This window comes from Mesoplodon bidens (genome assembly GCF_964165515.1).
Source record: "Mesoplodon bidens genome assembly, chromosome: 3".
Taxonomy (NCBI): Eukaryota; Metazoa; Chordata; class Mammalia; order Artiodactyla; family Ziphiidae; genus Mesoplodon; species Mesoplodon bidens.
Genome location: NC_138178.1, coordinates 61,331,824 through 62,428,043, shown reverse-complemented (window position 1 = coordinate 62,428,043; position 1,096,220 = coordinate 61,331,824). Strand labels below are relative to the sequence as shown.

The 1,096,220-nt window shown below is 42.2% G+C and overlaps 13 protein-coding genes, 1 long non-coding RNA gene and 2 pseudogenes across 32 annotated transcripts; 11 read left to right on the top strand and 5 right to left on the bottom strand.

The window, feature by feature from the left end:
* Positions 1-59,463: 59,463 nt before the first annotated feature.
* Positions 59,464-100,187, top strand: HCN4 (hyperpolarization activated cyclic nucleotide gated potassium channel 4; the record flags this gene model as incomplete). The annotated part of the gene is made up of 8 exons (XM_081228331.1): positions 59,464-60,248; positions 84,389-84,812; positions 93,156-93,317; positions 95,388-95,606; positions 97,629-97,775; positions 97,880-98,120; positions 98,463-98,627; positions 98,734-100,187. 8 exons carry the CDS (start codon positions 59,464-59,466, stop codon positions 100,185-100,187), a joined length of 3,597 nt encoding a protein of 1,198 aa, XP_081084457.1.
* Positions 100,188-101,904: 1,717 nt separating this feature from the next.
* Positions 101,905-115,110, top strand: LOC308614025 (sorting nexin-4-like; annotated as a pseudogene). The gene is made up of 5 exons: positions 101,905-101,968; positions 112,144-112,212; positions 112,355-112,466; positions 112,606-112,742; positions 113,749-115,110. The product of its transcript is annotated as a sorting nexin-4-like (transcript).
* Positions 115,111-119,252: 4,142 nt separating this feature from the next.
* NEO1 (neogenin 1) lies at positions 119,253-365,427 on the bottom strand. Of its 5 annotated transcripts, none has more exons than XM_081229240.1 (28): positions 365,203-365,427; positions 296,778-297,095; positions 291,077-291,352; positions 288,012-288,165; positions 275,686-275,822; positions 232,873-233,027; positions 231,384-231,504; positions 185,636-185,855; positions 178,363-178,517; positions 173,666-173,814; positions 173,152-173,290; positions 166,309-166,358; positions 165,196-165,343; positions 161,970-162,080; positions 160,700-160,894; positions 154,057-154,152; positions 151,305-151,480; positions 151,086-151,224; positions 149,108-149,215; positions 146,896-147,090; positions 143,108-143,176; positions 138,627-138,774; positions 133,905-134,143; positions 133,236-133,328; positions 129,435-129,593; positions 124,812-125,075; positions 122,650-122,786; positions 119,253-121,854 (listed from the first exon to the last, which is right to left on the bottom strand). In XM_081229240.1, the coding sequence occupies exons 1-28, from the start codon at positions 365,330-365,332 to the stop codon at positions 121,771-121,773; spliced, it is 4,365 nt and encodes a 1,454-aa protein (XP_081085366.1). In that variant the 5' UTR covers positions 365,333-365,427; the 3' UTR covers positions 119,253-121,770. The 5 variants fall into 5 exon arrangements, with proteins under 5 accessions (XP_081085366.1, XP_081085367.1, XP_081085368.1 ...); XM_081229241.1 differs by having other exon boundaries at positions 138,627-138,735; XM_081229242.1 differs by having other exon boundaries at positions 185,636-185,795.
* A 137,072-nt stretch (positions 365,428-502,499) lies between these two features.
* Positions 502,500-503,177, bottom strand: LOC308614145 (ADP-ribosylation factor 4-like). Its single transcript, XM_081228330.1, is given in 3 exon segments — positions 502,500-502,814; positions 502,818-502,843; positions 502,846-503,177. Coding segments are annotated over 3 exon segments (537 nt in total). The 5' UTR covers positions 503,165-503,177; the 3' UTR covers positions 502,500-502,622.
* A 108,286-nt stretch (positions 503,178-611,463) lies between these two features.
* On the top strand, positions 611,464-639,550 carry ADPGK (ADP dependent glucokinase). 3 transcript variants are annotated; one of them, XM_081229380.1, is made up of 7 exons: positions 611,464-611,763; positions 618,584-618,809; positions 622,989-623,051; positions 629,889-630,009; positions 634,383-634,579; positions 635,202-635,300; positions 637,952-639,550. In XM_081229380.1, exons 1-7 carry the CDS (start codon positions 611,531-611,533, stop codon positions 638,498-638,500), a joined length of 1,488 nt encoding a protein of 495 aa, XP_081085506.1. In that variant the 5' UTR covers positions 611,464-611,530; the 3' UTR covers positions 638,501-639,550. The 3 variants fall into 3 exon arrangements, with proteins under 3 accessions (XP_081085506.1, XP_081085505.1, XP_081085507.1); XM_081229379.1 differs by having other exon boundaries at positions 637,949-639,550; XM_081229381.1 differs by lacking the exons at positions 629,889-630,009; positions 634,383-634,579 and having other exon boundaries at positions 637,949-639,550.
* Positions 639,551-640,268: 718 nt separating this feature from the next.
* Positions 640,269-647,447, top strand: LOC308613913. Its single transcript, XR_014015345.1, has 4 exons — positions 640,269-640,490; positions 641,405-641,449; positions 641,773-641,848; positions 647,380-647,447. It is a non-coding gene; the product is annotated as an uncharacterized lncRNA (long non-coding RNA).
* BBS4 (Bardet-Biedl syndrome 4) lies at positions 646,630-1,073,477 on the bottom strand. Of its 3 annotated transcripts, XM_081228019.1 has the most exons (16): positions 702,195-702,225; positions 690,401-690,452; positions 670,237-670,316; positions 667,960-668,023; positions 666,173-666,284; positions 665,119-665,191; positions 659,898-659,951; positions 658,028-658,155; positions 655,450-655,504; positions 654,412-654,480; positions 653,307-653,459; positions 653,039-653,210; positions 651,340-651,409; positions 650,590-650,731; positions 649,832-650,033; positions 646,630-647,969 (listed from the first exon to the last, which is right to left on the bottom strand). In XM_081228019.1, the coding sequence occupies exons 1-16, from the start codon at positions 702,216-702,218 to the stop codon at positions 647,860-647,862; spliced, it is 1,560 nt and encodes a 519-aa protein (XP_081084145.1). In that variant the 5' UTR covers positions 702,219-702,225; the 3' UTR covers positions 646,630-647,859. The 3 variants fall into 3 exon arrangements, with proteins under 3 accessions (XP_081084145.1, XP_081084146.1, XP_081084147.1); XM_081228020.1 differs by lacking the exon at positions 649,832-650,033; XM_081228021.1 differs by lacking the exons at positions 658,028-658,155; positions 659,898-659,951; positions 665,119-665,191; ... (3 more) ...; positions 690,401-690,452; positions 702,195-702,225 and adding an exon at positions 1,073,471-1,073,477.
* On the bottom strand, positions 714,784-836,559 carry ARIH1 (ariadne RBR E3 ubiquitin protein ligase 1). Its single transcript, XM_081228016.1, has 14 exons — positions 835,893-836,559; positions 791,392-791,459; positions 767,915-768,059; positions 757,048-757,140; positions 756,494-756,549; positions 736,659-736,725; positions 735,226-735,332; positions 732,887-732,929; positions 732,291-732,362; positions 729,246-729,376; positions 725,828-725,885; positions 720,817-721,077; positions 719,284-719,396; positions 714,784-718,143 (listed from the first exon to the last, which is right to left on the bottom strand). The coding sequence occupies exons 1-14, from the start codon at positions 836,259-836,261 to the stop codon at positions 718,059-718,061; spliced, it is 1,668 nt and encodes a 555-aa protein (XP_081084142.1). The 5' UTR covers positions 836,262-836,559; the 3' UTR covers positions 714,784-718,058.
* On the top strand, positions 801,653-802,248 carry LOC308614313 (large ribosomal subunit protein uL1-like). Its single transcript, XM_081228633.1, has one exon. It carries the CDS (start codon positions 801,732-801,734, stop codon positions 802,131-802,133), a length of 402 nt encoding a protein of 133 aa, XP_081084759.1. The 5' UTR covers positions 801,653-801,731; the 3' UTR covers positions 802,134-802,248.
* TMEM202 (transmembrane protein 202) lies at positions 872,039-892,343 on the bottom strand (the record flags this gene model as incomplete). Of its 2 annotated transcripts, XM_081228027.1 has the most annotated exons (5): positions 872,039-872,637; positions 873,265-873,396; positions 873,730-873,879; positions 879,228-879,483; positions 879,734-879,814. In XM_081228027.1, the coding sequence occupies 5 exons, from the start codon at positions 879,812-879,814 to the stop codon at positions 872,441-872,443; spliced, it is 816 nt and encodes a 271-aa protein (XP_081084153.1). In that variant the 3' UTR covers positions 872,039-872,440. The 2 variants fall into 2 exon arrangements, 1 of the variants encoding a protein (XP_081084153.1); XR_014015344.1 differs by lacking the exons at positions 872,039-872,637; positions 873,265-873,396; positions 879,228-879,483; positions 879,734-879,814 and adding exons at positions 890,032-890,102; positions 892,249-892,343 and having other exon boundaries at positions 873,822-873,879.
* LOC308613911 (NADH dehydrogenase (ubiquinone) complex I, assembly factor 6-like) lies at positions 882,396-883,233 on the top strand (annotated as a pseudogene). Its single transcript has 3 exons — positions 882,396-882,535; positions 882,642-883,070; positions 883,120-883,233. The product of its transcript is annotated as an NADH dehydrogenase (ubiquinone) complex I, assembly factor 6-like (transcript).
* HEXA (hexosaminidase subunit alpha) lies at positions 892,460-931,789 on the top strand. Its single transcript, XM_081228015.1, has 14 exons — positions 892,460-892,904; positions 920,163-920,255; positions 921,956-922,021; positions 923,864-923,910; positions 924,424-924,534; positions 925,406-925,507; positions 925,996-926,128; positions 927,049-927,229; positions 928,167-928,253; positions 928,519-928,591; positions 929,243-929,426; positions 929,594-929,684; positions 930,376-930,480; positions 931,562-931,789. Exons 1-14 carry the CDS (start codon positions 892,541-892,543, stop codon positions 931,623-931,625), a joined length of 1,701 nt encoding a protein of 566 aa, XP_081084141.1. The 5' UTR covers positions 892,460-892,540; the 3' UTR covers positions 931,626-931,789.
* Positions 951,793-982,088, top strand: CELF6 (CUGBP Elav-like family member 6). Its single transcript, XM_081228022.1, has 13 exons — positions 951,793-952,138; positions 955,883-955,965; positions 964,999-965,047; positions 978,396-978,524; positions 978,626-978,705; positions 978,863-979,006; positions 979,124-979,256; positions 979,344-979,490; positions 979,712-979,774; positions 980,027-980,107; positions 980,194-980,337; positions 980,956-981,111; positions 981,978-982,088. The coding sequence occupies exons 1-12, from the start codon at positions 951,877-951,879 to the stop codon at positions 981,081-981,083; spliced, it is 1,443 nt and encodes a 480-aa protein (XP_081084148.1). The 5' UTR covers positions 951,793-951,876; the 3' UTR covers positions 981,084-981,111; positions 981,978-982,088.
* On the top strand, positions 993,402-1,021,609 carry PARP6 (poly(ADP-ribose) polymerase family member 6). 4 transcript variants are annotated; one of them, XM_081228018.1, is made up of 23 exons: positions 993,827-995,006; positions 996,918-997,119; positions 997,771-997,848; positions 998,827-998,921; positions 999,372-999,432; positions 999,664-999,754; positions 1,000,211-1,000,277; positions 1,002,835-1,002,984; positions 1,004,334-1,004,544; positions 1,005,074-1,005,127; positions 1,006,923-1,007,018; positions 1,007,321-1,007,413; positions 1,008,645-1,008,770; positions 1,010,032-1,010,097; positions 1,011,041-1,011,108; positions 1,012,393-1,012,441; positions 1,012,672-1,012,784; positions 1,013,548-1,013,620; positions 1,014,330-1,014,399; positions 1,020,105-1,020,184; positions 1,020,577-1,020,640; positions 1,020,812-1,020,896; positions 1,021,240-1,021,609. In XM_081228018.1, the coding sequence occupies exons 2-23, from the start codon at positions 997,117-997,119 to the stop codon at positions 1,021,340-1,021,342; spliced, it is 1,896 nt and encodes a 631-aa protein (XP_081084144.1). In that variant the 5' UTR covers positions 993,827-995,006; positions 996,918-997,116; the 3' UTR covers positions 1,021,343-1,021,609. The 4 variants fall into 4 exon arrangements, 1 of the variants encoding a protein (XP_081084144.1); XR_014015341.1 differs by lacking the exons at positions 1,014,330-1,014,399; positions 1,021,240-1,021,609 and having other exon boundaries at positions 993,402-993,926; positions 994,804-995,006; positions 1,020,812-1,020,881; XR_014015342.1 differs by lacking the exons at positions 1,014,330-1,014,399; positions 1,021,240-1,021,609 and having other exon boundaries at positions 993,402-993,926; positions 994,750-995,006; positions 1,012,675-1,012,784; positions 1,020,812-1,020,881.
* On the top strand, positions 1,028,813-1,054,419 carry PKM (pyruvate kinase M1/2). Of its 2 annotated transcripts, none has more exons than XM_081227438.1 (11): positions 1,028,813-1,028,940; positions 1,039,553-1,039,734; positions 1,040,306-1,040,397; positions 1,043,194-1,043,325; positions 1,043,793-1,043,979; positions 1,044,719-1,044,989; positions 1,046,321-1,046,471; positions 1,047,079-1,047,231; positions 1,050,869-1,051,035; positions 1,052,774-1,052,955; positions 1,053,669-1,054,419. In XM_081227438.1, the coding sequence occupies exons 2-11, from the start codon at positions 1,039,581-1,039,583 to the stop codon at positions 1,053,773-1,053,775; spliced, it is 1,596 nt and encodes a 531-aa protein (XP_081083564.1). In that variant the 5' UTR covers positions 1,028,813-1,028,940; positions 1,039,553-1,039,580; the 3' UTR covers positions 1,053,776-1,054,419. The 2 variants fall into 2 exon arrangements, with proteins under 2 accessions (XP_081083564.1, XP_081083565.1); XM_081227439.1 differs by lacking the exon at positions 1,050,869-1,051,035 and adding an exon at positions 1,050,320-1,050,486.
* On the top strand, positions 1,055,563-1,091,297 carry GRAMD2A (GRAM domain containing 2A). Of its 4 annotated transcripts, XM_081228025.1 has the most exons (14): positions 1,065,514-1,065,600; positions 1,071,047-1,071,204; positions 1,082,537-1,082,617; positions 1,083,416-1,083,473; positions 1,083,832-1,083,907; positions 1,084,532-1,084,635; positions 1,085,239-1,085,337; positions 1,085,470-1,085,541; positions 1,086,025-1,086,087; positions 1,086,809-1,086,895; positions 1,087,063-1,087,207; positions 1,087,443-1,087,542; positions 1,088,391-1,088,495; positions 1,088,747-1,091,297. In XM_081228025.1, the coding sequence occupies exons 3-14, from the start codon at positions 1,082,547-1,082,549 to the stop codon at positions 1,088,748-1,088,750; spliced, it is 984 nt and encodes a 327-aa protein (XP_081084151.1). In that variant the 5' UTR covers positions 1,065,514-1,065,600; positions 1,071,047-1,071,204; positions 1,082,537-1,082,546; the 3' UTR covers positions 1,088,751-1,091,297. The 4 variants fall into 4 exon arrangements, with proteins under 4 accessions (XP_081084150.1, XP_081084149.1, XP_081084152.1 ...); XM_081228024.1 differs by lacking the exons at positions 1,065,514-1,065,600; positions 1,071,047-1,071,204 and adding an exon at positions 1,055,563-1,055,623; XM_081228023.1 differs by lacking the exon at positions 1,071,047-1,071,204 and having other exon boundaries at positions 1,065,462-1,065,600.
* Positions 1,091,298-1,096,220: the final 4,923 nt, after the last annotated feature.

Here is a 1,096,220-nt window from a genome sequence, read left to right as displayed (position 1 = left end):
AAGCACCATTAAATATCTACAGTATATAACTATGTTAGTCACCACAGGGGTTATGGAAATGGGTAAGGCAGCATCTATCCTTCTAGGACCTCAGGATCTAATAAAAAAGACAAAGAGAGGTACCTATGATACCCGACAGTTAATGCCAAGGGAAAGGTGCTCTAAGGATCCAGATAGGGTAAAAGTCCACAAACAGGAATGGCAGTGACATTTCAGTCCTAACATGAAAGGTGAGAAAAAGCATCCCAAGGGAAGATGGAAGAAATTGGTATTCCAAATGGAGGGCAAGTTGAGGAGGAGAGTTGCAGAGATGAGGATAGTGACATAACCAGCCAGAATGCAAGGGATTTTAAGGAAGATGAGGCTACAAAGGTGAGTTAGGCAGAAGAGCACTGAACAGCAGCTAAGGAGAGTGAATTTTACTTGGTAGATGGTGGGGAGCATGGAAAATTGGCATAGGGGAGTGACACTATCATAATGGTGGTCCAGGCAGACTAATCTTTGAGGGGCATGTAGAATAAATTGCATTCGAGACAAGGGATATATTTTAGTTATCTTTCCATTAGTCCAGTAGAGCTTGAAGGGGTCAGATTTTAGAAATGACTTCTGAAAGTCCTTAAATGACACAGTAGTACTGTATTTAATATAGTAGTAAATGGTTAGAAACTTGGTTTGAATCCCAATTCCAGCACTTGCCAGCTGTGTGACCTTGGGATGTCACTTAACTTCTCTGTGAAACAGGGTTAGCAAATACCCACCTTACAGGGTCCTAGGGAGGATAAAATAAGATCATATGTGGGAAAATTCTTGGTAAATTACAAAGCGGTACACTGTGGGTACTTCCTATTTGCAGGGTTAAAGTGACTTTCCGTGGGCTCCCTATCGGCAGGAGGATGGAAATGGGAGCCTGACATTCGGTCTCAGAGGCGCTCACCTTCCAGGTCCAGGGCTGCGGATGCTGTCAGAACCCTTCACAGGAGCAGATGGTGCTCACAGTTGGGACCCTGTCAGTGCCCAAGGACACCCAGGGTCCTGCTGGGCTCCCACCTGCAAGCTCCCTTCCTAGACAGTGCTCAAGCTTCTGGGGCCACCAACGTCTGCCAAGAACAGATCATGTCTGCAAAGGGAGATTAAAGCCACAGCTCAGTGCACAGAGGCTCTTAAAAACCTATGATATTAACAAATGTGACTTGAGCATTCAAGAGGTCCCAGACACTGTACGAGGTGCCGGGGATATAGTAGATGACAAAACAGATGTGGCTACTGCCCTCCTGAAGCATATGATCTAGTGTCTGGGGGCGAGATGGGGAGGTAGACAGAACATTGAGCAAATTACTCCATGTTTTTAATGGCCATTGTGTTTTCTTTGTTAAAGAGAAATCTGTAATATTAAGGTGTAGTTTTATACAATAAAAAGCACAGATCTTATATGTTCAATTAGACAAGTTTTGACCCTGTATACATTCATGTAACCACCATCCAAACAAGATACAGAACATTTCCAAAAGCCCCAAGTTCCCTTAGGATTGCCTCCTTCCAGTCAGTCTCCAACTCCCAAGGGCAACCATTTGTCTGATTTTAACCAAGGTAGATTAGCTTTCCTGTTTCTGGACTTAGTATATATATATATAAAACCATACAGAATATGCTCTTTTATATCTGCTTCTTTTTGTTCAGTGTTATTTTGTCTTTTAGCTTCATCCATGTTGTTGTATGTACCAGTAGTTCATTCCTTTTTAGTGATGAATAAGCATTCTATTGTGTGATTATATCACGATTTGTTCCTCACCTGTTGATGGGCATTTGAGTTGTTTTCTGTTTGTTTGGCTTTTTAAGCTGTTATGAACATTTTTCTGTACCAGTCTTTTTTGTAGAGATGTGCTGTCATTTATCTTCAATAAATATTGAGTGAAATTGCTAGTTTCTAGAGCTAGATATGTTTAACCCTATAAAAACTGCCAGAGAGTTCTCCATAGTGGTTGTACCATTTTGTACCAGCAAAATATGAGAGTTCCAGCTATCCTTGCTGACATTTGTATTGTCCAGTCCTTTCAGTTTTAGCAACTCTAGTGGATATATAGTGGTATCTCATTGTGGTTTTAATTTGCATTTCCCTGATAATAATGTTGAGCCCCATTTCAAATGGCTTACTGGCCATTTGTGTATTTTATTTCATGAAGCTTCTGTTCAAAACTTTTGCCATTACTGATTTGTAAGGGTTCTTTACATATTCTAAATACAAGTTTTTTGTCAGATATATGTATTGAAAATATTCTTCCCATTCTATTGCCTTTTCATTTCTTTAATAATGTTTTCCAAAGAGCATAAGTATTTAATTCTGAATGAAGTCCAATTTATTAATTTTTCAGGGTTTCTTTTAGTGCTTTTTTTTTGTCCTACCTAAGAAATCCCTGCATACTCTAAGGTTGTACACATATTCTACTATGCTTTCTTCTAGAAACTTTATAGTTCTATCTTTTACATATGATCCTCCTTGCATTAAATTGTTTGTATAAAGTGAAGTAAGAATTAAGGTTCATTTTCTTATATGGATATAAAATTAATATTACACAGGAACAGCCCTCAACCAATGGCTGATGGAAATTGGCATACACATACCCCAATTTCCTCAGTCCTCAAGTGGACAACTCTGAGATTTGTGTAATACCCCATTCCCCAGAGTTCACCCGTGGGATCAGGCTCTAGTTACCCATGATGTAACTTGCTTGGTGATGATTCTTTTTTGGCTAACTTCTCTTCCCTGTCTCCCTCCCCTACCAGTGTTGCCTGAGATCACTTCTCAAATAAATTACGTGCACTTGAATTTTTGTCTCAGGGTCTGCTTCTGGGGGAACCCAAACTAAGACAGGGACAAACAAGGCAGACAGTTCCCTGCCTTCATATATTTAGCTATAATATAGTCACTTGCAAGAAGATGGTACAAAAGGCAGTAAGAGGAGGGAAAAGTCACTCTCACATCCAAAGCAGACCCTCCAATGCCTTGCTGACCAGCAGCAGTAGGACAACAGCATTTGTGATCAGGACTAATGAATAACAGGTGACTATGAGCTACTCCATCCCCCTCTTAGGAGACTGTTACCAGCTTTTTAAAACCTAGCCCCAAAGTATAAAAAAATGGTCATTTATTTCACTGCACATTTTTTGATCCCAAATCCTTTTACTGTTTAACTCTATTTTGCAGGTGGCACAAATGACAGAGAGATGCTGGTTTCATGAGTAGTCAGCATAATTGTTGGAGGCAGGTTGCAGGGCTGGTTTTGGAATCCTCACACGTCTCTTTCAAAGCAGGCCAGGGACCCCATCCAACCCCTCTCCGTAGGATGTTGAGTCAGCAAAGGAAATGATCGCTTCAGTCTCCTTGGGTCTCCTAGATGATAGAGAAATATGCACCCTTACTTCGCCTGCCATGTCCCTCAGCAACAGCTCTGGGGACCACACAGTGATTGGAAACTGCAGGGCACTGCTGGCGGCTGTGGGGTTTCCCAGAAAAGCCCTGTTTGCATAAGTCAAGCCAGGTGAGGTGTCTCCATGATGTCAGACCTGGGGATGCTGTGTAAGAAAGGGATGTTTCCATGGAACTCTACACTCACTTCTAGAAAGCAATTATTTTCAAGTTTCTGCTCTGTTTCTTTCGCAGGCAAAAACTAACTGCTCCATTTCAGGTAATTGAAGGGATTTCCATGTGACTGAGCACAGACAATTCCAACCTGTCCACAGGCTGCTGGTCACTGGCACAACATGAAGAGAGATTAATACAGACTTTTTCCACTTGTTAAACACACAGAGAATACTAATCAGCTAGTAAAATGTTTGCCTTCTGGTAGATTTGGGGGCACATTTTACCAAGGTGGATTAGAGTCAGAAATAGGAACTTTAAGCAAACGCTAAAGAAAGACCATGAACTCATACCTTCAAGGGAGGGGTTATATTTTACTTATGTTGGAATCCAGAGTTCCTGGCACATGGTAGGTCCTCGATTATTTTTTTAAAAAAGATTGCAAATTTTAATATGGAAGAGTGAAATGGATAACTTAAAAATCATTTTGAGGGTATAAATGGCTGACACGGGGAGGTGGTTAATAACCCTTTCTTATCTTTATCTCCACACAAGTTAGAACAAGAAGAAACATCTTCAGCCATATCATGAAGAACTGAAGCTAAAGCTGAGGAAGAAATTTTTGTATCTCAAAATCTTAATCTCAGAGCTGTATATTCAGGAAATTTACAACCCTGAAGCCTACAAATATATAGTCAAATACCAGAGCATAGACAGGAAGACCCCCTTGAAGTCTCTTCCAATTTGATGCATCACTTATTCCATCATTTGTTGCCTGACCCAGGAGGAGTCATTTAACCCACCTCTGTAGAGTGAGGCTGCGATATTTACAATTTACCCCTCAGAGGACAGATGAGAGCATCGTAAAGAAAACGCTTTGTGCCTGAGGGTGACTCAGCAGAAGCATTTTTGAGCTTAGTTGTTGAGAATATTTTGAATATATGAGCCTGCAGCCATTGCAACTGCACCTCCAGCAGATGGTAGGTTAGGACTGGCAGAAGCTGGGAGGTCAAAATTTTAGGGGGACCCCAGGGAATGGTCAGGGCTGCTTGCACTGTTTTCTCATGCCAAAGACTGCAGCCCTGAGTGCATCACAATATGTTTCCAAATGAAAATCCTTTCCCCAGGGGATCATTCTAACAATAAATTGAGAGACCAGGAGAAAGAGTGATTTTTTTTTTTTAGTGGCCATGTGAGTTCAGCAAATTTGTTCATTCCTTTATTCAGCAAGCATTTGTTGGGCTTACTCTGTGCCAGACACTAAGCAAGGTAACAGAGAAACAAATCTGAATAGGACACAGCTCTTCTCTTGAAAATGCTTATAGTCTGGTAGAGGGACAGACCCAAAAACAACTAATTTGCAGTGTAATGTGGACGATGCTCACTAAAGGTACAGGCCAGGTATTTTGTTGGTGCAAAGTAGGAGTGATACATTCAAAAAGGAGCAGTAGGGAAGGTGTGCAGAAGGGTGGAGACTCTTTTTTGTCTTGTGGTAAAATTCACATAACATAAAATTCATGATTTTAACCATTTTAGTGTACAATCAGTGGCGTTTAGGACATTTACAATGTTGTGAAACCATCACCACTATCTAGTTCTGGAACATTTTCATCACTCCAAATGGAAACAGCATACCCAGGAGCAGTCATTCCCCATTTTCTCCTCCCCCAGTTCCTGGAAGCCATTAGTCTGCTTTCCATCTCTATGGATTTGCCTGTTCTGGATATTTCATATAAATGGAATCATACAATAGACAGCCTTTCATGTTTGGCTTCTTTTGCTTAGCATAATGTTTACAAGATTCATCCATGTAAATAGCTTGTATTGTCGGTACTTCATTCTTTTTAATGGTTGACATACTCCATTATATAGATATACCACATTTTGTTAACCATTCATCATTTGATGGACATTTGGTTTGTTTCCACCTGGGTGGGGACTCTTGAACAGTGCTTTATTTATCTGAATAAAAATGGCTTTGCATGGGACTTCCCTGGTGGTGCAGTGGATAAGAATCCGCCTGCCAATGCAGAGGACATGGGTTCGAGCCCTGATCCAGGAAGATCCCACATGCCACGGAGCAACTAACCCATGCACCACAACTACTGAGCCTCTGCTCTAGAGCCCACGAGCCACAACTACTGAGCCTATGCACCTAGAGCCTGTGCTCCGCAACAAGAGAAGCCACCACAATGAGAAGCCCGTGCACCGCAACAAAGAGTAGCCCCTGCTCGCCACAACTAGAGAAAGCCTGCACACAGCAAAGAAGACCCAATGCAGCCAAAAATAAATAATTAATTTTTAAAAATGGCTTTGCTATCCTTGTAAAACAAGGCAATACAGACTTCCAGGCACCATAGTATATAGTTAAGTTTACTACTCCACAGCTTCTTGCATCTCCAGACACATAGCAATGACAGGTCAGATGTAAGAAGAAATAACCAAAAAGAGATAACTGGGATCAAAGACAAGGTAAGCATCTCTGGGGCCAGAAATTTGCAACAGTGAGTAAGGATGAAGCCAGGGTCATGCTGGGCTCCAAGTCTGGACCCAGACAGTCCAGGAGACTCGTTCCAACAGAGAAACAGGAGCCAAACAGCACCACACAAGACATAGAATAGAGTCAGGTTCCCTGCACGAAGCCAGGAGTGGGAGTCAGTGCCCCTCCTTTGAAGGGGGCCTAACATGGCTGCCACCCTGATGCTTGGTATAATTGTTTCCAGGTTAATAGAAACCTAAGGAGGCAGCTGAACAGACACAACCTCACAAGCAGGAACTGAGCCAAGTCTCCTGCAGCCTTTGTGACGGGATAACCCCAACGTTGCAGCAGAAGAGGGGCACTGAAACACCCCTATAAGACTTGGTTCTGGACTGGGGCCTGGGAGGTTAGAGGAAGGCAGCAACACATCCCTTCCACTACTAGAAAGTAAAGGAAAGAGTGGATATATGTATATGTATAACTGATTCACTTTGCTGTGCAGCAGAAAGTAACACAACATTGGAAATCAACTATACTCCAAAAAAATTGTTGTAATTAAAAAATAAGAAAAGAAAGTGAAGGAAAGATGAAGAAGCAGAGAACTTTCCACTTAAAATGACTTTTAAAAATCGAAAGTCTAAAACACATGAGGAAATACAATTCTAGGAAAGACAACAAAAGCAACAATAGCAATACAAACTCACTTCTGAAAAAATGAATTGAATAAAATAGACTAACAAAAATGTTTTAAAATGATCAGTACTGTTATGACCTACAACAACATGGGTGAATATAATTCATGGAGTATATTATATATCATATATAACAATACAGATAATATAATATTGAAAAAAGAAGCTGGACACAAGAATACCTAACAAATGTTTACATTGACATAATGTGAGAAAAAAAACCCAGACAAACTAATCTACAATGTTAGAAGTCAGGACAGTAGTTACCCTTGGAAGAGGGCCCAAATGGATGCTAGAAATATTTTATTTATTTATTTGGGTGCTTGTTACATGGATGCCTTCATTTTGTGAAAAGTCATTGTGTTACATATATAGTCAATCCTCTTTATTTGCAGATTCCATGTTTGCAAATTTGCCTACTCACTAAAATTTATTTGTAACCCCTCCCCCCTGCCCCAATCAATACATGCTACACCTTTGTGGTCCTTCATAGACATATGCGTTGAGGGGAAAATTCTGAGTCATCAGACACCTGTGGTCCCACCTAAGGTGGAACAAGGCAACACTCAACCCTCTTGTTTCAGTTCTCATATCATAAACTAGGGTCCTTTTTGTAGTCTACCTACTGCCATGTTTTTCACATTTTTATCTTTTTTATTGGTGATTTCACTGTTTAAAATGGCTCCCAAGCATAATGCTGAAGTGCTGGCTGGTGTTCCTAAGCTCAAGCTGTGACATGCCTTATGGAGAAAATATGTGTGTTAGATAAGCATCCTTCAGACATGAGTTATAGTGCTGTTGGCTTTGAGTTCTATGTTAATGAATCAACAATGTATATTAAATAAGGTATCATTAAACAGAAACACACATAAAACAAGGTTATGTATTGATCAGTTGATGAAATGTGGTGACCAGAGGCTCTCAGGAACCTAACCCTGCATTTCCCCTAGGAGCAATGGTTCAATATTCGTGAATTCAGTGTTCAATTTAAGCAATAAATACATTTTCAATGTAATAGAAACTAAGAAAGTTTATACTTCCAGACACTCATTAAAATAACTATTAAAGGATTTATTTAATGATAACACAGAAATTTGTTTAAAATGCAGAGAAATTGACTGGTAAAAAATAGTTTTTGTGTAAAAAGGAAATTCTAAAGAAGTGCAACAAGATGGAGGACGAGATGTTCAAAAACTAGTTAAATTATGGCAATGTCTGAAAGTAGGATTAAAATATTTAATAACATCAATTTTGTTAGAAAAGTTAGTTTAGTGTGTATATGTTCAACAAATTAGAGAAACTACTGAAATAATAGAAGTGTAATCTTTGTTCCAAAGGAGTAGACTAAAACAAGAGGGTTGGGATAAAGAAAAACCTATCAACAAAAAGGAAAAATAAAGAAAAATGGTAAAGAGAAATCATGCGTAAGCTGGTACTGAAAATTCAAACATATAGATACTCACAAAAATGTAATAGATTATACTCTTATTAAAAACATACATTTTCAAATCATACTTTTCAAGTTTAGCTATATGATAAAATTAAATACATTATATAAAGTTAGAATTATAAGATTATCAACTAGAAGAACATTAGACTATAAAATGTTCAAATTATCAGATGAAAACACTACACACACAGGTACACACATAGAAAACTAATCACAGATTATAAAGTGAAATATCAGTATAGCAAAATATCAAAAAAGAAGTATTGAAAACAGAAATATAAAAGACCAAATGTATTTTCATATTAATAAATGTAGATATCAACTCACCTGAGAGAAAAAGACTATGATCTCAAAGTAAAGTAGAGGAGAACTTTATGAACTTTGTTCACATTTCAACAAGTTTCTGAAGAGAAAAAAATTACATGAGGAAGGGTAACTGATAGAGTAGATCAAAGGAAACTGCAGCCCGGAGAATCTTAGAAGGATGATATAGCCTAGAAGAAAGACAACATGCCTGGCAGAGATGGCATGTATCCCCAGAAGGCAGAGTAAAATGTGGGGCAGAAAACAGATGGATTAATGGAATGTCTATGAATGGAACACCTTCTCACTACTTGAATGTAAAATACCTAGCCACAGGGTGTCTCCTCAAGCAGAAGTTTCTTTCATGGAGAAATTAAATAACTCCTATTTATCTGTCATTTGGGGGCTACTCAGAGTAAAAGTGAACTTCCTATCTGATAACATAAAGCAAAGTTCACCAATTCTACAGCCCAACCCATTTTATAGCTGCAATCAGTTTTTTAGTGCCTCACTCTTAAATAAAAACCCACAATATTATCAGATATTTGAGAAAAATCTCCACCACAAAAAAGAGACTACAAGAAAGGATAAATGACCACAGAGAAAAGAGATAACATAGAGAAGAAAAGAAAAATAATAATTCAAATCTTCAGAGGGACATGAAAATCGATTGCATCTGTAAAACAAGAAGAGGTTGCTATGAAAAAAGAAGCAATTAGAGAAAAGAGTGCTTTCAGAAAATAAAAGGTATGTTGAACAGATATAAAAGAAAGTAGAGAAGTTGGAAAATAAAGTTGAGGAACTCTCTCAGAAAGTAGGACAAAAAGACAAAGAGGTAGAGCATGCGAAAGAAAAGATAAGAACAATCTGGGAGTTCCAGTAGATCCTACTCAGCCATTCTGACAAGCATACAACCTGGAAAAGTAAGAGACATGTGGACAATCCTGGACCAATGGAAGCTGGAAGACCATGGATAAATGTGCTCATCTTCTATCCCTGGGGAATACATTTTCATGGTGCTTTCTCTGTGGTTCCCAAAGAAATCTATAGTGGAATGGAGCCCCACTAGAGCTGCTTACAATGGTGACCAGTTAGATACCTATTCTTGGACTGGCTTTCTCTCCTTCCCTCTTTCATTCTTCCCAGTTCCCCCACCTCTATTTCCAGGAATCACTTCCCAAAATAAACATGCAAGACTTTGTCTTGGTCTCTGTTTTGGGGGTGAATCTACACTATGACATAAAATGTTCCCAAATTTATCATGATTACAAAAAAAATCCAGCTTTATTCTTTTATGTGTTTCCAAGTAACCATGTATAATTTATTCTCTAGGGTGTAAACCTAAAAATAGAATTGCTCATTCACATGTATGCATTTTCCCAATTTTATTAGCAATTGCCAAGTTTCTTTCTCATGTGGTTGTACTAATTTACATTGTTGTCCATGCTGTTGAAAATTCACATTTTCCCACATCTTCTTCAATACTGGTGTTGTCTGATTTTAATTCTTGCAAATAACAGTCATTATTGTTTTGATATCCATTTCCTTGATCACTAGTGAAATTAAGCATCTCTTCATATGCTCACTGTCCATTTTGTTTTCTTCTTATATGAATTCCTTGTTCATATCCTTTTGAAACTCAATTTTCTATTGAGTTTGTCTTTTTGTTATTGATTTATAGCAGTTCTTCATATATTCTAGATACCCATCCTTTATCTGCTAGATACGTTGTGAATATTTTCTCCCAGTGTTTTACTTGTGTTCTAACTTACCCTATGATAATTAGCTTTTTATTTTTAATGGACTTAAATCTATTTTTTCCTTTATGTTTGTAATTTTTATGTTTTATTTAAGAAATCCTTCTTTTCTTGGAAGCTCATAATGATATTTACTTATTTTCCCTTCTTACAGTTTTACAGTTTGGTTTCACATTTAGGTCTTTAATACATCTGAAATTTATTTTCATGCATGGTGTGAGGAATCAGTGTTTTTGAGCTAATAAGCATTGAGAAGAAGCTTTTTTTTTTTTTGCCTTAAATAATGCTTCTTGCAGAAACATCTTGGCATTTTGCACAATGCATGTTTGTCAGACCTAGAAATGGCAGAAAGTTAGCAAAGGAGGGAAGAAGCATGAAGAAACTAGGGATAGTAGAGGAATTTCACATATCGTCCAAATGTGAGTGCTGAGACCTTGTTTAGGCAAAGCAATCATACAAAAACTACTTTGAAAATGTTTACAGTGGGTCTCAGTAGAACATTAGTGAATATTTTTCCATCCCCTTACACCCTCTAGTCAGTTGAAATATGTTCAGGGAGATTGTGAAAACTATGAGAAGAGAAAATAAGTAGTTTCACTCTGAACCAAACACAATGAAAAAAGGAGGTCTGCAGCAAGATCACTTTTCAAAGACTAAGCTAAAGGGTTTAGGAATGTTCTGCTATTTTGGAATAGCTACACACCCTATATTCATTCATTCATTCAACCCACATGTTTGTTTGTTTGGTTTTTTTGTTTGTTTGTTTGTTTTTTTTTTTTTTTGCGATACGCGGACCTCTCACTGTTGTGGCCTCTCCCGTTGCGGAGCACAGGCTCTGGACACGCAGGCCCAGCAGCCATGGCTCACGGGCCCAGCCGCTCCGCGGCATGTGGGATCTTCCTGGACCGGGGCACGAACGCGTGTCCCCTGCATCGGCAGGCGGACTCTCAACCACTGCGCCACCAGGGAAGCCCTGTTTGTTTTTTTTAACACACATGTATTGAGCACCTACTTCATTCCAGGGACTATCCTGGGTGCATGTGAGCTATAGAGATGAATAAATCCCTCTCCTTGCCCTCAGTGAGCTCCTTTCTAGGCAAAAAATACAAATACGTAAGGAAATAAATCTCCATCCTATGTGATAAATGTAACAAAAGCAACTACAGGGCACCACACAAACAGCACAGAGCACAGAGGAATGATGTATCTAGGTCCGGAAGGGGAGGAGGTCAAAGCCATGTTCCTAGAGAAGCTAACACATGAGGGATTATTCAGAGGTAAACAGTTGTGCACTAGGTCGACAGGGGATGAACATGAGGAGCCTTTGGAAGACGTTCTAATTTGAGGGAGCAGAGAAAGCAGATATGAGAGGCAATTGTGCCTCCAGCTAGTGGGGGAGGGTTTGAAAATGTCACAGAAACAACATCTATTTCTCCCAATTTTCTATCTTTTCCTCTCTGATTTGAACTTGTCTTAGTTCTGAAGAAAAGATACAGTGTCAGCAAAGAGAACAAACATGGGCTGAAATTTACCTTCTTTTGAATAAATATCTAGATTTCTTTCATTCACTAATAAAATTTACAGTTAAGCACCTATTGTGTGCCAGGTGCTAGAGACACAAGAGAAATTCTTGTGAAAAGATGGTCATGTTGTACACCTAAAACTAATACAATGTTATATATGAATTGTATTTTTAAAAATAGATAGGCAGGCAGGAATACAGACATTGATAAGATAGATCCTCCAGTGAAGAGTTGTACCCAGGTCCAGCACGTGTAAAGACAGCACCCAATTCTCTTTGGGAGAATCAGGGAAGAGAAACCAGGGAAGCATGTGATCCATGAGTTCAAACTTGATAGGTAAATAGAAAGTTTGCCAGGTAGAGAGGTAGGAAGGAGGTCATTCCAGTGGAGGTTGCAAGATGTTATGTGAGAAGACTGATCATAACCTCCCTTCTAGCTGTACTACCTCATCCACAGCACATAACTCAAAGAAAAGCAAAGCGTCCTCTGAAGTACAGAGGCCACTGATTGGACAAGAGGTGGCCTCCTGACAGGAAGACAGTGTCTTATGAAGTAACTGGGCACAAAGTGCTTTAACCAATTAAGAGGCACGGGAAACTGAATTTAGCCAATCAGACTGAAACCCTTAAGAATTTAGAGAATGCAGAGTGGGCTGTCCAGTCAGAGTAGAAGGATGATGAAGCCTGTGCTCAGAGAGAAGAGGGGACCTGGCTAGAGCCCCTGGTGCCTGGAGTCCCCTTGAGTACTGGATAGCTTCTTTTTTTTCTTTTTCTTTTTTTTTTTTTTTGCGGTATGCGGGCCTCTCACTGTTGTGGCCTCTCCCATTGCGGAGCACAGGCTCCAGACGCGCAGGCTCAGCGGCCATGGCTCACGGGCCTAGCCGCTCTGCGGGATGTGGGATCTTCCCGGACCGGGGCACGAACCCGTGTCCCCTGCATCGGCAGGCGGACTCTCAACCACTGCGCCACCAGGGAAGCCCCCCTGGATAGCTTCTTGATGCTAGATCCTGTCCACATGTGTCCTTACAATAAAGTCCCTTCCTTTCTCAAGTAGCCTCATAACTCCAGGTCTTGCAGCCAAGCCCTGCACAACTACCCACACACATATACAGTGTGCAAAGTAATGGAGTGGGTAGCAAAACATTTCAGGGAACCTGTAGTTTAGGGCAACTCCAGGAAAGATATAAGAAAGGTCCTAAGAGTTAACATTTACTGAGTGTTTACTATATGCCAGGATGGTTTTAAGTGCTTCACCATATAAACTAACCTAATTCTTAAAAGAATGCCATGAAGTGCTATTAGTCCATTTTACCAGTAAGGAAACCCGGCGATAGAGATGTAAAACAATATCCCCAAGTTTGCACAGATAGTAAGTGCACAGATAGCAAAGAATTTGAATGCAGGCAGTTTGGTTCTAGAGTCCTTGGTGGTTTAGCCACCAAGCCACACCCATTCTGTAGCATTAAGAGATGTTGCTGGAGAGGTAGGCAGGGGACAGATCATGAAAGACCTTGTATGCCTTGCTAAGGAGTCTACATAATTCAACAGAGCAGTCCTGCATTTAGCTGCTTTACATATTGCACTTCTGTTTGAAGATTTCATTTAGATATAGGGTCTGCTTCTAAAACTGTGATGGCAATGGCAGTGACAGAGGAATTTTGAGCTAGAGAGTGATGTGGTCTTTTGATTTACCTTTTAGAAGGATCAAGCTGGCATTGGTGTGGAGAATGAATTGTTGGTATCTGCAACCATAGGCAGGGCCATTGCAGTGGTCCAGATGAGAGGTGAACAGGTCTGATGTACAGCAGGGTAGCAGGAATGGGTGTGAGATGTATTTAGGAGGGGGACTCAACAGGACAGAAGAGACTGATGGAAGGTGAAGGAAGGAAGTAGGGGGCCTGGGAGGCTGGGACTTGATACTCCATACTCAAGGGCACACCTCATACATGTGCACATTGGTTTGCATGCCCACACTATGCATAGAGGAGCATTATTAACTCCAGGTAGGAAGACACACACTCAGATTCACAAATGCATTTCCACACTAGGTGTGGAAATCTGCAAAGCTCCCTTCCTCCTCTTACTCTCTGTCAGGATCCTGTTCTGAAATTGCTGTTCTATCTATTACAGATAGATTCGTCATAGATCTATCTATCTGCATGGTTCTCAGCCTGGGGCATCCCACCCCTCCATGAGGGGAGGTTTGAAAATGTGTGGAGGCAATTTTAGTTGCTGCAATGACCTGAACATCCTATTGACCTTTAATACCCAGGGACCAGAGCTGCTAAACGTTGTGCCATAAAAAACTGTCTCACCCCAAATACCCACAGCACCACCTCTGAGAAATACTGGAAGAACTTTGTAGTCCAAGATCCCTAGGTTTGAAACTCATTGCCTCCCTTTACTGGATGGGGCAAATTATCATTTTTGAGCCTCAGTTTCTCTACCTGTAAGATAGGAATCTATTACCCACCTCCCAGGATTCTTACATGGATTCTGCAAGGTAACATAATGCTTCACATGTATGGAGTTCTTGGTAAGACTAGTCTCCTTTCCTTGTTTAGCATTGCAGTCCTTTTCTCAACTTCCTTTTTTGGGTCACTAACTAGTGTTCTAATTTCCAAGAAGCAAATGTTGCTCCCGCCCCTCTCATGATCCTGGGTGCAGAGCAGGCTGTGCAGTCCACTTCAGGGGTAAGTGATTGACAGCAAAATGTCCCTTGAAATAACTCATGAACAGCTTGTGGAAGTTAGCTGTCAGAAATTCCAGTTCAGGAAGAGCTGTTTCCAGCACTAGTGGCTGTCAGCCCATTATATTTATAGAGACAAGGGCAGCGTGGATGAATGGATGGTTCAAGCCCAAAATGGGGGTGAAATGATGGAGAGGTCTGTGGCTGAGTTTCCTTACTTCAGAAATCAGAGAGCTAATCTTTCTACAAGGATGTTTGTAAGCCCCTGGGTTGTCTGAAGTTTTTCAACCAGTGTCTTCAAGATGGTAATAACAGATACTTATGTTCGATTAACTCAGTGATTAACTAAGGTGTCTAGCACTGAGCTAAACACTTTATTTACATTACCTCTAAATGTTCATAACCAATTTTCAGGGCAATTCTTGTATTACTTGTTTTATAGATGTGAACACTGAAGCTTGGCCAAGTGGAGTAGCTTGCCCAGCATTGCACAGCTACAAACGATCAAGCTCAGTTTGACACTGGCTTGTCTTGACTCCGATGCTGTCTCTCTTCACTAATTGCAACAGATGACCAGGAAGGCTTTTGCTGAGTTTTATTTTTGTTCTCTTTAGTCCATGGTTCCCTTGGTGTTTGACAGTGACAGTCCTGACCTCCCTTGAAGCTGTGTGTCTGGTGGTGGGAATCCCCCTGTCCATGTACAGTGATGGGCTGGGTGTCAGTGAGGATCCTTGGGCTATGAGGTGCCCAGCACTGGTGACTGAAGGTAGACCAGACTGTTGTATGTGATGGTGTCTGTTAAACGATAATAACTATAATTGTGGCTGAGGTCACTGCTGCAGTGTAAGAGCCACTGACCACCTGATTGATTGGGTGACCACCCTGATTGATTAATAATTGTGCCATACTGCTCATTATGTATTTTAAAAATTTATTTATTTTACTTTTGGCTGCACTGGGTCTTCGTTGCTGCTCACGGGCTTTCTCTAGTTGTGGTGAGGAGGGGTTACTTTTCTTTGCAGTGTGTGGGCTTCTCATTGCAGTGGCTTCTCTTGTTGTGGAGCACGGGTTCTAGGTTCATGGGCTTCAGTAGTTGTGGTGCGTGGACTCAATAGTTGTGGCGCACGGGCTTAGTTGCTCCGCGGCACGTTGGATTTTCTCGGACCAGGGCTCAAACCCGTGTCCCCTGCATTGGCAGGCGGATTCTTAACCACTGTGCCACAAGGGAAGCCCTCATTAAATATTTTGAATATCACCCCTAATTGTATTATTAAATTAAGGCTGATTTCAGAATGCTGGCCTCATTCTATACATGACTATGAAAAAGTCTAGTGAAAGGAGTTTGCTACTTTTTGTTGCATTTAGAACACTATTATTATAAATATCAAAGAGCATTTTTACATTTATGGTTTCTAAATTCCCAAAGAAATACTAGTTCATTGTAAGTAAAAATTTGGAATACACTTAAATACATTTATCTGTTAGCTGCCTAGCCAGGACTCTAGCAATACCCAAGATTTTTTTCAGGTATCTATCCCTCCCCATGGTAGCCCATCTGCTTTGGGTGGGCCTTGCTTGTCCCGAGATAATCAGGATAATGATTCACAAATGGAGATGTGACACAATATGACCAAGGAGACTCAAGTGTCAGTTGTCTGGGCCATATAAGAAAAAATTTTCCTCTTCTTTTGAAAGAGCTACCAGGAAAGAGGTCCTCTCCCTGGGACAACATGGTAAGTATCAGCAAAGCTTGGAACTTCTGTAGCCACTTTGGCACCATGAAGGGAGCCAGCCTTGGGGTAAAGTTGGAGCCTTGGAAGGCAGAGCAGAAAGAGGGAAGGAAACCAGTCTCTGAAGGGGAACAGCATCGCTGAACCTTTGAACCAAATCGGCCCTGAAGCTCTCCTCACCTCTGTCCTTTTCAGTTATGTGAGCCCATAAATCCCCTGTATTTTTCAATCCAGTTCAAGTTGGGTTTTCTATTCCTTGCAACTCAAAGCATAGTTGTTGGTTAACTGCCATAGAAATCTAAAAGGAAAAAAAAAAAAAGCAAGCTCAAAGCAGCCTACTATCAAATCAAGACACATTGTGAAGGCCGTTGGGCCTGCATGGCATTGTTTAAAGTGACCCTCATTTCCTTCAGCTAGAGAACAGATTGTGCTAAAAATCAGGCCAAGATTTGATTGTGAAGGAAGATGCATTCATAGCTCTAACAAATCTATGCTAAACTCAGGGCCCTGGTAAGGTGAGATCAGGACCCTGACGCATGGGATAGGGATATTTGGGTAGATGCCTTTGAGAACCTGGAATCCTCTGGGCCAGCAGGGGTGCCCCCCACCAACTTCTAGGAGAGCAGCCTTCCATTGCCACCCCTAGATTGATAACTAGGGTCAGGTCTCAGCATGGCTCAGGGGGAAAATATTGTCCTTCCTATGGAATAAAAGAGATTATTCCCCCAAAGAGCTGCAGAACATAGCAAATATGTGAAAAAAACATATATGGGGATGGACCTCAAGATTACTGGACAAAAAGATTTGAATATAAGGCTGGTATGGAAGATTTAATGATATGGAGACACTTCCATTACTTTGTCTTTAATATCATGGCAAGGGTGCCTGGACCTGGCACTAATAAGCTGTTGGAATGGCTCCTTGAAGATTGGAACCAATCATGGTCTATAGGAAATAAGGTGGAGGTGCCTTAGCAGAGTGTTAAGGAGGAGGTCAAAACCCTCCAAGAGGTAAGTATTAGAATGGGCTTATTATGTAATACCAGAGAGCACTCCAGTTGACTGTGTTCCCTGGGAAGGCCCAGAAGACACTTCCTTCATTAAGGCAATGAGGAATATACTAGTGAGGGGGTTCAGTGTTGTCTGCCTTCTGTAGGCCAGGGTTGATGGTAGGAGATGCTGCTGCAGATCTGGCAGCCCTAGCATCAACGAGATGATAGAATTCTGGAATAGAGAGGTCAGGAGGCAGCACATAACTTCAGAGACAATGTGGGTGTAAATACCATAATGAACATCAACACTTGTTATTTTGTGTTTGTTTTTTTAATAGTCACCCTAGTGGGTGGGAAATGGTATCTCATTGTGGTTTTAATTTGAATTTCCCTGATGGCTAATGAAAGACTCAGTTTCTTGCTTGTAAGCTTGACCACACATTAAAAAAATAATAATGGTTGTTATACTTTATGTCTAAGTCTTTGTAGTGGACATCCCCAGAATACTTTTCCCACCACAACACAGAGTCTTTCTCTGCAGTCAAGGATTATTAGGGTTAAGGAAAAAAAAAAAGATTAGAGTTAAGTATAGAGATGCACGGCTAGAGGGAGCAGTATGTTTTAGATTAGCCAGAATTTGTATCAGGAGAGGATTTCACATAAAAGTTTTTGACATATGGAGTAACTGGCATAGAAAAGAGATGGCTATTAGCAAGGCAAGAGTTTGTTGAGGAGATGGGCTCTCCAATTCCAAAAGAATGCTCATTAGGGGAGCATATATTTGGAGAGACATGGAAACTGTTCAAACCTAGCTTCTGCTATGTCCAGAACCTTCTCAAGCTCTAGATCCTAAAACCATATTTTGAAATTTGGGATTTAAACTGTATCCAAGCAACCATCCAGATTACCCACTGGGTTGTCAGTATGACAACACAGCTGTAAATCATTCATTCATTGATTCACTCATTCATTCAAGAACTAGTTTTCCAGCACCAAGGACCAGCATTGAGAACAGTGGCAGACACAGGATATATGGGACTCAACAAAACAGAGCAGGTCCCTGCTCTCCTGAGTCTTATGTTATAGCAACACCGAATACACAGCACTAGATGGCCTCTGAGCGTTCCTGGACCTGCCCCTCTCCCTCTTGCACAGAGTTTCTACCCTCACACAAGACAGTCACTTCTTTAAAGCTCCCATGGCATGCTCTAAGAATGCAGTTAGAATGATCCAGATAGAGACTATCAAGTGTGCCCTTTCACAAAGAGACAATCTCGATTTAATTAGAGCGAAGATGCCATTAACCCATTATTCAATCAACTGAAAGGCCCTCTAACCTAAAAATTTGGAAATGCAAATGAAGGCAGACACAGTTGGAGAGATTTTTAATATCTAAGTGTCCAAGGGCCAGATAACAGCTCACTCCACATGCACAGTTCATAGTCTCCAAGACTTTTCCCAGTAGTTACTATAAAAAGCTTTGAGATACCTTGAGCATAATCACAGTTCCAGGAAAACAAATTAGACAGCACATTAATTACACTGGTCGCTGAAAATATGGGGGGGCCAGGGGGACCAAATGAAGAAGGATTGGGGCCTTTGGGATAGACAGGATGGAATAGTGTACTTCAACTTGTAAAAAATGCAAACCAGGACATCTGGGAGAGCCGTCATCTGGAACCCAGATGGTCACAGGGAAGAACACTGCTGACAGAGAGCCCAGTGATTAAGGGGGGATTCATCAAAGCCACCGAGTGCAGATCTCTGGGCTGGGCCCCATAGAGGAAGCATGACCTTACCGTGCAGAAGCCCTGGCCATGATGAGCCATGGGGTAAAGCTCTCCTGAATGCCAAGTCAGAAAGGGCAGAGAGACACACTGACTGAATTGATACACTCCAACCTGAATGATTCTCTGAGAACAAACCCATCATTTTCCCCCAAATTGGCTGGAGTTTACCCACACCACTGCCATTGCCCATGCTGTAACATCTTCCATTCTTTTTCCATTTATCAATTTCTGTTTATCCTTCAAGACTCAGTTCCAGTGTGATTTCTTGGACCAGATAGCCCACAATTGCTCTCTCCCTTCCCCAAGCATTGGTGGCTTACAGAGTCCATATACTGATCATGGACTGCCTTGGGTAAGGAATGGGACCTTTATTCAGCTCCACCCATCCCCATCTCACTCCCAGCTCCTTCTCTCCCAACAGCCCTCCTAGGCTGGCCATTCAATTAATGACCACCCAACCCTCATTTAACAAATGACCAGTCAGTATTGCTTGAGCTCTTTCTTTGTGCCAGGCCCTGTGCTGGACACTGAGAATATAGTGCCTAGCGGACAAGACTTACATGGTTCTTGCCCTCTCAGAGCTTATACTCTATGTCTCTTAGGTCATTCTCTTCTTGACTGAGAGGAAATAAAACGTACAATCACAGGAGCTGGTCACACCAGCCAGGACTTTTAGGTCCAAAAGGGCCATTCAGGTAATGTGGAGCAGAGCAGGGCAATAAGAGGAGATCAATCCTAAAGAAATCAGGGTCAAGTCTCCAGTCTCAGTTCCTAATACTCCCTGGATCATCAGCATGGGGCTGGAACCCTAGGAGAAGGAGAAGGCTTTGTTTACCTGCCCTAGTGATGACCGAGGTCACCCAGAAATGGTCTTCTCTCAGCTGTGCTGCTAATCCTTTCTGATTCGAACTATCTATGCGTGGGTTGAGACAAATGTAAAGTAGATTGAGAAGAGTCTTTACCCTGGAAGTAGGAGGTCTGGATTCTATTCCTGGTGCTGATGATTGAGCCTTGGATGAATCATTTAAAGCTCTCAGACTCAGTTGCCTCATCTGAAAATGGGGATGGGCCTAAATCAGAAGGTCTCTTAAAGTCCTTTCCGAGTATAATTCTGAAATATAATACCCAGGGAAGTACATAAAACATAAATGTAGATTTTAATCATTCTCATGTAGTGAACACCAGATAATCAACAAGTCAAGAAAGAATATTTCTAGCACCATTGATGCACCTCTATGTGTCCCTTTCTAATCACAACCCCCTTTCTCCCCAAGAGGTGTATGCTATCCTGATATGTACAGTAATCACATCCTACCTAAGTATGCAAGCCTAGATGAGGTAGTTTAGTTTTGCTGGTTTTTACACATCATATGGATGGAATCATGTAGTGTTTATTCCTTTGTTTCTGGGTTCTTTTGGTCAAAGTTGTGTTTGTGAGATTCATCTATGTTGTTGAATATAGCTGGGTTCATTTTTGTTGCTGTATAATATTCCATTGTATGTATATACCACAGTTTATCCATTCTACTGTTGATGAACATGGGGTTTCCAGTTTGATGCTTTTGCTGGCAATGCTGCTATGAACTTTCGTGCCCATGTACGTTCTTATTCGGGAACTTCTGAGTTAGCAAATCTTCGACTTTATTTGAAAATGCCAGTTTTCCAAAGAGGTTGTACCACATTACACTCTCATTAACAGTGTAAGAAAGTTCCCCTTGCCCTACACCCTAGCCAATGCCTAGTGCTGCCAGACTTTAGAATTTTATTTAACCCATCCGATGGATGTGTAATAGAATCTCTTTGTGGTTTTAATTTGCATTTCCTTGATGACTAATAAGATTGAATCCCTTTCCTTAAGTATATTCAACATTTCGACCTCCTTTTTTTACAATGCATCTGTTCGAGTACTTTTTACCATTTTTAAAATTATGTTGTCTTTTTCTTACTGATTTGTAGGTGTTCTTTATATAATGTCAGTGTGGAAAATATCTCCCTCCTCTCTGTGTCTTGTTTACTCACTCTCTTAATAGTGTTTTTGTTGTTGTTTGTTTGTTTGTTTGTGATTCGCGGGCCTCTCACTGCCGTGGCCTCTCCCGCTGCGGAGCACAGGCTCCAGACGCACAGGCTCAGCGGCCATGACTCACGGGCCCAGCCGCTCCGCGGCATGTGGGATCCTCCCGGACCAGGGCATGAACCCGTGTCCCCTGCATCAGCAGGCGGACTCTCAACCACTGTGCCACCAGGGAAGGCCCCTGTTGCTGTTTTAACAGACTAGAAACTTCCCGAAGACAAGGCCCAAGAAAAGGGACTGGGCACACAGTGGATGTAAATACAGACTGAACTGAACTGAACTAAAATGAACTCTCTCGGGCAAAATGTTACATACAGATATACCTGTTTTGGGCTTTGCTTTATTGTATTTTTTACAGATTGAAGGTTTGTGGCAACCCTGCATCAAGTAAGTCTATTGGGACCATTTTTCCAAGAGCATTTGCTCATTTCATGTCTTCTGTGTCACATTTTTGTAATTCTCGCAATATTTCAAACTTTTTCATTATTATTATATTTGTGATGTGATCAGTGATCTTTGATGTTATTTTGCAAAAAGATTGCTACTTGCTGAAGGCTCAAGTGATGGTTAGCATTTTTAGCAATAAAGTATGTTTCATTAAGGTATGTACATTGTTTTTTTAAACACAATGCTATTGCACACTTAGTAGACTACAGTATAGTGTCAACATAACTTTTATGTGCACTGGGGAACCAAAAACTCGTGTGACTCACTTTATTGCGATATTTGCTTTATTGAAGTGGTCTGGAACCAAACCCACAGAATCTCTGAGGTCTGCCTGTATTTAGGGGATCTAGCAGAGGGTGGATGCATCAAGCAGTTCAATGCAACAACATAAATCATTCTAAGTATTTTGTGCAGAAGGAGATTTAACACAAGGAATTAGGTATGTTTTGGGGAGAGATTTGTGGTGTGGAAGTCGGGGTTCTGCCACCAGGCTGCTGAATAAGTGAACACACCACTGAAGCTATCAGGAATGCACTACTGCTGCCAATTCTACAGACACCACTGGACTTTAATCTCACAAAGCTGGGCACTGGACAGTGGAAGCCTGAGTCTAGCTGCTGCCATAGCCTTTAAACCCTATCAACCCTGTTTACCACCGGCAGCAGTAAGATGGGCTCCCCCTCACTTCTTATTTCCAAGTATAATTTGAGAGCATTTATTGGCGACAGCTACTTTGAATCCAGGAGCATAGCTGCAAAGGAGTCTAAGAAACATAGCTTTTATCTTTTTCATCAATCTAACTAGACGGTAGAATGGAAGTTGAGAGGCCAATCTTCCCCAGCAGGGACATGGCGAGGAGAGGAGAGGAGAGGGCTAATAGGAGGGGAGGGAGGGAAAGATGCGATCTGTGCTTTTCCTGCAGTTCTGTTGGAGGCACCAAGGAAAGGGGACCAACCATGGTATTTTCTAATCACTGATGGTTTTGCAAGAATAACTTCTGACAGGCCAGCTGACAGCTCCTGGGAAAGGAGTAAAGCAGACCACATGCTCATATGTGTCTCATTCTCTTAGTGAAACAGAAACAAATAAGCATGAGCTGGGGGAATTCATACCAAGGAGAGCAGCCTCTGTGAATTGACATGCTCCTGTCACTTTTCTTTTGTCTGGCTCCACTGCCCTTTAGAGGGTTTGCAAAGGGAAGCCAGGGGAGGGGAGAGAGGCTGGAGCTGCCCTTTTACCATGCTCTCTTATCCTGGACTTGGTCAGGGAGACACTGCCTGTCTGAGACTTCTCTGGAAATTCTGTAAGGGCCTCTACTCACCTAGCATCTCTCCAACCAGCGCCCAGAGTTGCCATTATGGCTTCTGCAACAATGTGTGCCAGGCCCTGTGCTGACTGCTTTGTGTATGGGTTTCATTCAATTGTCAACAAACATTCATTTAACAAATATTGGAAAGGTGGAATGCCTTTCGTATAGTAGGCTCTGGTCTAGATGAACAAAGGAAACAAGAATATCTGCCCTTATGATAGATGTAAATGAGAGTCAGTCATGGTATAAATGAGAGTCCTCAGATGCGGGAATTCTCCCATTTCTTTATTTTCACAGGCCAGAATAAATCAGTCTCTGAAGCACCTCAACCCTTTAACATATAAAGAACTGCTCACCATGTCTACCCCAATGCTTTGGTTCCTTTTCCCTCACTATTGGGCCGTACTTGGATCTTGGAGCCCGCTCCTCAGCCCCATGTGGTTAACATGGCTCTTCCTGCATCTTTTCCTGTCCCCTATCTCCTGCACTGCTATTCTTTTATTATTATTATTATTTATTTTTATTTATTTTTGGCTGTGTTAGGTCTTCGTTGCTGCACGGGCTTTCTGTAGTTGTGGCGGGCGGGGACTACCCCTCGTTGCGGTGCGCAGGCTTCTCATTGCAGTGGCCTCTCTTGTTGCAGAGCACAAGCTCTAGGCACATGGGCTTCAGTAGTTATGGCGCACGGGCTTCAGTAGTTGTGGCTCTTGGGCTCTAGAGCGCAGGCTCAGTAGTCGTGGCGCACGGGCTTAGCTGCTCCGTGGCATGTGGGATCTTCCCGGGCCAGGGCTCGAACCCGTGTCCCCTGCATTGGCAAGCGGATTCTTAACCACTGTGCCACCAGGGAAGTCCCTGCACTGCTCTTCTTGATGGAGTATTGACTCACCCATTATAGCCATCTACCTACTGACCACCACTCTTGTGCCATTCCAGCCTTCCTCCAAATCAGTTTGACCTACTGTCTCGAAGGTACATGCCACCCATGACACAGTGGGCCTTCACTTGCAGAAGGACCCCCGGATGTGGGTCTTCTGCTTGTGTGAGCGTTCCTCAGAGAAATTCTCCCATTTTCTGAGTGAGAGGAAAAATAGCTTGTCAGAGAGGCAGCTGTAAAGCCTGAGGACACTGCCTCAGTGGGGCCTGATCTATATCATCGTGAATTCTAACTGCAGCTGGATAAAGAGGAAATGCACCCTGTTCTAATAGTGGTGGCCACCATCCTCCTGCATCCTCTCTAGATGAATCTAGCCTGCGTACACGCCCATGCTGAAACTACGAAACTCAGAACCATCAACACATTAAAGGAGAAAATTCATACGACTTGCTTAAGAGATGCAGAGAAAGCAGTTGATTCAATACCCATTCACGATTAAAAACAAAAAACCTCTTAGTGCAATAAGACTAGGAGGGAGCATCCTCAACCTGATAAAGGATACTAATCAAAAAGTTACAGCAAATGTGTTAGAAGCATTCCTTTGAAAGTTAGGAATAAGACAAGAATGGCCACCAATACAACTTCTTTTCAATAAGGTACTGTGAGTTCCTAGCCAGTGCAGAAGAAAAAAAAAGATCTTGGAAAGAAAAAAACATACCTCTAATAAAGCATAAGGCAATGAGTACAGAGCTGTCAAAATGTATTAAAAATAAAGAAGCAAAACCATCATTATTTACTGAGAAATTTGCGTTAGAAAATTATTTGCATAGAAAAATCCAAGACAATCCACAGTAAAATTATTAGAACTAAGAATAGAAGATGAAAATGCTCAAATATCAATTTCAGTCATATACAGTAGCATTAATACATATAAAATATAATTTAAAAATACAAGTAAAACAGCAAAACAAAAACAAAACTAATAATTAAGAATAAACCTAACCAAAACATTCAGGGCATTTAATGGAGAAAATCACAAAACACTATTGAAAGATTTTAAAACAGACCTAAGTGTGTGTGTGTGTGTGTGTGTGTGTGTGTGTGTGTGTACGTGAGTATGTTATGTTACATGTTTTATATATATGTTTATATGTATATAATATTTATATTTGAGTAAACCCAAAATTGTAAAGATGGCAGTTATCTCCAAATAAATATCTACGATCAATATATTTTCAGGCAAAATCTCAATAAGATTTTTAGTGAAACAAAACAATTTGATCCTAACATTTACCTGGAATAGTGAAGGATAAAAAAAAGCTAAGAAAGATTTGAAGGAGAGACTCCCCTGACCAGATATCAAGATTTAGTCTAAAGCTATGGTAGCTAAGAGAGTGTGTTATTGGAATAAACATTGACAAATTGAAAACCCTACATAATAGAGAGCCCACCAACATGTCTGTGCCTATACGGATGTTTCATGTATTATATGATAGAGTAGAATTTTGAATCAGAAGTAAGTGGTGCTGAAAACATTGGTTATACTCATGTAAAAAATTAGAACTGTAGCTCATACCATACACAAAAATAAATTCCAGATGGATTAAAAGATCTAATTGTGAAAGGCAAAACTGTAGAACTTTCAGAGGAAAATATAAAAGAGTATCTATGTGACCTTGGAGTAGAAAAGGATGTCTTAAGTTAGGGAAGAAAGGCATCGGCAATAATAAAAATCAGATAAATTCAACTACATTAAGAATAAAAACTTTTGCACAAAAAAGATAACTATTGAGAAATCAAGTTTTTGACTGGGGGAAGAGCTATGCAATACATAAAACCAACAAAGGGTCAGTATATAGAATATACAAAGAACTTCTACAAATCAATGAGAAAAGGACCAATAATGCAAAGGTGAAAAGGAAGCTTCAGTGGCCAATACAAGGGAAAAGATGCACGGCCTCACAAATAATCAGCAAAATGCAAAATTAAAACAATATGGCGTATCAGTTCATACTCAACAGATGGGTAAAAATTAAGAAGTCTGATGTATACAGCAGAAACTAACACAACATTGTAAAGCAGTTATACTCTAATAAAGATGTATAAAAAAAAGAAGTCTGATGCAACACAGACTCTTATACAACTGCTTTGAAGAGGAGCTACTAAATATAAGATGTGTACACCCTAGAAATCAACAATTATTTTACTACCAGCTATATAGAAATCCAGCTATATACATGTGCATGAGAAAACATAAAATATTTTCATTTTAGCATAGTTTGTGTTAGAGAAATGTTGGAATCGACATAAATGTCCATCAACAGAAGAATAAATGAATAAATGTGATATAATCAGGATCAACATAGATAAATCCTGCAAAAATGTGAGTGAAAGAAAGCAAATTGCCAAAGGATACTTAGGTGTGATACCATTTATATAAAGTTAAAAAATATGCAATCCACAGGGAGATCAGCTCAGTGCTTTGTGACCACCTAGAGAGGTGGGATAGGGAGGGCGGGAAGGAGGCGCAAGAGGGAGGGGATATGGGGATATACACATATAGCTGATTCACTTTGTTATACAGCAGAAACTAACACAACATTGTAAAGCAATTATGCTCCAACAAAGATGTTAAAAAATAAATAAATAAAGTAAACTAAAATAAAAATATGCAATCCAGTACTAATTATCATTTACAGATAACGTACCTATGTAGTTTAGATATTAAAACGTTCATAAGAATGATGAACACCAAATTGAAGCTAGTGGTTACCTCTGAGGAGAAAGGGAATTGCAGACCATTCATGAAGGCTTCAGCTGTATCCATAATATTTTATTTTAATTTATTAAAAAGGTCTGAAGCAAAGATGGCAAAATGTTAATATTTGCCAAGCTGAGTGGTAGGTACATGGATGTTTGTTCAACTATATTATATACTTTTTTTGGTTCCTGAACTTATCTCCTAATTTTTAAAATTATATGGAAAAGAGCTACCATGCAGGTCAAGCCATAAATTCTCAGTAACTCTTCTGTCATCTGTCATCCCAGTCACGCTTGATCATCTAATCCCCAGTCTTCCTGGTGTAACCTGACCTTAAATAGAACACTCTTTGTGGAAGGGAGGGTTGGAACAGTCCACATCAAAGTAGCCATACCATGTGTTGCCTGCACAGTTGGAATCCTGGAAAGGATTAATTAGTCCTTTACTTCAGGTTCAAGTGCTATTATCCAACTTTTATGGAGCTGGTTAGGAAAGTTACTTGCGTCTGGGGCCCTTCATGGGTGTTCTTGCTGCCTTCCTCCTGCACTCTCCGGGAGAAGCGTGTGGCCACCCTCCCAGGAGGCAGGCATATCTCTGCCTCGCCCGCATCTTCCTGTCCTTTTTCATTTCACTTTATTATTTTTAACTTTGTATTAGGAAAGATTTCAAACATAAAAAGTAGAGTGACTGGTGAAATGAACCCTCATATCATCACCCAGCTTCAACAACTATTAATACTTTGTCAATCTTATTTCATCTATCTCCATGATTTTTTTTTTGCTGCAGTGTTATAAAGCAGATCCTAGACATCATTTCATCCATAAATACTTGTTTTAGCAGATGATTTTTTTAAATTACCATAATACCCTTACCACACCTAACCAAATTAATAATAATACCTCAATCTTCTAATAGAATAATATAGTATTACTTTCAGATCTGAACAAGTCCCTGTTCTTTAGAGGTTCCCACATATTTCAAACACACAGAACATAAATTTATTAAGGATCACAAGGGCACCTCTACTACTCTGGATACAGCACTGAGGTCTGGCACAAGTGGCCCAGAGCCCTAACATCCACTCTTGTAACTAACCAATTCAGGCCCCAGAGAATGGCTTATCCACCCTTCTTGCCCCAGGGCCTCTAGGTTAAAGGTCTGCATTCAAACACTCAGTAGGCGTCTGAACTATGCTGCTCTTAAAGTTGGAGATGTGTCCACTGCCTGCAGGATTTTAGCAGCAGAAGCACTTAAGTAGAGAAAAGACAAATTAACTTGTCAAATCCTTCCTCTTAGAGAGCATGAATACAGTAGATTTTGTGTAATGAAGTATCCTTCCTAGTAGTGCCAAGAGACCATTTTCTTGCTTCTCTTCATATTCTAGTTCATGGTTCTGGAGTCACTCATGAATTACAGTATTTGCAATAGTTGTATATCGTGACCGAGGAATATTTTGCAAAATTAAAGAATTCATGTTAGTCTTAAATTTGTATGTTAGATCTAGATGTGATATCCCTGAAGTATGATGCTGATTCTTAACTCTGGCAACTAGAAAGACAATGCATGCTAAAATTGTTAATTTTTTTTTTTTTTTTTTTTTTTTGGCTGTGCCACAAGGATTGCGGGATCTTAATTCCCCGACCAGGGATCGAAGCTGGGCCCCGGCATTGAGAGCGCCAAGTCCTAACCACTGGACCACCAGGGAATTCCCATGAATATATATTTTTTAATTTTATTGAAGTATAGTTGATTTACAATGTTGTGTTTAATTTCTGCTGTATAAAATTCTGAATATTTGTAATAAAAATACTTAAGATATAATAAAAAAATTAAAATGAAATTTCACCTTTAGCTAAATAATTTGGATTTAAACTCCTGATATATGATTTGTATTTTTTCCTTTTAGTTCAGTAGATAATTTAGAATATTTCAGACCAAGGATTGCAAACATTTTCTGTAAAGATCCAGATACTAAATAGGCTACATATAGCATACAGTCTCTGTCCCATATTCTTTGTTTTTGTTTGTTTGTTTATTTGCTTTTACAAACCTTTAAAAATGTAAAAGCCAACCACAATGAGATACCACTTCATAGCCACTAGGATAGCTAAAATAATACATACAGACAATAATAAGTGTCAACAAGGATGTGGGGAAATTGGAATCATCACACATTGCTGGTGGGAATATAAAATGTACCTCTATGGAAAACAATTTGGTAGTTCCTCAAAAAGTGAAACATGACCCAGCAATTCTACTCCTTGATGTAGACCTAAGAAAATTGAAAACGTATGTTCACACAAAAACTTGTGCATGAATATTCACAACAGTATCATTCATGACAGCCAGAAAGTGGAAACAATCCAAATGTTCATCTACTGATGAATGGATAAACAAAATGTGGTATGCCATGGTATGATAAAAAATACATTTGGTCTTTGTCCCCTGTTCCTGGCACAGAGCTCCTAAAATTCTTGGAATATCCTGAGTGATAGAAATGTCTTCTGTTGTTCTTTAGAGCCCTTTTAGACCACACCTGATTTTATGCTAATGACATGACTCAAGGTGGGGGTCTCTAGGTGGTTTCAGGATGGGAGCTGGTCACCTAAAAGACCAAACACATGATTAGAGGGTGAAAACTTTCAGCCCCATCCCCTGACCTCCAGGGAGGGTGTGAAAACTCTTGAACAAGGAGATTCAGAGAGCTTCTGGGTTGGTGAATACATTGACATACTGGGAAGATGGCACCCCCTAGAGGGGGCATGAAAGCGCCATGCCTCACTCCGGACCCCCTATACCTTGCCCTATGCCCTATGCCTATCTTTTCCAATTGGCTGTTCATTTGTATCCTTTATAATAAGCCAGTCATTATAAGTAAAGCATTTTCCTGACTTCCATGAGTTGTTCTGGTGGATTACTGAAACTGAAGGGTATCAGCTCCTGAATTTGTAGTCAGACAGGCAGAAGTGTTAGTACCCTGGGCACTCTGTTTGTGGCTGGCATCTGAAATGGGGGCAGTCTTCTGGGACTGAGTCCCTAAATTCTGAGGTCTGTGCTAACTCAGATAGTTAGTGTCAGAATTGAACTGAACTGTTGACATGCAGTTAGTATCTGAGAATTGTTTGTTGTTGGTGTGGGAAAATGACAAGTACTTGGTGTCAGAGAAAAACTCCACACATCTGGTATCAGAAGTGATATCAGAAAACACCACATCTGTAGCCATACAATAGAATATTATTCATACACACTACATATATGGCACATGCTACAGCATGGATGAACCTTAAAAACATTATTCTAGGTAAGAGAATTCAGGTAGAACAGCTCACATATTGTGCAATTCCATTTATATGAAATGTCAAGAATAAGTAAATTCATAGAGACAGAAAGTAGATTACTGGTTGTCAGGGATTGTGGGGATGGGCGATGGGAAGTGACTGCTAAAGGGTACAGATTTCTTCTGGGGATGATGAAATGGTCTGGAATTAAATAGTGGTAATGGTTGTATAATTCTGTTAATATAATGAAAACCACTGAATTGTACACTCTAAGAAGGTGAACTTTATGGTATGTGAATATCTCAACAGAGCTGTTATTTAAAAATGTAAAAACCATTTTTAGCTCAACAGCCATACAAAAACAGGCCAAGAGCTGAATTTGACCTGCAGACTGGAATCTGCTGACTCCTTTTTAGATGACAAAACGTTTTTTTGAAGCATGAGAAAAATAATTTAAATTTCTGCTCTTAACCCAAGCTGTGTAAATGTAAGGGATGTTCCTGATCCAATATCTAATCTCAAATTTTCTTGATTTTTTTCAAAATGTCTTTAACACATTCATTCTCTCCTCCCAAGGTTCTGTCCTGTCTTGTGTCTCCCTCCAGAGCCGGTAGTTGGTCCTTCCCTATCCATTGTTTCATCTGATTCCATACCAATGGAGGAAGAAGAGATGTGGGGAGAGGTCCTGGATCAAATATCTAAAACACAAGCAGACCTATCACACTGTGGAGATTCAAGAACATAAATCCTCCATATTTTATGGAATGATGTAATTAAGGGGATGATGGGAACAGAGTAAGTGTGGTCAGGGGTGGTGACAGTGGGGAGGATGTGTTGGTGGTGCCGGTGGTAGTGGAGGACAGAGTTCTGATGCAGATAACAGCAGTCCATAATGGGATGATAACCAAAAGGGAGATTTTGAGAAGAGTCCCTTTTGCCCTAGCAAATTTGCTATTTTCTCTCATTTTTGAGTTGGCCTGGAAAATGAGTCTTTGCCAGGGTCTGGGCAAGTAGGAGTCTGCAGTAATATTTAGAGTTCTATTTTGTGATTTTATGGAACTGCTGAAAAGGTCAAGAACATTTCTTTAAATGCCAATGGCCTGAGGGTCCAATTACCCAGGGGAGGACATTCTTGGAAGAGATGCTTTGTGAGTCTAGCAGAATGGTGTGGGAGGAGCTCAGCAGTAGGGATCCAAGGAGTGGCCCCAGGCTTCCCAGGGAGAGGGTCCTGGACAGGGAAGCAGAGGGAGGATGGGCTCTTGCAGAAGCTGTGGCTGCATCCCCCCATGGACAGAAAAGCCCAGTAGAGCTTCCCTCTCTGAGTAGAGCACACTGCCCTCTCCGGCCTCCCTCTAATGCTGGGTCCACAGAGCCTACCGGAGCCTAAGGAGCACCCTTCACCCAAACGTCAGACTATGGAGTCCCCAGGGTCCTTTGTGCAGATCCCTGGGACTGACCTAAGGAAGGCCACGTGTTCAAACCCCTGAGCAAGTGTTTTCAAACTTCAGTGAACATAGGTCTCTCCTGGAGAATGTATTAAAAATGCAGAGTCCTGAGCCCCACATGGATTCAGAGATCTTACAATGAGCAGTATTATTATTTTGTAATGGGAAAGGAAGTTATTTTCATGGGAGTTAGGCAGCTTCCTAATATGCATATTCCCAGGCCCCCAACCCCATTAAATCAATACCTGGAGGAAGGGATGCATGGAGGGAGGTGATGGGACCCAAGAACTTGCATTTTCAGCAACTTCCCCGGAGGATTTTGAGGCTGGTCTTCTCCAGGCTTCCCTCTAAGAACCAGTGTATTTGACTGGAGAATGCTTCGACCCCCTTGGATCTCTCCTGCAGAAAACTATGTCTGTTGAAGTACCAGGTGGGCAGCAGGATAACAGGGATTTGAAATCAGACATATCTGGGATTGAATGCTGGCTCTGTCACGTTCTGTATGACCTTGGGCAAGTTACTTAACCCTTGAGCTTCCATTCCCTCAGCTGTAAAACAGGGATACTAACGTCCAGATCTGGAGGTCATGGAAAGTATTCACTGAAATCGTGAAGGCAAAGAGGTTAGCCCAGAGCCTGGCACATGCTAAGTGCTCTGTAAGTGCAGCTCAGCTACTATTATTAAGGCATCTGGGAGGCTTCAGGTAGAGCTTCTGGTCCTGGCCATCTGTTTCCCTCTGCACACAGGGCTGGCAGTGTGTGGGTGCGTGTGTGTGCCCATGTCTTTGATCCTCCTTGTTGCACCTCCCCCCTGACCCATCACTACTATGCCAACCAGCTGGGATGCTGGCCCAAACAAGGCACTGGGGTGTGTTTTGCCAATATCCCATACCTGGTCATGGCCAGCTCCTCAAAAGGGGCACTCTGTGCTTATACACAAGGCTGATTTGAACACAGATGCAGACCGTGGCCCCATGCGACCCTGCGTTCAGGGCTTTCCCCGTGGCCTGAAACATTTGGAAGCTGGAGCTTACTCTGGACAGATGTGGCCAGGGTCCCATGCAGGGTCCTTCTCCCCTGATCCACTCTGCTCTCAGGACAGACTCTAGGGAATCAGTCCTTTCGCTGAGGCCAGTGGCAGGCCTGAGGGCTTTCACCATGTCTTTGGCATTCTCCCAGCAAACAGGGAGCTCCCCAGAGTTGGCCTGAAGGGACATGTGTGGACTTAGCTGGGGAGGGGCATTGAGGTTCCCTCCCTCAGCCTGCATTTGGGAGCCTGGGACTGGAAGACAATCCCCACCAACTGTTCCACCTGCCACAAATAGCTCCTGCTCAGATACAGTGGTCTCGCTGTTTGAAAAAGGAGCTGAGAACACTCTACACCTTGGCATGGCTTTTTTTTTCAGGCTACCACTTATTGAGTGCTTACTAGGTGCCCAGAGCTTACATTTCCTACCTCTTATAACCTGTACCATAACCCCGTTGATTAGGTACTATTATCATCTTCATTTTACAGGTGAGGAGTCAGGACCTCACAGAAACTGTTTAAGATCCAATAAGTAGGGAATTCCCTGGCAGTCCAGTGGTTAGGACTCTGTGCTTCCACTGCAGGGGGCCTGGATTTGATCCCTGGTTGGGGAGCAAGGATTCCACAAGCCGCGCGGTGCAGCCAAAAAAAAAAAAGATCCAATAGGTCGTAAAGGTTGACACTTAATTCAAACTTCAAATCCCAGGCTTCTGTCTTTGGACTTTATTCCAGCTGCTAAGTAAAGCTGACCAAGATGAGAGAAGGCCAGGGCAAGATGGTGGGTGTGGGTTACCAGGGCCAACATCTAGGGTGACAGGTAAGAGCAGTCCATGAGTCAGGATGACACGTTAGGAGGTATGAAGGAGGGAAGGAAATACATCCAGCTTGTCTGTGGCCCTAGCAAACCAGAGCTGGTGAGAGTAGTAGTCACAAAACTTCTGTAATAGGACCTGCAAATATATCCCATAGTCCTCCTGGTGAGAGAGCAGGTGAAGTAGATACCTACTCTCCATCCCTCCTCTCAGTTTCTGGGGAGGGCCCCCCTTCTCCTAGTAAATTGCTCCTTCCCCCTGTCCACTGTAGGGCTCCCATGGGAGCTGCCATTTCGTTATTTGGTCCACTGGCCATAGTTGAGAGCGCCAGGGACAGGAGCACCCAAGCTGAGCCAATCAGACATCTTTGCTGGGATTTTTTGAACTGGTACTGAGATAAAGAGCCCATCTCTCTCCAGGACCTACAGTTGCTAGGGGTAAAGCTCAGGAGGTGTAGGAAGCTGACCTGTAGTCAGATCGAAGCAGAGACAGGGATAGAGGTGTAATGTGGAAGACAGATTCCTAGCCGCATTCGAGACTTGAGTTCAAATGTTCCTGAGGCCCAATGGTATTCCTGCTCCCCCTAGTCTGACCGTTCAACACTTCTTTTGGTTGAGATGTGTTTGCCAATGTCCCATACCTGACCCCAGCCAGCTTCTCATAAGGGACAACCTGGCAACACCACATATACCAACAAAGTCCCTTTTTGTGCACAAGTTAGTATGAACTGGGTTCTGTCCCTTGCCACCAAGAGACCTGATCAAGCTATCCCCTCATCCATCACCACTGCTTGAGGAAGACACGGCCAGCATGTTCCAGAAAGCTGGGGCAATGAAGCCAACCAGAGGGGCCCAGGTGCTTGATGGTGAGATGTGGCCAAGTGCAGGAGAATCTCAGGCCTGGAACAGCTGGCCCCAGTTCTGGGCTGCAGAGCCCTGGTCAGAAGCCAATCTTCTGGGCCAGGCTGGCTCCTGGTACCCAAAATGGAAGCCAAAGGGGCTGGGCTTAGAGGTGGCCTCTTTAAATTTGTCATCACTCAGATGCCTGAGCCAGAAGTGATGCTTTTCCTCTGACCTGGGCAGCAGGGCTGAGTTTCAGGGAATCACTGTGAAATGTACTGGGCTTTCCCTGGGAGTCCAGGGCCTAGACAGATCCTTCAAGAACTCCTCAGCCAGATGTCCCTCAGAGCCAACATGGTTGGGAAGCAAAGAAAGGATGGGAGGGAGAGAGGCAGGGAGGAGAGGAAGAGGGGAACGAGTTACTCTGAGTAGGGAGAAGAGAGACAAGGAAGAGGAATCTGCAGAAAAATCCATCTTTATTTATTTTATCAGCAGTTCCCAAGAGGGGCTTCCCCCTTTCCTTCCTCCAGCAGACACCGTGGACTTTATTTGCCTTTTAAGAAAGAGCTTTTCTGCTCAGCTAGAAGGAGTGGTCAGGAGGGTAGGGCTGAACAGCAAGGCTCAGCAAGGCTCCTGAGTACCCCTCTGGGTCTCAGCTACCCCCAGGGGCTTTAGGTCCTAGGGGAAGGTCCTAGAGGACGCCCATTTTAGGATGGAGAGAGCTGGACCCTGAGACTCTGCAGCTGGCCCTCCTGTCCATACTGGAGACAGAGCTGAATATTTTGGCCTCAGTTTGCTGCCTGTGAAATGGGGATGGTGTGAATAGGGTCCAACTGCTGTTGTCCTAGTGGTTCTCCTGTTGAGGGTTTAGGGCAGTAAAGAAGTGCCTTGCCATCTCCCGCATACTCACGACCCTACCCCAGTCTCCTTTTGGCTTACACTAAACTTTCTGTTGTGTTTTCTCACAGGAGGGTCACAAAAGTCCCCAGAGGAAGGCCAAGCAATAGCCAGCAGCTCTACATCTCTACATTTCTGGAAGGATAAGTAGCCAAAATGGGAGGCTCCCTTGTTCAGAGCTGCTCGGCACATCCCCAGAGAACAGAGTTCTGCCCTCTGCACCATTCTGTTCTCTCCTGCAGCCCTGTCCCCACCTCTCTGCGGCCCCGCAACTTGGCATTCCCGACCTGGTCACGCATCTTTCACCGAGCATTTCTAGCTTTTGTCATGGGCTAACTTTTTACGCGTTATGCTCAGTCTCTTTGACTAGAGTGCGCTGGCAGAGGTTCGTCGAGGCTGTGTTTCACCGTCTCTCTGTTCCACTGTCTCTCTGTGCTCCCACCCCTCGCCCCTTCCCCTCCAAGAGCAGCCCCTGCCTGAGGACACAGTGGAACTCTGAAATATTAGGGGAAATGCAGGCTGACTGGTGGAGCATGCTGTGCTGTGAAAAGCTATTTGGACCCCATCCTGGCCCCTCTCCCCTTCCTCTCTAGACTTTCCAGACACCCCTGAGGTCTCTTCAAGGCACACCAAAAGCTGGTTAAGCCCCAGGGTGCTTGGGAGGTAGGGAGGGGAGAGGAGACTGTTCATTAAAATTCACATCAAGAGAAATAACTAATCAGAAGCCATTTGTTGCTTAATTGGTTTTAAACTTCAGGAAGATTTCTCATTAACCTAGGGGTGACCTCTGAAGAGCAGCCCATTTGGGAATGGGAGAACAACAGGTGGCAGGGAAGGGGGGAATGAGAGCAGAAGCCCCTTCCCCTGCCCTCTTCTCCCCAGTTGGGCCATCAGAGATGGTTCTGCACTTCCTGCCACAAGCTCCCAGGGCCAGGCTCGGCTTTGCAATCTTTCTTCCTTCAAGGCCCCCTCTTCCAGGAAGCCTCCCATGACTAGCCAGGGGCATAGCTACCCAAACTTGAGCTCCTTCTGCACTTACAGTCTGTGCCATATAAGCTGGGTGCCTTTTACAGCAGTTGATTGTGTTTCCCAGCCTGAGAGCTTCCAGAGAGCCGAAGCTTCCTCCCCATTCTCCTCCTCGTCTCCTTTCCTTCTACTTCCTCTGCTGCCCTTCCTCCTCCCACTCTTCCTCCTCCCCTCCTTCCTCCTCTTCACCCTCCTCCCTCTGCTCACCCACATTCTCCCCCCTCCTTGTCCTTCCTCCCCAGTCAACTCCCCTTGTGTGGCTAAGGGAAACATCAAGTTAGTGACCAGCACAAAGGGATACTAAAGCCCCTGTTATTTTCATCAGCATTCCAAAAGCTACTTCTCAAGTGTGGCCCCTATTCCAACCTCTACCAGATTGCTGCCTTCTGCCCAGGAGGAGGAGGGGGGTTGGAAATCCACTGTACTCAGAGAGATGGAGGAGCTAGAACAACTTTGCTTGGAGAAAAGAAGATTGGGGAGGCCATAATGACCCTACATATCTGTGAGGGGCTGGCTCAGCAGAGTGAACAGCCTTGTCTTGTGCAGGCCAGAAGGTCAGAGCTAAGGCTGGCACTGGACTCAGGGCTATCAGAGGGACAAAGAATCAGGCCCAATGTAAGGAAGAAGAGTAGTGAACATCCACTGGTTTTCCACAGGCTTCTAGAAACAGCATTCCTCCCTTTGCAGATCCTACCCTCCCACACTCCGCATGGTTCCAACATGGCTACCTTCAAAGTACACTGTCGCCCATCCTCTGGTCATGTGACAAAGCCTGGCCAATCATGATTGTCCATGGCCCTGCCCCCAGTGATTGGCTCAGGATGGGCATGTGACCCAAGGCTGGCTTGTCTTAATCCTCTCCTGGGAATTTATATGTTGTCACTGGGAGAAAGAAGCTCTCTTCTGGTTCACTAAGATGTGATGATATTTGCTGAGAGGTGTTGATTGCCCTCTCCCCAGTCACATGGAAAAACAGAGCCAAGAGCTACAGAAGGAGAGAAGGATGGTCCTGATAACATTGTTTGGATCTCTAGAGCCCTTGAGGTAAAGTCCTGATAACATTGTTTGGATCTCTAGAGCCCTTGAGGTCACCTCCATTCCTGCCCTTCCCAGTCTCTTGGGCCAATAATTCCCTTTTTTGGTGAGCCATTTGAGTTGAATTTGTGTCACTTCAACTCAAAGAGTTCCTCACTGATGTAAGGATTTTCTCACAGTCAGACCTGTGCAAATGGGGGCTGGGCTGCCTCAGGACATGGCAGCTCTCCAGGCAGAGCAGGACAACCTCCTGCCAGGGACACTGTAGAGAAAATTTCTGGATCCAGTTGTGCCAGATAACAGCTAACATTTATCGAGTGCCTGGCGCTTTATAACCATTACCTCAGCTAATCCTCACAACACCCCTATAGGGAGGCATTATTCCCCCCATTTTATAGATGAGGAAACAGAGATTCAGGGAGGTTCATCACCTTGTCAAGGCGGCAAAGATCCAGGGTGAAGAGCAAGTCTTTCTTGACTTTAGGACTCATGCTTCTTTCTGCAAGCCCAGAGATTCAGAGGACTATTGTCCACACCCCAACTCAAAGCCCGGCCAACTCTGGAGGGGGCGGATGCAGACCCGGTTTCTGCAGTCAGTTCAGCAGCTCCTAAATAGGACAGTCGATAGAGGCACAGTGCTGTGTCCAGGTGAGCAGAGAGGCACATGGCCCCAGCTGCCTCTGGGGACAGGCTGCTGGCAGAACCACGGGAGCGGAAGAAACCCAGAGGTGGGGGGGAGGGCCTCAAGAGAGGGGGCAGGCCAGCAGGAGGCAATTCTTCCTCCAAAGACCTGGATGAGGGGCTCTGCACCTTTTTATGTATCACAGATGCAGGGAACAAAGATACATGTGCAAGTATGTGATGTTTTGCACACAATTTCAGGGGCTTTGGAGACTCCCCTGGAGCAATGCATGGAACCCCAGTAACCCAGTTAAGAACTCCTGATCAAGAAGCATGAAAAGTGCTCAGGGGCCTGCCCCAGGCTAAGTGGCAGGTAGCAATAAAATCTCAGAGTAAGGGACCTACCACAGATGATCATTTTAGCCAGCAAGTCTAACTAGGGAAGGTGACTAAATGTCTTTGTCCCATTTCCCTTAGGACCCTGCCCCCCAGTATCTTACTGACCCACAGTTCTCCTACCTCCAAGACTGTTCCTGCCCAGGGGAGGTGGAGGGATGTATCTGATGAGCTTCCTCAGCCTGAGATGGGGGAGGGCAGCTGAACACCCCCCCCCATGTTTTCTCAGTCCATGTCTACCCCAACCTGCAGTGCCGTGACTTTGGCAATCAATCCATTCTCCCCAAGGTTTTGCGAGCGGCAGAGTAACATGGGCAGCATTTCTTCCCTCCAGAATCCAGCAGCCAAAGATCCACAGACTAAGGTCTAGACCTGGTCCAACAGGGTAGCCACATGTGGCCATTTAAATTAAAATGAATTAAAGTTAAATGAAATTTAAAACTCAGGTTCTCACTCAGTCACACAGGCCACATCTCACATGCTCAATAGCCATGTATGGCTAGTGGCTACTGTACTGGGTAGTATGGATATAGAGTATTCCCATCACTGCAGAAAATTCTATCAGACAGCACTGGTTTAGACAAAGAGATTCTGAACAAAGACATAGACGGAACCACAATCCAGGAGTCAGGCTGCCTTGGTTCAAATCTGTACTCTACCATTTACTAGCTGAGGATCCGGGTAAGTTCCTTAACTTCTTTGATCTTCAGATTCCTTCTCTCTAAAATGGGGATAATAATAATGCCTGCCTCATAGGGTTGTCATGGTCATTAAATGAGATGGCCCACATGACAGTTTAGCACGGTGCCCCGCACATAGTCAGGTGAAGTGGATAGCTTCAGTGTGCCCCTCCAGACCCACTCTCTGCACTTTTCCACCCTACTGCGGAATGCCTGAGAAGCTGACCTTTTGGACTGCATCAGTGGATTTCCTTGCCCTCTGGCCTCTGGTTGGATTTGGTCATTGGAAGACACCATAGAAGACCAGAGGGCAGGTTGGGGTATTTGTTCCATGGCACCCTCCCTGCCAGGCCACTGTGGGTGGGCTCTGTCCCTCTATGAGAGGCCACAGCTTCTGTCAGGTGGCCCTCTTTGGAGAGGTCCTCACTCCAGGTTCCAGTAACTGCTCCTTCCATTTGTCCCTTCAGGCCCAGGGTAGAAGCCACTTCCCGCTGTTTCTCAGTGGGCTGCTGCACTGTCCCTTGTTGGTTTCCCTTTATAAATACTCTTCTTAAATTTTAATTTAATTTAATTTTTTAATTTATTATTTTTTAGCTGCATCGGGTCTTAGTTGTGGCATGTGGAATCTTCATCGAGGCATGTAGGATCTTTCCTTGTGGCACATGGGCTTCCCTCTAGTTGTGGAGTGCGGGTTTTTTCTCTTCTCTAGTTGTGGCAGACAGGCTCCAGGGCACGTGAGCTCTGTAGTTGTGGCGTGCAGGCTCCAGGGCATGTGGGCTCAGTAGTCTGTGACATGCGGGCTCTCTAGTTGAGGCGCGCAAGCTCAGTAGTTGTGGCGTGTGGGCTTAGCTGCCCCATGGCATGTGGGAACCTAGTTTCCTGACCAGGGATAGAACCCACTTCCCCTGCATTATTAACCTGTCCTCCATGACCTAGTGTGAATATGTCTTCTCTGTCCTGCGGGGTCCCTGACTGACACAGAGGCCTCTGTCTTGGTTAGCCCTCCTGCTAGGAAGGGGAGGAGGAGGAGGATCATGGATGTTCCTCTTTCTCCATCTCTGCCTCTGCCTCCAAACTTTCGTTTCCCAGAAGAGACTGAGTCTCAGGAGCTACCCAAATGAAGTGTGGAAGGAACAGCTCAGGGTGAGCTGATGAGGCAGGAGGGGTGAGCTGTTAGTGAGACGGAGAGGCAGCAATGGGAGGATGGAGGTGAAAAAGGAGAGAAGGGAGATGAGGAGACATCTAGGACCTCCTAGAGAAGCTTTGGCTTCAAAACAAGACAGATTCGAGGCTAAAGAGCAGAACGCAGTTTGACTGCCTGGGGGTGGGAGGGCCTGCTGAGAGGGTCTTGGAGCTCAGGCCTCTGCTGTGGAGTCCACACCTCCCCCACCACATCCCCTCAAACAGGACAGTGGGTCCTTTCCTTCCCAGGGCCTCCCTCTGGAGCCTGACACCCCTGCCCGAGCCCCCTCTATCTGAGCAGCCTGCCCTGCTTATCTGTCCCCTTAGACTCTGAGCTGTGACTCTTATCTGGATGCCTGGGCCCCTGGAGCTGGGCATTCTCAGAAAAGCAGGAGACAGAGAAGCACAGGAATGCTGGGGGTATGCCCCTAAAGAGACTCTATCTAACAGGGTGTCTGCTCCCCACCCTAAGCTCCCCCTACCCAACCCATCACCCCAAATCTGTGCTTCCCTAGCCAGGTGCACCTTTCTCATCATAATTGCCCGTCTCTTCTCTTGTCATGGCACTATCTAATTACCATTATATCACCAGCATCTAGCAACTTGCTTGACACATAATAGGTATGCAGCATCTAGTACATGCGCAACCAATATTTATTTATAAGAGAAGCTGCCTTTCCCCTCCCTGCCCAGAGCAGAAGACCCCAATCACACAGGCATGGAGGGTGGGAAGAGCCCTGCAGGGTGGGAGCCAAGAGACCTGAATCATGCTTTCATTCCATCAGCCTGGTGGCTTTGGACACTCCCTTCTCTTTCTGGACCTCAGTTTTCTTATCTGAGACTTGGACTTGATTGGACTTGAAAATCTACGGTTCTTGTGCCAAAGAATGATTTTGTAAAGTATCATGATTAATACATAAAGGTGATTAATACATGAAAGTTTTGAATCACAGTCATAAACCTTGGCATGTTAGTCTTTCTTTTTACTCATGGCCAAGAACCATAGGTATTTTTATCTACCCTCCCCCTTCTAAAAAGAGTCCATCTCCTCAACCGTCCATGTAAGGCCTCTGTGCCCACAAAATTAGGTAATTGATTAATTCACTCCCACTCTCATTTCATTCAACAAATATTTATGGAATGCCTGTCAGGGATGAATCGTGTATTTCCTTCACTGTCTTTGTGGGAAGCTCAGAGAGAGCTAGTAGGTACCAAAGATGGCATAGAATTTCACATGGGCATGGAGGTGGGTCAGGGGAGGGCCCTCCCTCATCACCTGCCCATTTCACTCCTTCTGTTGTTGAGCAAAGGTGCTCTTCTTGGGACAGATGGCCCTGTTGCACTGAGCAGAGGTCTGGCTGCCTCACAGGCTTCCCATGGGGCAGGTGGCGACATCTGATTCAGGGATTAAAAGCTCAGAAGTCTGGAAAGAGCAGAGGGCCAGGTAACCTCCAGACCTTTCCACATGGCCCACTGGAGAACCACTCATATCCATCAACTACACATACCAGCCAGATGTAGGTAGGAAGCATCATTAGGTTCCTCTCCAATGGGGCTGACCTGGAGCAAAGCCTCTGAGCCCAGGAACTGCCCAAAGGATTTTCCTGAGTCAGACTCACTGATGCGTGGAGGATGGACCAACAACCTAAGGCAGGATAAGCATGTTCACCATCCAACTCAAGGTTGAATGCTAAATAGGACTCACCAAGGACTCTGGCTAGAACTAAAAGGGCCTTCCCTCTGAGTGCTGGGTTCTGGTCTGGCAGTGTGTCTTTCCCCCACATAGCCATGGAAACTATCTGACAGTGTCCTCGCTCTCCTGTCCACAGTCTGTTGGTACAACCATAGCTTCATACAATGTGGCAAACACAGCATTCACATAACCAGAGTCACAGCCACAGCAAACAGCAGTCTATTCTTTCCAAGAATCCCTTGGATATTTCAGCCTTCCTATAACCTCCTCTCTCTCTTTGGTCTTAGGTACAAATGGGCTCAGAATAGTTTGTCTGCAGGGTGAAGAGGAGGGGAAACTTTCATTTATGTCATCTGGATTGAAGATGCCGGCTCAAGGGTGGTGGGCTGTCTGTGGAGCCCCAGATGGGGAATGTAGGGCAGCTCCTCCTGACGTGTCCCATGGGCGACACCTAGCAGCACTGGGCTAGGTGCATTGTTAAATTTGGCCAGGTTGTTTCCCCTTTGGAAAGAGAAGCTGCTGAGGGCAGCTGGAGAGAGTACACCCAACTGCGTCCACTAGCCCCTCAACAGATTCCTCCCTCAGGCTCAGGCTGGGGTCCTATGGCTGCTTGGCAATCCTTTTACAAAACAAGTGTTATTCAACTTACAAAAAAAAAAAACCAATACAGACACATCATAGAAAATTTAGAAAATAAAGGTAAGTAAAAAGAAAAATCACCCTTGATTCCACATTGCACCACCCAGAAACAGCCACTGCTAACTAGTATATATTCCTACAATCTTATATCTGTCCTTATATAGACATATTACATACTCTTTTCAAAAATCAGATTGTTGGGTTTATACTAGTTTTTCAATTAATGCATCCCAAATACTTTTTCATTTCATGAAATTAATTTTATTTTCCAATATCATTTTGAATGGCTGTATACCATTCTATTACATGAACCTGCTTTATCAAGTTGGGGTATAAATTAGATAAATATTTCATAAGTATTTTTTTTCTTTTAGCTGCACCATGGGGCTTGCAGGATCTTAGTTCCCCAACCAGGGATCGAACCTGTGGCCCCTGCAGTGGAAGTGCAGAGCCCTTTCCCCATCATAAGTATTTTTTTTTCTTTTTTTTTGCGATACGCGGGCCTCTCACTGTTGTGGCCTCTCCCGTTGCGGAGCACAGGCTCTGGACGTGCAGGCTCAGCGGCCATGGCTCACGGGCCTAGCCGCTCCGTGGCATGTGGGATCTTCCCGGACCGGGGCAGGAACCCGTGTCCCCTGCATCGGCAGGCGGACTCTTAACCACTGCACCACCAGGGAAGCCCCATCATAAGTATTTTTAATTAACCACTTAAGACCATCTGAAGTAACAAGAAATACAGTATCTCTCTCTTGGGTTCGTCCTCCACACTGAATTGCTCAAGCACATCAAGGACTTCCTCAAAAGGGCAGTTCATCCAAGGCCAGGTGACAAGAGCGCTGGAGCCTCTAATTAGCTGTGGCTTCTCTTGCTACCCACAACATGTCCCTGTAGAATCTGGTCCTGTATAGTCTCAGTGTCTTTGTCCACCAACGCAGTGATGTTCTCACTGGTTCAGATTTCTAAGAGTTTTCTAAGGTAATTCTCGAATGGAGGAAGACCCCCAATGTTCCAAAGTGCCTAGGATGGAAGAAGCTTCCAGCCCCATATACACACCAGCCAGAAATCTGCCAACTTAGCACCTGGCGCTGAGCTTGGACAATCTGTCAGTTCCTGCCACCAGTGGACCTCATTCAGAACCATCCTTATATATCAGAGAGGGTCTGACCATGTTGATCCCCAAAGGAAGGAGTAAAGTGTTTCCAATCCTTTCCTTTTGGAGCCTTTTTGCCCTATATGGATTTGCCCACCTCCTTCTCAGCAACCATTCTTGAGAAGTTAAATGAGTTTCCTCAAGTTTCCTCTCTGCACCTCAACTTTTTGCCGGTTTGTCATGCATTCGTTTATTTGCCTCTCATAACAGAACTATCCTTCCTTCTCTTCCAAGCTAAACTCATGTCTTGCGTAGGCTGTTGATACTGCTTCCTTCCCCTCCTATATGTCCCCTCTTTATTATTTATCCTGTCTGTATCATACATCTTCAACCTCTCCCTCTTTACTAAGTTCTTTTCCTCCCCAAACAGACAAATTCCTCAAGACTGCAAAACCAACAAGCAAATAAACCCTTCTCCAACCTTAATTTCCCTACAGCTATGACCCAACTCTCTCCTTACTTTTCTGGCCAAATTATTTTATTTTATTTTATTGGAGTATCATTGATTTACAATGTTGTGTTAGTCTCAGGTGTATAGCAAAGTGATTCAGTTATAGGTATACATATATTCATTCTTTTTCAGATTCTTTTCCCACATAGGTTATTACCCAAACTTCTAAAGAGAAGAAGTGAGAATCTACTGTTACTGTCTTGACTCTTCAAACCCACACAACCTGGGCACCTCAGCCATCATCCACTGAGATCACTTTCTCAGGGGTCAACACTAATCAGGGTCACCATGTATCCCAGTTTACCAGGAATAATCCTGGTTTATCCCTGCTGTCCCAGAGTCTTCTCCAAGTGTCCCAGTTTAAACACTAAATGATATGGTCACCTTACCAGTAACCAGCTACAACCAACACAGCCCACAGCTCCATCACAGCCATTCTCCACAAACTGCCAGCAACACTGGCCTCTATTGACTATGTCATTCTTGAACTTTCCTCCTCCTCTGGCTTACTTGACACCTCTCCACTGGTTTCTCACCCCTCCTTTCTGTTGTGCTTGCCCTCATCCACATCCACTGCATTCACTTTCCCCATAAATGCTGGAGCTTTGCAAGCTTCTGTTCCTCTCATTTAGCATTTACTCTCTGTCCGAATTTCACCCACACCCACAGCTTTAGCTCATCATCTCTGCCTTAGCCCCCAATTCAGTGCAAATCTAAAGACTTCTGGGAATCATGGTGGCTTAAATGCAGGTTTACAAAGCTAGCCTCTCCGAACTTGACAGAAATGAACAAAAAGAAACAAAAATGAGGGCTGAAACCGTGGCAAGATTCTCCTCAGACACAAAAGAAGATTTAAATAGAGACAGACCTTCCTCTTGCCCTGATATAAAGATATATATTCCCTCTAAATTAATTTATTAATTCAGCACAATCCTAATCAAAATACCAGCATGATTTTTAACATGATCAAATAATTTTATAGTTAATCTGGTAAAAGAAATAGCTAAGAGAATTCTAAAAGAGATGAGCAGTAGAGGAGAGAGACTCCTTTATCTGTTTTTAAAAAAGATAACAGAAAAAAAAAAAGATAGTACATTGCAGTAATTTGGGGGCATGGGGCAAGGAGTGATACTGGAATGGCAAAAGGAAAGGAAATCATGGAAGAGATATAGAATTCAGAAATGTATATAGAAATGTAGTAAATGAGAAAAGAGACATTGCTAATTAATGAGGGAAGATGGATTATATATGTATATGAAAATGTATTTATGGACAAGAAAATGTAAGTGAATATTTCTTGAGGTGGGGAAGAGCTCTTTAAGTATGTTATCTAGGTCAGAGATCATAAAAGCAAAGTCTGATATGCTTCAATATATAAAACTGAAAATTTCTGCATGGAAAACACTCCATAACAGAAGTTAAATAACAAATGAGGTGGGCTTCCCTGGTGGCACAGTGGTTGAGAGTCCGCCTGCCAATGCAGGGGACACGGGTTCGTGCCCCGGTCCGGGAGGATCCCACATGCCGTGGAGCGGCTGGGTCCGTGAGCCATGGTCGCTGAGCCTGCGCGTCCGGAGCCTGTGCTCCGCAACGGGAGAGACCACAACAGTGAGAGGCCCACGTACCGTAAAAAAAAAAAAAAAAAAAAAACAAATGAGGTGAGGGGGAATAAATATTTGTAGCAATAAATGATAGAAAAGGGAATATTCTCCCCAATATAGAAAGTGCTCCTTCAACTCTATAAAGAAAAGATGAAAACTGGGCTTCCCTGGTGGTGCAGTGGTTGGGAGTCCGCTTGCCAATGCAGGGGACACAGGTTCAAGCCCTGGTCCGGAAAGATCCCACATGCCGTGGGGCGGCTAAGCCTGTGCACCACAACTGCTGAAGCCCGCGAGTCACAACTACTGAAGACTGTGCGCCTGGAGCCCGTGCTCCGCAGCGGGAGAGGTCACCACAGTGAGAAGCCTGCTCACCGCAACTAGAGAAAGCCCGCACACAGCAACAAAGACCCAATGCAGCCAAAAATAAAAAAATAATTAATTAAGAAAGAAAAAAAGATGAAAACTAAATGGAAAGGGGGAAAGGGTATGAAAAGGGTTTGTAAGTCATTATTTGCTTAATCAGCCACCTTGTATAAAGGCAGGGAGGGTGTAATCAGCTGGAAGAGCGACAGAGCACAAATGTTATCAAACCCTCCCAGTCTGGGACTATAAATAAAGTTCCATTAACATCCATCACCCAAAGTTCCTGCTGTTTCTCTTCCAGCACCTACAGGACCTCTGCCCTCTTCCTCCTCTGCCACAAGTATTTCTGGGAGTTCCAAATAGGGAGCCCACATATGCTGAGGCATCACCCCATCAGCCACAATCCCCATATGGCTTCACTGGAATTCTTCCTCTCCTGTCCTAGTTCAGTGCCGGCTGCCAGCAAAGCCATTCCAACAGCGACCTGCGTGTGACTACTGCTCTGAGGTGGCACCTCCCTTCTAATGTTCCCAAAGCCACCATTCCCTGGAACCAGAGGGCACTGAGCCCCAGGTAGAGGTGAGGAGGATACCTCCTCTACCACCCTCTATCGGGCCTCCCTGCTAACACCAAGGGGATTAATCCAACTCAAGAGGAAGGGGAGTGGGGAAGGGGGGGCGGGGACAGTGAGGGAAGAGGAAAAAGGACAGCATGAGTTTCCTATTGCTGCTGTAACAAATGACCACAAACCTGCTGGCTTAAAACAATACACTTTTATTCTCTCACAGCTCTGGTGGCCAGAAGTCTGAAATCAGTTTCACTGGGCTGAAATCAAAATGCTGGCAGGCTGCACTCCCTCCAGAGGCTCTAGGGGAGAATCCTTGCCTTTTCCACCTTCTAGTGTTGCACTGTGTTTCTTGGCTCTTGGCCCCTTTCTCCATCTTCAAAGCCAGCAGCATAGCATCATGCTTCAGGGGTCACGCTGTCTTTTTGTTCTGTGTCAGATTCCCCTCTGCCTCCCTCTTATAAGGACACTAATGATTGCCTTGAGGGCCTACGCAGACAATCCAAAACAATCACATCTGCCAAGTGTCTTTTGTCACATAAGGTAACATTCACGGGTTCCAGGGATTAGGACGTGATTATCTTTGGGGACTATTACTCAGACCGCCACAGGGGCAGATGCCTTTTCATCATCCTCCAGACTGCTCACCTCTTTTCTTCCTAGCCCCCAACCACCTCCCCCATTTTAGGAAAATAGCCTCCATGCATATTTATAGATGCAAATAAATGCTAATATTGGGGGGGTGTTGTCCATACAAGGAGTATCAGATCCCCAGCCTGGCAAACCAAGTAAGTGCCCCATGATGGGGGTCAGTCCTGGACGTACATGGACAGTGGGTGGCAGGTCAGTGCTACAGAGTGAAGCCTCTGAGAAGGACAAAGCACCCCACCGGCTGATCACAGACAGAGTCACAGCAAAGAGAGGGCTTGGGGCACCAACTGACTGGAGCCCCTTTTCTACAGTCCCGTGGCTGACCTTGTCTGTCTCCCCACCAACTGCTGATGGTAGCAGCATCTTTACGTTTATCCCCTTGTTCCTCTACCTTCGTTGCCATTGTTTGCTCCTTCACCAACATGCTGGGCCCAACTCAAGGCTAGAAAAAGATGGACATTGGATGTAGGTTCAGGCTGATATCCAAGAGTCAACATAGGATGATAGCCTGGGCCTGACCAGAGAGTCCTAAAACAACCCTAAGGGAGATGGTTCTGAGATGGGCACACATAAACAAACAGGAGACAGGAGTAAGGGAGCACTGTGGGGTGGGGTCTGCCTCCAAGGACTGCCTTTGAAATGTGGTGGGCAGTGTTTTAAAGTCATCACCATAATTGTCAACATGGACATCTCCACAATCACCAGCGCAAGAGTGTCCCCATCACCATAAGCAGAAAGCCTACGAAAGTACAGGGGTGTAGAGTGACAGGGTAAGGAGGGTACTGATGGGAGGGAAGGCTGGGGAATTACTGTCAGCCAGGCTGAAAAGCAGCTTACTTGCCAGGTTAGAGAGTTTGGGTTTTATTCTAAGTCCAGTGGAAGTCATTGAAGAGTCTTCAGCAGACATGGCCAGTTTTACATTTTGGAAAACCCCTCTGGTAACATCATGGATAATGGATTCTAGCTACACAAGGCTCGAGGCAGGTAGGTCAGTTAGGAGGCTGCTGCCATAGCCTAGGCAAGAAATAATTTAGAGCTGTGTCAGTGGGCATGGTAAGAAGTAGACTTTTTTTTTTTTTCCGGTATGCGGGCCTCTCCCGCTGTGGAGCACAGGCTCCGGATGTGCAGGCTCAGCGGCCATGGCTCACGGGCCCAGCCGCTCCGCGGCATGTGGGATCTTCCCGGACCGGGGCACGAACCCGTGTCCCCTGCATCGGCAGACGGACTCTCAACCACTGCGCCACCAGGGAAGCCCAGAAGTAGACATATATGAGAGATATTTATGAAGGAGAAATAGCAAGACTTTTGAATTGATTGGATGTGGGAGGTGAGGGGGTGGAAGAACGATGCCCAGGTTTCTGGCTTTAGCCACCAGAGGGATGTTGGTATCATTCACTGAGTGGGAAGAACAGGGGGTCTTTGGAGAAGAGCATGCGGAGGGGGAGGTGCTTGTAAGACATCCAAGAGGCCATCGATCAAACAGGTCTGGAGTCCAGGGGAGCGGTCTGGGCTGAAGGCAAGGATGGGAAGTGAAGCCAAGGGCCTTGGTGAGGGTGTCCAGGGAGAGACATCACATGAGAAAAGAAAGGGCTTGCAACAGAGTCAGGAATAATGCCAACAGGTGAAGAGCCAGCAGAGGAAACCTTCCTCCTCACATAGGGAAACTGAGGACTGGCCAGGGATATAGAAAGAAAATCAGAAGAGTATGTATTCCTGAAGTCAAGGGAGGAGAATGGGGGGAGGGGAGGTGGTCAGTAGCATCACATGATGCTCAGGGGCCACGTAGGGACAGGAATGCAAGATGGATTTGGTCTTGCTGAAGACACAATGGGTAGCAAAGCCTGGTTTCTGTGGGCTAAAGAATGAGTGGCAGTTGAGAAAGGAAGGCATGTGAAGCCCACCCTTTTAAGAAGATTAGATGTGATGGGAAGGACAGAAAGGGACAGTGGGGTTCAAGGAGGATCTTTTTTGGAGAGAAAAGATTTGATCAGGTTGAAATGTGGATGGGAAGGATCCTGCAGGAAGAGGTTGGACACTGGGGAGAAGTGGTAACTGATGGACAGGATGAAGACAAGGCAGATAGGAAAATACAATGGGGTTGCCGGGCAGGCAGCACCGAGGCACACTAGATGATGAACTTGAGGAAGAGCAAATCTGGGTGGCTCTGTGATTTTTCCCTGATTGCCTCAGCAGGGCTGCTATAGCCCATGAACCTCAGAGAGGGTTGGTGGTTGCATTGATCCAGGGCTGGAGTTTCCAGATTGATAAACAAAAAGGATCGTGGGGCTGGAACAAGGGAGCAGAGGGCACTGGAGGTGAAGGTTGAGGTGATGGATCTTGGAGTCTAAGCTGGGGAAGGAAGGGGCCGAGGCAGGAGGTTGGTGGACAGAGCTTGCTCCACCCTCAAAGAGCAGGTGGAAAGGGGAGCCCCAGAGAGGGTGGAAGGAGACAAGGCTGAGGTTGGACTGGGGAGCCTGAATTTCAGACTGTAGAAGGTGGAGCAGCTCTAGGTGTTGGCCATGGAGTGGGTAGCTGAAATTGAGAGGAAGGGCTCTGAAAACCCAGAGTCAGGGCCAAGGTCCCAGCGCAGTCCTCTCCAGGACTTAGGTGGGGAGGAAGCCAGGTGGCAATGATCCCTGGATGACAGCCCTGAGGGTGCTGGGTGTGGGAGCCTCAGAGGAGCAGGTGGGTGGAGGAGTTTTATGGGTGGTAGAGGTCCCAGTGGTCTGGGAGAAGCCATAGGGAGTAACCACGTCACTTCCTGACCACGGGGCAGGGGTGGTCTGGGAGAATGAGGAGCCATCCTTCAAGGACAGCAGAGGAGGGGGTCTCTGTGGAGCGGCTGAGGGGCCCGTACTCTCAAGGGCCCTGGCAGAGAATTTCCTTTCTGAACATGACTCAAGAAGGGTGTGAGACAAGGGTCCATCAGAATAGCCTGCAGAGTTAGCACAGCAAGAGAGGACAATGACTCCTTGGCCAGAACTGTTTATGACCCATGTTGGTCAGTGAGAGCCTGACCGAAAGCTGCAATGACAACCATAGCCCTTGGAATCGTTATGGCTCTTCTGTGCTCTCCTTAGGCAGAAAACGATGTCCTGCTCATCCCCAATTCCTAGTGCCTTGGGGGTTGGGGTGCAGAGAGGAGATGAGTTCCCCAAATGCCCATGGACTGAAGGAATTCTTCCCAGTAAGTCCCAGGCAACTGGAGTCCAGGGACCTCTTTTTCACTAAAAAAAAAACACTTGACTTTGAAACTTCAAAATACATCTGACATGGGAGCAGTTGTGATTGAGAACATTGCTAGTGGTGGATGAGGGTAAGAGACTGGGTCAGACACAACTGCCTGCAAACCCTGGCTCTTCCTCTAACCGTGGAAGTCTGGACAAGTTGGTCAACCCCTTTAGCCTCAATTTAATCATCTGTAAAATGGGGATAATACCACTTACCTGACAGGCCTCTAGCAAGGATTACATGAGCTAATCCATACTAAGTACTTGGCATGGCGTCTGGCACAGAGCTCGCTCTCCTTAAATGTTAGTTATCATGACTATGAATTCAATTATGCTTTAAAACAAATGTGTATTTTTACTCATCACACTAGCACCCACACATGGGGTAAATGGTTGCTCATATACATGGAAGGCGCATTTCTTAGTCAGCGGGCTGTGCTTGGGGAGACTGCGGAGATTCAGGGACCCCTTGCAATAACTTGGAGCCTCACAGGGCCCCTCGGTCAGTCCATGTTAGCCCCTATCTCACTCTGCGATCTGATCTCTCCCCAAGGCAGGCATTATCGAGGAAACTGAGGCCTAGAAACTTGACCCTGGACAGACGGGCAGGAGTGCACAGCAGAGCTGGGCGGGAGCCGGCCTCACTCACCTCTCTTGTTTTCTTCCTGTGGCAGCTTCAGCCTGTTGGCGTTTCCACAAACGCTGGGCCTGGCTGGGCCTATGTGTTTGCAGTGTTGCTGTTATCACCGCCAACTGCGCTGCTGGCCGTGGGAGTGTGGGCCTGGGCTCCAGGAACTGTTGTCCCAACTCTGCCTGTGGTACCAGACTTAGTCACATTTCCTTCTCAGTCCCTACCCAGTCCCTGTCACAACATCTGTCACAGTGTGTCACAGCCTTTGTCACAGTCTCTATCACAGCATCTGCCATAATCCCCATCACAGCCCCTGTCACAGCCCCCGTCACAGTCTCTGTCACAGTCTCTGTCACAGCCCCATCACATTCTCTGCCACAGTCCTTGTCACAGTCTCTGTCAAAGCCTCTGTCATAGCCCCATGACATTCTCTGCCACAGTCCCTGTGACAGTCTCTGTCACAGCCCCTGTCACAGCCCCTGTCATAGCCCCATCACAGCCCCGTCACATTCTCTGCCACAGTCTCTGCCATAGTCTCTGTCACAGCTCCTATCCCAGCCCCGTCACATTCTCTGCCACAGTCCTTGTCACAGTCTCTGTCAAAGCCTCTGTCATAGCCCCATGACATTCTCTGCCACAGTCTCTGTCACAGTCTCTGTCACAGCCCCTATCACAGCCCCGTCACATTCTCTGCCACAGTCTGTCACAGTCCCTGTACAGCCCCCATCACAGCCCCGTCACATTCTCTGCCACAGTCTCTGTTACAGTCTCTGTCACAGCCCCTGTCACAGCCCCGTCACATTCCCTGCCACAGTCTCTGTCACAGTCTCTGTCACAGCCCCCATCACAGCCCCGTCACATTCTCTGCCAGTCTCTGTCACAGTCTCTGTCACAGCCCCTATCACAGCCCCGTCACATTCTCTGCCACAGTCCCTGTCACAGTCTCTGTCACACTCTCTGTCACAGCCCCTATCACAGCCCCTGTCAGTCTCTGTCACAGCCTCTATTGCCCTCTCCCTGACTCTGACTCTGCTCTGGAACCTGCAGGGTGGCCTGTGGGGCTCAGCCTCCGTTACACAGCGGAACTGTCTCTCCCTGGAAGGCGTCCAGCAGAAGCCTCATGTAAGAGCAGGTTATCCTGATGTGCAGGGTTTGCGGGAGGGAGGCTGGGCCATGGGGCTCATACAAAAGATGCGCTATGCAGGGAGCTGGAGAGCAGATCTCCCCAGCAGCCGCCTGGCCCTGGCTGTGGCTCACTCCCTGACCCCCGGGGTCAGGGGTCCAGGTCTCTGTCCCTGGGGGAATGACTAAATGGTTTTGTGTGACCCCACTGTGAGCCTCCAAGAGCAAGGACTGCGTCTTATTCTTTTCTCACTCCCTCACTGCCGAGCTGAGCATAGGGCTGGGCTCCCAGGGCACAACCCGATGGTCATGCCCAAAGTCCTGTCTTGTCTTCAGTTGGTTCCAGTCACTTCCCTTTGCCTCCAGAACGAAGCCACCGAGGGTCCTTGTGCTCACTGCTCTGGACCACCAGGGCTGCGGTCTCCCAGACCATCCAGTACACGGGGTCCCCAGTGCCTGGCGCTCCCACCTCTCTGCCTCCACTCTTCCAAACCACATGTGCCTTCTTCAGAGACCAATTCAAACATGACCGTCTCCCCTGCTCCCCTCCTCTATGCCCTTCCCCCTCCATCCTCTGCTCTCCAGCCACTTGTCCACATCACAGCACCCTCATCTCTGCTTCCAGATGGGAGTTTCTGTATCTGTGTTATTCCAGCCACAGCCTGAGGTGCCTGGAACTTAGGGGCTGGACCTTATAGCATCTTATAGAAGGTACTCCACAAGTGGGCTACATAAATAAACGGGTGAATGATTGAATAAATAAAAGGAGTAATGTGAAATTGGCGGAAGGAGAAAATGTAGAGGAGTGGGGAAGAGAACAGAGGGCGTGTCAGGGAGGACAGCATGGGCAGGGCTTGGCGGGGGGGAGGAGCCCAGTGCTCGTGGGGGGCTGTGAGCCCACTCCCTGGGCCACCTCAGGGTTCCCGAGTGAGCCCCATCTCCCCAGGTCTCCTCACTCCCCCTCCTTCCACCCTCCATCTTGCCCCATTTGCCAAGCCTCTTCCCTCTTCCTCCACTCCCAGGCCATCCTGTCTCTTCCTTCCCTCCCTAACACCTCCAGCCAAGGCTGTTGAAACCACCCCCGGGGCCTCTGTCTAAACTCACTTCAGCCCTGATAGATGCTGAATTCCAGACATGGGGCAGAGGAGAGTCTGGTCCTTACTTCTTGGCAGCTCGGCTCAGCCAGCACCTCGGGGGCCTCCTCCTACCCCAAGTGCCTCACTCTCCAACCTGGCTCTGAGTCCAGGTGGCCCAGATGTCCTGGAGCCCCAGCAGGACACAGAGACACAGTCCAGGACTGGCTGAGCCATCAGCACGTCTTTCTTCTGCCTCCCTGGGAGGAGAGGGGCATGGTGTCCCAGCCAGGGTCCTGGCAGAGCACTGGGGGAACAGCTGGGAGTGCAGGATGGGGAGACTGGAGAGATCAAGGGCAGTGGAGCCATGGCTGGCCTGGAGATGAAAGCCCTTTGGGCTCTGTTGGGCTCCGGGCACTCCCAGGTGGGGTCCTGCACAGAGGCAGGGGGTGGAGAATAGAACAATATAATAGTTCACACTCGCAGATCCTAAAGAAACCAGGCAGAGCTGAGAAGAAAGCAGGAAGTAAGCCCAACAGGAAATTGAACCTGGGGGGCTTTCTTTCACTAGTGCCTTAATGTCACTGGGGAAGGGTGGGCATGTGGACTCCCAGGGCATTTTTGCAGCCAGAGTCTGGTGGGGAGGATGTTGGGAAGGAGGGGATCAGAAGGACCCAATACCCTCCTTCTATGGGGACACAGCTTAGTGGTCCCTTAAGGTGGACCTTTACTCTCGCCCTGCCCTCTGGTGATGTCTCACTTACCCCACTGAGAGAATACAGCAGGCCTCACCCCTACCAGGCTGTTCCACTCACGGTTTCCCCCGTAACACACACACACACACACACACACACACACACACACCAACACACACACACACACACACACCCCAGTAGAAAACCCTACTAGAAAACCCAGTCCACTTTCCACCTCCTCCAGGAAGCCCACCTTGACCATACATACTCAGGAGGACAATTGCTCTGAGCTTCTGAACCACTTACTCTGACCCTTGATTACAGACCTCTGAGATAGCCTTTTGCTGCTTCGACCAGACTGGGAACTGCCCATGTTCTGCCTTCTCGGCCTCCATCCATGTGTGGCTGTGCTCAGGGACGGAGGCCGAGACTGGGTGATTGACTCGTTCTTTTCATACATCTACATCCAACTGGGCCAGCTCCCTGTTTGCCCTGTCCCCCTTCCAGTTTCTTCATCAGGAAGCCTCAAGACAGGAAACCTGAGGGAATGTAGTGAATTCTCGGGGGCCTAGTCCCCAGGTCAGGACTCCCAGCAGGAAGTTGATATATCCCTGATCCAGCCCACAGAGCAGACCTGCCTCAGAGCAGAGCAGAAGGTGCACTGGGAGGATGATATCTACGCTAAACAGAAAGATGAAGTTGCACCTGTGTCTGGTGGGGGTCTTGAGCACAGGGTCAAGGGTGTGACCTCTGAGTCAGTTCCCTCTGATCCCACTTAGGCAAATGCCCATCCCAGAGAGAAGAAAGTCTCCCTTCTGGACACCTGGCCAGGGCATATAGAGGATGGAGAATTCAAAAAAAGCAATCCTGTACAGCAAGACAACCCTTTCATCCCAACAGCCATTTAGATGAATATGACCTAAAATCAGATTCCAAAGGCCAAGTGTCTCCCCCTCTGTTGGCTAACAGTGGTTTCATTCAATATTCCGTTGTTCAGGGTTTATGGAGAACCGACCACACATGAGAAGCCATGCTCGCCACATTCGTTTTCTCATGTAGTCTTTACAATAACTTAGGAGATATATGTCATCAAACCCATCTTACACACGAGGAAGATTGAGGCATACACAGGCCGTAAATGACAGACATATTTCATTCTAGAGCTTTTGTTTTCCAGTTTCATGCTGTATCATTTATAGCAGGGGATCCCAGACTTTTGGAATACACAGACCAATAACATTTCAAAAATGACTTTTGGGAACAAACACAGGGCCCTATGCCAACTTTTTATTTAGCCAAGGACATAAAAAATACCCTCTCCCAGCACTATGATTTCATAAAAGGGCATTTTAACACAGAAAATGCGACAAGGATATGATGGTAGAATAAAGACAGTCTTCTAAGAAAGGACAGTTGGCAATCTTACCCTAAAATATCCTACATTGTTCTCTCTTTTTTGGTTAAATTTCAAGCAGAACTGGCCAAAACCTTGTCATTACACTGTGTGGGAGCCACTGCCCTATCCCAGAGCTGCCTCTTCTGCCCTATCCCAGAGCTGCCTCTTTAAGCAAGAAAAATGCCCTCAGACCACGAGCAAATAAACTTCCAGAATTTCCCATCCCCATCTGCCCATCCAGGTTGCCACCAAGTAAGATCTGAGGATGATATATAATAATCAGCTATATCCCCACCCCACCCCCAGCAGGTCGTCTGAATCTCACTGACATTCAGCATCCCTTCCAGGGAAGGAAGCCCATCTTTCCCAGCCCCTTCTCTCTTAGACCCAGCTCTTTTCTGGGTTTGCATTCCAGGAATACCCAGGCCCCCTGCAGCCCAGCAGGAAGCACATCTGTCTCCCAGAGGTACTCTGTTCCCCATTGCAGCTGATAGCCACAGATCTTCTCCCTATCTCAGTCTAAAGGTAGGGCCTTTCCCTTGCTAGGGTCTCCAGGTCCTGTGTATTGTGTTACAAGACCAACCACAGCAGACCTCAGGCTTTCTAGGCAGTGCTGGAAAGGAGAAGGTGTGAGACCTGAGTGGAACAATGGGGAGAGCACGGAATGGGGGGGCTCCATTCTTTACCTCCTCTCTGCTTTAGCCATGCCAGACTCAGAACTGCCTCTCCCTCTGGTACGTGGGCCTGTTCCCACTTCATCTGTGTGAGTCACCTGGGCAGCAGAGAAGAGCCTGACCTGTGGAGCTCTTGGATGGAGTTCCAGCTCCACCATTTTCTTGCTGTGGGACATTTAGGAAGTCACTTAACCTCTCTGTGCTTTAGTTCTCCTGCTTGCAAACAGTAGTAAGAATGTTAGGTTTAGGGACTTCCCTGGTGGTGCAGTGGTTAAGAATCCTCATGCCAATGCAAGGGACACAGGTTCGAGCCCTGGTCTGGGAAGATCCCACATGCCGCGGAGCAACTAAGCCTGTGTGCCACAACTACTGAGCTTGTGCTCTAGAGCCCGTGAGCCACAACTACTGAAGCCCACACACCTAGAGCCCGTGCTCCGCAACAAGAGAAGCCACCGCAATGAGAAGCCCGCGCACGTCAACAAAGAGCAGCCCTCGCTTGCCACAACTAGAAAAAGCCCGTGCGCAGCAACCAAGACCCAACGCAGCCAAAAATAAATAAATAAATAAATTTATTAAAAAAAAAAAAAGAATGTTAGGTTGAGCTATGCGAAACTGGAAAAATTTGACCATATTTGGCCCACAAAAATTTCACGTAGTTTAACAAATCAAGTGTGAACTGTAAAGTGCTAGATACATGTCTCTCATCAAATCCGACCCCTCCTCCAGGAAGTCCTCCCTAGCTATCAAGCTTCAGTGAGTTCCCCCTCCTCAAATCTCATTGGTTGAGGCATGATTTAGTACACACTTCTTTTCTGTCTTGAGTTTTCTCCTCTTGAGTTTTCTCCTCTTTCCTGAACATGAGTGTAGATTCCCCACAACTTGGATCCCATCAAGGGCAAGATCTGGGTCTCCCCCTCCTCTTTCTCCCAGATTGCTGGCATGCCACAGCTATCCTCCATTATGGTTTTCACAGAGAGGAGACAGGAGAGACCAGGCCTCACGAGGGGTTCCCATGTGCCAGCTTTATCAAACGGTCATTTCTTCACCCAAGGGTGGTCCTAGATGGTCCTGAATGGCTGGTGTTAATTAAATTGAGAGGAAGTGAGGTGCTAGAGGGGGAGAAATTAAGGGACCCTGACCCCTGGCCAGCCTGTGGTACCAGTGTCCCAGGAAGCTGAACCCTGGTTGTATCCACCATCTACTTCAAGGAGCCCCTTCAGTGGCATTAACTAACTCCTGGGGTCCCTCATTCGTGTGTTGAGTTGACATTTATGGATTTTCTCTCTGTCCCCCCTGAGTTGGTGTGGAGATCCCTGAGATGAACCAGACCTATCCTCCCCTCAGGGAGCTCAGTCCTGAAGGGGACACAGACTGCACTGTGTAATCAGTGCTCAGGTTGATGGGATATCCTGGGCCATGGGACCCCACATGGGGGACATGTCCAAGATTTGGGTGGCCAGGAAGAGGTTTCTAGAGGAGGAGATGTCCCTACCATGGGTCACTGGGAAGCCTGTCTGGGTTGACTTCCTGAAGCTGGGGTAGGGCAGCCTAGCTTCCGGCTGACACAGAAGCCCAAAGAAGTGAGTTAAATGGAGGTCTTCCTCCTGTGGCTGGCACACCAGGGCAGGCAGGGCTCACCGCTGGTTAAGAACACTCTTTCTCAAGGAGGCCCAAGGACGTTCAGGGATTAGGCCTCCCAGCATCTGTGCAGAGAACTGTTAGCTCAGAGATGCTCAGAAGTAGAAAGGCCAGCAAGCAGTGATGTCATCACCCTAGTCATTCCCTCTCCGCATGGGAGGTCCTGTGGTCCAGTGGGTAGAGAGCAGAAAAGCTCCTGCCAGGCTGCCCCCAACCCCCAGTCTTGCTTCCAAAATTTCTGCTCTGAATGGGGTGAGAGAGATGGTCACAAGTGGGCTAAGAATGAGAATAAAAAATTCTTTGAAGAAAAACTTCATGTTATTCCTCAGAGACATGGCAGGGCTAGGGGACCTTTTTGCCTCCCTTCTGTCAGAGTTTGCTGAAAATCCACCTCAACATTAACCCAGACTCCAACCTTCCCCAGCCAACCCCTTTCCTCTAATGCCCCATCCCCACTTCTGAGCTAATCTGGCATGTTGGCCCTGACAGGATCTGAGTAACCCCTGCGCCATCTTGGCAGCCCCCAGGCCAGGGAGAGGGGGTCTGGCAGCCCAGCCTGTGTGGATGGGGGATGGGCTGTCAGGCTGTCCTAGAGCGCTGGAGAGGAGCAGTCCTGGTGGGATTTGTCCATAAACCCGAGACTGCACACAGAGAGAGGACCACAGCCGGGATCGCCGGCTGGCTTGGGGGGTGGGGGTGAGGAGCGGACTCAAAGGGAGTGGGAGCTGTGCAGCTGCTTGGGGGTAGGGGGCCTGGGTGGAGCAGGAACTCCCCTAGCGTTGGGTGTCACAATTTGGATGAGAACCCAGGGAGAATGAGGTCCACAAGCTAGCCCCAGAGTGCCAGGTCGCCCGGAAGAGCCCGCCTGCTGGCTCCTGCTGCAGCCGGCTAGTCTCCGAAACCCGCATCGGAACCACCCCGGGAGAGGTGCGTGCGGGATCGGACCCCGCATCCGTGGTTGCTGCAGGCTCATTTCCTCGAAGTCTTACCTCGAACAGCTTGGTTCTCACCCGCGCGCCCTGTGCCTCCCGGAGTTCCCCCACGCCCTCCTGGCCGGGTCGCTGCGAGGCTCCGCAGGGGAAAGACCAGCGGGGGATTTGCCCCCTCCTGTGTCACAGGAAAACCCCGGGAGCAGCCCCGTCGCAGTGCCTTTCCCGGAAACCCCCCTCTCCAGGCGCGCTGCGGGAAGGCCCGGGGCTCCGCATGCAGACGACCCGCCTCCCCGGAGGAGGGTCGGAGACCCAGCTGAAAAGCATAACCGCCAGGGAGAGGCGGGCCCCGAGCTCGGAGAAGGAGAGATCGGGAAACCCCGCCCCACACCCCTGTCGGAACCCTAGGCTTGGGATGCACTCCCAGCCTTTGGCCAAGGAAAGACACTCGAGGGTTGAGGATTAAGGACGCCTCTCACCTCAACCCCTAGTTCCGGCGACGGTCCACCCTGCGCCCCACGCCGGGCCCGCCTCCACCCCCCCCTCCCGGCCCCCGGTCCCCGGCCCGCGCGCCACTGCCCCTTTAAGAAGCCCAGGTAGGCCGGCCCGGCTGCGGGAGCCGCTCCTATGGCAACCCGCGAGCTGCGGCGGCTTCATGAATATTCCGGGGCGCGGGAGCCGGGCGCTGCCGGAGGGCGCTCCGGGGGAGGCGGCCGCTGATGTAAGCCCGGCGGGCCGCTGGGCTCCGCTCGGCTGCAGCGGGAGCCCCGGGACGGGCCGGCCGGGCTTGGCCAGAGGAAGCGAGGCGAGCTCGCGAGTGACTGGCCACAAAGCCTGGGCGGCGGGACAGACGAACAGCCCGCCTGCCCGCGGGACACACGCCCCAGAGGAGTGCTGGTCTTGCGCTCTGCGCTCCGGAGCGGTTTTCCGAGCGCCGCGGCCGCAGCGCCGCTTCAACCCGCGCCCATTGTTCCCCGCGGGGGCGGGGCGCCTGGAGCCGGGCCGCGCGCCGCGCCCCTGACCGCGGGAGGGAGGGAGGGAGCGAGAGAGAGCGGGGTCCCCGCGCCCAGCCCGGCCCGGGAGGAGGCGCAGCGCGGCGAGCCCCGGGACCCGGAGCCGGACTGGGAGCCTCCCCGCTGCAAGCAACCTGCCCAGCATGGGCGCCTGAGGCGGCTCGGCGCCGGCGGCGAAGGACACGTCCCCGCGGGCGGACTGACCGGCGGGCGGACCTGCAGCCGGTCCGCGGCGCCGCACCCGCGCCCCTGCCCCCGGCCCCTGGAGCCATGGACAAGCTGCCGCCGTCCATGCGCAAGAGACTCTACAGCCTTCCGCAGCAGGTGGGGGCTAAGGCGTGGATCATGGACGAAGAAGAGGACGCCGAGGAGGAGGGGGCTGGGGGCCGCCAGGACCCCAGCCGCAGGAGCATCCGGCTGCGGCCGCTGCCTTCGCCCTCGCCCTCGGCGGCCGCGGGCGGCACGGAGCCCCGGGGTGCGGCCCTCGGGGCGGCAGACAGCGAGGGGTCGACCCGCGGCGCGGGCAAGTCTAGCACTAACGGCGACTGCAGGCGCTTCCGCGGGAGCCTGGCATCGCTGGGCAGCCGGGGCGGCGGCGGCGCCGGAGCGGGGGGCGGCAGCAGTCACGGGCACCTGCATGACTCCGCGGAGGAGCGGCGGCTCATCGCCGAGGGCGACGCGTCCCCCGGTGAGGACAGGACGCCCCCGGGCCTGGCGGCCGAGACCGAGCGCTCTGGCGCCTCGGCACAGCCCGCAGCCTCGCCGCCGCCGCCCCAGCAGCCGCCGCAGCCGGTCCCCGCCTCCTGCGAGCAGCCCTCGGTGGACACCGCGATCAAAGTGGAGGGAGGTGCGGCCGCCGGCGACCAGATCCTCCCTGAGGCCGAGGTGCGCCTGGGCCAGGCCGGCTTCATGCAGCGCCAGTTCGGGGCCATGCTCCAGCCCGGGGTCAACAAATTCTCCCTGAGGATGTTCGGCAGCCAGAAGGCGGTGGAGCGCGAGCAGGAGAGGGTTAAGTCGGCCGGGTTTTGGATTATCCACCCCTACAGCGACTTCAGGTAAGGGGGCCCGGCGATGATACTGTGGATTGCCTGAGCGGTCGCAGGCATGCTTCCTCTCTCTCGGCCCTGCCTCTCAGCCGGAGTTAACTTTCCTTCCTCGCGCTGGGAGCTTGGGGCGCCTCTAGGCTCTGAGACACCCCCAGACTTCCTCTTGCACCGCTCTGAGAACTTTCCTCTGTGCTCAGGCCTCCCAACCTCGTCCTCTCCGGGTCTGGGCCGCATTAGAGGCAAGATGAAAAGGTGTTCTGAGCCTGGCCTAGCCCTGCCCGAAGCCAAGATGATGCTTTACCACCTTAAGCCCCACATTCCACCTCCCTCTTCTGGGCTGCAGAGTCGGGGGGACATTCTAAAAGCTGCTCCAGGTCTTTAAGCCTGCAGAGCAGGGCGCCGAAGAGAGACAGACCTTTTGGCAGCTGGGCCAGCTCCTTGGGCGCTGACCCCAGGCATTAATATCTGCCTTCGGGTGTCCTGGGAAGCTGCAGCTGGGGAGGGAGAGCTGAGCTCCTGGAGGACTGAAGTCCAGGATAAAAGCCTTCTGCACCCACCTTAACCCTGGGCCCAGCCCCTCATGCCAAGTAGTGGACCAGGAGCAGGCACCCTGGTCAGCTGGCATCCAGACTAGCAGGAGAGCATGACCTTGCTTGTAGTGGCCAGTGAAGATGCCTGGTGTCCTGACTGATGAGCAGTTGCCCTGTGACCCTAAGCCCGTCCTGTGCCCCATCCTCACCCCAGCAGCCCAAGCTCCAGCAGCTGCTAGGTCTTTCATGGGTCAGTGGTGGGTCCCCAAACAAATGGTGTGACTGCCAGTCAGGGAGAGGGACCCCACCCCCTCCTCATCACCTGAGTCAGATGCCACTGAAGAGCAGATGCCACTCGGGGCCTGTGGGGCTATCTGTGCAAAAAGAGATATTGGTGATTGCTTCTGAAGTTGGGATCAGGGATGCCTCTACCCTAATCGAGATCTTGGGGTTCCTCAATGCCTCTCTGGGCTTTCCTGATACACAGGATTGAAGTGAGGGTCTGAAAAATGTTTATGCTTTTGAGCTGGGTTTGATTGATCCTCTCTCTCTCTGGGCCCTGCCCCCTATTTAGCTCTCTTCCCTGCCTACCCTGCTTGTCTGCCAATATAAATGAGCATTTTGCCAACCCAGAGCCCTCTTTGCAAACTTCAGGGAAGCTAGGTTTGTAATGAGAGCAAAGCCGTTTTCCATCCAATGAGAGAGATTTCTGGTGCTGGGAATGACCAGTCAGGCAACACTCAAGGGCTTAAAATAGGTGGTGAACGGAGGGCCCCTACCTTTTCCTTTTTTGACGGATTGCTCTGCCTAACCCTAATATCCAGGGTTCCCATTCCCAGAGGGCATAGGGGGACCAGAGGACAGACTAAACAGACAGCCACAGTCCTCAAGTTGTGTGAGCCGATGTGAGACCCTCTCATGAGGAACTGTGGCTGGTTCCCAGTGCCAGGTTCCTAAAGTGTGACCTCCCCTCTGGTCAGTACTAGGACCTGAGGATCCCAGCCTGAGCTAGGGAGGAGTGGGCAGGTGCTGTTGTCTCCTGCACCCCCTGGGGGTGCCCTGGGCTCCTCCTCTCTCTGAACTCCCTGGTTGTGATGGCAGGTAGGCCATGTCAATATCAACCTCCCTTCCTTCACTCAGCTCCCCTCTGGCTTTGTTATCTGAAAGCCTCTGTTCAGGGTTCTCACCACCAACCTCGTTGCCTGGGGTGGGAGGCTGCAAGAGGCCAATCCCAGGCATGCCTAGCTTCCATCGACAACAGGCATTGATCAAGCACCTTCTGGGTACTGGCCCTTGCCCTCCCAGTTGCCCCTTACCCTGGATGGTGAAGGGCTGGGGCCCGGCTGATTGCATCTATGGGAACCTCTCCCACCTTCTTGATCTTACTCTGCCTATTTTGGCATGTCTATCTGCAGTCCCCTTGCTGCAGAATCTCCTACTAACTGCAGGCCACCCGGGACATGGCAGAGGGGAGAGTGGTAGGGATAGGGAGGTGTGGCTGCAGCAGGATTGATAAACGGGCAACAGAAAAAGGGTCAAGCTGGGCTTTGAATATGGATTTGTGCAACAAGCAACAGGAACTGGTAGCTGGAAGCATACACCTTCTGTGTGCAGCCTGATGCTGGGTGAGGTGTAAGAGAAGAAATCCAAGAAAGACTGTCTGTGTGTGTGTGGAGGGGTTGTGGTCATGCCTCTAGGCCAAAACAGCTGGTCTCATCTTCACAGGGTCAAAGAGGCAAGGACTTGGCCAAGTCTTCTAAGCTTAGAAAACCCACCAACTCAACCCAGCCTCACCTCCCCGCCTTCCCCTCCCCCCAGCCAACCCAGCACCCTAAGGCTTAGTCCCTCAAGTTTCAGCCACTAGCCTTTGGCCTCTATGTGGAGCCAATCCCCACCGTCCAGCTCGGGCTTCACAAAAGCTTCTGCAAGCATTGCTCAGGCCAGTTGAGGATTTCTTCATCATTTTCATGGGCAGGAAGCATTGATCCAACAGAACTGGTTTAATAAAGAATCGCCAGTGGGCTTCCCTGGTGGCGCAGTAGTTGAGAGTCCGCCTGCCGATGCAGGGGACGCGGGTTCGTGCCCTGGTCCGGGAGGATCCCACATGCCGCGGAGCGGCTAGGCCCGTGAGCCATGGCCACTGAGCCTGCGCGTCCGGAGCCTGTGCTCCGCAACGGGAGAGGCCCGCGTACCACAAAAAAAAAAAAAAAAAAAAAAAAAAAGAATCACCAGCGAACTATGATAGATTGAGTTTGTGGTTTGGAGTTCAGGGCTTGCTGTCATGGATTGCTTCTGGCATCTCCTGTTCTTGGGGAGGGGAAGGTTGGGTGCCTTTTCCAAGTGCTGGACTGGGCTACACTCTGAGGGACCCACATAACTTGGACCACGTATATAATAGACTTTTCTTGGCTGCCTCTGCTTCTCCTCACCACCCCCGTGACGCACACACGCCATGCCCTGGCTACCCCCATGGCTCCTCCAGGCTCACGAGCTTGTCTGGCCTCCCCTCCCCTTCCACTCCACATTTGCCTTTTGAACCTGTATCTAGGGCTTGGTAAGGGAAGAGACCAGAATGTGCAGCCCGTCAGGATATTGGTCCCCAGGCTCCTGCCCAAGGCTGGTTGGGCTCTTTGGTCCAGGGTGGGTCCTTCCTTCCACATGAGGCATGTCCTAGAAGCCGAGCTTGGTGATGGGAACCTGGAACAAATAAAAAATAGTATCTGTGTGATCTTGATTTTCTAAGAGGAGAGAAAAGGAGTGGGGACCCCCAGTGAAGATGTATCAGGTTTTGTTCCCAGAAGCTGGTCAGGCTTTCAAGCATCAGGCTCAGGGGTTTGTCCGGGGTATGTGACATCTAGGTGTCTGAGCAGGTATCTTGGGGCTGTGGGGTGGACATAGGGGCTGGCAGGAAAGTCCCTCTGTGGGATGTCAGCTCTAGGGCTACACCTGTGCCCCAAACTCTAGCTTGGCCTTGAGAGTGGAAGCAGGCCGAAGCTTGACCCTGCTTATCCCTCTCCCCCTTCCCTTTCCTAGCCTGAGCCTTCGGAAGCTGTGAGAAAGGGAAGGAAACAGAGGGCCCTAGAGGGTCCTTTACTTGGGGACAGAAACAGCTGGGCTCCGAAATCATGGAAACTGGGCCAGTGGCTCGGTTGGTCCCAGGGTTGGCCTAAAACCAACTTCCTGTGCTGGCCCGTGACCCCAGGCACTGACATTGCCCACCTCACATCACTCCCCAGCTCTGTCTGCTATGGGGCCCTGCTTGGGTTATGAGCCTTCTCTGAGCCTCAGTTTTACCATCTAGAAAAATGGGAATCCTGTTGCCTATGGCCACGTCAGACAACTGTGGTCATCTGGTGGAGGTGAGGTGCACTGTCAGAGACCAGTGATGCAGTCATGAACCACACCGCCCTGCCCTCACTGCTCCCTTCCCTTAGTTCTGAGCAGCCCAGACGGGCTTCTGACCTTGGCGCAGACTAGTGGTTCTGAATCTGCATCAGAAAACTAACTGAGAACCTGCTGGAAACTATAGAGTCTCTATCCAGAAAGATACACGTATCCAGACACACTCAATATGCACTCAATTTCTGGCGTCTGTGGAACCCCTAAGTTGAAAGCCATCTAGGTTGTGAACCCCACTCTGGGCTATCCCAGAAGAGAGTCCTGGCCGGGGAGGGGCAGGTGCTAGCCTCCCAGAGCCTTCCCTGGGCCCCTGTAGTCTGAGGCTTGGGCTTCCCATTGCCTGCAAGAAGGAAATGAAAACGGGGGCAGAGTTAGATGCCTGGAGAAGGAAAGGTGCTCTGCTGGGGGACTAGTCACTTTTCTGTTTCCTCGGTGCCATGCCCATCTCTTTCCCTTTCAACCATGGGAGGGGCTGTTCAGGTAGGTGGTGAGGAGGAAGAAGGCAGCAGCCGGCTCTGGGTCTGGGGGGTTCTGGGGCCTTCCTGGAGGCATTGCCCGGGAATGTGCTTCTGCTATCAGTGTGAAAAGCCAGGCCAAAAAGGTGCTGCAGGCCCCTGTGGTGCTAGTGGAGGGGGAAGGGCGCCTTGGTGCAGAGGGGAATTCCAAGGTGAGCTGCCTGGGCGGTGCTGTCAGCTGGCACAGTGGGCAGCGGGATTCTCCAGGGATGAGGATGTGCTCAACCTGCTAAGACTGGAGCAGGTGAAGGATGTGCTGCGAAGGCCGGCATCCGGCTCGGGGCCGAGGTGCTCCTGGGATGCCAGGTGCACAGAAACCCGATGGGGCCAGCGGGCCAGGACCCTTACATTGCCTGGGTGGAAAGCCCTGGGCTCCACGTTCTCCCCGTTGCAAGGCTTCAGTTCCTGGTCTGGACACTGCCTGATGAGGCTGGGGGGCCTCTCCCCTGCCCAGCCCTGCTCCATTTGTTCCCCTAGCTGCTGTGAGCCATGAGGCTTTGGGCTGTCAAGTGGCCTGTCTTACACAGTGCTGGGCTGTCTGCCTTCCATGTGTCCTCCTCTCCCATGCTTTAGGGCCCCCGGGTCTTCTGGGATGCCCTCTCAGGCCACTGCAGCCACCATTGTCCATCTCTCCATCCCTGCCCATTGCCTGGCATTAGGATGGAGCTCTGTGTTTGTTACAATGCAGTGTTTCTCACAGTGTCATGTCATCCAGCTCACCTGGGGATCTGTTAAAATACAGATTCTGACTCATTAGGTCAGGGGTGGGGTCTGAGATTCTGCATTCCTATAAGCGCCCAGGTGATGCTGCTGGTGCCCAGCCCAGAACCATGCTTGGAGTACTGAAGTTCAGACTATGTGTTCCACGCTTAGCCTGGGCTCCCTGACTGAGTTCCTGGAGGCCAGAGACTCTGCCTTCTCCTCTCGGCCTCTAGCAAAATCACGGCAGGGTGAGTGCTGTGAACTGGGGTGAGCGGCTCTCAGCCACAGAGGTCAGTGCAAACTTGGGGGAGTCGGCCTTCCTCCCTTCCTGCTATGTTGCTTGGACCCTGCCGGTCCTGGATGCTGGCTGTTGCGGTGGGGTGAGCAGGAAGAGGCCAGGGGGCCAGAGGGCCCTCAATGCATCCTGTCCCACTGCTTTCGCAGCTTCTCTCCCATTCAAAGGGCCAGAGGGGCGGCCGGCTGGAGAAGTGGCAGGGAGTGCAGTGACTGCTGTGCTGCACTGAGATTTCTGGGAAGGAACAGATGTTGTCAGTGAGAGAGTCCAGAGGGGCTGGGCAGGAGAGCTGGTGTGAGGGGGCTCTGACAGTGGCTGGCTGGGAGGAGGACAGAGGCATCCAGCGGGAGCAGCCACCTTAGCACCTTGAGGTTGTGGTGGGGAGGGGGAGGTGTGTGAATCTTAATGCCCCCTCCCCCAGCCCAGACTATGCCTAGCAGCCCCCCTGTGGGCTGGGCTTGCCTTGCACTTCTCTCTGCCCCTGCCCAGCCTGGAAGGCACCAGTCTACATATAGATGACAGGGCTGACAAGTGTCATAGCAGCCTGAGTGGCCCTTGTGCCTGCCACAACACTGGCCACCGCGGGGGAGTTCACCCAGAGCAGAAGGTCCAGCCCCAGTCCCTGGGGGGACTTGTCATGTAACTGAGGAGGCAGCCAGCTCCAGCACACACACACCTCTTGGCTCAAGGGCTCTCACAAAGCTGCTGTTTCCAGTCGCTAATTAATAGAAGGGCTACGGAGGCCAGCCAGGCAGTCCTGCTTGGGCCCAGGGGATGTTGAAGAATCCACATTTCCCAGCCAGAGCGGGCTGTGGGGAGGGCAGGGGCACTGCCTTGGCTTCACAGAGGATGTTCTCTGCCAGCCAGGCTTTACTGAGAAAGCATTGCCAGGGCCCTGGAAATCTGCGATCCCAGAGCCTAAGAGGCCACTCAGAGACACTCTCTATCATCAGCACCTGCCCAGAGCAGGGGTGGGAGGCGGCACAGAGAGGTGGTGAGCTCCCCGTCACCGAGGGCACTCAAGATGGGACAGCAGTGCTTACACCAGAGGTTGCTAAGCAGCATCCTGTGGACCAAATACAGTGCCCAGATGTGTTCTGTTTGGCCAGCATAGTGTGTCATGACAAGTCTGAGGCAATGGTTAAAATGGAAAGATGTAAGACAAAAATTTGGCTTTCTAGCTTCTCTTGAAAAATTGGAAACTCTGGCAGCTCTGGCCCCACAGTGCCACCCGCAGCAGGGAGCTGGAGCACACTAGAGGCTTTAAACTGGCTTTTGCTCTCCAGTTGCCCACAGTCCCCACCTGTCCCTGTGGTCTCTGGCCATGCCACACCTGCACATTTAGCTGCCTGACCCCTTAGGCTTCTAAGTGATGAAACCAAACAGTGGCTCAAACCAATAGAGACTAAAGCCAGGTGGATTCACAGATCAATAACCACCATTTATGAACCATTACCATGTGCCAGACTGTTCTAGGAGCTTCTTTTCTTATGTTTTATTTATTCTTCATTGTGGCTCAAAAAATAGGTTCTATTATCCCCAGTTTACAGATAAGGAAACTGAGGCTCTGATGGGAAAAAACAAACAAGAAAAGATTTGCCCGAAATCACACAGCTATGAAGCACCAGAACTGGAATTTGAACCTCTTCTCTAGGACTCAAAACTCATACTTGTCCTTGCTCTCTGTTCCTTCTTTCTTTTTTTTTTTTTTTTTTTTTTTTTGCGGTAGGCGGGCCTCTCACTGTTGTGGCCTCTCCCCTTGCAGAGCACAGGCTCCGGATGCGCAGGCTCAGCAGCCATGGCTCACGGGCCTAGCCGCTCTGCGGCATGTGGGATCTTCCCAGACCGGGGCACGAACCCGTGTCCCCTGCATCGGCAGGCGGACTCTCAACCACTGCGCCACCAGGGAAGCCCCCCTTCTTTCTTTTCTTTCTTTCTTTCTTATGTGTGTGTGTGTGTGTGTGTGTTAGCTTTTAAAAGCGAAATTACCAAAGTAGTCCAAGAAAACATTCTCCTGAGAGTGAAAACATTGCAGATAATGCTGGACACATATTATCTGTGTGGAGGGGCTCAGCGGGCACGGGAAATTTAACAGGTCTCAGAATACCAGATCTGGACAGGGCTTGGCAAAGCTCCTGGCCTAAAGCCTTTATTTTATACACGGGGAGGGGAGCACCGGAGAGGGAAGGCGACTGGCCTAAGGTCAGAGAGTAAGTCCAAGTCAGAGGTGAAACCAGATCCCAAGCGGGTTATGTAACATATGGCTCAAAGGTCTTCAGGCTCCACAGTCTACTCCACCCCCAGCCAGAGGGGTCCAGAGAAGGCTTCTCCTGAATGGTCTCATCCCTGGAGCTTTTTCTTGTCGCCCCAGCCCCATGCCTGAATTTTGAAGTGTTAGGTATTTTCAGGGTCCCGTCTTAATTTAAGCTCATCAATGAGAAGGGAGTCTTTCCATTCCTGAAAATGCGGCATCTGGAGGCTGAGACATGCCTGTCCTAACCCCCAACTCTGGGGCTGCTGCTCCTGGGGATCCGGATCAGGATGCTTGTCCACCTGCTCCTCTGACACCGTGGCATGTCCTGGCTGGCATGGAGAGCTTTGGGATTTTGGAGCCACATCCAGATGCCATTGACACACCTGTTCCTCGATAGGAGTGTTTGGGGTTTAAAGGGGAAGGGAACAAATAGTCAGAGGTATCTGTGTTCTCTCCACCAGAGGAGTAGGTGGTCATGTGGTCTGTTCATTACATGTATCAGAGAAGTAAGGAAGTGGAGTCAGTCTCTGGTTTAGGGCTCAGTGTGTGTCCAGGGCCGAGACTCAGTCTATGCTCAGGATCAGGGTTCAGCCTGGGTCCAAGATAAGGCCTTGGTCTGAGGTCAGGAACTGGAGCCCTTGAACAAAAGCTTTGAGCCAAGCCCAGTGCCTCCCTGAGGCACCAGGGCTGGGGGCAGGGTGGGCATGTTGCCCACTCCATCCTATGCCCCCCACCCAGGAAGCCCTCCCTTCCTTTAAGCTCCCTGAGTTCCTATACCTCTTAGCATCCCAGCCAGCTGCCTTTGGTCTTCTCGGGGAGGTAAAGTACAAATTGTAAATATGCAGCGGTGCCACCGCTACCAACGCCAGAGCCACCAAATCTCACACATGACCACTCCTGCCCCGCTCTGGTCTCTTATTGTTTGGGGCTGTGTCTGTCTTTCCAGCCAGGCAGCCAGCTCGTGGCTCCTGCAGAGTGGCACTCAGGGCTGGGCAGAGAGGTGTGCTGGCTTGGTAGAGGGACTCTCTACTCCCCATTGCTCCCCCAGCTCTGGGCTCCCACAAATTGCAGAGCAAGCAGTGGGGCCTCCAGTCTGCTCACCGCAGCTGTGGGGGCCTGATAATTGGCTGCTGCTGATTTTGTGTCTGTCTAAGCATTTACCCGTGTGGGTGGATGTGTTATGTCTGCACGAACGAGGCTTTCAGAAATTAATACATAATACGGGGCTGGCTAATACATTATCTTCTGGGCTTGGGGAGGGGCAAGCTAAGGGAGGTCATGACCTCTGGGAGACCAGACACTGCATTCCAAGACTGTTTTCACCCATTATGATGGGGGTCACTCCCCACCTGGCAAAGAGGAGAGTAGGACTTCAGCTCCTCTTAGGGTCCCCCAGTCTGATTAGGGGGAGGGCCGACAAGAGGTAGACCAGTTTGGACTGATGGTCAGGGAAGGCTTCTGGAGGAAGCAGAGCTGAGCTGGATCTGAAGGAGAGAGAGAATCATTCTGCACACTTTCTTAGAGGCGAGTGTCTGGGAGCTTGAGCTGCCTGGCTTGGGTGGGTGTTGGCAGACAGTGAGGATTACTCAGATTGCTCAGAACCTGCCATTTTGGACCTGCACTCCTTAAGCTTTGCCCTTGAGGACTCTGACCCCATGGCCCCCGGTCTTGCCCCTGATGCTGCCTGAGTACGTATGTGTGTGTGTGTGTGTGTGTGTGTGTGTGTGTGTGTTTGCATGTGTTTGTATGCGTCTCTGGCCTCTCACTCTGGGTCCTTGAAGCCCAGGGGAGCTCTCTCCCAAGCCCTGGCTCCAACTGTAAAACCTCTGAGAAGACTTCCTTCTTCTGCCATCCTAGGCCCAGAAGGCAGGTGTTACCACTGCAATAATGTCACTGAGTGTGTGGCCTGGAGCCCAGAAGTAATTACCCTGTGGTTCCCCATCGCAGGCTGGAGCAGCCCCTGTGAACGATTAACCCGAGTCCCTGACCACTTGACGCCAAACCCAGCCATGGGCTTCTCCCACCTACAAACTGTCAGATATGATACGGGGCACTTATCCCCTTCCCCAGGGACAGGAAAGACCCTCACCCTCAGGTCTCATCAATGCCACTGGCAACTTTTAGGAGAAACTTGGTCCAGCAGGGGAGACTCTGCAGCTGTGGCCTGTCCTCATGCAACATCGGGGCTGGCCCAGCCTGGAGCCCTGGGCCTCTCATCCCAGCGTTCCCAGCTTGTAACTGACTACCCCTCCCACGCTGAGTTTACCCTCCTGACCCTCATCCTCTTCGGCAGTGTGACCTCAGCAAAGTCCTTTCCTTTCTCAGTGTCCAGAGTCAGGGCTCAGTCTGAGGCTGAGAAGGGAGCAAAGCTAACTGGCCAAATAGGTATTGAACCCGTAATCCTGACCCCATTAGTACACATTGAGCCAGCACGGCAGGGACAGCGCCGCTGACAAGTAGAGCTGATGGGAATCTCCCTCCCTCATTCCTGAGACTCTGCCGAGGCCCATCCAGCCGTGATCTTGGATTTACGGGGCCCTCGTGCTCCCAGAGTGGGTGGGGGATTCCTTAACTCCTGGCCTCTTTCTGCAGAGTTTCTGCCAGCCCCTATCCTGGGGCTCAGGGTGGGGGGCTCCCTAGCATGTTGTGTGCTTATGCTGTAACCCATTAACCCCTGTGGGAGTGGAGATCAGGCTTTCTTTTCTTTGTTCCCCGGGCAAAGGCCCCAACCCACTCCCTCCTCCCAGCCACCTCTTGTAGGGGGCCACTGTCCCCTCCTGGAAGCTCCAACCTGGCCTTGGAAGAGTTCAGATGTGAGGATCCATGGAGACCACAGGTCACACTGGACAACTATGGTTGGAAGAGTCCAAGGGGAAGACCAGCAGGACCATCACCTTCGGAATTGGCAGGGGAAGGAAATGTGGCAAGCTGTCCATCCTGTCCCAGAGGCTCTGGGGAGTCGTCCTCCTGCCATGTTGTGCTGAAGCTTCTGCTGACAGAGCTGAGGGGGCTGGCTGGGAGTAAGAGGCCAGTTGAAGACTTGGTTCTGCCTCATCCAGCTCTGTGGGCTGAGCTGAGCCCTCACCACCCTGGCCTTGCTCTCCTCATCTGAAAATGGGACCAGAGGTTGGGTTTTTGCAGGACCCCAAATCCAAAATTGGTGGCTGTAGAGTCACCTGGGAGCTTTATGCAATTATGGATGCCTGGGTCTCCGTGGGTGAGGCCCCGGGTGGATATAAGCTTGGGGAGCACCCAGGTGATTCTGCTTCTGTCACTTTAGGAGCCAATGAGCTGGCACCTGTAGGGCCCCTTCTGTGCTAAAAGTCTGCAGTTCTCTGACTGCACTGCATTCACCATAGCCCTTCAGTGCTCCCCAGAGCCTGGGAGTGAAATACATCCAAGCCATTCATGATGGGCCTCCCCAGGGAGTCATTCCCTTTTCTTCCTTAAAGGTTGTTAGCAAAGAGAACCATAAAACTCTGGGGCTGGAGGGACCCCAGGGAACATGCCCCTTGCTTAATGTCCTTGTCAGACTGTGTTTTCTTGGAGGGAAGGCGGAGTCCTGTCCAGCTCATGTCCCCAGAGACCAGGCACTCCCAGGAGACCCACAGCCTAACAAGAGGGCCACGTAGAGACCCTCCCAGAGTCAATATTTAGCCACCTTCTATGGGACAGCCCTCCCCTGGTGTCCTCATTAGCCCTGTGCAGCACCAGTGCTGCTTGGCCTTAGGGAGTTCTGCCCCAAATGCATCCTGTTTCCTCCTTCACAGGAGCGCGCCCTTCCCGCAGGAGCAGGTGAGCTCTCCTACCTAATTTCCCCTGAGCTTGTGCTCACCTGCTACTCCACAGCAATATTCCATTTTTGCTTCATTCTCCTAAGTTGGGAGAGCTGTGTTTGAGCCTTTTTTGTTTCTTATAAGCCCAGGTGGAGAAGTTCTCCAATTGCTGGTCCCCTCCACAATTTTCCCCAATAGTCTTGTCAGCTGAGTGAAGCTCAGAGAGGTTAGGCCACTAGCCTGAGGGAACACAGCATCCTGGCAGTTCCGGGCAGCTGTAGAGCAGGTGACCTCTTCTGTATAGTTTGATTGTGTGTGTGCACACTTACGCTAGTGTGTCTCTGTGAGTGCACAGATTTAGGGTCTCCAGAGAAAGTCTAAGACCATGGGAGAAGCAATGGGTTGACGTCTTGGTGTTCCTTATGGCCAGGCCTGTGCTCAGCTGTGCCATTGAGAAGGTGCAGTTAACGATCCTTTCCCTGAGGAGCTCTTCCTCCACAGCCTTCATGGATCCCCACGTCCCCAGAAGAGTCCTGACTACTCAGTCTGGCATTCAAGATGGCCCCATCTTTTCTTCAGATCAGCACTGGGTTGGGGGAGGGGGTGTCTTGGTTTTCTGAGATGTGCACTCTTCTCTCAGCAAGCTTTCCATCTGGCCAGCTGCCCTTGGCTGGCCTCTTTAGCCTCTGCACTGCAGAGATCCATGGAAGCGGCGTGTCTTTAGAGATTATCTGGCTCCATCCTCTCACTGTACCAATGGAGACACTGAGGCAGGGATTGTGAGAGGCAGGGCATTGTTCAAGGGCACAGCAAGTTAAGAGACTGAGATGGGTAGAACCCAAGACACTCGGGTCCCTGGCCTAGCTTCCTTTTGCTGTGTAGCAGGGACCTCCTTCCTGCAACCACAACGCCAACCTTCCTGACCAGTGGGCACTCTCAGGCCCCTTCCTCTTTGGGGCTTTTGTGCCCAACAAGCCATGCTGCCCCCCACCCCCCAAGACTGAGGGCTCCTTGACGTGGGACCAGTCCACACACTTCTGGATCCCCATAGTCCTCAGACCAGGACCTGCGTCTTAGTGGTTACAAGAATAATGATGATGATAACAGCCAGTATGTACTGAGTATTTGCATTGTGTAGCATATTATTATCTCACTGAATTCTCTCAGAACCCTGTGGGGTGGGATTAATGTACTCATTTTGTACATGAGAAAACAGATTGAAGGCTCCCATCCCCGCGCCCCACTGGATTGCACTTTGAACCATGGGGGTGGGGAGCTGGCAATTTGGAGAGAAGGGATTTGGAGATTCTGCCATATGGGATTGTAGAAATCACATGCTCCCCAGGCAGGGAACCCCAAACTGAGGATGTGGGAGCCCTTCCCTCGGGATTGGGCGTGACTAGAGGAAAAGAAGTGCGTAGATTCTGTCAACATCCCCGGGTGGTTGGGCACAATCCCCACGGCCTCCCTTTGATCCCCAATTAGAGTCCCCAGGTGCCCCTCCTTACCTTGAAGGGCGGTGGCTCTGCAGACCAAAGAGAAGGGGGGACTAGCCTGTGAGCTCGGGAGCGGGAAGGGGCATCATGGCCCAGTGACAAAATCATTGGACTTGGATGCCGCTGTCTCTACCGAACTCGGTTTTCCCTTGTCAGTGCCCCTCCCCCATCTGCTGCCTTCATATTGAAGGTTTTTGAGTTTTATTTTTGATCTTATTTTTCCTTCCCTTTCTTTGTTTTTGTTTTTCCTGCCATCCCTGTCATAACATTTTGTGTTAGAGGGTTTCAATATCGCCTCCTTTGCCCAAGTTGAAACAGGGACCCATCATTGTGTCTGTTTCCAGAACAGTGCCTTGGTCATGTCACAACCCCCAGACATTTTCCTGCCCCTCCAAGTACCCCCAAGCTGTGTCCATGAGCGGGTGTGTGGGGGGAAGTGGTGGTGGAAACCAGAGACAGACACTGCTGCTTGGAGGGGTTTTTAAATTATATTTAAAACAATTGTTTTGTATAAATAAAAGAAAATGGGAAGTGAAAGAAAAGAAAACAAATTTCAGAGAGGTTAAGTGATTTGTCCAAGGCCACACAGCCAGGTGTTCAAACACTACAGTGCTTAACCACTGTACTGTCTGCTACAGCTTAGCTACTCCAAGTGTGGCCCCTGGACCAGCAGCCTCAACATCACCTGGGAGCCTGTTAGCAATACAGGTGTCAGCCCTCACCCCACACCCAGAGAATCCGAGTCTGCATCTTGGTTAAGATCCCCCGGTGATTTGTGTGCAGATTACAGTTTGAAGAAGCACTGTGCTACGTGACCGAAAGATCACAGAAGGGGAAGGGAAGATTCTGGCAGTTCCAGCTCTCACCCAGCTCACCTTTTCCTTGGGGAATGAGGGACCAGGGCCTCAGCCCAGGACGGTGACTGACCAGGGAAGAGGCAGGGGTAAAGGGTCATTTTGTTTGGGTCTTCAAAAACAGAAACAAAACCAAATTTTGTTGTTCCGGTAATAGGTCATCCTTATAGAAAAGTGAGAACCTAAAGATACGCCAAAATCCCAACCACCCACCCATAAACCCAGCGCTAACTAGATGCCCTTGGCTCTGAATCTGTTTGGGAGGCCGCTTTAGGCGGCCGAGGGAGCAGCTACCTGGGAGCACTGTGATTCTGAGTCAGAGATTTTTGAGGTGGGTTAAAAATAGAGCCCTACTGGCCAGGCGGGGGTGGGAGGCAGACAGCCATTCATCCGCTGTAGCGGGGAGAGCCCAGGGTCGGGGAGGAGCAGTGAGGGGAGGGCGGGCGTTTATTCCCCTCAGAGGTGCGAGCGGAGGGCGGTGGAAGACAGCGCTTTCCAGCGTGAGGGGGCGAGGAGGCTAAAATGCCAGACTCCTGCGCCCCGCCCCCTCGGGTGGGTGGAGCGTGGGGAGGGGGCGGGGCCGCAGCGCTGCCTCCGAGAAAGATGAAGGAGACCCTGGACGCGCAGGGACGGGGAGGGGCTCGTTGACGCTTCCCAGCAGCTTTATTGATTGTGAGGGAGGGAAGGCAAGGAAGGTGGCCCACGTGTGTGCGTTCCCACGTGGGTTTTGTGGGCAGGCACGTGGTCTCCTTTGCCTATTACACCTGCCCTTCAAATGGCCTCCCTCTGTCTCCTCCTCCTTAAGCGCCTCCGGGAAATCTGCTCTTCCTGGCCTCGCGTCGGACAGCACCTTTGTCTGCATGGGCCGCCTGGGAGTTCCCCGGGGACCCGTGTGTCTCTCCCCTGACACATGTTAGAAGACTCTTTACAGCATGGGACACTGGTCGGTGGTTACTGGTGGCTTTATTTTTCTGATTAAAAGGTAATATTTGCCCACTATGGGGAATTTAGAATATAAAGGTGTAATGGAGAAAACACTACTTAGAAATATCAATGTTAACATCTTAGTGTATTCCTTTTTATTTATTTTTGCCAGTTTCCACCACCCCTCCCCCCAGCAGCCTTTAATCCACCTGTTTATTTAACAATAAGACAATTTTGCTGAGGAGCCCCACTCCTACCCCTACGGGCCCAGCTCTGCGTTTACATCTTGGAAAAGGAAGAGAAGTCATTTCTGCTCTTGGGGAGCACACAGCAGGTTTGGGGAGATGAGACTCATCCTGGGTCGACCAGGTGGGGACGATGTCGGGAGATTCTAGGGGAGAAGTGGAGCTGCCTCCTGCCCTCCCCCCCCCACCTCCTGGATCTCTGGGCCAAGCCTATTGGAGAGAAGGGAGAATCCTCAAAGTCCCCAGAGAGGGGGCATGACTGTAACAGAGGGGGCTTAGTGTGTTGTGTCACCGTCGGCCTGTGCTGGTCAGGCTGGAAATACAGTCATGGCCTCTGTTGACGTCTGTAGCCTCAGTGTCCCCCCACCAGCCCCCTGTCACCCCACTGTGTCAGAACCCCAACCCCATGTTTCTCCTGGCCTGTCTCTTGTTCATTTACCTCCCCCGCCCCGCCCCCTTCCAACTCCTCCCTCCTTCTCTGTGGCTTTCCCACCATCATCTTCACCAGGTGGGGGCCATTTGCTAGTGGATGTTGCTGGGAGTCTTCGTGCCTTGGGTGTTCGGATGGGATAAATTCCTCCCTGATCATCGGAGGCCTGTGAAAGCCTCGTGGGAAGGGGTGTCAGAGGGCTGTCCATTTTGTGTAGCTTCTCCTGGGTCACCTGCCACTCAGCCTTTGGCTCCCAAGGGATTCATTCAATCATTCATTTATTCACTCTTCCACCCATTCCCATATTTCCACCCATTCCTTTGTTTTTTGGACCTTTTTTGGACCTACCTCATAAAAAGCACTGTGCCAAGTTCAGAGAGTCAAGTGGCCACAGGATAGACAAACATGCAATTCCATCATAGTGTGACAAACACTATGCTAGGGCAGCACAAACAAGGGGCACCTAGCCAGATTTCCTAGGAGACAAAGATGGCCTCCCGGGCTTCCCTGGTGGCGCAGTGGTTGAGAGTCCGCCTGCCGATGCAGGGGACACGGGTTCGTGCCCCTGTCCAGGAAGATTCCACATGCCGCGGAGCGGCTGGGCCCGTGAGCCATGGCCGCTGAGCCTGCGCGTCCGGAGCCTGTGCTCCGCAACGGGAGAGGCCACAATAGTAAGAGGCCCGCGTACCGCAAAAAAAAAAAAAAAAGATGGCCTCCCAGGAGAAGTGACGGCTCCTCTGAACCAGGTGGCCTGGGGTGAGCAGGGGTGGGGAGGAGAGCTCCAGGCAGATGACAGTATGTAGGAAAGCCCAGAGGGGAAGGGAAGTGCGGTGTGTCTGGGGCACTGAAAGCTGCTGAGTGTGTCGGGGGCAGAGCATCTCACACGGGGGACGCGTGGCGAGAATCGAGGCAAGAGAGGAGGCGGAGTCCAGATCAGGAAGTGCCCAGGAATGACAGCGAGGAACTTGGAGTTTAGCTGGGAGTGTGGAAGGACTTTGGGCTTGGCAAAGCGTGGAGAGGTTGTGGACCCTACCCTGGACCCTGAGGTCTGTGGGGTCCTGGGAGAGGCAGAAGCCCAGTTAGGAAGCTGCTGAAGTAAGCCAGGTGGTGAGCTGATGAGCCGTGCCGAATCCCACATGACTGAGTGTTGGAAGGTAAGCGAGATGGGAGAGTCAAGGATAATCCCCAGGTTTCTAGGCTAAGCATTTGGATGGCTGGCGGTATCACATGCTGGAAGCACAAGTCTATGGGGGAAGCTGCTAAGTTATATCTGGCTATGTCAAGAGTGAAGTTCCCATGGGACATCGAGGTGTAGATGTGTAGTCAGCAAGTGAACACATGGCTATGGGGCTCAAGGGAGAGGTCTGGTCTGGAAGCCAGTGGAATAATGAAGCCTTGGGAGTTGGTGAGGTCACCCAGGGAGAGAGTAAGGAGGGAGAGGAGGTGGGGGCCCAAAGGAACAAAATTTAAAGGTCATGCAGGGGAAGAGGAGCTCCTGCAATGGGAGGGAAAGGAGAGGCAGAACAAAGAGCCAGCAGAGCGGGGTGTCTCAGCAGATATGGCACACAGCGTCAGATGATGCAGAGGGTCAAGACGGAAACAGACCAGAAAGTGTCCGTGGGATTTTGCAGCAGGACGTGTGCATCGGCAGTGTTGCTGGAGGGTTGAGAGGCGTGTTGGGGACGGACGTGGAAGTGAGAGAGTGGGGATGGCGACACGTCTTTCAGGAAGCTTGGTTCTGAGGGGAGAAGAGATAAGACAGTAGGGATTCAGGAGAGATTTGATTTTTTTAAGTGTAGAGAGCTTAAAAGCTGATGGAAAAGGATACCTAGAGAGGGAGATTGAAGATATGGGCGAGAGAGAGGATAACCTGTAGATTAAGCTTCCTGGGGAGGAAAAAGGGAACAGTGTCAAGAGGGCAGGTGGAAGAGTCACTGATTCCCTTGTGACTGGGGAAGAGAAAAGTGGTGAGGAAGAGACAAGCAAGGGAGTAGTCTGGTGGCAGGAAGAGGACGGGGACATTCTGGGGGCTTCTGTTTTCTCTGTGAAGTAGAAGTGGTGTTATCTGCTGGGAGGGAGAGGGGAAGTGGTAGTTTCAGAGCTTTGAGGAGAGGAGATAATTTGGAAAAGCTGCTGTGGGAAATGGGTGGGAAAGGTCATTAGGGTCTCCTGGAGGATGGGCTGGTAGAGGTGAGGGCCCAGCTGAGCATGGAAACCTTGATGAGGAAATAGAGGCACAAGGAACTAAGGCGCTTGGTATTTAGTAGGACTGGTCTGAGGTCTGAGGTTTTCTGCACAGCCCCCCATGTAAACAGGAAAAGAGCTGATGATGGTTCTGAGCTAGGATTGTGATCTGATGAAGTGGGTGCCAGAAGGATGGGGCAAGAGAGGTTGATGAGCAGGACCATTATGCCTGGGGGTGACGGGAGGAGGCAGGAGGGTTCTCATGGGAGAATTAGAGGGTCAGCCAACTTCAGGCTCCTGGGACACTAAAGAATAGACTTAGCATGATTGGATAAAAGAGCTGGAAGGAAAGGAGGTTAGGGTGAGAGAGAGCATTGAGATTAGAGATGGACCAACTGGAGACAGTGACCCGATCCAGGGTGTGCTCTTGGAATGGACTGGAGTGAAGACACTAGAGGCAGGACTTCAAGCCACTGGGAGGCTGAGTGTTTATTGTTGGGCTGCTGAGAAGGAGTAGAAGTCACCCAGGATGATGGCAGGATTCGGAGTGGAACAGAAGGTTGTGAACCAGGTGCCAGCATCACCAGGGTCCCCAAGGGTGGCAGATGGATGCTGGAAAGATGGGCAGCAAATGACAGGATGCTCAAAGGATCTCGTAGACATTCCTACCACAGACAGGAAGGGGCATCGGTGTGGAGGGGGGAGGGTGCTCACTCCACCCTCTGGGGTTTGGGAGAGTGACACAACTAAGGTTCGCTTAAGGGAAAAAGCAGACGGATTAGGGAGTGAAGAAGTTGGGGATGAAGATGCCGTGGAAGAGAGCACAGGAGACAGGTTTGGGAGGGAGGGGTGCAGTAGGAGTTGGCACAGGGTTTGGGAGAGAGAAAATACTACCAACCAGGTTTATATTTGTATAGAGTGCTTAGAAGTGGGACTCTGGAGTCAGGCTGTTTGGGTTTGAATTCCTGATCCACCATATACAGCAAATTTCTCAACTTCTTGTGCCTCAGTCTCCTCAACTGCAAAATGGGCATAATCATAGTATTTACTTCATAGGGTTTTTATGAGAATTAAATGAGATAGTCTATATAAGGGACTCAGGTGAGTGCCTGGCAAATAGTAAGTGCCCAGGAGATGTTGATGGCTGTCCTCCTCCGTTCTCATCGTCTTCATGAGCAGCTTGGGCAGTTATCTATGCTGGGCCTGGAATGGAGGGTGAAGCTCCCAGCTCCCATCCATTTCTCAGACACAAAAGACTCCTGGCTTCTTTGTTGAGGGGCTAGAAGGAGAGTTCGGTGGTACCTGATGAAAGGGGCAGGATGTGACGACTGCTAACATAGACACACTGCACAGTTAGGCGAAGCTCATGGAGAAGGAGGCAATTGAACTGGGCTTTGGATGAGAGAAGGGATTTCAAAAGATGGGGGTTCAAGAGGTAGGGGTGGTTCTCAGGAGGAGGAACCAGGAGGTGGATGGAGATGGGGCCTAAAGTTGGGTGTCCAGTTGACTCCTGTGAAGGAAGTGGAAGGGAGAAGAGGGAAGAGGGGTCAGGGGGTGCCAGACCAAGGAACTCGAACCTTCTTCTGTAGTCAGTGGGAGTCTACCAAAGGGGGGTTCAAACATGGAGTGACATAATCATAATGCTATTTGGCCAGACAACCCAGAGAGCATGTGGCTTGGAGGGAAAGAGGGAGGAGGCCGAGACCAGGTGGGCGGCAGGGGCAAGGGTCCAGGTGAGGAGTAGTGAGGAACTGATCTAGGACAGAGCAGTTGGGGACCGACTCAGAAGCTGTCATTGAAGAGGCCAGACAAGACTTGGCCACTGCTTGGGGGGCCTGCAGGGGTGGGTGGGAGGAAAGAGAAAGCAGCTGAGGATGGCTGTGAGGTTTCCAGCCCAGGTGATTGAAATGCTGACTGTGCCATTCAGCTTTGAGGAGAAAGATGCTGAGCTCAGCCTTGGACTTGTTGGGTGGAGGGGCCAGCAGGCCCTCCAGGTGCCAGGTGGGAATGCAGTCTGGTGCTAGGAGCGGTCTGAGTGGGAGCTGTCTACACAGAGGGAAAGGTACAAGATGGGGCCGTGGGTGTGCTGCTCACCCAGGAGAAAGCACGGGGGACCCCCCTCCCCCCGCATCCTGCCGCCAGCACTGCAGGGACACAGGCGTGTCTGGGACAAGCCTCCTGCCCTCAAGGAATCCACAGTTTTCTAGGAGATCCAGAGCCAGGGCTCAGGCTAGGCTGTGGCTCCATCAGTGAGAGGTTGGGGAGGCCCAGAAGAGGTAGCACTTCAGGTGAATGTTGAAGGATGGAAAAGATCTTAATGGGCGAAACCCAGACATTCTCTTTCTTACAGCTGACAGGATTCCCAGTGGATATCATTTGTGTCAAAATGTATGCAAGTGGGTGTGCAAGAAAGTATGCCTGTGTGAAAATGGATGCGTGTACGAAGACAAAATTTAACAGAGGTGCGTAGATGAGAGTGTGTGTACAAAAATGTGTTCATGTGTGTGTGAGAGAGAGAGAGTATATGTGCTCAGAGGCAAGCATGGGCAGGTGTGGACAAGAGGAAACCACTCACTGTTGTGGTCTCTCCCGTTGCGGAGCACAGGCTCCGGACGTGTAGGCTCAGCGGCCATGGCTCACGGGCCCAGCTGCTCCGCAGCATGCAGGATCCTCCTGGACCGGGGCACGAACCCGTGTCCCCTGCATCGGCAGGCAGACTCTCAACCACTGCGCCACCAGGGAAGCCCCTTGGGGTCTTTTTGAATAGAGCTTTTTCAGTCACCAAGGAGTCCCCCATTGAAAATGTGCAGGGACATTAAGGAATCACTTGAGATGCTTCTGATCACTAGGACTGAGGGAGAAGAGGGGTCAGAGAGCTGCGGATGCAGTGGGGAGGCTGTTGCGACTTCCCCTGGCTGGGCCAGGACCCTAGGGCTGGCAGGCACACCAGGAGCTGTCCGTGGTGCTGAACATTTTTTGCTCTCTGCCGGCCCAGCTTTCAGAAATCTGTGCAACCGTCTGGCAAAGAGTAAGGAAGCGTAGTGTACAAGGCCAAGGTCAGCTCCCAAAGCCCAACTTCTGTTACCTTCTCCAGGAACACTTTATGACCTCATCCTTCTAGGCCACCAGGAGCCCACCTTTTCAAATGCCGGGGCTGCTGCCTGGGATGGTTTCTTAACATCATTGCCCAACTTGTCTTCTGTCTTCTGGCTAAGCCTTGGACCATGAGCTCCCTGAGATCAGGGCATCTCTATGCTGAGGTAAATAGGTTCTGCCATCCAATTATCCAGGGAATATTGTGGGCCCTGACTTCCACCACTGGCTGTTCTGGAACCATTATTAAGTTCCCATCCACCCACCCCCTGTAGATGCTTTGCTTTGGCTCTTTCCTGGAAGATTTCATCTACCTCCCTCACCTCTTTCCTGTGAATTTTTTGACATGAATTACTTATTTACTCATTTAAAAATATGGGCTAGGCATAGGTCAGAGCATTTTACAAATATCAATTCATTTCGTTCTTATAACAGTTCCACTAGTTAGGTAATTTTATCCTCATTGAGCAGATGAGGAAACTGAGGCTTGGAGAGATTAAGCAACTTGCTAGCAAATGATGGAACCAGGACTCAAATTCAGGTGGGTTGGCCTGAGAGCCTGTGCTGCTTTCTTCCCACCATATTATGCTGCCTTTTGAGTGTCTCTTTGATGCTCCAGGACAGTGGTGTGTGGGATGAAGTGCTCCAGAGTTCCAACCCCAGCCCAGATCAGGCACCAGAAAATATTCCTTAGCATCTGGAAACTCATGATTGAAACAGTTAATCAGAATGCAAGGAAATGGGTGTTTTTGCCTCATGTAATTTGGTTTTATGAAGACCACTAAATGAAAACATTCTCCTGTTAATTACTGTCTCAAATTTGGTCTGTAATTGAGGGAACTAGAGCTTGGGAGAGTGTAGAAACCCACTGGAGTAGCAGGCCTGCCCGAGTCAGCATTCCAAGCTGCCTTGCACCCGCTCTGTTAATTTTAGAAACTCTCCCAGTCTGGGTGTATTATTAGCTTTATGTACAGAGGCCACAAGCCTCTCAGTGGCCTCTCTATGTCACAATTTTTTTGTTTTGTTTTTCCCAAGAGATTAAATAAAAGGTACAATGGCCATGTGTACATAGGGGTGTTTGCACACTGTGTGTGTGAATGAGGATACCTGTGTATGGCATCTAATGAGTGTCTGCAGCTGTCTTTGAATGGTGTGCATGAGGCTGAGTGGAGAGTATACACAGCTTGAGAGCAGCATAGAAGCTGAAACCATTCTCCCAGGGCCCACAAGTCATTAGCAGGATGTGCTGTGTTCTGTGTAGTGGGTATGAAGGCTGGGGTGGGTCCTCCCAGGTGGCACAGGGGGAGTAGGGCTGACGAAGGGGTGGCGGGCTCTGGGGCAGGGAAGGAGCTAAAGTTGACCTCTTGGCACCAGACTTAAGAGTGAAAAGCCTTAGCCCAGTGAGGCTCTGACTTGAAGTCCCGTCTTGATGCCCTGAAGAACTTGGCTTTCAGAGGAGCTGCCGGAAGCTGCCTTTCCAGAAGCCACACTTCCCTGAGCTGTGTGATGTGGGACAGCTCTCTCGCCCACCTTCAATGAAGCAGGCCCTGCCCTCTCCTTGACTCAGAGCGCCATTCTGAGTCTGTCAAAGAAAGCAATTTGCTGTGAAGTAATTTTTTTCAAACTTGGAACTCTTCAGGCCGGGGCACTTTGGTTTTGCGGTGGGACCCACTGAAGACTCGAGGAAAGCTTATCTTTTTGTCTCCCACTCCCTTCCCTCTGGCTTCCCTGCAGTAGAGAATTAAAGATGGCTGAAAGGTTATTTCTCTTGGGAGAAGACAGGCTTATTTCTTCCCAACATAATACCTTTATCTGTCATTGTGTAACTGTCTAAATTACTAGCAGAGAGAAACAGCTCTGCAGTGCAAGTTTTCAGTTTTAGGGCCAGCCCTGGGGTGGCTGGTTCTTGGGCAGGGTCCCTGGTCATGCCTTCTGCCTACCTGTGCTACCTGCATACTCCAGAGGGGCCCCTGCTGGGCCAGGTAGGAGACCTGTGAGTTGGCTTTTACCTCCTCATTCTGCTTAACCTGTCAGAGGCTTCACCCTGAGGGTCCCTCCCCACCTCCCCAGGAAATATTAGCAGTTGCTTTGAGGCCTTAGAAGAAGTGATGTTGGAAGCCCCCACTGGTCTCATTCTGTTGCATTGAGTGGTACCTCACTGGTGCCTGAAATCCTCCCGTTAACACTGCCTGTCACTTTGCTGTACACCTGAAACTAACACAACACTGTAAATGAACTATACTCCGATAAAAAATTTATTTTTTTTCAGTACACGGACCTCTCACTGCCGTGGCCTCTCCCGTCGCGGAGCACAGGCTCGGGATGCACAGGCCTAGCGGCCACGGCTCACAGGCCCAGCCACTCCGCGGCATGTGGGATCTTCCCGGACAGGGGCATGAACCCGCGTCCCCTGCATCAGCAGGCGGACTCTCAACCACTGTGCCACCAGGAAAGCCCCGATAAAAATTTTTTTAAAATTTTATCACAGAAACTTTGGTAACTGAAATAATTATTCTACCAAATAATGGTTAAAGGAAACTTTTTAAGAAAAAATGAGAAAATATTTGCAATATTTTATTGTGATTAATATATTGATTATTCAATCAGTATTTATTTAAATGTGTACTTGAACATCAAAAATATCTACTTTGCTAAATATAAATTATTTGCTGGAAAAAATAAAATAAAATTGTTGAAATATATTTAAAAAAAAAGAAAAACACTGCCTGCATTTGAAGATATCACTGACCTTCCCTACCGCTGTGTTAAAAGTAATCCTCTGGGGGAGAGAGATGGTCAGACATTTTCTGACTATAGGGGATAGACTAAAGGGAGGCCCCCCGAGAGCCAGTGTGGGAGAAGGCCAGATCAGAATTACAGGACCGAGTGGGGAGGCCCCGCCCCTCATTGCACAGTGGGGAAACTGAGGCCCAGAGTGGGGAGGGCACCTGCCTGTCAGTGACAGAGCTAGGACTGGATACCACGCCTCCAGCATCCCAGGCTCCTGCTGTGTGTCTGGACCTCACCTGTTCTCTGGTCACAGTCTGTGGCATGTCTGCCTGCCATCCTGTCTCAGGCCACATTTGACCCTCAGGGAGGATGGTGCGGGGGTGAATTACTTCTGCCGCTAAAACAGCCTCTCGCCTCTCTCTGGATGTTATTATTTAGTTTGCTTTTCAGCCTCTCACTGGGGCATGGGGATTGGAGTAGGAGGCTTGTCATCGGGGATCTCACGGAGGGGCAGGCAGAAGGCATCCCTAAGGATGACTAAGGAAGAGCCTGTTTCTATGCCAGTCATGACATCTTGCCCTGGTACCCATGCACCTATCTCCTGCAGGGTCTCAGAACCTCTGAAGACTTCTCTCTCCCACCTTTGCTGTCTCTGAGCTTTCTTTTAGTCTGTAATTCATTCTCTCTCTCCTCCTATGACTGACCTATGTGTCTCTGGGCAGATTTTACTGGGACCTGACCATGTTGCTGCTGATGGTAGGAAACCTGATCATCATTCCTGTGGGCATCACCTTCTTCAAGGATGAGAACACCACACCATGGATTGTCTTCAATGTGGTGTCGGACACGTTCTTCCTCATCGACTTGGTCCTCAACTTCCGCACAGGGATTGTGGTGGAGGACAACACAGAGATCATCCTGGACCCACAGCGGATTAAGATGAAGTACCTCAAAAGCTGGTTTGTGGTGGATTTCATCTCCTCCATCCCCGTGGACTACATCTTCCTCATTGTGGAGACACGCATCGATTCAGAGGTCTACAAGACTGCCCGGGCCCTGCGCATCGTCCGTTTCACCAAGATCCTCAGCCTCCTGCGCCTCTTGCGTCTCTCCCGCCTCATTCGATATATTCACCAGTGGGAAGAGGTGAGTGTTCAGACCCAAACCTCTTCAGGGAAGAGGTATCTTCCCTCTAGGGGAGTGAGGGACCAGCAGGTAACCTCAGATAGTTGGATGTGGGCTGTCGGATTGTAGCAGGCACATCTCTTCCAACAGGACAAATATTAGTAACTTCTTGACTTCTTATCATGCGCTAGATACTACACGAATCACTTCACAGGCAATATCCCATTTAAGTCTCTAACAACCATAGAGGGTACCATATAGGTAGGTATAAGTACTCATTTTTTACATGAGGACATAGAGAAATATGAAGAGATTTATATAGTGTCACAGAATTATTAATTGGTGGACCTGGACTCCAGAGCCTGCATTGTTAATCACTGCACTGTACTGTGGAGGTTGCAAACTCAGAAGCTTGTGGGGGCCAGGCAGGGAATATGAATGGGTGAAAAGGGCCATTTAGAGGACAATAGGGAATGTCGTGGACTGGGGAAAACTGGAGAACATATCTTCCATCTGTATCAGGCAGCCTCTACTCAACTCTAGCCACTGTGGCCAAGTGAGAATGGGCTCAGGGTTGCTAGATCTACAGATTTATCATGAGAAGCAGAAATCTGGATTTTTTTGCAAATTTTGTTGGCAACAGTCTTAGGTTGGGTTCTTCTGGTGCAGACCCTGAGATGAGGATTTGTATGAAAGTGATTTTTTTTTTTGATGGGGAGCAAAGTGTTTCCAGGAAAATCTGGTAAGGGACTGGGGAAGAGGGGCAGGGAAAGGAAGAAAAGGAATAGGAAGAAAAGGAATTAGGAAGGAAAGGAATAGGAAGGAAAGGAAGGAAGGAAGCCAAATAAGGGTGACACCAAGCAAATCTTGTGGGGAGCTCCAGGATGGTGTACACCACACCTGGGAGTTGCCCCAATCAGGGCAAAGGAGTTGGACTTTTTATATCTGCTCACCTGTCAGTCACTGGCTCAGGACCCTTCCAGCCCTTGGTGTTAGCAGGCAAAGCAGTTTCCTGCAGCCAGGCCTCTGATAAAGAGCCACAGGTGCTAGCTGTAGGGAGTGCAAGCCTGGTGCTTTCCTGGAGTTGTGTGAGCACAAACTGTAAAGGGATCCTAGTGGCTCTGGGCAGAGCACTGACTATAGAAACTGAATAAAAAATTGTAAAAGAACTAGGTGGCCAACACCATTCTGAACAAACCTAACTCATCTGTGGGCTGAATGCAACCATCTATGGGAGAAAGAGAGGACTGCAGGCTGGGGTTTGAAAAAAGCAGGTGACCTTGTGAGACTTCCCGCTACCACCAAGTACCACCTTTTGGAGGCAGCCACAGGCAGGCCAGCCTGAATGTACCAGGGTTGGGGGAGATGTGTTCTGTGAGACTGTCCGCCTTGGGGTCTGGAGCAGGCTGTGGCCTGGGGAAGCTTCCACAGAGGTGCATTTCTTGCCTTGGCTCACTGCTAGTCTCCTGGTCTCTGCACGATTGGATGGAAATTCCCACACACTCAGGACACGAAGCCCCCACCCCACTCCCAGCAACAGCACCCGTGGCTGAGAGTCGGGGCACTGGCAGATCGAGGTCAGAGGTGTCACGAACACCTGTGCTGCAGAAGTCCCTACACCAGCCTGGCAGAATCACTTCATGGCAGAAATTCTCTCTGGTTTGGAATTTGCATTATTTCTGCGGATAGGAGGAGCAGTGACTTGTCCAAAGTCATGCAGCAGACCTCTGGCAGAGCCAGATAGGACCCCAGTTAGCACTCTTGACTCCCGGCAGGGACCGGGTGTAGTGGAACGCGTGTGGGCTTTAGGGCTAGGATGACACGTGAGACCTGAATTAAAATCCGGCTCCACACTGCCAGCTGACTGACCTTGGGGCCACCTTACCCCCTGAGCCTCAGTCTCTTATCGGCAAAGTGGGTAGAAGTCGTACATTCCTCAGTGGATTGTTGTGAGGATTAAAAGAGATGATGTTTGTAAAACCCTTAGTGTGAAACTGGGTGCAGAGAACTGTTTAATAAATGCCCCTCCCCACTCAGTTGCCTTAGTAACCCCCTATGCTTCTACAGGGTGTTTACTTTCCTCAAATACTTTCTACCCATGATTTCATTGGTTGCTCAAGCCTGGCTGACAAAGTCAACAGGGCAGGATTTATTACCTGTATTTGTCAGGTGAGGAAACCGAGGGTGGAAGGGTCAGCTGCCCCAGTGGTAGGATCTTGACCCAGGCCGCCTGACTCCCAGTTCCCCGCCCTTCCCACTTTCTCAGGTGGCCTGAAAGGAGGCTGACTGGTCCTGTTACTGCTCCCTCTGTTGGGGACGACTCCCCGCTGAGACTGGGGAGGCAGGCAGTGGAGGGTCAAGCGGTGGGGTGAGTTCTGTGGGACAGATTGGGTTTGAGGAACCTGGGGGACATGTAGGTGCAGAGAGGTTGGATGTGGGTCTGAGCTCAGGGCTGAGAGGGGACAGTGCCTGTGGGGGTGAGGGTGGTGGTAGCCAGGGCCCCTCTGAGTGGCTGCAGAGGGAAGATGGAGGCGTATTTCCTGGAATGCCCTGAGGGGCTTGTCTCTTGGTTTCTGTCCCAAGTGGAAATTCAGAACCTCGTTGGCTCCCTCCATCCCCGAGAAACTCCGAACCTTCTGTGTGTCTTGGACTTAACAGCTGGACTGCCGTTAAAAGCAGAGTAGTCGCTCTTTCCCTTCTCTAGCATCGGTTCGTGTCTCCAGGCCCCAGCCCGCTGGGGGCCAGCCTTGCTCCCCACTTACACCTGGGCCCTGGGGGCCATGGTATTTTGGGGAGATTTGGCAGAGTTGCCAGTGGGCGGGCAGGGTGGGCCCCGGGACAGGAGCTAAGCTCTTCTTTTACTGCCCCCACTGCCCCTCTGGCCTGGCCACCCTCTGGGCTATCCAAAATGGCCAGGCAGGCTCTGACCCTGGACAGAGGCCCCAGGTCAGGACCCTGAACTGGACATCGCTCCCCTGTCTTGTGGGCAGGAAGGGAGATCTCAGGAGGCCAGATGGATGACTCCCCGCCCCCTCCACACAGACACCCTTATCTTGCCTAGCAGCTGGGAAGGAAGTTGCTTTGAGCTGCTGTCTGCCGGTCACACTGCCCAGCTAGGGGCTCCCGCCGGACTCCTGGGGTTGGATTGGGGTTTCCCAGCTGGCCCCAGGAACCCTGTCTCCAGACCCTCAGTAGCCTGCCCCACCCTTGGGGCTTCTCCCAGCCTCCCCTTGGCCTGGAGGCAGCCGCAGGGAGACCCTCTGAGGCCTCAGGTCTGCACGAGACCTGGGGAGGGAGGCGTTTCGTAGAGAAGAGCCTGCTCTATCTCCTCGTCCAACTCCAGTTCATGTGAATCTCTCCCCTTCTTTAGGCCTCAGTTTCCCTGACTGTCAGATGTATTCTGATGTCCTCAGAGGCTGGGGATCAGTCCCCACTCCAACCTCCCTCGGCGAGGATCATGTTAGCTGGTCATTCTGAGGACACGGTGGTGGTGCTGGGTGAGGGCTGGAGAGTCGGCCTCCCATGGGGAGGGAGAAGCTTGCCCAAGATCCCCTGGTGAAGCTGCAGAGATGCTGGATTCCTGACCCTCAGCCTTCAGCTGCCTCCCCCAGCCCAGCTCAGCCCAGCCCAGCCTCCCAGCCGAGAGTTCCCGAACGTTAGTAGCAGCTCTTGGGAGTCAGGGTAGGTGGAGGGTCTCAGCAGGCGTAGACGACTGTCTCAGAGGACGCCAGCCTCTGCCTGCATCCTGGGCGATCTAGGTCAGCATTCTCCCTCCCAAGCCTCTTCCCTCCCTCTGAGGTGCGAGCTTGTTATAGGCATGGAGGCTATTGTTAGAAACCGTGGTTGCCCCCCTTTGGATGTCCCCCTGCAGGGCCCAGCACCCCAGTGACCCATCCCAGAAGCCTCTTCTTTCCCTCGGCAGCATCTTGGCATAATGGGAGGGGCTGGAGGCAGGAAGTCAGGCCAGGGGGGCTGTGCAGCCCCCAGTGAGGCTCCTCTCCCTGTGGGCCTCAATTTTTCCACCTCTCTCAGAATCGGGAGTTTGGGATGACACAGAGGCATGGTCCTGGGGGGCAGGAGCTGGTCCTCTCTACGGGCCCTAGGAAGGGACCTAGCGTGACCCTCTAGTTTGTACCCAGGATACGCATGCACCAGCCACTGTTTCAGGACCTGGATTGCTGTTCTCAATGTGGCCGCTTGTTCCTGAGACAAAGGGAGGAGTTTGTTCTTCTTCCCCGAGGAGAAAACAAATCCCAGGAGGGAACTCAACAAGGCCCCAAGAAGAGACCTTGGCAGAAACTCCGGTTTCTGGTCTCTCCCCAGGACTGAGAAATCAGCTCTTTATTTTGAGGGCTGGGAAAGAGACAGAAGGAGAGGGACCAACATGTGCTGAGTACCTCCTGTGTGCCAGCTGTGGACATCCTCTCCTGATCCCCAAGACAGCCCTGGGAGCTGGCAGTTATTGACCCATTACACAGATGAGGAAACTGAGGCTCAGGGCAGAGAAGGCACTTGTCCAAGATGGGAGACGGTGAGAGACATGTCGCCCTGCCGTTACCCTGTGGTCCAGAAACTACAGAAGGGAATAGGAGTAGGAGCTTCCCCCAAGTGCCATGCTGGGCACAGAGAGTGAGCTGTCCAGGCCACCTGCCTGGCAAGCCTTGTGGGGCCCTTGAAATGAAGACAGTCAACCCCGAAAGTCAGAACCAACATCATAAGAGGGGGTTTTAATGAAGTATAAAGAGCAAGACAAATATTTGCGCAGTGCAGCTGACTTGCGGGTGGCCTATGGCCCCAGCCCACAGTGGGGACAAACGGGTGTTTAGCAACCTCTCCCAGCAACGTCCAGCCTTGCTCTCAGCAACCCCTGGGTGCTGTAGAGTGTTGGGGGTGGGGTGAGTGTCCACCGTCTGGGGTACCCTTCTAGCCTGAATGGATGTATCCCCCACCAACTCTTTGCAGAAAGCTCAGACTTTGCCATGCTGGTGCCCCTAGCTTTGTGTGTCTGAGAGCCATCTGCAGTACCCCTCACCACCACCAGAACTACCATCACCCCTCCCCTTCAGGACACTCCCAGCATCTGCATCCTTCAACCAATATCAGGCACGCCACCACCACCACCACACTCTCTGAGGATACATGAGTCTGTGCCACCTGCAGGAAAAAGCACCTTTTTTTCTTCCTGCAAAAGCACGTTCCCTGTGGGCTGTGCCTGCCCAGACTGGGGCCTTTTTCGAATGCCACTGTGTATACTCGTGGCAGCCCTGATCACCATCATCCCCACCACTGTCTTCATCACCTTCACCTTTGTCACTTAAGCACTTCTCAGTTCCTGAGACCCTACCATGTGCTCTGCATACTCGTTGCTGAGGTCAGTATAAAGGCAAAATTATACAAGGACCTGACCTTGGAAGAAAATTAGTTACAAAGAAAAGAAAAACAAGGATGATAGAAAAAGGAAAGAACACGTTGCATTCAAATGTGCCAACCTTGATCTGGTCTTTAAGACCCAGAGTAATACAAAGAAAGGAGCAGTTATTGCAGGCTATGGAGTCTGGGATGCTTTCTAAAAGTGGTCCAAGTCTTCCTTCAGTGTGGTATCTGGTTTTGGCTGTTAGAACAAGATACCACAGGCTGGGGGGCTTAGATGACAAATATTTATTTCTCACAGTTCTGGAGGCTGGAAGGATGAGATCAGGATGCTGTCATGGTCAGGTTCTGGTGAGGGCCCGCTTCCTGGTTTGTAGATGGCTGTCCTCCTGTGTCCTCACGTGGCCACATATCAACTCTCGTGTGTCTCTTCTTATAAGGGCACTAATTCCATCCATGGGGGCCCCACTCTCATGACCTAATCATCTTCCAAAGGCTCCGCCTCCTAATACCATCACATTGAGAGTTAGGGCTTCAAGATAGGATTTTGGGGAGATTTCAGTTCATACGAGTTGGGAAATGAAGGAACTTAATAATAATGATTCTCTCCCTCCACCACCCATGTATGTGTTCAGGGCCCAGAGCACTTTCTTAGCCAGTTTAATTTCTTGAACAACCCTGAGAAGTAGGGGCAGATGTCTAGCTTTGTTTTAGTTGAGGAGACGCTGAGATGTAGAGGGAGGTGAGGACAGGTGTTAGCCATCTCTGAGACTAGGTGGTCCCATGTCTCTCACCCTCCCCATCCCCCCAGAGTTGGGGAGCTGGTGGCATTCTGGTCAACCAAGACTTTGCAAGGTTAGTGGGGCCAAGGTCATAGAGCTGTTGTGTTCACCTAAGCAGCTGCTTTACAGGCAGAAGTGGGATCTTCCCTTGGAGCCACAGCTGGGGCGCTGGTACTCAGGGAGCTGCCTGCCCTGCCTGGTCTCTAGTGCCCACCCCTCCTTATACAGAGATGTGTCCGCTAAGCTGGGCAATGGCATGCTGACAGCCCTGGGGCTGGTTTCTGGGCCCCAGTGGGGCTAGGCTGCCAGGCACACAGCTCTATCTACAGTATTACGCTGTGCACCAGGCTTACAGAGGTGAGATGCCGGAGAGTCCTGCCTGGTCCTGGGTCCAGCTTGCTGTGTGGATCTGGCCACATCACTTGGCCACTTTGGGTTTGAGTTGTTTTATTTACAAAACGGAGCTACTGAAAACCACCCTTCCTGCCCTGGGCCAATCTAATAATTTGCAGGCAGCCCTGGGTTCAAATTTGCCCCTTCTGCTGCCACCGTGACCAAGGGCAAGTCCGTTTACTTCTCTGAGCCTGGGTGTAAAAGGGTTAACAACATTTTCAGCAAAGGGTTGTTGTGAGTTTGAATGAGATGATGACTGTGGGACCGTGTACCCGCCCCCCCAGGTTCGATGTTACTGTCTCTCTGTTGCAGGGGACACAGGGGTGATGGGACAGCTAGAGCTGCCATCCTCCAGGAAACTTTCCAAGCTCTGTTTCATCTTATCAGCTGGTACATCCAGAGTCATGATACTAAGGGGGCCACAGGTGGGCGCAACCCAGGGGTGATAGTAGTATTCATCTGTGGTTTCTCCAGACCAAGACCCAGGCTAAGCCTATGTTTCAGAAGGGGAAACTGAGGTCTCAAGTATCAGAATATCCTGCCACCAGCTACGGGGCTGTTGCTCAAAGACCACTAGACAGGGGTTGAAATATCTAGGGTCTGTTTCTTTGGCTCTCAGTTTCCCCCATCTGAAATGGGCTTAAACTAGGTCTCTGTGGCATTTGACAAGTCTTCAGGTTTGGCCCAAAGCCCCTCTCCAGGAAGGCTCTCTACCTGGGAATAATATGGAGGGACCAGAACTAGGGGTGGGAGACACCTCCAGAGTCTCCCAGGCCAGAGGCAAGGCCAGAACTTCCAGAGACCTCCCTGTAGACTTCTCTCCATCTCTGTCCCCTCCCCATCCTGTCACCATGGTGACCCCTGCTGAAACCGGACCAAGAGGCAGCTTGAGGAGGAGGGAGGTGGGGCAGGGATGCTGGGATGTATGCATCCTTGGCCCTGCCCAGCCACACCTCAGCCTCTTGCTTGGAGCCACAGGAGTGGAGATACACGGGTGGCCATGGTTGCTGTACCTTATTAAACTGTACAGGAGAGCATTACTACTCATACATGTTAACTAATCATAAGGATTAATTATTAATAACTTATCAATTAATAATGGTTTGCAATTTATTGAATACTTCCATACCCAGTACTAAGCACTTTATATGTATAATTTAATCCTTTGACAACCCACTCAAGGTAAGAAATTTTATCGCCATTTTCCAGATGAGGAAACATGATCAGAGAGGTTCAGGAACTTTCTCAAGGTCACACAACTGGGAATTGGGTAGGAGTTGGGCCTGGGATCAAGGTCTTTGTGAACTTGGAGCCTAGGTGTCTGTACTGCTCCCCCTGCAGTTCCGTGGCTGCCTTTGGCAGAACCCGCTGCCCCTGGGGGGTCCTGAGAGTCTAGTGACAGATTTAGGGAAACACCATGTCCCTGGTGTGACCACAGACCATAGTACCCCGAGGAGCCTCTGGTGGGCTGGCTCTTCTTCGTGTTGTCCTCACAGCCCAGGTGAGCTGCCTGTTTCCAGGCTGTATGGGGCTCTACATGCCCTCCCTTCACGTGTCCGGCCTGGGTGGCTGGACTCCCCATGGGAGCCCACCCCCATATCTGCACGGATCCCAGGTGGAGTCCCTCTGGAGCCCCACAGCCTGCAGGCTGCTTCTCCCAGGGCCAGCCTGATGCCTTCCCACCCTCGCCACGGGCGGGACCTGCACCGAGCTGGGTGCGCTGCCCAGTATGTGCAGAGCATCAGGGCCTGCAAGCAGCTGCGGGGTCTGCCCGGGAGCGGGCTGGCCCCCAGCTAATTGGGCCAATATCTGCCCGCAGATCTTCCACATGACCTACGACCTGGCCAGCGCCGTGGTGCGCATCGTGAACCTCATTGGCATGATGCTCCTGCTCTGCCACTGGGATGGCTGCCTGCAGTTCCTGGTGCCCATGCTGCAGGACTTCCCTGACGACTGCTGGGTGTCCATCAACAACATGGTGGTGAGTGCCCAGCCCTTGGCCCTCCCTCTAGGTGCGGGGGGAGGGGACCGACGAGATGCAAGTGGACAGAGCAGGGCACGTAGGGCCCTCTACTGAGTCTGGGGCCTCGGCGGAGCCCTTGGCTCTGTGCTGCTACCTCTGCCGCCTTACAGCCTCCACTGCAGTCGGGAGCCTCGCTATTTGGCCCTGATTGCACCCAGGGAGACTAAGACCTGGGCTTCCTCAGATTGTATCAGGTGTGGGAATACCGGGCTGGTGGCTCCTGCCCTCCTACCTCTGCTCCCCGAGGCTGACCAACCATTAAAAGCCAGCAGAGTCCTAGGAAGGAGAAACCAGTGAGGGGCACTGTGGCAGCCCACATGGACTCCCAGATCACACGTGGCTGCCACTTTCTGCTCCAGCAGCAGAGATGGGCTGTCCTTCCGCACCCTCCTCCTGCCCCACCCCACAGACACACAGCCGGGTCCTAGGTGGGGTCCTGAGCAGGGAAGGCAGGTTCGAAGAAGCCTGATCCCCTCCCTCTCCATCCACTCTGTGGGTGGGTGAGAGGAGCATGGGGCAGGGTTCCCCAGCCTCCTGTGAACAGGGCACGCTCCTGGCAGGGTGGCGGGTCCCCTGGGCCTATGGGCCTTTCTCTGGCTCTGCGAATCCCTGCGTCCCCCTCTCACTGCCAGTCAGTTTGGTTTGGTCTCTAGGCAAACCCTCCGGGCCCCAGGGGAGGAAAAACTGGCTTTGAAAGAGGTGAAAGAGACCCTGAGGCATCTTTCAGCATCAAACAGGCCTTTGCAAAACAGCCTTTTGATGAGCTAAGTGTAAATGAATCGGCCACATGGATTGAATTTCCTGGTCCCCAGAGGCTCAGCAGTAAAGCCAGAGCCCTGGCTGGAGGCAGCTGGGGACTGCCTGGGGGACGGGGAGCCCAGGCCCCCTCTATCCCTGGAGATCAATCCCACAGACCTCCCACCCTCTGGAATGAGAGTCCCTAGACTAGCTCAGCTGTGTCCAGGATGGTCTGAGTGAGCTTGAACTTGGCACGCAGCTCCTGTGCCCTCCTCCAGGTGCTGGGAACAACCTGGTGATTGCGGAAGTGCTTAGGGCTCTGGGCAGGGGTTCTGGGCGTCACGCAGTAGGGTGGCTTTCCACATTCATGCTAACGCATTTGCCTCTTGAGCAGAGAGCACTGGGGAGGTGGGTTTATCCGGTGGCCCCTTCATTTGGGGCAGTTTCCTCTGTGGGAGGGTGACAGACCCACACATGCATTAAGTTCAGGAGATGGCCCTTCTGAGCGCAGTGTTCCCACACTGAGCCTTCCTTGAGACACCGACTGGCTTTGGAGACAAAAATAGCCAGGAGCCTCGCTCCCTTTCTCCCTTCTCCGCCTCCAGCACTGTGTGTGTTTCAGGCCATCCACCTTTGGGGTGGGGGAGGGTAACTAGTGGCCGCAGCCCTGGATGGATGCAGGCCGGGTTCACACAGGAGGCGACTTAGCTCGGCAGCTCTTTAACTTTGCTCACCCAAAACGAGGACAGCGTTTTCGGCTCAGTCTGCCCGAGCTTGTCCCCCCAGGGGAAGCATATCTGGTTTTATAATTGAGGTCAGTGGGGAAATGGGCTTCACTTGGCAGTAGTTCGGTGCGGGGGATGGAGCTGCTTTGGCGAGCTCAGGACAGCAGGGTGGCCCAGCCTGGGGCCCTGGCTGCTGGGGAGGCTCCAGGCTGCCCCCGGGGCTGAGAGATCCGGGGGTGTGGAGATGGTGGGGTGTTAGGCTGGCACCCATCCCATCGCTGGGGCTTCTGGTCTGAGCCCTGCCCCTCCACTGCCAGAGAAAGGCCTAAGTGAGGGATTCACTTGGTCACCATGGGCAGCCAGTGTGGGCCTCCCTGCCCCTCACCCAAGGCTTTCAGCCAACAGCAAGGTTGTAAGCCCAGGCCTCAGCCACTGGGAAAGTTAGGCTGAGGGGTGGGAGGTGGCAGGGACTTTTCTAGCTCCTCGTGAGAAGGGCCTGCCCTCTCCTTGGCCCAGGTCCCTCCCACCCCTCCCCCAATCCGTCCACCTTTGCGTATGTCCACAGAACAACTCATGGGGAAAGCAGTACTCCTACGCCCTCTTCAAGGCCATGAGCCACATGCTGTGCATTGGGTATGGCCGGCAGGCCCCGGTAGGCATGTCGGACGTCTGGCTTACCATGCTCAGCATGATCGTGGGTGCCACCTGCTACGCCATGTTCATCGGCCACGCCACCGCCCTCATCCAGTCTCTGGACTCCTCCCGGCGCCAGTACCAGGAGAAGGTAGGCTGGAACGCTGGGGTCCACCCTGGGTTCTCTCAGGGGAACCTGCCCATTGCTCCTTCCCACAGGGAGCACAGGCTGCCAGCCACCGGGCCCCCGAGGGTCCAGCCCCCTGTGATGGGGGCTCCTGTATGGGTGACAGATTGGGGGGAACCCCTCCTAGGTGAGAACTACTTCAGCTCCCCAGCCTTAAACCTGTAAATGTCTTTTTATTTGTACCCCGCTTTCCTCCTGCTGACACTGGGGGCTTGTCTTTCCTGACTGAGGGCCCCTTTCCCTCCTGACCTCCCCACCCCCTGCCCACTATCCCCTCCAGCCTCCTCCTCTCTGAGGGCCTTCCCATCAGCATTGAAACTTGCTCCATCTCTCCCTTCTTAAAAACGTCTGTCCCTCCACCATCATCGGGCTTTGCCTGCTATCTTTTCTGCTGTCTGCCTCTTTTTCATGGACAAATTCCTAAAACCAACCGACCAACCAAAAAACTCGCATTGTTTATGGCTGCTGAACCCACTTTCTTCTCTCAGCCCACTGAGTCTGAGGTTACCTCTACCCTCCGTGTTGCTGAAGCCAGTGGGTTCTTTGGGGTCCTTGTCTTGCTTGGCCTCTGACAGTTATGACTCCCTGCTTGGCTTCGCACTTGTTTCCATGACCACGCACTCTCCATTCTCTTCCCTGCTCTCCTTGGCTGGCTCGTCTTCTCAGTCATCCCACATTGGGCCCCTGGTGGCGTGGGCCCAGCTCTCTGCTTCTCTCTCCCCCATCTTCCTAGGGGCTGCTCTTTTCCCACCTCACGCTCTGTGTCCATCTCAGTGCAGTGGGACCCAAACGGTATAATCAGCCCCCACCTCTTTCCTCAGCCCCGGACTACCTGATGCCTCCCTGGACCTCAGCCTCACCATGTCCAAAATGAGAACAGTCTCCTGCCTTCTCCACTGCAAACCTCCACTCTGTTCTGTCTTGTTAGTGGATACAGTGGCGCAGACGCCCAGGCCAGAAACCAGGAGCCATTTTTGATGCTTGTTAATGGCTGCCCCCGTTGTCATCTCCCTCCCCTTTATCCTGGCCAGCCCCTGCCTGGGTCACGGTAGCTGGAAGAATGTTAGGGAACTTCAGCTCCCAGCTCTCAATTCCTTTTTGTCATCTCTCTGCAGCCGTGTCCCCACCTCTTTGGAGCGCTAGTATGTGAAAATAGACTCCCCTGTTTCTGATTGTTCCTGGGGTACAGGGACTTCCCTTACCTCTCAGTGTGGGGAAGATCTGTTCTTGCCTAATTTTGCCTCCTGTCCCAGCCATGCTTCTGAAGATCCCCGCTCTCCACCCACAATCCAGGGATGGCTGGAGCAGCACCCACCCATCACCCCTGGGGTGAGCAGGAGCATTTCTTATTTGGTTAAGCCCTGGGCATTTAGGTTCACAAATCTCTTGTCCCCAAACCTCTTTTTAAGGCCCCTGCTCTACCCAGCCCCTCTCCTGGGCTGGAGTTGCTCTTCAACAAAAGATAGCCTCAGCCGAGGCCATGTTTGGATACATGCCCCACCTGATGGGTCAGGCATCCTGGCTTCAGCCTCCAATCCCTCTAACCCACTGCAGCCCATTCTACTGCCTCTGCCAGTTTGTTACAACGGATGGGAAACAGCTCCTTCTAGAGTCTGTGGGTGAGTCCTCTCTGGTCCACAGTGTAACACAGAAGAGACCAACATTTAGAGGAAACTCTATCGACCTCCTGGTCAGTGGGCCTCCTGTAACTGGGAGTTGGACAGTCCCTATTGTCGGCCGGCCGTCTTTCACAGTATTGAACATGGTGAGGAGTGGACGCTCTGATGGCGCCCCTCCTCCAATCCAAGCAGCTGGGAGTCAGGGCCACACCCACACCGAGGACCTCAATCTCACAGGTCGGCCATAAAGGCCCACAGGGTCTGTGCCAGCTCTGCTCACCAGCAGCCGAGACAGGGTGGTGCGAGCTGGGGCAGTGGGGCCGGCTGGCTAGGAGGTAACGCCCTCTCCCTCTCTCCTGGGACTCAGTACAAGCAGGTGGAGCAGTACATGTCCTTCCACAAGCTCCCGCCCGATACCCGGCAGCGCATCCACGACTACTATGAGCACCGCTACCAGGGCAAGATGTTCGACGAGGAGAGCATCCTGGGCGAGCTGAGCGAGCCGCTGCGGGAGGTGAGCTTTGTGGCTGCCGGCCCGGGAGGGGGTCCAGGCCTTCCTGCTGGGCGGCTCCCCTCACCTCCACCTCCCTTTCTCAATCCACCCTGTGTGGGGAGCAGGAGATCATCAACTTTAACTGCCGAAAGCTGGTGGCCTCCATGCCGCTGTTTGCCAACGCGGACCCCAACTTTGTGACCTCCATGCTGACCAAGCTGCGCTTCGAGGTCTTCCAGCCGGGGGACTACATCATCCGCGAAGGCACCATCGGCAAAAAGATGTACTTCATCCAGCACGGGGTGGTCAGTGTGCTCACCAAGGGCAACAAGGAGACCAAGCTGGCGGATGGCTCCTATTTTGGAGGTGAGACAGCCAAGGGGCCCTGGGGGGACAGGGTAATGGGCTGGAGAGACACCGAGGATGACATCGCAGACCCTCACGTCACTGCCTGGATGCGGGTGTCCGTGAGCCCAGGACAAGGGTGGTCCCAGAGACGAGAAAGACAGTCTGGTACCCATTTGGTTGGGGGCTGGCATCCCCGATGCGGTCACGGCCTAGGGGTGGGGCCTTGTGAGCCTGTCCAGCTTCTGTCCCAGACAGCGGGGCCCCAGGTCAGGGTGGGGTGGGGGATACTTTGGAGTCTGCCGGGGACCCCCCCCACCACTGCAACCCCCTCCCACCCCGTGACTCCTGCCGTCCCGGCAGAGATCTGCCTGCTGACGCGGGGCCGGCGCACAGCCAGCGTGAGGGCTGACACCTACTGCCGCCTCTACTCGCTGAGCGTGGACAACTTCAACGAGGTCCTGGAGGAGTACCCCATGATGCGGCGGGCCTTCGAGACGGTGGCGCTGGACCGCCTGGACCGCATTGGTGAGGCGGCCCGGTGGGAGGGTGGATTTCCCCCGCTGAACAGGCCGGGCGGGCTCCCCTCTCCTTCCACCCTATCCTGAGCTCCTGCTCTTGTTCTGTGGCCCAGGCAAGAAGAACTCCATCCTCCTCCACAAAGTCCAGCACGACCTCAACTCAGGCGTCTTCAACTACCAGGAGAACGAGATCATCCAGCAGATCGTGCAGCACGACCGGGAGATGGCGCACTGCGCCCACCGCGTCCAGGCCGCCGCCTCTGCCACGCCGACCCCCACGCCCGTCATCTGGACCCCGCTGATCCAGGCGCCGCTGCAGGCCGCCGCCGCCACCACTTCCGTGGCCATCGCGCTCACCCACCACCCGCGCCTGCCCGCCGCCATCTTCCGGCCTCCCCCGGGGCCCGGGCTGGGCGGCCTCGGGGCCGGGCAGACGCCCCGGCACCTGAAGCGGCTGCAGTCCCTGATTCCGTCGGCGCTGGGCTCCGCCTCGCCAGCCAGCAGCCCGTCGCAGGTGGACACGCCGTCTTCCTCCTCCTTCCACATCCAACAGCTGGCTGGATTCTCTGCACCCGCCGGACTGAGCCCGCTCCTGCCCTCGTCCAGCTCTTCCCCGCCGCCTGGGGTCGGCAGCTCCTCCTCGGCACCCACGCCATCTGCCGCGGCCGCCGCCGCCGCCGCCACAGCCGGCTTCGGCCACTTCCACAAGGCGCTGGGAGGCTCCCTGTCCTCCTCGGACTCTCCGCTGCTCACCCCGCTGCAGCCGGGCGCCCGCTCTCCACAGGCCAACCAGCCGGCGCCCCCGCTGCCCGGGGCCCGGGGCGGCCTGGGACTGGCGGAGCACTTCCTGCCTCCTCCAGCCTCGGCCAGGTCCCCGTCGTCCAGCCCCGGGCAGCTGGGCCAGCCTCCCGGGGAGCTGTCCCCGGGTCTGGCCGCCGGCCCACCAAGTACGCCAGAGACACCCCCGCGGCAGCCTGAGCGGCTGTCCTTTGCGGCAGGGGCCTCAGGGGGGGCCTCTCCTGTAGCCTTTACCCCCAGAGGAGGTCTCAGCCCCCCTGGCCACAGCCCAGGCCCTCCAAGAACTTTCCCAAGTGCCCCTCCCCGGGCGTCCGGCTCCCACGGTTCCTTGCTCCTGCCTCCGGCATCCAGCCCCCCGCCACCCCAAGTCCCCCAGCGCCGGGGCACCCCGCCCCTCACCCCGGGCCGCCTCACCCAGGACCTCAAGCTCATCTCAGCCTCTCAGCCGGCCCTACCCCAGGACGGGGCACAGACTCTCCGCAGAGCCTCCCCGCACTCCTCTGGGGAGTCCGTGGCTGCCTTCCCGCTCTTTCCCAGAGGCGGGGGCAGCAGCGGGGGCCTCGGTCTCCCCGGGAGGCCCTATGGTGCCGTCCCTGGCCAGCACGTCACTCTGCCTCGGAAGACATCCTCAGGTTCTTTGCCACCCCCTCTTTCTTTATTTGGGGCAAGAGCCACCTCTTCTGGGGGGCCCCCTCTGACTGCTGCTCCCCAGAGGGAACCTGGGGCCAGGTCTGAGCCAGTGCGCTCCAAACTGCCCTCCAATCTATGAGCTGCGCTCCCTCCCTCCCTCCTTCCTCTTTTTTTCTCCTTTCTTCCTTCAGGTTTAACTGTGATTAGGAGATATACCAATAACAATAATAATTATCATAAAAAAACCCACACCAGAAAAACAAGACAGCAGAAAACAACCAGGTATTCTTAGAGCTATAGAATTTTGGTCACTTGCTTTTATAGACTATTTTAATACTCAGCACTAGAGGGAGGGGGGAGGGGAGCAGGCAGGGCCCAAATGCAAAAGTGAGAGGAAGGCAGGTGGGTTCTCTGGGGCTTGGCAAGGGTGGGGGTGACCCACGTTTGGGGTACCTAGAGCAGACTTGTCATTGTATTCATTTTAGGGCAGTAGCCACCACCAGGCCCTTAGCTGTGAACCTGGAGCCCCACTCTGCTGGGGGTCATCTCATTCCTCCAGAAGGGCTGCCCTTGGGTTTGTTGCTGGGGAGCCTCAGTCGCCTGAGTCCTTGGGACAAACGGGCCAGGGCCCTGAGAGTCTTGCATTTTTTCTACTGCAAACTTAGCAAGATATGTATATGAATATGTATATGTATATATATGTAAGATGTGTATATGTATAGTTATGTAGTGCTCTGTAGAGCCATGTAAGATAGCCACTCACACGTGTGCACATGTGTGTGCAATCTAGTTTAACCCCATGTTGCCAGGACACCCAGGTCACCTTACATCCAGCAACCTGCCTTGGCCCGCAGGTTGGGCACCACAGGGCCTGGGGGAAGTATTCTCTCCAGTCCTCAGGGAAGAGGACCCCTGGGCTTCTCAGCAGGCCCCCTCTCTCCCCGTCTCTGGTCTCCAATCCAGTCCCAGCCCGACCTCTCACGTGGAAGCAGAAGACTCCAGGCTGTGCCTCTCCTTTCCTGTAGGGCCTCAAGCACATTCCCATCACCTCTGTGGCCCTCAGTTTTCCCATCTGTACAGGGGGAGGTGAGGGAAGCTTCTATTTATTGAGTCTGCTCTGTGCCAAGCACTGGTTTAGCACTTTAGACATGTTAACTTCTTCAATTTTACAAAGGCCAGGAGGTGTAGTTACCTTGATTCTTCCCATTTCACAGATAAGGAAACCAAGTTTTGGTAATTATTCCAAAATCGCATAACTACAAGTGGCAGAGCTGGGACTGATCTGAGATTGTAATCCAGGCCTACCTGAGGCCAAAGCCGATGCTCCTTTCATTAGAAAATTGTGTTGAGAGGGGCTGAATTCAACAGACCGGATTTTAGAGGTAATCAGACCTGAGTTCAAATCCCAGACCTGCCACTTCGTAGCTGTGTGACTTTGGGCAAGTTATCTGAGCTTTCTGAGTCTGTTACCCCATTTGTAAAATGGGAATACTTATGGTACCACCTCACAAGGACCTATGAGGACCAGATAAGAAAAGTTGTACGTGTGAAATGCCCAGCCCAGCGCCTTGCACGTACCATAGTAGGTGCTCAGTAAATCATGTTTCTTCTGCCCCCTCCTCATGTGCCCAGCGCATTGCCCCAGCAAGCTGTGGTGAGAGCCTGGGGAGCTTTGGCTGCGGGCTCCAGGGCTTATGATCTCAGGACACAGGAGGTGGCTGCAACTTTCTAAGGGTCTAAGGAAGGTGTGTGGCCAGTGGTGGGCTTGAGCCAGGCCTCCAGGTGTGAGAAGAGTTGGAGGGAGGGAAGGAGGGAGGGAGGGAGGCGGGGGGTCGGATGGAGTGCACAGTGGGGACATGACTGAGGTGGATGTGGAGTTGTGGAGTCAGGGGCTTTGGGAAGAGATCCAGAGGCTGGATGGTCAGAGGGAAGGCCTTAGATGACAGGCTAAGGGGACTGACCTTGATTCCGAAGGCAACTAGGAGCCAGAAGCAGGTCCAGAGCGGGGGCCGTTGTGAAAGCAGCTCAGACACCTGCCAGAGACAAGGCCAGTGGTCTGCCCACTGTCTAAAGGGCGGGAGGAGGTTAGGCTGCCAAGACCTGATTAATGAGGAGGGCTGGTACTGCCTTGGCCATCTAGAACCCTCCTCCATATCTTAAGCCAGAATGTTGACAAGATCAGGTTTTGTCCTGGGATGTGGACAAAATTTCTCCATAGATGGGTCACAGGGAGTGTGAGGCAATAATCCAGGGAAGAAGAGAGTGAAGGATTCTGGGATCTTAGGGAGAGACAAGGAGCCACCTGGCCTTGGTCTCTACTGGGCAGGAGAAGCCCCCTTGGGCCCAGGGAGTTCTCAGAGCTGGAAGTAGCAGCACACTCAACTTGAGTTCTGCATCCAAACTGTCTAGCCCTGAGTGTGTGTACACACACACACACACACACACACACACACACACACACACACACACACTTTATAGCAGCACACTCAACTTGAGTTCTGCATCCAAACTCAGTCTAGCCCTGAGTACGTGTACACACACACACACACACACACACACACACACTCACTCACTCTTACTTACTTTATAAAAAGCTCTGACTCAGCCCAGCCACTCCAGAGACTGGGAAAGCCAGGTCCGGTCAGTGGGCCCTCCCATCCCCAATCCCCACAAGCAATTTTCAAATCTTCCATTTTTAAAACAGAAAATGGTAAATGCGCCGAGTTGTATATTTTATTTCAATAAAAAAATTCCAGTAGGTGCTGCCTTCTTCTAGGGGCCAGGGATTGGGATGGGGGGAATTCAGGAGCCTCAGGAGCCAGGCCGTGGAGGGCAGTGGGACATAGTCCCTAGAGCACGGGGCGCTTGTGTGCACAAGCCTGTGCCCCCACAAGCAGGCAGACAAAGCTGCAGGGAAGCGCGAGGTCTGGCTATGGACAGAAGTGCGCACTGTGGGCGGGGCTGATGAGAGTCATTAAGGAGGAGGGTGAGAAAGAGAGTATGTGTCCTTTGTCTGCTAGTGTAGGTGCAAGACCCTGACTCAGGTCCCTCCCACCCCGGCTGTGGGGCTGCAGAGTCCCTGGGACTCCTTAGGAGGGTAGTCCTAAGGAGGAGGGTAGTCAGTGTGCACGTGAACTGCAGTTGGATACTGAAGAGGGAGATGCCCTCTTAGCTTGATTAAATGGGCCCTCAGAAGATGGAGGGTGGCTGGGGGACAAAAATTGACCAGGCTGGGGGGCGGATGTCATGGCCAGGACAAAAGGTTGCTTTTCAGAGTGGCCATGGAAGGGCCACAGCCCGTGGGCTCCTGCTGAGGTTGGGGAATCTGAGAGGCCTCACTGTTAGGAGGTGTGGCACCTACTCCCCACTGTGGTAGGAGGGGTAAGCCTGACCCCCAGACCCTCTGCAAAGCCTTCAGATGGCCGCGTCCCCCACCCCTGGCCACAGAGGGTCCCCGAGGGCCCTTGGAGCTGGACCTCGCCATGTAGGAGAGAGGCAGTGATCCACTGCTGGAAAAGCGAAGTCCCAGGGGCTCCCAGCTTGGCGCAAAGATTGCTGTGTAGCCCGCCCTCCGGAGGGGAAAGTCCTCAGAAAAGGGCAGGGAACCCGTCCCCATCCCCATCCCCATCCCCATCACTGATTGCTTAGTCGATGCTGTTGCCATGGTAACCGGCCTGGGAGTCCCGTTGCTAAGGAGGGAGCTCAGCAGGCCCTGCGTCCCCATGACAACTGCCCCCTGCAGCCCAGGCAGCGGTGGGTCCTGGGGGACGTGCAGGGGGGAGGGCACGGTGGGATGCAGGCCTGGCCTCTGGGTCTATGGGGAGGACTTTGTGGACAGACAGCAACTGGGGGGTGGGAGGGATTAGCTGCGGGCCCAGCCAAACCGAAAGGGGTAGATCCAGGAGACTCACCCCCACCCACCCTATGCTGGATCCACCCCAGGTCCACACAGGGCCTTGTTCCTCCACTGGGGCCTGGAGCAACTCCAGTCACTATCTTCTCTGTTCCCTGACTTCAAAAGGTCAGCAGTCTGCTTAGTAAGCACCTACTGTGTGCTAGGCACTTGGTGCTTTCCTGTTCTCTCATCCCATCCTCACAACAACCCTAAGGGGATAAGGATTAGCCTCAATTACAGTGAGCCAAAGGGCACCGACTCAAACCTTGTCCTTCCCATTGGTGGTACGTACCAAGGGCTGGATGGTAGGAGCAGTCTGTCTGTGCAGGTAAGAAAGGGTGCATAGTCTGTAGAGAATTTAAAAACAAGAATAAAAATGACTAAAAGTGGTTTGCTTCCTCTTATCTTTCACCATCACCAGCTACCAGCGATTCTGAACAGTCAGTGATAAAATACTCCTCCCCACCATGGCAGACAGCCAGCACCCCCTAGAAATGCCACCGAACCCCCTGCTTTGACTCCAGCGAAAACCTGCCATGCTTACAGTTGCCAGCACCAGGGTAAGGTCTGAAGGCACCCTCTCTGCCCTAGTAGGGCTAAACCAGATTGGGGTTTTTAAAAGAACATTTTAAAAGTTTAATAAAATCCCTCCCTTGACTCCATGTCTCTTCCCAGCTGCCGCTCCCATCTTCTCAGCCAAACTTCTTGAGATTTGTCTGGACTCCCCACCCTCATTTCCCTTCCTCTGAGTCACATCTTCTACACAGAACAACTGGGTCCTCCATGGCCCTCATTGTGAAATCCAGGGCGGATTCCTCGGCTTTGTCCTGCTGCCCTCCCAGCAGTGTGTGTGGCCTGCTGACCAGCCATCCCCAGCTTTCAGGACCTGCTCTCCTCTCGCTGCTCTGCCTTTCTGTTCAGCCTCAGCCTCAGAAGTAAGGGTTCTTTCTCCTGAGGCTCAGTGCTTCTGGGCCCCTGGCTGTGACCCCCATCTTCTCACTCCACATGTGCTTCCTGGAAGCCTCACCTGTGCCAAGGGCTTCCCCAGATTTCCCCCTCTGTTCAGGCCCCCACATCCCCTGAGCTTCAGCCTGGGTGTCTGCTGCTGCTGCCCCCATGCGGTTCCTCATCCTTTTCTGGTCAACCATGGTCCTTTTATTCTTTCTTGAGTTTGCAGCTTCCAGTGCATTACAGAGGGAGTTCTCTCCAACCTGGCCCTCCCCCTGCTGATTTTGCATTTTCAGTCTTCTCTTGAGGGTGGAATATTTCATACACACAGAAGAAGATATAAACATAATAAATACTTAATATTAAAAATGTGATAAACAGCCATGCACCAATCACTTGGTTTAAAAAACAACGTAAGGCATACCTTTGAAGGCATCTGCTGGTCCCCATCTGTATCCCTCTCTCACTCTCCAAGAGAAACCACTCAGCTGAACTTTAATTTTAGCACCCTGTTACTTCTCATGATACTTTTTACTACAGAAATAAAATGTCTCCAAACAACGTGTTCAGTTGTGTACCAAGGTGGAAGGGTGGGGATTGGAAGTAGTTGTCTTTGTGGGGAGGAGAGTTTTGTCTACAGTATTGTTCAGAATTGCTGATGCATGGGGATGAGCAGCAGCAGATTTAGTCCGTCTTATTATTGTTTTAAATTTCTTTACAAATAATGCACCTTTTCATTGCCTGCACCAGGGTGGGCCATACCTCTTCCACTTTCATATACCACTGAATGTACTGTAAATTTTTGAATTTTACGTAAGTGGCATCCTGCTGTATGTATTCTTTAGTAATCTGCTTTTTTTTCATTCAATCCTGTAATTTTGAGAGCTTGTTGATGCATGGAGCATAGTTTACTCATCTTTACTGCTGTATAGCATTCCGGTATCTGAATATGCCACCACTGACATATGTGTTCTTCGGGAGACAGATATTTCAGTCATTTCCAGTTCTCACTATTCCAGACACTGTTGCTACAGACATTCTTGTTTGTGGCTCCTGTTACAGATGTGTCAGAGCATCTCTAAGCTCTGCATCTAGGAGTGGAAGAACTGAGTCATAGGGTGACTTAATCTTCACTTAACAAGATAATGCGAAGCCGTTTTAACTAGTTCTAACAATTTACACTCCCACCTGCAGGGCAAGAGAGTTACTCTTAATCCACATTCTTGCCAATGATTACAATCATCAGATTTTCTTATTTTTCCCAGTCTAGTGATATCTAATTGTGTTTTAATGTGCAAATCCCTAATTACTAGTAAGGCTAAATTTTTTTGCATATTCATTTGCCATTTATGTTTCCTCTTCTGAGCAATATTTTTTCATGTATTTTGCCTGATTTCCTGTTGTTGTCTTTTTGTCGATTCATAAGAGTTTTGTACACATACATCTATTTGTTCATTGTATGTGTTGTAAATATCTTCTTCCAGTGTATGGCTTATATTTTCTTTCTTATTTTTGGTGTTCTTTGATGAATAGAAGTTTTACATTTTAATGAGATCAAGATAAGTGGTTTTTTTTTTTTTTTTTTTTTTGCAGTATGCGGGCCTCTCACTATTGTGGTCTCTCCCGTTGCAGAGCACAGGCTCTGGACGCACAGGCTCAGCGGCCATGGCTCACAGGCCCAGCCGCTCCGCAGCATGTGGGATCTTCCCGGACTGGGGCACGAACCCGTGTCCCCTGCATCGGCAGGCGGACTCTCAACCACTGCACCACCAGGGAAGCCCAAGATTAGTGATTAAAAAAAAAAAAAGTCTAGTACTTCCTTAGTGCCTTTTTTGCTGGTTTAAGAAAGCTATCTTCCTTTGTTGTTATAAAGATATTCTTCTATATTAATTTTTAAACCTGTGAAGCACTGCTTTTCACATTTACTTAACCTACTTGACCTAGACTTTGGGTATGATGTCAGAACATGGTTCAATTTCATTTTTGCCCCATGTGGACAACCAATTATTCCTACCAATTTACAACGTTACTTATATATCACATCTGGGTCTATGTCAAAGCTCTATTCAGTACCGTTAGCTTGTCTATCCTTGTTCAAACTGTCTTAGTTACTGTGGCTTTATAAAGTGTGTAGATCTTAGTAGAGCCACCTTTTTCTTCTTCTTAAGGCATATCCTGGCTACTCTAGTCTCTGTGCTACCATATACTTTGTACAATCAGTTTGTTAAGATGCATGAAGAACTCAGTGGACTTCTGCTTTGAAATTACATGAACGTTATTATTAAAATTTGTATTCCTATGGATGAATGGGGTACAACTCTCCCCATGTTTGGGTCTCCTTTAATGTTTCTTTTGTATTAGGGCAATTAGCACTAGTGACCCCAACAGAAAAAGCCCAAAATTTCAACGGTTTCACACAATGAAGATTTATTCCAGCCTCAGGTAAATTCCCCTGCAGGCCAGGCAACCACTATCCTTACTGATACCAACTTGATCCTGTGGTCTCCAAGATCACGTGGAAGGAGAAGAGAGAACCGGAAGAGATGACAGATTCTGAACTACTTCTCTCCGGCCATGACACACCTCACTTCCTCTCATGCTCGGTCATCGCTTGGCCACAACGTAACTGCAAAGGAGGCTGCCCTATGTGGGGAGAGCACATGGAATATTTGCTGGGCATTAACTGTATCTGCCAAATCTTTCACATGGCTTTATAGTTTTCTTCATGAAGATTTATGCATTTTGTTAGATTTATTCCTAGTACCTTTTATTTTTGTTGCTACTGCTAATGTATCTATTTATATTTAACAAAAGTCACCACTTTTCAGTGTACAGGTCATTGGGTTTTGACAAATTTACTCAGTCCTTAGAACCACTTCAACAATGAAGATAATGAACATTTCCGTCACTCCTCCAAATTCTCTCCCATCCCTTTGCAGTCTCCTACTCCTGACTCCTGGCAATCTGCTTTCTGTCACTAAAGTTTTGCCTTTTTTAGAATTTCATATAAATGGAATCATAAAGTATGTCATCTCTTGTGTCTGATTTCTTTCATTCAGTCTAAAGCCTTTAAGCCCTGTCCCTGTGGTTGTGTGTATTGTGGAGCAACCTTCCCTGGCACGAATATGCCAGGATTTGTTTATTCCTTTACCCACTGGCGAACAGTTGGGTTGTTTCCAGTTGGGCTATTAAGAATAAAGCTCCTATGAACATTCATGTTCAAGTCTTCACGTGGACGTGGATTTTCATTTTTCCCTAGTGGCACTGTTGGGTCATTTGGTAAGTATACATTTAAACTTTGTAAGATACCACCAGATTATCTTCCAGTGCTGGAATACTGCTTTGCACTCCCACCTGCAAACTGCATGAGAGTTCCAGTTACTGCAGATCTTTGCAATACTTGATCTTGTCTTTTATTTTTACCATTCAAGATGGTGTGTTATGTTAACTCCTGGTTTTAATTTCCATTTCCATAATGACTAAAGATGCTGAGCATCTTTTCTGAGTGTTTATTTGCTATCTATATGTGTTCTTTGGTAAAGTAACTGTTCAAATCTTTACCCATTTGTTTTCACTGGGGCATTTGTTTCTTATTATCAAATTATAAATAATATATTCAGGATACAAGTCCTTTATAAGATATATGTTTTGCAAATATTTTCTCCCAGTTTATGGCTTGCCTTTTCATTTTCTTAACCATGTCTTTCAAAGAGTAAATATTTTTAATTTTGATGATGTTCACCTTATCAAACTTTTCTTTTATAATTAGTGTCTTTTGACAAGTGAATTAAAAGGGTACACTAAAAAATGTTTACTTAACACAAAAGAAGGCAAATTAATAGAGGGACAAAAAATAAATACCTATATAAAACAAATAACAAAAGGCCAAGTGTAAATCCTACCTTATCAGTAATTAACCTAAAATGTAAACAGATTAAGCACTCAAAAGGCAGAAATTGGCAGCATGGATTTAAAAAACGATATAAGTTTGAGATATCTCTCTCAAAATTATATTACATAGTTTTAATATATAAATACATAATTATAAATACATTAACATTAGTCATTAATATATTAAGAATAGAGAATGCTATTTGTTGATATATTAATATACATTATATATTTTATATGTATTATATATATAATCCAGTTATGTACTGTTTATAAGAGACACACTTGATATTCAAAGACACAATAGGTTGAAAGAATGTGATAAGATATATAAACATGAGCCAGAAGACAGCTGGAGTGGCTATACTAATATCAGACAAAGTAGACTTTAAGACAAAATTGTTGCTAAAGACAAAGGCTATTTTAAGATGATAAAAGGATCAATCTGTCAAGAAGAATTAACAATTATAAACATATATACACCTAACAGCAGAGCCCCAAAATTCATGAAGCAAACCTGACAAAATGGAAGGGAGAAATAAATAGTTCAGCAGTAATAACTGTAGACTTCAATACACCATTTTCAATAATGGATAGAAGAACTGGATAGAAAACCAGCAAGGAAATAGAAAATTTGAACAACAATATAAACTAACAGGCATCTAGAACCCTCCACCTAACGACAGCAAAACTCATACTCTTCTCAAGTGCACATGAAATATTTTCCAGGGTAGATTATGTGTTAAGCTACAAAACAAGACTCAGTAAATTTAAAAGGATTGAAATCATACAACATGTGTTCTCTGACCATCATACAATGGTATTAGAAACCAACAACAGAGGGAAATTTGGAAAATTCACAAATATATGGAAATTAACACACTTCTACAGAACAAGCAGGTCAAAGAAGAAAGCACAAAAAATATTAGAAAGTAAATTCAGATGAATAGAAACAAAAACACAAATACAAAAACTTATGGGGTGCAGCAAAAGCAGTGCTCAGAGAGAAGCTTATAGCGGGAAGCTCCTATATTTAAAAAAAGACCTTAAATCAATAACCTAAACAATTCACCTTAAGAAACTAGGAAAAGAAGAGCAAACTAAGCAAAGCAGAAGGAAGGACTTCATAAAGATTAAAGCAGAAATAAATTAAATAGGTAATAGAAAGACAACGCAGAAAATCAGCAAAATCAAAAGTTGGTTCTTTGAAAAGATGAACAAAATTGAAAAATTTTGACAATTTGACCATTGACCCTCTTGGAGACAGTAAGGCAACTGAGTACATTTCCAAAAATGATGTAATAGAAATATGTACTCTCTTTGCAAAACACACATGCTTTTGTATAAGGTGAATGGACACAGTATTAAAGTGTTGTCAAAACTCTTAGCTAGAGAACATTCTTCCCCCTGGTAATTATGACTCTGGGATAGAATTGCTGTTACCGAACCAAAATTTGGGTCTGCTCACCCACAGCATGCAGTAAAGCCAATCTACAGGCACTAGGTTGTGGTGAAGGAAAGTGTAGCATTTATTATAAGGTGCCATACAAGGAGTCCAGGACAGTTAGTGCTCAAAAAGCCCGAACCCCCTGATGACTTTCAGCAAAGCATTTAGCATCCCAGCGTATGTGATCAGCTCATGTACAATCCTCTGACTGGTTGATCGTGAGGTAACAGGGTGGTGTCACAGGGGTTAACATCAGTCCTTAGGTGCCAGTAGGTCTGAGGTCTACCATGCTCCTGGTCATCAAGTAGTTAATTTCTTCCATTTGGTGGGAGTTTTAGCATCTGTGAAACAACTCAGGAAGTGTGCATCAGATACTGTCATCTAGGTACTTCAGAGAGGAGTTAAAGCAGAGGATATGGGGTAAGGGTCTGCCCCATAGGGAAGGCCCCATAGGGTCCCACTCGGTTACATTGCCATTTTCAAACTTCCCAAGTAACAAATTTTTTGATTTCTGTGAACAAACTTGAAATTGCAGTTTCTTTGATCTGACAGTCCATAAAAAAGATCTGAATAAGTGTTTCAAGGAAAGTTTTCCTTGAATATTTATGCAAATGTTGCAATGTTACCTCATTTGGGGGACATCGAATTAACTCTGTTAATTCTTTTTCTTTTTTTATATATTTATATATATATATATATATATATATATATATATTTATTGTCTGCATTGGGTCTTCGTTGCTGCGTGCGGGCTTCCTCTAGTTGCGGCAAGCAGGGGCTACTCTTCATTGCAGTACGTGGGCTTCTTATTGCAGTGGCTTCTCGTTGCAGAGCATGGGCTCTAGGTGCATGGGCTTCCGTAGTTGTGGCTCGCAGGCTCTAGAGCGCAGGTTCAGTAGTTGTGGTGCATGGGCTTCGTTGCTCTGCGACATGTGGGATCGTCCTGGACCAGGGCTCGAACCCGTGTCCCCTGCATTGGCAGGTGGATTCTTAACCGCTGCACCACCAGGGAAGTCCAACTCTGTTAATTCTTTATCAAAGAAAATAAACTTGCTACTTGCCACCCCCCCACCACACACACATAAAGAGAGAGCTTGACTGCCAAAAACCAAAGGACAGAGATAGAGAAGACTCAAAGTACCAGCAGGAATGAAAGATGGAATATTACTATTAACCTTTAAGAAGCGAAAAGGGACATAAGGGAACTCTATGAACAATAGTACACCAACAAATCAGATAACCTAGATAAAATGGACAAATTCTTAGAAACACACAAACTGCCAAAACTGAATCAAGGAGAAACAGAGAATCTGAATAGACCTATAACAGGTGGAGAGATTCAATTCGGAATAAACTTCCCATAAAGAAAAGCCCAGGACCAGATGGCCTCACTGGTGAATTCCATCAAATATTTAGAACCATGAACACCAATCCTTCACAAACTCTCCCAAAACGTAGAAAAGGAGGGAAAACTTTCCTTACTCGATAAAGCCAGTATTACACGGATATCAAAACCAGCTAAAAAAGTACAAAAGAAGAAAACTACAGACCGATATCCCTTATGAATATAGACACAAAAATCTTCAACAAATTCTCAAGGGAGGTGAGGAGTTTTACCTATTTTTAAAATACAGTGGTGCCAGTCAGGCTTCCTTGGTTTCGTTTCCTGACAGGTAGATTTCTCCTGGGCCACCTTCTCACAAGTTTCCCTTCCAGGTCCCAGGGCTCCTCTCCCTGCTTCCAGGTTCCTGGTATTAGGCTTTTCCCCAGGGAAGCACTAGCTTCCCTTTTTGTTTGCCACTTGGGTTGTTTCTTGTCCTCTGTTGGGGAAATCCCTTACTTTCTTTTGAGCAAATAATTTACAAGTCGTTCTGTTGTAATTTAGCCAGTATCTGAATCTTTCCTGCTTTTCAGATCTAGTGCAAGCAGTGCTGGAAGAAACTCTGTTTCCTTTCTCTAGTGAATTCCCCACCATTCTCACAGGTACTTACTCTGTGACTGGCAGATGCTGCAGTCACGGTTGGAAGTTCCTTCCTCACTTTGCCAGATCACTTGGTCAGGTCTCTTAGCACTTTTCATGCTGGATGGTGGTTTCTGTCTGTTAAATGTCTGTGTCCTCCTCTAGACTGTGAACACATCAATAGAGACGGTCGTACTCATTCCGCATCCTCAGCACCTGGCATGCAGTCAGCCTTCGGGAACCTTTGTGAAACCATGAATGATTTCCAGCTTCTAGGGTGAGGAAGAGAGAAGGAATATTATGGGCCAGTTTTCTGACTGGCCCATAATATTCCTTCTCTCACACCACCCACCCACCCACATGGAGATCTCTTTGGCTTTAGTTCCAGCCAGGTTCCCTCCTGTGTATTGGTCTAGAATGTTCATCAGCTGGTTCTTTTGCCATTTCCTAGGCAACTTTGTCTATGGGAGCCTGATCCATCATTCTGCCTTTGAGAATAGATCCCAGCTCTTCCTGTCCGCTTACAGAAAGCTGCCCAGAATTCTCAGCTGGGGTTGGAGTTTATGGAGAAAACTCATCTTATTCTGAACTCACTAGGACTGACCCCCACCTGTGGCACCTGGCCAACCAAATGCAGCTCGACCGGGCCTAGCATTACCTTTGCAGTGTTCCAGGGATATGGGGGAGCATAGCAGCAGCTCTGTGCATCCTCCATATCCTGGGGCCCCGGCACTTAATCCAGTGACAGGAGGCCTAGCACAGTCCTAGAAGCCCCAGCGCCACGCAGGATGGCTGGGATCTGTTCTCAAGGTATCTGATGCCCATGTGAAGAGGGTTAGCTTCCTACCTCTGCACTGGCCTCCTCCTCCCTCCAGATGGAAAGTCTCATTAATTCCTAGACTCAGCTCAGCCTTACCTCTGCTGCAAAACCTTTCCGAGTACATGCTCTCAGGAAGGATTAGGATTTTGTCAAATTCCCCCAGCACTGGGCCACAGTGACTGCAAGTCCATCTTCCTCACCTGTCAAGTTCATTGAGTCAACACCTCTAATGTGCTAGGTACTGGGATGGAGAATACAAAAACAAGCATGATTGTTTTCCTTAAGGAGTTCACAGTGTATTAGAAGAGACAGAGGACAGGAACAGGAACCATCAGGTTTAGCAGACTGAATGGTTAGGCTGGGTGTTTAAAGATAAATAGAAATTTACAAGGCAGAGAAAGCCAGTAGTGAGGGTAGGGGGTAGGGAGACAATTTGAGGCAAAGGGAATAGTACAGAGGTCAGACTTCATGGCTTATTCTCTAAGTGCAAATTGGTCTGTATTGCTAGGGCCAAATTTGGGTCAAAGGGCAGATTAAGTGGCAAATAAAAGTCAAGAGGTAGACAGGGCCACATTGGATTCTATTTTGCAGGGCAGGTGACAGGGGAGCCATTGCATGATGTTGAGCAGGGGAGAGAGGCCAGATTTGAGTTAGAAAAATCAAATCAGGCTGCGCAGAACTGCAGCCACAGAGCACGCACCTCCCTATCCCTAGCGGCTTTTGCAGCCTGAGCCCCTAGAGCTGGGCCACCCCGACACTGGGCTGGAGTCTGTGGCCAGTGAGGAAGCAGAGGGGGCCCGGGACAAGGGCCCCGGGGACGGCACAATGACAGCAAATAATTTTTGGTTGAAGAAGATAGAAGTTAATGTTTCAGAGGCAGAAAAGCAAACTGGAAGAAATGCCATGAATATGCAAGAAACATATATTGCTTACCTCATTGAAACAAGGTCAGCTGAACATATTGATGGTCAGAGTGTCCTAACAGACTCACTATGGAGGCAGCAGAGAGAATTTGAGTTGTTGAGAAACTACCTTTTAGTTTACTATCCACATATTGTTGTGCCACCTCTACCAGAAGAGCGAGGAGAATTTGTTTGGCATAAACTCTCTGCTGACAACACGGACTAGGATTTCATGGAAAGACAATGAATTGGTTTAGAAAACTTCCTCTTGAGAGTTGCTTCATATCCCGTCCTCTGTAGAGGCAAGATCTTCTATTTGTTTTTAACACAGGCAGGCAACTGGAAGGAGGCTGTGAATGAAACAGGATTTCAGCTGAAGGCAGACTGCAGGTTAAAAGCGCTTAATGCAACATTCAGAGTGAAAAACCCAGACAAGAGATTTACCGAACTAAAACACTACAGTGATGAACTACAGTCTGTCATCGCATATCTTCTTCGAGTCAGAGCGAGAGTAGCAGATGGACTGTATGGTGTATATAAAGTATATGGGAATTTTGGGCGAGTTTTCAGTGAGTGGAGTGCCATAGAAAAAAGAAATGGGTGATGGACTGCAGAGTGCTGCTCATCATAGGGATGTGTATGCACCTTCTACTGATGATATTTTGCAAGGTGAAGAACATTATGCAGATCAGTTAAAGGAGTATCTTTTTTATGCAGAAGCCATGAATAAAATGCGGGCTGTGTGCAGGAAACATGAACTTATGCAGTATGACTTGGAGATGGCTGCTCAGGACTTAGCATCCAAGAAGCAGCAGTGTGAGGAACTGGCAACTGGGACCCTGAGAACATTTTCTTTGAAGGGAATGACTACCAAGCTCTTTGGTCAAGAAACTCCAGAGCAGAGAGACGCCAGAATAAAGGTGCTAGAAGAACAAATAAATGAAGGAGAACAACAACTGAACTCTAAAAATCTGGAAGGCAGAGAATTTGTCAGAAATGCTTGGGCTGATATTGAACACTTCAAAGAACAAAAGAACTGTGATTTAAAGGAGGCCCTCATAAGCTATGCCGTCATGCAGATCAGTATATGCAAAAAGGGAATTCAAGTTTGGACCAATGCTAAGGAATGCTTTAGCAAGATGTAATCCTGTGAAATGAGTTTCTCTTCAGTCAAAGTGCCCCAAAACAGAAACACAAATAAAAAACTTTAAGTTCCTACCAGTATACACAAAAATATATAATAAGTTGAGTAAATTCAGCTTTAATTTGATTGTAGTGTTAATACAGCACAAAAGGATGTATTTTAATGAAGATTAAATATTACAATTTGAGGTTTGGGGGACTGGTGCTGATTCTAAAACATTAATTAGATAAAATATACCAAAAAATTGTCAGGCTTCTGAACCAATGACTGAATATCAAGATGTCAGGCAATTTTTAGATGTTCATTTTAGTGCCCACTGTTTCAGATCTGCTTATGTAGGGAGTTTTTTCCTAAGGTTGAATTCTTATCTTTATTTGGTAAGACCCACTAATCTGTTATAGGGGGGTTAATTTTTCTTGCCTTATAGTTGAGCTGTTTGGTTTGACAAAGCTCGGCAGAAACTTGGTGTGAAATCTAATAATTTCTCCCACATTCTTTAATGCCCCCAAACATTGCATACACTAGAAAATGCCTTCAATGTGTGTTTTACCAGAACTTTGATACTGGTCAAAAATTTTACACTGCCAACAAAGAAGACTCAACTTCTCAGATATATAGTGAAATGCGTTGTTGTGATCTAGGAATTGGTATATAGCAAGTTTTAATTGAGTATGTTACATACAAGCATTAAATTCTCAGATAATTCTTAACCTCAGTGATGAGCCTAAATTTACTCTGCCTGGCTCTCTACACATGGCATTTCAGGGTACACGGTGTAGCATTTCAATGTATAAGATATATGTAGTGAACAAATGTGTTAGTATCTTCATTATTAACATCCTTTTTTATTGCTTGGCTGTAATTTTTGTAAAGATAAATTATATTGCTTTTGTGTGTGTTTTTGTGGTATATGTTCAGAAGCTAAGCCATCCTTGGTATTTTGCTAGCTTTGCAGAACCCTACCTGTGTACTCATTATTACTAATTATGTAAAAACAGATTTCCAGTACTGTTCAGCGTTTGACTTTTTTTACGTTTAAAATGTTGCTGAAGTTTTGTGCTGTTTGCCAAACTCATGCAATAAATAAATGAAGTACTGTGTTATTTAAAAAAAAAAAAGAAAAATCAAATGGTGTGGAGGCTGGATTGCCAGTGAGGCTGAGGTGGGGGGATGGGTCGACGAGGAGTTTGCCCAATAGATGACCAACAGGAGCCAGTTTGGAGACATTTGAGAGACAGAGCTGCAGGGTTTGCTGAGCCATGTACTGTGGTGTTGAGGGAAGAGTTTACAATGGCTCCCAGAATTCTCCTTGGGGAGACCAGCTCCACAGAGGTAGAGCCACTAATGAGGGGCAGGCACCTGTGTGCACACTTATGATGGAGTGTTGGGGCTTTGCTCCAGGACACTGAGGTGGAGGGTGTGGAAATGTAAGATGACTGCAACCCAGACACGAGCTGAGGTCAGTCTGCCTAGTTAAACCTGGATAAGGCGGATTGGGATTCTCATACCTTGATGTGGGAAAGGTCTTGTGCCCTCCTGTGCCTCCTGATTTCTACGAACTCTCAGGTTTAAACTCTTTTGGTCACTTCTGGCTCTGAGCCAACCCCATTTTTGGTCACCCTCAATCACCATGCCAGACTTGTGGTCTATCCATCACCACATCGACCCAGATGCCCCTTTCTTTGAAGGGAGAAAGCCAGTAATTTGTGCAAGGCCTTGTGCACATGGCAGACGTTATACAAGACTTGGGGAGTTGGATGGGTTTACGTCATGGAGGTGCAAAGAGCAAACTGCACTAAATTACCTCTCAGATCCTCTCATTTCAAACATTCTTTGGGGCACCTTAAGGGCAGCCTCTTCCCACTGTGGGCATTCTCCCACCTGCCCCTCATTCTCTCATCTTCTTGTTGATATACCCGCTGCCTCCCCACCCCCAATTATTTCAGGAAATTCCAAATTCTTCTCACTATAGCACAGTAAGAGCTCCCTCTCACCCCTTCTGAGCTTAGCTCTAGGCCCATGTTTTCATTTCACAAACCCATCAAATCCACAGTTGAGTAAAAGAGCATCTTGGGATGAACATCATCCGCTGTGCTCAGAGAGTAGTAATTATAGTCACAGATAACATTTTTTCAACATTACATACTTTTAAAAGGTTATGGAAAATGTAAAGTACTATTTCCTTGAATTACTCTCTCCCACCTCGTCCCCTCTCCCCCTCCCTGGTGAACTCTCTCCTTTGGTAGCTGGGGACCCAAGGTGAAGAGTCATGCACCTCCTGTCTGAGGCCCCTTGTCTATGGGTAGGGCTGGCCCTGCTTTTCCACCCCCTGCCCCATGCCCCCTCCCCATCAGTTTGACAGCTGGTTCAGTGCTGTTCTCCAGTCTCTCCTGATGACACAACACTCCTGGCAGGAAGGTGTCTAAATTCAGGAGGGGCTGATAGACTGGGGAAAGAGGGCATTTCTTCTTCATATAGAGCCTTGTTCATAGTGTTTGTCTTAGAACCAACTGGAGGACATCCTTGCACCCAGTTCATCATTGTGGTATCAGCCTCATTTCTTATAACTGTGCCAGGCAGACAGGTCTTTGTTATCTTTCAAGTTCACCCCAGGACACCAAAGGGCCATGGCTGCTGGAATGGGAGGGTCCTGGCATCAGTAACACTAGGGACCTACAAGGATCCCTCTAAGGGAGCTGGAGGGGATGTGTGTATACGGGAAGCCTTCCCACACACTCCAGGCCATGAGTCCTCTAGCCTGTCTATCCATCCTTCTGGGAGGCAAGCATCTGCTATTATCAGAATCTGCCCTTGGCATTAGGCCTTCAGAGAGAGTGAGAAATTGTGTCTCCACTGAGTCCACAGTCCAGTGGAAAAAGACTCAAAACATAAATCACTGTAAAATGTGCCAAGTGCTCCATGTAGGGATGCAGAGGAGGGTCCCCACCGGTTCTCTGGCTGTTAGAACACGGGGGTAGTGGTGTTCCAGATGCAAAGACTGAAAAGCATGTCCCAGGTTGCCTTCCTCTGCTAGACACTGGGTGCACAAGGTGACAGCGTCTGGTCTGGGGCTGCGGCAGACTGGCACAGGCTCTGGCACTGGGAGCTCTGACTCCACCCTGAGGCCAATGGGGCATGGCTAATGGGAATGATGGGATGTGGGTTTCATAAAGTACACTTGGCCGCAGAGCAGATGAAGTCCTGGGGCCGAGGGAGCAGTTAGTAAGGAGGCTGGGCTCTGTATCCAGCCCTCACGCTACTCCACATTCATGGAGGGCAGGCCTATGGCTGCTGTGCTCCCCACTCACTATTCTGAGCCCAGACTCTCATACACCTTGAGAAAGCTTACAGTGTTATGGACCGAATGTTTGTCTCTCTCCAAATTCGCATGTTGAAATCCTAATCCCCAGTATGATGGTATTTGAAGGTGATTATTAGGCGATGAGGGTGGAACCCACAATGGGATTAGTGCCCTGGTAAAAAAGACCGCAGAGAACTCTACCACCCATCTGCCACATGAGACACAGTGAGAAGACAGCATCTGTGAACCAGGAGGTGGGTCCTCACCTGACACCACATCTGCTCTTTCCCTGATTTTGGACTTCCAAGCCTCCAGAACTGTGAGAAAATAAGAGTTTGCTGTTTAAGCCCCCTAGTCTATGGTATTTTTGTCATAGCAGCCCAAGCTGAGACACAGTGAACGCAGTCAGAAGTTGAAATAGCCTGGGAAAGGCGGGGCTCCTTGCAGACACCCGCTCTAGGCATCACACACCTGTGCGAGGCGGGGTGGGGGAGGCCCGGGCCTAGCGTGGGTCCCAGGCTGTGCGCCAACAGGACGAGCTGCTGCGCAGGATGCTGCCACAGCTGGGACGCGGCCTGCACACCATTCAGAAACGGCTGCGCTGGTTTGCCTGGGGGGGTGGGCACCTGGCTCTTTCTGACAGGTGTCATCTTTGATCCTTCGGGCTCTCAGTCCCTGCAGGGGAGCAATGGTCATGGGGGTGGGGACAGGGACAGGGCTGGAGGACACCCAGATCACCACCCGGCTCACCCGCTACACCGCCCTGGGTGCCCCTCCGAACTCCTGCCTTTACAGTGATGAGGGCAATGGTGAAGTCCACTTGAGGATGGGAAACGGGACCCCGAAGTTCTGTTTTCCTAGGGAAAAAGGAAAATAACACTTTGTCCAGACCAGAGTTTGATTGGATTAAAAAAAGTGTATTGGATTTCCAATACTAAATAAAAACATGAAATTGTTTTTCAAAAAGCCATAGAGTTTACAGCATCAACTACAGAAAAGGCCAAACAAGTGTGTACAGAAACTAGTCCCCAGCAGCCCTCCAGGTCCCCTTCCAGCAGGTGACAAGGCAACAGACACATTTGCTCCAAATCCTCCTGAAGGAAGCTGCTGGTCAGCAGCTCAACTAGGACATTACAAGACACACAATGGTTTAATTTCAAAAATCACAGGAAAATGTAAGAAAATGTATTAAACTGTGAAAAGGTGCAATACAGAATAACTTTCCTTTTTCTTAATTTAAAAAAATCCCCCAACTTTGAACAGTTATTTAAAAATAGGCCCCTCCCCCCCACCCCACTTCTGTGGCAGTATCCAGGTACCAAGGCCCTGAGGTAACCGAAGTATCAGGGTTCATGGGAGGCAATGCCCCGAATACCGAGCATGTTTCTTTGGGCAAGAGGTAAGACAGTTTCTAGGGAATCTAGCCCTCCTGGTGTCCAGAGTGTTCGGAGTGCTCTTTTCAGGATCAGTTTAAGTGCACTGGGTTTCCAGAATCTGGCCTGGCACTATCCTCCGTGACCAGCTAGCAGGGCAACAGGAGTTCCAGCACTGCATTTTTCATTGCCCCCAATTAAGAAACAGAGTTCATCTTCTAGAAAAGCAAATGTGTGATAAGACCTAAATAGGGGAAAAAACCAAGGTACAAAGGCAAGTGGGGCGCCTGTGTGGCCAGGGCAGAGCACAGGCCCCAGGACAGGCGGGTCCGAGTGCCCACTGGTGTTCTCAGCAGCTGACCTCTTCCTGGCTACAGAACCAAAGCTCGATCCGCCTTCTGCACCGCCTTCCACACTCTCTTCTGGGGATTTGTTGGGGAGTAGGGGGAGATGCCTGAGGGTCAGTCCTGTATTCTTAATAGATTATATTAAACAAAAAGAAAAATCTCAGCTCCTTACATTTTTAAGAAAAAGCATACAAGAACCTCCTGCAAAGGCAAAGGCTTCTTGTGTGGCCAGCCTCTCAGCACACCTCAGAGACCTCCTGCTGCCCTGTTCAAATCAGGGGCTTAGCTGAGCTGCTGGGATGGTGTGCGGGAGTTGGGGAGGCCGCTGTCCCCGTCCCCTGCTATGTACAGAACAATGTTCAGAAAGAAGTGGGGAGCCTCACTGGTGCTGCAGCCCCTGCCTGCTTCATTCTTGCTAACGCCTTCCCCACGGGGCTCTGAGGCGTGGAAGTGAGAGCTGGACTGGCTGAGGACAGGAACTAGGGAGAAGCAAGGAGTCCTACATGGGAACAAAGCTCCCTCCTTAACCTCCGACTTCCCCGAAGAGAACACATGGTAACAGCAGGAAAGGGTCTCTAACCTCTTCTCCGATTTCCCAGGAACTCAGCCAGGCTCGTGCCCTGTCCTGCATCACTCCTGCAATACAGCACCTGACTCCTCAGCGTGGACATTCTTATCAGGATATGACCAAGACACCAGGGCAGCTACATCCTCGAACCCACCTATTGCACAGAAGAAATTTTTAACTAGATCCAAATGAAACTCCAGTTGCAACTTAGTGACAATAGAGATGAACATGCCAGGACAATAAAGAAGATGCTTCCATTCTCTGCAGGCTTCTGGAAGGAAGTACAATGATTGAAACATTCACAGGACCTCAGCAGCCCCTCAATTTCCAGTTCCCAACCCCCCCCACCCCAATACTGCAACTGCACAGAAAGCAACAAACAAGTCTTTTCAATGTTACATTTCATTCAGATAGATCTGTAATCTCACAGTGATGAGAGGAGAAAGTCAGGCCTTTAATAATTATAATAAAAAAAATTAAAAAGCTTACAAACAGCAATGCAACATTTCCTCCCCCCCTCAAAGTGATGGATTAACAGCTGGTAGAGGATGCAATGACTCAGAATCAAAAATAAAAATAAAAACACAAAACAAGCCAACCCCTGGAACAACCCACACTGTCAATGACTTTCCATACGTAATTCAAACAAGTAGTCAAATGTCAACCACTTGTGGAGAACACCACAGACTTCCTTGGTTTTTGATAGTGTTTTTCTTTTGAAGGTAAAATAAAATAGGACACAAATAAAATTGTACATAAATGCCAACGTCTACACTCCATAAAGGCGATGCCGTCGTAGCATGAAGACACAGCCTGACCACAAAGTGAGACAGAGGTTGTACTTCTTGCCTCTTCCCTGGACACAACATTTTGGCCCATGGTGCCCAGTCCTGCAGAATATTGGCAGGCAAAGGGAAGCTGCCTTGACACGGCATCTTCCAGGCCGACCAGGAGAAGGCAGGCGGCCGGGCCTGGAGCTGGCCCCACGCGGGGGTGCTGGCCGGGCAGCCTGCTCACTCTGTGTTTTCAAGTGCTGTCCTCTCGTGCTCTGTACAACTCCTTGTTTTCAAGGCTAAGTCTCAAGACTTCTAGACTCAGGTCCGGAGTCACGTCCCGGTCAAGGTCGTCATGCTGTCGTGATGGCGTTTAGGTCCTTCATCAGTCCTTCCAGGTGGGCCATCTCTTTGGTCAGCTCATCTGGTTCATAGCTCTACAGAAAAGAGAACACTGTTACCAGGCACAGTCCAAGCAGCCGTCCAGAAGGAGGGCCCACAGAGAGACGTCAAAGTGTCAAGTGGTCAGTGACAAAACTGCCTGAGAGACTGGACCACCCAAGCCCCTGCTGGCCCGGCAGCATCAGAGGTTGCAGGATGTGCCCAAGCCAGCAACCACTCATTTCTTTCCACTGCAGAATGCCTTTCCTCCAACCCACACTGCCAGGGTCATGAGGACCTCACAGGCCAGAGGCCCTGCCACTCATCCCTTCTAGTCTCTGTTGGACCCAACACAGTTGGTATGTCCCCTGTATCTCTGGGCCCCAACCTCTCCTCCTAAGAGAGTCCTGTACCTGGAAATGCAGAGGCAGAACATATTTATTGGAATGTGGGAATGAAAGATCAAGGAGAGACCCTGTTGATCTTTGTTTTGAGAGCAACCATACAGGCACCTTCCTCTCCAGCATCCTGCTCAGGAAAGGTCATTAAGGGGGACTAAGGGGAAAAAGAACACGTGGATGGTTCAAACCAAGACAAGAGGACCAGAGAGACAGGACACAGTTAAAAGGCAGGCAGGTGGGTGGGCTGGTGTGACAAGCTAATCCAAGCAGATCAAACCCTCAGCACGGCCCCAGCTCACAGGAGCTGCTCAGTGCTCGCCTGATGAGTGAGTGAGCGACTCTGCCTCACACTTCTGGGCCAGCACAGGGTATCAGTGTGCCCGGTGCACTCTCAGGCCTTGGGACATGCACCTAGTCATCCTGGCGGGGCTGGTGGCCCTGCGAACTCACACTCTCGGAGTCTTCCAGCATCCTTGTGGTCTCCTGCACTTCAGGGGCACTGGGAACCACCACTGGCATAGGAGGCCGGCTCCTTCCTAAAGTCCCGATGGAGGCCGTCTTCACCGAGTGAATGTGATGATTTAGAGCTGAGGGGGAAAGGGCACCATCAGGTGTGTGGCTGAGCTTGCTCCTCCAGACCTCACAAAGGTACCCAAGGTCCAAATGCTGCTAAGGGTGAGGGATGCACCCAGACCCAGGGCAGAGATCCTGCTCTGAAAAGGCACTGGAACAAGATGGCAGGAGGGAGAAAGCAGGGCATCCAAGAGGCCAAATGTTCCATTTGGCTTTAGAAAGCTCATCTCCTAGTCCAGTTGCTCTCAAAGTGTGGTGGCCCAAGGGCCCCTGGCAGGATATCTGGGAGGTCAAAACTCTTTTCATAATAATGCCAAGACAGTTTTTGCCCTTCCACCAATGGTACAAAAGCAACAGTGGGTAAAACTGCTGGAGCCTTAGCACAAATTAAGGCAGTGGCACCAAACTGTAAAGTCATTCATGGACATGCATACTTGCAAGTTTAAAAAGAGCCAGTTTAAGATCATCGTTAATGAGGTAGCAAAAATTATGTTATGAAATCTCAACCTTGATTACACATCTTTTAAATATTCTAAAATGGAAATGTGGGTAAAATACTTCTGCTGTACACCAAAGCATAATAGCTGTCTTCAATAAAGGCACTTGTAATTGAGTTGTGAGCTGAACTGCTGCTTTCATCACGAAACATCAATGTTAGTACAGAGAAAGACTGACACACAAACCGGTTATTCAGACTTGAGCATTTGGCAGATACTTTCTAGAAAGTGAATGAAGTAAAGTCAGTCACTTCAGGGAAAACAATGGACAGTATTTATTTTCAATGATAAAATTTAAGTTTAAAGTGAAAAATCAGAATTTTAAAAAACTTGTATCTGCCACCATGAGCTTGAGAGCTTCCCAATACTTCCAGACATTGGTGATATTAATGAATGTATTTTTAGATACCGTTTAACAGAATGTATCAAAATTCGGAGGATCTGTATAACTTAGTGAACCATTACTTTCCAAAGACCAACATGTGATGTTCAGTACCGTGCATTCAAAGTACAAGATACGTGGATTTATTGGAACAGAGTACAAATAATTATATGATTTCTGATTCCACATTACAAACAAACCTATAAGAAACTACAACTTGTTGAGTTTTGCTGTAGTATCAAAAAAGAATATCCACAGTTGTCTGAAAAGGTTATAAAAATAATCTTCCCTTTTCCAACTACATATCTGTGAGGCCAGATTTTCTTCAACCAAAACAACATATTGCAACAGATTAAATGCGGAAGCAGGTGTAAGAATCCAGTTGTCTTCTATTAAGCCAGACATTAAAGAGATCTGCAAAAATATAAGACAATGCTACTCTTTTATTTTGAAATAGTTATTTTTCATGAAAAATATGCTATTTATCTTAACATGATAGATTAATTGCTATTTTTAAATGAATAAAATAGTTTTAAAATCTGTTCTGATTTCTAATATAGTAAATAATGATAGGTACAACCCATGTGAAGAAAAGCTCTTGTGTAGCTTCAACAGCTTGTAAGAGTTATAAAGCGTCCTGAGACCAGAAAGCTTGAAAACCAGTGATTTATTCTGAAACAAACCATCATAATAGAGAAAAATGTGAAAGAGTAGGAGGCAGAAAGCACGCCTTTGAGGTGAGAGGGCTTTTGTTGAGCTGGGTGAACTCGAGGAGTTAACTTTCCTTCTGCAGGGTTATTCCTCCACCCTAAGGTTCTTCCTTGTTTCCAAGTCTGGGCCTCCCTGACCCTTCTCCAGCTGGCAGGAACCCTATGGAGTGAGGCAGCTCTGGGAGGAGGCTGGGCAGACCACATCTGTTGTTCATACCCATGCCACTGGCTTTTACCACCAAGGACTCTGCACCCAAAACACAATTCAGAAAGTCAGCCCCTGCTCCCCGCCAAATTATTCTCTGGTTTACATATGTTCCCAAAGGAGGAGCCCTTAGACTCCCTGAGAGGGGCAATGCACCCTGCGACACTAAATTGCAGGGATAAGCTTGGAGGACATTTGCTTTGTTACTCAAGGGCCCCTCCAGTGGTGCTGCTGTCCCCACTCACCTTGCTGGGATAGTAATGGTGTGCTTGGCAACGCTGGATCATAGGTGGGAGGACCCGGGGGAGGGACTGCTGGCACAGCAAAGCTCTTCAGTGGGTGGGAAGGGCGAACGTGGGCTGTAGGAAGACTCTGGCCTGAATCTTCCTCTTGGGAGCTGGCCAAGTAAGAGGAGCTGGTAGCACCTTCAGGATCCTGGTGATCAGCACAGCATGGCTGAGACGAGGAGGCTGGCACGGTGTCAGTGCTGGGGGTGTTTCGAACAGATTCTACAGCGGGAAAGTCCAAATGTTAGCATTTCTTTTACCGCTGAACAGATGCACATTCCAGGGTTCTGGCTACCTCTAAGGGCTCCTGAAACCAGCTCAATCGGCACTTAGGATCAATGCTAGTCCAAGGGGACATGGATTAGCACCACTGTCAAAGCTAAGTAAGAACAGTCTAATCTAAGAGTCCTGAGCAATTTTGTCAACCAGATGCTGGATTTGTTTCACCTACACAACCAAGTGGTCACAATTTTACAGATTTAAAGTTCTTCTCAGTACTCACTATGGAGCACATATCAAGGTTCCTGAGATGTTATCTATTAAGATGTAAATAAGAAGAAAGAAGGGACTTCCCTGGTGGCACAGTGGTTAAGAATCCGCCTGCCAGGGCAGGGGACACGGGTTCGAGCCCTGGTCTGGGAAGATCCCACATGCCACGGAGCAACTAAGCCCGTGCACTACAACTACTGAGCCTGTGCTCTAGAGTCCGCGAGCCACAACTACTGAGCCCATGTGCCTAGAGCCCGTGCTCTGCAACAAGGGAAGCCACCGCAATGAGAAGCCTGTGCACCTCAGTGAAGAGTAGCTCCCACTCGCCGCAACTAGAGAAAGCCCACATGTAGCAACAAAGACCCAACACAACCGTAAATAAATAAATAAATAAATAAATAAATAAATAAATATAAATAAATAAATAAATAAATAAATAAATAAATAAATAAATGGAAGAAGGAAAGAAAACTGAAAATTTCACTCACTGATTGACAGTCTCAGAGACTAGCCTTTCACAGACAACATGTCTTACCACCAAGACTGGCTGGGTACCTGACAAGGACCAGCTCTGCCTGCGAGGCCTGGTGGTCACTGCAGGAGAGGCAGTGCCATAGGCCCTGCATGCTCTCTGGCTACTGTGCACACCCTCCCCAGAGCAACAGCCCCACAGCTCAAGTGAGACCTGGACAACCAAACAGTCCAGAGGTCTGTAAATGGTTTTAAGATCATGCCATGAGGTATTTGGGGGTCCAGAGAAAGAAAAAGCCTGGAGAAGGGGAAAACTCAAGAAGAACATGACAAAAATCTCAAGATACGTGAAGAGGGGTCAGAGTTGTTCTGGAAGGCAGCATGGGGGGTAGTAAAAGCACTGGCTTTGGAGTCAGATAGATCTGAACCCTAATCTCTACATACGAGCTGAGCGAACTTGGCAGTCACCAAATCTCTGAATCTGTTTCTTCACCTATAAAAATAGGGAGAATAACACATAATTCACCACGGATTTAATTAAGAAAATGTATGTAAAGTGGTAAACACAGGGTTTGAGTAATTGATAAGGTTCTTTTCTTCGTAAATAACCCGAGTGCTTACTCTGAGCCAGGCACCATGCTAAGTGCTTTATACTCATTAGCTCATTCAATCCTCCTAGTAACTTATTAGACACTGGGAGGTTAAGCACGGCCCAAGGACACAGAACCGATGGGGCAGGATTCCGAATCCCTGCCCGAGTCCCAAGTCCATGCTCCATCCACTACACAACACACTGCTCTTCCATGCCCAATACCACCCGTCCCCCGACTCTGCAGAAGCAGCACCAAGTCCCAGGGAGACCATATGAGGAAGACCTTTCAAATAGTGTGAGCTGGTGCAGATCACCAACCCCACCCTGAGGGGGGGTCTGGAGGATACCAGCTCAGGGCCATAGGCTGCACCAGGCAGCCTGAAGGAGGGCCTCCCTTGATTCCTAGAGTCCTCAAACTTATCAAGGAAAATAAACCCTTTTAAGCAGTAATGCATGAGCAACCTGCAGAAATCCAACCTTTCCCTGCCTTTGTTGCTGAGATAGCAATGAATCTGTTCTCTTCGGCTCTCAGGAGATGGGCCATGGCAGTCATGAGTGCTACTCCCTTAACTTAAAGGCCTTGGGTCCCAGCAATGAGCGACTCATACACCCTCCCCAAGTGTTGAGAGCCTGGCTATGATAACCCTCCCAGGCCTAGGTCACTTCTCATCCTTTCCAGGGGTACGCTGAGGATCTCACTTCTTATGCTTGCTCAGGTCAGCTATCACCACACCTGGGGAGCTGCTGGTCCCACCCTGTGTGATCCTGGGCCGGGTGGAAGCTGGTTATCGAGGGTAACAAGGATGAGGAGAGAGAAAGCAGGCTCTAGCCTGGACCATGTCACATTGTACTGGCAGATATGTTAGGTCAGCTCTGGGCACACAGGCCTACCTTGGATGCCTCAACTGCCTTAATTTGATGCATATGCTTCTGAGGGCCAGAAATGGTGGGAAACGTGAAAAAGGAAAAGAGGGCTACCTACGTGAATCCGAGTGTGGAGTAACTCCAGAAGGCACCAGCACACTGTATTCTCTGTGAAGGGTGTGCCCTGAAATTGTGCAACACCTCTGGCCCAGGAGGGAAACTATGTTGTAACTAAAATTTCTGCTTTGGTGAGGGACCTACTTCCCGACTGACCTCTCAGAGTTGTCTAAGACACACAAAGTGAACAGTGGCTGAGCGCTTGGGCAAGTGGAAAGCACGCTTTCTGCATCAGGTGGTAGTGACATAGTAAATGTTCAAGGAAAAGACACAGCCAATGCCCTCTAGAGCAAAGACGGCCCTGGACAAGGTCTAGTCATGCCAAGCCCACATCTACAGGTCTGTGGTAATACTGGACTCTAGAAACACAGGAAAACACAACAGGAGGAGAACTTTGATCACTTCTAGATACCTGCTCTACATTTCAAATCCATCTTCAGTGGCTCCATTACAAGTTTTACCTTCTTTTATCTCCTCTGGTCATTAAAACGGGGAACCCTTTAGTGGTACAAATAGTTACTTTTCCTCTTTTTGCTTTCCGCCTGAATCCATACAGAACCAAGCTTTTATCAACACTGGACCACTTGGACGAGGGGTGGGCGAGAGCCCTATGCTTCTTGCCAACCTTCAACCCCCTCCTTGTCCAAGAGGGAGGAGGAGGGGGCTGATCCGACTGGGAAGACCCTGCCATGCACTTAGGTAGGCTCATATCCCAGTGGGTGAGGCCTTTCTGCCTTAAAAATGGAGAAACAGAGTCAGGACACAAAAACCACTTTCTAAGAGCAGGTTTGGAGGGCTGCTTTCTTGTCTGTTCTGTCTGAGATTATGTCTGTGAGGCAGCCTTTGGTTCTCCATAGCCTCCTGTAGACTGTCTTTCCCTAAAGGCAGGGCCCCACACTTGGATTTGGAGGGAGGGAGAGGCCAATTTTAGACATGAGTTCAAGCAGCATTCTCCAAACCAAGTAAAGGTTTGGGAGTAGATAACTTTCGGAGTTATCAGGCATCTCTTAATAAGCTTTGACCTCCATTTGATGCCTGGGGTATGTTTATAATTGATCAAAACGTAAAGGAGGAAGGGATGTTATTGGCAACCCAAGCTTCTAGCATGAAGTTTTGAGGTTCTTTTAAAATGGAATTCACTTGAAATTCCCTTATTTTCCAGAACTACCAAAACTCAGTTCTACTAGTAACATACGTAACTATTAAAAGACAAATTTCAAATGATGGAAAAAGAGTACACTGTATAGATGAGAAGTGTTTTTTTTTTTGCACCTTAAAACTGAGAAGATGGAAATTAATTTTCAGTTAATGAGGAACAATATTTATTCCATTTGCTGTCCTCTCACCTTCACTTTTTCTTCCTTAAATCTGTTTCGATAGAGCTGTTTCTTAAGATTTCCTAACTGGGACATGTTAGTCTGGCAATGTATATCTTTAAATACACTGCAGATTGTTAGGCTAATTTCCTATCTATTTTTAGAGATGATCTATGCCTGTGAGCCCTTTCTAATTTCAGTAATCCACTAGGCAACCTGAGGTTTACAATATGCACAAGCTCAACATGGCCACTGGCCCTGCTGTCCCCAGGTGTTGCTCTTACTGTGGTACATGGCAGAAGTAAGTAATTAAGACCTAACATCAGAACTACCTTATGGCTGCCCTAAGAACCTTCCCAACATTAGGCAAAGGCAACATCTAGTGTCTGAAAATCACCCAGAATACATTTTCCTTTCAAACTGGAGGATTAAAAAAATAGACTGAAAATATGACAGAATTAAGATGCAAGGTGATGGAACAAGACATGGTTATGTGATTAGAGTTACGTTTTTACTAAAACAACACCTTGCCCTAAGCACTTAAAACTTAGGGGAAAAAATGGAGTGAATTTTATAGAAACAAATTTGAGTCAGTAACAGAAACGTTATGATAAACAAATAACACTGAAAAAAAAATTCCAAATCGTTCTAAGCAGGGCAAGTCCTCCCCATTGCAGCCTGCCGATGCTTTTCGGAATGCTTTCCACCTGGGGCTCCATCCTCATCTCTCACCTGTGGAATTGGCCCTGTCTGAAAGGGACATGGATGTGCCAATGGGCCATGAGCTGCCCGGGTGGTAGAGATGACTGCGAGCTGGAGAAGCGAGGCTGCTGGAGTGGAAATGATGGTGAGGGTTATCGAGGGAATGGATGGGATGGGCACTAATCACAGCTGTGAATGAACACAAGACAGAGAAATGCTTAACATGCTTGCACAGACACACACATATCACAGTTCAAGAGCAGTTACCCCGCGCCCCCCTCCCATACTGTACGACCACTTTCTTGGCTTTTTGGTGGCATATGGCTGAATTTGGACAATTAGCCATGGGTTTTATACTTGCTTTAAAAAATCAACACACTCCTATGCATATGTCTCTAGATATACACAGAAATAAAAAACGCTGAGGATTTTTACTAAAATGTTAACAGTGATTATCTTGTGGGGAAGAGGGGTGAAGAATTTAAAAAGAAATTTCTTTTGGTTTATCTTTATTTTCCAATTCTTCTACAATAAATATGGATTATATGAGTTATTAAAAATATCTCCTTGAATATGTCATAAAATATAAATCCATAAGCAAACAAATGGTGGTTTGGGTATCTATTATTTTTTTCTCTTGCTTAAAAAGATAGAAGTCCCTTTTCCTTTGAGTATATTCCTAATTCATTCTGTCTTTTCTTACTTGCTGAATGAAGCATGAAATAGGTATTTAGGCTGAATGAATAAGTAGCTGTTTAATCAGTTTTCATCTTAAAAGGAATGCAAGTGGAACTGAACTCTTATGTTCCAATCTAGTACTAAAAGCATGAAACACAGGCCTAGGGCACCATCTCTTCCTGCTTCCAGTCTGGGAGCTCAGCCACATCCATTCACATATTAAAAGATGAACGGATTTTTCCTAAAATGCCTCTTTCCTTCCCACACTGGCTAAGGAATTCAATTTGCTGCATTTAGCAAACAAATCCAAATTTTCACACAGATGTTCCACATACAACTTTCTATGAAGATAAAGTGCTTCTTTAATGAGGCTTAATTATCGATCCCAGAGATGCAAACAAACAAAATCAGAAGCCCAGTTGGGGTATAAACTTTTCTTAGGTACTCCCATAGAGTAGCTGGAGAAGCAGAATGTTTAACATCAAGATAACCAGCTCTAAATCCCCCAAACAGGTAAACAGGCAGGGTTGGCTAGGAACACATAGGATCTTTTTATTCTTCCCTTTAGGCAAGGACTTCACAAACTTTGTGATAAAACTTAATTTGCCTTTGGAGTCTATTAAAATATCTTGTCACCAAGAATTTCCCTAGATCTTTGGGGTGAAGAAAATCCCAGTCAATAAAGTAGAGGCCTTGGGCTTCCCTGGTGGCACAGTGGTTGAGAGTCTGCCTGCTGATGCAGGGGACGCGGGTTTGTGCCCCGGTCCGGGAGGATCCCACATGCCGCGGAGCGGCTGGGCCTGTGAGCCATGGCCGCTGAGCCCGCACGTCCGGAGCCTGTGCTCCGCAACGTGAGAGGCCACAACAGTGAGAGGCCCGCGTACCGCTAAAAAAAAAAAAAAAAGAGGCCTTTATTCTGCAGCTTTCTCTTTGCCATGTGCAAACAAGCAGGTGGCACAACCAGCCAGGGACCCTGGAGCAGTGCTGCCCCTCCCCGCTCAAGGCCTGGGAAACTAATCAGGGGCTTTCCCTGCCCTCAGGGATCAGAAGCTGCAGGTGGTCCCTTGGACTAAAATACAACTTGGAAAACCTGGCTGAGGAGAGGTCTTAGGGCAGCTTGGCAGTCAGCATCTCCTCCAGGGGAAGACAGGTAGTTTTCAGAAGTAGGATGTTTCAGAATCAATGTTTTCCAGAATTAAGGCTAGGGTGAGGGAAAAAGCCTCCTGATTTTTATCTAGGAAGTGCAACTTGAAAGTGTTTTAGGTACAGAGAGCTCTCACAAAAGAAAAACAAAGTTGACTTCAAGGCATTGCCAGTTTTTCCAAATTAAGTAAATTAAAAATGTGAAAGTGCCTGTCTAGAATACAGTTGGCAATCATTAGCTATTAGCTGAATCAGAATCCAATGCTTCTGGTGCAAGGCCTTTGATGGAACCTCATCCTGACACCACCAGGCCTTTCTCAACAGTGCTCAGACATTTATAGCCATGGTAGGTGGATGGGGGATGCAGACTCCAGGGAATCCCAGCTTGTGAAAAAGGACTGAAGCCACGTGGGGAAAAGCATATCTCTAAACCTGAAGATCACAAGTATATTTGGGAACCTGATTTCAGATTCTTGAATTAAAGAATCCACTCACCCACCCAACTGTTGAGGCATAAATTAAGTAATACTGTACATTTATGCATACTCCTTCCCACCACCAAAAAAAGAAAAAAAACAGGAATGCTGTCAACTAGTACAGCACATCTTTTCTGTGTAACATATTTAAAAGTAACAAATCTAGGAATAGGGTTAGTCAAATTTTACAAGTTTTAAAAATAAGCCAGTTCAGGCAAGAACTAAAGTCTTATATAAAACAAACAAGTAAGTGGTCAAGCTACCATCTTCTTATAAATCAAAAGCAACTGGAATGGAATAATTTACTCTTTTTTGGACACTTCTAAACCTGGGGACCCCGTCCAGGGCACCTCTGATGAGAGGGAAACCGGTTTTCCTTGCACACTTCCAAGTACAGGCCCCTCTTTTTTTTTATCATGGACCCTAAGCAAAAACTACTTTGTGCAGAAATGACCTATTAGCAAATCGGCCCTTTCCCTTTCAAAGCTGACTTTTAGAATCTCGTGCAAGTGACAGCGTGTGTGCAGACATTTACACTCTCAGGGATTCCACTAGTTTCCAAGTATATGGTGCCATCTTCTGTGTGTAGGATATCTGTGATTATTTAAAATCTCTGTCACTTGTTAACAGGTATGGCTAACAGTTCTGAAATGGGACATCTTTTAAGAAATGAATAAAAATCCAAAAGCTCATTTAGGTTAAATTAAAAAGTGATCTTTCAGGATTCGAATCCAGGCACCTGACAGTGTTAATGTTTACTAACCTACTGTTCAGTCCAGAGCAAATAACTTCAAGATCAAATAGTTTTTTAAACTTGATATTGGTAGGCAGGTGGCTTCTTATCTCTCTAGAATGGCACAGAGGACCCTCAACTGGAAGTCCCATTGTGCCAGCTAATCTGAAAGGCTTCCCCACCTTGAAAACAGTAACAAGGGAGAAGAAACATTAGTTAAAAAATATGATTGCTTTTTGGTTTTTTAATCATGACAGTTAACTTATTTTGAGTTTCAAATATTATTAAAGGAGGCTGGACAATTTTCATGCTTATCAAAGTGAAGCATGGGTCAGATAAGGTTGAAAAATATTGCTTTAAAAACTCCACGCTGTCCATCTAAAACTCCTCTAAAATATAACGTCTATTAACTAAAAAAAAATTCCGCAGGTGCCTATCAACACTGATTATGTATCGGGAAGCCCAAGGAATACTGTGACATATAGCCATCTTCAGCCCCATCTCTCCTGCAGAGACTCGATGTACTTTTAAAAAGACTGGTCACTTCCCTAATGCCTGGGAGACTTGTGGAAATTGGCTTCTTAGCTTATTTGCACTGAAATTAAAGAAGCTACTTGGAAGAATAAATATTAATTGCAAAATATGGCAAATGCTTGATACTTATTCCCTCATGGTGCCAAAGCTTTGGTAGATTATTTTTTGTGTTAGGATCAAGTGAAGTCAAAGAGATCATTGATAGTTGTTCCCCAACATGACTGGATAGATTGGCAGCCCTCAGGAAAAGAGAAGCTTTTAACTTACGCTGGGGTGGCTGGGAGTCAAAGGGCATCATCATTTTTGGTCTCATTCCCCGCCTTCCAGCCAGTGTAGACATGCTGTCCTCTGATTCATGCCCTAGACACCAAATATGGAGGCTGGTTACAAACATGTGCCCTAGGCCAATAAGCAGCCTCAGCAGTAAAACATTTCAAGTGGGGGATTCAGGACTCACAAACAACAGTGGGACAAGGTGTTTCTGCAGGAAGTGAAATAAAGAGGAAAATGACCATTAGCGCATTACAGGAGTCCCTGTTGAGGCAACTCAGTTGACACAACGCTGCTTACCCTGCTTCACTGCAGGTCTGTGAGGGAGAGCAGCCAGACCAAGAACATGCTGAACACCACAGTGAGAGTTGGGGTCCAACTGAAGGGACGGAATGAAATGCACAGACATAGGCTATGTTGACTCAAATGCTTGAGTGTCAAGTTGGTGAAGCACGATGAGAGACCTAACAGAGCTAGAAGACTGTCTCATCTGGGTATAGAACCTCTCCCCCCAACAAGCTAGCTATTCTTCATCAGAGGTTGATCCTGTAACACACATTTCTTTAAACCTAACCTCGTATAGGAATCACCAAATTAAGGCAACCTTACAAAACGGAAAATGGTTTAAATGAAAATAGTCTCCAAACATTTGGGAAAAACCTGCACCTCTATATGAATTCCGCCTTTGATGGATGTTGCTGTCCATGGAATTGTCAACCGGTGTGATATCTTGAGAGTTACGAGGAATTGGAGTATCAGTCATGATGGGGTTTGGGTCTGGAGACTTATCAATGGGTTTCAGCTCCAGTCTCTCATGATGGATCCAGAGGTCTGGGGGTTTGACATCTTTGGAGTTCCCTTTGTACTTGTGGGAGCCATTCACTGATTTGCAAGCAGCTCGTTTCCTAGGTACAAAAGTAAGAGGATTTTTTAAAGAAACTCTTGAATATTATTAGTCAAAAGGTTTGGATGATTAAAACTTCCCTTCTGAGAGATGCTTCAGGCAAAATCAGAAACAAACAAACAAGAAAAACAGAGTCAGGAAGTTTTCTTCTGGGAACAGTAAGTGTATCTCTTTGTCCACATATATTTAGAGGTATGTACGTGGGCATATTTGAATATTGCCTTGTGACTTTTTGAGTATAAACAGATTAGACAGCATTTTTTGATCAAATAATCTCTAAAGCAAAAGGTTGCTCCCCAAGTTTCCAATCAATAGAGAAAGGACACCGTTAACTAGAAATATAACAATGGAGTAGACATAGAGTCTGCTTATAAAGGAGGAAGGGAACTCCATTTTACGTAACTCAAACTAGGACCACCACTGGGTAAAGTCAAGAACGGGGATGACAGTGTCGACTTTTCTGTGCCTTAGTTTCTCCATTAAGTCACTCACCCAACTCAATAAGCATTTATTAGGTACCTACTGTATGTCAGGTCCTATGCTGGACTGCTGTGCCCTCAGCACTTCTGGCCAAGTGAGGAAGACAAACACTGAACTATTTTTTTCTTTTTTTTTTTTTTTGCAGTACACGGGCCTCTCACTGCTGTGGTCTCTCCCGTTGCAGAGCACAGGCTCTGGACGTGCAGCCTCAGCGGCCACGGCCAACTGGCCCAGCCGCTCCGCGGCACGTGGGATCCTCCCGGACCAGGGCATGAACCCGCGTCCCCTGCATCGGCAGGCGGACTCTCAACCACTGCGCCACCAGGGAAGCCCTGAACTATTATTTTAAAATGTTCTGAGCTTAATGAAATGCCAAGTGTTATAGTAACCTCTTAATAGCTGGACATACAGTGGACAGGAAAAATGTGAAGGAAAAAGTGACATTTAAGCTAAGACCTAAATGGGACAGGGCAGAAGGTGCATTCCAGGTGGTAAAATCAGATTATGTCAGAGCCCTGAAGCACAGAGCAACAGCCTGGTGTGTTAGAGGGACTGTAAAAAGTCCTGAGTGGTGGCAGTGTATGAACCATGGGGAGAATGATATGAAATGATGCTGGCAAGATGGGCAGGGATTAGATCATAAAGGGCTTTTAGAGCCACGCCAAGAGTCTGAAGTTCCCTCTATGAGTAAAGAGAAACCCCTAAATGGTTTTAAGCAGGAGAGTAAGGAGATGAACTCTGAGTTAAAAATTTAAACCAACTGGGATGTGAAGAATGGATGTGAGGGGTAGGGGACAAAACAGGAGGGCAGTTAGGATGCAACTGCAATAATCTCAGCCATGACTGATGGTGGCCTGGGACAGTGAGAATGGAGGAAAGAGAGAGATTTGGCAGTTATTTAGGAGCCCAAAATGACAAGACTTGGTGAAAAAATGAATGTGGGAAAGGATAGGAATAAAGAAACAAGAGGAATAAAGGATTATGCCGAGGTCTCTGGCTTAAGCCATTTACTAACACTGGGGAGAAGCAGGTTTGACAGAAAAGATTATAAATTGTTTCGAACATGCTAAGTGGCTCTGAGACACTAAAGATGAAACATAAAACAGGTAATTGGTTCTGAGACTGAGTCCAGCCTGAGACTCAGAAGAGAGAGGCCTTGGCTAGAGAGAGAAATATGGGAGTAGCTGAAATTCAGAAGTCAATGAAGCCAAAGAAGCAGGTATCACTAGGAGACAGCGCAGAAGGAGAAGAGAGTAATTCTAGGACCAGGCCCTGAGGAATGTCTGTATTTGATGGCTGAGTAGATTGGAGAGGCTGTGAAAAAGAACACACAATCACAGAATACAAGAGAATGTATTCAAGAGAATGTTTCAAGAAGGAAGGAGTAGTTGACTGTGTTAAGTGTTGAGAGATTAAGATAAGGACTGAAAAATTTCCTTTGGCTTTAGCAATATGGAAGTCACTGGTGACCTCAGCAAAAGCAGTTCTGCTGAAGCAGTAGGGGCAAAATTTGGATTAGAAAGGACGGAAGCATGAATGGGCAAGTGAAAAAATGGACAAGTGAGCGTAGACAAGTATTCGAGAAATTTGTGGTGAAGGGAAAGATAGAGATTTGTAAGTGGTTGGTGGTAAGGACCATGCAACAGAGGAAGGGTTCTAATTATTTCTTAAGATAGAAGAAGCTTGAGCACACTTACATGCTGAAGGGGCAGAGACAACAGAGAGTGAGAGGTTAGCTGTGCCGGAGGAAGGGACAACCGCAAGTACAAGCTCTTAGAAAGCAGGAGACGCGGGGATCCAGACGGGAAGTGGAGAACCGGTCTCCGACAGGAGGCAGGGGGAGAAAATGATTATTCCCAACATGGAAAGGTTTTTAGATTTGATGGTGGCACACTGAGGTAGTTCTCATCTTTTGAGAGTGAGGGGGCTATAGAAGGATGTGTTGAGAAACTACAAGGGGCTAGACTCTAAATACTCTGTCAGCTTTGAGGTTGTAAGAGTCTATAAACAGCTACAATTGAAATGGGAGGTGCCTCAGGTATTAAAGAGGAAGAGAAGTACTGAGAAAAGCTCACATATTTTCGATGGTCAATGGAACACTTGGAAAGCAGGTCACTGGGGGAGGAGGAGGGGAAAGCTCTATGAAGACTTGATACAATTCTTTTAACCAAAGGGACGCAAATTATAGGACCTGCAGATGCAAATACAGAGTACAGAGCCTATTACAAACTCATTTTCCTACCTCTCAATCTGAAGACTAAGTACTTTATTTTTTATTTACTTTGAATTTTAAATCCCCCCAAACATTAAGGAATTCTGTCATTTTGTTTTTTCAGATTCTTTTAAATAAAGATCTCAAGATGTCTAAAACTAGATGTAAAATCAAGTTCATAAAGATAAATGGGAAATGCTGAAAAAGAAGCTTATAGAAAAGTTGTAGCATAGAAAAATGTTATCTCTGAGGTTTTAAAGAGAAACAGTTTTCTACAATCGAAGGTAGGTAGGGAAAAGCTGTAAGAGGCAGCAACCAAGAGGCTTATAAAGGGAGCCCCCATTCTCTTGGAAAAATGATGAAGGTAAGCTATAGAAAGCTATTTTATTTGGGCAAAAGAAAGACTAAAAACATCACATCACCTACAGAAAATGACATAAAGCCATTACTAGTAGCAGTTAGATGGTAGCTTGTACTTGCCCTCTATTTTGAAAACAGATTTATTGTTATTAAATACACGCATCCTTGCCTTGGGCAGACCAGGTCTGATGATAATCACACAGATGTGAATTTCTCTTTTCTCTTTATGGAGCAATACCTCCATCTTACGATCCTTTAGGATACTGCAACTAAAGTTGTTCTATTACCCATACTGTGTTTTTGCTATTAGGGGTAACTCAAGAATCTCCTTTTTTATGGCATCTGTCTTGCTGGCCAGAGATAGGAGTAGAATATGACCTAGGGTCAAGGATTCTCTCAGGTTCAGGAGTGCAGGCTGTTATCAAGCACCATATTATGGAATCACCTTGCTATCTCCTCTAGACAATGAGCCGCAAGCCTCAAAATCCCAGAGGAGTTCAGAGCTAGCAGCCACCTGACCTCTCTGCTAATGTGATATGCTGATTATAAGTAGTCCTTTCTCGTTCATTTAATCAATACATCTCTCCACCGCATTCCCCCCACCCCACCTCCTGCAGTCCCAACCTCAACTTCTACACTTGGTAGCACCTCTTTAAAAATACTCTTAAGCTTAGATTTAGAGTCTATGGTCTATGGTCTCCGTCCATCTCGGCTGACATTTGTGCCATGAAATTCCACAAACTCCTGTGCATCTGGTTCACTGTGTGCACAGAGACAGTCTTCCAAAGGGGCCCCCAACAAGGCTGGACATTGTCCACTTTCCTCTCCAGATCGATTGTCTACTTGGCTCTGTGACTTGAGAGGCTGAGTTAAATGAACTATATCTACATGGTAACTCTGTCCCTGGCTTCCAGTTGGTTTGGCAGGTAGAATGCACAGGCAAGACACTGGAAGGTAGGAGGTATTTTCTCTCCTGCCCCCTCACTGCTGGGCTAGAGGTTGGCAGTAGTTACAGTCCTACCACCCCACATGGTTCCTGTCGCAAGCCCTCTCCTGCTGCTTCAGATCCCTGAAAACAGCTCTCTCTTCATCAGAAAAACCCCTCGCCCTTTTAAGGGTGACAGTGGCCTATCACTGCTGCTGGCCCTTGAACACTGCTGCCTAACGCTAACCCCACCTAGGACGTTGTAAATGGTCCCTTCATTAAAGCCTCCTTCACCCCCTTTCAGTGTGCCACCCCTTTCCTGCCAGGACCCTGAATGACACACACTTAATAAGAGGAACCATTCTGCATTTCCTTTAAAAATATTTAAAACATCGCTTTTCACGTATTTTATGTTTTAACTCTGTGTACAACTCCAGATACAGAAGTCACATAGAAGCAAAAGAATACATACAAAAAAATGTATGGGCTACAACTGGGGCTCCTTACTTTTTCTGGTGAGAAGTGGTACGCCTGGTGCAAAAGACAGCGATGATCACGACCACCACGATGGTGATGACGCCAACGGAAACGATGATGACCAGCAGCATGTTACTGTCTAGAGGAGAGGTGGGGCTTCCATGAGGGCTGTTACTGCCTGGAAAGGGAAAACCGTACGCTTGCTAGTGTTAGAGAATTCTAGCATAAAATCAGGCTACAGAACCGTCATGTGAGTATAGATACTTCTGTGAGCTTCTTGATAACAGTCATCACCGTGCCTTGTATAAAAGTGCCTCATGAACATGGCCATCTCCACTAGATTATGACATCTAGAGAGCGGAGTTTCTGCCCTATGCACAGTACCTTGCACAAAGCTGGTGTTCAATAAAAGTTTCTCAAGTTATACTGAACACTATGCTTGGACAAATAAGGGGGTCTGTCTCCTGGTGTCTTATGTAAATTCATTTTATAAAGCATCTTTTGTGAATCATTTTAGTTTTCTGACTTGGAAAGCTATTTAAAAAATGTACATTCATAGAAAACAAAAGGTTTTCTCCAACATATAGATGTCCGCCATCACAAAAAAATTACTTGAAAAATAACGTCTCTCTTTTTATAAATACACAGTCTATGCAGAGTTAATTTTCTTATTCAGCTTCAGGAAAAAGTCTGTACATATGCATTAATTTGACAAATATTTATTGAGTGGTTACTATGAGCCAGGCATTGTTCTAGGTACTAAGGATGCAACAGTGAACAACAAAGATAGGTAGGGGGGCAGACAATAAATAAATAAGAAATTATTAGTTTGTAATAAGTGCTATGAAAAAATAAAATGAAGGTATATGATACAGAGTGACTGGGTGGCTATTTTAGATTGAATGGATGGGAAAAGCTTCTCTGAGGAGATGGCATTTGGGCTGAGATTTGAATGACATGAATGATCCCACCATACAAAGACCTGGAGGAAGAACATTCCATAGAGAGGGAATAGCTAGTGGAAGGATCCTACGGCAGGAATGAGCTTGGCATGTTCAAGGAAGAGAAAGGCAGCCAGTATTGCTGAAGCAAAGAGAGATATGCAAAGTTAGAGAGAAGGAAGTGAGCAGAAAAAAGATGAAGGTGAGGCTGGAGAGGTGTGCAGAGGCCACATCATTTAGGACCTTGAAGAAACAGATTTTCTTCTTCTTCTTCCTATTATTGTTCCCTCATTGCTCACAGGATGAGGCTCAGCTTTTTATCAAGGCATTTTGTAGTCTTGCTCTTCCATTTTCTGAAACATAGTTCTTTGCTTCCCACCTCGTTATAAAAGTTATGCATGTTCATATTATAAAATATGGGAAATCCCTCTACACAGATCTAACCACTATAGATATATGGTTACTCTCTCTAGTTACTTCTAGTTACTCTCTCTTATTGCCTTAACAATCAAAGCTGTACAATAATAGGATGAGCTGTTTTGCTTAACTATTGCTAGTGACTAAATATTTAGTCACTAGAAGAAGTACTTAAGAAGAGTCATCCTACCCGTCTGAGATGTTGTGGAAGAAATTCCTACCATGAAGGTATGGCCTAGGAACCTGTGTTCTTAGAAAAGCTCCTAAAGTGATTCTCATACGCAGCCTGGCTTATAAACTTATGATCTAATCCAAACTATATTTATTGTGGGAATCCCTTCCATAACACTGGATTAGCGGACCTTTCACTTTTGATTCTATGATTTTATAGGCTACTAAGCACAGTCCTAAATGTGGGATAATTTTGACAGCTTAAGAGCTTATTCTTCTACATTTGCTTTAATCACTTTTATCCTTCATTTCTGGGAAAAAAGTCAGCAGATAGACAACTTGAATTGTACACACTGACCTTCAATAAAATAACATTTTTATATTTGGGAAAGACTATGGAACTGGGAGCCAATACAATTAAGCCATACTAGGGCTTTACATAAAACTTTTATTAACAGCAGTGCTGAGTTACTGGGTGGGGCAGTGGTGGGGCAGGCACTGCAATCAGAGGCTGGGGAGCTGGGGTGTGGGAGGCAAGCAGAGGTGGTGGTGGCAGTTCTTTCCTGCATTCAACAGAGACAAATTCTCATTTAATTGCAGTTGACCTCTAACTTCTGAGCTGGCCAAAAGCTCCCTTTTAAAATAGAGTAAGAATGAGCTGCCAATGGGAGCATCATCCCCCCTACCAGGGACATTAAGGCTCACCTGGACTATTGCAACAGCTTCCAAACCACTCTTTTCTGACTTCATACTCGTGACACCCAACTCATTCTCCGCTGTCATCAGGGTAATAATAGTAGATACTCAATAAATGGAAGTCATAGTTTACCAGTAGTATCAGACATCTTACATATGTTACTTACATGAGGAAGCTCACATTTCTTAGCATCAGCGCTTGAGCTTTTGACAGGCTGGTTCTAACCTACCTTCTCTAACACGAGACTCTCTATCCTGTCTCTAGGCAGTGTGATCCCTGGAGAAAGCAGCTATTTAAAATTTTTTTTAACATCTTTATTGGAGTGTACTTGCTTTACAGTGTTGTGTTAGTTTCTGCTATGTAACAAAGTGAATCAGCTATACATATACATATATCCCCATATCCCTTCCCTCTTGCGTCTCCCTCCCACGCTTCCTATCCCACCCCTCTAGGTGGTCACAAAGCACCGAGCTGATCTCCCTGTGCTATGCAGCTGCTTCCCATTAACTAGCTATTTTACATTTGATAGTGTATATATGTCAATGCTACTCCCTCACTTTGTCCCAGCTTATCCATCCCCCTCCCCGTGTCCTCAAGTCCATACTCTACGTCTGCGTCTTTATTCCTGTCCTGCCCTTAGGTTTGTTAGAACCATTTCTTTTAAGATTCCATATATATATATGTGTTAGCACACGGTATTTGCTTTTCTCTTTCTGACTTACTTCACTCTGTATGACAGACTCTAGGTCCATCCACCTTACTACAAATAACTCAGTTTAGTTCCTTTTTATGGCTGAGTAATATTCCATTGCACATATGCGCCACACCCTCTCTATCCATTCACCTGTCAACAGACACCTAGGTTGCCTCCATGTCCAAGCAGGCTGTTTTAAACTGCCGTGCCTCCACACGAGCTTTTATTGCATCCTAGGATGTTCAATCCCCTCCTCAACATTTAGCAATCTTCTCTGTGCCTTTTAAAATCTGGGTCAGAGATCATCTCTTCTACAAAGCTTTCTCTTTTCTCTATCAGGTAGTTTGCTACTCAATCCTCCTGCTCCTACAGCCTGTTACATAGAACCTGAACCTTTAGAAATATGTGTGAATAAATGAATGAATGCATAAATGAAAGATAGGACAAAGAAATAACTGCTTTTCTCACGGTCTTGAATATTATACTGTGGACAGCACATAAATGTAACATATGCATCCCAGGAGGAGAAACTCATAAAGTTCTAGAAATCAGAGCCTAAAAATTTCTTGAAGTAAGCAAATTTGTCTGGCTCTCCTAAGAACTGGCTGATTTCACAGAAGTCTGGGCAATATCACTTTTTATTTAAATAGATACTGGAGACTGAGATAATTTTATTTCCACAATTAGATCAGGAGTTTCCAGAGGACTAGAAACTCTTTTCCTTTCTCTTCCGTATGTTTCTTTTTTTTTTTTATTGGAGTAAAATTACTCTACAAGTGAGGAGACAGTAAGGGTCATTTCTAGTAACTACTTTTGTGGACATTTTGCCATCCTGGATTCCCACATCTGGTATAGAACCCCATGGCTTTCAGGCTGCGTGTGACAGTGGAAAAGGCACAATCTGAAGTCAGAAGACCTGGGTTTTGGTTCTAGGAGTTCCAGAATATGTGGGTGGATCCAGGCACAATACCTCTCCGCTGAGTCTCTTAATGTATGAAATGGGAAAAATGATACTTGTTCTCCCTGCCTCCCCACAGTGTTATGAGGATCAAATGTGATTTCATGTGTGAAAGTAACTTACAAATGGAGACGTTCAGTAGAGAAGTAGGTGTCATCATTTAAGTAATTAGAAGGCATCAGCTCTTAGGATGGCTTGGAGACTGGTAATAATTTTTTAGAATTCCCAAACTAAAAACACTGCAGTAAGTAGTGTGGGGAGAAATTAATGATTCCAAAGCACTTCTCTGCCTTGTTCTAGATGATAGCTAATCCCACTAAAGGGTTTATTTTTGAAAGCAAGATTCTAATTATTTTCTAGAGGCAGTGGGCAAAAGGAAGACTTGTTTGTTTAGAATTATTTTAAGCTGGATATGTGGGGAAACAATTTTATTTCTGGATCCTATAATGAATGAGTTTATAGTAATTCAGCAAACATTTGCCAGAAAATGCCTAAAGCCAGCTCTATTAAATAAAAAGAAATTAGTAACATGCTACAATCCACCACACAGGAGCTACAAAAAACATTTCAAGATTTCAAGCAGAACTGCATCATGCCCATAGGAGGCCAAAAAAGCCACAGGAAGGGCTTTACCGCTCATCGGAGGTTTGTAGTCGGATCCTAGGTCTGGCAGACGGCTTCCTTTCCCTGCAGACCCTGAGGCTGAAGAAGAAGAACTCATGTCAATAACAACCCAGTCCATTGGTGTGACAAGTCTACTTCATAGCTAGTGAATGTTTTCTACAAAAAAAAAATTTTCAGTCTACTCTGTCCATGAGAAAAGGAAGTAGCACGCACACAACAGGGGAAAATATAGCCTATTTGTGCAAAACAAACTAAGGTATAGCTTTCTATGCAATGAGGCATCTGAAAGGCTGACACCCTTGTTCCATGGCTGTATCTAGGGTGTAACAAAGCTGCCCCTTGCTGTTAAGGTTTCTCTAGCCCAGGAAACATTTGCTGAAATACTACCCAGAGCACTTATGGCTAAAGTAGCTTCTCGTGGAAAAGGGACTAAGGGGACCAGTTAGGTTAACTTCTGCATTAAAGAAATGGACTCTTCCAAGGGACCAGCTATGTTGATCTGGCCTAGTGGGTGTCAGTAGTGTTTGGATTCTTTTCTCAAAATATAAAGCTGCCTTTCCAAATATAAAGTTACCCTAATGGGAGCAGGAAGGCAACTGGACGTTCAAACTGGGTTCTCAGTTCTTGCTCAGTCAACCTAAATATCCAAAGATAAAAAAACCAAAGTCTTCCCTCTAGTTGCTCACAAAGGACATTGTCTCCTAATCCATCATCATGGAACATAACAAGTGAGGCTGCTGACCTTGGGCTTGGGACCACCTCATAAGCAGATCTCAGAAAACACAAAGATCAGTTTTTTAGAAATTTATACTCTTGGTCTTGAATTTTATTCTTCACATTTATAGAAAAAGCTGCCTTGTAAGGCAAATATAAGGAGTCCGTCCCCAGTAAAGCAAAGGTATTCCTCAATCCAAAGTCTGGGGCCAGAAGGCAGTCTCATACTTCTTTTGAAGAAGTTTGCAAGAACTGCAAAGTAGAGCTGTTCCACATAGTTAATAGAGCACAGTGCGTAACTGACTGCCTGCACCGCAACACTGGCTCCATCATGCACTAACTGTTTGACTTTTGGCAAGTTATTTAGCTATTATTTTTGGGTCTTAGTTCCCTCATTGTAAAACAGTGATAATAATGGTACCTACTTCATGAAATCGTTGTGAGGATTAAATGGAAATTTAATCCTATAAAGTATTTTGAATACTGCCTGACACACAGTAAATGTTCAATAAATATTAATTACTAAATAAATCCTTAGGGAAGAATATTATCTTATCCTTTGCAGAGGTAAAGAGCATGAAGCTTCAGAAAACACTTATAAATGAGAGTTATTTCTACAAGATAAAGCTTGACTGGAAATGCATAAACCAGATGTGTTGCTGTAAAACATTACAGCTAATATCAAGTACTGCTATAAATGATCAGACTTGGAGGAAATGGAAGAAATTAAAATCTGAAGGTTTCTGTATGAGTTCATTTAATGAATAAATCTAGAAATGAAAACAGTATTTTCTATGTTTCCAGAAGCTCAAAACCCCCAAATAAGGTCTCAGGTATCCAAAAGGGTATATTCTGGAATTTAACTCAGTCCTTGACACTTTCCCATTGTCCATACTCATTACTTTATCCCTTTACTTCTGACGCCATCATTCCTCCCAAATGGCACACACCATATTTCAAGATTCCAGTTTTTCTTTTCACTGTGATAAGCTGGCAGAGATGAAACAGTCCTTGTGAGGCTCTTCATATTTAAGTGTACTTATTTGTCAGGTAGCCCACATTTAAGCCAAACTATCCAGAGTAACATATTATGTAAATAATTGCCAATGAACACACTTTGCCAAGAAACCGAGTGGCTTAATTCCTATATTTCTTAACATTTTTCCTTTATATTTAACCTATGAACAAGAAATTCCAGGGATTAGCCAAACACCAAAAATAAATATGGGCAAAGAATTTTAAATACCAAAGGTGCGGTGTAGCTGAGAATTGCACCCTGGCTTATGGGGTGAAGTGAGGGAAGAACAGTGAGCACATTTATATTCTGTGCATATTCAGTCTAGTTACTTTTCTATTCTCAGGCTTAAGTCAAAGGTTCTACCATGATTAGGGTGCCTTACACACAGACACACACACACAGACACAGAGATATGTTTGCAGTTTCTCTAACATACAACAAAAGGCTCATTGAATGCAAACACATTTCTAAAGCACTAAAACTTGAAACTTCAAATTTTGAATCTTCCTTGCCATTAACCAAGATCCAAAGACTCCGTATTTCTAGTAACTACTCCTAAAGAATAAAAGCAACCATCAAATTTACTTTTACTGCTCTTAGTATAGAAAACAGATACCAACTTTAGCTGACTTCCCAGAGATGAAAATCACAAAGTATAGTTACCTCTCCACCATAGCAATTGCAGTGAAGAGACTACACTGACAATTTCAAGAATGGTGACACTGAGGCCCAAGCTTCCTAAACTTCCACTGTAAACTGTCTCTATCCTCTTTTAAAATAAGCAGATATATTTAAGAAAAGAAATGGAAAAACAGCTCTGAATTAAGCTTACAACAAGAGAATAGAGACCACTAATTTTGTCACAGATAATCACACAATTCAGTAGGGTACACTTGTAGATTTTCTGTTGGGGGGAGGAAAAGAGGGTATTCACTGAATTTGATTCAATTTTTCACTTAGAGATGTTAATAAAATTCTAGATGCTACAAATATGACAAATTGGTATGCTTGTTCTCATCATGGCCCAAATCCCTATCTGTGTTACAGAATTTCAGTATCTTAGAGCAAATGATAATCTGGCCCACATATAAGGCCAATCTCCTACAGCAGAAGTTCGACTCAGTTTTTTTCCTGCCAGTCTATTTAGCTTCTAAGTATCAATAGATTCCCCAGCTTTTCAGATACTCCAAGTGCCACAAACATGGACTCAACTCTACTGTGGCCAATAAATATTTGATTTTTAACACATGGTACTGGTACTGATTTTCAGGAAAAAAACCCCCAAAAAACCCAAAAAGCTAATAGTAGGTCACAAAAGAGAGGAAAGGAAAGAGAGGCCATCTACTCATTTACCTTGATCATTAGCCATTTTATCAGAGGAGTCCGCTAACAGGCCAAGCACAGGGGAAGAAAAAAACAAGAGCAAGGATCACAAGCTTTGAAGATGGGACAGGCAGAATTTTTAAAGGAAAAAGTAAAAACCCACAAACTTCCGAACACGTTGAGTCTTGTTTTTCATACTAACAGAAAAGAAATCCATGTATGGTTTCCATACTTCCAGACTCAGTTCCTGACTTTTATTCCTAAGCTTACTTGGTTCAATATTTTACCTTCACGTTCTTACCTAGAGTTTTCTCTAAAGGGCCCCTTTTAGTCTCTTTCTCTCTACAAAGGTCCATGAATAAGCCTTTCAGGTTAAGAGCCTGCATGTGTTGAAAGAGAATCATCCATCACAATAAACATGCTACTTCGCTGTATGGGAACCAAGAGAATCCCATCTGATCTGACTGGTAAGAACTTTTAGATCACTGTGATTCATCTGCCTCAAACAGCCCGAAGTCAAGAGTTCCCCTGTAAATTATATGTTTAGGTCAGTAACCTAGGGAACATTGATTTGGTAGTCAGTGGGTGGGATCATTTTGAGATAAATGCTCACACTGTGGCTCATAAGCGCATCATCAGGACTTCCTGTATCATCCACAGTCTCTACATGCTACAGTGACATGTGCACGCATAGCCCCACTCAAGAGACACACAATGAAACACTCTGTTTGGGAGGCTTTACCTTTGGGTGTTCTGAACTGGACAGCTTCAGACATGGGCCCCATGCCCTTTGAGTTCCGAGCTTGGATTTTGAAGTAGTATGGTGTGTCAAGTGTTAATTCTTGTATCTGGTGAGTCAGCCTGTTTCCCACAACAGGCTCAATAACCCAGTCGTGTATCTCTGCATTCACGTCCGTACTGTAATATATGATGTAACCTATCCAAAGGAATTAATGGGAAAAGAAATCTTATTCCTGCTTTTTCTTTTGCAATCAGTTAAGTCAATAAAGATATATGTTACAGCATATACAAATAGAGAACTAGTTACAGATTAAATTAGCAATGGTAAAATGCATTTTAAATGCTACACTAAACATAATATAGAGAAAACCACAATTTCAACAGTGCCAGACTGTAAGTTACCATCTATATCTGCAGCTGAAGTAATAAAAGTAAAGATAAAAATATAGGGTTAAATATTCTCATAAGCTAGGAAATTATATAAGGAAAATAACCTAATCATCATTCCAACATCCTATACTTCAAGGGTCTACAATTAACTCAATGCAGTTTTGAAAACTAGTAACTAGTAACGGCCTGACAATGCTATATATATATATATATATTTCTTAATTAATTAATTTAATTTATTTATTTTTGGCTGCATTGGGTCTTCGTTGCTGCATGTGGGCTTTCTCTACTTGTGGCAAGCAGAGGCTACTCTTTGTTGTGGTGTGTGGGCTTCTCATTGTGGTGGCTTCTCTTGTTGCGGAGCACGGGCTCTAGGCGCGTGGGCTTCAGTAGTTGTGGCTCACAGGCTCAGTAGTTGTGGCTCACGGCTCTAGAGCACAGGCTCAGTAGTTGTGGAGCACGGGCTTAGCTGCTCTGCGGCATGTGGGATCTTCCCGGAGCAGGGCTTGAACCTGTGTCCCCTGCATTGGCAGGTGGATTCTTAACCACTGCGCCACCAGGGAAGCCCAACAATGCTGTTTTAACTCTCACCAATGTGATTTCCGAGGAGAAAAACTCCTAGGAGATGCGCAGCCACCTCTGCTAAATTCTCCCAAACTTGGGGTGAAGTCACAGTGAAACGTCACCTGATACATCCACCAGAGGGCACTCAATCTCCATGGCTGAGGCAGGAAGAACCACAACCACAAGCCTACCTGACCTGTGCACTGCATCATTACTGGTTTTAAAGACAAAACAAAATGTAATCCATGTCAAGTCATGCTTAATTCCTTTATGGAAGAGGCACATTCTAAAACCTAAATTAAAAATTTCATAAAGACTTGGGATTTATGGAAAGGGATTCCTATTGAAAGCCAAGGCAGGACAATGCTAAGAAAGGCCTTCAGTTTCCTTAGGCTGCCTTATTCATACAAAGAAACTTCAGGAGGCATACACCTACCTGGAGCAGAGGCAGGTTTTCCTCCCTGATAAGGGCAAGGAAGGCATAGTGCCCTCTACTCTGAAAAAATTCAAGGTCCCTTCAAAGGCCTAAGCCAACTCGGCCTTTTAACTCTAGTTGTAAGAGCACAGGAAGCTGAAGTAGCAGCTCTGGGTGAAAGAAGAAACTAAAAGCCTAATGGCTTTTTTTGGCTTCTGGGTAAAAGAACTGAGTTTATATTTATTGGGTATTATCCTGTAGAATTAGGCAGGGTCTTTAATCTCAAAGCTGGTCATCTAGTCAAGAGATAGAGAAGAACAGCTTTCCTGAGGAAAATAAGTATGTCCATTAGTTCCACTATGACCAAAGGCTGTCTAGTGCAACCCATGACCTTCAGGCTTTCATGCAACATGGGTCAGAACAACCAGCTAGTGAATCATTTTTATGTCACTAAACAGCACGTCCTTGCTCCACCTTCCAGGACCATCATGACTCACACCTCATAAAATGGCCACGGCAGGGCTTCCCTGGTGGCGCAGTGGTTGAGAGTCCGCCTGCCGATGCAGGGGACGCGGGTTCGTGCCCCGGTCCGGGAAGATCCCACGTGCCGCGGAGCGGCTGGGCCCGTGAGCCATGGCCGCTGAGCCTGCGTGTCCGGAGCCTGTGCTCTGCAACGGGAGAGGCCACAGCAGTGAGAGGCCCGCGTAGAGCAAAAAAAAAAAAAAAAGGCCAAGGCAGCTTTAAGACCCCCACTTCTCCTAACAAGGAGGCACTCTCCTGGAATGCTTCTGCCAGGCAGGAACAGGGAACAGTCACACGCTCAAAGGCATCTTAGGCCTCTTACCTGTAATTTTGCCATTGGCTTCAGAGGGAGGCTGCCAATTTACAATGATGGTCCTAGGTTTTCCCTCTTTACTCACAACTGTCACATCCTTGGGTGGAGAAGTAGGAACTACAAAATAATAATACTTTCAATAACTCCCATCCATTTCAATTTAATTCACCCTTTCCTCAACCCTTTCCATTTACAAGGCACAATGAAGGGCAGAGGCAAAAAAGATAAAGCCTCCTGGCTTCAAAGAATTCACTGTCTATCTATAAATGGCTCCAATGAAAAGAAGAATATGCAAAGTACCAAAGAGGAAATACCGCACCATGAGGATACAGAATAGGCACCCAGATGGGGAGGTCAGGGATATGCCTGCTGGTTAGGGAAATCAAAAGGCATTTGTAGGCCCTGCTTGATAGATCGGGAGACTGAAAATGAGAAATGTTATATAATGTGCCCAAGATGACATTTTCCCCCCAATTTGGATTGCTTTGTTAGAATAGTTTTAAGTATAAAGTAACTTTCTCTCTACCTATAGTACGTAAACCAAATAGAGTGTTTGAAAACCACCATTCCCCCAAAGAATAAATGATTTACAAATTGATGGGGGTTTTTTTATGTTAAATTTACGCTGAAAAGATACTGTCAACTATTGAAGGTTATTGCTCTGAAATGTAAAGCTGTTTATGGAACAGAGAAAACAAAAAAATAAAAATGACAGTGCATCTGTATTTCCATGTTACGACTGAAAACTTTTAATGTACTAGTTGGAAAATAAGCAAAGTAAGGATATCCTTAAATTTACTCTTCTCTTCCTAAAATACTGGAATTCTCCTAGTATAAAACGAAGTGAGCCCAGTGAAATGCAAACTCCTGATGGAGTATCATTTATTATCTAATGGGCTGGAATGAAAGCATGAAGATATTCTTAAAACTGGCAAAGAAAGCAAACTCAAGGTCTATTTAAGCTTTTGTGCATTATATTTCTTTCTCTCCAAATCTATCCCCTTTTCTCTGCAGGAAATTCAACCAACTGTGAAGATAAAAAGACATCAGGGCCAAACCCAGTCTACGGAGACTTCATAGCTCCATTTTTTTCATTATTCATTTAAAAGGGAGAAAGAAATAGGAGGGTGGAATAGACAGAGCTTCCCAACGGTTACACACCTCGCCATGCTAGGGAAGTACAAGGGGCAGAAGGGTAGGTCTACCAGTGAGCAAAAAGCAAGCAAAATCTTAAAACTGGATGGCTTGCTTTCCCCTTGGTTTATGTAGCTGTCTTTTTTCTTTCATGTTTACTTACAGAGAAAAACCCTAAGAATACTCCAGTGGAATATTTTATAAGACACTAACCAGTTTGCAAGAAAGCTCCTAGGGCAGGCTTGGGAGGTTCTGGTAAAGGGCTGAGGCTCTAGCAAGCACAGCATTGGTGAAAGGCAGGCCACTTCATCTTTTCTATCTCAATTTCCCAGTAAGGCAAGGTTAATAACCGTAATTCCTTAGATCTACACAGTGCTTTACAGTTTACCATGTACTTTGTTTATAGGGTACTTTATTTTACCCTATAAAGTAGGAAAGGCAGAGATCACCTCTCTTTTATAGATGGAAGAGACAGATTCAGAGAGGCTGGATGACTTGCTTATGATCACAGTCAATAGATGGTTGACCTTGGAGTTGAACTCAAGTCTCATGACTCCTAAAATCTAGTACACTTTGCATTATATTGTCCTGCTATTTGCTAATGTTCTTGTACAACGATGAAAAAACATAATTCATCAGCTGAAAAAGCAAACACTGAACTCCAGCTGTAGCTGCTCACTGTGTTCTGTAAATATGTCAATTCATGCACTCAATTCTTTCCTTGGGTAGTAAAAACAGGTGATGAGATGTCTTATGACTTGAGATATGGCACAACATTAGCACGGACTTTCACTGGCTTTCACATCTTGCAAAGAGAAGACATGCCATGTGACAAAGTTCTGACAACACATACCTAATTCAAAAGTGGTCCCATGTGCTGTCATACTCCACGTGCTTGATCTTCGACCTTTGGTCACCATCACAGAGAATTCATAGAGTGTATTTGGTTTTAAACCAGTCACCAAATAACTCAAAGTCGTTGCATTAGCATTCTGGAAATATATGAATCAAGAGCTTCAGAGTCAGAAAGTATCAAGAATTAGGTTTTCAACCAGAACAAATGCGCCAGTACCTTATACTTGGTGTTTGCTGGGATGTTGGTTTTCCATCGGACTGTGTAGTATCGGGAGTCTGTAATCTTCTGGTGTTTGGGCAGTGAGTTGTCTGCCCATGTAATCCTTATGGTGTCATGACTCAGAATGGAAGCCTGAACTCCCACTGGTGGCATCATGGGAGTAGGATCTGGCACTGGAGTGTATGGAGCATTAATAACAAATAAATCAACTTCAGAAGTGTCTGGGTAAAAAGTAATTAAAAAATGGAAGTGCCATTTTAACATAAACAAAAATAAAAGAAAAGGGAAATGCAGGGTAATATAATGGAATGAAAGGTGAGAAATGGAGAAAGAGAAAGAGAATCCAGAGTTAACAGATAACCACCATTCATTTAAAAGAATATTTCCACTTGTGTTCTTTCAGGAAAAAATTGCAGGAAAGCATCTAGAGAAACAGTAATTAACTATTTTCTTCTCCTGTATTCTGTATGTATATTGAATAGGTATATAAAATTTGGTAATCCAGTGATTATATTAATGTATTCAAACTTGAATTTTCTTTTTCCTAAAAAATTTCCTTTAAATTACTTGAAAATTCTACCTCCTGTCCAAAAAGGATCATTAAAAGATGAAAACTGCTTTTAACATCAAGGGTATTCTTTCTAAACAAATAACACAAAGCTCATGACCTGTTTTAATATTTCAGTGACTATGGTTGAATTTTTGGGACATGGCTTATCAATGGGTATCACTGGACATGTAGGGGTCCCTACTCTAAAACATCAGTCCTGAATATCAGCCAACAGCAACTTAGCCTGGCCTTGGTATTGGACGTATCTGATACCCATGCAGGGTCCAGTTCAGATCTGCTGATGTCCTGGGTCTAAAAGAAGTGCAGCAATATGGCTCACATGCAAATAAAGCAAAGGGAACTCAAGGGCATTACTCTTCGTAGAGGAAAGGTAAGCTGACGCCACGCAGGAATATTTCCACCCTTTCTCCAGTAGACTTAGAACAACCCACTGATGAATCCCAACCAGTTATGGGAAATGCCATAGTTATTAAGGGTCTAAGTGACACAGCCTTTATGAACTCTAGAAATCAGAGCACTTATTTGATAGAAAGGAAAGTCTATACTCATGTGCTGTCCCGCACCATATGCAACAGACACATTCTCTAAGCATCATTGTCAAAACAAAGGCCAGAATGAGCACAAAGGCACCATGAGCCCACGGCAATACAGCAGCATCCATCTGGGCTTTCCCAACTCTTGGCCAGTTTTCTAAGTATATACACACTGATTTATTTTAAGTGAAGGTTTTAAAGTGGGTTTCCCACATAGTTACGGTGACTAGTCTTTTCTATACCCTAAAATCTGAAATGGCATGGGCCTTGTTTATGAATAATTGCCAAGCTAAAGAAATAGTCTCCATTTGTGTATTTCCTACACAATGAATACTAAAAATAACACAGGAACAGCATACGTTGTAATCAAGGGCTTTGTTCAAAGATCAGGACACATATCAGTTAGTTACAGAAAATGCACCTTCAGGTGCAAACATCGCCAAGACTTCTTTGAGAACTTTTTTCTTAATTGTAACAACTCTTGGAAAAGATAACTAGGTTACATGACTTATGAACATTTCCCCCTTGTATATTTCTAGCCATGTTATATTTTTAAGTCACATAAAAGAAAATAATTCTGAATTTTTTTTTATTATAGACTGATTTAAGAAAGTAGCAAACCACTTAAATATTCTTTTTCATCTTACTTTTTTTCCTTTCTGAAATACCAAAGCTATTTTTAAGAGAACTTATAAACTGTAAGCACACAGGAGCAGAAGACAGGACAGAACTATCAAATATGTAGCAATGGTGCTGGTGTTTTTAAGTAAAAGCATAAAAAAAGAGGACAGAGATTATCTTTTTAAAACAAATAATGCCAAATCCAGACTATTAAGCAAAGTATCCAGAATACATAGCAGGCAATACAGATTCACAATTTTGAGAGTCAAATAGAAAAGAGCATTTCTGAAAGTGATAAATTCTTTGGTTTTCAGTACCCTTTAGAAAACTTTGCAATTCTAATATATTCACTTCAATGAACTTTCTCATTCAAATCTAAATCACGTTTTACATAATCTACAGAAATTCTACATTATTCTTTTAAAGATATTTTAAATAGATTAAATTACAAAGAAAAATAATAAATATTTGATCTCTTTTGTAATAAATGTACAGTTGATCAAATGGATAGTACATATGACTTCATACTTTCTATAAATAAAGGGTATAAGAAACACATAGAAAAATACCTTCCCAACTAACTCAGGTGACTAATAAAAAAAATGTTGGATTCACCAATCATATACATTTATTCTATCAGTAACCTATATATTCCCTCAGAGATATGGAGATCCTTTCATTTTTTTTCTCATTTTAGTTATAACTCACATGACCAAAAGATGAAAAATCGTTTTTAATTCTCTCACGACTATGCTTTCTAGATCCCAACATATTAAAAACATGTGTTACACATTTACATAGATTTGTTTACATGACAGGACTGTTAACATTTTCTGAAAAGCAAAACAGGGATTCATAGAACTTTCCATGTTTAAAGCCCATTTATCTTCCTATTTGAAGCCTGTACCCTAAATTGCCATATACTTTTCCTTTCACTGATACATATGGGGCAGGCCTCATGCCAACATTCTACTTAAGCTGCTGGAAAAAATGCTGAAGACCAGAGATAGACAGGGTACCTTACCTGTGTGAGGTCTGGTCACAGCACTCTCATAGAGGGGGATACCTTCACCCACATTGTTAAACGCTTTCAGGGTAATCACATAGTGAGAGCTGGGATCTGAAGGAAAGAAACAAGTGGAAACACTTAAAAAAATTCTCACTACAGAATTAAAAAAATCACGGGTGATGATGCATAATCTTAACTGCAAAAAAAGCCAGGAAAGATTTTTAAATTTTTTATGTGGGATTATTCTGGGGGTGGGGAGGTATGGAGATGGCAGCATACAGAGTATATAGAAAAACTGGCTGGGATAAACTTCCTGGAATCAGTCCCAGAGTCAGGCTGACTGTTCCTGAATCCTCTCTTGGCTTCAACTAATCAATGGTTTAGTGATGTTATTGTATAGTGAAGAGCTTGGATTAAAATGAATAAATAAGATTTTCATGTGCTGGAAGCCCATAGGTGGAGCTTGGAATTAAACAAACCCCTTTCCTTCTCAGGAGGACAGCAACTGGAACAGCCAAGCTAGACAAGTAGGAGACAAATTGTTAACTCAGTTAACTGCTGAAGATCCTTAACTCTCTGGGGTGCCTCCAAATCCAGGAATGCCAACTTAATCCAGCCTTCATGCAGACTTCTTGGTTGGAAAAGACATGGCCCAGAATTTCAACCAGCTAGGAGGTGATGCTGCAGGAAATGTAAGACTGAAAGAAACACTCTTCCAGGTGATCATATAAAATGCTGCTAGTCAGACTTAGTGAAAAAGAGAGGTATTAAATAGTTGGAATAGTATTCATTCTCCTACTGGCTAAGGGAAATCAGGAAGAGTCTACTTTATCACATTCCTGATCCAGGCAAGGTTTAGTATGGGTACTTCAAAAGTCTAGCTTCAGAAATGAAGACCTGGGCTCCACTGAAGTGTTGCAGGGGGAGAAGCTGACCCATAACACTCACTTCTGGCAAAGTTGGGTTGATTTCCAAAGTGGCCACACCTCAAGTGGCCTGCATTACTTTAAAAGCTGCTTGGTGGTCCATCCTCTAGATACCAGTGAGCAATATATAAAGGCACCTGGTCTTCCAATGTGAGAAAGAATTGACAACAAATGGAATCAACGAGACTTAGTACTTGACTGGCAGGAAAGGGTGCTGATATGGGCAACATGGTGGAAGGTGATGGCATTCACCGAGATTGGGGACAGAGGCAGAGCAACTACGATACACATTTTCCAGACTTGATTCTAGGCCCCCTTCTCTTCCTACTCTTCACTCTCTCCCGATGTGCTTTCATTTATTTCCTTGGTTGGATTAGCACGTATGTGCCATCAAGTGCAAACTAGTCCTGACTTTTCTTCTGAGCACCAGACCTCTATGTTCAACTATCTGAATTTCCACTTGGATGTCTCAAATCTCTCTCTCTCTCTCCTTTCTCTGCTCCTTCAGCTGCTCCAGTTTTCCCTAGAGTTCATAAATGGCATGACTACGCAACCTGCTGCTCAAGTCAGAAACCTGGGAGTCATTAAGACCTCTCCCTCCTCCCCTACACAAATGATCAAGCCTTGTTGATTATACCTACTTGCTTCTCACCACTCTGCCTTGCTCCCTGGGCTCCATCTTTATTGGCCATCCCTCAGTTCACTGAGCACTATGTGCTCTCTTACTACTGGGCTGCAACATGTGCAGCTGTCCCTTATGCTGGGGACACATGCCACCCTTCTTTACTTAGACAATGCCTATTCATCTGAAAGGGCTCTTCCCAGACTAGGATTAGCCTCTCTAGTTACATAGCCTGTGGCACCTCATTTCTCTTCCTCAGCACTCTAAACAATTTCAATTATTTAGAAATTGTATTATTTCTAATAATAGAGATCATGTCTGTTTGATTCTTTGTCTCTAGCACAGGGTCTGGGGTATTTGCTGATTGATTGAAAGTTTTCAGGAGAAGATATTAATTTTTTTTTTTTTTTTTTGCGGTACGCGGGCCTCTCACTGCTGTGGCCTCTCCCGCTGCAGAGCACAGGCTCCGGACACGCAGGCTCAGCGGCCATGGCTCATGGGCCCAGCTGCTCCGCGGCATGTAGGATCTTCCCGGACCGGGGCACGAACCCGTGCCCCCTGCATTGGCAGGCGGATCTCAACCACTGCGCCACCAGGGAAGCCCGATACTAACTTTAATTTTGATTAAATTATGATAGAATATGGGACATATCCCAGTGCAAATACCCATCAAGCAGCTCTTATGTGAATAAATGAATTCCTAAAAGTATTTCTCAACTGCTGACTTTTGTTCAATACTATATGCATCTTATATGCATCTTAGCTCTATCTGTGATGATAAATATAGCAAGCTTATTTTACTTTATGCAAAATTAATTTTTTGCTACTTCTCAATGTACACTCTCTTAACTAATAAAATCTGTTCACTGTTTTCAGCACATACAGTGCTCCTTCTCATCTCTTCTTTTCAACCACTGTTCTGACTCAGTCTTTCAAGTACAGGTCAAGCTTCTTCCCTGACTGCTCTACTGTGCCAAACCACCTTTTCCTTCTCTGAACATACTTCACTTCAACTCATCTCATTGTTTCCTGTGTTTTACATTTCTTCTCCGATTAGACTGAAAGCACCTGAAAGTCAAAGACCATGTACTGCCTGCACTGCAGAGGATTTTCGTTTCAGTAGTTTCATAAAGGAAACAGTAGGAGTGGGTCACCACAGAGATATTTTTATCCTATCTTATTCTTTTGCTCTCCTACAATTGCCTTATAAGACCGTTCGTGTGGGGAACACTTCCTAGGTTAACTGTGCTGTTTCTTCTTGAAAGGAAAAAGAGAAAGGCTACTCTGTTTTTGAATAAAGCATTAGATTGCTGCTTATTTTCTACCAGAAAAGATGAAGGTAAGTAATTTGTTGGACACCTAAAATTGTCCTTAGGAAAGATATTTACAAAGAAATGATGTGAACAAAAAAGTTGGCCAGGGAAGATTCTGAATTAAAAGGCAAGTCTTTCAAAGAAAGATCTCAATAATGATATAATCCAATTTGGAAAAGTAATTATATCTACCCAAGTCAATTCATTTTCTATTATAAAATATTAACTATATCTCAAAATTTTGGCTTTGTAATTCAACTTTGAGGCATAATTAGTATGAACTAAAATGTACCCATTTAAATGTACACTTTTAATTTTGACAAATATATACACCTGTGTAATCATGACCACAGTCAAGATAGAGAATATTTCCAACACTCCAAATAATTCCCCTATGCCCCTTGCAGTAAATTTCCACCACCCCAATTTCCAGGCAACCACTCATCTTGCTGTGTCACTATAAGTAAGTGCTGTCCCTTCTGTAATTTCATAAAAATATAGTAACACAGTATGTATTCTCGTGTTTGGCTTCTTTTGCTCAGCATAATGTTTGTGAGATTTGTTTTGTTGCGTGTATCCATAGCCTATTTCTTCGAATTGCTGAGTAGTATTCTACTGTATGGATATAGTATAATTTACCATTTACTTGTTTACCCCCTTTAGATTATTATAAATAAATATATTATGAACATCTGTGTAGAAGTCTATGTGTAGATATGTGTCTTTATTTCTTTTGGTTAACTATTTATGAGTGGGAATGTTGGGTTGTATGGTCAACGTTTTAAGAAACCTCCAAACTGTTTTCTAAAGTGGTTGTACCATCTGATATTCCCACTAGCAACCGTGAATTCCAGTTCTGCATCCTTGCTGATATCTGGTATTTTCAGTCTATTAAATTTTAGCAATTCTAGAGGTTGTGTAGTGATATTGCATCGTGGCTTTATTTGCATTTCTCTGATGATTAATGAAGATGAGCATCTTTTCATATGCTTATTGTCCACTCATATATCATCTTCCTTGGTGTACTGTCCATCCAAATCTTTTGCCTACTTTTTTATTGGATTGTTATCTTCTTATTGAGTTGTTAGAGGTGCTTTTTTTTGTTTGCTTGTTTGTTTTTACATCTTCTAGACAGAAATTCTTTGTCAGGTACTTGAATGATGAGTACTTTCTTCTAGTCTCTGGCTCACCTTGTCATCTAATTGGTGTCTTTCCAAGGAGAAGTTTTAAATCTTGAGGAAGCCTGATTTATTAATTTTTTATTTTTAATTTGTGCTTTTTTGCATCCTAAGAGATCCTTGCTACCCCAAAGTCATGAAGATTTTTTTTCTGTTTTCTACTAGAAGTTTTATAGTTTTAACTGTTGTATTTAGATCTGTTTTTGTGTATGGTATGAGATAAGGGTCAATGAAGGTTCTTTTTTCTTTCTCATACAGATATGCAATTATTCCCACACTTTTTGTTGAAAAGACTATCCTCTTCCCACTGAATTATCTCAGTATTTTTGTCAAAAATCAACTGACCATATACGAATGGATCTATTTGTGGACTCTATCCTGTTTCACCTACCTTTTACATAAACACTATCACAATGTCTCCGTTACTGTAGCTTTATAATAAGTCCTGAAATCACGTCGTGTGGGTCTTCTAAACTTTATTCTTCTTTTTCAAAAATGTTTGGCTATTCTAGCTCTTTTGATTTTTCATGTAAATTTTAGAATAAGTTTATCAACGTCTAGAAAAAAGTCTACTGGGATTTTACTTGGGATTGCATTGGAGAGGACTGTCATTGTAATATACTGTTTTCCAATCCATGAACATGATATCTCCATTTATTTAAGTCTTCTTTAATTTCTCTCAGCCATCATTTTCCACTCTTCAGTGCACAGATCTTCTATATATATATATATTTAAAGTTTATTCCTAAGTACTTCATATTTTTGATGCTATTAAGTGGTATTGTTATTGTTTAAAATTTTTACTGGAGTATAGTTGATTTACAATGTTGTGTTAGTTTCAGGTGTACAGCAAAGTGAATCTGTTATACATATATATCCATTCTTTTTTTGATTCTTTTCCCATATAGGCCATTACAGAGTATTGAGTAGAGTCCCTTTGTGCTGCACAGTAGGTCCTTATTAGTTATCTATTTTATATATAGTAGTATGTATATGTCTATCCCACTCTACCAATTTATCTCTCCTCCCCCTTACCCCCTGGTAACCATAAGTTTATTTTCTACATCTGTAACTCTATTTCTGTTTTGTAGATAAGTTCATTTGTACCCCTCTTTTTTAGATTCCACATATAAGCAATATCATATGATATCTGTCTTTCTCTGTCTGACTTTACTCACTATGACAATCTCTAAGTCCATCCATGTTGCTGCAAATGGCATTACTTTGTTCTTTTTTATGGCTAATATTCCATTGTATATATGTACATCTTTTTTATCCATTCCTCTGTTGATGGTGGTATTGTTATTTTAATTCCAATTTCCAATTGCTTATTGTTAGTATGTGGAAATACAACTGTTTCTATATGTTGACTTTGTATCTTGTGACCTTTTAAACCCAGTTATAGTTTTAGTAGACTTTTTAATAGATTCCTCAGGATTTCTACCCCGGTAACAATGAGCATGTATAGTGCTCAGATATTGGTTTCTAAATTTCATTTATAAAAAATCAGGAGCAATAGCTGATTCAAGGGCAAAGGCTAGGAAAATACCAGATAAGCCTGTAACATCTTACTGTGTCAAAAAGAAAGAAAGTGTTCAAAGAAAGATGGGAGATGTCAAACAGAGAAAGAAACTAGTCATAAAGAGACTCCCATTGGCCACTCTTTCACTATGGAAGAGAAGGAAAGCTCTTTCTTATCAAAGAATGCTAATAAATGTAGAAGAAATAATGGAATTAGGAAATCACCACTTGGGAAACACCACAGTAATAACTGTTAACTAAAGATTCTAAAACTAGTGAGTAAAAGTTCAACAAGAAACAAGATATTTACAAAGATTCAAGGTACCTCCCCTACAAGGTATTTTGTAATTATGAAGGAAAAAAATAATTTTATAGTGGAGAAATGTGGAAGATACCAAGTGGTTAAAATTAACATCACTAGCATTAGACTCTCATGTGCCTCCTGATATGATGTACTGACAAGAACACATGCATCTATGTCACTCCTTCCAAAAATGCATAAGCTGAATGTAATGAGGAAATATTACACAAGTCTAAACTGAGGAACATTCTATAAAATATAAATGGTCTCTATGTATTTTACAAAAATGTCATAGTCATGGAAGTCAAGAAAAAAACAAGGAACTGTTTCATATAAAAGAAAACTAATGAGAAACAATAAATACAACATGTGACACTGCAACAGAAAATAACGTTTTTCTTTTGTTATAAAGGACATCAATGAGACAACTAGTAAAATATGAAGTCTATAGATAGTTTCACAGTTAATTTGCTCATTTTGATAACTGCACTGTGGTTATATTAGAAAATGCCCTTATTTTTAGGAAATGCAAATTAAAAGTAAACATGAGTGGATATAGAGGGGCATCATGTCTGCAACTTACTTTCAAACGGTTCTGAGAAAAAAAAAACAGGTACATATAGCAGATAAAGCATATGTGGTAAAACGTTAACCTTTGGGGAATATGGGTGAAGGATATATAAAAATTCTTTGTACTATTTTTGAAAGTTTTCTGTAAAAATAAAATTATTACACAATAAAAAGTTAGAAAGATAGAAATCACATGTGCGATTACTTCCTCTACTTAGCACACATACCCAGATTTTCGATGGTGTAATAGCGCTGTTTATAGTCCACTTTTATGGTCTGGGCATGAGGGCTGCCAATGCCATAACCAATGGCATAACCTCTGACCACAATGTTCTGATTCTCCGGAGGTGTCCAGCTTACTACGATGCTAGTGACAAGTGGGCGGACGTGAAGAGAACTAGGCACTTCGGGGACACGAGTTTCTGGGAAGGAAAACAGAAAAGCAGGATGATATCCAGAGCCACTTTCCTTTAGAATATTTCATCATGCTTGAGAAATGGTGTTCAGCCTTCTGCTTTGGGGCTAAGTCTTTTCCATTTTGCCCAAGAATTCAAAGAGGATCTGTATGTACAGTAAAGTATGGCCCATGGTTTTACTGCAGTCTAAGAAAACAAACTCAAACAGCCTGAAATACAAAACACTGCAGTATTAATTTGGAAGGGAAGAGAAAGAGATCCAAGAACGTCTTCCCAATGGAGAAAAACAAATAAATTGTCTTTCAATTGTTACCCATTCCTCTTGGTCCTACATCTGATTCCCAAACTCTACCAGGTGGAATGAGAAAGGCACAACATCAACTAATTAGAAGCCTGCTGTCAACAGGTGATCAAGTATCATATTACAGCAATGATATCAATTATTTACTTCCCAAAGTAATATGGTAAGTCAGAAAATATGAAACTTTAGAACCACAAATTGATTTAAATGGTGGGAGACTAAGAGGCTTTAAAAGGTGGCAATTTACAGTAACTTTCACATACATTATTTTAAGGCATAAATTTCTACCACTATTTAAAAATTAGTAAACAAAGAATTAGAGTAAATACCCAGGTCTTTTGTCTTTTAAGTGCAGTACCTGTCTCTGATAAAGGTACATACACACACCCACATGGAGTTACTGAATAAACAGGTGAGAAAAAGGGAAAGATTTCCAGGACTAAGGGAAGATGGAAACTGTAACTGAAATAAAGGCACAATTTATGTGGTTCAGCCTTAAATTTTAGATCATTTATCTATTTGATGGCCTTGGTAAAAAAACAGACTTAAAGCACTTGTACATTTTTACTTGTGCTGGTTCTGCTTAAAGGGACGGTTCTCTCTAAAAAAAAAAGAAACATTCCAGGAGACTTGCTGTATTACAGGAACGACAGCAGTATAAATCCACTAAAGTTCACAGATTTAAGCCATATACACCCAAAATCTGTGCCTTTCCAGTCTGACTCATTTGACTTCAGTTAGTACCTAGCCTGTGCCAATCATGCCAATTGTTGTTCTTACCATCTAAGTCACTTTCAAAAGTTTCAGCAGACAGCCAGTCAGTAGCAGGGCCTGTACCATTGATTGTTAGAGCAGCCACTCGGAAATTATATTCAGTCCCCCGATCAAGACCTGCAACCCAAACGACAGAAAAAAAAAAGGGGCTGAAACAAGAGCTTCGGAAAAACAAAAGATCAGCAATCTCTCATTAAAGCAAATATCTCATCCACCAACTTAATAAAAAGTTACTGTCTAGATAACATTTCAGTTAAAGTTAATACAGAACAAGCAATACATAAATACAGCACAGAGGAGCTCCTACCTCTGAAGTAGAGGCTAAAGCCCACAAAATCCAAGAGGAAAACAAAATGAGTAAAGCTCCCAGGAGACTTCAGATCTTTTAAAAGAGCTTAAAGGCATCTTAGAGATCACTTAATGCAATCCCTTCATTTTGTTACTAAGGAGGCCAAGGCCAAAAAGAGGTCAAAGGAATGAAAGAGTTACAACAAAGGAACAAAGTCAGTTGGTCTCAAAAGACACCAAAGACCAGAAAATAACGCAGAGGTATAACACCTACCAGTTTACCTCTGTTCTCTGGGCCACCCCATAACCACAGTGGAAAAAATTTTAAACATCAAATATGGCCTAGAAATCTATTTCTCAACAGCCTATTGCCCATAAGTATATACTATAAGTAAAGAGAAATAAAGCCTTTCTACTATGCAATCTTTCATATTTACTATCAGCTAACAAAGTACCTGATATACCAATGTACCAAAGGCAACAAAGATCTACATGTAAAAGTCTACCCTACAAACTGGGGTAACAGTCAATAATATGGTCAGCTATTCATATATTCATGCTTCCATTTTTTTCTCTCTCTCTTTTTTTTTTTCGGTACGCAGGCCTCTCACTGCTGTGGCCTCTCCCGTTGCGGAGCACAGGCTCCGGACGTGCAGGCTCAGCGGCCATGGCTCACGGGCCCAGCCGCTCCGCGGCATGTGGGATCTTCCCGGACCGGGGCACGAACCCGTGTCCCCTGCATCGGCAGGCGGACTCTCAACCACTGTGCCACCAGGGAAGCCCTTTTTCTCCTTTTATTGTGTTAAAATACATATAACATAAAATTTATCATCTTAGTCATGTTTAAGTGTACGGTTCACATGTATACATTTTTAGAGCACTTAGATTCTAGATATTGTGATAGGTCTTGTAAGGGTTATGAAAAATTATCCTACCTCCCCATATTCAAATAACAGCATCTTTGGCCAGCAACATAGTACAGAAACTCCAAAGAGAGAGCTACTGAGAGAGAAGTTGTCTAGGATGCAGGATGAGCCCTTGCTCAGTTAATCAATCCTGTCACGTGGTGTGAGAGGAGAGATGGCAGGGGTTCTGTCCTCTGCAGGCCCATCCTGATTCTGTTTGTCCACAAGAAAGCAAGAAGCAAGACAGGAGGAGAAGCAGAACGGCTGGGGCCAAGTCAGTTTACCCTCTCTGTCTCCTCCCTGCACACACTGAACAGGACGTGCCAGAGTGGGCTACACAAGCATTTGTAACTTTAACAGACAACACACATGGTTCAACTGAGGACCTGGAAGAATTCAACCAATCAGATTATCATTCCCTCTCCTCTGGGGAGTTGGAATGTAAGAGAGGGAGAGAGCAAGTGAGAGAGAGAGTGCACATAAGCAGGTGCAAGTGAGAGAGACGTGTGAGTATAGAGGCTGAGCTCCTCTCCCTCAATATAACCTAGAGAGCTCATCGACTAAAACCAAGGCACTCGATTCATATTATAAAGATATGGCAGAATGTGTTTAGTGCTGTAAGTGGTACAAAAAGAAGACACAACAATTACTTCTGGCTAAAACTTAAAATCCTATAATTTGTTGTTCAGTACAGGATCTTGGGAACCCACACTGTTCTCTAATACTTATCAGCTTCAAGTTAATGCTTCAAGAGAACAATGATCTCCACTTTTGCTCATCATTGTATACTCAGTGACAGTACCTGCTAATAAAAGTTCAATAAAGTCTATTAAACAAATGAATGAATCTAAATATGATTTTAAAATGCAAGAATTTTCTTGATAAAGAAAAGGCTATTTTTATGATGAAAGTGGTACTCTGCTTATACATCAAATGTTCCACTGAGAAAACGAATAGTATCCTCATGGGCAAGGACTGTATCTACTTTTATTTATTAGAAAGAAGAAGAGTGCCTGGTATACAATAAATATCTACTATTAAACATTCAAAATAAAAGCCTTATCTTTGGGAAATGTTATTTATCTGTGTCTGGAGTAAAATTAGACTGACTTTTAAGAACATCTGTGACCAATTTTGCTGTAATGCTCCTTTGGTGAGACTTCTTAGCAACACCCCTACAGCCATATTTACCTGCTGCAGCTTAGAGCTATGGGGTTATGAGAGGAAACTAGAAGACTGAAAGATACCCTTGAAGACAAGCATTCACCTTCTCCTATTTTGAAAGAAGTCAATCTCATCCATGAGGTGAGGAATACAGAGAAAAGCTTGCTGGTTTACTGGAGTACAGTTTTTCACTGTCACTGGCTCTCCAATTTTTAGAAACCTATACCTATACAGATTATATGGATTAGGGTTCATTTTTATCAGGTGTGCCACTTGCTCTGTTGCACACAAAGGGAGAACTATACAAAAGGGCTATCCTTGACAGAATTTTCTAGAACTTTATTATGTCTGTAGAAGCAAGAATGATTATTGCATGGCTGTGGCTATTCACAAATGTTGTTTCAGGCCACCTATACCTGAGTGGTGTCAGCGTTATAGAAGTCATTTTGTAGGTCTCTGCTACCAACTAGACTGAGTGGATTCTTTGCTTATATAGCTTTGTTTTACCTTTCAGATTACAAAAGAGTTATAATGTGTGTGTGTGTGTGTGTGTGTGTGTGTATGTATATATATATATATATATATATATATATATATATATATATATATATTCAAAAAAGAAAACATGGAGAACAAAGAAAAACACAAGTAAGGCAATGAAACTCAAACGCAATTTCACCAGAGATGGCAGAACCTGTAAGAGTGTTTTCCACTAATTTTTATCAAGTCAGAAGTAGAATGAACTCTTACAAATTGTTTTAAACCATTTTTGCTTTGTATAAGTCAAGGGCCCAGAGCAGTCATTAGACTAGCACAATTCAATGTTTGAGAGAGACACCATCTCCTAGCTTTCGCCTATGTGCAAAGCAGCTTACCTTCAATCAGCTGTGACAGCTGTGTCCCAGTCACCAAGGTCTCAGTGACATCGCTCTTTCGGGAGGCCTTTCGGTAGCGAACCTTGTAGCCAGTGATCTGCCCATTTTGTGTGGCCGGAGGAGGTGGCTGCCAGTGAATCACAATACTCTGGGAAAGACAAGATTACAGGGAGAAGACCAAATATATCAAATCTTGGTCCTGTTTTATGTATTATTACTCTGAATTCAGTGTGTAAGAGAAGGAACCATAAAAGCAACAGAGTGTTCAGACAGTTTTACTAAGTTATTTAATAATCACTCAAAAATAGTGTTTAATTTTAAAACCATCAAAGATCAAATGGGGAGACTGTATTTGTGGGCAGTATATGCTGGGCACTTGATTTATTTTGCCAGAATGAAGACATAGGGCAAGAGTCTCAGGAAAGTTTTTGAAGGAAAACGTAAGGTCAGAGGCATGTGGATTAGGAAGTAAACTACTGTTAGGTGTAAGGTTCTCTTCTACTTCCACTGTAGCAACAGCTAAATTAGACAATTTCTGTCTAAAACTTTTCAAAGAGGGGACTGTTAATTACCAGCTGGTTGTTTCTTAAAGGAAAAGGAGTCCCATAGTCCTTTTTGAAAGAACTGACCGTCTCAGTTGTCTATGCAGCCCAGTAGGGGTTTTGGGCGTCTGAGAGGCACACATGGCCTTCAGTGCACAGTGAACTTGACCAGGAGGGACAGCTTCAGCAATGCAACCATCTGACAGACGTCTACCTTTGATTCACACTGGGCTCACCTCACCGTACTAAACAGGCTATGGTATCATAAACAACAACTTACTTCTTTCTACCTGTCACCAAGGTTCCGGATGGTTAACATCTAGGATGTCATGATTTACATAATAATAGCAATGTACTTGAAGAAAGGCTAAAGTAATTTTTGCACAACAGAAAGGCAGTAAAGTTGAACAGAATCAACCAGAGTTGGCTTCTAAGCCCAGCTTTAAACTGGCAAGTGTAATATCTATGTTACTTTATTTCTTTGCTTGATTATGATTGTTTTGATACAGAATCTCTCTATTTGCCCTTCTGAGGCAAATAGAAAATGAACAACAGCAATATAAAGTTTTACCTTTGAATTTCTTACTTCTAAAGACAGATTCTGAGGAGCAGCACTGGGAACTGCACAGGCGAAAAAAAAGAAAAGAAAAGAAAAAAAAATTTCAATCACTCAGGCATCACCCATCATGTGACTGTTCTTGGCTGGACTTTATACAAATGCATATCTCAAACACTGATATACAACCTGAAGGTCTAACCCAGCAGCCAGTGCCCTCATGTTGAAAGTATCTGGACAAGGTGTGGGGCCATATCTGATTCATTTAAAATAATGAGACCCGTTCACATATGCACCCATACCCAAGTCAGGCTGTACCTTTGGGAAATCAGGTACTTATTTCAAGGATACGATAGTGACTGTAAACTTTTCTAGACCGCAAATACATTCTGAATCTTTAATGTATTCTTTTGAATATTCTTGGGAGTAGCATATCTTTATCTTGGGATACATTTTCTGGAAACAAGTCTAATGACTATGGCAAGTGAATCAACTGGGTAATATCACTATGAGTCCAAAATGTGATGTACACAAATCAATGAGCTTGGCTTTCTTGTGGGGTCCTAAACTGGTTTTAAAGGCAGCTTCCAGGTAAAGCAAAGAGATGTTTAAGCAATGACAGTCCAGTTAAGAAACCATCTGGCTTCCCAAGGGAACTATGTAGCAGGGAACACTCATTCAGATGTGAGAAGTTTGGGACCGTTGGTTAAAAAACAGCTGTATAACTTTAGCTTCTCACATATTAGAAGATAAGACAAGGGTATCTCAAAGTTTATGGTCCACACACCCTCCAGTGTCTCCTTTTGTAGTAATTATAGGAAGCAAAGAAAATTTAAGTAAACCTGATTAGTTTCTTCTCCATCACAAAATGCTAACCATGGCTCTTCTCTCCTAATCCATCCATGGAAATTTCTCCCTCCCGTTCTCTGACATTTGGTGACCAGGTATATAACTAAGTGCCCACTGCGCTATAGGCTTCTGGAGGACAGAGACGATTTCTTGTTTGCTGTTGAATCGTGTGCTAACAACAAAGTACATCAGGCCTCAATCAAGAGATCCAGGCACAGAGGGTCTGGAGAAGGACTTGGGAACCTGTGTTTTGAAAAAAGTCCATAGATGGTTTTGATCATCTCCCTGTTAAGAACCTCTGACTTAGCTGAAAAGGCACCAACATAATTGTTGTTGCTGTCTTCTTCTTCATCATCATCACCACTGCCACCATCATAGCTAAGATCTGCTGCATGCTCCTACATGACAGGTACTTAATCCTTAAAACAATCCTACAAAGGAGTTTCTATTATTATTCCCATTTTATAGATGAGAAAACTATAGATGCAGCTCAGGAGAGTTAACTTGCTCAAGGTATTTGTTTCAGCTGGTGTAGGAACTAAGATTTATCTTACTCCAAACTGCTGCCCTTAACCACCATGCTGAGACACATTCAGTTCCCATGACAGGCACTGTAGTCAGCATGCCAAGCCACTTAATACAGCTGAAAGTGGTTCATGGGTAGATTTAAGAGTCTACCTCAAAAAACAGGGTAATGTAGTTGGCTAACCAAACTACAGTTTGCATTTATTTTTCCCAACTTTTTATCCTGAGAAATTGCAAACACAAAGAATGACAAGAAGAATACAATGAACACCATGCATTCTTTTCCTGGATTCACCAATTGTTAATATTCTGCCACATCTGCTTTATTTCTCTCATTATATTTATACAAACATGTTTATCTATCTACATATTGTTTCTGGATGGCTGAGAGACAGTTACAGTCATCATGATACTTCACTCCTAGATACTACAGTATGTATCTCCTAAGAACAAAAACATTCTCCAACAAAATGATAATACAATGATCACATTAAAAATCTAATCAACACAAAAATATTACCTAATAACATATCTAATATGTAATACTGACTGATACTATACCAACCTAACATTAAGTAATTGTACCAAGAGTGTCCTTTTTAGCTGTTTTAACTCCCAGAATCAAAGACCACACATGTTTTATTTTATTTCATCTGTCTTTACTTTCCTTTAATCTAGATTCTAGAATGACTCCCCTACCTTTTTTGTTTTTTTCAAGAGACTACTATTTTCTAAGAATTCAGGACAGTTTATTTAATTATTTGCAGAATGTCCATCAATTTCAATATGTCTAGTTATTTCATCATGATCATATTTAAATTAAACATTTTTGGCAGGGATACAACATAGAGGTGAAGTTATATCTTTCTCGATGCAACATACCACATGATGTCAGTCTGCTCCTTTGTTGGTGATGTGATGTCTGACTACCTGCTTAAAGGAGTCAAACTATAGCTTCTAAGGCATGCTTGTTTATATATAAGGGCTATACACATATACACACATTTTTAAGAAAAAGACATTTTTGTTAACACTTGGATTTAGCTGAGTTTCAGGACGTAATACATACACTAAGTGCAATAAACTGCTATTTTCTGTTCTACTTTTAAGACATTTTTTAACAATGCTGATCTTGACCAACTCAATCTTGTTGGCAGGCTGTACTTTGAAAACGACTGCTTTAGGGTCATGGGTATAAGCAAATATTCAGTCACAGGTGAGAAATAAACTGTCACAAAATCCTGAGGAATGTAAAAGACCTATTTGTATGCACCCAACATAAGAGCACCTCAATACATAAGGCAAATGCTAACAGCCAAAAAAGGGAAATCGACAGTAACACAGTAATAGTAGGGGACGTTAACACCCCACTTTCACCAATGGACAGATCATCCAAAATGAAAAAAAATGAGGAAACACAACCTTTAAATGATCCATTAAACAAGAAGGACTTGATATTTATAGGACATTCCATTCCAAAACAACAGAATACACTTTCTTCTCAAGTGCTCATGGAACATTCTCCAGGATAGATCATATCTTGGGTCACAAATCTAGCCTTGGTAAATTTAAGAAAACTGAAATTGTATCAAGTATCTTTTCCGACCACAATGTTATGAGACTAGGTATCAATTATAGGAAAAAAAATCTGTAAAAAAATACAAACACATGGAGGCTAAACAATACACTACTAAATATCCAAGAGATCACTGAAAAAAATCAAAGAGGAAATAAAAAAATACCTAGAAACAAATGACAATGAAAACACAACAACCCAAAACCTATGGGATGCAGCAAAAGCAGGTCTAAGAGGGAAGTTTATAGCAATACAACCCTACCTCAAGAAACAAGAAACATCTCAAATAAACAACCTAACCTTACACCTAAAGCAATTAGAGAAAGAACAAAAAAACCCCAAAGTTAGCAGAAGGAAAGAAAACATAAGATCAGATCCAAAATAACTGAAAAAGAAATGAAGGAAACAATAGCAAAGATCAATAAAACTAAAAGCTGGTTCTTTGAGAAGATAAACAAAATTGATAAACCATTAGCGAGACTCATCAAGAAAAAAAGGGAGAAGACTCAAACCAATAGAATTAGAAATGAAAAAGGAGAAGTAACAACTGACTTTGTACTTCTGACACTGCAGAAATACAAAGGATCATGAGAGATTACTACAAGCAACTATATGCCAATAAAATGGACAACCTGGAAGAGATGGACAAATTCTTAGAAAAGCACAACCTTCCGAGACTCAACCAGGAAGAAATAGAAAATATAAACAGACCAGTCACAAGCACTGAAATTAAGACTGTGATTTAAAATCTTCCAACAAACAAAAGCCCAGGACCAGATGGCTTCACAGGCAAATTCTATCAAACATTTAGAGAAGAGCTAACACCTATCCTTCTCAAACTCCTCCAAAATATAGCAGGGGGAGGAACACTCTCAAACTCATTCTATGAGGCCACCATCACCCTGATACCAAAACCAGACAAAGATGTCACAAAAAAAGAAAATTACAGGCCAATATCACTGATGAACATAGATGCAAAAATCCTCAACAAAATACTAGCAAACAGAATCCAACAGCACATTAAAAGGATCATACACCATGATCACGTGGGGTTTGTCCCAGAAAAGCAAGGATTCTTTAATATACTCAAATCAATCAGTGTGATAAACCACATTAACAAATTGAAGGAGAAAAACCATATGATCATCTCAATAGATGCAGAAAAACTTTTCAACAAAATTCAACACCCATTTATGATAAAAACCCTCCAGAAAGTAGACAGAGATGGAACTTACCTCAACATAATAAAGGCCATATATGACAAACCCATAGCCAATGGTGTTCTCAATGGTGAAAAACTGAAACCATGTCCACTAAGATCAGGAAAAAGATAAGGCTTGCTAAAAAGACAAGGCTTCTCTTTAGCCACAGCAATCAGAGAAGAAAAAGAAATAGAAGGAATCCAAATCGGAAAAGAAGAAGTAAAGCTGTCACTGTTTGCAGATGACATGATAGTATATAGTGGATCCTAAAGTTGCTACCAGAAAACTACTCGAGCTAATCAACGAATTTGGTAAAGTAGCGGGATACAAAATTAATGCACAGAAATCTCTGGCATTCCTATACACTAATGATGAAAAATCTGAAACAGAAACTAAGGAAACACTCCCATTTACCACTGCAACAACAAAAACAAAATACCTAGGAATAACCCTACCTAAGGAGACAAAAGACCTGTATGCAGAAAACTCTAAGACACTGATGAAAGAAATTAAAGATGATACAAATAGATGGAGAGATATACCATGTTCTTGGATTGGAAGAATCAACATTGTGAAAATGACTATAATACCCAAAGCAATCTACAGATTCAGTGCAATCCCTATCAAACTACCACTGGCATCTTTCACAGAACTAGAACAAAAAATTTCACAATTTGCATGGAAACACAAAAGACCCCGAATAGTCAAAGCAATCTTGAGAAAGAAAAACAGAGCTGGAGGAATCAGCTTCCCTGACTTCAGACTATACTACAGAGCTACAGTAATCAAGACAGTATGGTGTTGGCACAAAAACAGAAATGTAGATCAGTGGAACAGGATAGAAAGCTCAGAGATAAACCCACTCACATATCGTCACCTTATCTTTGACAAAGGAGGCAAGAATATACAGTGGAGAAAAGACAGCCTCTTCAATAAGTGGTGCTGGGAAAACTGGACAGCTACATGTAAAAGAATGAAATTAGAACACTCCCTAACCCCATACATAAAAATAAACTCAAAATGGATTAAAGACCTAAATGTAAGGCCAGACACTATCAAACTCTTAGAGGAAAACATAGGCAGAACACTCTATGACATAAATCACAGAAAGATCCTTTTTGACTCATCTTCTAGAGAAATGGAAATAAAAACAAAAATAAACAAATGGGACCTAATGAAACTTAACAGCTGTCGCACAGCAAAGGAAACCATAAAAAGATGAAAAGACAACCCTCAGAATGGGAGAAAATATTTGCAAATGAAGCAACTGACAAAGGATTAATTTCCAAAACTGACAGGCAGCTCATGCAGCTCAATATCAAAAAAACAAACAACCCAATCCAAAAATGGGCAGAAGACCTAAACAGACATTTCTCCAAAGAAGACATACAGATCCAAGAAACACATGAAATGATGCTCAACATCACTAATCATCAGAGAAATGCAAATCAAAACTACAATGAGATATCATCTCACACCAGTCAGAATGGCCATCATCAAAAAATCTACGAACAATAAATGCTGGAGATGGTATAGAGAAAAGGGAATCCTCTTGCACTGTTGGTGGGAATGTAAATTGATACAGCCACTATGGAGAACAGTATGGAGGTTCCTTAAAAAACTAAAAATAGAAATACCATATGACCCAGCAATCCCACTACTGGGCATATACCCTGAGAAAACCATAATTCAAAAAGAGTCATGCACCACAATGTTCACTGCAGCTCTATTTACAATAGCCAAGACATGGAACCAACCTAAGTGTCCATCGACTGATCAATGGATAAAGAAGATGTGGCACATATATACAATGGAATATTACTCAGCCATAAAAAGAAACGAAATTGAGTTATTTGTAGTGAGGTGGATGGACCTAGAGACTGTCATACAGAGTGAAGTAAGTCAGAAAGAGGAAAACAAATACAGTATGCTAACACATATATATTGAATCTTAAAAAAAAAGGTTCTGAAGAACCTAGGGGCAGGACTGGAATAAAGACGCAGACATAGAGAATGCACTTGAGGACATGGGGAGGGGGAAGCATAAGCTGGGATGAAGTGAGAGAGTGGCAGGGACATATACACACTACCAAATGCAAAACAGGTAGTTAGTGGGAAGCAGCCGCATAGCACAGGGAGATCAGCTCTGTGCTCTGTGTCCACCTAGAGGGTTGGGATAGGGAGGGTGGGAGGGAGACGCAAGAGGGAGGAGATATGGGGATATATGTATATGTATAGCTGATTCACTTTGTTATATAGCAGAAACTAACACACCATTGTAAAGCAATTATACTCCAATAAAGATGTTAAAAAAAAAAAGACCTATTTGGCAGGCAAATATGATTACTAAGTAGAGCAAGCCCAGCCTTCCAACAGCCCTGTGATGGTCTGTGCTATGAACAAGCAATAATATTTACTTATACAAAAGCATCTAGTAAAAATAAAAATACAGAGAAACTATTTAGTACCAGGCACTACATGTTCTATGCTCTCTCACTGGATCTTTACAGCAACCCAATAAAGCTGGTATTATAAATTTCACATATAAGGAAACATGCTCAGACATGTGAAGTGACTTGACCGAAGTCACACTACTAGAACTGGTATCTGAACCAAATCTCCTTGACATCAAAGCTCATGATCTTGCTACTACGCCACCAGTGCCCCCCAAGCATGGTATTTTGTTCCAGAGGAAGAAAGACTCACCATCTGAAAATGTTCGAACAGCTACATCTTGTGTGGAGACTCCAGGACCATGTTTATTGTAGGCCACCACTCGGAAACTATACTCTGTATGTTTTTTCAACCCATTAATGGTGTGGGAGTGAGTTGAAACATCAACATCCTTGAATAAAATAAAACAATTTATATATACACAACTCAAGCCAAAAGATATGCTGCAAAATAAAGAATTAACTATACAAATTCTATATTTGACATAATGCAGATTTTTGTCCCTTTTATAGAATATTATTTAACAGTTAAAGCAAATTAATCATAAGCACTGCAGTTTGCTGAGAAATACTCCTTGATGTTTAGGAACGCTTGCTGGTAAAAACTACAGAATAAACCTTTGTACCAAGAAATAGAATCTATCAACTTTTCATTTCTTATACATATTTTTTTCCTCAGATTTCTAGACAAGCAGGTATTGAGTTTTGGAAATATATTTCAACTCTACTATTCCAATCAATGCATTAAAAATGGCTTCCTATTATACCTGTTCTTTATCAGTTCCTTTTTCCATGTAGTACAGTTTGTAATTCTGAATTTCCCCATTTCCAGACAATGGTGTTTCCCAGGTGACAGTAATGGAAGTAGGTGAAGTTGCATACGCTCGGATGTTAGGTGCTGGGCCAGGGAGCTGAACTAGAAAGAAAATTAAGACAGTAAGACATAAATAAAATTTACTGCATCCCTCAAGACCATTCTCAGCAATAATGGCACACTATGTTTTTTTTTTTAATTTTTATTTATTTATTTATTTATTTTTGGCTGCGTTGGGTCTTCGTTGCTGCACGCAGGTCTTCTCTAGTTGCAGCGAGCGGGGACTACTCTTCATTGCGGTGCGCGGGCTTCTCACCAAGGTGGCTTCTCTTGTTGAAAAGCAGGGCTCTAGGCACGTGGGCTTCAGTAGCTGTGGCATGTGGGCTCAGTAGTTGTGGCTTGCAGGCTCTAGAGTGCAGGCTCAGTAGTTCTGGCACACGGGCTTAGTTGCTCCGCGGGGCATGTGGGATCTTCCCAGACCAGGGCTCGAACCTGTGTCCCCTGCGTTGGCAGGCGGATTCTTAACCATTGTGCCACCAGGAAAGCCCTGGCTATGTTTTTAAAACAATAAAAACTATGAAAACAAGTGATCTGACTGAAGTGGTTTCAGGATAATATATAATTAAATGATTTCCCTCTTTATGACTGAAAAACCAAAAATCATCTGTGAAGTATCTCAAATTTATTCAAAGGAAAAAGTGAACAGTGCAGAATTTTTCTTGTGGTTTATAAAATCCTAGTTTTGCAGTGGGACTGCAGCACATAAAAGCAAACATCACAAAAAGAGAGTCTTCTTTTACCAGGCTCTGGGGATACAATGAATGATGGACAGAGTCCCTGCCCACAAAGAACTCCCAGTCTAGAGGGAAGTCAGACATATAGTTACAAAGAAGATCCTAAGTGCTGACAGATTAGGTAACGTCTGTAATGAAAACTGAAAGAAGAGAGTACACAATTCTGCTTTGGGCGGGGGTGGTTAGGAAAGGGAAGGATTGGTGAGGACTTCCGGGGAGCAGGAAGAATGAGTAGTTTTCTCAGACACCAAGAGGGAAATTGATCCAATCAATTTGGACATAACAGGTGAGAAGACAGTGTCATGTGGTTCAGGTTGAAACAAAGAATGGATATGGGAGAGAGAATGCTGCAAAGGATGACAAGAGCCAGATAAAGGAGAACCTCTAAGGCCCTGCTATGAGTTTGGATTATTTCTTGTAGGTGTTAGGTAATTACTGAAAAATTATGAGCAGGAACATGACATGATCAGATCTGCATTTAAAAAGAACATGTGAACACATGCATGGAAGAAAAACAATAATGGCACAAGACTAGATAAATAATAATTTAAAAAATAGCCACCATTTATTGAATGCTTGCCATCAGTCCAGCATTAAGTGCTTTACATTTATTTAAATTACATCTTATTTAATCTGTGCACTAACCCAAATGAGACGGATACTGTTATCATCCCTACTTATGGATGAGGCTGAGAGGTTAAGAACCATTCCCAAATGATGGAAAAGTTGGCAAGTAGTGGAGCTAGGAGCTGAGCACTTCCTCGTTCTAAAACGTGGACTCAGGAAAACCAGTTAGGGGATTATGACAACACCCTCTGTGGGATGGTGTGACTGGAAGATCCCATGATTGGTTGACTGATTATCTGCCCAGCTCTAAATCCTACAACAGGTCACATCCTTTTTTACTATATTCTTTTTGTCTGACTGACAGGTTTGAGTCCCAATTTATACACAAATCCTGGCAGGTGCCTATATCTACACTTTGGTGGATGCTCTATATCTGAAAACCAGTTCTCTGGTGCCAGTGCTTCTGTAACAGACATCCGTTAGATTTAAGGAAAGGGGAAAAAACTAACAAAATGTAAAACAAACTGGCTTGCTTAAATAACAGCATGACAGCTTAAGATTAGTTTTCCTACCAAAGCAGAGAAACCTGAATATGGTTTTTTGGCAGTTGTTTGCTTTATTTAGGCATGAATCATGTTATTCACTTAAGAGCATATTTTGTGCAGCCTGACAGGTGGGAATTGTCACACTTCTGCTGCTATGGAAAACTTTCCTCTAACTTTTTAAAAGGGAAGGAGAACAGAACAAATTCCCTTGAAATCACTTTCAGTATATTCATTGGCTAAATGTAGGCAAAGATGATCCTAAAATAGGAGCTAGTAAATTATTTCATTTCATCTGTACAGTGGCATTAAAAAATGGAAAAAAATTTAAGTTGGTTTGAAAAGCTAAAAATGTAGTCTATTTTCCCAGGGCTGACTCCAACACTTACGGCCCCTCCCACCTGCCCCCAAGCTGAATACCTCCAGATAAAATGCAAATCTCTCTCCACTAACTCCTCTTTTGCCAAAACATGTTATAGTCACTCTCTACCCCTAAAATACTCTCACCAGAATCTGTTACCCCTTCCATCTATATTCTTATTTAGCTACTTTCTTTTAATCGAATTCCTTGAATAACTGATTGTGCTGCCTACTTTCCTTGTGATGACTGTACATCACATTATTGCCCGTTTACTTGTCTGGCGCTGGTACCAAACTGTAAGCTCCTTGTGAACAGAAGTCAAGTCTTACTCGTCTTTACATCTTGCTGCCTAGCGTGGTGCCTGGCACATGACAGGCACTCAATAAATCTCTTCTTTCATCTCTAACTTGACAATGCCCCTTCTAGTCCAGTGGTTCTCAATAGTCTGACTTATAAGTTCTGAAATGATAATGAAAACCACAGGCTCTTTCCCAAGGAAAATGTGAACATGTACAGACACACAAATATTTTCATGTATCTTCAGAAGGTTCATGGCCCCAGGATTGAACCCTGAACTGAATCAAATTCAGTGGTCTTTTCCTTTATTTTCATCATGACTCACCTTGCATGTGCACTGTTTGTCCTATTTTGGGGTGGGGTCAAGCAGTGTCCTTCCCCAAGAATGCTTGCTCTAAGCCAAATGCTTTAAGGCCAACCTCAGGTCTCATCTTTTTCTAGGAACCTGATTTGATATACCTAACTTTTACAGTAACTCTTCCTTGTTCTGTATCCCATTATCTCTCATGAATGATGCCTGTATGTGAGAGTTAATGAAGGAAAATTGAGTTTTGCTTCGTGGCTTGAGTTTGATATCTAATAGATTGTTCCTGCTCTCATCTGAACACAGTAACCCTGAAATTCAACATCCTTTCCCTGCAGCGAGAACACATTCTTTCCTTAAATCAACCCCCCGGCTCTCTGTTGGCCCTCTTGTTGTTGCTTGGGTTTGATTCCTGATCTTTAAGCTCTATTACTGAAATGATCAATGGCCTCCTATCTTGACTGCTCATTCTTTTTTTTTTTTTTTTTGCGTTACGCGGGCCTCCCACTGTTGTGGCCTCTCCCATTGTGGAGCACAGGTTCCGGACGCGCAGGCTCAGCGGCCATGGCTCACGGGCCCAGCCTCTCCGCGGCATGTGGGATCCTCCCGGACCAGGGCACGAACCCGTGTCCCCTGCATTGGCAGGCGGACTCTCAACCACTGCGCCAGCAGGGAAGCCCTTGACTGTTCATTCTTTAAGGGGAGAATTCCTATCTTGTCTATCCCCTGCATCTCTAATAGTTTGTGCAGTGCCTGGTAGAGGAGGTCCTCAATAACTGTTTGATGGGTAAATGATTTGCTGCAGCATTAGAAAGTGAAGTTCCACAGCTTCTCGACTTTACTTATTCTACCCATCAGGCAGAGTCCTTGAATTATTTCCACAGTTTCAGTGGTAAATTCATTTAATATGTTTAGTTCCCTGGTCAGTAGCTTTCATGAATTTATCTCCCATGCTCCCTAGCTGAAGTAAAATTTTGTTACTGCAAGTATGTTAATACAGAAACACTAGTGCAGTTAACAGTAAAAGAAATCTGGAAGAGGCTCCAAGGAAAAACAGTGCCTCAGGTTAAAAGTAAAAGTGTAGAAGAAAGCCTCATGAGATAAGCATTAATTCTGATTTGACTGCTTCTTGTCATTTCTGGCCTATAGTTTAAAACCAAAATTTAAGACATAGAAGACATTTATAAGATAAATCAACTTGACACTCATTTCAGTTGGAGAAAATCTTAAGAAATGTAACTGGAAGTAACATTATTTAGCACAAAAGACAGCAGGTCCAAAGTAAAGCCCTGAAGAGATTCCAAAGAGTGTGGTATGTATAAAGATCAGGGCAATCCCGTTGAACAATTATTAAATACCTACTTCCTATGTGAGGCACTGCATTAGATATGGTGTGAAATAAAAGGATAACAAAGACTCTGTCTTTGCCATAAAATTAATGAGATATATTCATAACCATAATTCAAGGAAGAAAATGATAATGTATCTTAGGACTGTCGAGATAAAATATTAGATAAGATCAGAGGGAAGATTCTAAGAAGGCATCTGAGCTAGGTCTTAAAGGATCAGTAAAATTTGGGTGTCTATCAGCAGAATTATATTGTCTTACACTATTTGCTACTGCTTGATGTGAATTAATTTGATCTCCCGTAACTATTTTGTAAGGACCTTGAAGGTGAGGAACTGTTATCTTCTGCACTCCTATGGTATGCCAGGCTATATATAAGGTAGCCCTTCATACAGGTCTCCCTACAGGTGGGGCTGACAGAGAGGTGGGAGACTTACCCTCAGGCTGTGTTTCTACTCGTAGTGGAGCTGAACTCTCTCCGGAGCCATGTTTATTTTGAGCCATAACTCTAAAGATGTACACAGTCGCTGGCATTAGGTTTTGGATGGTTACCTGCATTTCCCCGGGGCGACTGGTATTTTCAACACGTTCCCTTTGGAGAAAGAGGGATTGATTAGGAAAATTTCCAGAATGTGCAGTTTCATTTTCATTGTAATGCCTATAGATAGCATATGACATAAAATCTTAATAAATCCAAGCCAAATTAACTCAAAAAAGGAAAATTTGGGGGCGGAACAGTGCACAGAATATGGACGCTGGCAAAGAGCAATGTCATACATGTCTGATAAGTCGCTGATGTTCTTGCTTAAACATTACTGATATTGCTGGCCATAATCACAACTTCCTTTCAGAAAAGACACAAAGAGTCTTCTTGGTGCCATCTCAAATGGGGCAGCTGGTCACCAATTCTGTACACTTTAGGAATCACTGAATTTTAAGGGGTTATCCTCAGGGAGACATATAGAAGGTGATTATAGGTATGACCCAATTTTCACAGACAGTATCAAAGAATGCTGTGTATCTTATGGATAACAGACTCTCAATAAGAAGAAAATTAGAGATTATCACTTTCAAAACTGAGAACAAAACATTAAAAATTTAAATGAATCCAGTCTATAAAATAAGCTAATCATGACTGATTTTTATAATTTATTTCTTAAAACAAAAAATCTTCTTGAATGATTTTCAAACTGATTTGAAATGTTTAACAAATCTTATCACTAACAGTACAAATGGCCAGTGGTCTAGTGTTATGAGATGAAAACATAAAAACAGTTATCAGTTAGGTTCTTTAAAAAGGTGGCCTCCAGGCTCTATTTTGGGGGTCTCTGTGTCCACACTTGGGCCCATAATTATGCTCAGTATACTGTACTCACTATAACAAAACCCAGATTATATTTGCTTTCAACAAATATTGTAAAGAAAAATAATTGCTTTAGACAAATAGCTGGTCTTTAAGAATTACTGATCGTGTGAGAAAAGATCTGTGTCTATCTTGAGAGAGCAATAAAAGGGCCCAAAACTACTCTGTGGAAGAAATTATTTTAAATTACCTAATAATGTGTTGAATTAAATTCTTACTTTAAAATATTGATAATTTTCCCTGAAGCTACTGATTAAAATTTGTTTAGTTCTACATGGTCATATGCCAATTTGTCTGACTGTGTGTGAACATTTGCATTTCAGAGATGTGAGCGTTTTTCAATAGTTTTCTATAGTTCTTTAAACTATGTTACTTTAATTAAAACAAACAAACAGTACCCACCCACAATGTATTTATAAAGGCTGTCTGTCTATAGTCAGGTCCATTGGAAAAGAATATCATGGTAACAAAAGTTATTGCTCAGAGACACTTGAGATATCTATAGATATTATTTTCTCTTCAGCTAAACCTCTAAATCACAAGATTTAGAAGGAGAGTATCAACTGATTTCTTATGCTGTGAGGTTTCTGACACTTGATCCAATCACAAATGCTAGCTAAAAGGAAGTATGGTATTTGACATTTCATTAAACTAACAGCTCCATGCCAGAGCACAGAATAGTCTGTTTCGCTCACTGTACATGAAAGTTTAAACAAGTTCTCTCTCAGAAAGACAGCGGGGTGGGGGGGGGGGCACTATCTTACTTTAAATCAAAGTGAAAGAGTGTCTCATTCATGTTCACATACCACAGAAGCACTAGCAGAAGGCTCACACACAGAAGTAGCATCGCAAATGTGTGCTGAATGAATGAATGGAAATTTGCCTTTTGATGTGTAAATGATATAGTAATGATATCACGTTTATCTTTTTGTTTGTTCCTATGTAAAAGGAGAAAATATCTAGAACAAATTTCTACAGAAACATTACAATAAGAAAAAATCAGTAGTAGGTATGATTCCCTAAGATGAAACATCTAGCACCTGAAAAGGCTTCTAACAGTAGACTGGTCTGAGGTCCCAGAACCAAGTGTCTGTCTAGAAAAAAACTTTTGACTTCAGGAAAGATCCAGGGTGAGTTATGAAGGACAATTCTCATAAATGTGTGAGGTTACGATGGGTCTTAGGTTAGAATGTCTTAGCTAAGAGTCAAAAGAGAAAGGAAAAGATACACTTTATACTAAGACAGCGCTGGGCCAGAAGTTAGGAGCTCCAATTCTAGTTCTGGCAACACTACTAGCTTGCTAGGGGATTGTGGGAAAGTCATCAATTCCTTCTGGGCTTCAGTTTCTTCATGTATTAAATGTAAGAATGAGCCCAGGGTGGTGAACTTTTTCTTAAAGGGCTTGATAGTAAATATCTACGGGCCAAGATGCCAATGAAAAATATTACCAACCATCTCCACAGTTAAAAATCCAAGTATAACTTTGGTTGGTCCTCCCTATCCACAGTTCTGAATCTGGGGATTCAACCAATTGTGGATCGTGTAGTACTGTACTATGGATTTACTGAGAAAAATCCACATATAAGTGGATGTGTGCAGTTCAAACCCATGTTGTTCAAGGGTCAACTGTAGTTACTTGTATAACCTATTAAAATGTAACCGTTTGAAAAAATAAAAAAAACAAAAAAAAAAAGAAAAAAAATGTAACCGTTTGAAAATGTAAAAACTATTCTTAGTTCTTGGGCCATAAAAATAACAAGTTTGGGCTTCCCTGGTGGTGCAGTGGTTGAGAGTCCACCTGTCGATGCAGGGGACACGGGTTCGTGCCCCGGTCCAGGAAGATCCCACATGCCGCGGAGCGGCTGGGCCCGTGAGCTATGGCCGCTGAGCCTGCACGTCCGGAGCCTGTGCTCCGCAACGGGAGAGGCCGCAACGGGAGAGGCCACAACAGTGAGAGGCCCGCGTACCCCAAAAAACAACAACAACAACAACAACAGCAGCAACAACAAAACAAGTTTGATTTGGCCCAGGGTCTATAGTTCGCCAGCTCCCGGACTAGACTAACAGATACGTAAGGCTTTGTCCAACTCTGGAATAACTTACTCTGTACTTTCCATTTGGTGGCTAACAGAAAATACTGCTGTTTACATTAAAGGCATTGAAAAAAAAAGTGAACATTTCACAGGTGAAATGGCAGAGGAAGAACCCTTTGGAATTTCAGGAAACTCAGGTACCCAACAGAGTTATATAGCTCATGACCAAGGCACATAATGCCCCCTGGTGGTTGAATTATCAAATGCAGGAAGTAGGGGAATTTGTAAATGCAGGCAGCAGCATATATCCTCACATCAAAATGTTTTAAGTCTATGAAGATAATGTCTATGAAGACCTTCGTTTTTTAGATGAGAAAATTTAACTTATAAAGGTTAAATAAATTTTGTTTATAAAACACATAACAGGGATCTAGTCTTTGACTTAGTGTTATTTCTATTCTTTCATTGCTTCTATTCAGAAATCATAATCTTAAAGTAATGAAGTGACAAAAATTATTATTACAATCTCCAAGAATATTCCTTTGAAATATTCCCCAGATTTATTGTCTGTTCCAAGTCACTGCTGTCATCTTCATCTGGGCCTACTGCATGCCTAGATCAACCTAACTACTACTGATCTGTCTCCCTGACTCCACTGCTTTTCCTCTCTAATCTTATGCAGTGCCCTCCAAGTACTGCTAATAAAAGCTGTTTAACAGTGTACACTTGCTCAGGAGTCTAAAATGGTCCCTTCTTAACTGATTATGTCAAAATTCTTACTGGCATTCCAACACTTGGCTCCAAACTTCCACTTTATTGTAATCTCTTACTAATTCTGACCAAAAACTCTAGGCCAGAGCTTTCTTACTTTCCCATCCTTCCAACAACAGACAACACAAACTAAATTGGATCTTCCTTGCATCTCCTCTTTCTTCACATATACTTGCCCTGTCCTCCTGCCCCTGCCAATTTATCTTCTACATTTTTTCAATTCCAACTTCATTTATTAATCATCCCTGCTTATTTCAACACGATTCACTAATAAGTGATAGATTTTCATTAAAAACAAAAGTATATATAATTAAAAATATTAAAAGTCCTAGTTTTTCTCCCTCCTTAAAATCTGTTCCACCCTGAGACCTAAAGGTGGCATTTAGACCTGTATCTTGACATTTTGGGCAGGATAATTCTTTGTTTTGGTGGGTGGGGGGGAGCTGTCCTATACATTGTAGGATGTTTATCAGCATCTCTGGCTTCTACTCACTAGACAGCAGTAAGCATCATCCCCTCCCATCTCAGCTGCAATAACCAAAAATGTCAGCAGACATTGCCAAATGCCCACTGGGAGATGGCGGGCAAAACTGTCCCTGGTTGAGAATCACTGACCTAGGCATTTATGTACACATCAAAATACATAGATATAAGTCATTAAAAAAATTCCTGCATCATACTTCATATGGTTATACATATATTAACTATATGCCCATTCCTCTACCAGTGGACATGTACTTTGTTTCCTTTTTTAATCCTTACAAATAATGCTACAATAAGCATTTTTTATGAGTGCCCTATGTGTATGTATATTGGCGTATCTATAGGACAGACACCTAGAAGTGTAATTGTTGGGTTGAAAGGAATGTGCATTAAAATTTTTTTTTTTAATTCTGCCAAATCACCTTCTCCAAAGGCTCCTCTAACTTATACTGCCACCAAGAGCCTAGATTGGATTTAATCCCAACATTCAGCTCACTTAACACTGGATATTATCAATTTAAAATTTCTGCCAGCCTTACAGGTGAAAAATGGTAACTCATCATTTTGTATTTCCAAGATTGTTAGTAATCGTGAAAACTTTTTTTTTTAACTTTAATGGGCTTTCCACTAACTTCTTTGAGGCACCTACTTATACCATCTGCCTCGAGATATGTGTCTTTTACTTGTGATTTGTAGAAAGTTCTTTATATAGACTGGGTATCAATACAATCTTCTACAAATGTTAAATTTTTTCTCAGCTTATCAGTTGATAATTTGATTTTGTTTATTATGTTTATCACATGGAATTTTGCAGTTATATAATAAACTCTGTCTATCTCTCCTATATGGTTCCTGAATTTTCTGTCTTCCTTCAAAAGATACGTTAAGTGATGAAAATAGTTTCTATATTTTCTTCTAATACACTGTTTTAAAAATACGTCTTGATACATCTATAATTTGTTGTTATACATAAGACAGAGATACGACTTTTATTCCTTCTATTAAATGGAGGTTAATTATCTCAATATTATTTCCTGAATAATTATTTCTCCATTCATTAGAATTACTCACTTAACAAGTATTTATTTACACTTGTAGTGCTACTTATAAGCCAGGCTCTGTTCCAGGTGATGGTGATACTCCACTGAACAAGACAAACACCATGAATGCGTTAACATGAAGAGAAAATTTCTGAGTATTAAGTGTTCTGAAGAAACACAACACAAAAGCTAAAAAACAAAATACAGTGGTATGTTACAATGATGTTCTGGTAAATGTTTAACAACTGGCTCTGGTTTGTAGCACTTCTCACTGTAAATACTCCCTCTATGCTCAATTTTGAGCTACTGAGCCATGTCATCGGGTTTGCAAAATTTCCTGAAAATTTAACAACTGGCTTGGGAACAAGCCACCAAGCGCCCCGCTGTGCGACAGTGACCAAGGGGTTAAGCTGGATGGGTAGTCACGGAAGACCTGAGAAGGGATCATCTGAGGATGACGGACAAGAAGCCAGACAGTTATTTGTGAGGGAAATGCAGTTCTGCTAGAAGGAACAACAAGGGCAAAGGCCCTGTAATGCACATAAGCTTGCTTCTGAGGAATTACTAAAAGCTTTTTTCCTTCTGTGAAATCCCATGACGTTTGCAATGTGATCTAAAAGCCTACTGGAAATATTTTAAGACAGGTTCTGTTTGGTAGTAATATCTTGCCTTTCTGGGACTAGCTCTATGTTTCCTTATCTTTGTAACTCCCCAAACATCCAGTGCAGTGTTCGGATGAACATTCTATTACCCTGGGAGCAGCTCCACCTACCTGACTCAAATTATGTCACTCAGATGTCTCAAGAGTATTAAACCAAGGGGTACTGACTTGACGAAGGCGCCTATACTTGCTGAACTTGCCAGTCTGGTATTAAATACAATATATATCAAATGTAAGCACCCTTGTAGAAATACAAGCTTTATTTCATGGGTTAGGGCCATAACCAAAACAGATTATTTTAGTTTTCTGATTTTGGTGTGAAGTAACAGCACAATGAAGGAATCTACTTAGCAATATTCAGAGTACACAGTCAGCATGTGGCATGGCACCTATGGTACCTCCCAAAGAGTTTATAACCTGGTTGGGAAAACAACACAAATACACATAAAATAACAGAAGAGTAACAACTATGGTAGTATTAGATCATGTGTTATCATAATTAAGTGCCAATACCAGTGGCACAGACATACATACAAGAGAAAAGCTGTATGTGCTGAAAAAGGTAGAGAAAGATTTATGAGGGCTTCATGGGGCTTAGTCTGGGCCAAGAAAGATTAACTGAATTTTAGTTTTAGTTGAAAAACCTTTTTTTCAAGGGGGAAGTGACTGAAGAGAACAGACTGGGAAAAAAGGTTGCATAGTGACAGGAATTAGACTGGTTTCATTAGAAAGTGAGCTAAACTGGGGTTAGAGGAAAATAAGGTTGGATAGACAAAACAAAGGTAGACAGTGGAGTAAAGCAGCCTGGTGATTCTGGAGAATCTCCAAAAGCAATGGAGAGGCAATGTGAGTTCCTGAAAGAGGTGGAGATGGAGAGGAATTTAATGAAATGCTGTTTTAGGAAAATGAGTCACTAAATACTCTTGTGTCATCAAGGAGACGCCCCCACCCCACCTCAGAGCTCAGCAGCCCACATCCGTGTACGGGTGCAGACAGATATTCATTAAGATTACTTTAATAACTACCTTAATTTCTAGAATCTGAAAGTTCTAAGAAAGACATAGCCTATGGGTTGTGCTTGACTGACTTTTATGAAAAAACGGTAGCCCTGGTTACATTTTAATACTTCTAACTTAAATAACTCTCTCCCCAAGTCATCCCAGAGAGGCAGCAAAGAATACCAGGACTTCACTCTGTTTAGGAATTTACTTTTAATGACCTAAAACTAGGTCATCTCAGTGATCATATTTCTGGACTGAAAGTTGGTACAGATTCTACACAGTAGAGAGTCAGGGTGGGGACGGCTGGTCTTGGGTGGACAAGATGCAACCAACCGGCTCCAGACGTACAGGCACTTACCTAGCAATCCCCTCCTTGGTGTAGAAGACAGAGTAGGTAAGGTTGTCCCCATGAGGATCTGATGCAGGTGTCCGCCATGTCAATTTGATGAAGCGGGTAGAGACCAAGGAGGCCACGACATCTCGAGGAGCTGAAGGCAGTGGTCCAGTTGTGGCTGGTGCTAGATGGTCAGTAGTGGCACTGGTCAGTGAAGTGGGAGGTAATGTTGGGATGGCAACATCTTGTCATGTGCAAATATTGGGGAATATGAAGGGCAAACCACGACGGTTTTAAAAAAGAGAACAGAAAAACAAAAAACAAAAAAGAAATAAACAAAACCACGATGGGAAATAAAATAAAATGAATGAACATAAAAAAGGCCATTAAACTGAAGGCTAACATGCAGGCCAGGGGTAACTACTGAAAACTAATGGGCACTAGTCAAGACAAATCACTGCAGAGCAAGCAGACTTTCTGGTCACTATAATGGTTGTCGGCAAGGGACAGGGAGTGTGACAGCTAAGAATAAAACATTTCATGGAAGGACACATCAGTGCCCAAGTAATTTTCTTTAATTCTGAAAGCAGCATGCAACATCTGTCGAACTTTGCACATAAAAGTCTTATACATGATAAAACCTCAATATTTTTTCCCACTTTATCAAAATATGGAATAATGTGTGTAGTATGGATGGGCCTAATTACACTCAACATAGGCCCGAGACTATCATGATCTCACTGCAGAGCTGTGTGTGCCTTTAGCTCTGCAGGAGATTCAAGAGCCAGATCTTCAACTGGAGTCTAATATTAAAGTTTGCTCTCTGTATTTGGCAATACTCAGGGAAGTCTGATAACCTTTCTCAATTCACTAAGTTATAGTTCATTTCCTCTCATCAATTCATTTGACTACAACAGTATAAAATCGTGCATCACAAATTCCAAAGTCACACAAATATAATACTTATTAGGTAGCATATCTGTTTGGTACAGTCCTCACTGCAGTGTAATAGATTACGACACCTTGCAGACCTCAGGGACTTGATGGGACAGATGAAGCAGTGGCAAATCAGAGCTCTGCAAGTCGAAAGCCTCTGTCTGTATGCCCAGAGTCAGCCCATTCTGTTGCTGGACACTTCTGACTTTAGAAGTCCATTCCTAATATTAACCTAAAATCTCCTTCACCTTGGAGTATACATTTAATCTCACAATTTTCAACTGATGGAATTCATTAGAATTCTGTCATAACCTTAATGGGGAAATTAGAAGAGAGGCAGAGAAGAAAGCATGACAATTCTGGACCTCGTTTTCAATGAAATGGTAGGGCAGCAACCTCCTAAAAATGTCTATGAATTACAGGAGAATCTTTTAAAAGTGCGGCAGTCTAAATAAATATGCCAGAGAGAATAAATTCTCCAAGGGAAAGGCCAACGTAAAGTCTCTAGACAGCTACCATTTATTGAGCACTTTCTACATGGCACTCTCGCTCTTTACGTGGACTCATTCAATCCTTACAGTTCTGTGAAATAGGTACTATCACTGTATCTCTATATTATATGGAGACTGACATTTAAAAAGGCTAAATCACCCTTCCTAGGAATAGGAAGTGGTGGAGTGTTAAAACTAGCCATGGTTTTTAGCTTAAGAGGCTTCTGGATTTAGCCAATAGAAGTTTTTAGTCCTTGTTGTGCCACTCAGGGTTATGGGAGCAGTCAGGGACTCTTGTTTGTTTTTGTCAATTCCCCTTGCTCCCAAGTCTCGTGAAGGCAATGCAAAGGGCCCAGGATGAAGGCCTGCACATGCAGTAGGTGTTACAGGAGAAAAACCCTGAGCTTGTGGGATTTACCACTTTCATAGCAAGGGAAAGCAAGCTCCAGACAAAGAATGGACCTGCTGTGGATATCTTTTTTTTTTTTTAACATCTTGATTGGAGTATAATTGCTTTACAATGGTGTATTAGTTTCTGCTTTATAACAAAGTGAATCAGCTATACATATACATATATCCCCATATCTCCTCCCTCTTGCGTCTCCCTCCCACCTTCCCTATCCCACCTCTCTAGGTGGTCACAAAGCACCAAGCTGATGTCCCTGTGCTGTGCGGCTGCTTCCCACTAGCTATCTATTTTACATTTGGTAGTGTATATATGTCCATGCCACTCTATATGTAATTCTGTTGTGGTTGGAGACATACTTTGTATGGTTTCAGCCTTTTAAAAGGTACTTTTGTGTCCCAGTATATAGTCTATCCTGGCAATTGTTCCATATGTGCTTGGAAAGAATCTGTATCTGTACTTGCTAGGTGGAGAGTCTATGATGTCAGCTAGGTCAAGTTGACTGACAGGACTGCTTACATCCTCTATACTCTTTCTAACTGTTTTATCAGTTTTTGAGAGTAGGATATTGAAATCTCCAAGTGTTATCATTTATTTATGTATTCCTTCTTTGAATATACCAATTATAAATGCATATACATCTAACAAAAGGGCCCCAAAATATATGAATCCAAAGAAATCTGGGAAAACCTCAAATATTTGGAAATCAAAAAATGCACTCCTAAATAACCTGAGTCAATGAAGAAATAGCAAGAAAAAAATTTTAAAAATATTTTTAACTGAATGAAATGAAAATACAACATATTAAAAATGAAGAGATGTAGTTAAAGCAGTGCTTAGAGGGAAATTAAAATACCTTTACCAGAAGATAAGTCTCACATGAATTACCTAAGGTTCTACCTTACTGAAGAGTATAGACCTTAAGCTTTTTTTCTTTTCTTAATACAGCAGGTTAAGTTTTTTCACACACACACAAAAAGTAACCATGTGAGGTGATGGATGTGTTAACTAACTTAAATGTTGGAATCCTTTCACAATGTATATGTATCAAATCATTATGTTGTACACTTTAAATATATTACCATTTATTTGTCAATTATACCTCAATAAAGCTGGAAAAAAATTAAATTTTAACCACATTCTTAAAATACAAGGGTAAGAAATTAAGAGAAGATGTAAGCTACCAAAATAAAAAATAAAAGAGGGGACAATGCTATGAATCCCACAGATATTAAAAATTAATATTATGAACAAATTTATGCCAATAAATCAGACAACTTAAAGGAAATAAAAACATTCCCAGGAAGACAAAAATTACCAAAGTTACTCAAGAAGAAACACAAAATCTAGACAGAACTATAATAGATAGAAAAATTTAAATAAAAATCTTCCCACAGTGAAAAGTCCAAGCCCAGACTGTTTCACTGGTGAATGCTATCAAATATTTAAAAGAAGAATTAATACTAATCCTTCACAACTCTTTCAGAAAAAGAGTAGAAACACTTCCAACTCACTTTGTGAGGCTAGTATTACTCTGATATAAAAGCCAAAGATACCACATGAAAAGAAAACTACAGAACAACCCTCATGATCAAAGATACAAAAATCTTTAACAAAATATTAGCAAACCATATTTGGTAACATATTAAGAGGATTATAAACCATGATCAAGTAGAATTTATCACAGGAATTCAAGACTAGTTTAACATCCAAAAACCCATGTAATATATTATATTAACAGAAAAAAACCTGATCATCTCAATAGATGCAGAAAAAGCATTTGACAAAATCAAACACCTATTCATAATAAAAACTCTCAACAAATTAGGAAAAGAAGTAAACTTCCTAGACCTAAAAAACCTATGGTGAACATTATACTTAAATGGTGAAGGAATAAATGCTTTTTCCCCAACGTTGGAAACAAGGATGTTAGCTCCTGCTTCTCATATTAAGCATTGTACTGGTCCAAGCCAGTGCAAGAAGGCAAGAAAAACTGAATAAAGTTTAAAAAGGAAAAAGTAATACTGTTTTTATTTGTAATTAATAATTAACTGAGTAGAAAACCCTAATGAATCTAGGAAAAAAAAAAAGCTACCAAAACGAATAAATATGTTTAGCAAGGTCATAGGATACAAGGTCAATATATAAAAACCAACTCTATTTCTATACACTAGGAATGAACAATCCAAAAGTAAAATTAAGAGCACAACTCCATTTACAACAGCATCAAAAAAGAATAAAGTATTTAAGAATAAATTTAATGGAAGAAGCGTAAGATTTGTACCCTGAAAACTACAACTCATTGCTGAGAGAAATTTTTAAAATTCTAAATAAATAAAGATCTAAAGAAATAAATGTTCATGGATTAGAAGACTTAATGTTGTTAAGATGATAAGCTGCCCCTAAAATTTAATATGAAGATCTGCAAAAGATCTAGAATAGCCAAAATAATTCTGAAAAAGAAGCAAATGGTTGGAGGACTTGGATTACCCGATTTCAAAACTTACTATAAAACTCTAGTAATTGAGACAGTCCAGCATATGAATAGGCACATAGATCAGTGAAAGAGAACTGAGAGTCCAGAAGTATGCCCCTATATTTGTGGTCAACTGGTTTTCAGCTAAGGTGTCCAGAAGTTTCAATGTGGTAAGAACAGTCTTTTCAACAACTGGTGCTGGTACAACTACATATCTCCATGCAAAGCAATGAACTTAGATCCTTACTTAACACCACAGACAAAGATTAACTCAAAACAGCTCCTAGACTTAATAGAAGAACTAGAACTTCTGAAAAAATATCTAGGAGAAAGTCTTTGTGCCTTGGGTTAGAAAAGTATTCTTAGACATGATAACAAAAGCCCAAGATACAGAAGAAAAAAACAGATAAATTGTATTTTATTAAAAAAAAAACTTCAGCACATTAAGGAAAACACAACTAAGTAAATGATAAGCCAGAGACTGGCAGAAAATATTTCCAAAGCATGTATCTGATGAAAGACTTGAACATATAATTCAGAATATATATTCAGGATCAGAATATATAATGAACTTTTATAAATTAGTAAGAAAACAAGCCAATTTAAAAACGGGCAAAAGACTTCAAAAGTCATTTCACCAAAAAGAACATACAAATGGCTAACACACATGTGAAAATGTGCTTAACATCAATGTCATTAGGAAAATGTGAATTAAAATCACAATAAGATACTACTACAGGGACTTCCCTGATGGCGCAGTGGTTAAGAATCCACCTTCCAAGGCAGGGGACATGGATTCGATCCCTGGTCCAGGAAGATCCCACATGCTGTGGAGCAACGAAGGCTTTGTGCCATAACTACTGAGCCTGTGCTCTAGAGTCCATGAGCCACAACTACTGAGCCCGCAAGTCACAACTACTGAAGACTGTGTGCCTAGAGCCTGTGCTCCGCGACAAGAGAAGCATCCACAATAAGAAGCCCACGCACTGCAACGAAGACCCAAGGCAGCCAAAAATTAATAACTTAATTTAAAAAAAGATACTACTACACACCCACTACAATGGTTACAAACAAAAAAGGTACATAATACTTAGTGTTGGAAAAACTGGAATCCTCATACACTGTTGGGAATGTACTAATTCTTTAAATCGATGAACATGAATTGTCTCCATTTATTATTCACATCTTTAATTTCTTTAAAAAATGTTTTATAGTTTTCTGAGCATAAGTTTTAAACTTCCTTGGTTAAATTTATTAAGTATTTTATTCTTTTTGATGCTATTATACATGAAATTGTTTTCTTAATTTCAATCCCAGATTGTTCCTGCAAGTATATATAAATACAAATGATTTATGTATACTGATACTGACTTGCTAAGCTTATTTATTAGTTCTAATAGTTTACTCATGGATTCTTCATGATTTTCTATATACAAAATGATGTTATCTGTAGAGAGTTTTACATATCATACTTCAATAACACTGTTGAAAAGAATGAAATGGTTTAGACTGACTAGTTGCAACAATTAAACAATATTTTTTTTCTAGTGTAAAATAGCAATAGTTACTGAGTCCTAGGACTTCTCTGTTGCTCAAAACACCTGAGCTTAAAATCAACCTATCTGAAGTCATCACAAAATTAAAATGTCCAGAAACTACTCAAAGGCTTCACAGGTATGCCAACTGATTATCAAGGATCCTAAGGCATAAGTGAACTATATAGATATCTAGGCCAAATGTAGTAAAAATCTGGTACTTAAAAAAAAAAAAAAGGTCTGATTATATTAAGAATTAGGCTGGTTGCTTTTCCTTCTGCCACCAGAGTTCATTTGTGAAAATAAAAGATCTGATGATGTGCTCACTTCAGCAGCACATATACTAAAATTGGAACGATACAGAGAAGATTAGCATGGTCCCTGTGCAAGGATGACATGCAAATTCATGAATCGTTCCATATATTTAAAAATTCTCCAGAAGGGATCAATAGCAGAATAACTGAGGCAGAAGAACAGATAAGTGACCTGAAAGATAAAATACTGGAAATAACTACTGCACAGCAGAATAAAGAAAAAAGAATGAAAAGAATTGAGGACGGTCTCAGAGACCTCAGGGACAACATTAAACGCACCAAGATTCGACTTATAGGGGTCCCAGAAGAAGAAGAGAAAAAGAAAGGGACTGAGAAAATATTTGAAGAAATTATAGTTGAAAACTTCCCAAATATGGGAAAGGAAATAGTTAATCATGTCCAGGAAGCACAGAGAGTCCCATACAGGATAAACCCAAGGAGAAACATGCCAAGATACATATTAATCAAACTATCAAAAATTAAATACAGGGCTTCCCTGGTGGTGCAGTGGTTGAGAGTCTGCCTGCCGATGCAGAGGACACGGGTTCCTGCCCTGGTCTGGGAAGATCCCACATGCTGCGGAGCGGCTAGGCCCGTGAGCCATGGCTGCTGAGCCTGCACATCTGGAGCTTGTTCTCCGTAATGGGAGAGGCCACAACAGTGAGAGGCCTGCATACCGTAAAAAAATAAATAAATAAATAAAAACAAAGAAAAAAATTAAAAGCAGCAAGGGAAAAACAACAAAAAAACATACAAGGGAATCCCCATAAGGTTAACAGCTGATCTTTCAGCAGAAACTCTGCAAGCCAGAAGGGACTGAAATCCCAGGAATGCAAGGATTCTTCAATGTATGCAAATCAATCAATGTGATATACCATATTAACAAACTGAAGGAGGATAACCATATGATCATCTCAACAGATGCAGAAAAAGGTTTCGACAAAATTCAACACCCATTTATGATAAAAACCCTCCAGAAAGTAGGCATAGAGGGAACTTACCTCAACATAATAAAGGCCATATGTGACAAACCCACAGCCAACATCATTCTCAATGGTGAAAAACTGAGACCATTTCCACTAAGATCAGCAACAAGACAAGGTTGCCCACTCTCAGCACTATTATTCAACATAGTTTTGGAAGTTTTAGCCACAGCAATCAGAGAAGAAAAAGAAATAAAAGGAATCCAAATTGGAAAAGAAGTAAAGCTGTCACTGGTTGCAGATGACATGATACTATACACAGAGAATCCTAAAGATGCTACCAGAAAACTACTAGAGCTAATCAACGAATTTGGAAAAGTAGCAGGATACAAAATTAATGCACAGAAATCTCTTGCATTCCTATACACTAATGATGAAAAATCTGAAAGTGAAGTAAGAAAACACTCCTATTTACCACTGCAACAAAAAGAATAAAATATCTAGGAATAAACCTACCTAAGGAGACAAAAGACCTGTATGCAGAAAATTATAAGACACTGATGAAAGAAATTAAAGATGATACAAATAGATGGAGAGATATACCATGTTCTTGGATTGGAAGAATCAACATTGGGAAAATGACTATACTACCCAAAGCAATCCACAGATTCAATGCAATCCCTATCAAAGTACCCCTGGCATTTTTCACAGAACTAGAACAAAAAATGTCACAATCTGTATGGAAACACAAAAGACCCCGAATAGTCAAAGCAATCTTGACAAAGAAAAACGTAACTGGAGGAATCAGCCTCCCTGACTTCAGACTATACTACAAAGCTACAGTAATCAAGACAGTATGGTACTGGCACAAAAACAGAAATATAGATCAATGGAACAGGATAGAAAGCCCAGAGATAAACCCACTCACATATGGTCACCTTATCTCTGACAAAGGAGGCAAGAATATACAGTGGAGAAAAGACAGCCTCTTCAATAAGTGGTGCTGGGAAAACTGGACAGCTACATGTAAAAGAATGAAATTAGGACACTCCCTAACACCATACACAAAAATAAACTCAAAATGGATTAAAGACCTAAATGTAAGGCCAGACACTATCAAACTCTTAGAGGAAAACACAGGGAGAACACTTTATGACATAAATCACAGAAAGATCCTTTTTGACCCATCTCCTAGAGAAAGGGAAATAAAAACAAAAATAAACAAATGGGACCTAATGAAACTTAACAGCTGTTGCACAGCAAAGGAAACCATAAACAAGATGAAAAGACAACCCTCAGAATGGGAGAAAATATTTGCAAATGAAGCAACTGACAAAGGATTAATTTCCAAAATTGACAAGCAGCTCATGCAGCTCAATATCAAAAAAACAAACAACCCAATGCAAAAATGGGCAGAAGACCTAAACAGACATTTCTCCAAAGAAGATATACAGATTGCCAACAAACACATGAAACAATGCTCAACATCATTAACCATTAGAGAAATGCAAATGAAAACTACAATGAGATATCATCTCACACCGATCTGAATGGCCATCATCAAAAAATCTACAATCAATAAATCCTGGAGAGGGTGTGGAGAAAAGGGAACCCTCTTGCACTGTTGGTGGGAATGTAAGTTGATACAGCCACTATGGAGAACAGTATGGAGGTTCCTTAAAAAACTAAAAATAGAACTACCATACAACCCAGCAATCCCACTACTGGGTATATACCCTGAGAAATCCATAATTCAAATAGAGTCATGCACCAAAATGTTCACTGCAGCTCTATTTACAATAGCCAGGACATGGAAGTAACCTAAGTGTCCACTGACAGATGAATGGATAAAGAAGATGTGGCAAATATATACAATGGAATATTACTCAGTCATAAAAAGAAACGGAACTGAGTTATTTGTAGTGAGGTGGATGGACCTAGAGTCTGTCATACAGAGTGAAGTCAGAAAGAGAAAAACAAACACCGTATGCTAACACATATATATGGAATCTAAAAAACAAACAAAAAAATGTTCATGAAGAACCTAGGGGCAAGGCAGGAATAAAGACGCAGACCTACTAGAGAATGGACTTGAGGATACGGGGAGGGGGAAGGGTGTGATGGGACAAAGTGAGAGAGTGGCATGGACATATGTACACTACCAAATGTTAAACAGATAGCTAGTGGGCTTCCCTGGTGGCGCAGTGGTTCAGAGTCCGCCTGCCAATGCAGGGGACACGGGTTCGTGCCCGGTCCGGGAAGATCCCACATGCCGCGGAGCAGCTGGGCCCGTGAGCCATGGCCACTGAGCCTGCACGTCCGGAGCCTGTGCTCCGCAACGGGAGAGGCCACAACAGTGAGAGGCTCGCGTATCGCAAAAACAACAACAACAACAACAAAAAACAGATAGCTAGTGGGAAGCAGGCGCATAGCACAGGGAGATCAGCTCAGTGCTTTGTGACCACCTAGAGGGGTGGGATAGAGAGGGTGGGAGGGAGGGAGACACAAGAGGGAAGAGATTGGGGATATACGTATATATATAACTGATTCACTCTGTTGTAAAGCAGAAACTAACACACCATTGTAAAGCAGTTATACTCCAATAAAGATGTTAAAAAAAAAGAAAATAAATACACTTCAATTATAAATGAGATTTTGTTTAAGGCCTTTTACAGATACTGAGATACCTGTTCTTTTTGGTTTGTTTTCTGTGATGTAATATTTTATGTTACATCAATTTGTGTTAATGTTGAAATGTATTCATATTCACCTCCTTGGTAATGTATTGTTGTTATTATTTTATTTTGCCACTGTATGTGTTTTGCTAAGATTTTATTTGGGATGCTTGTATCTATGTTCATTCAAAAGGCTAAACTATTATTGTATTCAATTTTGGTCAGGTGTTTTTATTATGATTAAGCTGGCTTTCTAAAAGGACACAAGAAATTCTATATTTTTTCCGTGCTTTGCAAGAGTATAAATAATTTATATGAGACTAATATAAAAATTATCCATAAAGCAATTCAGATCTGGAGCCCTAATGGGGAAGGATATTCTTCAACAATTTAAAAAAATCGTGGTTGTCATATTCAGATTTTCTACCATTTCTTGAGTCAGTAATTGTTCCTTAAAATCATTCATGAGAATTTAGATCAATATAGTAAAGTGAGCATGCTCATTACCTTATGGGGAGGAAAATAAAGGATAAAGTGTAACAAGTGTAACAAGTAGATCAGAAATGTTACAGAATGCATGAAAGCAAGACAGAAGAATAGATACAGGGAGCCAAGTGTTACCCAACATGCTATAGGGCAGCGGTCCCCAACCTTTTTGGCACCAAGGACCGGTTTTGTGGAAGACAATTTTTCCACGGAAGGGGGGCTGGGAGGAGATGGTTCAGGCGGTAGTGTGAGCAATGGGGAGCGGCAGATGAAGCTTCCCTTGCACGGCCCAGGGGTTGGGGACCCCTGTTGTAGGAGACACTGTCGCAGAGATGAGCGTGGTCCCGTGTAGTCCCAGTGCCACAGTCAACAGGTGGGTGTAGAAAGTGGAGGAGTAGTTCCTCAGGGTGATGAAATGGGAAGCAGTGCTCAACCTCCTCCCTCTGCCCCTCCCCCCCACACTGCTTGCGGCCCAGCAGTGGGAAGCCCTCAGAGGTTCTGGTTCACAGTGGGCCAGCCCACCCCACCCGGTAACCCTATCGGTGACCGAACTACACAGAAAAACATAGGCAGAGAAACAGAGGGTCTTACAAGCCTTGCAAAATATGAATTCGCTGTTTTTGTAGGTTAGAAAATAGTCAAACATCAGTAATAACATTTGGTTAACCTGCTTTGAACCACCAGGAAAGGTCGATACTTAATTGCATTAAAATAAGGAACAATATCCACAGGTAAAATTGCAAAAAGAAACAAAACCAGCAAAAAACACTTTTCAGTAAGTAAAATTAATATTGTCAGTGATGATCAAGAAGACCACTGCATTCACAGAAGAGAATCAACACTTCTGCCTTAAGATTGAAATTTCTTCACAGAAAACCTCTTTGCCAATACCTAAAGAAATGAGTAAAAATTAAGAAACAAGCTACCTCTCTCCCATTACAAAATATATCAGGAAAGAAGGAAGGGAGGGAGGGAGGGAGACAGGAAAGAAAAAGAGAGGAGACCTAATTCAATTTGAGCAGACCTTGGGATAAACTTGACTGCTCCTATGTCTGTTTCAATCCCTAGAAACCATTCTGGTGAAGAGACATAAACCTGAGAAATTTTACTAATATTCCCAAGTCTGGAGAGATGAAAACTGAGGAGGCAGCTTTATCTTTTGACTTTTCTGATCAATAAGTAATAGAAATTACTGGGGAGCAGTGAAAGCATGAGATATATTGCTGGGTGGCCTCATCCAATTGGCAGAGTAAAAAAACTGATGATAGAAAAGATTTTCAAGAATGAGCAAAAACAAAAAATCTAAAAGAGTAATGTGAAAAGTATATTGGTGTTGACTTTTAGGAAGGTGAGTTGCCACCCTCTATCAAACTAGAAATGATAAATCCTTCCAGGAATTTATGCTAAAGAAATACTGGCACTTGTGCCCAAAGATGCAGAGATGCTCAATTTCCATGTTGTTGATAACAGCAAAGTTGCTAACATCCTAAATGTCCATCAACAGAGACATGGTTAAGTAATTTAAAAGGCTACCTTCCCAAGGAACACGGTGAAGCTGTAAAATTGGATGAGGTAGATCCACATGTCAACACTAGATTTACCATCAACTCATTTGCTTAAGTGAAAAAGGAAGTTCCAGAGCAGCATGGATAATATTATCTCACAGGTAGATTTTCCCACACGGAAGACATAAATACACACATATGTAAATGCCTCAGTGGGGGAAAACAATGAACACTCAACTCTTGGCGGTGGTTATCTTTAAGAAGAAGAGTTAAAGAGATATGGAAAAGGGGATTTCTTGGTTTTGCTGTACTTAATTGTTTGATTTCTTTCTATGACAATATACTCATGTTTCACTTGTATAATATTTGCTTAATAAACATAAAACATGCTAAAAAAAAGAAAAAGATCTGATGATCACATCACTTCCCCGAACTACCTACAGAATAAAGTCCAAATGCCTCAGCACAGTGTTCAAGGTCCTCTACAGATTGGTCCTATCCAGCTTTCCAGTCTCATTTCCAGGACATGCTGTGTTCTAGGTGTGCCTGGTTACTGAACAAGAATGGACTTTCCAGGTCTGTACCTATGTTCACACCACTACTAGGTTTAGAGAGATGAACAACATGTAAATCAGACTCGAGTCAAAGACAACTGGGAAATTTGAGAAAAGGTATTATACCTTGAAAATTTGAACATCAAAAATGCTGTTAGCTTTGACCTGCTGCTCAAATTCTGGGCAGTAGCTTCACGCTGGCACTTTGACTGATACCTAATGAATGATCTCAATCAGCTCTTAAGTGGAACTAACTGAAGTGATCTATGTGAGATCCTGAAGGATTATGTTTCTCCTGATCTAGCTTTTTGTTACTTGAATTAATCATCAGAGCTACTCTTCATTTTTCATTTGAAAATAAAAGGATTTGTCACTTTTCATTTGAAAGTGAGAAATCACTTTCAAAATCCAGCTACACTGTGGTTGATGGCTCCAGTTTAATGATACATTAGATTTGTGACAACGTGTCACTTCTAGTAGATTATAATTATGAGCTTAATCAATAGATCTATGCACTTAAAACAGTTTCTAGGTAGAGATCATTAAATTCTGTGCTGGGCACGTTGCTCTCGGTTAAGTGGATCCAGTTATCCTAATTTGACACCCACTCATACCAGCCAAGTGAGCTGTGAGCAGGCACATTTAAGTTTTCTTTTGAAACTCCGTTTTGAAATTTTCAAGACTTGTTTTAAAAATTTGTTTCTTTTTCATAATATTTCTTTAAAGACAGATTAGTTTTAGAACTTCTTTCAAAATCTTCTGAACTCCTTCAGAAGTTAAGAAAGTATCTTGGGGAAAATGTCTCTTTTGCTGCCTCCACACTTCCTTGTGTAAAGGAATTACTTTGTATTCCCCAAGAACATTCACAGCAGCATTATTCAGAATTCAGTGTTCAGAACTGAGTCAGATTTACATGGTGCTTGTTGCTCTAAACATAACAGCAATGTGATCACAAGTACAGTTCCACAGAGCATTTCTTTGCGGAAACAATCATATTTGGAAGATTGTGGAGACTGGCCATGCTTATCAGCATGTTGAAGACTCACAGCAATTTTGTAGGAGAAAAACCAGTTCAGTTTGTTAACCTAGCATTTCTCATTCTTATTCGATCATGAAATCCCTTTTCCCTCAAACAGTAATCCAGTTTGGGCAATCCTGAACTAAATGATATGTGAGCTAGTACCTAGCAGAGAGATCCTTTACAAGAGCCCCTGCCTGAAAACCTCCAGTCATTGTTCAAATGCTTCGGTAGATAATCTATTTCATATTTTTTTACTTAAAAATCAAAATGCGATAATAAGCTTGTTATAAAAGTTATTTAATACATTACATAAATATACAAAGTATAAGAATCAAAGTTTCACTTTTATCATCTCCAAAATACCACTGTTAAAAGTCTGGTGCATGTTCTTCCAAATATTTTCCTTTTCATGATACACTTACACATACACATAAGTATGAGAATGAAATTATACCAAACATGTTGCTTTCCAAACTGCTGTATGATATAATGTGTCTTTAAGAGCTTCCCATCAGTATATATAAACAGACCTGAATATTCTCAATTGCTGCATATTATTCTAAAATAAAAATACATCACAATTTTATTCATCATTTCTTTATGTTGCTTACATTTATGCTGTTTAATTAATCAATTAAGGCTCCTATGGGCAATGTTTCTGTAAACTTTCTTATACATGTATCTTTGTGTACAGGTATAGACATTTCTGTAAGACAAATTCCTAAAAGAGAAAATGTCAAGCCAAAGGTTTGTAAATGTGAAAGCTGAGAGATGAAGGTTATTTTGGCTTCAGTTTTAGGACAAAGGGCCAAATACATTTCTGGGTCCACCACTTTATTAAAATACCCCAGACAACAAATAGGACAAGAAGGAGGAACACAAACTCCATTTTGGACAAAACTGAGTGATATCTGTAATCCCAACCCAAAATATATGAAAAAAGAAGGGAGAGAGAAGAGAAGTAAATTAATTAATGGAGCAAAGTCAATCTAAGTGCCTCCAGAGGGACACACTGATGAGACTCAAACCAACCGACCTTGAGGAACGGGCAGCACTTCAGGAGACAGGGATGATGTGGGGGTAGAGGACTGAAGAGCTTTTAAATCTCCAACTCACCCCTGAAGATGGGAGGTTTACACTCAGGAGAAACTAAATTGGAGAGGCTGTGGGCTCAGAGGTGACCATCAGAGGGATTAAGACCACATACTAAAAACATGGAACTGCCTATCTCCCTCCTCAACAGGTTCCAGTAGGTTGGCAACCAGGTAGGCTTACTATCACTAGGTAGAAGACTGAAGCATCCCTCTCTGGAAAAACTGAGCAGAGCAGAGAAGACTCAGAAATACTGCTATCTGGTGAGGTCCCAGCAACAGTTACAAAAAAATTGGCTACCCAATTATTCTATAATAAAGCTCAGCAGTTAAAAAGCTTTACCCCCAAAATGGAAAACAGGATATTTACACAATCTCAAGGTGTAACACCTAAAATACTTATTAATTATAAAGAGAAAAATAACAACTTCCCAATGGAGAAATCTGGCAGAAACCACCATAACCACATGATCAAGTTGACATTACCAAATAACAAGACATATTGATATCATGTACTCCTGATTTGGATGTATTGAAAAGGGCACAGCAATTCTGTAGTATTTGTCCCCCCAAAAGTCCATACCTTAATGTAATCATGAGAAAACACCAGACAAATGCAAACTGAGAACATTACACAAAATACCTGACCAATACTTTTTGAAACTGTCAAGGGTAGGACAGACGAGGAAAGACTGAAGACCATCTGCAGATTGAAGGAGACTAAGGAGATGTGACAACTAAATGCAATATGCAATCCAAAAGTGGATTTGGAACAGAAAAAGAGCATTAGTGGAAAAACTGGTGAAATCAGAACAAACTTTGTAGTTTGGTTAATAGTTAACCAATGTCAATTTCTTAGTTTTGTTTACAGTATCAAAGTTATACAAGATGTTACAGTATCACAGTTATATAAGATGTTAACATTAGATGAAGTTGGTGAAGACTATATTATAAGAACTCTGCACAATCTCTGTAACATTTTTGTAATTCTAAAGTTACTTCAAAATAAAGTTTTTTAAAAGGCCCATTTATATAAACAGAGCTTTCAACACTTTTTAAAATACCATACTTTCAAATATGAATGAATTTCCAAAGACTACTTTGGCAAGTATTTGGGGGTAGTTCTCTTATTTGATCAAATTTTCCCAGTTTTTTCTTCGGCTCCCTTTATAATATGGTTCCAGAACCTTTTTATAAACTCTCAAAATGAAGTTGCCAAAATATACACAAAGATACTATATATTTTTGTTATTGTAATAAAAATTAAGAAAGCTTCCTGGCATCCATATCACACTGATGAAATCTACAGAGCCAGCAGTAACCTAAAAGCCATATGATTTCTCACATGTGGTACTAAGAAGAGTTTATTTCACTATCCTATACTGCAATTATGTAATTATTTAAAATTAATTATATACTGCTTGTACAGAGCTATACGAAAAGAGTGTTCTGTGTACAGCTGTGTTAATAGTGATTATATTAGCATTAACTTACGTGAACCTTTAGGCACAGTTCAACAAGATAGTTGAAAAGAGAAATTTATATTTGTTAGCATCATTGCTTTTTCTTAATTCTGGCAAACTTCTGCTCCTCCAAGGGTTATTTCAGATATCATATTTTTCCATACTAGAATTTCCATTTAGTTCTTTTTTACATTTCCATTTCTTTACTGAACTACCATTTGTTCCCTCACTATGTTCATCTTTTCCTTTATATCTTTGAACACATTTATAATAGCTGCTTTAAAATTCTTTGTCCGCTAATTTCATCATGTCTTCCATTTCTGGGTTTGTTTTCTACTGATTGACTTTTCTCCAGATTCTGGTTCACATTTCCTTTTCCTTTTTTTTGGCCAGTCCACTAATTTTGATTATATTTTAGACATTGTGTATGCTACCTGTTGGTTGTTTGAATTTTGTCATTTTCTTAAGTAGAGTGTTGAACTTTGTTCTGGCAGGCAGTTAACCCAACTTGTTCCTTTCAAGGTGTGTTTTAAGCTGTTAGGATGGTTCTACAGTAGCCTTGAACCTAGAGCTGTATTAGCCCTATTCTTAAAATACAGCCTTTCTATAGTATCTGCTGAATACCTGGTGTGTTTTATGAGATCTCTCTCTACTCTAGTTAAACAGAATGTGAATATTTCTCACCTCTGTGTATGCTCCAGTAATTCTGAAGCTTTCCAGTAGCTGTTCTTTCCTTAGTAGGTGTTCTTTGGACTGTGGAGAGTTTTGCTCTGTTTATGTGCAGCTTAGTATTTAGTAAAAGACTCAAGGGGAACCCTATACAGTTTTCTTGAGCTTCTTTGCACACCTTTCTTCTCTCCAGCAGCCTGCCCCACAAATTCCACCACCTTTCTAGCCCTAAACTCTGTTCTCTGTGTCCTCAGGTCACTGAGACTGCTAAGCTGCCTGCTCCCCTCTCCCAACCCTGTACTCCAGTCTGGAAAGTGCTTCCAGGAAGAAAGCTGGGGGTCATCTCTTAAGGATTATGGTCCTGCATATTTTCAAATGTCTAGAAACATTTATTTCATTTAATTTGTCCAATTTTCTAGTTGTTTACATGAGGAGGGCCAGTCCAATACTGGTTACTCTGGAATGCATACTCAGAAAAGTATAACTTCCAAGTACTTTTAAAATATTACAATAATACCATTATATCAATACCCTTTCAAAGAATTGTAATTATAAAAACCCACTGTATTAAAAGCATTTCTAAGCTCTGATCATTATAGGAAACATTTATGTATTTTTACATTAATTGTTGTATTCATTTGTTTCCTTTGCAGGAACTAATATCTACTACACATTCAATAAATATTTGCTCAGTGACTGAATAAATAAAAACTAAGGAAACACTTAAGAACAAAAATATATAATTGTGGGAATATGAAGGACTTTAAAATATACATTTACATCATAAAGAAAACTTTTGAAGCTGAATTTCTAAAGAGGACTTATTTAATTTACGTGAAAATAAAAACTTTTAACTACACAAAGCTAGGCAGTTTCCCCTAACATTCTAATCTAAGTAATTCTATTAGCCAAAAAAAGCCAAAATGATGTTTGTGTGTATATAAGTAAACATACGCTATTCAACTTTCAAATTAATCTCAAATTATTCTTCTCTAATTGGTAAAAGTTTCACCCAACCTCTTTGCTTTATCAAATAAAAGTTACATGTATTCAACACTCAATTTCACAAGATAGGTCTTCAAGCTTTCTTATTAGTAAGTAGCTTTGAATTCATATAACGTTCCACAATTCCAACTCCATTACACCATGAGCACAGTAGTTGGCCCAGGATAGCGTTAATGAAGTACTCAATGGTTGTGCTAATGAAGCCCAACCTGCACTCTGGATTCCTGAACAAAAGCAAAATTGTTCTATGGCTACAGGAAATACTTCCCATCCCAGTCAGGTTCCTGGGAGTGGATGAAGGAGTGACCAGGATGAAAAGTATCACCACCTCAAGAGCAAAACCAACAAACAGCTGTCCTAATGATGCATGAGGCACTGGATTCTTGTAAAAATGTAGTTCATAATTTCTCAATTTTTCAATAATTCTTTTTCTTCTGCCTCTTGTCTTACCTTATACATTAAGTCTGGTCTCCAAAAAAAATTTTTTTAAAAATGACAGTGAAAGCATCCTGGCATTTCAGATAGTAACTATAAGGTAATGTCACCATAGTACCATTGGGCCAAAGAGATAAGCTATTTTTATAATTGCCATTGGAAAGTCAATCAAAATTGCCATAAGTGCTTGTCCCATTCTGAAATTATCATAAAAATATATGTATGAATGTTCAAGTATCTCAGTGTTCATCCTTAAAATTTCTCTACTGGGTCCTACTCCACAATTCTAACAGAGAAGTTCATTTCCCCCCACTGTAGATACCTCAAAAAGCGCAATAAAAAAAATCTTGAAAGCATAGAAAAACAACGAGAGTCCAATAAAAAAAAACCTGTTCCTTCAGATTAAAAACATTCAAATGAAGCATTTACACTCAATGGGGAAATGACAATTATACAAGACTATTAATCACAACACTTTATTAAAAATAAAAACACTAACACAATGTGAAAGGAGTTGCAAATTATTTGCTCCTGAGAGTAATCTGTCACATAAAGGAGCCACTGAAAAATATGTGGCAGTTATAATGAGTTCAAGGCTGTATACTGGTTGTTCCCAATAGTATCTCTCAACAGATTAGGCATATTTCATGAAAGCTCATTAGTGAGAAGCATAAGAAAAAGATTTCTCCCCCCTTTCTCAAACTAATACAATTCATTGTTATTTTCAAATTTTAAATATAATAATATTGAATTAAAGAAAGCTAAAGCAAAGAAGTAATGCTACACAATGGTGGTGATTTAGGCTCAGCATCCTCTTGTACTGTCACAATCTGATTTATAAACATCTGCTCTAACATCTGCTTTCAGGAGACTCATATAAAGAAATAGCTGTAGCTCTGCTACCTATTGCCCTATCCCATTCTGCTGGATGCCCCCACGTGGGAGTTAGTGTTAAGAATCTTAAGAGTTTTATAGATTCTAAAGGTTCAAAGTACAGCTTTAGAAAATAGAGGCAGATTTTAGTTGAAAGTAAGGAATAATTTTTTAAACATAAAATTCTATTCAACAGTAGAATGGGATGGATGTCTTGTGAGAAAGAATTCCCTATCACTGGAAAACAGTTAAGGGTGACTGTAAAAACAATCACTGTATAGGTAAAATTTGTAACTCTAAAATTCTATGAATTTCTGAAACAGTAAAAATGGTCTTCCCAATAAATCTCAAGGATTCTATGCTTAACATATCACTTGTTTGAAATGGCACAAATCTGATTGTTATGTACTATTAAAAAGATACTTTATAATCAAATTGCTTTGTGAAATTGTGACATGAATTTATGAATTGACAAATACATGCTATTCTCCTTCTGGGTTTATTGTGACAGAAACAATGATTTATTTGATGCCTACTTTTGATCTATGAATCATGTTCCATATTATGATTCATATTATTTAACTTCTAGAAGCAGAAATCAAAAGGTTTATTTCACATGCAAACAACTCCCAAATATCTTGAATCTCCTTGATAGATTTATGCAAATTCAGATACCTTTATCCATACCGGTATAATGAGGAGCCTCTAATTAATTCTAAAACTATTTGTCATTTCCCAAATATTCATAAATATTAATCCCAACAGCAGAATTAAAGCAGATATGCTCACGATCCCTACTCATATTAAATAAAATCCACACAAATACTTATAAGTCAACAACCCTGATGTAGAAATTGATTTAAAAGGATCCATGTATAAATAAAGGCTCAAACTGAACTGAATAAATACACATTATTTATTAATTAATAATATTTACCTAAATGGTACATATCAGGCAATGCTGGGAATCATAAAGATAAATGACACAAATGATAGAAGACACAAATCCTTTTCCCAGTGATCTTACAGTTTAGTAGAGAAGAAATTGTAGGCATCAAATGACTATATTATATATAAAGTAGGAAGTAGACAGTGCTAGGAAGGAGATCAAACAAATGTAAAATGAGGTAAAAAGTAAGATCTATTTTTGCTGGAATATTGCCAAGAGCTCTGCAGCTGAGGTGGCATTTAAAACTGGATCTTAAAAAATATACAGGATTTGGTCCTGGTAGAGGGAATTTTATCTTATGAACAAAGCAACTTAAGTAATAAAGTATAAGGTAAGTAAGGAACTGAACTTAATTGAGCTTGGTGGGGTAGAAGCTATATGTCCACGCAATTACCAGTGTTTAAATGGATCTGTGAGTTAGAAAGGCTAGGTTCATATCCTGCTTCTCACACATATATTAAATGTGTTATCCTGGGCAGGTTATTCTGTGGTTTTTAAACTTCATTTTTCTTAAGTATACATACAAATAATAACAAAGTCCACTTTACTGTGTTGATGTAAGGATTAAAAGAGATAATATATTAACAGCATTTAGCATGTTCCCTGGCACAGAGTAAGTGTTCAATTAATATTAACTTACTATTATCAGTAGTAATAATTGATCTATTTTGTTAATTGAAAGTGAATGATATTGGAACAAGTTGAGCTGAACACACATATCTACCTTCTCTTCCAACCAAACTCCCTTGAAATTACAGAAAAAACTACTTTAATAAGAAAATATGCCATCCTGAAAATTGAAATGTTGAGGAATTCTTAAACGATAGAAAGTGGTTTGGTGAAAACAAAAGAATAGAGAAAATCTACAGCCAAACCTGGCAGAGGAGAAAATAATTTTCAAACGAGCATGAAAGAGCAAGACCAGACATGTTCCAAAGATTAAAGACATGAGAAAACACGTGGGTAATTAAGTAAAAAACTATCTTGGAAATACCTTGGCCAGATATGTTTTCTCTTCTGCTCACACCAAGCCACATATTGCCCTGGTTTTACCCTTGATCTAAAATGTTAAAACCCCTTCCCCAAGGAAGAAACTTTTATGAATAGACTCTACATAGGTCAACAACAGGCAGACAAGGATAAAGATAAATATGTATAGAAAGCTAAAGCATCTGGAAATAACACAATAAAAGAAGTTTACAAAACTCAAGAAGTAATAATCAAGGGAAAAGAATAAATCAGCAAACAGGAGAAAACTTTAAAAGATGTTAAAGATTTGAATACCATAAAACAAGAATAAGTCATTATTTTAAGAACTTTTAGATATCTTAGAAAATAAAAATAAATGCAGGAGAGATGCCTGGTTTTGGTTCTGGCATGTAAAGAGCCTGAAAGTCACCATTCCCGTCCTTACAACAAGAAAAAGCTGGGGAAACTTACAATGCATGACTTTTCTTGGATTTTCCGATATTACAAGGCAAACTGCTGCCCCCAAATCTGGTGAGACAGGTGCATCCAATGACATACAGCAACCAAGATCTGCTTACAAGAATCAGAAGCCACTGGAGCCATAAACTGGTAGGAACACTTAAACGGTAATTCTGATGAACTGCTGGAGGTTGAGAGGAGACTAGTGTCAGAATAAGAAATTCCTAAGGGTCACAGTCTTAGTATTTTTATGGGCTTTCCCTATAGGAACTCTACCAGGTTCTCACTAGGAGGATGCAAAAAAGATCCCCTCCTGTCTCAGGCAGGGGCTATGAAGGAGTAACCAACCATTGTGAAACATGCTGAGAGCCTTTTCCATAACAAAAGCCTACTTTCCAGAGGAAAACATTTTGCTGGAGAACAATTCTGAAAACTTTATTCCAGTTGGAGGAAAGGAAGTCCGACCCCCTCCAATTTCTTCTAGCTTTCCTGTTTCACCTAAGGGGAGAGGGGGGAAATACAACAACTGACAGTCAACATGGGACAGAGCTTCCGTGTAGACTGGGAACACTATAGGCAGGGAAGGAAGCAAGGAGGAAAAAGCTATACCACTAGAGAAACACCTGTGAAGGTCACAGCCATGAGACGTAGGCCCACTTAAAATCTGAGACTTAATCAAAAGATTATAAAATAATGGTCCTCCTTCTCCACAGCGTAACATCACACAAATGAGGCTCAGGTATAACAGTGGATTATAGGTGAAAAAATTGCAAGAAATGCTCTCTCTGAGGAACAGAAAATAGGAAAGTTTCAAAGTCAGGAGTAGAAGCCAAAAAAAAACCAAGTACGCCTTGGAATTTGAAGCGTGTTACCTGTAGCTACAACAAACATTAAACACAACTCAACTCCTAACTAGATTAACATAAATTCTCACACTAAAGGCCTATTCACCTTAGTTCCCATTACCTGATACAAAATGCCCAACTTTCAGCAAGAAATTACAAGACACGCCAAAAGACAAGGAAAAAACCCACAGTCTGAAGAAACAAAACAACCCTCAGAACAACAGACACAGATGTTGGAACTACTGGGTAGGGAATTTGAAGTAACGATGACTAATACACTAAGGGCTCTAATGCATAAAGCAGATAACATAAAAGAACAGATACATAGGCAAACAGACAGAACTCTAGGCAGATAGACAGAACTCTAAGAATCAAAAGGAAACGCTACAAACAAAAAACAGTAACAGAAAAGAATGCCTTCAACGGGCTCATCAGTAGACTTGATATGGTTGAGGAAAGAACCAGTCAACTTGAAGATAGGTCAAAGAAAACTTCCCAAACTGAAATGAAAAGTGGAAAAAACAAAACAAACAAACAAAAAATCCAGAAACTGTAAGATAGTATCAAAAGGTATAACACATGGCTAACTGAAATGCCAGAGGAGAAGAAAGAGAGAATGGAGCAGAAGAAATATTTAAATAATGCCCAAGAACTTTCCAAAAACTAATGACAAGCACCAAACCACAGATCCAGGAGGCTCAGAGAAACCAAATAAGAAAAATATTTTAAAAATTCATACCTAAAACATATATTCAAACTGCTGAAAACCATGGAGAAAGAGAAATTCTTGAAAGAAGTCAGAGGGGGAAAAAAAAAAATCACCTACCTGCAGAGAAACAATGAAAATTACAATGAACTTCTTGTCAGAAACCACATAAGAGAGTACAATGAAATATTTAGTGTTGAAAGAAAAAAAAATAACCACCAACCTTGAATTCTATATCCAGCAAAACTACCCTTCAAAAGTAAAGGAGAAAGAAACACTTTGTCAGCAAACAAAAACAGAGAATTCATTGCCATCTGACCTGCCCTGAAAGAGATGTTAAAAGAAAGTCTTCAGGAGGAAGAAAAATGAAATAGGCCAGAAACTTGGGTCTACATAAAGGAAAAGTGTGAGAAAAGGAATAAATGGAGGTAAGATAAAAATCTTTTATTTTTCTTGATTGAGTTAAAAGCTAACTATTTGCTTAGAGCAATAATATGGATAAGTGAAATGAATGACTACAATACACAAGGGATGGGAAGGAGGAATTGGGAATACTGTTATAAAATACTTGTAGTACAAGTGAAGTGTTAATAGTGTTATTTGAAGATGGACTTAAATTAGTTTAAAATGTTTATTGTAAAATCTAGGGCAACTACTAAAAAAATATTAAAAGAAGTAAAACTGACACACAAATAAAGGAGATGAAATAGAATCATATAAAATACTCAAAACCATAAAAGGCAGAAAAAAGAGAGGGGAAAGAAACAAAAATGCAATGCATAGTAAGAAAACAGAAACACAGAAGATATTAATCTGACCACAGTAATAATCATATTAAATGTAAATAGTCTAAATACATCTGTTAAATGACAGGCTGTCAGAATGGATTAAAAAAAAACAAGACACACAACTACACATTGTCTATAAGAAACTCACTTTAAACAAACAAATTCAGATAGATTAAAAGTAAAGAGATAATTACCTCACACCCATCAGAATGGCTACTATAAAATAACAACAACAACAAAACAGAAAGTAACAAAGTATTGGTAAGGATGTAGAGAAAATGGAACCCTTGTTTACTGCTGATGAGAATGTAAAATAGTAGAATGGTATAGCTACTGTGGAAAACAGTACAGAGGTTCCTCAAAAAAATTAAAAATAGAATTCAGGGCTTCCCTGGTGGCGCAGTGGTTGAGAGTCCGCCTGCCGATGCAGGGGACACGGGTTCGAGCCCTGCTCTGGGAGGATCCCACATGCCGCGGAGCAACTAGGCCCGTGAGCCACAACTACTGAGCCTGCGCGTCTGGAGCCTGTGCTCCGCAACAAGAGAGGCCGTGATAGTGAGAGGCCCGCGCACCGCGATGAAGAGTGGCCCCCACTTGCTGCAACTAGAGAAAGCCCTTGCACAGAAACGAAGACCCAACACAGCAAAAATAAATTAATTAATCAACTCCTACCCCCAACATCTAAAAAAAAAAAAAAATAGAATTCATATGATCCAGCAACTCCACTTCTGGGTATATACCCAAAAGAACTGAAAGCAGGGTCTCAAAGAGATATTTGTACACCCATGTTCACAGCAGCATTATCCATAATAATGAAAATGTGGAAGCAGCCCAAGTGTCCGTTGGTGGATGAACAGATAAGCAAAAATGTGGTAAACATGTACCATGGAATATTGCTCAGTTTTAAAAGGCAGGAAATTCTGACATATGCTACAACATGGATGAAGCTTGAGGACATTATGCTAAGTGAAATAAGGCAGTCACAAAAAGACAAAGATTATGTAAAATTTCTGTTTGCCAAGGTGAAAAGAGTTCTGGAGATGGACGGTGGTGATGGTTGCACGGCAGTATGAATGCCAACAAACTGTGCACTTTAAAATGGTTAAGACAGTAAACTTTATATGTATTTTACCACAATAAAAAATTGGGAAAAAACACTTGCAGAAGATAAGATAGAGACAAGGAAGAAGAGGACAAGAATAGCTAGAACAAAAAACCAAATTCTAGTTTAGGATAATATTCAAGGGATGAAGCAGCCATGAACAGGAAGCAGATTACAAATTCTCTTCTTAAGCACTGTCAAAGGAGGCTGAGTTACAAACATCTTTTTGTTATGGATTAGAACAATGACTTCAAAATTTTGAGTAGGAGGATCCCTTTTTACATAAACATTTTTTTTTTTTTTTGCGGTACGCGGGCCTCTCACTGTTGTGGCCTCTCCCGTTGCAGAGCACAGGCTCCGGACGCACAGACTCAGCGGCCATGGCTCACGGGCCTAGCTGCTCCGCAGCATGTGGGATCTTCCCGGACCGGGGCACGAACCCATGTCTCCTGCATCGGCAGGCGGACTCTCAACCACTGTGCCACCAGGGAAGCCCCATAAACATATTTTTGAAGAACTTCATGTGTTAGTGGTTATTGTTTAAATATCTTTTCTTTATAAGACCACATAATTAAAGGTTACAATGAATTCAGTGGAAAAAAAAGTAAAGAGATGGAAAATGATATACAATGATAACACTAATCAAAAGAAAGCTGGAACAGCTAGCTGTATTAATTTTAGACAAAGCGGACTTCAGAAAAAGGAAGATTGCCAGGGATAAAAAGGGATATTACACAATAATAAGGTTTTCAATTCTCCAAGATGACATAACAATCCTAAATGCATATGCATCCAACAAAAGAGTGCCAAAATATATGAGGCAAAAATTGATAGAACTGCAAGGAGAAATAGGTAAATTCACTATTAAAGTTGGAGAGCTTAAACACCCTTCTGTCAGTAAATTACAGATCAAGCAGGAAGAAAATAAGTAAGGATATACATGATCTGAAGAGCATCATCAATCAACTTGATCTAATTGACATTTATAAAACATTCCAACCAACAATAGCAGAATGCACATTGTTCTTAAACTTAGATAAAAATTTACCAAGAGAGACAACATGTGGGCCATGAAACACATTTTAACAAATTTAAGAGAATAGAAATCACACAAAGTATGTTCTCTGACCACAATGGGGTTCAACTAGAAATAAGTAACAGAAATAAATGTAAACCCCCCAAATATTTGGAAATAAACACACATCTAAATAATCCATGGATGAAAGAGTCACAGGGAAAATGAAAAGATACTTTGAGTTGAATGAAAAATACAACTTATACAAATTTCTGGGATGCAACAAAAGTACTGAGGGAAATTGATAGCATTAATGCACATATTAGAAAAAGAAAAAACATCTACAATCTATAACCTAAGTTTCCACCTCAGGAAACTAGAGAAAGAAGAGTAAATTAAACCTAAAACAAGCAGAAGAAAGGAAATAATACAAATTAGAGCAGCAAGTAATGAAAATGAAAACAGGAAAACAACAGAAAAAGTAAGACTAAAAGCTGCATATTTGAAAATATCAGCAAATCAAGGAATCTCTCTAGCCAGGTGACAAGAAAACAAAGCTGCAAATCACTGATAATGGATATGAAAGAGGGGCCATCACTACTGATCTCATAGGCATTAAAAGTATAATAAAGGAATACAGATCTTCCTCGACTTACAATGGGGTTAGGTCCTGATAAACCCATTCTAAGTTGAAACTACTGTAGGTCAAAAATACATTTAATATGCCTAACCTACCGGACATCATAGCTAAGCCTAGCCTACCTTAAACGTGCTCAGAACTTTTACCTCAGCCTAAGTTGGACAAATTCATCTAACACAAAGACTAGTTTATAATAAAGTGTAGAATATCTCATGTCATTTGCTAGATACTGTAATAAAAGTGAAAACCTGAGTGGCTATATGGGTAACAGAATGATTGTAAACGTACTGGTTGTTTACCCTTGTGACTGCATGGCTGACTGGGAGCTGTGGCTTGCTGCTGCTGCCCAGCATCATAAGAGAGTATCGTGTGGCACACTGCTAGCCTGGGAAGAGATCAAAATTCAAAATTCGACATACAGTTTCTACTGAATGTGTATTACTTTTGCACCACTGTAAAGTCGAAAAATCTTAAGTTGGGGACTGTCTGTACTTCAAACTCCATGCCCATAGAATTAAGAAAACAGACCAATTCCTTGAAATATATAAATTATGAAGACTCACACAATTAGAAATAGATAACCTCAGTAGCCCTATATCTATTAAAGAAACTGAGTCAATAATTAAAAGCCTTCCGTAAAGAAAGAACCGGCCCCAGATGGTTTCACTGGTGAATTCTACCAAACACTCAAAGGATAAACAATATGAATTCTCCAGAATCTCTCGGAGAAAACAGAAACAGAATACTTCCTAAGTCATTCTATAGAGAAAGCATTATCCTAATATCAACACCACATAGATACTGCCGGAAAACTACAGGCCAATATATCTCATGAACACAGATGCAAAAATCCTTGAGAAAATATTAGCAAGCAAGCAAACAAATAAGTAAATAAATGGGGGGAGAACAGACAAATCTCCTGTGCAGAAAACCTGCAAATAGTTTATGTACTCTGCTATAAGAAGGTGGAGCATAGCTCCCTACTCCTTAAGTGTGGGCTGTGTACCATGACTTGCTTCCAAAATGTATAGTATGGAAAAGGGAAAAAGGAGTCACTTCACAGTGGACATACCTGTCAAACACTACCTCAGCCAGGTGATCAGGGTCAACACACACAGTGATCAGTCATGTTGATAGTACATACCTTGATATGATGTGATGAGAATGGAAATTTACCTCTTTGGTCCTCCTCCCCAAAACCCATATTCCTAGTATAATCATGAGAAAAATATCAGGCAAATCTTAACTGAAGGACATTCTACAAAATACTTGACCAGTGCTCCTTGAAACTTATCAAAAACAAGGAAAGTCTGAGAAACTACCACCGCCAAGAAGGGTCTAATGAGATGTGATGACTAAATGTAATGTGGTAGTCTGGATAGGATCCTGAAACAGAAAAAGGGTATTAGATAAATACTAAGGAGCTCTGAATAAAGTATGATCTTTAGTTAATAAGAAAAAGTATCAGTGTTGTTTAATTGTGCCAACTATATCTTACTAATGTAAGACATTAACAGTAGGGGAAATGGCATGGAATGTAGGGGAACTCCTTATACTATTTTCATAACTTTGCTATAAATCTAAAACTAAAATCTAAAATAAAAAGCTTATTAAAAATATAAGCAGATAAGCATACTGGACTCAAAGATAAAATTAGTGGACTAGAAAGTAATTCTAGGGATTTTGCCAGAAAAAAAACACTTAAGAAGTGGCATGTAAAGGGAAAGTTTAAGAGGAGTTAACAGAATAAGCAGCAAGAGCAACAAATGTCAAATACATACCATCATAAAAATTTTCCGGACCTAAACAGATGTCTGTTTTAAAGGGACCACTCAACACTGGACAATATGAATTGGGAGTGGAGGAAGAAAGAAATCAGCATCATGAAACTGCAGAATTCAAAGGGTAAAAATTCTAAAAGCTTACAGAGAGTAAAGCTTTAGACTATTATTTAAAGATGAACAAGAAAGAGTCCCAACAGTATGCCAAAATACAATGAAAGCTTAAAAGAGAGCAAATAATACATTTTCAAATATGCAGTCTTGAAAATTTACTTCTCACACATCCTTTCTGAAAAATTTACTGTAACATATACTTTAGAAAAATAAATTAAAAACAACAATTCCAAGAAAGTATAAATTGTAATCCAAAGAATATAACTGGGGGGAAGGTACAATATATGAGCAAGAAGGCAGTGAAAGCAGCGTGATAAAGTTTTTTAATTATCTGGTGAGGGGAAAGATATCATGGTTAACCCTAAGTGCTGCTAGGGAAAAATATGGGTAAATATCAATATGTATGCCAAATTTCAAGGATAACTATTTGAAAAATAGAAACAAATTAAGGTGGGTTGGCAGGACTCATACAGATGATAAGTGTAAACCTGTCTATAGTCAATAACCATAAAATAAAAGGAGAACAGAAGTTTGAAAATGAAAGACTAGAAAATATACATCAGGCAATGCTATTAAAAAGAAAGCAGGTATAGTAGTGTCAGTATCAGACGAAACACAGTTGAAGGCAACAAGAATTAGGGCTTTCAATGAGTGTTCCCTGTTGATAAAATAAATACCATGTTGTTTTGATTCTAAGATGCACTTTTTCCACATTTTAACATGTCTGAAATCAGGATGCATCTTATAATCCATGGTGTCTTAGATTTGATGAAACACAGTAATCCACCAGGAAGATTATGATTCCTAATGCATTGACAATATAGTTTCTGAATATATAAAGCAATAATAGTTAGAAACATAAGAGCTGAATAAATCTACAATCATACCTTTCTCAGAAATATATTTTCTTAGAAATTGGCAGATTCAGTAGACAAAAATTAGGTGAAGCTCTAAAGGATTTTACAACCATACTTAATAATGATCTAATATTTACGAACCATAATATCCAGCAAACATAACACCCATAGAACTGTCACCAAAAAACTGACCGTGCATTTTATCACAAAAAGAATCTCAAATTCCAATGAACTGAGAAATGCAGCCATCTGCTAACAGTAAGGGAACAGTGGATTTAAAATAACTGCTACACAGGGAAGGAGGAGGGAGTAGACTAGAAAAATTTAAAAGGATTTCCCAGCAGTCTGAGGCCCAAATGAAGCTGGTACTTATGAATTCAGTACTGGTCTTCCTGGTTGTGAGAGAATAACATACTCCAAAATAAAATAATTCAAAACTATCCAAATACCTGAAATGTCCATTAGCACCGTTGCTGAATAGCTAAGAAACTGGTTAGGGGCACAATGCAGTGTTAACACATACTCACAAAAATAGTTGGTTACGGGCTACTTATTTTGAGTATTCAGTTTCAAAGAAAGGGAATAGAGTTGCATGTGAATGTTCCCACAGACTTTAAAGCTCCCCCTCTGAGGAACTAAGTCCCAAAGGTAAAGCAGAACTAATCTGATACCAGAGGAAGGCACTCTATTGGACAGTTTTCATAGGCATATGTTCTGAAAAGCAGCCCTGGCAGTGAACTGCTGCTTTAAACAAATGACTTATATAAACAATTGAAGGAAGTTATAAAACAAAATGAACACAAAACATTCCTCCCATTCTTGTGTGCAGGAGAGATGTTTCAATTTTAAGGAAGTCATCTGACATTTTCCTGACATCAAAAGCACTCATTAAAAAAGGTGTGCCAGTTGCTGATGACGCACCTATCACAGCAGTGAGCCCAGAAAAAAGACAGCCTTCTCTCCTTTCATCCTAAATCAAAACGCTATCTTCTTAACAAGATTCCAAAACCCAAGAGGAAAGGAAAGACAAAATGTGTAAAGGTATTTCTGCTCATTACCCACTTAGACTAACAAAAAGGGAAAACTGACTTTGTTCCAGTGTGCTTAATGATTAACATTAACTCTAATCATAACCAATTTTCCAAGACATTTGAGTATTAGCATTTTCTAAAATTCAGATTCAGAAGTCAAAAGTCTAACAGTTTTTATTTCCTCTGATTGTGTAAAAAGTAATAGAATACAAGTAGTACCTAATCCAAATCTTTAACAAAACTACTTGACAAGAAACTACATCTACTCAAATTTGTAAAGGGGTGTAAACTGAAGAGGAGCTCTAAAAATTAGGAGACAATTGTCATCAGACTAGAATCCAGCTAAAAAGTCAGGAAACGGTCAGGAAGAAACTGTGTAAGAGGAAACTCAGAGAGTAATTCTGCTGGTGAACAAAGGCTGTTTCTTAAAATATGCACACAGCTAAAATATTAGGACGTTATAGTAGTTACGAGGCAGTAGTAGCATTTAAGATGCTAATACTATAGACACAATTTCTCAAAATGTGTATCAAATTATACTATACATTTTATGTCTGGTGATCTCTTAAGCATGCATCAATCAGGAGGTATTCTCAACATCAACAACACTAAAATCTAACATGAAAAACACTCTGATCCAGTACTGAAACTATATGAAATCAAGGCTATAAGCAGCCAGATGGTCAGTGATGTCTTTTAGACCCAAATGATATTCTGCCAACTCTGACATTACTGTGTAATTTAGCATCTTTTAAACATAGCTACCAATTAAAAGATATTCAGACATACTATCTTCCTTCTGGTGTTTTAGCACTGCATAATGAATTCTTTCTTTATAACAAAATAATAGGGACAATTCAAATTCAAGCCTGCTCTTTGATAATCTCTAAATCCATTTTGTGTCCAGAAAGGTCATCTGCAAAACTTCTACTTAACTGCTAAACACCAAAAATTGTAATTAAGGCACTAAATTATTACCTGGACCTCACAAGTCCTGGTCTTAAATTCGTGACTTTTGATATAGATGAAATGTTAAACATTAAACAAACTAATCATACTTTAATTTCTATTTCTACCTCCCCAGAACTATCTAAAAACAGAGCAGCAATTATAGCACAACTCAACAGTAATGGGGACAAACTTTCCTAACCTAAGTAGGCTAAGATCATAACCTTGATTTATACAGAGAATCTCTCTACTTGTATTTAGTGTAAAACTTCAATTTTTTCCTCTCCCTTATCTTAAATATCCAAAAAAATCACAAACCTTGTTCTACCTTCTTTGTAGAAACATCCAGCTGACATTTAACAAATATTTACCATGTATGAGCCATTGAGGGATAAAAAGAATTTCTCTTTCCACTGTCACCACCTAGTTGAGGGTCTCAAACATCACATCTGATTTGGTAGAAAATTCTCCTAACCAGTATCACAGATACCATTATTTTTCTCTCTAAACGCATTCAAACACATTTCAAATACACTAATCCTCCTAAAGTGCTACTGTTTCTTCATGTACCTGAAAATTGCTAGGGTCTTCCAGCTACTCAAAAAATTCCAACCTTTTGACTTGGTATTAAATAATCTGGTTTAGACACATCTTCCAGGATGTACAATCTTGTATTTATACTTTTCTGAGAACGCTGAACTGTACTGCTTTCTATTGTTCAAATGCAGTTTGAGTCTTCTTACTTTTACACCTGAAATGTCATTCTTTTTTCCCCTTTGTGTAACATGACCAATCTAAAATCCCATTCATCCTTCTATGCTCAGTTTAAATGCCATATTCTTCAAGAAGCCTTCCTTGTTTTTCATATCTAGCAGAAAGCATTTCTTCCCATTCAGAATTACAGTACCTCTTTGGCATTTAGCACAGCTTGTACTGCAGTTCTTTAGATTCATAATCCAAAACCTCTACCCTATTAACTATTTAGAACCTTTTAGATTCAATAAATTAGCAATAATTGGAGTGACTTTAGAACATATTGTCCACACCCAGATAACTTCGAGAGTGAAAAAAGGCACTTTTGGTAATTATGTTGGGACAACAGACATAAACTAGGACTGTCTCTGGCACACTAGATGCATGGTCATCCTTGCAAAATGATATACCTGACCAACGTTATCAATAAGTGTAATCACAGTAGACTGTAGATTTAAAAGACTAAACTTGAAATTAAAAGAACGTAAATGATCTCTGTCTTAAAAACATTAAACTAGGGACTTCCCTGGTGGCGCAGTGGTTAATAATCCGCCTGCCAATGCAGGGGACATGGGTTCGATCCCTGGTCCGGGAAGATCCCATATGTCATGGAGCAACTAAGCCCGTGTGCCACAACTACTGAGCCTGCACTCTAGAGCCCACGAGCTGCAACTACTGAGCTCGTGTGTCACAACCATTGAAGCCCGCATGCCTAGAGCCCGTGCTTGGCAACAAGAGAAGCCACCACAATGAGAAGCCCGCACATCACAACGAAGTGCGGCCCTTGCTTGTCGCTACTAGAGAAAGCCCGCGCGATGCAACGAAGACCCAATGCAGCCAAAAATAAATAAATAAAACATAAATAAATTTATTAAAGAAAAAATTAAACTTGCTTAAGTGACAGAAGTGAATTTTGAAACTAAAAACCTAATTATCAGTCCTAACTTTGATGCCAACTAGCTATGTGATATAAGGCAAGTCACTTAACTGAGTCTCCAGCTCAGCTAGACTAGATACTCAGGTCTCTAAGGTCCATCCCAGCTAGACTCTCCATGATTTTACATTACTTCTCCTGATGGCCTATATAGTAGGGTTAGTAACTATAAATCTCAATTTATTTACACAGTATGTATACTCAATAAAATACTTGTTGGTTTAACAAAACAAATTTGCTTTCAATATTTTAACAAATTATAGCTAACTGTCTTAGTATTTATATGACATGATTCATCTTCCAGGGAAAAAATGCTGTAATAGAAGATATTATATTTGGAGATAAGAAGATAAGCTATTTGGAGATAGTTACCAAATATTCTTAACAACCTATTTTTTTTCTCCCACAGCATTTTCTTTCAAGAAATAAAAACTCAGAAAGTTTTAAACTACCCTGAACAAAGTGAAAATCACTATGTATAGACCTGATTGCAATATTCCAAGTTTAATTTCCAATAGTTTTTATTTGGCTTTTCAAAATTTTACAGTAGTACATTGTTCTATACTCCTCATCTTCAGACTTTTCCAATTCTGCTCCTCAGATACAAGCACAATTAACAGATTGTTGTGTAGATCTTTAAAACTTTCTTACACATATAAGCATACATAAATCTTTATCCTACTCTCCTACCTGTTCCACCCAAGAAATCTTTTCTGCAACTTGCTTTATTAATAATAAAACTTAAGTATTTTTCCATCTCTACCTTATACAGATCTACATTATTAACAGGTACCTAGTATTCCATTGTATTCATGTATTTAATCAGCCCCTTATTGGTTGCATTGATTGGATTGCTTTCAGATTTATGCTAGTCTAACACAAGTATCTTTAAATATTTGGTAACTATACCTGCAAGATAAATTACTATAAAGAGAGTTATGTGATAAGAGGGTATGTGAATTCTAAATTACTAAACTGCATTTCAAAAAAATTTATATTGTCATCAAGAATGCAAAACACCAGTCTCCTCATCCGCAAGTCTGATGAGAATAAAGAAGTTAAAAAAAAAGGTAAACCTCTAAGTACCGACAAGTGCATAAAATACTGTTTGGTAAAATCACACAAAAATGATTTCACACCTTCAAATAAAAAGTTTATACATGAATGTGTGTATGTGTATATATAAGCATAAAACACACACACAGAGACTTCTCTAATGCTCAGGTCCCAACTAGCATATCCCATCAGAAAGGCCTCTCTATCCTATTTAAAGTAACTCCCAATATACCCTCAATAATTCTTTGTCAGAGCATTCTTTTTATTTCCTTTAAGTAGACACAAAAGCTGAATTATTCTGTTTATTTACTTGCTTAATGTCTGTCTCTGTTAATACAACAGAAGCACTATGAGGGCAGAGAATCATGTCTGCTTGTTAGCTATTTAATCCCTACCACTTAGGGCAATGGATATAGAATTTTATATCACATACAGAACTTTGTTCAACAAATATTTACTGAACAAATAAATACATATACAATGTTAACAAGGGCTATCTCTAGAAAGTGAGATTGGGGAAGGGTTAAAAGAAAGGTACAGTTACTTTTATTTCAGTCAATTATTCATTCTTATTTTTGACAATGAACATGTATTATGTTCATCTATTTCAGTGCCACGTTTAGTTTTATTTCAAATACCTTGCAATCTGGTCACATAGATCTTTTTTTTGTTTGTTTTACAAATTTAAATGATATAATTGAATATTAAATGGATTTCTGTTGTCTACTTTAAAAAAATCCTCAAACCTTGCTTCATGAAGTTAACCTTTTATATGCACTTTGATTTGGTTTAATGCCAACTACTGAATTCCCATTCAGTAGTTTGCCTTTGTATATTCTTTCAAATTACTATTACCTTAGGACTTCCCTGGTGGCGCAGTGGTTAAGAATCTGCCTGCCAATGCAGGAGACACGGGTGCGATCCCTGGTCCAGAAAGATCCCACATGCCGTGGAGCAACTAAGCCCGAGTGCCACAACTATTGAGCCTGTGCTCTAGAGCTTGCAAGCCGCAACTACTGAACCCACCCGCTGCAACTACTGAAGCCCGTGCACCTAAGAGTCCGTGCTCTGCAACAAGAGAAGCCACCGCAATGAGAAGCCTGCGCACCACAACGAAGAGTAGCCCCCACTAGCCGCAACTAGAGAAAGACCGTGCACAGCAACAAAGACCCAAAGCAGCCAAAAATAAATTTAAAAATTTAAAAAAATACTATTACCTTAAAGTTAGAGTACTTACAATTTACAAAATACTTCACAGATATTATTCTATTTGCCCCTCAGGTGTGTGCTATGCAGAGATTATTGTTTATACGTATAGACAAGAAAACCGATGCTCATAGAGATTACCTCATCTTAGTAGGGTTGGGACATAAAGCCAATACTTCAGATTTTGAGCACCAGGTTTGTTCTGTTACACACAGTGGCAGGTAACATAAAATTATTAGCTGGCAATGCCTTAATCTTTTTGCAAACAATGTATCTATTTATTTCAATACCTAGATAGAGTGTTCTGAAAAGCACCTTATATTTAATGCACCTATTTCTAAAACAACTGCATTTAACAGATTATTTGAGTGATGTGAGGCCTCAGAGATCATTTAATTCCTTAATTTTAAATAAAATTTAAAAATCACAGAATTTCAGTGCCCGATCCAATCACTCAGCAAGTTAATGGTAGATAAGAACCAGAACCCAGGCATTGACATTAGATGCATTTTCAGTATTAGAAAGTTCCTAGACATGGAATTCATGCTAAGAAGTCAAATTTCATCACAGTTGCCTTGAGTTAAAAGTTTTATTAAAGTTATAATTACTGCTACAAAAAAGAAAAATAACTGATTAAAATTTATCCTTTGATTAAAATCAACACCAACTCTCACACATTCTAGTGCTTCAGATTTAAAATATTCCACTAATGACTAACAATTTCCTGCTATCTAGCCAACTTTTAATCATGCCAGTTCATTAGTCACTTATTCCAGAACTTCTACTATTCAATATTTACCTCAGATACTATACGGAATTTTTTACAAATGTTTCTGGCAAAAAAAAAAAGTAAAGTTCAGTAACCTTATCTACCACAGCCATAATATCCTAGAAGTCATTTAATTAGTCGGTAAAATATGAATTTCCTTTACTAAAAACAAGTTCATATTACTCCCTTTTCACCAACCCATTTTCCCTTACTGGAACTAAAAAACTGCCAATTATCAGACTTGACATGAATGAATATACAAAGAAAAATCGTATTTGTGTTTTTATATCTCAGTCTTACATGATAGTTTTGGAATCTATTTTTAAATTCCAACTGACACAAAGAAAGGATAATAAAAAGTTAACAGACAAAAACACATTTTACCTTAATTCTTATTACTCATACTTGCAGTACTTAAATGCCAATACTTAAAAAAATCATTCAACAGATGATTATAAGACATAAAGTATATTAGCATAAAATGACATAATTTGAACTAGCAGCAAATAAAAATAATACTGTTATGTTGAGTTAAAATATTTTAAAAGCCACAATCTTCTAAAATCAAGAGCTGCTGTTCCTAAAAATGAATGAGTAAAGTTAAATACTAAAAAATGCATTTTAAATGTTTTAGTTAAGGAAGTATGTTTGACATCCAACTCAGAGAAACAGAGAATAGAATGGTGGTTGCCACGGGGTTGATGGATGGGGGAAAAGGGGAGATGCTGGTCAAAGGGTACAAACTTCTAGTTTAAGAGTTATAAGTTCTAGGGATGTAATGTACAGCATGGTGGCTATAGTTAACAATTCTGTAGTGTATACTTGGAAGTTGCTATGAGAACAGAACTTTAATGTTCTCACCGTAACAACAACAAAATGGTAATTACGTGAGGTAAAGGATGTGTTAACTAACTTTATTGTGGTAAACACTTTGCAATATATACATTCATCAAATCATCACATTGTACACCCATTGTTCATCTTAAACTTATACAATGTTTTATATGTCAGTTATACCTCAATAAAGCTGGGGGGGGAGGAAGTATGTTTGAGACATACTAATTCTCAAATTCTATTTCCCAATTTGATTAGAAATACTGTTTCCTAGTGTTGTTGCACAGATGTTTTATATATTTTAACTATAATTATGACATTTCATTTAATGTTCATAGGTGATAATTAACTTAAAAGCCATGCTGTCCAATTATATCACAGGCCAATTATGGCTGCTTGAAAGTACCTTCTTGCAGCCAAGCACTAGCCAAAGGCTGATGACACTTCCAAGAAGAACAAGAAAATTCCCTCTACAGGGCTTCCCTGGTGGCGCAGTGGTTGAGAGTCCGCCTGCCGATGCAGGGGACACGGGTTCGTGCCCTGGTCTGGGAAGATCCCACATGCCGTGGAGCGGCTGGGCCCATGAGCCATGGCCGCTGAGGCTGCGCGTCCGGAGCCTGTGCTCCGCAACGGGAGAGGCCACAATGGTGAGAGGCCCGCGTACCACAAAAAAAAAAAAGAAAAGAAAGAAAATTCCCTCTACAGAAATAATACTGTGTCAAAGATGCTCAAATACTTTCAGATTATTACTAAACAAGGTACGGGAAGATAAGCACCATCACAACAGGTTTTTTTCCACTTTCCATAATTTACTCCATGGTGCTTCTAGTGCCTAAGTGTCGCAGAGGTAGCCATGAAGACGTGCTAGCAAACTCTCTAGTTCGTAATTCTTCACTCACAGCTCCTCCTTGGAGTCAGTCGCCTTTGCGCATCTCCTAGTTATCCACATACTGTGTTTGACTTTCTTCTCGTGTCCTTTTATCTTCACCCTCCTGCCTTCTTCTGCCTTTTTCCACCTACCCACACTTATTTATAACATTTTTAAAAAAAAATAAATTTATGTATTTATTTTGGGGGCTGTGTTGGGTCTTCGTTGCTGTGCACGGGCTTTCTCTAGTTGTGGCGAGTGGGGGCTACTCTTCGTTGCCGAGCGCGGGCTTCTCACTGCGGAGGCTTCTCTTGTTGCGAAGCATGGGCTCTAGGCGTGTGGGCTTCAGTAGTTGTGGCTCACGGGCTCAGTAGTTGTGGCTCGCAGGCTCTAGAGTGCAGGCTCAGTAGTGGTGGCGCACAGGCTTAGTTGCTCTGTGGCATGTGGGATCTTCACAGATCAGGACTTGAACCCATATCCCCTGCATTGGCAGGTGGGTTCTTAACCACTGCGCCACCAGGGAAGACACTACCCACTTATTTAAATTTAGAAAGTTTTAAGTGAAACAGACTTTCACTGACCAGAAATAACTCAGAATCACAAACTATCAGGACTGAAAGATACGTATCATACAGTCCAGTGTTTGGCAAACTTTTTTCTATAAAGGGCCAGAGAGTTAATGTTTTAGGCTTTGTGGGGCATATGGTCTCTGTCTAAACTACTCACTTCTGCCATTATAGAGTGAAAATGACTACAGACCGAACATAGACAATCTGTGAACAAATGTGTGTGGCTGTGTCCAATAAAATTTATGCACAAAACCAGGAGGTTGGCTGGATATGGCCTGTGGGGCACCGTTTGCCAACCTTACTCTTGTCCATCCTCTGGTGAATAGCCCTACATCAACAATTCCCTAATTGCACCCTTTAAGATGTTAATGAGTCTATTAAAAAAAAAAAAAACAAACTCCATGGTCAAATAGATTTGAGAAATGCTATATATACTCTTGGAGATTCACAATGCTATGAACACAAAGGAAAAAAGGCTACAAGTGGGCCAGTCTCCATCCTGCTCCTGCAGGCTGCTTGTCCCTCTAGTCCTTGTCTCACTAAATCAAAGGTATCAGTGAGGTCTACCAAAATTTGCTCTGTTTACTTCCTACCACACAGCCCAACTCTCTTGTGAAGGGAGTTATTTGTAACTCTTTCTTAACTTCTATCCATGATGTTTTTGGCAGAAAGTTCTCAAAATTATGTGTTTGGTGTCTTTTCTAAATTGCAGCACTGACTGAAAGATGGCTTTACTATTAAGTTAAAAAAGAAAAACCTTTACTGATTATAAAAGTAATACAGGGCTATTTTAGAAAACTGAGAAAATATCACTACCCAAAGATAACCATTGTTATCTTTCCCACCATTTTGGTGTGGGAATGTCTAAATGTGTACATACAATTTTTTCAACTAAATTTGGATTGTTATATATAATTTTGTATTTTACTTTACTACTTGACATTATATCCTGAGATTTTCCTGATATCATTAAAGAGTGTTCAAAGACATGGTTTTTAACGGTCAAACAGCTTTTCCATCATAAGGCTGTACTATACTTATTTTAACTACTTCCTCTATTTTGGTACATGTAAGTCATCTCCTACTCTTTCTCTCTTTATCCCTATCTTTTTCTTTTTTAATTGATAATGCTGATATTAATAGTCTTTGTCCAAATCTCTGATTCCTTCCTTAGGGAAAAATCCGAAAAGAACAATTAATGGGTTAAGTCAGTAATTTTTAAGATATAATTGTCAAAATGATTTTAGTAAATGATATAACAATTTACATTTTCACTAAGAGTAAAAGACACAAACATAATTATACCCTAACCAGTCATTAAAAATGAACATTATATTTCATTAAAATATATAAAATCTTTATTAGGTAAAAATGACATCTCACTAAAATGATTTAATTTTATATTTTTAAGTGAGGTGGAACATATGTCCTGTGTAGAAACTATCTTTATCTTTGCTCTATTGTGAATTATATGCTTATGTTAGTCACTTTATCACACCCATTTGTGTGCATTCTTGTTACATTCAGAACACTAAATTTCTGTAATTCTTATGATATTCTTCCCTAGCTTGTCTTCCTTTAAAGTATTTCTCATACTTTACATACAAAACGTTTAAACTTTTATATCTTAAGATACCAACATTTTCATCTGTATTCTCTTTTATTTCTTTTATAAGTAAAAGTAAATGGTGATAGATTGGAAATAACCCAAATGCCTATTAACTGGTGAATGAATTAACAAATTGTGGTCTATTATAAATGGCGACACTCTTCTATCATCTTTTCAACCTTTTATGGATTTAATTTAAATTTTAACTCTATTTTATTTTGATATAAGGTAAATATATAATTTAATTCTTTCCAAATCACCAACAAATTGTCCATGTTCCATATAATGTATGATCCTTTCAATCTGCACTGATTTGTGATTTCACTTTTTCATACATTCAAAAATTGTGAAGTGTTATTTCTTCTACATAAGCTTCCTCTCCCACATTCTTTTAGGCCATCATTTTTTTTTTTTTTTTTTTTTTGTGGTATGCGGGCCTCTCACTGTTGTGGCCTCTCCTGTTGCGGAGCACAGGCTCCAGACACGCAGGCTCAGCAGCCATGGCTCACGGGCCCAGCCCCTCTGCGGCACGTGGATCTTCCTGGACCGGGGCACGAACCCGTGTCCCCTGCATCGGCAGGCGGACCCTCAACCACTGAGCCACCAGGGAAGCCCCTAGGCCATCGTATTTTTTAAATGATATACATAAGACTGAGAGTAAAGAGAAGATTTTTAAAAATCAGCAGGATAGATACAGGTTCTATTAGAAATAATTTAAATAACTGGAATTGATAAGGAAAAACCAGTAAGGGAATAAATTCTATCTTTAAGTAGATAAAATAAGACGTTGAGGTGTAAGTCCACATAAAATAGTGGTTGTTTACGGCAGAAACAAGAATGAACTCCTAACCGTTAAAAATTATATATAACATGGCAAAAAAATTATCAAAAGATAATAGTGATGGATCTACGGGGATCTTCAAGAGAATGTTCAGGGGTGAACTTCAGATGACTAAGACACTCCTCTGAAGGCAGAGAAATAAGACTTACAACGCCATTTACTGAAGAGAAAGTTAAGGAGTTTTAATTTTCAATAGTGTGAATGGCTACCACATGACAACTGGGGACACAGTAATCTCTACATACAAGAAAATAAAATATAGTTAGCTGCCTTCATTTATAGCAAGAGAAGAGTTCAGTTAAAAATCTTGAAATCTACCAAAACCAAAACTTGTTATTTTCTTCCTCAATCTCTTTTCTGAGCTTCTGACTTCCCTCTGACTCTAGACATTTTTTTTCTGGTTTTCTATTATAACTCAAACTCAACACATCTTAAATTGATGCTTTACCTCCCTAAACAAACCAGCTCTACTACCTTCCTTTTCAAAATTTTTGGCATAAAGTTGTTTCTAATATTCCCTTAAATCCTCTTAAAATCTACAGAATTTGTAATGATGTCCTCCCTTTCATCCCTGATTTGGTAATTTGTGTTTTTCTCGACCAGTCTGGTTAAATGTATTCCATTTAACATACTTTAATAATTAAAGTTCCTGTCTCATAGTTCCAATATCTGGGTCCCCTGAATTTGATTATATTTGATTGCTTTATCTTTCTACAATGAGTTGGAGTTCCCTTGCTTCTTATGTTCCTGTCCAATAATTTTTGACTGAATGCTGAGCATGATGTACAGAAAAGCAGAGGCTGATAATTATTACTTACACTTGGAAACTGGCATGTCTATTCTTCTGTCAAGCCATTAGTGTGGAAGAGTTTAGTCAATTTAGACAGGAATTAAACTTGGCACAGATTTTATTGTTCTTATAGCTACCTTCAGCACATCACAGGTTTCAAATTCTTCTACTGGTAGACTACCATTGTCTTGTGCTTAAGGTGAGAGATGAGGAGCCAGACAGTTTTTCTCAATTTTCCTATTTTCCTCGCAGCTTTCAACCATTCCTGTATACTTCTGCCACAGAGGGATCTCTATGTTCTTGACCTTCCCTGATCAGCAGAACGCTTTCGTATGGTGGTAGCCTCATGGCTGCGGCAGGTGGGATTTTCAGTTGTCTTGGTCCAGCCTCAGTATTAGATAGGCCCAGTGGCTCTCCTTCCTATGGCAGCCAAAATCTGCTTTGTACTTGTGTTGGTCTCTAGTAGTAGTTCCCTATTCTTCCTCCCGTGGTAAAAGACCTCTCCTAGGTATTGGTATAGGATTCTAGGGCCCCAAAGTTTTATGTACTTCTTTCAGAGGTAAAGGGTTTTTCTCTTCTACTCTTCCCCCAGCAGCAGTGGGTCTTTGCTTGTGTCCTGGGGAACAGAGGGTTCCTCCCCCAAGTAGTAGTTTTGCTTCTAATTCCCTCCAGGAATTTACGAAATAAGGTTTTCTGCCCCCTCTCCAATTGGTTTGAGGCTTAAGGGACTCTGAGTAAACAGGAGGGGCTTTGCACTTATGTTGCAGCAGCCGCAGATCACCTCCTTCACCTCTACTCCACCGAGGTAACTTTTCTCGAGTCCCTACCTTGCCCCCAGCCTTAATAGTGAGTATCCTTTGGAGCTCCAGGGAAATATATTTGCAAGCAAGTATGAACTCTCCTTTCATCTGAGGCCCCCAGAGATTCCAAGGTAGTCCATACTTAGTCTTTAATATTCAGTTAAAATTTTAGCTGATTTCTTATCCATTTTTATGACAGCCATCTCTTTCTCCTGTGTTCTACTAAAGGTGAAACAATTCATGATCCATTCTTTGGGAGAGGAGGGTTGTCCAATCCTTTCGAATTTAGGTTACTTGGTTGTTTTGCAAGCTCAGCTCTCTGATAAGCTCATAGAAATTATGGTTTTGTAGATCATCCAGCTTTTTATTGTAGGTTGAGTGGGGGATGTTCTGTGAACACTCTTTACAGCTTGAGTAGAACTTCCCTTCCACTTCAATTCAGCTTCCTTTTCTATTCTTGTAAAGGCATCACCATTCTTTCAGTCACCCAGATAAAACCTTATAAGTATATTTGATTTCTCTACAATATTGTTTAATATCCAATCAGTTGATAAAGTCTGAATTAGATAAATCACTACCATCTCTTAATTAGGATCCTTTCTATTTCTCTAGTACAGTACTACTTATTATTTCATCATTGTCTCTTACAGCAATATTCCTTCAACCACTCTGTCTTCTAATTAAACCTGACTTTGTCATCAGACTGCCCTACTACAGTATTGCTTTGACTGTTTATAACCAAGGCCATGATCAATCTGATCCTGTTCTGACTTTACAGGCCACCTTCCTACAGGAACAGATACTCTATTCTGTTTCCATACTGAGCCAGGTCCTCTTATTAACATCTGGAAATCTTATAATTTGAGGTCTATTACAAAGGAAGCACTTTCCATGAAAAAACTTCCCTGTTGACACAGAATTCCTCTCTTCTGAATTGTATGCTGCCTTATTTATACTATAAAAATAACACTTATTATGGACTAGTATTAATGTCATACACATCTCTTACAACATCATAAACCTCAGAAAGGCAGAGATCAGATCTTATAAACCGTTACAGTCTCTCTTTTAGTTTTCCCACATAAGTATTTATCTTACAAATTAAAATAGCAAAATTAATAATATGACATTTACTCTCCTTCCTAGAATCTGTGCATCCTTAATGCATCCTGACAAGGTCACTAAAAATTTTCACCAGCTCACAAAACATTGTCTGTTTTTGAAAGCTTGTTTCAAAAAAAATAAAACACACACTATGACTATAATTATTATGCCATCCAAGCATTTTCAGAGGAAAGTCCAGTTAGGATTAGTTTAGCATCCTCCTAGCAAAGCCACCATTTATACTGTTAGCATTAAATCTATAATGGTAATCACAAACACAAATATACTGAAGTCCGTTTATTTAGTTCCATGGAAATAACCCTAGGAGAGCCATGACATTTACTAAGGAAAAACACTGCCACTAATAAAAAGAAATAAGCCTATCTACCTCACTTATTCTGTTAATGCCTTATTTGGGAATCATACTCAGGCATTTTGCCAAAATGGAAAAGTGACATACTTCTACTATATCGTTTTCAATGTAAAGGGAAAGGTAAAACGACAGACAAACATAGGAAGAAAAAGAGCAGTTCTACTATTTTATGCCTTTTTATAACAGTACTCTGAAATACATTCTCAAGAAATAGCATATAAAAATCCTACATGCTATTTTAGTGAAAAGCCAGAGTAGCTTTGCCCATTAGTTTCCCTGATCACAATGCAACCGGAACTTAAATTTGAATGACACCCAATGAGATGTCTAAAGCAGCCTCTTTTTCATGCATTCTTGAGAAACACACAAAATGAAAAATGCTTTCCCTGCTAAAACAAATAGTACACCCAACAGTTATCCTTATCAATTTCATACAAAACTGTCATCCAACAGTTCAACTTCTAGTAATTTAGTATGAGAAAATAATCATATAAAGAAGTTCAGCATAGCCTCATTCATCATAGTAAAAAAACAGGAGACAGTTTAAATGCTAACCAATGGGGAATCATTTATATAAAACAAAGTGTATATTTACTATTCAACAATGAAAAATGTTGACACAGATCTATACTCACTGACATGGAAAGATGTTCACAGCATGCTGTTGCAAGAAAATAGGTTATAAAACCATATACACATCTGTGTGTGCTCATACGCAGTACTCCTAGATGGCAGGGTTTGAAGCATGTGCTTGTAATCAATTTATTGTCTTTCAGCTCCAAATTCATACTTTCCTGCCTGCTCTGCAAAAATGAAACCAGGCCCTTTACATATTTTTCCTTTGCTGACATGTGTTAAAACTTTATCAGTACAGGGTGCTGGTGAGTAGCTTCCCTCAATACCCCAACCCCACTGGTGGTTTTTTAGCAGAATACCTTCACTGAGACACCTCCTTGTGAACAGCTTTTGCCCAGCACAACAGACAGGAGGTTTTGAACAAGATTCTATGGGATGGCAGCACAGCAACTTCTCCATCATCCATTAAACCATGGCCACACCCTCTCTAACATGGTTTGGATCAGCCCTGAGAGGGGACTTTTCCTGAACATTCTCAGACTACGGGACGGGGCTGATCCTTATGTCTGCCATTCTTTTATATTCATTAGAATTCTCTTTACTCCTTACTAGCCAACCCCTTGCCACTCCAATCCCCGGTTACAGTTAATAATTTTTAATAAAGAATATTTAATTCTTTAGTTTTTGCTCAAACTACTGTGTGGTTTCCCCAGAATTGACCCTGACTGATGTGAGTTTTTTTTTCCCTTTTTACTTTTCAATGTTGTCTGAATTTATAATAAGCTTTTTTTTTTTCTTTTGCGGTACGCGGGCCTCTCACTGTCGTGGCCTCTTCCGTTGCAGAGCACAGGCTCCGGATGCGCAGGCTCAGCGGCCATGGCTCACGGGCCCAGCCGCTCTGCGGCATGTGGGATCTTCCTGGACCGGGGCACGAACCCGTGTCCCCTACATCGGCAGGCGGACTCTCAACCACTGTGCCACCAGGGAAGCTCTCTAAGCATTTTTTTGTGTGTGAAAATCAGAAAAGGCAAGTTTATTTTGGAAAAATTGAAGAAAAATTCACTAAACAAACATTAAAGTTTTTCTACTTTAATAGATCAGAAATATATTTGTAAGATTAAAATGACTGAAATCTGAAGAACATTCATTTGTGTACGACTATAAATGTTCAGTTTTTCTTTTCTTATACCAATTTCTTTTCAACATTATGCAAAATTGTGTTTCTAGGTCATTTAAAAAAACAGAAATGGGGCTTCCCTGGTGGCGCAGTGGTTGAGAGTCCGCCTGCCGATGCAGGGGACACGGGTTCATGCCCTGGTCCAGGAGGATCCCACATGCCGCGGAGCGGCTGGGCCCATGAGCCACGGCCGCTGAGCCTGTCCGTTCGGAGCCTGTGCTCCGCAACGGGAGAGGCCACAACAGTGAGAGGCCCGCGTACCACAAAAAAAAAAAAAACAAAACAGAAATGATTTAGACTGCTATTTTTTTCTCTCTTAGTTATGCCATATATTAGCCTTTACAAACAGGTTATTAATCATTAGATATCCTGGAATGACAGCTCCTGTGATAGGTCCTAGTTCCTCAAACACAGTCAGCCTCTTTCATCTTACTATTTCAGCCCCTCTTACCATGTTCAAGGATTATCAGTTGGGCTCCAGCTTGTGCATTTCCAACATCATTTTCAGCAATGCACTGATAGAACCCTTCATCTGATTTCACCAGACCCAAAACTTGAAGATTATGTTCCTTCTGAGGAAGAAAAACATAAATAAAATTTTATGATTTAACTGATAAACACTAGTTCAAAATCTCAAGGATATGCTCTTTCTGGAGAGGAAAAACAAGTAAAATTGTATGATTCAGTTACTGAATATTATCTACCTATGAATCTGTTAACTCAATTTTATTGACAAGATACTGACTCAAGTGACTAGAAAAGGAAACACTGTCATTAACAATTACGAACTCAATCCTTATAGAAAGTCTTATCTGCAATATATGCAAACTTACACCTTTGCTTGGAAAAATATCTGGCATGAAATACCATGTGACCATAGTGAGAGTCTGAATTTGTGAATTCAAGGCATTTTCTTAAGATTATCTCTAATATCAATAGTTCTAACAGATAAGTTAAATGAGGCCACATATATAAAAGCTTTTCTTAAACTACAAAGTACTAAATGAATGTCAACTATAGTTATTGTTATTGATATTTTTAAAAATAGTATGAAAATAATGATAAAAGAGTAAAAATGCTAATTTAACCATAACACGCTGCTTTTTAATTAGGGTTAAATACTTGTGAATTACTTTTTGTAACATATGAGATTACATACTTTAAAAATAGAAAATGTATTCCTATGAAGAATGAATTAGTTATATGAGAAATTTGTAATGAGACATTAAGTCTTGAACAACCATAATTACTTCTGATTATGTCTATGAATGTCAGGTATGCATCCTAATATATGTCATTAATCTTTATTACTAAAACCTAGATAATTCTGTTAACAGGATGTTAGATAATGATAATAATGACAGTGGATAATATTTACTAAGCATTTCCTATATACATATGAAGTAAAAAGAAATAATGACTGAGTCTTCCTAAGTAGATTTAAGGCTACTTATTTACTTTTGCTTTACTTTTTAAAAGAACCTTTATGTTTATTTTCACAACTGTCCAACACTGGGTCACCCTTATTTTGAAGGGTCTGGGCATCAGTATAAGAAAGACGGACTTCTGCTCCTTGAATAGAGAGCTATGAAGACAATTGGTACATGTGAATACACACATAGGATAATCATTACCCAGAAAGTGGTGGCGGCTGTGTTAAAGAGTGCTAGTACGTCCGAGTAGGACTAGACTGTTGGTTAGGAGATGTGGACTTCAGGCTGAGTTCCAACACTGACTTGCTCTGTGACCTTACATGAGCTACCAAAACATTTCTGGGCTCAGCTTTCTCATCAGTCAATGAAGAGATTATATTCTAAGCAAATTTTTCTATCTTCATCTTATATACACCATTTCATGTACTACAGATAACAGATCTCTTGGTGATTACATTTAAAGATATTTAAAGGTTTCAGAGATAAGTTTCTTTGAAAAATACTTACTACAATCTTAAAGTAATCACTTGGGATAACCATATCCCCATTCTTGACCCACTTCACAGTTGGAGTTGGCTTCCCAGTCACTTCACATTCAAATACAATATCCATAGATTCATGAGCATATATATTAGTAGGCTGCTTCAGGAATTCAGGTTGAGCTTTAAAACAGAAAGAAAATTAAGATATTAATAAAAATAAAAATAGGTAGCTATTTATATTTCAAGCAAATTTTAAAAATCATAGAATTCATAGGATTTTTAATTATTTGAGGCTTTCATACATTTTTAGAAAAACATAAGAAATACATACTTAAAATATGTTAGGAACATATCTTTAAAAATTAATATTCTGTCATAATTAACTGGCAGAATAATTATAACAATAATTTCTGAGTTTCTCTGTTGAGAAATATTTACTAAGTTGACTGTTTTGAAGAAAATGAAAATAGGAAAGTTCTAAGCTGTCCAAAAATTGAATATTGAAGTCTATTTCCCTAAGATTTAAATCACTTTAGAAAAGCCATGATTACAATTCAAAAAGAGCTGAGAAGACTGACATTATCTTCCTTTTCAGTCAGCTTGATGAGTAACAGAAAAACCCCAAAAATAATACAAATGTCACATCAGAGGCCTTAAATGGTTTACTTACAGAAACACACACACACTTCCATTAGTAACACCTTTCATTACATGCAATGGTTTTTAAGGGTGGGAGGCAGAGTGACAGAATCTTTGGGAAATAGTTAAATGTATTTGAAAAAGCTTGATTATCCCATTGTCTCCCTTTCCCCTTAACCCAAAGTTGTAAATCACTGACTCAAATAGATTCAGTAAGATTTTGAATTTAAAGGGTAAAAGTAGATCATCTAGTCCAACTTCCTACCTAATGCCATAATTTCCTATTCCTGCTACATCCATGACAAGTGGTCTTACAAATCCCTGTTTGAAGTTCCAAATGACAAGGAACTCCCTATATCACAATGATGACAACAACAGTTTTTTTTTTCTTTAACAGTTGAGTTAAAATGTGCTCAGCCTGCTGGAATTTTGATTGGGACTGGGCTGAATCTGTGGCAATTTGACACCTTAACAATACCGAGTCTTCCTTTCCATGCACATGGTTTATCTCTCCATTTAGATCTTTGGTTTCTCTCATCACTGTTTTATATATTTCAATATACAAATTTTGTTCATATTTTATTAGCTGTATCCCTAAGTATTTTAAATTTCTTGGTGCTACTGTAAGTGGTACTTTTTTTTTTTTTAGTTTCTAATTGTTCACTGCTAGTATCTAGAGATGAAATTGATTTATGCATATTGACCTTTTATCCTGTGGTCATGTTAAACTCATTCATTAGTTCTAGCAGCTTTTTATAGACAATTCTGGGATTATTTATGTAGACAACTATGTTGCCTGTGAATAGAGAGAGTTTTATTTCTTCCTTTCCAATCTTCTTTCTTTTTTCATTTTTTTAATCTATTGTACTGGCTAGAGGGGGCAGGTCCTGGGAAGAAGTCCTGACTAGCTTTATAATTTGGGTAAATGAAGAGTAAGAGTATAGAGAGCAGGTAGAACCCCAGGTAAGCAGTAGAAACCAGAGATGGTAAGAATGTAACACAGTGATGCAAGATCAAGAAAACGTAAGTGTACAACTAGATGAAGTAAGGGAAATCTATTAGCAGTGAATTTAACTCTCTTTTCAAACATTGGTTAGTCATCTGTATTTATTCTTTTGTGAATTATCTATACACATACTCTGTTATTTTTTCAATTAGAGTGTTCACAATTTTCTTATCTATATATAAGAGCTTTTCACATAATGCCAGTTATTAATTTATGGCCTCTCAGCTCCAAATCCACTCTTCTTTGTAATGATGGATGTGGACCTTTGTCAGCTGATGCAATGTTAGACTTTGTGAACAGAGGGCACTGGAGGGACATTGTAAGGCATGGCAGAAGAAAAGGCTTATCTTTCAGGTTGGGGTGTGCTGTTCTTCTCGTCCCTACAGTGTGGCAGCTAGAAGGTATGTGGGAGACCCATTGGTGATCACCCTCCTGCAAGTTTCTCTGCTCAGTCTCTAGTAAGTTTCTCCAGTTTACTCTAGCAGGTAGCTTTCTGTGCACGAGCTCTGACCGCTAGCATTCCATTAAACAGCATCCAATATATCAGCTCTGACTCAAGGCACCCCGCTGAGGAACTTCCTGCTCATCATCAGTCTGGCCCATGGCATCCCAGCAGGAGGCTTTCCAACACCAGCTCAGGCCTGTGGCATCCAACAGGCAATCTCCTGTGGACCAGTCTGGCCCATGGGCTGTGTTCTCTGGCAGTGACTACACTCTCTCCAAGGTCTGAATTGCAACCTTGAGTAAGGGTGCCCTCTTCCAAGTTTGTTCCTTTTTTTGGATTCTCTCCCTCGGCTCTTGAGGTAGTAGCTAATTCTTATATTTACTCTTTCTTTATTCTTTAGAATCCTACTTTATCCTATTTAGTAGTTAAAACAATTTTTATTAGTTAATAATTCTTTATGTTAAATTCTCCTTGTTCAAATTCCTGGTGCAATTTCTGGCTCCTGACTGGACCCTGACTAATATAGTAAGATATTAATCCTTTCTCTTACATGCCAATATTTCTTCTCAGCTGTTTCTTTTGTCTTTTTAAATTTAGGATGCTTATTGTACCAAAGTTTTAAATCTGTATGTGGTAAAATTTATTAGTCCTCTCTTTTTTTGGCATCTGTATTTTATTATTCTTACTCCAAAGGGTTTTCCTTGCTTCCATACTATAAAAATATTCACTTACTTTTTCTTCTAGTATGTCTATGAAACAATCTTGACTTCACTGAGTTAAGCATACAGCTTTATATTTTTCTAAACAGCAACTCCAGTAGTCCCAATCAAAGTAACCCATTTGAAATAGTTTTAATATCTAAATCCTATATACTCTTAGGGGTTTATTTTGTATATTAAGTGGTTTCATTGACCTCTTTATTCCTGGGCCAGAACCACAAACTTAATGATTGTTACTATATAGTATTTTAAAATATTTGGCAGAACAAGTACTTTCCTAATTTATTCCTTTATTTCCTCAAAAAATTCCTAACATGTTCATTAAGATGTTTTTTCCCAGATGAATTTAGACTCATCTTTGTTTATGTTTCTCTGTTCCTTCTCAAAGAAAACAAACAAACAAAAGCAACCTGGAGTTTTCATTTGAACTGCAATAAATTTTAGATGCTGGAAAAATAAACATATTTGCAATCCTGAGTGGTCCTATTTAAGACTAGGTATTTAAGTTTATTTGGATATTATTAATGATTTATTGTAAAGACATTGTAATGACTGAAGTCAAAAGACCTACAGTTGAGTGCTGGTTCTACCACTAGACATTGTGCTGACCATCGGCTTCAAAACATCCATGGGTTTTAGTTTGTTCCTACACTAAATAAGGGACTCAAGCAGACTATTCCTAAGTACACTAAGATCTCAAACCAACTGTGATTTTATGATTTTAGTTTATACCTCTGTTGTATAGTAATTAGTAGCTAACATTCATGAGTGCTATCCACTTATTATCATTATCAATCCATGGCCAATACTGTTTCATCTATACCCCAAACCATCCCATGGCCTTCTCAGATTACTGTGAAAGCAAACTCCAGGTTTTATATTATTTCACATATGAATATTTAATTAAGTACCTCTACAAAACAAAAACTCCTATTTCTAAGCAAAATCATCATCAGGTTGGTATCTATAATAATTTCTTACTATCATCAATTATCCAGTTAGTATTCACATTTTACTAACTGGCCTATTTTTTTAAAAGGTGATTTATTTTATTTTAATTGTGCAAACAAGGTACATTCATTGGCATTGTTTCTTATGTTTCTTTTAATCTACAGGTTCCTCCTTTATCTCTTATCTTTGTTTGCAATGTGTTTGTCGAAGAAGTCATTCGTCCTGCAGAATTTCCTACAGTCTGTCTTTTGCTGACTGCATTGCCATGGGGTTATTAACATATTCATCCTATATACAGGCAATTAAATGTAGAAGCTTGATTGGAGTCAGGCTCTTTTTTTCCCCCCAAGACTACTTCATAGGCAGTGCCTTGTCCTTCCATCATTAGGGTTCATAATGTGTGACTGTGTCTCTTGTGATGTTAACAGTCTTTGATAATCATTGCCTACACAAAAGGAGTTGCAAAATAGTAATATTCTTATTCTATCATTCCTTCTATAAAGAGAAAAATCCCCTCATCAATTATTTGGTTACCCTTAAGTATATTTCTCACAGAAAGAACAGAATAATGCTCGATTCTCTCCCTTTGCTTACCAATTCCCAAAACAATTATCTGGTTCTCTAATATCATCTCCCAAATGTGATCAATGAAGGCTTTTTAAAAGTATCATTATGAGTTCACAGATTAAAATATATTTAGTTTGTTTCAATCCACTGAAGTTATCCTTCTTTTCATTTTCAAAGTATCCCATCTTTGACCAATGGAAGCGTGAGTCCACTGGAAGTTCCTGAGTCGTTTTTGACATGATCCAAGTGGTCTTTAGTATATTCCGGTCACTGTTTTTAGGTCCTATTTGTGGACAAAGCCAGGAAATCTGTACTATTTAAATATAAAATTATGATTTCATTCTGGTATCTCCAGTTAAGTTTGAGACTATAGGTTTTAATGGGATCCTATTCATTTTACATCTCTATTTCCTTTTTCTCATGCCAAAAAGCTCTGTTCTCAATGATGCCACCTTAATTATTTATATGCTTTATCTTACACTCAGTAGTCTCAGAATAACAATACCAACGTTTCCACCAAGAGATAAAAGTTGAAGATTTCTTTTTGTCCTTGAGAATATTCTACTAGGTATATACAGTTTAATTATTATTTTAAATTTATTTGGAACAGTAACTTTCACTTGGAATTTTAACTTTCTGTGTGGCTATACTACCAACTAGTTACACATATAGAGTCATTTGTTTCATTTTACTTCCCCTTTTCAGCAATTTAAAATCTGCAAAAAACGGTATATTCCAACAAGTCTTGCTTCTAACCCTGTTTTCTCTACCCTTTTCCCTCCCCTCTCCTATAGGTAACCATTAATTTTTTTTGAATGATGTACCTTTCATTTTAAAAATTATAAGCAAACAAACACAGTTTGTACCCACCCCTCTTCTTCAGATTAGTTATGTACTAAACAATTTTTTCTACCTTCAAAGCCTTCAATCTTAACCACTATGGTACCATATTTCTGAGGAATTGACATACGCCTTAAGTCTAAGGGACTGAGGCGCCCCCTAAAGCAGAGTATGTAATTCTGGAAAACAGCAAAATTCTCTTCAAAAGAAAATCCAATTAATATAATTTTAGTATGCATTTTCAGTAAACAGACTTTCAAAGACTATTAGAAAAAAATCATCACAAACAATGTTCAATTCATCATTTACTTTTCCCTTTCATGAATTATAAAATAATGCCTTTAAAATGTTCTCCGGATTTTAACTTCTCTGTAGATAGTATTCACACCAATTAAACACAATGTAAGAGCAGATGTTTGTGGTTGGGAAGTTAAATTGATAACCAGAGAGCAAATGAGTCAATTACCATAAGAAAATAAGCATCGTAATGGAAGATTATGCATTTTGTTACCAAAGAGATAATTAAGCTTCAAATTCTCTTTGACAGCTCCCTATCCCTTCTAATGCCATCATCATTACAAGAACAATTTTAGTTGCTAAATGCACAAGTAGAACTTAATACTAAAACATATTACACTTGCAAAATTCCCTACTGGAAACATCACTTAATTCCATAACTGTTATATAATGATGGAAATTGCCACTCAATTCAAACAGAAAACAATATAGGGCCAACACCAAAGTTTCAAGGTTACTTTATTATGCTGTTATTTAGAAGATTATAACCAGTTTCGTTTACATTAGTTCTGAAATGTTGGAGTTTCTACTGTTTGATTTTAAAGGTTTAGGCATTGAAATTCTTAAAAAGCACTTTAAGCAGAGAAATAAAGCAACTTTGTTCATTTTATGTTAAACTGCACACTGCACACTTGCTGTTCTTAAGCTTCTTTTCAATAATTCACAAAATTACATGTAAGTCCTTAAAAAAAATCCCAACAAATAAAACCCAAGCATTTTTAAGTCTGAAATCCCCTCAGGGATGTTGTCTGACAGTCTAATCACAAGTCTGCTGTAAGTACTGGCTCAACTAACAAAAATACATTAGAACCCTCCAATACTTCTTGAGAAAGCTTCTTGTTCCAATGAAGATGAATGTTGTCCTTAATCTCCAGGTAACAGGTGAAATCAATTATGTAGCAACATTATGACGGAGTTGCCACACGACCTCGAAATTACATTTCTATCCTATCCCTGTACCTCCACGTCCAGTTGCACTGCATTTCCTTACCCCTACCTCTCAACTTAGCTAACAGGTACTCATCCTTCAGATCTCTAAAAACAATCCCTTAAAGAAGCTTTTCCTGATCCATAGCCCCCCCCCCTTTTCCTCCCCAGTCCTAGGCCATCACTGCCCTATTTACCATTGAAACCCCAGTGGCCTAAACCATAATAGGTGTTCAATGCATATTTGTTAAAATCAATGGTTACTTGAATTCTAAAAATTCCATTAATCGGCACTATCAGAAAATTAGATGTTGAGAATAAGAATTTTTTCAAGGGGTTTCCCTGGTAGCGCAGTGGTTGACAATCTGCCTGCTAATGCAGGGGACACGGGTTCGAGCCCTGTTCTGGGAAGATCCCACATGCCGTGGAGCAACTGGGCCCATGAGCCACAACTACTGAGCCTGCGCGTCTGGAGCCTGTGCTCCACAACAAGAGAGGCCGTGATAGTGAGAGGCCCAGGCACCGCGATGAAGAGTGGCCCCCGCTTGCCACAACTAGAGAAAGCCCTCGCAAAGAAACGAAGACCTAACAAAGCCAAAAATAAAAAGAAAGAAAGAAAGAAAGAAAGAAATTTTTTCAAGGACTCTCAAGCTTCTCAAGGATTTAATGTTTTATACCACTGCTTCTCCAACAGGAATTCATAAATCTAATCTTTGCTGTGAATTTTCTGCATAAGTTTTAAAACGTGCTTTTAAATGTTTATAATATAAAATCTTAATAATCATATAACTTCAGCACTCACATTTATCTTTTTAAGTTGGCTTTTGTGACTGTAGAATTTAATCCTAGTGCAATGTTTCTCAAACTTGGGGTCTTAGGGTTCTTAAAGCTCTTAAATTTGACAACAGCTCTACACATGGTTTTTTGCTGAAGAATTCACAAAAATCTTTATTAAATATAGGTTCCCCTTCCCTGACAAGCCTGAACATACTTATTCTTTGTATGATATCCCACTATTATCATGATGAACATTAATTGTGTGCCACATTTACACAGAGAAGGTATGAAGGCCTCATGGTTGATTATTTTCACTTAGTATTATACATACATTAGATATGCTCCCTAGATAGCTAAACTCAATTTGTAAGCCCTCTGCTTTTCAGCATTGTAGGAGCATACAAATGAGTTAAAGAGATTCATAGACTATTTGCAGAGATATGCAAAGATACTTAGAAAAATGTTGGTTGTTGGGTTTCACCACACATGCTTGAGAATTCCAGAAGATAAGGCCATATAATCATCATCTTAACAAGTTTTCCCAGATTATTCTATCATGCTAAGGTGTGAGAACCATGCATTAGGGGGTCATTAAAGGAGACTACTGTATACATCATCACCTTTTTATATACACAGAGAACTCCCCAATTCTTGTGCCTTCCAGGACCACAGAATTCACTTGTTTGCTCAATTATTAAACAAATATGTAATAAGCAACTACTAAGCTACAAAGACGTTTTACTGGATGCTGTGAGGGAGAGAGATAATAAAGACATGTATTTAATAAACTGTAAAGTAAGATAGAAAGGTATGATATTTTAAGAGAAGATGACAGTGTTACATAGATGTGAATTCAAAAGGAAGAGATATAATTAGCTATTGATGCATAGAGGGATCTACAGAAAACTGGTTTAGTGGTTATCTCACAGGAGGGTAACTGGGAAACTGGCAAATAAGGAGAGTGACTTGTTACCATATACTATTTCCCTCAACTTTAAAAACTGTGGTAAAATAAACATAAGATAAAATTTAGTATCTTAACAATTTTTAAGTGCACAACTCAGTGGTATTAAGTACATTCATATTTTGGGGCAACCATCACCACAATCCATCTTCAGAACTCTTTTCATCTTGTAAAACTGAAACTCTATACCTATTAAACAGTAACACCCCACTCACCGGCCTCCCTCTAATCCCTGGCAACTGCCATTCTACCTCCTGTCTCTATGATTTGACTACTGTAAGTACCTCATATAAGTGGACTCATATGGTATTTGTCTTTTTGTGACAGGCTTATTTCACTTAGCATAATGTCCTCAAGGTTCATCTATGTCATAGCATGGGTCAGAATTTCCTTCCTTTATAAGGCTAACTATCTTCCACTGTATGTACATACCATGTTTTGCTTGTTCATTCCTCTGTCAATGAACACTTGGATTTTTTCTAATGTTTTAGCTATTGTGGATAATGCTGCTGTGAACATGAGTGTACGATTACCTCCTAGAGATACTGCTTTCAATTCTTTTGAGTATACCAGAGGTAGAACTGCTGGATCATATGGTAATTCTATTTTTAATTTATTGAGGAAGTACCATACTGTTTTCCAAAGTGGCTACACATTCCCACCAACAGTGCACAGGCATTTCAATTTCTCCATATCCTCACCAACACTTGTTATTTTCTGGTTCTTTGTTAGCAGCCATCCTAATGGGTGTGAGGTGGTATTTCATCGTACCATTATGCTTTTGTACCATTTGACCTTTTGCATGTTCATGGATTGTCTATTTAGAAATTTTTACTGACTACTGGATGATTTAGATTTGGCTGCTCCTGGCTACTCCTTAGTATTCTTTCACTTGTTTTTTTCTGTTAGCTTTTGCTTTCTTTTCTCCATCTTCCTTTTTATCATTTTGAATAAGTATTTAGTACAAAAGGTATAAAGAATACAGGAAACATAAAATCCTCCCCTTTATCAAGCCCAATACCACTACCCTCCTCAGAGATAAACACTACTAATATTTTTGGTGTGTGTCTTGCAAATTTTTTCTATGTATTTCAAACACACTACACACATACACACATTTTAAAGATACAGAATGGATCAGCCAATAAATACTCTTCTGCAACTTGTGTTTCTCTCTTAGTAATCTTACATATCAGTATATATGGCCACCTCTATTTTGATAGCAGCATAGTGATCCAGAGTCTGACTATATCACAGTTTATTGAATCACTCTCCTGCTAATGGACATTTAAGGTTGATTTTAATTTTTCTATTACAGGTAATGCTGTAATATGCATCTTTGCATATAGTTCTTTGTACACATGTGTAAGAGTTTCAGAAGAATAGAATTTTAGAGGGAATAGCTAGTCAAGGTGATTTCATATTTAAAAATTTTGTAAATATTACCAAAGGCTATACAAGTTTTATGTTCCCATCAAAGAATCAGTATCAATAACCATTCTACTGGAGGTCCTAGCTAGTGCAATTAAGAAAAATAAAAATACAAATACAGGGGTGGAGTTGGAGAAATCTCCTGTTCCCTCACACAAGCACACCATGGCAATGACTGTCTACTAGAATACTCAAGAAATCTTTCATGGAAAAATTCCAGTGTGCATTGTCATACTATTTGTAGTCAAGGGGAAACTTCAATGATTTAATCAATTGGCTAATAATTAAACTATGGTACACCAGCTGAAGGATATGTTATAGTCTTCCCATTCAAAGTGTAGGAATAACAGCACTGGCATCATCTGGGAGCTTGTTAGAAACACAGTCTCTATCCCCCACCCTAAACCCTCTGATTCAGTATCAGCATTTTTACGAGATCTCTAGTTGACTCACTGCATGTTAAAAGTTTAATAAATGAGCACTGCTTTGAGCATTTAAATACTGATGTAGTCTACATGTACAAACATGGAACAATCTAAAGATTAAAAAGTCAAAAAGCAACTTGCAACACAGATGGGATGATCCTAATTTGTTAACAAAAATATATTTCTAGATGTACACATAGGTAAATGCTTTTTAAAGACATCTAGAAGTATATACACTAAAATGATGACAGTGGTTACTTCTGAGGAAAGGGGTAGGGATGAGGAAGGGGCAATGAAGGAGATTTACTTTGCTAACATGGTTTGATTATTTAATAATAGTATTGTATTACTTATAAAGTTTAAAAAGGAAAAATAAAAGCCAAAACAATGAACTGAAAAGCTATTAGAACTGAATATAAATTTTTTAACTAGCAGTATAAATGATTAACATACTTTTCTCTGTCATTCATATTCTCATACAATACATATGTACAAATTTTAAAATATAATTCACAATAACAAAAAAAACAATTAAATAGATATGCACCTAACTAGGAAAGTATAAAACCTTTAAGACTAAAACTATAAAACTTTACTAAAGGACATAAAAGAAAGTATAAAAGAATGGAGCCACAAATATAGACCCAGGCATGTAAGAAATTCTCATGACAGAAGTGACACATTAAATCAGGGGGAAAAGATGCCTAACTCAGTAAATAATCCTAGAAATGATGAAGCTATTTGGAAAAGAATAATGCTGGGTTCATGCCTTACTCCTTATACCAAAATAAAGCTCATATCTATCAAAGAGTTAATGGTTAAAAACAGACCCATAAAAGCACTAGAAGAAAACATGAGATTTTAGAAAATAATCTTGGAAGGAGGCCTAAATATGACACAAACCAAGAAGCCGTAAAAGATAAACATACTGTGCTAAATAAAAAGTTTAAATTGTGCATGATTAAAAACTAACATTAAGTAAAAAGACAGGGGGGAAAGGGTACACAGAGGTCTAACTTCTTTAAAATATAAAAGTTCTAATAAAGAAAAAACCTCACAATCCAGTTAAAAAATGAGAAAAAGATATGAATGTACAGTGCGTAATAAATACACTTCGAAATATGTGAAAGGATACTAAACATCACTCGTGTAAAAATATGCAAATAAAAATGTCAAGATACTATTTTTTACCTCTTAGGTTGACAAGAGTAGGAGAAATGGACATTCTCATATATCTTGGTATTAATACAAACTGATACAATCTTTCTTGGGTAATCAGTATCTATAAAGTATAGATATATGGGCTTCCCTGGTGGCGCAGTGGTTGAGAGTCCGCCTGCCGATGCAGGGGACATGGGTTCGTGCCCCGGTCCGGGAAGATCCCACATGCCGCGGAGCGGCTGGGCCCGTGAGCCATGGTGGCTGAGCCTGCGCATCCAGAGCTTGTGCTCCGCAACGGGAGAGGACACAACAGTGAGAGGCCCGCATACCGCAAAAAAAAAAAAAAAAAAAAAGTATAGATATATGAAGTATAGTAAAGCAAAATCTAAGTTGCACATACTCTTTATAATCCAGCATTTCACTTTGAGAGATTCATCTAACAGAAAGACTCACACATTTACATAAACATGAGGGTATTCCCTGCTCGCTGTTTGAAGTAGCAAAAGACTGGAACCACTAAAGAATAAGCTATTTTAACCACAATCCATTAAGACATCACTGTTTTTTCCATTTTTACTCCTCTTCATGTTGGGTAACAGTGGAGTGGCTGAAGGCGTCTTTGAACTCAAGGCAAGCCATGAGGAAACTGAACTACATATACCTTTAGTTGGTTTAGTGGGATGATGTATTTATGTGATTTGTCGAAGCATCCATGTATACTTAAGCTGTCTCAGTATAGAATGGATTCTGAAATACTCCTTCTGCCCACTGTACCAACATGACCCGACACAGAGACACAAAGGTGCAGAGTCATATTCATGTCACCACAGCCTAAACACTGGAGCAAAAAGACCAAATTAACTTTCTATTCTCATAGAAAATGACCTTAAAAATCATTGTCATATGAGGAGACAATCAAATAAAATGCAGCCAAAACAAATATTACATAAGTGTCAAAAGTCAAAAAGAAATGTGATTTTTCTGGAATTTTGTGTTGTATGTAGTGATTATTAGTTTTTTAAAAAACTTAATTTGTTGTGGTTAATTTTCTCATTGTAAATAACTACTCTATTCATTTCCTTACACAAGGCTTCCAAAATAATTTTCACTCCAGGCCCCAGAAAAGCTGCATCTGCTCCTGATGACAATAATCTCTGACCGCTTGTTATACCTAATGTCATTTCTGCACAGATTTTTGCTTGACTAGGAACAGAATATCTCTAGAGGGATATAAAAGAAATTAATGGTAGTGGTTGCTTCTGTGGAGGGGGGGGATAGGACATAGGGTTATATTTCATTATATATATATTTTTTATCCTCTGCATATATTACCTATTAAAAATCTTTAGCTAAAAATAATGAAAGTGGAGAGACATACATACACCTGGCTGGGCAGATTTTATTTTGTAAAAAGGTCAATTATAATTCTTTTGAAGTTAATCTATAAATTCAATGAAATGCCATTTTATATCCCAAGAAAAATTTTAAGAAAACTTGACAAGCTGATTTCACAGTCTATTTAAAAAATGTGAGACTCTATATGTATAAAACAGAAACAGACTCACAGACATAAAAAACAAACTTAACAAAGGGGAAGGGGGGGAGGGATAAATTAGCAGTTTGAGATTAACAGATACAAACTACTATATGTAAAATAGATAAACAACAAGGATTTACTGGATAACACAGGGAACTATATTCAATATTTTCTAATAACCTATAATGGAAAATAATCTGAAAAAAATATATATAACCAAATCACTTTGCTGTATACCTGAAACTAACACATCATAAATCAACTATATTTCAGTCAAAAATTTTGCAAGAACATTTTCATAAAGAACAATGAGGGACTCTTAACAAAATATCAAAACTAACTCAAATGGTACAGTCTTGATGTAGGAACAGACAAACTGATCGACAAAATAGAGTCTAGCAATAAGACCCATATAATTTTGGAAACTGGGATTATATAGAGGTGATATTTCAAATAACTGTACGGCAAGAATAGTGTTGGGGTAACAATCCATTTGGGAAAATACAGAGTTTGATCTCCACTTATTACCATATATTTTAAAAACTCCAGATGGACCAAAGATCAAAAAGTAAAAATAAACTATAAAAGTATTAGAAGAAAATGGGAAAGAATATTTTTAATTAGGGGGAGGGGGAATTGTGCAGCCTAAACAAGATCCAATTCCAAAAGGAAAAATCCCAACATAATTGACTACATAGAAATGAAAATTTTCTGTATGATAAAATACACCTTAAAATTAAATGTAAATTATAAGAATGTTCATAGCAGCTTTATTTTAAGTAGCCCAAATCTGGAAACAACCCAAATGTCCATCAAAGGTGAATGAACAACTGTGATATATTTATACAACAGAATACTACTCAGCAAAAAAAAAGGAACTAGTGATACGTGCAATAGTGTGGCTGAATCTCAAGTATGTTGAATGAAACAAGATTAAAAAAGAGCACATACTTGTGTAATTCCATGTATATAAGACTTCAGAAAATGCAAACTCATCTACAGTGACTGAATGCAGATTTGTGGCTACTTGGAGATAGGAGTGTGAAGGGCAGGTGAGAGGGATTACCAAGAAGCATTAGACAACCTTTGGGAATGATGAATATGTTAATTATCTTGACTGTGGTGATATTTTCATGTGTGTAAACATATAAAATTTATCAAACTGTACACTTTAAATATATTAAGTGCACTGTATTGTATCAACTAATTACCTCAATAAAGCTGTTAAAAAACATGTGAAATATCTGAATAAGTTATTTGCAATTCATCTGTCAAAGAATATTTAGAATACATAAACAATTCTACAAGTCAATAGAAGACAACTCAAAAATTGTCCAGTAAGAACAAAGAAAATAAAAGTCAACAAAAATCTGAAAAGATGTCCATCCCCCCTGTGAATTAAAAAGCAAAATAAGATCTGTTTTTTCCCATCCCATTTGCACAGACTAAAAAACTTGATAACACCAACACAGGGGAAATTATGGGGAAACCAGTATTTCCACACTACTGGTAAGTAAATAAAGTGATACCACCTATTGGAAGGGCAACCTAGCAAGATATATCAATATTTAAAACATTAATACCTTTGACTTTAGCAACAGTAGTCCTAGAAATTATCATATAAAGATAAACAAGTGTACAAATGTATACGTATAAGGATGTTCATAAAAGTGTTATTTATAGTAGTAAAACACTAGAAACCACCTACATTATTTATTAGGGGTCTGGATAAAGAAATGAAAACACTGGAATACTATATAGCAGGGGTCAGCAAATTAAGGGCCATTTTCACAAATAAAGTTTTTTTGGAATACAGTCATGCTCATTTGTTTCGGTACAGTCTACAGCTGCTTTTCTGCTGCAATGACAGAATTGAGTAGTTGTGACAGAGGCCATAAGGCCCACAAGACTAAAAATCTGGTCCTTAAAAAAAGTCTGCTGACTCTGCTATAATTCCACTATATATAATATAGATTTGTATGTCCTGACACCGAGATGTGACCATGATACCCAACAGAAAAGACACAGAAAAAAACCAGAATGAATGGTATTACTTCATTTTTTAAGAAACCATGAATTTGTTCATGAAATAGTTTGAAATATATAAACTAAAAGGTTAACAGCAATGCTATTTGTGGGTGATGAGATTATAGGTGACTTTAATTTTTCTTCTTTCCAGATTTCTTTTGCTTTTGTAGAGGGAATATAAAATATCAATTATTCTTATAATCTAAAAAAGCAATACAATTATTTTTGTAGCATCAATTTACAGTCTGGAGAAATAATTTTGTAATCTTATTATGAAAACCTTGAACGAATGTAGTTACCTGAATAATAATTCAATCAAAACCAGTAAATGATCGTTAAGCTTCTTCTGAACTAATTCCTCACTTCCAAAGATGAAAAGCTTGTTCTTAAACATGTTCTTTATTTATCAAACTGTTACTGACATATTTATTTTTCACTCCTTACCACTCATGAAAATTCTCCAAATTGGCCTAGCAGAGAAAGATCTCTGTATACTATTTCCAAATGCAAATTAAAGTATATATGCTTGAAAATTCCGCAGAGCAGCTGAAAATGAGCATTTTAACTCTTAGGAGAAGTTCAATAAATCTCTGAATTTGCTGCTCAATACAAGCTCCAGCAGTTCAATACAAAGCAGAGTATTTATTTTTCAAACTGTTCACCCACTGGTAAGTCAAGGGCAGTCCAATAGTCATAGTCAATTTGGGTGCAGGCATTGAAGAAGTACATTGTCCATACAAGGTAAAAACAATAACTTCAATATTTAAAACATGAATACTTTCGACTTTAACAATAGTAGTCCTAGAAATTAACATAAAAGGTAACTAAGGAAGTTATACACTAGCACATACTGATGTTTTTCCATCAGTAATGTGCCAGCAATTCTCAACAATGTCAGTGATTAGATACTCCTCCCAATCAGAGTGGACTACTCCCACCCCTTTGTCAGCTGACTTATCATGTTTCATGTTTCATGAAACTTATCAATGTTTCATGAAATCAATTTTTTAAAATATGTAACAGGAAAAGGCAGGATGGAGTGGATTAAGAAATAGTGCACCTCACATAGTATGGGCAAATATTGCTCTGTAAAACTTATTTCAGAGACAGACATATATATGTATATTAGATTGTAGCATAAAATTATTTCTTTCTATTTATAGTAGTTAAAAATGTTTTAAAACCACTGGGAGAGAATAAAGACCCTAATGAACTGGTAAACACTGATTAAAGTGTTCAGATTAAAGAGGACTAGACCAGGAATCAGAAGTTGTGGGCTTTGCCTTCAAATGTGTTTTGTGATTTTAGGGAAATTACTTTTCCTTAAAAGGATATAAGAAATATGTATGTAAAAACACCTTGTTTGTTAGTACAAAAGATATTTAAAGAATATTCCAGGTAGATCCATGTAACATAAATGTGATAAAGTATACAGACTATACTTTGTAAATAAAAGTTGCTTGATATTTCTACTATAATAAAATTTCTTGGCAAATCAAAATGGCTCATAATTCCACTGCTGTCACTGTTCCATTTTTTTTTAAATGCATGAGCCAACTATTTTCAGCATGCCAAGGAAAAAATTTAAGAGGAAAATATAATTTGGGGACTTTAGAAGCTTTATCAATCAGTAAATTAGTAACAATACCTCTAAAGGGTTTTAGAAGAGAAAAGGGAACTAAAATCTGTTGAGTATCAGCTATGAGTCAGGTATTGTAACGTACTTTATTAAATCTCTTTAAAGTCTCAAAATGTAAAGCATATATACGTAAAGTATAATTCTGTTACACAATCACTGAAAATCAACCATTATGTTGCTACTAAAAAGGGCTGAAGATAACAACTCTGGCCAATGTGACAGTTTGCTTACATATTATTTTCTCACTTTAACACACTAGTGTGATATGGTCTAGATTTTATAGTTTTCTTTGACTGGACCTCAGGGCCAATGAATCACAAGTAATTTACCTACAAGCATGAAAAGCCAAAATTCCCCAGGGTTTTGGCAAAAAGGTGTTTTACCACTGCCAATGCAATGACTAGATTTTGTAATTAGATTTTTTAAAAAACCTTGTAATTAGATGAAGGCTAATATACTAAGCGAATTTAATTATTTACTCTAGGTACAGATATTATCAAAGAGCAATATATGAAAGCAAACATATTTGGGATCAATTTGTAAATTACTGACATTTCATAGCACATTTGACATTATTCCTTTGTTACTTCAAGAGAAATTCAAATAGCTATCCTGAGAAAAATTACAAATCCAAAAATAATAAAAGTAGAAGTGATGGAGAGCTAAGATTCAACTATTTCTAAAGACATGTAAACCAAAGGCCTGAAATTATATGTGTTTTAATTTTCCTATTGGCCATTTCTTTCAGGTACCAATAAATGGACAATTCTCTAACACAACACTTTAAGAATTCTCTTTAAGATGACTGACAAACCCATGTACCATCTACAGAGAAAATCTATATTTAGAAAATCCAGAAAATAACCTCACAAAGGAAGATACAGGAATGACCAATAAGCAGATGGTAAAGTATTCAACATCATTAATCACCAGGGTAATGCAAATTAAAACTATAGAGAGATACCACTACATAGTCACCAGGATGACTGCAATTAAAGAGACTGACAACACCAAATGCTGGCCAGGATGTGGAGCAAAAAGAACTCACATACATTGTTTGTAGGAATAAACAACCACTTGGGAAAAGGTCTGGTATAATACTCAGAAATACTACTCAGCAATAAAAAGGAATAGACTGCTAATTATGCAACACCATGGATGAATTTAAAATACATTATGCTTTGTGAAAGAATCCTTACATAAACAAGTATAGATGACATGACCACATTTATATGAAGCTTTAGAATAGGCAAAACTAATACACAGTGGGAAAACATCAGAAGAGTAGATGGCTCTGGGGTAGTAAGGACAGGATTTGCTGGGGAGGGAACTTTCTGCAGTGATGGTACTAGTCTGTATCTTGATAGGTGTTTTGGTGTATAGTAATGCATATTGTTGAAACACTATGGTCAGGCCACCTAAGATGGCTGCTCTCTTGCTCTCTATACATCCCGTCACTACCAGTGCCTGCTTCACCTACAGCCTACTCACATGACTGACCTTCCTACATACTTGCCCTAGGCCCCAGCTACTGATGTTCTAGCTTTAGAACAGAACTCTCTACTCTGGGGCCAGTGAGGGGCGTGCCCCTCTGCTGGTTTCCCTGGTAACTGATGAGCCAATCTGACGTCAATTCCCCCTAAAACTGGTAGTCTCCCTATCCCTCACCCCACACCCTCTGCCCTGGAAGCGAAGACTGCCACCATGTCCCACCCTGCCTTCTGCTGCACATGATGGGGTGCTGCTCCAGGACCTTGCTTCAGACATGTGAGAGCTCCCATCCATTAAACCACTCATGTCTTTGTTGCTGACTTTGGGCTCTTTCTTCAGTCTTGAAGGGGGGCAAGTGCAGCCCAACAAACACATTAACAGTACACTTAAGATGTGTGCATTTCACTGTATATAAATCTTACCTCAAAAGAAAAAAAACCCACAAACAAAATATTATGCCTAGCTAATATGAACTGAAGTATTTGGGGGTGTCTACCATTTACTCTGAAATGTATCAAAAAATTCAGATGGATAGATCGAGTGATAGACATGTGATCCAGCAATTACAATAAATGTCAATTGTAGACTCTAGGTAGTGGGTATTTTCTGTAAAATTCTTTCAACGTTTTATCATGAAATTTTCCCAATACAGAGAAATGTTGAAAAAAATGGAAAAGATTTTTTCTTTTAAGAAAAAAATATTCTTCACCACCCCGTCATTCTTACTACTAGAAAATTACTATGATTAAGGGTTTAAAAATAAAAGTGCTACCATTTGAAAAATAGTTGAGAAAAAAGAATAATACCATATAAGACAGAAGGAGAAATGCATGGCAAAGATCAGCATCTTGCCAAATGATTTGGTTTTGACAATGACACAGAACACCCAACTGACCCCAGTCATTTCTCAGTATTCCAAAGTTCACAAACCAAATTCTGTCCATTCTGTTTCTTCAAAACTATAGAAGAAAATAATTTAGGCCTGTGATCATTACTGAATTTTATCTTCCACATAAATATTCCTTTCTTAAACTTTTACTGAGAAATAATTCACATATAACATTATACTACTTTCAGGTATACAATGTAATGATTCAATACATGTAATATTGCAAAATGATCACCAAAACAAGTCTAGTTAACATCAAAAAAAAAGTCATTACAAATATTTTTCTTGTGATGAGAACCTTTAAGATTCACTGTCTTAGCAACTTTCAAATATACAATCCAGTATTGTTAACTATAGTCACCATGCTATACATTATATCCCCAGGACTTATTTATCTTATAACTGGAAGTTTGTACCTTTTGATCTCCTTCATCCATTTCACCCATCCTCCACCCCCAACGACCACCAATCTGTTTTCTGTATCTATAAGTTTGTTTGTTGTTGTTTTTAAGATTCCATCTATCAGGGCTTCCCTGGTGGCGCAGCGGTTAAGAATCTGCCTGCCGGGCTTCCCTAGTGGCGCAGTGGTTGAGAGTCTGCCTGCCGATGCAGGGGACAAAGGTTCGTGCCCCGGTCCGGGAAGATCCCACATGCCACGGAGCGGCTGGGCCCGTGAGCCATGGCCGCTGAGCCTGCGCATCCGGAGCCTGTGCTCCGCAACGGGAGAGGCCACAACAGTGAGAGGCCCGCGTGCCGCAAAAAAAAAAAAAAAAAAAAAGACACGGCTGACACATAATAATGCAGCTTTTGTCATTCTGGGCTAGAAATGCTTAATTACTTTTCTGCGTTGCCTACTGTATCCTTGAGGATAAGAACTGCATCCTATTTGATTTTATCTCCAGTGAAACTAGATTCTGCCTTCTGCCCAATTTACAGTAGATACTGAATAAATATTGCTTGGAAAATATCTTTGATATTACTTTTAAGATAGTCATTGAAATTCTGTTTTTGTAATCACAGACCAGAAAAAAATCTAAATAAGCAATGAAGGGGATGGTGTGAGGAAACTCTACGCCCACCCTGCGCAGCCTCCAGTAGAGTAATGCCATGTTTATCTATCAATATTTTAAATTTCTGGCTTTCAAAATGAGATTTTACTTTTTAGTTCCTTGCCTCCCAGATGACCCCCCCCAATAAAAAAGTTTGAAAATCTCTGACATGATCTCAATCTAAGAAATCTTTCTGGACAAAAAGACCAGTAAAATGTTGGTTATCATTACAGTGGGGATTGGGAAAAAGCAGAATAGATTTAGATTCACATAGCTTTGTGGCAGTTATTCTGGAATGTAGATTACGATTCAAAGCAGTTACATTTCCGATAAATTAAGGGTAACTGTGTTGTATTGAGATAAGATACTCCTGCTGGGGCAAGATCCCATCCCTGTGTATAAACTGGGTTTATCTGAAAGTGTCATCAATAAACAATGGTAGAGGGTGGGACTGTGTAAAGGTGGAAGAATCTGCAATGAAGAAGAAATATGTTCTAGATATTCTTCTCACCAGGAGATTATCTTTCTACTTCCCATTTTGGAGCTTCTGAGTTCAATTTTTAGTAAGAAGTTCATAAAACTTCTGCTGCTCCCAATTCTGGCTATCGTCTCTTTAATGAAGAAAGAGGAATCTAACTAAAATTAAAGAAGAGAATGGGAGTTTAAGAGATGTAATATATTTGAGAAACTTACTGACAATATGACTAAAATTACTGGCATTCTTCCTAGCAAGGATCTCTGCAACAAATTTGGTAAATTTGATAGCACCCCTTAAAGTAAAAGAAATATTGTTCAATAAAAGTAAGACAGTAAATACCATACAGAACATATTCCCTCAGAAATACTGAATATATCTAAAAATCAATGAATAAGAGACCCGGAGTGGGCTAAGCTTAAAATTCTGAGGTCAAGACACGTAATTTAGGAAGTAGAGTAGTAATGCCAAAGATGACAGTCAAACTTCCTCACTTATTTCTGGGCTAGAAGGGGATGACTTTGCCCTAATATCACAATTCTTATGTTCTTTAAATAAAGACTGAAGAATGCTTACTGATATTTTGTCCAATCTGCTCATCTAGACAAGCAAAAGTCCAGCATGCACTAGACTGGGCACAAGAGTGAAGTGTGACCGGCCTGGCTCACGGACTGCAAAATATGGTGCAAAGGTCATGTGATGGTTACTGGCATGTGACAAAACCAAAACAGAAAGTCTTCTGAGATGTCAATCTGAATGATCCAAGGAAGAAGCAGAATCTAGGTAAACAGGCAAAAAAGAACCAAAGAAAGTAGGATCAAGTGAAGAGGGCTTAGATAGAAAGAAAGATTCTTTGAACCCCGGGGGAAATTAGCTGAGGCACATTTACTAAATGCCTACAATGCGTCAGGGGCTATATTAGGCATCTTCTTTACATCATCACTACAAAGAAGGTGTTCTCATCTTCATTTTACAAATAAGAAAAATGAAGCTGAAGTAAACTGATTAATTTGTCAAGATCACATGGCCAGAGACTGGAAAACAGTGACATGCCACCAAAAACATCTCTCTTTTCATCATACCCTACTCCTTCTATGAGGTTCAGTGCTGATCTCTTAGTGGTTTTATAGAAACCAGGGATCCATTTCTATACCACAATTCCTGTTTATTTGCCCCACAAAGCTTCCCCCTGATTAGGGTCACTTGTTAACAGAAAATCACAATAGAGAGTTGAGTTCTTCTCATGCTGTATTTTGACTAATGCACAAACAACAAGCAGGTAGAATCTTCAGGCATCTCAATGGCTCTTCTATTCTGTAACATTTTCATGGTCAAAAACCATGCATCTGTATTCCACATAAATCTAGGTTCTAACCTTACATCACATTTCATTTTATTTCATGTGGATATTCCTTGTCTTTTCTGGAATACCTGCAGGTTCTCCCCTGAAGGTGGTTAGTTGCCATGGAAATGAGGCTACTGTAGTTCAGAATAAATTTACATAACTATTAGAAAATTATTTCAAGCTTGTAAAATATGGGATTTATCTGAAAGCTAACATGACCACTGATGCGATAAAAATCTAAGAATTGCGAAACCAATCCAAAATGATTCAGGTTCCAACACAGTATTATAAAACAACTGTAAATCATTCTTAATTTACAGCAAGGACTTCAAAAATGTAAAGTTTATAAAGTGAAATTGTGAAATAGTCTGGATAAAGACAGCAAACTATAAAAATGTCCCAACATCTCATCCACTAGTTGTCAAATATGCAGTGTCATGCACTACATTAGGTATGAAGGATCTAGAAGTTGACAAGACCTAGTCCTGTCTTCAAGGAACTCAGAATGGTAGGAGAGAAAGATACACAAAATGAAAAGAAATTTAAGTGTAACAGGTAAAGCAAGGAAGGTGTGTATAAGGTATATGTGCAAAACTAAAAAGTACCTAATGGAAAGAGGTGGGAAGAGGATGGGTACAAGAGATGGGAGTGAGCAGGGCCAGAGTTTCAGAGATTTCTGAAGAAAGCCAGGCAAGAGGGTGGGAAGAGAAAGATTCTAGGCAGAAGGGATGGTACAACAAAACAACTATATGGGGTTTCTCAGCAGCTAGCTGTTGCCCTTGAAATTAAAATACTTTGAGAAGCAGTGGCAATATTGCTCAGACTCAGACTCTCGTTCTCGCTCTGCTTGGCATTTGGAAGAAAAATGACCCCTTCAAGACAAGTAAGTATCCAGTATTCTGAAAATTACAGGGAGGAGACCTCAAGAGGAAGATATTTAAGGCTTCTTGCTATTTGGTTTGAGGTGATTTTAAGAAGAAAGTCAAAGAATATGACCCAATTTACACCATAACTTTATGACACAAATCATATCGCTCACATGGTACTTTGGCACCTTACTTTTCCTCATTTAATATATTCAAAGCATTTTAACTTGTCATTTAATAGTCTTCTAAAATATGATTTTTGCTGGATGCATAGTATTCTGGTATATGAAGAGACCATTATTTATTTAACCAATCAGCTATTGTTGGCCATTTAAAAGGTTTACAATTTTTCTCCATTAAATATCTATCACTCCAATAAATACATATCACTGCAATTTCTATGCAAAAATCTTTATACACATCCAGGATCATTTCATTAACGCGAATTATTAGACGTAGAACTGCTGGTCAAAGTAGGTGCAAATTTTAAGCCTTTTAAATTATATCATCAAACTGCTCTCCAAAAAGATTAAATTTGCACTACTACTACCAGCAATGTAGGAGACTCCCCATTTTACCGTAATTTTGCCAAAAGGAGGTTATTATTTTATTTTATTATTATTATTTTTTTTTGCAGTACGCGGGCCTCTCACTGCCGTGGCCTCTCCCGCTGCAGAGCACAGGCTCCAGGTGCGCAGGCTCAGCGGCCATGGCTCACGGGCCCAGCTGCTCCGCGGCATGTGGGATCTTCCCGGACCAGGGCACGAACCCGTGTGTCCCCTGCATCGGCAGGCGGACTCCCAACCACTGCGCCACCAGGGAAGCCCCAGGTTATTATTTTAAAACCCTCTATATAGGCCAAAAAAGGGGGCTACATTAACCTGCATTTATTCCACTATTAGCAAGGCTGAACTCTTTTCAGGTCAACTGTTCAGTTTCATAAACAGACTGTTTTATCTTTCCCTTTCCTTCAACTGAGGCTTTCTTTCATTCTTGTTAATTTATAAGTGCCACTTATATCTGCTGCAATTATTTTTCCAAGTTTTTAATTAAAGGATTTTGATCACTTTAGCCACTCTGAAGAATGGATTTCATAAGGGACCAGGTTAGAACAAGAGAGACCAGTTAGGATACTACTGCCACTGTCTTAGAAAAAAGATTAACTGAACTTGAACTAGGGGAGTAAAAGCAAGGAGAAAGAAAGACTAAAGAACTGGATGTGGGAAGAAATTTAGAAGATCAGAATGATCAAGAATGATTCCCAGATTTCTAGCAAAAGTGAATAGGTGGGCAGTGATACCACTGAGATACAGAAAAATGAGAGGAGAAAGATATTTAGGGAAAAATGTTAAGTTCAGTTTTGGGCAGGTGAAGTTTGAGATACCTAGGGGCATCCAATTAGAAATGTCTGAAGCTCAGCAGAGGGTCTGGTCTAGGAATCTCGGAGTTACTGTTATGTAAGTTATATCTGAAACTGTGAGCGTGAAGAATAATAGGTTGAAGACAGAACTTTGTGGAACACTAATATTTTAATGAGAAAGTTGAAGAAAAGATGCTCATGAAAACAAAAGTAATGGACAGGAAAATAAGAGGAGAAACAAGATAAATACAGTGTTATCAAGCCAAAGTAGTGGAGCATTTCATGGGTTGTAAGTAAAGATGAAGGGATTCAATGCACACCAAGAAAGCAAACATGGATTTTAAGGGTTTTAAAGCAGCCATTTGGAAGAAAGCTCATCTTTAATGACTTCAGTATTTTTTTTTAAGTTTCATGGTGACTATGGAAGACCTCAAAAGGTCAAGAATGGGAATTAATAAAGATGATAAAGTACTATTTGTGAACATATGTGTATATGAAGGTGACAATTATGACCTCAATAATATAAATGAGGGTAATGGTTCATCTTCCTCCAGAATAATCTTTTAGTGGCTTAAAAAAAAATCGCAGTTGCTTTTCACTTCCTCACACCATACACAAAAATGAACTCAAAATGGTTTAAAGACTTAAATATAAGACATGACACAATAAAACTCCTAGAATAGAACACAGGCAAAACATTCTCTGACATAAATCATAGCAATGTTTTCTTAAGTCAGTCCCCCAAGGCAACAGAAATAAAAGCAAAAATAAACTAATGGGACCTAATCAAACGTAAAAGCTTTTGTACAGCAAATGAAACCATAAACAAAACAGAAAGACAGCCCACGGAATGAGAGAAAATATTTGCAAATGATGTGACCGACAAGAATTAATTTCCAAAATATACAAACAGCTCAATATCAAAAAAAACAACCCAATCAAAGAATGGGCAGAAGACCTAAATAAACATTTCTCCAAAGAAGACATACAGATGACCAACAGGCACATGAAAAGATGCTCAACTCCACTAATCATTAGAGAAATGCAAATCAAAACTACCAGTCCGTATGGCCATCATCAAAAAGTCTACCAATAATGAATGCTGGAGAGGGAGTAAAGAAAAGGGAACCCTCTTACACTGTTGGTGGGAATGTAAATTGGTGCAACTACTATGGAAAACAGTATGGAGGTTCCTCAAAAAATTAAAAATAGAGCTACCACATGATCCAGCCATCCCACTCCTGGGCATATATCTGGAGAGAACTATAATTCAAAGAGATACATGCACTCCAATGTTCATAGAGGCACTATTTACAATAGCCAAGACATAGAAGCAACCTAAATGTCCATCTAGAGATGAATGGATAAAGAAGATGTGGTATATACATACAATGGAATACTACTCAAGTAAGTCAGGCAGAGAAAGACAAATATCATATGATATCACTTATATATGGAATCTTAAAAAATGATGCAAATGAACTTATTTACAAAACAGAAACAGACTCAAAGACATAGAAAACAAACTTATGGTTAACCAAAGGGGAAAGGGGGGAGAGGGATAAATTAGGAGTCTGGGATTAGCATGCAAACTATTATATATAGAATGGATAAACACCAAGGTCCTACTTTTCACCGCAGGGAACTATATTTAATATCCTGTAATAAACCATAATGGAAAAGAATATGAAAAAGAATATATCTATGTATAACTGAATCACTTTGCTGTACACCAGAAATTAACACAACATTGTAAATCAACTATACTTCAATAAAATAAAATTTAAAAAAAGATGATGTGGTGTGTACACACACACACACACACACACACACACACACAAATGGAATACTACTCAGCCATAAAAAAGAATGAAATAATGCCATTTGCAGCAACATGGATGGACCTAGAGATTACCATACTAAGTGAAGTGAGTCAGAAAGAGAAAGACAAATATCATATGATATCACTTATATGTGGAACCTAAAATATGATACAAATCAACTTATTTACAAAACAGAAACAGACTGACATAGAAAACAAACGTATGGTTAACAAAGGGGAAAGGTGGGGGTAGGGATAAATTAGAAGTTTGGGATTAGCAGATACAAACTACTATATATAAAATAGATAAACAACAAGGTCCTACTGTATACCATAGGGAACTATATTCAATACCTTGTAATAAACTACAATGGACAAGAATATGAAAAGTATATATATATATGTATGTATAACTGAATCACTTTGCTGTACACCAGAAACTAAGGCAACTTGTAAATCAACTGTAGTTCAATTTTTTAAAGTAAATAAATAAATAAATACATCTCAGTTGCTTTTAAAATACTAAAAGTCTATGAAAAGCAAGGTACAAAGGAAAACATGAATAATAAAGTAACCACAAACATGAAATCGTTCTAGTTGTCATATTTCACGATTTCAACACAAAGTTTCATTCATATATTCAATAATTATTTGCTGATAATCTACAATGATAAAAAATTATTAAGACCAGTCCCTGTTGATAAGGACCTCAGTCTAGCAGCAGTGGGGAAAGGCACATAAACAAATCAGTGAGAAAAACTACTGGTAAAAAGAGAGCTATTTTAAGAGACATAATAATTACCTGAGGGTAAGAGAATGGTTAAGAAAAGCTTCAAAGAGGAGTGAGGTGAACTATTCTTTAAGAACTATCTAGAAATTTTAGCTGTGGGTGAAAGGATACAGGGAACAGAGCCATCAAATTGCATAGTATGTTCAGATCCTAAATGCTGTCTGATAAAGATGAATCCATTTCCATGCAAGGTTCAGGTGGAAGAGTGCCAGAAGTTTATTTAATTAACCCTTATAATAACTCATTTAACTGATAAAAGAAATGAAGAAACAGGTAAGTAAGTTAAATAACTTGGCCAAGTTCACATAGCTACGTGACAGATGTAAGACTGGAACCCAGGCATTCTGGGTCCAGAGACTGCTGTTAACTGAGAGGTACCACACAGAAGTAGTTAACACATGAAGGGTCTGGGTGTGTTCTGTACATATGCCATAAGGAGTTTGCGTTTATGCTAAGCCAAGAGAACTGAGAGTTCTAATAAATGAGAGCAGAACACTGTAATTAATCATGAAGTAAAGGAAAGTTAGATCACGAAGAAGACTGGGAGAAAAGGGGAGATCAATGTCTTAATGTGGACAGAGATCAGAGTGAGCAGAATAGAAAGGCAGGAGCAGTATAGGGTTGGCCAAAATGTTCGTTCGGTGTTTTTCCGTAAAATGTCTCTAGTAGCGCTTAGTGATCTTTAACTTCATTCAAAACAATTTCGTTAGATTGTATTGCGACAGCTGTCATATCAGCATGCATTTTTAAAAAAACTTATCAAAATTGGTGAATTTTTGTAGAGCCATCTTAATATTGAAGACAGAAGAAAAAAGCAACTTTTCTGGCATATTACGCTTTATTACTTCAAGAAAGGTAAAAACGCAACTGAAACACAAAAAAAGATTTGTGCAGTGCATGGAGAAGGTGCTGTAACTGATCAAACATGTCAAAAGTGGTTTGCCAAGTTTCATGCTGGAGATTTCTCGCTGGATGATGCTCCATCGTCGGGTAGACCAGTTGAAGTTGATAGCAGTCAAATCAAAACAATAACTGAGAACAATCAACCACACGGGAGATAGCTAACATACTCAAAATATCCAAATCAAGCTTTGAAAACCATTTGCACCAGCTTGGTTATGTGAATTGCTTTGATGATAGGGTTCCACATAAGTTAAGCGAAAAAAACCTTCTTGACTGTATTTCCGCATGCGATTCTCTACTTAAATATAATGAAAATGTTCCGTTTTTAAAACAAATTGTGACTGGCGATGAAAAGTAGACACTGTACAACAGTGTGGAATGGAAGAGATCATGGGACAAGCGAAATGCACCACCACCAACCACACCGAAGGCCGGTCTTCATCCAAAGAAGGTGATGTTGTGTATATGGTGGGATTGGAAGGGAGTCCTCTTACTATGAGCTCCTTCTGGAAAACCAAATGATTAATTCCAACAAGTACTGCTCCCAATTAGACCAACTGAAAGCAGCACTCGCTGAAAAGCATCCGGAATTAGTCAACAGAAAGTGCGTAATCTTCCATCAAGATAACGCAGCAAGACTGCATGTTTCTTTGATGACCAGGCAGAAACTGTTATAGCTTGGCTGGGAAGTTCTGATTCATCCGTCGTATTCACCAGACATTGCACCTTCGGATTTCCATTTATTTTGGTCTTTACAATATTCTCTTAATGGAAAAAATTTCAATTCCCTGTAAGACTGTAAAAGGCGGGCTTCCCTAGTGGCGCAGTGGTTGAGAGTCCGCCTGCCGATGCAGGAGACACGGGTTCGTGCCCTGGTCTGGGAAGATCCCACATGCCGCGGAGCGGCTGGGCCCGTGAGCCATGGCCGCTGAGCCTGCGCGTCCGGAGCCTGTGCTCCGCAATGGGAGAGGCCACAACAGTGAGAGGCCCTCGTACCACAAAAAAAAAAAAAAAAAAAAAAAAAGACTGTAAAAGGCACCCGGAACAGTTCTTTGCTCAAAAAGATAAAAAGTTTTGGGAAGATGGAATTATGAAGTTGCCTGAAAAATCGCAGAAGGCAGTGGAACAAAAGGATGAATATGCTGTTCAATAAAGTTCTTGGTGAAAATCAAAAATGTATCTTTTATTTTTAATTAAAAACCAAAGGAACTTTTGGCCAACCCAATAGGGTGACATTAGGGTATGATTTCAGAGAAAGATGGTGTAATTTAAAACTTCAGTGATAGATTTGTTATGAGTATTAACAAAGTCAATTTAGAATTTATCAATTTGTCTCACAAAAATACAAATGGAAAAATTTATTCTTTTGGGGGGGAGGGAGGATGTGTATCATAGGCAATTATGAATGTTTTAAGAGAAAAGGAAAAACCCCTGTTTAAAAAAAAAACTCATGACCCATTTTAAGTGTTATCGACAATCTGAGATGACAGGAAATACACGATGAGCTAATTCACGTCACAGCATGTGTAGAAATCCCAGGAGTTAACGATAAAACAATAAATTTGAAATATTTAACAGATGAGGACTGAACTTATAACCCTTTCTGCATTAACACTCACTAAGGCATTTCCTGTAGCTGTAACTTTTTAAAAAATAACAGAAATCAGACAGCTATGACTATAAATATAACTATATAAATAAATACACATATATAACCTCCAACCATTTCTCATAAACTGCTTTCCCCATCAGAAAAAGAAACAAATACTTTCAGTTATGGGACAAGATTCAATATAAAATTTTCCAAAAATTTTTTGTACATAGTGACTTCCTATCTATAAACGAAAAGAGAAGGCCTCATGTGACACACATTAACATTACAGCTTGAATTACTGTAAATACCACCTAGATTTTGAAATAGAACATTAACACACCAGAGACCCCATTGTGCAATAGTCACTACCCTGCTCTTGTCCAAAAGTGATCACTATCGTGATGAATTGGGAGACTGGGATTGACATATATATACTAATATGTATAAAATGGATAACTAATAAGAACCTGATGTATAAAAAAATAAATAAGATTTAAAAAAATAAAACCATAGGTTAGTTTTGCCTATTTTTAAACTTTATAAAAATGGAATCATACAGTATGTATAATTTCGTGCCTGGCTTTTTTGATTCAATGGTATTATCCATGTTGTTGAGCGGTGGTCTGTCAATTTTCATTGTTGATAATATGCCACTGTATGATTAGAACACTATTCTATGGCTGATTGTTTCTGGTTTTGATTTACTGTGAATAAAGCTGGTGAGAACATTATCATGCATGTTTTTTGATGCATATAGTTATATACTTCTGATGAGTATACTCCTAGGAATACAACCATTGTAAAAGATAACGTTTGTATGCAGTTTTAGTAGAGTCTGCCAAACAGTGATTAAATCAATGTATAGTCCTAACAGCAGTATATTAGAGTCCCCATTATTGTTCCTCATCTTAGCCAACACCTGGTATTGTCAGTCTCTTGAGTTTTAACCACTCTGGTGGAGTACAGTGGTACCTCATTGTGGCTTTATATTTCTCTAAGAACTAATAAGAACCTCTTTTTCAAATGTTTAGTAGTCACCTGGAGACCTATGAGGTAGCTGTTCAAGTCTTGCCCATTTTCTACTGGATTATCTGTCTTTGTTTACTTACTGATCTATAGTTCTTTATAGAGTCTATATCAGAGGTTGAAACTTTTTCTGAAAAGGGCCAGATAGTACATATTTTAGGCTTTGTGGGCCATGTGGTCTCCGCCACAACTACTCAACTCCTTTGCTGTAGCATGAAAGCAGCCACAGTCAATACATAAATGAGTGTGACTGTGTGCCAATAAAACTTCATTTATGGACAATAAAATCTGATTTCATAAAATGTTATATATCACTAAATATTATTCTTCTGATATTGTTCAACCATTTAAAACTATATAAACTATTTTTAGTTCACAGGCTGAATAAAACGAAGGGGTTGGCAGACTTGGTCCATGAGCTGTATTTTGCTGACTCTTGGTCTAAATAAAGACCTTTGTCAAGTTATATATAAGTCTTGTCTTGTTATTCTTTACAAGAATCAACTTCTGGCTTTGCTGAAACTCTTTATTTTGACTGTTTGTTTTCTATTTCATTAATTTTTGCTCTTATGATTACTTGTTTACTTTGGGTTAAATTTGTTATTCTTTTTATAGCTTTTTTGAGATGGATATTTATTTGTTTATTTATTTTATTGAAGTACAGTTGATTTACAATATTGTGTTAGTTTCTGGTGTACAACAAAGTGCTTCAGTCATATAATATATATATATATTCTTTTTCAGATTCTTTTCCATTATAGGTTATTACGAGATATTGAATATAGTTCCCTGTGCTATACAGTACAGTACCACCTTGTTGTTTATCTACTTTATATAGAGAAGTTTGTATCTGCTAATCCCAAACTCCAATTTTTCCCTCCCCCTACCCTTCCCTTTTGGTAACCATAAGTTTGTTTTCTTATGTTTGTTTTTGTTTTGTAAATAATTTCATTTGTATCATACTCCAACTAGTATGATAATCCTTAGCTCCATCCATGTTGCTATAAATGGAATTATTTCATTCCTTTTTATGGCTGAGTAGTATTCCAGTGTGTGTGTGTGTGTGTGTGTGTGTGTGTGTGTGTGTGTGTGTGTGTGTGTGTGTGTGTGTGTGTGTGTGTGTGTGTGTGTGTGTGTGTGTGTGTGTGTGTGTGTGTGTGTGTGTGTGTGTGTGTGTGTGTGTGTGTGTGTGTGTGTGTGTGTGTACCACATCCTCTTTACCCATTCGTTGAGATATATATTTAAATCGCTAAATTTTCAGCATTTTCCCCCTTCTAATATATGTACTTAAGGCTATAAATTTCCTCTAAGCGTCCCCTAAGTTTTGAAAGGTTAAGTTAACAAAGATATGACCTATTTTTAAATTTTCATCATTTCATTTCTGACCCACAGATTATTTCAAAGTGAGTCACTTAAGTTTCAAACACTAGGAGATCTTGAACTTATCTTTTTTTTTTTAAGTCACTTTTCTGTAATTAGTTCCAACCTTAATTCCAGTGGTCAAACCTATAGAATTTCTATTCTCTCAAATTTAAGATTTGTCCTGTAGTCAGTATATGGTATATTTTATTGGGTGGGCCAAAAAGTGCCTTTGGTTTTTTAAGTAAAAATAAAAGATACATTTTTCATTTTCACCAAGAACTTTATTGAACGATGTATTTCACCCTTTTGTTCCACTACTTTCTGCCATTTTCCAGGCAACTTCATAATTCAATCTTCCCAAAACTTTTTATCTTTTTGAGCAAAGAACTGTTCCAGGTACCTTGTATAGTCTTCCAGGGAATTGAAATTTTTTCCATCATTCACTTTGTAATAAAGTAGAAACTAACACACCATTGTAAAGCAATTATACTCCAATAAAGATGTTTAAAAAAAAGAGAGAGACTATTGTAAAGACCAAAATAAATGGAAATCCAAAGGTGCAATGTCTGGTGAATACGACGGATGAATCAGAACTTCCCAGCTAAGCTGTAACAGTTTCTGCCTGGTCATCAAAGAAACATGCAGTCTTGCTGCATTATCTTGATGGAAGATTATGCGTTTTCTGTTGACTAATTCCGGATGCTTTTCAACAAGTGCTGCTTTCAGTTGGTCTAACTGGGAGCAGTACTTGTTGGAATTAATCATTTGGTTTTCCAGAAGGAGCTCATAATAAGAGGACTCCCTTCCAATCCCACCATATACACAACATCACTTTCTTTGTTTTTTTTTGTTTTTTTTATGCGGTATGCAGGCCAATCACTGTTGTGGCCTCTCCCGTTGCGGAGCACAGGCTCGGGATGCGCAGGCTCAGCGGCCATGGCTCACGGGCCTAGCCGCTCCGCGGCATGTGGGATCTTCCCGGACTGGGGCACAAACCCGTGTCCCCTGCATCGGCAGGCAGATTCCCAACCACTGCGCCACCAGGGAAGCCCAACATCACTTTCTTTGGATGAAGACCGGCCTTCAGTGTCGTTGATGGTGGTTCATTTCGTTTGTCCCATGATCTCTTCCATTCCACACTGTTGTACAGTGTCCACTTTCATCACTCGTCACAATTTGTTTTAAAAACGGAACATTTTCATTATATTTAAGTAGAGAATCACATGGGGAAATACAGTCAAGAAGGTTTTCTTCACTTAACTTATGTGGAACCCTATCATCAAAGCGATTCACATAAAGAAGCTGGCGCAAATGATTTTCAACACTTGATTTGGATGTTTTGAGTATGTTGGCTATCTCCCGTGTGGTATAACGTTGATTGTTCTCAGTTATTGTTTTGATTTGATCGCTATCAACTTCAGCTGGTCTACCCGACCGTGGAGCATTGTCCAGCGAGAAATCTCCAGCATGAAACTTGGCAAACCACTTTTGACAAGTTTGATCAGTCACAGCACCTTCTCCATGCACTGCACAATCTTCTTTTGTGTTTCAGTTGCGTTTTTACCTTTCTTGAAATAATAAAGCATAATATGCCAAAAATTTTGCTTTTTTCTTCCATCTTCAATATTAAAATGGCTCTACAAAAATTCACCAATTTTGGGCCTCCCTGGTGGCGCAGTGGTTGAGAGTCCGCCTGCCGATGCAGGGGATGCGGGTTCGTGCCCCGGTCTGGGAGGATCCCATATGCCGCGGAGCGGCTGGGCCCGTGAGCCATGGCCGCTGGGCCTGCGCGTCCGGAGCCTGTGCTCCGCAACGGGAGAGGCCACAGCAGTGAGAGGCCCACATACCGCAAAAAGAAAAAAAAAAAAAAAAAAAAAAATTCACCAATTTTGATAAGTCTTGCTTTAAATGCATGCTGATGTGACAACTATCACATACAATCCAACAAAATTGTTTAAATGAAGTTGAAGACATCTAAGTGCTACTAGAGTCATCTTACGGAAAAAACTGAAGGAATCTTTTGGCCCACCCAATAGTAACGGTTCACAGGCACTTATAAAACATAGAGTTTATTTGTTTGGTGCAATATTTTATAAATGTCAATAAGGTCAAGTTTGTTAATTGTGCTGTTCAGTTCTGTAATATAACTTTGTGGTTTTTATTTTGTATGTACTTATTTGCCTGTGCTACATATCCTATCAGCTACTGAAGTGTGTTAAAATTTATCACTAGGACTGTGGGTTTGTCTCGTCTACTTCTCCTTGTAGTTCTATCAGTTTCTGCCTTTCACATTTTGAAATTATGTTATGAGGTAATACATACTTAGAATCGTTTTATTTTCCTGGTATATTAACTCTTAATAATATGAAATGTCCCACTTTATCTCTAATAATGCATCTTGCTTTTTTGCTTGGTATCTACAACAGCTTTTTTCCAGTTAGTTTAGGCATGGTTTACCTTTTTCCATCCTTGTAATTTTCAAATTTTCTGTATCCTTATATTTAGTGTGTCTCCCATATAAGTAATACATTGTTAGGTTTTAATTTCTTTCCAATCTGACTTTTAATTAGAGTAGTTAGTCCATTTACAATTACTGATATATTTGTATTTAAACCTACCATCCCACTATTTGCTTTCTATTAGTCCATCTTATTCTATATTCCTTTTCCTTTCCTTTCTTACCTTCTTTTGGAGAATTTTTAATTTTATTTTTATTTTCTTCTTCTATTATCTTGTTAGTTATAGATTCTTCTATTATTCTTTCAAGGCTTCTCACAGAGATTACAGTACACATCCCTGCCTTATTAATCTCTAATATAAAGTAGTACTTCACCACTTGCTGGAAATTTTAAGAACCTTAGAAGACTAACTCCATATCCTTACTCCTGACTTATACGTTTGTGTACTGTATTTTAAATCTCATATAACATTATTATTTTACATATTCAATATTCACTTAGATTTACCCAAATATTTAACTTTTCCTTTGCTCATTTTTCTTTCATCACCTAACTTTCATGAAAAATATCATCAATTTGTGATGCGATCAAAGCCATCAATGTTTTATGTCATGATTTCTGCATCTAAAGTTTTACCTAAAGTAATCTGTTCCTGCTCCTAGGTGACAAAGTTATTCTCCTACAATTTCTTCTATTAACTTTACAGTTTTGCCCTTCAAATTTCAGTCACTATTAAACCAAATGCAAGTCATTTGCATGATCATTGTAACATAGAAATTCAATTTTTTTTCTCTCCATTTTAGGAAGCCATTTCCCCCCAAACCATTTACTGAACAATTAGCCCATTCCTCATTCCTTCCACTGGTCTATTTCTCAGTTCTTGTGACATACAATACTTTCTTTAAAAAAAAAAAAATCACTGTGACTTTTTAATACGTTTAAATATCTTGTACAGCAAGCTCTCACTCTTTTTACTTTCCATAGCAAACCCAGTAGTTCACAAACCTTTATTCTTCTCTGTACATTTTAGAAGAAAACTTCCAGGTTCATCAAAAAATCCATTAAGAATCTTGATTCATGTACGACAAATTTATACATTAATTTGGGAGGATAAATGACATTTTAAATATTATATCAACCCATCCAAGAGCATGAAATATCTATTTTGCTACTTATTTATCATCTATGTTCTCTACTAGAGTTTTAAATTTTTCTTGACAAAGCTCTTGTATATTCTTGGTGAGTTATCTTTCTAGATATTTTATAGTTTTTTCTACTGAAAATGTATCTATTTTAAAATAATTTTTCTTTTTAAATATTAAATATTTTCTATTGATTATTGCTGGTATAGAGAAATAATTTTGATTTTGATAAATTTATCCTGTATGGCAAACCTGCCCAATGTTGTTTTCTATTATATACTAGTTTGCTGATTCTGTAGGTGATTTCAGGTAGACAATCAAATCATCTGTCAATAGAACAATCTTATCTCTTCTTCCCATTTCAACACTATTATTTCTTTTTCTTCTCTTATGGTACTGGTAGAACTATGTTATTAAATAGTAGAGGTAACTCTGGCCAACCTAAACTTTTCTGTCTCTTCTGTCATTTTCTGAGAGGAGCATCGTAAACTCTCTAACAATTATTGATTTATCTATTTCCCTCAGCTGTTATTTAGTTTTTGTTTGATATATTTTGAGGCTGCATATATATTTATATTGACTATACTGTTTTTTTAGCTTTCTTTTATTTTTAATTACTTTTTATTGGAATATAGTTGCTTTACAATGTTGTGTTAGTTTCTTGCTGTACAGCAAAGTGAATCAGTCATACATATATCCCATGTTTTTTAGATTTCCTTTCCATTTAGGTCACCATAGAGCACTGAGTAGAGTTCCCTGTGCTATACAGTAGGTCCTCATTAGTTATCTATTTTATACATAGTAGTGTATACATGTCATTACCAATCTCCCAATTCATCCCACCCCCCCTTCCCCCCTGGTAATCATAAATTACCATACATCTTGATTCTATTTCTGCTTTGCAAATAAGTCCATCTCTACCATTTTTCTAGATTCCACATATAAGCGATATCATACAATATTTATTTTTCTCTTTGACTTTACTTCAATCTGTATGACAATCCCTAGATCCATCCAAGTCTCTGCAAATGGCACTATTTCATCCCTTTTTATGGCTGAGTAATATTCCAGATTATACATATGTAACATATCTTCTTTATCCATTCCTCTGTTGATGGACATTCAGGTTGCTTCCATATCCTGACTATTGTAAATAGTACGGCAATGAACATCAGGGTGCATGCATGCATCCTTTTTTTTTTGCGGTACACAGGCCTCTCACTGTTGTGGCCTCTCCCGTTGCGGAGCACAGGCTCCGGGGCCATGGCTCACGGGCCCAGCCGCTCCACAGCATGTGGGATCTTCCCAGACTGGGGCACGAACCCGTGTCCCCTGCATCGGCAGGCAGACTCTCAACCACTGCGCCACCAGGGAAGCCCACATGCATCCTTTTGAATTATGGTTTTTTCTGGATATATGCCTAGGAGTGGGATTGCTGGGTCATATGGTAGCTCTATTTTTAGTTTTTTAAGGAACCTCCATACTGTTCTCCATAGTGGGTGTACCAATTTACATTCCCACCAACAGTGTAGGAGGGTTCCCTTTTCTCCACACTCTCTCCAGCATTTACTGTTTGCAGACTTTTTGATGATGGCTACTCTGACTGGGGTGAGGTGATACCTCATTGTAGTTCTGATTTGCATTTCTCTAATGATTAGTGATACTGAGCATCCTTTCATGTGTTTGTTGGCAATCTGTATATCTTCTTTGGAGAAATGTCAATTTAGGTCTTCTGTTCATTTTTGGATTAGGTTGTTTGTTCTTTTGATATTGAGGTGCATGAGCTGTCTGTATATTTTGGAGATTAATTCCTTGTCAGCTGCTTCGTTTGCAAATATCTTCTCCCATTCTGAGGGTTGTCTTTCAGGTTGGTTTATGGTTTCTTTGCTATGCAAAAGCTTCTAAGTTTAATTACGTCCCATTTGTTTATTTGTATTTTCATTTCCATTACTCTAGGCGGTTGATCAAAAAAGATCTTGCTGTGATTTGTTGACTGTATGTTTTGTGTTATATCTTCTTGATCTATGATTCCTCTTACGAATAAATGTTCCTTCTGCTATTTTCGTCTTTTAGCTGGCTATCTCAACTTTCTTTTGTTTTGCCTATTATGTCTTTTCCATCCTTTTCTTTTAAATCTCACTGTCTTATTAGTTTTATGTGTATCTTTGCAAACAAAATATTGGGGTGTTTTTGTAATCTAATCTGCTTTTAATTGATGAGCTTGACCTATTTACATTATTAAAATTACCATTATATTGGGAGTTATTTCTACATTTTATTCATACTTTGTCTTTATACTATACAATGTTTATTTTTTCCCCCTTTTGTGCTTTCAGTTGGATAAACCTTTCTTCTGCTGTTTAAAAGCTATATGTATATTCTATTTCATTCTGTGGTAATTGCCCTTAAGTTCCAAACTCATATTTTACTTCTTAATATTTATATCTATAGGTGTACAGATATTAGTATTTCTAGCTTTCTCCTAACAACACACATACACCTGTCTACACCCACTACTTTGTATTGTCAAAAATTTTAGTAGTTGGCTATCATTAACATACTTTTTCTTTACTTTGATTCTCTCCTTTTTAAAAAACAACAATAATGAATGTTCCCAAGTTACTAATGCTGCACAGCAAACCCCAAAACATAAAACAACCATTATTGGCATAAAACAACCATTATTTTCTTATGCTCACAGATCCTGTAGGTCAGAAATTATGACAGAGCACAGCAGGGATAGCAGGGATGGCTTATCTCTGCTCCACAATGTCTAAGAAGACTTGAATGTCTGGGGGTGACACAGAAAGCTGAGGGCTGAAATCAACTGAAGACTTTTTCATTCACAAGTCTGGTTCCTTGGTTAGATGACCTGAAAGTTGGTCTCAGGTGGAGCTGTCTATTAGAGCACCTACAATGTAGGCTTTCCTCGTGGTCTGGGCTTCACACAGCATGGTAGCTAGGTTCTGAGATGGAGATCCCAAGAGGAAGTGTCTGGAAAGCACTAACTTCAAGAGAACCAAGAGGACTCTACATGGCTTTTTATAAGCCTCAGAAGTCTTGTGATAACTCTATTGATTCAAATAGCTCTAGGCCTACTCAGATTCAAGGACAAGGGGTGTAATAAACTCCAGCACTCACTAGGAGGACTTCAAAGAATTTGGGGGCTACATTTTAAAACTCCCATATCTCTTACAGCCTTTCCTGAATGTGTCTCTTCTTATTTGAGTATTCATTCCAAAAGTGCTTTCAGTGTGTATTTTTGTGTAGCAAACCTTCTTAGGTCTTGTATGATGAGAATTTTTACTATGCCTCACATTTCGGGTACATATAAATGCTATGTGAATTCAATGTTCTTTTCCTTTAAACCTTTAAAAAATTACTCCACTGTCCTCTTGAAATCACATCTCTCAAAATCAACACTAGGTGCAATCTAATTCTTGTCTCTTTATAGGTGATCTGCTCTTTGTCACTGGGAGCTTTTAGAAGCTCTTTTTGACTTTGATGTTATCAGCCACTGTAAATGAGTCTAATGGTGAGTGTTTTCTCCTCCCCAATATTTAGCAGTCATTAAAAGCCCTCTCAATCTAAGGTCTTCCATTAATCTTTAATTCTGAGAAATTTATCTTAATTATTTCTTCAAATATTTCTTTCTCTCTTTTTATTTCAGATCTCCTCTAGGATTCCTATTTATCTGGATACAAGCCCTTCTACATCTAACTTTCACACCCCTTGGTTTTTATTCTATGCATTCTCTCATTTAATGCTATGTTCTTAGAGAGTTTCTCAATGTAATCTTCCAACTCAGGAGTTTGTTCATCAGCTGTATACCTTAGACTATTACTCAGTCTACCGTGTTCTTTATCTTCACTACATTTTTCATACCTAATATTTCTACTTGGTTCTGTTTTCACATTTTCTAGTTCTTGCATTATATTGCTAATATCTTTCTTATCTCCTTAAATGTATTTATCATGCTTATTTTAAATTCTTGGTCAATTCTTCCACTAATTCTCCATCAGATGGTATATGTTATTCACTTGGTTGTCTTTCTCTGAGAGCAGCTGTACAATTCAGGGGAGTAGTTTGGCTATAAACTAATGTTCTTCTGGTGTACCAGCCTCTCTATCTGAGAACATGTATGGTCACCAGGCCCTAACTGCAGGAGGATGAGCCTTGGAGCAAAGAGCCCTAAGGACCTCAGAACTACTGTTTTTTATTCCAATTTGCTGGGCATTCCACAGGTAACTCCTCTGGTCAAGGTTTCATATTTAAATTCTTAGGTAGAAATAGCACGGGCCTCAGAGTCTTCCTAGGTTAAAACCTACCAATTTGGGAGTTTGGAGGCAGTGTGGGGGAAAAAGTTGAAAAGTGATCCCCTAAGGGCAGTCAGGCCATACCAGTTTCATTAATGCCATCAGAGCCCCAGTAGACCTTTTGAATGGACATGGAAGCCTGGGCCATTCCTGTTCATTTCTGCTGTGAAAAGACAGGCAAAGATAGTCTCAAGGCAACACCAGCGAGTAAGATAAAATTTAATAGCTTCCTTCCAATCTACTTTCTCACTGTTACCGCTGGCAGTCCTTCATCCCAGGCTGCAGCCACCACCCCCACAAACCATCTTTCACTCATCCATAAACACATACAGGTTCATAGCGCCTCAGTCTCCCCATAATTCCCTCTCACTCCTTTAGTTTCTTCAGAGTTCATTTTGGGTGAGGGAGTCAACAGCTAGAATTAGTTTGACAGAAAATGGAAACCAGCCTAGAAACTACTTTCTTCATCAAAGGTGTAAAGTCTTGCTCAATTTCAACCACTCCCAACCCAGTTCAAAGATTTCAGGCAAGCAGATGAATGAAAAGTTAATATTTAATAGAACATCTTACCACCGAAAAAGCTACCTGGGGCATCTAGTTTAGAGAGTAATTCTTTCATGGATAGAAATCTTATGCCATCTCTAGCTTCATACCTTTGAAAACACCTTTTACCTATTTTTTCTAACTTTTCATCAACCATAGACTTATAAAGCATTCGGTGTAAACTTCTGGGTGAAATAAAAAACAACCAAAACTCTTCTATTGGTCTGCTCACTAAGATTTTTGACCTTGAGATATTTTTAAGCACCAGAGTTCCCCAGTCATCTTCTGAAAATCAAAATCATGGCAGGCACTCTCAAACACATATGTACAACTATTAGCCTCAAGCCAATCTGAAACTATGTTAGATATAGAGAAGTTAGCAGTTAGGCTGCTATTTCAATAGTAGGCAAAAATGGAAGGACCTAACATAGAACCTTAGACATTCTCCCCAATTGAAGTTGGGGAGGAAAAGAAAGAGTTGGTGAACTGTTGAGAAGACTTGGTAAGTAAATGAATTTGGTTGCTCCCTAAAATAAGGGTATCAAAAAAGCTAGTTCAACCTTAAACTGTACTGTGGAATACAATATCTAGTACCAAGGAGGTGATGTTTTTGCTCTATTCTGTACTGGTAAGATGGTATCAGTAATACTTTTCAGTTCTGAGCACCACACCACATTCTCTGAAGGTCAAAATCTTTTTAATTTTTGCCAATATGATGGTGGGGAAAATGGTATCTTTTAAATTTGTCTTTTTCTGACTGCTAGTAAAACTGACTATCTACTGATGAAGAAATGCAAATAGCTAATAAACTCCTGTGAATTGCCTGTTGGCAGTCTTTATCAGCTTTCTTTAGGTTCTTTTTAAAAAAATCTCTTTCTGAAAGGTCTCTTTATTTTAATGATTCTGACTGACCCTTTCTCAGTTATGCGTTACAAATATTTTCTCCCAGTCTATCATCTGCACAGGGATTTTCTATAACTTTTTTTTTTTTTTTTTTTTTGCGGTACGCGGGCCTCTCACTGTTGTGGCCTCTCAACCACTGCGCCACCAGGGAAGCCCCTATAACTTTTAAAAAATGTGTATGTTGTCAGAATGTGTTGGTTTTTGCTTGACATGCCATTTTCTCTTTTTCCTAAGATAGTCTCTCCCATCAGAGATAATACAAATGCTATCCCAAATATTCTTCACCTTTTCACATTTAGACATTTGAACTGAAGTAGAGATCCAACTTTATTTCCTTCCACTTAAAAGTCTTTTGTACCAATACCCTTTAATAAATAAAACACTTTTCCCCTCTGAATTGAAGTACCAATTTGATAATATTTTAAAGTCCCATAATTACTTGTAACAGCTGGATTTTATTCCTTTCTATTGTCTAGTCTATTCTTGGGCCAATGCCATGCTGTTTTGATTGGAGAAGGTTATTTAATTTTAATATCTGCGTTTCTTCACTCTTATTCTTTTCTCAGTTTTCTAGAATGTATTCACTTAAAGGGCATTTTCTTTAGGCACAGATGATAAGATGGAACAGGATACAAAGTACCAGATGTATGTGTTATCCTGTAACTAAAAACTGCAGTTAATTAAGCTAATAGAATCTTAATTAGATTCCATACAATGAATAAAAACAAAGAGTAGAAATTAATTGCATGGACAAATGTAACTAATACATATGGCAGACACTACGCCTCCCATTTGAGGCTAATAACAAGGTATTTTACTTTGGAGGAAACTGAGGCACAGGTAGAAAAATGGAGAGAGTACCAAGCCAAGAACCTGACCAACGAAAAAAAAACAAAAAGAGAAAACATCCACCAAGGGAGGCACGGAAGTTCACTAATATTTTACTTGTCCAGTTCCAATTACCTAGAGGTAAAGAAATCAGTCATTCTACCACTGGTCTAATCCTACTTACTATCTAGCCAGAGCAATGGTTGAGCTCAAGTGAGGTAACAGTTATATGAATTCTAAGGCCTGCTCTTTTGATTTGCAGAGATTATGAATCCACCCACAAATAGCAATACAGAATATAAACATTCTATGCCTCTGCCAGCACAGTACCCCAATGTGCTCCCCAATTCCTATCAAACAGAGTAGGAATGTGACTACTTTCCACTCTGAAACCCACAAAATGTACCAAGAGAAAGAAACCTTCATATAAAATACGAGATCACCCCAAACCATGTATCAGGAAGTATTCTATCAAATACAATACACTTTGAGACAACTTGATAATGAATATAGTAAGTTAATATATACCTCTACATATCCAAGCAGTGCTGGATTTCCCTAAAAGTAAGAGAGAAGATCTTAAAGATTTTTATCTGAAACAAAGACAGATTTGCAGACAATTCATAGGAGAGAGAGCAAATGTTCCTCTGAGGGTACATTTCCATATGGAGGAAGAACAAGGGAGATGGGGAGGTTATGTGTACATGCCATGGTCATTTTCTTTGACTTCCAAATCAGAGAACCTACAAGGGAGATGCTGTGATGGTCAGCATTAGTTGAAAAGAAAGAAATCATCACATCAAACAGGTGTTATGTTGAGAGCCACACTGCGCTCCTTCCTAGGTGATCTATTCACCCTAAAGGAGGGAACACCAATGTTTAGGATATGTGGTTCTGTGTCAGAGAAAGAGACAGCATTTTTGAGAGAAGAAAAGTGAACTGAACCTTCCAGATGCCATAGATCACACCCTTCCCTACCCTACACTACAGATAATAACAACAATAACTAACTTTGAGCTTTTCCCATATTCTAGTCACTATTCTGGGAGTTTTACAAGCATTACTCTTCTAGTCCTGAAAACAACGCCAGTGAGGTAAGTACTCTTATTATCTCCACTTTACAGATGAGAAAAATGAAGGTCAGAGAAGTAAATTTCCTATGGTTATATAGCTAGGAAGTATAAGACCCAGCATTTGAACTCAAGTAGCCCATTTACTTTTAACTATTATGGTGTATTGCCTCTTCCACATTAACGTTTAATAATTACAAACCCATAAATTACATAGGATTTTTAAAATTTATAAAGGAAATATTTGCATACCTTGTACTGTAAGCTCTGCTTGAGCTTCAATTGTCTCATTTCCATTATCAGCTATACAAAAATAAGTGCCAGCATCATCCTCGGTGACATCACTGATCTCCAGACTACCACCTGCCAGCAATACCAATCTTTCAGAGCTGCATTAAAAAATATTGATACATTTCAGAACCAGGAAAATAATACCTGAAAAACATTCCACATAAAACAGATAAAACACTTAGGAGACAGTATTATTTATACAGCTATAGATGGACTGAGACCAACATAAAATATGAGAATTTAATTTAGTCCAATTTGCTTTGCTCATATTTCACATGCATAAATATCACAAATACAAATCAAAATGTTACAATGAATTATCTCCAACACTTTAATTATTCCCAAAGGGATATCATTTTTGTGACCAATTCTACTTCCCACAATCCATCTCTGCTTCTTTACTCTGCCCAGTTTTTTTTTGCAAATTATGTAATTTTCAAGTCTGGTATCAATCAGAGTCACACAACCACACCTATGCCATACTCAAATGACTAACAGACAGGGCAAATGTCAGATCAGAAACAGTAAGTCATGGGGTCACAGTGCCTACTGAAAGTTTCTGACGGTGGCTTCGCTAGGAAAGGGAGGAAAAGAGGAAGGGAAGGGAGAGAGAACAGTTGTCAGAGAGCAGCTTCCTGGGTGTGGTAGCTGGGCATGAACCAGCCACCGTCACGCCATTATCAACAAGGATGCTGATCATTACTAACCCAACTCTACAGAGTGACTTAAGTCTATTTAAAGAAAATATATATTTTTTATTTTTGTACAGGCGAAGTATTTTTATAAAGGAATTTTGCTATATGTAACATTGAGATGTATTATATATTATTTGAAGTTATCCTTGGAAAGGAAAATAACTACCAGAAGAAAATTTCATTTCTTCTCCCTACTCCCTCCTTCCCTTTTTCTCTCCCTCAAAGAGAATATTTAAAAAGAAAGCCAAATGATCCTATAACATCAAGGAAGAAATCACAAACCAACATTCTGATGAAATTTTTATAAAGTGAATAAGCTTAGTTAAATTTGGAGATTTTAGAGAGTTACAATTTTATTTTTACTTTGAGGTTCTACATCTAACTGATTTTCATAGGCAGATTTCTCTCTCAAATCTTAATATTGTTATATTTCCTATCTGTATCTATGCTCAACAAAAAAGTTTTGATTACAATTTGGCTTTTCATATGGAATTCTTGACAGGGAAAAAAGTCAGAGGAAATGACGACTATTCAGTCTGCGCCACACTTAGTAATTCTCATTGTAAGTAAAGTGCTATCTTGGCCTAAGTTTCAGTACACTGCGGGTTTGGGTAGTCTTCCTGAATCTGATAGGCAAGATTAAGTTTCTGGACAAAGAAAGGAAAACCAGAATCAGATTTGGTGACTTCTCTAAGAAATACCCTGCAAGATCATGACTAAACTTTATCAAGTGGCCTTCCAATGTGAACTATCTTAATTATTTCCTCAAATTACAACTTTATGTGATAGAGAAGCAAGACAACATATAATGGAAGAAAGTAAGAATGACTGGGATAAAAGAAACAGAGATAAGACAGGGTTTGGGTGCCTCAGAAAATAAATTTATGAAAATTAATATCCTATATATTACTCTTGGACAAAATCACAACTAAGTTTCATAAATGGAAAACAATGTTCACAAAAGGGAAACCAGCACTACACACATATGATACCCAGCTGAGAGGAACACAATTTGAAACACTAGCTGGTATGGTACCTTTGAAATTGAGGTATAGCAATTTATATCTAACACTTACACTAAAAAATATTCCTTATACTGCTATGCCTCATATTTGCCATAACTGAGTACGAGTACAGGAGAAGTCAATCTTTCTTAATGGAGCTTATTTTACTTCCCTTAAAAGAAGGCTGGGAGGAAGAACGTCCAGTAGCTTATCAGAATTCACTTAACTTGTTCACCTAACATATGGTGGCTTATAGTAAAATGGCAATCAAGCTTTTAAAGCTCCAAAATTCAAAAATGCAGGCAACAGAAACAATAAGTGAAAAAGCATTCGTGGTCAACGGACCCAAATTGAGTGTTGCTGGACACAGGAGTGTATGTATATATGTGTCTCTGAGTAGCCGGGGGTCAGCTGAGGAGAGCTTGGTGTGCTAAGGCTCAGGTCCCCAACCCCAGGCCGCAGACCAGGACCGGGACTGGTACCGGTCCACCGCCTGTTAGGAACCGGGCCGCACAGCAGGAGGTGAGGGGCGGGTGAGCAAGCGAAGCTTCATCTGCTGCTCCGCGTCGCTGGCATTACCCCTGAACCATCCCCCCGCCCCACCCTCCCTGGTCCGTGGAAAAACTTTCTTCCACGAAACCGGTCCCCTGGTGCCAAAAAGGCTGGGGACCGCTGTGCTAAGGAGACATTTCTTTAGCAAAAGGGAAAGGCTTTTGAGCAGATCAATAACAAGATCAGATTTAGTGAGGAAACAAGAGGAGTGGGGAAAAGATTACAAGTTGTAAAGTTAGTGTAATGGTTCAGAGTTAAAGAGGATGAATTATGGCAGCAACAAGAGGGGTAAAGAGAAGGCATAAAGTAATGACCAAGAGATTCTTAAAAAGCTGGATGATGAAGTTAAGGAGAGGGATTTATCATTCATTTAACAATTATTTATTGGTGTGCCTATATATGTCAGGTAGCAGCTGGGATACTGCAGTGAACAAAAACAAAATCAGTACTGTCATGCAACTGAGTGGGAAAGACATAAAAAATGGTAGTTCTACAAAATGGTATACCAAAAGAACTTGCCAGGAAATTAGAAATAGACATTTCGCTGGAGAGAATGGAAAATAATAATATCGAGAGCACAAAAGGACTTCTTACACACCCTCTTCCTCTAAAACAGCAGGAAAGGAAGGGTGGGTGAAAGCTAATCTTACATGCTCTCGTTTTTTTTTTCTTTAAACTTTTTATTTTGAAGTAACTGTAGATTCACATGCAGTACTAAGAAATAATACAAAGAGATCTCATGTACCCTTTACCTAGTTTCCCTCAACAGTAATATCTAGTAAAACTACAACCAAGAGACTGACATTTCCACCACCACAAGGATTCCTCATATTGTCCTTTTACATATAGCCACACCCACTTCCCTCCGTCTACCACCTCCTCATTAACCCCTGGCAATCACTAATCTGTTCTCCATTTCAATAATTTTGTCATTTCAAGAAGAATGTTATGTAAATAGTCATACAATATGTAACCTCTGGGGATTGGCTTTTTTCACTCAGTATAATTATCTGGAGATTCATCCAGATTGTTGCAATTATCATTCCTTTTATTGCTTAAGAGTAATTCCATAGTACGGATAGACATTGTTTGTTTAACCATTCACTCAATGAAGGACACCTGGGTTGTTTCTAGTTTGGGGCTACTATGAATAAAGCTGCTATAAATATACATGTACAGGTTTCTGTGTGAACATAAGTTCATTTCTATGGGATAAATGCCCAAGAATGTAAAATGTTAGGTCATATGGCAGTTGCAACATATTTTTTCAGAAACTGCCAAACAGTTTTTCAGAGTGACTGTATCATTTCACATTCCTACCAGCAATGTCAGAGTGACCCCATTTCTCCACATATTTGACAGCATTTGGTATTGTCACTTAAAAAATTTCAGGTATTCTGATAGGTATGTAGTGATATCTTGTAGTCTTAATTTGCAGTTCCTTAATGGCTAATGATGTTAAACAACTTTTCTTGTGCTTATTTGCCATCTGTACATCTTTTTTGGTGAACCACCTATCCATACCTTCTGCCCATGTTCTAATTCAATTATATGCTTTTTTTAATACTGAGTTTTGAGATATCTTTACACATTTTAGATAATACTCCTTTGTTAGAGATGTGGTTTGCAAATATCTTCTCCACTCTGTAGCTTATCTTTTCATCCTCTTAACAGGGTCTTTCACAGAGCAAAAGGTTTTAATTTTGATGAAATCCAGTTTCAACTTTTCCTTTTATAGACTGTGCCTTTGGTGTAAAATCTAAAAACTCTTTGCCTAGGCCTTGATCCTGATTTTCTCTTATGTTTCTTTTCTAAAATTTCATGTTGCATATTTTACATTTAGGTCCATGATCTATTCTGAGTTAATTTTTTACATAACGTATGAGACTCAGCTTGAGGTTCAAGTTTTTGTCTATGGATGGGTGTCCAGTTATTCCAGTAGCATTTGTTGAAAAGGCTACTTTTCCTCCACTGAATGGCTTTTGAATCTTTGTCAAAAATTAGTTGGGAATTTTTGTATGGATCTGTATCTGGATTCTTTATGTTATCCCACTGATGTATCGGTCTATCTTTACATCAACACCATATAGTCTTGATTACTGTAGATACACAGTAAATCTTAAAATCAAATAGACTGATTCTTCCCACTTAAAAAAAAACTGTTTTAACTACTCTAGTTCCTTTGCTATTCCATATAAATTTTAGAATAATTTTATCTATATTTACAAAAAGTCTTATTGGGATTTTGACAAGAATTGAGTTAACCTGTATATAAATTTGGAGAGAACTGACGTTTTTACTATGCTGAGTCTTCTAATCCATGGACATGGTATGTCTCTCCATTTATTTAGCTCTTCTTTGATTTCTTTCATTAGCATTTTATAGTTTTTAGTATACAAATTTAACAAGTTTTGTTAATTCACACTTAAGATGTGAGCATCTGCAAATGCTACTGTATTTGCAATTTGTGTTCACATGTTCATTGCTAGAATACAGAAATACAATTGATTTTTATGTTTATCTTGTATCTTGTGACATTATTGAACTCATTTCTTAGTTGTAAGTTTTGTGGATTCCTTAGGATGTCTACATAAACATATCTGCAAATAGGGATTGTTATATGTCTTCCTTTCTGATCTATATGCCTTTTTTTTTATCTTATTGAACTGGCTAGAACTTCCAGCACTGTGATGGTGAACTTCCTTAACTGGTTCCTAATCTTGATGGGGAAGTACTGTCGTTTGCCATTAAGTATAATGTTAGTTGTAGGTTTCTGTAGATGCTCTGAAGTTATTTTTCTAAGGTTTATTTTTTTTTAACATAATGAATGGGTGTTGAATTTTGTCAGCAGCTTTTTCTCCACTGATTAATCTGATCAGGTTTAGTTTTTTCTTTTTTTTCTTTAATTCTGGTGGATTGTACTGATTAATTCAGGGATACTAAGTCAGCCTTGCATCCCTGGAACAAACCACACTTATAGAACATATAACTTTTTATTTATTGCTGAATTCTATTTGCTAATATTTTGTTAAGAATTTTTATGTTCATATTCATGGGGGATACTAGCCTGTTGTGTTCCCTTTTTGTACTTTCTCTGGTTTTGTTAACAGGGTAATAATAGCTTCAATTCCTTCTCTTCTATTTTCTGGAAAGATTGTGTAGAATTGGTTTTAATTCCTTAAACACTGGTAGAATTCTCCAATAAAACTATCTGGACTTGCAGACTTTTGAGGGGGTTTTAAAATTACAAATTTAGTCTACTTAAGAGTAAGAGGGTTACTCAATTTATCTATTTCACATTGGGTTAGATGTGGTAGTTTGTGTTTTAGAGGAAACGGTTTGTCTAAGTCATCAAACCTACATGATGTATAGTTGTGTATAGTATTCCCTTATTATCCTTTTGATGTCTGCAGGGTCTGTAGGGGCATTCCTGGTTCAGTCCTAATACTGATCATTTGTGTCTTCTCCCTTTTTTTTCCAATTCACTGATTATTTCCTCTGTCTCATCAGTCTCTTGCTGAGCTCATCTATTGAGTTTTTCTTTATTTTGGTTATTGTCTTTGTTCAAAATTTTCCATTTAGTTCTCCTTTAAGTCTTCTTTTTTTTGTTTGTTTGTTTGTTTGTTTTGCGTTACACGGACCTCTCACTGCTGTGGTGTCTCCCGTTGTGGAGCACAGACTCCGGACGCGCAGCCTCAGTGGCCATGGCTCACGGGCCTAGCTGCTCCGCGGCATGTGGGATCTTCTCAGACCGGGGCACGAACCCATGTCCCCTGCATCGGCAGGCAGACTCTTGACCACTGAGCCACCAGGGAAGCCCCTTCTCTTTCTTTTTGAAGAGACTTTCTATTTATCTGCTGAGATACTCTATTTTTCCATTTGTTTCATGTGTGTTCATAATTCCTTGTTGAAGCATTTTAATGATGACTGTGTTAAAAATCTTTTTTTAATATATCTTTATTGGAGTATAATTGCTTTACAATGTTGTGGTAGCTTCTGCTGTACAACAAAGTGAATCAGCTGTATGTATACATATATCCCCATATCCCCCTCTCTTGAGCCTCCCTCCCACCCTCCCTATCCCACCCCTCTAGATCATCACAAAGTATCAAGCTGATCTCCCTGTGCTATGCAGCAGCTTCCCACTAGCCATCCGTTTCACTTTGATAGTGTATATATGTCAATGCTACTCTCTCAGTTCATCCCAGCTTCCCCTCTGCACCCCCATCCCAGGTCCTCAAGTCCGTTTCTACATCTGCATCTTTATTCCTGCCCTGCGACTAGGTTCATCAGTACCGGTTTTTTAGATTCCATATATGTGTGTTAGCATACAGTATTTGGTTTTACCTTTCTGACTTACTTCACTCTGTATGACAGACTCTAGGTTGATCCACCTCATTAAAAATAATTCAATTTCGTTCCTTTTTGTGGCTGAGTAATATTCCATTGTATATATGTGCCACATCTTCTTTATCCATTCATCTGTCGATGGACATTTAGGTTGCTTCCATGTCCTGGCTATTGTAAATAGAGCTGCAATGAACATTATGGTACATGACTCTTTTTGAATTATGGTTTTCTCAGGGTATATGCCCAGTAGTGGGATTGCTGGTTCGTATGGTAGTTCTATTTTTAGTTTTTTAAGGAACCTCCATACTGTTCTCCATAGTGGCTGTATCAATTTACATTCCCACCAACAGTGCAAGAGGGTTCCCTTTCCTCTGCACCCTATCCAGCATTTATTGTTTGCAGATTTTTTGATGATGGCCATTCTGACCGGTGTGAGGTTATACCTCATTGTAGTTTTGATTTGCATTTCTCTAATGATTACTGATGTTTAGCATCTTTTCATGTGTTTGTTGGCAACCTGTATGTCTACTTTGGAGAAATGTTTATTTAGATCTTCTGCCCATTTTTGGATTGGGTTGTTTTTGCAATACTGAGCTGCATGAGCTGCTTGTATGTTTTGGAGATTAATCCTTTATTGTTTCATTTGCAATATCTTCTCCCATTCGGAGGGTTGTCTTTTTGTCTTGTTTATGGTTTCCTTGGCTGTGCAAAAGCTTTTAAATTTTATTAAGTCCCATTTGTTTTTGTTTTTATTTCCGTTACTCTAGGAAGTGGGTCAAAAAAGATCTTGCTGTGGTTTATGTCAAAGAGTGTTCTGCCTACGTTTTCCTCTAAAAGTTTGATAGTGTCTGGCTGTACATTTAGGTCTTTAATCCATTTTGAGTTTATTTTTGTGTATGGTGTTAGGAAGTGCTCTAATTTCATTCTCTTACATGTAGCTGTCCAGTTTTCCCAGCACCACTTATTGAAGAGGCTGTCATTTCTCTATTGTATATTCTTGCCTCCTTTGTCAAAGATAAGGTGACCATATGTGTGTAGGTTTGTCTCCAGGTTTTCGATCTTCTTCCACTGATCTATATTTCTGTTTTTGTGCCAGTACCATACTGTCTTGATTACTGTAGCTTTGTAGTACACTCTGAAGTCAGGGAGCCCAATTCCTCCAGCTCCATTTTTCTTTCTCAACATTGCTTTGGCTATCCGTGGTCTTTTGTGTTTCCATATGAATTGTAAAATTTTTTGTTCTAGTTCTGTGAAAAATGCCATCAGTAATTTGATAGGGATTGCAATGAATCTGTAGATTGCTTTGGGGAGAAGAGTCATTTTCACAATGTTGATTCTTCCAATACAAGAACATGGTATATCTTTCCATCTGTTTGTATCGTCTTTGATTTCTTTCATCAGTGTCTTATAGTTTTCTGCATACAGGTCTTTTGCCTCCTCTAAGATCAGGAACAATACAAGGGTGCCCACTCTCACCACTATTATTCAACATAGTTTTGGAAGTTTTAGCCACAGCAATCAGAGAAGAAAAAGAGATAAAAGGAATCCAAATTGGAAAAGAAGTAAGACTGTCACTGTTTGCAGATGACATGATACTATACATAGAAAATCCTAAAGATGCCACTAGAAAACTACTAGAGCTAATCAATGAATGTAGCAGGATACAAAATTAATGCACAGAAATCTCTTGCATTCCTATACACTAACAATGAAAAATCAGAAAGAGAAATTAAGGAAACACTCCCACTTATCACTGCAACAAAAAGAATAATATACCTAGGAATAAACCTACCTAAGGGTGCTTTAAAAATCTGTCAGGTAATTCAAAGACCTGTCATCTCAGTGTTGGCATCAATTGATTGTCTTTTCTCTTTTGAGATTTTCCTCATTCTTGGTATGAATGAGTGATTTTCAACTGAAATCTGGATATTTGGGGCATCATATTATGAGACTCTGGATCTTACTAAACCTTTTGTTTTCAGCTGGCTTCTTCTGACACCCAGAGGAAAAGGGAGTTGTCACCTCATTATGTCAGGTGGAGGTAGAAGTCCAGGTTCTACACTCAGTCTCCACTGATACCTGAGGGGGAAGGGGGGACTCCTCTTTACCCCTTAGCAGGGTTGGGAGTTCTGGCTCCTCACCAGGCTTCCACTGATACTGCACCCCTGGCTGGGTGCAGTAACAGTAACTCATTACTGTTCCCCACATGGCACCCAATGACACCATGAAGAGAGGGTGTCAATGCTACATGTTGCTGAAAGTCCTGACTCTCCACAGGCCTCCTCTGATACCACTACAGTGGAAAAGGGAAGTTGGGAAGGAGTGTCTCTTATTGCCAGGTGAGATAAAAGTCCAGGCTCCCCGTGTGTCTCCACTGATACAGCAGGGGTGGGGGCCTCAATACTTCCCAGTTGGGATGAAAATCTTGGCTCTCTACTTAGCCTCTGACACCATATAGCAGGGAGGATGGGAGACCTCATTACAACCTGGTGAGGGTGGAAGTCTAGGCCTCCCACTTGGCTTTTGCTGGCATGGGAGAGGATGGGGCCACAGTTTCTTATGTGGTGTTTGGCTGGAGTACGAGTGATTATAGTCTAACAGTTTTTATCTTGCCAGGCTGCCTCTTTCCTGGTCTTTTGGCTAGAGAGAGCACACTTTTGGTAGAGCTTTTCTGTTTATGCCTAGTGGTGTTTCCAAGTTATCAGCTTCTTCAGCTCAAGCTGGGACATATGAGGCAAAAACAAAAACCAGGGAACATACCATCATGGTGTTCCTTTGGTCTAAAGGCCCCTAGCCAGTCAATCTTCCTCTCTCCACCTTTCAGAGTCTTATGTTTGTTTTACATATAATGGCTAGAGCTTTTAGTTGTATTTAGCAGGAAGAATACAGAAAAATACTACTCAATCTTCCCAGAAATGGAAGTCCTCTATTTGTTTTTTATATACTCTAATTTTTCTACTATTGTCAACTGTAATAACATTAAGCATCTTTATAACTATAACCTGTTCTTTTGCAGCTGGGTTCTAATCTATCATTCCACTAAAACATAACATTATTTAATTACTAAATTACATTTTGCTGTCAGTCACCTTGCACTTTGGCATCTGTATTTTCTAAAGTCTCCCCCTTTCAAATAAAACTACTCAATGAATGGGATACATTTCCACCACCGCCCCCACTTCAATACCTATGTTTGGTTTGGATCTGAACAAATTCGATCAAAAGATTAAGTAAATATATCAATTCTTAAGACATTTATAAAAGCCATGGAAATGTTTTAAAATATTCATTTTCAAAGAGGTCTTAAAATTAACGATAGAGAAGGATGTCTAATAATTTAAGATTTTTTTTTACTAGAGCCAGCCCAGTTACTACCTGGATTTCTAGCCACTTTTTTCTTTCAATTTCTAAATTTCTTTCTAATTTGAAGTCTAAACAATTTATTAACTAAGGTCCATCTACATATCTCATAAGGCTCTGGGAGAAACAGAGATATTTTGAGCAATTACCTGCATCTAACCTGAAGCACTCTTGTGTTCCATTCACCTACTTACATTTTCCTATACTACATTCAGATATTCAACCAAAATATATTGGTCACCATTATCCCTACTCAATTATATGCCAAGCACTATGCCTGGGTCTGGAAACATCAATGTGAACAACACCAACACTGTCCTGCTCTTATATTCTTCTGAAGCTTCCTGAGACAGTGATATATCAAAGCAATGCTTCTCAGACTTTTCTACCATATAACCCAAGTATTCAGAAGCCTACAGAACTCAAGGTTGGAAACAGTCTACTCAATCTTATATCTCCTATTTATCCTTAAAATTCAGAGTAATATTACTAGGAAATTACTAAATTTGTCTTAATTTTCTTCATAGCACTTATCATAAACTAAAATTTCATATGTTCATATGATTATTGCCTGACTTTTCAGCACTGGAATACGAGTTCCGTGAGAGCAAAAACCTCTATTTGGTTCACCACTCTATTCCCTGCTAGAATAGGGCCTAACATAATCAGCATTCAACAAATATTTGTTGAATACTGAATAAACAAATGAGAATCACAGAAATTCTCACTTTTATTTCTGACCTAAGAAATCAAACTCTTATATCATTATTTATCTTCAGAATGTACTTCTATGGTTATGAAATATAAAACTTTTAAAAATAACCTATCTCAGCTTTCCCATTCCTGATACTTTGTTCTAACAGGCAGCCAATTAAAATTTCTACTCTAAGAGCTTGAAATTTTTACCCCCTATTTTAAGGTTCCTTATGTTTCAGGTAGCGTAAGTTTAAAATAATTCCCTTGAAGTCTTAGAAATTCTTTGCTTAACATTTAGCTGGGAAAAAGAGTGGGGAAAAAAGGAAGTAAAATACAGCCAGAAGTTGGTGACTGCATAGGTATTCAGCAAGAAATCAGATGATACTTAAGATGATACTATCAGTTTTGCTAATGGAACATATGAGGAACAATCTGATTGTATTCTAGCATCCCCACTGATCAGTAAAGGTTGATCACCAAGCTGACTAGTCAGATATCCCTTTCCATGTCTTGTTTACTGAATGACACAAATTAAGATTATCTGTTTACTTTGAATTACTCAACTGGGAAGCTCTATACTTGCTCTGTCCAAATCAATAGCCACTAGCCACATGTGGCTACTGACACTTGAAATGTGGCCAGACTGACTCAGGAACAGAATTTTAATTTTATTTAATTTTTATTTAGATGTAAAAGTTGAAGTAGCATTAAACACAAACTTCACTGTTTTGGTAGAACTAAATTTCCCTTTCACCTGTACACTGTATAAATTAGTATATTTAGTAGTGCGTGTATACTAGAAATTTTAAAATTATATATGTGGCTTACATCACATTTCTATTGGAAAGCACTGCTCTAGGACAATGGTTCTCAACTGGGGACAATTTTGTTCCCCAGGAGACATCTGGCAATACCTAGAAACATTTTTGGTTGTCACAGCTTGGGAGTGCTATTGCATCTCATGGGCAAAGGCCAGGGATGTTACTAAACATTCTACAATGCACAAAATGACTTTGCTTGGTAAACAAAACATACCTAACTACCACCACCACCACCACCTCAGTCCTCTTACCAGAATACAACTGAGAAAAGTATCCATTACCTAAGGAAGTAATGAGGGGGGTTGGGAGAGATGACAGGTGGTTCATGTCAACAGAAAAGGCTGGTGTGTAAGATGAAAAATTTGTGATCATACAAGGAAGCTGGTATGATTTTAAAAGGCAAAAACAAAAGAATGAGGAATACATTTTCTTTTACTGTTTAAGTAAAGAAAAAAAGTACTATCGACAAAATGCATATGAGAGTAAGTGAGACGTCTCAGGTAGTCAGGATCAGAAACTCTTGCAACAATTTAGGGAAGGAGGTCCTAAGGCCTGAATTTAAGTGTACTGCAGCTCAGAAAAAAACCAATGGAATAATTAGCCCTTAATATCTTAAAAGCATTTTTTTCTTTAAAAATCCTAATCATATACGGCAATATAAACATATTTCAAGAATGATAAATGGGCATCATGATATAGTTAAATAAAAATGAAAGATATAATCATTTTAAAATTAATCAAGAGTCCCAAATAAGATCAGACCAAGCCTCACACTAAGGCTGAAAAGGCTTTTAGGCAGACATTTTTACCTTTCTGTGTCAAGTGCTTCCTCATTTTTCATCCATCTAATGGTTGGAGTAGGAAGTCCCGAAGCAACACATGGTAACACTGCACTCTGACCAATAACTCTGACTAAGGAAGAAGGTTGTTTCAAAAATACCAAGTCTGATGTAACCTCAGGATCTAAAAAAAAAAAAAAATTTAAACAAAAGACAATAATTAAGAAAGCACTTTACCACTTTAATGATAAAGAATGGCAAATTCCTATTCAGTCTGTGTGGCTTTATACAACAAAATAGTTTAAGCAAAAGTGACAAGAAAATTCCATTTAAATTAGCAAACATTTCTTAATAATTTCCATGTTTAAAACTTTGTGCTAGGCTCTCTGGGGGCCTTAAAGATGTACAAGTTATAGCTCCTGCTTTCAATGTGCTTACTGGTCATCCGAGTGAGATCTGACATGAATCCCCTTCATTTTAAAAGATAACATAAAGTAAATGCTTCATGAGTGGTACAAATAGAAAAAAAGATTGGGCAAGCTCAGGACCCTTAGCAGTATCCTCCCCACTCACAAGGATACCACAAGTGGTTTCTTTTCCTTCCCTACACCTGTGTGTTACTTCTGAAAATCTTTGATCTTCATGCTTTGACTTTCTCACTTAGACTGTCAAACCTTTGATTTTATAATGGTGCAACTAACAGGCTACCACTGTATGTGTATTCACTTCATACAGCTGCCCTCTTATGAGCATATGAAAAGGCCATACTCATAGGGTAGAAGATAGGGTTCTCTACTAGATGGGGGTGATATTTCTAATGTTCAGTTTTGAGAAAAAAGACTGTTCTCAGGCAGAGATGTGACTTTTATCCCCATACTCTTAGAAAAAGATGTTCTATAGCCATGGTAACCACCACCAGAGCTGGCTTTAAACTTATGTAACCAGTCGATGACAGTTCTGCAGCTATGGTAACAAGTAAACACCGTCTAATAGTTCAGTACAACTCACTTCAGTGAACATGCCTTTGAAAGCCAACCAATGAGTTTAACCAATGTCTTTAAAAGTCAGCCATTCAGTGGTGGAATCCCTTGCTTCTAAGGCTGACACTGCTCTCATCTCTGTAACCAACCATAAAACATGCTTCTATTACTGACATCAACCCATCCCAGCCTCCTAACCAACACACCAAGAACAATGTCTTCCCAAAAATTTTACAGGAGATTAGCAGTTTGCATTATTCAAGGTGACTATGCTTCACAAGCATAGCTCTCCCTTAAGTAAACAAAACATTCCGTACTTTTTGTTTCAGATATTTCATGGTGGCTCATCCTTTTGACACCAAGAATCTTATTTACTTGAATCTGGTTTTAGGATTTGCTTGACTGTTACCACAGATTTAGAGAAAAAATATGACCTCTGTCTGCTATCAAATATGCCCTCTGTCACATAAAAGCAAGTCAGGAAGTAGGCAGGAAGACATCGCTATATAGCAATAGTGCTTTTTCACCTTGAACTATTTACCTAGAATTAATCAAATTTTGATCAAAACAAACAAATCTGAACACATATTTATTGGCTTCTATGTGCCAGTTACCATTCTCAGCAGCAGAAAAAATTCCCCGCCCTAGTTGAGCTTACATACTAATAAGGGGAGAAAGACAATAAATAAAAGACATAGTATGTGAGCTGGTGATATGTTCTCAAGTAAAATGAAGGGGGAAGGAGAAAGCACTGGGGCACAAATGAAGACTGTTGTTTTAAACAGTGGTCAAAGAAAGCTTCACTGATAAAGTGATATTTGAGCAGAGAGGTAAGACCATGAGTCAGGCAGAGATATCTGAGGGAAGAGGATTCCAGGCAGAGAAAATGGCAAGTAGAAAGACCCTAAAGCAAGAGCATGTTTGGAGTGTTCTAAAAACATAAGGTGGCAATAATCAGAGTGAGGGAGAGAAGGGTATGAGATGTAAGAAGAGAGATGGGGGAGGGAGGTGGAATTAAGGTTATACAAAACCTTACAGGCCAAGGACTTTTAACATTTGCTCTGAGATGGGAAACCATTAGGAGGTCTTGCGCAAAGATGTGACATGATCTAATAAACATCTTAAAAGATAACTGTGGCTGCTGAGCTGAGAATACACTGGGATAGGAATGATAAGGGCAAGAACGATGATGACAAAGAAAGAAACTGCATTTTAAAAAACCAGTTCAAGGCCCATTAGGAATACTCTCAAGAGTGGCTGCTCATAACATTGGATAACATTGGCCTCCCTTTGCAAGCCAATCCATAGACTAAAAACATGCCTACAAAATGGTTATATATATAAAAACGGTCCAAACAATGTAGGGATGGTCCAACTCAGATTTGAAATGAGAAATATGGAAAGAATCAGGCATGTAGCAGTGGGAACAGAAGCTGAAAGGTCATGAAACACCAAGAGGGTAGAGGGACTATGAGGAGCCACAAGTGAGAGGACGTGATGAGAAAGCAGAAGTTACAGAGCTGAGAAAAGACGCACAAAACATATTATGAGGAAAGCCAGTAAGGGCAGAAAGAATGAGAACCCACAAAGAGAAGGAAAGACAGAAAGAGAGTGTTCATTAAAATGGGGGAGCATCGCAAAGATCCAAGAACTCTTGCTCACCAGTGTCTCTAGAGATGCTGTACTAACAGTTACTACTCTGCCCATCCCTTATATGAACCAGCCTGAGTGAGTCCCTGATTCTTATAAGTAAAAAGACTTAACTATAAAAACAACCCTATTACAGGGAGGTAAGAGAACTACAAAAAGTATGCTACTGGGGGACAGAGCAGAAGATAGAGGTTTGACAAAAGACACAGAGCTAATGTTTCTTTGGCCACAAAGAATGCCACAGATACTTTATTGCTTGGTAAATTTTTACTGACCAACACATTTGCTAAAAATCTGTCTGGTATGTTTTCTTCTTTTCTCTCCCTGTAAGAAACCGAAACTCTTTACGCTGACATTAATACCTCACCCCACACCTATAACAGTGTTTATTAAAAAAAATTCTAACTGAACAATTTTTATCCATTAATAAACATAAAGCCATCAGTGCTGATAATAAACTAATACCTGGAAGAACTTTTAATTCAACTTCATCACTATACTTTGGTGGCCCACCACTTTCAACTATGCAGCGATAGAGTCCCCCATCTCCTTCAGTTGCGTTGCTGATAACTAGTGTTCCACTTGGAAGTTTGGTAAGTCTATCATCCAGAAGAAGAGGCTGTCTGTTCTGTTCCCACCTCACAAATGGGACCAAATCTGCATTAACTTCACAATTCAGAATTGCACTGTTCCCAACATAAACCGAAGAAGGTTCTGGTTGGCTGGAAAATCTTGGAAGACCTAGGCAATAAAGAAAATGAGAAAATAAGAAGTAGTTAAATATTACTTTAAAATGTAGTCATAGGAACCAGGAGCAAGTCAGCCTGTGTGGCCACATGTGTAGTGGAGCCAGGGTCAAGAAGGTCCACGGGTCAGGATATTGGCTACATACAGGGATACAGATCAAGTAAATAAATGTACTAGGAATCACTGGAGTGAGATTCCTCACAGTTGAAGCAAGGTACAAATATTAAAAGCAGAAGGGTAGAATAAATCCCATGGTATTGCACTAGAACAGAGGTATCAGTGTAAACTTAACAGTTTTATCAAACTATAGATGTATATAGAGAGATGTATATCTGGATATAAATGTATATGCGTAAAATATATATACATTTCATATACAGTTATTACAGATACACACACACACACATACTAACTCTGTCCAGAGAGCCCAGAATCAATGTCACTTCAGCAGCAATGTGTACATATGGTGACCTAATCATGATTTCTAAATACCATTCTCCACTAATGCAGCTTGGAGAAATTGCTGATTCTAGGACTGGAGTAGGGAAAGAACAATATGAGTCTGGAAAATCTTGTGAGAGAAAGTAAGGAAGTATCTAAAGAATAACAGGGACATATCAAAAGGACACAGAAGTCAGATCAAAAGGAGTTTCCTCTGGCTAAATGTGGGATAATGATCATTAATGCAGGAAGAATCAAGAATGGATGCTAAAACTAGAAAGTGAAAGTTGGATGAAGAATAGGATATTTACAGAGTATCGAATTACTTCTTCTCAAAATACTTATTACTAATTAATAAAAGTACAAAATATTTATTAACTTTAGAGTAGAGAAACATAGTAGAGACAATCTTAACCAAGTAATAAAAGTTAACTTCTCCAGTAATGGAACAAAACACCACATGCTTCCTGATATGATGCACTAATAATACAGCATCACTTCTGTGATATTTCTCCCCAAAATGCAAAATCTGAATCTATTCATGGAGGAAAATTAGAAAATCTGAAATGAAACAAGGATAAACTGAAGAATGGTTTGAGATCGTAAGAATCTAAGGAGAGAACTACTAAGTAAAACTTGTAACCCTGGACCAGAAAGGAAGGGGGATGATGGGGCAAAGTTTCTGCTTTTGTTTTTTCTGCTACTAAGAACATTATTGAGACAACCAGTGAAATATGAATTGTATCTATGGATTAAATGATAGTATTTTATTAAGGTTAATTTCCTAATATTGATGGATGTTTACTTAGGAAGAGGTCCTTGTTTTTAGGAAATGCACACAGAAGTATTTAGTTTGGGGTAACATCTGCAACTTACTCTTAATGGTTTAAGAAAAAATTTTATGTGGGTACATGCATACTAGATGATAAGCAGATGTGGTAAAATGTTAACAATTGCGTAATCTGATTGAAGAATATATGAGATTTCTTAGTTTCATTCTTAAGACAATTCCACAAATTTATAATTATTTCAAAATAGAATATTAACCAAAAAAATGTAGTCATAAATACTTTGTAGATGCCACAGAATGTAATGGTTAAGAGCAGATATACAAGGATCAACTGCTCCACATCCTCATTTGGTACTGGCATACTTTTTGACTTTTAGCCACTCTAACAGGTGTGAAATGTGGTTTTAATTTGCATTTTCCTAATGATTAATGATTTTGAGCATCTTTACATGTGATATCAGCTACATCTACATTTTCTCTTATTAAATGTCTGTTCAAGTCTTTTGCCCATTAAAAAATAGGGTTGTTTTTCTTTTTATTGTTGGTTTGTAGTAGTTATTAAAAATATATTGTAGCCATGAGTTCTTTTTTAAGCATATACTGTGAATATTTTCCCCAATCTGTGGGCTGACTATTCATTTCTAAAGGTGCCTTTGATGAGCAGAACTTCTTCTTATAATAAAATCTAAATTATCTTTTTTTCTTAAAAAAAAAAAGAGCAGATATACAGAAAAACCTAGTGGTTACGGGGGGAGAAGTGGGGTGGGGACACAGGGGAGGGGGAGTGGAAGGTACAAACTATTGGGTATAAGATAGGCTCAATGATGTATTGCACAACATGAAGAATATAGCCAATAATTTTATAATAACTGTAAATGGCAAGTAACCTTTAAAAATTATATAAAAATTAAAAACAAATTTTAAGTGACTCTGATACACTCAGAACACAACAAAATGTTTCTTCAAAGACTAGCAAACATTAAATAATGAGAAACATAATTCCAGGTTTTCTAGTTCTATGATAGTCAATTAGTCTATATGGAAATGACACACAGGTTGTCTAGCTCTGCTACAAATTTTTTCTTATTTTTTATTTCAAGGGGATTTTTGAAGGAAAGAAATAAAGATAAAATTAACCAAATATCTACTTTTCAGAAATTGGAAAATTAGAAGAATTAACAAAGATAAACAGAAACTAATAAAGTAGAGGAAAAAAGGAATCAAATAAAACCAAGAACTAGTTCTATTTTTAAAAAGTCAAAATATTCTCCCTCCTGTGCTCTCATGAAAATGAGTAATTTTTTAAAATATAAACCCACAACAACATATGGGAAGTTGGCAGACAAGAGATTTCAAAAAGTTTCTGGATAGGGAAAGCAGATGGAGGAACTAGTAACTGACATATTGAGGCAGAAAACGCTGCAGCTTCTTTTGCTCACAAGTAGGAGGCCAGTTTGTCCTGCTGTCTTTGGAGAATTTCAGGAGAAAAGAGAGAGTGGGAGTGAGGCATGGGATTGACAAAAAGGGATTAACAGTGTTTGTATTTAGACTACCCAGTTACCTCACCTTTGGGCACAAAACACCCATAGCCAGGGGACTGTCCAGGCAGTAAAAGAAAAATTTCTGCTGTGGAGATATGAGACAGCCCAGAGAAAAAGACCTCTCATATTTAATTCTATGAACTATCTACTTAGTGTGCTTTCAAAAATTCCCCTCTTGCTTGACTTAGCCGGAGTCAGTTTCTATTGCTTGCAAACAAAGAACACTAACCAATAGTTTTTCAGAACGGCAATTTAGCAGGAGCATATTTTTGGGGGGCAGCATTTTTTTAAAAATAGTTTTACTGAGGTACAATTTATATATGATAAAGGCTACCATTTAAAGTGCACAACTCAGTGGTCTTTAGTATATGCAGAGTTGTGCAACCATCACTATCATCTAATTTTAGAACATTTTCACCATCCCCCAAAGAAACTTTGTATTCACTTGCAGTCATTCCCATTCCTTGTACCCACCCCTTTCCCACCCCCTTCATGCCCTCATTCCCCCCATCTCCAGTCCTATTCTATTCTATAGAAATAAAGATTTGCAAAAGTTTGTTCACTATACTACTGTCTACAACATCAAACAATCTTTATCCATCAAAAAGGGAATTTTTAGATAAATCACAATATATACAAATACAATGGATACTATGCAACTATTAAAAAGAACTTCTATTTATGTCTTAGCTTAGATATTATTTCCTCCTGATACCCAGGCCAAGAGCAGGTTAAACAAATCTCCTACAGAATGTTGTTTGCAGCAAAAGAACTTGGGTTTTGTATTAAAATTGCCTATTTACTTAGATATTAGGTCAAAAATGTTTCCTAAAGGATATGAAAGCTAAAAGGAATGATGAACAAACCTAGAAGAGGAGAAGAAAGAGAAGAAAAGGTGGAGGACAGGATTAATAGGCAGTGAGGAAGCCGTGAACAAAGGCCAGAGGCAGAGGATGAAAGGGAAGTGAAAACATTCAGTACTGCCAGAGCCTAAAATGAGGTGAGGGTGGTGATGGTGGTAGGGGGCAGGGACAGAAGCAGAACGGAGTGTTAGGAACGAAGCTGGAGAACTGGAGGTCAGCTCACGAAAGGACTCAACAGGCCTGTTAAAGAGTTTAGACATTAACTTGACGTTGTTTACTGGAGAGCCACTGAAGGGTGAGAAAGAGTGCTCTGACCACAGAGTGGAGACTGGGCTGGAGGAGGGAAAAAATGAGGTGGAAGACAGTTACAAGGTTGTGATGAGGGATGACCAGGAGCAGCCTCAGGAAGGAGCATGTGGATCAAGTACAGAGGAATTAGGAAGCAGAATTCACTGGATTTGGTAATTGGACGTGGGGGACAGCGGAGAGGAAGGAGTCAAGATTAAAAGCCCAGCTTAAGAACGTGAATGATAAACAAAAGCTGACCTAAGTGACATTACAGGGGCAGTCAGTCATAATGCTAACTTATTTATCAACATTTTGGAGAAAGTATGGCAAAAAGATTTTTGAAAGAAAGAGAAGAAAGAAAAAAGAGAAAAGGCAAACTGTCAAAAAGCCTGATTCTTTTCTCCTTTTATTTTTCTATCCTCAATCTGTGATTATGAAATAATTACAGTGGCTGTACATCACACTCAAATTCAACTTTGAGTACTTGGCTGCAAAGAGAAAAAGAGCCATCACACTCTGAATGAACAAGCAAATACAGCCTGTAGTGAGCAGGAGGTGGGGAGCCATGATTCTAGAGTGGGAACAAGATGGGAAACTACTGTCTCCGTCATATTCTTTGTTCACATGTTAGCATTTCACCAAGGTGATAATAAATATAAGACTTAAAACAACTTTTGTACAATCTGACCCTTAACAGAAACTTACTTCATCTGGTTCTCAAGTGTAGAAGCACTGATCTGAGGACTATAATATCTACTGCAAACAGTATGACCTCTTTAGGAACCACAGCTTATCTTTCTAGATCTTTAATTGTTCTTACACTTTCTAACATTTTTCAAACAGGAATGCGCTAAAAGAGAGTGAACTTTTCTCTTTACAACTTTCTGCTCTTTATATATATACATATATATCCTACGGATTTTTTTTAATTTTTAATTTTTAATTTTTGGTGGGCCTTCTCTAGTTGCAGTGAGTGTGGGCCACTCTTCACTGCGGTCAGCAGGCTCCCCACTACGGTGGCCTCTCCTGTTTCAGAGCACGGTATCCTACAGATTTTTAAATAATCCAATTAAATGTCATTTCCTTGGTTAAGGCATAAAGAACCAAGACTGACTATACTACAAGTTTTACAAAATCATGCCAAATAGTTATGCAGGTAGAGTAAAAGTTCACAATCAAAGTGACAATTTTCCTGCACAACTTCTTTTGCCATTTCCAAGTTAAAAAGGTAAAAAGACCTGGCTCAGTACTTCTGATAGCAACTTTAAGCCATCTAAACCATTAGAAAGTGGAGAAGTGCTGTAGTTTACTCCCTATAGCACTGATCAAGTCCTAGCATAATCCTATACACCTGGTATATGCTCAACAGATACTTGTTAAATGAGTGCATTTGCTGTAACCAGTTTAATGAAAACTCTAAGATAATACTGCTTTTATCAAGATTTACCCTTTATAAAAATTTTGAAAATACAAATAAATTACTCAACAAAACTTACCTGCTACTGTGAGCTTGGCTGTTCTGCTGACAATAGTTCCAAGACTCTCAACAGTGGCCACACACTGATAATAACCTTCATCAGGTTTATTGTGTTTGGAATGCACCACATTGCTAATAAATAAAGACCCATCTGGGAGAAGCTGGCGCCGATCGTCTGACACTAAGTTTAAAAAAGTTCCATCTTTTTTCCATTCAATTTTTGGAGAAGGTTCAGAATATGCTGAACAGTTTAGTATACCAGAAGAGCCTCTAATTGAGAGGGTATCCACTGGTTCCACCAAAAAATAAAATGGAGTGAATGTCCGAATGCTGGATCCTGCAAAAATAATAAAGAAAAAGAACAAAGTTAAGCAAAACTTTCCTCTACTACTGCTGTAAGAAAATATAACATGTCCGAAGATTATTTTTAAGTGGTTTCCCCCTTAGGTATGATACACAAATACAGTCATTTCACTATGAATATCTAATAAATAAAATCTACTTTTTATTAGGAAATCAAAATTTGACCCATTTAGAAGAACATTAGGAAAAAAGACCCTGCTAGCGGAGATAATCCAACCTTGTTAGATGATATGAGTATCTAGTAAAAGTTTTATTTCAAACCCTACAATGGGATTTAGAAATATTTAAAATTACAGTATTCAAAGTGAAATTTTCTACAGAATGTAAAGGAGGTAGAAAATTGAAATGATTCTTTGTTAATACGGTATCTCGTCTATGTTTACCAGCTATATTTCTTTCATAAATTCACTATACATACCCTTTGTCCATTTTTCTAGTGGATTATTCATCCTATTGACTAAAAGCAATTTTTGGACATAGCTATCAAGTTTTGTAAATGTTCTTTTTTCTACTTTGATATTATGATTTTTGTTATAAGAAAATACATTTTAACTACATAAAAGTAAATGTTACATTTAAAAAGGTTTTCTTTATCGCAAGAATATTTTTTAAAATTCAGCTTTGTTTTGTGCTAGTACTTTTGTGGTTTCATGTTCTATATTTAATCTTCATCTAGAATTCATTTTGATGTAAAGACCACTGGAGGGATCAGGTTAATTTTTCTAAGTCTTCAGCCAGTTCTTTGAACATGGAAAAAACATAATTTAAAGAAAACATTTGCTATAAACCCGATATTCTCAGCCAGAGAAAGCTTTCCAACTTAGTTTTACCTCTTTTTTTCACGAGAACTACTGATCAACTCCTTTGTGAACAACTCGAGTTGGAACCAGATTTCTTCATATGAACAAATGAAACCAAGACTTTTTCAAATATATATCTACACAGCCCTTTATTTATAGGTTATTTACATTATGAATTTAAGTATGACACTAATTCTTTATTACATAATAAAAGAATAGTTATAAATAAATATGAAACACACTGGCAGAGGAAAGGAAATAATATTCACTTGGTTTAACATTTTCCAACACTTACAATGATAAACAAATTCCAAATAGACTAAGCACCCTTTCCCAAACACCATGAGGGGTTTCAATCCCCATTTGATGAATATGAAACTGATTCTTCAAGTCCTAAAACTCTTGAAAGTGAGCTTTAGGAATTTTTCAGAAGTAACCTACAGTAATTTGCTTCTGATTACTATAAAAATTTTTATATTGCATTAATTTACTGGAACTATAGTAAAATAAATCAAAATATAAACTTCAAGGCAGTAAAAAATGGTTAGATAAGAAAATAGTTATACAGAAAAGGTATAAAGGTAATTTAAGTCTTCATTATACCACCCAAATTTAAACAACTCAGAGATGTATTAGATTGGCAGTTAAATTATGCAAATTAACAATTTAAAATAGTCATTACCTATATTAATAAAAAAAATTAATTAAAAAATTTGGACAAAGTCTTTGCCATTTGACAAAAAATACAAAAAAAAATTACACCAATGTAAATCTTTTACAGTTTAATGTTCTATCTTGATTTTGATTTTATTTCATTTAAGAAGCCTATGCCATATCAACCAAGTTGAACAAAAGAGTATATGTGTTCAAAAAATTAAGAAAGGGCTTCCCTGGTGGCGCAGTGGTTGAGAGCCCGCCTGCCGATGCAGGGGACACGGGTTCGTGCCCCAGTCCGGGAAGATCCCACATGCCGCGGAGCAGCTGGGCCCGTGAGCCATGGCCGTTGAGCCTGCGCGTCCAGAGCCTGTGCTCTGCAACGGGAGAGGCCACAACAGCGTGAGGCCAACATACCACAAAAAAAAAAAAAAAAAAAAAAAAAAAATTAAGAAAAAATTATACTCATGAAAGTTTACAAATGCCTTTGAAAAATCAAGGCACTTCAAAATTTTACCAAAAATATCCATCCATTCAGTATACTTAGAATATAGCATTGCTTAAATATTTACATTTATCATCTTTTATGTTATTCCCTCAGCAGGGGGTGACCTAGTATATTCTTCCTTCACTTAAAATCTCTCAAAGGCTTGCCACTACTTTTTATTTTTAAAAAAATCTAAATAAACTCCTAAACTGGCTTGCCGCATCACTCTGTGATTGGCCTCTGCCTACTCTCCAGGCCCCTCCCCTTGAATCATTCTTCCTTCACCCGGTAAAGCATGCTGCACTCCTGTCATACAACATCTGCCCTCTTCACACAAGCTATTCCCACCAGCACCCCTCTCCAATTAACTACTAGTCTTCCCTCAAGCTCAGCTTAAATATCACTTTCTCAGAAAAGCTATCTGTCCCTAAAGCCCAGGCAAGATTAGTTTGCCCTGTTACAAGCAGGCATGGCATAAAGTAATCTACCCACATAGCATTTCAAATGTATGCATCTTTAAATGTTTGTAATAACTTATTAAGGCAGAGAGAGTCGCCAATTTTCTTGGTTCCTGGTACCCTTATTTGTTCAGTAATTTTTTTCATGAATTCCTTAGGCTAAAAGAAATACCTAAGAGTTCTGGTTGTTAGGTTCAAATGAATGAATAAATACTTGTGTCTTAACAAGTTAGTACCCTTTTGAAAAAATAATACACATAAATTGAAAGATATTTTAACTTCATCTTTCAGTAACCACAATTACTTATTATGGGATGTGTGCACCTACTGGGCTTTGCACAACTTCTCAAACCTTGAAATCCCATTGGACATTGCCATCCTCATTTCCTGTTCCACACATTTCTGCATGATACTTGCTTTTTATCACAGTGACCACCAAAAACTCAACTTCACAAAGATATCGCAGCATCAAGATGAAAGCAGCACAATCAAATGTTGAACTGTGAACTACCTTGACCTAGAAGTTTACATGGTGTCTAACAGATATGTTTCCCTAAAAAAATCTGAAATATTCCTGTAAGTTCACTGAGGCGCTGTGGGGTATCTCAGGGTACAGTTTGGGAACTGCTGGTTTACAATCTATCTTTCTCCAGTGTTTTTATTCACCATATTCCCAGTGCCCACCTAGCACAGTGGATGGTATCAATCTTTAGATTATACAACCAGATAACTTCTAAAAACTTCCACTGCTTAAAGTATTAATGAGACCACAGGTTCCATTCCAATATAGGCAATTAGTATCACTCTCTTGCATAATATAACTTACTAACAAGCAGGGTTTTCATTAATTTTGATGAGTTTTTTTTAAAAAATTATATAGAAGAGCAAAGAAAACCAAGAAGAGCCAAAATAATTTAGAAGAACAAAGTAAAGTAACTGCACTCATCAGTTACCAGTATTTATAAAGCTACAGTAATTAAGCCACTATGTTCTGAAACAGGGAAAAACAGAGTCACATAACAAGCTACAGAGCCCCAAAACAAAGCTATATATATTTGGAAACTTAATATGCAGTAGAGATGGCATTTTGGGAAAAGGATGAATTACTCAACAAATGCTACTAGGGCAACTAGTTATCCATAGAGGAGAAAACTGGGACATCTACTCACAACATATAATAGACACGTGTTTCTGTGTATCAGGCACTGTTCTAAACATTATTTACATACTAACCATACAATCTTCACTACTATCTTATGAGATAGGTACTATTATTATTCCCATTTTAAAGGAGGAAACTGAAGCACAGAAATGTTAATTAACTTGTCCAAGGTCACACAGGTACAGTAAATGACAGAACCAGAGTCTGTGATCTTAACCACACTGCACCACCACTCATATACATATAGAAAAATACATTCCAGACTTATAAAAAAATTAAGTCATAAAAATTTTAGGAAAATACAGGGAGAGAGTACCCTGGAGTTAGGCAACCTTTTAAATCAAAATAGGAAACCTCAAAGCTAGAAAAGATAGATTTGCTTTACTTCACTGTGTTTAAATTAAAAAACAAAACAAAACAAAAAAACTCTTGTATGGCAAAATATCATAACAAAGCAAAAGAGACCAGACTGGAGGAAAATATATCACATATAACAGGTAAAAAATTTAAAAGGTCACACCACTCAACAGAGGGTGAAACTGTGTTCCAATAAAACTTTATTTACAAAAACAGTCAGCAGGATGGATTTGATCCATTGGCTGTAGTTTACTGATTCCTGCCTTAGAATATTTAGCAAGCAAAAAACGAGTAAGCTATGTTTCAACTGATCTGAAATGAGTTCTGTGAAAAATGGACAATGCAGACATATGCGTATGATTGTAGGAGCACTGAGAAACATAGGAAAGTACACTTCAGGTTGTTACGACCTGTCACTGGGAGGGGAAAGATGGGAGGGGACTGGTGGGGGATGGGGGGACAGGGAGGGAGGATAAAAATCCCCAAGCACAAGTAAAACAATTCTGTGATAAAAATCAGCTTGTATGTAATCCACTGATAAATATTATAAACATGTATGTGGTAGATATGGGTGTATGTTTACACTTGTGTGAATACCTAAAGGGATAGACTTAACTAGTCACCAAAACGGGGATCATCTCAGTGTGGTGAGATTTCAGTTGCTTTTTAACTATTTCTTTCATCTTTGGTATTGTCTGAATATTTTACATTAAAAATAGTATTGTTTCTTTAAGCAGAAATAAAGCTATTTTCATCTTTATATTTAGTGTACATAGGAGGGGACAATATGAAAAGTCTGGGGTATATTCATATACTTAGATTGAATGACTGTCAAAATACATATATTTGTTAAATAAAAAACATTCAAGTTTTAAAATGTGTATAACATGACCCCACTTATATTAAAATATATGTACACAGGTATATATATATGTGTGTGTGTGTATGCATATAATTAAATGTAAATATAGAGGGGAAAGTCTGGAAGAAAAGTCAACAGAGTTTTCTCCTGGGGAGAGCAGCAGGATTGAGCTGCTGATGGAGAGCGTATAGGGAGAAGGCTTTTTACTCCATGGATTTCTGTATTATTCACTTTTAAAAATATGAACAATTGCTTATACATTCTTCTTGTCATCTTTTTATTTTATGATAAAAATTTTTTTGTTGGTGGTGGTGATTAATCCTTTGCTGAGGACAGAGGTTTATTTTTCAAAAGATCCATCACCACTGTCTTTAACCACTTTTCCTTTGTCACAGTAGAAGAGTTATCAGACACTCACTCCCTGGCTGACTTCGTATAAAAACTGTCCTGTACTTCTCACCAGGGTCCTGATTCCCTATCCACTTAAGTTTGCTTAATTTTAGTTTACTACAACTAGAGTCACTGTACAAATTATTCTGAAATAGGCTTAATGATTCTATCTGATCTCTTCTACGTTCCCAGGTCTCTGAAAATTTCTCACTTCTTAATGGAATAGCTCTCACTTCTTGATAGACTATTCCTCACTTTTTGATAGAATATTTCACACTTCTCGACAGAATTCCATCTTATGAAAGGAAAATATCCACAGGGAACTCATTTCAGTTGGAATCCCCCCACCCCCAAATATCAACAAACCATAACACTCACTGCACACTTTAATTATGTGGCCAATAATTATTCTAAATTTTACTGTACCCAGAGTAAAAAAAAAAACCCAACAAAACACCACGTAGTATATAAATACTAGCAGAAATAAAATGATATCTAACTGTCTTATTGCTCAAAGAGGTTCAAAGTTATTGACAGTAGCAGAAATACAGAACAGAAGGGTAAGCAAACATTTTTATACACCTACAAATATAAGCATTCTGTAGAATGTTATTCATCCTAGGAAAATTATCTCTTCACTATAAGCTAAGAGACTAATGTTGAAGGACTTCATATTTCTTTTACTCCTTAACATTACTTTTGATCATCCCAACCCATCCAGTCAGTCTCTAAATCCTATATTTCATCCTTCCTGAGCTCTTGGTGTCCACGATCTCCATATAGCTCAGGCTCTCTTGCTTCTAGTTCTCAATTTATAATTAAAACATTTAAAAATTAGAAAGTTCAAATAATTCAACATTCTAAGGGCTCAACCAAATACATTCATGTTATCTACTAAGAAGAACAAACAACACTTAAGAGTTAAATGTTTTCTACCCCGTTTTGCTATACAGCAGTGCTCCCCTCTCTGCCTCACACAGCTAATTCCTCCTCACACAGCTAATTCCGCTAAACTGAATCTACTGAGCATGCAAAACTCCTTTCCTGGGGATTTCAAGTAAGATAAGTGGTTAGTAGTTAATATTATATGGATGATTTTAACTGTGTGATAAACACATATGGTTTTTTTTGTTTTTGTTTTTTTTGCGGTACGCGGGCCTCTCACTGTTGTGGCCTCTCCCGTTGCGGAGCACAGGCTCCGCACGCGCAGGCTCAGCGGCCATGGCTCACGGGCCCAGCCGCTCCGCGGCATGTGGGATCTTCCCGGACCGGGGCACAAACCCGTGTCCCCTGCATGGGCAGTTGGACTCTCAACCACTGCGCCACCAGGGAAGCCCAACACATATGTTTTGAAAAACTTTTATGGCACAGATATACCATAAAAACAGCAAATGTGAACTTCTAATCAAAGCAGGATCAGAAATTCTTTTTCAAGATCATAATATCCTAATAGGTAACATCTGATTGTTCTACTTTACAGCATCTACCTTCCCAACCACTCCTCAAAATGAAATATATGTGAATTTATTCAATAAACATTTATTATAGTAAGAGTGCTTTCCTTTTCTTCAATTTTCAGCCTTCCTCCTCTTGCCCTCCTCCCGCAAAAACAGCCATAGTGGAAAAAAACTTTGGTAAAATGCAGTCAGGCAGGCATGGTTTCGAATCCTAGCTCTGCTATACTAGTTAATTTCTCTCTGTATCCAAAATTTTCTCCCCTATAAAATAGGAAAAATAATGGCTTCCTTTTAAGGCAATTTCTGTGAAGACATGTGTAAAAGCACCCACCTCATTACTTGGTCCTCAATAAATAGTAACTATTCATAGTTCAAAAGCTTAAAATATTTCCCCCCAAATTGCTAAGATCTAGGACCTCGGCGTTCACCAGTCACATTTTAGAAACTGTTATGCATAAAATATGGACCTTATTTTTCTACTTTTAGTCACATTTTGACAATTACGTATAAAATAATGTGAAGTGATCTTAAAACTCAAGTTTGGTCATCTTTCTTCTCTGCCTAATCTTTCAACAGCTCCCTATTACAGCTAATATAAAATCCCAATTCATTACCACAGCATTCAGAAGGGCTACAGGATCTGGTTCCTGCCTCTCTACAGCCTAATCTTACATCACACTCCTTCAAAGTCAATAAACTCTGGCCACATAATTCAATTTCTTGAACAAGCAGTTTTCTTTCCCGTGCTGAAGTCTTTGCATTTGCTCTCCCTCTGCCTGAGCACTAGCTCCACACCACTCTTCTGTCACAGGGCTAGCCTTTTCTCATCCTTCACGTTTCAACCCAACTGTCACTTCTACAGAGGCCTTCCCTGACAACTCTCTCTGAAAAAGTCTTTTATCCTGCCCTTCATGTGCCCTTCTCAGCAATTAAGTTTGTTTTTGAGGCCTATCTTCCCAACTAGAAGGCGAGACTACAAGGGAGTATTAAAGTGACCCCTGGTTTGTCACTGCTACTTGCTATATGTACCTTGGCTTGTTTTTGTGTTTTGTTTGTTTGTATCCTTTTCAGAATCCTACAGGTTTGAAGGGTGGGTGGGCCAAGATGGAATTCAGTATTAGTGATTCTGAGTGACTTTGCATAACATCAAATCTCCACTGTTTTTTAAGATCAGCCTCATTCTCAAAAATTTTATATTCAGATGATTTCAAATCTGTCCTTTGTAAAAATGTTTTAGTATCACTTTTTAAAGTGTCATAAATAAATAATATTAATACCTTATAACTTCCACGTGATCAGCAAGAAGACTAGGTACAATCTGATAACCTACGAACAATACCACTAATGTTATGAACAGTTACCTGAAAATTCTCTAATTCTTAGAAAAAGTATGTTATTAATAGTTAACATGCCAACAATATTAGCAATACTTATATTACACATCAAAATAGAGGGAAAATCTCAATTGGTCAGTTTTCATTCTGCTAGATGAGAAAAATATAAGAATTTTTATATTAACTATATAGAACTGCTATTAACTATATAAACCTTCATGTTTAGATAGTTATCTAAACATTTTATAAGCAATTTTTTGTTATTTGTGGCCAGAAGACTGTCCTAAGAGTAATACATCTCACTCAGTACTTGATGGGTCTTCTGAATTTCTGAAACAAGTTTTTTTCAGTTCCACTTTTGCATATTATACTGAAGAAAATGTAAGCTCAATGATAATATAATGCAAATATTAACTTGGAGGTGAATCCAAAGATCTGAATGGTGACAGTTTTACACTGTAATTCAATACTTCTTTGATTGTTATGGTTCACACTTTTCTACCATGAGCAGTATGTTACTAGTGTTCTGACTACAAAATGTTTTATCACAATAAATTGTCAAGTTTTTTTTAAATAGGATATCTCCTTTGTAAAACTTCATTAAATACTTCCTTTCCAATCATCTACAGTTATTCTGACCTAATACAAAAATGGAGAGTAATCTAATTTGAAACACATTCTAAATAACTCTGAACTGGATACAACTATACTCATGAATATTCAATATCACTTCTACTCCATATGCTAACGCTTTATCTCACTGCTACAATTATATAGGCTTTTGTAATAGGGAGGTATTTGTGGGTTTTACAAAGAGAAAGGCAACAACAACCCAGTTTACTGTAGCTGTCAATATTTTGTGGGTTTTTAAGAAAGTCATAACAATAAATTTTTTATTAACTCATTGTCATTTGCAGAGTTTTGGGGTTTTCCCATTCATTTCACCAAATTATAGTAACCAGAGGAGTGAACACTTGAAACCAAAACTGTCCTGGAAAATCTAGTTCATCTTATTGGTTCATAAAGTCACCACAGAAGAGGTAAAGCAGGAGACTGAGGGCAAGAAACAGCCTGATACAAAACAGAAGTCAAAGGATCCAAGATCTAGTCCTAACTCTAACAAAATACAAGGATACTTCTAAGACAAAATAGTAATTATGGGACCAAGTCTAAAGGTACTATAATAATACTTAATATTTACTGCACAGTTACCATGTGCCAGGCATTATTCTAGCGCTTTACCTATATTAATTCTTTAAATCCTCCAAAACTAGTGGTAGTAATTATTATTATCCCCATTTACAATGAGAAAACTAAGCCACAAAGAGAATAAATAATGTCTAAAGTCATGAAGCTACCTATGAAGAAGGCGAGATTCGAACCAAGTTAGTCTGGCTTCCCTGTGCCCAAGATCATAACCACTAAACCAATATCCAACTGGATATTGGAACTATCCTATAGAGTAGCCACTTCGTGACGTGGCTATTGAGAATTTGAAATGTGACTATCTAAATTAAGATTTCATAAAATACAAAGCAAACTTAGAAGATTTAGTGTGCACACACACGAAGAATACAAAATATCTCATTAATAATTTTTATACTGATTACATGTTTAAATATTTTGGATATATTTAAATAGAATATTTAAAAATTAATTCCACTTGTTTCTTTTTAATTTTCTAATGTGGTACATAGAAAAATTTTAATTATGTGGCTTACACTATATTTCTATTGGTCAACACTGCAATGGACTATGCTACTCTTCATTAATATGCTTTAAAGCAAACAAGCAAGTTCTTTCTTAAAAAAAAAAGCTGCATTGTTTCTGCAAAGGGTAAAAGACTATGAATCATGACAGTAGATATGAAGGGATCAAAGCAAAGCTCTTTCTGGCTGTCAAATATAAATAACCGGTCTACCATATCTAAATAGTAAAAATTAAAGAATTTTAAGCAACTATCAGCACCCTCTCTTTGACACTTACTCAGAAATGCCTATTTAGAAATGAAACGTTTTAGAAACTTTTAATTAAAAATTGTAGTAATAATCAATTCATTATTGATGAATGCTCAAACTATTGGATGAAGGTTTCTGAAAAAAGGATAGTCACACAATTTCTGAGTGTCATCCACAAATTACTGATTATCTATAAAGAGGAAATGTACCTTCATAATGAACAGATCTGGTGGTCATCACCTTAACTAAGGGATCAAATTCAGTATTACCAGTAGTGAGACAGCCTGACATCATATACTCCCTGATGGCATGCAGTAAGAAGCACTGTAACATTCATGCTAGAAGTGTTGAACCTAAATCTAAGCATGAAGGAATAATACACAAATTCAGAATGTGAGACATTCTACAGAACAAATTCCCTGGACTCTTCCAAAAGGAGTCAATGTCATGAAAAACAAAGGCAAGAGAATTATTCTAGATGAAAAGTGACTGAAGAGACAAAAACAAATGCAATGAGTGGACTTTTATTGAGCCCTGGGCTTCAAAAAGCATGTAGGGAATATTTGGGTGAATTAAAATTTTTAGTATATTAGATAATACTCAGTTTAATTTTCTTAGATGTGATTAACGGTACTGTTATGTAGGAAAATGTCCTTACTCCTAGATGCTTTTGCAATATAAAAACATTAAGAGCAAAACACCCCACTGGATTGCTGATTGTCTAGGCAATTACAATATATCAGAAACTATGCAATATGAAGCATATACTCTTAGGCATAAGGTCTCAAGAAAATTCAAACAGGTAGAATTAATTATATAACCCAGAAGTTATAATTTATAGAAAAATAATCTCTTTGACCTAAATGATACGGTACACACTTGTTTGGTTCTTTAGTTTTTCCACTGATCCTTTAAGCTACCCCACATCATTCTAATAAATTTCTTTTTTGCTGAAGTTAGTTAAAATTTGTAATGCTTGGAATAAAAAATCTTAATTGATACTCTGGGTATATAAGATTTTAAAATAAATTGAATATCACTTTTTCATATAATTAAAGAGTTAGAAATTAATAAAGTGACAGCATTTTAAGAAAAGTGTTCCAAATATTATGTCAATTCAGTTTAACTTAACCTACTATCAAATCTATATTTTGACTATTTAAGGAGAAATTTTTCTAATTTTAGGATCTAGATCTTGACCTTTATAAAAAACAATGCACATAAAATATCCTCTCTTAATAATAACATAATTTATTATTTTTCTATTTTTGAAGTTTACTTCTCACTGCTATTTCTAAAGTGAGCTCTAATAACCTTTGATACCGCAGCCTTGTTCAGGGAAATTAGATAAAATAAGACTAAGATTAGGTAGAGTAAAAGTCCCTGAACAATATGCTAATTACCACAGATCACTAGGTCCAAAAGGGTTATTACGTTTTTAGAGAGCAGAGTTTCAAGAGCTTAAATTAATAACAATGACATCAAAGATTTCTGGACTTCAAGGGCTCTTTAAAATAATAATTTATACAAATTCTTTCAAACGTATTACTAAGGATCTACTATGAATAAGAATAAAAAATTCTTCTCTTGTTGTTTATTGTTTCTCACTCCACCCTTAAGCTATTCCCAATCCCACAATCCAACGTAAGCTTGATGAGAGCAGAAACCTTGCCAGGCATTTACAGTAGGTACTCAATGAATGTTTGCTGAATGAATGAAAGATGATAAGCACCTAAGTTACAATATTAGACACTAGTACCCACCCTCAGACTGCTTACAGTGAAGACACACAATGATATAATCACAACTCACACAAATACAACCACAGAACAACATGGTAGGAGCCACGACAGGGTATGTATAAGCTGCACAGAGAGAGGCAAACTCGCCTAGAGAGTCAGGGAAGACATACATGCAAAATGTGATTATAAATGTGATATCTGAGAGGAGGAGCCAGCCAGTGAAGAGCAGAATGTGCCCAGTCAAAGGAACAGCAGGTACAAAAGCCTAGAAACAAGGTGGTAGTGGAAGAGGCAAAGCACTCAAAGAAATTCAGAACTGGGTGGGCAGGGACCAGGTCATGAGGATTTTTATATGCTAAGTTAAGAAGTCTGGCAAGGGCTTTAAGATAAGAAGTGAAGATCACATTTACTTATTAAAAGAGTCATTTTTGCTGCAAAATGAAGATTAATTTAAAGAGAACAAGACTGGAGATAAGGAAAACAGTTAGGAAACCACTGCAGTGATCTCAGTTAAAACCTGATGAAGTCCTATTTAGACAAGTAGCTAGAGTGACTAAGAGAAATGGGCAGACTTAATGAATTTTTAGAGTCAAAGCAATAAGCTTTGGAGTCTGATTAAATGTGGAAGTGAGGTAAGTATGGAGTTACGGGTGATGGAGGAGTCCAAGATGACTGACAAGTTTCTGGCCGGAACAATGGCTAAACTGAAGTGCCAGTCACTGAGGAAAAGGACACAGTAGGGGGATCATGGTGTCTATCACAGAGATGGAGAGTTTAAGGACATACAAGCTTGGAACTCAGTAGAGATTCAGGATGGAAATACATGTTGAAACTGAAGTTACAAGAGAAAATTAGATAGACTAAGAAATGTAAAATGTGAAGAAAGCAGAGGGCCAGTTTCTGCAGAATACCAACATTTAAGGCAGAGAAAAAGCCTGCAAAAGTCACAGAGGTCAGAGGGCAAGAGAACATGCCATCCCAGGAGCCAAAGGAATATTTCAAGGAGGAGGACGAACTGCTGAGAGTAAAATACAGATGGACACTCATTCACTGGATACATTTTGAGAAGGTCATCGATGACCCAGGCAAGAACAGATTTAGTATAGTTAGCAAAGACAGATGCCAGACTACAATGCACTCAGGAACAAGATGGAAAAATGAAGAAACAGAGCCTGTAAAATGTAGAACAGCACTTGTCAAATGTTAGTGTATAGACCAATCACCTTGTTATATTCTGTTAAAATTCAAATTATCATTCAGTAGTTCTAGGGTGGGGATTTCTATATAACAAGTGTCCAGGTGCTGCAGATTCTGCCATTTCACCAAACAACACTTTTGACAAACAAGGGTATCAAGATCACTTTCAAAATGTTTGGTTATAAAAGGTAGAGGAGAGACAGGGTGGTAAATAAAGAAAATCTGAGCTTGGTCTTCTTTTATATTCTTTGTTACAGAGGAGAGACTTGGGCATGTTGAAAGACAGAAAGAACCAGTAGAGGGTAAAGTAGAATATTCAGACAAGAAGAGGGTAAGATTAGGATCCAAAGTAACAGGGACTAGACTTACCCTCCTGCCTTAGACAACCAGCACACTAGACAAAAATCAATGAAATAATGCTTTTCAGACAATGGACAACAGGCAGCACAGGACTATGACCCCTGAGAGAAAGTAAACAAACAAGATGATTTCTAAAATTACCCCCACCTTACAGCCTACAGATATCCCATCTTTCCAAGCCTTAGCTTGAGGAAGAGGAAAGCAGAGGGAGTTCCAAAATCACACAGAATTGAAAAGACAGAGGTCAGAGTTGGGGAGGCCAAAGTGACTACAATTTGCAGGGCAGAGTATGAAAGAGGAGGAAGCTGCAGAGAGAGGGAGCAAGGGAAGGAGGGAAAGAGGAACTCCTGAGTTTGGCATAAGAGTCCCCTTAAATCTTTGGATGACTACTAATGTGCACATGAGGGAACTGAAATTGTACAAAGTATGTTTTCCAACCATAATGGAATTAAACTATAAATCAATAACAAATATCTGGAAAATCCTAAAATATTTGGAAATTAAGCACCATGCTTCTAAATAACCCATAGATCAAAGAAGAAATCACATGAGAAATTACAAAATATTTTGAAGTTAATGAAGATAAAAATATAGCATGTCAGATTTGCACAATGTAACTAAAGCAATGCTTAAAGGGAAATTGTATCAATAGCATTAATATCTATAGTATAAAAAGTATATAGTGTAAAAAGACATGTAGGAGGGTTAATTTTGGATCAGACAAAGGACACTTCCTTTGTTATAACAATAAGTTAGGATAAGATTATGAGTAGGCTTGGTGGTAGTTAGTTAAGGGAGTCATTGTTAATTGCTTGTATAGTCTCTTAAGCATAAGGTGAGTACAACTGTTGATGGTGTGGGTAGGCTGCAGGGGTGTGTGTGGAAGGTGTCTGCTGGTAGTGATAAACACCTGAAGCAGCTTCAGTGAGAAAGGAAGAGAGCACAGAAAAAGGGAAAATAGGATTACTCAGCTACACTGAAAGCTCAGTTAAGGTTGGTAACTGTATTTAAAGAGGTTCAAACAAGAGAACATGATCTTGTAGAGTATAAAGGGAAGAGAAAGTTCAGACATTTAAAACTGAATTTTTTTAGGCAGATGAGTAAAAAGTGACAGTGAAATAGAGCTGAAGATATCAGAAAGTGGTTGTCAATGGAATCTAAAACAGATAGGAAAGGAAATAAACAGGAGTGAACTGTGATAGGTAAAAATGGTGCCAGTACAACGTGAGAAACCTGGAAGGAAAGGAGACTGTGCTGAGACTGTGATATTATTTCAGTATTTCAGCACTGCTGAGTGATGACAAGGGGCAGGGTGCCATTGTGGAAGCTGATGCTTGAAGTAACATAAAAGAGAAGTCACTGGAGATGAGGAAGTTAAAGTACTGAAAGTAATGAAGCTGGTATTAGAAAGATAAGCCAAGCAGACACACAAATTATCCAGAACAAAGACAGACTTGGAATGAAGGGGAAGATGGTAAAACAAGATGTAAAGTTTTCAATGAACCAAAGAGAATAGTAAGTACACAAATGATAGTGAACAAGAAAAACAGAGATAAAATTCAGTGGCCCACATCTTTAAAGAGGAGAAATTTCTCTGAGTAATTATTTCACATTTCAGAAAGCTATTTTCCATTATACTTCAGAGATCAGCTATGTTCTAGAGAGCTGATGTTGCTCTAAATATCACAGAGTACTTTTCTCATATGGAAAACAAGCATTACAGATTTTATTCAAGTACACCATATGTCTACAAATTGTTACCAAGTTCAGCTTAAAAAAATCCTGCATAAAGATGCATTAATTCTTGAACACAGAAAACAAACAGCATATGAATAATTTATTGAAAGCTTTTGCTGTCAGCAGCTTTATTAACAAAAGCAATATTTATGAAATCCCACAGGACAATCTAACAACTTAAATATATACAAAAGAGAATAACACAACACTACAAATCCTTAATAATGAATCTTATAGTATCAAAGCTATTTTCTGCAAAGAATGTTGTGCATGTACAAGCTCTCATTGCAAAATATACAGATGTCTCAGAAAAACCATGTCATAGTCTCACAAGGTCTGTAGACTAGGTTCTAGAATTCTTCTATTCAACTGTATATTTACTGGTGAAAATAAACTGAATTCAAAGGCTTGTTAACTCAAGCCTGCATTAGTAAGCTGTCATGTTGTCACAGACAAATTCAAATCTCATTCACTGACCTCTTAATCTCTTGGTAACACACTCCTGATGTGAAATAATCTTGGGGGGAGGAAAGAGAGGTGAAAACCTCTAAAACCTAATAAAGATGTTAACAGTATCAGAAGGATAAGACACGAGCCCCAAAATTCTCACAATGAAGCCACATATGTGCATATAAATAATAACCAAACAGTTGTAAATACATTTGTGAGAGTAAAATAAGACTTTTCTATGCTACTATAATTGTATACCACTTTCACACAGATGTAGAATTAGACTAAAATGAAATGCAGATGGTCCTCAATCATTTTAAAAGATGCTCAACCTCATTCATAATAAGAAAAATGCAAATTAAAACTGTGCTGAGACACGATTTCTCACCTATCATAATGGCAAAAACCCAAATGTTTTGAACATACTCTCCAGGCAATGGATAGGGAAACAGGCTGATGGGAATGCAAAATGGCATACCCACTACAGAGGGAAGTTTGCAACACCTAGCACAATTATATATGTATTTACCCTTTGATTTAGCAATCCCATGTCTCTGAATCTATCCCAACAATAGACTGGCCAAAATATGAAAAGCAAGACTAAGGTACAAGCTAGTCTATTCATTACAGCACTACTTGCAGTAACAGCCTGGAAACAATCCTGATATCTATCAATAAGGGCCACAATGAACAAACTATGGTACACTGACACAATGAGGTACTATGCAGTGGTAAATAGGATAATAGAATAACTTTATATGTAGTCTACTACAAAGTGATCTTTAGAATAAATTAAGTGAAAAAGCAAGACTGGAGAAAGTGGGTATATTTATCTAAGGAAGGTAAAATATGAATATATTTTAATTTTTAATAATTTTTAATCCATTTAATTTTTTAATCCATTTAAAGAGAAAAAATAATTTTTAATCCATTTAAAGAGAAAAAATATGACTACAGGAGACTAGAACTGAAGCTGGATGTCTCTGAATGGATCTTGTTCATCGATTTGACTTTAGGATCATGTAAATACTTTACATAGTTAAAAAACAAAAAATTAAAATTTCAAAGCTCCTAAAAATTAAAAGCAGAAATGAAACAAACCCAAATCTCCAGCTGTCCTTTTAACCACACAGAAAGAAATTAGTCTAAGAGAATTTAGGAACACAATAGCCTAACTGTACACAGTGGAATATACCCTAAGGACCAAAAGAACTACAAAAGTTTTAAACTGTTTTAATAACCATTTTGTTGCAGTTGCTATTGATATTGAGACTGTGCATGCATGTGTGTGTGTTGGAATAAAGGAAATGAGTAAATTCACTGAGGTCACAGAGAACAAGATTCTCAGTGTGGAAGAAAAGCAATACAGATGTAAAATCAGTAAGATTAGGTAAAAGCCATGTATCATCCCTCAGTTTTACCTGTATGTAGCAACACGAATTTGTATTTTATTTATTTTAAAAACATGTATTTCCTAGTGCACTTCACTGAAAAGGACTAGTGACAATGAGCAACCCAGTATCAATAAATACTTTCCATACCCAGATTTGGCCTCTAAATTCCATTTTTCCACACAAAATAACATTCAAATAAACTAGCTAATTCTAGGTTTGCAATTGGAACATGAGATGAATCTGCAGCATCTTGTCACACCAGAAAACACAAAGCTATCGATGACTACTAGCGTCATCCCAAAAAACCCAAGAGGCTCTTACTGGCCAAATATGGGACATTTAAGCATCAATCACCATAATAACATAATAAACTGAAATACTCAAGTATGCTGAATACCATTACTTTATAATGACCTAAAAACAAACACTAATCAGTCAGCTTTGGAGAATGTTACAGAATCAAATCATTATTTTGAAAAGTGTCATGTAATTAAGTGTTTTTCCTAATCCAACTGTTCCTTATGGCAATAAAATTGTTGATCAAGTAAGCTTCTGTTTATAGAAGTAGCCCACCTAATAATGAAGGAATGACACAGTATCACAATTTTGCAACCCCTAATGAATTAACAGCTCTGGGAAATAAACATCAATGGCTCAGGAGTCAGCAACTTTTTCTGAAAAGGACCAGATAGTAGTATGTTAAGGATTTGCAGGCTACATACAGTTTCTGTCACATATTCTTCTTTGTTTCAAAAAATTTTTAAAGACCCTTTAAAAATATAAAACCCAACTTTAGCTCATAGAATGTACAAAAACAGGCCACAAACCAGATGTGACCCATGGCCATAGTATGCTGAACTCTGGTGGCTAATAGCAACAGGGAAACAGACCCAATCACACATTATATGCCTCTTGATGAAAGCATACACCATCACTATCTATGTGGTAGCCTCAACAAAACAAAAACAAAATCCTGAATCAAGTCTCTAGATCCAACTACAAATTAAGAAAAAATAAATAAAAAGGACAGAGTAATATGGTGATAGACACCATGGGGATGCAATCAACATCATACCAACTGAGAGAAAATTCTTTGAGACAAATGACACAGTTACTTCAACAAATAAATTACAAGGAATAAAGGGAGGTAGGGGGGATAACTGTTAACTTAAAAGAAACTTGAAACACATACCAAACAACTGTGTAGATCTTGATTCAGATTCAAACAAACAAACAAAACCTTAAAAAATATATTGTATACAAACATACATAGCATTATTCATAATAGCCCCAAAGTAGAAACAAAAAAACAACCCAGGGCTTCCCTGGTGGCGCACTGGTTGAGAGTCCGCCTGCCGATGCAGGGGACACGGGTTCGTGCCCCAGTCCGGGAAGATCCCACATGCCGTGGAGCGGCTAGGCCCGTGAGCCATGGTCGCTGAGCCTGCACGTCCGGAGCCTGTGCTCCGCAATGGGAGAGGCCACAACAGTGAGAGGCCTGCGTACCGCAAAAAAATAATAATAATAAATATAATAAATAAAAATTAAAAAAACAACCCACTATCCATCAAATGATGACTGGATAAACACAATGTGATATATCCGTACAATGGATTATTATTCAGCCATAAAAGGGAATGAAATACTGATACAAGCTACAACATGCATGACCCTTGAAAACATTATGCTAAGTAAAAGAAGCAATGTGCAAAAAGCTACACATTGTATGATTTCATTTATATGAAATGACCAAAACAGGTAAATCCAGAAACAGAAAGCATTACCTTGGGGGTGGGAGGGCGTGGATAGGGTATGGGAAGTGACTGCTAATGGGGTACAGGGTTTCTTTTTGCGAGGATAAAAATGTTCTGAAATTGATTGTGGTGTAACTACACAGTTCTGTGAATATACTAAAAACCAGTGAACTTACATTTTAAACAGGTGAATATATGATATGTAAATTATACCTCAATAAAGCTGTTATTAAAAAACAAGTATTGTGAAAGCAACCAGGGCTCCGTGGAAAAATGGCTAATTCTAGGATTGGGGCAGGAAAGTCTGGAGCATCTTGTAGTGACAGAAAGTAAGAAGTACTTAAAAATACAAAAACAAAACAAAACAAAAGAAACCAAGATGGAGCTACACGAAAGGGACAAATGAACAAATAAACATTTCCAATGCCCAAAGATGGAACAATCTGAGCAACAAAATGAAGTGGTATTATAGTATAACCCAAAGTATAAAACAAATATCCATTAGTCATACTGATATAAATAAAAGGTTGAATAAATATAACAGTAGAGAAGAAAAGACAAATCTCCCATACACAAGAACTCCAAATAATTTACACAGATCCTCTACCCTCAAGGAGGAGGAGCAGAATCACCACTGTTTAAGTATAGGCTGTGCATAGACCTCCTTCCCAAAAGAGTATGGTATTGGGGTGGGGGGAGGAGGTGGTGCTAGTTTTACAGTGGAGAAACTTAACATTAACTATCTTAGCCAGGTGATTAAGGTAGACGTCAATAGTGAAAAGTTGGTTGATATTATACACCCTGGAAATGATATGATGACAACAGTTAGCACTTTACTTCTATGGTCTTCCTATTAAAACCATAAACCTAGTCAACTCATGAGAAAAACATCAGAAAAATCCTAACAGAGGGACACTATAAAATACCTGACTAGTACATCTCAAAACTGCCAATGTCATCAAAAACAAAAAAAGTCTGAGAAATTCTCACAGCCAAGAGGGACTAAGGAGACACGACAACTAAATGTAGCATAGTATGCTGGATGAGATTCTGGAACAGAAAAAAAAAACACTGGGTGAAAACTAAGAAAATCTGAACAAAGTATGGGCTTTAGTTAACAATAATACATCAATATAGGTTCACTAATTGTAACAAATGTACCATTCAAATATAAGATGTTAATAATTGGGGGAACCAGGGCCTCCCTGGTGGCGCAGTGGTTGAGAGTCCGCCTGCCGATGCAGGGGATACGGGTTCGTGCCCCGGTTCGGGAGGATCCCATATGCCGCGGAGCGGCTGGGCCCGTGAGCCATGGCCGCTGAGCCTGTGCATCCGGAGCCTGTGCTCCGCAACGGGAGAGGCCACAACAGTGAGAGGCCCGCATACCGCAAAAAAAAAATAAAAATAAAATAATAATAATAATTGGGGGAACTGTGTAGAGTATGAGAACTGTCTGTACTACCTTTGCAATAATTCTGTAAGTCTAAAACTAATAGTAAAAATAAATTTATTAAAAAGTAATTATTATGACATTTATAAAACAATTAGAAATGTAAACAGTAAGTGGGTATTATATGACAAAGTAATTATTTTCACTTTTGTTTTATATGTGAAAATCTTTATGACTGACATAAAATATAAACCCAAGAAAATAAGATAACTGAAAAAGAACAGGTACAGAAGTTACATGGTATAACCAAATACCAACTATTATACATTCAAGATCAATGGACTAATGAACATTTCCAATGAAAGTGTTATCAACTAAATGCTATAATAAATGCAAAATTTTTGTTTCAAGATTAGAAGTGCCATCAAAAATAAATGATATAATTTAGCAAAGAGGATCCTAAGATATTTGTTAGATAAAATAAGAACAAAACATATTGTTAACAAGTACCTAGAAATCCAGAAGGTGAGCTTTAAAATAAAGCTCTTAATTATCTCCCTCAGACCAAGACAGCAGCTGACACTTGTCTAGTACCCAGATTTCTCTATTACAATGATACTCTATATCACCCAAAGATAAAAGAGCAGTAACTAACCTAAATCCAAGGAACAGAAGTCAGAAAGCCATCTAACCCCTCCTACATTACAAATGTGACTTCTCTGTAAGAACCCTGTAATTTTACCCTATTTCAACATAAGCATAAAGGCATATTCTAAAGGCAAACAAAAGATTTGGGAATTATCCACATAATCTCTCCATCTGAACAGATAATTCAACTTCATGCACCTCCACTGAGTAATCACAAATCATTTTAAGTGTTTATTTAAATACTTTTTCTTGCAGGTGTCATATGAAAGAATATAATAGAGCACAAAAGAAGAATCAGTAAAGGCACCAAACACAGGGCTGAGTTCACTGCTGATTTTTATTAAATATCAATACTTTTATTATTTAAGAGAAAAATATTGTTTTCCATAGGACTAAGTCTTTAAAACAGTGAAACTAATTGGAAAAAACACGGTTATATAAACAAATTTTTGCCTCGTATACTCCACTTTTCAGGAATGTAATGCATAATGCAAGGTCAAATAATACTAAACCATAACTGCATGTACGTAAACCAATGCCCATACAGGTTCCTGCAGAGGAGGCACCAGTTTGTTTAACTAAAAACTTCTGGGGTTCAAATTTTAAAGTCTATAAACTAGCTATATAACTAGAATGGCTAAGTAAATTACAGCACACTGATATTATAAAGTCACCGAAAAATTGTGAAGGGAGGCAACAAGAGTAGTGCATAACAGCATGCGTTCAAGAGTCAAGCCACATGAATTCAAATCCCATTTCTATCACGTGCTAATTATGTGGCCTTAGGCAAATTATCTAGTCTCAGTTTACTCACCTATAAAATGGAAGTAAGAGTCACTGCCTCATAATGCAGATAGGAGGGTTAAATCATATAATACATGGAGAACATTTAGAACAGTACCTAGCACATAGTAGGCATTCATAAATGCCAAGCACTAGATTGTAGCAAAAAACTATGCTACAGAGTGTGACTTTAAAAAAATGTGAAATTATATCTGTGCTCTGATTATAACTATGTAAAACTATGTATATACAGATATAAGGAATAGGAAAGAGGTAATATGAAAACCTTATTTATTTGTAATGTTGGAATTATAGTGATAACTTTTAAAATTTCCATCAGTACATTTACAAATATATAATAAAATTATTTATACAAGACAATAAAACAGTTATAATTTTTATGTTAATAGTTATTTTATTAATGATTTCTAGTTAAAAATTATAGAATCTGCTGGTAATCAACAGTTCCATTTTGTTGTTTCTATTTAAAAAAAAAAATCAATCAACATATGCCCATTCATGGGGTTACCACCTCTCTCCAGAGGTTACCTTATTACCAAATTAGTGTGAATCCTTCCACATCTTTTTTAACAATCCTCTCTGTCTCTTTCTTTCATTCACACACACACACAGTTTAGGGGTTTTACCTTAAAAAATGAAAAGGACAGTATATGTAATTCTGCAACTCACTTAACGATGTGTCTTGAATATAGTTCCATGTCAATGCATATAGTTCATTCTTTTTAACAGATGCATAGTAATCCATGCTATTAATGTGTACTTATAACATCTAAATTACCATCCAAACCAGGACACTACTGAGAGTGAAAGAGAGTGCTCTTAAAATTATGCTGGTAGCACAGGTATAAATCAGACCCATCCCAAGCTCACTGGGACATATGACCACCCTACACAGGAGAGCTATACCTACTGGTTAGCATTTAAGTCATCTCAAATTTTTTGCTACTATGAACAATGCCTCAATGAGCATCCCTGTACCTATAACTCTTTGCACATATAAGAGATATCTGTAGGGTAGGTTTCTAGAAACAGAATTACTGAGTCAAAAATAATATCTATCTTAAATTTTGATAAATACCATCACCTACAAGAAGGATGTATCAGTTTATAATACCTGTCAATAGTATGTAAGATAACTTTTTCCTTTTTCTTTTATCAAAATTGGGTAGCTTTTTAAAAATTTGTTTGAACTTGCACCTCCCTCAATATGGGTAAAGCCAAGCATCTTTTTAACACATCTTCCATGCATTATATAGTTTTATTTGACTGCTTACCAAAGTCTTTATTCTTTTTTTCTCAATGTACTTTAAAAGTCAAAATTACAGAATTAAACATTGTTTTAATTTAAGACAGGAAAGAACCTTAACTACACCCTCATTCTATGCAAGGTGACATAGATGTCTAAAAAGTCAAGTGACTGTCCACTAGTTGGTCCTATATAATATTTCAAAACATTTTACTTATAACCAGAAAAAACTATCTTGCTTATCAGACATTTTTTCTCTAAGATATCAAGAACAATAATGATACTTTATCAGGTTATTTACAAATTACTGAGAAAATTAATTCTAATCTGTACTCCCACTCCCTTTACTACATATTAATATGCCCTGTCTTGAAAAAGCAAAATTTCCTACTTCTGAAAAGGGGACGAGGGGACAAAAGAAATTTGCCTTTAATGAAACAAAATTTAGTTTCATAATTATAATCAAGAAACAACAACACTACAACAACCTGGATGGACCTGGAGAGTATTATACTCAGTAAAGTAAGTTAGAGATAGACAAATACTGTCTGTTACCACTTATATGTGAAATCTAAAAAATAAAACAAAAGATGTATAACAAAACAGAAACAGACTAACGGATATAGAGAACTAGTGGTTACCAGTGAGGAGAAGGAAGGGAGGAGGAGCAAGATAGGGGTTAAGAAGTATGCACTACTATATATAAAATAAGCTACAAGGATATATAGTATAGCACAGGGAATATGACCAATATTTTATAATAACTTTAAATGAAGTATAATTTATAAAAATTCTGAATCGCTCTTGCACACCTGAAACTGATATAATATCATAAATCAACTATACCTCAATAAAAAAATATTTTAATACATACGAAGAGGGTGGCAAAGTCAACATGATGGTGTGGAAAGATGCCGAATTAGTGTCTTCCAACAACTAGGGCACCTGCCGGCCGCTGGTGGAGGACCCTGATGCCCAAGGAGACAGGAGGAACTGCCAAGTGAACCAGCTGGATGTGGGGGGACTGAGGGGGGAGGAGAAGTGGAGGCCAGACAGGATCGGAGCCCCTCTAGGCCGCATGGGTCCTTGGGGTCATAGGAGGGAGGCCGGGGAGAACAGGAGAGGCAGGTGGGAGGAGCCATCCAGGAGGAGAGGGAAAGGAGCAGAGGGCATTTGCCCCACCCACTCAGGCAGGGGAGACTGTTGAGCTCCCAGACTGGTCCACTACCCTCCAAGGCCCACCCTCCCTCCAGCTGCACTGATCCTTGGGGCATAGGAAGGAGGCGAGGGGAGAACAGGAGAGGCAGGAAGGAGGGGCGGGAGAGGACCAGAGGGCATTTGCCCCGCCCACTCAGGCATGGGGAGCTGCTGAGCTCCCAGGCCCGTCCCCTGCCCTCCAAGGCCCCCTCCAGGCCGAGTGGGTCCTTAGGGGCATAGAAGAGAGGCCAGGGAGATCAGTAGAAGCAGGTGGGAGGGGCCCTCCGGGACCAGAGGAGGAGGAGAGAAGAGGAGGGCATTTGCCCTGCCCACTCCAGCCCAGGAAGCCAGCTGGGCTCCCAGGTGAGGTCCCCCACCCGCTGAGACCAGGGGTGGGGGGCATGCCTGGGCCCCTTCTGTTCCTTGAGCCTAAGCCCCAGCCCCCCACAGCATCCAGGGCCTTTTCCAGCCCTGTGGGTCCTAAGCATAGGCCCCACCCACCACCCAAGCCTCACCCTTGCTTAGGCCCCGCCCTCCACAGCCAAGGCCTTCCCACCCCCTATTTTTTCCTTTTTTTTTTTTTTCTTTTCCCTCCTCCTCTTTTTTTTTTTTTTTTTACTATTGTGGTACTGATGTACCTCCCAGTTTTTGATTCAACTATATTTTTATTTTTATATTCTTTCTAACATATCTGTTAATTTTCCAGTCTAACTTTATGTTTTACTTTGTTATTGTTCTCTCTTTTTTTTTTTTGTCACCCCACGCAGCTTGGGGGATCTTGGTTCAAGAGCTGGGGGTCAGGCGAAACTCCTGCAGTGGGCACTCTGAGTCCAAACCACTGGACTAACAGAGAACCTCAGACCCCAGGGAATATTCATCACAGTGAGGTCTCACAGAGGTCTTCATCTCAGCACCAAGACCAAGATCTACCCAACAGCCTACAAACTCCAGTGTTGGAAGCCTCAGGCCAAACAACCATTAAGAAAGGAACACAGGGGCTTCCCTGGTGGCACAGTGGTTGAGAGTCCGCCTGCCGATGCAGCGGACATGGGTTCGTGCCCTGGTCCGGGAAGATTCCACATGCCACGGAGTGGCTAGGCCTGTGAGCTATGGCCGCTGAGCCTGTGCGTCTGGAGCCTGTGCTCCGCAATGGGAGAGGCCACAACAGTGAGAGGCCCACGTACCGCCAAAAAAAAAAAGAAAAGAAAGAAAAAAAGAATGGTAAAAGGGCTTCCCTGGTGGCGCAGTGGTTGAGAGTCTGCCTGCCAATGCAGGGGACATGGGTTTGTACCCCGGTCTGGGAAGATCCCACATGCCACGGAGTGGCTAGGCCTGTGAGCCATGGCTGCTGAGCCTGCGCGTCCAGAGCCTGTGCTCTGCAATGGGAGAGGCCACAACAGTGAGAGGCCTGCGTACCGCAAAAAAAAAAAAGGAACACAATCTCACTCAGAAAAAAAATTTAAAAATGAGAGGGCGGGCTTCCCTGGTGGCCCAGTGGTTGAGAGTCTGCCTGCTGATGCAGGGGACACGGGTTCGTGCCCCGGTCCAGGAAGATCCCACGTGCCACGGTGCGGCTGGGCCCGTGAACTATGGCCGCTGAGTCTGCGCGTCCAGAGCCTGTGCTCCACAACAGAAGAGGCCACAGCAGTGAGAGGCCCGCTTACCACAAAAAAAAAAAAAAAAAAAAAAAGAGAGGGCAAAAAATTATGTCACAGATGAAGGAGCAAGGTACAAACCTACAAGACCAAATAAATGAAGAGGAAAAAGGCAATCTACCTGAAAACGAATTCAGAGTAATGATTGTAAAGATGATCCAGAATCTCGGAAATAGAATGGAGGCACAGATTGAGGAAATACAAGAAATGTTTAAGGAAGACCTAGAAGAACTAAAGAACAAACACACAGATGTGAACAACACAATAACTAAAATGAAAAATACACTAGAAGGAATCAGTAACAGAATAACTGAGGCAGAAGAACGATTAAGTGAGTTGGAAGACAAAATGGTGGAAATAACTGCCGAGGAGTAGAATAAAGAAAAAAGAATGAAAAGAATTGAAGACAATCTCAGAGACCTCCAGGACAATGCTAAACGCACCAACATTCGAATTACAGGGGTCCCAGAAGAAGAAGAGAAAAAGAAAGGGTCTGAGAAAATATCTGAAGAGATTGTAGTCGAAAACTACCCTAACGTGGGAAAGTAAATAGTCACCTAAGTCCAGGAAGCAGAGAGAGTCCCAAACAGGATAAACCCTAGGAAAAATGCACCAAGACACATATAAATCAAACTAACAAAAATTAAATTCAAAGAAAATATATTAAAAGCAGCAGGAGAAAAACAAAAAATAACATATAAAGGAATCCCCATAAGATTATCAGCTGATTTTTCAGCAGAAACTCTGCAGGCCAGAATGAAGTGGCAGGATATACTTAAAGTGATGAAAGAGAAAAACCTGTAGGTTTTTCTGTAGGTTGTAACCAAGATTACTCTACCCAGCAAGGAGCTCATTCAGATTCGATGGAAAAATCAAAACCTTTTCAGACAAGCAAGAGCTAAGAAAATTCAGCACCACCAAACCAGCTTTACAACAAATGCTAAAGAAACTTCTCCAGGTGGGAAACACAAGAGAAGAAAAAGACCCACAAAAAACAAACCCAAAACAATTTAAAAAATGGTAATAGGAACATACATAATAACCTTGAATGTAAATGGATTAAATGCCCCAACCAAAAGACACAGACTGGCTGAATGGATACACAAACAAGACCCATATATATGCTGCTACAAGAGACCCATTTCAGACCTAGGGACACATACAGACTGAAAGTGAAGGGATAGAAAAAGATATTCCATGCAAATGGAAATCAAAAGAAAGCTGGAGTAGCAATATTTGTATCAGATAATACAGACTTTAAAATAAAGACTGTCACAAGAAATAAGGAGGGACACTACATAATGATCAAAGGATCAATCCAAAACAAGATATAACCATTATAAATGTTTATGCACCCAACATAGGAGCACCTCAACACATAAGGCAAATGCTAACAACCATGAAAGGAGAAATTGACAGTAACACAATAATAGTAGGAGACTTTAACACCTCACTTATACCAATGGAGAGATCATCCAAACAGAAAATAAATAAGGAAACACAACTTTTTTTTTTTTTTTTTTTTTTTGGCGGTACGCAGGTCTCTCCCTGCTGTGGCCTCTCCCGTTGTGGAGCACAGGCTCCGGACGCGCAGGCCCAGTGGCCATGGCTCACAGGCCCAGCCGCTCCGCGGCATGTGGGATCCTCCCAGACCGGGGCACGAACCCGCGTCCCCTGCATCGGCAGGCGGACTCTCAACCACTGCGCCACCAGGGAAGACCGGAAACACAACTTTTAAATGACGCAACAAACCAGATAAATTTAACTGATATTTATAGAACATTCCACCCAAAAGTGGCAGAATACACTTTCTTCTCAGTGCACATGGAACATTCTACAGGATAGATCACATCTTGAGTCACAAATCAAGCCTCAGAAAATTTAAGAAAACTGAAATCGTATCAAGCATCTTTTCTGACCACACGCTAGCAGAAAGGAAATCAATTACAGGAAAAAAAAAAACTACAGAAAACACAAATACATGCAGGCTAAACAGTACACTACTAAATAACCAAGAGATCACTAAAGAAATTAAAGAAGAAATAAAAAAATACATAGAAACAAATGACAATGAAAACACAATGACCCAAAACCTATGGGACGCAGTAAACGCAGTTCTAAGAGGGAAGTTTATAGCAATTCAGTCTCATCTCAAGAAACAAGAAAAATCTCAAATAAACAATCTAACCCACCACTTAAAACAACTAGAGAAAGAAGAACAAATAAAATCCACAGTCAGTAGAAAGAAAGAAATCATAAATATCAGAGCAGAAATAAATGAAATAGAAACGAAGAGAGCAATAGCAAAGATCAATAAAACTAAAAGCTGGTTCTTTGAGAAGATAAATAAAATTGATAAACCTTTAGCCAGACTCATCAAGAAAAAAAGGGAGAGGACGCAAATCAATAAAATTACAAATGAAAAAGGAGAGATTACAACTGACACTGCAGAAATACAAAGGATTATAAGAGACTGCTACAAACAACTATATGCCAATAAAATGGACAACCATGAAGAAATGGACAAGTTCTTAGAAAAGTACAACCTTCCAAGACTGAACCAGGAAGAATGAGAAAATATAAACAGACCAATCACAAGTAATGAAATTGAAACCATTATTAAAAATCTTCTAACAAACAAAAGTCCAGGACCAGATGGCTTCACAGGCGAATTCTATCAAACATTTACAGAAGAGTTAACACCTTTTCTTCTCAAACTCGTCCAAAAAATTGCAGAGGGAGGAACACTCCCAAGCTCTTTCTACGAGGCCCCCATCACCCTGATACCAAAACCAGACGAAGATATCACAAAAAAAGAAAATTATAGACCAATATCACTAATGAACATAGATGCAAAACTCCTGAACAAAATACTAGCCAAAAGAATGCAACAACACATTAAAAGGATCATACACCATGATCAGGTGGGATTTATCCCAGGGATGCAAGGATTCTTCAATATACACAAAACAATCAATGTGATACACCATCTTAACAAATTAAAGAATAAAAACCACATGATCATCTCAATAGATGCAGAAAAAGCTTCTGACAAAATTCAACACCCATTTATGATTAAAAACTCTACAGAAAGTGGGCATAGATGGAACCTACCTCAACAGAGTAAAAGCCATATACGACAAATCCACAGCAAACATCACTCTCAATGGTGAAAAACTGAAACCATTTCCTCTAAGATCAGGAAAAAGACAATGATGTCCACTCTCAACATAGTTTTGGAAGTCCTACCCACAGCAATCAGAGAAGAAAAAGAAATAAAAGGAATCCAAACTGGAAAAGAAGAAGTAAAACTGTCACTGTTTGCAGATGACATGATACTATACATAGAAAATCCTAAATATGCCACCAGGGCTTCCCTGGTGGCGCAGTGGTTGAGAGTCCGCCTGCTGATGCAGGGGACACGGGTTCATGCCCCGGTCTGGGAAGATTTCACATGCCGCGGAGCGGCTGGGCCTGTGAGCCATGGCTGCTGAGCCTGCACATCCAGAGCCTGTGCTCCGCAACGGGAGAGGCCACAACAGTGAGAGGCCCACGTACCTCAAAATAAATAAATAAATAAATAAATAAAAAATAATAAATAAATAAATAAATAAATATGCCACCAGAAAACTACTAGAACTAATCAATGAATTTGGTAAGGCTGCAGGATACAACATCAATGCACAGAAAACTCTTGCATTCCTATACACTAAAAACAAAAGGTCAGAAAGAAAGGAAACAATCCCATTTACCATCACAACCAAAAGAATAAAATACCTAGGAATAAACCTGCCTAAGGAGGCAAAAGACCTGTACTCAGAAAACTATAAAACAGTAATGAAAGAAATCAAAGATGACATAAATAGATGGAGAAAAATACCATGTTCTTGGATTGGAAGAATCAATATTGTGAAACGACTCTACTACTCAAAGCAGTCTACAGATTCAGTGCAATCCGTAACAAACTACCAATGGCATTCTTCACAGAACTAGAAGAAAGTATTTTACAGTTTGTATGGAAACACAAAAGACCCCGAATAGCCAAAGAAGTCTTGAGAAAGAAAAACAGAGTTGGCGGAATCAGGCTCCCCGACTTCAAACTATACCACAAAGCTACAGTAATCAAGACAGTATGGTACTGGCACAAAAACAGAAATACAGATCAATGGTATAGGATAGAATGCCCAGAGATAAACCCACACACATATGGGCACTTAATTTACAACAAAGGAGGCAAGAACATACAATGGAGAAAAGACAGCCTCTTCAATAAGTGGTGCTGGGAAAACTGGACAGCTACATGTAAAAGAATGAAATTAGAACACTCCCTAACACCATACACAAAAATAAAATCAAAATGGGTTAAAGACTTAAATGTAAGACCAGACACTATAAAACTCTTAGAGGAAAACATAGGAAGAACACTCTTTGACATAAACCACAGCAAGATCTTTTTTGACCCACCTCCTAGAGTAACGGAAATGAAAACAAAAATAAACAGATGGGCCTTAATTAAATTTAAAAGCTTTTGCACAGCAGAGGAAACCATAAACAAGACAAAAAGACAACCCTTAGAATGGGAGAAAATATTGCAAATGAAACAACAAAGGATATATCTCCAAAATATACAAACAGCTCATAGAGTTCAATATCAAAAAAACAAACAATCCAGTTAAAAGATGGGCAGAAGACCTAAATAGACATTTCTCCAAAGAAGACATACAGATGGCCAAAAACTACATGAAAAGATGCTCAACATCACTAATCATTAAAGAAATGCAAATCAAAACCACAATAAGGCATCACCTCACCCTGGTGAGAATGGCCATCATCAAAAAATCTACAAACAATAAATGCTGGAGAGGGCGTGGAGAAAAGGGAACCCTCCCACACTGTTGGTGGGAATGTAAATTGATATAGCCACTATGGAGGTTCCTTAAAAAACTAAAAATAGAATTACCATGTGACCCAGCGATCCCACTACTGGGCATATATCCTGAGAAAACCATAATTCAAAAAGACACATGCACCCCAATGTTCACTGCAGCACTATTTACAATAGCCAGGTCATGAAAGCAACCTAAATACCCATCGACGGACAAATGGAAAGAGAAGAAGTGGTACATATATACAATGGAATATTACTCATCCATTAAAAGGAATGAAATTGGGTCATTTGTAGAGATGTGGATGGATCTAGAGACTGTCATACAGAGTGAAGTACGTCAGAAAGAGAAAAACAAATATCGTGTCTTAATGCATATATGTGGAACCTAGAAACATGGTACAGATGAACCGGTTTGCAGGGCAGAAATAGAGACACAGATGTAGAGAAACATATGGACACCAAAGGGGGAAAGTGGTGGGGCGGGGGGTGGTGGGATGAATTGGGAGATTGGGATTGACAGATATACACTAATATGTATAAAATAGATAACTAATAAGAACCTGCTGTATAAAAAATAAATAAAATAAAATTTGAGAAAAAAAAAAGATACATGTACCACAATGTTCACTGCAGTATTATTTACGATAGCCAGGACATGGAAGCAACCTAAATGTCCATCAACACATGAATGGATAAAGATGTGGCACATATATACAATGGAATATTACTCGGCTATAAAAAGGAATGAAATTGAGTTATTTGTAGTGAGGTGGATGGACCTCAAATCTGTCATACAGAGTGAAGTCAGAAAGAGAAAAACAAATACTGCATGCTAATGCATATATATGGAATTTTAAAAAGCGGTACTGATGAACCTAGTGGCAGGGCATGAATAAAGACAAAGACACAGACACAGAGAATGGACTTGAGGGCCCGGTGGGGAAGGGGAATCTGGGATGAAGTGAGAGAGTAGCACTGACATACATACACTATTAAGTGTAAAATGGATGGCTAGTGGGAAGCTGCTGCATAGCACATGGAGATCAGTTCTGTACTTTGAGATAACCTAGAGGGAGGGGATGGGGGGGGTGGGAGGGGAAATGGGGATATATGTATACATATAGTTGATTCACTTTGTTGTACAGTAGAAATTAACACAACATTGTAAAGCATTTATACTCCAATAAAGATGTGGAAAAAAAGTTGTTACTATAATACTGAGATTTTGATTAAATGTAAGCCTACATAAGAACTCACATAAAATGTGTAAGCAAGAACAACTGAAAAAATGCACCTAGGTTGATTAAATTCCAAGCAAGACTTGCACACATCTATTCCGTGTGGTTTGTGTAAATTATACAGTAAAGTGTGGAATCCTATCACATCACACCAGGATATTGCAGTTTTAGTACTTACTTTAAGCTTAGGGTACTTAATGCCTAATTTTAATAGAGTGGACGTTCTGTCTTTCCCACTAGACTATATGCTCCATAAGGACAAGAACTATGTTTATCTTATTCTGTGCTCAACCCCAGAACCTAGAATAGTACCTAGAACACAGTACACATAAAATAATTTGTTAAACATCCCATAGTTTTGTGTTTTGCAGATTGTATTTGTTTTCTAGCTGTCCTGAAATAGAGTGTTCTTTGTATCTGGGTTCCTTTTTCATTTTGTGAATCTTGGCAAAACACCTGTCACAAATTAAGCATGGCTTAACTTTATTTTTTGAGTCTAGACTTTTATCTATACATACTAAGACATGGAAATAAAATTCCTGCTTTTTGTACTACCTCAAAGACCTGAAAATATAGTCTACAGTGGGAGGAAGCATGTTGTCCTGTTACTTTGTTAAAGGGAACTGAATGAAACTGAACATACATTGAGAAAGCAAATTTTAAAATGTTGGTACACAAATACAAAATCAGATTTTTTCAAAACTGTCACTGGAAAACCATGTTTCTTTCACAAGGGAGTGCCAGATGTCAAAAAACGCCATTTTTCTTGAGCACACATAATTTCCTAAACACCAATCTGAAAGTTCCTTAGCTGGTTAAACTTGGTTCAAAGCTTTTGACAACTTTATATTCTGAAAAGGCCCAATTTATTATAAATACAAGGTGATTATATAATTTATTATCCAAACCAGGACATTTCTTGAGAGAGGGAACACTAAAAATAATTATACCAGCAACAACAGGTAAAAACTGCCCTAAGCAAACCATGACTTATGTTAACTACATATATGTAACCTTGCTAAAATACACCTAAAATCAGATTACTGACTACTATTTTGGGAGTCTTCTCTACTTTTACACCAAAGGAATCTGTTTCACTAACCTTGTAGATCAAGATGTCTATCTGACACAAATGACATAAGTATTTCCTACGAAAAATTTAAAGCACATATTTTCAAGAACAATTTCATTAAAGGTAGATCGTGTAAATTACTCAATAAAATCAGTAGAGAATAATATTATGGAAATTGTGAATCACAGGTCACACCATTAGCATGATCAGAATTTCTTCCTGATATTTTTTCACAGTCGGAATTTAAAAGTTTTAATTTCTATATCAAAACTATCTCCGTAAGTGTGTACACTTATAAAATATACTCACAGTCATTTGAAAAACTAAACTTTTAAGAATGGTACAGTCCAGTCCTTAAAATTTCTTAAACTATGTGTATACATATTCATATATTAACATGTATTTATATATAAAATATAAATATATATATGCACAAACATTTTTCAAGTATCCATTAGGGAGAAAAAATTATACATTCTTTCTAGAAAGCAATTTGGCAATGTCTATGAAGAGTCAATATGTCAAACTTTAGTTCCAGAAATAAACCTTAAGTAAACTGTCAGGAAAAAAATTATAAAAAAGGCATTTATCACACTTAAATGTTCAACATTACAATACTGTTTATGTAAAATTATAGCATACAATGAAATTAGGAAGCCATACTGGGTCCAGGTATAAAATGACATTTGTAATATTATCCCAAACTTTGTTTTAAATACACACACGCACTTATATGCATTTAAAACATACACAAGCATATATGCAAAAGAAGAAAACTAGAAAAAAAATTCCAAAATGTTAACCATAATCATCTGAATTGTGAGATAAGTGATTTGGGTTCTCTTAATCAATTTCTATAGTTTCTAATAATATTTTCTTAGCTTTCTCCAATAAATGCACTACTATGCTGATTATGAAAGTTTTTAAATTTTACACTTAGTTTCAGAATTGAATTTTACCAAATACTTAAAGAAGAAATAACATACTATACAATCTCTTCTAAAAAACAGAAAAGGAAGGAACATGGCACAACTAATTTTATGAGGCCAGCACTACCCTGATATTAAAACCAGACAAAGACAGAACAAGAAAACTACAGATCAAAATTCCTCTTTAATATAGATAAAATAATTTAAGAAAATATTAGCAAATAAAATCCATCAATATATTAAAAGAATACTAAGTCATGACCAAGTAGGAGTTTATCCCAGGAATGTAAGATTACTTTTATAATCAGAAATTAATCAATGTAATCTACCAGAGTAACAGACTAAAAAGGAGAACTGCATGATCTTACCAAAAGATGCAGAAAAGTCCTTGACAAAATTCAACTTCTATTCATGATAAAAACTGTCAGCAAACTAGGAATAGAAACTTCTTAACTTGATAAATGGCATCCACAAAAACTCTAAAGCTAACATCATATTTAATGGTGAAAGACTGAATTGCTCTCCTCCTAAGATCAGGAACAAGTCAAAGATGTCGACACTTACCATTACTATATCACACTTTACTGGAAATCCTAGCTGGTATAATATGGCAAGAAAAATTAATAAAAGGCATACAGATCAGAAATAAAGAAATAAGCGTGTCACTAGTTGCAGACCATATTCGAAAATCACAAGGGATCTACAAAAAAGCTTCTAGAACTATTAAGTGAGTTAAGTAAGGTCAAAGGACACAAGGATATTTCTATATACTGGCAATCAACAATTAGAAATCAAAATTAGAAAACAAAACCATTCACAATAGCTCTAAAAACACGAAATATTTAAGTATCTGAAAACTATAAAATACGGATGAAAGAAATCAAAGGTGACCTTAATAAATGAAGACATTTTGTTCATGGACTGAAAGACTCACACAGTTAAAATGTCAATTCTTCCCAAATTGTTCTATTGATTTAATACAATTCCAATCATAATCCAAACCAGAATTTTTGTAGATAAAGACAAGATGACTAAAATGTATGTGCAAAGGCAAACAAAGTAGAATAGATAAAGAATTTCAAAAATTAGGAACAAAGTTGGAGAATTCAAACTACCCTATTTTAAGACTCACTACAAAGCTACAATAATAATGAGGTATTAGCAGAAGGTGAGACATATAGATCACTGGAACCAAAGACAGAATCGAGAGATGGACTCACACAATTATGGTAACTGATTTCTGACATAGATGCAAATACAGTTCAATGGAGAAACGACAGTCTTTTCAACAAATAGGGCTGGAAAAATAGAACATCCATATGCCACAAAAAGAAAAGAGGACAGAGAAACTTTACATAAAAAATAACTCAAGGGCTTCCCTGGCAGCGCAGTGGTTGAGAGTCCGCCTGCCGATGCAGGGGACACAGGTTCGTGCCCCAGTCCGGGAAGATCCCATATGCCGCAGAGCAGCTAGGCCCGTGAGCCATGGCCGCTGAGCCTGCGCGTCCAGAGCCTGTGCTCCGCAACGGGAGAGGCCACAACAGTGAGAGGCCCGCGTACCCCCCCCCAAAAAAAAAACTCAAAATGAAACATAAATCTAAATATCAAATGTAAGCTATAAAATTCTAAAAGAAATCAGAGAAGAAAAAATTTTCTAAACCTGAATTAGACAAAGTGTTCTTATACATAACACTACAAACATAATTCATAAAGGAAAATAAAATGATAATTCAAACCTCATCAAAGTTTAAATCTTTTGCTCTGTGAAAGACTGAGGGTATGAAAAGATAAAAGACTGGGAGAAAATATTTGCAAACCATTAACAAAGAAAATTGTAAACAGGCTATATAAAAACTAAAAACTGAAAACTCAACCATCAGAAAACAAACTAATTTTTTTAACGGGCAAAAGATTTAAATGGATATTTCACCAACAATGGCAAGTAAGCACAGGAAAAGACATTCAACAACATTAGTCACTAGAGAAATGCACTTTTTTTTTTTAAAGAATCAATTTTATTTATTTATTTGTATTTGGCTGTGTTGGGTCTTCATTGCTGCGCACTGGCTTTCTCTAGTTGTGGCGAGCGGGGGCTACTCCTCGTTGCGGTGCACGGGCTTCTCAGGCTCAGTAGTTGTGGTGCATGGACCTAGCTGCTCTGCGGCATGCGGGATCCTCCTGGACAGGGCTCAAACCCATGTCCCCTGCATTGGCAGGCGGACTCCTAACCACTGCGCCACCAGGGAAGCCCGAGAAATGCAAATTTAAAATACAAGATACCCCTACATACCTATTAGAATGGCAAATAAACAAAACAAAACAAACAAAAACTGACAATAGCAAGTACTGGTAAGGATACCAAGCAATTAGAACTCTCATATACTGTTGGAGGGAATATAAAGAAGTACAGCCACTCTGGAGAACAGGTTGGCAGTTTCTTATAAAGTTAAACACCTACTACATGGCCCAGCAATCTCACTCAGGGATATTTACCCTAGAGAAATGAAAAAATGTTGACACAAAACCTGTACATAAATGTTAATAACAGTTTTATTCATAATCCCCACATACTGAAGACAATCCAGTCATCCTTCACCAAGTGAATGGTTAAAGAAATCCACCATACACTGATAAAACTCACAGAACTGTACATGCATGCAAAATTAATTTTATAATATATTAATTTAAATTTTTAACAGAATTAATTATCTTTACCCAACCCCCACTCTTGCCACAAACTTTCTCATCACCTATGTTTCCTACATCAGTAAATAATACCACTATCCATCCAGTTGCTCTGATGCTCTATGAAAGAGCATCTTTCACAGAGCTTATGAAAAGCTCTATGGGTCAGCTAAGTACTCATTATATCTAGCTGACAATTCTGTACCCAATGCCTAGAATATAGCAGGTACTCGATAGATATTTGTTATCTAAATGTGAAATCTGAAACTATTAAGGAAGAAGAGAATGTAGGAGACAAAGGGTCACTAACACAAAAATGCCCAAAGAGTAAAGTGAAATTTTAAAAAAACAATGGATTTAACCACATGAAAATTAATTATTTCTGTTCAAAGGACACCACAGGCAAAGTAAACAAACAGATGACAGAGAAAAATGATCTGCAACGTCTAGAATCAACAAAAATGATATCAGGAATGTACAAAGAACTGCAAATTAAAGAAAAACTAGAAACCTGACACAAAAATGAATATAAAATGTAAATTTAAAAGTCACAGAAGCAGAGAGCTGAATGGTTGCAATCACTACAAGACTCATTAGTTATCAGGAATATAAAAAGAACTGCAAATCAACAAGACAGACCAGAAATCTGACATAAAAATTCATACAGGATGTAAATAGGAAAGTTAAGGAAGCAGACAGCTAAATGGCTGCAATCATCGCAAGACCCATTAGTAATCAGAAAAATGCAAATTCAACCAACACTGAAATAACACTCTACCTGTGTCAAAACGGCAGGTTAGAAAGATTAAGTCCTATCAAATACTGGCGAGGAGAGAGGAGATGGCAATTCACATGTATGGCTGGTGGGAGTATAAATGAATACAAACATTCTGGAAAACAATCAGGACATATTTAGTGAAATTAAATTATAAGTATGCTGTATGCATGTCCCCTTGCTAGTTTATAAACTCCACAAGGACAGAAGACATTTGGGTTGTTATTCACGCCTTTCTCTTCTATACCTAATACAGTGCCCAGTATATAATAAATATTTATTTGTGTTAATAAGCTCATTTAGGGCCATTAAGTACTGTTAATGTATTTGCTTAAAAAAAACTTTAAAATGCCTCTGGCTGTTTTTCAAAGTGAATAAACAGAATGCTTTATTTCTCTCTCCAAAAAATTGTCTTTGTCCTGATATCTTTTTTTCTGAGTCAATGATTATTCATATTAAAAGTTTTAGAATAATTAATGACAAACTTTTCTTCTCAAAAAGCTCATCTCTTTCGAATTCAAGGGGAGTACGTTCTCATAGTGACTGGAGTAACTATTTCAACTCAGTTAATAAACAAATTTCATAAGCCTGGAAGAGTCCTATACAATACAGTCAACAGAAATACATTAGTCAAAATTTCCCTGTTCTGTCATGTTTAAGTAAATTTTCTCACTCAAAAAAAACTTACGGAAAGAAAATGTCTTATCTAAAGAGGCTAAGTAAACTCTAAATCTAAACTCTCATCAAATATTTAATGCTTGCTGTAATATTTCACCACCAGGTGGCAGATCCATACAACTTTCTAGAAATGCTCTTATCAGTCCTGAGAAGTTAATCCAATTAGAAGGAATTTTAGGAAAAGTGAAATAATTTTAAGCATATTTGAACCTGAGCCAGTTAACCACAGGCTAGATGTGATTGCTCCTTAGAACATTACACATCTATTTAACTGTAAATCTGTCTCCAGGCCATGCAGGGCACACAATTATCTTTAAAGAAAGCAGAACACTAAAATACAATCTTAAAATGTGGTTATCCACAGTCCAGTCATTCAAAACCCTCAGAAGTGTAAGAAAGAGATTTGAATCCAAAAGTAAGGAAAGCAAGAGACGAAAAGAAATTGTGAAGAAAGACATGAGTAAAGAGAAGAAAGGACAAAGAGGAGAAACACCTACCAAACCAAGAAGCTATCAAAACCCAAGTTATAGCAACCCAAAAAACCAGTGACATTTCGGTGTTTTCAGAAAAATATTCTAATCAATAAACACTAATCTCAAGTCAATCAGTTAATTAAGAAACTGACTTTTCAAAAATTTTCATTAAAATGATTCTTAAATTCTAAAAATGTATTAAATTTCAAGATGAAATATACTACCTTGGAATGACTCTTCAGTTATTTTAAGATGCTATTGGAAACACTTCCTGCAAATGCATCTTTTCAGTCTAAGGAGAACATCCTCACCTGCTCACCACCCTGGCTGTGGCAAACCTCTCCTCCTCCAGCCCTAATCCAACTTCTCCTGCCTCTTCCTGGCCCATGTTTGCAGAAGCAGCAGCCATGGCTCCCGACACTCAGAAAGAGATCCCTGGCCACTGCAAATACCAGGCAATAGCTCAGCTTCCTCACTAATATTTCCTTCCTGGTATCCTTCAAATCTACTTCAGCCACGAATAGAAATCAATACCCAAGCTGCCTCAGGAACCAGGGCTGATCTACGTTTTGTGGGGTTTGAAGAATATATAATTTGGGGGCCTTTTGTAAGAAAAAGAATAGGGAAAAAGTCTCACTTTTGCAGATTGTATAGAAATATATAAGTACTGAACACATTGCTAGAGCCTCTCCCAGACCCTAAAAGGGGTCCCTGCAAATGAGGGGATGCAGAACTCATCAACTTACCGGTGAATCGTCCTGCCATGAACACATGCTAAGGAAAAACAAGCCTCTTGTTAAATACAACTGGTACATCAATTCCAGCCAGTAAAAGGAAAAATACTGCCTAGAGAGTTACAGCATTCTTAGTTACTTTAGAACAAAATGGCTAAAATTAAGGACAGAGCCCAACAGTCTAATGATGACATGAGAACAAAGCATGAGGAAGAAAAACTGTTAGCAGAACCAAGGAGGGGAATGTAGGGAACAGTTTTCCCCACTGGGCTCTTATTTACATAACCCAGCTTCAGAAAACTCTCACTTTTCTTCCCTGACAGAAGCACTCAAATAGAGAAAAAACAATTCTCAAACAACTTTGCACCATACACCCCATCATTCTATAGTCCACGGTCCCTAACACTATCAGAAGAAAGTTGCCAAACCTCTCATTCCTTCCTGTAATACAAACTGTTTTGATATACACAAAGGTCTCAGCAGCTTATCTAAGTGAACAAGAACACAAGTTCTCATTTCCTAATAACTTCCTGAATATTTTATTATCGTTTCCTCCCAGGAAATTTATTCACTCTATGTAGCTCCAACACTAACAGTCCATTTTTGAAGGGAAACTATTCAAATATACCAGAAGATCATACAAAAGATTACCTCCACTACTAGGTTATTGTTTGACATATGTCTGAGTAAAAAAGATATGACTTGAAAATACATATGAATTTCATAACAAACACACAGAAAACAAAGGGAGACATTTAAATCAGAATATATTTTCACAAACCAATTTAAAAAATGCAAAAAAATTAAAACTATATATTCATACTGATTGAATGGTACGTTTAGAATATACATCTACATTTCAACTATATCTACATTTCAATTATACCTCAGTAAAAAATTAAAATTAAAAAAAAGATCAAGAGTAAGATTGGGTAATTTCACCCACTAACAAGAAAAATTATTGGCATTCTTTACTAACTCTAGTTTCAGGGAAAATGCTTCCTAGAAATTACCTTGTTTTAACACCAGAATATTTTTAATACAAATTTGTATTACTTGGGTCACAATTTGGGGCCTACTGTATGGCATAACAGCATATAATACATGCCAAATTTCACAGCAAAACCTCTGCTCTTTGGAGCAAAGGATTTGGGACAGTAAATAACCAGTAACAGTAAGACTTCAATAATGGGCATTCTCTTCACCGTACACATTCCTGAACAATTTAAAAAGAACTTCTTTCCTTTCGCACTGGAACAGAAGAAGTAGGTATGACTAAATAAAGAGGATGGGAATGAGTGCACACTAAAGAGTTAAAGAGCAATGGTAAATGGGAGTGTTTCCTTAATTTCTCTTTCAGATTTTTCATCATTAGTGTATAGGAATGCAAGAGATTTCTGTGCATTAACTTTGTATCCTGCAACTTTACCAAATTCATTGATTAGCTCTACTAGTTTTCTGGTGGCATCTTTAGGATTCTCTATGGTATCATGTCATCCGCAAGCAGTGACAGTCTTACTTCTTTTCCATTTGGATTCCTTTTATCTCTTTTTCTTCTCTGATTGCTGTGGCTAAAACTTCCAAAGCTATGTTGAATAACGGTGGTGAGAGTGGGCACCCTTCTATTGTTCCTGATCTTAGAGGAGGCAAAAGACCTGTATGCAGAAAACTATAAAACACTGATGAAAGAAATTAAAGATGATGCAAACAGATGGAGAGATATACCATGTTCTTGGATTGGAAGAATCAATATTGTGAAAATGACTATACTACCCAAAGCAATCTACAGATTCAATGCAATCCCTATCAAACTACCAATGGCATTTTTTTTTACAGAACTAGAACAAAAAAATCTTAAAATTTGTATGGAGACACAAAAGACCTGGAATAGCCAAAGCAGTAGAGAAAAAAAACAGAGCTGGAGGAATCAGACTCCCTGACTTCAGACTATACTACAAAGCTACAGTAATCAAGACAATATGGTACTGGCACAAAAACAGAAATATACATCAATGGAACAGGATAGAAAGTCCAGAGATAAACCCATGCACCTATGGTCAACTAATCTATGACAAAGGAGGCAAGGATATACAATGGAGAAAAGACAGTCTCTTCAATAAGTAGTGCTGGGAAAACTGGACAACTACATGTAAGAGAATGAAATTAGAACACTTCCTAACACCATACACAAAAATAAACTCAAAATGGATTAGAGACCTAAATGTAAGACTGGACACTATAAAACTCTTAAGAGGAAAACAAAGGAAGAACACTCTTTGACCCAAATCACAGCAAGATCTTTTTTGATCCACCTCCTAGAGTAATGGAAATAAAAACAAAAATAAACAAATGGGACCTAATGAAACTTAAAGGCTTTTTGCAAAGTGAAGGAAACTACAAGCAAGACAAAAAGACAACCCTCAGAATGGGAGAAAATATTTGCAAATGAATCAACGGACAAAGGATTCATCTCCAAAATACATACACAGCCCACACAGCTCAATATTAAAAAAAAAAAAAAAACCCAATCAAAAAAATGGGCAGAAGACCTAAATAGACATTTCTCCAAAGAAGACATACAGATGGCCAAGAAGCATATGAAAAGCTGCTCAACATCACTAATTATTAGAGAAATGCAAATCAAAACTACAATGAGGTATCACTCACACCAGTTAGAATGGGCATCATCAGAAAATCTACAAACAACAAATGCTGGAGAGGGTGTGGAGAAAAGGAAACCCTCTTGCACTGTTGGTGGGAATGTAAATTGATACAGCCACTATGGAGAACAGTATGGAGGTTCCTTAAAAAACTAAAAATAGAACTACCATACGACCCAGCAATCCCATCACTGGGCATATACCCTGAGAAAACCGTAACTCAAAAAGAGTCATGTACCACAATGTTCATTGCAGCTCTATTTACAATAGCCAGCACATGGAATCAACCTAAGTGTCCATCAACAGATGAATGGGTAAAGAAGATGTGGCACATACATACAATGGAATATTCCTCAGCCATAAAAAGAAATGAAATTGAGTTATTTGTAGTGAGGTGGATGGACCTAGAGTCTGTCATACAGAGTGAAATAAGTCAGAAAGAGAAAAACAAATATCATATATTAACGCATATATGTGGAACCTAGAAAAATGGTACAGATGAACCAGTATGCAGGGCAGAAATAGAGGCACAGATGTAGAGAACAAACGTATGGACACCAAGGGGGGAACGTGGTGGTGGGGGTGGGATGAATTGGGAGACTGGGATTGACATATATACACTAATATGTATAAAACGGGTAACTAATAAGAACCTGCTGCATAAAAAAATAAATAAAGTACAGTTTAAAAAAAAAAGAGTTAAAAAGCCAGCATTCCGGGAGGGAAAACTACACTGTTTAGTATATTGTAGTATAGCCAGCTGGTTAACAGCCTTGCCTAAATTAAATTCCTGCTTGTCACCTACTAGTTATATAACCACAGAGTAAATGACTTGTTACACGCGACACACTTTTTTAAAGTCTCTGGCATGTAGAGCTTTCCACAATGAGAAAACTGAGGCACAGAGAGGTTAACCAGCTTGCCTAAAGTTCCCAAAACCTTGGGAACACCCAGCACTGCTAGTGAGATTTACAGAAAGACAAGGAAAATATAGCCAACTGTATCTTTTTTTTTTTTTGCAGTATGCAGGCCTCTCACTGTTGTGGCCTCTCCGGTTGCGAAGCACAGGCTCCAGACGCGCAGACTCAGGGGCCATGGCTCACGGGCCCAGCTGCTCCATGGCATGTGGGATCTTCCCGGACCGGGGCACGAACCCATGTCCCCTGCATCGGCAGGCGGACTCTCAACCACTGCGCCACCAGGGAAGCCCCCTAGCCAACTGTATCTTACACAGTCGAAACATAGGGCATCTCCTATACCTGTATAACCAACAACCGCTCATGCCACACCCTACTCCAGAGTGTCCCTAAAACCTTTTAAGAATCTTTTACTGTGTACTGGACTTCTTACTGAACAGCAAGGTAGGAAGCACTGCCATTATCTAAATTACACAGAACCTTCTGTGGAACGAGAAGAGGGGAGTGAGGCCAGCCCAATCACCTACACTGCTGCTCTTCAATCATCCTTGAAGGACATCATCATGTAAAACGGCAACAAATTTCAACTGACAAAATCTACAGAACACTGGAACAGCCACTATTTTTAATACAGCAACACAACTGAAAACAGTATACCACAGAAATCATTCTAAGATATCAATATCATTCTCCCTCTCCTAAGGAATTCTCAACTTATTTGAGCAGAGAATACTTTTTTTTTCCACAATAAAACTAATAACTTCTTGACTAGAGGAACAACGTTCCAAGAAACACCAATTTTTGGTAAATAGCCTAGACTCAACCCATTCCTCCAATTCATAGCATACCCCATTGCCAAATCAAGCACCCATCCCTATCTTGTGCCACTTCACATTAACACTCCAAACCTCTAAGTAAATTACTTTCTGTGCCCATATCACAAATGCTTTCTTACTCATACGTGTTTGCTCATTATATTTCCTGGCCCCCTTCCCATCTCCACATACTCTACTCAGCCAGGGCCAATAGCCTGTGTTCCGATGCAGGAACCATGTACTCAGCCCTTCACCATCCAGCTCAAATTCTACCATTCCTATAACGTTTACCCTGAGTTACTCTGTCTGGAAGTAACTTCTCCATTTTTAGAACTCTTAAAGCACTCTACACCCCTTTTACAGCATCATCACTTGCTACACAGCATTTTGATTATTTTTATGTATGATATGCCCTTTAACTCTTATTTCTCCCATCTCTCAATACCTAGCACAGTGCCTCACACATGTTAGCTACTCAATAAATGCTTGTTGAATGAATAAATGAGTCTGAGAATCTTATTTCCCATTGGAGAATCATAATTAGTTTTTAGTAAACAGTTAAATAGACTGGACTTCTCCCTCAGAGAACACAAACTATTTGAAGTTGCCAAGAGCTACATCTTAAATCAGAGAAAGTCACTGAGCTATAGAGCAGAATTTCATTCACACAAGCTTCCTTGTACTTACCTGTTTACATGTTCTTCTCTGTGAAACAGGCCTTTATACTGCCAAAATTGAGGAGGGTGGAGAACATAACTAGTTTAATTTGTGTTTTAAAAAATGCAGCCAATTAAAATGTAGTTATGACAGCCTGAAAATGTGGCTCAAAAATTGCTATGTTATTATAAGATACCACCTATCCTACAGAATTTTCCTCTTAATCATAGATGTTTTGGAACTTTTTCTGATAACTCAGGTCTTTCCCAGATAGTGCCTCACCTCCCCTTCAGGCGAAGAGGGAACTAGGACCTAAGAAAACATAGTCACCTTATAAACCAAAACATGATCCTTCTAAATCCTAGGAGATAAACAGCAATGACTTGGGAAGAGAAGAAGAAAGGAAGCGTTAAGGAGATGAACAAAGCAGTGGCAAAATAAAAGTAAGACAAGTCAGGCTTGCTTCTAAAGGAAAAAAATCTGGTATCAAAAGGAAGAAACAGCTTCAGGATTTGAAGAGGTTTGGGGGTGGGGGGAAGTGTTGAGGTCAGGAAGAATCAGAAACACAGAACTGGACAGAATGAAGTTACTTACCCTTTGCACTGTACAAGATCTCAGGCCTTCTCCAACTGCCATAGCCCTCAAGAGGCCCCCTTATGTTTACTGTCAGTACCTTCTATTTATCCATCGACCAATACTTACTGAAAATCAACTATGTATGTGGCACTGTTCTAGACACTGGGAAAATAGTAATGAGCATTCATCTGGCACAAAGAACAAGATATATGCTATTGTTATTTAACTTTTTCAGGTCCTTTAACCCTCAATCAGACTATAAACCTGTTGAAGGCAATATATTTCAACTAGATTACAAACACCTTGATAGTAAGGTAAATATTATGTACTAAATGTCATTATCTTCATAGCTTCCTGTATTTAGATATGCCACAGGATTTATTCATACCCCCGTGTTGCTACCGACAAAAAAGAAAATATTCATCATGACTATCTGAAGGTGAAGTTATGCCATCACAAACCAAAAGCAGCCAAAAGGGAGACCAGAACTGCACCTAAGTTCCTGGTTCTCTGTACTTCTGATAAATTCACTGGAATCAGTATTTCACCATTTCCCTCCCAGATTTCTACACTCTCTTTCCACACTCAACTATTCCCCAAACAGTGAAAATATGAGAAATCCATTTTATATGTGGCAAACTTTTTGCTATATTTAGTAATAAAGGAAATTCAGAGAGAAAATAAGCTACAAGAGAAAGTGTCATAGTGCCAGTCACAGCTCAAGTAATGGTAGATCTAATCAAGTGGACCAGAGAGAAAGGAAAGGGTGACGCAGATGATCCTGAAGGTCCCCTTCCAGTGGAAAAAAATTCATGAGTTCTCATATATGCACACATATGCGGACAAAATAATTTTAAAATAGGACTGAATTCCTTATTTGGTGACAAGGCATCATATGACACAAAAGAATCCATCAACCAGCCTGGTCTCCACATGGACAGTTTACACTGAGCAACACCCTTCCATCGTCTCCATCAAGTAGACAATAAGCACCAACATGTACTTCCAGATGTAGAGTTCTCCCAACTCAAATCTGTTCCCACTTCTAGAAAAACAACTGAAAATACATTATCTTCCTAATGATGGATCATGAGCATTTTTTTCATTTTATGAAGTTGGCACATATAAAGGTGTACCACTTACTTGGCATTTAATCATATACCACTTTGAGACATATTGATTCTTACATTGTCTCACGTTACATCAGAAAAGTTCCTTAAGGGCAAAAGCTGTTTATGTCTTCTGCAACTCTGTACCTGCCATATCACAGTATCCAGAAAATATAGGCACCAGAAACAAAATGAAACAAACAAACAAAAAAACACCACCACCAACCCGCCCAACACAGACACACACACACACACACACACAAACTGCTAGATAAATGGCTGACTTTCTATTTAACTTGGGATTCCTGGAAGGGTGCAATTGCATATTATATTCACTTACCTCTCTGTATGGTCTACAATATAATTAGCTACGTCAGAGGAACATAAATAGCTACTACTGAATCTAAGCCTCACATTTTTCATCTACAAAAGCAGAAAGATAAATTAAGTAATTCCTCTTATACTCTGATTTTGAAATAGTCTTTCATTCAAAAATAAAAGATTTCTGGAGACATAATATGTGCCAGATACTGAGGCTCTGAGGATACAGAGATAAAAGTTTAGGCCACTGAGGATACAGAGATAAAAGTTTAGGCCACTACCTAGAGGGGCATGGTCTAGTGATCATAATTTGAATTCCTCCATCTGGCCTCTGCACCCTGCCTGACCTTGGTCACACTCTGCCCAGGTCACCAGATGACAGCATTTCATATGTTTGCAAAGCAATCCATGTAAGCAGTGAGGAGGAGGAGTAGGCTGGGGATGCCTGGCTATGGATAAGACTGACAGGAAGGGGACAGCTACTGGGGAGGGATGTGAAGACAGACACAGAGAAAAGGGTTACTCCCCACCCATAAAGAGCCATATGCCTATATGGAAACATAGGGAAATAATTCTATCTGCCTGGAACTGTTATTATCTCTATCATCTAAACAAGATGATGGTTTCCCTCACACACTGAAAACCCATTTTATTACACTGAATACTGCAGTCACTTCTGACAGCTTCCAATGGACCACAGAAATAAGACAAAAGAAAAACAAACTAACAAGCAAGAGAGCTTCATTTTAGTCATTCATTTATCTACTTTCTATGCTTTTCTTCTCCTTACCTTACCCATGAACTTAGAGTAACAAAATGCCCAAACCGAGGGATAGGTTAGAAGGGGAGAAACAAGGAGACTGCCTAATCTTGAGACAAATAAACTACATAATTAGCCTCTGAATAAGGGGGAATGGGTTATAGAAGTCCCCACTTTTAGACACAACAGGTTTTTAGAGACGGATGTCTCAAAAGTGAATTACCCTGAGGTGAAATCCTGATTGTTTTTACAATGTATCTTAACTATGCCTGAGCTGTTACCTTTATCTGTTTAGACATGGATTGAGTCCTCAAATGAGCAAAATCTGCTGTGTAAATCAGCTACTTAATTAAAGAGAAGTTTAGTAGGCTGCAGGGACAGATTTGTTGAAATGGTGAATTAAACACCGTTACAGGAAGAGGCTTCCTTCACTTATTAATTCTATCATTAATCTACAAAATTTAAGTCTGTCAAGAGTAGTTGCTGTTTATGCATTTTTCACTTAAAGATAGTAGTTTAGGGTAAACATTTACTGAGAACCTACCATCTCCAAGGTGCTCAGCTCATGAGCCCCTAGCATGTGAGGGGAGAAAAGGCATAGAAAACAGTGTTATCCCCACAGAATTTAAATTCATAGTAAATCTAGTACAGTATATTCTCATATTAGTACTTTTTAAAGTACTGACAATCCTAACTCTGGTCTACTTGCTCACCAACTCTCCTGAAAACTGTTTCTTGCTTTTCAAACCTCTACATGCACAGCAGAAGACCTCACTTCCTTATTAAGAATATTCACCTATTCTACGCTCCTTCCCTCCAGTTAAAGAGTAAGCCTTATCTCTCCTCTCTGATCTACTGTAAATCTTTCTACTTGTGCTCAGAACCTTCTCAGGAAACTTATATTATTATTTCGTTTTCCTTGTATATTCAAACTACCCCTCTCACATAGTCTTCCACTGCCTTTTAAACATGCTCAAGAGTCTTGCCCAATAAACACACACACACACACACACACACACACACACACCATTCTTATTAGACTCAACCACCGCATTCAGTCATCCTCATTCACAGCTAAATTTCTGGAACTTTTCACAGTCTTCATTTCCTCCCTTCCCACTTGTCCCTCAACCTGCTTCCAAATTCCACTTAATGCTCTTAGTAAGGTCATGGGTGACTCATGGGTAGCTAAATACAAAACACATTTTTCACTTCTCACCATACTTAATCTACCAGCAAGTCTGATACTCCCTTCTTGACTTCTATGATACAACCCTCTCCTGGTTTTCCTCCTATTTCTCCACTCACTTCTCTGTCCTGTAACAGCCCATCCTCTCTACTCAACCATACGCTCTAAGCAGATGACTCATAAACCTACAGCCCACATCTTTCACTACACTCCAGACTGTAACAAACTGCCCCCTGGATAAGGCATATCAAAATTCATTATATCCAAAATTAAGCTCATGCTCTTCTTGTCCCCCATAAACTTATTTCTTTCTCCTCAAAAAATAACATCAACCATCCTGCTATACAAATCCTAAGGAAACTTAGCAATCATCTTGGACACGTTTCTCACTGCAAAATCCAATCCATCACCAAATTCTATTTTATCACCTAAATGTCTTCCCATTCCATTAACTCTTCTGCACCTCCATCATTCTAATCCAAGAAATCATTGCAGACTGCCCAGACTACCGAACAGCCTACGAGGCAACATTGGCACTACCACCACACATGTATACACACTGTGGTTTTTTTTCTTGCATGTAATATAATGGTTATTTAAATACCTTTTACTGGAATTTCAAATTCTTTAAAGTTAGGCAATGCACAAATCACTTGTTTATATATACATATATTCCTTCCCTATCTCATTCCCACTAAAATGAACTTTATCAAAACAGGGTTTAAGTTTGAATCATCCTCAACACCCCAGCACAGAGCCTGGCATACAGCATATACTCAATAAGGGTTTATTGAATGAATGAGTCTGAAATTCACAGTTTTGGAGAAATAATTTTTTAAAGTTTATATATATAATACTTTCAGTTTAACTTTTCATTTACGTTCCTGCTTCCAAAAGTTGAAGCAGTTAACAAAGCAAAACTAAAACTTTTTAAAATGTATTATAACTTTGAATCTTCCAGATATTACATTAATACAGTCCAAATTCTAATAAATTTCACATTTGAAAAATCATTTAAAGCCATTAGATACGATTATTCCCATGGAAAAAACAAAAGACTTTCAGCGAAATGGCAATTCTTTTCAACATTCCATATGTTCGTAGCTATAAAAAGACATTTCCTCAATATAAGTGAAATAGCAACTACCCTATCATATGAATTATATTCCCTTGGAGAGGAAGTTCATTCTAAAACACTATTTCTTTTAAATTCAGAAGCAATATTCTGGGGTTTTTTTCAGTCAACATTTAGAAAATATTTCTCAAGCTTTGTGAGTAAGAAATCTCACAGATGCTTCTTAAAATGCAGATTCCCAGGCCTCTGGAGCACAGATTTATCTCAGTATATATATAATGATGCTCTGAAAAATACTGAGTATACTTCAAGAATCACTTAGGCATGCTGCCATTGGCTAAAGCAACCAGCCCCTATGAAGATCTCAACTAATCTTAAAAGATAATATAAACCATTGATTTTGGGGAGGAGGTGGGGGGAGGGGAACCTTATTTCTGTTTTCTTCTACCTCTTCCATAATTCATTTTCATCACGAAATTATCCTGTGTTATGGTACACAACAAATATTGATTAAATATTTTTTCAATTGAAACTGAGTTGAACCGCATTCATATGTCATATTTACAGCTTGCAGAATTATACTTCATTTGTTTAATGTAATTAAAGGTATTAATACTTCACAATTATCTCACAAAGCACACCACTGCTTCCAGATGTTCTAACAATTGAACAAGTGTGAAAGCCACTGCATTAAAAACTGAAAACCTGGCAGCAAGTGTACTTTGTCATATCAAGTTTATAACATTACATAAATAATGTATTTAACCTAAGATGAACATATGAGGAAAATCAACTTATATCATAACAAAACATTAGTCAGGAAGATTCAATTTAAACAGCTTTTCCTAAATCGTACTATTCTTGTTGGATATAAAGTGAAGACAGCCAACATTCCTTATAGTGTATTTTATGTCTATAATAGAAATAACGTTGTCCTTCCTGAAACAGCATAATGAAGCTAGCCATTTTCTTTTCCAATCCACCCTGTGGCCTCAGCTACCTGCTTTCCTAATTCCTTCTACTATACCTAATCATTTAAACCACTTCCAAAGAATGATTTTCAGACTGGCAAATTCTAGAATTAAGACTGAAGCATATTCCTAATTCTTCTTCCCGTAAGTAAAAGGTTGCATAATGAATACATAACACTTCTACTTTTCTGTTTCATGTCCTACCTACCTTACTGAACTCTGAATTCCTTATTAAAAAGAAGTCATTTATAAAGCAGAAACTAAAAAAAAAAAAAAAAAAAGAAGTCATGCCATCCCACTTTCCATATATGTGTTACATATGAATAAATGCAATAATGCATGTAACATAAACCCTTATTCTTTGATATGATCACCTGGTCAGAGAATACACTGAAATTTACTATATATGGAAAAAAATGAGTAACACAGCCAAAATTATAAATAAGATTTTAACTGGAATATTTTCTACATACATTAAGAACTATTATCAATACTTTGTACCCATTTATATTTAACAATAGATTAAAAAAATCAAAATTTTAAGAACACTGCTGCTGTCATTCTCCCGAAGAAAAGTCTTTCGGCCTCAGAGAAATGTATCTCTGCCTCAAGAATAGGTATATGAGATTGAGAGACTTGCTGAAGTCTGTAATCCCCAAACCTAGCACAGTCCTGAAAACATACTCAACATTCACAAAAATGTCTGTGGAGTAAAAAATACCCCATTCCATAAAGAGTTCGTATCAGGCAAGAGTTAATTAGCCTATTAGAGTCCTTCAGAAATTGCATTATAATGTATATGTACATAAAAGTAAAAAGAAAATAATAAAACTATTCTTTTTTAATTGAGTCAGACACCAAACTAAACTAACTGAAAAAGAGAAAACACACACAGTGTAGATTATCAGTTCAAGATGGCAAAACTGAGCTCATAAATGTAATCAGTGCCTACCCAGCACTCCACCCCCAATATCCGCTGAAATAATCAAAGGAATAGATTAAAAGAAAAACCCAGGGGAAAAATCTGTAGCCCACTGAAGATCACAGAAGAGTGCCAACCATATGTGGGCCTGGGGTGCCTCCAAGAAAAAAGCCTGGCAAAGCACCTGGCAGAGCATTCACATTGCAGATCATGTGTGAAGTAAAGTTTTGAGACAAGGGGCAGAAAGAGAAGAGGCTGCTACTGCTAGTTCCACAGCCAACTGCCAGCATTTAAATTGTGAATTTTTTAATTCCAGCACTGAAAACAAACACAGTAGCAGTAAACCTATTTCACAGCAGTATGACTATACCTTGCACCCCTACTCCCTACAAACCAATGATCTAGCAACACAAAATTACTGCAAGTCTAAAATTTTCTCCTTTCATCTAGACCTGAAACATTTGAACACAAACCCACGTAAGTTTAAAAGAGTCCATATCAACTAGCAATACTCTGCACACACAGACACCATCCCATCATTACAAGTGCCCATCAACAGACACTTTAAAAGACCCAGGAGCTAAAGGAGTGATTGTTCTATCAACTGAAACAAAATTTTTCACCTGGAGAATTTACTGAGAGAAAACTTTAAAGTACTAGAATTCCCAACTACAGAAATCTCAACTGTAGGAATCCTAAAAAAAACTTAAGAGAATACCGCACACATGAAGAGAGAATCTGAAATCAGGACAGACTGCTTTCAGCCACAAAACAACTGAATAATTTTTCAAAGAAATACAACAGGGGCAATAAATGCAGATTGCACATGACAAAAAACCAGACAAGCGTGAAAATTTCTAACAGAACATAAATAGGAGAAAAGACAAAAGGGGCATTGCAAGAGTTCAGCTTCCAGGAATGACGGAGTAGGCAGTTCGGACCAACTCTTCCACTAAGGAGAAATAAAGAAACTAGACAAAATACGAAAGATCTGTGTGAGGGCAATCAAGGTCATGAGGAATTAAGGGACCAAGATCTAGAAAATGAGAAAGTCAAAATAAATAAACCTGGTATTTGGAGCTGTTTTTTTTTAACCTAGAGGTATCTGTGGATTCTAAAGGCCACTACTGCTGAAGAGGCTGAGAAGATGAGCATAGCTCTTGACAGACATAAGCCCTGAGGGGACAAAAATTGGAGCGAGGACCTGCCAAGGAGGAGGATAAACCTCTGAAACTGTGGATTAGGACCTCAAAGGGCTACTTACAAGAAATAAAAGTAAACCCAAAATATTTCAGCTCAGAAGGTCTGAAGCCCAATTTTAAATCATCTCAATCCCTGAATGGACTAAAGTGACCTGAGATTATTAGTGACTTCATATAACCACATTCCAGAAGAGAAGCAAAGGTAAATCCTTTCTGAGAGAAGATAGTAGCATTCAGATTATGTCTATAATTTTTCATCAACAATCCCTGGCACTCAATCACAAATAAACAAGCACATAAAAACAAAAGACAACCCCAAAACCAGGAGAAATAACAAATATAAAAGCAAACCTTCATGGTAACACATATGACAGGATGGGTTAAGGAATAAAGATACAGTATGGAGAATTTCAGCAGAGACCTAGAAACTATAAAAGGAAACAAAACAGACATTCTAGATCTGAAAAATACAATAAATGAAATTAAGAAATCAAGAAATGGAGTGCTGCCTCTGGTTATAGAATGCACAAAGTCATAAGAGACTGTCACTCTTACCTCAATAACCAAAACAACACAGATAAACTACAAAAACCATAGTTTTCCTGAACCCATCAGAATGACGAGGATTCAAAGAAGCCTTACACCTAAACTCCAATGGGGAAGAAAAAATATTTGAAGAGATAATGGCCAAGAACTTTCCAAAAATGATGAAAGTAATCATTCCACGGATACAAGAAACTCAGCAAGAATGATAAATACAAAGAAAATCACAACGAGGCTCATCACAGTCAGATTTATGAAAATCATAGAGAGTAAATCTTACAAGTGTCCAAAGGCGGAAAGAGGGAGAGAAGCACATTCCCCACAAGAGAGTAAAAATAAGACTTATGGCTGATTTCTCATCAGAAATGGAGTTCAGTGGACAATGGAATGACGTTCTTAAAGGGCTGAAAGAAAAAAACTGTCACCTAGAATTCTATATCCAGCAGCCCCCACCAAAAATATAAAATTGAAGATGAAATAAAGATGTTTTCGGACAGACAAAAGCTGAGTGAATTCATCTCCAGCAGACCTAACTAATACTGAAGGATATTCTCCAGGCAGAAGGAAATGACCCCAAATAGAAGCTCAGAGATGCAGAAAGAAATGAAGAGCAACTGATAAATAAAAGCAACAAGGGTAAATCTAAATCAATAATGGCTTATAAAATAATAATGTCATGTGGCTATCAAATATAAACAGAACTAAAATACATAACAATAATAACAAAAATTAGAAGAAAAGGACAAATAGAATTAAGGTGTTCAAAAGGTCTTGTTTATCCAATAAATGGTAAAAGTAATAAGTCAAAGATACATTTAACACCTTTTTGGCCAGAGACGTATTATGGCCACAGGCGTTAGTGTCTGCAAAAATCCCCCAGTCAATAATGTGTTAAGAACCACTAAATGAATAGTAAAAGAATATATAACTGGTAAACTAAAAGAGAGGGAAAAACTGCATAACTGAAGATAACCAAAAGGCATCAAGAAAAAAGAGAAAGGGGACCACAGAACAGGCAAAGCAATGAGAAGTAAATAATAAAAATGGAAGATTTAAAGCCGAATATATTAGCCATTACATTAAATGTAAATAGACTAAGCTCTAGAAAAAAAGGCAAAAATTGTCAGTCTAAATAAAGAAGAAAACCTAAGAGTATGCTACATACACAACATAAATATAAGACTATAAAAACGGCTGAAAGTAAAAGGGTGAAAACTCTTATTTTAACACTAAGCAAAACAGCTGATATAGCTATATCAAAATCAGAAAAAGTAGACTTTAATCACCAGAAAGATAGCAATTCTAAATCCGTATGCATCTAATAATATAGCCTCAAAACATATAAAGCAAAAATTGACACACCAAAAAAGGGGGAAATAAAGTGTCATAGAGAAAAGAGACAGAGAAAATATACTTATGTGGAATTCCAGAAAGAGAAAACAGAGTATAGGTAGTAAAGTAATAGAAGAAATTTTCCTACCCTAAAACAGATTCGTGTGTTCAGAACAACAACAAAACTCACTAATAAGAGAAATCATATTATACACACATTTTAAGTTAAATGAATTCAATCATACATGAGAGAATATGAAATAATTTAAATAGAACCATTCTACCTGCCATTCAGTATAAGCATGCAATATGAGACATGAACTTGTTGTTCTCCTAGTTGAGCTCAGCTCCAGTGTGCCTCTCTTAGTATGTGCATCTCATCACACTTCAGTTCTAGAGTTAAAAAAAAAAATGATTTTGAACAATACAAATGCAAGTCTTCGTCTTTATTTAGTAGTCAACAAAGAAATACCTTGTTCCAAGACTAAGAAGAAAAGTTATCTAAGCCCAACTAACTGAGATGAAATATCAGCCTCCAATGTAGGGTCTTCCTAAGGTATTTAAATGAGAAAATGATAATATGCAGTTTTCACATTACTGGCTGAATTTAAACCTAATGCCTAACCAAAAATGCAACTTCACTGTACCATTTTTTAAAAAGGAAAAAAAAAAACAATGAATAAACTTCCATCTAAACATATCCTGATGAAATTTCTAAATCTCAAAGTCCACGCACACACAAAATTCTACAAATATAGATATTCTTTAAAAGATGAGGGTATGAGGGTACCTAGTAGACATTAATATTATGTATAGCACTAAATTTGGAGGGCAGGGGGGGCGCTGTCCAGTGAGTTCTAAAAGAAAAAGGAAACTTATATCAAGGTCAAATTATTATGCATATGCAGAGGCAAATCTTAAAACAATTTTGAACAAAGTGGAACTACATACCAAGTTAGTACCATAATATTACCTGATATTTCTTACCCACGAACATTAATGACTGATAAATAAGGCTGACTCTGAAACTGCAAAATCTCTACTTAAATACACCTACTCTGAAGAAGGAAGTGCATACTTCCACAGAATTTTTTTAAAATAAGGATTTCTTCATAAAGTAGCCAAAATTAATTCCTCAGTACTTCCCAATACACATCATCCTGAAGCTTATTTCTGCAGCTCTGAATAAAATCCAGAGACATCAATGTTTCGTAAAAGATACCCACAAAGCCTAACAGGAAATAAATGAAGTTTTAGGAAGCAAATATGTAATGATAAGGTTAACTTTCAGGCATTAAGAACTGGAACAAGCACTACCTCCAGCTTCCCTTCTAGCATCACAATCTTTAAAAGATTACCTGGCCTATGATTTCATCATCTAATAATCACCCTCCGTTTCATAACAAAAGATAAACTTCAGAATAACAAAAGTGAGCCTTTTCAAGAAATGGTTTACTGATCAAGAACATTTTTGTTGCCTTTGCCTTTACTCTGCCTCAACTCATACTGCTCTTCATTTTACTCTCCAGAAAATCCTGCCCATCTAAAAAGCCTACTCACGCCTTCAAAACCAGCTCAAGTCCACCTCCTCGAAGAAACTTGTTAACCAAATACTCCAAACTAAACAAATCCTTATCCTTCCCCACATAAGCTTACTCATTTAACAATCTAATTATACACAGCCATCAGATAATATAAACCAACTTATTATATAAGTTTTATCTAATTTTCATGTATTTTTAGCCTCTCCATCCAGTTTATAGAAATAATAAAAACAACAACAGTTTACATTTAATGAGTGATTAAGATAAACCAGGCTCTGTTCTAAGCACAGACACATATTAACTCATTGTTTACCTCTGTTCAGAGTGATAAATTATTATATATGTTATTTATAGTAAAGAATTGGAAGCACTTCCTGGTGATCCAATGGATAATACTCCACGCTCCCTATGCAGGGGACCCGGGTTTGAACCCTGGTCCAGGAACTACATCCCACATGCCTCAACTAAGAGTTCACATGCCGCAACTAAAGGATCCTGCATGCCGCAACGAAGACCTGGCACAGCCAAATAAATAAATAAATGTTTTTAAATAAATATCTTACAATTCTTTAAAAAAAAAATTGTTCAGAATTGCCTTTTAAGCTTCCCCTCTCCCTGCCTAGCACTCTAATCCAGGGCCACACCATGCATGTAGAAGGGAAAAGAACAAACATTACGTTAGCACTATCCCGTTTATTCACACAGATGTTTCTGAATAAGATATCCAGGGGCAAAATGAACTGTTAACATTTTACATAGCTCTAATTCTAGGTACTTATCTTGTTCTGCAGACAGAGTAATATTTCCTTCCTTTGGACACCCAACGATGGGTGTATATTCAAGTCTTTGCCCTAGGTTTTCATCTTCCTTCCTCAGTGAAATGATCTAGTCTCATGGCTTGAACTATCACCTCTATCAGATAATTCCTGAACCTATATTTCAAGCCAGAGGTCTAGAGAGACCTCTCATCTGAGCCCCAATTCTGTAATACCTTTCCAGAGATGGTCTGCTGACATCTCAGGCTCAGGGTATTCAAAAATGGAAATAATATCCTGTCCCTTAAACTTGTCTTTCCTGCTACATCCTTAATCCATTTTCCACTTTAAACCACCTCAGTATCTTGAGTCAAACTGGCATGCAAGTATTTGGTTAACTGAACTGACTCAAAACTAAAATTGCTCTGTCTTAAAAGAGGTAGTAGCATCTGTTTCAATTCCTATTTTTCACTCAAATCAATGAGCTTTTTTCCCTTCAAAATAGAACAGTTTGAAAGTTTATGAATCCATATCAAGCAAACATGAACAGTGGTTAGCAGAAGTCAGGTAAGCAGACTGACTCGACTACTCTGCACTTCTCATTCCGTGAAAAACCACAAGTAGCCATGGGAGTTTTGACAGTTGTAAGTTTTAAATTGTTCCTATTCTTAATTATATTGTTTAATTTACATTTATAAATGAACCATTAATTCAAGACAGTATAAAGGAATATGAACAAAAGACAAATAGACAATTCTCAAAAATAATATAAACCATTAATAAAAATCTGAAAGACGCTCAATTCCATTAATCATTTTAAAATATAAAATTTAAAGAGATATATATTTTCATCTATCAGATTGGCAGAGACTATGAGGTCTGAAAATAACTAGTATGTTGGCAAGGCTGTGGGGAAACAGCACTCTCTCATTTGCTGTTGATAGAGAAAAATCAGCTTTTTGAAGAACAACTTGGAAATAACTAGCAAAAAATTTAACACACATGCTCTTTTACCCTACAATTCCACATTTACAAACTTATTCTATACTATATTTGAACATATGCACAAAGACATTTTGTAAAAGTGGGTTCACTGCATATGTTTGCAATAAAAAATGTGGGAGCATCAAAGGAACTGGTTAAATAAATTATGATACATCTATAAAATACCATGTGGCTATCAAAACAACTGTGATAAATTTGTATGTACTCACATGGGAAGATGTCCTAAAACACACTGGAAAACAGTATGCACAGCACTACCTCACTTGTTAGTTTTGTTATACATGTATATATTATAGATGTTAAATATTTAATTGTATATATAAAACAGAAAGTCCATAGCTATTAAAAGTGATTATCACTAGGGAGAGGGTTGGAATGTATGATCTCATTTTTTATTTTACATACTGTTTGAAAATTTTAAAATATTTTTTATTTTCTTAAAATCAAACCAACAATTAATTTTACCCCCAAATTTAAAGGTGACATACATATTATAGCCATCAGGGTTAAAAATGCTGCTAATAAGCTCTATTTACAATAATAGCCCAGAGATGGAAACAACCTAAGTGTCCATCATCGGATGAATGGATAAAGAAGATGTGGCACATATATACAATGGAATATTACTCAGCCATAAAAAGAAACAAAATTGAGCTATTTGTAATGAGGTGGATGGACCTAGAGTCTGTTATACAGAGTGAAGTAAGTCAGAAAGAGAAAGACAAATACCGTATGCTAACACATATATATGGAATTTAAGGGAAAAAATGTCATGAAGAACCTAGGGGTAAGACAGGAATAAAGACACAGACCTACTAGAGAATGGACTTGAGGATATGGGGGAGGGGGAAGGGTAAGCTGTGACAAAGCGAGAGAGTGGCATGGACATATATACACTACCAAACGTAAAATAGATAGCTAGTGGGAAGCAGCCGCATAGCACAGGGAGATTAACTCGGTGCTTTGTGACCACCTAGAGGGGTGGGATAGGCAGGGTGGGAGGGAGGGAGACGCAAGAGGGAAGAGATATGGGAACATATGTATATGTATAACTGATTCACTTTGTTATACAGCAGAAACTAACACACCACTGTAAAGCAATTATACTCCAATAAAGATGTTTAAAAAAATGCTGCTAATAGAGAAATTCTATGGCTTTGAGGGGTAGGGACTAGCAGAGAAGGAACCCTGCCCTGGCACCTCACCTCTTTTCCTATTCATATCTCCTTTTCTCCCACCTCAAGTGTCAGCCTGGACTCACACTAATTTGAGGTGAGATGGGACTCCAGAGATTTCTGAGGGAAGATATTTCTTCCCAGATAGCAAATGTATCTATAGGAGGAGGGGCAAAAGAAATGGCCAGGGGCAGGAAATACCCATTGGCAGTGATGGAGAGGAAAAGAAACTTTCCTCAACCTGGCTGAGACAACCATTTCTGTTTAAGGAAGATCTCTGTGTTCTTATGTTTATTTTAAATCTTATTCCTTACAAAGGTGACTAATTGCTGTTGTTAGGGGGCATTTCAAGACAGTCTTTCTACCACTTCTGATCAACTATCAACTTAGAAATAATACAGTTTGTTAGAACTACATATGAATTAAAGATAAATAGGCTCTAAATAAAGACTTTTGGGACTCTGAGGAACTTATTTACTTCAATGTACAGACTTTGAAAATTATTTCTCTTATTCCCTAGTCTTTAGTTATGTTCTGGAGGTGAGGGTGCATGATGGTTGAGTTCTATGTAGGTGGGGTGCTATTAATAAAGGGGTTATCGCCATAGGAAGTATACATACAATCTCCTGGACACACAACACTGTGTAAACTTAAAACTACTAATAACCCAACTTCAAACCAAAAGCTTTCAACTATTAACCAAAAAGATCCTCAAATTTTAGTTTTTACATTAAAAGTCATGCTATGAATAAAAATTATAAATAAGACTTATAATTTGTTATTCTATTCCCTGAATTTGTATATGATAATGCTATCATCTTAACTAGACCTTACACATAAAGATATTTCCTGGTAAATTTTTTTTTTACTCATTTACTTTGCACCTGAAAAACAAATGTTCTGTATTCAGTTTCCATGTCGTATCACTTTAAAAATTCACTCTGCTCAGGACTCCTCAGTAAGTTTTACTGGCTATTACTGACCAGTAATAAATCCTGAAAACCTGTACGATCAATCTCCGGATTTCCTGAAGACATGGAAGTAGCTGCACCCCCAGATGGCTCCATTATTAGCATTCTCATATATTCAAACATTCCAGTAATCATTTCACACAGAGGAAATGAAAAATAACTCCCTCTGAGAGTTCTAGTCTACTGACCTGTTAAAACTAAGTTGGGACTACTCTTAAAGACATAGAACCAAAATTATGAGAAAAGTAGTACTATTACTTGATTAATAGTAACACAATGATTCCAGAATTTGTTTCTCTACCTACAGCAGTAATTACACTTTCTCTCTCCAAATTAAGTTATTATCTCTGCTATTAGACCAAGGATAGAAAACATGTCCAATTCATCTTAGTATCTCCACAGTGCATGGCTTTGTGCATAATTATACCTCAAAGATAACATATTTGCAACTAGTCAAAATTACCTAAATTTCTAGTTTTGGCTATACAAGAACTATCCGACTTACTACAAAATTAAATGTAAACATTCTTGCCATAAAACAAACTTAAAGGAGGTTATTTCTTAATGCCATCCGCAGCAACATGGATGGACCTAGAGATTATCATATTAAGTGAAGTAAATCAGAAAGACAAAAACAAATAACATAGTATCACTTATATGTGGAATCTAAAATATGACACAAATGAACCTATTTACAAAACAGAAACAGACTCACAGACATAGAAAACAAACTGTGGTTACTAAAGGGGAAAGGGGATGGGAAGGGATAAATTAGGAGTTTGGGATTAGCTGATACAAACTACTATACATAAAATAGATAAACAACAAGGTCCTACTATATAGCACAGGGTATCCTATAATAAACCATAACAGAAAAGAACATGACAAAGAATATATATGTATAAATAAACCACTTTGCTGTACACCAAAAATTAACACAACCTTGTAAATCAACTATACTTCAAAAACAAATTTTTAACAGGAGGTTATTTCTCATGGTTCTTTTTAATAGGAAAAACAAAGACACAATCTGAAATTCAGACTGCCCAACTGCTAACTCCTTAATAAGAAGAACTCAAGTACTGATTTTAGTAAAATAGGATATATAAAACCACTCACTACCTCTCTCTCTCCTTTCTTTACATAAGGAAGTCGAAGGCAGAATCAAAATATCAGCTAGATCAGTAACCTTGCCAGTTTACTTTACATCCGTTATAAGCCTAAGAGTAAGTATATTTCAAGTAGTACTGCAACTTAAAATATCTCACAACTGCTTAACATTGAAGCTTTATTTCTTGAAATCAGCCCTAAAGCTATTTTTACACATATAAAATAAAATCATACACGATCATTTACGGGCAATTTAAAAGATTTTCCCAATCATATGCGACTTCACACTAGAAAAAAAAAAGATGCATAGTAACTTGGGCTTTAGAGAATGACAAAAGGTAATTCTTGAATCAAAGAACAGAAACGAGACCAGTGTTCAAACACAAAACTTAACAGAAGTCATTTAGCTGAGATGAATCTACCACTCAATTTTATAGACTTCAGAGTTATAGAAACTTGGAGATAGAAGGGACCTTTGAGATTACCTATTAATTATTAATTAATTCCTTCAGTTAACAGATGAAACAGAGAAGCTATGGGACCTGCATTTTAAAATAATGGCCTTAAGGTCACAATTAAAGATGAAAATATCTTGAAGAAATTGTAAAAGTACTGGTCAATGAATGGTATTACTCAATGGTATCATTACTCTTCTAAAATAAATGGAACCCTGACTTCCACATACACACACAAATTATCTTTTCACCAATAATCCTATACAAGGGAATCCAAAATACAGAAGGAAAAACTACATGTGGGAAGATGTTCATTACAGCATTCTTTATTAGAGCAAAATACTGAAAACAACATCAACATCTATAAAAGGAGAATAATTGTTAGCAGCAGTATGCAGTATAATAAAGAGCATAGGCTTTCGACCTGTAAAGGACTGGATTTGAATGCCAACTTTTCCACATGAGAGCTGTGAGGCCTATGACAAGTCACTTAATATTTGACACTCAGTTACCTCAACTGTGGAATGGGGAGATATTACCATCTTCCTCACAAGGATGTATAAAGGATTAAATGCATGTAATAGAGAGTGGTACAGTGCCTACAGCTCAGTGAGTATTCAATAAATACTTTTATTGGCCACTATTAATATTATATTCATGGGCTTCCCTGGTGGCGCAGTGGTTGAGAGTCCGCCTGCCGATGCAGGGGACACGGGTTCGTGCCCCGGTCCCGGAAGATCCCGCATGCCGTGGAGCGGCTGGGCCCGCGAGCCATGGCCGCTGAGCCTGCGCGTCCGGAGCCTGTGCTCCGCAACGGGAGAGGCCACAGCAGTGAGAGGCCCGCGTACAGCAAAAAAAAAAAAAAAAAATATTATATTCATTCACTGGAATAGTATACAGACATTTTAAATAATGATTATAGGAAAATCTGTATTCAGTGGTATGGAAAGATCTCCAACGCATTATTAAGTGAAAAACAAGTTGAAAAACAATAAGTAGTATGATCCTGCTTATGTGTAAAAAATAAAACTATACACACATATGTAAATATAGAAGGAAAAGTATTAACAGTGGTTATTTACAGGTTAAAAAAGGAATTTGTTGGTGGAAGTTTTATTTTATGTACTTTCTTTTTACTTCAAACAAACATGTATTTAAGTATTTTTTTAAAAAACTTACTTTAACTGGCGATTTAAAGATAGTGCGGCAACAAAGAAAAATGGAATAATGCACATATAAGGTTGTACATACACCATGATTACAACATAAAAATGATGTGCCATATAGACAGTGACTAGAAAGAAATATACCAAAATTATACCAGTGGGTCTAAATGAAATTTTTTGTCTGTTTTCAAAATTTTTAGTCAAAAAACGCCTTTGATTCTAAACAAATCCAAAACTGGGGTTATATTTTAATATCCTCTTTCACTGGCTTGTGTCCCATGACAAAGTCAATTTTTAAAAATCATAAACACTTTTCCTCACCTCATTAGCTCTCTGGGTCAATAATATCCTACCTATAGTCATTTCCACCGACTGCTCTCTTATTGTTGATGCAGTTTTACCTAGAAGCCAAAATGCCTACCAATGGCATGGTACATACCTCCCAACCACACAAAAGTCAGTAATAAAATGAAGGGTTTGGCAAGAAAGACTATGAAATAGATAAACAGAACTTCCACATAATGAGATTAATGTTACCCCTACATTTTATATTAGCATAGAGAAAACTCGTAAAGAAGAAACCAACAATGATCAATTGCTGGAAAAAAATTACACTTTCAAAAAATTTAATAGAATTATACTATATTTTTAAGTTCACAAAAGAACATTAAAACCATTCTATACAGACACTGCACTTTACAGTTTATAAGCAATTTTACATTTCATTCTTCTGACAATTCAGTTAGGTAAACAAGGTATTATTCTTGCCTGCCTATAGCCCCCAACAGATATATGGAAATGTGTAGAACCATGAGTCACATCCAAATCCTCTGCCTCCATATCCTAAGTCTTTTTTCACCATTCTGCATATTAACTTTCATATGGTTTACCAAAAGCAGTCACATTTCTTATCTCCTTTGAACATTCATCCTGGAAATCTATGAACTCCTTTATACTTCATCCTGTTAGGCGGGCAAAGCAGGGCATCAGTCTCTGCTTACAGATCAATTAGTATGATCACTGATCTTTCCAAAGATGACAAAACTAATAAATATTAAAATTGCAGCATATCCAGAAGAAGATGACCGAACTCACAAAAGGTCAAAAACTAAGTAAGATGAAGAGTGGCTGAAGGAATTAGGATGGTTAATTTAGAAAGAAGGAGAGAGCAACACACACACACACACATTTTGTCATCAGACATGTGAAGGACCATCATATAAAGGAATCAGATTTGTGCTGTAAGGCCCGGGAGTTAAAAGAAATTCAATATTCATTCAATAAACAATTAATGGGGATCTACTCTGTGCTAGATGCTTTTCTACACCACGTAAGAAAAGTCCGAATCCTCAAGAGGGTCAGACTAGTAGAGGAGACAAGAAATAAGTAACACAAGATGAAAAGGACTCAGAAAGCTATGGGCACACAGAGAATGATGACTCTAACTCTCTTTGCGGGAGGGGGCTAGTAGAAAAAAATGCACTGAACAGATGAGTAGGTGGGAAGTGGCATGAACAGGAAGAAAGGGACTTCTCTGGTGGCGCAGTGGTTAAGAATCCGTCTGCCAATGCAGGGAACACGGGTTCAAACCCTGGTCCAGGAAGATCCCACATGCCACAGAGAAACTAAGCCCGGGCATCACAACTACTGAGCCCATGTGCCACAACTACTGAAGCCTGCATGCCTAGAGCCTGTGCTCCACAACAAGAGAAGCCACCGCAATGAGAAGCCCATGCACCACAACAAAGATGAGCCCCCGCTGGCCGCAACTAGAGAAAGCCCAAGTGCAGCAACAAAGACCCAATGCAGCCAAAAATAAATAAATAAATAAATTTATTTAAAGAAAAAAAAACCAGGAAGAAAGAACAGCATGTGCAAAGGCCTGGAGACCTGAAGCTCTGCAGTTAACCTGGAGTGGTGGAGCACCAGGTACACATTAGAAGTGCCAAGAGATGAGGCTTTAAGCTGGGAGTGTGGGAGGCCTGTAATAAGGAACACAAAAGGCCTCACAATCTTCATGCCAAGAAGTTCAGACTCTAACACTCAAGCTACAGAACACTAACTAAGAGTTTATAAGTAGCAGAGTGGCATGCTCAGAAAAATATATAAGAAAGTTCATTCTAGCAGGAGGACAGACTTCTAGAGGCTAACAGTGGAGATAAAGAGATTAATTTACAGAGCTACTATTGTTACTCTAGGTGGAGTGATGATGATTCGAGAAATATCTAGGAGGTAAAAAAAAAAAAAAAATCAAGAACTACTGGCTATGGGAAAGAGGGAAGGAGGAGAGTCCAGGATGACTTCTAGATCTCAACTTGGTTGAGTGATGAACAGTGATGTCCAAGGTGGGTAACAAAGGAAGACAAGTCCACGCAATCATTCAAACAATGTGAGAGTCCTGGACCAGAAATTGGTTTGTTATTGTCTGGAGAGAGGGGATGAGGGAAGAGGTACAAAGATGAGTTTACCTTTGGTCTTGTGTAATGCAAGGTACCTCTTCAGTGAAGCTACAGAGTGACACGTGAAGCAGAGTGGACTAGGAGAGTCATTAGCTTACAGTAGCAACTGAACACAAGTAAAGTATACAGAATGAGATCAACCTTAGATACCAATATTTGATGAGAATATGAAAGAAAAACCTGAAAACAAATGAAGAATTGATCAGAGGAGTATGAGATGAATCGGGAGATAGGGTGACGCCAAAAAAAGGCAGGAGAAGATAAAAAAAAACTCAAGAAGGTGGGGAGGGTGAAAATTAAAGTTAAATGTACTACATAAAGCAAAGTTTACTATAAGAAGTTATTCAAAACAGGAATAGACTACCTTGTGAGGTAATGAATCACATCATCAAGTTAATGATTCAGGCAGATAGAGTCACCTATGCAGGATGTTGACAAGAGGATTCTTACCTTAAATGAGAAGTATAGCTACATGACCTCTATAGTACACCTCTGAAGTCTAGGTCAAGGCTAGCCTCAGCATCATTAGGACATCAAATGTTCTTTTGCAATCTGATCAGAGAATTGGATATTTGATTATTCTAAGAAAAGTTTTAAAAAACAATTTCTACATATTTCATGTAACTCAGAAGCAACCAATACTGGATTAAAACTTTTCACTATTTCTGCTCTTGGGATACAAAAAATTGATGCTGAAATGGTAGAAATAGCTGATCTAGTCTACTTCAAATTCAAACTGATTTCAAATAAGCTCTCACATTGTCTTCCTAACGTTCTCCATTCTGGCATCCCAATCCCACCTGAGCACCATTTCTTAACCTGTTCCCTCTGATTAGAAAAGACCTGCAATGCATGGGTGGCTTTGTCATGTCATCTTTCCCCAGGTCCCTGCATATCTTTTCAGTAATCTGCCCCTCCTTGCTTCCTAAAGCCAGACTATGTGCCTAATCATTTCCAACCCTCTGCCACTGCTGACCATTTTCTATCACCAGTCCTTCTCTCTCTCCTCCACCTCATGTCTACCCAATGTTGGAAAAACACTCCATTTATCCTATTGTCCCACATCCTATTGTTCTCCTTTTACTACCAAATATCTCCATACCCTACCACCTATTCACTGTAATCCCCTACAGAAAGGTATCTCAGCTACCCCTCTACAGAAATTAAAAAATTAAACCACTTACGAATGACATCTGATTTATTGAAACAGCTTGTTCCACTGCTGCTTACTCCCTTCTCAATCCCCTTGATGTCTCTGCAGCTTGCGAAAGAACTGACCAACCCTTCCTTGCTGCAGTTATTCCTTTCCCTTTTGCAGTGAGGCAGAATGGTTTGTGGAAAGCACCCTGCACAGGATCAGAAGATCCGTGCTCTAGACCCAACCATACCACTAATTAGCTGTGACTCTCCTCACCTCCACTCCTACTCAGATCTCACTTCTGAGACACCCTGACACCCAGTCTAGGTTAGGTCCCTGCAGTATATGCTTTCTCAAAACCTACTCTTCTCCTCAGTAGTGCTTATCACAACAACTTAATTACTATATAATTAGTGGCTAAATGGCTATCTTTCCTACCCACAGGCCAGACGGCAAACTACATGAAGGCAAAGTGCACATTTCAGCCATGCTTTACACCTCTCATCAGCACAAAATAAAAACCCATCAATTGAATTAATGTTGAGACAGATGTTATGACTTCCTAAGAGACTTATTATTTTTATTAATCTAAAATTACTAGCACTTTACTTACAAAATTATTGACAAAATTTTAAGCAGTAACACACACATAATAGGATGAACTACATATAAAATTTTACATGTAAAATTAAATAAGAGTCTTCCAAGATAGTTACATTTTTCTTGCCTATCCACAACAATAGAAAGGGTTGGATCAGTTACCTACATTTCAGGACCAACATGTGTACTCCAGGCTGAACGTGCAAGTGTGATACTAAAACACTATTGTTTATGTGGCTGGTTTTTTTTTTTTTTTACAACTTTATTGGAGTATAATTGCTTCACGATGGTGTATTAGTTTCTGCTTTATAACAAAGTGAATCAGTTATACATATACATCTGTTCCCATATCCCTTCCCTCTTGCGTCTCCCTCCCTCCCACCCTCCCTATCCCACCCTCCAGGCGGTCACAAAGCACCGAGCTGTATGTGGCTGTTTCGGTAATACCCATTGGTACTTCAGGGTTAAAGCATTTAACACTGGCAAAAGCCGTGTGCTACATATACTCGGTAAGAATATCAAAAGAAAGCTTTTATCAGCCAAATTACATTGCAGTGTGATTTTAAATATAAACCAGGGAAAAACAAGTAATGGTTTAGTGAATAGAAGCTGCCACTGTGCCTGACAAGATGACTTTCAAATACAGAAATTTCAGATCTCATGCAAGTAGGTGAAAGTTGTCAAGTTTTACGATACACCACCTTGGTCAAACAATTTAAACAGATTACATGCTAATTTGTCCTTCATCTGCTGAGTGTGTCCCGCTCCGCAATTACACTGTAAGGTCCTTACGGGCAGGTTTGGCGTTCTGTTAATTGGTCCCCTTAAGTAAACAGGAATGCAGGTGACTTCAATAATCTATGATATAGAAAAACTGAAAATGGCTTTTGCAGCTAAATATACTTAAATATTGCCACTTGAAAACAACGTACAAGTACTTAAAATCCGATGCTTTGACAATTCCCTAGGTTAAGAGCAGTTAACAGGCTGTAAATATAGTTGTAATTCCCAGGAAAGAAGAAGCATTTTCATAACGGAAACACTAACAGAATCACTTGGAGCTGTTCTCCAAGGCGCCCTCATCGTTAAGTCAACACCACTGGTTATGAGGGGACAACCGTGTCCCTCGGACACCCTCTCTCTTCCACAGCCTCGGGGCTACAAATCCCGCACGAGGAGTCCCTCGAGATCAACCAGCGCTTCCCTGCGACTTCAGCTGGGAAATCCCTGGCCAGGGAATGCGGAGTTCAAGCCCCCCTCCCGCTTCCTTTCCTGAAAATTAATGAATTGGCCGTACGATTGTTTATTTAATGAGGTGTGTAGTGGCCTCTACTGGTGCTTGTGTGAGCACAAGAATGTCCCACTCTTACAAGTGGGATGAGCCTGGGGGAGGGGAGGGAGGCGAGGGGTGAACCTGCCTCCGGGTACAAAGCGCAGAACTATAGCCCGGAGCCCCCGATGCGCCCCCATGGCCGCCCCTCCCCCAGCAGCGCCCCCGCCTGCCCACTTCACTCTCTACCCTGCACGACCCCCTTTCTCCTCGGCAACCCGAGACGAGGCAGAGAAGTTCCTACACGTTTCCTCCTGGATCCTAAACAAAACCACCGCAGCGGCCGCCGCCGGTGCCGGTGCCGCGCCCCCACCCCCACCCCGCGCCTCCCGGGCCCGCACCCCGCGGCCGCCGCTTACCTGGGGACTGCGGCGGAGAGCCGCTCCTGGCGGCCGCGGCGCCCGACGCCCGGCGCTCGAGCAGCAGCAGGCAGCAGAGCCAGAAGGAGGAGGTGCTGAGGAGTCGCCCGGCTCTCCGCTCCGCCGCCATCTCTTCCCCGCGAGCGGCGGCGGCGGCAGCGCGGCGGAGCCCTCGCCTCCTTCCCTCCCGCGCGCCTCAGCCGGTCCCTCGCTGCAGGCTAGGCTCCCGCGGCCGCCGCCGCCGCCGCTGCTCCAGCCCGGCCCGGCCCGGCCCGCGCGGCCCCTCTCGCGGGAGGGGAGACTCGGGGGCGCCTCCCTCCTGCAGTGGGGAGGAGAGGGGAGGAGAGCGGAGAGCGGGGAGTCACTACATTCCGGGGAGGGGAGGTGGGTCTGTCTCCAGGTTCCAGGCGCCGCCACCCACCGCCGACTCCGGCTCCACACAGCAGCGCAAGGGGGGCGGAGACCACGGGCGGCAGGGGTGGGGGGCGGGGACCCGGGGCGCGCACCCCCGCGCACGCGCAGGCGCGCGCCTCCCTCGCCCACACCCCCTCGGCTCCGCGCGCGGCCCGCCCCCGCTCCAATCCCGGCTGCCGCCTCGCGGGCCGCGGCGGCGGGCACGCTCCCCTCCCCCTTGTCCCCGGAGCCGGGGACAGGCGCGGGGAGCGCGCGTCGAGCGCTGCTGCTGGCGTCAGGGAAACCCCGGAGAAGCGGATCCTCCTCCTCCTCCTCCTCCTCCTCCTCCTCCTCTTCCTCCTCCTCCTCCTTCTCCTCCTCCTCCTAGCCTCCTCGCACCGGGGAGAAATTCCCCTCGCCTCACCTCTCCAGACGCCTCTGGCTACGGAGACCTGAGGGCGAGAGGCGCTCCGAGCCCGGGCTTGTCCGGGAGGCCGGAGCGGGCGCGCACCTCTTTCAGCCTGGGCCCAGGGCCCCTATATAGGGCCTCAGAGGAAGCCGAATGGCCTCCGGGAGGAAACCTGGGTGCGCAGAGGGTCGGCGTGGGGACTTAACGTGCCAGCAAAAAACAATAGCGATCCCTCCCGGCTCTTGCTGGGACCTGGCGCGGCTCCCGTGGGAGGGGGCCCGCCGCCCCGCCTCTGACCTCCCGCTTCCCGGCCGGGCCGCCCTCGCCGCGAGCTTACCCAGAACAGTGCCGGGTCCGCCCGGACCGCTGGACCCGCGCCCCCACCCGCGGCTCTCCGCCCGGGTCCAGGGAAGCAGGGCGCAGACAAAGGTGCCCGGTGTCCACTCCACCAGCCAGTGCGGGGACCTAAGCCGAGCCCCATGACTCCCCAGGGCTGATCCTCGGGCTGTAACTGAGACCTTTTACCTCTACTTTTGCGGGCCACCTCGCATTTTCGTACCTGGAAATCACGTCTCTTCGCTGGTAAAGCGGGAGCAGGAGGGATGTGATTTTAAAGCACTTGGTAATCGTGGGGCAGCACCCAGGCTACCCAAAGTTAGGAGAAAGCAGTTTGGAGTTATACTGCTGATGAGAATACTGAAAATCTTATAAGTTACACCCATGGAAAATATTTTGGGAAAATTTTGTTGTGTTAGTTATGCACTTGGAGAGTCATGTTCGATTGTTAATATGAGTTGGATTTTTATTCACTGTACCGTATACCCAGTAACCAAAATGTGTTGCTTTCCGCAAGTAGATGGCTAGTTCTCTGACTTCCACAGCCCTCTGTGCCTTCTCGTAATTACTTTCTTCAGATATTTTCTTTTATTCTCAAGTGGCAGAAAGCAGTGTGAGGTTTGCGGTAACATTGGGAGGGATAAGCTCAGAGTCCTCATAAAACCTCTCAAACCATCAAAACGGTGGAATCAGGAACCCTTTGAAACAATTGACGCTTAAAAGAGCAGACACGGGCTTATTGTTTTCCACTAGGGAAACAATTTAAATATCTTTTTGTTTGGGTTAGACTTGTTAACCAGCAAAAATATTTCCTAAATACCCCTGCTTGACCAGTTACATTAGAAATAGATTACCTCCCAATTACTTCACAAGTATTTGCTTAATTAACCTTTAATAATCACATCATTATTCAGTTTTCTGAGGTAATTAATGAGAAAGCTCTTTGGAAACTAAATTGCCTGGCAAATGTTAATATTCAGTCATCTTTTCTAAGTCTGGAAAATTTTCATTGTATCAAGTATAAAATGCATAATGTGACTTTGAAAAGGAAACTTGCATTTATAAATGAGTTGTGGCTAATAAAGTAATCAGGTTGTTTTTCATGTATGACCTTTGTGAACTCTCTAGTTAATTTATCAGTCCACTGTGTGTATCAGGATTAAATCAGAAGTTTAAAGCACCTTCTGTAAAATAGGGTGACCGAATCGTATATTGCTGGCTTGTGCTTAAATCACAGTTTTAACAAAACCCACTCTAATAAACCACTAATAAATGAAGCCCCAGATTAAAAATTACAGATTTTATAACAGTTCAAGAGTAAGATTGTAAAGTAACCCAGACACACACTTGAATCCTTCACCTTGTTTCAATGTAACGGACATTGTAGACATTCCCTTTAAAAATCATCATTTGGAGTAATTAACCTCTCCTTTCTTTAGTAAGGCATCTCTGAGAAAACATTTTCTTAGGCATCTTGTTTATCATTTTCATTCTCCAAACAAGATTTCCAACTAATACATCAATCCACATTTATACGGCTAGCCAACGTATTTTTATGTAGTCCAAACTATTAATCTACAAAGTGATATTAAACTATTCATGAAATTAACACTTTTTTTCATCTGAGTAAAGTTAGAACGTGAGACCCATGTTCAAGGAATAGTGCACAAAGAAACTTTTACAGCAAAGAAAACAGACTGGCCATTGTGTTAGTGTAAGTTATCAAAGTGCAGGCCAAAAATAACTAGAGCAAATATTCTTGTGAAATTTATTCTAAGTACTATAATATAAAAATTAATAAAGCCTATGAATCTAAAACTTGGTAAGAATCTTATTCTCTATAGTGAAAGGATTATTTTTCAACTTTAGAGAGGCAATATAGTTCAGTGTTTAATTGCTGGCAGTAATTAGATTCTGCAGCTGATTCCCTGGCTGAATCCCAGTATCCAAGGTAGAGAAGAAAGCTAGCTCCTTGACAAGTAGATCCCAGTACAGAACACTCCCAAGTCACAGCAGTTTTAAACTAGGAATTACCCAGGTCTTAAGAACATGATTTTCTTCTGCATAGATGTTGACATTTTTACATTTGCTCTTTACATTCCACTAGGTAAGAATTTTTATTTCTCCCTTTCTCTTCCAAAAGCCACCTGTTCTAGGGAGCCATCTCTAATTAAGCCCAGTTAAGAAGGATATGTGCTCCCTAAGGACAAAGCCTTCACAGTATTAATTTTGCTTGGTACACGTTGCTTTAGTTAATCACACATCTTTAGTTCAATCTATTGACTCAACAAATATTACTGAGGACCTCTTATTTGCCAGATATGCTGGGTACTGGGATAACAAGATTATTGGTTCTTTCGTTTAATATTTATAATGCACTTCGTATGTCTCAGGTCCTGCCCTCTCTTAGGGGAATGCAATGGTGAGCCATATAGACAAGGTTCCAGGCCTAGCAGGAAAGATAAACAATTATAACAAAGAAGTGTGAAGAGTGTTATGGTAGGGAAAGATAAGGAATGTGGGAAAACATAGTAAGAGCATCTAATCTCACTAAATTGTTGGGGGGGGCGCTAGGGAGGAAAGAGGAGGAGGGCTGGGGAATTAGAGAAGCAGCATGAGTCTCTAAAATGAGACGAATGTGGAAGAAGAAGGGAAGGACTTGACTACCCCTGCAGTGGGAATTGACATCAGATTTGCATTTTAGAAGGATTACTCAGGCTGCTTCAAGGAGTGTAGGGTAAAAGGAGACAAGACCAAGAAAACCAGTTTAGATTTTTGTTAACAGTAGTCTGGGGAGGAAATGTGGGTGGCCTGGAGTAAAACAGAGGGAATTAAGAGAAGCGAACAGATAAGAGAGAGATTTAAGAGATAGAAACCACAGGGGTGTGTGGGAGAGAGGCAACATGGGTGATAGATTTCAGCTTGGGCCACTGAATGAAGGTGGTGACATTCACTGAGAAGGGACCAAGGAAGAGGAGTAGATTGGAGGCACAGTGAGTTTAATTTTGGACAAGTTTAAGGTGTCTATGTGATATTTGAGTAGAAATATCAGTAAACTGTTATTTGTGTCTGTAGTTTAGCAGGGAGAACTGGGCCAGAGAGAGGTGAGTCATCAGTTTATACCATATATTCCCAGATATAAGGTGCCTTTGAATACAGGGTGAGCCCCCATTTTCCCAAATAAAATCCATCCACCTAATAAAACTTTGTGGTCAAATTGCGTGTATAAATTTTTAGAGATATAGATGAAATAATCAAGGATCTACTTATAATGTTCACTGTATTAACTTAATTATACTTAAATACTTTAAGTTACATATTATATAAAGTGTAATTTTTTAAATAATTTTATTGAAACTCCTCACAGTGATTTATGATCACCAGGGTCACATTTTGAATCTCTGACATAGTTCTTAAGGACAGCCGTCTTCACTTCCACCTAAGTTTTTGACCCTATATATGGTGTTGTCACTGGGAATTTTATTCCAGGCCGCTGTATCTAATCACATTATATCATTCATCCTGTAATTGTATTCACTATCATATCATCTTCCATATCATCTTTCAAAGGCCTGTTTACAAGGACATCCAATATTTGCAAATGTGAAGGAATTTCTCTAGAACTAATTTCTAAATCTGTGTTAAATTTCCTTCCTTCCTTTCTTACCAATTCTGTCAGGTGACTTCTATATGAACATTGAATGAGATCATTGCATGCTAATGTGTATTCCCCCAAAGAGCATTTTGTTATTCAAGGACTTTTTAAGGGTCAGAATATAAGGTGACACCCTCAAGAGATTATTGTGTGCTGGAAGAAGGCAGGTGTTGGTCTTATATTCAGGTATGTATGGTAATGCCAAGAAAGTGGTTGAGATTGTCTCAGGAAAGTTGAGGACAGAAAGGAGGATTGAGGACTAGGACCAAACCTGAGGAACACCAATATGTTTAAAGTATAGAACAGAAAGAGGAACCTGCAAAGAAACAAGCAGACATGTAAAAGAAAACCAGAGGCATATGGTATCACAAAAGCCAAGGAAAGAAAGTGTTTCAGGAATACAGGAGCAGTCAGTAGTGTCATGTGCTCCTGAGAGGTCAAGTAAGGTAAGACCTGAAAAACACCCATTGAATTTGGTCATGAACAACCTTAGTAAGTGCAGTTACAGCAGAGAGTAAGGCCACCTGATTTGCTACAGCTTGTCACTGAGTATGAAAAACTTCTTCAAGGAAGAAGAAGGAGGAAGAAAGAGTTGTGAAATCTAGGATTTTGTTGAGAGGGCTGTGGACTTCAATGCTAATATAAGGAGCAAATATAGCGGGAAGTGTTGAAGATTCAAGAGAGAAAGGGAATAATTGATAGCTGTAGAAAAAGCGTAGTAGATAATTTGGCAGCTGTAATTCAGTAAAGCCCGTGATTATCTGACCTCAGTAGTCTCAGGCAACTGGCAATAGGCAAAAAGGACTTCACAGAACAGAGTTACACCCTGGCCTTGTGGTTTCCAGGCAGCTTTCAGCTGTATTTGAGCATGTTCCCTTCTCGTGACACCTTAATGAAGACTGAAAATAAGAGGCAGTATTCTGACATTTGCTACCCAGTCCTCTAAAATTCTATCCTCAAAGGATACATGGTTGGGTTCCAACAAACAGCAGTCACAAAACAAGGCAGTCCAGCTTTCCAGTAAGAATGACAGAATCTTGCTTTTTGATTGCAAGAAACAAAAACCTAAAACAAAATACTATCCTAAGTGGAAAGAAATTTTAATGGAAGAACCCTGGGATCTTAGAGCAAGGATGCAGCCGGACCTCAGGAATAGAACCAGAGCCTAGAGCACCTTAAAGAACCCAGAAAGTCCTCTTTTGGAAAGTGCCTTGCCTCTGTACATATCTCTGAATCTGCCTCAGCTTCACTCTTGTTACAGAATGGCTTTCTGCGTGTCTTGGTCCACATCACAGAAAACGGCCACTACCATCAACTTCCAAGTTACTCTGTTGCCGTGTGATGCTGACTGTCAGTCCCAATTACAAATTTCCCAGTGAAGGGACTGATTGCCAATCTTGGTTTAGATGCCCACTCCAAATCATTCGGGGAGTAATATGACAGCTCCCATTGTAACCAAATAAATAAAGGAGGAATGTGAAATTAATGGAAAAGAGGTGCCAAACAATTCAATAGGCATTATGGCAGCTGGGTTCTATTTGTCACTATATCTCAATTGCCCAGCCTGGTACCTGGTGTTTAATAAACATTTGTCTAAGGAATAGATATTTGATGTTGATATAAAGATTTTTTTAATTATGGAAGGGAATTTAGATATTGGTCAAGGGATTTGCTTGGATGGGAAGAGCCAGAAAAGAAGGAGGAAAAGATGAGTATAGGCAAATAGGGTTGTAAGAAGATACAAAATTTGTCCTTGAGCGGCTTGATATTCTCCGTGAAGTAGGCAACAAGGCCATCTGCTGCAAGAAGAGAAGGGTTGTGGTAGGGTGTTTGAGGAGAGTGGTAAATGTTTGAAAGAGTCACAGAAGGGTTTAAGAGAAAGAACTATATATGTATATATGAGCCCAGCTGAAATTATCAGTAGTAATAATATATTTGTGATTTTTCTCCATCAGGCAATGCATGGTAAGAAGAGAGATGGTAGATGGTTGCAATGACCCAGTTTCTAGGAGTAGGTGAAGAAGCAAAAGGACAAGGGACTGAGGCACTCAAGGATTCTGAAAAGTGAATTTATTGAAGTGGTAAATCATGTGGTTTAGTCTACATAGGGAAGGAAATAAATCGAAAATGGGCAGAATGACTAAGATAAAAAGGAGAGTGTCAAGGAATTGGAGCACTCACGAAAACCAAAGAGTAAATGCACTATGTATGAGAAAGGAAGCAGGAGCATAAAAGAGAAGATTATGTATTCAACACTAGAACTTTACTGTTTCAGAAGAGTTAAGGAAACCGAGAAACTTTTAGATAGTAGTCTTCGGTGCATTGCCTTGGGGTGCATTACTCATATGTGTTGGAAATGTTGGGAGTTTCTTTCTTACTGCTCTGGACTCAGCTCCATCCAGTTGCCTGCATTGAGCTTGCATATGATAAACACACACACACACCAAGCTGCTTTCCACAAAGGATTTGAAGTGGCCAAAAAAAGAGATTACCAGAAGTGGTGATGTAATTAGATAACAGTAGTAAGCAGTGACTCAAGCAGAGATTACCAGGCTCCTTATTACAAGTTATAACCCCCGGCACATGCACAGACAGCTCTCCAACACTAGGAAGCTGAAGTAGGCAACATTAAAAACTCCAAGAAGCTTATTTATTCCTTTAGCTTATGTTCTATATAAGGGTCACCTGTGTTTTGGTCCCCTTTTCTCAACCCTCCTGGGCCATCCTGAGCTGAGAAACTCCCACACAGAAGACACCCCCAACCTTACCACTAATTGGGAAACAAAAAGAGAGTTGCCTCTTTCCAGGTTTCAATGGGAGGAAGGAATCAATGGGAATGCTATTCTGTATTGGTCATTTCCTGCCCTGCGTGTTGCCATGCAATCTCCTCCTAGGTGTTGAAGGTGGTGGGGAAGGAGAAGGAGGAGAGCAGAGGCAGTGTCGCCAAGAGATGGGTCATCCACAAGGCCAATGAAGTCACCCAGGATGCTAGGCGTGGAGTGGAGAGAAAGAGTGCAAGCCACTCTACACATAAGATATCTGAGAAGTGACTCAGATGTCAGTCATTAGATGACCAAAAAAAAAAAAAAAAAAAAAAAGACAGTGAACTGGATGCCTGGATGCCATGATTCTCAAAATCAAACAGAATTCCTATTTTGCTTGGGATTTTTTGTTTTTGCCCCAAAACATAAGCAAAATGTTGAGAAATGACAGTGGAGGCCCAGGTGAATATTAACACCACCTCCTGGTCACTTGAGATCTGAACAAATGAGGTCCACAGAAGTGGCCTCAGGAGAGACTGTCAGCTTTCAAATAAAGCAGGAGATAGAGGGAGTCCCTGTGCAGAGACTGGGGGAGTGGAGGCATTTGTTTACCATCCAGTGGGACTTCCAGGGGAATAGAGAAAATGGTTAGGATGGAGGGTCAGCAATGAGAGCTTGCATCAATGAGGAGGAAGCACAGAACATTTTAAAATAAGCCTGCAGGACAATGACCACTAGCATGAGGGGTTCTGACTCAGTGGTGACACTAAGCCGATGTATCATGTTGAGGTCTGTGGACTGTGTTTGGGTCAGTAGGTGGAGGCCCAAGGGCCAGAGGAGGGTCAGTCTGTTGGCTCCTTGCATGAGGGTTCTAGATCTCTCATACACACCTTCAGGTGGACAGCCAAGAACTATAGCAGCTGGGGCAACACTGCAGGAGCAGTAGTGACCCAAGGGCAAATGTAAGAGAAGTTCCTCCACCCCAGAAGTTCAAGAGTGCTGCTCCTAGGAGCGAAAGCCTCCCTGCCACTTAGGTCAGGTATTCTCAGAGTCACTCAGGGACTGTGTTTAAACAAACACAGATTCCTAGACCTCACCCCAATCCTCTTGAATTAGAAACTCCCAGGGGTGGGACATAGGAATCTGTATTTTTGAGAAGTCACTCAGTGACTTTCTGTATAGGAGGAACTTAAGGGTGGTGATGTAATTAGGTAACAGAAGTAAGCAGTGACTCAAAGTATAATCAGCTTTATAGATTTTCACATGCTTAAGCCCAAACTTATATAATTATACTAAAATAAATCAAAACATTCTCTTATAATTCCTTATTTTTAGCACTTTTGCTTTTTCTCCTCTCTTTTTCCTGCTTGTCATTGTTTTAATTTGATATCATACCCTCTTATCATTGATGATTTTAAAAACTGTCCCTTTTGCTGTTGCATTTATCATATTTTCCAATATTAAAGAAATGCATCTTATGGAACACCTGAAAATGTCAAAAGTAAATAGAAGAAAATCACCTGTATTCCCTTTTCCCACACCATTCTGAAGGTTTAGCTGTATCTCCTTCCATTTTTATTTCTCTCCACAAAGTTTCTATTTCTATATTTGTAATCATAACATATATAGAAAAAGAAACTTTATAAGCTTTTCTATATGTACTTTCTTAAACTAGTTTCTTTGTAGGAAACTAGTGTAGGAAAATTCGTTATCCTTACATATATATCCTGCTCTCTTAAACTTATTATTTCATCATAAATACTTCCCTATGTTATAAATTATTATTCTTAAAAATGTAGGTAATAGCTTCACAATATTATATTAGGTAGGTGAATCATTATTATCTAAACCATTTCTTATTGTTGGACATTTGGAGTTGTTCATTCATTCCACAAATATTTATTAACTTCCTACTATGTGCTGGGCAGGGTTCTGGAGCCTGGAAATACAGTAGTAAAGAAAGTAGGTAAGGACTTCCCTGGTGGTGCAGTGGTTAAGAATCTGCCTGCCAACGCAGGGGACAAGGGTTTGAGCCCTGGTCCAGGAAGATCCCACATGCCGCGGAGCAACTAAGCCCATGTGCCACAACTACTGAGGCTGTGCTCTAGAGTCTGTGAACCACAACTACTGAAGCCCACGCGCTGAGAGCAGAAAGCCTGTGCTCTGCAACAAGAGACGCCCCCGCAATGAGAGGCCAGCTCACCGCAACGAAGAGTAGCCCCCGCCCGCCGCAACTAGAGAAAGCCCCCCACGCGCAGCAACAAAGACCCAATGCAGCCAAAAATAAATACATAAATTTATTTAAAAAAAAAACAAAAGTAGGCACATTCTCACGGGGCTTACATTCTAGTCGGGGAAGACTGGCAAAAAACAAGTCAGATGATAATAGATGCCATAAAAATAAAACAGGGAAAGGGGGCTAGAAGATGACAGGGCTGCTATTTTATAGAGCACGGTTAGCACAAATAATGCTGCAGTGAGTAGATTAATTTACAGTACTTTCGACTTCTTCAAATTATTTTGTCACGATAATTTACCAGTGAAAAATTTACTGCATCAAGAAGTGTGAATATTTTCATATTCTTGATACATACTCTTAATTACATTCCAAAGGGTTATGGCAATCTGTATTCCTACCTTTGCAGTGGCATCATTGAGTTTTTACACTATTTTATAATCTTTGCTTATTTGGATTTCTTGTTGATTTGAATGAGATTTTAAAGAGCACAAAATTAACTTTTATCATATTTGCTGCAAATAACTTTTCCAGATTCCTGATTGACTCAATTTTGGTGGTGTGTTGCTTTCTCCTTCCATAACCACCATTCGTCCCAACACTCTGCTGAATGATATTTTCCTCATACATTGGTTTGTGCGGTTACATTTATCATATACAGTATTAACATTTTAAGTACATCAGGATCTGTTTCAAGGTTATTTACCTTGTTCATTTATCTGTCTATTTTGAGTTAATGCCACACTGTTTTAACTATGCAAGTGTAAGACATTCTAATATCTGGCCCAGCTAACTCTCCCTCATTATGCTTACCTTTAGTATATATTTTTTGTTTTCTTTATGGTTTTTCTTCTAAGTAAATTTTATACTAATTTGATCAAGTATTCATCCCAGTCTGCTTCCTACCATTTTTGCATTTTTGATGCCGTTAGGAATGATATTTCCTTTTTCATCACATTTTAATACATTATTGCTGTTACACAGGCTACCTATTGATTTTTGTGTATTTATCTAATCCTACCATTTTATTGAACTCTTTTTACCAATTCAAATAGCTTTTTAATGGAATCTCTTTGGTTTTATAGATATATAATTCATTTTCCCTTCTCTTTCTAACAGGTTTTACTCTGTGTTCTTGATAATATGTTACTTGATGTTTTAGGATTTATTACTGTTATGTTTTTATTTTGAAATACACCTCTTATCAAAATAACATTAGACTCTTTACTGAATGGCTTTGGCTTTGAATTTTACTTTCTTTATGTTTACTTATGCCTAATATATCTTTGCTTTGCTTTTACTTTTAAATTTTATCCTTTTTGTTTTAGCTTTGTATAGTGGACACTTGTGGGAGTGCTTGTCATCCACCCATTCTCTTCCAAGCACTTGATGCTACCATGTTAGTTCAGTGTGACCCTATTTCCTGGCCACAGCTGATTGGGCTTGATGTAGACAGCCCACCTGAGATTGGCCAATCATGGCACCCTAATGCACTGGCCATATTTGATTGGTTCATATATGGGTACCTGACCTAAATGGAGTCCATAAGGGACTCTTTGACTTGAATCCTGAAAGAATGAGTCTTGTTTCTTTCTGGTGGTTTAAAGTCTAAAATTCTAAAACCAGAAACTGTCCAAGGCCATGTTTTTCAGCATGTGTCCAGCAAGACAGAATGAAGCTGATATACAGAAGCTCATCAACAATGAATGGGTGAATGTCATCCAAGTCCTCAGTTTCTGGTGTTTCTGAGGTACAGTTGCATCTTTGCACCTAGAGTTGTTCAACAATACGTGCAATCAAAAGATTCCTAGTTAATGTAATATATATCTTTGTAACCAGTTGAGATTCACTGTTGAAGCAGGAATGCAAGTGAGATAGCTTTCCAGTTTCTCAAGGTGATAAATAATTGTTTTTTTGTTTGTTTGTTTGTTTTTTGCGGTATGCGGGCCTCTCACTGTTGTGGCCTCTCCCGTTGCGGAGCACAGGCTCCGGATGCGCAGGCTCCGTGGCCATGGCTCACGGGCTCAGCCACTCTGCAGCATGTGGGATCCTCCCAGACCGGGGCACAAACCCGTGTCCCCTGCATCGGCAGGCAGACTCTCAACCACTGCGCCACCAGGGAAGCCCAATAATTGTTTTTGATGTTATATTGGCCAGATCAGTTCATCAGAGAACTAAGAGAGGGAAGAATACAATACATTAGTTTAGGTTATCTAGGTCCCATTCCCCTCACCTCTTTTGCCACCAATTCTCCCACTCGATTGAGGTCATAGGTAGTCTGGTCACAATGTGACCACTTTTCCAGAGCACATATCTGGGCAGCAGCCAATTAGTTTCATGGCCTCTGGATGAAGTGAGAGGAAAAGAGACTAGATTGATAGCCTTTGAAAATAAACTACTCCCCTTCTAAAACATGCCCTGCAGTGTTGTCTCCAGGACTGTCAGCTTGTACCTTTTGCCAGATAAAGGTAGTCAGAGAAGAAAAAGAATCACTTCAGGGAATTGACTTTCCAAAAGGAACATCCATCCTGTCACCTCCCAACATTCTTAGGGAATTGATGGTCAAAGTCACACTCTCCAGGCACGTGACACTGAGGGGTACTGATCCTAGACGAAAATGGAATCAAAGACTACCACATTTCCCTGACAGTTAAGCCACCAAGAATGTCAAGATCTGTACGTCTGCTTTCAGGACGATGGAGTCATCGTTTTGGATAGTTTTAGTCCCTTACTAGCAACTTAGAAATCAAATTACTCGGCTGACTGCCAGAGGCTCTAGCTCACTGACTGAACCACTAAATCAGACTAATTGAGGTAACAAATATGCCTGAATAGTATTTCCTTGAGAAAACGCAACCTTCAGAAGCCACAACATTTACTTGTGACTTGGCTGGACATACTGACAGCTAAGCATTTCTGAGGCTGCCTTTGATTTGTATTGATTAAAAGAAATACGGAACGAATTTTAAGAGTCCAAATGTACCTTTGCCCTGATTCAAACACAAATGGAAACACCAGATGGAAATTTATAAGTAGAATACAAACCTAGCCCAAGTCAGTAACAATTGAGAGCATTTATTGCCTGCCAGTCACTTTCAGACTCATATGAAATGATCTGAGGGGTTTGGTGTAGTTCATAATATGCCAAATGTCAATGGCACAAATGCCTTCTAGAAATTATTACAGTTGTTTGGCTACTGTGTTGACAGTCTCAGCAAGACAAATAAGAAGTAGAAGGTTACCAACAGCATACATTCCTTTCTCAGTCCTAGATGTGGTGCTCTGAAGACAAAACTGAGGTGAGGACATATAACTTTTACTATTTCAGCCAACTTGACAGATATCTTCGAAATGTTCAGTTTAGCTCTTTTAATCACAGTGATGCAAACATTAAGGGAGAAAAATCAGAGGATTCCTTTAATAATTGGATTGTAAAGTTAATGGCAAGAAGGAAATGTTGTAATATGATTCAATATGGTATAATGCGAAAGGAATCCACTGGAACTGTGTGACAGCACGTGGACGGAAGAGATTTTCCTGAGGATTTGCCACGTGCTGTTATGTTCATCAATGCTTTGGACCCGAAAAGGAGCTCAAAGATGTTCAGGTTTTATTTTAAGTGAATTATTCATAGACCAAATAGCACATTAAAAATAGCATTACTGCCCAATCCTTTTTCGCCAACACGAAAACTCTAAGAGAAAGAAAGGGTAACCATCGCAAGTAGAATAGTTCAGCCACAACTCAAAAGAATTGAACTTTTTGTGTGCCTAGCTTTACCGCGCACTCACTGGTTTACTTTCATAGATTACCCAAATTCCCTGTAGCTACATGTGCCAGATTCCAGAGATACTTCAACAACTATGAGCAATGAGGTGGACCATATCAATGTAGAAAGTAATCTATGAACTACATAGTTCATTTTTCTTCCTCTGACTTTGGTACTGAAAGATACTTTATGAGGAAACACGATTTTCTTCCAGGGGGTCAGCCCTGAATATCCGCAGCTTCCCTGATGGGCCATTATGAACTATTTGCTCATTTTTCTATGTCCTGAGAGAGCAGTTCTCCTAAAGCACAGCTCCAAGAGGCAGCATGGATGAATTAGAGGAAAAGAAGGTATAACACGAGTCAGGAGGCCAGAGCTTGGCTTCCTGCTCTACTCTAGTTGAACTTGTTTATTATTACTTCATCTGTTTCCAATACAGCTAGACTCTGAGTGCCGCTGAGGCATGAAGAGTATCTCCACTGGGTTACAGGTGAAGCTGAGATGCTGATTTCCTCAGCCCTTGGGGTGGCTGAGGGGTCACAAGCATACTCAGTAGAATGTTCAACCCCAGCACGCTGTAAACATATTATCAGTTTCTATAAGAGCCAAGATATTAAAAACACTGTGTTTACTAATATTGACATTTCTCAGTCTAGAAATACAAAGGCTAAAATAGGACCAAAACTTTAAAAAGATATGGTGTGAACACAGTGACAACTCACCCTTCTTGGGTTTCCTGTTCTGCTCTTACTTTCCTCCTGTCCATTTTCCTTATAGCCATCATAAAGATGATTCAAAACACATGTCCTCCTTCAGTCCCATCAGTGATGCCAGTTGTCTACAGGGAAATGTCAAAACATGGCCTATCAGATCCATCTTACTCTAGCCTCCGTCTACTTTCCAAGGCTCATCTCCAATACTGCCACCCGAAACCCTGCAGCACTATCACATAGCTTCTAGCTCCTTAGTTATCCCATGCTTTTTCACGCCTCCATGCTTTTGCTCAAGCTGTGCCCTCTGATTAGAATGTGTATGCCTGGTAAATTCCAAGTCCTCTTTCATATATCAACTCTTCTAGGAAGCTTTCCTTGCCCCAAACCCCATACTCCCACAATCCCACCATCATACAGCTCCCTCCTTTTTAGTTAGCAACTTGAACACACTTCTGTGATTGTACTTTTTGCCATATTATGATTTGCAGGTCTGGCTCTCCCACTACGGCAGGGACCACGCCTTATATTTCTCATTAATTCTGAGGGCTGGCACTGTAGATGCTGGGGTAACGTTTGTTGGGCAGATGGACACGCCAACAGATGGTTGAATGGATGAATGAATTCAAGTTAATGTGGCCTTGTTCGCAAAATCTCAAAACTGTGGTACAACAGCTTTATGAATAAAAAGAGGTAAAATTTTATATAATGTACACTCATTTGGCACTTAGCATGTCACAATTTATCCTTTTATATTAATCTCCTGTTTCTCCCAGGAGATTATAATTTACCAACATACATACCGGTGAGGCATGCTGTAGGTAGCGAGAGACTTGATTCTTCTTGGACTTTGTATTGCAAGTGTCTGGTCTCCAAGACAAGTCCAGCCACTATTGTTCCAGGGGCCCTCCTGGGAGCAGCATTATTTAATGGGCAACCAGTTAGAACCGTGTGGAGCTTAAGATTTGTTGCCAAAGCCAAAGGCCTGCCCACCTTCTAATCTCTGGAGGTGTTCCTATGTATTAGTAAGAACACTCCCTTATCTTTACTTCTGAGCCCAGAGCTTAGCTGAGTAAAGTAAACAGACTAGAATCAAATGGCTGAGTTTCCACTCTAATTCAAAGCATTATCTCTGAATAGAATAATGAAGTTTCATTAGGGATTTGGGTCTTTTACAGTGATTGCCAAAAAAAGTGGTTGCTACAGCAAAGAAAAATATCGGAACAAAACAGGACTCAAATTGAGCAAGACTCACCTTTCTATTTCCTTCTCTTCCTTTCAGTGCTGGGATTCAAGAACTGTGGTGATTATGTAGATTAGTAGTATCTACTGTTATTCTTCTCATCTAAATCAGAGGCCCCAAATCATGGACATGCAATTTGCTAGGGAAACAGGACGTTCTGCCATTAAGTAAAGCCTCTCTGATGTCCCTGTAAGAAAGCCCTTGGCTTTTTAGCCCTCATCAGCTCAGCCCTTACAGTGTCAGCTTTCAGGAAATATCAGACTCTTCTAAGTTTATGGAGTTCCTGCTTTCGGGAAGCATTTTTTACTGCACAGCTAGAGAGTGTCTTTTTGAGTTTGGACTTCCTAACCTTGAGAAGGAGTTGACGTGCTTCTTCAGAGTGTGAAATGAGCAGATGGTGTTGTTTCACTCCAATTTGTTTTGCATGGAGTGAGGAGAAGGCTGTGGGGGAAGGGATAAATGTGTTCCATTCCTGATTGCTAAACACAACTTATTGGCACAAAACAGCCACTTCACTAACGTTGGATCATCTACTTCTTAATAAGGACTGGCACTTTACTTACTCCACTTGAGTCTGGAAGTCATTTTCACCATGTTTTTCACTTTATCCAGAAGGGATTATACTCTCATTACAGCAAAAAACAACATATTTGGACTGCTCAAGCTGATAACTGTGAGTCCTTCGAGGTTATGAAGTCAACCAATGCATATTCTTTTTTAATAGTAGTTACCCCTCTCCAGGTATGTCCACTTCATTTTCAACCCTACATTCAGCTCACCAACACCCAAAGATGTCCCCAGTGAATCAAGACAAGGAGCCTGAATACACTCATGGAAAAGTTCATAAATTTCCAATGACCCTCAGCTAGCTGACCCTCTGTCAGCTGTCACCATGTGTGTGCTCTGTTTCTACTACACACTGCTTTGATGCAGCTCTAGCAGCTTTTTATGCCATCCACCCACCCTGTTTCATCCACTGGCACAAAACCTCAGTAATTAACGTAAACTTTGCTGAAGATTTCACTGGGGGAGAGAGAAGGAATGGAGAAGAGAAATAACATTCATACCACCCAGAAACACCCCCCAGACATCATCATCTACATGTGCATTGTGTTTCTCTCTACCCTTCATCCATACAGCTCTAAATTCAGTTCTGCCCCCTGATTTGCAGAGTCCTGTCAGTAAAAGCTTTGCAGTTATTGGACCTATCACCCTCTTTAGAAGGCAAGTTAGTAACCATTTATTATTATATAAGCCTACCCTCTGGGGGTTTCACCCTCACCCAAAGAGACACTGAACAACACCAATATTCTCCCCAGTAAGTAATCTTGTTAATATAATCTTCTTCACCTCCTTGTGCCACCTCCAGCCCAGTCTCCAGAATTCACTAAGGCTACTTCCTTCTTTGTTTATTTAACCTGTTACTCCCTACTGTTGTCTCCAGTTTCTTTGACCTCCTGTGTTCTCTGCCCCTTGGCAACCAAGACTCATTTTAGCCCTTCCTTACTTTGGTGATCTGTTTTGGATGCCCTTCTTCAACCAGGCCCGCCCATCTCCCTAGAACAAGGATGCATACACTGCTGCCTCTTTAGGGGAGGGCACCCCCCGACACACACCGCTTCCATCCTGCCTGGACCACCCGCTGAGAGTGGTGAATTGGGTGACACCAAGTCCCAGTTCTTAAATGAGATCCTGACATAGCATACAAGGAATTTACAAATGTGTCCATCCTCCACTAATATCTTTAACTCTGTGGGACAGGGTACTAGTAGCCTCAGAGACTGACCATAAGCTGACGATGGCTGATCACAGCTCAGTTCTGGAATTCTCCCTGGTCTGTGCTCTGTCGGCTGTTTGTCGAGTTTAACACTTGCAACCACCTAGCTGATTTGACAGCTGTCCATTTGGGCCTGGCTCTGCCTTTGGAATACTCACCCTCGGAATTAGAGCCTAGCCTCTGCACCTCAGTGTCAGGTTTGACGTTGCCTGGGGGCTCCCCTCCTATAACTTTGGTGGCCTTGCCTTACCATAGCTGTGGGAAGACCCTTACCTGGAGACCTGCTTCGTGGGCATCTCCCAGTCCCCCTCCACCCCAGTCACTAAGGTGGCACAAAACATGTTCAAAGTTTCCAGGAAAAGAGCTATATGAACTTACAAAGTTATAATAGGTTTGCCAGGTGTCTGGTACTGAACCAGACAATCTGGTACTTTAACTTCCTGTCTAGTTGAAACAAAACAGAAAAAAAATTTTTTTAAAAGAAAGCACATATTTCTGAATACTTACGAGATAAAAGAACTATTTCTGAAATGTTATATATATAAGATGCTACACAAATGATAAATACAAACATTTGAAATAGGCAGATAAATTATTTAAATCAGCTTTTATATCATCCCTTCTTCCCTCCAAGTCCCATCCCAAGTGCATGTTTGGTACGTTTATAGAAAAAAACCTAGAAACCTAAATTATCATTGTTGAATGCTGAACCTCCTCTTTTTTTAATTTAAAAATGTACTGTTAAAAGAAAGTACAGGGCTCCCCTGGTGGCACAGTGGTTAAGAATCCACCTGCCAATGCAGGGGACAGGGGTTCGAGCTCTGGTCCGGGAAGATCCCACATGCCGCGGAGCGACTAAGCCCCTGTGCCACAACTACTGAGCCTGCGCTCTAGAGCCCACGAGCCACAACTACTGAGCATGCGTGCCACAACTACTGAAGCCGGCGTGCCTAGAGCCCGTGCTCCTCAACAAGAGAAGGCACCGCAATGAGAAGCCTGGGCACCACAACAAAGAGTAGCCCTGACTCGCTGCAACTAGAGAAAGTCCGCGGGTGGCAACGAAGATCCAGGGCAGCCAAAAATAATTAATTAATTAGCTAACTATTTTGAAAAAGAAAGTACAGTAACTAGCTCTGGCATTTTTTAAAACAAACTATGTATGTTAGGAAGATGTATAGATAACAAAAGTATGTGTTCAATCAACTATTTAGAATTATTTTCAAATGTTTGGTTTTCAACAGAATACAAAATGTGGTCTCCCTGAAATTTGTCTCCTAATCTTTAAAATACAGATGGATTTCAAAGGATATTTAATCATGATTTTTATTCCTTTTTCATTTAATGATGTATTTTTAAAGTGCTATTTGATATCTCAGAGCACCTCATGAATTCTTTTTTTTTTTTTTTTTTTTTTTTTTCTTTTTGCGGTATGCGGGCCTCTCACTGTTGTGGCCTCTCCCGCTGCGGAGCACAGGCTCCGGATGCGCAGGCCCAGCGGCCATGGCTCACGGGCCCAGCCGCTCCGCGGCATATGGGATCCTCCCAGACCGGGGCACGAACCCGTATCCCCTGCATCGGCAGGCGGACTCTCAACCACTGCGCCACCAGGGAGGCCCATGAATTCTTTTAATAATTTCTTCTGTTTTGAGCTAAGAAGCATTTTTTGCCAAAAGGAGCTGGAACATACAAAGCTTTGGGACTATATTAAACTGTACTGGTTTTTCATTTTTTGAAAGCTTGCCAGAATATTATCTTCTCCAGTTGATAATTTTTTCCTTTTTTTCCGCACCTAACAATTGAATAAAAGTTAAAAGGTCACATCTTTCTCATCGTAACACCAAAGCAAACATTTCTCCAATTACCCATAAAGGGCAGATGTTTCCAAGGAATTATTTATTGTATATTAGCAAAAAGGTACAGGCTGTAATAGAAGGCTCTGTGTCACACATATAAGTTCTTAGCAATAACAATAAAGTATCCCCAAGCCTAGGGGAAAAAGAAAAAGAAATCCTGCCACATCGACTATATTTCTAAGAATGTGTTACCCAACTGACTGCTAAAATGCAATTCTGTTGTGGATCTGAGGAATTGCTTCTTGTAAGTATCACCTTCACAATTCATTTGTTTCACAAATGTTTATTGCCTGGCACTGTTATAGGCACCAGAAATACAGCAGCAAACAAAATAGAGGAAAATCCTTGCACTCTACAGCTGTGAGAAGAAAGTCACAGTTCATTTAACAGTACTAGCTTACTAAAAGTATATATAGTACATGAAAGATTACTAGAATCCAAAGAAATCCAGGCTTCCACAGTCAGATTATAAATTTCTTTCTGGGTGGTACCCTTCTGGAAAAAAGGACTGAGAAGTATCCCTCTCCAAACTCTTCCTCTGCCCAGATCAGTGTTTGTCAAACCCATCAGTAATTTGTTGAAACCATGGATGGTCCATTTCGGGACAAAAAAATTCTGAATCCCTGGAAGAATTTCTTTATGTAAATAACCAACATAGAGCTTCCCTGGTGGTGCAGTGGTTGAGAGTCCGCCTGCTGATGCAGGGGACACGGGTTTGTGCCCCGGTCCGGGAGGATCCCACATGCCGCGGAGCGGCTGGGCCCATGAGCCATGGCCGCTGAGCCTGCGCGTCCGGAGCCCGTGCTCCGCAACGGGAGAGGCCACAGCAGTGAGAGGCCTGCACACCGCAAAAAAATAAATAAATAAATAAATAACCAACATATTTTTCAGGTTTACCTGATTGCCGCATGAAACAACCATTCTTCACACGTCTCTAGTAATATAAGAAAAAGTAGTTTTGGCCAATGAAATTTAATCAAATCAAATAAGGAAATATTCTCATACTGTTGCATGTAGGTTTGTCTTACAAGTACAATGCTATAAAATGGCATATGTATTATGTAGACAACTGGGAAAAGCCAGGTAAGTCCCATCCACCCACACTCCCCTCTCCCTACCCCAATTTATCTCTTCTACCCAGATGTCTCACTGCAGGAAAAAAAAATCCACTATGGGACTGTATTGAATTGCCTTCTCTAGGTATCATTTTTAAAAAATATGCAGACACCTCTTGGAGGAAGTTATCATACTCTGCTAACAGTCACTACATCCAGAAGATTGAAGGGAACTAACACTGAAAGGGTTCACGCTGCATGCTAGGCACTTCACATGTCACATTGGTTAATTCCTACAACAATCTCTAAGAGAAGCTTTTCTCATCTTAGTGATGAGGAATCTGGGGTCCAGACAGGTTAACTGACAAACTGCCAGATCACACAGCCCTCAGTGTAGGAGCCAAGAGTCAAATGTGACCTTTCCCTCCCTCCGTCTGAATTCATTTATCAAATCCCTCTGCTCTGTGGCACAGCAAACCTAACGATAGCCTTGAGAGTGATGACTGCCTGGCAAAAGGGTTGAAAGTGAGGGGAAAGAACAAAGAAATGAAAATAGAGACAAAAAGGAAACATTTTGCTGACTTTTCACTTTTCTAGGAGGTCAGATTCAGCACAGAGCTACATTCTTACTGCTTTGATAAAATTCCTGATCCTCAGAAATACTGACTTGGCAGGACCTTAGAGGTCATCTAGCCCAACCCACCATTAAAAGCTTTATTCAGTCATTAACTCACTTTATTACTGTTGGTGATCTGGGAAGGAGTGTCACTGACTTGGCAAGTGAGAGCATTTCTCTGGACCACAATTTTCCACTATCTCATTGTGGGCTGGTCTGGAGAGATCTGACTTTAAATTATAAGAATTCTTTACAACTATTTAGCTTTTCACAATTATCAAAAGGCCTTCACATACATTATGCTCTTTAAACCCTCATTTCTGTGATACAGGGAGGGGGTTGTTTTACAGGGGCAAGAGCCCAGACCTAGGCCGGGTAATTGGGGTTGAAATTCTCACTAGCAACACACTAGCCATGGGAACTTGGGGAGATCATTTAATCTCTTTAAGCTTCCTTGGGAAAGTTGCCTTTTCCTTTAAGCCTCCAAGTCCTCATCTGTAAAATGGGGACAATCATATCCCCCACACGAGGTTGAACTTAAGTGAGGCCATGTGTATAAAGTGCTTGCTCATGGCAGGTGCTCAGGGTTGGTTGCTTTTCTCTTTCCCGCTCTTCTTTTTACAGCCCAAGAACTGGTGGTGAGAAGAGGTCAAGCAACTTTCCCAAGAAAAAACAGCCAGAGATTGGTGAACAGAGGCCAAGCCCTTTTTCTGCAATTCTAGGGCTCTTTGTACTATATCTTCCTGCCTGGAATAACTTTCTCTTCCTTCTCTGCCCTTTGGATTTGTACACACCTGACTCTTTTTACCTAACTCCTGATTTCTTTGTACAGTACTAGATTTCTTCCACTCCCTTTCTTTATGCTAGGCCTCCTGTTTTGCTGTTTTGGAGAGCTTGCCAATTTCTGTGCATACTGCCTCTTTCTAGTTTCCTGTATGATGTATATGCTCTTTGGAAGTTTAGGACAAATGCACAGGGTGCTTTCAGCCATATCCCTCAAATGTGAAATCTGGTCCTCATACGGGAGACAGAGCAGCTGTGGTGGCATTTGGGCAGATGGGCTCTGAGTCACCTGGCTTCTGGTGCCCAAGTATGATGTGCTACCGGCTGCCTTCTGGATTTTGATTACCGCTCCCATGGCACTGCAGCTTCGCAACGCTCCTCCAACAAACTCTGATTCAAACAGCCCTACACTCAGCCTTTCACATACCCTTGTAGCACACGGAACCAGTGCAGCCCACTGGGAGACCCTCAAATGAATTGCTGCCAAAGGAATTGGTGTTTTTAAAGAGGTCATGGTTAAACAGAAATACATCCAAGTCTTAAAAACTATCTTTATTTAGGTAGTTTTCGAAATGCACGGTCACAGTATTGAACCAGAGTGCGAAATAAATGTGTAGGCAAGCAGATTTACGTTACAGCGTGCATACATAACGTGGGTATTTATGCAGAGCACATAATAAAAAGATACTTGTCACTCATTTCCTTTGTCATAAATTCAAGTAGTACAATTGGAATATTACCCAACCCAGAGAAAATATAGTATCATAGATCTGAGAGAATTCTCAAGAGATCATCTTGTCGACCTACCTAACTGTAAGCAGAGGAAATGTCTAAACTAATCAGAATTTAGAGTTAATGTTCCCTTATTGTAGATCTCTATTCTGCTATGAAGCCTATTTACATATCTAAAATTGTTTTCTTACAGCAAACAAACAACCCCTTGAGAATTGCCACAAAAAAGAAGGATCATATTTGTTTTCCTTCCCAGGGAAGGCCCTAGGGATATGATCTTAGAAAATCTGTCAAGAAATTCAATGTCACACATCCCTTAAGTCCACAGGGGACTCTATTCCCTCCAGGCTCCCTCTCTCCCTTCCCTGAAGGGTCCTCAGGTGTTGGCCCACCATGGCCCAACTTGTGCAAGGCTGATTGCCTACTTGATGCCTCTGGTCTGTAGGACCACAGGCAATTTCTAGAAATCTTAGTTTTCTGGGAGGTCAAAACAAAAATAAATTTAGCTGTTGGCAAGAGATCTATGCTCTTCTGGGCGCCCATTAGAACTAAAGATTCTCACAGTCCATTACAAACCAGCTTCACTCTTAACGCTTTATTGTTCCCTGCCCCGGAGCACCAGCCCATCCCTCAAGGGATGAGAGAAGAGAAGGGGAAGGACAAACTGAACAGCAGGAGATAGAGATGGTCTTGGTCACATGTGTCCGGTCCAGCGTGCCCTTCCCCTCGCCCTCTGCCTTTCCTCATGTTGGTCCCTCCTCCCGCGGAGCAAAGCAAGAAAATCAAAGCAAAGCAAAGCAGACAATGCAAAACTGCAGACCACATATGGAAGCCTGTAGGGCACAAGCAGCCTTTTCTGCACCCTGCCTGTCTACCACACTCAGCATGCTCTTAAACTTCTTCACACAGTTGACAGAATTCATTTGAAAGGGCAGCTGGAGTTTATCTCCCTTTCCCTGGATTCCCATCTCTCCAGAAAAATCCAAAGTTCTGTGGAGTAACAAAATAGCAATATTCCCCTAAACAGTTTTAAAATATGCTTATAAGCAACATTGTAGGAAAGAGGGAAAAACAAGTATGCACAAGAGCTGGCTTAACTATTTTGTGAGCCAATTATAAAAAGAAATCTAATTTTTTTTCTGTGAGAAGACAGGGAAAGCAAATAGGTTCTATTCAGCCTTAAGAATTAGACCCCACTAGGGCAAGTCCTCACCAGGGGCTATTCACTTCCAATCAATATAGAAATTGCACCCCCAGCGACTCTTCCAGGGTCCCAGCAGCCCCCAAGACTCTAACATCCACTCTCTATGAACCCTGCCACTGGCTCAGAGCTAATTTGGGACACAATTGCTTGCTCTTTGTCTGTAAATCTAGTGAGCCCCATTCACCTCTAGTGTTTCTTATAAACATGAACACACACTTTCAGCCTTTTACCTTCTCTTGTTTTTCTTTCCTAGAGTACTTCCTGTTCCAGGTCAGGGACTGGGACTTTGTGAGGTTCTTTCTGGCCTAGCCCAACTCTGCACAGCCCAGCCCAGCCCAGCCCAGCCTAGGTGCTCACACTATGCCCATTACCTGCAGTCTTTGTCCTGCCCCTCAACATCTTCCCGTGCATTAACCTGGCTCCATAACATTTCAAGCAAGAGATCCTTGTTGGTGAGGATTGATTGTCAGCAGAGTTAAGAATGTGGGGTCATAAGGGACGTGTCCTCTCAGCTGTACTTTCTGTCTAGATTCCAGTGCTTCTAACTGTACTATGAGAGATCCAAACCTTGCACTTAGTTTCCCCAAAAGGGAGAACTGAACTGGGTGCATATTAGTCTGCAAGGGCTGCCATAACAAAATACCACACACTGGATGGCTTACGCAACATAAATTTATTTCCTCACAGTTCTGGAGGCTGGAAGTTGAAGATCAAAGTGTCAGCAGGTTTGGTTTCTTCTGAAGCCTCTCTCCTTGGCTTGCAGACAGCTGCCTCTTGCTGTGTCCTCACATGGTCTTTCCTCTTCGCGTGCACACTCATGGTGCCTGTCTGTGTATCCAAATCTCCTCTACTTAGAAGAACAAGAGTCAGATTGGATTAGGGCCCACTCTAATGACCTCATTTTAACATAATCACTTCTTTAAAGGATCTGTCTCCAAATTCAGTCACATTCTGAGGTACTAGGGGTTAAGGCATCAGCATATGGTTTTGGAGGAGGAGCACAAGTCAGCCTCTAACAGGTAAGTTTGCCACCTTCTGATATGAAGTGCCCTCACTGGGCAGATTTTATGCCACACTATGTCAGAGGCAGTTATCATGTCCAGCTCACGGGTGGCTGCCTTTGTCTTGGCATCTGTGTCTGATGAAGCCAGTTATGGTGAGGGTAATGATTTGCTTTCACTCAAAACATGGCATAAGCAATAGCAACTGCCACAGGAAAGAACCGGTTTGGGCCACTTTCCTGAAAGGTAACTTCAGGTGTGGCAGGTGTTCTCAGACTCCTGTAGCACAGGCTGAGAATTCATGTGGTTGCCAGCTGTTGGCAGCATATCAGGTGCTTCCTCCCTCCCCATCAGACCAGATATGAAACCCAGGACTGTGTCCTCCCCGCCCAACCTCACCTTGGCCCTCTCCAGCCTGGACCCAGTTTCTATATCACTGGCTCACCTGGCTTGATGCTTCTAAACACACACACAGCCCTCCCCTGGCAAAATGGCAGCTCTCTCTAGTTTCTTTGTTATCTACCCCTTGACTCATCTTCCACTAATACTTCTTATAAACCACTCAGTTCTCTTGGCTTCTAACCTCACTACAGCCTCCTCACTATTGCTTTCAGATCTTCCCTCAACTCATCAATCCCATGACTTGCTTTCCAGGTCACACTTGACTTGGACTCCAGTACTTCTCCATCAGTCTGCTCCCCTGAGGCGGCCCCGATCTGATTATTCTAGGATGGGGACACAAACCTGCACACGGTATCTTGGGCATGAAGGTTTGATGAACTTGGTGGGTCAGGGCTCAGGTTTTGGCTTTTGGGGAATGCAGTGCTGGAGCTTCTGACGTGGCTAGAAGACTTATCACCCTACATACTTTGTAATTCTTAGGGTAATTGAGAGAATGGCTCTATTAGTCAGGGTTCTCCGGAGAAACAGATATACATACATATAAAATGGGAAGTTGGCACATGAGATTATGGAGGCTGAGAAGTCCAGCAGTCTGCCATCTGCAAGCTGGAGACCCGGGAAACTGAGTGGTATAATTCAGTCTAAGTCAAAAGGCTAGAAAACCAAGAGAGCCAATGATGTAAATCGTAGTCCAAGGGCAAGAGAAGATGAGATGAGATGTCTCAGTTCAAGCAGTGAGACAGTTAAAAAAGGGGACAAATTCCTCTTTCCTCTGCTTTTTGTTCTGTTCAGGGCCCCAATGAATTGGATGATGCCCACTCATGTTGGGGAGGGCAATTACTTTACTGAGTCCATTGATTCAAACGTGAATCCAATCCAGAAACACCCTCACAGGCACACTCAGAAATAATGTTTAATCCAGGCACCCCATGGCCAGTCAAGTTGACACATAAAATTAACCATCACAGGGTCCTTTCTGGGTTTCCACCTGCTGGGGGGAGGGTAAGAAGTGGGTCATCTTCATGTACAGCTAGACATGCAAGCATAGATAATTTATTTGGCAGTCTGCACCCTTAGGCATGGCAAAAGTTAGTCAGGCCCATGCTGGAGAGAGGGAGACAGAGGAACAAATGAGACTCTTCCCAGAAGCACCTCCAGCCATGGACCAGGTGGCTAGGTTATGCATAGGTTGAGACGCTTGAGCCAGTAAAGACCTGGACTGCTGCCATATTAACCCACACCTGGGCAGGCGTTCCTCCAGGGAGACCTCTTACCCTTCTCCCCTCCTGGTACCAGGATGACCCAGGACATACAGACTGCCTCCCAGGGAGCAGAAAGTCAAGGAACTGCCCCCTTCTTTAGTTTTCAGTTAGAGCCTTGCCGCAGACTCAGCCCCAAGGTGACTTGCGGCCTAAACTCAGCTGCTTCTGCTAGGGTTCTGGGGCTATTTGAAAGGAAAAAACAGCAACCAGTGAGTTGAGGTTCCATCTGCTCACCAGGCCTAAATGCAGCCTTTGCTGAGAGCTGATACCGGCTCTTCCTCATCCATCTGGTGAAGGGACCCAAGGTTCCCAAAGCTGAATCTTTGAGGGGAGCAGCCAGGCCTACAGAATCATGTTCATTCACTGAGGAAGGGGGAGAAGGCATCTCCCAGAGCTACTTGGCTCTGCAGATTCCACTGCCCAGCAGGAGACATTAAGTTTGCCCTTTGGGACCCAGGGGTAGTGAAGGTATTCAGGCATTTAGAGAAAACCTGGAGAACCAGCTGATAACAAGCCCCTGGGTCTCCTCTTAGGAGACGTGGCCAGTGCTGTCAGAACGACCCAAGTCCTAGAGTGATGTTCCTTTGAAGTTGCAGAGCTACCGCCACTTTACCAAAACTTCCGAAGAAGTACAGTTTCACCTGGTCTTCGAGCTAAGGTGTTCAAAGACTCCTTTCACGTTGTTTTGTTTGGATTATGTTTTTGTCCGCCAGGCATCTTTCATCTTGAAGAAATGTCCCTCCCTCACACTGTGTGATTCAGGGGAAGCTACAAATTAGGGAGACCTGACCCTTCCACCACAATCCCCGGTCAGACCCTCTTTCCCAGGTATTTGAACCTGGAGTGGGAACCCAGAGAGTTATAAGATGGATGGAACTGGGCTTTCCCCAAAAACTGTTGCACTGGAGGAAGGCAGCACCTCCCTTGTGTTAAAGATGAGAAAACTGAGGAAGAAAACCTAGGGACTTCCCTGGTGGTCCAGTGGGTAAGACTCCGTGCTCCCAATGCAGGGGGCCCGGGTTCGATCCCTACTTAGGGAACTAGATCCCACATGCTTACCACAACTAAGAGTCTGCATGCCACAACTAAAAAAAAAAAAAAAGTTCCTCTGTGCTACAACTAAAAGATCTCATGTGCGGCAGTGAAGATCCCGTGTGCCACAACTAAGACCTAGAGCAGCCAAAATAAATTTTTTTAAACAAAGAATCAATTTAAAAAAAAGAAAAAAGAAGATGAGAAAACTTGAGACTCAGAAGATTAAATGTCTTGTCCGATGTGCCACACTAGTAAATGGCAGAACCAGGATCTGAACCCAGGTCTGTGCAACCCCAAAGCCCGTGATTGTTTTGTTCATTGAAAGAGTCTCCATATACAAAGTACTTATTTCCACTTTTTACAATAGAGAAATTAGGGGGAAATGGCTATAGTGCTTGGTACTTTCATTCAGTGAGCTTGATGTAGAAGCATATATGAGATTCAGTTATTTCTCATTTATATGCGTAGTATCATGGTATTTCATCTCCCCACCTTGCTGCGATTCCCACATCTGATCATCCTTGTGTTTCTCACACCTCCTACCATTAGCCAATGAAGAGTTTGCAGTCTTTTAGAAGGACGCTACTCTCAGATTTCAGATCTGCCCTCATCCTCACCTCCATTAAACAGGCACTGTCCTATGCATGTGCTTGGTTTTCCTGAATCTTTCTTTTCTCACCCAATTACTGTGCCCTGTTGGAGTCCCCCCACCCCACCCCAGCTGCCTGTAAAAGCAGGCTGGAAGCCAGCGTGTCCCAGTAAATACTGAAACTGTTCTTGTGTTTTGTCATTAGACATTACCCTTTAACCAAATAAATCATGTCTGCTGAGGGCACAGGAACCTCTTCAGAGATGGTTTATTTTCATACCACCTGCGAGCTTCTTTCTTCCTGATAAATCAGCACTGCTGCTTTACTCTCAATGCTCCAGCGGTAACAAGGCACAAAGACCGTCAAGCTTCAGCCCATAAGTGACTCTAAATGCACCTATTATTCCACTGTTTTTCCAGCTGACTCCTCCTGAGTTCAATCCTCTGTGCTAGGCAGTTGTAAGCATCCCTGTATCTTGCTGGAGGCTCACAGGGTTGGAGAAAGCATTTGATTTCTTGGGTGTGCTGCATGCTTTGGGAAAATCAAACCAAACAAACAATTCTTATTTGAAAATCATATTCTTTTCATAATCCTCAAAGGGAAAACTTAAATACAGTGTCAACTTCATCCAATTAGCCCAGAAGCATATGTCAGGCTGTTTCTGTGAAGATAAACTCCAGAAAAAAGGACCTGCTTGAAATACCCCTTGTGGACTTGAAAAACAGTTTCAGCACTGTGTAGCCATTGGCCTTGATGTACCTAGAAGCAGTGGAAGGTGCACTGTAATTTAACATAGCTTGAGCACAATTATTTCCTCTTTGGAGTCTAAGGGTCATGATCAGTCGTGCTTGGGTTAATTCTTGCAGTCACTTCTCTGCTTCTGCTATGGACTCTGTCAACTCTTGCCTCCCCCCAGCCCCCATCCCCCTTTTATTTAAAGTGCCTGCCTTTCTAGGCACTGTGGGGAGGGAGACACAAGAAATGGCCAAATAGATCCCTTTCAAGGGCCTCTCAATACCAGTAATGTAAGCAGATTGTATCGCTGGTGGCTGGACCCTGAAGAGAATTTCAATTCTATCAGAAGCAGACGGAAATAGGCTTTTAAAATCCTTCCTCGCTGAATTCTAACCTGCTTGGGAGCTGGCTGCCCACTTTTGCCTGTCTCCTAGCAACCAAGACCCTTTCTCTGCAGGCACTGCTGCTGTCCACCAGGCCAGACTTGGGAGAGTCAGCCTCTCCCTGCTCTCCCCAGCACAGGGCATGGATGTCACCGAGGGAACGGGTGTGAGCACTTGGGGAAAATTGCTAAACGATCTGTAAATTCACGGTGAGGATGACAATCTAAACAGGGCCACCTTTCACACATTTTCAGGGGATCTTGGGATTTAAATTCATCCTTCTGCTTCCTTCCAATAATAGCTTGCATGGGTGGAATGCTTTGTATTTTACAAAATACTTTTGCATCCATTACCTCATGCAATTCCTCACAAGAGCCTTCAGAGACCTCTACAGTGGGAGAAAGCATAGGGAAATTGTATAAGTTCACTTTTAGATGCTTTTAAAGGACCCAAGAAGAAACTCCAGGTCATTCAATTAGTAGGATAAAAAAAAAGTGGGGAAAATTCCAAAGACCAGTCTTTATTACTATTATAGTAGTAGTAGTAGTAGTAGTAGTAGTAGTCGTCGTCGTCGTCGTCGTCGTCATCGTCGTCGTCGACGTAGTAGTACTACTAGTAGTAACAAGGTAGTGTTCTGGCCAGCTAAACTTTGCCTTGTGCCTAGGAGTTTGAGTAGAGCCCAGGAAAGGTGATGTATTTTCTATCATTCTTATCTCTTCCCCAGCAGCCACTATTGGGATTAAAAGTGATAGAAGTCCCTTTGTTTATAATGGCTTTATTCTGAGTTTTACCTATAGCATTCTTCCCTTCCCGTGAAAAGAGGAAAAGCAGAAGGGAGAAAAAGCTCTGTATTAGTCTGCTCAGGCTTCCATAACAAAATACCACAGACTGGGTGGCTTAACCAACAAAATTTATTTCTCAGAGTTCTGGAGGCTGGGAAGCCCCAGATCGAGTTCTGGCTGGGTTGGGGTCTGGTGAGGCCTCTCTTCCTGGGTTACAGATGGCTGCCTTCTCACTGTGTCTTCACACGGTGGAGAGAGAGCTCTGGTGTCCCTTCCTCTTCTTATAAGGGCACCAGTTTTATCAGATCAGGACTCCACCCTTATGATCTCTAACAAAAATCACCTCCTGAAGGGCCCCATCTCCAATACAGTCACATGGGGAGTTTGAGCCTCAACATATGAGTTTTGGGGGGACACAACACAGTCCTTATCAATCTCCTTCATTCTTCTGCAGGACGGAGGGAAGACAAGCAAAATCTTCTCATCTATTCAGAAACCCTGCAAAATCTCCCTTATTTGGGGTGGAGGCAGTCTTTAACCTCTGGGCCAGGAACTTTGGCCCAGTGATAAAAATGTTTGTTTGTGTTTCCTTGTCTCCTGTGTGGATTGGAGCCCTTTGAAAGAAGTTATTGATTCTCTGTGGTTTACAGCATCTTTATCATTTTAATAGTGTTCAAACAACTAGCATGATTGTTCTAAAAGACTCTGCTATTAACGATGGGGTCTAAGATGCCATTGAGGAAGATGCTACCGCCATCTCACTTAGCACAGCACAGTTACCAGCAGCCTAAGCTCATTGGGAGAGATGGCCGCAGCTGGAGATCTCAGAGTGACCCCTTCTCATGTGACAGCACGTTCGACAGCAGCAGCTGCAGTGATGGCGGTACCCCAGGTACCAGGAAGACCAGAGATGGTGGTCTTCTGGGAAACACACACTCCCTCACTCGTGCCCTGGCTGTTGATGTCATCTTCTCACCAGTATTTCTGGTTGTCAGACTGAAAGGAGAAATGGGAACTCTTTGTTGCAGCCACAAGGTTCTTCATCATATCATAGAAGGTTCTGGATAAAGGCAATCCGGCTAAACAAAGTCCTAACTTCACTGGTTCACAATCTTGAAAAGAGACAACACAAATATAAATTTTTAAAATAAACTTTAAATTTTGGAACAAATTTAGATTTACAGAAAAGTTGCAAAGATAGTGCAGAGAGTCCCTGTATACCCCTCAGCTATTTTGTGTCCCCTAATGTTATCTTACATTACTAAGGGACATTTGTCAAATTAAGAAACTAACATCGGGACATTACTGTTAACTCTAGTCTAACTTTACCCAGATTTCACCAGGTTTTCCATTAAGGTCCTTTTTCTGTTCCGGGATCCAGTTTTGGGTCTCACATTGCATTGAACTGTCATGTTTCCTTAGGCTCTTCTAATCTGTTGCAGGTCCTTAGTCTTTCCCTGTCTTTCATGCCCTTGATATTCTTGAAAAATACTGGTCAGATATTTTGTAGGATATTTCTCAATTTGGGTTGGTTCTGACATATTTTTTATGATCAGACTGAGGTTTTGGCTTTTTTTTTTTTTTGGAAAAAATACCACTGGGGTCATGTGCCCTTCTCATCACACCATATCAGAGGGTACCTGATAGCTACATGACATCAGTGATGATGCTAACCTTGATCATTTAATGAGGGTGGTGTTTGCCAAGTTTCTCCACTGTAAAGTTATATTTTCATACTCTATTCTTTGCAAATGAGTCACTAAATCCAGCTAATCCTGGGTGATGGGGGATGAGAGGAGAGAGTATCTATATATGTTATTTGGGAAGATTTGTCTCTTTTTCCCCACTTATTTATGAAATATGCATTTTTTAAATATCACAATACATGCCCTGGAAGTTCAATGCTCCTGGTCTGAAACAAAGTCAGGTACTCTCAGGCAGGAATACCAAAAAAAAATAATCAAAAAATAGAAGGCTTAGATCCCATTTCAAAATCATGGAATTTTGAAATTGTTAATGGAGTCTTTCATTTTAAAAAATGTTTTAAAATACCCTCCCTTTAACCACTTTGTAATACATACTAGTTATTAGAAAAGATATCAAACCACGAGATGTCCACTTCAACAGGCCTTGCTAAGGACTGGGAATTACTTCTGAATTGAGGCCATAGAGGGGAATTTTCAGGGCAAAAATGATATTGTCTCTTGTGAAAGGTGAATGTTAATCTTCAGGATTAAAAAGAGAAGAAAAGGAAAGGTACAAGCTCCTTCACAAACCAGAGAGCAGAAGCTTGACAGGGTAGTATAGACCAGAGATAGCGCTTCTCCTGTCTGGAAATGCAGAAAAAATTGCAGTATTGATACCATAGGCGGCCTGGAGGATCTCTTGAAGAAAAAGTGCCTCTTCCTAACTTGGGGTTGGGAGAGATTAATCAGCTGGATTTGCAGAAACGAGGAGTCCCTTGGAAAAGTCCAACAAGGCCAAGAATCAAGCAACAGAGAGCCAGAGGCTTCCCAGGTCAGAGCAGAATCAGCGGGGAAGCCTAAACCGAACATTCATTCTAAAACCAAGGCAAAAACATCAACCACCAGTCAAAACAAAACCAGGAAAACCTTTTTTAAAATGTTTACTTTTTAATTTTAAAATAAAATTATATTGCAAATATAAAGTAATCAAAAGTATATACAATGAAAAGGAAGTCTCCTTCTAACTTCAAATCTGTGGGCCCATTCTTAAAAGGCAACCTCCATTCATGGTTTCTTATGTTTTCAAAGATGCCCACTGCAGCATTATTTATAATAACAAAAAGGCTAGAAGTTACCGAGTGTTCATTGGTAGTGACTAGTAAAATAAACTTTTAAAATTTATTTAATACAATGGGATGCTATGTAGATATTACAAAGAATGAATTCATTTTAAACACTTATATGGGGAGGTCTGCAGAACATATTATTAAGTGAAAAACAAAGCAAGGTATGTAGAACATGACTTGTCTTTCTGATTAAGGTCACATGAGCCATATTTAAAAGTAATTGCCCCTTGGGCTTTCCTGGTGGCGCAGTGGTTGAGAGTCCGTCTGCCGATGCAAGAGACACGGGTTCGTGCCCCGGTCCGGGAAGATCCCACATGCCGCGGAGCAGCTGGGCCCGTGAACCATGGCCGCTGGGCCTGCGCGTCCGGAGCCTGTGCTCCACAGCGGGAGAGGCCACAACAGTGAGAGGCCCACGTACCACACACACAAAAAAATTAATTAATTGCCCCAGCATCACCACTAAGGTTAGTCTTATCAGAAAATGGGAAAGAAGTCAAAGACTTGGCAACAGTATGTTGGAGAAGATTGTACCTACTAAAATGATGTTACTACTGCATTGTCTTGAATCTAAATGTCACCAGAAATTTTGCCCTTGACACTAACATGGCACCTCCTGATGTAACTCATGGCACACCACAATAACCTGTTATGAATACTGTGTTTCAATGGTTCTAAAACACTCTTTTTGTCATATTTTAAGAACTCTGAAATCAGGAGGTGTCTTAAAAATCTCTGTCCTCCAGGTAGCAGTTGGTGAGGGGACTGTCATTGCCTGCATGTGCACAGCAAAATTTGGTCAGGGGCTTGGAGGAAAATCTAAGAGATGTTAGTTCTAAAATTCTAAAGGAATTGTTGCATCAGCAAGGATGATACTCTGTGTGTGTGTGTAAGGAGGGGAAAGGAACAGTCTTAAAAAAACACTAATTCAAAAAATAACTTACCAGAACCGAACTCTGAATGTGAAAAGTTTTAAGAACACTGTAACCAATTTATTTTGTTTAGATTTTTCCTTTTTATGTACACACAAGAGTAATGTAGGATAAAAATCTATGTCTAAATAAATTTAAAGAGTTCTTTCAACAAGTATAAAAAATTCCAAGCAATAAAACAGCATGATATCAGAGTTTAATCGGCAGCCTTTATTATTTCTTAGCAGAACATAAAACAAGGGTATGTCTTACAAACAATGGTATTTTAGATTCAATGAAACATGGGGTATGTTTCTTATTTTTTTTAAAAAAAGACAACCTGCTGAGGGATTCAGAATACACAGCTCATATCTTTGGTGGACCCTGCTCTTAAATAAATTGGTTGAGTTTCAGGCACTCTTCTGCATCTATGAAAGGAAAGGTTTGGATCTGAAAAACATTGTTTGGGAAAGGACAAGAGAGAGGTGGTTAGTGAAAGTGAATGTATTCTTTCTTTACCTATAAATTGTCTTTTTCATCGTAACAAAAGTGTATTAACAATCATTCAGGGACTTCCCTGGCAGTCCAGTGGTTGGGACTTCGCCTTCCAGTGAGATACCTGGGGTGTCTCTCATGCACCTAGCAAGTGTGTTAGGTCCACTGCATGAGGTGCTGTTATTTTTTTCTTCTCCTTTGGTCTGTTCTCCTTCCCTTGGGAGTGCTCAAGTCCACTCAGTGCTGGCATTTAGCCAGGCACTGCTGCTGCTTCCTCTGGCTGCTGCTGGTGCATGGCTGTCCCCACATTCTATTGCAAACTAGGGGAAATAACTACTGTATCTCCCTTTTTGGCTTACACTATTGCCATGTTTTCAGTCCTCTTTACTGTCTAGGAATGGGCAAGTGACTTAAACTGAGCCAATAAAGGCTCTTCCCTGGAATTTTTGAACTTGAGGAACTCAAGTCTCTAGAGTGGTAAATCTAATGTGAACTTGGGAGTTGCTGGCAGATAAGTTTCTAGAACTGGTTTGAGTCAAGAAAGCCATAATGGGACTTCCACATTTCACCTTAAATAGTTGTATGCTATATCTTCCATATTCTTTCTTTTAAATAAATAATTTCTTTCTTTCTTTCAGAATTTAAAAAGTTAGTTAAATGAGAGAATGTGCAGTTTTTCATGTTTTATCTTAAGATCCAAACTTCTCTGGTGGCACAGTGGCTAAGAATCCACCTGCCAACGCAGGGGACACATGTTCGATCCCTGGTCTGGGGAGAGCCCACATACTGTGGAGCAACTAAGCCCATGCACCACAACTGCTGAGCCTGCGCTCTAGAGTCCATGAGCCACAACTACTGAGCCCACGAGCCACAACTACTGAAGCCCACGTGCCTAGAGTCCATGCTCCGCAACAAGAGAAGCCACTGCAACAAGAGAAGCCACCGCAATGAGAAGCCCACACACCGCAAAGAAGAGTAGCCTCTGCCCGCTGCAACTAGAGAAAGCCCACGTGCAGCAATGAAGACCCAACGCAGCTAAAAATAAATAAATAAAAATTAAAATAAAAAAAAAAAAAAAGAAAGCCAGCATGCAGAGAAAAGCAGAGACCTGGATTTCAGGCCCGGCTGAAACCTTACCCTTCTTTGTGATTTGGTTACATGAGTCAAATTTGCGTAAGCTAGTTTAATTTGGGTCCTGTTACTTGTAAAATGAAGTATACTCACCACACCGTGACACTCCTCATTCAGTATTCACACCTACTCTTCTTCATACCTAAGTCCACGATGGGTTGCAGTGGGAGATAAACCCAGGCGAGAGATCCTGCATGGAGCCATCACTCACCAGCTGCATCAGCCAAAGCTATGGTCTTGGGCTAAACTGGCCTGTGGCTAAACAGTTTAGCTTGCGGCTAAAGTGGCTAAACTCTCCTACGATAAATTCTCTACCTGACCTTTCATCTTTATAAGCTCGGTACTTCCTCTCTGTTACTCAAACTCTATTTTTCCCCTCCCTCCCAAACCACATCTCTTTTCCTCTGATGCTCCCATTCCTTTATTACCAAATTCCTTTATATCTTCAATATTTTCCTCAAATATTTCCTGCATTTCCAATCTTCACTGGTGCCAAACTGTCTCCGAGAGACATCACTTTCTCTGCTGCCCTCTTGAAAGGAGGCTGCTTGTTTTTATATGCTTCATGTTCTTCAGCCTCAGAAATTGACATCTTGTCCTCCTTGTTCCAAAAGGCTGCTTCTAGAACATTATCTCCTTATTCTGTTGTGAAACTAAGAAGCCCATTTTTAGCCCTACTACCCTCTCCTCATCTTTTTTTTTTTTTTTTGTGGTACGTGGTCCTCTCACTGTTGTGGCCTCTCCCGTTGCGGAACACAGGCTCCGGACGTGCAGGCTCAGCGGCCATGGCTCACGGGCCCAGCCGCTCCGCGGCACGTGGGATCTTCCCGGACCGGGGCACGAACCCGTGTCTCTGGCATCGGCAGGCGGACTCTCAACCACTGCACCACCAGGGAAGCCCACCCTCTCCTCATCTTGATGCCACCTTTTACTGCCCTCTTAGTATCTCTCCTTCATTTACTGGTGACATTGTCCCTGACTCACAGACTCTCTCTCCACCCCGATGCATGCCATCATCCTGGGGAACTTCAAGGTCTCCACAGGAACAACCATCCAAAATCTTGGTCTCCTAGTCACTGACTTTTTCACTGCCAAAGGCCTTCCCTCTGACACCACCCCAGACATCTCCTCCCACTGTTTCTGTTTGGATCCTGTCATTTCCCCCAAACTGTACTAATGTCCTTGCCACTAATTTCGACATCCTGCTAATCTAACCACCACTTCTTACCTTATCTTGCTCATCCAATGACTCACCATTTCTGCCCTTCAACAATATTGGGGCCTCATTGGAGCTACTCCTTTGACCTTTCTGCTTTCTCCTTGTCTGTCAGCTCCTTTAGCAGAAATGGCATTCTAATGCTGTTCTAATTCTAATGTCGCTGATTCAGAGACATTAGTATAGGAAGTGGTCTCTGGTGCTAGAGATGGCATGATGCCATGTCCAGCAGAGATAGAAGCAGAGCTATATTTGATTTCCCCACATTCTTGACATCTCTGAGGAGTATTAGTCTTTCTAGGCCTTGCCAATATGATTAAAAAAAAAAAAAAAAGCTCCTTCACTGATTACTTAATTTGTATATCTGATTACTAGTAAGGCTAAACATCTTTCTGTATGGCTATTGGCCATTTGTGTTCTTTTGTGAATTGCCCGTTAATGTCTTTTGCCTATATTTACATTTGGGTGCTCATCTTTTCTTATTAATTCATAAGAACTCTAAATATTAAAGAAATTAGTTCCTTGTTATATATATTGCAAATATATATTTGTCTTTTAACTTTTATTATGGAGTGGTTTCCCCTCTCTAGAGATTTTTAATTTTAAGATAGTTACCCTAGTGGTCTTTTCTTTACATTTCCTGCCTTTGATGGCAAGTTTCAAAAAAAACTTCCCCATTTGTTCTATAGACATCTTTATGTTTCAAGTTTTTACATTTTAAATTTGTAATCACCCACGTATTTACTTTGATATGAACAAGTGCAATGTGGATCTAGTCATTTTTTTCCCACTAAATGGCCAGCAAGATGTCTCAACATCATTTATTGAATGTTATCTGATTTCCAGTAATTTGAATTCTATTCCATTGATCTGTCTTTCCTTATGCCAGAACCAGACTGTTTTAATTTCTATAGCTTTATAAAATGTTTATAATCTCCTAAAGTAAGTTTCTCTCATCTGCAAGATATCATTATCCTGATTCTCCATTAGGCAAGTGTTTTCTCATGACCTCCAAGTAAAGTTTTTGTTGTTTTCACAGAAACTAAATATATAAATTTATTTACATCTTTTGCCAAAGGGATTATTTTTTATCAACTTGTTTTTTGTTTTTTTGTGTTTTACAGGTATTTCCTTTGTTTTCTATATTTTATTCCATATTCTATGTTGTATTAAAAACAATAATGGGGGGCTTCCCTGGTGGCACAGTGGTTGAGAGTCCACCTGCCAATGCAGGGGACATGGGTTTGTGCCCCGGTCCGGGAAGATCCCACATGCCACAGAGTGGCTGGGCCCGTGAGCCATGGCCGCTGGGCCTGTGCGTCCAGAGCCTGTGCTCTGCAACAGGAGAGGCCACAACAGTGAGAGGTCCACATACAGCAAAAAACAAACAAACAAACAAAAAACAATATTGGGAATGTTTTTTAATTGAAATACAGTTGATGTACAATATTATATAAATTACAGGTGTACAATATAGTGATTCACAATTTTTAAATGTTATACTCTAATTATAGTTATTATAAAATATTGACTATATTCCTTGCATTGTGCAATATATGGTTTCTTGGTTTTTTTTTAAATTGAAGTATAGCTGATATATAATATTATATAAATTACAGGTGTACAATATAGCGATTCACAATTTTTGAAGGCTACCCTCCATTTATAGTTATTATAAAATAATTGCTATATTCTGCATGTTGTACAATATATCCTTGTAGATTCTTTTATACCTAATAGTTTGTACCTCTTAATTCCCTACCCCTGTATTACCCCTCCTCCCTTCCCTCTCCCCACTAGTAACCACTGGCTTGTTCTCTGTATCTGTGAGTCTGTTTCTTTTTTGTTATATTCACTAGTTTGTTGTATTTTTTAGATATAAGTGATATCATACAGTATTTGCCTTTCTCTTTCTGACATTTTACTAAGAATAACTCTCCAAGTTTATCCATGTTGTTGTAAATGGCAAAATTTCATTCTTTTTATGGCTGAGTAGTATTCCATTATATATACATATATATATACACCACATCTTCTTTATCCATTGATCTGTTGATGGACATAGGTTGCTTCCATAGCTTGGCTATTGTAAATAATGCTGCTATGAACATCGGGGTGCATGTACCTTTTCAAATTAGTGTTTTTTGTTTTTTTCAAATGTATACACAAGAGTGGGATTGCTGGATCATACGGTAGTTCTATTTTTAGTTTTTTGAGAAACCTCCATACTGTTTTCCACAGTGTCTGCACCAACTTACATCCCTACCAACAGTGTAGGAGGGTTCCCTTTTCTCTACATCCTGTAATAGGAATGTTTTATTTGCTTGAATTATCTGTGGTAATTTATAATTCAGAAGTTCTGTTTAACCTATTCTACTAATGTCTTTCAGCTTAGAAAAGTAATCCGTAAATCTTCATTTCTTTATCAATGGCAAAAGCATAAATCTTTTCATAAAACTCATGTTGTTTTTTTATAATTAATATTTTTTCATTTTTAAAAATATCTTTATTGGAGTATAATTGCTTTACAATGGTGTGTTAGTTTCTGCTTTATAACAAAGTGAATCAACTATATGTATACATATATCCCCATATCCCCTCCCTCTTGTGTCTCCCTCCCACCTTCCCTATCCCACCCCTCTAGGTGGTCACAAAGCACCGAGCTGATCTCCCTGTGTGATGCAGCTGCTTCCCACTAACTATCTATTTTACATCTGGTAGTGTATATATGTCAATGCTACTCTCTCACTTCGTCCCAGCTTACCCTTCCCCCTCCCCGTGTCCTCAAGTCCATTCTCTACATCTGCATCTTTACTCATGTTGGTTTCTTTTCTGTTTAGTCATCAATGAATAAAATAAGTAGATTCAGACTCAGGGTTTGCCAACAGACAAGATACAGGAATTTGCTTGACGCTTTCTGCTCGAAACCCATAGATTGGATTGATAAAGGAGCTCCCAGCAGATATTTTTTGGTATATTTCTGCTGGACGCAGAGACATACTCCAATCCACCTGCCATCCATTCCAACCTGTAAATTTTCCAAACAAGAGGGTCAGATGCAGTTGGTGGCTTTTCTCTAAACAGTGTCAGACTGAAGGCTGCACACCTACAGCGGTCTTCCTATTTCCACTCCTGCTCTCACTGTAGAGGTGACTCTCTGTCCAGGATGTGGTGCTTCTTGGCTTGCCTCCTGCCCCTTCCTGCTCTATTGCATGCTGGGAGTTTCAGTCTCCAAGTGCCTGGAGAGCAATGTGAATGCTGGTAGACTGACAGGAGGCTGAGCCCAGCTCATTCAGAATGTGACTCCAGAACAGTTAGGAAATGGCAATTTGTTTTTCTGGATTGTCTGGTCTGCACCTGAATTATGTTTAGATAATGAAGGAAGACTCTAAGTAATTCCTTCTTTCTCTAGGCCATCTGCCCTGTTCTCCTTCAGAGGTTAGAGCATGCAGGAGGCAAATCAAATAATATGCTTCTTAATCCTTCCTCTTGTCTGCCCCACTGCAGGCCTATGACATGGTTTTATTTATAGTTTCCAACGCTGTTGCTAGTTTTGTATCATGGTCTATCCTCCTGGCATTTTAATGGGAAGGCAGGGGGAACTGTATCAGGAACAGCACTCTGCTGCCAACCAGAAGCCATCTATATATCTTTTTTTCAAAGTAAATGATGTAACTTAAAGCCTACCCATTTCAGGAAATGCAAAATTTGCAGTTCTTGTGGGACTATTATATCACCATCTTTGCATTCACTTAGGGTATTTCACTTAAGAGGCAGAGTAATAATCTAAGGTACTTCATACTTTACATGTATTAATGCAATAGTCACAGGTTAATATTTCATTAGGACTGAACTAACTATTTACAGATGTGCATATTAAGGGGGACTATCTTAATATTATACTGGTGGGGGGAGGTTCACAAATCTATCCATTTCAAAATGATTCATACTGACCATAATGGTGTCTCATTATAAGAAAGTATAGTATTATATCGACACATTTCTCTTAGTGTGATATTAGTAACTTTCTTTTCTTTCTTTTCAAAAATATTTATTTATTTATTTATTTGGTTGCACCGGGTCTTAGTTGTGGCACGCATGTGGGATCTAGTTCCCCGGCCAGGGATCGAACTCATGCCCCCTGCATTGGGAGCGTGGAGTCTTAACCACTGTGCCACCAGGGAAATCCCAGTAACTTTATTTTCTAAGGAGTCCTGCATAGTGCCTTCAAATGTAAAAAGAGATTTTTTTAAGTTAGGGGCAGGGAGGAGGGCAAATGAGTTACTAGGACAACAAAGAGGAAAAAGGAGAAAATAATATTTTAATTTTTTTTTCTTAGCCTTCCCCCCCACCAAACTGTTGTTTCTTTGCTATGAAATGCAACAGCCCTAAGCTTTGTTATTTCAGCATTTGTTCTGTCTCTACTAACTGTACGAGCCTGGACAAGTCCTGTCCCTGATTTTTCATAAACTGTAGAGTGAGGCAGGGATATGTCAGGCCAAGGAAATATGTTACATGACAGCAGGTGTAGCTGAAGTTTTTCAGTGAACCACTGGGTCTTGGGGGTAGAGAGTGGGAAGCAAACATTTATTAATTTCTGTTAATAGGCTCTGGCACAAGAAATCTGTGATCTGGATCCTGCTGGACTCAGGACCACAACGGAAGCATCGTGTTCACATCCAGGCCCCTCATTTTAAGACAGACACACTACACTGAGAGAATGCAATGTGCCTGGGAAAAAGTATCCAGGTGGCAGAAATTAAAATGAAAGAAAACACACACACACACACACACAAACACAAACACTCCATGGATGGTAGAAGAACATATTGAGAAAGGGGCAGAATATTTTAGAATTAGAATATTTTAAGTGACACTATGGAGAGAAGATGTTACAATTTGTCTCTGTAGCTCCAGGGAGCTGGACTAGGAAAAATGCCTGGAAGTCTCAAGGGGACAAATCTGACTCAGTGAGAGGTAGGATTTTCTCACAATGGGGGTTATTTAGCTCTGAGAGGGGCTGCCTGCTGAGTTGTTGCATTTCCTTAGTACTTAGAGTTCATATGTTAAGTCAGGGACTCAGAGATATAGGTCAGGGTTCCTACTTGGAGGCGACAAATAATTAGATGATCCCTAATGTAAGATTTCTATTCCACTTTCCTGTTACAGGCCGGGATTATAATTGAAACATTACATTATAATATTTAAATTCATGTAATACTTTTATATACCATCAGACCATGCAGCAATAGAAACGCAGGTCATGGAGTGATTTGAATCACAAGGAAATCACAAAGAGGCTTATTCTTTGTTCCAGAATTTCAGAGCTAAATTTTATGACCCAAGCTTTTGATGGTTAAAAAAATATTCTGGTTCTTTTTCAATGTATGACGGTATTTTCAAAATACCTCTCAGCAAAGGTTAAATTATTTTTAAGCCTCTCTCTCTCCTGCCCTCCCCACTGACTGTTAAGGCTTAGCCATAAGACTGAAAAGAGGAGGAGGGAAACTAGGGAGGAAAAGGAAGAGGGCGCCCATCTCTTCTGGCCAAGGTTACTGAGAAGGAGTCCCAGGCAAACAGCAAGAGGAAGTAAAAGAAACACCCCCTCCTCTGGCCTAGGAGACTGGAACAAAGAAAGAGAACAAAAGCAGGAGAAACGAGACTGTGCCCAGAATTCTTCAGGGAGACTTCAGCTCAGAGTGGGGAGGAGTGTTAGTCAGGTTATGGGGGATCCTAGGTGGGGGCAGATGTCTTTGACACTCTGGAAGGAGCTGTCTCAAAGGCTGCACTGCCCCAGCCTTTGGGGGTTACATCAGAGTACTGTTTGGTGGGGCAGCATGGTTTGCAGAAGGAGTTTGGTTTTTCTGAGTAGCTGCTGTTTTTGTTGAGACATGGGTAGGACCTAGAAGTTTCCACATGCCCCTGTGTGAGTGCAAATTCAAGACACAGCTGAGCTGAAGGCTGGGGGGCCTGCAAGAGGGCCTGTGATGGTGAGGGGCAAAGAGTCGGACCTGTCCAGGAACTGGGGGGACGCCAAGGAAGAACCTCAGAGGGCTCCGTGATGTCCACAGGAGCTGAGGAACCAGTCAGCCAGGGAGCTTCTCTGTGGCTTGCTCAGGCTGAGACCAGACCACAGACAATGGCAGAGGAGGCTCACAGAGCAAATGAAGGTGTCAGAAAGAGACACCATTGCCAGAGGGGCCAGTGAGGATGTGGAGAGCCACACAGGAACACAGATCTGGATCTAAGACCTTCTTTCCTGCTCACAGGCACTAAGCCATGCCCCTTTCTCACACACCTAGGTGCCATCTTGCAGAGGAGCAGGGAGAACAGCTGGATATCTGAGAGGCAGAGCATTTTTACTTAAAGGGATTGAGCATTTTCTTAAGGACATCGTTTAAATGATTGTACCACTATACCAGGTTATAAGATTGGCCTAAAATTTAAAAGTTTTTGCTGGCTTCCCAGTAGGTGAGACCTCACCAAAGATTTGTTATGGATAACCTAGAGAAGCAACATTCTCTTTGCACATCTGAATTGGAGCACAAATAAATTTTTGACTCCATTACAAATGTCAGTAGCGTAAAAACTGTGACACTGAGCTTGCAGATAGACATTTGTATTTCCAGTGCCTAGGGTGGTACCTAGAACATAGAATGTGCCAGATAATTATTTGTTAAGTTAATAAATTAATTAATGCCAATTTTCAGTAATAGGGTGAAAGAACATTTTTACAAACTCAGATGTGTTATTGTAGAAATATCAGTCACTTCCTTGGTTCGATGCAGGCTCTCTGGGGGAATCTATATAATTCAGTCTCTGTCTGAAACAGGACCAGCAAGATAAGGTATCTCATCAGGGAGAAATTGAAAAGAAGAAATGGAGTAGGAGGGACTAGCATCAGAAAGGACTGTGTAATAAAGGTCACTGAGAGGAGATGGAAGAAAAAATCAATGAAGAGCTGCAAAAGACCAAAAAAAAAATTGTAATAGCCGAAGATAATTTAAGGCAATGACAAATGGAGTTGAGTTTGGGTTATGTATATGAGGTCTACCTTGTATAGTCCATTTTATTTTTATGCAATCTCCTTAATACTCCATGTCATAAAGCACTTAACATAAAACACTCAATAAGAGAACCAGTTACAGACTGGAAAAGACATAAAAATAATTTAACATTTTTTCACATTGCATTTTCATACCAATTAATTTTAAAATGAGTTGCTGTGTTTGTTGATCTGCATATTTACTATTGAACACAAATCTCCTCTTTGCATCAGCATTGCTCAATACAGTCATGGGATAGAATCAAAGCCCCTGGGGGTGATGCTTTCATAATACACTTTATGATAGAATTTCTGCAAGGCTAAAGACGGTCCACTCATCCTAAACACCTTTTTCTTCCTTATCCATCTCTTTCGATTCTTTTTTTACATTATTAACACTTCGTATCTCAGCTCTACCCCAGCTCAGACTCTCAACTCCTCTTGTCTAAACCAAGGATAGAAGATATATTTAACTCCTGTGCCATTTCAAATGGTGCTGTATTGAAAAGGATTCTGAGGCCTCATCCAGGTACACAGGGAAAGAATAACAAGATCATTGAGTGATGTCTACTGTGGATGTGGGAGAAGGAGGGCCAGTATGTCAACCATGCATGCACCATCCCTGGCCCAGGTGTTTTAACAATTTCCTCACTATCTCTTCATCTTCAGTCTCTTGCCTGCATAATACTATCTTCCTAAAGTAGTCAGGAACGTTCACTTTCCCCCTCTTACACCTTTCATGGCTCCTTATTTCTTACTTATGGGAGTCTAGTCTCCTTAGCATGGTGTTCAGGGCCTTCACAGTCTGGCTTTACTTTTCCAACCTTCTATTCTGTTATAGCTTTACATCCCTTTACTAATTTCCCCACTTTCCAGCCACTCTGGACTCTAGATTCCAGGAGTATGCCTGCATTCATGTTTTACCCTTTCTATGAAATAGCCTTCACTTGTATATCCTCATCTTTTGTGATTTAGTTCAAATGCCCGCTGCTTTGAAAAACCTTCTCATGTCCCTTCCGACCAGTCAGATTTAATTGATGATTCCTGGAATATATTGTGTACCCAGATGAAAATGAGTTCAGGTAAACACTGTGAACAAGAAGCTACTTGCCAGGTTTTGCCAACTCTGGGTCCCAGGGCCTTTATTGTGATAGTCAGAGTAGTAACATCCTAACCAGAAATGTATGTATTGTAATACCGGGACAGACTTTATAAAAGAAACGAAGGGAGAATCAGTGAACCCATATTCTGGAATGAGACTAAATACTATTAATTTTTAAGCCTAAATATATTTGGTGAGCTTTGAAATTAAGTTCTTAGCACAAATGAACCAGTGGAAATCTTACCTAGACTCTGTTCTGATTCGACAGCAGTGAATGTAAATGAATGTAAATTTAAATGAGATAAAACTACCTATTAAAAGTAAAAGACTCACTGGGTTTTTATTTTTTAAATAACATTATATGGGTTATTTATTTGAGATATTTTTGCAACATACCTACTCTGAAAAATGGAAAATACAAACATGGGAAAATATGTGCAAGGAATGTGAACAAACCAAAAAAAACAGATTAAGATATTATTATCAGATAAAGTTGAATTCAAAGCAAAAAATGCTAAATGGAAAATACTATGGCCATAATGAAATACAAGAGCAATGAATATTTTTGTACTAATCAACATAGCAGCGAAGTTAATCAATGGGCTATACTAGTGAGAACAAATGAAAATGTCTTTCTGTGAAGGCTACACACAGAATGGCCCAGGTAACTCTTGTGAGATCCAGTCTTCACTGATGCCAAGCTACCTACTAAACATCTTCATTGGATATCTAATAGGCATCTTAAACTTAGATTTTAAACACAAATTATTAATTTATCTCCAAATCTGTTCTTCTGGAAATCTCCCTCCATTCTTCCAATTGCTCAAGCCAAAAACCTTGGAGTTTTTCTTGACTCCCTTCATTCTTCCACAGCTCACATCCATTCCTTCAGCAAATTCTGTTCTACCTCCAAAATACAGCCCAAACCTGATCACTTTGTGTCATATCTTCCATTGCAATGCTGGTCCAAGCCATCTTCACCTTTCATCTAGATTATTGCAATACCTTTATAGCTGGTCTCTCTTGCCCTCATGAGAACAGCCAGAGTGGTCTCTTTTAAATCCAAGATTGTGTCATCCTCCTGCTCAAAGCTTCAATCACCTTCTGTCGACTCCGGAAGCCCTTACTCCAACCTGCAAGGCCCTACGTAATCTGGCCCCCACTTACTTCACTTTATCTCCTTTCACTTTTCCCCTTGTCTCACTGTGTTCCAGACACATTGACCTCCATGCCACTCATAAAATAAGTGAGGCCTGTCCCTGCCTCTGGAGCTCTGCCCTAGCTGTTCCCTCTGGCTGGAACACTTTTGCCTGGAGAGCAGCATGATTCACAGGAGGTACCTGTCGAAGGAGGCCTTCCCTGATCACCCTCAATGAAATAGCAATTCCCCTCATTCTCCGCCTTTCCCTCCTCTCTCACTTCCCATCTTCATACCTGCTCTGTTTCTCTACATAGTCCTTCTCACTCTCTGACCTATGATATGTGCTTACTATTATTATAGTTTGTCTGATTTCTGCAGCTCCTCCTTCCACTCTAGAATGGGCCATGAGGCCCACTCAGGGATTTCTTTTTGGGGTGGGGTGGGAAATGAGTTGTTTGTTTGTTGCTCTAGCCCCAGAATCTATAACAATGCCTGGCATATGGTAGACATCTAATAGAAGGATTGAATGATTGGCCAGTTACCCTTAGCTATCCCTTGGAACTCAGGAAGGATCCATGAAGGCCAGGGAGAGGTAAAGGTGGTTGGCCGAGCTGGCCTAGACTGACTCCTCAAGGAGGGGCCTTGGCTCTTGGCTCCACCTCAGTTAAGGGAGCAGACGTTGTTAGTTCTTGCCTTGTTTGTAGGACCTCTATGTTGTTAGTTCTTGCCTTGTTTGCAGGACCTCTATGGTGTCTCTCTTGGCCTTTCTTGCTTTCACTTCCCTCCCTTTCCTCTCACTACCATCACAAGCACCCTGGTCAAAAAGCCTTTCTAAAGGCTTTATGAAGCACTTTCTAGTTCTAGGGCATCTGCCGTGAGCAGCTGTGGGGCTCCAGGGTGTGGACTGCCTGATATTTTTAGGCAAAGAGAGTGTTTAGCAATGAGCTCAGCCACATGAACTGGAACAGAATAGGGTCAAACCACCTGCTCTAGCTCCTGCGGTGTAACTGATGCCTCCAGGTGCTGTTAGCACACGATTCAATTTGTGCTTGTACTCGAAGGTCACATGTAATTAGTTCATTAATGAAGAGGTTAAGAGTATGGACTTTGACAGACCTGAGTTCAAGCTCTGCCACTGAGTAGCTCTAAGACCTTGTGAAAGTCACTTGAACTATGTAGGCCTCAATTTCCTCATTCATGAAATGGAATAATAATAGTACTTGTTTCAGAGAGCAAATGAAAACCCAGGTCAAACATTTAGCACAGTAGCACAGTGCTTGGTCCACAGCAAGGACTCAACTAGTACCAGATGCTACTGTTACAATGGCTGGTATTTCCATCCAAATTATATAGTGAAGCACATGTACTGTGAGAGATTCCTGACAAGAGGAAAATCTCTTAACTCTCATCCTGACCCCAAAGGCTTAATACAGACCACTGAGTTCTGAATTCTCAGTAACTGTGCTGTGTCCTTGAAGTTGCTGAGTAGCTAAAACTGGGGAGGGCCCGTGAGACAGAGTCTGAGGGATTAAGAAACAAAGTAAATGTTTACCTGCATTTTATGTGCTTGGTCTGTTAAATAGCTCTGTTTTCATTCTTGGCCCCAATTGATCAGTGATTCAAAGGAGACCTTAACTATGCACTCCTATATATAAAGTTGATTTAGCTGTTTGTTTTGTAATGGTATTGGTATTTTTGGACTTTTAGAGTAGACTTTACCATTATTATCAACTGAAAAGTAATGTGCCCTGCTCAGTATGGATTTCCAATCACTACTGAAGGAAATGTGACCAGATCTGTGTTTGTGTGTACCATGGGCTAGCTGCTATCAGACACTTTTTTCTCTTGCTTGTTGTATGTCTTCGTAGTTTTGGTGTACATGTTAACCTGGAGACCCCTTTGAGATTAAAAATATAAAAATAAAAATCTGAGGTTTTCACTTTCTTTTGTTCTCCTCCACAAAATTTAGTTGTGGTCTGTTCAGTGAGAGATCTTGAACAGGGGAAGTGGTTGGATGCCTGAAGAATGGGTTCCTGACTCCCATTTGCATTCTGCCATCTCAGTGTTTTTTGGAACCCAAGTTGCCTCTTTCTTCAATCTCTTAGGACTCATTCCTTCACATTCTTAGCTCTACAGGTCTCTGTTTAATATGCATTTGTGTATGTGTCTGTGTGTATGTGTGTAAGATAGACAGAAAGACCTGTCCTTGACATAAGTGGGATTCAAACCTATCCAGGAATGTCTGATCAACCAAAGGACAGATCCACAAGAAGGAGTTGATTTATATGAAGGTTTAGTATGAAACGTAAGGCATTGGTTGGAGCTTATGAAGGGAGAGCTAGTGTCAGCTGGAAACTTGTTCCATGCTCCTCTCCCAAGGGCTCAGGCCTGAGGTCTGTGGAGAGAGAGACTGGAAGAAGGAACCATTTCCACAGGGACTTGGAACACCCAGAGATCACTGGGTAGCTCCCACGCAGTAAGGAACTCTGCTGGTATAGGTCTTTTTTGGCAACACTGGGAACCCAAGGAGAGAGGACTTCAGGACAAGCAGTAGCATTCTCACAGAGGACCCAGCAAAGGCGGCAAGGATGAGGCACCCCTCCCAGCAGCTTCTTAGATAATACCCATCACCCATTGTAATGGGTGCGAACCACACCAACATTCTTACCCTCAATGTTAACATAGTGTGCCCTTCTGCCAGGCATAGTGCAGGGCACATTTAATCCCATTTTACAGATAAGATAGTAAATTGTCCTAGGTCACCCACACAGCATGTGATGTATTTGATTTTAATCTAGGCAGTTTGACACCAAACCTCTTGCTCTTAATCACCCCTTGATACATCTCCAGGGTTGTATGGAGCAGAATAGAAAGTCCAGAAATAGACCCAAATACATGTGAGTGTCTTGTAGATGATAAAGGGCCTATCTTTAAAAAGTGCAGGCAAAAAAGGATTTATAAATAAATGGTATTGGGGCAAGTGTGCAGCCATCTGGAGAAAGGTAAAATTGGATCCCTACCTCACACTGTACACTAGGACAAACTCCATATGGATCAAATATATGTTTCAGTATAAACATAAAGTCATATGCATGCTAGATGAAAACATGGACAAATTCCTCTATAACACTGGGGTAGGAAAAGCCTTTCTAACAGGAGTTCAAAAGTCATACATGAAAACCATGCTAAGTTCAATTATATAAGAGTCAGAAGACAAATGACAAAAATGGAAAAAAATGAATACAGCAGAAAAAGGGCTAATCTCTGTTTATATAAAGAGGTCTAAAAACTGAGAAGATAAAGACTGCTTACTCAATAGAAAATTAGGTAAAGGACATGGACTGTTGACAGGAAAAAATGCAAATGATTCTTTTTTTTTTTTTTTTTCGGTACACGGGCCTCTCACTGCTGTGGCCTCTCCAGTTGCAGAGTACAGGCTCCGGACGCACAGCCTCAGTGGCCATGGCTCACGGGCCCAGCCACTACGTGGCATGTGGGATCTTCCCAGACCGGGGCACAAACCCGTGTCCCCTGCATCGGCAGGTGGACTCTCAACCACTGTGCCACCAGGGAAGCCCGCAAATGATTCTTAAATATATGAAAAGATTCTCATCCTAACTCATAATAAGCAAAATGCAATGAGATGTTATTTGAAATGATGTTGAGATACCATTTTTCACATATCTAATTGGCAAAAATTCAAACATTTGACAACATATTCTGTAGGCAAAGTTATTTGGGAAAACAAGCATTCTCCTCCATACACCATTGGTGGGAGTTCACAGTGCTACAACCCTGTGGTGGGCAATATGAAAATATCTATTAAAATACAAATGCACTGACTTTCTAACCCAACAAGTCTATTTCTGGGAATTCATCCTACAAATCCACCTGCACATGTGCAAAATGACAGATGCCTAAGTTAAATCATGACGGCATTGTTTGTCTTGGCAAACTGGAAATAACCCAAGTGTCCATAATTTGGGATCTGATTTAACTAGGCTAAAGACACACAGTGGAATACTGTGCATTTGTAAATTGAAAGGAAAAATACATAGGAACCTCTCTAAATATTGTTTTGTCAAAATATACAGGCCATATTGCAAAATTTAAAAAAAGGCACAAAAGAAGCTATATAATTTGTTACCTTTTAAGTAAGAAAGGAAAAAACAATAAAAATATATTTGCATTGGCATAAAGAAATGGAGGGAAATGTAAAATAGTTTAAAAGTGTCTCTTGGAGCAGAGGAATGAAGAACAAAGTGGCAGGGTGTGGGAGAGAAACCTTACATTCACTCTATAACTTTTTATACTGTTTTGATTTTTAACCATGAGAATACATTAATAAAAAAAAAGAACGAAAAAAACTTACTTGTCTATATATTTATGTTTGTTGGCTGCTTTCCTCAACACTGTGTGCTGATTTTAGCCTTGGTTAACAGAGGCTGACCTAGTTTTGGTCTATCTTCAAAACAGTGAACTGATCCCAAATTTATCAGCCGTGCAAATTAGAACCAGGTCAGTTGTGTTTGGTCCAAGAGTGCAGGCAGTAGCAGCTGAGCAGGACAATTTCTTAAAGATTTTTGGAAGAGGCTTATAACTGAATATTATTAGGCCAAAGAATGACAATAACCCAATTTAAAGTTATAAGTAGCCTACTCCAAGAGAAATGCAGTTCTCCAGACTATTCTAGAATCGAGACACAGGTCGAAGTCAACATGGGGCTTACTGTCAGCTCTGTGGTATCCGGGAGTTCTCTGCATGGCTAACCCATCTGACAACAAGGGGGAAGTAGGTCTCAGAACTGGAGGCATGGCCAAGGACAAGGAAAGTTGATGTATACCTTTAGCCTCCACCATTCGTTGAATGACAACAGAGGGAGTTGAAATTGAGAAAAGACATAATTGAAGGAGAAGAGTAAGTGAGCTGTGGGCAGAAGAATCTGAATAGACATTTTTCCAGAGAAAACATACAGATGGCCAACAGGCACATGAAAAGATGCTCAGCATCACTAATCATCAGAGAAATGCAAATCAAAACGACTATGAGATATCAACTCACACCTGTCAGATGGCTATCATCAAAAAATCCACAGATAACAAATGTTGGCAAGGATGTAGGGAAAACAGAACCTTAGTACACTGTTGGTGGGAATGTAATTTGGTGCAGCCACTATGGAAAACAGTATGGAGGTTCCTCAAAAAACTACAAATAGAGCTACTATATGATCCAGCAATTCCACTCTTGGGTACATATCGGAAGAAAATGAAAACACTAATTTGAAAAGATACATGTACTCCAACGTTCATGGCAGAATTATTTACAATAGTCAAGATATGGAAGCAACATAAGTATCCATCAACAGATGAATGGATAAAGAAGATGTGGTGTATATATATGCGATGGAATACTACTCAGCCATAAAAAGAATGAAATTTTGCCATTTACAACAACATGGATGGACTTGGACAGTATTATGCTTAGTAAAATAAGTTAGGCAGAGAAAGACAAATACTGTGTGTTATTACTTAAAAATGGAATCTAAAAAATAAAACAGACTACTAAATATAACAAAAAAAAAGCAGATTCACAAGCAAAGAGAACAAACTAGTGGTTACCAGTGGGGAGAAGAAAAAGGGAAGGGGCAATATAGGGGTAGGGGATTAAGAGGTACAAACTACCATGTGTAAAATAAATAAGCTACAAGGATATATTGTACAGCACATGGAACATAGCCAATATTTTATAATAACTACTAATGGAGTATATTCTTTAAAAATTGTGAATCACTATGTTGTATGCCTGAGACTAATATAATATTGTAAATCAACTATACTTCAATTTTTAAAAAAAGAATAAATGACCTGAATCAAGAAGGTTAAATAAGGGAGAGAAGGAAGGAGAAGGGAACTAACACTTTTTTTTTTTTTGCAGTACGCGGGTCTCTCACTGTTGTGGCCTCTCCCGTTGCGGAGCACAGGCTCCGGACACACAGGCCCAGCGGCTATGGCTCACGGGCCCAGCCGCTCCGTGGCATGTGGGATTCTCCCGTACCGGGGCACAAACCCGCGTCCCCTGCATCGGCAGGCAGACTCTCAACCACTGCGCCGCCAGGGAAGCCCGGGAACTAACACTTTTTGAGAGCCTACTGTTTGCAAGTATTTTGTTATTAAATCCTTCCAACAGCCCTGTGAGCTAGGTTTTATTGCACATATTTTAAAGGCGAGGAAACTGAGGCTCAAATTGTTTAACTAAGCCAAGCTCAGGAAGGTAGTAAGCGATGAAGTCACAGCTCTTTGATGCCATAGTCCATGCTTCTGGTTCTGTAACTTTCAAGTTCATATTTAGCAACAAGTTTTTCAAGTCATTGTCACCTTTTTCTAAATAGTCTTAGTTTCTCCTGGTATCCCCAGCCCCAGCTTCCACCAGTAGAGAAAGCTTTGAAGCCTTCCAAGACCTGCCCTTCAGCTGCCAGAGCTCCCCCGGTCACACCCTCCCTTGGATTTTTTCCTGTTGGTCCTTGATCTCTCCCTGCCCTGGCCAAGGCCTCACGTAGTCAGTGTTACAACTCTGAATGCCTACTGAAAAGATGACCATCCACTCTCAAGGGTTTTGTTTGTCTTTAGAGCTTTATCTCTTGAGGAACTTTCCCTGGTTCTGTCGATTCCCAGTTCAAGTGGTACCACCTTAGGTCAAAATTCAAGTTGCCCTTTGGTACCTGCAGGTGGAGTCCAGGCATCCCCATTCCCCTCCCGCTGATTGGTCTCTTGCTTACTGTTTCAGGGAACTCTGATGAGTTAGGAAGAAGCCTGTGCCTTCTCTTTGACTTAGAGGTTTTATCTTGAGGTAGAAGGTCTTTCTGACTTCCCCTCCTCTTTAGGGGATAGTGGGTCTTGATGTCAACTCTTAAGGTGCCAGGTTGTATGGCCAGATTTGCCTTTAGACCTTTGAAGTCTATATTCAGATAAGCCAGTAGCCATATTGGATCTGGTCCCAGATGGTGGTGGCTAACTCAAGCATTTCTCTCCAGGCCCAAGGCTTCCCAGCCACCCAGCGAGGCAGCACATCCTTCTCTTGTTTGCAACCTACATACTGCTTTCTGCCTGCCCATCGCTCCCTTCATGTGCCACCTCTTCTAGAATCAATAAAATCTCAAATACACTTAATCACTTAAATAGAAGTTTCGTGGTGCTATCCATCTGACTGAGGTGTAAACATACATGTGTAAGACACACCACATGCTGGTGTTTACCCAAGTTAATATGCTGCCATTCTGAGGCATTGTGCACCTTTTTTTTTTTTTTCTCACTGAATCTTTCAGTGAAAGCCCAGTGACCTTTATTCTGAAACAAGGCCGTAATCTGTGAAGTTAAGTTCCACTGCTGCACACATTTTGACTTGTAAGTCATAAAGGGACATCCACAAGACCTGACTCTTTATAGATAAATTTAACATATACATATGTATCTTCCCTGGGCACCTCAGATTAGAGGCCTTTGGAAGAACACAGTGTTCATTTTTATTCCTCTCATAGCTGGAAGCTGCGTTAAGCCGTTACTTTTTTATTGATGAGCCTAGAGCCCAAAGGCTGGAGAGTTCTGTCTCCTGCTGGTCACTCCTCCCCTTTAGGGAGCCTAAGAAAGCTATTTCGCATCTTGGAATAGCTAAGAGCCCTGTGTAGAAGCGTCTAGAAGAGATGCCACTGGCAGCTACAGTCCATGCTTGAACTCTGGGAAACAAATCACCCACTTTCCAAACTGTTGCAATTCACTACAAGTCTTAGCATTAACAGTCCCTGTTTCAGACTGGCACCCAAATGTCTAGGGTTTGGAAATTTATAATTGGTACTTGAAAGAGCCACCAAAACTTCTTGGGAAAAAAAGGTTGAAAGACTTTCTCACAAACATCGGTATTTACGCTTGCCAGGTAATTTACAACAACGGTCCACTTGCCCATCTCGTCTTTAGAAAAGTGAGTACGCAGTTTCTCTGTGGGACAGCTGTGCCCCTTGACAGCCTCCTTTCACAGCCAGCTTTGTATGGCTTTGCTTCCTTCTGCTCTGGAAATTGCAGAGGAATGACTTGGAGATTCAGGTGGGAATGTTCAGCAGGTACAAATGAATTCTGCCAGCCATCAGCGCACGTTCCTGTTTGCATACAAATGATCCCGAAGATTTAAAAATACTGAAGTGAGATGTGTAAGTCAATGATTTTCTACCTTCTTCGTAAGGCTTCGGGTTGGGAAACTGACAGGAGAAAAGCTCTCCGCTTCAGCAGATGACCCAAGCATACTTAAATATGTGCCTACGTCTCTCTATTTAAAATTTAACCCTTCCATTTAAAAATAGTTGGTCGATAAACTTATTTTTATATGGTGAAAGTTATAAGGTTATCTCTGTATAATTTTTGAAAAAGTCAGAAATAAAACGTGGCAGGGGTGGACTCCCAATCATCATCCTACCATCCAAAATCAAGTGCTGTAACATTTTGTTATATTTTCTTCCAGTCTTTTGAAAGCTTTGGCTTTCAAGATTTTGCTCTTTTTTTTTTTTTTAAAGGAACTGATTCCCTTGCCAATATTGGCCTCGCCAAATACAAAGTAAACCTTATAAGACAACTGTACTTTTCTCATTCACCACTGGGCCATGTAGACAGCCCTGGGGCACTCTTCCTCTCCCACAGCCCTTTCAAGAGATGGGGCTGAACTTCTTCACAGCTTGGGAAGTAACCTTCCCCGGTCTCCTTTTGGAATCTATACATTAAGGTTTTCAGGAGTGGGCCCTGCTTTCCCTTTATGTAATTCTCTGGTGATTTAGCCAACAGGCTCTGTCCCCCTTCCCTTTGGACATGGTTTGTCAAACGGCCCCTGTCACTGCCCTGAGGAAGTATTTTTCACACTCAGTCTGTCCTCCAAGCTCAGTCCCGGGAGTTAGCAGCTTCCCTCCGAGGGAGACAGATGTCCCCTTAACAGCACCCTCAGTGAGCAGGAAGCCCGAGAAAGGTGGCAGGGTCCAAACAGCCCACTGCCAGGTTATTTCTGGTGGCAGTTCTATTTCAGAAGAGCTAGGCTTAAACTTGACAAGATTAATAGGCACGTTAAAAAAATCTAAACACAGGCTGGAGGAGTGCCACAGAAGTCATTAGTACATGAACACACACAAACTTTTCTCTCTTTTCCCACTCCCTCTTTGCCATCAGATTCTGGGTGAATTTCCATTTGGTTTTTGCTCAAAGTTGGATGAGAAGGCCTTAAGAAGATAGGTTCTGGGGTATCTGTAGGAATAGATACCTAATTTGTGGGACAGTGCAAAATAAAAATGCCTGCCTTTTGTTCAAAAAGTATTAAGAATGTCACAGAGGTGACAACAGGGCATTAAAACAAGTACAGGGTCTGTCTGAACATGGGGTACTATGTGACTGCACAGGCTGCATGTACGATTCATATTTTTGTAAGCATGTATCCATGTGCCTGTTCTGGTCTAAGGGATCTGCTTTGCATGTGGAGAATACTACTTCACTTTCTTTAAGCAGAGCAGTAGAGATGGCCTGTAATGGAATAAGCCAAATAGGATATTCCTGGGCCCATTCCTCTAATAAGCTCAGCTATTAATGATTAATTCAGGGTCTGGAATTAAACCAGCAAGTGACTGAAAGGGAGAATATATTGATGAGTGATATGTTGTCGTTAACAGAACATGAGTAGCTTTATTTCTTCCCGTTATTATCTCAAGTACATGCTCTCCCTATGTTATCACACATTTTATACAAAAGATACCAATTCTGGTAAATCCTTGGGAGCCAGGTCCATTTTGGTTTCACTTCTAACTCCTCCAAGGCACTTAGCACTGTGCTTAGCAATGATATTGAATGAATCAATTCAGGAATGGCCAGAATGTCAGGTTTTGGAGAATGAAGGAACAAAGGGAGACCTTATGCCTTTATTTCTTTAAAAAAAAAAAAAAAAAAAAGGTTGAAAATACAGGAAATGTTTCTTCGCAGGGCCTGGGCAGAGCAAAGAAAGATTGAACCACGTTCAAGGTTCGGCGGAAAAAAGTAAACAAGGGAGAGATTATACATAATTATAGACAATCATGTTTTGGGGGATAAACAGCAATCAAAAGCAAGGAGGTGCCGAGGCCTGGCCCCTTTCCAGCCTCAGCCAGGACCCAGTAGTGGAGAGAAAGCCGTGGTGGGAAACATTCCCCTGAGACCTGTTTTCAGTTAGTTAGGGGACAGCCTGTTGAGCTATTTTGTGTTGTTTGGATTTTACTTTTTCTGCCCAGGGGTGGGGTGGCAGTTATGGAGTTGCGCTGGCTGTTCCCTTGGCACTTTGGAGTTGATTTTTCTTTTTTTAAAATTTTTGTCCTAAGGCATTACCAAAAAAAAAAAAAAAAATCAGCTCTCCAAAGGAACACTGAAACCAAAGCCAAATCATTTGAAATGCTTGGCCAGTACAGAGGAAAAAAAGAATTTCTGAACCCAAATCTCTCCATTTGTTTAACACATCATAGGCCAGCCAACTAAAATGTATTCTTTGCAAAAATCAAACAGTGACCAAGTTACTGCAAGAGACAAAACAAGAGACCAAGGAGATGTTGACCACTCAGACCCCAAAAATACATTTTGGGAAAATAAAATTACATTTCGTTTTGCACATTTTGCGGTCAAGTTATCCAAATAATTACACCTAGATCTCTGCTGGGTGTTATCTATGGGACTCCACTGTTGTTTTTCTGAGCTTAAGCCCCTAGCAGCACTAAGACTTGATTGGATGCTGCAAAGACTGACTTGGGAATTGGAGAGCCCAAATCTTGAGAATCCTACCAGCACCAGATGGCTATGGCATAAGCCTAGGAAGGAACAGCTCTCATCCCCTGTTCAAAACCTGCTCTTCACACCCTTAGGTCCCTGAGCATCATCAGCGTAATCTTTACCCCTGTGTTTAAATTAAATATGTATTTCACACATAATCATAGGGTACTATGGGACTTCCAAGATGGTATCCACCTGAATTAATCATGTTAAGCTTCTACACAGGTAATTAAGTGGGTAGAAATAGCCTGGGGCATTGAAATAACCAAAACTGCTTCGGTGTTGGGACTTTGAAATGTCTTCAGAAGCCTAGCAAGGGTGAGGCACAGTAGTTCTTAAAGTGAACATGCATTAGCATCACCTGGGAAGTTTGTGTAACCTGCAGAATTGAGGCTTCACCCTCTGAGAGTCTGATTAGGTGAGCTGGGGTGGGGTCCACCAATCTGCATGTTATAAAGCCAGGTGATTCTGACTAAGGTGGTCAGAGGCCCATGCGTGGAGAGATATGCTGTAGGTTTTCAAACTTGAGCAAGCATCAGAATCACCAGGAGGGGTTGTTAAAACAAAGATGCTGGGCCCCACCCGCCGAGTTTCATATTCAGGAGAAATTTGTGGAGAACCCAAATTTCTAACAAGTTCCCAGGTGATCCTGCTACTGCTGCTGGTCTAGACATCACACTGTGCCACCCACTGCTTTAGACCCTTAGTATTCAGAATATGGTTCCTAGAAATCAGCAGCATTAGCATCACACAGAAGCTTGTTAGAAATGCAGAATCTGAAGCACCATGCCACACTTCATGAATCAGGATTTGCTTTTTACTAAGATCCCTACGTGATTCACATCCCGTGAAAGTTTGAAACCTGTTGATTTCAATAATAACAGGCGTTTACAACCTTAAGTACACATTAGAATCACCTGTGAAGCTTATAGAACGGACCTATTCTTGGAACCCAGCTCTAGAGACTTCTGGTTTCATTGCTCTGGGTACAACCCAGGCAACAGGATTGGTAAAAGCTCTCCAGGTGATTCTAACATGCAGTCAAGATGGAGAACCACTGCTGAAGAAGACATTGGGTGAGTATTTGTTGCATGATTGTTGATAGGAATTTCTAGCAATGCCGGGGAGATAACTGCACTTTAACTCCTGCCGAATTGCCTGTTTGTAAACAGGGTGCCCGCCACACCGAGCATTCACAGCCCTGACACGAGCGACCAAGGCAGAAGAAAAGTCTCTTAAAATGTGAGTACTCTGGGCATGCACAGAAACTAATACAGAGAAAAAGAAGAGAACTTAAACACACACACACACACACCCCTCTAATTAGTATTCTTAGTGAGACTTGAGAGGACATTGCAGTGCTAAAATAGAAAAAGAAAAAAACTGCCATGAAAAAGGAGCAATCTGAGAACGAAAAGTTTTTAGAGATGAAAAACATTGTTAAAATGCTCAGTAGAGCAGTAAATAGCAGAATGTATATTATAGAGTGAGGAATTAGTTATAAAAGTGGTTTCTAAATGCCCAACTAGCTGAATTAAAGTCAGCAATCTTCCAGTGCACTTTAATACTAAAAATGTCTCTGGACCCTACCCTAGACTTGTAGAATCAGAATCATCAGGTGGGGGCTGGAAATCCATATCTTTAACAAGCTTCTGGAGGTCATTTTGATGGGGTACCAGATCTTAGAACCATTCAGTCAGAAGACAGGCTTAAGGGATTCTCCCAGAACCCTTAAGAAGAAGACAGGGAAATTTTGAGAAACAACAAACAATAAGGGGCACAGAAAGGGCCATAATGTTGCAAAACTCTGTTGGGGCAGCGGGAGTGGGGTGGGAGGGTGGGATGGGCTGTGGGTTGCTTGTGCACCTTTCACCACCTGTGAGTGGTGGCTTCCGGGTTGCCTAATGTTGTGGTCTTGAATGGAGGATGGATGTCGGAAATATACTATATGTAACAGAAGTTCCAGAAGTAGATAAATGAACAAATGCAGATGAAATTATCAAACAAATAATAGAAGATCATCTTCAGATCAAAAGGCACACCAAATGAGAGGCTGGCTCTATTTTGTTAGAGGTTTTATTGAGATATAACTCTCATAGCCTACAATCACTCATTTAAAGTGTGCAATTTAATGGTTTTTAGCATATACACAGTCATGCAATTATTAATTATAGAACATTTTCATAACCTCAAAATGAAGCCCCATACTTATTAGCAGGCATTTCTCATTTTCTACCTCCCACTGTCCCACCCCCCAGACTTAGGCAACCACTAATCTACTTTCTATTATTTGCCTATTCTGTACATTTCATATAAATGGAATCATACAATATTGGTCTTTTGTGACTGGCTTCTTTCACTTAGCATATTTTCAAGGTCCATCCATGCTGTAGCATGTTTCAGTATTTCATTTCTTTTGGGGCTGAATAATATTCCATGGTATAGATATACCACAGTTTACTAATCTATTCATTACTTGATGGGAATTTGGATTATTTCCACGTTTTGGCTGTTATGAATAATGCTGCTATGAACATTCGTGTACAAGTTTTTGTGTGGATGTATGTTTTCATTTCTCTTGGGCATATACCTGGGAGTGAAATTTCTGCATCATGGAGTAGCTCTATGTTTAGCATTTTGAGGAATTACCAAACTGTTTTTCAAAGTGGCTGTACCATTTTACAATTCACCAGCAATACATGAGTGTTTCAATTTCTCCACATCCTCAAGAATAATTGTTATTGCCTGTCTTTTGATTTTAATCATCTTGGTGGGTATGAAATGACATCCCGTTGTGGTTTTCATTTGCATTTCCTTGATGGCTAATGATGTTCAGCATATTTTCATGTGTTTATTGGCCACTTGTATATCTTCTTTGGAGAAATGTTTATTCAAATTCTTTGCCTATTTTTTAATTGGGTTGTTTGTCTTTTTATTGTTGAGTTGTTTGTATATTCTAGGTCCTAGACCCTTCTCAGATATATAATTTGCAAATATTTTCTCCCATTCTGTGGGTTGTCTTTTAATTTTCTTAGTAGTGTCCTTTGAAGCACAAAAATTTAAGCTTGCTTAAGTCCAATTTATCTTTTTTTTTTATTTGTGCTTATGGTATCATACCTAAGAAGGCTGTCTAACCCTAGATCACAAAAATGTACTCCTTGATTTTCTTCTAAGAGTTTTATAGTTTTAGCTCTTTAGGTCTATTATCCATTTTCACATAATATTTGTGTATATGGTATGAAGTAGGAGTCCAACTTCATTGTTTTACATGTGACTCTCTAGTTGTCCTAGCACCATTTGTTATAAAGATGATTCTTTCCCCCATTCAATTGTCTTGGAACCCTTTTGGAGAATTAGTTAACTATAAATGTAAGAACTTATTTCTAGACCTCAATTCTGTTTCATTGATCTGTATATCTACCCCCTGCCAGTACCATAATGTCTTGACTACTGTAGCTTTGTAGTAAGTTTTGAAATTGGGAAGTGAGTCTTTCAATTTTATTCTTCTTTTTCAAGATTGTTTTGTAATTTTGGGCCTCTTGGTTTTCTATATACACTTTAGGATCAGTTTGTCAATTTCTGGGGAAAAAAGGCAGCTGGGATTTTGATAGGGTTTGTATTGAATCTGTAGCTCAATCTGAGATGCATTGCCATCTTAACCCCTTACAATTATGTCTCATTGGCCAGAGCTGGTTACGTGTAGGTTTGCCAAATAAAATACAGGATTCCCCATTAGAGAATGAGGTATCACCTCACACCAGTCAGAATGGCCATCACCAAAAAATCTACAAACAATAAATGCTAGAGACGGTATGGAGAAAGGGAACCCTCTTGTACTGTTGGTGGGAATGTAAATTGATACAGCCACTATGGAGAACAGTATGGAGGTTCCTTAAAAAACTAAAAATAGAACTACCATACAACCTAGCTATCCCACTACTGGGCATATACCCTGAGAAAACCATAATTCAAAAAGAGACATGTGGGCCTCCCTGGTGGCACAGTGGTTGAGAGTCTGCCTGCTGATGCAGGGGACATGGGTTCGTGCCCCGGTCCGGGAAGCTCCCACATGCCGCGGAGCGGCTGGACCCGTGAGCCATGGCCACTGAGCCTGCGCGTCCAGAGCCTGTGCTCCGCAACGAGAGAGGCCCGCGTACAGCAAAAAAAAAAAAAAAGAGAGACATTTACCACAATGTTCATTGCAGCTCTATTTACAATAGCCAGGACATGGAAGCAACCTAAGTGCCCATCGACAGATGAATGGATAAAGAGGATGTGGCACATATATACAATGGAATATTACTCAGCCATAAAAAGAAACGAAAATGAGTTATTTGTAGTAAGGTGGATGGACCTAGAGTCTGTCATACAGAGTGAAGTAAATCAGAAAGAGAAAAACAAATACCGTATGCTAACACATATATATGGAATCTAAAAAAAAAAAAAAACGGTCATGAAGAACCTAGGGACAAGACGGGAGTAAAGACGCAGACCTACTAGAGAATGGACTTGAGAATATGGGGTGGGGGAAGGGTAAGCTGGGACAAAGTGAGAGAGTGGCATGGACATATATACACTACCAAACGTAAAATAGATAGCTAGTGGGAAGCAGCCACATAGCACAGGGAGATCAGCTCAGTGCTTTGTGACCACCTAGAGGAGTGGGATAGGGAGGGTGGGAGGGAGACGCAAGAGGGAGGAGATATGGGGACATATGTATAGTTGATTCACTTTGTTATAAAGCAGAAAGTAACACACCATTGTAAAGCAATTATACTCCAATAAAGATGTTAAAAAATAAATACAGGATTCCCAGTTCAATTTGAATTTCAGATAAACCACAAATAATTTTTTGTCATAAGAATGTCCCAAATATTGACTAAGACATACTTTTACTAAAAATTATTTGTGGTTGATCTGAAATACAAATTGAACTGGGCTTCCTGTGTTTTTATTTGCTTAATCTGGCAACCCTATTCACATGGCCACCCAGAGCTGTATGGGGTGTTGGAAAGGTGAAGTGAATATTTAGCTTTTCTAGCCTCTGTATTTAAGGAAGAAAAAGATGAAGGGGTTGGCAGTTGGTGTTAGATTATCTAACGAGTAGTATCTGCTCTTGCCTTGTTCTTTTAGTCCCAAATTCTTCTTTGTCTAAAATTAGATTTTGGACCCAGATTTTTGTTTTTTATTTTGACCTGGAATACATTTGTCCATCCGTCTCTTTTCAAACTGGCTATGTCATTTTGTTTTAGGCAGAGCTCTAGAATGTAGTTGACAGCTCATTTCACCTTTAAAAATGATCCCAACCTCAATCTTTATCTTTTAATAGAGAGATCCAGTACTCTTATGTGTTATATGGTCATTTGCCTTCTTAATGTATTATTTTTTGTTCTGTTTCCTTTCTTCTTTTTCTGTCACCCTGACCTCTCATAATGGCTTTGTTTCCTCTCTTCTTTTAGGATTTGAAATCTACATATTCTATTTCTGATTTGCCTATGGTTACCTTTATCCTACAATTTGTAACAGAAATATTTGAGCCTATGTTTCTCTGGGTTCCCCGCTGAACAAGAAATGACAGTTGGCAGTTATCAAGTCTTACCTCCTCTGCTACCTTGTAATCTTGTTTAAGAATTCCAGAGTACAACTGATTTTGTTTGACATCATATGTCCTTCTCCATAAAGAAACGTTTAAAAAATGTTTGCATTGTAATTTACACTGAGAGTATCAGCATTTAAATTTAACTGTTTTTCAGTTTTTCATGCTCCTTCATCCTTTCATTCCTTTATTCCTATTTTTCATTTGGATGAAATTTTTCTTTGAGAAAAATTTTTGAAAGGATACATGAGTGACACCCTTCCCAAACCTTTGCATGTCTAAGCATGTTTTTCTCTCTCCTTACACATGAACGGCCATTGGTTTGCCATAGACTCTTCAGGCCTAATCCTCTACCCTCAGAAGTCTGTGCACATTGTCATCTCCTGATATTTAGTATCACAGAAGAAAAGTCCAGCACCAATCTACTTCACTTTTCATGGTAGCAAATGTATTATTTTCTGACTAGATGATTTTAAGATGTTCCTTTTTCCTTAGAATTCATAAGGTGTGAGGCTTAAAGAAAAAAAATCAACCCACTGTTTGTGATAAGGATACTCAAAGTAGAAATACAAGGTGTATTCATTCTGTATTGTTGCTGTAACAAATTACCACAAACTTCTGGCTTAAACAACACACATTTATTGTCTTACTGTTCTGAGGTCAGAAATCTGACAATTGTGGGCTACTGGGATAAAATTTAAGGCATCAGCAGGGCTGTGTTCCATCTGGAGTCTCCAGGAAATAATCCATTTCCTCCCATTTTCTCTCTTCTAGAAGCTGCCTGCATTCCTTGGCTAGTGGCCCCCTTCCTCCATGGCAAAGCCAGCAACATAGCATATCTCTGACCCTGCTTCTACTGTCATATCTCTTTTACTTTTCTGCTCTCCTGCTTCCACATTTAAGGACCACTGCGATCACATTGGGCTCACCTGGATATTCCCAGTGACTTGCCCTATTTTAAAGCTAGATGATTAGCAACATTAATCACATCTGCTAACTTAATTCCTGTTTGCCATGTAACCTAACATATTCACAAGGTCCAGGGATGTGGGCCTGTTTGAGGTCCACTATTCTCTATTCTGCCTACCATTCTCTATTCTCCAACCTTATAAAATACATCTGCAAAAAACAAAACAAAAAACAAACAACAAAAAAAACATAGCTAATAGTCATACTTCATGGTGAAAGACAATGTTTTCCCCCTAAGATCAAGAATAAAACAAGGATGTCTGCTCTTGTGGACATTGTGCTGGTGGTTCTAGCCAGGGCAAATAGGCAATAAAAAAGAAATAAAAGGTATCTGGATTGAAAAGGAAGAAATAAAACTATCTTTCTTTTCAGATGACATGTTCTTATAAATAAAAAATCCTAAGGAATCCACTAAAAACTGCTAGAACTAGTAAACAAGTTGAGCAAAGTTATAGGACATAGGGTCAATAGAAAATAGTCAATTGTATTTCTATACACTAGCAATGAAAAATATGAAAATAAAATTAAAAAACAATTCCATTATAATAGCATCAAAAAATAATAAAATAAAAGTGAATTTAATAGAAGTACAAAACTTGTACTCTGAAAACTGCAAAACGTTTTTGAGAGGAGTTAAGGACAACCTAAATAAATGTTCATGGCAATGCTGGTGGCAATGTAAAATGGTGTAGCTGCTATAGAAAACATCCATCTCCAGAACTTTTTCCATCTTACAAAACTGAAACTCTGTACCCATTAAACAACAACTCTCCATTTCCCCCCTTCCCTCAAGCCCTGGAAACCACCATTCTACTTTATATCTTTAGGAATTTGATTAAGCACTTTCTGTGAGTGGAATCATACAGTATTTATCCTTTTGTGACTGCCTTATATATGTGACTGACTTAGTATACTTTTCAAGGTTCATCCATGTCATAGCATGTTTCAGAATTTCCTTCCTTTATAAGGCTGAATAATATTCTGTTAGATGTGTAGACCATATTTTGTTTATCTATCCATCAAGGGACATTTGGGTTTCTTCCACCTTTTGTCTATCGTGAATAATGCATGTTAACTGGGTCAATACCCTTTAGAAAGCTTTGCCTGTAGCCACATCTTATGACTGTTATTTTTGGTCAGAACTGAATCCTACCTGCAAGGGAGTCTCAGAAATGTAGTTTTTATCGGGGTACATTGAGTCCCAAAATAAAGTTGGAGTTCTATAAGGTTACTAGGTAAACTAATAGCAATCTCTGCATCAGATTGTTAAGCCTATAAAAAGTGAGTGTAGAGCAGCTGGCAGTCATCATATACAGTGTATGGAGAGAGCCTACCAAGAGCTGGGGAGACAGAAGTCAGACATCATTTGACTCCTTGTTCCAGCTGTGCTTTAACCTCCCAGCTACACCAATACATTCCTTTGTTTCTTACAAGCTAGTTTGAGTTGGGCATTTGTCATTTGCAAGAGAAACAGTTCTGAATAATGCAAGAATCACCAGGAAAAGATTGGTTAAATAAATTCTAGTACATCCTTAGAATAAAATGCATGTCTATTAAAATTAAATGTGTATAACAATATATATTTATCTCTATCTATATACCTCTGAAAATTTTTTTAAATACACCAAAATGTTCATGGTGATTTATCTCTGAGTGGTGACACTTTCAATAATATTTACTTTCTCCTTTACATCTTTCTGAATGCTGCATAGTGAACATGTATTACTTCTAAAATAAAAAATACATACATAGTTATTTCCTTTTGTAAAAATGAACAGAAATTATACGATGATCTTATTTTAAAGTGTGTGTGTGTGTTTGTGTGTGTGTGTGTGTACTTGTATTTGCATAAAATAAAGTCTGGGAAGATATTCACTGAGAGGTTAGCAGTGGTATCTCTGGCTGGTAGGTCTCCTGGTAGTTTTCATTATAATATTTTCTATTTGGAGTTTGTCTAACTATTTTGCATTAATTACCTATTTACAGTGTGTGATGGTTAGTTTTATGTGTCAGTTTGGCTTGGCTATTGTCCCCAGTTATTCAATCAAACACTAATATAAGTGTTGCTGTGAAGGTGTTTTATAGATGTGATTAATTTCTATAATCAGTTGTCTTTATTAAAGGAGATTATCCTCAATATGGGTGGGCCTGATTCAATCAGTCGAAAGGTCTTAAGAGCAGAACTGAGGCTTTCCTAGAGAAGAAGTTCCACCTGGGGCCTGAAGCTTCGGCTTGTGTCTGAGGTTTCCAGACTCCCCCTCCTGAAGGCCTACCGAATGGATTTCAGACATGCCTGGCCAGCCCCAAATTATACAGTATAAGCCAGTTCCTTGAAATTGATCAACCTCCACCTTTCTTCTAGCTCTCTCTCTCTCTATACACACACACACATTTTATACCTATGTGTGTGTATATATGTATTGTATATATAATTTTTTTAACTGGTTCTGTTTCTCTGGCAGATCCCTGACTGATACAGATTTTGATACCTTGAAATAGAGTGCTACTGTAACAAATACAGTTCACCTTTGAACAACAAGGGATTACATACGTTAACTCTCTGCACAGTCAAAAATCTGGGTATAGTTTATAGTTGGCCCTCTGTATCTGTGCTTCCTCTGTATCCATGGTTTTGCATCATGGATTCAATCAACCTCAGATTGTGTAGTACTGTAGTATATAGTTAGTGAAAAAAATCTGTATATAAGTGAATCTGTGCAGTTAAAACCCATGTTGTTCAAGGGTCAACTGCACCTAAAAGTGTGGAAGTGACTTTGGAATTGGAAAATGGGTAGAGGCTGGTAGAATTTGGGGGCACATGATAGGAAAAGCCTAGATTGTCTTGAACAGACTGTTGGTAGAAATATGGTTGTTAAAGACTGTGTCCAGTAAGGGCTCAGGAGGAAGTAAGGAACATGGTAGAGAAAGCCTGCACCATCTTCAAGTACAACACGTATCATCATAAATAGAATGTTGGCAGATACATGAATATTAAAGGTGCTGCTGGTGAGAGTTCTGAAGGAAATGAAGAACATGTTATTGGAACTTGGAAAGGAGATCTTTCTTATACAGTGGCAGGGAGCCTAGCTGAATTGTGTCCTACAGTGATGTGGAAAGCAGAACTTGTAAACAATAGACTTGAATATTTAGCTGAAGAGCATTCCAAGCAAAGTGTTGAAGATGCAGACTGGTTCCTTCTTATTGCTCCTATAAAATGTGAGAGGAAAGACACAAATTCGGGAAAGAAATGTTAAGCAAAAAGAAACCAGTACTTAATGATCTGGGAAATTCACAGCCTATCCAGATTGCAGAAAATGCTAATATTAAGAGATTAACTGTTAGGAAATTGTGCTCTGGAGAGAAAGCCAAGTTTATGGCTGGACAACCTTTTGCTAATGCTGAAGCATTAAAGGTGGGACTCATGGAGCCACTTAATAATCTCAGCAGAAGCCAGAAATAGATGTGGGATGAGCCAGGAGTCTGTGGAGGACGCTTCTATCTAATGGTATGAGTCTCTGAAATATAGGGGAGACTTACAAAGTTTTTGAGCACATTAAGCCAGCAGAAATACTGCTAACTTGTATTAAAAAGGACAGGGAGGGCTTCCCTGGTGGCACAGTGGTTGAGGGTCCACCTGCCAATGCGGGGAACGTGGGTTCATGCCCCGGTCCGGGAGGATCCCACATGCCACGGAGCGGCTGGGCCCATGAGCCATGGCCACTGGGCCTGCGCGTCCGGAGCCTGTGCTCCGCAACGGGAGAGGCCACAACAGTGAGAGGCCCGTGTACAGCAAAAAAAAAAAAAAAAAAAAAAAGGACAGGGAGAGGATGAAATAAAGGATGGCTGTCAGACTCCGAAAATTCTATAGGCAGGAAAACTACTCAGCTGCAAACAAGGAAAAGGAAGAATAACTCCTTGGGCCTTGAGCCCAGAAGTCAAGAGGCCAAAGTCAGAGCCCTGGCCCCAGAGGGAAGACTCTTGAACAAGAGAGGGTTGCTTCCAGGCCTTGAAACCTAATGGAATTTTCCTTGCTGGCTTTGGAAATTGCTTAGAAGTAGTGATCCCTTTATTCCTCCCATTTTTTTCCCGTTGGAATGGGAATATCTACAACTATTATACTATGCCTGTACTACCATTTTATTTTGGGAACAGAGACTTGTTTTTTAGTTTCACAAGTGCACAAATAGTGAAGAATTTACCCCAGGATGGATGATGCTTAATCTCACCCATACCTGATATAGATGGTGCGATTTTAGACTTCTGAGCCGATTAGATTTTGGACTTGGGTTGATGCTATAATGGGTTGAAACTCTGCGGATGTTGGGATAGGGTGACTGTATTTCTCATGTGTGACAGGTATGAATCTTTGAGGCCAAAGGGTAGACTGTGATAGGGTGGGAAAAAAATGATCGCTTCAAAGATATCCATATCCTAATTTATGTGAAAAAAAAGTCTTTGCAGATATGATTAAGTTAAGGATCTTGAAATGGGAAGATTATCCTGGATTATTCAGGTTGGCCCTAATGCAATTCTTATGCAAGGGATGCAGAAGGAGGGAATGTTTACACACAGAGAAAAGGTAATGTGATGACCTCAGGATGGAGAGAGAGATTGGAAGATACTACGGGTTTTGAAGATGGAGAAAGAGGCCATGACCCAAGGAATACATGCAGAAATGAGAAGCTGAAAAAGGCAAGGAATGTAGCTCTAGAAGTTGGGAAAGGCAAGAAAATGGATTTTCTCCTAGAGTCTCTGGATGAAGCACAGCCCTGCAGACACCTTGGTTTTGGCCCAGTGAAAATAATTCAAACTTCTTGCCTCCAAAACCATAAGAGAATAAATTTGTGTGTTTTTAAGTCACCAAATTTGTGGTGATTTGTTACAGTAACAATGGGAAACTAGTGCACTATATGATCAGAGACATAATGTAGCAATATTAATTTGACCCATATGCTATATATAAATACTACTGAGGTTGAGTTCTAAGATTTTATTTGGAAAGTTTATATTGGTATTCCTAAGAGGGTTGGTCTGTACTTTTCTTTCATGTATTATCTTTGTCAGGTTTTGGTGTCAGGATGTACTAGTCTCTTAAAAAGAAATGGGGTGCCTTTCCACTTTTTCTAAGTTCTAAAACACTTGAAATAGCCGTGGAAGCAGTGAAACTCTTTGTTTGCAGTGTTCTGATGAGGGCTGGTTCTTTGCCAACATTCTTAATTTCTTCCATGGTCTTTTAAAATTTTCATAATCACATCAGTGCATCAGACAAGCTGTTTATATATATCTTTTTAAATCTCCACATAATATTTCTATGGGGTAAGTTCTATTGTTTGTATCATTTCACAGATAGGGAAACTGAGGATGAGAGAGGTGAAGTAATTTGATAAGGTTACACAGCTCCCATAGGGCAGAGCTCAGACCTGAAATGAGGATTGTCTGGCTCCAAGCTCTGTACTTTCTACCTTTGCTTTGATAATGTCTCCTGGTTCTATACTTCTTTTTACTAGTCTATACTAGTCTATATTTTCTTAGGAAATCTCTCATTTCATTTAGATTATTAAATGAAAAGCATAGCATATAAAGTATTTAACTTCTGCTAAATTTCATCTGCATTTGTGGCTGCATCTCTTTCCTTATTCTAAATTTTACAGAGTTATGCTTCCTCTCTCTCTCTCCTTAAATTGACTGCTTTATGGATAATCTATTTTATTACCCTCTCCCTCCCCATCCAGCTATCTGACTTAATTCTTTTTGTTTGTTTTCAAGCTAGTAATTATGGTTTTAAAATGTTTTCTTTTATCCTATTTGCCCTAACTATGTTTTGTTGTTTTTCTCTAGTTTCTTCACTCGCTAAATGTTTATTGGTTGCTTAATATGTGCCAGACATATTCAATTGATTACTTAATTCCTTCTAATTTGGTAAGTGAGGTGTTTAAGTCTATACATTTCCTTCCAAGTACAGCTTTGGCTACATCCTAAAAGTTTCAGAGTGTACTGTTCACAATATTAATATTTACCAAACATTCTGTATTTACATTTTTGTTCCAAGGAGTTTTTGGTTATTCTCCCATTACCTATTTATAGTGGCACTGAATTGTAATCAGAGAATATAGTTTATTTGTAAATTTTAGAATGTCTCATAGACCAAGAGATCAAGTTTTATAAATATTCCATGGACTTGAAAACACTGTGTATTCTCTAGTTACCAGATCTGGAAATCAATATTAGTATTAGTATTAATCAATATTAGATCATCTTTGTTCTTTCAATTATTCAACTCCTTTGGATTTCTCTCTATTTTGCCAGCTTAACAGACAACAACTGAAAAGGATATGCTAAATACAGAGGTATTTTTTATTCAACAGGATTTGTTGTATATATGTCAGTTTAACAGTGATGGTATAGGCTGTCAGCCAGGATATAAAAATAGAGTTCAGCAGTATCCTGAGACTCACATACCCTGCAGAATGTCTCTTCATTTTGTTTTCCCAGTAGAATCCCTCTGGGTTTTTAATACCCAAATTTTATTGAACACATATATTTGTCAATATATTTTTGTCTGATGTTTACATAGGAAAAAATTGTATTTACATACCAAAAACTCAATTCAACATTTTTTAAAATTCAACATTTTTTAACAAAACAACATGCAGAGAAGTCTTAACTTACTTTCCAAATGTAAATGGTAGATTATCAGAATCATGTACGTTCACAGGGTCATGGGAACTACACGTGCTACTGCATATGAAGCAACTGGCCTTTGCTGCTTTTGCTGCTGCTGTTTTTTAAGGTATAATTTATATATGGTAAAATATGCTCTTTTAAAAAAAGTATACAGATCTGCAGTTTCAACAAACCTCCCCACTATCAAGATAAAGAATATTTCTTTCATTCCAAAAATTCCCCTCTGTGCCCCTTTGTAGTCAACTCCTCCCTTACCCCTGCCACCCTGGAAACCTCTGATCTGTTTTCTGACCTATAAGTTCAGAAAAACTATAAGTTGTGCCTTTTCAAAGTGACATATAAATGGAATCATACATTAGGTGGCCTTTTGAGTCTGGCTTCTTTCACTTAGCATGATGCATTTGAGATTCATTTGTATTGATGTGTGTATCATGGTTTGTTCCTTCTTATTGCTAATAACCTTCCATTGCATGGATAGGCCAGTCCATTTATCCATTCCGCAACTGAGGAACATTGAGTTGTTTCCAGATTTTGATTCTTATGAATAAATGCTATAAATTCACATACAGGTTTTTGTGTGAACATACATTTTCATTTCCTTCGGATAAATATCTAAGAGAGGGATTGCTGAGTCATGTAGTTATTGTATATTTCTCTTTATAGGATACCATTGAACTGTTTTCCAAAGTGACTGTGCCATTTTACATTTCCACCAGCAGTGAATGAAAATTCTTGTTGCTCCATGTCCTCGTCAGCACGTGCTATTGTCAGCTTTAAAAAAAAAAAGTTAGTTATTCTAATAGAAGCATAGTGCATTTCTCTGATGACTAATGAGGATAAGCATCTTTGCATGTGCTTTTTTGTCATCCATATATCTTCTTCAGTGACATCTCTGTTTAAATCTTTTGCCCATTTAAAGTTGGATTATTTATATTTTCTAATGTTGAGTTCTGAAAGTTCTTTATAGATTCCTGACTCAAGTTCTTTATCAGATGTGTACCTTGAAAACATTTTTTCCCCTGTCTGTGGCTAGTCTTTTCATTCTCTTAACAGTATCTTTGGAAGAGGAGAAGTTCACAATTTTGGTGATGCCCAATTTAACAATCTTTTTTCTTTTATAGACTGTGTTTTTGGTATCATACTTGAGAATTTTTTACCTAATTCAAAGTCAGAAATATTTTCTTTTAGAAGTTTTATAGGTTTAGATTTTTCACTTAAGTGTTAGATCCACTTTGATTTAGACTTTATAATTTTGACAATCAAATGATGGTGTCTTAAGCATTTAACAAGGAAAAACGATAGTTGTTACATACATAGGTATTTTGCTATATGTCAGTTATGTTTTAGGAAATTACTTTAGAGTTTTGGGTTGTTACAGAATGGATTATCCCCTTTTAAAATAATGATCAGTGTTTGGGAGCAGAACTTTTGGTTTTTCAGGAACATATTATTGATGTTAAGTTAGATATGCTTGGGTTTTTTTTTAAGATTTTTTTTTATGTGGACCATTTTTTTTAAGTCTTTATTGAATTTGTTACAGTACTGCTTCTGTTTTATGTTGTGGTTCTTTGGTCGCAAGGCATGTGGGATCTTAGCTCCCTGACCAGGGATAAAACCCACACCCCCTGCATTGGAAGGCAAAGTCTTACCCGCTGGACCACCAGGGAAGTCCCTAGATATGCTTGTTTTTGTTAAGATGGGATTGTACCTCTCTAGCTCTCATGCAAAATGTTATTTTATGGAAGCATAAACTCTCTTTTCGTAATTATTATTCAATAGCAGGGTCGGAATAAATAAGAATGGATGAAACTGTATTCAGGTCACTAAAATATGAGTTTATTTGCTTCATTTTAGTCCCACTGAACGTCCTTGCTTACAAAACCAAGCTACTTCTCTAAAAAATGAGTGAAATTTTAATAAGCTGGAGGAAGTAGGTGCCCAGGGGAGAATGGATCTGTTGCACTGTCAGAAAACCCCTCTGCCAGCACACACACAGATAAAACATGCACGGCAGAAGGAATGAAAAGAATCAGCCAGCTAAGGAGACTCATACAGATTGTGTTTGCACCTGACAAAACTGTGAGTGGGCAAAGCATTAAATTCTTTTTTGTATTCATTTGCTGTTTTGTTTGAATTTTTTTACTGTAAGTAACTCAGCTTGATGTGTTTCTTGCTGGAGATTTTCAATAAATCATCAAGAACTACACATATAATCAGATAATTCCTCATGGCGTTTATTCACTTATTTATTCTTCCACTTACTTAATATATACTGGCACCTACTCCATGTTTGACATACAACAGTGAATAAGGAAGATGCAGTGCATTGGTTCAAGGGCACTTAGCAATTTGAGAGTGATGGGCAGTAGACAGAAGATTCAAACCTGGAGGATCTTGAAGAATATCTACCATAATCACTACAGGAATGAGGGTCTACTGATAGGCACGTAGTCATTGTAGAGTTGCTGGGGGCCCTAGGGGCTGTATGCAGCACAGGTTGTGCTGTGGCCCTGGCAAGTTTGGGTGATGGGCTCCCGAGAATGCTCAGGAGCAGGAGGGCATTTTCTCTTGTGTATTAGTTTTTTACTGCTGCTGTAACAAAGTCCTACAAACTTGGTTGCCTAAAACAACACAAATATATTATTTTACAGTTCTGGAGGTCAGATGTCTGAAATGGGTCTCCTGGGCTAAAATCAAAGTGTTGGCAGGACTGTGTACCTTCTGGAGGCTCTAGGGGAGAATCTGTCTCCTTGCCTTTTCTGGTTTCTAGAAGCCACCTGCATTACTTGGCACATCATCCCCTTTCTCCAACTTCAAAGCTAGTAGCAGAGTATCTTAAAACCTCTGACTCCAATACTCTTGCCTCCCTCTTTCATTTCGAAGGACATTTGTGCTTACATTGCATCCATCCAGATAATCCAGGGTAATCTCCCCATCTCAAGATCCTTAACTTCATCACATCTGTAAAGTCCCTTTTGCTATCTAAGGTAACATAGTAACAGGTCCTGGGAATTAGGATATAGACATATTTGAGGGGCCATTCTTCTGCCTACTAAACCTTGGGCTTCCTGGGCCCATCATTTGTCTCATGCCCTACAGGTAGGCCTTGCATCTTTCATGATGCCCTGCACTCAGAAGTCCAGGACACTATTCTGGGTATCTGGAAGGAGGCAGGCCAGGAAGTCCGTGGATATGTCATTAAATGGATAATCACTCCTGGTCCAAAAGATCATGTAGGACCTTACCTACAACTTCAAGAAACCTGTAGAAGGCTGTCTTCCAGGCCATCCTAGATAGCCACTTTGCCCCTAAGCATCTCTTATCTGTGTATCGGTCAGAGTAGTCTAGGTTCTGTTGTGGTAACAAGTAATCCCCAAATCTTGATAGCCTATAACAACCAAGGTTTACTGGGTAAACCTGGTAAATCCATATCCATCATGGATCAACAGGACTCTGCTCTGTGCTCCTTACTCAGAGACTCAGGTGGACAGAGCAACCACCATTGCAAACATCACCCATTGTCATGGCAGAAGGATGGAGAGAGATCACGGTGGGGGAGGAGCGTCTTGCCCAGCAATTAAACACCTGGGCTTAGAAGTGACACATCACTTCTGCTCACAATTCATTGGTCAAAGCTAGTCAACTGGTCCCACTAAAACACAGTGGGATCAAGAAGAGCAACCATGCCATGTGTCCAGAAGGCAGAGAATCAAGAGTATTTGGTGAATAGCATTAATGACTACTAGCTTAGTGTTTTCCACTGGTTCCTGATTTGAATGAGGCTTTGCTCCCTGCAAGGCTGTCTTTGTGAATCCTAGGAATGATCTGAGATAATCCAAAAACTGGTGTCAAGTAGTAGCAAATGGTAGCCTCATATCATCACCATGTCCACTCCTTGCAGGCATGGTTTATCTGGAGCTTCCCCTGCAAAAAAAGCCCCAGGATGTGGCAAAAATCTGATGTGCCCTTGAGCTCCTGCAGACCTGAGTATGAGGCTTTGAAAACCAGTCCTTATACTTGGCAAGGTCTGTCCCAGTACAGCTCAGAGGTAGCAAGTTTGCTTGGTTCTTATCCAAGTGGGCTATGAGGGTATTTGCATGGTCTGTTGGTACCAGGACATTGGAGTGAAGCTGGCAGAGCCAGGGGATTCATTCCAGCTACATCTGATTATTAGCAGGAAATAAAAAAATGAACATAAGGCGAGTGACAATACTAACCTCTCTTGGGTCGCTCCCATCCAACTCCAGCCACCCACCTCAAACTCCACAGGTAAGACTCAAAGCATCTTATAGGTGAGAGGTTCCACTCCCACTCCCTACTAAACTCTGCCCCAAATGTGGATGTTCGAAAGATATCAATACATTCACCTGGACTGGGACCAGCTTGTACTGGGTGGTTTATGGGTGCTTTTGAGCCAGAGTCCAGCTCCCAAATTTGGAATGGATGGATTTTAATTAAAATCTCCTTGCATTTTGGTGAGTAGTCAAAACACTCTCTGGATCAGAGAGGAACTTGAGGTGGTTTGTGAAAATCTCAAGTAGAGCTGGCTAATTCCTCTTCCCACATTTCTTCTAGAAGGACACAGGGCCCACCCAACTGGGTCCCCAAGTACCAAACTTCACTATGGTAGTCAGGGTAGATGGTACCCAGCTCTACATCCTCATTGCATTCTCTCTGTGGCTGACTGCTTGGGGCTAAGAATAGAAAACCTGCTGTACTCCTGCCACTACTTCTCCTCAAACCCCTAGTAAGGCAACCCTGGTCCCAGTGCCTAGTAGCATTTTGAGTCAGTGGCTACAGTCCAAGCTGGTTAACTATGGCTCGCTCCTCAGAGATCCTGTTGGTGCAGCCAGCTGGCCTGGCCCTGACAGAGGGCCCTGGGTGCTGAATGGTATCTGCTTAGGTGGATCTCTTGGGAATCCAAGACCCCTTGTGTGGGCTGTTGACAGCTTACGCAGGAAGACCCACCTCTAGGTTCCCCCATTAGGTGTGGGCAGACAAGCCTCTATTGGTATGATCTGATGGAAAATGACCCAGGTGCAGCCTACAAATCTCCACAGTTGCAAAGAAACCTGGCTAGAAAGACTGCAGAACACAGAGTAGCAGGGACTCTGATATTGGAGACATCATGGTCAGTGGGCACGGCTTATGGGTGGCTTAAAGTAAGCATCTGGACCCTGGCCTCACCCTTGTCCTCAGCTAGTGAAGGCCTCTCTACATGGAGAAGTTTATGCTTTCCTCCTCCTAGAGCCTATACTGAGTACCTCCAAACCCTAGGATAGATCTTCCTTACCATGCAGCCAATAGGACAGCCCTGGAATGGTGGGTTCTTGGCTCTATACCCCATGTGAGCTCTAGCTCTGAACTCTGGAGAGGTGAACTTGAGTCTCTAAAAACTTAGTGGAGGAGATTTTTTTCTGAATAACTGAAACTAATGTATATTTTCATATTGGTAAACACAGAATTTACAGATATTGAAGCAGGGCCAATCTCTTGGCTGGCAAATGAATTTTGAAATATCTTTGAAAAAAATGGACATAGGTGGCCCAGGAAAAAAATCAGTTTCCTCCTGTGGAATCTACCACAAGGTCTAGGGGACACTGGCCACAAAGCTCTTTCACATTCTGTCTGTGTGGACTACAGTTTCCAAGCAATGCATGAACTAAGCGTAACCAGTTGGTTGATGGAAAGAATTTCTCTTTATAGAAGCATTTTAGCAAATAAATGAAAACCAAAAGATAGAAGGTCACCATTTTGCAACCCTTTATAAAACAGTTGAAATAGTAGATCAGACAGTGACACTCAATGGCTGTTAGTATCGCACACAAAAAATACAAACAGAATTATGTACTCCCTGGTGGAAAAACACAACACCATTTATAAAGTATTCTTGTTTTAAAAAAAAATCAAACCTGAACTCATTGAAGCTCTTTACCAAATGAAAGAGAATATAAGGGAGAGGGGAACATGCTCAATAATACCACAGGGATGCAATCAGCAAAATCCAGGCTGCAGGAAACCCTACAATTCAAATGGCTGAGTTTCTTCAGTAAATAAATTTTGAGAGAAAAAGAGAAGCTACATGGAAAAAAAAAAGACTTCTAAGCCACATAAACCAATTATGACATATGGATCTTATCTGGATCCTCACTTGAGCAAATATAAAAATAACACATTGGGAAATTTTAACACTGACCAAACATTTGAAGACATTAGGAATCGTTTATTGTTATGTGTAATAATGGGATTGCATCCAAAAAAGTCTTTCTCATTGGCAATATATGCTAAATTATTTACAGATTAAATGATATCTGAAATTTGATTCAGAATCATCCCAGTAAAATGAGAGATGAGGAGTGGAGATGAAAGTAAGTGGGTATAAAATTGAAACAAGATTGGCCATGAATTGATAATTGTTGGAGCTGGGTGGTGGGTTTATGGTATATGGGGGATCATTTCACTATTCTCTCTACTTTTGTATATCCTTGAGATTTTCTAGAAGGCAAAGAGGAGGAAGGCGGAGGAAGAATGAATCAGGTGGTAATGCAGGGGGTCGAGCAGAGGAGACTGGCAGCAGGGGTGGGGCTGGGGACTGTGAATTGGCAAGAAGCTCATGGGGTTAGACTCCAGAGATCAGCGTCTGTGGCCTTCTGTGCTGGCTGGGCGGTGCGAGAGGGCCTGCAAGACTGGAAGCTCTCCTCCTACCTTCTCCACAATAGCAAAGCGGCTCTGAGTCTGTGTGAACAGGGAAAGCCTGCCATCTGTACTTCCATTTCAAAATGAAAATTAACCACCTTTTCCCCTGAAAATTACCAGAATGTTTCTCCCAGATGGGAACTATCTGGGTCTCCCTTTGGCAAAAGGCAAAATTTTCAGCACTGTGCTCTCAGAAGAGTCGATCATGAATCCAGAAAAATTCTCAGTAGAACTAAAGGAAGCTCAGGGCCCCTTGATAAAAAGTATTTGAAATGCAGGGAGCTGAGAAAAGGAAAATCAAAGCCTGAGACTGAATCAGGAATTAGACCAGCTCCTGGAATATATTTAAGTCAGATCAATCCACGAGGGAGTTTTAGTCACAGCTCACTTTTTCTCTCCCACAGCCCATGGCTGGTATCCTAGCCCTTCAATCAGCTCACCAGAAATGCAGCAACATCCATCTTCTAAAATGCTTTATCACAGTTTTGCAAAGTCCTAGTATATCCCCACCTGCCTCCCTTGTGTGTTTATTTACATATTGATTTATTTATTCCTCTCTCTACAGCAGCAAGCCTCTTGAGATTATACTATTTTTTTTAATTAAAAAAATTTTTTATTGAAGTATAGTTGATTTACAATGTTTCAGGTGTACAGCAAAGTGATTCAGTTATATATATATACATCTATTCTTTTTAGATTCTTTTCCATGATAGGTTGAGATTATACTATTTTATTTACAAAGATATTGGGGTCATGCATCCGGACCATGAAGTCAGGGAGAAGGCCATCCTTTGCATGTGCTGAGCTGCACAGATCAGTCTTGTCAAAAATCACGTGTAGGGAGGGAGTGTGAGGATGCAGCCTCCAGACTGCTGACTCCCTTGGTCATCTTGCTGCCAAAGGAAAGGGCTTGCACAAGAGGGAAGTCCAGGAGAAGAAGGAAACGGGAATGAAACAGCAAGCAAAGTGATAGCAAAAGCAGCAGGGAGCTCTGGGTAGGACGTCACCAGGACCCCACCAGGCTGAGGAGTCGGGTCTCCCTGCTGCAACCCCAAATGGTCCAGTGTCCCCAACAGCAGGGAGTCTGCCTCATCTGCTGTCAGGGCCTGCACAGCGCAGGCCCCTCTGATTCCCCACAAATTGTTTCCCAGACAGAGAGGACTGCTAGAGGAAAGAAGAAAGGAAGCAAGAGAAAAAGAGAACACACAAGAAAAGGGCCTGGAAGAAACTGAGATGAGGGAGAGAGATCTGTCCCCTGGCAAAGGCCCCGGGCTGCATGAAAAAGACTTCCAGCACTTTTTATAGACGACCTTTTTTTTTGTGCTAGCAAAGCAAATGCTGGAAGACTCCCTTCCTTCTGATTAGCATTCTTATCACTACATTTCCTCTCTCCTCTCTCTCAGTCTCAGGAGCACTTTTATTTTTAAGGGAAGGATTAGCTGACACACAGAGATGACATCTTCTCAGGGATCACAAAGGAATTCTCATTGGCATTGTGTTGGACAAACACATGCTGTCCACCGCCACTGCTTCTGGCCAGCTAACTGGTCAGACTAGAGAAGCTGAGGGTGCCCGGAACTTGGCTTTCAACTTCCTTCTTAGGGTGGAGGCTCTGAGACTTCAATGTTTAAAAGGAGATGTTTGTGTTTGCGTGGGATGGGTTTGAGGAGGACAGCCTTGTAGGAGGACGTCAACTCAAGGCTGGGGCAGCTTTCTGGGCAGGACGTGTGTGTTCCAATTGTGGCTTGAACTTCCAACTGAGGTTTGGAGTTGGAACCCGAATTTGGCCACTTCTTAAAGGGCCAGTTCTCACGCAGCACCAGTGGGACAGTCTGATGAACTCAGCTGTCTTGGCTGAAGGCTCTGAGACGAAAAACTTCCCCACCAAAGGCTGCATTCTTGAACCTGCTGCCTCAGAGGTTTGAAGGGAAAGTAGCAAAACGAACCTCATCCACTCATCCAGGGAAAGTTCAAGCTAATACATCTTGGCAAACATAATGAAAAACACAGACAGTTGCTTTAAGAGAGGAGCCCAGAAAGAGGTCAAGTTCTGCTGAGAGAGGCAGAGCAGCAATTAGATGGGAGCTTATGTTGCAGCGTGGCGGCAAAGGGGTCAGAGAGAGGATAGGACATTCTGCATCTGATTTCAGGAAGGGGGCATCTCGCCACCCTGCCACAGCAGTGCTGAGCTCGGTTCTGGGAGAGCAAATCTGGAGCCGCAGAAACCCAGGGCACTGATAGGGCCGGGATGGAGAAGCACTGAGCAGGGCTGGATTTATGGGGCCACGTTCAAGAGCTCAGTGTGGCTTGTGTTGCTTGGCTGAGAGGAGAGTCAAGGTTTTATGCTAGTGATGGGTCCAACCACATGTATGCAGGGAAGGAGGAGAGTTACTTTACTCTGATTCGAGGTTTCAGAATGAAGAGTTCTCATTGGAATGTATAGAATAAAATTTTCAGCAAAATCAATGACACCCCCACATTCTATCAGCTTGTGGAATACTCTTCCGAGGGAAGTGTTGGAAAAATAACGTTAGGAGATATTTCCAATTATAGAGGGGAAATTAGTACCAAATTCACAAATTACATATCCAGGACCAGCTGGAACATAATAGCCACATGTTATCTTAGATATAGGATCAACCAACTGGAGAAAGAATCTGAGGAATCGAGATCAGAGGTATGATTTCCACCCAAACAGTCTGGGTAACCGCCACACTCCCCAGCCCCCCAATCCCTCCACAGGCTTATGCTAAGACAATTATTGGGACCAGAGAATAGAAGAAAGCCCATTTATATGCTTTGCTTTGACTCTCAGTATTTTTTAATTTGCTGCTATTTACCAATAACTTCTTTTAATTGGTTCTTAAAGGGAAAGAATTATATATCTCCTATTCTCCCATTAGGAGCTATATTTCAGAATAACCAAATAGCCCCAGTTGAGAGGCAAAGCTCTTTTTTACAGAAAAATGCAAGCTTATAAATTAAAAAGGAATGATAGAATTGGAAAGTTTCCATTTTGCAACCCCCTATTGGGATACTTGATTCAGACAAGGATCATCAGTGGGTGCTCAAACCATCCAGAGAAAGTTTGATAGTGAATTACATATTGACAAGGTACCAATTATCACCCTATAGCTTACTTGCTAGTTCCAAGGAAGGGGAAACCTTACTTTGCAGTGAAGCGATCAAGCCATCACCACTTTAACCCAGTGATCAATGTTGGCATTACTAACAGTAGGCCAAGCCAACATTACAGTTGACCCCGAGAGGTGCCAAACCCAGTGCAGTGGGAAATCCACGTATAGCTTAATTTTTTTTTGATATCCCTAGGCTACACAGTTCATCTGTGAGTTTTTTCCAGTTGTCATGTCTCCAAAAAAATTCCAATATGTTTATTGTAAAAAACTCACAAATAAATTGACCCACATATTTCAAACCCACGTTGTTCAAGGGTCAACTGTATATGCCTCCTGGTGGGATGCAGTGCTAAGTACACAGCATCATCTATGAGATTTTCTGGATAAAAATATTTAACCTGAATCACAACAGGACTTTAGATTTAACTTCCATCTCAGGAGAAAAACAGGGGAGGCAGGAACATGTTAGGTGTCACCTCAATGAAGCAATGAGGCAAATCCAAAAGATGGGATATTCTGCAGTATCTTCAATAAGTCAGTGTCATAGAAAAAAGGAGTGGGGTGTGAGTTCTAGGTCAAAAGAGACTTAGAAGAGCTAATTACCAAATGATTCTTTATTTGGTCCTGGAGTGAGCAGATCAGCTGTAAAGGGTATTTTTAGGAATAAGGAAGAAATCTGAATAGACTAGGTATTATACGATTTTTAGGAATTATTGCTAACTTTGTTGGGTATGATAATGATATCATGGCTGTGGAGGAAAATGTCCTTTTTAGAGAAGCATACTATATATAATATCTAAGAATGAAGTGTTATGACTTTTACAATGTATTACAAAATACTTGAGAAAAAAGGTAAGCAAAATAAAAAAATGTTGCCGCTGACCATAGGAAACAATGAGAACAAATTCTCCCCTGCAAATATTTGTTGGCTACATGCTGGGTATACAGCAGTGAACAAGATGGGCACATGGGTCCCACTCTCATGAAACTTAGAGTTCAGAGGAAAAGGTCAGGAAAACCCAATAATGATAATAATAAAGACAACCATTATTTAGCATTTGTTATGTGCCAGTGTAAGAGTGCTTACCTGCAGGACCTTATGTAATCCTCCCAATCGCTCTATGAAACAGGTACACTTATGCTTCAGCAATTGGAGTTCAGAGAGGGATGTCACGAATCGCAAGGCACAGAGCTGGTGAGTGGCTGAACCAGCTCCTAAATCTTAGATTTGTGTGTGCTGGTCCTGGCTGCTCTCCAGGTGTGTGGCAGGAAGTCCCTGCGACTCTGTAATGTCTGAGCATGGATTTACACTGCCTCCTTTTCTCTACTTCCGCCTCTTTTCTCTTGTAGTTGTTGTAAAATGACCTCAATCTTGGCTGTCAACCAAAAGATAAGTGATGTTTCATTTATAGAAATGATACAAAAAGTAAAAGAATAAAAATGCAGTGCTTCTCATCTCTAAACTCTTTGAAACTGCCTAGATTCCTCCTTGGTCTCTAGCACCTCCTTGGTGCTAGAACCTACATTTTCAACTTCCTCTAGTTAAGACTGCTTTCTCTTCAAACACATTAAGATAAATATATTTAAGACTAAGTATTCAGTTATTTAATGCTATGGATGGTCTTCAGTTATTTTACTTGCTAGCATTAAGCAAAATTGTTTCCCATATTGAAAAAATATGCAGCTTTTCTCTACATTATGCCTCTAAGAGCTAGAACTGGACCTTGACCTCCACTTGGCCGTCACTGGTTATCAAATATTTATTCAGTATCTACTGTGTGCCACGTACTATACTATATTTATAACATGGTTTCCTTGGCCCTCCAGGTTCCTCAGGACTGCTTTACAAACAAGGTTTGCAAATCCTGGCTCATTTGCAAATTGGGAATGGCCTGAATACTGGCCATATACGTGCTTAGGGCTAGCATTCAGTGTACACAAGGAAGTCAAGTTTTATGAGCCTGTCGCCACTGCATGATGCATTGCCAAAGGCATTATGGTAACTAGTTTCTGCAGTAGAGGCTCCTCCTATCAGAGGAGGTGTGGTGGGTCCCAGGCAGCTCCCAAAAGCTCAGCCATGACCTGGGCACCGACAGCAGTGTTGCAGTGAGAGGGCTATGACAAGGGGCACAGGGAAACCCCCCAGCCAGGGATCATTGGCAGTTCAATTGGAGACAGATATGTAGTGTCCCCATCCTTGGGCATCTAAAGCCACCTTATTTGTGGCTTTTTTTCTCTTCCTCTTATGCCCTTAGGAGCTCTATTGATGTTAGTGGATTTCCATATCCGAGAGGGACTTGAAGAGCTCCAGAGGTTTAAGGATTTATTCCTTGTTAGCCAGGAAGTCCGAGGCAGAACCAGAAAGGCACAGCTCAGCACTCCGGCCGCGCATTAGATCCTGCCTTAGTTACAGCCGGAGGACTCCAAGTTCCCTTGTGCCATTAAAGGAAATACTCAGTGGGGCTGCACAGGCTTTGGCATGTGTGAAATTTCACACCTCAGAGATAGCACTTCTGTGTGTGTCTGGGCTGCTTTCTTACATGTTAGGTTTTTTAAAAGTGTGAGTTATTCTATACCAAGACGTTTATCATAAATTATTTAATTTCTTTCCAGAAAAACATTTCTCCATTCTCCATTTTGTTAATCACCTAGCTAGTCACAGAAGCAACTGCTGTGTTTTTTTTTTTTTTTTTTTTTTCTTTTTGCGGTATGCGGGCCTCTCACTGTTGTGGCCTCTCCCGTTGCGGAGCACAGGCTCCGGACGCGCAGGCCCAGCGGCCATGGCTCACGGGCCCAGCCGCTCCGCGGCATATGGGATCCTCCCAGACCGGGGCACGAACCCGTATCCCCTGCATCGGCAGGCGGACTCTCAACCACTGCGCCACCAGGGAGGCCCTGCTGTGTTTTTTTGTGGGGTTTTTTTTTCCACTTTTAATTTTTTATAACATCTTTATTGGAGTATAACTGCTTTACAATGGTGTGTTAGTTTCTGCTTTATAACAAAGTGAATCAGCTATACATATACATATATCCCCATATCTCTTCCCTCTTGCCTCTCCCTCCCACCCTCCCTATCCCACCCCTCTAGGTGGTCACAAAGCACCGAGCTGATCTCCCTGTGCGATGTAGTTGCTTCCCACTAGATATCGATTTTACATTTGGTAGTGTATATATGTCCATGCCACTCTCTCACTTCGTTCCAGCTTACCCTTCCCCCTCCCCATGTCCTCAAGTCCATTCTCTATGTCTGCAGCTTTATTCCTGTCCTGCCCCGAGGTTCTTCAGAACCTTTTTTTTTCTTTTTTTTAGATTCCATATATATGTGTTAGCATACGGTATTTGTTTTTCTCTTTCTGACTTACTTCACCCTGTATGACAGTCTCTAGGTCCATCCAGCTCACTACAAATAACTCAATTTCATTTCTTTTATGGCTGAGTAATATTCCATTGTATATATGTGCCACATCTTCTTTATCCATTCATCTGTCGGTGGACACTTACGTTGCTTCCATGACCTGGCTATTGTAAATAGTGCTGCAATGAACATTGGGGTGCATGTGTCTTTTTGAATTATGGTTTTCTCTGGGTATATGCCCAGTAGTGGGATTGCTGGGTCATATGGTAATTCTATTTTTAGTTTTTAAGGAACCTCCATACTGTTCTGTATAGTGGCTCTATCAATTTACATTCCCACCAACAGTGCAAGAGGGTTCCCTTTTCTCCACACCCTCTCCAGCATTTGTTGTTTGTACATTTCCTGATGATGCCCATTCTAACTGGTGTGAGGTGATACCTCATTGTAGTTTTTTTTTAAAGTATGCACACAATTCTATGGAATTCAATTATTATTATTTTTTATTAGCTTCTGCTTTATAACAAAGTCAATCAGTCATACATATACATCTGTTCCCACATCCCTTCCCTCCTGCGTCTCCCTCCCCCCCACCCTCCCCATCCCACCCCTCCAGGCGGTCACAAAGCACCGAGCCGATCTCCCTGTGCTATGCGGCTGCTTCCCACTAGCTATCTACCTTACGTTTGGTACTGTATATATGTCCATGCCTCTCTTTCGCTTTGTCACAGCTTACCCTTCCCCCTCCCCATATCCTCAAGTCCATTCTCAAGTAGGTCTGTGTCTTTATTCCTGTTTTACCCCTAGGTTCTTCATGACATTTTTTTTTCTTAAATTCCATATATATGTGTTAGCATACGGTATTTGTCTTTCTCTTTCTGACTTACTTCACTTTGTATGACAGACTCTAGGTCTATCCACCTCATTACAAATAGCTCAGTTTCGTTTCTTTTTATGGCTGAGTAATATTCCATTAATCTGAATCCTACACATTGTTATTTATTTATTTATTTATTTATTTATTTATTTATTTATTTATTTATGGCTGTGTTGGGTCTTCGTTTCTGTGCAAGGGCTTTCTCTAGTTGTGGCAAGTGGGGGTCACTCTTCATTGCAGTGCGCAGGCCTCACTATCGCGGCCTCTCTTGTTGCGGAGCACAGGCTCCAGATGTGCACGCTCAGCAATTGTGGCTCACGGGCCCAGTTGCTCTGCGGCATGTGGGGTCTTCCCAGATCAGGGCTCAAACCCGTGTCCCCTGCATTGGCAGGCAGACTCTCAACCACTACTCCACCAGGGAGGCCCCCTCATTGTAGTTTTGATTTGCATTTCTCTAATAATTAGTGATGTTGAACAGCCTTTCATGTGCTTCTTGGCCATCTGTATGTCTCCTTTGGAGAAATGTCTATTTAGGTCTTATGCCCATTTTTGGATTGGGTTGTTTGTTTTTTTAAATACTGAGCTGCATGAGCTGTTTATATATTTTGGAGATTAATCCTTTGTCCGTTGATTCATTTGCAAATATTTTCTCCCATTGTGAGGGTTGTCTTTTCGTCTTGTTTATGGCTTCCTTTGCCATGCAAAAGCTTTTAAGTATCATTAGGTCCCATTTGTTTATTTTTGTTTTTATTTCCATTACTCTAGGAAGTGGGTCAAAAAGGATCTTGCTGTGGTTTATGTCAAAGAGTATTCTTCCTATGCTTTCCTCTAAGAGTTTTATAGTGTCCAGTCTTACACTTAGGTCTCTAATCCATTTTGAGTTTATTTTTGTGTATGGTGTTAGATAGTGTTCTAATTTCATTCTTTTACATGTAGCTGTCCAGTTTTCCCAGCACCACTTATTAAAGAGACTGTTTTTTCTCCATTGTATATCCTTGCCTCCTTTGTCATAGATTAGTTGACCATAGGTGTGTCAGTTTATCTCTGGGCTTTCTATCCTGTTCCTTTGATCTATATTTCTGTTTTTGTGCCAGTACCATATTGTCTTGATCACTGTAGCTTTATAGTATAGTCTGAAGTCAGGGAGTCTGATTCCTCCAGCTCCGTTTCTTTCCCGCAAGACTGCTTGGGCTATTTGGGGTCTTTTGTGTCTCAATACAAATTTTAAGATTTTTTGTTCTAGTTCTGTAAAATATGCCATTGGTAATTTGATAGGGATTGCACTGAATCTGTAGATTGCTTTGGGTAGTAGAGTCATTTTCACAGTATTGATTCTTCCAACCCAAGAACATGGTATATCTCTCCATCTGTTTGTATATCTTTAATTTCTTTCAGCAGTGACTTACAGTTTTCTGCATACGGTTTTTTTGTCTCCCTAGGTAGGTTTATTCCTAGGTATTTTATTCTTTTTGTTGCAATGGTAAATGGGAGTGTTTCCTTAATTTCTCTTTCAGATTTTTCATCATTAGTGTATAGGAATGCAAGAGATTTCTGTGCATTAATTTTGTATCCTGCTACTTTACCACATTCATTGATTAGCTCTAGTAGTTTTTTGGTAGCATCTTTAGGATTCTCTATGGATAGTATCATGTCATCTGTAAACAGTGACAGCTTTATTTCTTCTTTTCCAATTTAGATTCCTTTTATTTCTTTTTCTTCGCTGATTGCTGTGGCTAAAACTTCCAAAACCATGTTGAATAATAGTAGTGAGAGTGGACAATCTTGTCTTGTTCCTGATCTTAGAGGAAATGGTTTCAGTTTTTCACCATTGAGAGCGATGCCGGCTGTGGGTTTGTCATATATGGCCTTTATTATGTTGAGGTAAATTCCATCTCTGCCTACTTTCTGGAGGGTTTTTATCATAAAATGGTGTTGAATTCTGTTGAAAGATTTTTCTGCATCTATTGAGATGATCATATGGTTTTTCTCCTTCAATTTGTTAATATGGTTTATCACATTTATTGATTTGCATATATTGAAGAATCCTTGCTTTCCTGGGATAAACCCCACTTGATAATGGTGTATGATCCTTTTAATGTGCTGTTGGATTCAGTTTGCTAGTATTCTGTTGAGGATTTTTGCATCTATATTCATCAGTGATATTCACCTGTAGTTTTCTTTCTTTGTGACATCTTTGTCTGGTTTTGGTATCAGGGTGATTGTGGCCTGATAGAATGAGTTAGGGAGTGTTCCTGTGCTATATTTTGGAAGAGTTTGAGAAGGATAGGTGTTAGCTCTTCTGTAAATGTTTGATAGAATTCACCTGTGAAGCCATCTGTTCCTGGGCTTTTGTTTGTTGGAAGATTTTTAGTCACAGTCTCAATTTCAGTGCTTGTGATTGGTCTATTTATATTTTCTATTTCTTCCTGGTTCAGTCTCAGAAGGTTGTGCTTTTCTAGGAATTTGTCCATTTCTTCTAGGTTGTCCATTTTATTAGCATACAGTTGCTTGTAGTAATCTCTCATGATCCTTTGTATTTCTGCAGTGTCAGTTGTTACTTCTCCTTTTTCATTTCTAATTCTATTGATTTGAGTCTTCTCCTTTTTTTTCTTGATGAGTCTGGCTAATGGTTTATCAATTTTGTTTATCTTCTCAAAGAACCAGCTTTTAGTTTTATTGATCTTTGCTATTGTTTCCTTCATTTCTTTCTTTTTAAAATTAATTGATTAACTTATTTGTTTATTTTTGGCTGCATTGAGTCTTTGCTGCTGTACACGAGCTTTCTCTAGTTGCAGTGAGCGGGGGCCACTCTTTGTTGCGGTGTGCAGGCTTCTCGTTGCGGTGGCTTCTCTTGTTGAGGAGCATGGGCTCTAGGTGAGTGGGCTTCAGTAGCTGTGGCTCAAAGGCTCTAGAGCACAGGCTCGGTAGTTGTGGTGCACAGGCTTCGTTGCTCCACGGCATATGGGATCTTCCCGGACCAGGGCTCGAACCCATGTCTCCTGTATTGGCAGGCGGATTCTTAACCACAGCACCACCAGGGAAGCCCGTATCCTTCATTTCTTTTTCATTTATTTCTGATCTGATCTTTATGATTTCTTTCCTTCTTCTAACTTTGGGGGTTTTTTGTTCTTCTTTCTCTAATAGCTTTAGGTGTAAGCTTAGGTTGTTTATTTGAGATATTTCTTGTTTCTTGAGGTAGGATTGTATTGCTATAAACTTCCCTTTTAGAACTGCTTTTGCTGCATCCCATAGGTTTTGGGTTGTCGTGTTTTCATTGTCATTTGTTTCTAGGTATTTTTTTAATTTCCCCTTTGATTTCTTCAGTGATCTGTTGGTTATTTAGTAGTGTATTGTTTAGCCTCTATGTGTTTGTATTTTTTACAGATATTTTCCTGTAATTGATATCTAGTCTCACAACATTGTGGTCAGAAAAGATACTAGATACGATTTCAGTTTTCTTAAATTTACCAAGGTTTGACTTGTGACCCAAGATATGATCTATCCTGGAGAATGTTCCATGAGCACTTGAGAAGAAAGTGTATTCTGGTGGTTTTTTTGGATGGAATGTCCTATAAATATCAGTTAAGTCTATCTTGTTTAATGTATCATTTAAAGCTTGTGTTTCCTTATTTATTTTCATTTTGGATGATCTGTCTACTGGTGAAAGTGGGGTGTTGAAGTCCCCTACTATGATTGTGTTACTGTCGATTTCCCTTTTTATGGTGATTAGCATTTGCCTTATGTATTGAGGTGTTCCTATGTTGAGTGCATAAATATTTACAATTGTTCATCTTCTTCTTGGATTGATCCCTTGATTGTTATGTAGTGTCCTTCTGTGTCTTTTGTAAGTCTTTTTTTTTTTAATATCGTTACTGGAGTATAATTGCTTTACAATGGTGTGTTAGTTTCTGCTGTATAACAAAGTGAATCAGCTATACATATACATATAACCCCATATCTCTTCCCTCTTGCATCTCCCTCCCTCCCACCCTCCCTCTCCCACCCCTCTAGGTGGTCACAAAGCACCGAGCTGATCTCCCTGTGCTATGTGGCTGTTTCCCACTAGCTAACTACTTTACATTTGGTATTGTGTATATGTCCATGCCACTCTCTCACTTTGTCCCTGCTTACCCTTCCCCCTCCCCATATCCTCAAGTCCATTCTCTAGTAGGTCTGCGTCTTTATTCCCGTCTGGCCCCTAGGTTCTTCATGACCATTTTTTTTTTTTTAGATTCCATATATATGTGTTAGCATACAATATTTGTTTTTCTCTTTCTGACTTACTTCACCCTGTATGACAATCTCTAGGTCCATCCACCTCACTACAAATAACTCAATTTCGTTTCATTTTATGACTGAGTAATATTCCATTGTATATATGTGCCACATCTTCTTTATCCATTCATCTGTCGATGGACACTTAACGTTGCTTCCATGTCCTGGCTATTGTAAATAGAGCTGCAATGAACATTATGGTACATGACTTTTTGAATTATGGTTTTTTTCAGGGTATATACCCAATAGTGGGATTGTTGGGTCATGTGGTAATTCTATTTTTAGTTTTTTAAGGAACCTCCATACCGTTCTCCCTAGTGGCTGTATCAATTTACATTCCCACCAACAGTGCAAGAGGGTTCCCTTTTCTCCACACCCTCTCCAGCATTTATTCTTTGGAGATTTTTTGTTGATGGCCATTCTGACTGGTGTGAGATGATATCTCAATGTAGTTTTGATTTGCATTTCTCTAATGATTAATGATATTGAGCATTCTTTCATGTGTTTGTTGGCAATCTGTATATCTTCTTTGGAGAAATGTCTATTTATGTCTTCTGCCCATTTTTGGATTGGGTTGTTTGTTTCTTTGATATTGAGCTGCATGAGCTGCTTGTAAATTTGGACATTAATCCTTTGTCAGTGTCTTCATTTGCAAATATTTTCTCCCATTCTGAGGGTTGTCTTTTGGTCTTGTTTATGGTTTCCTTTGCTGTGCAAAAGCTTTTAAGTTTCATTAGGTCCCATTTGTTTATTTTTGTTTTTATTTCCATTTCTCTAGGAGGTGGGTCAAAAAGGACCTTGCTCTGATTAATGTTATAGAATATTCTGCCTACGTTTTCCTCTGAGAGTTTGATAGCGTCTGGCCTTACATTTAGGTTTTTAATCCATTTTGAGTTTATTTTTGCGTGTGGCATTAGGAAGTGTTCTAATTTCATTCTTTTACATGTAGCTGTCCAGTTTTCCCAGCACCACTTATTGAAGAGGCTGTCTTTTCTCCATTGTATATTCTTGCCTTCTTTTTCAATGATAAGGTGACCACATGTGCGTGGGCTTATCTCTGGGCTTTCTATCCTGTTCCATTGATCTATATTTCTGTTTTTGTGCCAGTACCATATTGTCTTGATTACTGTAGCTTTGTAGTATAATCTGAAGTCCGGGAGCCTGATTCCTCCAGCTCCATTTTTCTTTCTCATGATTGCTTTGGCTATTCGGGGTCTTTTGTGTTTTCATACAAATTGTGAAATTTTTTGTTCTAGTTCTGTGAAAAATGCCAGTGGTAGTTTGATAGGGATTGCATTGTATCTGTAGATTGCTTTGGGTAGTATAGTCATTTTCACAATGTTGATTCTTCCAATCCAAAAACATAGTATATCTCTCCATCTATTTGTATCATCTTTGATTTCTTTCATCAGTATCTTATAATTATCTGCATACAGGTCTTTTGTCTCCTTAGGTAGGTTTATTCTTAGGTATTTTAATCTTTTTGTTGCAGTGGTAAATAGGAGTGTTTTCTTAATTTCACTTTCAGATTTTTCATCATTAATGTACTGTCTCTTGTAATAGTCTTTATTTTAAAGTCAATTTTGTCTGATATGAGAATTGCTACTCTAGCTTTCTTTTGATTTCCATTTGCATGGAATATCTTTTTCCATCCCTTAACTTTCAGTCTGTATGTGTCCCTAGGTATGAAGTGGGTCTCTTGTAGACAGCATATATACGGGTCTTGTTTTTGTATCCATTCAGCCAGTCTATGTCTTTTGGTTGGAGCATTTAGTCTGTTTACATTTAAGGTAGTTATTGATATGTATGTTCCTATTCCCATTTTGTTAATTGTTTTGGGTTTGTTATTGTAGGTCTTTTCTTTCTCCTGTGTTTTCTGCCTAGACAAGTTCCTTTAGCATTTGTTGTAAAGCTTGTTTGGTGGTGCTGAATTCTCTTAGCTTTTGCTTGTCTGTAAAGGTTTTAATTTCTCTGTTGAATCTGAATGAGATCCTTGCTGGATAAAGTAATCTTGGTTGTAGATTTTTCCTTTTCATCACTTTAAATATGTCCTGCCACTCCCTTTTGGCTTGCAGAGTTTCTGCTGAAAGATCAGCTGTTAACCTTATGGGGATTCCCTTGTATATTATTTGTTGTTTTTCCCTTGCCGGTTTTAATATTTTTTCTTTGTTTTTAATTGTTGATAGTTTGATTAATATGTGTCTTGGCATGTTTCTCCTTGGGTTTATCCTGTGTGGGACTCTCTGTGCTTCCTGTACTTGACTGAGTATTTCCTTTCCCATATTAGGGAAGTTTTTGACTATAATCTCTTCAAATATTTTCTCAGTCCCTTTCTTTTTCTCTTCTTCTGGGATTCCTATAATTCAAATGTTGGTGCATTTAATGTTTTCCCAGAGGTCTCTGAGACTGTCCTCAATTCTTTTCATTCTTTTTTCTTTATTCTGCTCTGTGGTAGTTATTTCCACTATTTTATCTTTCAGGTCACTTATCCGTTATTCTGCCTCAGTTATTCTGCTATTGATTCCTTCTAGAGAATTTTTAATTTCATTTATTGTGTTGTTCATCATTGTTTGTTTGGCCTTTAGTTCTTCTAGGTCCTTGTTAAACATTTCTTGTATTTTCTCCCTTCTGTTTCCAAGATTTTGGATCATCTTTACAATCATTTCTCTGAATTCTTTTTCAGGTAGACTACCTATTTCCTCTTCATTTGTTTGGCCTTGTAGGTTTTTGCCTTGCTCCTTCATCTACTGTGTGTTTCTCTGTCTTCTCATTTTGCTTAACTTACTGTTTTGGGGGTCTCCTTTTCGCAGGCTGCATGTTCGTAGTTCCCATTGTTTTTGGTGTCTGACCCTAGTGGCTAAGGTTGGTTCAGTGGATTGTGTAGGCTTCCTGGTGGAGGGGACTGGTGCCTGTGTTCTGGTGGATGAGGGTGGATCTTGTCTTTTTGGTGAGCAGGACTGCTTCTGGTGGTGTGTTTTGGAGTGCTGTGACCTTATTATGATTTTAGGCAGTGGGTGGGGTTGTGTTCCTGTCTTGCTAGTTGTTTGGCTTAGGGTGTCCAGCACTGTGGTTTGCTGGTCATTGAGTGGAGCTGAGTCTTAGCATTGAGATGGAGATCTCTGGGAGAGCTTTTGCTGTTTGATGTTATGTGGAGCTGGGAGGTCTCTGGTGGACCAGTGTCCTGAAATTGGCTCTCCCACCTCAGCGGCATGGGCCTGACACCTGGTCGGAGCACCAAGACCCTGTCAGCCACACGGATGTTCGAGGGGAGTGGTTTCATACTGAAGGGTCATGGAGTTCCCTGTAGTTGGCCACGTCAGACTCGGAGCAGAGCTTAGACTCTTGTATTCTGTTTTATTTATAGAGAACATCATATTGTAAGCATGCCCTTTCTGTCAAATAATTTTCAAAAACATTATTTTTAATGGCTGCATAATTATTCAGTGATTGAATTTACCGTAATCTATCATTTAACCAACCTCTGACCATGTAGGTGGTTTCCAGTATTTTACTATCATAAAATATACTTTGTTGAACACCCTCAATATGAATTTTTGCCCTACCAGGGTTATTTCCTTAGAATAAATTTCTTGGGTGGAATTTTTGCATCAAAAGGAATGCACTCTTGAAAGTCCTTTATCCTCCAGAAGCCTTGGTAACTCACCCTTCTGTCAGAAAAGTGTTGTCCATTTGATGGTACTAGACCATTTTACAAATATAATTTTTAAAGCTCTCCCAATTTAATACATAAATATTAAGACATAAATGATGTCTCTGTATTGTTCTAAGACTATTTGATTATTGGTGAAACTATGCCTTATCATACCATAAGTTTCTAGGCAGAAAAAAAAATCCTTTCAAGCTTTGGTTCTATTTTATCATTATGATTTATTACAGGGTTTATTCTGAAGTTCCCTGTTATAAAAATAAGGAAATGTTCAAAAGTATTACTTAAAAAGTATTAATTGTGGAGGATTTTCAAATGTTGCTGATTATCATAGATGTGCTTAGGTTCATTCAGCAACAATTTTCATACATAGGAAAAATACCCACAATATTTTTGCAAAGACTATTACAGTTTGCTTTTGAAAACACTTTCCCCAAACACTTCATAGGTGATCTTGCTTCTGGTGTTTCAAATATAGGTTTTCCCCAATGTTCTGCACCCAGTCCTCTCCTTTTGTCTTGAAATTAAAGTCAGTAAGCCATATCTACCTGCTACTTTGTGCTTCACCAAAACAAGACAAGACGTGGGCCTTGGCTTATAGAGGCTTACAATTTATATAGATGCCAATATATAGAACTAAATTAAAATGCCTATAGTGGCAAGTGTTTTTGTAGGGGTATAAGATGCTGGGAGGCCACTGGAGGGTGTGTTACACCACCCATGAGGATTTAGGGAGGCTTCTTATGCTGGATTTTGGAAGACAAGGCAGATTTTTTTCCCAGAGTGACTAAAAAAATTTTTCTGGTCTCAAATGCTCTTGTAGAACCTTTGCACTCACCTATGAAGGTTGGAATCTATGTCCCTTCCTCTTGAAAACCTGACTGGGCCTTTGTGATTGTTTTGAGGGAAAAAATGTAGCAAAAGTAATGTTGCATGACTTCTGAGGTTAGGTCATAAAAGGTGATGTGGCTTTCTCCTGGCTCTGTCTCTCTTGAGACATTAACACTTTTGGAGGCACCATGTGAGAAGTCTGGCTACCCTGGACACCTGAGCCACCATGCTGGAGAGGTGACAGAGAGGGGGTGAGGCAGAGAGAGAGAGAGACGCCTGAAGAGCCCCTGCTGTTCCAGGCCCCACCTGTGGGATTCTTCCCTGCCTGAGCTCTAGACGTGTGAGGGAGAGGAACCACCTTCATTATTAGGGATGATTAGTTCATCCCTAATCACCACCTGATTACAACTATAGTTGACCCTTGAACAACACAGGGAATTAGAGGAGTGAAGTCGAAAATCTGCCTCTAACTTATAGTCGGTCCTCTGTATTCAAGGTTCCTCTGTATCTGCAATTCAACCAACCATGAATTGTGTAGTGTTCACTGTTGAAAAAAATCAGCATATAAGTGTACCTGTGCAGTTCATACTTGTGTTGTTCAAGGGTCAGTAGTACTTGAGACATCCTGAGCAAGAACCACCCAATTAAGCCCAATCAATCCACAGAACCATTAGAGTTAACAATAAAGTGACTGTTGTTGTTTTAAGCCACTAATTCTGAGGTCACTTGTTACCCAACAATAGCTAACTGCCCCACCAGATGTGGGAGAAAGAGCATTCCAGGCAAAGGGACAGTCTGGGTATTTTTCTCTTTCAGCTTGCTTTCTGTTTTGTTTCCAACTGTCCTTTCTATGCAGATAACTCCTATAGCTGCAACTTCAATTCTCCCCTCTCCCAAATTGATGTGCAATAGTCCCAGCTGTTTATTGGACAGCTCTATCTAGGTATCCTACCCGAACTGCCAACTCCATATACCACAAAAGGAACTCAAAATGATCTCCTAGGAACATATTTTCCTATGTTCAGTATTTTTGTTAATGGCACCACTACAGTCCCAGTCAGCTAAGCTGTTCACTTTGGTGTTTTCACTGATTTTTTTTCCCGCTACCCAAATTTGACATCCAGTCCCTTCCTACATCCTGCAGTTCTACTTCCATAATACAGTTGACCCTGAACAACCTGGGTTTGAACTGTGCAGGTCCACTTATACATGGATTTATTTCAATAGCAAATAGTATACTACACGATCCTAGGTTGGTTAAAACCGTAGATGTGGAGATGGAGGGTCAACTATAAATTATAATAAATGTGGATTTTCAACTGTAGCAAAGTGTTGGTGCCCCTAACCCTTGCATTGTTCAGGGGTTGACTATATTTTGTATCTGTAGTAATACCACCATCACCATGTTTTCGAACCTACTTCAAGTTTATTTTATTTATTTATTTATTATTATTTACCTTGGCTGTGCTGGGTCTTAGTTGTGGCACACGGGATCTTTGTTACGGCATTCGGGCTTCTTAGTTGGGGTATGCAGGGTTCTTAGTTGTGGCATGCGGGCTTCTTAGTTGCAGCATGAGAGCTCTTAGTTGCAGCATGCATGTGGGATCTAGTTCCATGACTAGGGATTAATCCCCAGCCCCCTGCGTTGGGAATGCACAGTCTCACACACTGGACCACCAGGGAAGTCCCTTAACCTACTTCAAGTTTAGATCCCTCACATGGCCCAGACCAATACCCCCAAACTAGTCTCTAGTTTCCTCCATTCTCTGCCGCCACGATGGTTTTACCACAAAGCAACTCTGATCATGTCATATTTTGCTCACAATCTTCCAGTAACCTCTTACTCCTTCTCCCCCACCCCAAAGGTCTTACCAATGTATGGAACAAGTAAGAAAAAACAAACAAACAAGGAGGATGTAAGGCTTCTGATTTGAGCAGATAATGAAATGATACTCAGTTAGAGGGTAAGGAAGGCAGATTAAAAAGTAGAAGGCCTTCTGTGTTTTCTGTCAGTCTCCACTCACCCCAGCATTGTGTAAGTGTCCTACATTCCTGGGGACTTGTCACTTGCCTGGGTCATATTCCTCCTAGTCACCAGTCATTCCCTCTTCTGTCTACATGGCCAGCTCAGGGTGGGACTGGAAAGAGGTTCTGGGAAGAGCATGGAACCAGCCTTGAATGGTGGCTGAAAGCTAGGGAATAGGAATGGTCTGCAGTGTACATCCAAGGGTCTAGCACAGTCCTTGGAAGAAGATCAGTGCCAGAGAGGCATAGCAGAGAGTCAAGAGCAAGACCCGTAGGAAATACAACTAGGTCTGAGGCCAAGGAGAATGTGGGCAGAGAGTGAGATTATAAGCACAGAGTAGCTGCCTGGGGTGGAGCAGAGGAGATGGTGGGGATGAGAAGGGAGTCAGTGATGGTCCATGAAGCAATGAGGTGGGTGAGATTCACTGCCTAGGGCATCAGGCTGGGCTCTCTCCAGGGAATCTTGACACGCTATTCCCTCTGTGTCTTAAAGTGGAAGCTGCAAAGCACCTGATCCCATCCTTATTCTTTCTTGGATGAAAGGACTGAGTGGTTGGCATCAGTAGAGCAGGACAAAAAGAGTAAGAAGTGGGATGACAGCAGAGTGCCAGGAGGAGAACTGACCAGCAGGCTGGCCAAGCATTCCAACTTCTAAGATCAACCATCAGGCCCACAGTTCTGGTGCCTTCAACAAGCTGAAGAAATGGCAAGAAGCCTCCCTCCTCTGGTTGAGTAGGTCCTAGGAAGTTCCAATATGGAGCACCCAATATAGGGGTCAGATTATGTGAGGCAGGGAGAGCTTGCAGGAGACTCTGTACAGACCATGACAAAGGTTGTCCTTCTGGAAAATGCCATGCCTGGGAAGCTTGAGGTTAGCAAGGGCTATACGGTTGTGGGGGGGGGCATCCACCAAGGGTTGTTGGGTAGGACGGGTATTTCAATCATTTAGTACTCATCAACAGCTTTTAGCTGACTTCTTACTGAGCTACATCCTATACCAGTCTAGGGAAATAATGGAGAAAAACACGGTCCCTAGCCTCAAGAAATTCAGTGTATTAGGGGAGTCAGACCAATAAAAAGTGATTTCAGTGCAGTATGAGGCAGGCGGGGAAGCCTCAGGTGGGACACTTAACTCTGATCTGGGTGTCAGTGAAAACTTCCTGGAGAGAATCTTGATAATTTCTTGAACCCAGGAAACCATCTGTGTTCCCCTAACCCAGGTTAGAAATTTCTCAGCACAGAAATTTGGCACCAGATTTGGGCTTTGCCTTTTAGGAATTTAGGATGTCCTTGACATTTCAGGGAGCAACTCACCCCAGCAATTACAGGCCAGGAGGTCTCAAAGTAGCTGTACCATTGCAGGTCTCTGGCCGAGTGGCTCGCACTGGATGATGTGTCTCTCCACTGGTGGGTGTGGTCATCTCGAGCTCACAGTGGCTGGGCACCTGATTTTCAAGAAAATCAGTCTCACAAACATGTGGGTAGATAAGCGCCCATACCGTCCATCCCCAGAAATCTGGGGGCAGCCACTGGGTTGAGAGCAGAAGTAGATGAAGGCAGGCCCAAATGAATTAGCCCATGGTGTACTCCTCACACACCAGCACAGCCTCTAACTCCTTCCTGGCTCCCCACCTGGCCCAGAGGAAGAACAGTTGCTAGCCTGACAGGTCAGAGTCCAGAATATTCATTGGGCCACATTTTATTGACAAGCAAGTTTACTGTTCTTTAAAGGCACCCACCCTAGGTTCCACTTTCTCTCTCTTTCTTCCTGTCTTGGTCCTAGGAAGGTCTTCGTCTTTGGGGCCTACTGTGCTTGTGCTTCCTGCCTGTATGTGGTGAGCAGCCCCAGGACAAACCTGGCCACGCTTTCTCTCCCTGAATAGGTAAATGAGTCAGATTCGGCCCGGTCAGTGTTTGGCATGTGTACCTGCATTTGCTCCCGCTAGATTTAGATTCAGGAAGAGGGGAAGTGGAGGATCTTGCATAGACCTCAGCCATCTCATACAGTCATCGTTGCACCAGCTTCTTCATTTTCGTGTCTGCCACTAACAAGGCTGATTTTTAAAGTGGCACTTCTTAGTTCTCATCCTTCTACTCTTCCTTATACGGGCTCCAAAGGAGCAGGCTGATTGGCAGGATAGTATCAATATTTTAGCCTTCCTGCGTCCCTGGTTATAATACCATTATAATATTTATAATTCCACCGAAAACTTACCCCCGGCCTTTAAGGGTAAAGGGAAGGCAGAGCTTTCTGTTTATGGGCACATTGGACCAAAGCCCAAAGTCCTTGGGATCCTCCCAGGCATACTGGCTCAGCTTCAGGAAACAGCAGTAAGCAGACAGATTGGGCAGCTCAGGGCCTGGGGTGAAAGTAACAGCCTTGCCTTCAGCTCTCCAGAGTCAGGAGACTGTGCCAGTTGCTCAGCCTTTCTTGGAGCATGATGTACTGTGGCATGAGTCTGGCAAGGTTTTCAGCTGGGAGGCCTGGACCAATTGGTCCCGGGGAGCTGGGTGTGTGTGGAGAGGGGGGTTGGGAGGTGGCAGGAATCATGCAAGTCTTTCTTGGACTGATCTCTGAGGGGCCTTTTACTCCTGAATGAATCCTGGCCAAAAAGGTCATAGTAGGCCAAATAATGCCTTCCAAAAATGACTACACCTCATCCCTGGAACCTATGAATATGTTAAGTTATGTGGCAAAAGGGACTTTGATGTAGTTAAGATTATTATAGTTTTTAATTAATTAAGATGTGATTAAGCTTATGGATCTTAAAATGGACGATTATCCTGGATTATCCAGGTGGGCTCAGTGTAATCTCATAGCCCTTAAAGTAGAAACTTTCCAAGCAGAAGAGAAGGCATGAAAGATAAGGCATGAGAAGGACTTGAACTTCTGTTACTGGCTTTGAAAATGAAGGATGCCATGAGCCAAGGAATGTGAGTGGTTTCTAAAAACTAAGAATGACCCCTGGCCAATGGCCATCCTTCCTACAACTACTTGCAGCTGGATTCTGCCAACGACCTGCACAGGCCAGAAAGGATCTTCCCCTAGAGCCTCTTAAGCCTCTTGTGGTAATTTGTCATGGCAGCAATAGAAAACCAATACAGAACTGGAAGGCTAAGAGGTATTACGGAGTCAGTCCATGACCTTGGTCTTGGAGTGCACTTAGCCATCTGCACTTCCTTCAAGAGCTGGTAGATAGAATTCCTAAAACACAGGCTGATTCTCATTGGGATGCCCTACCAGCCTCTGGGGGCTCTGGTTCTGAGCAGTGAACTCTGTCTTTCTCATACACTGTTGTCATGGATGTTATCTGGGCCCTCCTATGGCAGTCCTGGTCCCATTTACCTGCTGATAGATGGCTTTCTGAGTGTGGAGACCCCACAGTTGCCCCGAGGCCTTCCAAGCAGAAAGAGTGGCAGGGAATAGGTATGTCTAGTGCAGCCAGGGACAGCATACTTCGTGACCAAAAGGAGAGAGTTGTGGTGATCAAAGGTAGTATCTTGTCTTTAAGGGTATGGTTCTAGACCCTGGGGACAGACATATCAGCTGAGAAGTCTTTGAGTCCTCCTGGAGACCAGGTCAGAGGGAATTATGTCAGCTCTGAGCTGTGGGATCAGCCAAGGATAGGCCTCAACCTTCATGAGAGTCTCCCTGGCGACAGTGCCTGGACACAAATGATCTAGAAGGTAACCTTGCTCAGATTGGATCCAATTAGCCAGAGGATGTTAGTGAAGCTGGGTTTTTACTGTATTTGTCTCAATTGGCCTGCTCTCTTTATTAAAGAGGAGCAGATTCATCTGATGAACCACCAGGTATTACTCACCCAACTTCTCACCTAAGTGGACAGCATTTGCAGAAACACAAACAGCCCCAACTTGACCAAGTTGTCCAGGTGGCAGAGGGGGTAATAGTTTAGGAGGGAAACCAGGGTTCTATCCTTTCACCAAATCTTTCTGGCAAATTAATAAATTGGGAGAGGAAAATCCCAATTAGATTGTAGCCTTTCAACTCAAATCCTAAAAAGGAAATCCTAACAGTAACCAAACCAACAGGGAATGGAGTCAAGGGGATTTCACTCATACTATTTTTTAAGCAAATGGTAAATCCTAATAGAACTGCTGTCAAAGATAAGTAAGCAGCAAAAAACTCAGCATGGCACCTATGCAAAAAAGCACCTACAATAAAAGACTACAGTAGACAAAAGATGAATGAAGAGAATTCTTCTGAAATTTTACTCGAGGAAACAGAAGAATGACAAAACCTTGGACTGGTGAGAGGCAGGAGCCCAGTTCTTTCATGCTCTGCTGGTGGTGACATAAATTGGCCCAGCCTTTCCGGAATGCATGAGGATGGGAGGAAGGAACATTTTAAATGAGTGTACCTTTGACCCAGCAATCCCACTTCCTGTAATTTTCCCCAAGACAATAATTACCAAAGCCTACAATGAGCTACAGACAAGGGTTTCCATCTCGGCTTTGTTTATAATAGTAAAAAAAAAAAAAAATGGTTGGGTTAAATCACTGGTTAAAGAAGCTATAGCACTTCCATATAGATAATGTGTAAATGATGATGTAGCTCTTTATTTGATGACATGGAAATTTGCCTATGACACATGTAATTGAATGCAAAAAGGGGGATAACAGAACAGCATGGTCCCACTTGTAAAATATTTTACTTTTTTTTTTTTTTTTCTTTCCTGTGGTACACAGGCCTCCCACTGCTGTGGCCTCTCCCGCCGCGGAGCACAGGCTCCGGAGGCACAGGCTCAGCGGCCATGGCTCACGGGCCAGCCGCTCCGCGGCATGTGGGATCCTCCCGGACCGGGGCACGAACCCGCGTCCCCCGCATCGGCAGGCGGACTCTCAACCACCGCGCCACCAGGGAAGCCCTCACTTGTAAAATATTTTAATAAGTGCACATAGAGGTCTGGAAGGATGTTTACCTTAACAGCTGAATTTTACTTTATTCTTTGTGTATTTCTTATTACTTCAACATTTATAACGAGCATGAATCTTTAACAGAATAAAGCTATTTTCAAAATAAAAGAAGAAAAAATGTGGTGGACGTCGACTCGATCTACTGGAAGTGATGAAACCCATGGTTGACAAGCTGGAAAATGTCAGTTACTGTGGGGAATCATAAAGAACGACATAGGCATGTGTTAAACATTTTATTTCCATTTAACACACATAAATGAACACCCATTCACTGTTTTTGATACAAGGCTGTGTGTCATCAAACTGCTGTCTCAATGCAGAGCTCTTATAGATTGTTTCCCCATAATATCTGCCTATATTTAATTTGATACTGTTTTTAACTCCCCTTTATCAAGGCAGTACTCCTTCCTATTTCTCCTCTTCCTTGCTTGCTTCTAGATTAAGAACAAAAAAAGTTGAAAACTTGTTTTTTTTAACCTGCTGTTTCGCAGGGGTGACCATGTGGCAAAATTCTGGTCAATAAGGCATTAGCAGTCTACTGAGGTTTTCTGGGACTGCTTTATTTATTTATTTATTTTTTTAAATTGAAGTAGAGTTGATTTACAATGTTGTGTTAATTTCTGCTGTACAGCAAAGTGATTCAGTTATACATATATATACATTATTTTTTTAATATTCTTTTCCATTATGGTTTATCATAGTATGTTGAACAGAGTTCGCTGTGTCATACAGTAGGACCTTGCTGCTTATTCATTCCATATAAGAAAGCCTACATCTTCTAACCCCAACCTCCCACTACATCCCTCCCCCAATCCCCTACCACTTGGCAACCACCAGTCTGTTCTCTATGTCCATGATTCTGTTTCTGTTTCATAGATAGGTTCATTTGTGTCATATTTTAGATTCCACGTATAAGTGATATCATATGGTATTTGTCTTTCTCTTTCTGACTTACTTCACTTACTATGACCATCTCTAGTTGCATCCATGTTGCTGCAAATGGCATTATTTCATTCTTTTTTATGGCTGAGTAATATTCCATTGTATATGTGTACCACATCTTCTTTATCCAGTCCTCTGTCAATGAGCATTTAGGTTGTTTCCATGGCTGGGCTATTTTGAATAGTGCTGCCATGAACATAGGTGTACATGCATCTTTTTGAATTATAGTTTTCTCTGGATATATGCCCAGGAGTGTGATTGCTGAATCATATGGTAATTCAATTATTAGTTTTCTGAGGAACCTCCAGACTGTTTTCCACAGTGGCTGCACCAACTTACATCTGGGACTGCTTTAGCTTTCAGCCTTCCATTTAGCTGTCCAGGCAGCTAGTAACATTTTGATCCTTTACTCCTATTCTGAGTTCTTTACTCCCATCCTTACATCACTGGACCCACCACACCCGCTGGGCATTGCTGGCTTTGCCAGACATCACTGTGGATACAGTAGGACTCCTTGACCCCATCGCGTTAATTGGAAACTGACACTGCATCTGCTGGGCACTGCTGTAGCTTGCGTGCATGACTGCTGCTGCTCCTGTCATCTCTGCCGTGTGTTGCTGCCATCATCATAAGCACCACTGCCAATACCCCAGGCCCCAAGGTGTCAAAGCTGTACAGTGGTCTATAGCAAAATGGGGGGAGAGTGCTTCTATCCCTTGATATGTCACACTCGGAGGATCCCCAAGGGAGGACGGCTTATACCCCTCTGTCTCTCTGAGTATTTGGCAAAAACTCCCTTTCCATTTTATTCACGCTCTCTTGCTGTGACCTGAGCCACAAGAGACTGGCTGGGGCAGGTCTGAGTGAGGGGCACCCAGCTGTATTTGGAGTTTTCTCTCCTCCCTGAAAACCAAGGTTCCGTTAATGGGTCAGCTTGGTATACTTGACTTCTGTGCTGAGTGAGTTCTGTCCTAGTAAACTCTTCGACTCCACATGCCAAGAGACCCCTCACAAATTCTCTAGACATTTTTATATTTTATGGGTAAGTACATTTGGATTCAAGCTGGGTTTCCCATTGCAGATTTTGGCAGCAGGGGAGGGGGAAGCAGGTAAATGTTCTTAAGTCTTTTTACTTTTAAACAAATAAATCTTCTTTTATGATAAAATTAATAATACTCTTTATGAGAAGTAAAATACATAGAGAAAAAAGACACAGTGAAGAAAATAAAACTCACCTGTAATCCCACTACTTAGAAATAATCACAAATAATGCTTTGAAGGTCCCATTGTTTTTTTTTTTTTTTTTTTTTTTTTTTTTTTTTTTTCCATTTTTTTTTAAGTTTATTTATTCATTTTTTTAATTAGTTTCTGCTTTATAACAAAGTGAATCAGTCATACATATACATCTGTTCCCACATCCCTTCCCTCATGCATCTCCCTCCCTCCCACCCTCCCCATCCCACCCCTCCAGGCGGTCACAAAGCACCGAGCTGATCTCCCTGTGCTCTGCGGCTGCTTCCCACTATCTATCTACCTGACGTTTGGTAGTGTATTGTTTTTCATTACTAAGATCACACCGTATATGTAATTTTTCAGGCTGCTTTTTCAATGACTCACCATTATATCATAAGCATTCTCCCTTGACACTGAAAATTATTTATAAGCAAACTTTTAATGGTTATATAATATCCAATGTTACGTGCATTAGTCTTTTGACTGAACGTCTCAGAAATCTGTTCAAGCCAGTATAATTTTTTTTTGAATGAGAGACATTTATTATGAGGATCAGGGATGTTTCCTGGAAACTAAAGGCAGAGATGTGGCCAGACCTCAGGACTAGATTACACACCGAGGCTGGACTAGAGTGTAGGAAAGCCAGAAAGCCCCTTACCTCCAACCGGCCTCTGTTTTCCCCCCTGCTTCTTCAGTTTCCTTGGCTTTCATACATCAGCTTTTACAGGAAACATGGCCATTGACTCCTGAGTTTACATGTCCAGGAAGTCCAGTGAGAAATTAATCTCTCTCAGCTCTAGTGGCAAATATTTGAGGAGAAGCCTTGGTTGGCCCAGTTCTGATCAGGTGCTGACCCTGGTCCAGTCAACAGCAGGGAGGGGACCAGGGTCATCTGGTGGGAACCTGGCTGTTCCAACTGAAATATGAACATAAAGAGTAAAGAAGAGGGAGTTTCTCCAATGCTGGGACAGGCAGAGTCTGCCAGACAACCAATGCTGATATTCCATAGTTTACCAAAGCATTGTCCTGTCATGTTAATCAATACACTCAAGCTGATACTGAGCTGGGGGTGAGGGTTGATGTGTTACCTCACTCCTCTCCCCAAGAGCAAACAGCTCCCAGACCCTGCTCGGCAGAGATACCAACTTACACTCATACATGGGTATTAATGGAACGAACAGAGAGAACTCTTCTAGGTTAGCAAAGGCCGTCTCTGGATATCTCCAGACCCAGGCTGGGAGCGTTTGGTATGCAGTTCTCCCTTCCTGGGAAAGCTTCAATTTGTCCATAATATGAGAAGTCTCTCATTTAGTAGGGTTAATGACTGGTATATTTTAACAAAGGAAAGGAAATGTATCTTTTCATCATGAATAACCAGCCTGCAGCAGGGGGTAATTGTGTCGGAAATAAGGCTGAGATTTTCGAAGGAGTTGGATGGTTTTATGATTGTTAATAACATTCACAGTTATGCATGCATAGATTTCATATTTCATGGTATGAGCTGATTGCCTGGAGGGGTCAGGAAGGCATATTTTCTAGGATTACATGAGTGGGTAGGCCCGTTATCAAAGACTTCTACCTTCTTCTGAAGCATTAATTGCTGGTCAGTGACTTGATGAAATGATCAGAAATGAAACAAAGTCCTATGGATTTATGTGCTTCTCTCTGGGCTTGTTCCCGAGGTCTCACTGACTTGCCAAGAGCCTTGGGGGACGCTCCGGTTCAGTGGTGCTGGCTCAAGTCTGGGAGGGGCTGGTATTGAGACCTGTATCTCTTGGTTCCATTCTGATTTCCACAGATTGAGAAGTAAAAGAATTTCCTGCCTCGCACAGGAAGGAATCTCCCCCAGACACCCCCCAACCGCCCTGCCCCCAGCCATGGGAATTCCCTTCAGGCTCCAGTGGTGAGGACTGACTCTTGCATCAGTTCCCTTGCTGTACAGGAGGCTGGCAAACACAGCCCTAGGGTTCCCTTCTTGACACCGTCCTGCAGGGAGGCTGGCTGGGCCAGCAAGAAGGGGTCACTGTTGGGTTGGCTACTGGGCAACTGTGTGTCCCACCCTGCGATGCACAAAGCCTGGTGCCAGGTGTCACGGTGAGACACAGAACAAGTACAAGCCGTGGCTTCCACCCTCAGGGAGCTCAGTATCAGTCAAGTGCAACCAAAACGATGATACTGACTCTGAGTAAGAAAAGAAATAAAAGGCTGAAGAGACCAGTATGTGCTGGAATAGTTGGAACAGACTTTTGGAGGTAGTGAGACCAGAGCAGGAGCCTTAAATGGATGGTGGGATTTTTTAAATGGAGAACATTCCAAGCTGGGGGAGGACACACAGGCTAATAGATGAAGCACAGGGCACCACGGGGTGGAGGCATCCGGGCTGAGTGGAAGGGGATCCCCAGGACCAGCCCAGAAAGAGGCTGTCTCCACAGACCGGCTCGAGGCCTCAAGGCCCTGAAAGGTTGGCGGAGAATTTGTACTGAGTGCGGAAGTATTCGTGACCCATTGGAGGTTCTTGAGCCAAAGGAAGGGCCCTTTCAGGAAGAGGACCCTGTTACTAGTATGGTGCCGGGTGAGAGGGGAGAGAGCCTCAGAGAAATAGGTTAAGAGATGGTTGCAGTGATCTGGGTACTAGGGGGGACAAGAAAGGTGCCTATGTCATGTCCTGAAACTGCAAGACCGGGTTCCAGATAAGAAAACAAGGTTACCGATTAGGGTGAAGAATAGGAAACTCGGGGAGGGACTGGTAGGGCTGGTTGGTTATTCAGGAGGCCTGAGCCTGGGAGGATCAGCTTTTGAGGGAAGCCAAAGGAAACTCCAAATGCATCCTCAACATAGGACAGTCCTATAGAGCCAGAGAAATCTGTAGCTCAGGAGAGCTGCCATGAGGGCCTGGCTGTTGGGGACAGCCTCCGGCTGGCAGCAGAGGAGAGCCTTGCACTGCTCAGAACCTGGGGTCCTTGAGGTAGACCTGATCTGACATCTCCCTAGAGCATCCGGGAGGCTCAGCTGAGGCAGTGAACTGGGACTGGCTGACTGTCAGACCAGGGCAATGGCCTTGGAATCTGAGTGGAAAGGGCAGGTCCAGGGGGCCCCTTGAGACTCTCACCTTCTGGACAAATGTCAGGGCAGAGCACAGACATGCAGCCTCTCGAAAGGAAACCATTCATCAATCATTGAAGTAAACCCTGCAACAACCTCCGGGAAAGGACCTCAGGGATGTCGTTTTGTCACATAACCCCTTTGTCATAGAGCAGGGGAGACAGGCCCAGAGAGCAGGGGCACTTGCCAAAGATCACAGATGAGTCCTACCACCCATCCTAGTGCATGGGGACTCTGACGGGCAACACCCAGAACACAGTGAGTCTCCCTGCTGTCTTTCCAGCCCTTGTCTACCAGCATGGATGCTGGAAGGCTGAGCCTGTGTTTGCCACTTCAGCCCCCTCTCTGCCAAGAGACTCATTTGTCCCAGTGGTGTAAGCAGCTGGCTTCTCTTCCTCAGATAAATCCCACATTGCTCTGAGCGAGGTACTTCCCTCTCCCTCAGGGGACACCATCTCTTCCTCCCACTTGGCATCCTGCCAGGTCTTTACCCTGGGGGGCAGCCAGCATCAGGCCTCCCAGGGCCCTCAGAGGGCAGGGGTTGCACTAACAGGGCTACAGCTGTGCTGAGAGGGTGACGGCCAGGTCCCTGGTCCTTTGGGGTGTTGGCCTCTTCCCTTGAGCCAAGCCTGGTTCTTGGCACTGAGTTGAATTGTGAATGTCCAGAGACTTCTCTGGGGACCCAGGTAACCTGCCCTTGGGTCAGCATTTGGGAGGGAAGAGGCTCAGAGAGAGAGAGAGAGAGAGAGAGAGAGAGAGAGAGAGACACACACACACACACACACACACACACACACACACACACACACACACACACACACACACACACACACACACACACACACACACACACACACACACACACACACCCCCCAGCTCTCGGAACTGCTGGGCTGGAACGTGGCATAATCAATGTATTCACAAAGCACAGGTTTTAATAATGAGACCAGGAAATTGGAGCACTGGCTTTCAATCCTGGTTGCACGCTGTAATCACCTGGTAAGTTTTTAAAATTCTGATGCCTAGACCCCACCCCAAAAGAGTCTGATTTCTCTGGTCTAGGATGTGGCCCAAACATCAGGATATTTAATACCAATGTTCAGCCAGGAGTGAGAACCCTTGAATCAGAGAGATTGAGAGAAGTTCATTTTACATTGCAGAGAGTCAAAAATATGGCCTCTCATCATCCCAATTTTTATAGGCGCTACAGGTTCATCTGTGGGTTTTGCTTTACCTTCCAGTAATTGCATAGCAACTTTCCTTTGGGGAACAATTCTTCTCATTTCTGCCCACTCTCTCCCAATCCTCTCCAGCTTCTGGAGTGGGTACAGGGCCCAGATGAACTCAGCTAGGCTCAGTGAACCAATAGGCTGCTGACCTTGGACTTTCCCTGAAGCTATCAAAAAAGATAAACTCTCTCTCCTGGGCTTGAAGCTCCTAGCCTGTGAGCCTCAGGTTTCTGGGGTCACCATGAAGAGAGGGTGGGCCTGGAAATGAGACCAACACAGGAAGAGCAGAGATTAAAAAAAGAAAAGGCACAGCACTAGTGACAACATCTAAGCACCTGGATCCAGCTCTGTTTGAAGATTCCACTGGGTTTCACCTTTATTGAGTCAATGGAGTACAGATTTTGTTTAACCCAATTGTATTTGAGTTTGTCAGTTGTATCTATAAGAATCCTACCTAAGAATATTTCTCAAAATCTTAAAAATAAGCTCTGATGGACATAAAGTTGTCTTTTTCCCCTTGTATTAGTTCTGCCTAAATAGGTTAATGACCAGAGCAAGACAATATTTTGGACTTAAATAGGTCTGGCTCTAGGATGCCTACCTCACAGGTCTGTTGTGGGGAATCACATGAGATAAAACTTATGTAATGAGAGGTCCAGCCGGGTGTCTTACCAAAATGTTATGGTTTGTTGTTACGTTTTGGTTTTTTTTTTAGATAAGCTGCCAGCCACAACTCAGTCTGGTTGGGGGCAGGGATCACCTCACCTACCCCTCTCAGTTATACAAACTGTCAGTCCAGCCCTGGAGAAAAGATGTAACAGGACTTTTATTTGATGTGGCAAAGCCAGACAGTGCCCTGAGTAGCAGAACTTTGGGAAACAGGAGAATCAATTTGCAAAAAGCACCCAGAAACCCTTCTGGGAGGATTGAACTGTTAGCCCAACTCCTCTCTGAGACCCGGGCTGGTCCCCTGACCAAGGCCCAGTGCCAGAGAAGAGCAAGAAGAACACTGAAACAAAGCTGCCATGAGAGCAGAAATGGACCAGCAGGATGTTCTGTATGAGTCATAAATGAGAAATGGGAGAGAATGGTTCTAGGTTTAGGATATCAGGCATGCTGGAGCCTGCTGTGTTTCCCCCTTCTAATGGAGACCTCCACCTTGCAGAAGCAGCAAGAAGCAGTCACTCCCTACCATGGTAGCAGCAGTCATGGCTAATGGGTGTTAAAGCACTATGCTAAGCTCGTTTACATCATTACCTCCTTTAATAATCCCAAGAATGCTATGAACTTGGTACCATTATAGTCTCAGTTTACAGATGACAAAGCTAGGAGAGTAAAGATGAAGCACTTTCCCCCAGGGAGTCTGACTCCAGAGCCCACATATCCCACCATTCCTTGGCCGTCTCCCTATGGACAGTCTGACAAGTGCTTCTTGCCCTCTATCTCTGACCTCCATGATAGGCAACCTCACTGGAGTGGACTTTCACCCTGGCCAAGGCTGGGGGAAGAAATGTAGCACGATGTAGCACTATGACTCGAGGGCCTTGGCCATTTTGGGGTGGAGCCATGATGATACTGGAGAAGTGGAATCACCTCTACCCCAAAGGGCCTATTCCATGGTAGAAGCCAGAGAGGACCAGTTACTCTACTTGGGAACAGCTCCTCTGCCCCAGGCAGCTTCTCCACAGCAGCTAGAGATCCTTCCCTGCCTGGACAACACAATAGATCACGGCAGAGAATGTGTTCTTCCTCCCTGTATCCCTTCTTACTTTTAGTAACAGAAATGCCCCAGCAAATCTTAGCCAGCCATGTGGCTGCCCAGCTAGAGACTATATAACCCAGCCTCTGTTGCAGCTAGGTATATCCATGTGACGAGGTGTTTGGCCAATGAGATGTGAGTAGAAGTGGTGTGTGCCACTTTGCGGTCTTAGCTTAAAATGATTGGGTTTCCCTTTTCTCTTCTGTTTTGGGTGGGAAAGAGTAACAAATGGGTCAAAGGCCTTGGACCCAGAGCGGAAGCCACATATTCAGAACGTACCTCAACAACTGTATGGGCTTTTATGTGTAAGAGAAATAGGCATCTGAAACTTCTACCTTAGATAAGTCACCATAGTTTTTGGTTTGTCTACGTCCTCAGTAAATAAAACTCAAACCGACTGAACTATCCAACCCCCTAAGAAAAACAAACCCCCAACACTTATAGCACATGGAAATTCCTAGACAAAGATTTTGCTAAGGGAGAGGAGTCTTGAAGGAGGTACACTGGATTTCCTGAGAATACAAGCATGGCTGGCCATTAACTATAAGGAGGGTTATTAGTTAGGATAGACTAGGTTATGCTTGATTAATGAGCAACACCAAAATCTCTGTAACCTAATGGACAAATGTTTATTTCTTACTCATGTAAGTCCACTCCAGGTCCAGATGATTCTTTAGGGCAAACATACTCCATGTGGTGACCCAGTGACCTGAGCCCCTTCCATGTTTTGGCCCTGCCGTCTTTACACAAGTCCTTCTCCAATACCGCTGCAGCAGGAACAGAGAGCCTTGCAAGTCTCCCATCATCAATTACATGCTTTGGTCTAGAAGTGACACATGTCACTTCCATTTACAACCAATGAGTGACCAGAGCTGGCCATACAGCTCTAACTGCTGGGAGGCCGAGCAGTATCATCCTCCTGCTGCCAAAAGAAGAGCACAAACGGAAGTCTGCCCCAGAGAGGGCCTCTCTGATCATACACGTAACATGCCCAGCACAGGGGCTACATGCTCGATAAATAGGGCAAAGTGGGGAGAAAAGGCCCAGAGCAAGGGAGGAGGAGAAAAGAGAAAAAGAACAAAGAGAGAAGCATGGAGGAAATTTATAGAAGGAAATTAGCTCCAGAACCCAAAGCAAGGAGGCCCCAGGGCCCAGCCAGTGGTGTGCTAAGATCCAGTTCACACACCAGCTCATGAGAGTCGTTTGCTAAATTTTCAGGAATTTGGCAAACCAGTTGTTTAAACACAGTGATTATTAAAAATTAAATTATATCCGGTTACAGTTAAATACATTATATCAAAGATGAAGGTAATAAATACTCAGAATACATCACTTCCTCCTTCTCTTACTGCATTTTATGACTCTCTCTGTTCCGGGGGTTATTCCCATCCATTACAGCATGGTGTGCTACTGAACTCCTCTTCCCGACTCTGTCCAGAGAAATGATTTGGTAGCTGGTGGGAGTATTTACCGCATGGAAATCAGCAAATGCTACAAATCAGGGCTTTTGTCCCCTAGAGAGCTGGTGGTTGAACATTTATCAGCCCAGGTCTGGCCTTCCTCTCCCAGCACATCTAAACTGGGAGTTTCAGTGAAGCCAGCAGTTGTGCTCTGACCTCTCCAGAGCAGGGCGGAGGCAGGAAATTTCCATTTGTCACCCGGGATGGGTTGAGAGCAGGGAGTTTCGGGAGTACTGATGGGTGAGCATTTGCATTTGGAGTTCCTATGGGAATGGGCTGTTGGGTCAGCGACCCTATATCATAGCATTTTGCAAATACCGACATTCCCTTCCATGTCTGCAAAGCATGGCCCTTGCTCAGAAGCCTAAAGAATTGTTTGGTTCCCAGGAACCAAAAGCTGGTTCTGAATAGTAATAATCACCTGCCAGGAGCCTATTGACCAGGAGGACTGCCTGCTGCCTGTAACTCCTGGTAACAGGGAGCCCTTCTGAGAGCCATCCTTGCACTGGCCCCACAATGAGATGGTGGTGCCTCTTTCTCCCTTGAAGCGTTTTGTACTGGGTCTCTAAGACAGTAGCTGCCAGAACTGAAGCCAAGCCTGGCAACTCAAACAGCAAGAGGCCTGAGTTTACTTGGCCAACTCAGAATCTAGCTGTGCGTGCATGGGTCTTGTTTCTATAGCCACTGTAAAATTCTCCTTTCACTGGCTACTTCACTTTCCCCTGAAGCCCTGAGCCCTCTCTCCTCCCCTTCGCCACCCAACTCAGCCATTACTGGCCCCTTGCCCTCCTGTGTTCAGGGTCCCTTTTAAAGCACTATTAGGTGTCTGGATGGTTTATGGATCTCTGGGCTTCTGACTCCATGTACTGCATTACTGTAAAAGCTGGACCATCAGACACAATTGCAGAGGGGAAAGTCGGAGGGCGTAGTGCGTGAGTTTAGTTTTTAATGCGAGAATGTATTACACCAAATGGACGGAAATGCTACACTGGCAATTTTTACTTCTTTATAGGTTTCTGATTTTTAAAAATCAGTTAGCATGTTTTTAACTTATATTAACTCACATAGCCTCAACATCTTCAGTCTTTTGGAATCACCACTACTCTAGTAGCCAGTTAAACTTGCTCAAGCCTCCATCCCATGTGCCATGGCCATTTACCGCCCTTCCCACGATTTCTGAGGGATCCCAAAAGGTTTCACATTCTCCTGGTCTACAAACTCAAATTCAAATTCCTAATCCTTCTGAATTCCGGATCTTTTCTTGTTGCCTGCCTTTGAGTAACAATTTTGTGTTCTCTTTGATTTTCTAAAGCTCCACTCACATAAGGTTTTACATGTGACAGACTCTTTTTTCTAAAGGTTTGAGGATAACTAAGGGGTCTATAGGATAGTACAGAGCAGGGAACAACCTACAGTGGAATTTTAGACCAATGGGATCTTACAGGCCTGGACCATCCCCACCACAAGGATGTCAGTGGCCAGCCTTTCCTTGAGCCCCAGCATCTGCCATTCCTTGGACCTGCTCTCTTTCTTACTATCTCCTTTCTAGATCTTTCTCCCATTCCCAGGGCCTTGGAGACTCTCTCTACCTGATTGCCAGGACAAAAGTGGTGACCTTTTCAGAGTAATCTAGCCCCGTTTGGTTTCCATTTTCATCCATTTAGACTATCCCATTCATAACCAATGAGCCCATGATGGACTATTTTAATCAATAACACTGTCCACCCCAGCCAGTCATCCTGGGCTGACACCCCCAGCAACACAGAGAACAGGGGAGAGGTTTTGAAATTTTCATTTTTCGAAAACTTACCTAAGAACACCTCCTCGGTGTAAAAAAAAAAAAAAGAAAAATCAACCACACTTTCCCTTAACACTTCCCACTCTCTCCTATGATCCTACTCACCCCCCACCCCCAGATGACCACTGCCAGGGGGTGCCTGCCAGACTCCTTTCTATGCATTTCCACACATTTGGAAATATATGTAACTTTTATTTGTGTGAGAAATTTATTTGTAAATTCATGCATGTTATTTTGCAAGTTGCTTTTCCATTGATAACAACGCGTGTTTTAGATGTTTTCATGCCAGCATCTTTCAGAAACAGCAACGTTCAGTTAGGAAACCACCCACGTGCCCATCGATAGGAAGAGAGTAAATTGTGCTCCGTGAGCACCTTGAACCTCCGTGCAGAAGCAGATACCCCACACCAGCAGCCAGGACTGAAGGGAAGCAGAGAAGAGCGGTGTCAGAACCCGCTGCCTCCACGTGGGATTTCTATGCCAGGCCCAGTGTCCTTCCTCAGACTCAGACCTGGCCCCTCCAGCTTGATTCTGGACTGAAGGACAGACCCCTCCATCTCTCTCTTCTTTACTGACCCGGAAAAGAAGCCCAGGAGCCCTTTGGATTGAAGAGTGTTACTGCTATTTGCCTTGGAGACCCAGACCCCGACCAAAACTCCCAGCATGGACAAACGCTTGGGTCCCTGGTCAGTGGTTCCTAACTTCCTCTGGGATGACGATTCCCGGGGAGGGGTCGTCCCCACCCTGACCGCAGAGTTTCTTTTCATGTTCAGGCCCCTTGGTCAGCACAGTGGTTCAAGTGGGCAGATTGTGTTCCTGAGGCCCGCAGGACTGAGCCATCCTGGGTCCCTCCACCCAGCCCCGCCCAGCCTGAAATGATTACTTGGGGACATTTTTCCATGGCCCATTGAGATCCAACCTGGGGGCTGAGCTTAGTGCTGGGTGTAAATCCCAGCAGGACACTGGGGAGGAAACAGGAGCAGAAGCCCAGTGTGTGACCAGGCCAGGCTGGGAGGCCTGGATTTGTCGGTTGTGGAGGATCCAGGACGTGCTCCTGACACAGGGAGGACTCTCCAGCGTTCTCCCTTGGGCTTGGGAAACACAGGGTGAGAGGGTGGTGGGCAGGGGACAGGCTTCTAGAGCAAGTCAAATTTGGTGGTTTCCTTACCAGGGCAAGTTAACCTGGTGCTGACCCAGAGTCATGGTCAAGTGGAGCCAAGATGATTGCTGGTACAGAGAGTCAAGTCTGAAGATGGGCTGAAGATGAACAGGAGTGATCCAGCTTCCCTGGAGGCCTCCTTCACACCCTTCCCCCGGCTGTCCCTGCCCTCCTGGGCCCTCACTTCATCTGCACTTAACACCTCTGGATTATGATTGTCTGTGTGTAAACAGTTTGCCAGGTTGTGACTTCCTCCCTCGCTGGACTCAGTGACAGGGGTGCAGAGAACATGGCTCGGTGCTGACGCTCTGTATGGTCAGCACAGCTGCTCTTCCTGCAACGACTGCATATGATGGGGTCCAAAGGAGCGAGCATGGCCGATGGACCCACTGGCTGCCAGTGTTGGTGGTCTGAATGCCCAGGGCAGGCCAGGGTGTCAGTGACATCGGTGTCTGTGGCTGAGAGACCTGGGGGTGGTGTGAATGTGGGTGAGAACATGCCTCTTTGCCTTCCTCTTCTACTTGGCTTCCTGGCAACAGACCCAGACATCTGACCATTCTCTTGCTTTATGCCTAACATATAACCTCCCGGACTGGCTCTGAGTTACATGGAGGTTATACACATGTCATCACAGGGGTCCCAAGCCCAAGTATCACTTGCTCAGGCCTCTCCTGATGAACCTAAAAAACACTTAGCTCACCTCCTAGTTACTCGATATTACATTAACCTGTTTTATTTTTTCATGTTACTTAGAACCACCTGAAATGATTGGTGGACATGTTCAGTGTGTGTCTCCCTAAGGAGAAGACAAACCCTATGGGAGCAGGAGGTTTGCCTGTCTTATTCCCTCTTGTAACCCCAGAGCCTGGCACATGCTATGGGGGTGAGAAAGTGGGGGATGAATACGGAGGAGTTGGGGCAACCAGTTCATGTCCACCCGACACCCAGGTGCAGAAACTAACCCTCACCACTGAGTTCTGGTTGGAAACGGGCCAGGACTTCCCACCCAGGCCTACTTTAAGAGTAATATCAACTCATCTGCTGGAGCTACGCAAACACATATTAACTCCAAAGGGAAGGAAAAGCTGGGGAAACAAGGAACGGCTGTCATAATGAATCAGAACTTGTGCTATTTATCACACACCCACAACAAACACACAAAAATGTTGAAAACTGGTGTTTGCAATGGTCCTGTTCTCCCCTTAACTGGCGTTGGCACTGGTGATGTCAGCCCCAGCCCGACTGGAAACAGAAGAACCCCAAATGGGCCCAACTGGTGCGTTCCTGAACTCAGTGAAGGGAGGAGACTGGGGTGGGAGACCTAGGAAATTTCCCACTGACTCCTGGGATTTTTTTTCCCCTTAATAAAAATAGTCACAAAAAAACTAAAGAAGAAATTCACTAAGTCTTTTTCCTTCCTAAAGTCATCACCTTCTTGAGCTCACTGGCATGTGGTAACGTGCCCAGCAGGGACGGCCTGGAAGACACGGGAAGGCAGTGCCCTCTGCTAATAGGCGGGAATGTCAGCGCTTCTTCTCCTCCCATTTTACCAGGCCTTCCTTTCCAGGGGCAGTCACCTCCAGGGCTCCTGGGGACTGCTCTGTAACAAGCACGGTTCTGTTTCTGTTTCTAATGGAAGACTGGCATTCAACCCACAGGAAGGAGATATTAATCACCACAAATGGATGCAGATTGCCCCTCTGAGCTTTGTAAATTCCACACCACCTCTTGTTTCACTGCTGTGGGCCTCGGTTTTCAGCGCGCCCTGCCAGAAATGAAAACCTTTCATCAGTGGAGAAGCGGGGCCTGGCTGCCTCTGTGTTTGGGCTACAGAACTGAGGTGGAAAGTGTTATTTTAGGGTGTTGCCAAGAGCGAGAGCTGTGATTCGAGCAGCAAACTCAATTACGCTCACCTTTTCACTTTTTGAAAATAAGAAATAATGTTTTAGGCCCAAATTTACCCTGTTGATATTTTATTTATTTATTTGGGTTAGGAGAGGTAATTTAAGTTAAATTCATTCAGTGGACTTTGAGTTATGGGAAGAGGAAAAATAAACTCTCTGTTATCCGTGGGATTTTGTGTGTAAACACACATGCACGTATGCACCACAGATGCAACACACACACACAGCTACAACAAGTCAAACAGAGACACATAGCTAGTCATTTAGGATAAAAACTCACTCTGTAAGCTGCGAGAGAAGGTTATTTAAAATAATAGAAATAGAGGCAATTTCAATATAAATTTTCAAACATTTTCCCACAAGTTAAAAATCAAAGTATAACAAAGTGGTACTCTATATGGCTAGGATATCTGGAAACTTGGCCTTTTAGTCAGCAGATCATTTGTAAGGACCTACTGTATGCCAGGTCCTATGTAGGCTCTGTTTCTACTGGGAGATGAAAAATACAGACCCCAACTAGCTTGCCTTCAGTCCTGGGGACAGGACGAGGGAATGTTTTGGATATTACATGAGAGGTTGGCAGTAGGAGGCAAGTGAACCAAGGAGAAGCTTATAGGGAGAATGACCAGAAGTTGCCTGAATCAATAGAATAAGAAAGAAAAACAGATGCCTATAAGGTGTCATCAGTTGATGAGAAAATTTTAAATATTAAAAAGCAAGCATTTTTTTGAATGAATGAATAACAAAGAAGAGCCAGTTCTTAAGATGGGTAGAGTGGGGCACCCATCTGCTGGGACAGGCCCCTTTCTGAGACAAAGGCAGGGTATCCGCTCACAAACAATGTGACATCTTAGAAAGGTCCCATGCGGCCCTGTGATTCCAGGACATTTCCCTAAGTACTCATAAATGTGTTCTTTCCAGCCATTAAAAGAAATGCAGAAGATTGGGGGCAGGGGGGATGAAATACAGAAATCTTGAGCTTTGAAATCTTTGGGGATGGAGGAATCTTATGTATAAACAAGAAGTCACAGCTGAGCAATGACATGCCGTGTCATACGTGCACAAGAGAAACAATATTCCTGAAAAGCAAAACTGTGGGCAGACAGTTCCGGCAAGATCTGAGTTGAAGGAATTCATTTCTCGCATCCAATAAGTGCTTTAGGCTTGAGTTATGGGGACAGCCTCGTCTGATCTGACAACGTAGCCTGTCACCATCTGACGGAAGCAACCTGACATTTGAAGGTTTTGTGACTTGATATTATCCATCCCTTTCTCTTCTGTGTTTTCAGCTTGCTGTGAGTTGGCAAACTGTGAGTGTGACGTTAGTTTCCTAGGGCTGCTGTAACAAATGACCACAAACCTGGTGGCTTAAAACAGCGGAAATTTACTCTTTCACAGTTCTGGAGGTGAGAAGTCCAAAATCAAGGTGTCAGCAGGACCATACTCTCTCTGGAAGCTCTGGGACAGAGTCCATTCCTTGCCTCTTCTAGCTTCTGGTGGCTGCCCGGCCATCCTTGGCTTGTAGCTGAATCACTCTGGTCTGTGCCTCTGTCTTCCCATCAGAGCCTCTTCTGTCTGTCTCTCCCTTCTGGGTGTATGTTATAAGGACACTTGTCATTGGATTTATGGCCCAATGACAGATAATCCAGGGTGATCTCCCCCTCTCAAGATCCTTAATAACATATGCAAAGACCCTTTTTCCAAATAAGGTCACATCTTCAGGTTTTGGGGATCAGGATGTGGACTTATCTGGGGGTCACCTTTCAGGCCACTATGTACACCACCACATAATTGTCCACGGGTGCTGGTAAATCTTTCAAAGAGGTTGACTTCAAGGGGATTCTGCAAGAAACAGAGGGCGCACAACGCAGCAAAGTTCTTCTGGGGGTAGGATGACAGTGGTTCCAAATGTGAGCAGCAAGACAGGGGCCACACTTTAAAGAGCATCTTGGCTTTTCTCTCAGTCTTTTGGACATGACTCCTCACTCTTCAAGTGTCTGTCTGCTAAAAGTCAGAAGTATCTCCGCTAAATTGAAATCCACAGTCTCTCAACTATGAAACCATTTCAACTCTGCCTGCACAAACCTCCCTCCCTGACTTCCATCCCAGAGAGGAAAGGATTTAGCAGCTGGCGTGTATTTCAAATGTCAGAGGCTTCCTTTTTCTCAAGAATGGGTGTGTAGCTGGGGTGAGTGAAGACACTTCATGCTGCATTAGGCATTGTACACTAAAGAGAAGCTGATAGGAGAAGAATTAATTACAGTTTAACAATAATAATAAAAAGCAAAGCCAGAGATTGAAATGAAATAGCCAGGGGAACAAATGGGTTTCCGGGAAGAATGGTGTCTATTCACCATGGAGAATTTATATGTAGAATAAATGCTGGGAATTGGAGCACAGAAGAGACAATCAAAGGCCTGAGGAGGCTCCAGCAAGCTGGGGCTGCTTTCTATTGAATTGTCTCATTAGCTGGCTGGAGGTATAAATAAATTCCTCCAGTGTCTTTGTTGTCTGACAAGATGGAAAGCAGAATGAGTCTTGACCGGGCAGGGGGTGGGAGATTTGGGGAGAGGGAGGGTGACCCTGACAGCCCTTGGAACCAAGGGAAGGGCTGGGAAGGAGTCTGCAGGGAGAAAAGACTAGCCAGCGGACTGACGGACGAAGGTGTCTGCTTCCTTTCATGGTAGAGGCAACCGGCAGTGGGCGGCACTGAGGGCCAGGGCGGGGCTAGGATTCACGGAGCCCAGAGGCTTTGTTCTCAGGCCAGACACAGGGCTTTATCATGGCAAACCCCACTTTACATCACCACAGCTTACACTGGGAGCAACACTCAGAGCCACAAAGCCTTCCTCTGGGTGCCCTCAGCCACCACCTTCAATCACAGAACCCTCCATCAACAGCCGTGTCGTGCTTGTTTGCAAGGAGTTTTATGCGAAACTTGTTGCAGTGAATAGAAGTACCAACATTTGTGAATAATTAATATTTTTTAAAAATAAGAGGATACTGAGAAGGTGGCAGAGGTGGCAACATAGTTGCTATTTTAGTAACAGCTTTATTGAGATATAATTCACATACCATACTACATGATTGTACTACATACCATACTGCATTCACAGAGTTGTACAACCGGCACCACCATCGATTTAGAACATTTTCATCACCCCAGAATGAAACCCGGTGCCCATTAGCAGTCACACTTCATTCCCCCCCCCGCCCCCCACGCCGCTTTCCCTAGCCTTAGGCAACCACTAATCTACTCTTTGTCTCTATAGATTTGCCTATTCTGGACATTTCATATAAGTGGAATTATACAATATCTGTCCTTTTGTGTCTGGCTTATTTTACTTAGCATAATGCCTTCAAAGTTCATCCACGTTGTAACATGGTTCAGAATTTCCTTCCTTTTTAAAGCTAAATAATATTCTATTGTATGTATATAGTACATTTTGTTTTTCCACTAATCTGTTGATGGGCATTTGTGTTGTTTCTACCTTTTGGATATTATGAATAATGCTGCTGTAAACGTTCGTGTACATGTTTTTGTGTGGACATATGTTTTCGTTTCTCTTGGGTATATACCCAGGAGTAGAATTGCTGGGTTACATGGTACCTCTATGTTTAACATTTTGAAGAACTGCCCAATTGTTTGCCAAAGTAGCAGCAGCATAATTTTTGAACTCCTCAGTTTCCTCCATAAGAAGAAACAGAACATGGGAATTCCCTGGCGGTCCAGTGGTTAGGACTCTGCGCTTTCACTGCCAAGGTCCCAGGTTCAATCCCTGGTTGGGGAGCTAAGATCCCACAAGCCGTGAGGCAAGGCCAAAAAGGAAAAAGGAGAAACAGAACAGAAAGGATAGCAAAACAAAAAGCCCACAAACAGCAACCGAAATGTTTCTGAAAGTGGGGTCTCCAAACCAGAAGTGTCTGTATCACCTGTGAATTTGTTGGAAATGCAGATCCCAGAGGCCACACTAGACCTCTGCATCTGTGTTTCAACAAGCCCTCCAGGCATCTGGTGATGCTGATTCTCAAGTTCGAGAACCACTGATCTACAACTGAACTGGGTGACAAGGTATCATAACAAACTCCAAAGTACAAGCAGGTGGGTACAAGCTACTTATAGCTGCAAGATCACGTGATTTTGGCAATTAGGTGGGAGGAAGGTGAGAAAAGGAAATGGTCCAGTAGCCCTGAGAACCAGGGAGTCACAGATTGCCTTTGGAATCTTGGTCGCCCAACCTGAGAACATCAGCCAAAAGCTGGAGGAAGTTCAAAGTCTCCAATTTGCATGTGAGTGCAAGAGGATCTCAGGAGGTGGAAGGTGCTGGAAGAGTCCTGGCTTTCTGAATGTTCTTAACTAACAAACCAAAGTTTTTTCTAGGGTACCTGCTGGGAGTAGAATTTAAATTGAGTATCACAGGGATGAAAAAAGAGAGAGAGGGGATTCAGGTAGATGTGAGAGAGAAGAGCAGTGGAGACACAGCTGAGAAAATACTTGGAGAGAGAGAGAGGTTGATTGATTGATTTTCACGAGATTTAATCATGTTGTGAAAACAGCGAAGGAGAACTTCCAAGGTAGTGAATCTAGGAAAGTTATCCTAGCCTACCTTTCCCTCCTAAAAGTACAAACATTTATCTCATTAAAATGAGCAATAGAAAATGATCGTGAGCAAATCCCCCACCAAGTCACTCTAAGAGAAAAGAAAATAAGGGGCATAATACCGTCTCTGCAGATGACAAAGGCATGCTAGAAAGACATGCCTGCAAAACAGATAAACCTTGTAACCTAACATATGAAATGAACTAAAATAAATTAAGAAAAATGATGTTATGAAAGAATAGTCCTAATACTATTAGATTCTAATAAGCTTGGAAACACTTAGAGGTGAGGTAATTGAGAAAGGAAAGGTTTGAAAAGAGAAGTGACAGAACTCAGAAAAGAATAAGAAATAAAAAACAATTTTGTAAATGAAGATTAAAATGGAAGGACACGTTCCAGCTATCTACTGATACATAATGAATTACCCCAAAATTTAGTGGAAGAAAACAATAATTGTATGGGGATCATGGATTCTAGCCTTAGCTAGGATGACTTGAATGGCTGTAGGCTGAGACAGCTGGGAGTTGAAGGTCTACTTCCAAGACGGCTTCTTCAGTTTCATCTCTGGCACTTGGGCTTGGCTGGCTGGAGGGCGGGTTCAGCTAGGCCTGGCGGCTGGAGTGCTGACAGGTGGCCTGTCCTGCATAGCCTTCTCAGGGTAATCAGGTTTTATATATAACGGCTCAAGTTTCCAAGAGTGAATGTCCCAAAGACCAAGGCAGACTAGCTGGGACTTTTCTGACCTAGCCTTGGAAGTCACATAGCATCTCTTCCACTGTGATCTATCAGTCAGCACTGTCACAGACCCACCCAAATTGAAGGGAGGAGACATAGACTCTATCTCTTGTTGGGAAGAGTGTCAAAGAATTTTTGTCCATTTTTCTCAGCTTTATTAAAGTATAATCTGAATACAGTAAAATTCATCCATTATAATCATGTTGGATGACTTTGGATGATTAGATATAGTCTTGAAACCACCAGCACAGTAAAGATATAGAACAATTCCCTCACCTTAAAATGTTTTCTCACGCCTCTCTGTGGCCATGGTTTAAAGCCACTACAGAATCTAAATATGACTGAACACTAGTTGCAAAGGATCAAAGATTCTTAAATAAAAAAGAAATGAAGAAAGTGAAAAATGATTCAAGAGAAAATGGTGTGTGCACCTCATTAGGCAATGAAGACCTAATGCATGTGGAATAGAAATCCTGAAGATGACACCTAAAGCAACAGAATGAAACAAACACAAAGATATTTAAATTAAGAAAGTTTTTCTGAAATAAGACTTGAAAGTTCATAGTGAAAGGTCCATCTCATATCTGGGAAAATCAGCCTACAACAGCCAATATTCTAGTAAAATTGCAGATAATGACAATCAGAAGAAGAAAATCCTGGTTAAAAAAAAAAGCATTTCATTTTGTTTGTGAGACCACTTGGGGGTCATCTGGGATAATAATTCCTTGCAAGGGGTGGGGAGATGGTATTTCTATGTAAAAAATGTAAAACCAAGTCCAAGTTTCTTATAGGTTCAGGAACACAGAGGCATCGTGTTATGTCCTCCAGGAAGCAGACATCAATAGAGATTTTTGGAGTGATACCTGTAAAGAGTAAAGAATAAAGGGGGAGAAAGAGGAGGCAGGGAAAGCTTCATGTTGCCATGCCAGTCTAACACCCGTGGAAGGAGAGGGGAAGAGGAATGGCTGGGTGGAAGAGTCTCAGACTTTGGGGCAGCTTTGAGAAAGCTGTCAGCCCAAAAGGGAGCTCTAGCACCAAGGGCACCTAACAGGACTTCAACGTGGGGCAGCAAGAGTGGGAATTAGTACACCCTCCATGCTAGGTCATTGCCAGGGGCTACCCAGGAAGTGCACCTAGAGCTTGGGGCAAAAGCTCCAGTGAATCCCCAAGGCACTATAGCCAGAGGCTGTCAGCTAACTGCACTCCTCATAATGATATCAAGTTCTTTCGTGAAGGGAGATCCAAGTGGCACACCTCCATGGCCGCCACAACAGGGTTTAGCAACATTTCCATCAACAAAGTTATGATATCTTTAAATTAAAGCAAAGCACGTGTATCATAATCATTTTAAACATGTAGGAAAGTATAAAAAGAAAAGGAAATTATTGTTATCCCACTAGAGATTTTCTATCTATAACATATACAAATAAGATCATGCTCTACATACTGTTTTAAACGTTTTACACTGAAAATACATTACAAACATATTCATGTTCCCTTTTAATTTACATAAATTTTCTAATGATGGCATAGTGCTCCTTTGTATGACTGTACCTTAATCTGTTTAAGTGGTTTCCTATGGATCAGCACTTCAGATGTTTCAAGTTCTTTGTAACTGTAGACCTCATTGCAATGACAATCCTGGCACATGTGCTCTCTTCTTGGAGATCTCCAGGGATTCCAGAGCCTGCCTCAGTGGTTCTCTCTGATACTGCATCGTCTTGACAGGATGTTGCCCTACCCAGGGGCTCCCCTGAAACATTGCCAAGGGTGCAGGAGTGCAAAAATAAGGACCCCCAAGAGAAAGGCAACTGTGTCAGGTGGCTCTGAGAGCCCTTGTGGTACAAAGAGCCAGGTCCAGCATCATGGCTCAGGGAAACCAGATTCCTTTCCTCCTGATATGTTTCTGCCAAGGATCATGGCCCTATTGGGCTGTTTATTTTATTTTGCTGTCTTGTTTTATATCCACCTGCTGCTTTCAGAGATTTGGTTCCCCCAGTTCCAGTGAGAATTAGGGGAAGAAAATCCTCAGAGGTAGAGGGCCATTGGCAGCCTTCGTAAGAGTGGCTTCCCCAGCCTTTACCTGGGAACAACCTCCATCTAAGCCCAGCATGAACAATCACAGTATCTTCAGTTTCCACGGCAATTTGCAGGGCTAGCTCCCATGCGGAGCCTAAACGATTCTAATTCTGTCCCTCCAACCCTCTCAGGTACCAGGGCAGAACCCAGCCGAGGTACCAGCAGAGGCTGGTGGTTGGTGCACCTGAAGCTGGAGATCAAGAGCCACAGAGAGCTAGAAAGAGAATACAAATCAGACGCTGGTGCTCTTTGTTTTCTTACAAGTGAACTTAATTTCTGTATCAAACACCTTTCTACCGCTCTTATGATTTTCTCCTCAATCATTTCAGGAGTTCCCCCTCCCCTTCTTCCTGGCGTTGGAAGTAAGTTCTTGGGCTTACAGAGCATCAAGTGGGAGAGTTCTTACCCATTCTCAGTCTTTGTTGTATGTCCACCAACATCTGCTGAGCTGAACATCACCCCTGCTGACCCCACACAGATGTCTGCCAAGAATTGTACACACCCCATCTGCCGGGCAGGCCACAGTCTGTGCTGGTCACTCTGCATCCTTCTCTTCCTTCTTTTCTGGATTTCTAAGTTTTCTGCCTAAACACGTGCTGCTTTTGAAATTAGAGGGAAAAGTTATTAAAATACTGTTATTTAAATGTATCTTTAGTACAGCCGAATATTGCTTTTCTGTCTTAAAAGTGTGCTTCTGGGGTGGGAAACGGGCAGGGTTTAGAATAAGCTCTAGATAAAGGTCATCACTTGAAAGCAGAACTCGGACAGTTCAACCTGTGATAGATGCAAAGCAAACCCACCTTAAGATGTGTTTATTAAGATGTGTTGCTGGGGATTCCTGAGTGATGCCCTGGCTCCGTGGAGGAGCCCTGGAGTTACATGTAGGAAGGTGTGACCGGAATGTGACTGAAAGCAAACAAAACTGCCCTGCCTGTGACTTTCTGGCCCACCCGGCTGAAGCAGGGCTGTGTTATAGGGCAATGAACACAATGCAGGCTGGATCAAAGGAGCATACAGCCTTCCAGGAGAACCCTGACTAGGAGTATGCAGATATACAAATGTACTCCCTCGTTCCACTCCCTCCAAGCGGATTCCTAGTTTTGAGAAAATGGCTACTGTAGCCAAGAAAGCACTTCTGTTCTGTGTGTCTGACATTGTCCAGAGAAGGGGATGATCTGGCCAGCCCGCACAAATGTCCTGGTTTTGTTGGCTGGCCCTAGTGTGGAAATGGGTCTTTAGACTAGTGGAGTTTGATGATGCCACTGTCCATTAAGATAAGCCTATCTATTACAAAACTTTCTAGAAAGCAATAATGGCAAGTTGTATCAAGAGCCTTTAATAAGTCTATACACTTTGATCCAGCAACTCCACTTCTAATAATTGTCAGAAATTCAAACAGCTTTACACACAATGGTGTACATTAAGGTGTCACCCAGAGTGGTAACAAATAAAAACCTCAGTGTTTGACAATAAGGGAAGAATGTTAAATAATTGTATACCCATACGTTGGACTAGCATGAAGGCATTACAAGTGATTTTCAGATAATTGTATTGGCAATGGGAAATGGTCATAGTATATAGTAAGTTTAAGAATTGGGATTCAGAGCTGTGTATCTAATATTATTTTAATTTTATAAAATGATTACATGCATATTCCTAAGTAAAATATTAGAAAGAAATATATCAACCCTTTAGGTATTCATAGCTGGTGATGTTTATTTTCTTCTTTGTATCCCTCACCAAAGAGACAGCTTTTTGTTGTTTATAAAAATAGTTGGATAGGGGCTTCCCTGGTGGCGCAGTGGTTGAGAGTCCGCCTGCCGATGCAGGGGACGCGGGTTCGTGCCCCGGTCCGGGAAGATCCCACATGCCGCGGAGCGGCCGGGCCTGTGAGCCATGGCCGCTGAGCCTGCGCATCCGGAGCCTGTGCTCCGCAAGGGGAGAGACCACAACAGTGAGAGGCCCGTGTACCGCAAAAAATAATAATAATAATTGGATAAAGCAATTATACTCCAATAAAGATAATAATAATTGGATCTATTTGTTATTCTACCAAGCTCACCAATTTATCTTATGACAGTAATGTGGAATTCAGAGGTATAGTAGAAAAGGCACATATCCAGCTAGCTGCAGGTTTTAGGCAAGTCACTTCATTTCTCTATACCTGAGTTTCTTCATCTGTATGATGGGAATGATAATATTTACCTCCCATGGCTATTTTGATTATTTAATAAGGGGAATATAAAGTGATGCGCACATATTAAGTGTTCAATAAATATTGGATTCTTTCTCCTGCTTCCCCCCTCCCCACTCCTACTTTCATTTATACCAATAGGAAGTAATAAAAAGAATGTGAGTATTTAGATCTATGTACCATTCTATTATTCATTATAAATTAATTGGATGGCCTGATAGTTGTGGTTTTTAAAAGCACATGTTTCAGAAAGGAGGAAAATCTCTGTGCTTGAGGAAGATGGCAGGTAACAAGGGGAGGTTTCAGAGAGAACACAGACGTTCTTAACTTCTATTTTCATCTGTCTCCCTATCAAGGAGAAATGCCATCAAACCAGATTGGAGGAAACTGAAGGCCAAGATAGGCACACAGATAGTGGGAAACTACTTTAACCAAATATACAAATTGGACTCTGCCTCACTCTTGGCTGCAACATGAAAAGGAAAGTTGCATTCCGTGGGAGGCCACTGTTCAAATATTGCATAAGTGTCTTTGATCTGGTGGAATTTTTCTTGAACCCCTTAAAACCACACTGAGAGCACTGAGAGCCAGGGGAGCAGAGAGGGGAGAGGATTTGGGAGAAAGAGGTCTTTGGAGAGAATGGTTTGCGTCCTGTGGGTACTTCCCCTTCAAGGAGAAAGAGACAGAGAGAGGCTTCAAAGGAGAGCAGTTGGAAGGCAGAGGCTGAGGACGGGACACAGGAAATTGGGGTCTGACTCCTGCCTGAAAAATCTAAAGAATGAGAAGCACACCATTGTAAAGCAATCATACTCCAATAAAGATGTGAAAAAAAACGAAAACAAACAAACAAAAAAAGAATGAGAAGGCTTGAAGCACTTGCCAGGCTCAGGGAGTGAAGAGCTAGTTTACAGAAGTACAAGTGAAGAGCTTCCCTACCCTCAAGACTTCTCAGCACCACCCCACCCCAGAGGAGTCAGAATTCCAGGTTAGCACGCTGAAGTAGGAGGAAAGGGGAAAAAAAAAAAAAAGATGCCTAACACACAGTTTGACCAGCTGTAAGCTTCCTGCCTGCAGCAGGCCTAGGCTGATGAGGAAGATTTAACTTGCAACAAAGCTCACAGTTCTGCTCCTTATGTAGAGTAGACTTCTGTATCTAAATGGAGACTGTATTGGTGACTTAAAGTGATTATAGAACTTTCATTTATCATGAGTGATCAGAAAAGTCACGGGACTGACGAATTTTCATCCACAAACAGCAGAAGGATATCCCCCACTGGATTAATTTTAAGAGACAGATGGAGATGAAATAAAGTTGCTTTCTGCTTATACCCCAGAAGTTCACTTGGACCAAATACACTACCTAGCTTGCTTAAATGAGTTTAAGTCAGCTGGTCCAGAAAAACGACCTTCCAGATGGCCACAAGAGTCACCTGTAAAATCTTTGCGATGTCCTGGAAAATGGAGAGCATAGCCAAAAAATGAAAATGTCCTGATTTTGAAATGGGGTGATAGATGAAATTTACAACCTGGCTGATGCGTGCCACCAGCGCCAACACAAGTCTTAATGGGATTATTAAACAGGTGGTTTTCTGAGTACTTTAAAAAGAAAGCGTTTTGGCCAGGAGCGAGTATGGAGTCACTAGGCATACGTCTAACCTGGTTTCTTTTTTGTATGAATTATTAGATTAGTGGCTCAGGAGGATGTCATAGACTCAGTGTCTTATTTCTGCGAGGGCTTTTACTAAATCCCTCCTGATTCTCTTGTGCAAAGGTAGAGACCTGTCAGTGGGGACTGAGAAGTAGATTTATAGTTGGTTGAACAATTGCTCTGCAGGAGTGTTGATGAATGAATCCCTGTCATCCAGGAGGGGGGTCTCTGGAGGCACTCCAGTGGGCTTTGTTCTGGCTCTGTCCAGGTTAATATTTTTTATTAATAACTTGGAAGATGACATAGAAGTCAATTTTATCAAAAGTGTGGAAGACACTAAGGCAGAAGAGATAGTGAACACACGTGAAAGGCTATAAATTTTTTAAAATTTGCAGTCATAACTGCTGACAGTTCGGCAGTGAAAGTTGAAATAGCGGCAACCAGGGCAAAGCCTGCTGAGGGCTGATTCAAGCCATCTTTTCACCCCCTCCAACAAATGCTAACTTGCACAGCCCGCTGTTGCTGGAGGCCCTCTTGGTTACCTAGTTCCCTATGCCACCATCCCCAGGGTCAGCCTCTACCTTACTCTTCTCGTTAACTTAATGACACCCCAGCTCCTCCCCACAGATGGGTCCCAACATTGACAGGCAAAGCCCACTGCTGCACTTGAGCTCCATCAGGACCTTCCCAGCTTAGGCCCCTGTCCTGACTCAGCCACGTTTTAACTCTCTGGGCATCCTGCCAGCTCATGGCCCATTATCAGTCCCCCAGAGCTCTGTGAACAGGACCAGGAATTCCTTTCCCTCCTTCCACCAAGTGTCTACTTGTTTCAACATCCTAATCCCATATATCCATGGGCATAAATATATATGTACTTCCCACCGGCATGCAATCTCACAGGGATGAACGTCAATTCTGCATTGTTTAAAAATTCAATTATACCAGTACAGAGTGGGGGAGACTTGTCTTGACAAGACTCTACATTGAGCCTTTGGGCCAATTTGCCTAAGACCATTTTGCCTAAAGTCAATTTGCTTAAAGTTCCGGCTGTTAAAAATGTATATCTTTTTTTTTTAAGATATTTTTCTTTTGATGTGGACCATTTTTAAAGTCTTTACTGAATTTGTCACAATATTGCTTCTGTTTTATGTCTTGGTTTTTTGTCTGCAAGGCATGTGGGATCTTAGCTCCCTGACCAGGGATCAAACCTGCATCCCCTGCATTGGAAGGTGAAGCCTTAACCACTGGACCACCAGGGAAGTCCTGAAAATGTATATCTTAAGAGCACATTTGTGGCTCTTAAGAATAAAATCACTCTGTCTCTATACAGCATTTTGAGTGTTGGATGATTCCTCCTATTGTAAATATTTTGTGAATTTGTAAGCAAATTTAAGGGACTTCTACTTTTATGTCACATTTTTGTAAGTTATTTTTAAACTTACAGTATATCATTTGGCAGATTCTAATAATGTTCTATGCCTAGGTATAGACCCTAGAGAAACCAGCGTATTTTTACACAAAAAGACTTGTGTAACACATATGAGCAGAAAAGTTCATTCCTGTTTTATTCATAATAACCACACACTGGAAATAACACAAGTATCCATCAACACAAGAATAAACAAATTCAGTTATATACATACAATGAATTACTACTTCATGCAACAACATGGATTAATCTCAAAAACATATTGAACAAAAGAAGCCAGGAATGCATGGGTATGATTCTATGTGTATGAAGTTCAAGCAGAGGCAAAAATTAAAATATGGTGGAAGAATTGGTACAGTTCTTATCCAAGAGTAGGAATTGACTGGGAAGGAGCATAAAGGAATTTCCTGGGGTAAGGAAACATTCTATGTCTTGATCTGGAAAGTGGCCACATATGCAAAAAGTCATACATACACAAAAAGTCATCAAGCTCTACTCTTAAGATTTGTGCATTTTACTAGGTATAAATTAATACCTCACTAAATTATTGTTTATATTTCTTTATATTTCATATGTAAGTTTCCACTCAAAAGCACACCAAGTTTGAATATTTTTACCTCTGGTTTGAAGTTTAGTGAGGTTTTTACATACTTTTGGGGGGTAAAATTTTAATTTTGAAGGAAAATTAGCACACCTTCAGGTTGGTACCTGTTTAGTGAGCTTCACTTCATTTGAATAGTAGACATGTGATACATCCCTCAGCATATTCAACTCCATGACAGTTTAATTTTCATAACATCTAATTGGAAAAGTCATGCCAGGTGATGGATCTGAACACACACGTCAGCACACAGCGTCCCGAGTTCAGGTAATTGTGGATATTTGCATCTGGGATTGAGCCACAAGCAATTTTCCATAAATCATCCTCAGTCTTCATGCCCTTGCCCAAAATAGACAGCTCTCACCCACCCACATCCCATGCTGATCCTAACGGATGGTTGGCAGGCACCAGCTGGTGTCCTGCTTCCATATTCCCGTTAGTTTGGAACAAGGCCAGCCCAATGGGCAGGCTTTGAGTAACTCTAACTGCCTTGAGGTTGCCAGAGGAACGTAGGGGTTGAACTCCTTGTACCATCTCTCAGGGAACAGCTCTGCAGGCCCCACCTGCATGCCCATTCCAGGTCACTCAACTTCTCCTAGGATGAGAGACCCTTACAGAAGCAGCAGCCCAATCCCCCATCCTCTCTCCTTGACAATAATGTCAAATACAGCCCACATGGAAGTAAAATCAGAACATTCCTCTGTAAATATCCACTGGAAGTTTTGTTAATACATGATTAGTGTTGCTATGGTCAATGCTTGGCAAAATCCCCAACTGGAGCCTGGGCCCCCAGTTCTGGCCATGTAACATTTTTTTCCCCTTTTTAGGGGAAGGGAAGGTATTAATAGATTAGGCCTATTGTTTTTAAGCAAGGTAGACTGAGTCCCTGGTGCTCTTTTTTGTAAGATGTCTGTCTGGGAGCCCTGAGGAGAATGAGCATTATCCCCTAATCCCTAGTTAGAGACCCTTTTGTGAAGGAATCCTGTTGGCTTGTTCTTTTGTGCCATAAATAGATTAGGGAGAATCATGTTCCTCTGTGTCCGAAATAAGGTAGAAGGAAGGTGTAAGTAGATTGCATCCTGAGCCATAATATCTGGCCTGGAAGAGAAGAATGAGAGAAATAAGGACCTCCTCTCCCTTTTCTGGAAGAGTAGAAAACAGTGTGGATAATGCTTTCATTATTTTATTATTATTTGTTTTTTGATGGTACATTTGGTAGAGATTAAAGGGTTTTCGCCAGTCTCTCAAAACTCAGCTTGGCTTTGAGGAAGAAAGTCCCCAAGTTTAGCAGGCCCTGAAACAGATGTCTCTAGTGTCTTAGCTAATAAACCCACCAGGCTCTTGGGTGAGTGATCAGGCATATCAAAAAGGTTAGAAGCGCAACCTCTAGAGTCAAACTGACCAAGGGTTGAATCCTGACCAGCCATTTTACCTCTAGTTTACAGGCCTCATCTACATCTCATGGTGTAGAGTTAATAACTACACCACCAGGTCATTATGAGAGTTAGATGATACATGTAAAGCACTAAGAAATAATAATTCTTATTTATTGTTGTTCTCAAGAAAACACACAGGAGGTGCTGCATCCCATTTTGGGGGTTTGGAGATTTAAAAGGAAACATAAAGTGGGAAATAGTCTATGACAAAATGTCAGATCATGGGAGGTCTGGAAATCTTGAAATACGCGGAACAGTTAAGGAAACTAAGGGTGTTTTGCTTGGAAGAGAAAGAATTGTCTACTTGAAGGGCTACATAGTATGCCAGTAGTGGCTAAAAAGCCACCTGACAAGGATGTCCTGTGCCGGATGGCACCTTTCAGCTCTAAATGAAATTCTGATCCCCCAAAAGGCTCTGCCCTGAAAGCAGCAGAAATTGGGTGGGGGGGGGCGGTGGGTAAAGGCTGTGACGCATGGTTAGCAGCTGATATCCAGGGCCCCCTGTTGGAAGATGCTGAGCAGACACAAGCCTGGCCCTCTGGCTGGGCCAGAAGGACCTGGGACCCAGAACAGCCCAGGGAGGGAAGCAGGTAGTGGTTTATCCCAATTGGACCAGAGAGGTCTTTTGGAAAGATCCTAACACTATTCCTAGTATTTTGTCCAGTTTCAGGAGAGGCTACCTCAGGTCACAAAAGCACTCCTCCTGGGTGGAGTGGAGTTTGTTTCCTTGTGGTCTGGCCAGGAAGCGCCCAGCTGGGTGGCCAAGAGGCTGGCTGCCTTGGCTGGAAGGCTGAATGACTGGCCAACTGGTGCATCTCCAGGGAGCAGATTGATCCGCCTCGACTGGCCGGCCCTCCAGCCGCTGTCGCTGCCTGCAGAGCGTCCCCCTCCAGCCAGCTGCTTTTCTCATTGCGAGGCTTGTAAATGGCGTGATTTACGACTGTGCTCATCCATGCTGGCCCCCGGGTATACACGCTTTCCCTTCCAGGCTGGAAAGTGAATAATGAACTAATCACCCTGCTTCGAGTTCAATACGGAGCTGAGTGTTTACAGATCTTTATTGTACTGTGCAAGCCAAGTCGAACCGCTCCATTTACACTCCTGATTCATTTAAGTTTGTACAATTCTGCCTGCTCCTGGGGAGTTGCAGGCTCATGGCTTCTTGGTCTTGGAGAAAGCCTCACGTGTCCCTCCCAGCCATCCTCTCCCCTAAGAGTGGATGCCAAAGACTCCTGGGAGCTCAGAGAAGCCAAGCCACTTCCTGAGAGACTGCTGTCTGGGATGTCTCATGTCCCAAATGGTGCTGTTTAGGGCATCTCTCAGCATCAACAGAGATAACTGATGCCAGCTGGTGTGTGTAGCACAGAGACGGCACACAGGAAATGCTTGTTGAATGAAGGACCCTGGCTCCACAGACACAAAACTAATGTTTTGCAGTCAAAACAAACTAATGTTTATCAAAACTAATGGCTTGCAGTCATGGCTATTCTGGTTTCTCTTTTCCCTTGTTCAGGTTCTGTAGGACTTTAGAGCAGAGTTTTCACTAGGTCTCAGATCTGTTGAGATCTGAGTGATGAGATGGGGCAAATTCTTTCTCAAGTTCACTGGGAAGCAGTAGGATGTCAAGTCTGCGTTTGAAGATTTGGAGCTTTCCCAGCTTTGGCCACTTTTCTTCACCTCTCAGAAACCAAAGTCTTAAACAGGTACCTTTACCCAGTGCTTGAATAAGAAAAGCAGTAGACCTCAGGGCTCTGGACAGAGAAGGCTGATCTGGGCTTCATCCTGATGGGCTCCAAGAAAGGGACACGTGTAGTCTGAAGACATATTCATGTCAGACTGCAGCTGAGATACTGCCTCATCCACTTCATGATCCAGCCTTCCCACTCTGCACACCTTGGTCCTACAGCCCAGCAGGACCTCCACACCCAAGCTTCTCTTTTTGAAGCTTTTGTTCACATTGTTCTGTTCTCTGAGCCCTTGCTTCCTGCCCTGCTACTTGCTGGGGTGCCTTCTCCCCGCCAACTCCTCAAGAACTGCCTCTACAGCTATCTCCCCATGAAACCTCCAGGCTTCCTCTTATCAGTGTGGTCTCTCTTCCTTTTGGTCTTAGCCACACTGGTGGCTTAGCATTTGGTCTGAATGCTCATCCCTCATTTAGACCTTCTCTAACTTTCCCCCATTCCGTTGTCTCCTGGCCAACTGGGCACGGCTTCTGCATTCTCACTCTAGTCACTGGTAAAGTGTGAGGACAAGAAGGAGCTGAGGGCAGCCCCACAGCCACCATTAGGAACCTCATTACAGACCAGCCGTGACTGCCTTCTTTCATCCACTAAACAAAATCATTTACAGAGCCCCTGCTCTGCCCAGGCAACAATGAACATGGCTTCACCTCTTCTGGTTTCTCCCCTCCTCACTCCAGCCACATCAACTTTCTATATACCCTCAACTCTGCCGTGATCCCTCCTGCCCCAGGGCCTTGGTATATGTTCTTCTCTATGCCTGGAGCATTCATACTCTCCTTCTCTCCTAGTTTATTCATTCTGATCTTTCAGAGCTCAACTCAAACACCAATTCTCCAAGGGAGACCATCCTGGAACCACCAACACCAGTGATCCTGTCTCTTGCCCCTTGGGCTGGATGTTTTCTCTGAAACTCTAATCACAACTCTAATCACAATGAGTAATTATGTAATCAGTTGTTTAATATTCACCCCACCCCGCCCTGAGATGTAAGCTCTCTGAGGGCAGGGCCATGTCTGCCTTGCTCACTGCTCTGTTTTTATTGTCTAGAACAGGACCTTATACACTGGAAGTGCTCAATAAGTACCATTTAAATAAATAAATACAATGTATAATGAAAGACATTTAAAGATCTCTTCTTACATTTCAATCTAGTAAACCTATCAATAGGGGAAATGTGGTCAGTGGGCATGATAGCCAGCCACTGGTGGTCTCCATTCCTCTTGCCATTCCAAATGCTAGTGATGGTGCTTTTCATCTTGCAAGATGTTGCTCACATACGACACTGCAGGCAGAGTTGGAAACAGGAGTCATCCTGGGAACAATACCTACTGGGGATTAGAGTTTTTCATACACTCCATCATAGAAGATCCAGGGGCTACATCTTATAAGATTCAGACAGACATGGGGTGAGCTGTGCATGTCCACCTGCCATCATCTGAAATCAAATGGAGTGTAGAGTAGGGGCATATGTGTAGAACTTATGAAAACATAAAATTAGTAGAATATTATTTACTATAAGAATCAGAAAAGAATTAGAAAATCATTTGTCATCCTTAACAGGATGCAGAAAGACACAATGTCTATAAAACTGGAGTATTATCAGAGCCTAAGTGATCTAGGGGAAAGGAAATACCCACCTCCAGTTAGCTCTAGCATCCCATGTGGGAGGCTAGAAATACACAAATCCAGCCACTCTAGCCATCCTCTCCCACCTAAAGATGGGTCAAAACTGAGAAACACTTGTGAAGCTCACAGTTCAGAGGCATATGCTCACTAAAAGACTGAACCCTAATCACAAGACTATAGAATGCTTCCCCTCCCCCACACCTCCCCACCACATTACTAAAGGCCTATATTCAGCAGTTCCTTCTACCTGGTACATCAAGTCCAGCTATCAAGAAAAAAAAATACAATGCATAATAACAGGCAAAAAACAATTTTTTTACAGCTTTATTGGAGTATAATTGCTTTACAATGATGTGTTAGTTTCTGCTTTATAACAAAGTGAATCAGTTATACATACACATATGTTCCCATATCTCTTCCCTCTTGCAAAAAACACAATTTGAAGAGACAGAGCAAGTGTCAGAACCAGTCCTGGCAGGGAGTTGGAATTACCATACCAGGAATTTAAAACAACTATGATTAATACACTCAGGGCTCTGATGTATAAAGTAGACAGCATGCAAGAACACATGGATAATGTAAGCAGAGAGATGGATATCCTAAAAAAGAATCAAGCTAGAGATCAAAAACACTGTAACAGAAATGAAGAATGTCTTTGATGGGCTCATTATTAGACTGGACACAGCTGAGGAAAGAATCTCTGAGCTGGAAGATATATCAATAGAATGCTCCAAAACTGAAAAGCAAAGAGAACAAAGACTGGGGGAAAAGCCAGAACAGAATATCCAAGGACCATGGGACAATTCTAAAAGTGTGACATACATGTAGTGGGGATACCAGAAGGAGAAGAAAGAAAGAAAGGAAGAGAAGAAATGTTTGAAACAATAATGACTGAGAATTTCTCCAAAGTAATGTCTGTAAACCACAGATCCAATAAGCTTAGAGGACAGTAAGCAAGATAAATGCTGGGGAATAAAAAACAAACCTAGGTATATCATTTTCAAACTAAAGAAAGTCACAGGCAAAGAAATTCCCTGAAAGAAGCCAGAGAGGGGAAAACATCTTACATACAGAGGAGCAAAGATAAGAATTACATCAGACTTCTCCTCAGAAACCTCTTATGCAAGCACTAAGAGAGTGCAGTAAAACATTTTTTTATTTTATTGAAGTATAATTGATTTACAATGTTGTGTTAATTTCTGCTGTACAGCAAAGTGACTCAGTTATATATATTTTTTCTTTTTTGTGTTCTTTCCCATTATGGTTTATCACAGGACATTGAATATAGTTCCCTGTGCTATACAGTAGGACCTTGTTGTTTATCCATTCTATATGTAATAGTTTGCATCTGCTAATCCCAAACTCCCAATCCTTCCCTCCCCCACCTCTCCTCTCCCTTGGCAACCACAAGTCTGTTCTCTATGTCTGTGAGTCTGTTTCTGTTTTGTAGATATGTTCACTTGTGTCGTATTTTAGATTCCACATATAAGTGATATCATATGGTGTTTATCTTTCTATTTCTGACTTACTTCGCTTAGTATGATAATCTCTCCATCCATCCATGTTGCTGCAAATGGCATTATTCCATTCTTTCTTATGGCCAAGTAATATACCATTGTATGTATATACCACATCTACCTTATCCATTCATCTGTTGATGGACATTTAGGTTCTTTCCATGTCTTGGCTATTGCAAATAGTGCTGCAATGAACATAGGGGTGCATGTATCTTTTTGAATTACAGTTTTCTCTGGATATATGCCCAGGAGTGGAATTGCTGGATCATATGGCAACTCTATTTTTAGTTTTTTGAGGAACCGCCATACTGTTTTTCATAGTGGCTGCACCAGTTTACATTCCCACCAACAGTGTAAGAGGATTCCCTTCTCTCCACACCTTCTCCAGCATTTATTATTTGTAGACATTTTAATGATGGCCATTCTGACCGGTGTGAGGTGATACCTCATTGTAGTTTTCATTTGCATCTCTCTAATAATTAGCAATGATGAGCATATTTTCACATGCCTATTGGTCATCTGTGTCTTCTTTGGAGAAATGTCTATTCAGATCTTCTGCCCATATTTCTACTGGGTTTTTTTTTTTTTTGCTATTGAATTGTATGAGCTGTTTGTATATTTTTGAAATTAAGCCCTATCAGTCGCATCATTTGCAAATATTTCCTCCCAGTCCATAGTTTGTCTTTTCATTTTGTTTATGGTTTCCTTTGCTGTGCCATAGCTTGTAAGCTTGATTAGGTCCTATTTGTTTATTTTTGCTTTTATTTCTATTGCCTTGGGAGACTGACTTAAGAAAGCATTTGTGCGATTTATGTCAGAGAATGTTTTGCCTATGTTCTCTTCTAGCAGTTTTATGGTGTCTTGTCTTATATTTAAGTCTTTAAGCCATTTTGAGTTTATTTTTGTGTATGGTGACAGGGTGTGTTCTAATGTCATTAGTTTACATGTGGCTGTCCAACTTTCCCTACACCACTTACTGGAGAGACCGTCTTTTCACCATTGCCTCCTTTGTTAAAGATTAATTGTCCATAGGTCTGTGGGTTTATTTCTGGGCTCTCTTTTCTGTTCCATTTATGCGTATGTCTGTTTTTGTGCCAATACCATGCTATTTTGATTACTGTAGCTTTGTAGTATTGTCTGAAGTCTGGAAGGGTGATGCTTCCTGCTTTGTTCTTTTTCCTTGGGGTTGCTTTGGCAATTCTGTGTCTTTTATGAGTTTGTATAAATTTTAGGATTATTTTGTTCTAGTTCTGTAGAAAATGTCACTGGTAATTTGATAGAGATCACATTGAATCTGTAGGTTGTTTTGGGTAGTATGGCCATTTTAACAATACTAATTCTTTCTTTTTTTTTTTAGTGTTGACTTTTTTATTAATTTTTATTGGAGTATAGTTGCTTTCACAATATTAATTCTTAAGTGGAATAAAATATTTAAAGTGTTGAGAGAAAAAAATCTCCAGTCTAGAACTCTGTGTCCTGAAAAATTATCGTTCAGAAATGAAGGAGAAATAAAGACTTTTTCAGAGAAACTAAAATTAAGGGAATTTGTTACCAATAGACCTGCCTTGCAAGAAATGTTAAAAGAAGTTTTTTTTAGAGAATAGGTAAACAATATAGTTCAGAAATATGGATTTACTTAAAGAAAGGGAGAGCACTGAAGGAGAAGTAAGTGAAGATAAAATAAAAACTTATTTTTCTTGTTCTGAATTGATCTAAAAATAATAATTTGTTCAAAATAATAGCAACAATGTGTTTGAATATATATCTCTATATATGCTTATGTATGTTTATACATAAGTTAAATGAATGATGACAATGATACAAGGGCTGGGAGGGAGAAATTAGGACACTTTCATTATTATAAGGTACTCATACTACCCGCGAAGCAGTAAAATGTTATTGAAAATGGACTTGTAAAGGTGTATTACAAACTCTAGAGGTACCACCGAAAAAAAAGTTTTAAAAAACAAGTATAACTAATATGCTAAGAAAAGAGAGAAAATGAAATCATACGAAATGCTCAATTAAAACTACAAGAGGCAGAAAAAGAGTGGAAGACAAAAATAGGAACAATAAACAAGAAAAATACATAGAAAATAGTAACAAATATGGTAGATAGTAATCCAACTGTATCAATGATCACTTTGAACGTCAGTGGTCTAAATGCATCAATTAAAAAGCAGATTGTCAGAGTGCATCAAAAAACAAGACCCAACTAGATGTTCTCTATAAGAAACCCAGTTTAAATATAAAGACACATATAGATTTTGTTTTTTATAAATTTATTTTATTTATTTATTTTTGGCTATGTTGGGTCTTCGGTTGCTGCGCGTGGGCTTTCTCCAGTTGTGGCTAGTGGGAGCTACTCTTCTTTGTGGTGCATGGGCTTCTCATTGTTGTGGCTTCTCTTGTTGTGGAGCGTGGGCTCTAGGCACATGGGCTTCAGTAGTTGTGGCTCATGGGCTCTAGAGTGCAGGATCAGTAGCTGTGGTGCACAGGATTAGTTGCTCCATGACATGTGGTCTCTTCCCGGACCAGGGCTCAAACCTGTGTCCACTGCATTGGCAGGCAGATTCTTAACTACTGCACCACCAGGGAAGTCCCTAAAGACACATATAGATTTAAAGTAAATGGATGGAGGAAAATATACCATGATAACAATAATCAAAAGAAAGCAAGAATAGCCATATTAATTTCAGACAGATCAGACTTCAGAGAAAGGAAAGTTATTTGGGATAAAAAGGGCATTACATAATGATAAAGAGATCAATTCTCCAAGAAGACAGTACCAAATTCTGGCAAGGATGTGGAGCAACAGAAACTCTGATTCATTGCTGGTGGGAATGCAAAATGGTACAGCTACTTTGGAAGACAGTTTGGCAGTTTCTTACAAAACTAAAATATACTTTTTTTTACATGTTTTATCATTTTATTAGGAATAATTCCAGATGGGTTATGAATAAAACTTATTCATTGAGTTTGATGAGTTTTCCAAAAACTCTTAATGAAGACGTTCACCAATAAATGATAAAACATCAGCAGAACTATCATATACTGGGCAAAGAGTCAGGCTGATACCAAAAGCAACATGCAACATAAAAAAGATACAATATAAAGGAAGACAATCTGCTGAGTATTAAAAATCATCTCAATATGAACTCTTTGCAACTAGCACAGAACTAATTAGCTATCAAATCCAAACCACACCAAGGTAAGCTTGGCTGATAGAAGCCAGGAATCAATAATGGGGGGAAATATAAGCTCCTCAGTGCAAAAGAACTGAATAGTGTTTTGGAGCATTTCCCTGGCTGGTACAAGCAGTATTCAAAACTCTTTTTGAAAAAAAAAAGTCTTTTTGGCAAGGGAGAAAAATAAAGACAAATGGAATGCTACATTTTTAAAATCAGCAGACTGTCGCAGGAATGATAAAGGTATCAGTAAAGTAGCAAGGGGATAACTTTAAAACATTATTTGTTGTGGGCTCAAAAAAACATTCAAAATGGATTTATTTAAAGGTGTCACGTTAGCTATGTCTAGGCACTTAGGCTTAAGGAAAGTAACATTAAAAGAGGATACTTTTTTTCCCCAAGTTAAGAGAATCTCTTTAAAACCAAGCATATTGCTAAATGGCAACATTATACTTGGTAAACAATAATTGGCAACAAAATAAACGCTGTACTATTCTGCCCAAACCAGTCCCAGATACTGTTAATTAACCAAGATGCAAACTAATTTTGTTGTAACAAGCCTAGACCAATTCCATCAAACATGTCCTTGGTTAGATATCCAGTTTCATTTAACGTTTTGAAAGCTCATTTGACAGCCAGTCAAGTCTCTCATACAGACCAGTTCCTTGTGTAGCACAAGTGGCTTGAACATACCATGTTCTGTTACGAAGAGACTGAGGACCTAACTTATCTGTCATTTCACTAATGGCCATAGCATTCGGCAAATCCTGTTTGTTTGCAAAAAGCACAAACATGGCATCTCACAGCTCATCTTCCTGAAGCATTTCTGCAGCTCTTCTGCTCCTTCCTGAATTCTTTCATGATCATTGCTATCGACCACAAAAATAAGACCCTGGGTACTTTGGAAGTAATGCCTCCAGAGAGGCCTAATTTTATCTTGACCACCAACATCACATACTGTGAAACAAATGTTCTTATATTCTACTGTTTCCACATTAAAACCAATGATAAGAATGGTAGTGACTATCTCTCCTAACTTCAGTTTATACAGAATGGTCATCTTGCCAGCAGCATCCAATCCAGCCATCAAAATGCACATCTGCTTCTTGCTGAAGAGACGGGAGAAGAGGGAGGAGATGGTGAAGCCCATGGTGGTAGTGGCACTTGCGAAGGGCAGGAGCAGAAGGGGTTTGGGGTGACCCCAGGCCTTCTTTCATGCTCCTGGCAAACTCAGGGAGGAAAGAGGAGCTGAGGGCCGCAGGGATGGCTCACTAGCCGGTGTGTACGATGGAGCTCCCCTCTGGGACAGGAATTAGCAGGGTGATGACCTGCTCAATGACTCTAAAATACTGTTATCATGTGATCTATCAATCTCACTCCTTGGTATTTACCCCAATGAGTTGAAAACTCATGCCCACACAAAAACCTGCAAACAGATATTTATAACAGTTTTATTCATAATTGTCAAAACTTGGAAGCACCGAAATGTCCTTCAGTAGGTGAATGGATAAATAAATTGTGATACATCCAGACAATGGAATATTATTCAGCGCTAAAGAGAAAAGAGCTATCAAGCCACAAAAAGACATGAAGGAAACTTCAGTGCATGTTACTTAGTGAAAGAAGCCAATCTGAAAAGCCTACACACCATATAATTCCAACTCTATGATATTCTGGAAAAGACAAAACTATGAAGACAGTAAAAAGATCAGTGCTTGCCAGGGTTTGTTGGGGAGAGGGATGAACGGGTGGAGCACAGAGGCTTTTTAGGGCAGTGAAAGTATTCTACATAATACTGTAATCGTGGGTACATGGCATTTTACATTTGCCTAAACCCATAGAATATACAACACAAACAGTGAACCCTAACGTAAACTGTGGGCTTTAGTTAATAATAACATATCAATATTGGTCCATCAGCTGTAACAAATGTACCAGACTAATGCAAAATGCTAATAATTGGAGAAATTGGGGTTGGGAAGTGAAGGGAACTCTCTGTACTTTCTGCTCAAGTTTTCTGTAAACCTAAAACGGCTTAACAGTTTTTAAAGTCTATTACCTAAAAAAAAACAAGAACATCAACAACATGGAAGTAATGACATTAAATGATTGGCAAGTCATCTTGGATCCTGAATTCAGTTGAACTGCATGTACTCAGGGACAGTCTATAAGCCGAAGACAAAGCTAGACCCCCAAAGTGCTTCCTTGGTGAGTTTTCTGCTGTTTTCTTTAAGTTGCAGCCATGTCTGAACTCTGGTTTTGCCATTTCTCTACAACTTGCCCCGTTTGACAACTTGAACAATCGCAGCTCTCTTCTGGCCCAGCACTTACTAACAGGGGTTGCATCCTTATGCTGTTGGTATTGTATGCTGAGGAAATTACTAAACACATTTTTTTATCTTTCCCTTTACAAAATAGAGCTGCATAAAGTGACATAGCAATCATTTTCACAATTAGGGAACTCGAGTAGTCGAGAAGCTAATCAATTATACTGTACAGTGCTCAAAGGCTCAGAAATTTGCAGGACCGGATACCTCTGGAAGTAGGAGTAAAGGTAGATCTGAAAAGAGAAAGGTAGTGAAAGTCAGCTAAAGAAACAGTTAGACTCCCCCCCCACACCTCCCCCCCCACCACCACCGACCATGCCCTCATCCACTTAGCTCAGCTAGGGAATAGCCCCTGCCTCACTCTGCAGAAAACTGTAGGTTTATTCTCTGGAGAGCACAAAACAAGTCCTAAGAAACACCAGACTCAATTGAAGGCAGGGATTACATACTGGAAGTTGAAGCATCCTGCTCTCTTCTCACACTTGGATTTCAGAATCCTAGAAACAATACATGGCTTCTGGCAGGTTTCTATGGGGAGTCTAACCAGTCTAAAAGGGGAAAAAAAAACTATTCAGTGAAGCCTCAGTTGACAAGTCTTTCACACTGGCCTGATTATCCAATCATCTTTTTAGTGCCCTACACCTTGAGCAGAGCATATGAAGACAACATCATTAGTTACCAAGGAAATGTAAATCAAAACCATAATGAGATAACATTACATACCACTAGAATGACTAAAATTAAAAAGACTGTTAATACTAAGTGTTGGTGAAGATGCAGAGCAATTAGAACTCTCATACATTGCTGATGGGAATGTAGAAACAGTGCAACCACTTTGGGAAAATGGTTTGACAAGTTTTTTTTTTTATAAAGTTAAGAATATCCTTACCATAAACCCCAGCAATTCTACAACTTGGTATTTACCCAAGAGAAATGAAGACATTTGTCCATACAATACATTGTACACAAATATTCATAACAGCTTTATGCCTAATAGCTTCAACTGGAAACAAACCAAATGTCCATCTCTAAATGAATGAATAAACAAATTGTGCTCTATTAATGTAATGGGATACTATTCAGCAATAAAAAAGGAAATAAACTACAGATTCATGCATCATTAATGAATCTGAGAAACATTACACATGAAGTCATTTGTATGGAATTCTAGAGCAAGCAAAACTAATCTGTTGTGGCATGAAGCAGATCACTGTTTGCCTAAGGTTGGAGTTGGGGGAATAATGACTATAAAGGGTACCAGGGGTGATGGAAATATTCTACATCTTGATTGTAGTGCTGGTTACATGGGTATATACCCATAAATACATGTTAAAATTGGTACATTTATTGTATGTAAATTATACCAGTGGAATGAGAATACAAATTGTATCTCATAAAGTTTACTTTCTAAAAAACTTCATTACATATTCAGGATCATTGGACATTTGAGAAAAGCATTTAATATGGGAGAAAGAGGCCAAGAGAAATAACCAGAAAAAGTAAGCTGAAGAAAACAGACTGTGTATGGGACAAAAAAAGATTTTAATGAAAACTTACCATTAATATCCTCAGAGATATACTTTGCTTCAAAAAAATGATACAACACCTACAAAATAAGAAAGATTGCTATAGTGAAATAATATTCAGAGAACAAAAAAAGAGCTCTTATAAATTAAAAGTACAACAGCAAAAAAATTTTAACTGAATAGAAATGTTGGAAGATTATCTTTATTTATTTTTTATATTGGAGTATATTTGATTTACAACGTTGTATTAGTTTCAGGTGTACAGCAAAGTGATTTAGTTATACATATACATATATCTATTCTTTTTCAGATTTTTTTCCCATATAGGTTATTACAGAATACTGAGTAGAGTTCCCTGTGCTATACAGTAGGTCCTTGTTGATTATCTATTTTATATATAGTGCTGTGTATATGTTAATCCCAACCTCCTAATTTATCCCTCCCCCTATATTTCCCCTTTCGTAACCATAAGTTTGTTTTCTAAGTCTGTGAGTCAGTTTCTATTTTGTAAATAAGTTCATCTGTATCATTTTTTTTAGATTCCACATATAAGTGATATCATGTGATATTTGTCTTTCTCTGTCTGACTTCACTTAGTATGATAATCTCTAGGTCCAACCATGTTAATGTAAGTGGCATTATTTCATTCTTTTTTATGACTGAGTAATATTCCATTGTATATATGTACCGCATCTTTCTTATCCATTCCTCTGTCGATGGACATTTAGGTTGCTTCCATGTCTTGGCTATTGTAAATAGTGCTACAATGAACATTGGGGTGCATGTATCTTTTCAAAGCATGGTTTTCTCTGGATATATGCCCAGGAGTGGGATTGCTGAATCATATGGTAGCTCTATTTTTAGTTTTTTAAGGAACCTCCATACTGTTTTTCATAGTGGCTGCACCAATTTACATTCCCAACAGCAGTGTAGGAGGGTTCCTTTTTGTCCACACCCTCTCCAGCATTTATTATTTGCAGACTTTTTTATGATGGCCATCTGACTGGTGTGAGGTGATACCTCATTGTAATTTTGATTTGCATTTCTTTAATAATTAGCAATGTTGAGCATCTTTTCATGTGATTTTTGACCATCTGTATGTCTTCTTTGCAGAAATGTCTATTTAGATCTCCTGCCAATTTTTTAATTGGGCTGTTTGCTTTTTTGATATTGAGCTGCATGAGCTGTTTGTATATTTTGGAGATTAATCCCTTGTCAGTTGCATCATTCGCAAATATTTTCTCCCATTTTGTGCATTGTCTTTTCATTTTGTTTATGGTTTCCTTTGCTGTACAAAAGCTTTTAAGTATAATTAGGTCCCATTTGTTTATTTTTGTTTTTATTTTCATTACTCTAGGAGGTGGATCCAAAAAGATACTGCAGCAATTTATGTCAAAGTGTGTTCTGCCTATGATTTCCTCTAAAAGTTTTATAGTATCCGGTCTTACATTTAGGCCTTTGATACATTTTGAGTTTGTTTTTGTGTATGGTGTTAGGGAGTGTTCTAATTTCATTTTTTAGATGTAGCTGTCTAGTTTTCGCAGTACCACTTATTGAAGAGACTCTCTTTTCCCCATTGTGTATTCTTGCCTCCTTTGTCATAGGTTAATTGACCATTGGTGCATTGATTTATTTCTGGGCTTTCTATCCTGTTGCATTGATCTATATGTCTGTTTTTGTGCCAGTACCATACTCTTTTAATGACTGTAACCTTGTAGTATAGTCTGAAGTCAGGGAGCCTGATTCCTCCAGCTCTGTTTTTCTTTCTCAGGATTGCTTTGGCTATTTGGGGTCTTTTTTGTTTCCATACAAATTTTAAAGTTTTTTGTTCTAGTTCTGTGAAAAATGCCATTGGTAATTTGATAGAGATTACATTGAATCTGCAGATTGCCTTGGGTCATATAGTCATTTTGACAATATTGATTCTTATTGAAGATTATTTTTTAAATATCTTCCAGAAAGTGGGAGGGGGGAAAAATACTAAAAGTATGGAAAATAGAAAAGGAAATCAAGACTCAGTTTGGGAGGTCTGTGATATGAATTACAGAAAGAAAAACGGGAGGGAATCATCAAAGAAATAACTCAAGAAAAATTTTCAGAACTGGAGAGCAGGTGTTTCCAGATCAAAAGAACCCTTTGAGTATCTAATGGGTAAAAATAGAGCCACACTAAGGCATGTCATGATAAAATTTCAGAAACTAAAAACAAAGAGGAGATGTTTCCAGAAAGGGGGAAAACGTCTTCATACAAATAATTAAGAATCAAAATTGCTTTTTAGACTTCTTGATAGCAACATTAGAAGCTGGAAGACAGGGAATAATTCCTCCAAAATTCTGAGTTAAACTTGTATACCTGACCTAGAATCCTAATTTAAGTCAAATTGTCAATTAATGGTTGTTTTTTAAGAAACTACTAGAGGTTGTGGTTCATCAAAACAAAGGACTAAATATAGAAAGAGATGGGAATCAGGGACCAGGGGATCCAAAAAAGGTATGAGGGAACTCCCCAAGATAATGGTGAAGGAAACCAAGATCACATCTGTTTCACAACCAGCCCATACCAGAGCAGATTAGAAGGCTCCAGGGACAGGTACTCCCAGAAAGTGAAATTGAATGTACATCTGATGCATCTGGAGCAATCATGAGCAGATATAGAGAATTGGTAGAGGATGTGGGGTTGAATTAGCGATAATAATACACACAAAAAAACTAGGCAAATGGAAAAATTAAGACAGTTAATTCCAGGGAAAGTAAAACCTTATGCAGGAAGGGAAAAGTAATCTTAATCATAGGACACTCATAGTTCAACCATGAATAGTATTTACATCACCATAATAATGTAAACATTGAATATTGAGGTAACCAAATTTATGATATAAGTTCATTGAGAGCATAAGGAGATGGGAAATATTCATGCTTGTGAAAATCTAGAAGTAGCAGCAGAAGCATGTTATTTAGTAATTCAGAGGTAAATAGAATCAGTTAAAGAGTTGGAAGTATAATAGTTGCCTCTGGGAAGCAGGAAATTAAGGGAAGAAGAGATGAGTTGACAATTTTGTAATAAGCCATGCAGAACTCTTAAAACTAAGCACACAACACCTAGCTCCTTGGAGAAATGGCTGATCCCAAGGCTAGGACAGGGTGGGTACAAGATGAGCCTAGAACAGCTTGTTATTCCAGAAAGTAAGGAAGTACTTAGAGAATGCTGGGGTGTGTCACAAGGACACAAGAACCAGCTTGAAGGGATCCCCACTGGCCACATCTGGGACAGTCTGCCCAAAATACTTAAGTGCAGTAATGTGTTATAAACCATGGAAAAAATAAGGGTGTGTGGACCTACACTTAAAACTGATAAATAACAAATAATAAATAAATACATAGGGGTGGGAGTCGGGGGGGTTGGTCTCTTGAATGTCAAGGAGGTCTCTTGAAGAATGTCAAGAGCCAGCTGGTGGATGTGGAGGGAATTCTAGAGTTAGGAAAATCTTCATTTTGTAATCATCATTATAAAGATTGAATCAGGCAAGAATCATCAGTGGATACTAATTCTAGGAGAAGTTCTGATGGGAAGCAGGATACTTATATGGTCTTAAAGTGTCTATCTATAGGCTGCTTATTAGTTGCAAGGGAGAGGCGAAGAACTAATTCTACAATGACAGAAATAGGGCAACACCTTGGCAGAGTGATTAAAATTAATGACAGCTAGGAGGGACAGGTGAACATTGTGTGTTTCCAAATGTGATACCCTGAAAGGACACCACATCTCCAATACAGTATTCTGGTCATGAAGTCATAACCACAATTTAATCAAAATGAGTGTTTGTATATATAAGGAATATTCTAGTTTAAAAGATAGGTGAGAGGGACTCTATTCTTAACAAATGTCAATGTCATAAAAATCAAAGAAAGGCTGTGGAAATGTTCTAGATTAAAAGAGGCTAAAGAGATATGAGAGCTAAAAGCAGTACTTGACCCTTGACTGGGTTCTGTGCTGCGGGGGAAAATGCAATAAAGGACATTATTAGATCAACTGACAAAATTAGAATACAGACAGTAGGTTAGATAACAATTACTGTAGCAATGTAAGTTGTAAGTATGTGAAATTGTTAACTGTACTGTAGTTATGTAAGAGACTATTTCTATTCTTAGGAAACACCAAAGTATTTAGGGGTAAAGGACTATGAGGCATATAGCTTACCATCAAATGGTGCAGGAAAAAATTTTGGAGAGAGAGGGTACATGATAAAGCAAATGGGTTTAAAATGTTAACAATAAGTAAATCAGGGTATATGGATGCTTCTTATTCTATTTTTATAAATTTGAAATTATTGCCAGATAAAACGTTAAAAAGAAACTAAACACATCCTTTTTTTTTTTTTTTTTTAAGGTTAACATATTTTTTTTTCTTGGCTGCGTTTGGTCTTTGTTGCTTTCTCCAGTTGCGGCGAGCAAGGGGCTACTCTCCGTTGCAGTGCGCGGGCCGGGCTTCTCATTGTGGTGGCTTCTCTTGTTGTGGAGCACAGGCTCTAGGCACGCAGGCTTCAGTAGTTGTGGTGCACGGGCTTAGTTGCTCTGTGGCAGGTGGGATCATCCCGGACCAGGGATCGAACCCATGTCCCCTGTATTAGCAGGCAGATTCTTAACCACTGCGCCACCAGGGAAGTCCCTAAACACATCTTGATGTCCCCTGAATTTTAATTAAAAAAATAATAGTACAATAAATACTATGTATCCACCTTAAGAAATAAAATATTACAAATGGAAAAAATTTACATTGAGCAACCTGAGTATTGATATATTTGTGGGGAAAGACTAATAAATCACAGGTTCCACAGATACACAGAAGACATAGATTAGATATATATGTAGATATATTTCTGTGTCCCTAGTATCTAGTATCTTTCATCTAGAGCCTGCTAATATGTGCTCCCAATGCTTAAAGTTCAGCATGTATTGTATGGTCTCAGTGATTTAAAAAACATAAAAGTATGGTTATAAAAATTATACTATGAGAAAATACACAAAACTGAATTTCATTTTCTGCTTCATAAACTTATGTATTTTCCAGACTTTCTCTAATGAGCATACTTAACATTTATTTTATCAAAATAGTTACAGTTTTAAAAATCAGCCTAGGGCTTCCCTGGTGGCGCAGTGGTTGAGAGTCCGCCTGCCGATGCAGGGGACACGGGTTCGTGCACCGGTCCGGGAAGATCCCACATGCCACAGAGCGGCTGGGCCCGTGAGCCATGGCCACTGAGCCTGCGCGTCCGGAGCCTGTGCTCCACAACAGGAGAGGCCACAACAGTGAGAGGCACGTGTACCGCAAAAAAAAAAAAAGCCTATATAATTTTGCATGTATCATATGATCACAATCAATAAAACTATAGACAACAAAAGAATGAAAGGGAATGTACCAAAATTGATTAGTTCTGGGTGATGAGAACATGATGTTTTTTTCTTCTTTCAATCCTTCCCTATTTTCCTAATTACTGCTATAATAACAAAACACCAATTTTCTTTTTTCATCAATGAGAGAGTTACAGATTATTTTTTAAATGAGGTCCTCACACCTCACTATATGCACCAAAACTAATTCCAGGGATTTTAAAGAATTAACTTTTCAAATTGTACAAAACTTGGAGAATATGAAATCAAACCGCTTGAAGGGGGTAATTTTCTAAACGTATGAATACTAAGAGAAATCACAAAGAAAAGGATTTGCTGTGTAAAAATTCTGTAATATTGTAAAGTCAGAATAGTATCTCAAGTCCCAAGGTTGTGACTTCACACTTTGACAGGAATGCTAACATAAGCTTCCTTAACCCTTCAGCCCTTTTGACGTAATCTCTCTCCAGGCCCCTCTCCTTGGTGGCTCAGATTGGCCCGTTTATTCATTTCCACTCCCACCTCTCAGGGAAGACAACCTGGAGGGTTCTAGTGCAACAAGCTCCTTTCTTGCTTGACCTTGACATAAAGCAGTTACAATTCTCAACACTCTCCTTCCGTCTCTTTGCTTCCTGACCCTCATAGAGATGAAAGCTAGAGACCGCCTTTTTCCCTCCTTTATCCCATTTCCTGGCAGAAGGCGAGAGGCTTCTCTCCCCAGCTTGGCCAAGGACTCCTGCAGAAGGGCCAGTGTGGCCGTCCTCCTCTCTCCAGGATGGCGTCTTTGTCTACGATTGCTGTTCCATCTCCAGCAGCGAGGCAGGCCATCTGCTGATGCCTACACCAGCTGCCGTCTCGTCTTAGCTTTCTCGTCTCCCCCGAGAATTCCCTGATTCAGGCACATGGTATTCTCTCCTGCCCTTGCTCAGCCTGGGTCCTTATCTTTAGGGAGCTTTCACAATCTCTCCCCTTCACTTAGCATTGCCCTGGTTTCCCCTTGGGGACTGAGCTCTGTAGCCCTCCCCGAATGAGTCCCCTAGTGTTATATATGCCACCACATGGGACCATAGAAAAGGGAGAACGCTCACAGGGGACATATAGCTTCCGCCAGGAGGAAAACAGATCCCGGGGCTCTCAATCCCAGGGGACCTTAGTTTCAATTCCCCATATGGAGTCTCAGACCTGTGAATCATGCCCAAGTTTGAAATTTTACTTCGGTATAGTTTCACGGAGAAAAAGAAAAAATATTTTAAAAGCTCATTCATTTAGATAAGACTCTTTTTCCACCTAGAAAGCTCTCCCCAACATGTCTCCACATTTTTAAATCAGACACATCCTTCAGGGTCTAGAATAAATGCCATCTCCATCAGAAAGTCTTCTCTGATCTTCAGATGAGTGTGATCTTTCCTCCTTCTCAAATCTCCTAGTCCTGTATTCATATGTCTCCTGGGCAGAACAGATGCTTCCCATCCCCTGCTACAATGCCCATGCCCTGCCTTTCTCAGCCTACTGCTGAGTCCTCAGCACACGCAAGGCCCAGCTTGGTCAAGTTACAGCATGAACTGAGTTGACCTGAGCGAAGCTGCTGGCAACCCTGAATCATGACAGTAATAATTCTCTGCAAATGGCTGCTGGCTGGCTGGCTGACTGCATAAAACTCCTACCCAGACCACAGAGCTCTGTTTTCCAGAGCTCTCTAGTGCCCTGCGCCCCTGCTCTCTCCATCATGACCTGGTCCATGCCAGGCCCAGGACCTTGAGCCCAGCATGGTTCTTATAACACTAATGAGTTACAAAACTCGTTTTCCTTCTTCCCTTCATTGTCAGTCAGGTCCCTCAAAGCAGAGACTGAGACGGATTCTTGGGCAAGTGATGTATTGAGGGAGTACTCTCAGGAGAAACCTGTAGATGAGTGAGAGAAGCAGGAGAAGGCAGGGGAGGAAGCTTTGCAAAGACGTCAGGGGAAATCTAGCCACAGCCTGATCAGTGGAGAGCCCTGAGTCACCAAGTGCCCAGAGGCAAGGGGGCTGGGCTACTAGATTCCCACACTGGTCAGCCCTTGGCCAAGATGCCTCCTGAACGGGTGAGATTTGTAACCTCCTCCACTTCCAGCTTCTATCAGCTGAGGGCACGCCTCCAGGCAAGAGTGCAGGTGTGAGCCGTTAGCAGCCAACACCCACAGCAACCAGAGGTTGGGTGCACCAGCCTGGTACTGGGGATCTGGGTGAGACACTAACATCTGTTACACCCCCGGCTATGGACTGAATATTTGTGTTCCCCTTCCCCACCAAATTCATATGTTAAGGCCCTAATCCCCAATGTGGTAGTGTTTGGACATGGAACCTTTGGGAGGTAATTGGGTTTGGATGAGGTCGTGTGGGTAGAGTTCCCATTATGGCATTGGTGCCCTTCAAAGGGAATGAAGAGACCTGAGCTCTCTCTCAGCCGTGTGAGGATACAGTGAGAACACAGCTGTCTGTGAGCCAGCAAGCAGGCCCTCACCATCACCCGACCATGCTGGCACCTGGATCTGGGGCTTCCAGCCTCCAGAACTGTGAGAAATAAATGTTTGTTTTTAAAGCCATCCATTCCATGGTATCTTGTTACAGCAGCCCTAACTGACTAAGACATGCCCCGTTACTTTTTCTCTTCCTACGCATATTTTTTTGGACAGGTCTGTCACTTTCACTTTTTTTAAAAAAAAAAAACCTTCATAGTTGGACAGGAACACAATCACCTAATTCCAGTCTTGATCAACATTACTGAAACCCCAGACTACTTGCTTCCACAGATTGGACAAGGGGTCATTTTGAAGTTTCATCACAGCATCTTAGAGTTCATCTACTCTTGTTTCTTCATTTCATAAATGAGGAAACTAAGGCACAGATAGACAAGATTTACTTTGTGCAGCAAATTTTGTAGCAGAACCAAGCCTGAGGCTGCCTAACTTTTAGTCAAGAGCTCTTCCACCATACCCCCATTCCTCCTTACATCATTGCTTTATGACTGTTTTGCTAAGATTTTCTAATTAATCATTATTGGAAATGATCATTAAGTTCATTGCTTGGGAAAAAGTTGCATGCCAGGAATAGTCTTCCTTTCTGTGGTTTATGTCTTAGATGAGGACATGGAGTTAAGCCAGATATAGAACCTACTTAAAACCCTACAGAGTTTTAAACCAAACTTGAACCTTCTGGAGTTCGTTTATTCATTCTTGGCAACTTGCTGCTTCCGGATTCTTGGAAAGTTGCTGGCTCATTTAGAAGAAAAACTCATGAGATTTCTTGTGCATTGAGTAGCTCTTACAGAACAATCTTTTGAAGTGTAAAGTGTAAATGAATAAGAAACAGAAGACTGAAGTTCTCCTAAAATACACATGTATGTAATCATTAAGGGAACAGGCACACTAGGCAAAATGCATAATGGTTTCTTGTGCAGAAAGAGTGTTATGCCCAGCAAATCCCAAACATGCTAGAGTTTTCCCTTTTTCCGAGACTCTCTTTGTCAAAGGACATTTGAGGGAGCATGACCAGGGCTAAACCCATTCTACTCTCTCTCCCAAGCATTTCTCTTGAAATATGCTCTATGAATAAGGGTTCTTTCTGCTTTGCAATCCAAACTGGTCAGAATAACCCATCACGGAATCAGAGCCTTTAGGCTAAAAGAATGTGGTCGTCCAGTTTCCTGACCATCATGGGCCAATTAGGACAATTGCTTTTCTGTATTTAAAGCTCTGAAGGCTGAATGCTGTGGAAGAGCGGTCGCCTCAGAACACACATGATTTCCATTGACACAAATAAGACATTTTTGCTTCTTCTTTGACCTTCAGTCACCTAGAAGGCTGGCTGGTCTCTACCTTGGTCCACACTCCAGCTCTCTCCTAGCCCTAGTTCAGTTTAAGACTCAGTAAGGTTTCCTCCTATACAACAGTTCCTCTCTGTTGTATATTAGATATGACGGTACTCCTCCTTAATAGCTGGTCTATCTGTCAAAGTAAAGGACAAATATAAGCAATTGTCTAATGTCTAGAAACTCCGTTTGGTTATTCTAGCCAATTGGCTCCCACTTCACCCCACACATCACTCTTCTTCAGCATGATGAATTAGATTAAATTCTCCCTCCACCACACCAGTAGGATGGAGCATCACCCCTTCCACACAACTGCAACAAATTTTCAAAACAATTTTCAATTCTGTTTACCAGCTTTTAAACATTCCAGGTCTCCCTACTGTTTTGAAACATGGCAGATACAGCATAGCTGAGTAGATGGAGCACAGCCTTTGGAGCCAACTGACCAAGCCTAACTCCTGGCTCTGCCCCTTTTTATCTTTGTCGCCTTGGGTAAGCTACTCGACATTTCTGAACCTGAGTTTCCTCATCCATATAACAGAGTCACAATGGTTAGCTTGTCAGGGAGTAGTGAAGGTCGAATGAGTTGATGTTCAAAAATACCCAGCCCATAACAGGTGCTCAAAAACTGGGAGCAATTGCTATTATTACTGTTTTAGTGACATCCGTTCTTCATTGCAGATTGTGAAAACTCACCCCAATCTTACTGAAGGTCCTCTTGCTGACAGCTGGGACCAAGGTCCAAACCGTTCCTGGAGCCCTTGCTGCACTTCCTCTCCTCCTGCCCCTCCACCCCAGCCATGGAGAGGAGTGTGTAGACTCAAGAAATTGCGTTCTCAAGGTTTCCCAAGGTGAAGCAGGCCCTCCCAAGTAAAGAGATGCTTGAATTATCATTCCTTTCTTGTTATTCCTCCAGGTTTTGTTTGGTGATGGGGGAATATTTTGAAGCATCAGCTCTTCTCCTTCTCCCAACTTGCCTCTACCTCTGACTTAAAAAAAAAAAAAAATCAGCCGTTTGCTGCTGCATGATCTAGCTCTCCCCAGAGGAGTTAGCCAAATTTCCAGGTATTTCCAAGTATATATGAGGCATCTGGAAATGTGGGTCTGGAGTTTAGAAAAGGGTTAAAAGATGGAGACATGGATTTAGACATTGTCTTAGTCAGTTCGGGCTGCTATAACAAAAGTACCAGAGATTGGTGGCTAAAACAACAAACATTTATTTCTCACAATGCTGGAGGCTGGTAAGTCCAAGCTCAAGGAATTGGCAGATCCAGTGTCTGGTGAGAGCCCACTTCCTAGTTTATAGACACAGCCACTTTCTCTCTGTATCCTCACATGGCAAAGAGAGAGAGGGCTAGCTCCCTTCTTCCTCTTGTAAGGACACCAATCCCCATCACAGGCTCCACGTTCATGACCTAATTACCTCCCAAAGCCCCACCTCCAAATACCATCACATTAGGACTTCAACATAAGAATCTGGGGGGAGACACAAACATGCAGAATATAGCAGACATCCTCTACCTGAGCTATTCATTGAACCCCTGGGAGTGGGTGCAGTCTCTGAGGTGCTAATACAGCTCATGTGCTCACAGAGCCAAGAGATGATATGTAATATGTCATATCATCTATTATGTAATAGCCAAGGAAACTTCGAAAAAGGAAAATAATGAGGGAGGAGCTCACCTTAGAGGATGCTAAAACATATTACAAAGGTAGTTTGAAAAAAATCTAGTATACTACCCAACAGAACAAAATAAGTAGTCCAGACCATAGTGCACACATAACAAATTCATATGTGATCAGTAAATGCTGCCACGTAATTGGTTGGCTGTTTGAAAAATCGAATTAGTTCTTCAGGCAGCAGCAGTTAGTTCTTACCCAAAATTCTACAGGATCCCCCAACTGGAAGCAAAAGACTGAGATGGTAGAATTGCAGGCAGAAGCAGCCTGGGTCCCTGAGTCACCACTTGGAAGAACACACTCAGGAGCGCCACCTGACCATTACTGGGCTTGACATCAGTGAGAATTAAGGCTTTGTTGTGTTAAGTCTTTGAGATTTCAGGGTTTAACAGTTGTAGCAGCTAGCGTTAATTATCTCAAATACAACGCCTTCGCACCTTATGCCACACGTCAAAATCAAAATAACTTCTAGATAGAATAAAAATTAAATGTTAAAAACTGGAAGAAAATAAAGATGAATGTTTATTTGACCTCTGGATAAGGTTTTTCTAAGGCCTAAAAGTGGTAGAAGACACTACAAAAGAAAAGATCCATAGTTTAACTTCAAAGAAAATTTAAAACTCTGTTTACAACAGATTTGAATTTAAAAACAGAATTGAATAATAAGTGGGAAGGATATGTTTGCAGCAGCTATGATAAAGGGTTAATAGCCCTAATATTTAAAGAGCTCATAAAAATGGAGGCCAGGGGAGAGAGAAAGGATTATCTGAAGCAAAGCTTTAATCATAGCTGGCTTGTCCTGATACCTAAAATGTTTCTGAGTTCCACTGGTTCTGCCAATTGATTTGTGTTCTGTACATGCAAACTGTATTTAACATTGGCTCAAACCCAACCTAATTAGTAAAGTCAATCTGCCGCAAAGAAAAGATCATTATGATGCTTCATACAGCCAAATGTCTGTGATATTTCTAGTATGTGCTATTGGAAGATCTCCACATGACTGCTCCCCTCTGTTGGTGCAAGAAATTTAGAGCTGATCATACCACCCTTTCTGGGAGCTGTACACTAATGGTAGGACTGTCCCTAGGAATAGAGCTAGAGCAGATGATGAAGAAATTGAAGCAATTTAAAAAACCAATCCTGCTTGTATTCATTGGGTCATACAGTCATTGAATTATATTATTGAGCCCATTACCTGGTACTAGTTACTTTCTATGCATTACCTTATTTAATCCTCACAACGACCCTGCAGCTAGGTCTCATTTTTTCCTCTTTTTCAAATAAGGAAACTAAGACTCAAGTGGGTGAAATAATTTGGCCAACATTACACAGGGAACTGGCAGGGCTGAGATCTGCGCACATTATGTTTGACTCCAAGGGCATGTCCCTAATCGCTGCCACGTTGCCTCCTGCTGATCTGAAGGAAGGTTCAACATAGATGACATTTCTGGCAAGAGCGGGGCTTGAGGGGACATACAAGGGAATGGAGAATGGATAGAGTGAGGCAAGGGTATGGATTCTGCTGCCAGCTACCATCTGGCCTAAAACAACTAAGGAAAACCCAGACAAAATATATGAAACAACAGTTTTCAAGATACTAGATATCAGAAAGAGAAGGATGGTGATCCTTGGGAGATGGGAATAAATGTAGGTCCTATGATTGCCCCACCTAACTGCCCAGAGAGATTCCAGGCCACACTGCAGGAAGCGGGAGCCCAGGCAGAATCCAGCAGTCTATTGAGTTGAGGAGATGGAGGTGGGATGGCAAGGAGGCTACAATTCACAGGCCAGCAACTGGGAAAGAGAGAGCTATACACGGAGAGAGAGCTCTGGAGATCTGCAGAGAGTCTTTGAGTTTTCAGCTAAGTTCTCATCAGTACCTACATATAAAGAAACAATCCAAGACCATGGAAAGAGAAAAGATTAGAAGGAAAAATTCCTGGGGCTCACACAAGGCTAGAAATGATTCTTGTTTTCAACAGCCAGACTGGAAAACCTCAGAAATCATGGGACATTGGGAAAAGTACCAGGAAGGGTTTTGCCTCATTTGTGAGGCAGAATTAACCCTAGAAAAAATTCTGTTCTGGTTCCATCTAACAAGGCTTAAAAGTAAGATCTGAAAAAAAAAATCAAACTGTTTCCAAGTAATTTAGCTGCATCCCAGAATAAAGCTAAAGAATCATATAGGAAGAAAAAAAAATATCCAGCACCCAACAAGGTAAAATTCACAGTGCCTGACATCTAATAAAAAATTAGGATTGAAAAATAGAGGAGAATAAGGCACGTAATGAGGAGAAAACCAACCAATTGAAACTGACCCAAAAATGATACAGATGATGGAATTAATAGACAAGGATATTAAAAGTTATTATAACTGCATTCCATATGTTCAAGAAGCTAAAGGGAAGATTGAGCATGTTTAGTAGAGACATAAAAGGTATAAAAAAGATCCAAATCATATGTCTAGAGATCTAAAAAAAACTGCAATATCTGAGATGAAAAATAAGCTGGATGGGATTAGACAGCACAGAGAAAGGAATAGCGAACTTGATGACACAGCAATAGAAACTATCCAAAATAAAATAGAGAAAAAGGACCGAAAAAAATAAACAAAGCAACAGTGAGCTGTGGAACAATTTTAGTAAGCCAAATACATGGGTAATTGAAATCCCCAAAGGAGGACAGGACCAAAAGAAATGATGTTGAAGAGATAATGGCTGTAAATTTTCCAAACTTGATGAAAACTATATATTCACATATCCAAAAAGCTCAACGAGATCCAAGTACAAAAAATATCACAACCAATTGCTTAAAACAGTATAGTTAGTAACCCTACAAAGGACATAAAATGAAATAATAAAAATACACAATTAATTCTAAAGAAGGCAGGAAAAGAACACAGAAAACAAACAGCAAAATGTTAGATTTAAACCCAACCATGGGGCTTCCCTGGGGGCACAGCGGTTGAGAATCCGCCTGCCAATGAAGGGGACACGGGTTCGAGCCCTGGTCTGGGAAGATCCCACATGCCACGGAGCAGCTGGGCCCGTGAGCCACAACTACTGAGCCTGCGCGTCTGGAGCCTGTGTTCCACAACAAGAGAGGCCGCGATAGTGAGAGGCCCGCGCACCGCAATGAAGAGTGGCCCCCGCTTGCCGCAAGTAGGGAAAGCCCTCGCACAGAAATGAAGACCTAACACACCTAAAAATAAAAATAAAAATAAACTCAACCAAATTTTTTTAAAAAATCAAATTAAGGTATATGTTCTAAACTACCCCAGAAAAAAAATTTATAAGATTGGATAAATAAAGCAAACTCAAACTATAGGAAACCCACTTTAAATATAAAGACACAAATAGATTTGAAGGAAAGGGATGGTAAAAGGTATACCGCAGCTCATTAGATTCCTAGGGCTGCCATAACAAATTATCACAAACTTGTTGCCTGAAAACAACAGAAATTTATTCTCTCACAGTTCTGGAGGCTAGAAGTCTGAAATCAAGGTGTTGGCGGGCCATGATCCCTCTGGAGGCTCTAATGAAGAGTTCTTCTTTGCCTCTTCCAGCCTTCTGGTGGCTCCTGGTGTTCCTTGTCTTATGGCAGCATCATTCCAATATCATCTCCATCTTTACCTGGCCTCCCCTTTGTCTCTGTGTGTCTTTTTATGTCTCGAAAGGACACTCTTATTGACCCACCCTAATCCAGTATGATCACATCTTGATCCTTAATTGCATCTGCAAAGACCCTATTCCAAATAAGATCCCATTCTGAGGTTCCAAGTAGATATGAATTTGGGGGGGACACTTTTTAACCCACTACACATTCTAATACTAATTTTAAAAACCTGGCGTAGTTATTGTAATACCAGACAAAGTCGATTTCAGAGCAACAAATATATCCAGGGATAATAATATCATTTCATATTGATAAAGGGATCAATTACTCAAGACATAATAATTCTAAATGTTTATGCAGCTAATAACAGAACTTCAAAATACATGAAGCAAAAACTGATAGAACTACTATGATAAATAGACAAAAATTCACAATTATAGTTGGAGATTTCAACACCCCTGTCTCAATAATTGACAAGATGAGTAGAAAAATAACCTGTAGGGCTACCCTGGTGGCGCAGTGGTTGAGAGTCCGCCTGCCAATGCAGGGGACACGGGTTCGTGCCCCGGTCTGGGAAGATCCCACATGCTGTAGAGCAGCTGGGCCCGTGAGCCATGGCCGCTGAGCCTGCGCGTCTGGAACCTGTGCTCCACAATGAGAGAGGCCATAACAGTGAGAAGCCCGCGTATCAAAAAAAAAAAAAAAAAAAAAAAACCTGTAAAACATAGAAGACCTAAAAGCACTATCCAAAAAATTGACTTAGTTGATATTTATAGACCATTCCACACAACAAGAGCAGCATGTACATTATTGTCAAGTGCACACAGAATATTTACCAAGATGGACCATATTCTGGGCCATGTACCAAGTTTTAAACACTTTAGAAGGAGTCAGTTCATACAAGGATGTTCCCTGATTGCAATGGAATTGAATTATATGACAATAACAGAAACATCTCTGGAAAAGTCTCCAAATATTCGGTAACTAATAACAAGAGAAAAATCAGTGAAACCAAAAGCTCAATATTTATTGAAAAGATAAATAAAATTAATAACCTCCCAGATAGACTGATCAAGAAAACAGGATACACAAACTGCCATTATCAAGAATGAGAGAGACATCACTACAGATTCTAAAGATATTAAAAGAATAAGGGACCATTAATCTGAGCAGCCCAATAACCATTAAAGAAATTTAATTTGTAGTTAAAAACATTCCCACACACACAAAACAAATTCTAGGCCTAGACAACTTTACTGGTGAATTCTTCAAACTTTAACAAAAGGTGATAATACCAATGTTACACAAACTCTTCCAGAATACTGAAAAAGAGGGAGTACTTTCTAACTCATTCTATGAGGAAGTTATTATTACACTGATACCAAAATCAGAAAAAGACAGAAGAAAAGAGAAACACCAACCCACATCCCTAATAAACATTAATAAAAAAACAAAATTACAGGAAATTGTATCTAAAATATATAAAAAGTATATCACAACACAGTGGGGTTTATTCCAGTAATGTAATATTGGTTGAACATTTAAAAATCATCAAGTGAAATATGGTCATTTCTGTAAATGCATAAAAAATATTTGGCAAAACCCAACATCCATTTCTGACAAAACTTTTCAGAAAACTAGGAATAGAAGTTTCTCAACTCAACAGGGAATATCAGCAAAAACCTACAGGCAACCTCATACTTAACTGTGAAAGACTGAATGCTTTCCTCCTAAAATCAGAAAAAGCTATGTTGTCAGTTCTCATCATTTATATTTTACATTGTACTGGAGATTCTAGCCAGTGAAATAAGGCAATAAGAAGAAAGAAAAGGGATAGACTGAAAAGAAAAAAGTAAAACTCTCTTTATTTGCAGTCACCTATATAGAAAACTCCATGCAATCTATGAAAGTTACTAGAACAAACAAATTAATTTAGCAATGTTGCAGGACAAAAATCAATAAACAAAAATCTATTTCTTTTTTATTGAGGTACAATTGACATATAACATTATTTCAGGTGTACAACATAATGACTGTATACACATTGAGAAATGATCACCACAATAAGCCTAGTTAATGTCCATCACCATACATAGTAAAAAAATATATTTTTTCTTGTGATGAGAACATTTAAGGTCTACTATCTTAGCAACTTTCAAACATGTGATAAAGTATTATTAACTATAGTCACCGTGCTGTACATTACCTCCCCATGACATTTATTTTATAACTGAAAATTTATACCTTTTGACATCCTTCACCAATTTCACCCACCCCTCACCCACTACCTCTGGCAACCACCAGTCTGTTCTCTTCTTTTTTTTTTTCTTGGATTCCACATATAAGTGAGATCATACAGTATTTGTATTTCTTTGTCTGAATTATTTCACTTAGCATGATGCCCTCAAAGTCCATCCATGTTGTCACAAATGGCAAGGTATCATTCTTTTTTATGGCTGGATAATATTCCATTGTAAATATATACCACATTTTCATCAATCAACGGACAGTTAAGTTGTTTCCATATCTTAGCTATTGTAGATAATACTGCAATGAACATGGGGGTGCATGTATCTTTTTGAGTCGGTGTTTTTGTTTTCTTTCGAAAAATACCCAGGTGTGGAATTGCTGGATCATATGGTAGTTCTATTTTTAATTTTTTAAGGAATCTTCATACTATTTTCCATAGTGGCTGCACCAATTTACATTCCCATTCACAGTGTACAAGTGTTATGTATTCTTTACCTCCTTGCCAATACTCATTATTACTTATCTTTTTGAAAATAGTATTCTAATAGGTGGAGGTGATAGCTCATTGTGGTTTTGCTTTGCATTTCCCTGATGACTAGTGATGTTGAACATCTTTTCATGTACTTATTGACCATCTGTGGGTCTTCTTCGGAAAAATGTCTATTCAGATATTCTGCCCATGTTTGAATTGGATTGCTTTTTGCTATTGAGTTGTATGCATTTTTTATATACTTTAGGTATTAAGCCCTTATCAGACATATAATTTGTAAGTATTTTCTCTCAGTAGGTTGCCTTTTCATTCTATTGATGGTTTCCTTTGCTGTGCAGAAGATTTTTAGTTTGATGTAGTCCCACTTGTTTTTCTTTTGTTGCTTTTGCTTTTAGTGTCAGATTCCAAAAAAATCATTGCCAAGACCTATGTCAAGGAGCTTACTGTCTACGTTTTCTTTTAGGAGTTTTATGGTTTCAGGTGTTATATTCAAGTCTTTAATCCATTTTGAGTTAATTTTTGTCTATGGTGTAAGGTAGTGGTCCAGTTTTATTCTTTTGCATGTGGCTGTCCAGTTTTCTCAACACCATTTATTGAAAAGACTGTCCTTTCCCCATTGTATATTCTTGGCTCCTTTGTCATAAATTAGTTGACCATATAGGTGTGGGTTTATTTTGGGACTCTCTCTTCTATTCCATTATCAATATGTCTGTTTTTATGCTAATATCATATTGCTTTGATTACTATAGCTTTGCAATGTAGTTTGAAATCAGGGAACATGATGCTTCCAGCTTCTTTTTTCTTTCTCAAGATTGCTTTGGCTATTCAGGGTCTTTTGTGGGTACATACAAATTTTAGGATTATTTGTTTTATTTCTGTGAAAAAATGGAAATTTTTTCCACTGGAATATTGATAGGGATTTCATTGAATCTGCAGACTGCTTTGGATAGTATGGACATTTTAACAATATCAGTTCTTCCAATCCAAGAGCAGGGAATATCTTTCCATTTATTTGTGTCTTCTTCACTTTCTTTCATTAATATCTTACAGTTTTCAGTGTACAGGTCTTTCACCTCATTAGCTAAATTTACTCCTAGTTATTATATTCTTTTTCATGCAATTGTAAATGGGATAGTTTTCTTTTTTCCCCCAATATTTTATTTATTTATTTATTTATTTATTTATTTTGGCTGCATCAGGTCTTAGTTGCAGCACGTGGATTCTTCATTGAGGCATGCAGGATCTTTCCTTGCAGTGTGCAGGCTTCTCTCTAGTTGTGGCATGCAGGTTTTTTCTCTTCTCTAGTTGTGGCAGGCAGGTTCCAGGGCACATGGGCTCTGTAGTTTGCAGCACGTGGGCTCCCTAGTTGAGGTGTGCAAGCTCAGTAGTTGTGGTGCACGGGCTTGGTTTCTCTGTGGCATGTGGGATCTTCCCGGACCAGGGCTCGAACTTGTGTCTCCTGCACTGGCAGGTGGATTCTTAACTTACACTACCAGATTTCAAGACTTCTAAAGCTACAATAAGCAAGAAGTTGTGGTATTGATGTAAAGATAGACAAATAGATCAGTGAAGCAAAATAGAGTCCAGAAATAGACCCATGTATGATCAATTGATCAATTCGTTTAAAATAATGTAATATCGGTTGTTGTTTGAGGACTGGGGGCAGAGGATGTGGGGCAGAGAGGCGTGGAAAAGGATTGCCAAGGGGAACTTTTGGGCACAGTGAATATTTTCATCTATTTTTTTAAAAAATAAATTTATTTATTATTTTTTTTAATTTATTTTTGGCTGTGTTGGGTCTTCGTTGCTGCACGTGAGCTTTCTCTAGTTGCGGTGGGCAGGGGCTACTCTGTTGCGGTGCGCAGGCTTCTCATTGTGATGGCTTCTCTTGTTGCGGAGCGCGGGCTCAGTCATTGTGGCTCACGGGTTCAGTAGTTGTGGCTCGCAGGCTCTGGAGCGCAGGCTCAGTAGTGGCGCACAGGCATAGTTGCTCCACAGCATGTGGGATCTTCCCGGACCAGGGCTCGAACCCATGTCCCCTGCATTGGCAGGCGGATTCTTAACCACTGCACCACCAGGGAAGTCCCGAATATTTTCATCTTCTTGATTGTAGTGATGGTTTCCTGAGTGTGCATATTATACACTTTAATATGAAGTCAATTATACTTCAATAAAATTGTTAGACAGACAAGGAGAAGTAGGAAAGGAAGGCCTGAGATGTTTGGGGAAGGTCACTGGAGAATACTTGGGGATTCATGACTCTTGAAGAGAAGGATCCAACTGATAACATTAGAAATAATAGTAATTATTATTGTTATTATAGGTAATGTTTATTGTCTGCTTACTATCTTGTACTTCTATATGGGGGGAAACTGAAGCTCAGAAAAGCTAAGCATTTGTGCCAGGTCACAGAGTCAGGGAGCAGTGGGATAGTGATTTGGATCCAGATTCCATACACTTAACCAGATCACTGGAGGGTTTCCAGAAGAGACCACAGGGAGCCCTGGGTTTCCTCCAACATTAGGGAGGTGCTAGCGTGAGTCTAGTAAGAGCAGTTTCCAGCCCTGCAGACTCTGCTGGGCCATGCAGACTCGGAGCTGCCCAGTCCCACGAGCCCTTCCCCTCCTGTTTCTGCTCCCGATGCTCTGAGGCCAGGCAGGCACAGCCATCCTCGACAACTTTCAATTCCGGCAGCACTGGCCTCACGAATTCCAAGCCAGGATGCTGGGAGCCAGAACTCCAAGAGACATTTGAGAAGATGAAGACGAAAGCTGTCGGGAAATGTGACACATGAAGGCATGCCTGGAATATCTGCAGGTTCAGCCGCTTCTCTGAATCCTCCCGGAGTTGGGGGGAAGGGCGGGAGGGGGCGCTGGGGCCAGTCATGACAGGTGCTCTAGGATGTCTCACTAGGCCTGGGAGGGCCTTGGAAGAACTAGAAGAGAGAGCAGCAGACACAGTGAAGCCTCAGGGGGTTTTGCCAGAGGAACCAGACACCGCAGAGGGCTGACGGTTTGATTACGTCAGAGGGGCTGGCAAGGCCACGCCCTCCTCCGAAACTGGCTCTAGGCCTATAAGAGAGATATGTGGGAGAATCCCACATATCCCTACGTTTTGCAGCCACCGTCAGGATGCTGCCATTCCTAGCCTGGATCCCCATGGGATCCAGCTGCAATCAAAGAATCTGAGACAGTCACACTCCAGGGGAAGCTGGAGAAGGGGTTCTGTCAGTTTTCTTGACATGGGTCAGGGGATTGTGACACTGTATCACTGTCTCCTTCTGCCGCTGACAGTAGCTCAGGCCTGTATTTCCTCAACAATTCCCCTTAGGGTAGCAGCATTGGAAAAACGGAAGGGAATTCCTACCAACCTCCCCCTTTCCAATCTCCGCCTACCCTACCCTGTCAGTTTCCTATGGCTGCTGTAACAAACTACCACAAACTTAGTAACTTACAAAAACAAAAATTTATTATTTTACAGTCTGAGGTCAGACGTCTGAAATGGCTCTCTCAAAGCGTTGGCAAGGCTGCTTTCCTTTCCAGGGTTCCAGGGGCAAATATACTTTTTTGCCTTTTCCAGCTTCTAGAGGTCACCCACATTGCTTGTTTAATGACCCTTCCACCTTCAAAGTCAGCATTTTGCCTAATGAAACATCTTTCTCACATCACATCACTCTGATTCTGACTCTTCCGCCTCTCTCTTTCTCTTACAATGACTCTTGTGATTACACTGGGCTCACCTGGATAATGCAGCATAATCTCCCTATGTTAAGGTCAACTGATTAGCAACTTTAATTCCGTCTGCAGCCTTAATTCTCTTCCTCCCTATCATCTGGCGTATTCACAGGTTCCAGGGATCAGGGCAAAGACACCTTTGGGGAGTTATTATTCTGCCTACCACCCCTCCCCCTCATACACAAAAAAACTTATATGTCTACTTAATTACAAGGATTAAACAAATCTTACGTTTCCAAGAAGTGGGGGACAAAGGTGAATCCTAGCAGCTTCTTCGAATTTGCTTTGGACAAGAAGATTGGTGAACAGGAGAAATGTTGCTTTAATTCATGGCATAAAAAAAAATCACCAATGATACCCCAATGCTCTCTCCCTGATGAAAAGATCTTGGAAGCCACTCAGGTAAATGCTTGTCTTTATAAAGGTACTTACAGTTCTCCAACTTCATGAAGGGAATGATGCCAAACCCCCAGGATCTCACCCAATCGTCAGAATAAGGAGCTAGTCCTGACAAAGGGATTTTAGAAAATTCTTCCCAGCCAGAGAGACCGCCCTTTCTTAATTCTGAAAAGGTTGCCCGCTTTGGGCAGCCAATTTGTTGTCTGTTTACAAGTTCACGTCTATTATGGCCGTAGTTTCCTCTGCGTTGAGCAACTAAAAGCCAGACCTGGAGTCAAACTCATTAGAGCCCCTCTCTGGATTCCAATAACACATGCTGCCAGCCTTAGAGCTGTGCTTGATTCAGGCTGGGCACCTGATAATGTGTGTTAGTAACCAGTAGCTGTCATAACAATTTATCACCAGCCTAAAATAACAGAAATGTATTTTCTCACTGTTCTGGAGGTCAGAAGTTTAAAATCAAGGTGTGAGCAGGGCTGGTTCTTTCTGGAGGCTCTGGGGAGAATTTGTTCCATGCCTTTCTTCTAGCTTCTGATGGCTATCAGTAATCCTTGGCATTCCTTGGCTGGTGGCTGCATAACTCCAGCCTCTGCTTCCATCTTCACACGGCCTTCTCCCCTGTTTTTCTTCCTCTGTACGTGTATGCTCCTCTTCTCATAAGGACACTTGTCAATGGATTTAGGGCCCACCCAGTTAACCCAGGATGATCTCATCTCTACATCCTTAACTCAGGTACATCCGCAAAGACCCTTTTCCAAATAAGTTCACATTCATAGGTATGATGAGTTAGGACTTGGACATCTTTGGCTGGCCACAATTCAACCCCTACAGAGTAGAATCTGGCCCCCAAATGGCATTAGGTGAAGTCCTGAGACTGAGCCCAAACTCCACTCCTCCAGTGCAGGCCACACCACAGCATCACTACCCTTCGAACCTTTGCCAATGTATACAGTCTTTTCTAGCCAAGAATGCCCTCCTCTCATATGCCTGGAAAATTCCTAGTTATTCTTCAAAATCCATCTCAAGAATCTCCTTCTTTATAAGATCTTGCCTGGCCCAACTCCACAAGGGATACTGATCAAACCATCTTTGTGTTTCTCTTTCTCCAATGAAATCTTGTATGTTCTTCTATTATAGCACCTATTATAATTATCACTTCACACATCCGTTTCTCCTACTTAGGCCATAAACAGCCTAAGGATTCAAAGATCCGCATGCTCACATGCATCCATTCATTCAACAAATATTTACTGAGAGCCTGATATGCATTCGGCATGTAAGAACAGCTAAGGAGAAGCACACACAACTAAGATATCTTATAATGTGAGAACACAGCTTAACCCAGATCTGGGAAACAAGAGGAAGTTCCCTGAAGATATGGTGTCCTTTGAGCTGAGAGTGGAAGAATATACTAGAAATTAACCAGAAAGAAGAGGAAAGCGTATTCCAGGCAAAGGGGATAACATAAGCAATGACCCAGTGGTAAGAGTGAGCTTAGCAAGTTCAAGGACCTGGAAGAAGTCAAGTGTGGCTGGTGCAGGGCTGGAAGTTCCTGTACTTTCAAAATGAGGCTGAGATACAGGTAAGTGTCATAGTACACAGCACACAGGACTTGTGAAGGTGTTTGGTCATTATTCATCTTTATGTCCCTGCTTAACCAATGAATTAATGAATGAAAATTGACCATCATCCACTGAGATCACACCAAGAGTACTTTTGCTTTTGCCAAGTGTGCAAAGACAATATATATATATATATATATATATATATATATATATATATATATATATATATATATATTATCTTTTCAAACTGAATTCATATCCAATAGCGACTTGATTCAGAGTTGAGAATCTAGTTTCAAACAAAAATATCTTGGGTAGTAAGTACTGACTGAAAAGTACCAGTATACCTGTACCAAATACTGGATTGGGCTTGGTCTAAGTCAAAGATACTTCTAACTTACGGAAGGAAAGAAACTAAAATAAAATTAACAAAGAGCTTAAAAATATCCACCCCAAGAAAAGGAGGTCAGGCTGCAGCATTGATTGGTCATCCAGGTCACAGACAGTGAGCTGAATCAGTAACTTGGGGAGTTGTTAAAAATGGAGCTTGTTAAAGATAGAGAAGTTCAGACCCACCCTAGGCCCAGATCAGAATTTTCAGGATGTGGCTCAAGCCACCTCAAGGTTGCTATTAAGCACACCAAAGTTTGAGGATCACTAATATAGTGACAATTTTACTATGGCAAAATACATCTAGTGATTTTTTTATCATGAAATGTTAGTGGCATTATTTATAGTGACACTGTAAAGAGGATGAGAACCAGGACAAATGAGATGAGGATGGCAGTGGATACTGGGAAGGTCAAACGATGAAGGTTAGGCTCCTGAAGTAAACAACTCTGAAAGGACTGATAAGTTCTTTTCAATCACCAGTTCTCCTTGGTGGTGGAGAAAATGTTTAGGGTACTGTTATAACATGAGGTTCTTATTCCCTTAGCCCTGTACCCAGTAAGGTACCACCTTGACACTTCTCCTGCCTCTTGATCACAAAGTGTGTTTACATCACTGAGAATATGAGACGTGATGGCACAGCCCAAGGGCTGAGAGCTCAAGAGCCAGGGAGGAAGTCAATCCAGTAGCCAGAGTCACCGCAGCCCTCCAAGTGGCTGGGGTAGAAGTAGTAGTCAGCCCTGGGGGACAGACACCAGTTCTCCTAGGGGCAGATGCTGTCTGTGGCTAAGGATTTGGTCCTTAAAATTATCCACAGATTGCTCTGCATCCTATAGGTTTGCCATCTGGCCAGTGAGACTAATAGCCCCTTGCAGAGAGCAGGAGGACAATGGGACCTGGATACCGAGCAGACACAAGGGGAGGGTGCACAGAAGCAGCCCATGGAGCGGTCCCTGCTGGGTCCCCTGACTCTCAGCCAGCCCCTGGTGGAAAGGCTTCATGTTTCCAAACTGCTCCCCAAATTATATTTTTTAACATATGAAAAACTTTAATAAATAAATGTAAGTGTTTTCTTAGAGCCTGCTTGTCTGGCCTGGGCTCCCTGGCAAGGAGAGGGAGTCTAAGGTGTGCTTAAAGTTAAAAGCTGGTGAGAGAAGTCTATGTAATATCAATGGTTGTTTCCATGTTGCCAGTAAATGGGTAAAGGCTAAGGTCTGGGGCAGGGCAAGAAAGAAGGGATCAGGGATGGCAGGTAGGCCCCAGTTCTTCCTTACTCGTTCCTACTTTCAAAATAAGGTCACATCATAAGTGAGATTCCAGCTCACAGGCCAGCTTGCCTTTGGAGAAGTCATGCAGATAACCTCAGAGAAGGGCAGCCTTCACCTGTAAGCCAAGAAGACACCTGGGCTCTTCTCTTGAGCCCTGTGCTTCTCCACCACCCTGACGTAAAGGGACCAAAGTTTGTGAGGGGGAATGGGAAAGAGGGTATAGAGACAAAGCTCCCAGGTCACACTGCGATAGGCTGAACAGTGACTCCTAAAGATGTCTACACTCTAATCCCCAGGACCTGTGGATGTGTTACGTAACATGGCAAAAGTGTCTTTGCATGTGTGATTAAGGTTACTGATCTTGAGACAGGAAGATTATTCTGGATTATCTGGATGGCCCCAAGTTTATCACAGGAGCCCTTAAAAACTGAGAACTTTTCCAGGCTGAACTCAAATAGGTACCATGGGAGAAGAGGCAAGAGAAATTTAAGGAGGACTTAAATGAGTGGACTTGACCCACCACTGCTGGTTAAAGATGGAGGATGGAGAAAGAGGGCCACAGCCAAGGAATGCTGGCAGCCTCTAGAAGCTGTGAATGGTCTTCCAGTGACAGCCAACAAAAAACAGGGACTTCAGTCCTACAACTGCAAGGAACAGAATTCTGCCAACAGCCTGAATGAGCAAAGAAATGGATTCTTCTCTGGAGGCTCCAGAAGGGAATGCAGCCTGCAGATATCTTGATTTTGACCCAGTAAGATAAGTATTGGACTTCTGCCTTACTGAACTGTTAAATAATAAGCAGGTGTCATTTTAGCTGCTAAATTTGTGGCTATTTGTTATAGCAGCAATAGAAAACTAATACATCTCCCTCCATAGACCTATCCCAGTGGATGCTGGGAACTGAGCAGGAGCCAGCCTGGGCCTTATGGGCTTGTAGCTGACTGGAGTAGGTTGTGTAAAGGTCTACACCCATGGAGGGGTTGGCTCCCTAGACCCTAGAAGATGGGGGTTTGGGCAAGGTGAGAGTAGAATCAGAAAAAATCACCATCTTTACTTTCTATTCCAAACAGGGTAAAAGGGGTTCAGAAAAGTGTTTCCTGATTCCATGGGTGGCCAGGTGGTCTTTCTCTTTTTCTGACTAGCTCAAGCTCCTCACTGAAGCCTGCAATGATCCCATGCCTCCAGGGTTCTCCCTCAGCTCCCTGGAAGCCACCCTGGCTGGGACAGGGGACTGGAATCTGCCATCCACTGATGCAAGTAGGGAGGCATGAGGAGGGATGCACCCCAGAGGACTTCCCCGGCCTCAGCATTCTTCCTACCTGTTGGCGGGGGGGTGGGGTGGAGATGTCATGTCTTTATCCACCCCCAGAGATGTGAAAGTCTCCCAATCACTTGTTTCCAAGGGTGGGGGTGGGGTGGGCAGGAGAAGGAATCCCTACACTGGGGCTAAACTTAGGATGGAGCCCAACTTACATCTCTGGGCTGGGCACACAGAACGCTGAGTGCCACGGCAGTGCAGGAGAAACATGATGGGCCTACAGTGGGCAGCTGCAGAGCACCCAGGGAAGCTCCTTCTCCCCAACCACAGGCTGGTGGAGGCCAGGGATTGCTGCAGCCAGATCTGCTAATAGCACCTCTCTATCTCCTCAGGTATGTGCCTAAGGGCCTGAGGGGGAAGGGCTTTCCCAGGAGATACCAGGAGTCTTGGTCAAGCTCTCAGGAGGCCAGGAGCCCCTGAGCCAAGGGGCAGCCCCACTGCCTGGAGTGCACACATTCCCCAAGCCAGCTCAAGCTCCCATGACCCCTCCCAGATGGGCCAGGACTGTGCAGCCACTTATCCAACAGGTGAAGGGACTGTTGCACAGACACCTGAGACCAGGGTGGGCACGTCTGTAAAAAGATAGGGCTTCACCATTTTCTCAGCTCTCTGAAAGTTGCACATTCAAGAACCTTCTTACTCTGTCCCCAGACTCCCTCCCAGCCATTCTCTTGCCACTCCCTGCCGCATTGAATCACTTCCTCCCATGTGCCATGCACACTTAGGCCTCTCTGACTTTCTGTAGCCAGACCTTTGTCTAGAATGCTCTTCCCCGACTCATGAAAATAAATTCAAAGTCCAGTCCCCTCGTCATCCTCTCTGGGGAGCCTCCTCCAACTTTTCCTCATTTCCTACTGCAACTTGAGCAGAATCATTGCTTTGCCTTTAAGAATATTTATATTGCTTGGCCCAGACCTCCCTTATGTACACTTGTTGCAGGATAATGGTTTGAAATATTAGCCAATGAGTTCTAACCCCTTCTCATACTTTCCTTCAGCCCAGATTCCTTTCCCCATCTGAACTGAGTCATCCTTCACTGCCTCAGGGAGAGGTTGACAGAGCAAAAGATGGAGTCAATTCTCATATTTTGAGTTTCAATAGCCTGGTCACAAAGGGTTATGGAAACAGTTTGTTTGCTGGAAAGACGGGGGAATTCACAATTCACAGAAATTGAAGCTGCCTATCGTTCCCTCTAATTCTCTCCTTCAGAGATTAGACCAGACCCAGGACCAGTGCAGCAGCTTAACAATATCACAGTCTATGATCATGGTGCCCTTAAAGTTGTGCAACACACAATCTACATGAGTGTGCAGAGTGGCCTTAGCACCACGCTCTTTCCCTATTTCCACTATCTCCCCTTAGCATGGAAGCCCTTGTCCACATTCTTGGCTCCTCATGGTTACAGAATAGCTGCTATACCCCTAGGCGTTACATCCATGTTCCAGGTGGAAAAAAGAGAGAAAGGCAAAAGGCTCTTGGTGAGATTTTTTTTTTTGCTGTACATGGGCCTCTCACTGTTGTGGCTTCTCCCCTTGTAGAGCACAGGCTCCGGACACACAGGCTCAGCAGCCATGGCTCACGGGCCCAGCTGCTCCATGGCATGTGGGATCTTCTCGGACCGGGGCACGAACCCGTGTCCCCTGCATCGGCAGACAGACTCTCAACCACCGCGCCACCAGGGAAGCCCTCTTGGTGAGAATTTATTCAGGAAAGGACACCTTTCATATGGACTACTGCCTTGATCTCATTGGCCAGAACTGTATATATCCTATATCCTCTACTCATAAGGAAGCCTGGGCAATAGTCTTTTCATTTTCCAAGCTCTATTATAGGAAGGTAAGGAAGAAGCTTTTGAGTAGCCAAGTCCCATTGTCTTCCACGAGGGGAGAGTACTTCAGGCAGGGGGCACAGCATGTGCAAAACTTGAGAGTAAGAGCATCCCTGCTGCATTCCCAGGGCTACAACAGTGCTGGGACATAGAAACACTCACCAGACACTTGCTGGATGAATGAATGGAGAGATGAGGTGAGAGCCTAGCATGGTAGAAAAGCTACAAGAGGGGCTTCCCTGGTGGCTCAGTGGTTGAGAGTCCGCCTGCCGATGCAGGGGACGTGGGTTTGTGCCCCGGTCCAGGAGGATCCCACATGCCGCGGAGCGGCTGGGCCCGTGAGCCATGGCTGCTGGGCCTGCGCATCTGGAGCCTGTGCTCCGCAACGGGAGAGGCCACAACAGTGAGAGGCCCGCGTACCGCAAAAAAAAAAAAAAAAAAAAAAAAATAGGTAAGGAGTCCATTTGGAGACTATTGCAAAATCCAAGCTAGAGAAAATGGTAGCCCAGAGAGTACTGTGGTAATCAGGGTGGAAAGACATGGTCAGAACCTAGAGATATTTGGATTGCACATGACAGTGGGCTGAACATGGGAGAAAAGAGAAAAGTCAAGGATAGATTCAAAATTTCTGACTTGGGTTACTGAGTCTATGGTGCTACCACTCATTGAATCAGGAAGCATAGACATAGCAGGTTTGGGTTTGGAGCAGGGTGATGATGAATGCAGTTTGGACGTTATACCAAACTCTGTTATGTTATGCCCACACCCCAAGATCTTCTCATCCTCACCTACCCCTCAGCGTTTAGTCACCATTTCAATGAGGATCCTCAGCTGCAATCACTAGTGCCCACTCACCTCATCCCTCATCAGGTTGGACTTGGAGTGATTCTCTTTAGCTATTTGAACTGCTTCTTAGGGCTCCTTGTGTAGTAGACAGATGTAGTAGACAGGACTTGGGTAAATGTGCCACCAGAACCTTCTCCACATGTTCCACAAGCAGCTGTCACAAATGGTTAATTCTATTCCATCCCAGGTCCTGCAGCTTGGCCAGCAGGTTCCCAGGTGAAGCTCCATCTCCACTTCTTTGTTTACCATAATGCACTGCAGCATCTCTGCCCACTCTCTCTGCATCAATAGTTCCTTCAAGCTCCAGCCCTCCTTGGACTTGGCTGGACCCACTGGAGCTATGGCTTCTCTGATCAACTTTAGGCTCACCAAACTGGAAGCTTGTGATCTGGTTTCTCCAACACAACCCAGAAATGCATGAGAATTAATAATCATAAAACAGACCTGACCCATGAGGTACAGGAGAAAAGAAGAAGCCACCAGGTGAATCTTTCTCTCTATGCCTCCTACACTAAAAGAGTGTTCTTCAAAGCATGGTTCTTCTCTAAGTCCCGTCTAGAGGACATTCCATGTGCCTAAGCAACATTTTTTTAAATTGCAGTATAGTTGATTTACAATCTTGTGTTAATTTCTGCTGTACAGCAAAGTGAGTCAGTTATACATAAATATACATTCTTTTTAAATATTCTTTTCTGTTATTGTTTATCATAGGATAGTGAATATAGTTCTCTGTGCTGTACAGTAGGACCTTGTTGTTTATCCATTCTATATGTAATAGCTTACATCAGCTAACCCCAACCTCCCACTCCATCCCTCCCTCAACCCCCTCCCCCTTAGCAACCACAAGTCTGTTCTCTACGTCCATGAGTCTGTTTCATAAACAGGTTCATTTGTGTCATATTTTAAATTCCACATATAAGTGATATCATATGGTATTTGTCTTTCTCTTTCTAACTTCAGTTAGTATGATAATCTCTAGTTGCATCCATATTGCTGCAAATGGCATTACTTCGTTCTTTTTTATGGCTGAGTAGTGTTCCATTGTATATATATACACCACATCTTCTTTATCCATTCATCTGTAGATGGACATTTAGGTTGTTTCCACGTTCAATAACATTTTTAATTTTTTTTTTTTTTTTTTTTTTTTTTTGCGGTACGGGCCTCTCACTGTTGTGGCCTCTCCCGTTGCGGCGCACAGGCTCCGAACGCGCAGGCTCAGCAGCCATGGCTCACGGGCCCAGCCGCTCCGCGGCATGTGGGATCTTCCCGGACCGGGGCACGAACCCGTGTCCCCTGCATCGGCAGGCGGACTCTCAACCACTGCGCCACCAGGGAAGCCCTCAATAACATTTTTTAATGAAGCTGTGGCTACTTTGGTGTATTAGTTTCCAGGGCCACCATAACAAAGTAGCAGAAATGGATGGCTTAAAGCAATGGAAATTTATTCTCTCACAGTTCTGGAGGCCAGAAGTCTGAAATCAAAGTGTTTACAGGGCTGTGCTATCTCCAAAGGCTCTAGCAGAGAATCCTTCCTTGCCTCTTCCAGCATGTAGTGGCCCCAAGTGCTCCTTGGTTTGTGACAGCTTCACTCCAGTCTCTGCCTCTGTTTCACAAGACTTCTCCCCGCTGTGTCTGTGTCTCTGTGTGTCCTTTCCTTTTCTAATAAAGACCCCAAACATATTGGATTAAGGCCCACCCTAATACTTGATTCAGAATATATTTCCTAGGATATCCATGCCAAGACTTATTGAGTTTGGGACATCCAAGTAGAGATATCTATCAGGTGATTAAAACTGAAGCACAGGGGAAAGGTCTGGACTGGAGGAATAAATTATAGTATCTGTTTTGTTCATTCTGTATTCTCCTCTCTTCTTCTGGTAACAAGACATCACCTTTATTTTAGAAAACCATCCTTCCGCACAATTCATTGTGGTCCTGGGGGCGTTGGCAATTACAAGCCACCACCACCACCCCAGACTCATTACATATTTCATTGAGTAGGCCTGTGACTCCAGCTGGATTAAGCAGAGCCAGGGAATGAAATAATGATATCGGGAGAGAGAAGTTCTTTCTTTCCTCCAGAGTGGTTCTCTAGGGTGACAAAACCTTGAGCTATCTACAACCACTCCTCTGCCCCCACTCACACTGCATGAGGAAGCCAGTCTGCAATAGAAGAAAGTGAGGCCAATACAGTGATAGAAAAAGAACAGAGAAGAGAATGGAGGGATAGAGAGGCCTGACAACATTATTTGAGTCCCCAGAACCAGAAATGTCTGAGGTCAGTGCTGTCTCTCAACTAGTCTGTCATACTAGACAAAAATTTCTCTTTATTTTTGCTTGAGCTAGTGTGAATTGAGTTTCTATCACTTGCAACCAAAAGTGCTCACTATATGAATGACATCATGATTAGATACTAACAGAATAGATTAGATGCTAAATATGTAGCCCGACAAGAGCAGAAGAACTAGGGCAGAGACCCACAGAGCAGGAACATTTGAGCAACAGTCAGAGAAAGTTTTGTGTGTGTGTGTATTTTTTTTAATTTGGTATTTTGATAGCTTTTAAAAAATGTTTTATTTTATATTGGAGTATAGTTGATTAACAATGTTGTGTTAGTTTCAGGTGTACAACAAAGTGATTCAGTTATACATATAATGTCTCTATTCTTTTTCAAATTCTTTTCCCATTTAGGTTATTACAGAATACTGAGCAGAGTGCCCTGTGCTATATAGTAGGTCCTTGTTGGTTACCTATTTTAAATATAGCAGTGTGTACATGTCAATCCCAAACTCCCAATCTATCCCTCTGTATTATCCTTTCCCCCAGTAACCACACGTTCATTCTCTAAGTCTGTGAGTCTGCTTTTGTTTTGTAAATAAGTTCATTTGTATCATTTTTTAAGATTCCACAAATAAGCAATATCATATGATATTTGTCTCTGTCTGACTTACTTCACTTAGTATGATAATCTCCAGGTCCATCCATGTTGCTTCAAATGGCATTATTTCATTCTTTTTAATGGCTTAGTAATATTCCATTGTATATATGTACCACTTTTTTTATCAGTTCCTCTGTTGATGGACATTCAGTTGCTTCCGTGTCTTGGCTATTGTAAACAGCGCTGCAGTGAACATTGGGGTGCATGTATCCTTTCGAACCATGTTTTTCTCCGGATATACGCCCAGGAGTGAGATTGCAGGATCATATGGTAGCTCTACTTTTTTAAGGAACCTCCATACTGTTCTCCATAGTGGCTGTATCAATTTACTTTCCCACCAGCAGTGCAAGAGGGTTCCCTTTTGTCCACACCCTCTCCAGCATTTATTATTTGTAGACTTTTTGATGATGGCCGTTCTGACATGTGAGATATCTCATTGTAGTTTTGATTTGCTTTTCTCTAATAATTAGCAATGTTGAGTATCTTTTTATGTGCCTCTTGGCCATCTGTACGTCTTCTTTAGAGAAATGTCTCTTTAGGTCTTCTACCCATTTTTTGATTAGGTTGTTTGTTTTTTTGAGATTGAGCCACATGAGCTGTTTGTAAATTTTGGAGACTAATCCCTTGTCGGTCACATTGTTTGCAAATATTTTCTCCCATTCCATGGGTTGTCTTTTGGTTTGTTTATGATTTCCCTTGCTGTGCAAAATCTTTTGAGTTTAATTAGGTCCCATTTGTTTATTTTTGCTTTTATTTCCATTATTCTTTTGTTTGTTTGTTTGTTTTGTTTGTTTGTTGTTGTTGTTGTTGTTGTTGTTGTCGTTTTGCGGTATGTGGGCCTCTCACTGTTGTGGCCTCTCCCATTGCGGAGCACAGGCTCCGGACGCGCAGGCTCAGCAGCCATGGCCCACAGGCCCAGCCGCTCCACAGCATGTGGGATCCTCCTGGACTGGGGCACGAACCCATGTCCCCCGCATCGGCAGGCAGACTCTCAACCACTGCGCCACCAGGGAAGCCCTCCATTATTCTAGGAGAAGGATCAAAAAAGATATTGCTATGATTTATGTCAAAGAGTGTTCTGCCTCTGTGTTCCTCTAAGAATTATATAGTATCTGGTCTCACATTTAGGTAAAAGAGACTGAAGACTAGCAGCCAGAGAGGTAGGAAGAAAACAAGGAGAGTGAGGTCATGGAAGACAAAGGGAGTGAGACTTGTAAGAAGGCTTGGTCAGTATCATCAAGTGCTACGGAGAAATCAAACAAAAAAGAAATGGAAAATTTCATTGGGTTTAGCAGTGGGACACCCCTGGTGATCATGATGAAAACGGTCTCTATGGACAAAAGGGGGTAGAATTTTGATGGTCAAGTGTTGAGGGGTAAGCAAGGAAGAAAGTAGACACAATGAGTGTAGAAAACACTCAAGAAATTTGGTTGTAAAGGGGGGAAAGTGACGGGATGACAGCTGGTGATGTCAATGAAGCTTTTTTTTTAAGATAACAAAGATGTGAACACATTTAAATATGTATTGATGGGAAGAGACCAATAGGAAGGTAAAGATTACAGCTATATTGGGACTTCCCTGGTGGTCAGCGGTTAAGACTCCGCACTCCCAATGCAGGGGGCCCGAGTTCAATCCCTGCTCAGGGAACTAGATCCAGAATGCCGCAACTAAGAGCCCTCATGGTGCAACTAAAGATCCTGCACACCGCAACGAAGATCCCATGTGCCACAACTAAGAGCTGGGGCAGGCAAATAAATAAATAAATATTTTTTTTTAAATTGCAGCTAGGGTTTCCCTGGTGGCGCAGTAGTTGAGAGTCCGCCTGCCGATGCAGGGGACACGGGTTCGTGCTCCGGTCTGGGAGGATCCCATATGCCGTGGAGCAGCTGGGCCCGTGAGCCATGGCTGCTGAGCCTGCGCGTCCGGAGCCTGTGCTCCGCAACGGGAGAGGCCACAACAGTGAGAGGCCCGCGAACTGCAAAAAAAAAAAAAAAAAAAAAAAAAATTGCAGCTATAAGTGAGGGAGGAGACAGAGCAGTCCCAGGGAAGGTGAGAGGGGCTGGAATCTAGAGCATAAGCCTTCACATAGTAACAGGAGGGTAAGAGGGGAATATAGGAGCAAGTTCAGATAGGTTTGAGGTTTGATGGCAGAAAAATGGAGGAATTTTATCTGTGAAGTAGCAGCAAGGTTATTGCTGATGACAGCATGGGGCTAAGAGGTGATGGGCCAGGGAATGGTCAAGGTGGAAGTTTGAGAAGGATTGGAATGGTGCATGTGGAGAACAGGAAACAGAGCCCCAGAAGAAACCTAAAGGGATGACCTGATGTGTGGAGCCGCTCTCAGCAGTGTCAGTACAGGTGTGAAGAAAGCAAATGGTTGAGTCCACATGGGGTTGGGATTTTAAAGGACTGAGGAACAGCGGAGTAGAGGCCCTTGGAAAGCAAGATAAGGAGGGAAGGGAAGGGAAGAGAGGAGGAGGCTGAGAGAGAGGCTAGAAGTGGATGGTTGAGGACCTGGAAGTGGGAGGATGGAGAACAGGTGGAGAGGGTGTGTTTGGGCACAGACACTCATGAAGCCCCTACCTGGTACCAACCAGAGGCCCCCGCCTGCCCCCAACACCCATTCACGATTTGGGTCTCCTTAACTAAGTTATGAGTTCCACGATATGCAGGGCTACTTGGCCATTGATGACAGATGAGGATAGATAGATAGATAGATAGATAGATTTTGCATCAGGGAAAATTTTCAGTTCCTTTACCCATGAGGAGTTGCCAGGTAGGGGTCCCCACTTTTATGGCCATCACACAAGCACACACAGACATAGGCAAACACAGGGTGCAGAGTGCAGGCCTCTGGGGGCGCATGGACTGAGGCCAACACAAGGATTCACCGCTAATAATGCTAAAGCCATCTCCACTTTGTTTTTCCACCAACACTCCAGCCGCACCGGGCTCCCCTCTCTGGTCAAGGCCAAAGACTGATGGTGTCAGTAATAGCCTCTCAGATCAGGAACTGGCCTCCCACCCATACTCTGGGACTGATGAAGCAGGCTCCACAGAGCCAGCTGCCCCTGGCCCTCCCACAGGGAGAATGACCAAGGGTGCCAGCTGGCCTCGCCCACGGCCTGAGGACTAAGCTAAGCAGAGCAGCCCCAGGAGCCCCTGAGGGTCCTGACGGCCAGTCCATCCAGATGATTCAGTTCTTCAACCTGCCTGTGCTGCTCATTTTCCCTGATGGAAGAGCTCTAGTTGCCCCCATATTTTGCCCAAAGAAAGCAGGGCTGAGGGGAGAATAGGGTCTGAGACAGCAAGAGGCAAATGCCTACAGATTGTCCTCAACCGTCCTTCCCAGAGAAATCAGCACTGGACCGCGAGTCACCTCATTAGACCCAGAGCAAGGCAGGCGCCTCTGAGTCGATGGTAGGATGATAAGGAAAGAGGAGCAGGAAATGCGGGCTTTCTGGAGCTCTTCTTCCCAGCCAACCAGGAATACTCATGCTATTGCCAGCAAATCTGCCTAGGTTAGAGGTCTCTAAAAGTCGGTCCCCTGAGCTTCTTCCCTTGACAGTTTCTAATGGTGATGCGACTTAGAGAAACAACTCCCAGAGAAGGACCTTTTGAGTCCTGGGCTAGGAAAGGCTTCCCTCCCAGGCCTCCAGGAAGCTGGGACGGAGTAAGCAAGGAGAAAGGGGATTTTCTGTTCCTGCCGCCCTGCCAGCCACCAGCCCTGGAGGGATTGTGTGCTACCCACTGCCCACAGCTGCCCAGGTGCAGGGCTCCAGGCTGAGAACAGCTCCCTTTTACTCCCTCCACGCTGGCTGGGTCGGGGCTGAAGCTGACAGCAGGAGAGGGGCTGAGCCGCTGCAGGAGCAGGGCAGGCCCATGTGGGGAAGCGGCGGGCAGCTGGGGGTGCTTGAGGGACAACTCCCCCTGCGATTGCCCACTCCTTGCTACTGCTCCTCATGCCGGAGCTGGCCTGGGCCTTCACTTAACCCCTCTCACAAGAATGCTGGGTGATTGATGACTCTGGCCTTGGCAGTGATGCAGAGCTGGGTGGGAGGTCGGTAGAGATGAGAGGTTCGGCAGCAGGGCAAGGGGTGGCTTCCTCGTGGGCCTGGCCCTCTGGCCTGACACAGTGGAACTGGTGGAATATGTCCACCTGAGTGAGGTTGGACAGTAGCGAAAAGAGAGAAAAGGAGAGTGCCTCTCAGGGCTCAGGTTTGTGTGCATATGGGATGTGTGCGTGTGTTCATGCATGCATGCATGTGTGTGTATGTGTGCATGTGTGTGTGTGTGTGTGTGTGAGAACATTGCTCCTGTGTGACAAAATAGGACTGGCTTACGTGGAGGGAATATTTGAGTGTACAGTGCCCTCTGACAAGGGCATGCTTTGGTGCAGGATGGGCTGGTGGTTATTGTGTGTTTCTCAGTCATCCATTTGTTGTATTAGTTATTTACTGCTGCATAACAAATGACTCCAAAACTTAGTGGCTTCAATGAACAACATTCCTCATCTCACTGTTTCTGTGGGTCAGGAATCCAGGCACAGCTGAGCTGGGTCCTCTGGCATGAGAGTCTCATGAAGCTGCAATCAAGGTGTCAGCCTGGTCTGCAGTCACCTCAAAGCCCAACTCTTCTGGCTGTTGGCAGGAGTCAGTTTCTCACTGGCTGTCACCTGGAAGCCACTCTCAAGTCCTAGCCACATAGACCTCTCCATAGGGCAGCTCACAACATGGCAGCTGGCTTCATCAGAGCCAGAAAATCAATAAGAGAGAGAGAGAGAGGGAGATGGAGTCATGATCTTGTATAACCTAATCTCAGAAGGGACATCAGGGACTTCCTTGGTGGTCCAGCGGTTAAGACCCTGTGCTCCCAATGCAGGGGGCCCGGGTCTGATCCCTGGTCAGGGAACTAGATGCCACATGCCGCAACTAAGAGCCCACATGCCGCAACTTAGAACCCACATGCCACAACTAAAATATCCCTCATGCCGCAACTAAAAAAAAAAAAAAAAAAGATCCCACGTGCAGCAACTAAAGACCTGGCACAGCCAAATAAATGAATAAATATAAATTTAAAAAATAAAGAAGTGACATCCATCACTTCTGCCATATTCTACTCATTGGAGGTGAGTCACTAGGTCCAGCCCACACTCAGGGGAGGGGATTGCACAGGGACGTGACTACCAGTAAGTGGAATCATTGGGGGCTGTTTTGGAAGCTGCCTACCATGTCCATTAATTCATTCAGCAATCATTTAATGAGGACCCTCTATGTACCAGTCACCATGCTGAGTGTGGATGGTAGAACAAAACGGTGACTGTCGCTTGAAGATTACAATCTGGAAGGTGAGGCACATATTAACTAAAGAAACAAGCAAATGAATATCAAAATCTACTACAGAAAATGCCTCAAAAAGGCAGTGGGCAGTGGTGGGGGGCAGCACATTGTGCTATGAGAGCATTTCACCAGGGGACCGGGCCAGGGGGCACCCTGAGGAAGGGATGATTGAAGAAAGAGCTAACGTGTGAGGGAAGACCAGGCGTTAGCTGGGTGATGAGAAGAGGTGAGAATGGCAGGGGGCACCCAGCCGGCCAAAGGAACAGCATCACCTGTGTTTGACTGTGGTGTGTGTAAGCCAAGAGCCCATGTGCGCGTGTGTTCTGTTCCTGGGTGGATATGGGTATTTACACTGTGTGTGTGGACATCGTGGGGAAACAGCACTACTGGTGCACTTAAAAGGCTCTAAGGAAGGGACAGGAGGTGGCAGAGGACTGAATCTGAGCAGCACTCTCTCTAAACATCCAGAATTATGTTTCTTCACTCTTCTCCCTGCTCTTCCACCCTCTCCATGCCCTCCCTGGAAGGTTTCTTTGGGGAGTCTTTTATGTCCTCATAAAAAGCAAAATCTGCTGATGCAGCCTAATGCATTATCCTGAAAAGCAGAGCTGTCTGGGGGAACTAGTTCTGCCCCTGACCCTGCTCCTGCCCCAGAGGGGAAGCTCCATTCAGCAAACCGGCATCTCCCTTGTTAAAGAGACGGCCTTTTGATTGAGACCAGTGACTTTTTATGGGTCCAAATACAGGAAGGCAGGGCCCCCTGTAGGAGGGAGGTGGGGGGTGTTCTGCAGCCAGTAGGAAGGATAGAGCAGGGGGTGGGAAGGGAGCTGGGAGAGCCCCTGGTCAGCACAAGGCCCCTCTGGGTGTCAATAGAGCCAAATGTGGAGGAGGCTGGTGCTGAGGCAGGATGCAGCATGACATGTGGCCCAGCCCCACACACCTGTGTGAGGCTGACGAATCCCACACACTGCCTGGTCACTCGGAGACAAGTCCTACACAAGACCTACACAAATCCGCAGAACTGAGCAAAAGCCTACATGATCCCTGTCCTCTAGGCACCTGAGGAGGACTTCCCTCTTCCCAGCAGCACCTTGGTAAGCTATGCAAGCAGTCCCTGTGTCTGGAATCCTGCCCCAATCCCTCAGCCCAGCAGTAAGCGTGTGACTCCCATTCATTCATGTCTTCATTCATTCAGTAAATATCCACTCCTGTGTGCCAGGCACTGCATTAGGCTCTGGAGACACAGATGTGGTTCCTGCCTTGATAGACTCTCCAATTCAAATAGCAAGTAATCACTGAATGATTTTTCACTCACCGGGTAATGACAGTTGTGAAAGTGACATGAAGGAAAAACACAAGTGAGAGCTAGCACGGTTTGGAAGACATTATGATGTCAGGGAAGGGGCTCCTGGTCTATATGTTGTCCACTGGTCCTTGCTGAGCCCTGCAGAGGTGACCTGGCCTGTCCAGGTGTCAGCCTTTGTCCCCATGACATTCCTGCAACAGTGTCCATTGCTGGCGTGACATGTGGTCCATTTTCCCAGCAGATTAAGAGTACCGTGGTCTACTCCCTTCTGACCCACCACCCATTTTTACAGTGGCCGGCCCTGTCAATCCTCTGATCCATCGCTATACTGTGCTGGCCTGGGACAGCCCTTCGCATTGTCTCTGCTCCAGGGTCCCCTTGCCCTAAAACAAATTGGACCCCTTGTGGCCATGGGAGCTCACCATAGTCAGCCATCTGCTTGGCGCCTCTCCAGGGCCCAGGAACATTTTCTTATCCCCTTTACAAACCACTGGAAGTGAAAGAGTCTCTGGGTGGGGTGAAATGAGAGGCTAATTCAGATTCTCTGCGACAAAAAGTTCTGCCATTTATATCCTAGAAGAAATGAGACAAAGTCTCCTCCATCTTTACATCCCCAAACCCATCATGAACCATGATGTGGGGACTGAGGTACCAGCCCCACCATGTTTCTCCCTGGTCCTCATCACTTGCCCTGCAGCCTGAATTTTTATCTCTTTCTATGTCCTACTCTTCTTTCTTCCCTGTTCAAACACCCAGTCCTCTGAGCTTGGGATCTTCAGAGCCCACAAATGCTTTTTTCTCCACCACAAAGTCTGACTTTAACAAATGAAAATCTTGCTTTTATGACCATTATAATTTCCATCATTTTAAAGCAGTGGTTCTTAACCTTAGCTGCACTTTGTAGGGACCTGAAAAGTTTCCATTCCAGGAACTTCTGATTTAATTGGTCTGGGGCTTAGCCTGGGCGGCAGGATTCTTAAAGCTCCCAGATGATTCTAGTGTGCAGCTAGGGTCAGGAACCACTGCTTTAAAGAGTCCCATTTATGAATAGCAATGATTTCTTTTGTCTCCACTAATCCTGTCCTCCCCGTGAAGAAACCTAAGCCTCAGCATCATTCATTGATTCAACACGTGTTAGTTGGGCCCCTTCTTTGTGCACTGTTCTAGGTGCTTGGGACACAGCAGAAAACAAAACAGACAAAAATCCCTACCCTTGGAGAGGTGACATTCTAACCAGGAGAGACAGGCTAGAAACAATAACAATAATATGTAGTAAATTTCATAGTACATTCTCAAGTGAAAAGTGATAAAGGAGAGGGGATAAAAACAGGGTGAAAGGATCTGAGAGGGAGAAAGTTCATCAATCAAGCTAGACCTTATGGAAAAGGTGACATTTGAGAAAAGACTTGAAGGAGATGAGGGAGTGAGCCAAAGCAAATTCCCAGAATAAGAACCATGGTGGATATTTCACAATATTATCCTGCTACCTGTATGTAGGAGGGAGGACCAGAAGGACTTGGTGATTGACTGTTGGGGTGAGTAAAAACAATCCCTTAGGGATGACCCTCAGATTTCTTACCAAGTGTCCTTCACTGAGCTGGGGACACTGAGATCTGGAGGTGAAAGTCTAAAATTACATTTCAGACATTCTGGTATGAGGCATCTACAAGACATCTAAGTGAACCAAAACATAGACCTGGGGGCGACCAATCTCAGCCCATGGACCACACCTGGCTTGCCATCTGGTTTTTAAATTTTTAAATAATTGGAAAAAATCCAAATGAGAATAATATTTCCTGACATGTAAAAATTATGTTAAATTCTAATTTTTAAATGGTCAGAAAAAACTGAAAGGAGAATATTTCCTAACACATGAAAATTATGTAAAATTCTAATTTCAGGGTCCATCAACAAAATTTATTGGAACACAGCCACGCCCATTCATTGTCACATTTTCCATGGTTGAGTTTGCACTATAATGGCAGAGTTGAGTAGATGGAACAGACACCATTTAGCCCACAAAGCCTAAAATACTTACTGTCTGGCCTGTCACACAAAGACATTTGCTGAGCCCTTGCATAGCCGATTGGATGCATGGATCTGGAGCTCAGGAGGATCATGTAGGCTGATGATGTGGGTGTCGTTAGCATCCAGAGGTATTTAAGTCATGGATGGCGATGAGATCGGAGCTTGAGAAGGGAAGAGGATGAGGTCAGGCCCTGAAAAACTTGGATATTTGAAAGTTGGATGGAGGAGAAAGAGGCTAGGAAGGAGATGAAGAAGCAGTAGCCAAGAGGTTGGAGGAAAATCCAGAGACTATGTTGTCATGGAAAAAAAGAAAAAGTGGGTAGACCAAGAGGTCAAAGATCAATGCTGCTGGGAAGTCAAATGTCATGAGAATGGAAAGTATCTAATGAATTTAGCAACAAGAAGGTAATTAGTGGGAAAATTTCAGTGAAGCCATAGTGGGAAAATTTCAGTGAAGCACAGAGAGAGGAGGCCAGACTGGAATGGAATGAAGAGAGGATGGTGAGGAATGGGGATGTGATATGAGGATAACTTTTTCAAGAAGCTCAGCTGAGAAGGGGACTGCATCAGCCCATAGAGATAAAATGGTGTCTAGAAGTGGAGGAAGGTCAAGGAGGTTTCATTGTTGGTCAATGTTTGTTTTAACATCTGATTGATCAGAGGGTATTTGATTGGCAAAGGGAGAGAACAAAGACACAGGAGAGGGAACAGCCACGGATGGAACAAAGTGGCCTGGCCCTGTGGAAGCTCACTGGCAGGAGCCCTGCCTGGGCCCCTCCTCTACCGCCATGAGCCCTTAGAATTTGGGGAAATAAGCTCAGAGAAGGGGAGCCCCCGCCCTCTATGGCAAGTGCAGTGGAAACGGGAGACCCTCTGGATGCAGACAATGTAACTTAAAATCCTGGCTCTGCCTCTGTGTGACCTTGGCAAGTGACTACTTGGAGTCTCAGTTTCCTTATCTGTAAAGTGGGGCTAAGCCTCCCTAGTTCACAAGACTGGTGAGGATCAAGTGCGATAGCATTCATGCACCAGCCACTGTCTCTAACACATGGGAGACACTCAACAAACGTTAGATTCCCTCCTCCCTGTCCCAAACCACTCCCAGCCCAGCTACTTCTCAGACTTTGTCTTGGAAAAAAGAGAAAAGTATCTTGGACACAAACTTGACCTACATTCAGTGCCAAGTCTCTTGTCTTTGAGTCTCAAGTCTATTGCCTTTGGAAGAGAGGCAATTCCAGGGATGCACTTAGCCAGCTGGCCCAGACTTGGCCAGATGTGTTGTTTTGGAAGCTCCCAGGGAAGGAAGGATCCTGAGATTCCTACTTCCATCTAGACCCTGGCATGAGCCCTCTGACCTCCTGAACTCTGGAAGCTTTTGTCAAAACAGGAATTCCTAGCCCGTTTTGTCAGAGATCTAGTTTTGTAGGGGGTTTTGTGGTATCGTGGACTGTGGGGCTGGCTAGAATTGTCAGCAGGGCACCAAACTTTCACCTCCAGAGAGCTTACAGGAGAAGATTGTTTCTCGTTTGACTGCTGAGAGCCCACAGAGATGGACGGTGCCCAGCACAAAAGAAGGTGTGGCCAAGATCAGGAGACATGGCCGATGCTGGGTGGGGGGAGTGGATTGACAGGCAGTGTCCAGCATTAGCACACTTGTGGGGCCATCTGCACAGAACACCTGCCTCCTGCAATCAGTCTCTCGGGCTGTGACTCAGCAGCATCCTGTTCTAAGCATCATCTCCCCAACCTGTTGTTTAGAAAAGATAAAATAGATCTATTTCCCTGGCATTTCCCTTTCAAAGCTGGCAAAGTGGCTGCAACCCCTGCTTTATACTCAGTCAGGGAAGCATTTCATCATTTTCTAGGACAAAAATCCTATGAAAGGGACAGACCAGGCTGGTCTTTCATCATAAGAGATCAGCGCAGCAGGCCAGGGAGGGAAAGAAGCCATTTGTTCTGGAAAGTGAATCAAAGTATCAAAGCTGCCTCCTGCAATTGTTTAAATTAAATATTATGTTTCAATGAATGTAAGATATATAATTAATAAAGGTACCCCAGCTTTTTTATAGTCTTACTGGACTGCAAAGAGATCGTTACCAGAACAAACTTCTCCCACAGTGCCCCAGATGACGGGTGTGTACTTGTGAGCTGATACATGCATATGTGTGCATATGCAAGTGAGCGTGTATGCCTAAGTGTTTCTGCGAACTTGTGGCTAAGGAGTCATTTACTACAAAAAGCCCACCTAAGCCAACTTAAGTAAAAAGGAACTTATTATAAGGAACTGGGAACATCTCGCTGTAACAGACAAGTTGGACAGTTTCCCTACCCTGTCAGCGTCTGCACCTTCTGATTGGACCAGACCACCCCCTCACTGACAGCCACAGCACATTGGACTGGGACATCTGACCCACGTGGCATTAGTTGACTTCTCACTCCCAGAAAATTGGGACTGGGACACAGACATGTGAGTTAGTTCATGGTAGTGTACCCAGGAGGACATGTCTCAAAGACATGTGTCAATGTTTGAATTATGTAGCACCTTAGCACAGTGGTTCTCAACCGTTTGCATGCCACAGGATCATGTAGGATGTTTGCTAAAAATGTGGTTTCCTTGGCTGCATCCCCAGAGATGCAGGGCTCTGAATTTTTAATAAATGCTTCAAATGATTTGAATGCAGGTACTTCAGCAAGAGAGAAAGGAAATCAGATGAGCAAGGAAAGAATTTCATTGTCCCAGAGAGAAAACGAAAGAAACGAAAGTAGCTGCTTTGGTTGACGATGGCTTCCTTTCGCAGTTCCAGTCCTTCATAAGGCCCTTTTGTCTTTCCTGTCCTTGTTTTTTGTGGATAACTTTGATTTGTAATACTCTCTAAGTTGGTTTCTGTTTCTTGCTACCAAAGAATTCCTAAAAGCATTTGTGCTTATGGAACCCAAGGGTATGTGACCATCTGGTCCCATTAGCCATAACTGGTAGGAGAGGGGGCAGGACCACTTGCTACAAATGGCCACCTTGACCCACCTCTCTGACAGGTACAATAGCAGGTCCTTTCTAAGAAGGAATGTTGTCTGGGAAGACACCCCAAACACATTTACCACAGGAGAATTTTCTGAGAGGGCCTAAGGGCCCGTGGGCATTTGTCTGCCTGTGTGTGCATGCATGTGCCCAGCTCTGGTCTGCTGCCTATGGGCCCTGGGTATGGTATTTTCTCAGAGACAAGAGTATAATTGTGAGTGGGTGTGTGTTACTGAATCAGTCTGTGCACATGAGTGGGAGAGAACGAAGCCAAGCTGCATTCTAGGTTATAATTGTCCACATTAGAGACTCATTAACTATATTACTACATCTATGCATAGTACACCAGATCATATTTAGAAATGAGCTTCTTAAAGAGATAGAACAGAGAACCCTGTTATTGGGGCATGGTGAGGAGCAGATAGCATTTGGAAAGGTAAAAAGTAATAAAGGTTGCTGCTCAGAATACCTGGGGCTGGGCAGAGACAGACACCAGGAGTCTGTAAGGTCTATCCCCAGACATCCCCAGCAAGCAGCAGGTTCAGTCTGCATGGTGTGGGAATGTGGCCCGAGAACCAGGAGATAACAAGAACACAACGTGCCTGGTGAGAAGTCCCCGAGGGGTTGAGAGTTCACTCAGTGATCAGAAGAAGAGTTCTGGTACTGTCTCAACAGGATGATTTTTATCTACTTTCATGAGACTCTTGCAGCACCCTAAGAGCATTTCTACATCTCTGAAAGTCACCACAATTAATTTTTCATTATACAACAGAGCAAAGAAGAGAAAACCTCTCCTTCCCATAGACCCCCCCACCACAAGCACTTTATCTGTATCTCTCTGGTGTCATGTGTTACTTTCTATCTCATGTTGTATCATGTACATTTCCATCTACAAGCTCTTTGGAGGACACCCTCAGCCCCTCACCTAGATCCTCCTCAGATCCCCTTTGGCAGTGCTCATCCCCCAGCTTCTGTGTACTTTGCTACTAATTGTTTGCAGCTGTGACCTCCTTCAGAGGCTTGCTGTTGGGCTCCTGGAGCTGCTGCAAACACATCCACATATCCAGAGTTATAGGTCTGGGAGTGCCTAGGAGTTTACTCCCCATCCCCTCTCCACCACCTTCCAGCAACGACTAGCTGGTACAGGGTTAAAAAGCCCACCTCTCTTGCCTGAGTAGATGCAAACTCTTAGATGCAATTTATACTCCAGAGCTCCCCAGGGATCAGGCAGAGGTTTTGACTTCAACTGAAATCCTTCCTTTCACTGACCTTCCCCTTCTGATAGTGCTTCCTCCACTCCTTTACTGATTTCTCCTTGGAACACTTTCTTAGCAAGTCCCTTGAGCTCAAATCCTTGCCTCAGAGGCTGCTTCTCAGAGAATCTTATTCCTAGTGTCCTAACTCTGCCCACAGCCCCCCAAAAGGCAATTCTACATACCATAGGACTTCACCTCCCTGGCCACAGCTAATTAGACCAGGTGGATTCCTTATCAATGCAGAGCCAATTAAATTCTCAAAATGCATAATCATTCTACATGTGAGAACTAAACTATAAAGCTCTTAGAAGAAAACAGGAGTAAATTTTCTCAACCTTGGGTTAGACAATGGTTTCTTAAATACACAGTTTGCTTGGACTGCTACAAGAAAATATCATAGACTGGGTGGCTTAAACAACAGACTTTTATTTCTCACAGATCTGGAAGCTGGGAAGTCTAAGAGCAAGGTACTGGCTGATTTGGTTCCTGGTGAGAGCCTTCTTTCTGGCTTGCAGACAGCAGATTTCTTGATTTTTCGTGGTGCCCTCATGTGGCAGAGAGAGAGACAGCAAATTGTCTGGAGTCTCTTCTTGTAAGGGCACTAATCCCATCTTGAGGACCCTACCCTAATGACCTTATCTCCTAAATACCCCATCTCCAAATACCATCACATTGGGGGTTGGTTCTTCAACATACTGATTTGCGGGAACACAATTTGTGTGCCAAGAAGCACATGAGAAAATGCTCAGCATCATTAATCATTAGAGAAATGCAAATCAAAACCACAAAAAGATACCACCTCACAGCCACTCAGATGGCCAGTAGGTGTCCAAAAGTCAGACAGTCACGAACGTCATCAAGGATGTAGAGGAACTAGAACCTTTATACACTGCTGGTGGGAATGTAAAATGGCGCTGCCACTTTGGAAAACATTTTGACAGTTTCTCAAATTGTTAAACCTAGAGCTACCATGATTCAACAGTTCCACTCCTAGGTGTATACCCAAGAGAAATGAAACATATCCACATAAAAACATGTACACAAATGTTCATAGCAGCATTATTTACAGTAACCAAAAAGTAGACACAACCCAAGTGCCTCTCAACCGATGAGTGGATAAACTAAATGTGGTATATCTATACAATGGAATATTATTCAGCAATAAAAAAAGAATGAAGTACTGATACATGCTCTGACATGGATGAACCTTGAACATGTTATGCTAAGTGAAAGAAGCCAGACCTAAAATATTACATATTGTTTGACTTCATTTATGTGAAATGTCCAGAATAGGCAGAGAGACAGGGGATAGATTCGTGGTTGTCTGGAGGTGTTGTGGTGGAGGGAGGTGGTGGGGATGGGGCATGACTGCTAATACATCCAGGATTTCTTCTGGGGGTGTTGCGACTGTTCTAAAATTAGATGGCAGTGATGGTTGCACAACCCTATATATATATATTTTTTTAAAAACCACTGAACTAGGGGCTTCCCTGGTGGCGCAGTGGTTAAGAATCTGCCTGCCAACGTAGGGGACACGGGTTCAAGCTCTGGTCTGGGAAGATCCCACATGCTGCGGAGCAACTAAGCCCGTGCACAACTACTGAGCCTGCGCTCTAGAGCCCACGAGCCACAACTACTGAACCCACTAGCCACAACTACTGAAGCCCGGGAGCCACAACTACTGAAACCCACGTGCCTAGAGCCAGTGCTCCACAACAAGAGAAGCCACTGCAATGAGAAGCCTGCACACCGCAACGAAGAGTAGCCCCCGCTCGCCACAACTAGAGAAAGCCCGCATGAAGCAACCAAGTCCCAGGGCAGCAAAAAATAAATAAAATAAATTAATTTTAAAAAAACCACTGAACTTAAAATAGGTAAATTTTATGGCATACAAAACACATCTCACTAAAGCTATTTAAAAACAAAGCCTCATAGTTGGGTCCACTGGCTATTTCTTTGTATCTTCCTGATAAACGGGCTCCTCCTCCCCCTGCGCTTCTCCTTTACTATTTCCTCACAACCACATTCACAACACTAATGACACCAGATGTGTGGAGGTTTTCCACACCAAGCAATTCTTTGCAACACCAGCTGGGTGTCCTACAATTCAATGCAGTTTGACACTAACCAGAGTTAGTTAGACCCCCACAGGTTAAGGGCTTCATCCCACAAGACTGCCCCCGCCTTCACCTCAGACTCCAGTCACAAATCTAGGTTGTCACCTGTGCTTCTGAACAACCAGCTATAAATCAGTTTCCCATAACCCCGTCCTTGGGTTCAATCATTCGCTAGAACAGCTCCCAGAACTCAGGGAAACACTTACTTATGCTTACCAATTTATTATAAATGATATGATAAAGGATGCAGATGAAGAGCCAGATGAAGAGATACGTGGGGTGAGGTCCAGAAGAGTCCCAAGCACAGGAGCATCTGTCCCCATGGAGTTGGGATGTGTCACCCTCCCAGCACATGGATGTGTTCACACACCTGGAAGCTCCCTGAAACCCCACACTTTGGGGATCTTTATGGAGGCTTCATCAAGTAGGCATGATCGATCACTAACAAAATCTGCAGCCCTTTTCTCCTTCCCCTTCATGGAGGATGAGGGTAGGGTTGAAAGTTCCAAGCTTCTAATCATGGCTTGCTCTTTCTGGTGAACAGACCTCACCCAGGAGCCAACCGAGCATTGCCCCATTAGAACAAAAGACACTCCTATCACCCAGGAAATTCGAAGAGTTTTAGGAGCTCTGTGCCAGGAACTGGGGGCAGAGACCAATATATATTTTGTCTATTGTTTCACACTAGCCTTAAACTTCTGAGTGGGTTTCTGTATCCTGATGCCAAGCATTCCTAAAGACACCACGTCTCTTCTCCCTATTAGACTGTGAATTTCTTAAGGACAGGCTGTGCACATAATTCGTATATCAATATGTTGCTCCAAATGCCTTGCACTCTCTTGCTCTCAATCTCAGAGGAAGAGTTACCTTTTCTCCTGCCCCAAACACACCTGTACACCTGTAGTTACCCTCATACCACTCTGTCCTCTTGAGGGCCTCCTTTTCCTGTCTCCTTCAAGACCTTCCATATTTTAAAACACAGAGTCTCTGGTCATTCTTGGACCCAGGTCTCCTCAAGCTATCCTGATACTTTCTCCATCCTTCACAGCCAACCTTCTCTGAAAACCAGACTATTCTCTCTCACCCTGTTTCCTCACCTCTTTTGTCCATTATAGGCTGGTTTCCACACCATCACTCTCCTGGACACAGCTCTCACCAGGATAACCTGTTAATTCCTCATTGCCAAACACAGTAGATTCATTTAATCCTTGTGTTAGTCATGGTCTCAGCTTTTACATAGCTTTCTCTTGGGTCTCCTCCAGCTTCTCTGACTGTTCCTTCTAAGAATGTGTCCTGCCTCTATTTCCCCTGTCATCCCTTAAAGGTTCCCCAGGGATCTACCTTCTGCTATAATGCCTCCTTCATCATCACAGTTCCCTTGGATGATCACATAGATTCCCAAGGTTTAAACCTCCAAAGATTCCCAAGTTGACATCTTCAGACTAGACCTGTTCCCCAAGATTCCAGCTCGTACACTTCCTAGACATCTTGACCTTGATATTCCATAGGAATCTCAAATTTGATATGTCTAAAATGTAATTAATTATCCCCAACCTACCCCCAACTTCCACCACAGACCTACAACTCAGGGGGTCCCTATCATTATGCTTAATGACACCACCATCCTCTCCAGTTCTTAAGCAGAAAGCTAAAAGTATCCTCAGACCCTCCATCTCCCTCACCCCACATAAAATCTGTTAACAGGTTATTTTATTTTACATTTAATAAATCTTCACACACTGGGCTTCAGCCACACTGAATCATTTGTAGTGCCTGAGATACACCGTGACTTTTCCCCACCTCTGGACTTTAATATGCATTCTTAACCTCTCTTTGGAATGCTTCTTCCTATGTCATCCTCCAAAACACAACCCAACTACTGTCCTTCTTGGGAAGCATCTTCCATCATCCCCAGCAGAATCTGCTGCTCCTTTGAAATACTGGACACCAACTGCTGGACTCTGGCCCACATGGTTACTTTATGCAACTTTCCCAGCTCCCTCTGTAGCCTCAGTCCCAGGGCACAGAGGGAGGAAAGAACACAAATCTAAGGGATCTTCTACCCCTCCTTCACTTGTGTCCCTGTCCTCCACCCATTTTCCCTCACCTTTCTCCTGCTCTCTTGGGCTATGGTTCCCAGGTTCACGTGTCATCTGGCTTCTGATGGTGTTTGGCCCTTGGGGAGCACTGGCAGGAAATTGAGTCAGGGTTGGGGAGCCAGGCTATTTCTCCCTCTGCCTCTGCTTTAGTTGCATCTCTGGCAGTTGCTGTGTCTTTTCCATCCCTCCAGTTCCTGGCAGACAAGCCCACTTGGTTCAAACGCTTACTGAGCACCTTCCAGCCTAAGGGTGATAGTTCTTCCTGCTACTGTTAATCTCTGAGTTGTCTCACTGTCTTCTGTTTTACTTCTTGGCCCTTCTGTCACCTGTTGTTTAACAAATTCCTTTCATTAACGTCCCTCATTTTAAATATTCAAGTGGTTGCTATTTCTTGGTTAGATCTTGACTGATCCAACTCTAAATAAGAAAGAGCTTCACTGTGAGGTGAAGACAGGAGTCTGGAGCCTTGGGAGCATAGGGGAGAGGACTGGACTAGAGACCCTTGTGGGAGAGTCATTGACATAGAGGTGGAGGATAAAACCTAGGAGCACTGGAGGATGGAACCATGAGAGCAGCAAGATTGATTACACAGTGGATAGGAAGCTCACTACTCAGGAAGCAACCCATCCCAAATTAGTGAAAAATACTTGGTTAATATTAATTGAAATCTGCCTCACTCTAACATGCACCAATTTTTACCATAGATAAAATCTCATTTTTTCCACATGCTAGTCTTTTAGGTTTTCAGTGAGATATATCTTGCTGCTTCCCTTATCTTCTCTACTGTGACATATCCAAATCTTTCCACTTATTTTTGATGGGGCAAGGTTTCTGGGGCCCTCACTCTCCTGATCTGGTTGCTCTCCTCTGGACATGCTCCCATTTAGCAGTGTTCCTTTAAGACAGGCTCCTAGGGTGGAACGCAGGTCTCTAGATATCATCCCACCTCCTTGCTGCAGACATTAAACCTCTGCTGATGCACCCAAGACTGAATTCCCTTTTGGAGCTGTGAGCCCAACTATTGGTTCACTGTGGATTTTCAGACATGTCACAGAATGGGAGAAAGGATGAGTCTTCCATTTGAGCTAAACTTGCCCATTCTTGTCCATGGTAGTTTGTTGGACAGCTCAAGATGCACTCCAATCCCCTTCTCCTTGCCCACCTCCACTCTAGAGGAGGGAAAAGTGAAATACTTTCTTTCCCAGCTTTCTCTGAACCTAGTTCTGGTCAATTAAATATGAATGCAAATCTGTTGGGGGCTTCTGAGAAAGCTTTCACCTTCCTAATAATAGGAACAGATGTCTCTGGAGCCATCCTTTCCTGGTCTTACCTGCCTTTAACACAGTTATAATGTGACTCTAAGAGAAAAGCCTAGAGAATCTCAGAGAGGCTAGCCTTGACACTGTTGGGTCACTGAGCCAACGCTGACAACCACCTACTTTTGGACTTCTTATTGTGTTAGGAAAAAAGTCTGAACCAACACACTGGGGAAAAACATTGTCAATTTATATTACAAAGAGTGAACATCCCTAACATTTAATAGAGTTTCTACAATAGAGAAATCAACAACTATTTAGAAAAATAAGCAAGAGACATGAACAGACCATTAACAGAAAAGAAATGCAAATGAATGTCTCTTTACTATATGAAAAGATGCTCAACTTTGCTCATAATAAGAGAAATACAAACAGTGATTTCATCCTCGTCTATTACGAGGGCAAAAATTCAAATTTTAAATTTATTTATTTTTTATATTTTATTTTGGGTCTTTGTTGCTGCGCGTGGGCTTTCTCTACTTGCGGCAAGTGAGGGCTACTCTTCGTTGTGGTGCGCGGGCTTCTCATTGCAGTGGCTTCTCTTGTTGCAGAGCACAGGCTCTAGGCCACGTGGGCTTCAGTAGTTGCAGCACACGGGCTCAGTAGTTGTGGCGCATGGGCTTAGCTGCTCCATGGCATGTGGGATCTTCCCGAACCCGTGTCCCCTGCAGTGGCAGGCAGATTCTTAACCACTGCGCCACCAGGGAAATCCAAAAATTCAAATTTTGACAACCTACTCTGTCAGTGAAGCTCTGGGAAATAGACACTTTCATAATTTGAGGATGGGAATGCAAAATCGTACAACGCCTATGGAAAGAAATTTAGCAAAATTATCTAGGCATTCAGTCTTTAACCCAGCAATCACACTTCTAGGAGTATATCTCAAAGATAAAATGGTAAAACTGGGCTTCAGAAAAATCAATGAAAAATCTACAGTTAATATCATATAATGGTGATAGACAAAAAGCTTTACCCCTAAGATCAGGAACAAGGCAAGGATGCCTGCTCTTTCTACTTACTTTATTCAACATTATGTTGGAGCATAATTCAACAGTGCAATTAGGCAAGGAAAAGAAATGAAAGACATCTAGTCATTATTTGCAGATGACTATCACCTATGTAGAAAATCTAATGAAATTTACAAAAAAAGCTGCTAGAATAAATAAGTTTGCACTATTGCAGGATATAAGATCAATATACAAAAATCAATTATATTTCTAGATATCAGCAATGAACAATCAGAAGTTGAAATATTTTTAAATACCAATTAAAATAGCATACACAAATATGAAATACTTAGGGACAAATCTAACAAAAGATGTGAAAGATCTAAACACTGAAAACTATAAAACATTGCTGAGAAAAATTAAAGATCTAAATATACTATGTTGGGACTTCCCTGGTGGTGCAGTGGTTAGGAATCTGCCTGCCAATGCAGGGGACACAGGTTCAAGCCCTTGTCCAGGAAGATCCCACATGCCATGGAGCAACTGAGCCCGTGTGCCACAACTGCTGAGCCTGCATACCACAACTACTGAAGCCCACACACCTAGAGCCTGTGCTCCACAACAAGAAAAGCCACCACAATGAGAAGCCTTGCACTGAAATGAAGAGTAGCCCCTGCTCGCAGCAACTAAAGAAAAGCCCGCGTGCAGTAACAAAGAACCAATGCAGTCAAAAATAAATAAATAAATAAATAAATTGTGTTCATGGGCCAGAAGACTTAATAAGATGTTATTTCTCCCCAAATCGATATACAGATTCAAAGCCATCCTAAGCAAAATACCAGCAGGCTTTTTTGTAGAAATTGATAAACTGATTCTAAAGTTCATATTGAAATACAAAAGACCTGGAGGAGCCAAAACAAAGTTGGCAGAGAAGAAAAAAGTGGGAGGACTAACTGCCTAATTTTAAAACTTACTATAAAGCTACAGTTATCAAGATAAATATTGCTGTAAATGCAGACAAATCAATAAAACAGAAAATAGAATCTAGAAATAGATCCACATATGGACAATTGATTTTCAGCAATGGTACAAAGGCAATTTAATGGAGAAAAGATTTTTTTTTTCAATGATACAGGGACAATTGGCTCTCCATATGCAGGAAAATGAACTTTGATTCATACCTTGCACTATTTACAAATATTAATTCAAAATGAATCGTGGATCCAAATGTAAACTAAAACTATAAAAATTTTTTAATCTTATTGAAGTGTAGTTGATTTACAATGTTGTGTTTAATTTCTGCTGTACAGCAAAGTGACTCAGTTATATATTTTTTTCTTTTTTCTTTTTTTTTTTTTTTCTTTTTCCTTTTTGCCGTACGCGGGCTTCTCACCGTTGTGGCCTCCCCCGCTGCGGAGCACAGGCTCCGGATGCGCAGGCCCAGCGGCCATGGCCCACAGGCCCAGCCGCTCCGCGGCATGTGGGATCCTCCCGGCCAGGGCACGAACCTGTGTCCCCTGCATCAGCAGGCGGACTCTCAACCACTGCGCCAGCAGGGAAGCCCCATATTTTTTCTTTTTCATGTTCTTTTCCATTATGGTTTATCATAGGATATTGAATATACTTCCCTGTGCCATACAGTAGGACCTTGTTGTTTATCCATCCTATATATAAGAGTTTGCATTTGCTAATCCCAAACTCCCAATCCTTCCCTCCCCCACCTTCACTCTCCCTTGGCAGCCACAACTCTGTTCTCTATGTCTGTAAGTCTGTAAAACTATAAAACTTTTAGAAGAAAGCATAGGACAAAATCTTTGTGACCTTAGGTGAAACAAAGATTTCTTAGATATAACACTGAAAGTACACTCTATAAAAGAAAAACTGGGGCTTCCCTGGTGGCGCAGTGGTTGAGAGTCCACCTGCCGATGCAGGGGACATGTGTTCGTGCCCCGGTTCGAGAGGATTCCATATGCCGCAGAGCGGCTGGGCCCGTGAGCCATGGCCACTGAGCCTGCTCATCCGGAGCCTGTGCTCCGCAACGGGAGAGGCCACAACAGTGAGAGGCCCGCGTACCGCAAAAAAAAAAAGAAAAAAAAAAGAAAAATTGATAAATTAGTTTAAATTTTTTAAAGATTAAAAATTTCTGCTCTTTTAAAAATACTGTTAAGAGAACAAAGACAAATCACAGACTGGAAAAAAATATCTGTAAATCATTTACCTGTTAAAGGATATGTATACAGAATATACAGAGGACTCACAAAATTAAGTAAGAAAATAAACAACCTAATTAAAAATGGGCAAAAGATTTTAAAAGACCAAAGAATACATATGGATAGTAGATAAGCATATGAAGATTTTCAATGTAATTCATCATTAGGGAAATGCAAATTAAAACCACAAGAAGATATTACTACACGGTTATTAAAATGACTAAAATAAAAAGAATGACCCCAGCAAGCATTGGCAAGGATGCAGAGAAACTGGAACACTGCCAGTGGGAATATAAAATAGTGCAACTACTTTGGGAAATAGTTTGTCAGTTTTTTTAAAAGACAAATATAGACCTACCACATGTTTCAGCCTTTCCACTTCTGAATATTTACCCAAGAGAATGAAAGGACATATCCCAACAAAGACTTGTAGATGAATGTTCACAGCAGATTTATTTGTAATAGGCAAAAACTATAAATGATTCAGTTGTCCATCAGCAGATGAATAGATAAACAAATTTCAGTGTAACCATACGAGGGAATACTACTCAGCAAGGAAAAGAATGAACTGTTGATAGATGCAACAACATAAGTGAATCTTAAAATAATTATGCTGAGTGAAAGAATATAGACAAAAAAGGGTCCATACTGAGTAATTCCATTTATATAGCATTCTAGAAAATGCAAACTAATCTATATTGACAGAAAGCAGATGAATGATTCTCTGGTGTGATAGGCAATCTCTAAAATGGCTCCTTATACTTGCCACCTCCCTTGTGTAATTCCTTTCCCTTGAGAGTGAGCTGGATGTAGCTACTCTAATGAACAGAATGTGGCAAAAATGATACTTCACTTCCGAGATTAGGTCATAAAGAGATGATGACTTCTCTCTCTTTCTCTCTCTTATGAAAACAGCTGCCATGTTGTAAGCTGCCCTAAGGACAGGCTGATGGAAAATGGAAGTCATGCACTCAACAGCTTGTGAGGAACTGAATCCCTCCAACATCCATATAAGTAAGGTTGGATGCAGCTCTTCCCTTGGTCAAACTGTAAGAGGAGACCACAGCCCTGGCCAACACCTTGGTTACAACTTTGAGAGAGACCTTGAGGCAGAGGCACCCAGGTAAGTTGTGCCCAGACCCCTGCCCCACAAAAAATGATAACTGTTCGTTGCTTTAAGCTGATACATTTTGGAGTTATTCCTTACACAGCAATAGCTAACTAATACACCTGTAGATCAGGGGTAGGGGCAGGTGTGACAGGTGGGAGAGAGGGATTGCAAATGGGCATGAAGAAAATTTTGGGAGTGATGGATACATTCATTATCTTAATTGCTGTGGTCCCATGGATGTATACATATGTCAAACCTTACTAATTTATACACTTTAAATATGTGTAGTTTACTGCATGTGAGTTATATTTCTATGAAGCTGTTTTTTAAGAAGTTTGCTGAAAAGTCAAGTAAGGAAAGGACTTCATCAATGGATTCAGTAACATGGAGGTTAACAATCTAGAGTGACTTACTGTCTGGATTTGCCAGGGACTGAGGTGAGTGTAAGACATTCCATTTTAAAAATTGAGAAAGTCCCAGGCATATAGGGATGAGCTGGTTACCCTGCTGACGACACTAACAAGAGTAATAGGGGCATCCATTGCGGAAGTCAATGGCAACCTTGTCAAAAGTTGTCTCAGCAGGATGATGGGAAGAAGAATTGGGAATACTGCATATATTATAGTCAACTCTTTTGAGGAGTTTTGTTGCTGTAGTGAGAAAAAAATGGTGGGAAGAGCTGGAGCGGGTGTGAAGTCAAGGAAGTAAGTTTTAAGATGGAAGTCATTACAGCCTGTTTGTGTGCTAAGTGAAGTAATCTAGTAGAGAGCAATTTTTTTATAATACTGAGAAGAGATACTTGCAGGAGAAAAGGCCTCCAGTAGGTGAGAACTACTTGTTAAAGTCAGTTTCCTCAAGTGTCCTAAGGCTCCCTGCCAGGCCACAGGGGCTCCCAAATGGGTCACAGGACCCAAAAGTACAAGTTCTCTCTTCAGTTCTTAGATCCAAATTGACTCTCATATTTTGAGTCAATTCAGGGTTACTTACTAGTCAGGTAATGAACTAGTCATGAAAGGTTACTAAATGTGCTATTCATCAACGAAAATGACCCCCTGCTTTGATTGTGTCCTTTGCTAAGAAATCTGTCTGTGACCCAATCTTTAGCAATGTTGTCAAACTCTTACCCTGCACACACACTTACTTATGGTTAGAATTTCACAATTTGGGGGAAGGATGCATTGTCAGTATTTCATCAGTGTTACACTGAACTGGCTGTGTTTTTTTTCATTGCTAATTGCCTTGCCATTTTTATTATAGAAGTCTCTTTTCATTTAGCTTTATCAGTATCCATTTAGCTTTTTGTAAGTTGTTAGGTTAATTTCAGAGTCTACAGTGATTCAGATTTGCATCAATAATTTTTAACCTATAATATTCCTATAATAGACTTCAAGACCCTGTGAGTCTGATGTTCAAATGTGAATCATTCACCTCTCTGTTGACTGTAGGGGAAGGTGTCATGTGTGGTGGACCGCTTGTGACTATTGACTACTTTAATAAGTAAAATCAAATTATTGAGTTATTTTTAAGTTTTTAGGAAATTGTTTTATAGCACAAAATTTAGTAGTATGTTCATATTCTTCTAACTAATAAGTGAATCATTTATATTGCTGGCAACATGATATATCTAACTTGTGTTTCTTCTCTTTCTTTGTAATCCTGGAGTTTTTTCCTAGTGGAAACTCAAGGAGATGGGAGAACACAAAGCTTTATATTCTCCCTCTAGGTGCCGCAATCAAAAGACTCAGGAGCCCCTGATTGTAGAGGGCTTTTTAGGGCTTCTCAGGACAAGGATTTGTGCCGGCACAAGTCAAGTTTACATTTCCCAAATCATGTCAGCTGTGGTTTTCCTAATTCCAGGCTAGCTCACAAGTGTCCACAGGCCATTCCCTCTTCCCAAGGAGTGCCCAGAGGACACTGTGGCTTTGCTGCACAGGAATAACATCCTATTTTCTGGGCTGTGTCTTTGCTTTTTTCTTTTCTCCTTTGCCCTCTCTTTTCCTTGTCCCAAGATTGACTGTTCTAACTATAGTTTCTAACAGGTGTGCAGCCAGGGCAGGGAGGCTGTGGTCCAGCTGTCCCCAGACACATGGATTCTCTCCAACCGTCTTGCTGGAATCATGGAGCCCTGAGCACACTCACTGAGGGAGGATAACCCTCTTGGGGTCATGGCAGGGGGAGGGGCAAAGACAAGGGAAGCTTCTCATTCCCAGAGCAAAGCAGAGGCCGGGAAAGTGTGGGAGTTATCCCCAGATCTGGGAGCACTGCTCGGGTTCAACAAGGAATCAGGAATTAGGTCCTATTTTCCCATTCGTGGTTGATACTGCCAAATGTCTACTCAATATCCATCCCCTCCTCGTTCTTTCTTATTAATATAACACTCATTTGAGCCTCACCTGCCTCAGAGTAAGCACCTACTATGGGTGAACTACTGCTGTATTATTTAATGCACACATAAACTCACTGTGCAGAAGAGTTTGTGCCTACAGTCAGTGACTTACCTGAGATCTCACAGCCAACAGGTGGCAGAACTGGGTTTCAAACCGAGGTCTGTCTGACTCAGAGGTGTATCCTCTTTCCTCTCTACCTCCTGTCTCCCTAAGAAGAGGAAGATCCACATGCAGAGGTGGGAGCCCTAGAAAGCACCTATGATACCCAGGCTTATCTCTGGGGATAAGATCATCCCATAGAAAAGGTGGCAGGCTCTCCGCAGGACCACTCAAAGTTTCACTCCCTTCTCTCAATGCATGGCCCAGAGCTTGGCTCAGAGTACAGGCTCAATGGGAAAAGAAGAAATGGAGGAGAGGAGAGACAAAGGGAAAAAAACGAGGGAGGGAGGGAGGAAGATATCAAACAGGCATGTCTTCAGCTACCTGCCCCAGCCCCAGGTCCCAGGTTTAAGGATAGTTTATCAGTTAGGACTTACATTCAGTGAAGGAAAACAGAGATGGAACTTAAAAACATAAGAGTTTATTATGACAGGTAGATAGTGGTGTTGTGTTAGTGGTTCAAAGATGCCAGGTTTGCAGTCTCTGTTTCTCCTCATGGTCACAAAATGGCTGTTGTAGCTCTAATCATCATGATCTAGGCAGGAAGAAAGGAAAGCAAATCTTTCTTGGAAACCTTTAACTTATGTCTTAGTGGCCAGAACCGGGCTGGGAAATGTAAGGTTTTAATTTTGTTTGGTGTTTAGCAAGGCTTCTTTGCTCTGTCACCCCCTTTCCCTGCCTCCTTCTCCACTTCTCATCCCAGGAAATGATCTCTAAAGTTCAAAGGAGGCTCAGCTCACACACGTACCCTCATAAGAAAGGACAAAGCAGGTCCTGCTGAAATTATGAAGATTCTAGAAGATGGATCCAAACCCCAGAAGTTTCAGACTTGACTTTCAGAGCACAAGCTCTGCCCCCATCTGACCCACTGGGCTTTCTGTAGCTTGATGGCTCCTCTGGGAGACCCCCTAGTCCCCAGAACACACAGAGAAGGCAGGAATTGACCACAAACATCAGGGAACAAATCCTGGGTCAGTTATGATGTTTTCAGCTACAGGTAACAGAAAACTTCAACTCAAAGTACAATATCTCTGAGAGAGTTTATCATCTCAAATATCAGGAAACCCAGAGATGAGAGGAAAGGACTCCAGACAGGGTATTTCAGCACTCCAGTTTTTCTCTCTCTGGTTTTCTGAGAGCTGCCCCACTCTATGTGTTGGCTGGTAGCAAGATGGTCACAGAAGTTTCCAGGCATCACAGCTGGATGAAGAAGAGAGACCATCTCTTCCTGGGATATTTATTAGAAGTGAGAAAACCTTTCCCAAAAGCCCCCTGCAGATTTTTCTTCATGTCTCCTGTGGCCTCTCCACATGGCCTGGGCTTCCTCACACTATGGAGGCTGGGTTCCAAGGGCAATATCAGGATAGAAACATAACCAGATGGAAGCCATATCTCTTGTCATGACCTAGCCTCAGAAGTCCTGTAGTGTCACTTCTACCACATTCTCCTCATGGAGATGGTCACAAAGTCTCACCCAGCTTTAAGAAGAAGGGAAATGAAATCTAACTCTTGATGAAGCAGTAACAAGTTCTGGAAGAGCATATGAGAACTGATACATTATGGCCACTTTGGGAAAATACAATCTGTTGCATCAGAAGATCCTGTCGCTCTCTGCATAGCCTCCCCTTTCCCACCACCCCCTCACTGATCACTTCCATATCCAGGTCTTACCTGGCATGATCTAGATCACCTGCAGAACCCTACTGCAAGGGAGTCTGGGAAATGTTGTTTGGAGCTTTCCAGCCTCTACAGGCAGGAAGGTAAGCTGAAGCCGGTCGGAATAGGTAATGAAGGAAACAGCTTACAGTGTCTGCCACAGCTAAGAAAGAAGAAAGAGGGAGTAAATAAATAATTGAGAAGTGGCTCGTGGGGTCTGCTACAGATCCGTACCTTTTATAATCTCTACTGCTTAACTCTTTCCTGCAACATCCAACAAGTATCTATTGAGCGCCTCCCGTGTTCCAAGCAAGCTAGACTAAACAAGACAGATAAGGATTTTAGAATCTATGAAAGACAGTCTTAGACAGAGAATCATTATAAATAACTACGTATTTACAGTTGCTGTAAGGGCTTTACAAAGAAATAGTGTATTCTGTCCTTCCTATTCCCACATATATATCTTGCCAGCCAGCCTGATAAGAAACTTCAGGCATTAGAGACTGCCCTGAGCCTTCCATAAATCCTCTGTAGTCATTACAGGACAAAGCTCATCTAGGTGCTCAGATATTACTTAGTGTATTAACTACTCAGAGTTAAGCAGTAAAGATTAATAAAGGTAAGTAGGTGTTTAAATAAATGTAAAATTCTGTAACAGGCTAGTATCAACCGTATCTGGACAAACTTGGCACTAACCAAAGAAAAATAAAGGCTTTGGCCTCAAAGATGAAAAAAGTTCAATTCCAGGTATAATCCCAATACTGACAAGAGTAGGCAGTGGGGTCTATCTCAAGACAGAAATGTGAAATTCCAGTGCCAAGGCCAACATTAGCTACTTGTTTCAGGAGATGTAAACATTAGATTTCCTCAACATCAGCCCTGAGAAATGGAACTTAAGCTCTCAAGGAAAATCTGCCATTTATTCCAGGGAAATGTGGGTGCTGACAATGGGATGAGGTAACCGTGATTGGACTAAATGTCTGGAAACAATTACATCCATATTGATCTACACCAAAGGTGTTCTCATGGGGTCACATGTTCAGTGACCCCAGAAGGTCTGTGTTTTAGTCTTGTTAAAATAGATTCCCCGTTTGGGCTAACCACACAGGGCTCTTTTAGTAGCTAAACCAAGAGCTGTGTTGATGACATTGTAATATATATTAAATCATATGTTATTTCCTCAATTAACATAACGAAGTCAGGGGAATAAACAGCACAGCTTCACACCCATTCTTTTCCTCTCTGATGTTTTCTTCTTAAGAAACAAACACACAGCTTCATTACCAACAAGCTCAGAATAAATTAATTGGAGCTGAAATCTGTGAAATTAGATTCACTTTTCTAATTAGCTGAAGAGTTCACAGATACCAAGGTGGTCTTTATCTCAGGCTCTCTTCTTCTCTGGAAGAGTATGGCCATTTGTGATCTCAGAAAATTAAGCCTTCCCCTCTTACATTCTACAAAGGAAATTCTGTTTGAAGTGTAAATGTGAATTTCCTTTGGCCACCTGGAAGATTATTTTGAAGCTGTGAATCCTGAGCAAATTCCCCATTATTCCACCCCATGGTTGGGAGATTGTGTGATACAGCAATTTCCCTTTCCAAAGGATTTTTCTTTTTACTAATAATGTCCTCAGCTTAGTTGGCATCTTCCTCCATGGAGTTCAAAGTGATTTTGAGACTTTTTGTCTTCAATTCTCACATCCCAGACAGAAGAAGTAGGGGCCAAGAGAGAAAGCAACTGCTTTCCTGACAGTCAAGTAAAGGAAGCTGAGGTCAGGGAGCCAGGTGCACATGGAACAATGTTCTCAAGATGACCCAGTGGGTCAGTGGCAGCCCTGGAGCATCCCAACTCTATTTTATTCCTTACTCCAAGCTAACCAACAATCCCAATTGTCTCCCCAAAGTCTAATATTGTCAAACAGACCCATGGGGCTCTAAGTGAGAACTCTGGAGGCCTGACACTGCCCCTTCTAATGATTCACTCTCAGTGACTTAAAGTGACACAAAAGGGCAAAATTTGTCCAATGAAGGAATCAGCTCCCTGTCCATAGTAGCTAGATGCTCACTTTCAGGAATTTCCTAAATCATGTGTGCATTCAGTTATTTGACCAAATTTTATTAAGCATCTATTATATGTCAGATACTATTCTGGGCACTGCAGATAGAGAAATAATAAAATGAATGAAAATCTTTGCTTTCACAGAGGTTGTTTTAGCGGGGAAGACAAAGAGTAAGCAAGATAAATAAGCAAAATATAAGGTTTATTAAATGGTGATAAATGCTAGGGAGAAAATAAAGTAAGGAGGTGGGATTTAAAATTTTAAGGTGCATGAGGGGGTGTATTTTTAGTTGGAATGACCAGAAAACACTGCGTTGAAAGAACCCAGGAAGAGGTGGGAGACCACAATGAATGCTGTGGAGGGTAACCTACCCTTGTGTGGAACAGAAGACTAGATGTTTTCTATAGTCTCCTTTGAAGTAAATTTATTCCTCCTGCTTATGCATTTGTGAATGTGGCTGATATCTATCCTCTATAGGAGTTAAGAAATTAATTAATATCTGTACTGAGTTGAATAGAGTCCCCCCAAAATTTACATCCACCTATAACCTCAGAATATAACCTTATTGGAAATAGGGTCTTTGTAGATGTAATTAGTTAAAATGAGGTCATACTGGATTATAGTGGGCCCCAAATTCAATGACTGGTGCCCTTATAAGAAGGCCATACAGGGGCTTCCTTGGTGGTGCAATGGTTGAGAGTCCGCCTGCCGATGCAGGGGACATGGGTTCGTGCCCCGGTCCGGGAAGATCCCACATGCCGTGGAGCGGCTGGGCCCGTGAGCCATGGTCGCTGAGCCTGTGCATCTGGAGCCTGTGCTCTGCAACAGGAGAGGCCACAAAGGTGAGAGTCCTGTGTGCCACAAAAAAAAAAAAGAAGGCCATACAGAGACACAGAGAACACACATGGGAAGACAGCCATGTGAAGATGGAAGCAGAAATTGGAGTGATGGGGCTACAAGCCAAGGAATGTTAAGGGTTGCCAGTAACCTCCAGAAGCTAAGAGGAAGGTAAATTCCCCCTGAGAGCCTCTAGAAGGAACCAACCCTGCCAATACCTTGATTTTGGACTTCTGTTCTCCTGAGCTGTGAGAGAATACATTTCTGTTGTTTTAAACCACCCAGTTTGTGGTAATTTGTTACAACAGTCATAGGAAACCAAGACAGATTTTGGTAGCTGGAAGTGGTGCTGCTATAACAAATACCAAAAATGTGGAAGTGCTCTGGAATTGGGTAACAAGTAGAGGCTGGAAGAATTTTGAGGTGAATGATAGAAGAAGCCTAGACTGCCTTGAAGAGAGTGTTAGTAGAAATATGGACATTAAAGGAGATTTTGTTGAGAGCTCAGAAGGAAGTTAAGAGGATAATAGAGAACACTTCTGTTATCTTGGATAAAACATATACTGTCATGTACAGAAAATTGATAGACATACAAACATTAACGATGTCTCTGGTGAGATCTCAGATGAAAATTAGGTCACCTTTCTTCCAGTATTGGAAACTGGAAGAAAGGTGAGCCCTGTTATAAAGTGGCAGTGAACTGGGCTGAATTGTGTTCTAGTGTTGGGTGGAAAGTAGGTCTTCTACTTACTAAGGGTATTAGATAAGGATATCCTTAGTAAGGATAGTTAGCTAAGGATACTTCCAAGCAAAATATGGAAGGTGTAGTCTGGTTTCTCCTTGCTGCTTATAGCAAAAAGTGAGAGGAAAGAGATAAATTGAGAAGGAACTATTAAGCAAAAAACAACCAGAACTTGATGAATTGGGAAATTCTCAGCTTATCTATATTATAAAAGATACTAAGGCACACTCTGGAGATAACATCAAGGGTGTGGCCAGACCTTCTACTCAAGAGATTTCATGTGTAATTCGTTGATCCAACTAACCATCTCAGCAGAAGTAAGGAGGAGAGTTGGGGTTATCCAGGAAGGACCTAGAGAGAACTCTCATGTCTCATGACATGGATCCCACAAGGATTTTGAAGATGTTATGCCACCAGAAACACTACCAGCTTGGGCCGAAGAGAGCAGAGATGGAACAAAATGAAGGAACACTACTGACTGCTGGGATTCTACAGGCAGGAAACCAGACAGTAGAGCTACTCAACTGTTATCCTTCAAGAGAAGAGAAGAATGACTTTGAGGGGGCTCGGAGGTCAGCAGGGCTACTTGTTCCCCTAGAGAAAGTGAAACCCAAGACACCAGGGCCCTTGAGCAGCAATTCTTGTTCTCCACACACAGTACAGAAGCAGAGGAACGTCAGGGAACAGCAGAGGCAGAGGCTGAGGTGCTTGGGTATCAGCAGCAATCCTGACAGATTGGCAATTAGACACCCTATCCCTATTTTCCAGGTACCATATCAGCCTCGCTATGCTGGTGAGATCCTGAAGAGGAAAAGGAGGCTCAATAATTAATCTAATGGAATTGTCCATTACCTTTGTGGGATAAAGCTACAACATCATTATTAGGTTACTTTAAAGGAAATGAAGAACGTATGTATTTCTTATACACATGAGTGAAGAGACTAAAATTTATGTCTACCCGAATGTTTCCAAATTGTCCTTATAAAAAAAGATTAGGGGGCTTCCCTGGTGGCGCAGTGGTTGAGAGTCCGCCTGCCGATGCAGGGGACACGAGTTCGTGCCCCTATCCCGGAGGATCCCACGTGCCGCGGAGCGGCTGGGCCCGCGAGCCATGGCCGCGGAGCCTGTGTGTCCGGAGCCTGTGCTCCGCAACGGGAGAGGCCACAGCAGTGAGAGGCCCGCGTACAGCAAAAAAAAAAAAAAAAAGATTAGGGCTTCCCTGGTGGCGCAGTGGTTGAGAGTCCGCCTGCCGATGCAGGGGACACGGGTTCGTGCCCCAGTCCGGGAAGATCCCATATGCTGCGGAGCGGCTGGGCCCGTGAGCCATGGCTGCTGAGCCTGCGCATCCGGAGCCTGTGCTCCACAATTGGAGAGGTCACAACAATGAGAGGCCCACGTACCACCAAAAAAAAAAAAAAAAAAAAAAGATTAAACCAGTGAATATTCTTAAAAGCAATTATGAATGGAGCTGTTTCCTTAGTTGCATGAATAGTAGATGTATCTGTTATCTATTACCATGGAAGAAATCTCCCCACAATTTAGTGGCTTAAAACAACAATGATTTATTATTTTTCATGATTATATTGATTGGCTGGGAAATTCTTCTCCTGGTTTCTCCTGGGCTTACTCATTTGGCTGCATTCAGATGGAGGTTTAGCTGGGCTGGAAGGTTCAAGATAGCCTCATTCACATGCCAAGTGCTGTATGTCAACTGGGGCACTTTGGTTCTCCTCCATGTGGACTCTCATCTCCCAGCATTGACTTCCATACATGATGGGCTCAGGGCAGCATTCCAAGAGAGGGAGAGTAGATACCGCAGGGCCTCTGAAAGCCTGGCTCTGGAACTCACACAAGCTCACCTGTGCCACATTCTATTGAGAAAAGCAAGTTATTAAGCCAGCCCAGAGTCAAGGGGGTAGAGAATTGACTCTACCTCATGATGAAAGAAGAGGCAACATCGCTTATAAAGATGTGTGACCATGGGAAGGCAGGATCCATTGGGGTCCATTGTTATAATGATCTACCACAAACCGCCCTCTGGTCCTAATGATTCACATCCCTGCCACATGCAAAATACACTCATCCTCTCATGAGACCCACAAATTTTCAAACAATTACAGCATCAGTTTCCAAGTCCAAGAGCTCATCATCTAAATCAGATTCAACTGTAGATGGGGCTTCTTGGGAACAGCTCCTTGGATAGTGCTCATGTTGATCCAGAGACCCATGAATTAAAAAAACAAGTTATTTGACCTCAACACAATCAACAGAAAGTGGCAAGACAGGAATAGGCTATCCCCCAAGAGACATCTCCATTTAAAAAGAGGGTAAATGGGAGACACATAATAGTAACTGTTTCATAGCATTTTTGAAATCTAGCTGGGCACATGTCAGCAGTTCCCCCAACTCTAGGGTCAAAGAGTGTTCTTTATTAGGGGTCTATTTTCTGCTTCCTGGGAGTAGTTCCCTAGTTATTGTTCTCTTTGTTTCTTTGCTCCACCATCTGAGACTTTTTTCCTTTTCAATAATTAGTGGATCATATTTACAGCTGGGTAGCTCTCTCTACCTGCTTCCTGCCTGCAAGAATTTAAAAGCCCAGAGACTTCTTTTCATTTTGCTGTTTCTGTTCCTTTTAATCCAAGCTAGTAATGTTTTTGCTGGTACAATTCTCTTTAAAATTGTGTGGGTTTCCCATGAATCTGATTGAAAATCACTGCATGCTTCAAAAGCCACATTCATACTTTCCAAACTATGTGTCTTTCTACTTTAGGTTGGTGTCAGAGTTGTGTTAGAAGCTCACGTGTCTATCTAAGAGGATCTATTAAACACCACCTTAAATCTTTCTGAGATCTAAACAAAGAGTCTTATAGTCATGATCATGATTCATTCTTTACCTGAGACCATTTCTTACTTTGAGAATCTTTTGCTGGCGAAGAGTGTCCTGGAATCTCCACATTGCCTCTAAATTCTTCCTGCAAACTGAATAGTCTTGAGTTTCTTTTTCTCTTACAATACCTTATCATGTGCTGCTAAAAGAAGCCAATGGGCACTTTCAATATTCTTCCTGGAAATCTCCTTAGCCAGATCCACAGGTTCATTAACTACATTTTTTGTTCTCAAAGGTAACACTAATTGTTCCTCCACAATATAACACAGGTTGCCCTTTCTCCAGATCTAAAGAGCCGTTTTCTCACTGCCTTTCCAGCAACCACATCCTCATCATCCTTCCAGCCTCTAGCTGCCACTCAGCCCCAAAGTCTACCCACATTTTAAATTTTTGTTAATAGCACCTCTACTAAGTACAAAGTTCTGTTTCAATTAGTCTCTGATACATTAAAAAAAAAACTACCCCAAAACTTAGTGGCCTAAAGTCAGCAATCTGGGCTATAGCTCAGTTGGACAATTTGTCTCTGCAGCAGATGGTTTCAGCTGACTCACTCAAGCATTTGCAGCCAGCTGGTACCTCAGCTGGGGATGGAGGAACAAAGATGGCCTCACTTACATGCCTAGACTCAGCTGAGATGACTGACATGATTGAAGATGGCCTGGGCCTCACTCTCTGCACAAGGATTATTATCTTCAAGGAAGCTATCATGTTCTCCTTTACAGGGAGTCTCAGGAAACAGGAAAGGCTCCTAAGGACCAGGCTCAGAACTTGCACAACATCCCTTTCTCTGCATTCTCTTTGGTCAAGCAAGTCACAAGCCCAGCCCAGATTCATCATGGGAAAGAACTACAGAAAGGCACAAATTCAGCACCTTTGGTTCTCAATACTATATCAGGAGCCTAAAAGATTGGAAGTGGTCTGGGACCCTCTAGGCCAAAGGAGAGGCTCTGATCCAGAGTAAGTACTCAGTCAGTGCTGACAAATGAGCAAATGAACATGTGCAACCTGCTCTCCTCACTGACTGAGAGCGTAACTTGCCCCAGGAGAGAGAAATTCCCCAGTCCTGCCCTTTGCTGCATCGCCATCCCCTCACTGTAAGCTCTGGCTTTGGCCCCCTCCTCTCCACTCTCACCCGCAGATGTGGAGCCAAGACCGGAAGGATAACCCTCATAGCCACAGGTTCCCGCCCGCTCCCCACTTGGAGTCATCATGCCTGGGTTACCATGATGGCAATGGGCTCTCTCCTGAAGTCCAGCAGCACAGCAGCTTGGGACCAGAGACCCAGAATGATACAGAGAACAGAAAGGAGGGAGTGGACAAGAAGATGCACGAGAATGTCCCCACCACAGCATGACCTCACCAGCCACAGAACCATAGACCATGGAGGGCCTGAGCCACTGCACAGGTAGAAATGGAGAGCCGGAGAGGAGCCTCTGGTCAGTGGTCAGTGGCAGAGCCATGCCTCAGGCCTGGGGGTCTGACCTTTAGTAGTCCATTTATTCTCTTAGAAGGTCACTCAGCAGACACTGACCTGGATCTGAAGGCTTGCCAGGACTTGCCTCTGGCACTCAGGAGAGGGTGCAGGGGAAATAGAGTGAGCAAAGAGAGAGGAGGCTGTCCCTTCCCCAGGGATCCCCCCCAAAAGAACCCTCTCTCCACCTGAGGCCTCCCGTCAGCAGGAACCCCACGAAGCAGGGCCAGGTCTTGGGAGTATCTCTTGGTCCGGAACTTGCTGTGTTCTTCCTGATCCATCAGAGGGGAATGTTGCCTCCCGCCACTAACCCTCAGTGCTCACCCAGTATCCCCAGCCTCTTGCCCCAGCTGCCAACTGGGACAGCCCTGACACAGCCTTCACCAGCCCCATTCCCTCAGCCCCCACCTCCCCTGACCCTCCCACCCACTCCAGGACACCCACCTGTGTCAGCCCCCAGAGTGCACAGCCCTGAGCTCATCAGTCAGTCACCTTCCCTGCCCCTGCTCTGCGCTGGGCCCGGGAGACAGCAATGATGCAGAGCCAGCCCTGCCCTCAGGTCCTTCCAGATGTAGACAAATAGCCATTTCCCTCTGACAAGTAGATTGATGCTTTCCTCTCAGGAGAGGCTCTTAGAGCCTGGGAAATGTTGCCCCCTCTGCGTCCAGAGCAGCTCTGAGGGCAAAGAGACCCGGAGCTGAGGTCCCTCTCCCCAACCACCACCTCCTCCCTGGGATTTTCCATAAATCCTTGGGTGACAGGGAGAAAAGGACTAAGAAGAGTGAGGGAGGACTGGAGAGAGGTGCACACTCACAGGCATCCTCGTGCACACACAGACTCAGGCCTGCACATCCCGCTCAGAGAGGGGCACACACATGCCACAAGGTACATGCACACAGAGACACAAATACCAGGCGCACGCTCGCACATGCATGCACACACACACACAAGCATACCTACACACACACACACTTAGACACACAAATGCCTGCACACAGTCACACCCAGGTAAATGCACACATAAATGTACCTACTGACATAGGGCACTCACATCATCACACAGGGTCATGGGCAAACACATAAATAATATGGAGATACACACATGCTGCAGCCATGGCACACAGACACTTGCACATAGACTAGTTCGCATGAGGTTGCCCGAATCTCATAATCACAGTGGGCACGTGCATCACAGTGGCTCCACCTGGGGCTGGGCGGTGTTCTCTACAGCCTGGGGTATAGCACAGCCCCTACCGGGGTGGTCTGAAGACTCTGACGGGAAGAGGGGAAACGGAGAAGGGAGGAAGATGCATTCTGAGGAAGTCCTTAGCCAGGCTGAGGGACGCATCCAGTGGCCCTGGGACAGGGGAGGCTCCAAAAGAAGTGTCAGGCAATTACAAGTCTGGGGGTGTACAGCTAGCCACGCTCCCCACGCTGCAGGCCAGGAAATGCCAACCCAGTGTCCAAAATGAGGGGCTGCTATCCGGGCCTGAGGAGGCTTCGGCTGAGAGGGAGGGAAGCAAAACCTCCCAGCCCTTGCCCTTCCCCCACCCTCACTAGGAATCCCGACACAGACCTGCTGCTGCAGCAGATTTGCAGGGGCGGGAGCAAAGGAATCGATGAGGCTCAGAGCATTTACAGCCAGTGGGAAAAGCTGCCCTGGGCCTCTCTGACATCAGAAATAAATGGTTCCGCGAACAGAAAACCACTCAGACGCGGCCAGAATGACCAAACTAGTGAGTGCTTCCACCCTGAGGGACTGCTGGCAGCTTCTGGCTGCAGGGAGCCCTGGCAGGGCTGTCTGTGCAGCCCAGGGTCAGATCACACAGCATTCAGGCCCCAAGACCCCAACAGCCCAAGCCACAGCCACCGACATTTCTGCCAGGCAGCCTCTCAGCCCTGGGCACACGTGAAACCAGAACCTGGGGGCCCATCCTCTTAAGAAAGCAGCTGCTTGGAAGGATCTGTCTGTGGACAAAAAATGGGGTTTTGTTTTCTTAAACAGAAAATCTGGTTTCTTTCTCATCTCACATAACTCCAAGTCTGCTGACAAACTCTAGAAAGGAAGAAACCAGTAGGCACACGAGATCCCTGGCTCATGCAGGACCCCAACCACCTGCTAAATCCCTCCAAGTGTTTCTAGGGGTCCCAGAAGGTGACCCACATGTGCTCATGGATGAAGCTGGTCAGTTGCTATACAACAACTGCAGATTTATTCCTCTTCTGCTAGGGACTATGTCTGTCTGACACTGCCACTTCTGCTGGGTAGTTCTGGGTCCCTCTGACACCTCTGTGGGGCCAGAGCCTGTTCCCCAGCCAGGCAAAGTGGGGCAAAACCTCTCTCCTCCCTTGCCATGCTCAGTCAGAGGCATCCAGAGCAGGGCTGCTTGGGCCCCACTGCCTTACAGAATTTTAGGGAAATGAGTTTTGCCATTCTGACCATCCCAGCCATTCTCCCCTCCTGTGCCTTAGCATCCAGACATGAGCCCGTGGGCGCTGGTAATGGAGACAGAGGCAAGGCTGGACCCAGAACTACTTTGCCCCTAATGCCTCCATTGGAAAAACTCAGTGGCCTGGTCACCTCTTCCCAAAGGACTGATGGTCTACACGAAAGAGGATCCTGTCTCACCGGTTGCCAGAAATATCTAGCCTCATCTGAATTCTGGAGATGGACGTTGGTTTGGCTCAAGCAAGGAGTCCCATTACATGCAGACACCTTTTGAGCCTACAGAAGTAATGACAGCACCCTAGTAATGTCAGAAGCAAGGCCCCGGCTTGGAGCCACCCACCAGTAATTCCACCTGAATCTGCCCAACAGACAAGAACATTGTCTCCCAGGGGTGGATCCTTGTGCCCTGCTCTGAGACCTGACCACCACCTGCCCCCTAGTATAGTGGGCAAAGGCAGAGGATCTAGACTCCCACACTCCTCGCTCTACTTGCTTCTGTTCCATATAAAATAAAGACTGCTGGTGTTGAAGAAAGGAGGGATTACTGACCCGAGCTAAAACCCGATGTTCTTCCAAGAGCTCACCCCACCTCACTCCTCCAGTTCTGGCCTTAGTACCCTTGCTCAGTCTTGCAGCCTCTACCCTGCTGCTCTGAGACAGGCCCTGAGGACCCATGACACTGCAGTCTTGATAACCAGCCTCACCAGAGACCCTGCTCACATCCCAACTTCATTTCACCTTCAGTCTGACCCTGAGTGACTCTATCCTGCAAAGCTGTAGCCTGTTACCTTTGGCTTCTGTATTTACAGGGAAGTCTGAGTGTAGTATCACTCTCTGGCTGGACATCACCCAAATATCCACAATCTTCTCAAAGACGATGCTAACAACATCCCCAAGTGTGTTCTTCTTGGGCTCAAGCAACCCGAAGAGGATTCTTGGCAGAGAAGAGACCTCTAGAAGAGCAGATCTGTGTCTCAGCTGGCACAAAGTGAGAGGAAGGTCTCACAGTTGGCTCTGAGGACTAGGGGAACTGTTTGGGGCTGTGATCCCCCTTGGGGGGCAGCAAAGGATGTGAAGTGGTTCAGAACATGCCACCCCCAAATATACTGCTTTGGCATGTTGATTATCTTGAGCTGAAGGCACTTGAGAAACAGCAGGTGCAGGAAGAGCTCCCTGCTCTCCCCCTTTCTACTTAAAAGCAGGTCATAAAATCTCCCCTGAGAAAGGTGCTCTCCCTGCACCAGGAAGAGAACATTCTCATCAGCAGAGCCTGGGAGCCGACGCCTAAATGAGCCTGTACAAGCAAACCTACTAAAATAACCCTTATCTTCCATTCGTTTCCCCCATATATTCTGTAGGCACTGTCCCACAGTGTACTGCCCGGTCCCCTTTGTCTTGACACATCCCCACAATTTATCATCCTTTGTAAAAAAAAGGGGATAGAAGCTTCTGGGCCTAACGGCTTCTTCGGGTCTTCATTTTCCTTCTGAAGACTCCCATGTGCACATAAAAATATTAACTACATTTGTATACTTTTCAGTATACAAATCTAACAGATAGATTATACTGTTAACCTGCTTAATTCTTAGGCCAGCCACAGAACCTAAGAGGGCAGAAGGAAGCTTTCCCTCCTCTACAGGAGCATCTTAGAACCCAGCAGTCTGAGGAGATGTGCAAGGTGTGCTGATCATTTAGTTGCCCCCAAACTTTAATAAATGCTTCAGAGTTCAAAAACTCCAACATTTCTGTCATTCCTTAGGCCAATTCTGATGCCTCTTGCTGTAAATGCGGGGTATCAGGTTGTTGGCACTTGGGTGCTATGGTGAGACACCAACAACGACTTAGTTCATCTCTTGACACCAGCTGCACGAGGCATGTGGAGAGTCCCCTAGATGTGAGAGATGACACCCAGGACAGGGCCCTGCACTGTAACCCACTATAACCAGTGCCCAGGCACCGGCCTGCCTTTGGGTTAGTCCCACAAGGGAACTAGGAAAGGGTTCCAAAAGAGAATACAGGAACCAAGAAGGAGGGTGTAGAGAGAGGTGATGCAAACTGTGCTAGGAGAAAGGCATACCGCCCACGGCCTTGGGGATATCTGTGAAGATGAACACAGGGGCTGGGAGAAGCAGATAAGGAGCCCTTCCCGTCCTGGAGGTGAGACATCTCTAATCCTGAAGTGCACGCACCCAGCCTTCCGCTCCCCTGACTCCACGTGCCCTCTCTGTCTGGGACACAGAGACATGGTGCTGGCCACAGGTGCCTTCCTGGTCAGTTCTGGGAAATTCACTCCAGGCTTCTGGTATGGTCTGTTTTATGTGTACATTGACCATAGGGAAAAGAAGCCCTAATATCTCTCTCTACATACATTGTGTGTGTGTGTGTGTGTGTGTGTGTGTGTGTGAATACTATTATTATTATTTTTAAATCTGACTGCAGTCGGAGACGTGGTCCTAAGAGGACGATAGAATTCCTCAGAGGGAGAGAGCTGCTCTTTTTCTTGGGAAAACACCTTAATGGATCTCTTAATTATGCAAAGAGAGGCTCCAGAGCCGCTCTGGACGTGAGGATGAGACGAAGAGGAAGCTAAATTGCACTACGTAAAAACTCACAGGAATTTTGGAACCATTCCAGGAGGTCATCTTAGAAAAGGTGTCCCTGGCAAGAAGGGAAAAGTCAGGGGCCTAAGGAAAAAGGCAGCTGCCACAAGGAGCTGCCTGTGCCGACAGCCCTTCCAGCACTGACACCCTAGGGGACAGCATTGGTTTCCTCCCCACCACACTGGAGTCACTTTACCTAGAAGTTAATGAAAAGGGTGGCCTAGAACGCTGGAATGTTGAGGCGTCTGGATTACGGATTTCAACTATTTCGCTCCCTGGGTTGCAGATTTTCATTATAAAGCAATAAATTGGCTTTTTGGTGTCTACATCTGCTTTTCTGGGAGTCGGGGGAGGGTGGAAGCAGCATGGGGAACAGTGAGTTGGAGATGAGGCAACTGACACCAAAGAGAGATTCAGGGATTGAACAGAGATCACCCAGGGGTATCTGACTTTAGTTCTGTTTTGTGCTTTGCGAGGTCACCCTCTGTCCCATTGCTTCATCAAATCATCACTAAAATCTGCATCACTTGCTAATGATTTGTGGAGTCCTATCTGACCTTGGAAGGATGTGATCATGCTAAGTCCTGCCCCAGCATGGGCACGGGTGATAGCAGACACTTGGTCACACCTGGGCTCCACCTGAACTGAACGTGTTCCATTCAAAGCGCTGTCCTTAATTCTCAGGTTCTGTCCTTCCTATTTTTTATGACATGATGAGATACTTTTTTCACATACTTACTTGACAAAATAAAAATTTCAACTTAGTATTGCCTCCCTTTTTATTTTTATTTTTTAAGTATAGTTGATTGACTACCTTATTTTCAGGTGTACACATAGTGATTCAATATTTTTATAGGTTATACTCCATTTAAAGTTTACCTCCCTTTAAAAAAACAAAAACAAAAAAACCTTTCTTACTGGTTCTTGAAATCCCAGAGTCAGACATAAAGCCACACTGACGGTCCTGCGCCTCACATGAATCTTACTGAGGTCAGAAATGCAGGGACCCTTGTGAGGGGAGTGGCCCTCCCTTTCATAAAGCTTTTTGCTGCTTCTGCATTACCGTGTGCAGCGTTACTATTCTCTGTAGCATCAGGAAGGCCAGCACAATCTTTGAATCAATGAAACCAGCCTTTACAGGCAACAAATGAAAGTTTTATGGACACTTCATGTCCTTGGGCAAACTTCTTGGGTTTTTTCTGAATAAGCATCAGACTTAGAGGCGCATGTATTTTCATCTGATGTTCAGTTCCCAACATCAGAATTTTTCATCTCCTCAATCATGCTTAAATATCGTTTAGTCTTGATTATACATCATGAGGGAAAAAGCTTTTTCATGGTATCTTGTAGCCTTTTACCTTGTCCTGAAGTGCCATGGCCCTTTCTCACCCCTTATCCTACATAAGGTCTCCACCTCCCCAGGCTCCTGCACCCACGCCTCCTCCCAGGATCTCCCTCCTCTCTGACCACGCCCAGATGAAGCTCTTCCTCCATGCTCTGCCCTTGGTCCTCTTCCCTCTCCACACCAGTGCTTCTCAAAGTGTCATCTGGACCTGCATGCACTCTGTCCAGGTAGCCTGTTAAGCACGTGACTTCCTCCTGCGGGTCTTGGAGAGGCTGTGAATCAGCCAGAGCTGGAGCTCAAGGGGACCTGAAATTACACAGAGCCACCTATGAACCTCTCTCCCTTCCCCAGGTCAGATGGAGGCTCAGTGGGTGACCACTTAGGGCAGGGCTCCCAGTGGCACACCTATCCTAGGTTTCCCATCATGTCTTTTAAGAAGGCTTCTCCCAGTCAAGATGTGCAGCCACATCTGTTCCCTTCTCTCTCCCCCACAATCAGCAAGGACATTTCTGCAGCACTGCACTGGGCCTTCACAGCTCTCAGGTGTTCAGGCCCCTGTGCCCCAAGGTCACTGGGAAGGAACTCGTGGCCAGCGCCTCTGTGTGTGTGCAGGCAGAGAGTGAGCACGGAGCCAGGTGTTTGCACCATGTGACACTCCACCATCTGCACATCCCTGCCAGCACTTGGTAGTACTCAACTTCTCTTTTTGCCAGTCTATCACATAACAGTCTTTCTTTGTTGTTGTAATTGGCATTTCTTTGATTACTAATGTGGTTTGAGCATCTTCTTAAATACTCCTTAGCATTTTGAGCTCCCTCCTCCATAAACTGGTCATTACCCTTTGCCCATGGTTCTGTGCCTGCTTCTCAGCTGCTTGGCTCTGCCCAGAGGCTCTTGGGAGGGAAAGAATCAGTCTGGACTCAGAGTTATCTCCACCCGCAGAAACAGCTTCCACGGTTTGGAGCTGCAGCCCTCCCTGGACACGCTGTCTCCTGAACTGCCTCACCCACATGTGCTTAAATAAATGAGCAGTCCTAAACCAGGGTGAAGAATGTGCAAGACCCAGAAGCTCAGTGACCAAGATGCTACACTGGGGAGCAGTTTATCTGGTGGGCGGGCTTCCTGGGAGGAAAAAGGCCAAATTCCAGAGGTTTTTTTTTAGCCCCTGTCGGGAAAGGCTAAACAATTGTTCCGGCAGACACCAAGTTGGGAGTGGAGAGGGCTGGAGTGAAGCCCTGATTACCAAGGGCTCCTTGTTCCTGCTCAGGCTTCTGGCCTATGGAGTGAGATGAGTTATGGAAGAATATTAACCTCCCTGTAGAACGCGGGCCACACCTCCTTCATACGTGCTGAGGACATTGAACCTTCATAGATGGAGCTTCCACACCAAAGACGTTGTGGCACTGTGGCCTTTCACATTGAACCCCAAACCATTCCCCCACATGTTGGGAACACACATAATATGTGTGAGGCATCGTGTGAGGGCAGAGATACATGTGTCCAGTCATGTGGGTTTGGGCGGCATGGAATATTCGTTGCAACATGTGTGTGTGCCTGTGTGCTTGTAGGTGGGACATGTGTGTATGTGGGTCTGCTTATGTGCAAGTGTTTGTATGAACATGACTGAGCACAAGTGGTGTGTGCATGTATGTGCACAACTCTTACAAAGGACAAGGAAGTGAGGGGTGCCATACTATGATAAATGAAGAATATGAAAAGCTCATAAGGAAAGTAGAAAAAGAAATTGTTATTGACTGAAAGTTTGTGTCTCCCCCCAAAATCCACGTGTTGAAATCCTAACACCCCAATGTGATACTATTAGGAGATCGGGTCTTTGGGGGTGATTAGGTCATGAGAGTGGACCCCTCATGAATGGGATTAGTGCCCTTATAAAAGAGACCCCAGAGAGCCCTCTCTCCCTTTCCACTATGTGAGGACACAGCAAAAAGATGGTCGTCTATAAACCAGGAATAGTGTTCTCAACAGACACCAAATCTGCCAGTGACTTCATCCTGGGCTTCCCAGCCTCTAGAACTGTAAGAGATAAATGTTGGTTAAGCCATTCAGTGTATGGTATTTTGTTACAGCAGCCCAAGATAAGACAGGAACTAAAGGAAGTAAAATTGTGTTTCTCCCTTCTCCTCCTCTTCTGTATACCTTCTCTGACTTTCAGCACATGGTGACTCAGAAATGTTCTGAAAAAATCTTAGAGTTGGATGGAATCATCTAATGCTTGAAACCCTTTGGCAGCACCCCCAACAAGTAGCTGTCTTCTTCCGTTTAAACACTCGTGACGGGGCCTAGGGTGTTCACTGCCACTCCAGGGAGTACATCTCTTTATCAGGTAGCTCTGATCACTGGAAATACCTTCCTAAAATTACCTGAAATCAGTATCCCTGCAGATTCCACTTGCTGACACAGGTTCTATCTGACAGTTTTCCCAAACCAAGTGTCTCTTCCCTGTGCCAGCTTTGTCATGGTCTCTTGAAATATGACCCCCAGGACTCAACATGATTCTCCAGACTCAGTCAGGTCAGAGTAGGCAGGACAGTTGAAAAGTATTTGCCATATCCAAAACAAGGTAGGGATAGGGACTGATATCTAGAAAATTCTGAGATCTCTTACAAATTAATGTAAAAAAGACAGGCACCATGAAAATTGGCAAAGGATAGCAACCAGACAATTTATGGAGTAGGAAACTCAAAAGGCTGAGGAGTATCTGAAAAGATGCTCAAACTGTATAGCAATCAAAGAAATGCAAGTTAAAACAACAATGAAAGATTATTTTACATGTGGTAGACTGGCAAAAAGAGAAGTTAAGTAAGACCAACTATTGGCAGAGATGTGGGTGGTGGAACTCTCACCACTGGTGAGAGTGTCAAATGATGCAACAACTTGGGACAGCAGCCTGGACTGCCCAGGTAAAATAAGAAGGCACTACCCTCTGACTCAGTAGATCCTTGCCTGGGTATATAAATGCCCAGAGGCATTTTCATACAGGTCCATAAGGACATGTCCAAGGATGTTCATACAGTTGTTTGTAATTGCAGGAAGTTGAAAGCAATCTGAGCATCCATCACCAGGGGAGTAGGTAAATATGGGAGGATTCAGCATTTTAGAAACATTTAGAAGCAATGAACTTGATGTACTTGTGGCAACATGGATGGAATTTACAACAAAGTGCTGTTTGGGAAAAATAAAACACAGAATGAGCTCTATGATATGATACATTTATATAAATTTTGAATGACAGCAATACACACTTTACAAGATGATACACAAATAAGAAGAGTGTATTCTAGGCAGACAAGGAATGGAGAGAAAAAATAACAAATTAAAAAACAAATGAAACAAGAAAAGGGGCTTGTGTGGACTGAAGATAGTGATATGCCAAGAACCAGAGGTTGAATAAATAGCATATTTCCATTAATGTGGCCTAAGATCATATTAGCATTTTTAAGTAGCTACACAAAGACCAGGTTTCTATGCCAGATATTCCTACCACCCCCATCTAAATAAATGCTTTTTTAGACCTAAATACAGAACTACTCACTTAGTCCTATTTCAGCTTATCTTGGCAGATTTGGTCCATTTTTCCAGGTTATTGAGCTCTGTATGGATCCTGATTCTGTTATCCATGATGCTGTTACTCTTCCTATCTTCGTGGCATTCAGGATTAAAGTCTACATGACCTCTTCAGTCTCTTTATTTTTTAAAATTTTTTTAAATTGAAGTATAGTTAATCACAATGTTGTGTTAATTACTGCTGTACAGAAAAGTGATTCAGTTTATATATATATATATATATATATATATATATATATATATATAAAATACTGACTATAGTTCCTGGTGCTATACAGTAGGACCTTGTTGTTTTTCTATTCTATATATACCAGTTTGTATCTGCTAATCCCAAACTCCCAATCCAACTCTCTCCCATCCCCTGCCCCTTGGTAACCACCAGTCTGTTCTCTATGTCCCTGATTCTGTTTCTGTTTCATAGATAGGTTCATTTGTGTCACGTTTTAGATTCCACATATAAGTGATATCATATGTTATTTGTCTACCTCTTTCTGACTTACTTCACTTAGTATGATAATCTCTAGTTGCATCCTTGTTGCTGCAAATGGCATTATTTCATTCTTTTTTATGGCTGAGTAGTATGCAGTCTCTTTAAATCCTCTCCCATTTAACTCTTGGTAGGCATCCACTGTAGGTCAGACCTTGTACCAGGTACTGGTAATACCAAAATGTAAAGAATGAGGGCTTCCCTGGTGGCACAGTGGTTAAGAATCCACCTGCCAATGCCAGGGACACAGGTTTGGGCCCTGGTCTGGGAAGATCCCACATGACAAGGAGAAACTAAGCCCGTGCACCACAACTATTGAGCCTGCGCTCTAGAGCCCGCGAGCCACAACTACTGAGCCCACATGCCACAACTACTGAAGCCTGTGCACCTAGAGCCCATGCTCCGCAACAAGAAAAGCCACCACAAAAAGAAGCCCGCACACCGCAACGAGAAGCCCGCACACTGCAACGAAGAGTAGCCCCCACTCACCGCAACTAGAGAAATGCCATGCGCAGCAATGAAGACCCAACGCAGTCAAAAAATAAAGAATGAGTCCCTGTCCTCAAGGAGCTCACAGTCTAGAAGGGAGAGAGACATGAGAACCCAAGGTTACAAAGTAGCAACATCCTTGCTGCAAAGCAAGGGACATGGAAACAGAGGGAGGAAGGGCAACCAGGTCTCTCTGGGGATTAGAGAATGCCCCAGAGGGGGAAGAATTTAGGCTGCAACTTGACAGGAAAGGAGTCAGCTGGGAGGGAGAGCTGGAAAGAGAGTAGCAGGAGGAATGGTCCTTCAAGGAAGGGAGTGAGCATGCATGTCTGTGTTGGCCTGCCCAATCTCCATTCCAGCTTCTCCCAGAGTCAGTTCTCCATTTTTCCTCTGAAAAACTGTCCCACCCTGGAAAAGCTGATTCCAGCCCCTGCTCCAGGGATGGTCTCAAGACCTGGACCATCAGAGCATCACCTTCCTCTCACCACTGTGATTGGTTAATAAGTGGGCACCTGACGCAAGGCAAGCCAATCAGATGCAACCAGAGCTAATCCAGTACTTGGTTTGAGTACCCATGAGAGAGGGACACTCTTTCTGCTGGATTTGTTCCTGTGAGGATGTAGTCATCTGGAGCTGTGGCAGTTATCTTGCCACAATGTGAAGACAAGCCTATAGGAGAAAGGAACCAAGAAGGGAAAAAGCAGAGTTGAGAGATAAACAATCTGGTGACACTGCTTGAGCCTTTGGACACAGCCACACCTGAAGCTGAGCCAGATCTACCCCTGGACATTCAGTTATGTGAACAAATAAATTCCCTTTTTGCTTAATTCCATTTGAATTGGATTTTCTGTTCCTTGCAATTCAAAGAGTCTTGACTGGTCCAAAGTGACAAAACATGAAATTAGACAAGTAGGCAAGGGCCAGATGGGAATTTAGTTTCTATCCAATGGGATAAGCATTGTAGAAACTGAAGAATCCAGAGCGAGGTGTAAAATTACATGATTTGCATGATTCACACCAGAGATTAGTATGGTGGCCAGGGTGGAAGATGAGACCAGCGGCAGAGAAGCAAGTTAGGAGCCTAATGCGGTAATCCAAGCAAACAAAGATAGCATCCCAAGCTAGGAAGAGGAAGGAGTCTTAGCTTAGTATGTTATAACAAATTGCCATAGACTGGCTGGCTTAACCAACATTTATTTCTCATAGTTCTGAAGTCTGGAAGTCCAAGATCAGGATACCAGCATGGTTGGGTTCTTGGTAAAGGCCACCTTCCTGGTTTACAGATGGCCATCTTCTCATTGTACCCTCACATGGTGGAGAGCAGAGAGAGAAGCAAGCCGTCTTGTTTCCTTTCTTATAAGGAAGTCCCAGAGGCCCCATCACCAAATATAACCACATTGGGGATTAGGATTTTAACATATGAACTTTGAAGGGATACAAACATTAAATCTGTAACAGAAGGAAAGGAAAGAATGGACTTAAGAGAAACTTAAGAGGTGGGATCCATTGGATTCAGGAATGGAGTAGAATTGAGAGAGACATGGGGATAAGGGAAAGGGAAGATTCTGGAATAACTCTTGGGTTCCTGGTACTGGTAATTTTATGGGCCACAGTGCCCTACCCGGAGACAGAGAACACTGCAGAAGACACAGGTTTATAGCAGAGGAGAGGGAAGAGATGGAGGTGAGAAGGAAAGGGAAGTGATGGGTTCAGTCTGAGACATGTTGAGTTTTAGGTGCCTATGAGACATCTACTGAAATGTCCAATAATGCGTCCAGAGGTCTGGAGTTCAGAAGACAGGTCCATGGCTATGGATATAGACATAGGGTGAGAGAAGACTTCCCAGAAGAAGTGATAACTGAGCTGAGAACCCAAGAATGACTTAGAGAGAGCTCGGTGAAGAGAAAGGGGGAGAGCTTCAGGCAGAAGGCACTGCGTACATGAAGACCCCAAGGCCTGAGAGAAGTTGGCCTCCGCTCTGACAGTCTGGCCTTCATTTTGAAAATAATAAAGAAAATGGAGATTCCTGGTAAATGCAGCACATCCACCTCTGCCTGTATCTCCTGTGAGCCCCCAGGAGGGCTGGTAGAGAGAGAACGTGGCCAGCACAAAAGGGACCAGCCATGGCAACTAACAAAAGCCAGAGGTATCTTCTTGTCAAACTCGAGCAGCAAAGCAGCAGACGTAAGCAAAGAATAGCTAAAGCCGTTCCAAGAAAGAATTTCCTTTGAAATACCACAAATGAAAAACAAAATCCTCTTAGCCTAGTGACGGGCTCCTGATGGAATAAAGCACTTTCTCTGAAACTACCCCCAAATTAGCGAAACCATAATTGGGATTACTAAATGAATAGATCAGAATTCCATAGAGAAAATATTTACTCAGGCAAAACCTCCTCAATTCAATAGCTCTTTCAATTAATTTTTTCTAAAGTTTTGGATTTCCACAGACTAATCTGCTGGCATTTAGAAGGATTTGGAAGCCACTCTCCAAGTAATTAAAAAGTGTGAAATGTCTTTGCCAGGAAGCTCTTTGGGGACCTTTTTGGTAACATACAGAGAGGAGAAAGGTATCTGAAACACCTGCCTACAGCCGACAGGACCCTGCCTCTCAGTGCTAGTTCATCTCCCACTGGGACATGCCTTACAAACTTTCTCAAGCAGCCTAGGGTTGTGCAATGCCTTGGCCAAGTCCTAACATGGTGGTTGCCCCAGCTGGAGGGACAGAGCAAGCATGGGAGCCTCCCTCACTGTAGAACCGAAGGTTTCATTTGGAGGAAGCTAATGGATGATTAGAGCTGATAGGGCTCACACAACGGAGACGGACTGTGATACTTTGATTGTGATACTGAATCAAGCCTGGGCCACACGTGAGATAGGCTGGGACCTGCGACCCTTCACCAAAGTGCTGGCACCTGGACAAACATTTCATCTCCTTGAGCAACAGAATACAAAGAACCTATAAGGGACCAAACACAACTGCACGCACGCACAGTTGGGGCAATTATGAACAATAAGATACAAAAAGGTATCTAACTACCAACTACCATTTCTAAGGAGCCGGGAGCAAAAGCAGAGTACTGCGCACGATCTCTGCACACAGCACCACCAAGGGCAGGGACAGACCATCTAAGCCGCCCTCCAGCCCGACCCACGGATCTGCCCACATCCTCATCCCGTTAAAGGAACCAGCCGCTCTTCTCAGGGAGTGAGCAAGGGTTACTTGTTTTTACTCCCTCATGCTGCAGCATGAGTCCTAATAAAGCCTTGCCTGAATTCCTCGGCTGGTCTCTTATCAATTTCTACTGATTAAAAGAGTCCAAGTCCCCGAGTCGGTAACACATGGAGTGCTGAGATTAATTTAGAGTACCCTTAGATTTTGACAAGTGGGACATCTGGGAGAATCCTTGATGTGTAAGGTAAGCAAGGTCCTACCCAGAGCCCTAACTCACCTATTGCCTCTGTGTTCCTGACCCGCTCACATTCCCCAACCACACGAGTCTCTTCATCTTTCTCCAAACTCACCTTTTGCCCCAGTTGTGCCCTCTATTTTAAATGTTCTTTTCCTTAAAGAAGGGAGTTGTCAGACTGGAGAACACAGTGTAGAGGTACCCAGTGCCCCAAGTAGCCCTGAACCCGGGCCTGGTGCTCTTGCAGTGCAAGCCTCTGATCCACCCTCACCAACCCTCAAGCATTCCTCCTTGTTCCTCCAAAGGAAATCCACCACACAATACATTAGAGTAAGAAATTTATTTATTTATTTATTTATTTTTATTTTTTGAGGTACGCAGGCCTCTCATTGCTGTGGCCTCTCCCGTTGCGGAGCACAGGCTCCGGACGCACAGGCTCAGTAGCCATGGCTCACGGGCCCAGCCACTCCGCGGCACGTGGGATCTTCCCGGACCGGGGCACGAACCTGCGTCCGCTGCATCAGCAGGCGGACTCTCAACCACTGCGCCACCAGGGAAGCCCAGAAATTGATTTTGTTCTGAAGTTTCAACAGGGAAGACACAGTAGAGTGTCACATCGCAGAGCACACAGCAAACTCAACAGGAATTCCAATTAGACATGTCACTCTCCCTGCAAAGTTTCTCGTCAGCCACACAATTCCCCTCCCTCTTGACCCTTCCAGAAAGCTTCAGCCTCTACTCCTGCCACCCACCCCCATATATTTCTCTCTCTTCCTGAAGAGAAGTTTAACTTTTCCTTGTCTTGCTTCCAATTTTCGAGTCTTCCTCCCATGACCTCACTCAACAGTCTTTGAGTTCCATCTTCTTTAGGAGGCAGTGGGAAGTTGTAAATAACAAACAATATTTTTCCACGTCAGACCTCTTTTGCTTGTGAATAAGTGCAGAACTCCATGGTTTGAGGCCTGGCTGAAGATGAGTGAGCAGCTTTAGTGGTCACTCTGGCTGCGGGACCTCCCCGGAACCACCTGGGCCTTCCTGTCCAGGCTGCCCTGAGATCCTTCTGAAGATCCTAGCAGGGGCTGTTCCACTTGGAAGTGGGCTGCAAAGGCCTCACCAGACCACAGGAAAAAGAGACCCAAACTAAAGCAAGAAAGTGGAAGAATGGATCTTTACAGGAAAAGATGCCCATGCTTCAGTTGCCTGAGGGCAGCTTCTATAAACTATAAAATCTCAAGTCACAGGACATTCCGATTGGGTGGTTGCTGGGTTCCCACATGCCTTGAGAAAAGGAGACAACCAAATCCTTCCTCTCTTCTTCAAGCCTTGCCCACCTATTTCCACCTGGGAAAGCTGGGGTTGCCATGCCGATCCGACTCAGGTAACCGAATACAGCTGTTTCCACAGGGGTGGGCCTGAAAGCTGCTGGCAGGAGAATTCAGCTGAGTCTTTAGTATCTGTTTGTACCCATATGTTGCCCTGCGGGGGGGGGGGGGGATTATAACTCTTACTCAATAGAGGAGGATAGAAAAACATATCTAATGGACTGGGGCAGCCCCAGATAGATGTCTCATTGCTGAACCCCTAGGAAGGGCTCAACTTAATGCCACTTGAATTTAAGCCTGTGACTTAGAGTTACCTGTAGGCTGGGATGAGGATGGGAGCAGTGGTTTGGAGTCCTGGCTGGTGGGGGGTGTCTGAATTTCTGATTCACCAGCAGGGGGCAGCAGTGAGCAAGAACCAGAAGTAGTTTGTAGGCTGACTTCTGCATTACTGGAAACTTTGGAAATACTGAGGAGGGAAACACTTGGAAGGATTGGACTTCCTGTTATTCAGATTGGTGGGGATGCAGAGCCTTCATACATTGAGATATTTTGTTTGGGAGCATTTTACCTGCAGAATCCACCAAGTTGGCTGTTGTCAGATATTTATACAGATTTTTACATTGATTAAGATAGGCATCTGACAGATTGTACTTCCCAAAGATGGCCACAGCAATATCACCCATCCCACATGTCCTTCTATGATGTAAACCTACCACACCCCTATCAGGAGGTTGAGTTTATTTCCCCTTTGTATCTAAGTTATCCCACATTTGCTTCAACCAATAGAATACAGCAAAAGGGATATTGCATCAGTTCTGGGCATAGCTTTTAACTGGCCTAGTAGCTTCTTCCTCCTGACTCTGGGAATGCTCTCTCTTGGGTCCCTTTCAGAACTGCGCTATTGACTATATTTTCTTCTTTTCTGTATTCTTAATACTCTGACATTTGAGGCCTTGCTCTGGAGAGAATGCCCCTCCCAGGGTTAGTTCATTCCTAGACCCTCCCTTACAAGTGTGCCCTTGATATACAAACCAACAAATCTAGAGCCCACACTTCCACCATCTCCTTTATCATATTCTTACACACTAAGCCAATATCCCCTGTGCCTTATCTCACTCCAGGGCCACGTGCCAGACAACCAAGGACCACCCCCATAGCCAGGGCCTACCAAGATTTATTCAAACTATCCAATCCTAAACTTACTCACTGTGCCTACCCTGCCTCACCCATGTCTTCCTGCAAAAACCTTGATAAAGGCTCTGGAACATGCTCTCCTCTCCCTGATTTCTGCCTCCTGATGACCCCAGTGCTTCCTTGTGTGGCCCTGCATGGCAGGCAATGCCTCCTGTTTCTAGGGATCTGTGAGTGTAAACGTCTTCCTCCGTGTCCATCATTTCCATGTCTGCATGTCTTACCATACCTGATTAAAACAAATCCTGGGTACACTTTAGAACAGCCACCATGCTATGAGAAGCCCAAGCCACATGGAGAGGCCACAGGGAGGCGTGACAGTCAGTAGCCCCACCTGAGCTCCCTGACAACGCCTTGTGTCAGCTGCCAACCACATGAGTGAGCCCTCCTGGACATTCAGCACAGAAAACCACACGGTTCTAACCAACTTCTGACTGCAACTGCTTGAGAGATGCCCAGTGAGCTCCCCTGAGCTAAGCCCAATCAACTCGCAGAATAATACATTGTGCTGTAAACCACTCTGTTTGGGGGTGGTTTGATACACAGCAGTAGATACCCAGAGCATGCATGATGTTCTTTCACCGAAGGATCAGTTCCCATAACGTTAAATTCCCACGAATGGTACTGTAGCTCCCTGCTACTCAAAGCTTGAGGACCACCTGGAAACTTGTTACAGATGCAGAATTTCAGCCCCATCTCAAATTTACTGAGCCAGAGTTTGCATTTTCACAAGAACCCCTGATGAGTTGAGTGCACATTAAAGTTTAAGAAGCACTGCAGAAGAAAATATTGACTATACTCTGCCCAGCTCCCCTCGAATCCTTACTGGAGCTGTTCTGTCTGTACATGCAGCCAGCCAGAAGTGTCTGGGAGTTTATGTCCCCTGGGGTAGCCCACACAATGACCAACCAGTATGACAGTATGAAAGCCTAGCTCTCTTGCCTCGAGGTGGAACAAACTAAGGGGTAATTTTCTCCAGAGCCATCAGGATCAGTCTAAGACTCGGACTTTGCCTGAGATTTCACTCTTGCTTCACCTCCTCCTCTCCCCTGTCCTGCTTTCCCCACTCCCTTTCCAACTTTTCTGACGAGCTCTTCCCTAATAAATCCCTTTTAGGTGACCCCTCATCTCAGGATCTGCAACAGGTACCTCACATGAGAACATTTCAACTAATCAGAATGAGACACTGCCCTATCCCATCCTAGGCCCACAGGTAGTAGTTACTGACTAACATATTAGAACAGATAGCATTGGGGGGATAAAAGTCCTGGGGTGGGGGAAGAAGGCGATGAGCAGAGACAACTCTTTTGAAGGGCTTTGCTATCGAGGGGAACTAAACGATGATGCAGGAATTGGAGAGAAATGAAAGTTGTGTTAATTACATTGCTGTATAACCCATAACTTCGAAACTTAGCAACTTGAAACAACAAACATTTAGTATCTCACACAGTTTCTGAGGGTCAGGAATTCCTCAAGATGGTCCTGGTTCAGAGTCTCTCACAAGGTTGCAGTCAAGATGTCAGCCAGGGCTGCAGTCCCATCTGAAGGCTTGGTGACGGCTGGAGGATCTGCTCCTGAACTCACTCACATGGCTGCTGGCCGGAGGCTTCAATTCCTCTCCACTTGGGCTTCTCCACAGGGTTGTTCATGACATTGCTTCCCCCATAGAGAGTGTTGAAAGAGACGTATTTGCACATGTGTAGGCAGGAACTGGGAGGGACATACTGTTAACAGTTGGTAAAAATCCTTAACTCTTGGGAGTGGGATTGAAGAGCACAGGACTGTGGGAATGAGGAAGATAGACTCCCACTTTGTATGCTTCTAAATTCCTTCTGTAATTTTAAAACATTAAAGGAGAAAGCTTAAATGAATTGCCAGTAGCTGGTAATGAATAAAACTGCAAAAATACCTATGAGAAGGAGAAGTGACAAGCATAGAAAATTTGAATTGGGTCATAAAAAATATGTGGAGATAAAATAATATGTGGATGATTTTAGAGGCATGTATCTGTCCCATATGGGATTTCTGGAAGCAGGTTGTGAGCTCTGGAATTACTGCCGACCCCAGGCGAAATGGAAGTTCCTACCTCCACTAAGAAAACGGAAAGCATTCCGGGAATCTTCTTTCTCTCCCATTTGCTCTCCCCAACATAGGGGGGCATCAGCTCTGACCAGCTCTCGTGGCCTTCTTTCACCAGCTGCCTGTCTGGGGACTGACCATAGGCTTTCTAGTCTCATATTCGTAAACACCTCAGATGCAAACATCTCCTGCTTCCTACGGCAGGCGTGACCATTCGCCCTGGATGTAGGGTCCCAAGTGCTCCAGCAGACACAACAACTGAAGCAATTCAGTCTCAGGTTTTAGCATCAGTCCCTAAGAGTAAAGACAGGTAAATAGTTTACTCTCAGCTCTAGAAATGCACCTGCCCTCTGGCCCTGCCACAGAAGTAGCCACATTCCCTGAGTTCAAGGGACAAAGAAGCCCTCTTGAGCCTGACCCCCTAACCCAACAATGTGTGGAGCTGACCGTCAGGCCCAGGAGAGGTCCTGGCTGTGTTGAAGGCAACATCACACTCTCAGTGCGGTCCTTGGCTCAGAAGCCTCCTCTCCAAGCATGACACTCAATGCCCCCTCATTGTACACAGATGTGGGGTGACTCAGGGAGAAGCAGGAGCTGCAGAGGCTTGTGGAAATGATGGGAACTTAGGGGTCTGCACCTATGTCAGGACAATGAGAGAACAGAGGTCTTGGTGGCCTGAAATGAGAGCCGCATGACATAGGGTAAAGCTCAGAGACTGAAAAAGACTGAGGGGTAGGACTCATCCTGCTGGTTTCTGGTGCCACCCTTAGACAGAGGCAAGAGTAACACCTACCCAGGGTCTCTTGACTTTCTGAGTAGTGTGGTCCGTGGACCAGTGCCAGTCCACAAACGGTCTGTTACTGGTTCTTGATGAGTTCACACAAAAACCGAGACTAATTTCATGTCTGTTGAATCTGTAAAACTTTAGCCTTGTATTTTGTATGGATTTTTTAAATTTCATTTTTCTAGTGATTTATTTTTATTGGATTTTTACAAAAGAATTGGTTTGGATTGGATTGGAAGGTTAAAAACCGACCCTGCACCACAGAAAATTTGCAAAGCCCTGCTTTAGAAGATCCCACACATCACAAATACACAAAAAATAAATTGATTAAGGAGCACTTGGGATCTGGTGCTCAGCACAGGCATAGCGCAGGTATGCAGGTAACACAGTTCAGGCCCCAGGAAACACCACTGCCCTATGCCCTAGACACAAAAAACAACTGTGTCTGAATGTCCCAAAGGTTTCTTGGCTGTGCGTCTACCCACATCGGAGACAGACACTGCTTCAGAGTAAGAGGAAGATTTGAGTGGCAGAAGCACTTAGGTAAGAAAAAAAAAAAAAAAAAAAGACAAATTAATTAACTTGTCAAATCTTTTTTCTCAGGTAGCATGAATGCAGTAGTTTCTTGCAGGGTGAAGCGCCATTTCCCAGGAAGGCCATACATCCATTTTCATGCTTTTCTTTGTGCTCCAGTTCGTGGTCCAGGGGATACTCATGAAATGGTGTGGTACTGACAGTTTCACATGTTGGCTGAGGATATCTTGCAATGTTCACACTTTATTTTACCTCTAAAACCATATATATAAGTATATAAGTATAGATACATGATACTAATTCTTCCCATCACTGCATGAATCTAGATATTACTTTAAGAGATGGTGAAATTTATAATGTAAGAGGTAGAAATTTATATTGTGAAATTAAAATATTTTGTAGTATTTTCTGTAATAATGTTAACTTATCTTAACTCCGTTAAAATATTTGAATAGAATGTGTACAATTCATGGTTCACTTGCAAATTTAAATATGGTTTTTAAAATTTTGATGACAATCTCACTTATTATTGAAAGTTTCTCCAAATCAAAAGGAATTTTTTAAATTATCTAAGAATTACATTGATTCAAAAAAGATAGTCTAGGGCTTCCCTGGTGGCGCAGTGGTTGGGAGTCCGCCTGCCGATGCAGGGGACACGGGTTCGTGCCCCGGTCCGGGAGGATCCCACGTGCCGCGGAGCGGCTGGGCCCGTGAGCCATGGCCGCTGAGCCTGTGCGTCCGGAGCCTGTGCTCCGCAAGGGGAGAGGCCACAACAGTGAGAGGCCCACGTAACAAAAAAAAAAAAAAAAAAAAAAAAAAAAGATAGTCTAATTTATCATCATTTTCAATAGAACATAAATTGTGCAAAAATCTTGATTTTTGGTAATTAAGTAATCAAGGTAATTAAGTAATATTGCAATAAGGAAAGCAAGAAAAATAAAGTTAATGAAAAGATATACAACAATTTATGATTTATGTAGATGTTGATCTTATTACTTATCTAAACATCACCACCCAGTCCACAGAATGTCCAAATATGTGCAAAAATAATTAAATTCTGTTATCTTAACTGGCTTGCCAACTTTCATTCCTATAAAAACCACAGTGTTACACTGTGTTACACTGTAAATAATTTTTTTGACCTTATGAAAGTGTATTTTTCAAGATAGGGGGATAGAATGTTTTATCTAATAGTTTATTAGCTTTGTTTATAATTTTAAATATTTACCCATGTACTACATGGGCCTCCATTTAGTATATAGACCTGTTTAGAGTTGTCTTCCTGAGCTAGGCTAGGGCTGCCCAGCAGTTGACTGGAGGGTAGTGAGTTCACTGCACACTTTAATTCACTTAGGAGAGGGAGCATCAGGTGGATGGAGACATGACTTGAACACAAATATCCAAAGGGAAACATGGCTTTTAGATAATAATTATTTGCAGCTGATCTCATGTCTCATTTATTCTTCAGTTAGTAGAGATTTAGATAATAATTATTTGCAACTGATCTCATGTCTCATTTATTCTTCAGTTAGTAGAGGTTTTTGTCTGAATTTGGCTTAAGAAAGTCACTGTAGGTGTGACTGACAGTGGATGTCTGTAAGAGCCACCTCCGTGATCCTCCTTTGTGGGTGTCCCTTCTTTGATCCTGGAGGGACAGGATCTGAGTCCTGCTGAGAGAGGATGCCTCTGCCCTAGATAGTCACTCCTCCAAGCCCTGCTCTGGAATCAATGCTGCTGGTTAAGGACAGGAGGAAGTGAGCTTCCAAACATCCACAACTGTCCACCCTGCCCCACACTAGAGGTGGAGATCTCCTATGGACAGAAAAGATCACAGTTTACCCCGGTGCCTCTGGACCGTGAGCCCTGAGGGAAAGCACTGTCATTTACACCATTTCTCTGCTGAGAGGCATTTGCTTTGTTCCCAGGGTGTGTGTGTGTGTGTGTGTGTGTGTGTGTGTGTGTGTGTCTCCACACACACAGGCATCATGCATGCACCTCTATGATCAAAGCTGCAATAAAGCACCCCTGTACATGGGCCCTTAGATGGAGGCTTTCATTTCTCTGGAATAGATTCCCTGGAGTGGGATTACTAGGTCAAAGGGCATATGTATTTTTAATTTTAAGGGATTTTTCCAGATTGATTTCCAAGAAGGCTGTAATAATTTATATCTTCACCAGCAATGATTTTTTAAATTTAATTTCATTTATTTTTTTATACAGCAGGTTCTTGTTATCTATTTTATACATATTAGCGTATATATGTCAATCCCAATCTCCCAATTCATCCCACCACCACCACCGCCCCCCTCCACCAGCAATGATTAAGTGCGCACTTTTCCCCCATATGCAATAGGTATAGAAGCCCTTTTTAATTTTCCCAGCCTAAAAGGTGCAAAGTGGTATCTTATTAGTACTTTAATTTACATTACCCAGAATTCTAATGAATTTAAGCATCTTTCCATATAGTTGGATAATTTTCTTCTCTGGCTTGCATTACTATCATTTTATTTATTTCTCCATTGGGTTATCTTATCAATGGGTAAAAGTTCTTTACATACAGCTTTGACTATCAGCTGTATTGCACATATTTTTTCCAAATCTAATGTTTGTTCTTGACATTGCTTACAGTATCTTTTGCCATAAACGTGCTTTTAAAATGTCTTTATGCAAAAATGTCTATCTTTTTGATCTCCTAGATTTCCAACTTTGGCTGGGAAGGTCTTCTAACCCCTAGTTTATATGAGGCCTCCTTGCCAAATTTTTATTGAAGTATAACATACATATGAAATACTGCACATATTTTTGTGGATCCATAAATTTTCACAAGTGAAAACACTCACGTAACTGGGACCCAGCTCAAGAAACAGAACATTCCCAGCACCCTAGAAGCTCTCTCATGTCTCCTTCCAGTCATTACCCTCCCCAAAGATTAACCTCTACCTTGACTTCGAACATCATAAGTTAGTGTTGAAAGTTTATTTAAACGAATCATCCATATGTACTCTTTTGTGTCTAGCTTCTTTAACTCAGCAATGTGTTTGTGAGATTCATTCATGTAGTCCACTCATTCTCATTGCTGTGTAGTATTCCTTACATAAATATACCACACTTCGTTTACCTGTCTTATTGTTGGGTTGCTTCCAATTTGGGTCTTTTACAAATAGTGCTGCTATGAACATTCTTGTACATAATTTTGGTGAATTTATGTTTGCATTTCTGTTGTATATTTACCCAAGAGTGTAACTTCTGGATCACAGGAGAGATGTACATTCAGCTTTTGTAGGTATTGCCAGTTTTCCAAAGTGGTGATTCCAATTACACCCTCACCAGTAATGTAAGAGATGGCTTGGTTGCTCTATATCCACCCCAGAACTTGATTATCATCTGACTTTTTCATTAGGTGGATATATGCTAGTGTTGCACTGTGGTTTGTCCTGCCAGATTTTTCATATTTTCTTTTTTACATTTTAAGCCCTTAATTCAGCTGGAATTTTATGTTTGTTTATGATAAGATAGGAGTCCACCCTGACTCTATTTCAGACAAATAGACAGATGTGCCAGGTTAAATAATATATATTTTTGCCCAGCTTTGTCTTGAGTATAAGTAGGCATATGCCAGGTGGAGTGAGGTCGGGGACAGCACTCCAGGCTGACGGGGCTGCAGGAGCAAAGGCACAGAGGCATGAAGTGGCATAATGTGGGTAAAATTAAAAGTGTGAGCAGCAAGAGGCACAGGATGGGAGGCAGAGCCAGCTCTTGTCTTTCTCGCAAGAGTCCACAGGCACAAGGCTGCTGTTGAATGGGTGCACCAAAGAAGGAAGGATCTCCTCCATTTCTGATGTCTGGGGACCTTCTTTGAGATTCTCATTTTGAAAAGTGTGATTATGTCACTTTTAGGGGAGTGCTAACTGAGGTACTTATTATGATCCATGACATTTGTTATTTCATTTAATCCTCACAATGACTTCCTGACGGGGACACTATTAACCTCGACTTACAGATGAAGGCTGGAGGCTCAGAGAAATCAAGCAGCCTGCCCTCAGTCACACAGCTAGTAAGAGCTGAGATTAGAGCAGCCCAGGTCTGTCTCCCACCTGAGTTCCTACTCTTTCTTCCAGACACACTGTTGGCACTGCCAGTGGACAGTGACTTGAGCTTCCAGCCACTTTCCAAACAATGGAGCATGTGATGAAGCAGGGATTTATAATCATTCCTTCAAGCCCCTGCGAACAGACCTTGTTGGTGGCTGCTTTCTCTTCCCCAGTCACCCTGAGTGGTTGATTTCTTGGGAAACTGAGTTGCTGTTCCAGACTGCAATGGCCTCTTCAGCTGAAAAGCAAGCAGAGTCATACTGAGGTGGCTGTTCTGGGCCCATACGTGCAAGTTTATGAGTCCACGGAGAGAAGCGAGCGCACTCCAGGAGAAGCAGAATGTGGTGAGAGAGACAGAGAGCGCAAGGTTGCCTCTGTCCTCTGCCCCCTTCCCATTTGCAGTTCTAAGTCACAGAAGACCCAGCTGTTCTTTTCCCACCTGGGAGAGATCTCTGTGCCCTACAATAACTGTCCCCCACCCCCTGTAACCTGCACTATCTCTGTTCCCCTACTGCCAGGGAGACATGGACACTCATTGACAAGAACACACTGGCATTCAGACACACATCAGACACCCAGACACACGCAGGTGACACACAAGCTCCACGCTGGCACAGCAGAGCCCAATCCCCACTTACAGAGAAACTGCTTCCTGGAATGTGAAATCCCAGAGAATCAATCTAGCTCAAGCATTTTCAAATCATGCCATGTGAATTATCCCGCAGAAGGAAGTCACACAAATAATGAAGCGATTTCCCACCAAAGGGAAGACTATAACTGCTAGAGATAATTGTAGAAAAGTACACTGAAATTATGAGGTGCCATTTCCCTCTATCAGATTGGCAAAGATTTAAAAGCTTGATAATATCCGGTGTTGGTGGGTGTGTAAAGATAGGCCATTTGGCAGAAAAAAATAAAGAATTACAACTTCTGGGGTAGGTAACTTGGCAATAAATGTCAAAACGTTAAATGCAGCTGCCCTTAATCCCAGTGGTTCCACTCATAAAATTTTACATATGTAGAGATAGATATCACCACACAAGCATACGGATTAAGGAAGTTCACTGAAGTATTTGTTTACAAACCAGAACATTGGAAACATCTAAAAAAATCCATTAATAAAAAACTGGCCAAATAAGTTAATGGTATACAACTACTATATATAAAATAAATAACTAATAAGAACCTACTGTATAGCACAGGGAACTCTACTCATTACTCTGTAATGACCTATATGGGAAAAGAATCTAAAAAAGCGTGGAGATATGTATGTGTGTGTGTGTGTGTGTGTGTGTGTGTGTAACTGATTCACTTTGCTGTACAGCAGAAACTAACACAACATTGTAAATCAACTATACTCCAATAAAAATTAATTTTTAAAAAGTTAAGTATACATATCATGGAATACTACTTAGCCATTAAAATGCTGAGGTGGACCTCTATGGTTCTAACATGGAAATATGTCCACAATATATTTTTTATTGAGGGATAGTTGTTTAGAATATTATATAAGTTTCAGGTGTACCACATAGTGATTCACAATTTTTAAAGGTTATACTCCATTTACAGTTATCATAAAATATTGGCTGTATTCCCTGTGCTGTACAATTTATCCTTGTAGCTTATTTATTCGATACATAGTAGCTTGTACCTCTTAATCTCCTACCCCTACCTTGCCCCTCCCCGCTTCCCTCATCCTACTGGTAACCACTAGTTTGTTCTCTTTATCTGAGTCTGTTTTTTTTTTTTTGTTATATTCACTAGTTTGTTGTATTTTTTTAGATTCCACATAGAGGTAATAACATACAATTTTGTCTGTGTCTGACTCATTTCACTAAGCATAATACCCTCCACGTTCATCCACATTGTTGCAAATGGCAAAATTTCACTCTTTTTTATGGCTGAGTAGTATTCCATTATATATATATTACATTGTATATACCACATCTTCTTTATCTGTTCATCTGTTCATGGACACTTAGGTTGTTTCCATGTCTTGGCTATTGTAAACAGTGCTGCTATGAACATTGGGGTGCATGTATCTTTTTGAATTAGTGTTTTTGTTTTTGTTGGCTATATACCCAGGAGTGGAATTGCTGGATCATTGTACTTCTGTTTTCAGGGTTTTTAAAATTTTATTTATTTATTTAGGCTGTGCTGGGTCTTTGCTGCAGCATGCAGGCTCAGTAGTTGTGGCATGCGGGCTTAGTTGCAGTCTGTGGGATCTCAGTTCCCTGACCAGGGATCAAACCCAGGCCTCCTGCATTGGGAGAATGGAGTCTCAACCACTGGACCACCAGGGAAGTCTCTATTTTCAGTTTTTTGAGGAACTTCCATACTGCTTTCCCACAATATGTTTTTTACTTGAAGAAAAAGTAAAGTACAGAAGAGCACATTTTTTAAATCCCATTTGTGTTTTTAAAAACATGTTTGTATATGCATAGAAGGTATCTACAAGGTGTACAAGAAACTGTTATAGTAGGTAGCTCTGGAGTTGAAAGGAGAGAAGGAGTGAGGGGAAGAGAAAGGAGGCTGATTTTTTTACTTAATAACCTTCTGTACTATTTGACATTTTCACAATGAGCATGCGTTAACTGTATAATAAATTATTTTAACTGAGATTTAAAAAAATATATTAAGGTTTCCTGTAAGATTTCACTTAGAAACAGAGCTCTACCACAAAAATTTTGAAGAACCTTTATGCCACCCAACCCTACTGTACAAATTGCCAGGTGAAATTGTGAAAGCCTTTGGAAATGAGGAGGAAATGTACTGTATAGAGTACTGGGCTAGTGTAACCTTCCAGGCTATCTGACTCTATAGTAGTCTCCACCTGCCATTGTCTCTGAGTCTGTAAATTGTAGAAAAATGAAAATAATACAAATGAGTCTTGTCCATAGCAGTAAATTCATTTTGTCAGGTGAAGGTACAATTGATTTCCCCCCACTGTGGAAGAAGCCAATTTTGGATCAATTAACAAATTCATTTCATTATTCTTCATTGCCAGTATGTGTACCTGGTCTATTATCTTATTTTATTTATTTATTGGCTGTGTGGGGTCTTGGTTGTTGCGCACAGGCTTTCTCTAGTTGTGGTAACCGTGGGCTCAGTAGTTGCAGCACGAGGGCTCTAGGGTGCAGGCTCAGTAGTTGTGGCACATGGCCTTAGTTGCTCCGTGGCGCGTGGGATCTTCCCAGACCAGGGCTCGAACCCGTGTCCCCTGTATTGGCAGGCGGATTCTCAACCACCACGCCACTAGGGAAGTCCTGTGTATCTGGTCGTTGTATTATCCTGTGAACTGATGTTTAACACATCACTGGTTCCCTCATTAATTAAATAAAATCTGACACGTGTTCATTTTATATTTTTATGAGTTACGATTTTTCCGTTTAAACAATGATCTTTTAAGAAAGTGGAGACAGTGAGGACCAGTTGACTAAAAGGTTTGCCCAAGGTTAGGTGGTCTCAAATTTGTCTATTTTACCTACATCATCAAGTAACAAGGATTGAAATCCTTTCCAATTTGACTTGAATACTTACTCCGTATAGAATATCGTTAATTTATAAGATGCTTTCTCACAAATATGTATACACACAGTCACACACGCACAAACACCCTGCTGACATGTACGAACTCCCACACAGATGCAGGACCCCTCCCCTCCCCCTGCCCCCCACGCGCGCGCGCGCGCGCACCACTGGAACACTGTTCTCTTCTACAAAGCGGCTGAAGGGCTGGGGGTGGAGCGTGGTCCCTTTCCGCAGACCCTCGATTGTGCCACGCAGGGAGAAGAGGTGGCTCCCTCACTTATAACCGTGGGCCAGAGGCGGAGTGGTGCTCGGGTGCTGCGATAGGGGCTCGAGTCCGGGGAGGCAGGCCAAGCCCCATCCTCAGAGACAGCACAACCTGGGAAGTGGGCCGCCCCCCTGGAGAACCAGGCACCGCCCCGGGCGCCACGCCCCGGAGTCCTGGGGGAGTCCAGTAAGGCTGCCCGGAGCCGGTGGCCTCCGCACTGAGGTTTGAAAACCCTGGAGTCGAGACTTCAAGCCCAGGAGCACGGCGGCTGCTCGACTGAGCAGGGGATGAAAAAAGCCGAGTCTCCAAGCGCGGACCGGTTGAGCTGATGGTGTTTTTGTTGTGCGGGAAAAGAAATCCCACGAGAAGAAGACCCGGCCCTTGGCCGGGCCCCTGAGCCAGGAGCGGCTCGGCTCGAGACATCCCTCCCCTTGGCCCGCGCGGTCCCCGCCCCGCGAGTCTGACGCTCTTGCCGTGGGCTCTCGGCGCCCCCTTGCGGGCTCCGAATGGCTCTCCCTCCTGGCGCGGGCCAGCCGGGGGAGGTGTCGGCCGGAGCCTGAGGGGCGCCCCCAGGATGCCGGCCAGGCTGTCGGGTCCTCGGTCCCTTCGAGGAGCCGGGGGCGCTCCTGTAGGCGGGGCTTGGTTCTGATGCATCCCCGAAGGTTCCGCATCCACGCATCTCCATCACCGAGGGAATTCCATCCCCATTCCGCAGATGAGGAAGCCGAGGTTCAAAGTCAGAGCCTGATGCATCCACGGGCACCAGGTGGAGTCTGTGGGACCCCAAGGCCCATCCTCACTCGCGTTCGTCTTTCTCCGCCTAGGGACCACTTCCTTTGCCCTAGAGAGCCTAGTGTAGCCACAGACTCTATGGTTTGAAGTGCACTCCACGTTCCCTCTCTGTAGGATTTCTTGGAGCCCGAGAGGTCGCCTGGAGCATCCTTCATGGAACGGACTGGCCAGGCTGCGGTGTGGACAGCAGTGCATGTGGAGTGGGGTTATTCTTATCTACTGCAGAAGGGAGGTAGAGTAACTTTACTGGAGGCAAATCTGAGAACATCATCGGTTGTGCCCTTGGACATAGGTGTGACTCTATCCTTAAGAGACGTTTAAGAAACTCAGCAGATTTTGCTGTGAGAATGTTCATCCCTCATTGTTTGTAATAGCAAAAACCTGTGAGAAGTCTAACTCTCTACCAGTAGGTTAAATAACTACTGGTCTATGCAGCCATGAAAAATCATATTGGATAAAAAATTTTGGTGATATATCAAAATGTTCATTATATTGTTAAGAAAAAATCATTACAAAACAACGTATACAATAATAAAATTCCACTTTTGTGAAGATGGATGTATCCGTGTACACTCATTAAATAAAAAAGTCTGCAAAGATATACAGCAAAAATTAACATTGACCAGTGGCATTAAGGGTGACTTTTAAAGTACTTATACCTTTCTGTATTTTCTAAATGATATATACTGAATATGTATTGTTTTATGATTTATTTTTTTAAGCAGAAAAAGCCCAGTATTCACTTACCCCAAGAAGAGCAGCCTAAAGAGTTGCATCGGGCTTCCCTGGTGGCGCAGTGGTTGAGAGTCCGCCTGCCAATGCAGGGGACACGGGTTCGTGCCCCGGTCCGGGAGGGTCCCACATGCCGCGGAGCGGCTGGGCCCGTGAGCCATGACCGCTGGGCCTGTGCGTCTGGAGCCTGTGCTCCGCGGCGGGAGGGGCCGCAGCGGTGAGAGGCCTGCATACCGCAAAAAAAAAAAAAAAGAGTTGCATCAAGGAAGTAAGAAAGAGGATTATTGGGACATTTCCTTCCCCCATCCCAGGACAGCCACAGGAATCATGGTCACCAAGAGCTGCTCCTTCTGAAGAATGTGACAGTGATGATACATTTTCCAGAGTGTTGATTATAACAAAGTTTGCAACATGACTCAATTGGTGGATCACGCATTTGGCCACAAATCAGGAGCTCTGGAAGAAAAATCGCTACTGGATACCCACTCAAGTTGTAATGGATAAAGTAACTGACCAATGTGCCAGATTCCAGAAAGTTGACAAATATGCAGTAAGTAATGCGGTTCCTTTCATGTACTAGCTCCATGCAAATTGACTGCAGCACATAGAGCAACATCTGAAATCCATTGAAGAAGGAGGGGATTTATCTGCACCAACCTGGGCTTGCAGCTCTAGGCTGTGCATGGTGAGCATGTGAAGCCATCCTGTTGATGGATTCAGTTGTGATTGGGAACGGTGGTGACAAAGTAGGCTGTCAGAAAGGAGCAAGTCGTCCATATTCTCCCAGGCAAGGAGACAACACTGAAAACTACTTTAGGCTTTTTCCTTTTGAAACTTGGCAAAGTGGAATTTGCTGAAAAGTAAGCAGTACAGTCTGTTTTTAATTTCATTTCTCAAGAAAGCCAGCTAACTTTCATCATGACTTACTAAGCTTGTATCTTTTTTGGAAGTTAACTTTTTCGTAAACCTTAAATAAAGATATGTAGAATTTTTATGTGTGAAAATAAAATCTAATTGTTAGCGTATTTTTCCAGTGAAGTAGTATCCACTATCCACTTTTTGTTTTGAAAGTTATTCTCTATTGTTCTAAACAGTACATAGTGCCAAAAACTAAGAAAAACATGTATGATAGTTTTAACATCAGGAATGACTTTTTTAAAGGAATCTGTTTGCAATAAATTGTAATGAACTGTAATGACCCTCTAAGGAAAGATTTAGATGACCCTTTAAAGAAAGATTTAGAAATAAATTGCTAGAAGTATTAAGTCATTAACAACTAAAAAAAAAAAAAGAAAAACATAAACATGAATGAGGATGGTGGGAAATGAATTGCGTTCTCTTTCTAGGAGGTAGGGAAGTAACATCCACACTGGAACCTGCAGGCCCTGCCACTGCTGCTGAGGCCAGTGACCCCAAGAGCTGACCACTTGGGATATTTGCTGCCCCTGGGCTGAGTACTATGGTCTAAGTCTGTGGTATAAAGAAGGGCTACTGCCGTAGAAGGAGATAGATGCAACCAGCTTCGTTCTCAGAAGAATTTTTTTCTTTCTGTCTCAGAATTTTTTTAAAAGAGAGTGTAGCATGTCTTTAGAAATCAGAGATTCAAATCTCAGCACCCAATGTCCCAACCACCACTATCACTAACTGTGTGCTTTTGGACAAGTTGCTTAATCCTTCCCAGTTTCTCATCCGTGACATGGAAAGAACAATATTCATATTGTGCAGTAGCTGGAAGATTTAATATTATTCAACAAGTATTTATTGAATGCCAGGCACTATTCTAGTCACTGACTAGGACAGACAAGCTCCCTGTTTTCATAGAATTCATATTCTAATTGGATGAGATCACGATAAACAAATGAGAAAATCAGATATGAATAAGTTCTAGAGAGAAAGTAAAGGAGGGAGAGATGATAGAGCCCTACAGGCTCATGCTGTTATATTGGCTGGTCAGGGAAACTCTGTGTGAGCAGATTGTATTTGAGCAGAGATATGAATGGCAGGCATGCAGAGATCCAGGGGAGAAACTGGATAAAGGGTCCAGAGGACTTCTCTGTACTATTTTTGCAGCTTCCTGTGAATCTATAACTATTTCAAAGTAAAAAGGGTTTTAAAACGCAATTAACTATTGATACACACTACAGCCTAGATGATCTCAAAACAATTATGCTGAGTGAAAAAAGACCAAAAAGAGCACATACTGTATGATTTTATTTATATAAACTTCTGGAAAGTGTAAACTGATCCATAGCAACAGAAAGTATTTCATCAATTCCCTGGGTACAGAGTAGGAAGCAGCGATGTCTGGAAAGGAAATGGTGGGAGAGAGGGATTACAAAGAGACATGAGGAAGCTTTTGTGGTAATGGATATGCTTATTATCTCGATTGTAGTGATGGTTTCAGGGTGTGTATATAGGGTAAACTTATTAAATTGTATACTCTATTGTGAAGTTTATTGTATGTTAATTTGATCTTAATAAGGTACTAAAAAGTATTAAGTACCTAGAAATAAATAATGCTAAAGATGTGCAAAGCTTCTACACATAAAAGTCTAATATGTTATTGCAAGATATTTAGATAGATCTAAATAAGTAAATGGATGTATTGCAGTCTTGATGGTACAACTCAACATTGAAAAGATGTCAGTCCTCCCCAAACTGAAACTGATGAAAATCCTAACTGGTTTTTTTTTTTGACAAGTCAATTTGAAAATGTATATGGGAATGAAAAAAGGCCAAGGACAGCCAAGACACTCTTGAAAAATAAGGTAAAAAATTTACATTATCACATCAGAATAGTGAGGTGCTGGTGTGAGGACAGACCAATGGAACAGAATAAAGAGCCCCAAAACAGATCCACACATATGTAGACAATTGATATTGGACAGAGGTGGAAAGCAGAGTCATTGAGAAATGACCAATAAAAGGCACTGCGTCAATTGGGTATCTATAAAACTTCCTCCCACAGTACACAAAAATCAATTTCAATGTGGATTAAACACATAAACATGAAACGTAAAACCATACAGCTCTGAAAAGGTAGTATAGGAGAATATCTTCGTGACCCCAAGTAGGGAAATATGCTTTTAAACAAGTAACAAAAAGTACCAATGATAAAGGAAGAGGCAGCAATAAAAAGGAAGAAACTATTAACTACATTAAAATTAAGAACTTTATTCACTAAAGATAGTATAAAGAGAATGAAAAGACAAGCAACAGGGGTGGAAGACAAGATATTCGCAACTAACTAACAGATAAAAACCTTGTCAAAACCACAGTGAGACACAGATAAAAACCTTGTCAAAACCACAGTGAGACACCTTTCTTTGCTGCTAACATCCTATAGAATGGCAAAATTTTAAGAATCTGTTGGTGTGTACGTGGAGCAACAGAAACCCTCATATGCTGCCAGTGAGAGGGTAAACTGACGTACCACTTGGAAAGATGTCTGATATTATCTAATAAAGTTGAGGAGGACAAGCGCTATCATATGACTCAGAAATTTCACGCTTAGTTTATACCCTAAAGGAACTTCTATACCTGTGTATCAGTAGTGTGTGCAGAGCAATATTATATATAATAGTAAGGCACTGGGAAAACTCCAAATGTTCTATACACAGTAATGTGGATAAATAAATTGTAGTATTTTCATTCAATGGAATATTGTTTAGGTTCTGAGTAGCTAAAAATTAGAAAAGTTCACTGTACAGTGATCTGTGAAGAGATGCCTGTCCTCCTTATAGTGAGAGAGTGGCAGCCCAGGAGGCCTGAGAAGAAAATTAAATATAGTTCTCAGGAACCAATCATAGCAGTGGCAGGGAGTGTTTTGACATGTGTCAACATGTAGCAGACATGTGCTAGGCTCTTTTAAGATAACTCTAGCTCCCACAACCATTCAGTGAAGTAGGAATTATTCTGCACGTAAAGAAACTGAGGGACAGAAAAGGTTAACTGACTTGCCTGAGGTCACACAGACAGTGGATGGCTGAAGTGGAGTTTTAAAACCAGGCATCACATCCCACATCCTCTCCATTTAAGTCGAAAGTGGTGATTGCCTGGCAACAACCATTCACCACCTCTCCTTTCTTCCAGAACCCTGATTTTGTCATGATGTACCCCCTCCTCTGTGCTGTCACCCTAGGGATGGCAGAGCCAAAGACAGAACAAGCCTGGGCCCCTGACGACTGGAGAGCAGTGACGTCCTGCCAGACCAGTTGAACGTTTTTGCTTCCTTTCATTTACTTTTTCCTTTATTGTAGTTTGGAAAACAACTCTTAGGCTAAGTGGCTCGAGAACCGTTAAGGTTCTTGAATGAAGAAGGTAAGGCAGTTGGAAGGCACACTTTCCATTGCCTTCCAAACGTACGTAGCAAGTGTTACAGACCCCAAATCAGAACTATAACATATGCTGCATGGCCTCCAACAGGGCTGGTTGACACAGCCTGCAGAGGAACGCCAAGCAGAAGGGCCTGTATGTGCAAAAGGGCTGCAATAGGCAGTGTGATAGCAGCATTCCAGGGAGCCTGAGCCATTCCAGGAGAGCACTGTGGGGTCAGTCTGTGCTTCCCCACCACCTGCACCACCACCCCGCCCCCTGACTCATTTGCCCTGTGAAGCTCTTGGGTCCCTGCCACACAGAAGCTCAAACAACTCTGCACCTTCCACTTTCCCCTGCTCAACACTCCCTCTGAGTCCAAGCAGTTCGTCCCAAAGTGGAAATCCAGAGCCACTACACTGTTACATCCCCACAAACTAAGAAGGTCCCTGCTCCCAACCTGTGTAGGAAGTTCTGTGACTGTCAAGGAGCTATCATGCCCTCCTCACTGCTTTGCTGCTAACATTCTTGTCACCCAGCTCCTGTGCCTTCAACGGCCCTGCCTCTCCCCATTCAGCAGCCCATCCTCTGCACTTTGCTAGTGCCCTCCTGATGGCAGGTGAGGGAGGAGGATGTCTAATTGCCCAGAGCTGTGGCTGCAGACACAAAGCCTTCTCTTTTCAGATCCTGGGATCCTTTATTCCTTCTTTTCTGTCTCCTGGGAGTTTTCTATAACCTTCAAAGCTGTGCTCTGTGGTGTCCCTGGCATCAGCAAAGGCCTTGATACAGAGCAGACTTCAGCGAGCAGCTTGGATAAAACCCCAGAGGCTTGGAGCTACGGGAAGAGTGGGTTAGCCCAGGTTTCATGAGGATGTTTGGTCCTACTTTAGTTTCTGTTCCAAATGTGGGAACAAACGTGCTCCTTAAAACCCTTGAGATCACATGGGTTGTGTTGACTGGCATTTATGTCAAAGTCAAAGCCTTAAGCTAATTTGGGACTGACAGGACTCTGCTAATCCCTCATAAAAATATGGGATCTGCTCCTTGACCTTCCAGGTCAGGATCTTGGGTGGGACACCTGTAGCCTTCGTTTGCCTCTGAATTTTCTGGAATAAAGTTGCTTTTTTCTCTCATTTCAAGGTCCTGGGAGAGAGAACCAATAACAAAGGCCATGTCTGGAAGCAATATGGGTTGGGGGAGGGGTGACTTGAGGCTTGTCCAGTCCTTTTCTCTTTGTTCAGACTAGGCAGCGGAGCCACAGCTGCCCAGTCAGGGCTGTTCTGTATAATTGCCCCCAGAAATCTAACTTCTAGAAAGACAACTGGCTTGCGAAGCATTCCAAACTCATTAAATAGATAGATGATCAGAATCTGAAATGGCTATTGTTCACTAAGGAAATCTTTCAAGAGGGACTATACTACCAAGAGAGCTGAATGCCTGCCCCTGAGCCTCTAGTGAGGAGTGGAAGGAATCAAGGCCCCTGTGATTGTATATAAGACCAGAACCCACATCAGGCTCCACCATGACTGGCAACTGTCACTCACGTTCTTCAATTCCTGCAGCTCCTGCCTTTAATTGTCTGTTGAAATTGAAGTTGGTGCTGGGCACATTGTCCAGCCTCGCCACCACCCACAATGCAAACAGGTGCTGACTGAACAACAAACAGGAGCCCCAGAGTACCTCCATAAGGACCAGATGGGGCACGCTTGCCGCTGCCACCCACAGAGTACCAGCAGCCTGTTTAGACTTTTACATGAGAAATGAACTTCCATTTTGTTCAAACTGCTGTTGTTTGTTACCAACCTGGGTTCTTGGACTCTTTAATCAATAGAAATTAATAAGAGGCCAGATGAGAAATTCAGGCAAGGCTTTATTGGGACTCATGATGCAGCACAAGGGAGTGAAAACAAGTAACAGGTGCTCTTTCTGGCTCCCCGAGGTCTGGGGGGAGGGGAGCAAGCTGGTCCTTTAATTGGGGTGAGGGTAGGGGGCAATCGGTGGGTCGGGCTGGAGGGGTGGCTTAGGTGGTGTGCCCACCCCCTTGCTGGTGCTGTGTGCAGGGGGCATGCACAGTACCCTGCTTTTGCTTCCGGCACCCCAGAAGTGGCGGTTGGCAAGGGAGCAGAAGGGTGGGAGAGGATTGGAGTGGGAGTTTGGGATTAGCAGATGCGAACTGGTATGTACAGAATGGATAAACAGCAAGATCCTACTGTATAGCACAGGGAACTATAGTCAGTATCCTGAGATAAGCCATAACGGAAAAGCATATGAAAAAGAATGGATATATGTGTATAAATGAGTCACTTTGCTGTACAGCAGTAATTAACACAACATTGTAATTCAACTATACTTCAATAAAAATAAATTTTAGGGCTTCCCTGGTGGCACAGTGGTTGAGAGTCCGCTTGCCGATGCAGGGGACATGGGTTCGTGCCCCAGTCTGGGAGGATCCCACATGCCGCGGAGCGGCTGGGCCCGAGAGCCATGGCCGCTGAGCCAGCGCATTCAGAGCCTGTGCTCCGCAACAGGAGAGGTCACAACAGTGAGAGGCCCGTGTACCGCAAAATAAATAAATAATTTAAAAAATAAATTAAAAGAAGCGGCAGTTGGCTTTTGGCCTTTTTGTATCTTGTTGTTCATAATTTGCTGTGACTGCCCATGCATGCAGTTATTTTTAGTCCCTCATAGTTTCTTTGTACTCTTGCTCCAGGAGGAGAGGAGGAGATGTTTGTCCAGGTGCAAGCACTGCAGTAAAGGGTTCCAGGTCCCAGGTTCCAGCCTGCCTCTGTTTTGCCTCTGTGGGTAAACCCCAAATTCTAGTATTGTATATTTGAAAGTTGCTAATAGAGTAGATCTTAAAAGTTCTCATCACAAGAAAAAAAATAGTAACTATATAGGTGATGAATGTTCACTAAATTTATTGTGGTAATCCCCATTTTATTGCACAAAATGTATATGTATAGAAAATCATTATGTTGTACACCTTAAACTTATACAGTGTTATATGTCAATTATAGCTCAATAAAACTGGAGGGGGAAAAAGTTCTGGCAAGGCTAGAAAGAAGCAGAAGAATTCAGTACATAGTTCTGGCAGTTCAGCAGGTGTCCTGGAAGCCAGAAGGGAAGGCCTCAAGTGGCTTTCTCTCCACATCACTTGGCGTGGAGCACTTCTCTGCTCCTCTAAGCCTGTCTGCTCCATGGTCTTCCCACAATTCAGCTTCCTCTGCTCCCCCAAATCTTCACCTTGGAAATATATTGAACTGGCCCTATCTGACCTTCAACCTTATGTGATCTTGCAGGTCCACAACCAAAACCAACTAGCTACAGACTCTTGGTTCAAATTCTCAGTAGAGAGAAATGGTCTCTGGCCAACCAGTGAATTCATTGCTTTTGAGATAATTACTGGTTCAGTCACTTCTGGGGTGGTAGGAAAACCTGCTCACTGGGGGTCATCTGGGGGAGTAGTTTCTCTGGGAACTAAATGACACGTCTCCCTGAGGAGAGAGAAGGGATGGGCAACTCTAGTGAAGACAGCTTCACACAGATCTCACTGGCTCCTTGGCTTCTTTCTTTTCCGTGGTAGCCCAAATCTCTTCCTGTGTGAACATCTCCTTTGAAAGCGATGCTATGGTCGGGTGGGCTGGGTGGGGTGAGCCGCAGAGGATAGATGACCAGGATAGGGAAGTGCTGGCGATACGGGGCTGGGGGAAATGAAGCCTAATACCCAAGATCAAAGCTAGAGAAATAAGATCCACTGCCAAGTCCAAAGGTCAGGGGCAGTGTGGAAAATCAGACACAGAGCCAAAGTCAGGAGCCAGCAGATCTGGAAAAACGGAAACTGGCCAGGAACAAGACCAGACCCGGCATGATGGCTGCTGAGAATGAGTGGGCAGCAAGCCTAGTTTCACTGGCTCTCGACCTAGGCTCACACACAAAAGAGTCACAATGAAGACAAGGCCTGCTGGGTTTAAGTCATATTACCAAGGGAGAAGAGGAGAAACGAGGGTTTCTTAACCCAGGTCCAAAACCCCCCTATGTGGTACACAAGAATGTGTGCATTTGTGCATTTTCTGAAGTTGTTAAAGGGAACAGCGCCCCCAAAAGGGTTATTTTAAGGTTTGAATCTGATCATCCAGCAAGGACGATCACTGAGGGCTCTCCCAGTCTCGGCAAATGCCCCGAGCAGCTGCGGGTCTCCGCCACGCTCCAAAGGGATAGAATCCCTCTTGCCACGCGTGCCCCAAGGGCTCACAGCAGCGCTGCTGCCATCTGATTCCTCGGGGGAGCGCCTAGCCCCGGGCCTGAAAGAGGATGAGCTTAGTTAACCGGGGGGGGGGGGGGCGGGGGGTTGTCGCTGGTGTCGCTGGTGGCGCAGTGGTTGAGAATCTGCCTGCCAATGCAGGGGACACAGGTTCGAGCCCTGGTCTGGGAAGATCCCACATGCCGCGGAGCAACTAGGCCCGTGAGCCACAACTACTGAGCCTGCGCGTCTGGAGCCTTTGCCCCGCAACAAGAGAGGCCGCGATAGTGAAAGGCCTGCGCACCGCAATGAAGAGTGGCCCCCACTTGCCGCAACTAGAGAAAGCCCTCGCACGAAACGAACACCCAACACAGCCAAAACTAAATAATTAATTGAAAATCCTTCCCTCTACTTTAAAAAAAAACCACAAAAAACAGTGGAGGTTGGACAGACGGGCAGAGGGACAGATTAAAACAGGGGGAGTGTGATTTGTGCCCCTCTGAGGAACTGCAGGCGCAGCTCAAATGGGGACACCGACTGGCTCAAAGATTGACATGGGGTTTGCCCGCTTCTTCAAAATCCGTCTGGTTCATCTTACTGGGAAAACAAACGTATCTGTGCCGCTCTATTTCGGGGTACAGATGGAGTTCCCGTAAGGGGTACAGCGCCCGGACAGGCACTATGGCCTTTGTCCAACCTCCCTCAGGGCCTCCGAACCGCGAGCGCCCCCAAGAGCCAGGACTTGGACAAAGCAAGAGGGCTCTCCTCCCCTCTCTCACGTCCATCGCCCCGCCCCTCCGGGGGACTGCGGCGCGCCGGCGTGACGTAGCGCGCGTGTCGACGTCGGCACGAACTAAGCCCGGAAGAGGCGCGGACCGGGAAAGGAGCTGTTCTCTGCAGCTCACACACCTCTGTGTCTATGGCGCTGTGGCGCGGCTCCGCGTACGCCGGCTTCCTGGCTCTAGCGGTGGGCTGCATCTTCCTGCTGGAGCCGCAGCTGCCGGGGTCGGCGCTGCGCTCGCTGTGGAGCTCGCTGCAGCTGGGGCCTGCGCCCGCGCCCCCAGGACCCGGCTCCCCTGAGGGCCGGTTGGCTGCTGCCTGGGACGCGCTCATCGTGCGGCCGGCCCGGCGTTGGCGCCGCGTGGCCGTGGGGTGAGTGCCTGCGGAGCCTGCCTCTCTGGACCTCTCCAGGAGGTGCGGGCGCTCCGGGCCTCCGAGGGCTGCCTTGGCGGAGGTCAGGCGGCTTGGGAGCTGGGAGGTAGAGCCGGCGCGGAAACGGGTTCCCAGAGGTCCCCGGGAGCCCCTTCGGCGCTGGTGTCCACGCTGCCTCCTTGGCGAGAAGCGTCGGACGTCTGGGACGAGCCCCGTTCGTCACTGCTGCAGGGACTCACCAGACTGCTTTTTCCTGTCGGCTGGCCCCTGCGCCCTTCTCGTCTCGGTAGGACCCCCCCTTCTCTCATCTCCATAGAACCAGCCTAATAGCCTCTTGCAAATCCCGCTCAGCCTGACTCCTTACAGTTCGAGCCTCCTTCATTCCAAGCCCTCCTCTGGCGGCTGCTCTTTGGCAGTCAGAGATGGTTGGTCTTATCACTTTGGCGGCACCCTCTTCTGAACTACTTGAAGGAGTGGTCGCTGCCATTAGCTACCGAGTTTATTTCTTTACGCCGTGTTTCCGCTTCCTTAATGCCGTAGTCTGGAGACCACCATTCTACTGAAACTTCTCTCTCAAAGCTCACCGGAACCGTGTTGATTTTCACATTCAACTGCTTCTTTTAACCTTCTCTGTCGACTGTTTGCAGCCTTCCACGCGTTAAGCACACACTTCTCCTTGAAACTCCTTTCTTCCCCTGATTTCAGTGACATTGCATATTTAGGGTTCTCCCAAATCTCAGTGCCTCCTTTCTTTGTATTGCCCTCCCGCGTGTAAGTAATTATTCCCTTTACACGAATTTTAGTTCTTGTCTCAGTTCGACTTTAATATCTTGCCCTCACCACAAAAACAGGCCTTCTACTGCTCTACTAGTTCCTGTGAGTATTGGGACCAGAAAGGTTAAGGTAAAGCAGAGTTATCCTGAAGATTCAATTAAATAATCCATGCTATTTAGCATAGTGTCTGCTTTAACGAGCAGACACCTAACGTTAGCTACTATTTTTTTATATCAGCATATTTATTGTTTCTTCAGATGTATCCTCTTTTACCTCTTCTTTCAAGTTCAGACCCTTTCACCTGCATCCTTATCAGCTTCTTAATTGTCCTCCCTGGTTTTGTGAGCATTCATTCAACAAATATTTGTCAACTACATGGTATGTGTCAGGCCTGTGCTAGGTTCTGAGGATACAGGGATGAATAAGGCAAGGTCCCAGCCTCGTTTGTTGGAAACAAATATATTCGTTATTGTGTTAGTCTGCTCGGGCTACCATAACAGGATACCACAGACTGGGTAGCTTAAACAGCAGACATTTATTTTCTCACAGTGCTAGAGGCTGATAGCCCAAGAGCGAGTCCTCTCTTAAGGCCTTGCAGATGGCTGCCTTCTTGCTGTGTACTCATTAGACCTTTCCTCCATTCATGAGCACTTCGCCTTGCAGATGGCTGCCTTCTCGCTGTGTACTCATTAGACCTTTCCTCCATGCATGAGCACTTCTGGTGTCTCTTCCTCTTTTTAAACAGACACTAGTCCTATTGGATAATGGCCTCATTTAACCTCAATTACCTCCTTAAATAACTCCTACCTCCAAATACAGTCCGATCTGTGGTTAGGGCTTCAATATGAATGGGGGGCGGTGAGGTGACACAATGCTGTTTGTAATGATTAGGAAAAGTGCTTTGCTGAACTAGTGGTGGAAACAAGGTAGCCTTGTGTCCCAAAGAAGAATTACTGATTCTTCGCTGGATGAGGTTTCAGGAAAAGCTCCATCTGAGAAAGTGACAATCCATTTACTATTGCTACATCACAAATCACCCCAAAACTTAGTAGCTTAAAACAATGGTCATTTTATTCTCATTATTCTGAGGTTTGATTGGGTTCAGCTAGGCAATTCTCACTTGGGGTTTTGTGCAGTTTCAGGCAGATGATGGCTGGGACTGGGATCATCTCAAGGGTTGATTGTTGTTGTCGGCTACAACCTCAGCTGTGGTTTCACCTGAACACCTACAGGTGGTTTCCCTATTTAGCTTTTTCACAGCAGGGTGACTGGGTTAGGGGAGGGAATTCCCCAAGAGGACCAGGCAGAAGCATTAATGCCTTTTGTGACCTAATCTTAGAAGCACATATTGTTGCTTCTGTCATAGTCTCAGGTCCAAATGGTTTTAAGGGGAGGGGACATAGAACACACCTGGATGGGGGGAATGTGAGCATCACATTGTAAAAAGAACATGTGGGATGGGACATCTTGTGGCCATCTTGGAGAACATATTCTGCTACAGTGACTTGCAAGGGCCAGGCCCTGGAGAAGAAATGGAATTTCTCCACAAGAAGATGGGGGAGTAAGCCCACCTAGGCAGAGAGGACCAAATGTGAAAAGGTATTTGGCTCGTTTGTGAATAGCAAGTTGGCCCTGTATTTAGGGCAAGGGCCTTATGGTAGAGGGATGTCAAGCGATGATGCTGAAAGGAGCCTTTTGTATCATGGTAGGTGATGGGAAAGCCATAAAGGTTTATAAGCAGGTAAATGATGCTAAGTTCTTTGCAGAGACTAACCAGTGGAATGTGAAATTTGAGCTGTGGCTGTAACCTATTTGACTGCTTCACGCTATTTTTGTGGGTAACAGACATCCATTGTTACCAACATTTCTCGTCACCCAGATTTTCAGCCAAAAGATGGGAATGTACAAGGAGTAGGTGGGTGCAGTACTGGTACCAGAATCTCATTTGGCAGGTGCGTGTGTGTTGTAGTTTGATCTTTCAGGAGAATACACACACACACAAACACACATATATTCACTCTCTTTCACATACTCAGTCAAAACACACAATTTGATATGACGCATAAAAAGGAAAGTCTTGAGACTGACGCTAGTTAAGAGTCCATAGAGCTTTTTCTTGTTTGGCAATGGTTTTCAACAGGTGAGATTTGAGAAGAGGTTGGGTGTTGTACAGTAAATAGAGGCATCAAAAATGACAGGACCTTAATACTGGGGATCTTAAAACAACCTTATGCAGGCAGATACAGAGATTGTCATCCAGCTTTCACAGGGAGTAAACTGGGGCTTGGAAATACTGATTTGCCGAAGATCACACAACTGTTGAATGCCCGAGGTGCAGCCTAAACCCATTTCTGGCTCCACATTCGTGCCACGTTGTTGCCACGAAGAGATTAAAGAAAAGGAACAAGTTTGTGGTGGAAGGTAACCATTTTGATTTCAGAGGAGGGGAAATGTACATTCCTGTGGAATTTTAGAGGAAACTGGGCCCTCAGCTGCCGACAGCCAGAGGCTGTAGTTGAGAAGCAGGGTTGCAGACCTTGGAGACTCCAGCACTTAGGCTGAGGCCAGAGACTGGACAACATCACCCAGGAAGAGAAAGAAGGGAAGGTAAATGGCAAGGGTGGGATTCGGGGAGGCACTGCCATCTATGTAAGGGGCAGGTGGGAAGGGACCGGGGAAATAAAGGATAGGAGAGGTTTCAAGAAGATGGTCAATGGCGAGCCCACTGCCACATCTTTCTAAAGCATGTGCTCCCTCCCCTGCTTCAGAATCGGGCCCTGGTCCTAAGGTTCATTGGGTGAATGATGAGCCCCTCATCGTAGCCTTCATTCTCCCTTACCTGGCTTCACCCTGACCTTGGAAACCTGTCTAGCTCTTCTCCCCTGTTGAAACTCTCCTAACCGGATCAGCATTCCTATTGTGTCCAGACACAAGGTTAATCCCTTTGTCTACATCTTTGCTTGTGTATGCTCCCTGTGGGTTTCAGTATCAGATAAATCTGGATTTGAATTTAGGCTTCTCCAGTCATGGCCTTTGGAATATTAGTTGACCCCCAGCCTCACTTTCCTCAGCTGCAAGCAGTGATGACTACTTCCCTATCTTAGAACATTTTGCGGATTGGTGTGGTCTGTCTGAAAATGCCTGCTTTCTTTCTCCGTCCAGAGCACCATCCAGGGTGTGGCCCAAGGACTGCTATTCCTGCCTCTTGAATTTGTCTTCTCTACCGTTCTGTATCTTACAGCGATTATGATTAGCTCTCATAATATCTCAGGTAGAGTGTGAAAGCTAGAAAGAACCTTAGGAAACGATTTACAGACAGTAAAACAGAAGAGAGGTGATAAGGACCACCATCCTTGTCTTTAAGGAATTTACGATCCAGAAGAAACTGTCCCTCATTCCCACCCCACCCCCAAGTCTCTAATAATACGGCCGGCAGCCCTGGCTCCCAGCAGCCTCTCTGCTAGCACAGCCACTTGTTCAGGCATTCAGCATCTGTTGCCTCACTTTATCTTCCAGTTGTTTCATCTGTGTCTGTGTTTTCTCAAAACTCACATTGTAATCTTTTATACATTTCTTATTGAGCTGTGAAATTCTGCCTAAGTGTCAAATGAGCATAATTTTGTCTTCTGGTTTTTTTACCTCCCCCCCCCCCGCCCTTTAATTTTCCCCGATAAGAAAGCACCTTAGGTAATGTGCTTGTTTACGTTTTAGTATGCTGTTGAAGTGCAGAGAACGATTCTTGTTCTGGTTGAAGTATTATAAAATATAACTAGAAAGCACACCTAAAAGTACTTTGTTTACTATCTGGCACATAGTAGTGTTCAATGATTTTTTTGTTTTAAAAAGCTACAAAGTAAATTTTTTCCTCTCTAAGATTTTTTCCTTTAGTATTCAGGACATGATTAGGTAGGGGATACAAAACATTCCTATGATGGTTACCTTGTTTTAACTCAATTTGTTCATTTGGGTTTTGTCTTGTGCTGCAAAATGTGAACATTGTTCCTTTCAGTTTTGTTTTTCTGTAAGTGCAGCTTCCTCCATTCTCATCTTTAAAGAATCAAACTCTTTAAAGTCTCAGCACAACTAGATATGGAGGTGGTGTTTATTGAAGTCGATTTTGAAGTCGTTATTTCCAAATATGGGTATATCCCTCAGTATCTGAACTTTTGCTGTCCAGACTCAGGACCCAAATCCACTTGGATACATTTTCTAGGTAGGGCTGCTTGGTGGGAATGGGTGTCTCACACTATCCAAACTCTCACTGTCTGAACATTGGTAGCCTACTAGAGTCTGAGAGCCAGGGATGCCTGTATTCCTGTTAAGATTCTACCCTTCAGACATCTAACGTTGCATCCAGTAGAAATAAAGGACACTTCGTGTGAGGTGGGATTGAGACCAGTTTACAAGGTGTGTTGGTTCATTATTATGTAAGGCTGTGAAAGGATTCTGTTTTAAATGTATCATTAAGAACCTTCCACATGCATGTCAATGTGTTTATGTGCTGAAAACTATACTCACTTTTAGATTATGTTTTTCCAGTTGACGAGAGTAATTATATGTGTGTTTGACTTTAAAGGAATAAGAACATTTGAGTATTTAAATGCCGTGCAGTAGGCAAAAACCTTTTCAAAAACTTGGGATTCATAGGGGAAGAATTAATAAAAGAATCTTTATGATGAGTATGCAGTCAGTTTTGCGTCGTGAGGAGGGATGTGTTTCTTCCTTGCCCTGTAAACCTTCCTTGAGTGATGTAAATAATATGTAGCCCACATGAGAACCTTTTAAAAATTGTTATTAAGTTCTAAAAGTAATGTATGCTTGTAAAAATTAGAAATATATCTGATGAAAAATAAAATTCCTCTCCCTTACCACCATCTCATTCCTCATCTTAGAGTTGGCCACCATTAATGATTTGATCAAGAGATTTTTAAAGGAGACTGGAAGGGAAACACTGTAGTTATATATTATACACTAAAATCCAATCCATTGGACCTTCTTTATTGATGACTTTACCTTCTGGTTTCAAAGCTACTCGGAATTAACCTGGAAGCACAGCCTTGTCACCAGAAGCTGTTTCAGTTGGTCTTCCAGCCCCACTGGCAGGGATGGCAGAGGCAGGAATAAAGGTGCCTGTGGTGGGGCAGGAAGACCTCATTTAGCTACCCAAAGTGTTTGGAACTTCTCGTTTAAGGGATGACTTTTAGCAAAGAAACATTGAAAATGTAAGCCAGAACTTTTCCATGCACACATAGGAGGGGCCATGCCAGGCAGCCTTATATGTACTTTATAATTTCTGTAGCACCAACCAAGTGATGTTGCACTGGCTTCTTACCAGCCTTTAAAGTTCATGGATAGGTCTGGTGAACACCTGCCAAGTGATGAGTTGTTACAGGCTACAGGTGCACTTAAGTCTTTAAGGCACCACTCAGCTCTAAGAATTTCAGCTGGGAGTATTTAGACATTTAGGTATTTAGTGTATTTTACCACCATCCTGATATATCTTTCAGGGGAAGATGGATTTTGACCAAAACTTTTATTTTGCTTACTCTGCAGCAAGCAGTGTTCCTAAGCATTTATTAACTTAAGCTTCACAACAGCTCTGAGTTAAATACTCATAGTACACCATTTTATAGATGAGGAAGCTGAGACAAAGAGAAATTAAAGTGACTTGCCCACGTCACACAGCCAGGGTGAATCCAGACAGTTTGGTTCTGCCACCATTTTCTCAGAAATGCTAAATTTGTGTTATCATGATACTTTATTCTGAAATGCTGAGCACCTGTCTTCTCTCTTTGTAACTAGTCTAAAAGTTTGCCAAACTGTTGCCAAGAGTCCTGTGTTCTGATCCTAAGACATACATCCAGATAAAGTAATCCTCTTTCTGCCATATGCTATTTACTTTCCAATTCAGGTTTCAAATCCACTTCATCTGCTTTTCTGTTTGAATACAGGCCTCTGAAACATTTCCCTGTTGTTAAATGCAAAGTAGTTGCCCCAGTGCTTCTGTTTCTTTCACACTGTCTCTTTCTTCCTTCCTTCCTTCCAGAGTCAATGCATGTGTGGATGTAGTGCTGTCAGGGGTGAAGCTCTTGCAGGCGCTTGGCCTGAATCCTGGGAATGGGAAAGATCACACTGAGCTGCGTTCGAGGAATGATCTAGAAGAAGCCTTCATTCACTTCATGGGGAAGGGAGCAGCTGCTGAACGCTTCTTCAGTGATAAGGAAACTTTCCATAACATCGCCCAGATTGCATCAGAGTTCCCAGGAGCCCAGGTCTGTTTGCCAGTGGTAAATTAAGATAGGGTGGGGAAAGACACCTTGTTTGTATGGTTTCTAAAAGCAACCAAGCAACTTTTTTCTCCAGTTTGCCCTAAGAGGGTAATTGTTAGGAATCCAATTCTACAATGTTTTTCTCTTTTTTTTTTTTTTTTTTTCTTTTTGCGGTATGTGGGCCTCTCACTGTTGTGGCCTCTCCCGTTGCGGAGCACAGGCTCCGGATGCGCAGGCCCAGCGGCCATGGCTCACGGGCCCAGCCGCTCCGCGGCATATGGGATCCTCCCAGACCGGGGCACGAACCCGTATCCCCTGCATCGGCAGGCGGACTCTCAACCACTGCGCCACCAGGGAGGCCCCTGTTTTTCTCTTTTTTGAAAACTGTATCTGACCTTCCTTTAACTCTGCTGTTTCTAGTCAGTCCAATTCAGCCAACGTTTATGAAGCGTATTTACTAAAATTTTGGTTCTGGGTTATCCCTTAAATTGCTCTTTTTTCGTGTTATTCAAGTTTAAGGTAGGAAAGATATCTACTCCAAACTTGTTTGGGTATTGCTTGGCTGATAACTTGCAGTAATCTCAATATGGCTGAGTCTTTCCTAAGCAAAACAAGGCCAAACCCACAGAGAAAGAGTTCTAGCCTTTGCCTGGGAACGAGGGAGCTGGGTCCTTACCTCTGCTCTGCTGGTCCAGAGCAAGTTTTCTCATCCTCAGCATTATTGACATTTAGGGCTAGAGAATTTTTCCTTGTGGGGATTGTCCTGCACATTGTAAGATGTTTAGCAGCATCTCTGGCCTCCACCTGGTAGATGACAGTTTCACTCCTCCTCTTCCCCAGTTGTGACAGTTAAAAATGTCTCTTGACATGGTCATATGTTTCCAGGGTCAGGGAGAGGAGGGATGCAAAATCACCCTGGTTGAGAACCACTGGTCTAGTTCGGTGGCTCTCCGACCTGAGTGTGCATCAGAATCACTTGGAAGGATATTGAAACACAGATTCCTGGGCTGCACTTCCAGAGTTCTGATTCAGTGCCTGTGGGGTGGACCTAAGAATTTACCCTTCCAGCTGCTTTCCTAGTTATGTTGATGCTGTTGTTCTGAACACCTTGTTCTGAGAACCATTGTTCTATAGGGTAGAGCCTCTCAGAGATAGAACTTAGAGCTCCCCAAGCCCACCTGGTGATCATAAACAAAGCCCTGGGGCCTGCATGGTCCAGACACTTCCTCAAGGCTCACACACCTGCTGCTACACTTGCCCTCACACCTCTTACCGGCAAGTTTTGGTTGTTTAAGCATCTCTCCACCCCACCACGTCTCACCCCCAAATTTTCTTAGCTAAAATCTTCCTTTGGCCCATCACCCCAGTCTGGGTGTTACTTCTGACAGGGGGAGCTCTTAATGCCTTTTTTTTTTTTTTTTTTTTTTTTTTTGCGTTACGCGGGCCTCTCACTGTTGTGGCCTCTCCCGTCGCGGAGCACAGGCTCCGGACGCGCAGGCTCAGCGGCCACGGCTCACGGGCCCAGCCGCTCCGCGGCATGTGGGATCTTCCCAGACCAGGGCACGAACCCGTGTCCCCTGCATCGGCAGGCGGACTCTCAACCACTGCGCCACCAGGGAAGCCCTTAATGCCATTTTTGATTGGTACCTTTCATAGACCATTCTTTGTGACCACTTATTTTGATAACTATTAAGATTTTAAAGTTTTTTTTCCCTTTTTGTCTGCGCAGCGCAGCTTGGGGGATCTCAGTGTTCCCCAACCAAATCCTAACCACTAGACCACCAGGGAACTCCCGAGATTCTTATCTTTTATGAAAGAACCTTGATAGTTCTAAAAAGATGGCAAGTCTACTGCTTAAAAGTCTTTTAAGATTGTGGTATTTAAACCACCAGTTTGCTTTCTATTTTAGTTTCTTATGCCTTTTGTTTCATAATGCAAACATTTTTTTCTACAGAAATTTTATCTAGCTTTTACATCATCTAAATTATTTCTTAACATTGTAAAACCTAAAATGTGTTATTTATCTTCCACTAGTGTGACACTTCATTTGGTGCCTTGTCAAACTCCCTTAAACTATAAGGCAGATTGACTGGTAAACAGCAGTTAATAATAACTATTACATGAAAACTCTAAAATCCACTTGATGGAATCTTAATGTTTCACCCAAGATTTTTAGTAAATTCTTGTAGCCACCATAGTAAATAAAAAATTAAGGTTAACATGTTAAAAGGCCAAATTTCAGCCTGTATATCACAAAGTTTTAAATTTATCTATAGTAAGCCATTACTGTCCCACCTGAATCCAGTGATCGGTCAACACAAACCTTGGTTGGGCTGAAAGTGAGGTCTAGCATCCAGAGTTGAGTTACTTATTCTGTGCCTCTGCATGGGACTGGGGACTAGGAAGGTGAGGTGGTAACGTTCCTCCCAGGCAAGGCTGTTGATGAGGTTTCTCAACTTTCATAATAGAGCATCCGCCATATTTCGTACTTGTCAGGTTTCCAAAACACGTGAATCCGTCCTTAGCACAATGGAATACTAGCCTTGAATCGCTTGCTCTTCTCCTCTAGGTCCTCAGCTGAGAGATGTGGTGTTTAGGAGACAACATTGTCCTCTATTGGAGTCTGTTACCTTTAGAATTTACTCCCAGGAAAGCTCTTATGTTTCCTGATGCATCAGTGTGTTCTTCCTTTCTTAAAATCTAGCAACAAACATTTACTGAGCACTTATTGTAAGAAGACAGTCCTTGCCCTGAAAGAGCTAGACATGTCCCCAGATGATATTAGCCCAAGTGGACAAGGGCTGTAATGGAGGTTTGTTCTGAGTATAGGGGTGGCGAGTAGCAAGGGATCTGTAATCCTGCCTGGAAGGGGGGTTGTGGAGGTGGAGGTGGCCATGGGAAAAGGGAGACAGAAGGCATTGCAGAAGAGGTGATGCTGCAGCTGATACTTGAAAAGTGATCAGGGACTTACCAATGAATGAGAATGGGGAGGCATCCTAGTCAAAGCAGCATGTGCCAAAGGCACAGAAACAGGGAGGAAGGCAGACTTGGAGAGCTGCAGGCATGGTACAGAAGGGAGGGCAGGAGATGGAAGTAGAAAGGAAAGCAGGGGACAGATAAAGAAAGGCCTGTGTGCCTCACTTAAGAGTTGGATTTTAAAACTGATTCGGAAAGATACATGCACCCCAATGTTTATAGCAGCATTGTTTACAATGGCCAAGATAAGGAAGCAACCTTAGTGTCCATCAGTAGATGAACAGATGAAGATGTAGTGTGTGTGTGAGTGTGAGAGAGAGAGAGAGATGGAATATTACTCAGCCATTAAAAAGAATGCAATTTTGCCATTTGCAGAAACATGAATGGACTTGGAGGGTATTATGCCAAATGAAATAAAGGCAGACAGAGAAAGACAAATACTGTATGATATCACTTATATGTGGAATCAAAAAATAAAACAAACTAGTGAATATAACAAAAAAGAAACAGACTCACAGATAAAGATAACAAACTAGTGGTTACCAGTGGGGAGAGGGAAATGGGGAAGGGGCAATAAAGGGGTAAGGGATTAATAGGTACAAACTATTAGGTATAAAATAAGCTGCAAGGATATATTGTACAGCATGGGGACTATAGAAAATATTTTATAATGACTATAAATGGGGTATAACGTCCAAAAATTGTGAACCACTCTATTGTACACTTGTAATTTAAATAATATTATATATCAACTATGCTTTGATAAAAAAAATTGAGTTAGATTTTAGTTCACTGTAGTATTTATTGATTGATTTTTAGGAGGAGACTGTCATAGTCATCTACTCATTTTAGAAAGGTTACAGTGCTGAAGATAAGGTCTATCCATGCTTGTCATATTTCCTTTTGTTTCCTTATCTGTTCCGGTTGCCTGGAAGCTCAAGGCCAAATTTGATCTACAGTTAAGGCAATTATACTAATTTCCAAGGGTTGCAATTTGTTTTTTCCACCTTTCCTTATAATTCACTGTCTGTTAACCTATGGGGTTAATGTTTTTATTAACCTCATCTGTATGTACTTATAAAGTCACTGCAAATTTTTTTTGGAAAAAAATGGACTGTAAATTAATTCAATAAATCAAAACATTATTAAGCTTGGGTAACATAGTTATGCTAAAATACTGTCTAATAACCTTGAACTGTCTTATAGCACTATGTAGGAGGAAATGCAGCTTTAATTGGACAGAAATTTGCAGCCAACTCAGATTTAAAGGTAAGTCAAATTCCCAGATTAAAACCTATGTCCTTCACTAGTGTTTAAGTAATTTTAGAAGTAAGAATGAGTATCTGTCTGTTCCTTGATTCAACTTGTGCCAGACCCTGGGGCTCTTGTTAGGAATATAGTAGTGGAAGGAGAGGAGTGGTAGCTAATGCTTTCTGAGTGCTTACTGTGTGCCTGACGATGTTTCTAGTGTTTGATATGGATTACCTCATTTAATCCCTGCAACAGCCTGTAAGGCTAGTTGGTACTCGTGCTGGTACTGCTATTCTCTTGCTTTCCACATGAAGCTTGAGGCATAGGGAAGTTCATAGCTAATAAGAAATAGAACAGGGACTTCCCTGATGGCACAGTGGTTAAGAATCCGCCTGCCAGTGCAGGGGACATGGATTCAATCCCTGGTCTGGGAAGATCCCACATGCCACGGAGCAGTTAAACCCGTGCGCCACACCTGCTGAGCCCACGCACCACAACTAGTGAAGCCCACACTCCTAGAGCCTGTGCTCTGCAACAAGAGAAGCCAACACGATGAGAAACCCGCGCACCGCAACGAAGAGTAGCTCCCGCTTGCCACAACTAGAGAAAGCCCATGTGCAGCAACAGAGACCCAACGCAGCCAAAAATAAATAAATTAATTAATTTTTTAAAAAAAGAAAGAGGGCTTCCCTGGTGGCGCAGTGGTTGAGAGTCCGCCTGCCGATGCAGGGGACACAGGTTCGTGCCCCGATCCGGGAGGATCCCACATGCCGCGGAGCGGCTGGGCCCGTGAGCCATGGCCACTGGGCCTGCGCGTCTGGAGCCTGTGCTCTGCAATGGGAGAGGCCACAACAGTGAGAGGCCCGCGTACCGCAAAAAAAAAAAAAAAAAAGGAAAGAAAGAAAAGAAATAGAACAGTTCTAACCTAGGACCCCAGAGTCCATGTTCTTGAGTACCTTATGTAATGGTTAAGAGCACGTGGGCTCTGGAGTCAGTGCCTGAGGCTGGGAATTGTACAGTGATGAGAGAAGACTTAACTGGCTGTTCTGTGAGCCTGGATCCAGAGTGTTGAAAAATGAACACCAGTAGATAAGGACATGTCTTCAAGTCTTAAGCCATTTGGTTTAAGTAGAATTAAAAATTACTGCTATGTTCAAAATAACATCTGAGTAAGAAGCTCTTTTGCTACAAGTGGAATAGATCTGAGGGGGAAAGACAGCAAGGAGGTTATTGCTGCTGTCTTGCTATAAAATGCTTGCGGTTTGGATAGGGTAGCCAGAAGAGGAGAAGCCTATCTAAAGCCTACTAAAATGGAATCACTTGGTGCTAGGCCATACATGGGGCCAAAGAAGATAGGTTTAACAAAGATGATTCTAGAGTAAGTGAACTTGAGAAGTGCAGAATAGATGTGGCTACTGACGACAGAGAAAGGAAACCATAAACAGTTCTCAGAAGCCCAGAGATGGACCCAAAAATTCAGATAAATGTTCAACAGTTTGAGGGGAAAAAATTCACATGGAGCCACACTACACCGAGGGATGGATGTGCTTAGATGTGGAGAGCATATTAAAGTGTGAACATTCACATTTAATAAGAGTTAAAGTTTTCATAAAATATTAGGGTGTGGGAAATTTTTTTAAAAATAGTCATTATCTTTATAGATAGTAATTAACTCCCAAACAGAGAATATTAGAAATTACAGGGCTGACCTTCAGAAGTATTACCAGCTAATGGATGGAAGAGAAGGAAAGATCAGTCATAAACTAATTAGAGAGAACCCAGGCCCTTCCCATCAGAATCCTGGGCATTTGTATGGGTCCATAAAAGGCCACTCTCTTGACCCTGAGAAGTAATTCTGGCCCTGGAAGTCCTGGGTTAGATTGACCTTTCAATATTGCCCTCGTCTGGGACCAGTATTTGCTGTTGGTCTCTGGAGAAGCTGGGCCTGAGACCAGTCCGACTGGAAAGCATTCTGATTTTTAAAAAAAGGAAAAAAAAAAGTCTGGCCTTGGTAAAAGATTGAGGAAAGAAAAGGGATATCTGTTACTCAGTCCTCACAACAATCTGATGAAGTTAAGGTATTATCACCGTTTTAAAGACAGGAGATCCAGAGAGGTTAAGTAATGTAAGAGATTAAGTAATGTGCATAGGGTCACTTAGCTAGTAAATGAAGGAGCCAGGATTCAAACACTAGGCTCTGCCATGACCTCACCACCTTATACTGCTCTCTCAGAGAGATTCAGTTTAACTTGCTGAAATGCTTCTCGACATGGACCAAGTGATCATCTGAGAACGACCACAGATTAAGGATTAGGTATTTTCCAAAGGCAATAATGATCGTTAACACTTTCATAGTTCTTACTGTATGCCAGGCACTGTCTTAAGTGCTTTACATTATATTAACTCATTTGATCCTCACAGTGCCCCATAAGGGAAGTCTATTATTATCCCCATTTTGTAGATAGAAAAAATGAGGCATGGAGAAGTTAAAACTGTTGAAGGTCACATACCTAGGAAGGAGTAGAGCTGGGATTTGAACCCAAGTAGTCTAGCTCCAGCATCCATGCTCTTTACAACCAAGCTATGTTGTCTCAGAAATAGACCCTGGTGAATATAGTAAAGGTAAAGTCAGTGGAATGGTGAAGTAGGAGCCAGATTGCAGAAGAGAGCAGTGTCTTTACAGAATATATTTTGGAATTTAGCCAAGAATTATAAGTAGATGTTGGATCTTGTCAAATGCTGCTTCTGCATCTATTGAGACAATTGTGTGGTTTTTGTTTTTTAACTTTGGTATATGGTTATTACATTGATTTTCAAATGTTAAACCAGCCATGTATCCCCAGAATAAACCTCACTTGCTTTTGATGTATTACCCTTTTTATATATCGTTGGATTCAATTTACTAAAATTTTGTTTAAAATTTTTATATCAATTTCCCTGAGGGATATTGGTCTGTATTTTTCTTTTTTTTTTTTTTTTTTTTTTTTGCGGTACGCGGGCCTCTCACTGTTGTGGCCTCTCCCGTTGTGGAGCGCAGGCTCAGCGGCCATGGTTCACGGGTCCAGCCGCTCTACGGCACGTGGGATCTTCCCAGATTGGGGCACGAACCCGCGTCCCCTGCATCGGCAGGCGGACTCTCAACCACTGCGCCACCAGGGAAGCCCCCTCTTTTCTTGTATATCTGCCTGGTTTTAGTATCAGAGTAATACTGACCTTATAGAATGAATCGGGAAGTATTTCAATTTTTTAAAAAAAGTGTGTAGAATTGGTATCACATCCTCCTTACATGTTTGTAGAGTTCACCAGTGAAGCCCTCTAGGCCTGAAGTTTTTGATACGGGAAGGTTTTTTTTTTTTTTTTTTTGCGGTACGCGGGCCTCTCACTGCTATGGCCCCTCCCGCTGCGGAGCACAGGCTCCGGACGCACAGGCCCAGCGGCCATGGCTCACGGGCCCAGCCGCTCTGGGGCACGAACCCGCGTCCCCTGCATCAGCAGGCAGACACCCAACCACTGCGCCACCAGGGAAGCCCCCGGGAAGGTTTTTAACAATTTCGATTTAATAGATAAAGAGAAATTCCGATTTTTTATTTCTTGAGTGAGCTTTGGTAGTTTTACCTTTCAAGAAATGTGTCCATTTCATCTAAGTTGTTGAATTTATTGGCATAAAGTTAGTCATAATGTTCCCTTATTCCTTTAAGGTCTGTAGAATCTGTAGTGATGTTCTCTCTCTCTTTCCTGATACTGGTAATTTATGTCTTTTTCTTTTTTTCTTTTCCTTGATAAGTTTGGCTATAGGTGTGTCAATTTTGATCTTTTCAATAAACAATGAGCTTTCAGTTCTACTGATTTTTTTTTCTGTATTTTTCTCTTTTCTATTCATTGGTTTCTGTTTGCTTTGAATTTAACTTTCTGGTTTATTAAGGTAGTAGCTGAGGTCACAGATTTGAGACCTTTGTTTTCTGGTACAGGGCGTTTAGTGCTATAAACTTCCCCTTAAGTACTATTTTAGCTGTATCCCACAAATTTTGATACTTTTTGTTTTTATTTTCATTCAGTTCAAATGCTTTCTGATTTCCCTTTGATTTCTTGAGATGAGGTATTTAATGGCCCATCTATGTACTACTTAGAAGTGTGTTATTTAGTTTCTAAATATTGGGAGGGTTTCCAGATATCTTTCTGTTCTTGATTTCTGTTTGAATTCCATTGTGATCAGAGAATATGCTTCTCTGATTCCTATTAAATTTATTGAGACTTTTATGACCCAGAATATAGTCTATCTTGGTGAAGTTCAATGTACACTTGAAAAGTACATATTTTTCTGTTTTGGAGTGGAGTGTTCTATATATAAATGTCAGTTAGGCCAAGTTGGTTGATAATGTTATTCAAGTCTTCTATATTCTTAATGATTTTCAGTCCACTTGATTTACCTAATACTACTGAGAGAGGGGTATTGACATCTTCAGCTATACTTACGGACTTGTCTGTTTCCCTTGCAGTTCTATAACGTTTTGCTTCATGTATTTTTAAGCTGTTATTAGATGCATAACTCTTTAGAATTGTTACCTCCCTCCATGAATTGACCCTTTTATCATCACCAGGGATAAAGAAAATAATTTCATAATATTCTTTGCTGTGTAATCTATTTTGATTAAAATAGCCATTCTAGCTTTGAATCGTGTTATGATATATCTTTTTCCATCCTTCTGCTTTTAACCTATTTGTGTCTTTATATTTAAAATGTGTTTCTTGTAGGCAGTATATAGTTGGGGCTTGCTTTTTAATACACTTTGACATTCTCTGTCTTTTATTTGGGGTGTTTAGACCATTTACATTTAATATGATTATTGCTATATCAGATAGGTTTAAATCTGACACCTTGCTACTTGTTTTCTTTAGTGGTTGCTTTAGGGTTTATAATGTACATTTTTAGCTTATAACAGTCTGCTTTCAAGTGATATTATTAAATCACCAGATAGAATGTAAGAACTTTAAAATAGTATACTTCCATTTCTCCCCTCCAGTCTTTATACTATTATTGGCATATACTTTACTTCTAGATAGGCTATAAATCTCATACTATGCTGTTAATATTTTTCTTCAAACAGTTAATTATCTTTTAAAGACATTTAAATAATAAGAAAAAGATCTTATATACTTATCCAGAGTTACCATTCCTGGCGTTCTTCATTCCTTTGTTTAGATCAATATTTCCATCTGGTATCATTTTCCTTCTGCCTAAAGGATTTCCTATTTCCTGTAGTGCAGATCTGCTGGTGATTAATTCTTTCAGATTTTATATATCTGGAAACTCTTTTAGGCTAAATTGCAGCAGGATCTGTAGGGCTTACTCAGTTTTTTTCTGTTTCTTAGGGATCACTGTCCTTTGTTGCCCAGTGCCCAAATGTTTTGAAAACCATTATTTCATAAATTTTATCTGTTTTGTTGTTGTTTCAGGCAGTAGGGTAAATCTGGCCCTTGTTATCTCATCTTGGAAGCTGAAGTTCTAGCCAAGAATTAGAGAAAAGAAATAAAATTATAGGGCCAAGACTTTTCAGAATTAGCAAATAGCGAGCATGTGTCGAGAGGGAAGTGTATTTTCACCCACAAGCTGGGATTTCTTAGATGCATGAAAATGCCTCTGTACAAACAAGCAGTTAATTAGCAAGTAAAAATGCCTTTGGAAGCTTCTGGATGGGACATATCAAATCTGAAATGGTGACAATCATCTTTGAGGACTTTCCTTCGAATCCTGGTCCAGGCCCTCATGGTTCAGGGGCTTTGAGTCTGTTAACCTGGTCATGAGTGGGGCCAGAGCCGGCATGGCAGAAACAGCAGCAGGTGTGAAATGGCTTCCAGAAGGAAAAGCCAGGAAGAGGCCCAGGTTGGAGTTGAAGAAAAGGTTTTTAAAACGTTGCAGAGCACCTCCCCCCATACTGTCTGAATCGAGGTGCTCTTTAATTCTTCTATGTGGAAGGCTATCTTGTTCACAAAGCAGCTAAGTGTAGTAGGGAGCCTGATCCCACAAATTAGTTCCCCTGGTTGATTATTGTGGTTCTTTTCTATACTGTGTAAATTCAAACAGTTGTTTTCATCTGGCAGTTTTGAGCAGACAACATCCTGTATTTGTTTGCCTACACAGGATGTGAGTCAGTTAAGAAAAGAGAGAAAGTGAGGTACAGTGTGTCTTAGTCTGCTCAGGCTGCCCTGATGACAAAATGCCATAGACCGGGTTGCTTAAACAACAGAAATTTATTTTCTCACAGTTCTGGAGGCTGGAAAACCCAAGATCACAGTTCCAGCAGGGTTTGGTTTCTGATGAGAGCTCTCTTTCTGGCTTGCAGACAGCCACCTACTTGTGTGTCCTCACATGGCCTTTCTTTAACAGGTGTGGTGAATAGAGATATCTCTCTCTCTCTTCCTTTTCTTATAAGGCCACCAATCCTGCTGAATTAGGAACCCACCCATATGACCTCATTTACCTCCTGAAAACCCTATCCAGATATCATCACATTGGCAATCAGACTTCGACATGGGAACTTGGGGTGGGGGTGGGAAGGCCACAAACATTCAGTCCCTAACAGGGTGCATGGGATTCAGCAGCAGCCTAGGTACCTGTGTAATATTTGTGACATGGGTCTTTTGTCAGCCTCTCATTTCTGGGTACGTTGTGTCTATACCCCCCAGGCCCTGGTAGTAGCCCCTCTAGTCCGTACCTCCAAACCAAAAGCTTTCAAAATTGGATTTGGAATCCAGTGTTTTGTTGAAATGAATAGAAGTGCTGGATGTATCTTACTGAACAGATTCCATAGGACAAGGGACAGATCTCCTGATAGACTTCGTATTGCTTGTCTCCAGGTTCTTCTTTGTGGTCCGGTTGGTCCAAAGCTGCATGAACTTCTTGATGACAATGTATTTGTTCCACCAGAGTCACTGCAGGAAGTGGATGAGTTCCACCTCATTTTAGAGTATCAGGCAGGTAAGAGGAAATGAGTAAGTAATGGTGTAAACCTGGTCAGAGGGCTGTGTGTTGTCAGATGGCGGTATCACTGTGCTAGAAATTTATCTTTGTAAATTGGCAGGATCCTGTTCTTGCCTTACCAAAAGCTTCCTGGCCCCTGGTTCTGCTGAGTTGGTACTGACCATTGTCTCAAGGGAGAGTGATATAGAGTATTACAGCACTGAAGAAAATTCCCAGGTCTGCAAATGTAATTGATCTGAACCTAAGAGATATCAGGCTGTAGGAAAGCAAGCATCTTGAATAAAAATGAAAATGTGTTAAACACATATATATAAAGTTTTTCTTTATTACTAAGATGAGAGAAGGGCAGGTAAAATCTGCTGAGCTCTGTGCTGGGTTCTGCCCTAGGCCTTTCTGGCCAGCTGTTCCAAGCTGCTTACGGTTAATACCAGGCCTCTGGCAAACTTCCTTTGAAGCATTTTATTTTCCCTTGGGTGCATAAGTGGAAGTGTTTTGTATATAACAACACATTTTATTCCCCATTACATAATGTTCCAATGTTTATAACTCCAAATCCACCCCATCCCACCCTACCTGCCCCGAGTAGATTTTATGTGTTATACAGGCTACAGATCTGATTTCTGAGAGAATCCTAAATACCTGAACGTATTCTAATTTTGTTTATTTGATTCCATGTATTTTCCCTGCTCAGAACTCAGACTCTTGAATTTCTGATTCAATACATTATTAATTCACGTTAAAGATTCAAGCATCTAAACAGACTAATTGGTACCTTAAAGCAGTACTTGCTTAATATGCATCAGTGAACTGCTTCCAAGTCAGACGATTAAGAGAGCCTCACCTACTAGAGTAATTTAATATAAGATACCAAATAGTGTATCTTAAAAATTATGCCTTCCGCCAAGTACAAAAAAAATAATTGTTTCTTGTTTCTGGTTCTCTCTTGGGTGCTTACTAGAATGAGGGAATTAGGGAGGGCAGGGTCAGAAAATTAGAGACAAGATGTTGGAGTGGGCAGTTCCCATTTGCACAGTTTCTGAGTTTCTCTCAGTGGGAAATCAGAATGATGGCTCTTACTGCCTGAAGGTAGTGGTATGGAGTGAGCTGCTCAAATGAAAGGCGTGAGCAAGTCTGTTGCCTGGAAGGATCTAGAAGAGCTGAAGGTATGCCTTTGAGGCGCTGCTGCTGCTGCCAGTTCCAGATTCATCTCACGTCCGCTCTGTTGGCGCTCACATCATGAACTTGGGACCTTTCTGGTCCCTGTGCCTGTCATTTTCCCTAGTGACTACAGAGTAGAGAGACTAGTTTCTTCACCAAGACTTTGCTGTTGTATTTGACAGCTGTGCCTTGTATGTGGTTCAGAAGACAGCACAACTTATCTTGAAAGGAGATTGTCTCCATCCTTGGGTTTACAAGCTTCTTATTTCAGTTTTTCTTTTCTATGCCTTATTTTTTAGTACAAAGCGGTGGCCTTCCACTCAACTTTATGTAAAGTTACATTTTCATCGGCCCCTGGAGGAAACCTAGTCTAGCAGCCCTCAGGTCAGCTCTCTTAACAGAAATCCATCCCCTGCTTCTCTCTAAATGAATAATTCTCAGAGGGGATTTGTCAACTTTTTTTTTCCTTCTCTCCTACCAGACCTTTCCAGAGAAGCTTATTTTCAGGCTTTGGGCTGGGGATCCAGTGAGTCACTGCATAGGTTTTGCTGACTTACTGACTGAAGGGCAAGATCATAAATTGAGAGAAGGGATCACTTAAGGGAATAAATTCAAAGCTTAGTGAGAAAAGAGGGGCGTTGAATATTATTACGGGCTCACCCTGTCTGCGTTTCAGTCATTTTGCTTTTCGGGCCACTCCATCAGTCAGTCCTGCGTCCTGTGGAAACTGCCAGCGAACAGCTCTCCACATCCCTCCTTGTCTTTGCCTTGCGGAAGCCTGTTTATTTTTGCCTCTCTCACTTTTTCCCTGAGGAAATTAATTTGTTTGGAATGCCATGTGGCTCTTCTCTCCTAGGTTAAGTTAGTGCTTCTTCGCAGTTTCACTCTGAGTGGCATTTCCAGGTCTCTCCTCGTGGAGAACACTCATGTTGTGTGTTTTTCCCATTGTACAGCGTCTTGTTAGTTGGGGAAGTATTCGTTTAGAATTCATACCCGCATCTTTTGTGTCATGGACATTGGAGTCATCGTTTTGTTCTCTTCCTCGTGTGTTCTTTTGCTGATTCAGTCACGTGGCTATATGCTGGGTGCGATGTGAAGCAGTAGAAATATGATGATAGAAGAAGACACAGGCCCTACCCTCAGTCCACATTCCCTACAGGAGGTGGAGTCTTGTTGAATAAATGATTGCACAGTTATGTGCCAAGTCCTGTAATAGGGCCCAGTGGTAGCCCAGGGAAGGAGGTACTGTAATCCAGTCTGCTTGGAGGTGGCAGAGTTCAGAAAAGCTTCCTAGGGAAGGCCGTCCCTGTGCTGGGTCTTCAGAGATGAAGCAGAGTTGGAATGCTGCTGTCAGCTGTGTGGATCACCACTGGGTATTTTCTTTGGACAAATAATAAGGCATGGGCCAGGAGTTAAGAAAGGAACGTGGTATTTTAACAAGTATAACCATTGCATCAGGTTTTAGGAAATAGGTGATGTTTTCTTTCCTGTTGTACAAATGACCCACGTATGAAATGTTTTTCAGAGGAATGGATTCGGTAAAGGTGAACTCAGAGCAAAGGAAGGATGGGTTTTCCCCGCCTTGACACCTGCTCTAGAGTAAGCCCCTCCCCTCCCCCCACGCACACTCTGCAGGGAGACGGGGCTGCTGTTGGCAGAGGAAGCAGGAAGCAGGGCGCTGACCCGGGGGCCACATCAGCCGGCAGCGAGGAGACCCTCTCCTGGGGTGGCTGCCGTGGGGAAAACCTTTCTGAAGGAATAGCCAGTAAATGATAAAACCAATGAAAGACTAGCCTTCAGCATATGGACTTTGATTTTGTAAATGGGACCGGTCCTTTGCGTGGAGGGAGAGCTGTGTAACCCTAGGTCATAAATCCTTGCCCCCCAGTCTCGGGCAGTGCGCCAGGCTGGGGGTGACTGCTCCTCCTGGTGCTCAGGGGACATGGCCTCCAAGGCACTGCCTCAGGCTGAGTTTTGAGATTTTCAAGACTTCAAGGAGAGGAATGTGGGATGCGCATGGGATGGCACTGAGTGAACTTGGAGAGGCCTCTCCGCCCCCCACTGCCCCCTCCCCTAGGACTCGGGCACTGGCGCACTCCCCTCAAGTGCTTGGCAGCTGGGGGCTCTCAGTTGGTAGTTCCCCACCTGACTGCACATCCGGGTCTCCAGGGGTGGGGCCCTGCCACCTGCACATTAAAATCTAGGTTCCGCTGGAGGCCCGTGCCGAGAGGCACTCCTGTAGCTGCACACAGACTCCCAGCTCCTGCCCCCGCCCAAGACCCCACCGGGGAGGGTCTGGCCTCCCTCTGCTTGAATCAGATTAGTGAACGCTGAGTGGGCACTCTGTGCAGGGGACTGTGACTGGGCTGTGGGAATCAGAGACATACAGTGTTGAGGGGGGATGGGGCACAGACCTGCAAAAAGTGAAGTAATGATACAAGTTTGAATACTAGTTAACATAGTATAAGAGAGGACTCAAAGCAAAGTGATGAGTCACCAGACCATGTAAAGGAGAATCTCTGGGTCCTCAAAGCAGTGAGAGTACACCTCAGGCTGGAGCAGTTGGCATCCCTTTCAGGAGGTAGTAACACTTGAACTTAGTCTTTTATTCATTATTTATTATTCCAAAGCAGCTCGCTCACGGGAGGCTAGAGCAGCCAGATACTCTTAGCTTCCGGATCAAGTGCCCAGGAACCACCAGTGGGCGGCAGGGAGGAGGAGGTACAGTCATTCCAGCCTCCTTAGGTCCCAGCTAAATGAAAGGTGCTGGGGCGTTACTGTGAGGTGGAAGGTGCTTTGGGAAAGGCAGCATGTCCTACATTCGGGGACCCGCATGGTGCCCACTGTGCACCAGTGTTTGGAAGTTGTGCTCTGCGACTGGGAGGGACACGGGCGTCCTGTGTTTGGACAGGAGAGCTTCCCTGGGACTCGAGGGGAGCTACTTGCCAGCTCCTTGACAAAGGCACACAGCACCCGTGCTGTGTTTCTGTGTTTTTGTGGGGCTGGGGTTGGGGTTTGGGGTTTGTTTCTGACCACCATCCTCCTGGCTGCGGCACCATGCTTTCCTTAGGCCATGGCAGCCGGGGTCCACTCAGCCAGAGGCCAGCCTGCCCAGAGCCAAGGCTCCAGTGAGGCCCCCGCCAGCCCCCGCACAGCTAGGAGACTTAAAGCCTCTTCCTTTTCTTCCCATTGTGTTGACTGGGCTTTTCTAGGGGAGGAGTGGGGCCAGTTAAAAGCTCCCCATGCCAACCGATTCATCTTCTCCCACGACCTCTCCAACGGGGCCATGAATATGCTGGAGGTGTTTGTGTCTAGCCTGGAGGAGTTTCAGCCAGACCTGGTGGTCCTCTCTGGATTGCACATGATGGAGGGACAAAGCAAGGAGTTCCAGAGGAAGAGACTCTTGGAGGTAATAGCACTGTTACGGAATTTCACAGATCGCAGCTAGTGTTTTCCTTCAGATCCCTGCCTCTCTCAGCCTCTGCAGCTTGTGCTGCCTTGCCCTGGGTCCTGGCCTCCCGGGACGTGTCGTGGCAGCCGAGAAGCCTGCCTCCCACTCCAGCGAGGCTCCTTACGGGGTTCTCTCAGGCACGGGCAGCATCTTGAGTAGGACAGATCAGAACATCGTCTTGCCTGAGCCTCTGCTTCCTGTGCTAAACTGAACGTGGCTGCAGACTGCAGTGTTTGTAGTTTGTGTTCTTTGTGTTTTCTGTATCATCTCATTCACATCAGCTGTGCTGCAGATTCACACAGCAGTTGAAGCTGAGTGCTCGGTTTAGGTCCCCAGGAAGAGGCTGGCTGCGTGAACGTGCAGGGGCGGTTCCTTGTGCGCTCTGAGTCCTTAACCCCAGTGCCTCTCTGCAGAGCCTGGTTTTCCCTGTTGGGAAATGCCTCCCTTGTCCACAGTGTCTGTGGCCGCCCACGTGGCCAGGAGCTTTCATGAGGATGCACTGCCTCTCGGGACCTGTTCCTTCCCTCTTGCCTGACTTCCTTCTGTTTCTGATGGCAGTGCTCTCCTCTTGCCTCTGCAGGTCATGACCTCCATTTCTGACATCCCCACGGGTATTCCAGTTCACCTGGAGCTGGCCAGCATGACCAACAGGGAGCTCATGAGCAGCATTGTGCATCAGGTAACCCACGGGCAGCACGGTGGGGGGGGGGGGTCACTGAGGTGTGGGTGTTGTCTCACTCAGACCTGGGTCCATGAGATCCAAGTCCAGGAGCCAGGACTGTGCTGGAACAGGATCTCCTACTAGATTAGGAATATGGCGGTGTTACTGATGGGCTCTTGGGGCGTGTTTCTCTTTCTGGAATGGGAAAGTTGGAAGTGAATGCCTTTTGCAGCAAAACTCAACGGAGAAAACTGAAAGCCCAACTTGGGTGCTTTCAGTTGAACTTCAAAAAGTTCAGAGAAAGAAAGCTTTGGGGGGCGCTTCACTCCCTCACCATCAGGCCCTGAAGTGTTCAGCCTTTCGACAGTAGCAATGACCGGATAAATCCAAGAGTGTGATGCTTAAGAGCACAGACTTTGGAAACCAGGGTTGGAATGCCAGCTTTGCCACTCGCTAGCTTTGTGAACTTAGGTTAGTTAACCTTTCATTTCTTGTCATTTAACCTCTTTAATGGGTAATATATTTCATGTGGTTCAAAACTCAAAAAATATTAAAAGATATACAATGAAGTCTCGCTTCCTCCTGCCCCGTATCCACTGTTAGTAACCTCTTTACTAGTTTCACCTGCTCCCTCCAGAGTTATTGTGTGCGTATATAAGCAAATATGGGAATATAGCCTTATTTTTTCATCCCTTTTTACCTCCAAATATAGCATAGCATACTGCATACACTGTTGTACACTTTGCTTTTTTTCACTGGATGCGTTTTGGAGATCTCCTCTTCGTCATCACTTGGTTAGAAGAAGCGTGTGGTGCATCCAGTGTCTTTAACTCCAACCAAAGCTGGGCATTTGGCGGTCTGCCCTTTGCTGTCCCATACAGTGCTTCAGCAAGTAACTTTGTATGTGAGTTTATTTTGCCCATGAGCAGGTACATGTGTATGGTAAGTTCTCAGAAGTAGAATTGCTAGATTGGGGCACAAAAAGCATTTGTAAGTTTGATATTGCAGAATTCTCGTCCATGAGCACTGTACCAGTTTACTTCCACTAGAATTCTCTACAAGTGCTTGTTTCCTCATATCCTTGCCACTGGAATGTGATTAAAAACATGCTTTCTTACCAATCTGACAGGTAAAAAGTGGTATTTCAGAATAATCTTTTTTTAATAGACTACTTTTAGGGCAGTTTTAGGCTCACAGCACAGGTGAGCAGAATGTAGAGCCCCATGTAGCCCCTGCCCTCCACACCCAGAGCCTCCCCCATCAACATCCCCTGCCCCAGAGTGGGGCATTTGCAACAGTCAGTGAGCCTACATTCACATGTCATCATCACACAAAGTCCATCGTTTACATTAGGGTTCACTCCTGGTGTTTTTCAGTATCATTTTTTTTTTTCTTTTTTACTTTTTGGCTGCAACTTGCAGCATGTGGGGTCTTAGTTCCCTGACCAGGGATCGAACCCGCACCCCCTGCAGTGGAAACGCGGAGTCTTAACCACTAGACTGCCAGGGAAGTCCCATTTGGTATAATTTTTATTCTCATATTTCTCTTTTTGAGGTTATTTTTTCACTTCTTTAAAAAGCCATTTTTATTTCATTTTCTGTGTAACTTTCTACTTAACCTTTCTAAGCCTCAGTCCCCTTAACTGTAAGATGGAGGCAATCCCTCCTTCCCTCAGAGCGTTACAGTAAGAAGTGAATGAAATAGAGCCAGTAGCTCAATGTCTAACGCAGAACATGCAGTAAACGGAAGTGGTGTTACATTAGCAAAGGGACAGGCCCTTGATTTTTTTTTTTTTTTTTTTTTTTTTGCCACACCGCACAGCTAGCGGGATCTTCGTTCCCCAACCAGGGATTGAACCCACACCCTCAGCAGTGAAAGTGCGGGGTCCTAAACACTGGACCACCAGGGAATTCCCAGGCCCTTGATTTTTAAAAAAATATATGCACGTGCACACACACCCCTGCATACCCACAGGGCTCATCTCTCTTGCACAAACATTCACCTTATTCAGGTCCCTGGCTCTAAGGAACGAAGTGCTAAGTAAGAAGGATAGCAAGGTGGACATAGTGGTACCCCTCAAGATAGAAAACCATGGCTCTTGTTTGGTGCCCTTTCACACACAGTGTTATTACTAAATTCAGTCTTCCTAACCCACACCTGCCTAGAAAGCTTAGATCAGACGTGAAGCCACTCTCCTTGCTTCTTGGTGTTGTGTGTGAGGAACCCTTACAACCCTGCCTGTGGGCTTCTCCACTGTACTGGTGTGACACCTGCTGACATTCGGGAACCGAGAGTCAGGCCTCATCGGTGGTGAGAGCCTCTGCTGTGTGTGCAGAGGCAAAAACTGGGCACCGTGGAAAGCAATACAGAGCGTACCCCTCTGCCTTTGTCTTCCAGCATATAAACAGAAGACTGGCTCTAATACAGAGTTACTGCAACTTTCCAGTTGACCGCAAGTGATGATGAGCATGGAGATAGGGGTGTAATAGCCAAAACAGGGACCTTGATCTGTCACTTCCCCCCGCAGACTTCAGGAGCAGGGAGTCTTGTAAAGAAGAAAGCTGCTGGCCCTACCTGCCTTCCCTGACATTAGTCGTCGGCTGTGTCCTAGGATACTTAGGAGCTAGATGTCCATCAGAAAAAGACCCGCATTCTGTTTTTGTTAGCAGGTCTTTTCTGGCGTGACTTCCCTTGGGCTGAACGAACAGGAGCTGTTGTTTCTAAGCCAGTCGGCCTCTGGACCTCACTCTTCCCTCTCTTCCTGGACTGGTGTTCCTGATGTGGGCGTGGTCAGCGACATCCTCTTTTGGATCTTGAAGGAACATGGGAAGAGTGAAAGCAGAGCCTCAGACCTCACCAGGATCCACTTCCACACGCTGGCCTACCACATCCTGGCAACTGTGGATGGACACTGGGCCAACCAGCTGGCGGCCGTGGCTGCAGGAGCTCGCGTGGCCGGGACCCAGGCCTGCGCAACAGAAACCATAGACACGCGCCGAGTGTCTCTGAAGGCGCCCCGCGAGTTCATGACCTCCCGTTCGGCGGCTGGCTCCAGGGTCATGTTAAACCCAAACGAGCCAGTGGTCGAATGGCACAGGGAGGGAGTGTCCTTCCACTTCACACCAGTGTTGGTGTGTAAAGATCCTGTTCGAACTGTGGGCCTCGGAGATGCCATTTCAGCCGAAGGACTCTTCTATTCAGAAGTACACCCTCACTAGTAGGAAGATTGTTGTGAGTCATTTTTCTGAAGGAGGAAAACTAGCCAACCTAAGAATGACAGGAATTAAGTGGTTTGGGAAACAGGATTGAGAGTGTCAAAACCGTTTCTAGATCTAGTTGAAAGACAGCCAAAGAAACAACAGCAGATTAAACTGTACCAGATACATTCCAGCCAGTTGACCATTACACAGAAACATTTCAGGTTTTAATCAAAATTCAGCTATTTACTAACGAGACTGGATTTTTCTTCTTGTTTTTTGTTGTTTGTCTTTTTTATGTTGTGTGTTACAGGGGTGAAAACTTGATTCCCAGATCCCCTCTTCAAGTATTTTAGGCCTGACTTCTTTACCCACGAGAGCATGTCGGTTTGGAGAAAGCACTCCTCCTTGCCCACCTCGGGAGTGCGTGCTCCCTCACCCGCTCCCCTGTCTCTGGTAAAGTGCAGTGTGAGTTCTCGCGTTCTCTCCGCTCAGCGCCCATGGCAGGATCATGATTTCCATTCAGTGTTCTAATGAAAAAATTGAATGAGCACACCTTCTCAGTCTTCTGCTCTCAAACTTAGGACAGAGCCACAAGTAAGGACAAAATAGGCCCTCCTGTGCTTCAGAGACACAGCAGAGGCTGGGAGCCTCGTGGTTCCCTTGAGGGAGCTAGTCACTCTGCAGTTGAGGAGCCTGGCTGGCTTGCAGGGTGGGGCTGTGAGCTGAAGGGCTGCGCCTTCCTGCCCTGGCTCCTTAACTGTAGGCTGGCTGGTCAGAGGCTCCTGTGCCTGGGCCCAACCTCATCGCCCAGCTCTGGACGTTCTTTCTGCAGTAGAAGACTGATCTATGTTCTTTCTGATCCTTGAAGGCATCTTACAACTGGAATATGCTTCTGGGTGTATAACAGATCATGTGTGTTTTACATTGACACATCACATCCATTAAAGAGTTTGACCTCATAAGAGTCCCAGGATCATGAATAAATTTGTCACGTTATGTATTTATTTTTTATAAATCAAGGAGACTTCAGCGTGCTTTTAAATATTAAAAACAATTTACATTTCAGGAGTCCGAAGTCTGTTTGTGATTGATTTCATTTCTACGACGACTCTGGAGCCATAAATCATTTTGATCTTGACTTGTGACTTACATGTTCCTCTGCTCTTGAGGTGTTTGATTATCTTGTCTTCCCCATCACTAGGTTAGGCAGCCCCTCACACTGAGTCTGAGCTGTAGGTCTGTCTTCTGGTTTAAAGTGACAGAAGAGGGACTTCCCTGGCAGTCCAGTGGTTAAGACTCCATGCTTCCAATGCAGGGGCACGGGGTTTGATCCCTGGTCTGGGAACTAAGATCCCACATGCTGTGCGGTGCAGCCAAAAGAATTAAAATTAAAAAAATCAAGTGACAGAAGATACTAGTATCAAGTACTTGAGCCAGTATGACCCAGCAGTTGGAAAGAGTGTGGTGAGCCTTCTCAGTATGTTCAAAGAGCAGTATAGACACGTGCCAGCTGGTGGCAGGCCAGCTTAGGTCACAGGTAATCATTCACGCTGGGCTCACAGCAGCAGCTTCTGGAATCTCAAAGCTACCTCAAGTTCTCCATTTATGACCTTCCCCCCTGCCTTGCATGAGAAGGAAAGGCTTGATTACTCCTTCAAAGACAAGCCTAGAGAATTATGCAGCTTGAAATTCAAAGCAAGTAGCTTATTAAGAAAATCTGGCTGTTACCTCATCAGTCTGCCTTGAAGCTCAAAAATAATTAAACCACTTCCTAGTCTATTTTTAGAAAAGCTTAAGTGAGAAGAGATTTCTATTTTCCCAAGAAGAGTTAGAATAACTCATCACTTACGTTCTAAACCTAAGCAGCAGTGTTCTCCATGTGACCTTTTTCTTACAGGCAGCCCCTGTCCTTAGCATATTCTCAACATTTCTCCAGTTTTCACTGGTGATGTCGAGGAAGGCGTTCAGGAGACGGCAGCATGTACCTCAGAGCAGTGTTTTTCAAAAGGTGGGTTTTGAACGATTAATCATTACTAAATCAACTTGGTGTTTATAGAAAGTATCAAAATGCATCATACATTATGGGGATAATTATTTTAAGTAATGTTTTGTAAAACTTTATTCCTGAATGTGTGTGTGTAGATATGAATATACATGCATCCCTCTGTGAACATCCCACCTTGTTGAGAAGTAGGCTAAGCTTTGGAAGTAAGATTAACTGGGCTGTATCACCCAGGACAGACAGGTGGAGCCAGAAGTGAGTTGGAAAGGCAGGAGAAACAAGAGGTGGAGCTTCAGGCCCCTTTTCTTTGAACTATATTTTACAGAGATTTCCATGTATGATTTTATATGAAGAAGAAAAGCTTGAAAATCCCCTGGACTGGAAAGGGTGCCCGGTGAAAAACGATCCTTCCTAAAAATGTTCTAACACTCATTTTTGCATTCCCTTGAAATTGATTTAACACCCAGGGAAAAGCTGCAGCACACAAAACACTGTCAGGAGATAAGAATTCAGCCAAAAATCAGTAATATTTATTGCGCAGATTCAGTTTGCATTTTATTCTCTTACTCTGCCAAGTTTGAGTGGGGCAGAGGTAATCATCAGCAGAAGAAATCCAAATTCTGTGCAGGGTTTGAGGTGGTGAGTATCGTATGACATTGGACAAGGTACCTTTCCTGAGCCTCATTTTTCCTCATCTGTAAAACGGGGCTAGTAATGGTCCTTACCTTCGTAGGGTTCGTAATTAAAGAGGAATGCAGAGCAAAGTATTAGTATGTGGCATGTGTATAAAAGTTTAATAATTGTCAGTTACTGTTACTAAACTGAACAGGCAATTTTCTGGGTCTCTTTAGGACTACTGAAAATCATTGAAAAGCTACCACAATGATAATTTAACATTTTATTTTTGGGTCTTTTTTTAGGTAAAGATTTTCAAACAGTGAAACTACAAATTTTAAGTCCATTTGGTAAGTTTTGAGAAATGTATATACCTATCTAACCCAAGTGCCTATCCAGATACAGAATGTTTCCATCATCTCAGATAGGTCCCTCAGGCTACTTCCAAGTTATCCTCAGCCTCACCCTCAACCCCAGCCCCCTGAAGCACCCACTATAATCTTTTTCACCATAAATTAGTTTTGCCTGTTCTGGAACTTCATAGAAATAGAATCATAACAGTATTTAGTCCTTTTGTATAAAGCTCTTTAGTTTTATTTTTTTGTTTCCTCACTGATTTTTAAAAAAATTCCTATTGAAATATAGTTGATTTACAACGTTGTGTTCATTTCAGGTATACAGCAGAGTGATACATTCTCTTCCATCATAGGTTATTACAGAATACTGAGTGGAGTTCCCTGTGCTATACAGTAAGTCCTTGTTGATTATCTATTTTATATTTAGTAGTGTGTATATTTTAATCCCAAACTCCTAATTTATCTCCCCCCTTCCCCTTTGGTAACCATAAGTTTGTTTTCTATGTCTGTGAGTCTTTCTGTTTTGTAAATAAGTTCATTTGTATCATTTTTTTAGATTCCCCATATAAGCAGTATCATATATTTGTCTTTGTCTAGCTTGCTTCACTTAGTATGATAATCTCTAGGTCCATCCATGTTGCTGCAAATGGCATTATTTCATTCTTTTTAATGGCTGAGTAATATTCCATTGTGTATATGTACCACATCTTCATTATCCATTCATCTGTCGATGGACATTTAGGTTGCTTCCATATCTTGGCTATTGTAAATCATGCTGCAATGAACACTGAGGTGCATGTACCTTTTCAAATTATGATTTTCTCTGGATATATGTCCAGGAGTGGGATTGCAGGATCATATGGTAGCTCTACTTTTAGTTTTTTAAGGAACCTCCATACTGTTCTCCATAGTGGCTGTACCAATTTACATTCCCACCAACAGTGTAGGAGGGTTCCTTTTTCTGCACACCCTCTCCAGCATTTGTTATTTGTAGACTTTTTGATTTTGGCCATTCTGACTGTTGTGAGGTGATACCTCATTGTAGTTTTGATTTGAATTTCTCTAATTAGCAATGTTGAGCATCTTTTCACATGCCTTTTGGCCATCTGTATGTCTTGTTTGGAAAAATGTCTTTTTAGATCTTCTGCCCATTTTTTCATTGGTTTGTTTGGGTTTTTTTTTTTTGATATTGTGCTGTTATGTTTGTATATTTTGGAAATTAACCCCTTGTCAGTTGCATCATTTGCAAATACTTTCTCCCATCCTTTGCTGTGCGGAAGCTTTTAAGTTTAATTAGGTCCCATTTGTTTATTTTTGTTTTTATTTCCATTACTGTAGGAGACAGATCCAAAAAGGTATTGCTGCAATTTATGTTGAAGAGTGTTCTGCTTATGTTTTCCTCTATGAGTTTTATAGTATCCAGTCTTATTTAGGTCTTTAATCCATTTTGAGTTTATTTTTGTTTGTGTTAGAGAATGTTCTAATTTCACTCTTTCACATGTAGCTGTCCAGTTTTCCCAGCACCACTTGTTGAAGAGACTGTCTTTTCTCCATTGTATATTCTTGCCTCCTTTGTCATAGATTAATTGACTATAAGTGCATGGGTTTATTTCTGGGCCTTCTATCCTGGTCCATTGATCTATATTTATGTTTTTGTGCCAATACCATACTGTTTTAATTACTGTAGCTGTAAAAACCCTTTTCGTTCAGCATAATGTTTTTGAGATTATGTTGTTGCATGTAGTTTGTTGCTTTTTGTGGCTAAATAGTATTCCACTGTGAATACAGTGTTTCCGTTTGGGGCTTTTATGAATAATGTTATCGACAAGTCTGTGTGGGCATTTTCCTTCCTCTTGGGTAAAAATACATGGGAGTAGAATTGCTGGGATGAATGTATATCATGAGATAAGTGACAGACCTTTCTCCAAAGTGGATGGCCCGTTTTACACTCCCACCAATGATGCATGACAGTTCTGGTTGCTTCTTGTTCTTGCCAGTATATAGAGTTGTCAGTGTTTAACTTTAGCCGTTTTGATGTGTACATAGTGGTATTTCATTGTGGTTTTATTTTGCATTTCCTTGATGATGGACAATGAGCACGTTTTCACATGCTTACTGGCCATTCATATATCTTTGTGAGGTGTCCAAATTTTTTGCCCATTTTTTTTCATTTGGTTTGTGTATGTTGTTGTTTGGGTTATTAGTTTTTTTATTATTGAGTTGTAGGAGTTTTTTATATTTTCTGGATATAAGTCCTTTGTCAGATGTATCTTGTGAATATATTCTCCTTGAATATATTCTCAATCTGTAGATTGATTTTCATTTTCTTCGTGGCATAATGGGAAGTTCTTGATCCTGTTTTTTTAAAATTTTTGTAAGACTGGATTTAATAGAATTCACTGGTGAAATCATCTGAGCCAAGAGTTTGTTTAGGGTAGCTTTTGATTTATAGATTCAATTCCTTTGATAGGACCTATGAAGCCTGTACATTTCATCTTGTTTCAGTTTGGGTATGTTGCATTTTTTCAAAGATTTTGTATATTGCATCCAAGTTGTTTTATTGTCATAAAATTTTTCATAACATTCCTTTATCTTTTCCATGTCATATAGGACCTGTAATGCTATCCCCTTTCATTCCTGATATTGGTAATTTGTCTCCTCTTTTTTCCCCTTCATCAGTTTTGCTAGGGATTTGTCAATTTTTGTGCATGTGTTTTTTCATAGAACTTTTGGCTTCTTAGATTTTTCTTTAATATTTTCTGTACTTTGGGTTTATTTTGCTCTTTTTTTAGCTTAAGGTAGAAACCTTTATCAGTGATTTTCTACCTTTCATTTGTTCTAATAGAAGCATTTATAGCTCTAAGTTTCCTTGTAAGCATAGCTCTTAACTGAACCCTACAAATTTTGTTTTCATTATTCAGTTCAAAATATTTTCTAATTTCTCTTTTGATTTCTTCCTTATTATAAGTATGTGTGTTTAATTTCCAAATATGTAGGTTTTCTAGATATCATTATTAATTTCTAATACAATTTCACTGTGCATAGAGAACATATTCTGTAAATTTCAATCTGTTGACTTTTGAGACTTATTTTATGGCCCAGTATTTGGTCCGTCTTGCTAAATGTATTATGTGCACTTGCAAAGAATGTATTTTCTACAGTTACTGCTTGTAGTGTTCTATAAATGTCAACAGAAATTGACAAACTGGCCAATATGTCCTTTTACAATTTTTGTCTAAGTAATTCTATCAATTGCTGAAAGAAAAAGTGCTAACATATCCAACTATGATCGTGGATTTAATTGTATCAATTTTTACTTGATGTACTGTGAAGTAATGTTAGTTGCGTACATATTTCTGATTTTCTACTGAATTGACTGTTTATCATTATGAAATGCCCCCCTTTATTTCTGGTAACACCCCTTGTTTTGAAGTCTACTTTATCTAACATTAGTATAGTACTAGGCTTTTTTATCCTTTCTGTGCTTTTTAACTGAACTGTTTAGTCCACTTACATTTTTAAGTCTAATTACATTTTAATGTAATTATTGACATGACTGGATTTACATTTAACATTTTGCTATTTATTTTCTCCTTGTTCCATCTGGTTTTTTACCCCCCTCTCTACTGTCTTTTTATTGGGTTGGCCAAAAAGTTCCTTTGGTTTTTAAGTAAAAAGATGCATTTTTCATTTTCACCAAGAACTTCATTGAACAACATAGTCACCGTTTTCTTCCACTACCTTCTGCCATTTTTCAGGCAAGTTCATAATTCCATCTTCCCAAAACTTTTTATCTTTTTGAGTAAAGAATTGTTCCAGGTGCCTTTTACAGTCTTCCAGGGAACTGAAATTTCTTCCATTAAGAGAATTTTGTAAAGACCAGAGTAAATGGAAATCCGAAGGTGCAATGTCTGGTGAACACGGCAGATGAATCAGAACTTCCCAGCCAAGCTGTTAACAGTTTTTGCCTGGTCATCAAAGAAACATGCAGTCCTTGCGTTATCCTGATGAAAGATTATGCATTTTCTGTTGACTAATTCTGGATGCTCTTTGTTGAGTGCTTTCAGTTGGTCTAACTGGGAGCAGTACTTGGGATTAATCGCTTGGTTTTCCGGAAGGAGCTCGTAATAGAGGACTCCCTTCCAATCCCACCACATACACATCACCTTCTTTGGATGAAGACCGGCCTTCGGTGTGGTTGGTGGTGGTTCATTTCGCTTGCCCCACGGTCTCTTCCATTCCACATTATTGTACAGTATCCACTTTTCATCACCCTGTCACGATTTGTTTTAAAAGCAGAACGTTTTCGTTATGTTTAAGTAGGGAATTGCATGCAGAAATACGGTCCAGAAGGTTTTTTTCGCTTAATTTACGTGGAACCCAAACATCAAAGCGATGAACATAACCAAGCTGGTGCAAATGATTTTCAGTGCTTGATTTGGATATTTTGAGTATGTCGGCTATCTCCTGCATGGTATAATGTTGATTGTTCTCAATGAATGTCTGTTTGTTCACTATCAACTTCAACTGGTCTGCCCAACCATGGAGCATCCTCCAGCAAGAAATCTCCAGCACAAAACTTTGCAAACCACTTTTGACGTTTGATCAGTCACAGCACCTTCTCCATACTCTGCACAAACCTTTTTTTTGGCGTATCATCAGTTGCGTTTTTACCTTTCTCGAAATAACAAGCATAATATGCCAAAAAATGCTTTTTTTCTTCCATCTTCTATATTAAGATGGCTACACAGAAAATTCACCAATTTTGGTAAGTTTTTTTTACATGCGTGCCAATATGACAGCTGTCACAATACAATCTAACAAAATTGTTTTGAATGAAGTTAAAGACAACTAAGGGCTACTAGAGCCGTCTTACAGAAAAAAAAAAAACTTTTTGGCCAACCCAATAGCTATCCTTCTTTGCATCTTTTTAATGGTTACTCTAGGGATTATAATATACAGCCTTAACTTTTCACAAACTATCTGGGATTAGTTTTGTACCATATCATGTGAAATATAAAAACCTTTCAACCATAAGTTTCCATATACCCCCTTGTCCTTTAGTTATACATATTAAACCTCACATATACTGTTACAATTTTTACTTGGAACAGTTATGTGTATTTTTTTAAAATTAAACCAAGATAGTATTTTACATTTACCCACTGGTTTATATTTGTTGTCTGTGGGAGGATTGGTCCATTGTGAGCTACTCTCTATTATCAGACAATAGGGGTTTTTCCTTAAGAACAAAATGATCATTCTAATCATACACTCCAGAATTTTACTAATATTATTCAGTAAGAAGAACACTTTTCCCATTGCTAGTTCATACTTCCACTTTCTTGCCTCTAATTTGAGCCATCTAAAACCATGTCTGTATCTGTAACTGTGTACTTGGTCTCATTTTTCTAATTGTCATGTAATTTTCCTGTGATGACATGAGCAACTCCCATACTAGGAATTAGAATAGCTCCTTTCTCAACAGAGTGAATGAGACTGCAAATCCACAAGCCCCAAAGATTGGGCAGGTACAAGGTTCTTTTAAAAAGTTTTTATTGTGATCCCTCATTTTTATACCTGAATAACTTTGCCCAAAGGGATGATACATAATCTTTATTCTGAAAAGTATATATAGATATAGATAATGTATTGATAACATCTGGTCAGTGGTATCACTGATTGTCAAATAAAAATTCCTCAGTTAAGCAGCTCTTCCTTTTTTTTAAAATCCCTGGTGCTGATACCAGACCAGCCCTTTATCTCTACTCTTCATACTGACATGATCTGGCTCTACACTCTGACCTCTCAAGAACAAGTTATAGGGACTTGTTCTGGATGCTCTTGGGCAGGTGCAGCTGGGATACTCACTCAGTAGTCTGGGCCTCAATTTAAAGAGCTTGTTTCATTTTTTTTTCTTTTAGACTATTAGAGCTGGATTATTAATCAAAGATTTGTGTTTGCTTCAGTGGCTGATATATACCACATAGCCCAAGGATCAGCTCAGCTAAGACAAGGCTTCGTCATGACAGGACTGCTGCGCAGAGGTCTGTCTCAGACTTTCCTTCCACAAAGGAAGGGGTCAGCCAGCCAAGAGATAAAGTCCTTTCCAACACAGATAGCATCACATGCCCTGCTGGCTCTTGGAACTACATACATAGAGCCGAAGCCTTGCTCTCAATTCTTCGGGAACCTGTCTGGGCCATCTTCTCGCTCGTTCCCGGCTGATGGGGCAGCAGGGGCTGCACAGGCCTCAGGCTCCTCGTGATCATCGTAACACGTTCTGTGTTCCAGCTCATGATGCCCAGGGAATGTGCTGGCCTCCATGCTGCCTGTGTCACGGGACCTTTCCTAATCTGGAACATCCTCGCCAAAGAAACCCCAACTCTCGGCTCATCCTACACCTATTTTTCTCTTATTTGTGCTGGTGCTTCAGTTGGTTGTGCTTCCACAGTGGGCTCTGGCTCCAGAGGAAGAGACGGTGGCTTTGTGAGCTGGGATGTTCCTCCGGCACCTAGGAACAAAACAAACAGCTTGAATTCTCAGTTCCATGGTTCCAGAAGAAATCAATATTTTCACTGTCAAGTTTCAAGAAGAAATCCCATATTTTCTTTTTTTTTAATTAGTTTCTGCTTTATAACAAAGTGAATCAGTTATACATATACATCTGTTCCCATATCCCTTCCCTCTTGCGTCTCCCTCCCTCCCACCCTCCCTATCCCACCTCTTCAGTCGGTCACAAAGCACCAAGCTGATCTCCCCGTGCTATGCGGCTGCTTCCCACTAGCTATCTATCTACCTTACGTTTGGTAGTGTATATATGTCCATGCCTCTCTCTTGCTTTGTCACAGCTTACCCTTCCCCCTCCCCATATCCTCAAGTCCATTCTCAAGTAGGTCTGTGTCTTTATTCCTGTTTTACCCCTAGGTTCTTCATGACATTTTTTTTTCTTAAATTCCATATATATGTGTTAGCATACGGTATTTGTCTTTCTCTTTCTGACTTACTTCACTCTGTATGACAGACTCTAGGTCTATCCACCTCATTACAAATAGCTCAATTTCGTTTCTTTTTATGGCTGAGTAATATTCCACTGTATATATATGTGCCACATCTTCTTTATCCATTCATCCGACGATGGACACTTAGGTTGTTTCCATCTCCGGGCTATTGTGAATAGAGCTGCAATGAACATTTTGGTACATGTCTATTTTTGAATTATGGTTTTCTCAGGGTATATGCCTAGTAGTGGGATTGCTGGGTCATATGGTAGTTCTATTTGTAGTTTTTTAAGGAACCTCCATACTGTTCTCCATAGTGGCTGTACCAATTCACATTCCCACCAGCAGTGCAAGAGTGTTCCCTTTTTTCCACACCCTCTCCAGTATTTATTGTTTCTAGATTTTTTGATGATGGCCATTCTGACTAGTGTGAGATGATATCTCATTGTAGTTTTGATTTGCATTTCTCTAATGATTAGTGATGTTGAGCATTCTTTCATGTGTTTGTCGGCAATCTGTATATCTTCTTTGGAGAAATGTCTATTTAGGTCTTCTGCCCATTTTTGGATTGGGTTGTTTGTTTTTTTGCTATTGAGCTGCATGAGCTGCTTATAAATTTTGGAGATTAATCCTTTGTCAGTTGCTTCATTTGCAAATATTTTCTCCCATTCTGAGGGTTGTCTTTTGGTCTTGTTTATGGTTTCCTTTGCTGTGCAAAAGCTTTGAAGTTTCATTAGGTCCCATTTGTTTATTTTTGTTTTTATTTCCATTTCTCTAAGAGGTGGGTCCAAAAGGATCTTGCTGTGATTTATGTCATAGAGTGTTCTGCCTATGTTTTCCTCTAAGAGTTTGATAGTTTCTGGCCTTACATTTAGGTCTTTAATCCATTTTGAGCTTATTTTTGTGTATGAAACCCCATATTTTCTGAGACTGGTGGGACTGTGGCATATCTGGGCAGCTGTGAAGGAAGACCATAACTGAAGAAATAAAGCAACAGTCAAGTCTGCCTTCAATGACCTTATAAAAGAAATGTTTAATTACCTGCACCATGCTGACTTATGATAAGGCAGTGAGAATTAAAGCGAGACTACATAACGAAAGGTGCTGCAATGTATTTCTAAACCTGAATATTGTAAAGACCCAGTGTATTGACATCCAGGTAAGCCTGCCAGTAGCTGTTACCATTTACACAAATTGCTTTAAGGAAACAAGTGAGAGTTTGGCCACCCTTGAGCTTTTTTCCCCTTCTAGGCAGCACTACATTGGATGTGTCCTGAGTCTGAAAAGCACAAGCCTCATTCAAAGCCGTAATCTCTTTGCAGGCACATGTGGCTTGTACCCATAGGTCTTCATATAGCTGTGTGTAGCTTCCTACCTGAGGGGAGCTTCCTGTATGCGGCTGCTGAAGACATTGCCTGTCCTAGAGCTTGATTAGAACCCAGAGGCTGCTGGAAACTGGCGGCTTTACTGGTTGAAGTGGTCCGCTGCTTTGATTTGGGATCTTTAACTGGTTTAGTCCAGACCAGTGCCTCCCCGACCTGGAGAGCAGCTCCCAACTTCTGGGCCATCTCCACCATCTTGTGCCCAAGTGGGAAGGAAAAAAAAAAAAGAGTCACAGGTCTGACCGGCAGAGACAAGCCTTATCCCAGGTCTTCAGTGGGCAGGTGGGGATTAGCTGAAATAGTGTCTGCTGTACTAGCGTTTGAGGGAGGAAACACTTACTGCAAAGAAATCATTCTCCAACAGCAGAGACCATATTGCCCTGAGTGGATGGCAAGGGAGTTCTTTAAAGGCTCTCAAACCCAACAATTCAAGTTTGGTGCACTGTTGGACTAAATTCCTGCCTTTCCTATGTGAGGAGAATGGGAGGAAGCTACAAAGAGGCATAATACAACTCATTTGAGCTGAGGTCTATCAATAATAGATATAACTCAGTAAGCCTGAATTTCCTCTTATTATTTTCTTCCAGGAAAGTTTCTTCTCAAGCTGTTCTTAATTGAAGAATTCATGCCACTAGGAACGTCTAAGCCAAAACAGGCATGAGCCTATATAATACCTTATATTTGGGTTATTTGGGCTTGATTCAAAAGTCTTGTGACAGCTTGCTTATGACTCCTAGGAGCGAAGACTTACCTCCGGGTCAAATTCCAGAGAGCTGCTGTCCTTGAGTAGGTTGACTTTCTTCTCCATCTCCTGGTACTGGGCCAGGGCGCCCCTCTCCTCTCCCCGGTTGTACAGCAGCACAGCATAGTTCAGGTTTACCAAAGGGTTACACCTGTGCAAACAGACAGCGATTCTTATGGAGCTGGGGCTTAGCAACACATGGTCATTTAGAGATCCTTCTCACTGCACAAAAACAAAACTGGCTAAGTACAGACAGCTCCACTCCACAGCAAGGTGGGGCACACACGTGTTGTGTGGACCTTTGGAGAAGAATCAGGGAATTAACTGCCCAACCAGCAAAGCAAGTACTGGGACCAAGCCTGACATCTCAGCCCTCAAAAGAGATGAAAAACAGGTCCCTACCCTGCTGCCTAACAGAGGCCAGTGGAATAAATCCCAGGATTTATTCTGAGCCCAGAGTCCCATGTGACATTCCAGCGAGCCCACAGCTATCAACAGCCCAAGCCCAGTGCCAGCTCTCACGTTCTCTGGCCTCCTGACTACTAAGGGCTGGAAATGTTTTCTCAGAAAGAGTCAGCGTCGGGCCCTGCGGAGCCACTTGGTGCTCAGGAGCCACGTTCTTCAGCACAGAGGCCCGCTGTGCACAGAGGCACAGGGAGCGAGCAGCTGGGCTGGCTCGGCAATGCCGGGGCCGTGGCGCCACCTCGCGGCTCTGCGGCGTCCAGCCCTCCCAGCAGCGTTCCCGACAGGGCGGCATACTTATCCAGGCGGACTGCTTCTGCGTAGGCTCTCCTGGCATTCTCTGTGTCTTCCAGATTGGTCAGAGCCACTGCAACGAAGAGAGTGAGTGCAGTGGCTGAAGAGCCCAGCGGAGAAAACAAAGGCAATGTTTCAAGACGGCAGTTCGTTCAGCCGCCAAACCTAACTAACTCCTGCTGTGCCCGCCCAGCTCCTGGCACCACCGTCTGCGCAGCCACTCAGCTTGGATTCCAGGTATCATCTTGTTCAACGGTCCCCTCTCCACAGTTAGTCAGTGGCCGGGTTCCATGAATTCCATTTTTTACAGCTTCTTTGGTGACACTGCCCTGGTTTAGTCGTGCCAGGCCTTCCGTTTTGCTCCCCGAGGGCACTGTCCTGCTTGCCACAGCGCAGGCTGCCAGGTATCTCGCTGAGACAAATCTGACCGCGTCACTGGCCTACTCAGGAATACTCACATGCTCACTGCTCTCCAGCACCCATAACCGTACCTTTAAACTTTTGTTTAACAACAGAACACTCTCCCTTTTTAAATCAGTATTTTCTGAAAGCCTGACCTATAACACAAACAACAGCAGAGCTGCTCTGGAAGCCCTGCGTGCTCCACCTCCCCAGCTGTTCATCTACTTCTACCAGACACAAGAGATCTAGGAACACAGTTGGGAAAAACAGAGCCTCTGGGATCAAGGGTACAGTCCCTGTGCTGTACTCAATGGTCCTCCATACTCTGACGCCAGACTACCTCTCCTGACTCATCTCCCACCACGTGCTACAACACCATTGCCCACTAATGGCCTGGTACCTCCTGCAGTTTCATGGCTGCATGCCTTTACTCAGGGACTTCTCAGCCATTCTGTACTACTGAATTCCAGCTTATCTTTTCACAACTCAGTGTGAAGACCATCTCTACTTTGTGAAGTTAGAATTGCTGCTTATGCCATACGGTACAGCTATTTGTTTACATTCCTGTATCCCATTATGACTGGACTATCTTTGTATTCAGATAGCCCCCAAGTAACCACCATTCAATTGGCTTTTGCAACCTTTCTCTTATAAATCAGAACCTCACAGTAATGACCAAAACAAACAAACAAAAAAAACCCAAAAAGACGCCTGAAGACTACTGTCAATGAGAACATGGAAACTGCTTTTAGGTATACATTTCTTAACTTTAGTATAAGGAGAAGTATCCCCCAGAAAGAATATTTAGTCAGTACTTTTATACTGTACTAGCAACAACAATAATAGACTAATTATATAATGACAACAAAACCAGTAGTTAACATTCATTGTGTCTAATCACGTAATCCTTTCATCAACCCTATGAGATATAGCTAGTAAGTAGTAGAGGCAGGACCCTACCTACAGCCCAAGATCTTAACACCTGATGATAACTGGAGCTTGGCTGGATTCAATACATGAACTGTCACGGGAAAACCACTGTTTAAAAGATGAACTAGAGACGAACCTGATTGAACCTGCTGGTCTCTGAGTGAAATTCCCCTAAGTGAGAAGCAACAAGGTACTTTGTCATCTTTTTCTTTCATATTTCTTCAAACTCTAGGACAGTAATCCAGATTCCTATGGGATCTGCAAGGGAATGGCTTCTGTGGGACATTTAACCACTGGCCTCCTATGATTCTAATTCATTTTTCCCTGAGTACAGAATGCGAAAGGGCTTCTTCACACAAATGTCTCTTACCAGCCAAGAGCATGTAGAGCTCCCCCATCTTTGGCTGGAAGTTGATGGCTGCACTGAGAAAATGGAAGGCTGATGCATACTGCTGCATAGTCAAGTGGACAAGGCCCAAATTATACAGAATCTTCCAGTCGAAGGGTGCCAAGTAGTTGGCTCGTTTCAGGCAGCTGATAGCCTGGAGGAGAGAGCAGGCACTCAGTGAGAGGCTGGGTGGGGCAAGCTGGCAGAACCAGTAACTGAACACAAACCAGGAAAATGAGGAGACACTCACTGCCACGTATTTCTTCTTGCCAAAGAAACACATTCCAATGTTATTCCAGAGTGGAGGACTTTCTGGAACAGCACAAGCTACAATTCTGTATTTGGTGAGGGCAACATCAAATTCCCCATGGGTCTGCATCATGCTGCCTGCTGCCAAGATGGCCTGAAAACATGGGATGTGGAAAGTTGGTAATTCAGTCATTCCCAAAAGGCTGTTGCAGTGAAGTAGCCTTCCTGAGTACAGATACTCAGCAGGCCCATCAGCACTGGTGAGACTGAAAACCTTCTTCCAGGGACCTGTATACTATATCCAAGCTATTGGAACAAACGCTCATGAAGAACACTCCCGCACCCCATACTGGCTCTCTTCGGCGTAATACAGAAAAGTCACTGACTTTACCCAGCTTATTTCTTTCCTACTGGTGGCCAGGGGAGTCACTATTTCAGAGTATCAGGGCCCTGTAAGTAAAAAGCACCTTTAACCTGTTCCCTACAGCCCCTACTTGGTACACCAAGTGCTCTAGACAACTCAGGTGCACCTGTCTTTGGCCACTAAAGGTGCAGCTCCTTCTGCCACAGGGCAGAGGGTGAGTCAGCCTTAGGCTTCACTGATCAAGCTTTTCATGTCTCTAAGGAAAAGGGTTAAGGTGGGGGTGCTAAGTCAGGCTAATACGACTTCCAAGATAGGACTGAGTCTGTACTGTTAACAGACGGTTTTGCTGCATCTCCCTCAGTGATAACATATCCTCATGATGATCTCCTCCTCCCCAAAGTCATATCTGGACAAGAGTTGTAATCTCAGATTCCTCAGGAATCAAGTCATTTCAGCAGACAGTAGTTATAGAGGCTCTGCCAATTTCCTAAGTAACATATAGAACTTCACCTGCACTACAGTTTTGCTTTCTGCACAAGTTAACAGGCCCAGTATAACAAACGTGCTCTTTTAGAAGATAAGACACTTTACAGTATTTTCAAATGAGAGCCATGTTTATTTATAACTTTTCTAAGGAAAAAGTACTTTCTCAGATACACAGAACGCTTTCTAGGGCCAGATCACCTCTAGGAGTGGTGGGACCATCTGTGTGAAGGCTCTTGGGTTTGACAGCCTGCAATACCTTGTAGTTGGTGGGGTCGTAAGTCAGTGCATTTCCAAGATGTTCAAATGCCTTCTGGTAAATGCCGAGCTTGGGGAAAAAGCAAAAGCCAGAGAATTACATTGCAGGGGACGGTAGTTAAGGAGACTGGCCAACCACACCCTCATCAGACACACCCTGACTTTTCCGGGTTCTTCGGACAGAAAAAGAGCTACAGATACCGGGTTCTTAAAAAAGGAAATTAAGATTCCCACGTTTGTTTTCCCTACTATTTCGTTGATTTGTCCCCTAATAAGGTCAAAGTAGCTGTTTGCCAGGAACAGCCCCATCCACACTAGCGCTGTTCCACCCAAGGCCTCTTGGCAGGAAATGGGCTGGTTCACCGCATTTCCCCTGGGGCCAGCCTCCCAAGCCAGAGCCCGGGAAGGCCCAGGGTTAAGCTCCTTTGAAAGAAAACGGAAACAAACGAAAAGGCTACCACAGATGCAGGGCTGGAGGCAGGATCAGCTAAGAGGGGAACCTGGGGCATCGACAGGGTGTGGGGGGCAGGGAGAAGCCCTGAGGGATCCCTGGGTCCCAGGGCCTCAGGCAGACACAGAACAGCAATGGGGCCAAGAGAATCCCACCCATACTCGGGAACGTGGAGGGGATCTAGACAGTGCTTTGCCTTCTCTCTTTTCTAGAGGACGTGGCTGGGAAGAAGGAACAACAGAAATGGCCTTTGCCCCAAAGCCCTAGCGGTACCACAGCTTCTCCTCCCACCACAAAATGCCAGCCCCTCTGATCCCAGTTATTTCTCGTATGTGTTCTTGCCTTGGTTGGATAAGAATTATAATTGCACTAGGCTCAAACAGATTTATTTGCTTCTGATTTGAATGCTGAAAATTAAGTTAATTCCTTTAGCAGACAAAGAATATCAAATGCAGAGAGTAAAGTTCATGTCCTTCTTATGGCCTTTAGTAAGTTGTGTTAAAGTAAAAATGCAGGAAAACCACAACACACACAAACCCAAAAGCACTTCTAACGTCAGTGCATGGATGAGCAAAGAATTCCTCTTACCTGAAGGTAGAGTAATCCTAAAGTTGTGAGAAGTTCTGTATTTTCTGGTGAGAACCTGCAACACAGAGATGCTCAGAGGGGAACAAGATGTGTATGAGAGACACTAAGATACACACATAGTAACTCACCCTTGTGCACTACCTGAGACACCACTGCACCTCCCACTTCCCGTAGGAACTCTCAAAGGGATTTGGGAATTTCCTTCAAAGTAGGTCACCTCAACCCTAGCTACAGGGAGGATTGCTCAGCAAGAAAGAATGGGACTTGGGGGCTTCCCTGGTGGCACAGTGGTTGAGAGTCCGCCTGCTGATGCAGGGGACACGGGTTCGTGCCCCGGTCCAGGAGGATCCCGCGGCTGGGCCCGTGAGCCATGGCCGCTGAGCCTGCGCATCCAGAGCCTGTGCTCCGCAATGGGAGAGGCCACAACAGTGAGAGGCCTGCGTACCGCAAAAAAAAGAATGGGACTTGGAACCCAGACTCCTTTCGCAGGACGTTTTCTTAGGGCCAAAGTCCTTAGAAAGAACCTATGGGACATTTTGTGCCACTGTCTTGATTACACTGATAGAATTCAAGAATAATGCCCTGTAAACCAAGTTAGTCTAGAACACACACGGTTTTAGCCCTTTCCCTCTTGTGAGATTTTTTTTCCCTGTTCTCACTGCACTCAATGCCAGCCAGCATAATTTCCCACGTGATTTAGGATCCCAAGGCCCCTAATGCTCTGCTCTCCACATTAAACAAAAAGCCATACTAAACAGCCAAACTAAAGAAGGAAGACACATACCCGCTCTAGGAAAGAATTAGCTGTTGGCTTTGTGGAGTAAACACCGGCTTAAGTAAAAGATTATCTGCCTTTCCAATCCCTCAATGACATTTGCCTTTGTCACAAAACGAAAGCAACACTGAGCTCACATGATCTGACTACAGGAATCACTAGACAGCTTCAACAGTGAAAATGACAGAAGGTGAAGAACAGTGTCTCCTGTTTCTAAGGAATGAGATAGGGTGCTGGTTACCTATGGGGAGACCAGAACCACAGGGGCCAAAGCCCCAGCCCGGGGAAGCCTGAGCTGGCCAGACAGAGCTTACTCAGTTCAACTGAGTATTCACCCTTCACTTTCTGCCATAAATACCCATCCTGATCATTTCCTCCCCCAAAGCAAGTAAGTAACTTCCATGATTCTGGTGGGTGTCCATCCCCCCACCAAAACATGACTACTCTCTCCAAAGCTGCGGGTCATAAACAATGGTTTCTGTAATCTCAGTGAGGCTCCAAATGCTCAGCTGACCTCTCTTCTCCTTTGAGAATTTCAGTGACTTAAGTCCTTGACCAGCCACTAGAAGAATGTGTGAGCTAATGTAATTTATGTGAGCTAATGAGCTCAAAGAGCCAACTTACAGAATGCAGGGGTCAGGGGTCAAAGCTTCCACCCAGCACCAAAGAGACTTCAACATAACGCTACATGGCCTCCTTCCTACTTGTCCATATAAACAGCCTCTTGATGACAGAAGTCTCTTTTGTAGCTTAACAAACCAAAGGATTTTTATGTCTTTTCAGATATAAAATATGGTTGAAGAAAATTCCAAAAGCAGTCTTATGACTAATATAACCAGAAAAGTTACTATCATGGTAGAAGACAAAGGTAATTAACAAAATTAATAGAAATCTAAGTTTAGTTCAAAGTCTAATTATCAGGAGTAACAGGCTTTGTGGCCTTAAACCAGAGATGAGGCATTCTGTTAACTGACCAAACAAATGAGACACTACAGCATTTTGCTACAGCTCTCCCACTTAAAACAAACCCAAGACCCCAGACAGAAAAGACAAGATAGCATGTGTCCCTAGAAAAGAAACACAGAACAAACACCACACTGGGAAAGCCAGGCAGTTACGTTTTCAAGGGGGATTTGGCTGACCCTAATGATATTTTTCAAAAGCATGATATTGGTCTCTGGCTAATAAGGCCAGATCTTTATTACTCAATCAGGAGATTTCTCTCCCTAATATCCTGAAACACAAGATCTTTTATAAAGTTTAAAACCACAATGGCAGACTGCCAGCTGACTCCGAAATCTCTCTCCTTCCTCCTAAGCACATCTGGCCAACTCCCTTGCAGCTAGATGTGGCCACCTCACTAATTTCGAACCACAGAATGTCAGCAGGAATGATGTGTGCAACTTCCTACTTATTCAGTACTTAGCTTCCTATACCACGTCCCCCGACCACAGCCTGGAGCACAGATGCTACAGTAAGTCAGCTGCAACCATGCAGGTGAAGGCAACAACCTAAGGAATGATGAGGAAGGAACATGGAAGGAACCTGGATCCCAGACTGATCTTGTGGAGCAAAGCTGCCCACCTAGGCTAGACCAGCTACACTGATGGGTGAGGAAGAAACATGTCTGTCTTCCTTACTTAAACCATCGGGAGCTCTAAACCTTAGCTTAACAGTAACTCTGGCTCCTACAACTCACAATGTGTAACCAGTCACACGTGTTCTCTCTTAGACTTGGGAGTTCATGTCTAGTCCCATTTTTGTTTTAGTTTCTCGCTGCTCTAAAGGAACAGACACACTTACTCCACTGCTTTCTTGTAGATTTCGATAGCCTTGTCCAAGTCTCCCTCCAGCAAGTGGATCTTGCCCAGCATTATGTAAGTCAGATCATGCCTGTTAAGGTGTAGGGCATTGTGCAACTGGTCTTGTGCCTAACAAGATTGACAGAGTAAAGAGAACCAGATCACTACCGTGAAAGGACAATGACCCTGTATGGCTAATGTAAAGAAAGAGCTCCTGCTATACTAATAATGTAAGAATATCACATTTCAGCAAATGCCCCATTACCCAAAAAACTAAAACATACCCAAACCGTGCTTGCTCACAGGACAGCTGGCAACATGGAGTGTCTGCCTCTAGAGCCACTTGGGAGGCTTGTACAGATGATTAAACTTTTTGAGTGTTTTCTGCTTTTTGATATTCACACCCATGACTCATATTTCGTAAGTCAAAAGGGATATCATGGTTGCCCCAAACTCGACCCCAGCTGCACCGCTGACCAAATGCACACCCTTCCCCAGGGTGGACCTCATTTTCCTCACCAATATTTTGATGAATGAATGAATCCTCATTTATTCATTCAACATGTATTCATCAAGTGCCTGTTGCTCTAGGTACTAGTATACCAGAGCTAACGCAAGAGCTTATGTTCTCGTAGATGATGAAAAGGGCTTCGTTTAGTCCTTCACTGATTCAACAAGTATTTCTATAAATGTCAGGTACTGTATTTGCTTAGCCTGTAGGCTAAGCCTGTAGGCTTTATAGTAAAATCTAAATATAATGCTTCTCCTCCATACAGGTCTGACCAAAAACCAATTCCACCTCTCCCTGGGCTCAGAATAATCCTGTGAATAGATATGTACTTACTTGAAATATCCTCTGAAGAGAGAAAGCTCCTAACCAAATATGTAACACTGAAGATCTAGATCTGCCCAGAAAACCTAAGGGACCCACTAAATATGTATATTTTATTTACATAGATATAGGTATTATTTATTTTTATATATCTCACAAGAGCAAAAGTTATTCTCATACCTCAACTGCTGATGTACAGGTTTTTTTTATACCCCTGAGGGACTGATTAGGTTGCATCAGTTTACAAATTGATATATATTAAACACTGTCAAATGGGTATCAACTAATTCAGATTCTCAGTCCTGTCAGCACTGGAGAAAGGAGAATAAAACTTCATAATCACTAAGTGGGAGCTTTATGAACCCCACTATCATTAACTTTTAGAGTTCTCTATAATTTGGTCTATCCCTCAATTAAGATATATACATTTTTTCCCTTACTGAGTACCAGGGTAAGTGCAAATGTTTTATCTGATGTAAGAGCCTTAGGCACTACAGCCTAATCACAATGAAATATAAAAATGAAACATCAAAATCTCACACGGAAAATAACCTTAAAAACAAACTCTCAGAAATCAAATCTATTTAAGATTAAAAATTCATTTCCAATGACCTTAAAAACTAAAATCAGTTGCCACTGGAGCATAAGATAGCTCACAAGGTCATAATTACACTTTTAAGACTTACAGGTCCACTTTTTGATATCTAAATTTTATTGAACATTTGTGTTTCCATTCTGGAAAATTCTGGAAAATTAAACTAGGGGGTGGAAAATAAGAAGAGAGGAAGAAAGCAATTAGATTGCCATTCCCTAATAATATTTCTAGAATTTGTCACTTTCTTGTTAAAAGCAGAAAAAAAAAACATGACTAGTGACAAACGAGAATAAAAATGGGGATAAATGTATATGGCAGTTTCAATTTTTACTTCTAAGAATCTCGGCAAGCAGTAGGAATAATACAAAATGAGCAATGGCACCTCTGTAACAAGCGTACCCTCAGTGAAATCCCCAGCCAACCGCCACCATTTCTATAAATTACCTTGTCCAACTGTTTCAGGTAAATGTAGCAAACTCCTAGGTTATGACAGATCTCCTACACACAAAAGAAAGGAAAACAACTTACTAAGTTCCACAGTAACTATAGAGTGAAACAACAGGCGTCTAGAGATTATTATTGCTTGGCAAAATTTAAACTTTAAAACATGCACTATGGTTAATTTTTTACTTGAATCTTAAACAGATTATAAGAGATAAAAGCAGAATAAACCAGTGATCTTCCTGGGTCTATTTAGTACCTTGGGGTGCATGCCCAGCCCATTCCTACACCTTTTTTCTCTAAGAGCTGCTCACTGAACAGCTTTGTCCCCTCTTCTCAGAAGAGACTACCACAGCCCCTTCTCCAGCCCTAAGGAGGTGTGTGTGTGTGTCAGAGTCCTTTTCCTAGGAATCTAGGAATTCACTAGGTGGTATGGACTTGGGGACTGACAGCGCCATCTGGAGGCCACTAGTATGCAATACACAGATGTAATTGGAGCCGATCTTCAGAAGACTACAGCACAGGTCAGCAAACTCTGGCCCACGGGCCAAATCCATCCTCTGCTTTTTTCTGCAAATCAAGTTGTACTGGAACACAGCCACAACCGCTTGTTATGTATCGTCTACAGTTCTTTCACACTAGAACTTCAGAGTCAAGTAGCTGCAACAAAGACTGTATAAATCCACAAAGCTTAAAATATTTACTAACCTGCCCTTTACAAAAGAAAATTTGCCAACCTCTGATCTACAGAAAGAAAATAAATCAAGCAGAAGAAATGCAGAGCAGCTACCTTGGTTGCTGACATCTTTCCAGTTCTAGTTCACCGCAAGACCAATCTGTATTTCCTGACCTTGTGTGTTCTGTAAAATCTCTCGAACGCCCTTATATTAAACCTCCCTTTATTTAAGGCAGCTTTAGAGAAAGGAAAATGCAAGGGTGAGAAAACTGCTCCTGGGAAACAGTAAGGACCATCTTGTTAGTAGTGGGGAGGTGGAGAAGCACATTCAGACCCAGAAGTGTCCCTCTCAGAAGAAACATGAACCTTATAGGGCTCAGAGACAACAACTGGTTTAATGTTTTCCAAGTTCCCTAACATAACAACAACAAAATAGCAATCAGTGATTCTATGCCAGATGTTTTTCATATACATTAATTTTCCCAGCAAATCTGTAACATAATATAACTATTCTGATTTCAGAGGTAAGAAAATGGAAGCTCAGAGAAGTTAAGTAGTTTGCCTAACTTAGGTCAAAAAGTGTCAGCACTGGGATTTTCTTTTCTTAGTTCTAAATCTTAAAGAATTTCAACCATATATAAATATAGACGGAATCACCATGTACTCGTCATCCTGCTCCAACAATCATCCAATCCATACCCCCCCATCTCTCCCACTACTTTTGTAAGCAAATACCAGATAGTATCACATTTTATCCACAAATATTTCAGTATGTATTTCTAAAGGATAAGATCTCTCTTTTTTTAAGCTACCCACAATACCATTATCATACTTGAAAAAAAATTAGTAACTGCTGATACTGAATCATGTTCAAATTTCTGATGAATGTCTCACATTACAAAAAAATTTTTTTTTCTTCAATCACGATCGAGGGACTTCCCTGGTGGTCCAGTGGGTAAGACTCGGCACTCCCAATGCAGGGGGCCAGGGTTCAATCCCTGGTCAGGGAACTAGATCCCACATGCGTGCTGCAACTAAGAGTCCGCATGCCACAACAAAGATCCCATATGCCGCAACTAAGACCTGGCTCAGCATGCATGCATGCATGCATACATACATTTATTTTTAAAAAGTCATAATCCAAATAATTTCCACACATTGCAAAGCACTGGAATTTGAACTCAGGCCTGTCTCTAAAACTTGTATACCAGACTTCCCTGGTGGTCCAGTGGTTAATAATCCACCTGCCAATGCAGGGGACAGGGGTTCGATCCCTGGTCTGGAAAGATCCCACATGCCGCAGGGCAGCTAAGCCCATGCGCCACAACCACTGAGCCCATGTTCTAGAGCCCACAAGCCGCAACTACTGAGCCCATGTGCCACAACTACTGAAGCCTGCGTGCTCTGGGGCCCACATGCCGCAACTACTGAGCCCACATGCTGCAATTACTGAAACCTGTGCACCTAGAGCCCGTGCTCCACAACAAAAGAAGCCACTGCAATGAGAAGCCCACGCACCACAACAAGAGTAGCCCCCGCTCGCCAAAACTAGAGAAAGCCCACAAGCAGCAACGAAGACCCAGCTCAGCCAAAAAAAATTTTTCAAATAAAACTTGTATACCTTCCACTTCATCACCCTATAAGAATATACACAGGGAGCTGGAGAGGAGAAATGTAGCCCTACTTGTCCTTTAAATGTACTGGAAGGTAACTAACCCGTAACCTTTTTAAATCATTTCTCATAGATATTATTTGAAAAAGCAGTAGCAATATGCCTTAAACAAACTGACAACCAAGAAAATTTTTGAAATTTGAAAAGGAAACTAGAACAAGTCAGAGTTAAATCCTGTCTTTCATGGGGTGAGAAGATGCAGCAGACATCCTGCAAGGGCAATTGGTACAGTGGAAAGATCACAGGCCTAAAGTGAGGAATCCTAGATTCTAGGCCTGAATTCTGGCTCTGGTTCTGCCACTACCTCACTGTGTGCCCTTCAGCAAGTCACTCCATCTCCCAAAGCCTCAGCTTCCTCATCTATCAATACGGGAAATTCTCCCTACTTAACAGCTGTTCCACAAGTCAAATGAGATCATGGCGGGAGGAATTATTATTCCCCTGCTGCGGCCAGACTGTGGAATACCCTGATGAGTCGAAGGAAGTAGGGCTACAAGGTTTGCTACAGGCCACAGGCACTCATGAAGCATGTAGGGCAGAGAGTGGCTGTTTGGGGAATGACCACCTCTACTGGCACCAATGGACTGGTTATCCCAGGTGAGTCAGTAATACCAAATGAGCTCTTTCAACCAACTGGACAAACTGAAAGACATTCTCCATTCCCCCTGTCCTGTCCCTGAGCTCTCCTGTCTCACTTCCTCTCTGTCTCCATCTATGGGCTCATTTTCTCTTCAGCTCAGCCCTTCAAACTGTTTTTTCCAGGATTCCATCCTCAGCTCACTGCAGAGTGAGCTCATCCAATTTCATTGTTTTAATTATCACCTTTAAGTTGTTGACTCCAAAATGTGTATCTGTAGCCCAGAACACTTGAGTTTCAGATTTCTATATCCGACCATGTATTGGATCATCTCAATTTAGATATCCTACCAGAAGGTACAATTCATCATGTCCATAATCTTCTAAAAGACAGGACTTAACTCTGATTTGTTATCATCACCCTCTCCCAAAACTTGCTCCTCTTCCTTCCTGTATTTCCTATTCTAGTTGATTGTCCCATAAACCACCAATCCATCTTTGCATCTGCAGCCCAGTGCCTGGCACACAGACGTTCATTTGTTGAAAGAAGGACTAAGTGAATGAAACGGCAACTCAATTTTCCTTTATCTGTAGCTTTACTTTGGCCTTTGGCTATAAAATACTCAATGGCATAAAGACGTAAACATCTCAGTCTTTAGACCTGCAGAAGAAAAGTGACTGACAAAAATAATAGTGCTGTGGGACTTCCCTGGTGGCACAGTGGTTAAGACTCCACACTCCCAATGCAGGGGGCTGGGGTTTGATCCCTGGTCAGGGAACTAGATCCCACGTGCATGCCGCGACTAAGAGTTCGCATGCCACAACTAAGGAGGCCACGTGCTGCAACTAAGGAGCTAGCAAGCTGCAACTAAGGAGCCCGCCTGCCGCAACTAAGACCCAGTGCAACCAAATGAATAAATATTTTTAAAAAATAATAATAATGATAGTGCCATAAGAACTGCAGGGAAAACCCATGCTAGCTCTTTCTACTAATCAATCTAATCCTTCACTCTTAGATATGTCTTTCTAAGAATCATCAGATATTCTGAAAAAACCAATAGCATGAAAAAGAAGAACCAAAACAGAGGAAGAAAAAGATAATTGTGGAAAGCAGAACAGAACTTCAAAGGGTCAGAGACATAGAGAGGCTGCTTCAAGAAAAGACAAAGTTCTTAGAAATTAAAAATATAATTACTGAAATAAAAAATATTGAACAGGTAGGCTAAATAACAGAATGTGAATATAGCTAAAAACAGAAGTGATGATCTGGAAGATAAGACTGAGGAAATGTCTCTGAATGTACAGCAAAGACAAGGAGGTAGAAAATATGAGAAGCAAGTTAGGAGACAAGTAGAACAGGTACAGAACACGTCTGATAGAGTAGAAAACAGTGTGGCAAATGCTGCTAGTTATTTACCTAACATTCACTCTCTCTGTTTACCTTACCAACAGAACCCTAATTTTGTTTAGAGTGACAATATATTTCCCAACCTTCCTTACAAAAGGGGTAGTTGGTGTGATGTAAGTGAAAGTCTGCTGGGGATTTCTGGGAAAATTATACTTCCTTGATGAAGGTTATGTCCTTTTCTCTTTGTTGCTTCCTCTTTCTCCCTACCTAGAATGACAATGTGATGTTAGAGCTGCAGCAGTCATCTTGTAACCATGAAGAAAAAGCCTCAGCATTGACATCGTTGGACCACCAAATCAATGTCGGCAACTACTTACCTGGATTTCTTGTTTCATAAGAAAAAAATAAACTCCTAATTTATAAAGCCAATGTTTAATAAAATGTTTTGTTGCAGTTACACACAATCCCTAACTGATACAAAGAGACAACAGAGAGGAAAAAATAATCAAAGAACTACTCAAAAAAAAAAAAAAAAAACCTTGCTGACCCGAAGAAAGGCAAGGGTCTTCCAAGTGAAAGAGCCAACTGAATGTCCACAGATAAGGGGGATAAAAGAGAAAAGAAACACGTCTAGACAACTATTACTGACATTTCAGAACTCCAATGATAGAAAATCCTCAAAGCTTCTAGAGAGGAAAGTGGGGTTATCAACAAGAACCAGACTGGTAACAGACTGCTCATCAACAACACTGACAGCCAGAAAACTAGGCAGCAATGTCTGCTGAGTTATGAGGAAACATGATTTTTGATCTTATACCCAGCCAAATCATCGATCAAGTGTGAGGATAAAATAAAGACAGTTTTGGCATGTAAGAATTCAGTAATAACAAAAGACAGCCATATGATAAATGGAGCCATTAGCATGTCACTAATAACAAAGTTCCCTACTTACCCAATCTTTCTGGTTAAGTTTAGCTGCTTCATTATATACTTCAGTGGCAGCTTTATGTTTTCCCAATAGAAATCTAAGGGAAGAAACACATTTCCTGTGATTATTAACACAAAGCTTTTACAAGACTATAACCCCACCAGGCCCACATCTGACTCATGCTCCAGCCAGCAGAGAATTCGGACGCCTCTTCCCTGTAAGCTGGCTGTACTGGTTTAGCCAGTGCGGCTGCTGCACACCAACAGCAGAAGCTCTCGTGGTAGGGACAGAGTTGGTTCCAAGGCCTTGGGCCTATTCTACACCAATTTTAGTGGAAGTCTTCTGTAATTTATTTTCTACAATACACTACAAATGTAGACCAAAAAAGAAACAAGCCAAACTAATTACCATGTTAAACAAAAACTGCCACAATTTTTCATCATGATCTATTATTAGGGACAGGCCCTTCTCTCCCAAACTAAGTCTCTTTCCTTGATACTGGATCATCATTCTGGAGACACAGGGGAAAATCAGCCTCTATGCAAAGACAGTGCAGGTTATGAATGACAACGTAGGTAAGAAAGTGAGAGTGGGAACTCCCCAGAACACTTTACTACTCTGGAGTAGTAAAGCTATTAGTACTTAACAGCTTATGAAGACAATGGAGGTTGCCTGCATCTAGGAACCTTCAAGGCATTCACTCAACAAACTCTTACTAAAAACCTACTGTGTATCTAGTATTATGCTAAGTGTTGGAACAGTAGGTGAGAAAAATTCCATGGGCTGCCAATACGATTAGGGTACTTGAGACACAAAATGTTCCTATTTATATGAGAAACATTATCGGTGTTCCCCCATCAAACTAGAATATACAGTGTTTGAAATACTCAGTTCCTTTACACTAGTTATCTCATTTTCTCAAATTTCAAAATTAATCCACACTCTTCAGAGTGAATCTATTATACCCATTAAGCAACCCTCCCTCTATGTATCCGGCTGCCAGAAGCAGCTCCAGCCTGAGAATGCACTTTACATTGTTCTGTCAGTGCCCTAGGGCCTCCAGGCTGCCAATACTCACAAAGATCTGGCCACCTGCTTGAGGTTATCAGCAGACTGAGGGCTGAGAACAGCGCACTTCTGAAAGAGTTCTAGGGATTCTTGGATATTTCCTTCCAGGCGAAATATCAATGCTGCCAAGAAAGAGAAAACACAGAAAATAAAATCATGTTCTAGGAAGAATGGAGCCTGACATCTGAAAAATTGGGGAAGAGGGAGGTAGGAAATCATATCAAAGAAATCCTTTGGATAATTGTCTCTAATACAATCAGATATGACTTCAGATGGATTGAAACAAGCAGCAAAGTTGTTGATGAGCTAAAACATTTTTTTTAAGGTATCTGGAATCTACCTATTCCTCCACTCCCAGCTTCCACCACGCAGATAATCGGGTGCCTTGTAAATTATCCCACAAACTCTTCACTATAAGAACATTCTTTTTTTTTATTAGTTTCTGCTTTATAACAAAGTGAATCAGTCATACATATACATCTGTTCCCACATCCCTTCCCTCATGCATCTCCCAAGAACATTCTTATAGCTCCTCATCAGATGCTCTATTTATCATGATAATTCCGATATCCACCTGACAGTTTTCAGAGTACACCCAAATGGGGCAAGTGCAATCAATAACTCAAGTCCAACAAGGAGATGCTGGCAAAGAATGCAGTAATATTTCAGACTTGGTTTTCAGTATAGCAACCAATCAGAATCAATCATTTTTCAGAAGAATTTACATGCTTAACTACTACCAGGCACTATAAATTTGGAACTTGTGATATTGGGAATAAAAGAGCATTATTTGGGCTTCCCTGGTGGTGCAGTAGTTAAGAATCTACCTGCCAATGCAGGGGACACGGGTTCGAGCCTTGGCCCAGGAAGATCCCACATGCCGCTGTGGCGTAACTATGCCCGTGCACCACAACTATTGAGCCTGCGCTCAAGAGCCTGCAAGCCACAACTACTGAGCCCATGCGCCACAACTACTGAAGCCCACGCGCCTAGAGCCCACACTCTGCAACAAGAGAAGCCACTGCAATGGGAAGCCCACGCACCACGACGAAGAGTAGCCCCTGCTCGCCACAACTAGAGAAAGCCCGCACACAGCAACAACAACCCAACATAGCCAAAAATAAAAATAAACAATTTATTTTAAAAAAGAGCATTATTTGCCATTATGTCCTAGATATGTCAATATCTTACCAATTATGTCAGAAAATTATATATTAATCTGAAGACTACAAATGCAATGAGTGGTAAACAAAACCATTCATTTACATCAAAGAGTCAAAAAGATAGTTCCTGGGAAAACTAAGGATGCTACTTTGGGCACTACAGAGTAAAATTCCAGTCAGTGGTTCCTATACTTGATTTCTGATGAATTTCATTTATTCTCTGTTTTATCCTGTATACCTCTAGGCTTCTTCCCTTCATCCTGACTCACCTTACAAAAAATCCTCAAGCTTTTCCTCACCTCTTTTAGCTTGACTACAAGGAACCCTTCCAAAAGCCTCTTCTGGACCTGAAACTGCTGCATGAGGCAGGGACCCTAACAACTGTTCTGAAAAACACTAGCCGGAAACTAGAATAGGGGTGAAGGATAGTAGCAAGGTTTTTTAAGAGAGCTAGTCACTTCTGAGGTCAAATCCAGCACAATAATCATGTTCTGATTTCAAAAAACAGTAATATTGAATAAGAGGTTTGTGGAACATTTACTTGAATTTAAGTATTTCGTAAGTTGTTTGCTCTTTTTCCAGAACCTAGGCAGAGTGTGCATTTCTCTGGCAAGAGAAGAAATATATGTCTTACCTTGGACATAGATAGCATATTCACATAACCCCTGAGTCTCCTGAAGCTGTTCTTTGATAACATCCTGAAAAAGAAAGAAACAATACTTCTGAGTAGTGGTTAAGTATCTTCAAGTGTTTTTAAGAAAAGGTAAACATGGACAAGGAGTACATGTAAGAAATCTACGATACTTAATGATGACTAGTAAAGTAGTTCATTCAGATTTTTAAAAAATTTTCAACTCTTGTTATGATTGCTTATTCTAGAAGAGGGGTCAGCAAAGTACAGCCCACAGACCAAATCCGACCCACACAGCCTATTTTTGTACAGGTCTCAAGCTAAGAGTGTTTTTTTTATTTTTAAAGGGTTATTAAAAAATAAGAGGGGCTTCCCTGGTGGCGCAGCGGTTGGGAGTCCGCCTGCCGATGCAGGGGACATGGGTTCGTGCTCCGGTCCGGGAGGATCCCACATGCCACGGAGCGGCTGGGCCCGTGAGCCATGGCCGCTGGGCCTGTGCGTCCGGAGCCTGTGCTCCGCAACTGGAGAGGCCACGGCAGTGAGAGGCCCGCGTACCACAAAAAAATAAAAAAATAAAAAAAAATAAGAGAAGATGAAGTATATGAGACAGAGACTATCTGTGGCCTGCAAAGCCTAAAATATTTACCATCTGGCCCCTTACAGAAAAAGTTCACAAACTCCTATCTACATTCTAACTAGGCAGGCTAAGAAAACTATGAAAAGATTTCCATGCACCATTATAGATGCTAGGAGCTCTCTGATGAGCAAAGTACAGGCTCTACCTTTGTCCTGTGATGGGCTAAGACCAGGGAGCTATACAGCTCAGAGGGCAATCACCTGATTCTAACCTGGAGAATCAGGGAAGGCTTTCCAGGGTAAACAGTTTCAAATCCCGTGTTAGCAAGGGATGGGAGAAAAGCTGAGGTGGCCCAGAGAGTCAGAGAGAGAAGGGCTTCAAATGCCATGCTAAAAAAGGTCGAGAGCAATGGGAAAATCGTGATAAATTTTAAGTGGGAAGTAACCAGATTCTGTTTGCTCCATTTTTGGAACATTGTGGAAATAGATGGAAAGGAGGCAAGATTAGAGGCAATGTTGGCCTAAGAACTCTTGTGGTTAATGTAAATAAAAATGACAAGGATTAACTAAGGCGTGGGGTGGGGGGGAAGTGGACAATGTCTTGAGATAGTAAGAGAAAGATCTCCAGAACTTGATGATTATCTATATTATATTAGGGAAAGTGGGTCAGAGGATTCTGACACAGACAGCTGGGTGAATGATGGTACCTATCCCCGAGACAGAGAACAGGAGGAGGAATAGGTTTGGAAAGAAGAAGATAAATTCAGCTACAGAAAAGATGAATTTGAAATGCCTGGGAAGCATTCAGTACGCATCTCTAAGATCAGGAAGAAGTGTGTGGAATGAGCAGAGAAAGGAGTCAAGGACAGAACCTAGAAATAGCCCCAACTCTTAAGAAAAAAGCAAAAGAAGAGAAGACAAAAAAAAAGGAAACAGAGAAAGTGGTCAATAAAGGAAAAGGGAAATAAGAAAAGGATAATATCACAGATGAAAAAAAAATCTTTCAAGATCCATACTGGAACATTGCTAGTTCTTTACATTGTCATAGGTACAAATGTCACAGGTATAAAAACTACAACCTTAAAAGCATTATAAAGCTCCGAATGCCAAAAAACGAGAATACCAGGGATATATTTTGCATGATGATACTATTCTCTGCCAGCAAGTATGTAACGTATATAGTAAGTTACCAAAGATACAGCTTAGAGAAAATACAAATGGTTTTAAAATATATAAAGGACCAAGCTCACCATAATAAGAGACTTATAAAACTCAATGAAATGCCTTTTTTCACCTATCCAGAGATCAAACAGTTAAATACTATGCCATATTGAACATCTGCTCTCCACCATGAGACCAACAAGCCCCAGAGAGTGGCTGCTCCTTCAGCCTGGTCTTGAAATGAAAAGACACATGGAGCACACTTGAACCTGACCCACAGCCTGTGGTCAAACCCAGCCAACCCACAGCCAATCTGAAGGCCCATGAGTAATAAGTATCTGTTGTTAGAGGCCACTGACATTTTGAGGTTGCTTCTTAAGCAGCATTATCATAGCAAAAGCTAACCAATACACAATATGCAGAGAAATGAGATTTCATACATTTTTAGTGAGAGCTAAACTGTCACACAAACTCTGAGTGACAGACACAGTTAGTTGCCTAACCAAAGCCTGCCTCTCATGTTCTCTATCACTGGCCTCTCACCTTGCATGCTTCATAATCCTTCCGGATATAGTGGAGATGTATCAACCAGTTCTTCTTCTCCAAAATAGGAAACTCTGGAGCTGGGGAGCATATTTTGACAAAACAAACAACACAGTCATTGTTAGGTTTTCTCCTTGAGCATTGTCCTCAACTAACCACAAGCATACTGTAATATCACATTAAATTCTTCATGCTGCTGGATCATAACACAGTGCATCAAAAATGTGTGGATTATTAAATTAAGGGATACTTGTCCTACTATTACACATTGAATATATACTTCTGTTCAGTTTTGGTCATTTATAATGTCAGTTTCTCAACTGATAACTTGCCTGAAGAGAAAAACAGAATCATTCTTTCCCTCTTTTCCTCTCTCTCTCTCCCTGGTTTTAGAACGTGAATAAGATGACTTTCCAAAGGATATTTCAGGAGTGTTACTAACAAAATATACATACCATAGTTAATATCACATCTGATAGATCAGAGGACCCAAAATAGTTAAACACAGTCTTAGCAATAGCTCAAATGTGAAACATTATACTGTTGCCCAGGAATGAGAAGTCAACAAGGAGAAAAATATTTGAGCCACTGAAAATGATTCATGATACAGAAACCCTGAGTTACTATCCCTTCGAATTCAATTAAAATACAGGTAAAAATTCATTAAGAAATTATTTTTCTATGGTAAGAAGGAGGACAAGTATTCACACCAACCTCAGAACAGTGGTGACCTCAAGGAAGGGAGAGGGAAGAGTAGAATTAGGAAGCAGTAAAAAGGAGATTTCAACTGTTAAATGCTTTATTTATCAAAACAATTAAAAGCTCTAAAGTATACATGGCTAAGTGTATTTATTTATTAAATCTGTCCTGTAAGTACACAGGTGTTTATATTTTTTTATGCATTTTAATACATGCTTGAGGTAATCCCTGTTTTTTTTTTTTTTTTTGCGGTATGTGGGCCTCTCATTGTTATGGCCTCTCCCATTGCGAAGCACAGGCTCCGGACGCGCAGGCTCAGCAGCCATGGCTCATGGGCCCAGCCGCTCCGCGGCATGTGGGATCTTCCCAGACCGGGGCACGAACCCATGTCCCCTGCATCGGTAGGCGGACTCTCAACCACTGCGCCACCAGGGAAGCCCTGTTTTGTTTTGTTTTGTTTTAACGATCATTTTCTTTTTGTTGGCCACACCACGCAGCACGTTGGATCTTAGTCCCCGACCAGAGATGGAACCCACACCCCCTGCAGTGGCAGCATGGAGTCTTAACCACTGGACCACCAGGGTACTCCCTGATTTTTAAAAATGTAAAAGAAAGGGTATAGCAGGGGAAGAAAGGGAAATGATTTGTAATCATTTGTAATCACTCTGTTCCAGAACCTTAGGCAATATATCAACAGAAAACCCAAGACTTATATGTCCATAGTATGACAGGAAGGAAAAAAAGCTTACTGTGACCCAGAATTAACATTGCAGGAACACAAAAATTAAGAATGCTGCTTACTCTTTCCCAAGAATAGGGAACAGCAACAGAATCTGTGAAGTGAAATTATGACAGAAAGTATGGATATGATTTTATATACTGGAAGAAAGAAAAAAAAGATAAAATGTTAAGCAACTAACTCTTCATCTTCTGATTACCCACATTCTCTGACTGAGACCACCTTTCTTCTAGTCAGCAAGGGCCTATGTGAGATTCTTCAATGACTTTTGTCTCCTTCCTTCTCTTCTCCCAAGCCCCAACAATCATCAGATGTTAGCCGTTCATGTTCTGCCTAACTAACCACTTCCAGAATTAAATTTCCTACTAAAGACCACACAAATCACCAAGCTTAAAGATGGATGTGAGGGACTTCCCCTGGTGGTCCAGTGGGTAAGACTCCACGCTCCCAATGCAGGGGGCCCGGGTTCAATCCCTAGTCAGGGAACTAGATCCTGCATGCATGCCTCAACTAAGAGTCCACATGCCGCAACTAAAGATCCCACATACTGCAACTAAAAGATCCCGCGTGCTGCAAAGAAGATGCCACATGTCGCAACTAAAACCCGGCACAGCCAAAATTAAATAACTAACTAAATAAATATTAAAAAAAAAAAAAAAAAAAAAAAACAAAACAAGACGGATGTGAGTGGGTGTGCATGTAATCTTGGATCAAGTCTCAATTGTATGGCCTACCTCAATGTTACCTACCCTCTAAAGCAGCAGTCCCCAACCTTTTTGGCACCAGGGACCAGTTTCATGGAAGACAATTTTTCCAGGGACCGGAGGGATGGGGTGGGGGATGGTTTCAAGATGATTCAAGCACATTACATTTACTGTGCACTTTATTTCTATTATTATTACATTGTAATATATAATGAAATAATTATAGAACTCACCATAAGGCAGAATCAGTGGGAGCCCTGAGCGTGTTTTCACTTGCCACTCACTGATAGGGTTTTGATATGTGTCTGCAGGCAATTGATTTATTATGGTCTCTGTGCAGTCAAACCTCTCTGCTCATGATAACCTGTACTTGCAGCCGCTAGCATCACCGTCTCAGCTCCACCTCAGATCATCAGACATTAGATTCTCATAAGGAGCGCGCAACCTAGATCCCTTGCATGTGCAGCTCACATTAGGGTTCGCGCTCCTATGGGAAACTAATGCCGCCGCTGATCTGACAGGAGGTGGAGCTCAGGCGGTAATGCGAGCGATGGGGAGCAGCTGTAAATACAGATGAAGCTTCGCTCGCTCGCCCACGGCTAACCTCCTGCTGCGAGGCCCAGTTCCTAATGGGCCATGGACCACTACCGGTCCACGGCCCAAGGGTTGGGGACCCCTGCTGTAAAGGGAAGGAGACAACTGAATCCTCTGAGTTTACAATATCACTAAGTATCATTGCTTCCACAACCTAAAAGAAAATTTATAAAATACAAATTTGAGTCTTGCCTATTATTACAATCTTACAATAAAAGATGAGGTACTTTTTGTGTTCCATGGGTGAAGAATGGAGGAAAAAAATGTTCGATCTGTAAGGTATCTCAAGGGTCCAGAGGCTCATGAAATGGAGTACTAGGGGTGAGAAGAAGGGAAAGCACCACCAAATTCAAGTGCCTAACAGTCATTTCACACTCCTGACGATACAGTTTGTCTAAAAGCTAAAAGAACTCTAGGCTCATCAAAGACTTTATAAATCATTTCAGTGCCCCATAACTGTCCTATTAACTGTGTAGTCCTGGGAAATTTAGTTTCCTCATCTATAAAATAGAGACTCATTCATTCATTCAATAAATATTCACTGAGTACCAACCACATGCCAGGCACTGGGGATAGAAGAGCAAACAAAACTGGTTATAAGCTTTCAGGGAGCTTATAATCAGGACAGGGGTGGGGGGTGCGGGTTTGGAGAGTGCTGGCAGAAGGGATAGATGATAATAAAATCTCCATTATTAGTGATATTCTTCTCACATTTAAATAGGAGAGTCAGGGGATAAAATGCCCCACAGAGATGTGAAGACTGAATGACAATACATATAAAGAGGTTCAAGTACTGTCTGGTACACGCTAACCCTTAAAGAAGTGTTAACTGTTGTTGCTGTTATTTTTATCATCATTATTATTAGTCATTTTCAAAAATGAGGAAATTCTGGATACCACAGAAATCCCTATGAATTCTGAATTTACAGTTAGAATTTTACCTGTAAATGTGTAAGTTGAATTTCTTGTATTCCCAATCAGTGCTCACTCCAATTCCCCCTACAAATAGGGATACTGGTTCTTATATGCTTTCACAAGTATTATGAGAATTACCTATTTGAAAGGTCCTCTAAAAAAGATAGACATGGGGCTGCCCTGGTGGCGCAGTGGTTAAGAATCCACCCACCAATGTGAGGGACACAGGTCCTGGTCCGGGAAGGTCCCACATGCCGAGGAGCAACTAAGCCCATGCAGCACAACTACTGAGCCTGCGCTCTAGAGCCCGCGAGCCACAGCTACTGAGCCCACGTGCCGCAACTACCGAAGCCTGCGTGCCTGGAGCCTGTGCTCCACAACAAGAGAAGCCGCCACAATGAGAAGCCTGCGCACCGCAACGAAGAGTAGCCCGCGCTCACCGCAACTGGAGAAAGCCCACGCACAGCAATGAAGACCCAGCGCAGCCAAAAATAAATAAATTAAATAAACCAAAAAATAAAATAAAATAAAAAAAGATAGACATGTAAGTGCAAAGTAGAGCCTCCTCTATTTTACAGCAGAGCGAGGTGGTCATCTGCCATGTTACACTTTAGTAGGAGTCTGTATTACCATGGAAGTCAGGCGGCCAGCTGATGAGATAAAGACAAGGTAAAGCCTTTCAGTCATCACCAAGGCAGTGGGGGCAGAAGGCTGGCAACCTGGCAACAATATGCCCTTGCCCTTCTCTTCTCCTGCCCCCATTCCACTCTTTTGTGACACCTCTTTCTTTCCTCCTCTAAGGATGAACAAGACATATCTTAAACAATTCCATAACTGAACAAACATGACATCACAAGAATTCTTCCCTGTAATTTGCCCTAGGTACGAAATTCTCATAGAAATAACCAAAACTCAAAACTTTACATAAAACTGATTAATGGTAGTGAAAAGCATCCTGGATATATGAATGTTGAGCAGAAAATTCCTGTGCTTTGAATTTTTAGTTGAAAAATTTTCTAAAATGACTAAGGCTTTTGTAAGTACATTGTAAATGAACCCTTCTTTGGTAAAGGATCTCTTCCAGGACCAGAAGACAGGCAGCACATCAAATTTTTATACGTAGAAGTCCAATCTTGATTCAGTACCAGACTTCTATGGGACTTGGAGCAAGTTATTTAAGTCTCTGGGCCTCCATTTTCATGCCTATAATTTTCACTGGAAAATTACAGAAAATCTGAAAGTGATCATTCAATAAAATGTTAATTTCCTCATGTTATAATAGGAATTATAACACTTTTCTACCTCAATATATTATTTGAGACATCAAAAGATATAACAGATCTTGAAAAGAATGTAAATGGAAGACATTTTTATTAGTATCGATTTGAGCTCTGTATCAGACAGGGTCTAACAAGGAAACCCAGAAACCACTTGAGGATGTAGAACAGAAGGACTTCAATGCAGTGAACAGGTGAGGGAAGAAATGAGAGGCCCAACAGGGAACAGTGATGCAAATCAGAGGTTAGCATGGGAACAAGTCACTACCACCTCTAGGCTGAAGGAAAAAGGGAGGGAATGTATTGCTACCAGTATCCAAGGCTGAAGTTACCTGGAGGAAGCTGAAAACAGAATGGCCTGACTGGCAGAAGCAACAAAAGAGACGCTTCCAGAAACCACCCCACTCCTCTAACTTTCCAAAGCAGAGAGAAAGAGGGGAAAGCCCTGGCTTCTCCTACTTCCTACCCTCCAATCTCTTGCCAGTTCCTCTCACTTGCTAACCCAGCCAGAAACTGCTGACACCAGAGCCTGGGAAGGAATGAAGCCCACAAGGGTCAGCTGCTCACAATACTCAGCGGAGAAGGGAAGGGTGAGGAATGGATCTGAGGGCAAACAGGCCCAGGGTCAGCAGAAATACCAACTCTGCTCAGGAACATAGATGATGATGGAGGAGGAGGAAACTGGACTGAATCAGTAGTCACCCAAGGATCCACGTTAGAAGATAACTTTTTAAAAAAATATTAAACTGCTACCTAACCAACTTGTTTGATTCTCATGAGCTTAAAATGCGATGAGGAAGAAAGGAAAAGGTCATATAAAAGATCAATTATGGTTTTACTACATACCCTAGATTATTTTATCTTACTTTCTCAAATCAATGGACAACCTGGAAGAAATGGACAAATTCTTAGAAATGCACAACCTGCCAAGACTGACTCAGGAAGAAATAGAAAATATGAATAGACCAATCACAAGCACTGAAATTGAAACTGTGATTAAAAATCTTCCATCAAACAAAAGCCCAGGACCAGATGGCTTCACAGGTGAATTCTATCAAACATTTAGAGGAGAACTAACACCTATCCTTCTCAAACTCTTCCAAAATATAGCAGAGAGAGGAACACTCCCAAACTCATTCTACGAGGCCGACATCACCTTGATACCAAAACCAGGCAAGGATGTCACAAAGAAAGAAAACTACAGGCCAATATCACTGATGAACATAGATGCAAAAATCCTCAACAAAATACTAGCAAACAGAATCCAACAGCACATTAAAAAGATCATACACCATGATCAAGTGGGGTTTATTCCAGGAATGCAAGGATTCTTCAATATACACAAATCAATCAATGTGATACACCATATTAACAAGTTGAAGGAGAAAAACCATATGATCATCTCAATAGATGCAGAGAAAGCTTTCGACAAAATTCAACATCCATTTATGATAAAAACCCTGCAGAAAGTAGGCATAGAGGGATCTTTCCTCAACATAATAAAGGCCATATATGACAAACCCAAAGCCAACATTGTCCTCAATGGTGAAAAACTGAAACCATTTCCACTAAGATCAGGAACAAGACAAGGCTGCCCACTCTCACCACTCTTATTCAACATAGTTTTGGAAGTTTTAGCCACAGCAATCAGAGAAGAAAAGGAAATAAAAGGAATCCAAATTGGAAAAGAAGAAGTAAAGCTGTCACTGTTTGCAGATGACATGATACTATACATAGAGAATCCTAAAGATGCTACCGAAAAACTACTAGAGCTAATCAATGAATTTGGTAAAGTAGCAGGATACAAAATTGATGTACAGAAATCTCTGGCATTCCTGTACACTAATGATGAAAAATCTGAAAATGAAATCAAGAAAACACTCCCATTTACCATTGCAACAAAAAGAATAAAATATCTAGGAATAAACCTACCTAAGGAGACAAAAGACCTGTATGCAGAAAATTATAAGACACTGATGAAAGAAATTAAAGATGATACAAATAGATGGAGAGATATACCATGCTCCTGGATTGGAAGAATCAATATTGTGAAAATGACTCTACTACCCAAAGCAATCTACAGATTCAATGCAATCCCTATCAAACTACCACTGGCATTTTTCACAGAACTAGAACAAAAAATTTCAAATTTTGTTTGGAAAAACAAAAGGCCCCGAATAGCCAAAGCAATCTTGAGAACGAAAAACGGAGCTGGAGGAATCAGGCTCCCTGACTTCAGACTATACTACAAAGCTACAGTAATTAAGACAGTCTGGTACTGGCATAAAAACAGAAAGACAGATCAGTGGATCAGGATAGAAAGCCCAGAGATAAACCCACGCACATATGGCCAACTTATCTTTGATAAAGGAGGCAGGAATGTACAGTGGAGAAAGGACAGCCTCTTCAATAAGTGGTGCTGGGAAAACTGGACAGGGACATGTAGAAGTTTGAGATTAGATCATTCCCTAGCACCATACACAAAAATAAGCTCAAAATGGATTAAAGACTTAAATGTAAGGCCAGAAACTATCAAACTCTTAGAGGAAAACATAGGTAGAACACTCTATGACATAAATGACAGCAAGATCCTTTTGGACCCACCTCCTAGAGAAATGGAAATAAAAACAAAGATAAACAAATGGGACCTAATGAAACTTCAAAGCTTTTGCACAGCAAAGGAAACCATAAACAAGACCAAAAGACAACCCTCAGAATGGGAGAAAATATTTGCAAATGAAGCAACTGACAAAGGATTAATCTCCAAAATTTATAAACAGCTCATGCTGCTCAATAGCAATAAAACAAACAACCCAATCCAAAAATGGGCAGAAGACTTAAATAGGCATTTCTCCAAAGTAGATATACAGACTGCCAACAAACACATGAAAGAATGCTCAACATCATTAATCATTAGAGAAATGCAAATCAAAACTACAATGAGATATCATCTCACACCAGTCAGAATGGCCATCATCAAGAAATCTAGAAACAATAAATGCTGGTGGGCCTCCCTGGTGGCGCGGTGGTTGGGAGTCCACCTGCCGATGCAGGGGATACGGGTTCGTGCCCCGGTCTGGGAGGATCCCATGTGCCGCGGAGCGGCTGGGCCCGTGAGCCATGGCCGCTGGGCCTGCGCATCCGGAGCCTGTGCTCCGCAACGGGAGAGGCCACAACAGTGGGAGGCCCGCGTACCGCAAAGGGAGAAAAAAATAAATAAATAAATAAATGCTGGAGAGGGTGTGGAGAAAAGGGAACACTCTTGCACTGCTGGTGGGAATGTGAATTGGTACAGCCACTATGGAGAACAGTATGGAGGTTCCTTAAAAAACTAAAAATACAACTACCATATGACCCAGCAATCCCACTACTAGGCATATACCCTGAGAAAACCATAATTCAAAAAGAGACATGTACCAAAATGTTCATTGCAGCTCTATTCACAATAGCCCGGAGCTGGAAACAACCTAAGTGTCCATCATCGGATGAATGGATAAAGAAGATGTGGCACATATATACAATGGAATATTACACAGCCATAAAAAGAATCGAAACTGAGCTATTTGTAATGAGGTGGATAGACCTAGAGTCCGTCATACAGAGTGAAGTTAGTCAGAAAGAGAAAGACAAATACCGTATGCTAACACATATATACGGAATTTAAAAAAAAAAAGTCATGAAGAACCTAGGGGCAAAACGGGAATAAAGACACAGACCTACTTGAGAATGGACTTGAGGATAAGGGGAGGGGGAAGGGTAAGCTGTGACAAAGCGAATGAGAGGCATGGACATATATACACTACCAAACGTAAGGTAGATAGATAGTGGGAAGCAGCCGCAGAGCACAGGGAGATCAGCTCGGTGCTTTGTGACCGCCTGGAGGGGTGGGATGGGGAGGGTGGGAGGGAGGGAGATGCATGAGGGAAGGGATGTGGGAACAGATGTATATGTATGACTGATTCACTTTGTTATAAAGCAGAAACTAATTAAAAAATTAAAAAAAAAAAAAAAAAAAGTATGTTCAAAGAATGAATAAAAGAGGATAACCCTTCTTCCTTTGACTCTAGTCAACCATTTCCTTAGAGAATCTTGATTTAACTTCTTGGTTTCTAATTAAAGCATGTAGGCTCACTCTTCTTCTAAGCTTCCTCTAAACACTAATACCATAATGGATGAAAGTGATGGGGGAAGGAATCTACCTGAGTGACATTTATCAAATGTTCTCTCTATGCTAATATCTAGTTCAGATCCTTTCAAGATATACACTACAACTTATATATAAAATAAGATGACTTCCCTTTGGCAAATAGTAATGGATAAATAAAAAAAATAAAAAAAATAAAAAAAAAAAAAGAATTCCTGCAAACAGTCATTAGGGATCATTTTGGGTGATGAAAATGTTCTAAAAGTGGGTTGTGATGGTCACTGCACAACTATATAACTCTACTAAAAACTCATCAAACTGTTCACTTAAAATTGGTGAATGTTATATTGTATAAATTAAACCTCAATAAAACTGCCTAAGAAAACAAACAAATAACCACTTTACCCCAAAAAACTTTCTTACTTTTTTTTTTTTTTTTTTTGTGCGGTACCCGGGCCTCTCACTGTTGTGGCCTCTCCCATTGCGGAGAACAGGCTCTGGACGCGCAGGCTCGGTGGCCATGGCTCACGGGCCTAGCCGCTCCATGGCATGCAGGATCCTCCCAGACCGGGGCACAAACCTGTGTCCCCCACATCGGCAGGCAGACTCTCAACCACTGCGCCACCAGGGAAGCCAAAAATACTTTATTTCTTAAAAAAAGAATATCCTTCTTACATAACCGTAGTAAAATTATCAAAATTAACATTGATACGATACTATTATCTACCGTAACAACCTTATTCATATTTTAACAAACATCCTAATAATTTCCTTTGTAGCAAAAGTCTTTAATTTTAAAATGTTTTAAAAGATGTTTCTCTGCTCTAGTTAGGACCAGGTGCCACATTCAGCTATCGTGCCTCTTTAGTCTCCTTTACTCTCTTTCATGACCTCAACAGCATTTTTTTAATTTTATTTTTTATAGGTTTTATAGGTTCTTATTAGTCACCCATTTTATACACATCAGTGTATACATGTCAATCCCAATCTCCCAATTCATCACACCACCACCCCCACCACCCCGCCGCTTTTCCCGCTTGGTGTCCATACGTTTGTTCTCCACATCTGTCTCAATTTCTGCCCTGCAAACCGGTTCATCTGTACCATTTTTCTAAGTTCCACATATACGTGTTAATATACAATATTTGTTTTTCTCTTTCTGACTTACTTTACTCTGTATGACAGTCTCTAGATCCATCCACGTCTCTACAAATGACCCAATTTCGTTCCTTTTTATGGCTGAGTAATATTCCACTGTATATATGTACCACATCTTCCTTATCCATTCGTCTGTCCATGGGCACTTAGGTTGCTTCCATGACCTGGCTATTGTAAATAGTGCTGCAATGAACATTGGGGTGCATGTGTCTTTTTGAATTATAGTTTTCTCTGGGTATATGCCCAGTAGTGGGATTGCTGGGTCATATGGTAATTTTATTTTTAGTTTTTGAAGAAACATCCATACTGTCCTCCATAGTGGCTGTATCAATTTACATTCCCACCAACAGTGCAAGAGGGTTCCCTTTTCTCCACACCCTCTCCAGCATTTATTGTTTGTAGATTTTCTGATGATGCCCATTCTAACTGGTGTGAGGTGATATCTCATTATAGTTTTGATTTGCATTTCTCTAATAATTAGTAATGTTGAGCAGCTTCTCACGTGATTCTTGGCCATCTGTATGTCTTCTTTGCAGAAATGTCTATTTAGGTCTTCTGCCCATTTTTAGATTGGGTTGTTTGTTTTTTTAATATTGAGCTGCATGAGCTGTTTATATATTTTGGAGATTAATCCTTTGTCCGTTGATTTGTTTGCAAATATTTTCTCCCATTCTGAGGGTTGTCTTTTTGTCTTGTTTGTAGTTTGCTTTGCAAAAGCTTTTAAGTTTCATTAGGTCCCATTTGTTTATTTTTGTTTTTATTTCCATTACTCTAAGAGGTGGATCAAAAAAGATCTTGCTGTGATTTATGTCAGAGTGTTCTTCCTGTGTTTTCCTCTAGGAGTTTTATATTGTCCAGTCTTTCGTTTAGGTCTCTAATCCATTTTGAGTTTATTTTTGTGCATGGTGTTAGGGAGTGTTCTAATTTCATTCTTTTACATGTAGCTGTCCAGTTTTCCCAGCACCACTTATTGAAGAGACTGTCTTTCCTCCATTGTATATCCTTGCCTCCTTTGTCATAGATTAGTTGACCATAGGTGCATGGGTTTATCTCTGGGTTTTCTATCTTGTTCCGCTTATCCTATGTTTCTGTTTTTGAACCAGTACCATATTCTCTTGATTACTGTAGCTTTATAGTATAGTCTGAAGTCAGGGACTCTGATTCCTCCAACTCCGTTTTTTTTCCCTCAAGACTGCTTTGGCTATTCGGGGTCTTTTGTGTCTCCAGACAAATTTTTAGTCTTTTGCTCTAGTTCTGTAAAAAATGCCATTGGTAATTTGATAGGGATTGCATTGAATCTGTAGATTGCTTTGGGTAGTATATTCATTTTCACAATATTGATTCTCCCAATCCAAGAACATGGTATATCTCTCCATCTGTTGGTATCATCTTTACTTTCTTTCATCAGTGTCTTACAGTTTTCTGCATACAGGTCTTTTGTCTCCCTAGGTAGGTTTATTCCTAGGTATTTTATTCTTTTTGTTGCAATGGTAAATGGGAGGGTTTCCATAATTTCTCTGTCAGATTTTTCATCATTAGTGTATAGGAATGCAAGAGATTTCTGTGCATTAATTTTGTATCCTGCAACTTTACCAGATTCATTGATGAGCTCTACTAGTTTTCTGGTGGCATCTTTAGGATTCTCTATGTATAGTATCATGTCATCTGCAAACAGCGACAGTTTTACTTCTTCTTTTCCAATTTGTATTCCTTTTATTTCTTTTCTTCTCTGATTGCTGTGGCTAGGACTTCCAAAGCCATGTTGAATAATAGTGGTGAGAGTGGACATCCTTGTCTTGTTCCTGATCTTAGAGGAAATGCTTTCAGTTTTTCACCTTGAGAATGATGTTTGCTGTGGGTGTGTCGTATATGACCTTTATTATGTTGAGGTAGGTTGCCTCTCTGCCCACTTTCTGAAAAGTTTTTATCATAAATGGGTGTTGAATTTTGTCAAAAGCTTTTTCGGCATCTACTGAGATGATCATATGCTTTTTATTCTTCAATTTGTTAATATGGTGTATCACATTGATTGAATTGCCTATACTGATGAAACCTTGCATCCCTGGCATAAATCCCATTTGATCATGTGTATGATCCTTTAAATGTGTTGTTGGATTCTGTTTGCTAGTATTTTGTTGAGGATTTCTACAACTATATTCATCAGTGATATTGCTCTGTAATTTTCTTTTTTTTTTTTTTTTTTTTGCGGTACGCGGGCCTCTCACTGTTGTGGCCTCTCCCATTGCGGAGCGCAGGCTCTGGACGCGCAGGCTCAACAGCCATGGCTCACGGGCCCAGCTGCTCCGCGGCATGTGGGATCTTCCCGGACCGGGGCATGAACCTCTGTCCCCTGCATCGGCAGGTGGACTCTCAACCACTGCGCCACCAGGGAAGCCCTGTAATTTTCTTTTTTTGTAGTATCTTTGTCTGGTTTTGGTATCAGGGTGATGGTAGCCTCACAGAATGAGTTTGGGAATGTTCCTTCCTCCACAATTTTTTGGAAGAGTTTGAGAAGGATGGGTGATAGCTCTTCTCTAAATGTTTGATAGAATTCACCTGTGAAGCCATCTGGTCCTGGACTTTTCTTTGTTGCAAGGTTTTTAATCAGTTTCAATTTCAGTACTTGTGATTGGTCTGTTCGTATTTTCTATTTCTTCCTGGTTCCGTCTTCGAAGGTTATCCCTTTCTAAGAATTTGTCCATTTCTTCCAGGTTGTCCATTTTATTGGCATAGAGTTGCTTGTAGTAGTCTCTTACGATGCTTTGTATTTCTGCGGTGTCCATTGTAACTTCTCCTTTTTCATTTCTAATTTTATTGATTTGAGTCCTCTCCCTCTTTTTCTTGATGAGTCTGGCTAATGGTTTATCAATTTTGTTTATCTTCTCAAAGAACCAGCTTTTAGTTTTATTGATCCTTGCTCTTGTTTTCTTTGTTTCTATTTCATTTATTTCTGCTCTGATCTTTATGATTTCTTTCCTTCTGCTAACTTTGGGTTTTGTCTATTCTTCTTTCTCTAGTGCCTTTAGGTGTAAAGTTAGATTGTTTATTTGAGATTTTTCTTATTTCTTGAGGTAGGCTTGTATAGCTATAAACTTCCCTCTTAGAACTACTTTTGCTGCATCCCATAGGTTTTGGATCGTCGTGTTTTCATTGCCATTTGTCTCTAGGTATTTTTTGATTTCCTCTTTGATTTCTTCAGTGATCTCTTGGTTATTTAGTAACGTACTGTTTAGCTTCAATGTGTTTGTGTTTTTTAAGTTTGTTTCCCTGTAATTGATTTCTAATCTAATAGCGTTGTGGTCAGAAAAGATGCTTGATATGATTTCAGTTTTCTTATATTTACTGAGGCTTGATTTGTGACCCAAGATGTGATCTATCCTGGAGAATGTTCCATGCACACTTGAGAAGAAAGTGTAATCTGCTGTTTTTGAATGGAATGTGCTATAAATATCAATTAAATCTATCTGGTCTATTGTGTCATTTAAAGCTTGTGTTTCTTTATTTATTTTCATTTTGGATGATCTGTCCATTGGGGTAAGTGAGGTGTTAAAAAGTCCCCCACCATTATTGTGTTACTGTCGATTTCCTCTTTTATAGCTGTTAGCAGTTGCCTTATGTATTGAGGTGTTCCTGTGTTGGTTGCATATATATTTATAATTGTTATATCTTCTACTCAGATTGATCCCTTGATCATTATGTAGTGTCCTTCCTTGTCTCTTGTAACATTATTTTAAAGTCTATTTTATATGATATGAGTATTGCTACTCCAGCTTTCTTTTGATTTCCATTTGCATGGAATATCTTTTTCCATCCCCTCACTTTCAGTCTGTATGTGTCCCTAGGTCTGAAGTGGGTCTCTTGTAGACAGCATATATGTGGGTCTTGTTTTTGTATCCATTCAGCCAGCCTGTGTCTTTTGGTTGGAGCATTTAATCCATTCACATTTAGGGTAATTATCGATATGTATGTTTCTATGACCATTTTCTTAATTGTTTTGGGTTTGTTTTTGTAGGTCCTTTTCTTCTCTTGTGTTTCCCACTTAGAGAAGTTCCTTTAGCATTTGTTGTAGAGCTGGTTTGGTGGTGCTGAATTCTCTTAGCTTTTGCTTGTCTGTAAAGCTTTTGATTTCTCCATCAAATCTGAATGAGATCCTTGCTGGGTAGAGTAATCCTAGTTATAGGTTCTTCCCTTTCATCACTTTAAGTATATCATGCCACTCCCTTCTGGCTTGTAGAGTTTCTGATGAGAAATCAGCTGTTAACCTTATGGGAGTTCCCTTGTATGTTATTTGTCATTTTTCCCTTGCTGCTTTAATAATTTTTCTTTGTCTTTAATTTCTGCCAATTTGATTACTATGTGTCTCAGCGTGTTTCTCCTTTGGTTTATCCTGTATGGGACTCTCTGCGCTTCCTGGACTTGGGTGGCTATTTCCTTTCCCATGTTAGGGAAGTTTTCTACTATAATCTCTTCAAATATTTTCTTGGGTCCTTTCTCAATCTCTTCACTTTCTGGGACCCCCTATAATGTGAATGTTGTTGCATTTAATGTTGTCCCAGAGGTCTCTTAGGCTGTCTTCATTTCTTTTCATTCTTTTTTCTTTATTCTGTTTCACAGCAGTGAATTCCACCATTCTGTCTTCCAGGTCACTTATCCGTTCTTCTGCCTCAGTTATTCTCCTATTGATTCCTTCTAGTGTAGTTTTCATTTCACTTATTGTATTGTTCATCTCTGTTTGTCTGTTCTTTAATTCTTCTAGGTCTTTCTTAAACATTTCTTGCATCTTCTCGATCTTTGTCTCCATTCTTTTTCCGAGGTCCTGGATCATCTTCACTATCATTACTCTGAAATCTTTTTCTGGAAGGTTGCCTATCTCCATTTAGTTGTTTTTCTGGGGTTTTTTCTTGTTCCTTCATCTGGCACACAGACCTCTGCCTTTTCATCTTGTCTTTCTGTGAATGTGGTTTTTGCTCCACAGGCTGCAGGATTGTAGTTCTTCTTGCTTCTGCTGTCTGCCCTCTCTCAACAGCTTTTTTGAAGATGCAGGTTAATTATATTGTAGACTGTCCCTCAGTTTGGGTTTGTCTGTTATTTCCTAATGATTAGATTGACGGTATTATTTTTGGCAGGAATACCACACAAGTTATTTAGGAGGCACAAGATATCAATTTGTCCTATTATTGTGACCTTTTAATTTTTATCACTTGGTTAGGGTGGTATTTGGTAGGTTTTTGCATTATAAAGTTACTAGACTATAATCAAAATGTATCTTATGGAAAGATACTTAGAGACTCATGTAAATAGCATGTTTTGGGGTTTTTTTTTAAATATTTATTTAGTTATTTGGCTGCACCAGGTCTTAGTTGCAGCACTTAGGATCTTCATTGTGGCATGTGGGATCTTTAGTTGCAGCGTGTGGGACCTTCAGTTGCAGCATGCAGGCTCTTTTACTTGCAGTATGCGGGCTCTTAGTTATGGCATGCAGAACCTTGTTCCCTGACCAGGGATCGAACCCAGGCCCCCTGCATTGGGAGCGTGGCGTCTTAACCACTGGACCACCAGGGAAGTCCCCTAAATATCCTGTTTTTCATCAAACTTTTACCCACTAGTTTTAGCATCCATTGAGGAGTCTTGCATGAATCAGTTATTACTATGATGGTTGCCAAATGGTAATTTTCTAACTCTATCATTCCTTCTACATTTATTAGTTATCACTCTATTTTATAAGGGAGAGTTTTTCCTTTTGCTTCATTTCTTATTTACTAGTATATTTATATCAGTATGGACTGGTGTATTCTTATTTTATTCAGTGTGTTATAATCCATTGCTATGATTATTTGAGGCTTCAGTCACTTCAGAACTGGCCACTGGCCAGTGAAAGCCCTTCAAACCCACTCCTGCATCTTTCCAACAAATACCCATCACTAGGTAAACTATTCCTTACTTTCTGGCACAAGATGTCCCAGGTTCATTCTCAGCCTTAGCCATGGAATTAGGCATTTCTCCAAGGAACCCGTCCGTGTTCCTTTTACTGCAGAATAGTGTCTAGAAACTAAGATCTGGGCACTAACTGTACTCACTGCTACTACTAGGGTGTCATTGCTGCTACCCCTTGTCAATGGACAGAATTAAGAAAAATATATATTTTATATCTGCATATCTATATTAAAAACCATGTATTTAACACTGATAACTGCCATTTCCAATCCAGTATATCAGGGTTTGATCTCAGCTCACTCCTTTCTGTATTATGTAATTCCCTTCTCCAACATAAGAAAATTTGACTCCAATAAACCACAGTATATGTGCTTCTGCTTATATTTTACTTTTAAGGTTTTTGTTTGCCCAATCTTTGTTGATATGAATATATGATTTCCAAAGTCAGAACTACACAGAAAGACATACTCAAAGAAGTCTTACATCCTCCAACCTTTCCACTGCATTTCTTTGCAAGGCTTTGTAAACAGCCAATCCCATTTGTTTCTGAGATATCCTTCTGGTGTTTCTTTTTACAAAAATAAGCTCATAGGGCTTCCCTGGTGGTGCAGTGGTTGGGAGTCCGCCTGCCGATGCAGGGGACGCGGGTTCGTGCCCCGGTCCGGGAAGATCCCACATGCCGCCGAGCGGCTGGGCCCACGAGCCATGGCCGCTAAGCCTGCGCGTCCGGAGCCTGTGCTCCACAACGGGAGAGGCCACAACAGTGAAAGGCCCGCGTACCACAAAAAAAAAAAAGCAATAGAGAAAAAACAATAAAACCAAAAGCTGGTTCTTGGAAAAGATCAATAAAATGTATAAACCTCTAAACAGACTGATCAAGAAAAAAAAGAATTACTAAATTCAGGAACAACAGAGGGAACATCACTATACATCCTGGACATTAAAAGGAAAATAAAGGAGTATTATGAATTTTATGCCAAGAAATTTAATAACTGAGATGAAATGGACAAATTTCTTTGAAAGAGAAACATTATCAAAGCAGTCTCTAAAGAAATATATAACCTGAATAGTCCCACATCTATTAAAGAAATTTAGTTTGTACTTAAAAACCTTCCAACAACAGCAAAAAAATCCAGACCCAGACAGCTCCACTGTCACATTCTAGCAAACATTTAAGAAAAGAAATAACACCAATTCTATACAAAATTTTCCAGAAACTAGACGAGAGAATAGTTCCCAACTCGTTTTAAGGCCAGCATAGCCCTGATACCAAAAACAGACAAAAGCATCACAAAAAAAGAAAACTATAGACCTACATCCCTCATAAATACAGATGCAAAAATCCTTAACAAAACATTAGCAAACCGAACCCAGCATTATATAAAAAGTTTAATACACCATGACCATGTGGAGCTTATCCCAGAAATGCAAGGCTGGCACAACATTCCAAAACTCAATCAATGTGATTCAATAGATAAAATCTTGGGTCATGGAAGCCTGAAATCGAGGGCAGGATAAGAACGGGTTATACCCTTGACACTTTACATGGCTGTGTCACCACCTTGCACAATTCCAAAGGCATCATTTATATTGAAGTCTTTGTGTTCTAAACAAATCATACCCCTGGCACTGTGCAATATAGTGGTATTGCAAATGTGTAAAATGGTTGCCCAAAAGGCAATGCAACCTTGAGTTGGACTAACAGAAATGAAAGATCCAGATGAACAGACTTTATCTTCCAGACATTACACTTGGCCCTGTTCACACAATATCTGGAATATTCTACCTAGTCCTGAACTCTAATACTTCCAAGAGGGCCAATGAATTTCACTACAGAACCAAAGTAATAATGGCAAAAGAGTTCTAAACATTATATATGAAAAGAGTTGAAGAAACTGGAAATGTTTAACCTTCAGAAGGAAGGACCTACGGAGTATACACTATAATTATATGCCTTTATTTTCTATGCCCTGAAGACTGTCAACTCCCTGAGGGCAGAATCCAGCCCTATTTATCTGTGTATTGCAAATACCTATCACTGGTCCTGGAACCCACTAAGTATTCACATGTATGAGGGGTTCAAGAACAGGAAAAACTAAACTTTAATACTAGAAGTCAGTGGTTGCTCTGCAGTGGGGAAGGGAGAAAGAAATGATTGGAAAGGGCATTACGGCACTATTACATTCTATAGCATCTTGTCAAATGTGCCCCTTCTCGCCAGAGCTGTAAAGTTTTTATCTCATTAGCCTGAATTGGCCATGGGCCAGTTCTTTTTTTTTTTTTTTTTTTGCCATATGCGGGCCTCTCACTGCTGTGGCCTCTCCCGTTGCGGAGCACAGGCTCCGGATGCGCAGTCTCAGCGGCCATGACTCACGGGCCCAGCCTCTCCGCGGCATGTGGGATCTTCCCAGACCGGGGCACGAACCCGTGTCTTCTGCATCGGCAGGCGGACTCTCAACCACTGCGCCACCAGGGAAGCCCTATGGGCCAGTTCTTGATTGGTGTATACTAATTACAACTCTCCTGGACTAGGAGTCAACTGAACCACAGAGTTTGACCCTGGAGGAATTATGGAAAGAACACTGGAGAGATGATTACAATACCCACAAGTCCCACCACCGGACTAGCCAAATCACTCTGGTGATGAAATGAAATGACAGATACCACAGCAAGATGATTCTCATGTTCAGAAATGGTGTTTAAATTATTAACGATGATGTTAGACATTGGCAGAATTCATCCGAATTTCAAAAATAATCTAAATTGTACATGTGCTGCTCTTTATAGTGTTTTCCTAAAAAACTCTTTGAAAGTATATTCCTGAAAGTTAATATTTTCCAAAAACTTGTATTATAATTTCGAAGTGTAACTGAAATGCCCCAAATAAACACTTTATTGACAAAATCAACTTTAAAACTCTTAGCATACAACAGGAAAACACATGCTGCAAAAGGGCATATAGCCTGGTGCTCAGGTATGCAAACAAGAGCAACACACAGTACCCTGGGCAAGTCACACCCCTTCCATGATTTCCTCATCTAGCAAATAATAAACAAATGAATAAATAATAAAACAGATGGTCTCTCCTGCTAAACAAAAAGTTCAGGTATTTTCCAATGCCTGGCAAGTAGCTAGGACATCCAGTCCTTTAGACATGGAAGAACATCCAGTATAGTCACTGACAACTTGATGCAAACCCTCCTAAGACTTCATAGGTTAACAAATGAAGAAATCCTATTCCTCTATATAAAATATATATCTCTATTGGATTTTATTTTATTTTAAAAAAAATTTTCTGGCTGCGCTGCATGGCATCTTAGTTCCCTGATCAGGAATCAAAACTGGGCCCCCGGCAGTGAAAACACCGAGTCCTAACCACTGGACTGCCAGGGAATTATCTCTGTATCACATTTTTAAAGGCAGTTCTTTACAATATAGGTCCTCACCTAGTTAGGCTTCCCAGACTCAATTTTTATAAAACCTCACACTCATTTAACATATGTATACATGAGATTATTTGAGGCATGATATGTACTATAGGAACTTTAGAGTGGTTTTTCCACAAGTAGAAAATCAGTACACATTTATATAATAATAAAACCCCATTTAAACATATTTACAGGTAGGGACTTCCCTGGTGGCACAGTGGATAAGACTTCACGCTCCCAATGCAGGGGCCCTGGTTCCATCCCCGGTCATGGAACTAGATCCCACATACATGCTGCAACTAAGAGTTCGCATGCCACAACTAAGGAGCCCGCCTGCCGCAACTAAGACCCAGCATGACCAAATAAATAAATAAATAAACATATTTATAGGTAAAATCAATCCCGTCATATCTAACAACTTCACAAAATAAAAGCTAGATATGGCAGAACATTCAGCCTACTGCTTTTCCCAACAATCATATTTTTAAAAGCTCTAGTGAATACAGGATAGAAGAATCAGTAAGACAGAGAAATTGTGCAAATATACACACAAAATGAAATTACATACAGACCTTTTTTCAGCCGGGGTTTTAGAGATTCAGCAGATGCAGGAAACTGAGTTCTCTGAAATGAAAGAAGTCTGTTAAAACACCACCATAAATCTTGCTAGCTTAAAGAAGCATCCAAATAACAATCATCAATAGCTCTCCAATCATGCAAGTAATCCATTACCTGCATACATGTACAAAGAATTATTTTGAATATGGTTTAAAAAACAAATGTCAGGTCATACTTTTGCTGTCCAAACTATTAATAATGTATAATGCATATTTATAATATATAGTTACTTACAATATATTTATTATAATTATAATGCATGATATAATGTATACAAATTAATGTCAACATACTAGTATTATACTTAATGCTATACTTCTTAGCAGCCAACCAAAAAAGTGATAATTTTGATAAGAGGAAGCTTATGAGGTCACCTACACAGAGATGGTCTAGCACTCAGTTCTAGAAGGGAGTATTTTAAAAGGGGCATTATTATTTAATATTATAGATACTATACTGTACTATAACTTCACAGAAAATCTTCAAATGAATTTTTCTTTTATTTACCTCCCATGTTATATATGATAAGGTATGATATAAGCAAAAATAATGGCTGAACATTTCCAGAAGTAATGAGACACACTAATCTTTAGATTCTGGATGCTCAACCAATTCTAACCAAGTTAAATGAAAATAAATCCACACCTTACATACATCATAGGGACCTGCACAGGGACAATAATAAGTTCTTAAAAATAACCAAAGAAAAATAATATCACCAGATTACCTGCAATGAAAGGACAGTTAGATTGACAGCTGACTTCTCAACAATTAAAAATGGAAGATAATATCATATGACATTATAAGAATAACTATCCCCAAGAGTAAAGTACTAAGTAAAATGAATATTAACCTAGACATGAGATCAGCAAACTATGGCTCACAGGTCAGATACAGCCTATGTTTATGTGGTCCACAAGCTAAGAATAATTTTTATATTTTTCATGGTTAAAAAAATTTTTAACAATATTTTATAACACATGAAAATTATATAAAATTCAAAATTCAGTGTCTACAACCAAAATTTTATCACAACAGTCACACTCACATGTTTACACATTGCCTATAGTTGCTTCCACTCTACAACTGCAGAGTTGATTTACTTGTGACAGAGGATATATGGCCTATGAAGCTCAAACTATTTACTATTGGCCCCTTAAAAAACAGTTTGCCAACCTCTAATCTGAACTCTTACACGAATCAAAACTAACGTTCACGAACAATGGCAAATTTTAAAAGGCTTTCAGACAAATAAAATTTGACAGTTTTTAGAATCCCTAAATAAACTTTTAATGGACGTATTTACATTAGGAGAAAGGAAAACAACCCCAGAAGGAAGGAGTGGAACAAGAAAAGGAATTGGTAAAATACGGACATATATTATAAGCATCTACTTACTGAATAAAACAAAGTATAATTTGTGGTGCTGAAATGAGAAACACAAAAACTAAAAAACTGAACAATGGCATGAATTGGCAGAAAGCAAAGAGTAACAAAACATTCGATGATCCCTGTATTATTCAAACTTTAAGTTAAAATATGTATTATTTTTAAAAATCTGGACACTCACTTAAGGAAGATTAAAGTAAGAAAAGGAGAAAAAAATGAAATTCTCTAGTTAAAAGACAGATTATCAGAATGGATTTTTTAAAAAATCTAGATATATGCTATCCGTATGCAGATATCAGAATGCGGAGAAAGCTCTGACCCTCTGAAGATGCTGGGCTGGCAGGTTCATGCTGCTGATTAGCAGGTGTGTTGACAAGCTTTCTAGAACCTATCTGGGGTGAGAAAGAGGGCTGTGGGGAAAAAAAGACTTCTAATGTTAAGAATAGCTAAGGAACTTCCCTGTTGGCGCAGTGGTTAAGAATCCACCTGCCAATGCAGGGGACACAGGTTTGATCCCTGGTCCGGGAAGATCCCACATACCACGGAGGAACTAAGCCCATGCACCACAACTACTGAGCCTGTGCTCTAGAACCCTCGAGTCACAACTACTAAAGCCCGCGTGCCTAGAACCCATGCTCTGCAACAAGAGAAGCCACCGCAATAAGAAGCCCGCACACTGCAACGAAGAGTAGCCCCCACTCTCCATGGCTAGAAAAAGCCTGTGCGCAGCAACACATACCCAATGCAGCCAAAAATAAATAAATAAATGAATAAATTTATTAACAAAAAAAATCTGGGTACTCACTTAAGGAAGATTAAAGTAAGAAAAGAAGGAGAAAAATGAAATTCTCTAGTTAAAAGATTATCAGAATGGATTTTTTTAAAAATCTAGATATATGCTATCTGTATAAAGAAATATCTAAAACATAAGGGCAAAGGAAAACAAAGTAAAAGGATGAGAACAGATACAGCAGGAAAACAGAAGCAAAAAGAAAAAGTAGCAGTATTAGCACTGAGACAAAATAGACTTCAAGAAAAAAACCTTCATCAGGAAAATGAAAACAAATTAAAATAAACGGAATATTAAAATGGAGAGAGAAAATTTTAAAAACTTTAAAAAATACACTATACATAGAGAATCCTAAAGATGCTACCAGAAAACTACTAGAGCTAATCAATGAATTTGGTAAAGTAGCAAATACAAAATTAATGCACAGAAATCTCTTGCACTCCCATACACTAATGATGAAAAATCTGAAAGAGAAATTAAGGAAACACTCCCATTTAACACTGCAACAAAAAAAATTAAATACCTAGGAATAAACCTACCTAAGGAGACAAAAGACCTGTATGCAGAAAAGTATAAGACACTGATGAAAGAAATTAAAGATGATACCAACAGATGGAGAGATATACCATGTTCTTGGATTGGAAGAATCAACATTGTGAAAATGACTAAACTACCCAAAGCAATCTACAGATTCAATGCAATCCCTATCAAACTACCAATGGCATTTTTCACAGAACTAGAACAAAAAATTTCACAATTTGTATGGAAACACAAAAGACCCCGAATAGCCAAAGCAATCTTGAGAAAGAAAAACGGAGCTGGAGGATTCAGGCTCCCGGACTTCAGACTACACTACAAAGCGACAGTAATCAAGACTGTACGGTACTAGCACAAAAACAGAAATATAGATCAATGGAACAGGATAGAAAGCCCAGAGATAAACCCACGCACCTACGGTCACCTTATTTTTGATAAAGGAGGCAAGAATATACAATGGAGAAAAGACAGCCTCTTCAATAAGTGGTGCTGGGAAAACTGGACAACTATATGTAAAAGAATGAAATTAGAACACTCCCTACACCATACACCAAAATAAACTCAAAATGAATTAAAGACCTAAATATAAGGACAGACACTATAAAACTCTTAAAGGAAAACATAGGCAGAACACTCTGTGACATAAATCACAGCAAGATCCTTTTTGACTCACCTCCTAGAGAAATGGAAATAAAAACGAAAATAAACAAATGGGACCTAATGAAACTTAAAAGCTTTTGCATAGCAAAGGAAACCTTAAGCAAGATGAAAAGACAATCCTCAGAATGGGAGAAAATATTTGCAAATGAAGCAACTGACAAAGGATTCATCTCCAAAATATACAAGCAGCTCATGCACATCAATATCAAAAACAACAAACAACCCAATCCAAAAATGCACAGAAGACCTAAACAGACATTTCTCCAAAGAAGATATACAGATTGCCAACAAACACATGAAAGGATGCTCAACGTCACTAATCATTAGAGAAATGCAAATCAAAACTACAATGAGGTTTCACTTCACACCAGTCAGAATGGCCATCATCAAAAAATCTACAAACAATAAATGCTGGAGAGGGTGTGGAGAAAAGGGAACCCTCTTGCACTGTTGGTGGGAATGTAAATTGATACAGCCACTATGGAGAACAGTATGGAGGTTCCTTTAAAAAGTAAAAACAGAACTACCATACGACCCAGCAATCCCACTACTGGGCATATACCTACCCTAAGAAAACCATAATTCAAAAAGAGACATGTACCACAATGTTCATTGCAGCACTATTTACAATCGCCAGGACATGGAAGCAACCTAAGTGTGCATCAACAGATGAATGGATAAAGAAGATGTGGCACATATATATAATGGAATATTACTCAGCCATAAAAAGAAACGAAATTGAGCTATTTGTAATGAGGTGGATGGACCTAGAGTCTGTCATACAGAGTGAAGTAAGTCAGAAAGAGAAAAACAAATATCGTATACTAACACATATATATGGAATCTAAAAAAGAAAAAAAATGTTTCTGAAAAACCTAGGGGCAGGACAGGAATAAAGACACAGATGTAGAGAATGGACCTGAGGACACAGGGAGGGAGAAGGGGAAGCTGGGACAAAGTGAGAGAGTGGCATGGACTTATATACACTACCAAATGTAAAATAGCTAGTGGGAAGCAGCCACATAGCACAGGGAGATCAGCTCAGTGCTTTGTGACCACCTAGAGGGGTGGGGTAGGGAGGGTGGGAGGGAGATGCAAGAGGGAGGAGATATGGGGATATATGTATATGTATAGCTGATTCACTCTGTTATAAAGCAGAAACTAACACACCATTGTAAAGCAATTATACTTCAATAAAGATGTTTAAAAAAATACATAAGGTAGGGAAGGATTACTTCCAACAAGATATAAAAGCACAAACCAATTAAGAAAAGATCTAAACATTCAACTACATTAAAATTAATAACTTCTGGGGATTCCCTGGCAGTCCAGTGGTTAGGACTTGGTGCTTTTACCGCCAGTGTCCCTGGGTTCAACCCCTGGTTGGGGAACTAAGACCCCATAAGCTGCGCAGCTCAGCCAAAAAAAAAAAAAAATTAATAACTTCTGTTCCAAAGAAGAAATAAAGACAGAAGACTAAGAGAAGAAATTTGCAATACAAAACAAAACCAAAAAATGACAAAGAATTAACAGCCCACAACTATAAATAACTATAAATCAATAAGAAAAACAGTGAGGTAGAAAAATAAGCAAAACATAAGAACCAGGCATTGCACAGAAAAGGAAATGGAAACAACCAGTGATGCTCTACCTAATTACTAATCAGGGAAATGTAAATTACTATCACATTAAGACCTCATTTCACATCCACCATGTTGACAAAATTTAAAGCTATATCAAGGATGTGAGCAACAGGAACTGGTGGTAGAAGCATAAATTGTTACAATCACTGCAGAATCTCCCATAAGTTATAAAGTTGAAGATGTACGTACGTAGCCCAGAAACCAGCAATCCACTTTGAGGAATACCCTGGGGAAATTCTTAGATCAGGAGACATATATGAGTGTTCATAGCCAGGTCTGAGATACTCTTACTCCTTAAATTTTGCACCCTAAGCACTTCAGTTGCCTTACCCTAGTCCTGGCCCTGTTCATAGAAGCATTCTTTTTTTTAAATTAAAAACCAGAAGGAAAAAAAAAGTTGAACTTACAGAAACAGAGAGTAGAAAAGTGCTTGCCAGGGTTAAGGATGAATATGGTCTAAGGATCTAATGTATAACATGGTGACTATAGTTGATAACATTGTACTGTATAATTGAAATTTAAGAGAATAGAATTTAACTGTTCTCACACACAAAATAGTTATACATGTGAGGTGATGAGTGTATTTAATTAACTCAGTGGTGGGAATCCTTTCACTGTGTGTGTGTGTTGTATCCTCACGTTGTACACTAACTTTATTTGTCAGTTATACCTCACTAAAGCTGGAAAAAAATCAGAAATAACCCAAATCTCTAATAGAATTCCCTATAATGAGATACTTCACAGCATTAAAAAATGAAAAAACTAAACATTAATTTTTAAAAAATCAATATATTGTTTAAGGGTATTAAGTATGATAAAAGCTATAAAGAAAACCAAAAGGGGGACTTCCCTGGTGGCCCAGTGGGTAAGACTCCACACTTACAATGCAGGGTGCCCAGGTTCAATCCCTGGTTGGGGAACTAGATCCCGCACACATGCCGCAACTAAGAAGTACACATGCCACAATGAAGATCCCGCATGCCACAACTAAGACCCGGTGCAGACAAAAAATAATAATAAATGAATAAATAAATTTTTTAAAAAGAAAACCAAAAGAATAATTAACATAAAATTGAGGAAAGAGATCATTTTTGATGGAGAAGGAGGAAAATGAGGTAGGGGAGACATTTAGGTTTCAAAGTTTTTTTTGTTTTGTGTTTTTTATGTATTTATTTATTTATTTTTGGCTGCGTTGGGTCTTCATTGCTGCGTGTGGGCTTTCTCTAGTTGTGGTGAGCGGGGGCTACTCTTTGTTGCGGTGCCTGGGCTTCTCACTGCAGTGGCTTCTCTTGTTGCGGAGCACGGGCTCTAGGTGCATGGGCTTCAGTAGTTGTGGCTTGCGGGCTCTAGAGTGCAGGCTCAGTAGTTGTGGCACACGGGCTTAGTTGCTCTGCGGCATGTGGGATCTTCCTGGACCAGGCCTCAAACCCGTGTCCCCTGCATTGGCAGGTGGATTCTTAACCACTGTGCCACCAGGGAAGCCCCAGTTATGTTTAATGACTCATTTCTTAACATGTGAGGTAGGAACACATGCTTTCATTATAGAGTTGATGCTTGAACAACAGGGGTTTGAACCTTGAAGGTCCACTTATATACGGATTTTATTCAATAGTAAATACTACAGTGCTACATATTCCAAGGTTGGTTGAATCCACAGATGCAAGGGAACTGGGGATAGGGAGGGCCACTGTAAGTTTTACTTAGATTTTCAACTGTGCAGAGGATCAGTGCCCCTAATCCCCATGTTGTTCCTAGGTCAACAGCATTGTTCTTTAAAACTTACAAATAACCTTTTATTCTTTCTTTTAGAAGTATGATATATTTCATAACAACCAAAAAATCCTCAAAATAAAAGAGAATACATAATTTGTTCTTTTAGCTATTTTATTACCTTGATTTAACATATACAGAAATCTTAATAATAAAAGAAATAACCCATTTTTAAATGGGCAAAAGATCTGTAGAGACACTTCAAAGAGATATAGATGCATAAGCACATTAAAGAATATTGAATATCATTATTCATTAGGGAGATACAAATTAAAATCACAATAACCACTACTACACATCCACTAGAATGGCTAAAATCAAAAAGACTGACAATACCAAGTGTTGGCAAGGGTGTAGAAAAACCGAATCCCTCATACACTGCTCATGGGAATGTAAAATGGTATAGTATAGCCACTTTAGAAAACAGTTTAGCAGGTTTTTTTTTAAAACATAAATTTACCATACAACCCAGCCATTACTCTCCTAGAGAAATGAAAACATATGCATGCAAAGATTTGCATGCCAGTAACAATAGTGACATTATTCAAATAACCAAAAACAAGAAACAATTCAAATGTCCATCAATTTGTGGATAAACAAAATGTGTATGTTCATATGGTGGAATTCTGCTTAGAAATAAAAAGTTACAAACTACTGCTAAATACAACAATATGAATGAACCTTAAAACACATACTGATTCCATTATATGAAATTGTAGAAAAGGCAAAACTATGCAGACAGAAAGAAGATCAGACATGGGCTTGGGTTTGGATTAGAGATTGGCTGCAAGTGGTTACAAGGGAACTTTCTGGACTGACAGACGTAACTGGATCATGGTGACAACTGTTCAACTATATAAATTTACTAAAACTGACCAAACTGCATACTTAAAATATGTAAATTTTATGGTATGTGTATTATACCTCAACAAAGCTGTTTTTTTCTAATATTTATTTATTTATTTGGCTGTGCCAGGTCTTAGTTGTGGTATGCAGGATTTTCGTTGCTGCATGCGGGATCTTTAGTTGCAGCATGTGGAATCTTTTAGCTACGGCATGCAGGATCTAGTTCCCTTACCAGGGATCCAACCTGGGCCCCCTGCATTGCAAGCGCAGAGTCTTAGCCACTGGACCACCAGGGAAGTCCCACAGCTATTTTTATAATGCAAAAGAACCCAATTTTCTTATTATTATTATCTAACTGGGATTTTCTTTTTACTTTGGGGAAAAGTAAGAATCTTAAAAGAGTCAAAAAGCATTTTCATGAGTCAGCAATGCTTTCTTCTGCACAAAGTAGAATTAAAATAAATTATAATTTTTTGATGAGTCTTTTTCTCAAAAGATCTTCCAGGACATTCTGAGATACAAAGGATTCTATTAGCCCACTCAATCTCATTCATAACTGGGATATATATAGAATAAGTTCTTTACTTTTTTTGGTTCTTTCATTTTTAAGTATTCTGTGATGATTTGTTCATCTAACAAATATTCATGTAGCACTTGATATGTGCTAGGCACTATATCTGAGCCAAATCAACTAGTGCAGTAGTAATTTTTGCTTTCTGTTCTGAAAGGTTTAATCTTTTAATTTACAGGAAGATTGATGGGTATTTATATAAATACACCAAAAAATAGTAATTAGGGAGTTATAAAAATGTTTATAAGTATAAAGCATAGAAACCAGAGTTATTTGCTTGTTTTTTTTAAGATCTCTAAACTATTTATTATATATTCTTTTTTTTTTTTTTTTTTTTTGCTTTACGCGGGCCTCTCACTGTTGTGGCCTCTCCTGTTGCGGAGCACAGGCTCTGGACGCACAGGCTCAGAGGCCATGGCTCACGGGCCCAGCCGCTGAGCATGTGGGATCCTCCCAGACTGGGGCACGAACCCGTGTCCCCTGCATCGGCAGGCGGACTCTCAACCACTGCGCCACCAGGGAAGCCCTATATTCTTAAATAAAACATAAATATCAGTCCCTAGTTTTCCTAAGGAATAGGTAATAATCTTCAGTAGTTTGGTAGCATATTAGAATTTCTGTGTGTCCCACCTTGAACTAGTTTTACTCCACTTTGCTGGGATGTCTCCTAGTCTCAAGGCCTTTGCTGCAGAATTCTTAGATTTTTACTTATGAATTTGTTCAAAATTCTCTGAGTTTTAAGTCTTTTAGTCTTCTCTCATCCACATCTATGTATATCCATATCTATAGATCTACATGTTTTTCCTTTGTGTCACAAACAGATCACAAAATATACCCTTGTTAAAAACAAGACAACAGGCCCAACATGGAATCATATTTGCTAAGCCTCATGTCACCAAACGGAGACTTACAGTTTCAGCTCTCCCAGAAATGGAATTTTAAACCAGTCAATCAGGAGTCAACTGTTCAGCCCTAGTTATATAATATGACTGATAAACCTCTGCCAACCCCTAAAGGAAAGTGACCTTGCAATAACCAACGCACTTTTTGTCTGTAACTTCCTTGTTCCTGCTCCTTGTTGCCTATAAAAGTATTCTATTTTGTACAACTCCTCAGAGCTCCTTTCTATCTGCTAGACTGGATGCTGACTGATTCGTGAATCACTGAATAAAGCCAAGCTGAACGTTCTTTTTTTAACACCCCACTCCACAACTAGCTTTTATTTAAATGTAAACCATGGAAATCTCTCCACATCAACGTATGTAGTTCTAACATTCTTTTTAATGGCTGCATACTATTCCTCAGTATGGGTATATCAGAAGTCATCCATTACCCTACTAATGGGCATTCACTTTGTTTCCAGCTTTTTGTCATTACAAACAGTACTGCAATGAGCACCTTGGACTGGGTGCTTATGTTCTGCTTTTATTTCAGTGGAATACAGGTCTAGGAGTGGCACTGCTAGGTCCTTTTAATTCTATTACACGATGCCATATCACTTCCAAAAAGGATAAAATTCAAATTTCCATGCAGTGGTAACCTGAAAGATGAGTTACTATAAATATAACACTGCTAGCATTAAACTTGATAATAATGGAAATGATTAGTTAACTTGCAGCTGAAGTGCTAAAGTCATATCAAAAAAAAAGCCGGACTTCGCTGGTGTCACGGTTATTAAGAACCTGCCTGATAAAGACACAGACCTACTTGAGAATGGACTTGAGGATATGGGGAGGGGGAAGGGTAAGCTGTGACAAAGCGAGAGAGAGGAATGGACATATATACACTACCAAACGTAAGGTAGATAGCTAGTGGGAAGCAGCCGCATAGCACAGGGAGATCAGCTCGGTGCTTTGTGACCGACTGGAGGGGTGGGATGGGGAGGGTGGGAGGAGGGAGACGCAAGAGGGAAGGGATATGGGAACAGATGTATATGTATAACTGATTCACTTTGTTATAAAGCAGAAACTAATAAAAAATAATAATAATAAAGTCAAAAAAAAAAAAAAAAGAACTCGCCTGTTAGGCTTCCCTGGTGGCACAGTGGTTAAGAATCCGCCTGCCAATGCAGGGTATACGGGTTCGAGCCCTGGTCCGGGAAGATCCCACATGCCGTGGAGCAACTAAACCCTTGCGCCTCAACTACTGCGCTCTACAGCTCGCGAGCCACAACTACTGAGCCCGCGTGCCACAACTACTGAAGCCCACAGGCTTAGAGCCCGAGCTCCGCAACAAGAGAAGCCACCACAATGAGAAGTCCGCGCACCGCAAGGATGAGTAGACCCTGCTCACCGCAACTAGAGAAAGCCTGCATGCAGCAACGAAGACCCAACGCAGCCAAAAATAAATTTAAAAAAAGAATAAAAACGTCATCCTCTTTAATTCACTACCAGGGATTCAAAAGTATAGAACAATTCTGCCATCACGTTCCTATTCCGTTCATGAACACCTACCTATACCTGCAGTGAGGACTAGAGGATAAGCTATATTTGCAACAATGTCATATTACCCTTATACCTTACATTTAAGACTATGTAGCTGAAGTATTTTCTTTAATATGTTTTCAATGTCTAAAATCTAGGAACATTAATCATGCTTTTAATTTTTTTTTAATTCGTAGCTTAACAAAAATCTTTGCTTTGGGCCTCCTGGTCTGTATTCAGAGTTTTCTAATTACACTATAATAATTTGATTTCGCTGCAAATGAAGAGAGACTAGAAAACAAACAGGCCCCCTAACAAGGTAATACTGGCCTTGCTCCCTAGCAGCCAAAACTAAGTTATAAAACAGTCTGTCAAAGGCTGCTATTTTGTCTCCTAAATTTTCCAGGGGGGTGTTCAAAGGGCAATAAATCCCGAATAAGTAAGTAAAGTCATTCTAATAAACGCGCAGAACATGCTCTGAAATTCAATATTAAAACAAGGTAGACAAGGTTTCACACTTGGAAATTTGTAGAAATTAGATCCAATTATGAATTTACGCCTCAAAAATAACTACTACTGGGTCATCCCGAATTCACCTGAGTTACTCTGTATTAGCAGTTCTGTGGAGTTTAAATCAACGACTAACTCAGGCCAGATGAATTCCTAAACTTGCGAAAACATGCTCTCGCCCCATCCGCAGACGGTACTGACGAAGAAAGCTTCCAGGATTTGTCTCATTCAATTCCTAATCCAGGGGATTAACAGAACCTGTGTCTGCACGGGTGGTAGTGCTTCCTTTCCAAACCCCATGAGACAGAAAACATGGAGCTAGGAAAAGAGCCATTTCCGATGAAAATCTCCTAGAGCACCCCAAGAGAGACCCAAGTCCTAGCACAGGCCCAGAGCTGCAAAGAACTCAGCAGGGCCCCAGACGGAGCAGTTCCCGGGAGTCGGACCGTGTCGCCCCGGCCACCCCGAGGCGCTCCAGCCCCGGCCACGCATTTCCCCAGCGGCAGCTGCGTGGGACACAGGCCGACGGCCAGCCCCCATCTCCGCTCCGCCCGGCCCTGCCCAACCACGCCTGGCAGCCGGGACACCAAGCAGAACCACAACGCTCACCATCGCGAGTCTCTGCTCAGCCATCTTAGCTCCGCCCACCGCTGCGAGACCGGAAGTCGGCCGTTTCCCAAAAGACCAGGCAAGCGGAAGTCGTAGGATTGGGGAAGAAGGGAGGGGCCTGAGTAGGGAAAGAAGTAGATCACCGAGCGGGAAGCTTTGCCTGGGAGGCGGAGGGTCTTCTGGAAGCGGGGAAAGGGTCGGGTGCTTTCCTGCGGTCCACGTGGCTCTAAAGGAGCCGGTGAGGGAATGCGCAGCCAGTCGTCCCCTTCATCCCGGCCAGCCCCTACCGCCCTACACCATTGTGTGGACGCTGCTTGAGAAACCCCCAACAGCGCTGGGCGGAGTGGCCAGCCACAACTGGGACGGCAGCGCGCCCTCCCGCCGCCTGGCCCTGCTCTGCTTTGATGCCACCCAGCATTTATTTCTAGCGTCTTTACGGGAGTCCCGGCCCCCAAGCCCAAACCCTACGGCGGAGAACCTCATTCTCGCCTTACATAAAAATTCCTTGTTTCTCGGCTTTGTCCAGCTAAGGTATTACCCGCCTCATCAGCCTCCCACTTTTGTTTACGCTAGAGTTCGCAAATCCGCTGCCGGTGGGCTGCATTTGAAGGCAGTCTTGTTTTGACTGGAAATACTTAAAAAACAGGAGATCTCGCAAGAAAGCCAGAAATTCGGCCTCGGAATAAATAAAGATCCGACAACGGACCTGCATTCCTGCTTGGCGGTAAAATAGATCTGAAAACAGCTGCTACTGTAGTTAGGCATTTGTTGGCCTTTTTGCCACAGTCCTCTCTTTCCAGCACACTTCAGCCGTTTTTACATTACCTTTCTAGCCCCTGCTGTGGTGAATTAAATGCTCAGTCTTTCCACTGGGTGATCGTGGAAATACGTGAGCTTTCGAGTCAAACATGAGTTCCGTATGTGACTACTGCATGACGTGAGCCAGTCATTTCTTTGAGCTTCATTCATTTCAGTACCAGGAGCTATGCGATGAGCGAAATACGTGGGATCCCTGACCTTCGAGTGTAGCGAGGAAGTCACACATTAAATAACGTAAGTAAAGTTTATGAAGAAACAGTTCACTAAAGAAGAAATACAAATGCCTCTTGAACATACGAAAATATAACTTTGCAAGGAAGAGAAAACATGCAAATTAAAGTTTCCAAGAGATATTTTCCACCTCTTACATTGTCAGAGAACAAAAATTTTCATTGAGTTGTGAGTAAACATGCATTCTTCATCTGTGGCTAGAGGGAATGTGAATTGGTACAACCTCCATTGACAGCAGTTTGGAAATTACTACCCAAATTTAAAATGCACGTAACCTTTAACTTCTTTATTTTAATTCTAGGAATATATTCTATAGGTATAAATGTGGAAAATGACTTTAAATACAAAGTTATTCAATGCAGCATTGTTCATAATAACCAAAACCTGAAAACAACCTAAATGCCCAATAATTAAGGTTAAAGAAATAATGATGAGCCCATACTGTATGGTACATGAAAAAGAAACCATTTACGTAGCGATATAGAAGAATTGCCAAGATATATTAACAGATAAAAACAAAGTGCATAAAATGTACATAGGATCTGTGTTAATAAGAGAAGGCAAAAATAAAGATGAAAATTATGTACATAATTGCTTATATACGCAAAATCTCGGAAAGGATATTCAAAATGCTAAAAGTACTTGTAAGGAAGAAAACTGGGTAGCAGAGGGACGGGGAAGGGAAGAGACTCTATACCCTGTTACAATTTGAATTTTGTATGAAATGGATGTATTACCTATTCCAATAACAGAGAAAATTAAAAGAACAACATAACTATATAATTAGAATTGTGATAAATGCTGAGGAAAAATACAGAGTAGTAAAAGCAAATAACAGGGAGATCCAATCTAGACTTGTTTAGACAGGGAAGTTTCCCTGGGTAAGGTATGTTTAAAATGAGACCTAAAGGATAAGGCATTAGCTTGGGGAAGGGGGATGAGGAAGTGGGCAGGCTGGGGAAAAATTCTAAGGCAAAGGAAAAGCTTGTGCAAAGGCCCTGAGGATGGAAGAACCTTGGCCAGTTTGCAGCACAGAAAGACCAGCATGGCTGGAAAGAGGAAGGGGAAAAGAGTTGGTTGCAATAGGTGGAGAGGTAGGAGAGACTAGTGGTGTAGATCCACAGAGGCCATGCGAGGGATTTTATTCTAAGGACATTGGGAAGGCACTAGAGAGTTTTGGGCAAGGAGTGACATAGTCAAAATTAACATTTAATTCATGTTAAATGAATTAATGTGTTCATGTTAGCTAATGAGTGGAGAATGAATTGAGAGGGGGACAAGAATTGATAACCTAGGGGTGACTAAAAGGATACTGCAAATGAAATGATAAAACAGTTCACTTGGACTAGAGTGATGGGAAAAGGAGAAAAAGTGAATGGATTCTCAAGAATTTTAGGAGGTAAAACAAATTTCCTAAGGTGTAGAATTGGATATGGGAGAATGAAGGAAAGGGATATAGATGTCACAGAAAGATTACTACGTTTCTAACTTTAAAAGCAACTGAGTGAATAGTATAGTCAGTTACTGAGATGGGGAGCCTTAGGGAAGATGATGTTGGTAGAAAACTCATGAGCATACTTCCTAATATATAAAATCTCCCTGAAAGGGGTCCTGTGAGAAATGACATTTTTTGTGCCTACGTTATTAAATAAGTAGAAGCCATTATTATATGTTTAAAAATCTCTCCTTTGACCCCAGATCTTAGAAAAAAGAGCACTTTCTGTGCAAGGGCCTTTTTCATGAGAAAGCACGTTGGTTTCTCAAATGTCAACAACCAAACTTAATGTGCTAATTAGATAGGTAATTAGAAAAAAAATCTCAAAAAACATAACATCTTCACAGGAAGATCCCAGAATCACATAGATAATGTTTCCTGTATAAGTCTTCATTTCCCTTAGAAAACCTCCTTGGATGTAATCTTGTTTATCAGGATCATTCAAGTCATATAGCTGGGTAAGATATTCCAAACAAAATGGTATTTATCTTTTTTACCCCATAGTGGGGGCTGAGGAGGCAAGAGAGCAATCTGACATCAGTAACTTTTTAACATCCCCAATATATGTATAAAGAAGGAATTACAGTTCAGTTTCTACATTTTAAATACTTTAATATGTCACTCCTACTCTGGTAAGGTCTATAGCCAGCTTTGTTCTGACACCACCTGCCAGGCAACTTTCCAGAACCTCATGAGTCTTTTGCGGTACCCAGTCTTCCCCAAACCCATACTACCAACTGCTGAGAGCCCAGCCAACACCTTGAGAAACACTGTGAATTAATATGAAGCTCCAGGGACCTTCACGAAGCATTTTAAATATGCCCATTCCTGATACTACACATACTCAACCACAAATGTGGGCAAAGGCATATATACTGCAATGTTTGTGAGAAAAACAAAAAAAAAACTGGTAACAACCCAAATGTCCATCACCAGGGACTGTTCAAATAAATCACAGTACATCCATACGAAGACATATTATGCAGTCTGTAAAGGACTTCAAGATGGTGAAATAGTTAAATGAGAAAAACAAAGTATAGAAGATATAGTATGGTTCTATTTGTATTAAAAAAAAATAAGGGGGGAAGATATGCACACTTTTTGTATACAGAATTTTGAGAAACAATCAAGAAACTGGTAATGATGTTTGTCTCTGTAGAGGGAGTAGAGAGGACTTGGGAACCTATAATGGGAAGGTAATTTGCTTTTCATTGTTCACCACTCTATAAAATTTAACATTTTATTATCCATGTATATATAATTTTAAAAATTACTTTTAAAATATGTAAATGAAACTTTTTTTTAAACTCCCATTCCTAGAATTCACTTCTCATTTGGATGTAGAAAACCACAGAATATATCTCCCACCCTAGCAAACAAAGGCTAGATTAGCTAGAAAATCAAAAATATTTTTAACTCATCAGAAAGCTAAGGACATAAAGAAACCCTAAGTGAACTAACCTCCAGAAAATGCTAAGTCTGCTAAGTCCTTCATAGGAGAGAAGAGATACATGGCTGCTCATATTCCTGGCTGAACTATGCTAAGAAGAGAAATCCACCATAGGGGAATAAAGAGAAGCCAGTGGAAATTTAACAAAAATGTCAGTCTCATTGAGGCGGGCATGACATTAGAATCTAGAGGACCCAAATCCACAGAGAAAACCTGCACCCACCCACCAATCTTACCTCTTGGATCTTAAAAAGTACAGGTAGGTAGTAACCAAAAGTGGGAAGGGAGTGTGTATAATAGAAAAGTTGAGACAGATTACTCCTTCCCTTGAGGTAAGTGGAGACTTTCCGAAGTGCGAGATAACCTTAAAATGAGGAGGCAAAGCAGGAATGCTGAGAAATCCACCACAGATACTCTTGAAGGCTGACAGTGAGGCAGGAGGGCTGAGAGGCCCATCCCCCAGGCATTGTGGGCATTCTTCCTGAAAAGACTAAGGGTAGGGCACACACAAGAGCTGAGAGAAATCCACCTCTACCCCCCTATCCCAGTGCCCAAGAAAACCTGGCAGCTAGGCTGGTTTGTCCACATTTTCCACTAGAAGAGGTCTCCCACATTTCCAAAAGCTGACATCTTAGCCACGAAGCAAAGTCAGGGTGAACTGAATCAAACTAAGGCTGCAATAGTGCCCAGATCTAGGTCAAATATACATCAGATTGACTGAGCCATTACTCAAATGGCTGAAAGAAAAATGGGCATGCCCCAATTTGAAGTAATACTTACTTAAGTCTCCTGTTTTTATACAAAACGTCCAGCATACAATCAAATATACAAGACATGTGCAAAAGCAAGAAAATAAGATCCATGGTAACAGAGGGAAGGTTCAAGAGAAGCAGAATGAGAAATGACCCAGATGTTGAATTATCAGTGGGATCTTTAAAATAACTCTGGCTGAAAGTAAAATGCATATAAATCTAGTGGAGGCTAAAATATTACAATCAATAGATAGGGTTTTTGAAATAACTATGATGAAAATGCTTTAAAAACTCTAGTGGAAAATGTGGACAACATACATGAAAAATGGAAAATTTAAGCAGAAACATGGTAACTATACAAACATAATGAAATGCTAGAAATAAAAAGTACAGTATCAGAAAGATTTCATCAGATAGGTTTAAGAGAAAAGCATCAGGGTACTTGATGACAGCTAAATGGAAAGTATTCAAACTAAAAACAAAAAGAGAAAAGAATGAGGGAAGATCATCTGAGATCCATCGGATAATACCAAATCATCTAATATAGGTGTAACTGGAGTCTCAGAAGGAGAGGCAAGGTGGGAGAGTATGGAACAGAAGAAATATTTGAAGAGATAAAAGCCAAGAAATACTCAATATTAATGAAAGACAGCAACACAGATACAGGAGGTTCAGTAAACTCCATACAAAGAAAAACATACCTAGACATATCATAGTCGATCTGCTGAAAACCAAAGATAAAGAGCAGATGTAACCATGGGGGGGAATCACATTATGGACAGGGAGACACATAAAAATGATGATTTGTTACCAGAAACAAATGAGACCTGAGGACAAATAAATGACTTTAAAATACTAAAAGAAGAAATAAAAGGTCAACATAGAATTTAATATTCAACTAAAATACCCCTGAAAAATAAAGATATTCTCTGACAGATAAAAGCTGAGACCATTCATCTTTAGAAAAACTGCAATAGAACAAATGTTAAAAAGAAAGTTCTTCATATTAAAGGGAATTTATAACACATGGAACCCTAGACTTGCTGGAAAACATGAACAGAAATAATAATGAAGTATTGTGGGAAATGAAGTATTCTGTGGGAAACAGAATAGAGAGTCTAGAAATAACTACACACACATATGGTCAGTTGATTTTCAACCAAGATGCCAAGTCAATCTAATGGGTGAAGGAAAATCTTTTTAAACAAATGTTGCTGGAACAACTGGGTATCTATGTTGAAATAAACCTCATTCTGTACAAATAATTAATTGGAGATGGATCATATACTTAAATGTAAAACTCCAAACCATAGATTTAAAACCTAAAACCAGTGAGATGGACCACAGATAGCCATAAAATCCCAAACCATAAAACTTCTAGAAGAAAATACATTCTTTGTGAGCTTGGGGTCATAAAATCATAAAAGAAAAACTTGATAAGGTAGACTTTATCAAAATAAAAATTTCTGTTCATCAAAAGATCCCAGTAAGTGAACAAACCATAGTCTACAAAAAATAATCACAGCACATATACCCATCAAAGGACTTGTATCCAGAATTCACAGAATAACCACAATAAAAAGACAATTCAATTTTAAAATGGGAAAAGACATTTCATGAAAGATATACAAATGTAAAACAAGCATACGAAAAGTGCTCAACATCACTAATCATCAGGGAAATACAATGTAAATTAAAATCATAGAGTTATTTCATACCCACTAAAATGGCTAATATAAAAAACACTGGGGCTTCCCTGGTGGCGCAGTGGTTGAGAATCCGCCTGTCGATGCAGGGGACACGGGTTCGTGCCCCGGTCCGGGAAGATCCCACGTGCCATGGAGCGGCTGGGCCCGTGAGCCATGGCCGCTGAGCCTGCGTGTCCGGAGCCTGTGCTCCGCAGCGGGAGAGGCCACAACAGTGAGAGCCCCGCGTACCGCAAGAAAAAAAAAAAACACTGATAATATGAAGTAACTGAAACTCCCATACATCACTGATAAGAGTACAAAATGATAAATCACTTCAGAAAACAGGAAGGCAGTTTCTTAAAAAGTTATCATATGACTCAGCAATTTTCTACTCTTAGGTATTTATCCAAGAGAAATGAAAACATGTACCCACAAAACAAAAAAATATAACTTAATATATATATATATATCCTTATTCATAATTGCCCCAAATGAAACAACCTAAAAGTCCATCAATAGGAGAATGGATAAACAAATTGTAGTACATTTATAGAATGAAATACTACTTAGCAATAAAGAATAATTTATCAATACATAAAGTCCAAAAGCAGGCAAAATAAATCTTCAGTGAGAAAAATCGGCAAACGATCATTAGAGTAGGGAGGGGAGCAGGGATGATTTGAAAGATGCACAAGGGAACTTTCTGGGTTAATGGTAACTATATCTTCTTTTGGGTGGTTAACTCACAGAGGTATACAATCGCTGAAACATCAATCTGAACACTTAACGTGTGCATTTATAATACATTGATTTCTATATATCAACTTAAAGGTGAGTTGAGGATACCTACTCCAGGAGCATCTGTCCCCGACCCTTTACTGACCTATCTGATTTGTTCTCCTCAGTATGATCTTTGGGCTCTAATCTGTTCAGGGCTAGGCCCTTGATCATACAATTTATCTTAAAGGGCACACAATCCAGTGCCCCTAAGTAGCATTTAGAATCTGTGAAGCAATTCTGTGGAACCAACAGTTCATTTCCATTGGTTAGTGAGCAACCATTTGACCATTGTAAGGCACTGACTTATACTAATGTGATTTTAACATGAATCGATGGTATTAATACTTAACTTACCCTATTGCAAGGTAGTCAAAACAATGGAGTAAAAATTAATTCTTCAAAGGCATGTAGAACACTATTATTCTTCATAAAAACCATTCTCTGGTATTTGCTGCCATGACATTTACAATGCTCTAAACCAGTCACAGGATTTTGGATACAAATTTATTTCCTATCCAAAGCAGGTGGACACTCAGATCATGCTTCCTCCTTTGTTAGAAAACACTATAGTGTTTGCCCTAGTTATGTAGAAATGAACCACAAGTCAGGGTCATATGGTAGGAATTTATTAACAAACCAACAACTTTGTTCATACCAGGAAGACCAGCAATTAGGTTATAAATGACTTGAGAGCAGGTGCAAGAACTTACAATTCTAGAGCATTTTATTAGAATGTCTACTGCCTAAGTAGACCCATAAGAGATGCTCCATGAATTCTGCTTATCATTTTACATGGCACTCCCTTTGAGAAAATGATGTGACCTGCAGGGGTGGGAGTACACACAGGGAGTCCCCCTGTGAGAAGAAGGTGGGAAATTCAATAAATAGTGATGTTTTTGGATAGGGTCCCTCAGAAAACTCAGGACAGTGTGTTTGCTCACTCCTTAGGAATCCCAACTTGGCCAACTGATTCCAGAGAACCAGATCCTCACTGCAAAAGCCCTGATTCACAATTCTAAGAAATTGTCATTTAACATACACTGAAGTGGTTTCTAGGGCACTGCTTTGTTGTTACCCACACAGAAACCAATTTTAACCATCAGAAGGAAATCTAAAATCTAGAGAAGCAAGTTTTCATCCTAGACAGCTTTCTGGAGAATTACCTGTCTACAACAGAGAATTCATTTCTATAATCACCTTCCATATTCTCACTCTGAAAGAAACTTGAATACTCCGTGGCAAAAAGCAGGCAGCTTGAAAACTAAAAACCAAACTTTTATACAGGTGTAGTAGTGAGGAGGGATATACAGGTGCTAAATAAAACACCAAATCAGGAAATATTTTGTGCACAGGAAGCCACATCATCAGCTCAGTATCGGCAAGACTGCCTTCTGGAAAGGGTTTGGAAATACGAGACTTGTTTTTTTAAACTCTCATTAAAATGCCAGGGTGGCTCTGAAATGTGAGGGAGAAGAAAAAGGCATACTTTGGGTCCTTCTTAGTAGAGTATCTGAGGTTAACAACAAAAAGACATGTTTTGAACAGAGAGGAGCCAAAAATAAGAATTAGTCATGGGAGTCTCCTGAGGTTGGAAGTCCCCTAACTAGTCTATGTAATTTTAGCAGATACTTTTGGCAAGGTTGTTTGAGAAGCAGCTATAGTAGTGAAAAGAATTTAGTGTAGTGCTCCAAATGTGCCTGCAGATCTGCCATTAACTGGCTGGGTGACCCTGGGCAACCCACTGAGTCTCTATGTAGAATCAGGATTAAATGCTTCAGACAAACAGACCCCTTTGTTCACTGCTGTACCTCTAGTGCCTAGAACAGTGCCCAACACCGTGGGTGCTGATAGAAGGAAATTAGGCTTGAATCTTCATTCTGCCACTTACAAAAGGATGACCTCAAAGAAATAACCCACCTTCTTTGCGCTTTTCTTATTTATAAAATGGGGGTGGCAACTATCTCATATGATTTGCAATTTTAAAAAGATGGCCATGAAGCATTTAGTAAACACTAAATAAGTTAGCCATAATTATCTATTATATACAAACTCTTTAAATTTATTTAAAAAAGAAAACTTTCAGGGCATTTTGGTATTGTCAAGGACACCTGTGATGTACAGCCAGTGAGCCGTATCTCCAAAATTTGCCTCCCAATCCACAGGGGTAACCCCCCAAAGCCACATTTGTACCAATGATCTTGTTCCATGGCTCTGTCTGGTTGTCTACATGTGTCTGGGACAGTTAACATGTAACACCTAGAGCTATGGCGGTGGCTGACAGGAAAAGCAGAAGTCTTTAGAACGATGTGGATGTACAGACTGCAGACAGTGCCAGTTTAGGAGTCCAAAATGGCTTTCTAGTTCCTGGATCTGATCTCATTCTGCCTTTGGGAGTCTATGAGACAGCTCTGTATCCTTATTTTTTGCCTGTTAGTACCAGTAAGCTCATTATTTGTAACTAGGATTTGTTTTCCCATTACTTTTCTTTGACCCTCACAATACTCCTATAAAAGACAATATGACATGATAGAATGAACACATGGAATTAGACAAGCACAATGCTGCCATAAACTGTTAAGTTCGAGTTAATAGTCTATACACCTTTCTTCTCATTTATAAAATAGGATAGCAAAGCCTACTTTGTTTTAGAGCTGCTTAGAAGATACAAATAACATAAGTAAGGCATCTGGCAAGAAGCACTCAACAAATTATAGCTCCTATTAGTATCCCCATTTTACAAAGGGAAAATTATGGCTGAGAAATACTGATATTCTTTCTACTACGCCAACTACACTGGGAATAAAAATAGGAAAACCCACTGTCTTTTAACATACAAGTTCATCAAAAAAATGAAAGTGACAGCAAGAAACTTGTGACTTTCAAGTGCTCTGAATTTAAGTGATTAAACAGAATTGTGCACTGACTCGAAACAGATAGCTTAATCAACAACTTGCTCAGACTCTACACTAATTTACTTGCAGATAGGGTTCTCTCCCTTGATAAGAAAATATATTGCCAGTTGACGTGAATATTCTACTGAGCTTATCAGTTCTACAGTTCTTTTAGTTTTGTGAATTTTATTTTCTCCAAGGTGGACCACTTACAAAAAACCAACAAAAAAACAAATTGGGCGCTTTACACTATACCCGAGGCGGCACCATTCCACAAAACCCATTCAGCTAGGGCCTACAGTGTGGCCCTTTCCTGAGCTTGTAAATTCGCCCCACGTCCTACTGTCCCTTATGACTAGAGTGCTCAACTACATTCCTCTTTGAAACTATGTATCTATATCAATGGTCTCAACCTTGCCTACAGGTCTCAGACTGCACTGCACAATCATCAGGGTTGGGGATGGGGATAGGACTTTAAAAATTATTGATGTTCAGGACACAACCCAAAGCAATTAAATCATAATTCCTATGGGGGAGAACTCAAGCATAGTGTTTTTTGGTTTGTACTTTTGAAGTTTCTCAGTGATTTCAATGTGTAAAATGGACATTAAATTAGAACACAAGTTGGAAAATGACAAGGCCCATGTGCAGTTCTTTGAGCCACATTTAAGAATATTTTACTGATCATTTCAAAATTGAGAGAATTCACGTAAAGTGTATTTCATAGGCTCCTCTGAGAGCCCACTTAGCCCAGGGTAGTCTATTAAAATGTTTACCTAGTTCTTGTAGACATCTGAGTTTGAGACTCTTGCTATTACTTGAAACCCGTGGATTACTGTAGTAGTAAAGTTGTGCTTTTGGCATTGTTAGAGCTGCTAGCTATCAATGTGTGACTGATTTATATACTAATTGGCTCCTACTCTGAAAATGGCCCTAAACAAGCATATCTATAGTTTAATCGTAGTCTGAAAACTGCTTTTCAAAAGAATCTCGTATTATTTTCCCCAGCCTAAATGCTATTGCTTAGAGAAACATCAACCACAGTTGCCTCCACTCCTGCAGTAGGCACTATTTGATTACTTCCAGTTGAGCATTTCCGAGTCAGCTATTTCATCTTGGGTAATTAAGTGGAGAAACAAATTCCTTAAAGTGAACCAGAAATACACCAACTTTATCCCCAAAGAAACCTGAAAAAGTATGAGGGGTTCACACTTTTTCCTGTTCTGAAGGAGCCAAGATTTCTCCCTAACACTCACTACTTATCTTCTGAAAGTCCCATAGGTCATCCAGTTCCAAGAAGAAATGCTGAGAAACAAATGGAAATGAGCTATTCTGGGCATTTTCAGTTACAAAACAACTTCTGTAACAAGTTCCAACAGACTATCCAAAATTCTTCACATTGGAAATTCATTTGAAATAACTAGACCTACAACTGCAAATTACTTGGCCCCTGTTTATCAAATCAAATGATGAACTGTTTACTGTCAACTATCACACAGTCTTCTCATGATGCCTGTCCTAATCACCAAGATGGGAAGAGCTATTCTTCTATCCATGGCTGATTTATTTGATGAGGCAAAACACAGAGCCACATTAGTTGCAAAGTCTGCAATAGCAAATTGAAGATCAGAGATAGTACATAGCATTCCTCTAACAGTAGCAGTGACAGGCATTTATAGTCTTTGATGTGGTTTAAAAGTACAACACTGTAGATAAGAACCACCTTTCTTGGTATTGAATGCTAGGTCATTCTGAGACCAGACTAAGAAAATACGATACAAAGAGGTAGTATGATGTTCATCAGATAGAAGAAAGCTTGAGTCCCAGATAGGATAAATTGTGAAATCTTGGGCAAGTTACTTAACCTTGTTGAGCCTTATTTTCTTTTATAAAACAGAGTAATTTTTACCCCACTTGCTTTAGACAATGATACAAGTTAAAGTGCTTTGAAGATACAAGTGATAAATGAACTCTCATAATTACAGATCCAAATAAGACCAAATTAAATTGTCCTAAAATCTGGACTTGGCTAGAATATCAATAACAAAGATCTCAACTTTGGGACCTTCTTTAAGACAACTCTCCCTCCATTCCTATGGGAGATATCAGCTTCTAAAAGTGAGCTAAGTGGAAGTAATGTGAAGGAGTTTTAAGCATGAGAATGACTTTTTAAATATTTTATCTTTATAAATTGACAAAGATCTACTGAGCATTTAATATCACTGTTACAACATGAATAGCAATCTAAATTCAATGTTCAAGACACAGAAATTGGAAGTCTTCGAGAAAATGCTCTGAAGGCTTCATTAACCAAGATAATTGTTGGGGATAGTCTCATTCACAGTTCCCTGAAAAGAAACTGAACCAAACCTTGACATTTCATGTTAAGTAGGAACAGTGAATAAGGCACATACTGCAGGTGACTGTTAGGCCACCGTCTTTTTTCTTTTACCTATAAAAATAAACATAAGTAACTAATGGAATAACAAAATAAAAGTTTATTTTATTAGAATTAGGAATGTTCTTTCCCTCTGGGCAACCTGAACAGTCCAGTTACAATGAATATCTAAGAACAGTTATTTCCACAGCACAGGGTGCTCTATGCACAAAATTACAGGGTTAGGAGCATTTTATCAATTTATCAATCTGATTGTCTCACCAACCCGCCCCCTCCCATCCCCCAAGTGCTCTATACTGGGATTTGTAGCTAAAAGATTTTGTTACATCAAGTCCTTTTCTCTCTTATACTAAATTTCAGTTCCTAATCATGGTTGATCCACATTTTACACTGCAGATTCAACCATTTCAAATCAAGTCAGTCAGTCTTGGATCTGTTATATTTGTGTGTATGTATACACCTGTGTATTTAATATATTTATTTAAACACACATAAAACACATACAATCTGGGTCGCAGCAGATTACACAGAACTTAGAGTCTGATGATATTATATACTACTCAATTTTACCACTGTGGTTTGTATCCTGCGCTTTGGATCGACATTTTATTGTAAATCATTTAAAGTCCATCTACTGCTCAATGAATTGTTCAAATGAAGCATGCACTTTTCAGAAGACCTCAAGAAGACAGGGAGACCCTGGTGCTGACCATGAATAGAGCCCTCTGACAGAAAGACTTAGGTAGGTGAAACAGGGAAGCTGTCATACAATATGGCTTGCCTATCCCAGCTGGGGTCACTGAAGTTACTAACAATGAAAGCAATTAACTCAGGGAATTCTGTCAAATATGGAGACAGCTGTTAAAAGCTTGGAAGTGGAAAAGGCCAATTTATCTTGATCCATACAAATTAGGGAATGCACTCACAATTGCTATACCCTCAGGTAATATGCCAACACTGAAACTAGAAAGCAGCTCTAAAAAGCACTGTTCCTCCATGGGTGGGGGCTGATATTATGAAGTGCACACATTGTTTTTGGATAATTGTTGTAAGGGGAGCATGTAAAAAGGATTTATGACACTCAAACTTAGATACTGCAGTTAACTGGTAAGGTTTTTTAAAAACACCACACATACACAAAACATTTTAATGGAACCACATATATCTAGATAGCAACTCTGGCTGCTTTTCAAAGTTACCAGGGAAAGGAACTTATTCAAGCTTTCTTTAAAAAAAAAAAATCCTTAGTTTTGATAAATGTCTTTTAAGATTGATGCAGTCATTGAAAATAAAGTCAAATGGTTGACAGGGAAAGGGGAGGAGAAGAGAATACGGAAGAAGCAGACACTGAGTTCAGATTTGCACCTAAGGTGGCAAGAGAAGGGAGAATAAAAGGTACAGGTAAAGTTGATCCTAAAGCAACAAGTGGTTTAAGGAAGCAGCATAATATATTCAGCAAACATTCACTGATTTTTGATGGGAAAAGAATAGTTGCAAGTACATCTCATGTAACAACCTTCTCTAAAAGGAAAAGTAGGGTTGATTTAGCAAAGCCTAACTTAGGCAAAAGGCCAGAGGAAAGTGAACCTACTTCCCAATGATGTAATAAGATGTACAATGCAAGAGCAGACAAAGCTGCCTCACAAACGGTAAACACTCCCTAGGCGCAAGACATTTAGAGGAAGACAAAGAGGTCCTTCAGCCACAAGTGGTATTTAGTATTAAGACCTCAATCTAGTTGCCTAGTTCACTCTGTACTCCTGTATAAAACTGACAGATTTAGGGATGCTAATCTGTTGAAAAATACCACAGCAAGAATGGCCTAAACAGATACATAGTTAATAAAACCACCACCACCCTTTACTTTTAACATAGCTCTTAGTAGAAATTTCATAAAAATGGACATCACAGCTAAAACACATTATTAATTCTCCTATTTGCTGACAATAGAAAAGAAGCAAACAGTGGTTTCTATTTAAATGCACTAGATGGGAATATCAAGTTCTAGGGTGTTTGCCTTCAAACTGAACCCACAGCAACACACATAAGCAATTTCAGTATCTGCCATTTTTAATTCACAATCTGAAAGTAAGTGAATGGCTATTTATTTATATTTAAAGGAAAAACATTCTATCTGACACCCTAACGTAAAGAAGGGGTGAGAGAAGAGCCATAACTAAAATCTTAAAAGGCTCAAAGCAGCAATTAAGGGGAAAAATTTTTGAAATGTTTCCTCTGGATGTGACAGGAAGCCTTCAGCTATATGACACGGGCACACAAAGGCTTACGTAGATGCATGAGGCCGTGGAGAGGGATGAGGTTGGGGACTGGGTGATTCTTGAATTGCAGCAGCAAAGCTCCCTGTTGCAGCCCTTATCAGGCCATGGCATTTAGTCAGAACTTGACTTCTCTATACCCAACCAGGAGCTGGGAATTCAGGGCATGAGGCCCATGGCTAGCAACAAACATATCAAACCAGAGAGGGCAAAGTAATCTAAGGAAGGGAAATGAAAGAGTTCTAGATAGGTCTTCCAGAGGTGCTAAACCAACACACCTTTTAGCCCAACCCTCAACCCTGGAAAGATAAAGCAAACTGAAAGAAAATGCACAGCAAAAGACATAATCTTGAAGATTTTTAAAGAATAAATATTTTTTGTAATTAAACATTATGCAAACACGTGCCACGCTTGCTTTGTCCATGCATATGCGCTATATACAATTTTGAAAAATACTGTGTTGTCCTCTTGTTTTAAAAGTCATATACAAAGTTTTTTTTGTTTTTTTTTTGTTTGTTTGTTTAACCCCTCTTTCTGCCTACCCTCTTCCCCGCCCCAAGAATTTTCTTTACAAGTAACTAATCATCATTCACTCATGACCTTGGGGTATGAGAGAGAGACACTCTGCGTGTTTGGGTGTATCCGTATGTGCAGGGGAGGAAGGGGAAGAGGTCCTTTACCAAAGTACAACAAAATGGCTGGTCTGGACATGAAAAGCAGTGTCAAAGAGCTATTTTAAATTTTAACTGTACTACACTCAGGAAAAAAGAAAATGAAAAAAAGGAGTCAGCTTTGAGAATGAAGCTACGTTACAAGTTAAAGTTGGAGGGCTTTTAGTGTGTCTGTCACACTTTTGTTGGCGGCCTAGAATACTGTTGTACAATGGTTTATCTACCTTTTTTTTTATTACAATATAATTTACTTAAACTTTCCATTAACAAAACAGAATTCTGGTACTATAGACCAGCGGTGTCAGAATAGGCTTAGTGCCTCCTTGTTTGTATCTATTTTGTTTTGTTTGTTTTAATTGCATGAGCACTCTAGATGATAAAGTTTTCAGAGTTCATTTTATGCAGGGCCATTCTCAGTCCTCAATGTACTCCCACAGATCTTTTTCATAGCCTTCATGCACATGCTGTAACAAAACCCTTCGTCGACTCTCACAGTATCTGTAATCAAAGAGAAAAAAAAAAAACCCGTTGTCAGCCTCCAATATTAAAAAAAAAGAGGCATTTACTTATTTTTTAAGGTTCCCTACAGTTTATCCAGACTTAGAACCAAGCACCTGATTTTTGTTGTTGTTGTGTTTTTTTTTTTTTTTTGGCTGTTCCGCATGTCTTGTGGCATTTAGTTCCTTGACCAGGGATTGAACCCGGGCCCTCAGCAGTGAGAGCTGGGCGTCCTAACTACGGGACCGCCAGGGAATTCCCCCAAGCACCTGTTTTTGTTTTTAAGAGGCACATTTTCAGGTCTAGATGTAAAGACATGACTATTTCTCATTTTAAAAAGGTATTTTTTGAAGTTCCCAGTTTGGGGAAATCAATTCTAGAGCAATAAAATAAAGGCCTTAGAAATCACCTGACTCAATCCTGTCATTCTACAAGTAAGTAAACAGTTTTAGGAAGAAGTAGTTTCAGGGGTTATTTATTCACATCTGTAAAACCTTAAAGTACTAGGGGCAGCTATAGCTGGCTAAGGGAAGTGAAAATGTTACTTAGGACTAAATCTCCAAGTCTTCCAAATACCCAAAGGCTTCTACTACTATTAAAAAGATATTAGTATTTGCCAGAAAACAACTGTGGGAGAAAGAGCTCCATGTTGAGAAAGCAAACATTCTGCATCTTTCACTTAAGTGGTAACATATCTTAAAGTATCATCTATCTCTAGGACAAAGTAAATGTCTCCTTAGAAAAACTCTTTAAAAAGTTTGGGTAGCTCACTTGTCAACAGCCATGATCCACAGGATCCCTAGGCTAGGGCCAGCATCATAATCTCACCCCTCATCCTAATAGCCACTTGCCCTTTTGGGGCTCCTTCTTCCTGTCAGGGCAGCAACTACATAGATAAAACTGCATGGAAGAAGCTGAATCAGCCAGTGGGATAAAAAGCTGATTTCCTCCCTATGCCTGACTAGCACTACCTGGAATCTGTTGCCCAAAGGACAGAAGCAATCTGTGAGAAACATGGCAGCTGCTCAGTTATTGAATATGCTAAACCCAAGTTTCACCATCATCTAACTTCACCACTAAGGCATACCAGACCACCGGTGGCCGACATTTTTGTTCAACAACTACTGGAGAAAACCTTACCTGTACTTATCTTGTACTTTCTGCTTTATATCCTGCAGAGAGTCTTGGGAAATATCTCGTTCAAGGTAGCCCGAGAGCACCTCTGTGGCATTCTCTAGATCTGCTTGGTTATTCTGTAAGAGGAAGAAAAATATATAGTAAATTTTGCCTTCAAAAGAAAGCTAAAAGATAAACCATCTTAGCTGCTTCCTTGATAGACTGTGGCTCAACACCAATTTTCTAATTTTCACAGGTGGTTTAACTGCACCTGTAAAGCCCTTCATCACTTTCACCCCTAACAACTTGTTTTTTCTTTTCCAGGACAATTTTTTAAACATTGAAAGAACTAAAGATTTATCCATTACCTCTGGAAGAATATTAAGGACAATCTGAAAGGACATAAGAAAAAGGTTTTGGAATCTTCCAGTTCTGAAAACTGCTATTGGCTAAAGCTCGAGGAAAAATAAGAAACCCATTATTCTTTATATCTAGCTAGATATCTACTTCTTATAAGAGAGCACTGTATGGAAGATTAAAATTTTGTTATCCTTTACTACTATGGCTAGTTCTATATATTTACCCATATAAATTCCCATCTGCTAGTCACTGTTATTACCCAGCCATCTATCAACATCAATGTTGCATGCATCAATTTTTAATGAGCATCTCTACTTGAAAAACCTCTACTGCTAAAAGCCCCCCTTTTAATCATTACTTCTCCACAAAAGGCAAGCACCATATTAACTTCTAATACCATGTATTAGTTTTGCCTGAATAAAGACTTTGAAAGAACTTATGACATGCTAGGTGTTACATAAGCATTATACATGGATTGTCTCACTTAAACCTCTTAACATTTATAGAAAAATTATCCCCATGCTAAAATAGAGATATAGACGAGGTTAAGTAATTTGCTTCAAGTCAACAGACCTAAAAAGTGATGAAGTCAAGATTCAAATTCAGGACTAATTCCAGAGCCTGCACACTAAATCACTAGCTGGCTAAACCACATCAATTTGAACGTAGTTTACAGCAAGAAATCTAAATTTCTTGTATCTTCCTAATAAACATGAAACTTTTCTTTTTTAATTTTTAAAATTTTTATTCATTTTATTTATCTTTGGCTGTGTTGGGTCTTCGTTGCTGAGCACGGGGCTCTCTCCAGTTGCGGCAAGCAGGGGCCACTCCTCGCCACGGTGTGCAGGCTCCTCATTGCAGTGGCCTCCCTGGTTGCAGAGCACGGGCTCTAGGCACACGGGCTTCAGTAGTTGTGGCACGTGGGCTCTAGAGTGCAGGCTCGGTAGTTGTGGTGCACAGGCCCAGTTGCTCTGCAGCATGTGGGATCCTCCCAGACCAGGGATCAAACCCGTGTCCCCTGCACTGGCAGGCAGATTCCTATCCACTGCGCCACCAGGGAAGCCCTTAACACTAAACTTTTAATCCACATTTTTGGGCAGAGAGTAAACTTTAAAACTCTATATATCTAATCTATGAAAGGCAAGTAGTCCTATGACACACAGGTGGTTTTTTTCCCCACTCAGTAACTATTCCTACCTCAAAGATAATGGACTGGTTATTCTTTTTGAGGTAGAAAGCGAAGACATAAGTGTACATGAGTGTGGCACGACACTGGCAGAGGACATCAACTGCTTTCTTCAGGAACTGCACCTCAATCCAGGACATGTTGTGCTGTTGCATCTCTTCCATTTTCTGCTTCACCTGAGCATATAGTTTGTGCTCAAAGCGTAGACTCTGCATGTGGTTCATATAGCGATTACAGTAGAACAGGTACCTCTGAAGGGCTGCCCTAGATCGCTGTCCCATTAAGAAAAATTAAGGTCACATAATTATAACAAATGTATTATATATACACAAAAGCTGATATCATATTTACTGATGAAACGGTATAGGAATTTAGGCTAAAATCGGGAACAAAGAGACATCTACTGCTACCTTTGTTATTTAATATTTTTTGCATGTCCTATAGCTGTACTTTCCAATACAGCAGCCACTAGTCACAGGTGGCTATTAAATTAAAGTAAAAAATTCAGTTCCTCAGTGTTCAACAGCCATATCACAGTCAGTGCCTACCACATTAGACAGTAGTAATAAAGAACATTTCCATCATTACAGAATGTTCTACTGGATAGCTCTGTTCTGTGGTATGTAATAAGGTACATCAATATTTTAAAGTAGAAAACAAAAGAGAGGCAACCAGACATCATATAACACCTAATATAATGCAACAGAAACTATACAGTACCACCAGTTAAGTGTTCTGTGTTCTTTCCACACCCTTCCCCAAATCAAGTCTGAATTCAATTATCTAGAATTAACCACCAGTTTCAGGAAATTCAGGGACAGAAGAACCTATTAAATAAAACCAGGGAGCTGCAATCAGCAAATCCAGAATGTGTTAAATTCTACAAGAAAAATAACTTAGCTTCCTCAACAAACAAATGGCAAGGGAAGAAAAAAAAAACAAAGAAATGAAAGGACCTATAGATTAGAGGACCACATCCAACTTGTGCACCTGTATGGACCCTGATTTAAACCAACTATAAAAGAAAGTTTATGAGATAAGTGGGGACATTTGAACACTGGATAGTTGATGATATTAACAAAGTACTGCTTTAAGTATATAATACAGTATAATTATAAAATAATATATAATAAATATATATCCAAACATAACTATGGTACTACAGCTTTATGAAGAGTCTTTTAAAGTACATGAAGTATTACAAAAATATAAATATATATATATATATATAAAATATCAGGTCTAAATTTGTTTTATATTATTTATCATACTGCAAAAAGAATTCACATAGGTCTCTCCCATTATACTGAAAATCTCTAGAGGAGATACAGTTTTAAAACAGTAATCTTGGGGGAATTCCCTGGCGGCCCAGTAGTGGTTAGCACTCTGTTCTCACTGCCAAGGGCCCAGTTCCAATCCCTGGTCAGGGGACTAAGATCCCACAAGCCTTGAGGCCCAGCTGGCCAAAAAAATAAAAAAGTAATCTTGTTATCTCTAGCACCTAATATGCAGAAAATGATAAAGGCTTGTTAAATGCAACCACCATGGAAGGGTTTATACATACATATTTCTTTTCTTTTACTATCACCTCCTCTTCCTCTCCTCATGCCTTAAAGCCTACTAAGAGCACAGATACTACTAGGCCCTATGCTTGGTCTCTTGCTTACAAATACTATCTCTGAACCACATAACTAGCCAATCACATGATCCAGTATCATACAACATTGAAACATCTCAAAAAACCTACACAAGCCATATTATTGCAGCAGTCAGGTAGGTATTAAATCAATGCTCACACGATGGAAAATTATTCCAATTATATCTAAAAATATAATATGTAGAAAATAAGCTGCTTGGCATTTTATCTCCCCCCAAAGCACTAATATTTTTAAGCCTGTCAAATTCCCAAGATGAAATGGAAAACCTAAATCACATATTAAAATGTATGTTACAGGACTTAATGTGACCAGCATTTGATTTAATGTGACCAACAATTCTCAAACAGCTTGCATCACTAAAATACCTTTAAAATTCAACATGAAAGAAAACCCACACCAACACTGCAAATAAGACCCAATTTTAATCAAATGCCAGAATCTGGATTGAGAAATGCAATCAGTATCCTGAAAACACTTTGGAAAAACAAACAAAACAACAACCTGACTGCTTAGAACAGGGGTAGGCAAACTCTGGCCTGTGAGTGAAATCCAGCTGCTGCCTATTTTTTGTAAACTAAGTTAACTTGGAACACTGCCATGCCCACTCTTTTAAGTCTATGGTTGAGTCAGCATTTCAAGAGCAGGGACAGAACTGAGTAATTGTAACAGAGACTATATAGTCAGCAAAGCTGAAAATATTTACTATCTGGCAACTCACAGGTCTAGTAGATATGAAAATTCAGGGAATTCCCTGGTGGGGGAACTAAGATCCCACAAGCCTTGAGGCCCAGCTGGCCAAAAAAAAAAAGTAAGCTTGTTATCTCTAGCACCTAATATGAAAAGAAAGTCAGTCTAGTAGATAAGAAAATTCAGGGAATTCCCTGGTGGTCCAGTGATAAGGACTCTCACTGCCAGGGGCCTGGGTTCGATCCCTGGTTAGGAAACTAAGATCCTGCAAGCTGCAGAGTGCAGCCAAAAAAATAAATAAAAATAAAAATAAAAAAAAGAAAGAAAAGAAAATTCAAATGTCCACCTCTGTCATAACTGTGGCATAGTATATTAAGTCAACAACTTTCTACAACACAGGTAACATCCTTCCAAGGCACTCAAAGTACCATCTATGTTCTTTCTGTATTGTGTGCCAACCTTCTAGTACTTTTTAAGAACTATAACTCCCAGAAAGCACTAGGCCTGAGTATGGAAGTAGGGGAAGTGAGGAAAGAATATGCTAGATGTGTGCAATGGTGTGCTCCATTCTGGGAGGTATGGCTCCCACTTAAATAAACAAACAAATACAGGCACTCTATGAAATTTTTCCCTGTACACCCACAGGATCAGAAGATTCTAGTTTAGTCCAAAAGAAATGAGCTAGAAAAATAATGCATTCTAGCATCTACAATCTACACATTAGCAGGGCTTAGAAGCTATATGCCCAATAATCCACCCTCCCTGTGGACCTCAGAAAGGGATTCTACCAGCACCCAAATGCAGACCAGGTAAGGCCAAGGATAACCCATATACTTTTTGTTGTCAGCAAATACCATATTCTGGCTAGATCTAACTAGACTACTCTTCATTCAGGATAAGTAAAAACTAAAAGTCTAACATGGTTATTAGGAAAAATGTAATGCAGCATAAGAGAAAAATAACAGTTCTTTATGGACTCAAAAAAAAATATTATCAAAATTAGAAGAAAATTTTAGGAAAATTTATGGTCTCTCCAGCAGAATTTAAGACAATTGTGACTGCTTAAAACAAAAGCAGAAAGCCATGAGGGCTAAGATTTAAAAACAAACAAACAAACAAACCCAAAACAGAAGGAAATGCAATGACAAACTGAGCTAAATAAAATGCAACACTAGAATCGATTCCAAATGGGAGGTAGGAAAAGCATGACTGTCATTGTAGAGTTTTGTATATAAAGATTACACGGGGTGATATTTCTCAAACTGGAGTCTAAGGATGCTAGACAAAACTGGAGTAGGGGTGCCAAATAATCTGGTTTAAACAGACCATGGAATGTTTAAATATTAAAAATCTGATAATAACCTAAAGAAAACACAAACACTCCGGACCATATGAATGAACTTATGAGAATCAACATTTTCAGGTCTTACATTTGTGAAATGGCTAAAACTGGCATTAAGCAGGATTACTTTAACTGCACCAGAGTTGAGAATAATAAGTGATAAAAGAATATATTAATGATAAATTCTGATCAAATCAAATTTTGACGCACTGTAGGGGTGAATGTACAATAGGTGAGATATAGAAAACTGGTGGGAGAACAAATTATCACATGGCACTTAGTAGTATGCGTAACCCTAAATTTAAAAAACCTGGTCTGACAACAGTCTATCAACAGTAATTTAATTTCAGCAAATAACTTATCTGTCAAATTAGTTTTAACTTAAGTTCCACTGGTTTTGTGGTCTTCTTGGTTTGGTTGTATAGTTGCTTAAGAGTTTACAGCTGGTTTTATGTTTAAACATATTTAAGTCGTATTATAATAAATATAATTTAAATCAACATTGGAATTTGTGGGGGGGTTTTTTCCTCCTTTAAAAGGATAACAAATATTGTGAAAGTCTGTAATATGACTGCCTAGGTTATATAAATATATTCCTTTGTATTTATGGCAATTTAAATTATAATAAATTTTAAAGAAGCATTTAAAAAGTGAAACAATAACAAACAGGTTTTGTTTTGGATTGCATCCTGGCAAGACAAGCCATTTAAAAAGATTTCTGGGGGGCAACTGGGGAATTTCAACACAGAACGGATGAATGTAAAGAATGATTAAATTCCAGGATTCTACTATTATGACAGAATTATCAGGCTGAAAGGAACTAAAAGTGTTACCGAATCTAATCCACACCTAGGGTTTGAATCCCTTCTACTACAATAGTGGGTTATTTCCCCATCCAGTAAGAGGGAAATCCCTACCTCCTGAGACAGTTCATTCCAAATCAGCTCACTGAAAATCATTAGAGCTTCTTGATGAACAATGAGATAATTAATTAATTAAAAGAAGTAAGACTGCATATAAATTGCAGCAGTGCCATTTAACAAATACTGTTCTTTAGTCTCCTTGCTGGGAAGGGGAAGTCTTGATACTGAAGACTACTGAAACCTGAAAGTGTGCTAGATTAATTTTTAAAAATGCAAACAAACTTATAAATAGGAGTACTCCTGATATGCATTTTGCACAATATCCCCTCTCTACAGGTACACAGATACCCAGTATTTACTGGAATGTCATTTCAGCAAATCTTTCAGAACTGAACACTCCAGCTAAATCATTCCCTAATCAACATAAAATGCGTATTATTCCTGTTCAACTGTTTGAAAATAAATGACTTACCTCCTGTGCATCTCTTGCTGCCTTTGCATCATCCTCATTATAGCGGTTACAGTTGTACCTTAAAGTAAGTGAAGAGGATTCCATAAAGCCATAAATCAATGAAAAGGGAACAAATCACAGAATATTAGCCTGGATTTAGAGATTACCTAGAACCAATACTCTCCTTTACACAGATAAACTGAGGCACAAAAAAACAAACAAACACCCCTAGTGTTTGAATCCTTTCCATAATAGTGTGTCAGTTCTCTACTAGTAATAGGCAGTTAGTTCTCCACCTCCTGAGGCAGTCCATTCAAATCAGCTTACCGATAATCATTAGAAAACACTGTTATTCTAGAACTTCCACTTACCAACTGTAGTTTGAACTTCTAATTCAATTTTTGAAGAGATCACCTCATCTCCTAGGTTGTCTGTTATTTAGCCAAATATTCCCAGTTTTTCCAGAATTACTCACCTTCTTATCTTCACTTGTATACATCAAAGAAAACCAACAGCTGACAGACTGCTATGTAACAGGTGCTGTGCTATGTGCTTTATATGCTATTACAGTTTACAAGAATCACTGAATCTTCCTAGAGAGGTCAGCTCAGAGTGGAGATGTATAAAACTGGCACTTCCCTTGTTCCTCTGTTTTCTTTTATGGGAACCTACATTACAGGAGCAGCTGATGTTTACTGAGTGTTAACTACATACCATCCACTTACTAAGGACTTCAACTGTACTATCACGTTTAATCCCCTCAAGCACCTTATGAAATATTATCCTCATCGAGCAGATGAAGAGAAGATAAGCAACATATTTAAGGTCACAAAAATAGAGCTTCAGAGATGGAAACTAAACTTATGCCCATCTGGCAACTGAGGCCCATGCTCTTAACTAGTGAGTTCATGTCTTCAGAGTCTTTTAACAGTAATCTTCTCAGAAGAATTTTGAATTTAATGTAAATCTTGTTAAACTGCATTCATTATTCCAGCTTGCCAAGTCCTTCAGGGTTATAATGGTTTATATAGTCAATATCCCTCTTCGATGTTACCCCAAAATGTATACAAGATTCTTATACTAGTTCAAGAAAATCATCAGTACAACTGACCAGAAAAGCAGTATATAGTTGATGTGAATAAAAAAATGAGGACAAAGCCTTTCAGCAAACCTTTAAAGCGTTCCCCTAGAAGGCACAAACCTATTATCTGTACTCCAAGAAATGGTCATTCAATTAATCCCAAACCTCCCTGTCTGTATTCACAGCCTAGGCCACAAACCTCTCAGTCCACAATGAAATACCTTGCTGAAATCTACCAAACATTCCCTAATCCATCAACCTAATAATACCATTTGATTCTGGAATTTCACATAAGAGAAAAACTAAGTTATACAGTTCATATGCAGCTTGTGGAATCAGAAATTTTGGAAATTTGGGATTACATTCTCTCTGCTCCCAATCTCTGGTACCTTTCCATTTTCCGTAAGTACTCAGAAATAACCAACAATGGCTCACTGATCTCATCTTGAAGTTTTTAAAGTAACCCAGACCACAAATCACCTGAGTCAGGAGACTTATTAATTTTCTCCCAGCCTGGGTTATAATCCTCTTTTACCAATAATTACTCTACTCAAGTTAGCCCAAAGACTGCCTCTTCTTGCCCTCTACTGGTCAACTATTAACACCTCTTCTTTCTATCTGATACATCCTTTTATACTTTCCTTTTGATATTTTTAGATACTTTTAAGCCTCAACTCATTCTGGGCTTTAATCTGCCAACATTAAGCACTTTAAGGCCAAGAAAGCAAGCAGGGTCCATCTATACTTCTAACTCAGATGACTGATAGTGCTACTTGGAATGCTTTTTTGAAGATTTCTGAGGCACTTTCAGATTTAAACAAGAAAGCACAGCATGATATACCTGCAATGTTAAAGACACAGGCAACATTTCTGACACCTCTGGTCCAGGCCATTCTTCATTCTTCTGTATCCATCATTTGTTTGTACCCTTTCCATTTTTCAATACAGCTCATTGAAAATTTGAGTTGTGATAAGAGATTTCCTTACACACACACAAAGTCTCTTTAATATCTCCTCTTTCTTATTCCCTCTCCCTTTCACTAGGCTTGTTTAAATAAATTCAAGTGAATTTAGTTTCCAGGAACACTCTAATATTCCAGTTTGACCTCCTAAAACCTAGAGTACCTATACCCCAAATACCTTTCCTTGGCTCTCACGGTGGTAAAATCACTTTCTTTACTTCTATCTAAGCAATTAGTTTTTACCTGGCTCAGAATTAATTTCAGACAAATAATCCCTCTTACTATTCCTCTAATTAATGAATCTAAAAGGGAAGACTTGCCACTGTCTTAAGTTCAGATCCTCCTCATCTTGTCTTGAACTTGCAATTTCTTCCCCTCCCACCCACGCTCTACAAAGCAGTCACAATGTCCAGATAACGTATGTAAGTAAAGCACGTAAAACAGAACCTTCTCATCTGAACTACAGATCTAATCTTGTCACTCCCAGTTAAAATCCTTCTGATAATGTCCAAACTACTTTAGGTCCCAGCCTACTTTCTCTTTTCCTACTCCCCACAATTTGAGTGGCCAACACCAATAGAAGACAGGCAAGTAACACAAATGAATGAAACAGGCAATTTGCATACTATAACACCGAGAAATATTTCCACTTTTACCATTTTCTCATTTTGAGAAAAATGCATCAAGGCATCCTCAATCTAACTTGTATTTTTCCCAAATTGATAAGAAACGTACTTGGAACAAACGTATGTATTGCTACCAATGTGACTAGTGCCATCATGATATATGAAAATGCCAATAAGCTCCGGTCTTGGGAAAACAAACTGCAAAGTAAAGGCTCCATCTCGATTCCAGGTAATTTCTGCCAAACAGAAATGCAGGCCTGTTCCTATGTTTCAAAGCAAGGCTAAAAATCTAGATTGCATTGGGCAATTTTTCCAATTTTTAAAGTTGGAACAAATTTTTTGTCTAATGGCGGTGCAGGGTAACTAAAACACAACTGTGGAAGGAGTTTTGCCAAGTCTCTTAGTTTTCAACTATTATCTAGAAAGACATATTAGACAATGCAACTCTTTTCTGGATAAGTCATGTACTTTCACATGATTCTACCATTGTTCATGCAGCTCTTTTTGCCCTGAATGTTTTTCCTACCACTTTTTAAACAAATGAACCCTTAGTCCTCCTTGAAGTTCAACTCAACTGTTACATGATCTGTGAGATAAGCCTTATTAATCCCTCTCTCTGGATATCTTGCATATACTTTTAACACTGATCACACACTGTATTCATTTATCTAGATGGTGATTTCCATGAGGTAGAAACCTTATTCATAATATGTGGCAGATATATCACATACTTATATGAACATGTTCTTCCCTTCATTTCCCCAACCTACCAGGCAGATCCATGTGGTTCCCAAGGGCCAAGACACACCCAGCAAAACTCTGCTTTACAGTTCTGGTTACGACAGACCATGTGATTACAACCGCCATCCTTCTCAATTGTGACATGGCATTTGGGACATTCCTATGAAGAGAAACTATAAAGTTGGTGTCAATGCTACACTGAGGAGAAGCCAGTTTTAGATTTGGTTTATTTTTAAATACCACATTTATTGTGATTAATACATGTAAAGCACTCAGTGTCAAACACTTAACAAGTCCCATTGAAAATGAGTTGTTATTATTACTGGCTATTAAGATGGTTAACAACTTAAGGATCTGTTTTAGTGGGGTTGGGAGAAAAAAACATTTTAGGTACTTTTAACCAAACACATACTAATAATAGTTTTATGGGAGGTTAAACATTTTCTCCATGTAAATATAATATATGCTTCTAGTGTCATCTAGAAATAATCATTGAGTACTTCCTGTATCCCACACACTGTTCTCAGTGTTTTATATGCATTAACTCATAATCTTTATAGTGGCCCTACTCCTATTTCCATTTGTCAGATGAATAAACTAAGAATATTTTAAAGAAACTAGTCCAAGGTCACACAGGTAGCAAATGGTAGAGTCAGGATACAAACCCAAGCAATGTGGCCTCAGGAATCAGGCAAGCAAGATTGGTAAATTCTTTTTGTGGCTACTGAATTTCCCAACTTTCTTGTGGTCCATTTACAATTGTGCTACAGAGATCACTTTTCTTTTTTCCAAGACTGTATCATTTTCTCGGTTGCTAATAAGCCAAAGTTATTACCCTGCAGGCATGTTTTTTTTTCTCTTGAAAAATCTAGAAAATTAAACTTACTCATTATTATTTTTTTTTTGCACAGGCTCCAGATGCGCAGGCTCAGCGGCCATGGCTCACGGGCCCAGCCGCTCTGCGGCATGTGGGATCCTCCCGGACTGGGGCACGAACCCGTGTCCCCTGCATCGGCAGGCGGACTCTCAACTACTGCGCCACCAGGGAAGCCCCTACTCATTATTTTTAATAAAACTATAAGATGCAAAGCTTGGATTTTGTTGTACATTTTTGTATCTGACATCTGTTACTCCCATAACCGGGTGAGAGTATCACCCATTATATTACTTGCAATTCAGCTACTGTGAACAGACTACACTACCCATAAACTATAGTAATTCAATAGGTCAATACAGCAATATTTAATTATACATTTTCAATCAAATTTTTGAAGTCACTCACATAAAAAATACTACATTTTCCCAAAGAAGCAAATTCCAGGCCTAATATATCTGTTTCATTCTATATTTCTTAGCTATAATTAACTAATTAGTATTAATTTCTTAATATACCAACAATCTGCAAATCCTTTAAAAAAAGCTAGTAACAAAAATAAGCTTCTGAAATGTCTCAGGAGAAAAACTCCTCAGTTTCATCTCAAAACTGCCAAGTAGATAAACCTGTTATTACAAATTGCCATTCTTGCTTAATAATCTACCTTCTAAACAAACTCAAAACATATTCAAGCCTATATTCCCTATTTTAAACATCTTGGGGATTTAGAGTATTTGGGGATTTTTCTAGATGCAGAAAGAGGGCTACAGTTTAATCAAACTACTTAGGGAAAATATAACTGCCCTATTCTAAATACTAGTTTGAAAGCAGATTCTGGGATTTCAATGAACATTTCTGGTGGGGAAATCTTCAATTTTTGAAAAAGAATGCTTGGCTACCAGGAAAGTTTTAAAAAATAACAAAAGCAACCACTTCCTGACATTATAGTTAGGTTTTTTTGAGTGCCATAAGGTATGTTTATCATGATGGTTTTAGAGAGTACAGAAATATCAACTTCAAAACTACATTCCTCAAAGATGTGGGCATTTGTTTTATGCCACAGGACTCACTGTTTTACTGCTAATGCTTTCTGGGAGATAGAAATGTATACATATATTTTAATCTTTTTGGGTAGAGCAGGGTACTAATGGTATAAAATCATGTGCTGGACTTCATCATTTAAGCACTCATTCTTATCACTATCCTGAGATTGAGTGATGGAAGAGTGCAAAGCTGTAACTAACTCTGGTCAAACAACTCAATATTCTTTAAAACATCATCTTCATATGTGAAAGACAATAATTAAAATGAATAGCTCATGAATAACCCTATTATCCATCACTCAAGTCACTTCCTATAGGAATAGGATGTAAGATTGAATGTTTACACAATTTTCTACTAAGAAATTAGCTGGGTACACAGTTCAGATTCAAATGCTTACTTATTACTTAGTGATAGAAAAGACGGGTGCTCAAGATTATCTGCATTTGTAAGACATTCATCTAGGGTTAAAGAAGTGGTTCATGGCATGAAGATACTGAATTTTGAAACTAGTATCATGACCAATGTTATTCAAAAAATAAAACCCAAAAAACCAAGGATACTCATATTACCCCCAAAGCTTCTATTTCTCAGGATTCAAGTCTCTTAATAAATCATATTTTGGAAGTTTAACATGTTAAAAATGTTAAACTTGTTAAGCCCAATTCAGTTACATAATAATAAGTTACTCAGTTATTCTGACTGAACTGCCCTAAAGAATGACTCCTTAGAAGTTAAACCCTGGGGATTTTAAAAGGCAGAAATAGAGCCTAGTCAAAAAATAAATAAATAAATAAAAAGCTAGGTGGAAAAATACTCTATAATACATTTGCATACTAAAAGGCAGCCAGAACAGTATGAAAAGATATTATCAAACCCCAGGGTAGAAAAATTACCAACTACTGCTTTTCTGATAGAAGAAAACTTCTACAGCAGAGGACCGTGCATATTGCACTATAGTAATCAATAAAATAAACTCAAACAGTAAAACAAAGGCAAGTTATTAATAGGCAATAATTCTGAAAATAAAAAGTAAACCTTAATCAAGAAAAAGGTAAAACAAGGCCCTTTATTAGGTAAACTTACTACTTTTGCTAATGCTGATACACCTATCCTTATCAGCTTCAATACCAAGAGTTTACTGAAGGAAAATACCAACCTTTGTGTTGGCTGCAATCCAATTAGAGGTTTCACTGTCATCATCACACTTTTTAATCCACTTCTTCAACCACTGTTTGAAAACAGGAACCCTTTTCAGTACAACAGAAGACTCAAGGATAGCAAATTACATCAACACTTAAATACAGTCCAGCTTAAATGTAAAAACCAAAGGATAAGATTATCACTGGGTTTACCACCTTTTAAACCAAGAAATCCTGTGATTCTCATATCCAGTCCAGGTACATAAAAAAAATCAACCAAAGGAGGACTTTCTCTGGCTGAAGCTAAGTGGGGAACCTAGAGCTCAAGGAGAGAGGCCCAGCTGCAAAGTGTGTCATTCCCCTTAACTAATTACAAAGCCTTCCAAGGGAGGTGCCTTAACCCTCATTATCTTGATAATAATCAGGAGATGACTTTATTCCTAAGGAATGTTCCCTGAATACTTGCAAAGATCACCTGAAATAAAAAGGGCAAAATACTATCTTCCATTTACTAATGAATAAATAACAAACTTGTGGGCTGTGGCTTTCAGTCATCAAGTCTTAGAAGTACTCTACTACCTTATTTAAAAATGAAAATGCCAGGCAAACTCACCTTACATTTAACAGGGTCATGCCAATTTTCTCCACAGTTAAAGCTGTTAAGTGACACAAGAGTTAAAAGAATTAAGTCCTGCCTACTGTAAGTAAAGTAAACAAACAAACAACTTCATGCTTTACAGTTTCTCAATACTTTCACCAGTTTCTAGTGACTGCAAAATACAAGGACAGGAACCATGTCTATTTTATTCTACAGTAAATTATTTAGCATTTAGTATTGGGACCAACAGATATTTGGGTGTCTGTGTGTGAAATGAGGAATGACTTGTAAGCATGAAGACATTCTATGATGACAATTTCATAACAGATGACTATCTAAATAGCTACCAAACTGTAAAGACAATAAAATCAGTATAGTTAGATTTGTATTTTTCTGATAGCTTTTAATATGTATAATTCCTTGCTGCAACCATTATCTAACTGAAACCAAAATGAAATCATGTTCAATAATTTGAACTTGAATTTCAACCAACGCTTCATAGGCATATATTAAATATTTTATTTAACACTCCAAATGAAGAGTTAAAGAATGACTTTGTAGGGTAATTCTATACTTTAGTACTAATGCACAGTAAGCAATATGTGGGAAGCAAACAAGTCACATCTCTGCATGATCCAAACAAATGAACTTCAGCCAAGTAGAGATAAATTGTACCAAACAAGGTACAAAGCAAAAGACTATGTCTACATATTCTCTAAGACTATATATTAATTGCTAATCCCTTTCTGTTTTCTAGGCACATGGTATATACATTTGTTTAAAAAGTATAAATTAAGAATAAACACAAATGCTTGTGAAAAAGTGACCATGGTATGGCTGATTAATTAGCTAATCAAGTAATTTGGGAATGCCAAGAATCCCTTGCAAATTAGAAGAATAAAGTGCTACATCAGTTTAAATGAAGTCAGGATAATGGTTACTTCTGGAGATGAACATGGGGAATGGAATGGAGAAGGGAACATCAAGAAGCTTCAAATGGGGCTTCCCTGGTGGTGCAGTGGTTGAGAGTCCACCTGCCGATGCAGGGGACACGGATTCGTGCCCCGGTCCGGGAGGATCCCACATGCTGCGGAGCGGCTGGGCCCGTGAGCCATGGCCGCTGAGCCTGCACGTCCGGAGCCTGTGCTCCGCAATGGGAGAGGCCACAACAGTGAGAGGCCCGCGTACCGCCAAAAAAAAAAAGAAGCTTCAAATGTATCTGTCAGGTTTTATTTCTTGACAAAAACAAACAAAATACTGATTCTGATTAAGCTGGGTTGTAACTATGTAAGTACTCATTGTTGTTATTCTCTATACTTAAGTCTGTATTTGAAATATTTCATACTAAAGGTATATTTGAAACTAGGTAAGGAATCGGACTCTACCCTCTGTCTACAGGGTAAACTCTGAAACAATAATGCATATTTAATCTTTACCAAAATAGCATGTATTTTACATAAATTTAATCTCTTTGAGTTTACCTACTCTTTTTGGAAATATTTAGTATTAATGATGTATATGTCTAATTCTATAGATGTTTGGAGAAAAAAAAGAATGATACAGAATACCAATAAAATGTTTATTTGTTAGTTACAGAGCCCCCTGGCTTGACTGGCTTCTCATTCCTAAAAGATCCATAAGGGAATGGAAGACCATCTTAACTCTCTAATACGTGATATTGGAAATTCCCTGCTAAATTGAACCTAAAATTCAAAGGCTAAAGAGTATGCTATAGCACTCCCAGGAATCCAGGTTACCAAGAAAGCTGTGGCCAGGGGCCCCATAGAAGAACTCTTAGTTAAAGAAAGCACATCTATCAACTAAGTTTTATCTTTCCAAATTTATCTGCGTATTTTTAGGAGTAAGATTAAACTTGTTAGAATAAAGGAAATTAAAAACAAAACAAAACACCTAACTGTGTATTTTATTTCCTAAGAGAGAACCTGAAAACAGATCAAGAGCCATAAGGGAACCAAACATAATTTGACAAAATAAGCAGTCAATCAGAAATGAGAAGAACTTTTAAAATTTACAATAAATAATGTAATAATAAATATAAAACGGATAAACTTGAAAAAAAAGAAATGAGAAGAACTGAGTTTTTGTCCCAGTTCTTTAAATTTGCTGCCATATACTTTCCAGTGGAGCACACAAGAGAATGTGATTACAGCCGTATTTTTTTCCCATAAGAAAATAAATCCAAAAGTTAGAGCAATAAAGAATATTTTCTACTATTTTTTTTCTTTTTCTTTTTTTAAAATTGGGGTATAGTTGCTTTTTTCCTACTATTTTACTAACAAAAATAAATAGAAAAGCTATGTGCACCACTCCAATTTAGGAAATAACTTGCTTACCAAAACTGGCGCCCACATTTGCAGCGAACAGGTTTAGCATCAGGATATTGGACTTTAACAACATGGTGGCAATCTGGGGCAGGACACCACTTTAACAGTCGATTGCACTGAAATACAAGTTGGAACATAAAAAATGACAGCAAATTAAATCATGATGCAAGATTTTCCAGTACACCATGCAATTATTTATACTACTTCCTCACTATCACAAAGTGGGGATGGTGTCACCGACACATAAAAACCTGCCACCAATATTTAGTCTCCTACAGCAATGCTTTTGGACGTACTGTTCTTCTAAGATTATAGATCCCTTGAAGACCTGGTATTATAAAATATAACCTATCTCTTATTCTACCTTCAAAATCCCACTGAGAACTTTAAAATAAATGATCACCATTATGTGATCATTAACAAGCATCAATTTGTCTATGGTTCTATTTCAGGGTAATTTTAAAAGACACAAGAAAACAAGATACGCTTCTACTTAGGGAAGGCGTTTACATGTTATAGAATAATATGAAACAAGCTGAGGGATACACATGGAATTTCTCTCTTTGACCACAGAAAGCTCTTCTAAGAACAAAAGCCAGTGCCTAAACCACAGCAAAGATTCCATTTTAGTTCATCAAAAGAAATACGACTTTTGAAGTACTTTTATTATGAGACAAAACATGGCTCAAGGAACACTCACTCCATCAGAACTCAAGTTTATTGACCATTTCAAAAAATATACTATCCCTAAAAAATGCTATTTTCTAGAAGATCTGACCTTCAGTTTAATCTCTAATAAAAATTAAAATTACATTCTAGAACTGAAATACCAAGTTACACTGGTGCTCTTGTACAGGGGCTGGCAAACTTCTTTCACATAGAGCTAGAAAGTACGAGATATTTGGCTCCGTGGGCCATATGGCCTCTTTAGCAACAACTCAACTCTGCCACTGCAGCAAAAAGCAGTCACAGAATAAAAAAAACTGCCTGTTCAAATAAATCTTTATTTACAAAAACAGGCAGGCCATAGTTTGCCAACTTCTGTTAATACATATTTGATAAAAACAAACAAAAAAACACTACATAATTCTTTTTAAACGAAGTTTACTGATAATGGAAGGTAAAACAAGCAGAGATATAGCAGGGTTAGAGTGCCCAACATGATTAAACATGACATCACTAATAATCAGCTAAAATTCTCTGCTAGGGATAAAAGAAGACTATAAAATAATTTTATTCTCAAAGCTCAAGATCAATGAAAAGACATCTACTTATTGGTTTGTCACATTCCTTTGAGAATAAAGGTATTTTGGTATGCTTCATAAATGAAGACAAAAACTGAAGTTACTGTAAAGGTGTTTCTTATATAAGACAAACTGATATTTCTATTAATAAACAGAATTCCTTTTATTTAAAGAAGGAAAACTTATGCGATCACTTACCTCTACAAAGCTATTTGTTATTAAATGCTGATACTTTAATTTAACTTTTGAATCTGTGATCAGGCGCCTGCAAGCGAGAGTAAAAGTTTATTAGGAAGTTTTCAGCTAAGAATATTTTCCACATTTATAAAATAAAATTTCAATGCTCTGTGCTATAAAAACTGCCTTAAATTGAAAATACTAAAATACACATAAACTGTCAACAAATGGAGCTGCAGGAATCAAAATAATAATTTCAAAGTTTCTATAGTTTTATTTTGGTAGACATTTCCCCATTTCTTATATTCTAACTATTCTGTTTTTACCCAGTTTGTATTGTAGTCTAATGATTTTCCAATATTGTCAAATTTAGGCCCCTTTCAGAGTTTTCTGACTCTGATATCTTGCCTTAAGACAGCAATTCTCAGCCACCTTTTCTAAGATCCCCTCCCAAAAATCTGTGTGTGAAATAAAGGATGTTGGTAGGAATGTTCAGAAATGGATCCAGGTTTTGCTAGATATAATTTTGATAGCCTCCTTCTTCTGAAATCTTTTGGTAATTTATCAGAAATGCTTATTGACTGCAACCTGACTTCCTTTATCCACCTAGAACACCTTAATTCACAAGAATTTCTTGAACTCACAGGAACCCATGAAAGTGAAGAACCCTGAAGCTTACGTTTCATTAATTTTAATGGTAAATACTCCTATGAGTATTAGAAGAAAATGATGTTAAAGCAGAAAAAGAGTAACTCACAAAGCCAGCAAGAACGATATCAAAAATGCACAGTCCAGAGAGAGACTTTCAAGATGGCGGAAGAGTAAGACATAGACATCACCTTCCTCCCCACAAATACATCAGAAATACATCTACATGTGGAACAACTCCTACAGAACACCTACTGAATGCTGGCAGAAGACCTCAGACTTCCCAAAAGGCAAGAAACTCCCCACATATCTGGGTAGGGGAAAAGAAAAAAGAAAAAACAGAGACAAAAGAATAGGGACATGACCTGCACCTCTGGGAGGGAGCTGTGAAGGAGGAAAAGTTTCCACACATTAGGAAGCCCCTTCACTGGCAAAGATGGGGAGGTGGCAGGGGGGAAGCCTCGGAGCCACAGAGGAGAGCACAGCAACAGGGGTGCAGAGGGCAAAGCAGAGAGATTCCCACACAGAGTATCGGTGCCGACCAGCACTCACCAGCCCAAGAGGCTTGTCTGCTCACCCACTGGGGCGGGTGGGGGCTGGGAGCTGAGGCTCGGGCTTTGGAGGTCAGACCTCAGGGAGAGGAATGGGGTTGGCTGCGTGAATACAGCCAGAAGGGGGCTAGTGCGCCACAGCTAGCCGGGAGGGAGTCCGGGAAAAAGTCTGGAACTGCCTAAGAGGCAAGAGACCAGTGTTTCGAGGTGCATGAGGAGAGGGGATTCAGAGCACCGCCTAGATGTGCTCCAGAGACGGGCACGAGCCTAGGCTCACAGAGAGGACACCAGAGATGGGCATAAAATGCTAAGGCTGCTGCTACAGCTACCAAGAAGCCTGTGTGCAAGCACAGGTCACTATCCACACCTCCCCTCCCGGGAGCCTGCGCAGCCCGCCACAGCCAGGGTCCCGTGATCCAGGGACAACTTCCCTGGGAGAACCGCACAGCGCGCCTCAGGCTGGTGCAACATCACGATGGCCTCTGCCACGCATCCCTATCCCTCCCTCCCCATCCCCACGCCCACCCCCGGCCTGAGTGAGCCAGAGCCTCCTCATCAGCTGCTACTTTAACCCCATCCTGTCTGAGCGAAGAACAGATGCCCTCAGGCGACCTACACGCAGAGGCAGGGCCAAACCCAAAGCTGAACCCCAGGAGCCCTGCAAACAAAGAAGAGAAAGGGAAATCTCTCCCAGCAGCCTCAGGATCAGACGATTAAACCCCCTCAATCAACCTGATGTACCCTGCATCTCTGGAACACCTGAATAGACAACGAATCATCCCAAAACTGAGGTGGTAGAATTTGGGAGCAACTGTAGACTTGGGGTTTGCTTTCTACATCTAATTTGTTTTTGGTTTTATGATTATCTTAGATTAGTGTTTAGAGTTTATTATCATTGGTAGATTTGTTTATTCATTTGGTTGCTCTCTTCCTATTTAAAAAAAAAAAATATATATATATATATATATATATATATTTTTTTTTACTTTTTCTCTTTTTGTGAGTGTGTATGTTTCTTTGTGTGATTTTGTCTGTATGGCTTTGCTTTTACAACATTTGTCCTAGGGTTCTGTCTGTCCATTTTTTTGTTGTTGTTGTTTTTTTAAGTATACTTTTTAGTGCTCGTTATCACTGGTGGATTCGTTTTTTGGTTTGGTTGCTGTCTTCTTTCTTTTTTTATTCTTTCTTTAAACTACTTTTTAATTTTTTTATTTTTAATAATTTATTTTTTAATAACTTTAATTAATTTTTTTTTCTTTTCTTTCTTTCTCTTTTTCTCCCTTTTCCTCTGAGCCGTGTGCCTAACAGGATCTTGGTGCTCCAGCGGGTGTCAGGCATCTACCTCTGAGATGGGAGAGCCTAGCTCAGGACACTGGTCCACCAGAGGCCTCCCGGCTCCACATAATATCAAACGGCGAAAGCTCTCCCAGAGATCTCCATCTCAACGCTAAGACCCAGCACCACTCAACGACCAGAAAGCTACAGTGCTGGACACCCTATGCCAAACAACTAGCAAGACAAGAACACAACCCCACGCATTAGCACAGGGGCTCCCTAAAATCATAATAAGGTCATATCACCCCAAAACATGCCACTGGACGCAGTCATGCCCACCAGAAAGATAAGATCCAGCCTCACCCATGAGAACACAGGCACCAGTCCTCTATACCAGGAAGCCTACACAACCCACTGAACCAACCTTAGCCACTGGGGGAAGACACCAAAAAAACCCGGGAACTACGAACATGCAGCCTGCGAAACGGAGATCCCAAACACAGTAAGTTAAGCAAAATGAGAAGACAGAGAAACACACAGCAGATGAAGGAGCAAGGTAAAAACCCACCAGACCAAACAAATGAAGAGGAAATAGACAGTCTAGCTGAAAAAGAATTCAGAGTAATAACAATAAAGATGATCCAAAATCTTGGGAAGAGAATGGGAAAAATACAAGAAACGTTTAACAAGGACCTAGGAGAACTAAAGAGCAAACAAACAATGATGAACAACACAATACATTAAATTAAAAATTCTCTAGAAGAGAGAATGGACTTGAGGATATGGGGAGGGGGAAGGGTAAGCTGTGACAAAGTGAAAGAGTGGCATGGACATATATACACTACCAAACGTAAGGTAGATAGCTAGTGGGAAGCAGCCGCATAGCACAGGGAGATCAGCTCGGTGCTTTGTGACCGCCTGGAGGGGTGGGATAGGGAGGGTGGGAGGGAGACGCAAAAGGGAGGGGATATGGAAACATATGTATATGTATAACTGATTAAATTTGTTATAAAGCAAAAAATTTAAAAAAAAAATTCTCTAGAAGGAATCAATAGCAGAATAACTGAGGCAGAAGAACGGATAAGTGATCTGGAAGATAAAATGGTGCAAATAACTACCACAGAGCAGAAGAAAGAAGAAAGAATGAAAAGAATTGATGACAGTCTCAGAGACCTCTGGGACAACATTAAACGCACCAACATTCGATTTATAGGGGTCCCAGAAAAAGAAGAGAAAAAGAAAGGGACTGAGAAAATATTTGAAGAGATTATACTTCAAAACTTCCCTAATATGGAAAAAGAAATAGTCAGTCAAGTCCAGGAAGCGCAGAGTCCCATACAGGATAAATCCAAAGGGAAACATGCCAAGACACATATTAATCAAACTATCAAAAATTAAATACAAAGAAAAAATATTAAAAGCAGCAAGGGTAAAACAATAAATAACATACAAGGGAATCCCCATAAGATTAACAGCTAATCTTTCAGCAGAAACTGCAAGCCAGAAGAGAGTGGCAGGACATATTTAAAGTGATGAAAGGGAAAAACCTACAACCAAGAATACTCTACCCAGCAAATATCTCATTCAGATGCGATGGAAAAATTAAAAGCTTTACAGACAAGTGAAAGCTAAGAGAATTCAGCACCACTAAAGCAGCTTTACAACAAATGCTAAAGGAACTTCTCTAGGCAGGAAACACAAGACAAGGAAAACACCTAAAATAACAAACCCAAAACAATTAAGAAACTGGTAATAGGAACATACATATCGATAACTACCTTGAATGTATATGGATTAAATGCTCCAACCAAAAGACATAGACTGGCTGAATGGATACAAAAACAAGACCCATATATATGCTGTTTACAAGAGACCCACTTCAGACCTAGGGATATATACAGACTGAAAAGGAGAGGATGGAAAAAGATATTCCATGCAAATGGAAATCAAAAGAAAGCTGGAGTAGCAATATTCACATCAGATAAAATAGACTTTAAAATAAAGACTATTAGAAGAGACAAAGAAGGACACTACATAATGATCAAGGGATTGATCCAAGAAGAAGATGTAACAATTGTAAATATTTATGCACCCAACATAGGAGCACCACAATACATAAGGCAAATGCTAACAGCCATAAAAGGGGAAATCGACAGTAACACAATCATAGTAGGGGACTTTAACATCCCACTTTCACCAATGACAGATCATCTAAAATGAAAATAAATAAGGAGACACAAGCTTTAAATGATACATTATACAAGATGGACTTAATTGACATTTATAGGACATTCCACCCAAAAACAACAGAATAAACTTTCTTCTCAAGTGCTCATGGAACATTCTCCAGGATAGATCATATCGTGGGTCACAAATCAAGCCTTGGTAAATTTAAGAAAATAGAAATCGTATCAAATATCTATTCTGACCACAATGCTATGAGACTAGATATCAATTACAGGAAAAGATCTGTAAAAAAAAAAAAAAAAACACATGGCAGCTAAACAATACACTACTAAATAACCAAGAGATCACTGAAGAAATCAAAGAGGAAATAAAAAAATACCTACAAACAAATGACAATGAAAACACAATGACTCAAAACCTATGGGATGCAGCAAAAGCAGTTCTAAGAGGGAAGTTTATAGCAATACAATCCTACCTCAAGAAACAAGAAAAATCTCAAATAAACAACCTACCCTTACACCTAAAGCAATTAGAGAAAGAAGAACAAAAACACTCCAAAGTTAGCAGAAGGAAAGAAATCATAAAAGTCAGATCAGAAATAAATGAAGAAGCAATTAAGGAAACAACAGCAAAGATCAATAAAAATAAAGCTGATTCTTTGGGAAGATAAAACTGATAAACCATTAGCCAGACTCATCAAGAAAAAAAAGGGAGAACACTCAAATCAACAGAATTAGAAATGAAAAAGGAGAGGTAACAACTGACACTACAGAAATATGAAGGATCATGAGAGATTACTACAAGCAACTATATTCCAACAACCTGGAAGAAATGGACAAATTCTTAGAAAACCACAACCTTCCAAGACTGAAGCAGGAAGGAAGAGAAAATATAAACAGACCAATCACAAGCACTGAAATTGAGACTGTTATTAAAAATCTTCCAACAAACAAAATCCCAGGACCAGATGGCTTCACAGGCGAATTATATCAAACATTTAGAAAAGAGCTAACACCTATCCTTCTCAAACTCTTCCAAAATATAGCAGAGGGAGGAACACTCCCAAACTCATTCTATGAGGCCACCATCACCCCGATACCAAAACCAAAGATGTCACAAAGAAAGAAAACTACAGACCAATATCACTGATGAACACAGATGCAAAAATTCTCAACAAAATACTAGCAAACAGAAATCCAACAGCACATTAAAAGGATCATACACCATGACCAAGTGGGGTTTATCTCAGGAATGCAAGGATTCTTCAGTATACGCATATCAGTCAACGCGATAAACCATAGTAACAAACTGAAGGAGAAAAACCATATGATCATCTCAATAGATGCAGAAAAAGCTTTCGACAAAATGCAACACCCATTTATGATAAAAACTCTCCAGAAAGTAGGCATAGAGGGAACTTACCTCAACATAATAAAGGCCATATATGACAAACCCACAGCCAACATCATCCTCAATGGTGAAAAACTGAAAGCGTTTCCTCTAAGATCAGGAACAAGACAAGGTTGACCACTCTCACCACTATTATTCAACACAGTTTTGGAAGTTTTAGCCACAGCAATCAGAGACGAAAAAGAAATAAAAGGAATCCAAATCAGAAAAGAAGAAGTAAAGCTGTCACTGTTTGCAGATGACATAATACTATACATAGAAAATCCTAAAGATGCTACCGGAAAACTATTAGAGCTAATCAATGAATTTGGCAAAGTAGCAGGATACAAAATTAATGCACAGAAATCTCTTGCATTCCTATACATCATTTTTCCTAATGATGAAAAATCTGAATGAGAAATTAAGGAAACCCTCCCATTTACCATTGCAACAAAAAGAGTAAAATACCTAGGAATAAACCTACCTAAGGAGACAAAAGACCTGTATGCAGAAAACTGTAAAACACTGATGAAAGAAATTAAAGATGATACAAACAGATGGAGAGATAGACCATGCTCTTGGGTTAGAACAATTAACATTGTGAAAATGACTATACTACCCAAAGCAATCTACAGATTCAATGCAATCCCTATCAAACTACCACTGGCATTTTTCACAGAACTAGAACAAAAAATTTCACAATTTGTATGGAAACACAAAAGACCCTGAATAGCCAAAGCAATCTTGAGAAAAGAAAGCGGAGCTGGAGGAATCAGGCTCCCAGGCTTCAAACTATACTACAAAGCTACAGTAATCAAGATAGTATGGTACTGGCACAAAAACAGAAACATAGATCAATGGAACAGAACAGTAAGCCCAGAGATACACCCATGCACATATGGTCACCTTATTTTTGATACAGGAGGCAAGAATATACAATGGAGAAAAGACAGCCTCTTCAGTAAGTGGTGCTGGGAAAACTGGACAGCTACATGTAAAAGAATGAAATTAGAACACTCCCTAACACTATACACAAAAATAAACTCAAAATGGATTAAAGACGTAGACCTAAGTGTAAGGCCAGACACTATAAAACTCTTAGAGGAAAACATAGGCAGAACACTCTATGACATAAATCACAGCAAGATCCTTTCTGACCCACCTCCTAGAGAAATGGAAATAAAAACAAAAATAAACAAATGGGACCTAATGAAACTTAAAAGCTTTTGCACAGCAAAGGAAACCATAAACAAGATGAAAAGACATCCCTCAGAATGGGAGAAAATATTTGCAAACAAAGCAACTAACAAAGGATTCATCTCCAAAATATACAAGCAGCTCATGCACATCAATATCAAAAAAACAAACAACCCAATCCAAAAATGGGTGGAAGACCTAAATAGACATTTCTCCAAAGAAGATATACAGATTGCCAACAAACACATGAAAGGATGCTCAACATCACTAATCATTAGAGAAATGCAATTCAAAACTACAATGAGGTATCATCTCACACCAGTCAGAATGGCCATTATCAAAAAAATATAGAAACAATAAATGCTAGAGAGGGTGTGGAGAAAAGGGAACCCTCTTGCACTGTTGGTGGGAATGTAAATTGATGCAGCTACTATGGAGAACAGTACGGAGGTTCCTTAAAAAACTAAAACTAGAACTACCATACGACCCAGCAATCCCATTACTGGGCATATACCCTGAGAAAACCATAATTCAAAGAGTCATGTACCACAAAGTTCACTGCAGCTCTATTTACAATAGCCAGGACATGGAAGCAACCTATATGTCCATCGACAGATGAATGGATAAAGAAGATGTGGCACATATATACAATGGAATATTACTCAGCCATAAAAAGAAACAAAATTCAGTTATTTGTAGTGAGGTGATGGACCTAGAGTCTGTCATACAGAGTGAAGTAAGTCAGAAAGAGAAAAACAAATACTGTATGTTAACACATATATATGGAATCTAAAAAAGAAAAGGTTCTGAAAAACCTAGGGGCAGGACAGGACTAAAGATGCAGATGTAGAGAATGGACTTGAGGACATGGGGAGGGGTAAGGGTAAGCTGGGACAAAGTGAGAGAATGGCATGGATATATATACACTACCAAAAGTAAAACAGATAGCTAGTGGGAAGCAGCCACATAGTACAAAGAGATCAGCTTGGTGCTTTGCGACCACCTAGACGGGTGGGATAGGGAGGGTGGGAGGGAGATGCAAGAGGGAGGAGATATGGGGATATATGCACATGTATAGCTGATTCACTTTGTTATAAGGCAGAAACCAACACACCATTGTAAAGTAATTATACTCCAATAAAGATGTTAAAAAATGCATAGTCCAATCTCATTAAAATCTCTTAAATGTATAGCAAAGTTTTGTACAATTTGGCTTCATCTATTTCTTGAGTTTCTTATCCCACTCACTTCTCTTTTTCCATAAGACCCCACCCTGGGACTTTCCTGGTGGTCCAGTGGTTAAGATTCTGAGCTTCCACTGCAGGGACCACAGGTTCTACCCCTTGTTGGGAAACTAAGATCCTGCGTGTGGCACAGTGTGGCCAAAAAGATAGAAAAAAAAGACCCCACCTGTCCTGAGCTACTTTCAGTGTACTCCCCTCATATCTGTATTCTTTCAAAAGAGTATGCACCACCCTTCCTCAGAGGCTTTTGCTTGGGGCCACCTCCCTTGGAAAGGAAACAAAAGATTATCATAGTGGGGCTGAGGCGGGACAACCTAGGTTAGAATACTGGCTTCACAACGTACTAGCTATGAACTGAGGGTAAGTTCTTTGACTTTTCCATTTTTCAATTTACTAATCTGTAAGATGGAGAGAAGAAATAGAGCTGGCCGACTAGAATAGTGCCTGGCAAATAGTAAGCACTCAATAAATATAAGATGAAGTTGCTATTATTATTATTATTTTATTTCACTCAGCTAAGATGTATTGATACTCATGGAGGCCTTTTCTGACAATTCACCATACCAGTCTAGACACAGACCACCTTTACCTTAGTTCCTATGGCACATTATACACCTCTCCTTTATAGAATGTGTCTTAATTTTCATTAGACAGCTATCTGTATAATCATTTGTTTAATATCTGCCTTCCTGTTTCCCTATCCCCAACCAAACAATAAGCTCCATGAAAAGATCTCTTATGTCCAGTACACTGCCTGGTCTGTGGTAAGTGTTTAATAAGGATTTTTTAAATGACTAAACCTCCACATCTTGCAGATGTTGAAAATGAGGTATAAAAATGATTAGTGCACTTGGCAGTTCCTCAAAAAGTTAAACACAGAATTACCATATGACCCAGCAATTTCACTCCAAGGAATCAAAAACATGTGTTCAATAAAAGTCTTGCACACAAATGTTCAAATAATAACACAAACGTTTCCACAAAAAGTATAAATAACTCAAATGTCCAAGAATTGATGAATGGAGAAATATGAAATATCCATATAATGGAATATTATTTAGCCATAAAAAGGAATGGCATCCTTATACATGCTACCACATGGATGAACCTTGAAAACATTATGTTAAGTGACAGAAGTCAGACACAAAAGATCACATACTGTATGACTCCATTTTAATGAAATGTCCAGAATAAGCAAATCCATACAGACAGAAAACTGATGAGTGGTTGTCAGGGTCTAAGGGGAGGAGGGAGTGAGGACTGACTGCTTAGTGGATATGGGATTTCTTTTGCTACACTGAATTGTATACTTTAAACTAGTCAAAATGGTGAATATTGTTATATGAAATTCACATCAATTAAAAAATAATTAAGAAACAGACTCAAAGTCAGAATCCCTGATTTCCAAATACATCTTACTCCTTCTATTACCAATAATGCTGCTCTGATGTGACAAACCCTAATGATTTCTTATAGATGATTCTAGCCTAAGCATAACTGGCGAGAATAAAGGTCAGCCATAGCTATTAGGCCAAGCTGACTAAGCCTTAAGTTCGTGACAGGGAAGAAAAAGAAAGTGATCTCCCATTTTTGAGAATAAGCATTCTCAAGAAGGCAAGTGTCAACCTGGCCGTTAATAAGCTAATTATCTTCACAAGGTCCTGCTGCCATCACTTATGATGAAAATAGCTATTATGCCAATTCTCACCATAGAAGGCAGCTCTTTATCAAGGTAAAAAAAAAAATGACTTTTACTGAATGCCATCTATATATACATTCTGAGCACACGTTCAAAAGCATTTAAACGCCCTTGAGTTTTGGGATAATTCTACGCTTTTACAAATGAGATAACTGGAGAGCTGTGCTTTGAAACCAGGTAACTTTAAACACAGGGTTTTTTTTTTTAAGTATGCCAAGTACTTTAGTATACTTACACTAAACATATAATATTTATATGCCTTATACTTATATAGCACCCTGAGTAAGTCAACAATATTATGCTTCAATTTAGGACTAATGATGAAATATTTTTCTTTGAAAAGGGTTTTTTCTCCCCCTGACAAACCAATTATAGGTAAGTATAAAGAATGAAATAAAAATCACCTTTAACCCTATTGCTCAGGAGGAATAATCACTCAAGATTTTTATGAATCTAGACTCTTTCCTCTTTTTTCTGTAAATGTATGATATATAATTTTAAATAGAAAATTTACTACATATTATTTTATATCTTAGTTTTTTAAAACTAACATTATAGGCATTTTCCAATGTATTAAAATAATTCATAAATCTTTTTAAAAGCTGTTATTATATTCCATCTTCCCCTACTAGTGGGCTTTTCGGGTTGTAGGATTATGACAATGTGATGATTAACAACTTTATAAAAAATCTCTGCTCAAATTTCTGGTCATTAAAAAGAAATGTAACATATACTATCATCTGAATTCATGTAATCACAATCAAAGGTCAAAATGATCTTACAATCATCTCTGGCTCATCTCCTTCTTTTATCAGAGTCTGACTCTAACTCTACCTTGAAAACACACCCAAAATCCAACCATTTCTCACTACCTCCTCGGCTACAGTCCTGTATCAAACCAACATCATTTCTCTTCTGGTCTGTTTTAATAGTCTCGCCATCTCCTTGCTCCCACTTAGTCTTTTTTTTTTTTTTTTTTGCGGTACGCGGGCCTCTCACTGTTGTGGCCTCTCCCGTTGCGGAGCACAGGCTCCGGATGCGCAGGCTCAGCGGCCATGGCTCACGGGCCCAGCTGCTCTGCGGCATGTGGGATCTTCCCGGACCAGGGCACAAACCCGTGTCCCCTGCATCGGCAGGCGGACTCTCAACCACTGCCACCAGGGAAGCCCTAGTCTCTTTTTAATACGAGCAGTCAGAGCAATCCTCTATGACCAAGTCATTCCTCTGCTCAAAATCCTCTCATGGCTCTATCTTAGAATAAAAGCCAAAAACCTTAATGGCCTATTAGGCCTGACACAATCAGCTTCAAGCAGCCCTCCAACACCCTTCTCTGCTTCCCTTCAATCTGTAACTTTACATTTATAGTTCAAAAACATTTTTTAAAGTTTAATAATTATCAGTAATTTAATCCCTATCTATATACACTTTACCTTATTAATTAGCAAAGCTTGACAAATTATTTCATTTTGCATTTCAATGAGACGAGGAAATTATTTTCAGTGTGAACTTGAGTTCTGATCCCTTAAGCATATATTTTAAAACTGACAGTATTCTATACATTTGTGATAAATTTCCTACTTAGAATACGGAAGTAGTGCTTTTCTGTTTCATCGCAGAGAAATGATGGGGGGGGGGAGCATTAATTTACTCCACTATGAGACATACAACTTTAAAGTCACATGTTTTCAAAGCATTCTCCATAAACTCTCTGTAGACTGCCTTAAATACAACCTTGGGGTAAGCAAAGATTTAGTAAGTAGCAATAATCATAAATGAGGGAAAATGAGGAATTAGATGCCATTAAAATAAAAACTTTTGTTCACCAAAAATCATTCAGAGAGAAAAAAGGTAAGCCACACATTGGGGAAAATAGTTGTAATACATATATCTAACAAAAGACTCATATCGGAATATTTTAAGAATTCTTAGAAAGTAATTAACAAATAGACAAAATAACAAAATTTTAATAATGAGAAAGTGACTTGAATGGGCACTTCGTAAAAAGGGATATCCAAGGAAAGGTGTCTGACATCATTACCCACCAAGGAAATGCAAATTAAAACCACCATGAGATATCCCTACATACCCACCAAAATGGCTAAAATTAGAAAAGACTAGTGATACAAGTGTGAACAAGGACTAGAGCAGTCACACATAACTAGGAGAAGTGGAGGTACAACTACTTTGGGAAAGTAGATAGATACTCTGGCAGTATCTATTGTAAGGCTAAAAATCTCACTCTTCAGTATATACCCAAAAGAAATCAGTACATATCTACCCAGACACTTCTGGAATATTCCTTGTAGTTTTTTCACAGTAGTCAAAACCAAACCAACAAACCAAAAAAACTCCAAGTATCTATTATCAGGAGAATGAAATACTACATAGCAAAAACAAAACAAACCTAAAAACATACACATATACTTAACAACATGCACGTACCTCAAAGAAACACATTACATTAACTGAAGCCGATACACACTCAGAAAAAGAACATGCTACATAATTCCATTTAAATGAGGTTCAAAAACAGGTAAAATTAACTAGTGGTGACAGAAGTCAGAATAGGTAGTGGGGGTGAGATGGATACCACCTGGGAAGGGTCACAAGGATGAATATTCTGGGTACTGGAAAAATTCTGTACCTTGATCTGGGTGGTTAGTAAAACATACTTCTAAAGTAAATGTACTTTACACACTTTATTGAATTTATTTTAGAACTTAATTCAAAAAGTAAAAACAAAAACCAATGCACAGCAAATTGAAGTGATTACAATTAAATAAAAATGATGTATTTCCACTGTAAAAGATGAGATGCTCTACTATACTGTGATTAATACACATATCAAAGTTCAGTTTGTCTCTTGCCTCAGATGGTACAAACCATCTGAGGGTCTACACAGCTTCACAAGCCTAGGTGATAGAATGTAAAAAAATAATCATCTGACTTGGATGTTTGGAATATTCCTTCTTCTTGGAGCAGCACAGACTTACAGGACTACATTTACTTTGCTCTGGATCCATTCAATTACTTGGTTTTATGTAATATTTACAATTATAATATTATAAAAGCACTGGCTTACCATTTTGTGACTAAACCTACCGACAAAACATAAGAGAAACTGTTCCAGAATAGATTTAACTATAAAGTTGACAATATAAAGTAATTATGTTATCTAACAGAAATTAGGGGGTAGAAGAGATTAAAGGTGAATGACAGCACAGAGGCAGCAATTTCCTCACCTTACATAGTAAGTAGTTAAGATTTACTGCTTAAAGTTGATGGAACAGGAAATAACTATCAAAGAAGAGCTTTTAAGTTATATTATCTAATTTAAGACCATCTATTTTTAAAAGAACATTTCTGCCCTTTTCAGACAAGTGAAGAATTAGCCAATAGAGGTATGGAATATCTATACCAAGATCCTAAGATCCATTTAAAAAAAATCTTTTTTTATAATTGAAGTATACTTGACTTACAATGTTGTGTTAATTTCTGCTGTAGAGCAAAGTGATTCAGTTATACATATATATACACATTCTTTTTTATATTCTTTCCATTACAGTTTATCACAGGATATTGAATATAGTTCCCTGTGTTATATAGTAGGACCTTGTTGTTTATCCATTCTATACATAATAGTTTGCATCTGTTAACCCCAGACTCCCAATCCATCCCTCCCCCATGCCCCCTCCCCTTGGCAACCACAAGTCTGTTCTCTAAGTCTGTTTCTCTTTGGTAAATTTATTTGTGTCATATTTTAGATTCTACGTATAAGTGATATCATATGGTATTTGTCTTTCTCTTTCTGGCTTACTTCACTTAGTATGATAATCTCTAGGTCCATCCATGTTGCTTGAAATGGTATTATTTCATTCCTTTTTATGGCTGAGTAGTACTCCACTGTATATATGTACCACATCTTCCTTATCCATTCATCTGTTGATGGACATTGAGGTTGCTTCCATGTCTTGGCTACTGTAAATAGTGCTGCTATGAACACAGGGGTTCATGTATCTTTTTGAATTACAGTTCTGTCTGGACGTATGCCCAGGAGTGGGATTGCTGAACCATATGGTAACTCTATTTTTAGTTCATTTTAAAAAAATCTTATGTATCACTTAAAGCTTTAAAAAAAAATCATCTGGAATAATTTTGCTAGAACTGAGTGGCAATGAGTTTGTCATCATCTCTGCTTATCTGTTTCTAAAAACCCCCATATATGAAAATAAACCACTCCATTTTTTAGACACACCTTGCAGGATGTTGAATCAGAACATCACAATTCCAGATATGTGTTAATGATAACAATGATTAGTCAAGGTGTGACTAAATACATTACTTGCAGGTCTTTAAAAGATTAAACAGACACAAGTTTACCTTCATCATCCCTGAGATTACTAGAGAAGCTATACATAGAAAAAGAAATTTAGGCCCCAAACAACTACATAAAAAAACTAACCTACTGTGAGTTCCCTGGCGGCCTAGTGGTTAGGATTATAGGCTGTCCCTACCGTGGCACAGGTCCAATCCCCGGTCGGGGAACTAAGATCCCACAAGCTGCACGGCGCAGCCAAAGAAAAAAAAAACACAAACCACTAACCAACTACTAGTATGAACAGAAAGAGACAAACATTTATTCAGTCTCAAGTGATAAATAATTTAGATAAATAGTTTTAATTAATCTCATGAAAGCATCAAAGAAGGGGAGCCCCACTTAGCCAAATAGCCCTAATGGTATCACAGCACAAATCAATCACTGGAGTTAGCAATGATAACATACGCTTATGAAAGCAGGGAGAATAATATATTTCCAGTTACTTATTCAAGGACACGTGCCTATTACACACGTTGCGAAGGAGTAAAAAGGTGAATCCAATGAATCACTAATCTTAAGAAGTGAGTCTAAGAAGCACTGAAAGATCAGTGAATAATTTCTGGGTAGTATTTTACCAAGGTTAGAGTCACACATCCTGAATGGAAGTAAGAAAAGAATTCAGTCAACATAAATAGGGTACCTGGGGTCAACTTACAGCCTAAGAAAGAATACAGACAAGGATATAGGCAATTACAAAAGTGCAGGGTAAGGGAAATATGGAGGAGCTAAGGAACACATAGGATGTCTATCCAAACCAAAATGAAAGTGAGTTAAACTGAGGTGTTAAGAATGACTAAGATGATGAGTAGATTAAGAGAACTGGAGAGTAAAACAGAAAGCGAGTACTGCTTGTAAGAAACAAAGTCAAGAGACAGTAGAAAAAAAAAGTTAAAAAAATCCCACCAAACCAAATGCAAATAAAATGCACAGTACTTTCAAGAAACCAAGCTCTACGTAGCTAGAATAATGTGAGAAAAGGTGAGGCAAAAGATGAAGTTGCATAGGTAAGCAATATAGGACAATGAAAGCCATTTGTGAAGAAGAACTGGAAGGTGGTAACACTGTGTATAAGGGAATCACTTAGGAGCCAGTTGCAGATTCCCAGCTAAGACAAGACGATGGCGTGAATCAGGTTAATGGCAGTAGAAACAGAGAGAAATGGATGGATTTAAGGGTAATTAGGATGTGGAATTTATAGAATTTCGTGCAAGGATGACTGAAAAATGCAGGAGAAAAGTGAATCAGGGATATCACCAAGGTTTCTCATTCAGGCAAATCTTTAACACCAAGTGATGCCATTATTTGATACTGAGAAGCAAGAAGAATGAGTCTGGTGGTGGTAAAGGTAGTAGGAGGGCTGGACAAGATAAAGCCAGAGGAATGTACAAATGAAGATGCCTGACAGGCACTAGGGTATATGGGTCCCAAGCTCAAATGAGAGTGTTAATCTGGAGATATAAATTTGGGAATTTCCGGGGCTTCCCTGGTGGCACAGTGGTTAAGAATCTGCCTGCCAATGCAGGGGACACAGGTTTGAGCCCTGGTCCGGGAAGATCCCACATGCGATGGAGCAACTGAGCCCATGTGCCACAAATACTGAGCCTGTGCTCTACAGCCCGTGAGCCACGACTACTGAGTCTGCATGCCACAACTACTGAAGCCCACGCCCAGAGCCTGTGCTCTGCACGCAAGAGAAGCCACTGCAATGAGAAGCCCGTGCGCCGCAAAAAGTAGCCCCTGCTTACTGCAACTACAGAAAGCCCGCACAGAGCAACGAAGACCCAATGCAGCCAAAAAAAATTAATAAAATTAATTTTTTTTTTAAATTGGGAACTTCCAATGTATGCCTAGGGAAAGTGTATAAAGTGCATAAAGTGAGAATAGTGGGATAGACAGAACCCCGAGGAGCACTCTTTTAGGAAGAGGCAGATAAACATGATTTTGTAAAGTAAGAGTACAACTAGAGTAGGCCTAGAGTGGTGGCCTTAGGAGTACACGGCTACGGTGAAGGGGATTTTCCTGGAAATGAGTAGATCACAGAAACGAAAGGCTATGGCAAGAGTTTTCGAACCTAAGTATGCAGCAGAAGCATACTAAGACAGCCTGTCGTTCATATTGCTGGGCCCTGTCCAAAGAGTTTCTGATTCAGTAAGTCTGGAGCTGGGCCTGAGAATACGCATTCTCTTAACAAGCTCCATGCTGATGCTGCTGGTCGGGGGACTCCACTTGTAGAACTACAGGGCTAGGGTGCAGAATGAACTACACATATGGACACTGAAACCACACTGGATGACAGCAAGCCTTGGGAGAAAGAAAAGACTGTGCGTGAGGTGACAGCACTACAGACAATTAAATGGGACAGACCGAGGTGTCAAGCAGAGAAAGGCACAAAGGACCAGGGTACAGCTGGACCACAAGACTCTAAGGATTTATGGAGTCCAAACTGAAGAAGCGCAACGGTCTGAAAACAGCATTTGGGACCAAGGGGAACAATGGCTTTACCTCTGGACCATAAAATGCACAGGGGAAAAAAAGCTAGCTTCAAATTGAGAGGCCTAAAGGGTAATATGTCTTCAGGAAGAATCACGTTTCAGTTTCAAGTTCCAAATGAGTTTAATTCGAATTAAAACAAGAAACCATTCTTAAAATCTATCAACTTGGAAATGTTTAAAAAAACTGATAATCCATCACTGGGAAGGATTCAGTGTCTCTCATACTAAGAAAAAAAGAAGCGTATTTCAGTTATGGATCTTAAGATTTTTTAAAAATAAATTTATTTATTTATTATTTATTTTTGGTTATGTTGGGTCTTCGTTGCTGCACGCAGGCTTTCTCTAGTTGCAGTGAGCGGGGGCTACTCTTCATTGTGGTGCGCGGGCTTCTCATTGTGGTGGCTTCTCTTATTGTGGAGCACAGGCTCTAGGCGTGAGGGCTTCAGTAGCTGTGGCACGCAGGCTCTGTAGTTGTGGTTCATAGGCTCTAGAGCGCAGGCTCAGTAGCTGTGGCGCAAGAGCTTAGCTGCTCTGCGGCATGTGGTATCTTCCAGGACAAGGGCTCAAACCCATGTCCCCTGCATTGGCAGGCAGATTCTTAACCAGTGTGCCACCAGAGAAGTCCAGATCTTAAGATTAAACATGAAAAACTGCACATTCTCTCATTTAATTAACCTTTTAAATTCTAAAAGAAAGAAATTATTTATTTAAAAGAAAGAATATGGAAGATATAGCATACAACTATTTAAGGTAAAATGTGGATGTGCACCAGCATGCACATCCAAAGAGCTGAAGAAGCCCCAAAGATGATAAACACAAGGAGAACCACATCTAGATATATCATAGTCAAAACTGTTTTAAGCCAAAGACACAGCAAATCTTGAAAGCAGCAAACAGGGGACAAAAATATAATTAATAGCTGACTTATCAGAAACAATGGAGGTAAGAAGACAATACAATGACATATTCAAAGTGATGAAACTATTAAACAAAAAGCCAAAGAGCATATACATTTGTAGAAATCACCAAACTGCATTACAAAAAGGTTCCAACAGTATACTCCCCATTGTACTATATGCTCACTCATATTAGATATTACCAAATTCTTTCTTATTATCAGTCCTAATAACCTTCTTTGATGAAACTCATCATAAACTGTCAAACTCTTTTCATCCTCATCTCTAGTAATCTGCTACTCTGTGCTCTAGCTACTACAGAATACATAACAGAGAAGTTCATGGACTATTTAAAAAATATTGGCATCCCTTCTTTAATATTACCCTCAACCCAAAATTTTACTCTTTGATATTACTCCCTAAGTAAAGCTTCCCTAAATTCTTCAGATAGAGTAATTTGCTTCTTTGTAAATGTACTTTATATATACATTTATATATAAAACTTAAACTATGCATTTTATTTATTTATTATTATGAACCTCTTGGAGAAAGGAAATGTATCGTAATTTTTTTTGTTGTTCTCCTGTGTATATGTGCTAATGAGTAGGTTCCCAGTAAATGTTTGTGGAATGAATGAAAAGATACAGTGACCTATGCTGATGAAATGTACTGATGAAAAAAGAATACAAAGAATTAAAGTATCAGCGGACAAGATAAAGAAGGCTGCAAGGATGGCGGTACTTTAAGATGATACGTGTTTATGTTTGTTCGCTTAAAACAATAATGGAAATAAGATTTACTGAAAGAAACAGTATTAACACAAGCTGACAACAACAGTAAATATATTTTAGTAAACCAAAGTAGGTTAGGATTAACAAAGTGGAATCAGTGGCTTTATAAACTGTACTGGTTAAGTCAATTTATGGCTTCATTAGATTAAGAAATTTGCTCACTAAAGCACAAGGCTGCTTTTACTTTTATTACCTTCAAATCCCAGTGCTTAAACACAGACATACCTTTATATAGGCAATTATCCAGGGCTAATTACACAATTTGACTGTGGATCATACAGGCCCTTGATATGTTTATCTTCCTAGACTGAAATCAGTTAGGTAGCCTGAGGTCATGAAAACAGCACTGACTCAGGAATTAAACAACCTGGGATTTTACCCCATGTACAGGAGCTAACTATGCTTGTTTCTTCAAGTTTCTTTCTCTACTTCAAAAGGGAACCTTTCACAAGGCCAGTAGATAGCCAACAGCCTCCAGCTGCAGTGTCTTTGGGATCCAGTGGCAGTGTTCCAGCTGAGGCCACATTCCCCCTGGTTAACTCCCAGTGAGAGACTGAGCATGACAATGGTACCAGGGCCTGGCCATTTCTGCTTACTGAGGTATTCCTCTGTGGGAAACCTATATGCACTGGAGTTCCCCACAGGGCTGACAGAGACTCTCACAGCTGCAACATAGTCTGAGTCTCTTCCTACTGAATCCTCCTTCCTTCTTTCTCTCATTTAACAAGTGTCAGAACTGTATCATGGTCTGTCTAGTGCTCCTCCTCCTCTTTATCCTACATAGATGCTATCCCACAATAAATCACCTTCCCTTTTAACTTTGTCCTGGCATCAGCTTCCCAGAGGACATCAACTGACACACTGACATATCCTATTCTCCAACTACAAGGTTTACTGAAATCTAGCTATCATGTATTGCCAACTTTACCAGAATACTGACTGGGCGTTTAACCAGGTTACAAACAGGCTTGTGTACTACAAAGGAATATAGATTAGAAAGTCTCCTCAGACTCGAAAAATTTCACCTCCTCTATGGTGTTGAGCGAAAATTAATTTGGTTTAACCAACTAATCAATATTCAACATGCAGAATCTATCAAAAGTACTTACATAACTGTGTTGTCATCCACTAAGATATCACAACCATGTGCAGGACACGAAATAGTCTGAAAAAGATCAAAATTTAAACTATGTCTTCATTCAACAAATATTTACTGAATGTTTACCATTGCCAGGAACTTTGCTAGGTTCTGAGGATACCTTAACATTTATAGGACCTTAATCACTCCCCTTCTATTAAAGGAAACGTATGTGTGTATGTGTATCACCATAAAGTAAGTAAAACTGCTAACCCAAACAACTGGTTTTTCAATATAAAACTTGACTGGCAAAAGCAAGAGATATGACAAAAATTCTCAACAAGTTTAGCCTGATAAATACAAATGTTAATGCCTGCTGAGAAAATATTACCTGGACTGGATCTTTAACTGGAATGCCTCATTGTAAATAGAAAAAAGTCTCAATTATCTTTTAGTTGTTTTAATCTAGAAAAAAAGTCCACATGCAATTCACAACCCAGAATGCTTCACCTGTTTATATTTGTGTAAGGGTCTAAACACTATAAGAAATTCTAGAAAAACTCAGAAACAAATTAGCATTTTTACCTGTCCCATGCCTTCTTCCATTATTTTGGTAGTTAAATATTCGCTCCAGCACTGCATACAAAACTTATGTCCACATTCAAGGCCAGTGAAATACTGCAACAAAAATAATACATGGACTTTGAAAAGACATTATCAGGAGAATCACTATACATAGTGACTCAATAAGGCCCTACTAGGTCACATTTCTCGCAGTGGCTAAAATGTCCAACTTAACATGACTAGATGGGCTCCTAAAATGAACTTCTAGGTGGTGAAATCTATACACGCAAATTCATTGAACACAAAACACCTATTAATGAGATATGCATCTGCAGTAGATATTTATAATTTTTAGGAAAGGCACAAAACAAGTTTGTACCAATAAGCATATGAAAAGATGCTCAATATCCTTAGTCATCAGGGAAATGTAAATCAAAGCCTCAGTGAGACATCACTTCACACCCACTAGGACAGCTATAATCAAAAAGACATAATAAAAGCATTGACAAGCATGTAGAGAAATCAAAACTCTCATACACTGTTGGTGGGAATGTAAAATGCTACAGGAACTTTGGAAAACACTGGCATTTTCTCAAAAAATTAAACAGAGGGCTTCCCTGGTGGCGCAGTGGTTGAAAGTCCGCCTGCTGATGCAGGGGACACGGGTTCGTGCCCCGGTCTGAGAAGATCCCACATGCCACGGAGCAGCTAGGCCCGTGAGCCACGGTCACTGAGCGTGCGCGTCTGGAGCCTGTGTTCCGCAACGGGAGAGGCCACAACAGTGAGAGGCCCGCGTACCGCAAAAAAAAAAAAAAAAAAAATTAAATATACCATATGATCCAGCAATTCCACTCCTAGGTATATACCCAACAGAAATGAAAACATATATCCCACATAAAAACTTGTACACAAATGTTCACAGCAGCATTATCAACAATAACCCAAAAATGGAAACAATTCGAATGTCCATCAACTGACAAATAAGCAAAATGTGAAATATCAATAATAACAGAATATAATTCAGCCATAAAAGGGAGCAAAGTATTGATACATACTATAATGTGGACGAACCTTGAAAACATGCTAAGTGAAATAAGCCAATCACAAAAGAGCACATACTGTTTGATTCCACTTATATGAAATGTCCATAATATGCAAATTCATAGAGAAATAAAGTAGATTTGTGGTTGCTCAGGGCTGGGAAGCTTAGGAAGGAATGAGAAGTGACTGTAAACGGAACAGGTCTTTGGGGGGTTACTAAAATGTTCCAAAATTAATTGTGGTAATGGCTGCACAACTCTGTGACTATACTTAAGACGACTTTAAATAGGCAAGTTGTATGGCATGTGAATTCATCTTAATAATGCTGTTATTTTACTTTTATTTTTTGGCCACGCCACGCGGCTTGTGGGATCTTAGTTCCCCAAACAGGGACTGAACCCAGCCCACGGCAGTGAAAGCACCAAGTCCTAACCACTGGACCGCCAGGGAGCTCCCAAAGCTGTTATTTTTCAAATGTGACACAAATACAGCACTTCATGGAGCTGCATGGAACATGGCTAAACTAGAAAATAAAATGTTATGGAAAACAAAATATTTCCTCAGAATAATAGTAACATTTGAATAATAGTAACATTTTGGTCTAATCTTATACTACTTATATGATTTGAAATACTATCTGTTTGACAGTTGGTTAAATGAAGGATACTACTATCTCCTATAATGGGATATTAAAATCAGGTACTTTAAATAATATTAAGAGAGTCTAGAGGACTGTATTTTCAAAAGACAAATAATGGTTATCACACTTTATTGTTTTTAATTTTTTAAGTTCTTTTTTTTTAGATTTTCTTTCTTTTTTTTTGGCTGCGTCGGGTCTTCACTGCTGCGTGCAGGCTTTCTCTAGTTGCAGTGAGCAGGCAGGGGCTACTCTTCACTGCGGTGTGCAGGCTTCTCCTTGTGGTGCCTTCTCTTGTTGCGGAGCACGGGCTTCAGTAGTTAAAGAACAGAGGCTCAGTAGTTGTGGCTCACAGGCTCTAGAGCACAGGCTCAGTAGCTGTGGTACACGAGCTTAGTTGCTCCGTGGCATGTGGGATCTTCCGGGACCAGGGCTCAAACCTGTGTCCCCTGCATTGGCAGGTGTATTCTTAACCACTGTGCCACCAGGGAAGTCCAATGGTTATCATATTTTAGTTTAAGAATATTTTACAATATTTACTACCAAATTATTATTATTATTATTTTTTTTTTTTTTTGCGTTACGCGGGCTTCTCACTGTTGTGGCCTCTCCCGTTGCGGAGCACAGGCTCCGGACGTGCAGGCTCAGCGGCCATGGCTCACGGGCCCAGCCGCTCCGCGGCATGTGGGACCCTCCCGGACCAGGGCACAAACCCGCGTCCCCTGCATCAGCAGGCGGAATCTCAACCACTGCGCCACCAGGGAAGCCCTACCAAATTATTTTTAAATGAGTAAGTAATATAGGCTGATGTTAAAGACAATTATTTAACAATATGAGTTTATGTTAGAAAAATAAGTCTCCCTCATCCCCATCCTTCTCTACCTTGTCCTCTCCCTCTCTACCCAGAAGTAATCACTATTTCCAATATCTTACATATTATATTCTTTCAGAGATGTTCTAATGTACACAGGTACACACACGGTAAAAGTACCACAAACTTTCTTCCGCATCTCGGTTTTCTTTATTATTATTATTACCTTTGTGATTAAATGACTGTGTATCAGGAAAAACTTGTGCAAGTGAAATTGTAACAGTATAAATTTAGAATTTGATTATTACAAAGCTTTCTTTATAGGGGCTGTTGCAATTTATACTATAGAAGAGAACCTTGGTGGGAATATGACCTTGGTGACCCTTGGTGATCCACGTCAAAACCTTGGTGACCCATGTCAAAACAATGTATTATCCAACTCCTTGATCTCTGCCAATCTAACAGTTGAAAATGAAGTAACTACCATTAGTTTTCATTTTAATTTCTTTTTATGAGTGAAGTTAAAACATTTGAAAAAAGATTTAAGGCTGTATATTTCTTTTTCTGTGAAATTTCTTCTCCTATTTTGCCCATTTTTCCTCTGGGCTTTTTTTCGAAATGATTTACGGGGGTGTTTTACTTACATAGAAAATTGGCTGTTTATAAGTGTGGAAAATATTTTCTCCCAGTTTCAATGTTTACATTTTGCTGCTACGCAGAAGCTCTTTATTCATATAAGGCAAAATGTATTAGTTTTAGAATCTATGGCTTCTAAATTAATTTAGATACAAGCAGTTAGGTAAGAACTGAAGTTTCCAGATGGCTACCAAGTTGTTCCATCAACCATTTATTAAATAATCCACCTTATCTGAAATGCCTCCTCCATTATATACTAAATTCTCCTCATGTATACTTGACTCTCCTGTTCCACCGCACTGCCTATTCCTGTTTTTTCGGTTGCCCCGGGTCCTAGTTGCAGCTCGCACGCTCCTTAGTTGTGGCATGCAAACTCTTAGCTGGGGCATGCATATGGGATCTAGTTCCCTGACCAGGGATCAAACTCAGGCCCCCTGCACTGGGAGTGCAAAGCCCTATCAACTGTGCCACCAGGGAAATCACTACACTGCCTATTCCTGAATTTGGTAGGACTAGTTCCCTCCCTACCACCATCAATCTATTCTTCTTTTTCTTTATTTCATTATTATTCCTCTTTCCAAATACTTGGCATTCATTTATCTCCCCTTTTCTTCATACAGACCTTCCATATTTCTTGCCAAGTTTATTCCCAGATCTTTTATTCATTCTGTGGCTCTTAGAGTGGCATTTTACATTCTATAACATTTTCTAATTAGCTGTTATTTGAAATATGCTTACAAAATTTCTGATGTTGCTTATGATACAGATGAAAATAGTCAGGATACAATATTACAGCATATCAACTATATAAAAAATACCTGGAAAGTAGCCAGGGAAGAAAATGTTTCAGAGCCCTGAGACTAGTTTTACAGAACAAATCATGGAAAATATCAAGGTTAAAATATGGTTCTATTCAGGGACTTCCCTGGTGGTCCAGTGATAAAGAATTCGCCTTACAATGCAGGGGACGCGGGTTCGATCCCTTGTCGGGGAACTAAGCACACGTGCCACAACTACTGAGCTCACGAGCCTCAACTAGAGAGCCTGCATACTGCAAACTACAGAGCCCATGTGCTCTGGAACCCGCATGCCACAACTACATAGCCCACACACCCTGGAGCCTGTGCACAACAACTAGAGAAGAGGAAAACAACCTGCACACCACAACTGGAGAGAAGCCCACGCTCTGCAACGAAAGATCCCGCGTGCCACAACTAAGACCCAACACAGCCAAAAATAAATTAAAAATAAACAATAAATAAATATTTTTTAAAAACATATGGGGAGGGCTTCCCTGGTGGTGCAGTGGTTGAGAATCTGCGTGCCAGTGCAGGGGACACGGGTTCGAGCCCCGGTCTGGGAAGATCCCACATGCCGCGGAGCAACTAGGCCCGTGAGCCACAGCTACTGAGCCTGCACGACCGGAGCCTGTGCTCTGTAACAAGAGAGGCCGCGATAGTGAGAGGCCCGCACACCGCGATGAAGAGTGGCCCCCGCTCGAAGCAGCTAGAGAAAGCACTCGCACAGAAATGAAGACCCAACACAGCCAAAAATAAATAAATAAATTTATAAAAAAAAAAAAAAAAAACATATGGGGGGGCTTCCCTGGTGGCACAGTGGTTGAGAGTCCGCCTGCCGATGCAGGGGACACGGGTTTGTGCCCTGGTCCGGGAAGATCCCACATGCCGCAGAGCAGCTGGGCCCGTGAGCCATGGCCGCTGAGCCTGCGCGTCTGGAGCCTGTGCTCCGCAACGGGAGAGGCCACAACAGTGAGAGGCCCACATACTGCAAAAAATAAATAAATAAAATAAAATAAAATAAAATATTTTAAAAATGGGGACTTCCCTGGTAGCGCAGTGGTTAAGAATCCACCTGCCAATGCAAGGGACATGGGTTCGATCCTTGGTCCGGGAAGATCCCACATGCCACGGAGCAACTAGGCCCATGTGCCACAACTACTGAGCCCACATGCTGCAACTACTGAAGCCCGCGTGCCTAGAGCCCACGCCGCACAAAAAGAGAAGCCACCGCAATGAGAAGCCCACACACCACAACGAAGCACAGCCCCCACTCACTGCAACTAGAGAAAGCCTGCATGCAACAAAGACCCAGCAGAGCCAAAAAAAATAAATAAATTAAATTTTTAAAATATGGTGCTATTCAGAGATTGACAATGATTCTAACTCATTCACAAAGTGAGTGAAGATGAATATTTGGGAAATCAATATTCTCATCCATTAAAAAAAAGATCTGGGGGCTTCCCTGGTGGTGCAGTGGTTGAGAGTCCGCCTGCCGATGCAGGGGACACGGGTTCGTGCCCCGATCCGGGAAGATCCCACATGCCGCGGAGCGGCTAGGCCCGTGAGCCATGGCCACTGAGCCTGCGCGTCCGGAGCCTGTGCTCGCAACGGGAGAGGCCACAACAGTGACAGGCCCACGTACCGCAAAAAAAAAAAAAAAAAAAAAAAAAAAAATCCAGGAAGTCAATAAAAAGAATCTATTCTCATTACTCCCCAGTAGTGAAGGAGATATGGCACTAACCTGTTGCCAGATTACTAAAGGAGAGTATTTGATTTTTGAGACTATAATGAGAAGGGGCATTCTGTAAAGGACAAATACAATAGAGTCATGTATCGGCAAGTCTAAAATGTTTTACTGGTGACTTAAAAACACATACACAGGGCTTCCCTGGTGGTGCAGTGGTTAAGAATCCACCTGCCAACGCAGGACACGGGTTCAAGCCCTGGTAGGGGAAGACCCCACATGCCGCAGAGCAACTAAGCCCATGCACCACAACCACTGAGCCTGCACTCTAGAGCCTGCGAGCCACAACTAATGAAGCCCGTGCACCTAGAGCCCGTGCTCCGCAACAAGAGAAGCCATCAAAATGAGAAGCCTGCGCACTGCAACGAAGAGTAGCCCCCCACTCGCCACAACCAGAGAAAAGCCCGTGTGCAGCAACAAAGACCCAACCCAGCCGAAAATAAAGAAATAAAAAGAAAATGGCCTTAAAAAAAAAAAAAAGAACACATACACATCCTCATGTGCTTTATTAATTTTTCAAAGACTGAGAGATTAAAGGTCACAATGGTTAGTAAGTGATCACTATAAGTAACACCTTCACTTCTGGGACTTCTACACCAGGGCTCATTATAAGATAAGAAAAAACCAGAAAGAAAGCTTTTTTTTCCCTCCCTTTCCAATAACTTTTCTTTGTTTTTCTTGAGGTGGACCATTTTTTAAAGTCTTTACTGAATTTGTTACAATATTGCTTCTGTTTTATGTTTTCGCTTTTTTTTTGCTGGGAGGCATGTGAGATCTTAGCTCCCCGACCAGGGCTCGAACCTGCACCCCCTGCATTGGAAGGCAAAGTCTTAACCACTGGACCACCAGGAAGTCCCCCAATAACCTTTCTAATTAAACAGATAACAAGACTAAACAAGATAAATTACAAAAATAAATCACACACGCATGCCCAAAGATAAAGCAAAAACTAACCTGTAGTATAAAGACATATTCATTGTGCTCAAGAGTTTTGTCATCAGGCTTTCCTGGTGGCACAGTGGTTAAGAATCTGCCTGCCAATGCAGGGGACATGGGTTCGAGCCCTGGTCCGGGAAGATCCCACATGCCATGGAGCAACTAAGCCCGTGCGCCACAGCTACTGAGCCTGCGCTCTAGAGCCTGCAAGCCACAACTACTGAGCCCGTGAGCCACAACTACTGAAGCTCATATGCCTAGAGCCTGTACTCTGAAACAAGAAAAGCCACCGCAATGAGAAGCCTGCACACCACAACAAAGAGTAGCCCCTGCTCACCGCAACTAGAGAAAGCCTGCGTGCAGCAACGAAGACCCAACACAGCCAAAAATAAAATAAATTAATTTTTTTAAAAAAAGAGTTTTATCATCATGGATATATCAGGGTATCATCCTGTCTGTCTTAGTTCCCTTTCCTTCCTCCTCCTCTGATATATCTGTTCCCTTACTACCTTGTGTTTACCTACTTGGCTCCCTGGGTCTTTCCCTGATTCAGGGGATCAGATTATCTATTCGTTAAACTTACCCCTGTTTATATCATAAATATATCTGACCAAGAATACACTAAAAATATATAAAATATTATCTACAACAGAAATTAATGGTGCTGAAGAAAAAGAACTGAAAAAAGAATACATACTCTTAAAAGTTTCACTTATCTCCACCATTTACACAGATAGCAACTAATGTCAAAGAAAAGAACATTAAGAATTATCTTTCTTCTATCAGAAGTTGCCCATATAATCTCTAACTTGAAGCCATTTTGTTCATAAAAACTGAGCAAATAATCAGGGCACCAGTTCCCTCATCTGTAAAATGGAATGAGTTAAAAAGGAAGATAGAGCACAAAGATTCAGAAGTGCCCCAGGGATGAGGAAGCCGAGGGTGGACAATCGTCACAATCTTCAACTTTGCTTTTATCTATTTAACATACCTTATTCTTAGAAAATACAAATTATTTATGTCATAAAAATGATATGGTAGCTCAAGCTATATTTCCTAGTAGAGCTAAATCTTATGCTTTGATTCAAAAGAACATTATTATAAAGTGAGTAACTGTTGCCAGGAGCAGGAACCCCCTGAACTGGCCACAACACAAGGGGGCAGAGGGATGGGGGAGGCATCTCTGAACTTAAAGAGTGTTCCAAAATCTCAGGAAATTGTTTTTAAAGAAGAGACCACCCAAAATAGTTAACTCCAAAGTATTATAAACTAAGCTGTCAGAAGCATTTACTTAAAAAAAAATGTTTTCATGTCGCACTGTAATAAAGCAAAGTTGCTTTCTACGAGAAAGGTATCAAAGATACACAATAATAAAAGGCTAGTATCAGTGTTTGAAGAGAGTAGTGGAAACTGAAACATGGGAGTTATTTAAGTAATGTAAGTAAAGAAATCATCCATCCAATTAATAAAGCATGAATGAAGAATCTCAGGTGACATTTACTTGCAAAACGGAATAGGTTAAAATTATCCTTCTTCATTAGCCTAAAAACTGTGAGAAAAGAAGTCCTAGTTTCACCATGATTACTTTTTCCTAACACGGTTTCCTTAACACTTTAACTTACTTTCCAACCCATGCTGCTGTTTGCTTTTCCTGTCATTTACATAGCCAAACTTCCTTTAAAAGAGTAATCTGTTTATATTTATTGCTTCCCCTTCCTTTACTACTTTCAAGTCAATAATTCTTCAACCCATGCAGTTTGGTTTCCCATCTTACCACAATACTTAAAATATTGATAACTTTCCAGGATCATCAGTCAACTTCTTGTTGTTAATTCCAAACTCACCTTTCAATTCTTTTCTCTGAAGCTAGCACTGTTTACCATTCTTGGAACTGCATTCTCTTCCTTTGGCTTCTGTATTTCCTAGTTTACCTAACTACCACACCTTCAGAGGTTAGTTCAAATGTCAGTGTCTGTGGGAAGTTCTCCCTGATCCAAAACTGGGTTAGGTGTCTCTCCAACATGTTCCCACAGTATCATGCCCTATCAAAGCATTTACCATTTTTTCTGACTATGTCATTTTACTCATCTGCCCAGCTAACCTGTAAATTATCTAAGGCAGGCATTATGCCTTTATTCTCTGTTGTTTCTAACACTTAGAATTGTGCCTGGTGTGCTGAATGATTGAATGAATAAATAGTGGTTTCTCCATTATCAGTTACAAGTGCAAGCACAATTTACACTGCGAATATCTACTCATGATTTTCAATTCTAATTTGTTCAGACTGCCAATACCAAGGGCACTGAGGAAGTTACAGGAGTTATTTGCAAGCAGCTAGCTTCAGTACTCGGATTACATTTAAGATTTAAACTAAGGAGGAGCTGCTGTAATAGAGCACAAAGGGAAATGCCAAGGAATAAGGAAACCTTGTATAAGCTGGGACAAATTATTTGGGTCTCAGTATTACCTCATAGAAACATTTATAAACTGTAAACACTACACAAATGTCAACTATTAAAGAAAGATGATAAAATGGTCAAAACATGGGGCTTCCCTGGTGGCGCAGTGGTTGAGAGTCCGCCTGCCGATGCAGGGGACACGGGTTCGTGCCCCGGTCCGGGAGGATCCCACATGCCGCGGAGCGGCTGGGCCCGTGAGCCATGGCCGCTGAGCCTGCGCGTGCGGAGCCTGTGCTCCGCAATGGGAGAGGCCACAACAGTGAGAGGCCCGCGTATCACCAAAAAAAAAAAAAAAAAAAAAAAAGGTCAAAACATGAAATTAATGTATTTTTAATAGGAGTGCTGATTGTTCTTTTTAAATACTTAAGTTAGGATTGTGATTTAAGGAGAGAGAAATGAATAAATAGTAGTTCAGGCTGACAGAGGTTTGAAAGAATATCTTATTCAATTTATTTGAAAGATTAAAAACACTGAGAACCAGCCAGATTAGATGATTTACTACCCAAAGCCAAAAAGCTAGTGTTAGAGCTGTGATCAAAACTTGAGAATTTGGAAATTCAATTCAGCATTTTACCTACTAAATTATTTTAACTCTGATTTTCCATTTCTCTAAGAGCATATAATTAACTTTCTTTTAAAACTTCTTTTCTAAGCACTTGTATGTGTAAACAAATTAACTTCCTTCAAATGGGAACCTTTAGAGCTACACATGTTAAACTCTAAGATTAACAATGAAAAACCTTCAATATGTTAAAATATATAACATGGGTGACAATGACCTGGTATACACTAATTACTAGAAAAAGCTGCTTAACTATTAGACAATATGAACAAGGTAGTTATAATTGTTGTATAATTAAATTATTCTTAGGTATCTTGAAACATCTTAAGAGGTGAATTACAAAAGTAACTAAACCCCCTTTTTTTCCACAAATGTAATATTCCTACAGTTACCAATAACGTGCCTTCATAGGAAGACTATGTTTATTTAAGCCTAAAATTTCTTCACTAGATACCCCAAAGTTAATCATCTAAATTCAATAGGTTTTTAAGAGTGATACTTGTACTAAGGAATCTCCGTTAGAATGGATCTGTGTGAAAATCCTGAAAACCCTGAAAGCTCCCTAGTGAAATAGCATTAAAGACATTTTATAAGTGTTTTGGATATTTATTCTAAAAACTTAGTTTTAAATCTATTTTAATTTTGATGGAAAATAATTCTGTTTGCTGCCTACCTATTACACAATTCTCTCACGGTGGTAATATAAAAATGGAAAAGATTTAAGTGTGTAATGACAACTTGGACACGTTGCTGCTTTAAAAAGCAAATGGGGGCCTCCCTGGTGGCGCAGTGGTTACGAATCCTGTCAATGCAGGGGACATGGGCTCGAGTCCTGGTTCGGGAAGATCCCACATGCCGCGGAGCAACTAAGCCCGTGCGCCACAACTACTGAGCCCGAGTGCCTAGAGCCCATGCTCCGCAACAAGAGAAGCCACCGCAATGAGAAGCCCGCGCACTGCAATGAAGAGTAGCCCCCGCTCACTGCAACTAGAGAAGGCCCACAAGCAGCAGCAACGAAGACCCAACGCAGACACACATACACATACACACACACACACACACACACACAGCGCAAATGGGGGAGGACTGAGAGAGAACAAGCTCTTACTCTTTCTTTTCCTTTCTTCATCCTTAATATATTGATAGGTTACTGCTTTGCTACAATCCCAGATTCCCAGATCTTCCTTTATTTAAATAATGAAAAGTTGATTTACCCTCTGAAATAGAGAGTCAGTGCTAGCCTTAAACTACCAGATACTCACCGAGTTAGGGTAGTTCAAGTAGCAGATCTGACAAGGCATATCCTGTGCTGATGACCTTGTATTCATCTGGCGGGTTCGAGACTTTTTACTTGGATTAATTACATGACACTCAGCAAAGAGCTTCTCCAGGTTTCCATCAAAGTACCTGCATTATTTAAACAGAAAGGATGAGAGCCCAGCAATAGCACACTGTTAAAGCTCTCCAAAAACCTGATTTTCTATAGGGAAAGTCAGTGAAGTAAATTAAACCAAGACCATAACCTTCCTTGCTCAGAAGAAATAAGCTGTATGGCTACCAACTGTAGCAAATAGAAGCATATGTGTATGAAAGCAGATTGAATTTTTGTTGCTATTTTGACACTTTTTACTTTGTTTCTATCATGAGAGGTTAAGCTATTAGTAATATTAACAGCACTACAATTAAAACCTAAGGATGAAAGTTGTACTATCTCTAAGTGGGACCTTATGAAGAGTAATGGTATTTCAAAAGGCTAGGCTATATTTTATACCAATGAATTCATTTTATTAATAATTTTAGTTATACCAGTTTAAATATATTAGCAAGTAAACCACCTATAAAGCATACCTTATCCCACAAATCATTTAAAAAATGAAACTATTACATGTGTCTCATTCTACAAAAGACTTGCTTTCTAAATATTCTTTTTAAAGTTTTTAATAGGAAAAGGGAAGAAGGAGGAAACAAAAACATGTATCTTTAAAAGTTTTTGTATCAAATAATCTATACATTAGCTTTTTCATAAAATATGTATCAAAATATATAGAAGTAGTTCACCATCTAATATGTCAACAGCATGGTATGGCAAGTACTAGCTACAGAGTTTCAACTGAACTGTAAACTTCTTGACAGAAGACAGTGGTAAATAGCACAATATCTCCCATTAATCCAGTTAAGACATGGTCTTTGGCCTCCTGAAATATCTTAATATTCTAAATGGAAAAGCAATAGATAGAAAAACTTTCAATTTGTGAATCAATATAACCAGCAAAAATATTAACATGGAATCTGATCAACTTACTTTTTAGCTTGTTAAGTCTAGGTTTAAATAACTACAAAGTTCTTTATATATAAACAGGAGGCTCTCAAGTTAAAAATAATCGATACTCAAGAGATTCTCAATATTTTTAGTGGAAGCCTTGTTCAGGCTTTGTTCAAAGCATTTGCTACATCTCCGGAAAATCACTCATGAGAACAAACCGCATCACTCTCCTAAGACTGATAAATATCTTTTTATAAATACTTTGACTACAGTTATGTGTCAATGAACTGGTCAAGTTATCAATCAAAATGTCAACATATTATAAAAGAGGAACTCATATGAAGTTGTCCCTGATCAAAATACATAGAGCAGATAAATCAAATGCTCTCCTACAAAGGTTATCTCTGAAAAAAACCTAAGATGTAAGTTTTATCTGAAAAACAGAAAACGTATGAAGCTAACACTTAATATGAATAGGTAAACCAACTAAACCCCTTGTTTTTATAAAAAAATATTCATGCTCACAAGAAAAGACAAACTCTTGGCATCTAGAACTTAACTACACAAAATTAGCAACTCCTAATACTTTGTGAACAGACTAGACAGCATTCTATGCAAATACAAACAGACATGTGCATATTTCATGTAATCTCATATTCCAGGCTTATTACCTGCTTTCTTCACTGAACAATATGTAACATCTTTGTCATGAGCATGGGTGGGTCTACATTATTTTTCATTGTTGCATATTTCCCTGTAGGTATATACTATAATTTACTTAACCAACCTTATACTGAAAGACATTTAGAGATGTTCCACATATAACAATCCTAGATTAAAATCTTGTCCCATTTGATGGGGGAAAATAATTAGACCTAACTTGCATTTCTTTATTAGTGAAGCTGAACTTCACTAATTTTTCTGTGAAGATTCTGTTATTATTTTATGAGTTTAGTATGTAAACAGGAAGATAACCCTTTGTTTTATGGATTGCTTTCTTCCCACAGCTTCTAACTTGCCTTTGAATCCTGCTTAATGGTGTTTAATTGCCACTTTTAATTTTTATGTAGGTAAATTTACGATGCAAAACTGTTGTGATTTATGGATTTCATATGAAGTTTTAAAAAAGATCTCTATACCCAAAGACTATAAAAATTATTCATGATTTAGGTCATTCCTTTAAACTGTTTCCATTAAAACTGTTGATTCACATGGAAATTATTTTTGTGTAGTAAGGGGGAAAGCAGGGATTCCATTTTATTTTAAGCCAAATGTCTAACCATTTACTTTAGGTCTCAGCTTGAACTGCACTTCCTCAAATAAATCTTCTTCGACAGCTCCTCCCCCTCCAATTAGGTAAGGTTCCCTTGTATTACGTCCTCACAGTACTTTGTACTCCAGTGCGACACATCACATTACTAACTCTGTAATCGCCATTTATGTTTTTCCTGCTAGAATGTAAACCCCATGAGGACTATTTTATTACTGAGGTAGCCCTAGTACCTAGAAGAATCTTACTGTAAGCGTTCAATTTCTTTTTAAAGAAGAGTGACTTCTTAATGATACCTGATAATAAATCTGAATTCCTTTATTTAGGAATATTTCTTAAAGATAGCAATATATTAGAGTTTATAGTTTTTGGTCTATTACAGAAGGCAAATAGCTTTCAAATACAGCCCAGGTAAACAGAATGGGGAGTTGAAGAATCCACTCATATTGCTGATCACAGCAGGCAGGCCTAGAAATTTTTTTCATTTATTAAGTTCCATCTTACAGAAATGTAACATTTTAAAATTTGTTCTTTATTTTTATTTATTACTTGCTTTGTCCACCAATGACTCTGCTATAGTTTTCCGGAAGATACTGAAGTCTAATTTATTTTTACTAAACATAACTTAAAATGGGTACTTAAAGCTATTTCGCCAACTTTCAATGATACACTGATTGTCCTTGTATTATATGACCCTACACTTAACCCTATAGTTTTGTTTGGAACTTCCTGGAGCTTTTCCCAGTTGATTATCATTTTACATAATTTTTTCACTAATTACACTGTTTTGACATTATATAGCTTTTCTTTCAAGAATAGTAAAAACTGCTTTTTGTTTCCTAAGCTTGATAGCCCTAATTAATTACTTAGACATAATTAAAATGTTTAATTGTATTCAAATGCTCACTTTGGCCAAAATCCTACTCACCCCACCCCCAATATTCTCTATACTGACAGCCTCCATTTTCTTCTGGTACCCACTGTTATTGAAGTCTGTGATCAAAATAATTCTCATTTTATAATTCAAATCATTTTTCAACTGACATATATACAAGGTTTCTTCATTCTTTAAGTTTAGTTCTGTAGGGTTTATCTTAGCATTTAACTTTCTCTTTTGAAATGCCATTCAGGTAGTAATTACTTCAAGAGCTTTTAGTTATTAAGACCTGCTTGATTTGTACCCAGCCTTTGCTAATTTTCCTCCCTGTCTACCATCTACTAATTCCTTCTTTGTCCTTTTCTTCTCTTACGTATCTCCATTTTCCATAGTATCTGCTCTATTTCTTGCGGTTGCCAACGTGGTTTTATCTTCTGCAAGATTACTGCTTGTCCCTTTATTTTTTTTCTTAGTTCTGTCCGCTTCCTTTTCGTCTTGTTCTGTTGTTTCATCAGTTTATCTTTGATCCCTAATCTCATAGAGTCTATGTTTACTTTAATCTTCTTAAAAGAACAAAGAAGGTTTTTTCAGCCTGCTAATTATGATAGTTTTCTTAAGGACTACTACTATGCTCAAGAATACAGGTGGATTCTTAACTCCCCACAGTTTGTATACCTGGTCACTATATATTTGAAAGTTCCTTCAGTTTGCTGGCTCTTACATACACCCTTGCCTGTGAAAAACAGACCAAAATGAAGACAGACTAATTCAGTGTGAAGCACTGAAGTTCAGGTACCTTGTTTAATGAGTTAACACACATATTTCTCTCTGCTTCACTGACTTTGGTCAACAGCTGCAAAGATTATGGTAGGACACTGCTGCCCTCCTTTCCTGCAAAATTTGCCCATCCTTTTGAGAAAATCATATTGATGAAAAGAAAAACAGAATAGCAGTGTGGTTTTTCCTTCAGTCCAGCCTTTCCTCGGTGGGGCAAGGGCATGATTAGAGTATCCCCACCCCATCTCTCACATGGCCTAGATTAAAGATTGTTAGAATGGCTAGGAATTCCCTGGAGGTCCAGTGGTTAGGACTCTGTGCTCTCACTGCCAGGGCCCTGGGTTCGATCCCTGATTGGGGAACTAAGATCCTGCAAGACCCACCACCAAAAAGATTGTTAGAAGGGCGATTTGAGAGGTTCTTCAGTAGAGATTATAAATCCTCTTCTCTCTCTAAGGTTCTTTCTGTTCAGTATGCTTATATAAATATAGTTAAGCAAACTGGCACTTAATCAGCCAACCTTCCAGAAAATCTAGATCTTCATTTTTCATTTTCCTTGACTATTAGACAGAAATATACCACATAACAAGAATTAAATTTCAAGGCAGGAAGAGTTACAGCTTAAAAACTATGTCTGGTTATGGAGAGGGGAGACATGGCAGGTGTGGTATATCACTGGCTAAAGTTTCTTCTTGAATCCTGAATGACTAGCATCACTGTTTGCCATGTCAATATTTAATTTTGTCATTGTGAGTTTATTTTAAAAGCCACTAGGGCTTCATACTTCATAAAAAGATCACTGTTGATGTTGTACTTATTTTCACAACAAAATGGGAAAAGCAAAACTGTTAAGCTAATTTAAAGTTATATACTGGGCTTTTCTACTGCTTATTTTTGGGTTACCAGAGTTCAATTCTCCTTATAGGTCTTTAATGCTCCCATACATTTTTATACATCACTTATCTACTACTATAAGCCTGAGAGAGAGCTAAAACACACAAACATATATATGAAAATTTATTAAAATAATTATATATATATATATCCACAAATAAACATGTATAGAAGTAAATGAACTTTTACTTCTAAGTAACCAAATAATTTTTGTTTCACGTTCTCATGTGGCATTTTATGGGTACCAGATTTCAATTTCAAAAGGCAACAAAACAGTTACAATTATTCTATACTTTATGTTCTGACAAAGCACTAAAAAAGATCTGTGACATCAACATCTCTTCTAGGAATTGCCATTTCAACCATCCTTTGCCCCATTAACCTGCTTCTAAACGGTGTAATTCTTTCCACTTTTAGAAAAGGTATATTTAAGGAAAAATATCAAAGGTGCAAAGGAAAAGGTTTCCATTTATATCTTATGGATGAATAAAAACTGCCATATTTATAAAAAGCAAAAATAATAGATAATGAATGAAAACGTGTCTTAAACCAGCAAAACGGAACAAGAGAGTAGACACACCAGGAGATAAGGCTTTCTCCAGTCTTTACATATAAACATTATTTTCAGAGCTTATTCCTCATCTTCCATAGAAAGAAGCCAGTAGATCTAATATTGTATGGTAGTATAAGCAAGTCATTAAGAATTACTGAAGAGTTCTTTTTCTTTTGGGGAATGAGATTAGAACTGATGATTTGAGCACTATTTTTCATTTATAACCCCCTTAAAAGCTTAAAATAAAACTTAAAACCTTTCAGTAACTTCAATTGTGTTACTTAGATAAAAATTTAAATTTAAAAAGGGCTCCTGAAGTAGAAGGTAAACTTTAAACAAATTAAAAGATTTACCACATTCTTTGTGGTTTTTAAAGGTACTCTTTCAAAAGGACTAAAATTAGAATATAAGGTTAACTAGCAAACATATGAACCTCTACTAAGTAAAGTTCAGAATTCCAGAGAACTAGTTAACTGTCTAAGGATTTAGGGATAGAAAATCTTTTTTTCTAAGGAAGACTTTTGGTCCTCGTAAGAAAAAAGATCTAACGAGGACATACACAAGTCTATAAAAACTTGCTTTCAAAGTTTTGGGTTTTTTATGCTAGTCTAAAAGATAAATTTAGCTCATATTTTAATATTATTATACATGGTTTATAGCTAAGTAAATGTACTGATTATGTATTTTTAAGAAAGAAATACTTTTTGAGATTCTGATAGATTTTTTTCCCCTATAGGGGAAAATGCAACCTAAAACAAAACAAAACCAAAAACCCAGCAGGATACTAAAAAACAATCTCCTGAGCTTGCTTACTGCTAAACAAAAGACCACTTGACAAAAAAGTTACTAAATACTGATAATATTACTTTCAAGTTGCAGTACAAAAATCTTATTGTGTAATTTTTAAGAACCTTCTGTTCTTCCATACTTTATCCTTTTGGTTCTAAGTCTTGATGAAGGCAAGTGTATGAAGAAAACTAACCACAGTGAAACAGATCTAAGATAACTCCATCTAGGCTTCAATTAGCAAAATCATAACAGAAACACAATAACTATGCCATCTTCCAAAAAGGCTCCCATTCCCATTTATTACAGAACAATTTAAATACACAAAAGCCAAAAGAAAAATAACTTGAACTCCCACATACCCACCATCCAGCTTTACCTACTATCAATATTTTGCTAATTAAAAGACTTTTTTGAAGAATAAGACTTCATTCTCATATGAACTTTCAAGGCAGATCTGAAACTACGCCGGACATCGTAAGAAGAAGCTAATAACTATTCCCTTCATAACAGAGAAGAGAGAACTCTACACTAGAGGCCTCAGAAGACACAGATGCTGGTTTCACTGGGTATTCCAGCCACACTTAAATACGCATGTGTCATCTTCACTGGTAGTTGTCCATGTTCTTTGGCTTGATTATGATTATTCCAATTTACCAAGTTCTTCTAACCTGAAATCCCTGGCACTTCAACAACTGTACAGTACCCAAAACATTCTATCTTATTTACACATGCTCATTCCCCTCCCCTGAGAATCCAAAGCTTTTATTAATTTCTCAAAAGAGACCATGGCTCTCAGGAGACCACGGCCCCCAAAATGACAAGAACCAATACTATTTTTTTAAACTATGTTTTACTTCAAAGAAAACAAAGACAGTGGTTTCTGTGCCCTCTGTCCAGATATGTGCATGCAAGGGAAGTCTACACCCTCTGCTCTGCTCAGCTCAATGGTCTTTTCCTCCTGTTACACATGAACAGCACAACTCAGTAAATAAAATGAAATAAGCTACTTGTGATTTATGCAATAATGGGTCTGATTCCAATTAAAGACAAAAATGATTTCTTTGAGTACAAAAAGATATACCCTTTTATTATTCTGATAACGGTGTTTCAATATATTTAATGGAAGCCCACAGGTTGTCAATGTTAAGAGCCTATAAACCAAAGTATGTTTAAAAATCTCTCTATGCTAAAACCAAGAATAAGTTACCAAAATATGAGACAGGGGCTTCCCTGGTGGTGCAGTGGTTGAGAGTCCGCCTGCCAATGCAGGGGACATGGGTTCGTGCCCTAGTCCGGGAGGATCCCAAATGCCGCAGAGCAGCTGGGCCCGTGAGCCATGGCCGCTGAGCCTGCGCGTCCGGAGCCTGTGCTCTGCAACGTGAGAGGCCACAACAGTGAGAGGCCCGCGTACCGCAAAAAAAAAAAGAGACAGTATATGATTAAGATCATTTTTACATAGTTCCCTCACAGATTAACCAACCATATGTGGGAAATGTGCTAGTTAGCGGTAATGTTAATTGCTTTGAAGGAAAGAGACCTACAGCTATTTGCAGTATGTCATTCTAAGTATGCAAGAGGTAGGAGGAGAATGCTTAGGGAAGTATAGAAAATAGTACCTAACTTCAGGAAGTCAAAATGACTTAACAGTAAATGTGATAAGAATTCAGGGAATAAGGAGATCCAGGGGGCATCATACAACCCAGGACAAGAACTAGAAAACTGCTAGTACTTCAGAAACCCTCCAAACATCCCTTTCTCAGTAACAAGCTCCTCTTTCCCCCAGAGATAATCACTACCCCATTTTTCTTTAGAGTTTTACCACCTAAATATGCACCCTTAAAGAATATAACTTATTTTTGCCTGTTTTTGAATTTCATATAAACAGAACCATACAGGGGATAAGTATTCTGTCGAATTTGTTTTCCTTTCACTCAATATAACAGTTTTTAAGATTCATCTATGTAGTCACTCGTAGCTCTAGTTCATTTATATTTAATTGCTGAAGTTATATAAATATACCACAATTGTGTATCTATCTATAGACATTTGGGTTGTTTGTAGTTTGGAGCTGGTATGGGTAACGCTGCTATGAACATGCTTACATACAATTTTCAGTTTAGACATACATATTTCTTTCTGTTAGGTATATATACCTGTGAGTGGAATTACTGGGTCAAAGATATGCATGTAAATGCTGAGAAAAAAATAAAAAATTTATATTTCTTTCTAAAATCATTTATTTTAACAACTTATCTGTAGACTCCTTTGGATTTTCAATGTAAACAATTCATATCATCAGTGAATATTAACTATTTAGCATCTGCCTTACAACCATTATACTTTATTATTATTATTTTCGGTATACTACTGGCTAGGATCTCCCTCAGTATGAAGTGAATGTTGAACATAAGTGAAGATAACAGACACCCATGTCTTGAACTCCATCTAAAAGAGAAATATTTTCAGCATCTCAGCATGAACTATGATATCTCCTACAGATGTTTTTACAGATTTATTAGATTAAGAAAGTTCCCTTTAATGCCCAGTTTGCCAATGGTTTTTTTAAAATCATGAATGATTACTAATTTTTAGCAACTGCTCCTCTGCATCTACTGAAATATTCTTCTCATGAATTTGTTAACTGACCAACCATATTTAATTGTTTCAGGTTAAACTAACCTAGCATTCCTGGGATAAATCTCAGCTGGCCATGCTGGAATATTATCTTTTTTACGTATTGCTGAATTCAATTTGCAAATACTTTGGGTTTTTGTTTCCCTTTGTTTGCATCTATTTACATGATAGAACCTGTAATTTTTCTTTGGGTTTTGTATCAAGATTGTGATAGACTTAAGAAGGTGAAGGATCCTCTTTTTCTGTTTTCTAATATAAAGTTATATAAGGTTAGAGCTACTGTCTCATTAAATGTTGGTAGAAATTTCTAGTATATCCATCTGGACTTGGACTTTATAGAAAATTTCACTTTATAGTTATAGCCCCATATGGGTTTTTTATTTCTTATGTAAATTTTTATGAATTGAAAATTTCTAAGAACTTATCCATTTCATTTCAAATTTCAACACAGTTATTCACATTATCTTATGAGGTTGGGTTTTCGTGGTTTTTTTAAAATATCTGCAGGATCCAAAGTGACATTCCTTTTCATTACTGATATTATTTGTGCTTTCTTTCCTTGGCTAATCTCATCTTTTGGCTTCTTAATCCCCTTTACTGTATGTTTCTTTTCCATTTTATTAAAGTCTGCTCTGTTATTTCTTCTTCTATTTTCTCTTAATTTATTTTGTTGCTCTTTTTCTATCTTGACACATCTAGCTCATTAACTTGAGGCTTAAGATGAATGCTTAGCTCATTACTATCCTGATACATGCACTTAACACTAATTTATACACTTTTTAGCACAAATTAGGCTGCATTCCACAATTTTTTCCCCTTAACATTCAAATAGTTGCTTAAATAACAATTATGAATATTTGAGACTTAAATCAACACTGATAGAATTTTAAATATTGGCTTAAAAAAATATAAAGGCTAGGTACAACATAAAGCCATCTATATTAATTAAAAGATAGCACTGTTTCTAAATACATTTTCTATGGTTACTATTCTAGCTTAGCACTTATTTTCTTTCACCTACTGAGGTATCATCCTACCATCACTTCCACTTCTGCTATTGAGAAGTCAGCTGTTCTCTAGAAGAATGTAAATATAATATACACTTTCTATATCTATTTTTCCCTCTATATACATTACATACACACACACTCTCAAAATTTTTTTTTTTTTTTTGTGGTACACGGGCCTCTCACTGCTGTGGCCTCTCCCGCCGTGGAGCACGGGCTCTGGACGCGCAGGCCCAGTGGCCATGGCTCATGGGCCCAGCCGCTCTGCAGCATGTGGGATCCTCCCGGACCAGGGCGCAGGCCCAGCGGCCATGGCCCATGGGCCCAGCCGCTCCGCGGCATGTGGGATCTTCCTAGACTGGGGCACAAACCCGTGTCCCCTGCATCAGCAGGCGGACTCTCAACCACTGCACCACCAGGGAAGTCCTCTCACACTTTTTAAAAGTAATCTTTCTTGCATCTTTATTGCTTTTATGATTTTCTCTTTATTTTTATAGTTTCACTATGATGTTTTAAAATGTGGATTTCTTTTTACCATATTTCATAAAATCTAAAATGCTTTGGGGGGCTTCCCTGGTGGTGCAGTGGTTGGGAATCCGCCTGCCGATGCAGGGGACACGAGTTCGAGCTCTGGACCAGGAGGATCCCACATGCCATGGAGCAACTAAGCGCGTGCGCCGCAGCTACTGAGCCTGCGCTCTAGAGCCCACGAGCCACAACTACTGAAGCCCGCGTGTCTGGAACCTGTGCTCTGCAATGAGAGAGGCCACCGCAATCAGAGGCACGCGCACCCCAATGAGGAGTAGACCCCGCTCAGGGCAACTAGAGAAAGCCCACGAGCAGCAACAAAGACTCCGCGCAGCCAAAAATTAACTAATTAATTAATTTTTAAAAGTAAAATAAAATTCTTTAGTACCAAAATTTCATGATCTTACCAGAAAGTGAAATGGGAAAATTTTTACATAAGTCACATTTTCAATCTTGTTGGACTGTAAGGTGCCGTCAATTGAAAGATGCATTCAGGGCTTCCCTGGTGGCGCAGTGGTTGACAGTCCGCCTGCCAACGCAGGGGACGCGGGTTCGAGCCCTGGCCTGGGAAGATCCCACATGCCGTGGAGCAGCCAAGCCCGTGTGCCACAACTACTGACCCTGTGCTCTAGAGCCCGCGTGCCACAACTGCTGAGCCCATGTGCCTAGAGCCTGTGCTCCGCAAAGCCACCGCAGTGAGAGACCTGCGCACCACAACGAACAGTAGCCCCCGCTCGCCGCAACTAGAGAAAACCCGTGGGCAGCAACGAAGACACAATGCAGCCAAAAATAAATAAATAAAATAAAATAAAATAAGAGTAATCCTGAATCTTTAAAAAAAAAAAAAAGAAAGAAAGATGCATTCAGATTTCTAAGATGTGAAAAACTACATCTTACAATCAATGAAACAGTATTTTATTATGCATGGGAACTGTCAAGCTTCTTAGGGCAATTTTGTCTCTTACCAATCTGGAAAATTAGCCATTTTACCTTCGAATATCATCTCTGCCCCATTTTCTCCTCTTTTTCTAAACTCAAGGGAGATCTTCTTGTTCTATCTTCTATTTTCTTAACTTCTCTTGTGTATTTTCCATCTTTTATTGTCTGTGCTTAATTCTGAAGTGTTTTGATCTTCTAGTACACTAAACCTCTCTTTAGCTTTGTCCAACCTACTGTTAAAATAATCCACTGAGTTAATTTTGCTTATTTAATGAGGTTTTTTTTTCAAATCTGTACAACAGCTCATACTTTCTAGTTCCCTTATGATAGCATACCCATTTTAGTCTATGTCTGACTAATTCTAACATCTGGAGTCCCAAATTAGTATGTTTTCATTACAAAAATAATTTGAGGAAGTAGTCTGAGTGAGGCCTTATGTTCTTTCCCTAGAAAAGATTTACACTTGCTTCTGTCAAGTGCCTGGGTACATTAACAGCCTGGGACCATCTTAATCTAAGTTCAAGGCTTAAGGTTTTCTGGGCCACCCAGATGACCTGAATATATCTTCAGTCTTTAGAGGAGCTGGTTTACCTAATCCCCACTCTTGGTGGGCCGAGAACTCCAACTTTTTTCCCACTAACCAAAGGCCAACAAAAATCACAGCTCAGTCTCTTAGCCACCTCTTCTGGATCAGCACATACTTCTAGGGCAAAGCAGACTGCGGTGCTTGGCTCATTTGTCTAGATTTCCACATTCTCTTGGGCCTTAACACTGTAATTCCTATTTTTCTAATTCTTTGATGTTCTTTCTTTTTTTTTTTTTTTTTTTTTTGCTGTACGCGGGCCTCTCACTGCTGTGGCCTCTCCCGTTGCGGAGCACAGGCTCCGGACACACAGGCTCCGCGGCCATGGCTCGCGGGCCCAGCCGCTCCGCGGCATGTGGGATCTTCCGGGATAGGGGCACGAACCCGTGTCCCCTGCATCGGCAGGCGGACTCTCAACCACTGCGCCACCAGGGAAGCCCAGATGTTCTTTCTTTTTAAATTTATTCATTTATTTATTTTTGGCTGCTTTGGGTCTTTGTTGCTATGCGCGGGCTTTCTCTAGTTGGCGGCGAGTGGGGGCTACTCTTCGTTGCAGTGCACGGGCTTCTGATTGCGGTGGCTTCTCTTGTTGTGGAGCACAGGCTCTAGGCACGCAGGCTTCAGTAGTTGTGGCACATGGGCTCAGCAGTTGTGGCTCGTGGGCTCTAGAGCGCCGGTTCAGTAGTTATAGCACAAGGGCTGAGTTGCTCCGTGGCATGTGGGATCTTCCCGGACCAGGGCTCGAACCCGTGTCCCCTGCACTGGCAGGCGGATTCTTAACCACTGCGCCACCAGGGAAGTCATTCTTTGATGTTCTTGATTTTTTAAAAGATGTTTCAATATTTCATCTAGCTTGTATTATTGTATTTAGTGGATGGAATAGTCCAAATTACCAGAAGTTTCCCAGTCTCCTGTATTTTCTGTCTCAGTTAAAACTCCTTCACATCTCTTACATCAACACTCTGCTTTCAATTAACTGTCACCAACTTAAGTCAAGCCAACGTTTCCCTTTTATCTGTATTATTGAAATAGTCTTCCAATTCGCCTTCCTGCCTCTTATCAGCTTATACTGCTACTGTAAGATTTTTTTCTACAATAATGCTCTTGTATTACATTTCTGCATAAAACTTACTCAATAGGAAAGAAGTCCAAATTTATTTGCTAAGCATTCAAGGTCCTCCATAATGTACTTCCTACTAAACACATCCAATCATTTCCCCTCTATTCTTCATGTACTCTAGCCACTCTAAATCTCATTACCATTCAATACATGTTCCTTAAACTCCCTCCACGCCAACTTATTTTCTGAACCTGAAATGCCCAGATTTCCACATTGCCCTTCCACCCCCCGCCCTTCCAGGTCCAATCAAATGCCATCTCATCAATAAATTATTTCTCACCTAAGTCAGAAATAGCCTTTTATGGAGCCAGAAGGGAAAAGCTCCATGTGCCTCTGTGTCTGCGTGGGCCAGAAGAGTTCTGCATGCAGACTAGCAGGCCAAGATCTGAGCCAAAGCAGCATTTTTATTTCAGATTTTAATAACCTTTTGTATGTGTTGAAAACCAAACCTTTTTAACAAGTTTTTAAAGCTTGTCATAAAAAACAGACATTTTGGCTTCCCTGGTGGCGCAGTGGTTGAGAGTCCGCCTGCCGATGCAGGGGACGCGGGTTCGTGCCCCGGTCCGGGAGGATCCCACGTGCCGCGGAGCGGCTGGGCCCGTGAGCCATGGCCACTGAGCCTGCGTGTCCGGAGCCTGTGCTCCGCAATGGGAGAGGCCGCAGCGGTGGGAGGCCCGCGTACTGCAAAAGAACCCAAAAACAAACAAACAAACAAACAAAAAAACAGACATCTTTTACAGTGAAAAACACACGGGGGAAAAAATCATCTATTTTGATGCACCCTTTGATAATGATAAAACGCCTCACACATCACTCTCTATAGTGCACAAAATGAATGAGTTCTGAGCTAAGTAGAAAAAAAGGTCAATGCTGTTTTCGTTTTCTTTTAGAATCATTACCTTCTACCATCTTTTAACCATCTGATCTCTATAGTAGAAACACTATCATAGTTAACATAGGTAAGTTTGAAACTTGTCTTATTTTAATGTAAAATTCCTTTTTCCTACAGGCAGTCTCTCTCCTTCCTCACAATCTTACTGTGCAGGTACTATTGTTGCTCTTGTCAATATTGTCAGAAATGTTATTTTCTTTTAAGTGAAATTTCTAGCCTATACTTTGAAGTCATGTGTTCCCTCTATCTTTCAAATTTCAAGGTTCCCCTTGACACTCTCCCTTACCCCAGGAAGCCTTGGAGACCTTACCCTGGCTCTCTGGACTTTGCATACTTTAAATAATATAACTACCCTTAACTACCTGAAAAAAAAAAAAGCTTCATAATTTTCATACCTTATTACTAATTTTAATGGGTTGTTAATTTCAGTCCTGTAGTTTCATTTTGTTTAGATAGGGCTAGGCAAGAAAATAATAAAGACAACCATATTCAGCAGTGGGAAAAAAAAGAGAAACAAATAACCTTTTATGTATTCCCATAAAGCTTTGTATTTAAGTACCTTGGGGATAGAAACTACGTATGATACATTGTTGCGTGTACCTCTTCATCACTAAACTTCTGCTCAATGTCTTACACATAACTAATTCTTGAAATTTATAAAGCAGCAAGATAGCAGGGAGACTAGGGACAACAGAATGGATTTAAAAAATAAAAAATAAAAGGAAATAAGTTCACATGAGGTAAATAAAGGAGAAAACTGCTCCAAGTTCATACAGCTAGTAGGTGGTGGAGCAAAGATCCATGTTCTTAACCACTATAGTATAATAAGACAGTACATTTGCTGCTTTCCACACACAGTTCCCCAATAATACCTGAGTTGTTTAAAGAGGAAAGACCTCACTATACTGTAGAATAGTAATGAATGCTATCACAAAAGCCAGACATCTGACAAACCAAATTTACTTTCACATTCCAGCAGTTAACTGTGAAATGATATACTATTATTAATGTGTATAAGGAAAGCTCCATACTATCATAATAATATACAAGGGCTAACTCTAGTACCTAATCACTAAATGGGTGTTAATGCTTCAGAATGAAAAGTGAAAAGCTATTTGTAACATAGTCTGGAAAAGACTGATACCGGTTTTTAAGATTCTTTGATCATACCAGTCCATTTTAAAGTAGTGAGTCATCAGCCACCTGTATTTCCCCTCACCTCAGACAGGCCAGTTAACTCATTTACACTCACCTTATATACTGTCAACTAAAATGAGTCTTAAAATACCTGTAAGAGAAGAATCTCAGCTGCAGGAAAGAAGATAACCGACTTTTTACTTGTTACCAACTTTAAAGGAGCTTAATTTGGCACAGGGTGGCTGTGGTGGGGGTGTTTTGGCTCTAACTCCTGCCAAACGAAAATCTGATTTACATGCACGTAATAAGTTAAATAAAAGTTATATTGTAGAAAACAAAACCTAGAACGGGCTGAATTTAATTAAAATATTTACTAAACACTAACTATATATATTAGGAGTTGTGTTAGATGCTAGGAATGAAAGACTAGTGAGGTATTTTCTACACAAGGAACTCTAACAGAAGTGGTGAAATATCAAACCAAATACATATTAAAGCACAAAGGAAAGAGTAATTAACTGTCTTGAGAAATAAGAAAAGTCATCTTAGACGGAAACCTTAAGTAGGGTTTTGAAGAACAATCAGAACACAGGACAATAAGAAAGGCATGCTAGGAGAGGGCCCATGACAGTATAATTCCAAAGGTGCTCCCTAGAGCTGTGGAGCTAATAGCCTATATTGACACACACAGAAACCCTGTGGTCAGATAAAGGAAACATTTCCAAAGTTGAGGCAACACAAAAATGAATTTGGTGACCACCTTAAAAGTTCTGTACTACTAATGTGTAGTATAAGAAATAAAGAGGGGACTTCCCTGGTGCCAAAGTGGTTAAGAATCCGCCTGCCAACGCAGGGGACATGGGTTCGAGCCCTGGTCCAGGAAGATCCCACATGCCGTGGAGCAACTAAGCCTGCGTGCCACAACTACTGAAGCCAACATGCCTAGAGCCCGTGCTCTGCAACAAGAGAAGCCACCACAATGAGAAGCCTGCGCACCGCAACAAAGAGTAGCCCCTGCTCTCCACAACTAGAGAAAAGCCCATGCGCAGCAACGAAGATGTAGCCAAAAATAAATTAATTAATTTAAATAAATAAATAAATAAATAGAAGATTCAGAAAGGCAGACAGAAGCTGGAATTGTCATAAAAAGAAAGAGAAGGACAACTCACTTTCTCAGTCTCTCCTGCTGGGAGGATAAATGCCTGGCAGGAGCAGGGTGATCTTTAGTTTATGTATAGTACTGAAGAAGGGTCCATGAGAAATTCATTCTACCAAAGAGGTAAGGAGATACCCAGCTTTCAAAGGCTGCAATAGCAGAAGTACTAGTCATGGTGCCACGTGCCCAATATTTGATGCTACGAGCTGTGATGCCCGTGCCCAATGGCAACAGCAACAGCTCTTCCATTAGAATAGTTTGACTCTGATTTCTGGCATTTTCTTGGACTCACACACTTCGTGGCTGATTCTCAATACGTAATGTCTTTTCCACTTAACCTCTTAAAGTTTGTTGACAACTAAAAAGCCTGACTGATAACACCAGAAAAGGAGATGGTTCAAGATATGACAAATGAAATAATGGAAGGAACATCCCACAAAAATTATGATAGAATCAGAGTCCAGATGGAAAGGTTGGCCTTAAAGAAGGACAGATTTGTTACTGCTGCACTTCTGATTATCCGATTTTCTGTTTTGCTTCACCTGGAGAAGCATGGGAAGAAACCTAGAGAATAGAGAAAATTCTATTTAATTTGTAAAAGAGAAATGAAATAAATCTATAGAGTTAAAAAGCAGAAGGCTGGGTAAGAAAGAAAACAGCAAAGGTCTGGAAAACGGCTATTTATAGAGACAAAAGAGACCAAAAAGTTTAAATGGCCCCTCCCCACCTGCACCAAAACGTATTTTTTTTTTTTTTTTTTTTTTTTTTTTGTGGTACGCGGGCCTCTCACTGTTGTGGCCTCTCCCGTTGCGGAGCACAGGCTCCGGATGCGCAGGCCCAGCGGCCATGGCTCACGGGCCCAGCCGCTCCGCGGCATATGGGATCCTCCCAGACCGGGGCACGAACCCGTATCCCCTGCATCGGCAGGTGGACTCTCAACCACTGCGCCACCAGGGAGGCCCCAAAACGTATTTTTAAAAAGAATAAATCGCTCGTTTTTAGGATCAGGACAGATCTGTTTAAACTGTAGACTAGAAGGCCGGGGGGGCAAGTAAGAAGAATTATTGGCAAGAATCTATTTATACTTTTATTGCCCCCACTGGACCATGAATTCCTCCCTCCAGGGCTGGGACTATGGCTCACTAATGAATAAAATAAAAGAAACATTTATATGCCTAGTATATGGAAATAAGAAAGAAGAGTAGAGAGGACTAAATTTAAAACACTTCACAATTTTGACTAAGAATCATCTTTAAGTATGTCAAATGAATCTAAATAACACTTGAATACATTCTGTGTTACCCACTGGGAAGCAAGATCTTTTTTTAATGTTATGTAACAAAATTTATTGGCCATATTGTCTAACTTTGTAACTCCTGGGATCCTAAATAATTACAAGTTTATCATATGAGTAACCTTCATTTTTATACTCACGAACTGGGAGGCACAGTATCACTGAAGCTAAACCTCCTTACATTCCATGCTTCTTTTCATTTTCCAAGGGTATTAATGGGGTGAGGGGAAAGGGGTGAGGGGAGAGGGAGGAATGGAAAGGAGCCTCGGCATTGGCACTTTAAAAATTCTCAGGTGATTCTAATGTAGAGCCACTTTAATAGTTTATCAATTGATTCTCTTGAGTCTCCTAGGTATTGATTATATTGTCTATATAGAATTTCTCTTCCTTTTTTAAAAAGAAAGTGTTTTCATTAAAAATGAGTGCTTGCTTTCTGAAATGGTTATTTTATTATAAAGTTCTGTGATTACTGAGGAAAATTCACAGAATACAAAAAAGCATAAAGAATCTTTTAAAAAATCCATAATCCTCCAATCCCCAAAACAATCTTCATGCCACTTATTTAATTTTCCATGTTTTACTTATCAGAACTTCCAATACATTTAAATGGTGGTGACAGCCAGTAACTAACGTTTCAAAATTAAATATAATTTTGCTGTAGATTATTAGTTAATACCCTTTATTAAGCTAAGAAATTACCTTTTTAGTTTGCAAAAAAATTTTTCTAACACAGGGGTAAATGCACAATATTATTAAATACATTGCTGGCATTCATTATAATTACCTCTTGGTTTCTCTTCATTACCGTGTTAAAAGTAGTAAATGTTATAGACAAGTCTTTTCTCCAGTGGTGACCCATTCTTACATTCCTAGGAGAAATCCTACTAGACCATTAATTCTTTCAATTCAATTATTTTATCCATGAATTCAAAAGGTATGTTCATAATGAAGATGGTTTTCTTATGCTGTCTTTGTCAAATTTTGTAACCAGGGTTATTCTGATTTGGCTAACATGAATTAATGATGTCCTATCTTTTTCTATGTTCTGAAATAGTTTTTCAGAACTAGAAAAACTGGCAGTTCCTTAAAGGTTTATTAAGACAGAACTTACCCATAAAATCATCTAGTGCTTTTGGGGGAAGGAGAGGGATCTTTTAGTATATTTATTACATTTTTCCACAGTTGTTTTTGTATTTTTTTTGGGGGGGTGGGGAGCGGTAATTTCCATTTCTAAGCTTTCGAACTTAATGGTAAAAGTGGTATACACAGTATTAATTTAAAACTTTGAAATATTTTTCCTAACCATAATTATGCATTATTTCCAATATTGTTTATTTGTGCCTTTTCCTCCTACCAAATCACATTTGCCAATGGTTTATTTCCCTCCCTTTTTTCAAAATAGACTTTACATTTATTTATTCATTCATTCATCCATTCATTCATTTATTTATGGCTGCGTTGGGTCTTCGTTGCTATGCGCGGGCTTTCTCTAGCTGCAGAGAGGGGGGGCTACTTTTCGTTGCGGTGCGCAGGCTTCTCATTGTGGTGGCTTCTCTTGCTGTGGAGAAAGGGCTCTAGGCGCGTGGGCTTCAGTAGTTGTGGCACGCGGGATCTAGAGCGCAGGGTCAGCAGTTGTGGTGCACGGGCTTAGTTGCTCTGCGGCATATGGGATCTTCCCGGACTAGGGCTCAAACCCGTGTCCCCTGCATTGGCAGGCGGATTCTTAACCACTGCGCCACCAGGGAAGTCCTACTTTTTTAATAGCAGTTTTAAGCTCAAACCAAAACTAAGCAGAAATTACAGAGGTTTCCCATATACCCCGCCGCCACACACACACACACACACAACACAACCTCCTCCACCATCAACACCTCACATAAGAGTGGTACATTTGATGCAATCAATGAACCTACACTACTGACACATCATTATCACCCAAGTCCATAGTTTATTTACATTAGGGGTCAGTTTTGGGGTTGTACATTCTATGGGTTTAGACAAATGTATAGTGACATATACCCATCATAACAGTTTCATACAGAACACTTTCACTGCCCTAAAAATCCCTTTTGATCCACATACTCATCCTTCCCTCCCTCTAATCATGATCTTTCCATTATCTCCGTAATTTTGCCTTTTCCAGAATGTCATATAGTTGGAATCATACAGTATGCAACCTTTTTAGATTGGCTGCTTCCACTTAGTAATATGTATTTAAGGTTCTTCCGTGTCTTTTCATGGGTTGATAGCTCATTTCTTTTTAGCAATGAATTACATTCCATTGTCTGAATGTGCCACAGTTTATTCACCCATTCACCTCCTGAAGGACATCTTGATTGTTTCCAAGTTTTAGCAATTATGACTAAAGATGCTATGAATACCCATGTGCAGGTCTTGGTGGGCTTACGTTTTCAACTCATTTGGGTAAATACCAAAATGCATGACTGGACTGTATGGTAAGAAACCGCCAAATTAGAAGCAAAGTGGCTGTACCATTTTGCAGTCCCACCAGCAAAGTTCCTGTTGCTCCACATCCTCATCAGTATTTGGTGGTGTGTTCTGAATTTTTTTTTCTCCCTTGGCCGCACTGCGTGGCATGTAGGATCTTAGTTCCCCAACCAGGGATCAAACCCATGGCCCCTGCAGTGGAAGCTCGGAGTCTTAACCACTGGACTGCCAGTGAAGTCCCTGTGTTTTGGATTTTGGCCATTCTAATAGGTGTGTAGTGGTAATTTTAACTAGCAACTTCATTTTAATTAGCAGTGCCCTAATGATGATGTATGATGTTAAATATATCTTCATACGCTTATTTGACATCTGTGTATCTTCTTTAGTGAGGTATCTATTAAGATTTTTGCTCATTTTAAAATTGGTTCTTTTTCTTACTGTTGAATTCCAAGAATTCTTTGTATATTTTGGCTAACATATCTTTTGCAAATATTTTCTCCCTGTCAGTGGCTTGTTTTCTCATTCTCTTGATATTTCCCTTTTTAAAAATCCATTTCAAAGATCCATCTTTCTGCTTTATTTATTTTTGTTCTCTAATTCATTAATGTTGCTTTCATCTTAAATACCTATTCTACTCTCTTTGGGTTTATTTTGTATTTTTCTAACTTACTGTTTCAAAGCCTCACTTGGTTTTCTACCTATTTATCTTTTTTCTTATAGATACTAAGACTGTAAATCTCCCTGTACCTCTTCAGCTACATCCCACATTTGTCCTCCCATTATTTAGTTCTAATTATTTTAATAATTCCATTTGGGGATTCTAAGAGTTTTTTGCAAGAGTGAAAATAGAACACATATCAATTTTTCTTGGAATTTATTATAGCCCAGAATGTGATCAATTTGAAAATAATATACTCTGAAGGGTACACCAAATACCAATTCATATTTTAAATCCTCTCTATGTTTATTTATTGATAAACAGTCTAGAAGAAAACTCTAGTGTAACAGTTATGTGTTGAGAGACAGCATCCACAAAACAAGAATAAAATGAATATGTTGGATACGGTTGAAATAAACAATTCAAGATGGCTAAATAGCAGAATGGAGGCAGAAAGAAAAGCAAGTTAGTGAATTAAAGGTAAACCTGAGGAACTTCCACAGACCAAAGCAGAAAGACAAGTACAGAAGAAACATTTTGAAAAAAGGTGAAAAAAATCCAGAAGTTTCAACATGTAACCAACAGGAATTCTAGAAAGCACCAAGAGAATGGAGAAAAGATAATATTAAAGAAATAACAGATAAGAATTTCCCAAACCAAAAACATGAGTCCTCATACTTAAAGTGCCCAACTAGCTATGTTTTCAAAACCTACTCCAAAATTTCAGAATATTAAGGATTTCTCTTAGAGCACTCAAAAACTGATCACATATGAAACCTGACTTAAATGACTAAAGGAGGTATTATTCTAGAGGGAAAAAAAGTACATCTGGAGAAAACAGTAGGATGCAAGAAACAAATTAGCCAAAAAAAACATAAGTTAAATACACTGATAGTAAAAATGCTTAACATGAAATGAAAAATTCAAATATTATCAACTTATCCAACTGAGAGGGGAAGAGCGGAGGATAGAGAAGAAAAGTATGCTACAGTTTTTGTCTTATGCAGGGCATGGATATAAATAGTGTGACTAAATATTGTTATAAACTTTGCATATACATATAACTATGCATATACAAATTGTAAGGTTCACCCCTAGAAAAGCTGAAATAAAATATATAACTTTGAAATTATAAGGGGGGGAAAAAGGGAAAGAAAACTTGATCAAACCAAGAAAGTAGTCAAGAAACTAACCAAACAGAAAACATGGTAAATATAAAGCACAAATTAAGGTAAATCAGTAGTGAAATATAAACATATTAGTAATTATGAAATAAAGTGTAGCAGTGCTACTATCAGACAACACAGGATACAGTAATGTGAAACTCATTAAATGACACAAAAAGATATTGCATAATGATTTAAAAACATTATTTAAAGATTTACAAGTACCCAGTAACATATCTCCAGAAGATGTAAAACAGAAACTGAAATTACAAGGAGAAACTGAAAAGTTCATTCACACTAGAAGTTCCCAGAAGCTGCCTAATTTTCAATTCATACTCATCACACTTAAGTTCTACAATATTTAATTGAACAATGCTTTCAGCAGTGTCAACAGTGTTGTAGGACAAACGTGAGAATGTCTTTGGAGAGATATATTAATAAGAAACAAACTGTAAATAAGTCTAGTTCAGTAGAAGAGTATCAGATGTAATCAATGAAAACTACTTTTTTCCTAAACTTTCTTGTGTCATAAAGTAAGTCTGAAAATAAATATGAGCAAAATTAAGAAATACCACTGACTTCAAAAAAGGCGGTCAGCTCCATGGGAAAAAGAAAAAAAAGAAAAATCACACTAGTCAAGGATTTTATTCTTCATGAACCTTGGGAAAGCTGTATAGTATGTGTTTAAGAACATAAGCTTTGGAGTCTAACAAACCTGAGTTTGAGTGCTAACACCTTGCGTTACAAAACTGAGATAAACATATCAAGCTCTAAGTCTTAGTTTCCATATCAATTAAGTGGGGATAATTTGCAGCTCCATAAAGCTATCACCTGGATAAAATTAAATAATGCCTGGCACAGAGGACTCAATAATTAAGAATTATTGTTGTTACTATTAAATTGTAGCTGGGGTGCAAGATGTGAGAAACTGGGTAATATTCTTGGTATTATTTAATATCTGTTTTGCAAAGTGCTTTTGATTTTAAAAATCAAATGGGAAATATTTTCCATTTACTTCTCATAATATTTGGGTTCTCAGTTCATAACAAAAACTAGTTGTAATTTTAAAATTAAAATTAGAATTGCTAATTTTAGACTGAGAGAATAAGGCTGATAGAATAAAGGCTCTCATCCTACCACAAAGTGCCCCAAATTTCCAATTTAAGGAAGAGAAAAAGATAAAGAATGGCACTATTATTATCATTCTCCAGTCCCAGTAATTTCTTCCCTTTTGGAACCAGAAACATTTCCAGAGAGAAAATACCCAATGGAATTTAATCCTGCACAGAAACAGAGAACAAACCAGTCAGTCCAAACAGCTGTTTTGGTGGCAAGGATACTATCCCTGGAGCGACTTCTTTGTTTTTACTGAAGAAATGTCATTATTACACCTAAGGTAGATTTAAAGGTTTATGGGCATGAAGGTTTTAAGTAACTAAAGGAAGATCTTATTCGTGTGCTCCAAGAATATATCAAGCCCTTTACATATTTTTAGTTCTCAGTACTCAAGAGGATACATTTTAGAAGACACAGAAGCAGAGCCCCCATACCTCACCTCCAAAATAAAAGGAGAAATATTAAGCCTGAGCTCCCTTAACACTAAGTTTATTGCAAAACTTACAGATGGGGAATACATTAAAGCAAATACCACTTGTACACTGGTTTGTTCACATACTTACTTGTGTCTCATAAATTCAGTTCAACAGGCTCTCTGTGTTACTTCTAAGTATAAAGCTGACAATATAGTTCCTTACCTTTCCATTAGCTTCTCTTTATCCCAATTGAAGTGGCTAAGGAGTATTCTTGTGATAGTTGCTGGATTCTAAAGAAGGGGGAAAAAAAGTCATTTTAAGGTAATAGCACTTCACTGACATTTAGTGAATTTTTAGGTTGAATTTAAAGTTCTACAACACCCCACCCAAATTTCCTTTCCTAAGATATTTCTTTATTCCCCTAAGAAAATACAAACTTTTTATGGACACCAAGGGGGAAAAGGTGTGTGTGAGGGGGTAAATTGGGAGATTGCGATTGACACATATACACTAATATGTACAAAACAGATAACTAATAAGACTTGCTGTACAAAAATTAAATAAAATTAAATTTTAAAAAAAGGAAAATACAAAGTTTTAATTATAAGATCAAGACTATTTAAAAATAGTTTGTCACACTAATATGTCAGGTTTCTATGGGATTCTAAAGTAGAATTCAAAATAAGCCAAGAAAAAATTAAATGAAAAACTACTGTATAATTAAGCGCTCATTAAAGTGAACCTTTTTGCAATTAGATTTAACAGACTGCCACATCAGCACACTGTAAATCAATAAAATTTCTAAAATTTTATGTACTGAATAGTTCAAATGAATCCAAACCATTTTTAATTCAGAAGGTCCTTCAGACATACTTAATGAAAACAACAAAATATCTGCACTATGAAATAATTTATAGAATATAATCTTCAGCTGCTATTTCGTTTCTAGAAGGAAAGGCTACCACCATGAAATAAGCCCGAAGTCGACTGCCTTATCATTCAATGATGTCACAAATACTTCCATTTCCCTTGAAACCAGTGAGCAGAATTTTAACTCAAAAGGCAATGGTGGTGGTGGTGGGGGGTGCCCATGGCCGGGGACTTCCCTGGTGGTGCAGTGGTTTAGAATCCGCCTGCCAATGCAGGGAACGTGGGTTCGAGCCCTGGTCCGGGAAGATCCCACATACCACGGAGCAAATAAACCCGTGCACCACAACTACTGAGCCTGCGCTCTAGAGCCCGCAAGCCACAACTACCGAGCCCATGTGCCACAACTACTGAAGCCCGCGCGTCTAGAGCCCGTGCTCCACAGCAAGACAAGCCACCGCAATGAGAAGCCTGGGCAACGCAACGAAGAGTAGCTCCTGCTCGCCGCAAGCAGAGAAAGCCCACGTGCAGCACAAAGACCCAACGCATTCAAAAATAAAATAAATAAAAATTAATTAATTTTTTTAAAGGCAATGGGGGGCTTCCCTGCTGGCCCAGTGTTTAAGAGTCCGCCTGCCAATGCAGGGGACACAGGTTTGAGCCCTGGTCCAGGAAGATCCCACGTGCCGTGGAGCAACTAAGCCCATGTGCCACAACTACTGAGCCCACGTGCCACAACTACAGAAGTCCGCGCGCCTAGAGCCCGTGCTCCGCAACAAGAGAAGCCACCGCAATGAGAAGCCCACATACCACAACGAAGAGTAGCCCCCGCTCGCCGCAACTAGAGAAAGCCCATGCACAGCAACGAAGACCCAATGCAACCAAAAATAAAAAAATTTAAAAAAAAGGCAACGGGGCCTAAGAGATGGATGAAATCCAACTCATTCAAAGATACTAGAGCTAGTTACAATGTCAGAAGTGAAATTCAAACCTGAGTCTGCTTATTTGTATTTCACGTATGATTTTATTACATCAAATAACATTATAAAAAGGTCTCTGTATATAAACTACTTTTATTTCACCATAGTTAGACAACAGTATTAGTTAACTACTGATTTAGTTAAAAAGTAATCCTGTATAAAAATATCATGAAAGAAATCCCTATCCATTATTCTCAATAATACCATTTTTCACAGAAAAATTCACATACATCCACTTCCCCTTTGGCAAAAATGTCAAAGATGCAGACATTATAAGTCCCAACCCTCCACTCCAGGCACATTTTGCTAATCCATCTAGGTATTCCTTACTTCTTGAACCCAGACTCCCTTAAGAGTCCTCCTTTAACACAGCACTTGAGAAAGACACTACCAATCTAGAAGAATTAATATATGTGAAAAGGAACCTATTAGCTGATCCTAAGTTGTAATATCTGTACAGAATATAGACATTGTCAAGTGTCCAGAAATATGATACAACAGGTTTTTACAATAGGATTTGCCTACAATTGAAACAGCTATTCATTTAGTCATATGTAAAATAAGGGAAATAATCCTATTAATTGGGAAAATTAAGTCTAGTCGTCTCCACTGGGGTTTTGCAAATATAACTTTGCAGCATCCAATGCATGATATAATCTCTGCCACCAGACAGCACACTTGGGGGAAAATGTTTCAGGAATTGTTAATTCTCAACTTGCAAAGAGAAAAAAAAAAGGGAAAGGAGGGGAAATGCCCTCTTTGACTTAATATTGCTAAATACCTTTTCTGTGTCTGAGTTCAAAAATTGGTCTCGGGACTTCCCTGGTGGTCCAGTGATTAAGACTCTGTGCTGCCAATGCAGGGGGCGTGGGTTCAACCCCTGTTTGGGGAACTAAGATCCCACATGCCGAATGGCAGTGGCCAAAAGATTAAAAATTAACTAACTAATTAATTAATTAATTAAAACTGGTCTCATCCAGAGGTTCCCAAACCCGTTACTGGTTCTTCAAAAGTTACTATGGAATGTTCTGTTAAAAACAGATTCCTGGGCTTCCCTGGTGGCGCAGTGGTTGAGAGTCCGCCTGCCGATGCAGGGGACACGGGTTCGTGCCCCGGTCTGGGAAGATCCCACATGCCGCGGAGCAGCTGGGCCCGTGAGCCATGGCTGTTGAGCCTGTGCGTCCGGAGCCTGTGCTCCGCAACGGGAGAGGCCACAACAGTGAGAGGCCCATGTAACGCAAAAAAAAAAAAAAAAAAAAACAGATTCCTAGGTTCCACCCCCAAATGTGCTCATCACCAAAGGGATTCAGAACATTAGGCTACTCATCCCTCAGGATGAAGAAAACATGACAACTTTTCTGATTTTAGCCGTTTAAAATTTTCTCTGTAGGTGTAATGTGTTTAATAATGTACACACTGTATTGGAGGTACATGCTCAAAAGTTTTTCCCAATAGGACATTACTGGAAAATCTGGCTAAACCACATGATGATGCCAGAATATCTACATTCTGCCAGGGCTCTACACTATAGGTCAGAGGCTGTTTCACAATACTAAATAAATATATTTGGGTCACTATCTTAATGCAGCTGGCTCAAGTCATTTACGTGCATTGCACATAAATGGAAAGGTGATGGTGGGGGGGAATGACATTTACTGTGCATCTACTGTATTCCAGACCCTGTACAAGGTATTTTATACATCTCGTTTAACTCTCAAAGCACTCTGTAATGTAAATATACTTACCTCCCATTTTAAATATGAGAAAACTATGACTAGGCTCCAAAAGGTTACAAAAACTACCCAATATCATGCAGCTAATTTAGTGGAATAGTTGTAGGGACTTCCCTGGTGGTCCAGTGGGTAAGACTCCACTCTCCCAATGCACGGGGCCCGGGTTTGATTCCCTGGTCAGGGAACTAGATCCCGCATGCATGCTGCAACTACAAGTTCGCATGCCGCAACTAAGTATCACACGTGTGGCCAACGAAGATCCCGCATGCCACAACTAAGACCCAGTGCAGCCAAAATAAATAAAATAAATAAATAAATAAATAATTTTTAAAGCTGATATTTAAGTGGAATAGTTGTGAATTCTCACCTAGGACAATTTGGATCTAATATTCCTTCGTTTATTCTATATAGGACAATCCAAAGGAATATTAAAGAGCTCATTTAACTACTAGTCATATGTCTAAATATCCTTTATATCCTCCACCAAAGGGTAATTCAGGGCAGGATGAAGAGAGAATGGCAGAAAGCTAAGAGGCGCAAGTGAGCTTTCTGAGGGACTGAAAAATGTTCTACTTCTTGAATGTGATAGCTGGTTATATGAGGGAAAACATTTATCAAAACTCAAACTATACACTTAAAAATGGGTACCTTTAGTCATATCAATAATATTTATTTTTATTTAAAAACAGAACAATCTGTCTTCTGATCCTGACCAAGATGGAGTAATTAACACAACTCTCTCCCACCAATTACAACTAAAAACTCTGGACAAAATACAAAATACAACTAACAGAGTACTCTGAACATTAAATAACAGCAGGCAGATTGGGGAGAGCAGTGAAAAACAACAAATAAGATGATGGTGAGTATCGTTTTGTTTTTTCTCCTTTATTTCCTGGCTTTGACACAAGGGTAGGCCAAATAGGCTTACTGTACAGTAGGCACAATCAGCAAAAGCTGAAACAAGTGCATCTTCTTGGCCAGAGGACTAAGGCAAAAGGCTCCTGGAGAAGGTGGGGAGAATACATTTTTCCTTTTTCCCTTGTTTCTCCCAGCCCTGACCTGAGGCCAGTCCCAGCCATGAAACTACACTACTGCAGACCACAGAAAACCACAAGAGAAAACCGACTGCTCTGAACACAGGAACCAGGAAGACGAACCCTGGTGTGAAAAAAAAAAAGAGGGTGGGAGAATCTCTATTATTTTCTTTTATTTTTTTCTCTTGCCACTTCACCTCAAGGCATGACAGGCAGGAAACTAAAACTGAGAGAACTCCATGCATCTGGCTAGAGGAATGAGGGAAAGGGCCACTGGGAGATAAGAGTGTAGAGGAAATCACTGAAAGGAGAGAGATGGAGAAGTAGATTCCTAATTCTGTGTATGAACCAAGTCCTGGGCTCACATGTAAGCTATACATGTGTGGAATACAGCCAAAGAATAGGAGAGGCTTCCAGAACCAGAACCAGAACCAGAACTATGATATAAACCACTGCCCAAATCCTAGATCAACCTAAGTGGGAATGGGAGGGGCAAACTCAATATAGCAAAGACTTTGAAAACTAAACAGATAACGGAACCAAATCTGTACATAAAGTGAGAAAGAACTTTCAGGTAGAACCTAACTGGGTTGACTTATTTACTAAAACAAAAGATCCTCACCACTCTCTAAAGGATTTTAAGAGGACGCAGAATCTCACGCAACATTCCAAACATCCACGAAAGAATCCGAAATTACCAAAGCAAGAACAAAAATCTGATCAATTATCAATGGAGAAGACAATTATTTGATTCTAACCCCAAGATGACCCAGATATTAGAATTATCAGACAAAGACTTTTAAAGCAGCTGTTAAAAACATGATACATTGGGTAAGGGTGAACACCTTAAAATGAATGAAAGAAATTCTTAGGAAAGAAGCTCAAATTATAAAAAAGAACCAAATGGAAAATTTTAGAACTAAAAAACCCTAAGATCACTCGATGGGCTCAACAGCAGAAAGGAGATGACAGGAGTCAGTGAACTTAAAGATATGTCAATAACAATAAAATTGTGTATATGTGTGTGTGTGTGTGTATACACACACACACATACACACACACACACACACACATATATAAAAGAAGTCTCAGGGCCTTGTGGGATAATATCAAAAGCTATCAGCCTAGAATTCTATACTCAGTGAAAGTACAGTTCAGGAATGAAGACAAGGATACTCTCAGACAAAAGAAAACTAAGAGAACTCATTGCCAGCAGACATGCTCTAAAGGAAATGCTAAAAGAACTTCTTCAGACAGAAAGCAAATGGTACCAGAGGGTAACCTGGAACTTTAAGAAACAAGGAAGAGCAACAGAAATGGTAAATGAGTAAATATCATAGACTATTCTTCTTTTCTGATGTTTCTGAAAAATATACAAAACTGTTGAAACCAAAATTTATAACATGTCATGGTAAGGTGAAGGATTAGATGTGACACATATGACAACTACAATATAAAGGGACTGATAGAAAGGTCATCTATATAGCTATAAGGTTCTATGTTTCACTTGGAGTGGTAAAGTATCAACTCTAAGTAGACTGTGAAGAGTGAAATATTTATATTATAATGCTTAGAGCAACCACTGAAAAAAAAAAAGAGAGAAGGTTAAAAAAGTTAAAAAATGGGCTTCCCTGGTGGTGCGGTGGTTGGGAGTCCGCCTGCCGATGCAGGGGACACGGGTTCGTGCCCCAGTCCGGGAAGATCCCACATGCCGCGGAGCGGCTAGGCCCGTGTGCCATGGCCGCTGAGCCTGCGCGTCCAGAGCCTGTGCTCCACAACGGGAGAGGCCACAACAGTGAGAGGCCCGCGTACCGAGAAAAAAAAAAAAAAAAAAGTTAAAAAATGACTGATCATTTTGTGTGATACTAGCTTTTGGTTTAAAGTATATGTATGTATTAAAAGTTCAATGAAATATCCACCTATTTTCATTTAATTAAGCCCTTAAAAATCAAAAACAGATGTTGACCTTTATCAAATGCTGTTACAATATCAAAGGAAATGATCACATTGTTGATCTTTTTTAAACCTATTGATGAGATAAATTATGTTAAAATAATTTCTAATAATAAGCCATTCTTGTGGGGGGAAAAAAAAACACCAGTAGACACATGAAGTGGAATATTTTCAAAATTCCAATCCAAAAGAAAGCAGAAAAGGAGGACCAAAGAGAAAAATAATTTAAAAGACCAAAATTCAACCACATCAATAATTACATTAAATGTAAAAAATGAAGGAAAAAAACCCACTTAAAAGAAGGGGATAACTATATAAATAGCAAATTATTACGCTGTATACCTGAAACATGTCATATGTCAATTACACCTTAATTTTTAAAAAAGAAATCTTTATGCTGCTAAATAAGAGACAACGAGCTTAGTTCTTTTTCAAAGGCAAAATTATTTGTTGTTTATAACAACCCATTTTCCAATATAATGACACATAGAGACTAAAAGGATGAAAAAAGACGTATCATGCAAAACACTAATCAAACAAAAGCTGCAGTGGCTATATTTCTCAAAGTAAACTTCAAAACAAGAAAATTTACCAGTGATAAAAAAAAAAAAACTCACAATGGAAAGGTCAAGTTACTAAGAAAACATGCACTTAACAACAAAGCCTCATAATAAATAAAGCAAAAACTGTTAAAAAATGAAAGAAAAACAGACAAATCCACAATTATACTTGGAGATTTCAATGCTCCTCTCTCAGTAATCCATTTAACAAGTAGACAGACTATTCGGAAAATAAACCATCTTCTATCAAATAACCCAAGGGCCAACAAGGAAGTCTTGAAGAAAATTAGAAAACATCCTGAACTGAAGAAAATGAAATTACAACACGTGAAATTTGTGAAATGTAGCTAACACTGTTTAGGAGGAAATTTATTGTACTAAATGCTTACATAAGAAATACAGAAAGATAAATGGTTTTTTTTAAAAAAAGCAAACTGTATCTAAAGCAAGCAGAAGAAATAATACAAAGAGAAGTCAATAAAACTGAAGATAGAAAAACAAGAAAAAATAAATGAAACCAAAGCTAGTACTAAAGATCAACAGAACTCTAGCAAAGACTAACCAAGAGAAAAGAGACCCAAATGACCAGGAATTCACAACGTAGATAAAACAGACCAATTTTCTTAAAAGTCACTAACTACTAAAATTCACAGAAAAAATGGATAATATGAACATTCCTATATCTATTAAACAAACTGAATGAGTAATTAAAATCTCTGCACAAAGAAAACTCAAGACCCAAATAGTTTCACTGGTAAATTCTACTAACCGTTTAATACAGCGGTCCCCAACCTTTTTGGCACTAGGGACCAGTTTCGTGGAAGACAATTTATGGACGGTTCAGATGGTAATGCTTACCTGCCACTCACCTCCTGCTGTGAGACCTGGTTCCTAACAGGCCACGGACCCGTATCGGACCTGGGGGTTGGGGACCACTGGTTTAAGGAACCCAAAAATATCAATTCTACACAATCTCTTACAGAAAACAGAAGAGGAGGAAACACTTCCTAATTCCTATTATAAGACCAGCATCACCCTGCTATCAAAATCAGACAAAAAAAATTATAAAAAACTACTACATGAGCAAAGATGTAAAATTCCCCAACAAAATATCAGGAAATCAAATCTAGCAATATATTAGAAGAAGGATAATTACACCACAACAAAGTGGGGTTTATCCCAGTATTGCAAAGCTACTTAAACATTCAAAGAAAACAATCAGTAAATATAATCATATTAACAGACTAAATAAAAACTACAAGATCGTAACAGTAGGATGCAGAAAAAGCATCTGACAAAATTTTACATCTGGTACTCATAAAAACTCTCAGCAAATTAGGAACAGAGGGAATTTCCTTAATTTGGTAATCTATTAGAAAAACTACAGCTAAATTACAGAAAATCTACTAGAAAAACTACAGCTAATAGAAAATCTATTAGAAAAATTACAGCTAAATTACAGAAAAATTACAGTTGTCGTGTTAAAAATGACATGATCTATGTAGAAAATTCCATGGACCTACAAAAAAAGTTGCTAGAATGAGTTCAGCAAGGTTCCAGAATATAAGACCAGTATATTTTTTTAATTTTTTATTGGAATATAGTTGATTTACCATGTTGTGTTAGCTTCAGGTGTACAGCAAAGTGAATCCGTTATACATATACATATATCTACTCTTTTTTAGATTCTTATCCCATATAGGTCATTACAGAGTACTGAGTAGAGTCCCCTGTGCTATACAGTAGGTCCTTATCAGTTATCTACGGACCAATATTTTTTTAAAAAACAGCTGTATTTTTTTTACATACTAGCAACGAAAAAATGGAAATCCAAAAAAATTTTAAGTTCCATTTACAACAGCACCAAAATATGAAGTATTTAGGTATAAATTTAACAAACTATGTGAAAGTACACATATGCTGAAAACTGCAAAATACTAGTGAAGGAAATTTTAAAAGATCTAAATAACTGGAGATATGCCATCTTCATGGGTTGGGAGACTCAATGTAGTTAAAATATTAATTCTTCCCAAACTGATCTATAAGATTCAACTCAATACCAATCAAAACCCCAGTGGGATTTTGGGGTAGATATCAACAAGATATTTCTAAAACTTATGGATTAGCAAGAAAACTAGAATAGCCAAAATAATTTTGAAAGGAACACCACCTGACTTAAAAACATACTACAAAGGTATAGTACTGGCAAAAGAATAGATACACAGGTCAAAGGAATAGCAGGGAAGCCAGAAATAGATTCATACTAGTATGGCAAAATGATTTTAACAACAGTGCTAAAACAATTCAATGGGGGAAAAAATCTTTTCAGGAAACAGTACTAGAAGAATTAAGACATCTATCCATCTACATCCATACAGATATATTTTAAATCAACTCTGACCTATACCTCAGACTTCATATAAAATTCGTAATGGATCAGACGTAAATGTAAAACATATAAGTATAAAACTTCTGGGAGAAAAATCTTTGTGACCTTGAGTTAGGCAAATAGTTCTTAGGTATCAGAAGTACAATCCATAAGAAAAACAGATAAACTGGAATTCATCAAAATAAAAAAGGCACTTAAGAGAAGGGAAAGACATGCCACAAACTGAGAGAAAACATTTGCAAACCACACATCTGACAAAGAATTTGTACCTAGGATACATATTGCAAAAATCAGGGCTTCCCTGGTGGCGCAGTGGTTGAGGGTCCGCCTGCCGATGCAGGGGACGCAGGTTCGTGCCCCGGTCTGGGAGGATCCCACGTGCCGCGGAGCGGCTAGGCCCGTGAGCCATGGCTGCTGGGCCTGCGCGTCCGGAGCCTGTGCTCCGCAACGGGAGAGGTCACAACAGTGAGAGTCACGGGTACCGCAAAAAAAAAAAAAAAAAAATCACTTGAAGCCTAACAAGAAAACAAAAACCCAATTCTAAAAATAGGCAAAGCTAGGGCTTCCCTGGTGGTGCAGTGGTTGAGAGTCCGCCTGCCGATGCAAGGGATGCGAGTTCGTGGCCCAGTCTGGGAAGATCCCACATGCCGCGGAACGGCTGGGCCCGTGAGCCATGGCCACTGAGCCTGCGCATCCGGAGCCTGTGCTTCGCAACGGGAGAGGCCACAACAGTGAGAGGCCCGTGTACCACAAAAAAATAAAAAGAAAATAAAAATAAAAATAGGCAAAGCTCTCTTCTAGTTATCGCGGCGTGAGACACCCTCTACGAGGAGGTGCGGGAACCGCATGGGAACCAGCACAAGCGCCAGAAGTTTTTGGAGACGGTGGAGCTTCCGATCAGCCTGAAGAACTATGACCTTCAGAAGAACAAATGCTTCTCAGACACCGTCAGGCTTAAGTCCACTCCCCACCCCAAGTTTTCTATATGTGTTCTGGGGGACCAGTGTCATTGTGATGAGGCCAAGGCTGTGGATATCCCCCACATGGACATCGAGGTCCTGAAGAAACTCAATAAGAATAAGAAACTGGTCAAGAAGCTGGCCAAGAAGTATGATGCCTTTTTGGCTTCAGAGTCTCTGATCAAGCACATCCCACAAATCCTGGGCCCAGGCCTGAATAAGGCTGCCAAGTTCCCTTCCTTGCTGACCCACAATGAGAACATGGTGGCCAAAATTGATGAAGTGAAGTCCACCATCAAGTTCCAGATGAAGAAGGTGCTGTGTCTGGCAGTGGCTGTTGGCCACGTGAAAATGACCGATGATGAGCTTGTGTACAACATCCACTTAGCCATCAACTTCCTGGTGTTGTTGCTCAAGAAAAATTGGCAGATCATCCGGGCTCTGTACATTAAGAGCACCATGGGCAAGCCCCAGCGCCTGTACTAAGGCACAGCTTAATAAACCATACTCCCACCATTAAATAAATAAATAAATAAAATAAAATAAAAACAGGCAAAAATCTGAACAGACATTTCACCAAAGAAAATCCATACAGAGACATGAAGAAGCACATGAAAGGATGCTCAACATCATTAGTCATTTGGGACACACAAACTGAAGCCACAATGTTATCACCACATGCCAATTAGAATGTTGGGGTGGGGGGAGAAATCTGACAATCCCAAGTGCTGCAGTGTGTGTGGTGCAACTGGAACTCTCATACACTGCTGGTGGGAATGCAAAATAATACAGCCAGGGCTTCCCTGGTGGCGCAGTGGTTGAGAGTCCGCCTGCCGATGCAGGGGACACGGGTTCGTGCCCCGGTCCGGGAGGATCCCACATGCCGCAGAGCGGCTAGGCCCGTGAGCCATGGCTGCTGGGCCTGTGCGTCCAGAGCCCGTGCTCCGCAACGGGAGAGGCCACAGCAGTGAGAAGCCCACGTAATGCAAAAAAAAAAAAAAAAAAAATACAGCCAACAAGAAAAAGTTTCAAAGTTTCTTACAAAGATAAACATAGGGCTTCCCTGGTGGCGCAGTGGTTAAGAGTCCGCCTGCCGATGCAGGGGACACGGGTTCGTGCCCCGATCCCGGAAGATCCCACATGCCGCGGAGCGGCTGGGCCCGCGAGCCATGGCCGCGGAGCCTGTGTGTCCGGAGCCTGTGCTCCGCAACGGGAGAGGCCACAGCAGTGAGAGGCCCGCGTACAGCAAAAAAAAAAAAAAAAAAAAAAAGATGTTAAAAGATAAACATATACTTAGCACAACCCCAGAATCTCACTATTAGGAATTTACCCAAGTGAAACGAAAACTTATGGTCACCCAAAAACCTGTATGAGGGGCTTCCCTGGTGGCGCAGTGGTTGAGAGTCTGCCTGCCGATGCAGGGGAAACGGGTTCGTGTCCCGGTCCGGGAGGATCCCACATGCCGCGGAGCGGCTAGGCCCGTGACCCAAGGCCACTGAGCCTGTGCGTCCGGAGCCTGTGCGTCCGGAGCCTGTGCTCCGCGACGGGAGAGGCCACAACAGTGAGAGGCCCGTGTACCGCCAAAAAAAAAACTGTATGAGGATATTTACAACAGCTTTATTTGTACCTGGCAAAAACTGGGAACAATCTAAATGTTCTGCAACTAGGGAATGGATAAACAAATCGTGGTACATCCACTGGATGGAATACTACTCAGTAATAAAGAACTACTGACATACGCAACAACATGTATGAACCTCAAATGCAAATTCTAAGTGAAAGAAGCTAGACTCAAAAGGCTATATATTGCATGATTCCATTCATATTGACAAGGTAGAAAAGGCAAAACTATAGGGATGGTGTACAAATCCCCTGGTTGCCAGGGATTAATGGGGGAGGGGTTGACCAAATAGGGTAGAAGATGGGAGTTTTTTTAGAGGGTGATGATGGAACTGTTCTGTAAGTTCACTGTGGTGGCAGTTACATTCTCTAGGCATTTGTCAAAACTCATGGAATTGTACACCCAAAGGTATAAATTCAGTGTATGCCAACTGAAATATAATTTTAAAATATAAATTATAAAAGTAATCTTAACCTGCACTGGATCCTCTATAATGGAATTCTGACTGATAAAAGTACAATGATACCTTATAACCCATCAATTACTGGGTATTTATCTGGAAAAACAAACAAAAAACCCCGCACAAAACACTAATTCAAAAAGATACATGCACCTCAATATTCACCGCAGCATTACCTGCAATTGTCAAGATATGGAAGCAACCTAAGGGTCCATCAACAGATGAACAGATAAAGAAGATGTGGTATATATATGCAATAGAAATTTTGCCATTAGCACCACATGGATGTACTTGGAGGGCATTATGCTAAGTGAAATAAGTCAAAGACAAATACTGTGTGATATCACTTATATGTGGAACCTAAAAAAATACAACAAACTAGTGAATATAACAAAACAGCAGCAGACTCACAGATACAGAGAACAAACTAGTGGTTACTGGTGGGGTAGGGGCAACATAGGGCCGGGAGGTACAAACTACTGGGACAGGCTACAAGGATTTATTGTACAACACAGGGAATATAGCCAACCTTTTGTAATAATTGTAAATGGGGTGTAACCTTTAAAAATTGTATAAAAGGGCTTCCCTGGTAGCACAGTGGTTAAGAATCCACCTGCCAATGCAGGGGACACGGGTTTGAGCCCTGGTCCAGGAAGATACCACATGCCGTGGAGCTACTAAGCCCATGCACCGCAACTACTGAGCCTGCGCTCTAGAGCCCGTGAGCCACAACTACTGAAGCCCGCATGCCTAGAGCCCGTGCTCCGCAACAAGAGAAGCCACTGCAATAAGAAGCCTGGGCACAACAACAAAGAGTAGCCCCCGCTCACCGCAACTAGAGAAACACCCGCGCACAGCAACGAAGACCCAAGGCAGCCAAAAATAAATAAATTTTAAAAATAAATAAATAATAAACATTGTATTTTTAAAGTGTGGCATCAAAAGGGCAATCCTAAACAGAAGAACACAGATGTCAAATTATTTAGTTCCAGGCACTTTATATACATTATTATTTCATTTAATCCTCACATTAACACTTTATGTAAGGTAAGCATTATATACATTTTACAGATGAGGGTAGAGAGGTTAAGTGACCTGACCCAAGATAAAACAAGATTTAACAGGATCTGAATATTAGATGACATTTATAAAAATTTATACTTATGGCACCCTTAAAGATTCTTATTTAATTGCTTTAGGTTGGGGACTGGTCAAAGGAGAGAAATCCACCTGTGTATGCTACCAAAATTCGTAATTAAAATTCACTAATCCATTATTCTAGTGGAAAGTCAACTCAAGCTCTTGGATGAAATAAACAACTCTTCACCGTGTTCTCACTGGTGTTCCTCTTTTTTTTTTAAGGATATAAACAAACCAAACAAAATCAGTTAATGAGAGAAATCACTATAATTAGAAAACTAATACTACTGGCAGCGATACATTTAACTTCCAGGACAATAAGGCAATCTAAAATGTCACATCATCTCTAGTTATAAACCCTAAAACAATGGTTTCCCCATTCTGGCTACATATTAGGATCTCCTGTGGAACTTTAAAATACCAATACGTGGGGCTTCCCTGGTGGCACAGTGGTTGAGAGTCTGCCTGCCAATGCAGGGGACACGGGTTCGAGCCCTGTTCTGGGAAGATCCCACATGCCGTGGAGCAACTAGGCCCGTGAGCCACAGCTACTGAGCCTGCGTGTCTGGAGCCTGTGCTCCACAACAAGAGAGGCCGCGATAGTGAGAGGCCCGCACACCACGATGAAGAGTGGCCCCCCGCTTGCCGCAACTAGAGAAAGCCCTCACACAGAAACGAAGACCCAACGCAGCCAAAAATAAAATATATATATATATATATATAAATTAATTAATTAATTAAAAAAAAATACCCATACATGGACTTCACCTCCAGCAATTCTGATTCAATTGTCTGGAATGGGACATGGACACATGTATTTTTCACCCAAACTTTTAACCTCAAGTTCCCGAGATGATAGTAAAATGCAGCCAGAATTAGGAACTAATGCTCTAAACAGTTTCCCACTATGGGAGCTCTGAAAAAGTAAAGTGTATATGTAGAACTCTCATATGAATATAGTAGTAGTGTAATATTTTAGTAATTTGAAGAAAATTACATTTTAGGTAGCACAACTGATCAAAACTTAAAATGCACTTGACCTAGGACCTAGAAATTCCACTTTTAGGAACCTAGCCAAAAGAAATCCACAAGTGTAAAAGGGTAAGAATAAGAAATTTCACATGCACATTATTTGGAAAAGCAATAAAGCAAAGACAACCTACATTTTCCCAAGAGGAAACTGCCTATAAATTATGTTGTAACCATACTTAAAATATTATGCAGCAATTTAAAAAACAAAAAGAAAATAGATCTGTGTGCACTGGAATGGAAGGATACTACCGAGATACCACTGAGTGAAAAAAGCAAGTTACTGAGCAATGTACAATATTCCATTTTTGTGTTAAAAAAAAAAGAAGAAAAAAGTAAATTTGTATGACATATTGAATGTGCACTTTAAAAGGTTTAGAAGGCTGTCCTTGAGAATTATATCCCCAGGGACTGGTTTGGGAATAGGGTAAAAGATTTTTTCTATTTTATAATCATATTAATAGAAATTTAAAATGTTACTTTTACAATAATTAACAGTAGTATAGGCCTTGCTACTTCAAAATGTGGTCCACAAAATCTCAATCACCCTAATCTCAAAGGGTTAGTTAGGAATGCAGAATCCTAGATCCCAATCCACATCTACTGAATGTTCATTTCAACCAGACCCTCAAAAGTTCCTGAGGTGACGTGTACGCACATTAAAGTTTGAGAAGCACCGGTACAGACTATAGGAAGCAACATCTGAGCTGGTCACACTAACTGTAAAAAGTTTCATTTCCAAACTCTCAGATTTAATTAAATACTTGATTTCCTTCTAAGAAATGATCATGTATAATCCAGGTATAATTTGCCTTCCATTTAAAGGTATATAAGAATGCTGAGAGCTTTATACTAAGAGTCACTAAAAGGCTGCAATATAATTAACATTCAATGACATACAATAAATCCTTTAGGTATCCAAAGTTCATACAGTACTACATACAAAATGGAAGAGTAGTATCTTGTCACCAAAAGATGCTCTTGACTTTGATCAATCAGGATTAGGTGCCAGGAATAGAAACCACTAGATATTCTGAGCAAAGGGGGAGTTAATAAGAGAGCAATTGGGTGCTTAATAGTTTTAAGGACTGGAGGAATGGGGCTTAAGGCTATGTCTGTCTATAAGAATGACACCAGAACACTACACAACTGAAACACAAGGGACTCTCTCCACCTTAAGCCACCAATGGAACCATTAAATTCAAGAACAGCAGATAACTGTGATCCAAAGGAATCAGAAAGTCACCACTGCCACTGCCACAACTGCCACTATATAACCATGAAGGTGATGTACACAAGAGTCTAGCTGCTGCCTTTGCTACAAATGCCTCTTGATAACACAGAAAGTGAAGAATGAACAATGCAATGCTGCATTTCCGCTACTGCAGAAAAATCTCACATTTTCACAACGCAGAAGAAGGGGGTGGGGGGGATGGGGAGAGAAAAGGGAAGAAAGACGAACCCCCTTCACACCTCACATACGTATCTAATTGCCAGCAACTATTTCACATCTAAAACCCTCAATGCAAAACAGTCTGAGAAATAAAGTTTTTGGCTTTCTAGCCCAACAATACAGAGAGGTAATTAGGAGGGTTGAGGAAGACCATCTCACAGAATTCTCAGATGGCTTAAAAACTATATTCACAAAAAGAATTTACAACTAAACAACACTAATCCTCCAAGTTTCCAGTTTTGAATATTTACTTCTAAGCTACCATCAGCAGAAGGAAGGTAAAAGAAAAAAAGGGGGGAAATGAAGATGCTTCCTGGATATTATTTTAGCAAGAAGTTCACACTTTACTCACTACCCTTGGGGATTATTTAAAATAAAATTTAACACCAACAAGTTTTGACCAACTATTTGTAATTCTGTAGATCCGTGATACTTAACTTGAAATTTTGCTGAGATATGCATCTGAACTACAAATTTAACCCTGATGTACCAAAAGTTGTTAATGAATGCACCTAGCCAACTACCTATCAATAACATTTCAAATTTGGCTTTGTTCTTCACCTTGCCCTTCAAATGCCTTGTAGGTGTTATATGACGGAAATTACTTCCTCCTATATCATCTCAAATTTGCAAGGTCAAAGATCTCACCTCTAGAGAATGTCAAGAGTTTAGTCAGAATAAGAGAAATAAAATGTTTCTGTCAATGGAAGGAAGGTTACCAAACTGTGCATAATCATTTAATTTTCTGTAAAAATTCAACTGCAAACCAAAGGGGTTGGGTGATGGAACAGAGATATATTTACATAAACAGTAGAAACAGTATGTAAAACTTCTATTTTACAACAGAAAAACAAACTCATGTAAATAGCAGTATATACTTTAGCATTTAGTTGAACAAGAGCCAAGTCACCTCCAACAATCATAACTCTAGTTTTAAAATTTCACCGTTAAATGAGGCCTCATTCAGGCAAAAGCTGGGGGGAGTCTCAGTCTCCTAACTAGCTATTCCTTGAGTGGAGGGAAAAAATCCTATAGATAAAAAAGGTAAGAACTAAAAGGTCGGGCCAAGAATCAGGTGACTCCAATTCCAAACTATCTTGGCATAACGGAGCTAATCGAAACCACAAATGCAGATTCTATATAGACCACCTTATGATATTTTACTATTTTTGTGGTGAACTGTGAGAAATAATTAAGGTTATTTAGCAACCTTGAGTTATCTACTCACATTCTCACCCCTGGATTCCAATGGTCAAGCCCAAAGTATTAGCAATCCTCATGGATACTGTGGCACATACTGAAACTGTTCCACCACCACAACCAAAACATCTGAGTGACTTCCATGTACTGTCACTTCACCTTAACACTACCACCAGCCGTCTCCAAACTACCTAAAGATGGCATACAAAAATTAGTTCTGTGAGGTGAACTGAATATTGTTAACAAGTCTTGTATGTAGTTAGTTACTTCTTCTTCTGGAGGCACTTAGAAAAAGAGATACCTATACATTCCCAACTACTACTTTTTTTTTTTAAAACAGTACTTGACCTAGTACTTTTAACTGTATCTTTTAACTAGTATCTTTCCTTTCCCAACATGGCAACTCGAAATACCTATCGATAACTGGTAGGATTCTGATTAGCAACTGACTGACGACTTTTTACTTATTCATACTCTATACATGTATATGTGGTACACAAAATTTTGTACAATATAAACATAAGTGAGATTATTTGAAAATCATAGTGCTTTAGAGAACAAACGTATGGACTCCAAGGGGGGAAGCGGGGGTGGGATGAATTAATTGGGAGATCGGGATTGACATATATACACTATTGATACTATGTATAAGATAGATACCTAATGAGAACGTACTGTATAGCTCAGGGAACTCTACTTAGTGCTCTGTGGTGGCCTAAATGGGAAGGAAATACAAAAAAGAGGGGATAAACGTATACATACAGCTGATTCACTCTGCTGCACAGTAGAAACTAGAACACTGTAAGGTAACTATACTCCAATAAAAATTAAAAAAAGAAAATCAGGGACTTCCCTGGTGGCGCAGTGGTTAAGAGTCCTCCTGCCAATGCAGGGGACACAGGTTCGAGCCCTGGTCCGGGAAGATCCCACATGCCGCGGAGCAACTAAGCCCGTGCGCCACAGCTACTGAGCCTGCGCTCTAGAGCCCGTGAGCCACAACTACCGAGCCCACAAGCCACAACTACTGAAGCCCACGTGCCTAGGGCCCGTGCTCCGCAACAGGAGGAGCCATCGCAATGAGAAGCCCATGCACCGCAGCGAAGACTAGCCCCCGCTCACCGCAACTGGAGGGGGCCCGCGCGCAGCAACAAGACCCAACGCAGCCAAAAATAAATAAATTTATTTTTTTTAAAAAAAGAAAATCATAGTGCTCATATTTTAAAAGTGTGAAAGTTTTACTTAAGTAAATTTGTATCTTACAAATGCTTTTCTAAGAAAAACTACTTGAAAATAAAGTGACTGTAAGTGTCTTTAAAGATCAAAAAGTAGTCATAAATCCAAATGATCTTGAAATAGACAAAAATATACTCCTGTATCATTTAAAGAAAGTTTTATAACAAAGCTGTAACAGGCCACATACATCCCAGTACATTCTCTTGCCAATTATTCTCAAAATTCACAGCTCAATGGTTAAGAATAATGAACAAGGGACATGTGGCATATACAACTGGAATCTTTCTTCATGAAGGCTTGGACTAAGAACACTTTTACATATATTTGCAGAAGGGATTTTAAAGAATGAAGGTATCACTAAATGTGGACCTTTAAGGATGGGATTGCACTGAATCACTGTTAAATTGTTAAAAATTTAGTGGATGGGGCTTCCCTGGTGGCGCAGTGGTTGAGAGTCCGCCTGCCGATGCAGGGGACACGGGTTCGTGCCCCGGTCCGGGAACATCCCATATGCCGTGGAGCGGCTGGGCCCGTGAGCCATGGCTGCTGAGCCTGCGCATCCGGAGCCTGTGCTCCACAACGGGAGAGGCCACAACAGTGAGAGGCCCACGTACCAGAAAGAAAAAAAAAAAAATTTAGTGGATATACACAGTTTTAAAAGCTAATAGTAACCTCAAGGTTTAACAACCATCTTTGCCACATCCCAGTTGCTAATCATTTCCAATCCTTTGAGGAAACCATTTTAAATTCTTTTAGCTGTTTCTTCTGGTATTTATTTTTATCCTAAATAATATGCTTATGCTCAGATAGTTACTATCTTTCCATTTAAGATATTATCTATCACCTTCCTTGTGAAAGTTGAAGATTTAGCACTCCTACATGCACCCACTCCCAAATCATCCTTATAATATTTTATCATAGTTTTTATTCAAGCCACTATCCATTGTTTTTAACAATCAACTAATAGGAACTCCGAGAGGAGAGGGAAGGGAATTACCAAAGCAGTATTAAAAGTTTATTTCCCAAAGCTTTAAAAGGACACAAGTCTTCCAGTTGAAAGGGTCCAATATGATCAGAAGATTCACATTTATACATCTCTTCAGAACACAAAGGATAAAGAGAAAAGGCTGAAACTTTTTAAAAAAGTTATCAAGAAATGGGAAGCAGACTGGTATTAGATTTATTAGCAACAGTGAATGCAGAAGGCAGTATCTTTCATATGCATTCCAGTCCAAAAGTTTCCTGACTAGCCAATCTAGCAACCAAGATTAAAGGCAAACTGAAGACATTATCAGTCACAATGAGCAATATCCTAAAAAAAAGTTATGTGGGAGTTAAATTAAGAATGTAGTCCAGCAAAATGAGACTAAATCAAGAAAAAAGACATAAATCTAAGAAACAGCGGCAGAAGTGTAATGTAAAAGGTCGTGATTGATGGCTACACAAGAGGCCTAGTGGGAAGGGCATCCTGATTACAAGAACAAAATGGAGGACTCCAGGAGAAGTGCAAATACAATCCAAGCGTAAACTGGACTACTTGGACTGTCACTAAATGATATAACCATAAAAACAAACATTACTCAATGGTGTCACTTTAAAAATCAAGCTATGAGCGAACTAAGACTTCATTATGATCACAAGACAAAGGAACTTTGATAACATAAAAGTATAGGTAGCATAAACTGCAATCCTCAAAGGTGCGAAAAGGAAGAGGAAAGAGATAATGCCAAAGGGTGATGGAAAGAAAAGGGTGTATTAATTAAAATTATAAATGTAATCATTTGAAGACATAATAGGTCTTTACTTTTTTATTTGCTACCATATGCAAGTATTACTCTCTTTTTTTAAAATAACAAATTACAGATTGGAGAAAAGAGCTACAATAACTATCATATAGTAAGAACTAACTAAGTGGCTTCCCTGGTGGTGCAGTGCATAAGAATCTGCCTGCCAATGCTGGGGACATGGGTTTGAGCCCTGGTCTGGGAAGATTCCACATGCCACAGAGCGACTAAGCCCATGCGCCGCAACTACTGAGCCTGTGCTCTACAGCCTGTGAGCCACAACTACTGAGCCCGTGCGCCTAGAGCCCATGGTCCGCAGCAAGAGAAGCCACCACAATGAGAAGCCCGTGCACCACAACGAAGAGTAGCCCCCACTCGCCACAACTAGAGAAAGCCCGTGTGCAGCAACGAAGACCCAATGCAACCAAAAATTAAAAATAAATAAATAAAATTTTTAAAAAAGTTTAAGAGCTAATAATAGGCACAAAGGATATGAAAAGGCAATTCAGAGAAATGTTCAGTTAAAACAACCAAGTAAATTTTCTTTATCAGACTAATGAAAATTTTAGGATTCTTAATAGTGTCAGCAAGAGTATAGAGAAAATGATAGTTCACACACTGTCGGTATAAACTCCGTAACCATTTTTGAAAACATTCAGTCGTATTTATAAAAACCGTAAATGTCTATACCCAAAGGCCAGCAAGCTCACATCCAAGGTTAGGTTAGGTGAAGAAAGGAAAAGGAAGGAAAGGAAGGAGGCACACAATAGAGAATGAACAAAACGTCCAACAATAAGGTCATATTAGAAAATACTGTACAATCGTTAATTCCATAGTATACCATTGAAGGAAAAAACAGCAACTTGCAGAATAAAGTGAGATTGGAAAGGAAGTGGGAAAGAGTACAAATACAGCTATCTTTCTTCTAAAATAAAACATTTCAATTGTAGATTAAAGTTTGACATAAGCATAAGAAAGCACTACTTTTAAAAAAATCAAATCTTAGCATAATTTAGATAGTTAAATAGTTTCCATCTTTACCCTCTTACTAAGAATTCCTTTTCATAAAGACACAGATTAACCAGATTTTTGTAAAGATATCACCAACATGCATTTTAAGAAGGTGAAAACTAAAAAGCAGAAGTTACTTTTGAAATGTCAATCGTGGCAGTCAGGATTAGAACATACCTAGGTCTCTAAAATTCAGAACTATTTTGCTTTATACTGAGTTGGACTGCTAGATCTGACCATTTTGAAGAAACTATAGATTCATGACTAATATTCATTTTAATATGCCATGAGATAAGATAAAGAATAATTTGTGATTTATCTAGACCATGAAATACCTAAAATACTTCTGAAAGAAGGTGCTAAATATGAAAGTTTTAAAAAGTTAACCAAAAAGGTTTCTAAGACCAAAAAAACAGGGGGGGCCGGGAGGAGGGCATCTTAAAATACACCAAAACATCTTGTCTTAAACACTATTGAGCCAAAATATCGGTACTGTGGTTTACCATGGAACTTGACTTCAAAATACATTTCCACATTCAAGCGACAGTAGACTAGATCTCTTCGATATAGTATATAGAGTTTATTAAGGTAACTATTATCATCAGCTTTTTTGGGCCAGAATTTAGGCTATAAGTATGTAAGATTTTAGGTTTTACAGTCATTTTGAAAACCCAGCAATCTTCACTGAAAATCAAATACCAACTTTTATCTGCCTTTTCATTTGGGAAGCCTTGAGATGCACTGTATTAACCTATTAGAAAAACAAAACCTTTCTTTTAGAAGCACAACAGCAAAGAAAATGATGCAAGTATCTGTATCATTCAGCTATCCCTACAAAATCTCACTTTACAGCCAATACTAGAGTAATAAATAAGCAATCCAACATTTTACCGTATTATATATAAAGCTTTCATTTCTTTTTCTTCATGTTTGCATTGTGCTGCCTAAGTTCTTAAAACTTGCCTGTGATTTAGGTCTTAGGATTCAGCTCTCTCATTCTAACCCAGTATTTACTAAAAAAAAAAAAAAAGCCAGGAATTGCTATTACAACTGCTATCATTTAGCAAGTAAATGGATCCAAATATCTAAGTAAATGCTACGAATATTTAAATAAAAATCCTTAAGATTCCTTATATAAGTTAAAGAACGACCTGGAAGATTTCGATTATTTCCATCAAAACAGCATCAGATATATAACATTAATATATAAATATACACACATGGTCAGATCAATCTATCTTTCCTGCTTCTTCTCCCAGTTTTATAAATGTGATCCTTATGCAACCAAAAATAAATAAAATAAATAATAAATATTTTTTTAAAATAATAATAAAATAAATGTGATCCTCTGTCATCATAGTTTCTGAAAATCAACCAGGTCCATGAATCAAGCAAATATCATAAATATCCTCCATTTAATCATTTCTTCTATTATTCAGCATTTTTTAAAAGATAGTGGCAAATACCAATTTACTTTGTTGCCTGAGTGCCAAGTAAGCTTCTGGTTTAAACAATAAAACTGTGCCCTTTGTAAACAGATATGTCAAATTTGTCATGTCAGAACAGGCTTTCCATAAAGATTCACAGGATAAACAGTATGCCTTTAAATAATTAGGTATTCGCTGCCAATACGTGCTCACACATATGTGTTTAGTGATCCTTTAATAACTTGTCTTTGGAATGATTCTGTCCTACCTTTGCTGCTGCAGCCCTCCTGTCCTTTGCATCACTGAATTCATACTTCTGGAAGTACCCAATATGCACTGTAACAGACAGATGGACAGATCAATGGGCCACAGCGACAAAGGCCAGAGAGACAGACTTGACAAAAATTAAAATCAAGGTATATAAAGGGGAGGGAGGAACCAGAAAACATATCTACCTATATTCTATAGTAAAATACCTGAACTTCAGATCTGCAACCCTCTCATCCACATACCAAATAAATTATTCTTGATTTCCATTTTATTCTCTTCTTTCAACTAGAAATAGTACCACTGCCATAGGCAAAATAATCAGTATTTTTAATACCAACAGCAGTTACAGATACATCAGGGATTTCTGTAACCATGCCACACGATTTCTTCAAATAGAGGTTGCTCTTTAATACACAAGAAACTATGGCATCCAAAGAAGACTATCTATGACAAAATTAAAATGGCAACTATTACACACAGAAAATTTCTATTGCAGTGTCAAGGCCTATGTGATTATAGTATACTACTGGGAATCACTGAATGAAAGTCACATTTCAGCATTTTATCACTTTATTTTTCTGTCTTTCTATGTAAAAATGTTTGCTCACAGCACATCTAGATTAATTTGGGGGCTTAAAAGAATGTATTAGTGCCATTTAGGCCAATTTCCAAGATAGAGTAAAACATTTATACACAAAACTACCAACAGTATCTTTAAAAGCCATGTAGAGTCCTCCTGCTAGCTCAAATCCATTCAAATGAGTATTCACACTTCAAGAGGCTTCTAAAAGTTATTTTTTGAAAAGTACCTTTATATCTCAGAATGCTGGCTTGGCTTAAGCTTCATCAAAAACTTACATCTATGTACGTCATTTTAATTTAATCAAATATTTTATCTTGCATGTATCTAAAATAATACAGAGTCAAGCTACATGTTTAAGAAACACTGAGGGAAAATGTTTCCCCTTCTATTTCCAGGGGATCTAACCATTTACACATTTCTTATTGTAACCCCTCAAAAACATGAGCAGGTAATGAGTAATGATAATCAAATGTAATGCATAATCTCTGACTAACTTCTAGACTAGAAGAAGAAAAGCTATGAAAGACAACTGGGAAAATGAGAATGTGATATGTATATTAGATTTTTTTTCTATGACAACTTTATTCAGATGCAATTCATATATCATAAAACTCACTTTCAAAATGTGTGATTCAGTGGTTTTGATTATATTCAGAGTTGTGACACACAGTTGTGTTAACCATTAATTTTAGAACATTTCATCACCCCAGAAAGAAACCCCATACCCATTTGCAGTCCCTCCCCATTCTCCCCTTTCCCCACCCAGCCTCTATTTTTTGTCTCTATGGATTTGCCTATTCTGGACATGTCCTATAAATAGCATCATACAGTATGAGGTCTATTGTGACTGGTTAATTCTGTCATTTAGTTTTACTTATCTAGGAAGGCCAACAAGCTGATAGCTTGCCATGGACATCAAATAGGCCTGTTTTACTGGGGGAACGGAGAGGAACTATTAATTCAGAAGGTTAGTTAAAAGAAGGCTGCGTAAAGCTTCAGCTACATTATAACAGATGAGGAAAGACAATTTATTAAAGTTAAATAACTGATACAAAGTCACAGAGCTGATAAAAGGCAAAGTTGGAACTAAACTTGGTTCTATATGATGCTAAAGACTTCACCACTAAACTATTTTATCTCCTAATAAAATAATCCACCAATTCTCACTGATGCTACCCTCCTAATACCTTGAATACCTCTCCCACCTCTCCATTCCTGCCTTGCTAACCTCTCATATGTTTCTTGCTCAGATTATTGTAATACATTTCTCACTACTCTCCCTGCTTCCTAATATCATCCTGTTCTCATTTACTCCCTATACTGCCAACAAAGTGGTTCTTCTCAACACTAATCCTATATTAAAAGTTTATAATTGTTTCAACTGGCCCCATCTCATTTAGCACTATGCTAAAGCCTTTCACAAACTGCCTACCTGTCTAGCCCCAGCTCCTACCACACTACTTTCCAATAATTTTAGCAATCTTTTCAATTCCTTATTGTTCATTCATCAACCTAGACCATTAATAGCTTCTGGCTTTGTACATTCCATTAATCTTCCTCATCTGTCTGGAATGCCATCTCCAACCCCATCTGCCTAGTGAGTTATTATTCATTTTCAAAACCTAGCTTCAGACCCACTTCCACCAGGATCTGTCAGTCCTTCCCAGAAAACAGCACTGAACATTCCTTCTCTGACCTTGTAATTTTTACTGTTGTACATATCACTGTATGATAATTTACTTAGACAAGCCTCCTTAAAGAGTTGTCCAGTATCTGTATTCCCCGAGCACGGTGTAGCCACTAAAAAAATAATAGGTAAAAAATCAATCAAATACTCAACTTATATACTGTTCTCTAATTAAACTGAAGCATTATTTTTAGGATCCCATTAACCTCAGAAATTCATAAAATAATCATGATATTTAGGGTCTTAAATGGAGGATAAAAATCAGGTTAGGGGAACTGTGGAGGTTCTACTTTTAAGAGAAAAGTATTAAGAATAAAGATAGTAACAGTAGTGATAATCTCTGAGGGAGGGAATCAGGTAGTTAAGATATTAAGGTGGGAGATTTTCTACTTTTTTATCTTTTGTACTTTTTGTATTTTGAGCCAAGAAAATATATGCATAGTCAAACAAAAGTTTTTTAATCCTAAAAAAAAAAAGTATCAAGTCTTAGAATACTAAGGCTGTTTCAATTTTTTTTAAATCAGAGGTTATGGAGGAGAGTTCAGTCATATTGGCCCCAGCATGCAACATATTTCTGTATTTTGTTTTGGTTACACAGAATGAAAACCCTGATTCACAAAGATATGAAATTTGCATTGCCATTTCAGAATATTCTTCACTTAAACTGATCCAGAAGCTTAAAAAAAGGCAGTAGAAAACAGTTTATTCAGAGTTGACTTGTTAACACTGTCTAGCAACTGCCTTTATTTTTATAAATGCTGAGTCAGAGGAAATATGCAGAACTCAAAACCCCAAAACTATTAATAGTAGAGACATCAAGATGAGTTATCTATCCACTCGTTACTGCAAAACCTGCCAATGTCTGCAATGAGGGTATGAACAAACATCTGCCTCTACCTTGCCTGGTATTTATTTAATTGAACAGGGCACGTATGTGCTGCTACAATGTTCTACCTTCTGTAACTCTGAGCAGGCATACACAGGTCTGAATCCAAAATACCAGTTCGTAATAATCTTCACTCAACAATCCATAAGAAGTGAAGCAGAAGGTTTATTCTGGATCTGCACACACAAAAAATGTTAGCGTGGATATAGTTTAACACATTGGTAATCTCCAATATGATAAATAGTTCTTTAAAAATTATAGAAAGGCTATCATGAGAAAGGGTTAGAACCAGGTAGGTTCAAGTAAAAAGCCACAGAGAGACAGATATTAACACCTGGAAAAACTCAAAATCAGAGCTGTTCAAACATGAAATGCGCTCCCTTCTAGAGTGGCTGTGGGGGTTTAAGTCACTGCGGAGGTTCAAGAATAGGCTTAAGCTACTCTTAACCCTAAAAGGGATCACTTAACAGGGAGGTGGTATACTTGGTAAGTTGTTGGCCAGCATAACCTTTAAAGATCCTTTTCATCCTTGTTAATCTTACTCTATGTGAATCAAAAATTGTGTTGACTTTGACATGAAACAAATATCAGGCAAGTTTACTGTCATCTTTCATTCTTTAGCTATTGTTTACATATTATGCTTGCATTCCTAAGGGTGCCTAGAGGATTTTTGTGAATTTTAAAGTCCTATTTTCACCCTTTTGGCTTTACAGTTGCATGGAATGCAACATTATAAATCAAGCTTCAGGTACTCATATATTTCAAGGACCCAGTGTTAACTACATTAATGCAACGTGAATTGAGATGATTATAGAAAACAGACAAAATGTTTAGGGCCAATGAGACGGAATTATTATATTTAAAAAGTCAGTTAGACTGGTAAGTAATATATATACTCTCTTTTCAAAGGAATATTACTTCCATATTAAATGAGTTTAAATAGTAAGTTATCAGTAATACACTCCTCTAAGAACGTCACAAAAGAAATATTTTCTCATTATTGAACAAAATAAGTCAAGTCAGCTAATCTCCCTTTAAATATATAAAGCATTTGTTATCCAGGGCATCCATAACGATTTCACAACGCTATTCTCCCAGAATCTCTTGGTGCTTCTGTCAGGAGAATGCTGACTTTGTGGACCACTGGTCTCCGTTTGTAATTTCATACATAAATCACAAATAAATTTTATATTATATGTACATTCTATTATAACATCCATCAAATATGTAGAATTATTTAATGTTAAAACTTTGTTTTTAAATATTTAATTTGTACTAGAAAATAGTAAATGTTATAAATAGCAATTTTGGCTTGAAATTTTCTTTTTTTTTTTTTTTGTGGTATGCGGGCCTCTCACTGTTGTGGCCTCTCCCATTGCGGAGCACAGGCTCCGGACGCACAGGCTCAGTGGCCATGGCTCACGGGTCCAGCCGCTCTGCGGCATGTGGGATCTTCCCTGACCAGGGCACGAACCCGTGTCCCCTGCATCAGCAGGCAGACTCTCAACCACTACGCCACCAGGGAAGCCCTTGAAATTTTCTTGAAGGTGGTATACATGTAGGCTGGGAAGTTTAAATGGGGCCTGTAAATAGTAGACTTCTGCCTCTATATCACTCTGGTTTATTATTTATTTGGATTCATAAGGAACAGCACTGAAGTCACAAAACAGAGCCCACTGACTCACTCTGTACAAGTCAGTCTCCTGGTGCATACAAAGCTGGAGACAGAAAGGTAGAACAGGTCTGGAGAGACAAACAGAAAATGCGCAGCACACAAGACAATAACATTCATATATGTTTTATTTATATTTAATGATATAAAATACTGAGTTCTGACCCTACCCATGAAAGCCTGGGCAAGTTACTCAATTCCTCTAAGTCTCAATTTCCTTATCTATAAAATAGTAAAAATACCATCTACTTCAGAGAAGAGTTGTGATGACTAACATTCCCTTAAATAACTGGTTAAGAACAAAAAATGGAAAATGTATCAGAGAAAGAAGAGTTAATTCAGTGAAGTCAACAGAAGAGGAATGTGAACAATTCACAAATGAAAAACATAGGGATAGTACCAAGACTTATTTTTATCAATAATAAAATCAATAAGAAAACTCATTCATATTCAATGTTGACTCTTCAAATCAATGTTTATCAGCTATGGTCCAAGACCTGTGCTGGTCAATGAGAATACTAAAATTAATACACTGATCCTACCTTCAAGGATTTTCAGAGTCTATTTAGCATGAGAATAATAGAGATTATTTTTTAAATAGAAGTCTATACAAAATCCTGAGACCCACTTAAAGGGAAAGATTCAAAGAAGAAATGATGTTTAAGGTGAGTCATAAAGTATTAATGAGTTTATCAGGGGAAAAGCATTTGAAACAAAGGAAAAAGCCTTACAAAGGCACAAAGAAAAATTTCACAGGGACTATCACTATTTTGCTATGTCAAGATGAGTGTGAAGAAATGATGGATAAGGTAGACAAAGGTTGAATTATGAAAAGCCTGATCTATCATGCTTAGAATCTTTTCTCCTAATCTGCATCCTCTTGTAACCTAGTTACTGGAACCCCCTAGGCTCAGAACCCCTAGGCTTAGTAGGTTCCTCATAAGCACCCCTCATAAGCACCATTTCCTGTCCCATTCCTACTGCTTATCATGATTGGTAAAGATTTGGTATACTTTCTCAGGCCATAAACTTAGACCAAGTATGAACATTTTTGACACTGTCATAAACTGAACAGGATGACCACTCAGGAAAAAAAAAGGAGACATTCAGCATTTCCTGAAAAATCTGTGGTGACCACACTACACTCACAAGGCCCCATTTTCCATCAATATCACCCGTTTTACATTCTTTTAATTTTTCTGATTTTGCTAATGAGACCCTTCCAATAACTTCTAATAGCTTCTAACAAGACTCTACTTATCCACACAAAGGACTACTTTCCTTCTTTCCTAAAAACCAACTAGTCTCTTTGGAAGGCAGGGCTCTCCTTAAGCAAGCAGCAAAGAGGGGTCAAACCACAACAAACGTGAAACACGTCAGGGTTGACCTGATGTAAAAATAACATCTCAAAAGACAAACTGGTAGGTGTGGGATTTCTGGGTAATGGCAGTACACTAACATACTCAACTATGAAAACCAGGCCAGGGCAAGTCAAGAAACAGGATATAATTGAGATCAGGCTACATGTGGATCAAAGTGGGCATGATAGGTCCTGAGTTATTGACTTTATAATCAAGGATTTATTTACGTCTGCCCTTCCTAGACTACGAACCTTGGAGAGGAAGGAATGTTCTCCACTCATCTTTGTACATCTTGAAAGCAGTTCTTCAGCACAAACCAAGCCTTCAGATAAATGCATCCTCTGCTGACAGGATGACTACAACCTCATTAGAGACCCTGACCCAGAATTACCGAGCTAAACCACTCAAAACTATAATACAGTAAACGTTTGCTGTTTTAAACCACTAACTGTTAGGATAATTTTTTATGTAGTAATAGATAACTAATACAAGAGACTCATCTAAAATCAGTCAATTAGATAAAATGAAAGATTCTTTTAGGACTGTAAAGCTTTCAGTATACAAATACAAAGAAAACTTAAGTACGAGAATTTGGCTCAGTCAAAAGGTCCAACTAAAATCTGAAAAAGTTTGGTACAGCAGAAAAAACTTCTATTTTAAAAGTCAAAAAGCCCCAGTTTCAGGACTTCCCTAGTGGCGCAGCGGTTAAAAATCCGCCTGCCAGTGCAGGGGACAAGGGTTTGATCCCTGGTCTGGGAAGATGCCACATGACGCAGAGCAACTAAGCCCATGTGCCACAACTACTGAGCCTGCAAGCCACAACTACTGAGCCCGCGTGCCTAGAGCCTGTGCTCTGCAACAAGAGAAGCCACGGCAATGAGAAGGCCGCGCACCGCAATGAAGGGTAGCCCTCCGCCCGTCGCAACGAGAAAGCCCCTGCACAGCAACCAAGACCCAATGTGGCCAAAAATAAATTAATTAATAAAAAAAAAAGACCCAGTTCCAATGACCTCCACCAGTCTCTAACAGAGAAACTCCTGAGCTTCCCTAAGAAACCCATTTCTCAGCTTCCCTAACTTAAATTTACTTATCTATATAATGGAGATAATGTTATTTTCTTGGGATTTTGTAACGAATACACGTGAAAACACCCTAGCATGTTTTATAAATATCATCTATTATCACCACTTTTGTCTATGGTTTGTGAGTCTCCCCTTACATAAAAATGAGTAAATTACATCTTTTTCTCCCCCATTCTGTTATTTTCCCAAATCTAAGATATTCCTTACTGCCATCTTTAAAATGTCATACTTTCTAGCTGGAATTCTAGTTCAAGGAATGCAGGCAGCCTCTAGAAGTGAAACAGGCAAGGGAACAGATTCTCCTCTAGAGCCTCCAAAAGGAACACAGCCTGCCAACTCCTTGATTTTAGCCCAGTGAGACTCACTTTGAACTTGACTTTCTCAACTGTAAAATAATGAATTTCTGTTGTTTTAAGTCACTAACTTTGTGTTAACTTATTACAACAACAAAAGAAAACTAACACTGAGACTTGTCTCAATGAATGGAGGAACACTTTGTCTTCCACTCAGGACATTTACTGAATCCTGGGATTGCACAGGGCCGAGACTAAAAATCTAAAACCTCTGAAAGGCAAAGGGGCAATGATTAAAGTTTGGGACCCACCAGGGGAGGGGCTGCTGAGGAAAACACCACGTTCTTAGTTGAAGACTCTAAAAGGCCAATGGCAGATAAGAGATAAGCTGAAACTGAACAGGGCTAGAACTCAGCCTTACTGGATTAAGGCAACCATTCATCACTCTCACTGTCAAGCAGAAGGAAAAATAAAAATCCTCTCTGGAGGAATCCATCATCATCCAGAATCTCTAACTACTTTATATACAGTGTTCAGCATGAAATCAAAATATGTCAACTGACAGGAACACCTGACTGAAAACTGGGAGGAAAATAAAGATAATATGAAAAGACTAACAGATAATTCGGATATTGGAGTTAGCTGACAAAACTTTTAGGAATAAATTCTTAATATGCTGGAGAAGACAGAGCAAAAGATGGAAAACAGATGAAAAAGAAGAAATCACCAGAAAATTAGCATCTATAAAAAAAGAATCAAATGGAAACTCTAGAATATAGTATCTGAAATTAATAATCAATTGAGGGGTGTTTTAACAGCAAATCAGACAAAGGAGAAGACAGATTTAGAGGCCCAGATGATAAATCAATGGAAATCATCCAAACTGAAGCACAGAGAAAAAAGGATGTAAGATGCACAAAAGAGCATTGGACACATATGGAAAAACCTCTAATGTATATGTAACTGGACTCTCAGAAGGAAAGGGGATAAAGGCAAAACTGAGCATTTCCAAAACTCATAAGACATCACAGATTCAAAAGGACCTGAAAACACAAAGCAAGATAAACACAAAGAAAACCACAACTAGACACAAAGTAAAAAATATTACAAACATCCAGATTAAACGTTCCTTAGCTTCCTCCTACCGCAAACAATGGAAGCCAGAAAACAATGGAATCTTTAAAGTGCTGAAAGAAAACTACCACCAACCTAAAATTACAAACATAGCAAAATATTCTTCAAGGATGGGGGTGAAATAAAAATATTTACACATTGGGGCTTCCCTGGTGGCGCAGTGGTTGAGAGTCCGCCTGCCGGTGCAGGGGACGCGGGTTTGTGCCCCGGTCCGGGTGGATCCCACATGCCGCGGAGCGGCTGGGCCTGTGAGCCATGGCCGCTGAGCCTGCGTGTCCGGAGCCTGTGCTCCGCAACGGGAGAGGCCACAACAGTGAGAGGCCCGCGTATTGCAAAAAAATATGTATATATATTTACACAAAAAATGTTTACTAAGTGCCTACTATGTGTCAGGTACTGTCTGGGCACTGGGACTACAGCAATGAATAAAACAAAGTCACTGCACTCATAGAGCTTTCACTGAAATGTAAGAAGTCAGAATATAAACAGATTAACAAACGGAATATGTCAGGTGGTATCTCTGCTAGCTCCTCCTTGAAATATTAAGCATCCCATTCTATTTCCAAACATCTTTCCCAAACTAGTAATACCTCATGATTCACATTTCTAATATTTCTGTTAATACCCCCCACAGCCTCTAACATAGCTTATATATAAATGTTTCCGAATTATCAGTAGTAATTCCTAATCAGCAGTAATTCCTAACTTGTCATATATAACCCATTGCTAATTTACCGTAAACTCATATAACGTGGTTAGTCATATCTCCTGTCTGCACACCAATACTATGCTTCCTTAGTGATTCAGAAATATTTCAGAATATCAGAGCAGTGATTCTCAACCTGTTTGGTCTCAGAATCCCTCTTCATCTTAAAAATTATTGAAGGTGCCAGAGTTTTGCTTATGTGAATTATAACTATCAATATTTATGATGTTAGATATCAAAACAGAATTTTTAAAATATGTATTAATTCATTAAAAAGTAACAGTAATAAACCCCATTATATGTTAATACAAAAATCATTTTTATGAAAATTATATGTTCTAAAACAAAAAAGTGAGAAAAGTGCACTATTTTAAAGTCTCTTTAATATCTGGCTAAATAGAAAACAGATTCTCATATCTGCTTCTGTATTCAATCCTTAAGTATGTTGTTTTGTTTAAAGATTTAAAGAAAATGTAGCCTCTCAAAGATATGTAGTTGGAAAAAGCAGAACTTTTATAGCCTTTTCAGATAAGTACGGATATTCTTTTTGATATTACACCAAAACTCAAAAAGTGGTCATTTCTTAAAGGCTAGTTGTAAAATAGAATCTGAAACAATATCAAAGAACTTTTCTTGTTCTTGCTATATTAAAATCCAATCTTGAACTCTGAATGGATCATTTACCAATGCACGATTGTGAAATATCACAATTGGTCACTGGAAAATTGGTCATTTGGAAAATACTGGTTCATTATGTTAAGCAGATCTTCTAAATGTTGACATATTATACAGTATTTCATCAGGAAGCTCTCAGCCTCACAATGGCAGATATAAGTTTTCCAAAATTCTAATTTTCACTTAAAAACTAAATATTTTATCATTGGCAACAAATACTGTAAGCAGTTTTTCTTAAAATAACAGGTGTATTTCCTTCATTTTGAAGAAACATTTACAAACATTTGTCTGAATAACCAGTTTCCCAGTCATTTTTTCAAGTAAAAACGGTGTTCCATCAAACAAGCAGCTTGTTCAGCTCACAAATCAAATGTACAAATGTTTTTCTTCAAGACAACCTCTGTACTTTAGTATGCAGAAGTGCTTTATGCATACCACCAATTTTGCCACATAAGCTACTAAGAAAATGTGTGTACTTAAGGGATACGATATAACACTAATAATTTTTACTGCTTCACCCAGGACAATAAGTGAAACCAACAATTTTACTGAGTGTATGGCAGTGAAAAAGAAAATGACTACTGGTATAGTTGGTGCCACTGATTTGACCTGTGCTAAGGTTCCCGCGGTTTTACCCACCCACTGCTTCTGCACCATCAGTACAAATCCCAGCACATTAAAAAAAAGGCAAGTAGCACATTAAAAAAGGCAAGTAAAGTCTTAAAAAGTTTTCCTCTTATGGGCCATACTTTGAGAACTACTGTATTAGAAGGACTCAGGTGTTTTTAACATAACTCTCAGTTCATATAAAGTGCCAGGGAACTACATGCAAATAATAAAGTTTAATCTAAAACAGTTGCTATATATTCAGAGGCCTTAAAAAGCTTGCCCCGGGCTTCCCTGGTGGCGCAGTGGTTCAGAGTCAGCCTGCCGCTGCAGGGGACACGGGTTCCTGCCCCGGTCCAGGAGGATCCTGCATGCCACGGAGCGGCTGGGTCCGTGGGCCATGGCCGCTGGGCCTGCGTGTCCGGAGCCTGTGCTCCGCGGCAGGAGAGGCCACAACAGTGAGAGGCCCGCGTAACACACACACCAAAAAAAAAAAAAAAAAAAAAGCTTGCCCTCTTGGAATTTAAACACTTTTTTCTTGCCATCTTCTTACACTATTACTGTGGTGTTACCTAGAAATCATAAAATAATTTATTAGTGCCAGAAGAAAATTGTGTCTGGCTCCCTTTGGTTTACAGATAAGGAAACCAAAGAAGCAAGCACTTGCTAAAAGGACAAACTTCAGTATGTATTCACTGAGTCTCTACTATGTCAGAGACTGTTAGTGTGACATATGCTATGGATGAAGACTCAGCTCTCACCCTCAAAACCCTCACAGCTAGCTAGTGACTTAGGTATTGGGATGGCTATATTACAGCCTCATGTAGGCCACACCAAACATCCTTACAAAGTGCTATGCAAACACAGGTAAGAAAGCAGTGATGGTAGAGAAGAGCGACCTGGTAAGAGATACGTAATATCTGAGCAGAGTATGAGTAGGACTATATCAGGCAGTTAAAAAGAGAAAGAGCATCACAAGAAGAGGGACCAGCATGAGCAAAACAGGAAAACATAAATGTGTATTACATATTAAGAAATTATAAGAAGTGCACTGGGGTTGGTGGGAGGATCGGGAACAACAGAAGATAAAACTGAAAAAATTAGCTGAAATCAAGATGGGGAAGCCATGAACACCGTACTATAGAATCTAGACCAGACGTATAATAGGAAATGTGTGTGGCAGCAGGGAGGACAATGAAGTCTCTTTTTTTTTTTAAGCAGGAAAATGACTAGTATATTTGTATTTGGTAGTATGATAGACAGCCTGGAAGCCCAGGGACAAAAACGCAAAACAAAAAGAGGACCTAGGGAGTTTCCTGGTGGTCCAGTAGTTAGGACTCCTGGATTTCAATGCCTTGGCCTGGGGTTCAATCCCTCGTTGGGGAACTAAGATCCCACAAGCCACATGAGGAGACAAAAAAAAAAAAAAGGCCTTAGATTAGGCTTAGTTAGTAAAAAGGAGAGGAATAACATAAATTTCAGAGATAACTTGATCAGGGCTAATTAGATATGGGAAATGCATGGCAAAAAAGAATCAATGATGACTTTCAAATTCCAAGAATGGTTAACTAGCAAGTCAATCAAAGGAAGAACAGCCTTAAGGAGAGAAGGCAGTAAATTTGGGTTTCAAATGGGTTTCAGAGAAATATCTGTCCAAAATGTCACAAGTTTCAATGTGTCCATATTAGAGGTTTTTACTTATAAACACTTGCTAAGAGAATCAGAAAATACTTCAGTCTCTAGCTTATACTTAACCCCTAAAAAATGTACAATTGTGATTGAGAAAGGATATATTACCAAGTAATTGAAATCATTTAATATCTGAATTAGAAGTATGACAGTTTCAAAGGAGATAGCAAAGCAAGCCTGGGGAGAAGTGTCTGAGATTATAGCTATTCTTAGCATTGTCTAAACAAATGTCTTAGTAATAAGGAAATGCTACCTAATACTTCATTATCTGCTGTAGTTTTTGCCAAAATGTATTAAGTGTCAGGTCACGGTGACACTTCTTCTAAATGGAACATAGGAAAAAGGAAAAATGCTATTCAGCAAGTTTACATTACAGGGAAAAAATACTACACGAAAAATCTCCCAATGCAGTATTTGGCCTTAATACTAGCATTCTCATTTTTAAAAATGAAAAAAAGTAGGGCTCTGAAAGTTAATCTGCCAGAGCAGCTGCTAACTCAATAAGACCTTTTAAAACTGCCTCTAAGATACCAAACTACCCATTAATTTAATTCAAATACCAACTGGGTATCTACTATGCACCAAGATACATCAAGAAATATTATTCAAGATCAAGCCAGATGACTACCTATCACTGGGTGAATAAAAATTTAGGAAGAAAGCTAAAATTTAGGAAGAAACTTAAATTACATGATTGTAGAAATCTACTGATTCTATAAAATGTGCCATTCTTTTGGAATTGAAGATCTATCACTGGCCCGCATTTTAATTAGCTTGGGCAGTTTCGATTTGCTTTGTTTTAAATACAGTAGGCTTTTTTAAACACTGAAAATAAGGCAAGGACTGCCACTACTATCTCCATGGGCTCCAAAGGATCCAGTCATCCCAGGTTAGAAGCAGCCTCGGATTACAGATTATTCTCTCACCTAGTAAGTGATCATCAAATGTCAGCCTAACTACTCATTCTTCCATTTATCCCATCATTTAATGGGAATAATTAAGCTACTTGTAAAGGTACATAGTAACACAGTGTGTGAAGATAGTCAAGATCTTAGCAAAGGGGACTCCCCGGGTGGTGCAGTGGTTAAGAATCCACCTGCCAATGCAGGGGACATGGGTTCAAGCCCTAGTCCGGGAAGATCCCACATGTCGCGGAGCAACTAAGCCCGTGCGCCACAATTACTGAGCCGGCGCTCCAGAGCCTGCGAGCCACAACAACTCAGTCTGCGTGCCACAACTACTGAATATCTCACACCTAGAGCCCATGCTCCGCAACAAGAGAAGCCACCACAATGAGAAGCCCGCACACTGCAATGAAGAGTAGCCCCCGCTCACCGCCAACTAGAGAAAGCCCAAGCGCAGCAACAAAGACCCAACACAGCCTAAATAAATAAATAAATTTATTTTTTTAAAAAGATCTTAGCAAAGTTATGGGCCTGTGATTCTTTTTTTTTTTTTTTTTTTGCGGTAGGCAGGCTTCTCACTGTTGTGGCCTCTCCTGTTGCAGAGCACAGGCTCCGGACGCGCAGGCTCAGCGGCCATGGCTCACGGGCCCAGCCGCTCCGCGGCATGTGGGATCTTCCCAGACAGGGGCACAAACCTGTGTCCCCTGCATCGGCAGGCGGACTCTCAACCACTGCGCCACCAGGGAAGCCCCAGGCCTGTGATTCTATACCTATGAAAAGTGTCTAATGGAAAAACAGAGAAGTAGGCAACATACATATTCAAAGATATAGGTTCACTGTCATAAAAGGAACAAAGAAAAGGGGATTGATTAACTTCAAGAAGGAAAGTTTTTCCTTCATGCTTCCAAACAATAATTGTTAAGAAAACAACAATAAAAACCTTCATCCAAAGGGCCACCCTAGGAACAACAGGTCAAAGTTAAAATGGAAACAGATTTTAATTCCATTTTTTTTCCCTAAATCAAGAGTTAAACTTAGAATGAGCTACATCACAAAATATCTGTCATTTACTCATAGTTAAGCAGACCGGAATGTTAAAGACAGAGGATTCTTAGAGACACTGGACAACAACAGGGGCTTTCAACCCTAGTTGTACATTTAAATAAACCAGGGAAAACTTCTGTTTAATGACAATGCCTGGTCCAAACTCCCAGAGGCCCATTTGCTTAGTCCTGGGTTATGAGTGCCAGCATTTTTTTAAATCCTCAAGTAAAGAAATCTGAATAAAATGAGTAGACTGCATCGATGTCAATATATTGATTATATTATACTACAGTTCTGCAAGATGTTACCACTGTAGAAAAATCAGTAAAAAGGGTATATGGGATCTCTCTGCATTATTTCTTGCACCTGCATGTGACTCTACAATTATCTCAAAATTTAAAATGTGATGAAAAATTCCCAGGTGATTCCACTATGTAGCTAAAATTAAAAACAAACAAACAAACGAATGGAGAATCTCAGATTCCTGCCAAATCTAAGAAGCTGCAAATTATTCTTTCAATCTCAGCCATTGAAAGGTAATTAGGAATGTTTATCATTTAAAGATATAATACTTTGCAAAGCCAAACACAAATAATTTATGCTTATTCAAAACTAAAAAATCCAAATTACTGTAGTACCCTCCCATTAGTATATAAATTGATTGGATAAACATTATACAGTAGTTCTCATTCACCTCTTGACTAAGCCAGATTATATATATCATGGTAGGTAGCCTGTAAAATGGCCCCCAGGATCCCCCTCCTCGTCTTCCTACTTCTGTGTAATTCCTTCCTCTTGAGTGTGAGCTGGACTTACTCACTCAAAACAAGTAGAATATGGCGAAGGGATGGGATGTCACTTCTGAGATGAAGTTATAAAAGACTGTGGCTTCCATCTTGGGGGCTCTCTATCACACACACCCCCTCCTGGCACCCGCCCCATGGGAAAGAAGCTACTGTGTTCAAAGCCACTTTCTGGAGAAGCCCACATGTCAGGAACTGGCCAAAAACCAGCCAGTGAAAAATCTGATGCCTGCCCAACAGCCACACGAGTGAGCCTGGAAGGGGATCTTCCCCTAGTCAAATCTAGCTGATATGTTGGTTGCAGCCTTATAAGGGACCCTGAGACGAGGCACCCAACTAAGGTGAAGCCAGAATCATGGCCCACAGAAAATGTGAGATAATAAATGTTTGTTGTTTTTAAGCCACTAAGTTTTGGTAGAAATATAGGGCTAAAGATAACTAATACATACAGCTGCCACAGGTCAAATCCAGAAGAAAGTAATCTAATCTGATGACTTCTGCCTACCTTTGTTCATAGTATCAAACCTCCCAGTTTCTACAACAGTATCACCTATAACTAACAAACTCGGTTTTACCTGAGCTGACTTCACCATCACCGGGACACACTTTCCTCATTCTTACTTCAATTTCTTAGAAGGGCTTCCTATCCATCTGTTCTATCCATCTAAATCCTAGACATCTTCCAGATAACACCCACAGATCTCTCTTCCATGAACACCTATTACTATCCATTTAGCACTGACCTAATAGCTCTGAGTGTCTAAATTCAGAGACCATGAACTCCTTGAGAACAAGTCTCATATTTTCTTCAACATGTTACACAGTATTGAGCAGTTGCATTTACAGTATCCAAGACCTTACATCCCTTCCAGTGTATCAACTAAAGAAACTCTCTCAACTATTTTTGTTTAAAAAACAAAAACAAAAACCCAGGGGGTGAGGAAGGGTGGAAGAAAACCCAAGTGTTCCAACCTAGAATGTGAGATGTCACTAGTTTGGCCTGCATGTTTGCAATAACTGAGTAAAGACCACCCTAATCTGAAGGATTACAGTAATGATAACAAATCCCCTCCATAATTAGCCTAGTAAGTGTTGTGCAGGCTCTTGAAATTTTCCTATTATCAGTTTCTTAAACAATCTGCCTTCCTTCATTAACCCACTCTCTAGTAATTTATCACTAGTCATTACACATGGAGAAACACTGCTGTTAAATTTCAACTAGACCAGTGGTTCTCAAACTTTAGCTTGCATCAGCATCACCTGGAATGCTTGTTAAAAGAGACTGCCGGGGCTTCCCTGGTGGCGCAGTGGTTGAGAGTCCGCCTGCCGATGCAGAGGACGCGGGTTTGTGCCCCGGTCCGGGAAGATCCCACATGCCGCAGAGCGGCTGGGCCCGTGAGCCATGGCTGCTGAGCCTGCATGTCCGGAGCCTGTGCTCCGCAACGGGAGAGGCCACAACAGTGAGAGGCCCGCGTACCGCAAAAAAAAAATAATAATTAATTAATTAATTTTAAAAAGAGAGACTGCCGGAGCCCACCCCCTTAGTTTCTGATTCATAGGACTAATGCCATAAGTGATTCAAAAAGAATTAATGTAATTTAAAGCCTACAGCTCAAGGAGATCAGCTGGGAAAAGATAAAAGTTCAAGAGGAATAAACCACACCAAACACCTTAATAGCTTCAAAATACACACACACACTACTTCCCCTCTCCCCCACCCTAAAAGTTAACCAATTTAAATTCATCTTGATACAACCACTTGAATTCAATTTCTTGGAAACAATGAGCACCTCCAACTCACTGAGGTTTTAAAAGGATGTTAGAAAAACAAAGCATTAATGTAAAAAAGACCAATCCATTATTAGTTCATCACTCCTGTTTTAACTTCCCAGATCCAAAAAACAGGCAAAGGAAAACAAAAACTGAAGGTTCTGAGATGTAAATTAACTTGCCAGTTAGGAAAAGCAGTGGCTAGAACCGACTCCTGTACCAATACACAATACACTGGACTATACTGTCTCTAATTTATGCATGAAACCTCACCTTAGAAGCTCTTTAATTAAATATTTTAATTAAATAAATAAATGGGTGAAATAATATTAAAGATTTCAAATCAACAGCCAATAGAAAATTTCCCTCATAAAGGTTACATTATTTCTGTTGCCTTTAAAACAGGTTATTTAGAATAATAAATAATAGGAAGACGCCCACCCACTTCTCTTTATGCCTCCTCTCTGACCACTCACATCCAACAGCCCCACGCGCCTCTTCCTCAGCACACCCTTTAAACGTGGTATTTCCTAAGGGTTACTTGACCTTCTCACTCTACTCATTCTCCCTGAGTGAGTCAAAATCATGACACTGGATGAACTATGACTATTCCAGTGGTTCGGAACTATCACTAGAGTGGCTAAAAATATAGAGATGCTTAGGCTCCAATTCATATCTGACTAATGGATAACAATCTCTGGGAATGGAGCCCAAGGACCTCTATGTTCCCCACCTCCATATGCTTCTTAGGCAAGAACCATGTCCTCTAGAGTGACAAGCACAGACACAAGGCACAACCAACATCTGCTAAAGATTGCTGTGGAAACACAAAACAGTAAGTTTAAACATCCCTCAACTGCAGAGTTGTGTAGTGTTAGTTTAATAAATTACTTAGATATTTAGGCAATTACGTTAGATAACCACTGTATCATTATTAACCACTTTAATATGAACAATACTAGTTAAGTTAAATGTAGCTAGGTAAATAGGGGCTTTAAGCACTTCTCTATCATTACTATAAGTTAAAGAACATCCCTGATCTTTTCTTAAAAGTTCAAAAGGTAAGCTAAGTAGCCACAGAGAGTTTTAATAAAACAAGAACAAATTAGACAAACTATAACAAGAGTTACAGAAAGCCAGAAAACCAAGAGCTTTTTCTAAAAGAAAAAGTGTTGACTTACTTGATTGAAGACTAGAACTAACACACAGATATCTACAAATAACAGTATTAATCTGTTGTTGCCCAGAAAAAGTAATCAAATTCCCCCAGGAAAGATTAAATTAACTTGGCATCCTTTTTACATTCAATCTCTTTCTCCTGCACATTTATTTTCAAATCCACTAACATAACTGATTCAAAAGTAGCACTGGGAAGAAGGCGATTTAAATTATCTAGAATTAACAGTAAGCTCCCTGATGTGAACTAAGTAAAACAATGGTTTTTAAACTTACTTAAAACTTACTGTCATATTAAACCAACATTAGTTCTTTTGTTTCGTTTTGTTTTGTGGTACGCGGGCCTCTCACTGTTGTGGCCTCTCCCGTTGCGGAGCACAGGCTCCGGACGCGCAGGCTCAGCGGCCATGGCTCATGGGCCCAGCCGCTCCGCGGCATGTGGGACCTTCCCAGACCGGGGCACGAACCCATGTCCCCTGCATTAGCAGGCGGACTCTCAACCACTGCGCCACCAGGAAAACCCACCAACGTTAGTTTTAACTGAAAAACTTAAAGGCTCTATGAATATAAACAGGCCTTATAAATCAATAAAAGATAAACATCCCAAAAGGGGGTAAAGTGAGCAAAAGCAAAGGGCAATTTATGAAAGAAATACCAGTGCCCAATAAACACATTAAAAGTTCAATCTCATCAGTTTAAAAATAAAAAAGCAGGGCTTCAGTGGTGGCGCAATGGTTGCGAGTCCGCCTGCCGATGCGGGGGACACGGGTTCGTGCCCCGGTCCGGGAGGATCCCACATGCCGCGGAGCAGCTGGGCCCGTGAGCCATGGCCGCTGAGCCTGCGCGTCCGGAGCCTGTGCTCCGCAACGGGAGAGGCCACAACAGTGAGAGGCCCACGTAATGCAAAAAATAAAATAAAATAAAAAATTAAAAAAATAAAAATAAAAAAGCAAATTTAAAAAATGATAACCTTTCTGAAGCAATGTGGTAATATGTATCAAATGGTTGAAAATAAGCAAATTCTTTGACTCAGCAATTCAATTTATCCTAAGAAAATAAAACATTCAAAGATATATCTATAAGCATATTCCCAATGAGGTTTATAAAAAATGGAAACTGGACAATAAAAAGGAAGACCAATAATAACAGATTGATTAAATAAATTAGTTTAGATATGTAATTGTGTAAGCACCTGAAAAATAATTACTTATTGGCAGGAGAAAATTGACACTCCTGTTTTTGTAACCTGCTTTTTTCTACTGAAAACATAAAGAGAACACAAAGTTTGACTGTGTTATTATTAAAAAAATATATGTACAATGTATCCGCAGGTCTGGAACAATTACTACATTCAAATTCTGATGTATCTCTCCCAGTGGCAGGCAAAGTAATTCTTTTGTCTTTTTTTTCTCCTTACCGCATCAGTTTTTTTCTTACAATGTAATGTGTTACCTGTGTAACTTTTTAAGTTTAAATCTATTAACATAAATAACTTATAACATAACCAAAGCCTAGTTTAGTGTACCATTTGCCTAGTGTATACCATTTGGAGAAAAAACGGTCTGGGATAAATCCTATCCTTTGATTTACTGATGTTTCTAAATATGAACTTTTAACAAGGGAAAGATACTTATTTCAGCAATCCTACTTAAGAGCATGCTTAACATGAAGTAAACTAGGAAAAAAAAGAGTTGTATCAAAAATCCAGCATGAAAACATGATTAAAGTAGGACACCTAAAAAAATCCCTAGTATTTTGTAGGTCTCCTTAGTTCAGTTCATCTGCTTTTATTCCTTTTCCCCTAAACTAACAAAGAAAAAATGATGGCACATGCATTAGCTACATCTCTGTTCCAGAAGCGACATAAAGAACTTGTAAGGTTTGGCCTCAGTGATTAAGGACACACCTAAGAGCTGAAAACGCTGGATGAGATTTACCTACATGAAAACAGACTATAAGTTACAAAGTTAAATAATAAATATCCATGAATTTTTAAAGCTAATTAAAATGCCAATAAGCTAGGTACAAAGTTTGAAAACATCAGATTTTATATAGATTTACTATATACTTTATATCATAAATAAATGAAAAGAAAATTCAGGGTTTCACTGTAAATTGTTTCCTCAAAAAAAGAAAATTTCTCAATTTAGCGACCTAAGAACTCAACTGTCATATTTTTAGGATCAGAAAGAGCAGTAAAACTTATCTTTCTTCTACAACCCTTCAATTTCCTCCTCACGCTACATCGTCTATAGAAAATTTGAAATTTCCACTCTTTAGTAATAGCACTAGATTTTCAGATTTTTATTTACTATTATTCAAAACACTCTCTCCAAATAGGCCTAAATAGATGGTTCCACTTTCAAAAGAAAGTGTCGCTTACTAAACAGTACTGTAAAAATCTATTAATCATTTAAACTCAACAAGTAGGCAGTGACATACTGCTAATTTGCCAGTGAATATTGGCCAATTTTAAGGGGGGAAAAATGACATATCAGAAGGCAATAGTAACCTGCTGCTCACGTAGTTTCATTCCATGTAACTAGTGTTTTCTAAGAGCTGCACTGAATCAAGACTCCATTTCTATTCTTCAGTCATACCCCTGACCCCTCATAATTGTTTTCTCCAAATAAATGTAAACTTTCGATTTCCTAAAGCTCAAAAACGCAAAATCTGACCCACGAGAAGGTTAAATGAGATGTGGTTATCAACTTAAACCGAGCCCAACTTGCTGACCACGAAATACAAATTATCAGAGAAAAGGAGTCCAGAAGCAGAAAGTCTCCACTTGCTAACTCACAGCAGAGTCCTGTCCAATATTACACAATAACACTGCGTTTTGCTGTGGTTTTAGCTGCAAGGCTGGGTGTGCAAGCTGCAGCAACTATTCCAACAGCTTCAAGTATGCTACAACTGAAAAAAGTAGTAGTCAGGACCCAAAAGAACAGCAAACACTTAAAAAGAGGCAAGCAGAAGCCTCACCATCAGAAAAGAAGACCCATCAGCACCTCTTCCGAGAAATAGTTCCCTTCCCCCACCTTTAAGTAGGCACTTAAGACTGCCAAGCAGATCCATTTCTTTATTAACTGGTGCCCACTTGGGGCAACCGTACACCAAGCAGCTCTTAGGCCTACTCTAACCCCTTCCAAAAGTTCTCAAGTGAGACTGAAGGCCGGGGAAACCGTCTTGAGGGCCCAGTTCTTCCAGCTCTCCTCCACCCCACCTACGCCCCGCCCCTGTAGGCGCTCCTAGGGCCAGAGGAAGGACACCCGGCCCAGGGACGGGCAGGAATTGCCCGTAAGAGAAGTCTTAGGCGGCCGGAGGCCTCCGCCATAGCAGGACCTGGAAAGCACCGCCCCCAGCGCACCTCCCCACACCCGGCGAATGTCTGCTCTATCCCCAGCAGAGACAGCGGAGGAGACAGGGCCGGGAAGCACCGGGCTGGGCTGCGCACCAGGCCCAGGCCTGCCCCTCGGGGCCGCGCGGACCACCCGAATCTGCTCCCGGGTCCGTCCCGGTCCAGCCCGCGCCGGGGCCACCCTCACCTGGATGACCTCGTTGACCTCCCGGATACATTCCACCATGTGTTGCAGAATCTGCTCGGCCGTGAGCACCTCGTAGCGGTAATCCTCCTCCTGCTCGTGCCCCGGCCCGCCGCCGCCGCCGCCACCACCGCCACCACCGCCGGGCCCCAGAGCGCTGCCGCCGCCGCCGCCCGTCTCCCCGCACAGCAGTCCGTCCCGCTCCCCGCCGACGCCCAGCCCGGGCTCCACCAGCTCCACCTCGCCCAGATCCAGGTTATCATCGTCTGGCTCGTCGTCGTCCTCGTCCTCCTCCTCCTCGGCGCCGCTGTCCTCCTCACTGCACTCTTCGTCCTCGTCGAACTCGTAATTGTAGCCCTCGTCCGAGTCCATGGCGCGACGCGCGGGGGCCTGGCGGACGCTGGCCCCTGAGGCGGGGAGAGGGCGGGGACGCCGAGGCCCCGGCTCTCGCTCCGGCTCCGGCTGATGTCCGGACGCAGGCCTGGCTCCGGCCCCGTGGGCCGCGGCTCCTCCCCGGGCGCGGCGGCTGGCGGCGGCGGGGAGGGCGCGGAGGAGGGAGGGAGGGAGCGAGGGGGCCGCTTGCCGCCCGCCTCAGTCAGACGCGGCTCCGCTCTGGCCTCCGAAGGAAAACTGTCCCCAGCGATACCTCCACGGCCGCTGCTACTGCTACTGAGCCAACAAAGGGGCGTGCGTCACCGCGTCGCGCTGCGTCGTCGCGTCACTGCTCTTGACGTAATTGCGCCCCGCCCCGCCGCCCCTGCGTGGAGTGCGGGGAGACCCCACGGCCCGGGCTGGCCCAGGGAAGGTGGCGCGCTGCGGCGCGGCGGGAATTGCCGGCTGGGTTCCGGCTGCGGTTGCTCTTTGGGCCGACACCAGCGGACGGTGTACTGGAGGAGGCTGTGGCCTCCTGGTCACAGAGGGGGACGGTTGGGGGGGGCACCTGGACCACCCAGGTGGTGGTTTTTGCCGCAGGCCATGGGGATCCAGCCCCTCGCGCAATCTGTGGGGGAAGGTTGCCTTCCCACCGGGCCGGGGAGACCCTTCCCGCCCGCCCTGGAGTAATTTCAGGAAGACCTCGGCTGTTCAGCTAATATTCCTGTTGCCTGGGCTACTCAGTGAATTCTGTTTTATGCAGATCTTCTAAACTGTGTAGCAGCTGAACCTCGTTTTAAGTAATTCATTTGATTCTGTACAGACGTGCTGTGATTTTTAAGTCGCCTATAGTGACGTCATTTAAAAGAAGCGTTTCCTGAACTCGGCTTATCAAGCACCTATTCAAGGCCCTAAACAATGTTACAGTCGTGGCTTGCCTTAAATGAGCACCGTGTAAGGGGTTTACATATATGTTTCTCATCTTCACAGTACCCATTTTATACCTGAGACTCAAAGGGAAAGAGAGTTGACCAAGACCACAGAACACTTGCTCTATTTTAGCGCTTAGGTGACCTTAAATATCAATCATAAAAATACTTTATAGGGGCTTCCCTGGTGGCGCAGTGGTTGAGAGTCCGCCTGCCGATGCAGGGGACACGGATTCGTGCCCCGGTCCGGGAGGATCCCACATGCCGCGGAGCGGCTGGGCCGGTGAGCCATGGCCGCTGAGCCTACGCGTCCGGAGCCTGTGCTCCGCAACGGGAGAGGCCACAACAGTGAGAGGCCCGCGTACCGCAAAAAAAAAAAAACACTTTATAATGCATAATATGTATTATATACTGCATTGTATATAAAATGCATTGTAAGACAACACAATACCGACAATAATAGAAATATCTACAGAGACCAAATAAAGCAGAGATAGTGCTTGTCTCTTATCTGAAAATGTGATGTGTGAGCTGAGTGTTGATGGATGGCTAGGAGTTTTAACAGAGAAGGTAGGGAAGATGGTCTAGCCTGAGAAAAGAACAAAAGCAGTAGCACAGTAGGTGTAAAGTAGTTTATTTTGGGGAGCTTAAAGTGCAAGCAGGGTAAATGGCAAAATATTAAGCAAGTTGGTGACCAGGAAAGTGAGAGTATTTTATGACATTCTAACAGTAGGCCTAAATCTTTGTAAGTGGGACGGGAGAACCAGAGAAATGTTCTGAAGGAAGAAGAGGCATGAGAAAGCTCCCTCTTGGGATAACTTGAAGGACTGGCCAGACTGGAAAATTTTTAAAGTCTGAATACCTAACTTACTTATAAACCTTACCGTTCAACCTACAGGTTCCTTTTGGAAACTGATTCTGAAAAGTGAAAAATTCCTTTATAATGTTCATAAGCCTCTACTAATTTGTCTATTTTGTAAATTTTTTAATAATCAGATTTCCTAAAACAATCTTAGGATTTGCAAATTAAAGCTTTTAACATCAATGCTGGTAGGTCTTGGTCCTTTGATTCTATTTAGCGATTCTAGGTTGTTGCCACACCTGGGGCAAGTTAAGGACACTAGTAACCCTTCTCATCCCCACTATCATATACCTACAGAAAAAATCAGCAAGGCTTGTCAGTACCCTAAACTCCTTTGCCCCATCTTTCTTTTCATCTACCCCTATCTTGAGTGAACCTTACCATTCACATCCTGCCCTTTGGTACTGGAGCAGCTGACCACTATTGGAGAAATTTTCATAATCACATGCATTCTGTTATTAAATTCCAATCACCTACCACACCTGAACCCTCAACACCACCCAGCAATCCTGTTAAATTTTTCTGAATTGTTCTCCCACTCTAGGCAACTCTTTCAAACCTTTGCCAGTTTTTTCAAATCCCCAATCCTGCTCTTCCAAATCCTCTCAAAGTAGTGACTTTACATCACAGAGACATTTGACATCATAAGAACCAATATGACTGAAGCATACTGAGCAAAAAGAGAGTGTTAGGGGATAAAGTCAGAGAGGGCAGATCAAGGCAGAGAGCCAGTAGGACCTTGTAGGGCATCTTAAGAAGTTCACATTATTACAATAGGAAGCATTAAAGGATTTTAAGCAGAAAAATGCAAACATATGATCTGTGGGTTGTTTTATTTTTTTAATAACTATGGGTGCTTTGTGGAGAATGGACTATGAAAGCAGAGACCAATTATGAGGCTGTCTCAGTAGTCCAGGTGAATAATGATAATGGCTTGGGCCAGGGTTGTGACAGTGGGGATGATGAGAAGTGGTCAGTTTCATGTATAATTTGAAAGTAGAGCCAACAGATTTGCTGATGGCTTGCCTGTGGGGTTGATGGAGGAATCAAGGATGCCTCTTAAATTGGGGGCTTGAGCAACTGGGTGAATGGTGGTGCTGTTTACTGAAATATGTTAAATTTGATATGCATGTTAGACATCGAGGTAGAGATGTTGAGAGGGCAGTTCCATAGGCTAATATACAAGACTGAAGGTCAAGAGAAGTTAGGGCTAGATATAGAATTTCACCAGTGTTTATGTCAACAATGTTGAGAAGCAGCATAGGCTAAAATTTAAGAGCTTAGGCTCTGGAAGAAACAGAGCAGAATTCACCTCTGTCCCTTCAGTTGTTATCTATAACTTTGAACGAATTACTGAGCTTCACTTTGGAGGATTATAATTCCTATTCTCATAGGATTATTTGTGAGGAGCAAATGGAACAATATATTTAAAGCACTTGACACAGTGCCTGGCACATAGTTATATGTTCACAAAATTAAAACTTTTAAAAAGTGTCATAAGTCACCTTACATCTTTCAGGAAAAGAACAATAGCCAATTGGATTTATAACCTTTTAATTGATTTTATTTTGATTATACATGTATGTACATGGACTATGTCATCCCTGTTTTCCAGGGAAGAAAATTGTCCTGCTTTTTTCTTAGAAATCTTTTCCATAATCTGATGACTCCTTTTTTGGTCATTATCATAGTGCTTCTGAATTTTGGGGTCTCCTATGATGGTAAACCATCATAATGAAATTTTCAGCAACACTCATTCCATTGATATTTTTCTAAAATATCTTAGAATCAGGTTAGTTTATAGTGCTATTAAAGAAAACCAGTATAACAACTCCTCTCTGGCCCCAAATTGGCTAAGGGATGACCCACATACAATGTTTTTTTAAGTGACTTGATCTTAAAGGTACTACCTGTGTTACTGCCTTCTCAGCTATGGTGATTACTGGGTTGAAGTACAATAGTCTGTAAACAACAACAGGACAAGTTCCTTGAAAAAGAACAGGAAAGTTAATATTTCCTTGGTGTCAAAAGAATAATTGTTTTGTAATTAGGTACTCCCATTTTCCCCATGTCCTCATAAGGTCAAAATTATTAGTACATATTTATTAAATATCTACTCATGGAGCAAAACTCCATAAATATTTATTTGCTCACCAAATAGTTATGAACTAAATTCCAACAGGAAAAATGTGCAAGTGCTTTTCAGATAAATAGAAATTAAAATAGCACTGGAATTTTTCTAATGGCAGATAATAGTGCTGTAAGCTATGAAAAAACCTCTAGTAACGGCGGGGCACTAGGGTGACCAACTGTCCCAGGTGGCACAAAACGGGGGTTTCCTGGGATGTGGAATTTCCAGTGCTAAAACTGGGAAATCTCAGACAAACTGGGATGTGGACACCTCACCAAAACTTCGTGTGATTTAATTAAAACACCATTTCCAAACCTAAATGGAAGTTGCTTTTTGTCATTTTGCTTATAAAGTTTTTTTAATGCAACATTTTTGGGTTTTTTTTTTTAATGCTTTAGTTGTTCCTGTGTTTTACCAGGTAGGAGGTAAGAAAATGAAATTTTAATTTTAATATAAATTTAATTTAAAATTAAATTTTAGCAAATGTGCAAAGAGATTCTAATAAGCTAATTGAATACTTCGCATTTCTTTAAAAACATCTGTGTACTTCATATTTTGTTATAAATAACAATTAAGTGTTATACCATTGTTGAGAGGTAGATCTTACACCAGTTCTATGTGGTAAATAATAATAAGGCTTAGAGAAACTGTGGTTATATGCCTCATTAGAAGTCTGGTAGAAACAGTAATACAGTAACCAAAAATAGAACCTGATAATCCTGACTGCAGCCCCCTGTCTAAAATACACTCTCTACCTTATCTTTCTTCTAGAATACAGAATTATAGACTTTATTATTGAACCAGAGATTTTAAACAAGTAATTATCTACAATGTGTGGTAAGATAATGCTGGATCTAGAAGTAGAGTATATACACGCCCTCATACAATTAGACAAATGTACAAAACCATAGTATCTGTGTTCCCCATAATTGCAAGGCACATTTATTTGGCCTAATAGTGTGCTTATATTACAGCAAAAAAACAGCAAATGATCACCCACCCCACCAAGAAGTGAGCATATGTTTGTCCTAATGACTTAATCATTTGAAGAAAAAAGGTTTTTTTGTTTGTTTCTTTGTTTCTTCTCTTTTTGGCCACACCGTGAGGCATGCTGCACTTCCATGAGCAGGGATGGAACTTGTGCCCCCTGCAGTGGAAGCGCAGAGTCTTAACCATTGGACCACCAGGGAAGTCCAAAAAAGTACTTTTATAACAAAGTTTGCAAGAGAAATGCTTCTCTGGTTTACCATATCCCTATTGTGTTGCCCTGTGGATGTATTTGAATGAATGAATGAATGAATGGGCAAAAAGTGAGCAAATATATTATTGAGTGTCTATTATATGCTAGAGTAGATGCATGCACTTTTTAAATTTACTCCTTATGATCTCATGAAGTTGGGATTCTTTTTTTTTTAACTAAAGTATAGTTGATTTACAATGTTATGCCAATCTCTGCTGTGCAGGAAAGTGACTCAATTTTACACATATATACATTATTTTTTTAATATTCTTTTCCATCATGGTTTATCCCAGGAGATTCCATATAGTTCCCTGTACTATACAGTAGGACCTTGTTGTTTACCCATTCTAAATGTAATAGTTTGCATCTAGATGTTGGGATTCTTTATTTCTTTTTTTTGAATTTTTGAATTTTATTTTATTTATTTTTTTATACAGCAGGTTCTTATTAGTTATCTATTTGATACATATTAGTGTATATATGTCAATCCCAATCTCCCAATTCATCACACCATCACCCCAACCCCCTGCCGTTTTCCCCCCTTGGTGTCCATACGTTTGTTCTCTACATCTGTGTCTCAATTTCTGCCCTGCAAACCGGTTCATCTGTACCATTTTTCTAGGTTCCACATATACGCGTTAATATACGATATTTGTTTTTCTCTTTCTGACTTACTTCACTCTGTATGACAGTCTCTAAATCCATCCATGTGTCTACAAATGACCCAATTTCATTCCTTTTTATTGCTGAGTAATTTTCCATTGTATATATGTACCACAACTTCTTTATCCATTTGTCTGTCGATGGACATTTAGGTTGCTTCCATGACCTGGCTATTGTAAATAGTGCTGCAATAAACATTAGGGTGCATGTGTCTTTTTGAATTATGGTTTTCTCTGGGTATATGCCCAGTAGTGGGATTGCTGGGTCATATGGTAATTCTATTTTTAGTTTTTAAGGAACCTCCATACTGTTCTCCATAGTGGCTGTATCAATTTACATTCCCACCAACAGTGCAAGAGGGGTCCCTTTTCTCCACACCCTCTCCAGCATTTGTTGTTTGTAGATTTTCTGATGATGCCCATTCTAACTGGTGTGAGGTGATAGATACCTCATTGTAGTTTTGATTTGCATTTCTCTAATAATTAGTGATGTTGAGCAGCTTTTCATGTGCTTCTTGGCCATCTGTATGTCTTCTTTGGAGAAATGTCTATTTAGGTCTCCTGCCCGTTTTTGGATTGGGTTGTTTGTTTTTTTTAATATTGAGCTGCATGAGCTGTTTATATATTTTGGAGATTAATCCTTTGTCCGTTTATTCGTTTGCAAATATTTTCTCCCATTCTGAGGGTTGTCTTTTCGTCTTGTTTGTAGTTTCCTTTGCTTTGCAAAAGCTTTTAAGTTTCAGTAGGTCCCATTTGTTTATTTTTGTTTTTATTTCCATTACTCTGGCAGGTAGATCAAAAGAGATCTTGCTGTGATTTATGTCAAAGAGTGTTCTTCCTGCGTTTTCCTTTAAGAGTTTTATAATGTCAGGTCTTACATTTAGGTCTCTAATCCATTTTGAGTTTATTTTTGTGCATGGTGTTAGGGAGTGTTCTAATTTCATTCTTTTACATGTAGCTGTCCAGTTTTCCCAGCACCACTTATTGAAGAGACTGTCTTTTCTCCATTGTATATCCTTGCCTCCTTTGTCACAGATTAGTCAACCATAGGTGTGTGGGTTTATCTCTGGGCTTCCTATCCTGTTCCATTGATCTATATTTCTGTTTTTGTGCCAGTACCGTATTGTCTTGATTACTGTAGCTTTGTAGTATAGTCTGAAATCAGGGAGTCTGATTGCTCCAGCTCCATTTTTTTCCCTCAATACTGCTTTGGCTATTCGGAGTCTTTTGTGTCTCCATATAAATTTTAAGATTTGTTCTAGTTCTGTAAAATATGCCATTGGTAATTTGATAGGGATTGCATTGAATCTGAAGATTGCTTTGGGTAGTATAGTCATTTTCACAATATTGATTCTTCCAATCCAAGAACACGGTATATCTCTCCATCTATTTGTGTCACCTTTGATTTCTTTCATCAGTGTCTTATAGTTTTCTGAGTACAGGTCTTTTACCTCCTTAGGTAGGTTTATTCCTAGATATTTTATTCTTTTTGTTGCAATGGGATTGTTCCCTTAATTTTTCTTTCTGATCTTTCATTATTAGTGTATAGGAATGCAAGAGATTTCTGTGCATTAATTTTGTATCCTACAACTTTACCAGATTCATTGATTAGCTCTAGTAGTTTTCTGGTGGCATCTTTAGCATTCTCTATGTATAGTATCATGTCATCTGCAAACAGTGACAGTTTTACTTCTTCTTTTCCAATTAGTATTCCCTTTATTTCCTTTTCTTCTCTGATTACCATGGCTAGGACTTCCAAAACTATGTTGAATAATAGTGGCAAGTGGATGGACCTAGAGTCTGTCATACAGAGTGAAGTAAGTCAGAAAGAAAAAGACAAATACCATATGCTAACATATATATATGGAATTTAAGAAAAAAAATGTCATGAAAACCTAGGGGTAAGACAGGAATAAAGACACAGACCTACTAGAGAATGGACTTGAGGAAATGGGGAGGGGGAAGGGTGACAAAGTGAGAGGGTGGCATGGACATATATACACTACCAAACGTAAAATAGATAGCTAGTGGGAAGCAGCCGCATAGCACAGGGAGATCAGCTTGGTTCTTTGTGACCACCTAGAGGGGTGGGATAGGGAGGGTGGGAGGGAGGGAGATGCAAGAGGGAAGAGGTATGGGAACATATGTATATGTATAACTGATTCACTTTGTTATAAAGCAGAAACTAACACACCATTGTTAAGCAATTATACTCCAATAAAGATGTAAAAAAAAAAGTGTAAAAAATAAATAAATAAATAAAAAATAATAGTGGCAAGAGTGGACATCCTTGTCTTGTTCCTGATCTTAGAGAAAATGCTTTCAGTTTTTCACCACTGAGAACAATGTTGGCTGTGGGTTTGTCGTATATGGCCTTCATTATGTTGAGGTAGGTTCCCTCTATGCCCACTTTCTGGAGAGTTTTTATCATAAATGGGTGTTGAATTTTGTCAAAAGCTCTTTCTGCATCTATTGAGATGATCATATGGTTTTTATTCTTCAATTTGTTAATATGGTGTATCACATTGATTGATTTGCATATATTGAAGAATCCTTGCATCCCTGGGACAAATCCCACTTGATCATGGTGTATGGTCCTTTTAATGTGTTGTTGGATTCTGTTTACTAGTATTTTGTTGAGGATTTTTACATCTATATTCATCAGTGATATAGTCTGTAATTTTCTTTTTTTGTGGTATCTTTGTCTGGTTTTGGTATCAGGGTGATGATGGCCTCACAGAATGAGTTTGGGAGTGTTCCTTCCTCTGCAATTTTTTGGAAGAGTTTGAGAAGGATGGGTGTTAGCTCTTCTCTAAATGTTTGATAGAATTCACCTGTGAGGCCATCTGGCCCTGGACTTTTGTTGGAAGATTTTTTTTTTTTTTTTTTTTTTTGCGGTACGAGGGCCTCTCACTGCTGTGGCCTCTCCCGTTGCGGAGCACAGGCTCCGGACGCGCAGGCCCAGCAGCCACGGCTCACAGGCCCAGCCGCTCTGCAGCATGTGGGATCCTCCGGGACTGGGGCACGAACCCGTGTCCCCCGCATCGGCAGGCGGACTCTCAACCACTGCGCCACCAGGGAAGCCCTGTTGGAAGATTTTAAATCACAGTTTCAATTTCATTACTTGTGATTGGTCTGTTCATATTTTCTATTTCTTCCTGGTTCGGTCTTGGAAGGTTATACCTTTCTAAGAATTTGTCTGTTTCTTCCAGGTTGTCCATTTTATTGGCATAGAGTTGCTTGTAGTAGTCTCTTATGATGCTTTGTATTTCTGCAGTGCCCCTTGTTTAGAAGTTGGGATGCTTAATTTTATGGGTGAGGAAAAAGACGAAAAGTAATTTGCCAAAATTCACCACAGGTGACAGAGCTTTGATTCAAGTCCAAGTTTTCAGAGTCCAAGCCCACTGTTTTTTCCATACAATTCTCAGTAATAGTAATAAGAGCTTATCCCTTTTCTAGAATGTGTTTTTGTATTTGTTATAATGGAATAATTGCTATCAAGCCTACTGTTGTCCAGATTGTCAGCATAAACATTGACTGTATGCAATGTTTGTTCCTCCTAGAAACAGGTAATAAAAATAGAATAGTGAATAAACAATTGTGTTATCTTCAGTCCAAGTAGTCCTGCTTTAATCTTGCAGATACAACCTTATTGCTTTTAATGAAAACTTAAAATACATGTCACAATTTTTTTTTTGTCAATCCATGAATAGTTACTTATTAGTGACTACCCAGTGCAAAACACCTTTCTACACATTCTGGAGAGATTTAAATAAGAAGAACCCTGCCATCTAAGAAATCATTATTTAAGGGAAAGAGATTTAAATTTAAAGGAAAGGTTAGTTATAAAAATGGTAACTGTGACAAACCAAGAAGAATGGCACAGATGGTACATGCTAAGGAGTTTACAAGAGACACAAGTCACTAAACTGAGATGTTCTAAGAAAGCATTATATGCTGGACTTTCTCATACCTCCGTGCTTTTGCATCTGCTATTCCCTCTGCCTGACATCCTTCCCAATCATTCTTTACGCCCAGTTAATACATACACTTCAAGACTACTGTTTTCTAAGCCATTCCACACTCATCACTTGATGCCTAGAACATGAGTTGTCTATGTATCTCCCATTGTCAACACACTTCCAAGCTTTTGATAATGTTGGAATGAATTAATATAAACCTAAAGCTATAAACCAACAGACATTGTCTTCTTACCTCAGTGTGTTGATTGAATCTTGCTGACATTTTATCAACATTAGTGTTCTTACCTGTTAATTCTTCTAGGTCACCATGAAAACTTGAAGGTTGTGTGGAAGAGGAGGAGGGGACATGAAACCCTTATCTAGGGTTTCTCTAGGGCAAATGCCCAGCTCACGTCTCACATCCTCAGTGGTCCCCCAGCTTTGAATAGTTCATGGCAAGAGAGGATTGATGTTGGAATTCAACACATTGGACACAACTGATACAATGCAGCCTGTTTATGAATTAGTGAAAGACTGTAGCAAGGAACCAAATGGAAAAGCCTTAAGGGCCTGAAGATTGCAGTAACCAAGGGAACACAGAAACAGCAGCATCTGACAGGTCCATCTAGCTCCAAAACATTCAGAAATGAAAACGTTTTTCTTTTTTCTTTGTCTTCTTTTTCGTTTGTCTCTTTTTTTTTTTTTCATTTGTTTTGTTTGAGACAATACCACGATTTAATAAGCATAGTCACCTCTTCCAGTTCCAGGAACCAGATGCCACTCTTTATAGTTATTTTGTAATGTGGCAAGAACCGGTTTTTCAATTCTGTCTTCTAACTATACCCTCATAGTTAGAAGTAATAATGTAATGGTAATAATGGAGGGTTTGTGATATATGACTTCTTGTACAGTCCAGAATTTTTTATAAGCTGCTTCACATTTTGCTTTCATGAAAAGATAATTTAGCCTGTTGGATGCATGTTTTGACATACTCAAATTCCAAAGCACTGAACAGAGCTCCCATTTTAAAGAGTTTGAAAGGTCAATAAAAATAACTATAATCATTACATTGTCTCTAAATGTTATTAAAATGGTATAGTTATAAGTTATTGATTAGTATATTTTTACATAAAGCAAAGCAAGATATATGCACACACATTTTCTGTGAATGATAACAAACTGCATATATGAGCTATGAGTCTTTTTTTTCTTCTAGGTGATCGGATGTGGGAGGTTGCAGGTAGAGAGGGTCAAACAGAGGGATGTTTTGAAAAAGTGAATATTACTCAGCTAACTGTGAGAGGCCCTATTGTGTGGCAGTCAGCCCCATAGGTTCCAGAGCTAGAAGCCCCACTAATTAAGTACATGACCTTAGGCAAGTTACTTAACCTCTTCAGAGTCTGTCTTCCCATCTTAAAAAAAAAAAAAGAAGAAGAAAAATAGGATTTTCCTCAGTGGATTGTAATGATTACCTGACTTAATGGAACGGACTCATTACATTAACATTATTGGACACAGGATATGTACAATGTTTTTTTTAGACCTGAGAATACACACAGATAATTACTCAGTCAATTTTAAAGCAGTTGCCCTTTGAAGAGTACAGACCATTATTCATTTATCAAATTGTTGAAAAATGTTGCTGTGCTCTTCTTATATGCTTGTATTTTTTTTAATTTTTAAAAAAATTTTATTTATTTTTGGCTGCGTTGGGTCTTCGTTGCTGCCCACAGGCTTTCTCTAGTTGTGGTGAGCGGAGGCTACTCTTTGTTGTGGTGCACAGGCTTCTCATTGCAGTGGCTTCTCTTGCTGTGGAGCATAGGCTCTAGGCACATGGGTTCAGTAGTTGTGGCACACAGGCTCAGTAGTTGTGGCTCACGGGCTCTAGAGTACAGGCTCAGTAGTTGTGGCACACAGGCTTAGTTGCTCCACGGCAGTGGGATCTTCCTGGACCAGGGATTGAACCCGTGTCCCCTGCATTGGAAGGCAGATTCTTAACCACCGTGCCACCAGGGAAGTCCCATAAAGAGTACTTTTTTCTTTTCACACACACACCCCCAAGAACCAGTTTTTCCCCCTTGGAGGCAATATTGCCCATGTTGAGAACATATGCACTTAGCTAAGGCTATTGCTTTCAAAGTCTAAGATTGACAGTCAAATTCCAGATTCAGAATTTTGATAAATATCTACCAAAGAATAAATATAATATAAAAATTAAATTTCCTGAGTTAAAAATAAAACCCACAGAATTAGATTAAAAAATAAAATAATTGTGTATATTCTTGTGTGTGTACTTGTGTGGCTCAGCTCAGGGCTGCCACATTATGTAACTCCAGGGGAGTGTATTCACAATATAGTCTGTGTGATGGGAAAGGAAGGAGAACATGTAAAGCAACTTGAAACTATAACCACGATGTGGTTGAAAGAGAAACTCAAGTTTATAAATTATTTCAACTTCAGCCCACTCTAATCATCGTCAATGTTTCCTGACATTCCTATCCTGTACATAATTAAGTTTGTTATCTGAAAAATGTAATTAATTCTCTGAGAATGTTTAAATCACTCATATTAATTTATATACAGGCCAGAAATGTATACCAACCAGAAAATTCATAGTGTATACACATTCATTTTAGTCCTCAATCTAGAACTAAGAACACGAATGCTATGCTAATTTTTACTTCATATAGACATTCTTTACAAATCAGTGCATCAAAGCTAAAGTACCCATTCCAGGGTAAGACTGAATTCTCCTGGCCTATATGTCAACGAACTGAGGGAAGTCTCCAACCCACAGCCTGTAGGGAATTGAATGCTTAATTAAGAACTGAAAGCTTTAGTTCAAAAGCTGAGGAGGAGTTAAATCCTGCCAACAATCACCTGAGCGAAGCTTGGAAGTGAATCTTTCTGCAGTGAAGCATTCAGGTGAAATTGCAGCCCTGTTTCAAGGCCAACACCTTGTTTAATCCTTGTAGGAGATCCTAAGACCAAGGACCCAGCTAAGCCACACCCAGATTTTGACCCATGGATACTCTGAGATAATAAATGTTTGTTGTTGTTGTTGTTGTTTTTTAAAGAAGATGTTGAGTGTAGGAGTTTATTAATTAATTTATTTATTTTGCTGTGTTGGGTCTTCGTTTCTGTGCGAGGGCTTTCTCTAGTTGTGGCAAGCGGGGGCCACTCTTCATCGCGGTGCGCTGGCCTCTTACTGTCGCGGTCTCTCCCGTTGCGGAGCACAGGCTCGAGACGCGCGAGCTCAGTAGTTGTGGCTCACGGGCCCAGCCGCTCCAAGGCATGCGGGATCCTCCCAGACCACGGCTCGAACCTGTGTCCCCTGCATTAGCAGGCAGACTCTCAACCACTGCGCCACCAGGGAAGCCCTGTTGTTGTTTTAAATTGAACTTTCCTTCATTCCAACGAAAATATCTGCTTTTCCATGATCAGCTGTTCAGTAGGTGCCAGAATAATTGGTTAGCCTACCTACTATACACTACCTTAGAACTTAGCACTTTTTCATAACATTCATCAAACTTGTATAATATCTTGCTTCTCTCTGAGTTTGTAAATTACATAGTTGGTCAGAGACTATTCTTGTCATGTTTATTACTATAAACTACATATATAACAAAGTTTTCAATACTTAGAAGTCATACAACAAATAAAGATCTAACTTGTTTCCTCATTCATTCTTTCTAATCTTTCAAATTAGATCTTTACCCTATGTCATATATCAAAATAAAATCCAGATAAATATTTAAGTATAAGGAAAGAAAACATTATTAGTAGAAGAAATATTGGTGAATATTTAATCATCTGAGAGTGAGAAAAGCCTTACAAGGGTAGTACCAACAACAATATCTATAAAGCAAAAGATTAATAGTTTTGACTACATAATTTGAAGCTTCCTTCTGTAAAAGCAACATCATAAATAAAAAACAAAGACAAACTGGGAAAAATATTTGACATACATGACAGAGAGTTATTTATCTTTTTAAAAATTTATTTATTTATTATTATTTTTTAGGCTGCACTGGGTCTTAGTTGTGGCATGCGGGATCTTTAGTTGCGGCATGTGGACTCTTACTTGCAGCATGCATGCGGGATCTAGTTTCCCAACCAGGGATTGAATCCAGGCCCCCTGAACTGGGAACATGGAGTCTTACCCACTGGACCAGAGGTCCACAACCATTTTGGCACCAGGGACTGGTTTTGTGGAAGACAATTTTTCCACGAATGGGGGCGGGGATGGTTCAGGTGGTAATGCAAGCTATGGGGAGTGATGGGGAGCAGCAGATGAAGCTTTGCTCACTCTCCCGCTGCTCACCTCCTGCTGTGCAGCCTGGTTCCCAACAGGCCACGGACCGGTAGGTCCATGGCCTGGGGGTTGGGGACCCCTGCACTGTACCACCAGGGAAGTCCCAGCGTTACTCATCTTTAATGTATACAAATCTCACATGAATTAATAAGAAACATTCATATATACACATACTAGTGTGTTTGAGGGATGGACTAAGACATAAGCTGAAATACAAATGTCCAATAAATGACCCCCAAAGGTTAACTTTATTAGTAATTGATATGGAAATTAATACCAATATTTCATTTTCACCTGTTAAAATGGTAGAGATTTTATAAAATGCTAATGCTGATTTGATGGGAGAGAAACAGGGATAGAATGACACTTTGTAGGAGTACAGCTTTTCTAGAGGGCAATTTATAAGTATGAAAAATCTTTAAATGAGCATATAATTCTTCTAGCAACTTAACCTAAGGAAATTTGTATACGAATCTGGCTGCAAAATGTTCAAGGAGTGATTGGTTAAACAAATTATAATATAATACAAAAATTGAAAAATTGAAAACTATGCTACCATTTAAAACTATATGATAGGGATTCCCTGGTGGCACAGTGGTTAAGAATCCGCCTGCCAATGCAGGGGACACGGGTTTGAGCCCTGGTCCGGGAAGATCCCACATGCCGGGGAGCAACTAAGCCCATGCGTCACAACTACTGAGCCTGCCCTCTAGAGCCCACGAGCCACAACTACTGAAGCCCACGTGCCTACAACCCACGCTCCACAAGAGAAGCTACCACAACTAAGCCCGTGCACCAAAACGACACTCGCTGCAACTAGAGAAAAGCCCGCGCGCAGCAACGAAGACCCAACACAGCAAATAAATAAATAAATTTATTTTTAAAAAAAACAAAACAAAACAAAAAGAACTATATGATAGAAAACTATGAATTGACCTGGAAAGATAGTCATACTGTGCGGTTAAACAGGGAAGAAAAGGCAGCTGCAAAGCAGTGTTAAAGGATGGTCCTAGGCTGTGTATGTGCATTTGTATGAGCGAGTTAAGGGAATTTCTAAAACTTTATTAAGTTTTCATTTATTAATCATAAGATCCACCCTTTTTTTTTTTTTTCCTTGCAGTACGCGGGCCTCTCACTGTTGTGGCCTCTCCTGTTGCAGAGCACAGGCTCCAGACGCGCAGGCTCAGCGGCCATGGCCCACGGACCCAGCCGCTCCGTGGTATGTGGGATCCTCCCGGACCGGGGCACGAACCCACATCCCCTGCATCCGCAGGCGGACTCTCAACCACTGCGCCACCAGGGAAGCCCAGATTCACCCATTTTAAATGTACAATCAAAGGATTTTAAATACATTTACAGAGTTGTGCAACCATCTCATTTCAGTTAAAGAGATTTTTCTTTTATTTACCTGTGTTTTCTTACACTTCTACAATAGGTATGCTTAACTGGTAATTTTTTAAATTTAATTTCCCCTTTACTACTGACTTCTCCGAAAAAAGAAGATGCAAAATGCCAAAATAACTATAATGGTAGTTAAAAGGTTTTCCAAAGAACGAAAAAAGTAGCAAGCAAATACACTTTAATTCTTATAGGATTGAAGACTCACAGAGATTGAAGGACCTGCTCTCAGTATGTGTAAGTATGCCTATTTGCAAAAGGGCTTTACTCTTTTATCCCTGCCTGCTCTCTCTCTCTCTCTCCCCACCACCCCGCCCCGCCCCGCCCCCGACCTTGGTGATCCTCTTAACATATTTCAGCTTAAAGGAATAAGAAGTTTTAGTTTTGGAGTCGTTAAAATTCCTAATTCAACCTGAATTCTTAAAAGTAAATGGAATTAGGGTGATAAATATAAGGAAAAACTAATTCAAGAAATAAATAGGAACACGGAATCAGAAAAAAATGATAATGGAATAGATTGCTCTTTCAGAGATCACCATGTAATAAATAATTGTTACAGCTGTGGAAGCTATATGGTATATACCAAGTAAACACTGATTTCCTGGGCAAAACTGCAATCATTTTCCGTGTTTAAATATCTTATGCCATCACTGAGAAATCAGATCTAAAAATGCCAGATAAATAGGGATGAGATGTGAAATTTTCTAAAGTTTTATTCATTTTGCTTTACAGAAATAGAACATATACCTGTATTTCACTGTTATTATGTAAGCCAGTGCTGGAATAAATATGAAAATATGGGAGAGGAGGGTGAAATTCCAAAGCCCATCATGTCAGAAAAGAATCTTAAAATACGTTTTTCACACCATAGGACCACAGAATATTATGAAATGAGATACTAGTTATCTCTACTTCAATCTATTTACTTTATGAATAAGAAAATTAGAAAGATTGTGATTTGCCCATGGTGATACTACTAACTAGTTAGTGACAAAAAAAAGAAAAACTTAAAACTCTCACCTCTTTCTTCTTAATCTACTGCTTTTTACCTTTAATCTTTGCTCTTATGGGAGGCAATATAGTAGAAGCTCTAGAGTCAAAGTGTTTGTTTCAAATTCTGGGTTGCCGCCTAAATAGCTCCACTTTTTTTTAAAAATATTTATTTATTTATTTATTTAAGCTGCACCGGGTCTTAGTTGCGGCAGGTGGGATCTCTAGTTGCAGCATGGGGGCTTCTTTGCTGAGGTATGCGTGCGAGATCTAGCTCCCCGACCAGGGATCAATCCCAGGCCCCCTGCATTGGGAGCACGGAGTCTTACCTACTGGACCACCGGGGAAGTCCCATAGCTATGTGATTTTACTTAAGTCAATCAATCTTTCTGGGTCTTGTCTGTAAAATGGAGGCACTGGTAGAATTTACTTCTTGAAGTGTGGAAAGATTGAGATATTACATGTAAACTGCTTATTACATTGCCTGACACATAGTAAGTACTTAATAAACATTAGCTATTTATTATTCAGTGTAAATAGGGTTTTAAAATGAAAACATGCTAGTCAGGAGTGTGACTGAAGAATTGTAGAAGGAGGGGTCAAAGAAGTTGAATTTATTTGTAGAGGCTGGAAAGAGAGAAGAGGGCATGGGCTGGAGAGGGAAACAAACTAGGTATGAGTGAGTTAGAGCAAGATAACCAGAAGGAAATGGGATCATAGGAGAATTTTAAATAAATGATGGACCCAAATCTCTGTAGAGATCTGGGCTACGGTGGAACTGTGAGCCTTACAGTCTAGGAGGAATAGGCTTCAAAGACCATGTTCCCTGAGCCAAGGCAAGAGAGCCACCTTTACATACTTACCTGCCCAGGGCAACTGAGGAAAAGAGCTGAAATCAGAAGTGTGCATAGAAATAGCAAGGGATTAAGAAGATGTATCAGGCTTCTTTGGGGAAAACTAGGCAAAAGAGAGACTGACAGGTGCTGGGAAGGAATGGAGCCAGGACATCGGGCAGTAAGTGTATGGAACTGCGAAACACTCTAAGACAAATCTTCTTATAACAATTAGTTATTTTTAAAACCTAATTTTATACTCTTAAAAAGCTGGCCTAGCAGTGGTTGAGAGTCCTCTTGCCAGTGCAGGGGACACGGGTTCGTGCCCCGGTCCGGGAAGATCCCACATGCCGCGGAGTGGCTGGGCCCGTGAGCCATGGCCGCTGAGCCTGCGCGTCCGGAGCCTGTGCTCCACAATGGGAGAGGCCAACAGTGAGAGGCCCGCGTACCGCAAAAAAAAAAAAAAAAAAAAGCTGGCCTAAGTATGGTGTGATCTGTAACATCCTACCAAACAGTTAAAGGCCAGAAGGTTTGGTCCTGGAGTCAGAGCCAAAACAATTTCAGGTGGTAGTTACAGGCATCCTTGTTTACCATTGGTAAACAAAGAGGCTTTTCTCCAAGTATTTATGGCATTTTGTCACCACTTCTCCAGAGAGATTTGTTCAACGTTACCATAACAATAATAGCACTCCTAAGAGTTCTATGTACCTCATCTAGATAGAACATTTCTTCTACGATGGGGTTATGCATAATCTTCATATGCATAATTTCTCTTAAACAGCAGAGAGTATTGGGAATTAGAGTATTTACAATATGCTCTTGGTTCCTCAGAATGTCCAGACAAGTAGCATTGACTGGGTGTTGAGCTGATAGGGACTTTAGAAGTCCCTCATTCTTCAGAAAGAGAAACAGAGGTTCAACAGAGTAAACTGACTTGCCCATTACCAAAACGACCAATAGCAGAGCTGGCACTAGAACTGCAATTGCCTAATTTCTAGTGCAATGGCCTTTCCGCTGTGATAGATTATTAACTTGTAAATTTAAGCCAGTCTTTAAAAAAAAATTTTGACCCAGGGGTTCCTAAATACTTGCCCGGGAACTCGTGATAGATTGGCAATAAAAAATTATAAGTAGGGCTGCAGTGGTTGGGAGTCCGCCTGCTGATGCGGGGGACGCGGGTTCGTGCCCCAGTCCGGGAGGATCCCACATGCCGCGGAGCAGCTGGGCCCGTGAACCATGGCCGCTGAGCCTGCACGTCCGGAGCCTGTGCTCCGCGGCGGGAGGGGCCACAGCAGTGAAAGGCCCGCGTACCGCAAAAAAAAAAAAAATTATAAGTAGTGCTTCTTAGAGATGCTTATCTTGGGCTCCATTTCCAGAGATTCTGATTCAGTATGGTCAGGTTATGGAATTTGTATTGGTTAAAAACTACCCATTTAATTCTCTTGATCATCCATGCCTAACAAGTACTATCTGGTCCAGCCTTTGATCAGATGCACCAATCCCATCAATAACATTCATACAGCTTCTGCTTGAATACCTCCAGTATAAAGTCTATTGTATAAACAAGTCCTTGATAGCATGATACCTAAGCAGAGGAGAATGAAGGTGGGTTTTAACTTCTGTTTTAAACTTCAGAAAACTCAACTCAGGTTTATGCAGAGAAACAGGAATTCTCCATATATGAACAATCAGTTGGGCATAGATATCAGTTCACATAATTTGGGGCTATATTAATAGAAATAGGGAAAGAGGCAGAAGATCTGCTGACTCAACAGTAGAACCCAGGATCCTGGGCTTAATGATACTTTTCCCTAAATTAACTCCGTGTCCAGAATCAGTTGAGCTCTTACCTCTTGACACTTATAATTAAGGTTTTACTATCAAATAAATTAGTGTATACATTATTCTGAGGCTAGCTGTATAAAGAGTAAGTAAAAACTTTATTATAAAAGCTATTATACTATTACAATTAATATAAAAATATAATTATATTATATAAACATAATTTATAATTTCAGAATTCCCCCCTTCTCCTTCCTAAGTAACCTTGATTTTTATTCAACTATCCCCTTCTCTCCCATGAATTCTATATGTATCTTTGGAGCTGACCTAATCCCTAGTCTTAGGAGCTTTATTTTGACTAGGGCAAATTTAGTAATCCCACCCCCACGTCTGTGTTAGCTATTTGCTCCAGAGCCAGGCTTAAGGCAGTGAGCACACAGTATTCTCATGGTGACTCTTATTGGTCTGGGGGTGAACCAAAACTGATCCCCACAAACTGAAGGGAAAGACTTAGGTTCCATAGTAAGTGAGTAGGTCCTTTCTCTCTCCACGTGTGAGTAAGGATTCGTATCACCACTACCGCTGCTGGCAGCCATCATGTGACCAAGAGGGAAGCCACTGGAGGGAAGCGATTTGAGCCACCCAACAGACCGAGGAGGGCAGAGCTGAAAGGGTAGCATAGACATCGGGCCAGCAGGTGGTTGCACCCTACCTGGAGACATTCTAACCAGTGGATTTTCTGTTTTGTGAGATCATAAAATTCCATATTGTTTGAGCCTGAGTGAGTTAGGCCTTACTACATGCGGCTGAAAATACCCTAACTATCCATGCATAAAAAACGTTGTGAGGTTCCGCCCAACAAATACTTTGTTTTAAAATGTGACCAGGTCCCAAGGGGGAAAAGTGATGAGGTGGGGGGTGGGGGTGGTGTGATGAATTGGGATGGACATATATACACTAATATGTATACAATGGATAACTAATAAGAACCTGCTGTATAAAAAAATAAATAAAATTCAAAAATTCAAAAAATAAATAATTAAAAAAATTTTTTAAAAATAAAATGTAACCAGCTCTAAACCCTCAAACTAAAGCAAAATTATATTTGATAATCTAATCAATTAGTATATGATGTGGAGTCCCTGGGTCCCTGGCTTTATCACCAAGCCTTCACTCGCATGGCTGTTGTCCTAACTACACAATCTGTAAGCTCTTGTTGTGCGGGTGGGCAAGTCTGAGAAAGGCTCTCTAACCCCATTCAGGAGCTAGGGCATGGTGTTTACATTAATACTCAAGAGTAGGTAATGGATCTGCATAGAAGATTTATTTATTTATTAAGCACATACCATGCAAAGACTGAAAGGTGAGGCCATTGAGATACAAGCGAAACTTGAGAACTGTAATGAAAACAAGCAGGAGGGAAAAATGTTTTGAGAAGGAAAAAATAATCAGCCTTGCAAGTGTTGCTGAAAGCTCTCTTGGAATGTAAAATGCATTTGAGTAGGCAAGATATTCACACACTATAAAACAAAGTTTCAAATGGCAAATGTCGTGTGAAGTCGAAGTCTGTGGGTCCTAGCGCCTTGCTTCTCAAATGGTGGTCCATGAACCAGTAACAAAAGCATCACCTAGCAGCTGTTAGAATTGCAGAACCTCAGATCACCCAGAATCTACTGAATCAGAGTTTTATATTTTAATAAACTGATGAAGCCTGGAATTTTAGGAATTTAACCTAGTGGTATGCAGTATGAATTGGAGAGAACAGAGTGAGATAAGGGAATAGGCTTGATTTGTTTTACCACTTCTATTTTTCAACTGAAGATTTTACTGTATATATAATTTGTTTTATATATACAATTTATTCTTCATCTTTAAAAATGTATATATATAATTTATTATATATGTATAATTCTTTTTTACCTTAAAAACTCATTTATATATTTATATCTAATTGCTTTATAGATGTGTGTATATAAATGTTAAATATATACACATATAATTCTACATATATGATAATTTACCATACAATTTTTCTCCACCTTAAAAAATTTTTTATTCTGGACAATATTCCCTCTTAATTCATAAACAGCTTCCTCATTCTCTTTAACAGCTCAATGGTATTCCACTGACTGAATAAAGTTATTTATTCAGTCTCTCTGATAGGTATTTGTTTACTGACTTATTTTCACCAGTAAAAATATAGTGAATGACTGACTGCATATGAAACCACTTTCCTTATGTGTGAGTGTATCTGCAGAATTAAATTCCTAGAAATTGAATTCCTGGGTCAAAAAAAAAAAAAGAAGTATATTTTAAACATTTTGATTCTTACTGCAAAATTGCCCTCCACAGAGGCAGTACCAGTTTACACGTGCTATCAAAATTTTTAGCATTTGCCTGGCAGATGAAAAATGGTAGTGCATTGTTAATGAGGTTGAACATCTTTTAATATGTTCAGGAGCTATTTGGGTTTCATTTTCAGTGACCCATTTGTAATTATGTGGATTGCTTGTCTTTTTCTTTTCTTCAAATAATTTTTTAAAATATTTATTTATTTATTTATTTAGGCTGCGCTGGGTCTTAGTTGTGGCATGCAGGATCTTTAGTGGCAGCATGTGGACTTCTTAGTTGTGGCATGCATGTGGGATCTTGTTCCCCGAACAGGGATCAAACCCAGGCCCCCTGCAGTGGGAGCACAGAGTCTTACCCACTGGACCACCAGGGAAGTCCCTCTTTTTACTTTCTTGATGGTACTGTTTGCAACATAAAAGTTGTTAATTTAGATGTAGTCCAATTTATTTTTTCTTATGTCACTGAGCTTTTGGTGTCATATCTAAGAAACCATTGTCTAAGTCAAGGTCACTAAGATTTATTCTTATGTGTTCTGAGAGTTTTACAGTTTTACATCTTATATTTAGGGCTATGATACACTTTGAGGGTTTTTTTTTCCTGATATAATATATATGGGTTTATTTCTGGACTCTGGGTCCTATTCTGTTGATCTATATGTCTTTTCTTCTGCCAGTACCATCTCGATTACTGTAACTTTTTAGCAAGATTTGAAATTAGAAACAGTAAGTCCTCCAATCTTACTCGTCTTTTTCAAGTTGATTTTGGCTGTTCTAGGTACCTTATATTTCCATATGAATTTTAGAATCAACTTTACATTTCTGCAGAAAAAGCAAGCCAGTCTTTTGATAGGGATTACAAATCTGTAAATCAATTTGGCAAAGATTGCCATCTAAACAATATTAAGTCTTTCGATCCACAAACATGGGAGGTCCTTGCATTTATTTACATGTTCTTTAATTTCTTTAATGATGTTTTGTAGTTTTCAGCATACAAGTATTGCACTTCTTTTGTTAAATTTATATCTAAATACTTATTTTCTTTTTTTTTTTTTTTTTTTTTTTTTTTTTTGGCGGTACGCGGGCCTCCCACTGTTGTGGCCTCTCCTGTTGCGGAGCACAGGCTCCGGACGCGCAGGCTCAGCGGCCATGGCTCACGGGCCCAGCCGCTCCGCGGCATGTGGGCTCCTCCCAGACTGGGGCACGAACCCGTGTCCCCTGCATCGGCAGGCGGACTCTCAACCACTGCGCCACCAGGGAAGCCCCTTATTTTCTTTTTGATGCTATTGTAAATGGAAATTTTTAAAAATTTCATTTTCATAATGTTCATTGCTAGTGTATAGAAATACACTTGATTTTTGTATATTGATCTTACATTCTGTAACCTTGATGAACTCACTTATTAGTCTGATGAATTATACATATGAATGCATACTTATAATCACCAGCAAGATAACAATATAGTACATTTCCAGTAGCCCCATTATTACTGTACCTTTGCAGAAGTAACCAGCCATCTTACTTCTATCACCACTGACTCATTTGATCGTTTTTCAACTTCATATAATGTAATCATACCTAAGTAATCTTTTGTGTCTGTCTTCTATTGCTCAACATAGTGTCTGTGAGATTTATCCATTTTGTTGCATGTATCAGTGGTTCTTACTTTTTAATAGTTTTATAATGTTCCATCTGTATGAATATACTACAGTATATTTATCCACTCTTCTCTTGTTGGACACTTGGGTTGTGTCTGGTTTTTGGCTATTATGAGCAGAACTGCTATAAACATTCTTGTACATGAATTTTAGTGAACAGACACAGGCATTTCTGTTGAGAATAAATCCTAGGAATAGGATTACTCAGTCAGATGACAGCACATACAGAAAAAATTACAAACCAATCTCCTTCATTATAGTTCAAGTTCTTTCTCAGGTATCTTCTTCTAGTCATGACTTGGCTTTTCACCTTCCTAATGGTATCTTTTGATGAACAGACATTCTTAATTTTATTTTATTTTTTAAATAAATTTATTTTATTTTTGGCTGCGTTGGGTCTTCGTTGCTGTGCATGGGCTTTCTCTAGTTGTGATGAGCAGGGGCTACTCTTCATTGCGGTGCACATGCTTCTCATTGCGGCTTCTCTTGTTGCAGTGCATGGGCTCTAGGCACACAGGCTTCAGTAGTTGTGACACGTGGGCTCAGTAGTTGTGGCTCGCAGGTTCTAGAGCGCAGGCTCAGTAGTTGCAGCGCACGGGCTTAGTTGCTCCACGGCATGTGGGATCTTCCTGGACGAGGGCTTGAACCCATGTCCCCTGCATTGACAGGCAGATTCTTAATCACTGCACCACCAGGGAAGCCCCGTTCTTAATTTTAATGAAATACAATGTATAAATTTTTCTTTTGTGATTAGTGTTATTTTTATGTACATGTGTGTTCTGTTTAAGAAATCTTTGCTTATCCTGATCTCATGGAGTTATTCTCTTATAATTTCTTCTAGAAGCTTTATTGCATTTACTTCTATTCAGTTTTACCACATGTTTAGTTAGGTTCATGTATCCTCTACCACAGTCAATATACAGAACAGTTTAATCCACACAAGGATCCCTTTTGTTGTCACTTAATAACCACAATCCCATTTCATCTTGCTCCCTTCCTCCATCCCTAATCCTTGGCAACCATTCATTTTTCCTCCATCTTTAAAATTTGGCACTTTAAGGATGTTATATAAACGGAATCACTGAGTAAATTTTCTTTGGGTTTTTTTTTCATACTTCCCTTGAGACCCATCCAAATTGTTGTGTGTATCAATAGTTTGTTCCTTTTTATTGCTGAGTAATATTCCATGGTATTTATATAGCACAGCTTAACCATACACCCACTGAAAGACATTTAGATTGTTTCCAGGTTGGGGTTATTATGAATAAAGCTGCTAACATCATACTCAATGGTCAAAAGCTGAAAGCATTTCCTCTAAGATCAGGAACAAGGCAAGGATGCCCATTCTCACCACTTTTATTCAACATAGGAAGTCCTAGTCCTAGCAATAAGATAAGAAAAAGAAATAAAAGGAATCCAAATTGGAAAGGAAGAAGTAAAACTGTCATTATTTGCAGATGACATGAAACTACCAAAAAACTATTAGAACTCATAAATGAATTCAGTAAAGTTTCAGGATACAAAACTAATATATGGAAATTTTGTTGAGTTTCTAAACACCAACAACAAACTATCAGAAAGAGAAATTAAGAAAACAATCCCATTTACAATTGCATCAAAAAGAATAAAATTCCTAGGAGTAAATCTAACCAAGGAAGTAAAAGACCTGTACTTGGAAATCTCTAAGACACCGATGAATGAAAACTATAAAACAAATGGAAAGACATTCTTTTTTGGAGCAATATCCATTTATGACAAGAAGCTAGAGTCCAAGGAGAAAACTGGCTAAGGGAGTTTTGTTTTTATTTTGCTTTTTACTTTTTAAGAACAAGTTTATTTAAATAAAATTTAAAGCTGTTGTGTTGCTAAATTATTATTCTATTTCCCAAAACCTTTAGAACAGTCAGGTTCACACAAATGACTTGTTGAGTGATTTTTTTTTCTCCCAGATGAAGTCTATGTCATCATTTTTGTCTTTTTCAGGAATGAGCTCATTCATGTTTTAGCGACCCTGAGCACCTTTCCTTTAAGCCCCTGGAATGAACTGGGTGTGCAGTGCCTCTTGTGCACTATTAGAGCTCCAGAAACTTGTATTTTACCCTTTATTCTTATTGCCTTTTCCCCCCACTGCACAGTGAACTACCTGTTAATGTTTAATAAATCTTTGTTAAATTTTTGCTGGTTGGATGATGCATGGGAAGATGGTTATGAATAAGACAAAATGGAGGTTACAGGTTTCCAAACCAGCCAAATATCTAATGCTGCCATGATTTTAAGCAAAATTATAAAGGAGATAAAGTTTGTGTTTATCAATCTCCCACATTTGTTTCCTTTTAAAAAAATATTTATTTATTTATTTATTTACTTATTTGGCTGAGTCAGGTCTTAGTTGTGGCACACAGGATCTTCACTGTAGCATGTGGGCTTCTCTCTAGTGTGGTTCGTGGATTCCAGAGCGCGCGGGCTCAGTAGTTGTGGCACGCGGGCTTAGTTGCCCTGTGGCATGTGGGCTCTCAGTTCCCCAACCAGGAATCGAACCTGCATCCCCTGCATTGGAAGGTGGATTCTTAACCACTGGACCACTAGGGAAGTCCCCCACATTTGTTTCTACTATTCCAGTGTCCCTGCTCTCCAGGAGAAAATGGAGGTTACAGATTTCATCTTGCCTGGAAGCTCTCAAAATTCTCCCTCTCATCTAGACCTTCCCTTGGCAAGTTTCCTTTTTCTTCCTTTGTCCCTCAACTATCAAATCATCTGCTTAGTAGTATTTGGCTATGTAATTATCTAATCAATTTAGGTAACCTAAATTAAGGTACGACTAAACTATTAACTATTCCCATACAGAATCTGTACTTTAATACGGACATCTGTTAATTCATATTTACTGGGAGGAATATATTTTAATGTGCCCTGCATTGTCTATCCTTTATTCCCAATCCTGGTGCCTTATCTAATGTTCCAGAAAGTAAAATATGTGGAATGGGGATGATATTATTTGTTGAGGCCTCTTTTAAAGATGATAAAATTAAGGGCCATAGAATTTAGCTAGTAAGAGGTACAGGCAGGCAGAAATAGTAAAATATCGACCGTTTAAGGAGTTAAGAGTGGGTTTTCATGGTGAACTACCAATATTGCCAACCAAAAAACTAGCTTCCGGTTTTAAAGGCCACAACCCCTTGTGCAAAACCGTTTAAACCCTCACTGAAATTCCCTGAGTCTAGATGGTATACTCTTTCAGAGAGTCTGTTCCTTTTGCCTTTACCTTTTTCCTTCCTTTCTAGTTCCTGCAAATAGTCGAAAACCATGGGAATCACCTACATGTTTTAAACGAGCTCTCTGAATAAAAAATAAGAAGTGACTTGCCAAAACTAGCCTTGGAGGTAGAGAACTGAATTTAATTACTCTGACTAGACTAAGTTACCTACTAAGATAACCTGGGGTTGTATGGGCCAACAGGAATAATTTCTCTATTTTTCACTATATAGGGCCAAAACAGTCAGCACTAGAAAGTTCAGAGCCTTGCTGGTCAATGAAGGAGCTTAGGCCCAAGAAAGTTAAATGTTTGCCAAAAGTCAGTCTAGCTCATTAGAGGAGTAAGGCCCCAAAATGAGAGTCTGAATTTCCAAACCCAGTGCTCTTTCCATTCTGCTGAAATGTTCCATTGTGTGGTCATGGGAATCTGGAAAGGCTTAGTGGATTGGGCACCCCACATTTTGCAGCCTTTCCCAGTCACAGCACACAACACTACATGGAAACTTCTTTTAATTAGCTTTTCATCACTTTATTTGTGATTCGTAGGTTATTGGTGTCTTTGACCTAAACCATACAAATGACTCTCTTTCGTCTGTAATATCAACCTATTCAGCGAATGAGGCATAGTTTAGGGGAGGGTTCAACAGTCACTATACTGTCATCTCAGAATTACCTCTGATACTCCTACTCCTCTTCATACAGACTCAACAAATGTCTTCAGCCCTGAAGGGAAATCTCTCTCATAGGCTTTTTTTTTTCCCCTGCCCTCTACTACCTTGTATCTAAGACTAATCTTTTTGTCTTGTTATCATCATTTATTTCAGCTGAATCTGTCTTCATCACCCCTGTCTTCAGTCATTTTCCTTTCATTAACGTCAGGTCTATTGCTTGACATATTCACAATACCTACTGTTTTCTCTGCTTCAGGCCTTGGCTCTGCTGTGTCTACTGGTTCTACCTCAGTAGCTGACCTTGCCTGAGTTCTTAACTCATCCCATATTACTGACTCACTTCCTATCTCTGGCCCTGTCTCAGTCCCTGCCTCTGTCTGGGTCCTTGATTGTGCCACTGAACTTAAATGTTTTTCTGTTACGTGTTTCTCACCCATGGAGAAACACCTACATTTGCCTCAGATAGACTCAATTCTACTGTGGCTATATTTCCTATCCTTGTCCTTGTTATAGGGATCACAAGGAGATTTTGATCTGGAAGAGAAACCTGAGAACTTAAGTGACTGAGTCCAGAGAGGAACCCTAGAGAAAAAGAAAAAGTCAGGGTCAGCACTGTGGATGAGTAATAGATAAAATCTTAAGTCATCAAACACCCCTGAAGAGTAACACTGGCTTAATTATAATGTAATTTGATTAATAATACATTTCTGAATATCCTGTTCATTATCTTTAGGAGCTTGGAATTCAAAACACTGGTCCCAGCTTTTCTGTAGTACAGTGTCTTCTGGGGGTATGCAAGCCAATTTATTGAGGCACAGGAAGAAAATAATAATTTCTTTCTGTAGTTTTAGCAAATAATGTTTTAAATTCTATTTTTGAGTATATTTTACAATGTAATGACTATAATAGTAATGTAATACATGTACATATTTTATAAATAAATTTTATAAAGTGTCTTACTAATAGAGTGTGTGATGCAATGGTTTAGAGACCACTGTTGTAGTTAATAAAAATAAGTATGTGGTTTAGAAAGATTATCGGAGAAGTGTTACACAGGCAAAACTCCAATGTTATTGCTTTATTCTGGAGATCCATAAAGATGGAAAGCTTATTTGATGTGATAAAAGGGGAGGAGAATTAAGGAACTGTCTTCTGGAAGAACAGAAGAACAATGAATAGCTCAGTTATACCTTTGCCTTCTTCTTCTATTTCCTGAATCTTTCTCCCGTTTGTTCAGGGTCAGGTATCATTATAGAAAAAATGTTTTAGATAAATTGGAAGCACTTGCTTTAGAATGCTCACTGACATGACAATGACACTTGCAGGACACTTCCAAATTATGAGATTCTAATATACTAAACAAACAACCAAAAGAAAGGGAAAAAGAGATAGAGAGAAGGGCCAATCATCTAGAATTGCTTTGTCTGTGCCTTCACTACCTAACAGGAGCTTTAACTCACCAACTATCATGTAGAAGATACTGCCCCAGCAATTGATGCGGTAGACTAGTAGGAAATGGGGCTCTGAGACTTTCCTACTATACAGTTTCACTTGCATCAGGAATAAGATGAGGCATAAGCATAGGCAGGTGCCTGGGATCAGAATGAAAGAAAGCAATTACTACCCATGATGATTAATATGCTAAGGGCTCCAATGAGTAAAGTAGACAGCATGCAAGAATAGCTGGGTAATATGAGCAGGGAGATGGAAATTCTAAGAAAAAATTTAAAAACAAATGCTAGAGATTAAAAAATACAGTAATAGAAATAGAGAATGTCTTTGATGCGCTTATTGGTAGACAGGATATGGCTGAGGAAATAATCTCTGAACATGAGAATAGATCAATAGACATCTCGAAAAAGAAATGCAAAGAGAAAAAAGACTGAAAATGTGGAACAGAATATCCAATAACTATGGGACACCTACAAAGCTGTACCATACATGAAGTCAGGATGCCAGAAGGAGAAGAACGAGAAAGAAACAGAAGAAATATTTGAAGTAATAAGACTGAGGATTTCCCCCAAATTGATGTCAGACACCAAACCACAGATCCAGGAATCTCAGAGAATATCAAAAGCAGGATAAATGCCAAAAAACAAAACAAACAAGCAAAAAACAAACAAAAAATACTACACCTAGGCATATCATATTTGTTTATTTATTTATTTATTTTTGGCTTCGTCGGGTCTTAATTGCAGCGTTTGGGATCTTTTCCTTGTGGCACGTGAGCTTATTTGCCCTGCAGCATGTGGGATTTTAGTTCCCCGACCAGGGATCGAACCTGCATTCCCTGCATTGGAAGGCAGATTATTAACCACTGGACCACCAGGGAAGTCCCTGGGCATATAATATTTTGGGGGGTTTTGTCTTTCTTTTTTTAATTTATTTTTATTGGAGTAAAATTTCTTTACAATGTTGTGTTAGTTTCTTTGTACAATGAAGTGAATCAGCTATATGTATACCTATATCCCCTCCCTCTTGGACCTCCCTCCCACCTCCCCCCACCCCCATCACACCCATCTAGGTTGTCACAGAGCACCGAGCTGAGCTTCCTGTGCTTTACAGCATGTTCCTGATAGCTATCTATTTTATGCATGGTAGTGTATATATATCAATCCTAATCTCCCAATTTGTCCCACTCTCCCCTCCCCGCCCTCCATCCACATGTCTGTTCTCTATGTCTACTTCTCTATTCCTGCCCAGGAAATAGGTTCATCTGTACCATTTTTCTAGATTCCACATATATGCGTTAATATACGATATTTGTTTTTCTCTTTCTGGCTTACTTCACTCTGTATGACAGACTCTAGGTCCATCCACATCTCTACAGGCATATGATATTTAAACTGAAAAAAATCAAAGATAAAGAATCTTGGACTTCCCTGCTGGTCAAGTGGTTAAGACTCCACGCTTCCAATGCAAGGGGCAAATGTTTGATCCCTGGTCGGGGAACTAAGATCCCACATGTGGCGCAGCATGGCCAAAAAATAAAATAAATTAAATTAAATATTTTTTTTAAAAGATAAAGAATCCTGAAAGAAGCTGGGATGGGGGGACACCTTACCAATAAAGGAGCAAAGAAAAGAATTACATCTGACTTCTCCTCAGAAACCATACAAGCAAGAAGAGAGGGGAGTGAAATATTTAAAGTGTTGAGAGAGAAAAGACCCTAACCTAGAACTCTGTAGCCTATGAAATTACCTTCAAAAGTGAAGGAGAGGGACTTCCCTGGTGGTGCAGTGGTTAAGAATCTGCCTGCCAATGCAGGGGACACTGGTTCAAGCCCTGGTCCGGGAAGATCCCACATGCCATGGAGCAAATAAGTCCATGCGCCACAACTACTGAGCCTGTGCTCTAGAGCCCACAAGCCAAAACTACTGAGCCTGAGTGCCGCAACTACTGAAGCCCATGTGCCTAGAGCCCGTGCTCCACAACAAAGACAAGCCACTGCAATGAGAAGCCCACGCACCTCAACAAAGAAGATCCCCCGCTCGTCACAACTAGAGGAAGCCCTCGCACAGCAACGAAGACCCAACGCAGCCAAAAATAAATTTAAAAAAAAAAGTGAAGGAGAAATAAGGGCTTTCCCAAACTAAAATTGACAGAATTTGTTGCCAATAAACCTGCCTTGCAAGAAATTTTAAACGAAGTTCTTCAGAGAGAAGGAAAATAATACAGGTCAGAAACTTTAATCTATATAAAGAAAGGAAGAGCATAAGAAAAGGAATAAGTGAAGGTAAGATAAACACTTTCATTTTTCTTATTCTTAATTGATCTAGCAGGTAACAGTTTGTTCAAAATAACATCAACAATGTATAACTTATATATGCTTATGTGTATATACACACATATGCTTATGTTTGAGTGAAATTAATGACAGCAATGATATAAGTAACAGTAGAGAGGAGTTAGGATTATTTTGTTATTATTAGGTACCTGCACTACCTGTGAGCAATAGAGTGTTATTTGAAAGTGGAAGTTGGATTAGTTGTAAATGGATTTTGCAAACTCAAGGATAGCCACTAGGGGCTTCCCTGGTGGCGCAGTGGTTGAGAGTCCGCCTGCTGATGCAGGGGACACAGGTTTACGCTGCGGAGCGGCTAGGCCATGAGCCATGGCCGCTGAGCCTGCGCATCCGGAGCCTGTGCTCTGCGGCAGGAGAGGCCACAACAGTGAGAGGCCCGCGTACCGCAAAAAAAAAAAAAAAAAGGGGGTGCTTCCCTGGTGGTGCAGTGGTTGAGAGTCCGCCTGCCGGTGCAGGGGACGCGGGTTCGTGACCCGGTCCGGGAACATCCCACATGCCGCGGAGCGGCTGGGCCCGTGAGCCATGGCCGCTAAGCCTGCGTGTCCGGAGCCTGTGTTCTGCAACGGGAGAGGCCACAGCAGTGAGAGGCCCACATACCGCAAAAAAAAAAAAAAAAAAAAAAAAAAGGATAGCCACTAAAAAAAGTAATAAAAACAAGAAGTATAACTAATTTGCTATGAAAAGACAAAAATGGAATCATATAATATGCTCAATTAGAACCAAAAAAGACAAAAATAGAGTGGAAGGCAAAGATAGGAACAATAAATAAGGGTGACAAATAGAAAATAGTAACAAACATTGTAGATATTAATCCAATAATATCAAAAATTAATTTAAACATCAATGGTCTAAATATACCAATTAGAAAACAGAGGTTTTCAGAGTGAATAAAAAGCAGCACCCAACTCTATGTTATCTAAAAGAAGCCCACTTTAAATAAAAAGACACACATGGATAAAAGGTAAAGGGATGAAGAAATATACCATGCTAACACTAATCAAATGAAAGCAGGAGTAGTTTTATTAAGTTCAGAAAGAGCAGGCTTTAGAGAAAGTAAAGTTATAAGGGATAAAGAAGGGTGTTACATAATGATAAAAGGGTCAGTATTTTAAGACACAGCTATCTTAATGTGTATGCGCCTAACAAAAGAACATAAGGCAGATACTGATAAAACTGCAAGAAGAAATAGATTAATCCATTATCACAGTTGGAGACTACAACACTCTTCAGAAATGGACAGATCTAGCAGGTAGAACATGAGTGAGGGCACCATCAATCAACTGGATATAACTGCCAACTCTAGACTACTTCATCCAGCAGCAGGAGAATTTTTCTTAAGCTCATGTGGAACATTCACCAAGATGGACTACACTCTGGGCCATAAAACCCACCTTAAAAATTTTTTAATATTAAAATTATACTATGTATGCTAAAATTCAACATTAGAAAGATAGCTGGAAAATCCCCAAACACTTGGAGATTAAATAACACACTTCTAAATAACACATGGATCAAAGAAGGAACTTCAAGAGAAATTTTTTTAAGAGAAATTTTAGAATAGTTTGAACTAACTGAAGATACAACTGGCCAAAATTTGTGGGGTGCAGTGAAAGCAGTGCTCAGAGGGAAATTTATAGTACTGAATGCATCGATTAGTAAAGAAAAAAGATCTAAAATCAATAACCTATGCTTCCACCTTAGGAAACTAGAAAAAGAAGGGCAAATTAAATGCAAAGGAAGCCGAAGGAAAAAAATAATAAAAATTAGAGTAGGGCTTCCCTGGTGGCGCAGTGGTTGAGAGTCCGCCTGCCGATGCAGGCGACGCGGGTTCATGCCCCGGTCCGGGAAGATCCCACATGCCGCGGAGCGGCTGGGCCCGTGAGCCATGGCCGCTGAGCCTGCGCGTCCGGGGCCTGTGCTCCGCAACTGGAGAGGCCGCAGCAGTGAGAGGCCCGCATACCGAAAAAAAAAAAAAAAAAAATTAATTAAAAATTAGAGTAGATATAAATGAAAAAAATTTATAAAAATTAGAGCAGATAATCAGTGAAATGAAATGAACGTTTCTTTGCATGTTTGGAATTCCTATTCGCAGGTACCAAAATAATTTTGCTGGCTTTTTTGTTTCTTTCGCTCCTTCTATGCTCATTCCATCTGGTAGTTTTGGGGTTTCCTTACTTTGGCCAAAGGACCCACTCCAGAGTCAGGTCTCATAAGATGGTATTTCAGATTTCCTGTTCTGTTCTGACCCAGTTAATGAACCAATGCACTGCTTGGTTGAGCAAGGTTGTACTTGTGTCCTTTTACCTCTCTCAGTCTGTGGTTCCAAATAAGCTACAGCCCCAGTCAGTGCTTGGCAGTAGCTTTTGTTTGGTTTCTTTTCTTTTCTTTTTTTTAAAAATTTTATTTATTTTTTGGCTGTGATGGGTCTTCGTTGCTGCACGCGGGCTTTCTCTAGTTGCAGCGAGTGGGGGCTACTCTTCGTTGCAGTGCACGGTCTTCTCATTGCAGTGGCTTCTCTTGTTGTGGAGCACAGGCTCTAGGCAGATGGACTTCAGTAGTTGTGGCACGTGGGCTCAGTAGTTGTGGCTCGTGAGCTCTAGAGCGCAGGCTCAGTAGTTGTGGCACACGGGCTTGGTTGCTCCACGGTATGTGGGATCTTCCTGGACCAGGGCTCAAAACCACGTCCCCTGCATTGGCAGGCAGATTCTTAACCACTGCACCACCAGGGAAGCCCTCAGCTTCTTTTCTTAAGTCCCTAGTTTGAGCTAGAGCTGTGAATCTGGCTCTAGTCCATATCTTGAGAAGCACTTCTGGTCCTTTTCACTCCACAGGACCTGTCTTCCTGTCTTCCTGTTCACCTCTGCTTACTTTTGGACTTAGAGACCATTAAGTCTATGGTTTAACTCAATCATAGCTTTGTGGGTTTTGTTATTTTTCCAGTCTGTGAAAACGCTTGTCTTGTTTTGACCTGGCTATACATATATATACCCCCTCACCTCCGTATCTCTCTCCACTTCATCTATTATGTAATGTATCTGGAGCAGAAGGGATGTATCAAAGGGTCATTTAATGAGCTATCTTATTGGAAGTCTACTTAAGTTTTTTTAAGGAATTCTCTACAAGCAAAGAAAGAGAGAAGAAAATAGAGCATTCAGTTTCTAAAGAAGCAGCAAAAGACTCTCTATGCTTAAAGATCATTCTCTGATAGTAAAGTAGAAACTTAGTTATAATTATTGCCTATTCTCCTGTAATAGCCAGGGTCTTGATTGTTACTCTCTGAATACCTAGCATCCTCCTTTCTCATTCACACCTGCTTCCTTCTTCTCACCCCACTTAAAACTTCCATTCCCTGAAGAGTCATCAGTACTCAGCTCCCTGTCAATTTAGTCATATAATTATAGTATTCAAACTGAATTATAAATAGTGCTTGTGAACTCAGTAAGTTCTTAATTAGTCAATATGTGGGGTATACTTAGCAGGTGAGTGGTGATGGGAGGAGGGGGAGTTGGACTTGACTATATGTCTATTCTTACAACCAAACAAAGGCCCAGGAACAGCCTGAAGAGCCTCTGAAATGAGGCCCCTTGAAGTAAGGAGACACCAGTCACTCTGCAATAACTAAGATCACCAGCATGGAGAAAAGGAGCCAACATGGAGAAAAGGGTTTTCTAAGGCAGTGTCAAAATGGGGTGTGTGTATATATGTGCATTTGTGTGTGTCTCTATGGGTGGGTGCACACATGCATGTGCTGCTAAACTCCTACCTTTAGGAATAAAAGCAGAAGTATTAACCTGTCTTCTGGTCATCATCTGGAAATGTTTGGGAATGACTGACCAGGGACCAGGATTATAAGAACTGTTAAGTTTGTTTTCTACAAAGGTTACCAGTGACTCTCTAAATTAAAACAAAAGGATCCCAGGGCTTATCTTTTTTTAATTAATTTATTTATTTTTAAAATTTTTGGCTGTGTTGGATCTTCGTTGCTGCATGCGGACTTTAGTTATGGTGAGTGGGGGCTACTGTTCATTACAGTGTACGGGCTTCTCATTGCAGTGGCTTCTCTTGTTGCAGAGCACGGGCTCTAGGCATGCGGGCTTCAGTAGTTGTGGCTCGCGGGCTCTAGAGTGCAGGCTCAGTAGTTGTGGCGCATGGGCTTTGTTGCTCCGTGGCATGTGGGATCTTCCCAGGCCAGGGATCGAACCCATGTCCCCTGCATTGGCAGGTGGATTCTTAACCACTGTGTCACCAGGGAAGTCCTGGGCTTATCTTTAAGAGCAGCAAGGGGTGAAACTGGACACTATAGTCCATTCCATTGCCAGGCTTGAGAAGAAGTAGAATGGACCTCAACAAACAAAAGAGTAGTGGCAGCTACTAAAGGAATAAAGGACAAGATGAAGATCAGGAACCTTCTGCATGGAATCTGGTCTAAGTTTAAAAGGGATCTTTAGCCATCAAAAGATCCATGTGATTGCCTGAATTCCCCCACCCTTACTCAGTCTTAAACAGTATACAAAACATGGAAAAAATTTTAACTTTGTCCATGTATATACTTAGGCTGGAGAAAGTCCTTTAGCCTCATTTGGCTCAGTAAAACATAATCTAAGGAATCAAAAGAGTCATAGGCCTATCAAGAATCTGATTGAATGTATGGCCCTCTTCACAGAAAACAGCATACACAAGTTTTGTATAGAATTTCAGAGAGCTTATGGATGCTTGGTTAACATAACCTCTAGCATAGGGAGAAGCAGTTGGTTTACCTAACAGACTGTAAGGTTTTCAAATTACCAATCTTCATAAGAAGTGGGATGTCATAGATTCCCCAGGATCTACCCAGCACCTCTCACCTCCTTTGGGTGGTAGGTATTATCTCCATTGTTGTTCATTCCATTTCTGGTAATGATTGCCAATTAGATTCAACAATATTGTTCAAATGCCTTCCATCCTGGGTATTCCCAAAGCCACACACGATAAAGAAAATTTCAAACAAAATTTGGTGACATTTTTCTACATTGACCATCCTGGTCTATGAAATCCCTGATGCCCAAAGAGAGCTCTGATCCATGCACTGCATCTATTGCTAGTTTCTTTCATTCATGACCCTAAACACTAATGTTTTCTTTTAGAAACTTTTTCTTGGGTGAGTTTTCATTATTTTCTTTATGACTATCATACATATTTTGGATGCAACATACACAAAGGACATTTCATCAGCTTTAATGCTCTCTACTTCAGTAATATGGCCATGATATTAGGAGAGTTTCCTCGAATCTGCACAAACATTCCCTAATCAGTTAGCTTCTCCCGTTTTAAGACAGGAAGTAGTTGGGTTACCCTATCACCATCACAGTTCTGTATTTGATAGTTCTTTCTCGTTCTCACTTGTAGATTCTGTCTGAAACCCTGACCCAGCATCTTCAGCAGGCGATACTGTAGTCACTGGACCGATCCCCATCCCTGACTTGTCTATGGGAACTGCAGTGACATTTTGATCAAGGGGAGGAGATCTGGAAGTTATGTGGTTGAGGAAGGAGATAATCCCTAGGAGAAGAGAAGAAGTCGAGGTGAGTTTCAAGAGACAGATGGCCTTTTGGCTTTTAAAATTCTAACTCATTCTTTAAATACTCAGCTCAAAATGCCTCTTTTCAGTGAAGCCAACCCTCCTTCCCCCAGCAGGCTTCCATTATCCTTCTGTGCTTCCATTTCATTATTGTACTTCTTACATGGTTGGAACAAAGCTAGAACCTCCTGGATGCAAATCATAGTTTCACTACTTTCTGTGTTGTCTTAAGCAAGTTACTCAACCTGTCTGTGCCTCAGTTAGTGGTAGAACAGTTTACTAATTCTAGCTTTTCAGACTCCAAAATCTGTGCTTTTTTTTTTTTTTTTTTTTGCTTTTTGGCCACGGCACGCAGCATGCGGGATCTTAGTTCCCCAACCTGTGATCCAACCCGCACCCCCTGCAGTGGAAGCACAGAGTCTTAACCACTGGACCGCCAGGGAATTCCCAATCTGTGCTTTCTTTACCATACCACTCTGCTTCTAGATGTATAAGTGTTCTTAATAGGAATAGTTAGTGTTTCTATTTCTCTTAGATTCCACCTCCCTTCCAAGAAACGATTTCCCCTTCCATCCTTCTAGCATAAAGCAGGGAGGGGACTGACTTACCAGCACACATGTATAAGAAGTCACTCCCCCAATTAATATGATAGGTCCATAGGAGAGCTGATTCCATGGCATCCCTAGAATGCCAGTGAACCTGTGCCAGAAATAGGATGAGGCAGAGGAGCAAGCAGGAGGCTAGGAGCAGAAGAAAATACGTCATATCCCTCAGTGTCTTCAATCTGCCTCGACAGCCACCCCCAACGCTTCATCTACTTCCAGACACCATATTGTATAGAAAGGATCAAGAAGATAAGAATCCAAGGACTGACCAAGGTGGGAGAGAGAAGGGGTCTGGCATAAGTTAACTAATGGATGTTTTATACAATAAGACAAGGCAGGTAGCTGGCAACTTGATGTAATAATGAAGAAGAGAAAAGGGACAAGAAAAAGAGGATGAAAGCCCACACAGAGGAACTATGTCCCCTCAACAATTTTACCATAGTATTACCGTGCCATCTAGGTCTGTACCTGAGATGAAGCTGAGCGTGGATACCTTCAGATCCAAGTTAGGAGTCATTTTTCCTCTTCTAGGGAGGCAAGATCTGAAGAGCCAGCCAATAGCAACAAGTATGGTGAGGACAGAGATGAGAAAGAAGGCCCTGGAATATTGGAGGTAATCTGCCAAGGAGATGCAGAAAGGAAAGGCCTGGTTAGTCCAGTGGGGGACCTCTTCTTAAGAATACCAGACAGAGTCTTAGAGAAGGGAGTGAAGACTAAAGAGGATGAAGCTGAGCTTGCTATGTGGCATCCAGGGCACAAATAAGGACCTTCTTTCCCAGCTCTTCACTGATACTTGGAATTTTTCACTATGAAGGCAAAACCTTCACTGTAGAACTAAAGGTAATATACAAATAGTTCTGGGTATATTAATTCATTAACTTAGATGTAAACTAGCTTACAAGAGGTGTGACTCTAACATCACAACACAAATTTAAACTTTTTCTTGTTCCTAATTCTAATTCTAAAAGTAATACATGTTCAATATAAGCATTGGAGAGACTAGAAAAGTACCAAGAAGCAGCAAGAATATCAGCCACAATCCCACTACCCAAAGACAACCATTGTTAGCATTTTATTTGGTTTCTTTCTGGTATTTTTCTATCCTCTGTACACAGTGGATATGATACTGAATTTCGTGATTTTTAAGAGGATTACATGGTAAGATTTTTCCCAGATCACCTGCTGTAAACATCATACTTAATGGCTACAAGATAGTCTATCATATCAACATACTTTGCTTAATGATTTTATCGTTGTTGGAGTTTGTTTCTATTTGTTTTTTCTCTTTCAAATGTACCTGGCATGTACAGTCCCTGTCAGCCTGTGACTATAAAATGAAGTCACATTTACCTGAACTCCCATACTGTAATGATTTCAAGACCCAATTTACTGGACTGCAGGAATGTAACACCCCACAAATACCTCCTTTTTTTCCTGAGAGTCTCTCAAGGTCCCATCTCGCATGTGTTTGAGGACAGGTCTGCTGAAGTTCTTTTGCTCCCATGCCCTTACCCTAGTGCCACAACACTCCTTCTCTCTCTTATCTCTTGGCTCCAGAGCTCTGCTCTCTTTGGCTCTGACCCTTCAGATTGGATGTTGGTAAGACAGAAGAGGGAGCATGCCAACCCATACTTTTGGCTACCATATCCCTAACATGGAATAGATCCTTCCCTTGACTTCCCCAGCAGTTTCACAGAAGATTTAAGAAATAGAGCAACTTACAATTACATATAGATGTATCTTTCTGAGATACCACGGATCCGCCAATATCTTCAATATCCTTTATAGCAGGGGTCCCCAACCCCTGGGCACCTGTTAGGAACTGGGCCGCACAGCAGGTGGTGAGCAGCAGACGAGCAAGCGAAGCTTCATCTGCGGCTCCTCATCACTCACATTACCGCCTGAACCAGTCTCCCCCTCGAAAAATTGTCTTCCACGAAACTGGTCCCTGGTGTCAAAAAGGTTGGGGACCGCTGCTTTATAGGGTGCCTCCTGGTCTAGCTTATTTTCTGTCTCAGTGTAACAAGGGCCAGGTCATCCCTACCACTGAAAGTTCTCTAAGCACTTCTATGTCTAAGAATCCACGTGCATCTTCCAAGTAACCCAGAGAGAAGAGTACCAAGCTTATCCCAGTTGACAAACTGCCTCTTAAGTTTTATTTTGTTCTCTAGAACACATCACTGGCTAACACAATCAATAACAGTAATTTCCATTAAGAGAAACCACACTCCTACACACAGAGGTCAGGTGCTATGTGGCCCCAACAAGTTAGCCACATTAAAACATGATAACCCAAGGGCAGCACATTTTCTGAAAACTGGGTCGTTCAGAATTAGCCAGTCAGAACCATCAGCCTAGACTGAGCTGCATGAAGCCCAGTGTGATAGGCATCTTTTGCAGTATTGCGCCCCCAGTCCCCCATGGGCCTTAGCAGTCCCTGTCTAGAGCCCTGGATCCTTATAGCTCCCTTGACTATAGCTAGTAGGACCAAGGAAGGGTACCAATTTAACTCTGATCCTTGGATATCTGGATTTGGGACTGATTGATGCTAATTTCCTCTTTTGCTTGCTTGAACCAAGAAGATATAAAGCTAGCCTGGTATACCCCCTTTTTCAGGCACTTACATACTAATAAACAGGAAAAGCTGGGCTGTAGAGATAAAATAAAGCATAAACAAAGGTGAGTGACAAAGGAGCTCTGGAGAGACTGAGTGACTGGCTGACTTGATTTTCTTTGCCTGAGATCACAGCCTCTTCTGGAATTCCCTGAGGTCCAGAAAACTTCCTGCCTTTGGGAGTCTATGAGATGCTTCTGAATCATTATAAAGAAGTTCACTCTTTAGCTTATGCTATTTCAAATGGGTTCTGATACTTAGAAAACAAAAGAGTACTAAGATATTCAGTCCAACTCCTGTCTAAGATACGTTACAGTCCAGTCTTTCTTCTACCATGAGGGGAAGAATGTACCTTCACGTTCTTCTTACAATTTTCTCAGTCTTAGCTGCTCACCTCCTGAAAACTCCATAAACAAGATCACTCACGAGTCCACAGGAACAACTAAATATCTGCAGCATAGTACAGTCTAACGGCTCAAAGGAACCAAGTCTACCAGTCATAATGATGCATAAAAAATTATCTAACCAAACTAACTAAACACTTACCTTCAGAGTCTAAAACAGCTGCATTTGGCTAACTTCATAGTCTTTTAAAATTCATGTAACAAAACAAAACAAAGGTCTGAAAGGTGAATTTAAGCCTCTACCTCCTGTAAGAGCAAATCCTATTTCAGCTTTTAAACAGCAGTCTTTACAGCAGCTTACCCATTAATAAAAGGCCTTACTTGTATGTCTCAGTAAGAATAGAAAAGATCCTGGATGGATACCCAGAACCCTGGAGAGGAAGCTTTGAAATCTTCTTAGTGTTTAGATTCCCTTGTAACCATTTGGTATACCAGAATAAATCATCCCTACACAGCTTGTGGGTATTTATTGTGTGATGGTTCCTGGGGTCCTGGCTCTGGACCAAAGACCTATGCTTTCTTCCCCACCCTCTGCAAAAAAGACAGTTCAAGTTACTCTCTGTGGCAACACATTCTTTTACATTATGGTCTGATCTCACCTATGCTATGGGGGAAATTAGCAGAAAGGTCTGTTCCACGCTGAGACTTAGTAGTAAAAGTGAAGGATGGTGTCCTTTACTCCCATCCTTTCTTCATCCCATTACCTACCTACCTACTACGGCACAGAGGCTATCAGTTATCTAGAACCAGGGGAAGACAGAGGCAGAAGAACAATGGCCTGAAGTAAGTCCAGGACAGAGGAACATGAGCACACATGTACTTGAGCCCACTTGAGATAGCCCCAGTGAAAGTCTCAGAAATGACTGGGGGGCTTCCCTGGTGGCACAGTGGTTAAGGATCCACCTGCCAATGCAGGGGACACGGGTTCAAGCCCTGGTCCAGGAAGATCCCACGTACCATGGAGTAATTAAGCCCTTGTGCCACAACTACTGAGCCTGCACTCTAGAGCCCGCGAGCCACAGCTACTGAGCCCGCATGCCTAGAGCCCGTGCTCCGCAACAAGAGAAGCCACCACAGTGAGAAGCCCGTGCACTGCAATGAAGAGGAGCCCCCATGCTCTGAAAATAGAGAAAGTCCCCATGCAGGAATGAAGATCCAATGCGGCCAATAAATAAATTTATTTAAAAAAAAAGAAAAGAAATGACTGGGGACACCATGGGAGAGGGGGCTAAATTCTTGCAATCCAGTAGGTAAAAGTTTGAAGTTCTTGAACTTGGGCAGTAATCAATTTGGGCAATAATAACATTATTGTTACAGGCTGATGAGGCCTGGACATACTGATTATATTTGGGGAATTCCTTATGAGATCTGTATTGCAGACTGATTACTGACCCTAGAATTAGGACTAGTTAACACTGGAAACAGGGTGGATACTTGACTTACAATTGTGTACTTAAGGACTCACTTAGTTGACATTCTCCAAACGATTAACCGTTGGCCTCATAGGTGAATTCAAAGCTCCATGAAATAAACTGCTTTAAGTGGCAACATTTCAAGATTCTGACTCATTAAAGATTTAAATAATAATCTCAAGGCCTGAGGTTTAGCCTGGGTTACATAAATATAATTGCAGCTTAATTTTTCTGCCTATGTCTCTCACTCCATTTCTCCAGAAATGGAATTAGTGAGTGTAAATCTCTGGATGCACATAATCATATTGCTTTAGTTGTTCCTATTTATGTGTCCTCAGTGCGTATGGGAGTGTGCAGCATTGTGTATTACCATTTACAAATCTCTTTTAATGTCATGGCTGAAAAATCCTATCTCATCGTTCATTTGATTCGCCATTCTTTAATGGCTGATTGAGGTTAAAGTCATTTTTCCCATGTTTATTAGACATCTGTAGTTTCTGTTTTGTGAATTGTTTACAAAAAATTTATTTATTGGGGTATTTGTCTTTTTTGTAATAATAATTTGTATATCTTATATATATATATTAAGGCCATTAACCTTTTATCTTTCATATTTGTTGCAATTATTTTCTCTAGTTTTTATTTGCAGTTGAAGATGCAGTTGAATTCTCTGCCTGCCTTTGATTTTAGTTTCCTCCGAAGATCTCGCTTTACGATCCTGCTCCTTAGTTCCAAATACAAAGCATGAGCCAAATAAGTGATGCTCCACTTCAGGGTTGGGCCTAGGTCTCCCCTCCCCCCAAATCTGGGACTCCTGTTTAATCTAAGAAGTGAAATAAACACTTTACTCATGTATGTTTTCTTTCACAATACCTGTTCTTTGTGTAAATGTTTCTCTTGCAGATGTTGGGGAAACTCTTTCGTGTAGTTTTAGCTTTCCTCTAAGTCTTAGTTCTGGTTGAAAAGCCTCATGCATATGGTATCTTCTAGCCCTAGACATTTATTTTTAAATATTATGTGTTGCATCTTCAGATTTACTTAAATTCACATAAAATTTGACAATTTATTCTCTAAATAGCTGGCATTTGTTATACTACATATCTGACATGCATTTAACTTCTCTTCTGTTGCTAGCATAAGAACAAACTGACCTAGAAAGTTAAATCTGATGGAGGTTGAGACACTTTGTTCTGTCTCCCAGCTATGATCAATCACTTCTGTTTCTGCGAACCACATTAGAATAACAATCTCTTTGCATCACAGGAACAGCTCATAAATGACAAACGAGTTCTTCCCAGAGGGTAAAGAGACTATCAACTCATAATTTGGGAGGGGAAACAACCTGGGGTAGGAGGGAGAAAGAGTACACCAAGGACACCAAAGAGAAGAACGGCCATGTTCACAATCTGGCTGAGATCCCTCCTAGACTTGGAGAGGTGAGGGGCAAAAGATCTTGGAGGAAGAAAGACGAAGGGCCATTGGGGCAGAAAACTCTGGAACTGTGGGGCCTGTGGCATTCAGTTTAGTGGCACTCACAGGGTGGCTTGGGTGTGTGGCTCCAGCACAGCTCGTGGTTGCATGAGATCCAGAGTCCTGCGTAGAGCTCAAGGCCATTGTTGATCACCAGGAACTGCACCCAGTTCAGTGGGGACACGCAGATCAGCATTAGGAGGCTAAAACCACAGAGGCTGCCACAGAACATTCGGATGTAGGTGTGTGTCTGATCCACATGCTGCTGCAGCCTCTGGGGTGACATCGAGGCACTCGGATGTTGGTTGGTGGGGAGGGTAGGCTACAAGGATGAGGGATGAGGAAGATATTGCCTACCCAAAAAGATAACCCTTGACCCCCAGGGTCTCCTGCTCTTTTCTGCCTCAAGTACCCCCATGTGGCTTCGATTGGTGGATAGCTTTCCCTACCCCTTCTGTAAAAAACAAATATTTCTGGGTCATCTTTTCCCTATCTTTAGGACACTCTGTCTAGACCTGCCTTTAAACAAGTCCTCCTCTTCCCATCTGAACTACAATTCGGTACCTCCTCACCCTTTGGTATTTCCGGTACCCCTTGACTTTGGGAAACTTGGGACAGTAGAAGGTAAAGATTAATTGCTCCTTCCTCTCCATCTTGGTAGCCAGTTCACTTCTAACTGCCACGGAACTTGTCTCAGCATGTCCTCATACACACGGACAGAATCCAAAGGGGTTGGAAACTGTGGCGTATATCCCATTTCTGCTTCATACTCTGGGTCTGATCAGACCAGGAAGAAATCATCACGTTCTAAGCATGTGCGTGTATGTGTGATGCTCTTCACCCTCCTTCTCTGACGCCTCCTAACTCCTTTATTAAATAAATCCACAAATATTTTGTCACCAGTTGCTGTGTGTCAGTCAGGCTTTGTGATAGGTCCTGGGACATAAAGATAAATAAGACATAGTTCCCTAAAAGCAAATAAAAAAGGATAACTCTGATGTCTCCAGGACTCAATAGTTTGTGGTTATAATTTAAGATTATATGATCTTAATCTACCAAGATATATATAAATATGTCTATATATATAGATATATCTCAGCAGCCCAGAATTCATGTTCTTGCCCCAATTTTAAGTGGAAGACCCCAGGTGTGTCTCATAGGTGGAAGAACCAGTCTGTCAGCCATAGGCCTTCATTTGGCATCCACCTTTGTTTTCCTTTTTTGCTCTGGTTCCCCCTCTTCAATACCCTCTACCCATGAAGCCATTCAAGGGTACAGCCTCTGCCAAGGCCACTGCTGACACAGGGCCTGTAAAAATGCCAGTATCCCACCCCAGGGGGATACCAGCCAACATGCGGAAAGCTACCCCTCAAGATAATGCAGCAGAGTTGGGTTCTGTGTGGAAGTGAAGAGACTGGCCTTTCCCTGGCTCCACAGCAGCAAAACATACACACAGAGTACCTCAGAATCTCCTTCTTAAACAACTCTCTCAGCATTGGTCCTAACTCCTTTCCCCACAAGGGCTCAAAATCAATCCAAGATGCTGAACAGATGTCATCCTGTTCCACAGCATGAACGTTGATTCAAACAAATGCCCGGCTGGATTACCAACTCTTGTTTTCCTAAGTTTGGCTGAATCAGAATGTCCCATCACACTTTCCTCCCAGTATACGCTCTCCCCACCCACCCCAACTTGTTGAAACCTATTCTTTATTTCAGCTGGTGGGAACGACTAGCTAGGTTACGTACATGCTTTAGCAATATAGTCTTCCTTCTGCAAAAGTGTTACTTGACTCTCTGTCTCCTAGTACTTAGCCTACTGCCTGAAAAGAATAGTATTTAATGTTGAATGAATGAGTGAGCAACACATTTTTATATTAAATACAGAGGTTGATACAGAGAACAGAACATTTAGCACTGTCAGAGGGAAATTAGGGAAGGTTTACTGGAAAAGACAATGTCTTAGCTGGATTTTAAAGGAATTTGACAAATAAACAAGTGGAAGGGAATGTGAAACAAAGAGAATAGTATGTCTCAAGGCAGAAAGCCATGAACACCATGAAGTTCTCAGGGCACTAGAAGCAGGGTGGTTCTACTTGGTGCAAATCAAAGATGAGGGTTGAGGGTTGCATATAGAGGTAAGGGCTAGATCACAAAGAGTCTTTTATGCCATGCTATGCAATTATATTGTTAAGTTTTAATTGCTGGGATACTCTAGCCCTACTGGCATGATTATAAGAAAGACTTTTGCAGCTGCATCAAACTGACTTGTACAGCATATCTGTTAGATACACGTGTATGGCTACAGAGCTAACATAGGCTGTGAATAGACAGGCCTGTGTTTCCATCCTGGTTGAGCACTTACTTAGTTCCGACACTTACTGGCCAAGTTCCTTTGGGAAATTTCCTTAACCTCACTGAACTTCAGTTCCCTCATTTCTAAAACTGGGATAATAATCATTCCTGTCTCATAGAATTAATGTGAAGATGAAATGAGATAACACACATAACGCTCTTGGCACAGTGCCTTCATAACTGCACGATAAATATTATTATTGATGGATATTGATATTATTGATAAATATACTATAATGGTGAGCAATTAATACGTGCTTACTAAATACTATCTATTATTATTAAGTTTTAACTGTCTTTCCAAGATTGCTCGAGCATGGCCTTGGCACAGGCCACCATGAGACAGGTGAAATACTTGTGTTAATGGAAAGGATGCATCACCCCTCACCCCTCTAGTAGCAGCAGTAAACAAGCACATTACCAAAGAGATGATACTGATGTAAGGAGGTCATTTTGTGAACAGTGTCTGATTTGGCAAATGATGCAACCCTCTAGCTATTAAAGGAATAGGTCAGGCACCCTTCAACTCCCAGGCCTATTTCAACGCTACCAAAAAGGCAGATGTTCAGGCCAGCTTGGAACTTGCTAGGGCCTGGGATGCATATGACAAAACAAGCATTTATTCACATCTTATGGCTGTGTATATTGTGATTCACCTACCTTAAAAAGCAATTTGGGGTCCCCAGTCTGTGCCACCACCTCCGCTTCCAGGCCGGTGGTGCCCCAGGGGAAGCATGGCCATGGACAGTGGACCGAGTGCTTTGAGCACAGAATGATACTATGTGGAGCTGCTGCAGAAACAATATCATGATGGCTATTTATGTTCCCTGCTGCTCCCTGCAGAATCCCAAAGCTCTGCTCTTGCATTGAGGGCCTTCAATGTGGAACTGGCTCAGGCTGATTAAAGACTCGGCCTCTGAGAAAACAATTGGACTGATGTGAATGCAGTTTTGAAAAAAAACTGTGGACTATATATACTGTGATAATCCGCCCCATCAGCCTGTGGCTATTGAACTACGGCAGGTCTGCACACCAGCAGAGCAGGCCCTGTTTCTGGGCCCCAGATTGACTTCACAGAGCCCCAGTAAGATGGAAAGCCAGGGCCCCACATGAGGGACTGAGAAGAAAAAGTGGATGGGGAGCTGCTGTCAAAAGACATAATCTGACCAAAATATGGCTTCTAAAAATCATTGATGAAGGAGAAAAAAGTTTGGATGACACAGCATATCATAATACACAGAAACTGTACAGTTATGCAGAAAACACACAGAGCTCTCTTCCTTATTTAAGACTAGAAGTACTGGGTATAAAGGATCTTGGTGCAGATCATGCCACAAGTCACACTGGAAAAGCACAAGGAATTGTCATATATGTAAGAGCAATGTCCTATCATAGTGGCCGAAGAACGGTGTTCCTCCCCTCAGATATTTGTGTGTTTGACAAATACAGCACATGGTGTTTCACAAGAGGGTTTTCTACAGAAGAACCAATGATAAAAATGTGAGAGACATGATATACGTCATTACTAGCCAGGCATATTTGTACTTAAAGCATGCTAGGTCCTTCCACAAAGTGAAAGTGAAAACTTCCTGCCTTTCTTCAGGATGCTTTGGAGGACTATCTAAAGAAAATTCAATAGGTGGATTTTGATATATTCTACCCATCTTGATAGCAGAAAAATACATTACTTCCATTATCTTTGTATACTCAGTCATAGAGAAAAAGATATTAAAATAATTTTATGGTACTGAAAAAAAAAAGCAATTTTGGTTAGAAAAAACGTAACATCTTTGTGATCTTGAAGTAGACCAAGATTTTTTCTTTTTTTAAACAGGACACAAAGGACTTCCCTGGCGGTCCAGTGGTAAAGAATCCACCTTCCAATGCAGGGGACTCGGGTTACATCCCTGGTCAGGGAACTAAGATCCCCCATGCTGCGGGGCAACTAAGCCTGCGCGCCACAACTACTGAGCCCCGATGCCTCAATGAGAGAGCCCACGTGCCACAAACCACAGAGCCCACGTGCTCTGGAGCCTGCACACCACAACCAGAGAGAGAAAATCCGCATGCCACAACTAGAGAGAAGCCCATGCACTGCAACGAAGAGTCCACATGCCGCAACTAAGGCCCAACACAGCCAAGAAAGGAAGGAAGGAAGGAAGAAAGGCTAGCTATCAAAGCCTTATTTAAACAGGACATGAAAAAGCATTAGCCACAAAGGAAAATTTTGATAAATTGAATTATGCTGAAATTAAGAACTTCTGTTCACAGGAAGATACCATTGAGAGTAAAAAGACAATCCACAGAGTGGGATAAGGTATTGCAACGTTTATATCTAACAAAGGGCTTGTAGCAAGAATATATTAAGAACTCTTACAAATCAATAGGAAAGAAAACAACCTACTAGGAAAATGAGCAAAGTCCTTAATTAATGCTTTGCGAGACATCAAAATGGGCAAAATACATATAAAAAGGTGCTCAATTTCATTAGTCATCAGGGAAGTGCAAATTAAAACCACAATGCAATATCACTACACTTCCATCAGAATGGCTCTAATGAAAAAATATTGGCAAGTATGTGGAGCAACTGGAACTCTCATACGCTCCTTTTGGTAGTGTAAATTGGTAGAATCACATTGAAAAACTACTTGGCAGTATCTGCTGGAGCTGAATAAACACATGCCCTTTTCAATGTACGTAGGTATGCAAAAGGAAAGTGTCCTTATGTCCACCAAAAGACATGTATAATGCTCCCAGCAACACTTTTTATAATAGCCCCAAACTGGGAACTACCCAGTTGCCCAGCAGCAGAAGAATGGAAAATTGTGGTACATTCATACAAGGAAATACTATACAGCAATATGAGTAATCTACAAGCACATGAAATATGGATAAATCTCATAAACATAATGCTGAGCAAAAGAAGCCAGACACAGAAGAGTACATATGTATGATTCCACTCAAATGAAGGGCAAAACTGGCAAATCAGTGTTGTCAGAAGTCAGAAATACCCTTGGGAGGAAAATGACTAAGGACTAGGAAGGGACTTTTGGGGTGCTGGAGATGTTCTATTTCTTGATTTGGGCACTGATTACCAGAGTTCTATATTTATGCTATACTTTAATAAAGAGTTAAAAAAATTAGATACATATATCAAGAATCTTTTTTTAAATCAAGAATCTTAAAAATGTATCTTTTGTCTTGGTAATTTCACCTCTAGGAATCTATAAAATCAATATTTTATTGTTATAGCTTATTTATATAACCTTATCTACTAGGAACTGTGCTAGGTGCTTTACATAAACTCACTTGTTTGTTTTTTTTTAATAAATAAATAAATTTATTTATTTATTTTTTGGTTGCGTTGGATCTTCATTGCGTCTTCGTTGCTGCACACAGGCTCTCTCTAGTTGCGGTGAGCGGGGGCCACTCTTCGTTGCCGTGTGTGGGCTTCTCATTGTGGTGGCTTCTCTTGCTGCGCAGCACGGTCTCTAGTCGTAGTTGTGGCTCGCGGGCCCTAGAGTGTAGGCTCAGTAGTTGTGGCGCACGGGCTTATTTGCTCCGCAGCATGTGGGATCTTCCCGGACCAGGGCTCAAAACCATGTCCCCTGCATTGGCAGGCGGATTCTTAACCACTGCGCCACCAGGGAAGCCCAATCCACTTGCTTTTGTGAATCAAAAATTTCCATTTTATTTCTTAATTTGTTATTGCTAACATAAAAATACGCTATCTTTTTCTATGTATTTATCTTTTGTCAGGACACTTGACTGAATTATTTTCATTCTAATAGTTTCTTTGGATAATTCTCTTGAATTTTCTAAGTAAACATCATATCATCTGAAAATAATGATAATCCTGTCTTTTCCTTTAGAAAATGTGTCTTATTGCACTGATTGGACAGTTTTATTAAGGATAGTGGGCATGCTTATCTTACTCTTGACTTTAGTGGAATGAACTCTATTGCTTTTCGTTTCATATGTACATTCATTTTCATGTTAAAAAAGTTTCATTCTATTTCTATTTCATCAAGATTTCTAATTTAGAATAGCTGTATCAAATTCCATCTGAACCTCTAGAATATGGTCTTTCTTTTTTAACCTATTTAACATAAACATTGCCTTAATACATTTCATATTGTTTAACTAGTTTTACATTCCTGTAATAAAATATGTTTGGACAGGATATATTATTATTCTGATATACTTCTAGGAGTATTTGTTTTTATAGTTGGCCCAAGAATTATTTAGAATTTTAAAAGTATATCTACATGTTTAGATTTTTTTCTCCCCTTAATTTTGATATATTATGGTCAAAGAACATGTCCTATAAGAATTCAAAAAAGTAATGTTTACCTTTTTGCCAGTTTTTCTAAATGTCCTGTGGACATTTAATAACAACGTATGAGACACAAAATTTTAAATGTATTTGTGAGGGAGATAAGATTCTAAACCTATTATAATTAAGTTATTAATGATATCATTCAAGATGTTCCTATTCTTATTTTTCTGCACCTGATAAAATATTCTCAGAGAAATGTTAAATGTCTCACTATGATTATAATTTTTTCTTTTCCCTTATATTTCTTCTGGTTTTTGCTTTATATATATTTGTTAGGTGTCTAATGGTTTGTGATGTCTATCTTCTTTTTGAATTGTAACTTTTATCATTAAAAATATTCTTCTTTGCTCCATTTAACTTCTGTGTGTCTTGGGTTTTTTCACATGTTAATAAATGCCTTCCTTGCTCTCTTTTTTGTTTGCATTTTTCTGGTACATCTCTGACCATTCTTTTAGTGTCATCATTTTTGTTTCATTTAAAATGTCTCTTATCAACAACATTTAGACTGTTCTTTGCTCAATTTGAGAGTCTTCATCCTTTAATGGGGGGATCTAACCTATTTACACATAGGGTGATAGTTTAGATAGATTGGGCTTATTCCTACCCTCTTATTCTTTGTATTTTTGGTTAATTATATATTTATGTTACTTCCTGCTGTCCCTCTTATTTTTCCAGAATGATCCAGCTTTTTTTTCTGTAATGATGTGGAAGTCATGTATCCTGTTTCTATCTTGCTAGAGCTTATCTGTCAATTTTATTAGATACATCTTCTAAAAAATTAATTTCAAGGCATCAACAATAGCAATAAAAAGATAAATACTAGTGTTGGAAGAGAGTAATGAAATGGGCATTTTTACACATTTTTGGTGGGAATGTAAAATCTTATCCCATGTTTCCAGGTGTTTATAGTGAGGGGGTGGGGAAAGTAGCCCTGATTATGTGGCTTAAACCAGGGAGGGCCTGGGGCTATTTCAGTCTCATCCAAGCTACCAAACTGACGGATGAAATTTCTAAATGAAAAGCCAAGTATTCTTGGTGAGAAAGGATGAAAACAGATGTTGGCATGGCAACCAGTACCCTCTACAATGGTCATTGTAGCATTGTTTACAACTGAGAAAACTTGGAAGCAACCTAAATGTGCATCATAGGGAATTGGTTAAATTATGGAACATGTGCACTATTCTTCTGTTCTTCTGGGGAGATCAAGAGAATCTTGATTTGGGAATTCCCTGGTGGTCCATTGGTTAGGATTCAGCTCTCTCACTGCCAGGGCCCCAGGTTCCCGGGTTTGATCAGTGGTCAGGGAACTAAGAACCCGTATGCCTCACAGCGTGGCCAAAATTAATAGAGTCTTGATTTGCACAGAGCTTTGGAAGATAGTGGGGTCTCCAGAGGCATAGATAGGAGAATAAGAAGACCCAGGGGCTAGAAAGTCATGGAAAATTTTGGGTCTTGTGCAATGAATGTCAAGTCATGAGGGAACAGATATTATAAGGAAGTTCAAGTAACTGACAAGCAAAGAGGAAAACTGACCAGAGGAGCAGATATTCAGAGTGGAACAGAAAAGTCATAAGAGTAGTCAGGCCCTTGATTTCTGCTCTTTCTGAAGTCTGATTTTCTGCTTTTTTGGGTTGTTACGTGTATCACTTCAGTAGACCTCCTTTTCCCTGAAATAACATGAGTCCCTATTCCTTGCAAGCAAAAGGCATGTCATGGAGATAAAATCAACGTACTGTGACAGTGTGAGGGCTTCTTATGACAGACCTGTATTTAAAGATAAGAGGCAAGTCAAATTATCTGGTAAGCCCTTTATCCTAATCTACATCTCTGAGCTCAGCCTACTCTACTAGCTGCCATCCCTCCTCTGTGCTCCTTTTGTCCCTCACAAACTTCTCTCTCACCAAAGTCCTCTTTCCCCCTAATTTTTAGCCTTCCTTCCTTTTTCCCTTGACTGTTTCATATGATCTCAACTGTCATCTTTGAGCAGATGATCCCCAGAGCTCTCTTTTGAGCTCCCAGCCTGTATTTCCTTGGCCCTGCTGGACATTCCAACTCGCTGTCCTTCCGTCTCCTCCAAAGCAGCATGTCTCAGAGCTCATTATCTTTTTTTCTGAAACTGGCTCTTCCTTTTGTATTCAGTTAATGGCACCATGATTCCCTCAGGAAACCAGACTGGTACATCTATTTCTCTCCTCTTTCCCTTGTCCCCATCCCTACTTCACCCAGTTAGTTGCTGAGTTCTGTCATTTTATATCTGAAACATTACTGCATTTGACCCATATCCCTCTTTCCCACTGTATCTCCTTTTGCTCAGATCTGTTTTGTTTTTTAAAATTTTTTGGCCATGCTGCGTGGCATGCAGGATCTTAGTTCCCTGACCAGGGATTGAACCTGAGCCCCCTGCATTGGAAGTACGGAGTCTTAACCACTGGACCACCAGGGAAGTCCAATCAGATCTACTGAAAGTTCCCTCAGGGCTTTAGTTTTTCTAATTTTCTGACCATAGAAAACCACCTGTGTAAATATCCAGGCAATTTTTTTTAAGTCTATGTGTAGGCTAGGATTGGATAGATATAGGACAAGGCCAGTTATTGCAAGAAATGTATGTCTAGAGTTAGGGAAAGTTGTTAAGAATTAGTTAGGGAGGGACTTCCCTGGTGGCGCAGTGGTTAAGACTCCACGCTCTCAAAGTAGGGGGTCTGGATTCGATCCCTAGTCAGGGAACTAGATCCCACATGCATGCCGCAACTAAGAGTTCACATGCCACAACTAAGGAGTCCACAAGCTGCAACTAAGGAGCCCACCTGCTGCAACTAAGGAGCCAGCGAGCTGCAACTAAGGAGCCCGCAAGCCACAAGTAAGGAGGCTGCCTGCTGCAACTAAGACCCAGCGCAACCAAAAAAAAAAAAAGAATTAGGGAGTAAGCCTGAAAAGATAACTAGAATAGTTATATGACTAAATAGGAGAGAAGAGGGGATAAGGCTCAAAAAAAAAAGACAAACTGGACACAGAAATATTTTTAGTATCCCCAAGGAATGCTGTACATGTTTAGTAGTGGTACATTGGGTAGCATTCTGTAATTCTGGAAACAGCATGGGAGGAGCTGGAGGTAACAGGGTACAGCAGAGGTAGGGATGGCTCCATGTGAATTGGGATGAGTCTAAAGAGAGTCAGGGACCATAGATAATTTGGGCCATCTCCACTTCTGTAAACTTTGACAAATTGAACAAAGCTTAAGTCTCACTGGTCTGGCTAGCCGATGTGGAAGAGGAAAAATGAAGCCATTGATCTCAGGTGAATTGGGGCCTGCATTTCCTGAGCCCCATAGCATGTGAGAATGGTCAGGTTGTTTTAGAGAGCTCTGAGCCAACAGGCTCAGCCTCAGCTTCAACCTAAGCCTCAGCCCCAATCTACCTGCACATGGCTTTCCCCATTTGATTCCTCCTATATATGTTAACGGATTAATCTTAGCAAATTTCAGCTCTGGTCTTGTCACTCTGCAGCTAAAGAAATTTCTCTAGCTTCCCATAGACTCAAGAGTAAAAGCCCAATACAATCTTCAGCCTAGCTTTCAAGGAAGTATGATAGATGTAAAAGCAACAGATTTTGGCATAGAAGACCTGGGTCCAAATACTGGTTCTGACAACTATCTATGGGGCCTTGGTCAAGTTATTTTAATTGTCAGAGCCTGCTTCCTCATCTGTAAAATGTAGATGATACACAATTTCACACAGTTGTTGTGAGAGATAAAGAAGATAACATGTATCTAGTACACAGTACCTTGATCAATAATTTCCTCCTTTCCTTACTTCATTATCCAGCTTCAACTTACTTTTTCTAAAATTATTTTTATCCGTATTTCCCTTTATGCACTATTGGTTCTAGTAAAACAGAATTGCTCACATCCCTGGTATCACACCAGATTCTTCAGAGATCTCTGCCTAGGTTCATTTGCCATTTCATTCTATTCATTCAAAAATATCCATTAAATGACTATGATGTGCCAGGTGCTGTTCCAGAACCTGGGGATCTTAAAGTGAACAACTTAGATGGAGTTTTCTTTCTAGACTGCAGTCCTTCTCCATGGATTGCTCTTTCCTCTACACAATGAAATTCTTTCAAAATTTAATACAAATGCTTCCTCATTCATTCAACAAATACTTGCTGAACACTTACTATGTGCAGATTCTTGGCTCAGGCAGTAAGGATACAACTGTGGAAAAGATACCACTCATTCAGCATGTCGTCTGTGGAGAACATGGACAAGTAAAGAGGCTGCAATGAGGGTGCCATAAAGAAACATCCTAGAGGAGATGTCTAAGTGCTTCCCAAAGTTTCTCACATCAGAGCACATACAGGTGATTGTTCTTGGCTGGAGATGACTGACCAGGATGTCTAGCTACCCCAGGCTCTGCCTGGCCACCCCAAGGATTGAGGGGAGGGGGTGGTCACTGTCTCAGCACACTGGTACTCCATTCACAACATACTTGTTGGTCTGGTCTAGGCTAAGACCTGAAGGATAAGTAGATGCTAAATAGGAAAAGAGATATTCTGGGCCTTTCACTTATTTAACAAGTCTTTATTAAGAATCTACTATGTGCCAGACACTGTGCCCAGGGCTAGGAATACAACAGTGAACACAGAACCTGCCCTTAAGGAACTTTTACTTAAGGGATACAGACAAATGGACAGGCAATTACAATATTGAGGTAAGTGCTCTGATGGAGATAAGCTCAGAGGGCTATGAGATCTTACCCAGGTGTGAGAAGTCAGAGATTTACAGGGTGGTAAAATATAACTTTAGACCTTCAAGTAAGTGGTGGGAGTGGGAGGTGGGAAAGGCATTCCAAGGAGAAGAGAATATGGTAGAAGTGAGATAATCACGGCACATTTTTGCCTTGCTATCCCCCAAAACCCTATGCTCAATATGCCATCTTCTTCCACACCTCTATGCTCTGCCCATGCTCCCCTTCCCTGCCAACTCATGTTCTGGAAGCCAGCTCAAACCACTTCCTCTTTGAAAGACTTCCCCAGGCAAAATTAGTCATTCCCTCCTCTCTCCTTCTACACTGATGACACTACTTTATGAACCAAAATTCTGGACACATTGTCTGACAGTGAATTCTTTTTCTGATATGTAATTTTATTAGATGCTATAGATATGGAAATTAATCATGTTTTATTCATTTAACAAGTTGTCTTTAGTAAACAGAAAAACAGAGAAAACAACCAGATATTATATACTATATATTATCTGTGTCATTATTTTTGTTATTCATCTACTGTCAAAATTGATGGCAATGTTGTGTATATACAAATCTAAAGAGTTTGTAATGTTAAATAACTTAATTTTAATTTTTGCTACTATTTCTATGCTGGGCTCTGAAAATTTACTTGTATTATGCTGATTTTTTTTTAACTTTTAATGGTCATTCATTACTTTTCTGATTGTCTGATATACTGTCAGATAGAGGATAACTGGAATAATAGGTTTGGAATATTCTCTCGACAATAATCTCTAAGTATTTTCATTAACAATTTTTACAGTCTCCTTATTGGGGTCCAGTTCCTTCATTTTGTGACTCTTCTATGTAAATTACTTCTCTCTCCTGGTACTGTGCTCTGATAATATAGTGGTGAGCAAGGAAGACAGGGTCCCTGACTCAGTAAGTAACTGTGTTCTCACTGATCAGCCCTCAAGCCTCTCGTGTATTAACCCCTCTGCTTCTGAGCAGATCCACTATTTCCTGGATCTACAGCTCTCTTCCTTTCCCACTGCTATAGTTCAAGGTCTTATCTTCCACCTCCAATTAAAAAAAAAAAAAAAGCTCTCCCTAACTGGTTTCTTATCCATCCGACTATTCAACATGAGATTTCTAAAATGCAAATCTTTGGGCTGATTTTCAATTGCCCACAAAATGAAGTCCTGACTCTCGGACTTCCTATGTAAACCCCTGCGGAACTTCTCTCTGGGTATAAGACCTATCTTACCTCTGGGTATAAGACCTATCTTATCTCTGGGTATTCTCCAGCTTGCACCCAAAGTTCAAGCAATGTCTTACTGCTTGCAGTAAGTACCGGACCTACCTGTTCGCGGAGTTTTGTCTGCGAGGAGAGGAATTGGGGGCGGTTACTAGGAGATTATCAACCATTAAAGGAAGAGCCTACACCAGAGGCTGGAAATGGGACGCCTCAAGCTTGCTGTGAAAGTATACATTTTTTCCCCAGTCGTAAGTAGATCCCATTTTTGTGATCTTATGATGCCCTCTCTAGCTGAGCCATTCTTACTACCTAATTCCAGCCCCTTTCTGACCCACAGCAACAAAAGGAGCTGTGCTTTTAAGCCTCCATTTTTTTCTTTCTTAAGTTCCCTGGGCCTGTGACGTCCTTTACCTCCCAGCAGGCCTCGCGATCTCTTATTCCGTATTCACGATTCGGGAAACTTTCCTTTCTCGCTCGCCCACTCGGCCTCCCCACGTGGGGCTTCTACCCTCTGGTGCGCTTATAGTTCTGTGACCGCAGGACTGACACCTGCGGTGGTGCATTTAGCTACTGCTCCACCAGGCCCGTGAACCGCCTGCACCTGAACCATCGCGGATGCCCCGCACCATCCACTGCACGCCACAGGAGCTCCGGGCTCACGCCGGGACTGGAGGGACGGGGAATCGGTTCTTCGGCGTCGCTGATGAAGCGCTGCCTCCGGTCACGTGACGCGCCCGTTGTCACGCGGGGGGCGGCTCACCTGACCAGGGTGTCACGTGGCCCGGCCCGCTGGGAGAGAGAACACCAGTGGGCCATGGCGGGCTCCAAGCTCTGGTTTTCGCTCCTGCTGGCGGCAGCGTTCGCTGGGCGGGCGACGGCTCTGTGGCCATGGCCCCAGTACATCCAAACCTCCGAGCGGCGCTACACCGTCTTCCCGCACAGCTTCCAGTTCCAGTACCACGTCAGTTCGGCCGCGCAGGTAGGCTGCTCCGTCCTCGACGAGGCCTTCCAACGCTACCATCACCTGCTCTTCGGTTCCGTGTCCTTCCACTTTCCCCAACCCACGGGTGAGTTGGACCTGCCCCGTCTCGTTCCCGGGCTCCGAGAGGGCCTTCCTTAGGACAACTCCCCCAAACCTCCTGAAACGCCCTTCCTTTGGCTTTTGACCAACCCTCTAGTCTATCCCAGTCCTCTAGCCTCCACTTCCACCTGCCCTTTTTCTCCAGCTGTCCTGTCAGCCTCCCCAAGGATTAGTCCCCCACCTCCATTCACTTCTTCACTGAGCTGACTTCTGCGGCCAGGGCTTATCCGGAATCCTGCCCTTGGGCTATGTATTTCACCAAAAATGTCTGCTTTAGGACTACAGTTCATTCAGGATAGCAAATTACTGAAAATACGGTGCCAGTAGACATCTGACCGTGTTCAAGTGTCCAGGGTCCTAGTGAGGCTGTGACCAGGGCTGGGGAGAGGAGACCAGAGCTGACATTCAAAATTGGTTAAGACAAGAGAGAGAAGCAAAATTACATAAAAGTATCTGACACATAACATATTAGGTAAATGTTTAAACTGTGAGAAAAATCATAGAACACTTGCATAAGGAAATGTGTTTTGAGCAGCCACTTAAAGTGAGGTGGTGGATGTACAGAAATTGGCCAGGACAGAAAGGATGGTATTCAAGGAAGGAAGGCAGGCTTAGGCAGAAGCACAAAGGGTTATGATTGAGCTCAAAGTTCTTGGCTGGTGTGTGTAATGAGGGTGGGGGGGCTGGGGAGGGGTGAGGTTGGGGCGAGTGTGAGATTGAAGAGTCGGGAGTGCTTTGGATATGGGTTTCATCTGAAATAGCAGGGGCTGGCAGTTTTCTTTAAGGCAGTGCTGAAAATTGTGTTTGAGGATGATTATTTCACAGCAAATAGAAGAGTAGAGTCATGAATAGAGTCAGCAATGCAAAGAAATAAAATTCTAGCTTATGGGCTTAAAATTTAGAATTTTCTTGAAATTCTCCTGGAATCTAGTTCTCTGGTTATGAGGTATAGGTGTTTATGGAGGGAAGCCATATTTATGGTTGAGCCATATGGTAGTGTCATTTTTTTCTGGCATTTCAAGTATGCTTAAATTACTTTCAAAAGTTGTCATATGAGGGACTTCCCTGGTGGTGCAGTGGTTAAGAATCCACCTGCCAATGCAGGGGATATGGGTTTGAGCCCTGGTCTGGGAAGATCCCACATGCCGCGGAGCAACTAAGCCCGTGCGCCACAACTACTGAGCCTGTGCTCCAGAGCCCACGAGCCACAACTACTGAGCCTGTGTGCCACAACTGCTGAAGCCCGCGCGCCTAGAGCCTGTGCTCCGCAACAAGAGAATCCACCGCAATGAGAAGCCTGCGCATCACAATGAAGATTAGCCTACGCTCACCACAACTAGAGAAAGGCCGCACGCAGCAGTGAAGACCCAATGCAGCTAAGAAATATAATTAATTAATTAATTAATTAATTTTTAAAAAGATGTTTAAAAAGTGTTGTCATTTGATATGTAGAATTAAAAGTATTTAATGAAAAAAATGGCACTTAGAGTGTGACAGATGATTTAGGGAAAGAAATAGCATCAAAGGTAGTTCTTCACTGGTAAGATGCATTAGGCCAAGGAGGATAAAAGGTATGCTCTTGTGTCCATGGTCGATCACATACTTCTCTGAATCCTTCATGACAAGTAATAGAATGCTTCACATAAAACTGGCACTCAGAATATGTTTATTTTGGTATAGAAAAGTTAGGGACTGACTTAAATCTGTCACCTAATTGGTGGTTTGGTATGTGCCTATTCCAGTGCTGGGCACTCAGTGGTTACAGGAAAAATATATGACCCAGTCCCAAGCTTTGCAGTCTAACTGGGAAATATGAAGCAAAAGGATACAGTGTGTTTAAAATGCTTAACAGACACAGGGAACTACATTCAATATCCTGTAATAAACCATAATGGAAAAGAATATGAAAAAGAATATATGTATCGATATATATGTATAACTGAATCACTTTGCTATACACCAGAAACTAACACAACATTGTAAATCAACTACACTTTAAAATAAAAGGCTTAAAAGGTAATGAGAATGTGTACTAGTATTATATAAATTAGAATAATTCATATACTTCTAAAAATTAAGTCTTTACCTGCATTGCTATAGGACTAGAGTTGAATCAAGAAAAGAGAAATAGGGAGGTTATGTGACAATGGTGTGCTGTAAATTCCCTAATGAAACAGATTTAGAGACAGATAAGAAACTAAATAAAATGTTTATTTCAATTTATTACCTCCCTGTAAATGAATTTGCTCTATTAGTTGAGGGGTCTTATCCACTGACCTAATGAAAGGTGTTTTGGATGAACATTACCAAAGATAGACAAGTAACTTGTTTCTCTGATGTTCCTCCTATGGAGTCTTCTCTTTGGAATACAGGTTCTGGGAGAGTCTTTCAAATGACTTGAGCCATAATCCTATTTCTGCAAAAAGAAGGAAGAATCTATGGAGGAAAACAACATCAACAAAGCCCAAACTGTAGTATATTTCCCTATGGGGTTGATTTTAGTAAAGAAAACAACATATGCAAGTTAAAATTTAGCTAAAGCTTCTCCTCCAGATAACTTCCTTCCTTGTAGGCTTTGGGCCAGTGTCTTTCTTTCTTTTTTTTTAATATTTGAATTTTATTTATTTTTTATACAGCAGGTTCTTATTAGTTATCCATTTTATACACATCAGTGTATACACGTCAATCCCAATCTCCCAATTCATCACACCCCACCCCAACGCCCCGCCGCTTTCCCCCCTTGGTGTCCATATGTTTGTTCTCTACATCTGTGTCTCTATTTCTGCCCTGCAAACAGGTTCATCTGTACCATTTTTCTAGGTTCCACATATATGCGTTAATATACGATATTTGTTTTTCTGACTTACTTCACTCTCTATGACAGTCTCTAGATCCATCCACATCTCTACAAATGACCCAATTTCATTCCTTTTTATGACTGAGTAATATTCCACTGTATATATGTACCACTATATCTTTATCCATTCGTCTGTTGATGGGCATTTGGGTTGCTTCCATGACCTGGCTATTGTAAATAGTGCTGCAATGAACATTGGGGTGCATGTGTCCTTTTGAATTATGGTTTTCTCTGGGTATATGCCCAATAGTGGGATTGCTGTGTCATATGGTAATTCTATTTTTAGTTTTTTAAGGAACCTCCATACTGTTCTCCATAATGGCTGTATCAATTTACATTCCCACCAACAGTGCAAGAGGGTTCCCTTTTCTCCACACCCTCTACAGCATTTGTTGTTTGTAGGTTTTCTGATGATGCCCATTCTAACTGGTGTGAGGTGATACCTCATTGTAGTTTTGATTTGCATTTCTCTAATAATTAGTGATGTTGAGCAGCTTTTCATGTGCTTCTTGGCCATCTGTCTGTCTTCTTTGGAGAAATGTCTATTTAGGTCTTCTGCCCATTTTTGGATTGGGTTGTTTGTTTTTTTTAATATTGAGCTGCATGAGCTGTTTATATATTTTGGAGATTAATCCTTTGTCCGTTGATTCATTTGCAAATATTTTCTCCCATTCTGAGGGCCGTCTTTTCGTCTTGTTTGTACTTTGCTTTGCAAAAGCTTTTAAGTTTCATTAGGTCCCATTTGTTTATTTTTGTTTTTATTTCCATTACTCTAAGAGGTGGATCAAAAAAGATCTTGCTGGGATTTATGTCAAAGAATGTTCTTCCTGTGTTTTCCTCTAGGAGTTTTATACTGTCCAGTCTTTCGTTTAGGTCTCTAATCCATTTTGAGTTTATTTTCGTGCATGGTGTTAGGGAGTGTTCTAATTTTGTTCTTTTACATGTAGCTGTCCAGTTTTCCTAGCACCACTTATTGAAGAGACTGTCTTTTCTCCATTGTATATCCTTGCCTCCTTTGTCACAGATTAGTCAACCATAGGTGCGTGGGTTTATCTCTGCGCTTTCTATCCTGTTCCATTGATCTATATTTCTGTTTTTGTGCCAGTACCATATGGTCTTGATTACTGTAGCTTTATAGTATAGTCTGAAGTCAGGGAGTCTGATTCCTCCAGCTCCGTTTTTTTCCCTCAAGACTGCTTTGGCTATTCGGGGTCTTTTGTGTCTCCATATAAATTTTAAGATTTTTTGTTCTAGTTCTGTAAAAAATGCCATTGGTAATTTGATAGGGATTGCATTGAATCTGTAGATTGCTTTGGGTAGAATCGTCATTTTCACAATGTTGATTCTTCCAATCCAAGAACATGGTATATCTTTCCATCTGTTTGTGTCATCTTTGATTTCTTTTATCAGTGTCTTATAGTTTTCAGAGTACAGGTCTTTTACCTCCTTAGGTAGGTTTATTCCTAGGTATTTTATTCTTTTTGTTGCAGTGGTGAATGGGATTATTTCCTTAATTTCTCTTTCTGATCTTTCATTGTTAGTGTATAGGAATGCAAGAGGTTTCTGTGCATTTATTTTGTATCCTGCAACTTTACCAAATTCACTGATAAGCTCTAGTAGTTTTCTGGTGGCATCTTTAGGATTCTCTATGTATAGTATCATGTCATCTGCAAACAGTGACAGTTTTACTTCTTCTTTTCCAATTTGTATTCTTTTATTTCTTTTTCTTCTCTGATTGCCATGGCTAGGACTTCCAAAACTATGTTGAAAATAGTGGCGAGAGTGGACATCCTTGTCTTGTTCCTGATCTTTGAGGAAATGCTTTCAGTTTTTCACCATTGAGAATGATGTTTGCTGTGGGTGTGTCGTATATGGCCTTTATTATGTTGTGGTAGGTTGCCTCTCTGCCCACTTTCTGAAAATTTTTTATCATAAATGGGTGTTGAATTTTGTCAAAAGCTTTTTCTGCATCTATTGAGATGATCATATGGTTTTTATTCTTCAATTTGTTAATATAGTGTATCACATTGATTGATTTGCCTATACTGAAGAATCCTTGCATCCCTGGGATAAATCCCATTTGATCATGGTGTATGCTCCTTTTAATGTGTTGTTGGATTCTGTTTGCTAGTATTTTGTTGAGGATTTCTACATCTATATTCATCAGTGATATTAGTCTGTAATTTTCTTTTTTTGTGGTATCTTTGTCTGGTTTTGGTATCAAGGTGATGGTGGCCTCAAAGAATGAGTTTGGGAGTGTTCCTTCCTCTGCAATTTTTTGGAAGACTTTGAGAAGGATGGGTGTTAGCTCTTCTCTAAATGTTTGGTAGAATTCACCTGTGAAGCCACCTTATTCTGGACTTCTCTTTCTTGGAAGATTTTTAATCACAGTTTCAATTTTATTACTTGTAATTGGTCTGTTCTTATTTTCTATTTCTTCCTGGTCTTAGAAGGTTATGCCTTGCGAAGAATTTGTCCATTTCTTCCAGGTTGTCCATTTTATTGGCATAGAGTTGCTTGTAGTAGTCCCTTAGGATGCTTTGTATTTCTACGGTGTCCGTTGTAATTTCTCCTTTTTCTTTTTTCTTTTTTTTTTTTTTTTTGCGGTATGTGGGCCTCTCACTGCTGTGGCCTCTTCCGTTGCAGAGCACAGGCTCCAGACGCACAGGCTCAAAGGCCATGGCTCATGGGCCCAGCCGCTCCGCAGCATGTGGGATCTTTCCGGACCAGGGCACGAACCTGTGTCCCCTGCATCGGCAGGTGGACTCTCAACCACTGCGCCACCAGGGAAGCCCCTCTCCTTTTGCATTTTTAATTTTATTGATTTGAGTCCTCTCCCTCTTGATGAGTCTGGCTAATGGTTTATCAATTTTGTTTATCTTCTCAAAGAACCAGCTTGTAGTTTTATTGATCTTTGCTATTGTTTTCTTTGTTTCTATTTCATTTATTTCTGCTCTGATCTTTATGATTTCTTTCCTTCTGCTAACTTTGGGTTTTGTCTGTTTTTCTTTCTCTAGTTCCTTTAGGTGTAAGGTTAGATTGTTTATTTGAGATTTTTCTTGTTTCTTGAGGTAGGCTTGTATAGCTATAAACTTCCTTCTTAGAACTGCTTTTGCTGCATCCCATAGGTTTTGGATCATTGTGTTTTCATTGTCATTTGTTTCTAGGTATTTTTTGATTTCTTCAGTGATGTCTTGGTTATTTAGTAATGTATTGTTTAGCCTCCATGTGTTTGTGTTTTTTAAGTTTTTTTCCCTGTAACTGATTTCTAATCTCATAGCGTTGTGGTCAGAAAATATGCTTGATATGATTTCAGTTTTCTTAAATTTACTGAGGCTTGATTTGTGACCCAAGATGTGATCTATCCTGGAGAATGTTCCATGTGCACTTGAGAAGAAAGTGTAATCTGCTGTTTTTGGATGGAGTGTCCTATAAGTATCAATTAAATCTATCTGGTCTAGTGTGTCATTTAAAGCTTGTGTTTTCTTATTAATTTTGTTTGGATGATCTATCCGTTGGTGTAAGTGAGGTGTTAAAGTCCCCCGCTATTATCATGTTACTATCGATTTCCTCTTTTATAGCTGTTAGCAGTTGCCTTATGTATTGAGGTGCTCCTGTGTTGGGTGCATATATATTTATGATTGTTAGATCTTCTTCTCAGATTGATCCCTTGATCACTACGTAGTGTCCTTCCTTTTCTCTTGTAACATTCTTTATTTTAAAGTCTATTTTATCTGATATGAGTATTGCTACTCCAGCTTCTTTTTTTTTGATTTATTAATTTTTATATTTTGACTGCATTGGGTCTTTGTTGTTGTGCACAGGCTTTTCTCTGGTTGCAACGAGCAGGGGCTACTCTTAGTTGTGGTGTGCGGGCTTCTCATTGCAGTGGCTTCTCTTGTTGTGGAGCATGGGCTCTAGGCGCACGGGCTTCAGTAGTTGTGGCATGCAGGCTCAGTAGCTGTGGCTCGCGGGATGTAGAGCGCAGGCTCAGTAGTTGTGGAGCATGGGCTTAGTTGCTCCGTGGCATGTGGGATCTTCCCGGGCCAGGCCTCAAACCCATGTCCCATTCATTGACAGGCAGATTCTTTTTCTTTTTTTAAATTTTATTTATTTATTTATTTATTTATGGCTGTGTTGGGTCTTCGTTTCTGTGCATGGGCTTTTTCTAGTTGCGGCAAGTGGGGGCCACTCTTCATCGCAGTGCACGGGCCTCTCACTGTCGTGGACGCTCTTGTTGCAGAGCACAAGCTCCAGACGCGCAGGCTCAGTAGTTGTGGCTCACGGGCCTAGTTGCTCCACGGCATGTGGATCTTCCCAGACCAGGGCTCGAACCCGTGTCCCCTGCATTGGCAGGCAGACTCTCAACCACTGTACCACCAGGGAAGCCCCGGCAGGCGGATTCTTAACCACTGTGCCACCAGGGAAGTGCCTCCAGCTTTCTTTTGATTTCCATTTACATGGAATATCTTTTTCCATCCCCTCACTTTCAGTCTGTATGTATCCCTAGGTCTGAAGTAGGTCTCTTGTAGACAGCATATATATGGGTCTTGTTTTTGTATCCATTCAGCGAGCCTTTGTCTTTTGGTTGGAGCATTTAATCCATTCACATTTAAGGTAATTATCAATATGTATGTTTCTATGAGCATTTTCTTAATTGTTTTGGGTTTGTTTTTTTTTTTTTTTTTTTTTTTTTTTTTTTTTTTTTTTTGCTGTATGTGGGCCTCTCACTGTTGTGGCCTCTCCCGTTGCGGAGCACAGGCTCCGGACGCGCAGGCTCAATGGCCATGGCTCACGGGCCCAGCCGCTCTGCGGCATGTGGGATCTTCCCGGACCGGGGCACGAACCCGTGTCCCCTGCATCGGCAGGCGGACTCTCAACCACTGCACCACCAGGGAAGCCCCTTGGGTTTGTTTTTGTAGGTCCTTTTCTTCTCTTGTGTTTCCCACTTAGAGAAGTTCCTTTAGCATTTGTTGTAGAGCTGGTTTGGTGGTGCTGAATTCTCTTAGCTTTTGCTTGTCTGTAAAGCTTTTTATTTCTCCATTGAATCTGAATGAGATCCTTGCTCGGTAGTGTAATCTTGGTTGTAGGTTCTTCCCTTTCATCACTTTAAATACATCGTGCCACTCCCTTCTGGCTTGTAGAGTTTCTGCTGAGAAATCAGCTGTTAACCTTATGGGAGTTCCTCTGTATGTTGTTTGTTGTTTTTCCCTTGTTGCTTTCGATAATTTTTCTTTGTCTTTAATTTTTGTCAGTTTGATTACTATGTGTCTTGGCATGTTTCTCCTTTGGTTTATCCTGCCTGGGACTGTCTGTGCTTCCTGGACTTGGGTGGCTATTTCCTTTCCCATGTTAGGGGAGTTTTCAACTATAATCTCTTCAAATACTTTTTTGGGCCCTTTCTCTCTCTCTTCTCCTTCTGGGACCCCTATAATGTGAATGTTTTTGCGTATAATGTTGTCCCAGAGGTCTCTTAGGCTGTCTTCATTCTTTTTTCTTTATTCTGTTCCACGGTAGTGATTCCACCATTCTGTCTTCCAGGTCACTTATCCATTCTTCTGCCTCACTTATTCTGCTATTGATTCCTTCTAGTGTATTTTTCATTTCAGTTATTGTATTGCTTATCTCTGTTTGTTTGTTCTTTAATTCTTCTAGGTCTTTATTAAACATTTCTTGCATCTTCTCGATCTTTGCCTCCATTCTTTTTCAGAGTTCCTGGATCATCATTATTCTGAATTCTTTTTCTGGAAGATTGCCTATCTCCACATCATTAGTTGTTTTTCTGGGGTTTTATCTTGTTCCTTCATCTGGTACAAAGTCCTCTGCCTTTTCATCTTGTCTATCTTTCTGTGAATGTGATTTTCCTTCCACAGGCAGCAGAATTGTAGTTCTTCTTGCTTCTGCTGTCTGCCCTCTGGTGGATGAGGCTATGTAAGAGGCTTGTGCAAGCTTCCTGATGGGAGGGACTGGTGGTGGGTAGAGCTGGGTGTTGCTCTGGTAGGCGGAGCTCAGTAAAACTTTAATCTGCTTGTCTGCTGATGGGTGGGGCTGGGTTCCCTCCCTGTTGTTTGTTTGGCCTGAGGCAGCGCAACACTGGAGCCTGCCCAGCTCTCTGTTGGGGCTAATGGCAGACTCTGGGAGGGCTCACACCAAGGAGTACTTCCCAGAACTTCTGCTGCCAGTGTCCTTGTCCCCATGGTGAGCCACAGCCACACCCTGCCTCTGCAGGAGACCCTCCAACACTAGCAAGTAGGTCTGGTTCAGTCTCCTATGGGGTCACTGCTCCTTCCCCTGGGTCCCGATGTGCACACTACTTAGTGTGTGCCCTCCAAGAGTGGAATCTCTGTTTCCCCCAGTCCTGTTGAAGTCCTGCTAGCCTTCAAAGTCTCATTCTCTAGGAATTCCTCCTCCCATTGCCAGACCCCCAGGTTGGACAGGCTGACATGGGGCTCAGAACCTTCACTCCAGTGGGTGGACTTCTGTGGTATAAGTGTTCTCCAGTTTGTGAGTCATCCACCCAGCAGTTACAGGGTTTGATTTTATTGTGATTGTGCCCCTCCTACCATCTCACTGTGGCTTCTCCTTTGTCTTTGGATGTGGGGTATCTTTTTTGGTGAGTTCCAGTGTCTTCCTGTTGATGATTGTTCAGCAGTTAGTTGTGATTCTGGTGCTCTCGCAAGAGGGAGTGAGCACACGTCCTTCTACTCTGCCATCTTGAACGAATGTCTCCTCCAGTGTCTTTTTTTTTTTTTTTAATATAATAGTGTTTATTTTTACTTGTTGACAGTTTGCTTTATTTATTTATTTATTTTTGGCTGTGTTGGGTCTTCGTTTCTATGTGAGGGCTTTCTCTAGTTGCGGCAAGTGGGGGCCACTCTTCATCGCGGTGCACGTGCCTCTCACTATCGCAGCCTCTCTTGTTGCGGAGCACAGGCTCCAGACGCGCAGGCTCAGTAATTTTGGCTCACGGGCCCAGTTGCTCCGCAGCATGTGGGATCTTCCCAGACCGGGGCACGAACCCGTGTCCCCTGCATCGGCAGGCAGACTCTCAACCACTGCGCCACCAGGGAAGCCCCTCCAGTGTCTTTTTTTTTTGGCTGTGTTGGGTCTTCCTTGCTGCACATGGGCTTTCTGTAGTTGCTGTGAGCAGGGGCTACTCTTTGTTGCATTGCGTGGGCTTCTCATTGCAGTGGCTTCTCTTTTTGCGGAGCATGGGCTGTAGGCGCGTGGGCTTCAGTAGTTGAGGCGCATGGGCCTAGTTGCTCCGCAGCATGTGGGATCTTCCCGGACCAGGGCCCGAACCTGTGTCCCCTGCATTGGCAGGCGGATTCTTAACCACTGTGCCACCAGGGAAGTCCCATTGGCCAGTGTCTTTCTTTTTTTTTTTTATTTTTTTCAAATTTTTGGCTGCATTGGGTCTTCATTGTGGCGTGCGGGCTTTCTCTTGTTGCAGCAAGCGGGGGCTACTCTTCATTGTGGTGTGCGGGCTTCTCATTGTGGTGGCTTCTCTTGTTGCAGAGCACGGGCTGTAGGCGCGTGGGGTTCAGTAGCTGTGGCACATGGGCTCAGTAGTTGTGGCTCACGGGCTCTAGAGCGCAGGCTCAGTAGGTGTGGCGCTCGGACTTAGTTGCTCCGTGGCATGTGGGATCTTCCCGGACCAGGGCTTGAAGCCGTGTCCTCTGCATTGGCAGGCAGATTCTCAACCACTGCGCCACCAGGGAAGTCCCATGGGCCAGTGTCTTTCTTAATCCAGCACAGCTTCTGGTTTTGATCTTATCCTGGAATTCAGTGAAGTTCATACTTACATTTTCTTTTTTTTTTTTTTTGCGGTACGTGGGCCTCTCACTGTTGTGGCCCCTCCCGTTGCGGAGCACAGGCTCCGGACACACAGGCTCAGCCGCCATGGCTCACGGGCCCAGCCGCTCCACAGCATGTGGGATCCTCCCGGTCCAGGGCACGAACCCGTGTCCCCTGCATCGGCAGGCGGACTCTCAACCACTGCGCCACCAGGGAAGCCCCATACTTACATTTTCTAAAAAACAAGTCTAGTGTTGAGGTTCAACTCTATTGTGAATTTTCCTCCAAGGGTTAGCTGTAGTCATTAATTGTAAATGATTTGTGGAAGTGTTTAGTATTTGCTACCTGTTTTGTAATGGACAGGTATTTCTGCCAACTGGAGGGTGTGTGTTGCATGTTGTTAAACCTGTTAAATGGAATTATTTTAGATATTTGAATAAGCCTAGTTCTCTGTTTTGATTATTAAGCCACATCCTGTTTGCAAATCAAAGATCTGATTATTTGGGATTGCACCCAACTAATGTTGCTCCAAATAGTTTTTGGGGTGCTTGATGGAGTTGATAAAGCCCAGGTAAAGTGAATAAATCTGATTATGTCATACGACTGCATTCTTCTTTGCTTTTCCTGAAACTAGTTGATTGAATCTATAGTCCTTAATGGTTATTATGAAGTTCCAGTCCTGTTCTGATGTTCACACGCACATCCCTATGAGTTACTTAGGATGCCGCTGTCCCTGAACAAAATAATTCCCACCACCCTTCCCCAGCCCTTTTATTCTAGAATGGAAGGAAGATTATTGTATGAGTATCTGCATCCTTCTGCAGCCATTATCAATATTTGATTTGCTCATCCTCAGATATTAAGTGACCGAGTTAATAAGTGGCATAATTCATTATAATTTGAATCTCCTAAAATACCTCCTTTGGCCATTCCTTCTATACTTACGCCCGGAACATAGTAGATACTTAATTATTTGTTGGATATATTAAAATCAACTTAAAAGGGCTGCTTTGTATAAAAGTTTGTAAAAATGCGTCATGGTTTTTGTTTATTTCTAAGATCATCAAAAAGGAGATGATTCGCAGGTTTCATTTAGAATTGATTGTCTTTCCTTTCAAGTTTCAAATTTGGAATATTAGCATGTGATTCCATGGAAAGGAGGATCACACTATGCTGTGGTCCTAACTCAAGCTGCCCTTAACCCATCACAAAATTGGAGATGCATTGGAAATGCATCTAGAGAGTGTAGGAAGAAAACCGATAAGGGGCAGCCTGGCTGGGGAGAAGAGTAATGCTGATTAGTTTTCTCTGCTCTAATTGGACTAGTGGCTGTGTACACTTTAACCTTTCCCATGACAAGGACAAGGCATAGTCCTGCAGAAGACTTACATATATTGTCTTAAAAGCAAAGAGGAAGAATACAACGCAGGAAGAGAGTTTTGTAGTAGAATTATTTTTCTTGTGAAGGGGTATACGGAGGACGGAGGGATACATAAAGAGGAAAAATACAGTGATTTGGGAAGAATAGGTTGCAGGAGCATCATTTTTAGTGAGGGGCAAAATAATTGTGTTCCATTTTGAATTCCTGGGCCTAGATTAGCTTGGCCTGCAGTCCTCAACCAGCCTCTCTTCTCACTGCTGAACCCAAGAAGCTCAGCTTGGTCAAGATGTGTGTGGATAGTCTGGGCCTGGTTTATGAAAAATTCCAGTCCTATTTCCTTGAGCTATCGTTGCTTCCCCCTCACCCTGCTTGAAGACCTATCTCAGTAGAGGACTCAGGGTCTGAAACATGATTTATTCAGGAGTCAGCCAGAGAATGTTTATTAATCACTTCTTTAACTATGTGCCCTTGGCAAATCGCCTAACTTGCAAGCACCTACTGCTGCTTTTTTTTTTTTATGTGCCTACATTCCAAGCATTTCTGAGGATAACAAGGAGATAATGATGAGTGTTTTTACAAACTTTGGAGGAGGATACACAGCAGAAGAAGAACTTGGTGATTTTAAAAATGAAACAAAATACAAATAAGACGTCTAAGCCGCAGAGCTGTCCTTCCTCCCATCTCCTTCCACTCCATTTCCTCACCTCCACACAGGAGAGTGAAGCAGGGCAGCTCTTTCCAGGTGATACCTTCTTTTTTGATTTGTTTTTGTTTTTAACAGCAGGTGTGGGATTTTTTTTTTTTCCTTATAGCTACTCAGTCTTTCTGGGGCATGTTGTCGATTTCTTAGCCTGCTGAAGGCATAAACCTCAGTCCTTTTCCTAATGATTTGTCAACTGAAATAAAAATGCACAACGTGAGAGCTGTGAGTTTCAGTTTTATTTGGGGACTTACTGAGGACTGCAGCCCAGGAGACAGCCTCTCTAATAGCTCTGAGGAACTGCTCCAAAGAGGTAGCCAGGGAGGTCAGCAAGCATATATGTGATTTTGGAGAAAGGGGTACATGCAATCAAGCACACATCTCGGTAGGAGGTTGCTGTTGGTCACGAGGAACAGATATCTTAATGATTTTAGTGCTTTTCTGAGTATGGAAAGATGCCAGAAATTGGATTTATAAAATTTTCTCCTGAAAATATCTAACTATCTGCAGGCCAGTTTTCCCAGAGCCCAGAGTGCCTCATTCCTCATCTCTGCTCTGAACTCCTGTCAGGGTGTGTTGAAGGTCAGCAACTGCATTGGCTAATCACCCAATTCTTGTAGAGCTGGATGGTGAGTGACATTCTTCAGGTAACAGTTATACAGAAGGAAAAGAGTTTTGCTGCCCAACCAATACTTCTTTTAGAAATGAAGGAGATTACTCTTACATTTCTGCATTTTCCAAAATTTCTTCTGCTGGCCCTAGAAACAAGTGACAAGATTAGAGTCAATGTGCATCACCAAGAGGTTTAACCAATTGGATGAGAAGCTTTCTCCCACCTTTGTGGGGCCACTGAACACAAGGTCAGCTGTATAATTGTTACCTAAAGGATGTCACTCGCCATCTAGCTCTACAAGGATTGGGTGATTAGCCACTGCAGTCGCTGACCTTCTCAACACACCCTGATAGGAGTTCAGAGCAGAGATCTGGAATGAGGCATTCTGTGCTCTGGGAAAAGGAGGAGGTTGGGTCTGTAGAGGTGAGAGGTGTATATGTGAAGGATTTTCTATGATCTGCCTCAAGGCTTATGGTTCTGTAATCTGTTGTAATAGAGAAATGGGTTTGCTTTTCTTCTCTATCCCTGGTTGTAGTGAATAAGACCTATTACTGGGTCAGGAACTTCTCTCTTTTATTTCCCCTGCATCCGTTTTAAGCTGCTGTTATTGCTTAAGCTCTCTGGCCACGCACTCCACCCTGATCTCTAGCCAGCAGTGGGGTGCTATCGCTGTGTCCACATCTTGAGGTTGGCTGCGGCTTGGGTCTGGTGTGGAGCTCTCTTCTCTGGAAGTGTATGCTCAGATGCAGGAAGTTTAGGTGCTTGTCAACTTGGGTGTCAGTAAGTAGCCTCCCTTTCTTTTGTAAAGCTTTGGGTTGCGAGCAAGGGAGATGGCTCACCAGGTACACTGTGTCCTGGATGAAAAGTTTAACTGCTGTCCTATTCAACTTTGTCCTGGTAGTAAGTAGTAATTAGGAACCCACATTTGTGGCTTTGGTCTTTTGACTAGGGCCACAATCCTAGTTTGAGGAAGATTCAGAGTTCCAAGCCCATGTCCCTTTTATATGTTGGAGTGTCAGCCTGTTTGCCGTACAGGGTGGCACCACACAGTAGTGGAGCCCTCAGGCTTCTGTAAGAAGCTCATGAAAAGCCCTCAGGGAAGCTGCTCTTATGGTGTGGTTATCCCACAAGGCACCCTGCCCCTGGGCTCCTCCAGCCAAGTGGCAAAAGTGACTTTTTAAGAAAAGGGAAGTAGGACTTCCCTGGTGGCGCAGTGGTTAAGAATCCGCCTGCCAAAGCAGGGGACACAGGTTCGAGCCCTGGTCCGGGAAGATCCCACATGCCACAGAGCAACTAAGCCCACGTGCCACAACTACTGAGTCTGTGCTCTAGAGCCCGCAAGCCACAACTACTGAGCCCACGCGCCTAGAGCCCGTGCTCCTCAACAAGAGAAGCCACCGCACACTGCAACAAAGAGTAGCCCCCGGGGCTTCCCTGGTGGCGCAGTGGTTGAGAGTCCGCCTCTCGATGCAGGGGACATGGGTTCGTGCCCTGGTCTGGGAAGATCCCACATGCCGCGGAGTGGCTAGGCCCGTGAGCCATGGCCTCCGAGCCTGTGCGTCCGGAGCCTGTGCTCCGCAACGGGAGAGGGGAGAGGCCACAACAGTGAGAGGCCTGCGTACCAAAAAAAAAAAAAAAAAAAAAAAAAAAAAAGAGTAGTCCCCGCTCGCCGCAACTAGAGAAAGCCTGTGCGCAGCAACGAACACCCAACGCAGCCAATAAATAAATAAATTTAAAAAGAAAAGGGAAGTAGAAAACGGAAGGAAACTAGCATTTATTGAGTATCTGGCACTTGCTGTATGTTATGCTATCTAATCTTCATAACAGCTCTGTGAGATGGTGTTATACTCATCTTTCAGAACTGAGACTCAAAGAGGTTAAGTAACATGTCCAGGGTTACACAGCTAGTAGTGGTGGAGCAGAAATCCCAGTCTGGTCTCTTTGTCTACCAAGATGTTTCTCTTTTTGCTGTGCAATTTTAGGGCACTCTACTCATAAATACCTTTACCAAGTGTTATACCAATTAGCGATTTGGAAAACTGCTGGCCTCTGGTAGGATTAAGCCCTGATCAGTAACTTCTGACATCTAATTGCTTTAATCATTAGCACTCAAATTCTAAATATTTTGATCCCTGGCCCATTGTTTTCGGATTCCAGTAGTATTTCTAGCTGGCTCCCTCCCTTCCATTCATCCTTAGTACAAGCAGTTTTTATTAAGCAACAATAATTTGTCAGTAGCACTGGTCCAAGGAATATTAATGAGCTTCCCCTGTCCTTAAAGAATTTATAGTTTCATACCAGAAAGCTACAGTAATCGAAACAGTATGGTACTGGTACAAAAACAAACACATATTTCAATGGAACAGGATAGAGAGCCCAGAAATAAACAGGCGCACTTATGGTCAATTAATCTATGACAAAGGAGGCAAGAATATACAATGGAGAAAAGACAGTCTTTTCAAAAAGTGGTGCTGGGAAAACTGGACAGCTCCATGTAAAAAAATGAAATTACAACACTCTCTAACACCATACACAAAAATAAACTCAGAAAGGAATTAAAGACCTAAATGTAAGACTGGATACTATTGAATGGGAGAAAATATTTGCAAATGATAATGACCGATAAGGGATTAATACCCAACATACGTAAACAGCTCATACAACTCAACATCAAAAAACAACCCAATAAAAAAAATGGGCAGGGCTTCCCTGGTGGCACAGTGATTGGGATTGCCGATGCAGGGGACGTGGGCTGTGCCCCGGTCCAGGAGGATCCCACATGCCGCGGAGCGGCTGAGCCCGTGAGCCATGGCCGCTGAGCCTGCGTGTCCGGAGCCTGTGCTCTGCAACGGGAGAGGCCATGACAGTGAGAGGCCTACGTACTGCAAAAAAAAAAAAAAGAAAGAAAGAAAAGAAAAAAGGGCAAAAGAAATGAATAGACATTGTTCCAAAGAGGAAATGCAGATAGGCAACAGACACGTGAAAAGATGCTCAATATTGCTAGTCATCAGGGAAATGCAAGTCAAAACCATAATGAAGTATTACCTCACACCTGTCAGAATGGCTGTCATCAAAAAGAACACAAATAACAAATGTTGGCAAGGATGTGGAGAAAAGGGAACCCTTCTACACTGTTGGTGGGAATGTAAATTGGTGCAGCCACTGTGAAAAACAGTGTGGAGGTTTCTCAAAAAACTAAAAATAGAGCTACCATATGACCCAGCAGTTCCACTCCTGGCTATACATCTGAAAAAAAACAAAAACACTAATTAGAAAAGATACATGCAACCCAGTGTTCATAGCGGCATCATTTGCAATTGCCAAGATATGAAAGCAACCTAAGTGTCCATCAACAGATGAATGGCTAAAGAAGATGGGGTGTGTGTGTGTGTGTGTGTGTGTGTACACACACACACACACACACACACAGTGGAATACTACTCAGCCATACAAAAGAATGAAATTTTGTGATTTGTAGCAACATAGATGGACTTGGAGGGCATTATGCTAAGTGAAGTAAGTCAGACAGAGAAAGACAAGTACTGTATGATATCACTTATATGCAGAATCTAAAAAATACAATGAACTAGTGAATACAACAGAAAAGCAGACTCAGATATAGAGAACAAACCTAGTGGTTAGCAGTGGGGAAGGGGGAGGGGCAGTATAGGGGTTGGAGAGTGGGAGGTACAAACTTGGGTATAAGATAGGCTCAAGGGTGTATTGTACAACACAGGGAATGTAGCCAGGTTACATTATTATTTTGTAATAACCTTAAATGGAAAGTAACCTTTAAAAGTTGTATAAATTTTTTTTTATTAATTTTTTTTTTTTTTTTTTTTTTTTTTTTTTTTTTTTGCGGTACGCAGGCCTCTCACTGTTGTGGCCTCTCCTGTTGCGGAGCACAGGCTCCACACGCACAGTCTCAGCGGCCATGGCTCACGGGCCCAGCTGCTCCACAGCATGTGGGATCTTCCCGAACCGGGGCACGAACCCGCGTCCCCTGCATCGGCAGGCGGACTCTCAACCACTGCGCCACCAGGGAAGCCCTAAATTAATATTTTTAAAGACTTAAAAGAACTTACAGTCTCTGGAAGTGGAAACACAGACATATGGTAAAGTGTGATTTTTGCTGATAACTGAGGTACAGGTGCTTTGGGAACACCTGACGTGTGCATGCAGGGGGTACATTTTGAGAAGACTTCCAGTAAGAGCTGTCTAATGAGATCTGAAAGGAGTTAATGGAGGTGGAGTTATTAATCCACACAGAAAGAAATGCATGTAGGAAAGGCCTTTAGGAAAGAAGCTTCCATGACATATTCAAGAAACTCAAGGTCAGTGTGGTCAGTGTGAAGCATGCAGCTGCATGGTGGGTCAGCAAGTTCTGAAGCTAGTGAGGTGGTAGATGCAAGGTCATGAAATGACCTGGTGAGCCCTGATAAAGAACATGAACTTTACCCTAAGGTCAAGGAAGGCCAATAAAAGCCATTAAACAGGATAAGTGGCTGCATTGGGGATTGGTGGGGAATGGGAATAGAGGCAGGAAACCCAGTTAAAAGGCTCTTATAGTGGTCTAGATAAGAGATAAGAGTGGCTGAAGTGGGTTGATGGCTGTACGGACAAAGAAAACTAGAAGGACTGAAGAAAAACTTAGCAAGTGGATGTCCATTGACAGATAAATGGATAAAGAAGATGTGGTATATATACACAATGGAATATTACTCAGGCACAAAAAAGAATGAAATAATGCCATTTGCAGCAACATGGATGGTCCTAGAGATTATCATACGAAGTGAAGTAAATCAGACAAAGACAAATATCATATATGATATCACTTATATGTGGAACCTTAAGAAATTATACAAATGAACTTATTTATAAGACAGAAACAGACTCACAGACATAGAAAACAAACTTATGGTTACCAAAGGGGAAAGGTGGGGGGAGGGATAAATTAGGAGGTTGGGATTAACATATACACACTACTACATATAAAATTGATAATCAACATGGACCTGCTGTATAGCACAGGGAACTCTATTCGATACTCTGTAATAACCTATAAAGGAAAAGAATCTGAAAAAGAATAGATACATGTATATGTATAACTGAATCACTTTGTTGTACACCTGAAACTAACACAACATTGTAAATCAACTATATTCCAATATAAAATAAAAACATTTTTAAAAAGAAAAAAAAATTTAGGAAGTGGAATGCTTGAAGGTGGCGGTTATGATGGAGAGGGGGGTGTGAGCATGGCTCCAGATTTGTGATTTAGTAATTTGAATGTGTTCAGCTGCCATTCACAAGGATAGGGAAAACAGTAGGAGAGCAAGGGAAGGGAGGGAAAGAGTGAAAAGAGAGAGAGACAGAGAGATTGATTAAGAGTTTTAGAGGGGCTTCCCTGGTGGCGCAGTGGTTGAGAATCTGCCTGCTAATGCAGGCGACACGGGTTCGAGCCCTGGTCTGGGAGGATCCCACGTGCCGCGGAGCAACTGGGCCCGTGAGACACAACTACTGAGCCTGCGCGTCTGGAGCCTGTGCTCCGCAACAAGAGAGGCTGCGATAGTGAGAGACCCACGCACCGCGATGAAGAGTGGCCCCCGCTTGCCACAACTAGAGAAAGCCCTCCACAGAAACGAAGACCCAACACAGCAAAAAATAAATCAATAAACTCCTACCCCCAACATCTAAAAAAAAAAAAAAATTAAAAAAAAAAAACCTTTAAAAAAAAAAAAAGAGTTTTAGAGGCAGATGGGAATGACTAAAAGTCAGTTTGGGGCTTCCCTGGTGGTGCAGTGGTTGAGAGTCCGCCTGCCGATGCACGGGTTCGTGCCCCGGTCCGGGAAGATCCCACATGCCGTGGAGCGTCTGGGCCCGTGAGCCATGGCCGCTGAGCCTGCGCGTCCGGAGCCTGTGCTCCGCAACGGGAGAGGCCACAGGAGTGAGAGGCCCATGTACCACAAAAAAAAAAAAAAAAAGTCAGTTTGATTTTGGACCTGTTGAGTGTGAGGTTAGCTGTATGGTACTGAAGCTTGAGAGAATGAGTTGGGACATTTCCGAGTCCAAAAGTCACCTAGGATGATAGCTAGCCTCCGGATGGAGAGAAAGACTGGAGACCGGAATCCAGTCTTGGGTAAATAAAGAAGTGACAGGAAGTTGCAGAGTGTCGTGACAAGGAGAGGCTCAAGATTTTACAGCTGAATATCATGAGCCACAGAAGAGAGGTTGTTGTTGCTGCACTTGATGGTAGAGGGTGGATGGCCTGGAAGCAGCCCCATGGCTCAGCCCCAGAATGTGAGGAGGAGCTGCCACTCAGAGCAAGTGGTAGGGGCAGCAGTATCCTGGGGAGAGCCAGGCTTCAGTTAAGGAGGAAGTAGAAAAGGCTGTGGGTCTTGGTAATTGAATAACCATGGAGTAAGGCTCCAGAGGGTTGGCAGGGATGGATGATGTGTAGTACAGGTGGCTTGGTGGGGAAGAGGAAACAACCCTTAGAGAGATGGGAGTGTGGGCCCAGAAATGAGCAGAGGTGTTTATGTATTGGGCAGAGTGACAAAGGATGATAGCAGTATGACACAGTAGGCTTCCATGACTATAAAACCATGTCAAGGAAACAAGTTCTAGAGGCAAGCAAAAGTTCACGTATGTGTGTGTATGTATGTGTATATATATACGTGAGAATTTACTATATGACAAAGGAAGCATTTCCAATCAAAAGTGAAAAGATGTATTAGTCAATAAATATGTAGGGATGACTGGTTATCCATTTGGAAAATTTTAAAATCTTTACCTCATGTCAAGCACAAAAGTAAATTCCAGGTATATTAAAGATCTAAGGATATGCTGTAAAACTATTAGAGGGAATCAAAGGAATGATTCACGTAGTCCCAGGGTAGAGGAGGTCTTTCTAAGCAAGCCAATAAAGGAAACCATAAAGAAGACTAACAGATTTGACTACATACAAATTAAAGCAAAAGAACCCATAGGTTAAAGGACAAAATGAGGCAAATATTTGCAACCTTAAAAGAGAAGGTTAAAATCTAGAAAGAGCTCCGCAAATCAATAAAAGAAAATTACCTTTAAAAAAAGTGCAAAGACAAATGAACTTATCTACAAAACAGAAGCAGACTCATAGACATAGAGAACAGACTTGTGGTTGCCAAGTGGGGTGGGTGGAGAGAGGGATGGACTGGGAGTTTGGAATTGGTAGATGCAAACTATTACATATGTTTGGATATTACATATGGAATGGATAAACAAGGTTCTACCCTATAGCACAGGGAACTATATCCAGTCTCTTGGGATAAACCATAATGGGGAAGAATGTAAAAAAAAGAATGTATGTATATGTGTATAACGCAGTCATTTTGATGTACAGCAGAAATTAGCACATTGTAAATCAACTGTACTTCAATAAAAAAAATGTTTTTGTTGGAAAAAAAGTGCAAAGAATATGACCAGTAAATACAAAGCAATGCTCAAATTCAATCATTATTAAAGAAATACAAATTAAAACAATGCTGTATTTCTTTATCAATCAGGCTGGCACAGATGAAAAAGAAGTGACGTAGTCTAGTTTTGGAAGGACGAAAAGATGGGCCCATATATTTTGGCTCAGGTAAACTAGTACAGTAATTTGGAAGAGTAATTGGCAGCATCAAAACTAAAAACTTTAATATTTTTGGCCTAGCATTTCCACCTCTAGGAATTTTCCTACCAAAATCTCTCACAACTGCTTTAACAAGAATATATATATGAATATTTACTAGAGCATTGTTTATAATATTGAAAGCTTAGAAGCATTCCCAAATGTCCACAAAGAGGAGAGAAGTTAGGAGTTTCACCTTTTTTAAATTAATTAATTAATTAATTAATTTTTATTTTTGGCTGCATTGGGTCTTCGTTGCTGTGCACGGGCTTTCTCTAGTTGCAGTGAGTGGGGGCTACTCTTCCTTGTGGTGTGCGGGCTTCTCATTGTGGTGGCTTCTCTTGTTGCGGAGCACAGGCTCTAGGCACATGGGCTTCAGCAGTAGCAACGCGTGGTCTCAGTAGTTGTGCGCAGGCTCTAGGGCATGTGGGCTTCAGTAGTTGTGGCTCGAAGACTCTAGAGCACAGGCTTAGTAGTTGTGGTGCACGGGCTTAGTTGCTCTGCAGCATGTGGGATCTTCCCGGGCCAGGGCTCGAACCCATGTTCCCTGCATTGGCAGGCAGATTCTTAACTGCTGCGCCACCAGGGAAGTCCCCCAGATTAAGTTTTAAAAGTAGAGGAAAAAAGAAAACTTTTACTTACAACTTTTACAAAAGAAGACAGAAAGGAGAATATTCAGGATTCACCTAGGGGCTAGATGGATTGTATCAATATTTCTGAGTAGGTATTAGTAGTCTCTGGTGGGTGAAGAATCTTAGGACTTGTGGGAAGAGGCACCACGGTCCAGACTGAATCCAGCAGCACTATGGAGGGGCTCCAGGCTCAGGGCAGTTGGATTCTTAGACTCCCACTCTACCAGGAGAAGAAGTCTGACAGGGGTGGTCTTGCTTCTTCCCCTAGACACACCGATGCTCTTGTGTATCAGCTGCTTCCCAGGCTTGGAATACCTTTTCCTCTCTTGGTAGCTGGCAGACACCAACTCAAGGTTCAAGGTCCTGCTCGTAGGTCCCCTTTCAAGGTTAAGCCTCTTTTTCTCTGCATGTATTGCTTGGAGGAAGCAATACATGCAGAGAAAAAGAGGGAGAAAATGTGGCATTTTCAGGGTTCTGTAAAGAGTTCATCGTGCTCCTGTGAGAGTTCCCCCACAGGAGCAGAGAAAGATGAGGCTCGAGTTCGTGTAATCATCCAGCAGATTCTGCACTTTAACCTGAGAGCTGTGGGGAACCGTTGTAGGCTTTTGGGCAGAGATTTTCATAATCTGATTTTCATATTAAAAGATCACAAAGGATAAGAGATTGAAATGGGATATATGTGGAGGCAGGGAGAGCAACTGGGAGACTTTTTTACAGTCCAGATGAAAATTCACAAGAGGCTAAATTAAGGCATTGACCCAGTGGGGGTGGGAAGATGGTGGTGATGTCAAGAGCCAGGAAGGATTTTGTAGTTATAACACTTAGTTGGGTCTTTCTTTTTAACTGCTGTAATCTCAGTGCTTAGCACAGGGTTTGGCACATAGACAGTCAATAAGTATGAGTGAATAAACTTGCGCTCTACTCAGAAGGATGGGAGAAGGAAGAGGTTTCTGGTCTGGGTAAATCAGTAGATGGTGCTGTTATCAAACTGAGGGAGAAGGTCAGCCGGGAAGAGGAATGAAGAGTTAGTTCAATTCTGTATTTAAGATTTGAAGTGCTTTTGAGACATTTGAGTGGAGGTACTGTATGACTCTAGAGCTCCAGAAGAGTTGGCATGGAAAGGTAGATCTGAGAATCATCAGTCTACCATGGAAGTGGATGACATTGTCCGGAGAGAGTATAAAGTGAGGAGAAAAAGAGAAGTCTGGAACCCTGGGGAAACCAGCATGTAGGGGTGGGTGAAGGAAAAGGAGAATGAGGAAGCATGTTCAAGGAGTGAGAAGGAAAACCAAGACAGAGCAGTGTCCCTTAAGCTAAGGGAGTTTAGTTTCAGGAAGGTCAGGGCTGTCTGCTGTCTGATGCTGCCAAGAGGTCCTGAAAGTGTTAGTAGCATGCTCCCTCTGTACAGCAGGGATTTTTGTCTGTTTTGATCACTGTTGTTTCCCCAGCACAGAATAGCCTGGCTCATAGTAAGCGCTCAGTAAATAACTGTTGAATGAATGAATGAATTTGTTGAAAAGGATCCCTTGAATTTAGTTGCAGAACTACAGGCCCTTGGTGAAGGCATTTTCAAAGGAGCGATGGTGAAGGAAGCCAGATTATAGTGGACTGAGGAATAGAAAGGAGGTCAGGCAGTGGCTACAAAGAGAGGACTAAGGATGGCCAACTCCATGAGCACCTCTCATGTGCTGGGCACTGAGCTAAGCACTTCACACACTTTAACTCATTTAATCTTCTCAACAGCCCAATGGGGTAGGTACTGTCATGATCACCAGATGAGGAACCTCCAGCTTAGAGGGAAAATAACTTGCTCAGGGTCCCACAGCTAGGAAGTGTTAGAACCCAGATTTGAACCCAGATCTGTCTGACTTTGAAATTCAGCACTGAACTGCTCAGGCTACATTTCCTCTAGAGTTTCTTTTGTAACTGGAAGGAGAGAGAAAGAGTGACTGTTCGAGATGACCTGGAGTCAAGACTAGGAAGACTTGCAAATATTTTAATGCTGATGGGAGAGAATCAGCGGAAAGAAATAATCTGAAGATTTGAGGGGAAAGAGAGATAACTTATACAAGAGGAGCCTGAGTAGAGTTGCAGAGCACAGGTGAAGGGAAGCCCCTTCCACCAAGGTAGGAAAAGGAGAAGGTAAAGACCAGGTGTGTGTTGCAGGTATTTTTGTCAGGGAGGAGCAGGGAAGGTAGAGGTGGATGATTGCTGATTGTCAGCTGAGAGTAAAGGAGGTTGTGATCCAGTTATGGACTTGAAGAAAGTGGTACCAGTCTGAAATAGCTGTTGCAGAGAATAGAAGAAAGCAGTGGCGGAGAAGCAGATTTTCACAATTGGCATCAAGGGCCCATCCAAGATGAGAGACCAGGATAGGTGCACGGAAGGCAGATGTTAGATTGATCCAGGTTGAGGGTTTTGCCCACTGTGTGCAACCGAAGACAGCGACAGGCTGTTGAGAGTGTTGGCTAGATTGTGTTTGAGGTGATGGGTCACCACATCTAGGGCAGCAGTGAAGGAGGTGAGGATGGGAGAGGATTGAGAACAGAAAGGGAATGGAAGGATCATAGTACTGGCATCTGGACAAAGTCCAACAGCAGGAATTGGGTAGTAAAAGGGTCTAGGATTCCCTTGTTCTCGAGTTCCACATCCAGAGCCGACCTGGGATGAATAAGGCTAAATTGTGCTAAAAAGGGGGGCACAAGGGTAGAAGACTAACCGTGGTTATCTCTTCAGAGAAGAAGAGGGGTGCCAAAGATAACTTCTTTTTTCTTTTTGCTGTAAACACTTCTGGGCTGTTTGCATTTTTTTAACTTCTTAAATTTTAAAAAATACAAACTTTTCAGTGAACCCAAAGAAAAGAGCAGGCTTCCACGAAAGCAGGGGGATGAGGGAGCTGTGGAGATGGGAGCAGTGGTCTAGAATGGGACCCCGCAGTATGTGATTTGTCTGCGGAATCACGAAGTACTGGCTCTGAGGAGGAGCAGCTGGGACCTGGTCCTACCCTGCCATTGTTTATCAGGGAGGAAGTGGGAGCCCCGAGACTCGCTCTGCTTGGCAGCAGCAGGGCCAGAACCAGAACTAACCCTTCCTGATCTCCCAGCTCAGTGCTCTGTTTTCCATGCTGCTTCCTGAGCACTTGAGGCTTCAGAATTTCCTGCTGTCCCGCCCGGGCTCATTGCGAGTGTTCCCGTGCGACTGCTGGTGAGCAGGCTGTTTGCCAGACCCTGCTTCCCACACCTCAGTTCTTCCTAGCGCAGGGTGTGTGGGTGTTTGTAGAGGCGGCTGGCTTATCCCCTGCCTATTTCCTGTTCTCTTCAGAGTGGCAACTTGGAGGCGGAAAACCACAATGATGGTCTCTGTTTACATCCTTTAAATGACCCAGTGTCCCTCCTGTTTTGCCAGCTCTCACATCGCTGCCTCCCCTGGTCCTTTCTCCTCAGAGCTTGTTTAAGCAGCAGCCATGACTCTGTGTCTTCTTTATCAGCCCAAACCCACATGAGTCACTGAGAGCACTTAGGATGGGGCTTCTTCACCATGAGATTGGTGGTCAGGGGTGGAGGGATGAGCCCTTAAATTAAGGGCACTGTTCTAGGGGAAAAATCCTTTCATTTTTGTCAGATCTTCAAAGGAGTCTGGGACCTTCCCCACTAAAAGACCATGGATTTAGAGAATGGAGTATAGGTGTGTTTTAGAAAAACAAAAATATAATAACAACAGCAATTAGATGTTTTCTTGTCTTCTAAGTAAGTTCAGATAAACCTGGTGTTTGTGCAGCCTTTCTCCTCATCAGGACAGTGACCATGGCAGTTGCATATGAATAGTTGTGATTTCTCCTCAGTTTGGTAGACTGAGGTCCAGAGGATTAAGACTACAGCTCAGGACTTCTGTCCTCTTTTGCATGCCCGCCTGGGTAGATGTGCACATGAGCTCTCCACACAGTGATATTGGGGCTCCACAATGTGTGGGGTCAGGTGGGGATAAGGAGACAAGGGATGAGGCCGTGGTTTAAGGAGGGATATTCTTTTATAGTTTTCTTCACGCCTGCCTCTCAGTGAAGTCCTCCTTGGTCTTTGGGGTTTGTAGAGATGGCCTGTCTGCTTAGAGAGCTTGGAATGGCCCTGCACATTCTGCTTTGAGTGTGCTCTCTGCCCTGAAAGTCTGGTTGTCCTCCTATGTTGTGGGGATGAATCTTCAGGGTTTAGAATGGAGTTGTGAGTTGGCCTGTCCCAGAATAGCCTCAAATTCTCTTCTGCCTCCAGGGTTTAAGCAGGTATTAGTGTGGGGCAACAGGATATTTACAGGCAGGGGAAAGAATATGTTTGCTCATTATGGTGAGAAAGGGCCCCTGATTGGCTTGCTTCCTGGCCGGCCTGAAAGCCAAGATGCAGCCATGTGGTGTAGTGATCAGGAGATTTGAGCAGGCTTCCTTGAGATGGTTCAAGGCTCCTGGGTTCCTTCTGCCTAGAGTTAGATAACATTTGGGATTCCAGTTTGGTTCTGAATCCTCTCTCCCTGCTTTTTGCCAGACCATCCTACCCCTGACTTTATAGTTCCATAGGAAGTCATGGATGTTGTGGTGCCAGTGGGGATGAATGTGGCTCCAGAAAAAGAATAAGAGAGTGGGAGTTCACTGAGGTTCAGGCTTGGAGTGGTACAATCAGAACCACCCTGAAGGTCACGGAGAAGAACCAGTGGGAGGGTGGGAAGAGACAGTACATTAGTGTTTTGATTTGGGCTTTTTTTTTTTTTTTTTTTCTGCGTAGACTGGGATCTGTTAAACTCTATTAGATAGTATGTTGTCTCCTACTGGGTGGCTTTCCACTGTTGGGAAGAAGTCTGCCTTAGACAGAGAACCTGTTTAGGAAGAGGAAGGAAGGAAGCAGGATGGGCTGGTGGCCACGTGCCTTTGCTGGAGCGCCCGCTAGGTCATCTCAGGCCTCCTTTGCATAGAAGATCCTCCTGTCATCTGCTTCATCTGCTCACATTAGCTCCTGAGCTTTTACAAAGTTGGAAGCTTTCATCTGGAGCCCTCCAGAGCAGTGCTACTTCAAGTGCCACTCTGCAATGAGATGAGAAGCGTACGCACCAGAACGTAAAACGGTTCCCTTCAATAAGAAAACCTTGTTATGAAAAATTGTTAGACCTAAACAGTGTGTTTGCTCTGACATAGTTGCCTCACATTCTGGAGTCATATAAGCTTCCTATCTGGTAACCCACGAGTAACACCGTTTGCAAATCAGCAGCTAATCTGCAGACCACACTTTGACTAGCAGTACTCTAGAGCCATCTTTAGTTCAGAAGCAGTCGTTGAGGTCTTGGAATCATGTGCTTGGCCTCTACAAGTCAGAAACAGAGAGCCCGGTTACAGAGGGCTGCTGCCAGGCCAGTCATACACGGGCCAGGCGGGTTACTGGGGAGAGCAGAGCACGACCGAAGTGACCAAGTTGAACAGATGACTAGGCAGTGCCAAGGGCAGATCCGTCCCCTCCCCCTCACCACGGGCACACAGGCTGAAGGGACCAGAGCCAGCAACCCTTCTGCAGGGCCTTAGTTTTTGCCTGTTGTTTCTGGTGGCAGGTCAGCCTCACTGAGTTCATCCTGTCCTTGCAGGAAAATGGCATACGTCAGAGAAGAATTCGTTGGTTATCCTTGTTGTCACTCCTGGATGTGACCAGTTTCCTTCTTTGGAGTCTGTGGAGAATTGTAAGTACCACCTTGTTCCCTGTTCGAGAAGAGAAAGCACTTGTCTCGAGCTTTAACTCCGGATGGCCTGGCCTAAGTTGCGGATGCTACGCCTGGAGCCCTCCATGAGTGTGGGGACCAGGGCTCACCAAGTGCCTAGAGCCGTCAAAGGTGAATTTTTCCTATGCAGTCTAACCAGCATCTGACAGTTGGCTGTGAACATCACACTGGCTATTCACTGAGTCCCACAGGACACCTGCCTTCTGGACTGAATATAATCCCACTGGCATTTTAGGAACTTGTACACTTTGCTGATTTTCTCTAAGAGACCCTACCCTGGGAAGAGAAGGAGTTTACGGCCGTTTGAACCGAGAGGAAGTCAAGGCGTTGGTTCTGTGGCTGCCACCCGTCTTCCCTGAGCAGCGGCATTTGGGGACATCTCCGTCTGCAAAGCGAACATTCAGGTCTTGGCTTCTTCCTTACGTTCCTGATGGAGTAGCTGAAGCTTGGAGACAAAGGGACAGGAGGGTGATTTCAAAGGCTCTGGGAACGTCGTAACCTGGACTCACTCCTCCGAGCATCCCTCTCCCCTTCATACTTGGAGCTAAAGCCTGGCAGGAATTATGTTTCCGGTGGGGAAACTGACCCACAGGGTGGGTGGTGCTTTATAGAGGAATCTGTATCAGCCTGCCCCTCCTCACACACTGTCTTCCAGGGCCTCGGAGCCACTGGGTGACCACCCTCCCACTTTGGCCCCAGGCCTGAGTGCAGCCTTGCTTGCTCAGGGAACGCCTCCTCTTTGAAAGAAAAAAAAAATGTTATCTTTTTTTTTTTTTTTGGCTGCACCATGCGGCATAAGGAATCTTAGTTCCCCGACTGGGGATCAGACCCGCGCCCCCTGCAGTGGAAGTGCGGAATCTTAACCACTGGACCACCAGGGAAGTCCCTTGTTGTTATTTTTTGTTTTATAATATATTGCATTTTTATTCCTAAATGAAAGAGAACTATCCATATATAACAGGGAAAAATCCACATGGGTGACAGCTTATCTTTTTTTTTTGAATTTTATTTTATTTTTTTATACAGCAGGTTCTTATTCATCTATTTTATTATACATATTAGTGTATATATGTCAATCCCAATCTCTCAGTACATCCCACCACCACCCCCACTCCCTGCTTTCCCCCCTTGGTGTCCATACGTTTGTTCTCTATATCTGTGTCTCTATTTCTGCCTTGCAAACTGGTTTATCTGTACCATTTTTCTAGATTCCACATATATGCGTTAATATACGATATTTGTTTTTTCTCTTTCTGACTTACTTCACTCTGTATGACAGTCTCTAGGTCCATTCATGTCTCTACAAATGACCCAATTTCGTTCTTTTTATGGCTGAGTAACATTCCACAGTATATATATACCACATCTTCTTTATCCATTCATCTGTCGATGGACACTTAGGTTGCTTCCATGACCTGGCTATTGTAAATAGTGCTGCAGTGAACACTGGGGTGCATGTCTTTTTGAATTATGGTTTTCTCTGGGTATATGCCCGGTAGTGGGATTGCTGGATCATATGGTAATTCTATTTTTAGTTTTTTAAGGAACCTCCATACTGTTCTCTTGTTGTTATTTTCTAATCCAAGGATTTACACAGAACATGTGATTGTAATCTGAGCGTAGAAATCCTTAACCAAATGGGGTCGTTTCTGTCATTTCAGACACCCTGACTGTAAATGATGAGCAGTGTTTCCTCCTCTCAGAGACTGTCTGGGGCGCCCTCCGAGGTAACAAGATGGGGCTGACGCTGGGAGAGAGAGAAGGATGATGTGGGAAGGTCAGCCCTGGTGGGGTAGGGGGCAGGACTGGGGGCCCAGTGAACACCCCCACCTTAGGAAGCTTGCTTTATGGTCCAGTTAAGAGTATTTCCCCAGCTCCCTGAAGGGAGTATTCTTACAGCTGTCTCCAGAAGTTGACAGGTGTCAGCCTGTGCAGGGGCAGCCACTCCCCTGGGCAGGTGCTCTGGGGAAGCAGCGGGCAGGCAGCTGGGGAGAGGGGCCCACTCTGCCACAAGCACTGCTTGTTCAGCTCTCCTTTCAGACACATGATTGGAAAGGTTCTTTAAAAACTAGATCAAAAGGAATAGATAAATGTCAAAAAAGAGGTAAGGAGTGGTAAAATATGTAGAACTCTATTATTTGGGGAGAAACTGAGGACTTTGCTAGCTAACGGGTGATAGGCCCCCCTGCCCTTCTTCTTGGCTTACTGAAAAGGTATTCGGTCCCTAGATACAGACTTAGCCAAACAACTCTACCACTTTTGGTAAAAGGTCTGCTGGTGAATGATGAGAGAAATTCTCACTGAACTCCAAACCTTGTTTTGGTTTGTCTTTGTTCCCTAGCTTCTCCTCCCCTCCCCTGTGTTTTGGAGAAACAGCATGCCAACTCCCCTTTCTACCTCTTGTAGCTTTTGTGTGGGTGTTAACTATTAGGCAGGTTAAGGTAGGGGAGATCTGGGACCCCGAGTGCTAGGCGTCAGAGTCAGACTGGAGAGAAGCCCAGATGGTGGTACACTGGAAGTCTGCCTCAAATGAGCTACTGAGTGACCATGAAAGTCTCACAGATTCTTAAATTCTGAAAATTTAGGATTCTGGGAATCCTTCACAGGGCTTCTGCTGGATTTTCAGAAGTGAGGCCCCCCAGCTGTTGAGAACATCTAGTGCTCTGGACTCAGCATGTCTGCCCTTGGGCTTTGCTGGAATCTAGGAGTCTGTGTCCAGTCTTCTGGGGCAGTTGCTGCCTGCCACACCTCAGCTCCCTATAGCTGGTTCTCTTCTTAGGCTCTGAAGAGGAAAAGTGGAGGCTTCTTTGTCTTCTAAGTCCAGCTGTGGACCCAGAAGTTTCTGATTGAGTTTATGAAACTCAAGTCAATGATCACATTCTCACAATTCAGTCTGGGAGAAGTGAAGGGGCAACAGATTGGGGGCCCCTTTTTCTCAGCTCCCTTAGCTCCTGTTGGGTATTATCCATGGAAAGCTTTAACCCCTTGTGAGCTGGCTTGTCCCTGTGTCTGTCCTCATGGGCACACATCTTGGCCTCTCTTCTTTTTTTTTTTTTTTGCGGTACGCAGGCCTCTCACTGTTGTGGCCTCTCCCGTTGCAGAACACAGGCTCTGGACGCGTAGGCTCAGCGGCCATGGCTCACGGGCCCAGCCGCTCCACAGCATGTGGGATCTTCCCGGACTGGGGCACGAACCTGTGTCCCCTGCATCGGCAGGCGGACTCTCAACCACTGCGCCACCAGGGAAGCCCCTTGGCCTCTCTTCTTAATATCTTTGTAAATTCAAGGCTTAGGAAGTATAGATAAGAGGCATGTGGGTTAGTGTATTGCTAGGAGGGGCACAAAAACCCCTTACGCTGCCACCTCCCCAGATAAAATACAGAGTAAAAATAGATACTGGCTTCCTACTAGCCCCTTTTCGTAACTGTTGAGAACCATCAAGCCTACTCTAGATCCCCTCTCACTGTGTGCCCAAGCACTGTGCTGTGCCACATGGGAACCTTCCAAATGGTTCCAAGTCTTTACCCACCTCCCTAAGTCTTTACCATCTGCCTCTCTACTTCCCTGCAGGTCTGGAGACTTTTAGCCAGCTTGTTTGGAGATCTCCTGAGGGCACGGTGAGTGTGGTCCCTCAAAAAGGGCTCCTTTTAAATCTCTGGGGTTTGCTCCCAATGTTGAGAGTCCTGGAAATATCTTATTTTACCTTGAACAGAGTCCTGGTGGCTTGATATGGCCCCAAAAAAGAGTATTCAAGGAGATATGGGTGGAAACTGGTTTGGTAGATTTTGCCAGTTGGGGTATAACTTAGTTCACCCTGGGTCATTGTTTAGCAATGACCTTGAGACCACACTGCTTTGAAGAAAATATTAACAGTCAGTGAAAATCTGGAATGTGTGGGCTGAGTGGTATGTGGGACGGCTGTATTTGGCTGGCACAGGACAGTTGCTCTCTGGACAGGTACCTGCTTATGGTCATTGAGGTAGAGGTGTGCGGTGTTTGTGGAGACAGTTACCCTGCAGAACAGTCACAGGTTGGCTTTTCAGGAATCTTGGAAGACTTTTCTCATCCCCCTCCACCCCACTGGTGAATTTCCTTTGAATCTTAACATGTTCGGTGTTTGGTCCACACAGTTCTATATCAACAAGACGGAGATTGAGGACTTCCCCCGCTTCCCTCACCGGGGCTTGTTGTTGGATACGTCTCGCCATTACCTGCCACTGGCTAGCATCCTGGACACTCTGGTACCCAGGCCTTAAGGCCTTCTTTGCCCTCAGGGTTCTGGGGTAATGGGACAACAGATAGATCAGGTGCCATATTCTTAAAGAGTTACAGAGAGAATGTGCATAACTTTATGAGCTCCCGGGAAAAATGTAAAAGATGACCTGCTCCAAGATTCAAAAAAATAACAAGAGTGATTTAAACCTACCCCACTGGCTACTGAGGACCAATGTCCGGGCTGTCTCCAGCGATGCAGGAAGTGGTTTGGGGAATTGACTTCTTTGACTGAGCAGAGCTAACTTTAGTTAGTACAAAGTCATAGGAAAGAGATGTTCAAAAGCCTTAGCTGGGGATGTTCCTAACTGTCTTGAATTTGATGGGCAGTCTTACCTGACAGCTGCTGATCTAGCTCATGTGTCTAACTTTTCCTTTGCTCTCCTGATGGAACCAAAGAAGTGGACACATCCACCAGTTTGGGCATCTGAGATTTATGGACTATAGGGCTACTAAATTCACAACAGACCTCACAGTTTGGAGAAACACTAATCAGACAACCCAAAACAAATGGCAGGAGGAAATATTAGTTTTCAGGGTATTGTGGGGCTTTCTGAAGACCGCAGGTTACCACGGAGCTGCAGCGCTCCTCTCGATGTGACCGTAACTCATCCCCCAAAGAGGAGATACTACTTCTGTCAGCCATCTCTGCATGTGCAGGGTCTTCCCCTTCCCTCCACGCCAGGCACAACCCGATGGGAGGGTTTGATAGGGAGAACCTGTGAACACTTAGCAGGAAGCTGGGCAGGTCGAGCCTGTTAAAGTGTGTGGAGCAGCCTGCCAAGCTTGGGGCTGAAGCTGGAGAAGTGCTGAGTTAACAGTGCGTGCTCTGACCTACAGGATGTCATGGCGTACAATAAATTCAACGTGTTCCACTGGCATCTGGTTGATGACTCTTCCTTCCCATATGAGAGCTTCACTTTTCCAGACCTCACCAAAAAGGTATGCCTTAATTTCGCCCAGACCAAGTTGATGGCTTGAAGTCTGAACCTGGCTATGGCTCCCTGCTGGCAAGGACACCAGCTCTCCTCCTAACCAGCCAGTTTTAGGTACACACTGACATATAGGGGGTGGGCACTGGATTTGGAGTCAGGAGACCTGAGTTCAGGTCCAAACTACACCATTCATTTGCTCTGTGACCTTCAGGAGAGACTCTCTCCTGGTCCCATCTTCTTTTTATTTATCTATATTTGGTTAGCTGGGCATAATAACTACCTTGTTCATCTCACTGGCATCGTGGCACTGAGATAAGACAGTAAATGTGATAGCTTGTGGGAAATTATGGAGAAGTTCCTTGAAGACAACCCTGATACCAAAGGGCTGTTGGTAGATTTTCTGAGATCCAGGGGGGTCCAGAAGGCATTTTGAGTATCCTTTCCTCTGCTAGCCTTCAGGAAATGAGATCCTGAATGGTGTTTTGTGCCTTTCAGGGGTCCTACAACCCTGCCACCCACATCTACACAGCACAGGATGTGAAGGAGGTGATTGAATATGCGCGGCTTCGGGGTATCCGTGTGTTGGCAGAGTTCGACACTCCTGGCCACACTCTGTCATGGGGACCAGGTAAGAATAATGTCTGGAGGTGGAAGGGAGTCTACTGATTCCCCTCAATGGGACTTTAGGATATTGGCTCTTGGATGTAGCATGCCTCAGCCTTGGTCTCTGGAAGAATGTTTTCCATCAACTTTTTCCACTGGGAATTTAGATAGGCAGAATTTACTTTGGGCGAAGGAGCCCGCTTCTTACTATTAAAATATGGGCAGGGACTTCCCTGGTGGCGCAGTGGTTAAGAATCCGCCTGCCAATGAAGGGGACATGGGTTCGAGCCCTGGTCCAGGAAGATCCCACATGCCGCGGAGCAGCTAAGCCCGTGTGCCACAACTACTGAGCCTGTGCCCTAGAGCCCGCGAGCCACAACTACTGAGCCTGCGAGCCACAGCTACTGAAGCCCGTGCACCTAGAGCCTGTGCTCTGCAACAGTGAGAAGCCCATGTACCTCAACGAAGAGTAGCCCCTGTTCTCTGCAACTAGAGAAAGCCTGTGCACAGCAACAAAGACCCAATGCAGCCAAATAAATAAATAAATTAAAAGGGCAAATTCTTCTCAGACGTCCTTGCCTCATGATGCCCTTGTACGTTGTTGTGCCCTAGAGTGGAAGAAAGATTTTGCCAGTTTTGCTGGATCAGGCTGTCTGCTTTTCTGCCCATAGGCTACGTGAGGGCAGACTTTGGGACCGAGGGTGACCCCTGCTGGAAGAGTGTGTCAAGGCAGGAGTATGTGTGTGACAGTTGTCTGTGTATGATTGTGGACATATTTGTATTTCTTTGATTGTCACTAAATGCTCATAATTACCAGTGTCTGTGAATGCCTGAGTGTTCCTGTCTGTGTGCATGTAATATCTGAATGCAATTGTCATCATGTATGTGACTGTATGTGGGGTCTGTGTATTTGTGACACTAGTATGAGGTTCTCTATTGCCTTAGGTGTCCCTGGATTATTAACTCCTTGCTACTCTGGGTCCCACCCTTCTGGCACCTTTGGGCCAGTGAATCCCGCTCTCAACAATACCTATGAGTTCATGAGCACATTCTTCTTGGAGATCAGCTCTGTCTTCCCAGATTTTTATCTTCACCTTGGAGGAGATGAGGTTGATTTCACCTGCTGGTATGAGCCCTGTGACCTTCCCATCCTGGCCTGATGAACTGCCTACTCAGAGTAGAGGTTAGCCCCTGAGAAGCTACCTGTCTCAGGTGTTCCTCATCTGTCTCCATCCTGATGGCTCAGGTCTTCGGCCTTTTCTCTCTCCACCTACAGAGAGGCCCTACCTGATTTTGGCAAGGCTGTGAATGTGAAACTCTCCTTTCCTCTTGTCATAGCCTTGAGATATTTACAGAAAAACCAGCTCTGGGCACAGAATTGTCTTGGAAAAATCAGGATAGAGAAAAACAATCCCTGCTTTTGACAGCTTAAAATAGTCTGGTTGAAGAGACAGGACACATATGAATTCGAGGCTAATATATGACAGTGTCTAGTTAGTATTATATTGTAAGCTTCCCACCCTCAGATCTGCTTAGCTCAAAAGAGGCTCAGGGGCTTCTTGGCGAAGTGGGCACTAGCGCTGGATCTGAGGAAAGAGTGGAGGAGGGAAAAAACAAAATGTAGACCTTGTGGGATAAGGGAGCTGCAATGGGTGACAGCAATGCTTGTATCCAACTGGAATAAAGAATAAATATTAAGGGAAAAGCAGACTATGCCCAGGGTATGGGAGGTAAGAGACAGAAGCCAGAATCCAGTGTGCTGGAGCCCCAAGCCAAGACCTCAGAGCCACGTGTCATAGCCCAGAGAGACTGATATGTGTTCTCTTTGAGGGTGAACTTGAAGCTCTTCAGATCCAGACTCAGCCTTTCTCAGCCTATGTCAGTGGCCCCCTTCATTTAGCTTTGTTTAGCCACACCTCCCAAATTTGTGGCCTCTTGAGATCCTCAGTCGATTGGTTTTTCAGGTGAAAAAAAGGAGTTGTGGGAGGCCAGGTGATACATCCCCAAGCTCTGGGCTTTGAGGATGTCAAAAGAATTAATTTTCATTTTCTTTTGGGATTCAGGAAGTCCAACCCAGATATCCAGGCCTTTATGAAGAAGAAAGGCTTTGGTGAGGACTTCAAGCAGCTGGAGTCCTTCTACATCCAGACGTGAGGAAGGAGGGAGGGTGGGCAGGGTCCCTGGTCCCTGGGGGTCAACTCCTGTGGAGTCCTCACTTTCCATAGCAGGACCAGGACCTGCTGGACCACTCTCTGGGCCCCTGAAGGGGTCCTTTGTCATGTCCTTTCGTTGGAGTGGTTGATTCCCAACTGGTCAGTCAGGAATGGGCCCCTAACCAGGCTCAGCCCCCAGGGCACTGGCACCTGTAGCACAGAGCCTGTCTGAACTAAGCAGACATTCTCTTTACTCTCTAAGGCTGCTGGACATCGTCTCTGCCTACGGCAAGGGCTATGTGGTGTGGCAGGAGGTGTTTGATAATAAAGTAAAGGTGAGCCAGGGGCAGAGAGAAGGGGCCACCCTCGGTGCCTCCTCGTGGTCTCCCATCCCTTCCCTGCTCCTGGGCAGGTACAGAGGTTTGAGCCCTGGGTGTGGGTGTCAGAGCCTCCATCTGTCTTCCCTCACTATGAACGGATCAAGTTATTTCTGCTGCTAGGTTACTTGGGATTCCTGAAACTGGCATGATGGGTTGAGTTTTCCTGCCTGTGTCATAGACTAGGATCTTCCAGGGCTACCTTCTCCTTCATTGTCGAGCAGTAAGATCCCAGCTTCCTGCCACGTCAGGGGCTCTGCAGGAACCTCGTCCCATCCTCAGAAGCATCTGGAGATGCTTGGACATGGTAGCTCCTGATCTGATGAGTCTCCTGGGCCCCACTGCTTGTCTCCCTTAGCTCACAGCCAGTGTTACTATCTCAGTGTAGACAGGGAAGCTGCAGAAAGACTGGGGGAGAGGCAGCAGGGAGCTCTCCTAGGGCCTATGGGGCCCTCGGCCTCTGCACTGGGCTAGAAGCTCAGTGCTTAGGAGTCACAGAGAAATGCTTTGCTGCTGGGGAGCAGAGGGAACACATACCCCTTGGCCTGGGTTGCTTGCATAACACCGTGGCCCGGGAATCTCCTACTGCCCTTTGACCTTTCCTGACAGGTTCAGCCAGACACAGTCATCCAGGTATGGCGAGAAGAGATGCCTGTAAGGTACATGAAGGAGATGGAACTGGTCACCAGTGCCGGCTTCCGGGCCCTGCTTTCTGCCCCCTGGTACCTGAACCACATAACTTATGGCCCTGACTGGAAGAATATCTACATGGTGGAGCCACTGGCATTTGAAGGTAAACAGGGAGCTCTCCTTGCTGCCAAAGGCGGCTGAGTGGGGTACAGGGCGGAAGCCAGGAGATTCTGGGCTGGACATTGCAGGTCAACAGACGAAATGACCTATCTGAGGAGAGGGCCACGTTGGGAAGGCGGTAGAGGCCTGTGGTTGCTTGTTTTCCCTCAGGTAGCCCTGAGCAGAAGGCTCTGGTGATCGGCGGAGAGGCCTGTATGTGGGGAGAGTATGTGGACAGCACAAACCTGGTCCCCAGGCTCTGGTAAGGGCTTCCGGGGGATGTGGAGGGTTGGGCCTGTGGGCGTGGGTTCTCCCTCACAGGCTCAATCCCGTCCAGCCTCCCCCAGCCGAGCACCCTCCTTTCAGGCCTGGGAGAGAAGGGGCATCGCAGTGTTGCCCCTGTTTGTATGTAAGTCACCTCCCACCTGACTTGCATATTTACTCCTCCAGCCCATTAGGTGTGTCGGATGGAGACTGTTGTCCCCATTTCACAGATAGAGATAAGGAGTCCTGGAGAACACGTTGAAAGAATGTTCCCTTCGGGATGGCTTGCTCAGGATCCAGCCCTGAAGTGCATGTGATAAGGCTCCTCTATGCTGTCCCCTCAGAGGCTGCAGCCCCTCACCAAGTCTGGTTGGGTGCGTAGAGTTTACATTTTGAGAACAGCTGCTGCGGCCGCTCTCAGTAACTGTTCACGACGCCTTTAAGACGTAATCTGGTTCCCCTGTGTTTGGGAGAGGAGGAGATGGGATCCCGATCCCCATTTTACTGAAGATGGAGCTGGGCCCTAGAAGTCCCTGTGAGCCCTCCAGCCGGCTGTCACTCTGATTAAGGTGTCGATCACGTCCCTTGTCCCCAGGCTAGTCCAGGGTGCCTAAACAAGAGGCTGTGGGTGTCCAGCACCCTTGCCAGGAATCCAGGGCCCAACCTGGTGCGTGTCCCCTTTCCTGCAGGCCTAGAGCAGGGGCTGTTGCCGAGAGGCTGTGGAGCAACAAGATGGTGACCAACCTGGACTTTGCCTATAAACGTTTGGCACACTTCCGCTGTGAGCTGCTGAGGTACGCAGGCCATGGGCAGGTTGGGGGCTGAGGACCCCTACTGACAGGAAAAGAATACTGATAACAGCTGACACTTGCAGGGGCCTACTGTGTGTGGCAAGCCCTGCGCTCAGCCCTCTGCCAGCATTGCTTCATTGACTCTTTACCATAACCCTATAAGGGGGATGTAGTTTTATCCCCATTTCAGAGGTAGGCAGCTGACGCACAGAGCAGTTAAGTAACTTGCCCAAAGTTGCTCAGAACCAGGATATGAACCAGGCTGACTTCAGAGTCTGCGCTCGTAGCCATGGCCATGCTTTTATGGGTTCTCATGACACCTGTGCCCCTGTTAGGATGGGCCTGCGTAAGATGGTCATTTCCCTGATTCATTCACTTACTAGGTCTTGAGGCCCTAGGGGAAACAGCCTAGTAGAGAGGGGAGTCCCAGGCTGAGAGCCAAGCATGGTGGGGTCTAAGCCTCAACTGTCTGTAATTTACTGGGCGACTTTAAGCTAGTTCCTTACCATCTCTGAGCACATAACTTATTTGGGTAATAAAGGAGGCATGCCTAGAGGTACCCTAAGGAGATTGGTCAGGTCCTGGAACTTGTGAGGCTGAGACCTAAGGATGGGATTTCATGTCCACACCCTGTGCATGGGCTGGACAGTGCCTCGGTTCCCCCCCTCACCACATTTACAGAGTTTTAGAGCCATTAATGGGAGCTCAGTGGGCCAGGAGCACTGGGCACCCCTTAGGCATCCACCTTTTTTCTAAAGGTACTGAGTTATTTGGGGCTGGGGCACAGAAACAGGCAAGTCAGAAATACGGAGGTGTTCCTCAAGGTTCCGGGGTGTCCCTGTATCAAAATCACCTGGGGCACCTGTTCAGATTGCAGATTCTTGCCAACACACAGCCCCACCCCAAGCAAGAATCTCTGGAAGTGAGACCCCCCCAAGGAATTTTGGTCTAGTGGCAGTTTGAAACCCACTGAACTGGGGGAAGGGGAGAGCATTGGTTGTGGTGGAGAAGGTGTTGCTGGGGCCCAAGACCGTGCCCCTTCCGAGGGGCTCATCTCGCCCTGTTTCTTTACGTCTTCTCGCAGGCGGGGTGTCCAGGCCCAGCCCCTCAGCGTAGGCTACTGTGACGTGGAGTTTGAACAAACCTGAGCAAGTACCCCAGGCACCGAGGAGGGTGCTGGCCCTAGGAGAGCGGTCGCGGGGCCAGGCTTCCACTGTACCCCACCCAGGGGAAGGGGCCTGTGTGCCTGGAGACAAGGGGGCTGGTGTTGGTGCTGGTGTCCAATAAAGACTGATGTGGCGTTTTTCTATAATGAATGTGGATTACCTGTGTGAAAAAAAATGTGAGTGGCCCTAGGGTAAGGGAGCTGCCAGAACTGGCCTTCTGCCCCTGAGGATGATAGGGCTCAGCGGGGCCCAGCCAGGTTGGGCTCAGTCAGTATCTGCCCCTGGAGGGATCTTATAAGTTGAGGGCTGGGAATGAAACCTGTAGCCTTTGTGCTGTCCTGCTCCGCCTGAGTTATGATGCCTCTCCAGCCCCACACATAGTCCAGACACATACCCCATCCTTAGACTCATCACTTAGACCTCCAAGGCTTCTGTATACAGAAGACACCATAGGGGACCAAAGAAGTTCTGGGAAGCAGCAGGGGCTCCAGCCCCAACCTGGTCACAGAATAGCTCCTCCCCCATGCATACTCACAAACTTCCCTCCCCTAGAGCTTTTCTTCTGCTTTGGGTTTCTTGTTACTTCAATTGCATGCAACCATTATTAAATATTGAACACATTCTATGGTCTTGGCACTGTGGTAGGTGCCAAGAATTTGAAGAACTTAGTCCCCAGAGGCCCTGTTCAACTCCCCCAAATGGCAGCAACTTCCACCCCTCCTCCCACCCATTTTCAGTCCAATAGCATCTTCTCAGAGAATTGATGGCACAGCTGAGACCATGACAGGGAAGCCCCTGGGGGACCAAGAGGGGGGCATGTGGCTCTGGAAGAGTGTCTTTGCACAAGTTGACCAGTTTTCCCTAGGAGGAACTGGCTCATCGTGGACCCAGACTGCCCCCTAGTGGTTTCATTTTCACAAGTGACAGTGCAGCCCAGAGGCTGGGCGGTAGTGGACAGCAGCAGTTTTAGATGAGGATTTCTTTGACCATTTTTTTTCTTTTACCTGTCCCTGGGCTGGAAGGACAAAGGAGAGGTCCCAGGCATTTCTTTCAGAAAGTTTCCAATCTAGTGGATACAGAAACTTGGGGAAAGCAGGCCTGAGAAGGGATCTCAGTAAAATTTGGTCCTTAAATAGCATCCTTCAGTCCCTTCATCATGCTCCTTTGGGGACTTGGTTGGACGTACACCAGCCTGGCCTTCTTGCACTGTTACCATAGGGGCAGGTTGGGCACCTTCTACCTGCAGAATCCTCTAGGGAAAGGGTATTCGCACAGCCCAGATAAGCCGAGCCCAGGGCTCTGGCCTGGAGAGATACGAGTTAAATAAGGCTCTACCATCTGTACCCACCAAAGCAGCACCCTTACTCTCTATTACCCGGAGAAGCCTTTGGGGTAGTCCCAGGCAAGGACCCTGCAGAAATGCTGCTATACTTCAAGTGCCCCTGCTTCCTTCCTGATCATAACTGGAATATTGCTTTTGTTTGGGATAATGTTAAATAAAAAAGATCAGACACTAAATTGTAAGTCTCAAGTCAATGAAGGAAGAGACCATGAAAACACCTGTATTAAAGCAGTAAAGGTCTATGATTTCTTACTCGTCTCGTAAACATTTTCTTTAATGTTGTTATTTTTACAATTAAAAAAATCAGTGTGGGCCTTCCCTTGTGGCGCAGTGGTTGAGAGTCCACCTGCCGATGCAGGGGACACGGGTTTGTGCTCCGGTCCGGGAAGATCCCACATGCCATGGAGCGGCTGGGCCCGTGAGCCATGGCCGCTGAGCCTGCGCGTCTGGAGCCTGTGCTCCGCAACGGGAGAGGCCACAACAGTGAGAGGCCCGCGTACCGCAAAAAAAAAAAAAATCAGTGTGGCCTGATCAAGTGGTGGGATGTGCTGATCCCCAGCCTCCACCACTGCATCTCTGGGCCCACTGATCATGACAGCATTTACCTGAAGGTCATCATCAGACCTTGAACTGCTCACAGGTCAGAGACAGTGCCCGTAGCAACCGCCCAGTCGGTTCCGATGCACAGAATCACTGCTTCCCCACCTCATCTCCCTTAACCTGTCCCACCCTGTGCTGGGCCAGACTCCTCTGGCCTGCTTGTGTTCTCTGTTCACCACCAGGGGGCGGGGAAGTGCCTGGACTGATTTCCTGGCTCTAGTTATCTTTGGGCACAAAGGGTCTGCCCCTGCTCTCCTCTGAATCTCGTAAGGATGCAAAGCAGCCTTAATGGGAATATAAGTAAAGGAGTGAATGGAGGCTGGGAGGACATTCACCTCCTTGGTAGGAGTTGGGGCAGTGAGCCAGGTACCCCTCCCTTCTTGGAAACCTGATGTTTTGAGGTGCACCTCCGTGGATTAGCATAGGGATAGGCTAGCAGAGGACTTGGGAGCACAGGTGCTCCATAGCACTAGTGATTGGGGACACAGCAAGGGGTGAGGAAAGCCAAATGATACTTGGCTCTCCAAGGGAAAGGTGAAAAAAGGATTCTATGATATAGATTGAATTTAACTGATAGCAATGTAGATGTACACGCCTAGTGGCAACATTGCTAGCACTCTAAAGTTTAGATTTTTATAGTTTTTGTCAATATCACTTGTAAGATTAATCAGTACAGGCTGTGACAATTGTGTATCATGTGCTTTTTTTCACTAAGAAAGAAAATAAGTAGGAATTGTCTTTGTCTTAAAATCATTCTGTATTTCTTCCTTTATAAATAAACACTGAAAGTTTGAAAATCAGTGTCCCTTTATACTGTTAATAAATATATAAATAATATAAATACATATTAACTACCTTCAGTGAAGCATTTACTTGTTGATTTTTTTTCGATACTGTTCACTCTAACTATATATAAATCTTCACATTTGTTTTTTAAAATCCTTTTTGAAGTAGCCCTGTGTGTGTGTGTGTGTGTGTGTGTGTGTATTTTACTGCATTTTTCAGTGAGGTTTTTAAAAATGGAAATGTCCATGAACCTTGCTTATCTTCACAGTAATAACCATATTCTAACCACATCCATGTTAGGTCTTCCCTGCCACAGTAAGAACTTTTATTTAATGATTTCAAATGTTTCGAACAATACTGTAGAGAATAAAATAATACACACAGTATAACCACCACTTAGCTTTATCACATCTTAGTAGTTGTGTTTGCTTCAGATTTGTTGTCTTTTTAAGAGATGAAACATTATATATGTCCCCCTTCCCAGTTCCATTCTCTTGCTTCTCAAAATAACCACTTTCTAGCTTTTATTTCAAATCTTACTTCCTCTGGAATATCTGATACTTAGCTATGATTTTTCTTCATTGTTAATAAATTCTTTATGGCTCACTTCATAGCAAATGAGGAAGGGATGTTTTGGGAAGCCACTCAGAAAAGGGGTGTGTGTGTGTGTGTATGTATAGACAGACAGCTGGCAGGCAGACATGGGAAGAGGGACATCTGTGCTGTGCTGATGTGCTGCTGGACTTAAGAGCGGATGTTGGGGGCACCTGGATAATTATTATAAAAGATATTTATTTAAGAAGAAAATATTTGGAGAAAACTATGCAAACGTTTGTCTATACTCACATAAGTCAGAAATTTGAGTGAAGATATTTGGGGAAATCCATCCAGGGGAACAAAAATGCTTTGTCATTTTTTTTTTAATGTATTATTTATTTATTTATTTTGGTTGTGCCTGGTCTTCGTTGCAGCACACGGGATCTTTTCGTTGTGGCATGACGACTCTTAGTCGTGGCATGCATGCGGGATCTAGTTCTCAGACCAGGGATCGAACCCGGGCCCCCTGCATTGAGAGTGCAGAGTCTTACCCACTGGACCACCAGGGAAGTCCCTGCTTTGTCATTTTTATGTGCTTGCTGTGTCAGGCGCTGTTATAAGCACTCGATTGGATGTTAGTTTATTTAATCCTCATCCCAACCAGTGAGGTAGGTATCAATATTATCCTCACCTGACAGATAAGGAAACAGACATAGACAGTTTAAATGATTTGTTCATGGTTAGATAGCTAGGCTGAGTCAGGATTTGTGCTCAGGGACTATGGATCCAAGCTCGCCTAGTTAATTCTAGCCTGTCCTGCGCCCCGCCATCAGCCACAGCCCCAAACTGAACCAGACATCTTCCTGCTCTTGAGCTCCACGTTCAGACAGACACACAGATAAAGCTGGGTACTCAACTATGTCTGGGCTCAATTTCCTCCCACTTTTCAAACTCTTCCTTACAAATGGTTCCTTTCAGCACACACACATGCACAGTCTCCCTTTTTTTTTTTAATTTTAATTTTTTTTGGCTGCGTTGGGTCTTCGTTGCTGCACGCAGACTTTCTCTAGTTGTGGTGAGAGGGGGCTACTCTTGGTTGCGGTGCGCGGGCTTCTCATTGTAGTGGCTTCTCTTGTTGTGGAGCACAGGCTCTAGGCACGTGGGCGTCAGTAGTTGTGGCACACAGGCTCAGTAGTTGTGGCTTGCAGGCTCTAGAGCGCAGGCTCAGTAGTGGCACATGGGCTTAGTTGCTCCACAGCATGTGGGATCTTCCCGGACCAGGGCTCGAACCCGTGTCCCCCTGCATTGGCAGGCAGGTTCTTAACCACTGTGTCACCAGGGAAGCCCCATCTCCCTTGTCTTTAAACAAAAACTCTCCGGCCTGCTTTTTCTCAGTCAGGTTGCCGGAACCAACTGCAAGTTTGGCTCCATTTCTCCACTTCTCATTCAGTCCTCATGAAGGCTGCTCTCACTGAGGCCAACAATAACCTACATGTTGCCGAGTCAAGGGACATTTCTCAATAATAATGAAAACATTACTTGACCTTTCCTTGTATTTTGAGATTTTGATCACTCCTTTGATATTCATTCTTCCCAGACTTCTTTGACACCATCCTTCCCTGAGTTTTCTCCTACATCTTTCATGATTGTTTCTCAGCCTGCATCACTGACTCTTCCAGCAAACTCCCATCCCACAACCAATCATGTTTTTAAGGGTCTGTCCTCTTTCCTCTTCTATACTTTCTTCTCAGTGATCTCGTTTACATACAACCAAATCTTTAACTATATGTATATATCTATATCTATATCCTCTGAGCCCCAAACTCATCCACTTCATATCACCCGAAGCTCATGTGCCAGACAGAATTCATCACCTTTCTTCATAGCTCCCTACTCTACTCCTATACCACTCTTCTGCCACTCATTTGAGCCAAAATCTGGGAATCATCCTTAATTGCTCCCTATCTGTCACAATTGCCTTCTAATCTGTCACCAAGTCACGCCCACTCTGTATCAGTAAATCTTAGAGCCATTTACTCCCCTCCATCTGCACTGCCACCATCTTTTTATAAGCACATAACATCTACCCTGAACTTGGAAGAGGATCCTGATGCACCTGCCTCAAGTCTTTTTTTTTTTTTTTTGCGGTACGCGGGTCTCTCACTGTTGTGGCCTCTCCCATTGCGGAGCACAGGCTCCAGACGCGCAGGCTCAGCAGCCATGGCTCACGGGCCTAGCCGCTCCGCGGCATGTGGGATCATCCCAGACCGGGGCACGAACCTGCATCCCCTGCATCGGCAGGCGGACTCTCAACCGCTGCGCCACCAGGGAAGCCCCTCAAGTCATCTTTTTAAGCTGCAAGTCAGGTTATGTCAATTTCTTGCTTTTAATTTTTCCAAATTGCCCCCTTGTCTAATTCACTTAGCAGGGTATGTTAGTCTCCGACTTCAAGATGCTGTGTTTCTTGAGCTCTCCATCATCATTTCCTGACTCTATCTGCATTAGTCAAGACTTCTTTAGTTGCAGGGAAACAACTCAAATTGGCTTAAGCAAAAATAAATGAACAAATAAAAAATAACATTGCCTCATGTAACAAGAGTCAACAATTATATGATCCTAGGAATAAATCTAATGAAAGACATATAAGAACTTTATAGAGTAAATTATTAAAATTTTCAAAAACACGCAGATGTCTTCGGAAAGAAGACCCAAATGTAGATATGTAACATGTTCAAAAATGAGATGACCCAATATTGTAAAGATTTTTAAATTATCTGTAGATTCATTGGGATTCCAGTTAAAACCGAAATTTATTTTTATTCTTAATCTAATGAATAACAGTTTGTTCAAAATAATAACAGCAATGTTATTGATTATGATATCTTATGGATAAGTGAAATAAATGACAGCAGTGTTGTGAAGTATGGGAGGGGGAAATTGGGAATACTCTATTATAAGGCTCTTGTACTACTCATGAAGCAGTACAGTGTTATTTGAAAGTGGACTTGGATAAGTTGTAAATGTATTTTACAAACCTTAGGGCAACCACTAAAGTGAAAAAAGAAGTATAACTGATATGATAAGAAAGGAAAGAAGATGGAATCATTAAAAATGCTCAATTGAACCATAAAAGGCAAAAAAAGACTAGAAGACAAAAATGGAAACAACAAACAAGGGCAACAAATGGAAAAGAGTAACAGATATGTTAGATAATAATCCAGCTTTATCAATAATCACTTTAAACATGAATGGTCTCAATAAAACAATTGAAAGACAGAGATTGTCAGAGTGGATAAAAAAGCAAGACCCAACTACATGTCTACAAGAAACCCACTTTAAACATAAAGACACAGAGGGATTACAAGTAAAGGGATGGAGAAAGATGTTTCATGTTACACTAATCAAAAGAAAGCTGGCATAGCTATATTTCAGATAGAGCCAACTTCAAGGAAAATTGTCAAGGGAAAAAAAGGGACATTACACATACTACCCAAAGCAATCTACAGATTTAATGTGATCCCCATCAAGTTATGCATGACTAGAACAAATAATCCTAAAATTGATATGGCCCATAAAAGATCCAGAATTGCCAAAGCAATCCTGAGGAAAAAGGACAAAGCTGGAGGCATAGCCCTCCCAAACTTCAGACAATACTACAAAGACAATACCGATCAAAACAACGTGGTATTGGCACAAAAACAGACATATAGATCAATGGAACTGAATAGAGAGCCCAGAGATAAACCCACACACCTATGGTCAATTAATCTTTGACAGAATAGGCAAGAATATACAATGCAGAAAAGACAGTCTCTTCAGCAAGTGGTGTTGGGAAAGCTGGAAAGCCACATGTAAATAAATGAAGTTAGAACACTCCCTCACACCATACACAAAAATAAACTCAAAATGGCTTAAAGATGTAAATAAAAGGCATGACACCATAAAACTAGAGGAGAAAATAGGCAAAACTTTCTGACATAAATTGTAGCAATGTTTCCTTAGGTCAGTCTCCTAAAGCAATAGAAATAAAAGCAAAAATAAACAAATGGGACCTAATCAAACTCAGAAGCTTTTGCACAGCAAAGAAAACCATAAACAAACTGAAAAGACAACCTATGAAATGGGAGAAAATATTTGCAAATTATGTGACCAGCAAAGGCTTATTTTCCAAAATATATTTTATAAACAGCTCATACAACTCAATAACAAAAAAGACAAACAACCTGGGCTTCCCTGGTGGCGCAGTGGTTAAGAATCTGCCTGCCAATGCAAGGGTCGTGGGTTCGAGCCCTGACCTGGGAAGATCCCACTTGCTATGGAGCAACTAAACTTGTGCACCACAACTACTGAGCCTGTACTCTAGAGCCCGCAAGCCGCAACTACTGAGCCCACGTGCCACAACTACTGAAGCCTGCGCGCCTAGAGCCCATGCTCCGCAACAAGAGAAGCCACGACAATGAGAAGCCCGTGCACTGCAACAAAGAGTAGCCCCCGCTCTCCACAACTAGAGAAAGCCTGCACACAGCAACGAAGACCCAACACAGCCAAAATTAAATAAAATTTAAAAAGACAACCCAATCAAAAAATGGGCAAAAGGCCTAAATAGACATTTCTCTAAAGAAGACATACAGATGGCCAATAGGCACATGAAAAGCTGCTCAACATCACTAATTATTAGAGAAATGCAAATCAAAACTAAAATCAGGTATCACCTCACACCAGTCAGAATGGCCATCATTAAAATGTCTACAAATAACAAATGCTGGAGAGGGTGTAGAGAAAAGGGAACCTTCCTACACTGTTGGTGGGAATGTAAATTGGTACAGTCACTACAGAAAACAGTATGGAGGTTCCTTAAAAAACTAAAAATAGAGTTGCCATAGGGGGAACAAATCAAGGATTTCCATTTTCACCTCTCATATTCAAGATGTTACTGGAGGAGAATCACATGTCCTAGGTTTCTGAGTTTTATGAATTTAACTTTGGTACTGCTTACTGAGGTTGTGTACTTTAGACATTTGCATAAATTAATAATACAGCATAAGTGGGAATTCCCTGGCGGTCCAATTGTTAGCACTTCGTGCTTTCACTGCCAAGCAGCCGGGTTCAATCAATCCCTGGTTGGGAAACTAAAATCCCACAAGCTGCGCAGCGTGGCAAAACAACAAGAACAAGCAAGAACAACAACAAAAACAAACAGCATATGCTAAAACAAATTAAAGTGCCTAAGGTAGAGCTTTTATATTATACATGATCATTATGAGTGTTGCCACTATGTAGGGGAAAGAACTCTGATCAGAAATCTGGATTCCATCAATGTCTTATTTTTTATATATATATATAAAGAGAAAACTGGACTAGATGTAGCTACACTTTGTTGGGCCCTGTAACTGTGATTATTTCCTTGATTATTTAAAAAATATAAGTAAAAAGAAATAAATATCAAAACACTTAAAAAATATATTGTACTGGAAATTCTAGTCAGTGCAATCAGGCAGGAAAAAAGTACAGATTAAACAGGAGGCAGTAAAACTGTCTTAATTTGCAGATGACATGATTCTTTATGGAGAAAATCCAACTGAATTATACTTTTATATACAAGCAGGAAACTACTATAAATTGCAATTTTTAAAAAGATATAATTTGGGAATTCCCTAGCAGTCCAGTGGTTAGCACTCCACATTCTCACTGCCAAGGGCCCAGGCTCAATCCTTGGTCAGGGAACTAAGAACCCACAAGCTGCATTGTGTGGCAAAAAAAAAACCATACAATTTATAATAATATCAGAATTTTGAACTTTGACAAAAGATGTGAAAGACAAAAAATATTTTGAGAGAAAGTAAAAGTCTAAATAAATGTAAACATATACTTTGTTCAAGGGGCAGAAATCTCAGTTTTGTTAAGATGTCAGTTCTCTTCCAAATTTGTCTACAGATTCAATACAATCCCAGGAAAAATCTCAGCAGGCTATTTTTGTTTAAGAAATTGACAAATTGATTCTAAAATTTATATAAAATGCAGAGGTCCTAGGATAGCCAAAACAACACTGGAAAAGAACAAAACTTAGAGGTCCAGCACTAACTGATTTCAAGAATTATGGTAAAGCTATAGTAATCAAGGCAGTGTGATATTGGCATAAAAATAAAGAAATCGGATAGCCGCATCCACCAGAGGGCAGACAGCAGAAACAAGAAGAGCTACAATTCTGCAGCCTGTGGAAGCAAAACAACATTCACAGAAAGACAGACAAAATGAAAAGTCAGAGGACTTTGTACCAGATGAAGGAACAAGATAAAACCCCAGAAAAACAACTAAATGAAGTGGAGATAGGCAACCTTCCAGAAAAAGAATTCACAATAATGATAGAGAAGATGATCCAGGACCTCGGAAAAAGAATGGAGGCAAAGATCAAGAAGATGCAAGAAATGTTTAATAAAGACCTAGAAGAATTAAAGAACAAACACCTAGAGGAATTAAAAAATTAACAGAGATGAACAATACAATAACTGAAATGAAAAATATACTGGAAGGAATCAATAGCAGAATAAGTGAGGCAGAAGAACAGATAAGTGACCTGGAAGACAGAATGGTGGAATTCACTGCAGCAGAACAGAATAAAGAAAAAAAAAATGAAAAGAAATGAAGACAGCCTAAGAGACCTCTGGAACAACATTAAACGCAACAACATTTGCATTATAGGGGTCCCAGAAGGAGAAGAGAGAGAGAAAGGACCCGAGAAAATATTTGAAGAGATTATAGTCAAAAACTTCCCTAACATGGGAAAGGAAATAGCCACCCAAGTCCGGGAAGCGCAGAGTCCCAGGCAGGAGAAACACGTTGAGACACATAGTAATCAAAGTGACAAAAATTAAAGGCAAAGAAAAATTATTGAAAGCAACAAGGGAAAAATGACAACATACAGAGGAACTCCCATAAGGTTAACAGCTGATTTCTCAGCAGAAACTCTACAAGCCAGAAGGGAGTGGCACAATATATTTAAAGTGATGAAAGGGAAGAAGCTACAACCAAGATTACTCTACCCAGCAAGGACCCCATTCACATTCGATGGAGAAATCAAAAGCCTTACAAACAAGCAAAAGCTAAGAGAATTCAGCACCACAAAACCAGCTCTACAACAAATGCTAAAGGACCTTCTCTAAGTGGGAAACACAAGAGAAGAAAAGGACCTACAAAAACAAACCCATAACAATTAAGAAAATGGTAATAGGAACATACATATTGATAATTACCTTAAATGTGAATGGATTAAATGCTCCAACCAAAAGACACAGGCTGGCTGAATGGATACAAAAACAAGACCCACATATATGCTGTCTACAGAGACCCACTTCAGACCTAGGGACACATACAGACTGAAAGTGAGGGGATGGAAAAAGATATTCCTTGCAAATGGAAATCAAAAGAAAGATGGAGTAGCAATACTCATATCATATAACATAGACTTTAAAATAAAGAATGTTACAAGAGAAAAGGAAAGACACTATGTAATGATCAAGGGATCAATCCGAGAAGAAGATATAACAATCATAAATATATATGCACCCAACACAGGAGCACCTCAATACATAAGGCAACTGCTAACAGCTATAAAAGAGGAAATCGACAGTAACACAATAATAGTGGGGGACTTTAACACCTCACACCAATGGACAGATCATCCAGACAGAAAATTAATAAGGAAACAAGCTTTAAATGACACACTAGACCAGATAGATTTAATTGATATTTATAGGACATTCCATCCACACACAGTAGATTACACTTTCTTCTCAAGTGCACACAGAACATTCTCTGGGATAGATGACATCTTGGGTAACAAATCAATCCTCAGTAAATTTAAGAAAACTGAAATCATATCAAGCATCTTTTCTGACCACAATGCTATGAGATTAGAAATCGGTTACAGGGAAAAACACGTAAAAAACACAAACACATGGAGGCTAAGCAATACATTACTAAATAACCAAGAGATTATTAAAGAAACCAAAGAGGAAATTGAAAATACCTAGAGACAAATGACAATGAAAACACGACGACCTAAAACCTATGGGATGCAGCAAAAGCAGTTCTAACAGGGAAGTTTACAGCAATACAAGCCTACCTCAAGAAACAAGAAAAATCTCAAATAAACAATGTAAGCTTACACCTAAAAGAACTAGAGAAAGAAGAACAAACAAACCCAAATTTAGTAGAAGGAAAGAAATAATAAATATCAGAGCAGAAATAAATGAAATAGAAGCACAGAAAACAATAGCAAAGATCAATGAAACTAAAAGCTGGTTCTTTGAGAAGATAAATGAAATTGATAAACCTTTAGCCAGACTCATCAAGAAAAAGAGGGAGAAGACTCAAATCAATAGAGTTAGAAATGAAAAAGGAGAAGTTACAATGGACACCGCAGAAATACAAAGCATCTTAAGAGACTACTACAAGCAACTCTATGCCAATAAAATGGACAACCTGACAGAAATGGACAAATTCTTAGAAAGGGATAACCTTCCAAGACTGAACCAGGAAGAAAGAAAATACGAACAGACCAATGACAAGTAATGAAATTGAAACTGTGATTAAAAGTCTTCCAACAAACAAAAGTCCAGGACCAGATGGCTTCACAGGTGAATTCTATCAAACATTTAGAGAACAGCTAACACCCATCCTTCTCAAACTCTTCCAAAAAATTGCAGAGGAAGGAACACTCCCAAATTCATTCTTTGAGGCCACCATCACCCTGATACCAAAACCAGACAAAGATACCACACAAAAAAGAAAATTACAGACCAATATCACTGATGAATATAGATGTAGAAATTCTCAACAAAATACTAGCAAACAGAATCCAACAACACATTAAAAGGAGCATACACCATGATCAAGTAGGATTTATCCCAGGGATGCAAGGATTCTTCAATATGCGCAAATCAATCAATGTGATACACTATATTAACAAATTGGAGAATAAAAACCATATGGTCATCTCAATAGATGCAGAAAAAGCTTTTGACAAAATTGAACACCAATTTATGATAAAAAACTCGCCAGAAAGTAGGTATAGAGGGAACCTACCTCAACATAATAAACACCATATATGACAAACCCACAGCAAACATCATTGTCAATGGTAAAAAATTGAAAGCATTTCCTCAAAGATCAGGAACAAGACAAGGATGTACACTCTCGCCACTATTATTCAACATAGTTTTGGAAGTCCTAGCCATGGCAATCAGAGAAGAAAAAGAAATAAAGGGAATACAAATTGGAAAAGAAGAAGTAAAACTGTCACTGTTTGCAGATGACATGATACTATACATAGAGAATCCTAAAGATGCCACCAGAAAACTACTAGAGCTAATCAATGAATTTGGTAAAGTTGCAGGATACAAAATTAATGCACAGAAACCTCTTGCATTACTATACACTAACAATGAAAGATCAGAAAGAGAAATTAAGGAAATAATCACATTCACCATTGCAACAAAAAGAATAAAATACCTAGGAATAAACCTACCTAAGGAGGTAAAAGACCTGTACTCAGAAAACTATAAGACACTGATGAAAGAAATCAATGATGACACAAACAGATGGAGAGATATACCGTGTTCTTGGATTGGAAGAATCAACATTGCGAAAATGACTATATTACCCAATGCAATCTACAGATTCAATGCAATCCCTATCAAATTACCAGTGGCAATTTTTATAGAACTAGACCAAAAAATCTTAAAGTTTGTATGTAGACACAAAAGACCCTGAATAGCCAAAACAGTCCTGAGGGAAAAGAAACGGAGTTGGAGGAATCAGACTCCCTGACTTCAGACTATACTACAAAGCTACAGTAATCAAGACAATATGGTACTGGCACAAAAGCAGAAATATAGATCAATGGAACAGGATAGAAAGCCCAGAGATAAACCCATGCACCTATGGTCGACTGATGTATGACAAAGGAGGCAAGGATAAACAATGGAGAAAAGACAGTCTCTTCAATAAGTGGTGCTGGGAAAACTGGACAGCTACATGTAAAAGAATGAAATTAGAACACTCCCTAACGCCATACACAAAAATAAACTAAAAATGGATTAGAGACCTAAATGTAAGACCAGACACTATAAAACCTTAGAGGAAAACATAGGAAGAACACTCTTTGACATAAATCACAGAAAAATCTTTTTTGATCCACCTCGTAGAGTAATGGAAATAAAAACAAAAATAAACAAATGGGACCTAAGGAAACTTAAAAGCTTTTGCAAAGCAAAGCAAACTACAAACAAGATGAAAAGACAGCCCTTAGAATGGGAGAAAATATTTGCAAACGAATCATTGGACAAAGGATTAATCCCCAAAATGTATAAACAGCTCATGCAGCTCAATATTAAAAAAACAAACAACCCAATCCAAAATCAGGCAGAAGACCTAAACAGACATTTCTCCAAAGAAGACATATGGATGGCCAAGAAGCACATGAAAAGCTGCTCAACATCACTAATTATTAGAGAAATGCAAATCAAAACTACAATGTGGTATTACCTCACACCAGTTAGAATGGGCATCATCAGGAAATGTACAAACAACAAATGCTGGAGAGGGTGTGGAGAAAAGGGAACCCTCTTGCACTGTTGGTGGGAATGTAAACTGATACAGCCACTATGGAGAACAGTATGGATGTTCCTTAAAAAACTAAAAGTAGAATTACCATATGACCCAGCAATCCCACGACTGGGCATATACCCAGAGAAAACCATAATTTAAAAAGACACATGCACTCCAATGTTCATTGCAGCACTATTTACAATAACCAGGTCATGGAAGTGACCTAAATGCCCATCGACAGACGAATGGATAAAGAAGATGTGGTACATATATACAATGGAATATTACTCAGCCATAAAAAGGAACAAAATTGGGTCATTTGTAGACACGTGGATGGATGTAGAGACTGTCATACAGAGTGAAGTAAGTCAGAAAAAGAAAAACAAATATTGTATATTAACACGTATATGTGGAACTTAGAAAAATGGTACAGATGAACCGGTTTGTGGGGCAGAAATAGAGACACAGATGTAGAGAACAAACATATGGACACCAATGGGGGAAAATGGTGGGGGGACGGGTGGTGGTTGTGGTGGGATGAATTGGGAGATTGGGATTGACATATATACACTAATATGTATAAAATAGATAACTAATATGAACCTGCTGTATAAAAAATAAAATTAAGTTAGAAAGAGAGAAGAAAGAAATGGGTCAATGGAATGAAATAGAGTCTGGAAGTAATCATGTAACATAAACATACAATTAATTTTTGACAAAGGCAGTTCAGTAAAGAAAGGGTAGCCTTTCTCAACAAATGCTGCTGGAACAAATGGATATCCATATGTAAAAATATTTTTCTTAGTTAACTTGATCCATACCTCACACCATACAAAAAATTATTTAACGAAAATGATTCTTAAAACTAAATGTAAAACCTGATGCTATAAAAACTTCTAGAAGAAAACATAAGGGAAAACTCCTTGTGTCCTTGGTTTAGGCAACAGTTTTTTAGTTATGCTACCAAACCCATTAAATAACAAATTGATAACTTGGTCATCATAAAAATTAAAACTAAAAACTGCTATTGAAAAGTCACTGCTAAGAAAATGAAAATACAAGCCACAGACTGGGAGAAAAATCTTTGCAGAGTATAACTGACAAAGAACTTGGAACTACAATATCTAAAGAATTTCCAGGACTTCCCTGGTTGTGCAGTGGTTAAGAATCCGCCTGCCAATGCAGGGGACATGGGTTCAAGCCCTGGTCCGGGAACATCCCACATGCTGCAGAACAACTAATCCCATGAGCCACAACTACTAAGCCTGTGCTCTAGAGCCCACAAGCCACAACTACTGAGCCTGTGTGCCACAACTACTGAAGCCTGCACACCTAGAGCCCGTGCTCCGCAACAGAAGCCACCACAATGAGAAGCCCACGCACCACAACAAAGAGTAGCACCTGCTCTCCTCAACTAGAGAAAGCCTGAGCACAACAATGAAGACCCACCAGAGACAAAAAATTTTTAAAAAATTATATAAAATAAAAAAACAGAAGAAAACCATTAAGAAAATAAAAGAAGCTATTAAAAATCAGTATAAGTAAGAATTAGAAAAATTCAGAAATGTGATAATTGGAAAAAATTAAGATTTTAAAAAGTAAGCTTACAAAACTCAGGAAAAAGAATAAACAAAGTTATTTCTGAAATGAAAAGTAAACTAGAATGGGGGCTTCCCTGGTGGCGCAGTGGTTAGGAATCTGCCTGTCAATGCGGGGGACATGGGTTCAATCCCTGGTCCAGGAAGATCCCACATACTGTGGAACAACTGAGCCCGTGTGCCACAACTACTGAGCCTGCATTCTAGAGCCCACGAGCCACAACTGCTGAGCCCACACCATGACTACTGAAGCCCGCGTTCCTAGAGCCCATGCTCTGCAACAAGAGAAGCCACTGCAGTGAGAAGCCTGTGCTCTGCAACAAAGAGTAGCCCCCACTCTCTGCAACTAGAGAAAGCCTGCACGCAGCAACAAAGACCCAATTCATCCAAAAAAATAAATAAATGAATAAAAATCTAAAAAAAAAAATTTAACAGAGCCTCAGGGACCTATGGGATTCTAAGAAAAGATCTAACATTCTTGTCATCATAGTCCTGGAGAAAAAGGTAAAAAAGATGAAAAAGTACTTGAATGGCTGAACACTACCCAAATTTAGCAAACCCCAAACAGGATAAAGGCAAAGAAATCCACTTCAAGACACCACATAATCAAACTTCTGAAACTAAAGACAAAGAGTAGAATTGCAAAAGCAGTGAGAAAGAAATGACACCTTACCTATCAGAGAAAAACAACTTGAATGATAATAGATTTCTCATCAGAAACTGTGGAAGCCATAAAGAAATGGTACTTTTTTTTTTTTTTTTTTTTTTTTTTTGCGGTACGCGGGCCTCTCACTGTTGTGGCCTCTCCCGTTGCGGAACACAGGCTCCGGACGCGCAGGCTCAGCGGCCATGGCTCACGGGCCCAGCTGCTCCGCGGCATGTGGGATCCTCCCGGACCGGGGCACGAACCCGTATCCCCTGCATCGGCAGGCGGACTCTTAACCGCTGCGCCACCAGGGAAGCCCCAAGGTACATTTTTTTATGTGCTGAAAGAAAATAACTGTCAAGCCAGAATCCTGGGACTTCCCTGGTGGTCCAGTGGCTAAGGTGCCACTCTCCCAATGCAGGGGGCCTGGTTTTGATCCCTGGTCAGGGAACTAGATCTCACATGCCGCAACTAAAAGTTCACATGCTGCAACTAAAAGAGCCCACATGATGCAATTAAAAGAGCCCGTGAGACTTCCCTGGTGGTGCAGTGGTTAAGAATCTGCCTGCCAATGCAGGAGACACGGGTTCGAGCCCTGGTCCAGGAAGATCCCACATGCCATGGAGCAACTAAGCCCATGCACCACAACTACTGAGCCTGTGCTCTAGAGCCCAAAAGCCACAACTACTGAGCCCGTGCTCTAGAGCCCACAAGCCACAACTACTGAGCCCATGTGCCGCAACTACTGAAGCCCGCACGCCTAGAGCCCGTGGTCTGCAACAAGAGAAGCCACCACAGTGAGAAGCCCGCGCACCACAACGAAGAGTGGCTCCTGCTCTCCACAACTAGAGAAAGCCCGTGTTCAACAGCAAAAACCCAATGCAGCCCAAAATAAATAAATAAATAAAAAATTTTAAAAAGAGTTCGCATACCACAACTAAAAGAGCCCGCATGCTGCAACTAAAGATCCTGCATGCTGCAACAAAGGTTCCGTGTGTCACAACTAAGACCCAGTGCAGCCAAATAAGTAAACATATTTTTTTAAAAAGCCGGAATCCTATATTCAGCAAAAATAACCTTCAGGAATGAAGGGGAATTCAAGATACCAATATTTTCAGATGAAGGAAAACTTAGGGAATTTGTCACCAGAACAACTACATTAAAAGGATGGCTAAAGAAGTTATTAAAATGTAAAGGAAATGATAAAAGAAGAAATTTTAGACTATCTGGAAGGAGGAAAAAACAATGGAAAGATGAAAATATGGGGGGACTTCCTTGGTGGTCCAGTGGTTAAGATTCCACACTCCCAGGGGGAGTGGATTCCACATGCAGGGGGCATGGGTTCAGTCCCTGATCAGGGAACTAAGATCCTGCATGCTGCACAGCGCAGCCAAAAAAATTTTTTTTAATAAAATAAGATTTTAAAAAAAGATGAAAATATGGGTAAATATAATAGGCTTTATGGCTCTTCTTGAGTTTTCCAAGTTGTTTTTGAATAATATTGATGTGGTTCTCAAAGTATGTAGAAGACATAGTTAAGACAATTATATTATAAATGAGGGAAGATAAAGGGACTTAAGGTAGGTACACTTTCTATACTTCACTTGAACTGGTAAAATGTCAACACCAGTAAACTTTGATGTGTATGTATAATGTACCTAGAATAAGGAACAAGTAATCCTTAGGAAGATAGTAAAAAAAAAAAACCCAAAAACCAGAGATATGAAGGACAGAGGGAACAAAAAGAAGACAGAAGATTAAGTGGCAGATTTAAGCCCTAACATTATTGATAATTACATTAAATGTAAATGGTCTAAATACAACAATTAAAAGACAAAGACTGATGGCCTGAATTTAAAAAGTGACCCAACTATATCTTGTCACTTCAAATATAACAGTATAGGTAGGTTGAAAATAAAAGGATGGAAAAAGATATACTATGCAAACATTAACCAAAAGAAATCAGGAGTGGCTATATTAATATCAGATAAAGTAGATCTTAGAGCAAGAAATTTGTCAAGAACAGAGAATGATATTACATAATGATAAAAGAGTCAATCCTAAATGTATATGCACCAATCAACAGAGTTGCAAAATATGTGAAGCAAAACTAATAGAACTGAAAGGAGAAATAGATAAATTAATAATTACAGTTGTAGACTTCAATACCCATCTCTCAACAGGTGATAAAACAAGTAGCCACAAAGTCAGCAAAGATACAGAACTCCACAACACCATCAACCAACAGGGTCTAATCAGCATTTACAGAACAATCCACCCAGCAACAGCAGAAAATACATTCTTTTCAATCACAAAAAAACTCACATTTACCAAGATAGATCATATTCTGAGGATCACAAAACCTCAACAAATGTTAAAAAAATTGAAATCATACAGAGTATGTTCTCTGACCACAATGGACTCAAACTAGAAATCAGTAACAGAAAGATAACAGGAAAATCTCTAAACACTTGGAAACTAAACAATACACTTATAAATAAAAAGAGGACGTTTCAAAGAAATTTTAAAAAATACATCAGGCTCAGTGAAAATGAAATGTTCTGGCAACCCATTCCATAATCAGGTAATTATAAGGAGTAACTTCTATTAAAAGTCAAAAAAGAATTTTAAAAAATCACAGTTTATTTCTGAATTTGAATATTGTTGTAAGAACATTTTATTGATTCCAGCTGCTACTGCTGCTCTTGAGCAGTTTCTTAGAATAGTCAATGGAATTGACAGGTTAGCAATTTTACTGAAAGAAGGTAAGAAAAAATTAATGAAATAAACATATAATTTATTATATTACTTCTCCGAACATCACTGACCCATCAAGAGAATACTCAGACATGAGCAAGAGTAATAAAATTCTATCAGGTCTGATATTTTGCCAACTTTCAGTCATATAAAAACAGCTTTACACATATTTTTCATTTTTATTATGAAAGTGTATTTGTGGAAATAAGAAGTGAACATATTTTATTTAACAAATTGTAACTTGATTTATATCTTTTAAATATTTAGATACACATTATGTCTGTTTTTCATTACTTCTCTTGCCCTGGGCCCAGCAGATGTTAGGGGTGGGCCTGATCCTAACCTCCTTGACCCTCAGACTCTCAGCTTCTTTTTCTGGAAAAGGAGGATAACACTCCCGAGCTCACGAATTCGGATGAACTAGGCACCTGAGCAAATATGGCTAATATAAGTTCCCTCACTCTCCTGATGAGGAATTCGTGTTCTAGGAGTGTTTTGGAGATTTTGTTTTGTTTTTCTTTCTTTAAAATTTTATTTTTATTTTTTGGGGTGTGCACGGGAGACGAATGTGTTTATGCACGGGAGTCTCGTGGGTAAGGAAGTGGTTGAAAACACCGAAGGGAGAGTTGTGTGATAGGGCGGGGTGGGATCGGCTCCGAGGAACTGGCTTTGGTAGTGGGAATGGAGAAGAGGAATCCCCATACGCCCCCGCAGGAAACGCTCCAATGATTGGAGGTGTGTGTGCTTGTGTGTGCCGGTGTGTGAGGAGGGGGTTATCTCTGGCTCCCGCAGACATCACCACGCATGACGAAGCTACTTCCCCTCACGCGGTCCAAGGCGCACACGCGCGATCCACGGCCACGCCTGCACACACTCGACACACACAGGGTAACCGAGGGTCCGGTTGCCATGGCGAGCAGGAGCGCGAGAGCCCTGCCGCCCCGCCCGCCCCCGGCCGAGCCCGGTCAACTCCATCTCTGATTGGCCGCTGCTTCCTCATTATGCAAATCATTTGCGTAGACCCGGCGGCCAGCTGCCTTACGTCATCAAACACGGGGGCTGGGGCTCGGGGCTCAGCTCCGGGAGAGCTCGGGCGGGAGCCCAGAGAGCGAGGCGCGGGGACCTGAAGCCAGACCCCAGCATCCCGCCGCTTCGGCCCGGGCCTGCCCCGCCCCCTGCCCCGCCCTTTTCCAGCCCGCCCCACCCTTTCTACGCCCCTCCATCCGGACCCCGCCCCCGGTGCAGCCCCCCGCCCTCGCTGCCCGTGTCCCGCCCCCTCCCCCCCTGGCCCTCGCCACCGGTCCAGGGAGGGGACGGCGGGACAGGCGGGACCGGCGGGAGGGCGGACCGGGCGGGAATATGGCCGCAGCGCCCGGAGGGTCTGCGCCGCCCGCCGGCCCCGGCCCGCGCCTGGGTTTCAGCACCGCGGACAGCGGCGTCGGCATGAGCGGGCTAAACCCGGGTCCTGCCGTGCCCATGAAGGACCACGACGCCATCAAGCTCTTCGTGGGGCAGATCCCGAGGGGCTTGGACGAGCAGGACCTCAAGCCGCTGTTCGAGGAGTTCGGCCGCATCTACGAGCTGACGGTGCTGAAGGACCGGCTCACCGGCCTCCACAAAGGTGCGCGGGGGTCAGCCCAGCCCAGCCCAGCCCAGCCTGCCCAGCCCTGCCCAGCCCCATTCCGATTAGAGTGCGGCCCAGCCCAAATCCCAGCCTCAACCCCAGCCCCAACCCTAGCCCTACCTAGAGCCAGTCCAACACCAGTCTAATACCAGCCCACTTCAGCCCAGTCTTCTTCCCAGATCACAGAACCCCCAACCCAGAATTTTCTCTCTGACATCCTCCCTCTGATCATCACTCTGGTCCCGACATGTACTCCACTCTAACCTCCAACTCCCTACCCTTCACGTCTCACAGCCCAACACTCCTCGCCTTTCAGCTGGACTTCCCTCTGTCCCTCCCATCAGACATCTCAAATCCTGGAATTTGGAAACTTATTCCACCTTCTAGGTCTCTGACACCTTCAATCTCCCAAACCCTGGACCCAATCATTCCTGAACCACCATCCCTCCACCCCAATCTGGTGCCACCCCACTCAGGCCTAACCACCTTCACACACATTTTGGGCTTGCACCCCTCATTCTGGCCTCCAAGACCAGTCAACCCCCAGAACCTTCTTTTGATTCACACTGCCAACCTAAAATCTCACAGACCCAAACTCTCCCCTTCTTCAGAACCCATGCCTGTCTAAGTCACAAAATCCAATTCCCCTCCCAGGAGGCTCTCAGCACCAAATTCCGCCTTCATGCTTAACAATAGCCCCAATCTCTCCTACTCCCATCCAGAATCCTAACACTGTCTTCCTTTTCTGATCTGAGTCCAGAACTCTGATCTCAGCTGGGAACTCCAGCCACCTTGTGCCCCCTCATCTCAGGTTTCTTCTCAGCTGAATCTACACTTCTTTTACCCTCTAATCTTCCCACTCCTGTGACACATATTTGTCCCTTCCCAATCCTCTTTATGGCCTCCTGCTCTCCCTCCCTCACAGGGTGGTCCTGGACCAGAGCCTGTGGACCAGAGCCTCAGGGTCGGTCAGGTTGAAGAGGCAGAAAGGGGTCTTCTCCCTGCCCTTGCTAGAGAGAGACGCACCACGGTCCTGTCCAGCCACACCCCTTTCCTCCTGTAGGAATAGGGAGGAGGCTTGTTTACATGCAGAAAAGTCTGTCCAGGCTGGGCTGGAGTAAGAGAGCCAGAGACACATTCATACATGGGCAGGGGAAGGAAATTATTTGAGAAGAAACACCTTTTCCTCTCCCCACCTTCACCATGCTGCAGTTTCAGGGTTTGGGGAGTGGGGGAGGGCCCCCAAGTATCCTCCATGATCTTTCCAGGAGAGAAGTGGTGGGTCCTGGGTAACAGCTAAACGTACTTTCCTAAGGGCTAAGAGCTGGAATCAGGCTGCCACCTTTTCAACTCAGAGGCTTTGGAGAGTTCCTAGGCACACTAACATAGAGGCTCCAGGAAAATGCCCATAGAAGATCCGGGAGCAGCTGTGAAGCAGTGCATCTTCCACCCTCCTGTGTGGGGTCATTTTTAGAGGGGCATGAAATGACAAGACCATACCATCCAGATTCCTTCTAACACAGTCCAGCTGCCCAGCTGTACATCCATCCATGGCAATTTATTTTCTTATTTTCTAGACATTTATTTCAGTATGTAAGTACAAGCTAATCTTTCTGAGCCATCTGTACAGTAAGGGAAGTGTATAGAATACCTTTAATTCTCACTCAAACACCATCAGAGTCTCTGAACTGTTCCCTCATCCTTTCTCTCTTTCTCTCTACACTTAGTTCTAATTCTTCCTGTTATTTTTTTTCATTCATCTGTCCTTCAAGCCATGCTTCTCTGTCTTTTTATCCCTCCATTCTTCCACTCCCTTTCCCAGGTAGTCACACAGGGCTCCTTTAGGCAGCAACTAGGCCCTCGAGCCTTTCTGAGAGGGCCCCAGCCCTGCCCAGTTCTGATGTCAGCTACTATGGCTTGGTGGCAGTAGATGGAGCAGAGATGTAAGCGGAATCAGGTGTTTGGTGATTTATCCCCAAACCAACCCACAGCTCTTGAAGGCGGGGTTGCCTTGCAAGATCACTGGGGAGGGTCTCCAAGTCAACATATTCTCCACCTTCTCCCCAGCAACAGTGATGTCCAAAAGCCAGAGTGACTCGTTTTCTTTTTGATGGCTGAGTACCACGGCGGGCAGCCACAGTGCTTTGAAAACAAGCTCAGCCTAGGAGTTTGGAGATTCCAAACCCTATCCTGCCACTTATATACTCTCTGGGCTTCAGTTTCCCTATTGATATGATAAGAGTTTGTCCCAGGAGTTCTCTAAGGTCACTTTAACCCAATGAATGGCAGATATCCGCCCACCTTAAGAGGGCAACCACATAGGAGACATTGGAGAAAATGTTCCCATTTGCCTTTGAAGTCTGCTGAGGTCTAAGTGGAAAACTGCACCAAGCTCCTAATGGCTTCCCACATCCACTTTATCTTCCTTCAGTCTTTCTCCTTCCTACACTCAGAAGGTTGTTTTTGAAAACACAGACCTAATGTCACAACCCTTTAGTGGCTCTCCACTGTTCTTAGGAAAAAGTTCAAAATCCAGACTGAGGTTATAGATGAGCTGATCCCTGCATACCTCACTGGCCACTCTGCCCCTAAGTTACCAATCTCCAACCATACTAGCCTTCCATCCATTTCCCCAACACACTGAATTCTTCACTCAGTCATCACATGTACTATTCTCTCTGCTTGAAATAATCGCCACACTTTTTGTTACCTCATTAACACCCGTTTGTTTTGAGAATTCAGTGTGTTCTTTGAGACATTCCTCAACCTTGTGGAGTTAGATACATCCCCCTCATGATCCTTTACGTGATCCCCTTGAGGGCAGGAAATGTATCTGTCTTGTTGCCACTTTACCTTCAAGCTGTCATAATGTCCCACCAAAAATAAGTATTCAATAAATCTTTTTGGAATGAGTGAGTGCTCAACGACTTTTGGAAAGGAAGGAATCTTGGCCCTGTGCTTCCTAGCAGGCTACAGGTTCTGAGGCTGGACAAAGAGAGGGTAGGACTGATCCTTTGGCTCAGCCCCGACTCCTTCTCTCCCCTGTATCTACTGGTTCTTTTAGAGAAGTCAAATTTAGGGCACAATAACTATTTAAGAGGCCCTATCTTGAAGTCCTGGGAGAGCTGACAGATCAAGTTCCTTGGATAGGATTGGAAGTCCCTAGAAGCTCCTACCCATAGGACACCCTTAAACCAGTCCCATCTTCCAAGCCTCAAAATTATCCCTTCCTCAGACTCAAACTAGGAGGAGGTGTTAGGAAGGAGTTCTGGGGTCCTGGGGTCCCAACCTTTCTCCTCCTCTTCTGTCTCCTCCCATCTGAAACTGAGTTGGGAAGGAATTGAGGCTGATTCTGAGAGACTTTGGGAGTATGAATCCAAAAAGGAAAGGGGAGGCTGGGGTTAAAGCTGAAGGCAAAGCTGCTTAGGGAGGTCTAACCCTAACAGGATTTATGGCTGGAGTGGGGAGGGGAGATGTGGGATTGTATTAGCATGTGACTGGGTGTGGGTACACATGTTCCGTAGGCAAGAGGCCACGAGCAATTGAGAAGGAGCCAGAGCCTGGGACATAGGCACACGAAGCCCCTCCCTTCAGAGAAGGTGGGAGGCAGAGAAGCCTTCTCAGAAGTAGTGTCCTTGTTCAAAGGAGAGTGGCCTGGAGTTTGTCAACTTAATGGGGTCTTTCCAGGAAGAGTATCTGGGGGTTTCAGGAAACCCCCTGAGCCAGCCTCTTCCTCCCCAGGCTGTGCCTTCCTCACCTACTGCGCCCGGGACTCTGCTCTCAAGGCCCAGAGTGCACTGCACGAGCAGAAGACCCTGCCAGGGGTAAGTCCACCAGGGTTGGGGGCGGGGGGAAATCACCTCAGGCTGGGGACATGCCCTATGTGCATGCCAAAGCAGCAGATAGGGGCTGGGCTGGGACCAGGAACTAGAAGAAGAGTCATCTTTCCAGGAAAGGACTTACCTGTACCCTTAACAGCTACAGGTTATGTGTTATGTTCAGTCTTCTGGTCCAAAGAAATGGGCTCAAGACTCTTGAGCTAAGTGTACCATGCCCATATTTAGGAAAAGCATTACTGTTGTGAGCTATGCTAGAGTTTGTCCACGTTGGCTAAAATCATGATTTTAGGTGTCATTTGTCACTGGTGTGAGCATATATGCAGATACATGGAGGAGAGGCTCTGATGGTCTGGTATCCCACTTCCTCCAGTTCTAGGGTCCTTGATGGCACTTCCCTCTGGTCCTCTTCCTGTAATGTTTTTTTGGGGTGTCTTGACTCACCAAGATTGCTTTCCCTCCACACCCCAAACACTTAGCTAAAGTTAAGAGAGATCTGATTCCACAGGCAGCTAGGCTACTGTGTATCAGTGGCACTTGATATGGCCTTGGCTAATGGCTAATCACTGGACAAAAGGCAAAGTGGGACCTACTGTGGAAGGAAGAAAGTGGTGATTGTTAGGAACTAGTGTGGGTTCACCAAGAGCAAGTCATACTACACAGCCTCATTCTTTCTTGTCCAAGGAGTGATATGTCTAGAACAAGAACGCTATTCAAGTGTCCCAGGCAGGCCAAACATGGGACTCATATCCACTTCCAGGCCTCAGATTTAAGAGGGTCATTAGCCTACCAGAAAGAGACTAGGATGGGATGGGGACATAAATATATTATGGAATGATAATTTGAAGAATTGGGGATATTTAGCTGGAGAATATAGGGTTTAGTGGGGGCTGCAATAGGGAGGCATCATAACATAATAATTAAGAATACTAGTTTTTTGAGACTCACAGACTGGATTTGAATCCCAGCTCTGCCATTTACCACTTCTGTGTCTTCAGATACATTACTAGAAAATTTTCTCATCTATAAGGAGTGGGTTATACTAACACTTAGCTCACTGGGCTATTGTGAGGATTAACTGAGGCTTAGCAAGTGCCTGACACAGAGTAAGATCTTGATACATATTACTGTTAGGGTGGGTAACCGCTTTCAGGTCCTGAAGAGGGATTTGGTTTCCTATGGGTGGCCTCACAGAGCAGGAGCAGGATCAGTGGGATATAAAGAACAGATGCTCTAATTTCAGCTCCGTGTAAACAAGTCACTTCTCTGAATTGGAGCTCTCCAGCAATAAGACAGGCTTTACTTAGAGCTGATCAGGCTGTTATTGGGGCGTCAGATCCTAGAACCAATCCTTGTAATTGAAGGAACTTGAGCCTCGCTCTTGAAGACTCACTGTCAAGTAACACTAACTTATCACCCTCGCCAATCCTCTGTATGCAGGCTCTGGAGTCAGACAGACCTGGGTGTCAATCCAGGCCCTACCACTCACTAATTATATGACCTTGAGCAAGTCTTTACCTCTCTAAGCCTAAGCTTCCTCATCTGTGAAATTGAACTTGTAGGGTTGTTATAATAATTAAATGAACTAAGTCATGTAAAGTGCTTAACACAGATCTTGGCAGACAATAAGTACTCAATACAGGTTAGCTGGTGGTAGTAGTAGTAGTAGTAGTAGTAGTAGTAACAGCAGCATTACTAGGAGTAATAGTAGAAGTCATTACTCATCCAACCTTGGGAGTAAATGACTTCTGTCACTAGAATTGAGTCAATGATACAAACGGTAACACTCCATGTGGGAAACATCATGGTAAAGGTGCAGAGACAAGAGGAACAGATGGGTGTGAAATGAGGCTGGGAGTGTAGAGGAGGGGCCCCCCATGTGAGCAGGGGCCAAACCAGAGAGAAGATCCACAGAGGGCAGTGGCTGAAGAGGAAACTTTGAACTCCAGGCTGAGGGGTTTGGACTTTATCCTGAAAGCAAATGAAAGGCACTGAAAAAATTAAGATGAACTTTGGGAGGACAAATCCCCTCCTCAGGGACTTCCCTGTTGGTCCAGTGGTTAAGAATTCGTCTTGCAATGCAGGGGATGCCAGTTCAATCCCTGGTTGGGGAACTAAGATCCCACATGCCGCGGGGCAACTAAGCCTGCATGCCACAGCTAGAGAGAAGCCCGTGCACCAGAACGAAGAGCCTGCACACTGCAACGAAAGATCCTGCGTGCCGCAACTAAGACTTGATGCAGCCAATAAATAAATAAATAAATAAATAAATGTTAAAAAAAAAAAAATCCCCTCCTCAACCAGCCACAGGGTTCCACAAGAGACGGGGTACCTGGGGTACTCTATGAGGCTGAGAGCACCTGAGATAAGGACAGTGAAGCCCTACACTACTGGGACAATTTCTGGGAGAGAAAATAGAAATAATAATAACTAACATATATTGATACCAGACAGTGTTCCTAGCACTTTACAGGTTCAAATTCATCTAATCCTCTATGAAGAAGGTATTGTTATTGACATTCCCATTTTATAGATGAGGAAACTGAGTCATAGAAAACAAGTGACTTGCCCAAGGTCATGTAGCTACTAATGGGAAGATGTGGGCTTTGAGTGCAAGTAGTCTGGCTGCAGAACTCGTTCACTTAACCACTGCACTGCTACCTGAGCCAAGCTGGTGGCAGATAGGGGTCTAAAGTTCTGGAGGGGATGGTGACTGGGTACATCTACCCCCTCTCACCCTTTCATCTACAGGCTTCCAACATGGCCTGACTTCCTCTTGTACTGCCAGGATTGGCTTATTCACCCTCCTCAGCTTAACAAAGTGAAAATTAATATTTAATTATTCTCCTAAATGAAAATCGATGGCCCTGTTGGCCAGCCCCAGCAGTGGCCGAGTCATCAATCTTTCCTCTGGGCCTGCCAGGGGCAGCAGTAGCTTTAGTCACCTGGCCTCAGGCCCACCAGCATGGAGAGGAGGGTGCCCAGCTCTCTGTAGGCACTGGGTCCTGGGCACACCTGCCATCTACTGGAGAAGCAGGGACAAGACTTCAATCTGGACTCTGACTGGAGGCAGGCAGGACTGTCGCTGTGGGACTAGGAAAGGCTGGGTCAAACCTAAAGGGAAAGCCTGAACTGCTAGGAGAAATTTCATGTTATCTGCTGGACTGGGACCTCCCCTCGACCCCCCTCCACGAGCTCCCTGCTAATTTCTGTCACCTATCAAAGCTTGACTCCCTACTCAGGACTCCCTTCAAACCTCAGTGGTCTGTCCCATCTTCTACAGCTTCGTCCCCATGAAGCTAGAGTTACTTCTTTCAGCCTCACTTTAGGCTCCAGAATCCACCTGAAGAAAGTGAGGCCCAACCTCAGCCCCACCTTCTGGGATTCAGAAGGTTCCCTCCTGCCCCCGCACTTGTCTCCCTCCATGTTCATGCTCTCCTTTCCCCTGGGCATCCATCCCTTCAAACACCATGAAGGAGACAGACATAACTGAGTACATTTGCTTTGGCAGGTTGTGCCCTGCACAAAACAGCTTGAGTGTAAAAGGCAAACAGGGCCCGAAATCCAGCCATGCTCTATTGACCAAGCCATGCACATTATCACAGGACTATGTCAGCCCAGAGGAAGGGGGACATTTTTCCTAATTTGCCCACAGGGTTGCCTCTTTGTAACTCACACAAAGGCACTGTATGTGCTAGCAGCTGCCCAGTGCATGAGCTGGCACCTTTGCCCTCAAGGAGCTTCCAGCCCAGAAATAACTTGTTGCACCTCAGTGGGGTTTAACCTCTGGGCACGTAGAAGAAGTATCAGGGGTGGAGAAGGAGGAGATGCTTCACAGGGGAGATGCTGTCTGAGCTGAATCATGATCATACTTCATCATGTTTGAAGGCCTAGAAACCTAAAAGACAAAAGTGTCTTCTGGAATTCTGGGGACAGTCAGGGAAAGTGCCCAGCAAAGATGTCTAAGGCTCCAAGTAAATGGAGAGTATCATGCATGCTGGGCAGCACGGGAGGCAGGACTAACAGGTTTTGGCTCCCAGTCTTAGGATCTCGGGCTTTACTGGGCGGCTTGCAATGGGGAACTTGGGTATATTTTGAGCAGGGAAGAGTGAGGGACTGGTACTGAAAGATCACTTTGGCTACAGCGTGAATGCTGGGGTGGAGAGGACGCAATGCTGGAGGCAGATGACCCTCTGGAAACGCTTGCTGAGGGCATGTGAGTGATGATACTGGCCTGGAGCTGGGGTTAGGGTAGGAACGGAGAGGAGAGGATGGACTTGAGAACTATTTAGGGAATCCATATAGATTCTAGAACGAGTGGGACTTGGCAGTGGGTTGAATTAGAGGAAGGGGGTGAGGTAGAACAAAGTACTGAAAATGGTGGTTTCCTTTTTATCGGCTCCACTCTTTCTTGCACCCATGACACCTCTCTTAGACCCATCAGTAGTCCCTTCTTTGGGGAGGTTCCAATAAGCATTCTTCCCATGGTGGGGGGAAGGGGCTGAGGACATGAGTGCTGAGTGGAGGGAAGAATTGTGATCAGGACAGAAGAGTGTGAAGAGGGCAACGTGGAGCCTAAAGGCAGGAATTTTTGGCAAGTCAAGCAGGGAGAAGGGGTAAGGTCTTGCCTTCCCTGCTGCTTACAGGGCAGAAGGACTAGGACGCCGTACGTGTCTGTCCTGCCTCTGACCTTCTCCACTCCACTGCTTGGAGCAGGTTGTCCTCTCCTCTTTCTGACATACTCTCCCTTGATTTCCCCTCCAGGGCTGAGCCCTGAAGCAGAAATATGCCTGGACTCGGGAAAGTCTCAGGGGAATAGATGCTCAGCCAAGGGCAACAGCTCCTGTGAGGTCCCATGACAAGTTCTTGGCCAAGGAGGCAATGCCCTCTTTTCTTCAAAGGGGAACAGTGATTACTTGACCCCGCTTCCACATCCCTCCCCTGGCTGTGGCAGGAACGAGGAAGGGTAGGGTTGCTCAGGTAGCTTATGTGGGCAGCTCTCTTTCTCCTTTAGCCACACAGAACATACCTAAAAACCGGGTGTCCTCCCTAACCACTTCCCAGTGGAGACTGAAGGCCCAGAGCCTGGGGAGCATTACTCTTCCCAACTCTGTCATCACCATCTTGGGCTCCTCCCCTGAGGACTTCCCCTGCACCTCCTAACTCCCAAACTACCAAATTCCCCAACACCTAAGCCATAAACCTGAGAGTCAGCCAAAATTCCCTCCTCTCCCTCAGTCCCCACATCCAAGAGAACTTTAGTCCAGTTAATTCTTCCTGAACATCTCCTGAATCTGTCCATTTCCTTCTGCCCTAGTCCAGGTCACCCTCACCCTCACCTGTATCACTGATCCTCCTGCCTCTAATCTTTCCCTTTCCAATCCTTTCTCTGCATAATGACAGCTCCTGGGATCCTTCATAAGACAGACCCCTCCGCTACTTAATATCCTTCCCTGGATCTCTATTGCCTTTGAAATACAACAAAGTCAATGTTCCTTGTCATGGTTTTCACAATCTGCCCTGATCTGGCCCCTGCCTACCCTTCAATTTCATATCCTTCCATTTAAAACCCACACAAGCAAAAACAAACAAACAAAAAATGTATTACATCTGGTGCACCTACTAAGATCTTGCCTTTGTCATTTTCACCACACCCCTTCAAGGTGGAATCCTGAGTCCCCTTTTACTAGTGGATACTGAGGCTCAGAGACCTTAAGGAAGTTGTCAGTGATGGAGCCAGGATTTAAACATATGTCTATCTGACTTGGCAGCAATCTGTACTACCCTAGCTCCCTCGGTGTCAGGTGCCCACCAGAAAACCCTTGCTCCTTCAGACTTGCATCTCCCTCTCCGTACCCCAGCCACCTGGAGTGTTCAGCCTCCAGCCCCACCTCTCCCACGATCTCCACATGGCCCAAATGACCCCAGTGCTGCAAGACCCAGCTCAAACCCTGCCTCCCCCATGAAACTTTCCCTGAGCCAGCCTCTCCAGCTGGAGTCAGCCTCTCCCACAGCACTTTACCTTGCACGCCTCCCAAGGTCCTGGTCCCTCTGTGCCTCGTTATTTGTGTTCATGTCTTAAGAACGGAGCTGAGTGACACAATGCAAAAATCATGGACTTCAGTGTCAGGCAGACCTGGAGGCAAATCCCAGCCCAACCACTTACCCACCATGTGATCTTGGACAAGTGATTTAACCCCCCTCAGCCTCAGCTTTCTCATCTATACTGTGGAAACAATGGCACTATCTTGTAGAGTGGTTGGAAGGAATTTAGAGACAATGTATGTAAAGTGCCCCAGGAAGGGCCTGGCACATAGTGGGCTCTCTGGAAATGGTGGCATTATCTTCCCCTCTATACGCCTTTGAGGACAAGGTCCTAGGGTCATCGCTGTCTCCACTGAAGGGCCCAGCCCAGGGCTCTTCACAGAGTTCTGGACATACTGGCAACATGCCCGAGTGGTGGAAAGTCTAGGTGCCCAGCCTCCGAGACCTGGACTCTGCCAGGTCCATGTGGGACATGTATGTACCACCTAATGCCCACTCTCCATCAAACAGTGGTGGAGAGGGGGAGGGGGAAAAGGGACATCCTCCAGAGCACCGATGAGCTCCATCTCCCCAGAAACCCAGCTGGGGAGGCAGCTGCCATGGAAACCACTGCTGTTACATGTGCTCATCACTCTAGGCTCCAGCGAGAAATTCTTAGGATCTATTTAAGAACTAATAAAACAAGGATGGTCTTGCTCACCCTCACTGCCCCCCACCCCAGGCTTCTACCCTTCTGCCACACTCCTCCCTACCTTTCCTGCACCCCGCCTTCCTGACCCCTTTTCCCCTCATTTCCTTCCATCTCCCCCAGTATTTCTCTCTTTCCATACCCCTGTGTAGGTCTGTCTTACTCCCTCATGATTTCTGTCTTCCTATGTCTCTTCATCTCTCCCTGTGTCTCTGCTCTCCATGGCTCTGTTTCTTTTTTTTTTTTTTTGCGGTACGCGGGCCTCTCACTGTTGTGGCCTCTCCCGCTGCGGAGCACAGGCTCCGGACACGCAGGCTCAGCGGCCATGGCTCACGGGCCCAGCCGCTCCGCGGCATGTGGGATCCTCCCGGACCGGGGCACGAACCCGTGTCCCCTGCATTGGCAGGCGGACTCTCAACCACTGCGCCACCAGGGAAGCCTGGCTCTGTCTCTTGGTCTCTCCTCCACAGTCACAGGTGGCCATGCCCAGGGATGGGTCCTGTCCTCCTGGTCCCTGGTCCAGGCCATCCAGACCTGTCCAGCTCGCCCTGATCTCCTTGGATTGATCTGTCACCCCTCTAGACTGCAGCCCGAGTCCTGTCGGTGTCTCGGCCCTCACCCACAGCCTGGTACACTGCAGGTGCTCCACCACCAGCGGGTGGGTGTGTAAGAACGCATAAGAACCTGAGCCCTGGGTGGGAGGGGGATTGCGCTGGTTCAGGCTTGGCCTGTTTTCCTTTCCTTTCCTTTTTTTTTAAGCCTTCCCCCCTCCCCCTCCCCCAAATTTGATCCAAAGGAAATTGCTCAACTGTGACTGCCAGGGCGTTACTATGGTTACTAGGTAGCACTTGTGGCTATGGTAACAGGAAGCTGCCTGTTGTCTCGGCAACGAGCACACTGGTAGAGGATGGAGTGGCCCCTGATTGGTGCAGAAGCATTGCATTTCCTGAGGGGAGGGGGTCAGATCATCACCTTCTCAGGCCAGATGGCCATCAGTTCCCCTTCCTCCACGAACAGGAAGGCTGCTCTTCTTTCCTTCCGGCACTCAGCTGTCTGCCCCCCAACAATAATTCCTCACATCCTACGCACCCAGCTCTTGGCTGTTTACAAAGACTTTTTGCGTCCCCATTATGTCATGTGATCCCCACAACACCCATGAGAGGAAGGTGAGATGGGGATTCAATCGTGAATTCTCTCAGGGTGGCTGGGGGATGGGAGTGGGTGGGGTATATATCGAAATCACCTAGGAGCGTTTACAAATTATACAATCCCCCAACTTAAGAGTCTGATGTGGTTCCCAGGTGATTCTTATCTACCCCTGATCAGGGAACCCCTGAATTAGAAGGTGAAATTGGTTGGTGGGGGAGGGTATGGAGGGAGGAGTCAAGCTGCTTTCCAGGTTTATAGCCTGGATGACTGGAAGGATCAGGTTTGGGCCAAAAGATGAGCTCTGGTTTGGGTGTGTTGAGTGGAAGGTGCCAGTGGACTTTCTAGGCAGGGTGTCTGGCAAGAAGCTGGGCACATGGGTCTGAAGCTCAGGAGGGAGGTACAGGCTGGAGACGCAGAGCTCTGAGTCATCACTGTGGGGACAGGAGCTGAGGCTGTGGGTGTGGATGAGATTAGCCAGGAAAAAAGGGAAGAGTGGGATGAGTAGGGCCAAGGATGGTGCCCTGGAGAGCTCCAGCATCCTCAGGGGAAGGGGTCCCAGGGAGGGGACTGAGAGGGTGAGGGTAGAAACTATGGTGACATAGAAGCTTGGGGAAGGTTTTTCTCATTTGACAAGTTGAATCTGAGAGAGGATGGCTTACTCGAAGTCATACAACCATTAAATGGCAGAGTTGGGGGTAGATGGCCCTAAATCTGATTCCCAGATTGTTTAATCTAAGTGACACATAGAAGTATATTCTCAGTTTTAGACACAGAACACACATCTGCCCTCCTACCCAATTCCTCGCACCCAAAGCCTTTAAGGAAGTCCAGGAGCCAGAGGGACAGGCCGCACATGGTCCCTACACAGAGCCAAGGCAGGAGAATCTTTCTGACCTCCACAGTCCCTCCTCTGCTTGCCCCTGAGCTTCCTATCGCCTAATTCTTCAGGCTTCAGCCCCTTCTAAACTCCTGCCTTTAAGGGAGGAATCTTGGAGAAAATCTATAATCCCTGTGTGAGAGTGGTGGGGTGTAGAGTTCAAAGGGGTGAGGGATTAGATCCTGAGGAGTCCAGGGGTGGAGAAGCCGGGGCAGGGCCAGGCAGTCACGCTGACTGGGTGTGTTGGTCCGATGTCTTTCAGATGAATCGTCCCATCCAAGTGAAGCCGGCTGCCAGTGAGGGCCGAGGAGGTAACTTGCCTGCTTGCCGAATCTCAGGGTATCATCCATGTCGGGGATGGTGGGCCCACTTCTGGAGTCAGGCCTATCTAGGGTTTATTACTAGAGCCTCCCTGGGTAAGGGGGGCAAGCAGGGAGGGACCAGATTACTTAGCACCAGACAGCTGAGCCATCCCAGGTCAGACTGAGGAGGCATGGGGTCCCAGCATCCCCAGACCCAGAAGAGGCAGGAGATAGAGGCTGGACATAGAGGAAGGGAGTTCTTGCCACCTTGCCCCTGGAGGGAGCTCATTCCTGTTTTAACAGGTGGAACTTCCAGGTTTGTTTGAAGAACCAGGTTAGAGTTATTCTCCTTTTCCAGATCTTCTGATTACAGAGAATTCAGTCCAGTCTGGGTTGGAGCCACTTATTCCTTCATTTCAGTTGCCTTGGGAAAAAGATAAGGCTCGTAAGACAGATTTTGTAGGCCATATTAAGGAACTGAACTCTATGCTGAGGACCATGGAAAGTCTTCAAAAGTTTTTTTTTTAGCTGCACTGTTTCCTAGTGCAGAAAGACTAATACTCCTTAAGAACAGGAGGGTTTGAGAGCCTGTGCTTTTTTTTAAAATCTTTATTAGAGTATAATTGCTTTACAATGTTCTGTTAGTTTCTGCTGTACAACAAAGTGAATCAGCTATATGTATCCCTATATCCCCATATCCCCTCCCTCTTGCGTCTCCCTCCCACCCTCCCTATCCCACCCCTCTAGGTCGTCACAAAGCACCGAGCTGATCTCCCTGTGCTATGCGGCTGCTTCCCACTAGCTATCAGTTTTACATTTGGTAGTGTATATATAAGTCCATGCCACTCTCTCACTTCATCCCAGATTACCCTTCCCCCTCCCCGTGTCCTCAAGTCCGTTCTCTACATCTGCATCTTTATTCCTGCCCTGCCACTAGGTTCATCAGTACAATCTTTTTAGATTCCATATATATGCGTTAGCATACGGTATTGTTTTTCTCTTTCTGACTTACTTCACTCTGTATGACAGACTCTAGGTCCATCCGAGCCTGTGCTTTTTGACACCCAGCCGAGTTCTGGCTGGCTTCCATGCTGGAAAAGCAATACCAGCTTCTGGTGTCAGTTCTTGGTGTCTTTCTTGTCCTTGGGTGTTAAATCATTCCAAGAAATCTGCCTGGAGCACTCCCTGACATTTGCTGACTCTCTCTTAAGACTTTCTCCCCACCTTAGGGAGGTCAGCCATGGCTTTTTTTTTGTTTTTGTTTTTTGCAGTACGCGGGCCTCTCACCGTTGTGGCCTCTCCCATTGCGGAGCACAGGCTCCAGACGCGCAGGCCCAGAGGCCATGGCTCACGGGCCCAGCCGCTCCGTGGCATGTGGGATCTTCCCGGACCGGGGCACGAACCCATGCCCCCTGCATCGGCAGGCAGACCCCCAACCACCACACTACCAGGGAAGACCAGCCATGGCTTTTTATTAGGTAAAAGAAGCTGCCCAAGATCAGGGAGAGAATGGAACCCAATTGACAGACATTTATTGACTCCTAATAATTCTGCACATCCTCTCAGACTTCAGGCTCAGTGTCCACACCTACAAGGGACTCTAGTAGCTTCATAGTTCCATTGTGGAGTTCTTTCCTCCAAGAAATCCATTCTTCCTCCTTTTAGATTTTCTGATCTTTGGTCTTTGATTCTCCACTTCTGGTCAAGATGTTATCATCCCACTTTGTCTTGAGGAGATATTTCCAAGCTTCCTTCCTCTCCTCCAAACACACATCCTCCTTTTCCATCTCATTCTTTCCAGACTGGTTTTTGAGAAGTTCCAGGCTGCATACCAAACCTCTGGTTCACTTGTCCCAAGAATTTCTGCTTCTTGGGAAACTGTTAGGCATCAGGGCCAATGTTGGCCAACTTCTCAGCCCTGCCCACAAACACTAGACAGCTGAGAGGTCACCTAAGAGTACTTGAGTGAGCTAAGAAGCAGACAGGTTGGGCTGTAACTTGTTCAACCATCCAACCAATATCTTTTGAGTAACTTACTCCACATTAGGAATGCAAGGCAGACCTGGCACCTGGTCTCATGGAGCTCTGGAGCTATAAGGGGATATAAACAGTAAAACAAAGCTATCATCCAGTGTGATCAATACTTTTCAAGTCCTGGGGGATTGAAAAGCATTGGGGAAAACATGGGGCACCTTAGTCTGGGAGGTCAAGGTGGGCTCCCAGAGGTGGTAATATTTAAGCTGAGATCTCAAGGATGAACAAGAAGTAGTCAAATAGAAAAAGGAGGAGCAAGTATTTCAGGCAGAGGGAAGAGCATGTACAGAGCTCAGAAGAACATAATGCAACTTGGAGTGGTTCAGGAACTAAATCCAGGATCCTGGGGGCACACTTGCTGCTTGGAGTCCAACACCTCTTGCCAGGGTGAGGGCCACTGCCCAAAGGAGGCCTCCACACTGATTATGCTTCTGCTTAGCCTAGTCCAGATGTCTTGGTCATCTGGGCTCCCAGCAGTGGCATCAGCATGAGTTTTATCATTTGCCTCCCCGTTTTTGTACAGGTTTTTCAGGTGTAATATCATTGACATATTCTGTACATATGGCATTTCACCTCTATACCTGTTCAGATTCTGAGCAGCTCAAGAGAGCAGGAAAAGAAAATCTAGCTGAAAAGAGGTCTGCCTGGCAGTAGAATTCATAATTTTAGTAGTTATGTATAACATAGCTATTTCTTGACAAGTGATGGCTTTTTTTTTAACATCTTTATTGGAGTATAATTGCTTTACATTGCTTAAGTGATGGCTTTTAAAGAGCATATACTCCACAGGCATCTATGGATAATCCTTCTTGCAGTTTTGGATGACCAGATCTCTCAATTCTTTCGTGTTCCCACTCAAAGTCACCAAATGTTCCCTGATACACATTTGGGGGAGAGGAGGCATATGTACTAAGTCTTGCAAAACAGTTGGGTCTTTACAATTTACAAGTATTTTACTACCAACTGATCTGTGTTAGATACTAATCAAAAGGTGTTTCTTCTCTTCAATGCTATTATATATCTCTTCAAAAGTGAGTTCAGCTCTCTGCTGAATTTTGACACAAATTAATACTTTAGAAACTCAACTTTTAAAATGGTATTGAATTTGGTTTTGAAATGTAACATTTGACACCAATGTAGGACAGCTTGTCCCATTCAAGTCTTATCTCTGTTATCCCAAACATTCTATAAACCTTCAGAGTTAATGGTCACACCTGCCCTGATACAGTTAAGCCTTTGAGCTTGCATATTTTAAAATTATTCCTGAAATTAAATCCTTTGTTTACAGTTGATTAATAATGATTTTTACATCTGACAAAAATACTGGTATTAATGCAGACATAATCAAGGGGGTATCAAGGCAAATGTAATCTTCCAAAATTTTGCCATTTTTTTCTGGAAGGGATTATTAGATTTTTCTTCCCATAAAACAGGGATCACTAACTCAAATGCTATAGGAGCCAGGTAAGTAACCCTAAATGGGTGAGACTGTCATGACATAATGAAAGTTTCCTGTTTTAATTATATTAAATGTTGGCAACTAATTCAATTTTTAAAAGTAGGTCAGCATTGTGACAGCCTAACTAAACCTATCAGGTTTGCTTCTTGGGTCCAAAGACTGCCATTTTCTTTCCCATCTGCCATACAGGAGTATTCTATTATGTACACATGCATGAGCTTTTTGACAAAAATAGTTACTTTACATTCTGTCTCTTGAATTTTCATGCCAATGCAACAGAGTAGTATTACTCTTATTTTTAATCACTAGACATGAGGTTTGTGGTTGAAATAACCTATGTATTTTTTTATTTTCTTATAACTTCTATTATAGGTCTGTTTTATTTTCACTTCCAACCAATGTTGTAGAAACCAAAGTGTTAGCACAGCAGGGGAGTGCCTGAATAGAAGTAAAATTGTTTTCATTGAAAAAAATGTTTAAACAAATTTATAAAAACATTTTTCATAACACCTTGGAAAGATACAGAGACATCCTCTCTTCTTCCCGCTATAACATTACCTACAACATCACTGTTCTTAAAACCACCCATTTGTTCCTAGGAGGAGACCAAACAGCTCCTCCTAAATCTGAAAGATCATAAGACTCTCTGTAAACCATGCTCTACAGGTCACAGATAGTCTCGTGAACTTGATTCCCCCCACAAGCCTCTAGCATAGGTAGGGCAGGAAGAGCTATTTCCTCCAAGCTTCCAAATAAGGAAACAGAGGCTCTGAGGGCAAAGCCATCTCTGACTTTCCCCATCTGACTTGGAGTCCCCTCGTAGGCACTTCGAAATAACCTATATTTTAAACACACTGTATGTTGCATTACTTTTAGAAGTTACTGGTAACACTTGCACATTCAATGCTTACAATGCAATAATAGTAGCAACACAAGATCTGCCCGATAGAAGGTTTGGGGTCCTCTTCTTTCATGGTCATCCCTCGCAGCCTTGGTGGCACTCAGAGTGCATCCAAGTCTTCATGGACTATATTATAGTAGGCTTTTAATGTATGCCAGCCCTATGTGTATGTTTATACATATATATTTATACATATGTTTAATGTATCCCAGTTCCCATAAATTCTGCAGTCAAGTCCCACACTGTTCATATACTCGATGCTCTGTGCCTACATTTTACATCCTGTGGCATTGAACAGTACACTCTTTTTTTTTTCCCAATAGATTTATTTATTTATTTATTTATTTTTGGCTGTGTTGTGTCTTCGTTGCTGAGCGCGGGCTTTCTCTAGTCGTGGCGAGTGGGGGCTACTCTTCGTTGCAGTGCGTGGGCTTCTCACTGTGGTGGCTTCTCTTGTTGCAGAGCATGGGCTTTAGGCACGCAGGCTTCAGTAGTTGTGGCTCGTGGGCTCTAGAGCGCAGGCTCAGTAGTTGTGGCGCACGGGCTTAGTTGCTCCGTGGCATGTGGTATCTTCCCCGACCAGGGCTCGAACCCGTGTCCCCTGCATTGGCAGGCGGATTCTTAACCACCGTGCCACCAGGGGCAGTCCTTTGAACAGTACACTCTTAAAGGAAAATTAATCTAATTTTCCAAAGTGAAATTATCTCATAATATACTAAAGGCACCCATTTCTTTTTTTTAAAATAAATTTATTTATTTTATTTATTTATTTTTGGCTGCATTGGGTCTTTGTTGCTGTGTGTGGGCTTTCTCTGGTTGTGGTGAGCGGGGGCTACTCTTTGTTGCGGTGCGCGGGCTTTTCACTGTGGTGGCTTCTCTTGTTGCGGAGCACGGACTCTAGGCACGCGGGCTTCAGTAGTTGTGGCTCACGGGCTTAGTTGCTCCATGGCACGTGGCATCTTCCTGGACCAGGGCTTGAACCCTTGTCCCCTGCATTGGCAGGTGGATCCTTAACCACTGCGCCACCAGGGAAGCCCAAGGCGCCCATTTCTAATTAAATATACATAGTGCCAAAAACTTTTCCCTCAGCATTTGAGTTTAATTGAATGTGAACATTAAAATGTTTGCCTGAATGAAAATTCAAAGTTCATGTATTTCAAAATGTTAAATTAACCTCAAATTACATGAGGTCAGAGCTAGGGATCCCTAAATCCCTCAGACAATGGTAACTAAATAGATCTATTTTATCTGCTCTTCATAATGGAGACTGTGGTTGATTTTTCCTAATTTAGATTATCTCTACTATGGAAACACTAAAAATAAGTTGAACTGTAAGTACCAATCAGATAGGGAAAGTATTTTTTAGTTCTAAGGCAAAATCTTCAAAATCACTGAACTCCTGTATTTTCTTTCCTATCCTTCAAATTTTATAACATAAAATCAATAAATTCATAAGTCACAATTGTGATTGCTCTTTCCCCAACTTGGCTGTATTTTTTACTTAGCAAATATTTACAGATCCAAGATGCCTACGGTACAGAAATAGTTTAAATAATAAATCCATGCAATCTTTTCACTTTAAGGGTGTTTTTTTTTTTTACTTTAAAATTTAAAACTTTCTCTGAGGTAATGCCTCTGTTTTTTAATCTTCACATTTGGTTTAACTCAAAAGCCAATTATCGGTCATCACATCAACCCTCCTATAACCATCCTATAATTGTTTAATTTCTCCCTGAATTTGCAAGGGTTTGTTTAAATATCAGCCTGGATTTTGAGTAATAAACATATATTACTATCTAACTAAGTAAGCCATCTTTTCCAATTTTTTTTCTAGGATTCTATTCTATTCAGTGTTTAACAACCAAACTTTAAGTTAAAGTTAAATTTTGAGCTAGAATTTTCAGAAGTTCTTAATACTGGGACATATTCTCTGGCCTAAATCAGACACGGATCTTAGCAACAACTGTTCTGTTAGTCAGTTGACACTCATATCTGTCTTTGATCCTCACACTGATTTAATTCTAAAAAGTATTCTTCCAACTAAAACCTGACTGGATAAGGCTCACAGTACTGCATAAGACCTGGTAATGTCAAGTTAATGTTTCACTTCCTGAAATGCATTCTACCTCCGAAGGAAAAGAGTGGTGCTTTCCTTCAGTTTGACTCAGAGTGAATCACCCAAAGCTAATTGTTGTAACAGTTTTAAGCCATGGCTGTGGCTGAACCTCTGACAAACCCTTCAGATACAAGTGTATAGCCCACAAAAGAAAAATGCACCTCCGGAGGCTGAGATCTTCTCTCTTAAGGGAACCTGAAAGCCCAGGCTTGGTCTACCTTTCTTACTCGCCTCCTGGCTCTCCTGGATCAGGATGAAGGAAAAGTGGAGTCTCTGTTCTTTCTTAATCTAAGTCCCTATTTTTCAGGCCTCCTCCTTCACTGTATTTTATTTTAATTGGGGTAAAACAGACATAACATAATCTTTACTATCTTTACCATTTTTAAGAGTACAGTTCAATACTGTTAGCAATACTCACATTGCTGTGCAACCTCCAGAACTTTTTCATCTTACAAAACTCAAAGTCTGTACCCATTAACCAACAACTCTCCATTTCTCCCTCCCTCCAGCCCCTGGCAACCGTCTTTTTGTGACTGGCTTGTATCACTTAGCATAATGTCCTCAAGTTTCATCCACGTTGCAGCATGTGTCAGAATCTCCTTCCTTTTTTTTTTTTTAACATCTTTATTGGAGTATAATTGCTTTACAATGGTGTGTTAGTTTCTGCTTTACAACAAAGTGAATCAGCTATACATATACATATATCCTCATATCCCCTCCCTCTTGCATCTCCCTCCCACCCTCCCTATCCCACCCCTCTAGGTGGTCACAAAGCACCGAGCTGATCTCCCTGTGCTATGTGGCTGCTTCCCACTAGCTATCTATTTTACATTTGGTAGTGTATATATGTCCATGCCTCTCTCTCACTTCATCCCAGCTTGCCCTTCCCCCTCCCCGTGTTCTCAAGTCCATTCTCTACGTCTGCGTCTTTATCCCTGTCCTACCCCTAGGTTCTTCAGAACTTTTTTTTTTTTTTTAGATTTCTCCTTCCTTTTAAAAGCCGAATGATATTCCATTGTACATATATACCATATTTTGTTTATCCATTCATTGGTTGATAGACATTTAGGTTGCTTCTACCTTTTGACTATTGTGGATAATACTAAGGTGAACATGAGTGTACAAATATCTCTTTGAGACTCTGCTTTCAATTCTTTTGGATATATACCCAGAACTGGTATCGCTGGATAATATGTTAATTCTATTTTTAATTTTTTGAGGAACCGCCGTACTGTTTTCCATAGCGGCTTGTACCATTCTACATTAGTGCACATACATACATAATTTCTCCTCATCCTTGCCAACATTTATTTCCCCCCCCCTTTTTTTAAATAGCAGTCATCCTAATGGGTGTCACTTGATATCTCGTAGTTCTGATTTGCACTTTCTTAATTATTCGTGATTTTGAGCATCTTTTCATATATTTGTTGGTCATTGTATATCTTCTTTGGAGAACTATTCAGATCTTTTGCTCATTTTTAAAAATTGAATTATTTTTGTTGTTGTTGAGTCATAGGAGCTCTTTATATATTCTGGATATTAAATTTTTATCAGATATATGGTTTGCAAATATTTTCTCCCATTCTGTATGTTGCCTTTTCACTCTGGTTGTGTCCTTTGATGCACAGTAGTTTTAAAATTTGATGTAGTCCAAAATTTCTATTCTTACTTTTGTTGCCTGTGCTTTTGGTGTCATATCCAAGGAATCACTGCTAAATGCAAGGTCATGAAGTTTTCCCCGTTTCTTCTAGGAGTTTTATAGTTTTAGCATTTATGTTTATCTTTGATCCATTTTCATTTAATTTTTGTATACAGTACAATGTAAGGGTCCAACTTCATTCTTTTGTATGTAGATGTCCAGCTTTCTTAGCAACATTTGTTTAAAAGACTGGCACTGTTGTCGAAAATCATTTGACCATATATGTGAGGGCTTATTTCTGGCCTTTCTATTCTACTCCATTGGCCTAAATGTCTCTCTTTACACCAGTACCACACTTTGATTACTGTAGCTTTGTAGTAAGTTTTGAAGTCAGATAGACTGAGACCTCCAAAATTCTTTTTCTCCCCAAGATTATTTGGCTATTCAGGATCTCTTGAGATCCCGTATGAATTTTAGGATCGATTTTTCTGTTTCTTAAGAAAATGCCACTGAAATTTTGATAGGTATTGCATTAAATCTGTAGATTGCTTTGGGTAGTACTGACATCTAACAACATTAAGCCTTTCAATTCATGAACATAGGATGTCTTCCATTTATTTGCGTCTTCTTCAGTTTTCTTCAGCAATATTTTGTAGTTTTCAGGATACAAGTCTTTTGCAGCCTTGTTTAAATTTATTCCTAAGTATTTTATTCTTTTTGATGCTATGTGGAATAGTTTTCTTAATTTCATTTTTAGATTGTTCATTGCTAGTCTGTAGAAACACAACTGATTTTCTTGTTGATTTTTAAAAATTTATTTATTTATTTATTTATTTATTTATGGCTGCATTGGGTCTCTGTTGCTGTGTGTGGACTTTCTCTAGTTGCAGTGAGAGGGGGCTACTCTTTGTTATGGTGCGTGGGCTTCTCATTACAGTGGCTTCTCTTGCTGCGGAGCACGGCTCTAGGCCCGCGGGCTTCAGTAGTTCTGGCATGCGGGCTCAGTAGTTGTGGCTCGCGGGCTCTAGAGTACAGGCTCAGTAGTTTTGGCGCACGGGCTTAGCTGCTCCATGGCATGTGGGATCTTCCCAGACCAGGGCTTGAACCCATGGCGGATTCCTTTTTTTAAAAAATAAATTTATTTATTTATTTATTTATTTAATTTTTGGCTGCATTGGGTCTTCGTTGCTGCATGCAGGCTTTTCTAGTTGCTGCGAGTGGGGGCTACTCTTTGTTGTGGTGCGCAGGCTTCTCATTGCGGTGGCTTCTCTTGTTGAGGAGCATGGGCTCTACATGCACGAACTTCAGCAGTTGTGGCTCGTGAGCTCTAGAGTGCAAGCTCAGTAGTTGTGGCACACAGGCTTAGTTGCTCTGCGGCATGTGGAATCTTCCCGGGCCAGAGCTCGAACCTGTGTCCCCTGCATTGGCAGGTGGATTCTTAACCACTGTGCCACCAGGGAAGTCCAGCAGGCGGATTCTTAACCACTGCTCCACCAGGGAAGTCCCAGTTGATTTTTTTAATAGGAGAACTTTGCTGAATTTCTTTCTTAGTTCTAATAGTTTTCTTTTGGAATTAAAGCCCTCCTTGATACTCATCAGATCTGATAAGGAGACTTTGTTTCCCCTGGATATTTCCTTCACTCATTTCCTAGTCTTCCTTGGCTCCTTATGCTGCAATCATCACTGAGAACGTCAGAGTATCAAATGCTGCCATCAATAGGATCTCCTGGGTTGGTATTTGGATGGAAAGGTGGACTGGTAATTTTAGGATGTGTCTGATGGTTGGTACCCCAATGCTGATTTCTTGTCCCTGCAGTGTTTCTACAATCATGATATCCCACCAACATGGAAGTGAGTGGTTGTGGGGGGCTTAGAAGCCAGAAACTTGGGACTCCTTTGGGACAACTTGGGCAGAGCCTTCTTTCTAGAACAGCATCTTGATACCTTTCCTGAGGAAGATGGAGTGGACTGACTCTGACTCTGGGCTTCCAACCCCATCATTTCCTACATTAGAATCCCTGTATGACCAGCTGCGCAAGACAGCTATATGGAGATGAACCTCTAGGGTCCAAACAACTTGGTTTGGGTTCAAAAAAGCATTTGGTAGAAGAGCAAGGAGTACACATAGGTGGCCATGATGAAAATGCAGTTACACCATTCAACTGTGTGTCTTTCCAACTATGTCTCAACTCCACACTGATGCTATCTTCCAATTCCATCCACTCCAGGAAAGTTGAGCCTCCCAGTTTGAATTTCCATCTTTCTAGGGACCCACCCACCACTCATGGAATGATTTTATTCAGACATTTCCAACCTACCTCTTACAGAATCCTCTTTCTACCAAACTGGTATAGTTTGACCTAGAGGATATTGCATTTTCTGGGCTAAATCCCATCATCTCCATCTCTCTGGGAGCATGCATCAGCCCTCAAAATCTTCAGGGCTGTGGATTTGCGGGCTACTCTCAAGAGTCTAGCCTGTAATTCTCTTTGACCAGGTCTCTTAAGAAATTTATCCCACCATTTCAGGATCATCTGATGCTTATATTCACTGTGACCCAGATCATCCTCCTGTCAAACACCATCAAGGTCCCTGTAAAGTGGCAAAGAGGACACCAGGATTCAAGGTGATATCTGTGAAGTGGGCAGCATAGAGATTAGCCCATAGCCCAACCTCATTTCAATTTCAAATTCTGTACAGCCCAGTAGTCTAGAACCATAGAGTCCGTGCCCTATCATGGAAAAGGAAATTCTTAATTTGGGAGACTCTCACTGGAACAGAAGGATCAGAGATTTCATGGTCTGTGATATGAGCTGTGACTGACCATCATCAGAAAAGAGCAGAAAGAGGCAGAGCAGGTGAAGGATCGGACCACTGTTCACACAAACCTCTTTTCTGTCCTGGGGGCTCCAGCTCAGCCATGACCTCTCTCTTCCTACCTAGGGCTACCTGGATGCTGTTCCATGTGGCATGACAGCTTACCTAGGTGCTGTCATCATCTTGCAGACCCTACCCAATGTCACAGCTGCACTATAAATTAGGGCATCATGAAGCCCTGAGACTCTGGAGACCCTAGGATCTTCTCCAGCCCCTCCTGGGCCTCTTTTAGACACATGGGCATAATTTAGTTTCATAGCTCAGAACAATAACAATCTCAGAGAGTTTGATTCCCTGACCAAATAGGGCCTGTCTTCCAATGTCAAGGTAAAGCCACCATCAGATTAGTCAAGAGAATCATGAAAGATCTTTCCTGACTTCTCAGGTTCCTGAAGAGAATGATCTCAGATCCCTCTTCATACACCATGTGGAATTCTATTTTCTATCTTTTAGGTCAGTGGTTTACAAAGGACTTTCCTTGGAGCCCCCTCTAGGGAGTACCAGGGGAAGATGAAGCAAGAGGAACTCCAGCCTTCCTCCTACTTTTCTGGCTTTTCCAAGCAGTTCTACTTTTCTCTTACATTTTGAGCGTCATCCTAATATTTTTGTTAGAGCAATGGATTTCACAGCTGTTTTAAAAGGTTAGGAAACCAGTGATCCATTCCAAGGGCACTATTCTGTGGCTAACCCTGCCAGGAGTGAAGTATACCCACTGGTTTGTACTCTCACCACAGAAGGTTGGTACCTCTACTGGAATTCTGGCCACAAGTACATTATCTATCCTTTCCCCGTCAGGATTTCTGGGCAGTAATCCTCTGGACAGAGGGCAGGATTCTGCTGAAACACACTCTGTCTGTCCCATATAAGCCACAGCCCCTGCCCTCCATACAGACACAGCATTAACAGGCAGGCGACAGATACCAAGGTACCCAGGGCAGCCTAGGCTGAATTCCACACCATCCAGGTGAAATATGGACACACACACATAGCCTTGTTGGAGATTACCTCCACTGCTAATTTCGGCCAGTCTGTTCTTCCTTTTCACTGTCACCCAGGCTTCAGTCTATGACCTTCACCAGCCTTGTTTCCTTTGCACTCAGGATCCAAGGACCCCCATCAGCCTGGCCAAGCTTGTCAAAGAGTGAAGGAGTTTGGGATGGGTTTTCTTGGGCTTCAGGATCTCAGAGGTGAAGCCTGAAGCCAGATTCCCACCCACTCTTTCTCTCCCAACTTGTATTACGCTGATGAAGCCCCATCTCAAAATCAGAGACTTACCTTGGTGCAGATGAGAGGGGCTTTGACAGCAGGACCTGTGGGCTGGGCTCCTCTACCACACACTCCTGGATAGTGCTCCTGAGGCCCGACTTGCTGGATGTGCAGCTAAACCCTGGTTTCCAGCCCCAGCTCTCCAGCTTTCTCCAAGGTCACAGGGCCCAGCTTATGGCCCCTTTCTGGGCATCTCTACCATTCCCATAGGAAGGGTGGACACAGGGAAGGATCCTCAGGTGGCCATCCAGCTCTATAGGCAGAACTTGTTCTCCCATAGCATGAACACCTGGGGAGAGATCAAGGCAGGAAGACAGGGGAAGTCAGAGAGGAGGCAGCAGGGCTCAGTGAGGGCCCTGGAAGCTCAGTGAAGGAATAAGGGAGGTAAGGAAAGGGGTCATGAGTTCAGTAAACTTAGTGGGCAAGATGCCAGTGTCGGAGGATCGGGAACCCAAGCGTCCTGTTCTCTTTAGGCCTTTGGGAGGGGCACACAGGTTGAGTTGGGTGCTGGAGTTGGGGATTCATCATTCCAGTGCTCATGGTCTGGGGTTGAGGCAGTGCAATGAGACAACTGCTTTCTGTGCTGTTTTTTTTTTGACCCAGAATCCTGGACTCTAGCCACTGCCATCAGGCTTATCAGGAGGGTGTACTTATCTTCTCCAGACCCAGTATGAATACAAGGACTCCCCTCCCTTAATAGGGCTGAAATGGTCCAAAATAGCATTTCCCAGACTCTAAGAACAGAAAGGTCAAACATATAAAATGATGCATGTAGGGCTCTATCCAACCAAAAATATGGACTGAATCACTTCCCACAAGAGCAACAATGAGTTCCAGGACCAGGTTTTCCTGATGGAAATCTGGAGTTTCTTTCCTCCAGATCTGTCTGTAGGTCATCCTGCCCCTCAAAGAAACCCAATCTTGTGGCCCCAAGTGAGTAGGGCCTGTTCACTCACCTCTTCCCAGAGCTAGGCCGTGGTTAACTACCTTCCTAGGCTCCTCCTGTTACTCTGGGGAGTCCAAGAGGTCTTAGGGTTCCCAGGTGACTCCTGGATTTGTCCCCAGAGGACCGAAAACTGTTTGTGGGTATGCTGGGCAAGCAGCAGGGTGAGGAGGACGTCAGACGCCTGTTCCAGCCCTTTGGCCACATCGAGGAGTGCACTGTCTTGCGGAGCCCCGATGGCACCAGTAAAGGTGACTTGAGCTGACCCCTGGATTTCCTGATGACCCCGCCTCACTCCGGACCACATGACCCTTTGGCCTCTGTGACCTGAGCCACCTCTATCCTGCCCCAGGCTGTGCCTTTGTGAAGTTCGGGAGTCAAGGGGAAGCTCAGGCGGCCATCCAGAGTCTGCACGGCAGCCGGACCATGGCGGTGAGGGCGGGCGCTGGGGCCCAGGGTGAAGCCAGGGGTCTGGGGACTGGCTCCTCCTCCCCACATGCCGGGGAAAGGGCCTGAGGAGCAAGGCCCTCGGCCCAGGGCCGGGGCTGAGGTCTAGACCCGTCCTTGCAGCCTCCCCTGCCTTACCCAGGGCGCCTCGTCCAGCCTCGTGGTCAAGCTGGCGGACACGGACCGCGAGCGCGCGCTGAGGCGGATGCAGCAGATGGCGGGCCAGCTGGGTGCCTTGCAGCCGGCGCCGCTGCCGCTGGGGGCCTGCGGAGCCTACACCACCGCTGTAAGTGCCTGGCCCGGCGGGCGCGGGCGGGCAGCGGGTGAGCCAGGCGTGGGGTGGGGCGCCGGGGCAGATGCCCGCTGCTGGGCCCTCCACACCCGCCCTTCTTCCCTCCCAAAGATCCTGCAGCACCAGGCGGCGCTACTGGCGGCAGCGCAGGGCCCGGGCCTCGGCCCGGTGGCCGCAGTGGCGGCACAGATGCAGCACGTGGCGGCCTTCAGCCTGGTAGCCGCGCCGCTCTTGCCAGCTGCAGGTACTGCGCGCGGGGGGCGGGGCCCGCGGCGGGAGCGGGGCGGGGCGGGGCTGCGGCCTGACTCTCCCACCTCCTCGCCACCTGCAGCCAACTCCCCGCAGGGCGGCGGCCCCAGCACGCTTCCGGGTCTCCCGGCGCCCATCGGGGTCAATGGATTCGGCCCCCTGACCCCCCAGACCAACGGGCAACCTGGCTCGGACAGTCTCTACAATAACGGGCTCTCTCCTTACCCAGGTGGGCCCCCCCACCCGCTCCGCCCAAATGTCCCCCAAAATGGAGTGGGGAGCGGGGGTCTGGGGGGGGGCGGGTGGCAGGGCCTGGCCTCCTTGAGAAGGGACTCCTTCTCCTTCCCTGCCGCCTCTCACAGCCTCCCTCCACACTCCCTGCGTTCTCACCTTACCCTGCCCGCCCGCCAGCCCACCTTCACTGTGGGCCTTGGGCCCCTCTCTCCCCAGCCCAGAGTCCCGGCGTGGCTGACCCCCTGCAGCAGGCCTACGCTGGGATGCACCACTACGCAGGTTTCACTTGGCGCTACGCGGCCTGGGGGGTTTGAAGGGCCCCTGAAAGTAATAGGGAGATTTGGGGGGGGGGGTTAGGCTCTGTGCTGAGGAGTCCGACCCTCCTTTCGCCCACCCTTGGACCCAGAACGACCTTTCTAGGGGTGAGGGTTACTGTGCCCTGGCTGAGTTGGTCAAAGGTGGCCAGGCAGATGGGGCCCTGATTGGGGGTGGCTCCTGGGGGTCACTGCCCACTCCCACCTCTGTCTCCAGCAGCCTATCCGTCGGCCTATGCCCCAGTGAGCACAACTTTTCCCCAGCAGCCTTCAGGCCTGCCCCAGCAGCAAAGAGAAGGTGAGGGACAGGGGTCTGGAGATCAGGGCCTGGTGGGGCTGGACTCAGGATTCCTCCCCTGAACCAGCCTGCTCCTGTTCCTGCAGGCCCCGAAGGCTGTAACCTCTTCATCTATCACCTGCCTCAGGAGTTTGGTGATGCAGAACTCATCCAGACATTCCTGCCCTTTGGAGCCGTTGTCTCTGCCAAAGTCTTTGTGGATCGAGCCACCAACCAGAGCAAGTGTTTCGGTGAGCTGAGCCCCATCCCTAGGCCTCTCCCACTCCCAACTTCGAGATTCCTTACAGACCCTAAGACTGTACCTCCGGAAGTCAATGATTCCTAGAAACTGAGTGTATAGCGCTCAGCAGGGTCACAGACCAGTGATGAGGCTAAGCCCAGACCAGGAACAAGTCTATTTCAGGTTCACCTGGGAAGGTCAGGTGTCTGGTAGATCTTCAACCAGGTTAAGCTTTAGAGTCTAGCCAGGGCAGGTGGAGTCTGGGTCTGGGACCAGAGATCCCCTCCAACTGCAATTCAGAGGACCAGAATGGGGGCTGTGGAGAGAGTTTTCCCACACCAGGGAAAGACAGGGAAACACCCCACCAACACACTACCTGCCTCCCCAATACACACACTCAGAATTACCTCCTGTCCTTCCAAGAATCACACGTTTAGGAAACTCAGGCCACTTGCCTGTGTAAGTACGAGCATGTGTCCGTGTGTGTGCACACGTGCAAACACTGGAGGGTGGAGGAGTACTGATTGATGGAACTGGCCTGAGGGGGCAAGGAGAAGGGGCTGGTCATAGAGAAAGGAGGCCCTGCCACGTAGAGTTCCCAGCTAACCTCTCTGCACACACCCTCCAGGGTTTGTTAGCTTTGACAATCCAACCAGTGCCCAGACAGCTATTCAGGCCATGAATGGCTTTCAGATTGGCATGAAGAGGCTCAAGGTCCAGCTAAAGAGGCCCAAGGATGCCAACCGGCCTTACTGATCTACTCTCACTGACCAGCTACAGAAAGGTGAGTCCTTAGTGGACCCCTGGCAGATGGGGCCTGAGTGATGGAGGCGCTCTCAGCTTTGATATTCCTTTTGGGATGCTGGGGGCACCAACCTCTGAAAAAGTCTGGGAGAGAAGAGCCAGGAGTTAGGAGGAATCCTCAGTCTGAGGCTGTGTTTTTCCTTCAATCTAAGGACTGAGATAAATTAGACAACATTCCTGCCCCCACAGTCTGGGAGAGACAATTACAGTAAGATCCAACCAGTTTGTTCCACTCCAGAGATAGCCACAGGGGACCATAGTAGAGAATTCCTGTGTGGGGAGGGCAGGGGGGTGGAGAACGAGACTAGAAAAGTAGGTTTGTGCTAGCTTGTGAAGGGTCTTAAAGGCCATGAGTTTGGACTTTATCCTGAAGATGGTAGAGGACCACTGAGGAGTTTAAGCAAAGAAGGGACAGGATGTAAGGGCTGGGATAATGGCAGTGAATATGGAGATGAGGAGAGAAGCAAATACACTGAAGATGCAGGATCTACAGGGCGTGGTGGTGATGGGGAGGGCTATGACAAGCTCTCAGGTTTCTGGCAGGGCCGGCTGCCTGCGACTTTTAGAGATTGCTGTCTCAGAAGATCCACAGGACCCTGCCTCACTTGAACTACCCCCAGGGAGCCCTCTGGAGCGGGGGCTGGGCTGAGGTCATCTGCCCAGGACCCAGGGTCTGGCTTCAATGGAAGCCTGAGGTCCAGCCACTCACCTGAGCCTGAGGTCCAGCCACTCACCTGTCACGGATAGGGCAAGCTGCTCTTCTTGTCTTGCCCTCCAGAGTGATTTTTTCCTTTTTTTCCCTTTCTCTCTCCTTATCAATTAATACCCAACATTTGGAAACTGAAGAGTGAGAAGAAAGGAAAAGAAAAGCACAGAAATGCTTGAGCAGCCCTTCCTGAAGGAGCAGCCACAGATGGAGGTGGACCCAAGGCCAGTGCCTGGGCTCAAGCCACTTTAAGGATTGTTTTCACCAAGTGGGTTGTTCTGTGCCTGTGATGTAGAGCTCAGGCTGGCAAGGCAGCTGGGGCTGGCTGAGGAGTGACTGTCTAGGGGAACCAGCAGAGGGCCTTGGGGGGTGCCAAGGGCTTCTCCACGAAGGAAGCCCAGATTTACTTCTTTCAAAATCATATCATTCCTTAGAGTTTAGGGACCAAAGGACTATTGCTTTTTAAAGAATTATAGAATTATATATATATATATATATACACATATATATATATATAAATTAAAACAAAGAAACAAAAAAATCACAAGAGAAACAAAAAGGACAGTATAGAGTCTAATAAGAGCTGCCTTTAAATATCCCTAGGAGGCAGGGTGAAGGAGACCCTTGAAGCCTAGGCAGAGGAAGGCTGTGGAAAGATTGTTCTGTGTCTCATTCCCTCTTAACACCCCCCACCTCCACCCCACCACCTTTTAAAAATAATGAAGGACTTGAGGTCTGGGCTTATATGCAGGTAACAAGAGAGTTATTGAAGCAGTGAACCCACAATCCCCAAACTCAGAGAGCATCCATGAAGAGGCCTCAAGGAGGAGCTCTGGCCTGCCCTGCTCTTTGCCACCCCGAAAAACCCCTTAAGCCAGCAGGGGTGGGAACCTGCCTTTCCTTCTTGACAGTCTTTTCCGCGGAACCACTGCTTCCTCAGGCAGGAAGAAAGGGAGTTTGGACTGCCCCAGCCTTTCCCTTCCCCATCCAGTTAGACAGAGGCCCTGCCTTTGGCTGAGCCGAGACACCTCCTGTTTCCCCTCACCTTGAGCCAGCCCCAGTGTCCCCTTGCTCCAGACCACCTTCTGTCTCTAAGTCTAAGTTTGCCCACCGGTAAAGTAGATTCAGGATATATGTAGAGGGCTGTGACAACAGACTTGGAAGGTTCGCTACTGTATATACTGCCATTGAGAAGGGGATAATTTTCAATATGTAGAAGCTTCAGAATTTAGAGGTCCCTCTTTACCCAGGACCTGGGAGGGAAGTAGATGTTTTGCCAAAATACTTCATCATTCCTTTAAAAACTACATCTTTCCTATGCAAGCGTGTCTCAATGTGCTTATCCAAGGTGCTTCTAGATGGTGAGCAGTGTTCAGCTTAGAAGTGGTGTGTGCTCTGTCTGTCTGTCTTTGTCTGTCTGTTGTATACAGTGGGTGCCATATAAAGCTGATCAATGGTGGTGCTTCCTGCCTGCTTCTGTGAGATGGGCAAAAGATTCAGCTTAGAGCACCGTGACTCACTTGCCTTGGTCAGCCTTTCCTGGGCCTGCAGGGCCTTGCACATAACTTTTCCTAGGAGGATAATTTTCCCTCTACCCCACAGACCTGGATCAAACTAGTCTGGGGCCCCAGCTGTGTGGTGGGCACTCTGGTCCCTAGATGTTGCTGAGACTGGAGGCCTCTGATCTGATATCACATCAGACAATAAAGCATGTGGGGGCGGGGGCGGCGGGTTCCTCCTTAATAAGAGTTTCTAAGAAAATTTGTTCCCACCTGTTCCTCTGTCTTTGACTCGTTTTTGGAGGGAATGGGATGAAAAATAACATTGCCAGGTAAGGTGCGGTAGTGCACAGGGCTGACATGTAGACTGACCACCCTGGACACAGATGGGAATGTTAGCACCTGCACATTCAAACAGCTGTTCACATGGAGGCATAGAGACCCCTCACTGCTAGGTGCTGAGCACTTAGGGGGAAGGACAGTCGGATAGTGTAGTTATAATGGAGGGCCCCAGAGAGTCTGTGATAGCAAGAAGAGTACCTAATTCAGACTTGACTGGTAAGGCAGGTCAGAGAAAGGTTTACTGAAGAAGATGAAGGAGGGGAAGGGTCTTCGAGAATGAACTGGCACATTTGCACAAAGCCATTTGTACAGCCGCATCATGCTGATAAATTATTAACAAGAAATCATAATGATAACCATTTATTCAGTGCCAATTATGGGGCAGACAGTGGGCACCAAGATAAGACCCTTTCCCATTTCTAACTCTGCCCTGACCCTTAACTCATCAAGTCACGTCAAGACACAAGCCAAAATGGCATTTGAAGTATCTTGTTTCATGGTTAGGGGCTGGCAGACCATGTATAAATGCTACAGAGGTTGGCAGGATCTAGATAAGGGGTCGGCAAACTATGGCCTGTGGGCAAGTCTGGCCTACAGCCTGCTTTTGTATGGCCTACAAATAATAATGTTTTTTTTACATTTTTAAAGGGCTGTAAAGATAAAACAAAAAAGAATATGAGACAGAGACCATATGTGGCCCACAAAGCCTAAAAGATTTATCTGGTCCTTTAGATAAAAAGTTTGCTGATCCCTATAAGCTCATGGAAGACGTGTATAATGTCTAATGAGTTTAAGCAACAATGGTGTTTGTGTCTCTGTTGTGTGTGCATGTGTTAGTCCAAATCCTTTCAGCTGCAAGTGTCAAAAACCCAACTCAAACATGTTGAAGCCAATAGGAAATTAGTTGGCTTACATAATTGATAAATCAAAGGATGTGTCTACCTTTAGGCATGGCTTGATCTGGGGGTTCAAATGATGATGTCTCCATCTCTGGGCTCTGCTTCTATTTGGTGGCCTCACTAGTTCCAACTCTAAAGACCTTGGGAGGACTTTGGCCAGAATGGACATGTGGCTACCTCTAGGGTGGAAGAGTAGGCCACCGTAATTGACAACTTCACAAGGACTGTGTGGAGGGGAGAGCTGGGTCTTCAAAAGAAGGGATGATGGGCAGGTAAGCAATTTGCATCCACAGTATTCCTTCCCTTTATTGTTCACCTTCCACCTATACTTTTCTTGACAAGCATACACTTTCAAAAATGTGCCTGCCTAACAATGCAGTGTTCCCAGGCCCAACAAAAAACACAGTCACCCACTTCTGAATAGGAGACAAAACAGAATCATGCCCAGTTGCTTTATTGAGCCCTCAGTCCAGAGTCCCTTTGTGATGTGCAATTCTTGACAGGTCTGGATATACCTTCTTGTGATTTTGCAATCTCTGGCTTAAAGATAAATTTAGCTACCCCTACATAACCAATATGGAGAGAAATAGGGTAACCATTTAAAAAAAAACAAAAAAAAAACCCTTCCAGTTGGAATAGGGGAGAAGAGAAAACAATGGTCACTAATCTATAGCATATAACACATCCTTCTGGACAGTGGAGCAAGTTTCTTCGTCAACAAAACTGATCGCTCTTGGTCCTTTCCACTGGGAAATATCTCCCTCCTTTATGGACAGCCCTGAGAAGATACCTCTTCTGGAATTGAATCATCCACCCTCCCTTTAGACATGGGTTTGGACCCAAAGATTGCCTTAGAGATTATGCCTTCCCAGATCCCCGATTGCCTGGTGAGGATTCTCTGGACAATTCCTTACAAACCAAATGATTTGATTCCTGGGCTCTCTGTGAGCTAGTAACCATCGTCAAGAATCTTGCTGAGTTCTTGTCCTTGAGTCTGGATCTGGCCCTTGTGGTTTCTGTCTCTTAGCAACAGGTCACACTTGGCCCATTCCCCTCCCCTCAGCTTCATGGTTTCCACAATATCCTGTCTGTGATAATAAGTCAAACTTAATCTGCTCAGTGCCCTCAGAGAGAGATTACCTATATAACACTTGGCTGGCTCACACTCCAGTGACCCTGACTAGATAGTCAAAATCCCTAAGTGGTACTGGCCCCTAGGTCTCAGATCCAAGGCAATGCTTAGGACAGGAGTGAGGCAACCACACAAGCACTTATTCTGGACAATCTGCAGCTTGCTCCACTCCTCGCCCTCTGGCTATGGTCCATTATTACACTAAGGCCACATCACCAAAGCACTCCTGAGAAGAGTCTGTCAGTGGACGTTGAATTGGGGGGGGCCCTCTGAGAACTTGTTTAACTTGGGGACTGTGGGCAGAGTCTTCAGCCTTCAGGAGGGCCCCCGGAATTTCCCTCTGTCTCTCTGGATGCAACCTGGGTGTCTTGGATACAGAGAGAGAAGACCTTTGGTCTGAGATGGGACTGACAACCTCTGACCTCATAGCAGCTCTGGATCTACTGTGTGCTCTGACCAGACCTGGGGTCTCACCACTGCCTCAGTGGAACAGAACATGCATGTAATACCCTCCAGAAGAGGGTACTAAGGTCAGGGAGGTCACAGAATCTCTCTTTATCTTTTCCAGCTTTGTTTGCAATCTTTGGCATCCACTGTCCTCACTGTACCTGCCTTCACTGGGACACAGCCAAATCCAGCAGGGATTCAGAGGCTGTTTTGGGCCTGTGTGCCTCCCTCAGCCAGTATATTTGCTCAAGCATGTTACACAGTCCTGTGTTCTTTGGGAGAACCAATGAAGGAATAAACCTCATGGGCTCAGGAAGCTCAGAGCCAAAGCGGATTCTGTAGCTGCCCTTTGAGCTTGAGCCATGTGAGGTCCACAAAGAGTTGACCAAATCTGCGCCAAGTGCAAACTCAGAAAGGGTGGAGAGCTACTCTTTTTCTCCCCAACCCCGCTTCAGACACTGCCATCACAGTATGGTAGCCTGGGCTGATCAGATCCTTTGATTGGCCATCTGTAGTGGGGACTTTAAACTTCCATGCTTTAGCCTTCTGCCCTCTAGTGGCCTAAGAGCACAGAGACCCAGAAGGCAGAGCAAGCTGCAAGCCTGGGTTTGACTCTTCCAAAGGTAAGTCTTAGGTACCCAGGAGAAAATGCAGGGAACCACAGAAAGAGCCTGAGAAAATTAGCCTCAGCTTCTTCTAGGGAGTATGCCAGAAATGGGCTGACCCTGCACCCTTGCCAGCGGGCCTCTGACAGGAATCCAGCAGTCTGGGCTGGATTTCCTGCATGTGAGCAGGAAAAATCGGTTGTGCCCTCAGGACCTTCCTGCTACCCCACTGTTGGGACTCAGTGCTGGGATGGGGGCTTTGACTGCGGCTCCATATCTTAACGCAAGTGCTCTAGAAAGCAGACTCTGAGGCAAGGATTAAAATGCTCACACTCTTTGGGGAGATGGAAGCCCAGGATGATGAGAAGGGAGAAGAGACATGTGGCAGGGGAGAAAGATGTGAAGCAATGCAAGACAACGTATTACTGTGGTGGCGACTGTTTCACATGAGCTGTGAGGAGAGAGCAGGTGACTTGACAGGACTGTTTGCTAAAGCACATGGTGTTTGCAGGGAGAAACGGCACCTTAGAACCGTTCACCAGGAGGAGAAATGAGAGGGAATTTTCCCATCTGTTCCCCTCTCATCTCCTGTTTTCTACTGGCCAAGGTGCACCTCACGGAGAGCTAACCCACTGCATTTCTGAGTTGCATCACCCTCTGGGTGGCTGCTTGGGAAGTCAGATCCCATGCCTGCCATGTGGCATTTCTACCACAAATGTGGAAGTGGAGGGGCTACTTGGCATGAGTGGGGTGCCAACCAAGAGAGAGAAAGACAGAGGTAGCCCAGGGAGCCCAGAAAGGTGCATGAGGGTTGTGACCAATACATCTCACTCTCTCCCACAGGATTCACAGCCAAGGTCCCCAGGCACCAGAACCGCCAGGACTGTCTGAATTTTAAGTAAAATAAACATTATTTAATTTTGGAGAAAGAAGATGCGTTCAGGTGTGGCTCGGAGCATCAGGCTTTTTCTCTAGAACTTCCCAGGCCCTAAGCTCCAGTATCTCCTGCTTGATGTCCCACCTCTCTGCCTTTATTCTCACTCATTTTAGTTTGGGGTAGGGGATCTGGCTTTTATAATCTGTAAGACACATGATTATCTGACCTTTGGCAGTCTAGCTAGTAGGCCAAAGGCAAAAAAGGCAACTCTAAACAAAGCTGCATATGGTCTGGTTCTGCCAGCATGGAAGCAAGCTGAACTGCAGTCCCTTGCTAGAAATCTTGCGGGAGGCCAGCATACTCCAACGTCCAGACATTTGTCCAGTGTGTCCCTGGAGTCTCCATCTAGGATGGATGCCTGACCCAAAGCTCCAGATAAAATAGAAGATCACGTAACCAGCTGACCTGATACCACATAACGGGGATTTCTAACTTCCCACTCAAGGATGGGCAGATCCCCACACTACCTCCACTTCACTTCAGTTCCACCAGATACACATTCTAGAGTCTGTTGATTGCACACACCATTCCATTTGTGTATCAGGTCTGGTTTAATTACAAGCGACAGGAACCAACCCAAACCAGCTTATGCAAGAAGGGAGCTGAGAAATGTAGTGCTATTACCAACCAGGCAGGGCTGAATTCAAGGGCTCAAACAAATGTCATCAGACCTCTCTCACTTCATCTCTCAGGGCTCTGCTTCTCTTTGTTCCTTGTCCCCTTCTCTTTCCTGCCATAAATATACTTTCTCCCTGTGATAGAGAGCTGGGTGATAGCAGCTTCAATCTCACATGCTCCTGGCACCATGGCCTCAAAAGCAAGAGAGTTTAAGGGGAAGGTTATGATTGGCTCTGCTTAGGTGACAAACCCTTACCTGAACTAATCACTTTGGCCAGGGGGATGGAGTCCCCTGCCTAGCCTGATGGGTCGTGTATCCACCTCTGTGTGGTGGAAAATGGGAGGGAGCAGAGGTGGCACTGTGACTGTCAGCCCCACTAAGTAGTCATAGAATGTAAAGACATGTCCTGCATGGTCTGTAAAAACATGTAGTTTGACCTGGCTGGAGCGTAGGATGCAGGTGAGGGAGTGCTGAGAGTCAAATAGGAGCCACAGCCATAGAAGGGGTCCATATTTTATCCTGGAGGTGGTAAGGAGCCATTGAAGAATTTTAACAGAGGAATGACATGATCAGCTTTGGGTTCTAGAAAGATTCCCCTAGGCAGCTAAGTGGAGAAGAGATCAGAAGAGTTGATACTGGGCTAGTTAGGAGGCTAGTACAATGGTTCTGGTGAGGAAGAGTAGGACTATAAAAGAGGGATTGATTTAAGATGTAATAAGAGGTAAAATTTGTTCTGTTCACACGAGGGTGGGAGAAGTCTTAAGATGTTTTCCTCTCAGGGTTCCAACTGAACAAGTCATAGGTGCTATTTACTAAGCTAGGGTCATGAAAAAAATGCAGATTGCGAGGAAGAAGAAGAGTTTGCCTGTGAGACATACAAGTGGAGTTGTCTCAAAGGCAACTTGAAATGCAAGAGGTAAAAGATGGAGATGTATATTCGGGAGTCCCAGTCACCTGCAGTCAGTGTGTCACCTGGGACGATTTAAACAGAAAAGCCACTTTTTTCTTTTAGTGCTAGCAAAGAACTAGAAACACTTTTTACTGTGTAAGTGTTCTCACTTACCCCTCTCTCATTCTAAGAAAAAGATTTCCCAGGCTTATTAGTTTTTGTTTTTGTTTTTGTTTTGTAACATATACATGTATCTATTCTTCAAATTCTAGAAAAGCCGTCTCTTGAAACGGCACTGGGTGGGTCCCGTCCCGGGATTGCCAAGCAGGACATGCAAGCTTGAAAAACAACTGGGAACAATGGGAGGCCAGTCCACCGGAGCAAAAGCCAAAATCAGATGTCAGGCTAGCACAGTGAGAATATTGCCACTGTCATCACCACTGGACACTGGATGTCACCACCACCAGTACCCATGCCACTACGGCCCCCAAGCACAGGATAGAGCTGATTGCACTGTGGCCACTGCCACCAGGATGAATTCTCCTTGGTTCTATTGCTCTGAATCATTTACTCCAGAATCTACTTTTCCGGGGGCTACTTGGCCAAGCTTAGGTCACATACCTCTGTCTTAGATGCCAAAAAGCTGGGAAAGCAAAGACCCAACCTTTTCAATATCTGTCATGGAAGGTGGGCTCTGCTTACCTCTAAGACTTGTAACACAGGAAGGTGAATCAGATTCTGGGAAGTCCCTGGAAAGAGTGATGAAATGATAAATGGGTGTTGACTGAACTGTTTTTTTTTTAAATTATTATTATTTAAATGATGAATGACAGAAAAGGAGTCTATTAAGAAAGTTGTGAAGGAGCCACATGAGGTTTAGGAAGAAACTGGAAGAACATAGCCCATAGGAGCCAACAGAGGAAAGGGATGCAGGGACTGCTGATCAACGATGCCAACTGACATCAATGGTCAAATCAGTTGAGCCTGGAATTTTCCAGTGGGTTCGGCAGCTCAGAAGTCATCTGTTACTTTGCTGAAAGTATTTTCAGTAGAGATTTGGGGGAGAGGTAAGATGGCACTAGATTTATGGAGCACATGGGAGGTAAGGAAGTAGAGATGGAGAGTGGAAACCACTCCCTAGAAGCTTGGTTGAAGGCAAGAAAAAGTGTGTAATAATCAGTAATGTGTGGGATTAAAATTGGATTTTTTTTAGGTTGGGCTAGTTGATCAAGTTTATATGCTAAGATCAAAGAGTAAGAGAGAGGAAAAAGTTGACTATCCATGAAAGAGAGATGAAAACAAAGGATCAAATTTCCTGAAGAGACAAAGGGAGTGAAAAACAAATTGCAGTGAAACAATTAAGCTTGGATTTGAAGGGAGACCTCACTACCTCTGAGAAAGAAAGGGAGGGAGAGATTCAAATGTTTGGAGGGGGCTGAACATTAAGGCAGTTTCCTCACCATTGCCTTTATTTTCTCTGTGAAGCAGAAAGGGGGATGGTGGCGGAAGCTGATGTGTAGAAGGATTGCTGGGTACACTCAGGGCCTAGCTGAGGAGACTGTGAATTTGTTGTAGCTCTATATTGGGTCTAGGGTAAGTTTTCTTAACGATTTATTCTAGATAAGGGTGACTCATAGATTCTAAGGTCAGAGGGCCTCAGAAATGGTCTGGGAAACTTTCAGGAACCAGACAGCAGTCTTATGATTTCTGGTCTCTGCCTGTCCAGGCTTCGTTCTCTCTCTGCAGATAAACTTTCTCCATTCCTCATTCCTCATAGTATCTGGGAGGTGGATGCACCATAGCTCCTGAGTTTATATCTCTTCTGCTCAAGAAACCAGTCCAGTTAGAATCATAATCTCTCAGCCCTAATCCAAGATTCCCAGGAGAGAACATTTGCTTAGCTCAGCTCGGATTAGGAATCCACTCACAGTTTGATAAACTGCAGCCAGAATGCCAGGGGTCACAGAAGACAAACATGGCCCTGGAGCCTATAGATCTGGAGAGTGAGTGTGGAAAATTTAATTCCCAAAGAATAGGGCTCGTGGGCTGGACTAACATAAAACAGTGTCCACTCACAAGCTCAATTCTGTGGGACTGGGTGATTTCCTTTATCCCGGTTTAGGATAGGAGAATAGAGAAGATAGATGGCTGGAATATCTGTGGCTATGATTATAAGGGCAAGCATATTAGCAAAAATGTGGTTAAAGTAACTGACCATAGGATCTAGACCGGATGGAAAAAGTGAAGCCAGGAAAATACTGATCAACTATGAGGCAGTTGAGATTCATGGGATTCATAATGAGTAGAAGAGCTGGTGGTGTGAGTTGGGGGGAAGTGAGGAGGGGAAATCCTGGAAGGTTATGGAATACTGGACTTTGACATTTCACTCATGGGGACAGACCTCCCGTGCTTACCCAAAGTGCTGCTGTTCAAACACTTCCACACATGCTTGGCTCCCCAAAGCTGCTATGGGGCCCTTGCTGGTGAGTTGTTTGAGGGAGCAGAGCCACCTCCTTCCCCAACGACTCTGAACTTCTACGTTCTGTCACTAAGGCTCCAAGTCCTGTTATTTTATATACCTCACTTTTTTCAGTTATTATACACAATGCGTGTAACAAACTAATATTAAGACAGTGTTGAAGCCCAGGCTCAGAGGCCAGGTGAGAAGAGCAGGGATATCAAAAGGGATAGTGAGAAGGGAGATGCTGAGGTTATCCAAATGTAAAAAAAATCACTGCGAAAATTTATATATATATATATATATATATATATATAATTTTTAAAAATATTTATTTATTTGGTTGTGCCGGGTCTTATTTGTGGCAGGTGGGCTCCTTAGTTACAGCATGTGGGCTCCTTAGTTGTGGCACACGGGCTCCTTAGTTGTGGCATGCATGTAGGATCTAGTTCCCGGACCAGGGATAGAACCCAGGCCCCCTGCATTGGGAGCACGGAGTCTTATCCACTGCACCACCAGGGAGGTCCCTCACTGCAAAAATTCTGACTGAGGCCAGCTCCGGAGGGATAGATATGTTACGTGTTTACATCACTCAGAGCCAAAGCCTTCCTTGTGTACACTGTGTCTAGCTAAAAAGAGGGAATGAGGAAGGTAAGTAGATATAAGATAAGCTTTTCCCCATTAGTGCTGATGGAAAAGAGAGGCACATGGGAGCTCCAAGACACCCAATTCTGATAAGGATGAAGAGAGGTCTGGCCACGTCTCAGGGGAATAACCATAATAACCACGGTTAACAGCTTCCATTTATGGACGACTTCCTAGTCCCAGGTTTTCTGCTGGTTACTTTATATGAGTTAGGTTGAACCATATGAAATTTCTGTTTTGTAAAATACAAAGAGTCAAATACCTGCACATTCATACGGTTCGACATACCATCTCATTTCATCCTCACCACAACAGCCCCATTAAACGGATATCACTGTCCCCACTTTACAGATGAGAAAACCAAGACTCAGAAAGTGAAAGTCTTGGTTTAAGGCTGAACAATCAGTAAGTGCTGAAACCAAGCTTTGAACCCACGTTGTCCCAGTAGAAGGCCAGAGTGCTTTCCAGCACACCACAGCTACCAGGGGAGCAAAAGAGTTAAACTTAAGAATTAAAAGACGCTGGAACTTCCCTGGCGGTCCGATGGTTAAGACTGTGCTCCCAGTGCAGGGGACTCAGGTTCAATCCCTGGTAGGGGAACTAAGATACCATATGCTGCGTGGTGCAGCCAAAAAAGAAAAAAAATTAAAAACAAAAGAAGAATTAAAAGACCCTAAGGTGTTACAGACTAGAGATTCTTGGAGTCAGCAAGGTCTCAGGGGGACCGTCTCAATCTTTATCCGCCACCCGGGTTCTAAAGTAGAGAGGTAGCCGGAACTGCCTTCCCCGCTCCTTCCTCCCAACCACAAGGGGCGCCAAACGCCAACAGCTTTGCTCAGAGGGCCCTCCGCGCACCCGCCGGGCCTCTCTTGTTTCTCCACGCACCCGCCCAGCCCCACGGCGCAGGCGCCACCCTCCGCTCCGCACCCTGCTCCCAACCATCGATCACTGCGCAGGCGCCCCAACCAGGCGTCGGGGGAGGTGGTGGGCCCAGGGGCAGGCCGCGTGGCAGTTGGTCCGGAGCGGGTCACGTGGTCACGGTGCCGCCGCGCGAGCGTGCGCAGAGTGGCTCAGCGCGGCCGTGACGGAACGACGAGGCGTGGAGTTGCGCGACCTCGTCCGCCCGGCCCGGCCCCCGCCCCTTGGCTTGCCGCTCCGCCCCCGCGGGGCGTCCCGGGCCGCTAGTTCCCTCGGCGGCGGCCGCGCGCGGCCCGGGGTCGCCGTGAGTACTCACGAGGCCAGCCTGTGAGGCGGCCGCCACGGGGACGGGACGGGGCGGGGCGGCCGGGCCGCGGGAAGGGTTCGGGGCCCGCCCCGCCTCGGCCGGGGTGGATAAAGTGAGGGGCTTGCGCCGGGTGGCTCTGAAGGGCCCTCCTGGCCTTGACAGGCTTCGCTGAAGGCTGGGCGGCTGGCGACACAGATCGGGCACAGAGCTTCTTCCCCGGGAGGCAGGTGTTGGGTGTCTTTGGGGTCTCCGGAGGAAACCGGAGAAGAGCTTTTAATTGCTCCCCTAAAGGAGGCCTCAGGGCCTGTCCTGAGAGAGCGGTGGCAGCCAGTGTTCAGGGGCTCACGCCGGCCTCTGCCTCCGCCGGGTATCCTGGATAGCGGGAATCGCAGGTCTGTGGCTTCTCCCCCGCACTCTTTGTTCTGTGGCCTAGGCTTTCTGAGAGGAGCGCTCGCTGTAGAGCGGAGTAACCTGCTTGCCCAGTACCACAAAGCTGGGAGTCAAACCCAGAGTATAAACGATGAGATAGGAGGCTTTGACTAGATGTAAAGTTGTCCCACCGGAGAAGCGCCCTTGGGGCTAGGCCAGGACCTTTGTCATCCGGACTTGAGGCTTATTTACATTTGGCCTGTCCCCGTGCAAATTCTCCGTTAGCTGCCATCATCCAAAGCACTGAAAAACAGACACCCTTCTCTGGGCATTCTTCACACAGTCTGTATTTGGCCTGGCTTTTCTTGAAAGGTTCCCTGCTTTACCTCATTTGGATAAGTTAGATAGGTCTCTCTTGCTTAAGTCATTAACAACTCCCTTAAGTGGTTGTACCCAAATCACAGGAAAAGTGGCTGTAATTAGAACCTGTCAGATGTGCGTAAGTCCCAGTTCCACTTTACTCCTGACCCTAAGCAAGTAGCTTGACCTCCCTACACCTGATTATTCTATACATAACATGAAAGCTTTGAAATAGACCATCTTTCAGGCTTATTCCTCTTTAAAATGTCTGCGATTCCATAACTACCCACCATTCCCCTTTTCCCACTCTTCACCATTTAAACCCATTCTCCATCTCTCCAGAGAAATGAGCCTTGAGATTAGAAGGTGGGAGTCCCTTTCACTGAAACAGCCTGGTTTGAAAAAGGTGGTAGTTTCTGAATTGTCTTTTCCCTGGACAGGAAAAATTTCCTCTGAACTACCTTTTTCTCCTTGTGATAACAACAGAAAACAAGCAGCAACAGCCCTTGGAGAGAGACTAAGTTTTCTTGACTTCCACAGTGACAGAGAGCTTGTGAAAGTTGGTACTTCTGGCCTACGCTGCCATCATCCTACCACCCAGCCCAAGACAGCCCAGGCTGGACATTAGTGCCTCCCTCTTTATTCCTCTGTGATCATCCAGATCAGCACCTGACTGTTTATTTTCAAATCTCACAAACACAGCCGCCAGATCTTCATATTCTGGTTCTCGGCTGCTCTTGAAGGTGAATGGAGTCTTGCTTTTAAAAATCATTTTTGTATGATTTTTGTCATTTTTGTCTACGTAGATGTGTTTAAGTTCTTGTATGTCTCTCCCCTTTGGCTTACGTCTCCAGCAGACAGTTCATTCATTCATTCACTCATTCAGTAAATGTGTGTTGAGGGGCTGACATTATAGGCAAAAGAGTCGAAGCCTCTACCACCATAGAGCTTATATTCTGGTGGGAGATAAATGCAATAAACATTTTGTACGTCAGAGCGTGGTAGATGCTGTGGAAAAAAAGCAAGGAAGGGGGATGGAGAGTGCTAGTATGTTGTGTGTTGGGGTTTTGCTGTTTTATATAGGATAGTCAAGGTGACCTTCAAGCAGAGATCTGAAAGGGTAAAGGAGTAAGCCATGTGGGTATCTGGTTGAAAAGCATTCCAAGAAGGGTGGCCAGCAGGGGCAAAGGCTCTGTGGTGGGAGTATGCTTGATATGTTTGAAGGACAGCAAGGAGACATTTATGGAGTCTTAGTGATAATCTTCCTGTTCACATTTAGAGTTAACTTTTTAGAGAGAGCCCTTACAAGAGTACAAGAGTAGACTCTGATTTTGTTTTTCTTTTTATGGAAATTTCCAACTATACACAGAAGTAGAGAGTGTAAGAAACCGTTATGTACTCATCATTCAGTTTCATCAGTAATCAACATTTTGTCATGTTTATTTCATCTCCCCCCCCCCACTTTTTGTGCTGGAGTTGTATTTTAAAGCAAATCTCAGATATCACGCCATTTCACCTCTAAGAACTTCAGTTGCAGTTTCCCTTTGCATTTTTTTTTTCTGCATATTGTTTTTGATGGGTCAGTCAGCACTGCCAGCTGGAGGACTGCTGTGCTGTTTGCCCTGGCATTGTGCTTTATAACTCCATTCTGCGTCAGTTACCAGGTTTAAGTTGGTATCTGAGGAACAGACCATAGGCCGTTGAAACACGCAAGGATTTAGAACAGTGGTTCTCAGAATAACTTGGAGGGCTTGTTAAAACAGATTACTAGACCTCTAGAGTTTCTAATTAGTAGGTCTCAGTAGGGGGTCTGAGACTTTGCATTTTTAACAAGTTCCCAGGTGATATTGATGCTGCACATCCACAGACCTTACTTGGGAACTACTGATCTAGAAACGTAAGGTTAAATAGAACCATATTAAAGACCAAGAACACCTCTGTGTAAGGTTGGAGTGGATGAAACTGAGATAAGTGCAGAGCCAAGAAGGCCTAGGACAGTGGTTTTTAATCTTGTGAAAGGGGTAGGGGTTAGTGTTTTTCTGAGCATTTCTTAGGATCATTATTACGTTATTTGGGGAGTAGGTTCCAGGAGGAATCCAGGGCATTATTTTGGCTGTGACAACTCAGACTGTGTCTACCAGGGAATGATCAGTGTTGTTGAGGACTTTTAAACTTAGCTATGATTGTTATATAAAGGCTTTTATGGATACTGGTGTTAAATAAGAGATAATGACTCAATTTGGAGAAGTAACTAGAGGTAGAGAGTCCAAAAAAAGAGTCTGCTTCTGATGGTGGTTGGCGCTATGAAGAATATTCTAAAATGAACTGACTAGACTGAGTAGCATAAGCATCCGGTCCTGCCATCATTTTTGGCTTCAGGGGTTGATATAGCATTATGAACTAGAGCAAGAACTTGCTTCAATCACAACTCTCCAGCTGGAGAACAATAATGTCTTATGTTTGTATAGTGCTTTCACGATTCATTATTTTTAAAGAACTGTGTGTACAAGTGTGTGTACATGCATGCAGGTATGTCTCTGTGTGCAAGTGTCTGTACATATGTATAATAAAAGTGTACCCATAAATGTGTGCTTGTGTATTTGCCACCCAGTTATCAAGTGGTGATGAGATCAATTGTTGTCTACTTTCTACAGGACAGTGACTTGTTACCACCACAACAGCAGAGCCTGCCTTCCTCAGCAGATCTCCAGTCAGCCCCTGACATCTCCCCCTCCCTCCCTTGTCTCCCTTTGTGGCCTCCTAAATGCCCATCTCGTTGGCCTGGGTTCAACTGGTGGTATGGAGGGGTGCTGCCTAGCACTGACCTGGGAGTGTGTGTGACCCACTGACCCAATGGTGAGAACTGACTGCCCAACTCTCCAACTGATCATCCAGGGGTAGATGGAACAAAGTGCAGACCTCACCTTTTCCCGGTGTTTTCCCTCCCACCCTTTTGGTAAATAGAGTGGCTATTTGAAGTTAAAGAAAGGAGAAGGGGCATGGAAACAGTATTACTTGGTGTGTGTATAGGGAGTTTTCTTGGGAAGGAAGGGGAGAGTTAAATAAGGGTTAGAAAAGGAGTTATGAGACAAAAGAGCTAGGTGTGCTTGAGAGCCACCTTGGGTAATGATCCAGGAGAGGCCAGCTTGTACTAAAACTTAGATATGCCTAGGAATCAACCTTGACATTGAAATCTTCGTCATGCCTCCCCCACTGGCTACCAGAGCCTCAATCATCATACCCTATACCTAAGAAGGCTAAAATTCCCTACTGCTTTCCTCCATGACACCAAGTCAGTGCTAGACCATGGATATGACCAGATTCAGGAAGAGAGTGAGACGCTCCCGAAGGGTGAGGGGAAGGGAGCAAAGGGATTAGGGCCTCAGTTATTCTATCCCAAGGGACCTCCCATTCTTTGTGGAAACCTGTTTCCCATCCTAACCCCACTCTGTTCCGTGGCATAACAGGGACCCAACAAAGGGTTGTATCCTTATTTCTCATCATTAGGACATCAAAGGCCAGTTCTGGAATGATGATGATTCGGAGGGAGATAATGAATCAGAGGAATTTCTCTATGGAGTTCAGGTGAGATTACAGCCCCCAAAACCCATGTTGGATGGTCTAAACGTGTGCTTTTCTCTGGATACAAGAGTGAAAGATTATTTTGAGTAGAGATGAAGATACAACGTCAGTGTAATCTGAGGATTGTCTTGTCAGAGCTGATTTCCTATCTTTGCTCTTGCCTGGAACTCATATCTTTCCCAGTGTAAACTACACCCTCTGTACATGGAGGTTACCCATATCAGGGGTCCCTGGTCCGAGGCCTGTTAGGAACCGGGCTGCACAGCAGGAGGTGAGCGGCAGGCCAGCGAAGCTTCATCTGCCGCTCCCCATCGCTGCCCATTGCCTGCATTACTGCCCGAACCATCTCCATTCCCACCCCCACCCTCCACCCCCGCTACCCTGATCTGTGGAAAAATTGTCTTCCAGGAAACCGGTCCATGGTGCCAGAAAGGTTGGGGACCGCTGACCTATATGTTCTTAGTTGTAAAACATTATTTTCTGGCTATTCCCTCACTAGCCAGCAGGGGTCGTTTCATTCATTAGGGTCAAATTTTTAAAAGATTATTCTACCAATGATTGTTTAATGCTATCACTGCCTAGGGCATGATCCTGAGCAGGAATGTTGGACTCTAGACAGAACCAATCTGAGTTAAATTCTGTACTCTTCAGTCTGCTCTGAGTTCTTACGAAGGGATCCCTAAGTGTCCTGGTTAGGGTTGACAGAAAAAGCTGAGGCTTAAGGATGTGAACTCCTTAAGCAAAGCCTGCAGTTGGTCTACTAAAACTTCCTAGAGTGGTGATGGAGGGAGACTTGTCTGTCAGTGAGACTTGTCTGGTGGCCCAGCTAGGGCCACCACCAAAAGCCCCTTCATATAAGCAGCTTTTGCTTGTATGTATTGCTGTAGTTTGATATCCCTGTTCTGGATGTTTCTTCATGTTCTGTTTTTCATCTCTCTTCCCCTTTGTCTTTCCCCTCCACCATTTTTGCTGCTGACCTAGGGGAGCTGTGCAGCTGACTTATATCGACACCCACAGCTCGATGCAGACATTGAAGCAGTGAAGGAGATCTACAGTGAAAACTCTGTATCCATCAGGTGGGACTCTACTTCAGGGATGGCAGGGGACTCAGCCACTTCTTTCTGAGTTGTTAAAAGGGTAGAGGTTTTTTCTTTATGGTATGATGGGGGCGCAGGTGGTCTGTGGACCTTGATAAGTTTTGAGCTTAATGATAGTGGGAGTTGTTTAGAATACTTGAGGTTGGCTGACAGGAGTAAGTAGGAAAGTATAGCCACTTTTCTTAGAAGTTCCCTCTTATCCTAGACTCCTCTAGGCTGATAGTTTCACCTTTGAGGTAAGAAGGGCTTTTGGCCTGGCAAAGGCCCAGATCATAAAAGTGGCTTCAGGCTGTAGCTAAGAACCTAAATACAGAGCTGGCTTCCACCCTTCCCTCTCCCTTATCCCCAGGCTCTGTTCTCCTTCCACCTCAGTCTCTGTTCCCTTTCTCCCTTAATGAATCTCACTTGTGGTTGCCTGTATCTCTATAGAGAATATGGAACTATTGATGACGTGGACATTGACCTCCACATCAACATCAGCTTCCTCGATGTAAGTGGTGCTGATACCTGCCAACAACATGTCTCGTTGGGCTTGTGGATTTTGCCATGTAGGCCTGGAGTCTTGTTCCTGACTGCTGTATTTGAAGCACATATTATTCATGCCTGTCTTTCCTAGATCATCAGCAGACAGTGCTGTGTGCATGTGTGTATCATATAGTGAAAACTTCAAGTCCGTTCCTCTCTGTTGCTAAACTAGAAACTATTGACCTTACTCTTTTAGGAGGAAGTTTCTACAGCCTGGAAGGTCCTCCGGACAGAACCTATTGTGTTGAGGCTGCGATTTTCGCTCTCCCAGTACCTTGATGGACCGGGTAAAGGCAGTGACTTTGGGCATGTGGGTGCTCTGTGTGTGGTCTCATCCAAAGTCCTAAATTAACTGAGGTAGAGAAAAACTAAGAACAAGGCCTGTTGGTGTAATCTGTAGGCCATTGGTAGGAGCTTTTCAGTCTCTTCTCGTTGGTGTCTTCATACCCTATTGCCTGATAGTCATGCCTTAAAGGCCTTCCTGGTTAATGAAATTGTATTCTCCAGTTCCCAGATATTACTTATTCCTCCCCTTCCCCTCAACTTCCAGTATAAGTTGAGGATATTTGAAATTGGTCAGACAGTTCCCAGAATCTACCCTCTGCCTCAGATATTTCCCTTGTCCATCATTATTGTTTAGAGTACCCTTAGAATCTGAGGAAGCTAATCCACTGAAATGGGGCTTTGGACTCCCAGGAGGATAGACATGGATACATAGTAGGAGCTTTCTCTTCTCTTTGCAGAACCATCAATTGAGGTTTTCCAGCCATCAAATAAGGAAGGATTTGGGCTGGGTCTTCAGTTAAAAAAGTAAGAACTTTGATCTTTCTGGTTATGAACATTGAGGGAAAGAGAGATGGACATGTGGATGGACAGGCAGACTCTTGAATGTTTCTTTCCAAAAGTGTATTTCTGAGATATGCCCAAGAAAGACTAAAATAAATTTGGGGAGCCAAATTTATGGTTAGGTAAGGGAGCTTGTGTTTCTGGGGTATCTGGCCTTGGGGCTTCCTGGAGGTGAGAGGTGAAACTCATCAGTACTTAGCATTTAAGGAAAAGCGCAACCCTGGCATTAGAGTCATGCTCATCACATTTCCTCAGAGTGGGGCTCTAGGATTTCAGACAGTTTTAATTTATTGAATGTGTTGAGCACCTTGCTAAGTATTTGGTATACAATACTGAGAGGTGAACTCAGTTAAGTTCCAAACAGAGTCCAGTGGATACATGTTCTAATACAAGTGAATATGTAAGATTTAGAACACAGAGGAAGGTGTAGGTGTAACTTAGTCTGGTGGCAGGTGGGTGAATGAAAGATGAAAGGGAGATGATTACTGGTCTTCAAGGATGGATAAGAGCTGCCCATGTAGACAGTGGAGTAAATAACATTTGCAAGGGCACAGTCATGTGAAGCAGCATGTGTGTAGGAAGCTTCAAGTAGTTTTGTATTGCTAGTAAAATGCAAGGGGAGAATGGTAGGAACTAAAGTTAAAGCCAGAGAAGCAGGAAGGAGTCCAAATCAGAGGGGATCTTGGGCTTTTGGTAGCATTGAAAGGTTTTAGGCAGAGAAAGGACGTGGTCAGATTTAGTTTTTAAAAAACCATTCTGGTAGCACTGTGCAAAATAGGTAGGAGGGGTGAGATAAGAGACCAGAACTGTTTTAATAGGAGGCATTTGTAGAAGTCCATACATGAGATGATGAAAGCCTGAACCAAAGTACAACTGTAGGTAAGATTAGAGATGAGAGATAGACTAGAGAAATTTGCAGCATTTAAAATCAATAAGACTTGAAGAATGATTTGGGTATGTTGTATATGATAAGAGCCAAGGAATAGTGGAATATTACTCTTAGGTTTCCAGCCTCGATGTCTGGGTAAATTTTAATACCACTCATTTATATAGGGATTTAGAAGAGGAGCACGTTTGTGGGACGAGGACAGATAGTTCCATTTTAAACATGTTGTTTAAAGTTAACTTTAAGATATTCCAGTGGAGATGCTCAATACAGAATTAGATATGTAGATTTGATACTTACAGGAGAGGTTCAGGTTGAAGTTATATAGCAGTGTATGGGTGAGACTTGCACCCAGTGTAGAATATGAGATTGCTAAAGGAGAGCATGATAGAATGAGAAGAAAATAAAATCAAGGGCAGAACACCCTTTAACCCAGACAAAATACCAGGAGTAGGTAGAGGAAGAAGAAACACTGAAGGTAGGTCAGAGAAATTGGAGAAGAATGGGAAGAGAATAGAGTCAGAGAAGGCAAGGAGGAGCATTTCTACAAGGAGGGCCAGATGCCAGAGAGGATGAGTAAGAGGAGAACTTAGGAGTTTCTGTTGGATTTAGCATCAAGGTGAGAGCAATTGTGGTGGAGTGGTGAAGGTAGAAACCAGAATACAGTAAGTATTCTGGAGAAGTGAGTGATTGGCAACAAAATAGAAACAATAAGTGTGGATTAAGAAATTTGGATGAGGATATAAGGGGAAGAGGGAGAGGTAGCTAGACTGAGGTAAAGAAACTTGAAACTTTTTGTAGACTTCAGTAAAGGAACTGACAGGAGAGGGGGATGATTGACAGATCAAGGTCCCATGAGGGGCTGAGATCTAGAGGACAAATAGAGCAATTGATCCTTAATAGGAAGGTCACCTTGTCTCCAGAGAATGGAGGGATCAAGTAAGGGTAGAAATGGAAATAGATTCTGTAGTAGGGTTGCAAAATTATGGAAGATGATATCTCATGCCTTCAGTTTTCTCTATTGAGAAGAGAGACTATCAGTTGTAGGTGAAGTTAGGAGCTTAAAGAAGGTGATAAGGATTTGGAATAAGAAGGTAGAGTGATACTAGAGAGAACTGATCAAGGACAAGTGAAAGGACTGACAAGACTAGCTGAGGGCCCAGCCCAAGTTGGAAACCATAAATTTGGGGATGTAATGTTTTGCCTAACAATGTCATACCCTTCGTGTCCCTTGTCCTTTTCTTCACTATTCACAAGGCAGAGGGTGGTACTCACCACTTCTGTTCCACTTTCAGTATAGCTCTTCTTGGCAATAAATTGCCAGGTTCACAGCTTTTGCAGACTCACCTTTGAGATCTCCCTCTAAAGGCAAAGCATCTAAGAATTTTTCTGGACCATTAGACTAGGTAAGGGAGTGGGAATTTACCCACGAAGGTAAAGAGGTACTTTAGGACAGTACATTTCCATGTGCTAAGATTATATCAGTGGGGTCTTGAGACACACCTTCCCCTACAACAACTAGCTTTGCAGTCCCTGGGTCTGAATTTTAGATTAGTTGCCTTTCATAGTCCTATTTCTTGACCTGGACTTCCCCTGCCTGAGCTTCTCTAAGCCTGTTCCTCTTTAATTCTTTAGGATCCTGGGTATGTTTACATCCCAACAATGGAAACATCTCAGCAACGATTTCTTAAAGACCCAGCAGGAGAAGAGGCACAGCTGGTTCAAGGCAAGTGGTACCATCAAGAAGTTCCGAGCTGGCCTCAGCATCTTCTCACCCATCCCCAAGTAAGTTTCTCCATGAGCTGATTATCTCTAATCACTGTAATCTCATCTAAGCCTCCACCCCACTTTGTTGATTATGTACATTATTCTATCCTCTTCCTAGGTCCTCTAAATTCTGTACCTTTTTTTTTTTTTTTTTTTTTTTTTTTTTTTTTTTTTGCGGTAGGCGGGCCTCTCACTGTTGTGGCCTCTCCCCTTGCAGAGCACAGGCTCCGGATGCGCAGGCTCAGCAGCCATGGCTCACGGGCCTAGCCGCTCTGCGGCATGTGGGATCTTCCCAGACCGGGGCACGAACCCGTGTCCCCTGCATCGGCAGGCGGACTCTCAACCACTGCGCCACCAGGGAAGCCCTATACCTTTAACTACTAATACCATCCACATGGTCCTGTCCCTTATGTGTCTTTACCCTTCTACTCCTGACCCAGTAGTCATATCTCGTCCTTTATGTAAAAGACAGTACCTAGCGCATGGTATGTGTTTGGAGAAATGTATGCTAATCTCTCCATCTTTACTTTCTTTGACACTTATCCTTATTCCCTATCCTAAGGAGGCAGAGTCAGAGCTAATAGGCCCCAAGTCCTTGCTCTTGTGGAAGGGCACATTGATTTACTACCTAGGTTCTGGAAATAAATATTGCTCAATTCTTTGATCCTAGGCCTACATTTATCCCCCCTGGTGCCTTCTGATCTTCCGAAAGGCAAATACAAACCCAGATTTGTAGTTTTCCAGGTGCCATTATTGACCCACAGACATTAGGCTCTTTGGGGTCCAACTATTGCCTAGTAGTTTACACACACACACACACACACACACACACACACTCTCTCTCACTCTCTCTCTCTCTCTCTCTCTCTCTCTCTCTCTCCCCCCCCCTCCCCCTCCCTCCCTCCCTCCCTCTCTCTAAGTGAAACGGGCATCCTCTCCAGGGTATCATTCCTTACCTGGCCTAGATGCTGCAGAGAACGACCTAGGTTTTGCCTTTGCCTGCCCTCATGTTCCAATCTGAAGAACACATAGATAATGACATAAAAATCAAACCAGTTGTGTAGTGATCTACTTGCTTTGACAGTTTGGTCCAGTGGAACTTTCCTCAGATATGAGTTGCTCTTTGGCTTAGGTCATTTCATCTATTTTTATCTCCAGACCTCTTCTTTTTTTTTTTTTTTCTTTTTCTTTCCGGTCATGCCATGTGACATGAGAGATCTTAGTTTCCTGACCAGAGATCAAACCCGCACCCCCTACATTGGAAGTGTGGAGTCTTAAACACTGGACCCCCAGGGAAGTCCCTCCAGGCCTCTTCTAGGGCTCATACTGAATCCTCAGTCTCATCACTTCTCTTTGCTCTGTGTCAGGTCTCCGAGTTTCCCTATCATACAGGACTCCATGCTGAAAGGCAAACTGGGTGTACCAGAGCTTCGAGTTGGACGCCTCATGAACCGTTCCATCTCCTGCACCATGAAGAACCCCAAAGTAGAGGTGTTTGGCTACCCTCCCAGCCCCCAGGCAGGTCTCCAGTGCCCCCAGCACGTGGGCCTCCCTCCCCCAGCATGGACCTCTCCTTTGGTACATGGCTGAGGAGGGTTTGACTTGGGTGTTAGAGGGTGGGAGAGGAAATGTGGGAATACAGCTTCTCAAAGTGGGGTGGGGGTCTGGTTGTCTAGGCATCATAAACCAAACCTGGGCATGAATCATGAGTGAGTAGAGTGGAACACATTTTTTAATAGTTGTGAACTTATATCTGAACAGTCTGGCAGGCTTCTCTGATAGTATGTCAGGAAGCAGAGAGTCTGGGGTTGGGCATCCCACGGAGATGTCATGTATGATTTTGTTAGGTTGTGGTTAGGACTTGGTAGTCAGCTACTTTACAGACCTATTCCACCTACCTTGAAGGGGTTTAAAGACAGGTGAGTCTTTTTTAAGAACCTTGGCAAAAATGTCTGAAGGTCTTCTCTGCAGCTTGGGGATTACTTAGACTGATCAGCGTTAGGGCTTAGCTACTTTAGGAGAATTTTAGGTGGTGGGTGTGAGTGAGGTCTTCCTAGTCACCAGCTTCATAGGAGGTTCACGGAGTCTATCTTTTTCCTCTCATCAGGTCAGTGGTCACTGCAAAAACATCCCCACTCTGGAATATGGATTCCTTGTCCAGGTAATCAAAGGTTCATTCCAAATCCTTTCCCCTGTTTTCTGACCCATCTGATCCCCTAACATCTCCCAGCTCTTCAGTCAGTTAGCAAACATTTCCTGAATTGTTCTGCTTCCAGAACTATACTGAGTGTTGTGTGGATAGGAGAAAAGAAGGCATAGTTCCCACCGTCAAGAAGCTTATAGCATTATTGGGAAGACAATGTTTATAGACCACTTACGATCAAGTGCCAAATGAGACATTACAGATTTTAAGTGCGCTGGTGCCAAGATGAGAGAAGGATTGACACTGAGTTTCTTATGATCCCGCACCTCCTTGCTCAAGTGGGCTTCACTTTTCCTCACAAACTTTCACTGCTTAGCCGCTTCTGGTCATTTGCTTCTTTTTAAACCCTCTTTATTTTCCAGACATGGTTTCACTTTTTTTCTTTAAATTTATTTATTTTTATTTTTGGCTGCCTTGGGTCTTTGTTTCTGTGCATGGGCTTTTCTCTAGTTGCAGCGAGCAGGGGCTACTCTTCGTTGTGGTGTGCCGGCTTCCGTAGTTGTGGCACTCGGGCTCAGTAGTTATGGCTTGTGGGCTCTAGAGCACAGGCTCAGTAGTTGTGGTGCACGGGCTTAGTTGCTCCGCGGCATGTGGGGTCTTCCTGGAGCAGGGCTCGAACCCATGTCCCCTGCATTGGCAGGTGGATTCTTAACCACTGTGCCACCAGGGATGCCCCATGGTTTCACTTTTGCATCTCCATTATCTTTGTTCATGTCATTCCCTCCACTGACCTTTCTCACTATATCTGCCTATTGCAGTCAAGTCTCAGATGCCAGCTTTTCCATAAAATCTTCTCTGTTACTTGAAATGTATTAGCTGGAAGTGTGTCTGTCTCCTCTCATTGAACTCTTTTGATGTTTTTTGTTTTATATGGCACTGATGTGTCAGGAACCATATGCTGCCTTGAATTGTAATTAATTTGTGTACATACCACATCTTCTCTGTTGGAGTACGGGGTCTGAGAAGACAGTCTTTTATGTTATTGAATAATCAAGGAGACCTTTCACTGAGCTAGGTGCATAGTAGGCATTCAATAAATCTGCATTAAATGAATGAATAAAAGCCCTTGCATGTCCATTTACCATCCCAAAAGTTTGTGAAATGGGAACAATTTGATTTATACACAAAGTGTACATGGTCGCAAAAGCCATGTTAAGACAGAGTGTATAAAAAATACTTTAGGATATTGCTGCATGAACTCTGGATTTGTGCTGTCTTCCCAGCACAGAGTTTTATCTATTGTCTTGATCAGTTTACAGGCTGATTGTTCTAGGTAGTTAAAATGGCTTCTCAGGCATCTGATCATGAACTGAATACTCACTTGTCACATGGGGGCAATCGGTAATTACTACAACTAATGTTAATAGTTTGATTAGTACTTGTTTATAAAATACTTTCACAGAAATCATCTTTTTACTCTCAGTACCTTTGTGAGGTGAATAATGTCCATTTTGTAAATGAAGAAACCAAGGCTCAGGTTAATTGACTTGCCCAAAGTTATATATGGTATTAAGTAGTAGAGGGGGGAATCTTAACCCAGGTCTTCTACCATGGCTGGTCTTATTTTTATTATACTATATAGTCTTAGCTCTAGAGTTAGGCTATCAGTTTAACTAAGTGCAGGATCCAAGAACAGATTCTACCTTAGGCACAGGGCTGGGAGGTAGGAAGGTAACTGGAAAAGAAGTTCAGATTATTTCCTACATCTGGGTTTGTGCTTCCAAAAGATAAGTAGAGTCTCTTCTCTCCTCAGATCATGAAATATGCAGAGCAGAGGATTCCAACATTGAATGAGTACTGCGTGGTGTGTGATGAGCAGCATGTCTTCCAGAATGGGTCCATGCTCAAGGTACATGCCTCTATTTCGTGACCCTCTTTCTTGCACCCTTAGCTGAGGCCCCTTAATTCCTCATCTCTTCATTTTCCCTTTCTTCCTGGATCTATGGTAAAGGTAGAATTCTGTCCACACTCCTTGAGACTCTAGAAATAATTGTTTTTCTCAGAAAGCAAATCTCAGCAGTCCTGTTTGGAAAGATGAGGATATGTGAATATCAATCTAGAGTTGTCTGAGGTCAGGCACCCCTCTTGCACCATGATACCTTCTTATTGGACACCTCCTGCCACCACCATCTCTTTAATATGTCCATTCAGCCAGCCGTCTGTACTCGTGAACTGTGCGTTTTCTCCTTCTACACCTTGGGAGTCATGTCCGGAGCTGCAGAGGAGGTGGCCACTGGAGCAGAGGTATGGGGGAGGGAAAAGCTGCTGGGGAATTGGGATCAAGAAAGGCTGGGGAACACAGCAGTTTCAGTGCTTGGAATTTAATCTCCAGAAATGCTTTCCTATGAAAGGATGTTCACTATAGTATTGTGGGTTTTTAAAAATATTTTACTTATTTATTTTTTGGCTGCGCCACGTGGCTTACAGGATCTTAGTTCCCCGACCAGGATTTGAACCTGTGCCCTGGGCAGTGAAAGCGCAGAGTCCTAACCACTGGACCTCCAGGGAATTCCCTAGTATTGTTCATAATAGTTAAAAAAAAAAAATGGATACAAGCCCCTCTGTACAGGGTCCAGTTAAAGAATGATGGTATGTCCTTTGCAGTAGAAATTTTTGGATAGAAAATTGTAGCATATATAAAAAAGAAAACAGTATGTATAATACAATGCTTTTTTTTATTGCCTATATAATAAAATAACAGTTTCTGTAGGGAAAATATCTGGAAGAATATACATCAAACTTAGCAGTAGTTATTTGTGAGGAGTGAGATTTGGGGGCAAGGGGATGATTTTCCTCTTTTTTTAATCACCCTTTTAAACATTGTTCTTGAATTTTTATAATGAGGTTATATTTTCTAATGGAAGAATCATAAACATTTGTCTTTTTTAAATTTTATTAAAATATAGTTGATTTATAATGTGTTAGTTTCTGCTTTAGAGCAAAGTGATTCAGTTATACATATATATACATCCATTTTCATAATTCTTTTCCATTATGGTTTATCAGAGGATATTGAATATAGTTCCCTGTGCTATACAGTAGGACCTTGTTGTTTATTCATTCCATATATAATAGTTCGCATCTGCTAATCCCAAACTCCAAATCCATCCCTCTTCCACCCCTCATATTTGCTTTTAAAAAGAGAAATGCTGGGCTTCCCTGGTGGCGCAGTGGTTGGGAGTCCGCCTGCCGATGCAGGGGACATGGGCTCATGCCCCGGTCCGGGAAGATCCCACATGCTGTGGAGCGGCTAGGCCCGTGAGCCATGGATGCTGGGCCTACATGTCCGGAGCCTGTGCTCCACAATGGGAGAGGCCACAACAGTGAGAGACCCGTGTACCGCAAAAAAAAAAAAAAAAAAAAAAAAAGAGAAATGCTGAGAACCTCTAGAAGGTAGAACTATGCTGGGTACTGTGTGACTCCCAGCACTGGGAAATCATTTAGCTTTTGCCCCCTTTGTCTCCTTTCTCTTAAGGTGGTGGATCTGCTGGTGGCCATGTGTAGGGCAGCTTTGGAGTCCCCTAGAAAGAGCATCATCTTTGAGCCTTATCCCTCTGTGGTGGACCCCACTGATCCCAAGACTCTGGCCTTTAATCCTAAGGTATAGTTGTTTGGGAAAAAAATCAGGACTCAGGAACAGAGGTGGTAAAAGACAGTGGAAGACTTTGGGCTGTCATTCCAATAGCTTGGAATAAGGAGACAGAAGAAATGGAGCACTTGTTTCTTGGGAACTCTTGCTTTAGCCGTTTTAGTGAATAAATAACTAAACATAACTAATAATATAAGATAAATAATAACTTCTGAGTTTCTCAGAAGAAGGGGAGAACGATTAATATTAGTTGTGTTATGATAGGGAATAATACAGACTTTGGAGCCAGACAGACCTTGATTCCATTTGAGGTTCTGCTACTCCCTAGCTGAATGGTGTTAGGCAAATCACTTAACCTTTCTGAACCTCAATTTCCTTATCTATAAAAAGGAGATAATATCTACTGTTATAAAAATGGGAGATAATATATATAAAATATTGTATAAGTTAGGTTTCTCTAGAGAAACAGAACCAATAGGAGATGTTCAGAGAAAGAAATTTATTGTAAGGAATTGGCTCATGTGATTATGAAGGCTGAGAAGTACCAGGATCTGTAGTGGGCAAGCTGGAGATTCAGGAGAACTGATGGTGTAAGTTCCAATCCAAAATCCAGCAGGCTCGAGATCCAAGAAGAGCTGATTTTTCAGTTCCAGTCTGAAAGTAGGAAAAGACCAGTGTCCCAGCTCCAGGCAGTCAGGCTGGAGAAGTTCCCTCTTACCCAGCTGTTTTGTTCTATTCAGGCCTTCAGCTGATTAGATGAGTCCCACCTGAATAGGGATGGCAGTCTCCTTTACTCAGTCTGCTATTCAAAGGTTAATCTCCTCTAGAAACACATTCACAGCCACACCCAGACACACCCATGGCCCAAATTAACACAATTGATGATTGACAAAATTAACCATCACAAGTACCCAGCACAGTGCTTCACTATTACTTTCATTGCTATGTATCAGGCACTATACCAGGTTCTTTACATACATTATTTAATCTTCAGGTCATCTCTCTGAGGGTAGTGGGAATTTTTATCATCACTTACATACAGGGATACTGAGGTTCTAAGAGGTTAAGTAACTTACCCTATTATTCTCAGCTGGTAAAAAAAAAACTAGCATGTGGTTCTAGAACTTTTTGACATTAAATCTGTGTTCTTAACATGACATACTATGCTGTTTCCCTGGGGCCTAGAATTCTTGTGTACATCTGGCCCTCCTTTTTATCATATCTCCTCCACTTTTGTTCATCTGGTTCTTCTCTTCCCATTGATTCCCCACAGAAGAAGAATTATGAGCGACTTCAGAAAGCTCTGGATAGTGTGATGTCCATCCGGGAGATGACCCAGGTATTCTGCCCTCTGCCTTTCCCCTGCCTGCCCACTCAAGTGCCCTGTTCTGTTTGAAATTCATGCAAGTGGAGTGAAGATGTAGAGATGCTACTCAAGTCCCTCACTGTATTCTCTTTAGTTTTCCCTCTTTAGCCTTCCCAGTCTTTGTCCTCTGTTTTGTTAGCTCTGTTACTCCTATTTCTCACTCCTTATGTCTCTCTCAACCTTTACCTTTGCTGCTGATTCCTTCACAAGTTGTTCCTATTTAATGTTTTTTCCATAATTCTTAGGGCATTAGAGAAGTGAGGGAAAGACCTCTGTCCAGGGTTGGGAGGGTGAGGAGGGGGGCTTGGAGGTAAGGGACTAGACCCAGGGGCCTACATCTTCTATCCTTCTAGGGGTGGGGCAGCCACATGGAGCAGTGACCATCCTTTGACTCAAGGCTGTCTCTCACCAGACTTCCCCACCCCTCGTCTGCAATCTCTGCATGAATAGACATTCATTTGTACTCACATTTACAGGTGGGCCTCTTCTCAGCAAATCCTATATATCACAGTTCAGATTAACACATAACATACACCCAGGAGGGATGATTTACTTGTCAGAGGGACTCTTATGTTTTATGTAAAGTTTTATCACAGGATTCCTTAGCCTAATCTTTCTGGGACATTGATTTTATTTATTTATTTGTTTTGATTTATAATCAACTTTTTAGGGCTGTAGGAATTGCATAAAATGAGGGAGACCCACCTGCATGTTGTTTTGTAAGCATTTTCAGTCATTTTCATATTTATTTATGAGTCTTCCCAACCTGACTGGGGTCCTTGAGGGTGGGAACCCCATCTCCTCTTGGTTTGGTGTGGTCTTCAGTGCCTACCTTGCCCTGGGTCCTAATAGTCTGTGGAAAGTGGGAGGGCTCCTATCTCTCCTGGGAGATAACCTTATGGCCATTGTCTTACAGGGCTCATATCTGGAAATCAAGAAGCAGATGGACAAGCTGGATCCCCTGGCCCATCCTCTTCTGCAGTGGTATGAGTAGAATGGTTCATCCTTTGGTGGGTGGGGGAATGGGGCATAGTATCAGACATGGAGCCTACACCTTCTCTTAGAGGTGGTTTCAGCATCCTTCCCAAGGTTATAGATATTATGGCTGCTCTTTCTTGGGTTTTACTGATACATCGGCCCTTGACAGGAACTCAGATCCTACAAAGAGCCCACAAATTCTAATGTGATGTCTCAAGTTCTCTTTAGGTGTTTCTTATTTCCCAATAGGTTTTTGAGTGCTGCTTGCATGTAGGAATTAACACTTCATTTCAGTTAGGGTTTCTATGCATGCAGAGAAGTCTGTCTCCCTCTTCTACGCCCTTTCCATATCTCAGGCCCTTCCCTGTTGATGTTGACTGTCCAGAGCCTTGAAGCACTATTATTACTCCCTTCTCCTAGCAAGGGTTCTGACCTTTCTCTATTTCCCTCCACCCCTTGCCCTCCCTCCCTGATTTGATTTCTCTTCTCTTTTCCTGACATAGCTTTCCCCTTCTAGCTTACTTCCCTCTGTCTAGTCAGCCTTTGACATTAGTACTTTCTCAATTCAACATGCTCCCTCTTAGTATGAGGAATGACCAGGCATAGACCATCCAGGATGGCATCACAGGTACATGAGTGAAGCACAAAAGGAAAAAACCATGTCCCCTATAAGAGATAATACTCCCTTGCTGAGCCCTCAACAGTTTATGCCTTTGTTCTCTCCTGTCCTCTAAGTTCAGCCTACATATGGCCCAGTCTGTCCCCAAACCCTCAGGAAGTTTGTTCTAGTTTCTTCTGTTTTTTTTCTGCAGCTCAAACAATAACTTTCCATTCCCCTCATCTCTGAGAGCCTTCAGCCTTCCTTTGAGCTCAGGCAGGATGGCTCCTGAGCCCCAGTTCTAAATTTCTAAATCCCAAGTGTAAGTTGTCAACATCCTAATACAGACCCCACCTTTCTAACTTTTTTTGGTAGCTGACCTCTTGTGCTGACCTTTTGTTCTATCCTTTTCTCTCCCTAGATGTAGCAGCCCACCTCCCACCCCTCTCTTTCTTTCATCCATTGTGTTTAACTACCCAGTAACTTGCTGGTCCCTGGTCAGTAACTTCGCTTTTACATTTTTATACACAAACATTACCACCCACAGGAATATCCAGATAGTGTCATGGACTCAAACAGCCCTGGAATCCTTGCTTGTTCTCCCAGGGGCAGAGCAAGGCTGCTACTTTGTTCAGGACGGCCTAACCACACACTAATTCTATCCTTTTTGTTTTTTCTCTGTTTTGTCCTAGGATCATCTCTAGTAACAGGTCACACATTGTCAAACTACCTCTCAGCAGGGTAAGTGACCATTCTCCCTCTAAACACTAAATTTCTGGTGAGGGGCAGGGAGGGGCTCCAAACCAGCTAACTGAATTGGTCCTAGACCTGCCTGGTTGGGCTTGTCTCAGTAGTCTTTGGGCCTACGCATATTTCCTTTCTTTGGGGTCAGTGCAAGCCTAATTTGCTCCCTTCCCTCCCTGATCTCCATTTCTGCTCTGTTTTCCTGACCCCACCCCCACCCTGGGCAGCAGCTGAAGTTCATGCACACCTCACACCAGTTCCTCCTGCTGAGCAGCCCTCCCGCCAAGGAGGCTCGGTTCCGGACCGCCAAGAAGCTCTATGGCAGCACCTTTGCCTTCCAGTGAGGAGTGGGGCGGGGCTGGGGATGGGTGCTGGATAAGGCAGAAATAATGTAGAGGGATGGGAAGGCAAGTTCACTTGAGGCATATGAGTTTGTGTTATCTATGTCCATCAACCAATCAGTCAACAGATACTACATGCTATTGTGGTAGGTGCTGTAGAGGATAAAGATACATAAGATACAGTCTTTACTCTCAAGCTACTTGTGATGTAATTGAGGAGAAATGACATTTACTTATAAAAAGATGTGGTTGAAGGAACAGATTAGCAGGGATAGATTTGAAAGCTACTTTGAAGGAAATGAGCAATTTATGCCCAGTTGTGAGAGGAGAGAGAGAAAAAGAGAGATTAAAGGTAACTTAAAGGGATTGGTGGTACCCTTTCCTTAAAAGAGATGTGAAGTCATTACTGGAAGCCATATTCGGGATCAGTGATAATCTTGTTGAGTTTGAGATGAATTTGTTTAATTTGAGATATCAGGATAATAGGCAAATGAAAATATTGAACCAGCAGTTGAGGATTTAGGATGGGACTGTTTGAAGCGTGGAAGAGAAGAGGAGACTGGATATTAAGATGTAAGGGTTAGCCACACACACACACATCTTGCATGCCTATGGCTATATCCATGTGCACATCCATTGCTAGGTTTATTTGTGTCCATCTTTATGTCCTGTGAGTGTGAGAATGGGTGGGAGTGGCAGTCTTGGAAGTGCTCCTGGGAACCTCATTCCATGAGGAGACATATATTCTACCCTGCCTTACAGTGGGTCCCACATTGAGAACTGGCATTCGATCCTGCGCAATGGGCTGGTCAATGCATCCTACACCAAGCTGCAGGTGAGGCTGTGCCCCTTTTCCCTTTCTCTCCACCCCCCTCCCTGCCCCACTCAGTTTTGAAGTCTACTCTACAGTACTTAACTGTTTTTGCCTCAGTGTCCTCAAACCTAGTCTCCCGTGAGGCTTCCCTAGGGAGGAAGTTGAAACTATATGTATAGAATGAATGTGGCTGTTGTATTTTGACCCTAGGCTGTGTTTTTTGGTGTTTTTAGGAATGGGAATGTATCTGTAGGCAGAAATAATAAATTGCTGATCGCAGCCACTGTGATAAATTAACTTGTTAGAACTTTTCAATATATGTGACTGTTCATTCAGAGAGTTGATATAGGAGACTTTTTTCTTTGCCCTGCAAGACTCCAAGGAATAGTTATTGTTCCTCCTCCTGACTGCCTGTTCTGTATTCCTTTTTTGGAGGGTGGGGATCTGCATATATACCAAGGCCTAGGGACAGGAGCATGGCTTCTGAGGGACAGACTCAATGCACTCCTCACTCTCCAAGGCATCAATATGTACTATTTCACAGGCAAAGGGGTTAACTTGCATCCACTTTTCAGCCAATCAGCTTTTCAAGAGTAGGTGCCTAAAGTTATCTGAGCCAGTGAGAAGATTAAATGGAGGGACAGGGGGCTGGATAAGCCTTGTGGCTGCCTAATACACAGCCATGGGTGGGCCCAGGCTCATATTGCTCATCCTGGTGTTTCCCTGCAAGCTGCATGGAGCAGCCTATGGCAAAGGCATCTACCTGAGCCCCATCTCCAGTATTTCCTTTGGATACTCAGGTAAGAAATAATCTTTGGTCACATTGACTCTATTTACATTGCATCCGTTTTGTGAATACATAATCCTATGCTGTCTCCTCTTTCATCATGGACACTTGGTCTGTGTCAGCTCTCTCCCCAATCATGGATACATAATCTTTCTCTGTTTTCTCTCATTAGGAATTTAGATTCTTTGCAAGTTGAGGCCAACTATCTCCCTTTCCCTTAGGTATCCTCTTCTCCATGGGGATGGTTTTATTCATTGTGGGGCCTTGGTCCTGGGAGTGGGTTAAGGAATAACTGGGAAATGAAACTAGGCTCTTTGGAGAACACATTTTTGGTGTTGGCATTAGCCTGTCATTATAGATTGTGTGTGTGCACACCATACGTGCATGTGAGTTTATATATGAATGCACATGAAGGCTTGAGCCCCCTCCACTGGCTTACATTTCTGAAGACATTGTTCTCCTCCTTGTCAACCACCTTTTAAAGTTTAAACTATGTATAATTATACACTATTGTATTAGTCACGTTGAATGCAAGAGGAAGCATTTTATTCCAAAGATAAGGCATAAACAGTGTCCAGATTCTAGTCAGGAGATGAGTTCAGCTTTGTCCAGCTCAGAAAATGAATCTGACTTAGCTCTCTCATTGTTTCAAGTTTATGTCTGAGTTCCTTTTCAGTCTTTTGTTCTTGTTCTGTATAGTCTCTATATAAAAGTGAGCCACCATATAGTTGCATGTCTACCATATGAAGGGGCCAGTGCTAGATTTTTATAAATTACTATTTAGTATTCTCCATTAATTGTAACTGTTATAAAGATAACACTTAGTTCCAGAATAACAGAACTAGAAAAGTCTCTAATGACAGAATAAACCAAACAAAGTAGAAGAAAGAAGTTAATATAGGTAAGAACCAAAATCAGTGAAATAAAAACAGGTACAATAGATAGGCTCAAAAAAGCCAAAAGATGATTCTTTTAAAGAACTAACAAAACAGATAAACCTGTGTAGATTGATTAAGAAGAAAAAGAGCACAATTAAATAATATTATGAATGAAAAAGGGAACACAACTATAGATATAGCAAAATTTTAAAAGCTAATAGAAGAATTCTGTCAACTTTATGCCAGTGATTTGAAGACTGTCAAAACTGATAAATCCCTAGAAAAATATAACTTAACAAAACTGATTCAAGAAGAAATAGCCTGAATAGCTCTAAAATTGTAAAAGACATTGAAATAGTAGTTTCAAATTTGCCACAACAAAACAAAACAAAAAACTTACCAAAACCAGATAAATTTTTTTAAACATCTTTATTGGAGTATAATTGCTTTACAATGGTGTGTTAGTTTCTGTTAAACCCAGATAATTTTACAAGTGAGTCTTAAGTCACACTTTCAAAGAACAAATTATCCCAATCTTAAACAAAATCACCCAGAGAATAGAAAAAGATGGAATTACAAATCATAAAAGATTGGTAAATTTGACTTTATTAAAACGAAAAGCTTCTGTTCATCAGAAGACACCTTAAGAAAGTGAAAATGCAAGTTACAAACCAGAGGACATTTGTAACACAACTATAAAAGATTAGTAATAAAGATGCATTTTAAAAATTCTTACAAATAACAAAAAGACAACCCCCCCCCCAATAAAAAGGCAAACAACATGAACAGGCATCTCACTGAAGAAATGACCAAAAAATATAAGCAGCTGCTCATCCTCTGTTAATCAAGGAAGTAAAAGCAAGACCATATGACTTACCATGTAGCATCTATGTGGACTGGCAAAAATTTAAAAATCTGATAATACCTCTGATTGTACCAGAGGTTGCAGATAAGCAGGATCTGTTTTATCACTTACGGGAATATAAATTGGTACAACCACTTTGGAAAACATTTGGTGTTAAATTTCATAAAGCTGAGAAATTTTATCCCTGTGACCCAGCATTTTCATTTCTGCATATGTGCACCCAAAGGTGTGTACATGAATGTTCAGAGTAATATTGTTTGCAACAGCAAATCTTAGAAACAACCCAAGTGCTCATCATCAGGAGAATGGATAAATTTTAATATATTCTCACAATGGATTATTATCAATGAAAATGAACCAACAGTGGCATTCAGCAACATGGGAAAAATGTTGAGTAAATAATAGTTGAGTGAAAAAAAAAAAGGCAAGCCCAGAGGACTACTGTATAATGCCTTTTTTATGTTGCTCAAGAATTAAAATTAGGACTTACCTGGTGGTGCAGTGGTTAAGAATCTGCCTGCCAATGCAGGGGACACGGGTTCGAGCCCTGGTCCAGGAAGATCCCACATGCCGCAGAGCAGCTAAGCCCATGCACTACAGCTACTGAGCCTGCACTCTAGAGCCCACAAGCCACAACTGCTGAAGACTGTGCGTTTAGAGCTTGTGCTCTGCAACAAGGAAGCCACTGCAATGAGAAGCCCACACACGGCAACGAAGACCCAACGCAGGCAATAAATAAATAAATAAATAGATAGATAGATAGATAGATAGATAGAAACATTAAAATTATTTAGTGTGTGCGTGATAAAACTAAGGAAAAAATAACTCAAATTTTGGGATAGTGGATATCTCCCAAGTGGAGGCAGATAGTTGGGATAGAGTTAGGAGCACTTAGATGTAAGTCACTGGTAATGTTTTAGTTCTTGGATTTCATTCTTAGGTCTGTAGGTATTCATTGTCCTATTAAATAAATGATAGTGTGTTGTGAACCAAAGGTTATGATTAATCCAAGAAGGGTAAGGGCCCAGTGAATATATATTTATTGAATGTGTGAATGAATCTTGTTCTGTGTGCCTGGGGTCCACAGTCAGGGTGGGTTCAGGGTAGTCTTTTGGCTTTGTCTAGGTTCCACAATTTTTATCTTTGTCCCAGCCTGAGCCTCCCTCTAATTAAGCTCTTATTCTAAGTAGTGAGATCCTCCTGGCTTTTAGTGCCCACAAAATTCTTTCTTCTTGTCTGTTTTCTCCCTGTTCTCTCCCTCTCTCCTCTCCCATTGGCCTTTATTACTGAGTGCCTGAATACCTTTAGTTATTAGATGGAGCCAGGAATCTCTATTGACTTCTTTCTTTTTTTTTTTTTTTTTTTTTTTTTTTTGCTGTACGTGGGCCTCTCACTGTTGTGGCGTCTCCCGTTGTGGAGCACAGGCTCCGGACGCGCAGGCCCAGTGGGCATGGCTCACGAGCCTAGCTGCTCCACGGCATTTGGGATCTTCCCGGACCAGGGCATGAACCCGTGTCCCCTGCAGCGGCAGGCGGACTCTCAACCACTGCGCCACCAGGGAAGTCCTCTATTGACTTCTTAACTTTCTTCTTCATGTACTGATAACATAAAAACATCATACGGCACCATCTTTCTCCCTCCGAAGGTCGATTTGATTATAGATACAAAATACCTTATGCTTTTACTACTGGAGTTATAGGTTATCTTGTCCAATCTCTTATTACTTTACAGGTAAGAAAGTAGATACACAGAAAAGTTAAATGACTTTCTTAGGGTCACACAGATCTAAGTAGCAGAGTTAGGACTGGAATCCAGTTTTCCTAACTTCTAGGCCAGTGTTCTTATCATTATATTGGACTCACAGGGTAGGGTTTGCTTGAATGACTGAGTCTGAGGGCCCCATAGATATGTGAGAGTCTCTGATGCTGGGTGAGATGTGTGTAAATGTCCGAGTTATTTTAGTTAACTCCAGCATTTGGCCAACTCTGTCTTTGTTTGTTTCCTTCCACCCCTCTCTGCTCTGGTTTTCTCTATTTTTCCTCAGGGTATCTGTAGCCTAGTGACATTGGGTGCCCTCTGGGGGTCAGTGTAAATAGAGAGCATTCATTTGACTAGCTGAGCCTCTAATGACTTGGCCATAGTGAGCAGGTTAAAATGAGGGACAGTGGGAAAGGAGATGGTAAACTCCATCTATGTGTTTAGTTGTGCTTAGAAGCTTCTCACAGGTGTATACCCTGGACACAGCATCCACGGATTATTCTGGCCTCCAGGTTCTCAGGGTGTCTGGTCTCAGGGAAACTGACAGAAGATGATTGGGTCATTACGGTCAGGACATTGTGCAACAGGATTGGGATGGGACAAGATTTGGATTATATCATAAGGGCCAGCTCTAAGACCAGCCATAGAAATCAGATTGTTCTCTCAACATCTGGGATAGAACCTAAATGGGAATTTCACTCAGAACCATGCACTGAAATACCCAGGCTGAGAAAATCATCATGTTTGGATGCAGAGCTAAACCTAGTTAAGGCTAATGGAGAAGTTGTAAACAGAGGGGTGGTGGGTGTCCTGTAGGAGAAAGAAATTGGCAATTCAAGTCTTGAGGCTCTCACTGCCCTAAATTTTTTTCAGGCAATAAATCTGTCATGGGGCTTCAGTGTGAGTGCATGATGAATTGACAGCCTGAGCAGTGAGGAATGTCAGTCCAGTGGCTTTCATCCCTACTTCTATACCATGGCTATCACAAAGCCAAGACTTGCAGCAGAGTGGAGTTAGTAATAATAGAAAGTTCCAGGGTGGACTGGTGAGATGAGTGCCCTGCTTATGGCCTGCAATGATAGCATCATTTCCCATCTTCATCCGTCTCCCTCTTGGGTCTCATGGTCTCATACACAGACTCATCCCTGACTGTGATAAGGCTGGGCCTGTGATAAAGCTGAATACAGAGACTGAAGTCCTAATCATAGGCCAGAAAGAGTTGGGAATAGGGGCACACAAGCACTGTGCACATCTAAGTAGGAAGACTCCGGAATGAATCTATAAATGTTATAAACAGGGCTATTCAGTGAGGGGCAAAGATGGTGGAGGATTTATGGATTCAGATAGGGTGAAAATGAGCGAATTGGCACCTCTTCCTCAAGTCTGGGAGGACTTTCTGAAGGAAGCAGGACTGTTCAAGGTAGTTGCCGTTGTGGTTACCTGTGGAAAATTATTCATCACTTAACTGCTGTGCTTTCTCCCTTTTCTCTGAATGACCCTGGTCAGAGCTTTTTATGTAACTTTGAACTAGAGCAGATCTGACTTGCTCTGCTTGCTTCCTCTCCAGTCACTTCACTCAGCCTGGCATTTGACCCGAGGTGTTGATGTCACCGCTCTCCTAGGCCCCTCATTCCTGACTCATTTCTTGTGTTACTCCCTGTCTTAGAACCCTTCAGTGATTCCCGGATGTTCTCAGGATAAACTCCATTTGCTTTAACATGGCCTATTAGACCTGCTTGATCTTATCCTAGCTTATCTCTTCCACATCATCTCTCACCACTTCTTTGCCATCAACTAAGCTGCTACAAACTAAGGCACACTGCTTTGTTTTTCCTCCAGGCCTTTTATATCCTATTATCTCTGCCTAGAATACTTCTTTCCTCTTCATTTAGCTAACTCTTCCTAATCCTGTAGTTCTCAGCATAGCTGTCACCAGGAAGCCTTCTTCAAACCCCAAGGCTAGGCTAGTTCTCCTCCTCTGGCTCACACAGTGCTCTATATTCTCCCCATCATAACCCTTACCATACTCTGTTGTAATTATTTGTTCCTTCCCTGTAATCTCCATCAGACGAAATTCTGTGACGGCAGATACACTGTTTGCTTTATTCACTGCTGTATCACCAAGCATCTCTAGCTCAGTGCCTGGCACATAGTAGGCACTCGTTAAATACTTGATTAAGGAATGTGTGAATGAACTGGTGTGTTTTTCTGTGACAGGAATGGGAAAAGGACAGCACAGGATGCCCTCCAAGGACGAGCTGGTCCAGAGATATAACAGAATGAATACCATCCCCCAGGTATTATTAGTTACCATTGCTCCACTGAGGCAGGACCCTTCCTCTGGGATAAGTTTGGCTACAGAGATGGATGGGGAAACAATGGTGGTGGTGGAGGTGGTGGTGGGAGGTGGTTTAAAGATCATTTGAAGGAATCAGATATGCTCTAAGATGAACACATTTCTAGAGTCATCTGTGGCCTCAGTCATAAGTATGAAAGCAGAGACTGAGTTTAAATCCAGTGACATGAAAACGTAAAGATGGAAGCCTGGACTCATCCAGATTGATTATGGAAAGCAAAAATTTCAGGGGGGTGGCTGGATATCCCAATCTCCATCCCCAACCATTACCAGCTAACTAGCCTCTCTAGGGAAAGCTATAACCATCTACCTGGCTCTGCTCTCCTCTTCCAGACCCGATCCATTCAGTCAAGGTTCCTGCAGAGTCGGAATCTAAACTGTATAGCACTTTGTGAAGGTAGGTATCTCACCCAGTCCCTGTTTTTCTGGGTCCCCAACCTTTATTTCTCGTGCAACTTTGGCACATGATCCAGCTAAGGGTGATGTTGAAGCATCATATCTTCCCTTCCCTGCCTGGACCCTCTGACCCAAGCATTATATGTGTAACTTCTGGCCCTTCTCTTCCCAGTGATTACATCTAAGGACCTCCAGAAGCATGGGAACATCTGGGTGTGCCCTGTGTCCGACCATGTCTGCACACGGTTCTTCTTTGTGTAAGTCTAGGAGGGTTCCTTGGGAATTACTTGGAGGAATGAGGGTGGGAGCATAATGATATGTGACTACTGGGAAAGTCTGTTTCTGTTATCAGAGACTTGTCCCTGGCTACCTGAGTGGAGCTGGCACTGGGACTTTCCCCTTGGAGGATAGGGATGGGTATAGATAAAGGTCTGTTTAGAGGAAACCAGATAAGCTGAATCTCTTCCACCCTAAAGAGTATCAAGAAAGGGTTTTGACTTCTTGGATGGGATGGCCACACCTCCAAATGCAGTTCCACTGGCTGACATTATTCTGGTATTGTTCTCCCTCTTATGCTCACACTTGCCCTATCTTTGGCAGATATGAGGATGGTCAGGTGGGCGATGCCAACATTAATACTCAGGACCCCAAGATACAGAAGGAAATCATGCGTGTGATCGGAACTCAGGTTTACACAAACTGAGGGGGCCCCAGCCCTCGTACCACCCCCGTTCCCCCAGGATCCATCTGCCCTCATAAAAGGGCTCAGGAGCAGCAACCGAGGCTGCCCTGAGGAATCAAGAGGCCATTACCAAGGGGCAGGAAAAGGATAGAAGAGACGGCCTTCATGGTGGAGACTGACCCAAGAACCACTCCACATTTGGATGGCCCAGACTGACTCCTTACCCGATTTTCCCAGTTGACTTCACCCTGTTTGTAAATAAAACAATAAAATGGAAGGTGCTGTGGATTGGATATGATCACTGTGGTCTGACTAACCTTGGCCCAGCACCTGCCCCAAGCCCCCATATGGGGGTGGGGGTGGGGAGAGTGGAATATCATGAGGGTTGGGACTATTTATCTTGGATGGAGTCAAAGCTAAGTCCATCTAGTATAGTATACTACGGATCTGTCAACATTTTAATCAACGGATTAGATAAAGGAAACTTACGCAGAGGACACAAACTGAGAAGGATATGGAATACCACTGGTGACTCTTCTTGAAGGTTTAAAAGGACCACTGAGGCCAAAGCAGCTCAGATCTCCTTTCCTTAGGACCTCTACTTTCTGCACAAAACCTATCCGCTCTCCCTTGCTCTGTGTCTTGGGGGCTGGGCCCTACTCTCCTCCTCCTTGCAGCTATTTCTTTGGGATAAGGGAGGTGGGGGGAGAGTTGGCAGGTGCAGGAAGCAGGTTGAAATCTATAAAGAGATCCTAAGGAAATAAAGCCTCCCTTAATGAAACAAAATCCAGATTCTCCAAGGATAGCAGTGTGAGGGAAGACAGCTGTTTCGAGGAGACTAACTGTTTCAGTGAAAGCCATCTCCCTGTTGAAATTCCCACTGCCAACCTTCTGCTGGCCTTTAGGCTGTGCTCTGTGTACCTAAAACCCTAAGTTAGTTCTAAGAGACAGGTTGGATATTGCCAAATATTTTATGAACTATTAATGAAGAAAACAGGAATATAAGCACAGAGACTACAAAAAGCATTAAACAAGCCTGGCTTTTACGTATAGGGTGTTTTTGTTTTGTTTTTTGTTTTTGCCGTACGCGGGCCTCTCACTGTTGTGGCCTCTCCCGGTGCAGAGCACAGGCTCCGGACGCGCAGGCTCAGTGGCCATGGCTCAGGGGCCCAGCTGCTCCGTGGCATGTGGGATCTTTCTGGACCAGGGCACGAACCCGTGTCCCCTGCATTGGAAGGCGGACCCTCAACCACTGCAGCACCAGGGAAGCCCAAGTATAGGGTTTTTAAAATTGTTACAGCTTCTTGATTTATAAAGCCTGTGCTAGACTACCTGTTGTCTTTCATTACCTTCATCCTACCTTGGAGGTAACCTTCTTTGCCTGGGTATCTTACCTGCTTTGTAGTTAAGACTACAAAGCCTGAACTTAACATGGAAGTACCATTCTTAATGGTCCATACCCCTAGGAGCTGTTTCTTAAACTTCTTTACCCCCCTTTTTTTTAACTTATTATTTTATTTGTTTATTTTTGGCTGCGTTGGGTCTTCGTTGCTGCACGTGGGCTTTCTCTAGTTGCCGTGAGCGGGGGCTACTCTTCATTATGGTGTGTGGGCTTCTCATTGCAGTGGCTTCTCTTGTTGCAGAGTACGGGCTGTAGGCACGCAGGCTCTAGAGCGCAGGCTCGGTAGTTGTGGCGCACGAGCTTAGTTGCTTTGCAGCATGTGGGATCTTCCTGGACCAGGGCTCGAACCCGCGTCCCCTGCACTGGCAGGCGGATTCTTAACCACTGCACCACCAGGGAAGCCCCCTTTACCCCTTCTTGATAAAGACTGCTACATTCTGACTCTACAAGTCTCTTCTCCTATTCTGGTTTCAGGTCTAGGAGAAGTTTCTCTAAGTAAATGAACCCATCAGGGAGTCCACCCTAACTGAAATTCCTGCCTCGTGGGAGGACCCTTGCAGCTCACCTGTACAGTATCAGAGATAGCTAACATTTTTTAGTTCTTATTAGGTAGGTGCTGGGCATTATGCTAAGCACCTTAATAATTTGCTAATACCTTGGCTTGCTTACTGTGTGCTTGGTATTGTTGTAAGCTCTCTACCTGTACTGACTAATATAATTCTCAAAACAAGCCTATGAAATATATGCCATTATTCCCATTTTGTAGATGAGAAAACAGGCACAAAGGATAAGTTATTTGTCCATATTCCACAGCTAGTGACTGACAGGCAACCAGACTCCAGAGCTGCCATTCTGGTTCTATGCTATATAGCCTTTCAAACTTTACAAATATTTTTTCATTTAATCCTGACAACAAAGATGGAAGATGGTGGTTTTTTTTAAGAGATCTTAAATAATGTGGGTAAGGTCTCACAACTGGTTAGTGGCCATCCTGGGTTTTTAACCAGAGTTGCTGTACTCCAGGGCCTGAGCTCTTAACTCTTTTACTTCCCCAGGGGTTCTCAAACTGCTTCCACTGGTGTTCCAGGAATTGAACCTAGGTTCTTGGCTACTCAAATGTTATAATGACATTTTTGCTCAATTTTCTGAAATTGGTAATAGACTTTTCTCATTTTTAACCATTTCTTACAGTTTTTCTTTATCAGTGGCATCTGACATAGCAAGTACTAGCAAATGATGGAATGAGAATTGATGAACAGATGGTGTGTGTTACCAGAAAAACTCAAAAAACTTGAGCTTGCCTCATGGGAATCACTTTTTTTTTTTTTTTTTTTTTTTTGCGGTACGCGGGCCTCTCACTGTTGTGGCCTCTCCCGTTGCGGAGCATAGGCTCCGGACGCGCAGGCTCAGCGGCCATGGCTCACGGGCCCAGCCGCTCCACGGCATGTGGGATCTTCCCGGACCGGGGCACGAACCCGCGTCCCCTGCATCGGCAGGCGGACTCTCAACCACTGCACCACCAGGGAAGCCCCCGGGAATCACTTTTTTTAATAGCATATGCATAGTAGTCTTTTAATGCTAATAAAATCGTAATGAAATCAAATATACCATTTTATAGTGTTCTACATAACAGCATCAGAACTTTTCGAATCTGAGAAGTTTGAAAGCCATACATAACCATATTTGAAAAAATTCAAAACATGTATTGTGTAAAACAAATCTAATAAAACCCGCAGCATTCCTATAACAAGAATGCTTTCATTGCAAGGAAAATTGTACTGGGCCCTGAGTTTCTGGAGGGGAATCCTCCTACAGCCTCTAGTGGGAGTTGAAGGAGGATTGCCCCTTTCTCCCACCCAGACCTGGCTGCCTTGGAGGTGGGGAGGTGGAGCCTGTGAAAGCCAGATCTGAGCAAGACATCATCCTTCACCGAAGCCAGGACAACAAATACTACACACAGTGGTTGACAGTGGCCTCGTACCTTTCACATAGTCCTGGGCTCAAGCAGCCTTACTCATTTAGACCTGGCCATGCTTTGTTAGGGCAAATAGGGCCTGGAAAATGTTTTCCTCAATTAGTTCCAGGTGGAGAGTAGATGGCTGTGATTTCTGGATTGAGAACTTAAAACTCCTGGAGTTAAACCTTCCCCTTACCTCTCATGGTAATTTTCCATCCAGGCAGGGTGTGGCCATGACTCAGTTTGTGGTGAGGATGTGGCCATCCATAGGGGAGGAGCCTTCTGCTAGATTCTGCCTTTCATTCTGGCCAATGGGGAGAGGAAGGGAAGAGTCTGATGCTGAGTCATAACTGGGTTACTTACCAGCTTCTCACAGGATGGATTCTGAGATGGAGGTTTGGGTGGATGATGTCTCAGCTTCTGGGATCAATTTGGGAATGGCGGGGAGGAAGCTTCAGGGGTCACATAATTCCTTCCGGGTCCTTCTCCCCCAGAAGGCGGGGGGGAATAAAATAGTTCATTTGAAGGGGCATCGGTCTCTGGAGTACTGTATAGATTTTTCCACAAATATTTCAGAGGCACCCTGCAAGGAGCCCAAAGATGTCACCCTTTAAGTTAAAGTATTGCCTACAAAAATTATTTTATCTAGGAGACCAAAGTCTCCTTTGGCCTAGCTGTCCTTTCTAGGATAAGTGGGTCAGGTTAACTTGTAGCCAGTGAGCATGGAGGTGGGGACTAGAAGTATGGTGCCAAGGAAAATGCGGATTATGATTGAACTGTAGTAGGAAGACTTCCTGGGGAAGGGGGCATTTGATCTATTGTTTGCTGATGCCTTTCTTTCCTTTTTTTTTGGTAAAACTTCTCATTTTATTTTATTTTTTGGCCACAGCATGCGGGATCTTCAGTTCCCCGGCCAGGGATCGAACCTGTGCCCCCTGCAGCGGAAGGGCGGTCTTAACCACTGGACCGCCAGGGAATTCCCGCTGATGCCTTTCTTGGTCTTCTAAATCTGGATTACTTTGGGGGAATAGGGTCTGCTTACAGTTCCACTTGCATCTTAGGGAGCCTGAGCTCTGGCTACACTTGTAGGGAAAAAGGAGAGAGCACAGGCCTCCACAGGAGTGGCTTGGTGGATAGGACTAACCCACCCTAAGGAGGCTTTGTCCTGTGAGCCCTAGCAATTCTGGGCTAGAGAAAAATTGTTGGAGGCCATGTTGGCTGAGGCAGTACTTCCTGCACTGGAATGAACAAGGACTCCTCAAGATCTCCCCTCCTTCTAAGTGCTGATGAGGCATTTCCTCACAGCTGCATTCAGAAAACATTTTTTTACTGTTCCTTTACCCTGGAATGGGCTTCTCATACCCATCTCTGTGGTAACCACCCCTCCAAGTCTCCCCCTCCATGAATTTTTCCCTTTCCCCCACAGACAGCCTGTTCTCTCTTTATCCCTAACTCCAAAAGGCCAACTTTCTCTTCCTTCCACAATTTGTCTGGGGGATACTCTGGAATTAAGATTTTCTGCCACTCTGGTGGGCCTGAAGAGACCTTGGGAATCTGAAGGAAGGCATAGAAGAAATTACAGTCTACTTGGTCTGGCTCTGGAAAGGGCATATGAAGTCCAAAGTGATAAGCACTTCTAAATCTGACATTCAGGCCAGTGGGCTGCCCTGGAAACTGTATTGGCCTGAGAGAAGTAACAGTGCTATTTCAGGCAGAGGCCAAGAGGTCACGTAATGGTAAAACCTGTAACCTTACCCTGTTCGCCAGGGCCAAGGCTTGTCTTTAGGCTGCAGGGTTTGGTGGGGGGTATTGTTTGCTGACAAAGCTACCTCTCCAGGGACTCCAAATGACCATCAAGAGTTAAATCATTAAACTACAGATTCTGTGATTCCGTGGTCGAAAATCCAAACAGGTAACACAGCAATCTACACCCTCACTCACACCTCGGTCCAGTGAATCTAGCAGCCCCCTCTCCTATCCTGCCAGGTCTATGAGCACAGTGAAAGGACTGGCTCGTGGAGGAGGAGCTAGCTTCCAGGGGAGTCTGTGTCCTCCCTCAGCCTCCCCTGTTTCCTGTAGCCCTGGGGTTACTTGTTGCTGGGTCAGAGGAATGAAGATTTGATTCAGGAGGATGGCTCAGAGAAGGGCAAACAGAGTTACTTGAATTGAGAAATATGTTCTGGCACTAGTCATAAGGAAACACCTCCAGGACTAGTCAGTTCTCAAAGAGAACCCCTATTGGGCCGTGTGCTATACTCATTCACAAGCATCATCTGATCAAACCTCACCCTATGGAGCAAGAATTGTCTTCAGTTTACTTTTAAGGAAATGGACTCATTAAATTACAGGATATGGTCATAGGGCTAGTGAGTGGAATTGGAATTAAATATGATGGAACCTACACTTGCTTCTGTACTATGATGCTTCTCAGCAAAGTAATGACAACCACCTTAAACTCTGTGACAAATTTTCACTATACATCTAATGTGAGCAAAAATATGGTGGATTAGTCTCTGCCAAAGTTTCACGGACAGCATTTTTATAACTATTGGATGATCAATATCTGTAACTGAAGAGCAGTAGTTTGCTATCAGCTCTTCAGTTTAATACACGTTGCTTTTCAATCATGGGAATATATATAGATTTAGATCTTTAAAATGCAACATAGTCCAGCATTGGCCAGATATTGCCCCTCCAGTGTTGTTCACCACTGTACTTAGTTCATGTTTAGCTCAGGGGCCAGAGATGGCCATTTATGCCATCCCTCTTTCTCTGAATAGGGAGGAATCTGATTCTCCCTGGTGAGGCATGGCTTTTTTTCCTCTCAGCAACTTCATGTGCTCTTACCACCTCAATAACCAAGCTTTTACTTCCTATCTACAACTAAGGGGACCAGAAAGGACTTACAGAAGAAATTAAAATATTTTATCTCAAACAAATTTAGGTGGTCACTTTTTCCTTGTCAGCTTATCTGAGCTAACAGGAAAGCATAATGAAGGCCTGTGATTCAGCTGCAGGCAGGGTGTCTGCCTGAGCAGGTCACACCCTTTGGTCTCATTTTCCAGGAAAAGGAAAGAACCTAAGATAATCGTATTCACGATTTTTAACGAGGCAACATTGTATCTGCTCTCAAAACTTGCTCTCTTGAAAGATGGCAAGAGTTAACAGCTGTTTCGTTGATAACTGCTGTCATCACTTGTTATTGGCTAGTTACTGGGAAATCAGAAAATGTCTTAGAGAAGAATGTAGGAAAAGCAACAATAATTGATTTAAATACACAAGCTTGGAAACAAAAGTGCTTACTTCGGCAGAGATTACGGGCTCTCACGTTGTGACATTTCCTGATGGAAATACAAAAAATACTAATACCTTCTATTCACTTTCTACTCTCAGGCACTCGCTCTGCAGGACTCTAGCCCCTACTTAAGTATTCACATGGTCCCAACTTCCTTCTTTGTTCTAGCCCCAAGAACAAAAGGGCCTCGTGCTCCCGCTCCATGCACACTCCGCCCTCCCTGGTTCTCCCTAACCCCGTTCCAGTGTCGGAGCCCCTCCGAAGACGGCCCAGACCGCCAACCATCCCACGAGTCACCATCCTTCCCCACCTCTGATCCTATCTCGGGCTCGCGAACCTCGGGTTCGGCTCAGTCTCCGGGGTGTGCAGTGGGGCGGGCACCCGGGCGGGGGGAGGCGGGGAGTCGCAGGGCAGGGCTGGGGGAATGCTGCCTGGGACCCATAAATCTAAGCATCATCTGGGTAGGCCAGGGCAGCTCAGCTGGGGCGGCCTGGGCCAAGGGTCAAGAGAAGAGCCCTGGTCCAGCTTTCCAAATTGGCGGCAACAGGTGGCCCGGGCGCCGGGGGGCCTGGGGGCGGGGTGAGGTCCCCGGAGCTCCGGGGGCGGGTCCTGCTGCCTCGCAGCTTCCCCATTGGGCGCTGAGGACGTCAGTGCTGCGATTTTTCTGTAACGTGTCCTTCCGCCACGGAATGTAGTTCTCCTCCAAAGGGCAACCTGCCCGCCCATTCCGCCTCCGCAGCACTCCTACTGAAGGTGACTGTGCCCGGCGAGGATGCAGAAGGGCGGGGCCCCGCGAGCTGGGAGCCAGGATTGGGTGGGGGGCGGGGCGGCGGAGGGATTGCGGCGGCCCTTTAGCTGGGATAACCTTGAGGCTGAGGTAGCTGATCCCCGCACTGGAGCGACGCGTTGCGAGCTTTCAGACCTTTCTGCGGTAGCAGCGCATCCCGAGCCGGACGACGTCGGAGGTGAGCTTGGGGAGAGATTGGGCCATCCGTCCCTACCGGGGCTCCGTTCCCCCCTGCCAGTGCGGAATCCTGGCCCGCCTGCGCACTCAGTGTGGCGCAGGATCCGTGGCATATTAGATTCACCCGGTTGGGGTCTGGAGAGACGAGAAAGGCTGCCCGCGCCTAGGGCCTCCTCTTCAGAGCCCCCAGCTCCTGCTTCTTCCGAAGGCAGATGGGTCAGCCAACCCCTTTTCTGCCCCAGTCCCTGACCTTCCCCCACCCCCCAGTCTGGTCCCATCCTCCCCTCCCTTTACCTCCCTCTTCTGTCTGGTCCCATCCTCGTCTTCCTCCCCTTATTCTCCCCTAATCTGATCCTTTCCTCCCTCAGTCTCCCTCCTCCCTCCCCACTTTGCTCCCACGCTCGCCTCCTCCCCTTCACCCTTAATACTCGCTTTTCGTCTTCATCCTGTCCGTGTCTCCCTCATTCTGATGCTTTCTTTGTAACCTCTCCTTGAAACTCCTTCTTTAGCTCCGCTCCCCCGTCCCTCCTCCATTCGGATTCTGTCCCCTCCTCGTACCTTCCCCCATTCATGCCCTGGCCCCCGCCCCTCCCCCTCCTCTCTGGTCACGTTCGCTCCACCGCATCCCTCTTCTTTGCAGCCTCCTCCTCGCCACCCGCGTCCTCGCCCCTCCCCCTCTGTTCTGGTCACGTCCGCCTGCTCTCCCGCCCCCGCCCCTCGGTCTCCCATCTCAGTCCTGTCCCCTTCTCCCTCAGAGTTCCCCAGTCTCGGGCTCTCCTGCAGCCCCGGGCCCACGTCCCGGCGTCACCGCCCGAAGTGCTGTGGTCTGCGGCTGGGCGGGCTGGCTCGCGTGCGGCCGGGAGATGCAGCGGCGGCCCGGGGCGCAGCTAGAGGGTTACGTAACTCTTGGTCTTCCCTGCTGCAGAGGAAGAAAGGGTGGCTGCCCTGTGGTGGCGCGTTCCTGTTTTGTGCCGCCTTGAATACGATGGGGCGGCCGCAGGGCTGCTCTTGCTCCTAGGAGGTTACTGGGCTCCATCCCGCCAAGGCGGGGCTGCACGTAGCGGCCCGGGACCCGCCCTGCATCGCCCCGCCCCGCGGGATCGCGGACCACCGACCTTCGGGCCCGTTACCGGCCAAGCACATCTCTGGCCCGACAAGCCTCCGCATGCTGCTCAGAGGCCTCCTTGCGTTCGAGCCACTCACCTGGCTCCCCGCCTCTGCTTCTTGTTACTTAACAGATGCGGCCGATTGTAGAGCGCAGAGGCCACGGGTTGGGGTGGGAGCAGGTTATGGGGAGAGTAGAAATACGTCAAGAGCTTGGTGCCACGTGCCTGCATTCACTCAATAAAAACTCGTGTATAAAGAGCTGTTTTGGGGAGCGGCGTGGACACAGGATGGTTAAAATGGTTATAGCCCACGGAACTCACCGTCTAATTAGGGAAAGAACATGAAAGTTATCAGTGGTAAGTGCTGTGAGAAAGGTACACACTTCCTGCTGGGGGTTGAGGGGAGGAGGCCTCACACTGGGTTTGAAGAAGCAGGAAAGCACCTTCCAGTCTGAAGGTTATTTAAAGACCCAGTAATGGAGAGGCATCCCTTGGCTTCTTATCTGTGTCCTTGAAGCCCAGGACACTGATCCTCCTCTGCACAAATCATCCCGATAGTTGAGGTCCGGGCATGATTGACAGAGGCATTGGGAAGGTGGAAACGGGCTTTTTATAGATCAGGTTTAACTCATTAACATACTGACTTGAGTAATGGTGGGAGTTCAGCCTCTGGACCTCAGTTTCCCATGTGTAACTTGTAACATTTTTCCTCTTGATTGTTGAAAGGATTGGTTGATATATACACACCTACATGGATATATGTTGAATACTCAGTGCAGTGTCTAATCTCAGGTGAGATGCCTCCAAATGTATTCTTTTGGTCACTGAGCGCAGTGACTTAAACCGTAATCGAACGCAAAGGCTCCTCTTCTGTCTGCCATCCCCAAACACATACTCATAGTTAATCTTTGGGAATTAGGCTCTCTAAATAGCAGACGTCTCCTGGAAACCAGTCCCCTCCGGGATCCTGGTACAATGTTTACAGAGTAACTAATAATGTTACTCTTCAACTCTCCACTTGCTTACAGGGGCTCTTTGGTCCTCTAGACAAAGGAAGGCAGGAGGGGGATGATTTGCAGCCTTTGGTGTTTGGCTACAAGAGTAGAAACAAACTTGGGACCCCAAGACTGAAATCTTCACCTGTTCCATTCCCACCCACTCCTGGTAGGGTTCTGGGATTTGCTCAGCCAGCTGGTTAAGTGTGAGGTTAGGATTAGAGGCAAAGGACAGTAGCTCCTTGTTAGCCGTAATGAGGGTGTGGCCACTCCCTGGGGTAGAGAGGAGGGCCTAGGTCAGGACTCTGCAGCTTTGTTAGCAAATAATTCGCCCTCAGGTTGCCTGAGGATGCTGTTGGGAATGCAGTGGGCTGTTCTGAGGGGAAGAGTATGTAACCCATCACCAGGTCTGTGTGTGTAGGTGGGGGAGGCTTTGGGGAAGATGACTCAACCTTTGAATTTATCTGCTTTTAAGAGAACTCTCTTGATTGGGTGAGTGGGGAAACTGCATTGTGGTCTTTGCCGGCTTAAAAAGTCCCCTCTCCCCTTTCAGTGAGTCAAATAATGAAGCATGCATTTCCCCCAGTTAAAAGTGTCTCAACTAAGTGACAAATGGTTGGTGGAGGTCCCCAGGCTCTCTGTACTGCGCTTAGGTGCAGCATGGCAGAGCCTCATGCCCAGGTGATACAGTCTGCACACCTGTATTTCTGAGCCTTGTGCAGTGGGCATGGCAGCCATTTTGGGAATACGGGTTGTAGTGGACATGAATAACGATGACTTAAAGAATGTCCTTGAACTCATTTTTGAGTTACTGGACTTGAGCCTAAATATATGGACATTAGTCTTCTGTCTAGGGTAGCTGCTCTCACTTTAAGCACTGCATTAGAAGTAAATAATTTAAGTGTTGAATTCACAGTTTAGCCAAGAGCATTATTGGGTCTTTAAGAGTTGCAGCCCCAGTGATTTGGCAAGTTTGGTAGCTGTTACTCTAGACAGAGCTAGCACCTTATGGGAGGTGCTTCTGTGCTTTGAATATTGTGACATTAATGTGGGGTCACAGGAAAAGCCATATTATTTCTTAAAGCTGTTTATTAATGTTGAGGCAGTGGAAGTAATAAGGAAATGGTTGAGAGCAGGAAGGTAGAAAAAAAATGCAACTCTTGATTACAAACTTGCACTACAGGGGTTTTTATTTTTCTTCAGCTTTTATGAAGGCACACCAGGGTGTGTTATTTTGGATAAGAGCTAAGACTGAGGTGAAGGTAGGGGGAAATGACTCATTTGACATTATCTTTATTTCTGAATTATTCAAAATATCCACAGTCAAACCCCAGTTAACTGGTACACCGCAAGACTGAGTTGTCCGTGGGAGCAGAGTTTTCTTGCAACCTTGTTGAGGATCTTGTGAAATATGTGATTTATTTCGTCAGTGGTCTTATAGGACCTTGAGTCATCACTTTAAGCATCAATTCTGATACAGATAGGAATAGAACTAAATGAAGACCATTCTTTTTTTTTTTTTTTTTTTTTTTTGTAGGGGTGGGTGTGGGGCTTTGCGCCCTCACTGCCGAGTCTTAACCGCTGGACCACCAGGGAATTCCCAGTGAAGACCATTTGTAATACTACCATACTTCTGGGAACTTCCTTTTTTTTTTTTTTTTCTTTTTCTTTAACCACAAGCCAGCCTTAGACTAGATAAATGAATAGGCTGATTATTTGGGGCTTTGTTAAAGAAGCTGTTTGGGGAAGGTGAGCCAGCGTGGGTGGTCAGGCAGCCTCTGCTCTACCTTTTAGCCTCCTGCTATTACTGCTCAGCTTAGGAGGGGAGGTTGGCACGGCCACCAAGTGGTGCAGCCCCGCCCTTGCGGCCGTTTTTCCTTCATTGGTTTGTGCTGGTCTGCACGTAGGAGGGAGAGCCAGCCTGCAGTACTTCTGGTGGCCTCTGCGACTCACCTCCCCCAGTTCTTTCTATAGGCAAAACTCCTGGGGAACTGTAAGCCTCTCTTTCCTGACGCCAGCAAGCTGTGTTTCCGAGGTCAGATAAGGGCTTTAGTGGGGGAGATGCCAAGACCAGATATGATAGGGCAGCAAGGTTGCTGGTCATAGCATTTCAGAGTATGGACCAGCTCAGCTGATGCAGTTTTAAAAAAAAAAAAATTCTCTGAAAGGAGTCCTAGCCCTTCCAAACATTTAATCAACCAACAGATAACGTTTAACTTTAGACAAGTGGTATCACTCCTATCTCAGGTGATGAGTGCAAAATAATTACTGGGTCAGCTGAGTCAGTCATGGTATATGAGACAAAGTTGTACACATTTTGGGGGAGTGCTGGAGTTTTGATCTAGTTGAGGCAGGGAAATAAAGACTTGGTAAACAAAACTATCCTGATACCTGATATCCCTCTTTTGTTATTACATTAGAGAGCAGATTAACACATGTCACCCAACAGATGGGCAAACTTTTTTTTTTTTTGCGGTGGGGGCCTCTCACTGTTGTGGCCTCTCCCGTTGCGGAGGCTCCGGATGCGCAGACCCAGCGGCCATGGCTCACGGGCCCAGCCGCTCCGCGGCATATGGGATCTTCCCGGACCGGGGCACGAACCCGTGTCCCCTGCATCGGCAGGCGGACTCTCAACCACTGCGCCACCAGGGAAGCCCTAAATTTTTGTTTTAAGTCTAAAGAAAATCTGGATTTTTTTTTTTTTTTAACTTTTGGCCGCAATTCACAGCTTGTTTGGCTGCACTGCACAGCTTGCGGGATCTTTGTTCCCCAACTAGGGATTGAACCCAGGCCCTTGGCAGTGAAGGTGCAGAGTGCTAACCACTGGACTGCCAGGGAATTCCCTGGATAAATATTAATGGTCAGTTCTGGGTGGTAAAAATCCAGATGTTAATATTTCTTTCTTTAGTTCAAAACAAAACAAAATAGAAGCAAACCTATGATGGTTACTGCAGGAAGACCAGGTATAGTAACTAGGTCAGTGCTCTGGGAGAGCTGGCACTGCCCTTCTCCTTTCATTCCCCCCTTCTTCTCCCTGCAGCTGCGATGCAGGGCAGCTCCTCCTTTAAATGCTGAGCCAGTGCCTCCCTTTGCTGAGGCCATCACCCATCCTGGTGTTGTACCTGACTTGCAAAGGCCCTAAATCAGTGTCCCAGGTTCCTTGCTGCTTCCAGAGTGTAAATATCATGCCCTGAAGCATTGCTTCATAATTTTAAGCCTAGTAAGGACCACAGCTCAGCAAAAGGTTCATCTAAACTTCCTCCTTCAGACTGAACCAGTTCTCTTCTCCGAGCATCTGCCATCAAATCCTCGGCATCTGAGATGGTAGAGGTTTCTCTGTCGGGACTTCCTGCCCTGGAGTTGAGTGGTCCTTTTGTGGGTAGGCTCATTTAGTATCAGCTTTTGTGCACTATTGCACACTCGGATTTGAAATAGGACCTTGGGCTCCTGCTTATAATGTTTGTCACTTAGTTCTAGCCCTGAATAAAAGAGAAGGGAATTTTACTTGAACCTACAGGTGGGTTCATTTTGTTTTGTGTAACCTGGTGACACCAGACTTTGCTTTCTGTTACGGGGCCTGCTGAGGGTAGAATGGACTTAATATAACTCCCATCTCTTAGCTAAAAACTGCTTGTCCTTGCCCTACTCCATATGCAAATACTGTTGTCATTACTCTAACTGTATATGAGGATGAACAGCCATTCACTTCAGACCTTATTAGGTTCTGTGGCTTGCCAAGCACCCATTTTGATCTTCTTGCTACCATAGTCAGATTAGGGCCAGTCTTGGGAAGTACATTTTTCTGCTCCATCATCTAGGAACAGAGCTCCTAGAGAGCAGGCTGGCCTGAATGCCTTGTCCAACACGTTGTGGTGCAAACTTTCTAATGGATGTTGGTGTTCTGAAGATTTGGGAATCCCACCTTCATGCTGGCTTGTAGACTTAAGAGGTGTAGGTAGCAAATGGATGTCAGAGTGGGAAACACAATCATAGGTACCAGGTGCCATCATTATTGAGTTAGTCTGTATGGTGAGATTGGCATCAGAGCAAAAATTGGTGCAGGGAGCCCTGGCTGGTTAAATAAAGATTTTATGCAGGTGCGGGCTCATAGGCCAGGCTGGTTTACTAGGGCAGAATGATGTGGGCTTTTGTGAAAGCTAGAATTGGTGGAGTGAAGCGTGATTCTTTCCCAGAACAACCTGCCAACAGTACTGACACTTAAGTGGTGTTGGGTATTTTTTCTTTTATGATTTTCACCCTCAGGTTTCTGAAGAGTGACCAAAGAATTATGTCTGGCATAAACAAAACTATAGCTTCAAAGAGCCAGGAGCCACTTGAGAAAGGCAAGGTGGGAGTAGGGGCCCCTGGAGCTGAGCTGTGACTGTGCCTGCTCTGTCCTTTCGGCCCACACACACTGAGGCCTCTGATGGTGTCTCGTTTCTCACAGAGGAGAAATGGCTCTGAGGAAGGTCCTACAGCAGGAGCTCAGGCTCAAGAATAAGGCTCCCATACCTGGGCACAGCATTTGCCCGCCATCAGTGGCTATGCTGGGCTTCCACGGCTGGCTGGAGGTTGCCTCTGCATGTCTGTGCCTCCTGCAGAGGAGGATGCTGTAGTGAGTCAGAGTGGCATGAGCTGGCCGCGTCTGCTGGCAGGCACTGTGCAGACAGCCAGCCTGAGGGAGGGCAGCTCTTCCCAGAGGCCTGCCCTGAGAAACCACCGCTGAGGCTGCTGTCCAGGGGCTGGGGGAGAGTCCAGAGTGTGTTTTAGGTAGGATGGGCAGCTTGTGCTCCGGAGAAGAGGCTCATTGGGCAGGAGAGCCCTGAACCTCCCTGCAAGGGAGGCTCCGGGGCAGAGCCTGAGGGGATAGAAAACCAGTTGGTGACCTGGGCATGAGACATGAAGTCCCTAGTTTGGTAGAGGTCTTTAAGGACGTGGTGAGATCTTGTAGGAATGTGGATGGACTTGCTGATAAGCCAGTTCTTTTGGATTGCTGGTGTGCAAATGCACTCAAACAAAATTTCACTTGTTATTTTTGTACCTAGTAACCTGGGTAAGCAAAAGATCAGAGCTTGCAGACCTCAGATTTAATTTGAGATGGTGAAATAGGGTTAGTGTTTGAGCCCAGTATAATTGTATCTGTTAATAGCATCTCCTGTCCTTGAGGCAGCCCTTCTGTACCAGAATATCCTTGTCACAGAGATTTTGCTCTGATGCTTGAGGACAGACTAAACAGGAAAAGAATTTTGTTGGATTTGGGCATGTGACTAACAGGTTTTTTGGCACAGAGTTGTCCTATGGACCATATTAACTTTTTGTTTTTTTGCACTTTGAGATTCTGAATAGATCAAGGTTGACTTTTTATTTTTAATTTTTTTTTGGCTGTGCTGTGTGGCTTGCAGGATCTTAGTTCCCCAACCAGGATTGAACCCAGGCCCCAGCAGTGAAAGTGCCAAGTCGTAACCACTGGACCACCAGGGAATTCCCAAGGTTGACCTTCTTAGGTCAGTGAAACTATCCTGCAGTGCATTTGTGATCTAGGGCCTAAGATGCATTATCCCACCTCTACTGTGTTTAGAATATTCCTGAAGTACCTAGAGCAGCAGTTGAATAATGGAACGGGGAGCTTCACATTTGTTTTAATTCCAACACTTTTACCAGAATGCTTTTAAATATATCATGTTAGAAGAGGTACATTTGTAATTTTTCTTATTATGAAAATGTTTAGTATCAGTAAATTTTTTAGTAAGGAGAAGAAAGAAATTTGCAATTTGCTGTAATCCTACCACCCAGATAACATGTTGATAATATTTTGTTAGATATCCTTCCAGTCCTGTTATGTATGTTTAATTTATTGCCCCTTCCCGACCCCCCCAAAGAAAAGGGAGAGGGACCAGGTTCTTGTATAGAATAGTGAAATGTTAGTAAACCAAGGTTTAAAGAGACTTTAAAGGAAGGCAATCTTTGGGGTGTTAGGGGAGGGGATAAAGCATTGCAAAGGAGCCATTAAGAACTGTCTTACCTGCGAATTTTCTGTTACCAGTTTCTTGGTATTTTCTTGGGTGGCTTCTGTGTTTTCATTTATAACATAGCTGAATCTCTAGGAACAGCTACTACCTACTACTACCTGGATACCTGGTTCTTAAGGTAGTTTCTCCATTACCCCAAAGAGCTTTAGGTGCACTCAGCTTTTACCTTAATCCTTATACAGTTCTTCAGGGCAAGCCTTTCTCAGCTCCGAGCAGTCTTTGCAGGTGGGACCAAGGAGCCACCCTGAGCCAAAAAAAGAGCATTTTGTCACCGGAAGCCCAAGTCCAGAGAACACAAGGTGTGACGCAATCAGTGGCCCCAGCCGGGTCTTTGCAAGGAGACCCTAACGTCTCAGGTCTAGAGAAGATCCAACTGATGATTTTTAAGAAGAGTCGGGTTAGTTACTTCAACCCACTCATTGAGATCACAATACAGTCCTCGGACTGGATGACTCCCTTCGCCTGGAGGCCACAGCAAGGCCTGTGTGTTCCAGTTGCCTTGGTGTGCCACCGGGTACCATCTCTTCAGTAATGTTCCCTTAACAGCCAGACTCACCTAAGCCCAGGTGCTCTGGAGCTATATACACCCTACTTCAACCGTGAGTGCAGGTAAAGGGACCCTGGCTGCCCAGGCCGTGCTGTCAGGAATTCAAAAGTTCCTCGGATTTGGTGGGGAAAGGGACATAGGTATAACTTTGATTTTGACAAAGAGGCATTAAGATACTCTGAAACATCATTCAGTAAACAACTGGAATACCCCCAAGTACTTGGTGCTAAGGGATACAAAACCAAATAGGTCACGGAGGAGAGGATGTTGTTTTCATTTTGGTACCTGGTATGTTGTAGGGAGTTAGGAAACACATATTGAAAGGAACAGTATATATGCCATGTGGAATAGTTAGCTGGTATCTTATTTACTCGTTTTTAAAGATTTAGTTTCTGTAGCTGGGGACTTGTAGCCATCAGTTTTCAATAGCTTACAGGAAATTCACTCACAACTGGTCGCAAAGCTTCTTGGGCTTTTCTGGACTTCTCGAGGGTGGCAGAGATGGGTTTAGATGGATGCTTTGTTCGAGCCACCCAGAGAGGCCACAGAGTCGGGGATGGAGGAGGAGACAGAGTAAGGGTTACGTGTATGGGGTGCCTTGATTTGGAGCCCTGAGATTTAGGAGGTGGTGGGACAGGGCGAAAGAAGGGCTTGTTCCTGAGCCTGGGCTGAAGCACTTAGGCAAAGGATTTGAGAAGGAGTAACCCTTGGTCTGAAAACTTGAGGAAAGGAATGGCATTCTGATGAGGCATGTCAGGCTTCTGGCTCACATCCTTCCCTGATGGTTCTTGAAACACTGCCTGGAAGCTTCTCAAGTCTCTGTCTGTAATCAGCTAACTAACCGGCTGAGTGAGTTTAGTTGTAAAGTCAGTAATGAAGAAAAGCAAAGGTCGGGGGCAGTTGTGCCCCTGTTTAGGATTGTGACCTGGGCTGATTAATTACCTGGAACAGATGGTCTTTGTCACTGCGAGTGGCGTACTTGTCAGCCTTAGAAAGGGAATCGGGTGGTGCATTAGAAAATCAGCTGGGGGAAGGATTTGACAAGCGTTAATTTCTTCATAGTGCAACTCTCCTGTTAATGTAATTGTAATAATTTTAGAACCAGACTAGTACCATTATGATTATCCTTGGTTTGATGCAAATTGCTTTGCACGTCCTAAAGTCCTTCTGACCAAAAGTACCATATGTAATTTTTAGGTACAGATTCCTGGGATGAAAGATTTTTGCATTCAGGGTTCTGGCTGAACTTTGCTTCCTGTCCAGGGAATGGTTTTTATTGCTTGTCAATGGGCTGGGACCTACTCTCCAGCCTAGGATGAATTGAGTAATGGACTTACGTGGTCCTGTGGGTTAGTGAAAACCTAGGACTCCAGAACTAGGAGGACTGCCTGGATAGTGGTTGTCTCTATGACCAGGAAAGTCACTCTGGGTTTGGTTGGGGATTGTTAAGAGGAAGTGTGGGTGCCCCTCCCCATAGCAGATGTTTGTAGCTTTGAGACAGCTTTTCATACAAAGTTCTAGATTCACCAACTAGGGGTGAGTTTTTATATCCCTGGAAGATTAGTTGCAACTTCCTTTTGAGGAAGCTCCTGCAGTGCATGTAAATTGATGTTATTTTTATAGGATTAGCAGGGATACTGTTGAGGTAGATATTAGCCCAGTGTAAGGGAGGCATGCTTACAGTGGATGCCTGGCACGTACACGTGTTGGGTATGTGGTTTTAACTTGTTCTCTGAGGCCTTTTCCACTTGCTCACAATAACGTGAGCCCGTGGCCTGACTTGAGGAGCACCCACACAGCCAGAGTGTGGCGGGGCTCCCTGTGGCTTCTGAACAAAGCATGCTTGTTGAGTTAATGTGTAAGCAGGAAGCAGCTTCCTGTGTCAAGCTGTATATTATAGCCGCCTCAGGCTTCTCAAACTGATCACTCTCTTCAGCTCCCCTGGACCCAAGACCTCAGAAGCCATGTCGAAGCCCCATAGTGATGCCGGGACTGCCTTCATTCAGACCCAGCAGCTGCATGCGGCCATGGCTGACACATTCCTGGAGCACATGTGCCGCCTGGACATTGACTCGCCGCCCATCACGGCCCGGAACACCGGCATCATCTGCACCATTGGTGAGTGGGGGGTGCCCCCTCCCCCCGAAACATGGGCTTCCTGAGACAGTGACCTTTCCTCTCCTGAAAAGACTAAATAAATGTGGCAGACCTGGGTACTGAGCAAGATGCTACAGAGATTCTTATGAGAACTGGTCAGAGGAGTTTGCAGTAAAGAATTCTTTATGCTTTCTGCGTTCTGCTAAAGGTAAAATTTAGAGGGTATCTTCCTTAGTAGAGCCTCTCAGAGATCTAGGGAAGGATCTTTTTGACATGCTCTGTACAACCAGAATTTTGTAGTTGGACATCTGGCTGGGTTTCAGGGAGAGCGTAAAGGGCTGGCCAAGACTTACCTAGGCTTTCCTAATTAGATGGAGCCTGTAGAATTTGAAGGAAATGGGAGATGTCCTTCTAAATCAAGAAACTAGGCTAGCACAATAATAGTCATATGTATGTTTCTGAAAGAATTTTGAGTTATTTGGGGGTAAAAATTATCAAGAGTTCTTTAAATTGAAGCAAACTTAAAGTGTTATTCCTCCTTTGGATAATTAACACTTAATGACTTTAAAACATTTTTTTTTTTTTCTACTAGGCCCAGCTTCCCGATCAGTGGAGACGCTGAAGGAGATGATTAAGTCTGGAATGAACGTGGCTCGTTTGAACTTTTCTCATGGAACTCATGAGGTGCGCCTCGGCTGGCTAGTTTGGCCACTGGGGCAGCTTGTAGGAAACGGGGTGGGGATGTCGTGTTCATTTAGCCAGGGTGGACTGGGCAAGAAAGTGTGGGTTTTACAGCCAGTGGGAAGATTGTCTTCACCAGCCCATCCCTACTTTCTCTTCCCCGTCTCCTGCCATCTCAAGTGGCCAGGTCTCCTCAAGCAAAGAATACCTCCTTTGTAATTGGCCCTGGTTCTCCCCAACACCTGTGCTCCATTAGCCCTCAGCAAGGAAAGTGTGCAAGGGTTCTCCTGGAAACTCCTCTAACCCATGGAGCTTGACACTCCTGCCCCAGGGTTTCTGTAACAGCTCATAACTGCAGTGACGAACCAGTAAGTTACCTTGCAGGTTATTCTGGCCTAGTTTAGACCCAAGATAAACTGGGCAGGTCCAGGAGAAGGGTTTCCATTATTGCAAGTGAAGACTGGGTCTAATGCACTAACACTATCTGGCATATAATACCCTACCTAATCAGCATTGTGTTCTCAGCCTGTCCCTTCCCGGGGGTTTTGGTACATTAAAATAAAGTAAAGTCAGCATACTTCCCCAGCAGTGTGGTAGGAGTGTCTTAGTGCTGGGGCTGTTGATGAGCTGACCTGACTCGTTGGACCTTACCCAGGGACCAGGTGGCAGCTACTGGGAAGTGCTCCATTCGTGCTTCTGTTCCCAAGATCAGAACAAACTCATTTTGAGGAGTGTGGGACCAGCCTGAGGGACAGTGCCTAACCTTCAGGTTCAACCACAGGCCATGGGATTTCATCATGGTATTAACAGAGGAGGAATGGGGGAGGCAAACTTTCCCTCCTCTTGACCTCTGTATTTCCTGTTCAGGATAAAGAAAATGCTACTCTGTGAGGTCAGGAGGTGAGGGGTTGCCCTCTGGCATTTGGAAGTTGGTGTTCAGTTTCAGCTAAAAATAAAGCCTCAGGAAGTGCAGTCTGAGAGGTGAATTCCTCCTTTCTGGAAACATGAGAATCTTCATTGTAGGTTTTCTAACCCATGTTCCATAAAGTTTATGGCCTGGCAGGTGTCCGGCCTCCAAATATCATGGGGGCCTGACCAAGTTTAGATGAACTGTGCTCAGCAGGCACCCTGGGCAAGTTAAGACATCCATGGATGGCATTCTGTAATTTTCCAAAGGCAGGGCGTCCTCGGCAAGAGTCACTAGGCATTCCTGCAAGTGTTAGCTTAGTCCGAAGAGAGAACTAAAGACATGACTGAATGTCAGTTCACAACTGATCCCTACTGCTGGCCTGTGCCAGGGTCTCCTGTGTGCAGGGGGAGTAGCAGAAATAGATTTTAAGAAGTTGACCTTTAACTAGGCTTTATGGCCTCTTCCATCCAGTAAAATAATACCACACAGCTCTGAAATGGCAAGAGCGAGTGGTATCTGCCCCTGCTGGAGCGGGGCTGGCTCAGAGATTTTGGTTTTTTTAAACTACAAGAGGCATTTGGAGATTATCTGTGCTTTAACTCATCTTCCCAGATCAGAGTTGGGATTAAAAAACAAAACAAAACAAAACACCCAAGTCCCTCTTGTGGGTTTAATTTGAGGTTTTTGACCAGGATAAAACTGTGTGGTCCCTGGGATCAGGGTTTTGGAAACTGATCTGAAATTGTTCTAATGTTAATTATATAATGTAAACAGTGTTAGTTTGATGAGTGGCTGGGACATGCTTTTCCACCTCTTGACAATTTTTAAGACTCTTCTAAGCAGAGCGTTGGAATTGCTTTTTCTCTCTCACTCTGACAGAGGGACATGCACATGTCTACATCTGATCTATTGGTTTTGTTGTTGTTGCATCTGATCTTTTTTATTTTATTTTTTTGCGGTACGCGGGCCTCTCACTGTTATGGCCTCTCCCGTTGCGGAGCACAGGCTCCGGATGCTCAGGCTTAGCGGCCATGGCTCACGGGCCCAGCCGCTCCGCGGCATGTGGGATCTTCCCGGAGCAGGGCACGAACCCGTGTCCCCTGCATCGGCAGGCGGACTCCCAACCACTGCGCCACCAGGGAAGCCCCCACGAAGAACTTTTGACATCTTGGCTCTGAGTCCCTTTTTAGTCAAACAGGAATGGCAAATGGAAAAAGAGAAAGGGCTTCAGAGGCGAGAGTGAAGCCAGGATTTGTTGCAAGTGAGAAATGGCAAAGGTCAGTTAGTTCGGAGAAAGGCGTATTCCCATCTCTTTCTGTTCCACTTCCGTTTCTGATCAGACTGCAGGAAGTGTGATTGTCAGAACTAGGCCTGCATGACCTTAGCAGTGAATTATTTAGCTTGGGCCACTGTTAGCTTAAGTAAATAACTGAGTTTGAATTGCAGTTGTAATCAGTAGAGGAAAAGCTCAGAATTACCAGATCTATCAGTCTGACATTGATGGCCAGATCAGTATTATCCAGATAGAAGTCCTAGGTTCTTTACCCCAGTCGTCTGCTTTATTTGCTGAGGGTATTTGATGAATCCTAGAGGGGGAAAAGGGAGACAGGCCTCTTTTATGTTGACATGTCTTGCCACCAAAACGTAAATATTCCAAAGTTCCTAAGATTTGCCCTTAGAGTGGGTGAGGGCTGTGGTACAAGTGGGTAGAGGCCAAGGGGGTTGACGTAAGCCAGTAGAGGATGCTCGGGGAGTGGGCAGCGTGAGTGTATACGCTGGAGGTGGAGGTCTAGAACAGCCATAGCTCTTTGCTGAGTGATCAGCTTCAGTGCCGGTCCTAGATCCTAGTGTGTGGGAGGACGCTTATCATCTCCCCTCCTTTCCCCCAGTACCACAAAGAGACCATCAAGAACGTGCGTGAAGCCACGGAAAGCTTTGCTTCCGACCCCATTCTGTACCGGCCAGTGGCTGTGGCCCTGGACACTAAAGGACCTGAGATCCGAACCGGGCTCATCAAGGGCGTGAGTATCCTGGGGAGAAGCTGGAGAAAGGTGCAGGGGACCCCAGAGACATCCTCAGCAGTCTGTCCCGGCTGGAAGCCACATTTCTCAGAGTTTAGGTCTATAAATGAGAGTTTTATCCATCACTGTAAGAAGTCTTGATTTGATCTACTTCGCTAAGAAACAATACCAGAAAGGAACCTCTTTTACACTCCAAACCTACTTCCAAGTCTCTAACTTGGGGGAGCAATTTCTTTGTCTCTTTTCCCCTATCATTAAATAGTATAACTAAAACATTCTAGGTTTCTCTTGGGTTATTTCCTTGAAATATACTAAGTTAGACAGTCTGATTATTTCTTTCCAAAAGAAAAGGCTTTATTGTTACCTGCAGCTGAGATTTGCTCCTGTTCCCTGGAGGAAAGAGCTTGTCTTCTCCCGCTAGGAGGGCCCGGTTTCTTTGGACTTGTGGTTTACTGTCTTGTCTGCAGAGCGGCACCGCCGAGGTGGAGTTGAAGAAGGGAGCTACACTCAAGATCACCCTGGATAACGCCTACATGGAAAAGTGTGACGAGAACATCCTGTGGCTGGACTACAAGAACATCTGCAAGGTGGTGGATGTGGGCAGCAAGATCTACGTGGATGACGGCCTTATTTCCCTGCTGGTGAAGCAGAAAGGTACGTACGCGAGAGTCAGGGTCTAATTGCCTAAAACCAGCTCCCGTCTCTAAGTTTCTCTGGTAGAAGATAGCTTATTTGGCTGGCAGTGAGATTGGGTCTCTATATTCTCAGAAATTCCTTTTATAATAAACTCCTAGCCTCAAAAACAGATTTCACTCCAACTTAACTGAACTCTTGGGGAGGAGATGAGAAGGTTTCTTTTTTCCTTTCTTTCTTTTTTTTTTTTTTTGTTGGCTTTGCGGTGCAGCTTGTGGGATCTTAGTTCCCCAACCAGGGATTGAACCTGGGCTGTGTTCCACGAAAGCGTGGAGTCCTAACCACTGGACCGCCAGAGAATTCCCGAGATTTCTTTACTCATCTTCACTACTTTAGGGTTTCTGCTTCCCTCCTCCATCCCCTCAGTAGGGTACGTAGAGGACTCCAGTGTGCCTGGGAATGAGAGCTAACATTTAAGTGCCAGGCACTATTCTGAGCATCTTACATGATAATTTGTTTGAATTTTAAAACCATCTTATGAGTAGATATTATTATCCCTATTTACCTGAGGCACAGAGCGGTTAATTGACTTGCCCACGGTTACACAGTTAGTGGAGCTGGGATGTGAACCCTGGCAGTGTGGCTCCAGCACCCACCATGTGCTATTTCCCAGTTCTCTGTAATGGGGAGAGCCTGCTTCCTGGTGAGGACAATTTTGCCCCTGTGGCTCTGCTTCTCGTACCTACTCCATTTCACACAGGTCCTGACTTCCTGGTGACGGAGGTGGAGAACGGTGGCTCCTTGGGCAGCAAGAAGGGTGTGAACCTACCCGGGGCTGCTGTGGACCTGCCTGCCGTCTCAGAAAAGGACATCCAGGATCTGAAGTTTGGGGTAGAGCAGGATGTGGATATGGTGTTTGCGTCTTTCATCCGCAAGGCATCTGATGTCCATGCAGTCAGGAATATCCTGGGAGAGAAAGGAAAGAACATCAAGATAATCAGCAAAATTGAGAATCATGAGGGAGTTCGGAGGTAAGTCCACCCGACTGTCCCTTGCCTCCTTCAGCCCCAGCCCAGCTTTCTGAAGAGCACGATATATCCTGTGAATACTTGGCTACCTGCCCATCAGAATGAGACTCTCAAGCTTATCTCAGACCCACTGAATCAGAATATCCTACGAGGGGGAGTGGAAGGCGTTGGTATTTCAAGGAAAAAACAAAAGCTTCCCAGGTGATTGGGGTGCGAGCATCTTGATGTTGTTCCATGAGCCCAGAGACCAGCATTGGAGAGGACAGGGTCACTGCTTCCAGGCTCAGGAGCCATTGTGCTGCACTCCTGACACTGCCTTTGTTTGCTGGAATTGGGGACCACCAAGGGGGAAGACAGCAGGCTCTCAGGAAGGGACTCCCTCCCTTGGGAGCCCCGTGGAAGCTCGGGGCCTGGTGTTGACACTGAAGCATGGGCCTCCTTGTCTTGCCTTAGAAAGCAGCCGGCTTGGTGATTGGGCCAGCTCTGGCATGGTATCTGCTTCTGAGGGGAAAGCATGCCGTCCTCCTCCAGGTCCACATTGTCCCAGCACAGGTCCACCACCTCCCTAGTGCTCACCAGGTAGGGCCTTATGAGTAAGGCCAGCTGGGTGACATCTGTTCCTCTTTGGTTCCCTACTAGAACCCAGCGCTGCTGACACCCCACACCTACTTGTGGGGATTAGGTGTGTGCTTGGGAAGAGTGGGGGGAGCAGTCATCCTGTTGTGACCTTTCCATCCTCAGCTTTGTGTCGATGTCTTTTGTACCGGGAAATTTGGGGTCCTCCCTGTGCCATGGGTCCTCCAAGCCATGGGTGCTTGCTGGCCTTGGCTCCAGGTCAGGCAAAGCCATATTCTCATGCCTTCAGCAAGTTGGAGGGGGCCCCCTGAAGGAGCAGCCCTCAAGTGTCCTTGGCTGGGAGAGGCCACGGACCTTTGTGTCAGGAGCAGTCAGCCGCCTTGGGTTCCCTTTCTGCCCTGGAAGTGCCAACTGGAATGAAGATGGTAGAGAGACACCTTAAGAGGGGCCTCATAAGATGCAGATGGAGAGGAAATGAGCCTATGGGACTTTGGAGGAGACCTCGTCCCCTCCCCTTTCCCCCAGTGATGTGTCCATACTGGTGCTAAAGAAGCCCAACAAGCAGAACTGCTGGCCCCCTTTGGGGGACTGAAGTAGCTGGAACACCCCACCACCTCCATGCATCCATCATGATGTCGTGGGTAGTTGTCCTGGTGCAAGGATGGCTAAGTCAGAGAATCCCAGGAAAACTTCCTTTGCATCACCTTACTTGTGGCTCCTGTTCCATATAACCTCTCTTTTTCCAACTTCCCTGTCAGGTTTGATGAGATCCTGGAAGCCAGTGATGGGATCATGGTGGCGCGTGGTGATCTAGGCATTGAGATTCCTGCAGAGAAGGTCTTTCTTGCTCAGAAGATGGTGATTGGGCGGTGCAACCGAGCTGGGAAGCCTGTCATCTGTGCCACGCAGGTATGTGCCTCTTCCCGAGTTTGCATCCTTGCACAGGGAAGCTTTGGAGGACACACACACACACACACTGGGAAGCTTTCGAGGACACACACACAGACACACACACACACCACAGGGAAGCTTTGGAGGACACACACACACACACAACACAGGGAAGCTTTGGAGGACACACACACACACACACACCACAGGGAAGCTTTGGAGGACACACACACACACACACACACACACACCACAGGGAAGCTTTGGAGGGGACACACACACACACACACACACACACACACACACACACACACACACACACACACACACACACACACACACACACACACACACACACACACACACACACACACACACACACACACACACACACACACACACACACACACACACACACACACACACACACACACACACACACACACACACACACACACACACACACACACACACACACACACACACACACACACATCCCACCACCCCTCCCCTGCCCCGTGCACCTACACAGAGCTGTACTCTGCACATACACATGATCCAGGGGGTCAGTTTGTGTCTGAAGACAGCCCAGGCCACGTCTCACGAATACCCTGTCCCCTGCCAGATGCTGGAGAGCATGATCAAGAAGCCTCGCCCCACCCGGGCTGAGGGCAGTGACGTGGCCAATGCAGTCTTGGATGGAGCCGACTGCATCATGCTGTCTGGAGAGACGGCCAAAGGGGACTACCCGCTGGAAGCTGTGCGCATGCAACACCTGGTGAGTTCTTGGGGCCCGCCTGTCACCCTGGCTGGGGCTGGGATGGAGGCGAGCTCTGGCACAGAGCGACACCTTTTAGGCTTCTGCGCCCACGATCTTTTATTCTCCAAGTCACAAGCAGAGTGAGGAGGTGTGTGCTGGGGGCGTGGAGGTGTCTTGTCTTTTTTCTGTTCTGCCTGCCTGCCCACACCCGTCTCCTAGTTCCTTCTGTTCTGGAGGCGGCCTCCATCAGCCATAGCACAGTCACTCCTGTCTGCAGGACTGTGAATCCTTCCCTTGGCTCAAGTACTGGGATATCTGTACCTCTTCCTCTGGACAGCCTAGAGGACCTGAGTACCTCTGCCCTGTTCTGGAAAAGGCCAAGAGCTCCTGCTCGCAGCTGTCCTGTTCGGCTTCCATTTTGATTCCCCACCTGTCCCCAGCCAGGTGCCTCCCTGACGGGGGCCTCTGGGCCTGCACTGGAGGCTGTTGCCTGCACTGACTTGGCTGCAGGCTGGCCTTGCATGGTGCCTGCAGCAGCGCCTGCTTTGCTGAGCTGTTGCACTCGCCCTAGACTAAAAACTGGGGTTTAAGTGATGGGTGACAGGCCCACAAATAGAAACAGGTGGAAGGCTGGCTGATCCCACCTGGCCCTGGGGTGAGAGCATCTGGAGGAGCCCTGGAGGCCACTCCTCTTTCTCCTGTGGGAGCTAGCTTTTCAAGGGTCTCCCGCTCTGCCATGTCCCACAGCCTGGCTGCTCCTGCTCTAGAGCTTACTGAAGAGTTAACACAAGATGGGTCATCAGGCCTGGGAAAACGAGTGTTGCAAATGAACTTTCACAACAGCCCTAGGTCGCTGTTGATAATGTATAGCTCAGTGAACTTGCCTCTTACCCTGAAACGGTGTTTCTTTAACCTTCCTATTCGCTTTCCAGCCAACAAAGGACCCCAAGCCCTTTGTGTGACACCCCCTCCCCTGCATTCCCCCAGATTTAAAACAATCCCCCCAAAAGAACGTCTGGACTAGATAATCATCCTTCCTTCATTTTCTATGTGATTGTTAGGCTTAGATGGCTTCCAGAGAAGACATGAGAGTTATATTAAATACTTTTTCAGGCATGAAACAAGACATCTTGACTACAGATGTCTTCTGGTCTGTCCTTGGCACCCTGGGTGGATTTGCCCATGATGAAATTGGTAGAGACCAATCCCTGTCCCTGGGACAGCTGTGTTTCCTGGCTGATATACCACCCTCTGTGTGTGTGACATGATTGCTCTCACAGATGCTCATGCACTCTGGGCTCATGGTCATTCTCACAACTGCCCCAGTGGTGAATGCTTCCTCTCTCCTGGGGGACAGTGGACCTTGGACCTCTCCCCTCCAGAGTGGCTGCCATTGTGTTTATGGGTCTCCACACATCATCCCTTCTCTATAACTGCCTTGCTTAGTTGTGTGGCCCCATTGCCTCTGAGATGCGAGAGTGACCTTGACCTGATTTATGGAACCATGAAACCACATAGACTGTAGGGACTTTCATGTCTCTACCAAATTTAACCTCTCAAGGCCTTATTTATGAAATGAATTCGATGGCATATGTTTAATTATAGCCTTAGCGTTAAATTTCACTACTATTGTTAAATGTCTGTTAAGTCCTTGTGTAGATTGACGTAATCTCCATAACCTCAGTGAGATAGATGTCACCCCATATTATAGATGAGGGTACATGGTAATAGGGCTTGAGTTTGGACCCAGATCTGCTGACTCAGAAGCCAGTGTTCTCTCCTGCAACATGGTACTTCATCTAGCAGGAGATCAAGACAGGTATCCATGTGGGGCCTGTACTGGGGTCACAGTCTAAGAACCAGACTCTGGGCTCTGAACCCATGTCTATTTTTCCATACCCCAGTCTTTCCTTTGAACAGACAGACACCTTAGAACTGCAAGATTGGGATTGCATGGCATTGCTCAGGAGATAAGTTATGGGGTCTGGGCCAGTTGGTACAGGCCTCTCCTGTCCATGTCACCAGTTAACACTGGCCAACAGCTTCCCCTCTTACCTGTCCACTGCTTTCTCCTTTATCTCACTGATGCAGTTGATATCCCTTAAATAAGGGCTAGACAGTACCAGGTATGGTTCTCTTTCCTGTTCATGTTTCCTGTCCTTTTGGGCTGCATGCATTCCATTCTTGCAGGAAGAAAACCTTTAACCTAGCAAATTCTGCCACTCATCTTCTTATCCTGTCAAATTAATGAGGTGGTATTCCTGATTCTTCCCTCACCCATCATTTTCTAAGATGCTGGTAATTGCATTATAACCCTCTAAAGCTTAAATTTTCTTCCTAACTCTTGGTGTTATCTGAGCCAGGTGGTCTGTAAATAACTCAGTGGCTTTCTCATGGGTCTTTTAATCATTTGAATTAATCAAATGTCTTGTTAAACTTACCTGCGTGTTTCCACAGGCACCTGTCTCTTCACATGGCTGTTCCTCCTGACCTCAAAGCTCGCCAATTTTCCACCCGCCTGCTTAGAACGCGTCAAGCCGCGTGACGTTGGCTTTGTCTGACCTCAGTTTTCCAGCACTGCTCAGTGTGCTTGCACGGCATGCCATTGGACAGGCTGGTAGCATCCCTGTGTCCGAAGCCAAGCAAGCACTCCATGTGTGCGTGGAGGCCAGGCATGAACCCTGGTAGTAACCACCAGACAGCCATGTGAGGAGGGAGGCCTGTTCCTTCCTGTGAGCTGTGTTCATGAGGCAGCGTGGTCAAGTCCTGCCAGGGAGCTGTGTAGGCCTGGGAGCCCCGGGGGCCCAGCCTCTGCATGTTTCCATGCCCAGGCACTAGAGCCTGCCACCATACTGTCTCCCTCCACCTCCACCGCCAATCAAAAAGTCCTTCCAAAATCAATAGATCCTTCCAGAACGGAAGAATCAATTTCCCCTCGGTTGGAGGGGAAGCAGTAGCAGTTGATGTTTGAAATCCTCCACGCATCCCTAAGCGGGCTTTCATCACCCTGCCTCTTTGCATCTGCCTGAAGGACAGACTTAGCCAATTAACCTAAGGTACCTTCCCCTCTTCCTTGCCTCCCCTCCCCTCCCCCTAAACCTTACAGATAGCTCGTGAGGCTGAGGCAGCCATGTTCCACCTCAAGCTGTTTGAAGAACTTGCGCGAGCCTCAAGTCACTCCACAGACCTCATGGAAGCCATGGCCATGGGCAGCGTGGAGGCTTCTTATAAGTGTTTAGCGGCAGCTTTGATAGTTCTGACGGAGTCTGGCAGGTAGGGCCCCGAGGGCAGGTAACTTCCAGCCGCTCTAGAAGACAGCCAGGGCCCAACCCTGCACCTGGGGCTCGCACTCAGGACCTCTCCTCTCACCTGCAGGAAGCTAGCCAGGGAGTCAGGGCAGGCCAGGACCGCAGGGTCCTTCAGCTCGGCAAGCACAGCGACGTCACAGGCGCCTGGTGAAGGGCTGGTTCCTGCGAGTCTTGATCTCGCTTAGCTCAGAACCTCCAGCGATTGGGCTCTTCTTGGCCTCTGCACCCAGGGACACGCTCCTCACCAGCTGTCTGTGCGACTCTTCCCCTCCCTCTCCCGTGTGACACGGCTCTGACAAAGCTCTGTCCCCCTCTCGTCCCTCTGGACCGGTGTTGCCTCTCCCTAGATTGCCCGTGAGGCAGAGGCTGCCATCTACCATTTGCAATTATTTGAGGAACTCCGCCGCCTGTCGCCCATTACCAGTGACCCCACCGAAGCCGCCGCCGTGGGTGCCGTGGAGGCGTCCTTCAAGTGCTGCAGTGGGGCCATAATCGTCCTCACCAAGTCTGGCAGGTAGGAGGTGGCAGCGGCTCCCTGGGAACACCCAGCTCAGCGGCACCTTTCCTTGGGGGTCCTGGGAGCAGTGCACTAAACGGTGCTCAGATGGCACCAAGCCAAGGTAAGACCCCTCAGCCTGTGCCCGGGACCCTGCAGGGACGGAGCTCCCCTGGCCCCCTGGCCAGGCTCTGGGAGCGAGCAGAACCCCTGCCCTGGGCCTGAAGGACAGGATCCCAGGCAGCACTCACAGGCGTGTCAGACCATTTGGGTCCAAAGCAAGTTTATACCCTCACAATGAACTAGAGACTTAATTACATAGACAGATAGACTGATGACAAATGGTTGATATTTGAAAGCTGTTTTTCTCAAAAAGTAAAGGATAACCAGTTTTAATTATTCTAGTTGCTATGTGCTCTTTAAAAAGTTCAGTGTGGAAAATTACTGCTGTTTGCTGACATGCTGTTTGGTTGGTGCACCCGTCCCATCGGTCTTTGAGTCCCAAAGACAAGTGGGTGCTGCCCAGGAGAGGTCACCGTGGTGTGTTGCTGGCACTTGGGCCGTGCAGCCAGGCTGAGAGGCCTCTGCTCGGCCTCAGGCTCGGGGCCCCTTCCAGATCACTGGGCTGTCGTGCTTCCCTCCCTGGGTCTGGGGTGTGCTCCTCCTCCACAGGGCAGCTAGGGTTTCCTGGAGGAGGCGGGTGGAGAGGAGCAGACAGGCAGCCCCACGCACAAAGGAGCAGCAGATGGGATTGCCTTTAGGACCAGGACACACGATGTGTGCAGATGCCCTCAGTAGAGGGCTCGGGATGAAAAGCTCCCACCATTTGGGTTGACCTTTGTGAAAAAGTCCAGCCTTTGCTACTTGGCTATTTTTAGCTCCAGGCTTCTGGGATTTCACTCAGCAAGTCCTGACTTTAGCACTTGCTGCCCTCTGAAAGCCTTGTATGGAGGCCAGGCCTTAACGCAGGGCACCCTCTGCTGTGACATGGCTTAAGTTTCCCTGACACCTGTTGAATGTCCTCACAGCTTCCAGGCCCAAGTTCCCCCTGCAGGCCCCTCTACCTCCCGAGGCACATCTGCAGCCACACGTGTACAGTGTCAGTGCTGAAGGAAGCACCTGGCTCTGGGGCTGTACAGGGGTCCTCTCCCCTCCAGAGGGACCTTCACAGGCAGAGCCTCCCCCACTGACACTCCCATCCCCTGGTCTTGCCTCCTGGGTAGCACCTATATTTCTAAGCCTCACTTAGATATTCAGGTTTGACTGTGGGGCTCTACAGCCCAGTTGCTGGGACTTTTTCAGGGACCCGGGGGGTCACGTGGAGTCAGGAGAGGGCATGGCAATAGGGAAGACTTGCGTTGTAGATTCCAAGGGGGACTGGTGGGCCCTGCTCCTGTTTTCTTGCAAATGTCAAGAGTCAGGTGCTATTCCCATGTTGCTTGGCTTGTAGCTGCTGCCAAGTACGGGCCATGTGGGGTAAGTGGGGGAAACTGACCTTGCTGGGTCGGCATGATCCTGGGGCCCTGGCCTGTTGGGAGGTGGGTAGGGCAGATGGGTAGCATAGCTATGAAGAATTATGTGCTGTGGACGATACAGGATGATGAGCTGTCCCAGTCTTGGCAGCAGATGTTGAAATGGCCAGAGAGCCTCAGGCTGGCATAGGGAGTTGGATTAGAGGGTGAGTTGTTGCTGAAGGCCCTGAGGAGCTTCCTGGGACACTGTTTAACAGTTCTCGTCTGCTTGTCCCCCATCTCAGGTCTGCACATCTGGTGTCCAGATATCGCCCCCGGGCCCCCATCATTGCTGTGACCCGGAATCACCAGACAGCTCGCCAGGCCCACCTGTACCGCGGCATCTTCCCTGTGGTGTGTAAGGACCCAGTGCAGGAGGCCTGGGCTGAGGACGTGGACCTCCGGGTGAACTTTGCCATGAATGTTGGTGCGTGGCTGGGAGCAAGGGCTAGAGGTGGAGGGGTGGAGAAGGTGCCTGAGTACTGGTCTCTCTGAGACCCTATAGAAGGGGGAACATGTTGGCCTTTGGGTGCAAGAGCCCTAGCTGTCCTCACTGGGAATATTCTCTGAATCCTTCATCCCATTCCCTGGAGTCCTGGGCTGAGCCCAGGAGGGAAGAGGGGCCTTTGAGTTGTGGGGCTGAGCACCCCAGGTTCTCTCCTCACTCTCTTCCAGTCTGGGATCCAAAGCAAAGGATCCTCAATAATCGGGGTTGTCCATTCTTTGGCATCTGCTCATTATTGAGGTTTTTCATAAAATTAGCCAGAGGTCCTGCACTTGGGGCCAGCACACGTACAAATTATGTATTCATATGGCCTTTGTCCCAGTATAAGAGTAGGATATCATGTGATGAGAGGAAGCAGCTAGCTGTGACCTTGGGCTGGGCTCTCCACCCTCTAGAGTAGAAAATGAATGATGTCCAAAGGTCCCTGCCGACTCTGCCATCTGAGCCATAAGGATATATCAAGGCTTCCCTCATCCCCTTTGCCTGGGCTGTGAGCCTAGCGCCACCTTGTGGTGTAAGGGAGTAAAGGCCCGTCAGCCCTGCTTAGCTTCCTCTGACTGTGGGGCAGTCTCCCAGGTGCATTCCTTCTTGGCTTGATTCTTCACTCACCAGCCCCTCTTCTTCTCTTCCTCCAGGCAAGGCCCGAGGCTTCTTCAAGAAGGGAGATGTGGTCATTGTGCTGACCGGGTGGCGCCCTGGTTCTGGCTTCACCAACACCATGCGTGTAGTTCCTGTGCCGTGATGGGCCCCGGAGCCCCTCCTCCAGCCCCTGTCCCATCCCCCTTCCCCAACCCATCCATTAGGCCAGCAATGCTTGTAGTGCTCACTTGGGGCTGTGGTGTGGCACTGGTGGGCTGGGACGCCAGGGAAGAAGATAAACGCCTCTGTGAAACACGGCTGTTTTTAAGACCCTGCTTGGGTGGGGTAGTTCAGAGCTGGGCCACCCATCATGTGGCCCCATCTGAGCAAGGGACGAAGGAGGGGTGCAGGCAGGACTGGAGGCCCCAGAGCTTCACATAGAGGGCAACAGCTTCTGCTTCTCTTCCTTTGTGTACTCGATTCAGTTCTTGTAGAAAATGGATACCCAGAGAACTCCCAGCCCTGGCGTGGGATCAGGAGATAGTCGGCTAAGAGTAGGGGCCTTAGGGAATGGGGCAGAGGTTCCAGTTTAAGCAGACTCCGGCCCTGGCCCTTACTTGCTTCTCCAGCCCCCTCAGCCTCCCTCACTCCCACCTTGTTGTGCACTGTGCACTTCTGTTCCTTCACTCGACTGTTGCTGCAGACAAACACTCCACCCTCCACCTTCCATTTCCCTCACTACTGCAGCTGCCTCCAGGCCTGTTGCTATAGAGCCTACCTGTATGTCAATAAACAACAGCTGAAGCACCTGTTTCCTCTCTTTTCTGATGGGGGGGCGGGTGGTTGAACTCTGCCCTCTGAGTAGGGTGAAAATGGTAAGAGCCCTGTGGCTCCTGGTGAGTATTCCTGTGTAACAACTCAGGCCACCTGCCATCCTGTCCCCTGGGGTGCAGACGTGCTGGGGAAGCAGTCGCTGACTGTCTTAAGAATATAGGTTACCCTTTTCAGCACCCTGGGGTCTAAAAGCTCCTGCAGCTGGGGAAATTTTAACAGCTTATTTGGACCAAAGATTGGAGAAGGCAGCAACAAGGCCCCCTCCCTCCTGCTCATGGGTAAACCAGGAGTAAAGTGGCCCTTGTCCTGCCCCTCCGCCTTAGGTCTTCCTGCAGTAGAGGCCCTTGATATGAGACCAAGTTCTGCTCCCAGTTTCCAGAGTATTTGTGGAACCCTGGGCTCCCTTTGTGCCCCTTCTGTTTTCCAATGCCCTCCTGCTATGATACAGCAGGCTCAAGGAAGGGGGGGAGGGTTGGGAAGGGAACTAAATCTGGCACCTTTCCTCTCTCCTGACCACTCTGAAGGACCAAGCCTATCCTGGTGGGGATAAGAGGGAAGGAGCCCACAGCCCAGGTTCATTGTCACACTGAGCTCTTCTGCCTGTGCTTTCCTACTCGATTTCTGGCCATCTGCAGTCCCTTTCCAGACACCTCCAAAAGATTTTTGCCTGGGGAGGCACTGAAAAGTCCCCAACTCGGGAAAGCACATGAAATCATTCCAGCGCCGGAGTTGTTCAAAATCCCCACTGGTGTTCCCTGCTCATGTCCTCACTTCTCTGGTGTGGAGAGAAATTGAAACTGCCTTGAAGCTTAGCGTTGGGAGGTTTTGGGAGGAATGGGTTTCTGCAAAGGGCTTCGGGCTCCGAGACTAAATGGCTAAAGAGGGAGAACCTGGAGCAGGCACCGAAGGCCCTCGCTGGGAAGAGCAGAGGGTGCAGACCCAGGCCGTCCTCCGGGGTAGGATCCGAACAGAGCTTGGGGCCCCACCTGGATCTGGAGAGAGGGAGGAACAACCAATGGGCTGTGCCCGTCCCGCGCGAGCAGCCAATAGGCGGTCGGGGGTGTGTCATCCGAGGCGGTCGGGAGTGGGCATTCGGTCCTGCGGCGCGGTCCCCGGCGCTCGCTGGAGGCTCCGCGATGACTGCTCTGAGCCCGGGCGAGGCCGCCAAGGTGGGCAGGTAAGGAGCTGCGACCCGCGGACCGGGCTCCAGGGCCCAGAGGCCGCCTCGAAGGGACGCTGCCCGGCGGGACCCGGAGGCCGCTGCGCCTCGGCGCGTTCTACCCGCGGGGCAGGCGCTTCCTGGCCCGCCGGAATGCGGGCTTCACTCCAGACCTGCGCCGCGCGGGCCCTGGCGCTTCCCGGGCTAAGAGGTGTTCGCGCTGGGGCAGGATGTCAGGCTGTAGGCGCTTTGCGCGAGGGGTTCGAACCTGTAGGATGAGGGACATCCAGGCGGTATCAGGGAGGTGGAGGGCTCCTCCCCTCGGGATACCTCCCGTGGTCCATCATCACTCTCCTCCGCCGCCGTCTCTGGGCATTCATTCATTAATTCCCCAGCCATATCGACCCCCAATCCTGACTGCCCCCCACCCGAGGGCTGGCGCTTCCCTTCTGGCCCCCGAAAGGGTCAGCCTCTCTCTTCCAAACGGGTCTGCAATTGTAGCGGCGTTCGGTTGCCTGGGAGGCAGCGTGGAGCTGCCCCAGGACGACTCGGCCGCACCCATCCGTCAGGCCCTTCGCCGTCGGGCAGGCTGGGGCGTCTCTCAGCATCGAGATCTGTTCCACAGACACCCTCGGAGGAAGGAAAGTTCTTGCAGCTGGGCAAGGGGCAGGGAGGCAGGGCAGGCAGGAGGTGATGTTTCAGGTGGCACCAAGAATTGTGGCCTCTGCCCCATGAAGTCTTGGGGCCCTGCAGGTAGGATTATTTGGGGAAGACAGAGCCAGTGGATGAAGCTGTAAGTTCCTGCCCTTGCCCCAGTCCCAAACCCCACAGCCTGAGCTCTGAAGGCTGGCCATCTAGCACGGGGACAGATAGGGTGAATGTGGTGTGAGCCCAGTGCCCAGTCCACACAAGTACATGGAACTGGTGGAATGTTTAAGGGCTCCCTCTGTCCTGTCTTCAAAGAGGCTGGTGAGGCCCTACCCCACTGGCATTTGCCCTTTGCTTTGCTTGCCCCACTCATCCTTGCAGGAATCCGGCTCCTAAGGAATGAGAGAATGTCCTGACAATCCGTGATGCCTTTGCCCCAGTGTACACCCCCTAGCTGACTCTGAAGTCCAGTTCCTTTCAGAGCGAAGACTTATGGGGTTGCAGGGAGAGGTGGCATAGAGGGTGTCCTTCCCATCCTGCAGTGAGGGGGCCAGTATGCTCCTTCCGCAGTCCTCTTACCACGCTGACAGACACTCTCAGGTCTGAGGTTATGGTTTGACAGGACCAGTTAAGCAGTGCACATCTCTGGGGCAAATGGGCAGATCTAGAGCGCATCATGTCACCACAGAAGCTGACAGAAGCTGCTCCTGAGTTTCCAGGAGCATTTCTGCTGGGGCCAAATCCAAGTTCTCCTTCCTGACTTGCCTTTGGGAGAATTTTCTGAATAGCCTAGAGGGGACAGCCCAGATCCTATCCATGCCTTGATGTTAATGGTTGCTTTGAAATTCCTGAGCTTAGGCGAGTCTTCAAAGCCTTAGTGCAGACCAGAAGGATCTGGTGCCAACCCATCCACCTAGGATGACCCCCTGAGGCTGAAGTCAGCAGTACTCAAGATGGGCTATGCCAGCCAGCCTCCCTCAACCTCCTCCATGGTGCCTGTGCTTGGGTAGCCCCCCCTAGTCCTTAACCTGGTTAAGTCGTGGCTTTGGCCCTTGAATCCCACATACCATACTTATCAGACCAGCATGAAGAGCCTGTCTCATCAGAAGTTCCTATTTTGCTGTGACCTGGGACAAGTCCCCTCTCTGGGCCTGCTTTGCCATCATAAGGTAAGGAGGTTGGATTGTAGGCTCCTTAAAGGCCTTCTCCATGCAGCCATTCAGTGACTCTGCTAACTAGCCTGTTTCCCCCTTGATTTCTGAAGGTATTTTATCTCTTTACATAATTACTTCGTTGCTATGACTACCTATGGAAAGCCCATGAAGTCGAGACCCATGCAGCATTCCACTTTGGTGTCAAGTGTCTGAGTGCGGACACCAGAAAATAATTTGCTTTTCTCCTTTCCTGAGAAGTGAAAATAATTCCCCCCAATTCTGCAGCCATCTCTTATGCAAGGGTAAGTTTGGCAAGAAGTCAGTCTTGGCCACTGTGCTGCTATTCACCTGGGCCACAGGGCACCAGTCTGTCACCACATGTTATCACCAACCTTTGAAGCTTTGATTAATTCCCCTGCTGTTTACTAACGTAGGAAAGGAAGGAGGAGGGGGAGGGCAGAAGCCCTCGGAACGGAGCTTCCTTTGTAATTAAGAAGTACCTGCCTCCCCGGGGAGTCCCTGCCAGCTACAGCATGAAGGAAGGCACTGTTCCCATGAATATAAGCCTCCACGGGGCAGGCTGGTGTCTCCCTTCTCCCCACTACAACTACACATTTTCATTAGTTTACAAGTGCCTGGTCATAATTTAGGACTGGAGTGTTTTAATAACCTGTGGAGGTTGAGCCAATCTTTAAGTCCTTGTCCTAAGTTAGAGTTTCCTCAGATGATGTTTAAAACCACTAGAAAATCACATTGTTAATTTTTTTTTTTTTTTTTTTTTTTTTTTTTGCGGTATGCGGGCCTCTCACTGTTGTGGCCTCTCCCGTTGCGGAGCACAGGCTCCGGATGCGCAGGCTCAGCGGCCATGGCTCACGGGCCCAGCCGCTCCGCGGCATATGGGATCCTCCCGGACCGGGGCACGAACCTGTATCCCCTGCATCGGCAGGCGGACTCTCAACCACTGCGCCACCAGGGAGGCCCCACATTGTTAATTTTTAAATAGGACGTTGGTTTTGGCTGGGACTATTCTTTAAAAATATGAACTAAAGGGGAAAACGTAGGTTTTTGAGGCAGGAGCCTGCTGTGTCCCCCTTTGCCTGGCAAAGTAATAAAGCTATCCTGATCTATTTCACCGTCAAAAAAATATGGACTAAAAAGCATATAAAGAATTAGTTTAAATCAAACACAAATTGCTTTTCCTTCTGACGTGTTGACCTGGCACCTCATGGTATGTTAAATAATTGTCAAATTCATACTGCTATTTCATTTCACTGGTGTCTTGGGGTCATTGGTGGCTTAGGGTCAGAACAGCAGCATGGATGGGATGCCTGAGCAAACAGCTGTGACTGATTGTAAGAATGTTTTTCTCACTCCCTCGTGTAAAGAAAAAAAATTAAATATTTCTAATTTATGTTAACATTAATCAAATTATTTGAAATTTGCCCATAATCACCAGGGCCACACAAAATGTTAATTTTTAAATAATTTTTGAATTTTGAAGGACTATTCAACAATTTTATTTTGAAATAACCTAGTGACAATACCTCAGAATCGATATTCATATTCATACTGGGCTTCTTTGATTACCAAACCAGTTGAAAATGTTTATATATTTAATTGTTAAATCTTTTCGTTGTGGAGAATTTCAAACACACACACAAGAAGAGTAGTATAATAAGCAGCGTGTGCCCATCACCCAGCTTCAACAATTGTCAAGTCATGGGCCTCCCTTCTCCCACCCTCCTGGATTATTTTGAAGCAAATCTAAGATATATTATTTCATCCACATTTATTTCAGTGTATACCTATAAAAGATAAGGTCTTTTAAAAATATAACTACAATACCATTTTCACACCTGAAAAATAACAATAACTTCTTAAAATCATCAGATAGCTAGTCGGCAAAGTTCCCACATCACCTAGTAAATGTTTTTGTGCCATTTTAGAAACTTTTATAAGGATTCAAATGAGGTTTATACAATTGGCTGAAACATCGAATCTATATATCTGTGTCTCTAGTAGTCTCTTGTAATGTATAAATTCCCCTTCCATTTCTTCTTTTTTCCTTGCAACTTATTTGTTGGAAAAAATCTTTTTTTTTTTCCTATACCATTGCCCAGTTTGCTGGTGCTGTTTAAAAATATTCCTCTGACTCCTGTATTTCCTATAAATTGGCAGTTGGATCTAGACATTGATCAGATTCAGGAGGTACTGAACACTTGAGAAAACACATAAGGTCTGGTTATTTCTCTTTGGGGCATGTTAACAGCCATTGATGATTATTTCATGTAAACCCATTATTTCATTAGGGATTGCAAAATGGTATTACTCCAATTCTATCATTCTTTCATTATTTATTAGCTTGAATATTTCTATAAGAGAAATGTCCCTTCTTCAACTATTTGGTTACCCAAATACTAGAAAGGCAGAATAAATCCTCAGCTCTTTCCTTTTACTAGTTTTGTTTGTTTGTTTGTTTTTTTGCGGTACGTGGGCCTCTCACTGTTGTGGCCTCTCCTGTTGCGGAGCACAGGCTCCGGACGCGCAGGCTCAGCGGCCATGGCTCACGGGCCCAGCCGCTCCGCGGCATGTGGGATCTTCCCGGACCGGGGCACGAACCCGTGTCCCCTGCATCGGCAGGCGGACTCTCAACCACTGCGCCACCAGGGAAGCCCGCTCTTTCCTTTTATTTACAGATTTTCAAAATAATGAGATGGGTCCCTAGTAATCACCAAAGGTGACCAATGAGTCATTTTGGTATTATTATGATCTCATGGATTTAAACATATTTGATGTGTTTTAGCTCATTGTAGAGATTATTCTTATTGATGCTCAAATTGTCCCATCTGGCCCTATCTTCAGGTTGGCTCCTGAATACTTGTGCCATCACCCCAGTCTTTGATGGCTTCCTTGCTTTCTGGTATGATTAGATATTTTAGGCCCATTTGTGTATTTCCTGCCCCAAATCTGGAATCAGCCATTTCTCTAAGGAACACTGGTTCCCTTTCGGGAAATTGCATGACCATAATCTAAGCACCAGGGGTGTTCATTGTTAGCTGAGTATTTATTTTTTTTAAAGTAATCAGTTTTGAAGTTTATCTTTTAAACCCACTTGATTGCTGATCAAATTAAAGTCGTATTTCCTATCATTTTGGGAGTCATAGGCTATATTAAAAATATAGCACAGCAAAGTGACTCAGCCATACATATACATGTATCCATGAAGAAACTTTAAATTATACTTGGCAGTTGTTTTAATAATCTCTCTCTCTCTCTCTCTTTCATTTTACATTATGAGAATTGAAGCCCGCAGGAATTGGCAAACTATGGACAGCAGGCCAAATCCTGCCCATTGTCTGTTTTTGTAAATAAAGTCTTACAGTCATGCCCATTTAAAAAAAAAAATCTAATGAAAGTGAAATATTCTCTTTCCAGAGACATGTTCCTTTGTTCAGGCACAACAGTTTTGCCCAAAATTCCAGGAGTTCACAGACCTTCCCTGCAACCCTTGCCTGGATTCCACGGTCCATTAGACTGTCACCTGGGGTCCATAATGATGGAGGAAGACTTGGGAGGACTGGAAATAACCTGTTGGCCCCATGTAAGAGCAGCAAATGGGAAAGCTAATGGGTCTTGCAGTATCAGACCCAGGAGAAGAGAGATTAGGAGTAGTCATTGCAGAGACTCTGCACTGGTCACACCAGCAGTGAAGATCTGGTTTTATCAAGAAAGGAACATGATGTCAAAAGTTTGTTCTTTGGTGAAGGATCAGTAGATAGAGAGAGGTCCATTTGGGTGTTGGAAAGAACTTTCTAATAATCAGAACTTCAGTGACATACCTGATAGATCAGTTACATGTAGGCGCACGTTTTGAAATGTCTTGTGCCTAATTGCAACTTTTCCCTTTTTTCACCCACTTGAATATTTACTTCCTTACACTAAGTTCCTTGATGTGGATAACACTGAGTAAGGTTGTTTTATTCCCCCCTTTTAAGTCATTCTCGGTTACGTAGTTACTGTGATATAATAATAGGAAGAGCCTGAGCTTTCAGAAAGACCTGGATTCAAATCCTTACTCCACAAGTTACTGCTGAGTTACTACTGGCTCTGAGCCTCCCTCTCTTCTCTATAAAACAGGGTTACATCTGGCCTACTTCGAAGATTCTCAGGCTGTGTAATGGCCTGGTACACAGTAGATGCTCACCAAGGATGAGTTTCCCTGTGGTTCCTCCAGCTTTGAGAATCTGAGACCAGGTCTCTGATGATTCAGACCCAGCTGTAAGAAAAGCTTGGTCTTTTTTTTTTTTACTATTCAAGGTGCAAAGTTCATTTTTTAAAAATAAACTTTTTAATCTTTAGATAATTGTAGATTCACATGCAATTGTGTGAAATAATTCAAAGATCTCGTGTACATTTTCCCCAGTGGTAATATCCTGCACAACAATGGCACAACCAGAAAACTGACATTGATATAATCCCTTTGACCTTATTCAGCTTTCACCAGGTTTACATGCATTCATTTGTGTGTGTGTGTGTGTTTTGTACAGTTTTATCACATGTGGGAATTTGGCAAAGTTCATTTTTAAAATCAAGGTTTCTTTTTCTGTTGGATTCTGAGGGTTTTCATGTAAGAAGCATGTTTTAGAAATTTGGAATTTAAGAAGTGTCTATTAACATTGCTGTGCCTTTGGAACAAGTTTTTTTCTTTCTGTGTTTTTCTCCTTTTTTTTTCATTCTTTCACCAAATGAAGATAGTTTATTGTGATCATAAAATTTAGGCAAAGTAGGGCTTCCCTGGTGGCGCAGTGGTTGAGAGTCTGCCTGCCGATGCAGGGGACACGGGTTCGTGCCCCCGTCTGGGAAGATCCCACATGCCGCGGAGCGGCTGGGCCCGTGAGCCATGGCCGCTGAGCCTGCACGTCCAGAGCCTGTGCTCCGCAATGGGAGAGGCCACAACGGTGAGAGGCCTGCGTACTGCAAAAAGAAAAAAAAAAAAAAAAAAAAAAAAAACTTAGGCAAAGTATACTACAGTAAATTATAAAGAAGAAAAGAAACACCTACAATCCCAACTCACGGAGGAAAATAATGTTAGAATTTTGGTGAGCATCCTTCCCAATATATTTTATAATATATGCTGTTCTATATAATGTTTTTTCCAATGTTCTATAATGCTATCCTTTGTGGTAGACTTATTTTTAATAAGTTTTAATAATTAATGATAAATATCATTTTAATAGTTACATAGCCTTTCATTCTTTGAATAAACCATAATTTGTTCATGCCCTATTGTTTTTTTCCCTCTTTTACAAGTGTAGTGAACTACACTTCAGTGCACATTCTTATACACTTAAATTTGTGTTCAGTTATTTCCAAAGAATAAATTGTTAGAAGTGGAATTTGTGGATCTGTTGAGTATCTACATACAAATGTATGTACATTTTCACACACTGCCCTCTCACACAGGAGTGTGTGAGACTGACCATTCAGCAACATGTTGATCAACAGTAGATGTTATTAAACTTTTAAGCCTTTGAAATTTAATAAGTAAAAAAAGATATCCCTTCTATTTTATTTTTAAATATCTTTATTATTTTTGTTGATTTTAAAAGTATTACACCCTGTTATAATAAGTTCAAACAAAACAGAAACTATTGAGAGTGAATTCTTCTCTGAGATATAATCACTGTTGTTTGATATAGAACTTTTAATTTTATAAATGGGTTATATCTTGGTTACTTATATGTACTTTTCACTAAACAACATATTTTGGACTTTTTTCCATATTAGCACATGCAGCTATACTCTAGTCTTTTAGTCAATTGCATAAGACTCTGTTATATTGATAAAATATTATTTTGGTATTTCCACCTTTTCCTTCATACTTGTTAACTAAAGGAATGTAAATTTTTGCCTACTTGTCCATTTATTTCCTTGTACCAAGTTCCATGAAATGGAGTTGTAGGATCAAAGGATTTACATTTCTTAAATAATTTGATATATGTTAGAAAGGTTAACTAAGTTTTAAGTCTCATTATGGAAAATAAGAATGCTTATTTTCCACATCCTTTCCACATCCTGTAATATTGAGCACTATAATTTTTTTAGTGTTTACCAGTAAGATAGGTAATAGAGATATTTCTTTTTTTGTGACTTGCCTTTTCATATTCTTTACCCACTTTTTTTTTTTTTTTTTTTTTTTTGTGGTATGCGGGCCTCTCACTGTTGTGGCCTCTCCCACTGCGGAGCACAGGCTCCGGACGCGCCCTCTCAGCAGCCATGGCTCACGGGCCCAGCCGCTCCGTGGCATGTGGGATCCTCCCAGACCAGGGCACAAACCCGTGTCCCCTGCATCGGCAGGCAGACTCACAACCACTGTGCCACCAGGGAAGCCCCTTTACCCACTTTTCTATTAGATTGTTTACCTTTTTCTTTCTGACTTGGATGAGTCATTATCATTTAAAAACACCAATCCTTTGTTGTTTGCATCACCTTTAAATTATTTATTTATTTATTTTTTTAGACCAAATTGCGGTATGTGGGATCTTAGTTCCCTGACCAGGGATGGAACCTATGCCCCTGCAGTGGAAGTGCAGAGTCTTAACCACTGGACCACCAGGGAAGCCCCCTGCCAGTTTAAATTTTGATGTACAAAGGGTTTTAATTTTTATGCAATTAAATCTTTTATGTGTTCTGGGTTTTATCTTGCTTAGGAAGACCTTTCTTGTTATGTTAATATTCTCTTCTATTTTATTTTAGTTTTTTATTGATTTAGAAAATATTTGGACGTTTAATCTACCTGGGATTTATTTTTGTGAATGGTGTGAGGTAGCCAGTTGCCCCAAGAACATTTATTGGACAATCTGTTCTTTCCTTACTTATTTGAAACAGCTTCTTTCTTATATACTAAATTCTCAGATACCCATAGATCATCTTCTGGACTCCCCTTATGTTCTATTGATCTATTCATTTTTTCCTAAACTAGTAAGTATTTTAATTGCTCCAGCTTTGTAGTTTATTCTGACATCTGGTAGGGCAAAGCCCTTGCATGAAATTTGGGATAAATTCGCTTCTTTAAAACTTTCAATCTTCCCACTCAGGAGCAGAGTTTATCTCTCCATTTATTCAAGTGTTCTTTCGTGTCATTTTAAAAATGTCTGTGATTTTCTTCTCATAAATTTCTCTACATTTTAAAAGTTTATTCTTGGGTAACTTATATGTATTGCCATATGAATAGAATCATTTCCCCAAATATATTTTATAACTGTTTATTGCAGGTCTACTGAGAAACTATTGATTTTTATATTGATCTTGTAACCACTAGAATAACAATTAACTCCATGAGAGTGTATTGTGTGTCTATCCTTATCACAGCTCTGCCTAGCCCATGGCCCAAATATAAGAATATCTGGGCCACTTTCTTATGATTTTTCCAGTTGATGACATATCCTCTAGTTAGTTTATGTTACCATCTTTCAAACAATAATCATTGCTTTTTATTGGGGTGGCCAAAAAGTTCAGGTTTTTTGGTAGGATGGTAGGAAACCCGAACGAACTATTTGGCCAGCCCCAGTAATGTATGAACCTTGGATTTCTTTTTCGTTCTTTTGTGCAGTGGCTAGAACTTCCAGAACAATGTTGAATAACAGTGGCGAGAGCAGGCATTCCTAGGGGGTTTCCACCAGTTGGACAATCTGGGGTTCTCCCTGGAGGGAGAGGTACCAGGACCCAGTAAGCTCTTTAAGAGTATGTCATCACCCGGGAATCAGAACCCTTAGACGAGCATGGCTTGGGGGAGCCCGGTTAGCAGAAGCCTGTGGCAGGGCGCGGAGCTGGACCCTCCTGGGACGTCCCAAATCCGGGCCAACTACCAGGTTTGGGTCCCGGAAGGGGTGCGGGCTCCCTTTCCAGGAAGCAGAGGTGCCGGCATGGTTGCTGTTTTTCCAATAGCGCTCCAGTCTACGCAAGCTTTTGCTCTTCCGCCTACAGACCCATCGGCCCCCGCCAAGGGGTGGGCAGGGCAGGGCAGGGCCGGGCGGGCTGGCGTGGGGCCCTGCGGTGCTGGAATTCTGGGTGTGGCTGCCTTCTCGGCGCCGGGTGGCGCTGGGCTCTCCAGCCCTTCCAAGGGCTGGCGCAGAAAATGGACTTGTGGTTCGCGGGCTGCGGCAGAGATGCGCCAGGGGTGAGGAACGTCAGGTGAGGATGGCTGGGGAAGGCTAGACCAGGCGGGGAAGCTGCGGGCAAGGGCAGCACCCACTCCCTTCCCGACTGTGGACATCCCGCTCAGGGAATCAGGAGAGGGAGGTACAGTCCCATCCCCCAGAATCTCCTTGGTCTTTCACTGGGAGGAAGGCAGGATCCGAGGTTGGTGGGGCTCTGAGCTGGCCGGCGGCCTGGGCTGCGGGCTGTGCTGGGCAGCATCCTCACTTGTGCTCAGAGGACTGTCCTCACTGTCCGTCCCTGGGATGCAGTCAGCAGCGTGGGAGAGAGGGAGGAGGGACAGGCCTTTAGCACCCGAGTCTGGATTCAGACCCCCACTAGGGCACCGAAACGGTCCTGGCTAAAGCTGCAGATCCCCTCCTTGTTGCTAAAGTTACTTAGACTGCCTTTCAGTCCTCCCGCTGTTTGGCCTCTCAGCAAACTTCACTGCTTTCCCATTCCTCCTTTTTGAAGTACTCTTTCGGCTTCCATGACAACCTATACACCTGGTTGTTTCTTTTTTTTTTTTTTTTTGCGGTATGCGGGCCTCTCACTGTTGTGGCCTCTCCTGTTGCGGAGCACAGGCTCCGGACGCGCAGGCTCAGCGGCCATGGCTCATGGGCCCAGCTGCTCTGCGGCATGTGGGATCTTCCCGTACCGGGGCACGAACCCGTGGCGGACTCTCAACCACTGCGCCACCAGGGAAGCCCCACACAGTCTTTAGGTGCTGTAGTTCTTGAGGTCCCAGGCTACTCTCCTTCCCCTCCCTCTTCCCCATCCTCCTAGTGGAGATATAATTCACACACCATAAAATTCATCCTTTTAAAGTGTGCCGTTCAGTGGCTTTTACTGTATTCACAAAGTTGTGCAACCATCATCACTAATTCTGGAACAGTTTCATCACCTTCAAAAGAAACCCTATGTGCATTAGTCACTTCCCATTTCCCCTTCCCTCCAACCCCTGGCAACTACTAATCTACTTTCTGTCTCTGTGGATTTGCCAGTACTGGACATTTCCTGTACGTGGAATCATACGATATGTGGTCTTTTGTAACTGGCTTTTCATTTAGCATAATGTTTTTAAGGTCCATTCATGTTGTAATATGTATCAGTACTTCATTCCTTTGTATGGCTGAATTATATTCCACTGTATGGGCATACCACATTTTGCTTATCCATTCATCAGTTGGGTATTTGGGTTGTTTCCATTTTCTGGCTATTATGGTAATAATGATCATAATGCTATGAGCATTCCTTTTTAAAAAAACTTAAAAAAATTGAAGTATAGTTGATTTACAATGTTGTGTTAATTTCTGCTGTACAGCAAAGTGGTTCAGTTATACATACATATACATTCTTTTTAATATTCTTTTCCGTTATGTTTTGTCACAGGATATTGAATATAGCTCCCTGTGCTCTACAGTAGGACCTTGTTGTTTATCCATTCTATATATAATAGTTTGCATCTGCTAATCCCAAACTCCCAATCCATCCCTCCTCCACCCCCCTCCCCCTTAGCAATCACAGGTCTATTCTCTGTGTCTGTGAGTCTGTCTCACAGAGAAGTTCATTTGTGTCATATTTTAGACTGCACATATGAGTGATATCATATGGTACTTGTCTTTCTATTTCTGATTTCACTTAGTATGATAATCTCTAGGTCCATCCACATTACTGCAAATGGTATTATTTCATTCTTTTTTTTTTTTTTTTTTTTTTTTGCGGTATGCGGGCCGCTCACTGCTGTGGCCTCTCCCATTGTGGAGCACAGGCTCTGGACGCGCAGGCCCAGCGGCCATGGCTCACGGGCCCAGCCGCTCCACGGTATGTGGGATCTTCCCCGACCGGGGCACGAACCCGTGTCCCCTGCATCGGCAGGCGGACTCTCAATGACTGCGCCACCAGGGAAGCCCTATTTCATTCTTTTTTATGGCTGAGTAATATTCCATTGTGTATATGTACCACATCTTTACCCATTCATCTGTTGATGGACATTTAGCTTGTTTCCATGTCTTGGCTATTATAAATAGTGCTGCTATGAACATAGGGGTGCATGTGTCTTTTTTAAAAAAATAAATTTATTTATTTAATTTTGGCTGTGTTGGGTCTTCGTTGCTGTGTACAAGCTTTCTTTAGTTGTGGTGAGTGGGGGCTACTTTTCGTTGCGTGGCTTCTTGTTGTGGAGCACGGGCTCTACGTGCGCAGGCTTCAGTAGTTGTGGTACATGGGCTCAGTAGTTGTGGCTTGCGGGCTCTAGAGCTCAGGCTCAGTAGTTGTGGCACACGGGCTTAGTTGCTTCACGGCATGTGGGATCTTCCCAGGCCAGGGCTTGAACCCATGTCCCTTGCATTGGCAGGCAGATTCTTAACCACTGCGCCACCAGGGAAGCCCCCGCATGTGTCTTTTTCAATTGTAGTTTTGTCTGAATATATGCCCAGGAGTGGGATTGCTGGATCATATGGGAATTCTATTTTTAGTTTTTTGAGGAACCTCCATACTGTTTTTCATAGTGGCTGTACCAGTTTACATTCCCATCAACAGTGTAGGAGGGTTCCCTTTGCTATGAGCATTCTTGTACAAGATTTTGTGTGTACATATATTTTCAGTTTTCTTGGGTATATGTACCTAGGAGTAGAATTGCTGGGTCATATAGTAAACGTTTTACCATTTGAGTAACCACAAAACTGTTTTCCAAAGCAGTTGCACCAATTTACAATCCCACCAGCAATGTGTGAGGGCTCCAGTTTCTCCTTATCCTCACCAACACCTGATATGAATTACAGTCTCTCAGGGGTGTGAAGTGGTATCACATTGTGGTTTTGATTTGTATTTCCCTGATGACTAATGATGTTGAGCATCTTTTTGTGTACTTATTGGTCATCTGATATCTTCATTGGAAAAATGTTTATTTAAACATTTGCCCATTTTTAGTTGGATTATTTGTCTTTTTATTTTTCAGTTTTGAGTTCTTTAAAAAGATTTTAATTGTGGTTAAGAAAAACACATAACATGAAATTTACCATCTTAACCATTTCTAAGTTCATTTGTACAATTCACTAATGTTAAATATACGTATTCATGTTGTTGTGCAACCAGTCTCCAGAACTTTTTCACCTTGCAAAACTGAAACTCTATACCCGTTAAATAACTCTCCATTCCACCCCCCTCCTCCAGCCCCTGGCAACCACCATTCTACTTTCTGTTTCTATGAATCTGACTACTCTAGGTACTTCACATAGGTGGAGTCATACAGCATTTATATTTTTGTGACTGGCTTTTTTCACTTAGTATGACATCTGCAAGGTCATAAGAGTTTTTAATATATTCTAGATACTAGTCCCTTATCAGATGCATGATTTACAAATATTTTCTCTCATTCTGAGTTTCCTTTTCACCTTCTCAATATCATTAGCAGCACAAACATTTCTAATTTTGATGAAGTTCGATTTATCTATTTTTTCTTCTGTTTCTTGTGCTTTTGGTGTCATAGCTTAAGAGACCATTGCCTAATCAAACAAAGATTTACACATACGATTTCTTCTAAGAGTCTTAGCTCTCACACTTTTGAGTTATTTTTGGTACATGGTGTGAGATAGGGATCCAACTTAATTCTTTTGCATGTGGATATCTAGTTGTCCCTGCACCATTTGTTGAAAAGACTATTCTGTCCCCCGTTGAATTGGTCTTGGCACCCTTCCCGATAGCTTCTCTTCTTTATGTACCCACTTTCCCTTCCTAGCTCCTGTACCCATCCATGGGCCAATAACTCAGAAATGTATCCCTTCAGCCTGGACCTTTCTTCTGAGCTCCTTACTCATATGTAACTTGATATCTCCACTTAAATGTTTCTCACACATGTTTAAGACTGAACTCATGATTGTTTCCTTCAAATATGTTCTTTTTCCAGTATATTTTCCCCTGTTTTGCCTCAGCAAAACACAGCAGTATCCTGCTTGCTTAAGCCAGAAATCTAGAGTCAGGTTTGACACTTCTTACCTTATGCCCCACATCCAGTTGATCACCAAGTCCAGGTTGGTTCTACTTGGAAATATATATTGTGAATCTATCCCTCAACCTCCATCACCACCACTGCCACCAAATCTGAGACCTCATATCTCTGCTGGAATACAGTCTCCTAACTGGTCTGTCTCCATGGAAAATTCTAAATATATACGAAAGAGGAGGAGAGTTGTAGGAGGGACCCCCATGTATTCATCACCACCAACTACAACAACCACCAACATCAGGTTGTCCCTATTTCATCAGTACTCATCCTGTGCTCCCCCTGCCCCACACCCTTTGGATTACTTTGAAATAAATCTATGTATTAGAGTGATCTGTGACCACGCCTAGGGGTGCCAGCTCAAACAGATGCTGCTCCATACTCTTTAACGTACGAAGTTGAGGGTGTATTTCCCCTTTTAAATCCCTTCATTGGTTCCTCATAGCTTTTCTTCTTTTCTTTTCTTTTCTTTTTTTTTTTTTTACTATAAACAACTTCATTCATGGACTTTCATATAAGTATAAAAGTGATAGATATTAAAATCACACTTTCACATACATTTTCCAGAAAAAGCCAATTCCTGTATATACTGAAAATCAAAGTCCCCAGAAGAAACCAGTTGTGGGGGTAAGCAGCTATATCTAATGTCTCCGACTCCATTTCTGCAGCGCAAAAGACCCCCCCATAGTTTTTAAGAGAATGACAAAAACCCTTACTGGGGCCCACAAGACCCCGCATGATCTAACCCTGCCAACCTCTCCTGCCTCATTGCTCATCACTTCACTACTCACCTCTACCCTCCAGACACAAAGGCTCTGTTTATGTTTCTCATACGTGCCACACACATCTGGCCTCAGGGCTTTTGCACATCATAAACCCTCTAGTAAACCCTCTACAAGGACTCCTTCCCAACACCCTCCAATCCTCCCCACCCGACCCTGCCAGCCCCTCAGTCTGATTAGCATCCATTGGCTATCAGTGCAAATGCTGCTGCTGCTGCTTTGGGAGGTCTTCTCCACTCTCCACGGGTGACTCAGGACTCCTTGACAGAGGTCCTCCTAGGACGCTGTGCTTTGCCTTCGTAACGTACATTACACAGTTATAATTCTGTATCGGTCTCTATAAATATTTGTTTCATGTCTGCCTCTCCCACCGGGCATTTTGGGGATAGTAGCGTGCCTTATCCCTCTTCGTATACACAGCACTTACACAGAACTGAGCGAATACAGGCGTCCAACTGGCATTTGTAGGATGGAGGCAGAGGGGCCGGCAGCCCTCTGAGGGCTGTGCTTCTGCCAGCCTGTCCTGGGATTGGGGTTTTTCTGAGCACAGAGAGCCAGTGGCCATCTGCCCCTCACCCAGTTCCTGGCTAGGCTTTGTTATTCCCTCAGACAACATTTGCTTTCCCTCCTGGCTTGAGACTTTCTTGCCCCTTTGCAGGGGAGTAACTGAGGCCCAGAAGGGGAGAGTGGCTTCTCCAAGGACCCACAGCAGTGAGAGGTACTTCTAGGCCTGCATCCTGTCTTCCTGTCCCCACGCCCAGGCTCTTCCAGGACACTGAGCCTGCTCGAGACTGCCTGTGCCCTGACAAGAGCCAGGTGGGTCCCCAAAGCCACAGTGATTCTGAGGTGGGTGTCCCAGGGTGGTTGGAGTTGGGTATGCTGGATGCTACCCATGGATGGACAGAGCTGACTTGTCCCAGGAGTCGCCACACCTCCGGGCAGCCTTGAGTGGGGGTGAGCATCTGAGGGCGTCTGTGGGCCCTCCAGTCAGCCGGCCCGGCAGAGGGTGGCCCCCAGGAGCACAGGAGTACTCTGTTTCTTCATGAATGCAAGTCTGTGTTTAGACCTGAATGACCAGCTTCTTGTCTGGAAACAGCCAGGCCCCAAGTGGCCTGCCAAGAAAAAGTGGTCTGTGACCAGGTCCAGGGGTGCCAGCTCTCACAGATGCTGCTCCAGCGGTGGGCATTGTGGGAGGAGGCCAGCAACAGGCAGGTCACTCTCTGCAGAACCAATTCCCTGCTCCATCGTAGCCGGGGCTTTGTAGGAAATCCTGCGTATCCCCAGGAGCAAAGCTTCCAGGTTTCAGCCATGTGTCCATCTGTCTCCCTGGTGACTGTTCTCACTCTGCAGGTCTTTGAGCTGTGGCCAGGAAGGGGGCAGCAGCTGCTGGCCTCGTACCTCTGGTGGAGGGAGAAGAGAGGGTGGGATCCTGAGTATGGTTGGGCCTGAGCTGTGGGAGGACCTCTGGGCCCCAGGGGATGGGATGCAGTCCGTGGATGCCACCCAGATGTAAAGAGGGCCCTGCCCGCTGCCACTCTCCCAGGGGAAAGGTTCAGTCACGCAGGACATGTATGGAGCTTTGCGGGTGCAGTGGGGGGCCTGGTGGTGTCCCCATCTCTACTTCCCATGGGGAGCTCACCTCTGGGCATCCTTCAAGGGACATGATGGGAGGGTAGGGGGGCAACTCAGCTCTCAGTGGTGCAGGCAGGGGTGGGAGGCCCAGCGGGCAAGGCTGTGAGAACCGGCCCCCTTCCCCAGGGCTGGGCCGTGACCTCTCTCAGATTCTCACAGGGGCCCTGACCATCTGCAGGCCAGGGAAGGGATTCTCCCCATTTTAGAGAGGAGGGAGGAGACTCAGAGATCCCTGGAGGCCACCCGGAGGGTCAGGGGAGCCAGAGGCAAACTTGAGTGAGTTGTTCTCACTCCAGGCCGCGCCGCTGTTTTGTGGGACTCTAGTTCCCTGGCCAGGGACCGAACCCAGGCCCTTGGCAGTGAGAAGGCAGAGTCCCAACCTCTGGACCTCCAGGGAATTCCCTTACTCCAGGTCTTATGTTGGCATCCTGAGGCCCCACTACTGCTAAACAAACTACACAGAGGGGTTTTCCACAGGGAGCATTTGTCTCTTCGGTAAACAGTTATGGAGTACTTACTGTATGCCTGAGGTTGTGCGAGGCCCTGGGGTAAGAGGTGAATAAGACAGTCTGGGGAGGGAGACAGCCTCATCAACAGGTGGTGCAGCAAAGGAGGCTATCTGAGCATAAGTGGGCACAGGGCGGGATGGCTCTGCTCTCCCTGGAGGTACAGGCCGGCCAGGCTTCAGGGAGGAGAGGTCCTGGGGGGTGAGAAAGAGGGGGACCCTACCTCGGGCAGCAGCAGCTTAGCTGAGCAGGGCCCAGGCAGAGCTGGGAGGGGGTGCTCATTAGCGCAGCTCCCGAGGGCAGGAGAAGCGTCAGCCTGAGCACTTTGCTCCCAAATCCTGTCCCCATGAAGAGCAGGACCTTTCTGGTGTGCTGAGAGCCCAGGCCTGGGTGGGAGGTCAGGGAGAAGGGAAAAGGGGTTGGGGCCCTTTAACAAGTGCTGGTCCAGTCAACCAGGCAGCTTGGCTGCCGAGAGTGGGAGATGGGGCCAGCCTTGCCCCTGGCCCTCCCAGCTCCCATTGGATGGGAGGACCCAGGGGTTCTGAGATCCCTGTAGGTAGAAGGAGTTCTTGTTAGCACCAGCGCTCAAAGGGGTCCTTGTTCAGGCTGGATCCAGCCGCCCTCAGAGGGCTGGGCCAGCCCACATCTTCCTAGCAACTAGCTCACCCAGTGTGTTTGGTTCTTGGAGTAAGGGAGATAAAGGCTGGGGGGTTCTGATCTAGGGAACTCCACTTCCCAGAAGGGCTCCCACATGATCATCTCAGCCCAATAGACACCCCCCTCCTTCTCCCCTAGTCCCCCTGTACTGGGCCTGTGGGGAGAGCGGGGGCCTGGCCCTGCAGCAGGGAAAGCTCTAGGAAAGGGCAGAATTTGGGTCCCTCGAGCCCTCCAGGCACGGTAGAAAGAGTGCACACTTTCAGCCAGACTGGATTTTGAATTCGAACTCCACTGCTTTCCAGTTATGTGGTCAGGAGCAAGGTGCTTTACCTCTTTGGGCCTCAGTTTCCTCATCTGTGCAATGGGAATGGTGCATCTCTCTTGCATGACTAAAACTGGACTGAGATTAGAGGAGATCATGAGCCAGATCTGTTCACCTCCTTCCCCCTGGGGGCTCCCTCGTTAATGGGGCCAGACTTGGTCTGAACTTTCTTCAGAGGCTTCTTCCCTTTCCTGGTCCTGAAGGCTCATTGCAGGTATGGTACCCCCAGGTGTGGGTATCAGCCGTCTATGGAGTCTTGGCCCTGCCAGTGAACCCAGCTGAGCCTCCCTTCTTCACCCGTGAAGTGTTAAGTTGTACTACCTGCCCCACTAGTTGCGGCGAGCCGGGGCTACTCTTCGTCGTGGTGCGCGGGCTTCTCATTGCGGTGGCTTCTCTTGTTGCAGAGCATGGGCTCTAGGCGGGCGGGCTTCAGTAGTTGCAGCACTTGGGCTCAGTAGTTGTGGCTCGCGGGCTCTAGAGCGCAGGCTCAGTAGTTGTGGCGCTCGGCCTTAGTTGCTCCGCGGCATGTGGGATCTTCCCGGACCAGGGCTTGAACCCCTGTCCCCTGCATTGGCAGGCAGATTCTTAACCACTGCGCCACCAGGGAAGTCCCATCGTGTCTTAAAGGACATCACATGTGTGCCCTCGTTTGTGGTCTTCAGGCAAACCAGGTATGGGGGTTTTTGGTCTTGGCTGCAAGGGCCGGGGCATTGGAAGCAGATGGAAAGTCAAGGAGCAGCCGAGGGGAGCGGACCCTCTTTGCTGTCTCCCAGGGTGGGGCTTGGCCCACAGCCCACCTGCTTCTCTCTTCACTCTCTTCCTCATCCTAGACCCAATCTCCAGGTGCACCCAGTCACTCTGGGCCAGCACACCTGTGGCTCTCTCCTGCCTGTTCTCAGCCTTTGGCCCCCCTCCTCCACCTCCCGTATTTCCCAGTTAGGATTCATCAGAAAGGGATCCTGATGGGCCAGCTCAGCTTTTCATTCTTTTTTTTTTTTAATTTTTATTTCAATGTGGACCATCTTTAAAGTCTTTATTGAATTTGTTATAATATTGGGTTTTTTTTTTTTATGTTTTGGTTTTTTTGGCCGCAAGGCATGTGGGATCTTAGCTCTCTGACCAGGGATCGAACCCGCACCCCCGCATTGGAAGGCAAAGGCTTAACCACTGGACCGCCAGGGAAGTCCCTCAGCTTTTCATTCTAAAGAGGGCACTGGTCAGCTTGCGGGTGGCTTTGCTCGGGTCTGGAGCACCCCCGTGGTTCTGTCCTGTAGCCCGGGTCATCTGTACAAACTGGGCCTCCACACCGCCCCGCATTTCAAAGCTGCCACAGGTAGTAAAGGGAAACGAACCGTATTCCTGGCCCGGGGTTCTCAGACCAGCTCCTGGGAAGTAGGGATTGTGACTAGGCTGAGCACCTGCCCCACCCTGAGTCCTTTGCCAGGGTTGCTGAGCAGGACAGACGGATTGGGGCCCAGCATGTGGCCCCCAACGCAGAGCCACACTCCCTTAACACTCAGTCTGGAATTCAGTTATGGGATTCTCTCCCCTTCCCTAATGGGTGGAAAAGGTGAAACTTGTCCTTGTCCTGGATATGGATTATCAGCTTAGAAAAATAAAAAGTGAGGTGCAGCCTCTATGTAAGAAATAATAGAGTTATTTTTTTGCAAAAGGAGATTGCCTTTCCTCTTCAAGTTTCAGTGTATTGACGACGAGCCTGACTCTGTCCACGTTATTCCAGTTTCCCTTGGGGAGAGGTCTTGTCAGCCATTTTCTGGGCTGTACTGCGGGCCAGTGGCCCTGAGAGAAAGATAGGGAGGCTTTAGGGCAGGACACAGTGTGGTTCAGGGCTGGACGCTGCCACACGGGAGGGCTGGCCTTACTTCCTTGACAAAACTCAGGAAATGAACTCTGCGACCTTAACAGATGAAGGAAATCCCTATTAAGAGCGTGATTCCCTGTTTTGCCAAGGATGTTCTTGGAACTCCAGAGGGCTGGGTGAAGGCACAGGAGGGTCAGGGCCCCAGGTCCGGAGCCCAGGTGGGAGGACTGGCCTCGGAAACCAGGAGGTATGCGTCTCCCTCTGAGTCCCAAACAAAGGAGGGGTTTAAAATCACCCGAGAGCTTTTAAAAGCCTGAAGCGGAACCTCATGACCCAGCAATACCAGCCCTAAGTGTTTACTCATAGAAACGAATACTTGTGTGCACAAGACACAAGGTGCTGAAATGTTTATAGCAACAGTTTTGTAATAGGCAAAAACTGGAAACTCAATAGTAAAATGCCCCTCAACAGTAAGATTAATAAATGAGTTGCAACATGTCCATATAATGGAACTCTAAACATCAGTGAAAATGCACAGTTTGCAGCCACACACAGCACTGTGGATGAATCTCACCAGTGTGTTGCCGAGTAAAAGAAGAACACGTACCACGTGATTCCATCCACAGAAAGTCCCCGAAGAGGCAAAGACAATCTGTGTTGTTGACAATCTGTGTTGTTGGAAGTCGCGCCGGTGGTTCTCTTTGACCGGGGGTGGGGGGTTGGGAGTGGGCGGTGAGACTAGAAGTCGTGGGAGGGGCTTCTGGAGGGCAGGTTCTCCGGTATGCACCGTTTGTGAAATGCATTGCACGGTTCACTTACTTTGTGTGCACTTTTCAATATGTAAATTATACATCAGTAACAAGTTAAAAATATATAGTTACCTAATTGCTACCCCCAGAGGTTCTGATTTAACTGGTTTGAGAACAGAGCTCAGGGATCATTTTTCTTTGGTTGGTTTTTTGAAAAGCTCTACAGGTGATTCTAGTGTGTACCCGGCAGGCTACCCTTCCGAGTTAACAGGATGGTCTCTTTTCTCTGTGAAGTAGGTGGTGAGCTGTGTGCTGAGACGTAGAGGTGGGGTGCAGCCAGTGAGCACTGCTGTGGGGCTGGGAGGGGCCCAGCCTGTGCTTTTCCCCAAACACCCATTCCCATCCCTTCCGAGCCACTTTACCCTTTGCCGTATGTCCTCTGTCTCCCACCCGGGCTCCTCTTTGATCAGTCAGCCGGCGCGGACTGAGTGCCTGGCGCTGCCGGGCCGGGCTGTCTGCCTGCTCCACAGGCCGGGGCTCCCGGAGGGGAGGGCCCATCTGTGGGTGACCCCCCTCCGCTGCTGTCCACCACCCCTCCCCTTACTGCTGGGCATCCATCGTTCTCCGTGCCTCCTTCACTCTTACTGCCTGGCTTTTTAAATTTTTATTTATTTATTTATTTATGGCTGCGTTGGATCTTCGTTGCTGTGCACCAGCTTTCTCTAGTTGCGGCGAGCGGGGGCTACAATTCGTTGCGGTGCGCAGGATTCTCATTGCGGTGGCTTCTCTTGTTGCCGAGCACGGGCTCTAGTCGCACAGGCTTCAGTAGTTGTGGCACGCGGGCTCAGTAGTTGTGGCTCGAGGGCTCTAGGGCGCATGCTGGGTAGTTGTGGCACATGAGCTTAGTTGCTCTGCGATGTGGGATCTTCCCGGACCAGGGCTCGAACCCAGGTCCCCTGCACTGGTAGGCGGATTCTTAACCACTGTGCCACCAGGGAAGTCCCTGCTGCCTGGCTTTTTTTCTCCCCTCCTCCTTCTTGAAGTGTCATCGTGTCCCTTTCTCTGTCTCTCCTTCACTCATTCATTTAGCAAACACTGGGCGCCTGCTGTGTGCTGCAGGTACAGAGATGTAGAAGACACACCCCTGGTGGAGCTCAGATGTCTAAACAGACAAGCACAGTCTGGGGTGGTAAGGGCTGGAGCAGCAGCGTGAAAGAAGGGACCAGGGACTACTGAGGAGGGATGACCAGCTCTGCATGGGGGAAAGCTGGGAAGGCTTCACAGAGAAGGTGATGCCTGATCTGGGCTTTGAAAGATGACCAGGGAATTCCCCAGGTAGATAAGCATGGCAAGGAATTCCAGGAAGAGCAAACATGCAGGGGTGAAGGGCCACCGCTGAGCTGCATGGGTGAGTCTGGAAAGGAAGCAGGAATGTCAGGAAGGCCAGGTAGGAGGCAAGAAGGAGCTACAGGAGGAAAGTCAGCAGGAGGGGGGCAGGCTCAGATCTGGGCCCCAGGTGGCTCTGTTGGCAGTGTGGGTGTGGGAGAGTGCCAGGTGTGGAAGGGCAAGGCTGGAGGCAGGTGTAGTTAGGAAGCTGTTGCCAGCATCCAGGAAGAGGATGATGGTGGCCTAGGCTTGCCTGGTATAGCAGAAGTGGAGACAGTAGATGGTATGGTGGGTCGGGTGGTGCCAGGCTCTCGGGGCCTTGGTGGTTGACTGGTTGCGGCGGTGGGGAAGAAGCGTGAGTTGAGGATTCTGGCTTGGGTAACTGTGGAGGATGGGGCCTTTCAAGGGGAAGCAGATTTGGGGGGATGATGCTGAGCTCACTTTGATGGATTCGTCTAGATGGCAGGCTCTGCCGCTCTGGAGGGATGAGGTGTCAAGGTTAGGGATTTAGGTGGGGGAGTATCTACCTGGTGTGAATATTTTGAGCCTGGGGGAGGCATCCAGAGCGGAGTGCATGTGTCAAGTGTCCCATGAAGCTTCGTCTGTGAGGTCCCTAGGAAGCAGCTAGACTGAGCCTCTCTGGGTCTTCTCTGCACTGCCTCTCTCTCCCTCTCCTAACCTCTCTGTGTCTCCCCTTTCCCTTCCTTTTTTTTTGGCTGTGCCGCTTGGCTTACAGGATCTTAGTTCTCCGACCAGGGATTGAACCCGGGCCCTTGGCTGTGAAAGTGCGGCGTCCTACCACTGGACTGCCAGGGAATTCCCTGTGTCTCCCCTTTCCTGATGGGCCTGGCCCCTCTCCCGACATCTCTCAGTGCTAGCTGCCCATCCCCTCCCTCTCAGCAGCCCCCTGGGCTGGGCAGGCTCATACTGGGCTCATGGGGTGATAAGCTCAGTAAGTATTTGTGGAAGGAATGAAGGAATGGGCAGTTAGCCTGAGTTCCCACTTGGGCCAGCAAGGCCTGAGTGCAGGGCAAGCACACGTTGTGTCCTCTGGATCAGCATCTTGCCTTTGGACCAGGCTCAGCAGAATGAAAGGGCCTCATCTGAGGAATTTTCAAACCTTTTCTACCCCCTTTAATGTCCAGCATACTGAGCCTCCTGTGCTCCATCACCCTCATGACAATAATGACATTTTTTTTGTGGCTTTGATTGAAAAAATAGATACAGTTTTGAAGACCCTTGATATTAACTCCGTAGTCTGCACGTGGAGGTGCGATGGGGATGGATGGGCAGTGGGTATAGTTCACAACCCACAGAGCAAGAGCAACCGGGTCGAGGAAGCCTCTGTGGGAGTGGACTGCCGGCAGTGTGCGACGACCCAGGCTGGCCCCTCACCAGCGCCCTGCTCTTGCCACCTCCTTCCTCTGCGTCAGGGCCCTGTTGGTCCTTGGGTGGACCCCACCTGCCTGGCTCCGTTGGTGAATTCTCAATGACTATCACCCCAGACCTAGCTTTCCCTCTGACTTTGCTCCCATCTCTTTATTTTTACTCATCTAAACAAATACTATGGGAAAGAAGACGAATCAGTAGAAAGTCTGACTTGAAGGTGATTTTGAAAGCAGTGCATTTCGGCCATAGCCAGGGTCTCTGTATCAACAGTATTATCAGGACTGCCCAGAGGGGCTGATTTTAATTGATGGACATGAAGGATTGACTTGTGACCATCATGTTCATCACATGAAAAGGGGTTGCTTTGAGTTTGAACGTATTTGAGTCATTTACCCCAAGGGACTCCTGTTTTCTTACCGTTATTTTTTCATGGAGATGCTATGGGAATCGTGGCAGCCTTTTTTTTTGTTATTCTCATGGCCCATCTCTCCTCCAACCTCTGTTCTTGATCTCACTTAACACTGTCCACACAGTCCTTCCTCAGACATGTCACGCTGGCGGTGCCCCAGGCTCAGGGGCTGCGATGTTGCAGGAGGCGTCCTGGAGCCCCTGGAGGTGGGCAGTTAGAGCTCACACACAGGTGCCTGAGAGGGAGCCTGGGGTTCGGGGCTGAGAGCCTGCAGTAGGGCTTATCACTAGGCTGGGGGAGGACTGACGGAAGGCGCCCCTCCCTGAGGTCACATTTGAACTTAAGGATGGGTTGGGTTTAGAATCCATGCAAAGGCATGATTATCACGCAGGGTTAGGTGATGGAAGCCAAGCAGGATTAGAGTCCCACCAGCTGGTAAGGCTCAGCTTCCCTTTCTCTGGGAGTCCTGCTGTAACTCTTTCACTCTGTGTGTCCTCTGAGCTCCTGCAGCCCTGACAACTCGGATCACACTTTCCAGGGCCTGAGTGACAGGCTCCCTGCCTCTGAAACCATGATCAAGTTCCTCCTTCTTCCTCTTGGGGTCTTGTTGTATCCTTGGTCCCCAGGGCTGGAGTGTGTTCCTTAGAGCGGCGCCCACACCCATCTCCTCCCTGGTGGCCCCGTGGGCTCCTGGGCTGCAGGGTTCAAGCTCTCTAAGGCTCGGTGGTTTGACTTGTACACACTCTGCCTCAGGGGCCTCTCCTCTCCTCAAAGCAAGAAAGAAACAGAGAGATGAAAGAGAGGGATGGGATCTGCTGCGCAAAAATTAAACACAAGTACAGCAACAATACCACAGAACTGAAAGGCAAATGGGGGAAGTGTTTGCAAAAATGATAAACTAAGGATTAATCTTCTCAACAAAGAAGGTATACAAATCAGTAAGAAAGACATGAAGATCCTTATAGACAATTCACAGATGAAATCCCAATGGTTAATATGTATTTGGCAAAAATGTTCAACCTGTCAATAAGCAGAAATAGAAATGAAAACAATATATTTTCACCTATCAAATTTGCAAAGGTGAGAAAAAGATAATACCCAGTGTACGGCCTGGATGTAGGGCAACGGGCACCCTCATATAGTGCTGATGGCTATGCTTGTTGGTATAGCACCTGGAAAGCATTTTGGAAGTGGGTCTAAAGATTCTGAGAGGGCTTCCCTGGTGGCGCAGTGGTTGAGAGTCCACCTGCCGATGCAGGGAACACGGGTTCGTGCCCCGGTCCGGTAAGATCCCACATGCCGCGGAGCGGCTGGGCCTGTGAGCCATGGCCGCTGAGCCTGCGCTTCCAGAGCCTGTGCTCCGCAATGGGAGAGGCCACAGCAGTGAGAGGCCCGTGTACCACACAAAAAAAAAAAAAAAAAAAAAAGATCCTGAGAAATGCTCATTCTCCATCCACGAATTTCACTTCTGAGAATCTATCCAAGGAATCAGTAGTGACATGGGGAATTTCTCACGAAATTATGTTAAGCAAAAATAGGGCATACAAATTATATGATATATAATTCCACTTATGTAAATTATATATTTATACATAAATGTTTTCTTTGGGTGATTTTGGGGGAATGTTTTTCTTATGGGTGATTTTTGATCATCATACTTTATATATTTTATATTTCTCATATTTTCTATAATAAGCATTAAAAAAATCAAGGGGGAGAAGTCTCTGTGAAATGTGTTATGATGGACCCAAATAAATTCAGAAATTAACTTTAGGAGTCAAAGGGTCACATCACTAGCACAACCTGTCACTTTGAAAGATTCAGGACATACATGATATGTGCACCAAAACTTGCCGTGAGGTTGAGGACAGAGGTCACCAGGCCACATGGCTGTGGTTGGGCTCATTTGGTGGCTGAGATCACCTGGCTCTTTGCTGTGTGACACTGGGGACAGCCTGCCCCTGGCAGGTCTCAGTTTCCTATCTTTACAGTGGTAGGGTGGGAGGGTCAGATTAATAATCCTGGAGGGGCTTGGCAGGTCTTGGCTAGGCAGTAACTCTGTTCTTTTATTTATTTATTTATTTAATTTATGTATTTATTTTATTTTTAAAATTATTTATTTATTTATTTTGGCTGCACCGCGTCAGGATCTTTGTTGTGGCATGTGGGATCTTTAGTTGTGGCGTGTGCACTTTTAGCTGCTGCACGCATGTGGGATCAAGTTCCCTGACCAGGGATCGAACCCTGGCCCCCTGCATTGGGAGCGCGGAGTCTTACCTACTGGATCACTGGGGAAGTCCCGGTAACTCTGTTACTGAAGAAGAGAATTTGACTTTGCCTGGTGACACTGCTGAGAGGGACGGAGCGCTGGGATCTGCAGGTTCAAGGTTCCAGCTCGTTACCTGCTGAGACCAGTGCACAGACCCTGTTACCTATTCATGACCGCCACACTGTCCTGCCTTGGCCCTGCTTCTTGGCCACCCTCTCTTCCTATCACCCCTGGGCCCACTCAGCTGCGGCTAGTTTGCCTGCTCAAGCTTTAGTCTTTTTGCTCTGGAGGAGCAGGAAGGGGAGGACCCTAGGCTTTGGAGCTGTTTAGTAGAGGCAGGAATTCAAAAGCCTTTGGGGACCCCCACCTGCCTATGGAGAGGGTGTCTCCCCCCTCTCGGGCTCTCTCTATGGGACATTTTTGTGATGGTTTGGCTCTCAGGTCTGAGCTACCCTGATGGTCTGAAGGCATTGAGGCCACTTCCTGGTGTGGGGCAGCCCTGCCCCCTAAGCCCACACTCAGCTGTGGGCTGACGTTCACGTCCACATCTGCATAGTATCAACTGCTCAGCCTTGATAAGGCCTCCTGTGCTCAGAATCCTTTCCCAGAAGCTGATGGTTTATGGTAATACTGCCTGGGCTCCTCCGAAACTTGAAACTTTTGCTTTCGGTCGGGGCAAGTCACAGGGTCCTCCCTCCCAGTTGCCTTCTCAAGGGTGGGGCTGGAGGCCTAAGAGCTGCCTGGGAGATTGATTTTCCTTCATACCCAGGCATAAACTGGACTTCACACTTCCAGGAAAGACAGTGAGTGAGTCTCCTCTCTCTGTCAGCTGCCCTGAAGCCCTGCCTGGGCTGCTGCCTCTGGACTGTGACATCTTCAGCTCACCTTGAATGGCAGGGCCGGTCTTGGGTAGGCTGCAGAGGCAGCTGCCCTGGACATGGTGGAGCTGGCTGAGAAAGGTGTCCCCAGAGAGCCCCCCTTCCTGATGAGGGCGTGTTTCTCCTCAGTATTCAACAGATGTACGGAAAGACGGCTTCTTTGAAGAGCACGGAGAAACTAGGCAGGGTCCAGAGACCCCGAGGCTCCAGGTGAGGCCCCTCTCCCGATCAGATATACAAACTGGTTGGGGGCGGGAAGCCCTCTGGTGGTGACCTGTTCGAAAGGGGGCCTTAAGGCTGCGTCAGGGGGTTAGGTTGGGCATAGGCTGCCCGGGGCCTCTTCCTCCCACTCCCAGGCCTGTCCCAGCACACTGGGACCTAGCAGAGTCCAGGCTTCTTGGGTTACCAGCCTCCTCCCTGCCCACCTGTCCTCAGGCCAACCTGGCCCGGGCAAAAGTTTGCGTTTCAGCACCACCCCCTCTCCGCCAGCCCTGGTAGCATCCGTCAGGTCAGGTGAGTCTGCCCAGCTCCTCATTGCAGAGCTGCAGGCCCGGGGGAGGGCAGTCCTGCTGGGATCAGGGCCCATGGCCAGGCCCCAGAGCCGTAAGGCTGACACCCCCACCCCACCTGCTCCCCAGACTGGTCCCCATCCCTGTGTCTCCTGCTCATTCACTCTGCGGTCCGCTCCTCTGCTTGCACCTAGGCCAGAAAAATGGGAGAGGGCTTTTGATACTCAGGGGTGGGCAGCTCTGGGACATCGAGGCTCAGGCTGAGCATACCTCCTGGGGGCGGCTGCTCACAGCTGTCAGGGAAGAGGGCTCTCAGCGACCCCTCCCTGCCGCAAGAGTGCCCCTCCCCAGGGCGAGCTATGCGCTCGCTGTGAAGGGCCCCAGCCTCCAATCTCTGCCCCAAGCTCGTGGCTTGAGGCCAGGACAGAATTGGCACTAAGGATGCGTGGGTAGGACTTTGAGGGCTCCTTGTCCCTGGAATGGCACGTCTCCTTTGCAGTCTGCACTGGCCAGAAGGCTTGAAGGGTGAAGACATAAAGAAGTGCAGCCGAGAAGGGGTAAGTGTGGGGAGGCCACTTCACTGCCCACTGAGAGAGGGGTCCCGGGCTGCCTGAACTTGGTGACTGTTGGCTCCTTGGCCACAGGCCTGTCACCAGGAAACCTAGTGGGTGTACCCTTCTGGGTGGGAGTTGTGTCCTCTTCCAGTCCTAGGCTGCCTGTCAGGACCTCGCGTCACCAGGAGACAAGCTGTGCTTGGAGGTCAGCCCTCCACACCCACTGGCTGCTTACCCACTACTTCGTGCTAAGTCACCGCAGGACCCCCACCCCTGTGGCCTTATTTCCTGGTGGCTGGAGCAGGGCCCTCTGGTGGTCCGATCTCCTGGGACTTCTCAGACCCAGCTCGTGTGTTTGCAGACGCTACTGAGAAAATACAACCAGCAATATCACAAGCTGTTTAAGGACATCCCCTTGGAGGAGGTGGTTCTCAAAGGTGAGCTGTCTCCCCGGATGGCTGGACAGGCGCCTGCAGTGCCCAAGGCCCAGGTCCTCTCCCCCAGAGCTTCCAGGCACAAATCAGATATGGGAACTGGCTGCCCTTTGAACGTGCCTTTTCTTCAAAAGTGTGAGAAGACTGGGCTGATTTGAGATATGAAGTTGAACTTACAAAAATTTTCTTGAGGCAATGTCGGGGCTTCCAAATCTTACTTCTGTCCTGCTCTTATCAGTGACTATTCTCTCCTGCTCAGGCCTGCCAGGGAGTGTGTGGGAGCATTTGCACAATCAAGGCCCTCTCTCCCTGGCAGGGCAGGGCAAGGAGTTCTGCCTGTGGAGGTGAACATCCAGGCTTAGGGGACCAGGGCAGAAACCTGCCGGATCTTTTGGGGCATGGATGGAGGAAGAGGAAACATCTAGCAGTCTGGTGGGGTGGGAGTGGTCAGGAGTTGTGGGAAAGGATGCTAGGGTGCTGGGGGAATGGGTTGCTGGGGCCTGGGATTGGGAAGGGTACTGAGGAGGACAGTCCCCGAGGCTGCACTCTGGACTCCTGAGTGGGAGGACCCAGGCCCTGGGGCTCCCGGGCTGGCCTTGCTCACGGCAGTCTCCTGTGACTTCCCAGTGTGCTCCTGCGCCCTCCAGAGGGACCTCCTTCTCCAGGGCCGGCTCTACATCTCCCCCAACTGGCTCTGCTTCCATGCCAGCCTCTTTGGCAAGGATATCAAGGTAGTAATAAGTGGTAAGGGCTGCCACAGCCCAGGGAAGAGAAGCCCATGCCCTGTGGGCACACCTCAAGTCAGGCCTGTCCCTCCACACGCTGACACTTGGTGAGGCCTCTCACTGTGGGGCATCCCACCTGGTGTCCAGGGCAGTTAGCCCCACCCCTTCCAAGCAGGGGCCCCAATCTAGACTCCACATCTGGCCTGAGCAGCCTGAACAGTTCACTGCCAAATTATTCTGCCTATGGGTACCTCCAAAATGCCTTCAGAATCAGAGTGGGATATCACACTTATGGGGGCCCAAAAGTGGCCATGGTGGCTCAGGGAACTCTGTTACTGGAGTATGGGATTCACCAGGGCAACCATCCTTGCCTCCTGGATGATGGGGTGAGAGGCTGGAGCAGCGCGTGCGGCCAAGGGGTGGGGGATAACTGAAGGGAGCCTGCGTGAGACAGTGGAGGCTCAAATACTCTCCCACGTGGGACCAGACATCTCCATGGTGCTTGTGCTTGGGTCACTGCCAGCTGCGGCTGGCACCCTAAGCAGGAAGCAAAGGGACTGTGTCCTTGGGGGGTGAGTCCTGAGAGAAGAATGCCTCTCTCCCTGTCAGGTGGTCATTCCCGTGGTGTCTGTGCAAATGATCAAAAAACACAAGATGGCGCGGCTCCTTCCCAATGGCCTGGCCATCACCACCACCACCAGCCAGAAGGTCAGTGAGATTCTGGGCCAGCGCTCCCTTGTCCTTCTCCCCATCCCAGCTCTAGGAGTCCACAGCTTGACCCTGGCACTCTCCCAAGTCTTTACATACCTTGCCCCTTTCTGTTTTCTTCCTATGTTCTAGTATGTCTTTGTGTCACTGCTCTCCCGGGACAGTGTATATGACATGCTGAGGAGGGTCTGCACCCACCTACAGGTATGAAGCTTGGGGCCAGGGCTGTCGCGGCGGGGCTGGCCCATCTCCCCGGCACAGGAAACAGGGAGTAACAGGCTCAGGCTCAGTGAATTAGAGGCAGTCCTTGGACCATGTGTCTATGCTTGTGAGCCTCTTTGAGGCCACTGGGCCCTTGTGTGTCCCCACGTATAACCCTCACTTGTGCTTCCTCGGTGCACAGACGGACAGGAGCATGTGGCTGCTTCCCAATATACCTACAGCTCTCTCTTGCCTATGGTGAGGAACGGGGAGGGCAGCAGCTTGGGGGAGTATGTTGCCTTGGATTTGCCTTCTGCTCCAGCATTAACTAGGGATCCCCCTGCAAACTCTAGGAGCTTTAGGCTCTATCTGACCCGAAGTGGCTTATTTGGAGGTAAAGCTCTCTTGGAGAGTGTTAATACCTCCCCATGCCTGACTTTGGCTGTTCCAGATGGACAAGTGATCCCTGTTCCCTTCCCTCCTCAGCCTTCCAGCAAGAAGAGTCTGAGTGCAAGAGAATTTCTAGAGGAACCTGAGTGCGAGTCTCTGGTGAGAGCTGAGGCTGGGAGCAAAAGTGGCTGGCCTGAGATTGCCTGTGGCTCTAAGGCTTCAGGGCCTCCCAGGCAGGAGCCCACAGTGCAGAACTGGCGCAGCAGGCTCAAGAGCCAGTGGCCATGCTGTGTCAGGGGGTCCCCTAGACCCACCACGCTCCACACCATGCAGAGCCACTATGTCCTGGGCAGATGTGCTAACTTCCTGAGCAGAACAGATGCCCAGCCCCCGGAACACTGCCCAGGTTGGACCCTATACCTTCACGGGTACAGAGCCAGCAACCCCTCTTTCCTTTAGCAGTCAGGAGGGCCTTCAAGGGGCTGGAGATGTCCCTGGGGAAGAGCGCTGAAGGCAGTCAGAACCGAGGCAGGCTCCTTTTAGATTGGCCAAGGTCCCAGCTGTTTCTTTTGCTCCTGGGATCCTGGGTAAGCAGAGTTTCTTGAGCAGGGGTGGGGGGTGGAAATGATCCCAGGGTGTTTGACGTCTACTTCAGTAACTATTAAGCGTTTAGCCAAGCATACGATACGCACAATACCATGCAGGGGATGGAAGGCGATGTTCCCCTTTTTATTGATGGGGACCTTAAATCAAGGTCAGTGACATAGGGTTAGAGCCCAGATTAGCAGGAGTCACAACTTATTCCACCTAAGGTATATAGTGCCAAGCTGTCTTGGACTCAGCCGATCTGAACATGTACCTGGGATGGCTCATGTCTCAGATTCCACTGTGGTTCTACACTAGCAGTCTTCAAAGACACCATTCCCTGGAAGAGTGGCTGGTCACAGCAAGGGAGCAGATGAGACGGGTGACTGCTACGGCGGTGGCTTCCCCGCTTCTGGGCACCTGCTTTCATGCTTGCTGGGCATATTGATACTATCTGGAAAGGCTTTGACAAATCTAGCGTGAACCCCTTAGGGCAAGTGGGGTCCCAAGGGCGCCACGGTGAGACAGCTTCTCCTGCCTTCTCTGCAGGAAGTCCTCATCCCTGAGATGAAGTGGAGAAAAGTGTGCCCTGCCTCCAGGTCCCTGTCCCTCCCAGACAACATCCCTTGTATCCCTCGGGCATCCATGGACTCCACGGATGACTTCTTCCCCTCCAGGAAGCCTCCGGGGTCTGGTGAGTTCAGCGTGCTTGTCCATGGCAACTGCTTGCAAAGACCAGGCTTTCCTGCCTCCCACTGCTGCAAAAAGAGGTCATCACAGCCAGCAGGCCTTCTGAGAGCTGTTTCTTTCTTTCTCCAAATCCATAAGGGAAAGCCAAGAGCCCAAGCGGCTCCAGAGAACACGGGCGGGGGAGTGGGCTGGGGTCCTGCCTTCTGCCCAGGAAGCTGCCTAACGCCGTCCTGTTGCAGAGAACGCTGACTCTGAGGAGGAGAGGCTGGAGGATGAGCCCGAGAGCAACGGGGAGCAGAGGCTCTGGGATCACGGGCTCCTGCAGGTCTTCCTCGTGCTGTAGGTGGCTGCATGGAGGGTGGTGGGTGTCTAAGTGTTTAGAGCCGGGGCCTTGGTGTGTGGGGAGGTCAGTGTCCAGAGCGAGGGGAAGGTTCTGAGTCAACTGCAAGCTCCCGGGTGGCGTCTGGCAGCCGTGCAGCAGGCTCTTCTAGAGCAAGATAAAGTATCTCCAGTTTTCATCCCTACAACCCTGTAATTTAGGGTTAAGGCTGTGGAGAGGGGCAAGACATGAAACATGTTGAAGAAAGAAAAAGTTGCACAGGATTGGGGAGGAGGAGGGTTGGGAAAATCTGAGAGGCCCATCAGATAGACTAAGGGAGAGCCATGGCCTTCCCACTGCCCACCATTGGGGTGTTTTCTGGAAGCCCAGGCTTGTCTGTAATTCTGCCTAAGCAGAGCAGTGAGCATGGTGGGATGTTTTATGAAGAGCCAACCTCTGGATTCCCTCACCTTACCTCATCACCTTCCTCCGGCTCTGCTGGCTGGGTTTTGACTGTCAGCCTCAGCACTTGCTGGGGGAAGGGCTACCACCTTAGGGGGTAATCTTAGTGGCCTCGCACAGGGGGTGTAGGACCAAGGCGGCTGGTCAGAGGGAAGGTGGGCCCAGCTGAAGGACCCAGAACTCGTGCTGGGCTTCAAGGACACCTCCATGGGGATGAGTCTCAGGACCCCCATGTGCCCTCTGGGAAAAAAGATGCCTAGGTCTAGAACGTAACTGCAGGCAAAGGGTTCTTTAATTCTTCCAACTGCAGGAACTAGCTTAGTCCCACTCCTATTTTTGGTGATTCTGTAAAAATGCCCCGTTTCTAGAAGAGAGATTCAACTCCTCCTTACCCCTCTTTCTCCAGGATCTGCTTCTTGGTCATGTCTTCATCGTACCTGGCGTTCCGCATCTCCCGGCTAGAACAGCAGTTATGCTCCCTGAGTTGGGGCGACTCAGTCCCTGGGCACAGGTGATGCCCTTTCTCTTTCTCATGTTTCTGGGATTGAGGGTTAAGGACAGCAGCCAAAGCCTATGGCCAGGCTGCTTGTCAGTCTGGCTGGTCCTGGCCTTGCCCTTGAGCTGGCTTGATGGCCCTTAGCAAGGTTGGGCAGGGTACACAGATCCCACCTGGACCCCCTCTCATGGGTGGACAAAGTCTGCACTGACTCATGTCTGCCTTCTAGGCCCTTTGTCTGACCTGGTCATCTCTCCTGTGTGCAGGTAACAGCCACTTGGCCTTTGTCCCCACTCCTCCAAGAAGAATGCTCTGGGTGCTAAGGTGCCACCAACAATCCGCTTGGTTTATGCTGCTGCTGTGCTGAGACTGAGTCTGAAAGAAAATATTCCAGATCCCTTCTCCTCCCCACAACTCTTCTCCCTCCTTTAATGAGTGATCTTTAGTACCTGTTTACAAAGCTCCTACAATTTTGGGACTCGGACAAAAAGACAGATTTTTGGATCTAGCTGAGGAATTCTGTACACTAAGCCTCAGCAGCCACTTAAATGAAAAAAATTTTAACTTGTTCCTTGGAAACAGCTCTGACACACAGGAAGAGCACTTGGGGCCACTGCAAGGGACAGAGGCCATGCTTTGGTACCTGTCACTTGGCTCACTCCAGTGGTGGGACAGAGGCCAGAACCCAAACCACCAGTGTGGGCTCCGCTCTCTCCCAGCATACTGTGCTCTCACTTGGACGCCTGAGAGTCCCTGTTTGGGGGCCCAAAGGACTTCTCTGCAGTCAGCCAGGGACCCATGCAGGGCAGACTGGAGGGAGTGAGGTAAGCTATGAATGAGGAGAGGAGGGCCTGTGGCCAGGAATCCAGCAAGAGGAGTGTTCACACTCTGTGCAGAGGCTCTGCTCTGGCCCCTCATGAGGAGGCTGGCTGAATCTGAGAGGACACTGCCTGCAGCAGGGGACTGTGGCAGTGGCTGTGAAGGAGAATAGAGGTCCAGCATTCTGTGTCCTCAGCTGCTATTTCCTGGTGAGACAGGTGGAGCAGGGCCTTTTGGTCACTGTGGTCGCAGACCAGGTACTGGATCTTTCCCTGGTGTGCTCACACATTTCCAAGGTGCCCCAGGTGGGAAGTGAGGGATAGGAGGGTCAGTGGCTGTGATCTGAGGTCTTGCTTTGTACTCTCTGCCTGACTGCCTGGATTTTGGGTGTGGCCAATGGCAGCCTGTCGGGCTTGGCTGGGCACCGGGCACGATGGTGCTGGGCCACCACAGGGCAGAGCTCACCATGTCACCTGCAGGCCATGCAGGAGGGTCCTCCATTCCACGGGCTCTGTTCTCCATGAGTATAATGGAGGTGTCCAAGGTGGGCCTGGGACAGTGCAGGGACCAGGCCAAGGGGGTCTGTCTGATACCTTTGGGGACAAGAGAGGTAGAGGATAGGAAGAGTGGACATGGTAGTGGCTTTGCCTTAGAGATTCTTCCTTCTCTGTCAAGGTCTCCTCAATTCTAAAAGCTTCTCTGTGCCTTAAAACTCTGGCCTGTTCTCTCTGGGACTCTGAAATGCTAAGAGAGTGCCTTTGTAGGTTCTGGAAAGGGCTTAGTGGGGAGGCCAGACTTATCAGGAAAAGTCACTGGCGATGGGGTGGGTGGTGTCAGAAAGAGCCACTTTTTCCCTCTTCAGACACTTGAGAGGTTAACTAGGGAGAAATCCAGGTGGAAGTTATTTACTGTGGAGCTGTGACTATCTGTCCTATTTATGACAAACCCAAATGAAGACTGGAGGGACTGACAGGAGGTGACAACTTCCTAAACTCAGACTGGAGGTCTCTTCATTCTCTCCCCATCCCAGGTTCTAGGATTTGGCTTAGAGCCTGGCCTTCTGGGATACCTGCACTAAAGCTGTATGTCTCAGGTGAAACTCACTGCTCCATTCTCCCCACATTGCCACACCGGATGAATGCCCGTCCTTTTTTGGGAACCAGCCCCCTTAATCACTCCTTTCTATCAGATTTTCAGGGAAATAATCCTACTTGCCCCAGCGCCTCCCCTCCCTGGTCCTTGCTGAAGGGCAGGGAGAACAGGTCCATTCTCTGAGACTTGCTGGGTTGAGCCAGAGGCCATGAGAGGTGCCAAGTCTCCAGTCTCCATGCCCCAGGCTCAGAGACGGCAAGAGGCGTGCAGTAGAGTAGGTGGCTTTGGAGGCCCTCTTGGGGTCCAGGGCTTTGAGTGATAGGAGTGTGCGCCTGTCCCTCTTGGAGGGCCCTCTGTTTCTCCCTTCTGTCCCCCAGCCTGGCCCTCTGGCCAGCGTACCTTCTGTTGTGCTCATTTATAAACCATGTGTATTTATACAGACCTGCTTGCGTTGGCGGATGCTCCTCTAATTCCCTGAGAATTTGGTTCAACTATCCTTCAGTTGTTCCACTATGGCGTTAGCCTTTGAAAATATTTTTAAATAAAAAATCCGATTTTTCTAGTGTCCCGTGGTATGGGAAGTTCACTTTTATCTTTTGACTACTCATTAAAAGTGCTCTTTACTGACATATTTGGCACGAAGGAGACTAACGGAGCCAAAGTCATTCCCAGAATCCCAAGTACTTTGCACATCTCACAGGACTTTAGCTGACGTGACTTGTACTTCAGGCATATGGGGAATGGTAAGGATGGCCACAGCACACCACCATAGCCTCCTCCCTCTGTTGGATGGACACTGAGAATGCTTCCCTGTTTCTCCTGGGCAACTCCAAAGCAATGCCCCTGGTTCGACTAGTACTGTGCTCCTGACTCAGGAATTAAAGTCTGAAACTCAGAGCTAGAAAACCCCTGTGTCCTTTTCTATGACATCAAGCCTAGATTATGGAGGTTAAATTCCAATTTGGGCCACGTCACCTCACTTTCTCTCTGGGAGGCCCCCTCTAGTAGTGATTCATTCGTTCAGTAAATGCTGAGCCCAGACTATGAGCTGGTACTAAGCTAGGCACTGACGATAGAGCAGTGAACATGTCAGGCAATATCTCTGCAACCCCCATGGCACTTGCATTCCACGTAAACATAAGTTCCAAGTAAATCGTGAACAAAGTAATTCCAGATTGTGATTAAGTTCCATGAAGGAAAGAAACAGTGATACGAGATACAGTAAACAGGGAGGTGGCTTTGGATGGGTGGTCAAGAAATATTCTCTGAAGTGAGGTTTAAGCTGGTGCTTAAAGGATGAGGAGCCAGTCATGGAAGGAGCTGGGAAAAGGGTCGGCAACTGTGAAAGGTAGGAAAGAACCCTAAATGTCTCTGAGGAACAGAGAGACCATCTGCATAAGTCTAGAATACTAGTCAGCGGGAGAGTGACATGAAAAGAGGTTGGAAAGGGCAACTCAGCAACAACAAAACCTATTTAAAAGTCGGTAAAGGACTTGAATAGACATTTCAACATCACTAGTCATTAGGGAAATGCAAATCAAAACCACAATTAGATACCACTTCATATCCATTAGGATGGCTACTATCAAAGAAATGGAAAACAAAAGTGTCACTGAGGATGTGGAGAAATTGGAACCCTTATGCACTATTGGTAGGAATGTAAAATGGTGCAGCCACTGTGGAAAACAGTATGGCAGTTCTTCAAAAAATTAAAAACAATTACCATATGATCCAGTAATTCCAATTCTGAGTATACACCCACAAGAATTGAAAATAAGGGTTTGAAGGGCTATCTGTACACCCATGTTCATAGCAGCGTCAGTCACAATCAGCCAAAAGGTGGAAGCAACCCAAGTATCTATCGACAGGTGAATGGATAAACAAAATATGGTGTATACATGCAATGGAATATTATTCATCCTTCAAAAGGAAGAAAGTCTTGACATATGCTACAACATGCATAAACCTTGAAGACATTATGCTAAGTGAAGTAAGCCAGTCACGAAAAGACAAATGCTGTATGACTCTACATATATGAGGTAACTATGGTAGTCAGATTCATAGAAACAAAGCAGAATGGTGGTTGCCAGGAGCTGTGGGGAAGGGAAATGGGAGTTATTGTTTCATGTGTACAGTTTCAGTTTTGCAAGATAAACAGTTCTGGAGATGGTGATGATTGCTGGACAATAATGTGAATGTACCTCACACTGTGGAACTATACACTTAAAAATGATTAAGATGATAAGGCTTCCGTGGTGGCGCAGTGGTTAAGAATCCACCTGCCAATGAAGGGGACACGGGTTCGAGCCCTGGTCCAGGAAGATCCCACATGCCACGGAGCAACTAAGCCCGTGTGCCACAACTACTGAGCCTGCGCTCTAAAGCCCACGTGCCACAACTACTGAGCCCACGTGCCACAACTACTGAGCCTGAGCTCTAGAGCCCGTGAGCCACAACTACTGAGCCCAAGCGCCTAGAGCCCATGTTCCACAAGAGAAGCCACCGCGGTGAGAAGTCCACGCACCGCAACGAAGAGTAGCCCCTGCTCGCCGCAACTAGAGAAAGCCCGCGCACAGCAATGAAGACCCAACACAGCCAAAAATAAATTAATTAAAAAAAAGATTAAGATGATAAATTTTATATGTATTTTGCCACAATAAAAAAAATAAGAGGTTGGAGAGGTAGGCAGGAGAAGGGAATTTGGATTTTATACATTCCCTGGGTACTGCAGCTCGTCTGAAAGTTTGGAGCTGGCAGAATCAGTGGTTACTGAAACCAAGTGCTTTCTTTTGCTAAAGTAAATAAACACGTGGATGTAATATGCAGAAAAATATGGCTGAATTTCTACATACTATCACACACCTCCTTTTCACTATTCCCAGGGAGTGGTTCATAGCAGCAGCATCACAGTGAGGGCATATCATATTTTTTAAGTTGAGCTAACTTTATAAGGGAGAAACAGCAGCCCTAAACTTGGAGAAACGGAGGGATATATATATATGTTTTATGCGGGAGCCTCAGTTTGCAACATGGGCTTTAGCCAGATAAGGAAGAGTCGTGAGAGTGGGCAGAAGTTCTCGTGAAAAAGGCATTCAGGAGTGAGGGGGACTCTGGGAGAACTGCATCCCACCAGAGACATCCTGGGAGTAAGAAACTGCCCCCACTCCCAGGCGCCCACCCAGCCAGCCCTGGCCCTCTCACCTGGTGGCCATGCCATTAGGACACCTATCGAGCTAGGTGAGGTGGTGACCCTGTGCTGCTCCTCTCTCCTAGCAGCTGCACTGCAGAATCAGGGCATCCTAGGGCAGAGGAGCTTTTCAGAGAAGGCTCTCCTGTCAGCCTCAGGCTGGGACAGGCCAGATCCCTAGGCTGATCTCACTCTGGCGGGGTGGGGGGGTGGGGGGAGGTGAGATGCCACTGGGCCACTAGGTGGCAGCAAAGTCCAGCAGGAACTGGAGCCAAGGCAGTGAGGGACAGACTTCGCTCTTCTTTCTCATAGAAAGGGCCCCCCACCACCACATGCTGTCCCCAGGCCCTGGCAGTGGCAGAAGGGAAGCTGGGCAGGCTCCCAGGGCCATTTCTCCCCGGTGCCCTTTGGTCCTTTCTCTCCTCTCCCCTCTTCTATCATACCCCGGGGGAAAGGCCTGAGGTGATTATGAGAGGAAGGCGTTCCCAAGGACTCTGCAGATCTCCTGAGGTCTGGTCAGTCAGAAGGCAGAAGTGGCTGGTGTGAAGAACAAGTGTGGTGTGTGTGGTGTGTGTGTGTGTGGTGTGTGTGGTGTGTGTGGTGTGTGTGTGGTGTGGTGTGTGGTATGTGTGGTGTGTGTGTGTGGTGTGTGTTGTGTGTGTGTGCGGTGTGTGGTGTCTGTGGGGTATGTGTGGGGTGTGTGTGTGGGGTGTGTGGGGTGTGTATGTGGGGGGTGTGTGTGTGTGTGTGGTGTGGGCTCTGGGGGTGAGTGGGGAGCTCAGCTTCCAACAGGGGCACAGAAACCCCAGGCTTTCCCCGGCTCTGCCCTTGTTGTCAGTAGCATCTTCTCTTACCCAGGGCACAGAATTACAGAAACCTGGATTCTGCAAGGTGTGATTTCACTCCTTCTCCTCCTACCTTCATTTAGAGATAAGGGGCTGGACCCCAGAGCAGAGAGGATTCAAATTTAACGGTTACATGGCTACATACGCTTTGCCCACTGAAAGTGAGGGGGAGGGAGGCGTTTAAGCCTCTGAAACGATAATCCAGAGAAACCCGAGTTTATCCTCCGCGGGCCTGACCTCCACAGAGCCAAGGAGCACCTGGCGCCCAGCAGGCCCTGCTGGCTGGTCCTCCTTCGCGTTGGCAGGGCTCCTTGCCTTCCCGGAATGTGTTCCTTCTTGTTTGCCACTCAGTGCCTGGCCCAAAGCCAAACCTGGGCTGCTCAGAATACCAAGCCCCACTCACTTCTCTCACAGGATCCGCGACAAGGCTCTCTTCCGCTTGGGGAAAGGCCAGGCCCGCGCTGCAGCCTCATCCTGCTGGTGCCGACTTCTCTAGGACATCATGCTCTCTCCAGTGGCTGAGGGCAGGAACACTTAGGCAGGATGCAGCTGGCACCCCGGCAAAGCAGAGAGTGGCATATTGACATCTTATCCTTTTGGCAGCCTTCTAAATTGGGCCAGAGTGGGCAAAGTGTTACTCACAAGCTGTTCATTAACTTGTTAAATGCGGAAAGGTTGGCTTAGACTCCACTTGGGGAAAATGTGACACCCACTGCTCCTGGATTCACTCTAGCATGAAGGAGTGTTAATTGGTGTAGGATTCCTGATGGAAGTTTTTCTTTGCTGTTAGTTCCAAATAGCAGGCTGGTCTGAATGCATGCTCTCTCCAGTTTGTAATTACATTTAAAAGATTTATTAAGCACTTGCTATGGACTCCTGAGTGTATTCAATAGATACTATGATTCTGTAATTTTCTGAGCAACAAACTGGGTACCAGGCCCTATGCAAGGTACTTTTTATGCTCATTTGACTCTCACAACAAGGAACTCTCAATACAACAATATGGTTTTCACACCTTACGCTGTGGAAACTGAGATCGATAGGCCAGAAATACAATATGGACCCCTTCAAAGAGTTTATTGAGGAGACAAGATAGAGGGAATAGCTGTATAACAGTGTAGACATGTGAGCCCTGATATGTACAGAAGGGAGTGGCATAGATTGACTCAGTGGCAAGGGGTGTGCCACACGTGTGAACTTCAGAGGCTAAGAGTTGGATCAGAGGAGAGCTGTGGGGAGGGTCCTCACCGGTTGTGTGTTTGGGGGGGTAACGTCAGTAAAAGGATGGTGGTGCGAAGGATGGTGCCAATGAAAGCTTAGGAGCAGCAGAGTTCCTGCTGGGGAATGGATACGTTAAATGTGCAAAACACCTCAGGATCTAAACGCCAGGATGAGAAGGAGAGACTTGATCTTTCAGGCAATGAAGAGCTATGGGGGCTACTGGAACTTAGGAGTGATGGATAAACGTGATGGTTTAGGAATGCTGGTTTGGCAGTGGGGCACAAGGTAGATTAGAAGTCCACCAGAATAGTCTAGATGGCTGTTTCTCAACCTCAGCACTACTGCCATTTTGGGCTGCATAATCCTTTGTTATGGGGGGTTTGTCCTGTGCATTGGTGGGTGCTTGGCCACATCCTTGGCCCACCTGATGCCAGTAGCACCTCCCACCCTTAGCTGTGACAACCAGAAACATCTCCAGACATTGCCAAATGTCCCCTGGGGGACAAAGTGGCCCCTGATTGAGAATCATTGGTCTAGAAGGCAGGAGGTAAGGGCATGGACCTCAGAATGTTGGCA

Coding starts and splice junctions, on each gene's coding strand:
- NEO1 (XM_081229240.1), bottom strand. CDS start 365,332: ATGGCGGCGGAGCGGAGAGCCGGGCGACTCCTCAGCACCTCCTCCTTC. Junction 143,177..146,895: donor CCAGTTCAGAACACCCAAAG/GTAAAGCCTCCC, acceptor CTTCTTCTTCAG/CCTCAGGGTCTGCAGGGAAA. Junction 122,787..124,811: donor ACCATTACTATCCCAGCAAG/GTGAGTGGGGAC, acceptor TTTCCCCCTCAG/CTCTAAATCATCACATTCAC.
- ADPGK (XM_081229379.1), top strand. CDS start 611,531: ATGGCGCTGTGGCGCGGCTCCGCGTACGCCGGCTTCCTGGCTCTAGCG. Junction 623,052..629,888: donor CAGCCAACTCAGATTTAAAG/GTAAGTCAAATT, acceptor GCTTGTCTCCAG/GTTCTTCTTTGTGGTCCGGT. Junction 634,580..635,201: donor AGAGGAAGAGACTCTTGGAG/GTAATAGCACTG, acceptor TTGCCTCTGCAG/GTCATGACCTCCATTTCTGA.
- BBS4 (XM_081228019.1), bottom strand. CDS start 702,218: ATGGCTGAGCAGAGACTCGCGATG. Junction 659,952..665,118: donor AACTTAACCAGAAAGATTGG/GTAAGTAGGGAA, acceptor TTTTGTGTGTAG/GAGATCTGTCATAACCTAGG. Junction 650,732..651,339: donor GAAGCAGTCCGCCTGGATAA/GTATGCCGCCCT, acceptor CTGTTTGCACAG/GTGTAACCCTTTGGTAAACC.
- LOC308614313 (XM_081228633.1), top strand. CDS start 801,732: ATGGACATCGAGGTCCTGAAGAAACTCAATAAGAATAAGAAACTGGTC.
- ARIH1 (XM_081228016.1), bottom strand. CDS start 836,261: ATGGACTCGGACGAGGGCTACAATTACGAGTTCGACGAGGACGAAGAG. Junction 768,060..791,391: donor AAAGAGAAGCTAATGGAAAG/GTAAGGAACTAT, acceptor TAAATAATGCAG/GTACTTTGATGGAAACCTGG. Junction 736,726..756,493: donor GTGGATGACAACACAGTTAT/GTAAGTACTTTT, acceptor TCTCGCTTGCAG/GCGCCTGATCACAGATTCAA.
- HEXA (XM_081228015.1), top strand. CDS start 892,541: ATGAAGCGCTGCCTCCGGTCACGTGACGCGCCCGTTGTCACGCGGGGG. Junction 927,230..928,166: donor GAGGTTGATTTCACCTGCTG/GTATGAGCCCTG, acceptor TTTGGGATTCAG/GAAGTCCAACCCAGATATCC. Junction 929,427..929,593: donor GGAGCCACTGGCATTTGAAG/GTAAACAGGGAG, acceptor GTTTTCCCTCAG/GTAGCCCTGAGCAGAAGGCT.
- CELF6 (XM_081228022.1), top strand. CDS start 951,877: ATGGCCGCAGCGCCCGGAGGGTCTGCGCCGCCCGCCGGCCCCGGCCCG. Junction 979,775..980,026: donor TGGGATGCACCACTACGCAG/GTTTCACTTGGC, acceptor CTCTGTCTCCAG/CAGCCTATCCGTCGGCCTAT. Junction 980,338..980,955: donor CAACCAGAGCAAGTGTTTCG/GTGAGCTGAGCC, acceptor CACACCCTCCAG/GGTTTGTTAGCTTTGACAAT.
- PARP6 (XM_081228018.1), top strand. Junction 1,007,414..1,008,644: donor AGGTGGCCACTGGAGCAGAG/GTATGGGGGAGG, acceptor CTTTCTCTTAAG/GTGGTGGATCTGCTGGTGGC. Junction 1,020,185..1,020,576: donor GAATGAATACCATCCCCCAG/GTATTATTAGTT, acceptor CTCCTCTTCCAG/ACCCGATCCATTCAGTCAAG.
- PKM (XM_081227438.1), top strand. CDS start 1,039,581: ATGTCGAAGCCCCATAGTGATGCCGGGACTGCCTTCATTCAGACCCAG. Junction 1,043,326..1,043,792: donor GAACCGGGCTCATCAAGGGC/GTGAGTATCCTG, acceptor TCTTGTCTGCAG/AGCGGCACCGCCGAGGTGGA. Junction 1,051,036..1,052,773: donor GTCCTCACCAAGTCTGGCAG/GTAGGAGGTGGC, acceptor CCCCCATCTCAG/GTCTGCACATCTGGTGTCCA.
- GRAMD2A (XM_081228023.1), top strand. CDS start 1,065,545: ATGGACTTGTGGTTCGCGGGCTGCGGCAGAGATGCGCCAGGGGTGAGG. Junction 1,085,338..1,085,469: donor CCACCACCACCAGCCAGAAG/GTCAGTGAGATT, acceptor CCTATGTTCTAG/TATGTCTTTGTGTCACTGCT. Junction 1,086,896..1,087,062: donor CAAGGGAGCAGATGAGACGG/GTGACTGCTACG, acceptor CCTTCTCTGCAG/GAAGTCCTCATCCCTGAGAT.